This window comes from Somniosus microcephalus, chromosome 1 (assembly GCF_052327205.1).
Source record: "Somniosus microcephalus isolate GS21.2 chromosome 1, FLI_Smic_1.0, whole genome shotgun sequence".
Lineage (NCBI taxonomy): Eukaryota > Metazoa > Chordata > Chondrichthyes > Squaliformes > Somniosidae > Somniosus > Somniosus microcephalus.
The window spans coordinates 179,252,160-180,405,592 of record NC_140987.1 but is presented as its reverse complement, the minus strand read 5'-3'; the positions used below and the strand labels follow the sequence as shown (position 1 = coordinate 180,405,592).

The following is a 1,153,433-nucleotide window of genomic DNA, read 5'->3' as shown; positions in this document are numbered from 1 at the left end:
GGTTCCCACATGCTCGAAATCAAGTGCCCAATTCGGGCAAAATGGCTTAATTGTCCCGCCTCCCATCGGAGATGGGATCTGGACCCGCCGACCACCTGACCCGACCCCAACCCGCCTCCACTGACAAAATCCAGCCCATTGACTGCATACATGTGGCCATCACGGCACCCCATCACCACCCAAGAGTGTTTGTCAGCTGCAAGGGCTCCCACTCCCTCAATGTGCAGCTGGTCTGCAACCATAGGAAGATCATCATGCATGTGTGTGCCAAATTCCCTGGCAGTTGCCATGACTCTTTCGTCCTGCACCAGTCCACCCTCCCTCAGCTCTTCGCTCCTCCAAACAGACGTTCCGGCTGGCTGCTTGGAGACAAGGGCTATCCACTGAAGACATGGCTCCTGGCACCCTTGAGGAGGCCAAGTACTGAGGCCCAGGAGAGATATAATGAAAGCCACATTTCCACCAGATGTGTCATAGAACAGAAATTGGGCATGCTAAAGAGACGCTTCAGGTGTCTTGACAGATCTAGAGGAGCCTTTCATTACGCACCAGCCAGGGTCTCCAGAATCATTGTGGTCTGCTGCACCCTGCACAACAAGGTACAGCAGCGATGATTAGCGCTGCATGAGGAGCAAGGCACTGAGGTCACAGCCTCTTCAGAGGAGGAGGAGCATCAGCTGGACAACAAGAAGGAGGAGGAGCAGGAGAAACCTGCGTTCCAGATCCCACTAGCATCCGAGCACATTGCTGCCCAGGAGGCCAGAGATGGGCTCATCATGGCCAGATTTACTTAACTTCACGTATTACACCCATATGGCTGCCACATGCTGCGCCAGGTAGGCACAACCCCACAGCAACACCATAAAGCATCCCTACAATGACCAAGCCATTCCTTTTACACTGACTACCATTGCTGCAGCTCACTAAACCGCTTCTAAAGGTGCACACAAATTTGTTCATGACCACAAAGTGGTGAAAATAAAGGGGGAAAAATTCAGTTGGTTTGTGCCTCCCGTTAGTGCCTTAACAGGGCGCTAATGGGGCACAAAGCAACTAGCGTCCAGGCGTGGCGACGTTTGCGCCGCTCATGAAATTGACGCGACATTTTGCGAGCCCGGCGTAGCTGGAGTATTTCATCGAATTGGACCACAGCCACCCTGGCCATCTCCCCTCGTGGAAGTAGGCTGCCATCCCGTCTGTGTGCCCCCTCCTACCTCCCTTAGCCAGAGTGGGTCCGTCCCCCCCAGTACAGCCATAGAGGAGGGATGACTCGGTGTCCCCTGTCCTGCTGTGCCCCGTTCCGGCCAACATCAAGATCATGCTCAGCCTCAGGGCTGTCTCCATTCCGTCCTCGGCTTCCTATGAAACAAAAAGCAACAATCCCTTTTGTGAGAGGGTTTACCTCCACAGGTTTTGCTTCGTTATATACAAGAACTATGTACATCACTACCCGTGTTGCCGGGTGCCTCCGCTAAGGCTCTTCTCGCCAGGGCCTTTTGCGGCTCACGGTCGGCATGTAAGGAGACGTCCACGGCATCCTCGGCCGTGGGACCCTACTGCTCCTCCTTACTGTCCCGACCACCGGGTCATCGTCATCCCAAATCATGGGAGGAAGACTCAGGTCCACCATGCTCATTATTGGGCCTTGGTCGCACACCAGGCAGGCCGTGCAAAAGTCATGGACATCCTCCCCGACTTGTGGCCACCACCCTGCCTGTTCTACCCTCTGCCAAGTAGTTTCCAGCCCTGGATGACCCACTCCTGGGCCCCCGTGGGCCAACTGGAGGAATTCCCTCTGGTACCGCTTGGAACTATCCACCGATCCCCTTTAAATAGCATCCCCTCTGTAACGGTAATGTCCGCTGCTCCGAACGGACCCTCTACCTGTTCGCCCTTTTCCTTCTTCCCCAGGATAGCCTTAAGGACGGGATCCTGGGCTTGGACTTGTTTTAAGTCCGGGGCCAAAGTTACCCCCGGTGTTCCACCCTTGTCCCGGAGTGCTGCTACTGGGCCTACTTCATAGGGTTCCCAGAACTCACCTTCCCTGGCCCCCTGCTTGGCTAACTCATCGGCCTCTTGCTTACCCTCCCACGTGCTATGGAGGGATCCTAAATCTATGGCCAAAGGTGTGGACATTGCCCCAGCCTGCTCGTTCCCTGTGAACCCCACGAGACTGAATGGGGCCCTGCTAGACCAGGGTGAATTGGTTGGGTCCCTTGAATGGATCACCGTGCTCGAGGCCCTGGTGTCCACCAAGTACTTCCCGTGTACTGCCTCCACCCCCATCTTAACACAGGGCCTGTTGTAGGAGTTCGCAAAATCCCCTCAGCCCCCGAAGATCGGGAAATATTAATCCACATCGTGGACGAAGACTTTGCGTGATTTAAATTGTCTCTGGGTTGGACAATGTTTTAAAACATACCCAGAACTGCAAGAAGGCTGCGTTAAGCTAGGCAGCACTTGGACAACACCGGAATCAAAGAACTTTGTAAAAACATCGCACACCTTAAGACAGTACATTTTTATTTTAAAATGTACTCTTGAGTTTGGTAAATTGCCCAGGGATAAAATGACCGTCAGACTGCGTAGCCAAGGACAAAGGACCTGGAAGCAGTTTTCTGTGTCTGTGAAGCAATGGCAGTCAAATTCTGTCAATCAAAAGGGGAGTTTCCCCTCCCTGCAAAGACAATCGATGTTTGTTTACAGAAACTGCTACTTTGTGTACACAAGGGATTAAACCACTTAGGCTGCGGTTTCAGTGACCACAGGACAATGGCTTCTGTTTACTATAGCCTTCCAGGCTGCTTACATAGTAATACAGCCCCATTCAAAACCCATCAGGATGAACGGAAATGGTTCAATAGCCCATCACACGCAATGAACTCAGCACAGAAGAGATATTTGGAGTGAGGAAGGGAACAGTTTAAAATAAATGGGTTTGAATCACCCATTACTGGACAATGGGGACAGTTGGATCCCTTTTGTTTTAGCCCAGAAACTTCCGGATCTGGGCGGGAACATTTCAGCCCCAAAATTGGGGTATAAGAGATAGCTTCTCAGGGGCATCTCTCTCTCTCTGGCTTGCCTCCGTGTGCCCTCTACAGCGTGGAGTCTGTCTGAAGAAGTAAAACACCAGCAGTTTACTTTTAAAACACTGGGGTGTTTCTTTACTTCAGGGCAGTGAAGATCTCGTGGGACACGGAGCTGGCATTGCAGTGGTGAGCATATATTTTTCTGGCCTTCCACAAGACGACTTAGGATAGGCTTAGGGGTGGGAATAAAGTGGGGATTTCGTTAGAATTGTATTTTAGTCGATTTCCCTCGTTGTGTCCGTTTTTCCTCCCCTATTTAAGCAATTTTACCGTGATAACTTTGATCGTGTGGTGTAGTTTCTTAGTTTTAATAAAGTTTGACTTTCTTGCATCCAGCCCATTTGTTCGTTTTAATATATCATTAATTATAAGTTCCTCCAATCAGAACTGGAAGGGGTGGTTTAGCGATTCGAAACCGCTGATTGGAATTGGTCACAGTGCAGTGGCAAAAAGGCTGCCTGACCAGGTAAATTACCGTAAATCAGGTAAAGGAAGGTAAATTACCGTAAACCGGGTAAAGGAAGGTAAATTACCGTAAACCAGGTAAAGGATGCCCTCCCACAAATTGGCGACCGCAGCAGGACTGGAGGCAGTTTTTGATATGATAAGTGGTCTGGATCTGGAGAAAGAATCAGCTCTTGCTTTTCTTGCTTTTAGTCTGTGGGTAGCCCTGCAGAAGTTAGCGGCAGCGTGTAAGCTGACCTATTATGGTATAGGTGGCTGGGTTAAGAAGGGTGAAATGAGGGTGCGGGAGGAGGTTACAGAGGCCAAGAATCGGGAGTCAGAGTTTGGAAAATGCCAGGCGGAGGTAGAACACCTCATAAGAGAGGTGAATGAGGCCAGAGATAGTGAGATGAGGGTGCGGGAAGAAAATGCATGCCTCACACTAGAGGTCACGAAATGCCAGGCAGAGATAGAGCGCCTTGTGCAGGAAGTCACAGAGGCTAGGGACAGTGAGATGAGGCTACAGGAGGAAAACGCACAGCTCACCCAAGAAGCTAGCGAGGGCAAAAGCCACGCGAGGCACAAGATAGAGTTCCTAAAGTGGCAAATTACAGAAGCTAAGTGTAACGAGATGAGACTGCAGGAAGAGAATGCCCACCTCACCTCAGAAGTAACAGAGCAGGAGGAAAGGGTTAGGGAGGCAAAGGCAGCTTATAAGCTGGCCTGCGACCAAAGGTTTAGTGGAGCAGATCATACCCCATGTAACAGAGAGATAGAGAGTTTGGGTATGGAGTTAAGTAGGACTAAAGGGGTGGTATGTCTCATAAGTCCGAAGGGAAGTCCATCGGACAGTACCAGCAACCCAAATCAAACCGCCCCACAGGCAGCACCCAGAACAGAGCTGGCTAGGGAATTAGAGATCCCAAGACCGCAGCCCACAGCTCCGAGTTTTCAGGAGCTCTGGCAGCAAGAAGGGGTGGACAATGGGGTGGTAGGAGAATGCCAGCAGGTCCCGCTAGGCAGGCGGGGACCAGGACCAGTGTACCCCCTCCGACAACGGAGGTACGGTCCGCCCGTGAACGATAATGACCCAGGGGCTGTTCAGCATACCTATCTGGTACCCTATGATACCCAACAGCTCAGAGGCCTGGTGAAACATATTCCCCTGCTCTCCGAAAAGGGAGACCCCTCAGTGCACTTCCAAGGGATAGAACAGGCAGCCTGTGTTAATGGCTGTGATGACGAAGAGACAGCCAAAATGTTGCTTTTCTCTGTAGATAGTAAGCTCTATCAGACCTTTTCAGATGAGGCTAAGAGAGGGCAGAAGGGTTTTGAGGACCTAAAGGAGGAAATACTGGAAGCCATGGGTGCGAATGACGGCAGTCCGTTCGATCGCATAGGGAAAACACTGCAGAAGGAAGGGGAGACCCCATAGGCATTTGCAGACAGGCTGTGGCCAGTCTACAACAGCGCGTGTACAGGGGGACAAAGTAGGGCACACCTGAACCAGCAGCAGCGGACCCAATGGCTTCATTGCCTGGTGTCCAATTGCCTGCCCCAGATAAAAGCAAAGGCTGATACTTGGTTTGACCACCGAGACCCCCTAGCAACCGAAGAGACTGTAATCCGGCAGCTCACGGTAGCATATAGGAATGGTAGGAATAGTGGGACCCCCCAGCAAAGGGGTAAGGTCCACGAGGTTAAACCTGGGGCTCAATACAAGAATGAATGGCGCCAGGAGGGGAGCCGTCCCCAAGGTCACTTGTTACAGGTGCGGGGAGGATGGCCACTGGCGCAGGGATTGTAAAAAGCCTGGGAGAGACGATAAAGCCAGGACCCCCGCAGCCCCAACTCAGAAGGCAGAGACAGAAACTCCTCCAGATACAGTCGAGTCCGTCATGGAGTCAATAAAATCGTTCCTCAGGGCCAATCAGGGAAAGGTAGCAGCCATCAATGGTGCTGCAGCCCCCTTGCCCACCTCTGCCTCCCCACAATGACTGGAGCCCGCGCAGCCTGTCCGTCTGTGTAATCTCCGGTACGATGAATGGAAGAGACCGCTCGTACAGATGGAGGTAGAGAAGGTTACAGGGACTTATCTATTGGATACGGGGGCGTCATGCACCGTGATCCATACGGATAATCCCACCACCTCACCTCTGTCCAACGGGGTTCCATACATGCTATCGGGATTCACCAGTCAGGAGCAGGCGGGGGTATACTCCAGGCCCCTCTCAGTCCATCTGGGCACGCTCCAAACTAAGTGGACGTGCATCCTGGCAAAGTGGAATAAGGAGGAAGGAAAGGGGATCCTAGGGGCCGACTTCATGGCGGGCCATGGGATCCTCGTGGATCTCCGCAACCATTGCCTTTGGGGGGCTAGCACAGACAGGGAAGAAGGTGTAGTGGTCATCCTGGCCAAGGAGGGTAAGGGGACCTTGTGTACTGTGAAGCCCAAAGAAGGTTACGACCTCAGGCTCATGGTAAATGGTGTCCCGGAGGCACTGCAGGCAGTCGTGCAGGCAAGCCTCACAGCCTTTGCCACCCATAAACATGACTGCGGGAGAATCACAAGGTTTGAGGTTAAAATAGATGGGGACCCCATGGCCCGACCACAGAAGCAGTACAATTTCCCCAAGGAGGCAGAACCCGACATGGAGGCAGCCATCACCTCCTTAGTTAAACAGGGAGTGTTGAGGCCCATAGCCACACATGTTAATTCTCCATTTTGGCCGGTTAGGAAACCGGACAATTCATGGAGAGCCATGGTGGACTATCGGGTGCTTAACAGCAATATCCCCGCGTGTGCCCTCACAGTAGAAGCAGTGGCTAATCTTATTAGCAGTATTCCAGCATCCGCGAACACATTCACGGTGCTGGACATTTCGAATGGGTTCTGGTCCATCCCTTTAAAATGGGAGGACCAATATAAGTTTGCCTTCACCTTTAAGGGACAGCAGTATACCTGGACCTGTCTGCCACAGGGTTTCCACAACAGCCCCAGCATCTTACACCAATGCATGAAGGATAGTTTAAAGGAGTTCAGTCAGCCCACTCAGTTACTGCAGTATGTGGATGACCTGCTCTTATTTACCGACTCGGTCGGGGAGCATGGCCCACTGCTGGCTGAGCTGCTGGAGCTGCTGCAGAGAAAGGGGTTTAAAGTCAACCCCAAGAAAGCGCAGATCGGTCAGCAAGAAGTTAAATTCCTGGGTCTGACTGTCCGCACAGGAGAGAGGGCAATAGATAAGGCAAGGAGGGAAGCGGTCCAGGAGTTACCGATTCCCAATTCAGTAAGAAGGGTGAGGTCGTTCCTGGGATTGACGGGGTACTGCAGGGATTTTATGGAGGACTATGCAGCCACAGCGGCCCCTCTGCTCCGTCTCCTACACAAGGGAGTGGAGTGGTCCTGGGATGAGGGATGCCAGGCGGCATTTGTTAAGTTAAAGGGAGACCTGCAGACCGCACCAGCCCTAGGAGCGATAGATGGAAAAAGGGAGTTTTTTCTGGAGGTAGCAGCCAGTGGGGATAGGTTGAGTGCTGTGCTGCTCCAAGAGCGGCACGGTAGGCTGAGAACAATGGTCTATTCCTCCAGAATACTCACCGATGTAGAGAGGAGCTACTCAATATATGAAAGGCACCTTTTTGCCACATATTGGGCTGTGAAGAAATCCCGGATCTTTGCAAGCACCTCTCCCATCACCCTCCTCACACACCACACACCAGCTCAGATGCTTTTGGATGGGAGGATTAAAGATGGGACAGTCAGCAGCATCCGCATTGCACGCTGGACCCTTCTCCTCTCACAGATGGATCTGAAGGTAAAGGGCCTTTGCGAGCCAAAGCTTGCGGCCAATATGGTATACCCTGGAACAGCCCATCGATGTTCCATAGATGGGGTATGGGAAGTGAACATAGGTTTACGGGCTGGGATACATCCCACGGGCCGCGAGATCTATGTAGACAGTTCCAGCGTGGTATCCGCTGGAGTACGACTCACGGGTTGCGGGATCTTTGACCCAACGGCAGACATTGCCTTGGCAATCAAGCTCCCTAACACCATGAGTGCCCAGCAGGCTGAACTGTCTGTGGTGATGTACGTAGTTACACACCCCGACATCTTCCCTACCCCGTATATGATTTGCTGTGACAGTATATTCTCTTGCAACTCGTGTACGGAGTACTTGGTCATCTGGTCCCATCGTGGGTATACCTCCACCGACGGGAAGCCCTTGACAGTAAAGCCCCTGCTGGAGAAAATCCTGGCAGCTGTGGGGGAGGAAGGTGCAGTTTTCATCCATAAGGTGAAAGCCCATTCCTCCACTGAACCCCACAGCCAGGGCAACCAGCAAGCCGATATGCTGGCCAAGGAGGGTGCACGTGTAGGCACTTTCTGGGACCCATATGATTCCGGGCCAGTGGCAGCGATTACAGGCAGGGATGGGACACAGGGAAAATCAGGAGTAGTGTTAGCCCCAGACCTCAAGACAGTCCAGGCACAGGACCCCGTCCTAAAGGCAATAATTAGCGCAGTGATGGAGGGCAGGAAGTTAGAAGGCCATTACGGTGCAACCTCCCTCTCCATAAGGGAAGGCATGCTGTTCAGGGGGGAACCGTGGGTAGTACCCCAGCAACACTGGAGGGAGTTCCTTCAGCTGGCCCATGAGGGGCCGGGAGCGGGACACCTCGGGCCTGAGACCACCTGGCAACGGGTGGAACAGGCGGGATGGTGGCCAGGGCTCCGGGATGATGTCTGCAAGTTCTGTGCTAGCTGCCTTGTGTGTGCAGCAAATAATCCCGATCCCCACAAAAGGAAGGTGCCCATGGGACACATTAGGAGGGTGGAGGGACCATGGCAGTCAATCCAGATTGACTATATAGGGCCCTTGCCCACCACCCAGGGAGGCTACAAATACTGTCTCGTCCTGGTGGATGTGTTTTCCAAGTGGGTGGAAGCCTTCCCCTGCAGGACAGCCACAGCAATGGGGACTGCAAAGATCTTGGTGAAGGAGGTGTTCTCACAGTGGGGACTGCCCCAGTTCGTGGAGTCCGACCAGGGAAGCCACTTCACTGGCCAAGTCATGCAGAACACCCTCAGGCTGCTTGGTATTCAGGGGAAATGGCATGTCGCTTACAATCCCCAGCCCTCAGGGATTGTGGAGCGCATGAACCGGACCATTAAGGAAAGGCTGAGGAAAGAGACAGTGGGGTTGCCCCAAAAATGGGCAGAGACCCTACCTCTGATCCTCATGGGGATCCGGGCCAGCCAGTCCAAGAGTACAAGGCATTCACCACATGAGCTCATGACCGGCAGAGTTATGAGGACCCCCACTCATGTCCTTGCCCCAGTCCTCACTGAAGGACAACTGCAGGAAATAAACCGGGATAAATTTGCCCGAACCCTCCTAGAACACCTCAAACGAATTTATGGACAGGCAGCAGACAGCATGGGGAAGCAGCATCGGAATAATCGGCTGCTGCTCGAGCCTAGCAGGAGCCACCAGTGGGAGATAGGAGACCCAGTGATGGTAAGAAACTATGCCCGGGTGGGAAGTTTAGAGCCACTCTACATGGGACCCTATAGTATAGTTGATAGGGCCAGCCCATGGTCTATGCAGTAAAACTGCCCCGGTGCACAAAGTGGTTCCACGCCAACCAATGTAAATTGTATAAATCTGACCATACAAGTTCAAGTTCACAGGCTGTAAAGACAGGCACTGTGGCTTGTTTCAAGGGAAAATTGTCCGGCCCACCAATGGGGACACTTCCCCGCCCCAGTGGGACCTAAGTTTTGGCCAAAGTTTAAATTTGAACCAGTTATCTCGTTCAGAAACAGAGAAACAGCAGCCTGAGAGTAGAAATCTGCAGGCTGCTGTGAGTTCATTCACCGAAAATCGCTTGGGGGGCTCCAGGGAGGAGCTGCCCTTTGAAGAGGCTGCCTGCGCAGGCACAGTCGCGCACCTGAGGGGAAAGGTTTCCCAACACTGGGTTCGCGCAGGCGCAGTTCCCCAGCTTGTGACCCCAGCGGCTCCTCTTCAGTTTTCCCGCGCAGGCGCAGTCACCTGTTTAAAGACAGAGGTTTCACAGCCTCTGCTGGGGGACTCTGGGGAGGAGGTTCGCGCAGGTGCAGTTCCCCAGCCTGTGACCCCAGCGGCTCCTCTTCAGTTTTCCCGCGCAGGCGCAGTCGCCTGTTTGAAGCCAGAGGTTTCACAGCCTCTGCCGGGGGACGCTGGGGAGGAGGTTCGCGCAGGTGCAGTTCCCCAGCCTGTGACCCCAGCGGCTCCTCTTCAGTTTTCCCGTGCAGGCGCAGTCACCTGTTTGAAGACAGAGGTTTCACAGCCTCTGCCGGGGGACTCCGGGGAGGAGGTTCATGCAGGCGCAATCACCTGCTTAAAGGGACAAGCTTCCCAGCCCACTTCTAGAGTGGTTCCCCCTATGGTGTGGGACTCTGGGGAGGAAGGGATAGCAATTCATCTTGCAGGGGACATATGGAAGGGGCTGGTACCAGGTTTTGGACCTGGAGAGGAAGATTTTCAGCCACCAGCAGCGGGTGGTGAGGGGATAGCTGTCCCCTGTACAGGAGTTGGTAGGGAAAAGGAGACAAACCCGGAGTACCGGCAGGCTGCCAGGTATATTATACAGTGCAGGCTGTTTGCATCAGGGGGAGAAGGTTCCCAGCCAGCTAGGGCTGTGACCCAGGCTCAGGGTCCATCAGCCAAAGTTTCCCCACAGTGAAGCCCCTCAGAAGGTCTCAGCGGGTCCGCAAGCCCAAGATAAGATGGTCACCAGGGTATCTGCCACAAAGAGCAATCTCCCGAGCCCGGGAGGAAACAGATTACAGAGGTCCCCAACTAGCAGCCATAAGCTGCCAGGGACCAGAAGCAGGAGGCAGTCCAGCTTCGCTGCAGGCAGCAGTAATCTGCGACAGTGACACCAGAGATTAGCCTGGCCGTCCAGAGACGGACGGCATTTGTATTATAGCTTTGTGTTAAGTTACCAATGTTTATAGCGTGCTTTTAAGGTGTTTAAATATTAAGTTTAGAATGTAACTAGTAGTTTTGAGTTTAAGTTTAAAGTTTAAGTTTATAAGTGTGCCAAATGCTTGTATTTTGGTCCGAGGTCGAGGGACCCGACCATGTCTCCACCTAAGGCAGCAGGTCAGTAAGAGACCTGGCTGCATGTCCTTTTAAGTTCTTTTGCAGGAGAGTGGACAAAGGAGCAGCCCTGTTCGCCCAGCCCGAGCTGGGCATCGAATGAAGATATGGATACAGAATGTGGGGGATCACCTCGCCACTGGACAAATCCAGGAGGAGACCCCACAGCGACCTTCGGGAGAAACCAGGCAGAGTCCAGAGGAACCTGCCTACTCATCCTACGCGGAAGAGTTGGCCCCAGCTGGGTGACCCAGCACTATCCTGACCGAATTTCACTTGCGGGAGACCTCTCTATTGAGGAGTCATGGTGGGGAAGCACGGGCCCCTTGTCAGATAGGGACGCGTTCCCCGGGAGTGGGTGGTGATGGCCCGGGAAAGATTGTAAAGAGGAGGGGGAGACCCAAGAGTCGTGTGGGTGCATTCAGGAAAGGGAGGAACTCACCCGGGGCCCACGGGCAAGGTTAGAGTGTAAGTGTGGCTGGGGAGGATGAGTGGGTGGTCGGATCTGGGATCCAGGTTTGAGTGTGGGGCCAGTGAGAGCCGCCACACAGGCACCCAGCATTTTCTGCAGCCAGTCGAGGGAAGACGGGAGAGGGAGGGACTGGGAGTCGCGATCCCATACTCCCCGGTCTCGGTCTGTGAAACATGAGGGGTACCCCACCTCCACAAAGGGACAAGGGAATGGCTCGGGGCTGGTGGATCAGACTTTTCTGTAAAATCCATTCTGTGGCCTAGAAATTGAGTTTGCGCTGCGCCAGGGCTTTAGCGCCGGAAGTTAGCGTCGGCGCTAAGTCCCTTTGCGCGCGCCAAAAATTCAGTAGCGCCGCGCCCAAACGGCTGCCGGCGCTACTGAAGGGTTTTAGCACCTGAAAACTGGCGCAACGCGCCGCATTGCGGCGCTATTCCGGCGCTGCGGCACCCGCTGCGGTGCAGCAGGCTCGGGAAGTGCAGGCCTCCTCCTTCCGTTAAGGAGGAGCTGCCTGCACCCGGCCGCGGCCCGCGCAAATCTCTGCAAAAATGAGCCCGGCACCTCGGACAAGTGCCGGGCTTGCATCTGTTCCGGGGGGGGGGGAGAAGTCCGGGGAGGGAGCTGCGGGCAGGCGGCCGGCGGGAAAGCGGCCGGCCGCCGCGCCTCCTTAAAGCGCCGGCGCAGACTCCGGCAACACTCGTTTGCCAGAGTCTTAGTTGCGGCTGCCACTGGCGAGGCGGCCGCAACTGAATTTCGGCTTGGGGCCGGGTTACCACGGCAACCGGGACGCTGCGCACACCGATGACGTCATCGGTGCCGGCGCAGCGCTACCGGTCTACCGCCGCGGAAGGGCCCCAGGCAATTTAGGAACCGGTGCCAATTGCAGCGCTAGGCCCTCTAGCGCCGCAAAATCGGTGCTAAGGGCACTGAATTTCTAGGCCTGTATGTTTTAAAAGCTTAAGACCATTAAAAGGGGGGTGGAAGGAACATTTACTGCCTGGGTGGGAGGAGCAATACCCACTCGAATTTCGCGACCCATCATTGGCACGTGATGGTCGGGGCTTATTCCAGCATTTTGTTTCAAATGTTTCAGCACTTTGTTTCAAATGTTTAATGAAGATTTTTGTATTTTGTTTTACAGTTCCAAGTGGTGCAGAGGCGTAGGACCCTCTCCGTGCTTGGAATCATTTTGATTACAATGTATAACCAAGATTGCAACATTTTCTATTTGTAATACGTTATAATGTAACAAGTGGTGCAGGGGTATGAGACCCCTATTGTAACATTTTGTAATTGATGTATCTGTAGATGCCTACCATACCACGGTTTTTCTCGGATTTGAGGGGAATAGACGGGTCGGGGAATCAGTGATAGGTAGCTATAGGTAAATACAGGGGATGGTTGTTTGTCGGGGGTCAGAAAATTTTGCTCACTTCTTCAAGAGGATACTACAAGCAAGTTGGAAGTATCCAAGGGGGGAATGTAAGGGTTTGCAAAATCCCCTCAGCCTCCGAAGATCGGGAAATATTAATCCACATCGTGGACGAAGACTTTGCGTGATTTAAATTGTCTCTGGGTTGGACAATGTTTTAAAACATACCCAGAACTGCAAGAAGGCTGCGTTAAGCTAGGCAGCACTTGGACAACACCGGAATCAAAGAATTTTGTGAAAAAAATCGCACACCTTAAGACAGTACATTTTTATTTTAAAAATGCACTCTTGAGTTTGGTAAATTGCCCAGGGATAAAATGACCGTCAGACTGCGTGGCCATGGACAAAGGACCTGGAAGCAGCTTTCTGTGTCTGTGAAGCAATGGCAGTCAAATTCTGTCAATCAAAAGGGGAGTTTCCCCTCCCTGCAGAGACAATCGATGTTTGTTTACAGAAACTGCTACTTTGTGTACACAAGAGATTAAACCACTTAGGCTGCGGTTTCAGTGACCACAGGACAATGGCTTCTGTTTACTATAGCCTTCCAGGCTGCTTACATAGTAATACAGCCCCATTCAAAACCCATCAGGATGAACGGAAATGGTTCAATAGCCCATCACACGCAATGAACTCAGCACAGAAGAGATATTTGGAGTGAGGAAGGGAACAGTTTAAAATAAATGGGTTTGAATCACCCATTACTGGACAATGGGGACAGTTGGATCCCTTTTGTTTTAGCCCAGAAACTTCCGGATCTGGGCGGGAACATTTCAGCCCCAAAATTGGGGTATAAGAGATAGCTTCTCAGGGGCATCTCTCGCACTCTGGCTTGCCTCCGTGTGCCCTCTACAGCGTGGAGTCTGTCTGAAGAAATAAAACACCAGCAGTTTACTTTTAAAACACTGGGGTGTTTCTTTACTTCAGGGCAGTGAAGATCTCGTGGGACACGGAGCTGGCATTGCAGTGGTGAGCATATATTTTTCTGGCCTTCCACAACGCGACTTAGGATAGGCTTAGGGGTGGGAGTAAAATGGGGATTTCGTTAGAATTGTATTTTAGTCGATTTCCCTCGTTGTGTCCGTTTTTCCTCCCCTATTTAAGCAATTTTACCGTGATTACTTTGATCGTGTGGTGTAGATTCTTAGTTTTAATAAAGTTTGACTTTCTTGCATCCAGTCCATTTGTCCGTTTTAATATATCATTAATTATAAGTTCCTCCAGTCAGAACTGGAAGGGGTGGTTTAGCGATTCGAAACCGCTGACTGGAATTGGTCACAGTGCAGTGGCAAAAAGGCTGCCTGACCATGTAAATTACCATAAACCCGGTAAAGGAAGGTAAATTACCGTAAACCAGGCAAAGGATGCCCCCCTTCACTGTCCTACTCATCGTACATGAGCGGACACAGGTACTCAGGCTGGGCGCGTTCTAGTCAGAGTGAAGGGCATATGGGAGCGGTCGGGATCACACTGCTCACAGCAGTGTCTACTCTCCCTTTCTCCTGCACAAAAAACGTCCGAAGGGCAGCCACCAGGACGTCAAACGGTTCCCCGGTCGCCCCCTTCGCCTCGACAGTCTGTGCCTTTTACACCGGAGGATCCCCTCAGCCTTGCCCCTTTTTCTGGGTCGGGCCCTCTCTCCTGCAGTGTCCCGTCTTCCCACACCTGAAACATGTCCTTGCCTTTTCTGCACTAACCCCTTCCTGACGCCATTCCTTCCTATTACCCTCACTGGCTTTCATTTCGTGGACCCTTCCCTTTGATTTGACCTCCTCCCCGGAATCTGCCTTACAGGCTAGACTCAGCTTTCTGAGCATGCCTGCCTCCGTACTCGCGAGGTCCTCGGAGTCAAACTAGGCTTCTGCTTTTGCCCTTATTCATGGCAAACCATTTGCCATGAGGGTCCTGAGCCAGTGATTCCTGGGGCCCCCTTGCAGCTGTAACCTGTCTAGTAGCCTACCCGTGGCCTTTTCGTATACAGGCCATAGCCTGTCTGCGAATGCCTGTGGTGCTTCATCAGCCAGCTGCAGTGTTCTCTCCACTCGGGAGAATGGACTACCCTGGGTATGTCCCATGGCTCTCAGGATTTCCCCCTTTAAACCTGCCATGGTTCCCTGCCCCAGCTTGGTGGCTGCGGACAGGGCCTGGTACAATTTTTCATCCAGGGAAAATAGTAACAGCCTGTGAGTTTCGCCCTCACTGCACCCATTGATCCCCCCAATTTGCTCCACTTCCATGAAGTGAAAGGAGGGGTCCCCTTCTTTTCTAAATTTGGGCATGCTTGCTATCAAAGCCTGCAGTTGTGGGGTGGTAAATGGGTCCACGTAATCGCTCTGCAACGAGCCCTGAGCACCATTAGTTGCGGGCGGACCGTACCTTTGCTGCCGCAGAGGGTACATTGGTCTCAGTGGTGCTTCTGGCACCAGTGGGACTTCCCTATCCCAGACCCAATCCTCAGACCCCTCTCTTTCCTCTTCCCAGTCCACCCGAGCTTCCCCTGGGGTTGTTAAGCAAACCATCCCTCTGGCTTTGGACAGGGCTTGGGTCAGACCTTTTACACTTTCTTCACAGGGCCCGTGGTTTAAATCCTCATACCCCCTGCTCCTGACTACCCTGTAGGCTGCCTTTATGTCTCTAGGCTGCCCCTCTAGCCTGTCAACTTTACCCGTTAAGCGGGCCTTCTCCTCCCTTACAGCCTGCTCATTGAGCTTGGCCTCGGTGACCTGGCACTGCAGGCACTCCCCGGTATTATGAGAGGTTTCCTCCTGTGCGTGTTTCTCCTGTCTTTCCTCGTGCAACTCCTCCACTAGTCTACTCCCGACTATCCCCCTTGCGTCTGACTTTTCTTCTGATTCCCTGAGCTCGGCCTGCAGCTTTCCAACCTGCTCCCTGAGCAGTTGGACTTGTTTCTGCAGGCACAGGAGCCAAATCGCCTTTTCCTTAGACTTTTTATGCTCCTTGCTACCTGTCCACTCAGCAGCCCTATCCTGAGGACTGTCAGAACGCAACATCTCCAGCACCCACTGCTGAGACACATTGGGCTGGATTTTCATTGAGGAGGTGGGTAGGCAGCGGGACCACAACTTTCGGGGTCAGCAGGCCAATTAAGGGCCACCCGGCAACAGGTTACGTCACAGATTGATATTTCATCTGTCAAGACCTTTTGACAGATGAAATATCAGTGTTTCACAGCTGTTTGAAGCTGTCAAACACTGACAATCTGTACTCTAAGTTAACCCCTTCCTCTCAGGATGATTTAGAGATCTCTCCGGAACAGAAAGCTGAATGCTGCAATTTTTGACAGATCGCGGCTATTCTGCTTTCTGTGCCGGTGAGATGAGGGACTCCCGAGACCTGAAGGAAGGAAGCTGTAAAGGTAAGTAAAACTTCTTTAAACACTTTAAACACACCAAACACACTTACCTCTGCACTCATGCACCCATCACTCACCTGAACACCGGACATCTCGACCCCGCCAAGCCCTTCAGCCCGACGGCCCACCTCGCTAACTTGGCGTGGTTTGGAGCTGTTGGGAATCCCACACTTCAAGAGTGAAACTAGGGATTAGGCTAAAAACTCTCTGTTAACTACCTGTTAACAGGCAGTTAATTGGCACTAATCCCCTTCCCGCCCCGGGGAGGCGGGTCCCAGCACAGGTCGGGTATCCATCTCCTTTGAAACTGGCATGGAGGTGGGTTGGGGGCGGGATGGGTTCGTGCCCCCCGATTTCAGGATTTTAACCCCCCACACGCCTCCAATCCCGCCTTCACGGCCCAATGAAAATCCTGCCCATTAACTTTACCAAACACATAGGAGGAAATTCTGTCCTCCATCGCAGATCTCTTGCCCTCTAAACTTTCCATGATCCTGTTCACACAACCTATCGTCTTGCCGACGGTCGCCAATTCTGTAGGTGGTTTGCTTTGGTGGTTTGAATCACCCCTCCTACTCAGTTCTATACGACAGGAATTATGGTGAACAGGATTGGGACACAGACAAGCTTTTCAGATTCAACCATATGGTGTTTAATAAGGTTAACACACACACCGGCCCCCAATACGTAAAATGCCTGGTGGCGTAAAACAAACAGTACAACAATACAACTTGGCCTGTCGAACAGGCCCCTGTCTTGTATTAAGATGCCTAAAATCACACTGTGTTGCAATACAGAGTATAACATGGACTTGTCCCACAAACCCCGAGACATACACTATAGAATACACACAGAACCTCCCCACTAAGCCCCTCTGGATTGGTTGGGACACACAACACCCCCTCACACAGTACCGGTGGTCTTAAGGATGCGTGGGCTTGGACAATGCTCACCCCGATTGTCCATTTTCTTGCTCGCTGCTTCCCTGTGTAGAACATGTCGCCTGGTTCTGTGTCGCCGATGCAGTATCCAAGTCTCAGTTTCGAGGTTTGTTCCTACAGTCAAAGAGCAAGGCAAGGCTCTTATCGCTTGTGGTGGTTTTGAGCAAGCGAGAGAGAAAATGGCAAAGCTGCCTTCTCTATATCCTAAAAGTTCACTCTGGTCTGTGTAGTTGCAGTGATGTGTTTTTCATCACCTTTCTTTGTCTTCTTTGTCTGGTTTCCCGCCTTTTTGGGCTATCCCATCTGGGTGCTCGTCTTAATGGCAGATGATGGGCCGCACTTCTCACCTGATCCTGGGTTAAGTGGTTTCCCATTCATTTACAATGGCCCTCTTTTGTCCAGTTCCCGCCTTCGGGGCTATCTCGTCTAAATGCTCGTTACTGTGAGTCAGCTACTCGGACCCATTGTCTTCCCAAAGAATTCTGTCTGCCCAGAAATTCTCCCACAATTAGTTTGTAGGCCTGGCTGGAATCTCCTGTCCATCTTCTCCAAACAGGCTGCTGGTGTTAAATCAGCAGTAACAGTCATTCAAAAAGTCTGAATTAAACTTGGGGCCTGCGTTCGATGCTTATAAAGGGAGTGTTTTGCAGTCAGGAAGGGACTAGGGGAGCGCTATTTATTAGCGACCGCTTCCTGCCTTTTTTTGTCGGCGAAATTTTTTCACCACACTTTCTGAGTGAGTGAGAGAGAGAGACTGCAGGAGATATTAAAAGCTGTGTTGAGGAGTTTTGGGTACTGAGCAGCACTTTGCAGATTCTTTTTTATTTGATCTTCCTTGCAATGATTTAGAAGAGACTATGGCTCTTTCCTGGGCATCTCCATTGTTCTTTCCAACAGATTTGATGTACAGATCTCTCCAGGCCTAGATTCAAGACTGCAATGAGCAGGGTGTGGATGGAGAGCAAGATTGATCCAATCCCCTTTAAGAACTGGCTGGCGACAGTGTGTCTGTGTTCCATCGCTGACTGACATCACATGAACTTCGCCGGCACTCTGAGTTAGCGCCTCGCTCCTCGGCCTTTGCAACTTAAGACAGGTGTGCAGCGTCTGATTTAGTGTTCCAATCACCTCCAGGGGCGATAAAAAGCCAAGTTTGCAGTCGGAGGCGATAATTAGCACCAGGCGCTAAACTTTGCGCCCAGCTGATAATCGCGCCCCAAACGGGGCGATACTGAATTTCTCCCCCAAAGATTTTTATCTGTGACATCACAGTAACAAAAACTTTACAGAAACATTTAATAAAACACCCAAGTCACTACCCTTGTGAATCGACTTGTGTTTCATCTTTCTCTTATGCGTGCTTCTATGAGGTGCTACCCCTGTGGCTTCAGCAGAGGTAGAGGCAGTCTGCTCACTTCCCTGCTGCGACTGCACAGACCCTTTTGGCGGATGTCCTCTGGGTTTTGGAGCCTGTGATGGCCCTGCCAAAGTCTGCTCTTCCTGCGACTGTGCAGAGGCAGACTCGGCCATCGTGATCCAAAGAGAGGCATCTGGGGCTCTGTCTGAGGGGGTGGGCAATGGGGGATAAGTGTGTGCACTTTGAGAGGAGCCTCCACTTGCATGTCCCCTCTCACCATCACCCCTCTCCTGGGCCACCCACACTTCCCTGCTATGAAGGAGCTAGAGAGCATCTTGCTGCACAGCAGTGGGGCCATAAGGACCCACTTCTACATTGACATTCCTCCTAGAGAGGACACTTACGAGCCTCTGCCATCTATTCTCCATAGAAACCATGTGCTCCTGAGAGTGGTGCATTAGCTGCTCCATGCAGGTGGTCATCCTATCTATGGAACAGCCTACAGTCGCCATTGCCTGCGACACGGTGGTGCTCATGTTGGAGATGGACTCCTCCATTCTCTGGACATTTGCAGACATTGCAGTCGCAAAACCTGTCAAAGCCTCCTGCACTTCTTGCTGCACCTCCAAGAACACCCTCTTTCAGGATGGCCCCTGAGGTTCAGCGTCTGCTTGCAGTTGAGCAGAGCGAGGAGCATCCTGCGCCCTCCGGCAAGGAATCTCCACTGCTGTCCCTGTCTCCACCATCTACTCTTGCTCACTTGTGAGTTGTGAGACACCAGGTGACAACACTACTCTATCTCGCATGGCACCCACCGGGGTGTGTGTGTGAAGGAATAAGCCATATTTCAGAAAAATACACCATTCTATGAAAATTCTAACATTATTCATGTGGTAAACCACTGTTATTGTTGGTCACCGTTGTTGTTGTTGTTGCACACTGTTGTACCTATGCATGCCTCTGCATGTCTCTGCTGGCTCCGCCCCTGGCTCCACCCACAGGCCCAGGTATAAAGGTGACTGCTCTGCAGCCCCCTGCCTTCTTGGAACCCAGTCAACCATGAGAGGCATGCTCTGTTCTTTGCTAATAAAAGCCTTTAGTTACTCTCCTAACTCTCCGTCTTTTATGAGTAATTGATAGCGCATCAATTTTATTAGCAAAAACAAAATGTCGACAACAAACGCTGAGCAGCAGGAGCTGCTGCGAGCCCTCAGACCAACATGCCTGGACCTAGACCCCCAAGAAGCGGGTTCGGCTACCAAATTCGCACATTGGCTGCGTTGCTTCGAGGCCTACCTGCAAGCCTCAACTGTGACCCTGGACAAAAACAAGCTGGAAATCCTGGCCTCAAAGGTGAGCCACCAAGTTTATACAATAATCCAGGACGCAACGACCTACGCGGCGGCTATCGATCTGCTAAAAGGGCAATACGCACGCCCGGTAAATACGGTCTATGCCAGGCACCTCTTAAGATCCCGCAGACAGCAGCCCGGGGAATCGGTGGAGGCCTTCCTACGGGCACTACGGATACTCGGCCGAGGCTGCGATTGCAAAGAAGTATCAGCCGCAGCACATACGGAGGGACTCATCCGAGATGCTTTCGTTGCGGGTCTAAGGTCCGACTACTCCCGGCAGAGACTGTTGGAAAAGGGAGAAATGGACCTGAGAAAGGCAGTGTCCCTTGCGCTCTCGCTCGACGCGGCCCACAGGAATATGGACGCCTTCTCCCCTAACCGCTCCGCAACGTGGACGCCACAACCTTGGGCCATGGGACCGCCACCTTCAACTGCTGCTGCGATGTCCAAGGCACAGAAATGTTATTTTTGTGGCCAGGCAAAACACCCCAGAGCACGCTGCCCGGCGAGAAACTCTACCTGCTCCGGCTGCGGGAAGAAAGGACACTATGTCAGCGCCTGCAAAGGTAAAATCGCTAACGCCAGCAGCGCCGCGTGCGAACCGTGGGGGCAGCCATCTTGTCCGCCATCTTGTGCTCCCCCAGCCGCGTGGGGATCGGGATCATGGGCGCCACCATTTTGTCCGCCATCTTGGATGTCTCCAACTTCAACCACGGGGGACCCGGACTCAACCACCGCCTCATCTGACGACCACATCGACCCGCTCGACCATACGCTGGCCTCCGTGACGCTGGACCAATCTCTCCCTCATCAACTGTCCAGGTCCATGATGGACATTACGGTAAACGGCCGCGCCACTACCTGCCTTTTTGACAGCGGGAGCACAGAGAGCTTTATCCACCCCGACACGGTGCGCAGTTACTCTCTCCCGGTCCTGCCGACGCGCCATCGGATCTCTTTGGCTTCCAAAGCCCAGTCAGCGGATGTCGTTGGCTACTGTGTAGTGACCCTTTCAGTACGGGGCACAGAATACAAAAATTTTAAACTTCTGGTCATGCCACATCTCTGCGCTGCCGTTCTACTGGGGTTGGATTTTCAGTGCCACCTTAAGAGTGTCACATTAGCATACGACGGACCCCTCCCCCCACTCACAGTTTGCAGCCAGCAGCTTTTAAATCACCCGCCGCGCACCATTTGCAGCCTCTCCACCCTTAAAGTCCCCCCCGCCTCCTTGTTCGCTAACCTCACCCGCGACTGTAAGCCCATCGCTACCAAAAGCAGGCGTTACAGTGCTGGGGATAGGAGCTTCATTAAATCCAAGGTAGCGAGACTCCTGAAGGAAGGGATTATTGAAAGTAGCACCAGCCCATGGCGAGCACAAGTGATGGTAGTGAAGACTGGCGAAAAACAGCGCCTGGTTATTGACTACAGCCAGACGATCAATTGCTACACCCAGCTTGATGCATACCCACTCCCCCGCATATCTGACATGGTCAATCAGATAGCACAATACCGGGTGTTCTCGACGATTGATCTGAAGTCGGCATACCACCAGCTCCCCATCAGGGCTGAGGACCGCCAGTACACAGCTTTTGAAGCTGACGGTCGTCTCTACCACTTCCTCAGAGTTCCCTTCGGCGTCACCAACGGGGTTTCAGTCTTCCAACGGGAGATGGACCGGATGGTTGACCAGAACGCGCTCCAGGCCACTTTCCCCTATCTAGACAACGTCACCATCTGCGGCCACGACCAGCAGGACCACGATGTTAATCTAGAGAAATTCCTCTGTACGGCCCAACGGCTGAACCTAACATACAACAAGGACAAGTGTATGTTTCGTACCATGCGCCTTGCCATTCTTGGCTGTGTAGTGGAGAACGGAGTCATCGGCCCCGACCCCGACAGGATGCGCCCCCTTATGGAGCTCCCCCTCCCCCACTGCCAAAAAGCACTGAAGAGATGCCTAGGGTTTTTCTCGTACTATGCTCAGTGGGTGCCCAACTATGCGGACAAAGCCAGACCCCTCATCAAGTCCACCTCCTTCCCCCTGACAGCAGAGGCCTGTGCAGCCTTCACTCTCATAAAAAGAGATATTGCAAGGGCCACGATGCACGCAGTGGATGAGTCCATCACTTTCCAAGTGGAGAGCGACGCATCCGACTTTGCCCTAGCTGCAACCCTTAACCAGGCGGGGAGACCCGTGGCCTTTTTCTCAAGGACCCTCCAGGGCCCCGAGATTCGACACTCCTCTGTCGAAAAGGAGGCCCAGGCCATTGTGGAAGCTGTGCGACATTGGAGGCATTACCTGGCCGGAAAACGATTTACCCTGCTCACTGACCAGCGTTCAGTAGCTTTTATGTTTAATAATAAGCAGAGGGGCAAAATCAAGAATGACAAGATCTTGAGGTGGAGAATCGAACTCTCCACCTACAATTACGATATCTTGTACCGGCCCGGGAAACTCAATGAGCCCCCAGATGCCCTATCACGTGGTACATGCGCCAACACGCAGGTTGATAGACTGAAGACCCTCCACAATGACCTCTGCCACCCGGGGGTCACCAGGTTTTTTCACTTCATCAAATCCCGTAACCTGCCCTACTCCATCGAGGAGGTCAGGACCATGACCAGGAACTGCCAAATCTGTGCCGAGTGCAAACCGCATTTTTATAGGCCAGACAGAGCAAGCCTGATCAAAGCCACGTGCCCCTTTGAATGGCTGAGCGTCGATTTTAAAGGGCCCCTCCCCTCCTCCGACCGCAATGTGTACTTCCTCAACATAATTGACGAGTACTCCCGTTTCCCGTTTGCCATCCCTTGCTCAGACATGACCAGTACCACGGTCATTAAATGTCTGAATGACCTCGTCGCCTTGTTCGGTTTCCCTAGCTATATCCATAGCGACAGGGGCTCATCCTTTATGAGCGACGAACTTCGGCAGTACCTGCTCGCGAGAGGTATTGCTACAAGCAGGACCACCAGCTACAACCCCCGGGGGAATGGCCAGGTGGAAAGGGAGAATGCGACGGTCTGGAAGGCAGTCCTTTTAAACTTGAAATCTAAGGGCCTTCCGACCTCTCGCTGGCAGGAGGTCCTCCCTGCGGCGCTCCATTCCATTCGGTCACTGCTCTGTACAGCCACCAATGCTACCCCTCACGAGAGAATGTTCTCCTTCCCCAGGAAGTCCACATCGGGGATCTCGCTACCGACATGGCTGACTTCTCCAGGACCCACCCTACTGCGGAAGCACGTGAGGTCCCATAAGACGGACCCCCTGGTCGAGAGGGTGAGCCTTCTCCATTCCAACCCTCAGTATGCTTAATAGGTGTACCCGGACGGGCGAGAGGACACAGTCTCCATACGAGACCTCGCACCTTCGGGTGCTCCCGAAACACCTCCCTCGCCACCCACCACTACCCACGCCTACCCCCAGTACGCTTACGTAGCGTACCCGGACGGGCGGGAGGACACAGCCTCCACACGAGATCTCGCACCTCCGGGTGCCCCTGAAACACTACCATTGCCATCCACCACTACCCACAACCCAACCCCGCTAGACGGCATGCCGCAGCCCCAGGACCCGTCATTGACCACCCAACCACTCAATGAGACGCCAGATTCAACGTTGGATGCTGCACCATCACCGCCGCCACCACGACGATCAGGGCGGCATACAAGGCCACCTGATAGACTTACTTACACGAACCTTTAGTACACTTCACCCCACCGGACTCAATTTTAAACAAGGGGTGAATGTGGTAAACCACTGTTATTGTTGTTCACCGTTGTTGTTGTTGCACACTGTTGTACCTATGCATGCCTCTGCATGTCTCTGCTGGCTCCGCCCCTGGCTCCACCCACAGGCCCAGGTATAAAGGTGACTGCTCTGCAGCCCCCTGCCTTCTTGGAACCCAGTCAACCACGAGAGGCATGCTCTGTTCTTTTCTAATAAAAGCCTTTAGTTACTCTCCTAACGCTCCGTCTTTTATGAGTAATTGATAGCGCATCAATTCAAACATGAGAAACTGGGTTTAAAAATCTAAAAAACCTCAGAGACACAAGCTGTAAACAGAAATATAGGCTTCTGAGATAAAGATCAGTTGTTAACAAAGTTGTAAAAACCACAAGCTTTTGAAATGGGAATGGGTTATTGACCAAGAAACAATGGCCCTATTGAAATAGCAGTTTGGCGCTTCCAAAAGGTCTGGAGTTTGGGAGAAACACAATATAAAGTGTTATAAGTTAACACTCAGGGAAACAGAAACAGAATATTAAAAAACCATGTGCCTTTGAAAAGATGACATCAAGTAAAAGAAACACCTGCTGGTCAAATAGTTTTTATGTTAAACTTGGAAGACAGGAAACATAAGATTATGCAACCAATTGAGATAGCTAGAAATACAAGCAACCACCCTAGTTGAAGTGTCTTTAATTTACATGTAATAAATATGATACCTGCAGAACACTTTGAAGATATGACTTCAATAGATGCACCAAGCAATTACATTGTTTTTGTATTGAACTTGGAACACCACGGAGTCACAACGTCTGTGGTTATCACCAGTTAAGCCAATATTAAGAAATGAATGAAAGACCTTCGATAAGAGTGACATCAAATAAATACGACTGTCATATTGTTTTTATGATGGCTTTTGAAATACCTAAACACAGAGACATAATTATGCATGCAGCAGCTAAATTGACAATACGATCAGAAAGAAGTCAACAGAGAGAATGAATAAGATAAGCTTACATCAGCAGAAAACTTCAAAGAAGCAACCATGAAAAAAGAATATAAAAAGAAGAGCTTTTCAAACAGAAAGTCAGAAGTTGCTGGAGACGGGCAAGCGATTCTCAGCTTCAGAACCGCTCTGTAAGCCTACAACTCTGAGTCTCGGGTAATCAAGGTATTTGATTTTGGTGGATATTCTGGATTAAGAATAAGTAGAAGAGTGGAAATGTAACGAAGTTAAGATTTGAGAATAAGGATCTCTGATAAGAAATGTAAGCTATTTGTTTTTGAACTGTAATGTTGTGATGGACTCACCAGCTGTTAACTACATGTCGGTTCTTTAATAAACTTATAATTTTTAGAATGGACTACCCATGAGGAGAAACTATTGAATCCACATATTGAATTATCCAAGTATCTTTGATGAAAATCCATTTTTTTTCAGTGAAACAGAATATTCACGGTACATAGTAATAGTTGGTATGTGTGTGGCTTGGTAAAAATCTTCTAAAATATTCCTACATACCCGATTCCCTAAATAAAGCGGACATTATCCCAGGCACCTTAGATCTGTATCAGACATGCTCACAGCAGTGTATTCCAATGAGTTCTCCAGCAAATCTTGGTGTACATTTAACACTGCTCAATCGGGAAGCACAACCGTCTACGTTCAGCACCAATATTGCCGTTTTAGAAAATTCCGAGTCATTAAAATGGATAAATTACAACCTGCATCCAGAAATCTTACAGAAAATGAGGAATCATTTTGAACAGTTGAAAGTGTATTTAACACTCAGAAGGGTGCTAAGATTCAGTAGTTTCTCCTCATGGTTAATTTTATAAATTAAAATGGGCAAAAGGGATTAAACGATATTTGAAATGATTGGGCTATATCTTGCTGGAGCGGGGCATCTCACATGTGCCCTGTTAGTTAGACATTTTTCTGCACCCTTCAGAAAATGTTAAAAATGACCAGATGAAAGCATCTGTTTTCCTGCACATTATCGAGGTACAAGGACTAGATATTTATAACTTCAGCTTTGAGGGAGAATATGCTGCTGGATATGATAATGAATAAGGTTGCGCAATATTGCAATCATAAAGGAATTGTAGCCCATGCAAGGCACAAACTTTCACACATTTAGAAAATGAATGAAACTATTGCTCATTAAGAACTTGAGGTATAAATTCTGAACTTGGTGAATGGATCAGTTCATTAATAAAGGGCAGAATAATTCATGGAATACATCAGGTGCTTCTCTGTGGGAAAATCTGCTAAGGGAGCAAGACAAAAACAGCAGCTTACATTAATATAGTGCTCCTCATGTGCATAAGAGCCAGAGCTCTTTATGATAAAGAGGAAAGAGATACACCAAACTAGGGAGGGGTTTGTGCTTGAAGAAGGTTGATGTGAGGAGGTGGGATATGAGGACGTTGGAGAAGTCAAGCCTTCAGATAAATACATGGACTTGGGTTTCAGTAGCATAAAAGGAGGGATAGGGCAATGTTCAGGAAACGGAAGGTAAGCTAGCAAATATGGCAGAGGGAACTGAGCTTGGAGATGAGCAGGAAATCAAGATTACACAATTCCTGATTCAGCTTGGACATTGCAGCTAGGGAGCTTGATGGACTTGAGGCCAGATCCCTGGAGCTGCTGCAGGGACTCAAAGGATAGCTTTAGTTTTGCCAGCATTCACCTGGAGGAAGTTTTGTCTCATCCAGATCCTGATATCACATAGACAATTTGAGAATGTGACAACAACCTTTGGAGACCCTGATCTTAAACAAAGCAATATAAATAAGCGGCAGCAAAAAATATGAAAGCAGATTGTAAAGCTGTGCAGTGAGTAGCATGGAAAGGGTATAGAAAAAATAATAAAATCAGAAATATGAAAAGCTATCCATCAAGGCTAGGGAAAAGGGAAAAAAGAGAAAATCGTATGAACCATAGGAACCATAGAACATGTGGATGTTGTGGGATGTAGAATAAACAAAAAGATGGCCAACCTTTAGGAAATCATTCATAACGCATGGTAAAAATAACTATCTTGGGAGCCTCTTGGGATTGAAGTGGCCCTGTAGCTTCTTGTGCTTAGTCATATGATAGGCCTACAACTGGATTCCTGTCGAGGCTGCTGCAGAAACTGTTGGCACATCCTCTGTGATTTAGTAGGGAGCTAGATGAGATGGACGTGGCATTGTCTTGATAGACAGCGGCCCCATCCATGCATATCTCAGCCATACCCTGCTGCTGGCACTCCCTTTGCATGTACACTGCTTTGCATGGAACCAAACCTAAGAGTGATAATGAGGTCTGCAATACCCTTCCTCCAGGTTCATTCTATCCAACCTTCAAGCATGTTGAAACCAGACAAGAGAGCCTCTGGAAGATTAGAGCTATGGGGGGGGGCTGTCATTTTAAATGTTGCCGATAGTGTAAAGCAGGTGATATCAGACTGGCCACTCATTATACACCTCTCTCAATTGTGGAAATGAAAATCAGGAGCAGTGTATAACGGGCGGTCAATACGATACTCCCCATTTTACACTATCATCCAAACTTAAAATTATCCCCAGGATCTCCATATCAGTATAGTTAGCATGCCTTAGAGTGAAGGACATCTATCACTAGGAGCTCCACTGCAAATGTCTTAGAACTTGGACTGCAGTTCCAGTAAGCAGTCGTGTATGACTGCACAGATAGGAGTTGTGTATTCCCCACATTTGCCCCTAGACCATGCAGAGTGTCATGAATCTTACCATTCATGTAGAAATGACTCATGAGATAACACTGGGCGGCCAGCTGGTGGCGCACACCAAGGAAAGTATAAATATTCGGGCGTGGGCCCAGCTTGCTCAGGACGTTTTTGTAACCAGGAACTGGTGATGTAACTAGAAACTCATGGTTGTGAAACAGTTGATTAAAGCCTTGTTTTATACTCAAACCAAGTGCTTAGTAGTTTTCTTACATCACAGAGTGTATTGCACACTCTCAAATTATTGCATAAAACATTTGTGCTCAGATTACAACTTTCTTTTATATGTAGGCCCCATTAGACCAGAATTTCCAGCTGAGAATGTAGATGAACTGTCCCTCCAGCCAGCAGGTTTATGCTCCTCCACTGTGACCATCACATGCTCCTCCTCATTCATGCTCTGTGTGTCACCTGGTGCACCGCCCTGTAGCTCATTATTTAAATCTACCAGGATGGATGTACCCGTGCTCTTGCTTAGAATGGGGACTGAGTGATGTAGGGTACTGTGACAATCTAGCTTCTTCCACTTCAGTTGGCAGTTTAGGTTGATCATTGGGGTCACCTTTAGAAATGAACAGGAACATATCACTGTCCATGTGTAGCAGATTGGGCGGGAACACTTTGAGATATGTACGCTTTGCCCATACTTGGTGCAGGGAAAGGCAGCAACAAATAACTAATTTTTTTTTGCTGATATATCAAGCATGTATGAGTTGGAGTTTGACTTTGAAAACCACAAACCCAATTCAAAACCTTTAAAGTGTAAAAGATGCTTTAAAAGTCTTTGGAGGAGTGCTGCCAAAAGGCAAGCCCTCAACCAAAGACATTATCATTAACTTATTTTTTAAGAAACCAACTGGGTCTTTTTTATAGAGATATAAAGATGAAAACTTGAGGACATGATCATTGTAATGTATTCCTTTCAATTGGGATCCATATTTAGATGCATTAAAAAGGCTGAAAGGCCATATAATTACTAATTATTATCCACATTTATCCTTTCCTGGCATGGTGCTCAACATCTGTTTCAGCACCTGCTTATGCCTGAAGTCGCATTAACATAATATCGGCAAACATCACACCATTAACTCTACGCTACAGTAAAAGTATTAACTATCAAATGTTTGTGCCAAGATTATACTGCTGTGCAGAAGCATATTAAATGTGGCCCAATAACTCATTGGCAGTGAAGTTCAAACTTTGCAGTTCTTCAGTGTTTAATATCACCTCCTTGGAGCCTTAGAATTTGAAATTAATTTACGTAAATCATTCTTAGCTATCCTCTTCAGGTCCTTGCGTACTTAGGTGTAGAGATAGAGGGTCCAGTCCTTGTCAATGCACCAGAAATAAGAGTTCTCGATCCAGGAGTCAAACACTTACAAGTTTATTAAGGGTTAAAGAAACATACTCACAGACAGCACCCCAAAACACATGGAGATTCCTTGTTGTAGAAGATCACACATTACAGTCAGTGAACTCAACTTTCCAGATCTCCTCCTTCTGCTTCATCTTCTAACCTAATGTTACAACCTTGCCCTTTTATATCTTTCCAACTATATATACACTTTTCACTAGCTCGTACCAGCCTTTATCAAGAAGTTCCAGGCTCTCTAAACATCTGTCATCTGTGGTATAAATGCCTAGTAGATGCTGCTGGTGCTTAGGTTTAAGCAAAGCATGTGATGTGCCTATTATGGCTATACTACAGATATGTTATTCTCTAAGTGTGCATGAATTGTGAGAAGGTTCAGATCTAAATGTACTCAATGTGTTGTTTAACCTTGAGATCAGGCTGTTTGTGACCTCTGTGAAGACTGCCAATGTCAGAAAAAGATCTGCAGGCTTTTAGCCTTCGGGCTTAATACAAAATGGATTCCTCACTTGCTATTGACCCTTTAACATACCATCCCTTTTCCACGCCAGACTAAAATTGAATTCTAGATATACATTAAAAATTTACAAATTTACAAATTTACAAATTTAAAATAAAATAACTGAGTAAGCCCTGCTTTGGGATTTAATTTTTAGAAGTTCACTTAAGAATAAAGGTTATCATAGAGGAATTCCTTAAATTCAAGGCCACAAGTAGAAATTTAAAAAAAGAAGAGTAACCCCATAAATTACCAGTAGTTTCTGACATGAATCTTGCCATTCATGTAGAAATGACTTATGAAATAATACTGGGCGGCCTGCTGGTGGTGCTGTCTAGGGAGAATATAAATACTCGGGCACGGGCCCAGCTTGCTCAGGACATTTTGTAGTAAACAGGAACTAGTGAAGAACAACTAGACCTCCATGTTGTGAAACAGTTGATTAAAGCCTTGTTTAATATTCAGACCAAGTGCCTAATAGTTTTCTTACATCAATTTAATAAACAGGACCTGCTCCACGCTCTGAGTGGTTTTGGGAACAGACGGCTATGACTCAAACGGTAGAAGGGAACCAAAGGTAGTAATCAATCCATCATGGAGAAACTACTCCGACCCGCCCGTCTTGACCTGGACCTGAATTCACCTACAACTGCTAAGGTATGGAAACACTGGTATCGTACTTTCAGCAACTTCCTCAGGGTGTGTGGTGAGAATGTTCCTGATAAGTTAGAGATACTTGCCAATTATGTATCCCCTCATGTGTTTGACTATATCGAAGACTGTGTAGACTATGACTCCGCTATCCAAATACTACAGCAACTATATATTAAGGCCCCAAACGAAACTTTTGCTCAGCATCTACTGGCCACAACTCAACAACAACCCAGGGTATCACTTGAAGAATTCCATCAAAAGCTTTGCAGGCTCAGCAAGGATTGTAACCTCAAAGCTGTCTCAGCTGAGCAGTACCAGGAGGAGTTAATTTATGATTCTTTTATTAATGGAATTGCGTCTCCCCTCATAGGCCAGCGTCTGTTGGAGAATAAAACCCTCAAGTTACAAGCTGCCTATGACCAGGCATGTTCTCTGGACTTAGCAAAAAAAAATGCAGATGCCTATCTTTTGCCGCATGCCCAGACTGCTGCTATCACTTTTGGTGACTCCTCCAATGGGCCTCAGGCAGAAGCCCTCACTGATGATGACTCTATCCTAGCTGATGACGACCCTACCCTAGAAGCCCTCACTGATGACGACCTTGCCCTAGCGGCATCTTGGCAATCTGGAAGAAAGTGTTTCTTCTGTGGAGGTGCATTCCACTATAGGAAATTTTGTCCTGCTCGTAATGCAATCTGCAATCATTGCAGTAAGAAAGGTCACTTTTCTAAGGTGTGCCAGTCAAGAGCCTCTGTTAGTAAGAAAGGTCACTTTTCTAAGGTATACTGGTCAAGAGCCCCTGTTAGTTTTGCAGCTGCTATCTATAAAATTGCTCCTCCCTCAAGAGCCACTACTAAGGTTGCAGCATCTATCTATAAAACTGCTCTTCCCCCAAGAGCCACTACTAAGGTTACAGCTGTCAAGGGTAAAACTGCTCCTCCTCCCATCACAGCTGTTTTTCCCCAAAGCCTGTCCCATGCAGCCACGAAGGTTTCGGTAAATGGACACATTTTGAGTGCACTAATCAACTCATGCAGCTCTGACAGCTTCATCAGTGAGCAGACTGTCAGTAAGTTAAAACTGTGTATTTACCCCTCGGACAGGGAAATTGCAATGGCTCTGATGACACTGACCACCAACTCTTCCGGCTTTTGTCTTGTCGACCTTATTCTCAATGGCCGCACTTATTTCTCCACCCGGCTCGGGGTGCTCAAAAACCTATGCAGTGATGTGCTCCTGGGACAGGATTTCCAGAAACAACACAAAAGACTCACTTTCGAGTTTGGAGGGTCAAAGCCGGAGCTTACTATTTCCAAAGTACCATTTTGTGCACTTTTGGCAGCTTCGCTCGACGAGTCCTCCTTGTTTGCCAATCTTTCCCCCTGATGTAAGCCCATAGTCACTAAATCATGACGTTTCAGCCAAGATGATCTATCCTTTATCGAGGCAGAGATCTCTTGCCTTCTAGCTGACGGTATCATTGAGCCATGTTCATCTTCCTGGCGGGCTCAAGTCATCATTGTTAAAAATCCACTGAAGCAACACAAGAAATGTCTTTGCATCGATTACTCGCAAACTATTAACCAGTATACCGACCTGGATGCCTACCCACTACCATGCATCGATGACATGGTCAATAACCTTGCCAACTACAAGGTATTTTCAACTTTTGACTTAAAGAGCATATACCATCAAGTACCATTAAAAGACTCTGACAAAAAGTATACGGCCTTTGAGGCCAATGGTCGGCTTTACCAGTTTTGTCGCCTTCCATTTTGGGTCACCAATGGGGTGGCCATCTTCCAACTGGCAACGGATAGCCTAGTCAAACAGGAGAACTTAACGGACACTTTTCCATATCTGGATAATATCACCATTGCTGGTCATGACTAGAAGGAGCATGATGCCAACCTCCGGAAGTTTCTTGACATTCTCTGTCGTCGCAACTTAACCTTAAATGAGTCCAAATCTGTGAAATCAGTACCATCAGTCAACATCCTTGACTATTGGGTGGGCAATGGTGTCATCAAACTGGATCCTGAGCGACTTCGTCCACTTCAGGAGCTCTCACCACCTACGAATCTCTGCTCTCTTCGTCGGGCTCTCGGCATGTTCGCCTATTATGCGAAGTGGATACCCCGCTTCTCCGACAAGATCCAGCCCCTGCTTCACGCGAAGTAATTTCCATTGGAGGCAACGGCTATTTCGGCTTTCGACCTCCTCAAGCAACAACTGGAAAAAGCCATGCTTCGTTCCATCGAAGAAAATTTCCCTTTCGTGGTCGAGTGCGATGCATCGGAGGTGGCGATCTCGGCTACCTTGAATCAAAGTGGTCAACCCATTGCATTCCTGTCCAGAACTTTGTGGGGTAGCGAGCTCCATTATCCCCCTGTCGAGAAGGAGCCTACGGCTATCATTGAAGCAGTACATAAATGGAGTCATTTTCTCGCTCGTCGCCATTTCACGCTTATAACTGATCAGCGCTCCATGGCCTTTATGCTGGATAACCGGAAATGCACTAAGATCAAGAATAACAAAATACAGCTCTGGAGGATGGAATTGGCTGCCTTTGGCTACACCATACATTATTGACCCAGCAAGGAGAATGTGGCCCTGGATACCCTCACAAGTGCATTCTGCTCTTCCATGTCAACTTCGACTCTTGCGATCTTCATACTGACTTATGCCATCCTGGCTTGACCCGTATGTTACACTTTGTGCGATCTAAAAATCTCCCATTTTCTATGGAAGACGTGAGAAGAACATGCTCCACTTGTAGAATTTGCGCGGAATTAAAACTGCAATTCTTCCGTCCGTCGGATGGCGCGCTCATACATGCTACACAGCCTATGCAGCGACTCAGCATTAACTTTAAAGGGCCACTGCCTTCCTCAACGTGAAACACCTACTTGCTTACTATGGTGGACGAATATTCACGCTTTCCCTTGCTTTCCCCTGTCCCAATATACTTACTTCCACAGTGATCAAATGCCTCGATCAGGTCTTTTCCCTTTGCGGTACGGCCAATTTCATCCACTCTGATCTGGGTCCCTCCTTCATGTCAAGCAAACTCAAAAGTTATCTTTCCCAACGGGGAATCACCACAAGTAGAACAACACCGTATCATCCTATTGGAAACGAACAGGTTGAGAGATACAACGCTATCATTTGGAACGCTGTTCGTCTTGCACTGATGTCACACAACCTATCAGACCAGCAGTGGGAAACTACGCTCCCTGACGCATTGCATTCTATCAGGTTACTTCTTTCTACATCCACCAACGCTACTCCTCATGAACGATTCTGCTGGTTCCAGCATCGCTCCACTCATGGGACGTCCCTACCATCATGGTTGGCAGCTCCTGGCTCCATACTGCTCCGAAGATTCATCTGATCCTCTAAGAGTGATCCCCTCGTCGACGAAGTGGAACTGACAGACGTCAACCCCATGTACGCATACGTGCGGTACCCCGATGGCCGGGAATCTGCAGTGTCACTTCGGGATCTGGCTCTCTGCCCAACCGGTCCCACGGACCCAATCGATGGTGGGATCCATATTAATGACACCGGTACCCTGCGCTCCTCCGAGGATGACGCCCTACCCGGGACATCAAGGGATCTGCCAGCTATTCCACCGGATCAACCCGGGGAACAGAGCGCTCCCCGCTGGATGGCCACCCGAAGCCAGGACGCCAGTCAGTCACCAACTACTGGGCAGGGTGAAACCAGCTCTGTGCCTGTGGGGGCCCGCACCTGGAGCCATGATCTCCCCAGTCCCCCTCAGGTCAATCAAGGTGACACAGACTCTGCCAGCCCGCCGGTACGAACTAAGCCACCTAGGGACCAAAAGACGGTCTGAGGAGACGTGCCTTCCGGCCACCAACAGAGATCCAAAGGCACCCGGAGCCACGATCTCCCTAGTCCCCCTCATGTTGATCAAGGCGACACAGACTCTGCCAGCCCACTGGTACGAACTAAGCCACCCAGGGACCAAAACACAGCCTGAGGAGACATGCCTTCCGGCCACCGACGAAGATCCAAATGACTGTGTCTATTCTTAGTCCGATTAATTCAGTAGAAAGAAGCTGCTGGACTTCCAATCTTTCAGGCAGGAAGAATGACATGAATCTTGCCATTCATGTAGAAATGACTTATGAAATAATACTGGGCGGCCTGCTGGTGGCGCTGTCCAGGAAGAGTATAAATACTCGGGCATGGGCCCAGCTTGATCAGGACATTTTGTAAACAGGAACTAGTGAAGGACAACTAGATCTCCATGTTGTGAAACAGTTGATTAAAGCCTTGTTTAATACTCAGACCAAGTGCCTAGTAGTTTTCTTACGTCAGTTTCCATACTTACATTAAGCTATAGTATTCGTGTTCCAATGTTTGGTCAATTTCAGGTTAATTTCAGATTGCTTGTAAGTACTAAAAGCTGATAAACATTGGCCATTTGCTGCGTGACCTCTGAGTCTGATTCTCCGATATACTCGCTGCGGCATATTCCAATTAGAAAACCTTGGAGTAAATTTGCAACGGCAAGATCAGAATGCAAAACAATGACATTTACGGCATAAGTCGCTGATCCCATCTTTGCAGGAAATTCTACCTCCTTATCTTATATGCCACATCTCACAGAAAATGTAACATCCTTCCCCTCGCCGTCAAGCTATCAACTAGTAACTCCTATGAGGAGGCTGATGAATCTTGCCTTCCATGTATAATCCCAAACATTTTGTGCTTTAATCAAATAGGTTTTGGGCTGAAAATCCGTCATGCGTAAACCCAGAATAAGGAAGGCAGGAAAATAGGACTAAAGGAGACACATTTAAATCAGTGAAAAGTAAATCTAAAACCAATATCAGTAAAAAAAAAACGTATTTAATCAAATAGTGATAAATGTTGAGAATAATCTGGCAGGTATAGGTGTGAAGCCAAAAATGTTCGGGAAATTTAAAGTGCAGTTAAATGCTAAGAATGGAGAGTTGAGGTACTAGAGGAATAAGCATTAACCACCCAATGGGCATTTCCCATCTTTGACTTTGCTCATGTTGATTTGTATATTTTAGCTTTTGATCTTTGTGGCAATCATCTGGTTTAGCCAAACAAACACACCCCAAAAACATTGTAAGACCAAGGGCAAATAAACCCCCAAAATTATGGACACAGAAGCAGAAAATATAGAAGTAGGAAAATAGTAAAGCAATTAATGCTTAAATGCAGCTGCAAGTACTTGTACGCACATTTGGCAATGGTTGCTTCTTTATTTATGACTAAGTCTATTTTGCACAGCAGATGTTTAGAAGTCCAACAGCTGTCATGATAATACAGCTGGAATAGAGCTTTCATCCAATTTATTTATTTGTTCTGAGTCAGGTTAATCCAGTCTCATCCACTGTCATAAATAACTCATTGCTAGCAAAATATAAAATTACCAATGCATTTCTATTCTCAGTTTCCCAATAGAAGCCAATTCAATGTAAACTTTGTCACAATGCATGAAATACTTCATACACACTGCTACATTGTTACTCACTCAAAATGGGTATCTTCCCAATTTATGTGATGAATAGCTGGTACAGCAAGCATTTTATGCAAGCGTGTTAGATTATCAGTCATAAAACACATTGCTTCAAATATTGTCTACTTCAGTAGAGCAGTGTTTGTCTTCCCTTTGCACAAATCTTCAGACAATTATTCTCACAAGCCCAGGCTGCCTTCTACACATAAAGGATACCTCATTTGATTCCTCTTGAAGACACACAAGAGATTTCACTGGACTGTCTGCTATTCTGCCCTAAATATCTTTGTTTAGCTTCAAAGTACAAATTCTCAAGTGCTGACAAAACAGATTTATAGAAACATTGACTTGGACCGACATGGATCTCATGTCTGCCTTCAGCAGACAGAATATTTTGTTGAAATTGTAATGTATGTACCTTTAAGGAGGAGAACTACTTTTTACAGCTCCTGTGTCCTGTAGTACCGGCAGTGACCACACCTGTATATAAACCCTGAGTAGTGATCTGTACAGTCAGTTGCAGTTTGAACCACGTTGAGTAAACACCTGTTGTACCGTTCTCTGCAGTCCTTTTCTTATTATTACACGGACGTAACAGAAATGAATCTCAAATTAATATTTGCCTCATTTAGAACGAGGGACACAAATTGTCTCAAAACGGTTTAACCTGTTTGATCCTCACCAAAAAAAGTTTCCACTAAAAAAAATAGTTTTTGTTGTAATACAGTAATAGTGAAGTAGAGAACAACAGGGGGTCGTACAACCCATGATAGTTTTGGCTGATGGCAATATGAGTTAAGAGTGTTGTGGGAAAACCCAAATTGTAACAATTATATTATGTTATTAGACACAAGACAGATGGATTAAGCCCTTTATTATTCAGTTAGACAAGCACATCTTGGAATCATAGTCCTCACTTTTACTTTATAAACATGTGGCCCCAAATTACGATGTTGCTAATTCTGGTGTTGCTCCTGTTCATGGTGCCAACTAGCCCCTCCCATGAATAGGTTCTCAGCACCTGGAAAATGGATAGTAGGAGTTCATCCAGAAGTGCAATTGGCTGATGATGACATTCTCAACAAGGCAGCAGCTCTAAAAAGGACTACCACGGGCCCTCAAAGGGAAGTGCTTCTTTGTGCATTTTGTGAGAAGTTTTTGTGGAAGTTGCAATGAAGTCAAGGGACAAATTAGGAAGGACTGTCCTTATTTAGGAAGAGAGAACAGAGGGACTCATGCAGGAGGTGCAGCATGAGAGTTTAAGCTCTTTGGAGCAAAAGGCTACCACTCTTCAGTGAAAGCAGAGGTACAAGCTGCATGGATGGAGGTAACAGAGAGAGTGAATGGTGTTCTCATTATTACATTGCGGTTTGTGGTACCTTGCTGTGCACAAATTGGGTGCAGTGTTTCCTACATTATAACTGTGACTACACCTCTTCATTGGCTGTAAAGCGCTTTGGGACGTCCTGAGGGTGTGGGACTTATCTAGAGGAAATTGAGGCAGGAAGCCAGGAGATCCCTCCCTATTACAGGCACTGACCCAGATCCGCCCATTCAGGAAAGTGCTGCAAATGCCAGAGCAACTAGAGGGGGTGGAGATCTGACTTAGCAGGTCTTAACCCCATTTTCCTCTCCATAGTGCCTGGGAATTGAAAATTCTCGAGGGGATGCAAATTTGAAAATAAGCCTTCTGAAGTATTCCTTTAGTGCCCTCAATGTCTACTCAATAAGGACATTGATTCATTTATATACCATATTGTATCTGTTCCCTGTTAGGGTGCAAAGTTGTGCAGATGTGTCATCAGGCATATTTGTACCGCATGATCCTTAATCTTCTTCCTCCCATCTTCTTCAAATAAACATGTGACATTTCATTTATGCATGTTCACAAGAAATAGGCATTGATATTATTTTCTGACAAGGGTCACATTGATGGAATAATATAATTTCCTGTTTCATTATTCCATTGGGTTATTGGTAGGTGTGCAGATGACTATATATGTCCAGTCAATGATGTCTATACCTTGGGGAAATCACGAATATTGAAAATCTTTTGCTGCCTCTGCTCCTGCTGCTGTTTCTGGTCCCTGCAGAAGTTTATATGGGTGGGTCCATGGCAAAATAGGCTTCCATTATCTGCTTACTGAAGTACCAGGTGGCATACCAACTGTGTCCTGTGATGTTCCCTGTAGGTATCTGGAAGGTACCTGTGACTTAAAAATAGAGAACATGGACGACCAATAATGCCACAGCCAGTGGAGTGTGGATGGTTGACTGTGCCCATAGTTCTTTGTGGACTGGATGGCATATTTCAATCATTGGAACATATGAACAGGAGTAGGACATTCAGCCCCTCAAGCCTGATCCGCCATTTAGTTAGATCATGGCTGGTCTGTACCTCAACTCCATTTACCCCCTTTGTTTTTAAACTATGAAGATGACTCAGAGAAGCAGCAATAACAGATGAAACATAGAAACATAGAAACATAGAAGATAGGAGCAGGAGTAGGCCATTCGGCCCTTCGAGCCTGCTCTGCCATTCAATGAGATCATGGCTGATCATCCAAATTCAGTACCCTGTCCCTGCCTTCTCCCCATATCCCTTGATCCCTTTAGCCTTAAGAAATATATCCAACTCTTTCTTGAATATATTTAATGAACTGGCCTCCACCGCCCTCTGTGGCAGAGAATTCCACAGGTTCACCACTCTCTGGGTGAAGAAATTCCTCCTCATTTCAGCCCTAAATGGCATACCCCTTATCCTTAGACTGTGACCCTTGGTTCTGGACTCCCCGGCCATCATAAACATCCTTCCTGCATCTAGTCTGTCCAGGCCTGACAGAATTTTATAGGTTTCGATGAGATCCCCTCTCAATCTTCTAAACTCCAGTTAGTATAAGCCCAATCGACACAATCTCTCCTCATACGTCATTCCTGCCATCCCAGGTATCAGCCTGGTGAATCTTCGCTGCATTCCTTCCATGGCAAGAACGTCCTTCCTTAGGTAAGGCGACCAAAACTGCACACAATACTCAAGGTGCGGTCTCACCAAGGCCCTGTACAACTGTAGCAAGACATCCTTGTTCCTGTACTCGAACCCTCTTGCTTCGAAGGCCAACATTCCATTTACCAAAGGGCCATTGCCTCTTTCTACCAGTCTTGCTTACCTGTTTATTAATTAAGACTTTCAATTTAAGACCTAGAAGAAAATATAATGGCTGATTCTGCGCTCCCAGCAGGAAGCAGTGATTGCAGGGAGCATAGGACAGGACATCGTGGACACACAGAAAAATTGCATGCTCGCAGCTTCCTGCCATGCTGTCCTTGTGAGCACCCCTCCACTGGAATTGCAGAAGACTTATTATTCTAGGTTATTAAAAGAATCCTTAAAAGAAGTTCAACCCATCTTGAAACCTTCATTAAAACATTTTTTGAGAGAATATATTCCTAATTAATGTATGAGTTCATCTTCATTAATTAGAAAGCATTTCATTATGTCCCTGTGGAATTATTTTCCACAGCAACCAGGTGTTCAAATCTTTCTCTGGAGGAAGCAAATCACATTGAAATTGTGAATAATAACCTCTGGTTGGTACAAAATTAAGGTTATAATGGAGCAATGATGCATTTCAGTATCTTCATACAAAGTTCACCTGACTCCAATCTAAACAGTTTGACTCTGATTTTAAGGTGTAGTTCTAGAAAAGCCAGCTGGCTCTTTTACTGATGTTTAAATAAATACTATGGATACTGGCAGCCAGAGGAGGAGAATCAATGTTAGTTTACAGTTCCAGAGAGAGAATAAACACATCTGTAGTATTTCTGCAAAATGGTGTGAAAAAGAGATGATTAAATCCTTCCTTCAGTGAAAAATAGCAGGATATAATTGATAACAAGCTGTTCTGTAATAATAAATGCTTTAAGTTATACTTTATATACCAATTAAATATAATGAAACACCGTGAGAAAAGTACATTTTGGCCCATCTAGCCCACTGGATAGTCTTGTAGTTAGCCATGCATTTTAACTTTTAAATTCATGTAATGGTTTTGATAAATGTAATAAATTTTAATATTGCAAAGCCTTTTTGGAGTAATAATTCAAATTATAGGCAATTAGGTCTTTTAGAAACAAGTAGTAACAGGTCATAGTGATTTTGAACACCTATTAAATCTCCCTTAATTTTCTCTGCTCTAAGGAGAACAACCTCGGTTTCTCTAGTCTCTCCACGTAACTGAAGTCCCACATCCATGGTAAAATTCTGAGAGATTTAGTAGATTGGGCTTATACTCTCTGGAGTTTAGAAGAATGAGAGGTGATCTCATTAAAGCATGTAAGATTCTGAGGGGGATTGACAGGGTAGATGCTAAGAGGCTGTTTCCCCTGGCTGGAGAGTCTAGAACTAGGGGGCATAGTCTCAGGATAAGGGATCAGCTATTTAAGACTGTGATGAGGAGGAATTTCTTCACTCAGAGGGTTGTGAATCTTTGGAGTTCTCTACCCCAAAAGGCTGTGGATGCTGAATCCTTGAGTATATTCAAGTGCTGACAGAGATTTTTGGACTCTAGGGGAATCGAGGGATATTGGGATCGGACAGGAAAGTGGAGATGAGGTTGAAGATCAGCCATGATCTTATTGAATGGCGGAGCAGGCTCAAAGGGCCATATGGCCTACTCCTGCTCCTAATTCTTATGTTCTTATGTTATTATCGTCATTATTCAAGCATAAAGGCAGCAATTCATGTAACCCAATGTCTTAAATTCCCAGCATTAGTATGTTAAGAGAATCCGATAAGAAGCTGGCTGTCCCAATCGGCCGGCTCATGTATTATATTATAAGCAAATAAAATTGCCATATTAAGCTGATGATGGTAACGCAACAAAATGAAGCCCAGAAGGGAGCATTGGCCACTTGTATTCTTAGGGGGCGATTTTGTGACTGGGGGCGCATTGGAGGCGGGATTGATGCTTGTCGGGTCGATGTCCCGCCTCCATCAATTTGTGGCCAACCCACACTATTTTCCCTTGATTGACCTTGTTAAGCCCGCCCAGCGGACTTAGCAGGCCAATCAAGGGAAAGCCAGTTGCAGAGCACATCAACGTATGACGTTTCATCTGTCAAAAATTTTTGACAGATGAATTGTCATCACTTGACAGCTCTGCAGTTTGATGAGGTCTTGACTACAAGACCCCATCAAACTTCTTTCTTTAACAGAATTGAGATGGTTGTTGCATCTGTGAATGCAACGGCCACCTGTCAATCCCAACGCGGAGGTCCGAGAGTCTCCGCGTACAAACCGACTGAAGCCTGCAGGAAGAAACAAAGTACACTTTTAAAAACACTTTGCATTTACCTCAGATCCTCACCTCTACACTCTTGCACCCATCACTTACCTTCACACCACACTTTAGCACCCCTCCCCGACCCCTGCAGACCCAGTACTCGCCTCGCTGAGCTGGCTTGTTTTGGAGCCTTCGGGAAGCCCACACTTGTGTGGGCAAAAAGGGGATAATCCTAGGCTTTAATCTCTTCCCGCCTCCAAGGAGACGGGACCCGGCATGGTATGGCTACCCGCCTCCTGGGAAGATGGTATGGAAGCGGTTTGGGGGCGGGTAGCCATTCCGCCATTCTGCCATTTTCCCGGCAGTCCTGTCTCCATACCCACCTCCCCAGGGCTGGATAAATCGCCCCCCTAATCTAAACTTTTTGTTATTGTTAAATATTTTATCAAACATTACAACACTTTCTTAGGAACAGGCGCATCAATACCAACACCAGAAAGAAGAGAAATTGGCCCGGAATTTGCAGTCAGCATTGATGCAAAGATGTTCGCCGCTGGCCCCGAAGTAAGCTTCTCGCGATCTCTGTGTCGAGCAGTTTGGGTTTTCCAACGTTCAATTCAAATCAACAGCGTATTGCGGGAATCCCATAGTGCGAGCTGCTGTGACATCAACAAGCTGTTTAAGGAGCCAATCAAAATGCAGAATTCTCACAGACAGCGAACTAGGAAATTAAGTAAGCTCTTAAAATTCTAACTTTTTAAAAATGTTAGAGAGAGCAAAACAAAGATTGGTGCTCTCACATGGAGAAAAGACAAACCTGAAATAAAGATGAACAAACTTTTAAAAAACAATTACATATTTTTTTAAGTTTCTTAAAATGTTATTAAAATGGATAAATTTGATACTGTAAAAAATAAAAATTAGTTTTTTAGGGCCATAACCTTTGTTTAGCAGTTAAACCCCCAGTTACACCTAATCCCTTTGAGTTTTAGTGGGGAATTTACCAGCGTAATTACCGTGGAAGAGCCGAAGTTTTCATCAGTTTCCCTGATTTGAGATATTTCACTGATTGCTGGCTCTGCGCATCTGCTAAATCCTGAAGTTGTGGTCAGTTTCAAAGGCGAAATGACAGTGAACGCTGCCAGTTCACCATCATCAGGACCGCAAGTTCAGGGCAATATATGTGTAGGTAATAAGAGCAAAAAACATTAATAGAGGACTAAAACTTGGTTTAACTGAAAAGGCTCAATGAGTTAAAATGACTTGTGAAAAACAAAATGTAGTGCAATGTTCAAAAAGCAAAAGCATATTGCATGGTGAAATTCATGAAGCAAGGTCTAACTTGGCCAGAGGAACCAATTATAAAAATCTTCATACAAAAGCATCTTCATGATTGTACCTTGTAAGATTCTCAAAATTCAGCAGATCCCCTAAAACCAAGAAGATTACCCTAAAGAAGGGATTTTTGGACTGTTAATATACCATGTCAGAATGGTACAAGAATGTTGGGCCTAAAAGGGGCTTAAAGTCAAAACCCTAGGTTTTTGGTTATTTTAAAAGGCATGTTCAAGCCTGTGAAAGGCTGCGACAAAGGGATTGGGATGGGCCTCTGTAAACGAGCAGTTTGGATATTGGCATAAGCCAAACTGTCTGGGAATGTTCTGGACTGTCTCAGTCATTTTACATAATGATAAAAGACCAGCGGAAGAGCCATTCCTGCCAAAAACTACAGAGCCATCCAAAGTATGCATAATGCAGAACATGCCATGACCAACAAAAGGGACCCTGACCCCAGCAGGAAAAGACAAATCTTACTAATCAAACCAGAGATTAAACAGTCATTTAAAGCCAATTTAGGTTCCAATGGACCATCCCGAAACTAATTCACACCAAATTAAACCAATTAAGATAGATGGGACCAGCTCAAAACCCGTTAAAGAATTCAAAAACTATTAATGTTAACGAGCCCGCCAAAAATGACAATGGGCCAGAGAAGATTTGGCGGGCAGATAAGCAAGGCCTCAAATGGTATAATTGGGGCCTGCTTTTTCAGTTGGTTAGTGAGTCGGTTCGTTCGGTCAACGAGTTCGGTTCAGTACAGTCTGGAAGAAGAGAGCAGTTCGGTTTCGATCCGTTCGATGCAGCACAGCTCGTGTAGAAGAGAAGAAGAAGAAGACTTCAAAAGCCACGTCAAGTCACAAAAGTATCAGGAGTCTGAGCCAGGAGAAGACATAATCGAATGCCTCAAGGCAACCAAAGGCCCCAAGAAACAAACAACCGAAAATATTACCAGCAACTAGGTAATATTGGGCCACCGCGACCGACAAGAAACCAACCTGGAAGAAACCGAAGATTTGCAAGTTTGTTTCCACTCTACAAACTATTCTGACTTACCCCTGGGTAAGATTTGATGGAAAGACTCTAAACCCTATTTCTGACCAAAAGAAATTGGGTATTTACCTGATAGATCCAATACGCACCCGACCGCATCAGCGGACATGCGGAGACTGAAACAGCAACGCAGGTGAAGTCTTCTACTGTGTCTGGGGTAAGGCAGGCCCCGACCACCACATCTAGAGAACCCCGAAATTGCGAACCTCTACAACTGTCAAAAGAAGTCGTTTGGTGAGCATTATCCCTGGTCCTCTGGGAGTCCAACTTAGTTAGTGTAGTGGGATTGGGAGGGGTGAAGTATTCTGTCTATTGTTATTCTCCCTCGTATATTCTGAAGTGTTCCCCCTTTTAGAGTGATAAGATTATTGTGTTGTGTATATTTTCTTGTCTCAAATAAAATCCAAGTTCTTTCACCAACTCAGTTGTCTACTGCAATTTCACTACAACCCCTAAATAAATCCAAGGTCTAAAACCAAGGGAGTGGGAGCGATTCGAACTGCTCAGGAGTCAGAGGCAAAGCTGACCACACATACCACCCCCTACAACCTGGCATCCAAACACCCACCCCAGAATTCCAGATATCTGATAAGTTTACAGAATAGTTTTTCCTTCTATGAAATTCCCAGTAAAGTAAAAGTAGTTGTAAAAGCAGTCTTCATACATGTAACTTCTGCAAGGATGCTGAAAATTACCTTTAAAGTCTCTCATATTTATGCAATACTTTTACATTCAACATTTGCACTTCATGTCCCTTTGCACATGTCTTTTAACTGCATCTGTATTTGTCTATCCCCAGTTTCATAACATGTCTAGAAATAAATAACTATTTATATGTTGTCCATTTATTGTCAGAGAAATCACTGCACTCCTACTCCACTCAATCATTGGTCAAGAAACTGGACGAATTCCCTTTGCTTCCTCAAATAGTGCCATGGGATCTTCAATGTCTTTCTGAGTATACAAAAAGCACCTTGCTTTAATGTCTCATCCACACACAGTACTTCCTATAATAAAGCCCTGCACTGGAGTATCAGCCTAAACAATGTGCTTGAGTCCTGGGGCTGAATTTTGCCGATGCTCAGAGTGCGGGTTTGGAGGTGGGTCCGCTGTCAAAATCACAAAGATTGATAGCGAGTCAGTATCCCGCTGTAAACTCACTTCCTTGTCAGTTTCCCAAGTGTCGGGTCTGTCATCCCTGAACGGGCCTGACACCAAGCGGCGGGTCAGCCAATTTAGATATTTAAAAGCTTATTAAAAGGTAGTTAAGAACCATTTTCCCATGTGCTTACCATTTTACCAGGTTTTCAACAAGGTTCCCAGAGAGCGGCTATCATTTCAGGTAAGTATGTTGGGTTCTCAATGACTGTGGATTGCTGTGAATAGGTGAAAGCTGCAAAAGTGGTATAAAACCTATCATTTCACAGCTGTTCACTTCCCAATCTTAGAAGCTGGAGCATTAATAATTTGGAACCCACATTTGAGCTTTATGCATTTTTGAAGTGTTTGGAGTAATCTCTCTATCCACTGTCACCTCCTTGGATCAACCTATCTCAACATTGACAGATTACTTCTGTCATCCCAATCTCACCTGCCATCTATTCCATCAGCATCGGTGCCCTTGAAAAAATCTCACCTTGGTTCTCATGTAGGGGGTTTTTGGCGTGTGCCCAGTCAGCTCTGCCCCTGACTGTCTGAGCGGTTCAAATCGCTCCACACCCCCTGGGTTCTAGACACCGGACTTAGGTACAGGTGGCGATACAGAAAAATGAGTAGACAAGTGGTTCGGTGCAAGAAAACCGTAATTTTTATTAAAGGCAAAACAAGATCACAATACTGAGAATTACTAAGATAATTACAGGCATATAAAAATAATACACTTATTTGGGAATGGGGAACACACGGCACATCGAGGGGACAAACACATTAAAATCCCCTTATCCTTATCCCACCCGCTTTACCTAACTAGATTAAGCTATGAGGGGCCAGGGATTTATGCTCACCAATTTGAAACCTGTTGACTTTAACGGTTGTGAGTTTTGGGGTCCGCTCTTGCTGTCCTTTGGGGTACTTCATCACCACGTGGTCACAGGGCGTGGTGATGGAGTTGTTTATGCGAATCACCCTCCTTTTCCTCAGTTAACGTCGTCGTCGAATCGTGTCTTTGTCGAGTCGCGATGGGTCTTCTTCTTCCTCGGGCGGTTTAGTCGCTGATGGGTTTTATAACGGTTGGGGCTCGGTTGGCGGTTTATACCATCAAACTGATTTTTCTACCCATTCTTCGAACGCCAGTTTATTCGTCATGGACGCTGCTATCCATGCTTCAAACGCCAACTTATTCATCAAACGCCAGCTTATAACTAGACGTTTTTTCCCCAATGCGTCTTTCCGCTGCCCTTCTCTGCCTTTACCGGTTTACTGTTTTCTTCGTCTCGTCTCGTCTCATCTGTTCGTGGCCCCGTGTGTCCTGTGAGTTTATGATTCAGGTCTCGTTCTCCTCCCGCATGTGGCCCTCAGTGTAATAATGGGCATCCTTGATGTTGAGCAACGTGGGGAGCGAGAAGAGTGCCCGCCACGAGGCACGAAGCGAGAACGAGAGGCAGGAGGCAAAGCCAAGAGATAAGAGGCCAGAGATAAGAGAGCGATCACTACCGATGGGCCTACAATTATACCCGGTTCTTCATCCCTTATCTGCGCGCCAAATCAGGTCAGTCCTTTGTATAACTTTTGGCGGGCTCATTTAAAATGATTACAGCCATTTACTTTAACGACTTCTGGGGTGGTTGTCTCCTGGTATAATGGCCCTGATGTCACAGAATCACAGAATCTACAGTGCAGATAGAGGCCATTTCGGCCCATCGAGCCTGCACCGACACATATCCCACCCTATCCCTGTAACCCCACGTATTTAATCCCCTAACACTAAGGGTCAATTTATCATAGCCAAATCAACCTAACCTGCACATCTTTGGACTGTGGGAGGAAACCGGAGCACCCGGAGGAAACCCACGCAGACACAGGGAGAATGTGCAAACTCCACACAGACAGTAGCCCGAGGCCAGATTTGAACCCGGGTCCCTGGCGCTGTGAGGCAACAGTGCTAACCACTATGCCACCGTGCCCCTGGCTGTTTGCTATTTATGAATGTTAATTGTCCTCATCCTGGCTTGATGGCTACTGTGAGCTTTTACCGATTATATATGCAGAAACCTAATGGCCTCGATTAGGCCCATTCTGACTTGATCTGTTCCAAGATGAATGAATGCATATTCTGTGTTTACCTAGCTGTCTGGCTCCACAAAGTCTTTTCACAGATTCATGCATTTTAGGTTTCGTTTCAAGTTTTGAAAATTGCCTGCCTTTTTGCAGGGCCTTGCTTTTAAAATCCTGTACTTTTGGTCACGAGGTTGCAGAAGCCATTTTGGGTACCATCTTTAACAACTTGTCCATACAGGGTCCCTTTATCCTTAACTTTTGGGGAATGTGGGAATTTTGAGAACCCTACACTCCCCCCTGTTGATACTAAGCTCACTTTAAGTATCATCCTGACAAGGTGAGCAAAATACCCGACCCTCCATAGTCAATCTTCCCCTGTAATTACCTATCTATGATCCCACGACACATGCATTTCCCATTCTGTAAAAATGTAGTGTACATAAGCATACATAGGCAGATTACAGGCGTTTACACACATCCAAGCATGGAGGGGGCCAACACCCCTGCACCACTTGGTACACATCATTTTTATTAACATAACACTTTGAAAATCTTTATTGAAAATAACAAAAGAGCACAAAAAAAACAACATTCTTTATTCAATACCACTAACAAAAAAATTCAAACAGGAGTATCTCCCTCCACCTTAACATAATGTTCTTTCCATGTCCTTTGGTTTCAGAATTCTAGTATTTGGCCTTTTCCCTTGTACTGAGTGCATACTAGGTACAATGCTATTCCCAGCTGGCAAACCACGAGGATGTGGGAAGCAAGTCTAATCCAATAAGGGACCTCTATATTCTCAAAAATGTCCCACCAGGGTGGAACTACAATGTCCAATATCTTGGCCCCTATCACTACTATTTTCTGCTCCAGAGTGTAGAAATGTTTCTGGGAGACTATTACTGTAGGATTCGCAAAATTGAACTTTATATTATAAAGGGTCGAATGGCAGAAGAGGCCATGATTTTAAAGACTATTTTTAAAGAAGCCCAGAAAAAGGGGCATACAAAATGGCCACCAGACCACATGCTCAACTTATTGGGACACTTTAAAATGGTTCCTGCAAATCCTCAGACAGCTTTGTGGATTCAGCCCAAAGTAAGTCTGGAAGCCATTTCTGAGAGAACGAAACCAGACACCCACATATACATATAGATTGGATGCAGATCCAGTCGAGATCGGCCTGTAGATAAAGGCCATCTAAATGTTGACCCAGACAAAAGGGAACAGTTTCATATTCATGAGAAGAGCATCAAGGACCCGTTAAAGACGTCACCAGAACATTTAAAACAATGAAGGTCGTTCCAGACCAGAGATGGCCCGTTACCAGCCATCCAAGAACAGTTTAAAATATAATAACTACCCCGTTGTGCAACAAGTCCGCCAAAAGTTAAACAAAGACTAACCTGATTTGGCGCGAGATAAGAGCTTCTGGAAAGAAGTATAATTGAGAGAACACACGGGTAGGAATGGGGTTATTCAGCTTTCCAGCTTGCAGGCCTGTCCAGCTTTTGAGCTGGGTAAAGAGGAGCTGCTTTGGGAGAAGATCAGCGTGACTCCTCTCCATCATCGGAGAGGAAGAAGAAGAAGACTAAGCCGCCATCAAGAAGGTTGTTCGAGCCGGCGTCCCGCCCCGGGGTAAAACATCGGGAGATCATCGACCAACCCCGGGCCGTTGACGAAACGAGAGACCATCGACCCGCTCCGGCTCGGGAGAAGAGATAGAATAAAACTGAAGAAATGATAGGGGCCAGCCCAAGGCTCCTCTGACCGGGGTCGAGCCGACGATCCCCGACCCCGCCGACATCCAGGCCAGCCGGTGTCCAGCCGCCCCCGACCCCCACCTCAGGAGAGAGGTGTGGCGCAGCTCGCTGGGGCTCCACGATCCACGTGGAGATGGGACGCCTGAAAGGATCAAACGCAGACTTGTTTCAAAACCTTGCCCTGCCTAGTTGGATTGGTGAGCATGTTTCTGGCCCTCCATAATCAGATCTAGATAGGTTTAAGGGGGTGGATATTTAAGGGTATAATTAACATGAGTTGTTATCCCTCGATGTTCCGCGTGTTTCCCTATTTCATGATGATTTTTGTAGAGTATAATATACCTGTATTTGCCTTAGTTAGTATCGTGTCGTTATGATTTGTTTCTGTTTTTCCCTCCCATGTGCACTCTTATTTGCTTGCATTTGATTTGTGTTACCATATGCAATAAAATTTCATTTCGTTTCATCAAACTTGGTCTACAAAAGTTTTCTCTACATTGTAGTTCCTGCCCCAAAGTCCAGAGTACAGAATCTAAGGGGCGAGTGGGTCGAACCACTCAAGGTTTTACTGTGCAAGAGAGAGAGGCCTCTAGAGAGAGAAACCTCTGCAATCTAAAACCCCTTACAGAAAATGGCGGCCGCGGCAGGACTCTGGCAGCAGGATTGCAATGTAATAGATCGAAGTTTGAATGGTCGAAATGCAATGGATGAGAGGATAGCGGATTATATCTTTGGCAAGGTAAATCTCACTAAGCATTGGATTTCCGATCTCTTACCGGATGGGCATCCGGTCGATGCAGCCATCAGGTGGACAGAGAGCAAAGAGCATAAGAAGTCAATGGAGAAGGCAGTGTGGCTGATGTGTTACAAGAAGCAGGTCCAGATCTTGGACCAGGTCGTTGCAGCACAGGCAGCCAGGATCACAACCCAGGCAGCAGAGATAGAGGAAAAGGCCATCGGTGGGGAAAAACACATCACAGCGCTTCACGCACTGAATCAGGAACACCAAGTGGTAGCTAGTCAACATCAGGCTAGGATAGAGTACCTGGAGTGCCAGGTTACTGAGGCAAAGATCAATGAAACGAGGATCCGGGAGAAAAACGCCCGCCTCGCACAACAGCTAAGAGCGCAGGAGGAGAGAGTAGTGGAGGTTAAGGCAGCTTACAAGCTAGCCCTCGAGCATGGTTTTGAGAGCACAGACCACGGCCCCTGCCAAAAGACCATAGAAGACCTAAGAACGGCCCTGGTTAAGGCAAAAGGCATGGTGTGTCTCGTCAGCCCGAAAGCCAGTCACATGGACTTTTTAAAGGAATCAAAACAGCCGATTCCAGCTGAGGTAGTTGTGGTACCAGCCACCGAGCCCTCAGTACCGCCGAGCTATAGTGAGACTTGGCCGGAAAAACAGGGGATCGTAAAAGAGGAGGTAGCCAAGGTGGAATGTGAGAAAGAACAACCACTGGTAGCAAAGCCGGGACCGGCACCAATGTGTCCCGCTCGGCACCAGAGGTTCGGTCCCAACGCCGCCAATGGCGATGTCAGACCCCACCAGAACCAGCTCGTGGTGCCATACGCTGCCCTGCAATTAAGGTCCATGGTGAGCCACCTCGCACGACTCACAGTAAAGGGAGATCCCTCAATTCATTTCAGGGAGATAGAGGAGACAGCAGCCATTAATGACTGTGATGAACAGGAACAGGTGAAACTGTTGCTTTTCTCCCTGGATTGTACAATCCTTCAGTGCCTCTCAGATGAGAGTAAGAGGGGACAGAAAGGGTATACAGATCTCAGGGAAGAAGTTTTAGAAGTAATGGGAGTGGACGACGGTAGTCTGTTCAACCGTGTGGAAGGGACCGTGCAGCTATCTGGAGAACCCCCACGGCTGTCCGGGCATGCCTGAACGGGTTGCAATGAATGATGAACAGCGGGTTCATTGGCTCCGTTGCTTGGTTACCAACAGCTTGCCGCAGATACGGGCCCTAGCCAGATCTTGGTTTGATCCCCAAGGTCCCGGTGTCATGGAGGAGACGGTGCTCCGCCAGCTCAACGTTGCGTATAAGAATTGTAGAGGTCAGGAAACACCTCCCCAGAAGGGAAAGGTGCATGAGGCAAAACCCGCAGCCCCAAGCAAGAAGGAGCGGCGTCAGGAGGGGAATCGCCCTGCCCAAACCAAGCTCAATTGCTACGGGTGTGGGAAGGATGGACATTGGCGCAAGGACTGTAGAAATCTGTGGAAGGATAATAAGGGAAAATTTCCCGCAGCCCAAGCCCAAGCCCAGACCGCCGCCCCAGCACCAGCCCAAAACCAGGCCGTAGCTCCTGCCCCAGCACAAGGAGCTGGTGCAGTTATGGATCCCGCTGCGATAGAATCAATTATAGAGACAATGCGGTCTCTTATGATTTCGCAGGGGAAGATAGCTGTCACCACTGGTCTTGTCGTTCCCGAAACACCGACCGCTGTGCCCAAATGACTAGAGCCAGCGCAGCCTGTCAACCTGTGTCCCCCAGAAAGACACGCACAGGAAGAGACCTCCTGTAAAATGAAGGAATACCTGCGGTGCCAGTTTGGGGAGGCTAAGTTAGTTGAGCAGGCTTTAAGGGAGGAGAACGCTAGGTTAACAGCGAGGGATGGCAGTTTAGAGGGTCAGCTAAGAGCTTGTAAATGGTTTCACATCAATCAGTGCAAACTGTTTAAGCCGGGTGCAAGAACATCAGCAACCGAAGCCAGGTCTGAGGGTAAAGATCCTCAGCCTGAGGCGTGCGATGAGTCACAGACCACACAAGCTGGAACAGCAGCCTGCTTGAGGGGAGAAACTGTCCCGCCCACCTGGGAGGAGGCTTCCCCTATGGCCTGGGACTCGGACGAGGAGGAGCCCGAACAACAAGGCCCCGCCCTCAACACGATTCTGGAGGAGGTGGAGTCGGAGGACGGAGGTCCCGCCCTCGACTCAAGCGTGGGGGAGGTAGAAATTGGGGGCGGAGATTCTCCACCTGTAGGGACAGGTGAGGAGGAGTCGTCTGCCACAGACCCAATTCCCGAAGGGGTGGAGCCTGAGGGGAGGGAGCCGAAGCCCACAGCCGTGGAAGAGCCACGGGCTGTGAGAGCTAATGTCCCACCCGAAGGTCCACTCACCAAGGGAGCCGACCCAAATCCCAAAGGGGCGGAGCCTGAGGGAAGGGAGCCGAAGCCCACAGTCGTGGAAGAGCCACGGGCTGTGAGAGCTAAAGTCCCACCCGAAGGTCCGTTCGCTAAGGGAGCCACGCCCAAAGTACCTCTTCGCAGGTCGACTCGAACGCCTCAGCCAGTAAAACCTTGGCCCGATTCCCCCGTTCTCAGTAAACGCCGACTTGAGAAATCCCTGACAAAACACAGCCCCCGATCGACAGCAAAAGGCTGCGGGGAACCCAAGCCACAGGTCACTGCAGCCCCACTGCAGGGAGCGGCGAGCTGCAGTCCAATCAGGGATTAGGCAAGCCGCCCGGGGACAGGCGGCGCTGTACATAAGTTAAGTTTAAGTTTTAAGTTTAAGTTGTGTAAATATTAAAATGATAAGAGTTATAAGTAGTTTTGGAATCTGCTCAGTGTGTGTGTTGTTTTGGATCGAGGTCGAAAGACCCGATCATGCCTTCACCTAAGCCAGAATCTCTCGGGAGGCTGGCGGCATTATTTAATTTGTTGCAGGAACCAGGAGGAAGATGAGAGGGATCCTCGTCGCGTTCATGATGATCGGATGGAGCTGGGCCTATCGGGGCCGCACTAAGGACTCCACCATTTATGGGTGCTCTGGCAGCAGAGGCCCCATCGCGACTGATGGAACCGGCCCACGGGACGCTGAAGAGACTGCCGTATACTTCCATGAAAGGAAAATGGCCAGGCTGGCTGGGGTCGAACTCAGCTGAATACTCCAGCCAGATGGGGTTTGCATACAGAGAAACGTCTCTGATGTGCCCCAGGGTGAGGGTCATCACGCCCAGGATTTGCCTAGTTTGCCACGGACAGGTACCTTTGAATCGCTGGTGGTGGCTGCGCAAGTTGAGCAGCACCATGAAGAACTCCGCAATTGAGTGGGAAAGACTGGGTAACAACACCCATCGCACTATTACGGGAACTCATGGGGGGTTGAGTGTCTGTTGGGACAAATGGTGGGAACCAGATGAGGGGATCTACATCTGTATGTGGGGCTCAGAACGCGCTTGCCCCACAGGCGTCTCCATCTTTTTCCAAAGGCAGTGGCAGGATGCTGGACAAGGAATGAGGTGGGACGTCAGCACACGGGCGTGCGGAGTCCCATACACTCAGATCCCAGTAAACGCCACTGAGCTCATCACCCGACCCCGCAAGCCCCTGCCCACAATTCCGGCAGCTAAAGCCCTCAAGGAAGGGTGCCCCACCACAACAAAGGGACCCGGGAACGGATTGGTAATGGTACCCACAGGTCAGGTGCTGTACCAAGGGGTGCACTACGCGGTGGCTTCGGTGATTTTAAACCTCACCGAGGTGCGATTGCCAGACTGGTGCCCCAGGGAAATGGAGCAATTATACCAGGTCCTGTTAACAAACATGTTTAAACAGTTTTACGAATTCGACTTTGCTGATGTCGACAGAGCCGAATTGTACACCACACCACATGAGGTCTTGGACAGAGTAGGGAGACAAAGAAGGGGTGCAGTAAATGATATTTTCACAGCTTTTAATACAGGAACTTCCGTCATCAACACACTGGATGATGTGGAGCTGCAAACCCAAATCAATGGTTTGAAAACACAGTTAAGAAAGATACTGACTGACGAGAAGAAGGTAATGGGTTCTGAGTTGCATGAGGACCAGGCCATGACTCTACACTTAAAAGAGATAATAGCTGAGCTGGAGAAACACGCCAAAACAGTAAATGCTCTCATCAAGGAGGATCGGAACGCGTCCGAGCAGGCTGCGCAGAACGAAGCTTGTGTGCTATACGGGGCGTGGTTACTGGGCGAGGGCCACAGTAACCTGGAGGATTTGAAACAAGGTTTAGTCCCCTCCTGGATCAGCAACAAGCACCTCGCAGCTCTCCACCCTTTTGAGAATGCATTGAGTCCGTGCCAGCTCAGACTAGCTTCAGAGGCCTACCCAGTCCCAGTGCACTGTGGACGGTCTAATCACACCATTATGGGTATAGTGGTAAGAATGCCGGTGATGGGAAAGACAGCTAAACCCGCCCTGGTATACAGGTGGAGAACATTGGAGTCATTCAGGGGGGTGCGCACATTCGCTACACAGCGGTCCCGCCTTATGTCATTCGATGGGAGCATGCAATGACGGGTACCGACCTCTCGGGGTGCCGGAGCCGGGGAGCACACATCATCCTGTGTCCCCAGCACTTGAATGCCCATTCAAAACCACAGTGCGGGTGCAGAACTGCTGGCGCGAAGCCTATAAATTGCACCATGGAGGCAATGGCACAAGGCCATGTGCCCCCGCAGGTAGCATATATAGGAGGTGGGACATACTGTGTCACCGCTGCAGCACCCCACTACCAGCATGGACAGCACGGTTGGTGTCCGGTTAGTGACAGCAGCTTCTGTTTCAAGCCCAGGGCAGAAGTTCAAGTGGCCCAGGAGCGAATTGTCCCCATTCTTGAACCTTCCACTGTTCACATCACTGTTAAAGAGAATTTCACCGATCTGTAGAGATCCGTTGCACATTTTGGATATATCATTCCCCCTCTCCCTGAACACCTCACCAAGATATTAAAAGCCGTTGTTGTTTCACAGAAACATTTCTATACACTGGAGCAGAAGACTTTAGAGGTAGGGGCAAACATATTGGATATAGTGACCCCACCGTGGTGGGACCTGTTCACTAATATAGAAGTCCCTTCTTGGATTAGGATAGCCTCCCACATTCTTGTAGTGTGTCAAGTTATCATTGTAGTTTATTTACTGTTTGTACACTGTAAAAAGGTCAAACATTCGCAAAAGTACGAGAATAGAGGGGAATGGAGGGAGCATTATGTGCAGGTAGAAGAAGAGACACCCGTTTAGATTTTTGCTGCTTTGTATAAAGCTAAAGTTTTCCCTCCCTCCTCTGTATTATTTTTGACGTGTATTCATGTGCATTTTAATTTGCGTGTGTGTACTTAATTTTTTTTCTTATTGAAGTTTATTAGATGTGTTTTTATTATTAAAAGATAGTGTGTATGCACCAGGTGATGTAAGGGTATAAGGCCCCCCTCCACGCCTGGAAGTAAGTTGTCAGATTTTTAACTCCAAGGTATTGCCATCTATAGATGCTTAATGTACACTAGGTTTTTCTGAAATGGAAAATGCATGTGTCGTGGGGTCATAGATAGGTAAATACTGGGGATGGTTAGATTATGGAAAGTCAGAAAATTTTGCTCACTCAGAATTATGATACTTCAAGCAAGTTACAGTATCATCAGGGGGGAGTGTAGGATTCGCAAAATTGAACTTTATATTATAAAGGGTCGAATGGCAGAAGAGGCCATGATTTTAAAGACTATTTTTAAAGAAGCCCAGAAAAAGGGGCATACAAAATGGCCGCCAGACCCCGTGATCAACTTATTGGGACACTTTAAAATGGTTCCTGCAAATCCTCAGACAGCTTTGTGGATTCAGCCCAAAGTAAGTCTGGAAGCTGTTTCTGAGAGAACGAAACCAGACACCCACATTATACATATAGTTTGGATGCAGATCCAGTCGAGATCGGCCTGTAGATAAAGGCCATCTAAATGTTGACCCAGACAAAAGGGAACAGTTTCATATTCATGAGAAGAGCATCAAGGACCCGTTAAAGACGTCACCAGGACATTAAAAACAATGAAGGTCATTCCAGACCAGAGATGGCCCGTTACCAGCCATCCAAGAACAGTTTAAAATATAATAACTACCCCGTTGTGCAACAAGTCCGCCAAAAGTTAAACAAAGACTAACCTGATTTGGCGCGAGATAACAGCTTCTGGAAAGAAGTATAATTGAGAGAACACATGGGTAGGAATGGGGTTATTCAGCTTTCCAGCTTGCAGGCCTGTCCAGCTTTTGAGCTGGGTAAAGAGGAGCTGCTTTGGGAGAAGATCAGCGTGACTCCTCTCCATCATCGGAGAGGAAGAAGAAGAAGACTAAGCCGCCATCAAGAAGGTCGTTCGAGCCGATGTCCCGCCCTGGGGTAAAACATCGGGAGATCATCGACCAACCCCGAGCCATTGACGAAACGAGAGGCCATCGACCCGCTCCGGCTCAGGTGAAGAGATAAAATAAAACTGAAGAAATGATAGGGGCCAGCCCAAGGCTCCTCTGACCGGGGTCGAGCCGACGATCCCTGGCCCCGCCGACATCCAGGCCAGCTGGTGTCCAGCCACCCCCGACCCCCACCTCAGGAGAGAAGTGTGGCGCAGCTCGCTGGGGCTCCATGATCCACATGGAGACGGGACGCCTGAAAGGATCAAACGCAGACTTGTTTCAAAACCTTGCACTTCCTAGTTGGATAGGTGAGCATGTTTCTGGCCCTCCATAATCAGATCTAGATAGGTTTAAGGGGGTGGATATTTAAGGGTATAATTAACATGAGTTGTTATCCCTTGATGTTGTGTGTGTTTCCCTATTTCATGATGATATTTGTAGAGTATAATATGCCTGTGTTTGCCTTAGTTAGTATTGTGTCGTTATGATTTGTTTGTGTTTTTCCCTCCCATGTGCTCTCTTATTTGCTTGCATTTGATTTGTGTTACCATATGCAATAAAATTTCATTTTGTTTCATCAAACTTGGTCTACAAGAGTTTTCTCTACATTGTAGTTCCGGCCCCAAAGACCAGAGTATAGAATCTAAGGGGCGAGCGGGTCGAACCACTCACGGTTTTACTGTGCAAGAGAGAGAGGCCTCTAGAGAGAGAAACTTCTGCGATCTAAAACCCCTTACATTACTGCTTTGAGTATTTTGGTAAGCCGGGCTCCTCCTCGCTGCTCCCTGCTGCTCCGAGTGGTCAGGCCTCGCAACTGCCGCCGGTTTTTAAGCCGGGCTCCTCCTCGCTGCTCCCTGCTGCTCCGAGTGGTCGGGCCTCGCAACTGCCGCCGGTTTTTAAGCCGGGCTCCTCCTCGCTGCTCTCTGCTGCTCCGAGTGGTCGGGCCTCGCAACTGCCGCCGGTTTTTAAGCCGGGCTCCTCCTCGCTGCTCCCTGCTGCTCCGAGTGGTCGGGCCTCGCAACTGCCGCCGGTTTTTAAGCCGGGCTCCTCCTCGCTGCTCTCTGCTGCTCAGTTGCGAGGCGTACCAAATCAACAGCAGAGGAGAGGGGTAAATAGTAATCAGTTAAAAACCGGCGGCAGTTGCGAGGCCCGACCACTCGGAGCAGCAGGGAGCAGCGAGGAGGAGCCCGGCTTAAAAACCGGCGGCAGTTGCGAGGCCCGACCACTCGGAGCAGCAGAGAGCAGCGAGGAGGAGCCCGGCTTAAAAACCAGCGGCAGTTGCGAGGCCCGACCACTCGGAGCAGCAGAGAGCAGCGAGGAGGAGCCCGGCTTAAAAACCGGCGGCAGTTGCGAGGCCCGACCACTCGGAGCAGCAGGGAGCAGCGAGGAGGAGCCCGGCTTAAAAACCGGCGGCAGTTGCGAGGCCCGACCACTCGGAGCAGCAGAGAGCAGCGAGGAGGAGCCCGGCTTAAAAACCGGCGGCAGTTGCGAGGCCCGACCACTCGGAGCAGCAGGGAGCAGCGAGGAGGAGCCCGGCTTAAAAACCGGCGGCAGTTGCGAGGCCCGACCACTCGGAGCAGCAGAGAGCAGCGAGGAGGAGCCCGGCTTAAAGACCGGCGGCAGTTGCGAGGCCCGACCACTCGGAGCAGCAGGGAGCAGCGAGGAGGAGCCCGGCTTAAAAACCGGCGGCAGTTGCGAGGCCCGACCACTCGGAGCAGCAGAGAGCAGCGAGGAGGAGCCCGGCTTAAAAACCGGCGGCAGTTGCGAGGCCCGACCACTCGGAGCAGCAGAGAGCAGCGAGGAGGAGCCCGGCTTAAAAACCGGCGGCAGTTGCGAGGCCCGACCACTCGGAGCAGCAGGGAGCAGCGAGGAGGAGCCCGGCTTAAAAACCGGCGGCAGTTGCGAGGCCCGACCACTCGGAGCAGCAGAGAGCAGCGAGGAGGAGCCCGGCTTAAAAACCGGCGGCAGTTGCGAGGCCCGACCACTCGGAGCAGCAGGGAGCAGCGAGGAGGAGCCCGGCTTAAAAACCGGCGGCAGTTGCGAGGCCCGACCACTCGGAGCAGCAGAGAGCAGCGAGGAGGAGCCCGGCTTAAAAACCGGCGGCAGTTGCGAGGCCCGACCACTCGGAGCAGCAGAGAGCAGCGAGGAGGAGCCCGGCTTAAAAACCGGCGGCAGTTGCGAGGCCCGACCACTCGGAGCAGCAGGGAGCAGCGAGGAGGAGCCCGGCTTAAAAACCGGCGGCAGTTGCGAGGCCCGACCACTCGGAGCAGCAGAGAGCAGCGAGGAGGAGCCCGGCTTAAAAACCGGCGGCAGTTGCGAGGCCCGACCACTCGGAGCAGCAGGGAGCAGCGAGGAGGAGCCCGGCTTAAAAACCGGCGGCAGTTGCGAGGTGTACCAAATCAACAGCAGAGGAGAGGGGTAAATAGTAATCAGTGTGTGACGTCACCAGGGAGCAGCTGGTGCAGTCGGGAGAGCAGGAGGCCAGTAACTCTTATATAGGTGGAGCTGTTGCTAAACCCGAAACACTACAGTGTAGTGTCTCCCACCCTTCCACCTCCTCTAACCTTTTAGGGGTTAGGGGAAGTTGAAAAGGTAGGTTCAATTTATTTTATTTCAGGAGCCTAACCTAGGTGGAAAAGGTTCCAGGACAGGAGGCGGCAGTGAAAATACAACACCAGAAAACAGGTAGGTGACTGGTTGGTGAGTACTTTCACAAACCTATTCTAAGTAGAATTCAATAATTAAGCTAAATCGTAGTAAATAAAAAGGTATTGTAAGGGTTAAGTCATGGAAGGGCAGCTCAGACCCATGTCATGCTCCTCCTGTGCCATGTGGGAAATCAGGGACACTGTCCCTGACAACTATGTGTGCAGGAAGTGTGTCCAGCTGCAGCTCCTAGCGGACCGCATGGCGGCGCTGGAGCTGCGAATGGACTCACTCTGGAGCATACGCGATGCTGAGGATGTTGTGGATAGCACATTCAGTGAGTTGGTCACACCGCAGGTAAAGGCTAGCTCAGACAGTAAATGGGTGACCAAAAGGCAGGGTAAAGGCAGGAAGGTAGTGCAGGAGTCACCTGCGGTCATCTCCCTCCAAAACAGGTTTACCGTTTTGGGTACTGTTGGGGGAGATGACTTATCAGGGGAAGGCACCAGCAGCCAGGTTCAGGGCACCATGACTGGCTCTGCTGCACAGAAGGGCGGGAAAAAGAGGGATAGGGCTATAGTGATAGGGGATTCAATTGTAAGGGGGATAGATAGGAGTTTCTGTGGCCGAGACCGAGACTCCAAGATGGTATGTTGCCTCCCTGGTGCAAGGGTCAAGGATGTCTCGGAGCGGGTGCAGAGCATTCTGAAGGGGGAGGGGGATCAGCCAGTTGTCGTGGTACATGTAGGTACCAACGATGTAGGTAAAAAGAGGGAGGAGGTCCTACAAGCTGAATTTAGGGAGTTAGGAGCTAAATTGAAAAGTAGGACCTCAAAGGTAGTAATCTCTGGATTGCTACCAGTGCCACGAGCTAATAAGTTTAGAGAGAGTAAGATAGATAAGCTAAATATGTGGCTTGAGCAGTGGTGCAAGGGAGAGGGATTTAAATTCTTGAGGCATTGGAACCAGTTCTTGGGGAGGAGTGACCTGTACCAAGGGGACGGTCTACACCTGAACTGTGAGGGAGCCGATGTCCTCGGGGTAATATTTTCTAGGGCGGTTCGGGAGGATTTAAACTAATTTGGCAGGGGGATGGGAACCTAGGTAGTGGAAAAGAGGGAAGTCATATGAAGTCAGAAATAGATGGTAGAAAGGTGAGAAGCAATAAGCAAAGGAGAGAAACACAAAGGGCCAAACTAATTCATAATGAGAGTGTGAAAAAAGCAAGCCTGAAGGCTTTGTATCTTAATGCTAGAAGCATTAGGAACAAGGTGGATGAATTAGTTGTGGAAATAGAGGTAAACAAGTATGATTTGATTGGGATTACAGAAACGTGGCTGCAGGGTGGGCAAGGCTGGGAACTTAACATCCAGGGATATACAATATTTAGGAAGGATCGGCAAAAAGGTAGGGGAGGTGGGGTAGCATTGCTGGTAAAGGAGGGGATTAATGCAATGGAAAGGAAGGATATTAACTCGGATGAAACGGAATCTGTATGGGTAGAAATGAGAAATAGCAAGGGGAGGAAAACGTTAGTGGGTGTGATATATAGGCCTCCAAATAGTAATATGGAGGTGAGGGAAGGCATAAAAAGGGAAATTAGAGAAGCGTGCGATAAGAGCACAGCTGTCATCATGGGTGACTTTAATTTACATATTGATTGGACTACCCAAATTAGTAAAAATTCTGAGGAGGAGGAATTCCTGGAATGTTTTCGGGACGGTTATCTGGACCAATATGTCGAGGAGCCGACTCGAGATCAGGCCATTTTAGACTGGGTATTGTGCAATGAGAAGGGACTTATCAGCAATCTTCTTGTACGAGGCCCCTTGGGTCAGAGCGATCATAATATGATCGAGCTCTCAGTCGAGATGGAGAGTGAGGAAATTGAATCAGAGACTAAGGTCCAGAACTTAAATAAAGGGAATTACGAGGGTATGAGACGGGAATTGGGTAAGATTGATTGGGTGGTGTTTCTGGGGGGATTGACAGTGGATAGACAATGGCAAGCATTCAAAGATAGAATGGAAGAATTCCAGAACATGTTTATACCGGTTTGGCATAAAAATAAACCTAAAAAGGTGACTCAACCGTGGATAACGAGGGAAATTAGGGACAGCATAAAATCAAAAAAAAGGGCATATCAACTGGCAAAAAAAAGCACCAGACCGGAAGATTGGGGGCAGTACAGGATACAGCAAAAGAGGACAAAGGGATTAATCAGGAAGGGGAAAATAGAATACGAAAGTAAACTTGCAGCAAACATAAAGACAGACTGCAAAAGCTTTTATCGGTATATCAGGAGGAAAAGACTGGTAAAATCCCAAGTCGGTCCCTTGCAGTCCGATTCGGGAGAATATATAATGGAGAATAAGAAAATGGCAGACCAATTAAACTCATACTTTGGTTCTGTATTCACAAAGGAGGACACAAATAACCTCCCAGGAATATCGGCAAACATAGGGACTAATGAGAGGGAGGAGCTGACAGAAATTAGTATCTCTAGGGATATGGTGTTGGGTAAGTTGAGGGGACTGAAGGCCGACAAATCCCCGGGGCCTGATAAACTACATCCTAGGGTACTTAAGGAGGTGGCCCTGGAGATAGCAGATGCTCTAAGGATCATCTTCCGGAACTCCATTGACTCGGGAACAGTACCCGTGGATTGGAGGGTAGCTAATGTTACCCCAATATTTAAAAAGGGGGGTAGAGAGAAAGCAGGGAATTATAGACCAGTAAGCCTTACATCGGTTGTGGGCAAAATGCTAGAGTCCATTATTAAGGATAAAATAGCGGAGCACTTGACAAATGGGGAAAGGATCGGACAGAGTCAACATGGATTTACAAAGGGTAAATCGTGTTTGACTAATCTGCTGGAATTTTTTGAGGAAGTAACTGGTAAAATAGATGGGGGAGAGCCAGTGGATGTGGTGTACCTTGACTTCCAGAAAGCCTTCGATAAGGTTCCACACAAAAGATTATCATGCAAAATTAAGGCTCATGGAATTGGGGGCAAAGTATTAACGTGGATAGAGAACTGGCTGGCGGATAGAAAACAGAGAGTTGGAATAAACGGCTCGTTTTCGGAGTGGCAGGCAGTGACCAGCGGGGTGCCGCAAGGATCTGTCCTGGGACCCCAGCTGTTCACAATATATATAAATGATCTGGATCAGGGAATTGGATGCAATATTTCCAAATTCGCTGACGACACTAAACTAGGAGGAGGGGTGGGCTCTGATGAGGATGTCAGGAGGCTACAGTGCGATTTGGACAGGTTGGGGGAATGGGCGGATACGTGGCAGATGCACTATAATGTGGATAAATGCGAGGTTATCCACTTTGGGGGTAAAAACAGGAGGGTAGATTATTATCTAAATGGCAATAGATTGGGAGATGGGGAAGTGCAGAGGGACCTGGGTGTTCTTGTGCACCAGTCACTGAAGGAGAGCATGCAGGTGCAACAGGCGATTAAGAGGGCAAATGGTATGTTGGCCTTCATATCAAGGGGGTTCGAGTATAGGAATAGGGATACCTTACTACAGCTGTACAAGGTGCTGGTGAGACCGCATCTGGAGTATTGTGTACAGTTTTGGTCACCCCATCTGCGGAAGGATGTCCTTGCCATGGAAAGAGTGCAACGGCGATTCACCAGGCTGATACCTGGAATGGCGGGAATGACCTACGAAGAGAGATTAAATAGTTTGGGCTTGTACTCACTGGAGTTTAGAAGATTGAGAGGGGATCTCATCGAAACATATAAAATTATGGCAGGCCTGGACAGGCTGAATTCAGAGAGAATGTTTCCAATGGCCAGGGAGCACAGAACCAGGGGCCACAGTCTAAAAATAGCGGGCAAATCATTTAAAACAGAGATGAGGAAGAATTTCTTCACTCAAAGAGTGGTGAGCCTGTGGAATTCCCTGCCACAGAGGGCTGTGAAGGCTAATTCAATAAATATTTTCAAGAGAGAATTGGATATATTTCTGAAGGCTAAGGGGATTAAGGGTTACGGAGAAAAGGCGGGGACGGGGTACTGAACTGGTAAGATCAGCTATGATCTCAGACGAAGATCAGCCATGATCTCATTGAATGGCGGAGCAGGCTCGAAGGGCCGAATGGCCTACTCCTGTTCCTATCTCTATGTTTCTATGTTTCTATGTTCTGGGAGAGGGGGAATTTCGTAGCCGAAATGCGCTACATACTTTTGTAGATTGGTAAAATTCTCTTTTACAGTGAGGTGGACAGTGGAGGGTTCAGGAATTGGGACAATTCGTTCCTGGGCCACTTGAACTTCTGCCTCGGGTTTAAAGCAGAAACTGCTGTCACTTACCGGCACCAGCTATGCTGTCCATGCTGGTGGTGGGGCGCTCCTGTGGTGACACAATATGTCCCACCTCCTATATATGCTACCTGTGGGGGGACATGGCCTTTTGCCATTGCCTCCATGGTACAATTTATAGGTTTTGCGCCAGCAGCTCTGAACCCGCACTGTGGTTTTGAATAGGTGTTCAAGTGCTGGGGACACAGTATTATGTGTGCTCCCCGGCTCCGGCACCCCGAGAGGTCAGTACCTGTCATAGCGTGCTCCCACTTTGTAACATAAGGTGGGACCGCTGTGAAACGGATGTGTGCACCCTCTTGAATGACTCTAATGTTCTCCACCCTGTATACCGGCGTGGGTCGGGCTGTCCTACCCATGACCGGCATCCTAACTACTATACCCATGATCGTATGGTTTGACCGTCCACAATCTACTGGGACTGGGTAGGCCTCAGAAGCTAGCCAGAGTTGACATGGGCTTAATGCATTCTCAAATGGATGGAGGGCTGCGAGGTGCTTGTTGCTGATCCAGGAGGGGACTAAACCCTGTTTTAAATCCTCCAGATTACTGCAGCCCTCGCCCAGCAACCATGCCCCGTACAGCACGCACACCTGATCCGAAGCATTTATGTCCTCTCTTATGAGGGCATTTACGGTCTTTGCGTGCTTCTCCAGCTCGGCTATAATTTCTTTTAAATGGACCATCATGGCCTGGTCCTCATGTAACTCTGAGCCCACTACTTTGTTCTCATCCATTAAGATTTTCTTTAACTGTGTTTTTAAACCGTTTATCTGGGTCTGCAATTCTATGTCATCTAAACTGTTGATGACAGAGGACCTGGGTTTAACGCAGTAAAAACATCATTCCATGCTCCCCTTTTTGCCTCCCCGTATTACCCAAAAACTCATGGTGTGTGGTGTACAGTTTGGTTTTGTCGACATTGCGAAATCGAACTGGTAAAATTTTTTAAACATCTCCTTTAATAGGGCCTGGTATAACTGCTCTGTCTCTTTGGGGCACTACTCCGGTAAGTGTACCTCGGTGTGGTTTAAAATCACGGAGGCTACTGCGTAGTGTACCCTCGGTACAACACCTGATCCGTAGGCACTAGTGCCAGCCCATTCCCTGGTCCCTTGCTGGTGGCGGGGCACCCCTCCCTGTGTGTCCTTGCTGCCTGGGTCGTGGGCAGGGGCTTTCGGGGGCGGGTCACAAGCTCAGTGGCATTGACTGGGATCGGGGAGTATGGGACCGCGCACGCCTTCAGGCTGGTATCCCACTTCATCCCCTCCCCGGCGTCTTGCCACTACCGGTGGAAAATGATGGATACGCCTGTGGGGCAGACCTTCTCTGACCCCCACATACAGACATAAATCCCTTGATCCGGTTCCCACCACTTGTCCCAGCACACACTTAATCCCACGTGAGTCCCTGTAATCGTCCAGTGGGTATTGTTCCCCAACCGTTCCCACTCGACTGCAGGGTTTCTCATATCCTTGCTCAGCTTTCTGAGCCACCACCACCTATCCAAAGGATTCTGTCCCTTGCATGTTAAACATACACGTTTCCCTACGGTGACGCTAACCCTTGTGGTAACGACCTGTACCCTGAGGCACAGGAGGGAGGCCTCCCCGTACGTGAACCCGGTCTGACTGGAGTACTGAGACGAATTGGACCCCAGCCACCCTGGCCACCTTCCCTCATGGACGTAGACGGCGGTCTCCTCCATCTCCCATTCGCCGCTTCCGTCGGTTACTTTCGGTGCTCTTTCTCCTGAGCACCCATAGATGTGGGATTCCTCCATGTCACCTCGCTTTCCAATGCTCAGTCCTATGAGGGCGAGTAGGATTATGCTCCCCCTTCATTCTGAAAACCTTTCTGCAAAGAGATACAAGAACACATAGCCAGGTCCCGAGGAGATTCTCTGGCTTGGGTGAAGCATAGTAGGGTCTCGCGACCTCGACTCAAATACACACACACTTAACAGATTACTACTTACTTAAAACTACCCATCACCTTGTTTAAACTTACACTAAACACCCAAACTTAATAATACCGAAACTTAAATTACCTAAACTATATACATCCACCGCCCGTCTCCGGGCGGCCAGCCTAATTCATGTTTGGGCTGCGGCAGACCGCTCCCTTCGGTGTGACTGCACTGTCCTGTACTTTCGGTCCCTCGCAGCCTGTAGCTGCTGGCTGGGGTCCTCTGCCTTCGGACCGATCTCTTACTCGAAGAGCGGCCCTTTTTAACTGGGGAGCTGGTGACCACGGTTTCCTCGGCTGGGGCATCCGCGGGGACCTTCTAGGGACTTTGGCAGGTGGGGGTTTTCTGGCTGGTGGGCCTTTAACCCGAGCCACTGCCCCCTCCGGTGCGGTCTGTGGACTTACCACTACCGCCGGCTGGGGATCTTCTTCCTCAGGCTTTATCTCTCCTGAACCTGGGCCAGGGGCAGGTAACTCTTCGCAGCCTGTTGCTGCAGGCTGAGAGTCTCCGGCCCCAGGTCCCAAATCTGGGTCCGGGGTGGGGTCTTTGCCCTTGGGTCCCTCCTCCTTTAAACCTGGGTCAGGGGCGGGGTCTTTGCCCTTGGGTCCCTCCTCATCTGGACCCCAGAAGAGTGGGGGTGTGTCCCAATCGGTGGGCAGGATGGCCCCTCCCATTAAACAAGCCACAGCGCCTGCCTGTGCAGTCTGTGAACTTGTTCCCGCTGCAGGCTGAGGATTTCTGTCCCCAGACCTTACCCCAACTGACTGCTCTCTCTTCTCAGGTTTAAAAAGTTTACACTGATTAATATGGAACCATTTGGTGTGCCGAGGCATCTTAATGGCGTATACCATGGGGCTGGCCTTGTCTACAATGCTGCAGGGCCCCATGTATAGCAGTTCTAGACTTCCTACCCAAGCATAGTTCCTCACCATAACCTGATCTCCTACTTCCCACTCGTGGTGTTTTCGGGGCTCTAACAGCAATCAGTTGCTCCGATGCTGCTTTCCCATTTTCCCAGCCACCTGCCCGTGCACCTGCTTAAGGTGCTCGAAGAGGTTTTGGGCGAACCTATCCCGGTTTACCTCTCTGAGCTGACCTTCGGTGAGCACCAGGGCTAGTACATCGGTGGGGGTCTGCATAACCCTGCCAGTCATCAGCTCGTGCGGGGAGTACCCCGTGCTTTTCGACTGGCTGGCCCGGATCCCCATTAGGACCAACGGTAGGGCCTCTGCCCATTTACGGGGCAAGTCCACTATCTCCTTCCTCAACCTTTCCTTTAAGTTCCTATTCATCCTCTCCACAATCTCTGATGACTGTGGGTTGTGGGCAATGTGCCACTTCCCCTTGATGCCGAGCAGCATAAGGGTATTCTGCATTACCTGCCCGGTAAAGTGACTCCCTTGGTCGGACTCCACATACTGTGGTAGCCCCCATCGTGAGAACACCTCCCTGACCAGGATCCTGGCCATACCCAGAGCTGTGGCTGTTCTGCAGGGGAAAGCTTCTACCCATTTCGTGAACACATCTACGAGGACTAGGCAGTACTTATAGCCTCCCTGGGCGGTGGGTAGGGACCCGATGTAGTCAACCTGTATCGACTGCCATGGTCCCTCTACCCTCCTGATGTGTCCCATAGGTACCTTCGTTTTATGGGGGTCAGGGTTATTGGCAGCGCACACCAGACAGCCGGCGCAGAACTCACGGACATCTTCCCTGAGTCCTGGCCACCATCCCGCCTGTTCCACCCGCTGCCAGGTGGTCTCGGGCCCAGGATGCCCCGCTCCTGGACCCTCATGGGCCAGTTGAAGGAATTCCCTTCAGTGCTGCTGCAGCACAACCCACTGTTCACCCCTAAACAGCATGCCTTCTTTCACGGAGAGGGCTGCTGTGCCGTAAGGGCCCTCTACCCTTTTTCCCTCAGTCACTGCGCTGAGGACGGCCTTAAGGACGGGGTCTTGGGTTTGGACCATCTTGAGGTCCGGGGCTAAAGCTACCCCTGCACTCCCTTGTGTCCCATCCCTACCCCTGACTGCTGCTATGGGTCTGGATCCATATGGGTCCCAGAAAGTACCTGTGCGGGCACCCTCCTTAGTCAGCATGTCAGCCTGCTGGTTACGCTGACTACGGGGTTCTGTGGAGGAATGGGCATTCACCTTGTGAATGAAAACCTCTCCTTCCTCCCTAACTGCTGCTAGGATTTTCTCCAGCAGGGGTTTTACTGTGAGGGGTCTCCCGTCGGCGGAGGTGTATCCACGGCGGGACCAGATGGCCAGGTACTCCGTACACGAATTGCACGTAAACATGCTGTCCGAGCAAATCGTGTATGGAGTGGGGAAGATTTCGGGGTGTGTAACGACGTACACTACTGCGGACAGTTCAGCCTGCTGGGCGCTCATGGTGTTGGGGAGCTTAATTGCCAGGGCAATGTTTGCCGCTGGGTCATAAACTCCATACCCCGTGAGTCGCTGGCCAGCAGATACCGTGCTGGAGCCGCCCACATAGATCTCGCGGCCCGTGGGATGTATCCCAGCCCGTAAACCTATGTTCACTTCCCAAACCCCTTCTATGGAACACCGGTGGGCTGTCCCAGGATATACCAGGTTGGCTGCGAGCATTGGCTCACAGAGAGTCTTCACCTTAAGGTCCATCTGTGAGAGGAGTAGGGTCCAGCGAGCAATGCGGGCACTGCTTACCATCCAATCCTTGATCCTCCCATCCAGGAGCATCTGGGTGGGTGTGTGATGGGTGAGGAGGGTGATGGGAGAGGTGCCTGTGAAGATCCGCGATCTTTTCACAGCCCAATGTGTGGCCAAGAGGTGCCACTCACAGTTGGAGTAGCTCCTCTCCACCTCTGTGAGTATCCTGAAAGAGTAGACCACCGGCCTCAGCCGGCCATGCTGCTCTTGGAGCAGCACAGCACTCAGGCTGTCCCTGCTGGCTGCTACCTCCAGGAAGAACTCTTTCCCCCCATCTATGGCCCCTAGAGCTGGTGCGGTCTGCAGATCCTCCTTGAGCCTGACAAATGCTGCCTGGCAACCCTCATCCCAAACCCACTCCACTCCCTTGTGTTGGAGTCGGAGCAGAGGGGCTGCTGTGGCTGCATAGTGTTCAATGAAGTCTCTGCAGTACCCGGTTAGCCCTAAAATTGACCTCACACCTGTTAGATCCGTGTATTTTTGATGTAGTGTGTCCTTCAATAACTAGACACGAGACTGCAGGAACAATCAACAGGTATTTACTGGATGAGGGGTCCTTTAAAACTAAACATACAGATCCCTACTCAGGGTTTATATACAGGTGTGGTCACTGCCGGTACTACTGTATACAGGGGCTGTAAAAAGTAGTTCTCCCATTAAAGGTACATACACTACAATTCCTCCCCTTTTAGATTGACTGTAACATAACATTTATTTAACATGGTGTGGCGATGCTGGAGTTGGACTGGGGTGGACAAATGTAAGAAGTCACACAACACCAGGTTATAGTCCAACAGCTTTATTTGAAATCACAAGCTTTCGGAGCGCTGCTCCTTCGTCACCTGACGAAGGAGCAGCGCTCCGAAAGCTTGTGATTTCAAATAAAGCTGTTGGACTATAACCTGGTGTTGTGTGACTTCTTACATTCATTTAACAATTAACACTTTTAACATGCACATTAACTGAAAATAGTCCATTTATAAATTCAGTCTTTGGGGCGGCTTCCTGATCCTTTCTGGATAGCGCCTTTCCTGAGTGTCTTGTTCTTGGTGCGGAGGCCCCCTGTCGTCAGTTGGTTCATCAGCTTCCGATGCTACTGTTTCTGGGGTAGATGCTACCTGTATGTCGGGTTCATCACCAGGTGCGCGAGTCATGGGGTTGACTCGTTCCTGTGACTCTAGGATCTGCTCGACATGGCGTCTCACAATGTTCTCCCCAACATCCACTGTGTACATTAGAGGCCCCTGCAGTGTGCATATCGTTCCTGGTTGCCATTTCTCTGTTCGGTAGTCGCGGGCCAAGACTGGTTGCCCTACATTGAAGCTCCTTGTCGGCTTCTCATTGATGTGCTGGAATTGCTTATTCTCAGCATCTCTTCGTACATTTGGTCTGAGCAAATCCAGACAAGATCTCAACCTTTGGTTAAAGAACATCATAGCCGGGGTCTGGTTGGTGACTGCATGTGTCGCATTTCTGTAGGCTAACAGGAAATTGTCCACCTTATGCTGCAGTGGAATGTCGTCATCACACATGGCCCTTACTGCTTTCTTAAAGGTTTGTACGAACCTCTCAGCCAATCCATTTGTGGCTGGATGATATGGGGCGGATGTGTAATGCCTTACCCCATTCCATTTCATGAATCTTCGAAACTCTTCAGACACAAACTGTGGTCCGTTATCAGAGCAAATCTGCTCTGGCAAGCCGTTCCTGGCAAATATGGTCCGTAGGACTGCAATAGTTTTCTCCGTGGTGGTGGACGACATTTTGATCACCTCAGGCCATTTCGAGTGCGCATCCATGGCTATTAGAAACATTGAGTCCATGAATGGACCGGCAAAATCAATATGCACCCGTTGCCATGGAGATGAGGGCCACTTCCATGGGTGCAGAGGGGCATGTGGTGGTGCATTTTGGACCCTCTGGCATCCTGAGCAGCTCTTTGTCAGGTCCTCGATTTGCTGATCGATCCCCGGCCACCACACATAAGCCCTAGCAAGGCTTTTCATTTTTATCCCTCCCAGATGGCCTTCGTCAAGCTCATTGAGCACTCTCTCCCTTAACTTGAGTGGAATTACCACTCGGGATCCACACATCAAGGTCCCCTGGCACACTGACAGCTGTTCTCTTCTGGATGAGAATGCTGGCAACAGTGAGTCGCCATGTGTTGGCCATCCCTTCACCATCAAGTCATATACCCGAGACAGTGTCGGGTCATTTCGGGTCTCCTTCTCTATATCAGCGTTAGTTACTGGCAAGCGTTCAATTATAGTCAAATGAAATATTTCGACAGTGTCCACTGCTGGTGCTTCCTCCGCAGTAGGCAGTGGCAGGCGTGATAGCCCATCAGCGTTTCCATGCTGTTTCGTGCCCTTATACTCGATTTCATATTGGTTCGCCCCTAGAAAAAGCGACCATCTTTGTAGCCGTTGCGCAGTCATCACCGGCACGCCCTTCTTTGGATTAAAGATGGAGACAAGTGGTTGGTGGTCCGTCAGCAAGGTGAACTTCTGCCCGTGCAGATAGTGGTTGAACTTTTTCACTCCCCACACTAGGCTGAGGGCCTCCCTGTCAATCTGGGCATAATTACGCTCGGCTGAGGTTAGTAACCGAGACGCAAAGGCTACCGGCCTCTCCGAGCCATCCGGGAACTTGTGCGACAGCACCGCTCCAATGCTATAGGGTGATGCATCACACGACAACCGAATTGATAGTGCTGGGTTGAAATGAGCCAACACCCCTTTTGATGTGATCAATTCTTTGCACTTCTGGAAAGCTCGTTTACATTCGTCATTCCACTTCCATGGTACCCCCATTTGCAGTCGGGTGTTCAGTGGGTGTTGTACTGTAGACAAATTCGGCAAGAACTTATGGTAGTAGTTCACCAGCCCGAGGAACGACCTCAGTTGTGACACATTTTCCGGTGCTGGAGCCTTGACTACTGCCTCAATCTTTTCAGGGGACTTATGTAACCCCTCTTCATCAATAACGTGGCCACAATACGAGATCTGCTTCTGGAAAAACTCGCATTTGTGGCGATTTGCTCGGAGCCCATATTCCTTCAATCTAGTGAGCACCTGCTCCAGGTTGGCAAGGTGTGCACTGTCATTTTCGCCCGTGACCAGGATGTCGTCCAAATAACACTGGGTCCCTGGAATCCCTTGCAGGACTTGATCCATTGCCCTTTGCCAAATAGCCGGAGCTGATGCTACCCCGAACACCAGCCGGTGGTATTGGTAGAGACCTTTATGAGTGTTGATTGTGAGGTATTGTTTCGAGGCTTCTTCTACCTCCATTTGCAGGTACGCCTGGGCCAGATCAATCTTAGTGAAGCGTTTCCCTCTAGATAGCGAGGCGAAAATATCTTCAATCCGCGGAAGCGGATATTGTACCATGTGAAGGACTGGGTTCACTGTCACCTTAATGTCCCCACAGATGCGAACTTTCTTTGGTTCCCCAGGCGTATTACTCAACGACCTCTTCATTACAGGAACGATGGGTGTGGCCCACCCGCTCCAGTCCACATTGGACAGTACTCCTGAACATTCCAAACCTTCCAGCTCTGCTTCGATGGCTGGGCGGATCGCATAAGGCACCGGACTGGCCTTAAAAAACTTTGGGCTTGCATTTTCCTCTATTTTGATCGTCGCTGTTATGCCTTTTAGTGTTCCAAGTCCTTCCTGGAACACTTCTTGTGCGTCAGTTAGCATTTTTGACAATCATACAGTTGTGACGTCGTCATCCTTTTTGGCATCTACAGTCAGTGCTTGTATGGAATGCCAATCTAGCTGCATCTTCCGGATCCATTCACGTCCTAGTAGTGATGGTCCTCCATCTGGCAATACATATAGGTCCATTTTTGGTGCTTCCTTACCGTTATATACAACGTTCACCCTTATTTTTCCTTTGGGGTAGACTTTTTGCCCCGTGTACATCTTCAAGACAATCTCTGTATCTATCAAGGGTTTATGTGAGAATAGCCGCTTGTAGTCCCTTCGGTTTATGACTGTTAGGGCTAATCCTCTGTCCAATTCCATTTTCACTTGGACTCCAGCTATCTTGAGCGTGACCCAGATAGTTTGATGATCCTCCGTTTGGATCACCTTATGTAGTTTCAGACAACCCAGCTCCTTGCTTCCGGAGTCTGTATCACTTTTCTGTTCGTCTGAACTACTCTCCGTCACCTTATGTACCTTCTTGTACTTCTCCTGTGGAGATTTCTTGCTGCTGGTTTTCTTTCCCGACCTGCAGACTCTTGCTCTGTGTCCTACTTTTCCACACTGTCTGCACACTTTGTCCTTAAACCAGCAATCATTATGGTCGTGTGTTGTTCTGCCGCAGCGATAACACTTCACTGTTCCGTATGACATTTCATTTGTGCCATATTCTTGCGGTCTCCGTTGTATCTCTGCAGCGCCCCGTGCGGCTGCTTCGTGTGATACTGCCATGCTGAAAGCCTTTTCCAGCGTAAGGTCCTTTTCAAATAAAAGCCGTTTCTGGGTTCCTTCACTTTGAAGCCCACACACAAACTTGTCCCTGAAGGTATCTGCCAGTCCCGCTACAAACTGGCAGTGTTTCGATAGCTTACGCAGTTCCGTTAAATACTCAGCATTACTTTCATCTTTATGCTGGTTCCTTTTGTGAAACTTAAATCTTTCTGCTATCAGCAGCGGTGTGGGGTTTAAGTGGTTCTGTAGGGTTGACACTATGGCCTAGAAATTCACTAGCCTTAGCGCCGCTTTTGAGGCGCTAGAGGGACTAGCGCCAGAGTTATGGCCATTTGAAAAATTGAGTGGGGCCCTAAAGCGGCGTTGCACCGGTAGCGCTGCGCCGGCACCGATGATGTCATCGGTGTGCGCAGCGTCCCGGTTGCCGTGGTAACCCGCCCGAACTCCAAAATTGAGTTGCGGCCGCCTTGCCCGTGGCAGCCGCAAGCAACGTTCTGTAAAAGGTGCCTTGCTGAAGTTAGCGCCGGCGCATTAAGGTCGCGCGGCGGCCGGCCGCTTCCCCGGCGGCCGCCTGCCCGCACCTCCCTCCCCGGACTCCTCCAAGACCCCCCCGCGGCACAGATGCATGTGGGCCGCGAGCCCGGCACTTCTCCGAGGTGCCGGGCTCATTTTTATTCAGCCGTCAACGGTCAGCGGTCGGGTGCAGGCAGCTCCTCCTTAACGGAAGGAGGAGGCCTGCACTTCCCCAGCCTGCCGCACCGCATCGGGCGCCGCAGCGCCGGAACAGCGCCGCAATGGGGCAGGTAGCGCCCATTGGGAGGCGCTGAAACCCTCCAGTAGCACCGGCAGCCGTTTGGGCGCGGCGCTACTGAATTTTTGGCGCGCGCAGGGGGACTTAGCGCCGGCACTAACTTCCGGCGCTAAAGCCCTGGCTGCGCCAAAACCCAATTTCTAGGCCTATGTTTCCAAAATCCTTGTCCACTGGCTTCTCTGGGGTTACTAGGTTTCGCAGTAAGCCATACGTTTTTGCACCCATGGAATTCAACAATACCAGCGCTTTCCTCTCATCTGGCACTTCATTCGTCTTGCAGTACATATGCGTTCGACATATGTCGTCCAATCTTCGACTTCATTGTCGAACGCTGTGATACTGCCACTCTTCGGCATCCCTGGGTGTGGTTAGACTGGCTCAAAATGGCATTTTCCCGTGCTCTCCCTTCTTCTCCGCTGCGGCTCAAAATGGCGTTTTCCCGCGCTCTCCCTTCTTCTCCGCTGCGGCTGCTCAGCCCTTGAACAACCGCTGCGCTCTGCACATTTTCTTTCACACCTCTCTCTCTTCTCCCGTCGATGCCTTTCGGTCCTGAACACCAGCTGCGCCCTGTGCGCTCTACCCTCTCTCTTCTCCCGTCGACGCTGCTCGGCCTTTTCTGTGCCGTCGGTCAGCTCTAGCCACCGCTGTCCGGGAAAGGTCTGCGCCGTACCTGTTGCCAGCCCGTTTCGCTGGACCACCGTGACTGGAGAACCAAGACCAGCTCTCAACAGCCTCCCCTGCGATGCTCAATCTCTGCTGGATGACTTTGAGGTTGCTCGTGGTCGACGCCCGTGCTTCTGGCCTCAACTTTCTTCCACTGTTCTCCAGGAGCGAATCCCTGGGAGGTAATGCAGAGTTGCAGGTAGGTTCGAATCTGCCTCGTCGCCACTGTTAGATCCGTGTATTTTTGATGTCGTGTGTCCTTCAATAACTAGACACGAGACTGCAGGAACAATCAACAGGTATTTACTGGATGAGGGTTACTTTAAAACTAAACGTACAGATCCCTACTCAGGGTTTATATACAGGTGTGGTCACTGCCGGTACTACAGTATACAGGAGCTGTAAAAAGTAGTTCTCCCCTTAAAGGTACATACACTACAACACCCGTAACTGTGTTGGGGACGGGTAACTCCTGTACCGCCTCCCTTCTAGCCTTATCTATGGCCCTTTCCCCAGTGCATACAGTCAGGCCCAGGAATTTCACCTCCTGCTGGCCGATCTGTGCTTTCTTTGGGTTTACTTTAAAACCCTCCTGCCTGAGCAACTCCAGCAGTTTGGCCAGTAGTGGGCCATGCTCCTCTCTCGAATTGGTGAAGAGGAGCAGGTCCTCCACATACTGCACCAACTGTCTAGGCTGGCTGAAACTCTTTAAACTATTCACCATACACTGGTGGAAAATGCTGGGGCTGTTGTGGAAGCCCTGAGGCAAACAGTTCCAGGTGTACTGTTGCCCTTTAAAGGTAAACGCAAACTTGTACTGATCCTCCCTCCTTAAAGGGATGGACCAAAACCCATTGGAAATATCCAGCACCGTGAACATGGTCACGGATGCTGGGATAATTCCTATCAGGTCGGCAACTGTTGCTGTTGAGCACCCGATAGTCCACCGTGGCCCTCCAGGAATTGTCCGGCTTTCTAACCGGCCACTGTGGAGAGTTTACGTGGGTGGCTATCGGTCTCAGAACTCCCTGTTGCACTAAGGAGGGCATGGCTGCTTCCATGTCTGGCTCCGCTTCCCTGGGGAAGCTATACTGTTTCTGTGGTCGGGCCATGGGGTCCCCGTCTACGCTGACCTCAAACCCGTTGACCCTCCCACAGTCGTGTTTGTGCGTGGCAAATGTGGCTAGGTGGGCGCGCACAAATGCCTGGAACTCCTTTGGGGTATTGCTGACCATGAGCTCGAGGTTATAACTCTCTTTGGGCTTCATGGTGCACAGGGTCCACTTCCCTTCTTTCCCTGGGATGAGTACTACCGCGCCATCCTTTCCTGTACTTGCCCCCCATAGGCAATGGTTTCTTAAATCCACCAGGATCCCGTGGCTCACAATAAAGTTGGCTCCCAGGATCCCCTTTCCACCCTCCTGTTCCCACTTCATTAGGATACAGGTCCACTTAGAGCGGAGTGTACCCAAACGAATGGAGAGCGGGATGGAAAACAAGCCGGCCTGTTCTCTGCCTGTGAATCCCGACAGACAGTATGGGACCCCGCTAGATAGAGGCGAGGTGGTGGGGTTAGCTGAATGGACCATGGTGCATGATGCCCCCCATATCCAACAGATAGGTCCCCTTCACCTTTTCTACCTCCATCTCCACGAGGGGTCTTTTCCATACATCGTACCGCAGGGAACACAGGTAAACAGGCTGCGCTGGCTCTAGCCACGGCTGTGGGTTGGATGGGGCTGACGGGGTCAGAGTACCGGTAGCGGCGGCTACTCTCCCGTGGCCTGTCAATAAGGACCTCATTGTGTCCAAAAATGACTCAACTGTGGCGGAAGGGATCCCTGCCTCTACCTTCTGGGCTGGGGCTGTGGAGTTCTTTCCCTTGCTATCTTTCCAAGGGTTTTTGCACTCCTTCCTCCAGTGGCCATCCTTCCCGCACCCGTAACAATTGAGCTTATTGCTCGAGGGGTTATTCCCTTCCTGATGCCACTCCTTCCTACCCTGTCCGGGTTTTACCTCATGCACCTTCCCCTTAGGTGGGTGTGCATCGGTTCCCTTACCGTTCTTATAGGCTAGGGTCAACTGTTGGATCACCGTAAGTTCAGTGGTCAGGTGATTCTTGGGGTCGAACCAGGCTTCTGCCTTGGCCCGGACCTGTGGCAAGCTGTTTGCCACCAGGCAACGGAGCCAGTGGGCCAGTTGATCCCCGTTCAGGAATGCCCGGTTAGGTGTCCCCGGACAGGCACTCCGGTACACCGGCCATAACCTGTCCGCGAAAGCTTGCGGGGTTTCCCCCGCGAGCTGCACCGTCTTCTCCACACGGGAGAAAGGACTTCCCTCATTCATCCCTATGGCCTCCAGAACTTCATCCCTGAGCGCCTCATACCCACCCTGTCCCCTCTTACACTCATCAGAGAGGGATTGGAGGAGCTTACTCTCCAAAGAGAACAGCAGCATTTTGGCCCGCTCAGCATCATCGCAATCATTGATGATGGCTGCCTGTTCCACTTCCCTGAAGTGGACCGAGGTGTCTCCTTTCTCGGAGAGCCTTGGGATATGGCTCACCATAGCCCTAAGCTGTTGGGTGCTATAGGGTAATACGAACTGGTTTTGGAGGGGTCCCTCTTCCTCGCCATCTACGGGTGGGCCGAACCTCCGATGCCAGGCTGGGCACATCGGTCCTGTTTCTAGCCTCTCCCACGGGGGTTGTTCCACCTCCGCTTCTACCCGACTTCACCCCTCCTTGCTGCCAGACCTCGCTACAACCTGACGCTACAGGTGGTGGTCGTGGGACCTCCTGTTCCTCAACCGGGTCGCCCCTTTGCACTACCTGTGGTGTTTGAACTTTTCTCCCCTCGTTCTCTGTGAAATCCGCCTGGCCTGCCTTTGGGCTTATAAGGCACACCATGCCCTTTGCCTTCCTTAGGGCCAGACTCAAACTTTCTATCTGTTCCTTGCAGGGGCCATGATCTGCGTCTTCAAACCCCTGTTCGCTCGCTAACTTGTAAGCTGCTTTTACTTCCTTTACTTTCTCCTCCTGCTCCCTTACTTGTCTCGCGAGGCGGGCGTTCTTTTCCCGTAACCTCAACTCGTTACCCTTGGCTTCGGTGACTTGGCACTGCAGGTATTCCAACCTGGCCTTATGTTCTCCCATTAACTGAACCCTTTCCTGATTCAGGGCCTGCAATGCTACCCTGCTAGAGCCTTGTCCTGGATTTCCAGGGCTGACTCCTTAATCTTGGCTGCCTGTGCTGCAACAAGCCTGTCCAAAAGCTGGACCTGCTTTTTGAAGCACATCAGCCAGACTGCCTTCTCTAGGGATTTCTTGTGCTCCTCCCCCTCTGCTGCGGCATTTACTGGACGCCCAGCCTTTAACAGAGTGGTGATCCACTTTTTTGTGATATTCACCTTACTAAATACATAATCAGAAATCCTTTCCTCCATCATGGTTTGCTCTTCCGAACCATTGTCTACTGTATCGCACCCCTGTTGCCGGTGTCCTGCCGCGGTTGCCATTTCTGTAGGGGGTTTTTGGCGTGTGCCCAGTCAGCTCTGCCCCTGACTGTCTGAGCGGTTCAAATCGCTCCACACCCCCTGGGTTCTAGACACTGGACTTAGGTTCATGCGGCGATACAGAAAAACGAGTAGACAAGTGGTTCGGTGCAAGAAAACCATAATTTTCATTTAAGGCAAAACAAGATCACAATACTGAGAATTACTAAGATAATTACAGGCATATAAAAATAATACATTTATTTGGGAATGAGGAACACACGGCACATCGAGGGAACAAACACATTAAAATCCCCTTATCCTTATCCCACCCGCTATACCTAACTAGATTAAGCTATGAGGGGCCAGGGATTTATGCTCACCAATTCGAAACCTGTTGACTTTAACGGTTGTGAGTTTTGGGGTCCGCTCTTGCTGTCCTTTGGGGTACTTCGTCGCCACGTGGTCACAGGGCGCGGCGATGGAGTTGTTTATGCGAATCACCCTCCTTTTCCCCAGTTAACGTCGTCGTCGAGTCACGTCTTCGTCGAGTCGTGATGGGTCTTCTTCTTCCTCGGGCGGTTTAGTCGTTGATGGGTTTTATAACGGTTGAGGCTCGGTTGGTGGTTTATACCGTCAAACTGATTTTTCTACCCATTCTCCGAAAGCCAGTTTATTCATCATGGACGCTGCTATCCATGCTTCAAACGCCAACTTATTCATCAAGCGCCAGCTTATAACTAGGCGTTTTTTCCCCAACGCGTCTTTCCGCTGCCCTTCTCTGCCTTTACCGGTTTACCGTTTTCTTCGTCTCGTCTCGTCTCGTCTGTTCGTGGCCCCGTGCGTCCTGTGTGTTTACGATTCGGGCCTCGTTCTCCCCCCGCGTGTGGCCCTCAGTGTAATACTGGGCATCCTTGAGTTTGAGCAGCGTGGGGAGCGAGAAGAGAGCCCGCCATGAGGCACGAAGCGAGAACGAGAGGCAGGAGGCAAAGGTCAAGAGATACGAGGCCAGAGATAAGAGAGCGATCACTACCGATGGGCCTACAGTTATACCCGGTTCTTCATCCCTTATCTGCGTGCCAAATCAGGTCAGTCCTTTGTATAACTTTTGGCGGGCTCATTTAAAATGATTACAGCCATTTACTTTAACGACTTCTGGGGTGGTTGTCTCCTGGTATAATGGCCCCGATGTCCTGGCTGTTTGTTATTTATGAATTTTAATTGTCCTCATCCTGGCTTGGTGGCTACTGTGAGCTGTTACCGATTATATATGCAGAAACCTAATGGCCTCGATTAGGCCCATTCTGACTTGATCTGTTCCAAGGTGAATGAATGCATATTCTGTGTTTACCTAGCTGTCTAGCTCCACAAAGTCTTTTCACAGATTCATGCATTTTAGGTTTCGTTTCAGGTTTTGAAAAGTGCCTGCCTTTTTGCAGGGCCTTGCTTTTAAAATTCTGTACTTTTGGTCACGAGGTTGCAGAAGCCATTTTGGGTACCCTTTTTAACAACTTGTCCACACAGGGTCCCTTTATCCATAACTTTTGGGGAATGTGGGAATTTTGAGAACCCTACACTCAGAATCCCAAAACGATCAGCCCCAACACCAGCATCACCGGGCACACCAGCAGCACTAACATCCACACCAACCTACTCCACAATCAACCGATGCTGCACTGGACAAAGGGCATCATCACCCATGCACATTGCTGCCCGGGATGCCAGCGATGGCCTCACCATGTCCAGATTTGCTTCACTTAACACTGTACACCCAGGCTGCCACATGATGCACCAGGTTGGCACTACCCCACACCAGCACCATAAAGCATCCTTACAATGTCAAAGCTATTCCTTTCACATTCAGCACCACTAGGGGTGGGGGGGCATTATGTCTCACCTTTCACTGGAACTCACTAAAACACTTTCAAAGGTGCACACAAATCTGTCCAAGAAGGCAAAGTGGTGACAATAAGGATTTCAATGCATGACAACACGATAACATAAAGTTTACATGAACATTGGCTAAAGCACGCAAGTGCCTATCCTTGTATGTTGTTAGTTGGTATGATTGGACTAGGATGAGGGTGAGTGTGAGGGATGGCTACTGAGATGTGGAAGTGATAATGTAGAGAGAGAGGGATGGGTGGAGGTGCAGGGTAAGTTGCTGTGAGTAAGGATGTGCAGGAGTAGTGTAGGGAAGGCAGAGTGATGGGGATATGACGAGTGGCACAGCAGGATGAGGTTGAGTGTGGCTTTGCAGTAACTTTTCGTGATCTACTGAGATCATTGAAAGGTTTGCGCCACTGCAGCCTGGTCCGCCAGATGACATCCCTGCTTGTGTCCTCCTGTGCAATGTGCAACCAGGCTGCTTTAGTCTCTTGGGGAGGTCGCTTCCGCCCATTGGAAGGGAAGAGAATGTCCTTACATGCTGTGACTCCCTCCATAAGCATATGGGGGGAGTCATGGGAGAGCGTGGGTGCAGCCGTGCACCTTTGTGCAGTGATTGTCAGTGTTTGCAGCACCTCAATGCTGCAAAACACTGACAGCAGAACTGTCAAAATCAATTTTGACGTGGCCCCTTTAAGGAAACCGGCCGATGACACGTCATCAAACGACGTCATCAGACCCGCTTCCTATTAATTGGCCGGAAACCTCACAGGGCAATCTGTACATTGACCTAACAAGCCCAATCAAAGTAAAATCCTGTTGGAGGCCGGGATCGACACAGATATAAGGTCTTCACATGCCACGGATGTTGCCGCCATGGACTCGCCGAGGTTGGAAAAATCCAGCCCCTGGTGTGGGACCTGTGGTGTATGTAACCTGTTCCACCTTAAGAGAACTTAAGCCTGTTCCACCTTAAGAGATGTACTACTTTCTCTGGCTGCTGTATACGTAATACCGGTGGTGACCACACCGGTATATAAGCACTGTGTATTAATATTGTATTCAGTATGGTCCCTACCTCCAACCAGTAAAGACCTGTTGAATTTACTCTTGTAGTCTGTGTAGTAATTATCACTATAACACACAGACTTAACAGTGGCGACGAGTCCGATTCTTACCCTGCGGCAGTTATTTCCATGGCGGCTTCGTCCACAGACAGGACGTCGAAGAGAGGTTTCCACCCTCATCACCCTACTGGAAGACACGTCGAGCGGCAGGCATCGAGAAACCGGAGTGCAGAAGACATCCTGACCTCGAAGCCTCCATCAGCGACTGTCAGCTTTCTTCTTTTCTACCTCGGTGGTGGGTAAGCCGGGCAGCGACGCGACAGAAAGTCAACCACGTTGGCTGTACTGACGGGGCTGGGAAGACGGAGGAATAAGGGCGGTGAGATCGATCGCGACCGGAGATAAGGGCCAGGCCGCTTTCGAGCGAGAGGCGCAGCGTGGGGACATCGATCGCAACCGGAGATAAGGGCCGCATTCGGGCTAAAAGGCGCAGCGTCTGGGGAAACTGAAGGCGCGAGAGCCGCGGTGAAGCGGAGACAGCGTCGGGGGACGGTTGAAGACCGCCAAGCGTTTGAAAACCGCCATTTTGTGGGCGGAGGACGACGACAAGAGCGGGAAGCCGCCACCTTGGATAACATAAAAATACAATAAATTGCAAGGATGCCTAAACATGGGAACATTAATACCTTTGATAGTGACATCGAAGATTGGGCCATGTATGTAGAACGCATACAAAATTATTGTAAGGCAAATAAAATTCCTGATGCAGATAAAGCACTAACATTATTAAATTTAATGGGTGTGAAGACATACGGGCAATTGAAACACCTGTTATCACCAGATGAACCGGCGGATAAGACGTTCGATGAGATTGTTACTGTCCTGAAAAATCATCTAAACCCCACGCCGCTGATGCTAGCGGAACGATTTAAATTTTACGACAGAAGGCAGCTGCAGAATGAAAGCAATGCTGAATATTTGATGGAATTACGTAAGCTAGCAAAATATTGTCAGTTTGGAACGGGACTAACAGAGGCACTACGAGATAAATTTGTGTGTGGTTTATTTAAACAGGATACACAAAAGCGACTGCTCGAGGAGAATGAGCTGACGCTTGAGAAGGCGGTCACTATGGCAGCAGCACACGAAGCCGCAGCGAGAGGCACGGCAGTAATGCAGCTACGGTCACCGGAACTCGGTACAAACAAATTGGGTTTGAGTTCTGTCAAATGTTATCGTTGTGGAAAGACAATGCACGATCAGAACCAGTGTTGGTTTAAAAACCAAGAATGCAGAACGTGTGGCAGGCTTGGCCACATAGCTAAAGTATGCCGGTCAGGAAAGAAGACCAGCAACAAAAAGTCACCGCAAGGAAAATACGCAAAGGTACACAAGGTGACAAAGAACAGTTTGACCGAACAGAAGTCAGATTCAGGCGCTAGCAGTAATGAACTGGATAGCTTAAGAGTACACAATGTTGGTAAGGATGCAGATCTCCAGACAATTTGGGTCACTCTTCAGATAGCAGGAGTCCAAGTAAAAATGGAATTGGACACTGGATCGGCATTGACGGTCATGAATAAGAAAGATTACAGAAGGTTATTCCAACATATTCCCCTACAGGATACGGAGATTATATTGAAAACATACACGGGGCAAAGAGTGTACCCCATCGGAAAAATAGAGGTAGAAGTGGTCCACAAGGGTGAAGAAAGCCAAGTAATGGACTTATATGTGCTACCTGAAGGAGGTCCACCACTACTAGGACAGGAGTGGATTAGGAAAATGAATATGGACTGGCACTCCTTGAAGGCACTAACGGTAGATTCCGGGGAAACAGATGTCAAACCTAAACGATTGTCCAGAATATTGGATGATGCTAAAGAGGTGTTCCAGCAGGGACTGGGAACACTGAGAGGAATTACGGCAAACATCAAGATTGATGAACATGCACAACCAAAATTTTTTAAAGCCAGACCGGTACCCTATGCAATACGACCTACTGTTGAAGCGGAACTGGAAGCACTAGAACGTTCAGGTGTACTGTCTAAGGTAGATTGGAGTGAGTGGGCTATGCCCATTGTTCCCGTTATGAAACGTCCTGCGAGCAACAAGCCAGGAGATCCAGGGAAGGTTCGCATCTGTGGAGACTTCAAAATCACCGTTAATCCGGTGCTTCACACGGTGCAGTATCCGCTTCCACGGATTGAGGATATTTTCGCTTCATTGTCTGGCGAGAAACACTTCACCAAGATAGACCTGGCGCAGGCGTACTTGCAGATGGAGGTTGAGGAAGAGTCACGCCAATACCTCACGATCAACACGCATCGAGGGTTGTACCGGTACAATAGGCTGGTTTTTGGAGTGGCATCGGCTCCAGCAATTTGGCAGAGGGCCATGGAGCAGGTATTACAGGGAATTCCAGGCACACAATGTTACCTGGACGATATTCTGATCACAGTTGATGGTGATGAACAACATCTCGCAAACTTGGAACTGGTGCTCAACAGACTGAAAGAGTATGAACTTAGAGTAAATCGGCAGAAATGTGAGTTCTTCCAGAAGCGGATCTCGTACTGTGGCCATGTCATTGACCGGGAGGGGCTTCATAAGTCTCCTGACAAGATTGAGGCAGTTGTAAAGGCTCCCGCTCCGGAGAATGTCTCTCAGTTGAGGTCGTTTCTAGGATTAATCAACTATTACCATTAATTTCTGCCAAATCTATCCACGGTACTGCACCCGTTAAACGCTCTTTTACAGAAAGGGGTACCATGGGAATGGGGCGAAAACTGTAAGAAGGCATTTCGCAAAAGCAAAGAATTGATCACCTCAGAGGAAGTGTTGGCTCACTTCAACCCGACACTGCCTATTCGGTTGGCTTGTGATGCTTCTCCATATGGTATTGGGGCAGTACTCTCACACAAGTTGCCAAATGGCACGGAAAGGCCAGTCGCGTTTGCATCCAGATCATTGACCTCCGCTGAGCGCAACTATGCGCAGATCGATAGGGAGGCTCTTAGCCTTGTATGGGGAGTGAAGAAGTTTAATCATTACCTGCAGGGCCAAAAATTCACACTTCTGACAGACCATCAACCGTTGGTATCCATTTTTAACCCTAAGAAGGGTGTTTCGGTGATGACAGCGCAGCGTCTCCAGAGATGGTCTCTTTTCCTGGGGCACATCAATATCAAATAGAATTCAAAGGTACGAAACAGCATGGCAATGCTGATGGGCTGTCGCGCCTGCCACTACCTGAAGAAGAAGACACGACGAAAGTTGACCCTGTTGAGTTATTTCATTCGACCATCATCGAGTGTTTACCAGTCACCAATGCAAGTATTGAAAGAGAAACCAGGAACGACCCGACACTGTCCAGAGTCTACGAGGTGACAGTGAAAGGATGGCCAACACGGGGTGATCCTCTGTTACCGGCATTTTCGGCAAGGCGAGACCAGCTGTCCGTCTGCCATGGTACCTTGATGTACGGGACAAGAGTGATTATTCCTCCCAAGTTAAGGGAAAGAGTTTTAAACGAACTGCATGAAGGTCATCTGGGGGGAGTTAAAATGAAAAGTCTTGCTAGGGCTTATGTATGGTGGCCGGGTATTGACCAACAGATTGAGGAGTTAACGAAAAGCTGCGCTGGGTGCCAAAAAGTGCAAAATGCACCTCCGATAGCACCGCTACACCCATGGGAATGGCCTTCAGCCCCATGGCAACGCGTACACATTGACTTTGCTGGTCCATTCATGGACTCCATGTTCCTAATCGCGGTGGACGCACATTCCAAATGGCCAGAAGTCATCAAGATGAATACCACTACTTCAGAAAAGACAATTGCGGTGTTAAGAACAATATTCGCAAGGAACGGATTGCCAGAACAGATCTATTCGGACAACGGACCACAGTTTGTATCGGAAGAATTCTGACAATTCTTAAAGAAGAATGGAGTAAAACATTATACCTCTGCCCCATATCATCCGGCGACAAACGGGTTGGCTGAAAGATTTGTCCAGACATTCAAAAAGGCAATTAAGGCCATGAATGATGATCAGATTCCGCTGCAACACAAGGTCGACAAGTTCCTGATGTCATATCGAAACGCCGATCATGCAGTGACTAACCAAAGTCCTGCCATGATGTTTTATAACAGGAGGTTGCGGTCCAAGTTGGACTTGTTAAAACCAAATGTGCGGAGGGAAGTGGAAAACAAACAGTTTCGGCATATTAACAACAAGACCACTCGAACTTTCGACGTAGGACAACCAGTGTTGGCAAGGGGCTATGGAAACGAAAAATGGCAGTCCGGAACAATTCGGGCCAGACAAGGACCTCTGATGTACACAGTAGATATTGGTCATAATGTGATAAGGCGTCATGCGGATCAACTGGTAGAGTCGAGAGCAAGGGTCGAACCCATGGTTGTGACAGAGACAACTGTGGAAGACGTTAATGAACCTGAGGCATCTACCTCGGCAGGGAATGTACTTGATGATGATGACACCCAATACATTGGCAACCAATTAGAGGAGGCACCTCAACAACAAGAATCAGAGACTACTGAGAGGCGTTATCCAAGCCGCATCAGAAAGCCTTCTGAGAGACTGAACCTTTGAACTGTTATACCTGAAGTTATATATGTATATATGTTATTATGTTATGTTAAATGGGGATATGACTGTTAAGCTAAAAAGGGAGGATTGTGGTGTATGTAACCTGTTCCACCTTAAGAGAACTTAAGCCTGTTCCACCTTAAGAGATGTACTACTTTCTCTGGCTGCTGTATACGTAATACCGGTGGTGACCACACCGGTATATAAGCACTGTGTATTAATATTGTATTCAGTATAGTCCCTACCTCCAACCAATAAAGACCTGTTGAATTTACTCTTGTAGTCTGTGTAGTAATTATCACTATAACACACAGACTTAACAGGACCCAAATCAACAATTTAACCAGAGATGAGTGTGCTAGCAACTGAGCCTAACATGACAAAGAACAATACAATACACTACATCCACACTTTCCAGCAATAGTTACCGCAAAACCATTGGCAATAGGGATCCTGGTTTATTGTTTTACCATCCCTAGTCTGGAGATTTGTGGCCAATTTCAATTTTTCTCCACTTGAGACCAATTGACTTCTGCCTGTCCAACCCTGCCCTGACATAAAAACATAAGAATTAGGAGCAGGATTCGGCCATATGGCCCTTCGAGCCCACTCCGCCATTCAATAGGATCATGGGTGATCTTCGACCTCAACTCCACTTTCCCGCCTGATCCATATATTCCTTGATTCCCCTAAAGTCCAAAAATCTATCTCAGCCGTGAGTATAATCTACCACTCAGCATCCACAGCCCTCTGGGGCAGAGAATTCCAAAGATTCACAACTCTGAGTGAAGAAATTCCTCCTCCTCTCAGTCTTAAATGGCCGACCCCTTATCCTCAGACTATGCCCCCTAGTTCTAGACTCTCCAGCCAGGGGAAACAACCTCTCAGCATCTACCCTGTCAATCCCCCTCCGAATCTTATATGTTTCAATGAGATCCCCTCCCATTCTTCGAAGCTGCAGAGAGTACAGTCCCAATCTACTTAATCGCTCCTCAAAGGACAACCCTCTCATCCCAGGAATCAATCTAGTGAACCTTTGTTGCACTGCCTCCAAGGCAAGTATGTCCTTTCTCAGATAAGGAGACCAAAACTGTGCACAGTACTCCAGGGGTGGTCTCACCAAAGCCCTGTGCAATTGTAATAAGTCTTCCTTACTCTTATACTCCAACCCCCTTGCAATAAAGGCCAACATGCCATTTGCCTTTGTAATTGCTTGCTGTACCTGCATGCTAACTTTCTGTGTTACCTGTACGAGGACACCTAAATCTCTCTGAACACCAACATTTAATAGTTTCTCAGCATTTAAAAAATATTTGGTTTTTCTATTCTTCCTACTAAAGTGAATAACCTCACATTTGTCCACATTATTCTCCATCTGCCACCTTATTGCCCAGGGAAAGAGTAGGGCCCATTAGGGACCAAAGTGGCAATCTGTGTGTAGAGCCGGAAGATGTAGGTGCGGTTTTAAATGAATATTTTGCATCTGTGTTCACTATGGAGAAGGACGATGTAGGCATAGAAATCAGGCAGGGGGGTTGTGATATACTTCAACAAATTAGCATTGAGAGGGAGGAGGTACTAGTGGTTTTAGCGGGCTTAAAAGTGGATAAATCCCCAGGCCCAGACGAGATGTATCCCAGGCTGCTGTGTGAAGAAAGGGAGGAGATTGCAGGGGCTCTGTCACAAATTTTCAGAACCTCTTGGGCCACAGGGGAAGTGCCAGAGGACTGGAGGACAGCTAACATAGTGCCATTATTTAAAAAGGGTAGTAGGTATAAACCAGGGAATTACAGGCCAGTGAGCCTAACATCAGTAGTAGGGAAATTATTGGAAAAAATTCTGAGGGACAGAATCAGTCTCCACTTGGAGAGGCAAGGATTAATCAAGAATAGTCAGCATGGCTTTGTCAGGGGGAGATCATGTCTAACCAACTTGATTGAATTTTTCAAGGGGGTGACTAGGTGTGTGGATGAGGGTAGTGCAGTTGATGTAGTCTACATGGACTTCAGTAATTCTTTTAACAAAGTCCCGCATGGGAGACTGGTCAAGAAGTTAAGAGCCCATGGGATCCAGGGCAATTTGGCACATTGGATCCAAAATTGGCTTAGTGGCAGGAGGCAGAGGGTGATGGTCGAAGGTTGTTTTTGTGACTGGAAGCCTGTGTCCAGTGGTGTACCGCAGGGATCGGCGCTGGGTCCCTTGATGTTTGTAGTGTACATTACTGATTTAGATATGAATGTAGGAGGTATGCTCAGTAAGTTCGCAGATGACACGAAAATTGGTGGAGTGGTAAATAGCGAGGACGGAAGCCTTAGGCTACAGGACGATATAGACAGGTTGGTTAGATGGGCAGAACAGTGGCAAATGGAATTTAACCCTGAAAAGTGTGATGTGATGCATTTTGGGGGGAATAAACAATAAATGGTAGGACCCTAGGAAGGACAGAGGATCAGAGGGACCTTGGTGTGTATGTACATAGATCCCTGAAGGCAGCACGACAGGTAGATAAGGTGGTTAAGAAGGCATATGGGATACTTGCCTTCATTAGCCGAGGCATAGAATATAAGAGCAGGGAGGTTATGATAGAGCTGTACAAAACGCTAGTTAGGCCACAGCTGGAATACTGTGTGCAGCTCTGGTTGCCACACTATAGGAAGGATGTGATTGCATTAGAGAGGGTGCATAGGAGATGCACCAGGATGTTACCTGGGCTGGAGCGTTTCAGCTATGAAGAGAAACTGGACAGGCTGGGGTTGTTTTCCTTAGAGCAGAGAAGGCTGAGGGGGGACCTGATTGAGGTGTACAAAATTATGAGGTGCATAGATAGGGTAGATAGAAAGGAGCTTTTCCCCATAGTAGAGGTGTCAATAACCAGGGGGCATAGTTTCAAGGTAAGGGGCAGGAGGTTTAGAGGGGATTTGAGGTAAAACCTTTTCACCCAGAGGAACTCACTGCCTGAAAGGGTGGTAGAAGCAGGAACCCTCACGACATTCAAGAAGCATTTAGATGAGCACTTGAAACGCCATAGCATACAAGGCTACGGACCAAGTGCTGGAAAATGGGATTAGAATAGACAGGGCTTGATGGCCGGCGCAGACACGATGGGCCGAAGGGCCTCTTTCTGTGCTATATAGTGACTCTATGACACTTAACCTGTCTATAACCCTTTCCAGGCTTTGTGTCCTCCTTACAGCTTACTTTCCCACCTAGTTTTGTATCGTCAGCAAACTTGGATACATTACCCTCGGTCCCTTCATCTAAGTCATTAATATAGATTGTAAATAGCCGAGGCCTAAGCATTGATCCTTGTGGCACCCCACTAGTTACAGCCTGCCAACCAGAAAATGACCCGTTTATCCCTACTCTCTGTTTTCTGTCCATTAACCAATCCTTTATCCATGCTTTTATATTACCCCCAACCCCATGAGCCCTTATCTTGCATAGCAACCTTTTATGTGGCACCTTATCGAATGCCTTTTGGAAATCCAAATATATTGCATCCACTGGATTGCCTTTATCTACCCTGCTAGTTACATCCTCAAAAAACTAATAAATTTGTTAAACGCGATTTCCCTTTCATAAAATCATGTTGACTCTGCTTTACCGTATTATGATTTTCTAAGTGCCCTGATACCACTTCCTTTATAATGGATTCCAGCATTTTCCCGATGACTGATGTCAGGCTAACTGGCCTGTAGTTCCCCATTTTGTCTCTCCCATCTTTCTTGAATAGCAGGATTATATTTGCCACCTTCCAATCTGCTGGGACCGTTCTAGAACCTAGGGAATTTTGGAAGATCACAACCAATGCATCCACTATCTCTGCAGCCACCTCTTTTAGAACTCGAGGATGTAAGCCATCAGGTCCAGGGGATTTGTCGGCTTTTAGTCCCATTAGTTCCTCAAGCACTTTTTCTCTACTTATATTAATTACTTTATTTTCCTCACTTTCATTAGCCCCTTGGTTCCCCACTATTTTTGGTATGCTTTTTGTCTTCTACTGTAAAAACAGATACACAATATTTGTTTAAAGTCTCTGCCATTTCCTTATTCCACATTATAATTTCACCTGTCTCTGCATCTAAGGGACCAACGGTTGCTTTTGCTACTCCCTTCCTTTTTACATACTTGTAGAAGCCCTTACAATCTGTTTTTATATGTTTTGCTAGTTTACTCTCATTTTATTTTCACCCTTTTTATCAATCTTCAGGCTTACTGCTATCCTTCGCAACATTATAAGCCTTTTCTTTTAATCTAATACTAACCTTAACTTCTTTAGTTATCCATGGATGGCTCACTTTTCCCATGGAGTTTTTATTTCTCAATGGAATGTATATTCGTTGAGAATTTTGGAATATTTCTTTAAAAGTTTGCCACTGCTTATCTACCGTCATACCCTTTAATTTAATTTCCTAATCTACTTTAGCTACCTCTCCCCTCATACCTATGTAATTGGCTAAATTTAAGTTACAGGGCTAGAAATTGGGCTCCTTATCACCTCCCGTTATTGCCTCCGGGGGGCGATAACGACATACCACCTGGGCGCAGCGAGATGAACTACTCCCGCTAACTTGGCTAGGAGGTTTGCGGCACTGGTAACACTCTGCGTCACGTTCTCCTGCGCTCAGAGATCGTGACGTCATTGCCAGCGCATCGCCCCGGTAGCGCCCCAGACCCAAAATTTGGTTCCACCCCCCTGCAGCATCACCGAATGAAAATATCGACAGCTGCAGGAGGCGTTGTTCGGGAGGCCATGCACTTCAGGGCATAAGTTAAAGGGGAGGTTGTTGAGGTAAGTAGCAAAATTTCTGAAATGTTTTTTTCCAATGTTTTTCAATTCTCCTGGGCCACGATCGATCAGCCTGGCACTCTGCTGGAGTGCATGGGGCTGATCAGGCCAGATCGCAGCTGCCATCAGGGACCAGCTAACTGGCTTCAATGCACAGCCTGCAGTGATGGCCCTTCCCTTTAAGGGAGGGAAGGAGCCTCGGATCGCGGCAGTGCTGCACGGGACATTGTGCAGCACTACACCACTACCACCCCGCCTGCGTCCTTTAGGTAAGAAGTGAAGCGCTTGATTTAGTACTCCACTTCCTTCCTGGAGCGCAAACACCAAATTTAGGAAAAGCTGGGAATCATTAGCGCCTGGCACTAAGTGTCCCAGCTTTCAAAAGTTACTATCCTCAAATGGGGTAAAACCAAATTTCTAGTCCTAAGACTCTTGTTTCTGTCTGAAGTATTTCACTGTCAAACTCAATGCAAAATTTTATCATATTATGATCACTCTTCCCCAGAGGATCCTTTATACAATACAAGATCTAAAATAACCTGTTCCCTGGTTGGTTCTATGACATATTGTTCTAGGAAACTGCCTCAAATGCATTCCATGAACTCGTCCTCCAGACTACCTTTGCCAATTTGATTTACCCAGTCTATATGAAGATTAAAGTCCCCCAGGATTATTGCATTACCTTTGTTATAAGCTCCAATATTTGTTGATTAATACACTGTCCAATCGTATAGCTACTGTTTGGGGGCCTATAAACTACTCCCACCAGTGTTTTCTGCTCCTAGTTATTTCTTATCTCCACCCATACTGATTCTACTTCCTGATCTTCCGAGCCAAGATCTTTTCTCACTACTGTCCTTATGTCATCCTTTATTATTATATAAGACTACCCCCATCTTTTTCCATTCTGCCTGTCTTTTCAAAATGTCAAGTACCCTAGAATATTTAGTTCCCAACATTGGTCACCTTGCAACCACGTCTCTGTAATGGCTATTAGATCAAAGATCTCTATTTGTGCCACTAATTCATCTGTCTTGGAATGCATAAAGCATTTGTAACAATAAAGAGCCTTTAATTTTAACTTTTTACCATTATTCCCTGCTTTCACCTTATACACTGATTCAAAGATGGGAGGGAAAGCAGTGAGTGAGGAGGACATAAAAAACCTGCAAAAGGACATAGACAGGCTAAGTGAGTGGGCAGAGATTTGGCAGATGGAATATAATATTGGAAAGTGTGAGGTTATGCACTTTGGCAGAAAAAATCAAAGAGCAAGTTATTATCTAAATGGAGAGAAACTGCAAAGTGCTACAGTACAAAGGGATCTGGGGGTCCTGGTGCATGAAACACAAAAAGTTAGTATGCAGGTGCAGCAGGTGATCAGGAAGGCCAATGGAATCTTGGCTTTTATTGCAAGGGGGATGGAGTATAAAAACAGGGAAGTCTTGCTGCAGTTATACAAGGTATTGGTGAGGCCACACCTGGAATATTACGTGCAGTTATGGTTTCCATATTTAAGAAAAGATATACTTGCTCTCGAGGTGGTTCAGAGAAGGTTCACTCGGTTGATTCCAGAGATGAGGGGGTTGACGTATGAGGAAAGGTTGAGTAGGTTGGGTCTCTACTCATTGGAGTTCAGAAGAATGAGAGGCGATCTTATCGAAACATATAAGATTGTGAGGGGGCTTGATCGGGTGGATGTGGTGAGGATGTTTCCACTGATGGGTGAGACTAGAACTAGGGGGCATAATCTTAGAATAAGGGGCTGCCCTTTCAAAACTGAGATGAGGAGAAACTTCTTCACTCAGGGGGTAGTAAATCTATGGAATTTGCTACCCCAGAGAGCTGTGGAAGCTGCAACATTAAATAAATTTAAAACGGAGATAGACAGTTTCCTAGCAGATAAGGGAATTAGGGGTTACGGGGAGAGGGCAGGGAAGTGGACGTGAATCTAGATTTGGATCAGCCATGATCCTATTGAATGGCGGAGCAGGCCCGAGGGGCCGTATGGCCTACTCCTGCTCCTACTTCTTATGTTCTTATGATGCACTTTTACCATTAAACTCTCTGGCCTAGGAATTCAGTATAGCCACTTTTGGGGCGGTAAAGTCGGGCGGCCGCTAAAGTTTGCGCCCGGCGCAAAGTCGCGCCCCCTTCGCCAATATTCAGTCGCATCGCCCCAAGAGGTTGCTGCTGCGCTAAAACAGGCGATGCACGACTATCTTTAGGCGCTAAGCCGGCAGTGCTGAGCGATACCCCCGAGGCCGGGCGCAGCGCAGGTGCGGCGAGTTCTTGATTGACGGCAGACACTCTGGCGCCAGTCATCTCTTAAAGAGGGAGGGTGGATTTGTTTGCCTGCCACGCCCTGCACACTGCAGCCCTCAACCTAGGCCTGACCACTTCAGCTTCACCTGTACAACACCCAGGACTATGGAGAATGCCAGGGAGAGAGGGCAGCGCTTCAGCGACGGAGACCTGATGGTGCTGGTTGGCGGAGTGGAGCGCAGGCGCCATGTTTTGTTCCCAGAAGGTGGCAAGAGGCCGCTGCCCAGCGCCTACCGGAAAGCCTGGAGGGAGGTGTTCAACAGGGTGTCTTCCAACAGCGTGGTTGCCAGGACTCCTGTGCAATGCCGGAAGAAGTTCAACGACCTCACTCGGGTTGTCAGGGTGAGTACCCTTTCCAGTGTCCTCCTCATCCTTGCATGTGCACCTCACATTATGGGCAAAGGGACCTGAAAGCCCTAATGGCCAGCCCTCATCCAGCAGCTATGGGACTGGCATGAAAATCAATTGTGCATTCAGCACTTTACACACTGTCCAAGCTATTCGACCATGGGAGGCATTGCAGACAAGATCAGGGCTACACACTGTCCAAGCTATTCGACCATGGGAGGCAGTGCAGACAAGATCAGGGCTACACACTGTGCAAGCTATTCGACCATGGGAGGCAGTGCAGACAAGATCAGGGCTACAAACTGTCCAAGCTATTCGACCATGGGAGGCAGTGCAGACAAGATCAGGGCTACACACTGTCCAAGCTATTCGACCATGGGAGGCAGTGCAGACAAGATCAGGGCTACACACTGTACTTAGAGGCCGTCCTTTCTCTTGCAGGCCAAGGTTGCGCACAACCGGCGCAACTGAACTGATACCGGCGGAGGCCATCCTGACCTCAAAGAGCTCTCCGACCTCGACCAGCGTGTGGAGCGCATTATGGGAGGCCGGCTGATTGGCCCCGTCGCCAGTGGAGATGCCGACCCTGTTCTGGGCACCAATGGTAAGGGCATCACCTTTTGGACCTCTCTCGTTCCACTTGCGCATCAGATCAGCATCCTTTGCCACTGTCCGACCAATGCGGTGAATGGCACCACTCATGCCTCCCTCGCTGCTGCCCTGTCCTCACTCTAAAGCTACTCTTGTGCCTTCCTGCTTTCAGATGGTGAATCGCCAGGTGAGGAGGCGGGCCCTCAAGCTGCCACTGTCAGCCCTTCGGAAGACGAGGAGGAGGAAGAGGAAGCCGGCCCATCAGTGCCACCCTCAGCCGCGCCAGCCCATGGCGATGTAGGGGACACGTCTTCCCTCGAGGGGAGCCGGGGGGAAGGGTCGGAGGAGAGTGAAGCTCCGGGGCCCAGCGGCCTGCAGCAACGCAGGAGGGGTGGGGAAGCTCGGCGGACTTCTCCCCAGAGGGTGAGTGCGGCCTCCAGTCCTGCGACGGTGAGCGCAGAGGAGGTGCGCCTCCTAGAGGAAGTGGCCGTCCAGGCTGAGCGCAGGCACACTGAGCTCATGGCGGCAGTGGCAAGGATGCCTGACTCCATAGAGTCACTGGCAAGCAGTGTGCAGGAATTCGGGGCAGCACAGGCCAGGAGTCTGCAACAATTCAGTGCAGCACAGGCCAGGAGTCTGGAACTATTCAGTGCAGCACAGGCCAGGAGTCTGCAGGACATCGCGGCACCACAGGTCAGGAGTCTGCAGGACTTCGCAGCAGCACAGTCGGCTTGTAGCCAAGTGCTCAGTCGTGCCGTCCATTCACTGGCTGGTGTCATGCGGACACAGACCAGGGCCACACGGGCACTAACTGCTGCCACCCTCGCTGGATCAGCCAGGCATCGCCAGGGCACTCGCCGTGCAGCAGCAGCCCAGCAGTCTGTCCTTCAGCTGTTTGCTGCGCATGCTGCAGTGTTGGCCCGTGCGAGTGCCAATGTGTCAGACGACCAGTGAGCACCTGCGATCTGCCAGGTTGCCACCATTCCTGCAGCCGACACTGCCACTCCGCCATTGCAGCTGCCACGAGCTGCTGGACAGACTGCTGCCGCCCAACCAGAGTTGGAGCAGTCAGCAGCCGGCCACTCCAAGGCCAGAGCTGGTGCAGGCCGACCCCCAAGGGCATCTGCCGTCTCGCCATCTGCCCCTCAGCAGCCTTCCCCCAGCCTTGCTGCAGCCACTGGGCTCCCATTGAGGAGGAGCAGCAGGGCGGGCAGGGGCCAGGCAAGGATGCGCAAGGCATCGCCCTCGCAGGGCAAAAAGTAGAGGCATGCACAAATGCCTGGTGCTTGTTGTAAGGCCGACACTGGTGCAGTTGTTTTTGTGTAAAGCCGAGACTGGTGTCTTTATTTCTTTATGTAAGGCCGAGACTGGTGTCTTTCTTTCTTTTTATAAGGGCGAGACTGGTAGTTTTGTGTTTTTGGAGGGGGCTTCTCCACATGAGCATGTAATGTGGGAAGGGCAGAGGTTTTCAATAAATTATTGTTGTTAAATTGCAGTGTGCATGGTTTTTTGGTTAAGTCCTGTTTGCCCTGCTCGGCTGAGGGCTTGTGGAGCGGCTACATTCATCTGCTGACATTGGCACAAGCCAGTCCCTGAGAGGGGGCCTAGAACCGACGTTCAATAAGCCGGCGACGGGCGGCCCTTGCACTTTGTGCCTCCCTCCTGTGCTGGTCCTCCTCCTCCTCCTCCTCCTCCTCCTCAGGTGGTCCTCCAATCTGTGGTGGCAGTGGCTGAGTCCTGCGGATAGCCAGGTTGTGCAGCATGCAGCAAACGACCACGAAATGGGAGACTCGCTCCGGCGAATACTGTAGGGCTCCACCGGAACGATCCAGACAGCGGAACCGTTGCTTCAGGACGCCGATTGTTTGTTCGATGATGTTCCTGGTCGCTTGATGGCTCTCGTTGTATCTCTCTTCAACAGGGGTGCTGGGCGCACGGAGCGGGGTCATCAGCCAGGTACACAAAGGATAGCCTTTGTCCCCGATAAGCCATCCGCGTGGGTGAGGCTGGGCCTGGAACATGTCTGCCACAGAAGTCTGTCGCAGGATGAAGGCATCGTGGCTGCTGCCTGGAAAGCGGGCATTGACAGCTAGGATGAGCTGCCTGTGGTCACACACCAGCTGGACGTTCAGCGAATGGTAGCCCTTCCAGTTGCGGTAATCCTCGGCATTCTCCAGAGGTGCCCGCAAAGCCACATGCGTGCAGTCAATGGCGCCCTGCACCATGGGGAAGCCCGCGAATGCTGCAAAGCCCATTGCACGCTGTTGCTGCTTGGCAAGGGCCATGGAGAAGGAGATGAACTGACGTCTCCTTTTGAAAAGGGCATTGGTGACCTGGCGGATGCAGCAATGCACGGCGAACTGGGAGATGTTGGCAATGTCCCCAGTAGCGGATTGGAAGGAGCCGGTGGCATAGAAGTTGAGAGCCACCGTCACCTTCACTGCCACCGACAGAGACGTCCTGCTCCTCAGCTGTGGCTGCAGATCACCGCCAAGCAGCTGGCAGATCTCTGTGACCACGTCCCTTCCGAATCACAGCCTCCGAACACACTGCTCCTCAGACATGTTGAGATAGGAGAACTGCTGGCGGTATACCCTGGGTGGGTAACGCCTCCTTTGCCGACGCCTGTTGCCCCCTCTCCGTCTAGCCAGGGCTGCCACTCTCTCACGGCGTCTGTGAGCCCTTTGGATGTAATTGAGAAAGCCTGCGTTGACACCCATTGCAGCCCCCATAATATGCTGGCAAACAATGAGATGTCAATGAAGGCAAAGACTACTGGAAATCTGTGGCCTGAAGCCAGAAGTACCTGTCCGAGTGTTGGGCCAAAGCAGAAAGCTATCTACCTTGGTCTCTCTCCAAAGATCCGTTACGCAAGAGGGAGTGCTGCAAAATGGCAGCGTTTTATATTGCAGGAGGAGTGCCCTTTAATTTGCGCCCCCTGCGCCCCGCATCGGCTGAGCACCGTTCCACTTAACAGTCGCTAGGGCCGCCAGGCGCACAATGGGGCATTGCCACTGAAGTTCCGGTTGGCGGCGCACAAAGGGCGTTGCACGAGGAAATGACGTCATGATCTGCGCGCGCAGCTGAGCGCGCGCAAAGACTTTGCGCTGCCGCTAAATCTCTAGTGAAGTTGGGGCGAAGCGCAGTTCTCGCTGCGCCCGGGCACTACCCGCCTAGCGCCCGACATCTACTCCTCCTAAGGCGCTAACGGCTGGCGCAACCAACTGAATTTCTAGGCCTCTGTCTCTTCCTGTCACACTCTGCTTATCTTTACCCAAATCGCTACACTGCTCCATTGCCTTGACTTTTCTCTTTAGATTTCTAAATTTCGCTCACCTGGCCTCTCCCCACCCCCCATTTTATTTTAAAGCCCTATATACAGACCTAGTTATTTGATTTGCCAGGACACTGGTCCCAGCCCGGTTTAAGTGGAGACCGTCACAACGGTACAGCTTCGTCTTTCCCCAGTACTGGTGCCAGTGCCCCATGAATTGAAACCCCTGCCTCCCACACCACTTTTTGAGCCACGCATTTAACTCTCTGATCTGCTTGGCCCTATGCCAATTTGCACATGGCTCAGGTAACAATCCAGAGATTATTACCTTTGAGGTTCTGCTTTTCAATTTGGACCCTAGCTCCTCAAACTCTCTCAGCAGAAGCTCATTCCTAGTTCTACCTATGTTGTTGGTTCCTAGATGGACCATGACAACTGGATCCTTCCCCTCCCACTCCAAATTCTTCTCCAGCCACGAGGAGATATCCTTAACCCTGGCACCTTTGAATCTCCCAGTCGCAGCTGCAGAGAACTGACTCTATCCCCTGACTATACTGCACCTACCACTACAACATTCCTTTTCACCACCCCCCCACTTGAATGGCCTCCTGTACCACAGTGCCATAGTCAGTTTGCTCATCCACCCTGCAGACATTGCCCTCATCCACACAGGCAGCAAGAACCTCATACCCGTTGAATAAGGGCAAAAGCTGATGCTCCTCCAGCACTGCACCTGGGGTACCCTTACCTGCCTGAGTTGCAGTCACACCCTCCTGTCTCTGACCACTAACCAGACCTGTACCACTACCTAACCTAAGGAGTGTGACTGCCTCCTGGATCAAGGTGTCGAGATAACACCCCCCCCCCCCCCACCGATGCCCCTCAATGTCTGCACCTCGGACTCCAGCTCAACAAATCTGAGCTGAAGTTCCTCGAGATGCAAACATTTACTGCAGACGTGGTCGTCTGGGATTGCGATGCTCTCCTCTAACTCCCACATGCTGCAGTTGCGACCAACCACCTGCACTGCCATCTCTTTATAACCTTGTTTTATTTATTTAGTTAATTAAAATTTATTTATTTCATTAACTTAGTTTATAGTTTAGTTTTTAACTAATTACTAAATCTAGGTTAAGTTCTAGGTGGATGAAATTTAATATTTATCTGTAACACAAAGCACTACAAGTATTGGAGGCAAAAAGCAGCACCTCCTTCCCCCTCTGCTCCGAATTCCCAATCTCTCCAAATTCCCAAGTTTAACACTCTGTTTAGAAGCACTCTGTGCAGACCACTCTGTGCATCAGCAGATAGTGTTTACTTTTATACTCTTGGAGCCACATGCAAGCTCCCTGCTCACAGTAATTTTCACCTATTCAAGACAAACACTTATAGCTGACTGACAGTTAACTGCCACTGACAGGCAGTTTCTGTTAACTACAGTTTTTAAAGTTCTAAGTTAAACTCAAAGGGCTAGAAATTAGGCAGCTTAGTGCCTCCGTTATTGCCTCTGGGGGGTGATAATGGGGTAATAACGACATACCGCCCGGATGTGGCAAGATGAATGACTCCCACTAACTTGGCCGGGATGTTTGCGGTGGTGGTAACACTCTGCTCCACAATCTCCTGCGCCTGGAGAACGTGACGTCAATTGCCGTGCACATCACCCCAGTAGCACCCTAGGGGACCCGAAATTTGGTTCCGCCGCCAGCAGCATCGCTGGGTGAAAACACCAATAGCTGCAGGAGTCATTGTTCGGGAGGCCATGTGCTTCGGGGGTGAAAGTTAAAGGGGAGGTTGCCAAGGCAAGTAGCAACATTTCTGAAAATTTTTTTCAATTTTTTTCAATTCTCCTGGGCTTCAATCGATCAGCCCGGCACTCTGCTGGAGTGTATGGGGCTGATCAGGTGTGGTTGCGGCAGCCGTCGGGGACCAGCTAACTGGCCCCAATGCAGAGCCTGCAGTGATTGCCCTTCCCTTTAAGAAAGGGAAGGAGCGGCAGATCATGGCAGTGCTACACGGGACATTGTGCAGCGCTGCACCACTACTGTCCCGCCTGCGTCCTTTAGCGCTCCAGGAAGGGAGTGGAGTGCTTGATTTAATCCAATCCAACAGCGCATGCCAAATCCCACCCCTCCTGTAAGATTCGCAAAATTTGAACATTGTCCTATAAGGGTCTATTGGCAGAAAAGGCCTTAACTTTTAAAGACTGTTTTAAAAGAAGCCCAGAAAAAGGGGGCACACAAAATGGCCGCCAGACCCCGTGACCAGCTTTTGGGGCACTTTAAAATGGTTCCTGCAGTCCCCAGACAGCTTTTTGTGGATTCAGCCCACAGTAGGTTCTGGAAGGCAGTTTCAGGGAAACCGAAACCAGACAGAACCACATACATATGGATTGGATGCAGATCCAGTCAGATCGGCCTGTAGATAAAGGCTATCTAAATGTTTACCCAGACAAAGGGGAAACAGTTTCATATTCATAGGGGGAACATCAAGAACCGTTTAAGACATCAGAAGGACATTAAAAACAATACAGGGTCATTCCAAAGTAGTTTAAAACATAATAACTACCCTGCTATGCTACAAGCCCGCCAAAAGTTAAACAAAGACTAACCTTGATTTGGCGGGAGATAAGGGCCTCCACGGAAAAGTATAACTGGAGTCCCGGGGTAGCCATCGGTAGCTTTTTCAGCCTGGAGCCTGTAGCTGGTAGCTTTTGAGCTAGCTTGCTCTTTCGAGAGCCGTGGAGGAACGTCGATCCGGAGACCAGCCAAAAAGGTGATTCGAGTCTGCGTCCCGCCCCGGGGTAACCATCGGGAGATCATCGACAAACCCCGGGCCGTTGACGAGACGAAGGACAGCAGCCCTTCAGAAGAAACCTATCTGAAAATGGTAAACCAGCTGGGCTCTGCGAAGAAACCTATTTGACCATGATCAAATAGGTGGTCTCCGTCCACGCCGCCGTCCAGGCCCGCCAGCATCCAGCCTGTCCGTGACCTTCACCTCGAGGAAGAAGAGAGAGAATCGCAGTCCGCAGCATCGACCACGTGGAGACAGGACGCCTGAGAGGATCAAAACGCAGACCTTTCAAAATCTTACACTTTCCAACTGGATTGGTGAGCATGTTTCTGGCCCCTCACAATCTGATCTAGATAGGCTTAGGGGGTGGGCATTTAAAGCGGTAATTAATTATGAGTTGTTGTCCCTCGATGTTCCGTGTGTTTCCCCATTTCGTGATGACTTTTGTAAAGTATAATATGCCTGTATATATGTTGGTTAGTACTGTATTATGATTTGTTTTTCCCTCCCATGTATCTTATTGGCTCACATTCAATTTGTTTCTTTATGCAATAAAGTTTTATTTCGTTTTCATTAAACCTGGTCTATAGAGTATTCTCTGCATTGTAGTTCCTGCCTCAAAGTCCAGTGTATAGAATCTAAGGGGGAGTGGGTCAAACCACTCAAAAGTTTACTGTGCAAAAGAGAGGCCTCTGGAGAGAGAGAGAGACCTCTGCGATCTAACAACCCCTTACACTCCCCCCGCAGCGCCGGTGCTAACAGTTATCGCTGGGAGCCTCAACACCAGGTGGATCATGACGTCAGTGCATATGCAATGCTCACTGGCTGCCTAATCTGCAAAATTGATTGTTGCCACCTACCTTAGCGCATGGAGGAAACAGCGACAGGGAAAGCTGGTGTGAAGCAACAGGAAGATGGCTCCAGGGACGTTATTTAAAAGGATCATCAGTAATGAGTCACAGCTGTTGGTTAGTGGTGTTTCAGTGCTTTCTGGTCAGTTTCACATAGTCCAGCAGTCTCATTCCATAATTTCAATGTTATTTAGTATCAGGTGTGTTGTGGCAACTAAAAAGTAGCTACATTTATTCTTAAAAAAATCAAACTACACTTGGTTACATTAATGGGGGCTGTACTGGCAGTCGACCTTTCCCACCAGGATCTACGGTGGAGGGAGCGGAGGCAGTGAGAAAGACTGAAACATGTGGCCAGAGAGAGGAGGAGGGCCATCAGGTTTCTCAACAGGAAGACTTACCCTCCGAGGGTATTCCGAGAGCACTTCAATTACCTCCAATTAAGTGAGGAGCAGTGTATTAGAAGGCTCTGCTTCATCAAGGAGGTGGTCTCAGAACTCCGCCACCTCCTGCAACCAGACCTCGAGCCTCAGACCAGGAGGACCACGGCTCTCTCAACGGCAGTCATGGTCAGCGTCACCCTCAATTTCATCACCAGTGGATCCTTCCAGTCTGCAACAGGAGACATAGCTAACATCTCACAGTTCGCCATCCATTGTTGCATCCAGGAGGTCACAGAGGCTCTCTACAGTAGGAGAAGGGATTACATTTCCTTTCCCATCACCAGAGAGAAGCAGGATGAGCATGCATGTGGCTTTGCCAGGAGAGTGGGATTCCCCATGGTGCAGGGTGCCATTGACTGCACCCACGTGTTTTTGCGGGCACCGCATAACAATCCTGAGATCTTCCAGAACCGCAAAGACTACCACTCACTTAATGTGCAGTTGGTGTGCGACCATAGGCAGCTAATCTTCAATGTGAATGCCCGCTATCCTGGCAGCAGCCACAATGACTTCATTCTGCACCCTCCGCAACCCCAACACTCCTGCCCAGCACTCATATAAAGAGAGCCAGGCTGCCATCAGGAACATCATCGAGCAGACCATCGGGGTGCTGAAATAGCGGTTCCGCTGCCATGACCGCTTGGAAGGAGCTCTCCAGTACTCGCCAGAGCGCGTGTCCCATTTCGTGGTGGTCTGCTGCATGTTCCACAACTTGGCCATCATAAGGGCCTAGCCCTTGCCACCAGGGAATGCGGGACCATCTCAGGAGGAGGAAGAGGGAGAGGAGGAGGACAAGGAGGAAGAGGAGGATGATGAGGAGGAGGAACAGGAGCGAGGGAGGAGTCAGGCACTCAATCGGCCTTCTGAAGGGGCAGTTCATGATCACCTCATCAGACTGCGGTTCCAATGAAATAAACCCCAGATCCTCGTTGCTCACCACATCCCCATCATTCCATCCCTGTCACACGCCATATCACAGCGCAAAGCTGAAATGAGACACACCACAAAAGAATCCAAGCTGAATTATTAAATTTATCAAAAATCAGTGAACACATATTTGTTGTGTCAGTGCGTTAATAGAGACACTGAAGGCAGGAGTTGGTTTCCCAGGTGTTTACTGAACAAAGTCTGGAGGGGAACTAACTGATACAACACAATATACAGGCTTATATAGCCCGAGTGGCCATTACCGGCATTACAGTGCACAGGGGGCTCTTAAAGGCACATACACTACAATTCCTCCCCTTTTAGCCAACCAGTACATAATATTTTAAGTAATCATTAATTACATGTTACAAGAACAATAATCTACACATTGCTGCAGTTAATCAATTATAAGTCAGTCTCTCTGGCGGCTTCCTGACTCGGTCCGGACAACGCCTCGGTGGTGTAGTAGTTTCTGGTGGTGTAGTAGGTTCTTTTGGCAAGGCTGATTTGGCTTGAATGCCAGTGTCGGGTTCATCGGGTTCCAGTATCACCGGATCGGAGGTAGATACTATGGGTATCTCTACTTCATCATTAGGCATATAGAGTTGTGGTGTAGGTTGTCCCTTTTCGGATGACTCTATGATTTGGTCAGCATGGCACCTTATTATGCTTTCTCCAATGTCCACGGTATACATCAGCGGTCCTAGTCGTGTGCAGATAGTTCCAGGCTGCCAATTCTCGGTACGGTAGTCCCGGGCCAAAACTTGTTGACCTATCTGGAAGGTTCTAGTTGGCCTTTCATTCATGCCTTGAAATTGCCGGTTCTCCACGTCCCTTCTGATGTTTGGCTTGATCAAATCCAGCCGGCATCTTAGGTTTCTATTGAAGAACATCATGGCGGGAGTTTGGTTTGTAACCATATGTGTTGCATTCCTGTATGCAAACAAGAAGTTATCCACCTTATGCTGAAGTTTTATGTCTTCATTACCCATGGCCTTTATGGCCTTCTTGAAGGTCTGGACAAACCTTTCAGCCAATCCATTGGTGGCGGGATGGTATGGGGCGGACGTGTAGTGCTTAACCCCATTGTTTTTTAAGAACTTCCTGAATTCTTCGGACACAAATTGCGGTCCATTATCAGAACAGGTCTGTTCAGGCAGCCCATTCCTGGCAAATATGGTCCTTAATGCTGTGATGGTTTTTTCCGTGCTGGTGGAGGACATCTTTATTACCTCCAGCCACTTGGAATGTGCATCAACCGCGATTAAGAACATTGAGTCCATAAATGGACCAGCAAAGTCGATGTGTACCCTTTGCCATGGAGATGAAGGCCACTCCCATGGATGTAGAGGGGCTTGTGGTGGAGCATTTTGGACCTTCTGGCATCCTAGGCAGCTCTTGGTCATTTCTTCGATGTCTCCATCGATACCTGGCCACCATACAAACGCCCTGGCTTGGTTCTTCATTTTCACTCCACCCAGATGCCCCTCGTGAAGCTCCTTTAGAACTTTATCCTGGAGTTTGGGTGGAATCACCACTCTGGATCCACACATCAAGGTTCCTCGGCACACTGACAGCTGTTCTCTTCTTTGCGAGAATGCTGGCAACAGTGGTTCGCCATGTGCTGGCCATCCCTTCACTGTTAAATCGTAGACTCGTGAGAGAGTCGGGTCATTTCTTGTTTCCCTTTCAATGGCAGAATTTGTTACTGGTAGACATTCGACTATGGTAGAGTGGAAAATCTCCACTGGGTCTACGGTAGGTGCCTCTTCTACCATTGGCAACGGTAGGCGCGATAAACCGTCAGCATTCCCATACTGTTTTGATCCTTTGTATTCTATGTTATATTGGTGTGCCCCTAGAAAAAGGGACCACCTATGTAGCCTTTGCGCTGTCATAATGGGAACACCCTTTTTAGGGTTGAATATGGAGATGAGGGGTTGATGGTCAGTCAACAAGGTAAATTTTTGTCCATGTAGGTAATGGTTAAATTTCTTCACTCCCCATACCAGACTGAGTGCTTCCCTGTCGATTTGGGCATAGTTACGCTCAGCTGAGTTCAATGAGCGGGACGCAAAAGCTATCGGCCGTTCCGAGCCATCAGGGAATCTATGTGATAATACCGCTCCTACACCATAAGGGGATGCATCGCACGCCAGTCTGATTGGCAGTGATGGGTTGTAATGAGCCAAAACTCCTTTGGACGTGATTAAGTCTTTGCATTTATGGAAGGCACGTTTACAGTCTTCGCTCCATTTCCAAATTACTCCTGTTTGTAGCAGTTCATTAAGAGCGTGCAGAAGAGTTGATAAGTTTGGTAAAAATTTATGATAGTAATTTATTAATCCCAGGAAAGACCTTAATTGTGAAACATTTTCAGGTGCTGGGGCTTTTATGACTGCCTCAATTTTTTCAGGTGACTTATGCAACCCTTCCTTATTTATTATGTGGCCACAATATGTTATTTGATTTCGGAAAAACTCGCACTTGGGGCGATTTGCTCGTAGGCCCCGTTCTCTCAGCCTAGTGAGCACCTGTTCTAAATTGGCAAGGTGCTCGTTGTCGTTTTTTCCTGTTACAAGGATGTCGTCTAGGTAGCATTGAGTCCCTGGAATCCCTTGGTGGTCTTGCTCCATAGCTCTTTGCCAGATAGCTGGAGCAGATGCTACTCCAAAAACCAGTCGATTGTACTGGTACAGACCTTTGTGTGTATTTATCGTGAGATATTTTTTTAGAGGCCTCTTCAACCTCCATCTGTAGGTATGCCTGCGCCAAGTCAATTTTGGTGAAACGTTTCCCTCCGGATAGTGAGGCGAAAATATCTTCTATCCTCGGAAGAGGATACTGTACCGTGTGAAGGATCGGGTTTACAGTCACCTTGAAGTCTCCACAGATGCGAATTTTTCACTGTTCTTCAGATCCATCACCCTTCAATGCTTTCTTCATGACTGGGACGATGGGTGTTGCCCACTCGCTCCAATCTATTTTAGATAATACGCCTGCCTTTTCCAAATTCTCCAGCTCTGCCTCGACTGCTGGACGAATTGCGTATGGCACCGGTCTTGCCTTAAAAAACTTGGGAATTGCTGCATCTTCCACTTTTATTGAGGTGGTGATGCCTTTCCAGGTTCCTAGTTTCTCTTGAAACACTTCCTTGGCGTTGGCCAAGATGTCTTTTAATCGTTCAGGTATGGCGTCATCATCATTTTTTTTCTTACTGGTCACCGTCAGTGCCTGAATGGAGTGCCAGTCTAAACGTATTTTTCTGATCCATTCACGTCCCAACAGTGGTGGACCACCATCTTGTAGAACGTATAAATACAACTTCTGTATTTCCTTGCTGTTGTATACAACGGGCACCCTTATTTTTCCTTTGGGGTATACTTTCTGCCCCGTATATGTTTTCAAGATAATGGATGTGTCTTTTAAAGGTATATGCGGAAATAGCCGCTCGTAATCCCGTCGATTTATGACGGTCAGAGCTGATCCTGTATCTAGCTCCATTTTAACTGGGGACCCTGCTATTGTGAGGGTAACCCAAATGGTCTGGTAATCTTCTTTGGCAATTACATTATGTAATTTGAGAGAGCTTAGTCTCTTGTTCCCGGAGTCGCTATCGCTCTTCTGGTCTTCGGAGCTACTGTCCGTCATCATTTGTACCTTTCTGTGCTTTTCCTTATTGATTCTTTTCCCGTTAGTGGATTTTTTATTTTCAGATCGGCACACACGTGGAATGTGTCCCATCTTTCCGCATAGCCTGCATGCTTTTTCCTTTTATGACCGCTTCAATTTTTTCAAGTGACTTATGCAACCCTTCCTTATTAATTATTTGGCCACAATATGATATTTGATTCTGGAAAAATTCGCACTTGGGGCGATTTGCTCATAGGCCCCGTTCTTTCAGCCTGGTGAGCACCTGCTCCAAATTGGCAAGGTGCTCGTTGTCGTTTTCTCCTGTTACAAGGATGTCATCTAGGTAGCATTGAGTCCCCGGAATCCCTTGGAGGACTTGCTCCATAGCTCTTTGCCAGATAGCTGGAGCGGATGCTACTCCGAAAACCAGTCGATTGTACTGGTACAGGCCTTTGTGTGTATTTATCGTGAGATACTTTTTAGAGGCCTCTTCAACCTTCATCTGTAGATATGCCTGTGCCAGGTCAATTTTGGTGAAACGTTTCCCTCCGGATAGTGAGGCGAAAATATCTTCTATCCTCGGAAGAGGATACTGTACCGTGTGAAGGACCGGGTTTACAGTCACCTTGAAGTCTCCACAGATGCGAATTTTTCTCTGTTCTTCAGATTTATCATTATTCAACGTTTTCTTCATGACCGGGACGATGGGTGTTGCCCACTCGCTCCAATCTATTTTGGATAATACGCCTGCCTTTTCCAAATTCTCCAGCTCTGCCTCGACTGCTGGACGAATTGCGAATGGCACCGGTCTTGCCTTAAAAAACTTGGGAATTGCCGCATCTTCCACTTTTATTGAGGCGGTGATGCCTTTCAAGGTTCCTAGTTTCTCTTGAAACACTTCCTTGGCATTGGCCGAGATGTCTTTTAATCGTTCAGGTATGACGTCATCATCATTCTTTTCCTTACTGGTTACCGTCAGTGCCTGAATGGAGTGCCAGTCTAAATGTATTTTCCTGATCCATTCACGTCCCAACAGCAGTGGACCACCATCTTGTAGAACGTATAAATACAACTTCTGTATTTCCTTGCCGTTGTATACAACAGGCACCCTTATTTTTCCTTTGGGTATACTTTCTGCCCCGTATACGTTTTCAAGATAATGGATGTGTCTTTTAAAGGTATATGCGGAAATAGCCGTTCGTAATCCTGTCGATTTATGACGGTCAGAGCTGATCCTGTATCTAGCTCCATTTTAACTGGGGACCCTGCTATCGTGAGGGTAACCCAAATGGTCTGGTAATCTTCTTTGGCAATTACATTATGTAATTTGAGACAGCTTAGTCTCTTGTTTTCGGAGTCGCTGTCGCTCTTCTGGTCTTCGGAGCTACTGTCCGTCATCATTTGTACCTTCCTGTACTTTTCTTTATTGATTTTTTTTTTCCTGTCCGTGGATTTTTTTTGTCCAGATCGGCATACCCATGCAATGTGTCCAATCTTTCCGCATTGCCTGCATGCTTTGTCCTTGAACCAGCAGTCCCTCTGGTCATGGGTGGATCTGCCGCAGCGATAACATCTCTCGAAACCCTGTGTCATTTCATGGGTGCCGAAGTCCTGTGTCTTTTGTTGTATCTCTGCAGCTCCTCTTGCAGCTGCTTCGTATGATACAGCCATACTGAAAGCCTTGTCCAGTGTCAAATCTTTCTCAGAAAGCAGCCTTTTCTGTGTTCCTTCACTTAGGAGACCGCAGACGAATTTGTCTCGAAGATAATCTGCTAGTCCTGCCCCGAATTGGCAGTGCTTTGATAGCTTTCTTAATTCGGTGAGGTAATCAGCGTTAATTTCATTCTTGTGTTGATCCCTCTTGAAGAATTTGAATCATTCCGCTATCAGCAGCGGTGTTGGGTTTAAGTGCTCCTGTAGGGTATCAACAATTTCCTTAAAATTCTTGTCCTTTGGTTTGGCTGGGGTGATTATGTTTCGTAACAGCCCGTATGTCTTTGCACCCATTAGATTTAGAGGTACTGATGCTTTTTTATCATTTTCTATTCCATTTGCGGTGCAATATACCTCCACTCTTTCCACATATGTGGTCCAATCCTCTATATCGTTATCAAAAGCATCAATATTGCCAGCCTTAGGCATCCTGGAAAAAAAATGGCGCTTCCCGCGCTTTTCTTTCTTTCCTGCAGAAAAGATACGGCGCTTCCCGTGCTTCCCCACCGCTGCTGCCGATGACAATGCTGTTTTCCGCGGTTTTTATTTTTTATTTATTAACAGGTGGGGACTCGTTCCCGCCGGACTCTCTCTCTACTAGGTCTGAACGCCGACCTGCTTGCAGTGCCGGCCGTCTCCCGAGTGCTCCCTCCCCGTCTGTTACTGCTTGCCTCCACCTTCGCTGCTTGGCCTCGCTGCAGAGCCAGCCGATGGAGCCCCAGCCTGACGCCCAGGAAGGATTATTGCAGTACCTGCCATCAGCTCGGCTAGCTGGTGAAACCACAGCTTTTTCTTTTTCTTGCTTTTCTTCGACTTTGGATGTCTGAGGAATCGATGTCCTTGAGGTGCTGCCGAATTGCAGGTAAGTCCATTTCCAATTCGTCGCCACTGTTGTGTCCATGTGTTAATAGAGACACTGAAGGCAGGAGTTGGTTTCACAGGTGTTTACTGAACAAAGTTTGGAGGGGAACTAACTGATACAACACAATATGCAGGCTTATATAGCCCGAGTGGCCATTACCGGCATTACAGTACAAAGGCACATGCACTACAATATTTACAACAAAAGTATTAACTATTCACTCTTGTGAAATCCCTTAGTGCCTGTTTTTATTGTGCCTTTGCTGACTCTAGTGCTCCTGCGAAGTGTTGGCCCAGTGGCTGCAGCAGGGCTGGTGGAAGGCTGCTGAGTGTCCGTGCAGGAGACTTCAGATGGCCTTGCAGGACACCCTCGACCAGCTCTGGGCCTGGAATGCCTGACTGTAGACTGCACCACCTCAGCATAGGCAGCAGTAGTCTGGGCTGGCTGGATGACAGGCAGCGACAAGGGCAATGGCAGAGTGGCAGTGGTGGGAGCAGGAATGCTGTCATCCTGAGAGAGGACAGCTGGTTCCTCCTCCACTGACTCACTGCCCCTCCCCCGGGGCAGCACCTCAGCATCCCTAGCAATCTGTTGCAGCACACGGTGGTAGACCCAGCCACGCTGAAAGCAGTCTGAAATTGGATGCCACCAAGCATAGACTGCATTACAGCACTAAGACATTGCATCACTTCCGCCTGTGCTGCAATGGAAGCTGCCAGATTGCCTATCACACACAGCATCAGGTCTGGGTCACCATGGCCTCTCTGGGAATCTACCATCCTTTGTAGACTGGAAATGATGGGCTCCGTGGTGTGCGCAGAGCCTTGTGCAATGTTGGAGGCAGACTCCTCCACACTCCTTATCATTGCCAAGAGGCTTTCAGGCACCCTTGCCATTGCACCTATCATCTCCGCATGCATGCCCATCACCCTTCTTCTAAACATCTCCCCATCGAGGTCCTCATCTGAGTCCTGTGCAGCAGAACTCGCGCGCAAACTCACCCTACAGGGAGCTGGCCCCTGAACTATCCTTTCCCCTGGCCTTGCTGCAATCCACTCATCCCCAGTGCCTCACCATGTGCAGATCCCGCTACTGTACTAGCCTCTAAAGAACACTTAGTGCTAGTATCTGAGCTGGTGCCTGTAGGTAAGACATGCAGTGATTTGGTGTGTTCTTCCTCCTCTTCTTCTCCTGCCTTGCTCTCTATGGTGCCTTCAGGGACAGGCTGCTCAGGTGCTTGCTCATTATCTGAAAGCATAAAGGCACAAGAGTCAGTTTAAGGTGAGGGGAGGGGGCAGGAAGGGAGAAATGCATGCATACAGCATGATTAGCTGGAAAGTGCGAAACGCTTGTGGAGTGAGGGGGAAGTGGGATGTGAGGAGGAATAGTGATGAACATACCGTTGTCTCCAAGGGGGTCAATGTCACCGGTGGCCACGGCGCCCACCACCTGGCACCCAATAATCTACAGCACTCTTTTTTCCAGCACAGACAGTGGTTGGGTGTCGGCTTGTCCCCTGCCTGTGCACTCCTGCTCCCTCCTGTTGTGCGCCACCTTGGCCTGCAAGAGAAAGGAAAGTGTGTGGGTGAGTGTGGAGCAATGTGTTTGGGTGATGTGCCTGCCATAGTTGAGTAGCTCTCATTGTGTGCAAGGTGTGAGATGTGGGTGTGAGTGTTGGTAGGTAGAGATTGTTGGTGGGTGAATGCTGGGTGTGTGGTGCTTTAGGCAGTGTCTGAAGACTGCAATTCAGATGGTGATATGTATCATTTGTTGAAGCATTCATTCACTCTGACCACCTAAGTGAGGTCATTAAATTTCTTCCTGCACTGTGTGTGGACCACAGCACTGCCTGAGACGTGCTGGGCTTCCTCCCTCCACATGGTGCAAAAGGCTTGTAGCAAGGGCCTCCTGCCACTTGCCGGGTAGAGCAATGCCCTCCATCACTCCAAAGCGAACACCAACGCCTCCTTGATCGCGGAATCTGTGGGCTCTCTCCCTGGGACGTGGATCTGCCATGAGTACAGCTGCTTCAGTCCTCTGGTTCCTTCTCCTTGACCTGCTGCTGCTCACTGAGGCAGCTGCACAGCCAGCAATGCTGAGAATGAGGTTCTGCAGCATCAATGAACCTCCCCTTTAAGAACTGAAAAAAGCTTGTGGCAATCATGACTTGCGATTAGACTGCATCTGATATTGGTCCACTCTTAGAGTGTAACACCAATGAGTTGGGCTTAAAGACTTGAATTAGGACTCAAATCATTTCTTTGAGCAGTGAGCACAAATTTTGCGTGCAGTCCAAAGCTTTAGCACCTGGCACTAATACTCCAACTTTTCTCATGATACAGGAAACTTTGGTTTATCTGGAGGTTGTATGTCCGGAAACCTCGATCTAATGGCAGAAATCAGCAGCCGTTTTGGTTAGGTTTTTTTTCTTCTCCTAGCATTTTTTTAACAGTCAGGCTCTGGAAAGCGTCTCTGTAGCTTAGCAACAGCTTCAGAGACGCTTCCAAGGTACGGGCCGAGTGCTTACAAGCTGTTGCTAAGCAACAGTGTTTGTTGTCAGAACCTCCGTATCCTTCAACATTAGCGCTGGTCTATCCGGAAGTTTTGATAGATCGGCAGCAGCTCGGTCCCGTCAGTGCCGGATATCGTGAAGTTTCCTGTACTGCCCATTCCTGGGTTATAATGAATTTCTAGCCCAAGGTATTTGAACACATCATGCTCCATTCAAGCATGCATCTAACTGCATTGTGATCAGCACCAAGATGCAAAAGCAGTTAGAAACATAGGTACATTATTACTAAATACATGGTACATGTTCAATCCAAGGGTAAATTATGTAACAAAGGAACAAAAGAAAAACCAGGAAAGCAATAAAGAACAGACCAGAAAGCAGGGGTATTAAAAAGAGTAATATTGTCAAAATAATTGGAGTCAGGATTTAGTATGTGAGTGCACAAAGCATTCAAAACAAAATTGGAGAGTTATAAAGCTGAATAATTATGAAGTGATGTGATATATTAGCTTCAATAGAGATCTTGGAGGGGAATTTTCCAGGGGGTCAGCGGGCACAATCGGTAGTGGGTTGGGTCGGAAAATTGATTTTTTTTGATAGTGGGTCAGGACGCCACTGTCAACCCACCGCCACATGCCTTTCCCAAATGTTGGGTTTGTCAGCGCTGAGCAGACCTGACATGCAGTGGCAGGGAGGCAATTAAGGTCATTATGACCTTGTTAACAAAACAATAAGAACTATTTACAGCTCAAATTCAGAGTATACCAGGTTGCCCATGGGGTCAACGGTACTCGGGGATCACATCAGGTAAGCAGGTCGGGAGTTGTATGACCTTGGAATCATCTAATTACTTGACAGTTGCAAATGTGCTATAAAAGCTCCCATCTCACAGCTGTTCACTTTCCAAGCTCAGAAGCTGTCGCTTACTGCATTTGGAAGAAAGATTGTGCTTTATGCAGGTGGCAAGTGTTTGGAGCAAACTTGCAATCCAGTGCCACCTCATTGGAACAACCTTTCTCACCATTGACAGGTTGCTTCTGCCATCTCAAGTTCACCTGCCATCTATTCCATCAGCATCGGTGCCCTTGAAACTATTTCACCTTGGTCCTCAGAATCCCACCAAGATCAGCTCCAACACCAACATCACCAGGTGCACCAGCAGCACCAAAGACAACACCAACCTTCTTCGCAATCACCTGATGCTGCACGGGACACAGGGCATCAGCACCCGAGCAAATTGCTGCCTGGGACACCAGAGATGGCCTCACCATGGCCAGATTTACTTCACGTGACGCTGTACACCCTGGCTGCCACATGATGCACCAGGTTGGCACCACCCCACACAAAACCATAAAGCATCCCTACAATGCTCAAGCCATTCCTTTCACACTCATCACCATTGCAGGGGTACCATTATGTCTCACCATTCACTGCAACTCACTAAGCCACTTCCAAAGGTGCACACAAATCTGTCCAAGAAAGCAAAATGTTGAAAATAAAGGTTTCAATGTTTGACACCACATTAACAGAAACTTTACATGAACATTAAATAAAACACCCAAGTGCCTACCCTTGTGTGTTGTTAGTTGGTATGATTGGATGAGGATGAGGGTGTGTTGTAAGATTCACAAAATTTCTGCATTTCCTCGAAGGCTGTTATTAATAAACGGGACCCTGCGTGGACATTTTAAATTAAAAAGGGTACCCAAGATGGCGTCCGTGCCTCGTGGCAGAAAGCCTGTGGGATTCCAAAATGGATTCTGCAATGCAGACAGCTTGGGAGAAATCGAAACTAAGGCTGCAGGCTTTCTGTGAAGAGAAACTTTGTATTTTGGAACCAGACAGGACTCTGAATTATGCATTAGACCGAATTGGAGACAAAACCCAAATTCAGTTTAGGCCTACAGTTAAGGCCATCAAAGAGTCTGCATACATTATCGGAAACAGATTAACCGAGCCATCGAGGCCAGACAAGGCCCATCAAGGAACTTTTAGGACAATACAAGTCAATTATCGGGCCGGTAGATGCGATTACCGGCCATCCAAAACCAGTTAATATGTATTGCTGCCATTAGTTTAAACTAGCCCGCCAAGATTAAACAAAGAATTAACCTGATTTGGTGAGCAGATAAGGGTTTTCAACGAAGGTATAATTGAAGGCCCCGGGTAGCATTGAGTAGGTTCGTGAAGACGAAGAGTTGGTGAGTTGGTGTCCAAGATCGTCAGGTGCGTTCGTTGGTTGGTGTGCTGCTGCTGCTCCTTGGCCCCTCGCCCTCATGGCTGCCGCTCTTTCCCCATCCCGCACTTACCCCCTGGCCTTTGCCCGTGCCCTTTTCCACTCCATCTGGAACTGCCCCGGCACCGGGTCGGGCGGACATGGACAAATTCAGGCCAGGTGAGGCGGGATGAGACGAGGGGAGAAGGAAAAACCACCGAGGGGCAGACCGGCAGAAGAAGACCAAACGAGGGGAGGCTTTGGATCATCGGGCCTTCAGCCTCGACCGACCTTCGAATATCTGCACACTAATTCAATCTGGCGGCTGTCGACGAAGAACCATCCCTGCAAGGTAAAGTACCCAAACAGAGACTGTAACTTTGGGGTACGCGAACCTGGACAATGCCCTTGCAGAGCCTGGAAGCCACGTGACGATGACAAGCTCCAGAGAGCGCCAAGAGCGAACCCCAAACCCAACCGCTGTTTCAAATCTAAAAAACCTTTTATTGGGGAGCATGAAGTTCTGACCCCTCATAGCTTAATCTAGTTAGGTATAGGGGGTGGGATAAGGATAAGGGGATTGTTAAGATAGTTGTTTTCCCTCGATGTGCCATGTGTTCCCCATTCCCTGTATAAGTATATAAGTATTATTATGATTCTCTTGTAATTTTTGCCTGTAGAAGTGTACACTAGTAATTCTTTTTCCATGAGATTGTATTAAGTAAGTTTTTCCTCTTCAATAAAATCTTGGTTTTGTTTACATCCAACCACCTGTCTACTCGAATCTTCTCTGTACCGCTGCCTTGTACCTAAGTCCGGTGTCTAGAACCCAGGGGCGTGGGAGCGATTTAAACCGCTCACAAAACAGTCAGAGGCATAACTGACTGGGCGCATGCACGCGCCAAGCAACACCACCCACACCTGCCACACCCGACAGAAATGGCGACCGCGGCAGGACACCGGCAACAAGGTTGCAATGCAGTAGACAGTGGTTCGGATGCGCGAAGCATGATGGAGGAAAGGATTTCTGATTATGTGTTTAGCAAGGTGAATATTACTAAGAAGTGGATCACCACTCTGTTAAGGGCTGGGCGTCCGATAGATGCAGCAGCTAAGTGGACAGAGCGAAAGGAACACAAGAAGTCCTTACAGAAGGCAGTTTGGCTGATGTGCTTTAAAAAGCAGGTCCAGCTCTTGGGCGGGCTCGTTGCAGCACAGGCAGTCGAGTTAAGGGAGTCAGCCCTGGAGATCCAGGGTAAGGCTCTCGCAGGGGAAAAGTTATTCGTAGCTTTGCAGGCTTTGAACCAAGAGAGAGTACATTTAATAGGAGAGCACAAGGCCCAATTGGAATACCTACGGTGCCAAGTCACCGAGGCCAAGGTAAATGAGTTCAGGTTGCGGGAGAAAAACGCCCGCTTGGCAAAGCAGATCAGGGAACAGGAACAGAGAGTGCAGGGGGTAAAAGCCACTTATAAGCTAGCTAATGAACAGGAGTTTGAGGAGGCAGACCACGGCCCCTGTAAAGAGAGGATAGAAAATCTGAGCCGGGCCCTCCGGAGGGCAAAAGGCATGGTATGCCTCATAAGCCCAAAGGCAGGCCAGGCAGATTTTATGGGAAACGAGGGGAGGACAGTCCCAACGTCACCGGTGGTGCTTAGGGACGACCTGGTTGAGAGGGAGGAGACCTCACGGCCACCACCCGTCGTGCCAAGTTTCAGTGAAGTTTGGCAGCAAGGGGGTTTGAAACCGATGGTGGAACCCGAAGTGGAGCCAGAGGTGGAGGCGGAGGTAGAGCAACTCCCACCCGAGAGGCCGGAGTCGGGATCGATGTGCCCAGTGCGGCATCGGAGGTTCGGCCCACCCGCCAATGGCGACATTGAGGGACCCCCCCAAAACCAGTTCGTATTACCCTTCGACACCCAACAGCTCAGGGTTATGGTCAACCATATCCCGAAGCTTTCCACAAGGGGAGACCCCTTGATCCACTTCAGGGAAATAGAGCAGACCGCCAGCGTCAACAACTGCGATGACGCTGAGAAGGCCAAAATGCTGCTATTCTCCCTGGAGCGTAATCTCCTCCAATCCCTCTCTGATGAGTGTAAAAGGGGGCAGAGCGAGTATGAGGAGCTTAGTGATGCAGTTCTAGAGGCCATGGGGATGGATGAGGGAAGTCCCTTCTCCCGCGTGGAGAAGACGATCCAGCTTTCTGGAGAAATCCCGCAGGCTTTTGCGGACCGGCTGTGGCTGGTGTACCAGAAAGCTTGCCCGGGGGTGCCAGGCCGGGCGTTCCTGAATGGGGATTCCCTGGCGCATTGGCTCCGGTGCCTGGTGGCGAACAGCTTGCCACAGGTCCGGGCCAAGGCAGAAGCCTGGTTCGACCCCAGAGATCCCCAGACCACAGAGCTCATGGTAATTAGGCAACTAACCCTAGCCTACAAAACGGCAGGGCAACCGATGCACACCCACCCAAGGGGAAGGTGCATGAGATAAAACCAGGAGTGCAGAATAGAAAGGAATGGCATCAGGAAGGGAGTAACCCCCCAACACCAAGACCAATTGTTACGGGTGTGGGAAGGATGGTCACTGCCGGAAGGAGTGTAAGAACCCTTGGAAGGATAACAAGGGAAAACATCCCACAGCCCCAGCCCAAAAGGCGGGGGTAGGGAGCCCTTCCGCAGAGGTTGAGTCACTTTTGGACGCCATGAGGTCCTTACTGACTGGCCAAGGGAGAGTAGCAGCCGCCACCGGTGCTCTCACCCCGTCAGCCCCATCCAACCCACAACCGTGATAGAGCCAGCGCAGCCTGTTTATCTGTGTTCACTCCGATATGATGAGTGGAGAAGACCCCTTTTGGAGCTGGAGGTGGAAAAGGTGACAGGGACCTACCTGTTGGGCGCGGGGGCATCGCGCACCATGATCTACTCAGCAAATCCCACCAGCTCAACTCTCTCCAGCAGGGTCCCATACAGTCTATTGGGGTTCACGGGTAAGGAACAGGCTGGCTCGGTCTCCATCCCGCTCGCCATTCGGATAGGACCGCTCCGCTCCAAGTGGATGTGTGTCCTGATGAAATGGGACATGGAGGATGGGAGAGGGGTGCTGGGGGCCGATTTTATCGTAGGTCATGGGATCCTGGTGGATCTGAGGAATCAGTGCCTTTGGGGGGCAGGAAAAGAAAAGAACGGTGAGATCATAGTTATCCCGGGTAAGGAAGGGAAGGGGACCCTCTGCAACATGAAGCCCAAAGAGGATTATAACCTGGGGCTCATGGTCAGCAACACCCCACCAGAGTTCCAGGCATTTGTGCAGGCCCACCTGGCCACATTTGCCACTCACAAACACGACTGCGGGAGGGTCACAGAGTTTGAAGTCAGCGTAGACGGGGACCCCATGGCCCGACCACAGAAACAGTATAACTTCCCCAGGGAAGCAGAGCCGGACATGGAAGCAGCCATGTCCTTGTTAGTACGGCAGGGAGTTCTGAGACCGATAGTGTAAAGTCTGTGGGTTGTATAGCGAAGTAATACACAGACTACAAGAGTAACTTAAACAGGACTTTACTATTCGAAGGTCAGGGCGAATCTGCCCAATAAATTCTGCCACAGCACTTATATACCGGTGTGGTCACCGTCGGTATTACAGTATACAGCAGCCAGGATAAAGTAGTGCCACACCTAAAATAGTTCTCTTAAAGGTAGACGGTTACATACAATAGTTCTCTTAAAGGTAGAACAGTTACATACACTACAATCCTCCCTTTTTAGCTTACAACATACTTATTCCCCATTAACATAACATCATAACATATCCAACTTCATGTTACAACAGTTCACAGAGGTAGTCTCTGCGGAAACAGTTCACAGATTCAGTCTCTGCGGGAAACAGTTCACAGATTCAGTCTCTGATCTTCTTGACTCGGTCCGGACCACGCCTCCGTGGTGTAGCCGGGTCACCTTGCTAGAGGGACTCATCCCATAGTCCTTCCCTAGACTTAACAGCTTTACTTCCATCACTTCTGAACCAGCATTGCTGACTTTTTAAAACAAACAAAAAACAGTTGGATTGCCTTGGGAAATTTTCCTACTTTCCAACTGATTTGGCTCCGTTCGGGGGACCACCCATTGTTTGATCGGGTAGAGGTAATAATGGTTCAGATGGTTATCATCTTCTGCTTCGTCTTTTCCTTTTTTTGCTTCTTGGAGACTCTCGGGGCTCCATTGTCAGCTGCCAGCTGTAACGCCACCATCTCCCTATGTTCCTTAGACTTTAAGTGATTCATCCTGATTTCGGCACTTTGGGAGTTCTCGGCACAAGCTGGGCAGACCAGGTCCTCGTAATATTCAGTGTCACTCAACAGATCATGGTAATATTCGGTGTCGTCCTGAGCTAGGCCAGCGAGAGGGTCTTCTATTTCCTCCTTACCCAGCTGGACGTTAGCCGACTTTTGTTCCAAATCCCGACATCTGTCCTGAAGAGACTTCATCATGCGTTCAGATTCATCCCGCTTTTTCTGGGCTTCCTGCAAGTCTTTTACTAATGACCTCATTTGTGATTTCAATACTTCAACTTCATTCGGAGATTGATTGATCGGACTATTCAATCCCTCTACTGAAGTAGCTGTTTCAGTATTCTGTTGTTCTACATTGCCGTGCGTCAGCGTACTTTTGGCATCCAAGGGCTGTTCTGATGCAGACTTCTCAGTCTGGGTTGCCACCTCAGCTCTTCCAATGACTTTTGAGAGCTCCCTTCCCTTTGAAGATTGAGGCTCGTATTTAAGTTTTTCCCATTTTAGAGTTTTATCCCTCAGCATATGAATGAGTTGGCTGACTGTTAACTCTTCTGCCATCATCCCTTTTCCATTAACTACAGGGCTGTTTATAACCTTGCCCTGGAGGAGTTGGCTGACTGTTAACTCTTCTGTCCTCATCCCTTTTCCATTAGCTGCAGGGCTGTTTAGAACCTTGTCCTGGGGCTCCTTTGCTGCTTCTACTTCGCCATCATCCGCAGCCCCCATCATTCGAATTTCCACAAATGAATCGTCCGGTGGTGCTGCACCCAACTTCAGTAGGAGCTCGGAAGTCATGTCGACCAACTCAGCTTTTTCTGCCTGCAACCTGCTAACCAGCGCCTTCAGTTGCGGCACATCTTGTTCCACCGGATTGGAGCACGCCCCTTCAGAAGCCGAATCAGCTTTGATTTGTTTGGCCTCCTCGTGCAGACGGTTTGTGTGCTCCTGCTCCCTTTTCTTCCCCAGCTGCTTCTGTTGTCTTTCCAGATTCTCCCATTCGGTATCATAGAACTTTTTCATTGCTTTCATCTCTTGCTCGAGACGGCAATTCACTTGTTCTAATTGCTGTCGTAATCTGAAATAAGTTTGCGTTCGAGCTCGATGTTCCTCAGTAATATATATGTCTGTAACTTGAACAGACTCAGAATTCTCTGTCAAGCTATGTTGTTGTTGTTCAGAGGAATTCTGTTCTGAAACTTTGTTCTCCTCTGGAGCATAAGCCTTTATGCCCACATTCGTTCTACCAACCTTAGTCAGCAAGTTCATTTTAGACTTGTCTTTCATGCTTGGGCTGGTCTTATCGTCATCCGTTTCAGAGTCTGAGCTGATTGTCTGCCCCGAGTCCTCACTCGTTATTGCTTTGAGGTAGTGCCATTCCATGTCTATTTTCTTGATCCACTCCCATCCTAGAAGTGGTGGTCCTCCCTCAGGTAGTACATATAAGTCCATTCCGGGTTGTTCTTTGCCCCTGTCTCTCACCTTGACTCTTATCTTTCCCATGGGGTATACTTTATGCCCCGTGTATGTCTGCAATACGAACTTGGTATCTCTCAAGGGTATATGTGAGAATAGCCGGTTGTAATCCCTTCGATTTATGACTGATAGGGCTGATCCATAGAGTCATAGAGTCATAGAGTTTTACAGCACAGAAAGAGGCCCTTCGGCCCATCGTGTCTGTGCCGCCCATCCATCCCTGTCCAGTCTAATCCCATTTTCCAGCATTTGGTCCATAGCCTTGTATGCAATGGCATTTCAAGTGCTCATCCAAATGCTTCTTGAATGTTGTGAGGGTTCCTGCCTCTACCACCCTTTTAGGCATTGAGTTCCACATTCCAACCACCCTCTGGGTGAAAAGGTTCCTCCTCAAATCCCCTCTAAATCTCCTGCCCCTTATCCTGAATCTATGCCCCCTTGTTATTGACCCCCCTACTAAGGGGAAAAGTTCCTCTTTGTCTACCCTATCTATGCCCCTCATCATTTTGTACACCTCAATCAGGTCCCCCCTCAGCCTTCTTTGCTCCAAGGAAAACAACCCCAGCCTGTTTAGTCTTTCTTCGTAGCTGAGGCGCTCCATCCCAGGTAACATCCTGGTGAATCTTCTCTGCACCCTCTCCAAAGCAATCACATCCTTCCTATAGTGAGGTGACCAGAACTGCACACATTACTCCAGCTGTGGCCTCACCAGCGTTTTGTACAGCTCCATCATAACCTCCCTGCTCTTATATTCTATGCCTCGGCTAATGAAGGCAAGTATCCCATATGCCTTTTTAACCACCTCATGTACCTGTTCCGCTGCCTTCAGGGATCTATGTACATGTACACCAAGGTCCCTCTGACCCTCTGTACTTCCTAGGGTCCTACCACTCATTGTGTATTCCCTTGCCTTATTTGTCCGTCCAAAATGCATCACCTCGCACTTTTCAGGGTTAAATTCCATTTGCCACTTTTCCGCCCATCTGACCAACCCGTTTATATCGTCCTGTAGCCTGAGGCTTTCCTCCTCGCAATTTACCACCCCACCAATTTTCGTGTCATCTGCGAACTTACTGATCATACCTTTTACATTCTCATCCAAATCATTTATGTAGATCACAAACAACAAGGGACCCAGCACTGATCCCTGAGGTACCCCACTGGACACAGGCTTCCAGTCACAAAAGCAACCTTCGACCATCACCCTCTGCCTCCTGCCACTCAGCCAGTTTAGGATCCAACGCGCCAAGGCACCCTGGATCCCATGGGCTCTTACCTTCTTGACCAGTCTCCTATGCGGGACTTTGTCAAAAGCTTTACTGAAGTCCATGTAAACCACATCCACAGCATTTCCCTCATCCACCCCCCTAGTCACCCCCTCGAAAAATTCAATCAGATTTGTCAGACATGATTTACCCTTGACAAAGCCATGCTGACTATCCCCGATTAATCCTTGCCTCTCCAAGTGGAGACTAATTTTGTCCCTCAGAATTTTTTCCAATAATTTCCCTACCACAGATGTTAGGCTCACTGGCCTGTAATTCCCTGGTTTATCCCTGCTACCCTTCTTGTATAATGGTACTACATTAGCTGTTCTCCAGTCCTCTGGTACATCCCCTGTGGCCAGAGAGGTTCTGAAAATTTGTGTCAGAGCCCCTGCAATCTCCTCCTTTGCCTCCCACAGCAGCCTGGGATACATCTCGTCCGGGCCTGGGGATTTATCCACTTTTTGGCCTGCTAAAACCGCTAGCACCTCCTCCCTCTCGATGCTAATATGTTCAAGTATGTCACAGTCCCCTTGCCCGATTTCTATGTCTGCATCGTCTTTCTCCATAGTGAACACAGATGCAAAAAATTCATTTAAAACCCCGCCTACATCATCTGGCTCTACACACAGATTGCCACTTTGGTTCCTAATGGGCCCTACCCTTTCCCTGGTTATCCTCTTGCCCTTAATATACTTATAAAACATCTTAGGATTTTCCTTTATTTTGCTCGCCAGTGTTATTTCGTGGCCCCTCCTCGCCCTCCTAATTTCTTTTTTAAGTATGCCCCTGCACTTTTTATACTCCTCTAGGGCTTCTTCCGCCTTTAGTCTTTTGTAACTGCCAAAAGCCCCCCTTTTATTTCTAATGCATTTTTGTATATCCCTTGTCATCCAAGGTTCCCTTTGCTTGTTGGTCCCACCCTTGACCTTTACAGGAACATGTTGGCGTTGTACTCTCTCTATTTCCCTTCTGAAAGTCTCCCACTGTTTTGATGTGGATTTTCCTATAAGTAGCTGCTCCCAGTCCACTTTGGCCAGATCCTGCCTTATCATATTAAAATCGGCCTTCCCCCAATTTAGAACCCTTATTTCCGGGCCGTCTTTGTCTTTTTCCATGACCACCTTAAATCTCACCGAATTATGTCCAATTCCATTCTCACTTGGACTCCGGCTATTTTTAGCATGACCCAGATAGTTTGTAGGTCAGCTTCCTTACTCGCATTATGAATTCTCAGACTACCCAGTTCCTGGCCGCTTGGGTCTGAATCCGAATTCTGTTCATCTGAACTCTTCTCAGCCACCTTGTGTACTTTGTTGTACTTTTCCTGTGATGGCTTTTTTTTTTGGTTGTTGGTCTTCTTCCCTGACCGGCATACTTTGGCTATGTGACCCAGTTTGCCACATTTCCTACAGTCCTGGTTTTTAAACCAGCACTGGTTCTGGTCGTGTGTTGTCTTCCCACAACGATAACATTTCGTTGCACCCGAAGTAATTTGATCCACACTGAGGACCGCTGCCTTCAGCTGCATTTCCGCAGTTCCTTTCGCTGCGGCTTCGTGTGATGCTGCAATAAGGACAGCCCTATCCAGTGTAAGGTCGTTCTCTTCGAGCAGTCGCTTTTGCGTTCCTTCCTTCGACAACCCGCACACGAACTTGTCTCGCAATGCCTCTGTCAGATTTCCTCCAAACTGGCAGTATTTCGCCAGCCTACGCAGTTCGACCAAGTATTCCGTGTTGCTTTCCTCTTTCCGTTGCGTTCTCGCATAAAATTTGAATCGTTCCGCCAACATCAGCGGTGTGGGGTTCAAGTGATCCTTCAGAACAGCAACAATATTATCGAAGGTTTGATCCGCCGGTTTAACTGGTGCTAGAAGATGCTTCAATAGCCTGTATGTCTTCGCCCCCATCGAGTTTAGCAAGGTTATAGCTTTATCATCATCCTCTATTTTATTGGCCTCACAATATATCTCAATGCGTTCTACATACGTGGCCCAATCTTCTACCTCGGAATCGAAATCGTTGATGTTACCACGCTTAGGCATCTTCACCTCCCTGATAGACAACAACGAAATATTTCTTTAACTCTTTTTTTTTTCCAAGATGGCGGTTTCCCCGCGCTTATCTTCTTTCCCCGCCCCTTTCAAAATGGCGGTTCCCGCTTCTGTCTTTTTCTCCGCCTACTGGCGGCTTCCCGCGGTTTCCCGCGCTTATCTTCTTTCCCCGCCCCCTTTCAAGATGGCGGTTCCCGCTTTTCTTCCCCTGGCGGGAGGGGTAAGCTTTTCCCTCAGGCGACGGCCGCTGGCTTTCGGGGTTCGCAGCCTGCTCTTCGGCTTCAGCGCGTTCCCTTCTCTCGGCCGGGCAACCGGCTCTGGGTACAACCCGTTGACGGCGAACGGTCTCAGCCGCTGGCTGGATCTCGCTCAGTCTCCCTCGCTCGGGCTCTGTCTCTCCCGCTCGCGCGGCTCTCGCTCGCTCTCTCTCGGGCTCTGTCTCTCCCGTTCGCGCGGCTCTCGCTCGGGCTCTGTCTCTCCCGCTCGCGCGGCTCTCAATCGCACCTCCCAGCCCTCTCGCAGTCCGGTGCTTCCCTCCCCGGCTGCGGCTGAGTTCTCCGCGATTTATTTATTTTATCTCTTCCCACGCCTTACGATCCCGGTCGCAGCGCTTCGTGGCCTCGGTCACTGTCCGACCTTTTCCACCCAATCGCTCCTCCCGGCCTCTCGCAGTCCGGTGCTTCCTCCTCGGCTGCGGCTGCATTCTCCGCGGTTTATTTATTTTTATCTCTTCCCGCGCCTTACGATCCGGTCGCAGCGCTTCGTGGCCTCAGTCACTGTCTGGCCTTTTTCACCCCAATCGCGCCTCCCAGCTTCTCGCAGTCCGGTACTTTCCTCCCCGGCTGTGGCTGAGTTCTCCGTGGCTTATTTATGTTTATATCTTCCCGCGCCTTACGATCCCGGTCGCAGCGCCTTGTGGTCGCGGTATTTGTCCGGCCTTTTTCGCCGTCGCGGTCTAGTCGTCTCACGACGCTCCCCAGCCCGCTTGTACCGCGGCTTCTGCTCCACGCTGCCCCAGTCTCAGCGCCTCTGGGCCCGACTTCTGTCCGGCTCCTTTCCCCCTCAACCGTGGTCGAGTGCACCGCCCTTATCCTCCGTTTATTTGTTTCTATTTTCCCTTTACTCACAGTCACCGTGGCCGACTTGCTTCTCGTGTTGATCGGCTCACTCACCACCGTGGCAGAAGGGACAATCCGTGCCTGTTGCTGATGGAAGACTTCGTGTTTGAAATCTTCCTCCTTTCTTGGTCTGCAGACTCGAGTTTTCTCTCAGCAAAACGACGAGGGCGGGTGCCTCTTCTCGATGCTCGTTTACTTCTTCAGAAGTATTGTTGCCGCAGGGTAAGATCGAACTCGTCGCCACTGTAAAGTCTGTGGGTTGTATAGCGAAGTAATACACAGACTACAAGAGTAACTTAAACAGGACTTTACTATTCGAAGGTCAGGGCGAATCTGCCCAATAAATTCTGCCACAGCACTTATATACCGGCGTGGTCACCGTCGGTATTACAGTATACAGCAGCCAGGATAAAGTAGTGCCACACCTAAAATAGTTCTCTTAAAGGTGGACGGTTACATACAATAGTTCTCTTAAAGGTAGAACAGTTACATACACTACAGATAGCTGCCCACGTGAATTCTCCGTTATGGCCGGTCTGAAAGCTGGACAATTCCTGGAGGGCCACGGTGGACTATCGGGTGCTCAATAGCAACATCCCAGCCTGCGCACCCACAGTAGCAGCAGTTGCCGACCTCATCGGGAGTATTCCAGCATCCGTGACCACTTTCACGGTGCTGGATATTTCAAATGGGTTTTGGTCCATCCCGGTAAGGAGGGAGGATCAGTACAAATTTGCCTTTATGTTTAAAGGGCAACAGTACACGTGGAACTGTTTGCCACAGGGCTTCCACAACAGCCCCAGCATTTTCCACCAGTGCATGGCTGACAGTTTGAAGGATTTTAGCCAGCGCAGACAGTTGGTTCAATATGTGGATGACCAGCTCCTGTTCACCGATTCAAAAGAGGAGCATGGCCCGCTATTGGCCGAACTGCTAGAGCTGTTAGGGCAGAAGGGTTTCAAGGTAAATCCCAAGAAGGCGCAGATCGGCCGGCAGGAGGTGAAATTCCTCGGTCTGACCATGCGCGCTGGAGAAAGGGCCATGGATAAGGCTGAGGAAGGAGAGTCCCGGGACCCCGACCGGGCAGGTCCGGAAGCCGCAGTCCGGGACAAGGGAGGCACACGTGGGGTAGTTTTGGCCCCGGACCCAAAGCAGGTCTGGGCCCGAGATCCCGTCTGTAAGATCGTCCCAGCGAGGAAAAAGAAAGGGAAGCCCCCAGAAGGTCCATCAGGGGCAGCGGGCGAGCCTTCAGCACAGGTTTTAAAACAGGCTGCTGTAAGCTGTTTCAGCCTGAAAGGGGACAACAGCCAGTTAGGAAAAGGTCTGAGGATAAAGATCCTCAGCCCGCAGCAGGAGCGAGTTCACAGACTGCACAGGCAGGCGCTTGAAGGGAGGGGCCATCCTGCCCATCGGTTGGGACACTCCCCCACTCTTCTGGGATCCAGACGAGGGGGAGGGACCTGAGGGCGAAAACCCCGCCCCTAACCCAGGTGTAGAGAGGGAGGGACCTGAGGTCGAAAACCCTGTCCCGGACCCAGCCATGGGACCCGGGGGCGGAGACTCTCAGCTTGCAGCAGCAGGCTGTGAAAAGTTACCAGCCCTCAGCCCAGGTTCGGGAGGGATCAAGCCTGGGGGAGCAGCAGTTCGGGTAAAAGGCCCAGCGGCCAAGACAGCCCGACCCGCCAAAGCCCACAGAAGGTCCCCACGGATGCCTCAGCCGAGAAAGTCATGGTCACCAGCCCTCCAGTTACCAAGGGCCGCCCCGCGAGCCAGGGAGAGGTCCAAAGGCAGAGGTCCTCAGCCAGCAGCCACGGGCTGCGGGGGACCAACAGTGCAGGACTGTGCGGTCACGCTTGGGGTAGCGGCGAGCCGCAGTCCAACTAGGGATTAGCCTGGCCACCCGGAGACGGGCGGCAGATGTATATAGTTTTGGTTTAAGTTTAAGTTTTAAGTAAAGTGTAGTTATTTAGCTTAAGTTTGGGTGTTCATAACTTAAGTTAAATAAGGTGATGGGTAGTTTTATGTAAGTAGTCTGTTAAGAGTGTATCTTTGGGTCGAGGTCGCGGGACCCGGCCATGCCTCACCAAGCCAGAGAATCTCTTTGGGACCTGGCTGCATGTTTTACATCTTTTTGCAGAAAGATTTTCGGGATGGAATGGATCATGATCCTATTCGCCCTGATCGGGATGAGTGCGGAGAGGAGGAGCAATGTCCAGGACTCCCACATCTATGGGTGTTCAGGAGACACGGTGCCCCTGGCGATCGACGGGAGCGGTGAACGGGATGCGGAGGAAACCGCCGTCTACTTCCACGAGGGAAGGTGGCCAGGATGGCTGGGGTCCAATTCATCTCAGTACTCCAGCCAAACCGGATTCACATACGGGGAAGCCTCCCTCCTGTGCCCCAGGGTAGAAGTCGTTACCACGAGGGTCAGCGTCACCGTTGGAAAGCGAATATGTTTAACATGCAAAGGACACATTCCACTGGATAGATGGTGGTGGCTCAGGAAGTTGAGCAAGGACATGAGGAACCCCGAAGTCGAATGGGAACGGTTGGGAAACAATACCCATCGGACTCATTGAGGACTAAACGTGTGTTGGGACAAGTGGTGGGAACCAGATCAAGGGATTTACATCGGTATGTGGGGGTCAGAGGAGGTCTGCCCCGCAGGCATATCCATTGTTTTCCACCGGCATTGGCACGACACCGGGGAGGGGATGAAATGGGATACCAGGCTGAAGGTGTGTGCGGTCCCATACACCCAGATCCCAGTCAATGCCATTGAACTTGTGCCCTGACCACGGCGCAGGCGGCGTGGTTATCCAGGGAGATTGCCCCACCGCCACCAAGGGACCAGGGAATGGGTTGGTATTAGTCCCCACCAATCAGATGCTGTACCAGGGGGTACACTACGCGGTAGGCTCCGTGATTTTAAACCTCACGGAGGTACATTTACCGGAGTGGTGCCCCAAAGAAACAGAGCAGCTATACCAGGCCCTATTAAAGGACATGTTCAAGAAGTTTTATGAGTTCGATTTTGCCCACGTGGACAAGACCGAACTCGACACCACACACACCGAGAATTTTTGGGTAACACAGGGAGGCAAAGAAGGGGAGTATGGAATGATGTTTTTACTGCGTTTAATACTGGGTCCTCTGTCATCAACAGCTTGGATGACATAGAGCTGCAGACCCAGATAAACGGTTTAAAAACATAGTTAAAAAGGATATTACTGGATGAGAACAAGGTAGTGGGCTCGGAGTTGCATGAGGACCAGGCCATGACGGTCCATTTAAAAGAGATCCTAGCCGAGTTGGAAAAGCACGCAAAGACGGGAAATGCTCTCATAAGGGAGGACAGAAATGCTTCTGACCAAGCTGCGCAGAATGAGGTGTGCGTGTTATACGGGGCGTGGTTACTGGGCGAGGGCCGCAGTAATCTGGAGGATTTAAAACAAGATTTGGTCCCCTCCTGGATTAGCAACAAACACCTCGCAGCCCTCCACCCTTTTGAGAATGCGTTGAGCCGTGCCAACTCCGGCTAGCCTCCAAAACCTATCCAGTCCCCGTGGATTGTGGACGGCCCAACCACACAGTCATGGGTAGGACGGCCCGACCCGCACCGGTATACAGGGTTGAGAACATTGGAGTCATTCAAGGGGTGCACACATTCGTTTCACAGCGGTCCCGCCTTAAGTCATTAAGTGGGAGCACGCTATGACAGGTACTGACCTCTCAGGGTGCCGGAGCCTGGGAGCACACATAATCCTGTGTCCCCAGCACTTGAATGCCTTTTCAAAACTGCAGTGTGGGTTCAGAGCTGCTGACGCGAAGCCTATAAATTGTACCATGGAGGCAATGGCACAAGGCCATGTTCCCCCACAGGTAGCATATATAGGGGGTGGGACATATTGTGTCACCACCGGCGCGTCCCACTACCAGCACGGACAGCATAGCTGGTGTCCGGTTAGTGACAGCAGTTTCTGTTTTAAACCCAAGGGAGAAGTTCAAGTGGCCCAGGAGCGAATTGTCCCCATTCCTGAACCCTCCACTGTTCACCTCACTGTGAAGGAGAATTTTACGAACTTGCAGAAGTACGTAGCGCACTTTGGCTATGAAATTCCCCCTCTCCCTGAACATCTGACCAAAATACTCAAAGCCGTTATAGTTTCGCAGAAACATTTTTATACACTTGAACAGAAAACCATAGAGATAGGGACGAAGATATTGGATAACGTGACTCCCACCTGGTGGAAATTCTTCAATAATATAAAGGTCCCTTCGTGGGTTAGACTGGCTTCCCACATCCTCGTGGTTTATCAGTTAGGGATAGTATTGTATTTAGTTTGTGTTCAGTGTAAGGGAAAAGGTCGGCGGTCAGAATTCCGAAGCCAGAGAATTTGGAAAGAACATTATGTAAAGGTGGAGGGAGATACGCTGTAATGATATCAGCAAATAGAGATGGTATTTGCCTGTTTGATTATGATGCCTTACCAGCATGTTTGCATGTATTGATTGCTTGTGCCTGACCAGCAGAGGGCATGTGACAGAGACAAGCAAGGCAGTTTAGTTTGGTTTCGCTTTTGCTTTAGATGCATCACTAGCATGGTGTCTCCTGAAATGCTGTATAAAGAGTTGAACAGACTTTAGATTAAAAGACATTCTCTTTCATAAATGTCTCATCATTGAACCCACAAAGAAATCAAAACATGGTGTCAGAAGTGACTGAAAGAGATGAAGAGAAAAAATCTGGAGTTAAATCAGCTCTCCACATATTAGCAAGCCAAAAGAGAACATCGTTACTTACTGTAGTGTATGTAACCGTTCCACCTTTAAGAGAACCGTTCCACCTTTAAGAGAACTATTTTAAGAGTTGCACTACTTTATCTTGGCTGCTGTATACTGTAATACCGGTGGTGACCACACCAGTATATAAGTGCTGTGTAATGATTTATTGGGCAGTTCCGCCCTGACCTTCGACTAGTAAAGACCTGTTAAAGTTTACTCTTGTGGTCTGTGTATTAATTCTCAATATAACACACAGACTTAACAGTGGCGACGAGTACGATCTTACCCTGCGGCAGAGATTATCCAAGGCAGTTTAATGGGCGTCGAGAAGAGGCATCCGCCCTCATCATTCTGCTGAGAAAAGACTCGAGTCTGCAGAGCAACGGAAGAATTCTAACACGAAGCCTTCCATCAGCAACAGGCAGTGATCATCCCTTCTATCACGGTGGTGGGTAAGCCGATCAGCGACGAACAGCAAGTCGGCCACGTTGACTGTGAAATAGGGGAGGGAAGATCGGAGGATAAGGGCGGAGAACTCGACCACGGCCGGGGAAAAGAGCCGGACAGAAGTCGGGGCCAGAGGCACTGAGACTGGGGCAGCGTAAGGCACGGAAGCCACGGTGAAGGCAAACGCAGCCGGTGTGAGAGACCGGGCTGCAAGCGGGCTGGGAGGCGCAACAGCGTCGAGAGCAAGCTCGACCGTGACCGGTAAAAAAGGCCGGGCAGCTACCGAGGCCACGAGGCGCAGCGACCGAGAACCGCTTGCGCGGGAGAAAATTTAAAAAAAATAGAAAAAAATACCGCGGAGAACTCAGCCGCAGCCGGGGGGGGAAAGGACCGGACTGCAAGAGGGGCTGGGAGGCACGATTGAAAACCGCTGGGGAGGGCGAACGCAGCAATACGGCAATCGCCGTTACAGCCAGCGGGAGAGACAGACCCCAAGCGAGCGGGAGAGACAGAGCCCGAGCGAGCGAGCGAGACTGAGCGAGCGGGAGAGAGAAGAGACCGAGCGAGCGAGGGAGACCGAGCGAGGGAGACCGAGACCAAGCGAGGGAGACCGAGCGAGCGAGGGAGAACGAGACCGAGCGAGCGAGGGAGAACGAGACTGAGCGAGCGAGGGGGAATGAGACCGAGCGAGCGAGGGAGACCGTGCGAACGAGGGAGACCGAGCGAGCGGGAGTGACAAGAGACAGCCAGCGGGGGAGAAAGGCAAACGCGGGAAGCCGCCATTTTCGGAGGCGGGGAAGAAGACAAGCGCGGGAAACCGCCATTTTGAAAGTAGGCGGGGAAGAAGACAAGCGCGGGAAACCACCATTTTGAAAGTAGGCGGGGAAGAAGACAAGCGCGGGAAACCGCCATTTTGAAAAAAAAAGTTAAAGAAAAATTTCTTTTTGTTCTCAAGAAGATTGCGAGGATGCCTAAGCGTGGTAACATCAACGATTTCGATCCCGATGTGGAAGATTGGGCCACGTATGTAGAACGCATAGAGATATATTGTAAGGCAAATAAAATATCAAATGAAGATAAAGCACTAACCTTACTAAACTCAATGGGTGCAAAGACATACGGGCTATTGAAGCATCTTCTATCACCAGCTAAACCGGCGGATCAGACTTTCGCTAATATTGTTGCTGTCCTGAAGGATCATTTGAACCCCACACCGCTGATGTTAGCGAAACGATTTAAATTTTATGCGAGAACGCAACTGAAAGAGGAAAGCAACGCGGAGTACTTAATTGAACTGCGTAAGCGAGCGAAATACTGTCAGTTTGGGGAAAATCTGACAGAGGCACTGAGAGACAAATTCATGTGTGGGTTGTCGAAAGAAGGAACACAAAAGCGGCTACTTGAAGAGAATGATCTTACACTTGATAAGGCTGTCACTATTGCAGCATCGCACGAAGCCGCTGCGAGAGGCACTGCGGAAATGCAGCTGAAGGCAGCGGTACTCAGCGTAGATCAAATGGCTTCGGGTACAACGAAATGTTATCGTTGTGGGAAGACAACACACGATCAGAACCAATGCTGGTTTAAAAACCAGGAATGTAGAAAATGTGGCAAGCTGGGTCACATAGCTAAAGTATGCCGGTCAGGAAAGAAGATCAGCAACAAAAAGTCACAGCAGAAAAAGTGCAGAAAGGTACATAAGGTGGCTGAGAAGAGTTCGGATGAACAGAATTTGGATTCAGACTCCAACAGCAAGGAACTGGGTAGTCTGAGAATTCACAATGTGAGTAAGGAAGCTGACCGACAAACTATCTGGGTCACACTGCAGATTGCAGAAGTCCAAGTGAAGATGGAATTGGACACCGGATCGGCGTTGACGGTCATGAATAAGCAAGATTACAAAAAGTTATTCAAACATATTCCCCTACAGGATACGGAGATAGTATTGCAGACATACACGGGGCAAAAAGTATACCCCATCGGAAAGATAAAAGTCAAGGTGATACACAAGGGCAAAGAACACCAAGGAATGGACTTATATGTACTACCTGAGGGAGGTCCACCACTTCTGGGACGGGAGTGGATCAGGAAAATAAATATGGACTGGCACTCCCTAAACGCAATAACGGTAGATTCCGGAAAAAAAGATGTCAAACCTGAACGATTGTCCAGAATATTGGATGAGGCTAAAGAGGTGTTCCAACAGGGACTGGGAACACTGAGAGGAATTAAGGCAAAAATCAAGATTGCAGAACATGCAAACCCAAAATTTTTCAAAGCCAGACCGGTACCTTATGCGATACGACCTGCTGTGGAAGCTGAACTGGCAGGGCTTGAACGTTCAGGAGTACTGTCTAAGGTGGACTGGAGTGAGTGGGCCACGCCCATTGTTCCCGTCATGAAGCGTTCATCGAGTAACAAGCTAGGGGAACTGGGGAAGGTCCGCATCTGTGGAGACTTCAAGATCACATTTAATCCGGTGCTTCACACGGTGCAATATCCGCTTCCGCGGATTGAGGATATCTTTGCTTCATTGTCTGGCGGGAAACATTTCACCAAGATAGACCTGGCACAAGCGTACTTACAGATGGAAGTTGAGGAAGAGTCGTGCCAGTATCTCACAATCAACACGCACAGAGGCTTGTATCGATATAATAGATTGGTTTTTGGAGTGGCTTCGGCTCCAGCAATTTGGCAGAGGGCCATGGAGCACGTCTTACAGGGAATTCCAAGCACTCAGTGTTACTTGGACGATATCCTGATTACAGGAGAGGACGAGGAGGAACACCTCGCAAATTTGAAACTGGTGCTCACCAGGTTGAAGGAATATGGCCTTCGAGTTAATCGCCAGAAATGTGAGTTCTTTCAGAAACGGATCTCGTACTGTGGTCATGTCATTGACCAGGAGGGGCTGCACAAGTCACCTGACAAGATCGAAGCTGTTGTGAAGGCCCCCGCTCCGGAAAATGTATCCCAGTTGAGGTCGTTCCTAGGGTTGATTAACTATTACCATAAGTTTCTGCCAAATCTATCCACGGTGCTGCACCCGCTGAATGCTCTGTTGCAGAAAGAAGTACCATGGAAGTGGAGCGAGGACTGTAAGAAGGCCTTTCGCAAAAGCAAGGCATTGATCACCTCAGAGGAAGTGTTGGCTCACTTCAACCCAACGCTACCTATTCGTTTAGCTTGTGATGCTTCCCCTTATGGTATTGGAGCAGTACTCTCACACAAGTTGCCAAATGGCTCGGAAAGGCCAGTCGCATTTGCATCCAGATCATTGACCTCCGCTGAGCGCAACTATGCTCAGATAGATAGGGAGGCTCTCAGCCTTGTGTGGGGAGTAAAGAAATTCAATCATTACCTGCAGGGCAAGAAGTTTACACTGCTGACAGACCACCAGTCGTTGGTATCCATATTCAACCCTAAAAAGGGTGTTTCCATTATGACAGCGCAAAGGCTACAGAGGTGGTCCCTTTTCCTAGGGGCACACCAATATGACATAGAATACAAAGGATCAAAACAGCATGGGAATGCTGACGGTTTATCGCGCCTACCGTTGCCAACGGTAGAAGAGGCGCCTACAGTGGACCCAGTGGAGATGTTCCACTCAACCATAGTGGAATGTCTACCAGTAACAAATTCTACGATCGAAAAGGAAACAAGAAATGACCCGACTCTCTCACGAGTCTACAATTTAACGGTGAAGGGATGGCCAGCACATGGCGAACCACTGTTGCCAGCATTTTCACAAAGAAGAGAACAGCTGTCAGTGTGCCGAGGAACTTTGATGTGTGGATCCAGAGTGGTGATTCCACCCAAACTCCAGCATAAAGTGCTAAAGGAGCTTCACGAGGGGCATCTGGGTGGAGTAAAAATGAAGAACCTAGCCAGAGCGTTTGTGTGGTGGCCAGGTATCGATGGAGACATCGAAGAAATGACCAAGAGCTGTCTAGGATGCCAGAAGGTCCAAAACGCCCCACCACAAGCTCCTCTACATCCATGGGAGTGTCCCTCATCTCCATGGCAAAGGGTACATATCGATTTTGCTGGTCCATTTATGGACTCAATGTTCTTAATCGCGGTGGATGCACACTCCAAGTGGCCAGAGGTAATAAAGATGTCCTCCACCACCACGGAAAAAACCATCACAGTATTAAGGACCATATTTGCCAGGAATGGGCTGCCGGAACAGATCTGTTCTGATAATGGACCGCAATTTGTGTCTGAAGAATTCAGGAAGTTCTTAAAAAACAATGGGGTTAAACACTACACGTCCGCCCCATACCATCCCGCCACCAATGGATTAGCTGAAAGTTTTGTCCAGACCTTCAAGAAGGCCATAAAGGCCATGGGTAATGAAGACATAAATCTACAACATAAGGTAGATAACTTCTTGTTGGCGTACAGGAATGCAACACATGCGGTCACAAACCAAACTCCCGCCATGATGTTTTTCAATAGAAGACTAAGATGCCGGCTGGATTTGATCAAGCCAAACATCAGAAGGGACGTAGAGAACCGGCAATTTCAAGGCATGAATGAAAGGCCAACTAGAACCTTCCAGATAGGTCAACAAGTTTTGGCCCGGGACTACCGTACCGAGAAATGGCAGCTGGGAACTATTTGTACACGACTAGGACCGCTGATGTATACCGTGGACATTGGTGAAAGCATAATAAAGCGTCATGTTGACCAGATCATAGAGTCATCCGAAAAGAGCCAACCTACTCCACAACTCTATACGCCTAATGATGAAGCAGAGATACCCATAGTATCTACCTCCGATCCGGTAATACTAGAATCAGATGAACCCGACACTGGCATTCAAGCCGAATCAACCTTGCCAAAAGAACCTACTACACCACCGAAAACTACTACACCACCGAGGCGTTATCCGGACCGAGTCAGGAAGCCTCCAGAGAGATTGAATCTGTAAACTGTTTTTACATGAAGTTGTATATATATGTTATGATGTTATGTTTAATGGGGAATATATACTGTTAAGCTAAAAAGGGAGGATTGTAGTGTATGTAACCGTTCCACCTTTAAGAGAACCGTTCCACCTTTAAGAGAACTATTTTTAGAGTTGCACTACTTTATCTTGGCTGCTGTATACTGTAATACCGGTGGTGACCACACCAGTATATAAGTGCTGTGTAATGATTTATTGGGCAGTTCTGCCCTGACCTTCGACTAATAAAGACCTGTTAAATTTTACTCTTGTGGTCTGTGTATTAATTCTCAATATAACACACAGACTTAACACTTACCATTAGAGAATAGCTAACGAAGTGAAAAATTGAAGGTTTACTCCCACCGGCGACGCTTCAGTTGACAGGTAATGTGGCTGAAAATTGGAGAAGGTTCAAACAACGTGTGGGGTTGTATTTATCAGCAATCGGAGCTGACGAGAAAAGTAATAAAAATAAATCGTCACAGTTCTTACATGTCGTGGGTGATGAAGCGCTGGAGGTGTATAATAACTTCACATTCGCTGCTAATGGAGACAAAATGAAGCTAGATAAAATAATGGAACAGTTCTGAGGTTTTATGACCCAGCGAGACCCATCAGGATATCATCAGATGCATCACAGAGTGGGCTCGGTGCCATTCTTCTGCAACAATATGACTACTGGCAACCTATTGCATATGCATCACGCTCAATGACAGACGCGGCGACGCGATATGCTCAAATAGAAAAGGAGCTGCTCAGCATCACATACGCCTGTGAAAGATTTCACCAGTTTGTGGCAGGACAAGCAATCAGTGTAGAGACTGACCATAAGCCCTTGATTGCATTGTTCCAAAAGCCACTAAATAGCTGTCCGCTTAGAATACAAAGAATGATGATTAGGCTGCAATGCTATACACTGAATGTTGCGTACACACCGGGTAAGCTGATGTATACAGCAGACACGTTGTCCAGAGCTGTTGACCCAAGTGAGCCCGCAAACACCACAATGGATGAAAAAGTGAACGCCTACGTGGACATGATCACAAGTGCACTGCCCATAGCAGATGCAAAAATGGAGCTCATAAAGACTGAGACAAACAAAGATGAAACAATGAGACGACTGAGAAAAAGCATCTTGGATGGATGGCCCAACATGAAGCAAGACTGCTCACCTGACATGGCAGAGTACTGGAACTGCAGGGCGGAACTATCAGTGGCCGAAGACATCATCTACAAAGGAAGTAAAATAGTTATCCCAAAGAGTCTGAGAAAAGAGATGTTAAAAAAGATCCATGGAGGACATCTGGGAATCGAAAAGTGTAAGAAAAGAGCACGAGAGGTGATGTACTGGCCACGAATCAACCAAGATGTGACAAATGAGGTGTCAAACTGCATAATATGCCTGAAATATCGAGCAAGCAATCCGGTAGAACCACTAAAGCCACACCCAGCACCAGACAGACCTTACCAGAAGGTAGGCGCTGACCTATTCGTATGTCAAGGGAAGGACTATCTTGTAGTCACAGACTATTACTCCCTGTATCCAGAGGTTTGTAGACTGTACACCACCACTGCAGATGCTGTGATAACATGTATGAAAGCCATATTCTCCAGACATGGCGTGGCAAGCGAGGTCTTCACAGACAACGGACCCCAGTTTTACAATGCAAGTTTCCGACACTTTGCCAAAGACTGGGACTTTGTCCACATAACGTCAAGTCCTCACTATCCACAGTCCAATGGACTAGTGGAAAAATCGGTCCAGACAGTGAAAAGACTGATGTACAAGGCAAAAGACAGTGGAACTGACATCTACCAAAGCATGCTTGTATACCGCACAACGCCGCTCGAGTGTGGTAAGTCACCAGCCCAACTCCTTATGGGACATCGGCTAAGGTCAAACCTACCCATCCCGGAGAACCTACTGAAAACAAAAGAGGGGGAGAAAGTGAGGAAGTTCAAAGAACAACAGAAAGAAAAGCAAAAGTACTACTATGACAGAGGAACACAAAACCTACCTGAACTCCACACTGGTGACCAAGTAAGGTTGAAAGACAAAACAAACACATGGACTCAGAAGGGAACTGTCCTGAGTGAAGTTCAACCAAGATCATACACCATTCAGACAGATGAGGGTGCTGTTCTGAGAAGAAATCGTCGAGATCTTCTCATGGGACCAGCCACAGCAGGTCAAGAGACTGATACTGTTGAACAACCTGATCACACAGCTGAGAACCAATCATCTGAGGCAACAACTCAGATTCAAGGACAATCAATCAGAAAATCCTCAAGACACGTGAAGCCTCCTGAGAGACTCATTGAGCAAATTTAAGGACTCTTGTTATAGAAGGAAGTAATGTTATCTTATTCTTTCTTCAAGTTCTAGTGTATTGACATATTTCATGTGAACACACAAAGCAAGGTTAAAAAACCTTGATCATGATAATGATAATGTAAGTTCATTAAGTGTTACAGTTAAAATGCAGATTAATACAAAGAAAACATGTTGTTAGTTAAAAGTAAAATACTTTTGTTTCAAGAAAAGGAGATGTAATGATATCAGCAAATAGAGATGGTATTTGCCTGTTTGATTATGATGCCTTACCAGCATGTTTGCATGTATTGATTGCTTGTGCCTGACCAGCAGAGGGCATGTGACAGAGACAAGCAAGGCAGTTTAGTTTGGTTTCGCTTTCACTTTAGATGCATCACTAGCATGGTGTCTCCTGAAATGCTGTATAAAGAGTTGAACAGACTTTAGATTAAAATACATTCTCTTTCATAAATGTCTCATCATTGAACCCACAAAGAAATCAAAACAGGTTTAAGTCTTTTCCCTGTATTTTGATTAAAGGACTGTCATTTCTTTTGTGTTTGTTATATTTAATTAAAGGTTTTTTCTTTTGTTGTTTCTTTTGTGACACGGATTAATAAAGTTATGTGTACCAAGTGGTGCAGGGGTGTTGGAGCCCTTCCATGCTTGGATGAGTGTGTAAAGTCTGTAGTTTTACTCTCTGTATGCTGATGTACACTACATTTTCGCGGAATGGGAAGTGCATGTGTCGTGGGTATATTAGACAGGTAATTACAGGGGAAGGTTGACTATGGAGGGTCAGAAAATTTGTGCTCATTTTAAATGTATGATACTTCAAGCAAGTTTAGTATCACAGCGGGGAATGTAAGATTCACAACATTTCTGTATTTCCCTGAAGGCTGTTATTAATAAACGGGACCCTGTGTGGACATTTTAAATGAAAAAGGGTACCCAAGATGGCGTCCGTGCCTCGTGGCAGAAAGCCTGTGGGATTCCAAAATGGATTCTGCAATGCAGGCAGCTTGGGAGATATCGAAACTAAGGCGGCAGGCTTTCTGTGAAGAGAAACTTGGTATTTTGGAACCAGACAGGACTCTGAATTATGCATCAGACCGAATTGGAGACAAAACCCAAATCCAGTTTAGGCCTATAGTTAAGGCCATCAAACAGTCTGCATACATTATCGGAAACAGATTAACTGAGCCATCAAGGCCGGACAAGGCCTGTAAGATTCACAATTTTCAGCAAAAATCACTCAAGAAAACTGGATAAAATAAGACTGTTTATTGACCAAAGTAAGCTTGCACAGAAAAACCTTTGATAAAAGGGCATACAAAATGGCCGCCAGGCCCCGTGATCAGTTTCTGAACCATTTTATTTCTGTTACTGCAAGCCAGACAGGCTTGTGGATTGAAGACAGTAAGCCCGCGAAAGCCAGTATCTGGGAACTGAAACTCAGAGAAACAGCATACATATTCAATGGATTCTAAGTACAGGATGGGGCCCACCAAGATATGGGCGGACAATGCAAAAACACTTATACCCATTTATTGTACAAAGGAAAAACCATTTAGCAGCCATCAAGGAAAATCTCCGGACCGATCAATATGCGAACCGAGCCACGGTGACAATGCAAAAGACATTGAAAGACATTATCGGCCAGGAAGGCCAGTTTAAGTTATCACCGGCTCCGTTACAAGACAAAGCGCCCCTGCAGAGATTTCTGCCCGCCAAAATTAATACAAAGACAGGACTATGATTTGGCGGGAGATAAGACTGTCCCAAAAGAGTATAACTATGGATTGAAAGTCCATCTAAGTTACTTCGGACTTTGGGTTACTTGAGCAACTTCGCTTGACTGAACGACGGCTGCTTCTTCTTCTTGGACGACTTCAGATTTTCTCTTCAGGGACTTCTCCCATAAGGAACGAACAAAGGACGGACGGTGCCAGGATCAGCGCCTCTTCCACTTCGGCAGATGCGGCATCGATGAAAACGTTTTCGTCTTTTTAAAGACGGACGGCTTTGGTAAAAGGACACCGTGGTCGGTGTTCAGCCAAACAAGGCTCGGCCACGACGAGAAGGCGACGAGGGTGACCCGGGTACTGAGGTCGGGAGATCATCGACGACCCAGGCCAACGGAGAAGAAACCCTCTGGAAAACCGACGATCCAGGCCAGAGAGAGGACATTCCGGGCCTGACACTTCCGTGTCTCAACATTCCATTGGGTTGTTGTTCTACTCCATGAACAAAAATCCACGACAGACTTAGTGGATCTCAACCTTGACGAGCGCTCATCGAGGCTGTGTCTACCCCACCGTCTCGAGGGAGAGAAAACATCAACTGCGCCAGAAGCTTCCAAATCCACGTGACGACGGAAAGCGGTGCCAAAAGGCTGCGAACCCCCTTCTTCGCGATTTCGAGAGTGGTGAGCATGATCCCAGGTTCCCCAGGTTGAAACTTAGTTTAGGTATAGGGGAGGGAGTTAAGGGTAATTCGTAATGTGTTTCCCCTTTTTCGATGTGCCGTGTGTTCCCCATTTCCATAGAGTCAAGTTCATAAATTTGTGCATGATTGTAGTTACTTTAATCTGTGCCTATGACATGTATTTTGTAATGCTTCAAACTGTTTAAAAATAAAAGCATCCATTTCGTGCTATTCAACCTGGTCTATTGAGTTCTTTCTCTGCACTACTGTTCTCTGCATCTAAGTCCAAGGTCTAGAACCGTAGGGGGAGTGGGTCGAACCACTCAAGGGTAATTATTGCACGAAACCTGACAGGAGACCAGAACGAGCAAGAGAAACCCCCTACAGGCCCATCAAGGAACTTTTAGGACAATAGAAGTCAATTATCGGGCCGGTAGATGCGATTACCGGCCATCCAAAACCAGTTAATATGTATTGCTGCCATTAGTTTAAACAAGCCCGCCAAGATTAAACAAAGAACGAACCTGATTTGGCGGGCAGATAAGGGTTTTCAACAAAGGTATAATTGAAGGCCCCGGGTAGCATTGAGTAGGTTCGTGAAGATAGAGGGTTGGTGAGTTGGTGTCCAAGATCGTCAGGTGCGTTCATTGGTTGGTGTGCTGGTGCTGCTCCTTGGCCCCTCGCCCTCGTGGCTGCCGCTCTTTCCCCGTCCCGCGCTTTCCCCCCCCGTGCCCTTTTCCACTCCATCTGGAATGGCCCTGGCACCGGGTCGGGCGGACACGGACAAATTCAGGCCAGGCGAGGCGGGACGAGATGAGGGGAGAAGGAAAAACCACCAAGGGGCAGACCGGCGGAAGAAGACCAAATGAGGGGAGGCTTCGGATCATCGTGCCTTCAGCCTCGGCCGACCTTCGAATAAATGCACACCAACTCAATCTGGCAGCTGTTGACGAAGAACCATCCCTGCAAGGTAAAGTACCCCAACAGAGACTGTAACTTTGGGGTATGCGAACCTGGACAACGCCCTTGCAGCACCTGGAAGCCACGTGATGATGACAAGCTCCAGAGAGCGCCAAGAGCGAACCCCGAACCCAACCGCTGTTTCGAATCTAACAAACCCTTTTATTGGTGAGCATGAAGTTCTGACCCCTCATAGCTTAATCTAGTTAGGTATAGGGGGTGGGATAAGGATAAGGGGATTGTTAAGATAGTTGTTTTCCCTCGATGTGCCGTGTGTTCCCCATTCCCTGTATAAGTATAAATAAGTATTATTATGATTCTCTTGTAATTTTTGCCTGTAGAAGTGTACACTAGTAATTCTTTTTCCATGAGATTGTATTAAGTAAGTTTTTCCTCTTCAATAAAATCTTGGTTTTGTTTGCATCCAACCACCTGTCTACTCGAGTCTTCTCTGTACCGCCGCCTTGTAGCTAAGTCCGGTGTCTAGAAACCAGGGGCGTGGGAGCATGAGTATTTCTCTCTTTTTAAACTTTAACTCTGTGGTTTATAGTTTCTAAGCTCTCTGTGGTGTAGCGGGGACTGTTTGTAAACCATGACCCTTAAATATATCATTTAACAGTAGTGAAATTGGTGGGATTGATTTGATTTAATTTAATTCCAATTAACTAAAGGGTAAGTCATGGCAGGACAGCCCAGTGCTGTGGTATGCTCCTCCTGCGATATGTGGGAACTCAGGGACACTTCCTGTGTCCCTGACAACCATCTGTGCAGGAAGTGTGCCCAGCTACAGCTACTGGCAGACCGCATTGCGGTGCTGGAGCTGCGATTGGATTCATACTGGACCATTCGCAATGCTGAGGACATCGTGAATAGCATGTTTGATCAGTTGGTCACACCGCAGGCAAAGTTTGGACAGGCAGAAAGGGAATGGGTGACCAACAGACAGAGTACTAGGCACAGGCAGGTAGTGCAGGGGTCCCCTGTGGACATACCCCTCTCAAACAGATACACCACTTTGAGTACTGTTGGGGGGGATGGCTTATCAGAGGAAGGCAGCAGCAGCCAACTTCCTAGCCCCAGGGGTGGTTATGCTGCACAGGACGGGAGGAAAAAGAGGGGTAGAGCTATACTAATAGGGGATTCTATTGTAAGGGGAATAGATAGGCATTTCTGCGGCCGCAAATGAGACTCCAGGATGGTGTGTTGCCTCCCTGGTGCAAGGTTCAAGGATGTCTCAGAGCGGCTGCAGAACATTTTGGAAGGGGAGGGTGAACAGCCAGTTGTCGTGGTGCATATAGGTACCAACGATATAGGTAAAAAATGGGATGAGCTCCTAAAAGCTGAATATAGAGAGTTAGGAGGTAAATTAAAAAATAGGACCTCAAAGGTAGTAATCTCAGGATTGCTACCAGTGCCGCGTGCTAGTCAGAGTAGAAATAGAAGGATATTTCAGATGAATACGTGGCTAGAGGAATGGTGTGAGGGGGGAGGGATTCAATTTCCTGGGACATTGGAACCGGTTCTGGGGGAGGTGGGAGCAGTTCAAACTGGACAGTTTGCACCTGGGCAGGGACAGGACCGATGTCCTAGGGGAGTGTTTGCTAGTGCTCTGGGGGAGGGTTTAAACTAAAATGGCAGGGGGTTGGGAACCTGAGCAGAGGGACGGAGGAAAGGGAAACAAGGATAAAAGAAAAAGATAGGAAGGAGAAAAACAAAAGTGGCAGTCAGAGAAATCAACAGTTTAAATCAAACATGGCCACAGTAAATAATAATTCTAAAAGGTCTAAGAGCGTTAAAAAAACAAGCCTGAAGGCTTTGTGTTTTAATGCGAGGAGCATTCGTAATAAGATGGATGAATTAGCTGCGCAAATAGAGGTAAACGATAATGATTTGATTGGGATTACAGAAACATGGCTCCAGGGTGGCCAAGGCTGGGAACTCAACATCCAGGGGTATTCAATATTCAGGAAAGATAGGCAAAAAGAAAAGGGAGGTGGGGTAGCATTGCTGGTTAAATAAGGGATTAACACAATTGTAAGGAAGGATATTAGCTCTGATGATGTAGAATCTATATGGGTAGAAGTGAGAAATACCAAGGGGCAGAAAACGTTAGTGGGAGTGGTATATAGACCTCCAAACAGTAATGCGGAGGTTGAGGATGGCATTAAAAGGGAAATTAGAGAAGCGTGCAATAAGGGCGCAGCAGTCATCATGGGTGACTTTAATCTACATATAATTGGGCTAAAAAAATTAGTAACAATATTGTGGAGGAGGAATTCCTGGAGTGTTTATGTGATGGTTTCCTGGACCAATATGTTGAGGAACCAACCAGAGATCAGGCCATCTTAGACTGGGTATTATGTAATGAGAAAGGATTAATTAACAATCTTGTTGTACGAGGCCCCTTGGGTCAGAGCGATCATAATAAGATAGAATTCCTCATTAAGATGGAGAATGAAGTTGTTGACTCAGAGACTAGGGTCCTGAATTTAAATAAAGGAAACTATGATGGTCTGAGGCGTGCATTGGGTAGGATTGATTGGGGAATGTCACTCAAAGGGTTGAAGATGGATAGGCAATGGCAAACATTCAAAGACCACATGGATGAACTACAGAATTTGTCCATCCCACTTTGGCATAAAAATAAAGCAAAAAAGGTGACTCAACCGTGGCTAACAAGGGAAATTAGGGATAGCATAAGATCCAAGGAGAGGACATAAAAATTGGCCAGAAAAAGCAGTAAACCTGAGGATTGGGAGTAGTTTAGGATTCAACAAAGGAGGACAAAGGTATTAATTAAGAAGGGGAAAATAGAATATGAGAGTAAGCTCGCAGGGAACATAAAAACTGATTGTAAAAGCTTTTATAGATATGTGAAGAGAAAATGATTGGTGAAGTCAAGCGTAGGTCCCTTGCAGTCAGAATCAGGGCAATTTATAATGGGGAACAAAGAAATGGCAGAACAATTAAATATATATTTTGGTTCTGTCTTCACAAAGGAGGACACAAATAACCTCCCAGAGATGTCGAGGAACATAGGGTATGATGAAAGGGAGGAACTGGAAGAAATCAGTATTTGTAGGGAAATGGTGTTAAGGAAATTGATGGGATTGAAGGCCGATAAATCCCCAGGGCCGGATAATCTACATCCTAGCGTACTTAAGGAAGTGGCCCTAGAAATAGTAGATGCATTGCTGATAATCTTCCAACATCCGATGGAATCTGGAACAGTACCCATGGATTGGAGGGTAGCTAATGTTACCCCACTATTCAAAAAAGGTGGTAGAGAGAAAACAGGGAATTACAGACCGGTAAGCCTGACATCGGTAGTGGGGAAAATGCTAGAGTCCATTATAAAAGATGTAATAGCAGAGCACTTGGAAAACATTGACAGGATCGGACAAAGTCAACATGGATTTACAAAGGGTAAATCGTGCTTGACTAATCTACTGGAATATTTTGAGGATGTAACTGGTAAAATAGATAAGGGAGAACCAGTGGATGTGGTGTATTTGGACTTTCAGAAGGCTTTCGATAAGGTCCCGCATAAGAGATTAGCGTGTAAATTTAAGGCACATGGGATTGGGGGCAAGGTACTGATTTGGATAGAGAACTGGTTGGCAGACAGAAAGCAAAGAGCTGGAATAAACGGGTCTTTTTCCGAGTGGCAGGCAGTGACTAGTGGGGTTCCGCAGGGATCGGTCCTTGGACTCCAGCTATTCACAATATATATTAATGATCTAGACAAGGAAACTAGATGTAATATCTCCAAATTTGCAGACGACACAAAGCTGGGTGTGCGTGTGTGCTGTGAGGAGGATGCCGAGAAACTCCAGGATGATTTGGACAGGTTGGTTGATTGGGCAGAAGCATGGCAGATGCAATATAACGTGGATAAATGTGAGGTTATCCACTTTGGTAGCAAAAACAGGAAGGCAGATTATTATCTGAATGGCAATAGATTGGGAGAAGGGGAAGTGCAACGAGACCTGGGTGTCCTTGTGCACCAGTCACTGAAGGTAAGCATGCAGGTGCAACAGGCGGTTAAGAAGGCAAATGGTATGTTGGCCTTCGTAGCGAGAGGGTTTGAGTACAGGAACAAGGATGTCTTGCTGCAGTTGTACAGGGCCTTGGTGAGACCACATCTTGAGTATTGTGTTCAGTTTTGGTCGCCTTATCTGAGGTAGGATGTTCTTGCCATGGAAGGAGTTCAGCGAAGATTCACCAGGCTGATACCTGGGATGGCAGGAATGACGTATGAGGAGAGATTGGATCGATTGGGCTTGTACTCGCTGGAGTTTAGAAGAATGAGAGGGGATCTCATCAAAACTTATAAAATTCTAACAGGATTAAAAGACTAGATGCTGGAAGGATGTTCCCGATGGTCCAGGAGTCCAGAACCAGGGGTCACAGTCTAAGGATAAGGGGTAGGCCATTTAGGACAGAAATGAGGAGGAATTTCTTCACCCAGAGAGTGGTGAACCTGTGGAATTCTTTGCCACAGAAGGCAGTAGAGGCCAATTCATTAAATATATTCAAGAAGGAGTTGGATATATTTCTCAAGGCTAAAGGGATCAAGGGGTATGGGGAGAAAGCAGGGACCGAGTACTGAATTTGGATGATCAGCCATGATCGCATTGAATGGCGAAGCAGGCTCGAGGGGCCGAATGGCCTACTCCTGCTCCTATCTTCTATGTTTCTATGTTTCTATGATTCGAACCGCTCACAAAACAGTCAGAGGCATAACTGACTGGGCGCACGCACGCGCCAAGCAACACCACCCGCACCCGCCACCCCCTACAGTGTGAGGGGTGGCTCATGAGATGGAGAAGTGATAATGTAGATAGAGAGGGATGGGTGGAGGTGCAAGGTAAGTTGGTGTGAGTAAGGATGTGCAGGAGTAGAGTAGGGAAGGCAGAGTGATGGGGATGTGATGAGTGGCACAGGAGAATGAGGTTGAGTGTGGCTTTGCAGTAACGTTTCATGATCTACTGAGATCATTGAAAGGTTTACGCCACTGTAGCCTGGTCCTCCTGATGACATCCCTGCTTGTGTCCTCCTGGGCAATGTGCAACCAGGCTATGTTGGTCTGCTTGGGAGGTCTCTTCCACCCATTGGAAGGTAAGAGGACCTCCCTACATGCTGTGACACCCTCCATAAGCATATGGAGGGATTCATGGGAGAGCCTGGATGCAGCCGTGCACCTTTGTGCAGTGCTTGTCAGTGATTGCAGCACCTCAATGCTGTAGAACACTGACAGCACAACTGTCAAAATCAATTTGTGCATGGTCCCTTTAAGGAAACCGGCTGATGATGCGTCATCAAATTACGTCATCAAACCCACTTCCTTCAATTGGCCAGCAAACACGCTGGGCGGGCTTAACAAGCCCAATCAGGGGGAAATAATTTTGGACAGCAGGCTGGAGCCGGCAGCGAGGCCGGGATCCACCACCGACGTCGCCCACCATGGGCCTGCCGAGGTTGGTAAAATCTTAGGCATATGATAAACCTAGGATTTAACTGAGGAATATAGAACATGTTATGAAGAGGTGAAAAGATAGATTAAAAGAGTTAAAACTGAAAATAAAAAAGCTAGCAAATAATCAAGGAAATAAAAGGAAATAATCAAGACTTTTATAAGCAAATTAAAAGTAAAACTGGGAACTGCATTCCTCATTATAACACTTCCAGGAGAAATAGAGAGGGCAAAAATGGGGATCGTGGCAGCATTAATAAACGATTCTATCTCAGCGCTACAATGTAAGGATGTTGTGGGGTTTCTGTTTAGAAAGAATCCCTATGGGGAGAGTTAAGAACAGAAAGAAAAATCCAAACAGTGGAGATCAGATGTAGGAGGACATTTGTGGACAGTTGAAAGAGGTATGTAAGAGCAACAGGACAATAATATTGGATGATATTAACTATGGGATAAAGGTAATATATGTGGTCACAGTGAGGAATGCTTTTTAAAATGCATCCAATATTGTTTTCTAGATATAAGGAAACAAGCATTGCTTGATTTAATTCTGGGAAATAAAATGTCATAAATTACCAATGTGAGAGTAGGAGAACAATTAGGAAATAGCAACTGCTATTAAGTTCAATGTAAAAAAAGAAAAAATAATGAAGAATTAAAGATAAAGGTGCAGGACTGGAAGAAGGCAAAGTTCAATGAGATGAAGAGCCAATTTAAGGAGATTTAATAGAAGTGTTCAAAATTTTGAGGGGTTTGATAGAGTACATAGGGAGAAACTGTTTCCGTTGGCAGGAGTGTTGGTAACTAGAAGACACAGATTTAAGATAATTGATAAAAGAACCAGAGGGGAAATGAGGAGACATTTTTTACGCATCGAGTTGTTATGATCTGGAATGCACTGCCTGAAAGGATTCAATAATAACTTTCAAAAGGGAATATTTGAAAAGGAAACATTTGCAGGGCTATGGGGAAAGAGCAGGGGAGTGGGACTAATTGGATAGCTCTTTCAGAGAGCCAGCACAGGCAGGATGGGCCTAACGTGCTGTATCATTCTATGATTCAAATTGAGATTCAGTGTTATTTTTCACTTTATTTTCAGCAAAAGAAGGCAGAGAAATGCTGTTGGAAGGCAGATTTATCCCAGACTAGTTAATGTCGTTAAATTATTTATAACAAAAATGAAGAACCTGCAACAGTCTTTATATTGCCTTCTGCCTTTGCATCTGTGTAAGGTTTATACATCATGTATCAGTATTGCTGCTATTTTAATAGCTTGCATTGATTTGCTTTACACCCTGAGGTCATACCCTAGAAACATACCTAGAATTTTGTCTGTACATCTGTATATACTTAATACAGGCAGATTGCTCATTGTTCATTTAAATTTTATTTTTTCACAGTATAAAATTTGAGTTTATATATATACGTACACACTATGCATTTCATGTTAGAAGAAACAAAAGTGAAAAGAGTTAAATAAACTATACAAGTGTTCCTAATAAATACATATTTAATTTGATTCCTGTGTTAACCATCAATGATTAAAAGGACAAAATCAAGCGGGATCATATGGTTTTCCATATTTCAGTGAGATAGATACTTTATTAGAAATAGAGTGAGGCAATTGCCGCCTTGTAGCACATTTTCATGCAAGGTCCCTGTAGATATTAGAATTACTAATGTGCTGAAAATCTCACAAACCCCACTACTTTTTCATTGCCTACATCTTCTGAGATTCCCTCAGGTATTGGAATAACAGTGTATTAAAATTTTCATTGAACGTCCCCTCCCCACCTCAAGCTAAACAATGTGACAGTTCCCTTCAGACATCATGGGGAATATGATTGAATTGGTGTGTTACATTCTACATCAGAGGCACTATTACGGACAATTAGGAGGCTGCACACTGCTTTGGGAGATTAATTATGTATTTTTGAATCATAAGTTGTAGAATATAATTAATCTTAACTTTTTCCACTAACTGAAGTGAAAGTGGCAAAAAACATTGCTAACTTTGAAATTATTGTACAGAAAACGTCACCCTTTACTATTATGGGAGCGCATAATTATATACTTTTCTTTCTAAACTTTTTAAAAGGTCTTCTAATTTTGTGGTGAGTTAGCTTTTATAAGTTTCTCCATGCATGTATCACATGTACAATGACAAATAACTGATACTGCTAGTTTGAAAAATAATCAAAATGTTCATGTCAAATGTGGATAGAGGTCCATGTAATATTACTGAATTAAATTAAAATAGCACTGTTTGCTATTGGTTCATTCAGTGCTAACTTTATTTTACCACAAACAAAAGCTATGCCAGTGACTATTTAACTTCAATGAAGATGACTAGATCCTCGACTCTAATGAAATGAAAAATGATTGAAAGAGCAAATATTGTGGGTTGTTGTGAACGGCTTCATACAGAGAACTGTGGAATCAGTGGAAATACATTGTTGCTCAGGGGGGCTCTGGGAGTACACTAATCTTTTTGCGTTGCTATTGTGGAAAACGACAACCAGTGCTAATATTTGTTTACCTCAAACAAAACATTTTTTAGGATGGTGACTGAAAATTATTGTGTCAGAACTATACATTATACAATATAATAGATATAAATACATCTATTCATTCATACGCAGACACACATGGACACAATAAGCTCAGTGACATGCAATCTTGCTTATACTGTTTGAATGGGAATCATACGGATTATAACTGAGACATGCCTTTGTGGCAGTAGGGCTACTAGATTGATTCTCCAGCTGGATAGAATAGACCCTTAGCTCATTTTCTCATCCAGCGGCTGTACTGAGATGTTACTGTGCAATACGATCTCTGGCTGTATGGTGGGCTTGAAACATAGAAACATAGAAACATAGAAGATAATAGCAGGAGTAGGCCATTCGACCCCTCGAGCCTGCTCCACAATTTAATGAGATCATGGCTGATCATCCAAATTCAGTACCCTGTCCCTGCTTTCTCCCCATATCACTTGACCCCTTTAGCCTAAAGAAATATATATAACTCTTTCTTGAATATATTTAATGAATTGGCCTCAACTGCCTTCTGTGGTAGAGAATTCCACAGGTTCACCACTCTCTGGGTGAAGAAATTCCTCTTCATCTCTGTCCTAAATGGCTTACCCCTTATCCTTAGACTGTGACCCCTGGTTCTGGACTCTCCCACCATCGGGAACATCTTTCCTGCATCTAGTCTGTCTAGCCATGTTAGAATTTTATAAGTTTCAATGAGATCCCCTCTCATTCTTCTAAACTCCAGCGAATATAAGCCCAATCGACCCAATCTCTCCTCATACGTCATTCCTGCCATCCCAGGTATCAGCCTGGTGAATCTTCGCTGCACTCCCTTCATGGCAAGAACATCCTTCCTCAGATAAGGCGACCAAAACTGCACACAATACTCAAGGTGTGGTCTCACCAAGACCCTGTACAACTGCAGCAAGACATCGTTGCTCCTGTACTCGAATCCTCTCGCTATGAAGGTCAACATACCATTTTCCTTCTAAACCGCCTGCTGCATCTGCATGCTTACTTTCAGCGACTAGTGCACAAGGACACCCAGGTCTCATTGCACTTCCCCTTCTCCCAATCTATTGCCGTTCAGATAATAATCTGCCTTCCTGTTTTTGCCACCAAAGTGGATAACCTCGCATTTATCCACATTATATTGCATCTGCCATATCACCCAACCTGTCGAAATCATACTGGAGTTTCTCTGCATCCTCCTCACAGCACACACGCCCACACAGCTTTGTGTCATCTGCAAACTTGGAGATATTACATCTAGTTCCCTCATTTAGATCATTAATATATATTGTGAATAGCTGGGGTCCTAGCACCGATCCCTGTGGTACCCCACTAGTCACTGCCTGCCACTCAGAAAAAGACCCGTTTATTCCAACACTTTGCTTCCTGTCTGCCAACCAGTTCTCTATCCAAGTCAGTACCTTACCCTCAATCCTATGTGCTTTAACTTTGCATGCTAATCTCTTATGCAGGGCCTTATTGAAAGCCTTCTGAAAGTCCAAATACACCACATCCACTGGTTCTCCCTTATCTATTCTACCAGTCACATCCTCAAAAAATTCCAGTAGATTAGTCAAGCATGATTTACCTTTTGTAAATCCATGTTGACTTTGTCCGATCCTGTCACTGTTTTCCAAGTGCACTGCTATTACATATTTTATAATGGACTCTAGCATTTTCCCCACTACCAATGTCTATAATTCCCTGTTTTCTCTCTAATACCTTTTTTAAATAGTGGGGTTAAATTAGCTACCCTCCAATCCATGGGAACTGTTCCAGAGTCTACAGAATTTTGGAAGATGACCAGCAATGCATCTGTTATTTCCAGGGCCACTTCCTTAAGTACCCTCGGATGTAGATTATCAGGCCCTGGGGATATATTGGCATTCAATCCCATCAATTTCCCTAACACCATTTCCCTACAAATACTGATTTGATTCAGTTCCTGCCTCTCATTAGACCCTATGTTCCCCGACATCTCTGGGAGGTTATTTGTGTCCTCCATTGTGAAGACAGAACCAAAGTATGTATGTATTTCTTTGTTCCCCATTATAAGTTCCCCTGATTCTGACTGCAAGGGACCTACGCTTGACTTCACCAATCTTTTTCTCTTCACATATCTATAGAAGTTTTTACAGTCAGTTTTTATGTTCCCTGCAAGCTTACTCTCATACTCTATTTTCCCCCTCTTAATTAATCCTTTTGTCCTCCTTTGCTGAATCCTAAACTGCTCCCAATCCTCAGGTTTGCTGCTTTTGCTGGCCAATTTATATGTCCTCTCCTTGGATCTTATGCTATCCCTAATTTCCCTTGTTAGCCACGGTTGCGCCACCTTTTTTGTTTTATTTTTATGCCAGACAGGGATGAACAAATTCTGTAGTTCATCCATGCGATCTTTAAATGTTTGCCATTGCCATTGCCTATCCACCGTCAACACTTTAAGTAATGTTCCCCAATCCATCCTAGCCAACTCGCGCCTCATACCATCGTAGTTTCCTTTATTTAAATTCAGGACCTACTTCACTCTCCATCTTAATGAAGAATCCTATCATATTATGATCGTTCCTCCCCAAGCTCATGACCTTGTGACCCAATGCAAGGGACATTTCCCCTAACACCACAAAGAGATGCAATAGGCATTTCAATTATTAACATAAATGGCCAGATTTTGCTGGAACAGGCCATCTCCTGGTGTATGCCATTAAGATGCTCCTTAAAACCTACATCTTTGACCAAGCTTTTGCTCATCTGCCCTAATGTCTCTTTATGTGGCTCAGTGTCAAATGTTGTTTGATAACACTCCTGTGAAGCGCCTTGGGATGTTTTACTACATTAAAGGCATTATATAAATCCAAGTTGTTGTAGTTGTTGCTGGAATTAAATGTTACTTTACATTAAATAACAAAAGCAGGAGAAGGGGGTACACTGTTGTTGTGTATGTCCCTTTAAGGGAATAACTGGTCTCAGACTGCAGTACCGGCAGTGACCACCCCTGTATAAAAGGCGCTAGCAGCCTTCTGTAGTTTCAGTTTCCAGATTGTCTCCATTCAGTAAAGACTTGTTAAACCAACTCCTGCATTCCGTGTCTCCATTAACACACGGATTTAATAACTGTAGAGTTAGTTGGGAACAGATTGGGGGAGATGAGGAGAATTTTTTTGCAGCGTGTTGTTGTGATCTGGAATGCACTGGAAAGGGCAGTGGAAGCAAAATCAATAGTAACTTTGAAAAGAGGAATGAATATATATTTGAAGGAAGAAAAATCTGCAGGGCTATGGGGAAAGAGCAGGGGGAAGTAGGATTAATTTGATTGCTCTTTCAAAGAGCCGGCACAGGCATGATGGGCTGAATAGCTATGATTCTCTGATTCTATGACTGGTTAGACTTTTTTCTGTACCCTTCAGCTGAATTTTTTTTTAACTTGTTTGGATAACAACGTGGCAAGGACAACGGGGCATCTTAGTGAAAGACGGGACAATCAGTCTATCTCCTTAACCAATGTGATTTAACGATTGAGAAAGATACAGAGGAACGATGGAGAAGGAAATAGGGTAAGTCAAATCAGGTACAGAAAGAGAAATAAAGATGGATTAAGAGAGAGGGAAAAAAGAGACATAAAGGAAAAGTTAAAATAAAGGAAGGTACAATTTAAAATTAAAAAAATCTCTAACAACAATTTACTGCATGCAGGAATGAGATTGAATAGTTTAAATTGTTCCAGTTCTGGCCATAGAGGTTGTTTGTCACTGCATTAATGATTATCATGTCATTAAAAAGGTACTCACACGTTAGTTACCAGATTTATCTTTCTGTGGCAAGTTCAATGGGCAATTAATGTGCAAATCCAGCAAGTTATTAAAAATAACGGGGAGGCTAAGGACAAGATGGCAGTTGTGCAAAGCAAATGGCAGGGCAGCCTAAATGGAGATTCATAACTCTTGGCAGAGCTCTTAATCCCCTGAACTTGCTGACCAATTTGTACATTAATAACAGCATGTGTCATTAACACACCATTATTATTCTAACAAGATCCGGCCCAATGACAGTGCTGGAGGAGGGAGGTGGGGCTTTGTGCAAATATTTAAACCTCAAACTTTCTTGTACTCTGCATTCATATTTGCCAACTTAGAAAACATGGAATAGCTGGCGAACAGTTTCAAAAAACTTGACATAGCCTCCCAAAATTTAAAAACTCAAGAACGACCTACATTTCAAAAACAGCACTCAACATATGGCTATGGCCAATGTAACTGCTTTAAGGTTACTGAGTAAGTTATATACTCCTTTTATTTCACCAGATTTAAGGATTTTAACATTCCAATATTTACTTTTTTTTTGTGAAAACCAAAACCTACTGGTTTTACCAACGACATGTGAAAACAGGCAGTTACAATGAGGAAGGAGGCAAGATTGGACTTAGTTCTAAGAAATGAAGTGGGGCAAGTAGATAATGCTCAGTCATTACCAGCACTCTACTCCCCCCACCCCTTCTATTGTATACTAATTGATAGAGATTGATTGCCATGATTAGGCAACAACTCAATTATTGTTGAGTCATGTGACTACCAGGATGGTAGAAGGCGAATGAGATGGACCTTGGTCTTTTATCATCTAGCAATTCCTAAGTTCCTATGTAGGAGAACGGCTAAGAAGTAGCAACCATAATTTAATTCTATTCAATATAAAAATTGAAAAGGAGAGGATAGATCAACGTACTTGACTGGAAAGCCAATTTCAATAGAGATAAAAGGGAACTAGCCCAGATCACAAGGTAATTATGTATGAGGAAGACTATTAAGTTGATCCAGAAAGTGATTTATCCAGAAAGAGTTCATCTACAGACACGGGGTGAACTTTTACATGTTAACTTCGCTTTTCTGGGGTTTCTGCAGCTCTTCTGCTAGAATTATGGTGGGCAAGTGGCAGAACCTCCATGGTAATTCAGCCTCACATTCATTTCAGATGAGTGCAAGGCAGAATTGATCGTCCTCATATCACTAGGGAGGTGAATTTCCTCACCATTTTCAATGCATGGCGTAGGAAACTTTTGAGCAAAGAAAATTGTATGGAAATTGTTTCTGCTCATTGTGTGCCTTTAAAAATCTTCCCCCAGGTTCCTTCATGCTTTCCGAATCTCATAGCTGCCGTTATACCAGCCATCCCACTGTTGATTGGGACCTCAGATCCAGGGCCAATTGGAATGGAGTCAACCTGCCTGATATTTCCATCTCCCAGGACAGCGGCATGTGCCAGGCCACTAGCCTTCTGCCAGGTTTTACTGCCAGTTTGACCACTGGGCAGTACACCTGCAATTTCATGTAAAAATGGCTTGTGGTCTTAATTGCTTCATCGGACCCCAATTTACATTTATTCATGAGGGCCCTGCCTGTCACTGACGGCCACCTCAACTGGCTCAGAAAACCGTGAGCATAAAATGGCGACCGGCAGAGTGCGTCTCAAACACAGCGGTCATTACTCTACCATTAATTTAACCACTCGTCCGCCCCTTCTGGTGGGCAGGGTTAAAATCAGCCCGAACATTTTCCTGGATGACAATGTGCATTTGAACTTTGGTGAATCTCATTTCTTACCATCCTAATTTCAATTGGTGGTAAATTCAGATGTAGATTTTCAAAAATTGTAAAGTTCCCTTGATTATTCATCATCAGAACATTGCTTAAAAAACTTTAATACTCATAAATCAGAATAGCACCCGATAAAGATTTAGTCATTTCAATTAATGCAAAACTGCTTCTTTAAAAGTTTGCACTGTCAGCTGAAACACTTTATTTGAAGTGTTAAGCAAAGCACTCTTCTGTAAATTTTCATAAACCATAGATTTCTATCAGCATTGTGGTACTAAAAAGCTGCTAATCTTTTTCCCATTTTTGTTTTTGTTTAATTTATTTCCTCCCATACACAGGTAGTTAACGGTGCTAGCCATTTAAGAATAATTTGAAATTATTCCTGTCCTGGGCCATTTCCATTGTTTTTTTATTCATTCATAGGATCTGGGCATCGCTGACAAGGCCAGCATTTATTACCCATCCCTAATTGTCCTTGAGAAGGTGGTGGTGAGCTGCTTTCTTGTACCGCAGCAGTCCGTGTGGTGAAGGTACACGCACAGTGCTGTTAGGTAGAAAATTCCAAGATTTTGACCCAGCGACAATGAAGGATCGGTGAAATACTTCTAAGTCAGGATGGTGTGTGACGTGAAGGGGAACTTGGAGATGATGGTGTTCCCATGCGCCTGCTGCCCTTGTCCTTCTAGGTGGAAGAGGTCGTGGGTTTTGGAGGTGTTGTCGCAGAAGCCTTGGAGAGTTGCTGCAGTGCATCTTGTAGATGGTACACACTGCAGCCACGGTGCGTCGGTAGTGCAGGGAGTGAATGTTTAATGTGGTGGATGGGGTGCCAATCAAGTGAGCTGCTTTGTCCTGTATGGTTTCAAACTTCATGAGTGTTATTGGAGCTGCACTCATCCAGGCAAGTGGAGAGTATTCCATCACAGTCCTGACTTATGCCTTGTAGATGGTGGAAAGGCTTTGGGGAGGTGAGTCAGTCGCCGCAGAACACCCAGCCTCTGATCTGCATTTGTTGCCACAGTATTTATGTGGCTGGTCCAGTTAATTTTCTGGTCAATGGTGACCCCCAGGATGTTGATGGTGGGGGAATTGGTGATGGTAATGCTGTTGAATGTCATGGGGAGGTGCTTTGACTCTCTCTTATTGGAGATAGTCATTGCCTGGCACTTGCGTGGTGCAAATATTACTTGCCACTTATCAGCCCAGGCTTGAATGTTGTCTCGGTCTTGCTGCATGCGGGCATGGACTGCTTCATTATCTGAGGAGATGCGAATGGAACTGAACACTATGCAATCATCAGCAAACATCCCCACTTCTGACCTTATGATGGAAGGTAGGTCATTGATGAAGCAGCTGAAGATTGCTGGGCCTAGGACACTGCCCTGAGGAACTCCTGCAGCGATGTCCTGCGGCTGAGATGATTGGTCTCCAACAATTACAACAATCTTCCTTTGTGCTAAGTATGACTCCAGCCAGGGGAGAGTTTTCCCCCTGATTTCCATTGACTTCAATTTTACTAGGGCTCCTTGGTGCCACACTCAGTCAAATGCAGCCTTGGTGTCAAGGGCAGTCACTCTCACCTCACCTCTGGAATTCAGCTCCTTTGTCCATGTTTGGACCAAGGCTGTAATGAGGTCTGGAGCCAAGTCGTCCTAGCAGAACCCAAACTGAGCATCAGTGAGCAGATTATTGGTAAGTAAGTGTTGCTTTATAGCACTGCCAATGACACCTTCCATCACTTTGCTAATGATTGAATGTAGACTGATGGGGCGTTAATTAGCCAGATTGGATTTGTCCTGCTTTATGAGGACAGTAGATACCTGGGCAATTTTCCACTTTGTTGCGTAGATGCCAGTGTTGTAGCCATCATTGAGGATGGGGATGTTCATAGAGCCTCCTCCTCCTGTTAGTAGTTTAATTGTCCATCACCATTCACAACTTGATGTGGCAGGACTGCAGAGCTTTGATCTGATCCGTTGGTTGTGGGATGCTCAGCTCTGTCTATAGCATGCTGCTTCTGCTGTTTAGCATGTATGTAGTCCGGTGTTGCAGCTTCACCAGGTTGGCACCTCATTTTTAGGTACACCTGGTGCTCCTCCTGGCATGCTCTTCTACACTCTTCATTTAACCAGGGTTGTTCACCTAGCTTGATGGTAATGGTAGAGTGAGGGATATGCCGGGCCATGAGGTTACAGATTGTGGTGGAATAGAATTCCGCTGCTGCTGATGGCCCACAGCGCCTCATGGATGGCCCAGTTTTGAGCTGCTAGATCTGTTCTGAATCTATCCCATTTAGCACAGTAGTAGTGCCACATAACACAATGGAGGGTGTCCTCAGTGTGAGGACGGGACATGTCTCCACAATGACTGTGCAGTGGTCACTGTTACCAATACTCTCATGGACAAATGCATCTGTGATGGATAGATTGGTGAGGACGAGGTCCAGTAGGTTTTTCCATCATTTTGGTTGTCTCCCCACCTGCCACAGGCCCAGTCTGGCAGTTATGTCCTTCAGGATTGACCAGCTCGGTCAGTCGTGGTGCTACTGAGCCACTCTTGGTGATGGACATTGAAGTCCCCCACCCAGAGTACATTCTGTGCCCTTGCTACCCTCAGTGCCTCTTCCAAGTGATGTTCAACATGGAGGAGTACTGATTCATCAGCTAAAGGAGGGCAGTAGGTGGTAATCAGCAGGAGGGCTTTGCATGGTCGATTCTGGGTGGTTCGCCCAGTTTTATTCTTCTTTGTAGCAGTTTTGGTACAACTGAGTGGCTTGCAAGGCCATTTCAGAGGGCAGTTAAGAGTCAACCACATTGCTGTGGGTCTGGGGTCACATATAGGCCAGACCAGGTAAGGACAGCAGATTTCCTTCCCTAAAGGACATTAGTGAACCAGATGGGTTTTTACAGCAATCCGGTAGTTTGACGGTCACCATTACTGATACTAGCTTTTTATTCAGATTTATTTAATTGAATTTAAATTCCCCAGCTGCCATGGTGGGATTTGAATTCCTGTCTCCGGATCATTAGTCCAGACCTCTGGATTACTAATCCAGTAACATAACCACTATGCTACTGCACCCGTTTGCTTTGCTGAAGTTTCTGATAAATAAACATCCATTTGTATTGCCTCTATTTTATCTTAATCTTGCTATTATTACTCCTTTATATTACTCTCGTTGAACTCCAGTTTTAGTAGATTAAATTTAAAACCAACTGTATAGCCTACTGTACATTGGCCTGAGCTGACTCAACCTAGAACACTGATTATAAACCACTTTGGAAGGTGCTTTAAATATTTCCAATTAACAGATTTTGTAAGATGATGACTTCAGATCATGATCGTTGGGAAATGGCTAAATCTATGGCACTAAAGCATTTGGGCAATTAATGAGGAAAGAAATGCACATCCAATTTGTGCATCTCAGAAAATCATGACTAAGACAGCTTTCTTGCAAATCTACCAACACTCCCGCAGATTCTTGTGACACATCTAATTTATCCTTTTATTAGCTTAATGACCTTCATTATCCTGCTTAATGTATGTTGTGCAATATTTCATTATATTGGTATCACATTATTGGAAAGTTAAGATAAGATTAGCAATTCATGTAAGCCTTCATGACTGAACTCAGGGCAGCGTTTTCTTTGTTTCAGAATAACAGCAAATTAAACACTGAACTCACAAAAGGGATTTAGAGATGCATTACCTTGCTTGCTGCAGACATTTGTTAGACAAGAGTGTTTAAGTAACACTACCCTGTCCACAGGTGAACTGGATTCCTTTGTACTACTTTCCTTTTGAATTGCCCAGCATGTAGCTGGTTGTGCATCATGATTAATAACCCACTGTGATAAAAGGTTTGTGATAAGTATTAATCTGTGAGTTCTAATTTATAGTGATATACATAATAAGGAATGCTGCAGTTGAGTGGGTCTGATTGGGGATAGAACAGCACACCTTCTTAATTACTTTTGCATTTACACAAAAATAGTATCAGATATCAACTTGAAACATAATTAGTTTGAAATGTTATTTAGTCTGTGCTGGGAAATCGTTCTGCTGACTGCAAAAGGGACTGCGTTGATTTGCACACATATATGCGGGAAAAAAGAGAGGGAAAATCAATGGATAATAGAATTAGTTGAATTATGACAATAGGCATTTTTGCTGCTTCAGCAAAGATGTTGACACTGTTGGGAAAAGTGCCTTTCCATTATGATAACACTTAAATATGCTATTGAAATGACTGCATAATATGTAAGATGATACATTGAATAAATCTTCTGCATCAGTTTTAAACTATAACAGGAGAGTGCAAGAACTCTAAGGGGGTATTTTAGAATCCCAGCCTGCAGCGTTCTCGCTGGCGGGCCCCTAAAACAGGTGTTAGGCCCTTTACATTTGTAAATGAGGAGCTTAACATCTGTTTTAGGCCCCCTCTACCATCGGGCATCGCAGAGTGGAGCAGGAGCTGGACCTGCTCCACTCGGGATAGTTCAGCAGCCGCTGCAGCCTAAGCAGCAACCGCCACCAAAAGGACACTGTAACTCTAACAAAATCCTTCGGGATTTGGAACACCTCCATTAAATCGCCCCTAAACCTTCTCTGCTCTAAGGACAACAACCCCAGCTCCTCCATTCTTTCCACATAACTGAAGTCCCTCATCCCTGGTACGATTCTAGTAAATCTCTGCAACCTCGCCAAGGCCTTGACATCCTTCCTAAAGTTCAGAATTGAACAGAATACTCCAGCTGAGGCTTTACCAGTGATTTAATAACATTTAGCATAAATTCCTTGTTTTTGTACTCTATAGGGATGAAATTGGTATGGGCATGGGGAGCGCAAAACGCAATCTGCCATGCCTGTTCAAAGTGGTGCAGGCAGCACGCAAAATTCATGCTGCCTGCTCATTTACATGATTGGAGCGCTGAGCACCGCGCAAAACAAACTGCTGGTTGGCTCAGCGCTCAAGAGGGGGTGGAGGGGCCAATATCGGGTGCAGTCTACTGGCCAATAAAATTTTGCCTAGGCTCTCTGTACTTCTTAATGGGGAGGCACTTTGTTACAGAAGCACTTCATTGTCACTCTGGATGCAGCCATGTCTCAACAGGGAAGAGAAAGGGCAAGGCACTTCACTGATGCAGCACTGGAGTCCTTGATCCTGGGGTACACAGAAGACGACATGTCCTCTACCCGCAGGGAGACAGGAGGCCTTCCAGGCAGTATGCCAGAATGCAGTTGGAGGAGATAGCACAAGCCGTCAGTGTAACATTTGCATATTGATTTATCATTGGCCCGCAGGCATCTGTAAGGAATACCTATTATATTCACATGTGATCACATGCTGAGTTGTCATTGGCCTGCAGGCATCTGTAAGGAGTGCTATTGTTTAGAAGACCCAGGGGTCCTGAGTCCATCTAGTCCACACGGTGCTGTACTGATGAGAGAAAGCTTACAGACCTGATGCTTCATTAAAATAGTTTAAACTGTAATACTCCGTTGTCCTGCAATTTATTATTTTTGTACAAAGTGTGCAAAACAAGACATGGTGTCAGAACAGGGATTTGAAATGGACATCGTTGGAGCTCCCTTACCCCGAATGAATTGGGAATCTTTGAACTTACCTAGAGAATGGAGCAAGTTCAAGCAACACGTGGAATTAATGTTCTCGGATCCGTTGAAAAGAAAAGGAGGAAGAAAAATGCAGCTACCTACTCCTGTGGATCGAAGAAAAAGGGAGAGACATTTTTAACACATGGTCTCTCACCGCGGATGAAGCAAAGGTACTGAAAAGTTATTTTGACCGTTTTGAAGCATATGTGATGCCCAAGACAAATACGATATTCGCTAGGTACAAGTTTCAGGAGAAAGTACAAGGAGCTAGTGAGTCGTTTGAACAGTTCGTGACTGAGTTAAAACTGCTGGTAAAAGACTGTGGCCTAGAAATTCAGTTGCGTGCGCCAGCTGTTAGCGCCATAAGAGGGGTAGATTTCAAGCGCTAGGCACTTAGCGCCTGGGCGCAGACCGATCTGCACCTACGCCCAACTTCAGTTGACATTTAGCGCCGGCGCAAAGTGTTTGCGCGCGCTCAGCTACGCGCGCAGCTTATGACGTCATTTCGTCGTGCAACGCCGTTTGTGCGCCCCAAACCGGAACTTCAGTGGCGCCCGCCCAATGTGGGCGTGGCGCTGTTAAGAACTGTGAAGTGGAACGCAGCAGAGGCCCTGCGGGCCTCGGGGAGCGCTAATTAAAGGGCACTTAGACTGAACTATAAAGGCCAGCCATTTTGCTGCAATGACTTTAGTGCTACGGATTTCTGGACAGAGACCAAGGAAGAGACCTTACTGAATTGGGCCAACATAGGAGAGGTATTTTTGGCTTCTGGCCAGAGCTTGCAAATTTGTCTCATTGTGATTTCACTGTTTGCAAGTGTATTATGGGGGCTGCATGGGGTTCCAACCCTCAGTTCCAGCATTATGTGCGAAGGGCTCGCAGACGCTGTGTGAGAGGGGCAGCCATGCCTAGACGCAGAGGGGCCATCAGGCGTCGGCAACGTAGGCCTTACCCACTCAGGGAATACCGCCAGCAGGTGTCCTATCTCACCATGACTGCCGCGCAGTGTGTTAAGAGGCTGCGCTTCAGAAGGGAGGTGGTTGCAGAGATCTGCCAGCTGCTTCAGAGATCTGCGTCCACAGCTGATGTGCAGGACGTCTCTGTCGGTGGAAGTGAAGGTCACGGTGGCTCTGAACTTTTATGCAAGCGGCTCCTTCCAAGCCGCTGCTGGGGACATAGCGAACATCTCCCAGTTCGCCGTGCATCGCTGCATCCGGCAGGTCACCGATGCCCTTTTCGCAAGGAGACACCAATTCATCTCCTTCCCCATGACCCTAGAGAGGCAGGAGCAGCGTGCAGTCAGATTTGCGAGGATCGCCGACTTCCCCATGGTGCAGGGCGCCATTGACTGCACGCATGTGGCTATGCGGGCACCTGTCGACAATGCCGAGGATTACCGCAACCGGAAGGGCTACCATTCCCTCAATGTACAGCTGGTGTGTGACCACAGGCAGCGCATGCTAGCTGTCAATGCCCGCTTTCCAGGAAGCAGCCACGATGCATTTATCCTGCGCCAGACTACTGTGGCTGACATGTTCCAGGCACAGCCTCCCCCAAGAGGATGGCTTATCGGGGACAAAGGCTATCCTTTGTGTACATGGCTCATGACCCCGCTCCGCGCGCCCAGGACCCCTGCTGAGGAGGCATACAATGAAAGCCATCAAGCCACAAGGAACATCATAGAGCAAACGATTGGCGTCCTCAAGCAACGGTTCCGCTGCCTGGATCGTTCCGGCGGATCTCTACAGTATTCGCCGGATAGAGTCTCCCAGTTCGTCGTCGTTTGCTGCATGCTGCACAACCTGGCTATCCGCAGGACTCGGGCACTGCCACCTCACGTAGGACCACCACCTCAGGAGGACGAGCAGGAGGACCATGAGGAGGAGGAGGAGTACCAGCCCAGGAGGGAGCCACAAGGTCCAAGGGCCGTCCGTCGGCGGCTTATTGAACGACACTTCTAGGCCCCCTGTCAGGGAATGGCTTGTGGCAATGAACGCACCTGAATGCAGCCGCTCCGCAAGCCCTCAGCCGGTTAACGCAACAACCACTTGAAACATCACACATGGACAAGCTGAATAAATAAAAAGCTTTATTGAACAAACTCAGGGCCCTTCCCACATGAAACCCAAAAACAGACAACACCCCCAAAAAACAGTCAAAAACATATCTCACTCCCACAACCTGGGGAGGAATAACAAAACTTGTCCATCCAAATGGCCTTCATCCTCGGCCTTACCAAGACAAACCCCCCCATAGAGAACACAAACACCCCCATATAAAAAAACATTTGGCAACACCCACTACTTTGTGTGCCGAGAGGGCGAGTCCTTGTCCAGGCTTTTCCGGCCCCTGGCCGACCTGCTGCTCCGCCTCAACCTGGGCCCTGTGGGTGTTGCAAGGCTGGGGGAAGGCTCCTGAGGGGCACAATGCGTGACGGCAGATGCCCTTGGGGGTCGGCCTAGACGAGCTCCGGCCCTGGAGGGGCCGGCTGCTGACTGCTGCAGCTGTGGCTGGACAGCATCAGTCTCTCCAGCAGCTCGTCGCAGCTTTGCTGGGGGAGTGGCAGTGGCGGCTGCAGCAATGGGGGCAAGCTGGCTGATGCCAGGCGCTCGCTGGTCGCCAGAGACACTGGCAGTCGGCCGGGCTGGCACTGCAGCAAGCGCAGCAATCTGGTGAAGGCCAGACTGCTGTGCTGCTGCAGCGCGGCGGGTGCCCTGGCGATGCGTGTGTGACACAGCGAGTGTGGCAGCAGTGAGTGCCCGTACTGCCCTGGTCTGTGCCCGCATCAGACCAGCCAGTGACTGCATGGCACCACTCATCAACTCTGCACTCGCTGCCTGTGCTGCCCTGAAATCGGCCCGACTCGCGTCCTGTGATGCCCTGAATTCTTCGTGACCCCTGGCCTGTGCTGCCCCGAATTGTTCGTGACCCCTGGCCTGTGCTGCCGCGAGTTCTTCTAAACCCCTGGCCTGTGAGGCCCCGAAATCGGCCACACTATGAGCCAGGGACTCAATGGCCTCAGGCAACCGTCCCACAACCCCCATGAACTCGGTGTGCCGACGATCCGAGTCCGCGGACGTTTGATCAAGGAGGCGCACCTCCTGGGCGAGGACCGTCTCCGGACTGGAGGCCGGACTCTCCCTCTGGGGAGAAGGCCGCCGAGCTGCCCGACCCTTCCCGCGTGGCTGGATGCCACTGGGCCCAGCAACTGCACTCCCCTGCAACACTTCCCCCCTCTGGGGAGAAGGCTGCCGAGCTGCCCGACCCTTCCCGCGTGGCTGGACGCCACTGGGCACAGGAGCTACACCCCCCTGCAACACTTCCCCCTGGCTCTCCTCCAGGCAAGACGTGTCCCCTCCATTGCCATCCCCTGGCGCGGATGAGGGTTCCCCCGATGTGCCGCCTTCCTCTTGCTCCTCGTCGTCCTCCTCTTCCGAGGGACTGACACTCGCAGCCTCAGGGACCTCCTCCTCACCAGCTGAAAGCAGGAATGCACAAGAGTAGCTTTAGAGTGAGGACAGGGCGTCAGCGAGGGAGGCATGAGTGGTGGCATTATGCGCATTGGTCGGACAGTGGCAAAGGATGTAGATCTGAAGCGCAAGGGGAACGAGAGAGGTCCAAACACTCATGTCCTTACCATTGGGGCCCAGCACAGGGTCGGCATCTCCAATTGCAACGGGGCCAATCACCCGGGCACCCATGAGTCGACCCACGCGCTCCTCCAGGTCACTGAGCTCCTGGAACTGGGCACGGCCTCCCCCGGTGACAGTCCGGCTCTTCAGATTCTGGGCCAGCTTGGCCTGCAAGAGAAAGGACGGCCTCTAAGTACAGTGTGGTGCCCTGTTGTTGTGTGCACTGCCTCCCATGGTCGAATAGCTTGGCCAGTGTGGTGCCCTGTTGTTGTGTGCACTGCCTCCCATGGTGGAATAGCTTGGCCAGTGTGGTGCCCTGTTGTTGTGTGCACTGCCTCCCATGGTCGAATAGCTTGACCAGTGTGGTGCCCTGTTGTTGTGTGCACTGCCTCCCATGGTGGAATAGCTTGGCCAGTGTGGTGCCCTGTTGTTGTGTGCACTGCCTCCCATGGTCGAATAGCTTGGCCAGTGTGTAAAGTGCAGAAAGTGCTATTGATGTTCATGCCAGTGCCATAGCTGCTGGAGGAGGGCTGGCCATTAGGCCTTTGAGGTCCCTTTGCCCATAATGTGAGGTGCACATGCAAGGATGAGGAGGACAATGGAAAGGGTACTCACCCTAACCAACCGAGTGAGGTCGTTAAACTTTTTCCGGCATTGGTCACCAGTCCTGGGGACATCGCTGTTGGCTGTGACCCTCTGGGCGATTTCCCTCCAGGCTCTCCTGTACAGCCTCTTGGGAGCCTTCTTGCCACTGTCCGGGCACAAGATATCTCTTCTCTTCTCCAAACCCCTAAGCAGCACCTTCAAATCATGGGCAGAGAAGCGCTGCGCTCGCTCATGGGCCCTCTGCATCGTTGCTGGCGCTATTTCTCTCCAGCAGCAGTGTTTAGGCCTAGCTGGAGGGCTGCAGTATCCAGGGCGTGGCAGCAGACCAAGTCGACCCTTCCCCCTTTAAGAGCTGGCCGGCGCCAGGGTGTCTGCTGTCAATCAAAACATGACCGCACCTGCGCTGCGCCCGGCCTCGGCGGTATCAGTCTGCACCGCCGGCTTAGCGCCTAAAGATAGGGGCGCAACGCCAGTTTTAGCGCTCGAGCAAACTCCTTGGCCAAAGCTACTGAATATCAGCGAAGTGGCCTCCACTTTCCGGCGGGCGCAAACTTTAGCGCCCGCCCGACTTTACCGCCCCAAAAGTGGCTATACTGAATTTCTAGGCCTGTGTATATGCAGATAAAGATGAAATGATCAGAGACCGCATCGTGTTTGGAATACATTCAGCTAAAGTGAGAGAGAAACCTTTGAATGTTGTGTCCGGGCTAACAATGGACAAAGCTATGGACATAGCTAGATTGCATGAGATAGCCCAAGCACAGTTGAAAACCATAACCGGCGCCACGAGCAACTCGAGTGAACAGACAGCGCACGCAGTTAATAGATACACACCAAAGAACACTGCCCAGAGGGCGTGTTTCAGAACAGAAAGAACAGAGAGGCCTAGAAATTGGGTTGGGGCGCCAAAGTGGTGCAAAAGTCGCCTGAGCGCAGGATTTAGCGCAGCGATCGGAGTAATACCGATCGCCAGAAATTCAGTTTCAGTGCCCCTCGAGGGACACAGGGCGAGGCTCGAGGCGCTCCGCGTCCCTCTTAGGGTGCTGCAACTGATTATCGCAGTGCAACGTGCCGCAGCGCCACACACTGTGGTACTGCAGGCAAATGAGCCCGGCACCAGGGAAACAGCCGGCAATGCCGCAGGGGGGGCGGTTAGGAAGCCGGGGACGGAGGTGCTGGCAGGCGGCCGCCGAAAAAGCAGCCGCCCCGCACCTCCACCTTAACTTGCGCTGCCACCGGCACAGTAAGGCCCCGTGAACCGGGCGCGGGTAGTGAACGGCGCAACTGCGGCGTTCGCTACCAAATATCGCGAACGGGGCAAAAATGGGGCGCTGTGCACACCGATGACGTCATCGGTGGTGGCGCAGCGCAACAGGCTAACGTCACCATTAGCGCCCCTCCTGAATATCGCGGGAGGCGCAGCCAGTGGTGCTACAGCCAGTGCCTGCCTCTTTAGGCGCTAACAGGTGGCACTACTCACCCAATTTCTCCCCCAGAGAGTTCTAAAAATGGGCGACACAGACATAAAACGCTTCAAAAACTGTGGATATTGTGGAAACAACTGGCATGGAGAAAAGAAGTACTGCCCTACCAAAGGAAGGCAATGTACTAAATGTGGTAAACGGAACCACTTTGCTAAAGTTTGCAGGACTGTTTTTGGAATAACAGTACACACAGTGAGTGACAGCCAAATGCCAGATAGCGAGCCAAATGCAGAGGAACTGTTTATTGATTCTGTGTCACAGAAAAAACAGATTTCAGAGACTGAGCAAGCCTATGCCGATATTGAGATAGGAAAACAGGGCAATGAGCTTAAGTTTAAACTAGACACTGGATCTCAGGTTAATGTAATTCCTCTGAGTGAGTATCACAGGTTGAAGGATGAGTGTGAGCTACAGCCCATCTCACGCAGACTGACCGGCTATGGGGGTGAGCAGCTCAATGTAAAAGGCACATGCGTGATGAAATGCAAGTACAAAGAAAGCGATATGATGTTGAACTTTTACATTATTGACACTCAAGCACCTCCAGTGCTAGGTCTAAAGGCATGTTTAGACATGGACCTCATCAAGCTAGTGCTATCATTGACAGCACCAGTTGAGAAGCAGACAGTCATGGCGGAGTTTGCTGACGTTTTCAAAGGAATCGGACTATTCCCAGATGAATGCACTATTCACCTTGACCCAGCAGCAACCCCTGTGGTTTGCCCACCGAGAAGGATACCCCTTGCTCTACATAGTCGCCTGAAGGAGGAGCTGCAGAGCATGGAGAATACAGAAATCATCGTCCGGGAAACAGAACCGACAGAGTGGGTCAACGCGTTAGTAGTGGTTGACAAACCATGTACAGGCAAGCTCAGAGTCTGTCTCGACCCCAGAGATTTGAACAAGGCTATCAAACGCCCTCACTACCCTCTACCAACGCTAGATGACATCACACCCAAGCTAGTGGGAGCACGTTACTTCAGTGTAATGGATGCACGATCAGGATACTGGACTATCAAGCTCACGGAAGAGTTATCTAAGCTAACAACGTTCAACACACCATTTGGACGCTACCAATTTCTGGTTTACCATTTGGTCTTATCTCAGCTCAGGATGAATTCCAGTGGAAGATCGACGAAACCTATGAAGGCCTCGATGGAGTAGTCGCAATCGTAGAAGACATCCTCATCTATGGCAGGAATAGAGAGGAACATGACAGAAACCTCCGTGCGATGCTACAAAGATCACGGGAGAAAGGTATCCGGCTCAACCCCGAGAAAAGCATAATCGGATCCACCGAGATCAGTTATTTCGGGCATCGCCTCTCAACTGATGGCATTAAGCCGGATCCAGAGAAAATCTCCGCCATCAAGAAAATGGAGCCGCCGGAGAACCGCGCAGAGCTAGAGACAGTACTAGGCATGGTTAACTACTTAGCCAAGTTTGCCCCGAGCCTCTCCGAAATCAACGCACCCATGTGTCAGTTGCTCAAACAATCCAATGAGTTCCTGTGGGACAAACAGCATGACACAGCATTTCAGAAAATGAAAGACCTAATCACCAGAGAACCAGGACCAGTTCTTGCCTACTTCGACCCCAACAAAGAGCTCAGACTACAAGTGGATGCATCAAAGTACGGACTAGGCGCAGTATTACTGCAAGAAGGAAAGCCCATCAGCTACGCTTCCAGATCTCTCTCAGACAGTGAAATCAACTATACTCAAATCGAGAAAGAGCTATATGCAATTCTGTTTGGATGTAAGCGTTTCCACCAGTACGTCTATGGCCGACAAATCATTGTGGAATCCGACCGCAAGCCCCTCGAGTCAATCATGAGGAAACCACTAGCCGCAGCCCCACCAAGGCTACAGAGAATGATCCTTCAGCTACAGAAGTATGACTTCACAATCATTCACCGTCCAGGCAAAGACATTCCTGTCACAGACACGCTCTCCAGAAAGTCTCTTAGCTACCAGGACAGCAGCCTCAGTGAAGGCATGGATGTGCAGGTGCACATGGTGTACAACAGCTTACCTGTGAGTGACTCAAAACTGAAGGAGATCCGAGCAGCAACAGAGAAAGATGCACAACTCACACTGCTGAGCAAAGTCATACATGAAGGATGGCCTGAGGAAAGGAGGAAATGCCCTCAGAGCATATCTGAATTCTGGAACCACAGAGATGAACTGTCACAAATCAACGGAATCGTCTTCAAAGGGGAGAAAATCATCATTCCTACCAGTCTCAGAGAAGAGATGTTGACAAAAATTCATGCTGGACATATGGGCATGGAAAAATGCAAGCAAAGAGCACGTGACATTATGTTTTGGCCCGGAATGTGCAAACACATTGAGGACATTGTCAGAAAATGTTCCATTTGTCCAGAACACCGCCCATCAAATGTCAAAGAGCCCATGCTACCTTATCGTATCCCAGACAGGCCCTGGCAGGTCGTCAGCTGCAAGCAAGTGCATGCAAAACATGTACAGAGACAGCAACACCAAAAGAGGTACTATGACAGGTCAGCTGCACAATGGAGAATCCGTCAGAATCCAGGAGCATGACTACTGGAAGCCAGCAGTCGTCATCCAGCCAGCTGACACTGAGCGATCGTATCACGTCCGCACCCCAGAAGGACAGGTGTACCGCCGCAATCGCAGGCACCTCCTGAACACCAAGGAACAACACCGTCATTCCAACGAGAGGTCAAGCCTAGAGTTATCCTTGACTTGTGAACTGTCAAAAGGGTGTAGGCGGATCACACACTAGCCCCCCATCACTCACCTACCAACAATCTCTAGCGATCATGACTCAGACCTCCCAATCATAGCTTCACCTCACCCTCACACACTTAACACTGCTGCAAGCCTCACACCCACATCTCACACCATGCATACAATGTCAGCTATTCAACCTTGACAGGCACATCACCTAAACACAGTGCACCACACTCACTGACATGCTTCCTTTTCTCTTGCAGGTCAAGGTGGCTCACAACCACCGTGAGCAGCAGCAGATGGATGGGGAGAAGCATGTCTTCAAAACCTTACTGAGCTGGAGGAGACGGTGCTGGAGATCATTGGAGGGGCCATCACTGAGGCCGAGGCGAGCGACGAGGCTGAAAGCATTGATGATGACGATATGTTCACACCTAATTTTCTTCTCACATTCCAATTCCCCCTCATCCCACAATCTCTTCTCACTTACAAGTTGCTGATGGTGTAAGCATGCACATCTTACACCCCCTCCCCTCACCACAACCTGACCCTTGTGCCTTTCTCCTTTCAGATACCCAGGAACTGCCACCAGCCCAGCCTGTCCCCATCCAAGTAGAGGAGGAGAGTGAAGGAGAAGAAGAGGCACCATCACTCGATCTGACACTCCTAGGCTCTAGCTCAGAAAATGGCACTACGCAAACTTTAGAGGGTAGTATAGAGGCAGGATCTGCACATGGTGACTCACCAGGCACGAGTGGGCTGCAGCCAGGCCAGGGGAAAAGGGTAGCTCGGGTGCCAGCTCGCTGGAGGACATGAGTTCTGCTCCAGAGGACTCAGATGATGACTTTGATGGGGCAGCCTTCAGAAGCAGGGTGATGGGCATGCACACAGAAATGCTTAGTGCAATGGCAGGCCTGGAGGAGTCCGGCTCCAACATTGAATGGGGCTTTGCTCTGGGGCTTGGAGCCCATGATTTCCAGGATGAAAGTGATGGGCAACTCCATCAGAGCACTTGTGGACCCAACCATGATGCTGGGTATGATCGGCGATGTCACAGCTTCCATTGCAGCACATGCGAAAGTGACCCAACATCTGAGTGCCACACTGGAAGCTCAGACTGCTCTCATGCAGGCTCAGTTTGCTGCCACGCAAGCTCAGACTGATGCCATCATGGCTGGGTTTACGAGTATGCAAAGGGGCTCGCAGAGTGTCGGAGCAATTCACCAATCTGTCCTCCAATAGATGGCTAGGAATGCTGAGACGCCACCCTGGGGGAGTGGCAGTGGATCCCTGGAGCAAGAACCTGCTGTCCTCTCTCAGGATGAGAACATTCGTACTCCCACTCCTGTCACTTCGCCAGTGCCCTTGCTGCTGCCTGTCAGTCAGCCAGCCCAGACTGCTGCCACCAAAGGTGCTGCAGCCTGAAGCCAGGTTTTCCAGGCCCAGAGCTGCTCAAGGTCATCCTCAAAGGCCATTTGCAGCCTCCCCCACTGAAAGTCAGCAGCTTTCCACCAGCCATGCTGCAGCCATTGGGGTAGCATTGCGTAGCAGCACTAGAATAGGCAAAGGAACATAAAAGAGAAACACTAAGGGAATGCACAAGGGTGATTTGTTGACGTTGTAATGTAGTATTGGATTGATTCATTTATAAATTACTAGCTGGAGTGCCCAGCGGTGCTGAGGGTTTTTTGAGGGCATGTTGTTGTTGGAAGAGAGAGAGAGAGAGACTGGGGGGAGAAGAGAGAGACTGGGGGGAGAAGAGAGGTCTGGCCCGATCGACCCCTGTGAAGGAAGGAAGGAAGGAAGAAGGCGAGCTCTCCCTCCCTGTCCCACCCCCTCACTCTTTCCCTCCCTCCCCTCCCCCTCTCATCTCCCTCCCTCCCCCTCTCATCTCCCTCCCTCCCCCTCTCCTCTCCCTCCCTCCCCCTCTCCTCTCCCTCCCTCCCCCTCTCCTCTCCCTCCCCCTCTCCTCTCCCTCCCTCCCCCTCTCCTCTCCCTCCCTCCCCCTCTCCCTCCCTCCCCCTCTCCCTCCCTCTCTCCTCTCCCTCCCTACCTCCTCTGCCTCCCTGTCTCCTCTACCTACCTCCCTCTACCCTCTCCACTCCCTCCCTCCCCCCCTCCCCCCTTCTCCCTCCCCCCTTCTCCCTCCCCCCCTCCTCTCCCTCCCCCATCTCCTCTCCCTCCCTCCCCCCTCTCCTCTCCTCTCCCTCCCTCCCCCCTCTCCTCTCCCTCCCTTCCCCCTCTCCTCTCCCTCCCTCTCTCTCTCCTCTCCCTCCCTCCCCCCCTCCTCTCCCTCCCTCCCCCTCTCCTCTCCCTCCCTCCCTGCCCCCCCTCTCCTCTCCCTCCGCAGATCAGCGCCTCAGGGCCGGCCGGTGCGCGGCCTAGTGCATGAGGCCTGGCCGGACTCACCTTAGCTCAGGTTGCGCTCCGGGCCGACATTGACGCGCGCACTGACTCCCGCCCCACCAGCCTTTACTAAGATGGTGGTGATGGCTACGCTTGGCTCAGTCCCGCGCCGCCAGCCTTTACCAAGATGGCGGCGATCGCGGGGCGGGATGGGCGGTGCCTAGCTCGGGCGTGGCTGGTTAGGAGAGGCCGAGGCTTCGAGGCCTGCAGGTGGGGTAAGCCTCCAAGGTTGCAGCGGCCGGTGGAGGTAGTGAGTCAAGAGGAAAAAAAGAGGGTGAAAGGTAGGAAAGTTATTTTTTTTTTAAACAATTTCCCCTCCACACACACAGAAAATGGGAAAAATAAACACACAGAAAGTGGGAAAAATAAATCATTAGGAATCAAGATGGCGGCCACTCACCTCAGCTCAGAAGGATTAGGCCCGCCCACATACGCAATGAAACGCCCCCAGTGACGCACTGATTGGTCAACCATCAGGTTAATGCCCTGTATGATTGGTCAACCATCACGTCATTCAATGCTAATGAGCGGAATGTTGCCGTTTTTTGAACCTTTTTTGTACACTGTCTGAACAATTTTTGTCTGACCAAAAAGTAAATACACCTATTAGACTCCCCTAATGAGAAGCTTTCTTTTGATAGAACATATGTGTAGGTACGCTCTATAACTTTTGATTGTATAGCCGGACAGACAGACAGAAAGACAGACAGAAAGACAAACAGACAGAAAGACAGACCAACCGTTTTATATATATATAGATGTTTGGAATATTAGTTTTGTGGTGGCTCTCATTTCAGCTTTGTGCCCAAGAGGACGTTGTGATGTTCCATGACAGACAGATGGTAAAATGGGGAAGTGGTGAGCATTAGGGATCTGGGGTTTCATTCACTGGAACCGCATTCTGATGAGGCGCTCACGGACAGCCCGTCCGGAACTGGGATCTGCTGACTGCCTCATCCCTTCCTCCTCCTCCTCCTCCTGCTGCTCCTCCTCCTCCTGAGGTGGTCGGAGAACCCGTGGTGGCAAGGTCTGTGCCCTCATGATGGCCAAGTTGTGGAGCATGTAGTGGACCACCATGAAATGGGACACCCGCTGTGGCATGTACTGGAGGTAGTGGAACCATTGCTTGAGCCCCCTGATGGTCTGCCCGATGAGGTACCTCATGGCAGCATTGCTCTCATTATATGAGTGCTGGCCATGAGTGGTGGGGTTGCGGAATGGGGTCATCAGCCTGGTGCAGAGCGGTTAGCCCTTGTCTCCGAGCAGTGACCCTCAGATTCGATGTGGTGGCTGGAAGATTGCTCGCACACCGGACTGGCGCAGGATGAAGGCATCATGACTGCTGCCAGAATAGTGGGCATTCACCATCATGATGTGCTGGGCATGGTCACACAGCCTTTGTGGTTGTGGTACATCTCAGGATTGATATGCGGCGCCCGCAAAGCCACAAGCATGCAGTCGATGGCGCTCTGCACCATGGGGAACCCCAAAATCCTGGCAAAGCCACATGCACGCTCATCCCGCTTCTCTCTGTTCAGAGAGAAGACAATGACGTCCCTTCTCCAGGAGTACAGAGCCTCTGTAACCTCCCAGATGCAGCAATGGACGGTGAACTGGGAGATGTTAGCTTTGTCTCCTGCTCCTGACTGGAAGGATCCGGGGACGAAACAATTGAGGGTCACGATGACCTTGAGGGTCACTGGCAACGCGGTCATCAACCTGCTCTGAGGCTGCAGGTCTGGTTCCAGGAGGTGGCAGTGTTCTGTGACTACTTCCATGGTGAAGTGCAGTTTCTGAATACACTGATCCTGGCTTAAGTGCAGGTCGGAGAAGTGCTCTCGGAAGACCCTAGGTGGGTAAAGCCTCCTGCTGAGAACCCTCCTGTCTCTCCTCCTCCCTGTGTGAGCAACTGTGAGCGAGTTGGGTAGGATTGATTGGGGAATGGCACTCAAAGGGTTGACGATGGATAGGCAATGGCAAACATTCAAAGACCGAATGGATGAACTACAGAAGTTGTTCATCCCAGTTTGGCATAAAAATAAAACAAAAAAGGTGACTCAACCGTGGCTAACAAGGGAAATTAGGGATAGCATAAGATCCAAGGAGAGGACATACAAATTGGCCAGAAAAAGCAATAATCCTGAGGATTGGGAGCAGTTTAGGATTCAACAAAGGAGGACAAAGGGATTAATTAAGAAAGGGAAAATAGAATATGAGAGTAAGCTCACAGGGAACATAAAAACTGACTGTAAAAGCTTTTATAGATATGTAAAGAGGAAAAGATTGGTGAAGTCAAGCGTAGGCCCCTTGCAGTCAGAATCGGGGGAAATTATAATGGGGAGCAAAGAAATGGCAGACCAACTAAATACATATTTTGGTTCTGCCTTCACAAAGGAGGACATAAATAACCTCCCAGAAATACCGCGGAACATAGGGTCTGATGAAAGGGTGGAACTGAAAGATATCAGTATTTGTAGGGAAATGGTGTTAGGAAAATTGATGGGACTGAAGGCCGATAAATCCCCAGAGCCTGATAATCTACATCCCAGGGTACTTAAGGAAGTGGCCCGAGAAATAGTAGATGCATTGCTGGTCATCTTCCAGAACTCAGTAGACTCTGGAACAGTACCCATGGATTGGAGGGTAGCTAATGTTACCCCACTATTCAAAAAAGGTGGCAGAGAAAAAGCGGGGAATTATAGACCGGTAAGCCTGACGTCGGTAGTGGGGAAAATGCTAGAGTCCATTATAAAAGATGTAATAGCAGAGCACTTGGAAAGCAGTGACAGGATCGGACAAAGTCAACATGGATTTACAAAAGGTAAATCATGCTTGACTAATCTACTGGAATTTTTTGAGGATGTAACTGGTAAAATAGATAAGGGAGAACCAGTGGATGTGGTGTATTTGGACTTTCAGAAGGCTTTCGATAAGGTCCCGTATAAGAGGTTAGCGTGCAAAATTAAGGCACATGGGATTGGGGGCAAGGTATTGACTTGGATAGAGAACTGGTTGGCGGACAGAAAGCAAAGAGTTGGAATAAACGGGTCGTTTTCCGAGTGGCAGGCAGTGACTAGTGGGGTACCGCAAGGATCGGTCCTAGGGCCCCAGCTGTTCACAATATATATTAATGATCTGGACGAGGGAATTGGATGTAATATCTCCAAATTTGCAGACAACACAAAGCTGGGTGGGAGGGTATGCTGTGAAGAGGATGTCATGAAACTCCAGTACGATTTGGACAGGTTGGGTGACTGGGCAGAAACATGGCAAATGCACTATAATGTGGATAAATGTGAGGTTATCCAGTTTGGTGGCAAAAACAGGAAGGCAGATTATTATTTGAATGGCAATAGATTGGGAGAAGGGGAAGTGCAAAGAGACCTGGGTGTTCTTGTGCACCAGTCGCTGAAGGTAAGCATGCAGGTGCAGCACGCGGTTAAGAAGGCAAATAGTATGTTGGCCTTCGTAGCAAGAGGGTTCGAATACAAGAACAAGGATGTCTTGCTGCAGTTGTACAGGGCCTTGGTGAGACTGCACCTTGAGTATTGTTTGCAGTTTTGGTCACCTTACCTGAGGAAGGACGTTCTTGCCATGGAGGGAGTGCAGCGAAGATTCACCAGGCTGATACCTGGGATGGCAGGAATGACGTACGAGGAGAGATTGTGTCAATTGGGCTTATACTCACTGGAGTTTAGAAGATTGAGAGGGGATCTCATCGAAACCTATAAAATTCTGTCAGGTCTGGACAGACTAGATGCAGAAAGGATGTTTCTGATGGCCGGGGAGTCCAGAACCAGGGGTCATAGTCTAAGGATAAGGGGCAAGCCATTTAGGACTGAAATGAGGAGGAATTTCTTCACCCAGAGAGTGGTGAACCTGTGGAATTCTCTGCCACAGAGGGCAGTGGAGGCCAGTTCATTAAATATATTCAAGAAAGAGTTGGATATATTTCTTGAGGCTAAAGGGATCAAGGGATATGGGGAGAAGGCAGGGACAGGGTACTGAATTTGGATGATCAGCCATGATCTCATTGAATGGCGGAGCAGGCTCGAAGGGCCGAATGGCCTACTCCTGCTCCTATCTTCTATGTTTCTATGTTTCTATCCTCTTCTTTGCTGCCTCTGCTCCATTTCCCTGTCATGCTCCAGTGCGAGGGGGACTGTAAGTAGAGACCCCATGACTGGGAGCAAGTGGTCTGAGCAGAACTCTTGAATTCAGAAGCAAGGCGTTATCCACTTAGGAACATAGGAACAGGAGTAGGCCATTGAGCCCCTCGAGCCTGTTCCGTCATTGAATGAGATCATGGCTGATCTGTGATCTAATTCCATAGACCCGCCTTTGGCCCATATCTCTTAATACCTTTAGTTAACAAAAAGCTATCAATCTCAGATTTAAAATTAACAATTGATCTAGCATCAATTTCCCTTTGCGGAAGAGTGTTCCAAACTTCTACCATTCTTTTTGTGTAGAAGTGTTTCCTAATTTCACTCCTGAAAGGTCTAGCTCTAATTTTTAGACTATGCCCCCTAGACTTAGAATCCCCAACCAGCGGAAAGAATTTCTCTCTATCTACCCTATCTGTTCTCCTTAATATCTTGAAAACTTCGATCAGATCACCCCTTAACCTTCTAAATTCTAGGGAATACAACCCTACTTTGTGTAATCTCTCCTCGTAACTTAAACCTTGAAGTCCGGGTATCATTCTGGTAAACCTACACTGCACTCTCTCCAAGGCCAATAAATCCTTCCTAAGGTGTGGTGTCCAGAACTGCTCACAGTGCTCCAGGTGTGGTCTAACCAGGGTGTTGTATGGCTGCAGCATAACTTCTACCCCCTTGTATTCTAGTCCTCTAGATATAAAGGCCAGCATTCCATTAGCCTTTTTAATTATTTTCTGTACCTGTTCATGACATTTTATGTACCTGGACCCCCAAGTCTCTTTGGACATCCACTGTTTTTAGCTTTTCACCATTTAGAAAGTACCCTGTTCTATCCTTTTTAGGTCCAAAGTGGATGACCTCACATTTGCCTACATTGAAATCCATTTGCCACAGTTTTGCCCATTCACTTAATCTGTCGATATCCCTTTGTAATTTTATGCTTTCATCTAAACTGCCTACAATGCCGCCTATCTTTGTGTTATCGGCAAATTTGGATATAATGGCCCAGTACTGCGGGTCCCAACGCGTGAGTAAGGACGGGGTACTCACACGTGGACCCGATGGAAGTGCCGGTTTCTTGCATGCACAGCGCATGCGCGGGAAACCGGCATTTCCTCCAAGGGGTTCAGAGGTCCAACGCGTGCGCGCAGGACTCTGCGCGCACGCGTTGAACTTCCTTCTTTTTTACAGGTTTGCCCGTGTGTAAGGGCCTCAACTTTTTACGAATGTAAAAAGGAGACATAAGGACTTGATTCTTTAAGGTAAGTGGTCTATTATTTAAAATTATAACATTTTTTCCACAGCTTTATTATTTTTAAGGACTTTACAGTATTTACAATTATTTATTTTTTAAATTTGAATAATTGTTTAAAATAGTTTTTTAAAGTTATTTATAGTTCATTTAATTAGTGGGATGTTTTTTAAAATTTTATTTAAAGTTTAAGTAGTGTTTTGGGCGCCCGTAGTTTTCATGAGTTTGACAGTTCTTACTATCAAACTCATGAATGAAGTTTTCCCTCCCCTGATTGGCTGCCCAGTGCTCACCTGATCCCAGCCGGCACATCGAACTAACTACGCCGCTGGATCAGGCAAGCACAGCGCGCCGACAACTGAACCAGGCCAGTGACAGGAATTCCAAGCAGGCCCAGGCTTCAGCTGTCGGCGCGCCGGGTAAGTGCACATCGGGGGCTTGCACGCACGGCAAGCCCCCGAACCTAATTTCTGGGCCATGATTTTCTATGCCATCATCTAAGTCGTTAATAAATACTGTGAATAGTTGAGGCCCCAACACAGATCCCTGTGCGACACCACTAGTCACCTCCTGCCAGTTTGAGTACCCATCCATTATCACTACTGTCTGTCTCCTGCTGCTCAGCCAATTTCCTAACCAGGTCAATAATTTGCCCTCAATTTTGTGGGCTTCTACCTTAGTTAACAGTCTCTTATGTGAGACTTTATCAAATGTCTTCTGGAAGTCCATATAAATAACATTAATAGACATTCCCCTGTCCACTACCTTAGTCACCGCCTCAAAAAATTCAATCAGGTTTGTCAGGCATGACCTACCTTTCACAAATCCATGCTGGCTCTCTCTGATCAACTTGCAGCACCACTCCCTCTCACCTCACCAACTTTAAATAACTGTTGAAAACTGAACAGTTGCAAAAACTTACACAGAGCCACTGGAAATCAAAAAGCAAGTCACCTGCAAATCGTTGCTGATCCCTCTAAATACTGCTGGTGGGGGTCCCTTGTGCAGCTGAACACAAGATCTGTTGTGCGTGATTTGGAGAGGGCATGCTGTCGAGCGGCGACATCTAAAATTGCAGGTCATGTGCCAAATCAACATTGCCCGCGCTGCCAACCTGCCCAAAATGGCAGCTGCCACAGGCAGAAGCGAGGCGGACGCCTTTTTTTTGCCGAAACAGGATTTACCAGCCGGCGCTAAGGTGTGGAATTTCACGACCTACATTTCTATTTGTAAAGCCAAGGATCCCGTATGTTTTTTTAATAACCATATCAATTTGTCCTACCACCTTCAAAGATTTGTGTACATACACCCCCGGGTCTCTCTGTTCCTGCACCCCCTTTAAAATTGTATCATTTCGTATATATTGCATCTCCTCATTTTTCCTTCCAAAATACATCACTTCACACTTCTCTGCATTAGATTTCATCCATCATATGTCTACCTATTTCACCAGTCTATCTATGTCCTCCTGAAGTCTGCTACTATCCTTCTCATTAAATTTGAAATTTTAATTTTAAAAACGTCCCTGTGGAGCCAGTAGGAGCAGGCTACTCTACAATACTCGCAATCGCCCCCAATTCTCTTTTGCCATTCCATTCACTCCCAAATTTTCTGTATATATTCTGCCCAGGTCAAGCACGAAAGAGGAAAATTTGCCTATTGATATTTGGCTTGTCTGTACCCTTTAACATTATGAACCTTCTCATCTGCAGTTCCAGCTTTTGCTGCCTCTTCTCATAACTCAAGTCTCTATCCCAGCTATGAATTTATTTCCCTTCACAGCATCCTCTCCAATGCATGCTGTCTTTCTTATTATAGAGTGATCAGTACTGCTCATGACTCTTAGCCCGGAACCAGTGTGCGACGGTCATCAGTGCGTATGCCCCAACACTGGAAACCACAGATGAGGCCAAAGAGGAATTCTACTCCAGCCTCGAACAATCCCTGTCCCGAGTCCCAATGGGCGACAAGCTGATCCTCCTTGGCGATTTTAACGCCAGTGTTGGAAAGGACACAGACCTCTGGGGAGGTGTGATCGGCAGAGAGGGGGTTGGGATAGCCAACTCCAACGGTACCCTCCTCCTGATGAAATGCTTAGAACACGGCCTTGTCATAACTGTAGTGTATGTACCTTTAAGGGAAGAACTACTTTTTACAGCTCCTGTATACTGTAGTGCCGGCAGTGACCACACCTGTATATAAACCCTGAGTAGGGATCTATACGTTTAGTTTTTAGAGTAACCCTCATCCAGTAAATACCTGTTGATTGTTCCTGCAGTCTCGTGTCTAGTTATTGAAGGACACACAACATCAAAAATACACGGATCTAACGGTGGTGACGAGGCAGATTCGAACCTACCTGCAACTCTGCATTACCTCCCAGGGATTCGCTACTGGAGAACAGTGGAAGAAAGTTGAGGCCAGAAGCACGGGCGTCGACCACGAGCAACCGCCCAGTCATCCAGCAGAGATTTGAGCATCGCAGGGGAGGCTGTTGAGAGCTGGGCTTGGTTCTCCAGTCACGGTGGTCCAGCGAAACGGGCTGGCAACAGGTACAGCACAGACCCTTCCCGGACAGCAGCGGCTAGACCGACGACACAGAAAAGGCCGAGCAGCATCGATGGGAGAAGAGAGAGGGTAGAGCGCACAGGGCGCAGCCGGTGTTCAGGACCGAGCGGCGTCGACGGGAGAAGAGAGAGGGTAGAGCGCACAGGGCGCAGCCGGTGTTCAGGACCAAACGACGTCGACGGGAGAAGAGAGAGGGTAGAGCGCACAGGGCGCAGCCAGTGTTCAGGACCGAACGGCGTCGACGGGAGAAGAGAGAGAGGCGCGAAGGAAAACGCGCAGAGCGCAGCTGGTGTTCAAGGGACGAGCAGCGTCAGCGGGGAAGAAAGGGAAACGCGCAGAGCGCAGCCGGTGTTCAAGGGCCGAGCAGCCGCAGCAGAGAAGAAGGGAGAGCACGGGAAACGCCATTTTGAGCCGCAGCGGAGAAGAAGGGAGAGCGCGGGAAAACGCCATTTTGAGCCGCAGCGGAGAAGAAGGGATAGCACGGGAAAATGCCATTTTGAGCCGCAAGAAGAAGGGAAAGTGCGGGAAAATGCCATTTTGAGCCAGTCTAACCACACCCAGGGATGCCGAAGAATGGCAGTATCACAGCGTTCGACAATGAAGTCGAAGATTGGACGACATATGGTGAACGCATAGAAGTGTACTGCAAGGCGAATGTATTGCCAGATGGAGGACCACCACTACTAGGACGTGAATGGATCCGGAAGATACAGCTAGATTGGCATTCCATACAAGCACTGACTGTAGATGCCAAAAAGGATGAAGACGCCACACCTGGACGACTGTCAAAAATGTTAACTGACGCACAAGAAGTGTTCCAGGAGGGACTTGGAACACTAAAAGGCATAACAGCGATGATCAAAATAGAGGAAAATGCAAGCCCAAAGTTTTTAAGGCCAGACCGGTGCCTTATGCGATCCGCCCAGCCGTCGAAGCAAAGCTGGAAGGTTTGGAACGTTCAGGAGTACTGTCCAAAGTGGACTGGAGTGAGTGGGCCACACCCATCGTTCCTGTAATGAAGAGGTCGTTGAGTAATACGCCTGGGGAACCAAAGAAAGTTCACATCTGTGGGGACTTTAAGGTGACAGTGAACCCAGTCCTTCACATGATACAATATCCGCTTCCGCGGATTGAAGATATTTTCGCCTCGCTATCTGGAGGGAAACGCTTCACTAAGATTGATCTGGCCCAGGCGTACCTGCAAATGGAGGTAGAAGAAGCCTCGAAACAGTACCTCACGATCAATACTCAAAGGTCTCTACCAATACAACCGGCTGGTGTTCGGGGTAGCATCAGCTCCGGCTATTTGGCAAAGGGCAATGGATCAAGTCCTGCAAGAGATTCCAGGGACCCAGTGTTATTTGGACGACATCCTGGTCACGGGCGAAAATGACTGTGCTCACCTTGCCAACCTGGAGCAGGTGCTCACTAGATTGAAGGAACATGGGCTCCGAGCAAATCGCCACAAATGCGAGTTTTTCCAGAAGCAGATCTCGTATTGTGGCCACGCTATTGATGAAGAGGGGTTACATAAGTCCCCTGAAAAGATTCAGGAAGTAGTCAAGGCTCCAGCACTGGAAAATGTGTCACAACTGAGGTCGTTCCTCGAGCTGGTGAACTACTACCATAAGTTCTTGCCGAATTTGTCTGCAGTACTACACCCACTGAACAACCTACTGCAAACAGGGGTACCATGGAAGTGGAATGACGAATGTAAACGAGCTTTCCAGAAGTGCAAAGAATTGATCACATCAAAAGAGGTGGGCTCATTTCAACCAAGCACTACCAATTCGGTTGGCGTGTAATGCATCACCCTATGGCATTGGAGCGGTGCTGTAGCATAAGTTCCCGGATGGCTCGGAGAGGCCGGTAGCCTTTGCGTCTCGGTCACTAACCTCAGCCGAGCGTAATTACGCCCAGATTGACAGGGAGGCCCTCAGCCTAGTGTGGGGAGTGAAAAAGTTCAACCATTATCTGCACGGGCAGAAGTTCCCCTTGCTGACGGACCACCAACCACTTGTCTCCATCTTTAATCCAAAGAAGGGCGTGCCGGTGATGACTGCGCAACGGCTACAAAGATGGTCGCTTTTTCTAGGGGCGAACCAATATGAAATCGAGTATAAGGGCACGAAACAGCATGGAAACGCTGATGGGCGATCACGCCTGCCACTGCCTACTGCGGAGGAAGCACCAGCAGTGGACCCTGTCGAAATATTTCATTCGACTATAATTGAACGCTTGCCAGTAACTAACGCTGATATAGAGAAGGAGACCCGAAATGACCCGACACTGTCTCGGGTATATGACTTGACGGTGAAGGGATGGCCAACACATGGCGACTCACTGTTGCCAGCATTCTCATCCAGAAGAGAACAGCTGTCAGTATGCCAGGGGACCTTGATGTGTGGATCCCGAGTGGTAATTCCACCCAAGTTAAGGGAGAGAGTGCTCAATGAGCCTCACGAAGGCCATCTGGGAGGAGTGAAAATGAAAAGCCTTGCGAGGGCTTATGTGTGGTGGCCGGGGATCGATCAGCAAATCGAGGACCTGACAAGGAGCTGCTCAGGATGCCAGAAGGTCCAAAATGGACCACCACATGCCCCTCTACACCCATGGGAGTGGCCCTCATCTCCATGGCAACGGGTGCATATTGATTTTGCTGGTCCATTCATGGACTCAATGTTTCTAATAGCTGTGGATGCGCACTCGCAATGGCCTGAGGTAATCAAAATTTCGTCCACCACCACGGAGAAAACTATTGCAGTCCTACGGACCATATTTGCCAGGAACGGCTTGCCAGAGCAGATTTGCTCTGATAACGGACCACAGTTTGTGTCCGAAGAGTTTCGAAGATTCATGAAAAGGAATGGGGTAGGCATTACACATCCGCCCCGTATCATCCAGCCACAAATGGATTGGCTGAGAGGTTCGTACAAACCTTTAAGAAAGCAGTAAGGGCCATGTGCGATGACGACATTCCACTGCAGCATAAGGTGGACAATTTCCTGTCAGCCTACAGAAATGCGACACATGCAGTCACCAACCAGATCACGGCCATGATGTTCTTTAACCGAAGGTTGAGATCTCGTCTGGATTTGCTCAGACCAAATGTACGAAGAGATGTTGAGAATAAGCAATTCCAGCACATCAACGAGAAGCCGACAAGGAGCTTCAATGTAGGGCAACCAGTCTTGGCCCGCGACTACCGAACAGAGAATAGGCAACCAGGAACGATATGCACACGGCAGGGGCCACTAATGTACACAGTGGATGTTGGGGAGAGCATTGTGAGACGCCATGTCGACCAGATCCTAGAGTCACAGGAACGAGTCAACCCCATGTCTCGCGCACCTGGTGATGAACCCAACATACAGGTAGCATCTACCCCAGAAACAGTAGCATCGGAAGCTGATGAACCAACTGATGACAGGGGGCCTCCGCACCAAGAACAAGACACTCAGGAAAGGCGCTATCCAGAAAGGATCAGGAAGCCGCCCCAAAGACTGAATTTATAAATGGACTATTTTCAGTTAATGTGCATGTTAAAAGTGTTAATTGTTAAATGAATGTTATGGTACTGTCAATGTAAAAGGGGAGGAATTGTAGTGTATGTACCTTTAAGGGGAAAACTACTTTTTACAGCTCCTGTATACTGTAGTACCGGCAGTGACCACACCTGTATATAAACCCTGAGTAGGGATCTGTACGTTTCGTTTATGGAGTAACCCTCATCCAGTAAATACCTGTTGATTGTTCCTGCAGTCTCGTGTCTAGTTATTGAAGGACACACAACATCAAAAATACACGGATCTAACAATAACCAACACTTGTTCCATTAGCGAGACAAGTACAAGGCTTCATGGCAACACCCTCGCCCCAAGCACTGGCATCTGCTGAACTACGTCATCATCCGAGCGAGGGACCACAAGGACATCCGCAGGAGCAGTACCGGTCACCTTGTTCCATCAGCAAGACAAGTACAAGGCTTCATGGCAACACCCTCGCTCCAAGCACTGGCATCTGCTGGACTGCGTCATCGGCCGAGTGAGGGCCTGCTGGACAGACCACCGCCTAATCCATTCTGTCATCTCCATCAATGTAGCCCCAAATCAGTGGCAGCAACAGAAACATTGCCGCAGGAAAATCAACGCTGGAGCACTCAAAAACCCTGCTAAGAAAGCCCTATTCAGCCTGCGCCTCACAACCAACCTCACGACTCCCAGTGATGCAGAGACACAGCGTGCCCACAGCATCTGGTCGGCACTCTAGGCCTCCATAATCAGCACCTGTGAAGAGACGCTCGGTCACACGACCAGGAAACATCAAGACTCGTTCGACAAGAATGACCAGGAGATCCAGGAGCTAATAAGCTGCAAGTGCAAGGCATTCCTGTTCTGGAAACAGCAACACAACTCGAGAGCAAGAAATCAGCTCGACAGACGCCTGAAGGCCGAGGTCCAACAAAAAGCTCGCAACCTAAAGAACAGATGGTGGGTGGAGAAAGTGCAGGAGATCCAGCAGCTAGCTGACAACCATGATGTACGTTGATTTTTTAGCGCAGTCAAGACCACCTACGGCCCAAGCACCCAATGTCCTACCCCACTGCGGGCCAAGAATAGAGAGGTACTCATCAAGGACAGAGAGGCAGTCAGTGCCCGCTGGAAGGAGCACTTCGAAAATCTCCTTAACCAAGACTCTGTCTTCAACGTGAGTGTCCTCAACTCCATCCTGCAGCATGTTACCGGCACCACCTCAGCACTGTTGTGTCGGTACCTTTTTACCTAGACACAATTAGAACTCAGAACTCAGAGATTCAAACATGAAGTGCTTTATTCGAAGGGAAAGGGAAGTTCTGGAGAGTTCTGAACAAAGAGAGCTAAACTTAACCAAGAGAACACCCAACCATTTATCTGCTGTGACAGCGCCACCACAGGTGGGAGGAGAACACACAATACATAACATATTCCTCCCCTCTTAAATGGAAGGTCCACATTATTCCTCGACAGGTAAGTTACTTTTAATGCACTCAACTAACCTAGGGTAGAGGTAGACTGCCTCAACCCCTGACTTTACCCTGGGGTTTATTCTGCCCTAGTCTTGTGGGTAAGTCGCTAAGCCTACAGATCCAAGCGTCTTGGAGGCTGCCGCTCTCTGACAGGATACCGGCGGTCATCGCTGGCTTCCACAGCAGTAGGCATTGACACAGGCCTAGATGGAGAAGATGCCTGTGTCAGTCGAAAGTCAGGAGTTTGCACAGGTGGAACAGTCTCTGACTTCCTGTGTTGGAGAAGAGCACTGTGTCAAAGGATGCTGGTTTGCGGTATCATCCGGAAACAGTTCAGGCCAACCAGCCGTTGGAGCCTCTGTGGCTGTCTCTGCTCCTAGCAACAGTTGATCTGTGTGTCTTCTCCAGACGACGTCCTCAGCAGTCTCAACCGTGTAAGACACAGGGCCCGTCTGCGCGATCACCGTAGCAGGAACCCATTTCGGTCCAGTGTTGTAGTTTCGAGCTAGGACGTGCTCTCCTGGATGAAACCGTCTCTCCTTGGCTCTTTCCTCTCTCTTTTCAACTTGAGCTTGTTGTTGACGATGGACAACCTGCTCTGCCCTTGGAGGTTTGAGTAAGTCAAAACTTGTCCGCAACTGCCTCTTCATCATGAGCGAAGCGGGGGAAGTTTTGGTTGTGGCATGCAGCTCGTTCCTGCAGGACAACAGGAAGCTGTTCAGACATTGGTGGATTGAGCCCTGACCTTGCGATGCCTTCAAGGCATGCTTCAAAGTTTGCATGAACCTTTCTGCCTGGCCGTTAGTAGAGGGGGCGCAGACCTGATGTGTTGGACACCATTCACATGCAGGAAGGTTGCAAACTCCTGTGATACAAATTGTGGACCGTTGTCACTTACAAGTTGTTCCAGTGAGCCATAACGGCTGAACATCTCACCAAGTTTCTCAATTGTTTTCTCTGCCGTGGTAGACCTCATCACAGCGACCTCCGGCCACTTGCTACAAGCGTCCACAACCACCATAAACATCTTCTCTTCGAAAGGACCGGCGAAGTCCACATGTACTCGCTGCCACACTTCTGCAGGCCAATCTCAGGGGTGTAGGGTTGCCAGCTGTGGAACATTCCGGACCCTTTGACATGCGGAGCATGTTTTGGCTTTCTCCTCAATATTCCCATTGAGACCTGGCCACCAGAAGTAGCTTCTTGCCATTTCCTTCATCCGAACCATCCTACTGTGGCCTGTATGAAGTTGTTGCAGTATAGGTTCCCTCAGAGGTGGCGGAATGATGACACGGCGTCCCCAAAGAAGACAACCTGCCTGGATGGAGAGCTCATTTATTTTTGAAACGTAAGGTATCAAACTAGGAGCATCTCCTATAGCTCTCCCTCGAATGACATCGTCCATTACCTCAGACAGGACTGGATCGTTGCGGGTGTACCTTCGCACCTGAACTGCAGTGACAGGTGCTCCCTCCACTTGTCTAAAGTAGAAGATGTTTATCTGACGAGGCTTTGGGGGAGTAACAGGCAAGGGTAGCCTCGAGAGACCGTCTGCGTTTCCGTACAAGTCTGATTTGCGATATTTGATGTCGTATGTGTGTCCTGACAACAGTAAAGCCCACCTTTGCATCCTGTTTGCAGCGAGGGATGGAATTCCGGTGTGGGGCCCGAAGATTGAAGTCAATGGACGGTGGTCCGTCAGGAGTGTGAACCTTCTCCCAAACAGGTACTGATGAAATTTTCGAATTCCAAAAATGATTCCCAAGGCCTCGCGCTCGATCTGCGCATAGTTACCCTCGGCCTTGTTCAAGGTGCGTGATGCGAAGGTGATAGGTTTCTCTTCACCTGAAGGCATGATGTGGGATATAACTGCTCACACACCATATGGTGATGCATCACATGCTAGCTGCATGAGTAGCTTTGGGTCGAAGTGTGTCAGGACCTCCGATTTCAGCAATGCTTTCTTTGCTTGGGCGAAAGCTTCGTTGCACAGTTCAGTCCATTTCCATGTTTTGCCTTGACATAGCAACTGATGTAATGGCTTCAGCAATGTTGCTAAGTCTGGAATAAACTTCCCATAGTAGTTAAGTAGCCCCAGAAATGAATGTAATTGGCTCACATTCTGGGGTGCTGGGGCCTCCACGATCGACTTGACCTTTGACGGCGCCTTATGCAGGCCAGTAGCGTCAATCACATGCCCCAGGTACTCAACTGAAGACTGAAAGAATTCACATTTGTCTTTACGAACTCTGAGTCCGTGCCCTTTCAGTCGTTGTAGTGTCGCATCCAAGTTTAGAAGATGATCCTCCTCATTTGTCCCAGTGACAAGGATGTCGTCCAGGTAGCACTGGACTCCTGGCAGTCCACTCAAAATCTGATCCATTGCCCTTTGGAATAGAGCAGGGGCCGATGTAATTCCAAACGGAAGGCGGCAGTACCTGTATAGCTCCTTGTGTGTCACAATTGTCAGCAGCTCCTTTGATTTGTCATTGACATGCATTTGTAGATAAGCCTGGCATAAGTCTATTTTGCTGAACTTTTGCCCTCCGGCCAGGCCCGTAAAAAGATCATCAATGAGGGGAAGAGGGTACTGTTCCGCAGACAGCACCGGGTTAATAGTCACTTTAAAATCCCCGCAGATTCGAACAGATCCATCCTTTTTCAGGACAGGAACAATGGGTGTGGCCCATTTGCTCACACTCACAGGCTCTAGGACTCCATTCTCGACTAAGGCCTCCAAGTTAGCCTCAACTTTTGGCCTAATTGCATCGGGTACAGGTCGGGCTTTGTGAAACTTCGACTTGCTGTCAGGTTTAATGTCCAGTCTCACGCTAATCTTTTTCATGCTTTCAAGTTCCCCATTGAAGAGTTCTGCATGTTTGTTTAACACTGCAGTCAGACCTGACTCCCCTTTTGACATCATGCGGACTGCAGGCCAGTCCAGTGTGATTTTCTCTAGCCACGCACGTCCCAGTAGCGATGGGTAATTTCCCTTTACCACATATAGTGGCAGTTTTGCAGTCTGTCCGTTCAATTTAACTGTCACCTCAATGGCGCCTCTCATGGCCACAGGTTCGCCGGTATACGTCTTTAGCACAATGTTTGTTGGCTGAAGGGTAAGATGCTTTAGCATTTTGTTGTAGACAGTGTCTGAAACAAGGGACACAGCCGCGCCTGTGTCCACCTCCATCTGCACTGATTGTCCCTCCACCAGTGGTGACACCCAGTAGCCATTTGAACCACCTGCAACCGTCAGTATGTGCACCTCTTCCTCCTCAGAGGTGTCGCTCCCCTCTGTTTTGCTTGTTCCATCATACTGCACTGAATGAACACTCTTTTTCCTCTCTTGTCCAAATACAGACATTTTGCTTCCATGCTTCCCAGCTCTGTCTGTTCTTTTTTTACCTCTACAGGCGCGTTCAATGTGACCCTTTTTGCCACAATTTCGGCATTCCAGCTCCGTACACCAGCAGTCATTAGCGTGATGGCCCGTTTTCCCACAACAGTAACATATGCCGTTCCGCGCACCTTTAGGCTCAGACGACACCTTGTGAACTCTCCCTGTTGAACTCAACTGGTGAGCCTCCTTTTCCGCCATCTCCATGGAGACACTAACTTCAATGGCCTTTTCAAGAGTAAGGGAGTAAGGTTGTCCTCAGTAAGAAGGCGCTTCTGTGTGGCTGCACTTTGCAGACCACACACAAGTCTGTCTCTAATGGTGTCATTCAGCACCTCCTTGAACTGGCAGTGTTCCGACAACCTTTTTAAAGCAGCAATAAACATCATCACTGATTCCCACTCCTCTTGATTCCGTTTGTGAAATCTAAATCTCTCAGCAATAACCAGAGGTTTTGGTGAAAAATGTGCTCCAAGAATTTCCACCAGTTGCTTATATGTTTTAGTTCCTGGCTTATCTGGCTGCACAAGGCTGCGAAGTAAATTGAATGTCTTCGGCCCCATTACACTCAAAAAGGTAGGCATGACCTTTTCGTTTGCCACTGCATTCGCCAAGACAAAATAGTCAAAACGTTCCGTATAAGCGCTCCATTGCTCCATATTTTCATCAAAATTACCGATGTTTCCTAATATAGTAGCCATCTCACGTTTCAAATTTAAATTTCTGTTTACTGACTGCACCCGTAACGTACGCAGATTCATCCGCTCCTCGTCACCACTTTGTTGTGTCGGTACCTTTTTACCTAGACACAATTAGAACTCAGAACTCAGAGATTCAAACATGAAGTGCTTTATTTGAAGGGAAAGGGAAGTTCTGGAGAGTTCCGAACAAAGAGAGCTAAACTTAACCAATAGAACACCCAACCATTTATCTGCTGTGACAGCGCCACCACAGGTGGGAGGAGAACACACAATACATAACAAGCAGAACCCCAGACCAGCATGAGGTTGAAAAGGCCATCCGACAACTGAAGAACAGCAAGGCCTCAGGAGCAGATGGAATCCCCACCGAGTCACTAAAGCGTGTGGAGAAGCACTATTGGCACGAATACGTGAACTCGTTTCTCTTATTTGAAAGGAGGTGAGCATGCCAGGGAATCCCAGAGATGCCGTAATCGTGACCATCTTCAAGAAAGCTGACAAGTCTGATTGCGGTAATTAGAGAGGAGTTTCCCTGCTGTCTGCCACAGGGAAAGTCATCGCAAGAATCCTCCTCAATCGCATTCTCCCAGTGGCTGAAGAGCTCCTCCAAAAGTCGCAATGTGGATTCCGCCCACTAAGGGGCACAATGGACATGATCTTCACCGCGCGTCAATTACAAGAGAAATGCAGAGGACAGCACCAACCGCTGTACATGGCCTTCTTTGACCTCACAATGGCCTTCAACACTGTCGACCGTGAGGGATTATGGAGTGTCCTCCTCAAATTCGGCTGCCCTCAAAAGTTTGTCACCATCCTCCACCTGCTTCATGACGATATGCAAGTCGTGATCATGACCAATGAATCCACCACAGACCCAATTCACATACAGACCGGCGTCAAGCAAGGCTGTGTCATTGCACCAACGCTCTTCTTGATTTTTCTTGCTGCAATGCTTCATCTCACCCTCAGTAAGCTCCCCGCTGGAGTGGAGCTAATTTACAGAACAAACGGGAAACTGTTCAACATCCATTGCCTCCAGTCCAGATCCAAGGTTGTCCCATCCTCTGTTATCGAATTACAGTATGCAGACAACGCTTGCATCTGTGCACACTCGGAGGTCGAACTCCAAACCATCGTAAGCACCTTCACTGAAGCTTACGAGAGCATGGGCCTTACACTAAACATCCGTAAGACAAAGGGCCTCTACCAGCCTGCCCCCGCCACACAGTACTGCCCCCGATTATCAAAATCCATGACGAGGCCTTGGACAACGTGAACCACTTTCCATACCTCGGGAGCTTACTGTCAACAAGGGCAGATGCCAATGATAAAGTCAAACATCGCCTTCAATGTGCCAGTGCAGCCTTCGGTCGCCTGAGGAAGAGAGTGTTTGAAGACCAGGACCTCAAACCCGGCACCAAGCCAGTAGTGATTCCTGCCCTCTTGTATGCTTCAGAGACATGGGCCATGTACAGCAGGCACCTCAAAGCACTGGAGAGGTACCACTGTAGTGTCCGTGTGTAGATAAAGACACTGAAGACAGGAGTTGGTTCATCGGTATTTACTAAACAAGTCTGGGGGGGGGTTTCTAAAGGATATACACAATACACAGGCTTATATAGCCCAAGTGGCAATTACTGGCACTACTCACACCTGGGGCTCGTAAAGGCACATACACCACAATTCCTCCCCTTCTAGCTAACTAGTACATCATATTTTAAGTAATTATTAATTACATGTTATATGCAAAATAATATACTTTGCTGTATTAATTAATTATAAGTTAGTCTCTCAGGAGGCTTCCTGACTCGGTCCGGATAACGCCTCGGGGGTGTAGTAGTTTCTGGTGGTGTAGTAGGTTCTTCTGGCAAGGCTGATTCGGCTTGAAGGCCAGTGTCGGGTTCATCGGGCTCCAGTATCACCGGATCGGAGGTAGATATGGGTATCTCTACTTCATCGTTAGATGTATAGAGTGGTGGTGTAGGTTGTCCCTTTTCGGATGACTTGATGATTTGGTCAGCATGGCACCTTATTATGCTGTCTCCGATGTCCACGGTATACATCAGTGGTCCTAATCGTGTGCAGATAGTTCCAGGCTGCCATTTCTCGGTACGGTAGTCCCGGGCCAAAACCGGTTGGCCTATCTGGAAGGCCCTAGTTGGCCTTTCATTCATGCCCTGAAACTGTCGGTTCTCCACGTCCCTTCGGATGTTGGGCTTGACCAAATCCAGCCGGCATCTTAGGTTTCTATTGTAGAACATCATGGCGGGAGTTTGGTTAGTAACCATATGCGTTGCATTCCTATATGCAAATAAGAAGTTATCCACCTTGTGCTGAAGTTTTATGTCTTCATTACCCATGGCCTTGATGGCCTTCTTGAAGGTCTGGACAAACCTTTCAGCCAATCCATTGGTGGCGGGATGGTATGGGGCGGACGTGTAGTGCTTTACCCCATTGTTCTTTAAGAACTTTCTGAATTCTTCGGACACAAATTGCGGTCCATTATCAGAACATATATGCTCCGGCAGCCCATTCCTGGCAAATATGGTCCTTAATACTGTGATGGTTTTTTCCGTGGTGGTGGAGGACATCTTTATTACCTCCGGCCACTTGGAGTGTGCATCAACTGCGATTAAGAACATTGAGTCCATAAATGGACCAGCAAAGTCGATGTGCACCCTTTGCCAGGGAGATGAGGGCCACTCCCATGGATGTAGAGGGGCCTGTGGCGGAGCATTTTGGACCTTCTGGCATCCTAGGCAGCTCTTGGTCATGTCTTCGATGTCTCCATCGATACCTGGCCACCATACAAACGCCCTAGCTAGGTTCTTCATTTTCACTCCACCCAGATGCCCCTCGTGAAGCTCCTTTAGCACTTTATCCTGGAGTTTGGGTGGAATCACCACTCTGGATCCACACATCAAGGTTCCTCGGCACACTGACAGCTGTTCTCTTCTTTGCGAGAATGCTGGCAACAGTGGTTCGCCATGTGCTGGCCATCCCTTCACTGTTAAATCGTAGACCCGTGAGAGAGTAGGGTCATTTCTTGTCTCCCTTTCAATGGCAGAATTTGTCACCGGTAGACATTCCACTATGGTAGAGTGGAATATCTCTACTGGGTCTACTGTAGGTGCCTCTTCTATCGTTGGCAACGGTAGGCGTGATAAACCGTCAGCATTCCCATGCTGTTTTGACCCTTTGTATTCAATGTTGTATTGGTGTGCCCCTAGAAAAAGGGACCACCTCTGTAGTCTTTGTGCCGTCATAATGGGGACACCTTTTTTAGGGTTGAATATGGAGATGAGGGGTTGATGGTCAGTCAGCAAGGTAAATTTTTGTCCGTGTAGGTAATGGTTGAATTTCTTCACTCCCCATACCAGGCTGAGTGCTTCCCTGTCTATCTGGGCATAGTTACGCTCAGCTGAGTTCAATGAGCGTGACGCAAAAGCTATCGGCCGTTCCGAGCCATCAGGGAATTTATGGGACAATACCGCTCCTATGCCGTAAGGGGATGCATCGCACGCCAGTCTGATTGGTAGTGATGTGTTGTAATGAGCCAAAATTTTCTCGGATGTGATTAAGTCTTTACATTTATGGAAGGCATGTTTACAGTCTTCGTTCCATTTCCAAATCACTCCTGTCTGTAGAAGATCATTAAGAGGGTGTAGAATACTTGATAAGTTCGGTAAAAATTTATGATAGTAATTTATTAATCCCAGGAATTACCTTAATTGTGAAACATTTTCAGGTGCTGGGGCTTTTATAACTGCTTCAATTTTTTCAGGTGACTTATGCAACCCTTCCTTATTAATTATGTGGCTACAATATGATATCTGATTTTGGAAAAATTCGCACTTGGGGTGATTTGCTCGTAGGCCCCGTTCTTTCAGCCTAGTGAGCACCTGCTCCAAATTGGCAAGGTGCTCGTTGTCGTTTTCTCCTGTTATAAGGATGTCGTCTAGGTAGCATTGAGTCCCCGGAATCCCTTGCAGGACTTGCTCCATAGCTCTTTGCCAGATAGCTGGAGCTGATGCTATTCCAAAAACCAGTCGATTGTACTGGTACAGGCCTTTGTGTGTGTTTATTGTGAGATACCTTTTAGAGGTCTCCTCAACCTCCATCTGTAGATATGCCTGTGCCAAGTCAATTTTTGTGAAACGTTTCCCTCCGGATAGTGAGGCGAAAATATCTTCTATCCTCGGAAGAGGATACTGTACCGTGTGAAGGACCGGGTTTACAGTCACCTTAAAGTCCCCACAGATGCGAATTTTTTTCTGTTCCTCAGAGTAATTTTTCAATGTTTTTTTCATGACTGGAACGATGGGTGTTGCCCATTCGCTCCAATCTATTTTGGATAATACGCCTGCCTTTTCCAAATTCTTCAGCTCTGCCTCGACTGCCGGACGTATTGCGTATGGCACCGGTCTTGCCTTAAATTTTGGAATTGCTGTATCTTCCACTTTTATTGAGGCGGTGATGCCTTTCAAGGTTCCTAGTTTCTCTTGAAACACTTCTTAGGCGTTGGCCAAGATGTCTTTTAATCGTTCAGGTATGATGTCATCATTGTTTTTTTCCTTACTGGTCACCGTCAGTGCCTGAATGGAGTGCCAGTCTAAACGTATCTTCCTTATCCATCCACGTCCCAACAACGGTGGACCACCATCTTGTAGAATGTATAAATACAACTTTTGTATTTCTTTGCCGTTGTATACCACAGGCACCCTTATTTTTCCTTTGGGGTAGACTTTCTGCCCCGTATATGTTTTTAAGATAATGGATGTGTCTTTTAGAGGTATATGCGAAAATAGCCTCTCGTAATCTCGTCGATTTATTACGGTTAGAGCTGATCCTGTATCTAGCTCCATTTTAACTGGGGACCCTGCTATTGTGAGGGTAACCCAAATGGTTTGGTAATCCTCTTTGGCAAGTACATTATGTAATTTGAGACAGCTTAGTCTCTTGTTTCCGGAGTCGCTATCGCTATTCTGGTCTTCGGAGCTACTGTCCGCCATCATTTGTACCTTCCTGTACTTTTCTTTATTGATTTTTTGTTTTCTGTCAGTGGATTTATTTTGTCCAGATTGGCATACCCGTGCAATGTGTCCAATCTTACCACATTGCCTGCATGCTTTGCCCTTGAACCAGCAGTCCCTCTGGTTATGGGTGGATCTGCCACAGCGATAACATCTTCCGAACTCCTGTGTCATTTTATGGGTGCCGAAGTCCTGTGTCTCTTGTTGTATCTCTGCAGCTCCTTTTGCTGCTGCTTCGTATGATACAGCCATACTGAAAGCTTTGTCCAATGTTAAATCTTTTTCAGAAAGCAGTCTTTTTTGTGTTCCTTCACTTAAGAGACCGCAAACAAATTTGTCTCGAAGATAATCCGATAGTCCTGTTCCGAATTGGCAGTACTTTGATAGCTTTCTTAATTCAGTTAGGTAATCAGCATTACTTTCATTCTTGTGTTGATTTCTCTTGAAGAACTTGAATTGTTCCGCTATCAGCAGCGGTGTTGGGTTTAAATGCTCCTGCAGGGTATCAACAATTTCTTTAAAAGTCTTGTCCTTTGGTTTGGCTGGAGTGATTAAATTTCGTAACAGCCCGTATGTCTTCGCGCCCATTAAGTTCAGAAGTACTGAAGCTTTTTTTTCATCTGTTATTCCATTTGCAGTGCAATAAACCTCTACTCTTTCCACGTATTTGGTCCAATCTTCTATTTCACCATCAAAAGCCTCAATATTACCAGATTTAGGCATTTCAGAAAAGATATGGCACTTCCCGCGCTTTTTTTTTTCTCTCTGTAGAAAAGATATGGCGCTTCCCGCGCTTTCCCGCCGCTGCTACCGATAACAATGCTGTTTTACTGTGGTTTCCGTTTATTCACTGTTGGAGACTCGTTACCGACGGAGGTCTAAACGCTGACCTGCTTGCCGCGCCGGCCGTCTCTCGAGTGCACCCTCCCAGTCCGTTAATGTTTGCCTCCGATTTCGCTGCCTGTCTCAGCTGCAGAGCCCGCCGCTGGAGCTCCAGCCTGACGCCCAGGAAGGATTAGCGCAGTACCTGTCACCAGCTTGGCCAGCTGGTGAAACCACAGTTTCTCTTACTTCCCTGAGTCTTCTGGACGCTGGAGGAATCGATGTCCTTGAGGTGCTGCCGAATTGCAGGTAAGTCCGTTTCCACTTCGTCGCCACTGTAGTGTCCGTGTGTAGATAAAGACACTGAAGACAGGAGTTGGTTCATCGGTATTTACTAAGCAAGTCTGGGGGGGGTTTCTAAAGGATATACACAATACACAGGCTTATATAGCCCAAGTGGCAATTACTGGCACTACTCACACCTGGGGCTCTTAAAGGCACATACACCATAATTGCTCTTAAAGGCACATACACCACAACCACCAACGCTGCCTCAGCAAGATCCTGCAAATCCATTGGCAGGATAGGTGCATCAACGTCAGTGTTCTTGCTCAAGCCAACATCCCCAGCATCGAAGCTTTGACCATGCTCGATCAGCTCCGATGGATGGGTCACATTGTCTGCATGCCCGATACGAGACTCCCAAAACAAGCACTCTACTCAGAGCTCCGACACGGCAAGAGAGAGCCAGGTGAGCAGAGGAAACGCTTCAAGGACACTCTCAAAGCCTCCTTGAAAAAGTGCAACATTCCCACTGACACCTGGGAATCCCTGGCACAAAGTGGAGGAGAAGCATCCAGAAAGGCGCCGAACACCTCGAGTCTCTTCGACGGGAGCAAGCGGAAGCCAAGTGCAAACAGTGGAAGGAGCGCACGTCAACCCAAGCACCCCACCCATCCACCCCTTCAACCACTGTCTGCCCCACCTGTGACAGAGAGTGTAGGTCCCGCATTTGACTCATCAGTCACCTGAGAACTCATTTTTATAAAGTGGAAGCAAGTCATCCTCATTTCCAAGGGACTGCCTAAAAAGAAGACTGTGACCAGTATTCCGGATGGGGTTGAACCCGTACTCTACAAACTCAGAATCACTTCCTGAGATTTGTGTTCAAGTTCTCTGGTTGTGCAAATCCTAATTGCTCTATTTATTGACTCTCCTTACTATCCACCAGTAGCGTCTTTTTCTTGCATTGTATTCTGTACAATAATACCATTAACTCATATTACCAGTGTTAATTAGCTTCTCTGAATCTTGTGACTTTGCATTTGTCCACATTAACTGATATCTGACTGACATCAGCCCGGCTGCCCAATCTATCCAGCCCTTTCTGTACTTGAGCAGCCTGTTCCCCACTGTTTGTAGTCCAACCCAATTTGATATCACCTCAAACCTGGAGAATTGTGTTTCAGTCCCCACTTCCAAGTGATTTACGTCTATTGTAAACAGTAATGGTTCAGCAATGATCTTGAGGCACCTTAGTAGTTACCTCCTTCCATGCTGATCCAACTATGTGTGCAACCATCCTTTGCTTCATCTCCTTCAGATCATTTTTGATCCATTTCAGAAGCACTCCACCTACGCTTAGCCTTCCAAACTTGTGGACCATTTGCATGTCATGCTGCTTTGCTGAAATATAAATTAATAGCATCCACTGAGATCCCCTGTATTATGTCCGTGTATAATTGAGACACGGACTGCAGGAGTTGGTTATAACAGGTCTTTACTGAATGGAGACAACCTGGAACTACTATGCAAATGTTACTACACAGGCTTATATACAGGGGTGGTCACTACTAGTACTGCAGTATACAGGGGCTGCAGAATATAGTTCCTTCTGCAAAGTAAATACACTACAATTCCTCCTCTTTTAGCTAAACAGTACATAACATTCGATTAACAATGAAATAACATATTTACAATTACAGTTGCTAGATACATTAGTTGAAGTTAAGCAATTATAAGTTCAGTCTTTGAGGAGGCTTCCTGATTCTGTCTGGATAACGCCTCTTTGAGGTATCAGGTTCTTCTGGCAAAGTTGAGTCGGGATCAATGTCGTTGTTTGGTTCGTCTGCTTCCAATATCACCGATTCTGAGGTAGATGCAATTGGTACTTCGGTTTCATCGCCAGGTGTATCAGATCGTGGTGTGGAGTTGACGTTTCCCAGTGACCCTAGAATCTGGTCAGCATGGCGTCTTACAATGCTCACTCCAACGTCCACGGTATACATTAGAGGTCCTTGCCATGTACAGATCGTTCCTGGCTGCCATTTCTCTGTGCGGTAGTCCCGGGCCAAAATTAGTTGACCTATCTTAAAACTCCTGGTCAGCCTTTCATTCATATTCAGAAACTGCCTGTTCTCCACATCTCTTCTGATGTTTGGCTTAACCAAATCCAAGCGGCATCGTAGTCTTCGATTGAAGAACATCATGGCTGGAGTTTGGTTGGTAACCGCATGTATCGCATTCCGGTAGGCAAACAAGAAGTTATCCACCTTGTGTTGTAGGGGTATATCTTCATTACACATTGCCTTGATAGCATTCTTGAATGTTTGAACGAACCTCTCGGCCAATCCATTAGTGGCTGGATGATATGGGGCGGATGTGTAATGCTTAACACCATTGTTCTTTAAGAACCTCCGGAACTCTTCAGACACAAACTGTGGTCCATTGTCGGAGCAAATCTGTTCAGTCAGCCCATTCCTGGCGAATATGGTTCGTAAGACTGTGATAGATTTTTCTGTGGCGGTTGAGGACATTTTTATTACCTCTGACCACTTTGAATGTGCATCCACCGCAAATAAAAACATCGAGTCCATAAATGGACCAGCAAAATCAATGTGCACCCTTTGCCATGGAGATGAGGGCCACTCCCATGGATGTAGAGGGGCTTGTGGTGGGGCGTTTTGGACCTTCTGGCATCCTGTACAGCTCTTGGTCATCTCTTCAATTTCTCTATCGATTCCCAGCCACCACACAAATGCTCTGGCTAAGTTGTTCATTTTTACCCCTCCCAGATGACCCTCATGAAGCTCATTGAGCACTCTATCCTTCAATTTGGGTGGAATTACTACTCTGGATCCACACATCAAGGTTCCTCTGCACACTGACAGCTGTTCTCTTCTCGGCGAGAATGCTGGCAGCAGTGGTTCGCCATGTGCTGGCCATCCCTTCGCCGTTAAATCATAGACCCAGGAGAGTGTCGGGTCATTTTGTGTTTCCTTTTCTATGTTTGCATTCGTCACAGGGAGACATTCGACTATGGTCGAGTGGAATATCTCCACTGGATCCACTGCAAGTTCTTCTTCCACCGTCGGCAACGGTAGGCGCGACAATCCATCAGCATTCCCATGCTGTTTAGTTCCTTTGTACTCGATGTCATATTGGTGTGCCCCTAGGAAAAGGGACCGCCTCTGTAGCCGTTGTGCTGTCATTATCGGTACGCCCTTCTGAGGGTTGAAAATGGAGACAAGAGGTTGATGATCAGTTAGTAGAGTAAATTTCTGACCGTGCAGTTAGTGATTGAACTTCTTCACCCCCCAGACCAGGCTGAGGGCCTCTCTGTCAATCTGGGCGTAGTTACGCTCAGCTGAAGTTAACGAGCGTGACGCAAAAGCTATCGGCCTCTCTGAACCATCAAGGAATTTATGTGACAGTACCGCCCCAATGCCGTAGGGAGACGCATCACACGCCAGTCTTATCGGTAGTGATGGGTTGTAGTGAGCCAATTCTTCTCTTGAAGTGATTAGGTCCTTACTCTTCTGAAAGGCCCGCTTACATTCATCGCTCCATTTCCATGCTACTCCCGTTTGTAGCAGGGCGTTCAGTGGGTGCAGAATTGTGGACAAATTCGGCAAAAACTTATGGTAGTAATTCACCAATCCGAGGAATGACCTCAGTTGCGACACATTTTCAGGCGCTGGAGCCTTAACTACCGCTTCAATTTTGTCAGGGGACTTATGTAACCCCTCTTCATCAATCACGTGGCCACAATACGATATCTGTTTCTTAAAAAACTCGCACTTGGGGCGATTGGCCCGTAGCCCATGTTCACGTAGTCTAGTGAGCACCTGCTCTAGGTTGGCAAGGTGTTCACTGTCATCTTCACCTGTCACTAGGTTGTCGTCCAAGTAACACTGAGTCCCCGGAATCCCTTGCAGGACTTGTTCCATCGCTCTTTGCCATATCGCCGGAGCTGATGCTATTCCGAATACCAGTCGATTATATTGGTAAAGACCTTTGTGAGTGTTTATCGTGAGATACTTCCTAGAGGATTCTTCAACCTCCATCTGCAAATATGCTTGTGCTAGGTCAATTTTTGTAAAACGCTTCCCTCCAGATAGTGAGGCGAAGTTATCTTCTATCCTTGGAAGAGGATATTGTACTGTGTGAAGGACTGGGTTCACCGTCACCTTGAAGTCCCCACAGATGCGAACCTTCCTTGGCTCCTCAGACTTATTGTTTAACGTTTTCTTCATGACAGGAACGATGGGTGTCGCCCACTCGCTCCAGTCTACCTTAGATAACATGCCTGCATTCTCCAGATTCTCCAGCTCTGCCTCGATGGCTGGGCGAATTGCATATGGTACCGGTCTTGCTTTGAAAAACTTGGGAATTGCATTCTCTTCTATTTTTATCAAGGCGGTTACGCCTTTAAGAGTGCCCAGTTCTTGTTGAAATACCTCTTTGGCGTTAGCTAAGATTGTTGACAATCGTCCAGGAGTGACGTCGTCATCCTTTTTACCAGCCACCGTCAGTGCCTGAATGGAGTGCCAGTCTAAACTTATCTTTCTGATCCATTCACGTCCCAATAACGGTAGTCCACCATCTTGCAGTATGTACAGATACAATTTCTGTATTTCCTTGCCGTTGTATTCGACAGGCACCCTTATTTTTCCTCTGGGGTATACTTTTTGCCCGTATACTTCCTCAAGACAATGGATGTCTCTTTCAAGGATATGTGTGAGAATAGCCGCTCATAGTCTCGTCGATTCATGACGGTTAGAGCTAATCCTGTATCCAATTCCATTTTGACTTGGGACCCTGCTATCGTGAGGGTGACCCAAATGGTTCGGTGATCCTCTTTTGCGATTACGTTGTGAAGTTTGAGACAGCTTAGTCTCTTGTTCCCGGATTCACTATCGCTCATCTGGTCTTCGGAACTACTGTCCGTCATCTTTTGTACTTTCCTGTACGGTTCCTTAGTAGCCTTTTTGTTGTCGTTGGTCTTCTTCCCAGACCTGCAAACTCGTGCAATGTGTCCCATCTTTCCGCATTGCCTGCATATTTTGTCCTTGGACCAGCAGTCCTTCTGGTCATGAGTTTTTCTGCCGCAGCGATAACATTTTGCAGATCCCCGTGTCATTTTGTGGGTGCTGTATTCCTGTGGCTTTTGCTGTATTTCCGCAGCTCCCCTTGCTGCTGCTTCGTACGATACTGCCACGCTGAAAGCCTTATCTAGCATCAGCTCTTTCTCTGAGATTAACCTCTTCTGGGTTCCTTCACTCAGGAGTCCACAGACAAATTTGTCCCGTAAGGTATCTGCCAGTCCTGCTCCGAACTGGCAGTGCTTTGATAGCTTGCGTAGTTCCGTAAGGTAATCAGCATTGCTCTCATCTTTATGCTGATTTCTCCTGTGGAATTTAAATCTTTCTGCTATCAGCAGCAGTGTAGGATTTAGGTGTTCCTGTAGGATAGCAACAATTTCGTTAAAACTCTTCACCTTCGGTTTGGCTGGAGTAATCAGGTCCCGCAATAGGCCATACGTTCTTGCACCCATTAAGTTTAGCAGTACCGATGCCTTTTTCTCATCGGCTACTTCGTTTGCCTCGCAATATACCTCGACTCTTTCCACATACGTGGTCCAGTCTTCTATTGCATTATCGAAGGCAGTGATATAGCCAGTCTTCGGCATCTTGGAAATCTAAGATGGCGCCTCCCGCGCCTTGCCTTCTTCCCCGATTTAACAAAATGGCGCCTCCCGCACTTTGCCTTCTTCCCTGCTGGATTAAGATGGCGCCTCCCGCGCTTTCTGTCTTCTCCGCTGTTGCTAGCGCTGTTGCTGGCGTTTTATGCCTTGATGGTGACGCCCTATGGTCTACGTGCACTTCCCCCCGCGCTGCTGCTAACACCGCTCTCCGTGGTTCCCGTGGCAAACTGCAGCTCCTCGCGGCTTTCTGCGTGTTTAATTTTTATTATTTCCCCGTCATCGGAACAACCCTGCGGGACACTTGCCTCCCTCATCTCGGGTCTGTACGCTGCCCGGCTTCATAGCACCGGCCGCGCCCTGTGTGCTCCACCCTCTCTCTCTCTCCTCTTCCCGACAATGCTGCTCGGCCCCGTTGCAAAGCCACCCGCTCGAGCTCTAGACCGCCGCAGCCCAGGACGGATCAGTGTACTACCTGCCCCCAGCCCGATTAGCTGAAGCACCATCGACAGGATAACCAAGCCCCGCTCTTGACAGCCTCTCCTGCAAATCTTCAACTCCGCTGACTCAGAGGCGGATGCCCACGGTCGACGCCTGTTTCTTCTGTTTCTTTCTTCCTTCTGGCCTCGACCTCTGATAACTTCGCTTCAGGGATGGATCCCCATGAGGTGGTGCAGACTGTAGGTAAGTTCGTATCTGCTTGTCGCCAGTATTATGTCCGTGTATAATTGAGACACGGACTGCAGGAGTTGGTTATAACAGGTCTTTACTGAATGGAGACAACCTGGAACTATGATGCAAATGTTACTACACAGGCTTATATACAGGGGTGGTCACTACTGGTACTGCAGTATACAGGGGCTGCAGAATATAGTTCCTTCTGCAAAGTACATACACTACACCCTGCACAAAAGGTTTGTTATCTCCTTAAAAATCTCCCTCCCAGAAAGCATTGCTTGGTTCCTCCTACAGTTGCATCTTTCTCCAGGTAGCTCATTATTCATTCCTTCAGGACAAGCTCCAGTACATTCCCTTCAATGGATGTCAGGATGGCTTGCCTGTAAATCTCCTCTGTACCCTCTCCAAGGACTTGACATCCTGCCTAGAGTGTGGTGCCCAGAATTCTACAGCCGAGGCCTGACCAGAGATTTGTAAAGGTTTAGCATGACTTCCTTGTTTTTGTATTCAATGCTCCTATTTACAAAGCCAAGTATCCCATACACTTTCTTAACCACAGATCAATATGCCCTGCCACCTTCAAAGATTTGTGAATATGCACCCCCAGGTCCCTCTGCTCTTGCACTCCCCTCAAAATAGCATTTAGATTGTACTGCATCTCCATGTTGTTACTCCCAAACTGCATCACTTTACACTTACTGTATTCGCTGCTCACGATGCGGTCTCCTCTACATTGGGGAGACCAAACGCAGATTGGGTGACCGCTTTGCAGAACACCTCCGTTCAGTCTGTAAGGATGACCCCGAGCCTCCGGTCGCCTGTCATTCTAATTCTCCGCTTCACTCCCACTCTGACCTCTCTGTCCTCGGCCTCTTACACTGTCCCAATGAAGCTCAACATAAGCTCGAGGAACAGAGGAACTTTCGATTAGGCACTTTACAGCCTTCTGGACTCAACATCGAGTTCAACAATTTCAGACTATAACCCCTGTCACTATTTTTTCACATGGCAGCTGTTGATGATTCTGCCGTCCCCATTTGCAACATTTAACCAATCCTGCTTCCACCCTAGCACAGACCGTCCCTTTTATTCTTTCCTCCCCTCCCCCTTTCCCTGCCTCTGCACCTGCTTAAAACCTGTTACATCTCTAACTTTTTCCAGTTCTGACGAAGGGTCACAGACCTGAAACGTTAACTCTGTTTCTCTCTCCACGGATGCTGCCTGGCCTGCTGAGTGCTTCCAGTATTTTCTGTTGTTATTTCACTTTTCACTTATCCGCATTAAATTGCATCTGGCATGTGTCTGCCCATTTCACCAGTCTGTTTATGTCCTCCTGAAGTCTTTTACTATCCTGTTCAATATTTACTATATTGCCCAGTTTTGTATTATCTACAAAACTTCACAATTCTACTCCCTGTACCCAAGTCCAGGTCATTTATAAATACTGTAACAAGAAAATCAATGTTCCTAATACCGACCCCTGGGGGACACCACTACATACTTCTCTCCAGTCACAAAAACACCCATTCACCACTACTCTCTGTCTCCTATGCCTTAGCCAATTACATACCCAAGTGACCACCACCCCTTTAATACCATTTTCCGAATAAGTCTGTTATGTGGTACTTTATCAAATGCCTTTTGAAAGTTCATATATACATCTATTGCACTACCCTCATCAACCCTCATCAAAGAATTCAATCCAGTTAGTCAAACACAATTTGCCTTTAACAAATCCGTGCTGGCTGTCCCTTATTAATTCATGCTTCTCCAAGTGAGAATTAATTTTGTCCTTGACAATGGTCTCTAGTAGTTTTACCACCACTGACTTTTGATTGCTTGGCCAGGTTTATCCCTCTCCCCTTTTTTGAGCAGGGGTGTAACATTTGCAATCCTGCAGTCCTCTGGCACCACTCCAATATCCAAGAAGGATTGAAAAATTCTGGTCAGAGCTTCTGCTAGCTCCACCCTAGCTTCCCTCAGCAACCTAGGACCGGGTGACTTGTTAACTTTGAGTGATGCCAAATTATTTAGCACCTCCTTTCTATCAATTTTTACCCTATTCAATATCTCTACTCCCCCTCCTTTACTGCAATATTAACGTTATCCTCCTCTTTTGTGAAGACAGATGCAAAGGCATATTATAGCCTAGAAACTAGTGTTGGCACTAGTAGTGAATAACATTTAAGGTATTCATGTGGCATTTTAACACAGGAGTTAATTTATTTATTTTAAATGGGTTACCACCGCCACTAAAACAGAGTGGAATGTGATATGAATGTGTTAAGCATTCATCTGTTAGCATCACTATCAGTATTTTTTACCTTTAAAAGTACTAACTTATCACAGATAACTAAAGTCAAACTATTTTTCCCGCAGAATGATTTTCAACCTGTTTCTTTTGCTCCTTTAATTTTTGACTGATCAGACACAATTACAGGGTATTATAGGGTATGGTAGTATAGAGGTTATGTTACTGGTCTAATAATCCAGAGGCCTGGACGAATGATCCAGAGTCATGAGTTCAAATCGCACCACGGCAGCTGGGGAATTTAAATTCAATTAATTAAATAAATAAATAAGTAACTAGTATCAGTAATGGTGACAATGAAACTACCAGATTGTCATAGAAACCGATCTGGTTCACTAATGTCCATCAGGGAAGAAAATCTACCATCATTACCCATTCTGGCCTATATGTAACTCCAGACCCACAAAAATGTGGTTGACTCTTAACTGCCCTCTGAAATGGCCTAGCAAGCCACTTATTCAAGAAGACGGTTCATCACCACCTTCTCGAGGGCAAATAGGGACGGGCAATAAATGCTGTTCTTGCTGGCGGCGCCCACATCTCATGAATGAATTAATAAAAACAACAGGCACTGAATAAATGGGTAATTTCCCATTTCTGGCATGGGGGGAAATTTAAATCTTCAGCACTCCCGGCACAGAATGGTGCCGGGCACCATATATTGGGAATTTTGAGTGCGTCGCACCATGATTTTCTGTCCATTAAAATGAATCGACTGAAATTCGGGAGAGGAGTGGGGCTGAATCCCCAGTAAATGCCCATGGTGCGTGAAGCTCCTAACCGGGAGCACTGAAGATGAAAATTTATTCCTAGGTGGCACCAATGAAATCAGTAAATGGCGTATCAAAATTTGTTTACAAACCATTCACAGTACCTAGAGGCAGGAAAACAAATATTCAGCTGAGTCCAGACTGTATCAGCTACATTTGTGCTCCACTGACTTACAACACTGACTTATTTAATGTGCTCAAATGTTTCTGATTTTAATTATTAATCTGAGAACAATGCCATGGGAGATATTCCCTAGTGTTAATTACCCGACAGATAAAAGTCTCCTTTCTCTCTCTGCTAGCCGTAAATCTCCAAAGCAAAATAGTTTGGAGGATTTTCAGCTCTATTGCAAGTGTGCATGTCCTTAGCATTAAATTGTCCATAATTCTACTGTTTAATTGGCAGAAAAACACAGGATGGCTGGCGTAGGAAATTAAAATATCCAACAGATGTAGAAGGAAGGTATTTTTCTTGCAGATGCCTATTGAGGTAAAATAAGTCAAACTGAGCGCAACACATAATTGTGCCTTCTACCATGCACACAGATTTTAAGTAACTTGAGCAGCCTCAGAAAGACTTTTAAACTTTCCTGTGTGAGATTAAATATTCAAACCAAACAAATAGGATAAAAATCTCCTCTTGATAACGATTCTTCAGCTTTCCAGAAATATTATCTTCTGCTGTCTCAAAAGTAGTTTGAAGCACAAAATCAGAATTAATTAGTACTTATTTGACAATCTTATTCTGGTTCCAGAGTTTGATGCATGGACATGACACGGTGGTGCAGTAAGTGGTATTCTTCAAAGATTGATAAAGGTACATTGTTGAGGCAATTTAGAGGGAGCTTTCATTGCCTCTGACCCAAGTCAAATCTAACCTAAGAAACAGTTGATGCCTTCTTTAACAAGATGCAGAGCCGAAACAAGTTCCATTTGCTCCTTCACCAATAAACCCACATAAAAAGAACTACATAAGACTGCTAGAGGTCATTGTAGATCATGAATTCTGTTGCATTGATTCAGCGACTGGAGTAAAATTAATGATTTGTTAATGTGATACAGTAATAGGTTCTTTGTGTTTGTGATTCTGGCTAATGAGAAGGAGGAAGGGATCAACCCAGTAGATAAAGAATAATTAAAAACGCTTATACATGACAGTCACACTAATTAGTGCCCAGGATTTGATGAATCACATCTTCATCAGTTGTCTCCTGCTTTTAAGGTACTGTGGCCGACTGTTAAGGCTGGTTTCGGCAAGAAATTGGGAGCTGCCTCGCTTCCATCCACTTCCGGTGTGGCCTGCGGCAGCCACCATTTTGGGCAGTTTGGCAGCGTGGCCATTGCCTGCGCTCGCTGGAGAAATGGTAATGAGACAGATTGTGACGTCAATCAGTGTGCAATTCTGATTTGACACATGACCTGCCATTTTGAACGTCGCCGCTCCACTCAACGTCCTCTCTAAAACACGAACAACTGAACGCACAGAGAACCCCATCGGCGCTATTTAAAGGGATAATCAACAACTTGCAAGTACTTGCTTTTTGATTTCTACTGGATCTGTATAAGTTCATGCAACTATTTGAGCTTTCTACAGTTATTTAAAGTTGTTGAGGTGACAGGGAATGTTGCTACAAATGGAGAGCGCCTTGCTTCTGATTTTGAGGGTTCTGCTCATACCACTTGCTCCCAGTCATGGGGACTCTACTTGCAGTCCCCCTTGCACTTGAGTATGACAGGGAGATGGAGCAGAGGCAGCAAAGACTACAAGCTGCTCACAGAGGGAGGAGGAGGAGGGCCAGGAGGGCTCTCAGCAGGAGGACTTACCAACCTATGATCTTCTGAGAGCACTTCTCCTAACTGCACTTAAGCCAGAAGAAGTGCACTAGGAGGCTCCACTTCACCATGGAGGTGGTCAAAGAACTCTGCCATCACCTAGATTCAGACATGCAGCCTCAGGGCAGGGCAATGACAGCATTGGCAATGGACCTCAAGGCCACCGTGGCCGTCAATCTTTTCACCACCGGATCTTCCCAGTCTGGAGCAGGAGACATAACTAACATCTCCCAGTTTACCATCCATTGTTGCATCTGGGAGGTCACAGAGGCTATCTACAGGAGAAGGGATTTCATTGTCTTCTCTCTGGACAGAGAGAAGCAGGACGAGCGTGCATGTGGCTTTGCCAGGATATTGGGCTTCCCCATGCTGCAGGGCACCATTGACTGCACACACATGGCTTTGCGGATGCTGCACATCAATCTTGAGATGTACCACAACCACACAGGCTACCACTCACTTAATGTGCAGTTGGTGTGCGATCACACCCAGCACATCAAATCCTGGCAGCAGTAATGATGCCTTCATCCTGCACCAGTCCGGTGTACCAGCAATCTTCCAGTCACCACATCGAACCCAAGGGTGGCTAGTTGGAGACAAGGGCTATCCGTGCTACACCTGGCTGATAACTACCCTCCGCAACCCCACCACTCGTGGCCAGCACTCATATAATGCTGCCATGAGAAACCTCATCAAGTAGACCATCAGGGTGCTAAAGCAATGATTCCTCTGCCTTGACCACTTGAGAGGAGCCCTCCAGTACATGCCAAAGCGGGTGTCCCATTTCGTGGTGGTCAGCTGCATGCTCCACAAATTGGCCATCATGAACTTTGCCACCACGGGTTCTGCGACCACCTCAGAAGGAGGAGGAGGAGGAGAAGTAGGAGGAAGAAGAGGCGGAGGAGGAAGGGAGGAGGCAGGTAGCAGATTCCTGTTCCAGACGGGCTGTCCGTGAGCGTCTCATCAGGCTCTGGTTCCAGCGAATGAAACCCCAGATCCCCGTTGCTCACCACTTCCCTACCTCACCATCCCTTGGTCAGGGAACAGCACAGCATCCTCTTGGGCATGGAGCTGAAATGAAAGCCACCACAAAACTAACATTCCAAACATAAGTTATAAATGAATCAATGCAAAATTACATAAAACGTCAACTAATCACCCTTTTGCATTCTCTTAGTGTCTGTCTTTTGTGTTCCTTTGCCTACTCTAGTGCTCCTACGCAGTGCTACCCCTGTGGCTGCAGCATGGCTGGTGGGAGGCTGCTGACTTTCCATGGGGGAGACTGTAGATGGCCTTGCAGAATGACCTTGAGCACCTCTGGGGCTAGAAGTCCCAGCTGCAGACTGCACTACCTCGGCATGGGTGGCAGCAGTCTGGGATGGTTGGCTGACAGGCAGCAACAAGGGTATTAGTGGAGTGGCAGTGGTGGGAGTAGAAATGCTGTCATCCAGAGAGAGGACAGCAGGTTCTTGCTCCAGGGAGCCACTGTCACTCCCCCGGGGCAACGCCTCAGTATTCCTAGCCATCTGTTGGAGCACAGATTACTGGAGTGCTGTGATACCCTGAAAGCCCCTTTCCACACTCGTAAACCTAGCCACAGTGCCATCAATCTGAGTTTGCGTGGCAGTAAACTGATCCTGCATGAGAGCAGTCTGAGCTTCCACTGCAGCACTCAGATGTTGGGTCACGTCTGCCTGTGCTGCAATAGAAGCTGCGACATCGCCCATCACACCTGTACGGATAACCGTAGCTGTCGTAAAGACAGCAGGGTTTGATTGACAGCTGGTTGACGGCTGATGTCATATCCGGGGGGCGGGATCCGACGCCATCTTGGCCATGCTTCAGATACTGTACTGGAGACACAGAGTCAGGACTGAATAAATGGCACTCCTCTACAACAGCTTGTGAGACTCATAATTACGTTATTAAGATAACATTACATGGTACCAGGATTTATAGCACTCACGATAAGGACATACTACAACAATGGAAGGAATAAAACCTCCAGCGAGCCTGCAACTAGAAGGAAATGTGGATGAAAATTGGCGTGTCTTCAAGCAACGCTTTCTTCTCTACCTCACAGCGATTGACGCTTCGACTAGCTCTGGAACACGTAAAGTAGCTTTGTTGCTAACAGTGGCTGGCTCGCAGGCAATCGAGCTGTTTAATACATTTACGTTTGCAGCCGAAGATGATAAAAATGATCTGGACAAGGTGATAGAACGGTTCGACGAATACTGCGCTCCAAAAAAGAATGAAACGTATGAGAGATTCGTGTTTCGCTCCCGTGTGCAAAAGCAAGGAGAATCCTTTGATTTTTTTTGACAGACTTGAAAATAAAAGCACAAACATGCAACTTTAGGGACCTGAATGAATCGATGATACGCGATCAAGTCGTTTTTGGAATACTCGACAAGAAGGTGAGGGAGAGAATGCTTAGAGACAATGACCTAAATTTGGATGCAGCAGTGAAAATATGTCATGCTAGTGAACTCTCAGCCATGCACACAAAAACCTTTGAAGGGAGCAGCACAGCAGAAGGGAGCGCCCTGGGGCTGAAAAATCTGCCGGTGGATGTGGTACACAAAAGGGACACAAGAGGGCCCACGGAGTTCAAGACGATGATGCCTTACGAATGCAGATGGTGCGGTAATAAACACGTAGCCAGACAGTGTCCTGCTTATGGGAAGAACTGTGCAAAATGTAAAGGCAGGAATCACTTTGCCAAGATGTGTTTTTTGGAAGAGAAAACTGAAAGTAAAAAGGCAGTGCATGCTATTGAGACTGAAGAGACAGGAGCAGAGACTTTGTTTGTTGGAATGGTGCAAAATGATCAAAACAGGGCAAAAATGCTAATGAAGTGCACTCTGTAGGACCAAAGACTGAAGTTTGGATAGCTCCCTTGCTGGTAAATGGCACCATTGTTCCCTTTAAGCTAGATACAGGTGCTAAGGCAAACCTCATAAGTTGGAGTGATGCACGGAATCTCAAAGTGCGACTTAAAATACTGAACAAGACAGTGTCTTTGAAGGCATACAATGGACAAAGCATTGAAAAAAAAGGAATGTGTAGGCTGAATGTTAAGGTAAAAAAATCACATTCACCCTTTGACCTTTGTTACAGTGCCTGAAGGACATGAGTCACTGTTGGGGGATAAGGCCTGTGTGGATTTGGGCTTGGTAAAATGAATCTATACTATCAATGAATAGAACTGTGTGCAGAGTGCCCCCCAAGATAGTACAAATCTGATTCATGAGACTATAGCACACAAATATGCAGATGTCTTTCAGGGTTTCGGAGCACTGCCCTTTACATACTCCATCAAACTGAGAGAGGATGCACAACCTGTGATTCACGCACCCAGGAGAGTTCCAGTGGCTCTCCGTGAAAAACTGAGGAAAGAGCTAGACCGCATGGAGGGACTAGCTGTCATAAAAAAGATTGAGGAACCGACTGACTGGGTAAATTCCATGGTCTGCGTCAATTCAAAGAAAACTGATAAATTGCATGTCTGTATTGATCCCAAGGACCTTAACGCCAATATCAAAAGAGAGCACTACCAAATTCCAAAGAGAGAGGAAATAGTCAGCGAAATGACAGAAGCGAAAGTCTTCTCCAAGATGGACGCCTCGCATGGTTTCTGGCAGTTGAAACTTGATGAAGAAAGTGCTAAGCTGTGCACTTTTAACACCCCGTTTGGTCGATACTCCTACCAGCGTCTGCCCTTTGGTATTAGCTCCGCCCCAGAAATCTTTCACAGAGCAATGGAGCAAATCATCGAGGGTCTGGAGGGAGTGCGGGTGTACGTGGATGATCTGGTAGTATGGGGCTCCACTCAGGGGGAGCACGACACCAGACTGGAGAAAACACTTCAGAGAATACAGCAGTATGGACTCAAACTAAATAAAGACAAATGTCAGTTCAGTGCCAATGAAATCACATTCCTCGGAGACAAGATCTCTTCAGAGGGGACTCAGCTAGACAAGTCAAAGGTAAAGGCTATACATGACATGGAGAAACCAAAGGACAAGAAAGGGGTTCAGCGGGCCCTTGGCATGGTTAACTACCTAGGAAAATTCATTCCAAATCTAGCAGTGAAAACTGTTCATCTGAGAAAACTGCTGCACCAAGAGACAGAGTTCCAATGGGGACATGAACATGAGAGAGAATGGAAGGGGCTGCTACACATTCTAGCCAGTGAACCCCTACTGAAGTTCTTCTGCCCTAAAAAGAGGACAAATGTGTCCACAGATGCCTCTAAGAATGGATTAGGGGCTGTCCTTTACAGGAAGATGAAGGAGAATGGTGACCAGTGGCATATGCGTCACGCTCCATGACGGCTACAGAGTGCCGGTATGCGCAAATCGAGAAGGTGTGCCTTGGCTTGGCATTTGGGTGTGAAAAATTTCATACCTACATCTATGGTCTTCCCAAGGTTATCCTAGAAATGGACCATAAGCCACTGCTAGGGATCGCAAAGAAAAATCTGTGTGACATGTCACCACGGATACAACGCCTAATGATGAGACTTCAACGTTACGATTTTGAGCTAACATATGTGCCAGGGACACAAATGTTCATTGCAGACACACTATCCAGGGCTGCGCCTTACACCACACAAAACAGTGAAACAGAAGAGGATGTGGCTCTTCATGTGGATATGATCTACGCAGCATTGCCCGCCACACAGGAACAACTATCAGTGATAGTCACAGAGACATCAAAGGACCCAGTCCTGAGTAAAGTAATGAGAAATCTTCAAGAGGGCTGGAAGAAAGGGTCATGTAAACAATATTATCACATTCAGCCTGAGCTCTCTGTGGTCAATGGACTACTGCTTAAGTGTGACAGGATAGTAGTGCCCACCTCTATGCGACGAGAAATGCTCAACAGGATACATGAAGGGCACCTGGGTGCAGAAAAGTCAAAAAGGAGAGCATGTGAGGCTCTCTACTGGCCAAACATGAACTCTGATATCGACCAGTTGATCAGCGAGTGTGCTGCATGTCAGGAGTATCACTACAAGCAAACAAAAGAGCCCCTCATTACCACAGAGCTCCCATCACAACCTTGGGAAATGGTCGGAACTGATATATTTCACTATGAAGGGAAAGACTATTTGTTAGTTATTGATTATTATTCCAATTATCCGGAGATTGCTCCCTTGTCCAGTACCACATCAAGAGCTGTGATAACTCACCTGAAGTCAATCTTTGCCAGGCAGGGCATCCCTCTAACCCTGGTCTCTGATAGTGGCCCTCCATATGCCAGTCATGAGTTTCAGTCATTTGCTTCAGAGTATGAGTTTAATCATGTAACCTCCAGTCCGCTCTATCCTCAGGCTAATGGAAAAGTGGAGAAGGGGGTACAGATTGTGAAAAGACTATTAAAGAAAGCAGCACACAGCAACACTGACCCATATCTGGCCCTGATGTCATACAGGGCGGGCCTGCTAGCAAGTGGCAAGTCTCCAGCTGAGCTCTTACTGGGTCGGAAAATCCATACACGACTTCCCAGTTATGTCACACCTGACCACAGAGATGAGGTGTGGGCAGACAAGGCTCGGAAACTACAACAGAAACAAAAAACACTTCATGACCGCACAGCCATTACACTAGTGCCTCTACAGGAGATGGATATAGTTCGCATTGAAGGGCCTGAGTCATGGCCTACAAGAGCCACCGTTCTACAACAGGTCACCCCCAGGTCATACAGTGTCATGACAGAGAACGGCAATGTGTTTCACAGAAACAGGAGGCACCTACTGAAAACCACAGAGACCTTTCAGCCTCAGGAGGACAGGGAGGATGACGAGATGAGGGAAATGCCACAAAGAGATGAGATGAGGGAAATGCCACAAAGTGACGAAGGACACAGTAGTGATAATGTGACAAGGGACCTGTGTGGTACAGACATGAGCTTAAAGGATACAACTGGGGTGGTTCAGCAAACACCCGTTCAGCCATGCAGGTCACAGTGCACCAGAAAGCCTGTAGTTAAACTTGACCTGTAGACAGGGATTGATAAGACTGTAAACAGTTAATGGGCTCCTGGGTGTGGGTAAGGTTTATACCTACCTGCAATTAGTTCAACGGTGTAGTTACACTGACTGGTTCTATATGATGTTAACAAGTGTTCTATGTGTTATGTTATGTTATGTTGTTACTGTGTTATGTCTTCATTGAAGGGGAAAGATGTACGGAAAACCGTAGCTGTCGTAAAGACAGCAGGGTTTGATTGACAGCTGGTTGACGGCTGATGTCATATCCGGGGGGCAGGATCCGACGCCATCTTGGCCATGCTTCAGATACTGTACTGGAGACACAGAGTCAGGACTGAATAAATGGCACTCCTCTACAACAGCTTGTGAGACTCGTAATTACATTATTAAGTTAACATTACAACACCCAGCATCATGGTTGCACCCACAAGTGTCCTAATGGAGTTTCCCATCATTTCCATCCTGGAAATCATGGGCTCCAAGCTCTGCGCAAAGCCCAAACTCGTCCATGCTCCTTGACACTAAGAAGATGCTCTCTGACAGGCCTGCCATTGCACCAAGCATTTCTGTGTGCATGGCCATCACCCTTCTTCTGAAGGCTGCCCCATCGAGGTCATCATCTGAGCCTCTGGAGCAGAACTCATGTCCTCCGGGGAGCTGGCACCCGAGCTACCCTTTCCCCCTGGCCTGGCTGCAGCCCATTTGTGCCCAGTGACTCACCATGTGCAGATCCCGCCTCTATACTACCCTCTAAAGTACACGTAGTGCCATTTTCTGAGCTGGTGCCTAGGAGTGTCAGATCGAGTGATGGTGCCTCTTCTTCTCCTTCACTCTCTTCCGCTACAACTTTGGGGACAGGCTGGGCTGGTGGCAGTTCTTGGGTATCTGAAAGGAGAAAGGCACAAGGGTCGGGTTGTAGTGAGGGGAGGGGGCGTAAGATGTGCATGCTTACACCATCAGCAGCTTGTAAGTGAGAAGAGATTATGGGATGAGGGGGAAGTGGGGTGTGAGAAGAATGATTAGGTATGCGCATACCATCATCAGCAATGCTTTCAACCTCGCCACTCACCATGGCGTCAACGACAGCCCCTCCAATGATCTCCAGCATCATCTCCTCCAGCTCACTCTGGTTCTGAAGACTTGCTTCCCCTCTGCCTCTCTGCTGCTGTCACGTCTGTTGTGTGCCACCTTTGCCTGCAAGAGAAAGGGAAGTGTGTCAGTGAGTGTGGTGCAATGTGTTTGTGTGATGTGCCTATCATGGTTGAATAGCTGGCAGTGTGTGCAAGGTGTGAGATGTGGGTGTGAGGCTTGCAGCAGTGGTAAGTGTGTGAGGGTGAGGTGATGCTATGATTGTGAGGTATGAGTCGTGATTGCTAGAGATTGTTGGTAGGTGAGTGATGGGGGTGTGGTGCATTGAGCACTGTGTGAGGCTAGTGGTGCAGTTGGTGGGATATGGCATTTGAAGATGCATTCACTCAGCTTGACCACTTTTGTGAGGTCATTAAATTTCTTGCGGCACTGGATCCAGGTCCTGGGGGCAACACATGTGGCAATGATGGCTTGTGCTATCTCCTCCTACTACCTTCTGGCGTGCTGCCTGGAAGGCCTCCTGTCCCCCTGTGGATAGAGGACCTGTCTTCTTCTGTGCTCCCCCAGGACCAAGGCCTCCAGTGGTTTATCTGAGAACCTCCTTGCACTCTCTCTTCCCTGTTGAGCCATGGCTTCATCCATAGTGACAAGAAGGTGCTTCTGCAACAAAGCACCTCCCCGTTAAGAAGTACAGAGAACCTAGGCAAAATTTTATTGGCCAGTAGACTGCACCTGATATTGGGCCTGCTCTTGAGTGCTAAGCCAACCAGCAGTGCATTTAGCTCTGAGCTCAGCGCTCCAATAATGTAAATGAGCAGGCAGCACGAATTTTGCATGCTTCCTACACCATTTTGAACGGGTGCAGGTAGATCGCTCCCCGTACCCATCTTTGAACCTAATCGTATTTCACCCACTGTGTTTTTAGACACAAAACAAAACGAATGGGATTTCCAGCTTGTTTTTCAATCTTACATAAAATAAATTACAGAGAGGTGCCAGATGCATAACTCACATGGACAGATGTATATTTTGTTTATGCAGTATGTTCAGCCTATAATTAGCATTTCTAAATCAATATAATTAATTCAATTAATTACTTTTTGTTGCCTCAACTTTGTTTTTTGACAGTCTCATCATTCCATCTGTTAAGTGATATATATGATTGGATTTTCCTTCTTTTTACTGGCTGTTTTGGGTGGTTTTGGGGATACTAAAAAGAATAAAAATGGGGCAGTATAGTCTATGACCGCAAAACCACCCTAAAAAGTTGCAACAAAATTATTCTTAGTAAAACCCACCAGTCTGTGTAGTGTATGTGCCTTTAAGAGCCCCCTGTGTACTGTAATGCCGGTAATGGCCACTCGGGCTATATAAGCCTATATATTGTGTTGTATCTGTTGGTTCACCTCCAGACTTTGTTCAGTAAACACCTGTGAAACCAATTCCTGTCTTCAGTGTCTCTATTAACACACGGACACAACAGTGGCGATGAATTGGAAACGGACTTACCTGCAATTCGGCAGCACCTCAAGGACATCGATTCCACTGACGTCCAAAGTCGAAGCAAGAAAAAGAAAAAGCTGTGGTTTCACCAGCTAGCAGGTGGCAGGTACTGCAATAATCCTTCCTGGGCGTCGGGCTGGGGCTCCAGCGGCTGGCTCTGCAGCGAGGCCAAGCAGCGAAGGCGGAGGCAAGCAGTAACAGACGGGGAGGGAGCACTCGGGAGACGGCCGGCGCTGCAAGCAGGTCGGCGTTCAGACCTAGCAGAGAGAGTCCGGTGGGAACGAGTCTCCACCCGTAAATAAATAAAAATAAAAAAAACGCGGAAAACAGCGTTGGCATCGGCAGCAGTGGCGGGGAAGCACGGGAAGCGCCATATCTTTTCTGCAGAAAAGAAAGAAAAGCGCGGGAAGCGCCATTTTTTTTCCAGGATGCCTAAGGCTGGCAATATTGATGCTTTTGATAACGATATAGAGGATTGGACCACATATGTGGAAAGAGTGGAGGTATATTGCACCGCAAATGGAATAGAAAATGATAAAAAAGCGTCAGTACTTCTAAATCTAATGGGCGCAAAGACATACGGGCTGTTACGAAACTTAATCACTCCAGCCAAACCAAAGGACAAGAATTTTAAAGAAATTGTTGATACCCTACAGCAGCACTTAAACCCAACACCGCTGCTGATAGCAGAACGATTCAAATTCTTCAAGAGGAATCAACACAAGAATGAAAGTAATGCTGATTACCTCACCGAATTAAGAAAGCTATCAAAGCACTGCCAATTCGGGGCAGGACTAGCAGATTATCTTCGAGACAAATTCGTCTGCGGTCTCCTAAGTGAAGGAACACAGAAAAGGCTGCTTTCTGAGAATGATTTAACACTGGACAAGGCTTTCAGTATGGCTGTATCATACGAAGCAGCCGCAAGAGGAGCTGCAGAGATACAACAAAAGACACAGGACTTCGGCACCCATGAAATGACACAGGGTTTCGAGAGATTTTATTGCTGCGGCAGATCCACACATGACCAGAGGGACTGCTGGTTCAAGGACAAAGCATGCAGGCAATGCGTAAAGATTGGACACATTGCACGGGTATGTTGATCTGGACAAAAAAAATCCACGGACAGGAAAAAAAAAATCAATAAATAAAAGTACAGAAAGGTACAAATGATGACAGACAGTAGCTCTGAAGACCAGAAGAGTGATAGCGACTTCGAAAACAAGAGACTAAGCTGTCTCAAATTACATAATGTAATTGCCAAAGAAGATTACCAGACCATTTGGGTTACCCTCACGATAGCAGGGTCCCCAGTTAAAATGGAGCTAGATACAAGATCAGCTCTGACCGTCATAAATCGACGGGATTACGAGCGGCTATTTCCGCATATACCTTTAAAAGACACATCCATTATCTTGAAAACATATACGGGGCAGAAAGTATACCCCAAAGGAAAAATAAGGGTGCCTGTTGTATACAACGGCAAGGAAATACAAAAGTTGTATTTATACGTTCTACAAGATGGTGGTCCACCGCTGTTGGGACGTGAATGGATCAGGAAAATACATTTAGACTGGTACTCCATTCAGGCACTGACGGTGACCAGTAAGGAAAAAATGATGATGACGTCATACCTGAACGATTAAAAGACATCTTGGCCAACGCCAAAGAAGTGTTTCAAGAGAAACTAGGAACCTTGAAAGGCATCACCGCCTCAATAAAAGTGGAAGATGCGGCAATTCCCAAGTTTTTTAAGGCAAGACCGGTGCCATACGCAATTCGTTCAGCAGTCGAGGCAGAGCTGGAGAATTTGGAAAAGGCAGGCGTATTATATAAAATAGATTGGAGCGAGTGGGCAACACCCATCGTCCCAGTCATGAAGAAAACGTTGAATAATGACAAATCTGAACAACAGAGAAAAATTCGCATCTGTGGAGACTTCAAGGTGACTGTAAACCTGATCCTTCACACGGTACAGTATCCTCTTCCGAGGATAGAAGATATTTTCGCCTCACTATCCGGAGGGAAACGTTTCACCAAAATTGACTTGGCACAGGCATATCTACAGATGGAGGTTGAAGAGGCCTCTAAAAAATATCTCACGATAAATACACACAAAGGCCTGTACCAGTACAATCGACTGGTTTTCGGAATAGCATCCGCCCTAGCTATCTGGCAAAGAGCTATGGAGCAAGTCCTCCAAGGGATTCCGGGGACTCAATGCTACCTAGACGACATCCTTGTAACAGGAGAAAACGACAACGAGCACCTTGCCAATTTGGAGCAGGTGCTCACTAGGCTGAGAGAACGGGGCCTACGAGCAAATCGCCCCAAGTGCGAATTTTTCCAGAATCATATATCATATTGTGGCCACATTATTAATAAGGAAGGGTTGCATAAGTCACCTGAAAAAATTGAAGCGGTCATAAAAGCCCCAGCACCTGAAAATGTTTCACAATTAAGGTCGTTCCTGGGATGAATAAATTACTATCATAAATTTTTACCGAACTTATCAACTCTTCTACACCCTCTTAATGAACTGCTACAAACAGGAGTAATTTGGAAATGGAGCGAAGACTGTAAACGTGCCTTCCATAAATGCAAAGACTTAATCACGTCCAAAGAAGTTTTGGCTCATTACAACCCATAACTGCCAATCAGACTGGCGTGCGATGCATCCCCTTACGGCATAGGAGCGGTATTATCGCATAAATTCCCTGATGGCTCGGAACGGCCGATAGCTTTTGCGTCACGCTCATTGAACTCAGCTGAGCGTAACTATGCCCAAATCGACAGGGAAGCACTCAGCCTGGTATGGGGAGTGAAGAAATTCAACCATTACCTACACGGACAAAAATTTACCTTGTTGACTGACCATCAACCCCTCATCTCCATATTCAACCCTAAAAAGGGTGTTCCCATTATGACAGCGCAAAGGCTACAGAGGTGGTCCCTTTTTCTAGGGGCTCACCAATATAACATAGAATACAAAGGATCAAAACAGCATGGGAATGCTGACGGTTTACCGCGCCTACCGTTGCCAACGGTAGAAGAGGCACCTACCGTAGACCCAGTGGAGATTTTCCACTCTACCATAGTCGAATGTCTACAAGTAACAAATTCTGCCATTGAAAGGGAAACTAGAAATGACCCGACTCTCTCACGAGTCTACGATTTAACAGTGAAGGGATGGCCAGCACATGGCGATCCACTGTTGCCAGCATTCTCACAAAGAAGAGAACAGCTGTCAGTGTGCCGAGGAACCTTGATGTGTGGATCCAGAGTGGTGATTCCACCCAAACTCCAGGATAAAGTTCTAAAGGAGCTTCACGAGGGGCATCTGGGTGGAGTGAAAATGAAGAACCTAGCCAGGGCGTTTGTATGGTGGCCAGGTATCGATGGAGACATCGAAGAAATGACCAAGAGCTGCCTAGGATGCCAGAAGGTCCAAAGCTCTCCATCACAAGCCCGTCTACATCCATGGGAGTGGCCCTCATCTCCATGGCAAAGGGTACACATCGACTTTGCTGGTCCATTTATGGACTCAATGTTCTTAATCGCGGTTGATGCACACTCCAAGTGGCCGGAAGTAATAAAGATGTCCTCCACCACCACGGAAAAAACCATCACAGTATTAAGGACCATATTTGCCAGGAATGGGCTGCCTGAACAGATCTGTTCTGATAATGGACCGCAATTTGTGTCCGAAGAATTCAGGAAGTTCTTAAAAAACAATGGGGTTAAGCACTACACGTCCGCCCCATACCATCCCGCCACCAATGGATTGGCTGAAAGGTTTGTCCAGACCTTCAAGAAGGCCATAAAGGCCATGGGTAATGAAGACATAAAACTTCAGCATAAGGTGGATAACTTCTTGTTTGCATACAGGAATGCAACACATATGGTTACAAACCAAACTCCCGCCATGATGTTCTTCAATAGAAGCCTAAGATGCCGGCTGGATTTGATCAAGCCAAACATCAGAAGGGACGTGGAGAACCGGCAATTTCAAGGCATGAATGAAAGGCCAACTAGGGCCTTCCAGATAGGCCAACCGGTTTTGGCCCGGGACTACCGTACCGAGAAATGGCAGCCTGGAACTATCTGCACACGACTAGGACCACTGATGTATACCGTGGACATTGGAGAAAGCATAATAAGGCGCCATGCTGACCAAATCATAGAGTCATCCAAAAAGGGACAACCTACACCACAACTCTATACGCCTAATGATGAAGTAGAGATACCCATAGTATCTACCTCCGATCCGGTGATACTGGAACCCGATGAACCCGACACTGGCATTCAAGCCGAATCAGCCTTGCCAAAAGAACCTACTACACCACCAGAAACTACTACACCACCGAGGCGTTATCCGGACCGAGTCAGGAAGCCTCCAGAGAGACTGACTTATAATTGATTAACTGCAGCAATGTGTAGATTATTGTTCTTGTAACATGTAATTAATGATTACTTAAAATATTATGTACTGGTCGGCTAAATGTGGAGGAATTGTAGTGTATGTGCCTTTAAGAGCCCCCTGTGTATTGTATGGCCGGTAATGGCCACTCGGGCTATATAAGCCTGTATATTGTGTTGTATCAGTTAGTTCCCCTCCAGACTTTGTTCAGTAAACACCTGTGAAACCAACTCCTGTCTTCAGTGTCTCTATTAACACACGGACACAACAGTCTGCAATATCACGCACCCCACCGCATGTAAATAGGGGCAGGTGGGAATGGCCACGGTCTCTGCACAACTTCTCCCAATTACTGCCCCAAATCTGACCTTGAAGAATACCGCCAAATATATAAATCGCATTATGAGCAGCACAGCGGTATCCTTGAGGCAGATTCTCCATTCTCGTTGTAACATGCGGCTACCAGGATGGTAGAAGGCGAACTAGACAGATCTTGGTCTTTTTTCATCTGGTAATTCCTATGTTTCTATTCTCCTATCTTGGGAAAGGCCATGAAGAACATCAATACATGTCTGACGTTCTGCTTGCATCTTTCTCTTCATGGCGGGTCCTCTGATTTCATCATGCATAGTGTTAAGTGGCTGCTGCAGTCTCCAGATTCTGGGATGGTCGAATAGATGGTAGAGGTGAGGGAGCAAGGACCTAGGATGTGAAATTTCAGTGTGTTAGCATGCATCCCAGGATGCAAAACACTTGACATGAGTAGTGCCAAGTGACTTCTGGGGCAAAAACACAATGTCATGTGATACCCCAAAGGTCATTGTTTGACTATTGTGTTAGGGAATTTCCATTTGCCTCTCTGTAATTCAGTTATCTGCCCTATTCTTAATCTGAAAACATTCTTAACGTTGCTGACCAAGTGAGGCCATTAAACTTCTGTCAACACTGCAAGGGGGTCCTGGGGTTATGGAGCTCCCACTTACAGCCAGAACCACCTCTCGTCGCCTGGCCCGTCCTGCTATATGTATTGGCTTCATCCCTGGTACTCCAACTATTGCATCCCTCCTTGCTCTAATTTAGGACAGAAGTACTTCCACATCAGACTCAGAAGAGAGAGCCTCACCTTTTCCCTTCAATTATGTCAGCTAGTTGAGTTCCTTTTCCAAAAGCCTGCCCAGCCCTATAAATGTATGGAGCCTTTAAATGCAAAAGTGCCCTTGCTTTGCATCCATTCCAAATTTTGCCCCACCCCCCAAATCCCCAGTTATCTGGCCCCATGCTGGTGGGACTCTTGCCCTAGTAGTATTTAAATTAGCTGAGCCTGGGGTTCATGGTGGGGTCAGCCTCTTCTTACCTCAGATGTCATAAGACCTTCGTTGCCGTACTTACATCACCACTTTGGGGACCTAGGAATTTCCAAACCGAAGAATTTACAGCACAAAACAAGGCCATTCAGTCCATTTTGCTTGTGGGAGCTCTTCAGCTGGAAGTATTTACTCTAATTCCATTTGCCTGCCCTTTCCACTTATCCTTTTACAATTCTCCTTTTCAAATACTTGTCCAATTGGTTTTTAAACCATCTTCAATAACATATGAAACTGTTGAGGGCAATTTGTAGGTCGTCACTATTTAACTTTAAAATGACATTAATAGAAATTGAATTCCAACTGAATGGTTTTATCAATTACCTGACATGGGTCAAGCCATGTTCTACAGAGACCACGTTATCCTTAGGAATGTAATGATCAGTAACCTGTCATTCTAGAATGGTACACTAGGTGGAGCTGTAGAGCTGTATGTATATAAGAGTAGGCGACTCACAAGGCAGTAGTCAAGATGGATGCTGTAGAAGTCCACATGTACTGAATAAAGTGACTAGCTAGAAGCTAGCTGTTCATAATGAAAACGACTAGTTATTAATGAACATAACATGGTACCAGGATTGGTAAAATCTGCTGAATATTGTGAAACGCGACATGGAGACTTTGAAGCCACCGGCGGGTTTGAAACTCACAGGGAATGTCGACTGCAATTGGCGGACTTTCAAACAACAATTCGAACTCTACATTGCTGCCATTGGGTTCGGTACGAAGCCAGACGCAAGGAAAATAGCGTTGCTGCTCACGGTTGCAGGCCCACAGGCGATAGAGGTATATTACATTTATATTTGATCAAGAGGAGAACAGAGAAAAATTAGACGATGTGCTAAAGAAATTTGATACACATTGTTCTCCCAAAAAGAACGAAACCTATGAGAGTTACGTGTTCCATTCAAGGACACAGCAGCAAAATGAGACTTTTGATAGCTTTGTGACCGATCTGAAACTGAAAGCACAGACATGTAATTTCTCTGAGCTGAAAGCATCCATGATTCGTGACCAGATTGTGTTTGGTATTCATGAAATTGAACTAACATTGGAAAATGCTGTGAAAATATGCAAAGCCAGTGAGCTTGCTCAAAAGCACGTGAAGACTTTCAGTGAAATTAATAATAATGCGATTGTAGTAAGTGATAGTGCTGCTGTCGGTGCTGTGTCCTACAAAGGGAAGAAATGTGGGCAGAACAGAAATGAAAAGCAATCGGAGGAAGGAATTTTTAATTGTAAACACTGTGGTTACAAACACCAGTCACGACAATGCCCTGCATTTGGGAAAATGTGCACAAAATGTCATGGAAAGAATCACTTTGCCAAACAATGCTTTTCAAAAGTAAAAACTAAGAAAGGGCAACGAGTTAATGTGATTGAGGACACTGATTTAAGTGAGACATTTTCTGTAGGAATGGTGTCATGTGACAATATCAAAAAGGATACAGAAAATGTGCAGCCCTCAGGAATGGACAATGCTGAACATAAAGTTAATGCAGTAAAAGAGGACAAATGGATAATGTCACTGCAGGTAAATGGAGCATTAGTTACATTGAAACTAGACACTGGGGCAAAAGCAAACTTAATCAGTATGAGTGACATTAAAAATATGAAAGAAAAGCCCAAAATACAGAAAAAGTCAGTACTACTGAAGGACTATAATGGACAGAAAATAGATAGCTTAGGTGTATGCAGACTTAAAGTGACAGTCAAAGACAAAGTGCATCATCTCATGTTTTCTGTTGTGCCTGAAGGACTTGATTCACTACTAGGTGACAAAGCTTGTGAGGACTTAGAACTGGTCAAGAGAGTCTACCATATAAACTGTGCCATAAGCAGACCAGATGACTCAGTGGATTCTGTAGTGAGTAATTTCCAGGATGTTTTCAAAGGATTTGGAGTTCTACCATTCACTTACAAGATCCAGCTAAAGGAGGATGCTCAGCCAGTGGTACATGCTCCACGGAGAGTTCCAGCACCCCTGCATGACTGGCTCAAGAAAGAACTGGACAGAATGACCACACTAGGGCCTAGAAATTGAGTTTTGGCTTAGCCAGGGCTTTAGCGCCGGAAGTTAGTGCCGGCGCTAAGTCCCCCTGCGCGCGCCAAAAATTCAGCAGGGCCGCGCCCAAGCGGCTGCTGGCGCTACTGAAGGGTCTTTGCGGCGGTAAATCGGCGCTAACTGCCGTTTCGCGCCGCAATTCCGGCGCTGCGGCACCCGATGCGGTGCGGCAGGCTCGGGAAGTGCAGGCCTCCTCCTTCCCTTAAGGAGGAGCTGCCTGCAACCGATCGCGGCCCGCGAAAATCTTTTAAAAAATGAGCCCGGCACCTCGGACAAGTGCCGGGCTTGCTTCTGTTCCGGGGGGGGGGGGGGGGGCAAGTCCGGGGAGGGAGCTGCGGCCAGGCGGCCGGCGGGAAAGCGGCCGGCCGCCGCGGGGCCTTTAATGCGCCGGCGCAAAGACTCGTAAGACTCTGTTGCCAGAGTCTTAGTTGCGGCTGTCACGGGCGAGGCGGCCGCAACTGAATTTCGGCGCTGGGGCCCGTCGGCATGGCAACCGGGACGCTGCGCACACCGATGACGTCATCGGTGCCGGCGCAGCGCTACCGGTCTACCGCGGCGTAAGGGCCCCAGGCAATTTCGGCGCCGGCGCCAAATGCAGCGCTAGGCCCTCTAGCGCCGCAAAATCGGCGCTAAGGGCACTCAATTTCTAGGCCTAGGAGTCATCAGGAAAGTCGAAGAGCCAACAGACTGGGTTAACTCCATGGTATGTGTAAAGAAAAAGAACAATGATCTAAGAATATGCATGGATCCAAAGGACTTAAATGCAAACATAAAACGTGAACACTACCAGATTCCCAAGCAAGAAGAAATCACCAGTGAAATGTCAGGTGCCAGATACTTCACAAAGCTCGATGCCTCACAAGGATTTTGGCAACTAAAACTGGATGAAGAGAGTACCAAATACTGTACCTTCAACACACCATTTGGCAGGTATTGTTTCCTCAGAATGCCTTTTGGGATAATATCTGCATCTGAAATCTTTCATAGAGCGATGGAACACATAATTGAAGGTCTGGAAGGAGTTCGGGTCTATGTTGATGACATCATCATCTGGGCTCCACACTGAAAGAACACAATGAGAGACTGACTAAAGTGCTACAGAGCATACGCCGGAATGGACTGAAGCTCAACAAAGCCAAGTGTCAGTTTGGCATCCAAGGAGTCACTTTCCTAGGAGATAATCTATCTGGTAAAGGAATAGAGCCAGATATGGAAAAAGTGAACGCCATACTCAACATGCCCCAACCCACTGACAAAAAAGGAGTGCTACGCATCATGGGGATGATAAACGTCATTGGAAAATTCATTCCTAACTTGTCAGCCAAGACAGCCTGTCTATGAAACCTGCTACATAAAACAAATGAGTTCGCATGGACAGAAAGACATGAACAAGAGTAGATGAATCTCAAAACAGTGCTGACAACCACACCTGTACTCACCTTCTTTGACCAAACAAAGAGAATCAAAGTGTCAATGGATGCATCAAAAGATGGCCTAGGCGCGGTCTTGCTACAAACAGAGGGTGAAGATTGGAAGCCTGTTGCCTTTGCCTCCAGGTCTATGACTGATTCTGAGTGTCGATACGCCCAAATTGAAAAGGAATGTCTAGGCTTAGTAGTTGGACTAGAAAAGTTCCATGGCTACATATATGGACTTCCCACCTTCACAGTTGAGACAGACCACTGCCCACTGGTTGCCATCATAAAAAAAAAACCTGAATGAGATGTCGCCAAGGATTCAGCGACTCATGATGAAGCTGCAAAGATATGACTTTGAACTGATCTACACACCAGGCAAACACATAGTGTTAGCAGATGCACTATCCCGAGCACCCACAATGAGTCATGTGAGCTCTACTGAAGAAGATGTGGATGTTCATGTGAGTATGGTCACTGCTGCACTGCCCGTGTCAGACACAAAATCAAAGCAAATAGCAGAAGAAACAGTAAAAGATACAGTGTTACAAACAGAAATAGAGAACATTCATCATGGTTGGCCAAAAAGTTCCTGTCCAAAGTACTATCACATCAGGTCAGAGTTCAGTGTCACAAGTGGACTATTACTAAAACAGAACAGAATAGTCATTCCACAGGCTCTATGTCGAGACATGCTCAAAAGGATTCATGAGGGACACCTCGGAATTGAAAAATGCAAAAGGAGAGCAAGAGACACTGTTTATTGGCCTGGCATAAATAAGGACATTGACAACATGATAGGCAAATGTGAGACATGTCAGAAACACCAAAACAAACAAACAAAGGAACCAATGATAGTAGCTGACTTACCAACAGCACCATGGCAAAAGGTTGGTATGGACCTTTTTCATTTGAATGGTAAAGACTATCTGATAGTGATTGACTACTATTCTAACTGTCCTGAGATGGCACTGCTCTAAAGCACATCAGCAAGCAGTGTCATAATGCATGTTAAATCCATCTTCGCCAGACATGGAATTCCCAGGATTGCCATTAGCGACAATGGTCCGTGCTTCAACTGTAAGGAGTGGCAACAGTTTGCAGCACAGTATGACTTTCAGCACATCACATCCAGTCCTTTGTATGCTCAGTCGAATGGTAAGGCAGCGAAAGGTGTTCAAGTTCTCAAACAGCTACTGAAGAAAGCGACAGAAAGCAAGTCTGATCCTTATCTCACCCTGCTGAGCTACCGAGCCTCACCTTTAGACTCTGGTTCTTCACCTGCTGAACTCCTAATGGGTCGCAAGTTGCGTACCACGCTACCCTGCTGTGCAAAAGAAAAGCAGAGTAAGGAACTGAGACAGAGACTTCAACTGTTAAAGCTGAAACAGAAATTATACTATGACAAGTCATCCAAAACCCTAAAACCATTGACAAGGGATGATGTTGTCAGGATTGAGGATCCAGATGCATGGATCAGGAAAGCAACAGTTCTTGAGGAAGTAGGACCAAGGTCATACACTGTTAGAACTGAGGAAGGACAGATTCTCAGGAGGAACCGCCGTTCCCTCCTAAAAACACAAGAAGCTATCCAAGAGCAAATCGATGACAATGCCGCAACTGAATCTTGTCAATCACCACCAGAACAATCTAACTCAAACACACATACAGGCTCTCATGAAAACACATCAGACTTACCTGTGCAGAGAAGATCCACACGTGAAGTAAAAAAGCCTGATAGACTTAATCTTTGAGTATAAAGTAAAGCTTTGAAAATGTTTATGTTTATAGAGCACTAACGCAAATGTTACTGATATCATCTTTATCGTTTTTCTTGAAAGTTGATTGATATTGATTTTGTTTAACCTCAAAGAAAGGGGGATGTAATGATCAGTAACCTGTCATTCTAGAATGGTACACTAGGTGGCGCTGTAGAGCTGTATGTATATAAGAGTAGGCTACCCACAAGGCAGTAGTCAAGATGGATGCTGTAGAAGTCCACATGTACTGAATAAAGTGACTAGCTAGAAGCTAGCTGTTCATAATGAAAATGACTAGTTATTAATGAGCATAACAAGGACAACCAAGAATGGGCATTAAATGAAACCTTGCCACCATTACCCACCTCTCAAATTCAAATGAAAAAGTAAGGTTATGAGGGCCTAGAGTACAAAGCATGCCACATATTCCAAAGTGCAATACTTACGGATATCTTTTAGCTAACCCTCCTGACAGCCCCCTTAGATGCCTGCAGATGTTGCAGTAAGTACAGGGCAAGGTTAATCTTTCAGCAACACAGGACATGCAACTTTCAGCAGGTCCCTCTCAGGCATCTGCTGCTGCAAGATGAGGGCCACGTCAAGCCCACAAGACTCCTGTCATCGACTTCTGAACCTCATACCACTGAGGTAGCACTGAGGAAAAGTAGCAGGTTTGGCTTGAAGGGTCTCTACATGTAGGCACAAGGAAAGGGCATAGTGAAAGAAAGAAATAGCTGGGTAAGTATGTTAAACACTTATCACAACCTAGGATACTATTTCAGAATGATATGTTACAGCTGAGATGGCATGGTTTTGTTTATCTGGAAGTTTGGTATATGGAGGGTTTGTAGGAGAGCCTCATGTGATTATTTTCAGTAGTAATATGTGACCCTGATGACATAACTGAGGATTCAGTAGGTAGGGGTCATTTTATATGTGCTGTCTCTTATGTGTTGGTCCCATATCTGGCTGTCAGTTGGCAATGGTTTGTCATCCTGACTGTGGTCTTCCTCCAGCAGAGCCTTGTCATGCTCCAGTCCCTGGTGCCCATGGTCACCTTTCCTGTCTTCCTATGGGCTCTTTAGATTCAGTCCTTTTTTATGGCAAAACTGTGGAGTATGCAGCAAGCCACAATGAGCCTGAAGACGCTGATGCAACTATAGATGAAGAGCAAACCTTGCCTCCCTCCGCCCACCCCCAATCCCAGATTGATCAAGGCACCTGAAACAAGCCTCTAGAATGCCTGTGGGCTATTCTATAATGGTTCTTGTGTCACACTGTGCTTCATTAACATCAGTGTCAGCGAAAAATCACTGTGGCACTAACTTTCTATGCAATATGTTCATTTCAGACAACATCTGGGGGCTATGTATCAATTTGGTTAATCAGCTCTAAATTGGAAAATTTCTACAAGAATGGTTTTTGGGTGATCAGAACGGTGCTGAATATCCTGGAAATAGTATATCATTTGGTCTGTCCTCTCATGGTTGAAGAAGATGAAAAATTTCCATAGTCAGAATTTTCTGAAGCTAATAGTGGAGAAAAAATGTTGAATGAAAAATCTGAAACAGTTTAGAAAGAGCTGAGCAAAACAGGAGCAAAATACTGTGGATGTTGGAAATCTGAAATAAAAACAGAAAATGGCTGGAAATACTCAGCTGGTCAGACAACATCTGTGGAGAGAGAAACATCTTTAACATTTCAGGTCAATGACTTTTCATCAGAACTGGAATAATTTAGAGATTAACAGGTTTTAAGCAAGTACAGAGGCAGGGAAAGGGGAGGGGGGGAGAGGAAAGAACAAAAGGGAAGGTCAGTGATAGGAGGCGAAGGCAGGAGAGTCTAAATGACAAAAGGGATGAAGATGCAGGGCAAAAGGGAATGGTAATGGGACAAGTAAAGACACTGAAAGGTCATCGACCTGAAACGTTAACTTTGTTTCTATTTCAGATTTCCAGCATCCGCACTATTTTGCTTTTGTATTAGTGTTTAATTCACTACCACTTCTCTTCAAAATCTCCAAGATATTCAGCATCCCTAGAACTACTGCTCTTGTCGCATCTTTTTCCAGTTCTGATGAAAGGTCATTGAACTGAAACGTTAACTCTGTTGTCTCTCTCTACAGATACTGCCTGACCTGCTGAGTATATCCAGCATTCTCTCATAGTCATAGAGTCATAGAGTTATACAGCACAGAAAGAGGCCCTTCGGCCCATCGTGTCCACGCCGGCCATCAAACCCTATCTATTCTAATCCCATTTTCCAGCACTTGGTCCGTAGCCTTGTATGCTATGATGTTTCAAGTGCTCATCTAAATGCTTCTTGAATGTTGTGAGGGTTCCTGCCTCTACCACCCTTTCACGCAGTGAGTTCCAGATTCCAACCACCCTCTGGGTGAAAAAGTTTTTCCTCAAATCCCCTCTAAACCTCCTGCCCCTTACCTTGAAACTATGCCCCCTGGTTATTGACCCCTCTACTAAGGGGAAAAGTTCCTATCTATCTACCATATCTATGCCCCTCATAATTTTGTACACCTCAATCATGTCCCCCCTCAGCCTTCTCTGCTCCAAGGAAAACAACCCCAGCCTGTCCAGCCTCTCCTCATAGATGAAGCGCTCCAGCCCAGGTAACATCCTGGTGAATCTCCTCTGCACCCTCTCCAATGCAATCACATCCTTCCTATAGTGTGGTGACCAGAACTGCACACAGTATTCCAGCTGTGGCCTAACTCTGTTTTTATTATGAGCAGAACAGATCTGTGTTTCCAAATTTCCCTGCCTGGTCATAGGGGCCCATCATCTAGGTTGTTTAGCCTATCTGGGTTCTGAAACGTTATTGTCTCATTGAAATGCTGCTGATGTAGGTGTGCCTTGTGTTATGTCCAGGCAATTAGCCTATCTTAGTATAGAGTTTTGCTGGATGCTCCATAAGGCAATTGGTAAGGTTTTGTTATGAGAGCAAAGTCTAAGAGCAAAAATGTATTTAAATTTAATTTGTTCTGTTTAATTAGCCTTACAAGATGATTCACATTCCTAATACTTATTTATTACCCTAAAAGAGAATTTCCTTCATATAACTTGGTGTAGCATTAAGTAGCATCTACATAATAGTACGCAAATATGAAACTTTTGGGCTTGTTATAGAGAGTGATATATATTCCTGTTATAATAGTGAGGTTTGTGGTAGGGGATACTCTATTGTTAAAATCCATCTGTACAATGGTGACCATTTATTTCAACAAAAGATTGAATAATTAAGTCAGTTTGGGTTCAGATTCACACACTTTGGCTGGGAAATTGGACCTGTTTGCAGCAGCTGCTAAGGCTGGTTTCGAAGAAAAAATGACAGCTGCCTCGCTTCCACCCGCTTCTGGCGCAAAACACAGCAGCCGCAATTTTGGGCAGGTTGGCAGCGCTGCCTTTGCTTGGGCTCACTTCTGACATTTAGATGAGCTAGATTGTGAGGTCAGTCGGTGTGCAACGCTGAACTGATGCATGACCTTGTATTTTGGACATTGCCACCCCCATTAATGCCCTCTCCAAAGCACACTTGGCGGAACGTGCATACAGCAGTATGACGGCCCTCCTACCAGCACTTCTTAAAGGGACACACGCAACTTTCAGGTAAGTTTAGATTTTTGCTTTTTTATTGGTTTCTTTACTTTTTATTTGAGTAGTGGCTTGGTGCAATACATTAAAAAAGTTGTTAAAGTGTGCTGGGAATGCTGCTGGACGTTTGCAAGGCTTTAGCTCTTAAAGGAAAGCCTCTGAAAAGACCACTTGCTCCAAGTCCTGGGGGCTACAGTTGCAGTCCCCCTTGGGCTGCAGCATGACATGAAGATGGAGCAGAGGCAGCAAAAGGGACAAGCTGCTTGCAGAGGGAAGAGGAGTAGGAGGAGAAAGATGAAGAGGAGGAGGAAGAGGAAGAAGCAGAAGAGAAGGAAGCAGAAGAGGAAAAAGCAGAAGAGGAGGAAGAGGAAGGAAGGAGGCAACCCAGACAGCCCCAGTGACCACAACCCCAATTCCCCTTTCAGCATTTGTCCCACACCTTATCTTCCCTCTGTTATTGATCATCACTGTGTCTTTTTGGTCACAATGCTGAAATAAAAGCCAACACAAAGCAAACTTTCCAATCCAACTTTATCCATATATGCATCCAATATAAACATCACAAATCAACTAATCACCCTTATGCATTCCTTTAGTGAGTGTTTTGCGTGTGCCTATGCCTATGCTAGTGCTCTTACACAGTACTACCCCAGTGGCTGCAGCATGGCTGGTGGAAGGCTGCTGATTTTCAGTGGGGGACACTGCAGATGGCCTTGCAGGACAACCTTGAGGAGCTGATGGCTAGGAATGTGAAATCGAGTGATCGTTTTTCTTCTTCTTCTTCACTCCCCTCTCCCTCTTCGCCCAACCACTGAATGGGCATGCTGCATTTCTTGGGTGTCAGAAATGAGGAAGACACAAGGGTAGAGTTGTGGTGAGGGGAGGGGGTAAAGCAAGAGGTGCATGCTTACACCATGTGCAGCTTGTATGTCAGAACATATTGTGGGATGAGGAGGAAATTGGATGTGGGAAGGAGGATAACGTATGTGGATACCAGCATCTTGTATTCATTCAGCCCCGCCACTGGCCATAGGCTCAACCATGCCCCTGCCAAGAATAGCCAGCTCCATCTCCTCAAGGGGGTGAGCTGAAGCTAGGAATGGGAGGTGTACCTCATGTTTGGTAGAGATTATTGGCAGGTGAGTGATGGGGTGGGGGTCATGCGTTGAGCAGTGTGTGAGACTCATGGTGCAGTTGGTAGGAGACGAATTTTGAAGATGCATTCATTGACCTTGACCACTCGTCTGAGGTCATGATACTTCTTTGGCCACTAGAGCCAGGTCTTGGGGCAACACTACTGAGAGTGACCACCTCGGCAATCTAGTCCCACATCCTTCTTTCTGGAGCTCACCATTAGGAGGTGCAGACTGCCTTTAAGAAGATTAGGCTAGCTTTAAGTAAAGCTAGCCTCGCTCGAACCTCAGGAACTTTGGTCCCCTGCAGAGTGCATAGCCTGTCAGCAGTGTTAAGCTGTGCGCTACAATTATTATAATTGGCAGGCAGCACGAAGTTGACGTGCTTCCTGCGCTCTTTGAACGGGCCATATCTCGCATCATGGTGGCTGCTCTCGTTTTTTAGCAGTATCGAATTTCTAGGCCTTTAAGTGTGATTTCTAGTCTCCTAGATGGCTATTAGGCAAGGCAGGGTTTGTAGACATATGGTGGCTTGTCTTTTGTTTTCTAACCCAAATAAACACATATCTTTTTTGTCTTAAGGCAAAACTGAAACATTTCCTTTGTTACCAGGTAGGGTACCATTAAATTTGTAGTGAAGGCATAATGAGAAATTTTCTGAGACCCTATGCCACGGATGGGGCCTTGCATGCAGCAGGGGTTTATTGGAAAATCATGGAGCACTGGTCAGTTTTCCATCCATTGATTTCAATGAAGGAAAGATTGTGGGCTGTACACTCTTGATTTTAAGATAAGCTGATGCTGCATGTAAGGCAATGCATGTGGTGTAAACGAGTGCAAAAAGGATCAATTTGGAAATGCAACATCCTGCGCCCCAAGGACGCCGGAAAAACATCTGACAACCATAACAACCATAACAGACATTGGTGCATATGCTAATGAGGGACCTAACACCTGTTTAAATACCCTTAGGAGAAATTGGGCTTTCCTGACCCTCAGGCCTGCTCTGTTGTGTATGTACCTTTAAGAGAATAACTGGTCTCAGACTGCAGTACCGGCAGTGACCACTCCTGTATAAAAGGCGCTAGAGAGCCTCTGCTGGTTAGTTTCGTTTATGCCTTTCACCAGCAAAGACTTGTTTGTTTCTCTCCTGCTAGTCCATGTCTCAATCATTCACGGACTTATCACTGGCGATGAGTTAGAAACGAACTTACCTGCAACTCAGCAGCAGCTCCGACGACGTGTTGAAGGTCGGAGCCAGAAGAAAGAAGAAAAAAAAAAAAAAATAGGCCATTGAAACTCGAGAAACGGGCGTCGACCGTCAATCATCGATTTCAAAACTTGCAGGAGAGACTGTCCAGAGCCAGGCTGGGTTCCTCGGTCCGTGGTTTCCCAGCTAATCGGGCTGGTGGCAGGTAGTGCTCTGATCCTTCCTGGGCTGCAACGGGGCCAGGCAGCGAGTCGGGAAGCAAGGAGAGAAAGAGAGGGTGGAGCATACAGGGCGCGGCCGGTGTTTCGAAGCTGGGCAGCGTTCGGACCTCAGAAGAGGGAGGGAAGTGTTCCAGAGGGTCCGCTCCACGACGGGAAAATAATAAAAGAAAAAGAATACGCGCAAGAAACCGTGGAAAGCAGCGCTAACAACAGCGGGGAAGAAGGAAAAGCGCGGGAGGTGCCATTTTGTTAAATCGGAGAAGAAGGCAAAGCGCGGGAGGCGCCATTTTAGATTTGCAAGATGCCGAAGACTGACTGTATCACTGCTTTTGAAAATACATTAGAGGACTGGACCACGTATGTGGAAAGAGTCGAGGTATGTTTCGAGGCAAATGAAATAGCGGAGGGGAAAAAGGCATCAATATTGTTAAACGTAATGGACGCTAGAACATACGGCCTATTGCGGGATCTGATTACTCCAGCCAAACCGAAGGCGAAGAGTTTTAACGAAATTGTTGCTGTTCTACAGGAGCACTTAAACCCTGCACTGCTGTTGATAGCAGAAAGATTTAAATTCCACAGGAGAACTCAGCACAAAGATGAGAGCAATGCTGAGTATCTTACGGAACTACGCAAGCTATCAAAGCACTGCCAGTTCGGAGCAGGACTGGCAGATACCCTACGGGACAAATTTGTCTGTGGACTCCTGAGTGAAGGAACACAGAAGAAGTTACTCGCAGAAAAAGAGCTGACGCTAGATAAGGCTTTCAGCATGGCAGTATCGTATGAAGCAGTAGCCAGGGGAGCTGCAGAAATTCAACAAAAACCACAGGAATACGGCACCCACGAAATGACACGGGGATTTGCAAACTGTTATCGCTGCGGCAGAACTAACCATGACCAGAAGGACTGCTGGTCCAAAGACAAAATATGCAGACAATGCGGGAAGATTGGACACATTGCACGAGTTTGTAGGTCTGGGAAGAAGACCAGCGACAACAAAAAGGCTACTATGGAACCATACAAGAAAGTACAAAAGATGACGGACAGTAGTTCCGAAGACCAGATGAGCGATAGTGAATCCGAGAACAGGAGATTAAGCTGTCTCAAACTTCACAATGTAATCGCAAAAGAGGATCACCGAACCATTTGGGTCACCCTCACGATAGCAGGGTCCCAAGTTAAAATGGAATTGGATACAGGATCAACGCTAATCATCATGAATTGATGAGACTATGAGCGGCTATTTTCACACATACCCTTGAGAGCGACATCCATCGTCTTGATGACGTATACGGGACAAAACGTATACCCCAGAGGAAAAATAAGGGTGCCTGTCGAATACAATGGCAAGAAAATACAGAAATTGTATCTCTACATACTGCCAAATGGTGGACCACCGTTATTGGGACGTGAATGGATCAGGAAGATAAACTTAGATTGGCATTCCATTCATGCAATGATGGTGGACGGTAAAAAAGATGAAGACGTCACTCCTGGACGATTGTCAACAATCTTAGCTAACGCCAAAGAGGTATTTCAACAAGAACTGGGCACGCTTAAAGGTGTAACCGCCTCGTTAAAAATAGAAGAGAATGCAGTTCCCAAGTTTTTCAAAGCGAGACCGGTACCATATGCAATTCGTCCAGCCGTCGAGGCAGAGCTGGAGAATCTGGAGAAGGCGGGCGTGTTGTCTAAGGTCGACTGGAGCGAGTGGGCGACACCCATCGTTCCTGTCATGAAGAAAACGTTAAGCAATAAGTCTGGAGAGCCAAGGAAGATTCGCATCTGTGGGGATTTCAAGGTGACGGTGAACCCTGTCCTTCACACAGTACAATATCCTCTTCCAAGGATAGAAGACATCTTCGCCTCACTGTCTGGAGGGAAGCGTTTTACAAAAATTGACCTAGCACAAGCATATTTGCAGATAGAGGTTGAAGAGTCCTCTAGGAAGTATCTCATGATAAACACTCACAAAGGTCTTTACCAGTATCATCGATTGGTATTCGGAGTAGCATCGGCTCCGGCAATATGGCAAAGAGCGATGGAACAAGTCCTGCAAGGGATTCCGGGGATTCAGTGTTACTTGGACGACATCCTTGTAACAGGTGAAGATGACAGTGAACACCTTAACAACCTGGAACAGGTGCTCACTAGACTATGGGAACATGGGCTGCGAGCCAACCGCCCAAGTGCGAATTTTTTAAGAAACAGATATCGTATTGTGGCCACGTGATTGATGAAGAGGGGTTACATAAGTCCCCTGACAAAATTGAAGCGGTTGTTAAGGCCCCAGCGCCTGAAAATGTGTCGCAACTGAGGTCATTCCTCGGGTTGGTGAATTACTATCATAAGTTTTTGCCGAATTTGTCGACAATTCTGCATCCACTGAACGCCCTGCTACGAACGGGGGTAGCATGGAAATGGAGCGATGATTGTAAACGTGCTTTTCAGAAGCGTAAGGACTTAATCACTTTGAAGGAAGTATTGGCTCACTACAACCCAGCACTGCCAATCAGGCTGGCGTGTGATGCGTCTCCCTACGGCATTGGGGCGGTACTGTCACATAAATTCCTTGATGGTTTGGAGAGGCCGATAGCTTTTGCGTCACGCTCGTTAACTTCTGCCGAGCGTAACTACGCCCAGATTGACAGAGAGGCCCTCAGCCTAGTGTGGGGGGTGAAGAAGTTCAATCACTACCTGCACGGTCAAAAATTTACTCTACTAACCGATCATCAACCTCTTGTCTCCATTTTCAACGCTCAGAAGGGCGTATCGATAATGACAGCACGACGGCTGCAGAGATGGTCCCTTTTCCTAGGGGCACACCAATATGACATCGAGTACAGGGGAACTAAACAGCATGGAAATGCTGATGGATTGTCATGTCTACCGTTGCCGACGGTGGAAGAAGAAGACCTTGCAGTGGATCCAATGGAGTTATTCCACTCGACCATAGTCGAATGTCTCCCTGTGACGAATGCAAACATAGAAAAGGAAACACGGAATGACCCGACACTATCACGGGTCTATGATTTAACGGTGAAGGGATGGCCAGCACATGGCGAACCACTGCTGCCAGCATTTTCGCCAAGAAGAGAACAGCTGTCAGTGTGCAGAGGAACCTTGATGTGTGGATCCAGAGTAGTAATTCCACCTAAGTTGACGGATAGAGTGCTCAATGAGTTTCATGAGGGTCATCTGGGTGGGGTAAAAATGAAGAGCTTAGCCAGAGCGTTTGTGTGGTGGCCGGGAATCGATAGAGAAATCGAAGAGATGACCAAGAGCTGTGCAGGATGCCAGAAGGTACAAAACGCCCCACCACAAGCTCCTCTGCATCCATGGGAGTGGCCCTCATCTCCATGGCAAAGGGTGCACATTGATTTTGCTGGTCCCTTCATGGACTCGATGTTTTTAATTGCGGTGGATGCACATTCAAAGTGGCCAGAGGTAATAAAAATGTCCTCAACCACCACGGAAAAAACTATCGCAGTTTTACGGGCCATATTCGCCAGGAATGGGCTGCCTGAACAGATTTACTCTGACAATGGACCACAGTTTGTGTCTGAAGAGTTCCGGAGGTTCTTAAAGAACAATGGTGTTAAGCATTACACATCTGCCCCATATCATCCAGCCACTAATGGATTGGCCGAGAGGTTTGTCCAAACAATCAAGAAGGCTATCAAGGCAATGTGTAATGAAGATATACCCCTACAACACAAGGTGGACAACTTCTTGTTTGCCTACCGGAATGCGACACATGCGGTTACCAACCAAACTCCAGCCATGATGTTCTTCAATCGAAGACTACGATGCCGCTTGGATTTGGTTCAGCCAAACGTCCGAAGAGATGTGGAGAACAGGCAGTTTCAGAATATGAATGAAAGGCCGACCAGGAGTTTTAAGATAGGTCAACCAGTTTTGGCCCGGGACTACCGCACTGAGAAATGGCAGCCAGGAACGATTTGTACACGACAAGGACCTCTCATGTATACCGCGGACATTGGGGAGAGCATTGTAAGACGCCATGCTGACCAGATTCTAGAGTCACTGGAAAACGTCAACTCCACACCACGATCTGATACACCTGGTAATGAAATCGATGTTCCAATTGCAGCTACCGTAGAACCGGTAATATTGGAAGCAGATGAACCAAACAACGACATTGATTCCGACTCAACATTGCCAGAAGAACCTGATGCTCCAAAGAGGCGTTATCCAGACAGAATCAGGAAGCCTCCTCAAAGACTGAACTTATAATTGCTTAAACTTAACCAATGTATCTAGCAACAGTAATTGTGATTGTAATTCATTATCATTAGTTGTTAAATGAATGTTATGGACTGTTTATCTAAAAGGGGAGGAATTGTTGTGTATGTACCTTTAAGAGAATAACTGGTCTCAGACTGCAGTACCGGCAGTGACCACCCCTGTATAAAAGGCGCTAGAGGGCCTCTGTTGGTTAGTTTCGTTTATGCCTTTCACCAGTAAAGACTTGTTTGTTTCTCTCCTGCTAGTCCGTGTCTCAATCATTCACGGACTTAACATGCTCCACCAAGGATTTTGGGACATGGATTAAGTTAATTCAAAAAAAAATTCTGTGGTGCCAGGAGGAACAGGAGTGCTCCTCCCAGCTCCACAGTACTTCTGTTGGCCACGATTAGCCTTCTCTTGCTGTTCTCCTCCAATCGCCGGGATGTACCTGAGGGCCACTGCCGGGGAGACAGGTGGCCCAAACTTGCAAGCTTGCGTCGGATGACGGAGGTGTGACAGGCACTGGCAGCCCTCCCTGAATATTTAGATAAGGCCCGAGGTCCAATTTCTTGCGATCCTTGGGCCGCCGCCTGCGGGTGCAGTGATCGTTCCTCGCGCCCACTTGCTGCATTAAAAATGGCTCAAAGGAATTTCTAGGCCCAGTCCTAGAAAAAAAATCAGTATAGGATTGGGCTTCCCCAAATATCTGATAAACAATTTACAAAAGAAGCTCGACAAATTTTAGATTATGAAACATCACATGAACCTGAGGAATGGCTAGTTTCACTTCCTTTTTACAATCTACCCCATCATGTATTCTCCCATATGTTTAATCTCCTGAGGAAACGTTTCTGCAGAATTTCTTCCTGACACAGCCACCCTCCCAAAATAAAGCAAGCATCTCTCCATCATATTTATTACAAACCAGCGTTGTAATTGTTGTATCGAGATCAAACTGCAGATTTTGATTTGTTCAAGGGCCAAGAGAGGTTTATGAATTGGATGAGAGTCTTGACAATTCTGCCTTGCCAGGTATATTTGGGATGTTTTTATTTACTCCTGGTGTTGCCAGAGGCAGGTAGATAGAACCCTGGCCAACATCATTCCAAATGTGTATTATATTCTGTAAACACCTCGGGCTCAATTTTAACGCAGCCGACAGGTGGGCTTTTAGGCATCCGGGGGGGGGGTACAATCGCAAAATGTGAGGGTCGGGACCCCCCGCCTGTTTCCCACCTCCACACCATTTTAACCTAGGTGTGTCTGATTGACCCGAACCAGTCCCGCCTGCAACAGGCGGGACTGGTCTTTAGGGCCTTTAAAATAGCACTAATTGGCCTTTATAATCCCATTTTAACAGGCGCTTGCCTGTTTAACCCTTTTCCCACGTAAAACGCGCCTGGTGGGGATCACCTGTGAAACCTGGTGTGAACACTACTGGCTTGCTGACTATCAGCTGCAGGTCCAACATTAAAGAGGATATTTGATCAGTCATCATTTCAGGTGGCAGGGCTTTATTGTCTCAGGTCTGGGGCAACTTTTACCAGGCCTAACCACACCTGTGGAAGGTTGGAGCCTCACACCCTGTCTTGTTTTGCACACTTTGTACAAAAATAATAAATTGCAGGACAACGAAGTATTACAGTTTAACTCTTTATTTAAGCATGAGGTCTGTGATCTTATTCACAGCAGCATCAGTGGGGGAAGCCTGGCATTAGGACCCCTAGCCTGGGTCTTCAAAACAATAGTAGTCCTTACAGATGCCTGCAGGCCAATGACAACTCAGCATGTGATCACATGTGAATATAATAGGTATTCCTTACAGATGCCTGCAGGCCAATGATAATTCAATATGCAAATGTTACACACCCTTCTCCAGTGTGACCTCCTGCGAGACCTGTGGTGTATGTAACCTGTTCCACCTTAAGAGAACTACCTTAAGAGATGTACTACTTTCTCTTGGCTGCTGTGTACTGTAATACCGGTGGTGACCACACCGGTATATAAGTGTTGTGTAGGGATTTGCTGGGCAGTTCAGCCCTGACCTCCGAATAGTAAAGACCTGTTAAAGTTATTCTTGTGGTCTGTGTCCAGTGATTTATAATAAGCTTAACTGGGACACACAGACTTAACAGTGGCGACGAGTCCGATCTTACCCTGCGCCAGTTTTACATCCAAGGCAGCTTCGTCCTCAGAACGGGCGTCGAGAAGAGGCATCCGCCCTCATCATCCTGCTGAGCACCGTCGCACGGGAGGCATCGAGAACCTGGGTTAAAAAGAAAATTCTGACCACGAAGCCCTCCATCAGCGACAGGCAGTGATCATCCCTTCTACCACGGTGGTGGGTAAGCCGATCAGCGACACGAGCAGAAAGTCGGCCGCGTTGACTGTGGAGTGGGGGAGGGAAAACGGAGGAAAAAGGGCGGAGAACTCAACCACGGCCGGTAAAAAGGGCCGGGCTGCAATCGAGGCCGAGAGGCGCAGCGACTGGGGCAGCTTAAGGCACGAGAGCCGCGGAGAACTCAAACGCAGCCGGTGTAAAGGACCGGGCTGCAAGCAGGGCTGCGAGGCAAAGCAGCATCGGGGAATTGAGAACCGCTGGGGAGGCGAGAACGGCAGCAGCACGGCAATCGCCATTGCAGCCAGCGGGGGAAGAAGCCAAACGCGGGAATCCGCCATTGTAGTCGGTGGGGGAAGAAGACGAGCGCGGGAAAGACCGCCAAGCGCGGGAAGCCGCCATTTTAGTAGGCGGGGGAAGAAGACAAGCGCGGGAAGCCGCCATTTTGAGAAAAAGAAAAAAAAATTAAAAACTTGCAAGGATGCCTAAACATGGGAACATTAATACCTTTGATAGCGATATCGAAGATTGGACCACGTATGTAGAACGCATGGAAGTTTATTGTAAAGCAAATAAGGTACCAGATGATGAGAAAGCACTAACCTTATTAAGCTCAATGGGTGCGAAGACATACGGGCTATTGAAGCACCTTCTATCACCAAATAAACCGGCGGATCAGACTTTCGCGAATATTGTTACTGTCCTGAAAAATCATTTAAACCCCACGCCGCTGATGATAGCGGAACGATTTAAATTTTACAGAAGAACGCAGCTGAAAGACGAAAGCAACGCTGAATTTTTAATTGAACTGCGTAAGCTATCAAAGCACTGTCAGTTTGGAACAGGACTAGCAGATGCGCTGAGAGATAAATTTGTGTGTGGATTGTTAAAAGAAGGAACACAAAAGTGACTGCTTGAGGAGAATGATCTTACGCTTGATAAAGCTGTCACTATTGCAGCATCGCACGAAGCCGCAGCGAGAGGCACGGCAGAAATGCAGCTACAGTCACCGGAACTCAGCACCAATCAAATGGTCTTGGGTACAGTAAAATGTTATCGTTGTGGAAAGACAACGCACGATCAGAACCAGTGCTGGTTCAAAAATCAGGAATGCAAAAAATGTGGCAGGCTTGGTCACATAGCTAAAGTATGCCGGTCAGGAAAGAAGACCAGCAACAAAAAGTCACCGCAGGAAAAGTACAGAAAGGTACACAAGGTGACAGGGAACAGTTCGAACGAACAGAAGTCAGATTCAGACTCCAGCAGTAATGAACTGGATAGTCTAAGAGTACACAATGTTGGTAAGGAAGCAGACCTCCAAACAATTTGGGTCACAGTTCAGATAGCAGGAGTCCAAGTGAAGATGGAATTGGACACTGGATCGGCATTGACGGTCATGAATAAGCAAGATTACAAAAGGTTATTCCCACATATTCCCCTACGGGATACGGAGATTGTATTGAAAACATACACGGGGCAAAGAGTATACCCCATCGGGAAGATAGAGGTAAAGGTGGTCCACAAGGGCAAAGAAAGCCGAGGAATGGACTTATATGTGCTACCTGAGGGAGGTCCACCACTACTGGGAAGGGAGTGGATTAGGAAAATAAATATGGACTGACATTCCTTAAAAGCACTAGCGGTAGATTCCGGTAAAAAAGATGTCAAACCTAAACGATTGTCCAGAATATTGGACGATGCTAAAGAGGTGTTCCAACAGGGACTGGGAACACTGAGAGGAATTACGGCAAACATCAAGGTTGAAGAACATGCAAACCCGAAATTTTTCAAAGCCAGACCGGTACCTTATGCGATACGACCTGCTGTGGAAGCTGAGCTGGAAGGGCTAGAACGTTCAGGAGTACTGTCTAAGGTAGACTGGAGTGAGTGGGCCACGCCCATTGTTCCCGTCATGAAGCGTTCATCGAGCAACAAGCTGGGGGAACCGGGGAAGGTTCGCATCTGTGGAGATTTCAAGATCACTGTTAATCCGGTGGTTCACCCGGTGCAGTATCCGCTTCCACGGATTGAGGATATCTTCGCTTCGTTGTCTGGCGGGAAACACTTCACCAAGATAGACCTGGCGCAGGCGTACTTACAGATGGAAGTTGAGGAAGAGTCACGCCAGTATCTCACGATCAACACGCATAGAGGCTTGTATCGGTATAATAGACTGGTTTTTGGAGTGGCATCGGCTCCAGCAATTTGGCAGAGGGCCATGGAGCAGGTATTATAGGGAATTCCAGGCACACAATGTTACCTGGATGATATTTTGATTACAGGAGATGATGACGCGGAACACCTTGAAAATTTGGAACTGGTGCTCACCAGATTGAAAGAATATGGACTTCGAGTTAATCGCCAGAAATGTGAGTTCTTTCAGAAGCGGTTCTCGTACTGTGGTCATGTCATTGACCAGGAGGGGCTTCATAAGTCTCCTGACAAGATCGAAGCTGTTGTGAAGGCTCCCGCTCCCGATAATGTATCTGTGGTAAACCACTGTTTGTATTCCACTGTGTACATGCCTGGACATGCCTCGGCTGACTCCTCCCACAAGTCCTAGTATAAAGGTGACTGCTCCCCAGCCCCTTTGTATTCTGGACCGGTCGACCACTCGAGGCAGACCTTCATTCTTTTGTTAATAAAAGCCTTTAGTTACTCTCTTAACTCTCAGTCTTTTATGAGTAATTGATAGCGCATCAATTTTATTAACAAAATTTTTATAATGGAGAAGATCCTCACACCAGCATGCCTGGACTTAGATCATCGGGAGGCGGACTCATCCACCAAGTTTACTCACTGGCTTAAGTGTTTCGAAAAATTCCTGACCGCCTCCGCAGCAATCAAATCGGACGAGGACAAACTGGATGTCCTGACCTCCAAAGTGAACCACCGAGTGTACTCGGTCATCCAAGACGCGACCTCGTACGCGGACACTATCAAGCTCCTCAAGGACCAGTACACGCGCCCAGTGAACGAAGTGTACGCCAGGCACCTTCTGGGGAGTCGTAAACAACAACCTGGGGAATCGACCGTGGAATACCTTCAGGCACTGTCTGTGCTTGGCCGGGCCTGTGGTTGTAAGGATGTAAAGGCCGCCGTGTACACAGAGGAACTTATCCGGGATGCTTTTGTAGCGGGCCACAGATCCAATTACACCCGACAGCGACTGTTGGAGCAGAGTGACCTCGACCTCAACAAGGCCTCTGAACTCGCACTATCACTGGATGCAGCCTACTGGGGCATGGATGCCTACTCCTCTGCACCGTGGACGCCGCGGGGAATGACAGCCTGGGACACGGTAGGACCGCCTCATAGCGCCGTGCCACCCCAGCCACACCCCAGCAACGGCCCAACTACCGCAGCAGTGTCCCAAGGCCAGAAATGCTACTTCTGTGGCCAGGCAAAACACCCCAGAGCGCGCTGCCCGGCGAAAAACGCGATCTGCTCGGGCTGCGGGAAGAAGGGACACTACGCTAACGTCTGCAGCGCCAAAGCCACCCCGAACCCCAGCAGCGCCGCGTGTGGGCCATGCGGGCCGCCATCTTGGGCCTCCCCGGCCATGTGCGAACCACCGGTACAGCAGCCATTTTGGACGCCTCCAGCCACATGGGGATCATGGATGCCGCCATCTTGGACGACAGCCGGAACGCAGCAGGCCCCCAACACCGCCTCATCTGATACCTGCAGCGACACACCGACCCCTACGCTGGCATCCATTACACTGGACCAAGCGAGACCGCACCAGCTGGCCAGCTCCACAATGGACATTAAGGTAAATGGCCACGATACAATCTGCCTTTTTGACTCTGGGAGCACGGAGAGCTTCATCCACCCCGACACGGTGCGGCGTTGCTCTCTCCCAGTCCTGCCTGCGCACCAGCGGATTTCTATGGCCTCCGAGTCCCAGTCGGCGGACATCGGCGGCTACTGCGTAGTGACACTTGTAGTAGACGGGACCGTGTACGATCATTTTAAACTTCTGGTCCTGCCCGACCTCTGCGCTGCCGCCCTGCTGGGGTTAGATTTTCAGTGCCACCTTAAAAGTGTTACGATGGCGTACGGTGGACCCCTACCCCCACTCACAGTCCGCAGCCAGCAGCTCCCAAATTGCCCGCCGCGCACCAGGTGCAACCTCTCCACACTCAGAGTCACCCCCCCCCACTGTTTGCTAACCTCACCCCCGACTGTAAGCCCATCACCACAAAGAGCAGGCGATACAGTGCCGGGGACAGGGTTTTCATTGAAACCGAAGTGGAGCGGCTCCTGAAGGAAGGGATTATTGAGGGCAGCACCAGCCCCTGGCGAGCCCAGGTTGTGGTCATTAAGACCGGCGAGAAGCAGCGCCTGGCCATCGACTACAGCCAGACAATAAATCGCTACACCCTGCTGGACGCCTACCCACTCCCCCGCATAGCTGATATGGTCAACCAGATCGCGCAGTACCGCGTCTTCTCGACCATTGACCTGAAATCAGCATACCACCAGCTCCCTATCCGCCCTGAGGACCGCCAGTATACTGCCTTTGAGGCAAACGGCCGCCTCTATCACTTCCTTAGGGTTCCCTTTGGCGTCACCAACGGGGTCTCCGTCTTCCAAAGGGAGATGGACCGGATGGTAGATCAAAATGCGTTGCAGGCCACTTTCCCATATCTCGACAATGTGACCATCTGCGGCCGTGACTTGCAGGACCATGACGCAAACCTCGAAAAATTCCTCCGCACCGCCCAACTCCTGAACCTGACATATAACAAGGAGAAGTGCATATTCCGCACAAACCGCCTCGCCACCCTTGGCTGTGTTGTGGAACACGGAGACATCGGCCCCGACCGGATGCATCCCATTATGGAACTCCCACTGCCCCACTGCCTCAAGGCCCTGAAGAGGTGCCTAGGGTTTTTCTCCTATTATGCCCAGTGGGTCCCCTACTATGCGGACAAGGCCCATCCGCTGATCAAGTCCACCTCTTTTCCCTTGACGGCAGAGGCCCGCTTAGCCTTCCACCGTATCAAGGAAGACATTGCCAAAGCCACCATGCACGCAGTGGACGAATCCATCCCCTTCCAGGTGGAAAGCGACGCGTCCGACTTTGCCCTGGCCGCTACCCTCAATCAGGCGGGGAGACCCGTGGCCTTCTTTTCACGAACCCTCCAAGGCCCGGAGACCAGACACTCCGCTGTTGAGAAGGAGGCCCAGGCGATTGTGGAGGCTGTGCGTCATTGGAGGCACTACCTGGCCGGAAAACGATTTACCCCGCTCACTGACCAACGTTCAGTTGCTTTCATGTTTAACAACAAGCAGAGGGGCAAAATCAAAAATGACAAGACCTTGAGGTGGAGAATCGAACTTTCCACCTACAATTACGAGATCTTGTACCGGCCCGGGAAGCTCAATGAACCCCCGGATGCGCTATCGCGTGGCACCTGCGCCAGCGTGCAGATCGATAGACTGCGGGCCCTCCACAATGACCTCTGCCACCCGGGGATCACCAGGTTCTTCCACTTCATCAAGGCCCGCAACCTGCCTTACTCTATTGAGGAGGTCAGGACCATGACCAGGAACTGCCAAGTCTGCGCTGAGTGCAAACCGCACTTTTATTGACCAGACAGGGCCCACCTGATAAAAGCCACTCGCCCCTTCGAGCGCCTGAGCGTTGATTTTAAAGGGCCTCTCCCCTCCTCCGACCGCAATGTGTACTTCCTCAATATTATTGATGAGTACTCCCGTTTCCCGTTCGCCATCCCCTGCCCGGACATGACTAGTGCCACGGTCATTAAATGTCTGAATGACCTCTTCACCCTGTTCGGTTTCCCCAGCTATATCCATAGCGACTGGGGCTCATCGTTTATGAGCGACGAACTTCGTCAGTACCTGCTAACTAGGGGTATTGCCACAAGCAGGACCACCAGTTACAACCCCCGGGGGAACGGACAGGTGGAAAGAGAAAATGCGACAGTTTGGAAGGCCGCCCTGCTAGCCTTAAAGTCGAGGGGCCTTCCAACCTCCCGCTGGCAGGATGTGCTCCCCGATGCGCTCCACTCTATTCGGTCACTGCTCTGCACTGCCACTAACGCCACCCCTCATGAGAAAATGTTTGTCTTCCCAAGGAAGTCCACATCGGGGACATCGCTACCGCCATGGCTGACGTCCCCAGGGCCGGTCCTACTGAGAAGGCACGTGAGGACCCATAAAACGGACCCCCTGGTCGAGAGGGTCGACCTCCTCCACGCCAACCCCCAGTATGCTTACATTGCATACCCGGACGGGCGGGAGGACACAGTCTCCATAAGAGACCTTGCACCCTCGGGGGCCGCAGTAACCCACTACTCACTACCACCCCCCCCCCCACGATCCGATATCCAGCCCCAGCAGACGGCAGGCCTGGGCCCAGCGACCCGCTCGACACCTATGAGGACGACACGCCTGTGCCACAGCCTACGCGGGACTCGACGCCGTAAGCTCCACTACCCCTGCCGTCGCCACGCCGATCACAGCGGCAGACAAGACCTCCGGAGAGACTCCAATACACTAACTTTTAATACACTTCACCCCGCCGGACTCAATTTTAAACAAGGGGTATTCCACTGTGTACATGCCTGGACATGCCTCGGCTGACTCCTCCCACACGTCCTAGTATAAAGGTGACTGCTCCCCAGCCCCTTTGTATTCTGGACCGGTCGACCACTCGAGGCAGACCTTCATTCTTTTGTTAATAAAAGCCTTTAGTTACTCTCTTAACTCTCAGTCTTTTATGAGTAATTGATAGCGCATCAGTATCCCTGTTGAGGTCGTTCCTAGGGTTGATTAACTATTACCATAAGTTTCTGCCAAATTTATCCACGGTGCTGCACCCGCTGAACGCTCTTTTGCAGAAGGGAGTACCATGGAAGTGGAGCGAGGACTGTAAGAGGGCCTTTCGCAAAAGCAAGGCATTGATCACCTCAGAGGAAGTACGATAGCAAAATACTGCAGATGTTGGAAATCCGAAATAACAACAGAAAATGCTGGAAAAACTCAGCAAGTCAGGCAACATCCGTGGAGAGAAATTTGAGTTGACGTTTCGGGTTTGACCCTTCTTCAAAACTGGAGAGAAAAGGAACTAGATCGAAGGCAGGGCTGCGATCGGACAAAAGAATAAAAGAACCAAAAGAAGTAAAAGAGATTAGAAGCTAGACGAGATGGCAATAGGCTGTGATTAGGTGTAAAGTGTACTGGCAGGGCAAAAGATAGCTGCCAGGTGTGAGAGAGAAACAAAAGGAAAGGGGGGGGGGGGGGAAAGGAAAGGAGTGGAAAAATATAAGTGAAAATGAAATAGGGGCCGAGGTTATGATCTGAAATTGTTGAACTCGATATTGAGACCGGAAGGCTGCAGACTGCCTAATCGGAAGATGAGGTGCTGTTCCTCGAGGAAGTGTTGGCTCACTTCAACCCAACGCTGCCTATTCGTTTGGCTTGTGATGCTTCTCCATATGGTATTGGGGCAGTACTCTCACACAAGTTGCCAAATGGCCTGGAGAGGCCAGTCGCGTTCGCATCCAGATCATTGACCTCCGCTGAGCGCAACTATGCTCAGATAGATAGGGAGGCTCTCAGCCTTGTGTGGGGAGTAAAGAAGTTTAATCATTACCTGCAGGGCCAAAAGTTTACGCTTCTGACAGACCACCTTCAGTTGGTATCCATTTTTAACCCTAAGAAGGGTGTTTCGGTGATGACAGCACAGAGACTTCAGAGATGGTCCCTTTTCCTAGGGGCACATCAATATCAGATTAAATTCAAAGGTACAAAGCAGCATGGTAATGCTGATGGGCTGTCGCGCCTGCCACTACCTACAGAGGAGGAGGCACCGACGGTTGACCCTGTTGAGTTATTTCACTCGACCATCATCGAATGTTTACCAGTCACCAATGCAAGTATTGAAAGAGAAACCAGGAACGACCTGACACTGTCCCGGGTCTACGAAGTGACAGTGAAGGGATGGCCAGCACATGGTAATCCACTGTTACCGGCATTCTCAGCAAGACGAGACCAGCTGTCCGTCTGTCAAGGAACATTGATGTATGGAACAAGGGTAATTATTCCTCCTAAGTTAAGAGAGAGAGTTCTAAAGGAACTGCATGAAGGTCATCTGGGGGGAGTCAAGATGAAAAGCCTTGCTAGGGCTTATGTGTGGTGGCCGGGTATCAACCAACAGATAGAGGAGCTGACGAAAAGCTGCTCAGGGTGCCAAAAAGTGCAAAATGCACCTCCGATTGCACCGCTGCATCCATGGGAATGGCCTTCAACCCCATGGCAACGTGTGCATATTGACTTTGCTGGTCCATTCATGGACTCCATGTTTTTAATTGCGGTGGACGCACATTCTAAATGGCCTGAAGTGATTAAGATGACTACCACTACCTCGGAAAAGACGATCGCGGTGCTAAGAACGATATTTGCAAGAAATGGATTGCCAGAACAAATATGTTCAGACAACAGACCACAGTTCGTGTCAGAAGAATTCGAGAAATTCATGAAGAAGAATGGGGTGAAACATCATACCTCTGCCCCATATCATCCGGCTACAAACGGGTTGGCCGAGAGATTTGTACAAACGTTCAAAAAAGCAATAAAGGCCATGAGCGAAGATCAGATCCCACTACAACACAAGGTGGACAAATTCCTACTGGCATATCGAAACGCCACTCATGCAGTGACAAACCAAAGTCCTGCCATGATGTTCTATAACAGGAGGTTGCGGTCCAGGTTGGACTTGTTAAAACCAAATGTGCGGAGGGAAGTTGAAAACAAACAGTTCCAGCATATAAATAACAAGACCACTCGGAGTTTCGAAATAGGACAACCAGTGTTAGCCCGGGACTATAAAAACGAGAAATGGCAATCTGGAACAATTCGGGCCAGACAAGGACCCCTGATGTACACGGTAGATATTGGTGAAAATGTAATACGGCGTCATGCTGACCAACTGGTAGAATCGAGAACAAGGGTCGAACCCATGGTTACAGCAGAGACAACCGTGAAAGAAGTTAGTGAACTTGAAGCATCTACCTCAGAAGTGAATGTACCTGATGATGATGTCCAATCCATAAGAGACCAACTAGATGAGTCACCCCAGCAACGAGAATCAGAGACCCCTGAAAGGGGCGTTATCCAACTCGAATCAGGAGGCCTCCTCAGAGACTGAATCTTTGAACTGTTTTGCATGAAGTTGTATATATATATATGTTGTTATGTTATGTTAAATGGGGATATAACTGTTAAGCTAAAAAGGGAGGATTGTGGTGTATGTAACCTGTTCCACCTTAAGAGAACTACCTTAAGAGATGTACTACTTTCTCTTGGCTGCTGTATACTGTAATACCGGTGGTGACCACACTGGTATATAAGTGTTGTGTAGGGATTTGCTGGGCAGTTCAGCCCTGACCTCCGAATAGTAAAGACCTGTTAAAGTTATTCTTGTGGTCTGTGCCCAGTGATTTATAATAAGCTCAACTGGGACACACAGACTTAACAAGACCCCTCTCGCCACCTTCACTCAGCGCTTCCTCAACTGAGGCACCTACCAGAAGCATGGGAGGCCTTTTTTTCCTTCCTCTCTTGGCATTAGAGGACCTCCAGCCCCATTCACGAAATGACACACGCCACAACTGCAGAAGTTGGCATCAGAATATTTATGAAAAACACACAACTGATGGCATTTTCACAAAATACACAGCATTTCACCCAAGTGACTACCCTTGTGACTATTTGTGCTTTATTTTCCTCTTACGTGTGCTCCTACATAGTGGTTCCCCTGTGGCTTCAGCAGATGTGGAGGCCCCTTGCTCACTTTCCTGCTGCTTCTGTCTCGACACCTTTGGCGGGCGTCCTCTGGGATGGCGAGCCTGCTCCTGCAGCTGTGCAGGAGTTGAGACCTCTATCTCCGTTGGGTGTGGACTCCGGCAGTGCTCTGACCGAGGGCTATGCAGTGGCATGGAAGTGTGAGCGCTTGGAGAGGAGCCCCCACTTCCTTGAGGTCTGCCACCAACCTCCCTCTCATGGGTCAGGTCCCCCTCAGTGCCTGCAAGTGGCTTGAGAGCAGCTTGCTGCACATCAGGGGGCCATGGGGGCCCGTATCTACAATGGCAGTCCTACTCAGAAGGACTTCCATGAAGGTCTGGTTTCTCTGTTCAATAGATGCCCATCGCTCCTCAAGAGATGGCATTCTATTCTGAACACTCACCATGTTTTCCATACCCTGGTGACTAACCTCCTCCATGGCCGTAGCCCTCCTCTCCTCTACCGTAGCCAGCCTTACCACGGAGGCAGCAATCATTTCCATGTAGGTAGCCATCCTTTCCGTGTTGATGCGTTCATGCGCCAATGACTCCACAAAGGCTCTGCTCACATTTGCTATGGACTCCTCCATTCACTCCACACTCGCAGCGACCCTAGAGACAAAACCTGCCAGAGACTCCTGCATCTGTGCATCAAGTTCCATCACCTCTGATCTTACGGATGGACCCAGAGGCAGAGGGTCGACATGCAGCTGAGTCAAGCTGGCAGAGTCCTGCGCCCTCCGATGAGGATTCTCCACTGCTGTCCCTGTCTCCACAATCTGCTGATGCTCACTTGTGAGCTGTGATACACCAGGTGACAACTCTATGCTATGTCCCGAAGGTCCCACGGAGGTGTGAGTGTCTGCGCTGGTGCTGGGTGCGCTTATTTCTGCTGACGCTGTGCCCTCAGAGGTTGCAGATTCCACTGAGGAGTCTGGCTGCTCAGGCTCTTCCTCCTGCACAGTGGGGACAGGGGCTCTCGATGGTCATGTGGGAGAGTGAAGGATAAAGTTAGAGAAGTGATGCTAAGGTTACATGCATATTGCATTTTGCAGATGATCATAAGTCCATATGATGTAGCTTCTGAATCATTATCAGCGACTCATGCAATGCCAATGAGAGAGATGGAAAGCTATTCTGTCACCAGCTTGCGGGGATGCTCCTGCCTGTCCTTCCCCAACGTCCACATCTCGGTCAGCCCTGACAATCTCCAGGACGCCTTCCTCCCAGGGGGTTAGCTGGGCTAATGAGAGCAGCCCTCCTCCTGTCCTGGCTCGTGCTCTCCTGTTGTGAGCTCTCTTTTCCTGCAATGAGGGAGACAAGTGGAGGTTGAGCGAGAATGAAGGAGTGGATGCAGAGATTGCATAGCATAGATACTTAGAAGGAGACAAAGATGGAGTGAGGTTGCAATACCAAGGGCCCTCACTGTGTGTTGTCAGTGGTGTTCAAAGCATCAGAGTGAGAGGGAGTGTGAGGGCTGCATGGTGGAATAGTTCTGTGAATGTGAGCATAGAGAGAGAGGGAATGGGTAAGGGTGCATGGATATGAGTGTCTAGTGGGATGTGCAGGAAGAGATTGCTAAAGCTGAGTGCTAGTGAGGAAAGGCAATGGGGATCAAATTGAGGGTGATGGAAACATCATACAGTACTTACTTTTCCAGTGCGAAGAAGGTCATGGAATCTTTTCCTGTACTGCAACCACGTTCTTCGTGTGAGCCCCAAGTAGTTGACTTGACCTGCCACCTGTAGCCACACAGCCTTTGCCTGGCTGGGAGGCCTCTTCCTCCCTGAAGAAGGGAACAGGACCTCCCTGTGGGCCCTAGCACCATCCAGTAATGCCTGCAGTGAAGCCTCATCAAATTTGGGGGCAGATCTGGCCCTCCCGCTGGCCGTTGCTCCTGCAGGCTCCTGTGCCATCTTAATGGTGAAGTTTGGGAGCCTGCAGAGGAAGCAAGGCTTGCTGTGGACTTTAAAAGCAGCAGCAATGATGATGTCATATTCTGCGACTTTCTGACTGGAAATACTCAATTGCCAAGGCTTCCCACACGCTGGAAATCAATTGGCCAATTGAGTTAAAATTGCATCAATCTCATAGACCCATTTGGAATCATGTGGGAATCACTAAATTCGGGGAAACCGCCAATTCCCCGCACCTGAGATAAAATCGACCCCCTCGTCTCTGTGAACCAATGACGTTTCAGGATGTAATTTTTGCTTTGTTACCACTTTGAATAAGAAAGTGAGAATACTCCAGCCGGGAGTGTCAGTGAATGATTATCACAGCTATTATGACCGGAAAGCACTGCAGCGGGTAGTCAAAACTGCCCAACGCATTACCGGCACCCGGCTACCGACCATAGAGCACATATACCAGAAACGCTGTCTACGGAGGTCACGGTCCATCATCAAAGACCTTACCCACCCCAGCCACAGTCTGTTCGCCCTCCTGCCATCTGGGAGATGCTACAGATGCATTTGCACCCGTACGACCAGATTTAGGAACAGCTTCTTTCCCAGGGCTGTCATCCTACTGAACTCCACAAATAAACTCTAAAGCCTGCACATCTGCCAATGCACATTATTATGCGCCTCCCCACGCCTCCACTACTCGCTTTCAAACAGCCGCCTAACCTCAAACAGACCATCGTTCGCAGCAAATTACCCAGCTTTCAGGAGAACAGCGACCACGACACCACACAACCCTGCCACAGCAACCTCTGCAAGACATGCCAGATCATCAACACAGATACCATCATCACACGTGAGGACACCACCCACCAGGTACATGGTACATACTCATGTGACTCGGCCAACGTTGTCTACCTCATACGTTGCAGGAAAGGATGCCCCGGAGCATGGTACATCGGCGAGACCATGCAGACACTGCGACAACGGATGAACGGACACCGTGCAACAATCACCAGGCAGGAGTGTTCCCTCCCAGTCGGGGAACACTTCAGCAGTCAAGGATATTCAGCCTCTGATCTTCGGGTAAGCATTCTCCAAGGTGGCCTTCGAGACACACGACAACGCAAAATCGTCGAGCAGAAACTGATAGCCAAGTTCCGCACCCATGAGGACGGCCTCAACCGAGATCTTGGGTTCATGTCACGCTACATGTAACCCCACCTGATGCAGGGTCATCCAGACTCGTGTCGACATTGACTTGTTCTCTCTACACAGATGCGGCTGGACCTGCTGTGATTTCCAGCCAAAAAAAATGTTTTTTGTCTGTTTTTTTGTTTTTCATACAGACCCCAGCATCTGCAATATTTGACCCCTTGTGACCCCACCTCATTGTTCTTTGATGTAATGTTTCCCTGACTGACCTGTTTGGACACCATTCACACCTTTGACTGCTGTGATTATCTCTCTGCCGAGGTGTGATAAATGGCAGTTGGAAAGGTTACCTGTAAACATCTGACATGATTCTCTGACTATATAAGCTGTGTCTTTATGCATTTCTCCACTTCACCTGAAGAAGGAGCAGCGCTCCGAAAGCTTGTGATTTCAAATAAAGCTGTTGGACTATAACCTGGTGTTGTGTGACTTCTCACATTATTATGGTTATGTTTATGTTAATATACTACAAGCCAAATGTATGTTGAATGTTTAAATGTCTTAATCCAAATGTACACTCTCGGGAGCCGCAAGCCTACATTTTGTTGTACTGCACTTGTGCACTAACAATGACAATAAAAGTTGATTTGATTTTGATTTGAGTACTGTTTGCAGCCTCCTGCTTTCTCCCCATATCCCCATATCCTACTGGTCCCAACTGAGCATAATCAATGAGCTAGCTAATGTTCAAATTGAATGAACAAAAAATACATAAAGCTGAGATTTAAGGAAAAGTGACAACAAAAGAGAGAAGGGGCCTACTTACATGAATTAATTCCAAATTCAGGAATTATAGCCTAGCCCCAATTTTAATCGCTCAACCTCCCCCCGCCTGACGGAAACCTGGGTGAGGTGGGGGGAGGGGTGGGTCAGTTAAAATAAGAGCAGCAACTTAGCCCCTATGATCCCATTGTCTTCCTTCTGTGACCTAATATTAACCTACTCTTTTGAGCAGGCGAGCAGGACACCTGCAGGAAGGCAGCAGGGTCCTGCTTTAAACATGCAGATTGGGTCCTGATGATGTCATCAAGACGTGATTGCAATCTTAGTCAGAGGCCTGAGTGGGACAGCAATGACATTAGCATAACGTTTTCAAATTTACTTGTGGGCCAGGAGGAGCAGGAGTGCCCCCATAAGGAAACCTTGGGTCTTCCTTGCTACCCCCTCACTCACTCGTGATCGCCGTATCTCAAATTCCCGCTCGGGCCTGCTGGCCAGGTAATGGATCTGGCCGAGTTCAGGTGGATGTCTGATGAAATTTATGGAAATGAGGCCTGGCTGTTAAAATCGACGTCTGCGTTGTTTTGAGGTGCGCTACCCACTTTGGGACTTCGCGCGCACCGTTCCCGACCCCCTCCCTCCCCCAACCCAATTAAAATCGGGACCAGTGTTTTTTTTAACCAGAGTCTGCAGAGGTTAGGTGGTAGTAAATAAGCCGGGCAATGGAGTAAACCAGCATAAAATAAATGTATTTTTATATATATATGGGGTGGTAGTAATAAAAGGCATGCCGATTGCAGTAGACGATTTTGATTGGCACCTGTGTAATTGACTTAAGACACTAGTTGTTACATGTCGTGTTCTATCAAGTTGTTAAATTGGAGAGAGCAGTCTGAATCTGAGAGACCCTTCTTTAGTGGCAGAGAATTCAATTAAAAGCAAAGAGCTGTGAAGAAGAGATATGCAAAGTCTGAGTATAGGTTCCATTGTCTGTTACTGTCATTTGTGGCCTTTGGAGTGGATTGTATAACTATGGGCTGTAATTAGACATTTGGGGGGAAAAATTCGGTTATCACCCATTTGGGGTGCTAATTTATCACCGGCGACCAGGAAATTCATCTCCAGCGCCCCTGTAGGTGATTGGAGCACTAAATCAAGCGCTATAAACTTCTCTTAGGGCGCGGGGCACTACCTCAAAGCGCTACTCAAGCTCAGGCGCTGTCAATTACCTTGTACTCAGACCTACTGGTGCCGTCCAGTTCTTAAAGAAGAGGATGCATCATGTTGCACAGCCTCACCCTGATCATTGCTGCGTTTGACCTGGGCCTGCAAGGATGTGCAAATCTTCACCAAAGCTTATCATGGCTACTCAGAGGTCCAGGGAGAGAGCTCGCCGGTTTAGTGACCAGGCATTGGTGGCTCTGGTTGTGGCTGTGGCATGCCGACAGGCACTGCTGTTTCCAGACACTGACAGCAGGCCATTGCCCCGGGAGTTCACAAGGGTGTGGAGGGAGGTTGCCCAGTATGTTTCATCCACGGGTCCAAAGGACTCACACGCAGTGCCGCAAGAAGTTCAACGACCTCACTTGGGTGGTCAGGGTGAGTAGATGCATGAAATTATCTATACATCCCACCATTTCAACCTCACTCTGTGCACAGACTGTGTAAATCCCCAACACTCACCCAACAACTACGCCCATCTACTAAAAGTTACATCCACATCTCACACCTTGCAGACATTAATGGCTATTCAACTATGGTAGGCACATCTGCCAAACACATGGCTGCCCACTCACTCACACGCTGTCCTTTTTCTTGCAGGCCAAGCTTTCACATAACCGGAGGGAGCAACAACACACGGGAGGAGGTCAGGTGGAGCTGCACCCTTTTACACAGCTGGAGGAGCGAGTTCACAGGTTCAACACGAGCCATGTCGTGGGCGCTGTGGCAGCTGGAGAGGTCGACTCCCTTGGGGACAGCAATGGTATGTTCATCATCTTTTTCTCCTCTCTCATACCACTTCCCCCTCACAACACAAGCCTTTCCCACTTTCCATTTAACTATACTGTCTCCATTCCTTGCTCCCTTCTTGCCCCCTGCCCTCACATTAAAGCCACTCTTGTACCTTCCTGCTTTCAGATAGTGAGCCACCATCTGAGCAGCCTGTCCCTCAGCCTCCCAATGGCAGTGAATCGGGAGAGGAGGAGGAACACGAAGCCGGGGCCTCACCACCTGCGTCTCCCGAGGGCGAGACATCCAATACTGGGGCCACGCGTTCACTGGAGGGGAGCAGGGGATTTGGATCTGATGTGGGTGAAGCTCCAGGACCCAGCAGGCTGCAGCAACACCATGGGGAAAGGGAAGCTTGGGGGCCATCTCCCCGGAGGGTGAGTGTGCGCATGAATTCTGTTGCACAGGGCTCAGATGAGGACCGCGATATCGCGGCGATGAATACTCAGGCGATTAGCTCATGGGCGCAATGGCAAGGGTGCCCGACAGCATGGATGCACTGGCTAGGAGCATGGAGGAGTCTGCCGCCAGCACAGCTGTCATCTGTGCACAAACCATCAAACCCATCCTTGCCTCGTTGCAGAGGATGGTTGAATTGCAGAAAGATCGTGGGGAACCTGAGCCCATGCCGCGTGTCATGGGTGAGGTGGCAGGATCTATTGCAGCACAGGCTGAGGCAACGCAATGGCTTAGTGCTGGAATCGAGTCATTGGTTGGTGCCATCCAGTCTCAGACTGCTCTCCTGCAGTCACAGTGATGTCACACAAGCGCTGACTACTGCCATCGTAGCTGGGTCACCCACAGTCCATCGGAGATCTCACGGTGCCGCAGCAGGCCAGCAATCTGTGCTCAGGCAGATTGCTCCAGATGCTGAGGTTCTGCCCCAGGGGAGTGGCAGTGTGTCGGTCGAGCAGGAAGGTGCTGTCCTCTCTCAGGATGACAGCATTCCTGCTTCCACCACTGCCACTCCGCCATTGCACTTGCCACAGCCTGTAACCTAGCCAGCCCAGACTGCTGCCGTCCAGGCAGAGTTGGTGCAGTCTGCAGCCGGGCCCTCCAGGCCCAGAGCTGGTCGATGGTGTCCTTCAAGGCCATCTGCAGTCTCTGGATCCAGCATTCAGCAGCCTTCCTCCAGCCTTGCTGCAGCCACTGGGGCCCCATTATGGAGGAGCAGTAGGGTGGGAAGGGGGGGGAGTGCGAAGGGGAGGGAGATCATTCTCGAAGGGCGAATAACTAAAAATGCTCTAACAAATGGGGGGAATGTTTGTACCAAAGTTGGATGTGTATGTAAATATATTGTTCACTCTGTTAAGACTTGTCTTGATGTGATAAGGACCAGTTTTGTTTGTTAATGAATTATTGGCCTAGAAATTGGGTTTTGGCTTAGCCAGGGCTTTAGCGCCGGAAATTAGTGCCGGCGCTAAGTCCCCTGCGCGCGCCAAAAATTCAGTGGCGCCGCGCCCAAACGGCTGCCGGCGCTACTGAAGAGTCATAGGGCTAGATTTTCAGTTGCTTGCGCCAGCAGTTAGCGCCTTAAGAGAAGTGATTTCCGGGCGCTATGCGTGTAGCGCCCGGGCGCAGCGCAGTTTGCGCCCCGCCCCAAATTAAGCTGCCCGTTAGCGCCGGCGCAAAGTTTAGCGCCCGCCCGGATGCGCGCGCAGAAAATGACGTCACATCCTCGTGCAACGCCCTTTGGCCGCCCCGATTGCAAACTTCAGTCGGACCGCCCCATTGTGCGGCGGGCGGCCGGAGCGTTTGGAAAAAGGAACGCAACACAACCAGCGCGGGCCCCGGGGGGCGCTAATTAAAGGGAACGTCCTCTCCAGTATAAAGGCCATCCTTTTTTCAGAAAACAGTCTTGTGCAACGCATTTCTGGAGACACAACAAGGAGGATAGCTAACTGGTTTCAAGCAGCAAGAGCCAGGTATTTTTGGACTCAGGCAACAGCGCTGCAAGTGGCCATTTGGAAATTAGAGTGTTTGCCAGGATTTGATGGGGGTTGCATGGGGTGCCAACGCGGAGCTGCAGCTCCATGTCCGTAGGGCTCGCAGACGCATTGTGAGAGGGGCAGCCCTGGCTAGAGGCAGAGGGGGCTACAGGCGTCGGCCACGTAGGCCTTACCCAGTCAGGCTATACCGCCAGCAGCGCTCCTACCTAAACATGAGTGCCGCGCGATGTGTTAAAAGGCTCCGATTCCGAAAGGGGGTGATTGCAGAGATCTGCCACCTGCTTCGCCGAGATCTGCGGCCAAAGCTCAGGTGCAGGACGTCTCTGTCGGTGGAAGTGAAGGTGACGGTGGCATTGAACTTCTATGCCACCGGCTCCTTCCAATACGCTGCTGGGGACATAGCAAACATCTCCCAGTACGGCGCGCATCGCTGCATCCGCCAGGTGACCGAAGCACTGTTCAGAAGGAGAAGCCAATTCATCTCCTTCCCCATGGCCCTGGAGAGCCAGCATCAGCACGCATTGGGATTTTCCAGACTCGGGGAATTCCCCTTGGTGCAGGGCGCCATTGACTGTACGCATGTGGCTTTGCGGGCCCCTCTGGAGCATGGCGAGCAGTATCGCAACAGGAAGGGCTACCATTCTCTGAATGTGCAGCTGGTCTGTGACCACAAGCAGCGCATCATGGCAGTCAATGCCAGCTTCCCAGGCAGCAGCCACGATGCCTTTATCCTGCGGCAGAGTACTGTGCATGACATGTTCCAGGCACAGCCTCCCCCAAGAGGATGGCTACTCGGGGACAAAGGCTATCCTTTGTGCACCTGGCTCATGACCCCGCTCCGCGCGCCCAGGACCGCTGCTGAAGAGGCCTACAACGAGAGCCATCAAACCACCCGCAAAATCATCGAGCTAACTATTGGGGTCCTCAAGCAGCGGTTCCGCTGCCTTGATCGCTCCGGAGGAGCTCTCCAGTATTCGCCGGACCGGGTCTCCCAATTTGTGGTGGTTTGCTGCATGCTACACAACCTGGCTATCCGCAGGACTCAGGCACTGCCACCTGACGTTGGACCAGCACCTCAGGAGGAGGAGCAGGAGGAGCATGAGGAGGAGGAGGAGGAGGAGGAGGAGGAGCAGGAGTACGTTCCCAGGAGGGAGCGACCAGGGCCAAGGGCCGCACGACGCCACCTTATTACACGGTACTTCTAAGCCCCCTGTCAGGGAATGGCCAGGGGCCATGAGGGAAGATGAATGCAGCCGCTCCGCAAGCCCTCAGCCGGCGAAGCCAACAAACACTAAGAAGAACAACCATGGAGACTGCATGAATAAAGATAATTTTTTTTTACACAAAAATGAAAAGCCCTTCCCACATGAATCCCCAAAAACAATAAACGGGCCCCACAAAAAGCCCAACAAACGACTCACTCCCACAAACTGGGGAGGAGCCACTCCACCTTTATTGAAACCGGGCCTCAACGTCGGCCTAACGCAAAAAAAAAGCCCTCCAAAAGCACAACCATGGGCAAAATAAAGATGGCCACCGCCATATTAAAGGAAAGCTGGCCACACCCTCTACTGAGTGGCCCGCGAGGGCGAGACCTTGGCCAGCATTTTGCCTCCCCTGCCCTGCCTGCTGCTCCTTCGCAAGCTCTGCCCAGTGGCTGCTGCGAGGCTGGGGGAAGGCGCCTGAGGCTCAGATGCCCTTCCGCCAGATGCCGCTGGGGGGCGGCCTACACGGCGTTTGGGCCTCGAGGGGCCGTCTCCTGAGTGGCGCACCTGAGCCTGGCCACCATCAGCTGCAGCCGCTTGCCCTTGACGCCGCAGAGGGGGAATGGCGGCGACGGATGGCGCAATGTGGGCCAGCTGGCGTCTGGGATGCGCTGGCTGGTGCTGTGGCACGGTGGCACTCGGCCGGGCCCGCACTGCAGGATCCGCAGCAATCAGCCGACGGCCGGCTTGCTGGGATGGTCCAGCGCGGCGCCTGCCCTGGCGATGCCTGCCTGAGACAGCGCGTGTGGCAGCAGTGAGTGGCCCTGTGGTCCTGGTGTGCGCGCGCATCACATCCGCCAGGGTCTTGACGGCATCAGTTAGCATGCGGCCAGTCGCGGCAGTTGCTGCCCCGAACTCGCGCACACTGGTCGCCAGCGACTCGATGGCCTCAGGCATGCGCCCCACCACGCTCATGTGCTCCGTGTGCCGCCGGTCCGAGTCGTCGGCCATCTGATCGAGCTTCCGCACCTCCTCCGAAGTGAAGGTGTCCGGACTGGAGTCGCGACTCTCCCGCTGGGGAGGAGGGGGCCGGACTAGGGGACCCTTGCCGCGTTGGTGACGGCGAGTGTGCCGAGCAGCAGCACTCCCCTCTGATCCTTCCCCCCTTTGGGGGGAAGGCCGCGGGCCACGCGCACGGCTGCTGGGTGGCTGGACGCCACTGGTCCCAGAAGCTGCATTGCCCTGCGACAGTTCCTCCAGGCACTCGTCCAGTGAGGAGGTGTCAAGCATTTCCTCCTCTCCTGCGGGACGTGACTGTTCCCCCGAAGGTCCGGCTTGCTCCTCCTCCTCCTCCTGTTTGGAGGTGCTGTCACTGGCAGCCTCAGGGTCCTGGTCGTCACCAGCTGAAAGCAGGAATGCACAAGAGTCGCTTCAGAGTGAGGAGACGGTGTCAGCGAGGGAGTTAGGACTGGTGGGATTCAGCGCATTGGTGGGACAGTGGCAAAGGAGGTAGCTCGGATGGGCCAGTGCGACGCGAGAGGGCCAAAAGGCGAGGTCCTTACCATTGCCGGGCAGTGGAGGGTCGGATACACCGCACGCTGTGGGGACAATCACACGGGCTCCCATGAGCACACACACGCGCTCCTCCAGCCGAGTGAGCTTCTGCAGCTTGGCGCGGCCACCCCTGGCACGGGCCTGGCGATTAAACGCTACTTTAGCCTGCAAGAGAAAGGACGGGCTGTAAGTGCGCAGTGAAGCCCTGATGTAGTGTGCACTGCCTCCCTTGGTGGAATAGCTTGGACAGAGTGAAGCCCTGATGTAGTGTGCACTGCCTCCCATGGTGGAATAGCGTGGACAGAGTGAAGCCCTGATGTAGTGTGCACTGCCTCCCATGGTGGAATAGCTTGGACAGAGTGAAGCCCTGATGTACTGTCCACTACCTCCCATGGTGGAATAGCTTGGCCAAAGTGTAGAGTGCCGAATGGCCATTTGATGCTCATGACTGTCCCAATGCTGCTGGCTGAGGGCTGGCCAAAAGGACTTTCAGGTCCCTTTGCCCATCATGTCAGGTGTACATGCAAGAATGAGGAGGAGACTGGAAAGGCTACTCACCCTCACAATCCTGGTCAGATCGTTGTATTTCTTATGGCATTGTGTGTGGGTCCTGGGGGCCTCGCCGGTGAACGTCACCCTCTGGGCGATCTGCTTCCAGGCTTTGGTGTAGTCGTGGTGGGTTGGATTCCTCCCACTCTCTGGAAACAAGATCTTGCGCCTCACCTCCAGAGCTGTGACCATTATGTCCAGATCACCCTCTGAGAAGCGCAGGGCACGCTGACGGGCCTTCTCTGGCGTTGCCATGACTCCCTAGGGCTGAGCAGTAGTGTTGAGGCCTCTTTGCAAGGCTGCAGTGTGCAGGGCGTGGCAGCAGACCAATTCGTCCCTTCCCCCTTTAAGAGCTGGTCGGCACCACGGGGTCTGCTGTCAGTGCAAAAATGACCGCACCCGTGCTGCGCCCCGCCTGGGCGCTATCCCTCTGGACCGCCGGCTTAGCGCCTAAAGAGAGTAGTGGAACGCCTCTTTTAGCGCTCCACCAACCTCTTAGGGCGAAGCCACTGAATTCCCGGCAACGGGGCGCTACTTTGGGGCGGGCGCTAACTTCGGGCGGGCGCTAAGGTTAGCGCCCCAAAACTGCCTATACTGAATATCTAGCCCTTAGCGCCTGGAAAAGGGCGCTAACTGCCGTTTCGCGCCGCAATTCCGGCGCTGCGGCACCCGATGCGGTGCGGCAGGCTGGGGAAGTGCAGGCCTCCTCCTTCCGTTAAGGAGGAGCTGCCTGCACCCGGCCGCGGCCCGCGCAAATCTGCTTAAAAATGAGCCCGGCACCTCGGACAAGTGCCGGGCTTGCATCTGTTCCGGGGGGGGGGGGGGGAGAGAAGTCCGGGGAGGGAGCTGCGGGCAGGCGGCCGGCGGGAAAGCGGCCGGCCGCCGCGGGGCCTTTAATGCGCCGGCGCTAACTGCAGTAAGGCACCTCTGACAAAACGCTGGTTGCGGCTGCCACGGGCGAGGCGGCCGCAACTCAATTTCGGAGTTCGGGCGGGTTACCACGGCAACCGGGACGCTGCGCACACCGATGACGTCATCGGTGCCAGCGCAGCGCTACCGGAGCAACGCCGATTTAGGGCCCCAGGGAATTTCACTACTGGCCATAACTCCGGCGCAAGGCCCTCTAGCGCCTCAAATGAGGTGCTAAGGCTACTGAATTTTCAGCCGATTGTGTTTGTTTGTTATTGGTTGTGCTTATTAAGACATAGTTGGTCAGAAAAATAATGGGCTAGATTTTCAGTTGCTTGCGGCAGCAGTTAGCGCCTTAAGAGAAGTGATTTTCGGGCGCTATTCGTGTAGCGCCCGGGCGCAGCGCAGTTTGCGCCCCGCCCCAAATTAAGTTGCCCGTTAGCGCCGGCGCAAAGTTTAGCGGCCGCCCGGATGCACGCGCAGAAAATGACGTCGCATCCTCGTGCAACGCCCTTTGGCCGCCCCGAATCCAAACTTCAGTCGGACCGCCCCATTCTGCGGCTGGCGTCCAGAGCGTTTGTAAAATGGAACGCAACACACCCTGGGGAGCGCAAATTAAAGGGCACTCCTCCTGCACTATAAACGGCGGTCTGCATGTGTTGTGTGGAAGGATCCAGTGTGTTGTTGTGAACGGTGTATTTATGTTTTCTTCCTCCTCCTCCTCCTCCTCCTCCTCAAAAAACACATGCACCCTTCCCCTTTAAGAGCTCACTGGCACCAGAGTGTCTGCCGTGCGCTGCGCCCGAGCTCGGGCGCTGCGCTCTGCACCGCCGGCTTAGCGCCTAAAGATAGTAGTGGAACGCCTCTTTTAGCGCTCCACCAACCTCTTAGGGCAAAGCCACTGAATTTCCGGCAACGGGGCGCTACTTTGGGGCGGGCGCTAACTTCAGGCGGGCGCTAAGGTTAGCGCCCCAAAACTGTCTATACTGAAAATCTAGCCCAATGTTTTTTGTTGAAACGTTACAAATTTCCTCATGTTATTCATTGGAGCTTTGCCCGGTAATAGGGGCTGTGAGATGGCTGTAATGATGTGCTTGTTCATCCCAAAAGCCATCTTCTCTGTCATTCATCAGAAGTGGTGTCTTGTGAGGCGTTCATGAATGGCCCGTGCAGAAGCAACATTGAGCACCTCCCTCCCACGGTGTTGCTGCTCATCCTTCTCTTCATCCTCCTTCTCCTTCTCCTCTCCCTCTTCCTCCTCCTGAGGTGGTGCACCAATCCCTGGTGGCAATGGCTGGGTCCTCATAATCGTGAGGTTGTGAAGCATGCAGTACACAACAATGAAAACCGATACTCGGGGAAGCACTGTAGGGCTCCTCCAGAGTGGTCAAGACACCAGAACCATTGCTTCAGCATGCCGATCGTCTGTTCAGTGAGGTTCCTAGTGGCGCTTTGGCTCTCATTGTTTGCGAGCTCAGCAGGAGTGTTGGGGCCATCAGCCAAGTGCAGAGTGGATAACCCTTGTCACTGAGGAGCCAGGCACGAGGTTGATGCAGTGGTTGGACCAGGTCTGGGACACCAGCCTGAAGCAGGATGAAAGTATTGTGGCTGCTGCCAGGATAGTGGGCATTGACGGCGAGCATGTACTGTCTGTGGTCGTAAACCAACTGGACGTTGAGAGAGTGGAAGTGTTTGCGGTTGTGGAAAACCCCTGCATTTTCATGAGGTGTCCGCAATGTCACATGCGTGCAGTCAATGGCACCCTGAACCATGGGGAAGTCCGCTATCCTAGCAAAGCCACATGCGCGTTCACGCTGTTTGTCCCTGGTCATGGGGAAAGATATGTACTCCCTTCTCCTTTGGTATAGAGCACTTGTGACTTCCTGGATGCAACAATGGACAGCGTTCTAAAACACAGCTCCTCGAAAAGATGTATAAATGAGAATTGCTCCCAGAATACCCTGGGAGGGTAAGGTTTCCTGTGCAGAGCCCTGTTGGCCCTCCTCCCTCTGGCCACATTTTCCATTCTTTTTCTCCGCCTCTGCTGCCTCCGACAGTGAAGCTGGAGGACGAGGTCCTGTGCTAGTACTGCCCCCATTTAATCTTCTAAATGTCATAGTAATAAAGCTGACAGAAATGGGAACCTGAAAAGTTTTGCTGAGGAACAAATCTCCTTGTAGGGTGGTGTTAAATGTCTCCAGATGCCTCTCTCCCTCTCTCAACCTGCGTATACAGAATCTTTTGCCGACAGGAAAAAGCAGGAAGCGCATGCCTTTAAATAGCGCTCACTCAGCTCCCAGCCAACTGCAAACCGTCCCCCGCTACCCGTCGTTCCTAGTGCCAGGCGCTGAGACAGGGGGCGAGAATCAATTTCCGGTCCGGAGTGTTACCGGAGCGTTGCACGCTTTGATGACGTCCTGATCTCCAGACGCAGGAGATCATGGCGGTAGTGCTTAGCGCCACCGCAAACCACCAGGTCAATTTGGCGGGCGGCGCTAAAATCGCCGCAGTCGGGCGGTAAGTCGGTAGCACCCCATTAGTGGCACCCGGAGGCGCTAATGGGAGGTGCTAACCAACTGAATTTTTCCCCCTTAGAAATTTTGGAATTTGTTAATCCTGTAATTGCTATTACTTTAAACATTCAGCTTACATCAAGCTGTTAAATGTACAGCATTTTATATTCTCTGATATAGTAATTTTACAGTAAACTATCAAGCACGACCCTCGCTGTCCAATTTGCCATAAGACAAAGGTATGATATCAGCAAAGAATGAGTAATCTGAAACGACCTATCTCCTAAAAATACTACCATCTACAGGAAATACAAGTTATATGATGGTCTTTGTAAATCAGACAAAACTCACATTATAACATCAAGCATGTTTTAAAAGGGCACGTGTCTTCATGAAAAATGTGTTTGGCAATCTTTATCTTTGTATACAAAAACATGACTCCACATCAGTTGTGCCAAAAAGTACTGTTGCAGTACTTGCGTTGCCATCATTATAATGCAGATAACACAAGGCTCGTTTGGCCCCTTACCTCCTCCAGTCAAAAAGTAAACTTGGCAAAACTTTATTTCTATCAAGAGTACTTCATTAACAGCAGCAGTATGGTTTTGTTGTGTGTTAATGAGTTGGGTGTGTGTTGCTTTTTATTCCCAGACGTGATTTTGCCCAGCTCGGCGGGTCCGTGGCAGCGACATCAGTGGTGGGTCCCAACCACGCTGCTGGCTCCAGCCCACCCTGTAGAATGATTTTACATTGATTGGGCTTGTTAAGCCCACCCAGTGCATTTGCCGGCCAATTGAAGGAAGCGAGTTTGATGACGTCATTTGATGACGCGTCATCAGCCAGTTTCCTTAAAGGGACCATGCGCAAATTTATTTTGACACTTGTGCTGTCAGTGTTCTACAGCATTGAGGTGCTGGAAACACAGACAAGCACTGCACAGAGGTGCACGGCTGCACCCAGGCTCTCCCATGACTCCCTCCATATGCTTATAGAGGGAGTCACAGCATGCAGGGCGGTCCTCTTCACTTCCAATGGGTGAAAGAGACCTCCCCAGGAGATCAACACAGCCTGGTTGCACATTGCACATGACACAAGCAGGGATGTCATCAGGAGGACCAGGTTGCAGTGGCGCAAACCTTTCAATGATCTCAGTAGATCACAAAATGGCAAAGCCACACTCAACCTCATAGAAACATAGAAAAATAGGAGCAGAAGTAGGCCATTCGGCCGTTCGAGCCTGCTCCACCATTCAAGATGATCATGGCTGATCCTTTATCTCAATACAGGTGCACGATCCTTTATCTGAAACCCTTGGGACCAGCTGTGTTTCGGAATTCGGAATGTTTCGGATTTCAGAAAGGATGAAATGGACAAGAGGCGGTGGGGGGGGGAGTCGGACATCGGGGGGGGGAGTCGGACATGGGGGGGGGGAGTCAGACATCGGGGGGGAGGGGAGTCGGACATCGCGGGGGGAGGGGAGTCGGACATCGCGGGGGGAGGGGAGTCGGACATCGCGGGGGAGGGGAGTCGGACATCGTGGGGGGGGAGTCGAACATCGGGAGGGAGGGGAGTCGGACATGGGGGGGAGTCGGACATCGGGGGGGGGAGTCGGACATCGGGGGGGGGGGAGTCGGACATCACGGGGGGGAGCCGGACATCGCGGGGGTAGTCGGACATCGCGAGGGGGAGTCGGACATCGCGGGGGGGGAGTCGGACATCGCAGGGGGGGGAGTCGGACATCATGGGGGGTAAAGTCGGACATCGCGAGGGTGGGGCGAATCGGACTTCTCGGGGGTGGGGAGGGTAGGGAAGCTTGTTGAGCCTGAGGAAAACATTTCTGCTCCTCCTTGCCCACAAGAAGTGCAATAAAGGCACTTACCTCACGGTTCCAGCCCTTCGCACCTCCTTTTACCTTATGAGATTCCCGGTTTAACCTACAACTACACCACTAGTGATGGATGCAAACCTGGCTAGGTAACCAGATTACTATAAAGAAATAGTTAACAGCAATGTTTCCTCAAAGTTGCACACGGCCACGCAGTAATCTGCAAACTCCCGTGCAAGCTGCTCAAGCTTTTACACTGGAAATACCGAGAGACGCTCCACGAAAATTTTTTCGGTTTTCAGAGGTTTTCGGAAGTGCGGATAAGGGACAGTCTACCTGTACCATATTCCCGCTCTCTCCCCATACCCCTTGATGCCTGCTGTACCACTCATCACATCCCCATCACTCTGCCTTCCCTACCCTACTCCTGCACATCCTTACTCACACCAACTTACCTTGCACCTCCACCCATCCCTATCTACATTATCACTTCCCCATCTCACTAGCCACCTCTCACACTCACCCTCATCCTAGTCAATCATACCAACTAACAACACACAAGGGTAGGCACTTAGGTGTTTTATGCAATGTTAATGTAAAGTTTCTGTTATTGTGGTGTCAAACACTGAAACCTTTATTTTCAACATTTTGCGTTCTTGGACAGATCTGTGTGCACTTTTGGAAGTGGTATGGTGAGTTGCAGTGAATGGTGAGGCATAACGGTATGTGATGATGAGTGTGAAAGGAATGGCTTGGGCATTGCAGGGATGCTTTATGGTGCTGATGTGGGGTGGTGCCAACCTGGCGCATCATGTGGCAGCCAGGGTGTACAGCATTAAGTGAAGTAAATCTGGCCATGGTGAGGCCTCCCCGGCAGCAATGTGCTCAGGTGCTGATGCCCTGTGCAGCATCAGGTGATTGCGGAGAAGGTTGGTGCTGTTGTTGGTGCTGCTGGTGTGCCTGGTGATGCTGATCATGGTGTGGTTCTGTGGACCAAGCTGAGATAGTTTCAAGGGCACCGATGCTGATGTAATAGATGGCTGGCGAACTTGAGATGACAGAAGCGATCTGTCAATGGTGAGAGAGGTTGTTCCAATGAGGTGACACTGGATAGAAAGTTTGTTCCAAACACTTGCAACCTGCATAAATATCAATCTGTCTTCCAAATGCAGTAAGCAACAGCTTCTGAGCTTGGAAAGTGAACAGCTGTGAGATGGGAGCTTTTATAGCACATTTGCAGCTGTCAAGTAATGAGATGATTCCATGGTCATACAACTCCCGACCTACTTACCTGAAGTGATCCTTGAGCAGCATGGGTGACCTCGTAAAATGTAAAGGTAAGCTCAAAATATGACTTAATGGGCTGTTAACAAGGTCATAATGACCTTAATTTCTTCCCGACCCACTGTCAAAACATTTTTTTCCCACCCAACCTGCCACCAAATGTGCCCGTTGACCCCCCACCCCCGAAAAATTTGTCCCTCTAATTCCATTCTGATGTGTTTCTCAGTCACAAGATACTTATGGATCAGGAAGACCATCTTAGTACATCCATCCAGAACAATCCTATAGTCCCCATATAGAATCATAGAATAGTACAGCACAGAAGGAGACCATTCGGCCTATCGAGTCTGCACCGGCTCTTTTGAAGAACAATCCAGTTAGTCCCACTCCCCAGCTCTTTCCCCATGTCCCTGCAATGTTTTCTCCTTGAAGTATTTATCCAATTCCGTTTTGAAGGCTACTGACATTGCTGCATCCACCACATTGCTGCATCTAATTATTTCTTAAATGATTCCAGGGTTTTTGCCTTCATCTCTCTTCCCAAAAGAGTATTGATTACTCTCTGTGTGAAAAAGAACCTCCTGATATCAGTCCAAAAGTTGCATTTTACTTGTTTGAACCTCTGTCCCTTTGTCCTACTCCCACTGTTGAATTTAAAGTAATATTCCAGATTAACCTATTCCATACCATTTACTATTTTATGTACATCTGTAAGATCATCTCCCAGAAGCCCCTCTTCCAGGCTGAAAAGCCTGAGTTATCCCAGCTTTTCCTTATAACTCAGAACCCTAACATTAGGTTTCAGCCTTCTCTGCACTGCCCGCAGTACTTGACTATCTCTCTTGTTTCTCACCAACCAGAACAGGACACGGTGCTCAAGATGCCACCTGACCAGTGCACTGTACAATTTGATCACAAATTCTTCTAACTTGTTTGCTACTGTTTTGACTATGTAGTTCAATATTCTATTGACTTTGTTGATTGCTGTTCTGCATTGGTTGGACAGGTTGAGCATCAAGCCTACTAAGACTCCTAGGTTTCTTTCAACTTCATCTTTAGCTATTTAAACCTCATTCATGAAGTATGCACAGTGCTCATTTTTTCCTTTCTATGTCCAATAATTTACAATTGTCTGCATTAAATTTTACCTACCATTGTATGGTCCAATCACATATATTGTTTAGCTCATTCAATACTTTCTTGGCTACTTCCTTCAATTCCACCACCCTTCCTAGTTTGGTATCACCTACAATTGTTTTAAGGAGCATCTTAAATGAGAGAGAGGTGGCGAGGCTTAAGGAGGGAATTCCAGAGCTTAGGACCTAGGCAGCTTAAAGCACGACCACCAATGATGGAGCGATTAAAATCTGGAAAGCACAAGAGGCTAGGATTGGAGGAGCGCAGAGATATTGGAGGGTTGTAGGGCTGGAGGAGGTTACAGAGATAGAGAGGGGCGAGGCCACAGAGGGATTTGAAAATAAGGATGAGAATTTTAAAATCAAGGCATTGGGAGCCAATGTAGGTCAGTGAGCACAGGGGTGATGGGGGAACGGGACTTGGTGCGAGTTAGGATGTGGGCAGCAGGACTTTGGATGAGCTCAAGTTTATGCAGGGTGCAAGGTGGGAGGGCAGCCAGGAGAGCTTTGGAATAGTCCAGTCTAGAGGTAACAAATGGATGAGGGTTTCCCAGCACATTGTGGCCATCTCCCTATACTACCCTCCTCCACAATCAAGGCCATTTCCCACTCAATAGGACAAGCCTTCATGCTTGGTGGTATCAAGGTTAACACATAAATGTCAATCTAGAGAACTGACAAGTTTTTCATTTGAATTACATTCTGCAATTCAGGCCATTTTTCTGTGAAAGCTGAAACCCTATACCATTTGACAACATATCCTGCACTTTTGAAGAATTCTGCTCAAAAATAACTTCTCTTGGAATGGTTAGGTATTTAAATAACAAAATTGTGGTTGAAAATGACAATGGACTCTTGATTTTTTTGCCGTAAAGGGATTGTAGGAAAAATTCTATGTAAATTTCCTGAAATAGGTTCTCAGAATGGAGTTTCAGCTTAAAGTGGCCATGAAAATGGAGTCAATAGTTGAACTGAAAATGGTCCCCACTCCACTTTCCACCCTGCCCATTGGTAAGTTGTATGCAAATTGAGCAGCATTCAGAGGAAATTCTTCCCGAGATACCTTCAGGATTTTTTCCAATTAAACTTACCTGCCACCGGGTGTCTGCCCATGGGCTGGCCCGGGAATCACCTGTCGGTGCATTGGTTTCCAAAATGCCTTAACACCTACAAATCGGAATATGGTTTCTATTGTATTTTACAGCAGCTTTATATATTGTGCTTTGTTAACTACAAACAAGTCATTCCACAAATAATTATTGCATGTATGATAATCAAATTGTGTATATTAAATATAAGTTTATCATTTGATAATAAATTTACATTTGGATGGGCTTATTGGCATTAACACTTACAACACACACAATATATTTTATGTTCTGCAATATTACTTCAGACTACAAAATACATATTCTGTAAATGAAACACTGGAATCAGTTATCAGCTTTACAAAAGTCTAATGCAATTGTTCTTTTAAAATTCTATGATAAAAAGCTTGATATAAATAATACATACATATTGGTTTCAATAGAATGTACACTAGTATCCTTAATGTTCCTGCTGTAGAAAAAAATGGAATATTAAAATTTACAATTTATTACTAAGGTAAAGAATGGCATGAATAATACACGTATGGCTTTGTCATTTTCACAACCATTGCAAAATTAACTAGGGGCACTGAACCATGTTATAGTTTCATAGTAGGTGCAAACTGTGCATCTCATTTTACAGTTAGCACAGTAGCACCTGAAACTGGACAATGGCGGGGGTGCACTTAACAAGCTGGGGTGAATACGAATTCTACAGGAGAGGGAAAAATGAGCCGGTGCCACATATTATGTAGTTGTGTAAGCATGACCCATTTGTGATAGAAATGCCCTTGTCAAAGCTGTTTTGTCCTTTTAGTTGATAAGCAACACAACTGATAAAGTAACATTATCTACTGTAACTGTGATGTGAGTTAACAACCCCAAGCAAATTTATTGTGCTTTAAAGGCATGATGTCATCCTGCCAGGGGGTCAGTAATAGAAGGAAGTGCCTGAAACAACTAAATGTCAACAGTGTCCAATGGGTGTTACCCACACCACAAACCTGCCATTAAATTTAGAGGAAACCAAGATGATAATATTCATGCAGTTGGCATCATCTTAGTCTGTTTCCTGTAGTCTTTTTCTAACATTTAAGTAAGAAAATAAACAATAGTTCACATTTACAATAAGTGTGCCGTGGGATATCCTGTTTCCTTTCATGTACTTTGTTTATGACTTGAGGCACCATTTGGCATTATGACTCTGGCTTCTTAGCAGCACCAACTTTTTTGACAGTACTGGATGCGATAAGAACAAGTACGTCCTTATTTTTTAATGAACTCAAATGATTTGAACGATAGAGAGCATCTGCTTTAAAATAAGCTGAAAGAATAAGATGGTCCAGTTCAAGTCACATTACAGGCAGTATGAAATGCCAGTGTTGTGGATATACAAGATGGCTGTAATATTAAATCAGTTAAGATATTTGATAAACTTTGGATAGCAGAGACAAATACATAATCAGAAGCTGTATATTATTTGCTAATGTGGGCTCTGTGGGTCAAGTGACATTCTGAAGTCCATGTTTTGAAGCACTGGGTTAAACAGGATAAACCCAAGACTAGAATCAAATCTTGTACTCGTCTTTGAAACATATCACTTTCATAAACTTTACATGCTACACGATGGCATTTCATGCCAAATAATATGTAGCATATGTTATACTGCCACAGAAAATACAAAATAAGGTGCTTGAAAAAAGCACAAAAGCTATTTAAATAGGATTTTTTTTTTTAAACTGACCACTTGGGCCTACTGCTCATTCTAACCTGGATCTGCCAGTTCTTGGCACTGGCTCTACACATATCTGTATTGTTGACCTATGTTGTGAACCATACAGGATCACGGGAAACCTTACCTATTGCTGTAATTTAAACTACAAAGAGAATAATAAAAATCTTTTATAAGGCCAGTGCCTTTCATTGCATCCTTGTGATGCTTAAAAACATTAAAATAGATGTTTAAAAATGTCTTTTCCTACAAAAGCATGTCTTTGAAATGATGCAGTCACTCCGTACAAATGTTAAAGCACAGACTCAATGTTTTCACACATTTCATTCTCTCCCAAATGGTAGATAAATGTTGTCCTTCCAGCTGATATGTTTGAATCCGCTGCAGCCGCATCTAATGTTAACGTGGATGCAAAGAGATCTGAAGTGGTCATTCGACCAACCGAGTCCTCATCTCCCTGAATATATTTCTTGGAATTACTCTTTATGTAATGCCATGTAGTTGTATACAATATAAAGGCAATAGTCTTCAAGCCTATGGCAATGCTGACATAGAGATATCTATATGAATCGTTATTATATAAAGCACACGCTCCACTTTTATTGCAGGTTTCTGACCAGATGAGACAAGTAGAGTCAATTGCAGCCCCAAAGATAAGTGGCGGTGGGATAAAACCTAAACAAGAGTAGAAAGATACACAGAATAAATAAAATGTACCCAGTTACTAACCAGAATTCCAGTGAAAATATAAGAGATGGGAAGTGAATAATACGACTGGTAACCCTTTTAAAGATTACTTACCACCAGCTTTACTATCACTTTGTTTATTTCTGCCTTTCCTTTGAGCTTTTTTAATGATATAATTAAGTGGTGGGTGAACTGGCTGACAGTTCAGAGGAACTACTGTGTCTGCGTGGAATATTAAATATAAGGGTACATCAGTAATTCTGCGGTCCTTGCAGGAAGTTTAACTTGAAGGGGTGCAGGTCAGAAACAGGGCTACAACACTGAGAGCACAGGATATCTGAAGTTATCTAAGGCTTTATCGCACGGAGTGATTTATCCTCAACTGTATATTAATTCAGTTGCCTTGTTATATTTGGTTCAGTGACTCCAGCAAGTTCATTGCAATTATTGATTATAAAGGAAGAAGCGATGGTGACATCCCTTTGCGGCAAAATCATTTTTTACTTGCTGACTGTCATAATTTGCCTACAGGTCCAGTATTAGTTTACATAATCTAGAAATCACTGAGGATAAATGTTTGTTTGTTAAATGAACATCTGAGCCTCTGGACACATCTGTTACTATTCCTTTACAACTGGTGATGGTGCGATTGATTTTAGCTTGAGAAGAGCTGTGTACACAGTGGGGTCATTTTGACTTTTGCGATAGTGTAAAATGGGCGATAGCGAATTGGCAGCTCGTTTCACATCTCTCCCGAATTTCATTTCCATTGCAATAGAACACTATCAAAATTACCGTAAGTAAGTGAATGAACACGTTCAATTTATGACTCCGTTCAGATACTGATGCAAAACACAAAAAGAAAGTCAACTATCCAAAGCTAACATTTTGGCCGGAATTTTCACAGGTGGGTTGGAGGCGAAGGTGGAAGTGAAAGTTGTAAAAGTCTAAAACCTGACCCCAACCCGCCTCCAACCCACCCACTTTCACCTTTTACTCAGGTGGGGGGGCAGCCAATCCGCTGCCAGGAGGCGGGTTGGCAATTTAAATATTATAATGAGGCCTGAAGCCTCTACTTTAACCTGCTTTGCAGGTTTACTGCAGGCGGCTGGGGATCCCGGGCTTCGGGATTCCCAGTGGTTGCAACGAGGCAGCCACAGCCTCTGGGAGCAATGTTTGTGGGCTTCCTCCCGGCCCCCCAAGCTCCCCCGCCAGCAGCCTGCCCTCCCCAGGGTCAGGATTACGAACCCCCAGGGATCGGACTCCCCCTGAGCTTGGAACACTGCCACCCCCCCACACCCGGTATCGCGACCCAGCCCCGGGGATCGGACCCACCCCAACCCCCGGGGATGGGAACACCCCCCTCCCCACCATCCTGGACCCAGCTACTACCTGGTCCTGTGGCCTTCTGGTCCGCGTTCCCCACCCGACTGGAAGCCAGCCTGTCAATCAGGCTGAACCCCGCCCTTTATGTCACATGCACACTGTGGAGTTAAAACTCCACAGCGTGCCAGGCAACCCGAACTTCCAGGTTTCCCACCATCTCCCGGGTCCTACGGCATTGTGTGGGTGGGAAACGGGAAAATCCAGCCCTTTTGTTTTATATGGAAAAACACGTAAAAGTACACAGCAGGCCCAAGAAAAGATAAGCTAGTTTTTCTGGTTTGATGACGGGTCCTTTTTTCAGGAGCTTACAGACCTGCTGTCAAAATGTAATATTTTCCCCAGAGTCTTTCTTAAATTTCAAACACAATTTGATTTCAACTCCAATTTTCATGTAATGTTCTTCATATTACACATTTCTCGTAAACCTATGATTAAAGATGGCAGAAAAGAATATTTTTCAATTTCTGTGGCCATTTTGAGAAAATTGGGCAAAAAATGCTCTGAATGAAATTCTGAAGTATGCAGCCTCTTAAAGTGAGCTATTAATTTCAGCTCTTGAATGATCTGGCAGCCATCGCAAAGTAATAGTTCTACAATGAAATAGCTGGATCTGGACAAACATGAGAGCAAATAGATGCTTCCAGACAACCTATATATGTCTCTTTCAATGTCTGGGTCATAATTGTTTTACAGATGCAAGAAAACCATTTATTGGCAAGGCCATATTGTAAAGTACTTTGAAAAAAATATTCACAAGTTATATTAAGAGTCCCAATCTTTTTAATTCGCTCTCTGTAACATTTTTAAAAAGTCGGGATAAAAGCAGTTTCTCGTTTCCTGTCTGTGAGAATTCTGCAATGTGATTGGTTGTTTACACAGCTTGTTGATGTTACATCAGCATCGCACTAGGAATTCCCACTACACTGTGCTGAAATCACTTGAACGTCAAAAAAGGCAAACTTCTCACCACAGAGATCGCGAGAGGGTGTAATGATAAACCCAGCAACTACAGGCCAGTCAGTTTAACCTCAGTGGTGGGGAAGCTTTTTGAAATGATAATCAGGGACAAAATTAACAGCCACTTGGACAAATGTGGATTAATTAAGGAAAGGCACCACGGATTTGTTAAAGGCAAATCGCGTTTAACTAACTTGATTGAGTTTTTTGATGAGGTAATAGAGAGGGTTGATGAGGGCAATGTGGCTGATGTGGTGTACATGAATTTCGAAAAGGCGTTTGACAAAGTGCCACATAATAGGCTTGCCAGCAAAGTTAAAGCCATGGAATAAAAGGGACAGTGGCAGCATGGATACGAAATTGGCTAAGTGACAAGAAACAGAGAGTAGTGGTGAAAGGTTGTTTTTCGGACTGGAGGAAGGTATACAATAGTGTTCCCCAGAGATCGGTGCTAGGACCACTGCTTTTCTTGATATATATTAATGACTTGGACTTGGGTGTACAGGGCACAATTTCAAACTTTGTAGATTGGTGGAATGGGCCGACGCGTGACAAATGAAATTTAACGCAGAAAAGTGCAAAGTGATACATTTTGGTAGGAAGAACAAGGAGAGGCAATATAAACTAAAGGGTAAAATCCTAAAGCGGGTGCATGAACAGAGAGACCTGGGGGTATATGTGCACAAATCGTTGAAGGTGGCAGTGTAGGTTGAGAAAGCGGTTAAAAAAGCATACAGGATCTTGGACTTCATAAATAGAGGCATAGAGTACAAAAGACTTTGCTTTGCCGCTGACCGCAAATTCCGGACATATAGGTTTCACCAATACTAGGAAAATTTCAATCTGCATAACCAATTAGTGCCATTGGAGGTAAAATTTAACTCTTTCCAATTCTTCTAGAACCCCAGGACCTACAGTATAAAACCCAGCCTCCCACTTGCTAGTTTATGGCCTTTTTTATCTACTCCTACCATTAAAGATCCCTGTAGTGGATGTTGCCTGGAGGCTGGATTGAGAAGACCACATAACTTGGTAACTACTTCCCTGGTGAAGCATATGGTAACAACAGGCCTCTTCTGACATACTCAGGTAGCTATGACAAGGTCTATACATTGTTCCTGAGATGACAGCAATTTCATGCCAAGCAACTTAGGTGTAATCGCGCCTGTCTTTCTTGCCTCCAGAGAAACGCCTCTTCCTCACTCAAATCTAGGAATGCCATTAGAATCCCCAAAGGAATTACTATGCTGATCACTTTGTATGATGGAAGTGAAGTAAGCAGCTGACAGCAAAAGTTACATGAAAAGCAGTTTAAGCAGCAAATGAAAAATAACTTGCACATCATTAACAGCAGGCTCGATGGGCCAAAATGGCCTCTATCTGCACTGTGGGGTTTCTGTGATACTGTGATACCATTAACAATAAAAAATTAGAGATTCCTGAAGTTTAGTGAGGCTATTTTCTCCCTGACACACAGATAACCATTTGGCATGTGAATGTGAAATAATGCCAGCAAAATATTTAATAATTTAATAAATATAAATATTAATTAGTAGCAAGAAACTAAGGGCTAGAAATTCGGCATCTTAGCGCCTCCCGTTATTGCCACTGGGGGGGGGGGGGGCAAACAGGGTGCTAATCACTTACCGACCAGGCGTGGTAAAATGATCGACTCCCATTATATTTGGCGAGAGATTTGCGGCGGCGGTATGGCATTGCGCCCTGATCTCCTTCGCCCGGAGATTGTGACGTCATCACCGTGTGCATTGCTCCGGTAGCGCCCCGGACCCGAAATTCAGTTCCGCCCCCTGCAGCATCGCCAGGCGAAAACACTGGCAGCTGCAGGAGGCATTCATCGAGAGGCCGGGTGCTTCGGGGGCGATATTTAAAGGCAAGGTGGCCGAGGTAAGTGAAAAAAATTGTGAAATGCTGTTTCTGGTTTTTTTCATTTTTCTTTGCCAGCGCTCGATAAGCCCGGCACTCTGCTGCAGTGCATCAGGCTTATCGGGCCGGAACGTGTCTGCCGTTGGGGACCAGGTGAGGTTTCCTCTTGCAGAGCCTGCAGCGATGGCCCTTCCCTTTAAGGGAGGGAAGCAGCCTTCCAACGCGGCAGCGCAGCACGGCCCAGTGTGCCGCGCGGCCCAGTGTGCAGCGCTGCCCAGTGTGCAGCATGGCCCAGTGTGCAGCGCTGCCCAGTGTGCAGCATGGCCCAGTGTGCAGCGCGGCCCAGTGTGCAGCATGGCCCAGTGTGCAGCATGGCCCAGTGTGCAGCGCGGCCCAGTGTGCAGCACGGCCCAGTGTGCAGCATGGCCCAGTGTGCCGCGCGGCCCAGTGTGCAGCGCGGCCCAGTGTGCAGCATGGCCCAGTGTGCAGCGCGGCCCAGTGTGCAGCATGGCCCAGTGTGCAGCGCGGCCCAGTGTGCAGCATGGCCCAGTGTGCCGCGCGGCCCAGTGTGCAGCGCGGCCCAGTGTGCAGCATGGCCCAGTGTGCAGTGCGGCCCAGTGTGCAGCATGGCCCAGTGTGCAGCGCGGCCCAGTGTGCAGCATGGCCCAGTGTGCAGCATGGCCCAGTGTGCAGCGCTGCCCAGTGTGCAGCATGGCCCAGTGTGCAGCGCGGCCCAGTGTGCAGCATGGCCCAGTGTGCAGCATGGCCCAGTGTGCAGCGCGGCCCAGTGTGCAGCATGGCCAGGTGTGCAGCGCGGCCCAGTGTGCTGCGCGGCCCAGTGTGCAGCATGGCCCAGTGTGCCGCGCGGCCCAGTGTGCAGCGCGGCCCAGTGTGCAGCATGGCCCAGTGTGCAGCGCGGCCCAGTGTGCAGCATGGCCCAGTGTGCAGCGCGGCCCAGTGTGCAGCATGGCCCAGTGTGCCGCGCGGCCCAGTGTGCAGCGCGGCCCAGTGTGCAGCATGGCCCAGTGTGCAGTGCGGCCCAGTGTGCAGCATGGCCCAGTGTGCAGCGCGGCCCAGTGTGCCGCGCGGCCCAGTGTGCAGCGCGGCCCAGTGTGCAGCGCGGCCCAGTGTGCAGCATGGCCCAGTGTGCAGCGCTGCACACCTACCACCCCGCCTGCTGCCTGTTGTACTCCAGGAAGGAAGTGGAGCACTTGATTTAGCACTCCACTTCCTTCCTGGTGTGCAAAACCTGAATTTTTCAAAAGTTGAAAAACATTAGCGCCTGGTGCTAATTTTTTCAACTTTTAAAAGTTAGCGCCTCAAACAGGGCGATACTCAATTTCTCCCCCTAGGATTTATTCTGTATCAGTGTGAAGCCGTTCTCAGAGAAAACACAGAATGAAGATTCAGGGCTACTATATTGGAGATATGTGTGCCATTGGAAAGTTTCCTTTCCATGTACCACGAAACAGAAATGAAAATTCTTCAAAATAAAAATAACCTATTGTGTGGGTAAGTAAATGTAAGTGAGTGATATGATGTGGCACCAAATCAGTGCAATAACAATTGCTGTAAATTTCAGCCGCCAAGGGTAGGCAGGTGTTGGCAATGCACCTGAAGTGAAGCTTGCAGCCGCCTGTCCCACAGTAATGATGTCAATTAAACTTTAGTCAGTGGTGCTTTATCTATAGATCGGCCAATTTGTTCAATTACTTGATCTGATGACCACTAATGTTCAGTCATTTCTAGAGCAACATATGGATCCATGTCCATATTTACATTTGATAAAATCCCTAGAAATGTTTGGGTGAACTACTATCATTCCATTCAAAACCCCCGCTTTGAGTCACTGGTGAGCTGCTGGTCAATCAAGGCTCGCACCAAGATTCCGGCAGAGGGACAGCAGCTGTTCTTCCTCATACCTGGACAATTGTGTTTCCAACTCCCAGCACCCACTGTCCGCTCATGAAAGCTGTTGCAGCAGGTTCTACCAGTACAGGTAATATCATTTCACAACTCTGGGCACACCCCCAGGCCAATGGACTTAAATAGCAATTCCCTGATGGATGGAAAATGCGCCACCCAAATATGGTCTTGTCTTTAACAATCAAAGAATTTCCACTGGGTGTATAGATCTTTTATTCAACCCCAGCAGTGCTTTACATGGTAAACAGGACACTTTTAAAAACTCTTTGCATCAAAGCCACTGTGAGACCGATCTATAGAAAAAGCATCACTGACTAAAGTTTAATTGATCACCCGTTTATATTACACTGCTGCCTTCGGCAGGAAGGTGTTGCAAGGTTCTGAGGCAAATGACTGCCACCAGCACCATTTGTCACTGCAGCTTATGAATTTCTTCAAGGAGGTCTGGGGCTAGGACAGTAAAGTCGTAAATGCATGTACAGTTCTGGTGCTGCTGAATCTGCCCCATAGTATTGTATAAATTGGGCTAATTTGGCACAATGGGAACCAGGTCTTACTGTAGCTGGATCCAATATAGTGCTTGATCTCTGATGGTCACATTTCAGGAAAACCGCTGTTGTGCAAGGTGATTGAAGATTAAATGTTTTTAATGCATCTGGTTAAGCTATATGTTGATGAGTTTACAGATGTGGCATACCATTGTGACAAAATAAACCTAGAAGTCCTGGTACATGACAAGATTGTTATTGGACCATGGATAACATCACCGCCGAGCCCAATCTCGTCCTCACCCGATCTCCACTCAAAAGCACTTTCCAGACGGATTCACTGGACAGCAATCAGGAATAAGAAACCCAGCTAATGTTTCCTCCTCCCACCCCCCAACCCCCCAAGCCTTGATGTGATGAGGTTAGTTGTAGCAAGCCAACTGCTACCCTGGTTGAGATCATTTCCCTCAGCACAGACCTGAGACTCACAGAATCACAGAAACCCCACAGTGCAGATAGAGGCCATTTCAGCCCATCGAGCCTGCACCGACACATATCCCACCCGATCCCCATAACCCCTACACCAACACATATCCCAGCCTATCCCCGTAACCCCACGTATTTAATCCCCCTAACACTAAGGGTCAATTTATCATAGCCAATCAACCTAACCCACACATCTGTAATGATTTTAGTAACTGCAGTGCCCCAGAAGCAGTCTGCATTACAAATAAACCATCCAGTAATTTACAAGGACCTCTGGGTTTATTCTCGCCACAATATTACTCCACAACTGTAAGTTTGTAAACACCTCCAGTTAAAAAATAACAAGATCATACAGCTTAATATGATACACTGAAAAACATTTCCATTTCATCCTCAATCACCTTGTATAACAGTGGGACAAAACTAACAAGATTACATTACGTTAAAATGCAATTTCATCCTGTTCTAATGGTGAGACACTTGGAGTTTCATTGCATATGCAAAGCGCAGTGCTACATATTGGTTACATTAATAATTTTTGAAATCTGACACCTAATCTGTTTTGCATTGTTTACATCTGACAATGTGGTTGGCCTGCATTTAAATGGTGTATGGATAAACTCTGCTCGACTCTTGGATTGAAGTCCATACGTTAGCTTAGGGTCACTGCAGCTGTAATGGCTGTAAACGTAATAAACTGTAGATGCATCCAAAACTGACAGGCATTAATATCGCAGGCTTTTCAATTTTACAAACCCACTGAAGCTCGAAAGTATTAAGCAATACTTGTCTGGCTCTGACTGAAACATTGCTAAATTTCATCACCAGGTTTGTATAACATTTCATTCCTTAGGGGAAAACCCCTTTTGTTAGTTCAGCTCCATTACAATAGTTAAAAATGGAATCTAGGGGGGGCAGGGTGGGGGGAGTTGGGGAGTACAGCCCCATCCCAATATTGTGAATTAAATTAACAAAAAAAAGGTTTTAATAATAGTTTTAATCTGCCATTTCAGATAATCTCAGGAAAGATAACTGGAAAAGGGCTAACTTCAATGGGATGCGAAAGGATCTAGCCAGGGTAAAATGGAACCAAAGACTAACAGGAAAAACTGTAATGGAACAATGGGTGATCTTTAAGGAGGAGATGTTCCTAGTACAGGTTAGATACATTCCAACAAGAGGGAAGGGTAAGGGAACCAAAGCAAGGGAACCAAAGCAAGGGCTCCTTGGATGACGAGGGAGATAGAGAAGATGATGAAACAAAAAAAGAGGGTATATGATGCATGTCAGGTGAATTCTTCAAGGGAGAACCAGACCAAATACAATAAGTTGAGAGGGGATGTGAAGATGAAAATAAGATTGGCAAAGAGAGAATATGAGAGTAGAATGGCGGTTAACATAAAAGGGAACCCAAAAATCTTCTACTGGCATGTAAACAGTAAGTGGGTAGTAAGAGGGGGGTTGGGGCCTATTAGGGACAAAGAAGGTGATATATGCTTAGAGGCACAGGGCAAGGCTAGAATAGTCCATGAGTACTTTGTATCGGTGTTTACTAAGGAGGTGGATGCTGACAAAATATCGGTAGAAGTGGAAAAGGTAGAAGCAATGGAAGGGGTGAAAATTGATAGAGAGGATGTACTAGAAAGGCTGGGTATGCTTAGAGTGGACAAGTCGCCTGGTCCAGATGGCTTACATCCCAGGTTGCTAAGGGAATTGGGGGAGGAGATAGCGGAAGGTCTTGACATAATTTTCCAATCTTCCCTAGATACGTAAGAGGTGCCTGAGGATTGGAAAGTGGCAAATGTGACATCATTGTTCAAAAAAGCGTGTAAGGACAATCCTAGTAACTACAGGCTGGTCAGTTTAACATCAGTGGTGGGTAAACATAGAAACATAGAAGATAGGAGCAGGAGTAGGCCATTCGGCCCCTCGAGCCTGCTCCACCATTTAATGAGATCATGGCTGATCATCCAAATTAAGAACCCTGTCCCTGCTTTCTCCCCATATCCCTTGTTTCCTTTAGTCTCAAGAAATATATGCAACTCCTTCTTGAATATATTTAATGAATTGGCTTCAACTGCTCTGTGTGGCAGAGAATTCCACAGGTTCACCACTCTCTGGGTGAAGAAATTCCTCCTCATCTCAGTCCTAAATGGCTTACCCATTATCCTTAGACTGTGACCCCTGGTTCTGGACTCCCCCGCCATCGGGAACATCCTTCCTGCATCTAGTCTGTCTAGTCCTGTTAGAATTTTATAAGTTTCAATGAGATCCCCTCTCATTCTTCTAAACTCTAGCAAATATAAGCCTAATCGACCCAGTCTCTCCTCATACGTCATTCCTGCCATCCCAGGTATCAGTCTGGTGAATCTTTGCTGCACTCTCTCCATGGCAAGAACATCCTTCCTCAGATAAGGCGGCCAAAACTGCACACAATAGTCAAGGTGTGGTCTCACCAAGGCCCTGTACAACTGCAGCAAGACATCCTTGCTCCTGTACTCAAATCCTCTTGCTATGAAAGCCAACATACCATTTGCCTTCTTAAGTTTTAGAAACAATAATCAAGGAAAAAATGAACAGGCATTTGGAGAGGTTTAAGCTAATTAAGGAGAGCCAACCATGGGTTTGTAAAAGGCAGATCATGTTTGACTAATCTAATTGAATTTTTGATGAAGTAACAGGGAGGATTGATGAAGGGAGTGCAATGGATGTTGTCTACATGGATTTTCAGAAGGCGTTTGAAAAAGTACCACATAAAAGGCTGGTTAACAAAATTGAGACCCATGGAATAGGTTGGTCAGTGGCAGCTTGGATAAGGAATTGGCTTAAGGACAGAAAACAGCGAGTTGTGGTAAATGGCTGTTTTTCAGACTGGAGGATGGTAGACAGTGGTGTTCCCCAAGGGTCAGTGCTGGGGCCACTGCTTTTTTTGATATATAGAAATGACCTGGATATTAGAATACCGAGTAGAATTTCTAAATTTGCCGATGACGCCAAACTTGGGGGTGTGGCAAACAGTGATGATGATACCAATCGACTGCAACAGGACATAGAAAGGCTAGCAGAATGGGCAGACAAGTGGCAGATGGAATTTAATACAGAGAAGTGTGAGGTGATGCATTTTGGCAGAAGGAACAGGGAGAGTCAGTATACACTTAATGGCACAGTTTTAAAGAGTGTGTAGGGACAGAGGGACCTGGGAGTTAATGGGCTTAGGTCCCTGAAGGTGGCAGGACTATTGAGAGAGTGGTTAATAAAGCATATGGGGGGAGAAATCAGTTGTTAGCGCCAGCCGTTAGCACCTTAAGAGGGCGATAAGTGGGGCACGAAGCGGCTAGCGCCCGGACGCGGCGAGACCTGCGCCGCTCGCGAAATTGAGCGGACATTTAGCGGCGGCGCAAAACCGCAACGCCCGCTCAGCGGCGCGCGCAGATCCTTACGTTATTTCATGGTGCAACACCCTTGGTGCGCCCCGAACCGGAACTTTAGTGGCGCCCCCCTTCTTTCCACCTGGCGCTCCCAGCAACTGGTTGAAAATAAACTTACCTTTTTTAAAAGTATTTTAAAATTATAACTGGGTGAAAAAAAAAATATTCTTTTACTTTTTTAAACTCTTATGCAGGTAAAAGCAGGCCTTATGCATGCTTTTACCAGGCGTAAGATTTTTAAAGGTTTTCAGCGGGCGGTGGTTGTGCAGAAAGCAGAACTCTCCACCTGCAGAGGCCCTTCTCCAGGGCAGGTGGAGGGTCTGTCAAGAGAATTCTTGACAGATTGGAAGTGCTGGTTTTCAGCGCATGCACTTCGCATGCCTGAAACCGGCACTTGTGAGGCCCCTACAGGTGTGTACACAGTTGGGGTCGGAAAATATGGGCCAATGTTTTCAAGGGGAGACTGGATAGGCACTTGAGGGAAATAAACTTGCAGGGCTATGGGGATAGAGCAGGGGAATGGGACTGACTGGATTGATCTATAGAGAGCTGGCACGGACTCGATGGGCCGAATGTCCTCTTTCTGTGCCATAATGACTCTATAACTCTATGGGGGCGATTTTGTGAAAGAGGGCGTGTTGGAGGCGGGACTGCTGCTTGGCGGGTCGATGTCCCGCCTCCATCGATTTGTGGCCAACCCACGCTATTTTCCCTTGATTGATCTTGTTAAGCCCGCCCAGCAGGCTTAGCAGGTCAATTAAGGGAAGGACGATCGCAGAGAACGTCAACGTATGATGTTTTTGACAGATGAATTGTCATCGTTTGACAGCTCTGTGAAGCTGTCAAACAGTGACATTCTCTGCAGTTTGATGAGGCCTTGAATTCAAGACCTCATCAAACTTGTTTTGTTTACAGAAATGAGATGGTTGTTGCATCTGAGAATGCAATGGCCATCTCTCATCTGCAACACGGAGGTGCGAGACTCTCCGCATACAAACCGACTGAAGCCTGCAGGAAGAAACAAAGGTAAGTACACTTTTACTAACACTTTGCACTTACCTCAGATACTCACCTCTACACTCTTTGCACCCATCACTTACCCTCACAACACACTTTTGCACCCCCCCGACCCCCGCAGACCCAGTACTCGCCTCGCTGACCTGGCGGGTTTTGGAGCCTTCGGGAAGCCCGCACTTGTGTGGGCAAAAAGGGGTTAATCTTATTTTCTGCCTGTTAACTACCTGTTAACAGGCAGTTAATAGGCTTTAATCCCATCCCGCCTCCAAGGAGACGGGACCCAGCGCAGGACGGCTACCCGCCTCCTAGGAAGATGGTATGGAGGCGGGTTGGAGGCAGGTTGGGCACCCGCCCCCAAATTCTGCAATTTTCCCGGCAGGCCCGCCTCCATACCTGCCTCCCCAGAGCTGGCAAAATCGGCCACCATGACTTTATATATTGGCCTTGGAGGTGGTATAGTACAGATTCAGGGTTAAATTATGAGGACAGGTTGCATAAACTTGGTTTGTGTTTCCTTGAGTTTAGCTGGTTGGAGGGGTGACCTAATCAAGGTATTTAAAATGATAAAGGGATTTGATAGGGTAGGTACAGAGAAACTATTTCCTCTGGTGCGGGAATCTAGAACAAGGGGGCATAATCTTAGAGTTAGGCCATTTAGGAGTCAGATTTGGTAGCGCTTTTTCACACAAAGGGTAGTGAAAATCTGGAACTCTCTCCTCCGAAAGGCTGTGGATGCATGGGTCAATTGGAGCTTTCAAGACTGAGATTGGTTAATTGTAACCTCCAGGATGTTGATGGTGGGGGACTTGGTTATGGTGCTGCCGTTGTAGGTCGGGGGAAATAGTGGCCTCTTCTTGTCGGAGATGGTTATTGCCTGGAACTTATGTGGCATGAGTGTGACCTGCCTTTTGTCAGCCTTTGTGTGGATACCATCAGCAAACAGACCCACCTTATGTCAGAAGGAAGGTCTTTGAGGAAGCAGCTGAAAATGGTTGGGCCGAGGACACTGCCCCAAGGTAGTCCTGCAGCGATGTTCAGGGGCTGTGATGATACCCTTCAACAACCACAACCATCTTATTTTGAGTTAAGTATGACTCCAGCCACTGGAGGGTTTTTCGATTAATTAAAATTGACCTCAACTTTTCTAGGGCTTTATAATACCATATTTGGTTTTACTCCAAGGCCATCTACTCTCATCTCTCCTCTGGCATTAAGTAGGTTCAAGTCCCACTCCAGAGACCTGAGCACAAAAATCTAGGCTGACACTGCAGTGCAGTACTGAGGGAGTGCTGCACTGTTGGAGGTGCCGTCTTTCGGGTGAAACGTTAAACCAAGGCCCCGTCTGCTCTCTCAGGTGGACGTAAAAGATTCTACGGCACTATTTCGAAGAGCAGGGGAGTTATCCCTGGTGTCCTAGCCAATATTTATCCCTCAATCAACATCACTAAAAGAGATTATCTTGTGTTGACTGCTAAACAAAGGTTAAGGGCCTGCAAAACTAATTTAAATTTTGTGCAGTGTGACATTTGTCCATTTTAATAAAAATTAAACATTTTAAGAAACTTTCTAAAACAAAATGTTTTAATTTTTTTTTATTTGTTTATCTTTATTTCAGGTTTGCCTTTTCCCCATGTGAGAGCCCCAATCCTTGTTTTGCTCTCTTTCATTTTTAAAAAGTTAAAATTGTAAGAGCTTACCCACTTCCTTCTTCGTGTTTGTAAGAATTCTGCATTTTGACTGGCTGCTTAGACAGCTTGTTAATGTCACAGCAACCCACACAAGGGGATCCCCACTAACCTCCGTTGGTTTGAATTAAATATCGGAAAATCCGAAGTTCTTGACACAGAGATCGCGAGATCCTTGTGCAAAGTGCACTTCAGGGCCAGCGGCAAATGCTTCGCCGCTGACCGCAAATTCCGGGCCATTATCAAATCAAAGTATTAGATGAAAATAAGGACACAATGTATGATTTTAAAATGGAGACTGAATAACATCTGCACACACCGGTCCGATTATGTTCTACTCTCTAACCCCACTTCACCTGAAGACTACACTGGGTCTTGACTCCCTGGGGTAGAAATTGGACCTTGTTGTGCTCATTTTCTGGTGCGAAATGGGGGGCAAAAGTCCAATTTTGCAGAGATTTGCCCTTCACCCCAAGAATGGCTGAGATATGTCTGGTACTATATTGGCTCGAGCGATATTCAGGCGTCCCTGGCAGCCACATGAAACAGGAGTTAGGTCCCTTGCATATACTAATCAATGCTTTTTTAAGGACCCCTCAGTGAAATTGCTCGGTGCTAAAATTGTAGTCGGCGAGTCTGCACCACTCAGTTTTTTGGTTCCTTTTACAATTTAACCACAGATCCTTAATGTGATTGCTGGAGGCCGCCACCAAAAACATACGTTTCTTTTTTAAACTTAGCTGAATGCGAAGCCAGGAGGAGCAGGAGAGCTCTTCCCAGCACTGCTGTGGGTCACTGCAGGCCCCGCTTGCCCCCGCCCATCCTCCCGCCACCTCCGCCAGGGCCTACCTGAGGGCCACTGCCAGCGTGGTAGCCTGCCCAAATTGGAGCTCCGGCGATCTGCCTCTGGATGCCTGACAGGCACCCGCAACTTGCCGGAAATATTAAGATGAGGCCTGAGGCCCAATTTCAGACGAGCCTCAAGCTTCTGTCTTCTGGCACGCATTTCGAGTGTGTTGCCCATTCCCCACCTGAATAAGGGCCTAAACCAATTTCTAAACCCCTGTGTGCAATGCCACAGGAAAATGACTGCTCTTCTGTATTTGGCTTGATTTTCTTTTGTATATTTATCCCTAGATTTGTCACGTGCATCTTTTTAATTAAAATTTCTCTACTCACCCAGGGAACTCCAGTTTTTTGCTGCCCTTCCTCTACTTATTGTGGAAAGGAATCTGGTATTATTATAAATCTATGGACAAAATGTTCTATCAAGGCACTTACTGTGGACATGTTAAAGTACCAATAATCTGAGTTCCACTTTATTAGCAATTAGGCAGCAGTGTATGTTTATTGGCCACCTCCTTTAGCAAGTCATTTTGTTCTATATTTGCCATTGGAACAGCCTATTTGGTGTGCATGCTACCCCTGGCAACAGGAGTGTCACTTTGACATCAGTAGCAAACTGCAAACATAAATGGCTATAAAATACTTTCACAAAGTTTTCAGCAATCACACAGAACATTCTGCTGAATTCTGAGAATCTGCAAACTAAAATGGAACGCTATCTCATTAAATAACTAACTGGCAACACCCACCAAGTAATCTGAGCATGAGAAACTGGACACCAAGGGCATATGATTTGTATTCAGGATTCACAGACCTGTGGGGGGAAAAGAAAAAAAAAACAATTAACATCTACTAGACATCACAGTCCAGACAACAGACCGCCTCCGAGTGCTAACCTTGTCCCCGTGTAAAATCTGCATTCACATGGTGGCAATCTGGAGCCTGCTGTACTGCAAGACTCTCAGACCCTTACCTAACTAATTATCTTTGTGCATTATATCCTGTCAGAGAGCTGCCAGCATATTGCTAGCAGCACCCATTTCAAGCAAATAACAACCAAAAGAAACAATTAACTTACAGACGATATCAGTTTTCTGCTGGGGAAAAGAGAGAGACCACATTGCCCTGTTACATTGCAGGAGAAGCTTCTTCTACCTGGCACGGTGGAACGTGCATAGTTTACACTGTGTGATGAAATATTCCATTCATCACTCATTGGTATTCTCTGCCTGTGACTGTGGTTGGTTTCAGTTTCATTTCCCTTACCTCAGTTCCGTTTCCTCACCATTGTATTGTACTGTGTGTAGGGCTCCGCCCATACCTGGCCCCTATGTAAGCTGGCCCAGCCTGCATCACATTCAGTACGGCAGACCTCTGGATGGAAGATACCTCTCCTCTGTGTGTTACCTTCTAAGTCAATAAAAGCCTTGTTTTGTTTCGCTAACATCGAGTCTCGGATTTATTGAGGCACATCACACTGCACGTGAGATTGCACAGCATTGGCAGCAGTAGAAATATAACCGCGTAGATTGTTTCAGTTCGTTAAAAGTTGTAATTTCTCCACAAGTTGTTTCTTGAAATAACGCTGCAGGATATTAGTGTACAAACCCTTAATATGTTCATCCAAAATTCATCTTTACGATATTTTAGTTGCTGCGTTAACCAGTTCATTCCAAGGCCCAAGTTGATTAGAGAGGTTCACCGGAGAGCTTTGGTTACTTGAAAAAATCAACTCGAAATAAATGAACTAAGACTAGAGTGAGTTCCTGTTGAGATAAATTTTATCTGTAGATTTGCCTTCTGCTGCATAATGTTTGTGTGTATATGAGACTCTTAGAGACACAAGTTAATAATGAAACTGCACAGAAGCTGCAAGTTGTAGAGGTTGGATCTTTCACTCACTGCCATTTGGAACACCCTATACTATTGGTTTTAACTTGCTTCCTCAAGTTATGTATTGTGCAGCTTACCTATATATTAGCTAAACTGGACGCAACATTCCTAGAACATTCTTAAAGCAATATTACAAGATACAAGACATTAGACTGCCATAAAACAAACTCACCCACCTGATCAGAATCATTACTGATGGAGTCTGTGCCATTGCACCTATCAGACTTCCAACACAAACAACTGCAAAGAATGCTGGGAAAGCATGTTCACAATTTGTCCTGGGACATTGTCCTGACACAGCTGTCGCATTCTGGGCGAATTCAGTGTTGATACAGGCACAGCTGGTAAGATTCTAAGAAAGAAGAGCATGTTATAAAGGAATGTTAAATAATAAACATTGTCAAAACTAAAAAAAGTACCTAAAAACTAAAAAAGTATCCATGCATGGCGCCAAGAAAAATTACAGGGAACATTGAAATGCTTCCAAAGCTAGAGCTCCCTGGATGCCTAATAGAGATTAAAATTAAATAGATAAAGGAGGCTTATGATAAAGTTTGGGTGCATAATTCAGTACAGAACTAAGCTGAATACAAAAAGTACAGGGGAAAACTGAAAAAGGAAATAAGAGGGGCAAAGAGAGTGTATGAGAACAGATTAGTGGGTAACATAAAAGTGAATCTAAAAGTCTTTTATAAACATATAAATAGTACAAGGTTAGTCAAAGGAAGGGTGGGGCCAAGTAGGGACCAAAAAGGAGATCTTGCGGAGCCAGAGGGCGTAGCTGAGGTATTAAATGAGTACTTTGCATCTGTCTTCACTAAAGAAGAGGATGCTGCCAATGTCACAGTAAAGGAGGAGGCAGTAGAGAAATTGGAGAGGATACAAATAAATAACGAGGAGGTACCAAAATGATTGGCAGCTCTCAAAATGGAAAAGTTTCCCGGTCCGGATAGGATGCATTCTAGGTTGCTGAGGGAAATAAGGATGAGAATTACGGAGGTTCTGATCACAATCTTCCAATTCTGATTGGATATGGGAGTGGTGCCAGAGGATGAGAGGATTGCAAATGTTACACCCCTGTTCAATAAAGGGGGGGGAGAGATAAACCAGGCAACTACAGGCCAGTCAGCTTAATGGCCTAGAAATTCATCTCGGGTGGTGACACAAACCGGGCGGTATCGGATCGGCTGCCCATTAGACACAACGCCTGATATTCAGTCTATTGCAGACAATGGAACTGAATATCAGGTGCTGCGTATAACAGCCGGTCGATCCGATACCGCCCGGTTCACACCACCACCCAAGGTGAATTCCTAGGCCATTGGTGGAGAAACTTTTAGAGATATTAATCTGGGATGGATTTGTTAAAGGCAAATCATGTTTGACTAACTTGATCGAGTTCTTTGATGAAGTAATGGAGAGGGTTGATGAGGGTAGTACAGCTGATGTTGTGTACATGGACTTTCAAAAGGCGTCTTATAAATTATCAAATAATAGACATATTAGCAAAATTGATGCCCAAGGGATTAAAGAGGCAGTGACTGCATGGATACAACATTGGCTAAGTGACAGAAAGCAGAGATTAATGGTGAACGGTTGTTTTTCAGACTGGAAGGAAGTGTGCTGGTGTCCCCCAGGGGTCAGTATTAGGACCACTGCTCTTTTTGATATATATTAATGACCTGGACTTGGGTATAAAAGGCACAATTTCAAAGTTTGCAGATGACACAAAACTCAGAAATATAGTAAACAGTGAGGAGGATACTAACAGACACTTGGCAGATAAAATTTAATGCAGAGAAGTGTGACATGATTCACTGCGGTTGGAAGAATGAGGAGAGGCAATATAAACTAAATGGTACAATTTTAAAGGAGGTGCAGGAACAGGGCCCTGGCGCCGTACATACACAAGTCTTTGAAGGTGGCAGGACAAGTTGGTAAGACTGTTAAAAAGGCAGACGGGACCTTAGCTTTATAAACAGAGACAGAGTACAAAAGCAAGGAAGTCATACTAAACCTGTATAAAACACTGGTTAGGCCCCAGCTGGAGAATTACATCCAGTTCTGGGAACCACACTTTAAGAAGGATGTCAAGGCCCTAGAGAGGGTGCAGAGGAGATTTACTAGAATGGTACCCAGGATGAAAGACTTCAGTTATGCGGAGAGACTAGAGAAACTGGGGCTGTTCTCCTTAGTACAGAGAAGGTTACGGGGAGATTTGACAGAGATGTTCAAAATCATGAAGGGTTTTGATAGAGTAAGTAAGAAGAAACTGTTTCTAGTGGCAGAAAGAAACTCGGCAATGAGTTGTTATGATCGGGAATGCACTGCCTGAAAGGGTGGTGGAAGCAGATTCAATAATAACTTTCAAAAGGGAATTGGATAAATACTTGAAGTGGAAAAATTTGCATGGCTATGGGGAATGAGCAGAGGAGTGGGACTAATTGGGTAGCTCTTTCAAAGAGCAGGCACAGGCATGTTGGGTCGAATGGCCTCCTCTGTGCAGTATCACGATGATTCTACAATCAACTTTCGGCTTTAATTTGTTGGCTCATGTGATGGGGGGCAGGGGGGACATTGTCAGTTTACTGAGCAATGCTTTAATATTTCTGGTTTTGGATAAAATGGAAATGGACTCTTTATTTTGCTGAATATGAAAAATATGCCCTCTGTTCTATCACTAGATACTATTCGTTCAAAAGCACCAGACCTCCAGATTACGTACAAGCCTTTGGTGCCAAGTTGAAATGCTCAGATCGCCATGAGAATCACGACCCACAGCAGCCCAGGGGAGAGGCCGGTGTCCCTGTACTAAGTCCATTTTATGTGGCGTTTTCCTATACACATAGATACAGGTAACTGAACCCTGTAAATCCAACAGTTTCATTAAAAAAATATCTCCAGGCATTGTTATTCATTTTTGAGAATTGCTGAATCTGTAAGTTGAGAGGTTAGTGAGCAACTCCACCACCGGTAGGTTTACTATTGCAATCATGGCCGGGTAGAGTAATGGCACATTTAACTGCTGTAGATGGAAATTGTTTCTTTATGTGTTTGACCTCAGGGCTCTGAAAGCCAACCCGTTTAAAGTTATACAAAAACAACAGTCAATGCCTTCAGGAGAGATGGGGAGAAGACCGAAACAAATACATTGCAATTGTATTTTCATTTTCTGGCTGTGATGTTGGGGGAAGCTCCAGAAAGGTCAGCAATTCATAAACCGACGTCTTGCCAAGAAGCTCTTCATTATGCAGTGGAACCTTCCTCCTGTGATCATTCTGGGGCCTCACTGCATTGGCTATATTTCACAAAAGTGGATAAATCCCCAGGCCCGGAAGAAATGTATCCCAGGCTGTTAAGCAAAGCAAAAGAGGAAATAGCAGAGGCCCTGACCACCATTTTCCAATCCTCTCTGGCTTCAGGTGTGATGGCGGAGGACTGCTAATGTGGTACCCTTGTTTAAAAAGGGGGAAAAGGATAGATCGAGTAATTACAGGCCAGTCAGCCTAACCTCGGTGGTGGGAAAATTATTGGAAAGTATTCTGAAGGACAGGATAAATCTTCATTTAGAAAGACACCGATTAATCAAGGATAGTCAGCACGGATTTGTTAAGGGAAGGTCGTGTCTGACAAACTTGATTGAACTTTTTGAGGAGGTAACAAGGAGGGTAGATGAGGGTAGTGCGTTTGATGGAGTGTATATGGACTTTAGCAAGGTTTTTGATAAGGTTCCACATGGCAGACTGGTTACGAAGTTAAAAGTCCATGGGATCCAGGGCAAAGTGTAAAATTGGATTCAAAACTGGCTCGGCAGAAGGAAGCAGAGGGTAATGGTTAATGGGTGTTTTTGTGACTGGAAGGCTGTTTCCAGTGAGGTTCCGCAGGGCTCAGTACTAGGTCCCTTGCTTTTTGTGGTATATATCAATGATCTAGACTTGAATATAGGGGGTATGATTAAGAAGTTTTCAGTAGATTCTAAAATCGGCTGTGTGGTTGATACTGAAGAAGGAAGATATCAATAAATTGGTCAGGTGGGCAGAACAGTGGCAAATGGAATTCAATCTGGAGAAGTGTGAGGTAATGCATTTGGGGAGGGCTAACAAGGAAAGGGAATACACATTAAATGGTAGGACACTGAGTAGTGTAGAGGAACAAAGGGACCTTGGAGTGCATGTCCACAGGTCCCTGAAGGTAGCAGGCCAGGTAGATAAGGTGGTTAAGAAGGCACACGGAATGCTTGCCTTCATTAGCCGTGGCATATAATACAAGAGCAGGGGGGGTTATGCTTCAACTGTATAAAACACTAGTTAGGCCTCAGCTAGAGTACTGCGTGCACTAGAGCGGGTACAGAGCAGATTTACAAGGATGTTGCCGGGAGTAAATAATCTTAGCTATGAGGAAAGACCGGATAGGCTGGGTTTGTTTTCCTTGGAACAGAGGAGGCTGAGGGGAGACCTTATTGAGGTGTATAAAATTATGAGGGGCCTAGATAAAGTGGATAGAAAGGACCTATTTCTCTTAGCAGAGGGGTCAAAAACCAGGGGGCACAGATTTAAAGTAATTGGGGGAAGGTTTAGAGGGGATTTGAGGGGAAATTTCTTCACCCAGAGGGTTGTGGGGGTCTGGAACTCACTGCCTGAAAGGATGGTAGAGGCAGGAACCCTAACCACATTTAAAAAGTACTTGGATGTGCACTTGGGATGCTCTAACCTGCAGGGCTACGGACTTAGAGCTGGGAAGTGGGATTAGGCTGGATAGCTTTTTGTTGGCTGGCACGGACATGATGGGCCGAACTGCCCTCCCTCTGTGCTGTAACTTTCTATGATTCTATGAAATGGCTGTTAAATGCAGTATCCTCAAGCTGCTCGGTTAGTTCCTGACAGGAGTCCTGCCTTCGCCACGAGAGTTGGGAATGAGTGTTCTCCCACTCAGCTCCTCCCAGTTACCCCCTGTTGCCTCACCTACACATGGTAATCCAGCCCTCCCTGTTAACTCCAGCCTTCCAGCATTTTGACCCAGCGAAGATGAAGGAACGGTGATATATTTCCATGTCTGGATAGTGTGTAACTTGGAGTGAAACTTGGAGGTGGTGGTGTTCCCATGCGCCTGCTGCCCTTGTCCTTCTAGGTGGTAGAGGTCATGGGTTTGGGACAACATACTGGTCCTCAAGTGTTACGTTGGGTCCCTTCCGAATTTGGGCAACAGCAACTACCAGCAAAGGGGGTTCCAACCCCTGGCTCCACTCCTTTGGTGACATTGGCCTTATAAGAGGCAGGCAGAGGTTCTGTCCCTTACAAGACCATCGGTAACTCCTGCAGTCAGCAGGGATCAGACAGAACCAGGTTCCTGCCTTTTTACAGTAGGTTCCAGGAGTCTGGCAGAATCCTTGAGTAAATTTGTGGCTATTATCTCAAAATTTATTCATTCAATTTAGGGGAAAAAACTGTCAGAGAATTTACAAACGGAACCATCCACTCTCATCACATGAATTCATTCTAAAGTCTGATAACAACAACAAATTAACTGATATGATTGAAAAGGTTGAAAAATATCCTATCAGCAGAAAGTCACACCAGATAGATCTTCCAATAAACAAATGCAATGATAATCCCATAAAATATATTTCGTTGATTTTCACGAACACAAAGCTGGGTGGTTTCTAAGTAGATGCTCTGCATGATATTTTGGTGGTGTGATCCTGGAATTCCGTGTCATTTATGCTTATGTAGTGCCCTCTAGTGGCAAGGGCTCAATCACATTGTCATGAGACTTTCATATATGTACACTGTCCAGACGGGGTTATAAGATACTTGACAAGACTAGGAACCCTAGCTAATTTTCTTCCACCTAGCCCTGTACAACAACAACAACAACAACTTGCATTTATACTGCACCTTTAATGTATAGACCATCCCAGCATGCATCACAGAGGTCTAAGGAAAATAGACGCCAAGCCGGGAAGAGTGACGTTACAAGAGATAACCAAAATCTTGGTCAAAGATTTCAAGAAGATTTTTAATGGAAAGAAAGGTGGAGAGGTTTAGGGATGATCTCCAGAGTGTAGGATTGGTACAGCGGAAGGTTCTGCTGCCAATGGAGGGATAAAGGGAGGGAGAGATGCACAAAAGACAAGAGTCAGAGGAAAGGAGTGTGTAGGGAGGTACAAGGCTGGAGCAGACTGCAGAGATAGGGTGGAGCAAGGCCATGGAAGGATTTAAAATGAGGACAAGTATTTTAAATTTAATGCCTTGGGGAACTACAATCCAATATAGGTCAGTAAGATTGGTTAACGGACAGAAAACAGAGAATAGGAATAAACGGGTCACTTTCAGGATGGCAGGGCATAACTAGTGGTGGGCCGCAAGGATCCGTGCGTGGGCCTCTTAATTCGGTTTCTGTTTTTTCCTTTTTCATTCTGCTCTATTTCCTTTACAGCTCTCCTCTTTCCGACATTACTATTCCTACAGTTTCCTACATTACACCTGTGATTACACTTCAAAAGTACCTCATTGGCTGCGAGATGCTTTGGGACGTCCTGAGGTGGTGAAGAGTACTGTATAAATGAAAGCTCTTTCTTTCTTTCTCTGGTATTGCTGCAGCTGTCCAACATGTTGCATAGACACTATCGACATTAGTCAGACATTGCTGGGAAGCTGTTCCACTGCCAGACGTGTGGCAGGGCGGGACTTCCGTCCGCCTCTTGAAAAGGACGCCGACCCTGTCCCAAATCCTTGGGTCATTTTCATATTTGGGATAGACGGTGTGTGTCTGTGTGGTGGAGCTACAGAGCTGCCAGAAAATCAGAGCAGCTCCCTGCCACTTTGATTGGGTGGAGGGGTGGGGGGGGGGGGGGGGGCGCGGACATTTAGAGGCTTTTAATGGACTGAAGAGTGCCCTGAAAAAAAAATCTTCTTTCCTTGCAGCTAAGCCAGGATCTGCAGTCTGTAATTACCTTTGCTGTCCAACATTTCCAGGGCTATTCAAAGGCCCAGCACAGATCCACCAAGAGTTGTGTGCTGTCAGAATTCTTGGAGTAGCCCAGGAATGACCTCCCATCTTCCACCCTCCATAAACTTGAGCTCATCCAGAACTCTGCTGCCCGTATCTTAAATCGCAACAAGTCCCGTTCACCCATCACCCCTGTGCTCGCTGACCTACAATGGCTCCCAGCCTGGCAATGCCTCAATTTTAAAATTCTCATCCTTGTTTTCAAATCCTTCATGGCCTTGCCCCTTCCTACCTCTGTTAGCTCCTCCAGCCTTACAACTCTCCTCCAATTCTGGCCTCTTGTGCATCCCCGATTTTATTTGCTCCACCATTGGTGGCCATGCTTTCAACTGCCTAGGCCCTAAACTCTGGAATTACCTCCCTCTCCGCCTCTCCCCCTCTCTCTCCTCCAATAAGACGCTCGTTAAAACCTACCTAATATCTCCTTACATGGCTCGGTGTCAAATTTTGTTTGGTAACGCTCCTGTGAAGCACCTTGTGACATTTTACTATGTTAAAGTACTATATAAATGCAAGTTGTTGTTGTTGTATGCCCCAGAGGCTGCACAGCAAATATAGGGAATGGGCTTAATAAGTGCCCGTCACCTCGCCCCCTCACCCCCCCTCCCCTCCCCGCCCCCCCATGGGGATGTTTTGGTGGAGTCTAAATATGGCAGAAATCCAGTGGACCCAAGTAGGTGCAGCTCCTAAATCCCGCCTTCCCCAACCCAGGATTTGCCTGCCTCATTCTTTAGTATCATTTAGGAAAACAGTTGGAAACAAACAGGACATTCCAGTAAAATAACTCTTAACTGATAGACAGGAGGAAATTTTCTGAAAAAGGGCCGATTATTCAAATGCAACAAACCACTTCCTACCATGATGAGATGATGGAAGTATAGCAGACCAGAGAAAGAGAATTTCAATGTTTAAACTGAAAATACTTAACAAATTTGAAAAATATTTCACTAAAGTACGTATACGTTGTCCTAAAAGTTGATTAATTTCAGTGGAAGGTGCTTGAATGTAAAATAATAATTGACTGCAAATTGTGCAGAGAAGCAGCTGACACAATATTTATAAATATGCTGTCTCCTATAACAAAAACAGACATTTCTGTCTTTTTCACATACAAAAAGAAAATTTAGAGCTAAAATGGAGACTATCCGCATTCACTAAGTTGCAAAATTAAAACAGGTGCTCTGGGTGTAGATAAATAGATAACTGATTAAAGGACTTCATTTCATCCCATTGATGATTTAGAACCAGATCTAGAGATCTTAATGTGTATAGTTAGACAGACAGGAATGATTGGTTAGCATCTGGTCGGCACAGATGGCTTTGTGTTCTGTGACTGCTATGTTATTAGAGAAAACCACTGTAAAGTGTGATATAAGATTGATGTTATTGTTTTGGGCTAAGACAATATTGTTGCTTTGATGCCAAATAGCCTGAACAATTCTGGTTTCACATCAAAGGAAGGGTTGTCCTTATAATCCAGGGACCCTCTTGTGGTCTTCAGTCTTCTATTAGTCCAGTCTGTTTTGAGGCACTAAAGCATGGCGGAGAAGCACTACTGGCGCGAATTCATTAACTCATTTCTCTTATCTGGAAGGAGGAGAGCATGCCAGGGGATCTCAGAGACACCATAATTGTGACCATCTTCAAGCATGGTGACAAGTCCGATTGCGGTAATTACAGAGGAGTTTCCCTGCTGTCTGCCACAGGGAAAGTCATCGCAAGAATCCTCCTCAATCGCCTTCTCCCAGTGGCTGAAGAGCTCCTCCCAGAGTCGCAATGCGGATTCCGCCCACTAAGGGGCACAATGGACATGAACTTCACCGCACGTCAATTACAAGAGAAATGCAGGGAACAGCACCAACCGCTGTACATGACCTTCTTTGATTTCAAAAAGGCTTTCGACACTGTCAACCGTGAGGGATTATGGAGTGTTCATAGCGAGAGGGTTTGAGTACAAGAACAAGGATGTCTTGCTGCAGTTGTACAGGGCCTTGGTGAGACCACATCTTGAGTATTGTGTGCAGTTTTGGTCGCCTTATCTGAGGAAGGATATTCTTGCCATGGAAGGAGTTCAGCGAAGATTCACCAGGCTGATACCTGGGATGGCAGGAATGACGTATGAGGAGAGATTGGGTCGATTGGACTTGTACTCGCTGGAGTTTAGAAGAATGAGAGGGGATCTCATTGAAACTTATAAAATTCTGGCAGGACTGGACAGACTAGATACAGGGAGGATGTTCCCGATGGTTGGGGAATCCAGAACCAGTCTAAGGATACGGGGTAGGCCTTTTAGGACAGAAATGAGGAGGAATTTCTTCACCCAGAGAGTGGTGAACCTGTGGAATTCTCTACCACAGAAGGCAGTAGAGGCCAATTCATTAAATATATTCAAGAAGGAGTTGGATATATTTCTTAAGGCTAAAGGGATCAAAGGTTATGGGGAGAAAGCAGGGACCGGTACTGAACTTGGATGATCAGCCATGATCGCATTGAATGGCGGAGCAGGCCAGAGGGGCCGAATGGCCTACTCCTGCTCCTATCTTCTATGTTTCTATGTTTCTATGTCCTCCTCAAATTCGGCTGCCCTCAAAAGTTTGTCACCATCCTCTGCCTGCTTCACGACGACATGCAAGCCATGATCCTGACCAATGGTTCCACCACAGACCCAATTTGCGTAGGAACCGGGGTCAAGCAAGGCTGTGTCATCACACCAACGCTCTTCTCGATCTTCCTTGCTGCAATGCTCCATCTCACCCTCAGTAAGCTCCCCACTGGAGTGGAGCTAATTTACAGGACAAACAGGAAACTGTTCAACCTCCATTGCCTCCAGTCCAGATCCAAGATTGTCCCATCCTCTGTCGTCGAATTACAGTATGCAGATGACGCTTGCGTCTGCGCTTACTCGGAGGTCAAACTCCAAACTGTAGTGTCCGTGTGTTGATAAAGACACTGATGACAGGAGTTGGTTCATAGGTATTTACTAAGCAAAGTCTGGGGGGGGTTTCTAAAGGATATACACAATACACAGGCTTATATAGCCCAAGTGGCAATTAACGGCATTACGCACACCTGGGGCTCTTAAAGGCACATACACAACAATTCCTCCCCTTTTAGCTAACCAGTACATCATATTTTAAGTAACTATTAATTACATGTTATATGCAAAATAATATACATTGCTGTAATTAATTAATTATAATTTAGTCTCTCAGGAGGCTTCCTGACTCGGTCCGGATAACGCCTCGGGGGTGTAGTAGTTTCTGGTGGTGTAGTAGGTTCTTCTGGCAAGGCTGACTCGGCTTGAATGCCAGTGTCGGGTTCCAGTATCACCGGATCGGAGATAGATATGGGTATCTCTACTTCATCGTTAGATGTATAGAGTGGTGGTGTAGGTTGTCCCTTTTCGGATGACTTTATGATTTGGTCAGCATGGCGCCTTATTATGCTTTCTCCGATGTCCACGGTATACATCAGTGGTCCTAGTCGTGTGCAGATTGTTCCAGGCTGCCATTTCTCGGTACGGTAGTCCCGGGCCAAAACTTGTTGACCTATCTGGAAGGTTCTAGTTGGCCTTTCATTCATGCCTTGAAACTGCCGGTTCTCCACGTCCCTTCTGATGTTGGGCTTGACCAAATCCAGCCGGCATCTTAGGTTTCTATTGAAGAACATCATGGCGGGAGTTTGGTTGGTAACCATATGTGTTGCATTCCTGTATGCGAATAAGAAGTTATCCACCTTGTGCTGAAGTTTTATGTCTTCATTACCCATGGCCTTTATGGCCTTCTTGAAGGTCTGGACAAACCTTTCAGCCAATCCATTGGTGGCGGGATGGTATGGGGCGGACGTGTAGTGCTTAACCCCATTGTTTTTTAAGAACTTTCTGAATTCTTCGGACACAAATTGCGGTCCATTATCAGAACAGATCTGTTCTGGTAGCCCATTCCTGGCAAATATGGTCCTTAATACTGTGATGGTTTTTTCCGTGGTGGTGGAGGACATCTTTATTACCTCCGGCCACTTGGAGTGTGCATCAACCGCGATTAACAACATTGAGTCCATAAATGGACCAGCAAAGTCGATGTGTACCCCTTGCCAGGGAGATGAGGGCCACTCCCATGGATGTAGAGGGGCTTGTGGTGGAGCGTTTTGGACCTTCTGGCATCCTAGGCAGCTCTTGGTCATTTCTTCGATGTCTCCATCGATACCTGGCCACCATACAAACGCCCTGGCTAGGTTCTTCATTTTCACTCCACCCAGATGCCCTTCGTGAAGCTCCTTTAGCACTTTATCCTGGAGTTTGGGTGGAATCACCACTCTGGATCCACACATCAAGGTTCCTCGGCACACTGACAGCTGTTCTCTTCTTTGCGAGAATGCTGGCAACAGTGGTTCGCCATGTGCTGGCCATCCCTTCACTGTTAAATCGTAGACCCGTGAGAGAGTCGGGTCATTTCTTGTCTCCCTTTCAATGGCAGAATTTGTCACTAGTAGACATTCCACTATGGTAGAGTGGAATATCTCTACTGGGTCTACTGTAGGTGCTTCTTCTATCGTTGGCAACAGTAGGCGCGATAAACCGTCAGCATTCCCATGCTGTTTTGACCCTTTGTATTCTATGTTTTATTGGTGTGCCCCTAGAAAAAGGGACCACCTCTGTAGCCTTTGTGCTGTCATAATGGGAACACCTTTTTTAGGGTTGAATATGGAGATGAGGGGTTGATGGTCAGTCAACAAGGTAAATTTTTGTCCGTGTAGGTAATGGTTGAATTTCTTTACTCCCCATACCAGACTGAGTGCTTCCCTGTCGATTTGGGCATAGTTACGCTCAGCTGAGTTCAATGAGCGTGACGCAAAAGCTATCGGCCGTTCCGAGCCATCAGGGAATTTATGCGATAATACTGCTCCTATGCCGTAAGGGGATGCATCGCAAGCCAGTCTGATTGGCAGTGATGGGTTGTAATGAGCCAAAACTTCTTTGGATGTGATTAAGTCTTTGCATTTATGGAAGGCATTTTTGCAGTCTTCATTCCATTTCCAAATTACTCCTGTTTGTAGCAGTTCATTAAGAGGGTGTAGAAGAGTTGATAAGTTCGGTAAAAATTTATGATAGTAATTTATTAATCCCAGGAAAGACCTTAATTGTGAAACATTTTCAGGTGCTGGGGCTTTTATGACTGCCTCAATTTTTTCAGGTGACTTATGCAACCCTTCCTTATTTATTATGTGGCCACAATATGATATTTGATTTTGGAAAAATTCGCACTTGGGGCGATTTGCTCGTAGGCCCCGTTCTCTCAGCCTAGTGAGCACCTGCTCTAAATTGGCAAGGTGCTCGTTGTCGTTTTCTCCTGTTACAAGGATGTCGTCTAGGTAGCATTGAGTCCCCGGAATCCCTTGGAGGTCTTGCTCCATAGCTCTTTGCCAGATAGCTGGAGCAGATGCTACTCCGAAAACCAGTCGATTGTACTGGTACAGACCTTTGTGTGTATTTATCGTGAGATATTTTTTTAGAGGCCTCTTCAACCTCCATCTGTAGGTATGCCTGCGCCAAGTCAATTTTGGTGAAACGTTTCCCTCCGGATAGTGAGGCGAAAATATCTTCTATCCTCGGAAGAGGATACTGTACCGTGTGAAGGATCGGGTTTACAGTCACCTTGAAGTCTCCATTGATGCGAATTTTTCACTGTTCTTCAGATCCATCACCCTTCAATGCTTTCTTCATGACTGGGACGATGGGTGTTGCCCACTCGCTCCAATCTATTTTAGATAATACGCCTGCCTTTCCAAATTCTCCAGCTCTGCCTCGACTGCTGGACGAATTGCGTATGGCACCGGTCTTGCCTTAAAAAACTTGGGAATTGCTGCATCTTCCACTTTTATTGAGGCGGTGATGCCTTTCAAGGTTCCTAGTTTCTCTTGAAACACTTCCTTGGCGTTGGCCAAGATGTCTTTTAATCGTTCAGGCATGGCGTCATCATCATTTTTTTTCTTACTGGTCACCATCAGTGCCTGAATGGAGTGCCAGTCTAAACGTATTTTCCTGATCCATTCACGTCCCAACAGCGGTGGACCACCATCTTGTAGAACGTATAAATACAACTTCTGTATTTCCTTGCCGTTGTATACAACGGGCACCCTTATTTTTCCTTTGGGGTATACTTTCTGCCCCGTATATGTTTTCAAGATAATGGATGTGTCTTTTAAAGGTATATGCGGAAATAGCCGCTCGTAATCCCGCCGATTTATGACGGTCAGAGCTGATCCTGTATCTAGCTCCATTTTAACTGGGGACCCTGCTATTGTGAGGGTAACCCAAATGGTCTGGTAATCTTCTTTGGCAATTACATTATGTAATTTGAGAGAGCTTAGTCTCTTGTTCCCGGAGTCGCTATCGCTCTTCTGGTCTTCGGAGCTACTGTCCGTCATCATTTGTACCTTTCTGTGCTTTTCCTTATTGATTCTTTTCCCGTTAGTGGATTTTTTATTTTCAGATCGGCACACACGTGGAATGTGTCCCATCTTTCCGCATAGCCTGCATGCTTTTTCCTTGAACCAGCAGTCCCTCTGGTCATGGGTAGATCTGCCGCAGCGATAACATCTCTCGAAACCCCGTGTCATTTCATGGGTGCCGAAGTCCTGTGGCCTTTGCTGTATCTTTGCAGCTCCTATTGCACTGAAAGCCTTGTCCAGTGTTAAATCTTTCTCAGAAGATACCTTTTTTTGTGTTTCTACACTTAGAGGATCGCAGATGAATTTGTCTCGCAGAGAATCTGCCAGTCCTGCCTCGAATTGGCAGTGTAGGGGATCAACAATCTCCTCAAAACTCTTGTCCATCGGTTCGGCTGGAGTGATTAAGTTTCGTAACAGCTTGTATGTCTTTGCGCCCATTAGATCCAGAAGCACTGAAGCTTTTTTTTTCATCTTCTATTCCATTTGCGGTGCAATATACCTCCACTCTTTCCACATATGTGGTCCAATCCTCTATCTCGTTATCAAAAACATCAATATTGCCAAAATTAGGCTCTCTTTCACTATCAAAAGCATCAATATTGTCAGACTTAGGCATTTCAGCAAAGATATGGTGCTTCCCGCACTTTTTTTTCTTTTCTGTAGCAAAGATATGGCGCTTCCTGCGCTTTCCCGCCGCTGCTGCCGATAACAACGCTGTTTACTGCGGTTTCCGTTCTCTTTATTTTATGTTTTTTAATTTACTGTTGGAGACTCATTCCCGACGGAGGTCTAAACGCTGACCTGCTTGCCGCGCCGGCCGTCTCCCGAGTGCTCCCTCCCAGTCCGTTATTGCTTGCCTCCGATTTCGCTGCCTGTCTCAGCTGTAGAGCCTGCCGCTGGAGCCCCAGCCTGACGCCCAGGAAGGATTAGCGCAGTACCTGCCACCAGCTTGGCCAGCTGGTGAAACCACAGCTTTTCTCACTTCCTTGAGTCTTCTGGACGCCGGAGGAATCGATGTCCTTGAGGTGCTGCCGAATTGCAGGTAAGTCCGTTTCCACTTCGTCGCCACTGTAGTGTCCGTGTGTTGATAAAGACACTGAAGACAGGAGTTGGTTCATAGGTATTTACTAAGCAAAGTCTGGGGGGGGGTTTCTAAAGGATATACACAATACACAGGCTTATATAGCCCGAGTGGCAATTACCGGCATTACGCACGCCTGGGGCTCTTAAAGGCACATACACCACACAAACCACCGTCAACACCTTCAGCGAAGTGTATGAGAGCATGGGCCTTACACTAAACATCCGTAAGGCAAAGGTCCTCTACCAACCTGCCCCCGCCACACAGTACGGCCCCCCGATTATCAAAATCCATGACAAGGCCTTGGACAACGTGGACCACTTTCCATACCTCGGGAGCCTACTGTCAACAAGGGCAGACATCGATGACAAAGTCCAACACCGCCTTCAGTGTGCCAGTGAAGCCTTCAGTCGCCTGAGGAAGAGAGTGTTTGAAGACCAGGACCTCAAAACCGGCACTAAGCTCATGGTCTACAGAGCAGCAGTGATATCCGCCCTGCTGTATGCCTCAGAGACATGGACCATGTACAGCAGGCACCTCAAAGCACTGGAGTGGTACCACCAACGCTGCCTCCGCAAGATCCTGCAAGTCCATTGGCATGATAGGCGCGGTCAGTGTTCTCACTCAGGCCAACATCCCCAGCATCGAAGTTTTGACCATGCTCAATCAGCTCCATGGACAGGTCACATTGTCCGCATGCCCGATACGAGACTCCCAAAACAAGTGCTCTACTCGGAGCTCCGGCACGGCAAGAGAGCCCCAGGTGGGCAGAGAAAATGCTTCAAGGACACCCTCAAAGCCTCCTTGAAAAAGTGTAACATCCTCACCGGCACCTGGGAATCCCTGGCCCAAGACCGCACAAAGTGGAGGAGAAGCATCCAGGAAGGCGCTGAACACCTCGAGTCTCTTCGCCGGGAGTAAGTGGAAGCCAAGCACAGGCAGCGCAAGGAGCGCACGTAAACCCAAGCACCCCACCCACCCGCCCCTTCAACCACCGTCTGCCCCACCTGTGACAGAGACTGTAGGTCTCGCACTGGACTCATCAGTCACCTGCGAACTCATTTTTAATGTGGAAGCAAGTCATCCTCGGCTCTGAGGGACTGCCTAAGAAGAAGAAGTCCAGTCTGTTTTGTGTAAGGGAAGAATGGGACTCCGCAAAGTATCATCTCAGATAAAGCAGCATCAAAGACTGTAGGTGTGCACCTCCCATCCCACAAGGATACCATGGGCCTCCCTGTCCCGGGCTTCCCCCATTCCCGCCCTCCACCCCACCTCCAAATCTGTACTTACCTTACCGTGCAGCATTTCTGTGGGCTCCCGGCTGCAGCCTGACCCCCCTCACCAATTTTGACTCCCACCGCCTTCTGCCGGAGTCACTATCGGGGCCTGAAAATGAGGCCTGTGGTCCAGACGTTTTGCCACCTGCTTCCCTCCCCCCCACCCCGCACCCCACCCCTCCGGCACCTCAGATCTCCACCCCGAGCTAAAATCAGCAAAGTGTTACCAAGAACACGTGAGAAAAGCTAGAAGAATTTTGACCTCTATTTTCTTTTTGTTTTAACAGTCACGCCAGATTATGTACCATGTAAACAGAACTTACACAGAGAAACAGCCCATTCGACCCAACAGGTCTTTGTGATACTCCTCCCACCCAACTTCATCTCACCCTGTCAACATATCCTTCTATTCCTTTCTCCCTCATATATGTATCGAGCTTCTCCTTAAATGCATCTATGCTAGTCGTCTCAGCAGCTCCTTGTGGTAGTGAGTTCCATATTCTCTCCACTCTCTGAGTGAAGACGTTTCTCCTGAATTGCTTATTGGATTTATTCGTGACTATCTTATATTTATGGCCCCTAGTTTTGGACACCGCCCACAAGTGGAAACATGTGACTCTGTTATTGCGCTGTATTAATACCTTGCTGCTTTTGCTTCAATAATTTATTTTATCCATTAACTGCTTTCCATAATTTAGGATTCACCATTCAAGATTGGAAATGCTAACCCACACATCGAGAGAATAAAGAGGTAGGTTTCAGTTCAGGAGACTGTTTATGGAAACTATAATCTGGCCATGAACAAGGGGAAGCTGTTGTGGGGGGTGGGGGGGAAACACCAACATCTATTGACATAAAATCAGCACTGCATGAACTCCAACGTTAGTGGACATGTGAAGATTATATTTTTTTTCCACAAGGCCTAGGAAAATGACTGTGTCCCAAGGCCAGACAGTTGCTGAAAGCAACACTAATATTACAGAAAAAGGCACTTAAAATATTAGAAGAGGCTTTCTTACAATAATATTAACCCTAAGCTATAAAAATGTAAAATACAATTCTAATTAAAAATAGAAACCTTTTAATTCCACTCACCTTGCTCTTTCCCTGATCCTTCTTCCCATTTTCTATCTGGGTCATTTTTATTTTTCTAATTTAATTTTAATTTTTTTTAAACTAATCTAACGATCTATTTTAACAACTTTTCTCATTTCAAATCTTGCCTTCTTCTTTCTCTTAGTTGCCTCCACTAACTTTGGAGGTAAGAGCAATTTCTTTTAAATTGGGCCCCAAATGTGATCTTGAGAGTTTGGTCAGGTTCATGTCCACCACAGAACTCCAACCAAAGGTCGCAGGGTCAGACACAGGCCCTCTAGGACCGGGCTTTGGACAGTGCAGACATGCATCTGCAGCAACCACCCCCTCACCACAGACCATGGAAATGTGGGTGGAAGCTGACTGGCCCCAGGATTGCCAGGTTAACCCCACCTCCTCGCCCAAAAACAACGGATTGCGGCCACAGCAGCCACCTGTGTCAATTCCTCCCCTCCCACCGATCTCCCAGGTCCAGGTTCACGACCCTAGGGGACCCCACTGCCAGTTGTTTAGACCGAGGAATGGCTGGTAAGACTAGGCATAGCTTTGCGGATGCTATACCATGGAAATAAAAATTCGGAGAGATGTAAAATGGGCTGCCAATTCGCTATCACCCATTTTACACTATCGGGTAAAGTCAAGACCTACCCCCTTGTCTCTCAGTCGGGACCTAGTATAGCATCCGTAAAGGTAGTCATGGTCTCATCCTGTCTTAAGGTGCAAATCAAAATGATTATGTGCCATACTGTGCAGGCCAATCCATCCTAACTGACATGTGTTCTGCCTTTAATTGTACTGTGCTCAACTGGTCCTATTAGCAGAAACTTTCTTTTCCATGTTTAAAACATAAGAACATAAAAGAGCATGGAAGAAGAATATGCTCACCTTGTCAGTGCATCCTGCAAAACATGGGGACAGGTAGGTGATGCCATCAGACCCACAGACTGGGTTGAAGTTCTTTTTTGTACACCTGCAATCTTCGTTACATGGTGCCGTTAGATTCCTTCTGAACCCATCGAAAGAACTAAAGAAAAATTCAAAAGTCACAGTGAGAAAATGTTCAGAAGCTAAAAGCTGTATTCGAACCCTCGGCAGGCTGCCAATCTATTTACACGTTACTACAAGCCCAAGCCCAGATACTGCGAGTACACAGTTTCTACATGTTCCAGACATAGTGGGAATGTGATTGCTGAACTAAAATAGCTGATGAAGTTGATGCTGTCCTAGAGGTTAATGCAGAGACAGCACCATTACATTAATGTTTTCTCTCGCTTGTTTCAAATGGTGGAAGTTTTATATTGAGGCCAATATTTTTCTCTAGTTTACAATCTGTATTCAAGAGCAGCTGTTACATTTAGTGGCAGCGCACTTGATTTATACAGACTCCACTAACTGCAATTCATTTGTTAAAGTGACAGATTATCTGTAAATGGCCTTGTAAAATAGAAAGAGAGGTTTTCATTTAACACAGTTCAAGTTCTGGCAGGGAACTTGCTTATGGATATGAGTAATGACTGAGTGGGATGAGCACAAAACCAGGCCTGATGGCCAACCTCTGGAAGAGGAGGAGATGATAGGGATTAACTTTCCTAAATTTATCCCCCAAGGGTGAATAGAAAACTGGGGAGTGAACCAAATTTTCACTAAGCTGGTAGATGGAACATTTGGATTTGGCCTAGCATTGTCATGGCCTCATCGTTGGCTCACCTTGACTGATGAGCTCCAACAAGTCTCGGTCAGGTAGTTAAGTAGTGTGTTTTACATTCCATCCATCTCACCTCCACAAAGATGCACGGCCTCCCAGTTAAACTACACTCCTGTTATTGTTGATGAGTCCACAAGTCCGTTGTTCCCTATTCAAGCTGATAGCATTTGGCATGGGAAGGGCCAGAATGTGGGGACACTCAATCAGCCAGGAGTGTAATGAGTTATGAGGGAGCAATTCAGTTATAAGAACTGCCTCTATTGTGTTCCTTGACCATAAATTAATTTACCTCCATGAAACAAGTAGAGTTTTACATTTTCTCATGAGATAACCTGACAACACCTGGCCGTAAAAAGTATTGGTACAGATGTGCACCTCCGTCCATGCCAGCTATCCATGTTTCACTCAGTCAGTGTGTTGGGTTCAGTGTCCACTTGTCTGTGTTCATGGACAAGAGGTGCCTGCTGCATTCAGTAAAAAACAATTTCCAGTTTGGGTCCTAAAACAGGCAGTAGGCCCTTTATTAGCATATTCAAGGTGCCTAATGTCTGGTTCAGGCGGCCTCCAACGACACCGCTGCAGCGCCTGAACAAATATGGCGTTGGACGTGTTTTAGACACTATTCATGCATGGAAGGCTGTCCCTCTAAATTGGACTTCTTGGCACCAGTTTTCCACCCAGAAAACGGGCATAGCGTGGTCCAATTTTACCCCCTCCATTTGCCCTCGTGAAGAGTGCACTGGTGAAGCTGTGATAATACTGTGCTGGTATACTCTTCCTGGTGGGAATGTAACATAATTGCTACATGTAGTATAAACAACACCTGCTGCTTTAGCTACCCTTTTAATCAAAGCTAAATAGTTATGACTAGCTGACAGGGCATACTGTCACAGTAAATGATACTTGTAGCAGGAATGAACGTGGCTGCAAACAAAACCATCTGGTAAAAGTGCCTCCCAGTGTCAATGTAAAATAAGGGCTGCTATTAATGTCGTAAGATGGCAATTGAGCTATTGAGCTTCACCTAACATGAGGCGGATAATTCAACCGTGGCATTAGTTACTGTGTTGTATGTTTTTTGTTTCCGCATCTGTTTATTATTTTTGCAAGGCTCTCCAACAAAACTGTTTCCCGTATTCCCATACTCTCAGCAGAGCACACAGAAATCATGTTGCTTAATTTCATAAAACTGGCTGCAGATTGATGTTCCAATAGTGGTAGAGGCCTTGATTTTTCATCAGGAGACTTATAGTTTGTTCCAGCAATAAATCAAAACGTCCAGATATTTTAAAATGTAGCAACCCTCAGGCAACAGTAAAATAGAGTAGGATGTTTAGCAAGATGTTTCTAGAAGTTTATCATTTTGCTTCCTTAACTTAAACGGACACATCCTCAGAAGTCAAAGTTGGAATAGTCTACCAATAGCGCAGCTCTTTACGGAGCCATACGGACCAGGAGGGCCCCTTGATTTCATCCTCAGTTTGTGCAGAGTTAGCACGAGTGCTCCTCCAAACTGCACAAATCAACGGTGGGCCGCTGCGAGCCCGCCCTCCCCGCCCCCCTCCTCCTCCCGCCCGTCTCCCCTCCCTCTCTCGGCCCCTCCCCTCCCATACCCTCGCCCTCCCCGCCACCCCGCCCTCCCCCTCCCGTACCCCCGCCCTCCCCACCCCCTCCCCCTCCCCCTCCCGTACCCCCGCCATCCCCTCTCCCATACACCCCTCCCCAACGCTCGCCCTCCCCTCTCCCTCCCATACCCCCGCCCTCCCCTCTCCCTCCCACTTCCGTACCCCCGCCCTCCCCTCTCCCTCCCATACTTCCGCCCTCCCCTCTCCCTCCCCTCCCATATCCTGCCCCCCTCTCCCATACCCCCACCCTACCCATCTCCCTCCCTATCCCCCTCCCCCTCCTCCTCCCACCCCCTCTCCCTCCCCCTCCCATACCCCTGCCCTCCCCCTCCCGTACCCCCACCCTCCCCCTTCTGTACCCCTACCCTTCCTTCCCTCCCCCTCCCATAACCCCATCCCTCCCTCCCTCATACCCCATCCCACCCTCCCTCTCCCATACCACCACCCTGCCCTCCCTCTCCCATACCCCCATCCCGCCCTCCCTCTCCCATACCCCCATCCCACCCTCCTTCTCCCATACCCCCATCCCGCCCTCCCCCTCCCATTCCCCATCCCGCCCACCCTCTCCCATACCCCCATCCCGCCCTCCCCCTCCCATACCCCCATCCTGCCCTCCCATTCCCCCATCCCACCCTCCCTCGCCCATACCCCCATCCCGCCCTCCCTCACCCATACCCCCATCCCGCCCTCCCCCTCCCATACCCCCATCCCGCCCTCCCTCTCCCATACCCCCATCCCGCCCTCCCTCACCCATACCCCCATCCTGCCCTCCCCCTCCCATACCCCCATCCCGCACTCCCTCTCCCATACCCCCATCCCACCCTCCCCCTCCCATACCCCCATCCCACCCTCCCTCGCCGATACCCCATCCCGCCCTCCCTCTCCCATACCCCCATCCTGCCCTCCCTCTCCCATACCACCATCCCACCCTCCCTCTCCCAACCCGCCCTCCCCCTCCCATACCCCCATCCCGCCCTCCCTCTCCCATCCTGCCCTCCCTCTCCCATACCCCCGTGCTCCCTTCCCCTCCCAATCACCTCCCTCCCGGACTTGCCTATGGGCTTCGGAACGGGGAATCATTGGTGAGGTCCTGACAGATGAGCTACATTGGGGCAATTGATTGATACCTGCAGCTCGCTTGAATTATTCTGATGAGGCCCGAGGACAACTCTAGATTGTTCCTCAGGAATCTCCGTCCCAGCGTGCCATTACTGCGTGCTGCCAGAATCACGCCCAGTTTTGGGCACTAATAAAATTAGGGGCCCATTTGTGAAAGGGAAGAAAGCTGGCTGGGTCAGGGGTTCTCTACCTTTTTGCTTCTGAGGCCCCCCTCCCGTGTTATAAAAATTCCACGGACCCCCTGTATCACAACACAAGTATTTTTTCTGTATGAAAATGAGTTATTCATTATTAATAGCTCTATTAATGTGAGTAGGTGAACATTTAGGGAACAGTGATCATAGGATCATAAGGTTCAGATTAGCTATGGAAAAGGAAAGGGAGCAATCTCGAGTAAAAGGGGGCAAAATTGGGTCGCGCCCCCTTTGGGGCGCTAACTTCGCCGGGCCACTACTATTAGCGCCCCAAAAAAGTTATCGCCCCCGCACCCAAAATTCACTGGTAGCGCTCCAAGAGGGAGGCAGGGCACTACTGGAAGCGCCCCGCCTCCCTCTTGAGGCGCTGTAAGTGAATATCATGGTGCTACGTGCAGCAGCACCGTGCGTTGCGGCACGTCGCGCTGGGGTACTGCAGGCTGCAGTGGTTTGCAAAATTCCCCTATTTTCCCTGAAGATCGGAAATATTGGTATGCATCATGGACGAAGAATTGGGTGATGTGAATTGTCTACAATGTTTTAAAACATGCCCAGAACTGCAAAAGGCTGCGTTGAGATGGACAGCATGTGGACAACACCAGAATCGAGGAGTTCTGTGGAAAAATTTGCACACCTTAATGACAGTACATTTTCATTAATAAAATTGTTCCCTGGAGTTTGGTCAATCACAAAGATTTTAAAATGGCTGTCAGAGAAAGCATTGGCCAAGAACAATAGAGCTTGGATAGGCAGCCCGTGATCTCTGTGTAAGTGGGAGGATCACACAGTGGCAGATAGACCTGTCAATCAAACCAGGGAGTTTCCCTTCTACAGAGGCAAGGTTTGTTTACACGAAACTGCAGGATATTGACATAAGGAATTATCCACTTGAGAACTAAACCGCAGAACAATCGGTTTCTGTTTACACAGAAACCCAAACCCATTCAAACACCACTCACACACAATGGTTACATCTAAACCATGGAAAAGACTTTTGATATGGAACAGTTAAGAAACGAATGAGGTTTTGAATCACCCATTGACTCAGACAATACGGCAGTTGGATTCCTTTTGTTCAGCCCAGGGAGCTCCGGAGGTGGGTGGGGTCATTCCGGCCCCAGAGTGTAGACACATTAAACCACTCCAAACCCATTTGAGTCAGCCAATCATGGGCCTTCTCTTGTATATTGGAACTTTTAGGCGCGAATTTTGCACACGGGCCCTTTCAGCGCCAAAACAGCAGGAGTTGGCAGGATATAAAGATAGCTTCTGAAGAGCTATCTCTCTCTCTCTCCCTTGGACACCAGGTGAGCAGGTTTCTGACTCCTCAGCAAAGCAATCTAGTTAGGAATTAGGGGGATGGTGATTTAAGGGAAATTACTAAGATTGTTTAATCAACATTGTAGTCACTTATCCCTCGTTTTTGCCGTCCGCCTTCCCCTGTTAAGTAGTTTTACTGTAATTACTGTGTTCATGTGGTATAGTTTATTTAGTTAATAAAGCTTGATTTTTCTCTCATCCAGACCATTTGTCCGTTTAATATCATTAATTATAAGTTCTTCCAGTCGGAACTGGAAGGTGGGATTAGCGATTGGAAACCACTGTTTGAAAATTGGTTTATAGTGTAGCAGCAAAAAGGCTGCCCGACCAGCTGAATTACCGTAAACCAGGTAAAAGGTTGGAAATGGTCAGAGCGCAGGCAAAGGCTGCTGGCCGGGTAAATTACCATAAACCAGTTAAAAGATGCCCCCCTACAAGGCCTTCCTCCCCTTATTAAAGGGGAGGGGCCTATCGCAGCGCGACCCAGGGCCCAGCTGGGCCGCCAGGGATCGGAGTGCTGGCAAAAGAGCCCAGAACTCAAGAGAAGTGCCGGGCTCATGGAGCGTAGCCATCACCCCATGGGGGGGCTGCACAGGAGGCCAGGGACAACAACGGGGGCATGTGCTGGCAGGCGGCCAGCAACAAAAATGGCACCCTGGCACCTCCCATTTAATTTGCGCTGCCCGGGCCACAGATAGGCCCCCTTGACCCTGTCGGACATAGCATCTAGCGGTAAGTCAGGGGCGCTACCGAAGATCCCGGCTGGGGCGCAAGCGGGGCATTGCACATGGCGATGACTTCATCACCGGAGGCGCAGTGCCGCAGGGCACTAACGGTTACCGCCGCCGCTAACATCCCGCTGAATTTCACGGGAGGCGTTAGCGTCGCTGCACCCAGGTGCTAGTTGCTTTGAACCCTGTTAGCGTGGGAGGCGCAAATCAACCGAATTTTTCCCCCAAAATATTTAATTGGAGGAAGGCAAATTTCAGTGGGATGAGAACAGATCTGGCCCAGGTAAACTGGAATCAAAGATCGGCAGGCAAAACTAGTGGAACAATGGGCTGTCTTAAACGAGAAAAAATAGTTTGGGTACAGTCGAGGTATATTCCCACTAGGGGGAAAGGTAGGGCAAGAAAGTCAGAGCTCCCTGGATGACGAAAGAGATAGAGAGTAAGATGAAGCAGAAAAAGAACACGTATGACAGATGTCAGGTCGAGAATACATCTGAGATTCAGACTAAATATAGAAAGTTCAGAGGAGAAATGAGAAAGAAAATAAGAGGGGCAAAGAGAGGGTATGAGAATAGAATGGCAGCTAACATAAACGGTAATCCAAATGTCTTCTATAGGCATATAAATAATAAACGGGTAGTAAGAGGAGGGGTGGGGCCAACTAGGGACCAAAAAGGAGATCTATACATGCAGGTAGAGGGTATGGCTGAGGTAGTAAATGCGTACTTTGCATCTGTCTTCACCAAGGAAGAAGATGCTGCCATAGACATAGTGAAGGAGGAGCTAGAGGAGATACTGGATGGGATAAGAAATGATAAAGATGAGGTACTAGAAAGGCTGGTTGTATTTAAAGTAGCTAAGTCATCAGGACTGGATGGGATGCATCCTAGGGCGCTGATGGATAGAAACATAGAACCATAGAAGATAGGAGCAGGAGTAGGCCATTCGGCCCCTCGAGCCTGCTCCGCCATTCAATGCTATCATGGCTGATCATCCAAATTCAGTACCCTGTCCCTGCTTTCTCCCCATATTCCTTGATCCCTGTAGCCTTAAGAAATATATCCAACTCCTTCTTGAATACATTTAATGAATTGGCCTCTACTGCCTTCTGTGGTAGAGAATTCTACAGGTTCACCAATATGAAGAAATTCCTCCTCATTTCTGTCTGAAATGGCTTACCCCTTATCCTTAGACTGTGACCCTTGGTTCTGGACTCCCCGACCATCGGGAACATCCTTCCTGCATCTAGTCTGTCCAGTCCTGTCAGAATTTTATAAGTTTCAATGAGATCCCCTCTCATTCTTCTAAACTCCAGCGAGTATAAGCCCAATTGACCCAATCTCTCCTCATACGTCATTCCTGCCATCCCAGGTATCAGCCTGGTGAATCTTCGCTGAACTCCCTCCATGGCAAGAACATCCTTCCTCAGATAAGGTGACCAAAACTGCACACAATACTCAAGATGTGGTCTCACCAAGGCCCTGTACAACTGCAGCAAGACATCCTTGTTCCTGTACTCAAACACTCTCGCTACGAAGGCCAACATACCACTTGCCTTCTTAACCGCCTGCTGCACCTGCATGCTTACCTTCAGCGACTGGTGCACAAGGACACCCAGGTCTCGTTGCACTTCCCCTTCTCCCAATCTATTGCCATTCAGATAATAATCTGCCTTCCTGTTTTTGACACCAAAGTGGATAACCTCACATTTATCCACGTTATATTGCATCTACCATGCTTCTGCCCAATCACCCAACCTGTCCAAATCATCCTGGAGTTTCTCGGCATCCTCCTCACAGCACACATGCCCGCCCAGCTTTGTGTCGTCTGCAAACTTGGAGATATTACATCTAGTTCCCTTGTCTAGATCATTAATATATATTGTGAATAGCTGGGGTCCAAGGACCGATCCCTGCGGTACCCCACTAGTCACTGCCTGCCACTCGGAAAAAGACCCGTTTATTCCAACTCTTTGCTTTCTGTCTGCCAAACAGTTCTCTATCCAAGTCAATACCTTGCCCCCAATCCCATGTGCCTTAACTTTACACGCTAATCTCTTATGCAGGACCTTATCGAAAGCCTTTTGAATGTCCAAATACACCACATCCACTGGTTCTCCCTTATCTATTTTACCAGTTACATCCTCAAAAAATTCCAGTAGATTAGTCAAGCATGATTTACCTTTTGTAAATCCATGTTGACTTTGTCCGATCCTGTCACTGTTTTCCAAGTGCTCTGCTATTACATCTTTTATAATGGACTCTAGCATTTTCCCCACAACCGATGTCAGGCTTACCGGTCTGTAATTCCCCGTTTTCTCTCTACCACCTTTTTTTAATAGTGGGGTAACATTAGCTACCCTCCAATCCATGGGTACTGTTCCAGTTTCCATTAAATGTTGGAAGATGATCAGCAATGCATCTACTATTTCTAGGGCCACTTCCTTAAGTACCCTAGGATGTAGATTATCCGGCCCTGGGGATTTATCGGCCTTCAATCCTGTCAATTTCCGTAACACCATTTCCCTGCAAATACTGATTTCTTTCAGTTCCTCCCTTTCATCAGACCCTATGTTCCCCGACATCTCTGGGAGGTTATTTGTGTCCTCCTTTGTGAAGACAGAACCAAAATATGTATTTAATTGGACTGCCATTTCTTTGTTCCCCATTATAAATTCCCCTGATTTTTTAATTTTTTTATTCATTGATGGGATGTGGGCATCGCTGGCTGGCTAGGCCTGCATTTAGTGCCCATCCCTAATTGCCCTTGAGAAGATGGTGGTGAGCCGCCTTCTTGAACCGCTGCAGTCCATATGGTGTAGGTACACCCACGATGCTGTTAGGAAGGGAGTTCCAGGATTTTGGCCCAGCGACAGTGAAGGAACGGCGATACAGGTCCAAGTCAGGATGGTGTGTGGCTTGGAGGGGAACTTGTAGGTGGTGATGTTCCCATGCGTCTGCTGCCCTTGTCCTTCTAAGTGGTAGAGGTCGCGGGTTTGGAAGGTGCTGTTGAAGGAGCTTTGGCGAGTTGCTGCAGTGCATCTTGTAGATGGTACACACTGCAGCCACAGTGCGGCGGTGGTGGAGGGAGTGAATGTTGAAGGTGGTGGGTGGAGTGCCAATCAAGCGGGCTGCTTTATCCTGAATGGTGTCGAGGTTCTTGAGTGTTGTTGGAGCTGCATTCATCCAGGCAAGTGGAGAGTATTCCATCACACTCCTGACTTGTGCCTTGTAGATGGTGGAAAGGTTTGGGGAGTCAGGAGGTGAGACACTCGCCGCAGAATTCCCAGTCCCTGGCCTGCTCTTGTAGCCACAGTATTTATATGGCTGGTCCAGTTCAGTTTCTGATCAATGGTAACCCCCAGGATGTTGATAGTGGGGGATTCAGCGATGGTAATGCCATTGAATATCAAGGGGAGATGGTTAGAGTCTCGCTTGTTGGAGATAGTCATTGCCTGGCACTTGTGTGGTGCGAATGTAACTTGCCACTTGTCAGCCCAAGTCTGAATGTTGTCCAGGTCTTGCTGCATATGGACACGGACTGCATCAGTATCTGACGAGTCTCGAATGGTGCTGAACAGTGTGCAATCATCAGCGAACATCCCCACTTCTGACCTTATGATGGAGGGAAGGTCATTGATGAAACAGCTGAAGATGGTTGGGCCTAGGACACTGCCCTAAGGAACTCTTGCAGTGATGTCATGTGATTGAGACGAATGACCTCCAACAACCACAGCCAACTTCCTTTGTGCTCGGTATGATTCCAACCAATGGCGAGTTTTTCCCTTGATTCCCATTGACTTCAGTTTTGCTAGGGCTCCTTGATGCCACACTCGATCAAATGTTGCCTTGATGTCAAGGGCAGTCACTCTCACCTCACCTCTTGAGTTCAGCTCTTTTGTCCATGTTTGGACCAAGGCTGTAATGAGGTCAGGAGCTGAGTGGCCCTGGCGGAACCCAAACTGGGCGTCAGTTAGCAGGTTATTGCTGAGTAAGTGCCGCTTGATAGCACTGTCGACGACACCTTCCATCACTTTGCTGATGATTGAGAGTAGACTGATGGGACGGTAATTGGCCGGGTCGGATTTGTCCTGCTTTTTGTAGACAGGACATACTTGGGCAATTTTCCACATTGCCAGATAGATGCCAGTGTTGTAGCTGTACTGGAACAGCTTGGCTAGGGGCGCAGCTAGTTTCTGACTGCAATGGACCTATGCTTGACTTCAACAATCTTTTTCTCTTCACAATATCTATGAAAGCTTTTACAGTCCGTTTTTATGGTCCCAGCAAGCTTACTCTCATATTCTATTTTCCCCTTCTTAATTAATCCCTTTGTCCTCCTTTGTTGAATCCTAAACTGCTCCCAATCCTCAGGTTTACTGCTTTTTCTGCCAATTTATATGTCCTCTCATTGGATCTTATGCTATCCCTAATTTCCCTTGTTAGACCCTGTTGAGCCACTTTTTTGTTTTATTTTTATGCCAAATTGGGATGAACAAATTCTGTAGTTCATCCATGCGGTCTTTGAATGTTTGCCATTGCCTATCCACCGTCAACCCTTTGAGTGACATTCCCCAATCAATGCTACCCAACTCGCGCCTCATACCATCGTAGTTTCCTTTATTTAAATTCAGGACCCTAGTCTCTGAGTCAAATACTTCACTCTCCATCTTAATGAAGAATTCTATCATATTATGATCGCTCCGACCCAAGGGGCCTCGTACAGCAAGCTTGCTAATTAATCCTTTCTCATTACATAATACCCAGTCTAAGATGGCCTGATCGCTAGTTGGTTCCTCGACATATTGGTCCAGGAAACCATCTCGTAAACATTCCTGGAATTCCTCCTCCACAGTATTGTTACTAATTTGGTTAGCCCAATCTATATGTAGATTAAAGTCACCCATGATGACTGCTGTGCCCTTATTGCACGCTTCTCTAATTTCCCTTTTAATGCCATCCCCAACCCCCGCATTACTGTTTGGAGGTCTATATACCACTCCCACTAACGTTTTCTGCCCCTTGGTATTTCTCAGTTCTACCCATACAGATTCCACATCATCAGAGCTTATATCCTTCCTTACAATTGTGTTAATCCCCTCTTTAACCAGCAATGCTACCCCACCTCCCTTTCCTTTTTGCCTATCTTTCCTGAATATTGAATACCCCTGGATGTTGAGTTCCCAGCCTTGGCCAACCTGGAGCCATGTTTCTGTAATCCCAATCAAATCATATTTGTTTACCTCTATTTGCGCAGCTAATTCACCACCTTATTATGAATGCTCCTCGCATTAAGACGCCTTGAGGCTTGTTTTTTTAACGCTCTTAGACCTATTAGAATTATTATTTACTGTGGCCATGTTTGATTTAAACCGTTGATTTCTCTGACTGCCACCTTTGTTTTTCTCCTTCCTATCTTTTTCTTTTATCCTTGTTTCCCTTTCCTCTGTCTCCCTGCTCAGTTTCCCAACCCCCTGCCATTTTAGTTTAAACCCTCTCAAAAGAGCACTAATAAACACTCCCCCTAGGACATCGGTCCCGGCCCTGCCCAGGTACAAACCATCCAGTTTGTACTGGTCCCACCTCCCCCAGAACCGGTTCCAATGTCCCAGGAATTTGAATCCCTCCCCCTTCAGCATTCCTCTAGCCACATATTCATCTGAAATATCTTTCTATTTCTACTCTGACTAGCACGTGGCACTGGTAGCATTCCTGAGATTACTGCCTTTGAGGTCCTATTTTTTAATTTACCTCCTAACACCCTATATTCAGCTTTTAGGACCTCATCCCGTTTTTTACCTATATTTTTGGTACCTATATGCACCACGACAACTGGCTATTCACCCTCCCCTTCCAAAATGTTCTGCAGCCGCTCTGAGACATCCTTGACCCTTGCACCAGGGAGGCAACACACCATCCTGGAGTCTCGTTTGCGGACGCAGAAACGCCTATCTATTCCATTTACAATAGAATCCCCTATTACTATAGCTCTACCCCTCTCTTTCCTCCCATCCTGTGCAGCAGAACCACCCCTGGTGCCAGGAAGTTGGCGGCTGCTGCTGCTTTCCCCTGATAAGCCATCCCCCTCAACAGTATTCAAAGTGGTATATCTTTTTGAGAGGGTGATGTCCACAGGGGACTCCTGCACTACCTGCCTGCGCCTACTACTCTGCCTGTTGGTCACCCATTCCCTTCTGCCTGTGCAACCTTTGCCTGCGGTGTGACCAACTGCTTAAACGTGATATCCACGACGTCCTCAGCATCGCAAATGGTGCAGTATGTATCCATTCGCAGCTCCAGTGCTGCAATGCGGTCTGCCAGTAGCTGCAGCTGGATGCACTTCCTGCACACATGGTTGTCAGGGACACAGGACGTGTCCCTGAGTTCCCACATAGCACAGGAGGAGCATACCACAGGGCCGAGCTCTCCTGCCATGACTTAACATAGAAACATAGAAGATAGGAGCAGGAGTAGGCCATTCGGCCCTTCGAGCCTGCTCCGCCATTCAACAAGATCATGGCTGATCATCCAAACCCTAGCACCCGGTCCCTACACCGACAGCCATCCCACCCAAGCCCTATCCCCGTAACCCCACGTATTTAATCCCCCCCTAACACTAAGGGCCAATTTTTTTTTTATCACGGCCAATCAACCTAACCCGCACATCTTTGGACTGTGGGAGGAAACCGGAGCACCCGGAGGAAACCCACGCAAACACGGGGAGAATGTGTAAACTCCACACAGACAGTCACCCGAGGCCGGATTTGAACCCGGGTCCCTGGCGCAATTAAAATTAAATTAAATCAAATCAATCCCACCAATTACACTATGGTTAAATGATATACTTAAAGGCCCTAGTTTACCAACAGTCCCCACTACACCACAGAGAGCTTAGAAACTATAAACCACAGAGTTTAAGTTGGATGTGAAGGAAGAAATCATGGAGGTACTGGCCATAATCTTCCAATCCTCCTTAGAAATGGGGGTGGTGCCAGAGGACTGGAAAATTGCAAATGTTACACCCTTGTTCAAAAAAGGGTGTAAAGATAAACCCAGCAACTACAGCCCAGTCAGTTTAACCTCGGTAGTGGGGAAGCTTTTAGAAACAATAATCAGAGACAAAATTAACAGTCACTTGGACAAGTGTGGATTAATTAAGGAAAGCCAGCATGGATTTGTTAAAGGCAAATCATGTTTAACTAACTTGATCGAATTTTTTGATGAAGTAACAGAGAGGGTTGATGAGGGTAATGTGGTTGACGTGGTGTACGTGGATTTCCAAAAGGCGTTCGACAAAGTGCCACATAATAGGCTTGCCAACAAGGTTGAAGCCCATGGAATAAAAGGGACAGTGGCAGCATGGTTACGAAATTGGCTAAGTGACAGGAAACAGAGAGTAGTGGTTGTTTTTCGGACTGGAGGAAGGTGTACAGTGGTGTTCCCCAGGGGTTGGCTCTAGGACCACTGCTTTTCTTGATGCATATTAATGACTTAGACTTGGGTGTACAGGGCACAATTTCAAAATTTGCAGGTGACACAAAACTTGGAAGTATAGTGAACAGTGAGGAGGACAGTGATAGACTTCAAGAGGACATAGACAGGCTGGTGCAATGGGCGGACAAGTGACAGATGAAATTTAATGCAGTAAAGTGTGAAGTGATATATATTTTGGTAGAAAGAATGAGGAGAGGAAATATAAACTAAAGAGTGCAATTCTAAAGTGGGTGCATGAACAGAGAGACCTAAGGGTATATGTGCACAAATCATTGAAGGTGGCAGGGCAGGCTGAGAAAGCAGTTATAAAAGCTTATATGGGATCCTGGGCTTCATGAATAGAGTTATGGGCTGGATTTTGCCAGCCCTGGGGAGGTGGGTTTGTAGGCAGGACTGCCGGGAAAATGGCAGAATCTGGGGGCAGGTGCCCAACCCGCCCCCAACCCATCTCCATGCCATCATGCCAGGAGGCGGGTAGCCGTCCTGCGCCAGGTCCCATCTCCTTGGAGGTGGGAAGGGATTACAGCCACTTAACTGCCTGTTAACAGGTAGTTAACAGGCAGATAAGAGGATTATCTCCATTTTGCCCACACAAGTGCGGGCTTCCCGAAGGCTCCGAAACCCACCAGGGTCACCGAGGCGAGTAGTGGGTCTGCGAGGGTCGGAGGGGTGCAAAAGTGTGCTGTGGAGGTAAGTGATGGGTGCAAGTGTGGAGTGGTGAGTATGTAAGGTAAGTGGGAAGTGTTAGAAAAAGTTTACTTACCTTTGTTTCTTCCTACAGGCTTCAATCGGTGGGTATGCGGAGAGTCTCGCACCTCCGCGGCAGAGATGACAGATGGCCGTTGCATTCTCCAATGCAACAACCATCTAATTTCTGCAAAAGAAAGAGGTTTGATGAGGTCTTGAATTCAAGGACTCATCAAACTACAGAGAATGTCAGTGTTTGACAGCTTCACAGAGCTGTCAAACAATAACAATTCATCAGTCAAAAATGTCTGACAGATGAAACGTCATACGTTGATGTTCTCTGTAACCGGCTTTCCCTTAATTGGCCTTCTAAACCCACTGGGCGGGCTTAACAAGGTCAATCAAGGGAAAATAGCGTGGGTTGGCCAGAAGTTGATGGAGGCGGGACTGAAACCCGACAAGTGGGAGTCCTGCCTCCAAAAGCTCCCCATTGGCAAAATCCAGCCCTTAGAGTACAAAAGCATGGAAATTATGATGAACCTGTAAAAAACACTGGTTCAGCCTCAACTGGAGTATTGTGTCCAATTCTGGGCACCACACTTTAGGAAGGATGTGAAGGCCTTAGAGAGGGTGCAGAAAAGACGTACGAGAATGATGCCAGAGATGAGGGACTTCGTGGATAGATTGGAGAAGCTGGGGTTGTTCTTCTTAGAGCAGAGAAGATTGAGAGGAGATTTGATAGAGGTGTTCAAAATCATGAGGGGTCTGGACAGAGTAGATGGAGGGAAACTGTTCCCATTGGCAGAAGGGTCGAGATCCAGAGGACACAGATTTAAGGTGATTGGCAAAAGAACCAAAGGCGACATAAGAAAAAGCTTTTTCACACAGCGAGTGTTTAGGATCTGGAATGCACTGCCTGAAAGAGTGGTGGAAGCAGACTCAATCGTGGGTTTCAAAAGGGAGTAGGATAAGTACCTGAAAGAAAAAAATTTGCTGGGTAACGGGGAAATGGCGGGGGAGTGGGACTAGCTGAGGTGCTCTTGCAGAGAGCTGGCACAGGCTCGACGGGCCGAATGGCCTTCTTCCGTGCTGTAACCATTCTATGATTCTATGATTACACCGTACATAAAGAAGAACTTACAAAATTTACAAAAGCAAAATACTGCAGATGCTGGAAATCTGAAATAAATACAAAAAATGCTGGAAATACTCAGCGAAATACTCTGACGAAAGGTCATCGACCTGAAACGTTAACTCGGTTTCTCTCTCCACTGATGCTGTCTGACCTGCTGAGTATTTCGAGCATTTAATGGGCCAACATTTGTGATTGGAGGCTTCCCACGGGCGGACGCCTCCGACCTACAAAAATTCTACGAATGTACCTGGTGGCCCAGGAGATACAGAGGCTTGCGATCCTGGGCCTCTCCGGGTCTGCGCGGGCAGAGGTCCCCGTATCCCAGGGACGCAGCCCAGGATCACGTGGGCTGGCCCAACCAATAAAAGAAGGGAATCCCCATTCATACTTATTGGAGTTCCGTATGTACGGAACTCCAATAAGTATGAATGGGGATCACTTAAAAAATACATCAACACATGAAATATACTTTTTTAATTACATATTTAAAATTAATTCAAATGCCATTTAATTCAATATTTTAAACAAAAATGTAATTTTGTTTTTACGGGGCTAAAAATAAACTTGCCCTATTGAAGAGTATTTTTAATTTATAAATGAGTGATAACATTTTATTTTTCTATTTTTTAAAACTCTTATGCTGGTAAATTTCTTCACTCAGAGGTTAGTGTGCAAAATTAAAGCACATGGGATTAGGGGTAATATACTGGCATGGATTGAAAATTGGTTAACAGGGAGGAAACAGAGAGTAGGAATAAATGGGTCTTTTTCGGGGTGGCAGGCGGTAACTAGTTGGGTATGGCAGGGATCAGTGCTTGGGCCCCAGCTATTCACAATATATATCAATGATTTGGATGAGGGAACCAAATGTAATATTTCCAAGTTTGCTGACGACACAAAACTAGGTGGGATTGTGAGGAGGATGCAAAGAGGCTTCAAGGCGATTTAGACAAGTTGAGTGAGTGGGCAAATACATGGCAGATACAGTATAACGTGGATAAATGTGAAGTTATCCACTTCGGCAGGAAAAACAGAAAGGCAAAGTATTATTTAAATGGTGATAGATTGGGAAATGTTGATGTACAAAGGGACCTGGGTGTCCTTGTACACCAGTCACTGAAAGCAAACATGCAGGTGCAGCAAGCAGTTTGGAAGGCAAATGGTATGTTGCAAGAGGATTTGAGTACAGGAGCAAGGATGTCTTACTACAGTTATACGGGCCACACCTGGAGTACCGTGTGCAGTTTTGGTCTCCTTACCTAAGAAAGGATATACTTGCCATAGAGGGAGTGCAGCAAAGGTTCACCACACTGATTCCTGGGATGGCAGGACTGTCGTATGAGGAGAGATTGGGTCGACTAGGCCTGTATTCACTGGAGTTTAGAAGAATGAGAGGGGATCTCATGGAAACGTATAAAATTCTGACAGGGCTAGACAGACTAGATGCAGGGAGGATGTTTCCCCTGGCAGGGGGTTCTAGAACGAGGGGTCACAGTTTCAGGATACAGGGTAGGACATTTAGGACTGAGATGAGGAGAAATTTCTTCACTCAGAGCGTGGTGAACCTGTGGAATTCTCTACCACAGAAAGCTGTGGATGCCAAGTCACTGAATATATTTAAGAAGGAGGTAGATAGATTTCGAGACACAAAAGGCATCAAGGGATATGGGGTGAGAGCGGGAATATGGTATTGAGATATAGGTTCAGCCTTGATCATATTGAATGGCGGAGCAGGCTCGAAGGGCCGAAAGGCCTACTCCTGCTCTTATTTTTCTATGTTTCTATGTTTCCATCTGTCAAGAGATTTCTTGACAGATGGCAAGTGCCGGGTTTTAGCGCCTGCGCTTCACATGCCTAAACCTAGAACTTGAGCGGCCCCTACTGGCGCGTGCACACCTCGTACACACCCGTAGGCGTCACAAAATACAGCCCTCTGTCTTTATCCTAAATTTACATTCTGTGCCCATTTGCTGTCCAAGGTCTGCTCCATCCCATCAATCATTTGCTTAACAGGAAATGAACCAGGAGCAACAAACGCAGTGCTCACTACAGGCCAGTAATGGTGGAGCTGGATGGTACAAGAGAGAAATGGAGAAATAAACAGGGCCCTGAGCGACTTTACCCACCTGACCTCATCGCCATAAATCCTTCAGTGACAAAGGCAGCAGCCCCCCTCTTTCCTCCTCCCCAACCCTTTCACAAATAGCCGGCGATATCTCAAAGCACACGAGCGCCCAGACTAGGCCTATCCGTCCTTCAGAGAAGCACATGGTTATCATTATAAGGCTCCGAGCCTGAGTTATGAGGAAAATCATGATAACGCCTTTAGCTATCTTATTAACTCAGACTGAAGATATTAAAGGCGAGAGTCACACCGTATCCCGATTATTATGGCCCTAGCCCTTAAAACCTTTGCACTCTTGTTAAAAAGCCGCTTTATTCTAATTATTATAAAAAGGTAATAGACGGCCTCAGTGTAGGTAAAACAGTTAAAATCATTGGGTTCAAATCACCAGGCAAAGTCAGTCATTCAGCAGTCTCTATTGTGTTTGTTTTCTCTTAACTCTCAGATTCTACCTATAGAACAGGAGTCATTACACATCCCTGCATCAATGAAGCAGAACAGCCCATCACTTGAAATTAAAAGCCCTTTGCTGAATAGCAACATGGGTTTGCTTTTTGCATCGGGAATCCCACGAATAATAAGTTGCAAACCAGCATTTTTATCTGTTTTACTCTATCAGAAGATATCCAGAAGTGTTTCTAAAACATTTCCCAAATCTGGACGAACGCTGAATCACCGGGTGTGAAAATTCCACCAACAAATCTGGCCAGAGAGTGTCAGTGAGCCATGTGTAGGGGGAGGGCGAGAGGGTGTGGCGTACCAGGACAACAATTTCAACATTCACAGTAGTCCAATCTTCTCTCTCACTTTATGGCCGGGATTTTCCCAGGTAGGCAGGTTGGGGGTGGGGGGCTTCCGAGCCGGGCGGGAAACCCGGGAGGCCGAGATTCCCGCAGGCCCTGCTGACTTTAACGGCAGGGCCTGATTTGAATGTGAGGCCTCAGATTCCTGCCCGCAGCCAGCCAGATTGATAGGCTTTAGAAGCGAGGGGCCGGACTGGGGGAGGGATCGCGGGAGAAGGATCGGCATTCGGCAGGGGTCGGGGATCAGGAGGGTGGAGAGAGCATTGGCAGGGATCGGGAGCAGGGAGAGAGCATTGGCAGGGGTCGGGGGTCGGGAGCAGGAGAGTTCATCGGCAGGGGTCGGGAATCGGGAGGGGGGAGAGAGCATTGGCAGGGGTCAGGGATCAGGAGGGTGGAGAGAGCATTGGCAGGGATCGGGAGGGGGAGAGAGCATTGGCAGGGGTCGGGGATTGGGATGGGGGAGAGAGTATTGGCAGGGCTCGGGGATCAGGAGGGGGGAGAGAGTATTGGCAGGGGTCGGGATGGGGAGAGAGCATCGGCAGGGGTCGGGGGTCGGGAGGGGGAGAGAGCATTGGCAGGGGTCGGGGATCGCGAGGGGGGAAGAGAGCATTGGCAGGGGTCGGGGATCGGGAGGGGGGAGAGAGCATCGGCAGGGGTCGGGGATCGGGAGGGGGGAGAGAGCATCGGCAGGGGTTGGGGGTCGGGAGGGGTGAGAGCATTGGCAGGGGTCGGGGATCAGGAGGGGGGAGAGAGCATCGGCAGGGGTCAGGGATCGCGAAGGTGGAGTCGGCCAGGGATCGGGGAGGGGGTGGTTGGCTGGGGATTGCGGGGGAGGTCAGGAATCGTGGGAGGCGGGGGGTGGAGGGTTGGCCAGGGATCGTGGAGGGGGGGGGGGTCAGCCGGGGATTGGCAGGGGGGGGTCAGAGATCGCGGAGGGTGTTGGGAGAAAGGATCGTGGCTGGCCTCATCATCATCGTCGTGGGGGAGGCCTGGGGGTGGGTTGGAGGCCTGGGAAGGTGATTGGAGGCCTCGTGGTGGGGTCTCCAATCGCAGGGCCAGGTCAGGATAGCCATTTTTAACACACTAACTGCCCCCACGCTCCAAACCCACATATTATTTTGGGGGGAAATTCCAGCCTATGCGTCTGGACCGTTCATCTCTAAACTACTCTTTACAATGTTGTCTCACATTATTCTTTAAAGCCCTTAAAACACTTAAATATTTATTGCCTTCCCACTCCTCGGCACTCAGTCTCGTCCATTTGTAGCTATAGAAATGCTTATACGCCACACAAGCCAGTTCTGATTCACCAGTGCTGGATCGGCGCAAATTCGCGGCACGGCCCTTGTATGTGCAGATTGATGCAGCTCCATAAGAGATATAGGTAGTCTCCATTCAAATTGTGCCAAAGTCTCTTTCTTTCCTGCCATAACATCAGTAGTCTCCCCTGTATGTTGATGGGACAAACCAACTGGCAGACCCCTGGAAATCATCTCGCTGACCCTGGGGGGGCCACGGACCCCCGTTTGAGAATCCCTGGGCTGGGGTGCAGTGTCTGTAAATTGGATCTGGAGAGGGTAGATCGCCTTTTGAAATGGATGCAGTGTTGGATATGGGAGAGTGATTGTTGAGGTAAGATTTGGTTAAAGAATCATTGGTTTGCTGAAATTCCAAATATGACTTTGTTTTTCCTTTTGTTAGACTAAAAATCTATTAATTGTGAAGTATAAAAATGCTTAAAATGAACCAGAATGCATCGTTTTTAATGTAAACATTTAAATGTTTCCAGGGGGCATACCTCTGGTCCTCTCTAGAAATGTACCATTCATCTTGTGCCTTCTTCAGTTAGATTTCTCCTTCAGGCTTCTATGTATTTATATTTTTTCCCTCCAATACAAATAAAGGAATGTTGCTGCTTAAGTTACAAAGCCCATGGAACTACTCGCTTTCACATGTCAGGCCTGTTCTGAGTTGTCAGCCTGTTTTGGGCTGTGTCAGCTTTTAAAGCTTTTTTTATTATTGCATAAAGTCAATGGCGGGGATTTTCCTTGGATCATCACCATCTACACAAGTAAACAGAGTTTCTGCCACACATCCGGTCAAGTTACAACAGTGGAGCAGAAGCAGCTCCGAGGAAATTCCCGGCCACTATTTCTGTCTCTTTAAATGCACAAAAACTCTAACCTAATCACCTGAAAAAAAAACATTTAAAGGCGTGACTTGTCCAATATTTTTCTCACCACCCACAGAAGCCCCTCCTCCCTCACTGAACTTCACCGTACACAAGCTGCAATGAGGCCTAAAAGATTAGTGGATAGGGCCAGAAGAAACGGAGAAGGGGTTTCAGCGGGCTTTCTGCCCCAGCCCCAGGAACTGCTGCCAAATCCTGCCTGAGGTCAGTGGCAGTAGTGGTAGAAGGAAGGGAAATCGTGCAGCATTTCCGGGCCTCATCTGCCCCACTGTTATATACATGCAATGGGGTGGTGAAGGGGCAGTTGGACATCTTCCCTGCTGGGCTGGAGGGGTGCTGAGGGGGTTGGAGGGGAGGAAATTGAGACCAGTGCTGGTAGGGCAGGGAGGCGGTGGTAGACATCCCCCACCCAATTGTCCATTAACTGTCCACCGCTATACTATCCAATTTCGACTATCTGAGGAAATCCAGTCCGTAATCTTTGAGCTTGATTTACTGGCAAAGTGACATGGTGATCTGGTGAATGGAAGACTACCAGTGATTGCTCAGCTGTAGTAGAAAGCTACTCCCAGTAAATGGAAAATTTCCACTTTGAGATTTATCATTCTCATGTAAGTGGAGTTCTAAAAATAAATCTGTGTTGGAAGCAAATATTTGTGGAATGCTTTGTGTAATAGTTTTCCTTTCAGCTGATCCCAGTTAGAGCCCAAAGCAACTTTAAGGTGAACTTGTGCTGAACAACTCCACAAGAAAATCAAAAATGCCACCGTGTAATCGTGTGCTATTTACCCGTTCATATAGGCGACTGTTGCTCCAGCAACCGGCCCCGTTTCACAGCCCAGAAACACCAGCATAACATATGTAGCCGTTGATAGCATATTTACAGTCATAGTCATTTTAATGGCTCCCAGCGGAGTTAGGCTCATTTTCTTCAGCACAAAGCCACCCAGGAAAATTCCAAGGCACACACAAGGAACAGCAGTCACTCCTATTAAGAGAAACACAGGAAAGAGAATGAACCACTCTTGTGAAGCACATAAACCACACAATAGAATAAGTAACGCTACTGAAACGCATCTTTTGCATCAGCAAATAGATTGGGCCCCCTGAAAATCTGTGGAGGCAACATTCTGATGATGACACATTGGGAACGACCATGACTGACCCTGACATACTCACTGGGAAGGTTCGCTAGTTTAATAATCTGGGCTTGCGCCCGTGCCACTAGATGCACTACATGGGTGCTCGCCAGTCAGAGGAGGCCACAATAAGCAGCAAAAAAGGCTGCCCACTCAGGGGAGTGAGCTACTGGGACCCTCCCAGAAACATGTGGATTGTGGCCCATAGGCCCCCTTTATAAGGAGGCTGAAAAAAATGTTTTCAAAATCTTCAGGGATCTAGGCTGATCACAGGCTGGCAGGCCAGTAGCTTCTTCTCACTGATTGAATCAGCTGCCAGTTGATTCCTAGGCCAGGGCTGAGGAAACTTCAGGCCTGGGAGCCCCCTCCAAAGTTCCCGCTAAGCTGTGTGGCCGCGCAGTCATCTGCAAGGTCCCGCGCAGGCCACTCACCAGCTTTTACATTGCAGATACCGCGCATGCGCAAACATCTGAATGGGCCGTGCATTGGGGCAGGCAGGCCGCGCAGGAGGCAGTGCAGCTTATGCGGGGCGTTGGTCCCCTCCCCTTGGCCATGCCCTCTCTGATGGGAGTAACCTTGTTTGGGGCAGATAGAGGCTCTGCTCCAAACAAAACCCTGTAGAAACTGGTGGGGAAGACCAGGAACCACTATATCAAGGTCCCGGCCTAATTTCCAGACCTTCTGCCAAAGTCTCGCTGCACCTACAGCAGGAATGCACCAGAAGGCCTGCATGTTTTCATTTCTTGGCTGCTTTAATTGCTCTAGTTTATAACTTGTCATCTGAGGTTCTTCAAGTATAAACTGAAATCCAGATAAAGTTTTGTTTTTCATTATGAAGCCTTCTTGAGACTATTTCCATAACCTCAAACTGTCGACTGTAAAAAAAAAGATTTCATTAATTCTCAATGGGTAAAAACACTGCGAAGTTTTGTAGTGAGCCATGTAGACCACAGAGACTGCCTGACTTGCTGAGCATTTCCAGCATTTTCTCTTTTTATTTCAGATTTCCAGCATCCGCAGTATTTTGCTTTTAGACCACAGAGACAAGGGGCTGGATTTTTCCAACCTCGGCAGGTCTGGGACAGGCAACGTCCGTGGCATGTGGGGACCCCGCATCTGTGTCGATCCCGGCCTCCAACAAGATATTGGCCCAGTAACTCCGGGCACAACGCGTGAGTAAGGATGGGGTACTCACGCGTGTGCCCGGAGGAATTGCCGGTTTTCAGCATGCACAGCGCATGCGCTGAAAACCGGCATTTCCTGTCCTCTGGCCCAAGGGGTTAAGAGGCAGAACGCGCGCGACTGCACAGGCAGCGCGTGCGCAGTGAAATTCCTTTTTTTTTCCAGAGTTGCCCGAGTGTAAAGGCTTCCGGTCTTTACGCGTGGAAAAACCAGACGTAAGTATTTAGTTTTACAGGTAAGTGGGCTTTTAGTACAATGTAGAATTTTTTTTTCCACAGGTTTGTTATTTTTAAAGAATTTACAGTAAGGTAAGTTTAGTTTTAGACCCTATTTTTAAAAAATATATTTTTTACAAAAAATTGATTAATTGTTTAAAACATTTTTTAAAACGTATTTATAGTTAATATAATCAGTGGGATGTTTTTTAAAATTTTATTTAAAGTTAAAGTAGTGTTTTGGCAGCCCATACTTTTCATGAGTTTGACAGCTCTTACTGTCAAACTCATGAATGAGTTTCCCCTCCCCTGATTGGCTGCACAGTGCTCACCTGATCCCAGCCGGCACATCGCACTAACTATGCTGCTGGATCAGGTAAGCACATCGCGCCGACATCTGAACCGGGCCAGTGACAGGAAATGCAAGCAGGCCCGGGCTTCAGATGTCGGCGCGCAGGGTGAGTGCAGATCGGGGCTTGCACGCGCGGCAAGCACCCGATCCTAATTTCAGGGCCATTCTGTTGATTGGGCTTGTTAAGCCCGCCCTGCAAGGTTCCTGGTCAATTAATAGGAAGTGAGTCTGATGACGTAATTTGATGACACGTCATCAGCCGGTTTCCTTAAAGGGACCATGTCTACAATCATTTTGACAGTTCTGCTGTCAGTGTTCTACAGCATTGAGGTGCTGCAAACACCGACAAGCACTGCACAAAGGTGTATGGCTGCATCCAGGTTCTCTCATTACTCCCTCCATATGCTTATGGAGGGAGTCACAGCATGCAGGGAGGTTCTCTTCCCTTCCAATGGGCGGAAAACACCTCTCCAGAAGAACAACGCAGCCTGGTTGCACATTGCACAGGAGGACACAAGCAGGGATGTTGTCAGGAGGACCAGGCTACAGTGGCGCAAACCTGCCAATGATCTCAGTAGATCACGAAACGTTACTGCAAAGCAACACTCAGTCTCATCCTGCTGTGCCACTCATCACATCTGCCTTCCCTACCCTACTCCTGCAAATCCTTACTCACACCAACTTACCTTGCACCTCCACCCATCCCTCTTTATCTACATTATCACTTCCCCATCTCACTAGCCACCCCTCACACTCACCCTCATCCTAGTCCAATCATACCAACTAACAACACACAAGGATAGGCACTTGGGTGTTTTAGCCAATGTTCATGTAAAGTTTCTGTGAATGTGCTGTCAAACAATGAAATCTTTATTTTCAACACTTTGCATTCTTGGACAGATCTGTGCGCACTTTTGGAAGTGACTTAGTGAGTTGCAGTGAATGGTGAGACATAGCAGTACCTGCCCTCCTCCCCCCCGCCCCCCCGCCCACCCACCAATGGTGATGAGTGTGAAAGGAATGGCTTGCCCATTGTAGGGATGATTTATGGTATTGGTGTGGAGTGATGCCAACCTGGCACATCATGTGGCAGCCAGGGTGTACATCGTCAAGTGAAGTAAATCTGGCCATGGTAAGGCCTCCCTGGCCACCCGAGCAGCAATGTGCTTGGGTGCTGATGCCCTGCTCCTGTGCAGCATCAGGTGATTGCAGAGAAGGTTGGTGTTGTTGTTGGTGCTGCTGGTGTTGGGGCTGATCGTGGTGGGATTCTGAGGACCAAGGTGAGATTTTTTCTAGGGCACCGATGATGCTGGAATAGATGGCAGCTGAAGTTGAGATGACAGAAGCGATCTGTCAATGGTGAGAGAGGTTGCTCCAAGGAGGTGACACTGGATAGAGAGTTTGCTCCAAACACTTCAAACCTCCAGAAAGCTGAAAAGTGTATTCCAAATCCTGAAGGCACCAGCCTCTAAGATTGGAAATTGAACAGCTGTGAAATGGTAGCTTTTATACCACTTTTGCAGCTGTCACCTGTTCACAGAAATGGGGAGGTGTTTAAAACCTGACACACTTACCTGGCATGATCCCCAAGTGAAGTGAACCTTGTGTAAGACTTGGGAAAATGGTTTATACCTGGTAAAATGCTGATTAAATTGCTTTAAACACACTCTTGTAAGATAACTATCTGAATTGCCTGATCCGCCACTGAGTGCCGTGTCTGCAAAGCGCAGGCAGACCCAGCACTAGGGAAACTCACAAGGAGGCGGGATCAGAGCGGGATACCACCCCGCTGTCAATCTTTTTGATTTTAGAACATAAGAACATAAGAAATAAGAGCAGGAATGGGCCAATCGGCCCCTCGAGCCTGCTCCACCAGTTAATAAGATCATGACTGATCTGATCCTAACCGCCAATCTACTATCACAGAACCATCTCCTGAATCTAACAGAATTAGACACACGAAATAGGAGCAGGATCAGGCTACACGGCCCCTGGGCCCGCTCCGCTACCCACAGGGCCATGTCCGATCCAAACCTAGACTCATATCCAAATTCCTGCCCGCTCCCCGTAACCCTTAATTCCCTTTACTTCTAGGAAACTGTCTATTTCTATTTTAAATTTATGTAATGATGTAGCTTCTACAGCTTTTTGGGGCAGCATATTCCATGGACCTACCACCCTCTGAGTGAAGTAGTTCCTCCTCATCTCAGTTTTGAAAGAGCAGCCCCTTATTCCAAGACTATGCCCCCTAGTTCTAGTTTCACCCATCATCGGGAACATCCTCCCCGCATCCACCTGATCCAATCGCTTCACAATCTTATATGTTTCAATAAGGTCGCCTCTCATTCTTCTGAACTCCAATGAGTAGAGTCCCAATCTACTCAACCTCTCCTCATATGTCCATCCCCTCATCCCCGGGATTAACTGAGTGAACCTTCTTTGTACTGACTCGAGAGCAAGTATGTCCTTTCTTAAGTATGGACACCAAAACTGTATGCAGTATTCCAGGTGCGGTCTCACCAATACCTTGTACAACTGAAGCAATACCTCCCTATTTTTATATTCTATCCCCCTAGCAATGAAAGCCAACATTCCATTGGCCTTCTTAATCACTTGCTGCACCTGCATACTAACCTTTTGAGTTTCGTGCACCAGGACCCCCAGATCCCTTTGTACTTCAGTACTTTCCAGTTTCTTGCCATTAAGATAATAGCTTGCTCTACGATTTTTCCTGCCAAAGTGCATAACCTCACACTTTCCAGTATTGTATTCCATCTGCCAAATCTCTGCCCACTTACTTAGCCTGTCTATGTCCCCTTGCAGGTTTTTTATGTCCTCCTCACTCACTACTTTCCCTCCCATCTTAGTATCATCTGCAAACTTTGATATGTTACACACGGTCCCCTCCTCCAAATCGTTAATATAGATTGTAAAGAGTTGGGGACCCAGCACCGACCCCTGCGGAACACCACTAGTTACTGATTGCCATTCTGAGAATGAACCATTTATCCCAACTCTCTGCCTTCTGTTAGATAGCCAATCCTCTATCCATGCCAGAATATTACCCCCAATCCCGTGATTTTTTATCTTAAGCAATAATCTTTTGTGTGGCACCTTGTCAAATGCCTTTTGGAAGTCTAAATACACTATGTCCACTGGTTCCCCTTTATCCACCCTATATGTTACTTCCTCAAAGAACTCCAGCAAATTTGTCAAACATGACTTCCCCTTCATAAAACCATGCTGACTTTGTCCTATTAAATGATGATTATCCAAATGTCCTGTTACTGTCTCCTTAATAATGGACTCCAAAATTTTATCTACTACAGATGTTAGGCTAACCGGTCTATAGTTTCCAGCCTTCTGTCTACTGCCCTTTTTAAATAAAGGTGTTACATTAGCAGTTTTCCAGTCTGCTGGGACCTTTGCTGAGTCCAGGGAGTTTTGGAAAATTATTACCAATGCATCCACAATCCCTACCGCCACTTCCCTCAAGACCCTAGGATGTAAGCCATCAGGTCCAGGCAATTTATTCGCCTTGAGTCCCATTATTTTACCGAGTACCACTTCCTTAGTGATTTTGATCGTCTTTAGCTCCTCCCCCCTATAGCCCCCTGTTTGTCCAGTGTTGGGATATTCTTAGTGTCTTCTACTGTAAAGACTAATACACGGGTGGCATAGTGGTTAGCACTGTTGCCTCACAGTGCCAGGGACCCGGGTTCGAATCCGGCCTCGGGCGACTGTCTGTGTGGAGTTTGCACATTCTCCCCGTGTTTGCGTGGGTTTTCTCCGGGTGCTCCAGTTTCCTCCCACAGTCCAAAGATGTGCGGGTTAGGTTGATTGGCTGTGATAAATTGACCCTTAGTGTTAGGGGGATTAAATACATGGGGTTACGGGGATAGGGTGGGATATGTGTTGGTGTAGGGGTTACGGGGATCGGGTGGGATATGCGTCGGTGCAGGCTCGATGGGCCGAAATGGCCTCTATCTGCACTGTGGGGTTTCTGTGATTTCTGTGACAATATTCATTCAGTGTTTTTGCCATCTCCATATTTCCCATCATTAATTTCCCGGTCTCATCCTCTAAGGGACCAACATTTACTTTAGCCACCCTTTTTCTTTTTATATAACTATAAAAACTCTTACTATCTGTTTATATATTTTTTGCTAATTTACTTTCATAATCTATCTTCCCTTTCTTAATCAATCTTTTTGTTATTTTTTGCTGTCTTTTAAAGTTTTCCCAATCCTCTATCCTCCCACTAGATTTGGCTACCTTATATGCCCTTGTTTTTAGTCGAATACTATCCTTAATTTCTTTACTTAGCCACAGATGGCTGTCTTTTCTTTTACACCCTTTTCTTCTCAGTGGAATATATATTTTTTGGAAGTTGTAAAATAACTCCTTAAATGTACACCACTGATCATGTATCGTCTTACCCTTTAATCTATTTTCCCAATCCACTCTACTCAATTCCGCTCTCATACCTTCATAGTCTCCTTTATTCAAGCTTAGCACGCTTGTTTGAGATCCAACCTTCTCGCCCTCTAATTGAATATGGAATTCAACCATGTTATGGTCACTCATTCCAAGGGGATCCTTTACTAGGACATTTTTAATTAATCCTGTCTCGTTACACAGGACCAGATCTAAGGTTGCTTGCCCCCTGGTTGGTTCAGTTACATACTGCTCAAGAAACCCATCCCTAATACACTCAATGAACTCATCCTCAAGGCAGCCCTGCCCAATTTGATTTGTCCAATTAATATGATAGTTAAAATCCCCCATAATTATAGATGTTCCCTTATTACAAGCCTCAACTATTTCCTGATTGATACTCTGTCCAACAGAGTTGCAACTGTTCGGAGGCCTATAGACTACGCCCACTAGTGTTTTTTTCCCCTTATTATTCCTTACCTCCACCCAAACTGTTTCATTATCCTGATCTTTTGACCCAATATCATTTCTCTGTATTACAGTGATTCCTTCCTTTATTAACATAGCCACCCCACCTCCCCTTCCTTCCTGCCTGTCCTTCCTGATCGTTAAATAACCTGGTATGTTTAATTCCCAGGCATTGTCACCCTGCAGCCATGTTTCTGTAATGGCCACAAGATCATACCCATATGTAGTTATTTGTGCCATTAACTCGTCTATTTTGTTACGAATGCTACGTGCATTCAGATAGAGAACTTTCAAATATGTTTTGTGACACTTAGTTCCTGCTTTTGCCCTTTTTATTACTTTACTTTACCTTTTACTCCATACCTTCTGCCCCTTCCTGACACGCTCTGGTTTTAAATTTCCCCACTGCTGCCTAAGTCTATGACCTTCTCTGTTGTCATTTTTATTATTTGCTCTCTAGGAACCTCCCCCCCACTAGTTAGTTTAAAGCCCTCTCTACAGCCCTAGTTATATGACAGCAGACCCACCTGCGAACCCATCCTCTGAGCGTCGGCAAAATTCAGCCCAACGTTTCATTCACGGTCTGTGCTGCGTTTGCTGATCTTAGCCCAGTTGGGACTCTACAATTGATTTCCTGGGTAAGGATGAGCTAAGGTTCACTAAGATGATAACAGGGCTGAGGGGCTTTAGTTATAAGCAGAGACTAGGGAAACTCGGGCTCCTTTCATGAGGAAATCTGATGGAGGTGTTCAAAATTACTGAGGGTTTTGATAAGTAAATAGGAAAAAACTTATTTCCACTAGTCAGTCAGTGACTAAATGGCATCAATTTTAGATCCTCGCCAAAAGAACAAAGGGAAAGGTTATAATGTTTGCTTGACTCAGTGATAGTACTTTATTCACTGAGTCAGAAGATCATGGGTTTAAGTTCCAGTATGGACTTGGGCACATAATCTAGACTGACAGTGCAGTACTGAGGGAATGTTGCACTGTCAGAGATGCGGGCTAGAAATTCGGCTCCTTTGCGCCTGCCGTTAGCACCTCCAAGGGGCGTTAATTGGGTGCAAAGGGTTTATCGCCCAGAAGGTGAAAAAAGCGCCTCCTGAGAAATTTGGCGGGGTGTTGCTGAGGTGCTACCCGATAGTGGCACGCCCTCGCCAGTAGCGCCCTGGGCCACGGCGCCGGTGGCGATGATGTCATCTCCATGCACCGTGATCCCTTAGCGCTCCGCAGCAGAAATTCGGCTGCGCCCCATGAGGCGGTGTCAGCACCAGCCTCACGGGTTGTGAACCGGGCCGACCTCTGCTCGCAGGGCGGTATTTAAAGGGGAGGTGCGGCCACGACCCGCGTTGCCATTTTCTATTTTTGGCCGACCTCCAGGTCTGCCCTCTGTGGTGGGCTGTGGCGTGGTCCTAGTTGTCATCGCGCAGCCCAGCACCGCAGCTCAGCACCAGGCTGCAGCCGTGGCACTACGCCATCCTGGTGGCCTAGAGTGGGCCATTGGAGGCCCTACAGAGTGCGCACTGGCCCTCCCCTTTAACTGAAGGAGAGGGGCATTGAAATGTGGCAGCACTCCGCAGAGCGCTGCCGATCACGCCCCAGCATCGCCTCAGTTACAGCCCGAGATTGTGCTCCACTTGCTGTGCGGGGCAGTGAGCCAAATTTAGTGGCCGGGGCGGTACTTCCGCGCCGGGTGCTAAATGTCCAGCCTTAACTCGGTTATTGCTCCCGAACGGGGCGTAACTGAATTTCGCGCCCTCTGTCTTTTGAATGAGATGTTAAACTAAGGTCCCATCTGCCTATTCAGATGGATATAAAAGATCCCATGAAATAATGTAAAGAGGAGCAGGCAAGTTGGCCTGGCCAACATTTATACCTCAATCAACACCACCACAAAAGGGATTAGTTGGTAATTTATCTCATTTGTTGTTTGGGGATCCTTGCTGTGCTCAAATTGGCTGGCATGCTCGCCTACCTAACAACAGCAACTACACTTGAAAAGCAGTTCAGTAGTTCTTAAGCTTTTTGGGATGTCTTGAGGATGTAAAAGGTGGTTATATAAATGAAGGTTTTTCTTTTCTTTCTGAAGCACAAATAGGCATCCAGCATTGCTAGAGAATTGACTGTGGTAGTAGATGATTTAAAAGGCCGAGGTAAGTACAGTGAATTTGCAATATGTCAGTCATTTTTTTTTTCTGTTGGCACTTGGGTGGGTTCTCATGAGCTTTTAAGCAAATTTTTTCCACAAGCAACATCACTGGCACCAATGGGCTTCTCAATGCAAATCTCCCTATCTGAGGTGTTTGGAAAAATAAGAAAAGGACCTACAGAGGGATGCCAAGCAGGTCAAGTTACATGCCGGGACTGTTACATCTACAAACAGCCCCAAAGGCACCACTAAGATTTGTGAATGCACGACTAACCATAATGTTGGATGCACTGCATGGAAGAAGTAATGCCAGGGCAATCAACATAGAGCATATTCTAATTGACCACACTTGCCAAATGCCACCAACCTTATCTGCAGGTACCAGCATACCTAATTGAGAATGACCACGGGGAACTTTCTTCACACAGTCCGGAGCATAAGTCAGCCAGATGTACAGTTGTGTCATCTACTACAAGGACAACTGCAATTGCCATGCTGCAGAGGGCTGGCACGTCCAGTGATAATAACAGTCAGGTGTGGACTGAAACCTGGCTCCTATTCCTTGCAGGCATGTTGCAATGCTGATCTATGGGAATGGTGCTGTGGAGTGACACGTAGGGTTAACCCTCCTCGCAATTACCTCATGCAGCACAACCTCCACTTCAACAGCCACCAAACAAAGCATTAGGCATGGAGGTGCTCCATGACTTGCCTGCAGAGTCATCCCCATACCATGGGTTTCCATCCATCCCTTTAGTTTTGTCTGTTCTTTCTTAGCTCCTCCCCAAGGAACCATGGCCAGAACTTTCGCTTGGAGCATAAAATGGGCAATATCAGATCGGCTGCCCCTTAAACACCACCCAATTTTCCTTTTCATTGACGTCAATCTGATTTCACCCATTTTACACCCCAGTCAAAGTTGAAAGTTCTGCCCCATATCTCACCAGGGCCAGATTTTTCCTTGGAACTGCTCCCGCTCCGTGCTCCCCATTTATTCCCCATGAGTTAACTCTGAGGAAAAAAGATGGGGAAAGAGGTGAAAATACCACCTTGTGTTGAGATACAGCGCTATAAGAACATAAGAAATAAGAGCAGGAGTAGGCCATACGGCCTCTCGAGCCTGCTCCGCCATTCAATAAGATCATGGCTGATCATCGACCTTAACTCCACTTTCCCACCCGATCTCCATATCCCTTGATTACCCTTATAGCAGTCGGCGCAGACTCCATGGATTTTGAACATATACCTTTTTAAAAAACTGGACAGGCTGTTTGGGGGGGCGGGGAAGCAGTGAAAAACCACCCAAGCTGGAGGCGACTCACGTAACCAGGTTGCATTCGTATGGAAATGAACTGTCCTTGGGAACAATGGCCCGAGAGGCCCACTCCCAAGTCTTGATTAACAAGGCTGACAACTCATTGTTCTGGTCAAGATGAGCTCGTTAAGTTAAACGGCTGGAAGATTGAAATGAGTTCAAAGACCATTCAAACCTGAGAGGAAGCCTGGAAACCATTTCCCTGAGGCCATGTGTCCATTAAAACCACAGGCAGCGGTCTGTGTATTGGATGGGTATATCAGAGAGCAGATTGGATAGCTCTCTCTCTCTCTCCTGCCCTCCACACAACGGAACATCAAGAGGAGCGGAGCCTTGCTCTTCCAACCGAGACGGACTTCGACTAAGGCTAGGACTCGCATGCCGCAAGGCCGGTACGGAACCAGGTAGCTGAGACGTACGGGAGGAAGTTGCAAGCAAGATCAAAAGGGCAACCTAGGTTAGCATTGCCAAGCCTACACACCCACAAGATCACTTAGCTGTGTGAGGGGATGCCTCTATGTTCCTACCAAACCAGAGGGGGTTTAGCGTTGGAAGGGTCCTGTGATAGTTTTGTTCACGGGAGGGTGTTTTTAGGCCGTGGTAAGTCAGCACGGCAGGTCAGGGTTGTACTGTTTTAAACTATGCTGTTGTGTTCACACCGCTCGTACTGTATGCGAGTGGAGTGGTTTTTGTCAAAATTAATAAACACTGTACGGGTGAGCCCGAAAATGCTGTCCATGTTCAAATCTGTCCTCAGTAATCCCTATCGTCCAGAACTTGTAGTAAGCGGGTTTGCGTGGTCACTACGGGTGGGGCGAAACCACTTACAATAATTGGCGATTGCAGCAGAGCCCATATGAAATTGGCCACCGCATAAACCGGTTACAGAATTAGCGACCGCTGGCAGGACGATAGGTTGTGGATTAGATATGGACAGTTTGGAGGGCAACAGATCCGGAATGGAGGACAGAATTTCCTCCTACGTGTTTAAAAAGGTTAATGTATCCCAGCAATGGGTACTGGAGATGTTGTGCCCTGAGAGTCCCCAGGATAGGGCCGCAGAGTGGACAGGGAGCAAGGAGCACAGGAAGTCCAAAGAGAAGGCGATTTGGCACCTCTGCTTCCAAAAGCAAGTTCAACTGCTCCCGGAGCAGGTTGAAAAGCTCAAAAATGAGCTGAAGGAGTCTGAAGGCAAGTCAGACGCAAGGGGGATAGTCGGGAGTAGACTAGTGGAGGAGTTGCGCGAGGAAAGACAGGAAAGACGCGCACAGGAGGAGACCTCCCGTAATATGAGGGAATACCTGCGGTGCCAGGTTACGGAGGCCAGGTTAAATGAGCAGGCCTTAAGGGAGGAGAACGCAAGATTAACAACGAGAGCTAATGGTTTGGAGGGTCAGCTAAGGGTCATTAAAATAGCTCATAAGGTAGCTAGAAGTAGGGGCTATGAAGACTCTGATCACAGTCCCTGTGAAGAAAGGATTAAAAAATTGACCCAAGCCTTGTCTGGGGCCAGAGACATGGTTTGTTTAAAGGCACCAGGGGAAACCTGGGTGGAGTGGGACGAGGAGGGTCAGGAAGCAAAGGATAAGGTTCAGGACAGGAAGGTCCCACCAGCGCCGAAAGCGCCACCGAGACCAATGTATCCTCTGCAGCAGCAAAAGTATGGTCCACCCACACCAAACGGTGACCAGGGCCCGCTGCAAAGCGATTTCATGGTCCCATTCACCACCCCGCAGTTGCAGGCCATGGTAGCAGAGTTGCCCAATCTAAAACAGGACAGTTCACTTTGTGGAGGCCGAGCAGGTAGGGGGATCAATGTGTGTAGCGATGGTGAGACCCACAGGCTGATGCTGCTCTCCCTTGACAGGAAACTGTATCAGAGCCTGTCCGCAGCTACAAAAGCCGGAGCGAGGCACCACAGAGGGGTTGAAAGGGGAGATCCTGAGAGCGATGGGGCACACCCAGGGTAGTCCGTTCTCACAAGTGGCCGGCGAGGCACCAGCTGCATTTATGGACAGGCTATGGCCGGTGTATGCAAAGGCAACTGGAGGTGTGCCAGACCGCACGTAACTGGTAGGGGTCCCCAGAAATCACTGGCTCAGGACCCTGGCAGCAAACAGCCTGTCACGGATTAAAGCCAAGGCAGAAGCATGGTTTGACTCCGAGGACCTCGCGAACATGGAGGCAGGCGGGCTCCGGAAATTGGGCTTAGCTTTTAGGGCCGGTTCCAGGAAGGAGGTCAAACACAAGGGGAGGGTACATGAGATGAAGGCCAGTAAGGGGGATAGGAAGGAATGGCGTCAGGAGGGGGGTAACACCGACGAGTCTAAGACTTGTTTCAAGTGTGGCAAGATGGGACACTGGAGGCGGGATTGTCCGGCCCAAAAGGGGGGGGTCAGGCCAAGGGGGTCCTCCCGTGCAAAAACCCCAGGTCACCGAGGCGAAGAAGGCGACCAATGAACCATTTGATGTTCTGGTGGCCGCCCTTCGCACGGTGCTGGGGAAGGACAAAGGAAGGCTAGACGCTGCCGTGAGCAGCATAACGCCGACCGCACTCGCATGTCCCACTTCCTCCTGACTAGAACACGCCCAGCCTGAGCACCTGTGTCCACTCACTTATGATGAGTGGGACAGGCCCTGTGTTAAGATGGGGGTGGAGACGGTGCAGGGGAGATATTTGGTGGACACCGGAGCTTCCAGCACGGTGGTTCATTCGGAAGACCCGACCAATTCACCCAGGTCTAACAAGGTCCCATTTAGCCTAATGGGATTCACAGGGAACGAGCAGGTGGGGGCAATGTCCAAACCCCTGAGAATAGAACTAGGGTCCCTCCGCACTACGTGGAAGTGCGTGCTAATGAAATGGGAGCAACCAGGGTGGGGAGTCCTCGGGGCTGATTTCATGTTAGCCAACCAGGTCATTGTGGACCTGAGGAATCACTGCCTGTCGGGGGCAGTGGTCTCGGACAAGACAGGGGAGGTGATGGTGATCCCCAGAGATAAGGGAGGAGGGGGTAGTGTATGCACCATGAAACCCAAAGGGAGTTACGACCTGGAACAGTTGGTTAGTAGCGCCCCAGCCCAGTACCAGGTGAATGTACAGGACAACCTCGCCGCATTTGCCACCCATAAACAAGATTGTGGCAGGGTGACCGGGGTAGAGGTTCGGGTGCAAGGGGACCCCATGTCACGGCCACAAAGGCAGTATAGTTTCCCCCGGGAAGCAGAAGCTGACTTGGAGATGGCACTGGGATCCCTAGTGAAACGGGGGTGTTGAGACTAATAGCCACCCACGTGAACTCACCACTCTGGCCGGTGAAGAAACCCGATCAGTCGTGGAGAGCCACCGTGGACTATCCCAGCTTGCGCGCCCACAGTCACAGCTGTCGCCGATCTAATAGGGAGCATTCCAGCAACCGCAACCACATTCACGGTGCTGGATATCTCCAACGGGTTTTGGTCGATTCCCCTCAGACGGGAAGGCCAATACAAGTTTGCATTCACTTTTAAAGGACATGCCTTCCCCAGGGGTTCCACAGCAGCCCCTCCATATTCCACCAATGCATGGCAGACGCATTAAAAGGCTTCAGGCGACCCCACCAGTTAATCCAGTACGTGGACGACCTGCTTTTGTTCTCCGCAGAGGGGGAGAACCACGGGCCACTGCTGGACGAGCTGCTGAAGCTGTTGCAGGAGGCGGGGTTCAAGGTCAACCCGAAGAAAGCCCAGATCAGACAGGAGGAAGTCAAATTCCTCGGGCTGACCGTAAGGGCTGGTGAAAGGGCCATAGACGAGGCTAGGAGGAAGGCAGTACAGGAGCTACCAGCCCCCAAGAATGTGACCGGGGTAAGGTCTTTTCTGGGACTCACAGGGTACTGCCGGGACTTCATAGAGGGTTACGCAGCCACGGCAGCCCCTCTGCTTCAGCTCTTCCATAAGGGAGTCGAGTGGGAGTGGGATCAGAACTGCCAGGAAGCATTCACTCGCCTCAAAGGGGATTTGCAGACGGCACCTGCATTGGGAGCCATTAACGGTGGGGAAAAATTCTTCTTAGAGGGAGCAGCCAGCGGGGATAGCTTGAGCGTGGTGTTGCTCCAGGAGCGACACGGCAAGCTACGGCCCGTGGTCTACTCATCTAGGGTTCTCACCGAGGTAGAATGGGGATATTCCAACTGCGAGAGGCATCTCCTGGTCACGCATTGGGTCGTAAAGCGCTCACAGCTCTTTACGGGATCATCCCTGATAGTTCTACTCACCCACCATATCCCCACTCAGATGTTGTTGGACGGGAGAATAAAGGACAGGACAGTGAGCAGTGCTCGTATTGCTCGCTGGACTTTATTGCTCTCGCAGGTGAACTTGAGAGTGCAGGGGTTGACCGAGCCAAAGCTAGCAGCCAACATGATTTACCCAGGGATGGCCCACACGTGTACGGTAGAAGGGGTGTGGGATGTGTATTGATTTCTTTGTGGGTTCAATGACGAGGCATTTACGAAAGAGAATGACTTTTAATCTAAAGCTTGTTCAACTCTTTTATACAGCTTTTACAGGAGACACAATGCTTGTTGTGCATCTAAAACGAAACTGAAACTAAAACTAACTGCCTTGCTTCTCTCGGTCACATGCCCTCTGCTGGTCAGGCACAAGCAATCAATACATGCAAACATGCTATTAAGGCATCATAATCGAACAGGCAAATACCATCTCTATTTGCTGATATCATTACAGGATGTAGATGAAGGATTCCGGGCTGGGATACACCCGACGGGCCGGGACATCTATATAGATGGGTCCAGTTCAGTTGTGAAGGGGGAGCGTTTCACCGGGTGCGGAATCTATGACCCTACAGCTAAAATAGCGAAGGCCATTAAACTCCCCAACACCCTGAGCGCTCAGCACACTGAACTGGCGGTGGTGGCGTACGTGGTCACCCACCCCGACGAGTTCCCCACCCCCTACACCATTTATTCAGACTCTATGTTCACGTGCAACTCATGCACGGAATACTTGGCAATCTGGGCCAGGCGCAGATGGGAAGCCCCTAGCAACAGCACCGCTGCTAGGTAAAATTTTGGAGGCCACAGGCACCCAGGGAGAGCACTATATTCACAAAGTTAAAGCCCATTCAAAGACAGAGCCCAAGTGGGAGGGCAACCAAAAAGCAGACGAGCTGGCCAAACAGGGGGCCAGGGAAGGAGTGTTCTGGGATCCGTACAAAGCAGATCCGGTAGCCGCAATCCAGGACAAAGGAGGCACACAGTGGGTAGCTTTGGCCCCGGACTTAAAGCAGGTCCAAGCCCAGGATCCCGTCCTTAAGGCCGTCCTGGTAAAGAGAGAGAATGGGGAGTCCATAGAAGGTTCGTTCGGGGCAGCAGACATTAGTATCAAAGATACAATGCTTTTCAAAGGGGATCGGTGGGTAGTCTCAGCGCAGCACCGAGAGGAGTTCCTCCAGTTGGCCCATGGGGGCCCGGGAGCGGGACACCCAGGGCCGAAAACTACCTGACAAAGGGTAGAGAAGGCAGGGTCGTGGCCCCAGCTCAGGGAGAATGTCCGAGTTTTCTGTGCGCACTGTTTGGTGTGCGCAGCCAATAACCCCGATCCACAGCGCAGGAAAGCCCCCATAGGACACACCAGGAGGGTAGAGGGGCCGTGGCGGTCCCTGCAGGTTGATTTCATCTGACCACTACCCACCACTAAAGCAGGCAACAAGTACTGTTTAGTCCTGGTGGACGTATTTCCCAAGTGGGTGGAAACCTTCCCCTGCCGAGCAGCCACGGCACTAGCAACAGCTAGAATCCTGGTGAGGGAAGTGCTCTCCCGGTGGGGGCTGCCACAGGTCGTGGAGTCCGACCAAGGGAGCCATTTCACAGGGCAGGTGATGCAAGCCACCTTAAAACTCTTGGGAATACAAGAGGCGTGGCATGTGGCTCACAACCCCCAGTCATTGGGGATTGTGGAGCGCATGAACCGGACACTGAAAGAAAGATTGAGGAAGGAGATAAGCCCGTTCCCGCAGAGATGGGATGAGGTCTTGCCTCTAGTTGTAATGGGTGTCCGGGACAGCCCCTCCAGAAGCACAGGGTGCTCCCCACACAAGCTTATGACTGGGAGGATTATGCGCACTCCAACCCATGTGTTGGCGCCGGTCCTCACCGAAGCGCAGGTCAGGGAGGTAAACCGGGACAGGTTTGTCCAGAATCTGTACGAGACATTGAAACAGATTCACTGGCAGGCAGCCAGTAACCGGGGAGCCAGCACCAGAAAGATCAGCTGCTGTTAGAATCCCAGAGAACCCACGAGTGGGAGGTGGGAGACCAGGTAATGGTCCGTAATTACGCCCGAGTAGGGGCGTTCGAGCCGCTGTACATGGGGCCTTATAATATCGTGGATAAAGCGAGCCCCATGGTATATACAGTAAAACTCCCGAAACGCACAAAATGGTTTCATGTAAACCAGTGCAAGTTGTTTAACCCCGAGGAGGGGAAAACAAAGGCCAAGAGGCACCAGGGCACAGTCATGAACCTGGTGGACACAGGTCTTCCTCCCATGATGTGGGACGATGATGACCCGGAGGACGGGGCGGTAAGGAGGAGCAGTCGGGTCCCACGGCCTAGGGTGCCATGGACGCCTCCCTACTCGCTGACTGCGAGCCGCAAGAGGCCCCGATGGGAGAGGTCTTAAATGGGGCGCCCGTTAATGCGGCAGGGAACACTAAATATTTTGTAAATAACCAAAACCAGATCCGTGGAGGAAAACCCTCTCACAGAACGGAACTGTTTTGCTTTTGTTTTGGCAGGGAACCAAAGGCGATCGGAGGAACAAGGGGATATGTCCAACAAATTTATCGTACTTCTATTCCTAATGATGATCGGGACTGGCAGCATGGGAAGAGGAGACACCGAGGTGTCCTTTCTCTATGGCTGCACAGGAGGGAACAGGCCTACTGTGACACAGGGTGGTAGGACAGGGGACACGGATAGAATGGCCACTTACTTCCATGAGGGAAGGTGGCCAGGGTGGCTGGGATCGAACGCGACTCGGTACTCCGGCAGCGAGGGTTTCATGTATGGAGAAGCTTCCATACCATGTCCCAAACTGCAGGTCACAGCCACACAGGTTAGGGTGACCGAGGGGAAACGCGTCTGTCTAAGATGTGAGGGATACATTTCCTTGGGACGGTGGTGGTGGTTAAGGAAGTTGGGCCAGGCCAAGGGTAACAGATTCGCGGACTGGGAGAAACTGGGGGACGATACGTACCAACAGATTACGGGGGCGAGGGGAGGTGTTGGAACAAATGGTGGAAAGAGGAACAGGGAATTTACGTGTGTATGTGGGGGTCGGAACAGGTCTGCCCAGCGGGTGTGTCGATCGCCTTCTTGTGGTGATGGCAGGGTTCTGGGGCCGGGATCGGATGGGATCAGAGTGGGGACTACTGCGTGATCCCAGACCCACCCAACACAGTGAATTCCACAGAACTGGTAGCACATGAGAGAAAGCCCCTGCCCACAGCCTCACAAGTACAGGAAACACAGATTAGTTGCCCTGCCACATAGAAACATAGAAGATAGGAGCAGGAGTAGGCCATTCGGCCCTTCGAGCCTGCTCCACCATTCAACGAGATCATGGCTGATCATCCAAACCCTAGCACCCAGTCCCTACACCGACAGCCATCCCACACAAGCCCTATCCCCGTAACCCCACGTATTTAATCCCCCCTAACACTAAGGGCCAATTTTTTTATCATGGCCAATCAACCTAACCCGCACATCTTTGGACTGTGGGAGGAAACCGGAGCACCCGGAGGAAACCCACGCAAACACGGGGAGAATGTGCAAACTCCACACAGACAGTCACCCGAGGCCGGATTTGAACCCGGGTCCCTGGCGCTGTGAGGCAACAGTGCTAACCACTATGCCACCACACTGAGACCGAGGAATGGGTTAGTGTTAGTCCCGACCAGCAAGATCTTGTACCAAGACGTTCACTATGAAGTCGCGTCAGTCATTCTAAATTTAACCCGGTTACAGCTGCCCTGGTGGTGTCCGGTAGAAACGGAAAAAGTATTTGAGGCCCTGTTGAAGGAAATGTTCTGACAATTTTATGAATTAAGTTACGGGGACGTGAATCAGGAAAGTCTGTACGATTTAACTGTAAAGCATCGCGTTGGTTCGGGGAGATATAGACGGGGGAGGGGGGTTATTTAATGATGCGGCTACAACCTTCAGCACGGGCACGTCCATTATCAACAGTATGGACGATGCACAGTTGCAGATGCAGGTCAACACCTTAAAGGACAAGCTGCGAAAGATACTGGGGGAGGGTAACGAGCTAGAGGGGTCAGAGTTACGGGACGATCAGGCTACGATGATACATTTAAAGGAAGTCATAGTCGAGCTGGAGGCACATGCTCAGACGATCAATAGTTTGGACAGGGAGGATCAGAATGCCTCGGCGCAGGCAGTGAAAAACGATGCGTGTGTGTTGTACGGTGTGTGGCTGCTGAATGAAGGGCGCAGTAATTTGGAGGACCTACAGCAAGGTCGCGTCCCTTCGTGGGTCAGCAATCAGCAACCTCACTGCGTTCAGCCCGTACAAAAATGTAATGAGCCCATGCCAACTCCGACTGGCCTCAGAGGCATACCCGGTCTCAGTTGACTGTGGCCAGTCCAACCACACTATAATAGGGATTGTACTCCGGATGCCAGTAATGGGTGGGTCACCGCGGCCAGCGCCGGTATACCGAGTAGAGAATATTGGCGTCCTAAGGGACGGGGTGCACGTGCGACATCATGGGGCCCCACCGTTTGTTGTAAAGTGGGAGCATGCCATGACCGGCACTGACCTCAATGGATGCCAAAGCAGGGGCGTGCACGTGGTGTTGTGTCCCCAGCATTTGAATGCGTTTAATCGGCCAGTGTGCGGGTTTGAATCAGAGGGTGCGGAGCCCATTAATTGCACCATGGAGATGATGGCCCAAAGCCACGTACCACCCCAGGTAGCATATGCGGGCAGAGGGACGTACTGCGTCACAACAAGCGTGGACCAGTACCGGGTACACAACGACACTTGGTGCCCAGTCACCGATAAGGCTTTCTGCTTCAAACCCCACACAGAAGTTCAGGTGGCTCAAGAGCGCATCATTCCCATTCCAGAGCCCACCACGGTACACCTCACGGTGAATGACACGGTACAGGACCTACAGCAATATGTAACGCGGTTCGGATATGAAATTCCTCCTCTGCCCGAACACCTCACAAAATTAATAAAGGAAGTTGAACTCTCCAAAAAGCAATTCTATACCCTTGAGCAACGGAACAGGGAAACGGGGAATGAGATAAAAGAAGTTGTTTCTCCGCCATGGTGGGACATCGGTCTGAATATTGAGGTTCTCCCATGGATTTGTGTGATTTCTCATGTGATTGCGTGTTAGTGTTTCACCTTCTCCAGTTGTCATGCAGAAAGCGAAGTAAAGCACTCCGAAACCGGTGGCAAGCTTTGATTAAATAGACCAGAGTTGACTGTCTGTTTATATATACCTGTAACTGTGATGTGATTTTGTTGTATAACATGTGAGATACAGGACCCTGGGGTAAAATTTGATGCACAGTTTGGTTGGGATATACAGTGCGCCTCCCGCAGCGGAAGATGACAGAACTTTTGATGATATTTCTGTATGGGAAAAGTTGAAATATCAAAGGGGGGCCTGTAGCAGTCAGCGCAGACTCCATGGATTTTGAACATATACCTTTTTAAAAAACTGGACAGGCTGTTTGCGGGTGGGGGGGGCGGCGGCAAGCAGTGAAAAACCACCCAAGCTGAAGGTGACTCACGTAACCAGGTTGCATTCATATGGAAATGAACTGTCCTTGGGAACAATGGCCCGAGAGGCCCACTCCCAAGTCTTGATTAACAAGGCTGACAACTCATTGTTCTGGTCAAGATGAGCTCATTAAGTTAATCGGCTGGAAGATCGAAATGAGTTCGAAGACCATTCAAACCTGAGAGGAAGCCTGGAAACCATTTCCCTGAGGCCATGTGTCCATTAAAACCATAGACAGCGGTCTGTGTATTGGAGGGGTATATCAGAGAGCAGTTTGGATAGCTCTCTCTCTCTCTCCTGCCCTCCACACATCGGAACATCAAGAGCAGCGGACTCAGGCTGGGACTCGCATGCCGCAAGGCCGGTACGGAACCAGGTAGCCGAGACGCACGGGAGGAAGCTGCAAGCAAGATAAAAAGGGAAATCTAGGTGAGCATTGCCAAGCCTACACACCCACAAGATCACGTAGCTGTGTGAGGGAGTGCCTGTATGTTCCTACCAAACCAGAGGGGGTTTAGCGTTGGAAGGGTCCTGTGATAGTTTAGTTCACGGGATGGTGTTTTTAGGGTGTGGCAAGTCCGCATGGCAGGGGCTTGTTGGACAAGTCAGGGTTGTACTGTTTTAAACTGTACTGTTATATTCACATCGCTTGTACTGTATGTGAGTTGAGTGGTTTTTGTCAAACTTAATAAACACTGTACGGGTGAGCCCGAAAACGCTGTCCGTGTTCAAATCTGTCCTCAGTAATCCCTATCGTCCAGAACTTGTAGTAAGCGGGTTTGCGTGCTCGCTACGGGCGGGGCAAAACCACTTACAATAATTGGCGATTGCGGCAGGGTCAATAGGAAATTGGCCACCGCATAAACCGGTTACACCCTAGAGTCCAAAAATCTATCTATCTCAGCTTTCAATATACTCAAAAACTTAGCATCCACAGCCCTCTGGAGCAGAGAATTCCAAAGATTCACAACCCTCTGAGTGAAGAAATTCCTCCTCATCTCAGTCTTAAATGGCCTACCTCTTATCCTGAGACTATGCCCCCTAGTTCTAGACAGTCCAACCAGGGGAAACAACTCTCAGCATTTACCCCGTCAATCCCCTTCGGAATCTTGTATGGTTCAATGAGATCACCTCTCATTCTTCTAAACTTCAGAGAGCACAAGGCCTATTCTACACAATCTCTCATCATAGGACAGCCCCCTCATCCCAGGAATCAATCTAGTGAACCTTCATTGCACTGCCTCCAAGGCAAGTATATCCTTCCTTAGATAACAAGACCAAAACTGTGCGCAGTACTCCAGGTGTGGTCTCACCAAGGCCCTGTACAATTGCAGCAAGACTTCCTTACTCTTATACTCCAACCCCCTTGCAATAAAGGCCAACATGCCATTTGCCTTCCTTATTGCTTGCCGTACCTGCATGCTAGCTTTCTGTGTTTCTTGCACCCAAATTGCTCTGAACACCAACATTTGAAAGTTTCTCACCATTTAAAAAATATTCTATTTTTCTATTCTTCCAACCAAAGTGAATAACCTCACATTTCCCTACATTATACTCCATCTGCCACTCACTTAGTCTACCTATATCCCTTTGCAGCCTCTTTGTGTTCTCCTCACAGCTTACTGTCCCACACAGCTTTGTATCGTGAGCAAACTTGGATACATTACACTCGGTTCCTTCATCTAGGTCATTAATATAGATTGTAAATAGCTGAGGCCCCAACACTGATCCTTGCGGCACCCCACTAGGTACAGCCTGCCAACCTGAAAAAGATCCGTTTATCCCTACTCTCTGTTTTCTGTCCGTTAACCAATCCTCTATCCATGCTATTATATTACCCCCAACCCCATGAGCCCTAATATTGAGTAATAACCTTTTATGTGGCACTTTATCAAATGCCTTTTGGAAATCCAAATATATTACATCCCCTTTATCTACCCTGCTAGTTAGATCCTCAAAAAACTCTAATACATTTTTCAAACACGATTTCCCTTTCATAAAACCGTGTTGACTCTGCCTAATCATGTTATGATTTTCTAAGTGACTTGATACCACTTCCTTAACAATGGATTCCAGCATTTTCCCGATGACTGATGTCAGGCTAACTGGCCTGTAGTTCCCTGTTTTTCTCTCCCTCCTTTCTTGAATAGTGGTGTTACATTTGCAACCTTCCAATACGGTGGGGCCATTCCAGAATCTCGGGAATTTTAGAAGATCAAAACCAATGCATCCACGTTCTCTTCAGCCACCTCTTTTAGAACCCTAGGATGTAGGCCGCAGGTCCAGGGGATTTGTCAGCTCTTAGTCCCATTAGTTTCTCTAGTACTTTTTCTCTACTTATATTAATTACGTTAAGTTCCTCACCCTCATTAGACCCTTGGTTCCCCACCATTTTTGGTATGCTTTTTATGTCTTCTACTGTGAAGACAGATACAAAATATTTGTTTAATGTTTCTGCCATTTCCTTATTCCCCATAATAATTTCTCAGCCTCTAAGGGACCAACGTTTACTTTTGCTACTCTTTTCCTTTTTACATACTTGTAGAAGCTCTTACAATCTGCTTTTATATTTCTTGCTAGGTTTCTCTTATATTCAATTTTTTCCCCTTTTTATCAATTTTTTGGTCAACCTTTGCTGGTTTCTGAAACTCTCCCAATCCTCAGGCTTACTATTATTCTTTGCAACTTCTTTAGTTAGCCACGGTTCGATCACTTTTCCCGCGGAGTTTTTGTTTCTCAATGGAATGTATTTTTGTTGAAAATTATGAAATATTTCTTTAAATGCTAGCCACTGCTCATCTACTGCCATACCTTTTAATCTATTTTTCCAATCTACCTCAGCGAACTCGCCCCTCATACCTATGTAATTGGCTTTATTTAAGTTTAAGACTCTAGTTTCGGACTTAGGCAAGTCACTCTCAAAATTAATGTGAAATTCTAACATATTATGATCACTCTGCCCCAGAGAATCCTTTACTATGAGATTGCTAATTAACCCAGTTTCATATTTCCCTCCTTTCGCTAATTTTAAGAAAAATGTAGATGTGAGTAGGAATTAGGGAGTTCGATGATCTCAGCCAAGCCAGTCACAGGGGTGCTGCACCTGGTCTCAGCAACCCTGAGTAAAGGAGGGGGAAAATCAGGCAAGATTTTCACTTCTGCTCAGAGAGAAATATATAACTCACAACACCCACAATGGAATAGTAGAAAATGTATGGTGCATTTTATCTGTAATGGATGGACAGATTACCAAATATAAGGCATGAGGGAAAAATATCCTCCCTAAAGGGAAACATGAATAATTTGGTAAACTCTGGTCTCTACTTTTATTAAACATTTTTTTTATTATTTATAAGGCCAAATGCCTCAGACAAATATTAATTATCATCCAACTTGGAGCACAGCACCATTTGTTGTTTGTGCTAGTGAGCAGAATCTAGGGGCTGGATTTTGTGAATGGAGGCAAGTTGGAGACGGGTCAGCTGCTTGTCATGTCAATGTCCTGCCTCCATCCTCACCTGACCAACCAGAGAGATTTCCCCCTGATTGAGCTTGTTAAGCCCGCCCTGCAGGCTCAGCAGGCCAATTAATGAGGAAGTCACTGATAGATCACGTCAACGTCGGACGTGCTATCTGTCAAGACTTCTTCAAAGAAGAAATGTGAAGCTGTCAAACAGTGACATTCTCTTTAGTTTGATGAGTACTTGTGTTGAGGACTCATCAAACCTTTCAAATTTGTAAATTTCACATGACTATTGGAACGGAGGTTCCAACAGCCATTCTGTGAAATTGACAAGCAGGATGTCGGCTCTCCCAATCCACCGCAGCTAAAGGCTATGGAAGGAAAACAAGGTAAGTGAACACTTTTTTAAACTTATCACTCACCTTGCATACTTACCACTCCTCACTTGCACCCATCACTCACTGCTACATCTTACTTCCAGGTGCCTCCAACCGCTGCAGAACCAGGCGGGGTTCTCCGAGGTCGGGAAGCCTTCACCTGTGAAGGTAAAGTGGCACTAATCCTTTTTTCTGCCTGTTAGCTACCTGTTAAAAGGCAGTTAAAAGGATTAAATGCCTTTCCCGCCTCCAGGAGACGGGACCCGAAGCTGCACATCTTCCTGCCTCCTGGCAAAAGGGCACGGAGGCAGGATGGGGGCAGCTTTGCCATCCGCCCCCACTTTCTCCGAGTTTACCGGCTGTCCCGCCTCCAGGCCCGCCTCCTCGGGGCTTGGAAAATCCAGCCCACAGTTGCTGGAGATTGAAGGGCATTTTCCATAACAGATTTCTGCAATCTATTACCTGAGAAGACAACATAGAATCACATAGCTAAGCTGGGTGTGTGGATGGCCTGAATATTAACAGCAACCCTTGTCCTTTTATGGAAATAAGAGAGTCAGTAACCATTAAAGATCCCCCTTTGTGTGGGTTTAGTAAGTGCTGAGAGAATTTGTTCATCCCAGTTTGGGATAAAAATAAAACAAAAAAGGTGACTCAACCGTGGCTAACAAGGGAAATTAGGGATAGCATAAGATCCAAGGAGAGGACATATAAATTGGCCAGAGAAAGCAGTAAACCTGAGGATTGGGAGCTGATTAGGATTCAACAAAGGAGGGCAAAGGGATTAATTAAGAAGGGGAAAATAGAGTATGAGAGTAATCTTTCAGGGAACATAAAAACTCACTGTAAAAGCTTTGATAGATATGTGAAGAGAAAAAGATTGGTGCAGTCAAGCGTAGGTCCCTTGCAGTCAGAATCAGGGGAATTTATAAAGGGGAACAAAGAAATGGCAGGCCAATTAAATACATACTTTGGTTCTGTCTTCATAAAGGAGGACACAAGTAACCTCCCAAAGATGTCGGGGAACATATGGTCTAATGAAAGGGAGGAACAGATAGAAATCAGTGTTTGTAGGGAAATGGTATTAGGGAAATTGATGGGATTGAGGGCCGATAAATCCCCAGGGCCTGATAATCTACATCCTAGGGTACTTAAGGAAGTGGCCCTAGAAATAGTAGATGCATTGCTGGTCATCTTCCAAAATTCGATAGACTCTGGAACAGTACCCATGGATTGGTGGGTAGCTAATGTTACCCCACTATTCAAAAAGGGTGGTAGAGAGAAAATGGGGAATTACAGACTGACATTGGTAGTGGGGAAAATGCTAGAGTCCGTTATAAAAGATGTAATAGCAGAGCACTTGGAAAACAGTGACAGGGTCGGACAAAGTCAACATGGATTTACAAAAGGTAAATCGTGCTTGACTAATCTACTGGAGTTTTTTGAGGATGTAACTGGTAAAATATATAAGGGAGAACCAGTGGATCTGCTGTATTTGGATTTTCAAAAGGCTTTTGATAAGGTCCCGCATAAGAGATTAGCATGTAAAATTAAGGCACATGGGATTGGGGGCAAGGTATTGACTTGGATAGAGAACTGGTTGGCAGACAGAAAGCAAAGAGTTGGAATAAACGGCTCTTTTTCCGAGTGGCAGGCAGTGACTAGTGGGGTACCGCAGGGATCGGTCCTTGGACCCCAGCTATTCACAATATATTTTAATGATCTAGACGAGGGAACTAGATGTAATATCTCCAAGTTTGCAGACGACACAAAGCTGGGCGGGCATGTGTGCTGTGAGGAGGATGCTGAGAAACTCCAGTATGATTTGGACAGGTTGGGTGATTGGGCAGAAGCATGGCAGATGCAATATAACGTGGATAAATGCGAGGTTATCCACTTTGGTGTCAAAAACAGGCAGGCAGATAATTATCTAACTGGCAATAGATTGGGAGAAGGGGAAGTGCAACGAGACCTGGGCATCCTTGTGCACCAGTCGCTGAAAGTAAGTATGCAGGTGCAGCAGCGGTTAAGAAGGCAAATGGTATGTTGGCCTTCGTAGCGAGAGAGTTTGAGTACAGGAACAAGGATGTCTTGCTGCAGTTGTACAGGGCCTTGGTGAGACCACATCTTGAGTATTGTGTGCAGTTTTGGTCGCCTTATCTGAGGAAGGATGTTCTTGCTATGGAAGGAGTTCAGTGAAGATTCACCAGGCTGATACCTGGGATGGCAGGAATGACGTATGAGGAGAGATTGGATCGATTGGGCTTATACTCACTGGAGTTTAGAAGAATGAGAGGGGATCTCATCGAAACTTATAAAATTCTAACAGGACTAGACAGACTAGATGCTGGAAGGATGTTCCCGATGGTCGGGGAGTCCTGAACCAGGGGTCACAGTCTAAGGATAAGGGGTAGGCCATTTAGGACAGAAATGAGGAGGAATTTCTTCACCCAGAGAGTGGTGAACCTGTGGAATTCTCTACCACAGAAAGCAGTAGAGGCCAATTCATTAAATATATTCAAGAAGGAGTTGGATATGTTTCTCAAGGCTAAAGGGATCAAGCGGTATGGGGAGAAAGCAGAGACCGGGTACTGAATTTGGATGATCAGCCATGATCGCATTGAATGGCGGAGCAGGCTCAAGGGGCCAAATGGCCTACTCCTGCTCCTATCTTCTATGTTTCTATGTTTCTACGTTTAGTCACTAGTAATCAGCAGTACGCAGCATCATCTGGTGACACAAACTGTAAATAGCTGCTCTCAATATAAGGAAAGTATTCATTTCAAAACCTACTTTTAACTACTTTGATGAACTAATCTGGCATTCTTGGACATATCAGGATTGATTCTGTAATCAGTAATAAAAACAGAAAATGCTGGAAATACTCAGGTCAGGCAGTATCTGTGGAGAGAGAAACAGTTAATGTTCCAGGTTGATGACCTTTCGTCAGAACTGCAGTATTTCCAGCATTTTATGTTTTTATTTCAGGTTTCCAGCATCTGCTGTATTTTTTGCCTTTGTATTTGGAATTCACAGGCACATGCATTTCCATTCATTTATTTTAATGGATGGGTTATATGGGCTGCGGGCCCAACATTTCTTGACCTGCTCTCCCTTCGGGTGCCACTGCTTGCTGGAACTGCTGATCACAGACTCAGCCCCTGTACTTTCTTTTACTCTTGGCTAGTTCCTGTGCTAGCCGCTTATCAATTTACAACTCATTTATGTTGCTTTTATGTAATGTTTTTTATTTTGCTTCCCTTGATGCCAAATCTGGCCCATTGAAACTGGAGCAGTTTTGACAACATGGTAATGGGCAAGGTTGCAGTCGCCCAGAAATCACAATATTGGGAGAAGATCAGTGATAGCAAGAGCATTACTGAGAAGTGAGCTTGCCCAGACAGAACTAAGATGGCAGATCCAACAGAAGATGCTACATAGCTCTGCCGCTGTCAGAGGCAGCTAGCAAAACCCTTGCCCAATGACGCCTTCGGTGCCTCTATTGGCACTTACAGCAGGTGCTTTACAGTACTGGTAAGCTTACTATCAAAATCAACCCTGTAATCAGAAATCAATCTAGAAACTGATTCATAGAATTACATAGAAATTACAGCACAAAAACAGGCCATTTGGTCCAACTGGTATGTGCTGGTGTTTATGCTCCACACGAGCCTCCTCCCACACTATTTCATCTAACCCTATCAGCATATCCTTCTATTCCTTTCTCACGTATTTATATAGCTTCCCCTTAACTGCATCTATGCTATTCGCCTCAACTACGCCATGTGGTAGCAAGTTCCACATTCTAACCACTCTCTGGGTAAAGAAGTTTCGCCTGAATTACTTATTGGATATATTTGTGACTATCTTATATTTATGCCCCTAGTTTTAGATTCTCCACAGGTGGAAACATCTTCTCTGCATTTACCCCTTCATAATTTTTAAGACCTCTATTTGGTCAGCCTTCTTTTGTCTAGATTCTAGATTCCTGTTTGTTGCCATAACTCTCCGAGATGTCTGTGCTCCTCCAATTCTAGTTTCCTGAGCATCCCGATTTTAATCGCTCCACCATTGGCGGCCGTGCCTTCAGCTGCCTAGGCCGTAAGCTCTGGAATTCCCTCCCTAATCCTCTCCACCTCTCTATCACTCTCTCCTTCTTTAAGATGCTCCTTAAAACCTACCTCTTTGACTGAGCTTTTGGTCACCTGTCCTAATATCTCCTTATGTGGCTCGCTGTCAATTTCTTTTTGATAACGCTACTATGAAGTGCCTTGGGACATTTTACGTTAAAGGCGCTATATAAATGTAAATTATTGTTGTTGTTATAATGTTTGCACAATCCAACTCTTAAAAAACACACTGGAGTCAGTTTTCCTCTTCACCGCATGGTAGCTAATCTGCTAGAATGGATTTTCCGCCCAATTTTCATTCTATTAAAATCAACGGAATTAAAATTGGGTGGGTTCTATAAGGTGTGGGCGATTTGCTCTGACAGATTAATGCCCATATTCTGAAGTCAAAAGTTTACCCCAAGGAGTTGTCAACAGTTGAAAGCACCAATGCAGTTCTCTGCCTTTGCTTTTCCATTGTAAACTATGAGAGTACCAAAAGTAAAGGCAGCAATGGAAGTGGCATGGCTGTACCAGTGCTGGTGGTGTAGTAGCTTAGCAAAGAATGATGAGAACTCAGCAAGCAGCCTCACATTTCTCCAGAAATGGAAGAATTTGCACAGAAAATAAAATTTTAAAACTGGTGCACTTACACAATAGTTTATAAAAAATAGCTGGGGGGGCCCGGCGTTGCCTAGGCTTTTTTGTGGAATGGCAGTTTACAAGGCCGCGCGGTTGACGGCCGGCCGCTGCCGCTCCCCCGCTCTGTGTCTCGGGCCGAGCGGTTGTCAGGGCCGGCCCAGCCCGAGTGAGCCCAACTCACCTCCCGCTCCGGTGGGTCGGGAGCAGGATACTGTGCTGGAGCCGCAATGTGGGGCTTTGTTGTGCTGGTGCTGTCGCTGTCGGTATAAAAAAAATGGCGGCGACGTTTCGGGAAGCTGCAGGATTAGGCCCGCCCACACACGGAATGAAACGCCCCCCGTGATGCACCGATTGGTCAACCATCAGGTCACTGAACTGTAGGATTGGTCAACCATCACGTCACTCAACGCTAATGAGCAGTAGGTTTGGTCAACCGCTAATGAGTGGATTTTTGAACGTTTTTTGTATACTGTCTGAACAATTTTTGTCTTACCAAAAAGTAAATACACCTATGACACTCCCCTAATCATAACCTTTCTTTTGATATAACATATGTGTACACATCTTGCAAAAAAACCACGTGTTTAAAAAGGAGTTACAACAGTATGGGCAACGATGCTGTTATCACATTGCTGATCAGGTCCAACACCACATTTTTTTAAATAAAAAATTATATTTAATAAAAATCGTAAGACCACATGGTCTTATGCTGCAGCAGATGTACATTTCAAGATTTCACCATGGCAACATGATTATGCTGTAGCAGGGATCTTGGAAAACACTGTTACCATTGTTCCCAAAAATGTGCCTGGTGGAAAACCACAACGAGAGTACACCACCCATTAGAAAAAAATTCCTCTACAAATCTGCGTGATCTTTTGCTTTTTGAAATAGTTTAATCCCCAGTCTTAAGACGCAGAAATGTAGATGTGCCGATGCAAGGAACCATTGAACTATTTCCAGCTGCAGCCTTGGGTGAACCTTGTGGTACTCAACATTCAGGAGATGGAGACTGGCACTAATCATTTCATTTGACATCGTTATAAATTATAGCTGTTCATTCCAGACTTGTCTGCACAAATTAAACCACTGCATCTGACTTTTACAGCCAAAGGGTAGTTAATGTGAGATGGATTCTAATTAGTTTTGGATCACATTGCAAAAGTGTTCCCTAATTAGAAAAGATGCAAATCCAAGATTTGCTCCAGTGAAATTTAATCATAGTCAAAATGAGATATGCAAAATAGAAGTGTAATGTCACACTGCTGGACACCAAGGCTCCAATCTCCTAACCTGGCAGCTTCTAAATCTTTCTTAAACACAATGGCCTGGAATTTGCGGTCAGCGGCGAAGCAAAAGTGTTTGCCGCTGGCCCCGAAGTAAGCTTCACACAAAGAACTTGCGATATCTGTGTCGAGAACTTCGGGTTTTCCGACATTCAATTCAAATCAACGGAGTTTAGTGGGGATCCCCTCCTGTGAGCTGCTGTGCCACCAACAAGCTGTCTAAGCAGCCAATCAAAAGGCAGAATTCTCACAGACACCAAACAAGGAAGTTGGTAAACTCTTAAAATTCTAACTTCTTAAAAATGCTAGAGAGAGCAAAATAAAGAATGAGTCTCTCACATGGGGAAAAGGCAAACCTAAAATGAAGATGAAGAATCTTTAAAACAAAATTAAAACTTTTTTTAAGTTTCTTAAAAATTTTAATTTTTATTAAAATGGATACATTTCACACTGCACAAAATGAAAATTCGTTTTTCAGGCCCATAATCTTTGTTTAGCAGTCAATACGCTGTTAAAACCCCAGTTACACCGAATCCCTTTGGGTCTAACTTTTAGTGGGGAATTTAACAGTGTAATTACTGCGGAAGAGACAAGTTTTTGTCACTTTTCCTGATTTGAGTGATTACACAGATTGCGAGCTCTGTGGGGGTGTGGGGGGGGTGGCACAGCGCAGCCTGTGTTGGAGCTGTGAATGACTGACTGTAACATCAGGATTTCTGCATGTGCATGCGCCAAATCCCAAAGTTGTAGTCAGTTTGAAAGGTGGCGAATGCTGCCAGTTTGCCATCATCCCGACTGCAAATTCTGGGCCAAATTTACAGGGGCGATTTACTGGAAACGGATTGGAAATTCCTCTCATCCCATTAATGCACCCCTGACCCTGTCTCAAATACTGGGGGCAGGACTATTGCACACTGTTGCTGAGTGCCCACACGATTTATGACACAGCTGGGACTCCCACCTCAGGGAATTGGAAGCGAGGTCTGGTTACCCAAAGACTTTAAAAATAAATCTGGCCTGTTCTTTTATTCCATAGGAATCCCCAGCCTTTTAACCTTTAAATGCCTCAGGTGCCTTTAGCAATGTTGGATGTCAGGGATGAAAATTCATCCCTTACAACCAACGCTGCTACGGACGGACACAAATTTGGCAATTACTTTGCGTGATATTATTTGCATATGCCCACCCATTTGTGAGCTGATTTATTACGTGCCCACTCCAAAATCGGCTGCAAATTTTTTAATGTGCATGGTTTCTGTTGTGTATGCACCTTTAAGAGAATAACTGGTCTCAGACTGCAATACCGGCAGTGACCACCCCTGTATAAAAGGCGCTAGTGAGCCTCTGTGTTTTTAGTTTCACTATTGACTTCCACCAGTAAAGACTTATTTTGTTCCACTCCTGCTGTCCGTGTCTCAATCATTCATAATACTGGCGACGAGTAAGAAACGAACTTACCTGCAACTCGGCAGCACCTCAGACGACGTTATTGATGGTCGAAGCCAGAAGAAAAAAAAAAATCCAAAGAAACTCGAGAAACGGGCGTCAACCGTGGGCAACCGCCCTCCAAATCGTTGGATTGAAAACTTGCAGGAGAGACTGTCAAGAGCCAGGCTTGGTTCCCCGGTCTGTGGTTTCCCAGCTAATCGGGCTGGTGGCAGGTAGTGCACTGATCCTTCCTGGGCTGCGGCGGGCTAGAGCTCGATCGGGTGGCTTTTCAATGGGGCCGGGCAGCGAGTCGGGAAGCAAAGAGAGAGAGAGAGGGTGGAGCACACAGGGCGCGGCCGGTGCTTCAAAGCCGGGCAGCGTTCGGACCTAAGAAGAGGGAGGGAAGTGTCCCAGAGGGTCCACTCCACGACGGGAAAATAACAAAGGAAAAAATATTAAACGCGCAAGAAGCCTTGGAAAGCAGCGCTAACAACAGCGGGGAAGAAGGCAAAGCGCGGGAGGCACCATTTTGTTAAATCGGGGAAGAAGGCAAAGCACGGGAGGCGCCATTTTAGATTTGCAAGATGCCGAAGACTGGCTGTATCACTGCTTTTGATAATACAATAGAGGACTGGACCACGTATGTGGAAAGAGTCGAGGTATATTTCGAGGCAAACGAAATAGCGGAGGAGAAAAAGGCATCGATATTGCTAAACTTAATGGGCGCTAGAACGTACGGCCTATTGCGGGACCTGATTACTCCAGCCAAAGAGAAGGCGAAGAGTTTTAACGAAATTGTTGCTGTCCTACAGGAACACCTAAACCCTGCACTGCTGTTGATAGCAGAAAGATTTAAATTCCACAGGAGAACTCAGCACAAAGATGAGAGCAATGCTGAGTATCTTACGGAACTACGCAAGCTATCAAAGCACTGCCAGTTCGGAGCAGGACTGGCAGATACCCTATGGGACAAATTTGTCTGTGGACTCCTGAGTGAAGGAACACAGAAGAAGTTACTCTCAGAGAAAGAGCTGACGCTAGATAAGGCTTTCAGCGTGGCAGTATCGTATGAAGCAGCAGCCAGGGGAGCTGCAGAAATTCAACAAAAACCACAGGAATACGGCACCCACGAAATGACACGGGGATTTGCAAAATGTTATCACTGCGGCAGAACTAACTATGACCAGAAGGACTGCTGGTCCAAAGACAAAATATGCAGGCAATGCGGGAAGATGGGACACATTGCACGAGTTTGCAGGTCTGGGAAGAAGACCAGCGACAACAAAAAGGCTACTAAGGAACCGTACAAGAAAGTACAAAAGATGACGGACAGTAGTTCCGAAGACCAGATGAGCGATAGTGAATCCGGGAACAGGAGACTAAGCTGTCTCAAACTTCACAATGTAATCGCAAAAGAGGATCACCGAACCATTTGGGTCACCCTCATGATAGCAGGGTCCCAAGTTAAAATGGAATTGGATACAGGATCAGCGCTAACCGTCATGAATCGATGAGACTACGAGCGGCTATTTTCCACATACCCTTGAGAGAGACATCCATCGTCTTGACGACGTATACAGGGCAAAAAGTATACCCCAGAGGAAAAATAAGGGTGCCTGTCGAACACAACGGCAAGAAAATACGGAAATTGTATCTCTACATACTGCCAAATCGTGGACCACCATTATTGGGACGGGAATGGATCAGGAAGATAAACTTAGATTGGCACTCCATTCATGCAATGACGGTGGACGGTAAAAAAGATGAAGACGTCACTCCTGGACGATTGTCAACAATCTTAGCTAACGCCAAAGAGGTATTTCAACAAGAACTGGGCACGCTTAAAGGCGTAACCGCCTCGATAAAAATAGAAGAGAATGCAGTTCCCAAGTTTTTCAAAGCAAGACCAGTACCATATGCAATTCGCCCAGCCATCGAGGCAGAGCTGGAGAATCTGGAGAAGGCGGGCGTGTTGTCTAAGGTTGACTGGAGCGAGTGGGCGACACCCATCGTTCCTGTCATGAAGAAAACGTTAAACAATAAGTCCGGGGAGCCAAGGAAGATTCGCATCCGTGGGGATTTTAAGGTGACGGTGAACCCAGTCCTTCACACAGTACAATAGCCTCTTCCAAGGATAGAAGACATCTTCGCCTCACCGTCTGGAGGGAAGCGTTTTACAAAAATTGACCTAGCACAAGCATATTTGCAGATGGAGGTTGAAGAGTCCTCTAGGAAGTATCTCACGATAAACACTCACAAAGGTTTTTACCAGTATCATCGATTGGTATTCGGAGTAGCATCGGCTCCGGCGATATGGCAAAGAGCGATGGAACAAGTCCTGCAAGGGATTCCGGGGACTCAGTGCTACTTGGACGACATCCTTGTGACAGGTGAAGATGACAGTGAACACCTTAACAACCTAGAACAGGTGCTCGCTAGACTACGGGAACATGGGCTGCGAGCCAACCGCCCCAAGTGCGAATTTTTTAAGAAACAGATATCGTATTGTGGCCACGTGATTGATGAAGAGGGGTTGCATAAGTCCCCTGACAAAATTGAAGCGGTTGTTAAGGCCCCAGCGCCTGAAAATGTGTCGCAACTGAGGTCATTCCTCGGATTGGTGAATTACTATCATAAGTTTTTGCCGAATTTGTCGACAATTCTGCACCCACTGAACGCCCTGCTACGAACGGGGGTAGCATGGAAATGGAGCGATGATTGTAAGCGTGCTTTTCAGAAGAGTAAGGACTTAATCACTTCAAGGGAAATATTTGCTCACTACAACCCAGCTCTGCCAATCAGACTGGCATGTGATGCGTCTCCCTACGGCATTGGGGCGGTACTGTCACATAAATTCCTTGATGGCTTAGAGAGGCCGATAGCTTTTGCGTCACGCTCGTTAACTTCTGCCGAGCGTAACTACGCCCAGATTGACAGAGAGGCCCTCAGCCTAGTGTGGGGGGTGAAGAAGTTCAATCACTACCTGCACGGTCAAAAATTTACTCTACTAACCGATCATCAACCTCTTGTCTCCATTTTCAACCCTCAGAAGGGCGTACCGATAATGACAGCACAACGGCTGCAGAGATGGTCCCTTTTCCTAGGGGCACACCAATATGACATCGAGTACAAAGGAACTAAACAGCATGGAAATGCTGATGGATTGTCACGTTTACCGTTGCCGACGGTGGAAGAAGAAGACCTTGCAGTGGATCCAATGGTGTTATTCCACTCGACCATAGTCGAATGTCTCCCTGTGACGAATGCAAGCATAGAAAAGGAAACACGGAATGACCCGACACTATCACGGGTCTATGATTTAACGGTGAAGGGATGGCCAGCACATGGCGAACCACTGCTGCCAGCATTCTCGCCGAGAAGAGAACAGCTGTCAGTGTGCAGAGGAACCTTGATGTGTGGATCCAGAGTAGTAATTCCACCTAAGTTGACAGCTAGAGTGCTCAATGAGCATCATGAGGGTCATCTGGGTGGGGTAAAAATGAAGAACTTAGCCAGAGCGTTTGTGTGGTGGCCGGGAATCGATAGAGAAATCGAAGAGATGACCAAGAGCTGTGCAGGATGCCAGAAGGTCCAAAACGCCCCACCACAAGCTCCTCTGCATCCATGGGAGTGGCCCTCATCTCCATGGCAAAGGGTGCACATTGATTTTGCTGGTCCCTTCATGGACTCGATGTTTTTAATTGCGGTGGATGCACATTCAAAGTGGCCAGAGGTAATAAAAATGTCCTCAACCACCACGGAAAAAACTATCACAGTTTTACGAACCATATTCGCCAGGAATGGGCTGCCTGAACAGATTTGCTCTGACAATGGACCACAGTTTGTGTCTGAAGAGTACCGGAGGTTCTTAAAGAACAATGGTGTTAAGCACTACACATCTGCCCCATATCATCCAGCCACTAATGGATTGGCCGAGAGGTTTGCCCAAACATTCAAGAAGGCTATCAAGGCAATGTGTAATGAAGATATACCCCTCCAGCACAAGGTGGACAACTTCTTGTTTGCCTACCGGAATGCGACACATACGGTTACCAACCAAACCCGAGCCATGATGTTCTTCAATCGAAGACTGCGATGCCGCTTGGATTTGGTTAAGCCAAACGTCCGAAGAGATGTGGAGAACAGGCAGTTTCAGAATATGAATGAAAGGCCGACCAGGAGTTTTAAGATAGGTCAACCAGTTTTGGCCCGGGACTACCGCACTGAGAAATGGCAGCCAGGAACGATTTGTACACGGCAAGGACCTCTCATGTATACCGTGGACATTGGAGAGAGCATTGTAAGACGCCATGCTGACCAGATTCTAGAGTCACTGGAAAACGTCAACACCACACCACGATCTGACACACCTGGCAATGAAATCGACGTACCAATTGCAGCTACCGCAGAATCGGTGATATTGGAAGCAGATGAACCGAACAACGACATTGATCTCGACTCAACATTGCCAGAAGAACCTGATACCCCAAAGAGGCGTTATCCAGACAGAATCAGGAAGCCCCCTCAAAGACTGAACTTATAATTGCTTAAACTTAACCAATGTATCTAGCAACCGTAATTGTGATTGTAATTAGTTATCATTTAGTTGTTAAATGAATGTTATGTACTGTTTATCTAAAAGGGGAGGAATTGTTGTGTATGCACCTTTAAGAGAATAACTGGTCTCAGGCTGCAATACCGGCAGTGACCACCCCTGTATAAAAAGCGCTAGTGAGCCTCTGTGTTTTTAGTTTCACTTTTGACTTCCACCAGTAAAGACTTATTTTGTTCCGCTCCTGCTGTCCGTGTCTCAATCATTCACGGACGTAATAGTTTCCACCCTAAATTCCACCCCAACCGCCCAGAATACAACATTATTACCACAAAAAGATCAAGGAAATTTAGGGCCAATATTTCAAAGCTCAATGTTGTATCTCCAAATTTGTATTGTGAATGTGCAAGAAAGAAATGCACCTTTTTTCCAATACTCCAGGAGTTCCTAGGTAACTTCAGAGCATTAGCCCACTTTCAAGTGTTCAATCACTTTAAAGAGGCATACTGTAGAGAAATAAATTATACCAGCTTTAACTCTTAATAAACCTTTTGAGAAATAAAACAGAAAAATAATCTTGCCAAAACATGCAGGGGTAGAAACTGGCATGCATTTTGCTGGTTTTTCAGGAGTAATATGGACGCAACATACACTAATTTCCACTGCCCGGTATGTGGCTGCTGGCATTCTAGATGCACAGCTTTCAGGCATCCCTGGTGGCTACCTGAAAGCACCACTAGCCCAATTTAAATGTGAAAAGGACCTTTTGCTACTTTGGGCAACAATCCATCGGCGCTTGTTTCTCTGGGGTGGAACAGCGATATGTGTCCAAATTGAGATAAATGTAGGAAGTCACACAACACCAGGTTATAGTCCAACAGCTTTATTTGAAATCACAAGCTTTCCAAGTGCTGCTCCTTCATCAGGTGAAGTGAAGAGAAGCATACAGGCACAGCATATATAGTCAAAGAAAACTGCCAGATGATTGCAGGTAATCTTTCTAACTGCCCTTTATCACACCTCGACAGCAATCAAAGGTGTGAATGGTGTCTAAACAGGTCAGTCAGGAAAGCATTACATCAAAGAACAATGAGGTGGGGTCACAAGGGGTCAAATGTTGCAGATGCTGGGGTCTGTATGAAAAACAGAAATAAAACAAAAACTTTGCTGGAAATCACAGCAGGTCCGGCCGCATCTGTGCAGAGAGAACAAGCCAACGACGACTCATGTCTGGATGACTCTACGTCAAGTGGGGTTACATGTAGCGTGACATGAACCCAAGATCCTGGTTGAGGCCGTCCTCATGAGTGCGGAACTTGGCTATCAGTTTCTGCTCGACGATTTTGCGTTGTCGTGTGTCTCGAAGGCCGCCTTGGAGAATGCTTACCCGAAGATCGGAGGCTGAATGTCCTTGACTGCTGAAGTCTTCCCCGACTGGGAGGGAACACTCCTGCCTGGCGATTGTTGTGCGGTGTCCGTTCATCCGTTGTCGCAGTGTCTGCATGGTCTCGCCGATTTACCATGCTCGCGCATATAGACACAGACATCAAGTTTCTACAGAGATGCAAGAAAGCAGACAAGATCCCGAAAGGACTACAGACCACAAACCCACTCAAGTCGACCTACAACACAGACTACGCTGAGAGACTCTGCCGTTGTACCTCTCACACACTCCTCAACCATCTCGTACACCAGCTTTACAGCAGATGCCGCAACCTCGAAACCAAGATAGAGTCCATGTTCTCAGCTTGTGCTCAGGACACAGCAGACCAGCTACGAGACATCGCCAAGCAGACAAGGCAACAGAACTACACTGCCTACATGCACACCAAGAACAGAAAGCTTGAGAAACTTGGCATCACCACCAGCAGCAACCAAGCCTCCCCCGGTACCACGGTTGGAACCACAGGGAAGTCCATCGTCAACTTGTCCAACCACACCCTTCAACCAGATGAAATCGAAGTTCTCAGCTGAGGGCTCAATTTCTGCCCCACCACCAAAATGGACCCCATCGGCCTCGCGGCAGACACAGAGGAATTCATCAGGAGAATGAGGCTCTGGGAATTCTTCCACAAATTCCAAGATGTCAGCAGCGAACCCATTGAGAAAATCAATGATCCAGAACAGCAGACAGAGGGATCCACGGTGCAGCAACCGAAGAAGAAAGAGTCAAATTGGACCCCTCCGGAGGGCTGCTGCCCTAAGCTTGACATGTATGCTCAAGCTGTCAGGAGATGCATCAACGCCAGATTCATCAGCCGCACTCACAAGACAGTCCAGAATGTCACCCGAGCACAACGCAATGCCATCCACGCTCTTAAGACCAACCGCAACATCGTCATCAAACCAGCAGACAAAGGAGGAGCCATCGTCATACAGAACAGAATGGACTATTGCAAAGAAGCATACCAACAACTGGACAACCAGGAACACTACAGACAGTTACCCGCAGATCCGACCAAAGAACACACCCGCCAACTCAACAGACTGATCAAGACCTTCGATCCAAACCTTCAGAGCATCCCACGCGCTCTCATCCCACGTACTCCCCGCGTGGGAGACTTCTACTGCCTCCCAAAGATACACAAAGCCAACACACCCGGACGTCATATCGTATCAGGCAACGGAACCCTGTGTGAGAACCTCTCTGGATACGTCGAGGGTATCCTGAAACCCATCGTACAGGGAACCCCCAGCTTCTGTCGCAACACTACAGACTTCTTACAGAAACTCAGCACCCACGGACCAGTTGAACCAGGAACACTCCTCGCCACGATGGACATCTCGGCACTCGACACCAGTATCCCCCACGATGACGGCATCACTGCGACAGCCTCAGTACTCAACACCAACAACAGCCAATCTCCAGACGCCATCCTACAACTCATCCGCTTCATCCTTGACCACAATGTCTTCACCTTCGACAACCAGTTCTTTACCCAAACACACGGAACAGCCATGGGGACCAAATTCGCACCCCAATACGCCAACATCTTCATGCACAAGTTCAAGCAAGACTCCTTCGCTGCACAGGACCTCCAACCAATGCTATACACCAGATACATCGATGACATTTTCTTCCAATGGACCCATGGCAAAGAATCACTGAAAAGACTACATGATGACATCAACAAGTTCCATCCCACCATCAGCTCACCATGGGCTATTTCTCAGAATCGGTTTCATTCTTGGACACACGAATCTCCATTAAAGACGGACACCTCAGCACTTCACTCTACCACAAGTCCACGGACAACCTCACGATGCTCCACTTCTCCAGCTTCCACCCTAACCACGTTAAAGAAGCCATCCCCTATGGACAAGCCCTGCGAATACACAGGATCTGCTCAGACGAGGAGGAATGCGATGGACACCTACAGACGCTGAAAGACGCCCTCGTACGAATGGGATATGACGCTCGACTCATCGATCGACAGTTCCGACGGGCCACAGCGAAAAATCACATAGACCTCCTCAGAAGACAAACACGGGAAACCACCAACAGAGCACCCTTCGTCGTCCAGTACTTCCCCGGAGCGGAGAAACTACACCATGTTCTCTGCAGCCTTCAACATGTCATCGACGATGACAAACACCTCGCTAAGGCCATCCCCACGCCTCCACTACTCGCCTTCAAACAGCCGCCTAACCTCAAACAGACCATCGTTCGCAGCAAATTACCCAGCTTTCAGGAGAACAGTGACCACGCCACCACACAACCCCGCCATGGCAACCTCTGCAAGACATGCCAGATCATCAACACAGATACCATCATCACACGTGAGGACACCACCCACCAGGTACATGGTACATACTCATGTGACTCGGCCAACGTTGTCTACCTCATACGTTGCAGGAAAGGATGCCCCGGAGCATGGTACATCGGTGAGACCATGCAGACACTGCGACAACGGATGAACGGACACCGCACAACAATCACCAGGCAGGAGTGTTCCCTCCCAGTCGGGGAACACTTCAGCAGTCAAGGACATTCAGCCTCCGATCTTCGGGTAAGCATTCTCCAAGGCGGCCTTCGAGACACACGACAACGCAAAATCGTCGAGCAGAAACTGATACCCAAGTTCCGCACTCATGAGGACGGCCTCAACCGGGATCTTGGGTACATGTCACACTACATGTAACCCCACCTGACGTAGAGTCATCCAGACTCGAGTCGTCGTTGGCTTGTTCTCTCTGCACAGATGCGGCCGGACCTGCTGTGATTTCCAGCAAAGTTTTTTGTTTTATTTCTGTTTTTCATACAGACCCCAGCATCTGCAACATTTGACCCCTTGTGACCCCACCTCATTGTTCTTTGATGTAATGTTTTCCTGACTGACCTGTTTGGACACCATTCACACCTTTGATTGCTGTGATTATCTCTCTGCCGAGGTGTGATAAAGGGCAGTTAGAAAGATTACCTGTAATCATCTGGCAGTTTTCTCTGACTATATATGCTGTGCCTGTATGCTTCTCTTCACTTCACCTGATGAAGGAGCAGCGCTCGGAAAGCTTGTGATTTCAAATAAAGCTGTTGGACTATAACCTGGTGTTGTGTGACTTCCTACATTTGTCCACCCCAGTCCAACACCGGCATCTCCACATCAAATTGAGATAGTGTGTGGCTTGGAGGGAAACTTGGAGGTGAAGATGTTACAATGTTCCTGCTGGCCTTGTCCTTCTAGGTAGTGAAGGTCGCGGCTTTGGGAAGTGCTGCGAAGAAGCCCTGCCAGGTTATTGCGGTGCATCCTGCAGATAGTGCACACTGCAGCCACGGTATGCTGATGGTGGAGGGAATAGATAAATTGTATGGAAATAATGTGACTAATAAAATGAAGGCAAGAGAGAGTGGTAGAGACAGACGGGTGGGGACAAAAGCATGGTTTTCAAACTCTCCCACCCACACACGCACGCCATTTTAACCATGGGCTTAACTAAGGCCAGTACGGTTTCCAACCCGCCAGCAAGGATCGTGGCCACAGGAGGCCTAAATAAGTGACTACTTACAGTTTTTAGATGTTCGCCGCTAGGCCCATGAGGATACTTTGGGCTTCTCATGCCTCGGGAATTCCCCAATCATGAATTTGTCGACCCTCCACCCAAATCCTTAGTTACCTTGCTGGGGACCATTACATATGGCAGCCTGACCTCCAAAAAAATCTTCCGGACATAACATGCTCCAGGAAGCCAGATGGTTTACTGTCTACACCCCTGTTTCCACTCCCCCAGATACAGAGAGAAAGACAGAGGGAGAGGGACAGAGATCGAGGCACAAGGGTTAATGCGATCAATTTTATGATTTAGCTCTCCACATGCACAACGTCATGTTACAGGAAAAGACATCAGAAATTCGGGCACAGAGGATAGTTAGCCTGATTTGAATTGGATGCACTGACCTCCATACCTGAATGTCTAATATGTGCTCCCATTGTGTGAAGCTGTGAACCGGGAGCGCCAAATTGTAAAATTTTCCTGTGATGTTCTTTTGGGAGAAAAGAAGAACTTGCATTTATATAGCACCTTTTATGACCACCGGATGTCCCAAAGTGCTTTACAGCCAATGAAGTACTTTAGAAGTGTAGTCACTGTTGTAATGTAGGAAATGCGGCAGCAAATATGCACACAGCAAGCTCCCACAGACAGCAATGTGATAATGACCAGATAATCTGTTTTTGTTATGTTAATTGAGGGATAAATATTGGCCAGGACACTGGGGATAACTCCCCTGCTCTTCTTCGAAATAGTGCCATAGGATCTTTTACATCCACTTGAGAGCGCAGACGGGGCCTTGGTTTAACATCTCATCCGAAAGATGGCACCTCCGACAGTGCAGCACTCCCTCAGCACTGCATTAGAATGTCAGCCCAGATTTTTGTGCTCAAGTCTCTGGATTGGGCCTTGAATCCACAACCTTATGAGGCGAGAGTGCTATCCACTGAGCCACAGCTGACATGGAAGAAAGCTGACAGCTGAGAGGGAAGAATGGATCAGCTAAAGATTACTCCGTACTATGCTGTAATTGTTTAAAAATTCTGGCTGGCCCTGACCTCAGATGTGGGAAATTTTCATTGCCTGGAGATTCTGGTGCCTCTGTCATACCGAACATGGCTCTCAGGAGCATATGGCAGACAGACTGAATTAAAATAGCTCATCAGACTCCAGCTTTCCATTTGTAACTGGAGCCACATCCTAGGCCTTTCTGCCAAGATTCTAATAATTTACTCATTTAGGCACATGTAATCCAAAGACTGTTGAGCTGTGATTCACGTTGGCTGATTCGGACTTCTAGAGCTGTGGAAAGATCTGATACCATCCAAGGAGCACAGCTGGAGCTGTTTGAACACAGCAATGATTAAATCACCTGTATTGTTATTAGCCCACCAGCTTCTCTTATCGGCACTGTTACAGGTTTCTTGGACGGTGCATGTTTCAACAAAAGCTCAGCATCTGATGTGCTAAACAGGCGCTTTAACTATCAATACCCCTTTTAACAATCAAATCAGAAAGTCTCCCTGTTGAGTTATTGGATGGGTGGCGTGCTATTGAGTCATACATGCCAGAAGGCCCAAGATTCAATCTCCAGTCTGTGTTGAGTGAACTGATCACAGACAGTTTGGAACTAGGGGTGCTATGATTGACCAGTGGCCCAGGGCCTGTTCTTGATTATTATCCGTGGCCAAAGATGGAAAGTGTGCCTGTGTGGATATCGACTGAGGAGAGGAACAGACTCGGCTGTGATGCCTCCAGTGTCAAATGGCTTCCTGACATTCACTATCAAGCCTTACATGACTGAGGTATCAGAGGACTACCAGCACTAGTGAATAAATATTCCATCATTAGCCAGCACCTTGAGTAGAGGGCACAGAATTGGGGAAAATACTACATAGATACATAGAAGATAGGAGCAGGAGTAGGCCATTCGGCTCCTCGAGCCTGCTCCGCCATTCAATGAGATCATGGCTAATCAACCAAATTCTGTACCCTGTCCCTGCTTTCTCCCCATATCCCTTGATCCCTTTAGCCTTAAGAAATATATCTAACTCCTTCTTGAATATATTTAATGAATTGGCATCTACTGCCTTCTGTGGTAGAGAATTCCACAGGTTTACCACTCTCTGGGTGAAGAAATTCCTCCTCATCGCTGTCCTAAATGGCCTACCCCTTATCCTTAGACTGTGACCCCTGGTTCTGGACACTCCGGCCATCGGGAACATCCTTCCTGCATCTAGTTTGTCTAGTCCTGTCAGAATTTTATAAGTTTCAATGCGACCCCCTCTCATTCTTCTAAACTCCAGCGAGTATATGCCCAATCAACACAATCTCTCCTCATACATCATTCCTGCCATCCCAGGTATCAGCCTGGTGAATCTTCGCTGCACTCCCTCCATGGCAAGAACATCCTTCCTCAGATAAGGCGACCAAAACTGCACACAATACTCAAGATGTGGTCTCACCAAGGCCCTGTACAACAGCAGCAAGACATCCTTGTTCATGTACTCGAACCCTCTCGCTACAAAGGCCAACATACCATTTGCCTTCTTAACCACCTGCTGCACCTGCATACTTACCTTCAGCGACTGGTGCACAAGGATACCCAGGTCTCGTTGTACTTCCCCTTCTCCCAATCTATTGCCATTCAGATAATAATCTGCCTTCCTGTTTTTGACACCAAAGTGGATAACCTCGCATTTATCCACGTTATATTGCATCTGCCATGCTTCTGCCATGCTTCTGCCCAATCACCCAACCTGTCCAAATCATACTGGAGTTTCTCGGCATCCTCCTCACAGCACACACGCCCACCCAGCTTTGTGTCGTCTGCAAACTTGGCGATATTATATCTAGTTACCTCATCTAGATCATTAATATATATTGCGAATAGCTGGGGTCCTAGGACCGATCCCTGCGGCACCCCACTAGTCACTGCTTGCCATTCGGAAAAAGAGCCGTTTATTCCAACTCTTTGCTTTCTGTCTGCCAACCAGTTCTCTATCCAAGTCAATACCTTGCCCCCAATCCCATGTGCCTTAACTTTACACGCTAATCTCTTATGCGGGACCTTATCGAAAGCCTTCTGAACGTCCAAATACACCACATCCACTGGTTCGCCCTTATCTATTTTACCAGTTACATCCTCAAAAAATTCCAGTTGATTAGTCAAGCACAATTTACATTTTGTAAATCCATGTTGACTTTGTCCGACCCTGTCACTGTTTTCCAAGTGCTCTGCTATTACATCTTTTATAATGGACTCTAGCATTTTCCCCACTACCGATGTCAGGTTTACCGGTCTATAATTCCCCATTTTCTCTCTACCACCTTTTTTTAATAGTGGGGTAACATTAGCTACCCTCCAATCCATGGGTACTGTTCCAGAGTCTATCGAATTTTGGAAGATGACCAGCAATGCATCTACTATTTCTAGGGCCACTTCCTTAAGTACCCTAGGATGTAGATTATCAGGACCTGGGGATTTATCGGCCTTCAATCCCGTCAATTTCCCCAACACCATTTCCCTACAAATACTGATTTCTTTCAGTTCCTCCCTCTCATTACACCCTATGTTCCCCGACATCTCTGGGAGGTTATTTGTGTCCTCCTTTGTGAAGACAGAACCAAAGTATGTATTTAATTGGTCTGCCATTTCTTTGTTCCCCATTATAAATTCCCCTGATTCTGACTGCAAGGGACCTACGCTTGACTTCACCAATCTTTTTCTCTTTACATATCTATCAAAGCTTTTACAGTCAGTCTTTATGTTACCTGCAAGCTTACTCTCATACTCTATTTTCCCCTTCTTAATTAATCCCTTTGCCCTCCTTTGTTGAATCCTAAACAGCTCCCAATCCTCAGGTTTACTGCTTTTTCTGGCCAATTTATATGTCCTCTCCTTGGATCTTATGCTATCCCTAATTTCCCTTGTTAGCCATGGTTGAGTCACATTTTTGTTTTATTTTTATGCCAAACTGGGATGAACAAATTGTGTAGTTCATCCATGCGATCTTTGAATGTTTGCCATTGCCTATCCACCGTCAACCCTTTGAGTGACATTCCCCTATCAATCCTACCCAACTCGCGCCTCATACCATCGTAGTTTCCTTTATTTAAATTCAGGAGCTTAGTCTCTGAGTCAACTACTTCACTCTCCACCTTAATGAAGAATTCTATCATATTATGCTTGCTCTGACCCAAGGGGCCTCACACAACAAGATTGCTAATTAATTCTTTCTCATTACATAATACCCAGTCTAAGATGGCCTGATCTCTAGTTGGCTCCTCGACATATTGGTCCAGGAAACCATCCCGTATACACTCCAGGAATTCCTCCTCCACAGTATTGTTACAAATTTGGTTAGCCCAATCTATATATAGATTAAAGTCACCCATGATAACTGCTTATTGCACGCTTCTCTAATTTCCCTTTTAATGCCATCCCCAACCTCCGCATTACTGTTTCGAGGTCTATATACCACTCCCACTAACGTTTTCTGCCCCTTGGTATTTCTCAGTTCTACCCATACAGATTCCACATCATCAGAGCTAATATCCTTCCTTAAAATTGTGTTAATCCCCTCTTTAACCAGCAATGCTACCCCACCTCCTTTTCCTTTTTGCCTATCTTTCCTGAATATTGAATACCCCTGGATGTTGAGTTCCCAGCCTTGGCCACCCTGGAGCCATGTTTCCGTAATCCCAATCATATCATATTTGTTTACCTCTATTTGCGCAGCTAATTCATCCACCTTATTACGAATGCTCCTCGCATTAAGACACAAAGCCTTCAGGCTTGTTTTTTTAACGCTCTTAGACCTTTTAGAATTATTATTTACTGTGGCCATGTTTGATTTAAACCGTTGATTTCTCTGACTGCCACCTTTGTTTTTCTCCTTCCTGTCTTTTGCTTCTATCCTTGTTTCCCTTTCCTCTGTCTCCCTGCTCAGGTTCCCAACCCCCTGCCATTTCAGTTTAAACCCTCCCCCAGAGCACTAGCAAACACTCCCCCTAGGACATCGGTCCCAGTGCTGCCTAGGTGCAAACCGTCCGGTTTGTACTGGTCCCACCTCCCCCAGAACCGGCTCCAATGTCCAGGAATTTGATTCCCGCCCCCTTGCACCATTCCTCTAGCCACGTATTCATCTGAAATATCCTTCTATTTCTACTCTGACTAGCACGTGACACTGGTAGCAATCCTGAGATTACTACCTTTGAGGTCCTATTTTTTATTTTACCTCCTAACTCCCTGTATTCAACTTTTAGGACCTCATCCCATTTTTTACCTGTATCGTTGGTACCTATATGCACCACGACAACTGGCTGTTCACCCTCCCCTTCCAAAATGTTCTGCAGCCACTCTGAGACATCCTTGACCCTTGCACCAGGGAGGCAACACACCATCCTGGAGTCTCATTTGCGGCCGCAGAAACACCTATCTATTCCCTTTACAATAGAATCCCCTATTACTATAGCTCTACCCCTCTTTTTCCTCCCGTCCTGTGCAGCAGAACCACCCCTGGTGCCAGGAAGTTGGCTGCTGCTGCCTTCCCCTGATAAGCCATCCCCCTCAACAGTATTCAAAGTGGCATATCTGTTTGAGAGGGGGATGTCCACAGGGGACTCCTGCACTACCTGCCTGCACCTGCTACTCTGCCTGGTGGTCACCCATTCCCTTTCTGCATGTGCAACCTTTACCTGCGGTGTGACCAACTGATTAAACATGATATCCATGACCTCCTCAGCATTGCAAATGCTCCAGTATGTATCCACTCGCAGCTCCAGTGCCGCAATGCGGTCTGCCAGTAGCCGCAGCTGGATACACTTCCTGCACACATGGTCATTAGGGACACAGGAAGTGTCCCTGATCTCCCACATAGCGCAGGAGGGGCATACCATGGGGCTGAGCTCTCCTGCCATGACTTACCCTTTAATTAATTTAAATTAAATTAAATCAAATCAATACCACCAATTACACTATAATTAAATGATATACTCAAGGGCCCTTGTTTACCAACAGACCCGCTACACCACAGAGTGATTAGAAACTATAAACCACAGAGTTTAAGTTTAGAAAAAAGGAGAAAGAGAGAAATACTCACCAACCAATCACTTACCTGCTTTCTGGTGACGTCAAACTCCAATTACTTTTTACTTCTCTCTCTCCCGCTCTGAGATTGGTAAGCCTACCTGTCACTGCCGCCTCGGTTTTGTTAGCTCTGCCGCCGCCTCGCTCCGCCCAGGTCCGCCGCTGCTGTGGGGCCTACCTGCTACTGCCGCCTCGGTTTTGTTAGCTCTGCCGCCGCCTCGCTCCGCCCAGGTCCGCCGCCGCTGTGGGGCCTACCTGCTACTGCCGCCTCGGTTTTGTTAGCTCTGCCGCCGCCTCGCTCCGCCCAGGTCCGCCGCCGCTGTGGGGCCTACCTTCCACTGCCGCCTCGGTTTTGTTAGCTCCGCCGCCGCCACGTTACAAAGAATTATCATCTTTTGTGGTTTTTCTATTTCTGTAGATAACTTGTGTATTTTGCTGTGCTTTCTTCTACTCCTTTGAGTTCCTATTTCTATATCACCTTCAAAAGCTAGATTGGCAAAACTCGGAGTCTCGAAGAACACTAAGCAGCCCTAGATCTCTGTGATAGAGCCTGAATTGTTTATCTCCTTGACTGTAACATTCAAGTGCTGTCTGTGATCTAAATAGAATATGGCCTCATTGACTTAATTAGCAGGAGCTTCTTGTGATGTAAAGAATTGAATTACTCAATGCTGAAGACATTGAACCAATTAACAAAACCTCTATCGGCCCATTGAAGCTTATCCCATTAGTATCCTAACTCTTCCAATATAGCATTCAGCTGCATTTTAAATGAACTCACTGTTGTTGTCTCTGTTGCCCAACCCGACAGAATACGCTAAACTTCTGTTTATAAAGTTATTTACATTAATTTAAATTCATACCATCTTCCCTGTTTTTCTTGTTTAATTTGAAGCATTCTTCTGAATTTGCTGTATGCATACTATTTGATATAATCAATTAAGTTCTCGCTGAACTATTTTCTTTCCATACTGTAGTGTTCAACCTTCCCCAAACTTTCCTCACAGCTTGCTCGCTTCACAGATGAGGGTGAATTTTCTGATTGCGCTCTCCTGGCACAGAGCCATACCGTCTTGGGAAATTCATCAAGTACTCCTCCTCACAATTTTCTGTCTAATGAATGGAAAATCAAGGGCTGTGTGCACACAATTTACTAATATGCACTCCTGGTGGGCAAGGCACCGCATCAGGACCACACAATTAGAAAATCGGATGAGAGGTTACATCGACGCCCCATCTGCCCTCTCAGGTGGTGTAAAAGATCCCATGGCACTATTTCGAAGAAGAGCAGGGGAGTTCTGGCCAATATTTATCTCTCAACCAACATCACTAAAACAGATTATCTAGTCATTATCACATTGCTGTTTGTGGGAGCTTGCTGTGTGCAAATTGGCTGCCGCATTTCCTACATTACAATTGTGACTACACTTCAAAAGTACTTCATCGACTGTAAAGAGCTTTAGGATGTCCTGAGGTCATGAAAGGAGCTATATAAATGCAAGTTTTTCTTTCTTTCTTTGGGATTGTTCTTGTGGCATATTTCTGCACCCTTCCCAATGCATGTGTGAAGCAGAATAACTGTTAAAGGGGCTGGGACTTGGGATCTGGAAAATGTTGGGTCCTAGCCTGTGCTGCCAGTATCCATGAGACTTTTTAAGAGGCCAAGCCTCCATCTTACAAGGGCAACCATGTCAGAGAGGACAGAACCTACGCTGAGAGTTTGCATGCCCTCGGCCCCACAGGGACCCAGCATAACTGTGAGGCTGGTATGCTAAGTGTTATATCCGAGTGGTAAGGTCCAATAACTGCTATAAGCCAGACTTCAGGAACCCAAAATTTATCTTTTTAATTACACAGTTTAGGAGAGAACATAGCTCTTACAGCTACAGGCATGCACTTCTAATTCTTACTGCACGATGCCAACATGGAGGATCCTATGAGTCATTCTACCCATAATGCAATGTTACCTTAATACTAGTAAATATAGGGGGAGAAATTGGGTGAGTAGCGCCACCTGTTAGCGCCTAAAGAGGCAGTCAGTGGCTGTAGCGCCACTGGCTGTGTCTCCGGCGATATTCAGTAGGGGCGCTAATGGTGGCATTAGGCATTTGCGCTGCGCCACCACCGATGACGTCATCGGTGTGCGCAGCGCCCCATTCATGCGCCGTTCGCGATATTTGGTAGCGAACGCCGCAGTTGCACCGCTCGCTACCCGCGCCCGGTTCACGGGGCCTTACTGTGCTGGCAAAGGCGCAAGTTAAGGTGGAGGTGCGGGGCGGCCGCTTTTTCGGCGGCCGCCTGCCCGCACCTCCATCCCCGGCCTCCTAACCACCCCCCACCCCGCGGCATTGCCGGCTGTTTCCCGAGAGCCCGGCACTTCTCCTTGGTGCCAGGCTCATTTGCCGGCACTCGCGATCGGGGATCACGCTGTTGCAGGCACCTCCCCCTTAACAGTGGGAGGAAGGCCTGCAGTACCGCAGCGTGCCGTGCCGCCGCATGTGGCGCTGCGGCACGTTGCGCTGCGATATTCAGTTTCAGCGCCCTAAGAGTGACGCGGAGCGCCTCGAGCCTCACCCCGTGTCCCTCAAGGGGCACTGAAACTGAATTTCTGGCGATCGGTATCACACCGATAGCTGCGCTAAATCCTGCGCTTAGCCGACTTTTGCGCCACTTTGGCGCCCCAACCCAATTTCTGGGCCATAATCCCTTAGCATTTCTGTCCCTCTGGTGGATAACTTAAGCATTACATCCGAGATTACGATACTAAGTGAGAGGCATAACAGCCTCTGGAAGGGCGGAAGTAGGCCCCACTGGGAGGTATGGTGTATATAGGAGAATTGACCCCAAAAACATACACAAGGTGATGTTTTGTATGTTTAATGCAGCCTCTTACAAAGAGAAGCCACTTGGAGCAAACCTATATGTTTCCAGTGGGCAGCCAGTCCTAGCAGTCCTAACTCATCAGACCTGACAGCCAGAAGGGAAAACATTGGGATGCTTGTCAAATATCCAGTTTGTTATTGTCAAGATCCAGTATTGTCAACAGATTGTTGGAATACCTAGTCAGAAATACCCTACAAATGTAGTGCTTGCAATGGATTTGATAGAAAACAGCAGGAAACTACCTACGGGGCTTTATTTTTTGTTTTCCTCTCTTTTTCCAGGAGATGATCTTACCCCCTGATCTGTAACCTTTCTCCACCTGCAACCTTTTGATATGAGACTCTAAAGCCATGAGGGTGCTTGCACTGTGTGCTCTCAATTACTTCCAGTACCCCTGCTGCTGGTTGCTGGGAGGCATCATGGACCATTATTCATCACTTTCATCTCCCATCTGATTTCCCCTGTCCCCTGCTGGAAGAGGCTACAGCCTCCATTTGGCACCTTACTGCTCAATGCATCTCAGATCAGGTACTGAGCATTCTCAGCAGCATCTGCTTTTGGGACATTTTCCCCAGAACAGCATCAGATCAAAGACACTGAGATGAAACAGTCACTCTTAAGGCGGAGACCTCAGGCGTTGATGAAATGCATGTAACACATATTCGAAAGCACTGACTTTACAGCAAAATAAATATGCTATACAGTGAAATTCTGCTTATTCTATAGTGAAAATGCCCATATTGTATAGAGACAGATTACATAGCTGTAGCTTCCCCAAGGGCTTGTGAGTAAGTGCTCCCCATGGTGCGATACTAAGCTACACAGAGGAAATCTGTTCTGAGTCAGATGATCTCAGCAATTGAGGAGCTCCAGCAGGCCACAATATTCCTGGGCAAGGGAGGGAGAAAATCAGCCAGCCACAGTGACCTGTGTTTGAAAGTGCCCAGGGGCAGACCTGGAAATCAGCTGTAGCCATAATGGTCCACAAACCAGGCAAAGATTCTAGTCTAGACCCAAGCAACGAACAGCCTATTGGCCTATTAATCTGCCTAAGAAAGCTGCTGGAGAGAGTCAAGTCATACCGCCTCCAAATTCACCTCGAGGACATTGACTTCTTCAACTCAAGCCTAGCAGGGTTCAGGAGAGGAAAAGGTGCCAGTGACATCTTGCTTCGACCATCAGAGCACATCCTCTGAGCCTTTAACAAGAAAGAGAGAATAGTGGCGATGTTCCTGGATGTGGAAAAGGCGTTTGAAAAGTTTTGGTACAATGGACAGTGGTCCACCATCTCGCCAGCTCAACAGCCCACTGAGCTGATTCAATGGATATCGAATTTCCAGGCAGAGGGCACAATTGTGTCAGAGTGAACACAATAATCTCCATTGGGTTTTGCCCAATGGCAGGCACTCCCCAGGGCTCGGATGTAAGATGAGGGCAGGATCAGGCTCCGCTATGATGCCCTCCATGCTCAAATAGCATACAAACAATCACCAACTAGACTCACACGTAAAGAATGGCCACTTAGCTGAGGTACAGGTTGAGCGTCCAAAATCCGGAGTTCCTGAATCCGGAGTGTCCCGGAATCCCGACTCCGGGATGATTGGTGGCAGGGTCGTCCGGAATCCGTGAAATGTTCCTGAATCCGGACACCCTGTCAAACTGCAACCTGGGCCCAGGCATTTCCGGACTCGGAACGTGTTTCTGATGTCCGAAGTCCTGAAACGCACGAGTCCAGGTTGCAATATTTCCGGACTTCGGACATCAGAAACATGTTCCGAAGTCCAGAAAAACACGAAAACCGGCTTGGCCTCGGTCCCGAGGTTGCCGGATTCGGACGCTCAGCCTGTACTAAGGCCTGTGGAACTGTTACCGAGCAAGCGTTATCGATTTCAGGTGAGACGGAGGTACATTAGAAAAAATATATATAACTCTATTAGCACAGGAAACTAGAACTGTGCAAACACAGGAAACAACAGCTGTAATAACACAGGAAACAATAAATGTACTAACAGAGGCTGAAACGTGTATACATGTGAAAAACATGTTATTGGAGTGACACCATGGGAGTTCTTTAGAAAAACAAATTTATTCCATTGCAGGAGGTGCATAGAGATCCTCACCAGTCTCCCTGCCTGTATATCATCTCACACAATGTCGCCCACCACCATGTCCTGGTATGCCAGCTTTTTGTCCTGCTGCATACTCACTCCTCTTTGGATTGCAAAGTTTTCCAGCACGCAGCAGACGACAATGATTGTGCAGCCTTTGACTGGACTGTTGGGCAGATAATGCCTGAACGATCCAAACAACGACAGTGTTGTTTCAGCATCCTCAGCACGCCAAAGAAATCTGAGTGGTGGCCTGAACCTGGATGCATCTATGCCCTTCTGCTGTCTAGGGCTTTCAAATGGGGGCTCTCACCCATGGCTGCCAAGGGTAGCCCAACAACCACTTATTTATTCTCTCGGCACCATCATACAAGGCAAGCATCATGGATTGCCGTATGATCAGAGTATCAGTGCTGCTTTCCTGATGGTGGGCATTAACCTGAAGGGTCGCGTTTCTGTCGTCTGAAACCACCTGCACATTTATGGGGTATGCATTCCAAAACTGGACATACCGCCGGTCAGGTACGTAAGATTGGGGTCCCAACTTTCTGACCCATGTCCATTACCAGCAAGGCTCTGTTTTGCCAGCATATTTTACCAGCTTTAAGGAAAAACACAGGGGCTGAAAATCTATGGCTTACGCTAGCATCAGTACCATCCAGCGCTGACCTTGCCAGACTCTGTAGACTCAGTGGGAAGGCATGTTATTGCCATGGAACATGTCATGTGCAAGCACCACTTCAGGCTCCACTTTGGCACCTGCCTGCCCATGGCAGCTGCAAAATCCAGCACCCATCTACCTTGGGGGGAAGGAGGGCGGGTGCTGCAGTTTCTTTTTTGACAGTGGAAACACAAGACACCATCTTTATACACATTCAGGGAGATAGCCCACATAAAATAATAAATGGTCACCATAGTTACAATGAAAGGAATTGAATTTGTAGTTTGGTTGTTTCATTTATGAATTAAAAATGATCTGTGTCTTCAAAGTGATAAGAAACCTGGATCACGTAGGTGTAAAACGATAATTTCATTTGGATTGTGAGCTCACAATTGTATGACACATGCACAAATTTAACAAATTGTAAATGAGACTAAAGATTAAGGCTCGGAAATTCCGATACCGCTGGAAAACATCAACTTTGTGCTACCTGCTAATTATCATGATTGTAGCACACAGCCTAGTGCTGAACATACTGCTGACAGGCTGTGCGCTCAGCAGGAGGCTAAAGCTTTACTTAAAGCTAGCCTGCTCCTCTTAAAGGCAGTCTGCAGCTCTTAAAGGTGAGCTGCCTTCTGCTGATCAAAAATGCTAAAAGTGCTTCAGCACTAACAAAATTGACTCAACAGACCAGGGAAAGGGCACCAAGGGTCTTGGATGCAGCACTTGAGCATTGTGCAGGAGGTCAACACTGGAAGAGAGGTCCTCTATCCACAAGGGGCCAGGAGGTGCTCCAGAAAGAAGGATGTGGGACCAGATCACCGAGGTGGTCACTGCCAGCAGTGTCATCCCCCAGGACCTTGCTCCAGTGCCCAAAGCAGTTTCATGACCTCAGACGAGTGGTCAAGGTCAGTGAATGCATCTTCAAAAGCTATCTCCTACCAATTACACCACTAGCCTCACACACTGCTCAATGCACGACCCCCCCCCAATCACTCACCTACTAAACACGAGGCACAGCTCACATTCCTAGCTTCACTTCACCCCCTTGGAGGAGACAGTGCTGGCCATTGTAGGCAGGGGCATGGCTGAGCCCTTGGCCAGCGGCGGGGCAGAAAGAATACAAGATGCTGGTATCCTCCTTCTCACATTCCACTTCCCCCTCATCCTACAATCTCTTCTGATACACAAGCTGCACATGGTGTAACTATGCACCTCTTGCTTTACCTCTCCCCTCGACACAACCCTTCCTCATTTCAGACACCCAAGAAATCCATCCTGCCCAGCCTGGCCTGCTGAGTTTTTCCAGCATTTTCTGTTGTTATTTCTGCCCAGCCAATGGTTGACCAAGAAGAGGAAAAGGAGCGTGAAGAAGAAAAAACACCGTCACTCAATTTCACACTCCCAGCCACCAGCTCCCCAAGGTTGTCCTGCAAGTCCATCTGTAGGACAAATGTTGAAAGGGGAAATTGGGGTTATGGTCACTGGTACCGCAGGCGGATGACACAATCTCGGCTATCCCGGCCAGAAAGGAGCTGTCTGGGTTGCCTTCTTCCTTATGCTTCCTCCTCTTCTGCTTTTCCTCCTCTTCCTCCTCCCTCTGCGAACAGCTTGTCCCTTTGCTGCCTCTACTGCATCTCCATGTGACGCTGCAGCCCTAGGAGGAGCCCCCAGGAATGGGAGCAAGTGGTGTTCTCAGAGGCCTTCCTTTAAGAGCCAAAGCCTTGCAAATGTCCAGCAGCACTCCTTGCAATCTCTGCACACTTTAACAACTTTTTCAATGTATTGCACCAAGCCACTACTTCAATAAAATGTAAAGAAACCAGTACAAAAGCAAAAAGCTAAAGTTACCTGAAAGTTGTGTGTGTCTCTTTAAGAAGCACTGGCAGTGGCTCAGTTGTAGTGCTGCTCCATTCCTCCACGCGTGGTTTGGAGAAGGCGTTATTAAAAGCGGCGGCGTCCAAAATCCCAGATTGTGTGTCAATTCAGGCGTTGCACACCGATTGACATCACACTCTGGATCATTTAAACATGCAAAGTGAGTGCAGGCAACGGCAGCACAACCAACCTGCCCAAAAATGGCAGCCACTGCGGTTCTGCGCCGGAAGCGAGCAGAAACGGGGCAGCCGCCATTTTTTCTTCCAAACGGGCCTTAATGTCCGACGTTAATGGCTCCAATTTCCCAGCTTAAATGTTTTCTTTGCTGACAGAATAGTGGAGTAGGTTCTCTGAAAAAGCAGTTCGTTCTGTGGCAAAAAGCAACTGGACAAATATACTTTTGAACTGGATTGAAGTTCATAAGGCAAAGGGTATTATGGCCATTGACATGTGTGGAATATGATGGTTCCTATTCATGGGCATGTCTCTCAGAAGATTGAGTGGTTTGCGTAGAGTTCATCAGAAGGCAAATTGTATACGGTCAGTAAAAGTGCCGATTTGGTGGACTGAGCAGCTTTGCTCTGATGCCAAGCACACCGCACCATACATATTAATATATTGCATTGGTAACAGTGTAGTGCGCACAATGGCCCAGATTTTGCGGTGACAATGATGGTAAACTGTCAGCATTCGCCGTCATTACCCCTCTGAAACTCACCGTAACTTCAGGATTTATCGCATGCACAGATAAACACGAGAATCCTGAAGTTGTGGTCAGTAATTCACTGCTCCAACACAGGCTGCGCTGTGGAACTCCCCAGAGTCGGCAATCAGTGAAATCAGCTGAACTGATGAAAACTTAGGCTTTTTCGATGTAATATCGCTGTTAAACACCCCATTAAAAGTTAAGCCTTTTTTGAAATAGGTGTAACTGGGGTTTTAATGGTGTATTGACTGCTGAACAACCATTCTGGCCCTGAAAAACAAATCTTATATTTGTGGAATGTCAAATTTCTCCACATGATAGAAAATTACTAGATTTTTAACAATAAAAAATATATTTTTTAGTCTTTTTAAAGTTTGTTTATGATATTTTGGCTTCTATCCTAACTCCATGTGTATGTCCCAACCTTTATTTTGCTCTTTGTAAACATTTTAAAAAGTGAATTGAATCAGTGCTTTTTATTTCCTGGTTTTCTGTCTGTGAGAATTGTTCAATGTGATTGGCTGCTTCGACAGCCTGATAACATTACTAATACAATAGCAAAATACTGCGGATGCTGGAAATCTGAAATAACAACAGAAAGTGCTGGAAAGACTCAGCAGGCCAGGCAGCATCCGTGGAGAGAGAAACAGAGTTAACGTTTCAGGTCTGGCTCAACGTAAGCTTGAGGAACAGCACCTCATCTTTCAATTAGGCACTTTACAGCCTTCTGGATTCAACATTGAGTTCAACAATTTCAGACTATAACCCCTGCCCCCATTTTTCAGGATGTTTATGATTCTGCCATCCCCATTTGTAACCTGCCTCCTACCCAGGCACAGAATGTTTCTTCGGTTCCTTCCTCCCCTCCCCCTTTCCCTGCCTCTGCACCTGCTTAAATAAAACCTGTTACATCTCTAACTTTTTCCAGTTCTGATGAAGGGTCACAGACCTGAAACGTTAACTCTGTTTCTCTCTCCATGGATGCTGCCTGGCCTGCTGAGTGCTTCCAGCATTTTCTGGTGTTATTTGATGACATCACTGCTGCTCTATACGAGGAGTTCCCTTTTGACAGTGCTACAATCAATTTAACGTTGAGAACCCTAAAGTTTTCACCACAGAGAGCGCGAGATCTTTGTGGGCAGCTTTCTTCGAGGTCAGCCCACTAATTACTACCCACCAAAACAATTGCAGATGCTTCTGTATATATTAAACAAGTGTCTTTGTACCAAAAAGACAGCAAGTACTCTTTAATCTCAGCCTCCAGACAATGACAATACAAATTAGAGGGCAAACGTGTCACCATCATTAACTTACCTATGAACTGGTTGGCGTACGAGGCACTGAGACCAAACTGCCTTTCCAGATACTTTCCCAGAAAAGCAGCGAACCCACTGATAGCTGCGACCTCCATGCAGGCGGACAGCACAACGCAGGTGAAAACCGGGTTCATCAACAGCTGTTTAGTTACTTGTGGAATTGCTGGAAAAAAAATTGTTAATTAAGTACAAGAAATAAAATGAGCAAAGTTTATTTTTGAAAAACATAGCTTCAAGCCCAGTTAAATTACATTGTAAAACTGCGAGCAGCAGATGGCGCCAGAACACAAAGAATTTCCATTGAGCGCCACGAGAGAATTTTTTTGCTCTAATGCAAGAATCAGTTTCCCTTGTGATCATGAATTTAGACTGAGGTGGAAAGGAGAATAATTTACTGAGGCTCAATGAATTCTGTAAGAGGTGGCTTAAGGATCACTCTAACCTCACAGTGCTCACTAATTCAGCACTACCTTGGAAATAAAGCAAAAAGTGCTTTGTGGCCAAAAATGTCACTAAGACAGCCAGAACTTTTCCAGAACATTCCTAGCACATTACTCATTCACTGTTTAAGGTCAAATGCGCTTTTAATTTGATTGATATTTGTGGAATAGTAGCATTCTTGAAATTTCAAAATCAAGACTTAGCAGTAATGATAACAAGTCTAGCAAGTCCTGTCGCCAATTACAATTCCTCTCTGCTGTTTAGAATTACTTTATAAGCTTTACCATGGATATACCATGTTTATATTGGGTACTGTCACTAAAGTTTGCTACAGGCTAAATATCACATTTAAAATTTGCAGTTGGGATTACTAACCTACCAATCTGCTTTAAGGGAAAGTCCCTGGAAATGGTGTCACACGGGAGCAGACACCATGTCCAGCACGCCATGTTACAAAACATTAATGTTTCACCATGACAGTGTGCTGCTGGGTCATCCATCCCAATCACCTACAACCACAAAAATTAATGGCAGGTGTGTTCAAGAATCTTTTTCCAGAATGCCACTTGTAAATTAAAATTTATCGCTTGCAATTGAAACGGCTACAAACTGTGGGGTGCGTTTTCAGGGAATTCACTCCTGGTGAGAAGTCTTGTTGGACGGAGTGCAGGTCAGAGATTCAGGTGCAGAGAATCAGCATGCCCAATTTGTGGCTCTGCCGATTTCCTAATGGCTTCGAAAGAGCTATACCGGCTGGCATTGGGTAAAATGCATTGCTGAGCCTTCCCATGGCCTGAAAAAAATGGCAGCCAACAGTGCCAGAGGTGGCCATTTATGCTGGTTCTCTTGTGTTACACACTTTCAGAGGTGCCTGGGAGAGTCATCTATTCTTGTTGGTGTCTGTACCTTTGGAAGGAGCAGAACCTCCTCATTTACTTTATGGCACTGCAGTGGAAGTTGCCACGAACAGTCAAGACTACTACAAAATCAATTCTGTAATATAAATGTGCCATCAAAGCCAGAAAAAAAAAACCCACCAGTTTGGAAGCAGCACCAGTGTTTATCTCTCCATTTATCTCCACATTTATTCTATTTATCTGTGCTTTCTTGCTTTGTATGACAATTGGTGCCCTGTTGCTGTTTTTCCTCACAGGCCAATTATCTTTTACACCAAACATCTATCTTATTTCTTTTGGTTAATGTCTAGGTAACAAATTTGGATACAGTAAAGTCTAAAGAAACAGGTGTATTCATAGCGAGTAATCTTAAAGGGACAGTTCGTCAAGGTAAAGTGATCATCAAGTCCCTAAAGAGCGAGAAATTTTACCTCATTCATAAAGTGAAAAGAGCGAGATGTTGGTGCTATTGCATTGCTAATTGTGACTGTAGCTAAATGTTTATTTTATTATTGTTGCTTTAAAATCTAAGATAAAATGATTTGAAAAGTTTTACTCTGCAGCAGATATAGCACCAGCTGCCGTACTAATATTCCACTGTGACTGACACGCTGGCACAGCTGCTACCTTGTTTAGGGTAGGCTGTTGCCAGGAGCTGACCCTGACCAAAGACTCCGACACTCAAGCAATAATACACTTTAATCATTTCCCGCTCTGGATCCAGTCTCTTATATAAATAGCACAGCTGAGAAAGAAATTGTGAAGATTTAAACAGGTCTGATCATTTATATATAAAATACCACCCCTAAGGTACTAGAGGGAGAATATTAGGTGAACAACTGTCTTTTTCTTTTCTTGCCCTTGGCGGTTCTTACATCCGTAATTTTTTTTATATTTGTTCCTGGGATGTGGGCGTCGCTGGCAAGGCCAGCATTTATTGCCCATCCCTAATTGCCTTTGAGAAGGTGGTGGTGAGTTGCCTTCTTGAACCGCTGCAGTCTGTGTGGTGAAGGTACTCCCACAGTGCTGTTAGGGAGGGAGTTCCAGCATTTTGACCCAGCGACGATGAAGGAACGGCGATATATTTCCAAATCAGGATAGTGTGTGACTTGGAGGGGAACTTGGAGGTGGTGGTGTTCCCATGCACCTTGTCCTTCTAGGTGGTAGAGTTTGTGGGTTTGGGAGGTGCTGTCGAAGAAGCCTTGGCGAGTTGCTGCAGTGCATCTTGTACACACTGCAGCCTGGGTGCGCCAGTGGTGGAGGGAGTGAATGTTTAATGTGGTAGATGGGGTGCCAATCAAGCAGGCTGCTTTGTCCTGGATGGTGTCAAGCTTCTCAAGTGTTGTTGGAGCTGCACTCATCCAGGCAAGTGGAGAGTATTCCATCACACTCCTTACTTGTGCCTAGTCGATGGTGGAAAGGCTTTGGGGAGTCAGGAGGTGAAACACTCGCCGCAGAATACCTAGCCTCTGACCTGCTCTTGTAGCCACAGTATTTATGCGGCTGGTCCAGTTAAGTTTCTGGTCAATGGTGACCCTCAGGATGTTGATGGTGGGGGATTCAGTGATGGTAATGCTGTTGAATGTCAAGGGGACATCTCAATTATGATTCATTTGAGTTTTGTCAGAATGTGAGAAAATATTCAATATAGGAGATTTAAGGAGTATTTTGTTACTTTTTTAATTATTCACCACCAAGGTGTAATTATAATCTGATTTCTGATACCTCAATTCTTAGTACTGTTGAATACATTATATTTTTTGTTGGGATGGATGCTACAACATCAAAATGACTTGAAATGATCTGCACTTTGTTATAAACTTCAGCTCTTCCAAAACCCTGCTGCCCGCATCCTAACTTCCACCAAGTCCTGTACACCCGTCACCCCTGTCATGCCTCACCCCCCCCAGCGTTGTAACCTCCTAGGGTCCTACATCTCTCCGAGAACTCTGCATTCCTCCAAGTTTTGCCTCTTGTGCCTCCCCCATTTCCTTTGCCTCACCATTGGAGGCCGTGCCTTCGGCCGTCTACGTACTAAGCTCTGGAATTCCCTCCCTAAACTTCTCCGCCTCTCTAACTCTCCTCCTTTAAGACACTTCTTAACACCAACCCATTGGCTAAACTTGTATTCACCCATCCTAAAGTATCCTTCTTTGGCTCGGTGTCAATTTTTTTCTGATTACGCTCCTGTGAAGCACCTCGAGATGTTTTGCTATGTTAAAGCCACTATATAAATGAAAGTCGTCATTGCTATTCTTAAAATTGCAGCTTGTAACTTTGTTTGCTGGTCATCATATTTGCTCCATTGTCTGAAGAAAGCCAGCACAGGCAGTGAGAAAAAAAGCACATCAGTAGCATCTATAGTGGGGTAAGCCAGTCAGCTAACTAGTGACCACAAAAGATAGTGGCCTCTATTGTTGACAGTAACATTACATTGCCATCAGGTACAGCTGTTTCTGGAGGCAGCAGTGAAAACTACCTCCAAGCTTAGCGCCTCAGGAAATAGCAATCCTGTCATCAAAGTCAGGGCTCCCATCGGCAGTAGCTCTGTTCATTTAGTTTTCTACTTGTCAGGCCCTCTGTTACTGAAACATGTTTGCTCATTATTCAACATTGAAGGGATGAAGCTACTCTCCATAATGTTTTTGTTTAAAGACTGGTGAGCATTCTTGGAACTCTGCTAAATATGTTCAAAAGATTTCTAATTATGTTAGTTTAAATCCAAGCAGTGCAGCTATGCATATTTTATTGTCACTGTTAATCAATATATTTCATAACTGCAGCCCACGATAAGAATATAATTAACTGAAGACTTCAGAAATGAATATTAATATTTATTAGGCATTAGTAAGTAAAGAATTCACCTTTGATAAACAGTGGCTGAGCATAGTAAATAAATAGGCAGGCATTTCACTGGAGTGATAGATAAAGCCTGGTGCCAAAGTGAAGCAGGAGCACTTTGGAAGGTTTCACTGCATCCTTACTTGTTCACAAGTGGTTCAGCCATCCTCATGTGAAGACACCCAAACTAAGGGGAAGATTCCCTCTGTATGTTGTACAACAAGACCTTAAATACGTTAATAAAGAACTATTCTATTACACTGAGCTAACAAAGGAAATTTCCCATAATTATGACTTTATCACAATGCAAATCCTCCTTTTATGTGAAAATACTTCCAGTTTAAAAAAAGGCAAAATGAACCTTGAGTTGCTTTCCTCTTAATGAAATCCAAACAATTCAATCAAGTTTGCACCTATCCTGTGTTTATTGAATACATATTTGCGCATATTTTACGCAAGAATCAGCTTAATGTTATCAGATCTCTCCATGAACACTTCCTATTTAAAGAAATATATTTATACAGATATAAGATGCACACCCTGTGTTATGGTGCCTGGCCCATATCAAAAAAATGTCTGCACAACAGTTTTAACAGACAAAACAGAAAATTGTTTCTTTTTAAAACTTGCCCATCAATGTTGTTATTAGAAAATGAAAAGCCAAGATATGCTTTTTCTGTTAGGAACGTGGTCACATGCTTACCAGCGGAATGTTTCTGCATTGGCCTTCCAGGAAAGAGAAAAGGGTTTGCAATGAATAGCTTCTCTGAAGTGGCTTGACAGCTCAAGCAGTCGGCACTTAAAAGGTCAAGGGTCTTTGGACTGCCTACCACTCAAAACTTGTTAGCCTTAATGGAGATATTTTTCTTCGTTTTTGGGTAGTTTGTTTGACACATGGAAGCAAGACAAGATCCATTTCTAAGGATGGGAGGTTAACCAAACTATGATTGTCTTCTGCTGGATATGTGGCTATTGCAGATCATTTACAGAATGGGATTGACAGGATGATGAAGATGGCCATAGCCCAGAATATTATGCCCTCCCAGCTAAAGGAAGATAATGCAAAATGCCATGTGGCATCATCTGGGTAAAAAATGGCAAGGTCAGTTCATGAAATACAGGAAACTCTCGATTTACCGGCACCCAAACAACCGGAAATCTCGGTTAACCGGCAACATTCAGGAGTAGGTTCAGTTAAGTTTTTCTTCATATTAGTGGCCGTTTCTTGATTCTTGGCTGTGAAATCGGGGGTTCCTGCACTTGTTGCTAAGCAACAGGGGCGCTTGGATTTGTTGCTGTGTACGGAGCTCTCGTACCTTTTAACTATAACTCTCTGTAATCCGGACTTTTTGATAAACCGGCACCACGTCGGTCCCGCCGGTGCCGGATATAAAAGAGCTTCCTGTAGTAGGACATGCAATTCTTATTTTTTTTAAATCTGCAGGAATATTTAAATAAACATTGAGGACTCATCCAAAGGTGGGGTGGGGAGCAGTTTTGGAAATAGAGATCTAAAAGGCCAAAAAATAATGCAAAGTATACTTATTGGGGACATCTGTACTGTGCATTACTATCGCTGTCAAATTTTATGTACCCAGAGGTAGATCCATGTCAATGGTGCATTGTGCATCTTAGTCCTTCACTTTTGTTTCTGAATTTTAAAAATGTGGAATGGTTTAAAAGTTTTGTTGTGTATTTTGAATATTTTTTAATGGCTGTAACTGTTGAAAAGCCTGGTGATATTCACTGGCTAGGCTCACACTTGGTGAATGGCCAAATGGGTGAGGTACAGAAAGCTGCCAGTGCTACTGGAACTACTTCACCAGGAGTTACTGCCTTCGCAAGGAGGGAGGTAAGGGGGGCGGCCAGCGGGGGGGGAGATTAAAAAAAAAAAATTTTGTACTTAGTTGTTTAGCTCACAGGAACAGGAGTGGACCATTCAGCCCCTCGAGCCTGTTGCACCATTCAAGTCGATCATGGCTGATCTGTACCTCAACTCCAATTAGCTGCATTTGCTCCATAATCCCTTGATATCCTTACCCAGCAAAATTCTCAGTCTTGAAAATTTCAATTTGAACCAGCTTCCACAGCCTTTTGGCAGGAGAGAGTATAGGATTTCTGTTAAGTCCGTGAATGATTGAGACACGGACTAGCAGGAGAGAAACAAACAAGTCTTTACTGGTGAAAGGCATAAACGAAACTAACCAACAGAGGCTCTCTAGCGCCTTTTATGCAGGGGTGGTCACTGCCGGTACTGCAGTCTGAGACCAGTTATTCTCTTAAAGGTACATACACAACAATTCCTCCCCTTTTAGATAAACAGTACATAACATTCATTTAACAACTAAATGATAATGAATTATAATCACAATTACTGTTGCTAGATACATTGGTTAAGTTTAAGCAATTATAAGTTCAGTCTTTGAGGAGGCTTCCTGATTCTGTCTGGATAATGCCTCTTTGGAGTATCAGATTCTTCTGGCAATGTTGAGTCGGAATCAATGTCGTTGTTTGGTTCATCTGCTTCCAATATTACCGGTTATGCGGTAGCTGCAATTGGAACGTCGATTTCATTACCAGGTGTATCAGATCGTGGTGTGGAGTTGACGTTTTCCAGTGACTCTAGAATCTGGTCAGCATGGCGTCTTACAATGCTCTCCCCAACGTCCACGGTATACATGAGAGGTCCTTGTCGTGTACAAATCGTTCCTGGCTGCCATTTCTCAGTGCAGTAGTCCCGGGCCAAAACTGGTTGACCAATCTTAAAACTCCTGGTCGGCCTTTCATTCATATTCTGAAACTGCCTGTTCTCCACATCTCTTCGGACGTTTGGCTTAACCAAATCCAAGCGGCATCGTAGTCTTCGATTGAAGAACATCATGGCTGGAGTTTGGTTGGTAACCGCATGTGTCGCATTCCGGTAGGCAAACAAGAAGTTGTCCACCTTGTGTTGTAGGGGTATATCTTCATTACACATTGCCTTGATAGCCTTCTTGAATGTTTGGACAAACCTCTCGGCCAATCCATTAGTGGCTGGATGATATGGGGCAGATGTGTAATGCTTAACACCATTGTTCTTTAAGAACCTCCGGAACTCTTCAGACACAAACTGTGGTCCATTGTCAGAGCAAATCTGTTCAGGCAGCCCATTCCTGGCGAATATGGTTCGTAAAACTGCGATAGTTTTTTCCGTGGTGGTTGAGGACATTTTTATTACCTCTGGCCACTTTGAATGTGCATCCACCGCAATTAAAAACATCGAGTCCATGAAGGGACCAGCAAAATCAATGTGCACCCTTTGCCATGGAGATGAGGGCCACTCCCATGGATGCAGAGGAGCTTGTGGTGGGGCGTTTTGGACCTTCTGGCATCCTGCACAGCTCTTGGTCATCTCTTCGATTTCTCTATCGATTCCCGGCCACCACACAAACGCTCTGGCTAAGCTCTTCATTTTTACCCCACCCAGATGACCCTCATGAAGCTCATTGAGCACTCTATCCATCAACTTAGGTGGAATTACTACTCTGGATCCACACATCAAGGTTCCTCTGCACACTGACAGCTGTTCTCTTCTTGGTGAAAATGATGGCAGCAGTGGTTCGTCATGTGCTGGCCATCCCTTCACCATTAAATCATAGACCCGTGATAGTGTCGGTCATTCCGTGTTTCCTTTTCTATGTTTGCATTTGTCACAGGGAGACATTCGACTATTGTCGAGTGGAATAACTCCATTGGATCCACTGCAAGGTCTTCTTCTTCCACCGTCGGCAACGGTAGACGTGACAATCCATCAGCATTTCCATGCTGTTTAGTTCCCCTGTACTCGAAGTCATATTGGTGTGCCCCTAGGAAAAGGGGCCATCTCTGCAGTCGTTGTGTTGTCATTGTCGGTACGCCCTTCTGAGGGTTGAAAATGGAGGCAAGAGGTTGATGATCGGTTAGTAGAGTAAATTTTTGACCGTGCAGGTAGTGATTGAACTTCTTCACCCCCCCACACTAGGCTGAGGGCTTCTCTGTCAATCTGGGCATAGTTATGCTCGGCAGAAGTTAACGAGCGTGACGCAAAAGCTATCGGCCTCTCCAAACCATCAAGGAATTTATGTGACAGTACCGCCCCATGCCGTAGGGAGACGCATCACACGCCAGCCTGATTGGCAGTGCTGGGTTGTAGTGAGCCAATACTTCCTTCGAAGTGATTAAGACCTTACTCTTCTGAAAAGCACGTTTACAATCATCGCTCCATTTCCATGCTACCCCCGTTCGTAGCAGGGCGTTCAGTGGATGCAGAATTGTCGACAAATTTGGCAAAAACTTATGATAGTAATTCACCAACCCGAGGAATGACCCCAGTTCCGACACATTTTCAGGCGCTGGGACCTTAACAACCGCTTCAATTTTGTCAGGGGACTTATGTAACCCCTCTTCATCAATCACGTGGCCACAATACGATATCTGTTTCTTAAAAAATTCGCACTTGGGGCGATTGGCTCGCAGCCCATGTTCCCGTAGTCTAGTGAGCACCTGTTCTAGGTTGTTAAGGTGTTCACTGTCATCTTCACCTGTTACAAGGATGTCGTCCAAGTAACACTGAGTCCCCGGAATCCCTTGCAGGACTTGTTCCATCGCTCTTTGCCATATCGCCGGAGCTGATGCTATTCCGAATACCAATCGATGATACTGGTAAAGACCTTTGTGAGTGTTTATCGTGAGATACTTCCTGGAGGACTCTTCAACCTCCATCTGCAAATATGCTTGTGCTAGGTCAATTTTTGTAAAACGCTTCCCTCCAGACAATGAGGCGAAGATGTCTTCTATCCTTGGAAGAGGATATTGTACTGTGTGAAGGACAGGGTTCACCGTCACCTTGAAATCCCCACAGATGCGAATCTTCCTTGGCTCTCCGGACTTATTGCTTAACGTTTTCTTCATGACAGGAACGATGGGTGTCGCCCACTCGCTCCAGTCGACCTTAGACAACACGCCCGCCTTCTCCAGATTCTCCAGCTCTGCCTCGACGGCTGGACGAATTGCATATGGTACCGGTCTCGCTTTGAAAAACTTGGGAACTGCATTCTCTTCTATTTTTAACGAGGCGGTTAAGCCTTTAAGCGTGCCCAGTTCTTGTTGAAATACCTCTTTGGCGTTAGCTAAGATTGTTGACAATCGTCCAGGAGTGACGTCTTCATCTTTTTTACCGTCCACCGTCATTGCATGAATGGAATGCCAATCTAAGTTTATCTTCCTGATCCATTCCCGTCCCAATAACGCTGGTCGACCATTTGGCAGTATGTAGAGATACAATTTCCGTATTTTCTTGCCATTGTATTCGACAGGCACCCTTATTTTTCCTCTGGGGTATACTTTTTGCCCCGTATACATCGTCAAGACGATGGATGTCTCTCTCAAGGGTATGTGTGAAAATAGCCGCTCATAGTCTCGTTGATTCATGATGGTTAGCGCTGATCCTGTATCCAATTCCATTTTAACTTGGGACCCTGCTATCGTGAGGGTGACCCAAATGGTTCGGTGATCCTCTTTTGTGATTACATTGTGAAGTTTGAGACAGCTTAATCTCCTGTTCTCGGATTCACTATCGCTCATCTGGTCTTCGGAACTACTGTCCGTCATCTTTTGTACTTTCTTGTACGGTTCCTTAGTAGCCTTTTTGTTGTCGCTGGTCTTCTTCCCAGACCTACAAACTCGTGCAATGTGTCCAATCTTCCCGCATTGTCTGCATATTTTGTCTTTGGACCAGCAGTCCTTCTGGTCATGGTTAGTTCTGCCGCAGCGATAACATTTTGCAAATCCCCGTGTCATTTCGTGGGTGCCGTATTCCTGTGGTTTTTGTTGAATTTCTGCAGCTCCCCTGGCTGCTGCTTCATACGATACTGCCACGCTGAAAGCCTTATCTAGTGTCAGCTCTTTTTCTGCGAGTAACTTCTTCTGTGTTCCTTCACTCAGGAGTCCACAGACAAATTTGTCCCGTAGGGTATCTGCCAGTCCTGCTCCGAACTGGCAGTGCTTTGATAGCTTGCGTAGTTCCGTAAGATACTCAGCATTGCTCTCATCTTTGTGCTGAGTTCTCCTGTGGAATTTAAATCTTTCTGCTATCAACAGCGGTGCAGGGTTTAAGTGCTCCTGTAGAACAGCAACAATTTCGTTAAAACTCTTCGCCTTCGGTTTGGCTGGAGTAATCATATCCCGCAATAGGCCGTACGTTCTAGCGCCCATTACGTTTAGCAATATTGATGCCTTTTTCCCCTCCGCTATTTCATTTGCCTCGAAATATACCTCGACTCTTTCCACATACGTGGTCCAGTCCTCTAATGTATTATCAAAAGCAGTGATACAGCCAGTCTTTGGCATCTTGCAAATCTAAAATGGCGCCTCCCGCGCTTTGCCTTCTTCTCCGATTTAACAAAATGGCGCCTCCCGCGCTTTTCCTTCTTCCCCGCTGTTGTTAGCGCTGCTTTCCACGGTTTCTTGCGCGTATTCGTTTTCCTTTGTTATTTTCCCGTCGTGGAGCGGACCCTCTGGAACACTTCCCTCCCTCTCCTGAGGTCCGAACGCTGCCCAGCTTCGAAACACCGGCCGCGCCCTGTATGCTCCACCCTCTCTCTCTCTCCTTGCTTCCCGACTCGCTGCCCAGCCCTGTTGCAGCCCAGGAAGGATCAGAACACTACCTGCCACCAGCCCGATTAGCTGGGAAACCACGGACCGAGGAACCCAGCCTGGCTCTGGACAGTCTCTCCTGCAAGTTTTGAAATCGATGATTGACAGTCGACGCCCGTTTCTCGAGTTTCAATGGCCTATTTTTTTATTTATTTTTTCTTCTTTCTTCTGGCTCCGACCTTCAACACGTCATCGGAACTGCTGCTGAGTTGCAGGTAAGTTCGTTTCTAACTCGTCGCCAGTGTTAAGTCCGTGAATGATTGAGACACGGACTAGCAGGAGAGAAACAAACAAGTCTTTACTGGTGAAAGGCATAAACGAAACTAACCAACAGAGGCTCTCTAGCGCCTTTTATACAGAGGTGGTCACTGCCGGTACTGCAGTCTGAGACCAGTTATTCTCTTAAAGGTACATACACAACAATTTCCACAGCCCTTTGTTTGAAAAAGTGCTTCCTGATTTCACTCCGAAATAGCCGAGCTCTAATTTTAAGATTATGCTCCCTTGTTCGGGATTTCCCCACCAGAGGAATTTGTTTCTCTGTATCCACCCCATTGACTCCCTTTATCATTTTCAACACCACAATTAGATCACCCCTCAACCTTCTAAACTCAAGGGAATACAAACCAGGTTTATGCAACCTGTCTTCATAACTTAACCCTTTAAAGCTTCACACAGTCATAGCTGTTTGCTGACTGCAGAAGTAAACTGAGCATTCAGAGCTGTAACCATCTGATGAGGGAGCATTATTTGTTGTACTGGACATTTTATTTCAACGCAGTGGTAGAACAGGCTTTCAAAGTAGTAGGTGTGGCATTTGCTTCCCTTCTTTTTCAAAACTTTTAGTGCTCAATGAGTCGTTTGATAGATCCTGGAAGACAGGGATTCTCATCACTGATGCGCAGAAGATCAAATCACCTGACGTCAATGCTTTTTGACTACAACTGTCAGACATCAGATAGCTTCTAGCCAGTGGTAATAAAACTCCTGCCTACCATCTGCTCTGGTGAGGATCACACAACCATTATGTCTGCAAACAGGTGTGGGATTGTTTACACAATGGGAGTACAATTGGAATCATTCCAGAAATGGCCTGGTGATACCGCACAGTCTGTTAATACGTCTTTGCAGGTTTAAAGTGTAACTGACTGATAGCGACTGAAATCATAATTTAAGGAGCGGTACAAGAAACACTTTGGATTGTCAGAACATGAAAAATAGTCAAAGCAGCTTCTTGGAAGATTTGATGAGTAATTGGGAAAGCTCTATTCAAAAATCTGTGACAGAGGTCAGAAAAGGAAATGATTCAGAGGTGATCGATGCCTTATTTTAATTTCTCGTGAACTGCAAACTCTTAAAAAGGAGTTAAATATGTTGGCCAAATTGCTAACCAGGAAGTCATCTAGGAGCAACTACAAACCACTGGCTATATGTTATCCTGGAGACTTAGAGCTGCATTCACATCAACATGGTCCTCAATGTGGCACTATAAGCCCAGTACAGATTGAATATATGCTGTTTTTTTTGTGTTGGCAGCAGCAAGAGCTCCAAAAAGCATTAGTTCCACATTGGTGTGCAGATGCTTGTTGCAGTACATCAATTTCTGTGAGCCTTCCTTGAAATATTCCTTTAACCAGGGCTGTTAGTACATGTTGTGGCCTTATCACTAAGCACATCTTGTCTAGCCTCTGTGTACTCAGCAAAACCCCCTCTAAGTCCATTTTCACGAAACAGTAATTCCTAGCAGTATCCTATCATTACACTACCTAATATAGAAACACTATCAAAGTTTCCCTCCAAGTCGTATTGAGCTCATATGATCGGTATATTGTACATAATAATAGCATAAGGGCAGATTTTCTGTGATGTCCTTGATAAGGGTGGAATGCTATGGTTCAGGCATGCACATGCCAAGTCCAACAAATCCTCCAGGATGGGCCCTAATTAGATATTCAGTGCAAGCTCCCAGTGTCCAATCTGGGTGCTGATTCAGGGCAGAGCATTTGATAATGGCATGGCTATTTGTAAAGCTGCTGAACCTTTTAGCGGAAAGGGATGTTTTGGATGACAAAAGATTTAGAACAGTTACTCTATTTTGTCTATTGATATCATAGAGCAGCATGAAGGCAAAAGCCCCAAGTTTATGATGCAGCAGTTGATGTGTCGATGCAAGACGTAGGTGAAAGAAGGGCTACCCATTTGGCATTCTAGGGAACAACCTACAAAGGACAGCACACCAGAGTCCCAGCAGAAAGTGGTCTCCACCACCCAGGGGCAGTGGTACACAATTCAGAAGTTTTTGGGGCCACAGGAAGCCAGTTATGGTTAGTCTACTCACCATGCTATATACCAAGTAGATGGACAAATTATGCATATCACCAAATGTTTCCTTACACTCCATTACACATTAACTGCCTTACAGGACTTTGCATGCTTACCATGCATGGTCAAATGTCACCCACAAGACCCACCTCCTTTGTTCCCCTTGCAAAGTATGCCTGCATGAAGTAGGCATACATGCATGGCAGGATGACATCCTGGCAAATGTGATGCCCACAATTCCAACCAATTGCAGAACAGCTATGACAAAATGGATCTTCAACCCTCAGACGGATTGGCCTGCCTTCTTGATAGAGTGGCACGATGCCGCTCCCAAACTCCTGGGCAGGTGTCCAGGGAGGTGGGGCTGGTGGGTGACATTTGGTCATGCAAGGTAAGCATTCAAAGTCTTGTCAGTGCAGCTGCCTCTTCCCCCTTTTTGAAAGTGGTCACTCTCCCTGGGATTTAGGATGGGGTCGAAGCAGCAACATAATAATAATAAATGGAACTTATTCAGGAAAATATGTATTTAGAGGGCAGAGATTCGGGCTGAGACATGGGGCGGTTGTGTACCTGGGCTGGGATGGTGCCAGGGCAGGGGGGGGCACGAATTCAGTCTGGGGCACAAGGAGGGTACAGACTTGGGCTTTAAAGTCTCAGGGGACAGAGGTAAAGTTGTGGGAGCAGTGGGCTGGCCTCACACTGCCCTGCTGCTGCCCCCCAACCCAGCCCCACCCTCCCCTCCCGCTGTGCCCATGGGCTCTCACTCGCCAGATGGCTGCCGTTCCTATCTTATTCGCACCGGACACCTCCATTTTCCGTCAGGCCTTCTCCAGCTATACAAGGGAGATCCTGCTCCCGCCACCAGGTGCGGCCACTGCTGACCCTGTGGAGGATGGACACCAACACGCACCCTGCCTCCTTCTCCTCACGGGTTGGCCTACTCCCGCCAGTTCCACCAGTCCCCTCAGAACATGGTGGTCGCCATCGGTGAGGGTTATGTCAGCCTGCTGAGTTCTTCCTCCTACCCTCTCCCCCAGAGCTCTCCCAAAGCCAAGGCTGGACACACAAGGGAAAAACAGAGGGAATGCACTATTCACAACTGCCATCCATCACCAAATCAAAGAGTAGCTGAGGCATTTCTCCGCTGGTCTTTTTTTCATACCGATTAATCCAACTACCAAGGCTCATCCAACGTAACTCCCCCAATTAACACGTGTTAAAAGAAATTAATCTCCAAAAAAGTTAAAGCATCAATCGCAGACGTTAACTGTGATTAACTGACAGCCCTAGCTATTAGTAATATTTAAAGTATTCTAAACTGTTACCACAACTGCTCAGCCTCTTAACCATGCCTCTATAAGGCACTACTTGTTTAACAGAAGAAAATGTGTTTACAAGGTGTTCACCTCTCAGATATTCTGTACATGTTGCTTCACTGGTTTGTTTGCATTCTTTCTTCTTATTGTCCTCCGTGGCTAGCTTTGACTGGTCTTTGTGGCCTTTACTCGGGAGCATGGGCTGCTGGGAGCTTTTGCTCAATGAGTTGTGTTTTTTTGGCATGGCCTGAGGAAATCCAAACATAAATAGAGACGAGAAGAACAGAAGTCCAGCACAAAGAAGGAAGCCAGCCCACCAAGCACCAATCCACTGAGGATCATCTGGGGTGATGTCCAATTTTGCTGAAAGAAAAAGGAAAAATTATATTAAGTCCAAGAGATTACTCCAGCAAATGAGCATAATTTTAAGAACATGGCTGTTGTATGCATAATGGATAAAGTCAGCTCCTTTGAGGACCATAATGGAAAGGGATGGAAAACATCAAATCTACAGCTGCAACAAATATTTCAGGGCTATTCCATCAATCGCTCTTTGTTAAGTATGTGTATTGTATTGAACAATTAACACAAAGACTTAAACGTATAACTCAAACAGGTCTTTACTGGTTGGAGGTAGGGACTGCACGTAGGTCTTTACTTCATGCCCACAGGCGGGAACTGAGGGGAGATCAGTACCCACAGTACTATTTATACCCCTATGGCCAGGAGTGGTACTGCGTATCACTACGCCCTACAAGTAGTGCAGTCCTGTCCATAGGTTCAAAGTAGCACACATATTACATACACAACATTCCTCCCTTCTTAGCTTTACAGTCATCTCCCCATTTAACATAACGTAATAACATATATACATATATAACTTCAGGTTTACATAACAGAATAACATAGATACATAGATAACTTCATGTCAAAACAGATCACAGATTCAGTCTCTGCGGAAAACAGTTCACAGATTCAATCTCTGTGATGTAGTCGGTTCACGTTGCTGGAGTGACTCATTCAATAGTCCTTCCATGGATTTAACAGTTTGAACTTCCGAACTGAATTGGCTCCGTTCGGAGGGACTACGTGTGTGATCTGGTAGAGGTAATAATGGTTCAGATGGGTCATCTTCTGTTTCGACTTTTCCTTTTCTGCTTCTTGGAGACTCTCTGGGCTCCACTGTCAGCTGCCAGCTGCATGCGCAGTTCCTCCTTCTCTTCCTCCTTTTTCCGTAGTAGAGCCACCTTCTCCCGATGTTCCGTGGACTTTCGGTGCTCCTCCATGATTTCTGTATGGTAGGAGTCGAAGTTACAAGTTGGGCAGGACAGGATATAGTAATATTCGGTGTCGTCCTGATCTAGGCCAGCGAGAGGGTCTTCTATTTCCTCCATACCCAGCTGGGCGTTAGCCAGCTTTTGTTCCAAGTCCAGACATCTTTCCTGAAGAGACTTCTTCATGCGTACCTCTTCATCCAGCTTTTTCTGGGCTTTCAGCAAGTCGTTTACTAATGACCTCATTTGAGATTTTACTACTTCAACTTCTTTTGGAGATTGATTGATCGGACTATTCAATCCCTCTACCGGAGCAGCTGTTTCAGCGGTCTGTTGTTCTACGTTGACGTGAGTCAGCGTACTTTTGGCATCCAAGGGCTGCTCTGTTGCAGTCATCTCAGTCTGTGTTGCCACCTCAGCTCTTCCAATAACCTTTGAGAGCTCCGAACCCCTTTCGTTTGAATATTGAAGTTCGTGTTCAAGTTTTTCCCATTTCAGAGTCCTGTCCTTCAGCATATGCAGGAGTTGGCTGACCGTTAACTCCTCTGACATCAGACGTTTTGTGTGCTCCTGCTCCATTTTCTCCATCAGCTGCTTCTGTTGTCTTTCCAGATTCTCCAACTCTATATCAAAGAACTCTTTCGTTGCATTCAACTCTTGCTCAAAACGGCGAAGCATTTGTTCTAATTGCTGTTGTAGTTTGAAATGGAGTTGAGTTCGAGCCCGGTGTCCCTCAGAAATGGGCACATCAGTAGACTTGCCAGACTCAGAATCCACAGTTAAACTATGTTGTTGTTGCTCAGTGGAATTCTGTGCTGAAACTTTGTCTTTTGCACCTGAGTTGGGCTTACCATCATCCGTTCCAGAGTCTGGGCCGACTATCTTCACCGAGTTCTCACTCGTTATTGTTTGTAGGAAATGCCAGTCCATATTCATTTTCCTAATCCACTCCCGTCCTAGTAGTGGAGGACCTCCTTCAGATATCACATATAAGTCCATTATTTGACTGTCTTCGCCCTTGTGGATCACTGCAACCTCTATTTTCCCGATGGGGTACACTCTTTGCCCCGTGTATGTTTTCAATATAATCCCCGTATCCTGTAGGGGAATATGTTGGAATAACTTTCCGTAATCTTTCTTATTTATGACCGTCAATGCCGATCCAGTGTCCAATTCCAGTTTTACTTGGACTCCTTCTATCTGAAGAGTGACCCAAATTGTCTGGAGGTCTGCACCCTTACCAGCGTTGAGTACTCTTAAGCTAGCCAGTTCATTACTGCTAGCATCTGAATCGGACTCCTGGTCGGTCACCTTGTGTACCTTTGCGTATTTTCCTTGCGGTGACTTCTTGTTGCTGGTCTTCTTCCCTGACCTGCATACTCTAGCTATCTGTCCAAGCCTACCACAAGTTCTACATTCTTGGTTTTTAAACCAACACTGGTTCTGATCATGCGTTGTCTTTCCACAACGATAACATTTGCCAGAACTCACACCCAATTTGTGTGCACTGAGCTCCGGTGACCGTAGCTGCATTACTGCCGTGCCTCTCGCTGCGGCTTCGTGTGCTGCTGCCATAGTGACCGCCTTCTCAAGCGTCAGCTCATTCTCCTCGAGCAGTCGCTTTTGTGTATCCTGTTTAAATAAACCACACACAAATTTGTCTCGTAGTGCATCTGTCAGTCCCGTTCCAAACTGGCAATATTTCGCTAATTTACGCAATTCCAGCAAATATTCAGCATTGCTTTCATGCTGTAGCTGCCTTCTGTCATAAAATTTAAATCGTTCCGCTAGCATCAGCGGCGTGGGGTTTAGATGATCTTTCAGGACAGTAACAATCTCATCGAACGTCTTATCCGCCAGTTCATCTGGTGATAACAGGTGTTTCAATTGCCCGTATGTCTTCGCACCCATTAAATTTAATAATGTTAGAGCTTTATCTTGGTCACGAATTTTATTGGCCTTACAATAATTTTTTACTCTTTCAACATATATGGCCCAATCTTCGAGGTCACTATCAAAGGTGCTAATATTCCCGTGTTTAGGCATTGTAGATTTGCAATTTCTCAGATTTTATTTTCTTTACTTGTTATCAAAGATGGCGGCTTCCCGCTCTTGCCGTCGTCCTCCGCCCACAAAATGGCGGTTTTCCCGCGCTTGGCGGTCTTCACCCGTCCCCCGACGCCATCTCCCTTCAGCCCCCGAGTGCGGCCCTTATCTTCGCCGCGATCGCCCGAGTGCGGCCCTTATCAGCAGATGCGATCGCTGGATCGCGAAGTGGCTCCCAACCGAAGCGGCTCTCGGCCCTTATCTTCTGTGCGATCGATAGCCCGCGCTGTGCACCGCGGCTCTCGCACCTTGAGCTTCTGCAGCCGCCGCGCCTTTCAGTCCGAGTGCGGCCCTTATCTTTGGTCCCGATCGCTGGCCCTGTCTTTGCAGCCAACGCTGCTCCGCTTACCCACGAGGTTATGGAGGCTTCAGGGTCCTAATGCCTGTCGCTTCCAGTCGCTGGAAGCTGTCAGGATTTCTCCTGCCCTTCAGTTTTGAGTGGGGTGTTGAGGATTGAAACCTCTCTTCAACGTCCTGTCTTTGGACGAAGCCGCCGTGGAATAACTGCCGCAGGGTGCGAACCGACTCGTCGCCAGTGTTAAGTATGTGTATTGTATTGAACAATTAACACAAAGACTTAAACGTATAACTCAAACAGGTCTTTACTGGTTGGAGGTAGGGACTGCACGTAGGTCTTTACTTCATGCCCACAGGCGGGAACTGAGGGGAGATCAGTACCCACAGTACTATTTATACCCCTATGGCCAGGAGTGGTACTGCGTATCACTACGCCCTACAAGTAGTGCAGTCCTGTCCATAGGTTCAAAGTAGCACACATATTACATACACAACATTCTTGATACGTGTTGATTATCAAGTCCCAGATTCAAGTAAGTGACAGCACAGGACTGCTCTGAGATCTCTACAGTTACTGCCAATGCACTTTACAAGCTGCAGTTTTGTTCAACCATGGGGTATCAATTAGATCCTTGACAGAAGTGGCTTAACAAGGGATTGTGGTGAAAATTGACGTTGGCTCTGCCACAACAAACTTCATTTACTCTGTAGTCCATGTTATAAATTTCTGACGAAAGGTCATCGACCTGAAATGTTAACTCTGTTTCTCTCGCCACAGATGCTGTCTGACCTGCTGAGTATTTCCAGCATTTTCTGTTTTTATTTATTACATGTGATTGGTGTAAATGTCACTTCTCCATTTTTAGACACAAAGGGTGATTTATACATAAGATTTGATATGATATAATTTTAAGTTGCTACAGAAGGTTCACTAATCATTTAAGATGCAATAAACAATCAAAAGAACAGATTTTATGCACCAACAACTTGACAGACATACAATGCTATGCTGTGATACCAACATTTTTTTCTTAATTCTTTTATTATTTATCTCCTTTCCTTTTTGTTCTTTCCTCTGTAGGTGTCAACCTTGGCTCAGTGGTAGCCCTCTTGCCTCTAAGTCACGAAGGTCATGGGTTCAAGTCCCACTCCAGAGACTTGAGCACATAATCCAGACTAGCACTTCAGTGCAGTGCTGAAGGAGTGCTGCACTGTCAGAGGTGCCACCTTTCAGATGAGATGTTAAACTGAGGCAATGTCTGCCCTCTCAGATGGATGAATAAGATCCAATGGAACTGTCCAAAAAAGAACACTGCAGTTCTTCTGGTGTCCTGGCCAATATTTCTCCCTCAACCAACTTCACTAAAACAGATGATCAGGTCATTTATCACTTTGCTCTATGTGGGATCTTGCAGTGCGCAGATTGGCTGCTGCATTTCCTACATTACAACAATAACTACATTTCAATAAATACTTGATTGGCTGTAAAGCGGTTTGGCACGTCCTGAAATCGTGGAAGATGGTATATAAATGCAAGTTCTTACTATCCCACTCTGTCTATGAGACACACCGCTCCCTGTTAATAGGTCATGCAGGTAGCTGACCTTCTCTCAGAACTCTACTAAAGCTGCTCTTGAACTGGCTGCCAGGAGGTGCTCAAGAATGGACTGAGTTAACAGCCTTCGATTGTTCCTTCTCCTTATATCTGCAACAACATTGGGAGCTTACCATTTGAAAGATCTCAGCTGTGAACCTGCATCCTTCCACTATGGAATTATTTCTTATTTCAAGTGAGGAAGGAAGGAAGGAAGGAAGGAAGAAAGAAAGTGAGGAAGAAAGAAAATGAAGAAAGAAGAAAGAAGGTGAGGGCAGAACGAAGGAAGGAAAGAAAAAATGAATTTATATAGCACCTCGGCACATCAACAGAATATCTCAAAGCAATTCACACAACATATTACTTGTGATTTTTGTGATGGCGCTTTGTTTTGTCGGTACTGTCTACTTAGTCACGACACTTTCTGCATGTTTAAGGAAGTGGGCATCCTGACACTTAAGTAATGCAGGCCTCAAAGACCTACTTTCTGATGCTTTCAAATGGCAGCACAAAATTTACATACCAGGATTTGTTACTGTTTACAAGACAATTCATAATGCTTCATTTGGCATCTTTTCACAATGTTAAAACTAACCTGTGTCGATGAAGACAGCGTCCACATAAATTGTTGTAAACAAGGAACCCAGCATGAACCCAAATGCAGGACCAAACAGCATGGTGGTAAACAAGACACCTGTTCAAGGAAGAAAAATGACAAAGGTTACCAAGAAGCCAAAGGACAAGTTACTATTACAGCCAGTTAAGGTCCTAAGAGAGTTCTCAGTATGATATCAGGACATTCAATTTCAAAAACAAATCTTCCAATGCTATCCCAACTCTGTCTAAACATCTAGAATCATGATGCAAAAGTGAACTCACTCAAAAGATTTTTCAAAAGTGTTATCTAAAGATCTCAGTGTTTTGCCCCAAGCCCATCTCCACTGCTTGTTTAAAAGAATTATGAGATGTTACTGCTGCGATTGCTGTGGCACTGTGGATTACACATTACCAAACACAATGCACCAGAGCAAGGATAGGGCAAAAGCAAAATTTGCAAAAGCAAATATCACTTCTGCTATATAGATCTGGGGAGGTGTGATCGGCAGAGAGGGGGTAGGGAAAGTCAACTCCAACGGTACCCTCCTCCTGTCGAAATGCTTAGAACATGGCCTTGTCATAACCAACACCTTGTTCCATCAGAGAGACAAGTACAAGGCTTCATGGCAGCATCCTTGCTCCAAGCACTGGCATCTGCTGGACTACGTCATTGTCCGAATGAGGGACCACCAGGACGTCTGCATCACCTGCGCCATGACAGGAGCTGATGACTGCTGGACAGACCACCGCCTAATCTGTTCTGTCATCTCCATCAATGTAGCCCCAAAACAGCAGAGGCAACAGAAACAATGCCGCAGGAAAAGTAACGCTGGAGCACTCAAAGACCCTGCTAAGAAAGCCCTATTCAGCCTGCGCCTCACAAACAACCTGACAACTCCCAACTGGTCTGCACTCAAGGCCTCCATAATCAGCACCTGTGAAGAGACGCTCGGTCACTCGACCAGGAAACACCAAGACTGGTTCGACAAGAACGACCAGGAGATCCAGGAGTTAATAAGCCGCAAGCGCAAGGCATCCCTGATCTGGAAACAGCAACAGAACTCGAGAGCAAGAAAGCAGCTCTACAGACGCCTGAAGGCCAAGGTCCAACAAAAAACTTGCGACCTAAAGAACAGATGGTGGGTGGAGAAAGTGCAGGAGATCCAGCAGCTAGCCGACAACCATGACGTGCGTGGATTCTTTAGCGCAGTCAAGACCACCTACGGCCCAAGCACCCAAGGCCCTACCCCACTGTGGGCCAAGAACGGAGAGGTACTCATCAAGGACAGAGAGGCAGTCAGTGCCCGCTGGAAGGAGCACTTCGGAGATCTCCTTAACCGCGATTCTGTCTTCAACGCGAGTGTCCTCAACTCCATCCCGCAGCATGCTACCCGCCACCATCTCAGCACAAACCCAGCCCGGCATGAGGTTCAAAAGGCCATCCAACAAATGAAGAACAACAAAGCCTCAGGAGCAGATGGAATCCCCACTGTGGCACTAAAGCATGGTGGAGAAGCACTACTGGTGCGAATTCATGAACTCATTTCTCTTATCTTGAAGGAGGAGAGCATGCCAGGGGATGTCAGAGATGCCGTAATCGTAACCATCTTCAAGAAAGATGACAAGTCCGATTGCGGTAATTACAGAGGAGCTTCCCTGCTGTCTGCCACAGGGAAAGTCATCACAAGAATCCTCCTCAATCGCCTTCTCCCAGTGGCCGAAGAGCTCCTCGTAGAGTCGCAATGCGGATTCCGCCCACTAAGGGGCACAATGGAAATGATCTTCACTGCACGTCAATTACAAGAGAAGTGCAGGGAACAGCACCGACTGCTGTACATGGCCTTCTTTGATCTCACAAAAGCCTTCAACACTGTCAACCGTGAGGGATTATGGAGTGTCCTCCTCAAATTCGTCTGCCCTCAAAAGTTTGTCACCATCCTTCACCTGCTTCACGACGACATGCAAGCCGTGATCCTGACCAACGGTTCCACCATCGACCCAATTCACGTACGAACCGGGGTCAAGCAAGGCTGTGTCATCGCACCAACGCTCTTCTCGATCTTCCTTGCTGCAATGCTCCATCTCACCCTCAGTAAGCTCCCCGCTGGAGTGGAGCTAATTTACAGAACAAATGGGAAACTGTTCAACCTCCGTCGCCTCCAGTCCAGATCCAAGGTCGTCCCATCCTCTGTCGTCGAATTACAGTATGCAGACGACGCTTGTGTCTGCGCTCACTCGGAGGTCAAACTCCAAACCATCATCAACACCTTCACTGAAGTGTACAAGAGCATGGGCCTTACACTAAACATCCGTAAGACAAACGTCCTCTACCAACCTGCCCCCGCCACACAGCACTGCCCCCCGATTATCAAAAACCACGACAAGGCCTTGGACAACGTGGACCACTTTCCGTACCTCGAGAGCCTACTGTCAACAAGGGCAGACGTCGACGGCAAAGTCCAACACTGCCTTCAGTGTGCCAGTGCAGCCTTCGGTCGCCTGAGGAAGAGAGTGTTTGAAGACCAGGACCTCAAACCCGGCACTAAGCTCATGGTCTACAGAGCAGCAGTGATACCCGCCCTGCTGTATGCCTCAGAGGCATGGACCATGTACAGCAGGCACCTCAAAGCACTGGAGAGGTACCACCAATGCTGCCTCCGCAAGATCCTGCAAATCCATTGGCAGGATAGGCGCACGAATGTCAGTGTTCTTGCTCAGACCAACATTCCCAGCATCGAAGCTTTGACGACGCTCGATCAGCTCTGATGGACGGGTCACATTGTCCGCATGCCCGATACGAGACTCCCAAAACAACGCTCTACTCAGAGCTCTGGCACAGCAAGAGAGCCCCAGGTGGGCAGAGGAAATGCTTCAAGGACACCCTCAAAGCCTCCTTGAAAAAGTGTAACATCTCCACCGACACCTGGGAATCCCTGGCCCAAGACTGCACAAAGTGGAGGAGAAGCATCTGGGAAGGTGCCGAACACCTCGAGTCTATTCGCCGGGAGCAAGCGGAAGCCAAGCGCAGGCAGCGGAAGGAGCGCAAGTCAACCCAAGCACCCCACCCACCCGCCCCTTCAACCACTGTCTGCCCCACCTGTGACAGAGACTGCAGGTCCCGCATTGGACTCATCAGTCATCTGCGAACTCATTTTTAATGTGGAAGCAAGTCACCCTCGGTTCCGAGGGACTGCCTAAGAAGGAGAAGATTGAAAATATATGAGCGACAAGTAAATAGCCAACTACTGACACATATGAACATCACAAATGAGCTTATAATGGCCAGACTTTGTTGGGTCACCAGACCCATCAACTTCCTGCTATTTTGATCCATTTGCCTGTAAATTGCTGAAAATATTATCCTTTTGCCAAAACTTCTGTTGAGCTGCATCTGGTTGAGTATCATCGAAATATTATACTTCACAAATAAACTGCAGCACTGTCTGAAATATAGTGTAATCCTGTGATAAGTAATAGGTCAGGCATATAACAGGAATACTAAACCGTCGATTCACTAGAAGGATTTGTGAGTTGGAAAAAAATTGCACATATGCAGATATTTCCATGAATTTGCTAATGTTGGGAATCCATGCTGTAATTTGTTCAACCCTTCATTTTAAAATTGAAAAGCGATCAGCTGAAGTGTTTTACTTTGCTTAATTTTCACTAAAGCTTTTAATGGGGTGCACTTTAGTATTAGGACACTGTTGTTGTAGACAGCCTTCAACATTTATCTATAGGCAGTAATTCTGCCAGAGAAAACTGTATAAATATACCGACTGCATTTAAAAAGGAATTGAAAAGGTACTAAAGACTATTGAAAGTGGAGTTGAGGTCGAAGATCAGCCATGATCTTATTAAATGTCGGACCAGGCTCGAGGGCCCATATGGCCTAATCCTGCTCCTATTTCTTATGTTCTAATGAAAAAGAAATGTAAAAACTCTCAATTCCCATCATCCCCAGGCACAAACAGGGTGTGAGACATATAACCATCAAAGTCCCAATGCTCTGCCACCTCTCTACTGTCCATCCAAATCTCTACCTCCTTTCCCCGCCCACTGAGGTTTTGCCTTCTCCCCATCTGTCCTTAGTCCAAATATTCTATCACATGTTCTTACCTGCCCAAGTCTCTACAATGTCTCCCTGCCTCCCATCCCCACTCCCTCCCATTCCCCCCACCCCCCACCCCATTGGTCTTTGCTTTGAGCCTCATTTTCCCATCCTCAGCTAGTGTGATTCAGGTATGTACTTACAGAAGAAAGGCATTAAATCTTGTGGAGGTGATTCTCCTTAAGCTAGCAACAAGTAGTGGAGATCATAAACAATGATTGTTAAACAGATTTATAATAAAAGTGATTCAAATTTCAATGTTTCTCTCTGCAACATGGTTTTGGAGAAATGGAAATGAATGAAAACTTGTTTAGCTCCCTGTGATTTACATGATTTGCCACTTTTAATACTCTTACCTTTTTGGTGCAAGTCTATGTCCCAGGATTTCAGTGCTTTACTGAAAATGTTATATCCAGGATTGTCCAACATTGATAACCTTGTCTTTAACTCAGTTTACAGGATCATTTCTGTATTGTGCACTGACTTTACAAATCCAGCATTAATGTTTTCTGCAGAGTTTCCTATAAACGGTGACTCATACCTAGGGTCTACACTTCACCCTCATGGAGGTGCAATTCATAAAGGTGGTAATTTCAAACACATATTTGTTGCCCAGAATGCTGTGCTGAAGAAGAATGAACCTTCTTGCAACAAACACAGATGTATTGCTAGCCTGGTGCTGTGTAAACAGGATTGTTGTTCATTGTTCTCTATCGGGTTGGGTAGGAAGAAATGGGCATGTGACCACAGGTGCTGTGAAGCCAGGTATGATTCTTGTATCCTCCAGGGCCATTGGACAGAATGACTGGTTGTGGGGGTATGACCAAAATGCATACAGAACAATATCCTGAACACAGCAACCTCCTGCAGTCATCCCGGAGAGGGATGGAATTTGGACAGGGTCTGTTATGTGCAGTTTAATTTGCTCTCATGTATACAACAAACACAGATGACAAATTACCCATGGGATTTATTCCAGTCAGAATGAGTGATGTTCAGCCTCCAGCTTAGAGGTGGGGTAGACAGAGACCTCTTCTTCAAGGCATATTCAACATAAGACCACCCCCAATGCCCAAACCCAGTTCACTGGAAGAAACAACAGAACAACACAGCAGGGAGAGTGAGCCAACAATAGCAATCCATTTTATTAAGCTCACTAACTCTAAGTCTGACCTGGACTAAAATGTTCACTTGCTGATTGCACTATGCAGTTGTAAAATGCTGCACAAATTCATTGTTAAATGAGTTTAACAATGCTTTAACAGATAAAAGTCAACTTTTTTTACTCACTTTTTATTAATGTTTATTACTTTTTTTAAAGGGTAGAATTCTTCCGAAAAGCAGCAAACATGGGTGAATAGTCCATTAGTATTAGGAACTTAGGAACAGGAGTAGGCCATTCAGCCCCTCGAGCTTGCTCCACCATTCAATGAGATCATGGTTGATCTGTATTTTAATTATCCGCCTTGGTTCGATATCCTTGAATACCCTTACCTAACAAAAATCTTTCAATACGGTTTTGAAATTTTCAATTGCCTTAGCCTCAACAGCTTTCTGGGGAGAAAGTTCCATATTTCCACTGTTTGAAAAAGCGCTTCCTGACATCACCCCTGTACTGCATATCTCTGATTTTAAGGTTATGCCGCCTTGTTCTGGACACCCACACCAAAGGAAATAGTTTCTCTCCAGTTACCCTATCATATCCTATAATCATCTTAAACACCTCAATTTTATCGATCGGATTGCACTACATTTTACTCATGTCCGCTTTTTCTCTAAAATGAGCAAAACAGGATTGTTGGCCCTTTCGCTTGAAGCACTTAATTTGCTCATTAGATTGGTTTTACTCAACCAAAGTTGAAACTGCACTAATTATAGCCCATTTACATATGTATCAATTCAAATTTTTATGCTTTACATCATTAATTTGTTGGCATATGTCAGTTAGAATAGAGTTGGTGACTAATTTATGCATTGTACAATATGAACTACATGTGTGAAGCATGGGGCTAGTTGCAACCAATCTGTAGAGAACAAGTTGAGGTGTTATCACCACTCGAAGGCTCAAAGGACATCTGTTATCATTTCTATGAATAACTGCAATACAGAAACTAAAAATGTTTTCATAACTATTCCAGTTGCCCAGACTGTTGCTTACTTTCAGTTAGATTTTGTTACTTAAAGTTAGGATTTTTGTGAATCCCATCACAACATTTGGGCATTTAGTTAAAGTACTAAGGGGAGAGAATTGGCTTGCGCCCCCTTTTGGGTGATAACTTCACCGGGACGCTACTTTTAGCACCCCGAAAAAGTTAGCGCCCCCGTGCCCGAAATTCAACAGTAGTGCCACAAGCAGGAGGCAGGGCGCTACTGGAAGAGCTCCCCCTCCCAGTTTGGGCGCTCCCACTGAATATCGCGGCGCTATGTGCAGCAGTGACACGCGCACCAGCACATAGCGCCGCGGTACTGCAGGCCTCCCCTCCCCTGATTAAAGGGGAGGGGCCTAGCGCAACACACACCGGGCCCCTGATGGACCACCGGGGAGTGGGGTGCCGGCAAAAGAGCCCAGCACTCCTCTTGAGTGCCGGGCCGTCCGATCATGGCCGGCATCCCGTAGAAGGAGGGCAGAGGGGGCAGGTGCTGGCAGGCAGCCGAAAAAGAAATGGCCACCCAGCACCTGCCCTTTAATTATCACCGCTCCAGCCGCAAAAACGCCACCCTGAACCTGTCGGATATAACGTCCAGCAGTAGGTCGGGGGTGCGAGCCAAGTTTGCGGCCAGGGTGTGATTGGGGCACTGCGCACAGCGACGATGTAATCGCTGGAGGCACAGCACCGCGGGGGGCTACCAACTACTGCTGCCACTAACCTCACGCTGAATTTCGCGGGAGGCGTTGGCAGCGCCGCATCCAGGCGCTAGTTGCTTTGTGCCCCAGGGCGCTAACGAGAGGCGCAAAACAACCAAATTTTTCCCCCTAAAACTACTCAGCAAAGGGGTTTCCAGAAATTCATCACAACATGACACGGTTATATGTGAAAGGCCACTGTTTTCTGTCAAATTAAGTTTTTACAGGATATCACTTTAGGAAATATATGTGATGGAAACCATGTTACTATTGGCGAAGTAAACATGCCCTTCTTTATTCTGATGGGTAATAATATTAATACATGCAGTAATGCTGTGCCAGATTGCTTCCTGTGTATTTAGTAATGTTAGGGATGATGGCAAAGTAAAAACTGACATCAATGACTTTGAGTTCACTGATAGCATCGATGACTCCTACATTTGGTACTGCGCAGAGCTGGGCCAATGCTATCTTTCCCTTGCATCAATAAAGCAGATTCAAATGCAGCTCTCCAGAGAATGGCCTTCTCTCTACATTGCTCCAGATGATATTTTCAAATCTCCATACTACCACTCAATGCTGATTCTCCTACTGTAAATTTCTAGCATTTCCTGCTTTTATCTCAGATTTTCAGCATGCGCTGTTTTTCTCTTTGTCTTCCACAACACAAGTTAAGACAATCTTAGAAAATGGGCAATGAATGTTGCATTAGCTCATGCAGACAAGCCACAGAGGTTTTTTTTCCACTAGAATAGATATGGTTAAGAGGAACTAATGGAGGTGTTTAAGATTTTGAAAGGTTTTGAGAAGATAAGAAATGAAAAATAGTTTCTGCTTATTGACAAAACGCTAACAAGCGGCATAGACTGAGGGTAGAGAAGAATTGTTTTCATGCAGAACGATGTTAAGGATATGTAAGCAAAATACTGTGAATGCTGGAAATCGGAAATAAAAACAGAAAATGCTGCCTGACCTGCTGAGTATTTCCATCATTTTCTGTTTTTATTATATGGAATGCTTTACCGTAAGTGGCTAGTGAGGCAGAGCGTATGGCCTGGAATTTCCTTAGAGCTGCTCCCACACCCCTGCTGTAACTTCGCCGGAAATGCGGTGGAAAGAAAGAAGGAACTTACATTTATATAGCGCTTTTCATGACCTCAGGACAGTCCAAAGTGCTTCACAGCCAATGAAGTACTTTTGAAGGGGAAAGGGGTGGGGGGAAGGGGGGGAGAGGGGGAAAGGGGGGGAAGGGGGGAGAAGGGGGGAGGGAAGGGGGAAGGGGGGAGGGGAAGGGGGAGGGGGGAGGGAAAGGGGGAAGGGAAAGGGAGGAGGGGGAGGGAAAGGGGAGGGGGAGGGAAGGGGGATGTGTGGGGGGGAAGGGAAGGGGGGAGGGGGGAGGGCGATGGGGGAAGTGGGGGGAGGGGGGTTGGGGGAAGGGAAAGGGGGAGGGGTGGGAAGGGGGAGTGGGGGGAAGGGGGGGTGAGGGGGGAAGGGGGGAGGGGGGAAGCGAAGGGAAGGGGGAAGGGAAGGGGGAAGGGGGTGTGTGGGAGGGGGTGGGAAGGGGGTGTGGGGGAAAGGGAGGGGGTGGGAAGGGGGTGTGGGGGGAAGGGGTGGGGGGAAGGGGTGGGGGGGAAGGGGTGGGGGAAGGGAAGGGAGGGGGGGAAGGGACGGGAGGGGGGAAGGGAGGGGGAAGGGAAGGGAGGGGGAAGGGAAGGGAGGGGGAAGGGAGGGGGAAGGGAAAGGGGGGAGGGGGAGGGAAGGGGGGAAGGGAAAGGGGGGAGGGGGAGGGAAGGGGAGAGCGGGGAGGGGGAGGGAAGGGGAGGGGGAGGGAAGGGGGGAGGGGGGGAAGGGAAGGGGGGAGGGTGGGTGTGGGGGGGGAGGGGTGTGTGGGGGGGAAGGGTGTGTGTGGGAGGGGGGAAAGAGGGGGTGGGAAGGGGGGTGGGAAGGGGGTGTGGGTGGGGAAAGAGGGGTGGGAAGGGGGTGTGGGGGGAAGGGGGTGTGGGGGGAAAGGGGTGTAGGGGAAGGAGGGGGGAAGGGGGAAAGGGAGGGGGGGAGCCAGCAGGCCCTCTCCCCTCTGCCAGTGTTGAGAGTTGCGCTGCCGGCGGCGGTTGGAGAAGGCTAGGTCGGGGCCTCGGGCACCCGCACTGACATGGCCCAGCCGAGCCCAGCACCCCGGGCACCCCGAGCTCCGCAGCCGCCATTCGGCCGCAGGCCACAAAGCACCCGAGCCCAGCGCCGGCGATGGCCCCGCAGAGCTCCATACCGCCCCACCAGCCTTTACAAAGATGGCAGCAGTGGCTACGCTCGGCTCAGGCTCGCCCCGCCAGCCTTTACAAAGATGGCGGCGATCACGGGCCGCTTGTTGAGCGGGACGGGAGGTGCCTAGCTCGGGCATGGCTGTGGAGGAGAGGCCGAGGCTTCGGGCCTGCAGGCGGGGTAAACCTGGAAGGTTGCGGCGCCCGGCGGATGTAGCGAGTGAAGAGGAAAGAAAAGGGTGAAAGGTAGGAAAATTAATGAGGTTAGAGAAAATATTTAAAAATTAATTGACTTTTTTAAAAACAATTTAATTGTGTTTTAAAAGCAACTTTTTTTTTGCTGGAAATCTAGATTTGAAAATAAACATGTAGAAAGTGGGAAAAATAAATGAATCGTTAGGAATCAAGATGGCGGCCACTCACCTCAGCTCAGAAGGATTAGGCCCGCCCACACACGCAATGAAACGCCCCCTGTGATGCACTGATTGTTCAACCATCAGGTTAATCCCCTGTACAATTGGTCAACCATCACATCACTCAATGCTAATGAGCGGAATGTTGCCGTTTTTTGAACCTTTTTTGTATACTGTCGGAACAAGTTTTGTCTGACCAAAAAGTAAATACGCCTATTAGACTCCCCTAATGATAAGCTTTCTTTTGATATAACATGTGTGTAGGTACGCTCCAGAACTTTTGATTGTATAGCCAGACAGACAGACAGACAAACAGACAAACAGACAGAAAGACAGACAGAGAGACACACCGCTTTATATATATAGACTAGCTGGAGTGCCCGGCGGTGCCGAGGCTTTTTCGAGGGCATGTTGTTGTTGGATGAGAGAGAGAGCGACTGGGGGAAGAGAGAGAGCGACTGGGGGGAAGAAAGAGAGTGACTGGGGGGAAGAGAGAGAGCGACTGGGCGGAAGAGAGAGAGCGACTGGGGGGAAGAGAGAGAGTGACTACGGGGAAGAGAGAAAGCGACTGGGGGGAAGAGAAAGAGCGACTGGGGGGAAGCGGGAGGGAGGGGGGGAGGGGGAGGAGAGGGGAGGGGAGGGGGGATGGGGATGGGGGGGCGGGGCGAGGGGAGGGGGGAGGGGGTGGAGGGGAGGGGGAGGGGGGAGGGGGGTGGAGGGGAGGGGGGTGAGAGGGGGAGTGGAGGGAGAGGGGGAGAGGGGAGGGGGAGAGGAGAGGGGAGGGGAGGGGAGGGAGGGGGGAGGTGGGAGGAGGAGGGGGGAGGGGGAGAGGGGAGGAGGAGAGGGGGGGAGGAGGGGGGGGAGGGGAGGGGGGAGAGGAGGGGGGAGTGAGGGGGGGAGGGGAGGGGGGGAGGGGGGGCGGAGGGGGAGGGAGGGGGAGGGAGGGGAGGAGGAGGGGGGGCGGGGGGAGGGAGGGGAGGAGGAGGGGGGGAGGGAGAGGGGTGGGGAGGAGAGAGAGGGGGGAGGGGGAGGGGGGAAGGAGAGAGAGAGAGGGAAGGAGAGTGTGAGGGAAGGAGGAAGAAACCGGGCAGCCCAGACTAAAGATGGTGCTATTGTTTCCCCACATTGAAGTGCCGCCATGATCAAAGATGGCACTGTTCGGGCCCACATTGAAGTGCCGCCATGATCAAAGATGGCGTCACAAGGAAATTGCCGTGTGGCCAGGATCAAATATGGGCGCTGTTGTTTCCCCACATTGAAGTGCTGCCATGATCAAAGATGGTGGCGAGCGATCTGGTTGGTGCTGACTGGGAGTGTGTGAGAGAGAGAGAGTGGGCCGCTATGGACCGCCGCGGCCGGTCATCTGGTGGCTTTGGGTCGGGCTCTGGGGTGGGGCTGTTGACGCCGCGGGAAAGTTTTGTGCGCGGCGGCTCCCGGCATGGACCGCCGCGGCCGGTCACTTGGTGGCTTTGGGTCGGGCTCTCGGGCCACAGGGGGGGGAAGGAGAGTGAGAGCCGCCGCTCCTCCGGTTGATGTGTTGTGGGCCGACCCCTGATGAGCGCCCGATCAGCTGAGCCCGAGCCCCGCGTTGACTGCAATTCACCTCCCGCTAGGCTCCCTCCCGCCCCGCCAGCCTTTACCAAAATGGCGGCGATGTCTACGCTCGGCCCAGTCCCGCGCCGCCAGCCTTTACCAAGATGGAGGCGATCGAGGGGAGGGCCCAGCGGGAGGGGTGGTGCCTAGCTCGGGCGTGGCTGGGCAACAGAGCCCCAGGCTTCCAGGCCAGCAAAAACAGTGAAAGGTAGGAAAATTATAGTGGTTAGAGAAAAGATTTACAAATTAATTAACTTTTTTAAAAACAATTTGTGTTTTAAAAAGCAACTTTTTTTTTGCTGGATATCTAAATTTGAAAAGAAACACGCAGAAAGTGGGAAAAAAAAATAAACTTACGAATCAAGATGGCTGACACTCACCTCAGTTCAGAATGATAAGGGCCCGCCCACACACGCACCGATTGGTCAACCGTCAGGTCACTGAACTGTAGGATTGGTCAGTCATCACATCACTCAACTCTAGGATGGCCCGCCCACACACGCAATGAGCCGGCCCCCACTCAATGCTAATGAGCGGATAATGAGCGGAATTTTGAACGTTTTTTGGATACCGTCGGCACAATTTTTGTCCGACCAAAAAGTAAATACACCTATGAGAGTCCCCTAATGATGAGCTTTCTTTTGATATAACATATGTGTAGGTACACTCTATAACTTTTGATTGTATAGCCGGACAGACAGACAGACAGAGAGACAGACAGAGAGACAGACAGACAGAGAGACATAGGCCTAGAAATTGAGTTTTGGCGCAGCCAGGGCTTTAGCGCCGGAAGTTAGTGCCGGAGCTAAGTCGCGCTGGTCGGGCCCAAAATTCACCAATTCTGCGCCCAAACGGCTGCCGTCGCTGCTGAGAGCTGTTTGCGCCTGAAAACTGGCGCTACGCGCTGAATATCGGTGCTATTCCGGCGCTGCGGCGCCCGCTGTGGTGCGGCAGGTTCGGGAAGTGCAGGCCTCCTCCTTCCCTTAAGGAGGAGCTGCCTGCACCCGGCCGCGGCCCGCGAAAATCTTTTTAAAAATGAGCCCGGCACCTCGGACAAGTGCCGGGCTTGCTTCTGTTCCGGGGGGGGGGGGGGGGAAGTCCGGGGAGGGAGCTGCGGCCAGGCGGCCGGCGGGAAAGCGGCCGGCCGCCGCGGTGCCTTTAATGCGCCGGCGCAAAGTCATGTAAGACTCTGTTGCCAGAGTCTTAGTTGCGGCTGCCACGGGCGAGGCGGCCGCAACTGAATTTCGGCGCTGGGGCCCGTCGGCATGGCAACCGGGACGCTGCGCACACCGATGACGTCATCGGTGCCGGCGCAGCGCTACCGGTCTACCGCGGCGGAAGGGCCCCAGGCAATTTCGGTGCCGGCGCCAATTGCAGCGCTAGGCCCTCTAGCGCCGCAAAATCGGCGCGAAGGGCACTGAATTTCTAGGCCATACTGTTTTATATATGTATAGATAAATAAGATGAAGCTCTAATGAGTTTTTGGTTTTATTTTTGAGCTGGAAACTTCACACGATGAAGGTGCAGTCAAGTCTCAGCTAGCTGCACTGCTCTATGCTATGTCGACCTGCCATATGCTTATTTGGGTGCATGCCAATATTCAAAGTGTTTGTACACAATTTATTGACCAGAAAAACAACCCTCATGTGAATTTCTTTTAAGGAAAACGTCCGATGTACATTGAGCTCTGAATTACATTTTCCTTTTATAATTAAACCTACAGTTGAAAAAAATGCCTCCAGGAACATTGAAATAAATCTGTTTTATTCCTCTGAAATTGAGCCGTGTACAACAGTACACTGACATGAGTAACCACTGTTGTTTATAGGGTAATTACACCGTGCAGTGGGACACACCAGTAGTCCAAATTGACCATTTGAAAACCAACTTCCAAACAAATGTCATTTAAATAGAGAACATAGACCACATCACAGCTGCATTAATAGCAAATAGACCAGCAGTGACTCACAACGTAAACCATCTTTTTAATAGACTGTAACATAAATTAAATAAAAACTTTTGTATTGCAATAATTTTCACGTTGTATTTACCATCATAACATGAGCGACCAAAAAGAGGAAAGGGTGTGCTGGGAGTACTGGACATGGCTGATATAAATGGGAGATGGGTGATTAAATAAAAACATGCAGTTGGAAGTATTAACCTGCTGGAAATGATGGATTAGGGTTGAAATAGGATACACGTGTGAAAGTTCCTTTTCCCGATCAATACTGATCACATTTAACTCCAGGAGGTCTGGAGGATCTTACACAAAGCCACCTGCAGTGCAGTGAAGTCTAAATGGAAATGGAACTGAAATATAGGCAATAATAGTGTCATTCATACTGCATGGCATAACATGCCACATGGGGAAAATATAATATAATATATAAATGTGTGTGTGACACAATATAGCTGAGGGCTATCGAAGTACAGTTTGAGTTGCTCAACCAGAATGGAAAACTAATAGTTAAAGCTACATTATGACCATACATTCTGATCCTCTGCAGTCTTGTGAAGGCTATTAGTCCATATTCCCTCACAGTTCAGTACTGGAGTGTACATCTGATTCTTATCATACTAGTGTGAGATGCTGGAGTTTTCTGGTGGTCTAGAAAGGCTAATGCGCTATCCTGGGTTTTGAGTGTTTGACTTGAATTGGCTTTGTGTTGGTTTTGTTCATACTCAAATAATGGCTTTTCAGTCATAATAGGAACATAGGAACAGGAGTATGCCATTCAGCCCCTCAAGCCTGTTCTGATATTCAATGAGATCATGGCTGATCTGCGATCTAACACCATACACCCACCTTTGGCCCAAATCCCTTAATACCTTTTGTTAACAAAAAGCTAATAGAATTAGTTTTATTAGTGGCCTTTGAGAGGCATATAAAAAGGATAAAAGGTTAACATAAATTACATGTTATAAAGAAGGCTATTTACATGGCTTTCCTTTAAGTAACAGTCATAAACTCTGCATTTTATATCAAAGGTTATAAACTCTTTGTACATCAGACAATGCTCTAAAAGGGGATTCTAATGAATACCTGCAGCAAAAAATAATTATATAAAAAACTCAATTTTACGTAAGAAATTGCATCATAGAAGCACACAAGGAATAACACTGTTTCTGTCCTTCTGTTTCGAGAATTGAGCTAGTTAATGTTTAGCAGAAACACATTTATCAAAATATTTATCAGCTCTTACTAAAGGTACAATGGTATCAGTATGGTTGATTGCTGAAAGTAGAACTAAAATATCTGCTGTATGACATTGGTTAAAGGCAACCTGCCAATCACTGTATTTTCACTGTGCCATGGACCACACAGCACCTGGGCTCAAATGTTAGCTTTTGCTCAGATTAGCAACTGCTCCCATCGGCTTTTCTTTTGCTCATTGAGTATGAATGGGCAGGAATTCAACCATAGTTTCCAATCCAAATCTCAAATGGGTCATCGAGTGCACCACCAATACAATAATACAATACAAATCGCTTTATTGGCATGATAAGGTACATCTTATGTTGCCAAAGCATCAAAATACATTTATGGTTGAACACATAAACGCGGTTCTATTCATACAGTGTATAAACAGGTATATCCCTGAGTTTATAAATATATTTTCGCCTTGTTTATATATACTCTTGTCTTAGTTTACTGGTTGTCCCTCTGTTCATGGCAAGCTGTAACATAGTGTGCCGCCAGTGTTACACAGCTTCTCTCCTCCCCCAGTAGGAATGGGAGTTTTTGGTTGTCAGTCAGATTTCTGAATTCAGGGCATATTTGTGAGAATTTTTGATAGAAATTCTCTCTGATGCCCTGATATTTTCCACAGGCTGTGAGGAAGTGCATCTCTGTCTCAACTACTCCCTGACTGCAGTGAGAGCATATCCTGTCTTCTCTTGGCAGCCTGGTCTGCCTGTGTCTGCCTTTTTCGATCGCTAGGCTATGTTCGCTAAGTCTGTACCTTGTCAAGGTTCATCTCAGTTTGTTATCCTTTACCATGGTCAGGTAATCAGCTATGTTGTATTGTCTGTTTAGGGCCAAGTAGCAATTGAGTTTGCTTTGGGTTTTTGTTGTTTCTGCCCAATATGACAGATATTTTTCCTTTTGCTTAGCGACGATTGTGTTGGGTCGAATTCTTTGTGTTACCCTGTCACTGTCCTGGGACTGGTTATTGTTAGTATTGTTATTAGTTACTTTATTGAGTCCCAGGACTAGTTGACTGAGGGTATTCTTCTTTATGGTCAGCTCTTGGCATTTCAGGGCGTCGTAGTGATAGCATTGGGGGTTGCTCATTTGTAGGTGATTCCAAAATTTGGTGGCTCTTTTTTGGATAGTGATTATTAATGGGTATTGGCCTAGTTCCGCCCTGCATGCGTTGTTTACTGTTTTCCTTTGAGTCCGGAGGATACTTTTACAGAATTCCGCATGTAGGATCTCAATTGGGTGTTTGTCCCATTTTGCAAAATCTTGTTGTGTTAGTGGTCCCCAGACCTCACTGCCATAGAGTGCAATTGGTTCAATTACTGATTTGAAAATTTTGAGCCAAATGCTAATTGGGATTTCTATTTGGATTGATTTTTTGATGGCATAGAAAGCCCTTCTTGCTTTCTCTTTCAGTTCATTCACAGCCAGTTTGAAGTTTCCCGTAGAACTGATTTTTAAGCCCAAGTATGTGTAGTGAGTGGTTTGTTCAATTTTGGTTGTTCCTACTGTGAAATTTATTGTGGGTCCATGTTGTTTGGATCTTTGCTGGAACACAAGGACTTTGGTTTTTTGGGGATTTATTGTCAGGGCCCAAGTCTGGCAGTACGACTCCAGCAGGTCCAGGTTCTGCTGTAGACCCTCCTTAGTTGGTGACAGCAGAACCAGGTCGTCGGCATAGAGGAGGAATTTAACCTTGGATTCATATAGGGTGAGGCCGGGTGCTGTAGATTGTTCAAGTAGTTTTGCCAATCCATTAATGTAAATATTAAAGAGTGTCGGTGAGATTGGCGAGCCCTGCGTCACCCCCCACCCCTGTGGGAAGTATTTTGTTTGTTTGTCTCCAATTTTAACTGCACATTTATTGTTTGTATACATTGATTTAATTACATCATATGTTTTACCTCCTACCCCGCTTTCGATAAGTTTCAGGAATAAACCGTCATGCCAGATGGAGTCGAAAGCCAAGTGGTGATAATGTGATAGATCAAGGGTATAGCACATCACCTACTGGCATACCATGAACTTCCAGTAACTGAACCTGGAATAGCATAGATATATTTATTCATGGTCTCATCCCAATCGACTACGAAAGCCACACAAAGCATCAGCTGAAAGAATTCAGAAAGGAAAAGCCTGCAGAAAATGCAAAAAAAAAGACAGTGGAAAGTTAACATTTTAATTAGATTTATCCAATCTGATAAATAAATCTGTAGTTAATTTGATGCATTTTAGATTTTGAGGTTACAGCACTTGCAACTGAGGTATGAAAACTGAGTGTTGTATAAAATTGTATAAAATTGCATTCAATTATTCTAGCGGCATTCCATCTCTGGTGCTCCTCTGATCACAGGTGACTGGAATAATGGGTATGTGTTCATTTTCGCCAGTGGTGCAGTAGTATGTGTCTCAGCATTGGTGGCCTCACTATGGATATGCATTCATATTCCTTGGCAATCTAGTTCTGAACATATATGTCTATTCCTTAGAGATTTAATATGGAGTATTGATCCATGTTCCATATTGATCTTGGTGGTGTGCGGGGAATTTGTATCCAACTCAGTCTAGGGATTCTCTAGTACGATAGCAATACTAGGGATTCTCTAGTACGATAGCAATACTAGGGATTCTCTAGTACGATAGCAATACTAGGGATTCTCTAGTACGATAGCAATACTAGGGATTCTCTAGTACGATAGCAATACTAGGGATTCTCTAGCTTCAGCCTCATGACTACCTTAATTTCAACCTTCTAAGGTGAAAAGCCAAAAAAAGCCCTCCTTATCCCAAAATCCTACTTTTCCCTAAAATTCCTGCTTATCCTACCCTTCATCTCTCTGTCCCTGCAAACTACTGTTCCATCTCTAACCTCCCTTTTCTTTCCAAAGCTCTTGACTATGATGTCATCTCCAAGATCCTTGTCCAGTTCTGCAACTCCTTTGAATTCCCCCAATCAGAATTTGCTTCTCTTACAGCATTGAAACAGCCCTAAACAAAGTCAAGAAAGTCTTTCTCTGTGACTGTTGTGCATTATCCCTCATCCTCCTTGACCTCTCTGCAGCCTTTCATACAGTCGACTACAGTAGCCTCCTCCATCTCTTGCTTCCATTCTTACCTACCTTATCATAGCCAGTATCTGCAGTAATAACTTTCCTTCCCACCCCATGCTATCATCTCAGGTCTCCCCCAAAATCTATCCTTGGCCCCTTCCCCTTCCTTCTCTATATGCTGGCCCCTAGCAACATTGTCCACAAACATGAGGTCAGCTTCCACATGTAGCTTGATGAGGCCCAGCTCTACCTTTCCATCACTTCTCTTGACCCCTCCACTGCCTCCGTGTTATCAGGCTGCTTGTCCGACATCCACTCTTGGATAAGTCACAATTTTTCGAACTAAGCATCAGGAACACCAAAGCCATCATCTTTGGCCCACGCTACAAACTTCATAGCCTCACCACTAACTCCATTCCCCCAACCTGCCCACTGTCTTGGACTAAACGAGACTATTTGCAATCTTGGTATCTTATTCAACCACAAGCTGCGTTTCTGATCCCATATAATTGCCATCACTAAGACTTCCTACTTCCATGACGTCGTCCGAATCTGACCCTACATCAGTAGGGGCCGCTGAAATTTTCATTCATGCCTTTGTCATCTCCCGATTAAACTATTTTATGCTCTCCTGGCCATCCTCCATTCTTAGTTCATCCAAAGCCCTACTGCCTGTATCCTATTGCACCAAGTCCTGCTCGTGCATCACTCCTGTCTGCACTGATCTACAATTTCTTCCCAGTCCCCCAATGGCTCAGATTTAAAATTCTCATCCTTGTGTTTCAATCCCTCTGTGGCCCTGTCACTTCCTTTGTATAACCTTCTCCAGCCCTACAACCACACTCTCAAACTCTCCATCCCACTGACTCTGGCCTCTCACGCATCCCCCATTCACCCCACTATTAGGAGCTACGCTTTCAGCCGCCTAGGATCCACAATCTGGGATTCTCTGCCTAAGTCCCTCCACCTCTTTACTTCCCACTCCTCCTTTAAGACCCTCCTTAAATCCCACCTCTTTGACCAAGCTTTTGGTCACTCCTTCTAATATCTCTTTCTTTAGCTTCGCATCCAATTTTTTCCTTACCTCTCTGTGAAGCACCTTAATGGCCCAGAAATTCGGGTCTCCACGGGTGAGTACGCATGGGGTACTCACCCGTAGGCCCAATGGAAGTGCTGGTTTCGTGCATACACTGCGCATGTGCGGGAAACCGGAACTTCCGTTCCCTTAAAGGAAGGGGTTCAGAGGTCGAACACATGCGCCGGAGAGGCAGCGCGTGTGCATGGAACTTACGTTTTTTTTGCAGGTTTCTCCGGGAGGACTGCTTTTAACAAGGTAAGTGGTGATTTAATTAAAATTAAAACATTTTTCCCACAGGTTTATTATTTTTAAATACTTTAAAGAAAAGTAAGTTTATTTTTAGCCCCGTTAGAAAATTTAAATTATTGTTTAAAATAGTTATTTTATGTAATTTATAGTTATTTAAAAAATGTGATGTTTTAAAAAAAATGTATTTGAAGTTTTAGTTAGGTTTTGGGGCTTATAGTATTTATAGTTTTGACAGTTCTTCCTGTCAATTTTATGAATGGGCATTTCCCTGCTACCATTGGCTCTCCATGGCCGACGTGATCCCAGGGGACGTGTCGAACTAACTGCGCCCCTGGGATATGCAAGCACTGCGCGCCGGCAGTTGGAGCAGGCCCAGGATCGGAATCCCACGCGGGCCCACAACACAACAGCCGGCGCGCTAGGTAACTGCAGGTCGGAGGCTTGCACCCACGGGAAGCCTCCGACCCGAATTTCTAGGCCAATATGTTTTTCTATGTTGTTGTTGCAATAGTAGGCTCCCATATATTGCTTCCTTTGAAAGCCTTAAAAAAAGGATAATTATAGTTTGAAGGGCTTCTTATAAAAGGGGTGTTTATATGAATTCTCCATTACAGAAGGATGATGCACATTACATCATAAGTTATGGGGTTCTCTTTCTGCTTTCAAAAGACATCTAAGGTCCACCTCGTCAGGAATGCATTTGGTTGAATTCCTCAGCTCTTTTCCTATTTTATCCCTTTCCCTCCTGCTTGGCACCCACATTTTTCCTCCGCTTTGCGCGTTCTGTACTTGAGGAATGCTACTGAAATGTAAGTTTTTTGTGGCTGTTCAATAAAGACAAGGTCAAGCCATGATGTCCTCTCAGCGTCAGTTAGCCTGCCAATATCCAGCTCAAGACTCACACATGAAGAATGCCCACTTGGGTGAGATACTGAAATGCTGTTGGCACTGATCGAACATGAGTCTGTACATTCAGGAGGGGAGAAAATGACTCATTCGATAGGTGTCTATACAGAAGACTACATGTGGTGGCCATTATATCCAAGAGCCACTAAGTTGTAAGTTATCCATGTATCAGTTTAGCAGTTGTATTGGCCACTTAAAAGTCAACGGGCACCAGTCTTTTGATTAATTTTCCTTAACAAGCTTGTTACAGCTTCAAGTTTGGTGTGAAACCATCGATGAGTCCTCAGATCATCAAAGAATGTTCTAGATAATGTTTCTTTCCAATGTTCTTCAAATAACGACTAAATATAGATTCCCACTTCAGCTTATTTAGATTATTAAGTACTTTGTGAAGCACAAACCATGCGTCCATGCATATTAATGAGCAGGTGCTGCAATTTAGTCTGCCACATCAACCAATGATGCATTCGAGGGGAAAATCAGTCATAAGCACCAACATATCAATCAACTCTTCAATACTGGCAACATTTCCTATGATCTCTTCCAATAGACATATGCACATATTTTAATTTTTACTGCATTCTGGTTCAAACTAGTTCAGAATAGGACAAGCGTGGTTTTTGCAATGGCATACATAGCATGAATGTATCAATTTCAACTTTAATTCATCCACCAAAAGTACACATTAAAACTCTTAGCTCACCAGACCTACATGCAATAGACAAGACTATATACCAGTGAACAGCACCAGGAAAGAACACACTGATGAAGCCACTGTTAAAAGATGGTTAGTACGGGAGTGTGATAGCTGCTTTTAGAGTTCATCTGCACAGCAGATGTAAACGTCATTTTTAAAAAATTTACTAGTGGATCTTCTTGCCATTACTCAGTGAGTTTGCTGATACCTGTTTTAAAACATGGGTCCCATAAGCCATGACAGCAGTCGTCCCTCACATTCCCAGCAGAGCTAAACGTGCCTAACCTCACAATAGGATTTTCACATGATAGGGTGCTCTCTCTCTCTCTCTCTCCCTCTCTCCCTGCCTCAACAGGTTTCCAAATCCTCCCATCTCATAACACAGTTTTATTATACTCGTTCATGGGATGTGGACATCGCTGGCAAGGACAGCATTTATTGCCCATCCCTAATTGCCCTTGAGAAGCTGGTGGTGAGCTGCCTTCTTGAACCGCTGCAGTCCGTGTGTGAAGGGAGGGAGTTCCAGGATTTTGACCCAGCAACAATGAAGGAATGCCGATATATTTCCAAGTCAGGATGGTGTGTGACTTGGAGGGGAACTTGCAGGTGATGGTGTTCCCATGCTCCAGCTGCCCTTGTCCTTCTAGGTGGTAGAGGTCGCAGGTTTGGGAGGAGCTGTTGAAGAAGCCTTGGCGAGTTGCTGCAGTGCATCTTGTAGATGGTACACACTGCAGCCACGGTGCGCCGGTGGTGGAGGGAGAGAATGTTTAATGTGGTGGATGGGGTGCCAATCAAATGGATAGTGCCGCGCTTCTTGAGTGTTGTTGGAGCTGCACTCATCCAAGCAGGTGTGGAGTATTCCATCACACTCCTGACTTGTGCCTTGTAGATGATGGAAAGGTACTTTCCTGATGGAGTCAGGAGGTGAGACACTCACTGCAGAATACCCAGCCTCTGACCTGCTCTTGTAGCCACAGTATTTATGTGGCTGGTCCAGTTAAGCTTCCGGTCAATGGTGACCCCCAGGATGCTGATGGTAAGGGATTCGGTGATGGTAATGCTGTTGAATGTCAAAGGGTGGTGGTTAGACTCTCGCTTGTTGGAGATATGGGCCCCGATTTTCGGCTTGTGTGGGGAATGGTCGGATTTCCCCGAATGTGGGGTTTCTGACACACATAAAAAAGTGTCAGCCAGCCCCACGCAATTTTCCCTCAATTGGCCAATTAATTCCCAGCATGTGGGAAGCCTTGCTAATTGTCTAAATCGAGTCAGAAATCCCCACAGTATGATGTCATCATTCGTGGTGCTTTCAAGGTCCATGGCAAGCACTGCATCCTCTGAAGGCTTCCAAATCAACCATACAGGATGGCAGAGGAGCCTGCAGCAGCTGTGGACAGTGCCAGACCCCGAGCTGCCTTCAAATTCGACGAGGCTTCACTGCAGGCATTATTGGGTGGGGTTAGGGCCCACAGGGAGGTCCTCTTCCCAAGGTCAGGGAGGAAGAGGCCTCCCACTGAGACCAATGCTGCATGGATGCAGGTGTCAACAGATGCCAACTCGCTGGGAGTCACCAGAGGAACCTTGGCATTACATCTGTAACTCCTTCCTTTACTCCCCCACAGTACCATCCAGAGCCCCCGTCCTCACTGTGGAGGAGGAAGAGGCTGTGCAGCCAGACTCCTCAGTGGAAGCTCCAACCTCTGAGGGCGCAGCGTCAGCAGAAGTAAGCGCACCCAGCACCAGCGCAGACACTCACACCTCGGGGGGACCTTCGGGACATAGAGTAGTGTTGTCACCTGGTGTTTCACAGCTGACAAGTGAGCCTCAGCAGATTCTGGAGACAGGGACAGCAGTGGAGAGTCATCGTCGGAGGGCGCAGGGCTCTGCCAGCTCAGCTCAGCTGCGCTGCATCTCGACCCTCTGCCTCTGGGTCCATCCGCAAGAGAAGAGGTGATGGATCTCCATGCACAGATGCAGGAGTCTCTGGCAGGTTTTGTCTCCAGGGTCGCTGCGAGTGTGGAGTGAATGGAGGAGTCCATAGCGACCATGAGCAGAGCCTTTGTGGAGTCATTGGTGCATGAACACAGCACCATGGAAAGGTTGGCAACCTCCATGGAGGAGATAACTCGCCAGCATACGGAAAACATGGTGAGTGCTCATAAGAGAATGACATCTCTTGAGGAGCGTTGGCCATCTGTTGAACAGAGAAACCAGATCTTCATGGAAGTCCTTCTGAGTAGGACTGCCAGTGCAGAAACGGGTCCCACTGGCCCCCTAAAGCACAGCAAGGTGCTCTCAAGCCACTTCCAAGCGCTGGCCCCTTCTGGCTTGTGCAGCTTCAGGTGAGTGAGCAGCAGCCTGGTGCTCCTGTTAATCATCCTGCTGTTCCTGGTTCTGCTGCTGCCGCCTCTACTGTTGGAGATCCTCTAATGCCAGGAAGGGAAGGTGCCAAAGACCTCCCATGCTTCTAGCAGATGCCTCGGTTGAGGAGGTCCTGAGTTAGGGTGGTGAGAGGGGCTTCCCAGGAGCTCACACTGAAGAAGTGTGTGAGGCTCCAACTTTCTGCAGCTGCTCCTAAGGCTTCAAATAGTTCCCCCAAGCCTTGATCAACAAGGTCCTGCAGCCTGCAAATGCTGCCTCTTTAAATCTCTTCAGCCCTCAGCGACCTGCTGCTGCAAGCAAGCAAGCCAGCTGTTTTCACACCAGCTCTCATCGGCGGGGATCCCCGCAGGCGGGTTTCAGGTGGGGAAAGCCCCAAAGTCACAACGGCACGGGAAAATCATCCTTAACAAGGTGATCATTGGTGATTAGTGCTCCAACGAGCAGTCCCGCCAGCGGCGGGTGGGACTGAAGCGGGGCGCGTGGAAACGGCGGTCCGAAAGTCGGACGGGGCGGGGAATCAGGCGGGGGGGTCCCGACCCACTTTTTCCGCGATTTTTGGACCACAGCCGCATGAAAAGCCGCCCGACAGCGGACAGAAAATCAGGGCCATGATGTGGAGATGCCGATGTTGGACTGGGGTGGACAAATGTGAGAAGTCACACAACACCAGGTTATAGTCCAACAGCTTTATTTGAAATCACAAGCTTTCGGAGCGCTGCTCCTTCGTCAGGTGAAGTGAAGAGATGCATATAGGCACAGCATATATAGTCAGAGAACACTGCCAGATGATTACAGGTAATCTTTCTAACTGCCCTTTATCACACCTCGGCAGAGAGATAATCACAGCAATCAAAGGTGTAAATGGTGTCCAAACAGGTCAGTCAGGAAAACATTACATCAAAGAACAATGAGGTGGGGTCACCAGGGGTCAAATGTTGCAGATGCTGGGGTCTGTATGAAAAACAAAAAACAAAGAACAATAAAAAAAAAAGATTTTTTTTTTGCTGGAAATCACAGCAGGTCCGGCCGCATCTGTGTAGAGAGAACAAGCCAACGACGACTCGAGTCTGGGTAACTCTACGTCAGGTGGGGTTACATGTAGCGTGACATGAACCCAAGATCCCAGTTAGCATTCTCCAAGGCGGCCTTCAAGACACACGACAACGCAAAATCGTCGAGCAGAAACTGATAGCCAAGTTCCGCACTCATGAGGACGGCCTCAACCGGGATGTTGGGTTCATGTCACGCTACATGTAACCCCACCTGACATAGAGTCACCCAGACTCGAGTCATCATTGGCTTGTTCTCTCTACACAGATGCGGCCGGACCTGCTGTGACTTGCAGCAAAAAAAAAAATGTTTTTTCTTGTTTTTATTGTTCTTTGTTTGTTTTTGGTTTTTTATACAGACCCCAGCATCTGCAACATTTGTCCCCTGGTGACCCCACCTCATTGTTCTTTGATGTAATGTTTTCCTGACTGACCTGTTTGGACACCATCCACACCTTTGATTGCTGTGATTATCTCTCTGCCGAGGTGGGATAAAGGGCAGTTAGAAAGATTACCTGTAATCATCTGGCAGTGTTCTCTGACTATATATGCTGTGCCTATATGCATCTCTTCACTTCACCTGATGAAGGAGCAGCGCTCCGAAAGCTTGTGATTTCAAATAAAGCTGTTGGACTATAACCTGGTGTTGTGTGACTTTTCACATTTGTTGGAGATAGTCATTGCCTGGCGCTTGTGTGGAGCGAATGTTACTTGCCACCTATTAGCTCAAACCTGAATATCGCCCAGGTCTTGCTGCATGCTTCATTATCTGAGGAGTTGCAAATGGAACTGAGCACTGTGCAATCATCAGCGAATATCCCCACTTCTGACCCTATAATGCAGAGAAGGTCATTGATGAAGCAGCTGAAGATGGTTGGGCATAGGATACTGCCCTGAGGAACTCCTGCAGCGATGTGCTGGGGCTGAGATGATTGGCTTCCAACAACCACAACCATCTTCCCTTGTGCTAGGTATGACTCCAGCCAGTGGAGCGTTTCCCCCTGATTCCCATTGATTTCAATTTTACTAGGGATCCTTGATGCCACACACGGTCAAATGCTGCCTTAATGTCAAGTGCAGTAACTCTCACCTCACCTCAGGAATTCAGCTCTTCTGTCCATGTTTGGACCAAGGCTGTAATGAGGTCGGGAGCCGAGTGGTCCTGGCGGAACCCAAACTTGGCATCAGTGAGCAGGTTATTGGTGAATAAGTGCTGCTTGATAGCACTGTCAATGACACCTTCCATCGCTTTGCAGATGATTCAGAGTAGACTGATGGGGCTGTAATTGGCCGGATTAGATTCATCCTGCTTTTTGTGGACAGGACATGCCCGGACAATTTTCCACTTTGTCGGGTAGTTGCCAGTTTTGTAGCTGTACTGGAACAGCTTGGCTAGAGGCTCCACTAGTTCTGGAGCACAAGTCTTCAGCATGACAGCCAGGGATGTTTTCGGGGCCCATAGCCTTTGCTGTATCCAGTGCACTCAGCCGTTTCTTGATATCACATGGAGTGAATCGAATTGGTGGAAGACTGGCTTCTGTGATGGCGGGGACCTCAGGAGGAGGCCGAGATAGATCATCCACTTGGCACTTCTGATTGAAGAAGGTTGAGAATGCTTCAACCTTGGCTTTTGCACTCACGTTCTGGGCTCCGCCATCATTGAGGATAGGGATGTTCATGGAGCCTCCTCCTCCCATTAGTTGTTTAATGGTCCACCATGATTCATGACTGGATGTGGCAGGACTGCAGAACTTTAATCTGATCCATTGATTGTGGGATCGCTTAGCTCTGCCTATGACATGCTGTTTCTGCTGTTTACCATGCATGTAGTCCTGTGTTCTAGCTTCACCAGGTTGGCACCTCATTTTTAGGTACGCCTGGTGCTGCTTCTGGCATCCTCTTCTACACTCCTCATTGAACCAGGGTTAGTCCCCTGGCTTGATGGTAATGGCTGAGTGAGGAATATGCCGGGCCATGAGGTTACAGATTGTGGTGGAATACAACTCTTCTTCTGCTGATGGCCCACAGTGCCTCATGGATGCCCAGTTTTGAGCTGCTAGACCTGTTCTGAATCTATCCCATTTTAGCATGGTGGTAGTGCCTCACAACACGATGGAGGGTGTCCTCAGTGTGAAGACGGGACTTCGTCTCAAGGACTGTGCGGTGGTCACTCCTACCAATACTGTCATGGACAGAAGCATCTGTGACAGGTAGATTGGTGAGAAGGAGGTCAAGCAGGTTTTTCCTCGTGTTGGTTCTCTCAGCACCTGCCACAGGCCCAGTCTGCCAACTATGTCCTTCAGGACTCGGCCAGCTCGGTCAGTAGTGGTGCTACTGAGCCACTCTTGGTGATGGACATTGAAGTCCCCCACCCAGAGTACATTCTGTGCCCTTGATACCCTCAGTGTTTCTTCCAAGTGGAGAAGATCTATTTCATCAGCTGAGGGAGGGCGGTAGGTGGTAATCAGAAGGAGGTTTCCTTGCCAATGTTTGACCTGGTGCCGTGAGACTTTGTGGGGTCCGGAGTCAATGTTGAGGACTCCCAGGGCCACTCCCTCCTGACTCTATACCACTGTGCTGCCAGCTCTGGTGGGTCTGTCCTGCCGGTGGGACAGGACATACCCAGGGATGGTGATGGAGGAGTTTTTACTCAATATACAACATGGCAAAATGAATAAATACTTTTAGCATTTCATCTGTCAGCCCACATTTTGCTTGAACTAAACACTGCTGGTGATGACTCTAAAACATTTAAGCCATTTCAGTTTCACTCACTTCTGGCAACGTCTGTTGCTTCATTAACTGCTCAACCTGGGATCCTCTGGGATCAGCTCCAGGCCCCACAAAGGTACTGTGGAGCTGCACACAGGCAATGGTTGGGGGAAGACTCTCACCTTTCAAGTCTGGAATTTCCAGTCCCCATTGATTGGGGGGGCGTATCTGGCGGAACGGAACTTCCATCCACCATGGAAAATACGCCCGACCCTGGCCTAACCTCTGGCCTGCGGGTGATGCGGGGGGCAGGGGGGGGGATTCCCAGCCTCTGCTGGAAATCATGATGAAATGGGGGTGGAATGTTGCAGCAGGAAGGCCTGCCACAGCAGAGGAATATAGCCAACCTCTGTGCAAAACATTCTGGCTCCTTTTTGGCTTGAGCCAGGCCTCTGTCCAAGAAAACTTTTCAGCTGCTCATAATGCTAAGCGTCTGGGCCTATCAGGTTTCCCTTGCGTCCAGTGTTCAACTATTTACCTCATTTGCATTTATTTTACACATGCCTGCCCATGAGTGGAAGCACTCTATGCCGCTGGGACTGGCCACTGGAAAATGAGGGGAGGGCACACAGAGGCAGAGATGTGGTGGAACGTATCCCCAAGCAATCTTACGTCCACCCCAATCCCACAAAAGAAATTGAGACCTCAATGTCATTTTTCACCAGCAGCATGTATAAAAATTGCACTCGGTGAGGTTCCCATATTATTGCTGAACACACTCCTACTGCATTCCTGTGTGTGCTCTTTTTCCAGTCATTGACTGTTTATTTTAAATGGATTTAATATCTACGTAAAAATAACACACACAGTAATGTAATACAAGTGTTTTAAGCATTCGCCTGTGAACATTTGCCAATCAGAGATTCTACCTTGTAAGGTCTGAAGTGAGCGGGTTCTACTCTGCTGCCTATTCCATAATGGAAATAAAAGTCATAAAACAGAGCTGCCTTGACTTTAGTCGTACAAGCTGTGAAGCAGAATGACTGCACGGAGAAACTAAATATGTTATTATGGACCTTTTCCTGAAGGGCCTTCATACTCCCAATCCTGCTGTTGCCAGAGCTAAAGAGGCGGAAGCTAAAGGAAAAGTGGTCCCTGTTTATTCGAGTGATACTACAAATGTTTCAGAATAACCTTTCCACAGATAATTGTGATTTCTGAGGCAACGTAAGTACACGTAATTGATCAATTGACAGGAACATTAATTTTGGTCTACTGGACTGACGTAAGTCTTTTCCAGCTCCTACACCAAAAGACCTTTCACCTGCAGTTACTTTTTAAAATTTTAATCAGCTGCTTTCTGGATGAGTTTCACAAATCCACTCTGATAGAATTGCAGTTTTAAAATATTTTTATTTAAATGTCTCCTCCCCATCCATCCGCAGTATGTGATATTAGTGTCCAAAGATGGTACAGGATAGGAGTTAACCTCTAAAAAATACTGGGAGCTAAAGGCTTTCTCAATCTATATTGAAAGGAGGATCTAAACAGTGGAATCAGTATTAACTGGTTCATCCCAGTGAATGTTAAAGTATCTGAAATTCTCCGATTTGGATACAAAAGTGTCACCCTATATACTGTGGCCCCACATTCTAAATTCTACAGAACCACATTCCCCGTTCTACACATGCATGGTCTGCTACTACCCATTCTGCACATTGACTCTGTCCAATTCTATACATGCATGGCCCCTAATTCCACATTCTTAGGGGCATTCTAATTATTTACCTAATATGTGGTATAAACAGAACACACGATGCAGTTCCAGTACATACTTTTTAGCATTCCATGGCCTAGAAATTCAGTTAAGGCCCGCCAGCAGGCTAACGCCCAAAAGTTAGCGCTGCGCGCGGAGCCCGTTGCGACCGCCAGAAATTCACTTTTAGCGCCCCAATTCAGAACCGGGCGCTGTTCCAGGGTGTGCCCGCCTCCGCTTGGGGCGCTGAAAGTGAATTTCAGCGCTCCAGCTGCCGCTGCGCCACCCGATGCGGTGCGGCAGGCTGGGGTACTGCAGGCCTCCTCCTTCTCTTAAGGAGGAGCTGCCTGCAGCCGTGAGATCGCCGCTGGATTCTGCCAGCAAATGAGCCCAGCACCACGGAGAAGTGCCGGGCTCGCGGGAATCAGCCACCAATGCCGCGGGGGGGTGGTGGAGGAGGCCGGGGAGGGAGGTGAGGGCAGGCGGCCGCCGAAAAAGCGGCCGGCCGCACCTCCACCTTAAAGCGCCCCAGTAGCGCAGCAGTATGGCCCCGTTTCACGAACGTTGTTTGCGGCCGCTGCAGAAGAGGCGGCCGCAACTAAATATGGGGTTTAGGCCAGAAGCGGGGCGGTACCGGGGCACTGCGCACACCGATGACGTCATCGGTGTCGGCGCAGCGCTACCGGCTACCGCCGCCATTACCGCAGCGCTGAATATCAGCGCAACCTCTTATACTGGCGCAGAAACCCTCTTTAGGCGCCAACTGGGCGCAAAGCTTGCAGCGCCCAACTGAATTTCATTATATATTTATTTATTGGTTTATTTACTTATATTTGACTTTTTGCCGTAGCTTTTCACTTCTTTAGGCCTCTTTGTATCATGCCTCAATCCCAGATCAAGAGATCTGACAGCTAACCTCCTCTTAACCTGCAGCTTGTTTTTATGCTTGAACCAGCTGCTGAAGAGTGTGGATGAGCAAAGCAGGTCAGATGCAGATTTACTAGCTCTCTGATTCGGTCCCTTCTTCTCGGCAGGAATGACACTTATCTCTGTTGGACGCCTCTAACGGCCAGGCTTTGATCTACACTCCAACATCTGGAGAATGCAAGCGTTTTCATTTATTTTTTAATTATATTGTAGTGTGGATTCAAATTTGTTGGTCCATGTTTCAGCTCTTACTAGCACGAAGAAAGCTAGTGGAGGAACTAATGTACCAGCAGAATTGTGTAGGTTAAATAAAAGGTCCGAGATACAGAAATGCTGAAAGTCAATAGCATTCAGATTACTTTTCTTTGAATGAGAGAGTGAGATAAGATAAATTGCTAGAAAAGTGCTGGAAATTAGATGGCACAGAGATACTTCTGATAGGAAGAATTTGAACAGTATTAAGCTGAATAGGGAAAGTTAATTACAAAATTCCAGGTTCCAACCACATTTCTTATAAAAATGTCAAGTCAGTAACAAATGGCAGATAGACTCCTTCCGAATGATCTATTATGCATGTTTACTCTCCTGTGGCAAAATGATTGTGAATAAATTCATAATCAAACAGCTGGAAACCTTATTTTCTGTAGCTTGCTTTGTTCCAGCTACTACGTGAGAAATGTGGTGTCATGGGGACTGCCAAAGCAGGCGATAGAAAAGAAAGACTTGCATTTATATAGTGCTTTCATGACCTCAGGATGTCCCAAAGCGCTTTACAGCCAATGAAGTACTTTTTGAAGTGTAGTCACTGTTGTAATGTAGGAAACGCGGCAGCCATTTTGCACACAGCAATGTGATAATGACCAGATGATCTGTTTTAGTGATGTTGTTTGAGGGATAAATATTGGGCAAGACACCGGGGAGAACTCCCTTGCTCTAGTGCCGTAGGATCCTTTATATCCACGGGGCCTCGATTTAACGTCTCATATGAAAGATGGAACCTCCAAAAGTGCAGCACTCCCTCAGTACTGCCCTGGAGTGTCAGCCTAGAGCTTGTGCTCAAATTTTAGCAGTGGGATTTAAACCCACAACCTTCTGACTCAGAGGCAAGAGTGCTACCCACTGAGCAGCAGCTGGCACTACCTTGCCTATTTATTTTCTCCTCAGGCTGCCCCAAAAGCCAGTCTCAGTGTTAGTCCCAACAACTGGTTTCTTTAGGCACCCCTCTGAGTGGACACCCAATAGTCCAAGGCTGGGAACAGCTCCTCTCACTTCATTTACACCTTGTGATAGGCCTGTGCCTACTGCACATGCAGGCCCAGCTCTATCCCCTCCAGGGAAGCCCTGTAAATCCCAGGGCAACATAAGGGTGATGGAAACCCTGACTTATGTGCCCAAGAAATGGGCATTCCATAATGGAAACAGTCAGGAAAATCATCCCCCTAATAACTGTGGCAGCTCAAACTCATCACAGCTACCAACATGGCAGTGCTCTAACTCAACGGTCAGAGCAGGTTTCCTTTGGCATTCAAGAAATTGGCTTGCATAAGAACTTCCCCATTGTGGAAGCAATGTCCACGAAATTCCTCTATTTAAGACCAGCCTTGGCAGAAAATTGGTGGCTGTTTTGCTTCTGGCCACTTCCGGCACGGGCCGCAGCAGTCACCATTTTGGGCAGGTCAGTAGCGCGGCCGTTGCCTGCGTTCGGCAGAAGAATACAAATGAGGCAGATTGTGACGTTAATCAGCGTATAACACTGATTTGACGCACAAACCGCTATTTTGGACGTCGCCGCTCAACTGTACACCCTCCCCAAAGCACGCACAGCTGAACATGCTGCTACACGACAGACACCCGACCGTGCTACTTAAAGGGACACAATCAACTTTGAGGTAAGTTGCTTTTTGCTTTTGTACTGGTTCCTGTACAGTATATTTGAGTAGTGGCCATATTTAAAAAGTTGTTGGACATTTGCTGGATGTTTGCAAGGCTTTGGCTCTTAAGGGAAGGTCCCTGAGAAGACCACTTGCTCCCACTCCTGGGGGCTCTAGTTGCAGTCCCAGTTGGGCTGCAACATGGCATAGAGATGGAGCAGAGGCAGCAAAGGGGACAAGCTGCTCGCAGAGGGAGGTGGAGGAAGAAGCAAAGGAGGAGGAAGAGGAAGAACCAGCAAAGGAGGAAGCAGAAAAAAAGGAAGCGGAAGGAAGATGGTATTATGTCCGTGTATAATTGAGACACAGACAGCAGGAGTTGATTATAACAAGTCTTTACTGAATGGAGACAACCTGGAAACTGAAACTACAGAAGCCTGCTAGGGCCTTTTATACAGGGGTGGTCACTGTCAGTACTGCAGTCTGAGACCAGTTATTCCCTTAAAGGTACATACACAACAATTCCTCCCCTTTTAGATAAACAGTACATAACATTCATTTAACAACTAAATAATAACTAATTACAATTACGGTTGCTAGATACATTGGTTGAAGTTAAGCAATTATAAGTTCAGTCTTTGAGGAGGCTTCCTGATTCTGTCTGGATAACGCCTCTTTGGGATATCAGGTTCTTCTGGTAAGGTTGAGTCGGGATCAATGTCGTTGTTTGGTTCGTCTGCTTCCAATATCACCGATTCTGCGGTAGATGCAATTGGTACTTCGGTTTCATCGCCAGGTGTATCAGATCGTGGTGTGGAGTTGACGTTTTCCAGTGACTCTAGAATCTGGTCAGCATGGCGTCTTACAATGCTCTCTCCAATGTCCACGGTATACATTAGAGGTCCTTGCCGTGTACAGATCGTTCCTGGCTGCCATTTCTCTGTGCGGTAGTCCTGGGCCAAAACTGGTTGACCTATCTTAAAACTCCTGGTCGGCCTTTCATTCATATTCTGAAACTGCCTGTTCTCCACATCTCTTCTGACGTTTGGCTTAACCAAATCCAAGCGGCATCGTAGTCTTCGATTGAAGAACATCATGGCTGGAGTTTGGTTGGTAACCGCATGTGTCGCATTCCGGTAGGCAAACAAGAAGTTATCCACCTTGTGTTGTAGGGGTATATCTTCATTACACATTGCCTTGATAGCCTTCTTGAATGTTTGAACAAACCTCTTGGCCAATCCATTAGTGGCGGGATGATATGGGGCGGGTGTGTAATGCTTAACACCATTGTTCTTTAAGAACCTCCGGAAGTCTTCAGACACAAACTGTGGTCCATTGTCAGAGCAAATCTGTTCAGGCAGCCCATTCCTGGCGAATATGGTTCGTAAGACTGTGATAGTTTTTTCTGTGGTGGTTGAGGACATTTTTATTACCTCTGGCCACTTTGAATGTGCATCCACCGCAATTAAAAACATCGAGTCCATAAAGGGACCAGCAAAATCAATGTGCACCCTTTGCCATGGAGATGAGGGCCACTCCCATGGATGTAGAGGGGCTTGTGGTGGGGCGTTTTGGACCTTCTGGCATCCTGCACAGCTCTTGGTCATCTCTTCGATTTCTCTATCGATTCCCGGCCACCACACAAATGCTCTGGCTAAGTTCTTCATTTTTACCCCTCCCAGATGACCCTCATGAAGCTCATTGAGCACTCTATCCTTCAATTTGGGTGGAATTACTACTCTGGATCCACACATCAAGGTTCCTCTGCACACTGACAGCTGTTCTCTTCTCGGCGAGAATGCTGGCAGCAGTGGTTCGCCATGTGCTGGCCAACCCTTCACCGTTAAATCATAGACCCAGGAGAGTGTCGGGTCATTTCGTGTTTCCTTTTCTATGTTTGCATTCGTCACAGGGAGACATTCGACTATAGTCGAGTGGAATAACTCCACTGGATCCACTGCCAGTTCTTCTTCCACCGTCGGCAACGGTAGGCGCGACAATCCATCAGCATTCCCATGCTGTTTAGTTCCTTTGTACTCGATGTCATATTGGTGTGCCCCCAGGAAAAGGGACCACCTCTGTAGCCGTTGTGCTGTCATTATCGGTACACCGTTCTGAGGGTTGAAAATGGAGACGAGAGGTTGATGATCAGTTAGTAGAGTAAATTTCTGACCGTGCAGGTAGTGATTGAAGTTCTTCACCCCCCACACCAGGCTGAGGGCCTCTCTGTCAATCTGGGCGTGGTTACGCTCGGCTGAAGTTAACGAGCGTGACGCAAAAGCTATCGGCCTCTCAGAACCATCAAGGAATCTATGTGACAGTACCGCCCCAACACCGTAGGGAGACGCATCACACGCCAGTCTTATCGGTAGTGATGGGTTGTAGTGAGCCAATACTTCTCTTGAAGTGATTAGGTCCTTACTCTTCTGAAAGGCCCGCTTACATTCATCACTCCATTTCCATGCTACTCCCGTTCGTAGTAGGGCGTTCAGTGGATCCAGAATTGTGGACAAATTCGGCAAAAACTTATGATAGTAATTCACCAATCCGAGGAATGACCTCAGTTGCGACACATTTTCAGGTGCTGGAGCCTTAACTACCGCTTCAATTTTGTCAGGGGAATTATGCAACCCCTCTTCATCAATCACGTGGCCACAATACGATATCTGTTTCTTAAAAAACTCGCACTTAGGGCGATTGGCTCGTAGCCCATGTTCACGTAGTCTAGTGAGCACCTGCTCTAGGTTGGCAAGGTGTTCACTGTCATCTTCACCTGTCACTAGGATGTCGTCCAAGTAACACTGAGTCCCCGGAATCCCTTGCAGGACTTGTTCCATCGCTCTTTGCCATATCGCCGGAGCTGATGCTACTCCGAATACCAGTCGATTATACTGGTAAAGACCTTTGTGAGTGTTTGTCGTGAGATACTTCCTAGAGGATTCTTCAACCTCCATCTGCAAATATGCTTGTGCTAGGTCAATTTTTGTAAAACGCTTCCCTCCAGATAGTGAGGCAAAGATATCTTCTATCCTTGGAAGAGGATATTGTACTGTGTGAAGGACTGGGTTCACCGTTACCTTGAAGTCCCCACAGATGCGAACCTTCCTTGGCTCCTCAGACTTATTGTTTAATGTTTTCTTCATGAGAGGAACGATGGGTGTCGCCCACTCGCTCCAGTCTACCTTAGATAACACGCCTGCCTTCTCCAGATTCTCCAGCTCTGCCTCGACGGCTGGGCGAATTGCATATGGTACCGGTCTTGCTTTGAAAAACTTGGGAATTGCATTCTCCTCTATTTTTATCGAGGCGGTTACGCCTTTAAGAGTGCCCAGTTCTCGTTGAAATACCTCTTTGGCGTCAGCTAAGATTGTTGACAATCATCCAGGAGTGACGTCATCATCCTTTTTACCAGCCACCGTCAGTGCCTGAATGGAGTGCCAGTCTCAACTTATCTTTCTGATCCATTCACGTCCCAATAACGGTGGTCCACCTTCTTGCAGAATGTAGAGATACAATTTCCGTATTTTCTTGCTGTTGTATTCGACAGGCACCCTTATTTTTCCTCTGGGATATACTTTTTGCCCCGTATACGTCATAGAAACATAGAAACATAGAAACTAGGAGCAGGAGTAGGTCATTCGGCCCTTCGAGCCTGCTCCGCCATTCAACGAGATCATGGCTGATCATCCAAACCCTAGCACCCGGTCCCTACACTGACAGCCATCCCGCCCAAGCCCTATCCCCGTAATCCCGTAACCCCACATATTTAATCCCCCCTAACACTAAGGGCCAATTTTTTTCATGGCCAATCAACCTAACCCGCACATCTTTGGACTATGGGAGGAAACTGGAGCACCCGGAGGAAACCCACGCAAACACGAGGAGAATGTGCAAACTCCACACAGACAGTCACCCGAGGCCAGATTTGAACCCGGGTCCCTGGCGCTGTGAGGCAACAGTGCTAACCACTATGCCACCGTCCTCAAGACAATGGATGTCTCTCTCAAGGGTATGTGTGAGAATAGCCGCTCGTAGTCTCGTCGATTCATGATGGTTAGAGCTGATCCTGTATCCAATTCCATTTTGACTTGGGACCCTGCTATCGTGAGGGTGACCCAAATGGTTCGGTGATCCTCTTTTGCGATTACGTTGTGAAGTTTGAGACAGCTTAGTCTCTTGTTCCCGGATTCACTATCGCTCATCTGGTCTTCGGAACGACTGTCCGTCATCTTTTGTACTTTCCTGTACGGTTCCTTCGTAGCCTTTTTGTTGTCGTTGGTCTTCTTCCCAGACCTGCAAACTCGTGCAATGTGTCCCATCTTTCCGCATTGCCTGCATATTTTGTCCTTGGACCAGCAGTCCTTCTGGTCATGGTTTGTTCCGCCGTAGCGATAACATTTTGCAAATCCCCGTGTCATTTCGTGGGTGCCGTATTCCTGTGGCTTTTGTTGTATTTCCGCAGCTCCCCTTGCTGCTGCTTCGTACGATACTGCCACGCTGAAAGCCTTATCTAGCATCAGCTCTTTCTCTGAGAGTAACCTCTTCTGGGTTCCTTCACTCAGGAGTCCACAGACAAATTTGTCTTGTAAGGTATCTGCCAGTCCTGCTCCGAACTGGCAGTGCTTTGATAGCTTGCCTAGTTCCGTAAGGTAATCAGCATTGCTCTCATTTTTATGCTGATTTCTCCTGTGGAATTTAAATCTTTCTGCTATCAGCAGCGGTGTAGGATTTAGGTGTTCCTGTAGGATAGCAACAATTTCATTAAAACTCTTCACCTTCGGTTTGGCTGGAGTAATCAGGTCCCGCAATAGGCCATACGTTCTTGCGCCCATTAAATTTAGCAATACCGATGCCTTTTTCTCATCGGCTATTTTGTTTGCCTCGCAATATACCTCGACTCTTTCCACATACGTGGTCCAGTCTTCTGTTGCATTATCGAAGGCAGTGATATCGCCAGTCTTTGGCATCTTGAAAATCTAAGATGGCGCCTCCCGCGCTTTGCCTTCGTCCCCGATGGATCAAAATGGCGCCTCCCGCGCTTTTCCTTCTTCCCCGCCGAGTTAAGATGGCGCCTCCCGCACTTTCCCACCGCTGCCGCTGCTGCCAACGCTGTTGCTGGCGATTATATTTATTTTACTATCCTGTAATGGCGACGCCCTATGGTCTTCGCGCCTCCCTGATCGCTGATGCCAACGCCGCTCTCTGCGGTATTTTTATTTTTCTATCGCGCTTCTATATTTGCTCCGTTAATTGAAGAACCGTTCCCGTTGTGGAGCGGACCCTCTGGGACACTTCCCTCCCTCTTTTTAGGTCCGAACGCTGCCCGGCTGCGAAGAACCGGCCACGCCCTGTATGCTCCACCCTCTCTCTCTCTCTTTGCTTCCCGACTCGCTGCCCGGCCCCGTTGCAGAGCCACCCGATCGAGCTCTAGCCCGCCGCAGCCCAGGAAGGATCAGTGCACTACCTGCCACCAGCCCGATTAGCTGGGAAACCACAGGCTGGAGACCAAGCCTGGCTCTCGACAGTCTCTCCTGCACTTTTCAATTCGATGATTTGGAGGGCGGTTGCCCACGGTCGACGCCCGTCTCTCGAGTTTCTTTGGATTATTTTTTTTTCTTTCTTCTGGCTTAGACCTTCAATAACGTTGTCTGAGGTGCTGCCGAGTTGCAGGTAAGTTCGTTTCTTACTCGTCGCCAGTATTATGTCCGTGCATAATTGAGACACGGACTGCAGGAGTTGATTATCACAAGTCTTTACTGAATGGAGACAACCTGGAAACTGAAACTACAGAAGCCTGCTAGGGCCTTTTATACAGGGGTGGTCACTGCCGGTACTGCAGTCTGAGACCAGTTATTCCCTTAAAGGTACATACACAACAGATGGGAACCCAGACAGCCCCTTTCCAGCCGGGATATCCGGGATTGAATCATCCGCTTGCAGTACCAGTGAACACAATCCCCCAATTGCCCATTGAGCGTTAGTCCCACGCTTTATCTTTCCTCTGTTACTGACCATCACAGCGTCCACTTGGCCACAATGTTGAAATAAAAGCCATCACAAAGCAAGCTTTCCAATCCAACTTTATCCATATATGCATCAGATATTACATCAAAAAAGCAACTAATCACCCTTGTGCATTCCCTTAGTGACTGTCTTGTGTGTGCCTTTGCCTATCCTAGTGCTCTTACACAGTGCTACCCTAGTGGCTGCAGCATGACTGGAGAAAGGCTGCTGACTTTCAGTGAGGGTGACTGCAAATGGCCTTGCTAGATGACCTTGAACAGCTCTGGGCCTAATAGGCCAGACTTTGGATTGCATTACCTCGGCTTGGGGTGGGCGACAGCAGTCTGGGCTGGCTGGCTAACATGCAACATCAAGGGCACTGGCGGAGTGGCAGTGTTGAGAGTATGAATGCCGTCATCCTGAGAGAGGACAGCAAGGTCACCCTCCACGGATCCATTGCCACTCCCTCGGGGTAATGCCTCACCAATCCTAGTAATCTGCTGGAGTACAGACTGCTGGACTGCTGTGACATCCTGCAAGCCCCTTTCAACGCTGGTAAACCCAGCCATAATGGCAGCCGTCTGTGCTTGCGTGGCAGCAAGCTGAGCTTGCATGACATGAGTCTGAGCTTCCATTGCAGGGCTCAGACGTTGGGTGGATGCTGCTTGTGCTGCAATGGAAGCGGAGATTTCAGCCATCAGACGTTATATGATGGTTGGGTCCCCAAATGTATTAATGGATCTGCCCAGCCCTTCCAAGCTGTAAAGGATGGGCTCCAAGCTCTGCCCAAAGCCCTGTGCAAGACTGGAGCTGGATGCCTCCATGCTCCTTGACATTGTATTCAGGCTTTCTGGCAAGTCTGCCAATACACCAAGCATTTCATTGTGCGCATCCATCAGGGTTCTTCTGTAGGCCATCCCATTGAAGTCTTCAACTGAGTCCTGTGCAGCAGAACATGTGTGCGACCTCGCCCTCCGGGGAGCTGACAGCAGACGACATGTGCCCGGTTTCTCACCACATGCAGATCCTGTGTCTACACTATCCTCTAAAGTACACGGCATGTCAGTATCTGAGCTGGTGGCTGGGAGTGTGAAATTGAGTGATGGTGTTTCTTCTTCTTCTTCACTCTCCTCTTCCTCTTCTTGTTCAACCACTGCTGGGCACACTGGAATTCTTGGATGTCTGAAATGAGAAAGGCACAAGGGTAGGTTTGTGGTGAGAGGTAGGGTTGGGGTGGGGGGGGGGCGGCGGTGTGTGTGGTGGAAAGCAAGAGGTGCATGCTTATATTATGTGCAGCTTGTAAATCAGAAGAGATTGTGGGATGAGGGGGAAGTGGGATGTGAGAAGGAAGATAACGTATGAGATTACATTTTGTGTTCTTTCAGCCCTGTCGCTGGCCATGGGCTCAGCCCTGCCCCTGCCAAGAATGGCCAGCACTGTCTCCTCCATGGGGGTGAGGTGATGCAGGTGAGCCTGTCCCCCACTGGTTAAATTCTGCTGCCGCTGGTTATGCGTCACCTTTTCCTGCAAGAGAAAGGGAAGTGTGTCAGTAAGTGTTGTGTAATGTGATTGGGTGATGTGGCTGTCATGGTTGAATAGCTGACAGTGTGTTCAAGCTGCGAGATGTGGGCGTGAGGCTTGCAGCAGTGGTAAGTGTATGAGAGTGAAGTGAAGCTAGGAATGTGAGGTGTGCCTTGTGTTTGGTAGAGATTGTTGGTAAGTGAGTGGGGGGTGTGGTGCATTGAGCATTTTGTTAGACTAGTGGAGCAGTTGGTGGGAGACAGCTTTGGAAGATGCCTTCACTGACCTTGACCACTTGTCTGAGGTTATTAAACTTCTTTGGGCACTGGAGCCACATCCTGAGGGTGACACTGCTGGCTGTGACCGCCTCGGCGATCTGGTCCCACATCCTTCTTAGTGTTCCTGGAGGGCCTTCTATGGGTAGAGGACCTCACTTCCAGTGTTCACCCCTTGCACAAAGGCCTCGAGTACTGCATCCGAGATCCTGGGTGCCCTTTCCCTGGCCTGTTGAGCCATTGTGCTGAAGCAGTTTTAACATTTTTGACCACCAGAAGGCAGCTCACATTTAAGAGCTGCAGACTGCCTTTAAGAGATGCAGGCTAGCTTTAAGTAAAGCCTCGCGCGAACATTGCAAAATTTGGCCCCCTGCTGAGTGCACAGCCAGTCAGTGGTGCGTTCTGCGCTGGGCTGTGTGTTGCTATCATTATAAATAGCAGGCAGCACAAATTTTATGTGCTGCCTGAACTCCTTTGAACGGGCGCGGGCCAATCACTCTTCACAATCCCTGTGCCCGTTTTCAATTTCACCCCAGCGTCCTTTAAAACAAACATCATTTGTGTTTGAAATATTTTGCATCTGGTAAATGGTCGCTATCATTCATGTCTAAAATTATTTAGTGATTCCGGCTGAATTTACATTCCTTAAAGGTGTCAGTATTTTAATAATCAAAAAATATTCAGGAATCTTAAATCCCTGCTGAAAACAGAACATCTTTGTGAATAAGAAATTTTTCTTTTATTACTTTACTTGAAACAGGAGCTGCTGCATCAGAAATGGACTGTCGAGGTTCATTGGTCTGTTTCTGCTTAGTGCTGTCACTACTGTAAATGTGTGATGAACAAAATGCTGTTCTTCAAATGTCGCTCATAATTTGAAATCAGCACATATAAAGTTCTGTTAGCCAGCAGTTTGATCAAATGGAAATGCCCTATAAGCCTTAAAATTAGTTAAATTCTACTTTTTGAAGCATCAGTAAGGAACAAATGTAGTTTTCTCATTAGGATTAAGAAGGCAGGCAATATCTGTGGTCAATGTTAACCATAATGACAATTGGCTTTTGTACTGCAGGACATAAACTACAGATCAGCCTTCAGCAGCAGGGCAAAGTTCCAACTCTAAATGTGTGTGTACAATGTGATCTCATAAAGTGCATGTTTAGGCACATGGAGGCATATTTTCTGGCAACCTCATCAAGTCCTTCTGTCAGAGACCCAGCTGTTTTTTGTAACACGCACAGATTAAACATGCAGAGTGCTACATCTATTTTGATCCACTGTGGATCATGCCATTACTGCCAGCCAATCATAAGACAGTCTTAGTGGTACAAGAAACCTCCAGAAACAAGTGTAACTGTCCTAGAGACTGTGGTTTGAACTATCTGTACAATGACTGTAAACTGGTCCCTCATGATTACTCACAGGCAAGGTCTTATAAAATAAGTCACTTGAATAAAACTGTTGCTTTATAACATCCCTTATATAAATAAGAAGGTTTGTTTAGCAAGAGTTTTCTTTTATACAGTATAAAGAATTGTTTAGTAATCACCAAGGCACTTTTTCACCAGTAATGCAATGCCGTTTAGAACGTATAAACATGTATTGTAATATCAACCACCATCAAAAATGCAGAAGATGTGACAGGAAGAAAAGTTCTGATTAAAATCAGATCATCTGCATTTCAGGTTGGCCCAGTTGACAGCATGATCACCTCTGGATCAGATGGTTGTGGGTCTGAGCCCACGCCAGCACACAATCAAGACTGACACGCAATGTAGAAAGAAAATAATTTGATTCAATAATAACTGTCCAAAGGGAACTGGATAAATACTTTGAAGGCAAAAAATTTGCAGGCCTATGGGGAATGAGCAGGGGAGTGGAACTAATTGAATAGCTCTTTCAAAAAACCAGACAGGTACAATGGGCCAAATGGCCTCCTTCTGTGCTGTATCATTTTATGATTCTATGGTTTATTACGGGACCTAAACACGTCCTTAGAACATCCCAAACTACTATGCAACCAAAGAATTCATGTTTGAGTTCCGTCCCTGTTGTTATGTAGAATGGAGCAAGTGCTGCAATGTCAGGGTTGCTGTCAGCCAGATGAGATGTCAAACTAATGTTCTTTCACCTGCTTTGACTTTGAAGACGTTCTGCAGTAGTCTGGTTAACATTTCTCCCTCAACCAACTCCACCAAAAACAGATTAACTGCTTATTCATCTCATTGCCGTTTGTGAGATGATGCTAGTGCTGTTCTGAAGTTGTAGTTCAGCTAAGTTGCCAGTATGATGATGGAGAGCCCTTGCATTGTATGGCATTTTGCTGTTCTGTACCTAACCTAGAATAAAACTTTGATTTTAATTCAGTAACTGTTCTACCTTAAATATTATTCATTTATATTTCTTAACTATAGCATATTGCTAATATTCTTCTTAATATTAAGGCTTGTATCAGAAATTTTAAGTGATCTATTTACAACATATATCTTACATAAAATTGCCACTCTATTCTTTAACAATAATGAGTATATTCTTCAGTTTTCAATGGTGCCCTGGTGGAGTTTGCTCATTTTGGACATCAGTTTATCATTAAAATACAGACACATGTAAGCAGCATTGATTGACTGTTGTTGTATGGGACTGTGATAAAGGAAGCCAATTGCTCCCATTGAGCAGCCTTTCTAACAAGAGGGTAGACCAAGGCTCGACAAGGAGTTCATCTTCTATGTCCTGCTGAGCAATTTTATCGATAAATGAAATAAACTTTTGGGCCAGGGCCGTCCGAGTTCCAACATGCAGTATACACACAGAATCTACTCTGAAATCCGCCATTAAATACACATTTATCTGAAGCCACAAATATGTAGTTAGAGTCATTCTTGATGACAAATCATTATATTTGGTGTCATAATGTAGTGCAGTCATATGTGGATGTGTCTGGCAGATAAATTACACCTCCAAAGCAAAATACAGTCTAAGCATCAAAAACAGATTGCTGCAATGTGTAGTATGTTACGCTCCCTTGGTCAATACGTCTACATTGTATTTGAAAGCAGCATGTTGTGAAGCATAAATAATTTCTCAGGCATGCTGCACGAATAGCAAGGATCAATCTGGGAAGCCATGATTTCTTTTTTGGTCTTTGTTTTGCACAGTCAAAATGAGCACTGTATCATTGGGCCAGAAATTCGGGTCCCCACGGGTGAGTACGCGCTGTGTACTCAAGCGTAGGGCCAACGAAAGTGCCGGTTTCGTGCATGCACTACGCATGCGCTGGAAACTGGAACTTCCGTTCCCTTGAAGGAAGGGATTCACAGGTCAAACGCGTGCGCCAGAGAGGCAGCGCGTAGACCTGGAACTTCCGATTTTTTTACAGGTTTCTCCAGGAGGGTAAGTCTCTAGCAGCTGCGCGTTTAAAAAGCAGTCGCAAGGCCTGCTTTTAACAAGGTAAGTGGTGAATTAAGTAATATTAAAACATTTTTTCCACAGGTTTATTATTTTTAAATACTTTAAAGAAAGGTAAGTCTATTTTTAGCCCCGTTAAAAACTGTAATTAATTTTTCAAAAATTTTAATTATTGTTTATAATAGTTATTTTATGTAATTTATAGTTATTTTAAAAATGTGATGTTTTTTTAAAAATGTATTTGAAGTTTTAGTTAGGTTTTGGGGCCGATCTCTATTCATAGATTTGCCAGGTCTTCCTGTCAAATTTATGAATGGAGATTCCCTGCTACGATTGGCTCTCCATGGCCCACGTGATCCCAGGGGATGCTTCGAACTAACTGCGCCCCTGGGATACGCAAGCACTGCACGCCGGCAGCTGGAGGAGGCCCAGGATCAGAATCCCACGCAGGCCCACAACACAACGGCAGGTGCGCTAGGTAAGTGCAGGTCGGGGGCTTGCACCCGCGGGAAGCCTCCTACCCGAATTTCTGGGCCAATATATAATGAAGCTGGCGCAGAAAAGAGAGGGGTAGAATACAAATTTTCGTTTTTTAAAATCTTTTTGCAAATAGTAAATATTTGCTTGTGGCTGTGGTGATCAAATTAAAAGATAGACTACTAAGCAGGACGGCAGAATGAAGCATGAGTACTAAGGCACTGTGATACGAGGCTGTGAACCTCACCAGTAAATATTTAGCAACACAGTGAAACCCTCTGAATCAGCATGAAAATGTACAGGAAACTTTCGATTTACCGGCACCTAAATAACCGGAAATCTCGGTTAACCGGCAAAATTCGGGAGTATGTTCAGGTAAGTTTTATTACTTGCTTTCCTCGATCTGTTGCTGTGCAAGGGTGTGGCTGCAGCTGTTGCTAAGCTACAGAGACACTTGTAACTTGTGGCCATTGTTCTGAACCTGTTGCTAAGCAACAGGGTTTGTTGCTTTATACGGAGCTCTCAGCTCCATATCTTTTACTATAGCTTTCGGTTATCCGGAATTTTTGATGAACCGGCACCACGTCGGTCCCGTCGGTGCCGGATAAAAAAAAGTTTCCTGTAATTGGTTTATCTTCAGCCTTCCAGATATTCACAGTTGCAGCTCAATTGTTACCCGCAAGGCGTAGATTTTTAGCGACCAATGTCAACCAGGGCTGTTAACCTTAAGATTGCCAACTCAAGTTGAATGTATTCCTGGAGGTTTCATCACATGACCTGCTACCTCCAACTGTCCCGCCCCCACTCTCCTGCCATTGGTCAGCCAACATGTCCATCCTTGCAGCACACCGCCTTCCCACACCAATTGGAAAGCTAAAAGACTCTTTGTTACCCAACTGGATGATTCTTGACTGTCAGTCAAATAAGCTTTTTTCCCATCATCAATATTTATATAACTAATAAACAGAAGTGTTCAAAGAAAATGAAAAAAAAAACATTTTATTTAATGGCCCCATGAATTTTCTCCCCGGTTACTCACAGCAGTGTCCTGGAGGTTAATTTTCAATTCCTAAAGATTCTAGACCAATCCTGGAGGGTTGGCAACCCGAGTTAACCTCCAAGTTTCAACAGAAGGTTTGAATATCAGAAGTTTTATGCAAAGGCACTGGAATTTTCAAGACTCTTCCATAACTCAGTCCAGTTAGTAAGTCACTGTGAAGCAAAAAATTTGCTTTATTCTGCATCATCTGTGCACAGCAGTTGACTGAAAGCAGCTTCACCTCCGCGCCCACCTCCTCACTCCATATTCCATCTGGTAATCGTAGCAGTCCTGGAATATGCTATAGAAATCCTCTTCAGTGAAGCTCTGCCTTTCATCATACTCATGGTGAGGGAGAGAATTGGGAATTTTTATCACAACTAATATTATCTCACAGTGGTTGGAATGTCAAGCATAGTGTTGCTAAGCTATAGGAGCAAGCGCTAATGTCAGGCCCTGGGGAGGTGTTTAATTCAATCACGCTGGCTTTGAGTTCATATTCAAAGACGCCTTCTTAAACAATGGAATTGTCCAAACCAAGATTGTTCTTGTAGACCTTGCTGTTCAACCAAGTAGGGCCTCTACCTGAAAAAATATTTGATCCATTATATTTTCTTTGGAAAATCTGCATCTGCTGGAAAACCAGCTCTGCTGCTCTGTACCTAGATTTTCACTCAATGTTTTCTTTTTGTTTGCTGGTTGGCCATATTTTACGTGCAAGGAAAAACAAATTAACATGACACAGTTATGAAACTTCAAACTGTTGTTAGACGGTGAATACCATTGAGTACAAGAAAGATTGAAACAGCTTTCATGTGCGCAAAGGATTATTAGAATCTCCCGAGTGCTCCTTCGCAATCTTTCAACTTTAAGATTCTTTATACAAAGAAAAACTAGTGTAGAATAAAATGAATACCTGTGGTCTTTGTAAGTTATTGATTTTTTTCTCATTGGTGGAAGATCACCTGTTATCAGCTCCCAATATATTTTCCTCTATTTATTTGAATGTTGCTGAAATGCTATTGGTCCGGAATTTGCTGGGGAAATAACAGCGCGTTTAATGCGCATGCCATTATTAGTGTGTAAATCGTCCAGCAAGAGATATGGCATGATTTGCGAATCGCCACTAATTGCTAGATGATTTGCACCACTCTGCCATTAGCATGGCAAAAATGGCAACTTGCCATCAACCTCAGCATGAGTTTGAAGAAATTGCTGTATTTGCGCACTGACCGCCAATTAAACTCGCCGCAGAAAGTTAGGGCTGAAACTTAACAATGTAAGTGTCCCTTTAATGACAATGGCCCGTATTTTCCTATCGGAGGCTTTCTGCATGCAGAGGCCTCCGATCTGGAAAAAATCTACGGACTTGCCTGAGGGCTCCCGAGGTGCGTATACTTCCGTTCCTGGGCCTCCAATTTGAAATGCGCAGGGCCCACGTATCCCAGAGGCGCCTGCTGTTCGCAAGCATCCCTGGGGTCACGTGGGCCATGGGGAACCAATAGGAGAAGGGAATCTCCCTTCATACACTTGACAGATAGACCTGTCAAATATATGAATGGAGATCACCCCAAAAACATAGTAAAACATTAAATAATTTTTTAAAAAACATTACTTTTAAAATGAGTTGAAATTACAATAAATTAAATATTTTAAACAAAAATTTAATTTTTTGCAAAAAATAATTAAAGTTTTTTACGGGGCTAAAAATAAACTTATCATTTTCTAAAGTATTTTTAAATGATAAATGAGTGAAAAAAACATGTTTTAAACTTTTTTTCAACTCTTATGCTGATAAAAGCAGGCCTTACACCTGCTTTTACCAGGCGTAAGATTTCTAAGGGTTTTCTGCGGTCGGAGGTTCTCCAGAAAGTGGAACTATCCGCCTGCAGAGGTTCTTCTCCAGGGCAGGCGTCCGATCTGTCAGGATTCTTGACAGATCGGAAATGCCGGTTTTCAGTGCATGCGCTTATACAGCCATAGGGATCGGAATATGCGACTCAATATTTATGTTCCTGCAATGCCACGCAACCTCTCCGGCCCATAAAGGGAACAACTGAAACTGTGGAGTCGCATTCCTACAGTTACTTTGTTGTTCTTAGAGATTTTAGAATTAAATTTTTTTTTTTAATTCTTACTTTTCCTTTCTGTCTCTTTTTTTCTCTCTCTTTATTTCTCTTTCCGCACCTAATTTGACTCTAATTCACCTCCTTTCCTTCTCAGTGGTTTCTTTCTCTATCCTTAAATCACATTGGTTCAGGAGATAGACTGTTGGTCCCGTTGTTCACCAAGGTCCCAGGTGCCCCGTTAACCTCACAGCGCGGTTATCAGTTCACACTTCCAGCAATTTGAGGAGCAAAACATTTTTGAGCTGAAGGGTGAGGAAAAAAAATCCAACAAACGGAACATGCTGCAAGATGTCCCACTCCAGCAAATTCTGTGCCAATTGCTGCTTCTGTAATAAGCATGTTACTCTGCTACTGACTGTGGTATAAAATGCACAGCAAAGATTTCCTGCAAATCAGATCAGGCTTGGTAGAGAACCATTGCCTTAAATATCAGACATAAGCACAACTGAAGCTGCTAACCTGTCATAAGGTTTGGGCTGTTTCATAGAATGACTGAACATTGCACAATATGGATCCAGGTTTCCTGTTTTAAAGCATAAGTTGCCACCACACATTCGCGATCAGTGAGGTATGAAATATCCTTCTGAGCAATTTACTCTGCATTTCCTACCCTAATTTTCTCTGTCATCACAGTGGATATTGTGCAAGAGGCTATCACGCCCCACAACAAAAATAAGTGCAATAAAAATAAAATATTAACTATTTACCTCTTACATAAGAACATAAGAAATAGGAGCAGGAATAGGCCACTTGACCCCCTCGAGCCTGCTCTGACATTCAATAAGATCATGGCTGATCTAGGGCTCAAAGCCACTTCCCAGCCCACTCCCCATAACCCTTCACTCCCTTATCTTGCAAAAATGTGTCTATCTCCACTTTAAATGTATTTAATGACCCAGCCTCCACAGCTCTCTGGGGCAGAGAATTCCACAGATTTACGACCATCTGAGAAGAATTTCCTCCTCATCTCAGTTATAAAAGGGCGACCCTTTATTCTGAAACTGTGCCCCCGAGTTCTAGATTCCCCATGAGGGGAAACATCCTCTCTGCATCTACCCTGTCTAGCCCCCTCAGTATCTTATATGTTTCGATAAGATCACCTCTCATTCTTCTAAATTCCAATGAGTATAGGCCCAGCCTGCTCAACCTTTCCTCATAAGTCAACCCCCTCATCTCTGGAATTAACCTAGTGAATCGTCTCTGAACTGCCTCCAATGCAAGTATATCCTTCCTTAAATGAGGAGACCAAAACTGTACGCAGTACTCAAGGTGTGGTCTCACCAATACCTTATACAGTTGTAGCAGGACTTCCCTGCTTTTATACTCCAACCCCCTTGAAATAAAGGCCAACATTCCATTTGCCTTTTTGATTACTTGCTGCACCTGCATGCTAACTTTTTGTGTTTCATGCACAAAGACCCCCAGGTCCCGCTGAACTGTAGCATTTTGTAATCTCTCTCCATTTAAATAATAGTTTGCTTTTTTATTTTTCCTGCCAAAGTGGATAACCTCGCACTTTCCCACATTATACTCCGTCTGCCAAATGTTTGCCCACTCACCTAGCCTGTCTATATCCCTTTGCAGATTCTTTGAGCCCTCTGCACAACTTGCTTTCCCACCCATCTTTGTATCATCTGCAAACTTGGCTACATTACACTCGATCCCTCCATCCAAGTAATTAATGTAGATTGTAAATAGTTGGGGTCCCAGCACCGATCCTTGTGGCACCCCACTAGTTACCGTTTGCCAACCGGAAAATGACCCATTTATCCTGACTCTCTGTTTTCTGTTAGTTAGCCAATTCTCTATCCATGCTAATATATTACCCCCAACTCCGTGAGCTCTTATCTTATGCAGTAACCTTTTATGTGGCACCTTATCGAATGCCTTCTGGAAATCCAAATACACCACATCCACTGGTTCACCCTTGTCCACCCTGCTTGTTACATCCTCAAAGAACTCCAGCAAATTTGTTAAACATGATTTCCCTTTCCTAAAACCATGCTGACTCTGTTTAACTGCAGTATGTTTTTCTAAATGCCCTGCTACTTCTTCCTTATTGAAGGATTCCAGCATTTTCCCAGTGACAGATGTTAGGCTAACTGGTCTATAGTTTCCTGCTTTCTGTCTCCCTCCTTTCTTAAATAGGGGTGTTACATTAGCGGTTTTCCAATCCGCTGGGACCTCTCCAGAGTCCAGGGAATTTTGGTATATTGCAACCAATGCATCCATTATCTCTGCAGCCGCTTCTTTTAAGACCCTGGGATGCAGGCCATCTGGTCCAGGGGACTTGTCATCTTTTAGTCCCATTATTTTACCTAGTACTATTTCCTTAGTGATAGTGATTGTCTTTAGTTCCCCACTCCCTGTGGCCCCCTGATTATCCGTTATTGGGATGTTGTTAGTGTCTTCTACAGTGAAGACAGATACAAAATATTTGTTCAGAGTCTCTGCCATTTCCCCGTTCCCCATTATTAATTCCCCAGTCTCATCCTCTAAGGGACGAATGTTTACTTTAGCTACCCTCTTCCTTTTTATATACCTGTAGAAGCTCTTACTATCTGTTTTAATGTTTCTTGCCAGTTTACTCTCATAATTCATCTTCTCTCTCTTTATTATGTTTTTAGTCATCCTTTGCTGGTTTTTAAAAATTTCCCAATCCCTCTGGTCTCCCACCAATCTTGGCAACATTGTATGCCTTCGTTTTCAATTTGATACCATCCTTTACTTCCTTAGTTAGCCACAGATAGTGCTCCCTTTTCTTAAAATCTTTCTTTCTCACTGGAATATATTTTTGTTGAGAGTTATGAAATATCTCCTTAAATGTCCGCCACTGCATTTCAACTTTCTTACCCTTTTATTTGTTTTTCCAGTCCACTTTAGCCAGTTCTGCCCTCATGCCATTATAATTGCCTTTGTTTAAGGCCAGGACACTGGTTTGGGATACAACTTTCTCACCCTCCAACTGAATTTGAAATTCAACCATGCTATGATCACTCTTTCCCAGAGGATCCTTTACTATGAGATCATTTATTAATTCTGTCTCATTACATAGTACCAGATCCAAGATAGCCTGCTCCCTGGTTGGTTCCATTACATACTGTTCTAGGAAAACATCCTGGATGCACTCTATGAACTCCTCCTCCAGGCTATCATGGCCAATTTGATTTGTCCAATCAATACGGAGATTAAAATCACCCATGATTATTACCGTACCTTTTTTACAGGCCTCCATTATTTGTTGATTTATACTCTGTCCAACAGCATTGCCACTGCTCGGGGGTCTGTAGACTACACCCACCAGAGACCTTTTCCCCTTATTATTTTTTATCTCCACCCAAACCGATTCTACATCTTGATCTTCTGAGCCAATATCACTTCTCACCACTGCACTGATCCTATATTTTACCAACAAAGCCACCCCACCTCCCTTTCCTTTCTTTCTATCCTTCCGAATTATCATATACCCTGGAATATTCATTCCCCAGCCCTGGTCGCCTTGCAACCATGTTTCTGTAATGGCGATCAGATCATACCCATTTGTATCTATTTGTGCCGTCAACTCATTTATCTTGTTACGAATGCTGCCTAAGCTATTCATTTCTGTGGTAGTTGAGTTGCTATGTATCTGAGACATTTATTTCCCTGGTGGACTAAGGAGGCACTCTCGTCTCATCAATCACTAATCATTTTTTGTTTCTGGATTTTACATATGGACCATCTCAGTTCCAAATGGGATTTGAACTTCAATTGAAGTTCTCATCTCTACCTTTAAAAATAATCATTTCTAACAGCTTTACACTCTGTACAGTCCCAAGGGTTCAAACATGAACTGGGTTGCCTTTCAAATCCAACCAAATTGGAATAATTAACTGTGAAGTATATGAATTCAGTCAGTGCCACCAACGCTGCTACCATCAAAAGGTAGCCTAAAGCACAACTGAAATGGCAAGTAAAAGTGTTCAGCACACAGCTGTACCAAACAGATAACAAGTGTAATTAACTTCCAAGTAGCAAATTGCTCTCACACTGTCAGCATCAATGTAACAAATACCTCCTGTTTACATAAATTATTACATATTAAGCAGGAACGTGTTTTTTTTTAATATTTTCAACACACAAGTTTTTGATCCTGCTTAATTGAATCGGTTTGTGCACTATTTATTGGTTTCCTTCCCTAATGCCATGTTCACTGGCTTTGGTGTAGACTTCACAATACCTACTAACATAAAAGGGAGACCTTGATTTAGTGTGTCAGTCTGACAGAAACGCTTCCTTAATGTGACAATTACAACCCTGTACTACACATGATTGCACATGTGATGATGACCTGAAACCATGATAGAAATGCCGAGAGAACGTGTGGTACTATGAGGCTAGTGCCTTAATACAGATCACAGTGTGCACTATGACGGCCAGCGAGACCATCCAAGGACAGGATTGAAGGTTGTGTCTATCAATCTTCTATCGTGTTCTCAGCAGGACAGTGTACACTAATTCTATTGTTGCTATTCATTCACACCTTGAAGGTGTTTACCTGTCAGCTCCGAGTTTCAAGTATTTTGAAATTCTGCCTACAAATGATAGTATGCTTTTCAGGCAAATATTTGGGCAGTTGGGTCACCTTATTGATATGTGCAATTCATTTGTGTATGTAGGTAAAACATGCAAAAACAATCTGATAAATGCCAGTATATCTAGGAAAGTCAATGTGCTCTTTACAAATGAGCATACAGTATTTTACCTGGAACCAGTACAGGGTGGTGAATGTAATTAGTACTTCATATATTGGCCAAAGTTGGATTTTAGAATACAAGAACGTGATTATCAATCTTATGCAATGCACACAATGGGAGTGATTTCATGAGTCTGTGCTGCCCGTGGGCAAGGCTCCCTGCCAGTAGCACAGACCTGTAAAATTACCCCCACGTTCCTGCATTCCAGCCACAGATAAAGCATAATGATGAGATGAGATGATTTTAGGCCAATAATATTCATTAGCACTGCCAATGCTGGTGGTAACTGATGTTTTCAAATTATTGGCCTGGAAATTTCTGATCCAGGAGTTTTCCCGATCTCCTGCTATAAGTTTGGTGGAACCCCCAGAGAAACAGCATAAACAGCGGTTTATGTCCATTCTCTACAGATTCTACTGATCTGTCGAATTTACAACAGGAGATAGGGAGAACCCCAGCGGAATACAAACCTAAGTCCTATTGCAATGTACTTTGCAATGTAGCATGTTGGAACACTAAAATACTGCACCACAATAATGTCAGATAAAGTGTAACCAGTATAGATAGAGTCATACAGCAAAGAAGGAGGCCATTTGGCCCATTGTGCCTGGCCAGCTCTTTGTAAGAGTTAACAGTGCTCAGTCAACTTAGCGGATTCTTCCTAAGGGCTGTCCTCCTGAAGAAGTGTTTAAGGGCTGAAACCTCGACTGACTCCTGTTTTTCTACAGATGCTGCCTGACCTGCTAAGTATTTCCAGCCTTTTCTGTTTTAACTTTCAGATTTCCAGCATCTGCAGCATTTTGTTTTTTTTGTTCAGATACAATGTAGGGTCCTTTGCTGTAGGGCCTCCTTAAATTTGGTTGTTGCAACCCTAGCCTATTGCCTATGTTTGAATTCTGTGTAGTGTCACACCACAATGATACCATTCGATGTCTAAATACTGGATCAAAAGATCAAAGTCTTTGAAGCATCAACACCAAACGATTGCAACGTCTCTCAGGCTTTCAACTCATAGGCTTCTCACAGGAGATTAGAAAGAATATTGAACAGAAAACCTCAATTAAACTCAACCATCTTCAGGCAACAGTTAAAAGCATGTCCTGATAATCTGCTTTCAGTATTCATGTGAAGTGTGACTAAAGAAAGGATTATGAGTAATAACTTTCACAGTCTAATCTGTACTATAAGGCTTTTTTATTTTAAAAAATGTGCAAAATATTAGAGTCTTGCGTCATTGGGAAATTCCAATTGCAAATTACATAATCAGAATTTGAAACGAGTCTCTATATGTGAATAAAATCACCACATGTGAATACTTGTAAACTGATGCTGCAGTCCTTTCTGAAACAGGCAGTCCACACATATAGTGGTGATGGAGGAATGGCCCAAGTTACAATAGGACTGCTTTTCATGTTTACATTGGTGACAGGGTAATAATTTCCTAAATGTGAACTATACAGACGGAATTACATAAAGCCACCACTGAGGGAGGTTTGTAGGCAGTGCAATATAAATAGTCAGTGGATTTAAAAAGACATAGGGGGAAAAATTGAGTCGCACCCCCTTTGGGGCGCTAACTTCGCCAGGGCGCAACTTTTAGCGCCCTGAAAAAATCAGCGTCCCTGTGGCCGAAATTCATCGGTAGCGCTCCGCCTCCCTCTTGGGGCACTGCAAGGGAACATCATGGTACTACATGACGCGGTATTGCAGGCCTTCCTCCCCTTCTTAAAGCTGGACCACCGGGATTGGAGTGCCGCCAAAAGAGCCCGGCACTCAAGAGAAGTGCCGGGCTCATGGAGTGCAGCCGGCACTCTGCGGTGGGGGGGGGTGCTCAGGAGGCTGGGGCCGGCTACAGGGGCAAGTGCCGGCAGGCAGCCAGCAACAAAAATGGCTGCCCGGCACCTCGCCTTTAATTAGCGCTGCCCCGGCCACAGGTAGGCCCCACTGACCCCGTTGAACATAGCGTCCGGCGTTAAGTCCGGGGGCACTACCGAAGATTGCGGCCGGGGCGCGAGCGCGGCACTGTGCACGGAGATGACGTCATCGCCAGCGGCGCAGCGCCTCAGGACACTAAGGTTTACCACCGCCACTAACCTCCCGTTGAATTTCGCGGGTGGCGTTGGTACCACCCCATTAGTGCCCTCTTAGGGCGCTAACGGGAGGCGCAAGGCAACTGAATTTCTCCCCCATACTACTTCCAAATTTTGAGTGCTTCATCACCTTTTCCAATCACTACATCCATCCAATATCACCTGCCATATCTGCTATTTCAGCCACCATTCACCACCATCTAGCAGCAGTAATGCGCAGAGTTCTGCAGAAATTTATTCCAGGATATTTACAGAAGGATATATTTTTTTTAAAATATTGCCACAACTGTGTTGGGTAGCTTTGAATTGCCTATGACACAGCTCCTCATTACAGATCCGAAAATCAGTCACGAGCAGTGCCAATTACTGGCAACCACCCTGATCCCTGAATATTGAAATCCGCACTAGTTTACCACTCCTGCAGGCACTTGTCAATAAAACTCAACCATCTTCAGGCAACAGTTAAAGCTATGATCTGATAATCTGCTTTGAGTATTCATGTGAAGTGTGACTAAGTCATAACTTTCCCAGTCTAATTTGCACTACAGGACTTCTCTGTAAATAATGTGCTAAATATTCGATTTATATGTTCTTAAAAATTGTTCAAAAATGGGATGATAATAAAACCACCCATTTGAAAACAGGTCCAAGTGTTCTTTCTTATAGGTAAGATCAATTATATAGACTTGCATTTATATAGCACCTTTCACGACCACCGGACGTCCCAAAGCACTTTACAGCCAATGAAGTACTTTTTGAAGTGTAGTCACTGTTGTAATGTAGGAAACGTGGCAGCTAATTTGCGCACAGCAAACTCCCACAAACAGCAATGTGATAATAACCAGATAATCTGGTTTTGTTATGTTGAGTTACCATTTTGCTAACCTGTGTCATCAATTTCAGTGAGTAAATAGGATACAATGACATCATATGTCATGGAGTTCGACTCCATTTTTAGATCTGTTGGCCTTTTGGGTATACAGTTACCAGCTGAGATCCACTGTCGGTTATCAGTGATCCTCATCAGCAAAGGTAGGAATGAGGGCAACTAAACTGAAAGAGACAGGTTGCAAGACAAGAAATGAAGGCAACTAAATGAGAGAACCAAGCCTCAAAAGACAGATTGAGAGCAGCAAGTCATTAGAGATAGCAGCGAGAGTCATAAATCACTGGTCATAATCCACCACACATAATGCAAAGCTAATGTATTTGAGCAGGTGCAATGTGGGCCCTCTGGGTACAAATCTGCAGTGGGGCCTTGTAGTCGTGCTGATATATCATGAGTGTTTGGTACCCAATTAGTGATATTCTTTCCAGTGTGAATAATACATATGTACCTGTATATTCATGTTGTGTGGATTTCCCTAATGCATTGCTCTCTGTCATTATGTAGTTCACTATCTTTGAAAAAGAGGCACAAATTGCAGGTTGAAACAACACAAAAATCTACACGAGTATCAAATTCTCCTTTAATTTTAAGGATTATTTGGTGGGTTTTACCTCATATAAGCCCAATGACTATCGTAAAACAAAGTAGCCCTCTTATATAAATAAGAGCCTACCAGCAAGGAGCCTTGCCCGGTCAGAAATCCTGTGCAGCGTGCGGCAGGACTTCTGACAGGAGCTCTGAGGGTAAGTCTCCTACTAGCAGCACAAAGTTCAGAAAATTACCCCTATATATTGTAACCACTGTCACTTAAGATGGTCGCTTGAGCTTGAATTGTTGCTCATTTGCATTCTAAAATGATGCTATATCATCTCCACAGATGCTGCCTGACCTGCTGAGTGTTTCCAGCATTTTCTGTTGTTATTTCAGATTTCCAGCATCCGCAGTATTTCGCTTTTGTATGCTACATCATCTGTTACCCTGTTTCAAGCAGACGCTAATTTCAAATCCAGAAATACATTTTTAAATTTGACTCTAACAGCTTGTCACAGTAGGCCTGACCAGTTAAGCCTGTAATTGAGGTTCACTTTAAATAAGGGCTTATTTATTAGAATTGTAAGCACAGGCTCATTTGTTCCTCATTAGTATTTTCATGATGCTTTTCCTCATACATCAATCTTTAATTACATGGCTGTAAAATCTCATTTGGTAATGCTCAAAATGTTACAGACAAGCACAACACAGCTGAAAGGGTTGCGTGTTCTCATCTTGATGGAGTATTTCTCAGGTTGGTATCATTTCGGGACCAGTCAGAAACATTCTGCAGCAAAAACTCTACTATGTCTGCGACTGGTGGAAACTGTGTTGCTCAGGAGGAAGCGAGGAAAGGTCAGAGATATATTAACCATGGTATTGATAAAATAAAGAAAAATGAAGGTAAGAGCCTAGGGGGTAAACATTGGGTAGCGCCTATCTTCGCAGCGCCCTGAAAAAGTTAGCGCCCCGTGGCCGATTTCCCCAGGTAGCGCCCAAGAGGGAGGAGGGGCGCTAATGGAAGCATCCCGTGTCCCTCTTGGGGCGCTGCGAGCCAATATCGCGGCGCTACTGCAGGCCTTCCTCCCCTTATTAAAGGGGAGGGGCCTAGCGCAGCGTGTCCCGGCACCCAGCTGGGCCACCAGGGATCGGGAGTGCTGGCAAAAGAGCCCGGCACGCAAGAGGAGTGCTGGGCTCATGGAGAGCAGCTGGCACCCCGCGGGGGTGGGGTGGGGGCTTCACGGGGGCCGGGGACGGCAACGGGGGCAGGTGCTGGCAGGCGGCCAGCAACAAAAATGACCGCCCGCCACCTCCCCTTTAACTAGCGCTGCCCCGGCTGCAGGTAGGCCCCCCTGACCCCGGCAGACATAGCATCCAGCGGTAAGCCGGGGGGCGCCACCCAATATTACAGCCGGGGCGCGAGCGGGCACTGCGCATGGCGATGACGTCATCGCCGGCGGCACAGCGCCGCTAATGGTTAGGGCCGCCGCTAACCTCCCGCTGAATTTCGCAGGAGGTGTTAGCGGCGCCGCACCCAGGCGCTAGTTGATTTGCGCCCCCCATTAGCGTCCTCTTAGGGCACTAACGGGAGGCGCAAATCAACCGAATTTAGTCCCCTAGAAATTTAAATGACACAGCATCCATTTTTCGGGTAAACTCTGATGCAGATTGGTTGGGCTGATTGGCCGGTTTCCGGGTTGTAACTTTTACGTATCAATGGATTTCTATGTATTTAATTTCCTTCGCTGCAGTCATTTTTTTTTAGAAATATTTCTCAGCTTGTCCTGTAAAAATGAGAGCTCCTCTGGAGCCACCATCATAAAACATTGTTGATGACTATTAAAGAAACACCGCTGAATAAGCTGAAGCACATGGCTTTTGTTAACTTCTTACAGCATTGAAATACCATCTTGCTTTAACTTTAGGAAGACTGTTCAGTTTCGGTGTCCCAACCTTTGCAGCAATACAAGAAACAAGAATGGGAACCAACAAAAATGGAAGGCTGATGAAGGGGCATTTACATGCAGCAAACATGTTGTTGCTCTTCTCATCCTGATGTCTCTTTGCTCTGCTGGAAGCTAATGTAAACATTTTGTGCCAACTTTCCTATAACACCTGGACCGTCTACGCAAACACTGATGTGTTCCAGACACAGCATTCAGAAGATACGCGCATACTTTTTCACAGTGAACAGCTCACTCCACTGTAAGCACCTTTTACTGTTTAGTTTGTAGAAATCTAATACCGCATGCATCGTCCAAACTCTAATGCCGCTATTAGCATCTGATGGTGGGCTGAGCTTCGTTTATACAGATGCTGTGCCTATCTTATACACTAAGTGACAGATGCATTGGCCCAGTAATTCCGGGCACAACGCGTGAGTACGGATGGGGTACTCACGCGTGTGCCCGGAGGAATTGCCGGTTTTCAGCATTCACAGCGCATGCGCTGAAAACTGGCATTTCCTGTCCTCTGACCCAAGGGGTTAAGAGGCAGAACGCACGCGACTGCACAGGCAGCGCGTGCGCAGTAAAATTCCTTTTATTTTTCAGAGTTGCACGCGTGTAAAGGCCTCCGGTCTTTACGCGTGGAAAAACAAGACGTAAGTATTTAGTTTTTCAGGTAAGTGGGCTTTTAGTACAATGTAGAAATTTTTTTTCCACAGGTTTGTTATTTTTAAAGAATTTACAGGATGGTAAGTTTAGTTTTAGACCCTATTTTTTTTTAATTTATTTTTTTCAAAAAATTGATTAATTGTTTAAAACATTTTTTAAAACTTATTTATAGTTAATATAATCAGTGGGATGTTTTTTGAAATTTTATTTAAAGTTAAAGTAGTGTTTTGGCAGCCCATACTTTTCATGAGTTTGACAGCACGGTGGCATAGTGGTTAGCACTGTTGCCTCACAGCACCAGGGACCCGGGTTCGAATCCGGCCTCGGGTGACTGTGTGGAGTTTGCACATTCTCCCTGTGTTTGCGTGGGTTTCCTCCGGGTGCTCCGGTTTCCTCCCACAGTCCAAAGATGTGCGGGTTAGGTTGATTGGCTATGATAAATTGACCCTTAGTGTTAGGGGGATTAAATACGTGGGGTTACGGGGATAGGGTGGGATATGTGTTGGTGTAGGGGTTACGGGGATCGGGTGGGATATGTGTCGGTGCAGGCTCGATGGGCCGAAATGGCCTCTATCTGCACTGTGAGGTTTCTGTGATTCTGTGATACTGTCAAACTCATGAATGAGTTTCCCCTCCCCTGATTGGCTGCACAGTGCTCACCTGATCCCAGCCGGCACATCGCACTAACTACGCCGCTGGATCAGGTTAGCACAGCGCGCCGACAGCTGAACCGGGCCTGTGACAGGAAATGCAAGCAGGCCCGGGCTTCAGATGTCGGCGCGCAGGGTGAGTGCAGATCGGGGCTTGCACGCGCGGCAAGCCCCCGATCCTAATTTCAGGGCCATTGTGTGGAGTGGTAGTCAGCCACTGAGTGGTGACGCTTTTTGGCTATTTCGGCTCATTTCTCATGTCCAAACGTTAGGCACTAATAAGATAGCTCAAATTGTAATAAAAATTAACATCAGTCTGCACAGTTGATAATCCAAGCTCAACGATAATTCTCTGCACTCAGCATTTAAACAAATATTGAAAAACAAAACAGCAATTCTTTCCACTCCTTATATATTATATGAGAATGAAATTCTTTGATTTTTCTTTCTCTGCCCTAATATCAATACACATCTATAATGGGAAACTGGAAGCGCGAGAGCATGGCGTCTCCAATCTTTCCTTCCTGTGTGAAAGACCCTGTGGACAGTCCCTACTTTACAGGTGTTTCCTGCTTTGTGCTCACGTTTACTTTCATTAGAATTAGAAGTGGAGTAAGACTTTATTGGTTGCACGGGTAATGAGACAAGTAACGGTTATTTGCAATATCAAGTCCTCAGCATGTGTAAAGATCATTCCCAGTTGGTTGACGGTGATAGAATCACTTAGGCCACGATTTCACCAACCGTGGCGAGTCCAGTGCGGCTGGAGTAGAGAGCGGCCTCCTCCAAGTGATTTTGCCCTGATTGGGCCTTTTAAGCCCGCCCTGCGAGGTTCCCGGCCAATTAAAAGGAAGTGGGTCTGATGACGTCACCTGATGACATGATATCAGCCGGTTTCCTTAAAGGGACTATGTCCACATTTATTTTGACAGTTCTGCTGTCAGTGCTCTACAGCATTGAGGTGCTGCATACACTGACAATCACTGCACAAAGGTGTACGGCTGCACCCAGGCTCTCCCATGACTCCCTCCATATGCTTATGCAGGGAGTCACAGCACGCAGGGAGGTTCTCTTCCCTTCCAATGGGCGGTAGAGACCTCCCCAGGACACCAACGTAGCCTGGTTGCACATTGCACAGGAGGACACAAGCAGGGATGTCATCAGGAGGACTAGGCTGCAGTGGCGCAAACCTTTCAATGATCTCAGTAGATCACGAAACGTTACTGCAAAGCCACACTCAACCTCATCCTGCTGTGCCACTCATCACATCCCCAGCACTCTGCCTTTCCTACCCTACTCCTGCACATCCTTACTCACACCAACTTACCTTGCACCTCCACCCATCCCTCTCTCTCAATCTATATTATCACTTCCCCATCTCACTGGCCACCCCTCACACTCACCCTCATCCTTGTCCAATCATACCAACTAACAACACACAAGGGTAGGCACTTGGGTGTTTTAGCCAATGTTCATGTACAGTTTCTGTTAATGTGCTGTCAAACACTGAAATCCTTATTGTCACCACTTTGCCTTCTTGGACAGATTTGTGTGCACCTTTGAAAATGTCTTAATGAGTTCCAGTGAATGGTGAGACATAACATCCCCCCACCCCCAATGGTGATGAGTGAGAAAGGAATGGCTTGGACGTTGTAGGGATGCTTTATGGTGCTGGTGTGGGGTGGTGCCAACCTGGTGCATCATGTGGCAGCCAGGGTGTACAGTGTTAAGTGAAGTAAATCTGGCCATGGTGAGGCCATCGCTGGGCAGCAATGTGCATGGGTGATGATGCCCTGTGTCCAGTGCAGCATCAGTTGATTGTGGAGAAGTTTGGTCTGGATGTTGGTGCTGCTGGTGTGCCCAGTGATGCTGGTGTTGGGGCTGATTGTGTTGGGATTCTGAGGATCAAGGTGAGATTTTTTCAAGGGCACCGATGCTGATGGAATAGATGGCAGGTGAGATTGAAATGACAGAAGTAATCTGTCAATGTTGAGATAGGCTGATCCAAGGAGGTGACAGTGGATAGAGAGATTACTCCAAACACTTCAAAGTGCATAAAGCTCAAAAGTGGGTTCCAAATTATTAATGCTCCAGCTTCTAAGATTGGGAAGTGAACAGTTGTGAAATGGTAGGTTTTATACCACTTTTGCAGCTTTCACCTATTCACAGCAATCCACAGTCATTGAGAACCCGACATGCTTGCCTGATATGATAGCCACTCTCCGGGGACCTCATTGAAAACTTGGTAAAATGGTAAGTACATGGGAAAATGGTTCTTAACTACCTTTTAATGAGCTTTTAAGTATCTAAATTGACTGACCCGCCACTTGGTGTCGGGTCTGTTCAGGGATGACAGACCCAACACTTGGGAAACTGACAAGGAGGCAGGTTTACAGCGGGATACTGACCCGCTGTCAATCTTTGTGATTTTGACAGCGGACCCGCCTCCAAACCTGCACTCTGAATGCCGGCAAAATTCAGCCCTTATAGTCAGGATTGTGACATCTCTCACAAGTGCCAATCTTCTCCACTGCCTGCTCGGTCAAGACCTATTCAATACCTAATGCAATTCTACAGGGAATAAATCTTCAGTAAGATATGCTACAATTTAGAGGTAGGGAGTGTGTGAATAAGTATGCCAGGTATTAATTTCCCTTAAATCATTTGGGCTACCATGTAGTACAGGAGTACTATTTCTAACCAGTGTTTGCCATGTTATTGAAACATGATTGCTAGACTAAATTCAGCTGCCTTTATTACTGGTGTAGAATGCCCATGCTGCTGTCTTTGCACCCTGTATTTGAAATTATTTTCATTGATTCATGGGCCTTAGAACTGTGCCATCTATACTGCCAGTGAGATGTTGGTAGCATCCCTTTACATAAATATATACTACAAGCCGATGCAAAGGTTCACCCCCAACATGTTTGTTTTGGAGATTAGAATGTGGCTTTACACTCTGCCATATGCTGAGTTTCCATTCATAGCTGCAGTGTGTGGGGGGGTCTCGAGCAGAGGGACTTCCCCATAGAGAAGGGAGATCAAATTATTCCAAGCTGCTTTCATGGACTTCCTACTAGCTGGTTTGTGGAATTGATAGAGCCTGGGAGCAGACTGCCTGGCCACCCACACGATCATTTATTACATTTGGCACAGGAGGGCCAAGAAGAACAAACTTGAAGAAAAACTCCCTTAAGAAGAGCAAGAAAAAGTAATACATTGTTACATTTACAGATGCTTTACCTTGATAGATCACTGACTCATAGAAATTACAGCAAAGGAGGAGGCCGCTTGGCCCATCGCGCCTGTGCAGATTGAATCATTGAATCATTGAATGATACAGCACAGAAGAAGGCCATTCGATCATATGCCTACCAGAGCTAACTCTTCAAACACTACTCCGATCCGGTTTCTCCGCTCTTTCCCCATATGCTTTTATATTCACCCTTTTCAAATAATTTTAAATTATATTATAATCTCTGTCTCAATAACCCCATGCGTGGTAAAGCATTTCATGTCCAAATAACCCTCTCTGTGAAAAGGTTTCTTCCAACTTTCTCCATAATTCTTCTTAAGTGGTAAATGTCAATCTTTTCCCCTTGTTCACCAATTGGCCCAACAGTAGGACAATCATTCCCTGTTTATCCTCTCAAAACCTTCCAAAATTTTGAAATCCTCTAATTGATCTCCCTTCTCTGTCCAGTGAAAAAAGTCACAAATTTTTAATCTTTTCTTCATAACTATAACCTCTCATTCCTGGCATAATTCTACTGAATCTTCACTATATCCTTTTGACGAATCTAATATCCTTCTTACATTGGGCTGCCCTGAACTGTGCACAATAGTCCAACTGTGATCTAACCAACATCTTGTACAAATTCAAAACCATATCGTCATTTTTATATTCAGTGCTCAGAATCCCTTTTTTATGACATTTTTAAATCTACATTCCTATCTTTAAAAATCTATGCAACAACACATCAAGATCCCTCTATTCCGCCACTCTGTTTGGAATCTTACCATCTAGGCTATGCTCCCTTTCACTTCTATTTTTCCAAAATGTGCTTTTTCATATTTCTATACATTAAACTGCATCTGCCACCTAACTGCTCACTCCACCAACTTATCTACGTCCTCCACAATCTCCTCCATTCTTCACCACAAGTGGCCGTGTCATCTAAAATGGTATCATCAGCGAAGCTTGATGTTATTCCTTCTGACAAAGGATTCCACAGACAACACTAACCTATCTTTTCCCTATTTAGCGCATGTATTTCCAGAATTTTCTGTTTTATTTCAGATATCTGGTATTCACGATATTTTTTTAATCTCCATTTGATCATTTTTGTTTATTTTTGTATTTTTTGGCTATAGTTATTTATGATTGTGTAGCTGGGACTCCAATTCTAGCAATCAAATGCAGGCCTGTATGTCTATCCTGACAGGTGGGGGAACGAGTGAAACTAATGCTCGGGACTGTATGGTATTCATCTCATTTGTTCTCCTGCTCATTTCACCCTACGCGGTAACATGCACTATGACCTTTGGATCTTAACTAGATATCGCAATTAAAAGTAGAATAATTACTCCATTGAAAAAAACAATTTCCTGTCTTACTAGGTGAACCAGAGGTACTGCTCGTTACAGAACCTCATAAACTGGACTGCATTTGTTTAGTTGTGTAAGTAGTTCAATTCCATAGAGGCAGTAAAATTAAAACTTGAATTAACTCAAAGATCCATCCATATTAAATACATTCATCCATCACGTAGAGCCAATAAACATAGTGCAACAAAGCATACCAAGGAAAAACATCCCTGCTTGACAAAGAATTGTGATCTAATGCCACATCAACAAGCATTTGTTAACAATACACAAGGGACCATTCAAAACAAATATAAAGCTCCAATTCAGTAAACGACGTATGAAGAATACAAATGCTGTTGTAAAATCAAGAAGTTAACCAGCATCTATCTTAATTGTTACTATAACACAAAGCCCCTCCAGAGAACAACAAAATCAAGGAACCTTCAATTTAGGAATGATGATACATAAATAAGTGCTTTCATGTAGAAGTTAACACATTCTGCTACGACTTAAGTTCAATTCCTAAGTAGAAGTGCTCTACTTTTAACACCTAGTTATACTATGCATCTAAACCCCATTCACTGTGTTTTTTAGGTAAGGCTGCATAGGTAACAGATTAGCGCATGAATGTGACTGTGAGCAGAATCAGTTCCTGCAACTGCTAGAACCGATATCTGCTTTGACGAAGTACTTTTACAATTTTACTGTAAGCATTCTCTTTCTTCTTCCTACAAAGTCTCTCCAGCCAAAAGCACAGCCTGGCGCCTGCTCTGAATTCTATTATATAACATGTTAGTAGAGGGTTAACCGCCCTCCAATTTTACCTCCCTCACTATGCAAAAGCACCTAGGCTCTAGTCATCAAGACGGCATGGTCAAACCCAAGCTCCTCCCACTCCAACACTGTCACCATCGCCATTTTCTGGTTAACTCCAGACAGAACCACAAATTGAGAGCTTGCATTTTCAGAAAGGTAAATATTGTGCTACCACAGCATCTGTGCTCATCTTTCTGACAGCCTCCCTAGAACATCTCAGAGAATCTGAACTGCAGCAAACATTGACACCTGGAAGATAAAACACACTTATTACATCTGTCTTGCTGACAGCCCCCCCCCCTGCTTCTCCCCCCCCCCAACTACAAAGAACTGTGAAGGTGCTTTTATGTTTGACAATATTTCATTAAGCGCATGATGGAATTTATGTAAGGTTGCTGCCAAATACCATCATCTTGCATAACATGTTTCAACTATTCTCCATTCTGCCAGGCGCATTCTTTTTGACTTGACAGTGCAGCTGAATATGTTCACAATCAAAATTTTCCTTTTAATGAAAACTGTTCACTACCAGATTGATGGAGTAGGCGGCTGTCTGGTGCACTTGCTTTCATCCTGAATATGTATGTACAGGCAATTTTTCACTGTTTCAGAGAAGTCTTTAGAATCTTGTAAATTACTTTCACCTGGTGCATCTCCACTATGCTGCAATCCTGCCTGGGGCAGAGTTTATTGATGCGCTCTCAGATTCTCCTTCCTTCAGAAAATGGCAGAGTTTGAAAAGAAATCTGTACCACTGAGATCGTAGTTCCAGGTTTATGGTGGAGGAGTGGTTTGACCCTATCTGAACTCAGCTATGCAGGTAAAGGTAATACTATTATTCTCCAGATGAAGAACCTCCCTAATCATTTGATCTATGCTTCATATCAAAGAAATGACGAACAAAAGGCACTATTTTGAAGAAGAGCAGGAGAATTCTCCCCGGTGTCTTGCCCAATATTTATCCCTCAACCAACATAATTTAAAATAGATTATCTGATCATTATCTCATTGCTGTTTGTGGAACCTTGCTGTGCACAAATTGGCTACTGTGTTTCCTATATTATAAGTGAGTACAGTTCAAATGTACTTAATTGGCTGTAAAGTGCTTTGGGACGTCCTGAGGTCATGAAATGTTCTATATAAATGCAAGTCTTTCTTTCTTTACTTAAAGGCAAGGAAGCAAAAAGGGGAAATGGAAGAATAGACATAAACAGATATATTTGGACATTCAGCATGATCAATCAGAACAATGGCTAGAGCATCAAGATACGGGATACTGTGGTAATGACAGAGTAAATATATGTGCGATAAATTCAAAATTGGTGCCATGCTGCAGCTCAGTGATAATATTACAGTCTTAGACACACAAAACGGTTATCACAAAATACATTGAAAACTCTTTGTTAATGGAAAGACCCATTTTAAGTTTCAGCTGTGGCTCAGTTGGTTGCACACTCGCCTTAGAGTCAGAAGGTTGTGGGTTCAAGTCCCACTCCAAGGAAGATGGTTGTGGTGGTTGAAGGTTAATCATCACAGCCCCAGGACATCGCTGCAGGAGTTCCTCAGGGCAGTGTTTTAGGCCCAACCATCTTCAGCTGCTTCATCTTCCCTCCAACATAAGGTCAGAAATGGAGATGTTCACTGATGACTGCACAGTGTGCAGTGCAATTCACAACTTCTCAGATAATGAAGCTGTCCAAGCAACAAGACCTGGATGACATTCAGGCTTGGGCTGATATGTGGCAGGTAACATCCGCGCCACAGAAGTGCCAGGCAATGACTATCTCCAACAAGCGAGAGTCTAACCACCTCCCCTTGACATTCAACAGTATTACCATGGCCAAATCCCCCACCATGAACATCCTGGGGGTCACCATTGCCCAGAAACTTAACTGGACCAGCCACATAAATACTGTGGCAACAAGAGCAGGTCAGAGGCTAGGTATTCTGACTCCCCAAAGTCTTTCCACCATGTACAAGGCACAAGTAAGGTGTGTGATGGAATACTCTCCACTTGCCTGGAAGAGTGCAGCTCCAACAACACTCCAACAACACTCAAGAAGCTCAACACCATCCAGGACAAAGCAGCCCGTTTGATTGGCACCCCATCCACCACCTTAAACATTCACTACCTCCATCACCAGCGTACCGTGGCTGCAGTGTGTACCATATACAAGATGCACTGCAGCAACTCACCAAGGCTTCTTCGGCAGCACCTCCCAAACCCTCGACCTCTACCACCTAGAAGGACAAGGGCAGCAGGGTGGTTGGAATCTGGAACTCCCTGCCTGAAAGGGTGGTAGAGGCAGGAACCCTCAACATTCAAGCATTTAGATGAGCACTTGAAACGCCATAGCATACAAGGCTACGGACCAAGTGCTGGAAAATGGGATTAGAATAGACAGGGCTTGATGGCCGGCGCGGACACGATGGGCCGAAGGGCCTCTTTCTGTGCTGTATAACTCTATGACTCTATAACAAAAAAAAACAGATTATCTGGTCATTACCACATTGCTGTTTTTGGGACCTTGCTGTGCACAAATTGGCTGCCGCATTTCCCACATTACAACCGTGACGCCACTTCAAAAGTACTTCATTGGCTGTAAAGCGCTTTGACAAGTGGTCGTGAAAGGCACTATATAAATGCAAGTCTTTCTTTTTTTTTATCTGCAGTACCTGTTACGCATGTAGGTCATGCTGTGTTTGGTCTTTATAATTTAAAACACCTGTCCCATACACTAGCTGCAGTAGACTTTACTGGTAAAGTATTTTGGTCCTCAGAGTCACCATGTACTTCCACTACAGAGACACTGGGTGCCAGTGCAGGAATGTGTGAGCTTGTAAACACAGGGTCTTAGTGCGAGTGTGCTTCAACCTGAGATAAAGTCCTGCAAAAATTAAAATGTAAATCCCTTTTTCAGAATTAACTTCTCACTGTACCATGAATGTCGAATAAACACCACCCATCTCTCAATCCCATGTGTCGTCTACCCGGGAAATCCCAGATTCAGATGCAGCTCCGTTCCTATAGATGTATTTGCAATGAGTGTCCCCATTTCCCATCTGCTTGAACAGTTTTCTGAGTATTTACCCACCCAGCAAAGCTTGATGTTCCCTCATCAACCTTCCCCCGCCTCGCCCCTTCACCCACATTAACATAGTTTTCCTTCCTTGGGCAATTTTGCACCTCCTTCCTGGACCCATCAGCTTACAAGTATACCTCCATTCCCATTTGTTATCGCTGTGGAATCTGTGATATTTCCTCTTGCAATGGCAAACTTCAAGGCAGGAAAGCATCTAACCCTAAAATTGCAACCTAGACAGAGAGCAATGAAAAAAAAGCCAAGGAGCGAGGTCCTATGTATTAATCATTTACTGCTCTGTAACGACACAACCTCCTTGCTCCAATAATCACTGCTAGGTATTTATCAAACTATTGCAAAAGATCCCTCCCAATCCCTACTCCTCAAAATGAAAATCCAGGCCTGGTGGAGGGACGATGACATCCCCCGCTCCCTTCTGAGATTGTTTCCTTGCCTTTGCTTCCCGACTCGCATCATCCTCTGCTACCATTGCCAAAGGGGTCTTCCTTTGGGCGGCCGGAGTACCCACCTGTTTAAGGTGGTAGGCCCTTTAAATGTACAAATTTTCATCCAGTGACGCACAGAGAACCCTAATTGCAATTTTAATGGACAACTACATGCGTCGTGCACTGTCGGCTCAGTTTTATCAGGTAGTACAGCAAAAAGGTAAGTTTAAAATTATTTTTGCGGGGCCAGGAGCTCCTCAGCTGCCCCAGGGTCACCCCATCCCCCACCGCCCCGTCCTCGGCTCTACCTTTCTGTTGGCCAGGTCAGCCTCCAGGCCGCCTGATATTGTGCTGGCTCGGTGCTGGCAAACTGTAGTGGGGAATCCAATTGCTGCCCACAGCTCGTCAGGGGCTAGATAATGAGGCTCGGCCCTGAAAATGAACCAGGCCTCCCGCTGGCAGGATCAGGTGGTGAGTTGGGTGATCACCAAATAGTTAAAATCTGCTCATTTGTCATTAACTGGGTGAGCATTTACATGTTGCATCATACTATGTGTTGTAGTGAATGTCTCATAACATAAAATGCAAGACAAAATTCAAGAGATTTTATAGTAGGAATATGTAACCTTATGTTTAATGGGGAGATCATGTTTATGTATACACGAATATTTATAGATAATTAGAGGAAAAGATAAAGGGGGTAATTTTGACTTTGTGCATTAATGTAAAATGGGTGCTGGCAAATCAACAGCCCATTTTACATCTCTTACACCCGTTCTACACTATTGCACAAAGTCAGAATTACCCCCAAAGAGTGTAATCCAGCATGCACAAAATTGCTTTTTAACTACAAATGTTTAAATAAAAATGTGTTCAAATTTAAGTCTTGGCTGTGTATCAGTGTGCTTGTATCAGAATTACAAGGAAGGATTTGCCCAATCGCTATTACTTTGTTAAGTGATTATGCCAAGCGTTAGTGCTTTTTTTGTTGAATTTGGCACACCTTCAATGAAGTGCTTCATACCCCTATACATTGTGTTTGCACATTTGCCTAATAAATATTTCAAAAATATTGCAACTGTGTGGTTGAAAAGGAGTAGGAAAAGTGACTTGTTTTGGTCTTGGCAGCAGCTTGAATTGAAAAGGCACCTCGGATAGCAGATGTTTTTGCCTGGGATTTGCGGTTGTAATGACGGTGAAACTGTCAGCTTTCACGGTCATTACGCTGTAAAACTGACAGCAACTTGTGGAGTCTGCATATGCACAGTTAAAAGCAAAAGTCCTGAAGATGCTGTCGGTGATGCTCTGCTCCTCCACAGGGTGCGCTGTTGCAGTCCTCGAAGAATCAAATGGGATTTCCAGCGGGTAGATGACAAATGGGAAAGGATAGATTTTTCTGATCGTCAGCGTGGTGAAGGATGCCAGTGTTACAGAATGGTACAGTTTCTGTTTCATTTTTGGCATGCCCACTGAGGTCAGGTGCATTATGACCAGATGGAGACTAATGATTCCTCCACTCATCCAGAAACTCTGAGCCTAACTCCATCAATGTGACATCTTTTTTTCCACACTACTATTTCTCATCGGCAATATTTTCAAATTTGCAGGCAATGATTCATATCTACCAGAAACTGGGTTGACTCCGTTCAAACTCATTTCATGTTAAATCCTGTAAAATGAGCAGGCAAACAAAACTTTCCTTCCATAAGTGTGGGTGAAGTTCAAACCGAGTTCCAGACTGATCACTAGGAGAAGCTAGGAGACACCATGGCCTTGAATTTCCATAGGGGTTCTCCCAATCTCCTGTCAGAAATTTGGCAGAAGATCAGCAGGACTCCCGGAGAAAGAGCATGTACGGCAGGAGATCAGGAGAACCTCTGTGGAAATTCAGAACTCATAATGTTACTTCACTTTGAATGTGAACAAGGACTTCATCCAACTCATAATTTCTTCTTGCAGATTCCTGTCGAGAAACCAGTTAGACTCTAGATTCAGGCAAATGTAAATGGACCTTGCAGCAGAAGATGAAGAAGTATTGAGCCACTCCTGCTTGCCTGTCATCATTTGGAACTGGAATAGTCTACATGTCTACTGATGTCCCAAAAGCCAGTCCATTCCTGTCTGACGAGAAACTGCCCTAAGTGTCAGGGTAGCATATACTTCTTCGTCCAAAATTATATGGTGGTTTTGGACAAGTCAGTGATACAGAAAAGTCATTGTTGTCTTTGGTCCTTTAGTTTTGTACTGAAAATCCAGAACAGCCACAAACACAACCAACATTTCTACAATGCTCTATGTAAAAACAAATATTTCAGAGCACATAGCAGATGGAAAAGCTGAATTTCAAGCAGGGACACCAAAGGAAGAAAAATCCAGGGGTGAGTTTAAAGGCACAGTTAAAGAGAAGGCTTTGTCGGATGTTTCACAAAGGCAGGCAATTAACTTGTTAGGCAGTCATTTTGGGAGGCAAGTCCAGTTGTCAGGCACAAAATGGTCTAGTGGAGGGTGCAGAAAACAACAGGGTTAGAGGAGTGGAGGATGAGACAAGGTGGAGAGAGGCCGTAGAGGGATTTTAAATGTAGTCAATTCACTAGGCAAAGGGAGCCAGGTAGAGCTCAGCAAGGATAAGGGTGAAGGATGTGCAAGAATTTGTGCAGGGAAGATGCAGACCTTGCAGCTCTGATATTGGAGTTTGTGAAGAGCAAAGGTTGATAATGGAGCATAGGAAAAAGTCAATCCTTCAGGTGTGGATTAGAGTTTCAGCAGAAGATAGGGTGAGTGAGAGGCAGGGCTAGGCAATGTTCCAGAGATGAAAGTAAATATTCCAGAGATGAAAGTAAATGTTCTTGGCAACAGATTAGATGTGGGGTAGGAAGCCTGAAGGTTCAAAGATAGATGATAGTCAAAGGTGCTGAGGATAGATTGATGCATTGATTTTCTGTACAAGTTCTCCACTAAATAGCATCCTCCCCTGCTGTCCACAATGTGCACTATGTGGAATTTTCCTCAGCAGTATTGCTGAAACTTTTGCAGATTAAATGGTTTCTTTAGCTTTAATCTCAGATTCTAATCTTTAATCTCACCTACATAGCCTCAAATATATTTGTCAGGGCAAAGAATTTTTGTTTTTCTGCCCTTCTTATTTTCTTCCCTAAACCCTCCTCTCCTGCAGGCAATGACTCTTGTTGTGTTATAATTCGATAAGAAGTGACCACCCTCCAGTACCTCACACGAATCGGCAATCCTCATGGATTATTCAATGATAGAGCTCGTCACAACCAAGCTCAATCCTTTCCTGACCCATTATCTACATTCACACTTCCGTTGGTAATTCCTTGATAGTGATCAGAAGTAGGAAGCATAGGTGGTTTTTCTGTCTCACCCCAAGTCAAGAAAGGGTGTAAGGACAATCCTAGTAACTACAGGCCGGTCAGTTTAACATCAATGGTGGGAAAAGATTAATGGGCACTTGGAGAGGTTTAAGCTAATTAAGGAGAGCCAACACGGGTTTATAAAAGGCAGATCGTGTTTGACTAATCTAATTGAATTTTTGATGAAGTAACAGGGAGGGTTGATGAAGGAAATGCAATGGATGTTGTCTACATGGACTTTCGGAAGGTGTTTGACAAAGTACCACATAGAAGGCTGGTTAACAAAATTGAGGCTCATGGAATAGGTGGGTCAGTGGCAGCTTGGATAAGGAATTGGCTTAAGGACAGAAAACAGCAAGTTGTGGTAAATGGCTGTTTTTCAGACTGGAGGATGGAAGACAGTGGGGTTCCCCAAGGGTCAGTGCTGGGGCCACTGCTTTTTTTGATATATATAAATGACCTGGATATTGAAATACAGAGTAGAATTTCTAAATTTGCCGATGACAACAAATTTGGGGGTTTTGCAAAGTGATGATGATACCAATCAACTGCAACAGGACATAGAAATGCTAGCAGAATGGGCAGACAAGTGGCAGATGGAATTTAATAGAGAAGTGTGAGGTGATGTATTTTGGCAGAAGGAACAGGGAGAGGCAATATACACTTAATGGCACAGTTTTAAAGAGTGTGCAGCGACACAGGGAACTGGGAGTTAATGAGCATAGGTTCCTGAAGGTGGCTGGACATTTTGAGAGAGTGGTTAACAAAGAATATGGGATCTTGGGCTTCATAAATAGAGGTATTGAGTACAAAAGTAGAGAAGTTATGCTGAACCTTTATAAAGTGCTGGTTAGGCCAAACTGGAGTATTGCATCCAGTTCTGGTCACCACACTTTAGGAAGGATGTGAAGGCACTTGAGAGGGTGCAGAGGAGATTTACCAGAATGGTTCTGGGGATGGAGGATCTTAGCTACAAGGACAGGTTGGAGAAGCTGAATTTGTTTTCATTAGAGCAAAGGAGGTTGAGGGGTGATTTGATAGAGGTGTACAAGATTATGACGGGTTGGGCTGTTCCCACTAGTTGATGGTACAAGGACTAGGGGACACAGATTTTAGGTTTTGGGCAAGAGATACAGGGGGGACATGAGGAAAAACTTTTTTACACAGCGAGTGGTGAGGACCTGGAACTCGCTGCTGACGGAAGTGGTGGAAGCGGAGACACTCAATGTTTTGAAGGGGAGACTGGACAAGCACTTGAGGGAAATAAACTTCCAGGGCTACGGGGATAGAGCGGGAGAATAGGATTGACTGGATTGCTCTACATAGAGTTGGCACAGACTCAATGGGCCGAATGGCATCCCTCTGTGCCGTTATGACTCTATGACTCTATGACTTCAAGGCCAATGTTAGCAGTTCTACTGACACTGCTGCTGAGGTTCTTGAACAACAAAATCCATTTTTGGGATTTGACACCGGAAGTGACTAGGGATTTACAATGTGCCTGTTTATATATACAATGCACTTTCTTCATTTGAGCTATTGCAACATTGGGCACAAGGTGATATGTTTAGTCAGCTTTTTAAAAATTGTTTTTTCAGGCAGCACAGAGGCTACCAGTGGCAATCTCTGCCCCCCTCTGGGGTGCAAATCACCCTGACCCCAGTAAATCCATCGGCGGCAGAGAGAATCTTTGTGGTGTGCAGAACTGCCAACCCACTAAAGATGTGACGGGACTCTGCAACAGCAGAAAATCTAGGTCCTGGTGCCTGCAACGGACAGTGTTCTATTCCTCTGCAGTAACACCCTTCACCTTGATAAACACAAAAAATGCAAGAGTTTATCTGTACAATATTCCATAGCAAGCTTTTTTTTAAACTTTCCAGAAAATATTATACTGTGAAAACAGATTGTCTGGTTTAACAAAATAGAGTGAAAGCATTTCTGTGGGCTTTTAAATATATATAATATATATATTTTAAATTATATGTCAGTTTGAATCTGGTTATTAGTTTAAGCAGGAAATGTGTCTAATTAATTGATTTAATCCTATGTGGAACCTTCTACAACCCCAGTTAAACTCCTCGTGTTACACTGACATTGATACATCTAGTCTAAGATAGCATATTCTGTCATTGCCTTATTCCAAATAAAAAAGTGATGTAAGCCAAAGGTCCTCCTGTGTAACTCTACTCCTGCCTTATTTTACTCGTTCTTTACACACAAGCTGGTGTATGTGTAATCTAAGTCCATTAGGATTCATCACTGCAAAGATGCTGCTAGTTGGAAAATATAAACAGATGAAAATACTGCTAATATTCTCTTACTTTATAGCATTTAATCAGCCCTTCCTATCGCTCAACATCTAGATTTTACTCTCTCCTTTCATACAGGGAGTAACTCTTGCTTGGGAATAGTTCCATAGGTGCTGGGCAGCCTCGGGTACCTCACCCAATTGGCTGTTCCTAATGCGTGGATCTAGATAGTGAGTGCTGGTGCGCTACTGAACCACGGGGAATCACATCTGACAAAAACTTGCCAGCAGAATTTCCTGAATAAAAATCCGGAGCTGAAACTGTGGATGAATTTTTCCCCTCTCTAGCACAAAGGCAATGGCCTGTATTTTCCGACCCCCACGCAAGCAAATGCGCTGAAAACCGGCACTTCCGATCTGTCGAGTATTCTAATCTAAATGTACACTCTCGGGAGCCGCAAGCCTACATTTCGTTGTACTGCACTTGTGCACTAACAATGACAATAAAAGTTGATTTGATTTGATTTGATTTGATCTTGACAGATCATCCGCCTGCCCTGGAGAAGGGCCTCTGCGGGTGGAGAGTTCCGCTTTCTGCACAACCTCCGCCCACTGAAAACCTTTAAAAATCTTATGCCTGATAAAAGCAAGCATAAGGCCTGCTTTTACCAACATAAGAATTTAAAAAAGTAAAAAAATAGTATTTTTTCACCCATTTATAATTTAAACATTCTTTTAAAAAAGGTTAAGTTTGTTTTTAGCCCTGTAAAAAACTTGAATTATTTTTTTCAAAAATTAAATTTTTGTTTAAAATATTTAACTGAATGTAATTTTGACTAATTTTAAATACGTGATTTAAAAAAAATTGATTTAATGTTTTAGTTTGTTTTTTGAGTGATCCCCATTCATACTTTTGACAGGTCTAAGCGGAGAGACCTGCCAAAAGTGTGAAGGGGAATTCCCTTCTTTGATTGGTCCCCCATGGCCCACATGATCCAGGGACGTTTGCGAACTGCCTGCACCCCTGGGGTACCTGGGCCTCTGTGCGCGCGCTCCAGGAGAGGCCCAGGAGTGGAAGTGTCGGGACCTACAGAGCCAGCAGGTAAGTTCATAGACTTTTTCCAGATCGGAGGCATCCGCACACAGGAAGCCTCCAATCGGAAAATCTGGGCCAATCAGACTGAGTGTGGTGCCTCCACTGCTGCCATGGCCATAATCAGCTGATACAACATAAATCAAATCTGGGACCGCCCATATCAGTATCACACGGGCAGTGCATTAACCAACTGAGCCCACAGTGGCAGTCATATGATTGAATCCTCTGAAGAAAGAGACCAACAAGTTTGACCAGGTGAATGCATTCAATGAAGTAGGCCATCATAATATTTTAATTTAAGGCTTCAAGCTCCACTGTTCATAAAGGTTGACTTGTCTATTGTATAAATTCAAATTGAATCAACTGAAGATCTTTATTTACTGACATAGAAACATAAAACAACACAAGGTCATCAGCCCATAATAATTAGCATCTTTAATCTACATAAGGGTGTTGTTGGCTACAATCACTTTCCTTCACTGCTCACTTTTCATAGAAATTCTTCTGTAATGTAACGATTCAGTATCTATTCAACATCAATAAAAAAAGCTGCTGTCACAATATTGAAAGACAGTTTTTATGGTCACTGAAGTATGAAAGTACAGTTAGCAATCCTCGAGCCTTAGTTGCCACTACTATTTCCCCACTGCAGTTTTTTCCACCGCAGCAGAGGCAAGATAGTTCCATAAAGAAGGGAGAGAAAAATATGAAGTTAAGTCAGAATCTGTTTGCTGTTGCTCACCTTCAACTGGTCAGTCAGTCACACAGCAGCACCAGTTGAAGTAGAAGACCCTGTCAGAAAATGGTCGTGATATGGGTTCTCCAAAGTGAAAAAGTTAAAATCAAAGGTCACTCTTATAGACCACTGAGAGGTGATAGATTTTTTTTATTTTACTGGAACAGCACACAAATTAGTGTGAAGTGTGGCATGTCCTAACATGTTAATACTAGCAGACGACAAGCAGAATGCAGAGGATTACAGTGACATTGGCTCACTGACCTGCTCCATCGCAAATTAACTTAGAAACAGATGTTGGGCAGATGTATTACTAACACCCTAGGCTACCAGTATCCCTTGGCATCCTCCTTGTTGTAAACAGCTCGGCACAACAACAAATTATATCATCATTCAGGGCACCCTTTTCTTCTGATATACACTAGAGATACATTTTTCCTATAATCTGTTGAGGATTATTTCTTAATAAACTTGCAGCAATGGCCTCACAATTATTGCTGTTCAAGCATGAATGTAATTACATACCAGTAAAGAGGGAGAATGAGAAGGCACAGTGAGTTAACATTCTCAGCTTCTATCTTTGGACACGGTCTTGCATCCAGCACAAACTGGTGAGATGAAAGTCTCCTGAATCTGCCAGCTGCAAAGGTCCGACATGAGTTTGGACAGTCTCAATTCAATCTGCAGTGGTTGCAGGTCCACAGCGCAAAGCTACTCACAAATTGGCACTAATTTGAGATAATCTTATTCAGTGAGGACATAAGGTCATATTTCCCTGCCCCGTGTTGAGGCGGCTGGACCAGAACACTTCCCACATTCATGAATCAGGATGGGCCTACTCTATTGGATCTTCCAGGTCAACCCTCATTTAGCATGTAAATCAAGCTCCTGGGCTGGATAATGTCTGCAGGTAGAGGGGGATGTGGGATGGCCAGCAGTTAGAATTAAAGGGATGCACCCACTTAAATTTAAACCAGCTGCATTACAGACAAAATTATTTTTCAGCCTCTCCAATACATGTTTGGGGCGTAAGAAGTATCTGGCAAAAACTGGTGGAGAACAAAATAAATGTGGTGGCAGAAAACAGAGTATGCAAGTAAATACCCTGAACTGACAGTTTGATGACTGGCAAAGTGGAGGTGCTGCTGCATAAGCTGGGTATAAGGAGGGTTGCTTGTCCAACCCTCCAGAGTAGCCTCCCCAGAGAACAAAAGTGCAGCATACCTGTCAGGAGGCGATAGCCAGGCTCAACAATGTGTGACACTACCCACAGGACCTGGGAAAAGACACACCTTAAGGAAACTGCCAAGGTAAGACTACCCAACAGCACCTGACCAGCCATGATCTAACTGAATTGCAGAGCAGGCTCGAGGGGCTGAATGGTTATCCCTATATACCATTTGTCAGGTAGGTTGCCCAAGTATGTATGCCACAAAAAACTATTGCCAGTCAACCTGTTCAATATATACCGTTGGCCCTGTGGAATCCTCACTCAACCCTACAGCTCTTTCATTATTAATCAGTGGGATTAGTTTTGCATTGCTGAAGGTGAAGATTTATCCCGCAGTCATGTACTGACAGCAGGTTGGATCCATGGCTATCACTATGTGCTTCGCCAACTGACAATACATCAAATCTATTTATCTGTTTGCATGGCAACAAAATGACACATAATACAAAGGAACAGGCCTGACCTGGAAGATGGCTCAGATATTACAGGCCCTTGACACTCTTGGAAGAGGTTATACTCGACATCCTTGCATATCATAACATGAAGAGAGTAGTAGAAGTTGAAGCTGTAGGCCTTCCCCATGCGCAGGGCTAGGACCATTCTGCTTGCATGTCTTAAAATCAATTCTAATTCATTCCCACAAAGACATATACACAATCATAAAAGCATCGCAGACAGTAATTTGCAATACAAACTCAGTCTGAAGATTTGACTTTCAGCCAGCATTCTAACATTTGTTCCTTTTGTCATTACAAGCCTGGAAGAAGAGTCTGCTGAAACATATGGTGGTCCAGAAAAATCAGCACCTTATGTCTCTCTCACCAAAATTTATCAACTAGCAGAGCTACACACACCCTCGAGGATACAGTTAGTGATCTAGAGGAGGCAGCACCGACTGAGTCACAGTGCACAGGTAAGGAGTGCTCCTCCTGCCTCCGCATTAAGGTGGTGTTGTTCTGCGCTCGCAGCCACCCCCCTCCCCAATCGCCTCCCCATCCCAGACCCAACTGTGGGCCTCGGCCAGCGTCCAAGTTGACCAAAACTGGCCAGTGAAGAGCTGTGTTGGGGGCGCCCGATTGGCCCCTGCAGCTCGCCTGAATTATGATGCTGAGACCCAAGGGCCAATTTAGGACAGTTCTCGGGTCTCTCCATTCTGATGCACCTTGGCTGAGTGCCACACAAGTTGTGCCCAGTTTTGGGCACTAATGAATTTAGACCCCAAAAAACTCTCCGAAATACTTTCCAGAAATTCATTGCCTATACTACTTGAGCGGTTCTGCTTCTCCCAGTCTACGCGAAAATTAAAATCTCCCATAACCATGTAGTTTTTGCTACATGCTTCCCTGATCTCTGTATTTATGCATCCCCCACTACATCACTACTGTCAAAAGGTCTATGGACAACTCTCACTAGAGTCTTGCATCCTTTGCTCTTCATTAATTCTACGTATAGTGTTTCCACTGCCTTATCACCTTTACCGAAATCCCTTCTTTCGACTGCTGTAATTATGTCTTTTATCAATATTGCTACTCCTCCTCCTTTAATGCAACAACTCCAGTCACCAAATCTCACTCTCATTTACGATCAATCCTAATATTTGTCATGAGAATGGGTAATAGAACGAACTTGAGAATGACATGGATCCAAGTCAGTGGAATTCTATGTAGTGTTTTATTGGTCGCCTATGAATTATTCCACATTTTCTAGGATAACTAAAAAAAAAGTTGACCTGTATGCAACCTCAGCTTTTAGAAGCTATTAGTTTCTCATCTTTATGGTTTTTTTAAAGGAGCACACTGGGATGCTCTCCATTAAAAAAAACACAACGAGGAACTGAACTATTTTACTGGCTAGTATGGCACTCTTCACTCTTTGTAAGCTCAAAATCTGGAGCTTAGTGCATGTGATAACTGGAAATGGCAACACTCATGGTTCTCCGATAAACACTGGGAAAAAAAGAGAAGCGAGAACAGATGGAGTCTCCACAGGTACTAAGACACAGGATGAGATAGAGTACACAGGCCTCACAAGGAAGACCATCACTTACACACAGTTGTCATACTTCACAATCACTCAAAGAACACTATTAACATTAACATCTTTGCTTTGATCTCCCTTGTTTCATGTATTTCTCACTAGGCATAGAGGATACAGTAAGTTCTGTTATGGGACTGAATGTTGGTTTAACAAGAAGAGACCAACAACTTACTTATGGCAAATACAGGTGTCTGTAATGATTCCTTTTTTTAAAATTATTCTCAGGATGTGAATGCTGCCAATAAAGCTATACTATTGTCCCACTTCAGACAGCATTAAGAATCAATCACATAAGACTGAATTTTCTGGGGTGGTAGCGGGTGCGATCGGTGGCGGATTGAGTGGGAAAGTTGTTATTTTTGACAGGGAGCCGGGATCCCGCTGTCATCTCGCCCCCACGCGCCTTCCCCCCAGGCTCGTCTGTCATCGCTGAGCCGTCCCAACTGGCAGCGGCAGGCGACCCAATTGAGGTCATTATCAGGTAGTTTACAGGCACTTGAGGCTTTTTCCACTTACTTTTTAAATTTCCCTGCGTGGCCACAGGATTCACGCAGCTCAGGAAGCAGGTCTGTCAACCTGAGGTGGGAGTTCCATGACCATTGCTCCAGCTGATTACTTGACAGCATGAAATGTACAGTAAAAGCCCCCACCTGACAGATGATCACTTTCCTCAGGCAGAACCTGTTGCTCAGTCCATACCCAGCACAGATTCTGCAGGCTGCAAGATTTCCAGCAAAGTCTCCATCCAGTCTCACCTCATTGGAAGAACTCTTTCACCATTGACAGATCGCTTCTGTCATCTGTACTTCACCTGCCATCTATTCCATTGGCAGGATAGGCACACCAACGTCAGTGTTCTCGCTCAGGCCAACATTCCCAACATCGAAGCTTTGACCACGCTCGCTCAGCTCCGATGGACGGGTCACATCGTCCGCATGCCCGATACAAGACTCCCAAAATAAGCGCTCCACTCTGAGCTCCAACATGGCAAGAGAGCCCTAGGTGGGCAGAGGAAACACTTCAAGGACACCCTCAAAGCCTCCCTGAAAAAGTGCAACATCCCCACTGACACCTGGGAATCCCTGGCCCAAGACCGCACAAAGTGGAGGAGAAGCATCCGTGAAGGAGCCGAACACCTCGAGTCTCTTCACCAGGAGCAAGTGGAAGCCAAGCGCAGGCAGCGCAAGGAGCGCAAGTCAACCCAAGCACCGTACCCACCCGCCCCTTCAACCACCGTCTGCCCCACCTGTGACAGAGACTGTAGGTCCCACATTGGACTTATCAGTCACCTGCAAACTCATTTATAATGTGGAAGCAAGTCATCCTCAGTTCCAAGGGGCTGCCTAAGAAGAAGATTCCATCAACATGAGTGCTGTTTATACTGTCTCACCTTGGTCCTCAGAATCAGACCACGATGAGCCCCAACACCAGCAGCACCAGGCACACCAGGAGCACCAACAACAACAACACCAACCTTCTCCACAATCACCTGATGCTGCACAGGACAGAGGGCATCAGCACCCGACCACATTGCTGCCCGGGAGGCCAGGAATGGCCTCACCATGGCCAGATTTACTTCACTTGATGCTGTACACCTTGGCTGCCACATGATGCGCCAGGTTAGCACCATCCCACACCAACAACATAAAGCATCCCTACAATGCCCATGCCATTCCTTTCACACTCATCACCATTGTGAGCGGTACCGTTATGTCTCACCATTCACTGCAACTCACTAAGCCACTTCCAAAGGTGCACACAGATCTGCCCAAGACCAGAAAGTGATGAAAATAAAGATTTTTATGTTTGACACCACATTAACAGAAACTTTACATAAACATTGGATAAAACACCCAAGTGGCCACCCTTGTGTGTTGTTAGTTGGTATGATTGCACTAGGGTGAGGGTGAGTGTGAGGGGTGACTTGTGAGATGGGGATGTGATAATGTAGATAGAGAGGGATGGGTGGAGGTGCAAGGTAAGTTGGTGTTAGTAAGAATGTGCAGGAGTAGGGTTGGGAAGGCAGAGTGATGGGGATGTGATGAGAGGCACAGCAGGATGCAGTTGAGTGTGGCTTTGTACTCATGTTTCCTGATCTAATTAGATCATTGAAATGTTTGCAGCACTGCACCCAGGTCCTCCTGACCACATCCCTGCTTGTGCCCTACTTTGCAATCTGCAACCAGGCTATCTTCGTCTCCTGGGGAGGTCTCTTCCGCCCATCGAAAGGGAAGAGGACCTCCCTGCGTGCTGTGACTCCTTCCATAAGCATATGGAGGGAGTCATCGGAGAACCTGGGTGCAGCCCTCTGCCTCTGTGCAGTCATTGTCAGTCTTTGCAGCACTCCAATGCTGTCGTACACTGACAGCACTATGTTAGATTAAACATCAAATCTAATGTGGCCATGGTCCCTTTAAATATACCAGCTGAAAATGAGCCGGGTAACCCGCTGGGTGGGCTTAATAGGACCCATTGAGGTAAGTTCATTTTCAGCAGCAGGATGGAGCCAGCAGTGGGGGCGCGTCCCACCACGGACACCACCCGCACCGGACCCACCGATGTAGGCACAATTCCAGCCACTGTGTGAGAGTGGAGTCACATGTAGGCCAGACCAGGTAGGGTAAAAGGTTCCCTTCCCTGTAGCACGTTAGTGAACCAGTTGGGGTTTTACGACAATTGCCAGCTTTCATGGTCATTTATTTCTTGTGCTAGCCCACAATTACCAGATTTATTAAATTCAATTTCACAACTTGTCGTGGTGGGATTTGAACTCTAAACATAACCATTGTACTACTATATCCAGATTCTATGGGTGCAAAGATGGACATGTTTATGTCACCAAACATCATCCTTGGCATGAAAGATTCCCTTAAGTGAATCAAATGCCAATCAGATTTTCCCTAACCCTTCTGTTCCTCATGTTTCTCCTCTAAATGGTTGATGGCACACAATGAGAAAAAAAAATATTGCTGGTATCCTCTTGCTGGCTTTAATGGAAGTATTCAACCCTTTAACAACAACTCGCTGAGCTTAACTTACCGCCAACATCCAAGTACGTGACATAAGTATGTGCATGAAACCACAAGGTTACATTTAATTGGACACACCTACCAATTACTGTCCTCAACTGTTATCACTCCAACAGCGTCAGAAATTCACTGCCAACTATTTAAACTTGTGTTGAAACTGCGAACGTCCAACTACAGTGGATAAATGTTTCAGACCATGTCGTGCTGCCGTTACTGGCTGCTTTTGGGCCATCAGCAAGATTGGCAATGGCTGAAAAGCAGCCCCCCAAGAATGATTGCTCTTTCCTTTTCATTACTAATAGTCAGATTGCAACAGCCTGTGGATTCATTAAAAAATACTTTAATGAGAAATAAAGAAGCAAGAGTTTTAAAAGGTCACATCAAACCACTGGAATGTAAAAACACTGCCACTGTCCTGGAGCAGCAACTTCTTCACCAAGCTGCCAAGAAAGTTAATTGAGTTTTATCATACAAAGAACTTTACTTTATTCTGTAGTTGGGAACTACATGAAAGCCATCTCTTTGAATTTTGAATATATTCTCTGTCCTTCAAGTTAAGACGGTGCAACTACACAAGTATAGCTACAACTATGTAAAATCAATAGTGCTGCCAAGATTGTTATACTCTTGTTGTAATAAGGGCACTAGTGTGAATAAGGCACATCAAACAATATTGCCGCACTTGTATTGATAGTGGAGGAGAGGAAGATCAATGGCACCATTAACTGAGAGGGAGTCGGGGGTTTGCGGGGGGAAAGAGTACCAGCTTGTACTGGGAGAATAGAAGAAGAGTACCTACTTAAATGGCTTGGAGAAGTGTTCCAGGTTGAATTAATGGGAGAAATGTAGAAGCGTGTCAGCTTCTACATGCAGTAGGAAAAATAGAATGTTGTGGCAAATGTGTAAATCAAAGCTACTTCAAGGTGGATTGGATCTTTTTCTTTACTTGCTACAGTGCCACTGGGGTAGTGGGGAGTAGAGCCCTTGGAATCTATGAAGGCTTACAATAGGGCAAACTACACCATCCTATGTAACAGACTGGGATAGGTTATCACATAGCATGGCTATGCAACAGACAACAGACTTCAAAGAACTGTATTTGAAACTGCTGATTTAAGCACAATTGAAATTGGAAATCCTCCAGGGGCATGATCTAAAGGCCTATTACTATCTCCTTACTACATTAATGATCTCCCTAAGGTAGGTACTTACTCCAAAATCTTTTTATTTGCTGATAACACTGCTAATGTACAGATCTACTGAAAATATAGAAAAAATATTTACTGAGAATATGAGAAAGGTTTCTAGTGAACAGATAATAAACTGGTGCACTCAGAAAAGATACAAAACAAACTTAGATTAATTCTCGCATCTCGACAAAGAAATAATTCAGAAGAACATAGAATAATCCTACACTCCAGAATGTTAATTTCATAAAAATATCTAGATATCTGGTTAAACAGCAATTTCATACCAGCAAAGACAGCAAATGCAATGCTTCAAATCCTGCCTTACACACAATGCTCCATTTACAGTGTGAAATACAGGAAACTCTTTATTATCCGGCACCAACGGGACCTGCGTGGTGCCGATTTATCAAAAAGTCCGGATTACAGAGAGATATAGTTAAAAGGTACGAGAGCTCCGTACACAGCAACAAATCCAGGCTTCCCTGTTGCTTAGCAACATGTGCAGGAACTCCGGCCACAGACCAAGCGTCCCTGTTGCTTAGCAACAAGTGCACGAACCCCAGTTACACAGCCACAGGTCCAGGAACTGCCACTAATATGAAGTAAAACTTACCTGAACCTACTCCTGAATTTTGCCGGATAACCGAGATTTCCGGTTATTTAGGTGCCGGTTAAAAGAGGGTTCCCTGTAAATCAATTTTGTAATAATTCTATGTTTGCTATTTTATATTTCATCATTCTCCCTATTTTCTAAGTTCTCTCGTACCATACATGATACTCCAACTGAGAAAGAAGGCAGATGAGCTTGGGTCTCAGCTTAGTGAGTGCACCTGCCTCCAGATCTCTGGCAATGATGTCTATATCAGTAAAGCTAATCTGTCTGTCTGCAGTTTGAAAGCAAACACTGAAGCTTCTTTCATGAACTAGGTCAATATTTTACAATTTCCCTTCTGTCAGCAATCTGCTTCATGAATGTTAAAGAAAAGGTTCAATCTAACTGTTACAAATTCAGGTCTACAGTCAATGGGGGTGAAATTAGTCTTCGGCCAAAGCATGAAACAGGCAATAGCAAATTGGCAGCCCTGGGAATGTGGATTTTCTTTTCCATTTAGCTGAAGACCAGTTTCACCCCCGATATCTTCTCGATTTCAGCAGCATCAGTTGCTCCTGAAATGTGTTTGTTGGGACATGTGTTTGACGGGCAGCTGATCTGACATTGCCTGCTTTACACTATTGCACAAAGCCAAAATTACCCATATTTTGTTTAATATTTTATTTGTGTGAATATACTTTGCTTTAAAATTAATTTAAATATGCAACAAAAACAACTTGTATTTATATATCGCCTTTAACATAGTAAAACGTCCCAAGGCGCTTCACAGTAGCTTTATCAAACAAAATTTGACACCGAGTGACATAAGGAGATATTAGGGCAGAAAGCTTGGTCAAAGAGGTATGTTTTAAGGAACGTCTTAAAGGAGGAAAGAGAGGTAGAGAGGCGGAAAGGTTTAGGGGGGGAATTCCAGAGCTTAGGGCCTTGGCAGCTGAAGGCATGACCACCAATGGTGGAGTGATTAAAATCGGGGAATTTCAAGAGGCCAGAATTAGAGGAGTGCAGATGTCTCGGAGGGTTGTGGGTCTGGAGGAGACTACAGAGATAGGGAGCTGTAGCTCTTTTCTTTTCAGTGGAAAATAGCCAGAAATCCTAAAATGTGACACTAAACTTGAAAATAGAACCACCGTGACCTATTTTTCTGAAATGTGTTGTATGTACTTTCATTGATCAGGAACCCACTGGAAATTAAGCTTTCAAATTTAATGTATATATATCCTGTTTTTGCTACTAGGTTTATCTTTAGTGCACACATGAATACCCCAAACTGTTTGGAACAAAGCATAACGCAAAGGTTTCAACAGATATAATGTACATCACCATCTTTGCACTTAATAAATTGTCTGCTTTGTCAGCAGTATCATTTTATAAGAGGAATCCCCAGCTTACCAGCCTCAAATTCCTGATGACTGAGGGCCTTTAAAGTATAGGATGCATTTCAATAACAAAATAATTGAGCAGTAATCCTACAGTACTGAACTGCCATTTTTATTTCTATTTGTATTAACCTAGAAGCTATTGTACAGTGTTGGTCTTGTACCATGAGGTGATGGGTCACAGGTTCAGTCCACTCCTCCACTAAACTGATGATCTCAACTGTGTAGTTTATGAATGTTTATCCTCAAAAGTGTCCTCTCAGGCCCACACAAGACTACATCCCTCTTGCAGTCCATTAACTCAACATTTGTCAAAGGTTACAGTCTTGGCATGGCTCAAACAGCAAAATATCAGGAGAATTTGATGACATACAGATTGTGTAGCTGTCACAGACACCTGCATGAAACAAAGCCTCTGCTGGCTTCAAGTTATTATTACTTTATTATATACTGACTCTGCTTCTCATAGTGATGAACCATTAATTGTCACTGATTACACAATAATTGTTAATATTTCGGTGTGGATACAATTCCACGTGGACTACACGCTGGATCCAGGTTGTTAATTCCTGCCAGATCAACAGCTGCTATCAGTTAGAGAGAAAGCACGTGGAAATTATCCATTTGTGATGTTATACAAAAACAAAAAATGTTGGAAATGCACGGCAGGTAAGCCAGCAACTGTAATGAGAAAACACGGTGGCATAGTGGTTAGCACTGTTGCTTCACAGCGCCAGGGACCTGGGTTTGAATCTGGCCTCGGGTGACTGTCTGTGTGGAGTTTGCACATTCTCCCCGTGTTTGCGTGGGTTTTCTCCGGGTGCTCCGGTTTCCTCCCACAGTCCAAAGATGTGCGGGGTTAGGTTGATTGGCTATGATAAAAATTGACCCTTAGTGTTAGGGGGATTAAATACGTGGGGTTACGGGGATAGGGTGGGATATGTGTCGGTGCAGGCTCGATGGGCTGAAATGGCCTCTATCTGTACTGTGAGGTTTCTGTGATTCTGTGAAACATGTGCCTGGTTCTGATATAGGATACACAATCGAAACGCCAAAATCGGCCTTTTCTCTTTACAAATGCTGACCGACTTGCTACGTATTTTCAGCATTTTCTATTTTTATTTTAGATTGCAATTCCTCTAACATTCATTTATGAAGTGTTGTCTGTTGAGTCTGCTCAGTGACACGTATGTATGTTATGCTTCACCTTGACAGCACGACAACAAAATCTTTGCAGGCTCGGTTTCTGTTACCATCATATTAATGCAACTGGGCTCACTAATGTTTTTAATTGGTGTAATTATTAATGTGCAGGAATCAGTAATGTTAGTATCAGCTCAAGTATACTTTGGGTTGCAGATTCCAGTGGTATTTTTAAATAACTTCAATAAATACAACAATGCTGCAAACATTTCATTATTAAACACTGGGAAATATAGTTACTTTTTTTCATTTCAGGCAAGGGAAAAAATCTATTTATACGGCACAGTTTAATGGATGCCTTCTTATACAGACATGGGGGGGGGAAATTTGGTTGCTTTGCGCCTCCCGTTAGCGCCCTAAGAGGGCGCTAATGGGACGCAAAGCAACTAGCGCCTGGGCGCGGCGATGTTTGCGCCGCTCGCGAAATTGACCATTTTGCGGCGGCGCTAAACACTACCGCCACGATCTCCTGCGCCCGCAGATCGTGATGTCATTCGAGCGTGCAACGCCCCGGTAGCGCCCCGGACCAAATATTGAGTGGCCCCCCTGCCTTACCACCTGCCGCTAGCAACGACAGGTTGAGGGGAGCATTTTGCAGTCGGGAAGGGACTGGGGGAGCGCTATTTAAAGGCAACCGCTTCCTGCCTTTTTTTGTCAGTGACATTTTTGCACCACGCATTCTGAGAGAGAGAGACATCTGGAGAGATTCAACGCTGTGTGAAGGAGTTTTGGGTACTGAGCAGCACTTTGCAGGTTCATTTTGATTTGACCTACCTTGCATCGATTTAGAAGAGACTATGGGGGCTGCACTCTGAGCTCTTTCCCTGGGCCTCTCTATTGTTCTTTCCAGCAGATTTGATGCACAGGTCTCTCCAGGCCGAGATTCAAGGCTGCAATGAGCAGGGTGTGGATGGAGAGCTAAATCGACCCTCCCCTTTAAGAACTGGCCGGCGCCAGTGTGTCTGTGTTCCATTGCTGACTGACATCACAGGAGTTTCTCCCGCGCTCTGAGGTAGTGCCTCGCTCCTCAGCGTTAGTGCCTTAAGACAGGTGTGTAGCACCTGATTTAGCGCTCCAATCACCTCCAGGGGCAATAGAAGCCAAGTTTGCAGTCGAAGGCGATAATTAGCGCCAGGCGGTAAACTTTGCGCCCGGCCGATAATTGCGACCCAAAGGGGGCGATACCAAATTTCTCCCCCTTGGATTTTTGTTATACATTATTAATTTTTTTTAAAATTTCTAATAGTTCAACTTAATGTGACATTCATTTAAATTAACTATGTGACTCACTTCTGCACTAATCCAAGAGTGAAACTTTGTTTTGGGTCAAAAATAATAAATTGTAGGATGAGACGTGCTGGAGAGCCACATAGCTCATTCTGATGTCATCATCATGTTAAGGTGGATGGGCCATTCAAATTTAACTCAATATGTTATCACAAGGGTGTTTTTCCCTGATAATGCTTTGGTAATATTGTCAGAAATAGGCGAATATTACAGAGAAGGGGAAAGGGAACCTTAGTTAGGCTGTGAAAAAGTAGGCTCTAATGGCACTTCCCTACAAAAGTTAATAGGAAAAGCAGCTGATAAATCAACACAGAAAGACCACACACAATCTACTGGATACCTGGCACAGACATGATGGTGAGTTATCTGCTTCCCATCTTGGCTGGAGAATGGTGGGTGGTTAAGCATGAGGGAACAATGAGATCAGGAATAAAGATTATAAAATTATACAAAAACACGTCAAGACTTTACTGATTTGATTTAATTGTTATGTGTAGGCCTGTTCAAATCATTCCTTGTTCAGAACAAAAAGTTCATCAGTCATAGGTTTGTATGTTGGCAATCGTGTAGAAGACTTCCTAACATGTCGGGTATCAAGCTGAATAAGCCAGTTATCAACAAGTTTTTGAAACATTAGATGCGTACAAAACTGGATTTGCCATGGCAGTTCATTTGGATTATTGCATCGGAAGTTCATATGTATAAAAATCTAGCTCCCTTTATTAGGTGAAAGGAGATGACATGAGTGACCGATGACGTAGTCACGCTCCAACCATGAGACAGCATGAGCGTGGCTGCTTTAAGACTTGAAACTGGATACACTTGTCAAGTACTGGGGCTGATTACACTTTTACACATACTGCTAAACAAATCTGTAACTCCTTGTTTAGATTATTAACTTCAGTGGTAATTCTAACAATCCTGTCTTGATAGTTTTCAAATGGAGTTCCTGAACTGTTAATTAACACACACAGCTTGCAATCGTATGAAACCCCTATGAAATACGATGCTGATAACTCCAGAAGGAGCTCACAACAGGATGAGGTTACACTCCTATATTTGGGACCATGCCATCTGATAAGTCAGACTTTAACTGAAGATCACCACTTCCACAGAATCCACCAATCAGCAGAAAGAAACTGTGAGCAATAGATTGGAATAGAAAGAAAAGTTATATATAACCAGACCTGAATATAACAGGAATTTATATATATATATATTTCTCCTGAAGCAGATGGACTGCAAAATTGGAGCCTTTAGCCCCAGCTGTTAAGGCCGGTTTGTAAGAAAAAATGGCGGTCACCTCGCTTCTGCCCGTTTCTGGCGGGTTCCACCATTTTGGGCAGATTGGGAGCACTGCCTACGCCTGCAACTGCTACAGATATTTATATGAGGCAGATCGTGACATCAATGAGTGTACAATGCTGATTTGATGCACGATCTACCATTTTTGACGTTGCCGCTCCATTCAATGCTCTCTCCTAATCACAACCAGCTGGCCATGCATTCAGCAGCAGGAAGGACATCCCAGCAGTGCTATTAAAGCAATCATCAACAACTTGCAGCTGGCTTGCTTTTTGAGTTCTACTCGCTCTGTGTAAGTTTGTGCAACTGTTTGGAGCTTTCTAGAGTTATTTATAGAGTTGTTGAGGTGACGGAGTGTTGCTGCAAGTGGAGAACATCTTGCTTCTCATTTAAAAGGTTCTGCTCACACCACTTGCTCCCAGTGATGGGGGCTCTACTTGCAGCCCCCCTTGCGCTTGAGTACGACAGGGAGATGGAGCGGAGGCAGCAAAGAAGAGGACAAGATGCTCACAGAGGGAGGAGGAGGGGCAGGAGGGCTCTCAGGAGGAGGGCTCTCTGCAGGAGGCCTTACCCACCCAGGGTCTTCAAGGAGCACTTCTCCTCCCTGCACTTAAGCCAGGAGCAGTGTATTAGGAGGCTCTGCTTCACCAAGGAGGTTGTTACCAAACTCTGCCACCTACTGCAACCAGACCTGCAGCCTCAGAGCAGGGCGATCACAGCTCTCCAGTGGCCCTCAAGGTCATCGTGGCCCTCAATTTTTTTGCCATCGGATCCTTCCAGTCTGGAGCAGGAGACAAAGCTAACATCTCCCAGTTCACCGCTGCATCCGGGAGGTCACAGAGGCTCTCTACTCCAGGAGAAGGGACTTCATTATCTTCTCTCTGAACAGAGAAGCAGAACAAGCACGCGTATGGCATTGCCAGGATATTGGGCTTCCCCATGGTGCAGGGCACCATCGACTCCACCCATGTGGCTTTGCAGGCATCGTATACCAATCCTGAGATTTTCCGTAATCGCAAAGACTACGACTCACTTAATGTGCAGTTGTTTTGGAATCACTCCCAGCGCATCATGATGGTGAATGCCTGGAATCCTGGCAGCAGTCATGATGCCTTCATCCTGCGCCAGTCCGATATGCCAGCAATCTTCCAGCCACCACATCAAACCTGAGGGTGGCTGCTGGGCGACAAGGGCTATCCACTACACCTGGCTGATGACTCCCCTCCGCAACCCCACCACTTGTGGCCAGCACTCATATAATGACAGCCATGCTGCCACCAGGAACGTCATCGAGCAGACCATCAGGGTGCTAAAGCAACAGTTCCGCTGCTTTGACTACTCGGGAGGAGCGCTCCAGTTGAATGCTCCACAACTTGGCCATCATGAAGGCATAGCCCTTGCCACCATGGGTTCCGGGACCACCTCAGGAGGAGAAGGAGGAAGAGGAAGCGGAAAAGTAAGAGGAAGGGAGGAGGCAGGCAGCAGATCCACATTCCGGATGGGCTGTCTGTGAGCACTTCATCAGACTCCGGTTCCAGTGAATGAAACCCCAGATCCCCATTGCTCACCACTTACCCATCTTACCATCCCTCTGCCACAGAACATCACGATGTCTGCCTGGGCACAAATCTGAAATAAGAGCCACCACAAAACAAACATTCCAATTTATCAGTACAAATCAAAAGAACAAAGCCAACTAATCACCCTTGTACATTCCCTTAGTGTCTGTCTTTCGTGTACCTTTTCCTACTCTAGAGCTCCTACAAAGTCCCCCAGTGGCTGCAGCATGGTTGCTGGAAGGCTGCTGACTTTCAGTAGGGGAGACTGCAAATGGCCTTGTAGGACCACCTTGAGCAGCTCTGGGCCTAGAAGGCCCAGCTGTAGATTGCACCACCTTGACATGGGCAGCAGCAGTCTGGGCTTGCTGGATGACAGGCAGCAGCAAGGGCACTGGCAGAGTGGCAATTGTGGGAGTAGGAATGCTGTCATCCTGAGAGAGGACAGCAGGTTCTTGCTCCATGGAGCCACTGCCACACCCCCGTGGTGCGCCTCAGCATACCTAGCCATCTGTTGGGGGACAGATTGCTGGAGTGCTGTAAGACCCTGCAAGCCCCTTTCCACACTCGTAAACCCAGCGATGATGGCAGCAGTCTGAGCTTTCACTGCAGCACTGAGACGTTAGGTCGCTCTCTCTCTGCTGCAATGAAAGCTGTGGCATCGCCCATCACAGGTTCTAGTAATTTCCCCACAACTGACGTTGGACTAAATTTCCTAGTTGATCTCTAATACCCTTCTTAAATAATAATAGAATGACATTGGCAGTTTTCCAATCCAAGGGGGCAGTTTCAGAATCAATGGGCTGGATTTTGCCAATGGGGAGCTTTTGGAGGCGGGACTCCCACTTGTCGGGTTTCAGTCCCGCCTCCATCAACTTCTGGCCAACCCACGCTATTTTCCCTTGATTGACCTTGGCTTAGCAGGCCAATTAAGGGGAAGCCGGTTACAGAGAACGTCAGCATATGATATTTCATCTGTCGGAGAATGCAGCAGCCATTCTGTCACCTCCACAGCGCACTTTTGGACCCCTCCGACCCCCGCAGACTCACTGCTCACCTCGCTGACCCTGGCGGGGTTTCCCGATGTCAGGAAGCCCGCACCTATGATGGAAAAATGGGGATAATCCTCTTAACTGCCTGTTAACTACCTGTTAACAGGCAGTTAAGTGACTGTAATCCTCTTCCCGCCTCCAGGAGACGGGACCCGGCGCGGGTCAGGTACCCGCCTCCTGGGAAGATGGCACGGAGGTGGGTTGGGGGCGGGATGGGTACCTGCCCCCAGATTCTCCAATTTTCCCAGCAGTCCCACCTCCAAACCCACCTCCCCGGGGCTGGCAAGATCGCCCCTTGGTCTCTGGTACAAAGGCAAATGGGGATTGTTCCGCACTGGTTCAGCAGTGTATCAATACATTTCAGAAAAAAGGAATAGTATCTGAGTTTATCACTAAAACACAACTGCATATAATTCCATGTAATCCCTATTGTAATTCAGTTGCTCTTTACATTATATAATAAATGCCATAGATTGAAAAAAAGGCAAAAGTATATTTACTATATTTCTAGTTATATGTGAATATGATAACAAAAATAGACTCTGCTCTTTATATACCATTTACAACAACCAAACTGAAGAACAGTTCACAATTAGAAAGTGGTGCTTAGCTAAACCTTAAGCATAGGTTTTAAAATAATATTTTCTGTCTCCCTTATCCTGGTGCCAAAATCATACAGTCAATTTTTTATCAATCTGCAAATGTACTGCTGGGATTAGAGTCGGATTTAGTAGTGTAAATGTCAGAGATGGCTCATAGATACCAGTCACCTAGAATCTGACCTATACAAGTGCCAGAACAAAAGTGACTTAAGTTTCTGACAGCTCTTTCACTAATTGCAGCTGCCTGCTCCCCTTGTTCCTGCTCTCACAAAGGCAACAGCCAAACAAATCAGTAAAACATTGGCAGCAGCTCATTGTCGATGTACGGACAGGCAGTAGGTCGAGTGTGTGTCTTGCAAGTGGAACGTCTTGTTTTCAAACACTGGCAAAGATTCGTCTGCATTTTATGCTTCCTATAGGGATAACATGAAAAATCAGGAGACGACAGGACTGTCCCAGTACCTTCTGTCTGTTTGGCAATGGAAACAGGGATTGGCAATATGCACAATAGGGATTTCATGACTAATTGGGATTAATCTCCATGGGTAATCACATTCTTTTTTGTGTACATAACATTCCTGGCACTCATAAAAAATCAAGAAACAAAAACTACTTTCAAAATAGCAACTGCACAAAGTGAAGAATGTTGGAAATTTATATGGAATATAATTTTTCAAATATAATATTTTTTAATACAGCTTTAAAGATCAATTGTCATCAAGAAATTCCAGCAACCAAATGCCAGCACAGTGGAACAAAAAACTGGTAGAGTGTCAATGGGCACATTTATCTACCATGATTTTTTACTATAACAATATAGCTGGGCATCATTGAGAAAATTATTCCATGGATGCACAGTGAATCCCACATGTAACAAATACCTAGTCGCCATGTTGCAAGTTTTTTCTTGAAGTGTGGAGTAATAATATTTTTTATGTTTACACTTCAGGGTGCTGTAGTTCAGTAGAATGAAATACCCGACTGCATAAGATGCAGGAACTTGGGGCCAATCAGATATACGTCAAAGGAACGAGAAGGCACAGGTGGTCCAGTTTTGAGCAGCTCCATGGTAAGTATATGAGGAATAAAAGGGCACAGGTATCAATCATTAGAAAAGTATATACTTTATTTTTGTGGTGGTTGTCTGCAGTCTGCAGTAGGGGCTAAGCTTCAAACTATAAATAGGGGATAAGACTCAATCTTGATAAGTGGATGCTTTGAAAGACAGATTTAAATGTCGCAAATTGGATGGTAATACAGTTCGCATATAACATTGTAAATGGGTAATCTATTTATTACATGCAAACAGGATTACTATAGAATCACACTGTACATAATTTGGGGCATTTACATGTGTGCATTGTAAATGGGGATTCATTCAAACTGGATACTTAATAAGCTGGATTTACTGTATGCCAATCTAGACGTGTCCCCTCATCCCCAGTGATCCTTCTCCACCAGGTTATCCCCTGTTAACATGCAGGGACATCTGGATTACAAGCCAGAAATTTGATTCCAGGCATCAAAAGCCATATAATATTAATGACACATTTTACAGTAATGAGAGATTATAAGTACAATGCAGCACTCCTGAGAATAGAGGTTGACGTTCCAAGCTTTGAAGGTTAAATGTTAAATTGCTGCATGGTTGTAACCAAACACAGGGGCTTCAATTGTGGTCTGATTTTTTGACAGCTAAGGTCAGGTACCATACCCGAAGACATATTGTACCTTGCACACAGAGCTTGTTCTTGTTAGTTGTTAGCTGTGAGCTGGCTATTGCTCCCTCTGTTGTCCCTCTCATTGCAGCAAGTATTCTGACATACAGACTGGTATCTAAAGATAGGAGTCCTGTGAATGATGAGTGTGCACAGAGATATTCTTCTGTCCTGAACTATTACTGAATGCTGTAAACTGTGAACTTATTGCAAAAAAATTACAAATACATTAACAGCACTGTTAATAATTTTCAGACACTCTTTTGTTTATTCATTCTCGGGATATGGGTGTCGCTGGCAAGACCAACATTTATTGCCCATCCCTAGTTTCCCTTCGAAGGTGGTGCTGGACCTTTTTTCCTAAACCAGTGGCGTAGCAGTTGGATACAACTGTGTGGCTTGCTAGGCCACTTCAGAGGGCAGTTAAGAGTCAACCACATTGGTGTGGGAACTGAAGTAACGTATAGGCCAGACCAAGTAAGAACAGCAAGTTTCCTTCCCTAAAGGATATTAGTGAGCCAGTTGGGTTTTTATAGCAATCCGACAGCTTCATGGTTACTTTTACTGATACTCGCTTTTTATTTCCAGATAGCTTCAAGAGGGATAAGGGTGAAACATAGAAACATAGAAACATAGAAGATAGGAGCAGGAGTAGGCCATTCGGCCCTTCGAGCCTGCTCCGCCATTCAATGTGATCATGGCTGATCATCCAAATTCAGTACCCTGTCCCTGCCTTTTCCCCATATCCCTTGATCCCTTTAGCCTCAAGAAATATATCCAACTCTTTCTTGAATATATTTAATGAACTAGCCTCCACCGCCCTCTGTGGCAGAGAATTCCACAGGTTCACCACTCTCTGGGTGAAGAAATTCCTCCTCATTTCAGTCCTAAATGGCTTACCCCTTATCCTTAGACTATGACCCCTGGTTCTGGACTCCCCGGCCATCAGAAACATCCTTCCTGCATCTAGTCTGTCCAGACCTGACAGAATTTTATAGGTTTCGATGAGATCCCCTCTCAATCTTCTAGACTCCAGTGAGTATAAGCCCAATCGACACAATCTCTCCTCATACGTCATTCCTGCCATCCCAGGTATCAGCCTGGTGAATCTTCGCTGCACTCCCTCCATGGCAAGAACGTCCTTCCTCAGGTATGGTGACCAAAACTGCAAACAATACTCAAGGTGCGGTCTCACCAAGGCCCTGTACAACTGTAGCAAGACATCCTTGTTCCTGTGAGTGAATAGCACTGAAACAAAACCATACAACAGAATTCTGTTGCAGAGACACACACAATCACAAGCCTGTCTTTTCCTCTTTTAGGTGCTGATCGACCTGCTGTGCATTTCAAACATTTTCTAAGATATGAAGCTAGAAATTACTGTTGGTGATCATGGCCCAGAAATTCGGGTCGGAGGCTTCCCGCGGGTACAAGCCCCCGACCTGCACTTACCTAGCGCGCCAGCCGTTGAGCTGTGCGCCCGCGTGGGATTCCGATCCTGGGCCTCCTCCAACTGCCGGCGCACAGTGCTTGCGTATCCCAGGGGCGCAGTTAGTTTGATGCGTCTCCTGGGATCATGTGGGCCATGGAGAGCCAATCGTAGCAGGGAATGCTTCATTCATAAGTTTGACAGGAAGGCCTGTCAAACCTATAAATACTATAAGCCCCAAAACATCGCTAAAACCTCAAATAATTTTTTTTTTTTAATCACATTTTTAAAATAAACTATAAATTACATGAAATAACTATTTTATAAAATAATTTAAAATTTTGAAAAAATTAATTACATTTTCTAACGGGGCTAAAAGTAAACTTACATTTCTTTAAAGTATTTAAAAATAATAAACCTGTGGAAAAAATGTTTTAATTTTAATTAATTCACCACTTACCTTGTTAAAAGCAGGCCTTGCACCTGCTTTTTAAAAGTGTAACTGCTGGAGACTTACCCTCCCGGAGAAACCGGCAAAAAAAATGTAAGTTCAATGCACACACGCTGGCCTAGAAATTGAGTTGACGCCGCGCCAGGGCTTTAGCGCCGGAAATTTAGCGCCGGCGCTAATTCCCTTGCGCGCGCCAAAAATTCAGTAGCACCGCGCCCAGACGGCTGCCGGCGCTACTGGCGGGCGTGAGTGCCTCCCAATGGGCGCTGAGTGCCGCATTGCGGCGCTAATCCGGCGCTGCGGCACCCAATGCGGTGCGGCAGGCTGGGGAAGTGCAGGCTTCCTCCTCCCGTTAAGGAGGCGCTGCCTTCACCCGATCGCTGGCCGTTTGATTTTTTCAAAAATGAGCCCGGCACCTCGGACAAGTGCCGGGCTTGCAGGCCAGACGCATCTGATCCGCGGGGGGAGGTGGAGGAGTCCGGGGAGGGAGGTGCGGGCAGGCGGCCGGCGGGAAAGCGGCCGGCCGCCGCGCGACCTTAATGCGCCGGCGCTAACTTGTGTAAGACTCGGTTGCCAGAGTCTTAGTTGCGGCTGCCACGGGCGAGGCGGCCGCAACTGAATTTCGGCGTTCGGGCGCGTTGCCACGGCAACCGGGACGCTGCGCACACCGATGACGTCATCGGTGCCGGCGCAGCGCAACCGGCTAACGCCGATGGCAGCGCCGAAGTGAATTTCAGAAACGGCTATCATTGCGGCGCTAGGCCCTCTAGCGCCGCAAAATGGGCGCTAACCCTACTGAATTTTCAGCCTGCTGCCTCTCCGGTGCACGCGTTCGACTTCTGAACCCCTTCTTTCAGGGGAACGGAAGTGCCGGTTTCCCACGCATGCACAGTGCATGCACGAAACTGGCACTTTCGTTGGGCCTACGCGTAAGTACCCCATGCGTACTCACGCGTTGGGACCCGAATTTCTGGGCCCATAACAGACGAATGCTTCAAATGCTTGTCTGACATTCTTTGGTCTGTTGTTTAACGGATGGGAGGGGGAGTGGTTAATGTGTTTAAATAATTGGGTTAATAACAGCCCTGTAGGAACTGAGGTTCCTAGCCGAAGAATTGAGATCGACTCAGAAATCAAAAACAATAAAATTTAATGAACAAACGAAGCTGTACAAGAAACTGTAGGATACAATGCAAATAGGTCTGGTCTGCTTGAAAGCCTCTCTGGAACTGCGAGAAGGTTCCGAGCTCAACTGCCAGCAGGTTCCAAGCTCAACTGCTAGCAGGTTCCGAGCTCTTCTGCTAGAAGGTTCTGAGCTCTGACGTCATGACGTCATCACGTTCTTCCCGCCGTTGAGAGATCACGTGACGGACGGCATGTCATCATCACGTGGAGTACAGGAAAGAAGCCCTAGTACAGTTAACAGATACATTAAAGGTGCAGCCCCTAGCTGTACGACATTGCTGTAAAAGGAATTATATACAATTGTCCGAAATCCTCTGGTGGTTCCGCCATATGCGCCCCTCCCAGAATTGCTTTTAACAGAGAAGGTAAGGCGAGAAGGGGGTCTGACGAGTCTGTCCGACTGACTGCGATACCCCGGCAGCTGGAACGGAGCGCTAGAAGATGAACTGGCCGTTGGCTGTGGTTGGGATGACGCCGCAGGCGGAGGAGAAGAAGAAGCCGGCTGTGGTCGACCCGGTGAGGCGGGCACTGGCGACTCAGCGGATGACTGTGGCTGTACTGGACCAGCAGTCGACGGTGGACGACCATGACGAGGCGGCTGAGTGGTGACGACTGGTTCGCTCAGATCCAGATACGCCGGTTTCAACTGGTTGATGGAGATGTGGTCAGGCTTACCGCCGACGTCGACTGTGAAGGACTTGTCACCTGACGAGATGACGCGGAACGGACCTGTGTAAGGCGGTTTGAGCGGGTTTTTGCGAGCATCCTGCCGAATGAACACGTATTCTGTGCTTTTAAGATCCACCAGGACATGGGAGCGCTGCAGGTCATGATGCGACGTAGGCACTGGGATGAAATTCCTAGCCGCTTCCTGGTGGCTGACGAGCTGCTGAGCTGGGGACCAGGGTTCCGTGTGAGGAGGAAGAAAATCACCAGGCACTCTGAGAGGTTGGCCATAAACCAGCTCTGCTGAAGAAGAATGCAGGTCGTCCTTAGGCGCCGTGCGAAGACCTAGCAGCACCCAAGGGAGCCTGTCCACCCAACTAGGCCCACAGAGACTAGCACGCAGTGCGGCTTTAAGTGACCTGTGGAATCTTTCACACAGACCGTTTGCCTGTGGATGGTAGGCGGTGGTACGACGAAGCTTGGTGCCCAAACCTTGAGTTACGGCGTTCCAAAGCTCAGAGGTAAATTGAGGCCCCCGGTCGGAGGAGATGTCAGCCGGTACCCCGAACCGAGCTACCCACGACGAGATGAAGGCTCTGGAGACGTCTGCCGCTGTGGTGGCAACCAAAGGAATTGCCTCTGGCCACCTGGTGGTGCGGTCTACCACGGTGAGGAGGTGAGTGTACCCGCGAGAGGAAGGGAGAGGACCAACCAGGTCCACGTGCACATGGTCGAATTAACGCTCCGGGACCGGAAAAGTGGCGACTGGGGCCTTAACATGGCATTGTGTCTTGGACTTCTGGCAACTCACGCAGGTATTGGTCCAGTCACGGACGTCGAGATGCATGCCCTTCCAGACGAATTTCTTTGCCATGAGTCATTGTGACGCTCTCATGCCAGGGTGTGACAACCCGTGGATAGTGTCGAAAATTCTCCTGCGCCATTCGACTGGAACGATTGGATGTGGGACGCCCATCGAGATGTCACACAGGAGTGTGGTCCCTGTGGCCTGGAAACTGACATCAGCCACTTGTAAGCCTGCACTTCAGGGTCTGCCTTCTGTTCTTTTGCCAAACCAACATAGTCGACTCCCAGGTGTACTGTGTGGAGCTGGGCGCGGGAGAGACAATCCGCCACCAGGTTGTCTTTGCCCGAGACATGTTGTATGTCGGTTGTAAATTCAGATATGTACGTAAGATGACGTTGTTGCCGTGCCGACCATGGTTCTGCTGTCTTGGCCATCGCAAAAGTAAGTGGCTTGTGGTCTACAAAAGCCGTGAATGGGCATCCTTCCAGTAGGAAGCGAAAATGGCGGATGGCCAGAAACAATGCCAACAACTCCCTATCAAAAGTACTATACTTGCGTTCGTTCTTCCGCAGGGGAGGGGACTTCGGTGGCAGGGGACCGAGTGAAAAGTGGAGGCACTGATTAGCCGGCAGTGTCGGACGTCGACGAGAAACCCGTTTGCGCAGAAGAAATCTGCCCCCAGGATGGCCTGTGAGACTTTCGCCGTGATGAACTCTCAAACAAAACGTTGGCCGCCAAAACTCAACTGGACCCTACGCTTTCCGAACATGCGAATGACCGCACCATTGACTGCCTCGAGGGGGTGACCTTGACCGCCGGATTGAAGATCTAGTTTCGACGCTGGTAGGATACTGCACTGGGAGCCAGTATCACAGTGAAAACGTCGCCCTGACAGGGAGTCTGTAATGTATAGGAGTTTCCCTGCAGACCCGACGGCCATCGCAACTCCGGCGCGTCCCTTAAGCCTTATTGATCTTCTCAGAAACCGCTGGTTTGAGGTAATTTTTTTTTTTGGTGAGAAACTGCAGGGCGGACGGTAATTTCTGGCCTTTGCGCCGAAACGAGCGTGGTATGCATACCAGCCTGCAGGAGGAGGAGTCGGATTCGCTCTTGTGGGGGATGGGCGCCTCGAGGCTGCACAACATGGCTGTGTGCAGGAGCATATTTTATCTGCCTCTGCGGCGAGTTCAGCATAGTTTTGGCACCTCATGGCTGCACAAGATTGTTGTGAGACGGTGAATATTTTATCCGCTTCCACGGCGAGTTCAGCACAATCCGTGATCGCGGAATTGGCCAAGGCCGTCTGTACTGGCTCTGGTAGTTGACAGAGAAACAGCTCGCAGAACAGAAAACATTGCGATTCCGAGCACAAAAGCGTGAGCATTTGGCTCATGAGCTCTGAGGGTTTTGAGTCCCTGAGGCCAGGCATGGAGATAAGTCTGCGAGCGCGTTCCGACTTGGACAGACCGAAAATCTGCAGTAAACGTGCTTTTAAAGCTTCGTACTTGCCATCGTTCGGTGGACTCTCAAGGAGGCTGATGACCCGCGAGGCCATGGCGCTGTCGAGGGCGGAGACCACGTAATAATAACGGGTCGAATCCGCTGCTACTCCCCAGATTGCAAATTGGGCTTCCGCCTGGAAAAACCACGCGGCCGGTTGTTGCTCCCAAAATTGCGGCAGTTTGAGGGTGACGGCGTTCGTGTCCATGATGTAGCTTCAACAAAAATTGTTCGAAGAAATCGAGGTCACCAATGTAGGAACTGGGGTCCCTAGCCGAAGAATTGAGATCGACTCAGAAAATCAAAAACAATAAAATTTAATGAACAAACGAAGCTGTACAGGAAACTGTAAGATACAATGCAAATAGGTCTGGTCTGTTTGAAAGCCTCTCTGGAACTGCTAGAAGGTTCCGAGCTCAACTGCTAGCAGGTTCCGAGCTCAACTGCTAGCAGGTTCCGAGCTCTACTGCTAGAAGGTTCCGAGCTCTGACGTCATGACGTTCTTCCCGCCGTTGAGAGATCACATGACGGACGGCATGACGTCATCACGCAGAGTACAGGAAAGAAGCCCTAGTACAGTTAACAGATACATTAAAGGTGCAGCCCCCAGCTGTACTACATTCCTGTAAAAGGAGTTATATACAATTGTCCGTAATCCTCTGGTGGTTCCGCCACAGCCCCCTTTTAAAATCTCAGACAGAGGAATGTCATGTTTTAACCATTCCCCTGCTATTATCATCAACAGCAATTTCTGGCCTATATTGCTTTTCTAACTAGCAAAAAGGTTTATTTTCTTGTATGGAAATTAAACCTATAGCACACGGCATTCATTAAAAAAAAACTTAAATGCACAAAAACATGGTTTGCAGGAATGGGGGACTAAATTATGTCTTTTCAGGCTGAGACCTTTGCAACCTATTATACTCATTAATTATTAATGTCACCCTTCACATTTCCCTAGAGAAATACATATGGTGAGAGCTCTCTCCTTGGTTACTGTATGGTAACAAAGGGAATCTCCACCACGAGCACATAAACCATTTTTAAAATTACAGACATAGCTCAATTCTACAACACACAGGACAACAGCCAACATCATAAATCATAATAGCACACAGTAGTAAAATTGTAAATATGGGATCTCAGTGAAATGCTTTAAATTAAGTAAAACCCTTCACCATTCCAACCCCGCTCCCTATTTTATTTCCACACCTTGACACTTCTGGAAGTGCAGTGACACGAATGCTGAAATAAAACCAGTTAATGTAGTCACAGCAGGATCAACCTCATCTGAAAAAAGCATCTGCAACTAGTCTCGAAGAAAATAAACCATCACTGGAGACAACTGTCAGATGTACTCCAGAAAGTTCCTTTGAGGAAAACAATTTTTTGATGAGCTTGCTTGTATTATATAATGCCCCTGAAATATCTGCAGGGGTTCTACCATTCTCCTGTTGTAACTCCAGCAGAAGACCAGCTGAAACTCCAAGGACATAGTACATATGGCTGAAATTGGTTGTTTAAACAGTTTTCCTGGGGTTTATGCCAGATTCCTGCTAGGGTTACTGCAGGAGACCATTAGAACCTCCATGAAATTTTAGGCCGTCTTCTTTGATGACAAACACTAAATAAATATATCTGTAACTGCAACTCTCATCAAATATCAGCTCATCTGAAAAGATTTCTGCGTCAAGGTTGTGCCCAACAGTGGGACAAGGTAACGCCTGATCGATTCTAACATCCAATTAATCAGATTGGTTGATACTAACAACCTCCAATCCCAGTGGGAAAAAAAGCTGATTTTCCTTGTAAAAATCTGCTATGTAGGTTAAAATAGTGAAATAGTTAAAATAGAGGGCATGTTTGAAATCTGCACTGGCTGTGTAAACAGCCCGAGACCAACTGTTGTGTTCCAATTGTTACTCTGACTAAGATCAGCTAACTCAGCAAAAACCAGAGATTCAACCAGATTTTCCAAGTATGTGTGAGTCAATATGACATAACTTGATGCATTTATGCACTGGGCCATCACACAAGACCTATGCCAATTTCCCATACAGATAATACCCCTTGGCTGTGTTGTAATGCTGATACAGATGTGCAGCGTGTTGCTATGGTGACAGGTAGGGCTCTCATCAACTCTGAGAGGCAATGTGAGGTTGTTTGATTTTCATTTTCTGTCAGCTATGTGAGGTGAGTGCACTTCTGTTTTTGGTACTGTTACCACAGAATGCTCAGAGAGCTATTACGGTAAGCTGCTATGGTTAAGCCTGGTGTTTGCTCTTTGCGTGAGCAAGTGCACAGCTGTTTGCATTTATGGGGCTAATTCCCCAATTAGACACTCCCGGTGAGGAGCGGGGTTCACAGGGAGCACTAGTCAGGGAAATCAAAAGCCCATAGCCCCTGGTTTTCTATTCATTTATTTAAATATCAAGGTGTGAGGGCCTGAGATTTCCTGACCAGCACTCCCTGCGACCGCAGCTCCTCACCAGAAGGGTCTGGTCAGGGAATCAATAATATATTTCAGCTCTCAATGACTCATCGGGAAAGTAGTTCCAGTTCAGTTGCTAACTCATTTACATAAAATAAGTTCCATATCCCACACATGTGAGTTATATCACAGATGGGGGTCATTGGCTATATGTGATATTAGAAGGAATGTCTTTTAGGATCCACAGTCTGTTACAACATTGTACAATTATATACAACTCACTTTACTACCAACACCGTGTGTCAACTTTGCTTAGGTTATATATAATGGAACTAGCTGAAGTGCCCGGCGGTGCCGAGGGATTTTTGAGGGCATGTTGTTGGAAGAGAGAGAGAGAGAGAGCGACTGGGGGGGAGAGAGAGCGCGACTGGGGGGAAGAGAGAGCGCGACTAGGGGGAAGAGAGAGAGCGACGGGGGAAGAGAGAGCACGACTGGGGGGAAGGGGGGAAGGGGGAGGGGAAGGGGGAAGGGGGGGAAGGGAGGGGAGGGGGAAGGGAGGGGAGGGGGGAAGGAGAAGGGGGGAAGAGGAGTATGGGGGAGGGGAAGGGGGAAGGGAGGGGGGGAAGGGGAAGAGGGGAATGGGAAGGGGGGAGGGGAAGGGGAAGGGGGGAGGGGAAGGGGAGGGGAAAGGGGGGGAAGGGGGCGGGGATGGGGGAGGGGGAGGAGGGAAGGGGGAGGGGAGGAGGGGGAGGGGAAGAGGGAGGGGAGGAGGAGGGGGGAGGGGAGGAGGAGGAGGAGGGGGGGAGGGGGGTGGGGGGGGAGGAGGAGGAGGGGAGGAGGGGAAGGGAGGAGGAGGGGGGAGGAGGAGGAGGGGGGAGGAGGGGGGAGGGGGATGGAGGGGGGAGACGGGGTGGAGGAGGGGGAGAGGGGTGGAGGAGGGTGGGGGGGAGGGGGGGCGGAGGGGGGTGGGGGGGAGGAGGAGGGGGGGTAGGAGATGGGGGGGAGGGGGGGTGAGGAAGGGGAAGGGGAGGGGGAGGGGGGGAGGAGGGGGAGGAGGAGGGGGGGACGGGGGAGGAGTGGGGAGGAGGGGGGAGGGGGGAGGAGGAGGGGCAGGAGGGGGGAGGAGGGGAGGAGGAGGGGAGGGAGGGGAGGGAGAGGAGGGGGGGAGAGGAGGGGAGGGGGAGGGGGAGAGGAGGGGGAGGGGGGAGGGGAGGGGGGGAGGTGGGGGAAGGAGCGGGGGAGAAAGGGAGGTGGGAGCCAGCAGACCCTCTCCCCTCTGCCGGCGATGGGGGGGAAGGGGGAAGGAGGGGGAGAGGGGGGAAGGGGGAAGGGAGGGGAGAGGGGGGGAGGGGGGGAGTCCCCGAGCCCCGCCCCCCAATCTCCCGATGTCCCGCCCCCCATCTCCCGATGTCCCGCCCCCCGATCTCTGGATGTCCCAAGCCCCGCCCCCCGATGTCCCGAGCCCCGCCCCCCGCCCTGCCGAGTCCCGATCTCACGAGGCCCGATCTCCTGAGCCACGCCCCCCGATCTCCCGAGCGCCGATCTCCCGAGGCCCGATCTCCGATCTCCCAAGCCCCGCCCCCCCGATCTCACGAGGCCCGATCTCACGAGCCCCGCCCCCCCCCCAGCCCCGATCTGCCGAACCCCGATCTCCCGAGCCCTGCCCCCCACCTGAGCCGGCTTCAAGAGCAGAGAGACCTACCGCGTGAGGCCCGGCCGGACTCAAGTCGCGCGCGCTGACTCCTGCCCCACCCGCCTTTACTAAGATGGCGGCGGTGGCGATGCTCGGCTCAGGCCCGCCCCCTCCAGCCTTCACAAAGATGGCGGCGATAGCGAGCCGCTTGTTGAGCGCGACGGGTGGTGCCTAGCTCGGGCGTGGCTGGGCAACAGAGGCCCAGGCTTACAGGCCTGGAAAAACGGTGAAAGGTAGGAAAATTCTAGATGTTAGAGAAAAGATTTACAAATTAATTAACTTTTTTTAAAAACAATTTGTGTTTTAAAAGCAACTTTTTTTTTGCTGGAAATGTAGATTTGAAAAGAAACACGCAGAAAGTGGGAAAAAGAAATGAAAAGTTTGGAATCAAGATGGCGGCGCCTCACCTCGGTTCAGAATGATAAGGCCCGCCCACACACGCACCGATTGGTCAACCGTCAGGTCACTGAACTGTAGGATTGGTCAATCATCATGCCACTCAATTGTAGGATGGCCTGCCCGCACACACAATGAACCCGCCCCCATTTGATGCAAATGAGCGGATAATGAGAGGAATTTTGAACGTTTTTTGGATACCGTCGGCATAATTTTTGTCGGAGCAAAAAGTAAATATGCCTACAAGAGTCCCCTAATGATGAGCTTTCTTTTGATATAACATATGTGTAGGTACGCTCTATAACTTTTGATTGTATAGCCGGCCAGAGAGACAGACAGAGAGACAGACAGAGAGACAGACAGATAGACATATCCTTTTATATATATAGATATATAAATATATATTTATATGATGCCTTTTGTCTGTCGTAAGTTAAATATCAACTAGGCCATGACCATCAAGTCTATCGTGTACACCAGGATTCCTGAGCCTCTTCAGTAGTCTCAGGATACTGACCTCCTGGGCTTGCTTTCACAGTCAGAATGGTCCAAGATTTGCTGAATGAATTGCACTGTAGATACACAGTAAACTCGCCACAGAAAGTTAAGTCAAGTAATTTCAAGTCTAAGTACCCTTTTAATGATGTGATAAGTGTTAATTACTGCCAGTCAACCTCTCTGGCACTGAAAATTAACTATTACAAATGTGGAGTCTCATTCCTTTAGGTTTTAATTGTTGGAGATTGAAAAAATATAATTCATTTTACTTTTTCTTTTGTCTCTTTTCTCTCTCTCTCTTAATCCAATCTTTCTATCCCTCTCTTTATTTCTCTTTCTGTACCTGATTTGACACCCACTCTAATTTATACTTCCTTCTCAGCCCTTGCGCTGTTAATTTCCGAATTCTTCAATTGGATTGGTTAAGGAGGTACACAGTTGCTTGCTCTGTTCACTCAGGTCCGAGATGCCCTGTAGAAGGCGCTGCACCATTTCCATCTTACACTATCAGCAACTTGAGGTATTGACTTGGATAGAGAACTGGTTGGCAGACAGAAAGCAAAGAGTTGGAATAAACGGGTCTTTTTCCAAGTGGCAGGCAGTGACTACTGGGATATCGCAGGGATCGGTCCTTGGACCCCAGCTATTCACAATATATATTAATGATCTAGACGAGGGAACTAGATGTAATATCTCCAAGTTTACAGACGACACAAAGCTGGGTGGGCATGTGTGCTGTGAGGAGGATGCCGAGAAACTCCAGTATGATTTGGACAGGTTGGGTGATTGGGCAGAAGCATGGCAGATGCAATATAACGTGGATAAATGCGAGGTTATCCACTTTGGTGGCAAAAACAGGCAGGCAGATTATTATCTGAATGGCAATAGATTGGGAGAAGGGGAAGTGCAACGAGACCTGGGTGTCCTTGTGCACCAGTCACTGAAGGTAAGCATGCAGGTGCAGCAGGCGGTTAAGAAGGCAAATGGTATGTTGGCCTTCGTAGCGAGAGGGTTTGAGTACAGGAACAAGGATGTCTTGCTGCAGTTGTACAGGGCCTTGGTGAGACCACATCTTGAGTATTGTATGCAGTTTTGGTCGCCTTATCTGAGGAAGGATGTTCTTGCCATGGAGGGAGGGCAGCGAAGATTCACTAGGCTGAAACCTGGGATAGCAGGAATGACGTATGAGGAGAGATTTGGACGATTGGGCTTATACTCGCTGGAGTTTAGAAGAATGAAAGGGGATCTCATTGAAACTTATAAAATTCTGACAGGACTAGACAGACTAGATGCAGGAAGGATGTTCCCGATGGTCGGGGAGTCCAGAACCAGGGGTCACAGTCTAAGGATAAGGGGTAGGCCTTTTAGGACAGAAATGAGGAGGAATTTCTTCACCCAGAGAGTGGTGAACCTGTGAAATTCTCTACCACAGAAGGCAGTAGAGGCCAATTCATTAAATATATTCAAGAAGGAGTTGGATATATTTCTTAAGGCTAAAGGGATCAAGGGATATGGGGAGAAAGCAGGGACCGGGTACTGAATTTGGATGATCAGGCATGATTTCATTGAATGGCGGAGCAGGCTCGAGGGGCCAAATGGCCTACTCCTGCTCCTATCTTCTATGTTTCTATGTTTGCCCCTTTAGTGTTTTATTTTGAGACTTTTTTTTACAGTTTTCTTGTTAAATTTGTTTTCTTTGCCAACACTTAATTGATCAAGAGGCTTTGTGCCATGTGTTTTGGCATTCCAATTATTTGGAGCATTTACAATATTAGCACAGTAAGTTCCCACGTGGGAATTTCCCTTTACTTGTGTGTTTAATGTGAGGGAAAGAGCAGGAGCAACAGATGGATGCCCAGCAAGTCATGCTGCACCAGAGGAATACTGGCCTACCTAGCAGTCCCCTCACACCTTCATTTACAGGGAGGAGCATACCTACTTGGATTTGTCAAAACAGCTTTAACTGCAGATGATCTGAATCACTATTGAAGCAGCAACACACCTGTGCAATCTGCTGCATGGATGTTGGAAACTAAGGTACACCACAGGGCTGTCACTGATAGATGGCAGGAATGGTCAGCTGCAATCTCAAGTTGTCTGCCTCTGTTTTCTTCCACTCTGCAATTCTGCCCTAAGTGAAAGTTTGCAAACATAACCACCATCACCACTATCACTTCACCCACACCACCACCACTTTGCCAGGTATCAGACAGCGGATTTGAGTATTGTGCTGCTCCATCTCTTGGCAATTGCCTTGGTTTCCTGCCTCAACATTTATTATGCCAGCTCCTGGGTATTTGTCAACCATTTTTGTTACTCAAACAGCCTTTGCAAAGGCTAAGATATATATCTTATATATATAAAACGGATACTTCTTTCTGTCTATCTGTCTGTCCTTCTGTCTGTCCTCACGTGTGCGTCTGTCCGGCTATGCGCTCAAAAGTTATAGAGCGTACCTACGCACGCATTACCTCCGAAGAAAGCTTACACTTCCGGGACGCTCGTAAGCAGATTTACTTTTCGGTCGGACGAAAATTGTTCGCGCCTTATGCAAAAAACCTTCAAAATTAAACTCATTATCTGCTACTTAGCATTGATTGACTGACGTCAAGGTTCGACCAATCCTGTGCCGTCACGATTGACCAATCCTACAGTACAGTCCCCTGATGGTTGGCCAATCGGTGTGTGTATGTGTGGGCGGGACTAATCGTTTTCATCTCAGGGATCTGGCAGCCATTGTTTCACTGCCATTACTTCAGCTTCCAACTCAAACTACTTTGATCATCCAGCTTTGAAAAAGTTAGTATCTCTTTTAAAAATAACATAAGATTTACCAAAAACGTTTTATAAGTACTTTCACTTTCATCTTTCAAGGTATTAAAAGGTAGAAATGTTGCCCGGCAGCAGATTCACAAAGGGACACAGACAGGGCCCAAAAGACTGGGACTCAATTTAAAATGTTGCCCGGCACCAGATTCACAGAGGGACACAGAGAGGCCCCAAAGCCTGGCACTCGATTTAAACCGCCCGGCCCAAAACAGCCCTGGCAAAGCCGGGCTCCCCCCAGCTAGTAAAATATATTAGAAGTCTTTTTGAAGACTGCCAACATCCATATGTGGCAATTTACATAATGACTACATCTCTTTGATTTTCTTAATCCTTTGTAATCAGCTCCTCCACCTCTCCCAGTGAATTGCCAATGCTATGCCCGTTATGGGCCTGGAACTTCTATGAATGAAGCTGGCTCTGCATAAATAGGCATGATCAGCACACTAATAGTTAGGTAAGTCATCACCCACCTGATGCCCAATGCAAATATTTATCATATGATGTCTTGAGTATGTTTCTTTCAAAAAATAACCTCATTCTGTTAGTTTTTCTACCATTTTCAAGCAGACTCTTCATAAAAGTTTTTTGTAGAACAAAGTTGCAATTATTATCTGGTAAACTACCTTACAAGACATTTTACTGTGTCAGAACTAAAAACAAAAATTGTTGAAAATTCAAAGCAGGTCAGTCAGTATCAGAGAGGGTTTCAGCAGGTTAGCACAGCACATGGGACCCTGCATTAGAACTGCCTGCCCAAAAACTTACTAAAGGGACAACGACCCTTTTAACAAGGTGGCATAGTGGTTAGCACTGTTGCCTCACAGCGCCAGGGACCCGGGTTCAAATCTGGCCTCGGGCGACTGTCTGTGTGGAGTTTGCACATTCTCCCCATGTTTGCGTGGGTTTCCTCCGGGTGCTCCGGTTTCCTCCCACAGTCCAAAGATGTGCGGGTTAGGTTGATTTGGCTATGCTAAATTGACCCTTAGTGTTAGGGGATTAAATACGTGGGGTTACGGGGATAGGGTGGGATATGTGTCGGTGCAGGCTCGATGGGCCGAAATGGCCTCTATCTGCACTGTAGATTCTGTGATTCTGTGAAGTGTGATGTCACCGAAAAAAGAGGGAATCCGAAATTAATATAGGAATCAACTTCCTCCCATATCGTTCCAAAATGGATGATTACACAAGATAAGTCAAAAAGTTGGATTATAGGCAGGAAGGAAGATAGGAAGATCCGGAGTATGAGACCTGTAGTTGTACTGGAGGAGAAGAGAAACAGCTAAGTTCTAAGCATGCTAAGCGTACTGTAGCTCATAGATCAGATGCCACAAAACAAGATATTCACCGTAGAATACCATGAGTGACATCATCACATTATTAGGCCCAGTCACTAACAGTATTGCAGTGCAGCTGAATCTCTCCCCAGCCTCATCAATTCCACAGGAAAGGCTATCAAAAGATGTCCTGTCATCTTGCACATAAGGATTTACATATTTGTAAATGGTTATTCAAATCAGTGGAAAAAACATCTTCCTCTGCAGAATTTAAATTTGTTTGGGAATGAAGCTCATTTCCAGCATTCTTTGTGGAAGCTTTTGATTAACTTTCTGTTGGGTTAAAACTGGTAGCCTTTGAATAATTCACTAAAGTTTGGTCCCTCATGTATTCTATCTGTGAGTTGCAGCATATTTTCAGTCTTATGAATGGTGAAGTTTTTCAAAGTAGTTCCAATATTATGAATTACACATAGCTTACAGGGTTCTATCCCATTTTACCATGGTAATCTACGATAGGCATGTCCCCAGTATCATGCAAAAATCCTACTTGATGTTAAATAACAGACTTCAACAATGGACATAGAATCATGGAAATTTACGGCACAGAAGGAGGCCATTCGCCCCATCGTGTCTGCCGGCCGAAAAAGAGCTATTCAGCCAAATCCCACTTTCCAGCTCTTGGTCCATAGCCCTGTAGGTTACAGCACTTCAAGTTCATATCCAAGTACTTTTTAAATGTGGTGAGGGTCTCTGCCTCTACCACACTTTCAGGCAGTGAGTTTCAGACCGCCACTACTCTCTGGGTGATAAAAGTTCTCCTGAACTCCCCTCTAATCCTTCGACTCATTACTTTAAATCTACACCCCCTCGTTAGTGACCTCTCTGCTAAGGGAATGGGTCCTTCCTATCCACTCTATCAAGGTCCCTCATAATTTTATACACCTCAATTAAGTCTCCCCTCAGCCTCCTCTGTTCCAAAGAAAACAACCCCAGCCTCTCCAATCTTTCCTCATACCCAAAATGTTCTAAGCATGGCAACATCCTCGTAAATCTCATCCAGTCGTGAATGGTGGTGGAGAATTAAACAACTAACGGGAGGGAGGGCCTCGATGAACATCCCCATCCTCAATGATGGTGGAGCCCAGCATGTGAGTGCAAAAGACAAGGCTGAAGTGTTCGCAACCATCTTCAGCCAGAAGTGCCAAGTGGATGATCCATATCGGCCTACTCCCGAGGTCCCCACCATCACAGAAACCAGTCTTCAGCCAATTCCATTCACTCTACATGATATCAAGAAATGGCTGAGTGCACTGGATACAGCAAAGACTATGGGGCCCAACAAAATGTCGGCTGTTGTACTGAAGACTTGTGCTCTAGAACTAGCTGCGCCTCTAGCCAAGCTGTTCCAGTACAACACTGGCATCTAGCTGACAATGTGGAAAATTGCCCAGGTATGTCTTGTCCACAAAAAGCAGGACAAATCCAATCCAGCCAATTATTGCCCCATTAGTCTACTCTCAATCGTCAGCAAAGTGATAGAAGGTGTCGTCGACAGTGCTATTAAGCGGCACTTACTCACCAATAACCTACTCACTAATGCTCAGTTTGGGATCTGCCAGGACCACTCGGCTGCAGACCTCATTACAGCCTTGGTCCAAACATGGACAAAAGAGCTGAATTCCAGAGGTGAGGCAAGTGTGACTGTCCTTGACATCAAGACAGCATTTGACCGAGTGTGGCATCAAGGAGCCCTAGTAAAACTGAAGTCAATGGGAATCAGGGGAAAGCTCTCCACTGGCTGGAGTCATACCTAGCACAAAGGAAGATGGTTGTGGTGACTGAAAGTCAATCATCTCAACCCCAGGACATTGCTGCAAGAGTTCCTCAGGGCAGTGTCTTAGGCCCAACCATCTTCAGCTACTTCATCAATGACCTTCCCTCCATCATAAGGTCAGAAGTGGGAATGTTCCCTGATGATTGCACAGTGTTCAGTGCCATTCACAACTCCTCAGATAATGAAGCAGTCCGTGCCCGTGAGCAGCAAGACCTGGATGGCATTCAGGGTTGGACTGATAAGTGGCAAATAACATTTGCGCTACACAAGTGCCAGGCAATGACTATCTCCAACAAGAGAGAATCTAACCACCGCCCCTTGACATTCAACAACATTACCATTGCCGAATCCCCCACCATCAACATCCTGGGGGGTCACCATTAATTAGAAACTTAACTGGACCAGCCACATAAATACTATGGCTACAGGAGCAGGTCAGAGGCTGGGTATTCTGCGGCAAGTGTCTCACCTCCTGACTCCACCATCTACAAGGCACAAGTCAGGAGTTTGAGGGAATACTCTCCACTTGCCAAAATGAATGCAGCTCCAACAACACTCAAGAAGCTCGACACCATCCAGGACAAATCAGCCCGCTTGATTGGCACCCCATCACTCCCTCCACCACCAGCGCACTGTGGCTGCAGTGTGAACCATCTGCAAGATGCACTGCAGCAACTCACCGAGGCTTCTTCGACAGCACCTCCCAAACCCATGACCTCTACCACCTAGAAGGACAAGGGCAGCAGGCGCATGGGAACACCACCACCTGCAAGTTCCCCTCTAAGTTACAACTTCCTGGCTTGGAAATATATTGCAGTTCCTTCATAGTCACCGGGTCAAAATCCTGGAACTTCCTCCCTAACAGCACTGTGGGAGTACCCTCACCACATGGGCTATAGCGGTTCAAGAAGGCGGCTCATCACCACCTTTTCAAGGGCAATTAGGGATGGGTAATAAATGCTGGCCTTGTCTACGATGCTCACATCCTGTGAACAAATAAAATAAAAGTCTCCTCATTACCCTCTCTAGTGCAATCACATTTTTCCTGTAATGTGGTGACCAGAACTGCATGCAGTACTCTAACTGTGGCCTAACTAGTGTTTATACAGTTAAAGCATAACCTCCCTGCTCTTATATTCCATTGTCGGCTAATAAAGGAAAGTATCCCATATGTCTTCTTAACCACCTTATCTACTTGTCCTGCTACCTTCAGGGATCTGTGGACATGCACTCCAAGGTCCTTCTGTTCCTCTACACTTCTCAGTATCCGACCATTTATTGTGTATTCCCTTGCCTTGCATCAACGCATGTGATGCACATTTTTATTTTCACTAGTTACAGTATAATATTACTCAATGCACAATTTAAATATTTTGCAGGGAATGATGATGAAACAACTTATGATTAGCTTAACAAAATGAATAATAAAGGCTATGGGGAGCAAGCAAAAGATGGAATAAGACTAGGTGGCTCACAGACTTCATGGGCCAAATGTTTCTATTTTGTAACGTCTGTAAGCCTCAGTTTTCTACAAGAAGTGTATTTGATAGTTACCATGCTGTTCAACAAGTAAATGTTTCCACCAATCTACACATTTTATGAATATCAAGACTGGATTTGCATCTTTACATTCCAGAGTGAATATTTTCAATGATTATAACCAGCTAGCCTTGAACTTTCTAATTCCTAGCTGTTTTAAATCTTTTAAAATTTCACACCCATTTATTTCTTTCAGTAAGTTTCACTACATGCTACTTGATGCTCGTTAGTTGGCTGACTTAAATGGTTTCATTTCTAGCTTAGTGGAGTAGCCTCATTATTCCATTTTGTTTTCTTGGAATTGGAAACATTGTGTTGATTAAAGCTCCAATTGAAATATGTTTGGACATCAGAGGCAGAGACTTGTTTTCTTGGCCTGAAATCAGTAACCCACAATGCCTGGAGCCAACATCCTGTTCAGCTTGAAGTAGAAGGCAATCAGTGGTTGGCATCTCTTCCCATTGCCCTATTTACACATAATCAATGCTCTGCCAGCTAGTTTCATATTTTCAAAAGTTCTCATGTATGTGTAAATTCATAAAAGCTCATGAGTACTGTCGATTACAAAAAAGTTTGTTGGCCATTCATTGAACGAATTCTTCAAAATCTGTCAACACATTTCTGATCTTCATCACTAAATAGTATATAAACTACCCTAACCATCATCTCATGACATTCAAAGAATTAAGAGTATGAAATACTATTGCTCGTCTTACTATACAAATTGTCAATATGTTATGACCAAATTCTTGTTATTTCAACAGAGACGTTAACGATTATTTTAAATGGGTTAGTGCCCAAGAGAAATGTTAAGTCTGTGTGTTATAGTGATAATTACTACACAGACTACAAGAGTAAATTCAACAGGTCTTTACTGGTTGGAGGTAGGGACTATACTGAATACAATATTACTACACAGTGCTTATATACCGGTGTGGTCACCACCGGTATTACGTATACAGCAGCCAGAGAAAGTAGTACATCTCTTAAGGTGGAACAGGCTTAAGTTCTCTTAAGGTGGAACAGGTTACATACACCACAATCCTCCCTTTTTAGCTTAACAGTCATATCCCCATTTAACATAACATAATAACATATATACATATATAACTTCAGGTATAACAGTTCAAAGGTTCAGTCTCTCAGGAGGCTTTCTGATGCGGCTTGGATAACGCCTCTCAGTAGTCTCTGATTCTTGTTGTTGAGGTGCCTCCTCTATTTGGTTTCCAATGTATTGGGTGTCATCATCATCAAGTACATTCCCTGCCGAGGTAGATGCTTCAGGTTCATTAACGTCTTCCACAGTTGTCTCTGTCACAACCATGGGTTCGACCCTTGCTCTCGACTCTACCAGTTGATCCGCATGACGCCTTATCACATTATGACCAATATCTACTGTGTACATCAGAGGTCCTTGTCTGGCCCGAATTGTTCCGGACTGCCATTTTTCGTTTCCATAGCCCCTTGCCAACACTGGTTGTCCTACGTCGAAAGTTCGAGTGGTCTTGTTGTTAATATGCCGAAACTGTTTGTTTTCCACTTCCCTCCGCACATTTGGTTTTAACAAGTCCAACTTGGACCGCAACCTCCTGTTATAAAACATCATGGCAGGACTTTGGTTAGTCACTGCATGATCGGCGTTTCGATATGACATCAGGAACTTGTCGACCTTGTGTTGCAGCGGAATCTGATCATCATTCATGGCCTTAATTGCCTTTTTGAATGTCTGGACAAATCTTTCAGCCAACCCGTTTGTCGCCGGATGATATGGGGCAGAGGTATAATGTTTTACTCCATTCTTCTTTAAGAATTGTCGGAATTCTTCCGATACAAACTGTGGTCCGTTGTCCGAACAGATCTGTTCTGGCAATCCGTTCCATGCGAATATTGTTCTTAACACCGCAATTGTCTTTTCTGAAGTAGTGGTATTCATCTTGATGACTTCTGGCCATTTGGAATGTGCGTCCACCGCGATTAGGAACATGGAGTCCATGAATGGACCAGCAAAGTCAATGTGTACGCGTTGCCATGGGGCTGAAGGCCATTCCCATGGGTGTAGCGGTGCTATCGGAGTTGCATTTTGCACATTTTGGCACCCAGCGCAGCTTTTCGTTAACTCCTCAATCTGTTGGTCAATACCCGGCCACCATACATAAGCCCTAGCAAGACTTTTCATTTTAACTCCCCCCAGATGACCTTCATGCAGTTCGTTTAAAACTCTTTCCCTTAACTTGGGAGGAATAATCACTCTTGTCCCGTACATCAAGGTACCATGGCAGATGGACAGCTGGTCTCGCCTTGCCGAAAATGCCGGTAACAGAGGATCACCCCGTGTTGGTCATCCTTTCACTGTCACCTCGTAGACTCTGGACAGTGTCGGGTCGTTCCTGGTTTCTCTTTCAATACTTGCATTGGTGACTGGTAAACACTCGATGATGGTCGAATGAAATAACTCAACAGGGTCAACTTTCGTTGTGTCTTCTTCTTCAGGTAGTGGCAGGCGCGACAGCCCATCAGCATTGCCATGCTGTTTCGTACCTTTGAATTCTATTTGATATTGATGTGCCCCTAGGAAAAGAGACCATCTCTGGAGACGCTGCGCTGTCATCACCGAAACACCCTTCTTAGGGTTAAAAATGGATACCAACGGTTGATGGTCTGTCAGAAGTGTGAATTTTTGGCCCTGCAGGTAATGATTAAACTTCTTCACTCCCCATACAAGGCTAAGAGCCTCCCTATCGATCTGCGCATAGTTGCGCTCAGCGGAGGTCAATGATCTGGATGCAAACGCGACTGGCCTTTCCGTGCCATTTGGCAACTTGTGTGAGAGTACTGCCCCAATACCATATGGAGAAGCATCACAAGTCAACCGAATAGGCAGTGTCGGGTTGAAGTGAGCCAACACTTCCTCTGAGGTGATCAATTCTTTGCTTTTGCGAAATGCCTTCTTACAGTTTTCGCCCCATTCCCATGGTACCCCTTTCTGTAAAAGAGCGTTTAACGGGTGCAGTACCGTGGATAGATTTGGCAGAAATTTATGGTAATAGTTAATTAATCCTAGAAACGACCTCAACTGAGAGACATTCTCCGGAGCGGGAGCCTTTACAACTGCCTCAATCTTGTCAGGAGACTTATGAAGCCCCTCCCGGTCAATGACATGGCCACAGTACGAGATCCGCTTCTGGAAGAACTCACATTTCTGCCGATTTACTCTAAGTCCATACTCTTTCAGTCTGTTGAGCACCAGTTCCAAGTTTGCGAGATGTTGTTCATCACCATCACCTGTGATCAGAATATCGTCCAGGTAACATTGTGTGCCTGGAATTCCCTGTAATACCTGCTCCATGGCCCTCTGCCAAATTGCTGGAGCCGATGCCACTCCAAAAACCAGCCTATTGTACCAGTACAACCCTCGATGCGTGTTGATCGTGAGGTATTGGCGTGACTCTTCCTCAACCTCCATCTGCAAGTACGCCTGCGCCAGGTCTATCTTGGTGAAGTGTTTCCCGCCAGACAATGAAGCGAAAATATCCTCAATCCGTGGAAGCGGATACTGCACCGTGTGAAGCACCAGATTAACGGTGATTTTGAAATCTCCACAGATGCGAACCTTCCCTGGATCTCCTGGCTTGTTGCTCGCAGGACGTTTCATAACGGGAACAATGGGCATAGCCCACTCACTCCAATCTACCTTAGACAGTACACCTGAACGTTCTAGTGCTTCCAGTTCCGCTTCAACAGTAGGTCGTATTGCATAGGGTACCGGTCTGGCTTTAAAAAATTTTGGTTGTGCATGTTCATCAATCTTGATGTTTGCCGTAATTCCTCTCAGTGTTCCCAGTCCCTGCTGGAACACCTCTTTAGCATCATCCAATATTCTGGACAATCGTTTAGGTTTGACATCTGTTTCCCCGGAATCTACCGTTAGTGCCTTCAAGGAGTGCCAGTCCATATTCATTTTCCTAATCCACTCCCGTCCTAGTAGTGGTGGACCTCCTTCAGGTAGCACATATAAGTCCATTACTTGGCTTTCTTCGCCCTTGTGGACCACTTCTACCTCTATTTTTCCGATGGGGTACACTCTTTGCCCCGTGTATGTTTTCAATATAATCTCCGTATCCTGTAGGGGAATATGTTGGAATAACCTTCTGTAATCTTTCTTATTCATGACCGTCAATGCCGATCCAGTGTCCAATTCCATTTTTACTTGAACTCCTGCTATCTGAAGAGTGACCCAAATTGTCTGGAGATCTGCATCCTTACCAACGTTGTGTACTCTTAAGCTATCCAGTTCATTACTGCTAGCGTCTGAATCTGACTTCTGTTCGGTCAAACTGTTCTTTGTCACCTTGTGTACCTTTGCGTATTTTCCTTGCGGTGACTTTTTGTTGCTGGTCTTCTTTCCTGACCGGCATACTTTAGCTATGTGGCCAAGCCTGCCACACGTTCTGCATTCTTGGTTTTTAAACCAACACTGGTTCTGATCGTGCGTTGTCTTTCCACAACGATAACATTTGACAGAACTCAAACCCAATTTGTTTGTACCGAGTTCCGGTGACCGTAGCTGCATTACTGCCGTGCCTCTCGCTGCGGCTTCGTGTGCTGCCGCCATAGTGACCGCCTTCTCAAGCGTCAGCTCATTCTCCTCGAGCAGTCGCTTTTGTGTATCCTGTTTAAATAAACCACACACAAATTTATCTCGTAGTGCCTCTGTCAGTCCCGTTCCAAACTGACAATATTTTGCTAGCTTATGTAATTCCATCAAATATTCAGCATTGCTTTCATTCTGCAGCTGCCTTCTGTCGTAAAATTTAAATCGTTCCGCTAGCATCAGCGGCGTGGGATTTAGATGATTTTTCAGGACAGTAACAATCTCCTCGAATGTCTTATCCGCCGGTTCATCTGGTGATACAAGGTGTTTCAATTGCCCGTATGTTTTCGCACCCATGTAATTTAATAATGTTAGTGCTTTATCTGCATCAGGAATTTTATTTGCCTTACAATAATTTTGTATGCGTTCTACATACATGGCCCAATCTTCGATGTCACTATCAAAGGTATTAATGTTCCCATGTTTAGGCATCGTTGCAATTTATTGTATTTTTATGTTATCCAAGATGGCGGCTTCCCGCTCTTGTCGTCGTCCTCCGCCCACAAAATGGCGGTTTTCCCGCGCTTGGCGGTCTTCAACCGTCCCCCGACGCTGTCTCCGCTTCACCGCGGCTCTCGCGCCTTCAGTTTCCCCAGACGCTGCGCCTTTTAGCCCGAATGCGGCCCTTATCTCCGGTCGCGATCGATGTCCCCGCGCTGCGCCTCTCGCTCGAAAGCGGCCCGGCCCTTATCTCCGGTCGCGATCAATCTCACCGCCCTTATTCCTCCGTCTTCCCAGCCCCGTCTGTACAGCCAACGCGGTTGACTTTCTGTCGTGTCGCTGCCCGGCTTACCCACCACCGAGGTAGAAAGAAGAAGCTGACAGTCGCTGATGGAGGCTTCGAGGTCAGGATGTCTTCTGCACTCTGGTTTCTCGATGCCTGCCGCTCGACGTGTCTTCCAGTAGGGTGATGAGGGTGGAAACCTCTCTTCGACGTCCTGTCTGTGGACGAAGCCGCCGTGGAAATAACTGCCGCAGGGTAAGAATCGGAGTCGTCGCCACTGTTAAGTCTGTGTGTTATAGTGATAATTACTGCACAGACTACAAGAGTAAATTCAACAGGTCTTTACTGGTTGGAGGTAGGGACTATACTGAATACAATATTACTACACAGTGCTTATATACCGGTATTACGTATACAGCAGCCAGAGAAAGTAGTACATCTCTTAAGGTGGAACAGGCTTAAGTTCTCTTAAGTTGGAACAGGTTACATACACCACAAGAAAAATCCAGTATTAGCATGTTGAGTGCACCGTAACATCACTAGCTGTAATCTTTAGTCAATGGAACAAGAAAACTAGTTAGCAGTCAACAGTAAATTTGCTGATGAACGATAACTTGACAAAGAAACCAGGGAGTCATTTTCTGAATTCATGCTGCTGTGGGGAGCCACGCCCACCAGAAGCACTATCTGCAAAGATTGGCCCCTAGGTTCTCACTCCAACATGTACTTTGAGAAGAAAACTACTTGGAACCAGACTGAAAATGTGAGTAGGTCAAAAGTGCTTTGATTTAGAGTTAAACCGGGTAGAGAGAAACTTTTGATTCCTTTGTCACTCTAACCTAACAGTGAGAGAGTGGGGCATAAAGAATGTGAATTTACTCATGTCAGTTGTCACACCAGCCATACCCAACTAGAAGTTCTGGTTACTTCAGAAATTCAGAGCACCAGTGAGTTTGCAGCCACTACACGCGAGTGCACATACAGTAGTATTCCAGGTTCTCGGGGGAAAACATTACGAAGGGTTTAAATTTCTCCTTGCAACCACTGATATGACCCAGTAAAATTATTTTGGCTGCTCTAACACAATTGATAATTTTTTTTACTTTAATTGGATTCAGGGCTGCATTGGAGGTAATCTTGTGACAGGGTCAGTGATTAGTTGGGAGGTAGTAGAGAGTAGGGATAAACTGTTTATTCTGATTAGCAGGATGTGACAAGTGGTGTTCCCCAGAGATCTGTACTGGGGCCTTAGCTTTTTACCATACATATTCATGATTTGGATGAAGGGATAGAGAGTTGTATATCCAAGTTTGCAGTTGACTAAGTTAGAAGGTACAGTAAGTTGTGTAGATGGGAGCAGGAAGTTACAAAGGAACAAAGGTAGACTAAATGAGTTGGCAAAACTATGGTAGATGGAGTTCAATATGAGGAAGTGTGAGGTCATCCACTTTGGATCTGAATATTTTCTTAAATGGTGAGAGACTAGGAACTGTAGACAAGTAAAAGGATTTAGGTGCCCATGTACATAAATCACTAAAAACTAGTGCATAGGCACAAAAAGAATCAAAGAGGCTAATGGAATGTTGGCCTTTAGCTCAAGGCAGCTGGAACACAAAAGTTGTACAGAGCCTGGGTCAGACCCCACCTGGAGTACTGGGCATCGAACCTCAGGAAGGTTGGCCTTGGAAGGGGTACAGCCAGGGTGCGTGGCCCATTCAAAATACCACACATGCGCGGTTTTTCCCATTTTAAAAGTCAGTGAGCTGGCTGCGTGGGAGCTCCAGAAAGCTGCACGGCTGTGCAAATTAAAAGGGAACATTGAGTACAGTGCAGATTCATCAGAATGATACCCGGGTTAAAGGGCTGAATTGTGAGGACAGTTTGCATAAACTTGGCTTGTATTTCCTGGAGTTTAGAACGTTGTGAGGTGATCTAAACGAGATATTAAAATGATTAAAGAATTCAATAGGGTAGATACAAAGACATTTTTCCCACTGGTGGGGGAATCCAGAACAAGAGGACATAGTCTTAATAATTAGAGTTAGGCCAGTGCACAATCAAACAAAATTAAACCTTCAAGTGTGTGTAGCTAGTATTATCCATTAAAACACAAGTTATACCTTTCTACCAGTACCCCATCTATTGGTTCAGGTGGTCAGATTTATACCAGTCAACCTGCAAATGGCAATGCAGAAAACATCAAAGCCACTGGATCATGAAGCATTGTGTTGATTCCAGCTCTTAGACCAGAAAACTATTCAAACCATTGGACTGCCATGCTGGTGAATCTCAGCAAAGTCAACGCACTTGGAGCCACTTTAATTTGGCAGTTCTTTAGTGGCACAAAAATCCTAGCCTAAAAAGGGTATTAATTAAAAAAAAATACTGCACCAAGCAGCAAATGGTTAGTTTTATCTGATTGTTTCATCAAAGAAACAACATCAACAATAATGTGTACTAATCCCAATTGGCAACTGCAGTGCGCAAGATCTAATGTCATTGACTCAACCATAACAGCAGGTTTGTATTTGGTGCTAAGTGGCCGTAAAACTGAGCTCCCCGGCACTGGGTCAATTACACAATGACAGAAGGAAGCTGCACACAATCTACTCAATCACTAGTTACATACTTCTTTTGTTGGAAGCATTTCCATCTGTGAATTCAGTGGTATATCGGTTACAGTGCTACGTATGAATCATAAATCAGCAGCCCTGGTGTTCCTATGTACCACCTTCTCCATCAGAATACTAAGCACGTATCCCGTTGAAAGAAAAGCGCCGATTTCAGCCCAGCACAGGTATCGAGGACGCTGGGACAGAAGTGGACAGCAATCCATTCAGACCCTGGAATGTGAAGCCCAGGCAATTTTAACACCCAAAGTCGGCAGAAATGGCAGAGAGAAATAGCACGGCTGCCCCCAGGGGCATGAGGAAAGGGTTCCTGGCAAGGTAACCGAGTAAGGAGGATGCCGGGAATGATCACGATCAGGAGAAGGGGTAAAGCTTAGGTCAGGGAAGGCACAACGTCTCCTTGTAGGGTCAGGAAAAACACTCCTGCTCCTACTGGCCCACAAGGAACCTTTAAAAAAGACTTACTTGAACCTCAGTCGACATGGAGTTAAACTTGCATGCACATTGCAATTATGTAACCAAACTGAGACTTTGGACTGGATTTTGATTCAGGGGTGGGTAGGGGTCGTGTAATCCGCATTTTGTGTTAGCCACCCAATTGTAAATCGATGTGGGACAATGATGCGATTTTAACTTAATTGGCCTATTGAGTTCCAACGTGTGGGAACCCATGGCAAATGAGTTTTTCCAGTCTGAAAGTCGCCTCCAATGACATCATCATTGTTGCTGCATTTAAGGTATGCAACAAGCCTTGCTTCTTCTGCAGACTGCCAAGCTTTTGGCCTTTGCAGTGAGAGGGTCCTGGAGGAAGAATGGCCAGCCAGAGACCTAGGTCTGCACCCCACTTCGACGACGTTGCCCTGCAGGCTTTAGTTGAGGGAGCAAGAGCACATAAAGAGGTGCTCTTCACTTCTTCAGGGAGGAAGAAGCCTCCCCAGCAGACCAAGGCTGTGTGGATCCAGGTGGCAGAGGAGGTCAACTCTTTGTCAGTAACCCACAGAACCTGGCTTCAGTGCAGGAAGAAATTTCATGACCTTCTGCACACTGGAAAAGTGAGTATGAATTTCCCATCACCCTCAATCTGATCCCCATTGCCTTTCCTCACCAGCACTCACCTTTAGCAATCTCTTCCTCCACATCCCACTTGACACTGACATCCATGCACCCTTACCTATTCCCTCTCTCTCTATGGTCACATTCACCTAACTATTCGACTATGCAGCCCTCACCCTCCCTATCACTGTGATGCTATGAAAACAACTGACAACACACAGGAAGGGCCCTTGGTCTTGCCACCTCACTCCATCTTTGTCTCCTTCTAATCTCTATGCTATGGATTCTCTACACTCACTCCTTCATTCTCACTCAACCTCCACTTGTCTCCCTCATTGCAGGAAAAGAGAGCTCACAATAAGCGAGAAAGAGCGAGGACAGGAGGAGGGCCACCCTCAGTAGCCCACCTCACCCCCTGGGAGGAGGCGGTCCTGGAGATCGTAGGAGTGGAGGAAGATGCGCAAGTGGGGGACGGACAGACAGGTGCATCACAGCAAACTGGTGACAGAATAGTTTTCCATCTCTCTCATTAACATTGCATGAGTCGCTGATAATGATTCTGAAGCTCTAACAGATGGACTTATGATCATCTGCAATATGCAATGTGCATGTAACCTTGGCATCACATCTCTGACTCTTTCCTTTACTCCCCCACAGGACCATCACAAGCACCCGTCCCCACTAGCCAGGAGGAACAGCATGAGCCTCAAGACTCCTCAGAGGAAGCTGCAACCTCTGAGGGCGCAGCGTCAGCAGAATTCAGCGCACGCAGCACCAGCGCAGACACTCACACCTCGGTGGGACCATCGCGAGATAGAGTAGTGTTGTCAGCCTGGGTATCACAGCTCACAAGTGAGCATCAGCAGATTGTGGAGACAGGGACAGCAGTGGAGAGTGCTAGTCGGAGAGCGCAGGATTCTGCCAGCTCAGCTCAGCTGCATGTCGACCCTCTGCCTCTGGATCCATCCATAAGATCAGCGGTGCTGGAACCCCAGGAACAGATGCAGGAGTCTCTGGCAGGTTTTGTCTCCAGGGTCGCTGCGAGTGTGGAGCGAATGGAGGAGTCCATTGCGAACATGAGCAGAGCCTTTGTGGAGTCATTGGCGCATGAACGCATCACCATGGAAAGGATGGCAAACTCCATGGAGGTGATAAGTCTCCAGAATGCAGAAAACATGGTGAGTGTTCTGAATAGAATGACATCTCTGGAGGAGCGATGGTCATCTACTGAACAGAGAAACCAGACCTTCATGGAAGTCCTTCTGAGTAGGACTGCCAGTGCAGATACGGGTCCCCATGGCCCCCCTGATGTGCAGCAAGGTGCTCTCAAGCCACTTGCAAGCGCTGAGGGGGACCTGACCCATGAGAGGGAAGTTGGTGGCAGACATCAAGGAAGTGGGGGCTCCTCTCCAAGCGCTCACACTTCCATGCCACTGCAGAGCCCTCGGTCAGAGCCCCATCAGAGTCCACACCCAACTAAGATCAGCATCTCAATTTAGTGCTTGTTACGGGCCTTAACGGCCTATCCCGCCTCTTGGAGGCGGGACGGAGACGGGACCATTAGACACGATTTTTTGAAAATTGCTTGGAGGCGGGATGGAGGTGGGGTTGGGCCCGCCCGCCAGTTTTTGCAATTTTAACCCCCCACACGCCTCCAACCCCGCCTCAACGGCCCGATGAAAATCGAGCCCTTGCCTCTATAATTAGGCCTCTGCTTTTCTGGGGCAAGTGGCTGTCCCGAAGCCAGAAAACTGCCAATTAAAATGGCATGTGTCGTGAACGATTCAGCAACAGAGCGATTTGAACATAAGAACTAAGAGCAGGAGTAGGCCATACAGCCCCTCAAGCCAGCTCCGCCATTCAATAAGATCATGGCTGATCTTCGACCTCAACTCCACTTTCCCTTGATTCCTCTAGAGTCCAAAAATCTATCTATCTCAGCCTTGAACATACTCAACAACTCAGCATCCACAGCCCTTTGGGACAGAGAATTCCAAAGATTCACAACCCTTCGAGTGAAGAAGTTCCTCCTCGTCTCAGTCTTAAATGGCCGACCCCTTATCCTGAGACTATGCCCCCTAGTTCTAGACACTCCAGCCAGGGGAAACAACCTCTCAGCAGCTATCCTGTCAATGCCCCTGAGAATCTTACATGTTTCAATGAGACTACCTCTCATTCTTCTAAACTCCAGAGAGTATATACCCAGTCTTTCCTCATACGACAACCTTCTCGTCCCAGGGATCAATCTAGTGATCTTCCAACATTCAATGGAATCTGGAACAGTACCCATGGATTGGAGGGTAGCTAATGTTACCCCACTATTCAAAAAAGGTGGTAGAGAGAAAACGGGGAATTACAGACCGGTAAGCCTGACATCGGTAGTGGGGAAAATGCTGGAGTCCATTATAAAAGATGTAATAGCAGAGCACTTGCAAAACAGTGACAGGATCGGACAAAGTCAACATGGATTTACAAAAGGTAAATCGTGCTTGACTAATCTACTGGAATTTATTGAGGATGTAACTAGTAAAATAGATAAGGGAGAACCAGTGGATGTGGTGTATTTGGACTTTCAGAAGGCTTTCGATAAGGTCCCACATAATAATAATAATAATAATAATTCAACTTTATTGTCATTGTATAATGCACAAGTACATGAACAACGAAATGTGATCTTGCAAGCTCCCATGTGTCCAGTACAAATAACATTAACATTAAACGTAAATAGCACCGTCCTGGGAGAAGCAAAGCCGCTGCGTCTGTGCGCGCCGCCATTCCATTTCCACCATTCCTCCTGTCCGACAATCTTCAGCCCAACGCCCGGGCCTGCTCACCAGCCGCCCCTCCCAGAGCTCCTTCCGTGACCTTCTCACCAACCGCCCCTCCTCGGGGCTCCTTCCGTGACCTTCTGCACCTGGTCTTCCCTGATGGTCACTCCTCCAGGTACTAACCAGGCCTGGCTCTGCTTAGTTTCCAAGCCTTGCCAGTGACCCTGTCCCTAGTTAAGGCACATGGGATTGGGGGCAAGGTATTGACTTGGATAGAGAACTGGTTGGCAGATATAGAGCAAAGAGTTGGAATAAACGGGTCTTTTTACGAGTGGCAGGCAGTGACTAGTGGGGTACCGCAGGGATCGGTCCTTGGACCCCAGCTATTCACAATATATATTAATGATCTAGACAAGGGAACTAGATGTAATATCTCCAAATTTGCAGACGACACAAAGCTGGGTGGGCATGTCTGCTGTGAGGAGGATGCCGAGAAACTACAGGATGATTTGGACAGTTTGGGTGATTGGGCAGAAGCATGGCAGATGCAATATAACATGGATAAATGTGAGGTTATCCACTTTGGTGTCAAAAACAGGAAGGCAGATTATTATCTGAATGGCAATAGATTGGGAGAAGGGGGAAGTGCAACGAGGCCTGGGTGTCCTTGTGCACCAGTCGCTGAAGGTAAGCATGCAGGTGCAGCAGGCGGTTAAGAAGGCAAATGGTATGTTGGCCTTCATAGCGAAAGGGTTTGAGTACAGGAACAAGGATGTCTTGCTGCAGTTGTACAGGGCCTTGGTGAGACCACATCTTGAGTATTGTGTGCAGTTTTGGTCACCTTATCTGAGGAAGGATGTTCTTGCCATGGAAGGAGTTCAGCGAAGATTCACCAGGCTGATACCTGGGATGGCAGGAATGACGTATGAGGAGAGATTGGGTCGATTGGGCTTGTACTCGCTGGAGTTTAGAAGAATGAGAGGGGATCTCATTGAAACTTATAAAATTCTGGCAGGACTGGACAGACTAGATGCAGCAAGGATGTTCCCGATGGTCGGGGAATCCAGAACCAGGGGTCACAGTCTAAGGATAAGGGGTAGGCCTTTTAGGACAGAAATGAGGAGGAATTTCTTCACCCAGAGAGTGGTGAACCTGTGGAATTCTCTACCACAGAAGGCAGTAGAGGCCAATTCATTAAATATATTCAAGAAGGAGTTGGATATATTTTTTAAGGCTAAAGGGATCAAGGGGTATGGGGAGAAAGCAGGGACCGGGTACTGAACTTGGATGATCAGCCATGATCGCATTGAATGGTGGAGCAGGCTCGAGGGGCCGAATGGCCTACTCCTGCTCCTATCATCTATGTTTCTATGTTTCTATGAACCTTCGTTGCACCGCCTCGAAGGCAAGTATATCCTTCCTTAGGTAAGGAGACCAAAACTGTGCACAGTACTCCAGGTGTGGTCTCATCAAAGCCCTGTACAATTGTACAGTAGTAAGACTTCCTTACTCTTGTAGTCCAACCCCCTTGCAATAAAGGCCAACATGCCATTTGCCTTCCTAATTTAAAAAAAATTCTGTTTTTCTATTCTTCCTACCAAAGTGAATAACCTCACTTTTCCCCCACATTATACTCCATCTGCCACCTTATTGCCCACTCAATTAACCTGTCTATATCCCTTTGCCTGCTCTTTGTGTCTTACTCACAGCTTACTTTCCCACCGAGCTTTGTATCACCAGCAAACTTGGATACATTACAACCAGTCCCTTCATCTAAATTAATATAGATTGTAAACAGCTGAGGCCCAAGCACTGATCGTTGTGGCACCCCATTAGTTACAGCCTGCCAACCTGAAAATGACCCATTTATCCCTACTCTTTGTTTTCTGTCCGTTAACCAATCCTCTATCCATGCTTATCTATTACCCTCAACCCCACGAGCTCTTACTTTCTGAATCTTCAAATTCACCAGCGACATTCTATAACCAAATTACCAATCACATGATACAAAAAATACCAATCAAAGTCCAGAAACCAGATAGAACTAATCCAACAGAGACGGACTGCAATCACCACTGTGGAAACTGTGACTTTGATGACAGAGCCAGGGGAACCACATATCCCAAGTCACAGCCTGTGCACCCTATCACTTCCCCTCATGAGTCACTGGCTCCACTCTCCCTGCCCTCCGCCGCAAGCTACAGCTGGGCCTCATCCCACGCCTCTGCTTGCAAACCTGGTGCCATCAGACCCACAGCCTGGCTTCAGCCATAGCCTCTATTTGGCCTGCAACCTTAGCCACTTACACCACTCACATTTACAGTTCCCCAGATCTTAATCCAATGCTTGGTAACACCAGGGGCCTCGACCTCAGGCTTCAGCCAGCACCCATACCCACCTCCTCCACACCCTGTCCCATCACATAGAATCTTAGAAATTTACAGCACAGAAGGAGGCCATTCGGTCCATCTTGTCTGTGACGGCCGACAAACAGCTATCCACCCTAATCCCACTTTCCAGCACTTGGTCCGTAGCCTTGTAGGTTATGGCACTTCAAGTGCATATCCAAATACTTTTTAAATATGATGAGGGTCTCTGCCTCTACCACCCTTTCAGGCAGTGAGTTCCAGACCCCCACCACCCTCTGTGTGAAAAAAATTCTCCTCAAATCCCCTCTAAACTTCATCCACAGCTTACCCTCAGCCTCACCCCATCAAGCAACAGTGCAAGAGATGCACTTGTTTAATCTTTTTAAAATACATTCCTGGCTCTACAGTGACAGATTGTGTCCCCCTAACTCTCTCTACTGACTCTCAGGAAACAATAGTAAGATGAAGGGCACCCAAAGCACACCTGTTACCAACTCCGCATAATATTGGGTGCTGAGGTCTACTGCATACGCAATGGGCTCGATTTAGCCATTAGGGTCGGGCTGGGGCGTGTCAGGTGGTTTTTGTGTCAGGACCCCGACTCTGATGTGAAGTGGGGAAAAAAGTACGATTTTCCCCTAATTGGGCACTTGATTTCCAGCGTGTGGGAACCCCTGGCCCAATTAGTCTTTCCACCCTGAAAGTCGCCTCCGATGATGTCATCAGTGCTGCTGGATTTAAGGCCTGCAAACAGCCTTGCTTCTTCTGGAGACTGGAAACGCTTTGGACATTGTACGAAGGACTTCATTTACCGACCATGTCCACAAGCAAGCAAAAGTGTGCACCTAGCTTTGATGAGCCCTCCCTCCAAGCTCTGGTGCAGGGAGCAAGATCTAATAAGGAGGTGCTCTTCCCTTCCTCAGGGAGAAAAAAGCCACCACAACAGCCGCCTGCAAGTGGCCCAGGAGGTCAATGCCATCTCTATGCACCGCAGAACCCGGTTGCAGTGCAGGAAGAGGGTTCATGACCTTCTCAGCACAGGAAAAGAGAGTATGACTTTCTCATCACCCTCAATCTCATCCCCAGCGCCTCTCCTCACCAGCACTCTGCTTTGCCAACCTCTTCCTCCACATCCCACTTGTCACTGACATCCTTACCCATTCCCTCTCTCTCTATGGTCACATTCACTTAAGTATTCGACCATGCAGCCCTCACACTCCCTATCACAGTGACGCAATGACAACAACTTACAACACACAGGGAGAGCCCTTTGTGTCCTTCTAAGCATCTATGCTATGGATTATCTACACTCACTCCTTCATTCTCACTCAAACTCCACTTGTGTCCCTCATTGCAGGAAAAGAGAGGCCACAGTAAGAGGGAAAGAGCGAGGACAGGAGGAGGGCCACCCTCAGTAGCCCAGCTCACCACCTCAGAGGAGGCGGCCCTGGAAATTGCCAGGATCGAGGGGGATTCCCAAGTGGGGGACGGACAGACGGGCTCATCCCAGCAAGCTGGTGACAGAATAGTTTGGCATCTCTCTCACTGACATTGCATGAGTGACTGATAATGAATCTGATGCTCTAACAGATTGACTTATGATCATCGGCACTATTCAATGTGCATGCAACCTTTACCTCACATCTCTAACTCTTTCCTTTACTCCCCCACAGGACCTTCCAGGAGGAAGAGCCTGAGCTTCCAGACTCCTCAGAGGAAGCTGCAACCTCTGAGGGCACTCCGTCAGCAGAATTAAGCGCACCCAGCACCAGCGCAGACACTCACACCTTGGTGGGACCTTCGGGACATAGAGTAGAGTTGTCATCTGGTGTATCACAGCTCACAAGTGAGCATCAGCAGATGGTGGAGACAGGTACAGCAGTGGAGAGTCCTCGTCAGAGGGTGCAAGATGCTCCCAGCTCGGCTCCGCTGCATGTCGACCCTGTGCCTCCGGGTCCATCCAGAAGGAGAGTGGTGCTGGAACTCCAGGAACAGGTGCAGGAGTCTCTGGCAGGTTTTGTCTCCAGGGTCGCTCTGAGTGTGGAGCGAATGGAGGAGTCCATCGCTAACATGAGCAGAGCCTTTGTGGAGGCGTTGGCGCTTGAACGCATCACCACGGAAAGGATGACAACCTCCGTAGAAAGGATGGCTACCTCCACGGTAAGGCTGGCTGCCGTACAGGAGAGGATGGCTACAGTAGAGGAGAGGATGGCTACGTCCATGGAGGAGCTTAGTCGCCAGGGTATGGAAAACATGGTAATTGTTCAGAATAAACTGACATCTCTTGAGGAGCGATGGTCAGCTATTGAGCAAACAAACCAGACCTTCATGCAAGTCCTCTGGAGTAGGACTTCCAGTGCAGAAACGGGTCCTCATGGCCCCCCTGCAGTGCAGCAAGGTGCGGTCCAGCCACTTGCTAGCTCGGAAGTGGGGCTGACCCATGAGAGGGACGTTGGTGGCATACAACAAGGAAGTGGGGGCTCCTCTCCAAGTGCTCACACGACCATGCCACTGCAGAGCCCTCGGTCAGAGCCCCATCAGAGTCCCCACCCAACTGAGATCGGCGTCTCAACCCCTGCACAGCCGCGGGAGCAGCAGACTATTGTCAAGCCCTCAAGAGTTCGCAACCTCAGAGGACGCCCACCAAAGGTGTCGAGACAGGAGCAGCAAAAAAGTGAGCAAGGGGCCTCCACATCTGCTGAAGCCACAGGGGAAGCACCATGTAGGAGCATGTGTAAGAGGAATGCACAAGTAGTCACACGGTTAGTCACTTGGGTGTAATAGGTTTAATTTTGAAAAGCCATCAGTTGCTTATTGTCATAAAAAGTGCTGATGGCAAACTGTTGCAGTTGTGGCGTGTGTCATTTCGCTAATGGGACTTCCATATTGAGGGCTTAGGGCGGCTTGCAATTGTCAGTATGGTGGTCAGAGTGATAGGAACCCGCAGGTTCTTGGCCATTGTCGATCATCTGATAAGAAGGTGCGAGGCAAAAGTGTTTGATTGTGCAGGCTAAGCAAATCTGGCCAAGGTGAGTGCGTCCCTTGCATCCCGGGCAGCAATGTGGTCGCGCGCTGGCACCTTCTGGCCTGTGCAGCTTCAGGTGGGTGAGCAGCAGCTTGGCGCTCCTGTTGTTGCTGCTGCTGTTGTTCAGGGTTCTGCTGCTGCTGCAGTTGGTCTTCGTCTTCGTCCGAATCTGATGTCCAGGAGGAAAGGAAATAAATGGTTCCCATGCTTCTGGTATATGGCTCAGTTGAGGAAGCGCTCAATCATGGTGGTGAGAGGGGTTTCCCAGGAGGTCACACTGGAGATGGGTGTCAGGCTCCAAACTTCAACAACAATGGCTATGCCTGCTAAAAGCTCCCCCAGACCTGAGACAACAAAGTTCTGCTACCTGCAAATGATGATTGCTGAAAACTCCTTTTTAATGGTGGAGCTGCAGCTGATAGTAAGCAGTCCACTTGTGAGGCCGCCAGGATTCACTGGCATGTTCCAGAGGAGACGTGCAGGATGTGGGAAAAGTGGTAAAATCAGAAAGGCCTCTCAAAATGGGATTATAAAGGCAATTAAGTGGTTGTTAAGGGCCTTAAGGGCCTATCCCACCTCTTGGAGGTGGGTTTGAAACGGGGTCAGAAAGCAAGCATTTGGGAAAATTGTTCGGAGGCAGGATCGGGTCCGTCCACCATTTTTTGCGATTTTACCACCTCACACGCCTCCAATCCCGCCTCCTCGGGCCTGGCAAAATCGAGCCCAATGTGTCTAACACCCAAAGCAGCTAGCTGGCAGTTGCAGTGTTGTTCTTTTGGTGTGATCAATAAACAAACACTGTAACTTAACAAAAATCAAATGAAACTTAACAAATGAAATTAAAATTTGGTTTCTGAGGGTGATGAAGCACTCTAGTGACTCCGGTGCCCACCTGTCATGGAAGGCCTTGAGTGTGCTGGCGGACACTGCGTGCTCCATCTCCAGGGCCACCTGGGCGAGAACGTGGCCGCGGAAGAGAGGCAGCCAGTCGGGCTGAACGACCCCCTCGACTGCCCGCTGTCTGGACCAGTTGATGGCCACTTTGGCCAGGTCCAGAAGCTGTATTACGAGGAGGTCCCCCGACCTGCCCGCTTCCCTCCGCACCGGATGACTAAAGATCTGGAGCGTGGGACTGAAGTGCAGCCAAAAATCGAGGAGTCTGTGAACCTACTTAAAACTTTATTGCACGGGACTGTTCCATGCAACACCCTCCAGGCCAAGTCCCCAATAGATAAAGGGAGGTCTCCCACCTAGAGAGCCCTCCATTGTGGACCCCCGCCTCCTCGGCAAGGTGGTGTGCCAAAGCGTGTCCGGGCTGCAGACGAGGATGGCAAAATGGAGGGTGTGCAAGAGTAGCTCGTACAGGAAACCACTCCGTGCAGAATGAAAAGGCACGGAGGGGATTTCCCAGAGACGGTTCAAGTTGTGAGGCACCGGCTCCCATGGGGGGTCTCGGGACCAGGCGCTGATGAGGAATTCCGTCCGAATGGGGGTCAGGTCGGACGGGATTGTCCCACATGCTTGAGCTTCCTCGATACACCTAGTGGAGTCAGGGCCCTGTGCCACTTTCAGCGACTCAATGGCTTTGGCCACAGGCCAAACGTTGGTCCAGGACAGGCGCTGCGCCAACTCCTCCAGCGCCATCCAACCCGCTCCTCCGCCATCGAGTAGGTCCCTGACTCTGGTCATCTTGCCAGACACAGCCCTGCCCTCCGCCAGCCACCTGAACCCACGTTTGTGGAGGGGCAATTGGAGTGTTGGGAGCCTGCATATAAGATGTGTGCAAGGTTCATTAAGGCTCCAAAAAATATTTAAATTAAGAGGCTTTACTATAATATGACTCAAGTGCCTAATCAGCACTACAGATGCTAAACACCTGTTTGGAACAGTTGCATGCTTACCAGCGTTTCATGCTGACAGGCAGCAGATTTATCATAAGTTCATAATTCCTACCGGCCTATTTAAAATAGGACCTTTCATGGGGCTACAGAGAACTTTTCATGTTACCGCCCTGGTAATTTAATACAATCATTCCATTCAAGGGGAAGCATTTGTAGTTGTGGGTACCTCAGGCAAGCCTAACCGCATATTTTGCACTGGCCTATTGAATTAGGTGTTTCTGTTAAAACATCAGATTGGATAGACCAAACCTTCCCCTGAAATTTTAGTAGCATCATCCCTAAAGGCACTTGATTGTGTCCTGGCATGACTGGATTTACTTGGCCCCACAATTAAACTGGCCTAGCTAAAGTTGGACAGTTTCATGTTACTGGATTCCTTCTATGACCAGTGCTGTTGTTGTTTTCATGTTGCCTGATTTTACTGTTTTGGTTTTGTTACTTTTGTCTCATTAAAACGTGTCTGTGTGGGTTATCCCTCCCTGAAATGTTAATGGTGTGACCCCTTTAAAAGAAGGCACTTACTGAATCCCAGTGGGATTGGGTCTAACCCAATCTCTCAATTACCACTTTCCTACTTAAAATAGTACCCTCTCATTGTGGTGGCGCCCCTTTAAGGGGAAGCATTTGTATGAGCAGTTAGGCTTGCCTGCCTAATTCCAATAGCCTACTAAAATAGAACCATTTCATTGTGCCTTCTGAAATTTTATTAGTGTCACCCTTTTAAGGGAGTTTGCCTAGCCTCACATTTTCCACTGGCCTGTAAAAATAGGGCATTTTCATTGTTTACATATGTTTTCTGGGTCCACCATGTATTACGTTTACATCCATATTGATATCCATTTATCATTCTATAGCTCACCACTTTGCTAGGTCCATTTTTTATGCTGTCAGTCTGACTTACACTAGTCACGTGAACATAATCTTAATAGATTCTTCCATATTATTTACAACAGGGCAGTCAGAATGGATGCCTCTAAAACGCCATCACTAATTTTTCCATCTGTCAGAGAGGGAAAGCTTTCTCCATTAAACATTACTTTTTGGTTTCTATTGCCAACCCCATTTTCCATCCAACTGGTTCATTTGTTATTGATTCCATACATTGAAATGTTCTTACCAGTTTTAAATCCTTATTAGTGGGACTTTGCCAAAAGCTTCTTGAAAATCCAAGTATATTATAATTGGTTTGTTTTAATTAGACCACAAAAATTTAAATATTTTGGAATTTCGGGGGTTTCGGGTTTGACTCTCTGTTCAACCAAAATCTCATAGCAGCCTTAAGATGAAAATATCTACAGTGAGACCTATGCTCGCCGTTACTATGTACCCCAAAGCTCTGCTGTGTGGCCCAATAGTCAGCAGAAACACAGGGCTGGATTTTGCCATTGGGGGCGGGCTGGGGTGTGTCAGGTGGTTTTCGTGTCAGGACCCCGACTCCGATGTGAAGTGGGGAAAAAGTGCGATTTCCTCCTAATTGGGCACCTGATTTCCAGCACATGGGAAACCCTGGCCCATTGAGTCTTTTCATACAGAAAGTTGCCTCCGATGACGTCATCAGTGCTGCTGGATTTAAGGCCTGCAAGCAGCCTTGCTTCTTCTGGAGACTGGAAACGCTTTGGACATTGTATGAAGGACTACATTTACCGACCATGTCCATCAGCAAGCAAAAGTGTGCACCTCGCTTTGATGAGCCCTCCCTCCAAGCTCTGGTGCAGGGAGCAAGATCTAATAAGGAGGTGCTCTTCCCTTTCTAAGCGAGAAAAAAGCCACCACAACAGACTAAAGCTGTGTGGCTGCAAGTGGCCCAGGAGGTCAATGCCATCTCTATGTGCCGCAGAACCTGGCTGCAGTGCAGGAAGAGGTTTCATGACCTTCTCCGCACAGGAAAAGTGAGAATGTCTATCTCATCACCCTCAATCTCATCCCCATCGCCTCTCCTCACCAGCACTCTGCTTTGCCAACCTCTTCCTCCACATCCCACTTGACACTGACATGCTTGCACCCTTACCCATTTCCTCTCGCTCTATGGTCACATTCACTTAAATATTCGACCATGCAGCCCTCACACTCCTGATCACTGTGACACAATGACAACAATTTACAACACACAGGGAGGGCTCTTTGTCTCCTTCTAAGCATGGACTATCTACACTCACTCCTTGATTCTCACTCAAACTCCACTTGTGTCCCTCATTGCAGGAAAAGAGAGCCCGCAATAAGAGGGAAAGAGCGAGGACAGGAGGAGGGCCACCCTCAGTAGCCCAGCTCACCACCTCAGAGGAGGCGGCCCTGGAAATTGCCAGGATCGAGGGGGATTCCCAAGTGGGGGACGGACAGGCAGGCGCATCCCAGCAAGCTGGTGACAGAATAGTTTGGCATCTCTCTCATTGACATTGCATGAGTCACTGATAATGAATCTGATGCTCTAACAGATTGACTTATGATCATCGGCACTATTCAATGTGCATGCAACCTTTACCTCACATCTCTAACTCTTTCCTTTACTCCCCCACAGGACCTTCCAGGAGGAAGAGCCTGAGCTTCCAGACTCCTCAGAGGAAGCTGCAACCTCTGTGGGCACTCCGTCAGCAGAATTAAGCACACCCTACACCAGCGCAGACACTCACACCTCGGTGGGACCTGCGGGACATAGGGTAGAGTTGTCACCTGGTGTATCACAGCTCACAAGTGAGCATCAGCAGATGGTGGAGACAGGAACAACAGTGGAGAGTCCTTGTCGCAGTGGAGAGGACGCTCCCAGCTCGGCGCCGCTGCATTTCGATCCTGTGCCTCCGGGTCCACCCAGGAGAGCGGTGCTGGAGCTCCAGGAACAGGTGCAGGAGTCTCTGGCAGGTTTTGTCTCCAGGGCCGCTGCGAGTGTGGAGCGAATGGAGGAGTCCATCGCGAACATGAGCAGAGCCTTTGTGGAGGCATTGGCGCATGAACGCATCACCACGGAAGGGATGGCAACTTCCGTGGAAAGGATGGCTACCTCCATGGTAAAGTTGGCTACCGTGGAGGAGAGGATGGATGCGGTAGAGGAGAGGATGGCTACGTCCATGGAGGAGCTTAGTCGCCAGGGCATTGAAAACATGGTAGCTGTTCAGAATAGACTGACATCTCTTGAAGAGCAATGGTCAGCTATTGAGCAAACAAACCAGACCTTCATGCAAGTCCTCTGGAGTAGGACCTCCATGGCCCCCCTGCAGTGCAGCAAGGTGCTGTCCAGCCACTTGCTAGCTCTGAAGTGGGGCTGACCCGTGAGAAGGATGTTGGTGGCATACAACAAGCAAGTGGGGGCTCCTCTCCAAGCGCTCACACGACCATGCCACTGCAGAGCCCTCGGTCAGAGCCCCACCAGAGTCCCCACCCAACTGAGATAGGCGTCTCAACACCTGCACAGCCGTAGGAGCAGTAGACTGTTGCCAAGCCCTCACAGGCTCGCAACCCCAGAGGACGTCCGCCAAAGGTGTCGAGACAGGAGCAGCAAGAAAGTGAGCAGGGGGGCCTCCACATCTGCTGAAGCCACAGGGGAAGCACCACGTAGGAGCATGTGTAAAAGGAAGAGAATGCACAAGTAGTCACAAGGGTAGTCACTTGGGTGTAATGTTATGTTTATTTTTAAAATGCCATCAGTTGCTTGTCATAAAAATTTCTGATGGCAAACTATTGCAGTTGTGGCATGTGTAATTTCGCAAATGAGACTTCCACATTGAGGGCTTAGGGCGACTTGCAATTGTCAGTTTGGTGGTCAGAGTGATAGGAATCCACAGGTCCTTGGCCATTGTCAATGATCGGATAAGAAGGTGTGAGGCCAAAGCGTTTGATTGTGCAGGCTAAGCAAATCTGGCCAAGATGAGTGCGCCCCTTGCATCCCGGGCAGCAATGTGGTCGCGCGCTGGCACCTTCTGGCCTGTGCAGCTTCAGGTGGGTGAGCAGTAGCTTGGCGCTCCTGTTGTTGCTGCTGCTGTTGTTCATGGTTCTGCTGCTGCCACGGCTGGTCTTCGTCCAAATCTGATGTCCAGGAGGAAAGGAAATAAATGGTTCCCATGCTTCTGGTATATGCCTCAGTTGAGGAAGCGCTCAATCAATGTGGCGAGAGGGGTTTCCTAGGAGCTCACACTGGAGATGGGTGTCATGCTCCAAACTTCAACAACAATGGCTATGCCTGCTAAAAGTTCCCCCAGACCTGAGACAACAAAGTTCTGCCACCTACAAATGATGATTGCTGAAAACTCCTTTTAATGGTGGAGCTGCAGCTGATGGTAAGCAGTCCACTTGTGAGGCCGCCAGGATTCACTGGCATGTTCCAGAGGAGACGTGCAGCAAATGGGAAAAGTGGTAAAATCAGAAAAGCCTCTCAAAATGGGATTATAGAGGCAATTAAGTGGTTGTTAAGGACCTATCCTGCCTTCAAGGCGGGATGGAATCGGGGTCAGAAAACACGCATTTGGGAAAATTGCTCGGAGGCAAGATGGAGGCGGGATCGGGCCCACCCCGCTTGCTGAGATCCTGATTTGAGCTTTGCTGCCATGGGAAGGCACTGAGCAGAACGCAAGTGCTTCCTCACAGGAGGGGGAAGTTACAGTCATCACTTAGTTACTCTGGTAGACTTCTTGCCATCCACTCAGAATGACACTGATCAACCGATTTCCCACCCACCCTCTCAGATGCAGAAATTATGTGGAACAGAAGAGAATTACCAGGAAGAAGTCAGGAATTAGACAATAACAAACCTCAAAAAAGTGTTCCAGTTAACAGGCATAAATGAAAATGTGAAACCTGAACTAGCCAGAAGGCTGTGCAGGTAAAAGTTTTCATGGCAACTATTACTTGTGACAATGATGTTCCAAAGGCAGCTTTCACAGAAACATAGAAGATAGGAGCAGGAGTAGGCCATTCAGCCCCTCGAGCCTGCGCTGCCATTCAATGATATCATGGCTGATCATCCAAACTCAGTACCCTGTCCCTGCCTTCTCTCCATATTCCTTGATCCCTTGATCCCTTTAGCCTTAAGAAATATATCCAACTCCTTCTTGAATATATTTAATGAATTGGCCTCTACTGCCTTCTTTGGCAGAGAATTCCACAGGTTCACCACTCTGGGTGAAGAAATTCCTCCTCATCTCTGTCCTAAATGGCTTACCCCTTATCCTTAGACTGTGACCCCTGGTTCTGGACTCCCTAACAATCGGGAACATCCTTCCAGCATCTAGTCTGTCTAGTCCTGTTAGAATTTTATAAGTTTCGATGAGATGCCCTCTCATTCTTCTAAACTCCAGCGAGTACAAGCCCAATCAACCCAATCTCTCCTCATACGTCATTCCTGCCATCACAGGTATCAGCCTGCTGAATCTTCGCTGCACTCTCTCCATGGCAAGAACATCCTTCCTCAGATAAGGCGACCAAAACTGCACACAATACTCAAGATGTGGCCTCACCAAGGCCCTGTACAACTGCAGCAAGACATCCTTGTTCCTGTACTCAAACCCTCTCGCTACGAAGGCCAACATACCATTTGCCTTCTTAACTGCCTGCTGCACCTGCATGCTTACTTTCAGTGACTGGTGCACAAGGACGCCTGAAAGATTCGCAACATTTCTACATTTCCCCAAAGGTTATTATTAATAAAAGGGACCCTGCGTGGACATTTTAAAAAAGGGTACCCAAAGATGGCGTCCGCGCCTCGTGGCTGAAAGCCTGTAAGATTTTAAAAAGCTTGGACTCTGCGGCACAGGCAGCTTGTTGAGAAATCAAAACCAAAGCTGCAGTTTCTGTGAAGAGAGCCTTTTGTGTTTTGAAAAGCAGACAGGAGTTTGAATATGTATTAGGCCAGATCGGAGACAGATTAAAAACCCAGTTAGGCCTATACTTAAGGCCATCAAGTAGTTTGCATAAATAATCGGGAACAGCTTAAGGAAGCCATCGAGGCTGGACAGGCCCATTAAGATGTATTAATAACAAAACAACTCGATAATCAGGCCAGTAGATGCGATTACCGGCCATCTAAAAACAGTTAGTTTGGATTGCTACCATTATTTATATTAGCCCGCCAAGATTGGGACAAAGAACTAACCTGATTTGGCGCGCAGGTAAGGGCCATTTGAAGGAGTATAACTGAAGGCCCCGGGTAGCAATCTCTCTCTCTCTGCTCTCTGCCCTTGCTCGTGGCTTCTGCTCTGGCCCCTCGCCCTCGTGGCTGCCGCTCTTCCCCCGTCCCACGCTTACCGCCTGGCCACTGCCCGTGCCTTTCCCATCCCATCAGGAACGCCCAGCATTGCACCGGGTGGACACGGACAAACCAGGCCAGGTGAGGCAGGACGCGATGAGGCGAGGAGGCGAGACGAATTGGGAAGATGAATGGGAAGACAATTGAAGAAAAGCTTCGAATAATCGGGCCTTCAACCCAGCTGACCTGTGACTATCTTCATGCAAACTCCAACTGCCGACCAAGGAAGTGGAACCATCATCCCTGCGAGGTAAAGTACCCAAGCAGAGACTTTAACTTTGGGGTACTTGTACCTGGATGACGCCCTTGCAGCACCCCGAGACCACGTGACGACGGCAGGCTCCAGAGAGCATAAAGAGCGAACTCCAAGCCCCACCGCTGTTTTGAATTCGGCAGATCTTTTCATTGGTGAGCATGAATTCTGGCCCCTCATAGCTTAATCTAGTTAGGTATAGGGGGTGGGATAAGTATAAGGGGATTGTTAAGATAGTTGTTTTCCCTCGATGTGCCGTGTGTTCCCTATTCCCTGTATAAGTATAGTTATTTGTATTTGCCTGTAATTTTACACTAGTAACTTCTCATAAGATTGTGTTAATTTCTTTTTCAATAAAATCTTGGTTTTGCTTACATCCAAACCACCTGTCTACTCGAGAGTTTTCTGTATCGCTGCCTGTACTTAAGTCCGGTGTCTAGAACCCAGGGGCGTGGGAGCGATTCAAACCGCTCACAAACAGTCAGGGGCATAACTGACTGGGCACACGCGCCAACCCCTCACCACCCCCTACAGAAATGGCAACCGCGGCAGGACACCGGCAACAGGGTTGCGATACAGTAGGATGAGCAAACTATGATGGAGGAAAGGATTTCTGATTATGTGTTTAGCAAGGTGAATATCACTAAGAAGTGGATCACCACTCTGTTAAAGGCTGGGCGTCCGGTAGATGCAGCAGCTAAGTGGACAGAGGGAAAGGAACACAAGAAGTCCTTAGAGAAGGCAGTTTGGCTGATGTGTTTTAAAAAGGTCCAGCTTTTGGACAGGCTCATTGCAGCACAGGCAGTCGAGTTAAGGGAGTCAGCCCTGGAGGCTCTCACAGGGGAGAAGTTATTTGTAGCTTTGCAGGTTTTGAATCAGGAGAGAGTGCATTTAGTGGGAGAACACAAGGCCCAGTTGGAATACCTATGGTGCCAAGTCACCGAGGCCAAGGGAAATGAGTTAAGGTTGCGGGAGAAGAACGCCCGCTTGGCAAGGCAGATTAGGGAACAGGAAGAGAAAGTACAGGAGGTAAAGGCCGCTTACAAGCTAGCGAGCGAGCATGGGTTTGAGGAGGCAGACCATGGCCCCTGTAAAGAGAGTATAGAAAATCTGAGCCGGGCTCTCCGGAAGTCAAAAGGCATGGTATTCCTCATAAGCCCAAAGGCAGGCCAGGCAGATTTTATGGGAAACGAGGGGAGGACAGTTCCAACGTCACCGGTAGTGCCAAGGGATGACCCGGTTGAGAGAGAGATCTCACGACCACCACCCGTAGCGCTAAGTTTCAGCGAGGTTTGGCAGCAAGGTGGGTGGAACCAGGAGTGAAGCCAGGAGGTGGAGGCGGAGGTAGAGCAAACCCCGCCCGAGAGGTCTGAGCCGGGACCGATGTGCCCAGCGCGGCATCGGAGGTTCGGCCCACCCGCCAATGGCGACAATGAGGGACCCCTCCAAAACCAGTTCGTATTACCTTTTAATACCCAACAGCTTAGGGTTATGGTCAACCATATCCCGTGGCTCTCCGAAGAAGGAGACCCCTCGATCCACTTCAGGGTAGTAGAGCAGGCAGCCAGCGTCAACGACTGCGATGACGCTGAGAAGGCCAAGATGCTGCTATTCTCCCTGGAGAGTAGTCTCCTCCAATCCCTCTCTGACGAGTGTAAAAGGGGGCAGAGCGGGTACGAGGAGCTTAGAGATGCGGTTCTGGAGGCCATGGGGATGGATGAGGGAAGTCCTTTCTCCCGTGTGGAGAAGACGATCCAGCTCCCAGGGGAAACCCCACAGGCTTTTGCGGACCGGCTGTGGCCGGTGTACCAGAGGGCCTGCCCGAGTACGCCGGACCGAGCGTTCCTGAACAGGGATTCCCTGGCCCATTGGCTCCGTTGCCTGGTGGTGAACAGCTTGCCACAGGTCTGGGCCAAGGCAGAAGCCTGGTTCGACCCCAAAGATCCCCAGACCACCAAACTTACGGTAATTAGGCAGCTCACTCTGGCCTATAAAAACGGTAGGGGAGCCGATGCACACCCACCCAAGGGAAAGGTGCATGAGGTAAAACCCGGACTGGGTAGGAAAGAGTGGCACCAGGAAGGGAGTAACCCCCCCCAACACAAAGACGAATTGTTATGGGTGCAGGAAGGACGGTCACTGGCGGAAAGAGTGCAAAGACCCTTGGAAAGATAACAAGGGAAAGCATTCCACAGCCCCAGCCCAAAAAGCGGGGGCAGGGATCCCTTCCGCAGAGGTCGAGTCACTTTTGGACACCATGAGGTCCTTATTGACTGGCCAGGGGAGAGTAGCAGCCGCCACCGGTGCTCACACCCCATCAGCCCCATCCAACCCACAGCCGTGACTAGAGCCAGCGCAGCCTGTTTACCTGTGTTCTCTCCGGTATGATGAGTGGAAAAGACCCCTTTGGAGATGGAGGTGGAGAAGGTGACGAGGACCTATCTGTTGGACACGGGGGCATCATGTACCGTGGTCTACTCAGCTAACCCCACCGCCTCGCCTCTCTCTAACGGGGTCCCATACAGTCTATCGGGATTCTCGGGTAGGGAACAGGCTGGCTCATTTTCCATCCCACTCGCCATTCGGTTAGGACCGCTCCGCTCCAAGTGGACCTGTGTCCTGATGAAATGGGAAGTGCAGGGTGGAAGAGGTGTCCTGGGGGCCGACTTTATTGTGGGCCACGGGATCTTACTGGATTTGAGGAATCACTGCCTTTGTGGGGCAGGTAGAGTAAAGAACGGAGAGGTAGTTGTAATCCCGGGAAAGGAAGGGAAGGGGACCCTCTGCACCATGAAACCCAAAGAGGATTGTAACCTCGGGCTCATGGTCAGCAACACCCCACAGGAGTTCCAGGCATTTGTGCAGGCCCACCAGGCCACATTTGCCACTCACAAACACGACTGCGGGAGGGTCACAGGGTTTGAGGTCAGCATAGACGGCGACCCCATGGTCCGACCACAAAAACAGTACAACTTCCCCAGGGAAGCAGAACCAGACATGGAAACAGCCATGTCCTCGTTAGTGCAGCAGGGAGTGCTGAGACCGATAGCTACCCACGTGAATTCTCCGTTATGGCCGGTCAGAAAGCCGGACAATACCTGGAGGGCCACGGTGGACTATCGGGTGCTCAATAGTAACATCCCGGCCTATGCACCCACAGTAGCAGCAGTTGCCGACCTCATAGGGAGTATTCCAGCATCCGCGACCACTTTCACGGTGCTGGATATTTCCAATGGGTTTTGGTCCATCCCTGTAAGGAGGGAGGATCAGTACAAGTTTGCCTTTACGTTTAAAGGGCAACAGTACACGTGGAACTGCTTGCCTCAGGGCTTCCACAACAGCCCCAGCATCTTCCATCAGTGCATGGCAAACAGTTTAAAGGATTTTAGCCAGCCCAGACAGTTGGTTCAATATGTGGATGACCTGCTCCTGTTCACAGATTCAAGAGAGGAGCATGGCCCGCTATTGGCCGAACTCCTGGAGCTGTTAGGGCAGAAGGGTTTCAAGGTAAACCCCAAGAAAGCGCAGATCGGCCAGCAGGAGGTGAAATTCCTCAGCGTGACAGTGCGCGCTGGAGAAAGGGCCATAGGTAAGGCTAGGAGGGAGGCAGTACAAGAACTATCAGTCCCTAACACAGTAACGGGTGTGAGGTCGTTTCTAGGGCTAACCGGGTACTGTAGAGACTTTATTGAGGACTATGCAGCCACCGCAGCCCCTCTGCTCCAACTCCTACACAAGGGAGTGGAGTGGCTTTGGGATGAGGGTTGCCAGGCAGCATTTGTCAGGCTCAAGAAAGACTTGCAGACTGCGCCAGCTTTAGGGGCCATAGATGGGGGGAAAGTGTTTTTCCTGGAGGTAGCAGCCAGTGGGGACAGCCTGAGTGCTGTGCTGCTCCAAGAGCGGCACGGCCGGCTGAGGCTGGTGGTCTACTCCTCCAGGATTCTCACAGGTGTGGAAAGGAGCTACTCCAACTGTGAGCGGCACCTTTTGGCCACACATTGGGCTGTGAAGAGATCGCTGATCTTCATAGGCACCTCTCCCATTACCCTCCTCACCTATCACACACCCACCCAGATGCATCTGGATGGGAGGATCAAGGATGGGACAGTGAGCAGTGCCCGCATTGCCCGCTGGACCTTGCTCCTCTCACAGATGGATCTGAAGGTGAAGGGTCTCTGTGAGCCAAAGCTCGCAGCCAACATGGTATATCCTGGAACAGCCCACCGGTGTTCCATTGCAGGGGTTTGGGAAGTAAACATAGGTTTACGGGCCGCGATACATCCCACAGGCCGCAAAATGTAGACGGTTCCAGCACGGTATCTGCTGGCGAGCGTCTCACGGGGTGTGGAGTTTACGACCCAGCGGCAAACATTGCCCTGGCGATTAAGCTCCCCAGCACCATGAGCGCCCAGCAGGCTGAACTGTCGCGGTGGTGTACGTTGTTACGCACCCCAAAATCTTTGCCACCCCCTACACGATTCGCTCGGACAGCATGTTCACATGCAATTCGTGTATGGAGTAGCTGGCCATCTGGTCCCACCGCGGATAGACCTCCGCTGATGGGAGACCCTTCACAGTAAAACCCCTGCTGGAAAAGATCCTGGCGGCAGTGGGGGAGGAAGGGGAGGATTTCATTCACAAGGTGAAGGCCCATTCCTCCACAGAAACCCGCAGCCAAGGCAACCAGCAGGCTGACTTGCTCGCCAAGGAGGGTGCCCGCACAGGCACTTTCTGGGACCCATTTGGGTCCAGACCCATGGCGTCGGTCAGAGGTAGGAATGGGACCCAAGGGAGTGTAGGGGTAGCATTAGCCCCGGACCTTAAGACGGTCCAAGCCCAAGACTCCATCCTCAAAGCAGTCCTCAGTGCAGTCGCTGAGGGAAAGGGAGTAGAAGGTCCGTACGGCACAGCGACCCTCTCCGTTAAAGAGGGCATGTTGTTCCGGGGGGAACAGTGGGTTGTGCCGCAGCAGCACTGGAGGGAATTCCTTCAACTGGCCCATGAGGGTCCAGGAGCGGGACACCCCGGGCCTGAGACAACCTGGCAACGGGTGGAACAGGCGGGATTGTGGCCGGGACTCAGGGACGATGTCCGTGAGTTCTGTGCAGGCTGTCTTGTGTGCGCTGCGAACAACCCCGACCCCCACAAAAGGAAGGTACCTATGGGACACGTCAGGAGGGTAGAGGGACCATGGCAGTTGATACAGGTCGACTACATCGGGCCCCTGCCCACCGCCCAGTGAGGCTATAAGTACTGCCTAGTCCTGGTGGACGTGTTTACCAAATGGGTAGAGGCCTTTCCCTGCAGAACGGCCATAGCTCAGGGTACTGCCAGGATCCTGGTCCAAGAAGTGTTCTTGAGGTGGGGACTACCACAGTTTGTGGAGTCCGACCAAGGGAGTCACTTCACCGGACAGTTGATGCAGAACACCCTCATGCTGTTAGGCATTGAAGGGAAATGGCACGTGGCCCACAACCCGCAGTCATCGGGGATTGTGGAACGTATGAATCGGACCCTCAAAGAAAGGTTAAGGAAGGAGACGGTGGACTCACCCCGTAAATGGGCCGAAGTCCTACCGTTGGTTTTGATGGGGATCCGGGCCAGCCAGTCTAAAAGCACGGGGTACTCCCCGTACGAGCTGATGACTTGCAGGGTTATGCGGACCCCCACCCGTGTACTAGCCCTGGTGCTCACGGAGGGTCAGCTCAGAGAGGTAATCCGGGACAGGTTCGCCCGAAACCTTTTTGAGCACCTGAAGCAGGTCCATGAGCAGGCGGCTGGGAACATGGGAAGGCAGCATCGGAGTAACCGATTGCTGCTCGAACCGAGAAAGCACCACAAGTGGGAGGTAGGAGATCAGGTTATGGTAAGAAACTATGCCCGTGTAGGAAGTTTGGAACCATTGTACATGGGGCCCTACAGTATTGTAGATAAAGCCAGCCCCGTGGTATACGCCGTGAAGATGCCCCGGTATACAAAATGGTTCCATATCAACCAGTGTAAGCTGTTTACACCTGAAAGGGGAAAGCAGCCAGTTGGGGAAAGGTCTGAGGATAAAGATCCCCAGCCTGCAGCAGGAGCGAGTTCACAGACTGCACAGGCAGGCGCTGTGGCTTGCTTGTAGCGAGGGGCCATGAGGCCCATCGATTGGGACACTCCCCCACTCTTCTGGGATCCAGACGAGGGGGAGGGACCTGAGGGCGAAAACCCCGCCCCTAACCCAGGTGTGGAGAGAGAGGGACCTGAGGTCGAAAACCCCGCCCCGGACCCAGCCATGGGACCTGGGGGCGGAGACTCTCAGCTCGCAGCAGCAGGCTGCGAAGAGTTACCTGCCCCTAGCCCGGGTTCAGGAGAGGTCAAGCCTGAGGGAACAGCGGTTCGGGTTAAAGGCCCATCGGCCAAGAAAGCCCCACCCGCCAAAGTCCCTAGAAGGTCCCCACAGATGCCCCAGCCGAGAAAGTCATGGTCACCAGCCCTCCAGTTACCAAGGGCCACCCCTCGAGTCAGGGAGAGGTCCAAGGACAGAGGTCCTCAGCCAGCAGCCACGGGCTGCGAGGGACCAACAGTGAAGGACGGTGCGGTCACGCCGGGGGTAGCGGCGAGCCGCAGTCCAACCAGGGATTAGCCTGGCCGCCCGGAGACGGGCGGCGGATGTATATAGTTTTAGTTTAAGTTTTGGTTATTGCTAAGTTAGGTATTTAGAAGTTCAGGTATTTAGCTTAAGTTTGGGTGTTTTAGTTTAAGTTAAATAAGGTGATGAGTAGTTTTAAGTAAATAATCTGCTAAGAGTGTGTATATTTGGGTTGAGGTCGCGGGACCCGACCATGCTTCACCAAGCCAGAGAATCTCTTGGGGACCTGGCTGCATGTTTTTACATCTTTTTGCAGAAAGACTTTCAGGATGGAGGGGATCGTGATCCTATTCGCCCTGATTGGGATGAGCTTCGGAAGACGAGGCGACGTCCAGGACTCCCACATCTACGGGTGTTCGGGAGACAGAGCACCCATAGTGATTGATGGAAGCGGTGAACGGGATGCGGAGGGGACCACCGTCTACGTCCACGAGGGAAGGTGGCCAGGATGGCTGGGGTCCAATTCATCTCAGCACTCCAGCCAAACCGGATTCACGTACGGGGAGGCCTCCCTCCTGTGCCCCAGGGTACAGGTCGTTACCACGAGGGTCAGCGTCACCGTTGGAAAGCAAATATGTTTACCGTGTAAAGGACACATTCCTCTGGATAGGTGGTGGTGGCTCAGAAAGCTGAGCAAAGACATGAGGAACCCCGAAGTCGAGTGGGAACAGTTGGGGAACAACACCCACCGGACGATTACAGGGACTCATGGAGGATTAAGTGTGTGTTGGGACAAGTGGTGGGAACCGGACCAAGGGATTTATATCTGTATGTGGGGGTCAGAGAAGGTCTGCCCCGCAGGCATATCCATTATTTTCCACCGGCAGTGGCAAGACGCCGGGGAGGGGATGAGGTGGGATACCAGCCTGAAGGCGTGCGCAGTACCATTCTCCCCGATCCCAGTCAACGCCACTGAGCTTGTAACCCGCCCCCATCCATGGCGCAGGCAGCGAGGTTATCCAGGGAAGGTTGCCCCACCGCCACCAAGGGACCAGGGAATGGGTTGGTACTAGTCCCCACCGATCAGATGCTGTACCAGACGGTACACTACGTGGTAGCCTCCGTGATCTTAAATCTCACCGAGGTACATTTACCGGAGTGGTGTCCCAAAGAAACAGAGCAGCTATACCAGGCCCTAGTAAAGGACATGTTCAAGAAGTTTTATGAGTTCGATTTCGCCCATGTGGACAAAACCGAACTGTACACCACACACCGAGAATTTTTGGGTAATGCAGGGAGACAAAGAAGTGGAGTATGGAATGATGTTTTTCAAAAGTACATAGTGCACTTTGGCTATGAAATTCCCCCTCTCCCTGAACACCTTACCAAAATACTCAAAGCCGTTATAGTTTCGCAGAAACATTTTTACACTCTAGAGCAGAAAACAGTAGAGATAGGGACGAAGATATTGGATATTGTGATTCCACCCTGGTGGGACATTTTCAATAACATAAAGGTCCCTTCGTGGATCAGACTGGCCTCCCACATTCTCATGGTTTGTCAGTTAGGGATAGTGTTGTATCTAGTTTGCATTCAGTGTAAGGGAAAGGGTCAGTTGTCAGAATTCCGAAACCAGAGGATTTGGAAGGAACATTATGTAAAGGTGGAGGGAGATACGCCTGTTTAAGTCTTTTTCCTTGTATTATGATTAAAGATTGTTGTTTTTTTGTGTTTGTTGTTTTTTAATAAAGGTTTTTCTGTTGTTTCTTTACGATGCGTTTAATAAAGATGTGTGTGTACCAAGTGGTGCAGGGGTGTTGGACCCCTCCATGCTTGGATGTGTGTAAAGTCTGTAATTTATCCTATGTATGCTTATGTACACTACATTTTCGCAAATGGGAAGTGCATGTGTCGTGGGTATATTAGATAGGTAATTACAGGGGAAGGTTGACTATGGAGGTTCAGAAAAATTTTGCTCACCTTGTAAGAATGATAATTCAAGCAAGTTTTAGTATCACAGGGGGGAGTGTAAGATTCACAAAATTTCTACATTTCCCCAAAGGTTATTATTAATAAAAGGGACCCTGCGTGGACATTTTAAAAAAGGGTACCCAAAGATGGCGTCCGCGCCTCGTGGCCGAAAGCCTGTAAGATTTTTAAAAGCTTGGACTCTGTGGCACAGGCAGCTTGTGGAGAAATCGAAACCAAAGCTGCAGTTTCTGTGAAGAGAGACTTTTGTGTTTTGAAAAGCAGACAGGACTTTGAATATGTATTAGGCCAGATCAGAGACAGATCAAAACCCAGTTAGGCCTATACTTAAGGCCATCAAGCAGTTCGCATAAACAATCGGGAACAGCTTAAGGAAGCCATCGAGGCTGGACAGGCCCATTAAGATGTATTAATAACAAAACAACTCTATAATCAGGCCAGTAGATGCGATTACCGGCCATCTAAAAACAGTTAGTTTAGATTGCTACCATTATTGAAACTAGCCCGCCAAGATTGGGACAAAGAACTAACCTGATTTGGCGCGCAGACAAGGGCCATTCGAAGGAGTATAACTGAAGGCCCCGGGTAGCAATCTCTCTCTCTCTGCTCTCTGCCCTTGCTCGTGGCTTCTGCTCCAGCCCCTCGCCCTCGTGGCTGCCGCTCTTCCCCCGTCCTGCGCTTACCGCCTGGCCACTGCCCGTGCCTTTCCCATCCCATCAGGAACGCCCGGCATTGCACCGGGCGGACACGGACAAACCAGGCCAGGTGAGGCGGGACACGACGAGCCGAAGAGGCGAGACGAATTGGAAGATGAATGGGAAGACGATTGAAGAAAAGCTTCGAACAATCGGGCCTTCAATCCAGCTGACCTGTGACTATCTTCATGCAAACTCCAACTGCTGACCGAGGAAGAGGAATCATCATCCCTGCGAGGTAAAGTACCCAAGCAGAGACTTTAACTTTGGGGTACTTGTACCTGGATGACGCCCTTGCAGCATCCTGAGACCACGTGACGACGGCAGGCTCCAGAGAGCACAAAGAGCGAACCCCAAGCCCCACCGCTGTTTTGAATTCAGCAGATCTTTTGATTGGTGAGCATGAATTCTGGCCCCCCATAGCTTAATCTAGTTAGGTATAGGGGGTGGGATAAGGATAAGGGGATTGTTAAGACAGTTGTTTTCCCTCGATGTGCTGTGTGTTCCCCATTCCCTGTATAGGTATAGTTATTTTAGTTGCCTGTAATTTTATAATAGTAACTTCTCATAAGATTGTGTTAATTTCTATTTCAATAAAATCTTGGTTTTGCTTACATCCAAACCACCTGTCTACTCGAGTCTTTTCTGTATCGCCGCCTGTACCTAAGTCCGGTCTCTAGAACCCAGGGGCGGGGAGCGATTCGAACCGCTCACAAACAGTCAGGGGCATAACTGACTGGGCGCACGTGCCAACCCCACGCCACCCCCTACAGCCCAGGTCTCGTTGCACTTCCCCTTTCCCAATCTATTGCCATTTAGATAATAATCTGCCTTCCTGTTTTTTACACCAAAGTGGATAACCTCGTATTTATCCACGTTATATTGCATCTGCCATGCTTCTGCCCAATCACCCAACCTGTCCAAATCATACTGGAGTTTCTCGGCATCCTCCTCACAGCACACACGCCCACCCAGCTTTGTGTCGTCTGCAAACTTGGAGATATTACATCTAGTTCCCTTGTCCAGATCATTAATATATATTGTGAATAGCTGGGGTCCTAGGACCGATCCCTACGGTACCCCACTAGTCACTGCCTGCCACTCGGAAAAAGAGCCGTTTATTCCAACTCTTTGCTTTCTGTCTGCGAACCAAATTTATTACAAAAACAGAAGGAAGTGACTCATTCAGTATCTCGGTATAAAGATAATCTCATCTTTTTACATCATTAACATGCTCAGAAAACGCACACTTCTGATAATTATGGGGATTCCCGGCACTTTGACACACCAGGAAAGTTTATATACATACACCTGCACCTGCTCCTGTTCCTGTCATCCATCATACTGCCAGAAAACTTGCTTGGTCACAATTTCCCCATCAATGAGGCCATCAGACAGTGACATGCCACCAGCCCACTAAGGTATTCAATCCCACTCTCCACCCAGTGGATCAACAGACATCTAAGCTATGTGCTTCTGCTAGATCATTTGTCAATAACGGGAACCAACCATCTCACTGCACTCCAGTGATTTTGATTGTTTCTCATTCTCAAGATGTGAGCATCACTGGCAAGGGTGGCATTTATTGCCCATCTCTAGTTGCCCTGAGAAGATAGTGATGGGCCTTATTTTTGAACTGCAGGTAGCGGTTTGATACAACTGAGTGGCTTGCTGGGCCACTTCAGAGGGCAGTTAAGAGTCAACCACGTTGGTGTGGGACTGGAGTCACATGTAGGCCAGGCCAGTAAGGGAGGTCGGTTTCCTTCCCTGAAGGACATTGGTGAACCAGCTGAGTTTTTACAACAATCCAAAAGCTAACCTTATTTCAAATTCTCAGATTCCCACGGTGGGATTTATGAATGGTAAACCTGCAAGAGAAAAGAAGGAGGAAAAACAATTCAGGAATTTGACTCCAAAGATGTGTATGAAATGGTCACTTGGACCACTAAGCTGCCATATTATAAATAATTTAAATTTACAGGCAGAAATGAATCAATAAAGCCCGGACGAGTCAAAACACCTGCCTGCTTATGACTTCAAGCTGCCAAACGGAACTAACAGATGAATGTCACACATATGCAGAAAGGTCACAAACTGCATATTGTCCAACTGTGATATTCTGCACCATCTTACTAAGGGACAAGTGCATTAAAATAGGAATGATCCAAATTGAGAAAAAGTTCAGCTCAGATTTTGATGGAGGATTTTTTTTCAATACAATGCCTATCCCTCCTTGCATAGTTGACAATGTGTGCAATCTACACTAACTGATGTTTCCTTTTCCTCAGCAAGTGGGGCCAAGAAACTGTATCCATTGACAAGTAATTCAATAGAAATTTCCAGATTCAGCAAAAAGAACAATAAAATATATGTAAAAACCTCAGTAAGATAAAGTTCACAGCTAATGCAATTTTCTGGTACAGAGAATTCACTTAAATTGCTTGGAGTTCTCTCTTGTAGCATACAACATCTTCAGAAAGCCATTTTTAATTTCTGCCTACCTATCTGAAGACCTGTGCTCCAGAATGAGCCACACCTCTGGCTAAGCTGTTCCAGTGCTGTTACAATATCGGTATCTACCTGACAATGTGAAAAATTGCCCCATATATGTCCTGTCCACAAAAAGCAAGACAAATCCAATACGGCTAATTACCGCCCTATCAGCCTACATCCAATCATCAGAAAAATTAGGAAAGGAGTCATCAACAGTGCCATGAAGCAGCACTTATTCACCAATAACCTGCTCACCGATGCTCAGTTTGGGTTCCGCCATGAGCTCTCGGCTTCCGACCTCATTATAGATTTGGTCCAAGAGCTGAATTCCATCAAGGCAGCATTTGACTGAGTGTGACATCAAGGAGCCCTAGTAAAACTTAAATCAATGGGAATCAGGTGAAAAACTCTCTAGTAACTGGAGTATATCTGGCACAAAGAAAGATGATTGTTGTTGGATGCCAATCATCTCAGGCCCAGGACTCTGCTGCAGGACAGTGCAGTGTCCTAGGCCCAACTATCTTTAGTTGCTTCATCAATGACCTTCCCTCCATCATAAGGACAGAAGTGGAGCTGTTTGTTGATGATTGCACAGTGTTCAACTCCAATCACAATTCCTCAGATAATGAAGCAGTCTATACTCACATGCAACAAGACCTGGACAACATTCAGGCTTGGGATGATGAGTGACAAGTAACATTTGCGTCACACAAGTGCCAGGCAATGACCCTCTCCAACAAGAGAGAGCCCAACAATCTCCCCTTGACATTCAATTCCATTACCATCACCAAAGCCCCCACATTCAACATCCTGGGGGTCATCAGTGACCAGAAACAAAACTGGACCAGCCACATAAATGCTGTGGCTACTAGAGCAGGGCAGAGGCTGGGTATTCTGTGGCGAGTGACTCACCTCCTGACTCTCTAAAGCCTTTCCACCACTTATAATGTACCAATCAGGAGTGTGATGGAATACTCTCCACTTGTCTGGGTGGGTGCAGCTGCAACAAGGCTCAAGAAGCTCAACACCATCCAAGACAAAACAATTTGCATAATTGGCATTCACCCACGAGCCTAAACCTTCATCCCTTCCATCACTAGCATACTATGGCTACAGCAACTCACCAAGGCTTCATCGGCAGCACCTCCTATACTCACAACCTCCACCACCCAGAAGGGCAAGAGCAGCAGGTGCAAAGGAACACCATAGCCTCCAAGTTTTCCTCCATGTCACACACCATCCTGACTTGGACATATATAGCCATTTGTAGGATTTGCAAAAATCCAGGAAAATACAGTCTACATTGTAATACCCCTGAAATGGCCACATTTTATGAACACAAGATGGAGTTGGCAGATCACATGACTCATTTCAGAAGGACATACCACTGCAGTATCTTAAAGAAACCTGAGTCGCCACCGATTAGAAGATTCCAGAACTGACTGCAATTGATATGGTAAAATGGTTACAGTAGTAACGAAGTCAAAACAAATGTATTTACACCTCAAGGTGTGTTAATTGCTAGCAAAACGCAAACCCATCTCTGAAATCGCAGAGCACAGACAAAACCTTTTATCTGTACCAAACTCAGAGGGACACAGGACAGATCCCATTAGTTTCATTTACAAGACATTAAAATAAAGTACCCGCTTTTGTCAAAGCAGCCTGCCCATTACTTTAACAAAAGAAAAACCCTGATTTGGCGCCAAGATAAGGGCAAGAAAACAGTATAACTGTTGGGGGAAAAGAGACATTAAAAAAAACACAGTTTCACACAGACACGAGGTCAAAGGCAGAGCAAGTGGAGAGGTTCGATTACGGTTTGAGAAGCACGGAGGGCCTACAAGTTCGAGCAGGAGAGCAGGTTCAGGAGCCGGTCCCATAAGGAAGATTGGAGATCCCGGACGATACAGGAGCACCAAGGTCAAGGACAGTTTTAAAAACCCTGGTGAGCATAGAGGCCCAACTCCACCGAGCTGATCTAGTTGAGGTATACTGTAGAGACGGGAGGGTTTTTAATATTAAGGGCTTTGTAATTCGGGAGTGTTATTCATCCTTCGTTGTGCCGTGCGCTTTCTCCACCCCCGTTTTATTATATCGCTGATCTAGAATTGATGTATTATGATAGTCAAAGTAACTCTTGTGTGTTAAATTTTAGTTCCCATTGAGAGGCGTGTTCATGATTTTTGTCTGCATTGTTTCTTCATTCTCTATGTTTTATTCTCCTTAAAAATAAAGATACCTTTGATTAAAACTTACCTTGTCTCACCTGATCCATTTGTCTTCCGAGTCACAAGTTGGGCCAACACATCAAGGTGGTCTGGCAATAAGCCCAGTGTCTAGAACCGGTGAGGGGGGAGCGCTTCGGAACCCCTCACGAGCAGTGTGAAATCAAAAACCGATCTCGCACACCACAAGCTCGTTAAAACGACCCCTTACACATTCCTTCATCGTCGCTGGATCAAACCCCTGGAACTCCCTACCTAATTGCATACCTCCCTACCTTCATCACATGTACTTCAGTGGTTCAAGAAGAAGGCACACCACCAGCTTTTCAAGGACAACTAGTGATGGGCAATAAATGCCAGTCTTGCTAGTGATGACCACATCCTGAGAATTAATTATTTTAAAGCTGCTATCTGGTGTCACCCTTGGCTCAGTGGTCTCTCTCCTCTGAGGCAGAAGGTTGTGAGTTTAAGCCCCATTCCAGAGATTTAGGCACATAATCTAGGTTGAAACCTCAGTACACTACTGAGGGAGTGCTGTACTGTCAGGTAGTCTTTCAGAAGGCCTCGCCAGCCCTCTCAGGTAAACATAAATGATTCCATGGTACTTTTCACAGAAGAGGAGAGGAGTTCTCCTGGCATCCTGGCCAACATTTATCCGTCAACCAACATCACTAAAACAGATCATCTGATCACTTATCTCATTGCTATTTGTGGGATCTTGATGTGAACAAATTGGCTACACATTTCTCTATATTAAACAGTGACTACACTTCAAAATTGGTTCAGTGAAGCACTTTGGGACATCCTAAGGTCATGAAAGGCACTTATATAAATACAAGTTATTTCTTTACTGTACATTTGATTCTGTATAGTTATGATACTGATGCAACATTCAATTACAAAAGTAACTCCATGTCCTTTTATCCAGCTTTATCTCTGAATTTAAAATTACTCCCCCTTATCAATAGGACTTCAAATAAAAGCACAACAATAATGGCACTTGCACAACTGATAATGGCAATTTTCATTGTATTTTATTTTAATGTTATCTGAGAGCACACTAGTATAATATTGACACAACAAGCAAAGTGACTCATATTTTAAAAAATTTGTTGGACTTTAATATTGAACAAGGTAGGATTCAGCAGTGATGTTCGTAAGTATTGCTAGACCCCTCAGTTTCTTGTTATCTTCCAAGAAAAAAAAATCTTAATCTGTGTTGAAGAATATATATTCATTTTTGCAGTTTTTTACTGAAACCAAGGCAGAATGGCTAATACAAGAATTATGATTAGGATAAAGTGCAGCAATATGGGTAAAGAAGTTTAACAAGCCCTTAATTCAGGATAACGTCTCATGAGTTAATTAGGACCAGAACTTAACAATTTGTGCTGGCTTTTTGGATCAGCAATTGGTACTTATTTTTACATTTATTTTTCTCTGGCAATTTTCTCCCCACCTCTCCTGAAGGCATTGTTGGGATAAGATTCCACAGAGTCTGGGCACATCTAAGTATTTTGTCCATGTCACCCTTATTCATGTATCAACGTGGACAATGAGTGCTGGCAATATATTTGAGTGTGGTGATGTCAGCGGCAACACGAGTTCTATCCACACACACACACACTTCCAGCAGAGGCTGCTGGATAGCAATCAGCAACACAGAACACTGCATGCACGTGACATCAGTGGTGCTCTAAGTCCTAAAGTAAGCTGCAGCACCCAGTACGTACAAACAATATAATCTGGCTAGCACAGATGAGGTATCTTAAAAAGTGTGGCACCCAGCAGTAGTTTGTGCATGATTTTAGCATGAAGGGCAAATCTCATTATGGCTTTGTAATTGCAATTATCAGTTGTGCAAGTGCCATTATTGTTGTGCTTTTATTTGAAGTTCTGTTGATAAGGGGGAGTAATTTTAAATTCAGAGATAAAGCTGGATAAAAGGACATGGAGTTACTTTTGTAATTGAATGTTGCATCATAACTATACAGAATCAAATGTACAGTAAAGAAATAACTTGTATTTATATAAGCGCCTTTCACGACCTTAGGATGTCCCAAAGTGCTTCACTGAACCAGTTTTGAAGTGTAGTCACTGTTTAATATAGAGAAATGTGCAGCCAATTTGTTCACATCAAGAGGTGAATTGGCTGAAATTTGAGAATTTTCATTGGTTTGCATTTTTCAAACATACTTTTCCTTCAAACTCATGATGTCTCGGAGTCAGAAGACATGGCAATTATTACCATCCATCAGTTCAGAGAATGTATGATATTCTTTCCCTCCCTCCCCCGCCAATTGCCCAGTAAGATAAATCCTGATATCCATTCTAGCTTAAATATGCATGGTACACAAGTGAGAGCACCTGTCTGCCATGATTTGGAGGGGAAATTGGAGGTCACAGTGTTTGCAGGACAAGAGCAACAATGTTCCCCTGTAAGTCACACACCATCCTGACTTGGACATATGCTTCCAATCCTTCATCATCGCTGGGTGAAAATCCTCGGAATCCCTACCCAACACCATTCTGGGGGCCCAGCACCAGAAAGACTGCAGCGGTTCAAGAAGGCCCACCAACCTCTTCCCAGGGCAACTAAGAATGGGCAGTAAATGAGGCCTTGCCAATATCACCCACACCCTGAGAAGAAAATAAACACCCTGCCAGCAAAAAATGTAAACAGCAAGCCAAAAAAATAAAAATTACACAGAACTACAGTGCACATCAAAGCAACACACAACACATTGTTCCAATCATGAACGAAAAGCTCAGCAGGTCAATCAGTATTTGAAAGAGAATGATGGTTTAACATTTTAGGTGTGACCCTTCATCAGAACTGAAACTGAACGCAACATTCTGACGAGAGGTCACGGACAAAAAGTTGACCTGGCCTTCGCTTTCAGATCCTGATGATCCACTGAGCATTTCCACTATTTTTACATTGTTGTTTCATATTTCCAACAGTTTCATTTTTCTTTTTGTCTTGAATTTGAAATAATAGGGCAATTTCATTGATAGGTGTGGCCAGTGGGTGAGGTTTCCTGTTGGCAGTATGTACTCAGAAACACAGTCCTTATGGGTGATTAACTGCGTAATTTGCATCTCACAGCTCACCCTGTCATCTAACCCCATCAATGTTGAGCTAGTTGGGTCAATTTTAATAACATGTTAAAATTAATGAATAGAGAATTCTGGGGATCACAGGTACAATTTCCTGATATACATTCCTGGCAGGCGAGACTCTCCACTGAAAGCAAACATTCAGAAAATTAACTCTTGTGTGTTATACTATAGCATAGAAACATAGAAGATAGGAGCAGGAGCAGGCCATTCGGCCCTTCCAGCCTGTTCTGCCATTTAATGAGATCACGGCTGATCATCCAAATTCAGTACCCTGTCCCTGCTTTCTCCCCATATCCCTTGATCCCTTTAGCCTTAAGAAATATATCTAACTCCTTCTTGAATATATTTAATAAGTTGGCCTCAACTGCCTTCTGTAGTAGAGAATTCCACAGGTTCACCACTCTCTGGGTGAAGAAATTCCTCCTCATCTCAGTCCTAAATGGCTTACCCCTTATCCTTAGACTGTGACCCCTGGTTCTGGACTCCCCCGCCATCGGGAACATCCTTCCTGCATCTAGTTTGTCTAGTCATGTTAGAATTTTATAAGTTTCAATGAGATCCCCTCTCATTCTTCTAAACTCTAGCGAATACAAGCCTAATCGACCCAATCTCTCTTCATATGTCATTCCTGCCATCCTGGGTATCAGTCTGGTGAATCTTCACTGCACTCCCCCCATGGCAAGACATCCTTCCTCAGATAAGGCAACCAATACTGCACACAATACTCAAGGTGTGATCTCACCAAGGCCATGTACAACTTCAGCAAGACATCAGTACGATAGCAAAATACTGCAGATGCTGGAAATCCGAAATGACAACAGAAAATGCTGGAAAAACTCAGCAGGCCAGGCAACATCTGTGGAGAGAAGTTAGAGTCGACGTTTCGGGTGAACCCTTCTGTCTCTCTTTCTGCCAGTACACTTCACACCTAATCTGAGCTGTCTTTTGTCTCCACTGTCCTATTACCATCTTGTCTGGTTTTGAATACCTCTTAATGTCTCTTTACTTCTTTTGTTCTATCGCAGCCCTGCCTTCGATCTATTTCATTTCCTTTCCAGTTTTGAGAAAGGGTTCACCCGAAACGTCGACTCTAATTTCCTTCCACGGATGTTGCCTGGCCTGCTGAGTTTTTCCAGCATTTTCTGTTGTTATTTCAGCAAGACATCCTTGCTCCTGTACTCGAATCCTCTCGCTATGAAGGCCAACATACCATTTGCCTTCTTAACCGCCTGCTGCACCTGCATGCTTACCTTCAGCGACTGGTGCACAAGGACACCCAGGTCTCGTTGCACTTCCCCTTCTCCCAATCTATTGCCATTCAGATAATAATCTGTCTTCCTGTTTTTGCCATCAAAGTGGATAACCTCGCATTTATCCACATTATACTGCATCTGCCATGCATCTGCCCAATCACCCAACCTGTCCAAATCATACTGGAGTTTCTCTGTATCCTCCTCACAGCACACATGCCCACCCAGCTTTGAGTCTGCAAACTTGGAGGTATTGGCCCAGAAATTTGGGTCGGGGGCTTCCCGCGGGTGTAAGCCCCCAAACTGCACTTACCTTGCGCGCCGGCAGTTGAGCTGTAGGGCCCCATGGAATTCTGCTCCGGGGCCTGGCCCAGCTGCCGGCACGCTGTGCTTGCGTGTCCCAGGGGCGTAGTTAGTGCGATGCGTCCCCTGGGATCACGTGGGCCATGGGCAGCCAATCGGAGGAGGGAAAAGCCCATTCATAAGATTGACAGGAAGACCTGTCAAAACTTATGAATACTACGGCCCCAAAATAGCAGTAAACCTTCAAATAATTTTTTTTTTAAATCACACTTTTTAAATAAACTATAAATTACATTAAATAACTATTTTAAACATTAATTTAAATTTTTGAAAAAAATAATTTTTTATTCTAATGGGGCTAAAAATAAACTTACCTTGCTTTAAAGTATTTAAAAATAATAAACCTGTGGAAAAAATGTTTTAATTTTAATTAATTGACCACTTACCTTGTAAAAAGCAGGCCTTACGCCTGCTTTTTAAATGTGTAAATCCTGCAGGCTTAACCTCGCGTGAAAACCTGCAAAAAAAACGTAAGTTTGATGCACACGCGCAGCCTCTCCTGCGCACGCATTCGACCTCTGAACCCCTTCGTTCAGAGGATCGGAAGTGCCAGTTTCCCGCACATACGCAGTGCATGCAGAAAACCGGCACTTCCATTCGGCCTACGGGTGAGTACCCCATGCGTACTCACCCGTGGAGACCCGAATTTCCGGGCCATTACATCTTTAAAGTGATGGAAGGTGTCGTTGACAGTGCTATCAAACGGCACTTACTCAGCAATAACCTGCTAACTGACGCCCAGTTTGGGTTCCGCCAGGGCCACTCAGCTCCTGACCTCATTACAGCCTTGGTCCAAACATGGACAAAAGAGCTGAACTCAAGAGGTGAGGTGAGAGTGACTGCCCTTGACATCAAGACAGCATTTGATCGAGTGTGGCATCAAGGAGCCCTAGCAAAACTGAAGTCAATGGGAATCAAGGGGAAAACTCTCCATTGGTTGGAATCATACCTAGCACAAAGGAAGTTGGCTGTGGTTGTTGGAGGTCATTCATCTCAATCACATGACATCACTGCAGGAGTTCCTCAGGGCAGTGTCCTAGGCCCAACCATCTTCAGCTGTTTCATCAATGACCTTCCCTCCATCATAAGGTCAGAAGTGGGGATGTTCACTGATGATTGCACACTGTTCAGCACCATTCAAGACTTGTCAGATACTGACGCAGTCCGTGTCCATATGCAGCAAGACCTGGACAACATTCAGACTTGGGCTGACAAGTGGCAAGTAACATTCGCACCACACAAGTGCCAGGCAATGACCATCTCCAACAAGCGAGACTCTAACCATCTCCCCTTGACATTCAATGGCATTACCATTGCTGAATCCCCCACTATCAACATCCTGGGGGTTACCATTGATCAGAAACTGAACTGGACCAGCCATATAAATACTGTGGCTACAAGAGCAGGCCAGGGGCTGGGAATTCTGCGGCGAGTGTCTCACCTCCTGACTCCCCAAAGCCTTTCCACCATCTACAAGGCACACGTCAGGAGTGTGATGGAATACTCTCCACTTGCCTGGATGAGTGCAGCTCCAACAACACTCAAGAAGCTCAACACCATTCAGGATAAAGCAGCCCGCTTGATTGGCACTCCATCCACCACCTTCAACATTCACTCCCTCCACCACCAGCGCACTGTGGCTGCAGTGTGTACCATCTACAAGATGCACTGCAGCAACTCGCCAAAGCTCCTTCAACAGCACCTTCCAAACCCGCGACCTCTACCACTTAGAAGGACAAGGGCAGCAGACGCATGGGAACATCACCACCTACAAGTTCCCCTCCAAGCCACGCACCATCCTGACTTGGACCTGTATCGCCGTTCCTTCACTGTCGCTGGGCCAAAATCCTGGAACTCCCTTCCTAACAGCATTGTGGGTGTACCTACACCATATGGACTGCAGCGGTTCAAGAAGGCGGCTCACCACCATCTTCTCAAGGGCAATTAGGGATGGGCACTAAATGCAGGCCTAGCCAGCCAGCGACGCCCACATCCCATCAATGAATAAAAAAATATATATATATCATGGTTGAAGCTATAACAAATGCCATATTGCACTTAACTTTTTGACAGGACTTAGTTCTTACAAATGATGGTATCCCAGTTAAATAGAACATACTTACACTTCTTAAATTTATTCATTCAGAGAATAGTAAATGATACATTCTACTGTTTTCTGTACTTTCCTCAGGGTCTGTAATCATTAGAGAGTAAACACGGCAGCACGGTGGCATAGTGGTTAGCACTGTTGCCTCACAGCACCAGAAACCTGGGTTCGAATCCGGCCTCGGGCGACTGTCTGTGTGGAGTTTGCACATTCTCCCCGTGTTTGCGTGGGTTTTCTCCGGGTGCTCCGGTTTCCTCCCACAGTCCAAAGATGTGCGGGTTAGGTTGATTGGCTATGATAAATTGACCCTTAGTGTTAGGGGGATTAAATACGTGGGGTTACAGGGATAGGGTGGGATATGTGTTGGTGTAGGGGTTACGGGGATCGGGTGGGATATGTGTCAGTGCAGGCTCGATGGGCCGAAATGGCCTCTATCTGCACTGTGGTGATTCTGTGAGTAAGAGAACCACTGCAGAATAACAAGGTACGTTTACAATTGTGTCACCAACATCAAGGAGTTTGGGTAATGAGTTAGAGTCATTGAGCCATAATTTGCTGTCAAAATAACGGTGAGGCTAATGGCATTCGCCGTTGTTTATGCACAAATCGTACAGCAACTTCAGGCAAGGCGCAGATGCGCCATTAAACACAAAAATCCAAAAGTTGCTGTCTGAGTTAGCTTCGTGAAATGTGTCCATTTCAGTCTAAGAACTCTTTTAACTACATGGTAAGTGTTAATTACTTCCAGTCAACCACTCTGGCACTGAAAATTAAACATTACAAGTATGGAGTCTCATTCCTGCAGGTTTTAATTGTTGTTGGAGATTTTTTAAATGTAAAATTTAACACTTAATTTTTCTTTTACTTTACCTTTCTGTCTCTTTTTCCTTGCTCTCTTAATCCAATCTTTCTTTCCCTCTCTGTATTTCTCTTTCTGTACCTGATTTGATATTGAATTCATCCACTCTAATTTACAATTCCTTCTCAGTCCTTGCCGTATTAATTTTACAATCCTTCTATCTCATTGTTTAAGGAGATATATAGTTTCTTGCCCTGTTCACTCAGATCCCAGATGACCAGTTTACCTCTTTGACCTATTGCCTTGTACAATCATCCCTTTTGTCATTTAATCTCTCCTGCCTTCCACCCTATCACAGACCTTCCCTCCCCTCCCCCTTTTCCCTGCCTCTGCACTTGCTTAAAATCTGTTACATCTCTAACTTTTTCCAGTTCTGACAAAGGGTCATCGACCTGAAACGTTAACTCTGTTTCTCTCTCCACCGATGCTGCCTGACCTGAGTATTTCCAGCATTTTCTGTTTTTATTTTATGACTGGTTTCCCTCGCTGCGTCATTATCAGCTCGCACTTTCAGCAACTTGCCACGCAAAAAATTAAAAAACCTAAACCTGCAAGTGCAAGTCTATCTAACTGTAGATGCCATTAGATACCCTGCTACAGCAGATAATGGCCCAATATCACATATCCCTTCTCCCCCACCAGACTGTAAGAGATTGCACATCACCTCTAGGAGGCCAATTATTAGCACTGGTGGGAGTGTCAATCTGTAAGAAACACACAGGATAGGTAAAATAGCAGCATAAATGTAGAGATAAATTTTACTCTTTAGTGTCAATTTTAAAAAAGTAGGAGGTACATCTAAATCTGAAGTGGCTGAAATGACCAAGTTTGAAGATTTCCCAAACTTGATTCAACATTAATCCTTAAACTCCACCACAGTACTGCCAATATACCAGAAGTGATCCCTTGAATCATCCTCAGGTTTCTAGAACAGTAGTATTTGGTCAAGTCTGTTCTGAGCAATAGCTACTTTTTCTGGTAAATTCAACAAAGTGAGCTGAAGGTGTTGATCTTCTATACAGCTAGACATGTTATCTTGCTGAAAAGCATTAAGCTGACAAATAACTAATCATGCATGCCATTTAATGTTCAAAAGACTCAGCAGTCTCATATTGGTCTTTCAGTCAACAAACACACAGGACTTTGCATCCCTACAGTGGACGACTTACACATTAATAAAAAGTTCACATTTTTGAGTTCAACCTAAGAAAACTTGATTTAACTAACATGGTTTGGTAAATTTTCATGCTCATCAACCTAATGCTTATCAGTGCTGGGAAATGGAAATTTGACCAGTTTTTGCAAAAAACATCAGTATCAAGCACTTCCAAATGAGATCTGGCATGGGTCACACGCAGGGTAAAGCATCCTCTACTCTGTTTATCGATATGCCTCAACCCCACCTACCAAAAAGCTCCTCTAACTAAACCTTTGAGGGTTTTTAATTTTTATATCAGGAGACTAAAATGACCAATTTTGTATCAATTTATGTGAACTTGTGGGCAGTTTCCTGCAGTGAACTCCTGTCTATATGGAAGTAGATGAGGACAGCTCAAATTAATATGACATAGAACCCTTATAGCGAGCAGAGACAAGAGACTTTCACCTTATAACTCTGAACTGAATTTGAACCTAGGTTTCGGAGGTGAAAGGACAGTGTACAGTACTAGGCATCACCTCGTTCCCTCCAAAGCATCAAACTATCTTCCCCTGCCCTATGCGATTAATTCTTAGCCTCTCCAAAAAATACCCATGAACTGGGGGGTTGCGGGGAGTGGGGGATTGCTAAAGCTCCAACTGTCATATTGGGCTGGATTTTGCCAATGAGGAGCTTTTGGAGACGGGACTCCCACTTGTCGGGTTTTAGTCCCGCCTCCATCAACTTCTGGCCAACCCATGCTATTTTCCCTTGATTGACGTTGTTAAGCCCGCCCAGCAGGTTTAGCAGGCCAATTAAGGGAAAGCCAGTTACAGAGAACGTCAACATATGACGTTTCATGTGTCAAAAATTTTTGACAGATGAATTGTCATTGTTTGACAGCTCTGTGAGACTCTCCGCAAACCCAACTCTTGAAGCCTGCAGGAAGAAACAAAGGTAAGTAAACATTTACTAACACTTTCCACTTACCTCACATACACACCTCTCCACACTTACACCCATCACTTACCTTCACAGCGCACTTCTGCACCCCTCCGACTCCCACAGACCCACTACTCGCCTCGGTGACCCTGACGGGGTTCGGAGCCTTCGGGAAGCCCGCACTTTTATAAGTAAAATGGGGCTATTCCTCTTAGCTGTGTGTTAACTGCCTGTTAACAGGCAGATAAGTGGCACTAATCCCCTGCCGCGGGACCCAGCGCAGGTCCACTACCCGTTTCCTGGCAAGATGGCATGGAGATGGGTTGGGGCGGGTTGGGCACCCGCCCCCAGATTCTGCCATTTACCTGGCAGTCCCGCCTACATAGCTGCCTCCCCAGGGCTGGCAAGATCGCACCCATTGATTTCTTCTTTGGAAAGTATTATTGGTTATCAGTAAAATAATTTCTACACCTGATTTGAATAAATCAGTAAATCTGGAAAAATGTTACATTCTTGCCCAAAACTGGACTATTCCACTTGGTTCAGTTGTTTTTATATATAAAGAAATACATGCCAATTTAGCACAATCAAAATAAAGCAGTGTTTTTTTCTCTGCCCACCCTGATACCCAGACCGTCTGGGAGACAAGGGGGGGCGATTTTCCCAGCCCCGAGGAGGCGGGTTTGGAGGTGGGACAGTTGGCAAAATCGCAAAAAGTGAGGGCACATTTGGAACCCGCCTCCGCGCAATTTACCAGAGGCGGGTTTGATGGGTGCGATTTGGTCCCGCCTCCATCAGTCGGGAGAGGTAGTTAAGACCCTTAAATAGTCGTTAAGGGCCTCTATAATCCTATTTTGACAGGCCTTTGTTATTTTGTCACATTTAGTGCATGTTGCACGACCCTCCTAAACCACACCAGCTAATCCTGGCGGGTTGACAAGTGGGTGGCCTCCTCACAGCTGCAGCTCCACCATTAAAATGGAGTTTTCATCAGGGAGCAGTTGCAGGTGGCAGAACTTTTATTCCACAGGTCTTTCAGCACTTTTAGCAGGCCTACCGAAGTCAGAGGTGCTGCAGCTTCTATCTCTCAACTGTGGGACCTCCTTGGAAGACTCTCTCCCCGCTTGGACTGAGCGCTTTCCCAATGGTGGTATCTGCCAGCAGCATGGGAACCATTTATTTCCTTTCATCATGAACCTCAGATTCGGATGAGGAGCAACCACGGCAGCAGCAGAACCAGGCAGCTCAGCAGCAACAGCAACAGGAGCGTCAACCTCCTGCTCACCAACCTGCACAGAGCAGAAGGCGCCAGCGCATGGAAGCACATCACCGCAGCAGATACCCCCCTCTCAGGGTTTACAGAGGATGAGCTACCTCAACATGACTGAGCAGCAGTGCCAAATGAGGCTGAGACTTTTGTGAGAGGTTGTCGGAGACATCTGCGCACTGCTGCACCAACACCTGGAGCCCAGAGGAGTGGGTGGACACCCCTTACCAGTGGCTGTCAAAGTCACCACCGCACTCAACTTTTTTGCCTCAGGCTCCTTCCAGGGCTCATCAGCAGACATCAGCGGCATCTCCCAGTTGGCCGCCCACAGTTGCATCATGCAGGTTACCGATGCCCTTTTCGCAAAGGCGCACAATTACATCCACTTCTCAAGGGATCAAGCAAGTATAAGTGCGCATTCAGTTGGCTTTGCAAATATGGCACGCTTGCCAATGGTGCAGGGCATCACAGACTGCACACATGTGGCCCTTAGGGCACCCCATCACAAGCCAGCTATCTTTGTCAACCGCAAGGGCTTCCACTCCCTCAATGTACAGCTGGTGTGTAACCACAAGAGGAGATTTTGCATGTTTGTGCTATGTTCTGTGGTAGTTGCCATGACTCGTTCATCCTGCAGCACTCTAGTGTTCCTTCGCTCTTCAATCCACCATACCAACTTAACGGATGGCTCCTTGGTGACAAGAGCTACCCCCTGAAGAAGTGGCTAATGACGCCGATCAGGAGGCCAGCTAACAAGGCTGAGGAGCGCTACAACGCCAGCCACATTTTGACTAGGTCCCTCATTGAGCAAACTATTGGCTTGCTGAAGATGCAATTCCGATGCCTTGACAGATCAGGTGGAGCCCTGCAGTATTCAGCAGCCAGGGTCTCCAGAATGGTCGTGGTCTGCTGTGCACTGCACAACATGGTACAGATGAGGAGGAGGAGGAAGAGGAGGAGGACCAAACGGCGGCGTATCTACCAGCAGCAGCGGCAGCGCGCGAGCACATGGCTGCACATGATGCAAGGGATGCACTCATCCTGGCCAGATTTGCATAGGTTGCCCATTGTGGCACATGTGCTTGGCTCCTTCTTAACACAATGGACATGACTCTCTGGCCTCCTCTCACTCTGATCACCAACCTGACCACGCAAGTGTCGTGGAGCCCGCAATGTGGAGCTGCCTAAGCCAAACTAACAGATACCATCACACCAACAGTTTGCCACCACCTAACTTTAATACATTCACACAGGGATGGCATTTCATCAATAAACAGAAACAATCACCCAATCTGCACACAGATCTGGAGGTTATATACCTTGCCAGCTGGACCCACACAGCCTTGGTTTCTTTGGGAGGCCTCTTCCTCCCAGATGAGGGGAAGAGCACCTCCGTGCTAGCTCTCGCCCCCTCAACCAGCATATCCAGCGCCTCATCCAAGAACCTCGGGGAGGACCTTGCCTTGGAGCTGGCCATTCTTCAAAGAGAGAAAAGTTTGGAGGTGGTGCACCATCGACCAAAAACCAGTGGAATGAGCCAAGGCAGCAAGCAGCCCTTAAATGAAGCTGGATAAGTGACGTCAGCAGAGGCGAGTTTCAGTTCCAAAAGGCTAATTGGCCCAGGGGAACCCACACCTCTGAAATTAACTGGCCAATTAGGGGAAAACCGCAAATTTTTCCCACCTGACAGTGGAGGCGGGATTGGAACCCGCCCAAACCGAAACCCGCCTCCAACCCGCCTCCAATGGGAAAATCGCGCCCAAAGGTTCACTATCTGTCGACTTTTTCTAATTTCATGCTGGCATTTTGAGGGCACTTCAGATTTGACTTCCTACCTGCTGCCAAAGCGTGAAATCTGAATTAATCCAAAGGCTTATCCCTTTTGCACATGTGCTTGTCGCATTTCAGATATTTTTGACCATTTTTCCACGGAAAGGATTTTGAAAAAGAGTTACTTTTAATGTTGGGTTTTTAAAAAGCAATGCGTAGATTCAGAGTTTTTTTTTTAAATGCAACCAGATGGTGGTTGATATGGTACATGGAAGTTGTTTTTTCCAGAGACTAAACAATGAATGATTCATCAGCTTTTCTGGGTAATCGGAAAACTCCTTTCATCCATTGTGCTGGAAAACCCTTTGATCTCTGTCTGTGAAGCAGGGGTTAAAAAGAAAGACATGGACACCTAAAAGCATGTTAGGCAGCAAACTGCAGGGAGAATATTAAAAAAAGACAGGCGACTTCAGAGAGATGAGGTTCTACCCTATGTGTAGAGTAGAATGTAAAGGAGTGATGGTGATGTAGAGGAGTAATAGGGATGAAATTGGTCTTCGGCAGTAGCATAGAAAAGGGCAATTGTGAAATGGCAGTCCGTTTTACACCCATCAATTTTCTTTTCCATTGAAGTCAACAGAAAAGTAAAATTGTTTGGGGGTGGTGGTGCATAAAACAGGTTGCCAATTTGTTATCACCCATTTTGCGCTACCGCCGAAGACTAATAACATCCCCATTATGTTTAACGACCCACTGAAGTGGGGTAGTGTAGCGAGTTCATTATTTCTACATCATTACACAAACATATTTTACCAGCTACACTAAGAGAATCTGATCATAACTGTTACTCTTACATTCACCTTACTGTTACACCCCCATTGCACAAGTAGATATAGGGCAGTGTGAGCCAACAATCATAAAGTTAAGTCACTCAGTCCATGTAAGGGAGCAACTGATGCCACTGAACCTGAGAAAGCATCTGCGGCAGTGACCGTGCTACACACACAGATACTTGCCACACTACAGGGAATGCAGCCTCCCAAGCAATTTGGTCACATTGCACTTAACAAGATAAACATGTAGCTGTTAGAAATGAAGCTGGTCATTATTACTGTAAGTGGACTTGAACCCACGAGAGACAAGAACAACCCAATGAAGGTGGAACACACTACAAAAGGAAAAAGGAAAAGAGATGGTGATGAGTATAAATTATACAGGAAATGAGTAGAGAGAGAGAGGAACTGAATAAAATGACCTAAACAGATGCTTTAATTTTTAGGATGTGATGGAGAACCACGTGGGGAAGTGTTTAAATTTGTTATTATGACAATGCAGACAAAGATGTAGCGAGGTAAAGTTACTACTAGTTTTCATACCCTTGTTTTTTAAAACCTATATGGTATATGGACTATCATTTATGTTTTATGATGTGCTTCCCCCACTGTTGTGATACACTCTATTCATTTTGTGATCAAAAATCTATTAAAATGAAATAAGATACCAGCACGGTGGCATAGTGGTTAGCACTGTTGCCTCACTGCGCCAGGGACCCGGGTTCAAATCCGGCCTCGGGTGACTGTGTGTGGAGTTTGCACATTCTCCCCGTGTTTGCGTGGGTTTTCTCCGGGTGCTCCGGTTTCCTCCCACAGTCCAAAAATGTGCGGGTTAGGTTGATTGGCCATGATAAAAAAATTGACCCTTAGTGTTAGGGGGGATTAAATACGTGGGGTTACGGGGATAGGGCTTGGGTGGGATGGCTGTCGGTGTAGGGACCGGGTGCTAAGGTTTGGATGATCAGCCATGATCTCGTTGAATGGCGGAGCAGGCTCGAAGGGCCGAATGGCCTACTCCTGCTCCTATCTTCTATGTTTCTAAACAAAACAATGTCAATGTCAGTTTAATATTTTCACCTACATTTTGGTAAAAATTAATAATTTGTAGAGGCTAATGAGACCAATGACTGCATCATTGTTCATGTACTGCTATCACTACCACGTGTAAACATGATAAATATTCTTGGAAAACATTTACCACACCATCCTCCCGCATTGCTAGAAATTCAACATGTGGGAAACTGTCATTTAGCTGAAATTTCAAAGACCTATCTCAATTAATTGAAACCAAACTGATTTCCCAAAGGATTTTTTTAACAGTTAAATCATGAACTAAAACAAAAGTGAAAGTATGAAAAAAACACGAGCTATTTATCAGTAAACTACATGACCTCTCCTGCGAACAAAGAATCCTGTCCACAGGGTACAGTTACAAGCAGTGTTTCCCTGCCATACTAATAGCACAAAATAAATCACAGGAAAGGGCAGGACTTCCTGTTGCCCATTTCTCTGTTGTCCATCTACTCTAGTTTGCTCAGCTGCAAAGATTTGAAAAATCTCCAATCTCATAATTCTAAATAAATATTGCCTGTTAATGCATCTGAATAGTGTTCTTTTTGCATGTGCACAAAGGAGGTTTATTAAAATAAAAGACTCAGAGACCTAGAAATTCGGCCAGGCACTAAACGGCCACCAACTACAAGTCAGAAGTGCGCCACCCCACCATATTGGTAAAGACCAAAAAATTGGCATGCAGTGCACATACGAAAATAAGGGGCCTAACGCTGTTTTGAGGGCCCCACTGCCTCCATGGTGGTCCCTAAAGAGACAGCTTGTTAGGCCACGACCAACAAGATAAGTTTTTAAAAATATACTTACCTGAATGTGGAGCCAGGAGGAGCACTCCTGCTCCTCCTAACCCTGACTGCCATGTGGCCCCCTAATCAACACCAATCTTCTTCCTGGCAACCGATCGCCGCCACTCCCCTGGCCATCAATCACCCCCCCCCAACCACCGAAAGCGCTGACTACTTTTAAACAATTTTGCGAACAGTGGTAGAAATTCAATCACTCTACAAAGGGTTAATTCTCAAATTCTCTCTCAGTTGTGGAGTAAATTAACCGGCCAAAGAATAACCTGAAGGTAAAAAGTGTAAGCATCTTCAAGGTCTTGATATTTATGCACATTTTATACTTCATCTCCAATAGGCTTTTGAAGGGTAGTCATGAATATTAACCATGCTGAAAACATTCGCAGATCTTTGATGTGTAATTCTCAGAGCTTTTCAGCATTGGATCCATTTTACTAAAAGATATCAGTATGCAGGAGACTTCTTTAGAACTCAGCAAGCACTAATATATAATCTTCCTACTCTTCCAGAGTACTTTATAATGCTGTTCCTTTTCTTCATAACATTTCTAATTACAATTTTACACAGTAACCTAACAGAAAAATTATAACATCCATTTTTTTTTATTAGTTCATGGGATTTGGGCGTTTCAGGCAAGGCCAGCATTTATTGCCCATCCCTAATTGCCCTTGAGAAGGTGGTGGTGAGCCGCCTTCTTGAACTGCTGCAGTCCATGCGGTGAAGGTACTCCCACTGTGCTGTTAGGGAGGGAGTGCCAGAATTTTCACCCAGCGACGATGAAGGAACGATGATATACTTCCAAGTCATTATTGTGTGTGACTTGGAGGTGGTGGTGTTCCCATAAGAACAGAAGAACATAAGAAATAGGAGCAGGAATAGACCACTTGGCCCCTCGAGCCTGCTCTGCCATTCAATAAGATCATAGATGATCTTGGGCTCAAAGCCACTTCCCTGCCTGCTCCCCATAACCCTTCACTCCCTTATCTTGCAAAAATCTGTCTATCTCCACCTTAAATGTATTTAATAACCCAGCCTCCACAGCTCTCTGGGACATAGAATTCCATAGATTTACGACCCTCTGAGAGAAGAAATTCCTCCTCATCTCAGTTCTAAAAGGGCGACCCTTTATTCTGAAACTATGCCCCGGAGTTCTAGATTTCCCCACGAGGGGAAACATCCTCTCTGCATCTACCTTGCCAAGCCCCCTCAGTATCTTATATGTTTCAATAAGATCACCTCTCATTCTTCTAACTTCCAATGAGTATAGGCCCAACCTGCTCAACCTTTCCTCATAAGTCAATCCCCTCATCTCTGGAATTAACCGAGTGAATCGTCTCTGAACTGCATCCAATGCAAGTATATCCTTCCTTAAATAAGGAGACCAAAACTACGCAGTACTCAAGGTGTGGTCTCACCAATACCCTGTACAGTTGTAGCAGGACTTCCCTGCTTTTATACTCCAGCCCCTTTGCAATAAAGGCCAACATTCCATTTGCCTTTTTGATTACTTGCTGTACCTGCATGCTAACTTTTTGTGTTTCATGCACAAGGACTCCCAGGTCCCTCTGAACTATAGCATTTTGTAATCTCTCTCCATTTAAATAATAATTTGCTTTTTTATTTTTCCTGCCAAAGTGGATAACCTCGCACTTTCCCACATTATACTCCATCTGCCAAATGTTTGCCCACTCAACTAGCCTGTCTATATCCCTTTGCAGATTCTTTGGGCTGTATTTTCATTGAGGAGGCGGTAGGAGGCGGGACTACAACTTTCGGGGTTGTAGTCCCGCCTCCATCGAGTTGTGTCCAACCCACGCGATTTTGACTTAATTGACCTTGTTAAGTCCACCCAGCGGGCTCAGCAGGCCAATTAGGGGCCACCTGGCAACAGGTGACGTCACAGATTGACATTTCATCTGTCAAGACCTTTTGACAGATGAAATATCAGTGTTTCACAGCTGTTTGAAGCTGTCAAACACTGACAATCTGTACTCCAAGTTAATTCCTTCCTCTCAGGATGATTTAGAGATCTCTACGGAACAGAAAGCTGCAATTTTTGACAGATCGCGGCCATTCTGCTTTCTGTGCCGGTGAGATGAGGGACTCTCGAGACCTGAAGGAAGGCTGTAAAGATAAGTAAAACTTCTTTAAACACACCAAACACAATTACCTCTGAACTCATGCACCCATGACTCACCTGAACACCGGACATCTCGACCCCTTCAAGCCCTTCAGCCCGACGGTCCGCCTCGCTAACTTGCCGTGGTTTGGAGCCGTCGGGGATCCCACACTTCAAGAATGAAAATAGGGATTAGGCTAAAAACTGCCTGTTAACTGCCTGTTAACAGGCAGTTAATTAGCACTAATCCCCTTCCCACCTCGGAGAGGCGGGTCCCAGTGCGGGTCAGGTACCCACCTCCTTTGAAACTGGCATGGAGGTGGGTTGGGGGCGGGATGGGTTCGTGCCCCCCGATTTCATGATTTTAACCCCCCACACGCCACCAATCCCGCCTCCACGGCCCCATGAAAATCCTGCCCTTTGAGCCCTCTGCACAACTTGCTTTCCCACTCATCTTTGTATCATCCGCAAACTTGGCTACGTTACACTCGGTCCCTTCATCCAAGTCATTAATGTAGATTGTAAATAGTTGAGGCCCCAGCACTGATCCCTGTGGCACCCCACTAGTTACCGTTTGCCAACTGGAAAATGACCCATTTATCCCGACTCTCTGCTTTCTGTTAGTTAGCCAATTCTCTATCCATGCTAATATATTACCCCCAACTCCGTGAGCTCTTATCTTATGCAGTAACCTTTTATGTGGCACCTTATCGAATGTTCTGGAAACCCAAATACACCACATCCACTGGCTCACCTTTGTCAACCCTGCTCGTTACATCATGTGCCTGCTGCCCTTGACCTTCTAGGTGGTAGAGGTCACGGGTTTGGGAGATGCTGCGGAAGGAGCCTTGGCGAGTTGCTGCAGTGCATCTTGTAGATGGTACATACTGTAGCCACAGTACACCGGTGATGGAAGGAGTGAATGTTTAAGGTGGTGGATAGGGTGCCAATCAAGCGGGCTGCTTTGTCCTGGACATTAATTAGAGGTATCTGTTTTATTTTCAATGATGTACACGGAATGTACTACGCGAATGTAATGAATATCCTCCTGAACAAGACACACACTGGTAACATTTTCATTGGGAGCGTGTGTATGCGTGAGGGAGAGCGTGCAAATGGAGAGGCGGATGTGACTGCCACAATAAAGTAAATACCTCTGTAAGTTGTGTGTGATGCTTTATTGGTACAGGTATAGGGTATGTGTGTCAGTCTGTGGGTGTGTTGGTGTGGAAGTATCGTTGTTGATACGTTTTAAGTGTGTGTGAGGCTGCATGTATGAGTATCCTTGTGTGTCTGCTCATGGGTGTGATCAATTTACCCTGCATGTGTTTCAAGGTATCAGGGTTAGTACTGTCTCCAAAATGTTGAACATTATATGGTAAATTTGATGAGAAAGAAAGAACCTACATTTATGTAGCACCTTTCCCAACCTCAGGATGTCCCAAAATGCTTCACAATTAAGTAATTCTGAAGTGTAGTCACTGTTGCAACACTGGGAAATGCAACAGCCACTTAATGTACAGCAATGGCCCACAGACAACAACAAGATAATGACTAGATAATCTATTTTCGTGATGTTGGTTGAGGGATAAATATTGGCCAGGACACCGGGAGAACTCCTTTTCAGTTTTTTGAATAGTGCCATGGAACATTTTAAGCCCACTTAAGAGGGCAGATGGGGCCTCGTGTTAATGTCTCATTCAAAAGAAAGCATCTCCAACAGTACAGCACACTCTCACTACAGCACTGAAGCATCAGCCTAGATAATGTGCTCAAGCTTCTGTAGTGGGGCTTGAACCTATGACCCTCTGACTCAGAAGCAAGTGTGCCAACACTGAACTAACACAGAGCTCCAAACAAGAGGAGGGCAGATCAAACAACTGGGTGCTGAGGTGAGTCAACCCTTCCATGGACCGCAATCAGTGAAATTAATAACTGGAAGGTTGGGAAGACCATAGATCAAGCTCAGTGACCTTCTGCTCCCAATTATAGGATCTGCTCTCCTGTTGAGTGAGGCTTTGCACCAGGAGCACTAACTTGAAAAATGTATCTATAATTATACTTAACCTATATTGTAAAATATATCAATACTAGAAACAACGCTTTTCAATTCTGCATTCGACCTTCTTGTGCTGAATTGGGTCTAATTTAGATATCTTCAGCTATATGGCAGTCTAATTAAGATGGGTCATATGGGCTGAGGGTGGGTATGCATTAATCCATTTCCAGTTGTTCAATGAGAAGAGGAGTATATACCTATCTGATTCCCCTTGTATAAGAAGACACAGGCACGTAGCCAATTTCTCATCGTTTAATGGGAGGGGCTATGTACCAACCCAATGTTTGGTTCCTTAATTGAAAGCATTTTGTGCCTATCAAATTCCTGATGATTTAATGGGAAGGAAAGAGTATACATCTATTTTATTCCCAGACAGGGGTGGCATATGCATTCCTGCCTAAACTCCCCCAACTAAAGCCAACATGCTAGAATGACAGGCAGTCCAAAGACTCAAATCCATGATCCTCTGGTAACGATTTTTGCTGATTGAAGTACCAGATAATTTTCTGCACTACCTTTTTTTAAAAAAAAAGAAAAATAACAGGGGTAAAGGACCACTGATATCAAGGAACAATGAACTGCTCATAATATTCACGCATGAAGCATTCTAGTGCTCCCCACCCCACTCCCCCCCGCCCCCATGCTTACAAAACAAATCTCCTCCCATTTTAAAATGTGAGCTTTCTCATATTTCCATTTGATATAGGACTTTTTTTCTTTTATAGCAATTAGAAACTAAAATATAATCTATTTATTGTCTCAAACAAAGGAAATCAAAATCATAACAATTCTAGGAACTGTGTACAAGCTGTTACTGGCACAAGTAATGGTTTCTTTAAGATACGACTTCCTGTGTGTGCTACCTTCAATACTGTAACAATAAGTGTACTTCAAAGCCAGCTTTATAGGAGATGCCCTGCTTAATGAAAAGGTAATTTTTTAAAACCTAACCATTAAATGCTTGCACTGGTTGCCTCCTAGTCAATGTTCTCAAAACTTTATACTTATTTCACACCCTCAAATGGACAGTTTTGTTGGTTGCTGTACTTCTTCAGAATTACATATAGGGATGGAGAAAACAGTGAGACTAATGCATCTGTCTCTACAACACATTGGCCCTGAAATTCCACCGGGGTTCTACCAAATTCCTGCCATAAACTCGATGGGAAACGATAGAACCCCCAACAGGTAAATGGTTGCATTGGGTCTTCGCTGTTTCTGCCAGTTTTCTTGTTGCCTTGTAATGGGCGGTACTTCCGTCTGCATCTTACATGGAAAATGGCAGGCCAAGAGGTAGGTCTGGGTAGAGCCAGGGCAGCAATCCCCTAAACTAAGAGTTCTCACTACTCAGTCTCAGTTGCCACCCAATGTTTGGGTGGTATGCTGAGAGAGGTGAGGTGTACTGGCCTCTACATATGCCCATGTATGGTGTCGCCAGTGGGGTCTAGGCCTAGCAAGCAGCCTAGATCCCCAAGGAGGAAGATTTTTTTAAAAATCCCAGATTGCCTTCCTTGCTTGGGGACCGATTTGAGATGTGGCAGGATCAGAGGGTGGGGCTCGGCTATTACAGCACCCCCCACACCCCGGGGCGGGAAGGCAGCTGGCTAAAAGCCCACAGGCAAACTACGGCATGGGTCCGTGTTGTGGAGCATCAGTAGACACAATCCTGGGGCAACTGCCAGGATCTGCACCCATGGCACTTCGCAGCCTTTATCAGGAAAATTGGGTTAGATTATAATGAGGCTTACAGTTTACAGTAAAACTACGCCACTTTATAACAGAAGCTGATTGTGCAACTCCTCCAACAACAGAGCTGTATCCTACATCTTTTTTACTTTAAATGCAAATTAGAATACAAGATCATAATTCTAAAGGACAGAGCATTTTCCAGTTCCTGACTGGTAAGAGCATACACTCCTGTGAGCACGGGTCGATTATGAATCAGCACCACAAAGCTGTAGCATCACCTTGTCAATACAGCTTTGTACGCATAGTCTCAGGGTTGTCTCTTCCACCCTGATCTATCTGAATTGAATGTAAAGAAGTAGATGCCGACCTACCCTCCTCGTCTGATTACCACTGGAACTGAAATTGCTGGAACGTCATCTGATTTGTGAGACCTGATTTTAACATCCACCAAATAAGTGAAGTAAAATTCAAAGCCTGGGATGAAAACAGAATCTTTCACTGGACTTTTCTTTCAGTGACTGCAAGGTTCAAATATTTACTTCCCTGAACTGTGCAAACTGTTTTAAAAAGACACAAATCTCTAAGAGAGATTTATTTAATCAAATTGCAGAATGGATTGGGTAGCTTGGGATGTAGAATTATGGCAGTTTTCCCCATTTCTTCCTCTGACTCAATCCTGAACTTGGTTTTTACTTAAATCTGGTGTAACAGCATCCTCATTTGAAAATATTAACAAGATATATGTATTGCGAGCTTACTGCTTTGAAGAATTATCAGAATATCAGATTTAATGGAATGGGAGGTGCTGGCTTTGCTGAGAAATACATTGACTAAAATTGTACTGCAGTCGATTCTGTTTTTATAAAGATAATAATGAACTAGTCTCCGAGACTTTAAAATTCACAATTACATAAAGTGGTTTCTACGCATCTTACTCAGCAAATTTTATGCAGTAATAATGGTTCAGTTAAATGCTGAGATGTTACACTGCAGGGAGAAAATGAAGGGTCTTGGGTGAGAGATGACAAATTATTATGTCTTGTTGTTTAGACTGGCTACCCTTGAATGACTTTCAATGGCACACTATTGTGAAAGTAGTGACATTAATTTCTTTAATAACAAGCCGACACTTTGAGTTTTGCTGTGTGCATAGTGCATCCTGTGAAACATATCTATATCACCATAAGGGAAATTGGCTAAAATACTGTATCATTAAACTTCCGATAAAACATTATGCGGTACTTTTATTGTGTCACAGGCTCCAGGCTAAAGACACCCAAGGGTAAATGCTTCATGTATGTCGTGCTACACTACAAGCTGGCCAAGGGAATTATTCAGAGAACTGCCCTGAGCGTGTTGCTCTAATTACGACAGCTGCTCCAAACCGACATTTGTCATTTTCGAAATACTTGATCAGCCAAGAATTCTTCATCCATAATGTCTGCTTTTTCTGCTCTAAATTTATGTTTTTTTAAAATGTATATACAGTATATAGCACACCTTTCAGACCTTGTTTTGTTGATGAATTGAATAAACTCAGTAACAAAAGCCTGTCTCTGCTTTTTGATTGGTGTAGAATGTGATCTATGGGCCTGTATTAGTAATTATTTTAAAATGAGTTTCCCCCCACACCCATTTACACCACAACCACACACATGAAAATGTAATTCTGCTTTTCCTTGCACTCCTGGCTTTGTGCTACATATACTGGGCAGAATGAATGGGAGCGAGGCAGAGGTCAATCTGTAGCAAAGATAACCTAAGGGATTTGGGGAAAAGATTCATGATAGCAAGATTTACATCATTGTATTTTCAGATTCTAAACTATCACCAGTGACTGTCCCTTTAATTATGATTTGTGATAGCTGGAACCTAGATGGCACAGCGAGCTAGTGTTGCCTTTCACTTCTGTGGTTCTGATGGAACTGCCTTAGATCGCTGATCTACTTTTGTGCTTGAATGATCCGTGTCTTTCTCTAGAGTCTCTCCTATCTCCCCTCATGTCCTCCCTGAGCTCACCTTGACCATGAGACCCACCTCCTGCTTTCTCAGCCCCATTTCCACTTAGCTGCTTGCCACCCAATTTCCCCTCCTGGTCTCTGACATGAATCTTGTCATTCATGTGGAAATGACTTATGAAATGATACTGGGCTGCCTGCTGGTGGCGCTGTCCAGGGAGAGTATAAATACTCGGGCATGGGCCCAGCTTGCTCAGGACATTCTTTAACAGGAACTAGTGAAGGACACAACTAGATCTCCATGTTGAAAAACAGTTGATTAAAACCTTGTTTAATACTTAGACCAAGTGCCTAGTAGTTTTCTTACGTCAGTCTCCATGCTAGTTGACATTGTAAATGGGTCCCTCTACTCAATCACTGTCCCCAGTCAAAACAGTCATCATCACCACACCCCCTAAAAAATACTACCCTTTGTTCATCTGTCCTCACAAACTATCACCCCCACCTCCAACCTCTCATCCCTCTCCAAGTCCTAGAATGTGTTGTCACCTTCCAAATCTGTGCCCATCTTTCAAACTCCATGTTGGAATCTCTCCAATCAGGTTTCCACCCCTGCCACAGATTGAAATGGCCCTTGTCAAAGTCACAAATGACATCCTCTGTGACTATGACCATGGTGCACTATCCATCCTTGTCTTTCTCGACCACTCTGCAACCTTTGACAAAGCTGACCAGGGCAGCCTCCTCCATTGCCTCTCCTTTGTTGTCAAGCTGAGTGGGACTGCCCTTGCCTGGATTCCCTCTTACCTATTCAGTAGTAGCCGGAGCCAGTCCAACAATGGCTTCTCTTCCTGGCTCCACGCCATTACCTCTAGAGTCCCACAAGGATCTACCCTTGGTTCCCTCCTCTTCATCATGTATGTGCTGCCCCTCAGTGAGATATGGTGTCAGGTTGCACATGTAAGCAGACGACACCCAGATCTACCTCTCCACTGCCCCTCGCAACCGCTCCACTGCCTCTGTGTTGCCAGCCTGCTTTTCTGACATCCAGTCCTGGTTGAGGTGATATTTCCTCCAGTCCAAAACCATCTTTGGCCCCACCATAATCTCCACACCCTCGCCACCGATTCCATTCCCCTCCCCAGCCACTATCTCGGGTTTAAGCCAGCCGTTCGCAACCTGGTATCCTATTTGACTCCGACCTGAGCTTCCAGCCCCATATTCTCTCCATCACAAAAAACGCCTACTTCCACCTCCGTAACATCGCCCGTCTCCACCCTTGCCCATCTGCTGCTGAAACCCTCATCCATGCATTTGTCACCTCCAGACTCAAATATTCCAGTGCTCTCCTGGGGAGGTTCCCATCCTCCAACCTCCATAAACTGCAGCTCATCCAAAACTCTGCTGTCTGTATCCCAACCCCCAACAGGTCCCGCTCAGCCATTACCCCCGGTGCTCACTGATCTACTTTGGCTACAATTTAAAACTTTCACAAGTATTCAGTTCCGTCCATTGCTTCACCCTCCCTATCTCTGTAGCCTCCTCCAGTCCTACAACCTTCCAAGGTTTCAGCATTGCTCCAACTCTAGCCTATTGTGCCCTGGAATTTCTTCCCTAAACCTATCCATCTCCACACCTCTATCTCCATCTTTAAGACATTCTGTGATATCCGAGTGGTGAGGTCAGAAACTGAGAGAAGCGAGATATTAGGAACAAAACCCAACTGTTTATTTACACGGTGTAGCAGAGGAACATATCTCTTACAAGCTGGAGGCCAGGCACACTTCTTATTGCACAAGCACAAGATGGTGGATCAACCTCTGCGTCATACCCATAATGCAATGCCACATTACCGTATTAACTGGTGTACCTGGACATTGAATACATGACCCATTACCTTAAATACTGGTGAATGTGAACCCTTAATATTTGGCTCCATCTGGTGGATAACTTAAACATTACATCCCAGATTACTATATCCCTCCCCTCTTAAGTTGAACATTAATTTCTTAACAACATTCTTAAAAAGTCCCATAAGAAAACTCCTTTAACGATAGTCCATACTGAACGAATCTAGCAGGTCGTTATCAATCTCTCTGGTGGCTTGTGAGGCCTTGGTGAACATCTTACAGTCAAGTCCCTGCTTGGTTGTGGTAGAGCCACCTGCTGCTCCTGAGCAGTACTCAGAGTATCTGACTCTGCTACGATGGTTTCCTCTGGACGAAGGGGTCCAGGTGGAACTGGCTCTGTTCGTGGTGGTGGTATCACCAATGCATTTGGATAACTGGGGGCCAACTTGTCCTCCGACATCTCCTCTGGAACCTCCATTTCGATTACCCCTGGTCTGGTCAGTATCTGATCTACATGTCTGCATACTACCTGACCAGTTCCCACCATGACCGTATATGATACTGGACCGGTCATTGAGTCTATGACGCCAGGAATCCATTTTGGACCATAACTGAAATTCCTGGTAAGGACCGCTTCTCCTTCTCCAAAACTGCGGCTCTTTGTCCTTCTGTCATGGTTCTCCTTTTGTTTGATTTGTCGGTTTTCCACCTTCCTTTTTAGATCTGGATGAACCAGGTCAAGAGTGGAGCGTAGTCGATGTCCTAACAACAGCTCAGCAGGAGAGAGTCCTGTGGTAGACTGAGGTGTTATTCTGTAGCTGAACAGAACTCGTGACACCTTGGCTGCCAAACTCCCTTCCGCACTTTTTTTCATCATCTCCTTAAATGTTTGTATGGCTCTCTCTGCAAGTCCATTTGAAGACGGATGATATGGAGCTGAGGTCACGTGCACTATGCCATTGTTTCTCATGAACTCTTTTGTTTCTGTACTCACAAAACATGTGGCATTGTCACTTACTACGATCTCCGGTAGCCCTTGATTATTAAAACTCCTACGCAGGCAGTCTATAGTAACAGTAGATGAAGCAGAATTTACAGGATAAACATCCATCCATTTGGAATGGGCATCAATGATTATGAGGAACATCTTTCCCATGAATGAACCCACATAATCCACATGTAATCTTCTCCATGGTTTATCCGGCCACTCCCAGGGGTGGAGAGGAGCCGCTGCTGGTGCCTTCCTGTGTACTTGACAAGTGCTGCATGTCTTGACTAGATTTTCTATCTCCTCATCTAGCTTTGGCCACCACAAGTAACTCCTTGCCAAGGCTTTCATACGCGAAACTCCAGGATGACACTGATGTAGTTGCCCTAGGATAGACTGTCGTGCTGGCTGTGGAATAATCACTCGTGCTCCCCACAACACGCAACCATCCTGCACACCCAGCTCTGTCTTCCTGACACTGTAAGGTATGAAATCAGTCCCTTCCGGATGCTGTGGCCAACCCCACATCACATATTCTCGGACTCTAGACAGTACTGGATCTTTACCGGTCCATGTCCTTACTTGTTCTGCGGTCACAATTGCCATATCCATGTCCTCCAACATCAAAACTCTATCCTCTGGAGCTGCACGGATAGGTGTACCTGGCAGTGGAAGACGGCTCAAGGCATCTGCGTTCCCATGGTACTTGCCCGCCTTGTAAACGATGACATACTCATATGCCCTCAACGTCACTGCCCACCTCTGGATCCGGGGTGACACCATCTGTGGTACTGCTTTCATTTCATTAAAAAGAGATAGAAGAGGTTTATGATCGGTGCATATGGTGAATTTCCGGCCATATATGTGCTTGTGAAACCTCTGTAACCCAAACATTACTGCTAACCCCTCTTTATCTAACTGGGAATAGTTTTTTTCCGCCGGTGTCAGAGTTCGAGACATAAACCCTATTGGTCTTTCTGTTCCATCTTCCAAGCTGTGTGAAAGAACCGCCCCCACCCCGTAAGGTGAAGCATCACAAGAGAGAATGATGTCTTTCTCTGCATTGTAGTGAACCAGCACATCCGAGGACAGCATCAGTTCCTTGGACTACTCAAATGAAACCCTCTGTTCCTCTTCCCACTGCCACTGCGTCTCCTTGCACAGAAGTTTGTGAAGAGGTGCTAACACTGCTGCCAAGTTTGGTAAAAATCTGTTATAATAGTTTAGCAGTCCCAGGTAAGCTTTTAACTCAGTCACATTGGTAGGAGCTGGGGCCTCCTGCAGTGCTTGTACCTTCTCCTTGATTGGATAGAGCCCGGTGGCATCCACTCTGTGTCCCAGGAACACGGCCTCATTCCCCAGGAAAGTGCACTTACTCCTCTTGAGCCATAACCCAGCCTTATCCAATCTTTGTAGTACCTCTCTCAGAGTGCTCAGATGCTCCTGGTTGGTTCTTCCCGTCACCAGAATGTCATCCAGATAGATTGAAACATGTGGGATCCTTTGCAGTACACCCTCGATAGTCCTCTGGAAAATAGCTGGACTAGATGAGACACCGAATGGTAAGCGGTTATAGGTAAACAAACCCTTGTGTGTATTTATGGTTACATACTTCTTGGATTCCTCATCTAGTGTAATCTGCAAGTATGCATGACTCATATCCAGCTTCGTGAATTTCTTCCCTCCAGCCAGGTTTGCAAAGAGATCCTCTGTTTTGGGAATAGGATACTGTTCTAGTTTAGACACCCTATTTACTGTCAATTTATAATCTCCACAGAGTCTTACCGAATTGTCCGGTTTTAAAACAGGTACAATGGGAGCTGCCTATGCTGAACATTTCACGGGTTCCAGTATGTTCTCCCTCAAAAGACAATCAAGCTCAACCTCTACCTTCGGTTTCATGGCATACGGCACAGGTCGTTGTTTAAAAAACCTTGGCAGTGCCTCTTTGTCTACATAAATCTTAGCTGGGGGGCCATTAAATGTGCCAAGTTCTTCCTTGAACACATTCTCATGTTCAATCAACACTTCTTGCAAAGACAACTGTTTGCCTCCCTCTAATTGATTTATTGCTCCCCAATCTAATTTAAGTTCTTGTATCCAGCCCCGACCTAACAGGTTTGGTCCGGAACCCGATACTACAACTGCAGGTAGCTGTTCCACGGTGTCCCTGTGTTGCACAGTTACAGTAGCTGTACCCAATGTCGCCACTCGTTCACTGGTATATGTTTTAAGCTGCATAGAGCAAGACTTTAACTCTGGAACTTTTGCACGGTTCCACAATTTTGAGTACTCCTCCCTGTTCATTATGGTTACCCTGCATTCTGTATCCACTTCAAAGTTGACCTTAGAGTCATTTACTGTCAGTTGCAAAGTGATAGGATCCACTTTTGGAATACTCTCTACCATACTATGCATTACAAACATATCGTCTTCTTTCTCAGCTTCTCCGCTGATGTGATGTGCTCCCTGTTTTTTCACTTCTCTTCCTAGGTTTTGCTTTCCTCCCCCTTTTGGTTTGTATTCCTCCACGATTGCTTTTGCCCTGCAGGCACGTTTTATGTGCCCTTTTTTCCCACACTTGTGGCACATTTCCTCCAGAAACCTGCATTCCCTCGCCAGGTGATCGCCATTGCATCTATAACATGCCTTTACATGCTCACGTTGTGGTTTCTGATGCATGTTTAACTTGTGCACAATAACGTGACCTGCAACTTGCTTTGTAGTAGCCCAGTCTGAACCTTGTATTTCTTTTACATCTCGGTTCGCTGTCTCTATGGCTTGAGCAAGTTCAAACGCTTTTTCATACGTAAGCCCAGTCTCGGACAATAATCTCCGCTGCATTCGATCATCCATTATCCCGCAAACTAGCCTATCTCTCAGCATGCCTTTCAGGTTGTTGCCGTAATTGCAATCGTGTGCCAATTTTCGCAACACCGCTACATAATCCAAAACAGTCTCTCCCGGTTTTCTGTTCCGTGAATTAAATTTGAAACGCTGTACAATCTCACTCGGTCTGGGATTGAAATGGTGCTTTAGCAAGGCCACTAAGTCAGCAAATGATCTGTCTCCAGGCTTTGCAGGACTGCATAAGTTTCTCATTAAACTATACGTCTGACTTCCCACAGAAGTGAGCAAAATAGCTCTCCTTTTTCCGACATCATTTATATCATTTGCTTCAAAGAAATGCATCAACACCTCGCAGTATTCATCCCAGGTCTGCATCTGAACATCAAAAGCAGAGATCTTTCCTACCGTAGCAGCCATGATCTGTTATTCAGTGTTCCTTTTCTTTTTTTTCTTCATCAAGATGTGATCTGTTTATCCTCATCGCCAATATGTGATATCCGAGTGGTAAGGTCAGAAACTGAGAGAAGCGAGATATTAGGAACAAAACCCAACTGTTTATTTACACGGTGTAGCAGAGGAACATACCTCTTACAAGCTGGAGGCCAGGCACACTTCTTATTGCACAAGCACAAGATGGTGGATCAACCTCTGAGTCATGCCCATAATGCAATGCCACATTACCGTATTAACTGGTGTACCAGGACATTGAATACATGACCCATTACCTTAAATACTGGTGAATGTGAACCCTTAATATTTGGCTCCATCTGGTGGATAACTTAAACATTACATCCCAGATTACTATACATTCCTTAAAACCTACCTCTCTGACCAACATTTTAGTCACCCCTCCTAATATATCTTTCTTTGGCTTGATGTCAATTTTTGTCTGATTATGTTTCTGTGAAGCTCCTTGGGATGTTTTTCCACCTTAAAAGCACTAAAGCAAGTTGTAGTAGTTGTAGATCCTGCATCCCATCATCAGACCCCGACTTTTAAATAGCAATGAGGGCTCCTCCTACCTATGGCAGGTGCCTTCCACGCGACTGAAACAGCAGGAAGCAGCTCACCACTATTTTAACCACCCACCTGCACTGTTCCTGCCAGGCAGACAAGGTTAAAATTGGAGCTCAAGAAGAGCCATACTCTTCAGAATGATTTCCTATTCAAGGACACAGTAATACACTTTCACTTGATTTATGCTATTGTGTTGTCTGCTTGTGAACAAATAAAGAATAATTGTCATGTATTTTCGTGAAGGCTTTTCCCTTTAACTCCAACCTCCATTAAGTGTCCTGAGTACATCACTGCAGCACAATCATGTTCCAACTCTCTCTTTCAAGTAAGATTGCTGAATTAAAGGTGGATTTGTGCTATGGGCTCATGCCCATTACAAAACAGATTGAGATTGCCCCAAACTAATTTAATTAAAGGCCTTTACACACACAAAAGTGGGTGTTTCATTCCATCAGTCTGGCCTGGTTTCTCAGTGGTGAGAGAATGGAAAACCTTTCCATTTCCAGAGCTAGACATTTTAATTACTGGCAGATTTTGGCATGGGATCAGTAGTCCAATTCACTGCACCACCCAGTCCTTGTACAAATTGTTCTTTCAATTCACTTATCTGATTATATTTTTACTTGTCTTGGAAATATGATAGAACTTCAATATGAGAACTAAACTTTTAAAAATATTAATTAGACATGTTGGGGTCGATTTTCATTGACCCGTGGAGTCGGGTTTGGAGGCGTGCGGGGGGTTAAAGTCCTGAAATCGGGGGTCCCGACACCATCCCGCCCAAAACCCGCCTCCATGTAAGTTTCAAAGGAGGCGGGTACCTGCCCCACACTGGGACCCGCCTACCCGAGGCAGGAAGGGATTCGTGCCATTTAACTGCCTGTTAACAGGTAGTTAACAGGCAGTTTTTAGCCTAATCCCTATTTTAAAGCTTGAAGTGTGGGATTCCCGACGGCTCCAAACCATGCCAAGTTAGAGGAGGCGGGCCGTCGGGTTGAAGGACTTGGAGGGGTCAAGATGTCGGTGTTCAGGTGAGTGATAGGTGCATGAGTGCAAAGGTAAGTGTGTTTGGTGTGTCTAAAGTGTGTAAGGAAGTTTAAATTACCTGTACTTACCTTTATAGCCTTCCTTCCTCTAGGTTTCGGGAGTCCATCATCTAACGGGCACAGAAAGCAGAACGGCTGCGATCTGTCAAAAGTGACAGCCTGCAGCTTTCTGTGCCAGTGAGATTTCTAACTGAGTCTGTGTAGAAGGACTCAAGTTAGAAGTAAGACTGTCAGTGTTTGACAGCTTCAAACAGCTGTGAAAAACTGATATTTCATCTGACAAAACATCTTGACAAATGAAATTTCAGTCTGTGACGTCACCTGTTGCCGGGTGGCCCTTAATTGGCCTGCTGAGCCCGCTGGGTGGGCTCAACAAGGTCAATCAAGTTAAAATTGCGTGGATTGGCCGCATCTCGATGGAGGCGGGGCTACAACCCTGAAAGTTGTAGTCCCGCCTCCTTCCCAACTTCTGAATGAAAATCACCCCTGTTAAGTCTGAAGCAAAGATGACTCATTTAGTATGTATTCCAACATTTACTTCCCCAACTGTTAACAGTACCTGTGTAGGAAGAAAACACTTGCCCAGTAACATTTAGGACACAAGTAAAATGTAACATTTAGTTGGTCTGACACATGGATCCCAGGTCTCAGTATTGCATACTTGAAAGCTTAAATTTTCAGATGTTGGCCTATGGGAACCTAAGAATTAATAATGGCCTTGTCAAAAGATACATCCGTTTTTCACATTTATACTAGTACTGATTCAGAGGGTGGAAAAATGTGTTTTAGTTAAGTTGTGATTAGCGTACACCTGTTTAATAGGTCACTCTGCAGATCTTGAACCAGAACTAATAGGTTGTACCTTCAATGCTCTCTCTCTGCTTTTCATAGAAATTACACACTTCACAGCTGGAGCTAGAAACATTGAGGTGGCCCAAGGCTTATTACCATTTTCACATCATTTTTATATCAGATATTATTATAATGAAAGACTTGCATTTATGTAGCACCTTTCATGACCTTAGGACATCACAACGCTCTTTACAGCCAATTAAGCACTTTTGAAGTGTAGGCACTGTTGTAATGTATGAAATTTGTGCACAGCAAGCTCCCACAAATAGCAATAAAATAAATTACCACATAATCTGTTTTAGGTGTTGGTTGAAGGGTAAAGGCTGGCCAGGACACTGGGGCAAACTTTCCTACTCTTCTTTGAATAGTGCCATGGGATCTTTTACATCCACCTGAGATGCCAGAGGGGCCTCGGTTTAATGTCTCAACTGAAAGATGGCGCCTCCAACAGCATAGCACTCCCTCAGTACTGCACTGAAATTCCAACTGAGATTATGTGCTCAAGTCTCTGGAGTGGGACTTGAACCATGACCTTCAAGCTCAGAGGTGAAAGTGCTACCACTGAGCCAAGGCTGACACATCTTATGACAGGTGTGTGGATTTCAGCACAATTTAGTTAACCCAGGCAGTAATCTCCTCTGTGACTGAATGTTGCCAGGGTCTGCCATTTACTGCAGGCCCACAATAATGCAGTGTTTCAAATGTACTGGGTGGGTTTGTCTCTCTCCCTCTATCAGCAGTGACAATGATGGATTGTCCTGGCCTTGTGCAGGTACTTCTGTAGAATAGTCCCAGTGTGTTATTTATACCAGTTAAGAGACTATTTAACTAGCTGAATAGCATTCTTACAGATGCTTTCCAATTGACCAATCAGTTGTCTGTTATTTTTATTGCATCCTATCACACTTAAGCTACCATAATGCACACAAAATAAAGCTGGGTGACCCTGACAGTGCGTTAAAAAAGGACAACAATATTATCTCCCATTTGAAACACTGCTTGTGTGCAAAGAGTAATTTCACATCCATTGAGAGTTAAAAGCTGTTGAGATGAAAAGGAGTGTTTGGCAAAAATAGGAAATCAGGCTTCTTAGAAGCAACTTTAGTAATGGAGATGTGGAATTCCATTTAAGGTCAGAGGAGATAGTGAAGTCAAAATGTTAGCAGATGAAGAAGGACTAAGATTGGAGCCACCAAAGGTAAGAGATGGTAGCTGTTGGTTAGACTTATGAGGGACACAAAATATACATATCTTTAAATAACTCAAATATAAAGATTATAAGCTCCCTCATTAAAGGACATAGAGCAGATCACGAAATAGGGGAGTAGCTTTCAGCTTCGGCAGTGGCGCGAAACTGATGCTGTTGGATCGACCCTCCGTTATAGGCTCCGTACGATTAGACAGAATTTATAACAGGCGGTCAATCCAATACTGCCAGTTTTAAGCCCCTGCCAAAGTAAAAGTTACCCCCAAGGTAATTCAACTACTAGCAATAGCTGGAATCTTCTTACAAAATATTCTCAAATGAGGTCATTTCATTTGCAATGTTACTACTTAATTGAAAAATAATGCATATCATTAAATATTTTTCAAAGGAAATTACCCTTATTACCATTTCATTATTCCAATTATATTGCATACAGTGAAATAAAGATAATAATAGTGTACCTCTGCAAAGTACAGAATAATTACATACAACACAATCAGTATAAATGAAAACACTGGTGAATGATTGAATGATGCAGTCCTTTATATTGAGTCAAAAAGGTATTTTCCTCTTAAAGGTAATGGAAAGGCATGTAATCTAATCAAGAGATTCAGATGGTAAAGAACTATGGATATCAAAGGAGTCATTACAAGGCAGTAGTCTAATGAAAACAACAAGAGGATGTCATAAACCACAAATCTGAAGCTTGAGTGGTTTTACCACAATTGTTTTATCATCTGAACCTCAATGAAATCAAGGGGTGGAAGTCACGTTAGGATCTATATTGCGTCATCTAATGCATACTCCGTGTACCAGTTGTATTCAGTTTTGGTTCATTAGTCCACCAACAGTATCATGCCAATAGTCAGTGTGTTTGATGTTTTGATACATGATGACCTTTACATGAAGGAGTAATAATTTCTGTTGTAATCATTATAAATTTAATAATTATCATTTGATTATTCTCCCCCTTAAAGTTTTTAGCAAAGCTCATTGATAAGCAAACTCCAATCTACACACTGTTTACTAGACCACAACGTATACATTAAACATTCTTTTAATTCCACACCAGTAGGAATTAATTCTAAAGTGCACGATAGCATCTTATCCAACTGTTTCTAGTATCAGGTACATAGCTTAAGCAATGTAATAGGAAGGTTCAAAATTAGAACCCCCAAAAAGTGACAACTTAGTAACAGCTCGGACTCTCAACTCAAGACACGTGAACACAAGGGGGTAGATTTTCATCTATATCACCTGGGCACAAAGCACTGCCTGGGTGGTGCACAGAACAGAATATCAGGCAGGAAAGAATTACATGCCCATAATGGATCCCACCTGACATTCCCTCCATTTAAATGAATGGAAGGAAAACCAAGTGGGCTCTGTGACCAGCATGCAGTCCTCCCCATCCCATTTTCCTCCCTGTGCTCCACCCAATTTACAGCCAAGTGATACAGGCAAATATCTACCCCAAGGAGTTAAAATGACAGTGCAGTGGGACATGGGCTTGGCAAAACCTATGCTGCAGTACAGCCAATAGTCCATCACTTTTACTGCAGCACACAAAAGCATGGCTAACAGCAGTGCCTATTATGAAATTATTGAAGAGAGATATGAAAACAGTTTTCTATGGGGCAGGAAATTTTGTTTTGACACCTAATTTGATGCATTTATTGGCATTTTGCAGCCTAATGTAATTCTGAATGTGAATCTCATTTTTTAAATGAATTAAAACACATCACTCCTACTCCTATTTTATTTCCAAGGATTGGCATTTCCACAAATACAGTGTCAGGAATAGTCACAAACAAAGCCAGTTAACGCATGCACCAGGGAATATCGCCTTATCTCAGAAAAGCAGCTGCAAACCAGAAAATAATGCTTCACACAAGACAACAGTAAGGCATGCTTCAGAACATTCCTTTTAATGAAAATTAAAAGATTTTAGAAGCTGCTTTTTAGCAGTTTATTTGTTATACAGAATTTCTTTGGGAACAAATACTAAATGAACATGCCCATAACCGGGACTCTCGAAAAGCAATAGCTTATTTAAATTTTTCTGCCTCGAGTTTGTACAAAACAATGGGTAAAAGAAACATCTGATTGTTAGCAGTATGGCCGTCAAACCTATCTGTTTCTGATGGGCTCCACTCACACCTTCCATAATAGGTTGATACTGACAACCACCTCTAGCTAGCAAGTGAACATGTGAGTTGAAATGCTCATGTCAGGTGAGAAAACTGACAGTTGATATGCATTCTACTGAAGAAAAGTCATAGGGTAGGCCATTCAGTGCTTCGAGCTTGTTCCGTCTTTCAATTAGATCATGGCTGATCTGTACCTCAACTCCATTTACCTGCCTTTGCTCCATATCCCAGTCAGATTTGGAGAACAGGGGCTCAATTTTAATAGCCCTGAGGAGGCGGGTTTGGAGGCGTGTCAGCTGCAAAAATCGGAAAAAATGGCTTCAGACACCCAACCCGCCTCCATCCCGCCCCCACGCGATATTCCTGAGTGTCTGTTCAGCTGCTCCCAAACTGACCCGACTGGAACCGGTGGGACAGGTGGTTAAGAGCCTGTTAACTGCCTTGATAATCCTATTTTGATAGACGTTTCCCATTTTCGAGCCTCTGGCTCCTGTTTCCCGTCATGTCAGAAACAGTCCAGCTGCAAGGAGACGAGTTGGTGGAGGACATGATCTGTAGTCATTATTGGTGCAGAACTTTAAAAGCACTCCTGTAACATGGCTGGCATAAGGTTTTGCAAATCTCCTGACCTTGTGACTGGTCAAGCTGACACACATCTGCTGTTTGAACTGATTGGAATAATTTCAGGCCACTTTGAGTGTGCGCTTGCAAGCTTCTTGCCTCAACTGAAATCTGTAACAACGGGATGGGAACCATTTACATCCTCTCATCCTGGTCGTCAGGTTCGGAGGAAAAGCAGCGCGGCTTAGTGCTGCAGGATGAACAAGTGGCTCAGCACACTGCCTCCTTGGAGGAAGATGAAGAGGATGAGGAAGAAGACGAGGAGGAGGACAGGGAGGAGGACGGAGTGACACCTTGAGGGGCCAGATGTCGCCAATCCAGCAGTAGGCAACCACATTGATGGCTGTCAGGCAAGGGATGCACTCATCCATGCCAGATTCACGTAAGCTGGCACATGGAGATGAATATAAGTCCGACAGTCTCAAACCCCAGGCCTCATCTGTCCAATAAATGGTGGTTTGCGCTCAGTGTCACCACCAACATTCTACATGGAAATAACCCTGAGCCCTCACTCTTGAACTTCCACTTCCCAGAACACAGAGGCCACACTTTAGGTGATCTCAGCAGATCATTAAACCATTTTCGACACTAAACCCATGTGTGTCTGCACACAGACCTCGAGCTCACCTCAGCAATTTGCAGCCAAGCTGCCTTGGTTTGCTGAGGAGGCCTCCTTCTTCCGTTTCCAGGGAAGAGGACCTCCTGACGTCCTCTAACTCCCTCAACAAGAGCTTGGAGAGCGCCCTCATTGAACCTGGGTACAGCCTTAGTTTTTGGGGCTGCCATTCCTGCAGCTCCCAGCACCTTTAAGAGAAAAAAGCATTAATATTACAAAGCAAATGATTGGAACACATCTGGCATCTTTTTCATTTCATAGTCAGATAATAAAGTCCTGTATCAAAAAATCATGAATCTCTTTCTGGAACAATATGACCAGCAATATCATTCATTAAATTTTGTTCAGAACAGATGCCATCAACTCCCCTTTCTAGATAATACAGCACCAAGCCATCCGAATGATATTTGTATGCAAAGGGAACATGGCCCCTTTAAATTTTCAAACAAACAACGCGTCATCAGACGCGAGAAACTGACATCCTCCAAGCAATTGCCTGGTGGGACCCGCACGTCGGCCGTAACGAGGCCAATGAAGCTAAAATCGGAAGTGCTGGGAGGCGGCAGCCGGGTGCGGGACCGAAAGCTGCCGAGCAGCGGGCTCGGCCTCAACTCGCCTCCGTTATTAAAATTGAGCCCTAAGAGTTGGTTAACAGGTTACTGATGACACATAAAAATCTTTCCTTCAGGAAAACTGAGGTGCTACTCCGGCTTCCCTAATTAAACAGCAAGATAAGTCAAGTCTGGAGATGACAGCGCCTGAAGTAACATCTTGTTCATTTACTTTTAATTTAAAATAAAACTCACATTTAACAAAGAACAAAAATCTGTAATGCATTTCATTTGAAAATTGTGACCACTTTGGATTAATCAAACTAGTTTTACACAGAAGTCATTTATTTGATCCTTTAATTTGCTGGTGCACCTGATCATGTTTTTCTCATGGGAGCAATAACTGATTTATGGTGGTGCCATGCTAAATGAATCACTCCCTTGTTTAACGGTTTCACAAACTGTGGCAAGGAAATTTAGAAAAGGTTGTAGGTTTTGTTTTGAAAACAAACTTAGCACGAACACCAAAACATTACTAACATCCTAAATTTGCCTTGTGGACCAAAATCCTGCTCTATATATTCCTTGCCACACATCTTTATGATGTCATTTTAATATTTAAATTAACTTGCAGCCTAAAGCTACCACTGTAGTGCCAGGAAATAATGGCTGTACGTCAGATGGTCGTTCGTACAACAATCCCACTTTCAAAATCCTTTCATTTTATTTTTTAAATTTGTCTGATATGTTGAAGGGCTCTTGGCCTAGAAATTCAGTGCCCTTAGCACCGATTTTGCGGCGCTAGAGGGCCTAGCGCTGCAATTGGCGCCGGTTCCTAAATTGCCTGGCGCCCTTCCGCGGCGGTAGACCGGTAGCGCTGCGCCGGCACCGATGACGTCATCGGTGCGCGCAGCGTCCCGGTTGCCGTGGTAACCCGGCCCCAAGCCGAAATTCAGTTGGGGCCGCCTCGCCAGTGGCAGCCGCAACAAAGACTCCGGCAAACGAGTGTTGCCGGAGTCTGCGCCGGCACTTTAAGGAGGCGCGGCGGCCGGCCGCTTTCCCGCCGGCCGCCTGCCCGCAGCTCCCTCCCCGGACTTCTCCCCCCCCCCCCTCCCCGGACTTCTCCCCCCCCCCCCTCCGGAACAGATGCAAGCCCAGCACTTGTCCGAGGTGCCGGGCTCATTTTTGAAGAGATTTGCGCGGGCCGCGGCCGGGTGCAGGCAGCTCCTCCTTAACGGAAGGAGGAGGCCTGCACTTCCCGAGCCTGCCGCACCGCAGCGGGCGCCGCAGCGCCGGAATAGTGCCGCAATGCGGTGCGTTGCGCCAGTTTTCAGGCGCTAAAACCCTTCAGTAGCGCCGGCAGCCGTTTGGGCGCGGCGCTACTGAATTTTTGGCGCGCGCAAAGGGACTTAGCGCCGGCGCTAACTTCCGGCGCTAAAGCCCTGGCGCAGCGCAAACTCAATTTCTAGGCCCTTGTCTTTTAGGAGATAGAAGCCATTCATTGTAGATATGTCACTAAAAGAGCTTTGGTGCCTGCACAGCATAGTAGGTAGACTAGCACTAACAAGTTCTTTACAGCTCATCATCTATAAACAGAACACAACAACTGTGTATTACTGTTTCTGGAACTAGAATCACCAATATGCATACTGGCCCGAAATTTGCGGTGGGCAATAACAGCGAACTAACAACGTTTGCTGTTTTTACCACTTTGAAACTGACCGCTATTTCAGGATGTAGCGCATGTGCATCCTAACGCAGAAATTCTGAAGTTGCAGTCAGTAATTCACTGCTCCGACATTGGCTGCTCTGGACCCCTGCCCCCATAGTCGGCAATCAGTGTAATCAGGGAAATCACTGAAACTGACAAAAACTTGGGCTTTTCTGCGGTAATACCACTGTTACATACCCCATTAAAAGTTAGGCCTTGTTGGATTAGGTGTAACTGGAGGTTTAACTAGAATCTAAACAACTGATATGCCCCTGAAAAACTAATTTTAATTTTTTGGAGTGCCAAATTTCTTCATTATGATAAAATTACAATTTTTAAGAAACTTTAACAAATATTATATTTTTTAAATGGCTGTTCATCTTTATTTCAGGTTTACCTTTTCCCCAAGTGAGAGCCCCAATCTTTGTTTTGCTCTCCCTAACATTGTTAAAAAGTCCGAATAAAAGCAACTTCTTCACTTCCTGGTTCCCTGTCTGAGAATTCTGCATTGTGATTGGCTGCTTAGACAGCTTGTTGCATTAGGGATTCCCACTATACTACACTGATCTCACTTACACGTCGAAAAAGGCAATCTTCTCGCCACAGAGATTGCAAGATCTTTGTGGGCAGCTTTCTTCGGGGCCAGCGGTGTAAGCCTTTGCATAGCTACTGGCATGGATTGAGGATTGGTTAACGGACAGAAAACAGAGAGTAGGAATAAACGGGTCATTTTCGAGTTGGCAGGCTGTAACTAGTGGGGTACCACAAGGATCAGTGCTTGGGCCTCAGCTATTCACAATCTACATCAATGATTTGGATGAGGGGACCAAATGTAATATATCCAAGTTTGCTGATGATACAAATGTAAGTTGTGAGGAGGATGCAAAGAGACTTCAAGGGGATATAGACAGGCTAAGTGAGTGGGCAAGAACATGGCAAATGGGATATAATGTGGAGAAATGTGAAGTTATCCACTTTGGTAGGAAAAATAGAAATGCAAAGTATTTTTTAAATGGTGAGAGATTGGGAAATGTTGGTGTTCAGAGGGACCTGGGTGTCCTTGTACACGAATCACTGAAAGTTAACATGCAGGTACATCAAGCAATTAGAAAAGCGAATGGTGTGTTGGCCTTTATTATAAGAGGATTTGTGTATAAGAGTAAAGACGTCTTACTGCAATTATATAGGGCCCTGGTGAGACCACACCTGGAGTATTGTGTACAGTTTTGGTCTCCTTACCTAAGGGAAGGATATACTTGCCATAGAGGGAGTGCAACGAAGGTTCACCAGACTGATTCCTGGGATGGGAGGATTGTCCTATGAGGAGAGATTGAGTAGACTCGGCCTATATTCTCTAGAGTTTAGAAGAATGAGACATACAACATTCTTACAGGGCTTGACAGGATAGATGCAGGGAGGATGTTTCCCCTGGCTGGGGAGTCTAGAACCAGTGGTCACTGTCTCAGAATAAGGGTTTGGTCATTTAGGACTGAGATGAGGAGAAATTTCTTCACTCAGAGGGTGGTGAATCTTTGGAATTCTCTACCACAGAGGGCTGTGGAGGCTCAGTCGTTGAGTATATTCAAGACAGAAATCGATAGATTTTTGAATATTAAGGGAATCAAGGGATATGGGGATAGTGCAGGAAAGTGGAGATGAGGTAGAAGATCAGCCATGATCTTATTGAATGACAGAGCAGGCTTGAAGGGCCAAATGGCCTACTCCTGCTCCTATTTCTTAAGTTCTTATGTTACTGACCACAAATTCCAGGCCAATATTTTAATTTTTCCATCTCCTCTCTTATCTCCACGAGCCGCTGAATGTAATTTCCTACTATGTGCACTAAAATCATCTACTGAGAACCATGTGAAACCAGCCCCTGTAACTGCACAACAAATTATAGGAACATTGGAACAGGAGAAGGCCATTCAGCCTCTCGAGCCTGTTCCACCATTCAATTAGATCATGGCTGGTCTGTATCTTAACTCCATTTACCGGCCTTGGTTCCGTAACCCTTAATACCCTTGTCAAGCAAAAATCTATCAATCTCAGTTTTGAAATTTTCAATTGACCTAGTTTCAACAGCTTTTGGGGAAGTGAGTTCCAGATTTCCACTACCCTTAGTGTGAACAAATGCTCCCTGACATCACCCCTGAAAGGGCTAGCTCTAAGTTATTGGTTATGCCCCATTGTTCTGGACTCCCCCACCAGAAAAAATAGTTTCTCTCTATCTACTATCAACTCCTTTAATCATCTTAAACACCTCAATTACATCACCTCTCAATCTTCTATACTCAAGAGAATACAAGCCTAGTCTATGCAACCTGTCCTCATAATTTAACCTTTTTAGCCTAAGGTATCATTCTGGTGAATCTGCACTGCCCACCCTCCAATGCCAATATATCCTTCCTGAGGTGCAGTGCCCAGAACTGAATGCAGTTCTCTCAATGGGGTCTAACCAGAGCTTTATACAACTGTAACATAACTTCCACCCTTTTATATTCCAGCCCCTTGAGATAAAGGCCAACATTCCAGTAGCGTTTTTAGTTATTTTTTGCACCTGTGCACTAGCTTTTAGTGATTTCTGTACTTGAACCCCTAAATATCTTCTCCTCCACAGTTCCTCGCTTCTCACTATTTAGAAAATACAATGATCTATCTTTCTTATGTCCAAAGTGGATGACCTCGCACTTCCCCACATTGAACTTCATCTGCCACAGTTTTGCCCACTCACTTAATCTGTCAATGTCCCTTAGCAACTTTCTGCTCCCATCTACACTATTTACTGTGCCACCTAACTTGATGTCATCAGGAAACTTGGATATTCAGCTCTCTATTCCTTCATTCAAGTCATTTATAAATATATAGTGAAAAGCTGAGGCCTCAGTACGGATTCCTGGGGAACACCACTAGCCACATCCTGCCAACTGAATACATACACATTATCCCTACTCTCTGTCACCTATCTCCTAACCAATTCCCTACGCATGTCAATAGGTTGCCTCCAATTCCATGTGCTCTCATTTTTATTAACAGTCTCTTATGTGGAACCTTATTGAATGCCTTCTGGAAGTCCAGAAATAGACAGTCCCTTATCTACCAAATTAGTTACTTCTTCAAAAAATTCAGCTCAGTTCATTGCACATGACTTACCTTTTACAAATCCATGCTGCTCTCTCTGATCAGTTCATATTTGTCCAAGTGCTCAGTCACCCTGTTCCTAATAATAAATTCTTGTAACTTCTCCACATCAGATCTTAGACTAATAGGCCTATAATTCCCTAGTTTATCTTTCCTATCCTTCTTAAATAATGCAGTGAATATTCAATTATGCAATGATATAAAAATGCTGTATTTCAAAATGAGTCATCTGAGAAACAGAGAAAAGAATTGTTAATCTACGCATTGCTATGCTAACTGCTTCTCATTCGGCATGCATTCAAAGAGGCATTTTTAAAGGAAAGGTTACTATGTTTAAAAAGTTATCATTTATGTTTTAAAATACATTCTGAGAGATGTTTAAATTTAGCTCGGCAGTCTAACATGTTTAGCAGCAATATTCTTGAGTATCTCTGTTTCTTAGAGCATTGCTTTTCAAGTACTTTTATATCACTTAAATTATACTTAAATAGAGTAATTGGGCTGGATTTTGCCAGTGCTCAGAGGGCAGGTTTGGAGGCGGGTCAAAGGTTAAAATCATTTTGATTGACGGCGGGTTGCGATCCCATCGTCAACCCGCCTCCAAACAATTTTCCCAAGTGTCGGGTCCCCGATTTGCGAATGGACCTAACACCTAGCGGCAGGAAGAGGATTAAAGGCAATTACCTGCCTATTAAGAGGTAGTTGCCAGCCTATTTTTGAATTTTGCCACCTCTGGCTCGGGTTTTCCGATGTCCGGACACCACGCCAGGTAAGTGTGGCATATTGTGAGTCTGCTGTAATGTTTGTGGAATGATGACAGCTGCAGAAGTGGTTTGAAGGATCCAATTTTGAAATGGTGAGTCTCAGAGGAAAAAAAATGTTGGGAATTGCATTTTTAATACATTTACACTTTTCTTTCAGTTACAAGTTTTTAAATCCATGTCCAGTGCCACCTCATTGGAAGAACCTATCTCACCAGTGACAGATCACTTCTGCCACCTCACCTGCAGCTGCCATCTATTCCAGCCTATGGAGGGAGTCATTGGAGAGCCTGGGTGCAAGAGGTCACCTTTGTGCAGTGATTGTCAGTGTTTTCAGCACCTCAATGCTCTCAAACACTGAGAAATCAACTGTCAAAATAAAATTGTGCATGGTCCCTTTAAGGAAACCGGCAGACGACGCATCATCAAATGATGTCATCTGACCCGCTTCCTCTTAGTTGGCCGGTGTAAGGTTCTCAAAATTCCCACATTCCCCAAGGTTATTAATAAAAGGGAACCTGTATGGACAATTTAAAAAAGGGTGCCCAAAAAGATGGTGTCCGCACCTCGTGACCAAAAGCCTGTAAGATTTTAAAAGCATGGACTCTGCAGCACAAACAGGCAGCTTTGGGAAATCAAAACTTAAAATGCATTTCTGTGAAAAGGACTTTGTGTTTGAAAAGCCAGACAGCTAGGCAAACATTGAATATGCATTGCGTCAGATCGAAACAGGTCAGCCCAGTTAGGCCTAAGCATAAGGCCATTAGTTTGTCCGCATAAATAATCGGAAACAGCTCAAGGGAGCCACCAAGGCTGGACAGGCCGATTAAAATGCATTAATAATACAACCCGGACATCGGGGCCATCAGGTGCAATAAACGGCCATCTAAAGCCAGTTAACTTAGATTGGTATAATCATTTAAAACAGCCCGCCAAAAGTTGGACAATAGACTGACCTGATTTGGCGCGCAGATAAGGGCTTTCAACGGGAGTATAATTATAGGCCCATTGGTAGCCACGAGGCTTGCTCTCTTCTCCCTCCTGCGCTTGCTACCTGGCCACTGCCCGGGTCTTCCCCAAATCTATCAGGGACGCCCGGCACAGCACCAGGCGAACACAGGCAGACCAGGCCAGACGAGACGAGACGAGATGAGACGAGATGAAGACGAGATGATTTGGAAGAAGATTGAAGAACGCTTCGAATAATCGGGCCTTCAATCCAGCTGACCTATGACTATCTTCATGCAAAATTCAACCGCCACCCGAAGAAGAAGAACCATCATCCCTGCAAGGTAAATTACCCAAGCAAAGACTTTAATCTCGGGGTACTTTACCAGGACGACACCCTTGCAGCGCCCTGAGACTACGTGATGACGGCATGCCCCAGAGAGCACTAAGAGCGAACCCCAAACCCCACAACCATTATAACTCAGCAGATTTTTGACTTGGTGAGCGTGAATTCCTGGCCCCTCTTAGCTTAATCTAGTTAGGTATTATAGGCGGGATAAGGGTTAAGGGATTTTATTAATGTGTGTTGTTCCCTCGATGTGGCATGTGTTCCCCATTCCCATTTGAATATATTCTTTTTATAAGCCTGTAACTACATAGTGACTTTTTAGTATTTGTAATTTTTTATTTCTGTTTTAATAAAATCTTGGTTTTCTTGCACCAAACCACTTGTTTACTCGTTTTCTGTATCGCCGCCTGTACTTAAATCCGGTGTCGAGAACCCAGGGGTGTGGGAGCGATTCGAACTGCTCACAGGCAGTCAGGGGCATAACTGGCTGGGCACATGCCACCCCCTACAGAAAATGGCGACCGCGGCAGGACACCGGCAACAGGGTTGCGATACAGTAGACAATGGTTTGGATGAGCAAACCATGATGGAGGAAAGGATTTCTGATTATGTGTTTAGCAAGGTGAATATCACTAAGAAGTGGATCACCACTCTGTTAAGGGCTGGGCATCCGGTAGATGCAGCAGCTAAGTGGACAGAGGGAAAGGAACACAAGAAGTTCTTAGAGAAGGCACTCTGGCTGATGTGTTTCAAAAAGCAGGTCCAGCTTTTGGACAGGCTTGTTGCAGCACAGGCAGCCGAGTTAAATGAGTCAGCCCAGGAACCAGGATAAGGCTCTAGCAGGGAAGAAGTTAATGGTAGCATTGCAGGCCATGAATCAGGAGAGGTTGTATTTAATGGGAGAACACAAGGCCCAGTTGGAATACCTACAGTGCCAAGTCACAGAAGCCAAGGGAAATGAGTTAAGGTTGCGGGAAAAGAACGCCCGCTTGGCAAGGCAAGTTAGGGAACAGGAAGAGAAAGTACAGGAGGTAAAAGCAGCTTATAAGCTAGCGAGCGAATAGGGGGTTTGAAGAGGCAGACCACAGCCCCTGCAAGGAGCGGATAGAAAGTCTGAGCCGGGCCCTCAGGAAGGCAAAAGGCATGGTATGCCTCATAAGCCCGAAGGCAGGCCAGGCTGATTTTATGGGGAACGAGGGGAGGACAGTTCCAACGTCACCGGTAGTGCCCAGGGACGACCCGGTTGAGGGACAGGAGGCCTCACGACCACCACCCGTAGCACCAAGTTTCAGCGAGGTTTGGCAGCAAGGGGCGGTGGAGCCAGAGGTGGAAGCGGAGGTGGAGCAACCCCCGCCAGAGAGGTCGGAGCCAGGACGGATGTGCCCAGCCCGGCATCGGAGGTTCAGCCCACCTGTCAATGGTGACGATGAGGGACCCCTCCAAAACCAGTTCGTATTACCCTATAGCACCCAACAGCTTAGGGCTATGGTGAACCATATCCCGAAGCTCTCCGAAAAGGGAGACCACTCGATCCACTTCAGGGATGTAGAGCAGGCAGCCAGCGTCAATGACTGCGATGATGCTGAGCAGGCCAAAATGCTGCTATTCTCCCTGGAGAGTAGGCTCCTCAAATCCCTCTCTGACGAGTGTAAGAAGGGGCAGAGTGGGAATGAGGAGTTCAGGGATGCGGTTCTAGAGGTCATGGGGATGAATGAGGGTAGTCCTTTCTCCCGTGTGGAGAAAACGGTCCAGCTTGCAGGGGAAACCCCGCAGGCTTTCGCGGACCGGTTTTGGCCGGTGTACTGGAGTGCCTGTCCGGGGGTGCTGAACCGGGTGTTCCTGAACGGGGATCCCCTGGCCCACTGGCTCCGTTGCCTGGTGGCGAACAGCTTGCCACAGGTCTGGGCCAAGGCAGAAGTCTGGTTCGACCCCAAGAACCCCCAAACCACCGAACTTACGGTGATCAGACAGTTGTCTCTAGCCTATAAAAACGGTAGAGGAACCGATGCACCCCCACCCAAGGGGAAGGTGCATGAGGTAAAACCCGGACCGGGTAGGAAAGAGTGGCACCAGGAAGGGAATAACCCCCCCAACACAAAGGCGAATTGTTACGGGTGTGGGAAGGATGGTCATTGGCAGAAGGAGTGCAAAAACCCTTGGAAAGACAACAAGGGAAAGAACTCCACAGCCCCAGCCCAAAAGGTCGAGGCAGGGATCTCTCCCGCCGCAGTCGAGTCAGTGTTGGATGTCATGAGGTCCATATTGACTGGCCAAGGGAGGGTAGCAGCCACTACAGGTGCACTGACCCCTTCTGCCCCATCCAACCCACAGCCATGACTAGCACCAGCGCAGCCTGTCGACCTGTGTCCCCTTGAAAACGACGAGGGGAGCAGGCCCTGTGTTAAGATGCGGGTGGAGACGGTGCAGGGGAGATATTCTGTGGACACTAGAACTTCCAGCACAGTGGTCCATCCGGAAGACCCGACCAATCCACCCAGGTCTAACAAGGTCCCATTTAGCCCAATGGGGGTCACAGGGAACGAGCAGGCTGGGGAAATGGCCAAACTTTTGGCCATAGTTTTAGGATCCCTCCCTATCACGTGGGAGGATAACCAAAGGACCAACGAGGTGGCCGAGCAGAGGGCTAGGGAAGGAGAGTCTTGGGACCCCTATCGGACAGGTTCAGTAGCCGCAGTCCGGGACAAGGGAGGCACACAGGGGGTAGCTTTGAACCCGGACCTAAAGCAGGTTCAAGCCCAAGATCCCGTCTGTAAGGCCATCCCGGTAAGGAAAGAGAACGGGGAGTCCCTAGAAGGCCCATTCGGGGCAGCGGACGAGGTTTTACAACAGTCTGCTGGTTATATTAATCAGTGCAAACTGTTTAAACCCGAAAGGAGAAAACAACCAGTTGGGGTAGGGTCTGAGGATAAAAATCCTCAGCTTGCAGCAGGAGCGAGTTCACAGACTGCACAGGCAGGCGCGGTGGCTTGCTTAAGGGGAGGGCCATCCTGCCCACCGATTGGGACACACCCCCCCCTCTTTCTGGGATCCAGATGGGGAGGGGCCCGAGGGTGAAGACCCCACCCCTAACCCAGTTGTAGAGGAGGAGGGACCGGAGGTCGAAGACCCCGCCCCGGACCCAGGTTTGGGACCTGGGGGCGGAGACTCTCAGCCTGCAGCAACAGGCTGCGAAGAGTTACCTACCCCTAGCCCAGGTTCGGGAGAGGTGAAGCCTGAGGGCAGAGATCCCCGGCCAGCGGCAGTGGTAAGCCCACAAGCCGCACCGGAGTGGACAGCGGTTGGGGTTAAAGGCCCACCAGCCAAGAAAACCCCACCCACCAAAGTCCCTAGAAGGTCCCCACAGACACCCCAACGCAGGAAACCCTGGTCACCAGCTCCCCAGTTTAAAGGGACAGCCTCCCGAGTCAGGGGGAAGTCAAAGGACAGAGGTCCCCAGCCGGCAGCCACGGGCAGCGAGGGACCAACAGTGCAGGACAGTGCGGTCACACCAGAGGAAGCCGTGGGCCGCAGTTCTAACAGGGATTAGGCTGGCCGCCCGGAAACGGACGGCGGATGTACATAGTTTTGGTTATTGTTAAGTTTAGGTATTTAGCTTAAGTTTGGGTGTTTAGCTTAAGTTTAAGTAAGGTGATGGGTAGTTTAATTAAGTAGTGATCTGCTAAGAGTGTGTATGTTTGAGTCGAGGTCACGAGACCCGATTATGCTTCACCCAAGCCAGAGAATCTCTTGGGGACCTGGCTGTATGTTTTTGTATCTGTTGCAGAAAGACTTTCGGGATGAAGGGGAGCGTAATCCTACTCGCACTGATAGGACTGAGCCTTGGAAGGAGGGGTGACATGGAAGACTCTCACATCTACGGGTGCTCGGGGGAGAGAGCACCTATAGCAACCGACGGAAGCGGCGAATGGGAGATGGAGGAGACCGCCGTCTACGTCCACGAGGGAAGGTGGCCAGGGTGGCTGGGGTCCAATTCGTCTCAGTACTCCAGCCAGACCGGGTTCACGTACGGGGAGGCCTCCCTCCTGTGCCCCAGGGTACAGGTCGTTACCACAAGGGTCAGCGTCACCATAGGGAAACGTGTATGTTTAACATGCAAGGGACACATTCCTTTTGATAGGTGGTGGTGGCTCAGAAAACTGAGCAAGGATATGAGAAACCCCGCAGTCGAGTGGGAACGGTTGGGGAACAATACCCACTGGACGATTACAGGGACTCACGGGGGATTAAGTGTGTGCTGGGACAAGTGGTGGGAACCGGATCAAGGGATTTATATCTGTATGTGGGGGTCAGAGAGGGTCTGCCCCTCAGGCATATCTATCATTTTCCATCGGCAGTGGTAAGATGCCGGGGAGGGGATGAAGTGGGATACCAGCCTGAAGGCGTGCGCAGTCCCATTCTCCCCGATCCCAGTCAATGGCACTGAGCTTGTAACCCGCCCCCGAAAACCCCGCCCATGACGCAGGCGGCGAGGTTAGCCAGGGAAGGGTGCTCCACCACCACCAAGGGACCAGGGAATGGACTTGTACTAGTGCCTACCGATCAGGTACTATACCAAGGGGTACACTACACGGTAGCCTCTGTGATTTTAAATCTCACCGAGGTACATTTACCGGAGTAGTGCCCCAAAGAAACAGAGCAGCTATACCAGCCCTATTAAAGGACATGTTCAAGAAGTTTTATGAGTTCGATTTCGCCAATGTAGACAAGACCGAACTATAAACCACACACCGCAAGATTTTGGGTAATGCAGGGAGACAAAGAAGGGGAGTGTGGAATTATGTTTTTACTGCGTTTAACACTGGGTCCTCTGTCATCAACAGTTTGGATGACATAGAGCTGCAGACCCAGGTAAACGGTTTAAAAACACAGTTAAGGAAGATATTAATGGATGAGAAGAAAGTAGTGAGCTCGGAGTTCCATGAGGACCAGGCCATGACGGTCCATTTAAAGGAGATTATAGCGGAGTTGGAAAAGCACGCAAAGACGGTAAATGCCCTCATAAGGGAGGACAGAAATGCTTCTGACCAGGCTGCGCAGAATGAGGTGTGCGTGCTGTATGGGGCATGGTTGCTGGGCGAGGGCCGCAGTAATCTGGAGGATTTAAAACAGGGTTTAGTCCCCTCCTGGATCAGCAACAAGCACCTCGCAGCCCTCCATCCATTTGAGAACGCATTAAGCCCGTGCCAACTCCGGCTAGCTTCCGAAGCCTACCCAGTCCCGGTGGATTGTGGACGGTCCAACCACACGATCATGGGAGTAGTAGTTAGGATGCCGGTCATGGGTAGGACAGCCCGACCTGCGCCGGTATACAGGGTTGAGAACATTGGAGTCATTCAAGGGGATGCACACATTTGTTTCGCAGCGGTCCCACCTTACGTCATAAAGTGGGAGCACGCTATGACAGGTACTGACCTCTCAGGGTGCCGGAGCCGGGGAGCACACATAATCCTGTGTCCCCAGCACTTGAACGCCTATTGAAAGCCACAGTGTGGGTTCAGAGCTGCTGGCGCAAAACCTATAAATTGTACCATGGAGGCAATGGCACAAGGCCATGTTCCCCCGCAGGTAGCATATATAGGAGGTGGGACATATTGTGTCACCACAGGAGCGCCCCACTACCAGCATGGACAGCATAGCTGTGAGTGACAGCAGTTTCTGCTTTAAACCGGAGGCAGAAGTTCAAGTGGCCCAGGAGCTAATTGTCCCCATTCCTGAACCCTCCACTGTTCACCTCACTGTAAAGGAGAATTTTACCAACTTGCAGAAGTATGTAGCGCATGTTGGCTACAAAATTCCCCTTCTCCCTGAACACCTTACTAAAATACTCAAAGCAGTCATAGTTTCACAGAAATATTTTTACACTCTAGAGCAGAAAACAGTAGAAATAGGGGCTAAGATATTGGATATTGTGATTCCACCCTGGTGGGACATTTTCAATAACATAGAGGTCCCTTCGTGGATCAGGCTGGCTTCCCACATTCTTGTGGTTTGCCAGTTAGGGATATTGTTGTATCTAGTCTGCACTCAGTGCAAGGGAAAAGGTCAGGTGCTAGAATTCCGAAACCAGAGGATCTGGAAGGAACATTATGTGAAGGTGGAGGGAGATACGCCTGTTTGAGTTTTTTTGTATTTCTGATTAAAGATTGTTGTTTTTTTGTGTTTGTTGTTTTTTAATAAAGATTTTTGCGACACGTTGTTAAAAAAGATGTATGTGTACCAAGTGGTGCAGGGGTGTTGGATCCCCTCCATGCTTGGATGTGTGTAAAAGACTGTAATTATTCTATGTATACTTATGTACACTACATTTTCACGGAATGGGAAGTGCATGTGTCGTGGGTATGTTAGATAGGTAATTACAGGGGAAGATTGACTATGGAGGGTCAGAAATTTTGCTCACCTTATAAGGATGATACTTCAAGCAAGTTTTATTATCACAGGGTGGAGTCTAAGGTTCTCAAAATTCCCCCAAGGGTATTAATAAAAGGGACCCTGTATGGACAATTTAAAAAAGGGTACCCTTAAAGATGGCGTCCGCAACTCGTGACCAAAAGCCTGTAAGATTGTACAAGCTTGGACTCTGCAGCACAGAGCAGGCAGCTTTGGGAAATCAAAACTTAAAATGCATTTCTGTGAAAAGGACTTTGTGTTTGAAAAGCCAGACAGCTAGGCAAACATTGAATATGCATTGCGTCAGATCAAAACAGATCAGCCCAGTTAGGCCTAAGCATAAGGCCATTAGTTTGTCCGCATAAATAATCGGAAACAGCTCAAGGGAGCCACCAAGGCTGGACAGGCCGATTAAAATGCATTAATGACAATACAACCTGGACATCGGGGCCATCAGGTGCGATAAACGGCCATCTAAAGCCAGTTAACTTAGATTGGTATAATCATTTAAAACAGCCCGCCAAAAGTTGGACAATAGACTGACCTGATTTGGCACGCAAATAAGGGCTTTCAACGGGAGTATAATTATAGACCCATTGGTAGCCACGAGGCTCGCTCTCTTCTTGCTCCTGCCCGTGTCTTCCCCAAATCCATCAGGGACACCCGGCAGAGCACCAGGCGAACACGGGCAGACCAGGCCGGACGAGACGAAGACAAGATGATTTGGAAGAAGATTGAAGAACGCTTCGAATAATCGGGCCTTCAATCCAGCTGACCTACGACTATCTTCATGCAAAATTCAACCGCCACCTGAAGAAGAAGAACCATCATCCCTGCGAGGTAAAGTACCCAAGCAAATACTTTAATCTCGGGGTACTTTACCGGGACGACGCCCTTGCAGTGCCCTGAGACCACATGACAACGGCACGCCCCAGAGAGCACTAAGAGCGAACCCCAAACCCCACAACCGTTATAACTCAGCAGATTTTTGACTTGGTGAGCATGAATTCCTGGCCCCTCTTAGCTTAATCTAGTTAGGTATTATAGGCGGGATAAGGGTTAAGGGATTTTATTGATGTGTGTTGTTCCCTCGATGTGCCGTGTGTTCCCCATTCCCATTTGAATATATTCTTTTGATAAGCCTGTAACTACATAGTGACTTTTCAGTATTTGTAATTTTTTATTTCTGTTTTAATAAAATCTTGGTTTTCTTGCACCAAACACTTGTCTACTCGTTTTCTGTATCGCCACCTGTACCTAAGTCCGGTGTCGAGAACCCAGGGGTGTGGGAGCGATTCGAACCGCTCACAGGCAGTCAGGGGCATAACCGACTGGGCACATGCCACCCCCTACACCGGCAAGCCCACAGGGCAGGCTTAACAAAGTCACTCGAGGTAAAATCACGTCTGTGGGCTGGATGCAGCTGGTGGCGGGACTGGAAGCGGAAAACCACCTGAGCCGCACCCAACCCGCCTCCACTGAAAAAATCATGGCCATAATGTTTGCAAAAAACTGCAAGCTCAAGCCAAAAATTGTTTTCAATCTGACTGTTAGAATCCAACAAAAGAGAGTGAACAAAATGCATTAAACTGAAATAGCTGAAAATCTGAAACAGAAAACATTGGAAACACTCAGCAAGTGAGTCAGCATCCATGAAGAGAACTGACAAGTTAGGGAGCCACATCTGAAACATTAACTCACCTGCACTCTGCACAGATGCTGGCTAACCTGCTAAATGTTTCCAGCATTTTCTGTTTATTTTTAACAGAATAGTTGTTTAATAATTAAAAGTAATAGTAATAGTTTGCTCACAGACAAGATTGTCTGCCAAGTATTTCAAACCATGTGCTGTTGTAGAAAATGGCACTTGTAATAGATTTTTTTAAACCATGAGTGGCATACTCCTTCCTTCTCATAGAGCATCACTGCCAGTGCAAAATCAATCTTACCTATGCTAAGGAATGGAGTTTTCAAGTTAAAAATGGTAGTAGTTCGTAGACTTACACCTTAGTGCACAGGCCAGCATTCCGTACTATTACAGAGTGGTGTCCCCTACACCTTCCCTTTATCTATTTCATCGATACTACTATGGAAAGTACCCCTCTGAAATGTCCTCCCAAGCTGTAAATATGTTACCCTACATGATCAGCCCTGTCCCTGTATTTTCACTGTGTTGAAATCAAGATGCACGGCCCAGCCTTCTTCTCTAACTTCCTGGAGTCAATAACTGTGAAACTCCTTCGTCTTCCTTTCTTCCTACAAGCTTTACAATTGTAAAACTCAAGCTTGAGTTCATCCAATTAGTACTTTGTGATTCACCTCACCTTCTCTACTCTCTTCAATCCTGATGAATCCTGCACTATGGGCCTTAATTAGCCCTTATCCTAGGGTTCTCATTTTAAAAAAATGAACAAGTGCTATTATGACTTGCACACCAACGTCTTAAAATTCAGAGGATCCAACCAATGTGAAATCTAAAATCTGAATTCATTCAAAAGCTTTAGGCTTAGAAAGCAGTGTGTGTGGTCTGTGGCTGAGACATAACATCATGATAAAACAGGTTATTATTAGTATTATTGCCTTATAAACTAAGTTTAATAAAAGTTATGACACAAATAGAAATCACAAACCATGTTTTCACCCAGAATGTACTACAAAATAAAGGAATGATATCTTTCTTAGTAAAAGAAATGCAAAGGCAAGGTTGGATTTCTCATTGATACAGCAGCAATTGATTCAATCCTCTTGAATAAATGGTTTTTTTTGTGTAAGTGTTCGAAGTTCACATGTTTTAAATGAGACAGTGGCGTTGGATTGGAGGATTTTCAGACAGTTTCAGTTGGTCAAAAACTGTCTGTTCCTAAAGCTCTGTTGTGACTGGACCATGATGTTTACTATATCTGTTGTAATATAAGTAGACTATTGCAAAATAGATATTTCTCAGCAAACCAAGAATCACAGATATTAAACAATCTGCTTTACAATTCCTGTCATGCTTGAAGCATGTTTAGAATGTACTGCACAAAAGTAATACAAATAATGCCATTCAGAGAGAAAGCAACAAAGCAAATCTTACATACAATTATTAAATATAAGGAGACTGTTCTGTCAGGTTAGCAGGTGGGTTCTTATAGTTGGGAACAAAAATCCCCAAATTTAAGAAAATCTTAATCTACCTTGCACCTCTGCAACAGGTGTTACTAAAGAGATCCTGCTTACATAACGGGCTAGATTTTCGGGGAGCCATCAGGCGGGGTTTCAGGCGTGTCGGGGGGGGGGGGGAGAAATCCCAAATTTGGGGGTCCCGACACCATCCCGCCCAAAACCCCGCCCTACGTAAGTTTCAGGGGCGGCGGGTACCCGCCCCGCACTGGGACCCGCCGAAACCAGGCAGGAAGGGATTAGTGCCAATTAACTGCCTGTTAACAGGTAGTTAACAGGCAGTTTTTAGCCTAACCCCTATTTTGAGGGGTTTCGTGTGGGTTTCCCGACGGCTCCAAACCACGCCAGGTAGAGCTGGCGGGCCGTCGGGTTGAAGGAGTTGGAGGGGTCGCGATGTCGGCGCTCAGGTGAGTGATGGGTGCATAAGTGCAAAGGTAAGTATGTTTGGTGTGTCTAAAGTGTGTAAAGAACTTTTACTTACCTGTACTTACCTTAACAGCCTTTTTTCCTGTAGCTGTCGGGAGCGCATCACTCAGCCGGAACTTAAAGCTGAACGGCTGCGATCTGTCAAAAGTGACAGCCTTCAGCTTTGAGTGCTGGTGTGAGTTCTAACTGAGTCTGTGCAGAATTACTCATGTCAGAACTCAGACTGTCAGTGTTTCACAGCTTCAAACAGCTGTCAAACGCTGATATTTCATCTGTCAAGGACTCTTAGATGAAATTTCAGTCTGTGACGTCACCTGTTGCCGGGTGGCCCTTAATTGGCCTGCTGAGCCCATTGGGCGGGCTCAACAAGGTCAATCAAGGGAAAATCGCGCGGATTGGCCGGACATCGAAGTAGGCGGGTCAAAAACCCGAAAGGGGAAGTCCCGCCTTCTTCCCGACAGGTTCAGCAAAATCTACCCCAACATGTCTAAATTCAGGACTTAGATAGAAGAACCTCCTTACTAACTTGATGGCCAGGTTAACCTTTACTCTGCCATTCTTGTTCTGGGCTCTCTTTCAGGTACACATTAAAAAAAGTTCAACCATCCACCCCACTCAAAATAACAAGAAATGCAACATTTCAAATGCAATGTCTCACTTGTCACATTTGCATCAATTAACAATATCACTCAGAAAGGCTGCAAGAATGTCTGCCAATTCAAGGTAAGACAGTAACAGTGATATTCTGAGGTTGAGTGGAGACATGTTGTTGGGGCAGAGAAGTGCTCACATTATGACTATTGGGAGTGCTTGATGCTGGCATTCAGTGTGAAATATAGAAAAAATGCACAATTCCCAAGTATTGGCATCCTTCATCCTAAAGAGCACAAAATACATCCCAAAAAAGTTCCAAAGTACCTCAACATTCGAACCCATTTCAGAGCTTTCTATTAATCCAACTCTGACCTGAGGTAAAATGTCCAATTAGATAAAGTTCTGTGAAATGTCATACTGACCCTCTGCAAAACCCCAGCTTATCAGTCTGACATTACAACCTAAGTTATTCAACTGGCATGTTATATTCCACAAATGACTTTCCCATGATTCAAACACAAAGGAAGCACAATTTTCTAGTATATTTGATCATATGTGTCAATACTTATCCTCATAACCTTTAGTCTTGCTCTTGTGTGTCAGCTTGGCTTGGTGATTGCACATTCACCTCTCTGTCAGAAAGCCATAGATTCAAGCCACACTCCAGGACTTGAGTACACAATCTATGCTAACACTTCAGTGCAATACTGAGGGCGTGCTGATATTGCCAGAGGTGCCATCTTTTGGAGGAGTTGTTAAACCAAAACCTCATCTGCCTTTTCAGATGAACATAGATGATCCCATGGCATTATTCAAAGAATAACAGGAGAGTTCTCCCGATATCCAGGCAAACAAACGCTATCAAAATAGGTAACTAGTCATTATCTCATTTGTGGTTTATGGGACTTTAGTGTGCACAAAATGGCTGCCACATTTGCCTACATAAGAGTATTTCAAAATGAGTTTCATTCGCTGTGAACTACTTTGGGATTATGAGGATGTAAAAGGCACTACATCAAGCAAATTAATTTTATTTATACCAATATTTAAAGTATTTTATTGACAAAGCATTAAGTGGAGTCTATTCATAAATCTACTACAATATGGAAAAAGAAATTAATCTCCAATCTTGTTGAGTCTTGTTAATTTTTGTACTCATGGCCTCTGGTGTTGTGTTCAGGACTTGGTTAAATGGCTTGTTTTCATCTACACTATCCATACTTCGAAGCATTTTTTTAAACTGTGTTTTTCTTCTGATGAGTGAAACACTTTCCATTTCAGGCACCACGTTTCAGCATTGCCCACTCAAGTAAAACACGGCTAGATACAAAGTAAAGCTCCTTCTCTTCCACCCTACAATGTGCCTCAGGCGTTAACCTCAGAAGACCAATCCTACTGCACCCGTATGACATTTTTCCATTTCCAGAATCTCCATGAGGTTACACATTTAGTGCCCAACAGGAACTTGATTGAGGCTGCCCAAATTTATTTCACAGAGGATTTGAACCTAGATCCTAAAGGCAAAATGCCAGTATCTAAACCACTGTACTTCACAGTCCCTCTCTCAGCATTTTAAAGATGTGGATCATGCCCAGTTTCATTCTTCGTTCATCAAACGAAACAATTTCCATTATTCTTGTGGCACCCAGAGCACTTCTACTCCTCTGCCCACAAAAATAATGAAAAATTTACCTTTTGAGCCTCACTTAGCCTGGGCTGCCAGGCAAAACGGAATGGAGTATGCACAGCACGTACTCCACCCTGTAGTGTCCCAGAATAGCAATCGATTTACAGACAGCGTCAGCCGGATTGGGAGTACGAACGGGACAGTAAGCTTTACCCCAACATTTTAGGGGTGCTACTGCCCTTTTTCCACCCAGCAGCACCAGTGAAATTCTCACACAAAAATGTCCTCTCAATCTGCTATCGCTTTTCCACTGCGAAAGTGGTGACGGTGTTTATGTCAGTGACTTGCTCCATGAACCTGTACACTGAGAATTAAACTTATAGAGCAGCTGTCTCCTGTCTCTAATTTGAAAGGAGTCAAAGGGATAAAAGCTCAAGATGGCAGTGGTCTTGTCTGGTAGTGCCATCTCTGTGATGAAGCTTGTCTGCAGGACAGATTGCAGCAAGTGGCACAGCTCCATCACTGCCTCTTTGGTGAACCTCAGCATTTCAAAGCCCAGACAGTGGGCAAGGGAGTGTACCATAGAAACATAGAAGATAGGAGCAGGAGTAGGCCATTCGGCCCATCGAGCCTGCTCTGCCATTCAATGAGATCATGGTTGATCATCCAAATTCAGTACCCGGTTCCTGCTTTCTCCCCATACCCCTTGATCCCTTTAGCCTTAAGAAATATATCCAACTCCTTCTTAAATATATTTAATGTATTGGCCTCTACTGCCTTCTGTGGTAGAGAATTCCACAGGTTCACCACTCTCTGGGTGAAGAAATTTCTCCTCATTTCTGTCCTAAATGGCCTACCCCTTATCCTTAGACTGTGACCCCTGGTTCTGGACTCCCCGACCATCGGGAACATCCTTCCTGCATCTAGTCTGTCCAGTCCTGTCAGAATTTTATAAGTTTCAATGAGATCCCCTCTCATTCTTCTAAACTCCAGCGAGTACAAGCACAATTGACCCAATCTCTCTTCATACGTCATTCCTGCCATCCCAGGTATCAGCCTGCTGAATCTTCACTGAACTCCTTCCATGGCAAGAACATTCTTCCTCAGATAAGGTGAACAAAACTGCACACAATACTCAAGATGTGGTCTCACCAAGGCCCTGTTTAACAGCAGCAAGACATCCTTGTTCCTGTACTCAAACCCTCTCGCTACGAAGGCCAACATGCCATTTGCCTTCTTAACCGCCTACTGCACCTGCATGCTTACCTTCAGCGACTGGTGCACAAGGACACCCAGGTCTCATTGCACTTCCCCTTCTCCCAATCTATTGCCATTCAGATAATAAACTGCCTTCCTGTTCTTGCCACCAAAGTGGATAACCTCGCATTTATCCGCGTTATATTGCATCTGCCATGCTTTTGCCCAATCACCCAACCTGTCCAAATCATACTGGAGTTTCTTGGCATCCTCCTCACAGCACACACGCCCACCCAGCTTTGTGTCTTCTGCAAATTTAGAGATATTACATCTAGTTCCCTTGTCTAGATCATTAATATATATTGTGAATAGCTGGGGCCCAAGGACCGATCCCTGCGGTACCCCACTGGTCACTGCCTGCCACTCGGAAAAAGACTCGTTTATTCCAACTCTTTGCTTTCTGTCTGCCAACCAGTTCTCTATCCAAGTAAATACCTTGCCCCCAATCCCATGTGCCTTAACTTTACACGCTAATCTCTTATGCGGGACCTTATCGAAAGCCTTCTGAAAGTCCAAATACACCACATCCACTGGTTCTCCCTTATCTATTTTACCAGTTACATCCTCAAAAAATTCCAGTAGATTAGTCAAGCATGATTTACCTTTTGTAAATCCATGTTGACTTTGTCCGATCCTGTCACTGTTTTCCAAGTGCTCTGCTATTACATCTTTTATAACGGAATCTAGCATTTTCCCCAGCACCGATGTCAGGCTTACCGGTCTGTAATTCCCCGTTTTCTCTCTACCACCTTTTTTGAATAGTGGGGTAACATTAGCTACCCTCCAATCCATGGGTACTGTTCCAGATTCCATCGAATGCTGGAAGATGATCAGCAAAGCATCAACTATTTCGAGGGCCACTTCCTTAAGTACCCTAGGATGTAGATTATCAGGCCCTGGGGATTTATCGGCCTTCAATCCCATCAATTTCTCTAACACCATTTCCCTACAAATACTGATTTCTTTCAGTTCCTCCCTTTCATCAAGCCCTATGTTCCCCGACATATCTGGGAGGTTATTTGTGTCCTCCTTTTTGAAGACAGAACCAAAATATGTATTTAATTGGTCTGCCATTTCTTTGTTCCGCATTATAAATTCCCCCGATTCTGACTGCAAGGGACCAACGCTTGACTTCACCAATCTTTTTCTCTTCACAAATCTATAAAAGCTTTTACAGTCAGTTTTTAAGTTCCCTGCAAGCTTTTCTCATATTCTATTTTCCCTTTCTTAATAAATCCCTTTGTCCTCCTTTGTTGAATCCTAAACTGCTCCTAATCCTCAGGTTTACTGCTTTTTCTGGCCAATTTATATGTCTTCTCCTTGGATCTTATGCTATCCCTACTTTCCCTTGTTAGCCACGGTTGAGTCACCTTTTTTGTTTTATTTTTATGCCAAACTGGGATGAACAAATTCTGTAGTTCATCCATATGGTCTTTGAATGTTTGCCATTGCCTATCCACCGTCAACCCTTTGAGTGACATTCCCCAATCAATCCTACCCAACTCACGCCTCAGACCATCGTAGTTTCCTTTATTTAAATTTAGGACTCTAGTCTCTGAGTCGACTACTTCATTCTCCATCTTAATAAAGAATTCTATCATATTATGATCGCTCCGACCCAAGGGGCCTCGTACAACAAGATTGCTAATTAATCCTTTCTCGTTACAAAATACCCAGTCTAAGATGGCCTGATCTCTGGTTGGTTCCTCGACATATTGGTCCAGGAAACCATCCCTTAAACACTCCAGGAATTCCTCCTCCACAGTATTGTTACTGATTTGGTTAGCCCAATCTATATGTAGATTAAAGTCACCCATGATGACTGCTGTGCCCTTATTGCACGCTTCTCTAATTTCACTTTTAATGCCATCCCCAACCTCCACATTGCTGTTTGGAGGTCTATATACTACTCCCACTAACGTTTTCTGCCCCTTGGTATTTCTCAGTTCTACCCATACAGATTCCACATCATCAGAGCTAATATCCTTCCTTACAATTGTGTTAATCCCTTCTTTTACCAGCTATGCTACCCCACCTCCCTTTCCTTTTTGCCTATCTTTCCTGAATATTGAATACCCCTGGATGTTGAGTTCCCAGCCTTGGCCACCCTGGAGCCATGTTTCCGTAATCCCAATCAAATCATATTCGTTTACCTCTATTTGCGCAGCTAATTCATCCACCTTATTATGAATGCTCCTCGCATTAGGACACAAAGCCTTCAGGCTTGTTTTTTTAACACTCTTACACCTATTAGAATTATTATTTACTGTGGCCATGTTTGATTTAAACCGTTGATTTCTTTGACTGCCACTTTTGTTTTTCTCCTTCATATCTTTTGCTTTTATCCTTGTTATCTAAGCTGTGCAAATTGCCTGGGGCAGGAAATTAATGTGGTATCATTCTCTATAAGGCGCCCAGTCTGCACCCATGGAGGAAAATCAGCACTTATATGTCTTCTAAATCAAAACATTTGAATTAGCTGGGTGCTAGATTGCTAAAATTAAAAGCAAACTTGCAGTTCAGCTACTAATCTATCACAAGATCTTCTCTGATGACTGGCAAATTGAGAATGTTGTTGCTGTTAATATAGCAGGTGATACATATGATAAGCAACATATGATTAGCAAAAGCACATCTCTATTCTCGCTACTGTTCCCAAATTTAGAGAACAAGTCGTTACATAATAATATATATAAATGCTAGTCAATCTCCCATCGCATTGCGCAGAGGGAATTAAGATCAAGTGTCGTCTTCAGGTGAAGCAGTGTTTCAAAGCGGGGGAATATTTGGATCAATCCCCATTTTAATGTCATACACTCTGACCCTATTTTGTATAATATTTTGATTCAATATAATAACATAGTTAAATAGCAACATTTACTGAAATATGGGGAGCAGAGAAATAGAGTTGGGTGGAGCAAAGGAATTTCTCTGCAGTTCAGGCTGGGGAACTGGGAGGTGCAAATCCGAGACACTACAGTGCTACCACTGGTGAGAGACTGTAATTACTATATAATGTCTTTACATAGGCTTTTTCCATTATAAATGTGGACGCAAGAATTTATAATGGCAAATGTTAATGTAACCATGTTAAATCTTTATTTTTAATTTATAATGTATAATGTTCCTACACGCATTTGTTGTTTTTTTCTTACACATAGCATTGGATGTAAGGTAAAGTTTATTGCTTCAGTGAGTTTGAAATTCAGGTGTTCAAAAGCCACAGTACCACACGTTGCATAAAGTTTTTCAATCAAAGCTATTTGAACCAACTAAAGGGAAACTCTTTCAGATCACTATCAGGCACAAATCTTTTCTTTTACTAGACAAATATTGTGCACTAATCTGTCAGCTTTGCTGAGTTGGTAGCATTCTTATCTCTGTTTGAGAATGTTGTGGATTCAAGCTCCGTGCCAGCACTTGAGCTCATAGTCTAGAGGACACTCTACTGAGTAATGGTGGAGTGCTGCAGTGTCAGAATGGCTTTGTGACATTTCTGAGAGATGTGATAAGGTGTTAAATAAATGTACTAAATAAGTACATCTTTCTTTAAGCATGCTCACCTCTCACTGTCGTTGCTCCTACCTGTACCATGTTTAGAATCTTGCATGCACTATTTTTACCTGAAGCTTTTCATCAAAGATCACTAACAGTTCTATTACTAGCTTTTTTCATGTGTGTCAACCTTATATAAACCTAATTAACATTGTCCAGCCACAATATCCATACCACCATACCATCCACTTGAATACATTGTTTTTCCATGACAGCACATTGAACAAAATTAAAATGTTATTTCACATACTGTGCTCTGTTGCCTTTTGATTGTTATTATTTTTCCCTGAGCTATTTTTCAATATAGTCATCTTTACTGGCAAACTGCACAGAACACATCAGTAGGCACCTGTTCTTTGGTATTTGTCACATTAATTATTTCCTGTGTGATGAGGCAAAGCCAAAGCAACAATTACAGCTCAAGTACTGTATTTGGTTGCATGATTGATTTGGGTGAAATGTTTCTTAGGGGATTTTCAGTAACTCCATTGTATGCCATTTAATTTTTGAATAAAATTGTGAGCATTCAGTTAAAAACACCTTATCAAATAATAGCTGGAGTGTTTAAATCTTTGGTTGTAAATGAAACAATTATTCATTTCTTGTTACTATTCATTCTGAAGAATCAAGGAATGCTGATCACAGGTGAGGGAGCATTAAAGGCATATTGTTCCAAACTGAAATTGAACATATCATTGCAAATTATATTTGGATTTGTTAAAGGGTATTTTAGTGCAGAGTACTTCTGTAATTAATTGAATCATAGAAATCTGTAATTTCTATCATACCTGTACTGGGTGCTAGCTTTTCAACAGGAGCTAGCTATTCCAATCCAACTTCCCTGCTCTTTCTTTGTATCCTTTTATATTCTTTCCTTTCAAATACTCTTTTAAATGTATTTTTATTTGTTCTCGGGATGTGAGTGACAGTGGCACATTGGCATTTATTCCCCATCCTAGCTGCCCTGATAAGAAGGTGGTGGCCATCAGCTTCATCTCATTATTTGCATAAAAAGGATGGCTTGCTAGGCCACTTCAAAGGACATTAAGAGACTGGTGTCACATGTAGGCCAGACCAGGTAGGTTATGAAGGACATTAGTGAAGCAGTTAGGTTTTTACAGCAATCCTTCAACTTTTATAATCATTTTTCTGGTACTAACCCACAGAGTACCAGATTTAAATTCATCTCATCAAATAATAGCTATAGCATCTAAACCTTTGGCTGTAAATGGAACAATTAAAATTATATTTATTGAACTCATGACCATAGACATGACACTACCACTATCATACACCATAGCCAGTGTAAATCATGTTAATTGGCTGGATTTTGTCAGCCCCGAGGAGGCAGGTATGGAGGTGGAACTGCCAGTAAAGTTGCAGGATTTGGGGGCGGCTGCGAAACCCGCCCCCAACCCGCCTCTGTGCCCTCTTGCCAGGTGGCGGGAAACCGTCCTGCCCCGGGTCCCGTCTCCTCGAGGCGGGAAAGGGATTAAAGCCTATTAACTGCCTGTTAACAGGTAGTTAACAGGCAGAAAATAGGATTATCCCTATTTTTCGCTCTGAAGTACAGGCTTCCCGACCTCGGAGAACCCCGCCAGGGTGTAGGAGATGAGAAGGAGGTCTGCAGGGGTCGGAGGGGTCTGAAAGTGAGATGTAGAGGTGAGTGATGGGTGCAAGTGTGGAGTGGTAAGTATGTAAGGTGAGTGTTAAGTGTTATAAAATGTTCACTTACCTTTGTTTCTGCCTACAGCCTTCAGCCGCTGTGGATCCAGAGTCCTAACATCTTCATTGCAGATTTCACAGACTGGCTGTTGGATCCTCCGAACCAACAGCCAGGTGATTTCTGCAACGTTGAAAGGTTTGATGAGTCCTGAACAAAAGGTCTCATCAAGCTTCACAGAGCTGTCAAACGTTGACATTTCTTCTCTCAAGAAATCTTGACAGATGGCACGTCAGGCATTGACGTGCTCTGTCAGTGACTTCCCCCTAATTGGCCTGCTGAGCCCGCTGGGTGGGCTTAACAAGGTCAATCAGAGGAAAATCCCGTTGGTTGGCCAGAAGCTGATGGAGGCGGGATTGAAAGCCGGCAAGCAACAGTCCTGCCTGCAAAAGCTTCCCATTGACAAAATCCAGCCCATAGTCTCTGCTTCATTAATTAGCTATGTTGTAAAATAATTCATGCTCTAATAATCCCCTGTGTGAAAAGAATCTCTTCAAACATTTCCCTGTGTCCCTTTAGTAATAATCTTCAATCTATGCCCCTTTGTTACCAATTCGCCTTCCAGTGGAAACAATCTTATTATTTCCCCTTTTAAAGTCTTTCATAATTTCATAATTTTGAAACCTCTGCTGGATCCCCTTTAACCTTCTCTATTCCATGGGGAAAAGTCACTTTTTCAAGCCTTTCTTATATAACTATAAACCTTTTGTTCCTGGTATCATTCTAGTGAATCATCACCATGTCTTTTCCATGACTGATATCTTTTCCATAATGGAATGCCAGACCAACACAAAATATTCTAACTGTGACTGAACCAATGTCTTGCACAAATACAACATCACTTTCTTGCTTTTATATCCATTGTCCTTATGTATAAAACCCAAGAATCTCTTTTATTTCTGGCCTTTTCTACTTGTACTCCCACCTTTGAAGATCTATGTACCTGCACTGTTTGATCTCTCTGTTCCTCCACTCTTTTAAGAATCTAACCATTAAGGGTTTACTAAAGACAACTAAAGAGGCAAGGGACAGCATAAAACTAAAGGAAAGGGCATACAAAAATGCAAAAAATAACACAGGTCCTGGCGAATGGGAAAGATACAAAGAACAACAAAGGGTCACAAAACAGATAGTAAGAGCTACAAAAAGGGAGTATGAAAAGAAACTTGCAAGAGATATCAAAATCAACACAAAGAATTTTTACAATTATATTAGAAAAAAGAGGGTGGGCAGGAGCAATGTTGGCCTCTTATAAACTGAAAGTAGTGATATTGTCATTGACAATGGGAAAATGGCGGATATATTGAATAATTACTTTGCGTCAGTATTTACAGTAGAGGAAGAGGTCAGCATGCCAGAAATCCCAAGGAAACTAATATTGAATCGGGGACAGGGACTCAATAAAATTAACGTAAGTAAAATAACAGTAATGAAGAAAATAATGGCACTAAAGAGTGGCAAATCCCTAGGACCTATGGTTTCCATCTCAGGGATTTAAAGGAAGTAGGTGAGCACATTGCAGATGCCCTCACTATAATCTTCCAAAGTTCTCTAGATTCAGAAACCATCCCTTTAGATCAGAAAATTGCGCATGTCACGTCACTTTTTAAGAATGACGAGAGGGAAACCAGGGAATTATAGACCAGTTAGCCGAAAATCTGTTGGGAAATTGCTGGAGTCTATAATTAAGGATAGGGTGACTGAACACCTTGAAAATGTTCAGTTGCTCAGAGAGAGCCAGCATGGATTTGTGAAAGGGAGGTCATGCCTGACAAACCTGATTGAATTTTTGAAGAGGTGACTAAAGTAGTGGACAGGGGAATGTCTATGGATGTTATTTATATGGAATTCCAGAAGGCATTTGATAAAGTCCCACACAAGAGACTGTTAGCCAAGATAGATGCCCACAGAATTGAGGGCAAATTATTGACCTGGTTAGGAAATTGGCTGAGCGGCAGGAGACACAGAGTAGGGATAATGGGCAGGTACTCAAAGTGGCAGGATGTGGCTAGTGATATCCCGCAGGGATCTGTGTTGGGGCCTCAACTATTCACAATATTTATTAACGTAGGTTTACCAGAACAATACCCGGACTTCAAGGGTTAAGTTCCGAGGAGAATTTACACAAATTAGGTTTATATTCCCTAGAATTTAGAAGGTTAAGGGGTGATCTGATTGAAGTTTTCAGGATATTTGGGGAAGAGATAGGGTAGATAGAGAGAAACTATTTCTGCTGGTTGGGGATTCTAGGACTAGGGGGCATAGTCTAAAAATTAGAACCAGACCTTTCAGGAGTGAAATTAGGAAACACTTCTACACACAAAGGGTGGTAGAAGTTTGGAACTCTCTTCCGCAAAAGGCAATTGATGCTAGATCAATTGTTAATTTTAAATCAGAGATTGATAGCTTTCTGTTAACCAAAGGTATTAAGGGATATGGGCCAAAGGTGGGTATATGGAGTTAGATCACAGATCAGCCATGATCTCATTGAATGGCGGAACAGGCTCGAGGGGCTGAATGGCCTACTCCTGTTCCTATGTTCTTACTTCTTTTCACTGTTCTTTTTTCCCAAAATATACTTTCCTACATTTCTCTGCATTGAATTGCACCTGATAGCTAACTACCCACTTCAGTAACTTATCTGTGTCCCCCTGCAATCTCTTGCATTCTTCCTCACAGCTTGCTGTGCCCTGTAGCTTGGTACCATCAGCCAAATTATTTATAGAAATGGAAAACAAATGAGATGCCACATGGATCTGTAGGACACAACACGGCCCACATCCTGCCCATCTGAAACACATCCACTTACCCCTATTATTTGCTTTTTGTCCTCTAGCCAGCTCTTTCCTTACCATCATGTGCCTTCATTTTCTAAACAAATCTCCTATTTGGCACCTTATCAAACACCTTCTGAAAAACCATACTTACAACTTCCGCGACATTTATCTACAGATCTTATGATTTCCGCAAAAAATTAAACTAAATTAATCCTGCTCTTACAAATCCATGACGATTGTTCCTGATTAGCCCATATATTTCTACGTATTCACGAATGTTATCCCATATTGTTTTTCCTGATGCTGCTGTCCTGTGCACTAGAGAAATGGAGCCCTTTTCAAGTGCCCTCCAAATGCAATGACCTGAATCCAAGATTTTCCAAAGAATTTTTGAAATTGGAACAGTGCCAAAGGACAGGAGGGTGACAAATCTTGCAGTCCTGTTCAACAAAGGAGAAAAGGATGAATCAGGAGATTATAGGACAGTTCTAGGTTAATTCTAGGGGCTGATTTTCATGTCCTTTGTACCCAGGGGATATTTATTCCCCAGGCACAATGTACAGGAAAAAGGAGTGAAGACCCATGAACAGGACTGTAACATTTGCCATCTTCCAATATTTTGGCACATTGCCTATCCCAAAGATTCTTGGAAAGTTATGGCTACTGCCACTACTATGTCTTCCCCAACCTTCTTCAGTATTTTTAGTCCCATCAACTTTTTCCTTTTGAATATTTATCTCTATCAGTGACTTTTCTACGTTCTTCTACTTTCACCTTCCCCTGTAAAAACGAATGCAAAAGACTTGGCCCCGATTTTAACTCCAGGTGGATTCCCCGCTCAGACCTGTGTTAAAATTACAATTGCGTCACAATGATGTCATTGGGCCGCAACATGCCTATGTAAAAAAGGAACCTGTTGGCTCCGGGCTCGTGTCCTTGCTGCCAGCTCAGGAGAGCAGGTTAAAATTGCAGATGATGCAATCATGGCAAATTTTGGATATGTAAGAGCCAGGACGATTTTAACTACCCACCCATTAGGTTTCTGCTGAACGAGCAGGGTTAAAATCCCCCCCACTTCTGCTCTTTTCATTGAATGTGACAAATTGTAGTAAATATGTCTTTAAAAATTGTTTTAGGAAAAGAAAGGAAATACTTACAAGTTTGAGAAATATTAAAAACTTCACTGGACTCAGCCGCAAAAAAAAAGATGCTATTTTTTTGCTCCCTGGTTTTGCCAGTGGCAGTTAACAGCTTTATACAATATTTACAGGTAGACCAAAACATTTTATAGACTTCATGTTTATCGACAATGTAACATATATAAAATATAACTATTGGTTTCTACGAATGGTCAGTGAATTATGATTTAGTCCTTGACTCTCAATGAGCATGGTTTACATAGAATTCCATAGAATTTACATAGAATTCCACAGAATTTACGTAGAATTCCATAGAATTTACAGCACAGGAACAGGCGATTTGGTCCAAAAGGTCTATGCCAGTGTTTATGCTCCACACACACCTCCTTCCACCTCACTTCATCTCATCCTATCAACATTAGGACATTGTCTTCTCACTAGTACAAGCATTCCATGTAAAATGATTAGCTTCTTTTTTAGATTTGCTCACTTTTAGCTTTGGGGATATTGCTCTTCATCACAAGGCATAGGTAAACTGTTCCCATAACCTGTTTATGGAAAGTACACACAGTTTGGTCTGTGGGCTTACGATAAAAATACCACAAACGTTTCCTGTAAAACACTGTCAAGGCATTGCCTAGGCCTTGCTTTGGCTACTGCTCAGAAGCACTCGACTGCTAACAGCTGGAACTAATCAACTAGTTTAGCTCTCAGCAGTTGGATTCACTCCATCCCACTGTTCCAGCTCATCGGTTTGGGAGGGAGAAAGAAAGCAAACAAAAGAAACATAATGCAATAAAATGAATTTAATATTAATACAAGGGAAACACAAAGTAATAATGTAAAAATGAAGAGAAAGGAAATGTTAAAAACCAAAGATGAAACCACGAGTTGATTAGGCCTTTCATTTATCACAGGAAAGCTGGCACAAATCTTCCAGAAATCGCTGAATATTGGAAGCTGGATAAACGCAGATGTTACTCCCATTTTTAAAAAGAGTAGCAAAAGTGACTCAGAAAACTACAGACCAGTGAGCTTGACATTCATTATGGGTAAAGTTATGAAAAGCCTTATTAAAGTGATCATGCAGCATATGGATAGAAACAAAATCTTAAAAGATTGGCATGAAGGGGAGGTCTTGTCAATCTAATTGACTGTTTTTTTTTTGAGGGTGTGACAAAGGAGCCTGAAAGGGGTAAGGCAGTGGATGTGGTGTACACCAACGTTCCCTCTAAAAAAATTTGTGTGTGCGGTATGTGATGAAATATTCCATTCATCACTGCCTGTGACTGTGGTCGGTTTCAGTGTCATTTCCCTTCCCCCAGTCCTCATTGTATTGTTTATTGGAATGTGCTGGAATGTGCTGTGTGTAGGGCTCCGCCCATACCTGGCCCCTTTTGTAAGCTAGCTCAGTCTGGCCTCAGTCTCCAGAAGGAAGATACCTCTCTCTCTTACGTGTTACTTTCTAAGTTAATAAAAGCCTTGTTTTGTTTCGCTAACATCGAGTCTCGGAATTATTGAGGCACATCAATTTTATTAACTTATTTTTCAACACTATGGATCAAATCCTGAAACCCGAACGTTTGGATTTGGATCAACATGCTCCGGACGCATCAGCACGCTTCGGACACTGGTTTGAGTGTATGGAACTCTTCCTGGACAATTCCGCAGCCGTCAAAGACGCTACGGACGCTGCGAGGATGAGACTCGGAATTCTGCGGAATTGGGTAAGCCACCGGGTTTACCCCCTCATCCAAGACGCCGATACGTACCTGGCCGCCTGCGACATCTTAAAGGCGCATTACCAGCAGCCTACGAATGAGGTGTATGCTAGGCATCTGCTCGCTACTCGCGCACAGCGACCTGGGGAATCGGTGGAGGAGTTCCTAAGCACCCTGAAAGTGCTTGGCAAAGACTGCAAGAGCCGAGATGTAAAAGCCGCAGTGTACACTGACGAACTTGTTCATGATGCCTTTATCACAGGCCTCAGCTCCACTTACATCCGGCAAAGACTGCTGGAAAAAACGGGGTTGGACCTGAAACAGGCTGCGGACACCGCGCGATCCCTGGATGTGGCCCAGAGAAACTCGGACGCCTACTCTTCGGCCCGCGCCACCCACGCCGTCACGTGTGCACCAAGGGCGCCGCCATCTTGGAAGGCATCTTCCCCGCCCGGCAGCCCGACACCGGCGGGGCCCCGCTCTCCCCCCAGAAGCCCTACGACAGCCGCGACGCGTCAGGGACCCAACTGCTACTTCTGCGGGCAGCCAAAACACACCAGAAACCTGTGCCCGGCGAAAGGCACCACCTGCTTTAAGTGCGGTAAGAAGGGGCACTTCGGGAAGGTGTGCAGAGGGAACCCCGCCGGAAAACCAACCGCCGGAAAACCCGCCACCGCCGCGTGTGCGCCGTGGGAGCGGCCATCTTGGACGCCATCTTGCCCGACCTCGTGGGGTCCACCATCTTATGAGCAGACAGCGTGGACGCCATCTTGTATCGATCAGGGCCCTACAGTGGCATCGGTCACAGTGGACCAGACCAGGCCGCACCCGCTATCCAAATCAATGGTGGACATCGAGGTAAACGGGTGCCGGGTTAAATGTTTAATTGACAGTGGAAGCACGGAGAGTTTTATCCACCCTGAACTGGCACAACAACTCTCCCTAAAGGTGGTCCCTGCCCAGGGTACCATCTCTATGGCTGATAAAACCAAGACATCGACCATTCTGGGTTACTGCACGGTACAATTGGGCGTTAACGGGACTGTATACGATAATTTTAAAGTACTAATCATGAAGAACCTATGTGCGAGCGTGATCTTGGGCCTGGATTTCCAGTGCAACCACCAAAGCATCACGCTCAAGTACGGTGGGTCCCAGCCGCCCCTCACAGTGTGCGGTCTGGCTACCCTGAAGGTAAAGCCGCCTTCGCTATTCGCGAACCTTACCCCTAACTGCCGGCCAATAGCGACCAAAAGCAGGAGGTACAGCTGGGAGGACAGGCGGTTTATCGCGACCGAGGTAGACAGGCTCCTGAAAGAGCGCATTATTGAACGCAGCAACAGCCCGTGGCGCGCCCAAGTGGTAGTGGTAAGGGGTAGCGAGAAGAAACGGATGGTGATCGACTATAGTCAAACGATCAACAGGTACACCCAACTAGACGCCTACCCGCTACCCCGCATATCAGAAATGGTGAACCTAATCGCCCAATACCGGGTGTTCTCCACCATCGACCTCAAGTCAGCGTACCACCAGCTCCCTATCAGACCAGAGGACCACCCGTACACCGCCTTCGAGGCGAACGGACGCCTCTACCAATTCCTCAGAGTCCCCTTTGGGGTGACGAATGGGGTCTCGGTCTTTCAGAGGGAGATGGACCGCATGGTCGATGACCACCACTTACAGGCAACCTTCCCCTACCTCGACAACGTCACCATCTGCGGCCACAATCAGCAGGATCACGACTCGAACCTCGAGAGGTTCCTGGAAACCGCACAAAAACTCAACCTCACCTACAACGAGGACAAGTGCATTTTCAACACCACGCGCCTCTGCATACTAGGCAGCGTGGTGGAGAATGGGGAAATCGGACCAGACCCCGACCGATTGCGCCCCCTACGGGAGCTGCCCCTGCCCAACACTCCCAAAGCCCTGAAAAGGTGCCTGGGGTTATTTTCTTATTATTCCCAATGGGTCCCCAACTACTCCGACAAAGCCCGCCCCCTCTTGAAAGCATCCTCTTTTCCGCTCTCTGCTGAGGCCCACACCGCCTTCAAAAGCATTAAGCAGGATATTGAGCGGGCCACGCTACAGGCAGTGGACGAGAACACTCCATTTCAAGTGGAAAGTGATGCGTCTGACTTCGCCTTGGCAGCCACCCTCAACCAGGCGGGGCGGCCCGTAGCTTTCTTCTCGAGGACCCTCCAAGGGCCCGAGATCAGACACTCCTCCGTGGAAAAGGAGGCCCAAGCCATCGTGGAGGCAGTGCACCACTGGCGCCATTACCTAGCCGGCAAACGCTTCACCCTACTTACCGACCGTTTATGTTCAATAATAAACAGAGGGGGAAGATTAAAAATGATAAGATTCTTAGGTGGCGGATCGAGCTCTCCACCTTCGAGTATGACATCATTTACCGGCCAGGGGCCCTTAACGAATCCCCTGACGCCCTCTCACGAGGGATGTGTGCCAGCGCCACCGGGGATCGGCTACAGACCCTCCACAACGACCTCTGCCACCCAGGGGTCATGCGGCTGTTCCACTTCATAAAGTCCCGTAACTTACCCTACTCGATTGAGGAAGTTCGGTCTCTGACCAGGAACTGCCGCACTTGCGCTGAGTGCAAGCCTCGGTTCTACCGCCCAGATAGAGCCCACTTAATCAAAGCTACACGGCCCTTTGAGCAGCTCAGCTTAGATTTCAAGGGCCCCCTCCCGTCCGTCGACCGCAATGTTTACTTCCTGAACATTGTGGACGAATACTCCCGGTTCCCATTCGCCTTCCCCTGCCCAGACATGACCAGCGCCACGGTCATTAAATGCCTCAACAGCCTGTTCTGCCTGTTCGGTATGCCGAGCTACATCCATACGGATAGGGGGGCGTCCTTCATGAGTGAAGAGCTACGCCAGTACATGCTGTCCAAGGGGATCGCCACGAGCCGTACCACCAGCTACAACCCCCGGGGTAACGGCCAAGTGGAGCGAGAGAACGGGACAGTATGGAAAGCAGTCACTCTAGCTCTAAGGACCAAGGGCCTCCCTATCTCCCGCTGGCAGGAAGTCCTCTCGGATGTGCTCCATTCGATACGGTCGCTATTGTGTACGGCCACTAATGCCACGCCTCATGAACGAATGTTTGTCTTTCCCCGGAAATCCACCTCAGGCGTATCCATGCCGTCATGGCTCTCCACCCCAGGTCCGGTACTCGTGCGAAGGCATGTGAGGGGCCACAAGACGGACCCTCTCGTGGAGCCAGTACACCTACTCCACGCCAACCCCCAATACGCATATGTCCGGCACGCCGACGGAAGGGAGGACACCGTGTCCATAAAAGACGTTGCCCCAGCCGGCATCGACAACAACCACGGCAATAGCAGCAACAACGATCACAGCAACTCTTACCCACCCACTACTCTTTCATCACCCCTGGAAGAACATCGACCAACGGCACCCCCACCAACTACCCCTTCAACAACCCTGGCGGCACCCCCGGCAGAGACCCAGGAGGCTACCGGGGACACCCAGCCGACACCACAACAGCCACGTCGGTCGCAGAGGACTATCAAACCCCTGAACAGACTAAATCTATAGAAGGGGTGAATGTGATGAAATATTCCATTCATCACTGCCTGTGACTGTGGTCGGTTTCAGTGTAATTTCCCTTCCCCCAGTCGTGATGAAATATTCCATTCATCACTGCCTGTGACTGTGGTCGGTTTCAGTGTCATTTCCCTTCCCCCAGTCCTCATTGTATTGTTTATTGGAATGTGCTGGAATGTGCTGTGTGTAGGGCTCCGCCCATACCTGGCCCCTTTTGTAAGCTAGCTCAGTCTGGCCTCAGTCTCCAGAAGGAAGATACCTCTCTCTCTTACGTGTTACTTTCTAAGTTAATAAAAGCCTTGTTTTGTTTCGCTAACATCGAGTCTCGGAATTATTGAGGCACATCACGGTACCTTTAAATTTGCTGCAGGGAACAGCTTGTGAGCAGCCTGCGCAGAACCTTCCTGATTGGTGCGCCGCCGCGTACACACACAGCTTAAAGGGAGCATTGGTGTACACTGGATTTCAGTAAAGCCTTTGATACACTTCCTCTCAAAAGGCTTGCACTGAAAATAAAGAAAGCAGGAATCAGTGGAAATATTTTACAATGGATATGTAATTGGTTGACCAATAAAACCCAGAAGGTGATGGTACAGGATTGTCATCTGTCTAAGAGAATATTACCAGTGGGGTCCCACAGGGGTCTGTTTTGGTATCTCATTTGTTTAATATCTTTGTAAATGATCTGGAGCTATAAGTCACAAGCACAATAGCTAAATTTGCAAATGATACAAAGCTAATGAAGGTGTAAGATTCCAAAGCTGAACAGGATAAGCTACAGGAGGAATTGAATATACTGTACTTGGGAATTGGGCAGATAGGTGGCAGATGAAATTTAATGTAGAAAAATGCAAAGTGCTTTGCATGGGGACAAAAAATCCAGGAAGTGACTATTATGTAAATGGAAAGAAAATAATGAACACAGAAAATGAAAGAGATCAAGGGGTCCTGATTAACAATAAATGAAAGCTATCACAGCTGCTCAGTGGCAGTGAGTAAAGCAAATCAGATGTTGGGATGTATTAAAAGGCCAACATGGAGCCAAAATAGTGAGGTGAACCTGCCACTTTATGGCTGGAATTTTCTACAGGGAGGTGGGTTGGGGGTGGGGTGGGGCTGGGCTGTGGTCTGAGGCAGGTGGGAAACCCAAGAGGCCGGATTTCCCGCAGGCCCTGCCGACTTTACCGGCAGAGCCTACTTTGAGTGTGAGGGCTCGGTTTCCCGCCCACAGCCAGCCAGCTTGAGAGGCTGACTGGCTGTAGGCGGGTAGGTCTCAGCTGTGAGAAGTCGGTCCGGGGGTGGGGTCACTGGAGGGGGGGCGGCAATCGGTAGGAGGGGGTTGGCAATCGGGAGGGGGGGAAGAAGATTGGCGGGGGAGAGGTTGCAGGATCGGCAGGGGATTGGGGATTGAGGAGGTTGGGGATCGGCAGGCAAGTAGGAATCGCGGATCAGCAAGGGGGGCTGGCCAGTGATCGTCAGGGGGGTGGGGGCAGGCGGAGGATCGGCAGCGGGGGAGAGTGAATCAGGGCCGAACACAGGAGGATCGTGGCCAGCTTCATCATCATCATTGCGGGGGGGCCTGGGCGGGTGATCGGAGGCCTTGTGGTGTGGGCTCTGATCGCGGGGCTGGGTATGGTCGGGACCCTGGATCCAGAAGGTAGGTATCAGGCCACTTACCTCCTGGATGCAGCAGTCCCCACCTCTGTTTAACTGTCGGGTTTCACGAATTTTGTGAATTTTGCAGGTTGGAGATGGGATCAGGTCGGAAATCCCATTTTTAACAATTTAACTGCCCCCATGTTCCAAACCCACCTTTTTTTTTTACGGGAAAATTGCGGCCTATAAATCATTGGTGCAACTGTCGTTAGAATACTGTGTACAGTTCTGGTCGCCGGAGTACAAAAAGGGTATTGGAGCTATTCAAAGGATACAGAGCGGATCAAACAAAATGATTAAGGCGATGAAGGGATTAGATTATGAGGAGCGATCATGTTCTCACTGGAAAAGAGAAGGTTGAATGGTGAAATGATTGTTGTTTATCGAAAGGGACTAGATAAGGTAGACCATGACAAGTTGTTTCACCTTGTCCAGAACCAGAAGACACAGTGGGGGTAAATGCAAAAACGGAAACATTAGCCCCAATCTTATCTCGAAGGCGGGGAGGGAGCGGGAGGGCAATTTTGTGGTACTTCCGAATTTAACGGCAGGACATGATTATCATTTTTTGTCTCTGTTTCACAGCTGTAGCCAGCTAGATTGAGAGGCTGGCTAGCTATCGGATGGGTAGGCCTTCAGCACCAGGCTGCAGCCAGGGAGCGGAGAGGAGGGATGCAGGGATCAGAAAGGCTAGGGATGGGGAGATTGGAGGACAGGGTCAGGAGAAGATCAGGGTCTGGAGCAGAGGGGAGATCGGAGGCCAGAGGGAAGATCAGAAGGGTCGGGGGTGTCCGATGGTGGGGGCTTGGGGAAGCAGGTAAACTGGATCCACCAGGTAAGTGGAAAGCCACTTAATTCCTGGATCCAGCATTCCTCACCTCCCTTTAGCTGTCGGATTTGCCGAGGCCCGGGAAACCCAGCTGGCCAGGGTTTAATTTAAAATGGTGGTTAATTCTGAGGCATGTAGCCTCATTATAATACTTAAGTGACCAACCCGCCTCCGGTGAGTGGTTTGGTTGCCCGCCCCCGTCCTGCCTCTGGTAAAACCAGAAGTAGGCAGGTTGGAGGCCAGATGGGGTCAGGTTTCAGGTTTTTAACATTTTTACACACCACCCACCCATCCAAACCCACCTGTTTTTGGGAGTTAAAATTCCCCCCATTATTTCAGTGAGCAAGTGGTAAATCTATGAAAAAGGATCCCTAGGGAGACATTGGAAGTAGATACTATTTATCCATTCAAATGCAAATTAAATTGATTTTTTTTTTAGAAAATAATATTTTGGGATACAGTATATGAGTAATTATAGACATGACAAATGGTAGGGGTAGCATACTTGGGAGGAACGGGTGGATTTGGACCTATCATTCCCAAAGCTTTCCATCACTGAGGGTTTTCTTCACCTCATGTCTGGGTCTGTTGTAGACTAATTGAGAGAGACTGATTGCCATGATTTTCAACAACTCCATTATCATTGTATCATGCGACTACCCGGAAAGTAGAAGACAAACTAGATGGACCTTGGTCTAGCAATTTCTATGTTCTTATAAAAATAAAGTCACAAATTTATAATTAAATACAGTTGTGTGATGTTTATTCAAACATTTAAGTCATTGCTAAGAAAAAAGTTCAATCCTGTTCAGTCATAAATTGCATGTAACTTGCAATTAACATGTGATCTATAAAATACCATGATCATACAACGCATGTAAACCTTAGGGAAAAGCATGTACTGCAACCTGCCTGATTAAATAGCACTGATTTTCTTCCTACAGGATGATGTCCTTTTCTACTCTGCATTCTTCCTCCCTTCTAATCTGCTCTTCTTTATAATAAAAACTTTAGTTCACGTAAACAATTGTTACAAATCCAAAAAGGAAACAAACATTTCACAATTAGCAATCAAGACAAATCCACATATTTTTTAATTGCTTAGAGAGAGATATCATACACCGATATATACACTGGTATAGTTGAAGTACATTTTCTTAACATGCCATTTATAGAGGCTACCTTGACAGGATAGTTATAAGTATTTGTGCAGTCATTTTTTTTAATGAAGTCTCAAAGACTCCCTATTGAGCTGTCACTGTTGGTGTGCGACAGACTGATCAGCATAATGTCTCATCCACACTAATTATATTTGATGCACTGCTAGACCAAAATAAAATCCCAGTTAAAGATTTATACAATTCTGATTTCAGGAGAAATAACCGTTCAAACAATTTCAAGCTCTGAATATTAAGATATGAAAGTCAAAACTATCCAATTGGATGATCTGATTTTCTTCCCCCTCCCCAATTGAAATCACAACAGGGTATGTAACACATGAAAGTTTAACTAAATTCTGGGGAGATCACAGCTTTGTAAAATCTCTGATACACTGAGAAGGACACAGGTGATTTGAAGGGCAATATTACTGGAGGAAAGGTACTTCTAACATAATAAAAGAAAGACCTGCATTTATATAGTGCCTTTCACAACTTCAGGACATCCCAAAGCACTTTACAGCCAATTATGTACTTTTGAAGTGTAGTCGCTGTTGTAACATTGGCCCAGAAATTCGGGTCGGGGGCTTCCCGCGGGTGTAAACCCCCGACCTGCACTTACTTTGCGCGCCGGCTGTTGAGCTGTGGGCCCCCGTGGAATTGTGATCCTGAGCCTCCTCCAACTGCCGGCGCGCAGTGCTTGCGTATCCCAGGGGCGCAGTTAGTTCGATGCATCCCCTGGGATCACGTGGGCCATGGGGAGCCAATCGGAGCAGGGAATGCTTATAAATACTATAAGCCCCAAAACATCACTAAATCTTCAAATAATTTTTTTTTTTAAATCACATTTTTTAAAATAAACTATAAATTACATGAAATAACTTTTAAACAATAATTTAAATTTTTCAAAAAAATAATTTTATTTTCTAACGGGGCTAAAAATAAACTTACCTTTCTTTAAAGTATTTAAAAATAATAAACCTGTGGAAAAAATGTTTTAATTTTAATTAATTCACCACTTACCTTGTAAAATGCAGGCCTTGCTTTTTATATGTGTAACTTCTGGAGACTTACCCTCCCGGGAAAACCTGCAAAAAAAACGTAAGTTCAATGCGCACGCGCAGCCTCTCCTGCGCACGTGTTCATACTCTGAACCCCTTCTTTCAGGGGAACGGAAGTGCCGGTTTCCTGCGCATGCGCAGTGCATGCAGGAAACCGGCACTTCCATTGGGCTTACGGGTGAGTACCCCGTGCGTACTCACCCGTGGAGACCCGAATTTCTGGGCCATTATGTTTACCTACATAACAGCAACTGCACTTCAGAAATAATTCACTGATTTTGGAGCACTTTGGGATGTCCTGAATATGTGATACTGTGATGTAAATTCAGAAAATTCATCACGTGAGTATAATGTTTAAAGTTCTTTTTTTTTTAAACTTGGTTTCTATTGTCAGAGAAAGCATTTTAATTTTTCAGCTTGACTAATAAGTGGAATAGTGAACAATGATATCTGGAAGAATTAGCTGATCTGGAATCCGGCATCCTCTTCAATGAAGGTAAAGACCTATCATTTCTTTTTTTCTTCACTCCTTTTGAGTTGTTCACCAAAGTCATTTTAAAAGCTTTCATCAGTCACAGGTTCCAAGTGGCTCCATTAATTTACCTGGGAAGAGCATCTTTCTCAGGCCTAATGAGGAGCTGCAGACAATAGTAATTTCAAAAATCACCACTGGCCGAGTACTCTGGTGTTAGTTACAATTATGATCACCAAGAAGTTTTCTCTGGTAACAGCAGAGCTACCAGCTATCATTACCTAATTCCAGTATTCCTTCTTTGCCCATAGGGATTGTGTTTCCACTCATGGGGCGCGGTCTTGCCAGCCCTGGGGAGGCGGGAAGGGGATTACAGCCACTTAACTGCCTGTTAACAGGTAGTTAACAGGCAGATAAGAGGATTATCCCCATTCTGCCCACACAAGTGCGGGCTTCCCGAAGGCTCCGAACCCCGCCAGGGTCACCGGGGCGAGCAGAGGGTCTGCGAGGGTTGGAGGGGTGCAAAAGTGCACTGTGAAGGTAAGTGGTGGTTGCAAGCGTGGAGAGGTAAGTATGTGAGGTGAGTGGAAAGTGATAAAAAAAGTTTACTTACCTTTGTTTCTTCCTGCAGGCTCCAACAGTTGGGATTGCGGAGAGTCTCGCAATTCACCGGCAGAGATGACAGATGGCCGTTGCATTCTCCAATGCAACAACCATCTAATTTCTGCTAAAGAAAGAGGTTTGATGAGGTCTTGAATTCAAGAACTCAAACTACAGAGAATGTCAGTGTTTGACAGCTTCACAGAGCTGTCAAAGGATGACAATTCATCTGTCAACATTTTTTGACGCTGACGTTCTCTGTAACTGGCTTTCCCTTAATTGGCCTGCTGAGCCCACTGGGCGGGCTTAACAAGGTCAATCAAGAGAAAATAGCGTGGGTTGGCCAGAAGTCGATGGAGGCGGGACTAAAGCCTGACAAGTGGAAGTCCCGCCTCCAAAAGCTCCCCATTGGCAAAATCCAGCCTGTATTGTCTGATTGAGAAACATGGCCCTTGTTTCCTACTGCAAGACTTGTTGACCCAGATTTTACTGTTAGTTAGACTTGTTCGTGCACATTTAGGTTTAAAAACTTTTGCGTGGCTGAAAGTGTGAGCTGACAACATCACAGCGAGGGAAACCGTGCATCTGGGACCTGAGTGAACAGGACAAGCAACCATGTATCTCTTTAACCAATCAGATTGAAGGATTGAGAAATAAACAGAGGAAGGACTGAGAAGGAGGGTGAATTAGGATGGGTGAATTCAATGTCAAATCAGATACAGAAAGAGAAATAAAGAGGGGGAAGAAAGATTGGATTGAGAGAGAGAAAAAGATACAAAAAAGGAAAAGTTTCAAAAATTAAATTTAACATTTTAAAAATCTCCAACAACAATTAAAACCTGAAGGAATGAGACTCCACACTTGTAATAGTTAATTTTCAGCACCAGGGAGATTGATTGGTATAAATTAACACTTATCACCTTGTTAAAGAGGTACTTACGCTTGTAATGATACTTTCTGTAGCAAGTTTAGTTTATGTCTACCACGCAAATACAGCAACTTCCTGACATTCAATGCATTTCAATGATGAGGCAGACAGTGAGATGAAATTTTCACAAAGCTGGCTCAGACAGCAACTTTTGGATATTGGCATTTAACCGTGCATCTGTTCCTCGCCTGAAGTTGCTGTACCATTTACGCACAAATAACAACATTCGCCTCACCATTATTATGACAGCAAATTCTGGCCCAATGCATGCACATCTTAATCAGATTTGTGTATAACTTCAATGATGAAAATACAATGAGATAGCTCTACTTGCAGACCCAGGTCTATAAAAATGAGAGGTGTTGACAACTGTGTCAATCTCTAAGAAATGATATACAGCCATGCGAATCCAGGACAATCATCATGTGTCAGTTATAAAATTAATTCCAAAGAACCCTTAGCCCCCATTATCAGGGAAAACATTTGAAGTTTTCGGCTTGACATAAATAAAAAGGTAAAAAAGTGAAAACTGGAAGAAAAAGCTTATTTGCAAGCCAGTATTCTCTTCAATGAAAGTAAAGAACTATAATCTCTTCAATCAGTTAAGTATTGTAATTTTGGCACTTGAATCAGTACCAGACAGTTCAGCCTTGGCCTTCAGGGTCTGTTAAATATTCAATTGCAAACTTCTCTTCGAAGTACCATTGAAGGTTGTAGAGCAACAGAACTCCTGAGACCAGCACTTCCTTCAATACTGTCAGAATTACCACACCCAGCCTGCTGCCAGTCCTTCATCCAGTTCCATTTTGTTCCAATAATTATCATCACCACTACCCCCAGCGTGGAGACGAGCTGTATATTTCTCCTTTATGTACTTGCTCCTGAATAAGCTTCCTGTCTGTCTCTACTAATGTTCATTTTAGCATTACCAGAATGCTTCCCCACCTTGCCATCAGAACCTAAAATAAAACATTTCCACATATTCCAAATAGTTTAGCTTGGCTCTTGTTTTGAGACCATGCAACAAGCAGTATTATTCACAAAGCTTTACTGGCAGTTATTTTTTATTCTGACACTGCAAGGGTCTAGAAAACCATAGCGGAAATGTGGGAAGCAGAAGTAGAGAAAGAATCAGAAGTAAATGGTGCTCTGACAGAGGGGCTTCTGAAAGTACAGGGAGAGAACAGAATGTAAAATCTACAATGCTACAATGTTACATGTGATGTACATATATCACAAGAAAACTATACATTATATAGGAGCTATATATCCTTACACACTTTGCCCATCTGAGATACTGTCCTTATCAATATTGCCTTCCTCATCACAAGTTTTGCCAAAAGACAGATCAGGGAAGCAGCAGAAGAAGCTTTAGAAAAGCAACTTAAGTAGAAACCCCAAGATTTTTTTTTTGCATTCATTCTCGGGTTGCGGGTATTACTGGCAAGGCCAGCATTTATTGCCCACTTATAGTTGCTCAAGAAGGTGGTGGTGAGCCATCTTCCTGAACCGCTGCAGTCTATGTTATGAAGGAACCCCCATAGTGCTGTTAGGTATAGGATTCCAGGATTTTGACCCAGCAGATTTGAAGGAACAGCAATATATGTCCAAGTCGGGATGAGGGCATTTAAACTGTAAATTTCACTATAGGTGTGGTTGAGTGAATCTTCCGCCCACTCCCCCAATGTTGGGCAGAGACTTTAGGGGCATGTCTGGGGGGTGTTCCCAGGCTGCCGTGGGAATTCCGCCTAGTACGCCACCTGATATGCCTAGTGGGACTTACGCCTCCTGTGAACTCATGTACATCCAATACTGAGTATTAGAAAGCCCCCACAATTGCCAGCAAGAAAGGTTATGGGGGTGAAATCAGATTAGGTCCGAAAACAGGCACGGGGATCACGATGCGTGATTGACCAGCGCCCAATGAAAGGAGTGCAGGCAACACATAAAATTTGTGCTGCCTGCTAATTATAATGATAGCAGTGCACAGCCCAGCGCTACTGAATGGCTGAGCGCTCAGTAGGGGGTTGAAGTTCACAATGTTCACGCGAGGCTTTACTTAAAGGTGAGCTGCCTTCTGGTGATCAAAAATTTAAAACTGATTCAACACAAACCAAAATGGCTCAACAGGCCAGGAAAAGGGCACCCAGGGTCTCAGATGCAGCACTTGAGGCCTTTGTGCAGGGACTGAACATGCGAAGAGAGGTCCTCTACCCACAGGGGGCCAGGAGGCCTGTAAGAAGGATGTGGGATCAGATTGCCAAGGCGGTCACTGCCAGCAGTGTTGCACCCAGAACCTGGCTCCAGTGCCCAAAGAAGTTTTATGACCTCAGATGGGTGGTCAAGGTCAGTGAAGGTATCTTCAAAAGCCATCTCCCACCAACTGCACCACTAGCCTCACACAATGCTCAATGCGTAACCCCTCCCATCACTCACCTACCAACAATCTCTACCAAACACGAGGCACACCTCACATTCATAGCTTCACTTCACTCTCACACACATATATAGAAACATAGAAGATAGGAGCAGTAGTAGGCCATTCGGCCCCATGAGCCTGTTCCGCCATTTAAGGAGGTCATGGCTGATCATCCAAATTCAGTACCCTGTCCCTGCTTTCTCCCCATATCCCTTGATCCCTTTAGCCTTAAGAATTATATCTAACTCCTTCTGGAATATATTTAATGAATTGGCCTCAACTGCCTTCTGTGGTAGAGAATTCCACAGGTTCACCACTCTCTGGGTGAAGAAATTCCTCCTCATCGCAGTCCTAAATGGCTTACCCTTTATCCTTAGACTGTGAACCCTGGTTCTGGAAGCCCCCGCCATCGGGAACATCCTTCCTGCATCTAGTCTGTCTAGTCCTGTTAGAATTTTATAAGTTTCAATGAGATCCCCTCTCATTCTTCTAAACTCTAGCGAATACAAGCCCAATCGACCCAATCTCTCTTCTTACGTCATTCCTGCCATCCCAGGTATCAGTCTGGTGAATCTTTGCTGTACTCCCTCCATGGCAAGAACATCATTTGCCTTCTTAACCGCCTGCTGCACCTGCATGCTTACCTTCAGCGACTGGTGCACAAGGACACCCAGGTCTCGTTGCACTTCCTCTTTTCCCAATCTATTGCCATTCAGATAATAATCTGACTTCCTGTTTTTGCCACCAAAGTGGATAACCTCGCATTTATCCACATTATACTGCATCTGCCGTGCATCTGCCCAATCACCCAACCTGTCCAAATCATACTGGAGTTTCTCTGCATCCTCCTCACAGCACACATGCCCACCCAGCTTTGTGTTGTCTGCAAACCTGGAGATATTACATCCAGTTCCCTCGTCTAGATTCTAGATCATTAATATATATTGTGAATAACTGGGGTCCTAGCACCGATCCCTGCGGTATTCCACTAGTCACTGCCTGCCACTCGGAAAAAGTCCCGTTTATTCCAACTCTTTGCTTCCTGTCTGCCAACCAGTTCTCTATCCAAGTCAGTACCTTACCCCCAATCCCATGTGCTTTAACTTTACACGCTAATCTCTTATACGGGACCTTATCGAAAGCCTTCTGAAAGTCCAAATACACCACATCCACTGGTTCTCCCTTATCTATTCTATCAGTTACATCCTCAAAAAATTCCCGTAGATTAGTCAAGCATGATTTACCTTTTGTAAATCCGTGTTGACTTTGTCCGATCCTGTCACTGTTTTCCAAGTGCTCTGTTATTACATCTTTTATAATGGACTCTAGCATCTTCCCCACTACCGATGTAGGCTTACCGGTCTATAATTCCCCGTTTTCTCTCTACCACCTTTTTTAAATAGTGGGGTTACATTAGCTACCCTCCAATCCATGGGGACTGTTCCAGAGTCTATAGAATTTTGGAAGATGACCAGCAATGCATCTACTATTTCTTGGGCCACTTCCTTAAGTACCCTAGGATGTAGATTATCAGGCCCTGGGGATTTATCGGCCTTCAATCCCGTCAATTTCCCTAACACCATTTCCCTACAAATACTGATTTCATTCAGTTCCTCCCTCTCCATATGTTTCCCGACAACGCTGGGAGGTTATTTGTGTCCTCCTTTGTGAAGACAGAACCAAAGTATGTATTTAATTGGTCTGCCATTTCTTTGTTCCCCATTATAAATTACTTACCACTGCTGCAAACCTCATGCCCACATCTGACAGTTTGATCACACTGTCAGTTATTCAACCATGACAGCCACAACACCCAAACACATTACACAACACTCACTGACACACTTCCCTTTCTCTTGTAGGAAAAGGTGGCACATAACCAGCGGCAGCAGACCCTAAGCGGCAGGGGACAGGCTCGCCTGCATCACCTCACCCCCATGGAGGAGAAAGTGCTGGCCGCTCTTCGCAAGGGCATGGCTGAGCCCGTGGCCAGCGGCGGGGCTGAAAGAATACAAGATGCCAGTACCCTCATATGGCTGAACAAGAAGAGGGAGAGGAGAGTGAAGAAGAAGAATAAACATCATCACTCGATTTCACACTCCCAGCCACCAGCTCAGATACTGACATGACGTGTACATTAGAGGATAGGTTAGACGCGGGATCTACATGTGGTGAGAAACCGGGCACGAGTGGGCTGCTGCCAGCTCCCTGGAGGGCAAGGCCGCGCACACATTCTGCTGTACAGGACTCGGATGAAGACTTCAATAGGGCGGCCTACAGAAGAACGCTGATGGATATGCACAATGAAATGCTTGGTACATTGGCAGGTCTGCCAGAAAGCCTGAATGTAATGTCGAGGAGCATGGAGGAATCCAGCTCCAGCCTTGCACAGGGCTTTGGACAGAGCTTGGAGCCCATCCTTTACAGCTTGGAAGGGCTGGGCAGATCCATTAGCAGATCCATTAACGCACTTGAGGACCCAACTACCATGCCATGTCTTTTCCTCCTCCTCCCTCTGCGAGCAGCTTGTCCCCTTTGCTGCCTCTGCTCCATCTCCATGTCATGCTGCAACCCAGTGGGGACTGCAACTAGTGTTCCCAAGACTGGGACCAAGTGGTGTTCTCAGAGGCCTTCCTTTAAGAGCCAACACTTTGCAAATGTCCAGCAGCACTCCCTGTACAATTTAACAACTTTTTAAATGTCTTACACCAAGCCACTACTCAAATAAATTGTACAGGAACCAGTACAAAAGCGAAAAGCAACTTACCTCAAGCAGACAACGGCTGTGCTATCGACCTGCCCAAAATGGCGACTGCTGTGGCCAGTGCTGGAAGTGGCCAGAAGCGAGGCAGCTGCCACTTTTCTGCCGAAACTGACCTTAAATGCTAGCGCTAAGAGGGGGAATTTCACGGCCAATCAATTCCAGACGGTTCGATTAAATTTCAAACGATAGCCCGTTGTCCTCTAAAGAGCAGTCAAAAAAAAGTGGGCATTTTTTATTTTTGGATCTTCCTGGGTCGCAGTTGCTGTTCTGACTGCTGTCTACTCGTCAGGGCAGGTGGCTCTGCTAGGCCTCTACAGGTGCAAACCATCCACTCCATCTATAGAAATGGCCACGTCCCTGCAATTTGGGACAGAGGTCAACATCCTGAAGAGTCAGCGGCTGGAGGTCCTGCTCCACCACCCTTCTAGCGGCAGAACAGGGATTGAAGAATTTCGGCCCCATACATTTCAACTGCTGGTTTGGGGAGTTCTGTACAAGTCTGTAAGCATGAATCTGTAGAGCTCTCTCATGGGCAGGAGCATTCCAGTTAGTGTAAATGCACAGTTGCCAGAACTAGAAATTATGAACTTTATGGAAGGGAGTCAAGTTAAAGCCAGAAATGCAGTTTGAGGAGTGGTTGACAGATATGAGGTCAGAATAATTAACCTTAGCTCACTTCATAGAAACAGAACTAATAAACAGCCTCTGATACACGACAAGTGTGATGTAGAGCTGAGCAAAACGGATAGAGCCTGGGAAACAGAGCAGTGTTTTTCAAATCTGGCTAAATTTTAGTATGAACAGTGTAGGGTGGTGTTCTTTTTATCACTGCAAACTGACATGGGCCAGCTGCTGAGACTTCATATTTGTATATATGACAGGTTCCTATACATAAGCAGACATACTCTAAACCTTTATAACAGTGGTGTCCAAGCTTTTGTCTCTATGGGCTACACACCAGGAAGCATCATTAACTGGCTCAACATCAGCTTCTGAACATGTCCCTTTGTTTTACATATTACAACTATTCAGGTTGCAGTTAAATCCCATGATTCAAATGGACTCCTGTTATCATTCCACTTAGTGGCTGTATTCTCTCAGATCTGTGGGTAGTAGAGTAATAGACAGCACTTTCAACTGAAGGATTTAATCTATTTGGAAAGTAATAGGTAAGAACATCTTAATAGAACAGCTCTTTCAATCGTAATGGTAAATAAAGACTACTTCCTTCTAGATTACATTTTAGTGTTTAGGGTTGCTGTAAATGAAGCTTCACCACTGCACAACCTCTACTTTAAAGTAAATCCCCAAGCTAACTTATTCCAGGCACCAGACATGCGCTATTTATTCCTGCCTCCATTTTTCAGTACACCATGGGCAGACTTCCGTTTGCACTGGCTGGCCGATAATCTGGTGGAGCGGATTGATCATCCGCCCTTTCTGAAACCCGGTCAATTTTCATTCCATTGAAAGTAATTGAATGAAATTTTCCTGGGTTCTATAACAGGCAAGTCAGCCACTCCACCAAATTACCGCCCAGACAGTGAAAGCAAAAATCTACTACTATGAGTATTCATTGCTTGCTACTCTGACATCAGGGACTCGGTGAAAATTAAATAGGCAGCAAAATAAGTTTAAAGATGACAATAATCAACTCATTCAACTGACGGGCTGTAACTTACTTTCTATACTTTGAAGCAAATCAAAATGACTCGCAATTAGCATTCCTCACCCCTACTATGCCCAATACATTAGTTACTAGCCACATGTGACTAATTGGGAATCCAGATGAGACTTAATTGCATTTCTGATTAGTGACTTCAATACTGATCTTCACAGCATATGCAAGTGTACGTTAACCGTTTTGTGTTTTTGTTGGTAAAATTGCAAAATGAAAAGCAGAGTGTGCAAGTTATTTTTTTTTATCATTGTGAGTGCTTTATTTCCTTGGTTACTGAATGATGGTAGATGTTTGTAAAATATATATACACATGTGAAGTATATTTACCTGTATTGTGAGTGTACTCTTTTTGGTGAAGCAATAAACAAACAAACTGTAACTTAACAAAAAACATTAAATGAAACTTAACAACTTAAATTAAAATTTTGTTTCCGGGGTGATGATGCACTCCAGTCCCTCCGGTGCCCACCGGTCGCGGAAGGCCTCGAGCGTAGCGGCAGACACCGCGTGCTCCATCTCCAGGGCCACCCGGGCACGAATGTGGCTGTGTATTGTGAGTGTACGCAAGGTGTTTTCTACTAAAATTAAATGCATGTGGTTAAGACAGTGACACTATAGCCACACCTGTGGCTCATCAGCAATTTCTGTCAGACAACACTGCCTTACCCAATCCTTTAACATTGGTTCTCCTTTCCTTTTTTCAGCCGCACACTTCCACTAAGGCACTAAAAAGATGCCCTATCAAGTTCAATCAATATCACCAATCTCGCCCAGTTTTACTGAATTCTGCAATTTCACTCCATCGGTAATCGAGGTGACAGCAAAAATAAGTAAAACCATTAGTACATAAATTGTGAGCATCTGTATTTCTTTACACAGTCCCACAACATTCTAGGAAAAGAGCAGCCGCTGTCCATTTTCTATCCAGCAAATCGGAAGTATAATCAGATTCGGGTCAGATAAGCACTATTATGTACATTGTGGCAGCAGAAAATGAAAAATGCGTACTTTCCCATATTTTCTCCCAGTTCTCATCAGTCAAACCATTTTCTGAGCCTTTCAATCACTTGTCTTGATGCCTTTCACATCAGATTAATCACTTATGAATATATACATCTTGATTGTTTTTCATAAAATAGCTTAAAGGGGAGGGCTGAGCTTTAAATCTCTTCAATTTCATCTGGATAATATAACTTTTTTCTGTAAATATTGGAATGATCAATTATGTTAAACCCTGTAGACCTAGGTGAGTTCCAAGAATGGGAGTTAATGAGGTGAGGTGCTTCATTAACACCAGGGAATCACAGAAACACTAACCTCATCAGTGAAACTGTTATGTATTTATGAGTACAAAGGTCAAAGAGATTCAAAAAGTTCACCACTTGGGTCTTTTCCTCACATAGTATTCATTTCAGGAATTTCACAAGTTGCAACTCTTGCTACAGTGCAGAATGCACAGACTGATAGTGAACTATTCACTACCAACGTAATGAAGAGTTTAACACAATCTCCAGAACGACTGGATAAATACCAGGGCTGGGAAATTGGGCTCATTTGCTCCAGCAGTTATGGCCGGTTTGGTAGAAAAAATGGCAACTGCCTTGCTTCTGCCCACTTCCGACAGGTCCCACAGCAGCCACCATTTTCAGCATGTTGGCAGTGCTGCCAATGCCTGCACTCGCTGCAGATAGGGAAATGAAGCAAACTGTGACGTCAATCAGCATGCAGCGCTGATTTGACACATGACCTGCCATTTTGGATGTTGAGGCTCCATTCAATGTCATAGAACATAAGAAATAGGAGCAGGAATAGGCCACTTGGCCTCTCGAGCCTGCTCCGCCATTCAATAAGATCATGGCTGATCTTGGGCTCAAAGCCACTTCCCAGTCCGCTCCCCATAACCCTTCACTCCCTTATCTTGCAAAAATGTGTCTATCTCCACTTTAAATGTATTTAATGACCCAGCCTCCACAGCTCTCTGGGGCAGAGAATTCCACAGATTTATGACCCTCTGAGAGAAGAAATTCCTCCTCATCTCAGTTCTAAAAGGACGGCCCTTTATTCTGAGACTGTGCCCCCGAGTTCTAGAAAACATCCTCTCTGCATCTACCTTGTTGAGCCCCCTCAGTATCTTATATGTTTCGATAAGATCACCTCTCATTCTTCTAAATTCCAATGAGTATAGGCCCAACCTGCTCAACCTTTCCTCATAAGTCAAATCCCTCATCTCTGGAATTAACCTAGTGAAATATCTCTGAACTGCCTCTAATGCAAATATATCCTTTCTTAAATAAGGAGACCAAAACTGTACGCAGTACTCAAGGTGTGGGTCTCACTTGTACAGTTGTAGCAGGACTTCCCTGCTTTTATACTCCAAGCCCCTTGAAATAAAGGCCAACATTCCATTTGCCTTTTTTAATTACTTGCTGTACCTGCATGCTAACATTTTGTGTTTCATGCACAAGGACCCCCAGGTCCCTCTGAACTGTAGCATTTTGTAATCGCTCTCCATTTAAATAATAGTTTGCTTTTTTATTTTTCCTGCCAAAGTGGATAACCTCGCACTTTCCCACATTATACTCTATCTGCCAAATGTTTGCCCACTCATTGAGCCTGTCTATATCCCTTTGCAGATTCTTTGAGTCCTCTGCACAACTTACTTTCCCACCCATCTTTGTATCATCCGCAAACTTGGCTACATTACACTCAATCCCTTCATCCAAGTTATTAATGTAGATTGTAAATAGTTGGGGCCCCAGCACCGATCCTTGTGGCACCCCACTAGTTACCGTTTGCCAACCAGAAAATTACCCATTTATCCCGACTCTCTACTTTCTGCTAGTTAGCCAATTCTCTATCCATACTAATATATTACCCCCAACTCCGTGAGCTCTTATCTTATGCAGTAACCTTTTATGTGGCACCTTATCGAATGCCTTCTGGAAATCCAAATACACCACATCCACTGGCTCACCCTTGTCCACCCTGCTTGTTACATCCTCAAAGAACTCCAGCAAATTTGTTAAACATGATTTCCCTTTCCTAAAACCATGCTGACTCTGTTTGACTGCAGTATGTTTTTCTGAATGCCCTGCTACTGCTTGCTTAATGAAGGACTCCAGCATTTTCCCAATGACAGATGTTAGGCTAACTGGTCTATATGGTCTATAGTTTCCTGCTTTCTGTCTCCCTCCTTTTTTAAATAGGGGTAATAATAATAATAATCAACTTTATTGTCATTGTTAGTGCACAAGTGCAGTACAACGAAATGTAAGCTTGCGGCTCCCGAGAGTGTACATTTTGATTAAGACATTTAACATACATTTGGCTTGTAACATAAACATAAACATAATAAAGTGCATTGGCAGATGTGCAGGCTTTAGAGTTTATTAGCAGAGTTCAGTAGGATGACAGCCCTGGGAAAGAAGCTGTTCCTAAATCTGGTCGTGAGGGTGCGAATGCATCTGTAGCGTCTCCCAGATGGCAGGGGGGCGAACAAACTGTGGCTGGGGTGGGTAGGGTCTTTGATGATGGCCAATGACCTCCGTAGACAGCATTTCTAGTAGATGTTCTCAATGGTCGGTAGCCGGGTGCCGGTAATGCGTTGGGCAGTTTTGACTACTTGTTATATTAGTGGTTTTCCAATCTGCTGGGACCGCTCCAGAGTCCAGGGAATTTTGGTATATTGCAACCAATGCATCCACTATCTCTGCAGCCACTTCTTTTAAGACCTTGGGATGCAGGTCATCTGGTCCAGGGGACTTGTCGTCTTTTAGTCCCATTATTTTACCTAGTACTATTTCCTTAGTGATAGTGATTGTCTTTAGTTCCCCACTCCCTGTGGCCCCTTGATTATCCATTATTGGGATGTTGTTAGTGTCTTCTACAGTGAAGACAGATGCAAAATATTTGTTCAGAGTCTCTGCCATTTCCCCGTTCCCCATTATTAATTCCCCAGTCTCATACTCTAAGGGACCAACGTTTACTTTAGCTACCCTCTTCCTTTTTATATACCTGTAGAAGCTTTTACTATCTGTTTTAATATTTCTTGCCACCTTACTCTCATAATTCATCTTCTCTCTATTTTTTTTTAGTCATCCTTTGCTGGTTTTTAAAAATTTCCCAATCCTCTGGTCTCCCACCAATCTTGGCAACATTGTATGCCTTTGTTTTCAATTTGATACCATCATTTACTTCCTTAGTTAGCCACGGATGGTGCTCCCTTCTTTTAAAATCTTTCTTTCTCACTGGAATATATTTTTGTTGAGAGTTATGAACTATCTCCTTAAATGTCCACCACTGCATTTCAACTTTCTTACCCTTTAATTTTTTTTCCAGTCCACTTTAGCCAGTTCTGCCATTATAATTGCCTTTGTTTAAGATCAGGACACTAGTTTGGGATACAACTTTCTCATCCTCCAACTGAATTTGAAATTCAACCATGCTCTTTCCTTTACTATGAGATCATTTAATCATTCTGTCTCATTACATAGTACCAGATCCAAGATAGCCTGCTCCCTGGCTGGTTCTATTACATACTATTCTAGAAAAACATCCCGGATGCACTCTATGAACTCATCCTCCAAGCTACCATGACCAATTTGATTTGTCCAATCAATATGGAGATTAAAATCACCCATGATTATTACCGTACCTTTTTTACAGGCCTCCATTATTTGTTGAGTTATACTCTGTCCAACAGCATTGCCACTGTTCGGGGGCCTGTAGACTACGCCCACCAGAGACTTTTTCCCCATATTATTTTTTATCTCCACCCAAACCGATTCTACATCTTGATCTTCTGAGCCAATATCACTTCTCACCACTGCACTGATCCCATCTTTTACCAACAAATCCACCCCACCTCCCTTTCCTTTCTTTCTATCCTTCCGAATTATCATATACCCTGGAATATTCAGTTCCCAGCCCTGGTCGCCTTGCAACCACGTCTCTGTAATGGCAATCACATCATACCCATTTGTATCTATTTGTGCCGTCAACTCATTTATCTTGTTACGAATGCTGCGTGCATTCAGATATAGAGTTTTTAACTTTGTCTTTTTACCATTTTTCCTTGTTTTGGCTTTTTTTTCTGTTACACTCTTATTTTTAAACATTCTGGCCTAGAAATTTAGTGGCGCCCCAGAGCGTTAAAAGTAGCGCCCTGGAAGTAGTCGCGGCCGCCCACCGGAAATTGACTTTGCGCACCCCAGAGGGAAGCGCGGCGCTACTGGAGGCGCCCCGCATCCCTCTTGGGGTGCTGCAACTCAATATCGCTGCGCAACGTGCCACAGCGCCACACACTGTGGCACAGCGCGCTGCGGTACTGCAGGCCTTCCTCCCCTTCTTAAAGGGGAGGGGCCTGCTGCAGCATGATCAAAGATCGTGAGTGCCGGCAAAAGAGCCTGGCACCGAGGAGAAGTGCCGGGCTCTTGGAACACAGCCGGCACTCTGCGGGGGGGGGGGTCTCAGGAGGCCGGGGACGGCGGCGTGGAGAGGTGCTGGCAGGCCCCGCACCTCAGCGCCTCTACCGCCGCAGGTAGGCCCCCCTGAACCGGTCGCAAATAGCGACCAGCGTTAAAGCAGGGGGCGCAACTAAATTTCGCGATCGGGGCGGTAGCGGGACGCTGCGCACACCAATGATGTCATTGGTAGCGGCGCAGTGCTAACGGCTAGCGCCGCCATTAGCTTCCGCTAAATTTAGCGGGAGGCATGGCCAGTGGCGTCCAACCCACTAAGTGCCCTCTTAAGGCGCTAACGCGTGGCCTCTGTCCCTTCCTGTCACACTCTGGTTATTATTTCCCCCATCGCTAGCCTGCTCTATTGCTTTCTCATTTCTCATTGACTTTTTATTTTCCCGCTCACCTGGATCCTCCCCACCCCCTTTGTGGTTCTGCTTTTTAATTTAGCCCCTAGCTGCTCATACTCTCTTTCTTTGTCCTACCTATGTCGTTGGTGCCTACGTGGACCATGACAACTGGATCTTCCCCTTCCCACTCCAAGTTTCTCTCTAGCCCAGAGGAGATGTCCTTAACCTTGGTACCGGGCAGGCAACAGAGTCTTCGGGACTCACGCTCTCGGCTGCAGAGAACAGTGTCTGTCCCCCTCACTATACTGTCCCCAATCACTACAATATTTCTTTTTGCTCCCCCGACTTGAATGGCTCCCTTTACCATGGTGCTGTGGTCAGATTGCTCCTCCTCCCTGCAGTCCCTGCCCTCGTCCACACAGGGAGCAAGAATCTCGTACCTGTTGGACAAGGCCAAGGGCTGAGGCACCTCCATCACTACCTCCTGGATCCCAACCTGCCTCGCTTGTAGTCACACCCTCCTGTCCCTGACCATGGGTCAAATTGGAAGTAATTACTCTAGTGGGTGTGACTGCCTCCTGGAACTTAGCATCCAGGTAATGCTCCCCCTCCCTAATGTGTCGCAGTGTCTGAAGCTCGGACTCCAGCTCATCAACTTCAGAGCCCAAGTTCCTCGAGCAGCCAACTGGACCTGGACCTCAATGGTGTCCACCAGCTCCCACATGCAACAACAACACATTGCCTGGTCTCCCATCTCAATTAATTAATTAGTTTTAAAATGTGGAACATTTATATCTTTTAATCTACACCAAGGCACTTAATTTTAGATGCTCAAGTTTGGAAAAAAAGAGAAATAGAGAACTACGTACCAACCAATCACTTACCAGCTTTCTGGTGACGTCACACTTCGATTACTTTTTACTTCTTTACACTCACCGGTCCGTTGTATCTCAGCGTCTCCCGCTGCACCCGAACTCTCCCGGGCTTTGGCGCTCTCGCTCTGCTCCCGCTGCACCCGAACTCTCCCGGGCTTTGGCGCTCTCGCTCTGCTCCCGCTGCACCCGAACTCTCCCGGGCTTTGGCGCTCTCGCTCTGCTCCCGCTGCTTTTGAACTCTCCCGGGCTTTGGCGCTCTCGCTCTGCTCCCGATCTATCCCGGGTTTTGGCGCGCTCACTCTGCTCCCGCTGCTCCCGAACTCTCCCGGGTTTTGGCGCTCTCGCTTTGCTCCCGCTGCTCCCAAACTCTCCCGGGTTTTGGCGCTCTCGCTCTGCTCCCGCTGCTTTTGAACTCTCCCGGGTTCTGGCGCTCTCGCTCTGCTCCCGCTGCTTTTGAACTCTCCCGGGTTTTGGCGCTCTCGCTCTGCTCCCGCTGCTTTTGAACTCTCCCGGGTTTTGGCGCTCTCGCTCTGCTCCCGCTGCTTTTTAACTCTCCCGGGTTTTTGAACCCAAATCACGAATAGCTGAATGTAGTTTCACTGCAGGAAGGATTTAAAGGGATCATCAGCGCTATTTAAAGGGATCATCAACTTACAGCTGACTTGCTTTTTCATTTCTGCTGGAGCTGCGTAAGTTTGTGCAACTGTTTGGAGCGTTCTACAGTTATTTAAACTTTTAAGGTGACAAGGAGTGGTGCTGCAAGTGAACAATGTCTTGCTCCTCATTTAAAGGGTTCTGCTCACACCACTTGCTCCCAGTCATGGGGGCTCTATTTTCAATCCCCCTCGCACTCGAGTATGACAGGGAGATGGAGCTAAAGCAGAGAAAAAGAAGAGAAGATGCTCACAGAGGCAGGAGGAGGTGGGGCAGACGGACTCTCAGCGGAAGGCCTTACCCACCTCGAGTCTTCAGAAAGCACTTCTCCTGTTGTGTCGGTACCTTTCTACCTAGACACAATTTAGGACTCAGAACTCAGAGATTCAAACATGAAGTGCTTTATTAGAAGGAAAGGAAGTTCTGGAAAGTTCCGAACAAAGAGAGCTAAAACTTAACAGAGAACACCCAACCATTTATCTCCTGTGACAGCACCACCACAGGTGGGAGGAGAACACACAATACATAACATATTCCTCCCCTCTTAAATGGAAGGTCCACATTTTTCCTCAACAGGTAAGTTACTTTCAATGCACTCAACGAACCTAGGGTAGAGGTAGACTGCCTCAAACCCTGACTTTACCCTGGGGTTTATTCTGCCCCAGTCTTGTGGGTAAGTCACTAAGCCTACAGATCCAAGCGTCTTGGAGGCCGCTGCTCTCTGACAGGATACCGGCGGTCATCGCTAGCTTCCACAGCAGTAGGCATTGACACAGGCCTGGATGGAGAAGGTGCCTGTGTCAGTTGAAAGTCAGGAGTTTGCACAGGTGGAACAGTCTCTTTGACTTCCTGTGTTGGAGAAGAGCACGGTGGCAACGGATGCTGGATTGCGGTATCATCCGGAAACAGTTCAGGCCAACCAGCCGTTGGAGCCTCTGTGGCTGTCTCTGCTCCTAGCAACAGTTGATCTGTGTGTCTTCTCCAGACAACGTCCTCAGCAGTCTCAACCGTGTAAGACACAGGGCCCGTCTGCGCGATCACCGTAGAAGGAACCCATTTCGGTCCAGTGTTGTAGTTTCGAGCTAGGACGTGCCCTCCTGGATGAAACCGTCTCTCCTTGGCTCTTTTCTCTCTTTTCAACTTGAGCTTGTTGTTGACAATGGACAACCTGTTCTGCCCTTGGAGGTTTGAGTAAGTCAAAACTTGTCCGCAACTGCCTCTTCATCATGAGCGAAGCGGGGGAAGTTTTGGTTGTGGCATGCGGCTCGTTCCTGTAGGACAACAGGAAGCTGTTCAGACGTTGGTGGATTGAGCCCTGACCTTGCGATGCCTTCAAGGCATGCTTCAAAGTTTGCACAAACCTTTCTGCCTGGCCATTAGTAGAGGGATGATAGGGCGCAGACCTGATGTGTTGGACACCATTCACATGCAGGAAGGTTGCAAACTCCTGTGATACAAATTGCGGACCATTGTCACTTACGAGTTGTTCCGGTGAGCCATAACGGCTGAACATCTCACCAAGTTTCTCAATTGCTTTCTCTGCCGTCGTAGACCTCATCACAGCGACCTCCGGCCACTTGCTACGAGCATCCACAACCACCATAAACATCTTCCCTTCGAAAGGACCGGCGAAGTCCACATGTACTCGCTGCCACACTTCTGCAGGCCAATCCCAGGGGTGTAGGGTTGCCAGCTGTGGAACATTCCGGACCCTTTGACATGGGGAACATGTTTTGGCTTTCTCCTCAATATTCCCATCGAGACCTGGCCACCAGAAGTAGCTTCTTGCCATTTCCTTCATCCGAACCATCCCACTGTGGCCTGTATGAAGTTGTTGCAGTATAGGTTCCCTCAGAGGTGGCGGAATGATGACACGGCGTCCCCGAAGAAGACAACCTGCCTGGACGGAGAGCTCATTTCTTTTTGAAACGTAAGGTTTCAAACTAGGAGAATCTCCTATCGCTCTCCCTCGAATGACATCGTCCATTACCTCAGGCAGGACCGGATCATTGCGGGTGTACCTTCGCACCTGAACTGCAGTGACAGGTGCTCCCTCCACTTGTCTAAAGTAGAAGATGTCTATCTGACGAGGCTCCGGGGGAGTAACAGGCAAGGGTAGCCTCGGAGAGACCGTCTGCGTTGCCGTGCAAGCCTGATTTGCGATATTTGATGTCGTATGTGTGTCCTGACAACAGTAAAGCCCACCTTTGCATCCTGCTTGCAGCGAGAGACGGAATTCCGGTGTGGGGCCCGAAGATTGAAGTCAATGGACGGTGGTCCGTCAGGAGTGTGAACCTTCTCCCAAACAGGTACTGATGAAATTTTCGAATTCAAAAAATGATTCCCAAGGCCTCGCGCTCGATCTGCGCATAGTTACTCTCGGCCTTGTTCAAGGTGCGTGATGCGAAGGCGATAGGTTTCTCTTCACCCGAAGGCATGATGTGGGATATGACAGCTCCCACACCATATGGTGATGCATCACATGCTAGCTGCATGGGTAGCTTTGGGTCGAAGTGTGTCAGGACCTCCGAATTCAGCAATGCTTTCTTTGCTTGGGCGAAAGCTTCATTGCACAGTTCAGTCCATTTCCATGTTTTGCCTTGACATAGCAACTGATGTAACGGCTTCAGCAATGTTGCTAAGTCTGGAATAAACTTCCCATAGTAGTTAAGTAGCCCCAGAAATGAACGTAACTGGCTCACATTCTGGGGTGCTGGGGCCTCCATGATCGCCTTGACCTTTGGCGGCGCCTTATGCAGGCCAGTAGCGTCAATCACATGCCCCAGGTACTCAACTGAAGACTGAAAGAATTCACATTTGTCTTTACGAACTCTGAGTCCGTACTCTTTCAGTCGTTGTAGTGTCGCATCTAAGTTCAGAAGATGATCCTCCTCATTTGTCCCAGTGACAAGGATGTCGTCCAGGTAGCACTGGACTCCTGGCAGTCCACTCAAAATCTGATCCATTGCCCTTTGGAATAGAGCAGGGGCCGACGTAATTCCAAATGGAAGGCGGCAGTACCTGTATAGCCCCTTGTGTGTCACAATTGTCAGCAGCTCCTTTGATTTGTCATCGACATGCATTTGTAGATAAGCCTGGCATAAGTCTATTTTGCTGAACTTTTGCCCTCCGGCCAGGCCCGTAAAAAGATCATCAATATGGGGAAGAGGGTACTGTTCCACAGACAGCACCGGGTTAATAGTCACTTTAAAATCCCCGCAGATTCGAACAGATCCATCCTTTTTCAGGACAGGAACAATAGGTGTGGCCCATTTGCTCACGCTCACAGGCTCCAGGACTCCATTCTCGACTAAGGCCTCCAAGTTAGCCTCAACTTTTGGCCTAATTGCATAGGGTACAGGTCGGGCTTTGTGAAACTTCGGCTTGCTGTCAGGTTTAATGTCCAGTCTCACGCTGATCTTTTTCATGCTCCCAAGTTCCCCATTGAAGAGTTCTGCATGTTTGTTTAACACTGCAGTCAGACCTGACTCCCCTTTTGACATCATGCGGACTGCAGGCCAGTCCAGCGTGATTTTCTCTAGCCACGCACGTCCCAGTAGCGATGGGTAATTTCCCTTTACCACATATAGTGGCAGTTTTGCAGTCTGTCCGTTCAATTTAACTGTCACCTCAATGACGCCTCTCATGGCCACAGGTTCGCCGGTATATGTCTTTAGCACAATGTTTGTTGGCTGAAGGGTAAGATGCTTTCGCATTTTGTTGTAGACAGTGTCTGAAACAAGGGACACAGCCACGCCTGTGTCCACCTCCATCCGCACTGATTGTCCCTCCACCAGTGGTGACACCCAGTAGCCATTTGAACCACCTACAACCATCAGTATGTGCACCTCTTCCTCCTCAGAGGTGTCGCTCCCCTCTGTTTTGCTTGTTCCATCATACTGCACTGAATGAACACTCTTTTTCCTCTCTTGTCCAAATACAGACATTTTGCTTCCATGCTTCCCAGCTCTGTCTGTTCTTTTTTTACCTCTACAGGCGCGTTCAATGTGACCCTTTTTGCCACAATTTCGGCATTCCAGCTCCGTACACCAGCAGTCATTAGCGTGATGGCCCGTTTTCCCACAACGGTAACATGTGCCGTTCCGCGCACCTTTAGGCTCAGACGACACCTTGTGAACTCTCCCTGTTGAACTCAACTGGTGAGCCTCCTTTTCCGCCATCTCCATGGAGACACTAACTTCAATGGCCTTTTCAAGAGTAAGGTTGTCCTCAGTAAGAAGGTGCTTCTGTGTGGCTGCATTTTGCAGACCACACACAAGTCTGTCTCTAATGGTGTCATTCAGCACCTCCTTGAACTGGCAGTGTTCCGACAACCTTTTTAAAGCAGCAATAAACATCGTCACTGATTCCCCCTCCTCTTGATTCCGTTTGTGAAATCTAAATCTCTCCGCAATAACCAGAGGTTTTGGTGAAAAATGTGCTCCAAGAATTTCCACTAGTTGCTTATATGTTTTAGTTCCTGGCTTATCTGGCTGCACGAGGCTGCGAAGTAAATTGAAAGTCTTCGGCCCGATTACACTCAAAAAGGTAGGCACGACCTTTTCATTTGCCACCGCATTCGCCAATACAAAATAGTCAAAACGTTCCGTATAAGCGCTCCATTGCGCCACATTTTCATCAAAATCACCGATGTTTCCTAATATAGTAGCCATCTCACGTTTCAAATTAAATTTTCTGTTTACTCACTGCACCCGTAACGTACGCAGATTCATCCGCTCCTCGTTGCCACTTGTTGTGTCGGTACCTTACTACCTAGACACAATTTAGGACTCAGAACTTAGAGATTCAAACACGAAGTGCTTTATTGGAAGGAAAGGAAGTTCTGGAAAGTTCCGAACAAAGAGAGCTAAAACTTAACAGAGAACACCCAACCATTTATCTCCTGTGACAGCGCCACCACAGGTGGGAGGAAAACACACAATAGAACACAATACATAACATCTCCTTCCTGCACTTAAGCCAGGATCAGTGTATTAGGAGGCTCTGCTTCACCAAGGAGGTGGTCACAGAACTCTGCCACCTCCTGGAACTAGACCTGCAGCCTCAGAGCAGGGCAACGACACCACTGCCAGCGGCCCTCAAGGTCACTGTGGCCCTCAATTTTTTTTGCCACCAGATCCTTCCAGTCTGGTGCAGGAGACATAGCGAACATCTCCCAGTTCGCCATCCATCACTGTATCCGGGAGGTCACAGAGGCTCTCTACAGGAGAAGGGACTTCATTTCCTTCTCTCTGAACAGAGAGAAGCAGGAGGAGCATGCATGTGGCTTTGCCAGGATATCGGGTTTCCCCATGGTGCAGGGTGCCATCAACTGCACACATGTGGCTTTGTGGGTGCCACATACCAATCCTGAGATGTTCCGCAACCACAAAGGCTACCTCTCACTTAATGTGCAGTTGGTGTGCAACCACACCCAGTGCATCATGATGATGAATGCCTGGTGTCCTGGCAACAGTCATGATGCCTTCATCTTGTGCCAGTCCGGTGTGCCAGCAATCTTCCAGCCACCACGTCAAATCCAAGGGTGGCTGCTCGGAGACAAGGGGGGAAAAATTCGGTTGCGCCCTCTTTGAGGTGCTAACTACTGGAAGTGCTCCCCCTCCATCTTGGGGCGTTAGCAGTGAATATCGTGGCGCGATCGCACTGCGGTACTGCAGGCCTTCTTCCCCTTATTAAAGGTGAGGTGCCTAGCACAGCATGACCCCAGGCACAGCTGGATCACCAGGGATCGGGGTGCTGGCAAAAGAGCCCTTCTGTTCTTCTGCCTGGAAGGCCTCCTTCCCCCCTACAGGTAGAGGATCTGACGGCTTCTTTGAAGCCCCAGGACCAAGGCCTCCTGTGCCGTATCCAAAAATCTCCTCGCCTTCTCTCTTGGCTGTTGGGCCATGGCTTGATCCACACTGACAATGAGGTGCTTCTGCAACAAAGCACCTGCCCTTTAAGTAGTGCAGAGAGCTTAGGCCAAACTTTATTGGCCAGTAGACTGCACCCGATATTGGCCCCCCGTTCAGCACCAAGCCAACCAGCAGCGCGTTTAGCGCTGAGGTCAGCGCTGCAATCATTACGATGAGCAGGCAGCATGCATTTTGCGTGCTGCCTGCACCACTTTGAACAGGCATGGGCACATAACGCTTCGGCCCTTATACAATTTCTAGGCCCAGATCTTTACAGAACATTACTAAATCCGAACATAAATTTCCCTAAAGTCTGGGTCTAAAGTGGAAGAACATTCTTGATTATTTTCGCAGATTTCCAGAGCTCATAAAAAGGTTTGATTTAGCATAAAGACTGCAATTGAATGTACTGGACTTCAGTGTGAATAATAATACAAGGCAGATATGCTTAAATAAATTCAGCCTTCATATTTACTATAAACTATTCCAAAATAATTTATTTTGGGCTTCAAATGAAAGGACACTTCAAAATGCTGCAAAATGCTTGAAAAATGCCAAAGCACAAAATTTCCTCGGCGGGCTTGCTCCCAGACTCCAAGGAAATACATTTTGCACCAGCAGAGCTCAATTCCCCTTCAGAATTTCTAATCTGCCACTGCAACATTGTGCTTTTGTGTACTTAAGGTTTTTTTTCCCAATGGGGTATGGCTGCTGCTTGAGTCACAACTTCATGGCCCACTGCATTTCCAGTGTAACTAGTTCTTTCCCCGAGTTATACCTGAGGCTATTGGGGTTCAGTTTTCAGAGAGAAACAAACACAAATAATGATCCTGAAATCCAGTGTTATAAATAAATATTTAACTTATTCAGCCACCTTGGATTTAATCATGGGCCTTTATTGTTGGTTGTTTTTCACCTTTATATTGTTTAATTGAGTTGTCAGCTTCTTTGTAGCCATTTATCTTCTTTCCTGAAGCTGTGTGTCAACTTTTTCCGGTTTTGTAAATTGGGTTGTATGTCAATGAGGTTACCTGACTGCAACCAATCCTATAGTATAAATGCACTAATAATAATAATATTTATTTCTTAATAATAATCTTACAATACAATACTTCTGGCACAGGCACGATGGGCTGAATGGCCTCCTTCTGTTCTGTTACATTCTATGTATCTTTCTTTTAAAGTAACCTCTAAAATCATACCAGCAACAACAGCACCAACAGGAATGATGAAAGCGTTACGGCAGATTTAATTGTGACAGAACTATTTCTTAAAAGTTACATCTCAGAAAAAAAGTCTGACTTGCAGTATTGGCAGTGGTAGGAGCACATTGGCTGTACATTTATCTTGAGGGACAGAAAGGGGGAAGTGTGACTGACTGGAACATTTTGAAGCTTGAGAGTTGGAGCTAAAACTAGATCATGGGTTCAAGTCCCACTCCAGGATTTGCGCACATAATCTGGGCGGATATTTCTGTGGAATACTGTTATGCTGAATTGTTGAAGGTGGTGTCTTTTGGATGAGAAATGAAAGGCTGTTTTATAACCATCTGCTGACTCAGGAGGATGTAAAAGATCCCATGGCATTATTTGAAGAAAAGCAGGGGAGTTCTCCCAGTGTCTTGGCCAATATTTGTCCCTCAAACAACATCACTAACACAGGTTATCTGGTCATTATCACATTGCTCTTCGTGGGATCTTACTGTGCACAAATTGGCTCCCATGTTTACCTACAAAAACAACAGTGATCACACTGCAACAGTCATTAATTGGCTATAAAGCACTTTGGGATGTCCTGAGGATGTGAAAGGCCATTTTATAACTGCAAATTCTTTCTTTCTTTACACCACAAACTCAACTTGGTCCTTATAACTGTCCTGGTAGACATTAGCTTCTTCACTTGGAACTAGATCTTTCCTTCTTTTGCTCTGTTTTATCTGGTCTCACCAAAAATTGCAATTACCAACAAAAAGACATTTCCAAAGCATGTAGCTCACTCACTCTGGAAAATACTTCAGCCTTGAAATGATGCTGCACAAAATTTGCTATAAGAACACTAAATGTGTATGCGACTCCTTTGTCTGCTATTTTAACATTAACCTGTTGATTTTATTTTAAATCTTTGCACCGTTTATTTTTATTTTCCCAAAGAATGCCATCAAAACTGTAAGTTTCAGGCTGACAAACTGTATATATAATTCAAGGTTTATATTTATGAGTCTAAAAATGAAGTCAGCAGGAACTGCCCATGGCTGTATTTCACAGTCAAATTAGCACACTCTTCTCAGTGCTGCACAAGTGAACAAAAATGGCCAATTATCCATATCATCTGCCAAGTGGAATATCCAGCCATCATCTTTCCAATGACTGAAATGTTTTATTTTATCCCAGGCAGGGGAGGGGGTGGGGGGAAAGCATTTGCAATGTCATTTTTGAAAGTATGGCAAAAATACAATTTTAAATACAGTTTTAAAAATAGAACTTGCAACTTTCAGTAATATTTCCATAACTTAATACCTGGAAATTAAATTTAAATAATTTTTAATGCATACACCTCTGACTATTAACACTTAGAGGCCATCACTGCTTACAGGCAGAAATACATTTGCTCTATCGTGCAAGGTTTATATACACTAATCATACAGGAAAGACACAAATTGAAAGCAGATTTTTTTTAAATAGGCTTTTAGCCATTAATCAGTAAATATGTTGTAAATCTTTCTGCTACTACTATTCTAAATCTCTATTACTCAAGAGAGAAAACATTTTTTTTTAAATTCAGTCTCATCCCTGTCTGGCATAAAAATAAAACAAAAAAGGAGGCGCAACCGTGGCTAACATGGGAAATTAGGGATAGTATAAGATCCAAGGAGAGGACATATAAATTGGCCAGAAAAAGCAGCAAACCTGAGGATTGGGAGCAGTTTAGGATTCAACAAAGGAGGATAAAGGGATTAATTAAGAGGGGGAAAATAGAGTATGAGAGTAAGCTGACTGTAAAAGCTTCTATAGATATGTGAAGAGAAAAAGATTGGTGAAGTCCCTTGCAGTCAGAATCAGGGGAATTTATAATAGGGAACAAAGAAATGGCTGACCAATTAAATACATACTTTGGTTCTGCCTTCACAAAGGAGGACACAAATAAACTCCCAGAGATGTCAGGGAATATAGGGTCTAATGAGAGGGAGGAACCGAATGAAATCAGTATTTGTAGGGAAATTATGTTAGGGAAATTGACAGGATTGAAGGCCGATAAATCCCCAGGGCCTGATAATCTACATCCTAGAGTACTTAAGGAAGTGGTCCGAGAAATAGTAGATGCATTGCTGGTCAACTTCAAAAATTCTGTAGACTCTGGCACAGTTCCCATGGATTGGAGAGTAGCTAATGTAATCCCACTATTTAAAAAAGGTGGTAGAGAGAAAACAGGAAATTATAGACCGGTAAGCCTGACATCGGTAGTGGGGAAAATGCTAGAGTCCATTATAAAAGATGTAATAGCAGAGCACTTGGAAAGCAGTGACAGGGTGTGGACAAAGTCAACATGGATATACAAAAGGTAAATCGTGCTTGATTAATCTACTAGAATTTTTTGAGGATGTAACTGGTAGAATAGATAAGGGAGAACCAGTGGATGTGGTGTATTTGGACTTTCAGAAGGATTTCGATAAGGTCCCGCATAAGAGATTAGCGTGTAAAGTTAAAGCACATGGGATTGGGGGTAAGGTACTGACTTGGATCGAGAACTGGTTGGTAGAGAGGAAGCAAAGAGTTGGAATAAATGGGTCTTTTTCCTGAGTGGCAGGTAGTGACTAGTGGGGTGCCGCAGGGATTGGTGCTAGGACCCCAGTTATTCACAACATATATATTAATGACCTAGACGAGGGAACTAGATGCAATATCTCCAAGTTTGCAGATGACACAAAGCTGGGTGGGCGTGTGTGCTGTGAGGAGGATGCAGAGAAACTCCAGTATGATTTGGACAGGTTGGGTGATTGGGCAGATGCATGGCAGATGCAGTATAATGCGGATAAATGCGAGGTTATCCACTTTGGTCGCAAAAACAGGAAGGCAGATTATTATCTGAATGGCAATAGATTGGGAGAAGGGGAAGTGCAACGAGACCTGGGTGTCCTTGTGCACCAGTCGCTGAAGGTAAGCATGCAGGTGCAGCAGGCGGTTAAGAAGGCAAATGGTATGTTGGCCTTCATAGCGAGAGGATTCGAGTACAGGAGCAAGGATGTCTTGCTGAAGTTGTACATGGCCTTGGTGAGATCACACCTTGAGTATTGTGTGCAGTATTGGTCGCCTTATCTGAGGAAGGATGTTCTTGCCATGGAGGGAGTGCAGCGAAGATTCACCAGACTGATACCTGGGATGGCAGGAATGACATATGAGGAGAGATTGGGTCGATTGGGCTTATTTTCGCTGGAGTTTAGAAGAAAGAGAGGGGATCTCATTGAAACATATAAAATTATAACAGGACTAGACAGACTAGATGCAGGAAGGATGTTCCCAATGGTGGGGGAGTCCAGAACCAGGGGTCACAATCTAAAGATAAGGGGTAAGCCTTTTAGGACAGAGATGAGGAGGAATTTCTTCACCCAGAGAGTGGTGAACCTGTGGAATTCTCTACCACAGATGGCAGTAGAGGCCAATTTATTAATATATATTCAAGAAGCAGTTAGATATATTTCTTAAGTCTAAAGGGATCAAGGGATAAGGGGAGAAAGCAGGGACAGGGTACTGAATTTGGATGATCAGCCATGATCTCATTAAATGGCGGAGCAGGCTCAAGGGGTTGAATGGCCTACTCCTGCTCCTATCTTCTATATTTCTATGTCTACGTGAGCATTGCTGGCAAGGCCAGAATTTATTGCCTATCCCTAGTTGCCTTGAGAAAGTTTGATACAGTTCTGGTCACCACACTATAGGAAGGATGTGAAGGCCCTTGAAAAGGGTGCAGAGGAGATTTACCAGAATGGTTCCGGGGATGAAGGATCTTAGCTACAAGGACAGGTTAGAGAAGCTGGATTTGTTTTCATTAGAGCAAAGGAGGTTGAGGGGTGATTTGACAGAGGTGTACAAGATTATGACGGGTTTGGATAGGCTAGACTGGGGAAAGGCTGTTCCCACTAGTTAATGGTACAAGGACAAGGGGGCACAGATTTAAGGTTTTGGGCAAGAGATACAGGAGGGAGGTGAGGAATTTTTTTTTTATGCAGCGAGTGGTGATGGCCTGGAATTCGCTGCCGATGGAAGTGGTGGAAGCAGAGACACTCAATGTTTTCAAGGGGAGACTGGATAGGCACTTGAGGGAAATAAACTTGCAGGGCTATGGGAATAGAATGGGGAAATTGGACTGACTGGATTGCTCTACAGAGAGCCGGCCCAAACTCGATGGGCCAAATGGCCTCCTTCTGTGCCATTATGACTCCATGGGGGAGAAATTCGGTATCGCCCATCTTGAGGCGCGAATATCGGCCGGGCGCAAATTATCGCCACCGACTACAAAATTCGCCTCTCTCGGCCCTGGAGGTGATTGGAGCGCTAAATCAGGCGCTACACAACTCTCTTAAGGCGCTAAGCCCGAGGAGCGAGGCGCTACCTCAGAGGGCGGGCGCAGCGCAGGTGCTGTCAGTTAGCAATTGAACATAGACACACTGGCGCCGGTCGGTTCTTAAAGGGGAGGGTCGATCTTGCTCTGCAGCCATGCCCTGCTCACTGGAGCCTTGAGTCTCGGCCTGGACAGACCTGTGGTGAAATCTTCCAGCCAAGGACCATGAAGAGGACCAGGGAGCAAGCACAGCGCTTCAGAGAGCATGCCTTGGAGGCTCTGGTTGGCGCGGTGGAGCGCAGAAGATCTCTACTGTACCAGAGAGTGGCAGGAGGCCTTTGCCAAGCGAATACAGGACAGCGTGGAGGGAGGTGGCTCACAGAGTGACCTCAAGCAGCCTGGTGCTTAGGACCCCTGTGCAATGCAGGAAAAAGTTCAATGACCTCACTCGGGTCGTCAGGGTGAGTGCCTTTTTTCAAAACCTCTTCATCCCTCCATCTCCACCTCACTTTATGGCCAGAGGGTCTTGAAAGCCCCAATGCCCAACACTCATCCAACACCTATGGCCCTTTCATGAAACACACATGCACATTCCACACTTTGCATACAGTAAGGGCTATTCGACCATGGGAGGCATTTCAGGCAAGATCATGGCTGCATACAGTAAGGGCTATTCAACCATGGGAGGCATTTCAGGCAAGATCATGGCTGCATACAGTAAGGGCTAGTCAACCATGGGAGGCATTTCAGGCAACTTCATGGCTGCATATTTGCTCAGACGCCGTCCTTTTTCTTGCAGGCCAAGCTGGCTCATAATAGGAGACAGCAGCAATGGACCGGTGGAGGGCGGCCTCACCTTCAAGCCCTCAGCGATCTTGAGCAGCGCGTCCACAGGATTGTGGCAAGCCGGATGCTTGGTCCCGTCGCCACTGGAGATGCCGACACCATTCTGGCCAGAAATGGTAAGGTCATCACCTTTTTGTCCTCTCTCCTTCAACTTGTTCCTTATAACACCAGCCTTTGACACTTTCAATCCAAATCAGTACATCGCTGCACTCATGTCTCCCTTGCTGCCACCCTGCCCTCACACTAAAGCCACTCTTGTACCTCCCTGCTTTCAGATGGTGATTCACCAGGTGAGGAGACGGGCCCTCAAGCTGCCACTGGGAGTGAAGCTGAAGGCGAGGAGGAAGAGGAAGCCGGACCATCAGTGCAACCCTCTGCCGAGGCAGCCCATGCCCATACTGGGGACACGACTTCCCTGGAGGGGAGCTGGGGGGGATGGTCTGATGAGGGTGAAGCTCCAGGGCCCAGCGGGCTGCAGCAACGCGAGGGGGTTAGGGAAGCTCGGGGGCCTTCTCCCCGGACGGAGAGTATGGCCTCGAGTCCTGCTGCACTGAACGCAGACGAGGAGCGGGTCCTCGCTGAAATGAGCGCCCAGGTTGAGCAAAGGCACACTGAGCTTATGGCTGCTGTGGCAAGGATGCCCGAATCCATTGAATCACTGGCAAGGAGTGTGGAGCACTTCGCTGGAGCACAGTCGGCTGCCACGCAAATGCTAAGTGCTGCAATGCAGTCAGTGGCTGGTCTCATGCAGATACAGATTGAAGTCACGCGAGCACTGACTGCTGCCACCCTTGCTGGATCGGGCAGATTTCCCCGGGGCTCTCCACAGCAGGCCAGCAATCTGTGCTCCAGCAGATTGCTCCGCATGCTGAGGTGCTGCCCCGTCAGAGTGCCAGTATGTCGGTCGAGCAGGGAGTTGCTGTCCTCTCTCAAGATGACAGCATTCCTGCTGCCAACACTGTCACTTCTTCACTGCAGTTGCCACCACCTGTAGGACAGACTGCTGCCGCTCATGCAGAGTTGGAGCAGTCAGCAGCCGGGCCCTCCAGGCCCAGAGCTGGTCCAGACCGTCCCTCAAGGGCATCTGCAGTCTCAGTTTCTGACACTCAGCAGCCTTCCCCCAGCCTTGCTGCAGCCACTGGGGTCCCATTACAGAGGAGCTGCAGGGTGGGAAGGGGGCAATTTCGCAAGGGAGGCAGATCACCCTCGAAGGGCAAAAAGTAGGAGGTGTCGCAAAATGTATTTCATTGTTTTATTGAAGGCTGAGGGTCGTGGTCAAATTTTTGTTACTGTTTTGGACATTGTCTACAGGTTATGAGAGCCAATTATGTGAATGACTGTTTTTTTTGGTGTTTCTTTCTTTTACTTTGTCATGCGGAAATGAGACACAGTTTGGGAAATAAAGAAGTGTCTGTATTCAAAATGTGCATGTTTGGTCTTTGCACTCATTGTTGCCTTGACCGGCTTAGGGGTTGCGGGATGGTTTCATTCAGGTTGTTTGAACGGCAGAAGCCATTCCCTCAGAGGGGGCTTGGAAGCGACTTGCTATGAGCCTTTGACGGACCGCCCTTCCACTTTGTGCCTCCCTCCCGCCTTGGTGCTGCTGATGATCATCCTCCTCCTCCTCCTCCTCTGCTGCTGCTCCAATGTCTGGTGGCATTGGCTGGGTCCTGAGGATTGCCAGGTTATGCAGCATGCAGCACACAACAATGAAGTGGGAGACTCGCTCAGGCGAGTACTGCAGGGCTCCTCCAGAATGGTCCAGACAGCGGAACCGTTGCTTGAGCACGCCAATTGTGTGCTCAACGATGTTCCTGGTAGCTTGATGGCTCTCATTGTATTGTAGCTCAGCAGGGGTGCTGGGCGAACGGAGCGGGGTCATCAGCCAGGTGCACAGAGGATAACCCTTGTCATAGAAACATAGAAGATAGGAGCAGGAGTAGGCCATTCGGCCCCTCGAGCCTGCTCCGCCATTCAATGTGGTCATGGCTGATCATCCAAATTCAGTACCCGGTCCCTGCTTTCTCCCCATACCCCTTGATCCCTTTAGCCTTGAGAAATATATCCAACTCCTTCTTGAATATATTTAATGAATTGGCCTCTACTGCCTTCTGTGGTAGAGAATTCCACAGGTTCACCACTCTCTGGGTGAAGAAATTCCTCCTCATTTCTGTCCTAAATGGCCTACCCCTTATCCTTAGACTGTGACCCCTGGATCTGGACTCCCCGAACATCGGGAACATCCTTCCAGCATCTAGTCTGTCTAGTCCTGTTAGAATTTTATAAGTTTCAATGAGATCCCCTCTCATCCTTCTGAACTCCAGCGAGTACAAGCCCAATCGATCCGATCTCTCCGCATATATCATTCCTGCCATCCCAGGTATCAGCCTGGTGAATCTTCGCCGAACTTCTTCCATGGCAAGAACATCCTTCCTCAGATAAGGCGACCAAAACTGCACACAATACTCAAGATGTGGTCTCACCAAGGCCTTGTACAACTGCAGCAAGACATCCTTGTTCCTGTACTCAAACCCTCTCGCTACGAAGGCCAACATACCATTTGCCTTCTTAACCGCCTGCTGCACCTGCATGCTTACCTTCAGCGACTGGTGCACAAGGACACCCAGCTCTCATTGCACTTCCCCTTCTCCCAATCTATTGCCATTCAGATAATAATCTGCCTTCCTGTTTTTGCTACCAAAGTGGATAACCTCACATTTATCCACGTTATATTGCAGCTGCCATGCACCCAACCTGTCCAAATCATCCTGGAGTTTCTCGGCATCCTCCTCACAGCACACACGCCCACCCAGCTTTGTGTCGTCTGCAAATTTGGAGATATTACATCTAGTTCCCTTGTCTAGATCATTAATATATATTGTGAATAGCTGGGGCCCAAGGACCGATCCCTGCGGTACCCCACTGGTCACTGGCTGCCACTTGGAAAAAGACCCGTTTATTCCAACTCTTTGCTTTCTGTCTGCCAACCAGTTCTCTATCCAAGTTAGTACCTTGCCCCCAATCCCATGTGCCTTAACTTTGCACGCTAATCTCTTGTGCGGTGCCTTATCGAAAGCCTTCTGAAAGTCCAAATACACCACATCCACTGGTTCTCCCTTATCTATTTTACCAGTTACATCCTCAAAAAATTCCAGTAGATTAGTCAAGCACGATTTACCCTTTGTAAATCCATGTTGACTTTGTCCGATCCTGTCACTGTTTTCCAAGTTCTCTGCTATTACATCTTTTATAATGGACTCTAGCATTTTCCCCACTACCGATGTCAGGCTTACTGGTCTGTAATTCCCCGTTTTCTCACTACCACCTTTTTTGAATAGTGGGGTAACATTAGCTCCCCTCCAATCCATGGGTACTGTTCCAGATTCCATCGAATGCTGGAAGATGATCAGCAATGCATCTACTATTTCTAGGGCCACTTCCTTAAGTACCCTAGGATGTAAATTATCAGGCCCTGGGGATTTATCGGCCTTCAATCCCATCAATTTCCTTAACACCATTTCCCTACAAATACTGATTTCTTTCAGTTCCTCCCTTTCATCAGAACCTATGTTCCCCGACATCTCTGGGAGGTTATTTGTGTCCTCCTTTGTGAAGACAGAACCAAAATATATATTTAATTGGTCAGACATTTCTTTGTTCCCCATTATAAATTCCCCTGATTCTGACTGCAAGGGACCTATGCTTGACTTCACCAATCTTTTTCTCTTCACATATCTATAAAAGCTTTTACAGTCAGTTTTTATGTTCCCTGAAAGCTTACTCTCATATTCTATTTTCCCCTTCTTAATTAATCCCTTTGTCCTCCTTTGTTGAATCCTAAACTGTTCCCAATCCTCAGGTTTACTGCTTTTTCTGGCCAATTTATATGTCCTCTCCTTGGATCTTATGCTATCCCTAATTTCCCTTGTTAGCCACGGTTGAGTCACCTTTTTTGTTTTATTTTTATGCCAAACTGGAATGAACAAATTCTGTAGTTCATCCATGTGGTCTTTGAATGTTTGCCATTGCCTATCCACCGTCAACCCTTTGAGTGACATTCCCCAATCAATCCTACCCAACGCGCACCTCAGACCATCGTAGTTTCCTTTATTTAAATTCAGGACCCTAGTCTCTGAGTCAACAACTTCATTCTCCATCTTAATGAAGAATTCTATCATATAATGATCGCTCCGACCCAAGGGGCCTCGTACAGCAAGATTGTTAATTAATCCTTTCTCGTTACATAATACCCAGTCTAAGATGGCCTGATCTCTGGTTGGTTCCTCGACATATTGGTCCAGGAAACCATCCCGTAATCACTCCAGGAATTCCTCCTCCACAATATTGTTACTAATTTAGTTAGCCCAATTTATATGTAGATTAAAGTCACCCATGATGACTGCTGTGCCCTTATTGCACGCTTCTCTAATTTCCCTTTTAATGTCCCTGAGAAGCCAACTTCCTGGGTGAAGTGGTGCCTCGAAAAGGTCTGCCACAGAAGTCTGGCACAGGATGAAGGCATTGTGGCTGCTGCCTGGAAAGTGGGCATTGACAGCGAGTATCAGCTGTCTGTGGTCACAGACCAGCTGAACGTTTAAGGAATAGAAGCCCTTTCGGTTGCGGGAATCCTCGGCATTCTCTTGCGGCACCCGCAAAGCCACATGGGTGCAGTCAATGGCGCCCTGCACCATGGGGAAGCCTGCTATCCTAGCAAAGCTGCTTGTCCGGGGTCACGGGGAAAGAGGTGTACTCTCGTCTCCTTTTAAAGAGGGCATTTGTGACCTGACGGATGCAGCAATGCACTGCGAACTGAGAGATATCGGCGATGTCCCCAGTAGCGGATTGAAAGGAGCCGGTGGCATAAAAGTTGAGAGCCACTGTTATCTTCACTGCCACCGACAGAGACGTCCTGCTCCTCAGTTGAAGCTGCAGATCTGGCTGAAGCAGGTGGCAGAGCTCAGTGACCACCTCCTTTCTGAATTGCAGCCTTCGCAAACACTGCTCCTCAGACATATTGATGTATGAGAACTGTTGGCGAAAAACCCTGGGAGGGTAAGGTCTCCTGTACCGACGCCTGTTGGCCCTTCTCTGTCTGGCCATGATTGCTACTCTCTCTCTGTGTCTCTGTGCCCTCTGAATGTGATGGAGAAGGATGACGTTCCCATCCATTGCAGCCCCCATAGTATCTGGGCAATCAAAGTTATGACGGTCAAAAAGCAAAGTACCTGCAAAGTTATGGTCAGAAGCCAAAACTACCTCAGACAGCGTTGACTCAATGCAGAAGTCTCTCTCTTTCTCTCTTTGTCTCTCTCCAAATCTCTCTCTCTCTCTCTCTCAGAACGAGTGGTGCAAAAATGGCTACCACACAAAAGCCAGGAAGAGGCCCCCTTTAAATAGCACCCCCCCAGCCCCACAGCGACTGGGAAGCGTTCCAGTCAACCTGTCGTTGGTCGCGTCAGGCGGAAAGGAGGGGGGGCACCACTGAATTTCCGGTCCGGGGTGCCCCAAGGGCGTTGCACTCTCGAATGACATCAAGATCTGCGTGCGCACGAGATCGGGTGGTATTGTTTAGCGCCACCGCAAAATGTCCGGTCAATTTCGCGAGAGGCGCAGATATCGCCGCGCCTGGGCACCAGTTGGTTTGCGCCCCACTTAGCGCCCTCTTAAGACGCTAACGGGTGGCGCTACCAACTGAATTTTTCCCCCTATGACTCTATGACAACTGAGTGGCTTGCTAGGCCACTTCAGAGGGCAGTTAAGAGTCAACCACATTTGTGTGGGACTGGAGTCACATGTAGGCCAGACTGGGTCAGGAGGGAATGTTTCCTTTCCTAAAAGGACAATATTGAACCAGTTGGGTTTTTATGACACTTGGTGCATGTTAGGATATGGGCAGCAGAGTTTTAGATGAACTGAGTTTATGGAGAGTGGAGGATGGGAGGCCGAACAGGAAAGGATTGGAACAGTCTGGAGATGACAAAGGCTTGGATGAGGGTTTTGGCAGCAGATTGGCTGAGGCAGGGGCAAAGATGAGTGATGTTACGGAGGTTGAAGCAGGCAGTCCTTGTGATGGAGAGGATATGGGGTTGTAAGTTCAGCTCGGAGTCAAATAGGACACAGAGGTTACCAGTCGTTTAATCTGAGACAGTGGCCAGAGATGGAATCTGTGGCGAGGGTACAGAGCTCGTGGCGGGGACCAAAGACAATGTTTAACTGGAGGAAATTTCACCTCATCCAGGGTGTCTGACAAAGCAGAGGCAGTGGAGGGGTCGAGAAAGGTGGTGGAAAGTTAGAGCTGGGTGTTGTCAGCATGCATGTGGAACCTGACCCCATGTCTTCGGATGCTGCCACCAAGGGGAAGTATGCAGATAAGGAAGAGGAAAGGGACAAGGATAGATTTTTAGGGGACTCCAGAAGTAATTGTACAGCAGCGGGAAGAGATGCCATTGCTGAAGATGCACTGGCTATGATTGGATAGGTAAGGGTAGAACCAAGTAAGGGCAGTCCCACTTAGCTGGACAACAAAGGAGAGGAGTTGGAGGAGGATGGTGTGGTCGATGGTGTCAAAGGCTGCATAAAGGTCGAGAAAGACGAGAAGTGTACCATGGTCAGAGTCTCCAGATGATGTAACTTTTGACTTTGATTAGGGTCGTTTCAGTGCTGTGGCCGAGGCGACAACATAATTGGAAAGATTCAAATCATGTAGTTGTGGGCACGGATTTGGGAGGCAACAACATGTTCAAAGACTTTGGAGAGGAAGGAAAATTGGAGATGGGGTGGCAGTTTGCAAGGACAGAGGGTCAATGGCGGGCTTTTTAATAGGGGGTTGATAACAGTGGTTTAGAATGAGAGGGAGGGCAGTACCTGAGGAGAGGGAACCATTTACAATGTCAGCTAGCATGGCGCACAGGAAGGGTGATTAGCTGTTTAGTATGACTAGGGTCAAGATAGAAGGAGGTGGGTCTCATGGACAACCTGAGCTCAGAAAAGGCTTGAGGGGGGTTAGGAGAGAAACTAGAGAACGTTGCGGGTTCAGAGCTAGGGCAGGGTGTACCTTGGGGGAGTTTTGGCTTGGTGGGCATGGGGATGGGGATATGAGGCAGAGGAAGCTGAACAGATGATCTCAATCTTAGAGACAAAGAAGTCCATAAGCTCCTTGCACTTTGGAGGCAAGGGTGGTGGAAACAGGGGAGAGGGGTTTAAGGAGATGGTTGGTAGCGGAGAAAAGAAGCTCGGGATGATTCTGAAGTAATGAGCGGTTTTTCGCAGAGGAAAGCAAGGCCTGACAGTGTTCAATGTGGTTTAGCCAGATCTGGCGATGAATGGCTAAACCAGTTGTGTGCCAGATACGCTCAAGTCTGTGACCCTTGGACTTGAGGGAGCGAAGATAGGGACCATACCATGATAGAAGAGGGTAAAGGTTTTACTGAAGACCAGGGTATCAAAGGTAGAGATCAGGGAGTGGTTGAGCACATCGACAGCTAAAGAAGTATTGTGACAAATGGAGGGCCAAAGGCTAGACATTTGAGAGTTTCAAAGTGCAGTTGTCAGTGACTTGGGGGGAGTTTTTTTTCCAGGGCATATGCAGAAGGGAATGGGCTTGGAAGGGAATAGGGGGTGATGGATGGTGATGGATATAAGAAAGTGGTCAGAGATGGCTTTGTCTGTTATCGAGACAATGGGAGTAGAGAGGCCATGTGAGATGGCAAGGTTGAGGGGATAGCCATGAATATCGGTTGGGGAATTTATATGGAGGGAGACCTTAAGGGACGGCAGGACAGCAGTGAAATCAAAGGGGAAAGGATAATGTGAGTTGAGATGGAGATTAAAATCATCGATGATGAGGAGTCGCTCAGTGCAGAGGCTGTGGGAAGAAAGTAGGGAGGATACCGCGATGAGAAACTCAGGGTGGGGTTGGGGGGTGGGCACGGAGGAGAACGAGGATTTTAAAGGGAAGACGAGAGGAGTAATGCTGGAAAGAATAAGGGTTCTTGCTTTAGATAGGGCTACTGGTCTTAATGGCATTTACCCATGGGTGCACACAGAGATAGGAGCTGTGCTGTGAGCCCAATGCTTATACGTTCAAGGTCACTGGAGTCAGGGTTTTTCCCCATGGACATGGGAGGCCAATGTATCAATATTCAAAAAAGGCAACAAATCAGAACCAGGAAATTATTGGCCCATTATTTTGACTTCATTTAAAGACAAGTTACTAGAAGGGATCATTAGGGATGCTCTGACAGAGAAGGGGCTTTAGAGATTCTCAACATGGTTTCTGGAGAAGAAGGTCATGTCTCACCAACCCAATTGAATTTTTTGAAGTGGTTACTAGGTTAATGGATGACATAGTAAATTTGGATTTTCAAAAAGCTTTTGACAAGGTTCCACACAATTGGCTAACTTATAAGATAGAGCCCTTTGGGATTGGAGGGCAGATCAGAAGGTGGGTATGAAATTGGTTACATTCTCATATGCAGAGTTCATTATGGTATGGTTCTGTGTGGAGATCAATTGCTAGTGCAGTCCCTCAGGGATCTGTGTTAATACCGTCGCTCTTCAGTACCTAAATTAATCATCTGATTGAAGGCATTGGGGAATTGTCAGTAAGCTTGCAGGTGATACAAAGATTTATGCTGGTGTTAGAACCCTGGATGGGAAGACAACAATCATATCTAGATATGATAGGGGAATGGGACTATATTTGGCAGATGACATTTATATATAGTGTTATGCACGTGTGAAGGGCCAAATCCATGCATATGGGCTTCCAACTAAAGTCTGTTGAGTGGGAAAGAGACACAGGAGTTATAGTGCCTGGCAATGTTCCCTTTAATTTTTTTGGTGCGCAGCCCCTTTAAGGGGCTATGCGGCCCATTCAAAATGCCGTGCATGCGCGGTTTTTCCTTTTTAAAAGCCGGTGAGCCGGCTGTACGGGAGCTGCAGAGCACTGTGCTGCTGCACAACTTAAAGGGAACATTGGTGCCTTGTCAATGCCACGAGGCTCTAGTAAAGACCAATATAATACTGGGATGTATTGCTAGGACAATCCAATATAAAACAAAAAGCACTATAATGTTCTTGTACAAGTCCTTGGTTAGGCCTCATCTGGAATACTGTGTGCAGTATTGGTCCCCTCACATAGTAGAAGATATAGAAATGCTGGAAAAGGTTCAGACGTAGGCCACTAGAATGATACTTAGTTTAAAAGCTCTTAGTTACTACAATGGGCTTGGAGAACTACCCGACAATGTAGAAAACCTCCCAGGTATGTCCTGTCCACAAAAAGCAGGACAAATCCAATTCGGCCAATTACCACCCCCAGACTACTCAATCATCAGCAAAGTGATGGAAGGTGTCATGCCACCAAGCGGCACTTACTCACCAATAACCTGTTCACCGATGCTCAGTTTGGGTACCGCCAGGACCACTTGGCTCGAGACCTCTTTACAACCTTGGTCCAAACATGGACAAAAGAGTTGAATTCCAGAGGTGAGGTGAGAGTGACTGCCCTTGACATCAAGGCAGCATTTGACCAAGTGTGGCATCAAGGAGCCCTTGTAAAATTGAAGTCAATGGAAATCAGGGGGGAAACTCTCCACTGGCTGGAGTCATACCTAGCACAAAGGAAGATGGTTGTTGTTGTTGGAGGCCAATCAGCTCAGGCCCAGGACATTGCTGCAGGAGTTCTTCAGGGTAGTGTCCTAGGCCCAGCCATCTTCAGCTGCTTCATCAATGACCTTCCCACCATCATAAGGTCAGATGCAGGGATGTTCGCTGATGATTGCGCAGTGTTCAGTTCCATTCGCAACTCCTCAGAAAATGAAGCAGTTCATGCCCGCATGCAGCAAGACCTGGACAACATTCAGGCTTGGGCTGATAAATGGCAGGTAAAATTTGTGCCACACAAGTGTCAAGCAATGACTATCTCCAATAAGCGAGAGTCTAACCGCCGCCCCTTGACAGTCAACGGCATTACCATCACTGAATTCCCTCACCATCAACATCCTGGGAGTCATCATTGACCAAAAACTTAACTGGACCAGTCACATAAATACTGTGACTACAAGAGCAGGTCAGAGGCTAGGTATTCTGTGGCGAATGTCTCACCTCTTGACTCCACAAAGCCTTTCCACCATCTACAAGGAACAAGTAAGGAGTGTGATGGAATACTCTCCACTTGCCTGGATGAGTGCAGCTCCAACAACACTCAAGAAGCTTGACACCATCCACGACAAAACAGTCCACTTGATTGGCACCCCATCCACCACCTTAAACACTCACTCCCTCCACCACCGGCATACCGTGGCTGCAGTGTGTACCATCTACAAGATGCACTGCAGCAACTCGCCAAGGCTTCTTCGACAGCACCTCCCAAACCCACGAACTCTGCCAGCTAGAAGGACAAGGGTAGCAGGCGCATGGGAACACCATCACCTTCAAGTTCCCCTCCAAGTCTCACACCATCCTGACTTGGAAGTATATCGCCGTTCCTTCATCGTCGCTGGGTCAAAATCCTGGAACTCCCTCCCTAACAGCACTGTGGGAGCACCTTCACCACACAGACTGCAGCGGTTCAAGAAGGCAGCTCACCACCACCTTCTCCAGGGCAATTAAGGATGGGCAATAAATGTTGGCCTTGCCAGCGACGCCCACATCCCATGAACGAATAAAAAAAACTGGGGCTTTTTAGTTTAGAAAAGACTGTGGGAAGATTTGATTGAGGCATTTAAAATAATGAAGGAACAAGACTGTGGTGGTTAGACTAGTTGAATTAGATAGGTCAGGGAGAACCAGGAGCATGCATATCAGATACTAAAGCACAGCTTTAGGTTAGATGTCAGGAGGCTTTCAAAAGGGAGTTGGGTGGGGTCCTAGCTGAGGCTGATATTACTGCATACAAAAGATGGGTGAGATTCTCAGTAATACGCCTCATGATTACTGTGGTCTCCTGCAACTCATTTTGATCCTCTTCAGGAGTCGGAGAGGAATTTCTTAGAATTCATTTCCTTGAATTGGCATAGGGTTTTCTTCATTGTTGTATGTAGTGTGAACTAGAATCGCATACAGGTCAGATGGTCATCAGTGGACTATCGTCAACCCACAAATTACCAGATTTTATTTAAACTCACAACCTCTATGTTGCTCATTCAGTAGTATAACCACTATACTACCGTACTTTGCACAAATCAATCAATAAACATATGCCAAAATGTAGTAGAAAGAGACATGAGATGTTAATGTCACCTGGGCCTAATTTTAATGCTTCTGACATTTTTTACACCAGGTAAATAACTATAAAGTAGCAGAATCTAGCGGGCAGCAGAAACAGCATTTTAACGACACTGAGGTGGACTTATTGAAGAAGAACATGAGAAAGTTGTTGGAAGCCACCAGCCACGCTCCACACTCTAGCGCAACAAAGATCAATGTAATACCTCACATACAGGGGACAGAAGAGACTGTTGGAAGCATCTGAATGTTGTCACCTCATAACCAAACGGAAACTGCGTGCCATATAAAAGAGTAATTTTCGGGTTTTTAAACTAAACAGTGATAGATTGATTTCTCTAAGTATCATTTACAGTAACACCAATAAGGCAGAGACTTAATAATTCAAGAATATACCTGCATGACATCACTGCTGACCTATTTTACCAAAATTCCAATGAGGAAAATTTCCCCCTATTGTTCTGGAGTGACAGTCATAGGAACATAGGAACTGAAGAAGACCATTTAGCCCATCAAGCCTGTTCCACCATTCAATGAGATCATGGCTGATCTGTGACCTAAGTCCATATACCTGCCTTTGGCCCATATCCCTTAATACCTTTGGTTAACAAAAATCTATCAATCTCAGATTTAAAATTAACAATTGATCTAGCATCAGTTGCCATTTGCGGAAGAAAATTCCAAACTTCTACCACCCTTTGTGTGTAGAAGTGTTTCCTAATTTCACTGCTGAAAGGCCTGGCTCTAATTTTTATGCTACGTCCCCTAGTCCTAGAATCTCCAACCAGCAGAAATAGTTTCGCTCTATCTACCCTATCAGTTCCCCTAATATCTTGAAAACTTCGATCAAATCACCCCTTAAACTTCTAAATTCCAGGGAATACAACACTGTCGGCGCAGACACGATGGGCCGAAGGGCCTCTTTCTGTGCTGTATAACTCTATGACTCTATGACTAGTTTGTGTAATCTCTCTTCATAATTTAAGCCTTGGAGTTCCTTTCCCAGTCCCATAATCAAATAGGGGAATTTAGCCAGCTACACTTCAAATTTGTAGAGCTTTGAAAGGATCTAAAACCAGTAATCCCTACTTTCCAAACACAGTTTGATCATCTTCAGGACCTCCCTCCAGACTGGATCCCAGAACCTTCTGCAATTTCTAGCTTTCGCCTAGTCTGGATTTGCAAAGTTGAGCACACACATCCTTGGACTGAATTTGCACATCTATTGATATATAAGGTGGGAATTTCCTAGGAGCTGCTCGCACTTTGCCGCTGTAATTTTGCCGGAAGTGCAGCAGAAACCCTGCTCGCGCGGACCAGGGTTTCTGCCACATGTCCGGGAAAGTTACAGCGGCAGAGCCAGAGCAGCTCTGAGGAAATTCCTGACCATAGTCTCAGATCAAGCCCAAGTGTTCCTTCTTTCATCAACATATCTTCCTGAATCTCACCCGAGGATATCTGGGTAATTATGGAAACTACGGAAAGGCTTAAATCATTCACTCTGTGGAGAAGTTCCAGTTACATGCTATTCCATAAGTCCCCAACAGGGTGTGCCACTAACGTACATGCTAAGCATGAGGATGAACCACTGGACTTCCTCTGTGCTTACTCCTCTTCCCCTCCCCCAATAATTGGAAAAGTACGAGAGCGTTGCTGCTGTGGGAAAAATAAAAATGGATAATTTTAGGCTTGTATTTCTGTTTGCTGTGTGAATTATTCACTCCACTGGGATAAGGGTGGGGTGGCTAAGATAACATTATGCCATGACGCATGGATCCAGAGAGTCCTGTAAATTCAAACATTATTCAAATCTGTAATGTATCCTAACAAAGTAAACAACATGCAGTGGAGCAAAATCCTAGTTATATCAGATCATTAGTGATTGAAGACAGTATCAAAAACAGCTGCATATAGTCTTGGCTAGTGGCCCTGGCAGCTGCTGCCTCGGGCATGGCTGCATTTCCCTTAGCTTTCATCAAGAATCAGTGGTACGAGTTCATTGTTTTGCTTTCAAAAAACTTAGCTCTATTAAGTGTAGGCGAAACTTGTTTTTGTTTTTTTTAACACAAGAGAGACATACTGGGAAACTGAAGCAAAATTACTGCACACATTGCTGTTGGCAACATGCTCCCTGAATCATTTGCTCTTTTGCTTTAAGTTATGCTGGCCAGCACTGTTTTCCAAAATACATGAAAAATTTGCACAATGTGACTGCAAATTGTATTTAAAAAATGGTTCTACTGAATGGGAGGAACCTTTGACCCTACATATTTTGAGAGTACATCGTTAAATTGAAAACCTGAGCAATATTTTGTTTGCCAATTATCTCTACTGTCCTCTTATTATCACAGGACCATGATTTTACAGCACAGGAGGAGGCCATTTGGCCCATAGTGTCTGCAACAGCTCTCTGAAAGACCTGCCTACTTAATCCAATTCCCCTGCTCTTTCCCCAGACCAATGTTTTTCATTGTCAAATATTTATCCACTTCCCTTTTAAAAGCTATTATGGATGCTGTTTCCAATACAGTTTCTTCTCCAAAAAATGCTGACTCCTTCCTGTAGTACAGTTCCACAGGTTCCAGCTATCATCTAGTATCGTGCCCATGGGACCACTTTTCATATGTAAGCCTTGACATTGAGTGTTGCAAGCTATTCAACTGGAAAGGCATCATGATGCTGGCCACACATGTGTCCTTCCAGCATGGATCATTGGAAACTCATTGGGAGTGGAAGCCAAATCTACTTCTCCCTCCATAATCAAAGGTAGTAAAGCCAACTGAATGGGCCACTGGGAGAGCTAAGCTATTTCTAACATCATTTTAAAAAGAATATGGGCCTCCAGTTTTCTGCTGTTGAAGCTGCCTTGTATTTTTCCTCATTCAGACACATACAGATTGATCCATCTCTACTGTAACTGCCAAGAACATCAAACACAGCATTTCATTTAACAAGGCTCAGCTCATGACAAAGATCTCATGATCAGAATATGCTGTATACATCTGAAACTGATCCAGTGAGCCTGAAGTACAGCCTCAAGTGATTGATTTTTGTAAAAAAAAAACAATTTGTTTGTTCTATAAATCCAAACCTAATGCCCAGGCAATACAAAATATACTGTATAATGTGCTCTATCACAGAATATATCAAAGCATAAAACAAGAGAAGGCCCATTGCTTTCTACAAGCTACCAGAGACTTGTTCTAATGCATCATTAAATCGTGATGTGTGATACACCTGCACCTGTTGGATGTAATGCAGGCAGCACACTATCTTTGTGCTGCCTTCTCATTTACATGATTTCTGCATGCAGCCAGCACTAACCGCATGGTTGATTGGCTGCACGGATCAGCAGGGGTCTCAAAATCGATACTTGCTAGCGCTACTTAAAGCTTGACTGCACTGCTTAAAGCTAGACTGCACTGCTTAAAGCTAATCTGTACCTCTTAAAGAGGAGGTGCATTGTGGCTGGAGCAGGTGCTGGGAGTCCTGTGTGAGTTGAATCTGACCTGGGAAAGACAGAAAAATGGATGAACATGGGAGAGCGCGGACACCCAGGTTTTCCGACGCTGCACTGGAGGTTTTGGTGGAGGAGGTGGAAAGGAGAGATGTCCTGTATCCGCAGTGGGCCAGGAGGTCATCCAGACACATGATGAAAAGGCAGTGGGAGCTGATAGCCGTGGAGGTCGATGCCAGGAGTCTAGCCCCATGGACCTGGATGTAATCTCACAAGAAGTTTAATGACCTCACACAAGTGGTCAAGGTCAGTGAATGCATCTTCAAATACCATATCCTACCAACTGCACCACTAGCCTCAGCCACTGCTCAAATCACCACATCCCTATCACTCACCTACTAGCAATCTCTAGCAATCAGGATTCATACCTAACATGCATATGCTTCACCTCACCCTCACACACTTAGCACTGTCGCAAGCATCACACTCACGTCTCACAGCTTGCACACATTGCCAGCTATTCAACCATGACAGCCACATCACCCAAACATATTGCATGACACTCACTGACACACTTCCCTCTCTCTTGCAGGAGAAGGTGGCGCACAACCAAAGACAGCAGGAACTAACTGGAGGGGGAGAGGCACGCCTGCATGCACTAACCCCAATGGAGGAGACAGTGTTGGTCATTATTGGAATGGCCATTGCTGAGACTGTGGCCAGGGCAAGGCTGAAACCATTGAAGATGATGGTATCCTCATCCCACAATCTCTTCTGACTTGCAAGCTGAAGATGGTGTAAGCATGCACCTCTTACTTCCCCCGCCCCCCCACCCCGCCCTCACCACAACTTTACCCTTGTGCCTTTATCCTTTCAGATGCCCAAGAAGTGCAACCTGGCCAAGCAGTGGAGGAAGACCAAGAAGGCAGTGATCGTGAAGACACAGCACTGTCATTCGATTTCACACTTGCAGCCACCAGCTCAGTTACTGACACTGTGCATATCTTAGAGGACAGATTAGAGGCGAGATCTGCACGTGGTGAGACACTGGGCACAAGTGCGCTGCAGCCAGGGCAGGGGGCAAGGATAGTACAGGTGCCAGCTCACCGGAGGGCGAGGTCGCAAACAAGTTCTGCTGCAGAGGACTCAGATGAGGACTTCGATTGGGCAGGCTACAGAGGAAGGCTGATGGGTATACACAATGAAATGCTTGATGCATTTGGAAGCCTGCCAGAAAGCCTGCGTTCAATGTCAAGGAGCATGGAGAAGTCCGGCACTAACTTGGCACAGGGCTTTGCGCAGAGCTTGGAGCCCATCCTTTCCAGCATGGAAGTGGTGGCCAACTCTATTAGTACACTTGAGGACCCAGCCATGGTGCAGCATCTGATAGTCGATGTCTCAGCTTCCATTGCAGAACTAGCAGCTTCTACCAAAAGTCTGAGTGCTGCAGTGGAAACTCAGACTGAAGTCATGCAAGGTCAGCTTGCCGCCATGCAAGTTCAGACTATTGCCACCATGGCTGCAGATACCAGTGTTCAAAGGAGCTTGAAGGATGTCCTCCAACAGATTACTAGGATTGCTGAGGCACCGCCCCAGGGGGAGTGGCAGTGGCTCCATGGAGCAGGAGCCTGCTGTCCTCTCAGAAAGACACCATTCGTCCTCCCACCCCTGCCAGCCCAGACTGCTGCCGTCCATGCCGAGATGGTGCAGTCTGAAGCCGGGCCATCTAGGCCCAGAGTTGCTCGAGGTTGTCCTTCCAGGCCGTCTGCTGTCTCCTCCACTGAAGCCTTCCACCAGCCATGCTGCAGCCACTGGGGTAGCACTGTGTAGGAGCACTAGGACATGCAAAGGCACACGGAAAATAGGCACTAAGGGAATGCACAAGGTTGATTAGTTTATGTTTGTATGCAATAAGGCATGATTCCCTTTATAAATTTGGTTTGAAATGTTTATTTTGTGGTGGCTTTTATTTTGGTATTGTGGCCAAGATGACGATGTGATGATCAGTGACAGAGGGAAGGTATAAGGACTGTGGGACTGTTGGTGAATGGGGAATTGGGGTTGCGGTTACTGGTATCGCACTAGAATGAGTTCTTCGCATACAGGCCGGGCAGAAAGCGACTGTCTAGGTTACTGCCTCCCTTCATCTTCCTCCTCTTCCACCTGCTCCTCTTTCTTCTCTTCCTCCTCCTTCTTGTGCTCCTGCTCCTCTGCTTCTCGCCCGATAGCTGGTAGCGAGGGCTGTCCCCTCATGATGGCAAGGTTGTGCAGCACACAGCATACCACCACGAATCTTGAGACCCATTCAACCGAGTACTGTAGTGCTCCTCCAGAGTAGTCCAGGCAGCGGAATCGTTGCTTCAGCAAGCCAATGATCAGCTCTATCAAATTTCTTGTGGCAGCATGGCTCTCATTGTATGCATGCTGCGCACGTGTGCGTGGGTTGTGAACTGGAGTGATTGACGTGCTGGCGTCAAATCAATGTTGCACACGGATTGACATCATTATCTGCTTGCTCTACATACTTCCGGCAAACGTTCACTGCATGTGAGCTAACACCTGCACCAAGATGGCGTCCGGCGAGTATCGCGTCACAAGTGTGTGTGTGCGCCACAGATGCCATTTTGCAGCTCTAAGGGCACTCATAGTGTCCAAAAAATGGGCGCTACCGAGGCCAATTTCTCGCTCCACATCTCTTGAAAGAGATAACATTTTAACTGTTATTAATTAAAATAAAAAACCCTTACATTTCTCTGCCTCCCAAAGGTAGTTGAGTAAAAACTCCCAGATGGCATTATAGCACTTCTATCTACATTATTTAATCTTGGCCAATTGGTCAGCTAAAGTAGTAAGACATGGGTATGGTTGTGATTTCCCATACTTTTAGAAACAGTAATCAGGGACAATATTAACAGTCACTTGGACAAGTATGGATTAATTAAGGAAAGCTAGCACGGATTTGTTAAAGGCAAATCATGTTTAACTAACTTGATTGAGTTCTTTGATGAGGAAACAGAGAGAGTTGATGAGGGTAATGCAATTGACGTAGTGTACATGGATTTCCAAAAGACGTTCGACAAAGTGCCACATAATAGGCTTGCCAACAAAGTTCAAGCCCATGGAATAAAAGGGACAGTGGCAGCATGGATACGGAATTAGCTAAGTCATAGGAAACAGAGAGTAGTGGTGAACCATTGTTTTTCGGACTGGAGGAAGGTATACAGCGGTGTTCCTCAGGGGTCGGTTCTAGGACCACTGCTTTCCTTGATATATATTAATGACTTGGACGTGTGTGTACAGGGCACAATTTCAAAATTTGCAGATGACACAAAACTTGGAAGTATAGTGAACAGTGAGGAGGAGAGTGATAGACTTCAGGAAGACATAGACAGGCTAGTGAAATGGGCGGACACATGGCAGATGAAATTTAATGCAGAAAAGTGTGAAGTGATACATTTTGGTAGAAAGAATGAGGAGAGGACATATAAACTAAATGGTACAATCCTAAAAGGGGTGCACGAACAGAGAGACGTGGGGGTATATGTGCACAAAACGTTGAAGGTGGCAGGGCAGGTTGAGAAAGCAGATAAAAAGGCTTACGGGATCCTGGGCTTCATAAATAGAGGTATAGAGTACAACAGTGTGGAAATTATGATGAACCTGTATAAAACACTGGTTCGGCCCCAACTGGAGTATTGTGTCCAATTCTGGGAAGGATGGGAAGGCCTTAGAGAGGGTGCAGAAAAGATTTACGAGAATGATTCCAGAAATGAGGGATTCAGTTACGTGGATAGACTGGAGAAGCTTGTTCTCCTTGGAGCAAAGGAGATTTGATAGAGGAGTTCAAAATCATGAGGGGTCTGGACAGAGTAGACAGAGGGAAACTGTTCCCATTGGCAGAAGGGTCGAGAACCAGAGGACACAGATTTAAGGTGATTGACAAAAGAACCAAAGGCGACGTAAGAAAAAACTTTTTTACGCAGCGAGTGGTTACGATCTGGAATGCACTGCCTGAAAGGGTGGTGGATGCAGATTCAATCACGGCTTTCAAAAGGGAGTTGGATACGTATCTGAAGGAAAGAAATTTTCAGGGCTACGGGGAGTGGGCGGGGGAGTGGGAATAGCTGAAGTGCTCTTGCGGAGAGCCGGCATGGGCTCGACGGACCGAATGGCCTTCTTCCATGTTGTAGCCATTCTATGATTCTAATGAGAACCTTGTCTCACTGAGTTATCAGTAGGCAGCTGGCAGCAACAAGTGGAAACAATGCAGAACAATGATATAGAAACATAGAAGATAGGAGCAGGAGTAGGCCATTCGGCCCCTCTAGCCTGCTCCGCCATTCAATGCGATCATGGCTGATCATCCAAGTTCAGTACCCGGTCCCTGCTTTCTCCCCATACCCCTTGATCCCTTTAGCCTTAAGAAATATATCCAACTCCTTCTTGAATATATTTAATGAATTGGCCTCTACTGCCTTCTGTGGTAGAGAATTCCACAGGTTCACCACTCTCTGGGTGAAGAAATCCCTCCTCATTTCTGTCCTAAAAGGCCTACCCCTTATCCTTAGACTGTGACCCCTGGTTCTGGACTCCCCGACCATCGGGAACATCCTCCCTGCATCTAGTCTGTCCAGTCCTGCCAGAATTTTATAAGTTTCAATGAGATCCACTCTCATTCTTCTAAACTCCAGCGAGTACAAGCCCAATCGATCCAATCTCTCCTCATACGTCATTCCTGCCATCCCAGGTATCAGCCTGGTGAATCTTCGCTGAACTCCTTCCATGGCAAGAACATCCTCCCTCAGATAAGGTGACCAAAACTGAACACAATACTCAAGATGTGGTCTCACCAAGGCCCTGTACAACTGTAGCAAGACATCCTTGTTTCTGTACTCAAACCTTCTCACTACGAAGGCCAACATACCATTTGCCTTCTTAACCACCTGCTGCACCTGCATGCTTACCTTCAGCAACTGGTGCACAAGGACACCCAGGTCTCGTTGCATTTCCCCTTCTCCCAATCTATTGCCATTCAGATAATAATCTGCCTTCCTGTTTTTGCCACCAAAGTGGATAACCTCACATTTAGCCACGTTATATTGCATCTGCCATGCTTTTGCCCAATCACCCAACCTGTCCAAATCATCCTGGAGTTTCTCTGCATCCTCCTCACAGCACACACGCCCACCCAGCTTTGTGTCGTCTGCAAATTTGGAGATATTACATCTAGTTCCCTTGTCTAGATCATTAATATATATTGTGAATAGCTGGGGTCCAAGGACCGATCCCTGCGGTACCCCACTAGTCACTGCCTGCCACTCGGAAAAAGACCCATGCCACTCTGCACATCTCTGACAAATATTGGTGCCTTGGTATAGGCATGCAAGCTGGCTTTTTGGTTCTCTCTAGTGTATGCTGCATGGAAACATGGCTGGTTATGGAGCCAAATAATTTGTAAAACAGGCATGGGTGATGGGGGGGGGTGCGAGTGGCGGGGGGGCATGGGTGGGTGGGTGGGTATGTGTGGAGTTGGTAATTTCAGAATCTGTAAGGCTGAGGTAAGCAGGAAATAGTTTAGTACTCATTTTCCTTACTTGGATTACTGTCCTCGATTTGTTCTAAACTTCAGGGAAATATCCTACTGGTGCTATTAACAGTTACCCCCCCCCCCCCCATACTATATGAGCCTAACACAGGATTTTAAACATAATGATACATGTTCCATCATTTTTGAGAAAGGTAAGCTACAGTAAAAAAAGAAATTCTAGATCAACTTATGGATCAAATTTGTCTCTTCCATACTTAATTAAAATAACCATAAAGTAACCTGTGGCTTCAAACTGGGATAGTGAAAGTAGAAACCTCATTGCAAAAGTGCTGTGTCTGATCTGCTCAGTTGCTCTTTCATACAACTCCATGACTGGTTTGTTTCCAGGAAAGGGTGTGAGACGTGGCACAGTGTGGCTAGCTCACTGAGTCATTAGAGTTGAGTGCACAGACAGGCTGCTTGTAGTATGAAGCCCAAAATCAAGGGCGGGACTTCATTCCCACTGCTCAGTGCTAACCATGGAAAGTTCCTTATCAAACCAAAAGAATAATATGATTGGAATCACTCAAGTCACATGAAAAACATTTCCGTAATTACGATTTTATGTATGATTTTTGCCTCTGTCCGTCACCAGCCTCCAGGACTACCAGAACACAACTGTCAGTCCCCTGTGAAACCCTTGAGGTTTGTGATAACATTTTTACACCACGCCAAAAATAAATCCAGTTTAAATGAAGTATTAGAGTTCATTCAGTGGTTCTTACTGCTCTTTATCCACAGAGTGTAACTCCTGTAGCTGTGCTCGAAAATAAAAATACTAAACATGTTCACATGCTGCAACATGCAGAGGTAGTGGAGCTGCTCTGATATAGAATAGTCCATGACTACACGCTCAGCAATGTGCTGAAATTTATGACACTCCACTTCCCATGTCTTTCAATGGGAAATGGAGCTAATTAAAGTTACTTTCTTCATGCGGCTGTAGCAGCTGTTTATATAGACTCTAATCTGCAGCCAGAACCTTGTGAAACTCTTTAAACTGGTGCAGCTACAGTTAAGTATTTGAGAGTGTTGTAAACTTCAACACAGGCACAAGATTATACTGCCTCTCTCCTTCTCCATCATAGCTTCAAATCTGCTTCGACACCATAAATTGTACTGGAACAAATTTGCTCCCAAGCTATTTACCTCAAATTTTCATCACTGTCCAACAACTTCTAACATAGCAAAGGAAAAGAAAGAGTGCTATTTCATTAATTTATCCTCTTGCACCATGCTACCACTAGCAACAACACTGAGAAACACTTTGGCCTATAAATTGGATTGAACCCATTTTCTGTGACGAATGGTTGGTGCGGTGTGGTGTATGCCAAAAACTCAACCAAAATTGGGCCTCGGGTCTCATCCGTATATCTCCAGCAAGCTGAGGGCGGCAATAAAGCATCCAAAGGCAGTGCACCGGACTCTGGAGCACCATTTTGGGCCAGTTGCTTCGCCAGCAGTGGACATCAGATAGGTCCAAGGGTGGGCGGAGGAGAGAACAGGAAAGAGGCAGTGAACTACATTAGTGCTGTGGAGCAGGGAGGAGTACTCCTGCTCCTCCTGGCTCCACATGAATGTAAGTTTAAAAAGAATACTTACCTTTTTAGTGGCAGCCTTCAGTGGTCCCTTTAAGGACCAGTGGTTAGGCTGCAGAAGGAACCAAAAAAAAGGCCCAGCGCTAACAAATTTCTGGGAGATGTCCTGAAGCAGTTGTTAGGACCCTCATTAACATAAGCATGGGGCCTAATGCCTGTTTTAGGCAGGTGCCAGGGAGGCCCGAATATTGCCGACCCAATATGGCATCAGACATATTTCAGGCCGCCTTGGGGAGCGGGAGACAGCGCCGTAAATTTGGTGCTTTTTGCCCTCATTTTTCACCCAAAAGAGGGGCGCAACAGGGACCAATTTGTCCCCCATTATATTGTTTTATAACTAACAAGCTTTAACAATTGCTGAAAATCTCAATAATTGCAACAGGAGAAAGGACAAAGGATGTTGGTCTCAGCTGGGGATGAGGGCTTCTATTATAGGACCATCCTAAAATAAAGTGGGATTATATCCTATAGTATATTGGTGAAGTGGTATAGTTAGTGTATAAAAATAACATCTACAAAATGGATTGTGAATAATATAAGAAAAGTCAAGGATGAGTAAAGAACATTTGGCTCCTTATTCCCCAATCCCCTAACACACTCACTACAACATTGAGTTGCATTTTTGAACATTTTCGCCTCAACTCCCTGCTTGACAAACAATTCATAATATTAATTACTGTTTGAGCACCAAAGGACATTCATTTTAATTAGAATACAATGGGAATGTTGGTGGAATGGGGAGTTATAATCATGTGTAAACATATAATGTAATGGCAATGAGAAACACCCTTATACCATGGTTCAGTTTTTAAAAACCTGTCGTTTAATACCTGTAGGCTCATCTTAGTTGGCCCTACTTAACCAACTAATATGGCTGTGTGACCACAAGACTGCCATAACTGGCCTCACACAGCAATGTTATACATGAATCACTTCAGCCAGTTTATCACAGACAGCGCTTCCTTCCTCAACACTATGAAGTAGAACTAAGAAGCCACAGAGCTAGCTACCTTCATATTATGGTCAAAATAAAATCAGCTCAGTACATTACTGTTTTTGTGTCCAACATTCCACAATAATCTTCAAAGGGTTCAACCCAGCAGCATCTTCCTTTCAACCAAATCAGCACGGACACTTCCCGCAGTTCTAAATGTTTGCTTTTTAACAGCCATACTCCAGAAATGTGCACTTTGTACTGAGATAATACTTAATTAAAAATGTGCTATTAAAGCCGTTACAATTTTTTGATCTTTTGTCATGTACTAAACCTTTCACACTTACCAATCTATTCTCAATGTGTGCAACCTGTCACGCTGGGAGCAGACAATCACACATCACAGCAAGGCTCAAATATATGAAGAATGGATGTAAAATACATAATAAAATTAAAACATTTTGTAGGATTCGCAAAATTTCCACAGTTCCCCAAAGGTTACTATTAATAAAAGGGACCCTGCGTGGACATTTTAAAAAGGGTACCCAAAGATGGCGTCCGCGCCTCGTGGCCAAAAGCCTGTAAAATTTTAAAAGCTTGGACTCTGTGGCACAGGCAGCTTTTGGGGAAATCGAAACCTAAAAAGCAGTTTCTGTGAAGAAGGACTTTTGTATTTTGAAAAGCAGACAGCAGGACTCTGAATATGCATTAAGCCAAATCGTAGACAGACTAAAACCAGTTAGGCCTATACTTGAGGCCATCAAGTTGTTTGCATAAATAATCGGAAACAGCTTAAGGAAGCCATCGAGGCTGGATAGGCCGATTAAGATGCATTAATAACAATACAGCTCAGACATCAGGCCATTAGGTGCGATCAGCGGCCATCTAAAAACAGTTAGTTTAGATTGCTACAATTATTTAAACTAGCCCGCCAAGATTGGGGCAATAAACTAACCTGATTTGGCGCGCAGTTAAGGGCCATCCGAAGGAGTATAATTGTAGGCCCACCGGCGACCGATGCTCTCTTGCCTCTTGCTCCCCGCCCTCGTGGCTGCTGCTCTTTTCCCCCTGCCATGCTTGCCGCCTGGCCACTGCCCATGCCTTTCCCCACCCCATCAGGGACACCTGGCATTGCACCAGGCGGACACGGACAAACCAGGCCAGGCGAGGCGAGGTGGTGAGATGAGACAAATTGGGAGAGGATTGAAGAATGCTTCGAATAATCGGGCCTTCAATTCAGCTGACCTGTGACTATCTTCATGCAAACTCCAACTGCCGCCCGTGGAAGAGGAACCATCATCCCTGCGAGGTAAAGTACCCAAGCAAAGACTTTAATCTTGGGGTACTTTTGCCTGGACGACGCCCTTGCAGCGCCCTGAGACCACATGACGACGGCAGGCCCCAGAGAGCACAAAGAGCGAACCCCAAGCCCCAACGTTGTTGGAGCTCAGCAGATTTTGACTCGGTGAGCATGAATTCTGGCCCCTCATAGCTTAATAAGAAATAGGAGCAGGAGTAGGCCAATCGGCCCCTCGAACCTGCTCCACCATTCAATAAGATCATGGCTGATCTGATCCTAACCTCAAATCTTCTATCACTCTGCAGCCACCCGAACCCATGTGATCTCCCAGGAGAGGCGAAAAACCAGATAAAAGACCCCATGGCCAATTTGGGAGAAAAAAATCTGGGAAATTCCTCTCCGACCCATCTAGGCGATCGAAATTCTTCCAGGAGATCACTCTGTCCCTATATTTTCTACAGTACTTACCTTCTGTAAAGGCGATCTCCACCCCAGCCAGGAACAGGAGTAAAACCATCTCCTGAAATCTAACACAGAATTAGAACACAGTAGGAGCAGAACCAGGCTACACGGCCCCTGGCCCACTCCACTACCCACAGGGCCATGACCATTCCGAACCTAGACTCATGTCCAATTTCCTGCCCACTCCCCGTAACCCTTAATTCCCTTTACCTCTAGGAAACTATCTATTTCTGTTTTAAATTTATTTAATGATGTAGCTTCCACAGCTTTCTGGGGCAGCAAATTCCACAAACCTACCACCCTCTGAGTGAAGAAGTTTCTCCTCATCTCAGTTTTGAAAGAACAGCCCCTTATTTTAAGATTATGCCCCCTAGTTCTAGTTTCACCCTTCATCTAGTTAGGTATAGGGGGTGGAATAAGGATAAGGGGATTGTTAATATACTTTGTTTTCCCTCAATGTGCCGTGTGTTCCCCATTCCCTGTATAAGTATAGTTACTTTGAATATTTGCCTGTAATTTTATACTAGTAACTTCTCGTAAGACTGTGTTATTTTCTGTTTAATAAAATCTTGGTTTTCTTACATCCAAACCACCTGTCTACTCGAGTCTTTTCTGTATTGCCGCCTGTACCTAAGTCCGGTGTCTAGAACCCAAGAGGCGTGGGAGCGATTTGAGCCGCTCACCAAACAGTCAGGAGTATAACTGACTGGGCGCACGCGCAAACCACACACCACCCCCCTTACATAAATGGTGACCATGGCAGGACACCGGCAACAGGGTTGCGATACAGTAGACAATGGTTCGGATGAGCAAACTGTAACATTTGCATATTGAGTAATCATTGGCCCGCAGGCATCTGTAAGGAATACCTATTATATTCACATGTGATCACATGCTGAGTTGTCATTGGCCTGCAGGCATCTGTAAGGACTGCTCTTGTTTGGAAGACCCAGGAGGCTAGGGGTCCTAACTCCATCTTGTCCCCACTGTGTTGTATGATTGAGATCACAGACCTGATGCTTCATAAAAGAGTTTAAACTGTAATACTCCGTTGTCCTGCAATTTATTATTTTTGTACAAAGTGTGCAAAACAAGACATGGTGTCAGAAGTGGGATTTGAAATGGACATCGTTGGAGCTCCCTTGCCTCGAATGAATTGGGAATCTTTGAACTTACATAGAGAATGGTGCAAGTTCAAGCAACACATGCAGTTGATATTCTCGGGTCCGTTGAAAAGCAAAGGGGAGGAAGAAAGATGCAGCTACCTACTCCTGTGGATCAGAGAAAAAGGGAGAGACATTTTTAACACATGGTCTCTCACCGCGGATGAAGCAAAGGTACTGAAAAGTTATTTTGACCGTTTTGAAGCATATGTGATGCCCAAGACAAATACGATATTCGCTAGGTACAAGTTTCAGGAGAAAGTACAAGGAGCTAGTGAGTCGTTTGAACAGTTCGTGACTGAGTTAAAACTACTGGTAAAAGAATGTGAATATGCCGATAAAGATGAGATGGTCAGAGACCGCATCGTATTTAGAATACATTCAGCTAAAGTGAGAGCGACATTAAATAAATTTAAAACAGAGTTAGACAGTTTCCTAGCTGATAAGGGAAATAATGTTATGGGGAGCGGGCAGGGAAGTGGCCGTGAGTCTAGGTTCGGATCAGCCATGATCCTATTGAATGGCGGAGCAGGCCCGAGGGGCCGTATGGTCTACTCCTGCTGCTACTTCTTATGTTCTTATGTTCTTTTGAATGTTGGGTCCGGGCTAACGCTGGACAAAGCTATGGACATAACTAGATCGCATGAGATAGCCCAAGCACAGTTGAAAACCATAACTGGCGCCACGAGCAGCTAGTGTGGACAGTGCACGCAGTTAATAGACACACACCAAAGAACACCGCCCAGAGAGCGTGTTTCAGAACAGAAAGAAGAGAGAGAGTTCTAAAAATGAGCAGCACAGACATAAAACACTTCAAAAACTGTGGATATTGTGGAAACAAGATGCATGGGGAAAAGGAGCATTGTCCTGCCAAAGGAAGGCAATGTGCTAAATGTGGTAAACGGAACCACTTTGCTAAAGTTTGCAGGACTGTTTTCGGAAAGCAGTACACACAGTGAGTGACAGCCAAATGCCAGATAGAGAGCCAAAGGCAGAGGAACTGTTTATTGATTCTGTGTCACAGAAAAAACAGATTTCAGAGACTGAGCAAGCCTTTGCCGATATTGAGATAGGAAAGCAGGGCAAAGAGCTTAAGTTTAAACTAGACACTGGATCTCAGGTTAATGTAATTCCTCTGAGTGAGTATCACAGCTTGAAGGATGAGTGTGAGCTACAACCCACCTCACACAGACTGACCGGCTATGGGGGTGAGCGGCACATTGTAAAAGGCACATGCGTGATGAAATGCAAGTACAAAGAAAGCGACATGATGCTGGACTTTTACATTGTTGACACTTGAGCACCTCCAGTGCTAGGCCTAAAGGCATGTTTAGACATGGACCTCGTCAAGCTAGTGCTATCATTGACAGCACCAGTTGAGAAGCAGGCAGTCATGGAGGAGTTTGCTGACGTTTTCAAAGGAATCGGACCATTCCCAGGTGAATGCACTATTCACCTTGACCCAGCAGCAACCCCTGTGGTTTGCCCACCGAGAAGGATACCCCTTGCTCTACATAGTCACCTGAAGGAGGAGCTGCAGAGCATGGAGAATACAGAAATCATCGTCCGGGAAACAGAACCGAGAGTGGGTCAACGTGTTAGTAGTGGTTGAGAAACCACATACAGGCAAGCTCAGAGTCTGTCTCGACCCCAGAGATTTGAACAAGGCTATCAAACGCCCTCACTACCCTCTACCAACGCTAGATGACATCACACCCAAGCTAGTGGGAGCATGTTACTTCAGTGTAATGGACGCACGATCAGGATACTGGACGATCAAGCTCACGGAAGAGTCATCTAAGCTAACAACGTTCAACACACCATTTGGACGCTACCGATTTCTGCGTTTACCATTTGGTCTTATCTCAGCTCAGGATGAATTCCAGCGGAAGATCGACGAAACCTATGAAGGCCTCGACGGAGTAGTCGCAATCGTAGACGACACCCTCATCAATGGCAGGAATAGAGAGGAACATGACAGGAACCGCCGTGCGATGCTACAAAGATCACGGGAGAAAGGTATCCGGCTCAACCCCGAGAAAAGCATAATCGGATCCACCGAGATCAGTTATTTCGGGCATCGCCTCTCAACTGATGGCATTAAGCCGGATCCAGAGAAATCTCCGCCATCAAGAAGATGGAGCCGCCGAAGAACCGCGCAGAGCTAGAGCCAGTACTAGGCATGGTTAACTACTTAGCCAAGTTTGCCTCGAGCCTCTCCGAAATCAACGCACCCATGTGTCAGTTGCTCAAACAATCCAATGAGTTCCTGTGGGACAAACAACATGACACAGCATTTCAGAAAATGAAAGACCTAATCACCAGAGAACCAGGACCAATTCTTGCCTACTTCGACCCCAACAAAGAGCTCAGACTACAAGTGGACACGTCAAAGTACGGACTAGGCGCAGTATTACTGCAAGAAGGAAAGCCCATCAGCTACGCTTCCAGATCTCTCACAGACAGTGAAATCAACTATGCTCAAATCGAGAAAGAGCTATATGCAATTCTGTTTGGAATTAAGCATTTCCACCAGTATGTCTATGGCCGACAAGTCATTGTGGATTCCGACCACAAGCCCCTCGAGTCAATCATGAGGAAACCACTAGCCGCAGCCCCACCAAGGCTACAGAGAATGATCCTTCAGCTACAGAAGTACGACTTCACAATCATTCACCGTCCAGGCAAAGACATTCCTGTCGCAGACACGCTCTCCAGAAAGTTTCTTAGCTACCAGGACAGCAGCCTCAGTGAAGGCATGGATGTGCAGGTGCACATGGTGGAGAACAGCTTACCTGTGAGTGACTCAAAACTGAAGGAGATCCGAGCAGAAACAGAGAAAGATGCACAACTCACACTGCTGAGCAAAGTCATACATGAAGGATGGCCTGAGGAAAGGAGGGAATGCCCTCAGAGCATATCTGAATTCTGGAACCACAGAGACGAACTGTCACAAATCAACGGAATTATCTTCAAAGGGGAGAAAATCATCATTCCTACCAGTCTCAGAGAAGAGATGTTGACAAAAATTCATGCTGGACATATGGGCATAGAAAAATGCAAACAAAGAGCACGTGACATTATGTCTTGGCCCGGAATGTGCAAACAAATTGAGGACATTGTTGGAAAATGTTCCATTTGTCTAGAACGCCGCCCATCAAATGTCAAAGAGCCCATGATACCTCACCGTATCCCAGACAGGCCCTGGCAGGTTGCAGCAACGGATCTGTTCACATGGAACAACGAGGACTACATAGTGACTGTTGATTACTACAGCAGATTTTTTGAGCTGGACATGCTTCACAGCACCACATCTGCAGCTGTGATCCACAAGCTAAAGGCAGCCTTTGCCAGGCATGGCATTGTACAGACTTTAGTCTCAGACAATGGCCCCCAATACAAATCAAAAGAGTTCGAGTCGTTTGCCAAGGCATGGGACTTCACACATGTCACATCAAGCCCACATTACCCTCAAAGTAATGGCCTTGCTGAAAAAACTGTCCAGATTGCAAAAACACTCATGGACAAAGCCAAAGTGGACAAAAGAGACCCCTACATCAGTTTCCTTGAGTACCACAACACTCCGGTTGACAACTTCAAGTCACCAGCACAGCTGTTGATGAGCCGCAGACTTCACTCAATCCTTCCAAGCACCAACCAGCAGCTGCAGCCAGAAGTCGTCAGCTGCAAGCAAGTGCATGGAAAACGTGTACAGAGACAGCAACACCAAAAGAGATACTATGACAGGTCAGCTAGACTACTGCCGCCGCTACACAATGGAGAATCCATCAGAATCCAGGAGCATGACTACTGGAAGCCAGCAGTCGTCATCCAGCCAACTGACACTGAGCGATCGTATCATGTCCGCACCCCAGAAGGACAGGTGTACCGCCGCAATCGCAGGCACCTCCTGAACACCAAGGAACAACACCGTCATTCCGATGAGAGGATCAGTTCAACAGAGTGTGATGAACAGAGCATTACACAAAACACATCATACTTACCTGAACCTAAACCTGAACCTGATTTGTTGACCGATTCAGGAGCATGCTCAGTTCCATACCACACAAGGTCGGGACGAGAGGTCAAGCCTAGAGTTATCCTTGACTTGTGAACTGTCAAAGGGTGTAGGCGGATCGCTGCCCTAAAAAAACTACATCGTTATTGAAACGTTGAGATGTTTTCAGTGATAGTTAAATGCTGAGTTTACTTATATGTTTATGCTACCGAGAACATTATGTAGAAGAAAGGTTTAAAAGTAATGCCTAACATTTCTCTTTTAAAAGAAAGGGGATGTAACATTTGCATATTGAATTATCATTGGCCTGCAGGCATCTGTAAGGACTGCTATTGTTTGGAAGACCCAGGAGGCTAGGGGTCCTAACTCCATCTTGTCCCCACTATGCTGTATGTTTGAGATCACAGACCTGATGCTTCATAATAGAGTTTAAACTGTAATAATCCGTTGTCCTGCAATTTATTATTTTTGTACAAAGTGTGCAAAACAAGACACAAACCATGATGGAGGAAAGGATTTCTGATTATGTGTTTAGCAAGGTAAATATCACTAAGAAGTGGATCACCACTCTGTTAATAAGCTGGGCATCCGGTAGATGCAGCAGCTAAGTGGACAGAGGGAAAGGAACACAAGAAGTCCTTAGAGAAGGCAGTTTGGCTGATGTGCTTTAAAAAGCAGGACCAGCTTTTGGACAGGCTCCTTGCAGCACAGCCAGTCGAGTTAAGGGAGTCAGCCCTGGAGATCCAGGATAAGGTTCTAGCAGGGGAGAAGTTATTAGTGGCTTTGCAGGCTTTGAATCAGCAGAGAGTGCATTTAATGGGGGAACACAAGGCCCAGTTGGAATACCTACGGTGCCAAGTCACCGAGGCCAAGGGAAATGAGTTAAGGTTGCGGGAGAAGAACGCCCGCTTGGCAAGGCAGATTAGGGAACAGGAAGAGAAAGTACAGGAGATAAAGGGCGCTTACAAGCTAGCGAGCGAACAGGGGTTTGAGGAGGCAGGCCACGGCCCCTGTAAAAAGAGAGGATAGAAAATCTGAGCCGGGCCCTCCGGAAGGCAAAAGGCATGGTATGCCTCATAAGCCCAAAGGCAGGCCAGGCAGATTTTATGGGGAACGAGGGGAGGACAGTTCCAACATCACCGGTAGTGCCTAGGGACGACCCGGTTGAGAGAGAGGAGATCTCACGACCACCACCCGTAGCGCCAAGTTTCAGCGAGGTTTGGCAACAAGGTGGGGTGGAGCCAGAGGTGGAAGCGGAGGTAGAGCAAACCCCACCCGAGAGGTCGGAACCGGGACCGATGTGCCCAGCACGGCATCGGAGGTTCGGCCCACCCGCCAATGGCGACAATGAGGGACCCCTCCAAAACCAGTTCGTATTACCCTTTAACACCCAACAGCTCAGGGTTATGGTCAACCATATCCCGAAGTTCTCCGAAAAGGGAGACCCCTCGATCCACTTCAGGGAAGTAGAGCAGGCAGCCAGTGTCAACGACTGCGATGGCGCTGAGAAGGCCAAGATGTTGCTATTCTCCCTGGAGAGTAGTCTCCTCCAATCCCTCTCTGATGAGTGTAAAAGGGGGCAGAGCGGTTACGAGGAGCTTAGAGATGCGGTTCTGGAGGCCATGGGGATGAATGAGGGAAGTCCTTTCTCCCGTGTGGAGAAGACAATCCAGCTCCCAGGGGAAACCCCGCAGGCTTTTGCGGACCGGCTGTGGCCGGTGTACCGGAGGGCCTGTCTGGGGACGCTGGACCGAATGTTCCTGAACGGGGATCTCCTGGCCCATTGGCTCCATTGCCTGGTGGTGAACAGCTTGCCACAGGTCCGGGCCAAGGCAGAAGCCTGGTTCGACCCTAAAAATCCCCAGACCACCGAGCTTACGGTGATTAGGCAGCTCACTCTGGCCTATAAAAACGGTAGGGGAGCCGATGCACACCCACCCAAGGGAAAGGTGCATGAGGTAAAACCCAGACCGGGTAGGAAAGAGTGGCACCAGGAAGGGAGTAACTCCCCCAACACAAAGACCAATAGTTATGGGTGCGGGAAGGATGGTCACTGGCGGAAGGAGTGCAAAAACCCTTGGAAAGGTAACAAGGGAAAGCATTCCACAGCCCCAGCCCAAAAGGTGGGGGCAGGGATCCCTTCCACAGAGGTCGAGTCACTTTTGGACACCACGAGGTCCTTATTGACTGGCCAGGGGAGAGTAGCAGCTGCCACCAGTGCTCTCATCCCATCAGCCCCATCCAACCCACAGCCGTGACTAGAGCCATCGCAGCCTGTCTACCTGTGTTCTCTCCGGTATGATGAGTGGAAAAGACCCCTCTTGGAGATGGAGGTAGAAAAGTTGACGGGGACCTATCTGTTGGACACGGGGGCATCATGCACCGTGGTCTACTCAGCTAACCCCACCACCTCGCCTCTCTCTAACGGGGTCCCATACAGCCTATCGGGGTTCACGGGTAAAGAACAGGCTGGCTCGTTTTCCATCCCGCTCGCCATTCAGTTAGGACCGCTCTGCTCCAAGTGGACCTGTGTCCTGATGAAATGGGAAATGGAGGGTGGAAGAGGGGTCCTGGGGGCTGACTTTATTGTAGGCCACAGGATCCTAGTGGATTTGAGGAATCATTGCCTATGGGGGGCAGGTAAAGTAAAGAACGGAGAGATCGTAGTAATCCCGGGAAAGGAAGGGAAGGGGACCCTCTGCACCATGAAGCCCAAAGAGGATTATAACCTCGGGCTCATGGTCAGCAACACCCCACCAGAGTTCCAGGCATTTGTGCAGGCGCACCTGGCCACATTTGCCACTCACAAACACGACTGCGGGAGGGTCACAGGGTTTGAGGTCAGTGTAGATGGGGACCCCATGGCCTGACCACAGAAACAGTACAACTTCCCCAGGGAAGCAGAACCGGACATGGAAGCAGCCATGTCCTCGTTAGTGCAGCAGGGAGTGCTGAGACCGATAGCTACACACGTGAATTCTCCATTATGGCCGGTCAGAAAGCCGGACAATTCCTGGAGGGCCACGGTGGACTATCGGGTGCTCAATAGTAACATCCCAGCCTGTGCACCCACAGTAGCAGCAGTTGCCGACCTCATAGGGAATATTCCAGCATCCGCGACCACTTTCACAGTGCTGGATATTTCCAATGGGTTTAGGTCCATCCCTTTAAGGAGGGAAGATCAGTACAAGTTTGCCTTTACATTTAAAGGGCAACAGTACACGTGGAACTGCTTGCTGCAGGGCTTCCACAACAGCCCCAGCATTTTCCATCAGTGCATGGCCAACAGTTTGAAGGATTTTAGCCAGCCCAGACAGTTGGTCCAATATGTGGATTGTGATGAAATATGCCATTCATCAGGCACTGTATTCCCTGTGTTTAGTTTAGTTTCAGTTTCATTTCCTTACCTGTATTGTATTGTGTGTAGGGCTCCGCCCATACCTGGCCCCTACTGAAGCAAGCCCCAGCGTGTCTCACAGCAGTACAGCAGATCTCTGGATGAGAGACACTTCTCCAATGTGTATTACTTTCTGAGTTAATAAAAGCCTTGCTTTGCTCCGTTAACGTTGAGTCTCGGATTCATTGAGGCACATCATGGATGACCTGCTCCTGTTCACTGATTCGAAAGAGGAACATGGCCCACTATTGGCCGAACTGCTGGAGCTGCTAGGGCAGAAGGGTTTCAAAGTGAATCCCAAGAAAGCGCAGATCGGCCAGCAGGAGGTGAAATTCCTCGGCCTGACCGTGCGCGCTGGAGAAAGGGCCATAAATAAGGCTAGGAGAGAAGCGGTACAAGAACTGCCGGTCCCCAACACAGTAACGGGTGTGAGGTTGTTTCTGGGGCTAACCGGGTACTGTAGAGACTTTATTGCGGACTATGCAGCCACCGCAGCCCCTCTGCTCCGACTCCTACACAAGGGAGTGAAGTGGCTTTGTGATGAGGGTTGCCAGGCAGCATTTGTCAGGCTCAAGAAAGACTTGCAGACCGCGCCAGATCTAGGGGCTATAGATGGGGGAAAAGAGTTTTTCCTGGAGGTAGCAGCCAGCGGGGACAGCCTGAGTGCTGTGCTGCTCCAAGAGCAGCACGGCCGGCTGCGGCCGGTGGTCTAATCCTCCCGGATACTCACGGATGTGGAGAGGAGCTACTCCAACTGTGAGCGGCACCTTTTGGCCACACATTGGGCTGTAAAAAGATCACTGATCTTCACAGGCACCTCTCCCATCACCCTCCTCACCCATCACATACCCACCCAGATGCTTCTGGACGGGAGGATCAAGGATGGGACAGTGAGCAGTGCCCGCATTGCCCGCTGGACCTTGCTCCTCTCACAGATGGATCTGAAGGTGAAGGGTCTCTGTGAGTCAAAGCTTGCAGCCAACCTGGTATATCCTGGAACAGCCCACCGGTGTTCCAATGAAGGGGTTTGGGAAGCAAACATAGGTTTACGGGCCGGGATACATCCCACAGGCTGCGAAATCTATGTAGACGGTTCCAGCATGGTATCTGCTGGCGAGCGTCTCACGGGGTGTGGAGTTTACGACCCAGCGGCAAACATTGCCCTGGCGATTAAGCTCCCCAGCACCATGTGCGCCCAGCAGGCTGAACTGTCTGCGGTGGTGTACGTTGTTACACACCCCGAAATCTTCCCCACCCCCTACACGATTTGCTCGGACAGCATGTTTACATGCAATTCGTGAACGGAGTACCTGGCCATCTGGTCCCGCCGCGGGTACACCTCCGCTGACGGGAGACCCCTCACAGTAAAACCCCTGCTGGAAAATATCCTGGCAGCAGTGGGGGAGGAAGGGGAGGTCTTCATTCACAAGGTGAAGGCCCATTCCTCCACAGAACCCCGCGGCCAAGGCAACCAGCAGGCTGACATGCTCGCCAGGGAGGGTGCCCGCACAGGCACTTTCTGGGACCCATTTGGGTCCAGACCCATGGCGGCGGTCAGAGGTAGGGACGGGACCCAAGGGAGTGTAGGGGTAGCATTAGCCCCGGACCTTAAGACGGTCCAAGCTCAAGACCCCATCCTCAAAGCAGTCCTCAGCGATGTAGCTGAGGGAAAGGGAGTAGAGGGTCCGTACGGCACAGCGACCCTCTCCGTTAAAGAGGGTATGCTGTTCCGGGGGGAGCAGTGGGTTGTGCCGCAGCAGCACCGGAGGGAATTCCTTCAACTGGCCCATGAGGGTCCAGGAACAGGACACCCTGGGTCTGAGACCACCTGACAATGGGTGGAACAGGCGGGATGGTGGCCGGGACTCAAGGACGATGTCTGTGAGTTCTGTGCAAGCGGTCTTCTGTGCGCTGCGAATAACCCCAACCCCCACAAAAGGAAGGTACCTATGGGACACGTCAGGAGGGTAGAGGGACCATGGCAGTCGATACAAGTCGACTACATTGGGCCCCTGCCCACTGCCCAGGGAGGCTATAAGTACTGCCTAGTCCTGGTGGACGTGTTTACCAAATGGGTAGAGGCCTTTCCCTGCAGAACAGCCACAGCTCTGGGTACTGCCAGGATCCTGGTCCGGGAAGTGTTCTCGAGGTGGGGACTACCACAGTATGTGGAGTCCGACCAAGGGAGTCACTTCACCGGAAAGGTGATGCAGAACACCCTCATGCTGTTAGGCATTGAAGGGAAATGGCACGTGGCACACAACCCCCAGTCATCGGGGATTGTAGAACGTATGAATCGGACCCTAAAGGAAAGGTTAAGGAAGGAGACGGTGGACTCGCCCCGTAAATGGGCTGAAGCCTTACCGTTGGTTTTGATGGGGATCCGGGCCAGCCAGTCTAAGAGCACGGGGTGCTCCCCGTATGAGCTGATGACCGACCGGTAGGGCTATGCGAACCCCCACCCATGTACTAGCCCCGGTGCTCACAGAGGGTCAGCTCAGGGAGGTAAACCGGGACAGGTTCGCCCGAAACCTTTTTGAGCACCTGAAGCAGGTCCACGAGCAGGCGGCTGGGAACATGGGAAGGCAGCATCGGAGTAACCGATTGCTGCTTGAACCGAGAAAGCACCATGAGTGGGAGTTAGGAGATCAGGTCATGGTGAGAAACTATGCCCAAGTAGGAAGTAGGAGCCGGGAATGGTGGCCAGAGGGTGAGCGGGAGAAGCAGGCCACCGCACGAACAGTGAGGAGGACGGAGGGGCTGAGGGACATCGTGCTCCCACTGCCACTGGATGCCAAAGAATTGACTTTCTGAACACGGTACTGTAAAAATAGCTGACGTGTCTCTGTGAGCTCCCACAGCTTTACTGTGGGAGTGATTGGGGAGTAAGCATTCCATTGTACTAGTTACATATGGCAAATAAAGAATCTTGAATCTTGAAGTTTGGAGCCATTGTACATGGGGCCCTACAGCATTGTAGATAAAGCCAGCTCCATGGTATACGCTGTGAAGATGCCCCGGCGTACAAAATGGTTCCATATCAACCAGTGTAAGCTGCTTACACCTGAAAGGGGAAAGCAGCCAGTTGGGGTAAGGTCTGAGGATAAAGATCCTCAGCCTGCAGCAGGAGCGAGTTCACAGACTGCACAGGCAGGCGTTGTGGCTTGCTTGAAGGGAGGGGCCATCCCGCCCATCGATTGGGACACTCCCCCACTCTTCTGGGATCCAGACGAGGGGGAGGGACCTGAGGGCGAAAACCCTGCCCCTAACCCAGGTGTAGAGAGGGAGGGACCGGAGGTCGAAGACCCCGCCCTGGACCCAGCCATGGGAACTGGGGGCGGAGACTCTCAGCTCGCAGCAGCAGGCTGTGAAGAGTTACTTGCCCCTAGCCCAGGTTCGGGAGACATCAAGCCTGAGGGAGCAGCGGTTCGGGTCAAAGGCCCATCGGCCAAGAAAGCCCCACCCGCCAAGGCCCCTAGAAGGTCCCCACGGATGCCCCAGCTGAGAAAGCCATGGTCACCAGCCCTCCAGTTACCAAGGGCCGCCCCTCGAGTCAGGGAGAGGTCCAAGTACAGAGGTCCTCAACCAGCAGCCATGGGCTGCGAGGGACCAACAGTGCAGGACGGTGCGGCCATGCTGGAGGTAGCGATGAGCTACAGTCCAACCAGGAATTAGCCTGGGCCGCCCGGAGACGGGCGGCGGATGTATATAGTTTTAGTTTAAGTTTTGGTTTTTGTTAAATTTAATTATTTAGCTTAAGTTTGGGTGTTTTAGTTTAAGTTAAATAATGTGATGGGTAGTTTTAAGTAAGTAATCTGCTAAGAGTGTGTATGTTTGGGTCGAGGTCGCGGGACCCAACCATGCCTCACCAAGGCAGAGAATCGCTTGGGGACCTGGCTGCATGTTTTTGTATCGTTTTGCAGTAAGACTTTCAGGATGGAGGGGATCATGATCCTATTCGCCCTGATTGGGATGAGCGTCGGAAGACGAGGCGACGTACAAGATTCACACATCTACGGGTGCTCGGGAGACAGGGTGCCTATAGCGACTGACGGAAGCGGTGAACGGGATGCAGAGGAGACTGCCGTCTACGTCCACAAGGGAAGGTGGCCAGGATGGCTGGGGTCCAATTCATCTCAGTACTCCAGCCAAACCGGATTCACGTACGGGGAGGCCTCCCTCCTGTGCCCCAGGGTACGGGTCATTACCACGAGGGTCAGCGTCACCGTTGGAAAGCAAATATGTTTAACGTGTGAAGGACACATTCCTCTGAATAGGTGGTGGTGGCTCAGAAAGCTGAGCAAAGATATGAGGAACCCCGAAGTCGAGTGGGAACGGTTGGGGAACAATACCCACCGGACGATTGCAGGGACTCATGGAGGGTTAAGTGTGTGTTGGGACAAGTGGTGGGAGCCGGACCAAGGGATTTATATCTGTATGTGAGGGTCAGAGAAGGTCTGCCCCACAGGCATATCCGTCGTTTTCCACCGGCAGTGGCAAGACACCGGGGAGGGGATGAAGTGGGATACCAGCCTGAAGGTGTGTGCCGTCCCATACACCCCGGTCCCAGTCAAAGCCACTGAGCTTGTGCCCCGCCCATGGCACAGGCGGCGAGGTTATCCAGGGAAGGGTGCCCCACCACCAAGGGACCAGGGAATGGGTTGGTACTAGTACCAACCGATCAGATGCTGTACCAGGGGGTACACTACGCGGTAGCCTCCGTGATTTTAGATCTCACTGAGGTACATTTACCGGAGTGGTGTCCCAAAGAAACAGAGCAGTTATACCAGGCCCTATTAAAGGACATGTTCAAGAAGTTTTCGATTTTGCCCCTGTCGACAAAACCGAACTGTACACCACAAACCGAGAGTTTTTGGGTAATGCAGGGAGACAAAGCAGAGGAGTATGGGATGATGTTTTTACTGCGTTTAATACTGGGTCCTCTGTCATCAACAGTTTGGATGACACAGAGCTGCAGACCCAGATAAACGGCTTAAAAACAGTTAAAGAGGATATTACTGGATGAGAACAAGGTAGTGGGCTCGGAGTTGCATGAGGACAAGGCCATGATGGTCCATTTAAAAGAAATCATAGCCGAGTTGGAGAAGCACGCAAAGACGGTAAATGCCCTCATAAGGGAGGACAGAAATGCTCTGACCAGGCCGCGCAGAATGAGGTGTGCGTGCTATACGGGGCGTGGTTACTGGGCGAGGGCCGCAGTAATCTGGAGGATTTAAAACAGGGTTTAGTCCCCTCCTGGATTAGCAACAAGCACCTCGCAGCCCTCCACCCATTTGATAATGCATTAAGCCTGTGCCAACTCCGGCTAGCTTCCAAAGCCTACACAGTCCCCGTGGATTGTGGGCGGTCCAACCACACAATCATGGGAGTAGTAGTTAGGATGCCGGTCATGGGTAGGACAGCCCGACCCGCGCCGGTATACAGGGTTGACAACATCGGAGTCATTCAGGGGGGTGCACACATTCGTTTCACAGCGGTCCCACCTTATGTCATAAAGTGGGAGCACACTATGACAGGTATTGACCTCTCAGGGTGCCGGAGCTGGGGAGCACACATAATCCTGTGTCCCCAGCACTTGAATGCCTATTCGAAGCCACAGTGCGGGTTCAGAGCTACTGGCGCAAAACCTATAAATTGTACCATGGAGGCAATGGCACAAGACCATGTTCCCCCGCAGGTAGCATATATAGGAGGTGGGACATATTGTGTCACCACTGGCGCATCCCACTACCAGCATGGACAGCATGGCTGGTGTCCGGTTAGTGACAGCAGTTTCTGTTTTAAACCCGAGGCAGAAGTTCAAGTGACCCAGGAGCGAATTGTCCCCATTCCTGAACCCTCCACTGTTCACCTCACTGTGAAGGAGAATTTTACGAATTTGCAGAAGTACGTAGCGCACTTTGGCTATGAAATTCCCCCTCTCCCTGAACACCTTACCAAAATACTCAAAGCCGTTATAGTTTTGCAGAAACATTTTTACACTCTCGAGCAGAAAACAGTAGAGATAGGGACTAAGATATTGGATATTGTGATTCCACCCTAGTGGGACATTTTCAATAACATAGAGGTCCCTTCATGGATCAGACTGGCTTCCCACATTCTTGTGGTTTGTCAGTTAGGGATAGTGTTGTATCTAGTCTGCATTCAGTGTAAGGGAAAGGGTCAGTTGTTAGAATTTCGAAACCAGAGGATCTGGAAGGAACATTATGTGAAGGTGGAGGGAGATACATCTGTTTAAGTCTTTTTCCTTGTATTCTGATTAAAGATTGTTGTTTTTTTCATGTTTGTTGTTTTTAATAAAGGTTTTTCTTTTGTTTTTTTGCGACGCGTTTAATAAAGATGTATGTGTACCAAGTGGTGCAGGGGCGTCGGACCCCTTCCGTGCTTGGGTGTGTGTAAAGTCTGTGATTTATCCTATGTATGCTTATGTACACTACATTTTCGCAGAATGGGAAGTGCGTGTGTCGTGGGTATATTAGATAGGTAATTACAGGGGAAGGTTGACTATGGAGGGTCAGAAAAATTTTGCTCACCTTGTAAGAATGATACTTCAAGCAAGTTTTAGTATCACAGGGGAGAGTGTAGGATTCACAAAATTTCCACAGTTCCCCAAAGGTTACTATTAATAAAAGGGTCCCTGCGTGGACATTTTAAAAAGGGTACCCAAAGATGGCATCCGCACCTCGTGGCCGAAAGCCTGCAAGAATTTAAAAGCTCGGACCCTGTGGCACAAGCAGCTTTTGGGGAATTCAAAACCTAAAAAGCAGTTTCTGTGAAGAAGGACTTTTCTATTTTGAAAAGCAGACAGCAGGACTTTGAATATGCATTAAGCCAAATCGTAGACAGACCAAAACCAGTTAGGCCTATACTTGAGGCCATCAAATTGTTTGCATAAATAATCGGAAACAGCTTAAGGAAGCCATCGAGGCTGGATAAGCCGATTAAGATGCATTAATAACAATACAGCTCAGACATCAGGCCATTAGGTGCGATCAACGGCCATTTAAAAACAGTTAGTTTAGATTGCTACAATTATTTAAAACTAGCCCGCCAAGATTGGGACAATAAACTAACCTGATTTGGCGCGCAGATAAGGGCCATCCGAAGGAGTATAATTGTAGGCCCACCGGCGACCGACGCTCTCTTGCCTCTTCCTCCCCGCCCTCGTGGCTGCTGCTCTTTTCCCCCTCCCGCGCTTGCCGCCTGGCCACTGCCCGTGCCTTTCCCCACCCCATCAGGGACGCCCGGCATTGCACCAGGTGGACACGGACAAACCAGGCCAGGCGAGGCGAGGTGGTGAGATGAGATGAATTGGGAGAGGATTGAAGAACACTTCGAATAATCGGGCCTTCAATTCAGCTGACCTGTGACTATTTTCATGCAAACTCCAACTGCCGCCCGAGGAAGAGGAACCATCATCCCTGCGAGGTAAAGTACCCAAGCAAAGACTTTAATCTTGGGGTACTTTTGCCTGGACGACGCCCTTGCAGCACCCCGAGACCACATGACGACGGCAGGCCCCAGAGAGCATAAAGAGCGAACCCCAAGCCCCAACATTGTTGGAGCTCAGCAGATTTTGACTCGGTGAGCATGAATTCTGGCTCCTCATAGCTTAATCTAGTTAGGTATAGGGGGTGGGATAAGGATAAGGGGATTGTTAATATAGTTTGTTTTCCCTCGATGTGCTGTGTGTTCCCCATTCCCTGTATAAGTATAGTTACTTTGAATATTTGCCTATAATTTTATACTAGTAACTTCTCATAAGACTGTGTTATTTTCTGTTTAATAAAATCTTGGTTTTCTTACATCCAAACCACCTGTCTACTCGAGTCTTTTCTGTATCGCCGCCTGTACCTAAGTCTGGTGTCTAGAACCCAAGGGGCGTGGGAGCGATTCGAACTGCTCACCAAATAGTCAGGAGCATAACTGACTGGGCGCATGCGCCAACCACACACCACCCCCCTTACAATTTGTAAGTATGTCAAAATGTCAGCCAGTACTCTCCATCAGGCCATGGATCCACTGCCCCCACAAGATCCCTCAGGCCTGTCACATACACCTCAGTCCAAGACTCTAAGAAGCTCTCTCCATTGTAGGTGCACACTGTAATATCAGTTTAAGGATGAGAATTTAGACAGGTTCCCTTAGCACCTGTAGGTGTATCAGTAGCTGGTTTTAGATTGGTTTTGTGCCATTGGCTTCTGGCATACAGCTCTCACACAGCTGACACCAACCCTCAAGTAAACTGTGTACACTGTGGGAACACTTGTCAAAAAAAATTAAATTGTTTTCAAGCACAAGGAATCTAATTGTTTTCCTGTGTCGTTCTATGATTATTACACACCCTAACAATAAGAACAGAAGTACCAACACTGCAACATAGGGAAGATCAGGTTCATTTTCAATTAAACCAACAGGTGTCTAGTATGGTCATGGTTCCTAGGGTACCTCATGCAATAATCAAATTGCAAGTTGAAAATCAGTAGTTCTTTGCCTGGTGTAATGGTAATGGTTTATTCTTTTTTCCCTTCCCCTTTCCCTTCTGTGGCAACACACTTTAGTATGAAGGCAACCCTTGTGCTGTTTGTCAAACTTATGATGATCCATCGCTGGTAAAATCTGCAGGATACAAATTCTGCGGCGGTGGCCAGAAGCCAGAGCGATCCGAAGAAGTTGGACAAGAGGTTTTTATTTGATGTCTCCCCAACAGAAGCCCTGATCTGGAAAGTTGTTTGATCCCTATGGGATCAATTATCAGTTGTTTCCTCGGTGGTGGGGCCCCACTCTCTAAACCCACCGACCAAATTTGCCCTGTCATTGTACCACACTTAGAGTATTGTGCACAGTTCTGGTCTCCATATCATAAAAAGGATAGAGAGGCACTGAAGAAGGTGCAAAAAAGATTTATGAGGATGATATCAGAACTGAGATGTTATACCTATCAGGAAAGATTGAACAGGCTGGAGATCTATTCTCTAGAAAACAGAAGGCTGAGAGGTGACCTGATAGAGCTCTTTAAAATTATAAAAGGTTTGATAGGGTAGACGTAGAGAAGACGTTTCCACTTGTGGGGAAGATCAGAATTAGGGGCCATAAATATAAGATAGTCACTAATGAATATAATAGGGAATTCAGGAGAAACTACTTTACACAGAGAGTGGTTAGAATGTGGAACTTGCTACCACAAGGAGTAGTTGAGGTGATTAGCATATAGATGCATATAAGGGGAAGCTAAGTGAACACATGAGGGAGAAAGGAATAGAAGGATATTTTGATAGGATTAGATGAAGTAGGTTGGGAGGAGGCTCATGTGGAGCATAAACACTGGCTTGTACCAGTTGGGCCAAATGGCCTGTTTCAGTGCTGTAGATTCTATGTAATGTTTAGTACAAAGATCATTCAATTTGTAAACTTATCTCACCAGCACCTGATGCAACCTACATCTCCTTCCTTGGCTCAGTTGTTGCACTCTCACCTCTGAGTCAGAAGGTCATGAGTTCAAGCCCCTACTCCAGAGTTTGGAGCACATAATCTAGACTGGCATTTCAGTACAGTACTGAAGGAGCACTGCAGTGCTGGAGGTGCCATCTTTCAGATAAAATGTTAAACTGAGGTTCTGTCTGCCCTCAGTGTCCTGGCCAACATTTACCTTCAACCAATATCACTAAAACAGATTATCGGAATCATTTAGCTCATTGGTGTGTGTAGTACCTGTACAAATTATTTGTCATATTTCCCTATAATAATGACTACACTTCAAAAAGTAATTAATTGGCTGTGAAGGGCTTTGGGATGTCCTGAGGTTGTGAAAAATGCTATCTGAATGCAAGTTCTTTCTTTTCATAGGTATTACTGCCAGAGTGGAAGTCAAATAAGACACATGAAAGTTAAGCATGATCTTTCCAATTCCACACCACCACCACCTCTGTTTCATCACAGCCCCTCTGAAAGATAAGCCTTTAATGAGCAGTTTGATAAACCGGTCCTATAATGGAAATCCAAGGTGCTGAATGATTACAAAGCACATTCCATGACTATTAGAATAAAATCTGCAGTCTTTTCTTTTAAACAGATCCATTTGTCAGCATCATTAATTCCAAGATGAAACTCTGTGCTTGGGCCAATTTTTTTTGGCAGGTCTTTCAGGAAATGAATTATTTATGTGAAAAATTTAAATAACTTAAAAAGAAGATAAACATTACCTCACAGGTTCAAGCATTTAAATAAGTTTAGTATTTCAGGCGCTTATAAAATGCTTAGGAAGGTATACTGAAAAGTAAATTTATGAAGCATTCAATTTATGATGTGGTGAAACAACTTTCACTCTGTTAACACTGTATAACATCTCTGCAACTGGTTGACAAAGAGAAACAGTATAGAACTTTTTTACTTGAACATTAATCTAGTACTTGGTTGAAAAGAATCACTGATTTAATGATGGTACCAATCACAGGATATTATGTAACCACAGAAAGATCTGGAAATGACAAAAAGAATGTATTCTAACTGAACATAAGATGGCTCATAACTTACATAGATTTTATGGTATTCACTGGACCACAGGAGATAACCATTAACAATACAGAAATGTCACCTATCATCATCGTTGGAGTTAGAAGTTCGGTTTAGGAATGCTCATAATTTTGTTTTCCCTTAATATTTTTATTCTGTGTAGATGAGTGGGAAGTAGGTATTAAAATGGTTCAGAACTGCTGTTTGCACCAAAGTCTACACTTGCTGCAGGTCACGGTTAAACCACATTTTTACATGCTGCCATAGTTACACCGGGTAGCTGGAGTCCGTTTTTAATTGGCCACCTTCCAGTGCAGTTAAGGAACCTATCATGAAGAAAAGGAAGTTCCTCCAACTGACTTTTATACCCACATAGATTAAAAAACAAGACTAGTTAGATTACTACTTCTACTATCATAATACGGTTAAAATACCACAGAAGTAAAAGCTTGCAGCAACCCCCATAGTAAAGGCATTCACTATGTTATTGAACACAGCCACTATTGGTTTATCTGAGTTTACACTGTGGTTTGGGATAGAGTGCAATCACTTTTCCTTAAATATACAGATGGAAGTCTGCAATTCATAGTGCACATTCCATGTAGTATATATTAAGCAGATCAGCCGGGCCTGTTTTAAAAAAAAAGATAGAACGTATTTAAAAGGTAGACTGTAGTTATTTCAGTACATGAATAATCAACAACAACAACAAAATCAGCAAACCAATACAAGGAAGAGGAACACAAAATGGGTATAATGCAACAAAAACTAACTGGAGAATTCAAGTGAAACACTGGGAATTGTGTGAGAAAAGTATTTGAGACATAAATGGCATACATCTTATTGGAGTACTGCAGTAATGTTAACAACACTTCTGTTGATATAAGTTTCCAACAATGTCAACCGTGGTAAATTCTACTTGCCAATTCACCAGGGGCATGTCACCTCTCAAGTCTCAGCAAGTTGGAAGGAAGCCAACACTCATCCTGTTCAAGTGGCACCAGCATGTCTCTTCCTCCATCTCTAATTCTTCCTCGTCACTTTCACTGCCTTATGCTGTTTCTTTTTCTTAGCAACCTGGTGCATCCTGGCCCTTCCTTTTCATACAAATCTATCCGTAATTGTCAACATTTTTACAAGAGTGCAAAATGTAGACATTTGGGCTCCTCTGATGGTTCAGTTGGTAAAGATGCTGGCCAGTGTAAAACTGAGTCAGACAAACCTGATGGTCACACTGTGATCTCCCCAAACTCATTCTGATCACCTCCGGGGGTCAGGTGGGAATTTCCCAGGTTTTCTTCCCTCAATTGTCCAAGGGGTTTTATTTCTCTGTGTTTTCACCTCTCCTAGGAGATTACATGACTATAAGCAGGAGGGTACACTGGGAGTCATGATGCTTAGTTGCATTTTGACTGTTTGGAACAGGCTCGATGGACCAGCCAGTCTTTTCCTATCCGTCTTTTTGAAGAGAAAAGGAAAAGATCAGGAACATACAGGGTTTGAGCCTCAGTCTGTGCAGAATTGTCCAATAACAGCTGGAATGGTGATGGAAATGCTACAATTAGCATTAAAATCCCTTGGCTAATGTTCCCATTCCCATTGAAAATGTACGCAGATGGGGTCAGCATTAGACTGAGCTGTGAAGCTCCCCGTGGTTGAATATCCTACCAACGCTCACTGTATAGATTCACACATGAAGAATGAACACTTAAACAAGGCACCAAAGAGTGGCCAGTAGCAGCAGAACTCCAGTCTAATATTAATTGCCTTTAGGAGAGAATATTCAAGGGGAAGAAAAGAAAACAACGCACCTCATCCCCACAAAAAAATGTGCTGTAAAGAAAAATAATTTTCTCCATGTAAGTGTGCATGGATCATGAACTCATTCCCTGTAATTTTCAGAAAATTATAACAATAATGGACTGTGTTTAACTCTAATGGATAACAAAGGTCTATTTTACTCATTTGTTGGGATTCATTTCCTCCAGCACAAGTTTAGTATGTAATTTGGGTTGAATGAAAGGTTAACATAAACAAACGGGGGGGGGGTGGGGGAGGGAAAGTGGAACTGAGTTTACACATTGTTCATTATGTTATGTACAAACTGAGCAAACTGTTGAGGTAATCTAATGACACAGAAGTGATCTGACCAGACCGAGTAGCATTTTAATTGGGTCAGATCTGGTCTCTTCTGTGATACATTTTAAAACTGCATTAATATTATGAACTCCTAAAGCCAATTAGCAGATCAAAAGTGGCTGCAGACTACATAAGAACATAAGGAATAGGAGCAGGAGTAGGCCGTTCGGCCCTTCGAGCCTGCTCCATCATTCAATAAGATCATGGCTGATCTTCGACCTCAACTCCATCCTCCCACATTATCCCCATATCTCTTGATTCCCTTAATATCCAAAAATCTGTCGATCTCTGTCTTGAATATACTCAATGACTGAGCATTCACAGCCCTCTGGGGACTTCTGCTAAATAAACAAATCTTCTTACATAGTATAGATTGCTGACCGAACAACGGATTCACATCTCCTTTTGGACTGAATTTATCAAAAGTAAAACATAAATTGAGAGTAGAAGTACAAGTGTTGTAGCCCTGCTGTGCAATGTTGTATCACCACTACAGTACATAGTGCTTCTGGTCCTTAACTAGCAACCCAGAGATAACAAGTTCAAATCCCACCTTAATAAGTTATGAACTGAATGCAATAAATATGGTGATTCATGGGCTAGATCCAAGAAAATAACTATAAAATATGCCAGATAGTCATGACCTGCCATCCTTACTCAGTCTGCTCTGCACGTGACTCCAGTTCCACATGACATGCTTGAGTCTTAATGCCCTCCAAACTGGCCTGGCAAGCCACTCAGTTGCAACACCATTTTTCCAGGAAAGTGGCCCATTTCCACCTTCTGAGAGCAACTAGGGATGGGCAATAAATGCAGCACAAGACTACTGTCTTCAAGGAGTCTCACCCTGTTTCACTCTGGAGTCAGGTTGAGCCCTCACTCCAGATTTATACTGCAAGCATAGCCTCACTGAAAGCTGAAGTTACTTTGAACCATAACTGAACGTGCAGTGTAAGTGCACCTTTATTTGCAAGGATCCAAATTTTGGGATAGTTTATGTTGAGATCTTCACGAACCTTTAAGAAAATAACAATGTGCGAGCAGAATGAGTTAAATTTGCTGTTTTGACATGATTTAGAGCATATATAAAAGTTTTGAATTCTTCTGAACAAGTCCCCAAAACTTAGTTGGACATATGCACCTATGACAGGAGAAAGGTTAGTTCAAAATGTATGTTCTTCCATTTAGTGAAAGTATTTGTGACGTAAATGAAACATTTGTGTCGAAGATTTAGCATGGTATCGTATTCTTCAATTCTATCACAGTACATAAAGGATTGAAAACTAAATTCATTGATAAAAATCATGTCCCAGCTAAATTGGATATAATTGCTACGGAATTAGTCCTTATGCTAGAGAGAGGGGGGTCAAGGCATTCAATTCAAATACAAACATGGGATCGTTCTAAAGGTATTTGGCAGTATTTTTTAATTTAGCAGTTATTTAAGTCAGTTTGGTCCTATACACTCTTTTGAAGCTAATCAAATTGTTCCAATTGAGTCTGTCTGAAGCATTCAAGATAGGTAATTAGAACAGCTTCCATAGGTAGCATGAAAAAGAAAGGAGCAGCTATGTAAAAGTATTACTTATACCAGTTCAGCCCAGGAGTGGCAAATTATTTATTATTTAAGGAGTTAGCTAAGCTTAATGAATACTTTAAAAATATATATGTTACAGCTACAGTTTGCTTCTTCTGTACTGTTCTATGAACTTCTAGGCAGTGATAGTCTAAGTCAAAGTTTAATGTAGTGTTACTGTATTCTGCCGCCTTCAGAAGAAAAGGAGGATCATGTGAGATCACGGATTAAACACAAGCGGGTTCTCTGTTTCCTGGGCTCACTAATGATTTACCTAGATAACTAAGCAAGGGAATCCATCATCTCTGGGACACAGGGACCTTGGCCTGAAATATCGAAGCCAAAGATATTAGAGTTAAAAAATGGGGCAGCATTGTCAGCATAAGTAGCTTATAATTTCAAAATAGGTTTAGTTATAATTAACATCGAATGCCTCAAGAAATGAAAAATTGTATTAAAAAGTAAAGATTGTATGCATAAAAACCTCAATAATATTCACTAACGCAGGCCTGATTTTAGAAACTATTGCTGGTGAATGGCTTTTGGAAAGCAGTGCTGCTCCACTGGAGCAGATGTTTTGTTTGTGGTGTAGTCAGAGCATTTAATTCTAAACATAATCTGACAGTAGTTGGTGCATGGCTGTCGGGATTCAAACTCCCATGTAAAAGCGAAGCTCTTGTAACCCTAAAGTAAGATTTTGAGACAAGCAACTTTGAATATATGAAAAGCAAAATGTATCGCATCAGACCTCAAGGTTAACATCTTTCAACGTCAGAGAAATACCACCACAAATTTATATGGACAACAAGGTAAATGCCTATTTTATTAAACAATTGCATCCATCTGTTTCTCGTCTCATGGTTTCTGCAGTTTAAATTGAGTGATGGGAGGTATGTTTTTATAGTTTATATTTTTTTATTTGTTTTATATTATATTTGGTGATCCATTCACCCAATTTCTGCAGCAGTCAACTTTCTGCTTAAATGGGTATGCACCCCTACTTTTCAAGTCCTTGCAATCTTGGAGCAATTGCAAACTACAAGACAACTGGAGCAATCCAATGCAAATTGGTTATATTTGCAGGTGACACCAGGCTATGAGGAGCAGTTAATTGGAGGAGGCGGTCAGAAATCACAACATTTGCAAAAAAGGCAAAATAATAGCAAATAAAATTTAATGCAGACAAATGTACTCCACACAGGAAGCAAAAGTGGGTGACAAATGTACTCCATGAGGTGCTCAAGTAGTTAAAGATGAAGTTGAAAAAGACCTAGGGATAAATTTTCATCTTCACCACCTGGACAGTAATGTGGTGGAGTGGATCACTCGCACAGTGCAGAACCCACCTGATTTTCATTCCATTGATTTCAATAATACATATATTATCTATTATAAAATATATATGTTAATGGACTTGCGAGATGTGTCCAGTTATGGTCACTAAGACACAGAGGAGACATTCAATTCCTGATGAAGTTCTGATGAAGGGTCATCGACCTGAAACGTTAACTCTGTTTCTCTCTCCACAGATGCTGCCTGACCTGCTGAGTATTTCCAGCATTTTGTTTTTATTTCAATTCCTGATAGCAATTCAAATATACAGGTTGCGCGTCCCGAATCTGGCAACCTCGGGACCGAGGCCGAGCCGGTTTTCGTGTTTTTCCGGACTCGGAACATGTTTCTGATGTCCGAAGTCCGGAAACACCTGAGCCCAGGTTGCAATATTTCCGGACTTCGTCCATCAGAAACACGTTCCGAAGTCCGGAAATGCCTGGGCCCAGGTTGCGATATTTCCGGACTTTGTCCATCAGAAACATGTTCCGAGCCCGGAAATGCTTGAGCCCAGGTTGCGGCATTTCTAGACTTCGTCCATCAGAAACACGTACTGAGCCCGGAAATGCCTGGGCCCAGGTTGCGATATTTCCAGTTTTTGGTAAGCCTCCCTCAGGGTGTCCGGATTCCGGAACATTTTACGGATTCCGGATGACCCTGCCACCAATCGTCCCGGAGTCTGGATTCCGGAATTCCGTATTTTGGATGTTCAACCTGTACCATAAAGCTGATACTGTTAGAGGTTTGAATTATCAGTAAATACTAGAGGAAATTGGACTTTTCCATCAGGAAAGTGTCTATGGCCGCGATTTTACTAATCTCGGCGGGTCCGGTGTGACCGCAGTCAGTGGCGGGTCACGACCCCTATGCTGGCTCCATCCCGCTCTGTGAAATGAATTTCCCTTGATGGGGCTTGTTAAGCCCGCCCAGCATGTCTCCCGGCCAATTAGAGGAAGCGGGTCTGGTGACGTCATTTCATGATGCGTCATCAGCTGGTTTCCTTAAAGAGACCATGTCCAAATTTAGTTTGACATTTGTGCTGTCAGTGTTCTACAGCATTGAGGTGCTGCAAACACTGACAATGACTGCACAAAGGCACAGGGCTGCACCCAGGCTCTCCCATGACTCCTTCCATATCCTTATGGAGGGAGTCACAGCACTCAGGGATGTCCTATTCTCTTCCCATGGGCGGAAGAGACCTCCCCAGGAGATCTACACAGCCTGGTTGCACATTGTACAGGAGGACACAAGCAGGGATGTGGTCAGGAGGACCTGGTTGCAGTGCCGCAAACATTTCAATGATCTCAGTAGATCACGAAATGTTAGTACAAAGGCATACTCAACCTCATCCTGCTGTGCCTCTCATCACATCCCCATCACTCTGCCTTCCCTACCCTACAACTGTACATTCTTACTCACACCAACTTACCTTGCACCTCCACCCATCCCTCTCTATCTATATTAACACATCCCCATCTCACTAACCACCTCTCATACTCACCCTCATCCTAATGCAATCATACCAACTAACAACACACAAGGATAGGCACTTGGGTGTTTTATGCAATGTTCATGTAAAGTTTCTGTTAAAGTGGTGTCAAACATTGAAACCATTATTTTCTATACATTGTATTCTTGGACAGATTTGTGTGCTCCTTTGGAAGTGGCATAGTGAGTTGCAGTGATTGTGAGACATAACAGTACCCCCCGCAATGGTGATGAGTGTGAAAGGAATGGCTTGGAATTGTAGGTGTTGGTGTGGGGTGGTGCCAACCTGGCACATCATGTAGCAGCTATATGGGTGTACAGCATCAAGTGAAGTAAATCTGGCCATGGTGAGGCCATCCCTAGCCTCCCTGGCAGCAATGTGGTTGGGTGCTGATGCCTCTGTCCTGTGCCGCATCAGGTGACTGCGGAGAAGGTTGGTAGTGTTGTTGGTGCTGCTGGTGTGCCTGGTGCTGCTGGTGTTGGAGGTTATCGTGGTGGGATTCTAAGGACCAAGATGACAGAGTATAATGGGCACCGATGCTGGTGTAATAGATGGCAGGTGAACTTGAGATGACAAAAGCGATCTGTCAATGATGAGAGAGATAATGAGGTCAGACTGGATGGAGACTTGCAGCATGGTGAATCTGTTGTGAAAATGCAGTGAGGAAGAGCTTGTGGCTGAGGGAAGATACCTCTAAGGTGGGAGCTTTTACTTTACATTTAAAGCTGTCAGCTCAACAGCTGATTCAATGGCCACTGAACTACCGCCTCAGCTTGACAGACGTGGTCCACGACCAGCGTGGGCCCCGTGGGTGAGGTGTCAAATGCAAAAGGTGAGCTGAAATTCATTCTTAAGTGGCTCTAAACAAGCCACTAATTACCTGAATTGGGTTCCCCACTATGAACCCGCCACTGCATGTCCAGGTTTGCTCAGCGCCAACAGACCCGACATCGGGGAAAGGCGCGTGGCGGCGGGTTCACAGCGGGGTTCTGACCCGCTGGGGAAAAAAAACTTTCCCACCGATCGCGCCCATTGACCACCCCCCCCCCACAAAATTCCAGCCTGAGAGCTAATTTTTCAGGTATATAAAATTATTAACAGCATAGAAGAGGTAAATTCAGAAAATTAATACAAACTTAATTGTGAGAAGAGGACAAGGGGATGCACTTGAAACTAATAAAAGGCAAATTTAGGCCGGTTATCATGAGGTTCTTCACACCAAGAGTGACCAATACACAGAACAAACTTCCAGACAGAGCAGTGCAGGAAAAAACCCTGTAATCATTTAATAACCAATTGTATGCTGCTGCGTGGTGAGTTTATGGTCATCCTGGATGGATCAAGTAAGACGGGCCAATCAGCCTCCCTCATCCATAATTATCTTGTGATCTTGTGGAGGAGGTGTACTCCTCCATGGCATCCATTTTAGTAGTAGCCATGGAAGGGATTCCTTATTGACTTCAATGAGCTGGTGTCTTTATGTAGGGAAACATTAGATTTGGACTATTTTAATTTTGGGGAGTTTGAATAAATGTGATCACTAATCAATTGCAGGAAGTCATGTGCCAGCTGAAATCAGACCTATGAAGTATCTAGAATCCCCAATTCCAGTGGGAAAAGAGCCTCTTGCTTCTTCTGTATATTCCAGGAGGAGGAAAGAAAGCGTTTAGAGGTTAAAAAACTACAGTGTCCATAATTTCAAGTGTGCTAGCCCTAGCTGGGTGGGGTCAGTCAAAATAAGTGTCAGTGTCAATCAGTAAGTATTCCTGACCATTCTCAGCATCAACGTTCCTGCTAAGCTGTGCTGCGCAGCTGTCTGGATGTTCCATGCAGGCCGCTTACTAAATGGGAGGTTTTGCGCATATGCAAAATTTTTAATGGGCCGCACAGCCCGTTAAAGGGACTGTGCACCCGAAAAAAATTAGGAGGAACATTGCTCAGCAGCCATTGGTATGCTCAGGAAAAACGAAAGCTGATGCAAATGCTAATCAGACAGACGGCAATTTACAGTCAGGTTAGTTTTTACCCGCTGTGTGCCGCATGTGAGATAGACAGTTCTGAAGCTGCAATGCTGGCACTGAGAAAGCAAGCTGTCAGGCAGGCTCTGAAGACAGCCAACACAAAAAGATTTGGAAAAAAGAAAGCAGAGAGAGAAAAGAGAACATGCAAAAGGTTAGTAACAGATGAGAAAATACAATTAAGAAATGAGGGGAAAAAAGGGGAACCAAAATATACATAAGAAAGGGAAATAGGGAGATGAGCAAAACTGTCATCTTCACACTGCACTGTAGGATGCAGTATTGGCTGGATTTCCACAGCAATGCAAACTAGAAGAAACATTTTCACATTCTGTCCTGATTGTTGTGAAATTGGGAAAAACAGCTCCATGGATGGATAGGCAAACACGTGCAAGGAGCACGTTCACTGGCCTCCCTTCACCAGTGTGATTGAAATGAGTTAACAAGTCAGCTGCCTTCAATCGTTAAAATGTGCACAGTGGGCTGCTGAAGTTTGATTTTAACTTTGACTACTTACCATTTTTGTCAGGACTTTGTACCCACTAATTTTGAATTACAGCTTGTGCGATACTGGTGCATGACCATCTCCTCCAAGTGGTTTCACTTGCAGGCAACTGATGGGCATTTTTCCATTTTCCATTGCACTTTTGCCGTTCACATTCAGGCCATGTTACCCTGATTTTTTGTGGGCTGGGTCTTTGATTGGCTGGCTCAGAGTTTCAGAGGTGTGCCTGAAAGGCTTCAAAGTAATTCAGCCACATTAAAATCAATGATCATTTTAAATTTGACCAATTGTAGCCAGTTTCAGAAAATAACAAATGGTAGATAGTCACTTATAAAATATGAAAATGGTTCACTTCAATGGTTCTGATTAGCTCTAGGTTTCCAATGGTCAGAAGAAAATGTTATGAAATATGATCAAAGATACTACTTTTCATCCTTCTCCACCCTTCAGCAGATGGGGGTATAAAAACGATTCCCAATATTCCAGATGCCTTCACAAGGTGTAAGTAGAAATGAGGGAGGTACGGTTTTCGATATTTACAGAGCCCTAGAAAACTAGGCAATGTTCCAACGGCAAATGTTGTTTAGCCCTTCGAGTACTTTACAAATGTACACATCTGTGAAAATAATTTGCTGTAGGTTATTAATGCTAACTCTTTTTGAATGAAAACAATGAGCATTCCCTAATTCACATTCAGAATTATCTGAATTGGGCCAAAATTTGATTATTTGCAATTTATTCTGTCCGAGAGTAATTAGAATCAATTCAACATTGAAAAATTGTACTTTTATTTTCTATGTTACTCATTGCATTTATCCAACAGATTAACCATGTAAAATCAGCATTGCTGGCCTTCAACGGCAGGCTGAGGACCTACAGCCAGAATAAAATAGCAGCCCCAGGTACCTAAACCACTTACTAAGGTGGATCGCAACACAAAAAGCTGCCTCATTTGTGTCATGACACGAGCTCCAAATGGAAGTGGGGTGTTAGATGACCTCTTCTGTAAGGGAGCAGTGCTAATAAAGTGTAAGTACCTGCCAGGAAGACTTTGGCTGTGAGCTATGCATGGTAAAATCATAAACGTGTTCTTCATAAACGTGTTTACACTTTATCAACACATAACGCACAGAGGAAATATTCCCACTGGTGTGTACAGCAGCAATTGTACTCCTGTTACTTTGCTTAAATACACTGGGCAAATTAAGCAGTAGGTACTGGAAACCAGTTGCAACTTTTAAATGATTTGTTTAACAAAGGGGTGCTGAGAACTATGAAAGTATAGAATAAGACATGGGTGGGTCGCCCACCTCAGACAGGAGGGGGCCAACTTTACAGTCAGAAATCGTGGCCTGACAATGTCATCAGTGCTGCACGCATTTTTAACTGCCGAAACTGGTGCCAACTGCAACATGGTGGGAGTCATCGATGAGGCCAAGTAAGTACTTGGATTACCTTTTCTAATGATTCTGTGTGGGCCAGAGGAGCAGGAGTGCTGCCCCTGGGCCCCACAAGAAACCCTTGGGCCTCCTCAGCCGCAGCCTTGCCTGGCACTCCCGGGGATCTCCCCCACCCTAGCACTAACTTCATGTCAGGGACCGTTCCTTTTGGTGCCCGGGTGTCCTCGAGCCCTCGATACAATTTCAGCTCCCGCCCGCTGGCACTTCGGGCCAGAGACAGTGATGGATTATTCAAGTGAGCCCCGGGTGTTCAAATGGCACGAGCCTCACACTGAGGTCTTGGTGTGGGCTTCCCTGCCGCCCCCCCCCCCCCACCCACCCCAAACGTGCCCCCAGTTAAACTCGACCCCATACAATCTGCACTGTCAGTGGCTCTTACTATATTGCTCAGAGTGTGCTGGTGCGGTATGCCCCATCAGTTAGACTTTTCCTCTCACCCGTCAGCTCGAAAAATAATTGCGCCACAAATTGCTGGAAGTGCGACCTGATAACGTTATCAGATCAACGGGGCATCTGGGGCCTTAGTGAATGATGGGACCAAGTCTTTCTCCTTAACCAATGAGATTTAAGAATTAAGAAAGAAACAGGAACAACAGAAAAGGAGGGTGAATTAGAGTCAAATCAGATACAGAAAGAAATAAAGAGAGGGGACAAAAGATTTGATTAAGAGAGAGAGGAAGAAAGAGACAGAAAGGAAAAGTAACAAAAAATGTAAAATTTAAAATTAAAACATTTCTAACAATTTACTACCTGTAGGAATGAGACTCCACAGTTTCAATTGTCCCCTTTCTGGAGCAGAGAGGTTGAGTGCCAGCCCTAACTTTCTGTGGCGAGTTTAATTGGTAATTAATGTGTAAATGCAGCAATTTCTTGAAACTCACAGGGAGGTTGAGTGCGAGCTGCCATTTCCACGAGGCTAACGGCAGAGCTGCGCAAATCTTCCAGCAATTTGTGGCAATTCACAACACCTGGGGTATCTCTTCCTCACCATAAGTTGCTGGATAATTTACACACTAATTAATGGGTGCACATTAAATTTCTCTGTTATATTCCCAGCAAATTCTGGCCCAATATCCTGACAGAGGTGAATAACAAGTGAAACAGTTGAGGCTGTTTTATTCCTCCCTAACCGCCACAGGAAATTAAGCAAGACTTCCTCTATATGAGTCGAACATTAACTAACAATTCACATAGTATATACTTATTACTGATTATATCAAAATATAAAGGATTTATACACATACATATTGATATCAGCAAGCTACACCAGTAATATCTGTAGCAAAGTTAAAAATATCAAGATCTCAATATTTCAGATTATTCAATTATACTAAAAATTTAGAACTGCATGGAGGGAATTTTAACCCCCAAAAACAGGTGGGTTTGGGTCAGATGGAGGTTGTGATAATAATAATAACTTCCGGGAAGTTATGCGCACATCACTTCCTGTGAACTGTGAACTTTGTACATACATCACTTCCTGTTGGACTGGTATAAATACTGAACTACTCAGTATTGTAAAGGGCTTCGACCAGAGGCATGGTGAAGACCTCTCTTGTATATAGTGTGATTATAAGTTGCTTAAAGCTTACTTTAAAGTTACTTGATGTGTGAGACTCCTTTTTCTTACATCAGAGGTTAAAAAATTTTAAATCTCAAACCCGACCCCAATCCCGCCCATCTCCAGTTTTAACGGAGGTGGGATGGGGGCGGGCAACCAAACCAATCCCAGGAGGCTGGTTGCTCATTTATATATTTAAATACCTCAGATTTTAACTCTCTTCCAGTTTAAATGCTGGGCAGTCAGATTTCCCGGGTCTCGGGAATCCCGGCAGCAAGCAAGGACAACTGCGTGGAAGAGGTAAGTGTCTTTCCAGCACTGCTTGTGGGCCAGGAGGAGCAGAAGTGCTTCCCTCTGGCCCCGCAAGCTAACCTGCTTCCCACTCTGTGATTGGACCACCCCATCCCCCACGCAATGGCCCAAACCCCCGTGATCAGAACCTCCGGCGATCAGGCTCCCAGCGATCGGAATCCCCCGCATTCACCGACACCACCTCCCGCAATGATTGGACCAGCCCCCATGGTGACCAAACCCCCTACCACGATCAGAACCCCCCGCGATCACCGACCACGCCCCCCCACGCCGCGATCGGACTAGCCCCCGCAATCACCAAACCCTGCCCCCCGTGATCAGAACCCCAGCCCCGATCACTGACCCCACCCGTCCCCCGCAATCTCCAAACCCCCCATGATCGGTCCCCACTCACGATCCGACCACAGCCGACGATCACCAAACCCTGCTGTGATCAGAACCCCCCGCGATCACCGACCCCCTCCACGACCAAACCCTTACCCGATGATCTCCAACCCACCCGCAATCAGAACCCCCCGCGATCACCGACACCCTCCGCAACCGGACCCTTACTAGATGATCTCCAACCCAGCCGCGATCGGAACGCCCCACAATCACCGACTCCCTCCGCGACCAGATCCTTACCGAACGATCTCCAACCCACCCGCAATCGGAAACCCCACAATCACCAACCCCCTCCGCGACCGGACCCTTACCGAATGATCTCCAACCCACCCACGATCGGAACCCCCCCGCGATCACCGACCCCCTCCGCGACTGGACACTTACCCGACGATCTCCAACCCACCCGCAATCGGAACACCCCGCGATCACCGACACCCTCTGCGACCGGACCCCTACCTGACCATCTCCAACCCACCCGCGATCAGAACCCCCTGCGACCACCGTCCCTCTCCGTGAACGGACCCTTACCCGACGATCTCCAACCCACCCGCGATCAGAACCCCCCGCGATTACCGTCCCCCTCCGCGAACGGACCCTTACCCGACGATCTCCAACCCACCCGCGATCAGAACCCCCCGCGATCACCGTCCCCCTCCGCGAACGGACCCTTACCCGACAATCTCCAACCCACCCGCGATCAGAACCCCCCGCGATCACCGTCCCCCTCCGCGAACGGACCCTTACCCGACGATCTCCAACCCACCCGCGATCAGAACCCCCCGCGATTACCGTCCCCCTCCGCGAACGGACCCTTACCCGACGATCTCCAACCCACCCGCGATCAGAACCCCCCACGATTACCGTCCCCCTCCGCGAACGGACCCTTACCCGACAATCTCCAACCCACCCGTGATTGGAACCCCCCGCGATCACCGACCCCCTCTGCAACCGAACCCCTACCCTGTAGTGTATGTAACCGTCCACCTTTAAGAGAACTATTTTAGGTGTGGCACTACTTTATCTTGGCTGCTGTATACTGTAATACCGACGGTGACCACACCGGTATATAAGTGCTGTGTCAGGATTTATTGGGCAGATTCGCCCTGACCTTCGAATAGTAAAGTCCTGTTAAAGTTACTCTTGTAGTCTGTGTAGTAATTCGCCATAATACCTACAGACTTTACAGTGGCGACGAGTTCGATCTTACCCTGCGGCAACAATACTTCCGAAGCAGTTAACGAGCGTCGAGAAGAGGCACCCGCCCTCGTCGTTCTGCTGAGAGAAAACTCGAGTCTGCAGAGCAAGGAAGAAGGAAGAATTCAGACACGAAGCCTTCCATCAGCAACAGGCATTGATTGTCCCTTCTGCCACGGTGGTGAGTGAGCTGATCAGCACAAGAAGCAAGTCGGCCACGGTGACTGTGAGTAAAGGGAAAATAAAAAAATAAACGGAGGATAAGGGCGGTGAACTCGACCACGGTCGGGGGAAAGGAGCCGGACAGAAGTCGGGCCCAGAGGCGCTGAGACTGGGGCAGCGTGGAGCACGGAAGCCGCGGTACAAGCTGGCTGGGAGACGCAACGGTGTCGTGAGACAGCTAGACCGCGACCGGCGAAAAAGGCCGGGCAGCTACCGAGGCCACGAGGCGCTGCGACCGGGATCGTAAGGCGCGGGAAGATATAAAAATAAATAAACCGCAGTGAACTCAGCCGCAGCCGGGGAGGAAAGCACCGGACTGCGAGAGGGCTGGGAGGCACGAGTGGAGTGAAAAAGGACGGGCAGCGACCGAGGCCACGAAGCGCTGCGACCGGGATCGTAAGGCGCGGGAAGATATAAAAATAAATAAATCGCGGAGAACTCAGCCGCAGCCGGGGAGGAAAGCACCGGACTGCGAGAGGGCTGGGAGGCGCGATTGGAAGCCGCTGAGGGAGAGACAGAGCCCGAGCGAGCGGGAGAGACAGAGCCCGAGCGAGGGAGACTGAGCGAGATCCAGCCCAGCGGCTGAAACTGTTCGCCGTCAACGGGTTGTACCCAGCGCCGGTTGCCCTGCCGAGAAAAGGGAACAAGGAAGGCACTGAAGCCGACGCACAGGCTGCGAACCCCGAAAGCCAGCGGTCGTCGCCCGAGGGAAAAGCTTACCCCTCCCGCCAGGGGAAGAAACGCGGGAAGCCGCCAGTAGGCAGGGAAGAAGACAGAAGCGGGAAACCACCATTTTGAAAGTGGGCGGGGAAAGAAGACAAGCGCGGGAAACCGCCATTTTGAAAAAAAAAGTTAAAGAAATATTTCGTTGTTGTTTCTCAGGAAGAGTGTGAAGATGCCTAAGCGTAGTAACATCAACGGTTTCGATTCCGATGTGGAAGATTGGGCCACGTATGTAGAACGCATCGAGATATATTGTAAGGTCAATAAGATAGCAAATTATGACAAAGCTCTAACCTTACTAAACTCAATGGGTGCGAAGACATACGGGTTATTGAAGCATCTTCTATCACCAGCTAAACCGGCGGATCAGTCTTTCGCTAATATTGTTGCTGTCCTGAAGGATCATTTTAACCCCGCACCGCTGATGTTAGCGGAACGATCTAAATTTTACGTGAGAACGCAACGAAAAGAGGAAAGCAACGCGGAGTACCTGGTTGAACTGCGTAGGCTAGCAAAATACTGTCAGTTTGGGGTAAATCTGACAGAGGCACTGAGAGACAAGTTCGTGTGCGGGATGTCGAAGGAAGGAACACAAAAACGACTGCTCGAAGAGAACGATCTTACACTTGATAAGGCTGTCCTTATTGCAGCATCGCACGAAGCCGCAGCGAGAGGTACGGCGGAAATGCAGCGGAAGACAGCGGTACTCAGTGTGGATCAAATGACTTCGGGTACAACGAAATGTTATCGTTGTGGGAAGACAACACACGACCAGAACCAATGCTGGTTTAAAAACCAGGAATGTAGAAAATGTGGCAAGCTTGGTCACATAGCTAAGGTATGCCGGTCAGGAAAGAAGACCAGCAATAATAAGTCACCGCAGAAGAAGTACAGAAAGGTACATAAGGTGACTGGGAAGAGTCCAGATGAACAGAATTCGGACTCAGACTCCAACAGCAAGGAACTGGGTAGTCTGAGGATTCACAATGTGAGTAAAGAAGCTGACCGACAAACTATCTGGGTCACACTACAGATTGCAAAAGTCCAAGTGAAGATGGAAGTGGACACCGGATCGGCGTTGACCTTCATGAATAAGCAAGATTACAAAAAGTTATTCAAACATATTCCCCTGCGGGATACGGAGATAGTATTGCAGACATACACGGGGCACAAAGTATACCCCATCGGAAAGATAAAAGTCAAGGTGAGATACAAGGACAAAGATCACCAAGGGATGGACATGTATGTGCTGCCCAAGGGAGGTCCACCACTTCTGGGACGGGAGTGGATCAGGAAAATAAAGATAGACTGGCACTCACTAAACACAATGACGGTAGATTCCGGAAAGGAAGATGTCAAACCTGAACGGTTGTCCAGAATATTGGACGAAGCTAAAGAGGTATTCCAGCAAGGACTGGGAACACAGAGGAATTAAAGCAAAAATCAAGATTGCAGAACATGCAAGCCCAAAATTTTTCAAAGCCAGATCGGTACCTTACGCGATACGACCTGCTGTGGAGGCAGAACTGGAAGAGCTTGAACGTTCAGGGGTACTGTCTAAGGTGGACTGGAGTGAGTGGGCCACGCCCATTGTTCCCGTCATGAAGTCTTCATCAAGCAACAAGCCAGGGGGACCGGGAAAGGTCCACATCTGCGGAGACTTCAAGATCACAGTTAATCCGGTGCTTCACACGGTACAATACCCGCTTCCGCGGATTGAGGATATCTTTGCTTCATTGTCGGGCGGCAAACACTTCACCAAGATAGACCTGGCACAAGCATACTTACAAATGGAAGTCGAGGAAGAGTCGCGCCAGTATCTCACAATCAACACGCACAGAGGCTTGTATCGTTATAATAGACTGGTTTTTGGAGTAGCTTCGGCTCCAGCAATTTGGCAGAGGGCCATGGAGCAGGTCTTACAGGGTATTCCAAGCACTCAGTGTTACTTGGACGATATCCTGATTACAGGAGAGGACGAGGAGGAACACCTCGCAAATTTGAAACTGGTGCTCACCAGGTTGAAGGAATATGGCCTTCGAGTTAATCGCCAGAAATGTGAGTTCTTCCAGAAACAGATCTCGTACTGCGGTCATGTCATTGACCAAGAGGGGCTGCACAAGTCACCTGACAAGATAGAAGCTGTCGTGAAGGCCCCCGCTCCGGAAAATGTATCACAGTTGAGATCGTTTCTGGGGTTGATTAATTATTACCACAAGTTTCTGCCAAATCTATCCACGGTGCTGCATCCGCTGAATGCTCTGTTGCAGAAAGAAGTACCATGGAAGTGGAGCGAGGACTGTAAGTAGGCCTTTCGCAGAAGCAAGGCGTTGATTACCTCTGAGGAAATGTTGGCTCATTTCAACCCAACGTTACCTCTTCGTCTAGCTTGTGATGCTTCCCCTTATGGAATTGGAGCAGTACTTTCACACAAGTTACCAAATGGCTCGGAAAGGCCAGTCGCATTTGCGTCCCGATCATTGACCTCCGCTGAGCGAAATTATGCTCAGATAGATAGGGAGGCCCTCAGCCTTGTGTGGGGAGTAAAGAAATTCAATCATTACCTGCAGGGCAAGAAGTTCACATCACTGACAGACCACCAGCCGTTGGTGTCCATATTCAACCCTAACAAGGCCGTTTCCACTATGACAGCGCAAAGGCTACAGAGGTGGTCCGTGTTACTTGGGGCACACCAATATGACATAGAATACAAAAGGTCCAAACAGCATGGAAATGCTGATGGGTTATCGCGCCTACCGTTGCCAGTAGTAGAAGAGGCGGCTACAGTGGACCCGGTAGAGATGTTCCACTCATCCATAGTGGAATGTCTACCAGTAACAAATTCGATGATCGAAAATGAAACAAGAAATGATCCGACTCTCTCACGAGTCTACGATTTAACAGTGGAGGGATGGCCAGCACATGGCGAACCAACGCTGCCCGCATTTTCGCAAAGAAAAGAACAGCTGTCAGTGTGCCGAGGAAGCTTGATGTGTGGATCTAGAGTGGTGATTCCACCCAAACTTCAGCATAAGGTGCTAAAGGAGCTTCACGAGGGGCATCTGGGTGGAGTGAAAATGAAGAACCTAGCAAGAGCGTTTGTGTGGTGGCCAGGTATTGATGGAGACATCGAAGAAATAACCAAGAGCTGTCTAGGATGCCAGAAGGTCCAAAACGCGCCACCACAAGCTCCTCTGCATCCATGGGAGTGGCCCTCATCTCCTTGGCAAAGGGTACACGTCGACTTTGCTGGTCCATTTATGGACTCAATGTTTCTAATCGCGGTGGATGCACACTCCAAGTGGCCGGAGGTAATAAAGATGTCCTCCACCACCACGGAAAAAACCATCACAGTATTAAGGACCATATTTGCCAGGAATGGGCTGCCGGAACAGATCTGTTCTGATAATGGACCGCAATTTGTGTCCGAAGAATTCAGGAAGTTCTTAAAAAGGAATGGGGTCAAGCACTACACGTCAGCCCCATACCATCCCGCCACCAATGGATTAGCTGAAAGGTTTGTCCAGACCTTCAAGAAGGCCATAAAGGCCATGGGTAATGAAGACATCAACCTACAACATAAGGTGGGTAACTTCTTGTTGGCGTACCGGAATGCAACACATGTGGTCACAAACCAAACTCCCGCCATGATGTTTTTCAATAGAAGACTAAGATGCCGGCTGGATTTGATTAAGCCAAACGTCAGAAGGGACGTAGAGAACCGGCAATTTCAGGGCATGAATGAAAGGCCAACTAGATCCTTTCAGATAGGGCAACAAGTTTTGGCCCGGGACTACCGTACCAAGAAATGGCAGCCTGGAACTATTGGGAAAAGGCTAGGGCCGCTGATGTATACCGTGGACATTGGTGACAGCATAATAAGGCGCCATGTTGACCAGATCATAGGGTCATCCACAAAGGACCAACCTACTCCACAACCTTACACGGCTAATGTTGAAGCAGAGATACCCAGAGCACCTACCTCCGATCTGGTAATACTGGAATCAGATGAACCTGACACTGTCCTTCAAGCCGAATCGACCTTGCCAGAAGAACCTACTACCCTGCCGAAAAGTACTACACCACCGAGGCGTTATCCGGACAGAGTCAGGAAGCCTCCAGAGAGACTGAATCTGTGAACTGTTTTGCATAAGTTGTATATATGTTATGATGTTATGTTAATGGGGAATAAGTATGTTGTAAGCTAAAAAGGGAGGATTGTAGTGTATGTAACTGTTCTACCTTTAAGAGAACTATTGTATGTAACCGTTCACCTTTAAGAGAACTATTTTAGGTGTGGCACTACTTTATCTTGGCTGCTGTATACTGTAATACCGACGGTGACCACACCGGTATATAAGTGCTGTGTCAGGATTTATTGGGCAGATTCGCCCTGACCTTCGAATAGTAAAGTCCTGTTAAAGTTACTCTTGTAGTCTGTGTATTAATTCGCCATAATACCTACAGACTTTACATACCCGACAATCTCCAACCCTCCCGCGATCAGAACTCCCTGCGACCCTCCCCCCGTGATCAGTAAAACCCTTCAGTAACCAAACCTCCTCCCTGTGATCGGACCCCCACCCACCCCGCGACGGCCAACGCCCCCACGATCAGAATTCGTCAGAATCACTGACCCCCCCCACCTCGCAATTGGATCCCCCCCACTATCACTGACACCCCCCTACCCCCGCGGTCACTGACCCCTCATTTCTGCCCCCGATCTCTCTCTGACACCCCGCAATCACCCCCCAATCCTCCAAATCACTCTGTACCCACCCCGCCTTGCAAATTCTCCCCCGAGAGCAGGAAACCTACCTGCTCCTGGGGTGCGGCCTCTACAGCAGTATTTCCCGCCCGACAGGGAGCCAAGCCTGACAATCAGGCTGGCTTCTGGGCGGGGAACGTATTAAAAATAAAACATGCACGCCTAGGAGTTAAAACTCCAGTGTTCAGGGAAACCCCAGAACTCTTCTCTTCACCACCACCACCACCCCCCCCCCCACTCAACTTGGAAATCCCGCCCCAATAAATATCGGGGCCCATGTTTCTCTAATTATGTTTTATAATATTCATAATCAATTACAGAAAGGAAACATACTGGGATCTTGTTCTGGAAAGAGCTGGACTTGTGATTACATGTCTAAACCTCATACACAATCGGTCAGGATTGTCAGAAACAGATAAAGCCATAATCACATTCAGTCTTAATAATTCCATCAGCTGATATCTGTAAGGAACAATATGGTGACGATCAAAATTGATCACTGCCCCTACACTGCTTATTATGGATGTAGGGGCTATTTCTTCTGTGTGCTATTTATATCAAAACTGTCAATCTATTTCTCAAGGATGTCTTCATAATTTAACTACAAATACCACACAGAGGAAATCTCTTGTCTTATGTGCAAAATTGAGACAAATAAACTTTAATGACTCCCTTCTGAGTTAAATTGCTGTCATCAACACAGAGAATGGATCACATACTAAATCCCGCTCCTTTTGACAATAGAGCAGGTCTTCCCAGGGCACAAATGGAACTCTGTAGTTTCTATTCACAATCCTCCGCCCTCATTTTTATTTATTTTGCTGTTTGAGACATTTCCTAAGATGTAGGCAGCATCTTTACCAGATTACACATCGCTTGAACTCATGTTGGTTGATGAAGACCCACACTGCAAATTGTTATGTTTCTTCATAAGTAGTTCAATCTGCATGTTTGGAAAGAATGTGGTATTCAGAGGAATGAATATCTCAGCTCAATGAACAGGCACTTTTACCATGTCCTTGGAGGAGGAAGATGGGAAAATAAAAAGAAGACATAGGTATACCACAGATGCAATAGAACATGGGCTGGCCCCAGTGATTTACTAAACAAGCCCAATTATGCATCTGGGGATGGCACTGGGTGGAGGCAAAATCTGAAGAGAAAGTCAAACTGCGCCATTCCCTCACACACCTCAAAGCATCTGTCACGGAACCATAGAGACAGCTTGCTTATCCACGGTCCCAGCCAGGGAACAAGGAATGGGATGGATGTGGGTGGGACACTAAAGAGAGAAGGAAACAACTTACCAGATAGAAGAGCAATGAAGAAACCTACACAATTATTTTCAAACCTCTTGGTACAAAATATGTGTTAAAATATCCATGTTTCTGTCAAGCAGACTAGTGCAACATTCTAAATTTTAGAGCTGCATCTACAGGACTGATCTGAAGGAGTTCTGTGAGGGGTCACTCCCAAAATGTTTACCTATCTTCCCTTTCAGGTGCTGACTGGTCCGATTTTTGTTACTTCAGTTTCGACATTCACTGGAGTTGAATTTCCATGGACCACGATCGCAGCATTTATGACTGGACCGCGCTCAGTGTTGCCCTCCCGTGTTGACCCCACTAGAGTATACAGAGTTGGGGGAGAGCACCTAATTTAATGGAACTGACATATGCCCGTACCACTACAGGTGCATCTTGGAGTCCCACCTGCCCGAACTGCAAAAATATCCAGGCATCTCTGCCAGGTCTGGGGTTAGTGATTTCGGGCCCTTCTCCTTGGTGATGGGGCCACAGTTATCAGAAATAAAGAAAAATGAAATTTGCAACCTCCAAGCCATGATCTCAGCCCAAAGCTCCCTCCTCCACTATAGGGACCAGTTCAGTCCTTCATAAGTTGGTATACCTCTTTTCCCTTAACATCCCGGCCTCCAACTTGCCTCCCCACTGCCCCACCCTCCCAAATCAACGGCCTTGTACAGATTGGCTAAGGCTCCACCTCCACAAGGTCCCACCAGAAACTAAGGGGTCAATTTTCAGTGTGCCATGAGGCGGGTTTTTAGGCATGCGGGGGGCTAAAATCCCGAATTCGGGGGTCCCGACACCATCCCGCCCAAAACCCGCCTACATGTAAGTTTCAAAGGAGGCGGGTACCCGCCCCGCACTGGGACCCGCCGACGTGAGGCGGGAAGGGATTAGTGCCAATTAACTGCCTGTTAACAGGTAGTTAACAGGCAGTTTTTAGCCTAATCCCTATTTTGAAGGGTGTCGTGTGGGATTCCCGACGACTACAAACCACGCCAGGTTAGAGGAGTCAGGCCGTCGGGTTGAAGGACTTGGAGGGGTCGAGATGTCAGTGTTCAGGTGAGTGATGGGTGCATGAGTGCAAAGGTAAGTGTTTGGTGTGTCTAAAGTGTGTAAAGAAGTTTAAATTACCTGTACTTACCTTTACAGCCTTCCTTCCTCTAGGCTTCGGGAGTCCATCATTCAGCCGGCACAGAAAGCAGAATGGCCGCGAACTGTCAAAAGTGACAGCCTGCAGCTTTCAGTGCCGGCGAGATTTCTAACTGAGTCTGCGTAGAAGGACTCAGGTTAGAAGTAAGACTGTCAGTGTTTGACAGCTTCAAACAGCTGTGAAACGCTGATATTTCATCTGTCACTACCTCTTGACAGATGAAATTTCAGTCTGTGACGTCACCTGTTGCCGGCTGGCCCTTAATTGGCCTGCTGAGCCCGCTGGGCAGGTTCAACAAGGTCAATAAAGTGAAAATCGCGTGAATTGGCCGCATCTCGATGGAGGCGGGACTAAAACCCGAAAGTTGTAGTCCCGCCTCCTTCCCGACTTCTGAATGAAAATCCAGCCCTAAGCCTCTGGCACATCCAGGTCTCAGCAATGTTTGTGGCCTTTCTGGTAGATTCCTGCTGAAGTTACCATGGGAGTCACCATATAGCCCAAAGTTGTGGTACATTATTTAGTCTAGTACTTGTGTGTAAAATGTTAATAAGCACTGCAAATGTATTGAAGTAGAATGAACTAAGGTCTTTATCACAAACAAAATATGAAAGTGGATGGAACAAGTTTATACTGCGCATAATTCCTTGTTGTTGATTCTGGGAACCATGGAGAAGAAATTTAACACTGTTGCATCTATTTTTAGGGAGTAAAACCAACACTGGGGGGAAAAGTTTACGTTGCAATCTCCTGTGCCCGATCTTCTATGGAAATGCACAAGCTGCCAAATTGAAAGCCGGCGCCTTCTAGGTGTGCAGGGTACCCGCCTGAAACAGGCGCTAGGCACCTTACGTATGCAAATTGGGTCCTAACGCTGGCTGTAGGATCCCCATTTAAATTGGTCTGCAAATGGGTGGAAATTGCACCATGTATGTTCTGTCCAGTTGGTCTTGTGCGGCCTTACCAGCAGTCCTTAAAGGGACCACTGGAGGCTGCTCAGAAAACGGCCAGAAAACACTTTAATCGTTTAATTTCTGTGGAGCTAGGAGGAGCAGGAATGCTCTTCCTGGTTCCGCCAAAATACAGTGGGCCGTTGCCAGCCCGGGCTCGCCCACCCATCTGCTTCGCCCCCCCTTGCCCCACCAGGACCTACCTGCGGGCCACCAAAATTCCCTAGGACTGACTGTGGGGATGCCTGTTTGCCATCCTCAGTTCACCTATTTTAGTCAAATAAGGCCCAATCCCGAATTTGGCTCGGGCCTCTTGCTGACATCTTCGGGCATGCGTTCATATCGCACCGCCCAGTTCAGACCGTAAACTAGCACAAGTTAAATATCTCTTTCCCCCCACCTGCCCGCTTGAGAGAGCCTAGTCTATTTATCCACTGACAAACTTCAACAATCAGGCTCCCATCAGAGGTGTCTGCCAAGTTTAAGCTATGCAGCATTCCTCTAGATGTGGGTGGCCCAGGATTTGTTTAAATTATGATGATGGGGGCTATCTAGCAATGGGGGTACTTATACCTCCACTGTTGATTGAAGCTCTGTATACAAGAAATTGCAGAGTTGCTGTAAGAGCTTTTTATATACATAGGCCTAGAAATTGGGTTTTGGCTTAGCCAGGGCTTTAGCGCCGGAAGTTAGTGCCGGCGCTAAGTCCCCTGCGCGCGCCAAAAATTCAGTGGCGCCGCGCCCAAACGGCTGCCGGCGCTACTGAAGGGTCTTTGCGGCGGTACATCGGCGCTAACTGCCGTTTCGCGCCGCAATTCCGGCGCTGCGGCACCCGATGCAGTGCGGCAGGCTGGGGACGTGCAGGCCTCCTCCTCCCGTTAAGGAGGAGCTGCCTGCACCCGGCCGCGGCCCGCGCAAATCAGCCTAAAAATGAGCCCGGCACCTCGGACAAGTGCCGGGCTTGCATCTGTTCCGGGGGGGGGGGGGGGGAGAAGTCCGGGGAGGGAGCTGCGGGCAGGCGGCCGGCGGGAAAGTGGCCGGCCGCCGCGGGGCCTTTAATGCGCCGGCGCAAACTGGAGTAAGGCACCTCTGCCAGAACGTTGCTTGCGGCTGCCACGGGCGAGGCGGCCGCAACTCAATTTCGGAGTTCGGGCGGGTTACCACGGCAACCGGGACGCTGCGCACACCGATGACGTCATCGGTGCCGGCGCAGCGCTACCGGTGCAACGCCGATTTAGGGCCCCAGGGAATTTTTAAACTGGCCATAACTCTGGCGCTAGTCCCTCTAGCGCCTCAAAAGCGGCGCTAAGGCTAGTGAATTTCTAGGCCATACTTTCTACTGAGGCACTGCATTTTAGTTTGCCTTTCATTAATGACTTCATCTCAATTTTTAAGATAATTGCTCACCTCTGCATCAGAATGGGAGCTAACCCATTAACCACCAATAGCAATTTCAACCAAAACGTAATTCTTAAAAAAGTAGCCATCCCTCTAGGATATACAAGGACCGAAACTGCAGTCAAACCAAATGCATGATACGTAAATTGGCTAACATAGGGTTTGGAATGATGTGCATAGATGCACACGCTTGCAATTGTGGCTCTGATTACATGCCCATGTGTATGGGGGAGGGGGGAGGGAATCCAGACTCCTGGAACTCCGTAGAGTCAGGGACACCACAAGTATGCTCTCAGGAGATCTCTTTGGATATGACTTAAGGAGCTGTGGACAGCCTCAGTGTTCCTGCACCTGTTGATAACCAGTAACGTAGAAAAAAGATTGAGTTCATCCTGAACGACAGACTGAACCAGGTGAACTGCGGGTGTGAAACTCACAACCTCTCTTTTGGAAGAAGTGTTTCATTTTGTGCCTGAAGCATAAATAGTAACATAATTTGGTTTCAAAATAAAGGCCTAGAAATTGAGTTTTGGCGCAGCCAGGGCTTTTGCGCCGGAAGTTAGTGCCGGAGCTAAGTCGCGCTGGTCAGGCCCAAAATTCAATAGTTCTGCGCCCAAACAGCTGCCGGCGCTGCTGAGAGGTGTTTGCGCCTGAAAACTGGCGCTACGTGCTGAATATCGGCGCTATTCCGGCGCTGCGGCGCCCGCTGCGGTGCGGCAGGTTCGGGAAGTGCAGGCCTCCTCCTTCCCTTAAGGAGGAGCTGCCTGCACCCGGCCGCGGCCCGCGAAAATCGTTCTAAAAATGAGCCCGGCACCTCGGACAAGTGCCGGGCTTGCTTCTGTTCCGGGGGGGGGGGCGGGGGGAAGTCCGGGGAGGGAGCTGCGGCCAGGCGGCCGGCGGGAAAGCGGCCGGCCGCCACGGGGCCTTTAATGCGCCGGCGCAAAGTCAGGTAAGACTCTGTTGCCAGAGTCTTAGTTGCGGCTGCCACGGGCGAGGCGGCCGCAACTGAATTTCGGCGCTGGGGCCCGTCGCCATGGCAACCGGGACGCTGCGCACACCGATGACGTCATCGGTGCCGGCGCAGCGCTACCGGTCTAGCGCGGCGGAAGGGCCCCAGGCAATTTCGGCGCCGGCGCCAATTGCAGCGCTAGGCCCTCTAGCGCCGCAAAAGCGGCGCTAAGGCAACTCAATTTCTAGGCCAAAGAGTCCATCTGAAGAAAACTCAGTCCAGTACATTTCTACTGTTGAACATAATAAAATGAAATTAGTGTAACATATCGAATCACTAATGTTTCTAAACTCACAATAGCTTTGAAAGAAGCCAAAACAAAACTGTGACATTGTTGTGATGAGTGAAAAGTCTAAGGGAGAAAAATTTGGTTGCTTTGCGCCTCCCGTGAAATTCAGCGGGAGGTTAGCGGCAGCGGTAACCAGTAGTGCCCCGCGGCACTGCACCGCCGGCGATGACGTCATCACCATGCACAGCGCCCCACTCGCGCCCTGGCTGCGATCTTCAGGAGCGCCCCCTGACTTACCGCCGGACGCTATATCCAACGGGGTCAGGGGGGCCTACCTGTGGCCAGGGAGGCGCTATTTAATGGCGAGATGCGGGGCAGCCATTTTTGTTGCTGGCCGCCTGCCAGCACCTGCCTCCGCTCCCGTCCCCCTTACCCGCCCCCCCCCCCCCCCCCGCAGAGTGCCAGCTGCGCTCCATGAGCCCGGCACTTCTCTTGAGTGCGGGGCTCTTTGCCGGTACTCCCGATCCCTGGGTGCCCAGCTGGGCCCCGGGTCGTGCTGCGCAAGGCCCCTCCCCTTTAAGAAGGGGAGGAAGGCCTGCAGTACTGCGGCACGATATTCCCTCACAGCGCCCCAAGAGGGAGGCGGGGTGCTTCCAGTAGTGCCCGGCTTCCCTCTTGGGGCACTACCATTCAATTTCCATCGTGGGGGCACTAATTCCCGGCAAAGTTAGCGCCTCTACTCAATTTTTAGCCCTAAATATCTGCAATTAATTTTAAATACAGTTTGAATATTTTTTGAATATTATGAGAAAATTATTCTTTATTCAAATTTTAATTATTTAACATTTCTGAAATTAATCTTGACACATATATTCAACAATCCTCACTAATTAAGGCATGTGTGCATCATCTGCAAGGCAAGCTGGCGAATGTAGCGGAATACAGTAAGTCTGGTTCATACTGCATGCCTGACATATCTCACATCTTATGCCTTAGATGTTGCTATTTTGAACCACATGATTAACTTTAGAATTGAAATTGAGCCAAGCTTCATTGAACTGGCTGCTTCTAGTATCTACTCTTATAATTGAACCCTGGTCTGCCGCTCGACCTACTGTGGGCCCTTACATCAGGTCTGTAATTATCATAGGATCATTTGACAATGACTGTAAACTAAGCTGCACATATTTCTGGGCTCCCCTGCTGAAATCACCTAAACACTTTATTAACAAGCAATTAGTGCTCTTGTTTATTTTATATGCCATTTCAAACAATAAGTAAACCATTTTGAAACCATCTTGTTTCTCTGTTCTTTGGACAGCAGGAAGTCACCCTTCTCTCAGACACACGTATGAACATCTAAAATGTAATATCAGAAATTGTTCCTTGATCAGGAAGTCTCTACCATGATGGATAATCCTACTCTCAAGACAGTTAATGGAATGGTAATGTTCTGTTGACCTGCACAGGCTGAATCTTTATGCTAGTAACAATCTAATCTGTACACACAGATGATGCATTAAAAAGAGTAGAACATTCTTTCTTTACCAGTGAGATAGACCATAATTCACAAGGAGGAGTATGAAAAAAATTGTATATATTGTAGCCTCATCTTCCTGGATAATGCTGAAGTTTCTGGAACGTGTTCCTTGATTGTGTCTTTTCAAGGACAGTAATTGAGAGTGACACAATCAAAGAGACACATAAAAGAAAATGAGATGAAATGTGCATCGTTTAAATTTATAAAGCTGTTAACTTGAAGTGAATATTTTTATAATTTTCCATTTCTTGGATGGGGGAGAGAGCCTGTGACATCATAATTACAATGTGTTCTATTTTACATCACAATCATCTTCCTGTCTGTGACTAACATTCCTTTTAGAAATGCTATTTAAACCATTTATGTTATTTCTAAATGGATGGTAGTGAAGAAGGACAGAAAGCAGGCAAGATTCACTAGGTTAAGACAGTGAGTGAGAAGAGTATACTAGGCAGGATTACGGCTGGGGAAGTTGACAAACCAGAGTTGCATATGGGTTGGGATTGTAAGAGTGATTGGTATAGTCATAAAAAGCTATAAAATGTCAGTGAGCTGGGGAGGTGTCTCTTGCATGCGAGGCTGTTTAAAATAAAATACATTTTAAATTGGAACATGGGATTACAAAAGTCAGGACTCACCAGGGTGAAATCACAAGGGTGGTTGAGAATCCTGAAAAAAGTGTGATGGGAAGTGTCCACGTATCCATAGTGACAGAAAAGACTGGAAACAATCTGAACAACCAGGTCAAGACCCAAAGAGATATTAAAGTCTTGAAATGCCGGCCTACATGGTAGTTTACTTATCTCAAGTCTCTCGATTGCCCTAGCATTCATCTTTATGCCACTATATAGTAACCCTTTTGTTTACTGTTTATAAAAAAAGCTGTTCTATTTTATAGTAATAATAAGACAATTTAAAGAGCTTTGGAGTATGGCATTTGCATTGAACTGATTCCAGCATTCAGTTTATAATGAAGCATTGAACTCATGTGCTTAAATGAACAATTAATAAATTAGCACTTACAGAGGTAAACATTAATCAACTGCTCAAGTTCAAACCTTGATGACAGACTATAAAGTCTAGGGCAAGCGTGAAACATTCTTAAAGTATTAACAGTTGATGCCCTGTGCCATTGTTCACTGACAGAATGTAATATAAATTGTACAAAAGCAAAATACTGCAGATACTGGAAATCTGAAATAAAAACAGAAAATGCTGGAAATACTCAGCAGGTCAGGCAGCATTTGTGGAGAGAGAAAAAAGTTAACATTTCAGGTCGATGACCTTTCATCAGAACTGGAAAAATTTAGAGATGTAACAGATTTTAAGCAAGTGCAGGGGCAGGGAAAAGGGGGAGGGGAGGAAAGAACAAAAGGGAAGGTCTGTGATGGGGTGGAAGGCAGGAGAGATTAAATGGCAAAAGGGATGATGGTGCAAAGCAAAAGGAGATAGTAAAGTAAAGAAACTAAAGATGGGTCTAAATGACAATAGCAGAATCATTACCAACAGCTGCTGTCTGAGAAAATGGGAGCGGTGGTTATTATCTGAAACTGTTGAACTCAAGTCTGGAAGGTCTGTAAAGTGCCTAATAGAAAGATGAGGTGCTGTTCCTTGAGCTTCCTTTGAGCTTCATTACAACAGTGTAGGAGGCCAAGGACAGAGAGGTCAGAGTTAGAGTGGGGCAGAAAATTAAAATGACAGGTGACCGGAAGCTCAGGGTCACACTTGTGGACTGAATAAAGGTGTTCTGCAATATAAATTGTATCTCTCTCCTGCTGTAGCTGTTTCTCTTTTTGTTTTTGTGGTCTTTAATCCTTTATCTTCTGGGATGAGAATTTCCACTGGGTTCTCTCAATCTCCCACCCTAACTTCATTCGAGATTGGCAGAAATCCTGGAGAAACAGCTTAAACAGCTTAAATAGCTATTTTTAGCCATTTACACAATTTCTTCAAGGGTTCCGCCAATCTTACAGTAGTAGTTGGGACGAGCCGAGGAAATTCCAGGCACCTATCTCTATCTTTTGCTTGACTTCATCTCTTTTGGTGTGCCTCCTCTCGCACACTTTACTATTGACATCTCTGTATGTTTCTTTTAAATTCATTCTCGGGATGTGAGCATCACTGGCAAGGTTGGCATTTATTGCCCATCCCAATACAACTGAGTAGCTGCTAGGCCACTTCAGAGGGCAGTTATGAGTCAGCCACATTGGTGTAAGATATAGGCCAGACCAGGTATGGACAGCAGGTTTCCTTCACTAAAGGACATCAGTGAAACAGTTAGGTTTTTATGACAATCTGATAGCTTCATGGTAATTTTTACTGATACTAGCTTTCTTTTTATTTCCAATTTTTTTTTAAACTTCAAATTCTAAAACTACTATGGTGGAATATTAATTTTCTCCTGAAATTTACCATTAGAAACCAAAACTATTCACATAAACAACACAAATAGTCAAAAGGGCTCGCTCATTGCATGCTACACAACTACGCACCCAATTTCAAATACAACAAGCTTCTGTTAAAGTGACATAATGGATAATTTGGCTTGGAGCAATTAATTCAGGCAGGCATAGGGGAAGTTAATGTTCTGATGTTCATTTTCCCAAACTCTTTCTTTGATAAAGTTGGGTGTAAAGTCACTTCTAAGAGTTTCCAGGTGTTGTGTCTTCTGTAAGAGTATCAGCAACTCTTGGAGAATCCTTTGATACTCATTCAGAATTACAATACAACTGTCTGAAAATCGAATGTCCTTACCCTCTACTGATCAAATCTGGATAGCACTGTATGTGTGTCAGAAGACACCGCAGGCAGGACCAGCCAAGATCTACTGACCTTTTCCAGTTCATTGATTCAGCAGAACATGATCGCTGTGCTTGGATAAAAGCATCATAAAACCCCCACTGCATCCAACACCTTTTTGTCATGTTCTTTGTGTGTAATCAGTTACTGTTGGTAAAACGTTGAACTCTTTATTTACACAGTACTTGGAGAGAGTATAAGGAGCTAATGATAATAATGAAGAAGATGTAAGTCAAAAGGAGTGTGATGGAATACTTGGATGGATGCAGCTGCAACAATACTCAAGAAGCTTGACATCATTAAGAAAAGGACTCAATATCAAACTCCTCCACCATAGGTGCACTGTGGCTGCAGTATGTACAATCAATAGTATGCACTGCAGCAACTTATCAAGCTTTCTTTAACAATACTTCCAAACTCCACATTCTCTACCACCAAAAAGGATAAGAGCAGCATCATTATGGGAACACCATCAACCAATGTTCCCTGCAAGCTGCGCGGCTGCCCAGCTGTCTGGAGCTCCCACGCAGGTCGCTTGCCAGCTTTACAATAGGAAAAACCGCGCATGTGCAGGAGTTCAAATGGGCCACTGCCTCCAACCCAAGCCATATTCATCTGCACACTTCAGCATCAGTTCCTTCATGAGGCCTTCCAACTGCTCTACTGTATGGAACTGGCATTCATTTGATAGAGTAATCCTGTGAATTTAATGACATACTAAGTTCCTGACAGGGCATGAGAATCATATGGCCTTTTTAACTGTCTGTCTCCCTCACCCAAAAAATGAAAAATAAACAACACTCATTTTGCAGGATAGGAAGTCAAAACCTTCCATAAGATAGCACTGAATTTCTGTTTCCTCTGTTAGCTTGCAAGGATACCTTACGGCCAGCACAGTAGTTGTTTTATTGAATTTCTATGAGATCATGAAGTCAGTTTTTCTTTGAAGTCATAGTTAGGTTAACAGTGGGTTTTGAAAGTGAAACAAGGATCTTACTCTTGAATAGACTCACTCTGGATTTATCCGTGGATATATCAGCTATACCAAGTTTCTGGCCACAATCCCTGCACAAGACAGACCACTGATATATAATCTAATGTAAAAGTAGTCATTGTCTCGATACATGCAATAGGTGCTAGACATACACAAGCCTAAAAAGGAGCTTTTATGAATACAATCCTACTCTTCAGTGAGTTGGAGAATGACAAAGCAAGTACTTACCGATATAAAGTGATGAATCCCTCTTTCGTACGTGGTCATCAATGTAGGAGACACCCAGTGGTTGAATAGGAGTTGCACCAGCCCCAATGATAACCTGAGCCACAATAACCAACACGTACATCATGTTTGTTGTTTCTGTTTCAGCACATGTCTTGAGATTCTTCTCTATTGCCATTTGCTCTTCCTCCATGGAAAGATTTGCCATGCAGGTGTCTTTCAGCACTGACATATCCACCTGCTTGTATTGATACTGATGACTTAGAAACTCTGGCAGTGCACAAAATAAAGACCCAATAGCCATTATGATCCCACCACACCCTATCAGTCGTGGTCTATGTCCTTTGCCACCAAAGTAGCTCACCAACAAAATTATCATGAGGTTTCCGATCTCAAAGCTGCTTGCAATTACTCCTAGTTCGGTGCTATGTAGGTCAAATCGCCTCTCCAGGGTTGTTAGAATACTGACCTGTGAAACAGATGAAGAAAACACTGTCAGTACTAAAACTTGAGAAGAGAGTTAGTGTTAAAAGACAATCACTTGGTTTAATGCTTATTTATATAAACCTAATAAAAAAGCAAAATACTGCAGATGCTGGAAATCTTAAATAAAAACCGAAAATGCTGGAAATACTCAGGTCAGGCAGCAACAGAGTTAACTTTTCAGGTCGATGAACTTTTGTTCTGATGAAAGGTCATCAACCTGAAACATTGGGCTGGATTTTCTCAATGGGGGCGCGCTGGGGGCGGGACTGCTTGTTGTTGGGTTTCAGTCCTGCCCCCAACGACGTCTGGCCAACCCACGCTATTTTCCCTTGATTGACCTTGTTAAGCCCGCCCTGTGCCCTCGAGAAGACTGGTCCCTGTGCGAGTCGGGGATCCACTTCCTGGGAAGATGGCATGGAGGTGGGTTGGGAGTGGGTTCGGTACCCACTCCCAGTTTCTGCCATTTTCCCGGCAGTCCCGCCTCCATACCCTCCTCCCCAGAGCTGGCAAAATTCCCCCCATTAACTGGTTCTCTCTCCACAGATGCCACTTGACCTGCTGAGTATTTCCAGCATATTCTGTTTTTATTATATATATAAATCTCTTTGCCGCAAATGGAATGAGTGGTTTACTGTGACTATCAAAAAGCCAGCTATTCTATGAGTGCGGTAGAGGATGTACTGGCTGCAGATGTTTCAGGGCTCAAATGACAGACAAGAAATGAGCTCCAGTTATTGGAGCCAGAAGGGGATATCAGCACCTTGAGTACTCAAGGAAAAGGGAACCTATGTAAAATGGTCAATATAAGAGGCACAGATTATTTCCTTTCATAATCAGGAAACTTCAGAATTACTATAATTTTTTAACTAAGAAAAGTTAGATTATGAGGTCATTCAAATTTAACTACAATTCAGAATCAGGAAATGGTTCTAAAATATTTATAATAGTTTAATTGAATTGTTCTGAAGCTGCACTTCCTCACTTATCTCTCCAAGGGGTTCAACATAAAACAGTCACATGGTACTGATCAAACACAAAGCCATTCCTTTGAAGGCAGCATTCTATATTGTCAAAAGGAAATGGGTTGGTTCATTTGTATCACTCGAAACAAATAAAAATAGAACTAAAATGATATTTTAGGATGACAGGAATAAAAGAATCCAGGATCACTTGAGAATAACAATATCATTTTATTTTGTCACATACAATGGTGTTGACTCAGGAGCTGGAGAAGCAGTATGCTTCTCTGTTAAGAAGAGTCTCGACATTGTTTGGGTTATTTCTATCCCAATTCTCTCTTACCTTCTCACACTACAAAACTTCAGTAATTTCAGTCATCTTCCGCACCATAACATTACAACTCTGACACAATTGCAGACTCCTTATTTCAAAAATACTGCTTTTGATCAGAGCATAACTCAAATCCGAGAGAAAATGTGCCCTCCATCAAATGCTCACATTATACTTTGTTTCTCCTATTTGTATCGCAATAGGTCATTCGGTGTTGCTAAGCAAATTATGTCACAACAGCACCACCTCTAGATTTGTTCTGACTTTTTTTGGCGATGACAAAATAACAGAACAAATAGAGGACCCGTCATGGCGCTAGTCATAGCACAAGACATTTACAGAAAATGCAGGAAATATGCAGCACGATAGTCAGCATGGGAAAAGAGGTTAGCGTAATGGGTGGGATATTGGGTGTTCCGATGCAGAGTCCCACCTCAAATGTTACCATATTTTTTTTCTTTCCGCTGCTGACTGGCCTGTTGTGTATTGCCAAAATATTCTGTTATACGCTCAGATTTCCAGCATTCATAGCTTTTCTTATTAGGGGTGATTCTGCAATCTCACCCTCGGGTGGGGAGCCACACTTGCAGGAAGTGTGGCTCCGAGAATCAGCCCACAATGTTGCAGCTCCATTTCCAACCTGCACTTCCTGCAATTACAGCTTCCCTACTGGGAGTGCAGGATCACTCTTAATACCTCATTATATTCTACTGGTTTTAAACTTAATTTAAAAAAACATTTTAAGATTTTTTTTTTAATCTGAGAAAATCTGCTGCTCTATAATATCATTTTGTTACTATGATGTTTAATTTCTACTGATATCCTCCACGAGTGTTATAAAAGTCAATATAGTCTCAAAAATACAATTAGATCACCATTAAATGATATGATGGTCTATAATAATGTAATAAAATCCCTAGTATACTTGCTCAGAATGTTTATTTACAATTGTGATTGTTCCCTTCCCCTGTTCTTGCCACTGCCAAAGCTAATTGTATTTTCAGTTCTGATATTGTTTTTATCTATTTAAATTATGTCATCTAAAAGCGTTACAATAGATGTTCAGTTAGCCTATGCCTACTGATCTACCCATTCAGCAACTAGACTAAGAACATAAGAAATAGGAGCAGGAGTAGGTTATACGGCCCCTCAAGCCTGCTCCCCCGTTCAATAAGATCATGGCTGAACTTTTACACCAACTCCACCTTCCCACCCAATTCCCATATCCCTTGATTCACTTATTACCCAAAAATCTAGCGATCTCAGTCTTGAATATACTCAACGACCGAGCATTCACAGCTCTCTATGGTAGAGAATTCCAAAGATTCACAACTCTCTGAGTGAAGAAATTTCTCCTCATCTCAGTCCGAAATGGCTGACCCCTTATCCTGAGACTATGACCCCTAGTTCTAGACTCTTCAGCCAGGGGAAACAGCCTCTCAGCATCTACCCTGTTAAGCCCTCTAAGAATGTTATATGTTTCAATGAGATCATCTCTCATTCTTCTAAACACCACAGAGTATAGGCCCATTCTACACAATCTCTCCTCATAGGACAGCCCTCTCATCCCAGGGGTCAATCCAGTGAACCTTTGTTGCACCACCTCCAAGGCAAGTAAGGAGACTAAAACTGTACACAGTACTCCAGGTGTGGTCTCGCCAAAGCCCTATATAATTGCAGCAAGACTTCCTTACTCTTGTACTTCAACCCCTTGCAATGAAGGCTAACATTTGCCTTCCTAATTGCCTGCTGTTCCTGCATGTTAACTTTCTGTGATTTGTGTACAAGGACACCCAAATCCCCCTGAATACCAACATTTACTAGTCTCTCACCCGCTAAAAAATACCCTGCTTTTCCATTCCTCCCACCAAAGAGGAGGGCCAACAGGCGTCGGCACAGGAGGCCTTACCCTCCCAGGGTATACCGCCAGCACTTCTCCTACCTCAACATGCCTGAGGAGCAGTGTATTCAGAGGCTTCAATTCAGAAGGGAGGTGGTCACTGAGATCTGCCACCTGCTTCAGAGAGATCTGCAGCCTCAGCTGAGGAGCAGCACGTCTCTGTCGGTGGCAGTGAAGGTGACAGTGGCTCTCAACTTCTATGCCACCGGCTCCTTCCAATCCGCTACTGGGGACATTGCCAATGTCTCCCAGTTCGCGGTGCATTGCTGCATCCGCCAGGTCACGAATGCCCTCTTCAAAAGGAGACGTCAGTATATTTCCTTCCCCATGACCCTGGACAAGCAGCAAGAGCGTGCAATGGGATTTGCAAGAATAGCGGGCTTCCCCATGGTCCAGGGCACCATTGACTGCACGCATGTGGCTTTGCGGGCGCCTCTAGAGAATGCCGAGGATTACCGCAACCGGAAGGGGTTCCATTCGTTGAACGTGCAGTTGGTGTGTGACCACAGGCAGCTGATACTAGCTGTCAATGCCCGCTTTCCAGGCAGCAGCCACGACGCCTTCATCCTGTGCCAGACTTCTGTGGCAGACATTTTCGAAGCCCCGGCTCACCCAGGAGGCTGGCTTCTCAGGGACAAGAGCTATCCTTTGTGCTCCTGGCTGTTGACCCCACTCCGTGCGCCCACCACCCCTGCTGAAGAGTGATACAATGACAGCCATCAAGCGACCAGGAACATCACTGACCACACAATCGGCATGCTAAAGCAACAGTTCCGCTGTCTGGACCATTCCGGAGGAGCCCTACAGTACTCGCCTGAGCGAGTCTCCCATTTCATTGTAGTGTGCTGCATGCTGCACAACCTGGCTATCCTCAGGACTCAGCCACTGCCAGCAGACATTGGAGGACCACAGAGGAGGAGGAGGAGGAGGAGGAGCACCAAGGCGGGAGGGAGGCACAAAGTGCAAGGGCCGTCCGTCAGCAGCTTATTGCAAGTCGGTCTAGGCCCCCTCTCAGGGAATGGCTTGTGCCATTGAAAGAACGTGAATGGACACACTCCGCAAACCCTGAGCCGGTCAAGGCAACAAATAGTTCAAAGTGCAAACATGCAAAATCCGAATAAAGACAATTATTTATTTATCAAACTCTGTGCCCTTCCCGCATGACAAACAAATACAGAGAAACCCCCCAAAAAAGTCAAACACATAGCTGGCTCTCACAACCTGGAGACAATGAACAAAAGAGTTAAACAAAAATGACCACGATCCTCGGCCTTCACAAAAAAAAACACATTTTGCCAGACCTCCTACCTTTTGGCCTGCGAGGGTGATCTGCCCCACTTGCGAGATTGGCCCCTTCCCGCCCTGCAGCTCCTCTGCAATGGGACCCCAGTGGCTGCAGCAAGGCTGGGGGAAGGCTGCTGAGGGTCAGATAGTGAGTCAGCAGATGAGCTTGGGGGATGGCCTGGACCAGCTCTGGGCCTGGAGGGCCCGGCTGCTGACTGCTCCAATTCTGCTTGGGCGGCAGCAGTCTGTCCTACGGGTGGTGGCAGCTGCAGTGGAGGAGTGACAGTGTTGGCAGCAGGAATGCTGCCAACTTGACAGAGCACAGGCACTCCCTGGTCGGACGAGACACTGGCACTCGCACGGGGCAGCACTGAAGCATGCGCAGCAATCTGCTGAAGCACAGACTGCTGGCCTGCTGCGGCGAGGGCCCCGGCGAATTCTGGCTGATCCAGCGAGGGTGGCAGTAGTTACTGCTCGTGTGGCCCTGATCTGTGTCTGCATCAGACCAGTCAGTGACTGCATGGCACGACTAAGCGCTTGGCTGGAAGCCGCGTGTACTGCACCGAAGTCCTGCAGACTCCTTGCCTGTGCTACACCGACGTCCTACTGACTCCTTGCCTGTGCTGCCCCGAATTCCTGTACACTCCTTGCCAGTGACTCTATGGAGTCAGGCATCCTTGCCACTGCAGCCATGAGCTCAGTGTGCCTGCGCTCCGCCTGGGCGCCCATTTCACCAAGGAGCCGCACCTCCTCTGCGCTCACTGTAGCAGGACTGGAGGCCAAACTCTCCCTCCGGGGAGAAGGCCGCTGAGCTTCCCTACCCCCCCCGCATTGCTGCAGCCTGCAGGGCCCCGAAGCTTCACCCTCCTCAGACCCTTCCCCCCTGCTCCCCTCCAGGGAAGACGTGTCCCCATCATGGCCATGGGCTGCCTCGGCTGAGGGTGGCACTGATGTTCCGGCTTCTTCTTCCTCCTCCTCGCCTTCTGATTCACTCACAGTGCCAGCTTGAGGGCCCGCCTCCTCACCTGGCGAATCAGCATCTGAAAGCAGGGCGGTACAAAAGTTGCTTTAGTGTGAGGACAGGGCGGCAGCGAGGGAAGCATGAGTGCTGCAATGCACTGCATTGGTTCGATAGTGGCAAAGGATGCTGGTGTGAGGCACAAGTGGAAAGAGAGAGGTCAAAAAGGTGATGACCTTACCATTGCTGTCCAGAATGGGGTCAGCATTTCCAGTGGCAACGGGGCCAATCAGCTGGCCTGCCATAATCTGTCCACTCGCTGCTCCAGATCGCTGAGGTCTTTAAGTTCAGGACGGCCTCCCCCGGTCCGTTGCTGCTGCCTCCTATTGTGGGCCAGCTTGCCCTGCAAGAGAAAGGACGGGCTCTGAGTACAGTGTGAAGCCCTGATCTTGGCTGCACTGCCTCCCATGGTCGAATAGCCCTGACAGTGTCAAGCCCTGATCTTGGCTGCACTGCCTCCCATGGTGGAATAGCCCTGACAGTGTCAAGCCCTGATCTTGGCTGCACTGCCTCCCATGGTCGAATAGCCCTGACAGTGTGTAAAGTGGTGAATGTGCATGTGATTTTCATGAGAGTCCCATAGGTGTTGGATGAGGGCTGGACATTAGGGCTTTCAGGACCCTTTGGCCATAAAGTGAGGTGCACATGCAGGGATGAAGAGGATACTGGAAAGGGTACTCACCCTGACAACCCGAGTGAGGTCATTGAACTTCTTCCTGTATTGCGTTGGGGTCCTAGGGACCATGCTGCTGGAGGTGACTCTGTGTGCCACCTCCCTCCAAGTTTTTCTATATTCGCTGGGCAGTGGCCTCCGTCCACTGTCAGGAAAGAGGATAGGTCGCCTGCGCTCCACTGCGCCAACCAGAACCTTCAGGGCCCCCTCACTGAAGCACTGCGCTCGCTCCCTGGCCTTCTCCATGGTCGTAGGCGTAACGATGTCGCAGCAGGTCTGTCCAGGCCTAGAATCAGGGCTCCAATGTGCAGGGCATGGCTGCAAGCCAAATCGACCCTCCCCCTTTAAGAGGTGACCGGCGCCAGCATGTCTGCCTGCAATCGCTAACTGGCCGCACCTGCACTGCGCCCGCCCTCGGTGGTAGCGCCTCGGCTCGCCGGCTTAGCACCTTAGGATAGGCGTGCACCGCCTGCTTTAAAGCAGCAACAACCTCTTGGGGCGATGCAACTCAATTTCGGTGAAGGTGGCACTAAGTTGCGCCGGGTGCTAATTTAGCGAATGCTCGACTGTAGCGCCCCAAATGTGGAGATACTGAATTTCTAGGCCTTGGTCTCCTCATCTAAGTCATTGATATAGATTGTAAATAGCTGAGGCCCAAGCTTTGATCCTTGCGGCACTCCACTAGTTACACCCTGCCATCCTGAAAATTACCCATTTATCCCTACTCTGTTTTCTGTCTGTTAACCAATCCTCAATCCATGCTAGTATATAACCCCAATCCCATGAGCCCTAATCTTGTGTAACAATCTATTGTGTGGCACTTTATCGAATGCCTTCTGAAAATCCAAATATACTACATCCACTGGTTCCCTCTTATCTACCCTGCTAGTTACAACCTCAAAAAACTCTAATAAATTTGTTAAACACGATTTCCCTTTCATAAAACCATGCTGACTGTCTTATCATATTATAATTTTCCAAGTGGCCTGTTACCATGTCCTCAATAATAGATTTGACTATTTTCCCTAGTACTGATGTCAGGCTAACTGGTCTATAGTTCCTTGTTTTTTCTCTCCCTCCTTTCTTGAATAGTGAGGTTAGATTTGCTACCTTCCAATCCACGGGCACTGTTCTAGAATCTAGAGAATTCTGGAAGATCAAAACCAATGCATCCACTATCTCTGCAGCCACCTCTATTAAAACCCTAACCTTGTGTGTTGTTAGTTGGTATGATTGGACTAGGATAGGGGGGAGTCTGAGGGATGGCTAGTGAAATGGGGGAAGTGATAATGTAGATATAGAGAGAGGGATGGATGGAGGTGCAAGATAAGTTGGTGTGAGTAAAGATGTGCAGGAGTAGGGTAGGGAAGGCAGAGTGATGAAGTTGAGTGTGACTTTGCAGTAACGTTTCATGATCTACTGAGATCATTGAAAAGTTTGTGCCACTACAGCCTGGTCCTCCTGACGACATCCCTGCTTGTGTCCTCCTGTGCAATGTGCAACCAGGCTGTGTTGGACTCCTGGGGAGGTCTCTTCTGCCCATTGGAAGGGAAGAGAACCTCCCTGCGTGCTGTGACACCCTCCATAAGCATATGGAGGGAGTCATGGGAGAGCCTGGATGCAGCCGTGCACCTCTGTGCAGTGCTCGTCAGTGTTTGCAGCACCTCAATGCTGTAGAACATTGACAGCACAAATGTCAAAATCAATTTGGACATGGTCCCTTTCAGGAAACCGGCTAATGATGCCAAATGACATCATCAGACCCGCTTCCTTTTAATTGGCCGGGAACCTCGCTGGGCGGGCTTAACAAGCCCAATCATCGTAAGATCAGTTCAACAGAGTGGGATGGAGCAGGCAGCGGGCTGGGACCGTGCTACTGGCCCTGGCCGTCCTGGATGCCCATTGGTAGGCGAAATCACAGCCTTAGTTTCTGTGACCGTTTTACCCACTGGCAAACTTTCCAGGGGGTAGATTTTCCCGAACATGTCGGGAAGAAGGCGGGGCTTCCCCTTTCGGGTTTTAGACCCGCCTACTTTGACGTCTGGCCAATCCATGCGATTTTCCCTTGATTGACCTTGTTGAGCCCGCCCAGCAGGCTCAGCAGGCCAATTAAGGGCCACCCGGCAACAGGTGACGTCACAGACTGAAATTTCATCTGTCAAGAGTTTTTGACAGATGAAATATCAGTGTTTCACAGCTGTTTGAAGCTGTGAAACACTGACAGTCTGAGTTCTAACATGAGTCCTTCTGCACAGACTCAGTTAGAACTCACACCGGCACTCAAAGCTGAAGGCTGTCACTTTTCACAGATCGCAGCCATTCAGCTTTAAGTTCCGGGTGAGTGATGGACTCCCGACGGCTACAGGAAGAAAGGCTGTTAAGGTAAGTACAGGTAAGTAAAAGTTCTTTACACACTTTAGACACACCAAACACACTTACCTTTACACTCATGCACCCATCACTCACCTGAACACCAACATCGCGACCCCTCCAAGTCCCTCAACCCGACGGCCCGCCTGCTCTACCTGGCGTGGTTTGGAGCGGTCGGGAAACCCACACAAAACCCCTCAAAATAGGGATTAGGCTAAAAACTGCCTGTTAACTACCTGTTAACAGGCAGTTAATTGGCACTAATCCCTTCCTGCCTGGTTTCGGCGGGTCCCAGTGCAGGGCGGGTACCCGCCACCCCTGAAACTTACGTGGGGCGGGGTTTTGGGCGGGATGGTGTCGGGACCCCCAAATTCGGGAATTTCTCCCCCCACATGCCTGAAACCCCGCCTGATGGCTCCACAAAAATCTAGCCCCAGTTTTCTCTACTAACTAAAATGAACGCATTTAATGGAATGCAAAACTTTCTACATGGTGTAATTTATATGCACACCATCCTAGCATTTTACAGAGCCCCAGCATTTTGTGCATCCTCTCGCAGTGCCTCACACTTCTACCTGTTAGGAACAATAACTGGACAATATTAGGTTACTGTGAACCTCGGCATTAAACTACAATTCTCAGCGTTCACATCCTGTATATTCAGACGATTGAAGCAATACCAGCAAAATACTGAAATGTATTATTAAAAAACACAGATCAAAGAATACAGCAGTATTGATCCTACCAGGTGTGCTCCTTGATCTGGACGGTACTGATGTTATTTAACATAAAAATACATATTATACTGAGGAGAAGGAGGAAGAGGTTCAGACACATCTGCACCTGAGGTTCTGTGAATTCACAGCAAATGAACAGTGCAATTAAGCTTCAAGAACTTCTTACATTTGACTGAAGTTTCTCTCTGCTACTTTTAGTGGGGATGTTAGCCTAACTCAAATCTTAACACTTGTATTCCACAGTCTAATTTCAGGGACCTAGTTCTTGTCCCCTCTCCATCTTCATTTGTCTATGCAAAACAAGCTGAACTCTTCATTGAATGATCAATAATCACAAGCAGGGGATAGATTTTTGTCTTTATTTTCTGAGCAATAAGCATCGCCTGAGCAGAGCATAGAGAGGAAAATTGGGCAGGGAGAATTGCACACCCATAATTAATGGTAGGAAAATCAAATGGGCTCAGTTATGGGTGTGTTCCCCCCCTGCCCCCTCTGATTTTTGTCTCTGACTCCACCCAAGTGATACTTAATGCTCAGGTGGTAAAAACAAATATCTACCCATATCTTTTTCCTCTCCCACCTTTACCACTGAATTGTACACATTGTACATGTGCCAGCTTTCCTGTTCCAATATGCATTAATTTACATTAAAGGCCAACCTCCATTCCTTATTCCATCTACTTAATTGGCCAGATCTTTTTGAATGTTACCAGTCTCCCTTGTACTGGTGTCCTGTCTGCATATCTTAGTATAATCAGAAAATGTTATACTATTGTATATGAAAGTATGAATAGCAGGGACCCAGAGTGCGAGTCACTGTTCACAGACAGAAGTGTTTCCATTCATCATCAGTTTCTGCTTCTTATTTCCAAGCTAGATTTCAATCTAGTTATCTAGTGTAGCACTCATTTCACAAGCTTTCATCTTCTTTAACAGTCTTACAAGTGGAACTTTAACAAATGTGTTAAAAAAAAATCCACCTCGATAGCAATCATCCACTAGTTTAGTTGCCTTCTCAAAGAATTCCAGTAGCTATGTAGGGCATGACCTACTGTTAACTGAACACTCATTTTGGCCTCTGTGCTCTTTAGATGAGTATTAATAGCACTCCAAAACATGCTCTCAGGCATTTCCACTACTAGGGGCGTTTGACTAACTTGTCCAAGATTTTCAGGTTTATGTCTCACTCCTTTTTTTGAATGTTAAGGCAGTATTCAGTATCTTTCAGTACACAGGTGCAGCTATATATTTATGGAACTCCTAAAAGTCTTTTTTTCCCTGAACCTTTTATGCAATGATTTTTCTGCATAGTCAAATTCGGGAGCTGAAAGAGATGAGAAATGTTAAAATCCGCAAACTGACAAAAAAAACACAAGCCTACTTGCAATCATCCTCTCTGCTTTTGGTAGGAGGCTTAGTCTGCAGGTTTCACATACCATAGTACAATCCAGGTTTCGAAGTAATGAATCCACTCGTTTTCCCATTTGCCATCTCCCCCCACCACCCCCAACACTTTTACTGCATCTAATCCTAAATCTGTCACCTACCTGTGCGGGGAACTATTAAGTCATTTTGGGAATGAAATTATTGGAAACCACGGCTGGACTTTTCTTTCGGCCTCTGAATAATTTTTCCCTTGTCATTTTTTGTTGAGATGGAGTGCGCAATGACGTTTAAATTGCCACCCTTCAGCTCCCATTGTATGTGTGCGTGTGGGGCAGGGTCGCCAACCCTCCTGGAGTGTTCTGGAGTCTCCAGAAATGAAAATTAATTTCCCCAAGCACTGCTGCGAGCAACCAGGGAGAAAATAAGGATGTAGAATTTATGGGTCGCACGTCTGTGGTTCTCCTGTGAGTAAGTGTATGTCGCAGGTGCTGTGTCGGCCTGTCTCCCTGTCTCTCTTTCTCCATGTTCAATGGACAAAAGTGCAGTTGTGAGCTGCCTCCAGCTCTCTCTCCCTCTCACCAATGGAGATGGCCAGCTCTCACTCCTGGAGAAACTAACTAATTCTCAGAGAAGTAACTATACGGAAACAGGATCATTCAAGCATAGTAAATGTTCTATAATGCATTAACAGCATGAAGTGGCTCCTGAAAAATGCTGTCTCCAACAATCCACCATGAGGTCACAACTATCAAAGGTCATAGTCATAGAGTCATAGGGCTGGATTTTATCAATGGAGGCGTGTAGGAGGCAGGACTACAACTTTCGGGGTTGTAGTCCCACCTCCATCGAGTTGTAGCCAACCCACGTGATTTTGACTTGATTGACCTTGTTGAGCCCGCCCAGCAGGCTCAGCAGGCCAATTAAGGGCCACCCGGCAACAGGTGACATCACAGATTGATATTTCATCTGTCAAGACCTTTTGACAGATGGAATAGCAGTGTTTGACAGCTCTTTGAAGCTGTCAAACACTGACAATCTGTACTCCAAGTTAATTCCTTCCTCTCAGGATGATTTAGAGATCTCTCCAGAACAGAAAGCTGAATGCTGCAATTTTTGACAGATCGTGGCCATTCTGCTTTCTGTGCCGGTGAGATGAGGGATTCCCGAGACCTGAAGGGAGGAAGGCTGTAAAGGTAAGTAAAACTTCTTTAAACACTTTAAACACACCAAACACACTTACCTCTACACTCATGCACCCATCACTCACCTGAACACCGGACATCTCGACCCCTCCAAGCCCTTCAGCCCAACGGCCCGCCTCACTAACTTGGCGTGGTTTGGAGCTGTCGGGAATCCCCCACTTCAAGAATGAAAATAGGGATTAGGCTAAAAACTGCCTGTTAACTACCTGTTAACAGGCAGTTAATTGGCACTAATCCCCTTCCAACCTCGGGGAGGCGGGTCCCAGTGCGGGTCGGGTACCCGCCTCCTTTGAAACTGGCATGGAGGCGGGTTAGGGGCAGGATGGGTTCGTACCCCCCGATTTCAAGACGCCCTCTCCTCACTCTAAAGCTACTCTTGTGCCTTCCTGCTTTCAGATGGTGAGGAGGAGGTCCCTGAACTTGCCAGTGACAGCCCCTCAGAGGAGGAGGAGGAGGAGGAGCAAGAGGAAGGCGGCCCATCAGGGGAACCCTCAGCCGTGGCAACCCATGCCAATGTAGGGGACACGTCTTCCCTGGAGGGGAGCGTCGCGGAAGTGTCGGAGGGGAGGGGAGCTCATGGGACCTGCGGCCTGCAGAAACGCGGGAGGGGGGTGCCAGCTCGGCGGCCTTCTCCCCAGAGGGGGGAAGGGTCGGAGGGGAGTCCAATTGCTGGGCCCAGCGGCCTCCAGCAACGCAGGAAGGGTCGGCCAGCTCGGCGGCCTTCTCCCCAGAGGGAGAGTCCGGCCTCCAGTCCGGAGATGGTCTTCGCCAAGGAGATGGAACGCCTCGAGGACTTGTCCGCGGACTCGGAGCGCCGGCACACGGAGCTCATGGGGTTAGTGGCACGGTTGCCTGAGGCCATCGAGTCCCTCTCTTGGAGTGTCACCGACGTCGGAGCCTCACAGGCCATCAGTTTGGCGGAATTCGGGGCAGAGCAGGCAGCGAGTCGGGCGGCATTCGGGGCAGATCAGGCAGCGAGTCGGGCAGCATTCGGGGCAGCTCAGGCAGCGAGTGAGCAGCTGATCAGTGGTGCCGTGCAGTCACTGGGTGCTCTGATGAGGTCACTGAACAGGTCAACACGGGCACTCACTGCTGCCACACTCGCTGTGTCAGCCAGGCATCGCCAGGGCACCCGGCGCGCTGCAGCAGCACAGCGGTCTGTCCCTCGGCAGATTGGTGCGCATGCTGCAGTGCTGGCCCGGGCGAGTGCCAGTGTCTCAGGCGACCAGCGAGCGCCTGCCATCCGCCAGCTTGCCCCCATTCCTCCAGCCGCCACTGCCACTCCCCCAGTGGAGCTGCCAGGAGCTGCTGCAGCGACTGATGCTGGCCAGCCACAGCTGCAGCATTCAACAGCCGCCCGCTTGACGGCCAGACCTCGACTAGGCCGACCCCCAAGGGCATCTGCCGTCACGACATGTGCCCCTCTGGAGCCTGCCCCCAGCCTTGCAGCAGCCAATGGCCTTACTTTGAGGAGCAGCAGCAGGGCGGGCAGGGGCCACACAAAGATGGCCAAGGCATCGCCCTAGCGGGCCAAAAAGTCGAATGTGTGGCCAGTTGTGTTTGTTTTTTTGAGGCCGAGAATTGGATGTTTGTTTTTTGAAGGCCGAGGATGTGATGTTTGTATTTTACGAAGTCCGAGGATGACGGCCATTTTAGTTGCACTGTTTTGTTAATCCTCTCCAGGTTGTGGGAGCGAGTAATGTGTTTGAGTGTTTTTTGGGGGTTTCGTCTGTTTTTGGTTTTCATGTGGGAAGGGCCCTGAGTTTGTACAATAAAACATTTTATTTATTAACATTGTCCATGTTTGATCTTTGAAGTGTTTGTTGCCTTAACCGGCTGTGGGCTTGTGGAGCGGCTGCAATCATGTTCTTTCATTGGCACAAGCCATTCCCTGACAGGGGGCCGAGAAGTGACGTTCAATAAGCCGCCGACGAGTGGCCCTTGGACCTTGTGCCTCCCTCCTGGGCTGGTACTCCTCATCCTCCTCCTCCTCATGCTGCTCCTGCTCCTCCTCCTGAGGTGGGGGTCCAACGTGAGGTGGCAGTGCCTGAGTCCTGCGGATAGCCAGGTTGTGCAGCATGCAGCAAACGACGACGAATTGGGAGACTCGGTCCTGCGAATACTGGAGGGCTCCCCCGGAGCGATCGAGACAGCGGAACCGTTGCTTGAGGACGCCGGTTGTTTGTTCTATGATGTTCCTAGTCGCTTGATGGCTCTCATTGTATGCCTCTTCAGCAGGGGTCGTGGGCGCGCGGAGCGGGGTCATGAGCCAGGTACACAAAGGATAGCCTTTGTCCCCGATAAGCCATCCTCTTGGGGGAGGCTGTGCCTGGAACATGTCAGCCACAGTTGTCTGTCGCAGGATAAAGGCATCGTGGCTGCTGCCTGGAAAGCGGGCATTGACAGCTAGGATGCGCTGCCTGTGGTCACACACCAGCTGTACGTTGAGGGAATGGTAGCCCTTCCGGTTGCGGTAATCCTCGGCATGCTCCAGAGGTGCCCGCAAAGCCACATGCGTGCAGTCAATGGCGCCCTGCACCATGGGGAAGCCCGCTATTCTTGCAAATCCCACTGCACGCTGCTGCTGCTTGTCCAGGGTCATGGGGAAGGAGATGAATTGATGTCTCCTTCTGAAAAGGGCTTCGGTCACCTGGCGGATGCAGCAATGCACGGCGAACTGGGAGATGTTAGCGATGTCCCCAGCAGCGGATTGGAAGGAGCCAGTGGCATAGAAGTTGAGAGCCACCGTCACCTTCACTGCCACCGACAGAGACGTCCTGCGCATCAGCTGTGGCTGCAGATCTCTCTGAAGCAGCTGGCAGATGTCTGCAACCACCTCCCTTCTGAATCGCAGCCTCCTTACACACATCGCGGCAGACATGGTCAGATAGGAGGACTGCTGGCGGTATACCCTGGGTGGGTAAGGCCTCAGTTGGCGACGCCTGTTGCCCCCTCTGCGTCTAGCCAGGGCTGCCACTCTCTCACGGCGTCTGTAAGCCCTTCTGGCATAAGGCTGAAAGTCAGCGTTGGCACCCAATGCAGCCCCCATTATATGCTGGCAAACAATGAGCTCTCAATGAAGGCAAAGAAAATTGGTAAACTCTGGCCTGAGCCAAAAATACCTGTCCTAGTGTTGGTCCAAACCAGTAACCTCTCCTCCTTGGTCTCTCTCCAAAAAACCGTTGCACAAGAGTGAATGCTGCAAAATGGCTGGCCTTTATAGTGCAGGGTAAGTGCCCTTTAATTAGCGCTCCCCGCGGCCCGCCTCGGCTGTGTACCGTTCCACTTCACAGTCGTTAGGGCCACCCAGCGCACAATGGCCCGGCGCGAGTGAAGTTCCGGTTCGGGGCGCACAAAGGGCGTTGCACTAGTAAATGACGTCATGATCTGCGCGCGCAGCAGGGCGCGCGCTAAGACTTTGCACCGGCGCTAAATGTGTACTGAAGTTGGGGCGAGGCGCAGATCGCGCTGCGCCCGGGCGCTAAGCGCCTAGCGCTCGAGATCTACTCCTCCTAAGGTGCTAACGGTTGGCGCGCCCAACTGAATTTCTAGGCCTGAGTGTCTCCGCTTCCACCACCTCCGTCGGCAACGGATTCCAGGTCATCAGGACACGCTGTGTAAAAAAGTTTTTCCTCACATCCCCCCTGTATCTCTTGCCCAAAACCTTACATCTGTGTCCCCTAGTCCTTGTACCATCAACTAGTGGGAACAGCCTTTCCCCGTCTAGCCTATCCAAACCCGTCATAACCTTGTACACCTCTATCAAATCACCCCTCAACCTCCTTTGCTCTAATGAAAACAAATCCAGCTTCTCCAACCTGTCCTTGTAGCTAAGATTCCACATCCCCGGAACCATTCTGGTAAATCTCCTCTGCACCCTCTCAAGGGCCTTCACATCCTTCCTAAAGTGTTGTGACCAGAACTGGTCACAATACTCCAGTTGTGGCCTAACCAGCGCTTTATAAAAGTTCAACATAACTTCTCTACTTTTGTACTCAATACCTCTATTTATGAAGTCCAAGATCACATATGCTTTGTTAACCACTTTCTCAATATGTCCTGCCACCTTCAGGGACCTATGCACATTAATTCCCAGGTCCCTCTATCCCTGCACACTCTTTAAAATTGTGCCATTAAGTGTATATTGCCTCTCCCATTCCCTTCCGCCAAAATGCATCACCTCACACTTCTCTGTATTAAATTCCATCTGCCACTTGTCTGCCCTTTCTGCTAGCCTTTCTATGTCCTGTTGCAGTCGATTGATATCATCATCATTGTTTGCCACACCCCCAAGTTTGGTGTCATCGGCAAATTTAGAAATTCTACTCTGTATTCCAATATCCAGGACATTTATATATATCAAAAAAAAGTGGTCCCAGCACTGACCCTTGGGGAACACCACTGTCTACCATCCTCCAGTCTGAAAAGCAGCCATTTACCACAACTCTCCGTTTTCTGTCCGTAATCCAATTCCTTATTCAAGTTGCCACTGACCAACCTATTCCATAAGCCTCAATTTTGTTAACCAGCCTTCTATGTGGTACTTTGTCAAATGCCTTCCGAAAATCCATGTAGACAACATCCATTGCATTCTCTTCATCAATCCTCTGTTATTTCATCAAAAATTTCAATTGGATTAGTCAAACACGATCTTCCTTTTACAAACCCGTGTTGGCTCTCCTTAATTAGCTTAAAGCTCTCCAAATGCCGGTTAATTTTTTCCTTGATTATTGTTTCTAAAACTTTACCCACCACTGATGTTAAACTGATCGGCCTGTAGTTACCAGGATTGTCCTTACACCCTTTCTTGAACAATGGTGTCACATTTGCCACTTTCCAATCCTCAGGCACCTCCCCCACATCTAGGGAAGATTGGAAAATTATGGCAAGCCCTTCCTCTATCTCCTCCCCCAATTCCCTTAGCAACCTGGGATGCAAGCCATCTGAACCAGGCGACTTGTCCACTCAAAGCATACCCAGCCTTTCCAGTACATCCTGTCTATCAATTTTCACCCCTTCCATTGCTCTTACCTTTTCCACTTCTACTGATGTTTTGCCAGCATCCACCTCCTTAGTAAACACCAATACAAAGTACTCATTGCGTATTCTAGCCTTGCCCTGTGCCTCTAAGCATATATCACCTTCTTTGTCTCTAATAGGCCCCACCCTGCCTCTTACTACCCGCTTACTGTTTATATGCCAGTAGAAGATTTTTGCGTTCCCTTTTATGTTCACCGCCATTCTACTCTCATATTCTCTTTGCCAATCTTATTTTCATCTTCACATCCGCTCTCAACTTATTGTATTTGGTCTGGTTCTCCCTTGAAGAATTCACCTGACATGCATCATACACCCTCTTTTTTTGTTTCATCATCTTCTCTATCTCCCTCGTCATCCAAGGAGCTCTTGCTTTGGTTCACTTACCCTTCCCTTTTGTTGGAATGTACCTAGCCTGTACTCAGAACATCTCCTTAAAGATCACCCATTGTTCCATTACAGTTTTTCCTGTCAGTCTTTGGTTCCATTTTACCCTGGCTAGATCCTTTCGCATCCCATTAAAGTTAGCCCTATTCCAGTTTAGAAGTTCCACTCTAGATTGTTCCTTGCTCCTCTCCATTGCTAATCTAAATCTTATGATATGATGTTCACTCGTACCCAAGTGTTTCCCCACAGGCACTTAGTCGACCTGGCCCACCTCATTCCCCAGATCCAGATCCTAGTTGGACCAAGAACATATTGGTCAAGGAAATTCTCCTGAACACATTTCAGAAATTCCTCCCCCTCCTTTGCCTTTACCCTAGCATTATCCCAATCGATATTTGGGTAATTAAAGTCCCCCAATATCACCACTCTATAGCTCTTGCATATCTCTGCGATTTCCCTGCAGATTTGCTTCTCTACCTCCCTCTCACTATTTGGAGGCCTATAGAATACCCCCTATAGCATGATCATACCCGTTTTGCTCAACTCTAACCAATTGGATTCTGTCCTTGTCCCCTCAAGAACATCCTCCCTTTCCAACACTACAATGTCTTCCTTAATCAGCACTGCCACCCCACCTCCCTTTTTCCCTTCCCTATCATTTCTGAACACCTTGTACCCTTGAATATTAAGTGCCCAATCCTCACCATTTTTAAGCCTTGTTTCCGTTATTGCCACAACATCATGTTGCCACACAACTAATTGTGCTTGTAGCTCACCAACCTTATTCACCACACTTTGTGCGTTTACGTACATGCATTCTAAACCCATTTTTGAATTTTTCATAGTCTTTCTTAGTCTGCTCCTATCTAATATGGTACTACTACTGCCTCTAGTACTATCTTCTCTAGTTCTATCCAACACACTCACTCTTTTATGCACCTTATTCCACTTTTCTACTCCTATATGCTGGTGCCGATCCCCCGCCAAGTTAGTTTAAACCCTCCCCAACAGCACTAACAAACCTCCCCGTGAGAATATTGGTCCCGGCTCTGTTGAGGTGTAATCTGTCCGGCTTGTACAGGTCCTACCTTCCCCAGACATGGTCCCAATGCCTCAGGAATCTAAAGCCCTCCCTCCTGCACCATCTCTCCAGCCACGCATTCATCTGTTCTATCCTCCTATTCCTGTACTCACTAGCACGTGGCACCGGGAGTAATCTGGAGATTACTACCTTTGAGGTCCTGCTTTTCAATCTCTCTCCTAGCTCCCTAAGCTCTGCCTGCAGGACCTCATCCCTCTTTCTGCCTATATCGTTGGTACTGATATGGACAACGACCTCTGGCTGTTCACCCTCCCCCCTCAGAGTGTCCTGATAAAGTACCACATAATAGACTTGTTAGCAAAATTGAAGCCCATGGGATTAAAGGGGCAGTGGTTATGTCGATAAGAATGAAGGGACAGAATGCAGAGAGTAGTGGTGAACGGTTGTTTTTCAGACTGGAGGGCAGTGTGCAGAGGTGTCCCCCAGGGGTCGGTGCTGGGACCACTGTTCTTTTTGATATACTGTATATTAAAGACCTGGACTTGGGTATACAGGGCATAATTTCAAAGGTTGCAGGTGATTTGAAACTCAGAAATGTAATAAACAGTGAGGAGGATAGTTACAGAAATCAGGAGCACATATACAGACTGATGAAACAGGCAGGCACATGGCAGATGAAAATTAATGCAGAAAATGGTAATGCATGGAGATAGTAGCATAGTCGCTTTGTTACTGGACCAGTAATCCAGTGGCCTGGAGACGTGAGTTCAAATCCCACCATGGCAGCGGGGGAATTTAAATTCAATTAATTAAATAAATCTGGAATAAAAAGCTAGTACAGGAAACTTTGGTTTATCCGGAGGTTAACTGTCCGGAATGCTCGAGCCACCGGCAAAAATCAGGAGCCGTTTCGTTAGGTTTTTCTTCTTTTCGTTGCTTTTTTCTTTTCGTTGCTTTTTTCTTTTCGTTGCTTTTTTTTCCACCAGTCAGGCTCTGCAAGGTCTCGCTGAAGCTGTTGCTAAGCTACAGAGACGCTTGCAAGGTACGGCCAACTGTTTAGAAGCTGTTGCTAAGCAACAGGGTTTGTTGCCAGATACGGAGCTCAAAATCTCCGTATGTTTCAACATTAGCGCTGGTTTGTCCGACAGTTTTGATGGGACAGCAACAGCTCGGTCCCGTCGGTGCCGGATAGCACAAAGTTTCCTGTATCAGGAATGGTGACCATGAAACTATCGGATTGTCGTAAAAACCCATCTGGTTCACTAATGCCCTTTAGGGAAGGAAATTTGCCATCCTTACCTGGTCTGGACTATATATGACTCCAGATCTACAGCAATATGGTTGACTCTTAACTGCCCTCTGAAATGGCTCAGCAAGCCACTCGGTTGTAAAAAACCACTGCAAAAAACAATAAGAGAAAAAACCGGACGGACCACCCGGCATTGGCTATGGACACGACAACAGCACACCCAGCCCAGTCGACCCTACAAAGTCCTCCTCACCAACATCTGGGGACTTTGGGAGAGCTGTCCCACAGACTAGTCAAGCAACAGCCTGATATAGTCATACTCACAGAATCATAGCTTTCAGCCAATGTCCCAAACTCCTTCATCACCATCCCTGGGTATGTCCTGTCCCGCCGGCAGGACAGACCCACCAGGGGTGGCGGCACAGTGATATGCAGTTGGGAAGGAGTGGCCCTGGGAGTCCTCAACATTGACTCCGGACCCCACCAAGTCTCACGGCACCAGGTCAAACATTGGCAAGGAAACCTCCTGCTGATTACCACCTACCGCTCTCCCTCAGCTGATGAATCAGTACTCCCATGCTGAACACCACTTGGAAGAAGCGCTGAGAGAAGCAAGGGCACAGAATGTACTCTGGGTGGAGGACTTTAATGTCCATCATCAAGAGTGGCTCGGTAGCACAACTACTGACCGAGCTGGCCGAGTCCTGAAGGACATAGCTGCCAGTCTGGGCCTGCGACAGGTGGTGAGAGAACCAACACAAGGGAAAAACCTACTTGGCCTCGTCCTCACCAATCTACCTGTCATGGATGCATAACCCAACATATCCCTCACTCTACCAATACCATCAAGCCAGGGGACCAACCATGGTTCAATGAGGAGCGTAGAAGAGCATGCCAGGAACAGCACCAGGAGTACCTAAAAATGCAGTGCCAACCTGGGGAAGTGGCAACACAGGACTACATGCATGCTAAAAAGTGGAAGCAGCATGCTATAGGCAGAACTAAGCAATCCCACAATCAACATATCGGATCAAAGCTCTGCAGTCCTGCCACATCCAGTCGTGAATGGTGGTGGACCATTAAACAACTAACGAGAGGAGGAGGCGCCATGAATATCTCCATCCTCAATGATGGTGGAGTCCAGCACGTGAGTGCAAAAGACAAAGCTGAAGCGTTTGCAACCATCTTCAGCCATGAGTGCCGAGTGGATGATCCATATCGGCCTCCTCCTGAGGTCCCCACCACCACAGAAGCCAGTCTTCAGCCAATTCGATTCACTCTCTGTGATATCAAGAATCGGCTGCACGCACTGGATACAGTAAAGGCTGTGGGCCCCGACAACATCCCGGCTGTCATGCTGAAGACTTGGGGGAAAAATTTGGTTGCTTTGCGCCTCCAGTTAGCGTCCTAAGAGGGCGCTAATGGGGTGCAAAGCAACTAGCGCCCGGGCGCGGCCATGTTTGCGCCGCTCGCAAAATTGACTAGACATTTTGCGGCGGCAGTAAACATTACCGCCACGATCTCCTGCGCCCGCAGATAGTGACGTCAGTTGAGCATGCAACACCCTGGTAGCACCCCAGATCGGATATTGAGTGGCGCTCCCGCCTTTCCGCCTGCCGCTAGCAATGACAGGTTGAGGGGAACGTTTTGCAGTCAGGAAGGGACTGGGGGAGCGCTATTTAAAGGCGACCGCTTCCTGCCTTTTTTTCTCAGCGACATTTTTGCACCATGCATTCCGAGAGAGTGAGACTGAGACTTCTGGAGAGATTCAACACTGTGTGAAGGAGTTTTGGGTACTGAGCAGCACTTTGCAGGTTCATTTTGATTTGACCTTCCTTGCATCTGTAAAGTCTGTAGGTATTATGGCGAATTAATACACAGACTACAAGAGTAACTTTAACAGGACTTTACTATTCGAAGGTCAGGGCGAATCTGCCCAATAAATCCTGACACAGCATTTATATACCGGTGTGGTCACCGTCGGTATTACAGTATACAGCAGCCAAGATAAAGTAGTGCCACACCTAAAATAGTTCTCTTAAAGGTGGATGGTTACATACAATAGTTCTCTTACAGGTAGAACAGTTACATACACTACAGCATCGATTTAGAAGAGACTTGGAGGCTGCACTCTGAGCTCTTTCCCTGGGTCTCTCCATTGTTCTTTCCAGCAGATTTGATGTACAGGTCTCTCCAGGCCGAGATTCAATGCTGCAATGAGCCAGGTGTGGATGGAGAGCAAGATCGACCATCCTCATTAAGAACAAGCCAGCGCCAGTGTGTCTGTGTTCCATTGTTGACTGACATCACATGAGCTTCGCCAGCGCTCTGAGGTTCCTCCTCGCTCCTCAGCGTTAGTACCTTAAGAGAGGTGTGCAGCGCCTGTTTTAGCGCTCCAATCACCTCCAGGGGCGATAGAAGCCAAGTTTGCAGTCGGAGGCGATAATTAGCGTCAGGCGCTAAACTTTGCGCCAGACCGATAATTGCGGCCCAATGGGGCGATACCGAATTTCTCACCCTTGTGCTCCAGAACTAGCTGTGCCTCTAGCCAAGCTGTTCCAGTACAGCTATAACACTGGCATCTATCCGACAATGTGGAAAACTGCCCAGGTATGTCCTGTCCACAAAAAGCAGGATAAATCCAATACAGTCAATTACTGCCCCTTCAGTCTACTCTCAATCATCAGTAAAGTGCTGGAAGGTGTCATCGACATTGCTATCAAGCAGCACTTACTCACCAATAACCTGCTCACTGATGCCCAGTTTGAGTTCCGTCAGGACCACTCGGCTCCAGACCGCATTACAGCAAAAGAGCTGAATTCCAGAGGTGAGATGAGAGTGACTGCCTTTGACATCAAAGCAGCATTTGACCAAGTGTGGCATCAAGGAGCCCTAGTAAAACTGAAGTCAATGGGAATTGGGGGGAAAACTCTCCACGGGCTGGAGTCACACCAAGCACAAAGGAAGATGGTTGTGGTGATTGGAGGTCAATCATCACAGCCCCAGCACCAGCCAGCTAAATCTGTGGCAACAGGAGCAGGTCAGAGGCTGGGTATTCTGAGGCGAGTGTCTTTCTGCCATCTACAAAGCACAAGTCCTCAGTTCCTCAGGGCAGTGTCCTAGGCCCAACCATCTTCAGCTGCTTCATCAATGACCTTCCCTCCATCATAAGGTCAGAAATAGGGATGTTCGCTGATGACTGCACAATGTTCAGTGCCATTCGCAACTCCTCAGATAATGAAGCAGTCCATGCCCAAGACCTAGACGACATTCAGGCTTGGGCTGATAAGTGGCAGGTAACATTCGAGCCACACAAGTGCCAGGCAATGACTATCTCCGACAAGGGAGCATTTAACCACCGCCCCTTGACATTCAACAGTATTACCTTCACCAAATCCCCCACCATCAATATCCTGGGGGTCACCATTGACCAGAAACTGAACTGGACCATCCACATAAATACTGTGGTAACAAGAGCAGGTCAGAGGCTGGGTATTCTGTGGCAAGTGTCTCACCTCCTGACTCCCCAAAGTCTTTCCGCCATCTACAAAGCACAAGTAAGGAGTGTGATAGAATACTTTCCACTTGCCTGGATGAGTGCAGCTCCAGCAACACTCGAAGCTCAACACCATCCAAGACAAAGCAGCCCGCTTGATTGGCACCCCACCCACCACATTAAACATTCACTCCCTCCATCACCAGCGTACCGTGGCTGCAGTGTGTACCATCTACAAGATGCACTGCAGCAACTCGCCAAGGCTTCTTCGGCAGCACCTCCCAAACCCGCTTCCTCTACCACCTAGAAAGACAAGGGCAGCAGGCGCATGGGAACAACACCACCTCCAAGTTCCGCTCCAAGTCACATACCATCCTGACTTGGAAGTACATCACTGATTCTTCATCATCGCTGGATCAAAATCCTGGCACTCCCTACCTAACAGCACTTTGAGAGTACCCTCACCACACAGACTGCAGCTGTTCAAGAAGGCAGCTTACCACCACCTTCTCAAGGGCAACTAGGAATGGACAATAAATGCTGGCCTTGCCAGCGACGCCCACATCCCATGAACGAATATAAGAAATAAGTGTGAAGTGATTAATTTTGTTAGGAAGAATGAGGAGAGGCAATATAAACTAAATAATACAATTTTAAAGGGGGTGCAGGAACAGAGAGACCTGGGGGTGTACGTACACAAGTCTTTGAAGGTGGCAGGATAAGTTGAGAAGGCTGTCAAAAGAGCATACGGGATCCTTGCCTTTATAAATAGAGGTATAGAGTACAAAAGCAAGGAAATTAGGCTAAACCTTTATAAAACATTTGTTAGGCCCCAGCTGGAGTATGTGGCCAATTCTGGGCACCACACTTTAGGAAGAATGTCAAAGCCTCAGAGTGGGTGCAGAGGAAATTTAATAGAATGGTACCAAAGATGATGGACTTCAGTTAAGTGGAGAGACTATGGAAACTGGGGTTGTTCTACTTAGAGTAGAGAAGGTTAAGGGAGATTAGATAGAGGTGTTCAAAATCATGAAGTATTTTGATAAGAGTAAATAAGGAGAAACTATTTCCAGCGGCAGAAGGGTTGGTAACCAGAGGAAACACATTTACAGTAATTGGCAAAAGAACTAGAGGCGACATGAGGAAAAAACCATTTATACAGCAAGCTGTTATCATCTGGAATGCACTGCCTGAAAGGGTGGTGGCAGCAGATTCAATAGTAACTTTCAAAAGGGAATTGGATAAATACTTCAAGGGGGAAAATTTGCAGGGCTATGGGGAAAGAGCAGGGGTGTCAGGTTCTCAAAATTCCCACATTCCCCAAAGTTAGTAATAAAGGGACCCTGAAGGACAAAGTTATTAATAAGGGTACCCTAAAGAAAATGGCTTCTGGACCTCATGGCAGAAGCCTGCAAGATTGGAAAGCAGGACACTGCAAAAATGGCAGGTCAAATTCAAAAGGGCTTTGAAAAACCTGACATGCCTGGGCCTGTGAGAGACTTGTTATTTCTGAAGCCAGACAACTAGATAATACAGAATATGCATTCTTCATCAACTCAGGAAAGACTTAATCTTGAACCCATCAAACCTTTGCATAAATAATCGGTTGCAGTTCAAAGTAGCTACCAAGCCAGGAAGACACCGATTAAACATTATGAATAACAAACACTGAGACGTTAAAGATCATTTAGCAATGAGGCAACCGCCCCAAAAGCAGTTAAGGTGAACGACTATAATCAACTTAGACGAGCCCGCCAAAATTAGACAAAGAACTAACCCTGATTTGGCGCGCAGATAACGAACTCAGAAAGAGTATAACTGTAGGCCCACCGGTAACCAAAGGCAGGCTAGGGCAAGGTTGTAATCTCTGGATTACTCCCGGTGCCACGTGCTAGTAAGTATAGGAATAGGAAGATAGAACAGATGAATGCGTGGCTAAAGGGATGGTGCAGGGGGGAGGGCTTTAGTTTCCTGGATCACTGGGTCTGCTTCTGGGAAAGGTGGGACTTGTACAAGTCGGACGGTTTACACCTGAACCAGGGGGGAACCAATATCCTTGCGGGGAGGTTTGCTAGCACTGCTGGGGAGGGTTTAAACTAACTTGGCAGGGGGTTGGGGTACAGAGTGGAGCTATAGTAGGGGGTGATTTACGGCCAAATACAGAGGGAAAAACAAGTCAGCTGGGAAGGCAGAGCAAATATGTGAAGGCAAAAGAGAATATGGCAGGGCTGGAAGGCATTTATTTTAATGCAAGGAGTCTTGCAAATAAGGTGGATGAACTGAAGTTGTTGTTGAACACATGGGAGTACGATATTGTTGCTATCACGGAGACATGGTTGAGGGAGGGTCAGGACTGGCAGCTCAATATTCCGGGGTATAGAATCTTCAGGCGAGACAGAGGGGGGTGTAAAAGGGGAGGGGGTGTTGCAATATTAATTAAGGAGTCAATTACTGCTGTAAGGAGGGATGATATATTAGCGGGTTCCTCTAATGAGGCCATATGGGTAGAACTTAAAAACAAAAAGGGGGCAAGCACTTTGCTGGGAGTGTACTATAGGCCCCCAAACAGTCAGGGGGAGATAGAGGAACAGATATGTAGGCAAATCTCAGAAAAGTGCGAAAATAATAGGGTAATAATAGTGGGGGATTTCAACTTCCCCAATATAAATTGGGACAGTCAGAGTGTGAAAGGCTTAGAGGGTGCAGAATTCTTAAAGTGCATCCAGGAGAGCTTTTTGAGCCAACATGTAGAAAGTCCTACAAGAGAGGGGGCGGTACTGGACCTAATTCTGGGGAATGTAGCCGGGCAAGTGGTGGAAGTGTCAGTAGGAGAGCATTTTGGCGACAGTGACCATAATTCGGTGAGATTTAAGGTGGTCATGGAAAAAGACAAAGATGGCCCGGAAATAAGGGTTCTAAATTGGGGGAAGGCCGATTTTAATATGATAAGGCAGGATCTGGCCAAAGTGGACTGGGAGCAGCTGCTTATAGGAAAATCCACTTCAAAACAGTGGGAGACTTTCAGAAGGGAAATAGAGAGAGTACAACGCCAACATGTTCCTGTAAAGGTCAAGGGTGGGACCAACAAGCAAAGGGAACCTTGGATGACAAGGGATATACAAAAATGCATTAGAAATAAAAGGGGGGCTTTTGGCAGTTACAAAAGACTAAAGACAGAAGAAGCCCGAGAGGAGTATAAAAAGTGCAGGGGCATACTTAAAAAAGAAATTAGGAGGGCGAGGAGGGGCCATGAAATAACACTGGCGAGCAAAATAAAGGAAAATCCTAAGATGTTTTATAAGTATATTAAGGGCAAGAGGATAACCAGGGAAAGGGTAGGGCCCATTAGGGACCAAAGTGGCAATCTGTGTGTAGAGCCAGAGGATGTAGGCGGGGTTTTAAATGAATTTTTTGCATCTGTGTTCACTATGAAGAAAGACGATGCAGACATAGAAATCGGGCAAGGGGACTGTGACATACTTGAACATATTAGCATCGAGAGGGAGGAGGTGCTAGCGGTTTTAGCGGGCCAAAAAGTGGATAAATCCCCAGGCCCGGACGAGATGTATCCCAGGCTGCTGTGGGAGGCAAGGGAGGAGATTGCAGGGGCTCTGACACTAATTTTCAGAACCTCTCTGGCCACAGGGGATGTACCAGAGGACTGGAGAACAGCTAACGTAGTACCATTATTCAAGAAGGGTAGCAGGGATAAACCAGGGAATTACAGGCCAGTGAGTCTAACATCTGTGGTGGGAAAATTATTGGAAAAAATTCTGAGGGACAAAATTAATCTCCACTTGGAGAGGCAAGGATTAATCGGGAATAGTCAGCATGGCTTTGTCAAGGGTAAATCATGTCTAACAAATCTGATCGAATTTTTCGAGGGGGTGACCAGTGGGGTGGATGAGGGAAATGCTGTGGATGTGGTTTACATGGACTTCAGTAAAGCTTTTGACAAAGTCCCGCATAGGAGACTGGTCAAGAAGGTAAGAGCCCATGGGATCCAGGGTGCCTTGGCGCGTTGGATCCTAAACTGGCTGAGTGGCAGGAGGCAGAGGGTGATGGTCGAAGGTTGCTTTTGTGACTGGAAGCCTGTGTCCAGTGGGGTACCTCAGGGATCGGTGCTGGGTCCCTTATTGTTTGTGATCTACATAAATGATTTGGATGAAAATGTAAAAGGTATGATCAGTAAGTTCGCAGATGACACGAAAATTGGTGGGGTGGTAAATTGCGAGGAGGAAAGCCTCCGGCTACAGGACGATATAAACGGGTTGGTCAGATGGGCGGAAAAGTGGCAAATGGAATTTAACCCTGAAAAGTGCGAGGTGATGCATTTTGGACGGACAAATAAGGCAAGGGAATACACAATGAGTGGTAGGACCCTAGGAAGTCAGAGGGACCTTGGTGTACATGTACATAGATCCCTGAAGGCAGCGGAGCAGGTAGATAAGGTGGTTAAAAAGGCATATGGGATACTTGCCTTCATTAGCCGAGGCATAGAATATAAGAGCAGGGAGGTTATGATGGAGCTGTACAAAACGCTGGTGAGGCCACAGCTGGAGTACTGTGTGCAGTTCTGGTCGCCTCACTATAGGAAGGATGTGATTGCTTTGGAGAGGGTGCAGAGAAGATTCACCAGGATGTTACCTGGGATGGAGCGCCTCAGCTATGAAGAGAGGCTGGACAGGCTGGAGTTGTTTTCCTTGGAGCAGAGAAGGCTGAGGGGGGACCTGATTGAGGTGTACAAAATAATGAGGGGCATAGATAGGGTAGATAAAGAGGAACTTTTCCCCTTAGTGGGGGGGTCAATAACAAGGGGGCATAGATTCAGGGTAAGGGGCAGGAGATTTAGAGGGGATTTGAGGAGGAACTTTTTCACCCAGAGGGTGGTTGGAATGTGGAACTCAATGCCTGAAAGGGTGGTGGAGGCAGGAACCCTCACAACATTCAAGAAGCATTTGGATGAGCACTTGAAATGCCATTGCATACAAGGCTATGGACCAAATGCTGGAAAATGGGATTAGACTGGACAGGGATGGATGGGCGGCGCAGACACGATGGGCCGAAGGGCCTCTTTCTGTGCTGTAAAACTCTATGACTCTATGACAAGCGGGCTGGAGCAGACGAAGGCGGGCCGATGAGCAAGCAGAGAAGGGTAGTGTGGTGAAGCGTTGGGGACGAGCAGGCACACGCTCGGGTGCAGAGTTACTCGAAACACAAAGACGCAGACAGGCACAGTGGGGCAGGCTCGACCAAAGACGACTAGGCCGCAACCGCAGCCTTACACGAGGAACGACCACGAGCACCGCGGTAACATAGGGCCGGGTAAACCATACCTTCAGATCATTACCACTGCACAGGTAGTGATCTAGGCCACCGCGACCAAGCTAACACCGAAGACCGCCAACCGAACCCCAACCACAACAAAACTTCGACAACCAGACCACCACCAGAAGAACAAAACCCGAAGTTTTCCACTCTACAAGATAAAGTACCCAGCAAAGACTTTACTCCCTATCTCTAACGGAGAAAAGGGGGTACTTTACTCAGACAAATCCACCACCGCGCCCTGGGACCACGTGACGATAGCGGGCCCCAAAGGACACAAAGAGCGAACCCCAAAACTGCAACCGGCTTAATTGACAGGATTCGAACTGTCAAGAAACCCTTATTGGTGAGCATAATCCCTGGCCCCCTTACAGCACAATTTAGTTAGATATTGGGGGTGGGACAATTAATGTGATTTTTCCCTCGATGTGCCGTGTGCTCCCCATTCTTAATTAAGTGTACTTTTCTATGCCTGTAACTATTCCAGCAATTTTCAGTGTTGTAATTTTATTGTGCCTTTAATAAAATACAGTTTTCTTGCACCAAACCAGTTGTCTACTCCAATTCTGTATCGCCACCTGTACCTAAGTCCGGTGTCTAGAACCCAGGGGTGTGGGAGTGATTCAATCCACTCAAAACCAGTCAGGGGCAAAGCTGACTGCACGCACGCCACCCCCTACAGGGAGTGGGACTAATTGGATAGCTCTACCAAAGAGCCGGCACAGGCATGATGGGCCGAATGGCCTCCTTCTGTGCTGTGTCATTCTATGATTCTAACTTAACGTTCACAGTGGAGGCAAAGGCAGCTTGAAACCTCTCAGTGAGCCAAACCTTCTCATTTTTTTATTCATTGCTTGCTCTCTCAGGTTTCAGAGCTGGCAGATGTTGGCGCACAGTGCGCTTCATTCGAACCAGGTCCCCAACAAAAATTGAATTTTCCTGACAGCATGATTACCAGGATTGAAAGAAAAATCCTTGTCAGAGTCCACTCTAAGTACCCTGGAAATGTTTATCCTACTGAGCTTTGAGTTATGGTACAACCAACGTAGTGTGTGCTAAGAGGAGCTGTACAATTACAGCATTGAATCAAATGTGGGTTTTACATTTCAAAACTGAGCAATGCATCCACTCCTTCGCTACAAGTGGGGAACACTGCAAGCAGGTTCTACTGTTTTTTGTTGTTGCCTGATGTGTTTTTAAATGTTATTAGTTTATAAAGGAGTTACATTCTCTCGGAGCTGTGGGTGAGAGTGAAGCTTGACTAAATGCTGTTGATATTTTTACTTTAAATGAGCCTGGGTTTTATTTCAGGTTTCCTTTTAGTCAACTGAAATTATTTTTTTAAATTACTGCAGGAGCTGGAAATCTCAGACAAAAACAGGAAATTCTGGAAACACTCAACAAGTCAGGCAGCATCTGTAAAGAAAGGAAACTGTTACTGTTTCAAGCACAGCCCTTCATCAGATGCTGCCTGAATGCTGAGTGTTTCCAGCATTTTCTACTTTTGTTTGAGATCATAAAGAATTGACCATCTTTGATTCCTCGCAGGCGATGGGGGAATCAGAGAGCGCAACTCTTGGGGAAAGTGGAGAATCATTGATGGAGGCACTCGGAAAATTAAATAGGTTCAGGAGGACCAGGGATCACAATCTCAAGTTACGCAAGGTCAGAAGTAGGTGAGATGTTAGGAGGTGGTTCTTTTCCCAAATAATAGTGGACCTATGGAACAGGCTGCTGGCCGATTTGTTGAGTTCCTTCAAGCGAGAGCCTGACCAGTTTCTGGCGTGGGCAGAGATCATCTCATATAAAGGGTAGGTGCTGTATAACATTACTCAAGGCCAGAGTGGTCTCCTGGACTAGGTTTGGTTGCCTAAGGGGGTCGGAGAGGAATTTTCCAGATTTTCCCCCCTAATTGGCCTGGGTTTTTATGCCTCTCCCTGGACATTACATGGCTTTCGGATGGGGTGGGGAGTGTATATATTGTGATGCACAAGGAATCGCAGTTGTGTGGGACTGAGGGTCATTGTTCGTATGTTTGTAAAATTTCCTGATTTTCCAATACCCTGTCCACTCTTGCCAGTAAGCAATACACTTTCTTTTAGGCTCACAGTGACCAAAGACACTCAACTACAGGGAACACAACCTTTGTAAGGTAAATGTAAAAAGATTTAAAACTGCGGGCAAATGTCATATGATTAAGCCTCCAGGAATACGTCCAACCAGAGTTGGCAACCCTAGCCTCCTTCCTGTCTACTCGACTAAAGTCAGCTAACTCAGCAAAAACCGGGGGGTGAATCTGTGCTCCCCCTAGGATTTATGGTTAAGCTACTCACTGGATAAACTAACTGAGCCAAGGAGCATCCACAAGTAGGCTTGTTTCACCAATTTCCTATTCCACCTACACAATATTTGATCATCTCAGGGTATCCCTATAGTACAGCCGCCAATCATATTGACCAGATATTTATCCTGCTCCTTTTTAAAGTCGTTAATTGTCAACTTCTTTTGCTGGGAGTCTGTTCCATTTAATTTATTAAACTGTTGGGAAAAATGTGTTTTTCTAATCTCTAATCTAACTCGAAGCTTGTTAATTTTAAACCCATGTTATCTAGTTCTGTTCTGACAGTCCAGGTATGTCATGTTATCTGTATCCTGTGAATGGGTGATCCGATGGGATTTTCTTTTCTGTTGCCTACTAGGTAAACAGTAGAAAAGTAATATGTACAATGCTGAACATCATTTTAAAAAAGTAGTGAGAATAAATCACTCAGCAAACAGGAACTCACAACTCAACTGTTTATGGATTTTGTACACAAAAAAGAGAAGCGTGAGTACTGTCAAGATCATTGCCTCATCACTCACAGCTGTACAGAGTAATGGGTAAACGACTTTCCAATTCCTGAATGAAAACCAGTCCACAGCACAAAGCTATCCTTGGTTCATGGGTTCTAGGTTTTAGTCATCTGGCTGGTGACTATCTTTCCTTACCATGTCTGTAAGGAGTTAGTTACCTGCTTGCTGCACAACATGAGTGGGAACATCACATCCATCATTAAATATTTTCTTTTTAAGTCTTCAATTTCCATGTTCAAATGGATCATAAATGGCACATGCAGTTAGAATTTAATCAATCATCATTTATACACAGTGCAAACTCCAGACTAATTCTGTACTACCCCACAATTATGCTTTTAACAGGGATTAGGTGAAAAGCTAAGACAGCCACCTGACACAAAAATGTTCTTCCTTCTGTTACTGCTGTTTATTCTAAAGATACTTACATTTGTGCAGCTTAAACTGAAATCAGAAAGTGGCAGGTTCATATACATATTCATAACTCTGATCTCCACGCCACCTCCCTGATTCAGGAATCTTCAGGCTTTTTGTTACTTCAATTTTCTCCGCTCCTTTCCTCCTCTAAAGGTGCTGACTCATCCTGTGGTCTTAAACCACAAGCACAGGCCACCTTTGAGTACCTTGCCCAAGTAAGCATTCTTTATGTGTAGGTCTCAACAGTGAGTTCTAGCAAATAGTACAATCATGGGGGAGGGGAAGAGAAAGGAGAGAAAAATCACAGGGGAACCAGATCCTACACATTAGCATTTTCCACCATCAAGAAAGAAGAAAGGTAAAGCATTTACATAGCACTTTTTAATAACCAGATAATCTGTTGGTGGTGTTGGTTAAGGGATATTGGCCAGGATATCGGGAGCACTTCCCTGCTCTTCTTTGAATAATGCCATGGGATCTTTTACATCCACCTCAGAGGGCACATGGGGCCTCGGTTTAACGTCTCATCTGAAAGACAGCACCTCTAACTGGACAGCAATCAGAGGCAGGAAACCTGGCCAGGAAAAGGTCAACTGAACCACTCAGCTGAGCTGAACTAAATCAATGCAGATCGGAAATTCAACCTGAGCCTTTTCTGGGCTCTATGGTTCAGTTCCATATTGCACACTGAATTTACCAGCTGAGCCATCATCCCCTGGGATCTGGCTCTGTTGTTGCTAGGAACCCCAGGGTGACAAGTAGGAGACCAGTGACATGAGCCCGCAAACCGCAGATTCCTCAAACTGATCATTCTGAAAACTTAAACATTATCTGACCAATAATGTTAGGGAAACTAAAAATATATTTATTAAACAAGTAGGCCACCTTTACCTTCTAACTAGAGAGTGTAGAAATGTAGTGTCGGGACACTTCAGCTTTAATTACAAAATAGGGAGCATAATTGCTGCAACCGGTTGTAAGCATTCTAAGTAAAAATATTTTATTCTTAACTGCTTAGGTAAAAAATGAACAGTAACAGATAAATGGCAAAATTTATTGTCATTGTATCATCACGAAACAGCATTTGTGCAGTGATGTGTGGTGTTCACATTGTTTAGTGGTGTATGAATGAAATGGAGTATTTTAATCTTCCCATTGACAATGCTGCTAGAATTCAGTCATTATGTTGGAAGCACGGACAACATGCAATGTGCCATGCAGCAGACAAACTATATTTTATTATTTTTGTCATAGTACTCACACTTCTGACCAATGGCTTATCTGAGATGCTATGTCACCACTTAACAGCAACATCAACAACTTGTATTTATACAGTGCATTTAACATAAAAAAGCACTTCATATATGGAAGTTGATGCCAAGCCCTCGTGGGAGAGACTGACAGGGGTGACCAGAAGCTTGATCATAAAGACAGAGTTGGAGGTGCGTAAAGGAAGAGGATGAAGTGGAGAGGTGTAGGGGTTTAAGGAGGGAGTTCTAGAGGAGGCTGGAGGCTCTGCCTCCAATGGTGAGACAAAGGGATGGGGAGGGGAGGGGGATGCACAAAAGTCTAACAGAGTTAGAGGACCAAAAGATGTGTTGAGGCTGGAGGAGGTTACAGAGCTAGGGTGGGGCAAAGTGATAAATATATTTGAAGACAAGGATGAAGAGTTTAAAGTTAATGCGTTGAGAGACAGGGGGTCAATGTAGCTCAGCAAGGGGAAAACTGATGCGAGTGAAACTCAGTGCAGCACACGATATGAGCAACTCCATTTTGGACAGGTTGGAGTTTTCAGCTGCTGGAGGATAGGAGATCAGTAAGGAGCACGTTGGAATAATCAAGTATAGTGATGACAAAAGCATGCTTAAGGGTTTTAACAGTAGAAGAGCTGAGGTAGGGGTGGAGGTGCATAACATTGTGCAAGTGGAAGTAGACAGTTTTGATGATGGATAGGATGTGGAGTTTGAAGTTCAGCTCAAGGTACCAGGGTTCAGTCTGTCTGGTTCAGTCAGAGCAAGAGGCCAAGAAGGGGGTGGAATCAGTGGCAAGGGTTCAAAATGGATAGCCTCAGTCCTCTTGGTGTTCAGTTGTATAAAATTGGGGCTTGTCCATGACTTGATGTCAGACAGGCATCATGACTTGATGCTGAAGAAGGAAGCTGTAGACTGCAGGAAGATATCAATAAATTGGTCAGGTAAGCAGAACAGTGGCAAATGGAATTCAATCCGGAGAAGTGTGAGGTAATGCATTTGGGGAGGGCTAACAAGGAAAGGGAATACACATTAAATGGTAGGGCACTGAGTAGTGTAGAGGAACATAGGAACCTTGGAGTGCATGTCCACAGATCCTTGAAGGTAGCAGGCCAGGTAGATAAGGTGGTTAAGAAGACATACGGAATGCTTGCCTTTATTAGCCGTGGCATAGAATACAAGAGCAGGGGGGTTATGCTTCAACTGTATAAAACACTAGTTAGGCCTCAGCTAGAGTACTGCATGCAGTTCTGGTCACCACATTACAGGAAAGATGTGATTGCACTAGAGAGGGTACAGAGGAGATTTACAAGGATGTTGCCAGGAGTAGAGAATCTTAGCTATGAGGAAAGACTGGATAGGTTGGGTTTGTTTTCCTTGGAACAGGGGAGGCTGAGGTGAGACCTTATTGAGGTGTATAAAATTATGAGGGGCCTAGATAGAAATGACCTATTTCCCTTAGCAGAGGGGTCAAAAACCAGGGGGCACAGATTTAAAGTAATTGGTGGAAGGTTTAGAGGGGATTTGAGAGGCAATTTCTTCACCCAGAGGGTTGTGGGGGTCTGGAACTCACTGCCTGAAAGGATGGTAGAGGCAGGAACCCTAACCACATTTAAAAAGTACTTGGATGTGCACTTGGGATGCTGTAACCTGCAGGGCTACAGACCAAGAGCTGGGAAGTGGGATTAGGCTGGATAGCTCTTTGTTGGTCGGCGCGGACACGATGGGCCGAAATGGCCTCCTTCTGTGCTGTAACTTTCTATGATTCTATGACAGGCAGCCCGACCGTGTGGGGGTGATTGTGGGGTCAAGAGAGATGATGGACAAGTAGAACTGGGCATCGACAACCTACATATGGTAGCTGACCCTGTGCTTGTGGGTGCTGTTGACAAGGGGCAGCATGTTTCACTCTCACCAAACATTGCTAAAAACAGATATCGCAGCCCCAAACCCAGTCTCACTTCAATCGCCCGGCACCACAGCTAGCTGTACACTCGCAGCAAAAATGATAAAAGTTGGAGAGAGGCAGTTAGGAGGACCAAACTTACATACAATTCCCAGGAGGACGGCATAGCTACTTTCAAGCTAAGTTTTTGGCATCTATATTTATACTTGAAATGAGTAGTGGAACAATCGGCTCAGTCCAACTGTGAGACTTTCAAAACCCAGTCCAGATGTGGTCACTGGTGAGATCTGAGAGAATAAACTGCACCTTTCACTATTCCTCGCCGCTCCTCCTCTGTAGTTAGTTTTGTGGCCACCCATCCACTGAAACACCACACAGGGAGATTCCTGCGTCCCCGTGTCTTAGGTCTTGACACCTTTAAACTCTTGGGCCAGTCAAGTGTCCCTGTCTGGCCACCCCGGGGTGTGGAGTCTGCACTGCGCTGTCTAACGGAAACTAATGGGGTTTGCGCGCAATGTCAGAGTCATTTTAAGGGAGTTATTTCAAAAAGCAAACATAGACTAAAAATGTTATCCCAGATTGTTTTCTGTATCCGTTTATGTAAAACAAACACATTGCCGCCGCTGCCGCCAGTGCTCAGTGAAGCCCCGGTGCCGATCGTTACTCACTAAGTAAGCGCCGCTGATGCCCTGGGTCAACATCAGCAAACACTCAGCGATGAGAAATGTTCGGATATCCGAGAAGTAGGACTCCCGGGGACCCCCTGCCGCCGATCGCCTGCGGTCCTTCTGACTGCTCATCCTGGAGACGTCTTGTAAAAGTTGTCAATTGAACAGAAAGGCCCGGAGTGGAGAAGAGTTCAGTTCGCCAGAAGGATCCTTCTCGTCTCCACTAGAGCGCCACACCCACCGGCCCCGCTGGCTGGGGATCGATCGCTGTATATGTGAGACTGAGAGAGAGGGAGCGACTGAGAGAGGGAGAGTCTGTGAGAGACCGAGAGAGGGAGAGACAGAGAGAGACTGTGTGAGACTGAGAGGGAGAGACTGTGAGGGGGAGAGACAGAGAGACTGTGAGACTGAGAGGGGGAGAGACAGAGAGACTGTGTGAGACAGAGAGAGGGAGAGACTGTGTGAGACTGAGAGGGAGAGACTGTGTGAGACTGAGAGAGGGAGAGACAGAGAGAGAGAGAGACTGTGTGAGACTGAGAGGGAGAGACAGAGAGAGAGAGAGAGAGAGACAGAGAGAGAGAGACTGTGTGAGACTGAGAGGGGGAGAGACAGAGAGACTGTGAGACAGAGAGGGAGAGACTGAGAGGGAGAGACTGTGTGAGACTGAGAGGGGGGAGAGACTGTGTGAGACTGAGAGAGGGAGAGACAGAGAGAGAGAGACTGTGTGAGACAGAGAGGGAGAGACAGAGAGAGGGAGAGAGAGGCAGAGAGGGAGAGACTGTGAGACTGAGAGGGAGAGGCTGTGTGAGACAGAGAGGGAGAGTCTGTGAGAGACAGAGGGAGAGACTGAGAGAGAGAGAGAGAGAGAGACTGAGAGGGAGAGACTGTGTGAGACTGAGAGGGGGAGACTGTGTGAGACAGAGAGGGGGAGGGACAGACTGTGTGAGACAGAGAGAGGGAGAGACTGTGAGACTGAGAGGGGGAGAGACAGAGAGACTGTGTGAGACAGAGAGGGAGAGACTGTGTGAGACTGAGAGGGGGAGAGACAGAGAGACTGTGTGAGACAGAGAGAGGGAGAGACTGAGAGAGGGAGAGACTGAGAGAGGGAGAGACTGTGTGAGACAGAGAGGGAGAGACTGAGAGGGAGAGACTGTGAGACAGAGAGAGGGAGAGACTGAGAGACTGAGAGGGAGAGACAGAGAGGGAGAGACTGTGAGACTGAGGGAGAGACAGAGAGCGAGAGACTATGAGACTGAGAGGGAGAGATTGAGAGAGGGAGAGACTGTGTGAGACTGAGGGAGAGACTGAGAGAGCGAGAGACTGAGAGAGGGAGAGGCTGAGACTGAGAGAGGGAGAAATTGAGAGAGGGAGAGACTGTATGAGACAGAGGGAGCGATTGAGAGAGGGAGAGACTGTGTGAGACTGAGAGGGAGAGACTGAGAGAGGGAGAGAGAGACTGAGACAGAGAGGGAGAAATTGAGAGAGAGGGAGAGACTGTATGAGACAGAGAGGGAGAGATTGAGAGAGGGAAAGACTGTGAGACTGAGAGAGAGGGAGAGACAGAGAGAGAGAGACTGTGTGAGACAGAGAGGGAGAGACAGAGAGGGAGAGACTGTGTGAGACTGAGAGGGAGACTGAGAGAGAGACTGTGAGACAGAGAGAGGGAGAGACTGAGAGAGGGAGAGACTGAGAGAGGCAGAGACAGAGAGAGAGAGAGAGACTGTGTGAGACTGAGAGAGGGAGAGACTCAGAGGGTGAGACTGAGAGGGAGAGACTCAGAGGGTGAGACTGTGAGACTGAGAGAGCGGGAGAGACAGAGAGGGGGAGACTGAGTGAGAGACTGAGACTGTGTGAGGGGGGAAACAGATTGTGTGAGGGGGAAACTGAGATTGTGTGAGAGAGGGAGAGACTGTGAGCGACTGTGCCTGAGACTGTGAGATTGAGACTGTGTAAGAGGGAGACTGTGTGTGTGAGACTGTGAGAGAAAGGGAGAGACTGTGTATGAGATTTTTTGTATAGAGATTGTGTGTATGAGACTAAGTGTTGTCACAACGTGTCCACTCCTTCTGCAAGAATGTCCGCAATAGCGAGCTGGCAACAAGAAATTTCAGCAGTAAAGTCCTTTTCACACGATTTTTCCCGGGCTCTGCAGATCGCACCGAAAGGGCGGCAGCATCTTTAGCCAAAAAGGATGCGTTTTAAAAAATCTTTCAAAAAAGCAACAACAGCCCCCAAAATAGGGCGTGTTGTTTCTTGACAGTTCCCGATACAGTTCATTCGCGCTAACAGCTGTCAATCGCGGAGCCCCGAGCAGGCGCTGGGCAATCCTCCCGCACAGATCTAATCATGTAAATCCCTTTCTGTAATATCGACAGTGGCCGAGTGCAACGCAAACATGCCCATCGGACCAAATATTGCAATATGTGTCCCAACCGATCTGTAGCTTGAAACTTAGCTCTGTATTAAAGCAGCAGCAACTAGCTTTGCAATCGGCTCAAAGGTGAGATAAGCATCAGTTGTCTTAGTCACTGCGAATCGGATTATATTAAAAATAAAGATTGCGCAGTCTGGACCAGCGCCGTCACCTTTTATCCCCTGAAATACATTTGATTTATTCAAACCTTCAGGTCTTTTGGACAAATAATCGGAGATGGGTATTAGGGTTTAAGGAACTTCCGTGCACACTGTTGGAGCTTTGCAGGCCCCTCTCAACCAGGTACTTGCGGCTGATTTAGGAAATGTCAACGTGCAACCTGGCAGAAACCGCAGAAGGCAATGGAACAACATTGTAACTTCCTTTTGGGCTGCTATGAGGGGGAGGAGGAGACTTCACTGAAAGCGAAACATCAGCCAAGCGTTTGGTTTCCTCTTCCATTGACTGCCTGTAAACAGCGACACCCTGTGGGCCCAAGCCTCTTAAAATCGGTGAACGGGACAGGCTGTCACATCTTATACAACTGTGGGTGGAGAGAAAACACTTCTGAAATATCAGTGATGATATTTTGTATCTCACTAACTTTCTTAAAAGTTCTAAATTGGAGCTAAATCCTAACATTTCCCTGAATATTGATTATCGTTTTCAGGGTCGTCAACATTGGAGAAATGTAGGAGTGACATTTAGGTCAGTCATGGATGGATTAATTATTAAATGTGAGATATTGTCCTGGCCAATATTTATCCCTCAACCAATATAACAAAAACAGATTATCTGGCCACTATCACATTGCTGTTTGTGGGACCTTGCTGTGCACAAGTTGGCTGCCGTGTTTCCCACATTACAACAGTGACTACACTTCAAAAGTACTTCATTGACTGTAAAGCGCTTTGAGACGTCCGGTGGTCGTGAAAGGCACTATATAAATGCAAGTCTTTCTTTACATCAAAATAACTGTCATCCTAATTTCTATATTTGTTAAAGGGGCCACTATAGAAACATAGAAGATAGGAGCAGGAATAGGCCATTCGGCCCCTCGAATCTGCTCCGCCATTCAATGCGATCATGGCTGATCATCCAAATTCAGTACCCGGTCCCTGCTTTCTCCCCATACCCCTTGATCCCTTTAGCCTTGAGAAATATATCTAATTCCTTCTTGAATATATTTAATGAATTGGCCTCTACTGCCTTCTGTGGTAGAGAATTCCACAGGTTCACCACTCTCTGGGTGAAGAAATTCCTCCTCATTTCTGTCCTAAATGGCCTACCCCTTATCCTTAGACTGTGACCCCTTGTTCTGGACTCCCCGACCATCGGGAACATCCTTCCAGCATCTAGTCTGTCTAGTCCTGTTAGAATTTTATAAGTTTCGATGAGATCCCCTCTCATTCTTCTAAACTCCAGCGAGTACAAACCCAATCGATCCAATCTCTCCTCATACGTCATTCCTGCCATCCCAGGTATCAGCCTGGTGAATCTTCGCTGAACTCCTTCCATGGCAAGAACATCCTTCCTCAGATAAGGTGACCAAAACTGCACACAATACTCAAGATGTGGTCTCACCAAGGCCCTGTACAACTGCAGCAAGATATCCTTGTTCCTGTACTCAAACACTCTCGCTACGAAGGCCAACATACCATTTGCCTTCTTAACCGCCTGTTGCACCTGCATGCTTACCTTCAGCGACTGGTGCACAAGGACACCCAGGTCTCGTTGCACTTCTCCTTCTCCCAATCTATTGCCATTCAGATAATAATCTGCCTTCCTGTTTTTGCTACCAAAGTGGATAACCTCACATTTATCCACGTTATAATGCATCTGCCATGCTTCTGCCCAATCACCCAACCTGTCCAAATCATCCTGGAGTTTCTCGGCATCCTCCTCACAGCACACACGCCCACCCAACTTTGTGTCATCTGCAAATTTGGAGATATTACATCTAGTTCCCTTGTCTAGATCATTAATATATATTGTGAATAGTTGGGGGTCCAAGGACCGATCCCTGTGGTACCCCACTAGTCACTGCCTGCCACTCGGAAAAAGAGCCGTTTATTCCAACTCTTTGCTTTGTCTGCCAACCAGTTCTCTATCCAAGTCAGTACCTTGCCCCCAATCCCATGTGCCTTAATTTTACATGCTAATCTCTTATGCAGGACCTTATCGAAAGCCTTCTGAAAGTCCAAATACACCACATCCACTGGTTCTCCCTTCTCTATTTTACCAGTTACATCCTCAAAAAATTCCAGTAGATTAGTCAAGCACGATTTACCCTTTGTAAATCCATGTTGACTTTGTCCGATCCTGTCACTGTTTTCCAAGTGCTCTGCTATTATATCTTTTATGATGGACTCTAGCATTTTCCCCACTACTGATGTCAGGCTTACCAGTCTGTAATTCCCCGTTTTCTCTCTACCACCTTTTTTGAATAGTGGGGTAACATTAGCTACCCTCCAATCCATGGGTACTGTTCCAGATTCCATTGAATGTTGGAAGATTATCAGCAATGCATCTACTATTTCTAGGGCCACTTCCTTAAGTACCCTAGGATGTAGATTATCAGGCCCTGGGGATTTATCGGCCTTCAATCACACCAATTTCCTTAACACCATTTCCCTACAAATACTGATTTCTTTCAGTTCCTCCCTTTCATCAGACCCTATGTTCCCCGACATCTCTGGGAGGTTATTTGTGTCCTTTGTGAAGACAGAACCAAAATATGTATTTAATCTCTGACTCTTCCCTTCCCTTCCTCGACTTCTCCATCTCCATCTCTGGGGATAGGTTATCGACCAATAGTCACTACAAGCCCGCTGACTCCCACAGCTACCTGGACTACACTTCCTCCCACCCCGCCTCCTGTAAGGACTCTATTCCATTCTCCCAGTTTCTCCATCTCCGCCGTATCTGCTCCGACGATGCCACCTTCCACACTAGTGCTTCCAACATGTCTTCCTTTTTCCGCAACCGAGGATTCCTCTCTACCGTGGTTGACACGGCCCTCGACCGTGTCCGTTCTATCTCCCGCACTTCTGCCCTCACCCCTGCCCCTCCCTCCCGGAACCACGATAGGGCTCCCCTTGTCCTCGCCTTTCACCCCACCAGCCTCCACATTCAACGGATCATCCTCCGCCATTTCTGCTACCTCCAAAGTGATCCCACCACCAAACGCATCTTCCCCTCCCCTTCCCTTTCAGCATTCCGTAGGGACCGCTCCCTCCGAGACACCCTAGTCCACTCCTCTATCACCCCCAACAGCCCTTCCCCTTCGCCTGGCACCTTCCCATGCAAGCGCAGAAAATGTAACGCCTGCCCTTATACCTCCCCCCTTCCCACTGTCCAGGGCCCCAAACACCCCTTCCAGGTGAAACAGCGATTTACTTGTACTTCTTGCAATCTAGTATACTGTATTCGCTGCTCACGATGCGGTCTCCTCTACATTGGGGAGACCAAACGCAGATTGGGTGACCGCTTTGCAGAACACCTCCATTCAGTCCGTAAGGGTGACCCCGAGCTTCCGGTCGCCTGTCATTTTAATTCACCGCTCCATTCCCACTCAGACCTCACCATCCTTCGCCTCTTGCATTGTTCCACAGAAGCTCAATGTAAACTCGAGGAACAGCACCTCATCTTCCGATTAGGGACTTTGCAGCCTTCCGGTCTCAATATCGAGTTCAACAATTTCAGATCATAACTTTGGCCCCCATTACATTTTTACTTATATTTTTTTCCACCCCTTTGTTTGGGTCTTCCCTTCCCCCCCACCTTTCCTTTTTTTTCTCTCTTCTCTCTCCCATCTGGCAGCTGTCTCTTATCCTGCCAGTACACTTCACACCTAATCTCAGCCGTCTTTTGTCTCCACTGTCCTATTAGCATCTCGTCTGGTTTTGAATACCTCTTAATGTCTCTTTTACTTCTTTTGTTCTATCGCAGCCCTGACTTCGATCTATTTTATTTCCTCTCCAGTTTTGAAAAAGGGTTTCAACCCGAAACGTCAACTCTAATTTCTCTCCACAGATGTAGCCTGGCCTGCTGAGCTTTTCCAGCATTTTCTGTTGCTATTATGTATTTAATTGGCCTGCCATTTCTTTGTTCCCCATTATAAATTCCCCTGATTCTGACTGCAAGGGACCTATGCTTGACTTCACCAATCTTTTTCTCTTCACAGATCTATAAAAGCTTTTACAGTCAGTTTTTATGTTCCCTGCAAGCTTACTCTCATATTCTATTTTCCCCTTCTTAATTAATCCCTTTGTCCTCCTTTGTTGAATCCTAAACTGCTCCTAATCCTCAGGTTTACTGCTTTTTCTGGCCAATTTATATGTCTTCTCCTTGGATCTTATGCTATCCCTAATTTCCCTTGTTAGCCACGGTTGAGTCACCTTTTTTGTTTTATTTTTATGCCAAACTGGGATGAACAAATTCTGTAGTTCATCCATGCAGTCTTTGAATGTTTGCCATTGCCTATCCACCGTTAACCCTTTGAGTGACATTCCCCAATCAATCCTACCCAACTCGCGCCTCAGACCATCGTAGTTTCCTTTGTTTAAATTCAGGACCCTAGTCTCTGAGTCAACAACTTCATTCTCCATCTTAATGAAGAATTCTATCATATTATGATCGCTCCAACCCAAGGGGCCTCGTACAACAAGATTGTTAATTAATCCTTTCGCGTTACATAATACCCAGTCTAAGATGGCCTGATCTCTGGTTGGTTCCTCGACATATTGGTCCAGGAAACCATCCCTTAAACACTCCAGGAATTCCTTCTCCACAATATTGTTACTAATTTGGTTAGCCCAATATATATGTAGATTAAAGTCACCCATGATGACTGCTGTGCCCTTATTGTACGCTTCTCTAATTTCCCTTTTAATGCCATCCCCAACCTCCGCATTACTGTTTGGAGGTCTATATACCACTCCCACAAATGTTTTCTACCCCTTGGTATTTCTCAGTTCTACCCATACAGATTCCACATCATCAGAGCGGATATCCTTCCTTACAATTGTGTTAATCCCTTCTTTAACCAGCAATGCTACCTCACCTCCCTTTTCTTTTTGCCTATCTTTCCTGAATATTGAATACCCCTGGATGTTGAGTTCCCAGCCTTGGCCACCCTGGAGCCATGTTTCCGTAATCCCAATCAAATCATAATCATTTACCACTATTTGCGCAGCTAATTCATCCACCTTATTACGAATGCTCCTCGCATTAAGACACAAAGCCTTCAGGTTTGTTTTTTTAACGCTCTTAGACCTATTAGAATTATTATTTACTGTGGCCATGTTTGATTTAAATCGTTGATTTCTCTGACTGTCACTTTTGTTTTTCTCCTTCCTATCTTTTTCTTTTATCCTTGTTTCCCTTTCCTCTGTCCCCCTGCTCAGGTTCCCAACCCCCTGCCATTTTAGTTTAAACTCTCCCCCAGAGCACTAGCAAACACTCCCCCTAGGACATCTCTCTGTATGTTTATTCAAAAGTGTTTGACACACCTTTTTTGTTTGTTTAATACTCCATGTATTGAGCCAATCCTACTCATTGCTTTGTAAAAGCATCATCGTGGGGGAAAATTACCCCTTTGCGCTATGAAGTTGTAAAAGCATTTAAAAGAACAGTTTTGTTACAGCTAGCACTCAGAGAACTTTACCGGAAAACTCTGCCCCAACTTCCTTGCAAGTTGAGATGTTGAACTGAAAATGGCCGAGAATTGTAACCATGCCTGAAACCGTGTGCACGCTGCATATGCCTGTTCACATGGTTCCAGGCAGCACATAAATTCATGCTAGAACCTCATTAAAATGCTTTGGACGTGAAGCCAGCACCACCCACACTATTTATTGGATGCACGCCTGTTTGTCGGTGGGGGGGGGGCGGAATGGGCATCTCTGATGCCACTTAAAGGCAGCCAGCATTTCTTAAAGGGGAATGTGCACTCTGGCTGCAGACAGGAAAAAAACATTGTCAAAGTGCTAATATGGCTGCAAGAGGTCCAGACAGGGAACCCAGGTTCATGGTCCAGGTGGACAGGAGGAGCGAGATCCCTGGGGGCCAGCCAATACCTTTGCCACCAGTGGGAAGAGGTCACAGAGGAGGTCAATGCCAGCAGCCTAGCTCCCAGGACATGGCTACAATGCCACAAAAAGTTCAGTGACCTCACCAGAGTTGTCAAGGTAAGAATACTGCTCTCTTACTCTCTGCTCACACCTCCACCATTCCAGTTTCACTATTTACAATACTATCCGCATCCCTTTACTTTCCTACAATCACTGCACCACACTTCACTCCACCTTCTCCTCATATTCACACACTCCCCACTATTGCAAACCTCACTTCCCCATGTCTCACATCTGACACACTGCATGCCAACTATTCTACCATGACAGGCACACTCTCTAAAAACCTCACAAGCCTCTCACTAACACATTATTGTACAAGCAGCTCACGCACAACCTGAGACAGGAGGAAGAGGCTGAGAGTGCCTGTGCATCCTCTCCCCTGTGGAAGAAAACATGCTGGCCATTACAGGCAGGGGGAGAGTCATGGCCGTGGTAAGTGGTAATGTTGGAGGAGACATCGCACAAGGTTTTTTCACATCTTATCTCTTTTCCCTTCCTACCTCTATCTCACCCTACATAGTCTGCATGACAAACTGTAGATGCTATCACCAGACACTTCTCTATCTGCTCTCCCTTCACATTCAAAGTTAACCCTTGTCTCTTTCATTTCAGGTGCTGAAAATGTAGTGATACATCTTCCACTTCAGGAAGAGGAGGCCAGCCTCCCTGAAGATGCACCATCACTTAAGTACTAGTTCAGATACTGGTACAATGCATACTTTAGAGGCTAGGCTAGAGGAGGGGTCTTCACGTGGTGAATCACTGGCCACAAGCGTGCCGGAGCTAGGGCAGAGGCATAGGGTGCCACAGGTGCCAGCTTGCCGGAGGGTGACATCACATACTAGTTCCGCTGCAGAGGGCTCAGGTGCAGACTTCAAGGGCCCAGGCTACCAAAGAAGACTGACAGGGATACACCAGGACATGCTAAGTGCACTGGGCAGCCTGCCAGCGAGCTTCCAAACAATAGCTCAGAGCATGGAGGATTCCAGCTCCAACTTGTGTCAGAGCTTCACGCAGAGCATGGAGACCATTCTGTCTAACATGGACCAAGCGGTCAGCTCCATGAGCATGACAATGAAGCCCAGCATAATGGAACCTCTGCTGACATCTTCTATGGTAACTAACACTGCTGCCGTGGAAGCTCAGATGGCTGCCATCTTGGCTTTGGGGTCCAGTGTTGACAGTGGCTTGCAGAGCATCACATAATTCTTGCACCTTGTTTTTGCGCAGAGCCAGATGAGTGCTGAGGTGCAATCGCAAGTGAGTTACCTTGGCTCCATGGGAGAGGTACATGCTGTCCTTCTCTCAAGAGGACAGCATGCCTGCTTCCCCCACCAGCCACTCTGCCAATGTCACAGCGCCAGCTGGGCCAGGCTGCTCTGGCCCACACCGAGGTGCTGCAGTCTGCAGCCCGACCCACAAAGCACAGAGCTACTCGAGGTCGCTCACCACGGCCATCTGAAGTGTCCTCAATGGAAGCTCAACAGCCTTCCATTGCCAAAGCTTTAGCCACAGGGGAAACACATAGTAGGAGCAATAGGATAGGTAGATGATCGCAGAAGACAGGCTCGAAGGGCTTGCACAAGAGTGATTTATAATTATTTCTGTTAATTAGATACATATGGAATTAAGATGTTTGTTAAATTATTTTTTGTTCTGGACTTGGTGTTGGTGTTTATATTAGTAGTGAAGCGAGGACAAAACCCATAAGGCTGGACTGCAGGAAGGCAATCGGATGGTGGTAATAAGGATGTTGGGGATAAGGATTGAGACCGTTGATATATTGGGAATGAGAGGGATGGTTCACATGAAGCTCTCTTAGATGAGCTGCTTTCTGAGAACTCTGGCAGCAAGGGGTGCTGGTGGTCGATGTTGCACCTGCTCTTCCTCCTCTTTATGCTGCTCCTCCTCCTCCTCTTCCTGCTGCCCAGGTGGTGGGAAGGGCTGGTCTCTCATGATGGCAAAGTTATGGAGCATGAATCAGATGACCCCAAATCTGGATACCCACTCAGTGCTGCACTACAAATCTCCTCCTGAATGGTCCAGGCAGTAGAAGCGTTGTTTGAGACACCAACTGTCTGCTCGATGACGTTTGTGATAGCAGCATGGGTCTCATTGTAAGCTAGCTCTGCATCTGAGCCCAGGTTCCTGACAGGAGTCATGAACCAAGTCTGAAGCGGATAGCCCTTGTTGCCCAGTAGCCAACCTGTAATCTAATGGCCTGGTATGAAGAAAGGCGAGTGAATGATCCGTATCAGCCTCCTCCTGAGGTCCCCACCATCACAGAAGCCAGTCTTCAGCCAATTCGATTCACTCCATGTGATATCAAGAAACGGCTGAGCGCACTGGATACAGCAAAGGCTATGGGCCCCGACAACATCCCAGCTATTGTGCTGAAGACTTGTGCTCCAGAACTAGTCACACCTCTAGCCAATCTGTTCCAGTACAGCTACAACACTGGCATCTATCCGACAATGTGGAAAACTGCCCAGGTATGCCCTGTCCACAAAAAGCAGGACAAATCCAATCCGGCCAATTACCGCCCCATCAGTCTACTCTCAATCATCAGCAAAGTGATGGAAGGTGTCATCAACAGTGCTACCAAGCAGCACTTACTCACCAATAACCTACTCACTGATGCCCAGTTTGGGTTCTGCCAAGACCACTCAGTTCCCGACCTCATTACTGTCTTGGTCCAAACATGGACAAAAGAGCTCAATTCCAGAAGTGAGGTGAGAGTGACTGCCCTTGACATCAAGGCAGCATGTGACCGAGTCTGGCATCAAGGAGCCCTAGTAAAACTGACGTTAATGGGAATCAGGCGGAAAACTCTCCACTGGCTGGAGTCACAAAGGATGATGGTTGTAGGTCAATCATCACAGCCCCAGGACATCGCTGCAGGAGTTCCGCAGGGCAGTGTCCTAGGCCCAACCATCTTCAGCTGCTTCATCAATGACCTTCCCTCCAACATAAGGTCAGAAATGGGGATGTTCGCTGATGACTGCACAGTGTCCAGTGCCATTCACAACTCCTCAGATAATGAAGCAGTCCATGCCCACATACAACAAGACCTGGACGACATTCAGGTTTGGGCTGATAAGTGACAGGTAACATTTGCGCCACACAAGTGCCAGGCAATGACTATCTCCAACAAGCGAGAGTCTAACCACCTCCCTTTGACATTCAACAGTATTACCATCGTTGAATCTCCCACCATCAACATCCTGGGGGTCACCATTGACCTGAAACTTAACTGGACCAGCCACATAAATACTGTGGTCAGAGGCTAGGTATTCTGCGGCAAGAGTCTCACCTCCTGACTCCCCAAAGCCTTTCCACCATCTACAAGGCACAAGTAAGGAGTGTGATGGAATACTCTCCACTTGCCTGGATGAGTGCAGCTCCAGCAACATTCAAGAAGCTCAACACCATTCAAGGACAAAGCAGCCGCTTGATTGGCACCCCCTTAAACATTCACTCCCTCCACCACTGGCGTATCATGGCTGCAGTGTGTACCATCTACAAGATGCACTGCAGCAACTCGCCAAGGCTTCTTCGGCAGCACCTCCCAAACCCGCGAACTCTTCCACATGGAAGGACAAGGGCAGCAGGTGCATGGGAACACCACCACCTCCAAGTTCCCATCCAACTCACACACCATCCTGACTTGGAAATATATCGCCATTCCTTCATCGTCACTGGGTCAAAGTCCTGGAACTCCCTCCCTAACAGCACTGTGGGAGTACCTTCACCACATGGAGTGCAGCGGTTCAAGAACGCAGCTCACCACCACCTTCTCAAGGACAATTAGAGATACGCAATAAATGCTGGCTTTGCCAGTGACGCCCACATCCCATAAACAAATATATTTAAAAAAAGATAACTCGCACAGGATAAATGAATCACGATTGCTGCCAGGAAAATGGGCAGACCTGCATGATACGTTGCCCGCGGACACAAGCCAACTGGATCTTGAGCGAGTGAAAAGCTGCCAGGATGGCAAGTGGGAACACACAGGCCAATGTAAGTGCAGTTTATGGCCTGCAGTGCATGCAAAGCCTAATGCTTGCTCACCCTGCTTTGCTCTGTCCATGGGGAACGCAACGTTGTTATTACTCCCAATGTCGAAAGCCTCATTGACTTCCCTGACACAATGGTGAACTGCAAACTGGGAGATAAACCTGTGGCATAAAGGTTAAGGGCCATGGCGACCTTGACAGCCACAGACAGTGCTGTCCATGCCCTGGTATGTGGCTTGAATTATGGCTACAGCAGGTGGCATAGCTCGGTGACAGCCTCCTTTATGAAGTGGAGGCACCTGATACAGTAATCCTCCTAGAAGTTGATGTGGGAGAAATGATCCCTGAAGACCTGCTGTGGGTATGGCAACATGCTCAGTGTCCTCCTCCTCCCTCTTCTGTGAGCTGCTCCTGCTCTGTTCTGTCTTCCTTGATGTTTCCCCTCGTCCTCCAGCTCCAAAGGCCACCCTACCAGATCACCCATGACTGCAGTAAAAGTGTTTAGAAGGCAGCTACAAACAGTCCAGCAAGAACGTGCTATCAGCAAACAGAAATCAATTTTCTAAGTCAGAAAACAGACCAAAAATGTCCAGAAGTTTACCAGCAGCTTCAATTGACAAACAAACAATGAACCTGTATGTAGTGGATGAGCCTGTTAAATAGGGCTGCTGAAGGGCCCTTCCTGGCTGTTCATGTCATGAGTTGCTGGGTGAGTTCCTCACGAGTCAGGTGCTGGAGCAGGCAAATATCGCAAAAGGATCCTACAACAAGCGTAGGACCCTTATTTAAATGTTTTAATCAACAATTTAAATAGTTCCTGGATGCCTATAGGGCAGCCCGATCCAATATAGCAGTCAATGCACTTCCGGCACGTAATGAGTGCACGCACCCGCCGGCCATATTGGATGCTTAGGCACTCATTTTGCATCGGAACTTGGGCGTGGCACCATCTAGGCAATGACTCATGACAGTCCCTGCTTCCTTCCTGTAAGAAATACGATGGTGCCCTTTTAGTTTGTATATAATTCATCAATTTCACGGCAGATATTCAACAAAGTTTCTACATAGCAATTTTATTTCCTGAAATCTGAGTATTTTTATGGAATTGTGATGAGGAGGGAGTTGGTCCAGTTCCCAGTAATCTCACTGAAATAAATGTTGAGAATTTGGCAGCTCCAGACCACAATAATCAACAAGTGATGTCCCATGTGTTTAAATTTATAGCAGTAAGACCAATTAAAAGCAGTAACCTAAACCAGGTAACTCAAACCATTGCAATCACCAAAAGGATAGGGAGTCAACATGTTCATTAATTATTTATCAGCGATGCTATCAGCAAGCTGCTAGCGTCAAAATTACCCCAGGTTGTGAATCCAGATGTACAGCAACGTTCACTTTTATTCTGTCACTACTACCTCTGTATTTTTTGTCGTGCTACCATTAGACCATAGACCGCTCTATTTCCTGATACAATGCTGTCATCAACCAACACATTTAACCAACAGGAAGGGAGGTGTGTTTACATCATCGGACAGTTTATAGTATAAAGCCTTACTGCAGAATTATCTCTCAGTGTTTCCTATGGTCTTTGTGTGCATACGCATGTACTCATGTCTAAATAGGAATGGAGATATTTAATTCTGAAGAATGGAACATTTTACCATTTTCTCACCCAGTTTTGATATGGATGGAGTTCAGTTATAACGCGTTTATAAAGAACAAATTTACAATTTATATAGAAAGAACTTTTATATAGAACTTTTCCCCCTCCCCCAGTATGGATGACTCAGTAGAGGTGTCAGTCTTGACTCAGTGTTGCCTCTGAGTAAGGAAGTTGTGGGTTCAACCCCCTCCTCCCCAGAAACTTGAGCTCATAATCTCGGCTGCCACTTCAGTGCAGCAGTGAGGGAGTGTTGCACTGTTGGAGGCGCTTCCCTTGGATGAGATGTTAAACCAAGGCCCTCTCTGGTGGTTGTAATAGATCCTATGGCAGTTTCAAAGAGCAGGGGTGTTCTGTTGACTGAAGGCATTTTCTTTGGCTTTATGCCTCTTCTAGAAGATTGTGTGACTGGGGATGGGTTGACGTTGCATACACGCTGCAGTATGTCATATGTATGTATGTTCATAAGGTGGCTTTGTCAGCTGGGATGCTGCATGCTGTTTATTTTTTGTAGATATTTGCAACAACAGGAACATTAAGACAATCCTGCAAACACATCGGCCTGGAAATTCAGTGCCCTTAGCACCGATTTTGCGGCGCTAGAGGGCCTAGCGCTGCAATTGGCGCCGGTTCCTAAATTGCCTGGGGCCCTTCCGCGGCAGGAGACCGGTAGCGCTGCGCCGGCACCGATGACGTCATCGGTGTGCGCAGCGTCCCGGTTGCCGTGGTAACCCGGCCCCAGGCCGAAATTCAGTTGCGCCCGCCTCGCCCGTGGCAGGCGCAACTAAGACTCTGGCAACAGAGTCTTCCCCCAGTGTGCGCCGGCGCATAAAGGTGGACCGGCGGCCGGCCGCGTTCCCGGCGGCCGCCTGCCCGCACCTCCCTTCCCGGACTCCTGCATTCCCCCCCCCGCGGCCCTGATCAGTGTCTCATGCGAGCCCGGCACTTCCCCGAGGTGCCGGGCTCAGATGTCGGGTCAATCCGCCGGACAGTTGTCGGCTGCAGGCAGCTCCTCCTTAACAGGAGGAGGAGGCCTGCAGTTCCCCCGCCTGCCGCACCGCATCGGGTGCCGCAGCGGGGGATTAGCGCCGGGAAACCCAAGTTCACGCCCGTTTTGAGGCGCTAAAGGAGGGTTTTAGCGCCCGCCGCCGTCTGGGCCCGGCGCACCCGAATTTTCGTCGCGCGCTGCCGCATTACCGCTGGCGCAAACTTTCTGGCGCTACAGCCCTGGCAAGACCAGAACCCAATTTCTAGGCCATCATATACTAAAATCTTACCATTGGATTCAGTCTCAAACTAAATTAGAAATAGAAATGATGTATAAAGAAGATGAACTTTCATTTTGTAATGAAATCTGTTTGTCTTGATCCTGTATTCGTTTTGCACTCATGTATATTACCCTCCCCCACTGTGTATAGTTTCACTTCCTCTTTCCCGACTAACCTGGGAGGTTCCAGGTCTTGGCTCTTGGCTCCGCCCCTGACTTCTCTTACATAAGATCCCAGGATTTGTATGACTCATTCCTGTGAACCAGTCGGCGTGTTGAGATGTTAGCTCTGATCTTAGTGATTAAAAGCCAACTTGTTTAAGTCTATAACTTTTGTTTTGTGGTTATTGAAGGCACATCAATTTTAATCACTAAAGAATACTAGGATGGATCGACTCCTAAAACCAGAGCGTCTGGACTTGGATCCACATTCTGCTGAAGCATCAAATCAATTTGGACACTGGCTCAAATGCTTCGAACTCTTCGCGGGGGCCTCATCCGCTAGTGAGGTAGATAAACTGAGTCTACTGACTACTCGCGTAAGTCATCGGATTTATTCGTTTATCCGGGACGCCACCTCTTACACGGAGGCCATCACTATCCTGAAGGCCCAATACCAGAGGCCGGTAAACGAAGTGTCCGCCAGACATCTGCTGGCTACACACAGGCAGCGACCAGAGGAATCAATGGACGATTTCTTACAGGGCCTAAAGGACCTGGTCCGGGACTGTAGCTGCAAGGCCGTGACGGCCAATGCGTACTCTGACGAATTGGTCCGCGATTCCTTCATCATGGGCCTCAAATCGAATTATATCCGGCAGAGACTGCTGGAGAAGGAGGTCCTGGACTTAAAAAAGGCAGTGGCCACTGCGCGATCGCTGGACGTGGCCCAGAAAAACTCTGACTCTTATTCTTCCGGCCATGCGGCCCTCACCGCCTCGTGCGTGCTGAGGGGGCTGCCATCTTCCCCATCCAGGTCTCAGACCAGCTCTACACCGCCGGAGTCCCCACACAGAAGTTCACCCAGGAGTCCTACTACAGCGGCAATGTCTCGAGGCCCGAAATGCTACTTCTGCGGCCAGGCCAAGCACCCCAGACAACGATGCCCAGCGAAGGACGCTACATGCTTCAAATGTAAGAAAAAGAGGCATTTTAGCAAAGTCTGCAGGGGGAATCCGATTTCCAACTCCGTCACCATCTCGTGCGTGCCATGCGGGCCGCCATCTTGGGATCCGCCATCTTTCCCCGACTCAACGGCCGCCCAGGGCCCAACAGTGGCTTTGATCACGGTGGATCAATCCAGGCCACACCCGTTGACAAAATCCATGATGGACATACAGGTAAACGGGAATTTAACGAAATGTTTAATTGACTGTGGGAGTACCGAGAGTTTTATTCACCCTAGCCTGGTACGGCGGCACTCATTAACGGTAACCCCTACACGGAGCAGAATTGCTATGGCCGCTAAGCCCCACACTTCGGACATTTTGGGCTACTGTGTGGTAACACTGACTGTAAAAGGCACGGACTACAAGGATTTTAAACTCCTCATGATGCCAGAACTCTGTGTTAATGTAATCTTGGGCCTGGACTTCCAGTGCAACCACGAAAGTGTCACGCTAGCATATGGCGGGTCCCAGCCGCCACTCACAGTCTGTGGCCTATCAACCTTAAAAATCAGCCCGCCCTCTTTATTCGCTAATCTCGCTCCGAACTGTAGGCCCATAGCGACCAAAAGTAGACGGTACAGTCTGGAAGACAGACACTTTATCAAGGCGGAAGTGGACAGACTCCTGCGGGAAGGCATTATTGAATGCAGTACCAGCCCGTGGCGTGCCCAAGTAGTCATAGTTAAAAATAGCGAAAAGAAACGGATGGTAATTGACTACAGCCAGACTGTTAATATTTATACCCAGTTGGACACCTACACTTTACCCCGCATATCAGAAATGGTCAACCAGATTGCGCAATACCGAGTCTTCTCGACTATCGACCTCAAATCCGCGTATCACCAGCTCCCCATTAGAATGGAGGACCGCCCATACACCGCCTTCGAGGCGAACGGGCGCCTCTACCATTTTCTCAGAGTGCCCTTCGGGGTAACAAATGGGGTCTCGGTCTTCCAACGTGAGATGGACTGCATGGTTGATGAGAATAAACTACAAGCTACCTACCCCTATCTGGACAATGTCACTATCTGCGGGCACAACCAGCAAGACCACGATCTAAATCTTGCGAGATTTTTAAAAACTGCCCTAAAGCTGAATCTAACCTACAACGAAGACAAATGTGTCTTCAACACAACCCGTCTCTGTATCCTCGGCTGTGTGGTGGAAGATGGGGTAATTGGACCGGACCCTGACCGATTATGCCCCCTAAAGGGACTGCCCCTGCCACACAATCCCAAAGCTTTAAAAAGGTGCCTGGGATTTTTTTCGTATTATGCCCAATGGGTGCCCAATTACTCTGATAAGGCCCGACCCCTCATTAAATCGACGTCCTTCCCACTATCAGCTGAATCTCGGGAGGCTTTCACCAGTATTAAACAGGACATTGAAAGGGCTGCAGTGTGTGCAGTGGACGAATGCATTCCCTTTCAAGTCGAAAGCGATGCGTCAGACTTTGCCTTAGCTGCGACCCTCAATCAGGCTGGGAGACCTGTGGCCTTCTTCTCCCGAACCCTTCAGGGACCTGAAATCAGGCACTCTTCTGTCGAGAAGGAGGCACAGGCTATAGTGGAGGCAGTGCGGCACTGGAGACACTACCTAGCCGGCAAACGTTTCACCCTGCTCACCGACCAGCGGTCGGTGGCTTTCATGTTTAATAACAAAGGGGGAAAATCAAGAATGACAAAATACTCAGGTGGAGGATAGAACTATCCACGTTCGACTATGATATTATGTACAGGCCGGGAGCCCTTAATGAACCCCCAGACGCCCTATCACGGGGAATGTGTGTTTTGATTTCTTTTTGGGTTCAATAAAGACTCATTTCTGAAAGAGAATGTTGTTTAATCTAAAGTCTTGTTCAAGACTTTCTACAGCTTTTTACAGAACACACTACGCTGTGATGCATCTAGAATGAAACTGAAAGTAAAACTCCTCTGGACTGCTTGTCTCTCACATGACCTCTGCTGGTCAGGCACAAGTAATCAAAAACACAGACAAATATGCTGTAAGGCATAAGTAATCAAACACAGACAAATATCATCACTATTTGCTGATATCATTACAATGTGTGCCAGCATTCATACAGACAAATTACAGGGTCTCCACAATGACCTCTGTCACCCAGGGGTCACCCGACTATACCATTTTATAAAGTCCCGCAATCTGCCCCACTCCATCGAGGAGGTCAGGGCAATGACCAGAGCCTGCCGCATCTGTGCGGAATGCAAGCCTCGTTTCTACAGGCCTGACTGTGCACACCTTATCAAAGCCACACGGCCATTCGAGCGCCTAAGTCTGGACTTCAAGGGACCCCGTCCCTCTGCCGACCGTAATGTATACTTCCTCAATATCATTGATGAATATTCCCGCTTCCCCTTCGCCATTCCCTGCCCAGACATGACCAGTGCCACGGTCATCAAGTGTCTCTGTAATCTATTCTGCATGTTTGGCATGCCGAACTACATACACAGCGATAGGGGGACGTCATTCATGAGTGACGAGCTGCGCCAGTTCTTGCTCTCGAAGGGGATAGCCACTAGCAGAACCACTAGCTACAACCCCCGGGGTAATGGGCAAGTGGAAAGGGAGAATGCTACTGTTTGGAAGGCTGTCACGTTAGCCTTAAAGTCAAAAGGCCTTCCGACCTCCCGCTGGCAGGAAGTCCTCCCAGACGTGCTCCACTCCATAAGGTCTCTGTTATGTACTGCCACTAACGCTACCCCTCACAAAAAGATGTTTGTTTTCCCCTGGAAATCCACCTCGGGCATATCTCTACCCGTGTGGCTGACGTCTCCGGGGACAGTACTATTGCGGAAGCACGTGAGAGGCCATAAAACGGACCCCCTTGTGGAAAAGGTACAGCTCCTCCATGCAAACCCTCAGTACGCCTATATCGAATACTCTGACGGGCGAGAGGGCACTGTTTCCATAAAAGACCTCGCTCCCTCGGGGAGCGGAGAGAACGATGGGAGACTACCCAATGAAGACCTACACTACAAAGAGACAGGACGCCCAGAGGTATCAATACCCAACTTTAACCTGGAGGACACTGCAGATAACCTGGAAGACACTGCGGAGGCCCGGACAGTGGAGGAACCAGAATCCACTCCCCTAGAGGCACCCCAACCGGCTTTGCGCCGATCACTGAGAACTGCAAAACCTCCTGACAGACTCACTTATACCAACTTTTAAGAAACATCACCCCGATGGACTAAATCTATAGAAGGGGTGCATGTAATGAAATCTGTTTGTCTTGATCCTGTATTCATTTTGCACTCATGTATATTACCCTCCCCCACTGTGTATAGTTTCACTTCCTCTTTCCCGACTAACCTGGGAGGTTCCAGGTCTTGGCTCTTGGCTCCGCCCCTGACTTCTCTTACATAAAGATCCCAGGATCTGTATGACTCATTCCTGTGAACCAGTCGGCGTGTTGAGATGTTAGCCCTGATCTTAGTGATTAAAAGCCAACTTGTTTAAGTCTATAACTTCTAGTTTTGTGGTTATTGAAGGCCCATCACATTTATATTGTGCCTTCATGTTCTCAGGACATCACAAGGCACTTTTTAGCCATAGAATTACTTTTGAAGTATAGCCACTGTGTTGTAGGCAAACACAGCAGCCAATTTGTACACAGTTAGGTTCCACAAACAGCTATGAGATGGATGAACAGTTAATTTGTTTTTTGTGGTGTTGGTTGAGGGATAAATGTTGGTCAGGACACCAAGAAAACTCCTGTGATCCTCTTTAATTTATGCCATTGGATCTTTTACATCCACCTGTGCAGATAGACAGGGCCTCAATTTAACGCATCAGCTAAAAGACAGCATCTCTGACACTGTATCAGTCTCTCAAGCTTGGAGTGGGGTATGAATCCATTGGGGGAAATTTTAACAGCAAAGAGTGGGTGTATTTGGGAGCGGGTGGGTGGTTAAATGCGCAGAAATTGACAACGTATCGGGAAGCCGGCTCCAGTCTGTTGACTTCCACATTTCACTCGAGCGCGTTCGGCTGCGCGCGAGAAATCCCCTTGGGAGAGGCGGGTTACCAATTTAAAGTTATTAACAGGCAGTTAAGAGGTAATTAACATTTTTTAACAGGGGTTTTCAACCTTCACTGTGGGTGCACAGGTTTCCCGGGCTTCCTGGGCCTCGCCAGTGAGAGCAAGGCGAGTGCACAGCAACAATTGAAGGGGCTGAAAAAATGACAGGCAAAAAATCGCATAAGTACTGAGACCTCACACCTGTTTCCTTGACTAGGTGAAAGGCTTTTGCTCACAGCACTTGTTCTGAGAGTTTGCTTTCAGTACTTTGCAGGTGATTTCTACAACTTTGGAGGTGACTTTCACTACAATTGGAGGTCACTCTCATTACTTTAGAGGTTTGTGTGCTTGATCTCCGCTTTACATTTGTCATATATCAGATCAGCATGAATGTTGTTTATGCTGTTTCACTTTGGACCCCAGATAAGGACCAAAATGAGCACCAGCAGCACCACCACCAGCAGGAGTAGCAGCAGCCTTCTCCTCACAGACCTGCCACTCCACAGGAGAGGGGATGAGCACATAGCACATAGCTCGCAGGAGGCGATACCCCCAACACAGGGTATACAGGCAGAGGATCAACTACATCACAACAATGACTACACTTCAAAACGTACTTCATTGGCTGTAAAGCACTTTGGGACATCCGGTGGTCGTGAAAAGCACTATATAAATGCAAGTGTTTCTTTCTTTCCTTGACATGTCTGAACATCAGTGCCTCAGCAGGCTCAGGGTATAGTGTCATGTTGTGGCAGACATTTGCACCCTGCTGGAACAAGACCTGCTGCCAACTGGACCTGAGGGCCACGCTTTGCCAGTGGTCATTAAAGTGACTACCGCCCTCAACTTCTTTGTCGCAGGCTCCTTTCAGGGATCTGCAGGAGACATTTGCAGGATTTCACAGTCGGCCGCCCACAAATGCATTACATAGGTAACCGATGCCATGTTTGCCAAGGCAGGCAATTATGTACCTTCGAAGCCAGTCAGACTGAGTGGGTGCACAGCTTTTCGGCTCTGGCTGGCTTTTCACAGGTACAGGGCATCATCGACTGTACACAGGTGGCAATCAAGGCAACCCCAGGTCACCCAGGAGTGTTCCACAAGGGCTTCCACTCCATCAATGTGCAGCTGGTGTGAAACCACAAAAAGATCTTTATGCAGGTGTATGCAAGATTCCCAGGGAGCTGCCATAATGCATTCGTCCTGCGCCAGTCCACCCTCCCTGAGCTCTTCGCACCACTGGCTGCTTGGAAACAAGGGCTATCTACATAAGACGTGGCTGATGACACCCGTGAGGAACCCAAGCAATGAGGCCCAAGAGTGCTATATGATGACGAGATGTGTCATTGAGCAAGGGGATGCTGAAGATGCACTTCGGGTGCCTCGACAGATCTGGAGGCGCCCTTCAATATGCACCAGCCTGGGTCTCCAGAATGATCATGGTTTACTGCACTCTGCACAACAGGATTGGAGTTGCAGGAGGAGCAAGGCACAGAGCACTCTGCCTCTTCAGTAGAGGATGATGCAGAGGAGAAGGAGAAGGAATGTCATATTGAAACCAATGACACAGGTAGAAAAAGTGCTGAGGCCCTTCAGGCAGAGGTTCAGGAGCTAGGAAAAAGATTAAAAAACAGGACCTCAAAGGTAGTAATCTCAGGATTACTCCCAGTGCCACGTGCAAGTGAGTATAGAAACAAGATGATAGTGCAGGTAAATGCGTGGCTGGAGAAGTGGCACAGGAGGGAGGGTTTCAGATTCCTGGGGCATTGGGACCGGTTCCAGGGAAGGGGCACCTGTACAAGATGGACGGGTTGTACCTGAACAAAGCCGGTACCAATGTTCCCGCTGAGAGGTGATCTAATACTGTTGGGGAGGGTTTAAACTAAGGATCCATCCTTGGCCCCGTCCTAGTTCTCATCTATATGCTGATCCTCGGCGACCTCATCCAAAAACACAGCGTCAGTTTCCACATGTACGCTGACGACACCCAGCTCTACCTCACCACCACTTCTCTCGACCCCTCCACGGTCTCTAAATTGTCAGACTGCTTGTCTGACATCCAGTACTGGATGAGCAGAAACTTCCTCTAATTAAATATTGGGAAGACCAAAGCCATTGTCTTAAGTCCCCGCCACAAACTCCATTCCCAAGGTACCGACTCCACCCCTCTGCCTAGCATCTGTCTGAGGCTGAACCAGATTGTACAACCTTGGTGCCATATTTGACCCTGAAATGAGCTTCCGACCACCAATGTTCCGTATAAGGTGCACGGCTCTCTGCTGGTCCCGCGCAGCCTGGGACCGGCTTTTTCAATGTAGAGTTTCTGCGCGAAAACCTGAATGAGCCGCACAGCCCCTTAAAGGGGTCGCACACCCAAATAAAATAAGAGGGAACAGTGCCGACCACATATCTGCACCATAACTAAGACCGCCTATTTCCACTTCCGTATCATTGCCCATTTCCGCCCTTGCCTCAGCTCATCTGCTGCTGAAACACTCATCCATGCCTTTGTTACCTCTAGACTTGACTATTCCAATGCACTCCTGGCTGGCCTCCCACATTCTACCCTAAGTAAACTTGAGGTCATCCAAAACTCGGCTGCCCATGTCCTAACTCGCACCAAGTCCCATTCACCCATCACCCCTGTGCTCGTTGACCTACATTGGCTCCCGGTTAACCAAGGCCTCGATTTTAATATTTTCATCCTTGTTTTCAAATCCCTCCATGGCCCTGCCCCTCCCTATCTCTGTAATCTCCTCCAGCCCCACAACCCCCAAGATATCTGCACTCCTCTAATTCTGGCCTCTTGAGCATCCCTGATTTTAATCGCTCAATCATTGGTGGCTGTGCCTTTAGCTGCCTCGGACCTAAGCTCTGGAATTCCCTCCTTAAACCTCTCCGCCTCTCTACATCTCTTTCCTCCTTTAAGACACTCCTTAAAACCTAGCTCTTTGACCAAGCTTTTGGCCATCTGCCCTAATTTCTCCTTACATGGTTCAATGTCAAATTCTGTTTTATAACACTGCTGTGAAGTGCCTGGGGACGTTTTACTACGTTAAAGGCGCTATATACATACAAGTTGTTGTTGCTGTCATTACAGTAGGAGATCATCTAGCTAACAGTGACCATAACATAATTCAGTTTAAAGTAAACATGGAAAGAGACCAGAAAATATCAAAGGTAAAAATGCTCAATTGGGGAAGAGCTAATTTCAGTGATTTAAGAAGGGACCTAGCACAGGTAGATTGGAAAAGGTGATTGCAGGTTAAGCAGTAACTGAGCAATGGAGGGCATTCAGGGAAGAGAGAGTTCAGGTACAAACTGGGTATATTCCTTTAAAGGGAAAATGTAGAGCATCCAAAGCTAATGCGCCCTGGATGACAAAGGAAATAAAAGTTAAAATAAAACAGGAAAAGGAGGCTTATGACAAATATTAGGAGCAGAATTTAGTTACTAACCAGGAAGATTATGGAAAGTTCAGGAGGGAATTGAAAAAGTTAATACTGGAGGCAAAGAGAGGTTGCATGAAAAGATTAGCAGGCAACTTTAAAGTGAACTCTAAAACTATTTATAAACATATAAGCCTAGAAATTCAGTATCGCCACGTTTGGGGCGCTACAGCCGAGCGTTCGCTAAATTTAGCGCCCGGCGCAACTTAGCGCCACCCTTGCCGAAATTGAGTTGCATCGCCCCAAGAGGTTGCTGCTGCGCTAAAGCAGGCGGTGCACGGCTATCATAAGGCGCTAAGCCGGCGAGCCGAGGCACTACCACCGAGGGCGGGCGCAGCATAGGTGCGGCGAGTTATCGATTGCAGTCAGACACGCTGACGCCGGTCAGCTCTTAAAGGGGGAGGGTCGATTTGGTTTGCTGCCACATCCTGCACACTGGAGCCCTGATTCTAGGCCTGGACAGATCTGTTTCGACATCATTACGCCAACGACCATGGAGAAGGCCAGGGAGCAAGCGCAGCGCTTCAGTGAGGGCGCCCTGAATGTTCTGGTTGGCGCAGTAGAGCGCAGGCGACCTATCCTCTTTCCTGACAGTGGCAGGAGGCCGCTGCCCAGCGAATATAGAAAAGCTTGGAGGGAGGTGGCACACAGAGTGACCTCCAGCAGCATGGTCCCTAGGACACCAACGCAATGCAGGAAGAAGTTCAACGACTTCACTCGGGTTGTCAGGGTGAGTACCCTTTCCAGTATCCTCTTCATCCCTGCATGTGCACCTTACTTTATGGCCAAAGGGTCCTGAAAGCCCCAATGCCCAGCCCTCATCCAACACCTATGGGACTCTCATGAAAATCACATGCACGTTCACCACTTGACACACTGTCAGGGCTATTCCACCATGGGAGGCAGTGCAGGCAAGATCAGGGCTTCACACTCTCAGGGCTATTCCACCATGGGAGGCAGTGCAGGCAAGATCAGGGCTTGACACTGTCAGGGCTATTCCACCATGGGAGGCAGTGCAGGCAAGATCAGGGCTTCACACTGTCAGGGCTATTCCAGCATGGGAGGCAGTGCAGGCAAGATCAGGGCTTCACACTGTCAGGGCTATTCCACCATGGGAGGCAGTGCAGGCAAGATCAGGGCTTCACACTGTACTCAGAGCCTGTCCTTTCTCTTGCAGGGCAAACTGGCCCACAACAGGAGGCAGCAGCAATGGACTGGGGGAGGCCGTCCTGAACTTAAAGACCTCAGCGACCTGGAGCAGCGAGTGGAACGGATTATGGCAGGCCAGCTGATTGGCCCCGTCGCCACTGGAGATGCCGGCCCCGTTCTGGACAGCAATGGTAAGGTCATCACCTTTATGACCTCTCTCTTTCCACTTGTGCCTCACACCAGCATCCTTTGCCACTCTCGAACCAATGCAGTGCAGAGCAGCACTCATGCCTCCCTCGCTGCTGCCTTGTCCTCACACTAAAGCAACTCTTGTGCCTCCCTGCTTTCAGATGCTGATTCGCCAGGTGAGGAGGCGGGCCCTCAAGCTGGCACTGTGAGTGAATCGGAAGGCAAGGAGGAGGAAGAGGAAGCCACCCTCAGTGCCACCCTCAGCCGAGGCAGCCCATGGCCATGATGCGGACACGTCTTCCCTGGAGGGGAGCAGGGGGGAAGGGTCTGAGGAGGGTGAAGCTCCGGGGCCCAGCGGGCTGCAGCAACGCGGGAGGGGTAGGGAAGCTCGGTGGCCTTCTCCCCGGAGGGCGAGTGTGGCCTCCAGTCCTGCTACAGTGAGCGCAGAGGAGGTGCGGCTCCTTGGTGAAATGGGCGCCCAGGCTGAGCGCAGGCACATTGAGCTCATGGCTGCAGTGGCAAGGATGCCTGACTCCATAGAGTCACTGGTAAGGAGTGTACAGGAATTCGTGGCAGCACAGGCCAGGAGTCTGCAGGATTTCAGGGCAGCACAGGCCAGGAGTCAGCAGGACGTCGCTGCATCACAGGCGGCTTCCAGCCAAGTGTTTAGTCGTGCCATGCAGTCACTGGCTGGTCTGATGCAGACACAGATCAGGGCCACACGAGCACTAATTGCTGCCAACCTCGCTGGATCAGCCAGGAATCGCCGGGGCCCTTGCCGCGCCGCAGCAGCCCAGCAGCCTGTGCTTCAGCAGATTGCTGCGCATGCTTCAGTGCTGGCCCGTGCGAGTGCCAGTGTCTCGTCTGACCAGGGAGTGCCTGAGCTCTGTCAGGTTGGCAGCATTCCTGCTGCCAACACTGTCACTCCTCCACTGCAGCTGCCACCACCCGTAGGACAGACTGCTGCCACCCAAGCAGAGTTGGAGCAGTCAGCAGCCGGGCCCGCCAGGCCCAGAGCTGGTCCAGGCCGTCCCCCAAGGGCATCTGCCGACTCACTATCTGACCCTCAGCAGCCTTCCCCCAGCCTTGCTGCAGCCACTGGGGTCCCATTGCGGAGGAGCTGCAGGGTGGGAAGGGGCCAATCTCGCAAGCGAGGCAGATCACCCTCGCAGTCCTAAAAGTAGGAGGTGTGGCAAAATTTTGTGGGTTTTTTTCCTGAAGGCCGAGGATGTTGTGTTTTTTTCTCTGAAGGCCGAGGATGTTGTGTTTTTTTTTTACGAAGGCCGAGGTTCATGGTCATTTTTGTTTAACTGTTTTGTTCATTGTCTCCAGGTTGTGAGAGCCAGCTATGTGTCTGACTGTTTTTTGGGGGGTTTCTCTGTATTTGTTTGTCATGCGGGAAGGGCACAGAGTTTGTTAAATAAAAAATTGTCTTTATTCAGATTGTGCATGTTTGCACTTTGAACTATTTGTTGCCTTGACCGCCTCAGGGTTTGCGGAGCAGCTGCATTCATGTTCTTTCAATGGCACAAGCCATTCCCTGAGAGGGGGCCTAGAACCGACTTGCAATAAGCCACTGACGGACGGCCCTTGCACTTTGTGCCTCCCTTCCGTCTTGGTGCTCCTCCTCCTCCTCCTCTGGTGGTCCTCCAATGTCTGCTGGCAGTGGCTGAGTCCTGAGGATAGCCAGGTTGTGCAGCATGCAGCACACTACAACGAAATGGGAGACTCGCTCAGGCGAGTACTATAGGGCTCCCCCGGAATGGTCCAGACAGCGGAACCGTTGCTTCAGCAGGCTGATTGTGTGCTCAATGATGTTCCTAGTCGCTTGATGGCTGTCATTGTATTGTTCTTCAGCAGGGGTGGTGGGCGCACGGAGCAGGGTCATCAGCCAGGTGCACAAAGGATAGCCCTTGTCCCCGAGAAGCCAGCCTCCTGGGTGAGCCGGGGCTTCGAAAATGTCTGCCACAGAAGTCTGGCGCAGGATGAAGGCGTCGTGGCTGCTGCCTGGAAAGCGGGCATTGACAGCTAGTAGCAGCTGCCTGTGGTCACACACCAACTGCACGTTCAGCGAATGGTACCCCTTCCGGTTGCAGTAATCCTCGGCATTCTCTAGAGGCACCCGCAAAGCCACATGCGTGCAGTCAATGGCGCCCTGGACCATGGGGAAGCCCGCTATTCTTGCAAATCCCATTGCACGCTCTTGCTGCTTGTCCAGGGTCATGGGGAAGGAAATGTGCTGACGTCTCCTTCTGAAGAGGGCATTCGTGATCTGGCGGATGCAGCAATGCACTGCGAACTGGGAGACATTGGCAATGTCCACAGTAGTGGATTGGAAGGAGCCGGTGGCATAGAAGTTGAGAGCCACTGTCACCTTCACTGCCACCGACAGACGTCCTGCTCCTCAGCTGAGGCTGTAGATCTCTCTGAAGCAGGTGGCAGATCTCAGTGACCACCTCCCTTCTGAATTGAAGCCTCCGAATGCACTGCTCCTCAGACATGTTGAGGTAGGTGAAGTGCTGGCGGTATACCCTGGGAGGGTAAGGCCTCCTGTGCTGACGCCTGTTGGCCCTTCTCCGTCTGGCCATGATTGGCACTCTCTCTCGGCGTCACTGAGCCCTTTCAATGCAATGGAGAAACCCAACGTTTCCACCCATTGCAGCCCCCATTATATGTGGCCACTCAAGGCTGTGGCACTGAAAAATCAATCCAACTGCAAAGCTCTGGCCTGAAGCCAGAAGTACCTGTGCGAGCGCTGAGTCAAAGCAGAAAGCTCTCTCCCTTTGTCTCTCTCCAAGTCTCTCTCTCTCACACAGAAGGAGTGGTAGAAAATGGCTACCACAAAGAATGCAGGAAGAGTCCCCTTTAAATAGCGCCCCCCAGCCCCACAGCGACTGGGAACCATTCCACTCAACCAGTTGCTGCGAGCGCTAGGCGGAAAGAAGGGGGGCGCCACTGAAGTTCCGGTTCGGGGCGCACCAAGGGCATTGCACCATGAAATGACGTCAGGATCTGCGCGCGTAACTGAGCGGGCGTTGCGGTTTTGCGCCGCCGCTAAGTCTTCACTCAAGTTCGCTAGTGGCTGGTGCTATCAACTGAATTTCTAAGCCATAAAATGTAAGCGGTTTGCTCGGAAAAAAGTTGGGCCTATTAAGGACCCAAAGGGAAATCTTCATGTGGAGGCAGAGGACATGGCAAAAGTATTAAATGAGTATTTTGTCTGTCTTCACAAAGGAAGCGGATGATGTGAAGGTTACATTAAGAAGAGAAGGAAGTTATGGAAAGGATAATAATAGATAGAGAAGACGTACTAAAAAGATTAGCATTACTGAAAGTTGGTAAGTTACCTTGCCCAGATGGAATGCATCCTAGGTTGCTGAAAGAAGCAAAGGTAGAAATAGCAGAGGCATTGGTCACAATCTTTCAATCCTCATTGGATACAGGAGTAGTGCCGGAGGTCTGGAGGGTTGCTAATGTTATAATACTATTCAAGAAAGGGGAGAGGGATAAATCAGGAAACTACAGGCCAGTAGCCTAACATTGGTGGTGGGGAAGTTATTGGAAACCATTATCAGGGACAAAATAAACTTTCATTTGGGTTAATCAAGGAGAGCCAGCATATTTGTTAAAGGTAAATCATGTCTGATGAACTTGATTGAATTCTTTGATGAGGTAACAGAGAAGGTTGATCAAGGTAGTGCAGTAGATGTATGTATGCACTTTCATTAGCCATTCAACAAAGTGCCACACAGGAGCCTTATTAAGAAGATGGAAGCCCATGGAATTAAGGGGAAAGTGGCAATATGGATACAAAATTGGCTCAGTGGCAGGAAGCAAAGGATGGTGGATGGATGTTTTTCAGACTGGGTGGTGGTTTGCAGTGGTGTTTCCCAAGGCTCAATTTTGGGTCCATTACTCTTTGCAATTTTTATAACTGACCTGGACTCGGGTGTAGGGAGCAGCATTATAAAGTTTGCAGATGATACGAAACTTGGCAAAGTAGTAGATAGTGATGAGGAAAGTTAAAAGCTTCAGGCTGACATAGACAGGGTGGTGAAATGGGCAGAAGCATGGCAAATGGTGTATGAAGTGATGTACTTTGGAGGGACAGTATACTATAAATGGCACATTTTTGAAAAGTGTAGATGAGCAGAGAGACCTTGGTGTCCATATACACAAATTCTTAATGGTGGCAGGGCAAGTTGATAAGGTGGTCAAAGAAATATATTGGTTACTTGGCTTTATAAATAGAAGAATAGAATTTAAAAGCAAAAAGATCATGTTAGAATTTTATAAATCACTGGTTAGGCCTCAGCTGGAGTATTTTGGACAATTCTGGGCACCACACTTCAGGAAAGATGTAAAGACATTAGAAAGGGTACAAGAGGAGATTTACCAGGATGTTACCAGGGATGAGGGACTTTAGTTATGAGGAAAGGTTGGAAAAGTTAGGACCGTTCTCCTCGGAACAGAAAAGGTTAAGAGGTGACCAAATAGAGGATTTCAAGATGATGACAGGTTTTGATAGAGTTAATAAGGAAAAAATATTCCCTCTGGCGAGTGGGTCAATAACTAGCAGTCATAGATTCAAAATCATTGCAAAAGATCTAGAGGGGAGATGAGGAGAATTTTTTTCACTAAGAGTTGTCGGGATCTGGAACGCTCTACCTGAAAGTGTGATGGAAGCTGATTCCATAAATAATTTTAAAACAGAGTTGGCCAGGTACTTCAGGATGAGCAACTTACAGGGTTACGGACAAAAGCAGGGATGTGGGACTAAGCATGACGGCTCTTTCAAAGAGCCAGCACAGGCACAATGGGCCGAATGGCCTTCTTCTGCGCTGTAAGTTTCTATGAATCTTCTATGAATCATGTGGCCATGGCACCAGCAGCAGCGCACATTGCTGCCCGGGATGGACTCATCATGGCAAGATTTAGTTTGGTTGCACCACTGCACCCATCTGGCAGCAATATGCTGTACACACTTGCCTCAGCAACCCCTACCCACCCATCACAAAGCAGTCCTGCAATCAACAAAGCATTCCTTTCACAGACACCCATTGCTCAAATTTAAGTCTTGTCTTACCATTCATCAAAACTGAGGAGGCCAGTTGCCAGGCTGCAGGCAAAAATGGGCAAAATGGGACAATGGTGCAAAGATTTTATATGTGGCTCAAAACTTATACATAAACTTATCAGTGTAACATGTCTAACACACCCACGTACATACCCTTGTGCAACTACTAATCTTTCATCTCCCATTTCCTACAACTCCTACGTTGTGCAACCCCTGTGGCTTCAGCAGAGGTAGAGGCAAGCTGCTCACATCCCTGCTCTGACTGCTGAGATGCTCTTGGCCAACGTCCTCTGGGTTTTGGAACCTATCAGGGCCCCACCAAAGACCACTCCTCCTGCACCTGTTCAGGGGCAGACTCGACCAGCAGGACACGAGGCAGCATGTGGGGTACTGACTGAGGGGATAGGGGAGCAATGGGTGAGAAGTGGAAGCACTTCGAGCAGCGTCCCCTCTTCTATGTCCCCTTTCTCCATTTCCCTCTCATGGCCCACCCGCACTTCCCTGCTAGCAATGAACCAGAGAGCACTTTGCTGCGCTGCAGTGGGGCACTGAACGGCCAAGGCTAGGTTTTGATCTATACTAGTTAAGGTGGCATTCAGAGTGCGCAAGCCATTGGTGAGGGCAAGCATGCACTCGTTTGACTGCTGCGCTTGATGCTTCATGCAGGTAGCCTGCTTTCCATGGACGAACACATCATAGCTAAGGCCTGCAACATCATGCCACTCATGCTTGAGGCGGAATCCTCCATTCTCCAAGCATGCATAGCGCAGCTGGAAATCCTGCCAGAGCCTCACACATTTTTTGCTGCTGTATCCAATTTTTCAACGGCCCCCAAGGTTCAGCATCTGCATCCAGCTGAGCAGAGCTTGAAACATCCTGCGCCCTCCGATGAGGACTCTCCACTGCTGTCCCTGTCTCAACCATCTGCTCTTGCTCACATGTGATGTGTGAGAGACCAGGTGACAACACAACTATCTGCCTTGCTGCTCCCACCGGCGTGTGTGCATCTGAGCTGGTGTATGTTGTGCATGAGTCTTGTAATGGTGCACCCTCAGAGTGAGTAACCTCCTCCGAGGAGTCATCGTCCTCCTCCGGCACCACCTCCTGTGGGACACTTGATGGGCCTGTGGAGATTAAAGACATGAATTAAAACTGTCATGGTAATAATGTTTTATGGGAATGGTAGTGTAGTGGTTATGTCACTGGGCTAGTAATCCAGAGGCCTGGACGAATGATCCAGAGACGTGAGTTCAAATCACACCACAGCAGCTGGGGAATTTAAATGCAGTTATTTAAATAAATCTGGAATTAAAAAGCTAGCATCAGTAATGGTAACTATGAAACTATCGGATTGTCATAAAAACCCATCTGGTTCACTAATGTCCTTTAGGGAAGGAAATCTGCCGTCCTTACCTGGTCTGGCCTATATGTGACTCCAGACCCACAGCAATGTGGTTGACTCTTAACTGCCCTCTGAAATGGCCTAGCAAGTCACTCAGTTGTAACTAACCGCTACGAAACATAATAAGAATGAAACCGGACGGACCACCCAGCATCGACCTCAGCACCAGCTACGGACACGGCAATGGCACACCCAACCCAGTCAACCCTGCAAAGTCCTCCTCCCAAATTGGGAGAGCTGTCCCACAGATTAGTCAAGCAATAGCCTGACATAGTCATACTCACAGAATCATACCTTTCAGCCAATGTCCTAAGCTCCTCCATCACCATCCCGGTATGTCCTGTCCCACCGGCAGGACAGACCCACCACAGTCGGGAAGGAGTGGCCCTGGGAGTCCTCAATATTGACCCCAAGCCCCATGAAGTCTCATGGCTTCAGGTCAAGTATGGGCAACAAAACCTTCTGCTGATTACCAGCTACCGCCCTCCCTCAGCTGATGAATCAGTACTTCGCCATGTTGAACACCACTTGGAAGAAGTACTGAGAGTAGCAAGGACACAGAATGTACTCTGGGTGGGGGACTTCAATGTCCATCACCAAGAGTGGCTCAGTAGCACCACTACTGACTGAGCTGGCTGAGCCCTGAAGGACATAACTGCTAGTCTGGTCCTGTGGCAGGCGGTGAGAGAATCAACATGAGGGGAAAACTTACTTGACCTCATCCTCACCAATCTACCTGTCGCAGATGCATCTGTCCATGACAGCATTGGTAGCAGTGACCACCGCACAGTCATTGTGGAGATGAAGTCCCGTCTTCACACTGAGGACACCCTCCATCGTGCTAAATGGGATAGATTCAGAACAGATCTAGCAGCTCAAAACTGGGCATCCATGAGGAGCTGTGGGCCATCAGCAGCAGCAGAATTGTATTCCACCACAATCTGTAACCTCATGGCCCGGCATATCCTTCACTCTACCATTACCATCAAGCCAGGGGACCAACCCTGGTTCAATAAGGAGTGTAGAAGAACATGCCAGGAGCAGCACCAGGCGTACCTAAAAATGAGATACCAACCTGGGGAAGCTGCAACACAGGACTACATGCATGCTAAAAAGTGGAAGCAGCATGCTATAGACAGAGCTAAGCGAACCCACAATCAACGGATCAGATCAAAGCTCTGCAGTCCTGCCACATCCAGTTGTGAATGGTGGTGGATCATTAAACAACTAACTGGAGGAGGAGGCTCCAAGAATATCCCCATCCTCAATGATGGTGGAGCCCAGCACATGAGTGCAAAAGACGAGGCTGAAGCGTTTCCAACCATCTTCAGCCAGAACTGCCGAGTGGATGATCCATATCGGCCCTTCAGTCGGTGCAAGGCTGGCTTCACCCCTTCAGCCACTTGCTGCTCGGAGGTGAAGCAACCACACGTTGCAGAAAGCCACCTGCCCTGCCTTCTGGGCTGCTGCTGCCTCCCAAGGTCCCCACCATCACAGAAGCCAGTCTTCAGCCAATTCGATTCACTCCATGTGATAGCAAGAAATGGCTGAGCACACTGGATACAGCAAAGGCTATGGGCCATGACAACATCCCAGCTATCCTGCTGAGGACATGTGCTCCAGAACTAGATGCGCCTCTAACCAAACTGTTCCAGTACAGCTACAACATTGGCATCTATCCAACAATGTGGAAAACTGCCCAAGTATGTCCTGTCCACAAAAAGCAGGACGAATCCAATCCGGACAATTACCGCCCCATCAGTCTACTCTCAATCATTAGCAAAGTGATGGAAGGTGTCATCGACAGTGCTATCAAGCGGCACTTACTCACCTGCTCACTGATGCCCAGTTTTGGTTCTGCCAAGACCACTCAGCTCCCGACCTCATTACAGCCTTGGTCCAAACATGGACAAAGGAGCTGAATTCCAGAGGTGAGGTGAGAGTGACTGCCCTTGACATCAAGGCAGCATTTGACTGGGTGTGGCATCAAGGAGCCCTAGTAAAACTGAAGTCAATGGGAATCGGGGGGAAAATGCTCCACTGGCTGGAGTCATACCAAGCACAAAGGAAGATGGTTGTGGTGGTTGAAGGTCAATCATCACAGCCCCAGGACATCGCTGCAGGAGTTCCACAGGGCAGTGTCCTAGGCCCAACCATCTTCAGCTGCTTCATCAATGACCTTCCCTCCAACATAAGGTCAGAAATGGGGATGTTCGCTGATGACTGCACAGTGTTCAGCGCCATACACAACACCTCAGATAATGAAGCAGTCTATGCCCGCATGCAACAAGACCTGCATGACATTCAAGCTTGGGCTGATAAGTGGCAGGTAACAGTTGCGCCATAGAATTGCCAGGGAATGACTATCTCCAACAAGCGCGAGTCTAACCACTTCCCCTTGACATTCAACGGCATTACCATTGCTGAATCCCCCACCATCAACATCCTGGGGGTCACCATTGACCAGAAACCTAACTGGACCAGACACATAAATACTATGGCAACAAGAACAGGTCAGAGGCTAGGTATTCTGTGGTGAGTGTCTCACCTCCTGACTCCCCAAAGCCTTTCCACCATCTACAAGGTACAAGTAAGGAGTCTGATGGAATACTCTCCACTTGCCTGGATGAGTGCAGCTCCAACAACACTCAAGAAGCTCGACACCATACAGGACAAAGCAGCCCGTTTGATTGGCACCCCATCCACCACCTTTAACATTCACTCCCTCCACCACCGGCGTACCGTGGCTGCAGTGTATAACATCTACAAGATGCACTGCAGCAACTTGCCAAGGCTTCTTCGGCAGCACCTCCCAAACACGCGACCTCTTCCACCAAGAAGGACAAGGGCAGCAGGCGCATGGGAACACCACCACCTCCAAGTTCCCCTTCAAGTCACACACCATCCTGACTTAGAAGTATATCGCCGATTCTTCATTGTTGCTGGGTCAAAATCCTGGAACTCCCTACCTAACAGCACTGTGGGAGTACCCTCACCACACGGACTGCAGCATTTCAAGAAGGCAGCTCACCACCACCTTCTCAAGGGCAACTAGGGATGGACAATAAATGCTGGTCTTGCCAGCGACGCCCTGATCCCATAAGTGAAATAAAAAAAAGTGAACATTATGCACATGATCATATTTCACTGGCTGCTGACATCAAGTCAACATGAGTGAGTGTTGTATGCCATGTGGCTGTGTGATATTTAATTCTGTCACCAGGTAGCTGGGAGGCCTCATCTCTTCATCTCTGATCACCAGGTACGCCGACACTCGGCTTATCTCCAGAGCTTCCTCCTCTGCAGCTGTCAGCATGGCGATGACTGGAGGGCCACCTCTGGTTCTCTGCCTCTCCCTGGAGTTCTGTGCTCTCTTCTCTTGCAAGGAGGGAAAACAAAAGACCTTTGAGTGAGAGTCATGAAACAAGTGGAAAGGATGGAGAACATCTGTTGAGAGTGACTATGAGGGAAAGGCATGATATTGCATTAAGATGAGGTGAGTGTCAGTGGTGGATGGTCAGATGGGGATGTGAGGAAGTGCATAGACAGAGAGAGATGGGTGCACCTGCAAGGTATGTTGGTGTGAGGAGTGATGTGCAGGAGTAGGCTTGGGAAGACAGAGTGAGGGGGTTGGGGTGACACGCACATCAGGATGTCGTTGAATGTGCCATTGTACTGACCTTTCCTGTCCTCATTAGGTCATTAAAGCGCTTCCTGCACTGTATCCAGGAGGGTGGCACCTCACTCCTGCTGCTGAACTCCTCAGCGATCTCCAGCCATCGATTCTTGGTCTCTGAGTCTAGCTTCTTCCTCCTGTCAGCAGGGAATAAAATCTCCCCGTGGGCCCTTACACCTCACAGTATGAGGTCTAGGGACACATCAGTGAAGCGAGGTGCAGCCTTTGTACGCTGAAACTCCATTCTATAGAGCTTGCTATGTTTCTCCCACCTCCACAATACTTCAACTGTCATCTTTGCAGTGTTCCTTTAAATACCTCAGCTGAAATAGACTCATGCGTGTCATCATCACACCCGCTCGGAAACCCGGAAGTCAAATGCAAATTTAGTGGCTGGGTTAAAAAGCTACTGACAAACACGCTGCAGCTACTTCCGGGTCGGCAGGTAAATATGCCGGCCATGATCTGCTGACTGAGAAGCAAGAGTACAACCACCCTGAGCCATGGTGATACGAGCACTATGCATTATTTTTAATGACTTGTCATCTGATAAGTTTTGGAAGCCAACAGAATAATTTCAAAGCATTTTCAACTCTCTATTTTATGATTTTTTACAAATCAGCAAGGATTTTATTGCCTCCATAAATTTATGCCACCCATTATAGTAAGGTTTCTGTAGAGTTTTCATATTCAGGGGGCAATAAGTGTGGAGTAGTCACTGATTGTGTAACTATTAAGGAATGGGGCACCTATAAGACTAGGGGGATAAATTGGGCCATGCAGCGCCTGCTTTTTAGGTGCTACACAGTCAAATAAGACTCAGAAATGGGGTCTGAGATGTCCAATGGGAAGTGCGCAGGATCCATCTTGGTAAAATGGGTTTGAGCATGCGTCCTGTGGTAAACCACTTTTATCGTTCACTATCATTACACTATGGTTATCACTGTTTATATCGTTACACTATGGTTATCACTGTTTACACTGTTGTATCACTACACAAGGTCACCTCTTGCCACACTGTTATACCTGGGCTGACCACAGCTGACTCCGCCCATGGCTCCGCCTGCTTGCCCAGGTATAAAGGTGGTCGACTGGCTGGTATTCCTCCTTGCTGGATCCGATCACCCACGAGGGTGGGCTCTGTTATTTAGCCAATAAAAACCTATAGTTACTAACTTAACTCGTCGCTTTTCATGAACTGAATTGATAGGTATATCAATTTTATTGGCTAAATTTTGAAATGTCTACAACGGAGCAGCCAAACGACCAGTCAGACGTACAGCCTCAGCCAAACGGCCATCTACAACAGCCCCAGCAGCCGGCCTGGCTATGAGCCCTCCGGCCGCCGTACCTGGATCTAAACCCACAGGCTGCGAATTCAGCCCTCGACTTCGAACACTGGCTGAGCTGCTTCGAAGCCTACCTGGGAGAATCTGGCGTGCCTCCGGCACCCAAACTAAGAGTTCTGACCGCTCAGGTGAGCCCTAAAGTATTTGCACTCATCCGGGACATTGCCACATACGAGGACGCCCTCAACCTGCTAAAAGAACAGTATCGGAGCTCTGTAAACTCAATGTACGCCAGGCATCTCCTAAGATCCCGCTCGCAACAGCCAGGAGAGTCGGTTGATGATTTCTTACGGGCGCTGCAAATACTCGGCAGGGACTGTGACTTTAAAGCCGTAACAGCTGCAGAACATACAGATGGAAACATCCGAGATGCCTTCGTGAAAGGCCTTCGGTCAGACTACTCACGGCAAAGACTGCTGGAATCAAAGGACCTCGACCTGAAAACAGCTGCTATCCTCGCTCGCTCCTTGGAAGTGGCCCATCGGGACCTCGAGGCGTACTCCAGGTACTGTGCTGCGCGACCCTGGGACTCGGGCCCGACCCCGGCCGCAATACCCCTCGCACCGCCGCCTCTGGGACCTACCACAGCGTCGGTGTCCCGGAACCGATCGGGACCGCCACCCCCGGTACTGGCTGCGACATCGGAGCCCCGCGATCGGGCCGCCGGCTGCTTCTTCTGTGGCCAGGCGAAACACCCGAGGGCGCGCTGCCCTGCAAGAAACGCGACCTGCTCCGACTGCCACAAGAAAGGCCACTTCGCGAAGGCCTGCAGGGGGAAAGCCACAGACGCCAGCAGTGCCTCATGCGAGTTGTGGGGGGGCGGCCATCTTTCATCAAGGCCACAGATGCCAGTATCCCCTCGTGTGAGTCGTGGGGGCGGCCATCTTTGATCAAGGCCACCGACGCCGGCAGTGCCTCATGTGAGTTGTGGGGGCGGCCATCTTCTCCGCCATTTTATTCAACGTCGTGGGCGCCGCCATTTTGTTCACCACACTCGACCGCCACCTTGTCTCCAGACCTGACCACCGCCTCACCCGCAGACTACAGCAGCTCGCTCAGCCATACACTAGCCTCCGTCACACTTGACCAAGCTCGCCCGCATCACCTGTCCAGGTCCATGATGGACATCAAAGTAAACGGCCACGCCACGACCTGCCTGTTCGACAGCGGAAGCACGGAGAGCTTCATCCATCCAGACACGGTGAGCCACTACTCCCTCACTGTCCGGCCAATGCGCAACCGGATCTCGATGGCGTCGAGGTCCCATTCTACAGACATCAGCGGCTACTGTGTTGTGACCCTGTCGGTTAGGGGCACGGAGTATAAAAATTTTAAACTTCTCGTCCTGCCCCAGCTCTGCGCTGCCGTCCTACTAGGGCTGGATTTCCAATCCCACCTTCAAAGTTTCACTTTGGCATACGGTGGACCCCTCCCCCCACTCACAGTCTACAACCAGCAGCTTTTAAACCGCGCACCGCGTACCACCTGCGGCCTATCCACCCTCAAGGTCCCGCCCCCCTCCCTGTTCGCTAACCTCACCCGCGACTGTAAACCCGTCGCTACCAAGAGCAGGCGGTACAGCACCGGGGACAGAGCTTTTATTAGCTCCGAGGTGCAGCGACTCCTGAAGGAGGGCATCATCGAGAGAAGCAACAGCCCCTGGCATGCCCAGGTCGTAGTCGTTAAGACCGGCGATAAACACCGCCTGGTCATCGACTACAGCCAAACCATAAACCGGTACACCCAGCTGGACGCATACCCCCTTCCCCGCATATCTGATATGGTCAATCAGATTGCACAGTACCGGGTATTCTCTACCATCGACCTTAAGTCGGCCTATCACCAACTCCCTATCCGCCCTGAGGACCGCCAGTATACCGCCTTCGAGGCGAATGGCCGCCTCTACCACTTCCTTAGGGTTCCCTTCGGCGTCACCAACGGGGTTTCGGTCTTCCAAAGGGAGATGGACCGGATGGTTGACCAGAACGGGCTGCATGCCACGTTCCCTTATCTAGATAACGTCACCATCTGCGGCCGCGACCGGCAGGACCATGATGTTAATCTGGAGAGATTCCTCCATACGGCCCAACGGCTGAACCTCACCTACAATAAGGAGAAATGTGTGTTTAACACCTCGCGCCTTGCCATCCTCGGCTGCGTAGTAGAGAATGGAGTCATCGGCCCCGACCCCGAAAGAATGCGCCCCCTCATGGAGCTTCCCCTCCCCCACTGTCCAAAGGCGCTGAAGAGAACCCTGGGGCTCTTCGCCTACTATGCCCAATGGGTGCCCAATTATGCGGACAAAGCCAGACCCCTCATGAAGTCCACCTCCTTCCCCCTGACGGCAGATGCATGCGCAGCCTTCTCCCTCATAAAGGGCGACATTGCTAAGGCCACAATGCACGCGGTGGATGAGTCTATCCCTTTCCAAGTGGAGAGCGATGCATCCGACTTCACCCTAGCTGCAACCCTTAACCAGGCGGGGAGACCTGTGGCCTTCTTCTCAAGGACCCTCCAGGGCCCTGAGATCCGACACTCTTCGGTCGAGAAGGAGGCCCAGGCGATCGTGGAGGCAGTACGACGCTGGAGGCATTACCTGGCAGGCAAACGATTTACCCTCCTCACCGACCAGCGCTCGGTCGCTTTTATGTTTAATAACAAGCTGAGGGGCAAAATCAAGAACGACAAGATCTTGAGGTGGAGAATCGAGCTCTCCACCTACGATTATGATATCTTGTACCGGCCTGGTAAACTGAACGAACCCCCAGATGCTCTATCACGAAGTACATGCGCCAACGCGCAAATTGATAGACTGCAGACCCTCCACAACGACCTCTGCCACCCCGGGGTCACCAGACTTTACCACTTTATTAAGGCCCGCAACCTGCCCTACTCCATCGAGGAGGTCAGGACCATGACCAGGAGCTGCCAAACCTGTGCCGAGTGCAAACCACATTTCTTTAGGCCGGACAGAGCAAGCCTGATCAAGGCCACCCGCCCCTTCGAGCGCTTGAGCATCGATTTTAAGGGGCCCCTCCCGTCCTCTGACCGTAATGTGTACTTCCTCAACATTATTGATGAGTACTCCCGTTTCCCCTTTGCCTTCCCCTGCCCAGACATGACCAGTACCATGGTCATCAAATGCCTGAACGACCTCTTCGCCTTGTTCGGGTTCCCGAACTACATACATAGCGACCGGGGCTCATCCTTCATGAGCGAGGAATTTCGCCAGTTCCTACTAGCGAGAGGTATTGCTGCAAGCAGGACCACCAGCTACAACCCCCGAGGGAACGGCCAGGTGGAAAGAGAGAACGCGACTGTCTGGAAGGCCGTTCTCTTAGCCTTAAAGTCTAAGGGCCTCCCAACCTCTTGCTGGCAGGAAGTCCTCCCGGCAGCACTGCATTCCATCCGGTCACTGCTTTGCACTGCCATTAACACCACCCCCCATGAACGAATGTTTGTTTTCCCCAGGACGTCGACTACGGGAACCTCGCTACCAACATGGCTGACTTCTCCGGGGCCCGTCTTGCTGCGAAAGCACGTGAGGGCCCATAAAATGGACCCCCTAGTCGAGAGGGTGGACCTCCTGCACGCCAACCCCCAGTACACCTATGTGGCGTACCCAGACGGGCGGGAGGATACAGTCTCCTTACGAGACCTTGCACCCTCGGGCACCCCTGAGACACCACCGTTACCCCCCACCACCCCCCCAAATCCAGCCCAGGTAGACGGCATGCCGGAACCCCACGAGCCTTCGCCGACCACGCAGACACCAGCATTAACATCGGATACTGCACCACCGCCGCCGCTGCTGCGCCGATCAGAAAGGCTTACGAGGCCTCCGGACAGACTGACATACCCGAACTGGTAGTACACTTCACCCCGCCGGACTCAAATTTAAACAAGGGGTGAATGTGGTAAACCACTTTTATCGTTCACTATCATTACACTATGGTTATCACTGTTTATATCGTTACACTATGGTTATCACTGTTTACACTGTTGTATCACTACACAAGGTCACCTCTTGCCACGCTGTTATACCTGGGCTGACCACAGCTGACTCCGCCCATGGCTCCGCCTGCTTGCCCAGGTATAAAGGTGGTCGACTGGCTGGTATTCCTCCTTGTTGGATCCGATCACCCACGAGGGTGGGCTCTGTTATTTAGCCAATAAAAACCTATAGTTACTAACTTAACTCGTCGCTTTTCATGAACTGAATTGATAGGTATATCACGTCCCTAACGGCCACTCAGCATGCAGAGCAGTGAAATGATGGCATGAATCAGTGTACAACACTGATTTGACACCAGCAGTGCCAGTTTGGAATGCTGGTCTTGTAGTTCATTTTAGTCATATAAAATATTGTGCTGGAAAAAGTTGCTTCCAGACATGGGAGGGCTTCCTCTGAAAATGAACATGACTGGAAGAATGAAGAGAGGCCACGCAGAGCAGGACCTGCTGGAAGAGGGAGGAGGAGGAGGGGGAGAAGGGCTGGAAGCCTTATCTGCCGAGAGGTTTTAGGGAGTAATTCTTTTACCTCAACTTCAGTGATGACCAATGCATGAGAAGTCTTTGCTTCACAAAAGAAGTTGTGACTGAAATCTGCCAACTGCTGCAGCCACAACTGCAACCTCAAAGTAGGGCGAGGACAACATTGCCTGTGGCTGTCAAGGTGACCATGGCTCTTAATTTTTTTGCATCTGGCTCCTTTCCGCCTGCTGCTGGAGGTATATAAGCAACATCTCGCAGTTTGCAGTGCACTGCTGTAGAAGGGAGGTCACTGAGGCTCTTGCATTTGATCCAGCATGGCAAGTGAAAGGCTGGCTACTTGGCAACAAGGGTCATGCACTCATGATGTGGCTCATGGCTTTGGTCAGGAACCCACCCATGCGTGCACAGCAGACTTGCAATGAGAGCCATGCTGCTACAAGGAACATTATAGAAACACCATTGGCACCCTCAAGCAATGTTTCCGCTGCCTGGATCGCTCTGGAGGAGCCCTGCAGTACTCAGCTGAGCGGGTATCAAGATTTGTGGTAGAATTCTGCATGCTGCACAATCTTGCTGTTATGAGGGAACTGCCCTTGCCACCACCTACCAGGTGAGAAGCTGAGGAGCACGAGGAAGAGAAGGGGAGGAGGAAGTGGAGGTGGAGGAGGGGGAGGAAGTGCAACAGGAAGTGCGGGAACAGGAAGCAGAAGGGAGGCTACAACGCAGACAGCCCCTTTTTCTACTCGGGCTCTACGTGATCAGATTATTTATGAACGATACCAGTAATCTCAACTACACCTCCCATTCACCAGCAGTCCCACATTCCTTACCTTTCCTGTATCTCTGACCATCACATCATCCTCTTGCTGACAACATAAAAATAAAAACCACCATAAAATGCTCAGTGATGCCTCTTCCCATGAGGGCCAGTACTATCTCCTTTATGGGGGTTAAAACATGCAGGCGCGCTTGTCCTCCTCCAGTTCCTTTCTGCTGCCTCTGTAATGCACCACCTTCTCCTGCAAGAAAGACGGAACTATGTCAGTGAGTGTCCTGTAATATGTTTGGGTGATGTGGCTGTCATGGTAGCATAGCTGCCACTGCATGCAAGCTGTGAGTTGTGGGTACAAGGCTTGCCCGTGTGTGAGGGTGAGGTAAACCATATCAATTGAAGGTTTGAGTACTGATTAATAGATTGCTGGTCGGTGGATGATGGGGGTGTAATGAATTGAGCAGTGGGTGAGGCTAGTGGTGCAGTTGGTAGGATATGCCATTTGTAAATCAAACTCACTCACCTTGACAAATCGTGTCAGATAGTTAAACTTCTTCCTGCACTGCATCCATGTTCTTGGAGCTACACTCCTGGCATTGACCTCAGCTGCTACTTTTTCCCACTGCCTCCTGAGCATATGTCTGGAGGGCCTCCTGCCACCCCCCCCCCCCCACCCCTGCGAATACAGGATATATCTCCTTCTCTCCATGTCATGCACCAAGACCTCCAGTGCATTATTGGAAAACCTTGGTGCATGCTTTCTTGCATGTTCAGCCATTCTTCAATCATTCACAGCACAGATTCAGTTCACAAAAGACTCACACCACTGTTTCCAGCCACAATGCACCACCCCTTTAAGAGGTGCAGGCTGCCTTTAAGTAGTGCTAGCCAACTGGGATATAAGGCCCCCTGCTGATGCATGCAACCAATGAACAACGCGGGCAGCGCTGGCAGCACTCAGCAATCATGTAAAGCAGCAGGCAGCACCAATTTAATGTTCTGCCTGCAACGCAATGAATGGGCGCGGGTTAATCACGTACGGCGATCCCCATGCCCATTTTCGGGGGTTAGCCAATTTCTCCCCTATGATTTTTAATAAGAAATCATTGCTTATTTCAGCAAGTTGGAGATTCACGCAACATTCCCACAACTTTCACTGTAGAACACTGAAGTGTTGGCCTAGAATATGAGCTCCAGTCCTGGAGTGGGGCTTTAGCCCACAATCATAGAATGATTACAGCACGGAAGAAGGCCATTCGGCCTGTCGAGCCCGTGCCGGCTCTCAGCTAGTCCCACTCCCCCGCCCTTTCCCTGTAGCACTGAAATTTTTTTTCCTTCAGGTACTTTTCGAATTCCCTTTTGAAAGCCATGACCAATCTGCCTCCACCGTCCTTTCAGGCAGTGCATTCCACATCATAACCACTCGCTGCGTCAAAAAGTTTTTCCTCATGTCGCCTTTGGTTCTTCTGATTCAGAGGCAAGAGTGCTACCACTGAATAATCTGATGCCATCATAATACTGAGCTTAACTGAAAGCCTAAAATTAAAACAGAAAGTGCTGGAAATTTACAGCAGATATGTCAGAACTGAAATGAGATGACAGAATAAGAAGGTTAATATTACAGGTGGCGACCTTCATCAAAACGTATCATTACTAATCACAATTATTCTTCATAAGGATCAGTTTAAGAAATCCTAATTGAATGGTATCACACAGATATCACGCAGATATTTTCTCAGCGTAAGGCTACATATTCCTCCCCACCACCACCATTGAACAATCAGGGTCTGTACATATACTTACCTACAATGAAATCCCATGTCTTCCTTTCCTCACCAGACTACAGTACAAAGGATTGGACAATACTCACCCTTGCCCTCCCTCCAACGGGGATTAGTTTTACATGTCACCACCATAAGTGTATGCCACTCTTCACATTATAATACCAGATCTAAGAATTTACAAAAAAAAATTCTAATTCTAAATCAGTAGTATCTCATCAATGACACCAAGAAGCAGAGAAACTTTCTTTTTGTTAAAGTAGTAGCCACAAAGAGCAGCTGCTTGGCTGACAATTGGTATCAAAGCAGACCAATGTACAGCTAGACAGAGAAATGTGTTCACCTGTACTTAAGCACCATTGGTTTTTTAAAGAAACTTGCACATCTGAACATGAAATGCTCAATTGGTTATATTGGGTTATTTATCTAAGTTAACAAAAATGAGGTAAATTCACATAGTGCTTGTGTACATGCAATACTTGTTTAAGTCTCTTTCAAATATAAATTTCTTCAGCAGTTCTTGTGCAACAGCCAAAATAGATAAGGGGTAAAGGTGCCATGAAGTGCTTTGGCTGACAATAAAAGGGTGGGAGTGGTGAAGTAATTTTTCTCAGTGCATGAGAATGGAGCTTGTATAGTGAGGTGAAATTCCTCATTGTTGTTAATTTTAGTGAAAAGGTTAGAGTAAGTAGAAAGCAGGATTTCCTGTTGTGTCGTAACATCAACGGTTACACTAAAATTATTGAAAGTATTAATTTTACCCCAAGGCTTTTGCAGTAGTCCAGCTCACAGATCAAGGTCTGAGATAAATTCAAGCCAGTTCAGAGTTCTGGCAAGGTTCAGCATTTTGGTAGGTTTGAGATGTTTATTGTTCCAATGAGACGTCAATGTGGCAAATTTAGCATGTGTATTTGAGATTAATTTGTTACATTAAAAGGGACATTAGAGTTTAGAACTCAGTCTCACATTCATCCCTATGTGATACATCACCTGTATAATCAATTTTTTTTCTGGTGTAAGAAATTACTTTACTGGAATGTGAAAGTATCAACTTTTCCTACAAAATAAATAACTGAACCAAGATTTTTAGAACTACTTATTAGTACCTAACTCAGGTCTGTGCTCTAGAGCATCATAAAAGTTGTCTGCCTGAAAATGTTGGTGTATCTGACATATAAATAAATAGAGGCAGGCCTTTCGACTCCATCAACGACACATGAGGGGCAAGTGATTGATTTACTTTTCAATAACAGACATCAAAGTGTTTGTCTGCAGCTTCAGCAAATTGCCTGAAGCTTTTTTAAATATATATATATAATATATAAAGCAGAGTGAAAGATAGCTTTTATATGTTTTCATGAGCTACATTTTTTAAAATTCGTTTATGGGATGTAGGCATCGCTGGCAAGGCCAGGATTTATTGCCCATCCCTAGTTGCTCTTGAGAAGGTGGTGGTGAGCCGCCTTCTTGAACCGCTGCAGTCCGTGTGGTGAAGGTACTCCCACTGTGCTGTTAGGTAGGCAGTTCCAGGATTTTGACCCAGCGATGATGAAGGAACGATGATATACTTCTAAGTCAGGATGGTGTGTGACTTGGAGGGGAACTTGGAGGTGGTGGTGTTCCCAAGAGCCTGTTGCCCTTGTCCTTCTAGGTGGAAGAGGTCGCGGGTTTGGGAGGTGCTACCGAAGAAGCCTTGGCGAGTTGCTGCACTGCATCTTGTAGATGGTACACGCTGCAGCCACGGTTCACCGGTGGTGGAGGGAGTGAATGTTTAAGGTGGTAGATGGGGCGCCAATCAAGCAGGCTGCTTTGTCATGTATGGTGTCGAGCTTCTTGAGTGTTGCTGGAGCTGCACTCATGCAGGCAAGTGGAGAGTATTCCATCACACTCCTTACTTGTGCCTTGTAGATGGTAGAAAGGCTTTGGGGAGTTAGGAGGTGAAGACTCACCACAGAATACCTAGCCTCTGACCTGCTCTTGTTGCCACAGTATTTATGTGGCTGGTCCAGTTAAGTTTCTGGTCAATGGTGACCCCCAGGATGTTGATGGTGGGGGATTCGGTGATGGTAATGCCATTGAATGTCAAGGGGAGGTGGTTAGGCTCTCGCTTGTTGGAGATAGTCATTGCCTGGCACTTCTGTAGCACAAATGTTACCTGCCACTTATCAGCCCAAGCCTGAACGGCGTCCAGGTCTTGTTGCATGCGGGCATGGACTGCTTCATTATCTGAGGAGTTGTGAATGGCACTGAACATTGTGCAGTCATCAGCGAACATCCCCATTTCTGATCATATGTTGGAGGGAAGGTCATTGATGAAGCAGCTGAAGATGGTTGAGCCTAGGACACTGCCCTGAGGAATTCCTACAGTGATGTACTGGGGCTGTGATGATTGACCTCCAATCACCACAACCATCTTCCTTTGAGCTAGGTATGACTCCAGCCAGTGGAGAGTTTTCCCCCCGATTCCCATTGACATCAGATTTACTAGGGCTCCTTCATGCCAGACTCGGTCAAATGCTGCCTTGATGTCAAGGGCAGTCACTCTCACCTCACATCTGGAATTCAGCTCCTTTGTCCATGTTTGGGCAGGAGCAGAGTGGTCTTGGCAGAACCCAAACTGGGCATCAGTGAGTAGGTTATTGGTGAGTAAGTGCTGCTTGATAGCACTGTCGATGGTAACATAGAAACATAGAAGATAGGAGCAGGAGTAGGCCATTCAGCTCCTCGAGCCTGTTCTGCCATTTAATGAGATCATGGCTGATCATCCAAATTCAGTACCCTGTCCTTGCTTTCTCCCCGTATCCCTTGATCCTCTTAGCCTTAAGAAATATATCTAACTCCTTCTTGAATATATTTAATGAATTGGCCTCAACTGTCTTCTGTAATAAGGTGGATGAATTAGCTGCGCAAATAGATGTAAACGGATATGATGTAATAGGAATTACGGAGACATGGTTCCAGGGTGATCAAGGCTGGGAATCCAACATCCAGGGGTATTCAATAATCAGGAAGGACAGGCAAAAAGGAAAAGGAGGTGGGGTAGCATTGCTGGTTAAAGAGGAGATTAACACAATACTAAGGAAGGATATTAGCTCTGATGATGTAGAATCTTGAGGGGTAGAGCTGAGAAGTATGAAGAGGCAGAAAACATTAGTGGGAGTTGTATACAGACCCCCAAACAGTAATGCTGAGGTTGGGGATGGCATTAAATGGGAAATTAGAAACGTGTGCAATAAGGGCACAGCAGTTATCATGGGTGACTTTAATCTACACATAGATTTGGCTAACCAAATTAGTAACAATACTGTAGAGGAAGAATTCCTAGAGTGTATACAGGATGGTTTCCTGGACCAATATGTTGAGGAACCAACGAGAGATCAGGCCATCTTAGACTGGGTATTATGTAATGAGAAAGGATTAATTAGAAATGTTGTTGTGCGAGGCCCCTTGGGGAGGAGCGATCATAATATGATAGAATTCTTCATTAAGATGGAGAGTGAAGTAGTTGACTCAGAGACTAGGGTCCTGAATATAAATAAAGGAAGCTACAATGGTATGAGGCGCGAGTTGGCTAGGATGGATTCGGGAATGTTACTTAAAGGGTTGATGGTGAATAGGCAATGGCAAACATTTAAAGATTGCATGGATGAACTACAGAATTTGTTCCTCCCTGTTTGGCATAAAAATAAAACAAAAAAGGTGACTCAACATTGGCTAACAAGGGAAATTAGGGATAGCATAAGATCCAAGGAGAGCACATATAAATTGGCCAGGAAAAGCAGCAAACTGAGGATTGGGAGCAGTTTAGGATTCAGCAAAGGAGGACAAAGGGATTAATTAAGAAAGGGAAATAGAGTATGAGAGTAAGCTTTCAGGGAACATAAAAACTGACTGTAAAAGCTTCTATAGATATATGTGAAGAGAAAAAGATTGGTAAAGTCAAGCGTAGGTCCCTTGCAGTCAGGATCAGGGGAATTTATAATGGGGAACAAAGACATGGCATACCAATTAAATACATACTTTGGTTCTGTCTTCACAAAGGAGGACACAACTAAACTCCCAGAAATGTCGGGGAACATAGGGTCTAATAAGAGAGAGGAACTGAGTGAAACCAGTATTTGTAGGGAAATGGTGTTAGGGAAATTGATGGGATTGAAGGCCGATAAATCCCCAGGGCCTGATAATCTACATCCTAGGGTACTTAAGGAAGTGGCCGTAGAAATAGTAGATGCATTGCTGGTCATCTTCCAAAATTCTATAGACTCTGGAACAGTTCCCATGGATTGGAGGGTAGCTAATGTAACCCCACTATTTAAAAAAGGTGGTAGAGAAAAAATGGGGAATTATAGACCAGTAAGCCTCACACTCGGTAATGGGGAAAATGCTAGAGTCCATTAAAAAAGATGTAATAGCAGAGCACTTGGAAAACAGTGACAGGATCGGACAAAGTCAACATGGATTTACAAAAGGTAAATCATGCTTGACTAATCTACTGGAATTTTTTGAGGATGTAACTGGTAGAATAGATAAAGGGGAACCAGTGGATGTGGTGTATTTGGACTTCCAGAAGGCTTTCGATAAGGTCCCGCATAAGAGATTAGTGTGCAAAGTTAAAGCACATGGGATTGGGGGTAAGGTATTGACTTGGATAGAAAACTGGTTGGCAGACAGGAAGCAAAGAGTTGGAATAAACGGGTCTTTTTCCGAGTGGCAGGCAGTGACTTGTGGGGTGCCGCAGGGATCGGTGCTAGGACCTAAGTTATTCACAATATATATTAATGATCTAGCCGAGGGAACTAGATGTAATATCTCCAAGTTTGCAGATGACACAAAGCTGGGTGGGCATGTGTGCTGTGAGGAGGATGCAGAGAAACTCCAGTATGATTTGGACAGGTTGGGCGATTGCGCAGATGCATGGCAGATGCAGCATAATGTGGATAAATCAGAGGTTATCCACTTTGGTGGCAAAAACAGGAAGGCAGATTATTATCTGAATGGCAATAGATTGGGAAAAGGGGAAGTGCAACGAGACCTGGGTGTCTTTGTGCACCAGTCACTGAAGGTAAGCATGCAGGTGCAGCAGGCGGTTAAGAAGGCAAATGGTATGCTGGCCTTCACAGCGAGAGGATTCGAGTACAGGAGCAAGGATGTCTTGCTGTAGTTGTACAGGTCCTTGGTGAGACCACACCTTGAGTATTGTGTGCAGTTTTGGTCGCCTTATCTGAGGAAGGATGTTCTTGCCATGGAGGGAGTGCAGCGAAGATACACCAGACTGATACCTGGAATATCAGGAATGACGTATGAAGAGAGATTGGTTCGATTAGGCTTATATTCGCTAGCGTGTAGAAGAATGAGAGGGGATCTCATTGAAACTTATAAAATTCTAACAGGACTAGACAGGTTAGATGCAGGAAGGCTGTTTCCGATGGCGGGGGAGTCCAGAACCAGGGGTCACAGTCTAAGGATAAGGGGTAAGCCATTTAGGACTGAGATGAGGAGGAATTTCTTCACCCAGAGAGTGGTGAACCTGTGGAATTCTCTACCACAGAAGACTGTTGAGGCCAATTCATTAAATATATTCAAGAAGGAGTTAGATATATTTCTTAAGGCTAAGAGGATCAAGGGATATGGGCAGAAAGCAGGGACAGGGTACTGAATTTTGATGATCAGCCATGATCACATTGAATGGCGGAGCAGGCTTGAGGGGTCGAATGGCCTACTCCTGCTCCTATCTTCTATGTTTCTATGACACGTAGGGCTGGATTTTACCAACCCTGAAGAGGCAGGTTTGGAGGTGGGGCTGCTGGGAAAATGGGAAAGATTGGGAGTGGGTCCCAACCCCGCTCCCAACCTGTCTCCGAACCAGCTACCCAGGAGGCGGGTCCCCGACTCGCGCAGGGACTCGTCTCCTAGCGGTTGGAAGGGAATTAGAGCCAATAACTACCTGTTAACAGATAGTTAACAGGCAGTTAAGAGGCTTTTCACCATTTTACGCCTGCTAATGCAGCCTTCCCGACGGCGGGAAACACCGCCGGGGTCAGCGAGGCGAGCTGTGGGTCTGCTGCAGTGTAATTGTGCAAATGACAGCTGCAGAGGTAGTGTGATGTGTGCAATGGTGCACAGGTAAGTATGACAGGTGAGAGAATGTAGCGAGAAATATTTTTATTCTGTTTATATGTATCTGCAGGTGACAAGATTTGATGTTTCTGTGAAGCCTCATCTGATCGGGAGAATTGACAGATGGCTTCTGCAATCTCACATGCAGCTGCCATCTGTTTTCTCCTAAGGAGGGAGTCATTGGTCAGCCTGGGTGCAAGGGTTCACCTTTGGACAGTGATTGTCAGTGTTTGACAGCACCTCAATGCTGTCAAATACTGACAATTCACCTGTCAAAAAATCATGGGGCTTGTCCCTTTAAGAAAGCCGGCAGATGAAGCGTCATGCACTGATGTCATCAGATACCAGCTTTCCCTTAACTGGCCGGCAAGCCCGCAGGGCAGGCTTAACAAGGCCAATCAAGGGAAAATAGCGTCCATTTATTAGACGTCACTGGGGGCGGGACTGGAACCCGGAAACCAGCAGTCCCACCCCCAACGCGCCTCCTCAGGTAAGATCCCAGCCAAAGTAATTATTCAACAAGTCTGCCATTTTTTAATTTCTTTTTCCTTATTTCATTTACAATATTACCCGCATCGGTTTTAATTGTAAAAACGTTGTGTTAATCTTGATTTCCCTCACAAGTTTTTTTTCATATTTCTTCTTGCAGCTCTTACTACCTTTTTTGTCTTCCTTTGCGGTTCTTCATAGCTCTCCCAGTCCCCTGGATAGAATTACATAAAACTTATAGCACAGAAGCAGGTCATTCAGCCTAATTAGTCTATGCTGGTGTTTATGCTCCACGTGAGCCTCCTCCCACCCTACTTCATCTAACCCTCGTGCACCTTACTTTGCCTGCCCTGGACAAGCCTTTGAACTTCTTCTGTGTACAAAGAATCTTGATAGAACTTCAAGTAAAAAAGTGTGTCCTGAAATTCAGCTGGGGTTCTCCCAATCTTATCAATTTCTCTGGAATATCCGTCAGTCTCCTACTGAGGTCGTGGCGGGAGATTGGCAGAACCTTCGCAGAATTTAAGGGCCAGTTTTTTTACAAGATTCAGAAGCTTTATATATCTTAGGATTCCTTGGATGTGTGGAAAAATCAAGTATGATACTAAGGCTATTCAAAAGAAATTCACAATATTTGGATCCAGCTATACTGTACTGTACCTGCTTGACTAAATATATGGAGAAATAACCACTCCTCCTTGTGTAATTAAAGGAGAGGAAGATTTCCTTCATAGCAATGAGTGCAGTCAGAATGATATAAATGGCTAAAACAAAGTAAAGACTGTTTGTTAATAGAACAAATTCCGTAGAATTTCTTTAGAATTTACATCACAGAAACAGGACATTCGGCCCAACAGGCTAATGATCCACACAAGCCTCCTGTCACCTAACTTCATCTGACCCTATCACCATATCGATAATTAAGTTGAATGACATTTTCAGGCCAAGTTATTAGTTTATTTGAAGGGTTTAATCAAAAAATGTGTTTTATCCAGAGAAATTGGAGACTACTGTTTTGCTTTTTTTAATTATGGAGTTATTATTTGCAGCAACAGGCGAGCTATGCATAAGAAATAAATTGCAGCAAGGGAAAGGCTTCCCCAGAAGTGGTAATCAAATGGAAAAACACAGATATAAAGAATACAGGATCTGGGCTGTAATTCAGGTCAATTAGTTATTGAGAACGGCTATGAAGAAACCATCAGTGAATTTGTACCTAGACTAACATGAAGGATACTCCACAGATAGAAAGCATTTAAAGGACAGTGGATTAAAAAAATTGATAGAAAATTCTGAAACGTGAAGAAGAGCATTCAATAGCGAAGGTTTGAGTTTATTTGTTTCCCGTTTTCTTTCCCAGCATTCTACAGGGTAGGGCAGGATAAACTGGGGCTAATAGAGGCCTTCAAGATGGAGCCAATTGTAAATATGGCCAATGATAATTTTTAACATGCTGGATGTAAGTGAAGAGGTCTCCTCCCCTTCAGGGAAATGAGATAAAAATTGGTATTAAGTGAAGTTGTTCATAGGGTCATGTGAATAACAGGTGTAGACACCTGAATAAATAACAGAACTACTGGGGCACTCACCCCATGGAGCCAGCAGGGTTTCAAAGGGACATCTAGCTGCTTGGTTGAGGGGTGAGGGGTTGCAGGTGCATGGGCTGGTCTGGCCTTAGTGTGGCAATTTAAAAAACTAACCCAGTCCTTGGTTCCTCACAGGTCTGCTGCTCTTAAATCGGTTGCCATTTGAATCAGAGATTTTGGGACCCACTTATGGCCCTTGTATGGGATGTATGGCTCCTTCCTTCAGGCATTCCTACGACTTGCCGTACATTAGGCAAGAATGGCAGGATTTCCAGGGGAGCACTTCATCAGTCCCACCACCAAAAGTTGCATCATGGTGGAGAGGGGACTGGCACCGCACCACTCCCCCCGCCCCTCACCAACTGCCCCCACTCCCCATCTGAATTTGTGAGCGAGTCCAGGCAAAGGTGGAAACCCAACAGAAATGCTTTCACCTCCATCCACTCAGCTTATACTAACAATGGTGTGGAATTTCTATGCTTTTGAGTCCAGGGTCAGGCCCTGAAATTACGTTTCAGGATATCAGCATACAAACGTTTAACACATTCGTCTGAGATTCTGCTCTCTCCTTTTTTGGCCAAAGAGTAAAAACCCATTTAAAACAAACAGGTTAATGCCTCTACTAAAATAGTAGAGAGAGGAACTTCAGCCAAATGCATTAAGTGTCCATGTATTGATATCCCACAGTGTAATTTCAGAGCCTGGAAGATTTAGCTAATACACTTCACACAAGACATAAAATGAAAATGCACAAAACAGATTACCATGAGAATGGAATCTAAGGTTTAGTTTTAACCCATCACATCATTTGAATTAGGAAATATGGGGTCAGAAATTATAGGTGCCCGGTTTTGGATGCGAAGGCAGTAATGTTGCCAAGGCCCAGTTTTAGGCCGGTCTTGGGTCTCAGCTAAGTAATCTGGGTGAACTGCCAGCGCTAGCCACGCCTCCACAGGCAGCTTGCCCTTCTGCATGAACCAATTTCAGGCCACCTACCTCACATTGGGCTCAGGTGAGTACTGGAGGGGAGGAGAGGATAGTGGGAGGGGGGCCGATCATGGCCATCAGCAGCCGTCAGGAGTGATGTGAAGCTGGGAGGAGTGCTTCTAAAATGCACCTTTTTGGTGGCGGCTGCTTCGTAGGCCACATCCACACCGTTCCAAGTTTTCTTCCTGACTCCACAAGATAATAAAATAAAAAATCCATGATCTCAATCTATTATCATAATCTTGCCTAGTCCCCTTTTTTACTCTATCAAACATAAAGGGCTAAAAATTGAGTAGCGCCCCATTAGCTAAATTAGCGCCCCTGCACTGGAAATTGAGTGGTAGCACCCAAAGAGGGAAGCAGGGTGCTACTGGAAGCACCCCGCATCCCTCTTGGGGTGCTGCGAGTGAATATTGTGGCGCTACATGCCACAGAGCAGCGCAACCCGGGGCCCAGCTGGGCCCCCGGGGATCAGGGGTGCCGGCAAAAGAGCCCGGCACTCAAGAGAAGTGTCGGGCTCTTAGAGCGCAGCAAGCACTCTGCGGTGGGGGGGGAGGGGCGGTTCAGGAGGCCGGGGACAGGAGTGCAGGCAGGTGCTGGCAGGCGGCCAGCAACAAAAATGGTCGCCCCGCACCTCGCCTTTAAATTGTGCCTCCCCAGCCGCAGGTAGGCCCCGCTGACCCCATCGGACATAGGGTCCGGCAGTAAGTCAGGGGGCGCTCCTGAAGATCGCGGCCGGGGCGCTGCGCATGGCGATTACGTCATCGCCAGCGGCGCAGCATCGCGGAGCGCTACCGGTTAGCGTCGCGGCTAACCTCACACTGAATTTCGCAGGAGGCGTAGGCGGCGCCACGCCCGGGCACAAGTTGCTTTGTGCCCCGTTAGCGCCACTGAATTTTTACCCCAAAATCTCTAAGGGCCGACTTTCCTCTTCCACTCCCTGCCAGGTACCAGACAGGTGCAGCTTACCCAAAGTGTATTGTATATTTTGAGGGAGCAGAGTGGAGAAATTTCCTGACCCAAAGTTGCAGACCACCCTACTGGCCATGTACCGATCTGTTTTCTGCATTTTCAATTTATTTCTTGTGTGAAGTGTATGGGGAATCCCGACCCCAAGCATCAGCCCACACAACCTCCACTCCTAGTGGCTTTGGTACTGATGGAGTGGTCCACACCGCTGGGTGTACCCAACTTTCTCCGCCACATTCCCAGTCCACGGGAGGCTTCTCCTCTTTGCCAGTTTGTCCATGCTTCCCTGCCCCTCTGCCATTCTGCTGTAACTATTTACACTTCTGCTGGATACATCTTGACCCGTATTTTCCAATCGGAGGCTTCCTGCGTGCGGGTGCCTCCGATCTGGAAAAAATCTACGCCCTTACCTGAGGGCTGCAGAGGTCCAGACACTTCCGATGCTGGGCCTCTCCACGACGAAATGTGCAGGGCCCAGGTATCCCAGGGGTGTATGCAGTTCGCAAGCGTCCCTGGGATCACATGGGCCATGGGGAACCAATGGGAGAAGGGAATCTCCCTTCATACTTTTGACAGCTTAGACCTGTGAAAAGTATGAATGGAGATCACTCCAAAAACACATAAAAACATTAAATAAATGTTTTTTAAAAATCATGTTTTTAAAATTAGTTAAAATTACATCAAATTAAATATTTTAAACAAAAATTTAATTTTTGGAAAAAAAACTAGTTTTTTACGGGGCTAAAAATAATCTTGACTTTGTTAAAAGTATTTAAAAATTATAAATGAGTGAAAAAAATGTTTTAAAACTTTTTTTTAACTCTTATAGAAACATAGAAACATAGAAGATAGGAGCAGGAGTAGGCCATTCGGCCCATTGAGCCCGCTCCGCCATTTAATGAGATCATGGCTGATCATCCAAATTCAGTACCCTGTCCCTGCTTTCTCCCCATATCCCTTGATCCCGTTAGCCTCAAGAAATATATCCAACTCCTTCTTGAATATATTTAATGAATTGGCCTCAACTGCCCTGTGTGGCAGAGAATTCCACAGGTTCACCACTCTCTGGGTGAAGAAATTCCTCCTCATCTCAGTCCTAAATGGCTTACACCTTATCCTTAGACTGTGACCCCTGGTTCTGGACACCCCCGCCATTGGGAACATCCTTTCTGCATCTAGTCTGTCTAGTCCTGTTAGAATTTTATAAGTTTCAATGAGATACCCTCTCATCCTTCTACACCCTAGCGAATATAAGCCTAATCGACCCAATCTCTCCGCATACGTCATTCCTGCCATCCCAGGTATCAGCCTGGTGAATCTTCGCTGCACTCTCTCCATGGCAAGAACATCCTTCCTCAAATAAGGTGAACAAAACTGCACACAATACTCAAAGTGTGGTCTCATCAAGGCCCCGTCCAACTGCAGCAAGACTTCCTTGCTCCTGTAGTCAAATCCTCTCGCTATGAAGGACAACATACCATTTGCCTTCTTACCCGCCTGCTGCACCTGCATGGTTACCTTCAGCGACTGGTGCACTAGGACACCCAGGTCTCATTGCACTTCCCCTTTTCCCAATTTATTGCCATTCAGATAATAATTTGTCTTCCTGTTTTTGCCACCGAAGTGGATAACCTCGCATTTATCCACATTATACTGCATTTGCCAGGCATTTGCCCAATCACCCAACCTGTCCAAATCGTACTGGAGTTTCTCTGCATCCTCCTCACAGCACACACGCCCACCCAGCTTTGTGTCATCTGCAAACTTGGAGATATTACTTCTAGTTCCCTCGTCTAGATCATTTATATATATTGTGAATAGCTGGGGTCCTAGCACCAATCCCTGCGATACCCCACTAGTCACTGCCGGCCACTCGGAAAAATACCCGTTTATTCCAACTCATTGCTTCCTGTCTGCCAACCAGTTCTCTATCCAAGACAGTACCTTACCCCCAATCCCATGCTAATCTCTTATGTGGGACCTTATCGAAAGCCTTCTGATAGTCCAAATACACCACATTCACTGGTTCTCCCTTATCTATTCTACCAGTTACATCCTCAAAAAATTCCAGTAGATTAGTCAAGCATGATTTACCTTTTGTAAATCCATGTTGACTTTGTCCGATCCTGTCACTGTTTTCCAAATGCGCTGCTATTACATCTTTTATAATGGACTCTAGCATTTTCCCCACTACCCATCTTAGGCTTACCAGTCTATAATTCCCCATTTTCTCTTTACGACCCTTCTTAAATAGCAGGGTTACATTAGCTATCCTCCAATCCATGGGAACTGTTCCAGAGTCTATAGAATTTTGGAAGATGAGCAGCAATGCATCTACTACTTCTAGGGCCACTTCCTTAAGTACCATAGGATGTAGATTATCAGGCCCTGGGGATTTATCGGCCTTCAATCCCATCAATTTCCCTAACACAATTTCCCTACAAATACTGATTTCATTCAATTCCTCCCTCTCGTTAGAACCTATATTCCCCGACATCTCTGGGAGGTTATTTGTGTCCTCCTTTGTGAAGACAGAACCAAAGTATGTATTTAATTGGTCTGCCATTTCTTTGTTCTCCATTATAAATTCCCCGGTTTCTGACTGCAAGGGGTCTACGCTTAACTTCACCAACTGTTTTCTCTTCACATATTTATAGAAGTTTTACAGTCAGTTTTTATGTTCCCTGAAAGCCTACTCTCGTAATCTATTTTCCCCCTTGTAAGATTTCGCAATAATTTTACAGCTCTGAAGACTAATTTTTGATTAAAGAATCCCTGGGTGATTTTACCTTTAAGAAAAAATCCAGGGTTCAAAATGGCCATCAGACCGCATGGCCGAATACAATGGACTTGGAAAACAGCTTTCTGTGTCTGTGGAAGAAAGGTTCAATGGTGCTGCCAATCAAAAGGGAGTTCCCACCCCCCTGCAGCAGATAATCGATATGTTTACAGAAACTGCTACAAGGTGTTTGCACAAAAGATCAACCACTAGACTGTGGTTTCAGCCTGACCACAAGAACAATTGAACAATGGCTTCTGTTTACTGTAGCCTCCCAAGCTGTTTACATAGTAATACAGCTCCATTCAAAACCCATCATTGATGAATGGAAACACATTCAAAGCCAATCACAGACAATTTGAAGAGACATTTAAACTGAGAAAAGGAACAGCTTAAAATGAATGGGTGATTCATCCAAACCCATTACTGGACAATGGGGCAGTTGGATCCCTTTTGTTTTAGCCCAGAAACATCCGGATCTGGGTGGGCCCCAAAAGGGGGTATAAAAGATAGCTTCCCAGAAGCTCTGTCTCTCTCTGGCCTCGCCTCCGTGTGCCTCTACAGCGTGGGAGCCTGCCTGAGGTGGTAGAACACCAGCAGTCTACTTTTAAAACACTGGGGTGTTTCTTACTTCGGGGCAGTGAAGATCTAAGTTTGCAGAATACGGAGCAGGCATTTCCAGTGGTGAGCATATATTTTTCTGGCCTTCCACAAGGCAACTTAGAATAGGTATAGGGGTGGGAGTAAAGTGGAAATTTTGTTAGAATTGTGATTTTAGTCAATTTCCTTCATTGTGTCTGTTTCTCCTCCCCTATTTAAGGAAGACAGTGTTGCACCTAGCAGAGAAGTGCTACAGTGAACACTGAATTCGGTATTTAAAACTGTATTAAAAAGGAGTAGCTGTTTTAAAGTACTGTATGTAAAACTGTATTAAAAGGGGTGTTACATCAAGCTGAAGTGCTGTGGTTAACGCTGTGTAGCTATTTTTTTTAAAGTCTATATTAAAGTACTGTATTTAAAATAAAGTAGTGTTGCAGTGAGCAGGGAGCGCTCTGGTGGACACTGAGTGTACTGCGTGTATTAAATAAAGGAGAGTTGCACTGAGCAGGGAGCCCTCTAGTGGACACTAAGTGTACTGCATTTAAGCAAAAGTGTTGTACCAGGCATAAGAGCCATATCGATTTTTCTTTCTTTTGTTTTCAATGAATACTGGTCTGTTTTGCACCCAAACCACGAGTCACATTGTTTTCTCTCTACATCACCACCGAATAAGTCCGGGGGTCAGAACTCAGGAATAGGGGAGCACTTCAAAACCACAAGGGGGTCCCTGGAGCAGCTCAGAGGCTTCTGACTGGCCAGAGACAAATAACCCCAGCCCCGCTAGCATGTGGCTAATTCCTTACAAAATGGCGACCACGGCAGGAGTGTCGGCAACGGTGTGCGATGTGGCAGACAGTGGTTTGAGTCTGGAGAGAGCAGCAGTTATTGGGTTCCTTTTTATCCCACTAGTTTGTCTGTGGTTAGGTCCCCGCAGGCTTGGGGAAGTCACCCGCAGGCTTAGGGAAGCCAGGGCAGAGAGTTGGGATAGGGAAAGGGAGGTTGAGGAATACCAGGCCAAGGTAGAGCACCTGGTAGTTCAGTTTAGTGAGAGCAAAAGCCACACGAGGTATGAGTCAGTGTACCTGAAGTGCCTAGTTGCAGAGGCTAGGAGCAAGGAGATGAGGGTGCGGGAGGAGAACGCTCGCCTCATACAAGAAATAAAAGAGCAGGAGGAGAAGGTTAGGGAGGTAAAGGCAGCATATAAGCTGGCCTGCGAGCAAGGGTTTGAGGAAGCAGATCATGGCCCCTGTAGGGCAGAGATAGAAAGCCTGAGTATTGCTTTAAAAAGAGCAAAGGGGATGATTTGTCTGATCAGCCCGAAGGCAGGTCTGAGTTTTCAGGAGCCCTGGGAGCAAAGGGGGGTGTAGGATGAGGTGGCAGAGACAGAAATTTCCCCCCCTGGGTCGAGTCACTATTGGACGCAGTGCAGTCTCTTCTGACTGGCCAGGGGAGTGTAGCAGTCACCACTGGTGCTTTGACCCCATCCCACTCCCAGCAATGACTAGAGCCAGCGCAGCCTGTTGACCTGTGTCCCCGCGAAAATGCTGAGGGGAGCAGGTCCTATGTTGAGATGGGGGAGGAGATGGTGCAGGGGAGATATTCGGTGGAGACTGGAGCCTCCAGCACGGTGGTCCACTCGGAGGACCTGACCCATTCACCCCGGTCTGACAAGGCCCCATTTAGCTTAATGGGACCCACAGGGAAACAGGCAGCTGGGAGTGAACCTGAGAATAGAAATCCCCAGCCCACAGCAGGTCCAAGTTCACAGGCAGGTGCTGTGACTTGTGTTAGGGGAGGAGCTATTCATGATTTTGAACAGGATTATTGGCAGGCAGCCAGTTATATCAAACGATGCAGTTTGTTTAAGCAGGGGGCAAGGGAACAAGCAGCTGGGATTGTAGGAGCTCCCCAGCACTTGGCCCGAGCGATTCCCCCTCTCTTGTGGGACTCTGGGGAGGAGCCTGAACCAGGTTTTAGACCTGAAGGGGAAGGCTCTCAGCCACCGGTAGCCAGTGGCAAGGGATTGTCTGTCCCCAGCCCAGGTTTGGGAAGGGAGGGACCCGAAGGAGGAGGTCCCCAGCCAGCAGTGAGTGTGACCTGAGCTAAGGGTCTGCTTGCCAGGGTAGCCCCCCCGGCAACACTCCCTAGGAGATCTCTTCGGGTGCCCCAGCCCAAGAAAGTATGGTCACCCACTTTACAGTGGAGTAAGGTGTTCTCCCGAACCAGGGAGAGGCCAAAGAACAGAGGTCCCCAACCAGCAACCATAAGCTGCGAGGGACCAGAAGCTGCCATCAGGCCAGCCATGCCGCAGGAAGCAGCCTGTGGCAGCACAACCAGGGACTAAGCTGGCCGCCCGGAGACGGGCGGCGCTTGTATATAGCTTTGTTCAAGTAGTGTGTATAAGGTTAAGGTAGAACGTGTTATTAAGGTAGAACATGTAATTAAGGTAGAACGTGTAATTAAGGTAGAACATGTTATTAAGGTAGAACATGTTATTAAGGTAGAACGTGTTCATTTTTTGTTTTTATATTGAAATTAAGATTAGTGTATAAGTTTTGAGTGTGGTACGGTTCCGGAATTGTATTGTGGATCAAGGTCGTGGGACCTGATTACACTTCCCCAAAGCCAGGGGACCTGGCGAGATGTTTTTCTTTGTCTTTTTCAGAGTTCCAGAAAGTACAGGGGACCAACGAGTCATGGGATTCGAGAGAGGAAGCATCCCTAGTCCACGAAGGAAGGAGTCTGCAGGAAACAGATGCCCACAACATTTAAAACTGCTGCTGGAAATACAATTTAAGACTAAGAATTTACAGAACTTGTTAATATTTCACTGCTTGTTTGGAGTTAAGGGAAGCTCGTTTGTCTTCCATCTTTTTTTAGCAGACATGTTGGCTGGATGACAATCCCTTTAAAGATGTTAAAATTATGTTACAAGCGGTGCAGGGGCATAGGACCCCCTCCATGCTTGACTTATTATGAATATAAGTGGTGCAGGGGCATTGTACCCCCTCCGTGTATTGATTATTTAATTAATTGTTGGTTTCCTGTCGATAGATGCCTGCCGTACTACGATTCTCTCTGGGCAGGGGAGATGGAGGTGTCGGGGGATCAAAGATAGATTTAGTTAAGTATAAGGGAAGGTTGTTTGTGGGGGGGTCAGAAATTATTGCTCATTTTTGGCAAGGATCCTACAAGCAAGTTTTAGTATCCGATGGGGGACTGTAAGATTTTGCAATAATTTTACAGCTCCGATGATTAATTTTTGATTAAAGAATCCCTGGGTGATTTTACCTTTAAGAAAAAATCCAGGGATCAAAATGGCCATCAGACCGCATGGCTGAAGACAAAGGAATTGGAAAACAGCTTTCTATGTCTGTGGAAGAAAGGTTCAATGGGGCTGCCAATCAAAAGGGAGTTCCCACCCCCCTGCAGCAGATAATCGATATGTTTACAGAAACTGCTACAAGATGTTTGCACAAAGGATCAACCACTTGACTGCGGTATCAGCCTGACCACAGGAACAATTGAACAATGGCTTCCGTTTACTATAGCCTCCCAAGCTGTTTACATAGTAATACAGCTCCATTCAAAACCCATCATTGATGAATGGAAACACATTCAAAGCCAATCACAGACAATTTGAAGAGACATTTAAACTGAGAAAAGGAACAGTATAAAATGAATGGGTGATTCATCCAAACCCATTACTGGACAATGGGGCAGTTGGATCCCTTTTGTGTTAGCCCAGAAACATCTGGATCTGGGCGGGCCCCAAAAGGGGGTATAAAAGATAGCTTCCCAGAAGCTCTCTCTCTCTCTGGCCTCACCTCCGTGTGCCTCTACAGCGTGGGAGCCTGCCTGAGGTGGTAGAACACCAGCAGTCTACTTTTAAAACACTGGGGTGTTTCTTACTTCGGGGCAGTGAAGATCTAAGTTCGCAGAACACGGAGCAGGCATTTCCAGTGGTGAGCATGTATTTTTCTGGCCTTCCACAAGGCAACTTAGAATAGGTATAGGGGTGGGAGTAAAGTGGGAATTTCGTTAGAATTGTGATTTTAGTCAATTTCCTTCATTGTGTCCGTTTCTCCTCCCTTATTTAAGGAAGACAGTGTTGCACCTAGCAGAGAAGTGCTATAGTGAACACTGAATTCGGTATTTAAAACTGTATTAAAAAGGAGTAGCTGTTTTAAAGTACTGTATGTAAAACTGTATTAAAAGGGGTGTTGCATCAAGCTGAAGTGCTGTGGTTAACGCTGTGTAGCTTTATTTTTAAAGTCAATATTAAAGTACTGTGTTTAAAATAAAGTAGTGTTGCACTGAGCAGGGTGCGCTCTGGTGGACACTGAGTGTACTGCGTGTATTAAATAAAGGAGAGTTGCACTGAGCAGGGAGCCCTCTAGTGGACACTAAGTGTACTGCGTTTAAGCAAAAGTGTTGTACCAGGCATAAGAGCCATATCGATTTTTCTTTCTTTTGTTTTCAATGAATACTGGTCTGTTTTGCACCCAAACCATGAGCCACGTTGTTTTCTGACTACATCGCCACCGAATAAGTCTGGGGGTCAGAACTCAGGAACAGGGGAGCGCTTCAAAACCGCAAGGGGGTCCCTGGAGCAGGTCAGAGACTTCTGACTGGCCAGAGACAAATAACCCCAGCCCCGCTAGCATGTGGCTAATTCCTTACACCCTCTTAATTAATCCTTTTGTCCTCCTTTGCTGAATCCTAAACTGCTCCCAATCCTCAGGTTTGCTGCTTTTTCTGGCCAAACTTTATGTCCTCTCCTTGGATCTTATGCTATCCCTAATTTCCCTTGTTAGCCATGGTTGAGTCACGTTTTTTGTTTTATTTTTATGCCAAAGACGGATGAACAAATTCTGTAGTTCATCCATGCAATCTTTAAATGTTTGCCATTGCCTATCCACCATCAACCCTTTAAGTAATGGTCCGCAATCCATCCTAGCCAACTTGTGCCTCATACCATCATAGTTTCCTTTATTTATATTCAGGACACTAGTCTCTGAGTCAACTACTTCACTCTCCATTTTAATGACGAATTCTATCATATTATGATCGCTCCTCCCCAAGGGGCTTCACACAACAAGATTGCTAATTAATCCTTTCTCATTACATAATACCCAGTCTAAGATGGCCTGATCTCTAGTTGGTTCCTGTTGTGTTTGTACCTTTAAGGGAATAACTGGTCTCAGACTGTAGTACCGGCAGTGACCACCCCTGTATAAAAGGCCCTAGCAGGCTTCTGTAGTTTCGGTTTCCAGGTTGTCTCCATTCAGTAAAGACTTGTTATAATCAACTCCTGCAGTCCGTGTCTCAATTATACACGGACATAATACTGGCGACGAGTAAGAAACGAACTTACCTGCAACTCGGCAGCACCTCAGACGACGTTATTGAAGGTCGAAGCCAGAAGAAAGAAAAAAAAAATAATCCAAAGAAACTCGAGAAACGGGCGTCGACCGTGGGCAACCGTCCTCCAAATCATCGAATTGAAAAGTGCAGGAGAGACTGTCGAGAGCCAGGCTTTGTTCTCCAGTCTGTGGTTTCCCAGCTAATCGGGCTGGTGGCAGGTAGCGCACTGATCCTTCCTGGGCTGCGGCGGGCTAGAGCTCAATCGGGTGGCTCTGCAATGGGGCTGGGCAGCGAGTCGGGAAGCAAAGAGAGAGAGAGAGGGTGGAGCACACAGGGCGCGGCCGGTGCTTCGAAGCCGGGCAGCGTTCAGACCTAAGAAGAGGGAGGGAAGTGTCCCAGAGGGTCCGCTCCATGACGGGAACGGTTCGTCAATTAACGGAGCAAATATTGAAGCGCGATAGAAAAATAAAAATACCGCGGAGAGCGGCGTTGGCAGCAGCGATCGGGGAGGCACGAAGACCATAGGGCGTCGCCATTACAGGATAGCAAAATAAATATAATCGCCAGCAACAGCGTTGGCAGCAGCGGCAGCGGCAGGAAAGCGCAGGAGGCGCCATCTTAACTCGGCGGGGAAGAAGGAAAAGCATGGGAGGCACCGTTTTGATCCATCGGGGACGAAGGCAAAGCGCGGGAGGCGCCATCTTAGATTTTCAAGATGCCAAAGATTGGCAATATCACTGCCTTCGATAATGCAATAGAAGACTGGACCACGTATGTGGAAAGAGTCGAGGTATATTGCGAGGCAAACGAAATAGCCGATGAGAAAAAGGCATCGGTATTGCTAAATTTAATGGGCGCAAGAACGTACGGCCTATTGCGGGACCTGATTACTCCAGCCAAACTGAAGGCGAAGAGTTTGAACGAAATTGTTGCTATCCTACAGGAACACCTAAATCCTACACCGCTGCTGATAGCAGAAAGATTTAAATTCCACAGGAGAAATCAGCATAAAAATGAGAGCAATGCTGATTACCTTACGGAGCTACGCAAGCTATCAAAGCACTGTCAGTTCGGAGCAGGACTGGCAGATACCTTACGGGACAAATTTGTCTTTGGACTCCTGAGTGAAGGAACCCAGAAGAAGTTACTCTCAGAGAAAGAGCTGACGCTAGATAAGGCTTTCAGCGTAGCAGTATCATATGAAGCAGCAGCAAGGGGAGCTGCGGAAATACAACAAAAGCCACAGGAATACGGCACCCACGAAATGACACGGGGAATTGCAAAATGCTATCGCTGCGGCAGAACAAACCATGACCAGAAGGACTGCTGGTCCAAGGACAAAATATGCAGGCAATGCGTAAAGATGGGACACATTGCACGAGTTTTTAGGTCTGGGAAGAAGACCAACGACAACAAAAAGGCTACTAAGGAACCGTACAGGAAAGTACAAAAGATGACGGACAGTAGTTCCGAAGACCAGATGAGCGATAGTGAATCCGGGAACAAGAGACTAAGCTGTCTCAAACTTCACAACGTAATCGCAAAAGAGGATCACCGAACCATTTGGGTCACCCTCACGATAGCAGGGTCCAAAGTCAAAATGGAATTGGATACAGGATCAGCTCTAACCATCATGAATCGACGAGACTACGAGCGGCTATTCTCACACATACCCTTGAGAGAGACATCCATTGTCTTGAGGACGTATATGGGGCAAAAAGTATACCCCAGAGGAAAAATAAGGGTGCCTGTCGAATACAACGGCAAGAAAATATGGAAATTGTATCTCTACATTCTGCAAGATGGTGGACCACCGTTATTGGGACGTGAATGGATCAGAAAGATAAGTTTAGACTGGCACTCCATTCAGGCACTGACGGTGGCTGGTAAAAAGGATGACGACGTCACTCCTGGACGATTGTCAACAATCTTAGCTGACGCCAAAGAGGTATTTCAACAAGAACTGGACACTCTTAAAGGCGTAACCGCCTCGATAAAAATAGAGGAGAATGCAATTCCCAAGTTTTTCAAAGCAAGACCGGTACCATATGCAATTCGCCCAGCCGTCGAGGCAGAGCTGGAGAATCTGGAGAATGCAGGCATGTTATCTAAGGTAAAGTGGAGCGAGTGGGCGACACCCATCGTTCCTGTCATGAAGAAAACATTAAACAATAAGTCTGAGGAGCCACGGAAGGTTCGCATCTGTGGGGACTTCAAGGTGATGGTGAACCCAGTCCTTCACACAGTACAATATCCTCTTCCAAGGATAGAAGATGTCTTCGCCTCACTATCTGGAGGGAAGCGTTTTACAAAAATTGACCTAGCACAAGCATATTTGCAGATGGAGGTTGAAGAATCCTCTAGGAAGTATCTCACGATAAACACTCACAAAGGTCTTTACCAGTATAATCAACTGGTATTCGGAGTAGCATCAGCTCCGGCGATATGGCAAAGAGCGATGGAACAAGTCCTGCAAGGGATTCCGGGGACTCAGTGTTACTTGGACGACATCCTAGTGACAGGTGAAGATGACAGTGAACACCTTGCTAACCTAGAGCAGGTGCTCACTAGACTACGTGAACATGGGCTATGAGCCAATTGCCCCAAGTGCGAGTTTTTTAAGAAACAGATATCGTATTGTGGCCACGTGATTGATGAAGAGGGGTTGCATAAGTCCCCTGACAAAATTGAAGCGGTAGTTAATGCTCCAGTGCCTGAAAATGTGTCGCAACTGAGGTCATTCCTCGGATTGGTGAATTAGTACCATAAGTTTTTGCCGAATTTGTCCACAATTCTGCATCCACTGAACGCCCTACTATGAACAGGAGTAGCATGGAAATGGAGCGATGAATGTAAGCGGGCCTTTCAGAAGAGTAAGAATCTAACCACTTCAAGAGAAGTATTGGCTCACTACAACCCATCACTACCGATAAGACTGGCGTGTGATGCGTCTCCCTACGGCATTGGGGCGGTACTGTCACATAAATTCGTTGATGGTTCAGAGAGGCCGATAGCTTTTGCGTCACACTCGTTAACTTCAGCCGAGCGTAACTACGCCCAGATTGACAGAGAGGCCCTCAGCCTGGTGTGGGGGGTGAAGAAGTTCAATCACTACCTGCACGGTCAGAAATTTACTCTACTAGCTGATCATCAACCTCTCATCTCCATTTTCAACCCTCAGAAGGGCGTACCGATAATGACGGCACAACGGCTACTGAGGTGGTCCCTGTTCCTAGGGGCACACCAATATGACATCGAGTACAAAGGAACTAAACAGCATGGGAATGCTGATGGATTGTCGCGCCTACCATTGCCGACGGTGGAAGAAGAACTGGCAGTGGATCCAGTGGAGTTATTCCACTCGACTATAGTCGAATGTCTCCCTGTGACGAATGCAAACATAGAAAAGGAAACACGAAATGACCCGACACTCTCCTGGGTCTATGATTTAATGGTGAAGGGATGGCCAGCACATGGCGAACCACTGCTGCCAGCATTCTCACCGAGAAGAGAACAGCTGTCAGTGTGCAGAGGAACCTTGATGTGTGGATCCAGAGTAGTAATTCCACCCAAATTGAAGGATAGAGTGCTCAATGAGCTTCATGAGGGTCATCTGGGAGGGGTAAAAATGAAGAACTTAGCCAGAGCGTTTGTGTGGTGGCTGGGAATCGATAGCGAAATCGAAGAGATGACCAAGAGCTGTACTGGATGCCAGAAGGTCCAAAACGCCCCACCACAAGCCCCTCTACATCCATGGGAGTGGCCCTCATCTCCATGGCAAAGGGTGCACATTGATTTTGCTGGCCCCTTTATGGACTCGATGTTTTTAATTGCGGTGGATGCACATCCAAAGTGGCCAGATGTAATAAAATGTCCTCAACCACCACAGAAAAAACTATCACAGTCTTACGAACCATATTCACCAGGAATGGGCTGCCTGAACAGATTTGCTCTGACAATGGACCACAGTTTATGTCTGAAGAGTTCCGGAGGTTCTCAAAGAACAATGGTGTTAAGCATTACACATCCGCCCCATATCATCCAGCCACTAATGGATTGGCCGAGAGGTTTGTTCAAACATTCAAGAAGGCTATCAAGGCAATGTGTAATGAAGATATACCCCTACAACACAAGGTGGATAACTTCTTGTTTGCCTACCGGAATGCGACACATGCGGTTACCAACCAAACTCCAGCCATGATGTTCTTCAATCGAAGACTACGATGCCGCTTGGATTTGGTTAAGCCAAACATCAGAAGAGATGTGGAGAACAGGCAGTTTCAGAATATGAATGAAAGGCCGACCAGGAGTTTTAAGATAGGTCAACCAGTTTTGGCCCGGGACTACCGCACAGAGAAATGGCAGCCAGGAACGATCTGTACACGGCAAGGACCTCTAATGTATACCGTGGACGTTGGAGAGAGCATTGTAAGACGCCATGCTGACCAGATTCTAGAGTCACTGGAAAACGTCAACTCCACACCACGATCTGATACACCTGGCGATGAAACCGAAGTACCAATTGCATCTACCGCAGAATCGGTGATATTGGAAGCAGACGAACCAAACAACGACATTGATCCTGACTCAACCTTGCCAGAAGAACCTGATGTGATAAAAATAATAACTTCCGGGAAGTTATGTCATCACTTCCTGTGAACTGTGAACTATGAACTATGAACTGTGTACATACCTCACTTCCTGTCATGTGTCACTTCCTGTTGGACTGGTATAAATACTGGTCTGTTCAGTATTGTAAGAGGCTTCTACCAGAGGCATGGTAAAGACCTCTCTTGTATATAGTGTGTTTATAAGTTACTTAAAGCTTACTTTAAAGTTACTTGATGGTAAGCCTCCTTTTTCTTACATCAATTTAAGTAACTTAGTATTTACACTCACGAATACTAGACCTTCGGACAAACTCAGAATTAAGGATCCAGGGAACCATCCATCATGGAGAAAATCCTTAGACCTATTCGTCTGGACTTGGACCCGAATGCATCAGCAGCTGGCAGGGTATGGAAGCATTGGTACCGTACTTTTGAGAATTTTCTGGATGAATGTGAAGCGGATGCTCCTGCTAGATTGAAGATACTTATCAATTATGTGACCCCAAAAGTGTTCGAATATGTTGATGAATGGGATAATTACGATGAGGTGATTCGGGCACTTAAGAAACTGTATGCCAAGACCCCAAATGAGGTCTATGCTAGACATCTACTGGCCACAGCCCGACAAGGGCCAGGGGAATCAATTGACGAATTCCTGCAAGAACTTCGCAGGCTCAGCGTAGATTGTAACTTTCAGGCAGCCTCAGCTGAGCTGTACCGCCAAGAAATGATTCGTGATGCTTTCATCTGCGGGATTGCCTCTCCATTTATACGCCAGCGTCTACTAGAAAGTAAAACACTTGAGCTACAAAAAGCTTTTGACCTAGCTTGTTCACTGGATTTGGCAAAGAGAAATGCAGACCTCTATCAGCTGCCCAGATCTCGATCTGCTGCTGTAGCTGCAACCAGACAATTCAAGCGGTCTCAGGTGAACCCTATCATGGGGGAATCTAATTCTGATAATTCTGATGAAGAAGAGGAGGACGACCCCACTTTAGCAGCCTCTTGGCAATCTAGGAAGGAATGCTTCTTTTGTGGAGATGCTTTTCACCCTAGGAAAACCTGCACTGCTCGCAATGCAATCTGCAGTTATTGCGGGAAAAAAGGACACTTTGCTAAAGTTTGCCTATCAAGGGCCTCTACGAGGGCCAATCCAGCTAAGGCCTACCGAACTGCCCCAATTAGGGCCTATCAAGATGCTCCAGCTAGGACCTATCAAGCTTCCTCTCGAGCTCTCTCCCGAAGAAGCACACCGAGAGTTTTAGCCACTCTCTGTGCAACGACACCAATTACAGCTGCTTGCCCACAGAACCTGTCTCATGCTGCCACAAAAATTTCAATTAAAGGGCATACCTTAGATGCCTTAATTGACTCAGGAAGTACTGATAGTTTCATTAAGGAACAGATTGTTGCGAAATTGAAACTACATGTCTTCCCATCGGACCAGGCAATTGCGATGGCCCAGTCATCACTTAATACCAGAATCTCCGGCTTTTGTGTTGTTGATATGACACTTCATGGTCGTATGTATCCCTCCACCCGACTTTCGGTGCTCAAGGACTTATGTAGTGATCTCCTCTTAGGACTGGACTTCCAAAAACAGCATAAGAAACTCACCATTGAGTTTGGTGGATCCAAACCCGGACTTACTATTTCTAATATACCATCTAAATTACCATTTTGTGCATTATCAGCAGCTTCACTTGATGAACCCTCATTATTTGCCAGTATTCCGCCTCAATGCCAACCGATAATAACGAAATCGCGGCGCTTTAATCAGGAAGACCAATCTTTTATTGCGGCTGAAATCTCTCGACTTCTAGCAGAGGATATCATTGAACCATGTTCGTCGCCCTGGCGGGCTCAAGTCGTCATTGTCAAGAACCCTCTAAAACCTCACAAACAGCGACTATGCATCGATTATTCGCAAACCATCAATCAATATACCGACTTGGACGCCTACCCATTGCCACGCATTGATGATATGGTTAATAAACTGGCCGAATACAAAGTGTTCTCAACTTACGATTTAAAAAGTGCCTATCATCAGTTACCCTTGAAGGTCTCAGATAAGCAGTACACAGCCTTTGAGGCTAATGGACGGCTGTACCAATTTCGTCGCCTCCCATTCGGGGTTACTAATGGAGTGGCTGTCTTTCAACGGGCAATGGATGGCCTGGTTAAGCAGGAAAACCTAAGGGACACTTTTCCCTATCTTGATAACATTACCATTGCAGGTCACGATCAACAGGAACACGACTCCAACCTCCAAAAATTTCGGGATGCCCTCCATCGCCGTAATTTGACCCTGAATGAATCCAAATCTGTTGAGTCGCAACCGACCATCAACATCCTTGGCTACTGCGTAGGCAATGGTATCATTCAGCCAGACCCAGAAAGACTTCGCCCGCTCCAAGAGCTCCCGTCACCTAAGAATCCGGCTTCTTTACGTCGGGCTCTCGGTCTGTTTGCATACTACGCTAAATGGATTCCTCATTTTTCGGACAAAATCCAACCCTTGCTGCATGCTAGATCATTTCCACTGGGAACAGCGGCTGTTGCAGCCTTTAACCTTCTCAAAAAACAGTTGGAGAAAGCGGCTCTTCACTCCATTGATGAGAATCTCCCTTTCGTGGTTGAATGTGATGCCTCGGAGGTGGCGATCTCGGCTACTCTGAATCAGGAAGGTCGTCCTGTAGCATTTATGTCCAGGACCTTACAAGGTGCCGAGCTACATTATCCTCCGGTTGAGAAAGAAGCCACAGCCATCATAGAGGCAGTACGGAAGTGGAACCATTTTCTAGCTCGCCAGCACTTTACATTGATCACGGACCAACGATCAGTCGCCTTCATGCTCGATAATCGAAAACGAACCAAAATTAAGAATAATAAAATACAACTTTGGAGGATGGAACTGGCCTCTTTTGGTTATACCATTCTCTATCGGCCTGGCAAGGAGAATGTGGCCCCGGACACCCTCACACGGGCATTCTGCTCCACTATGTCATCCTCCACCCTCATGGATGTCCACAATGGTTTGTGCCATCCTGGCGTTACGCGCATGCTACATTTCGTACGATCACGGAATCTCCCTTTTTCCACTGGAGATGTAAAGAAAATATGCTCAGAATGCCGGCTTTGTGCGGAATTAAAACCTCAGTTCTTCCGCCCCTCAGATGGTATACTCATACATGCAACCCAACCGATGCAACGACTTAGCATCGATTTTAAGGGCCCAGTGCCCTCTTCAACTCGGAACACGTATTTGCTCGCCATGATCGATGAATATTCACGTTTTCCGTTTGCCTTCCCCTGCTCCAATATGCTGGCGTCCACAGTAATCTCCTGCCTTGAGCAGGTATTTTCTCTCTGTGGCATGCCGGCTTATATTCACTCAGATCGGGGTCCATCCTTTATGTCGAGGGAACTCAAGGACTACCTCTCAGAACGGGGAATTGCTACAAGCAAAACAACACCATACCATCCCATCGGAAATGGGCAGGTAGAGAGGTATAACGGTATCATCTGGAATTCCGTACGTCTCGCTTTAAGATCTCGGGGCCTACCAGACCAGCAATGGGAAACAGTGCTTCCGGATGCATTGCACTCTATACGGTCCCTGCTTTCTACAGCCACAAATACTACACCTCATGAGCGGTTCTTTGGATTCCAGCGTCGCTCATCTCATGGGACATCACTCCCGTCATGGCTAACTACTCCTGGACCTGTATTACTCCGAAGATACGTTCGGACGTCTAAAAATGACCCTCTTGTAGACGAGGTCGAACTAACCGATGCCAACCCCACCTATGCAAACATACGATATTCCGACGGCCGAGAATCTACCGTATCATTACGGGATCTGGCTCCCTGCCCACCAGGACCTAGTGGGACATCGGGTGATGGCATTTCACCAGGAAACTCTTGGGACCTATCGGGTACCCCTCTCCAGGATCCTGATCGGACACCAACTAGCTTGGTGCCGGTAGAACCCCGTGCTCAAGGTTGCGACCCTCCCAGTACCACGCATGAAAGTACTGGTCTGCCACAGACCAGCTCTGCACCTCCCTCTGAACAGAGGCAGTCTGACTTTGAACCTATTGGGGCTCGTACTCGAAGCCATGATCTCCCTGACCCTTCACAGGGCAATCCAGGCCACACGGACTCTGGCCAATGGCCAACCGCATGTAAGCGGACCAGCGACCCTCTACGACGGGAATCCAAACGGGTGCGACTCTTCCTTGTTCGGCGGCTGCGGACCAAAAGGTAGACCACAGCCTCCTAATCCTGCAGGAGGGAAGAATGTGATAAAAATAATAACTTCCGGGAAGTTATGTCATCACTTCCTGTGAACTGTGAACTATGAACTATGAACTGTGTACATACCTCACTTCCTGTCATGTGTCACTTCCTGTTGGACTGGTATAAATACTGGTCTGTTCAGTATTGTAAGAGGCTTCTACCAGAGGCATGGTAAAGACCTCTCTTGTATATAGTGTGTTTATAAGTTACTTAAAGCTTACTTTAAAGTTACTTGATGGTAAGCCTCCTTTTTCTTACATCACCTGATATCCCAAAGAGGCGTTATCCAGACAGAATCAGGAAGCCTCCTCAAAGACTGAACTTATAATTGCTTAACTTCAACCAATGTATCTAGCAACCGTAATTGTAATTGTAATTCGTTATTATTTAGTTGTTAAATGAATGTTATGTACTGTTTATCTAAAAGGGGAGGAATTGTTGTGTATGTACCTTTAAGGGAATAACTGGTCTCAGACTGCAGTACCGGCAGTGACCACCCCTGTATAAAAGGCCCTAGCAGGCTTCTGTAGTTTCAGTTTCCAGGTTGTCTCCATTCAGTAAAGATTGTTATAATCAACTCCTGCAGTCCGTGTCGCAATTATACACGGACATAATAGTTCCTCAACATCTTGGTCCAGGAAACCATCCTGTATACACTCTAGGAATTCCTCCTCCACAGTATTGTTACTAATTTGTTTAGCCCAATCTATATGTAGATTAAAGTCACCCATGATAACTCCTGTGCCCTTATTACACGCGTCTCTAATTTCCCATTTAATGCCATCCCCAACCTCAGCATTACTGTTTGGGGGTCTGCATACAACTCCCACTAACGTTTTCTGCCCCTTCGTATTTTTCATCTCTCCCCATACAGATTCCACATCATCAGAGCTAATATCCTTCCTTACTATTGTGTTAATATCCTCTTTAACCAGCAATGCTACACCACCTCGTTTTCCGTTCTTCCTGTCCTTCCTGAATATTGAATACCCCTGGATGTTGAATTCCCAGTCTTGGTCACCCTGAAGCCATGTCTCCATAATCCGAATTATATCATATCCGTTGACATCTATTTGAGCAGCTAATTCATCCTCCTTATTACGAATGCTCCTTGCATTAAGACACAAAGCCTTCAGGCTTGTTTTTTTAACACTCTTAGTCCCTTTAGAATTATTATTTCCTGTAGCCCTGTTTGATTTACACCCTTGATTTCTCTGAATTCCACTTTTGCTTTTCTCTTTCCTGTCTTTTGTTTCTATCCTTGCTTCCCTTTCCTCTCTCTCTCCCTGCACAGGTTCCCAACCACCTGCCATTTTAGTTTAAACCCTCCCCAACAGCACTAGCAAACACTCCCCCTAGGACATCGGTCCCCGTCCCGCCCAGGTGCAAACCGTCCAGTTTGTACTGGTCCCACCTCCCCCAGAACCGGTTCCAATGTCCCAGGAATTTGAATCCCTCCCCCTTGCACCATTCCTCTAGCCACGTATTCATCTGAAATATCTTTCTATTTCTACTCTGACTAGCACGTGGCACTGGTAGCAATTCTGAGATTACTACCTTTGAGGTCCTATTTTTTAATTTACCTCCTAACTCACTATATTCAGCTTTTAAGGCCTCATCCCGTTTTTTACCTATATCATTTTTTACCTATATGCACCACAACAACTGGTTGTTCACCCTCCCCCTCCAGAATGCCCTGCAGCCGCCCCAAGACATCCTTGACCCTTGCACCAGGGAGGCAACATACCATCCTGGAATCTCGTTTGCGGCCGCAGAAATGCCTATCTATTCCCCTTACAATAGAATCCCCTATCACTGTAGCTCTCCCACTCTTTTTCCTCCCGTCCTGTGCAGCAGAAGCATCCATGGTGCCAGGAAGTTGGCTGCTGTTGCCTTCCCCTGATAAGCCATCTCCCTCAACAATATCCAAAGTGGTATATCTGTTTGAGAAGGGGATGGCCACAGAGGACCCCTGCACTACCTGCCTGTGCCTACTACTCTGCCTGGTGGTCACCCATTCCCTTCCTGCATGCGCAGCCTTTACCTGCTGGTAAAAGCAGGCCTTACGCCAGGCGTAAGATTTTTAAGTGTTTTCTGCGGGCAGAGGTTCTGCAGAAACCTGAACTCCCCCCCCCCCCCCTCAGAGGCCCTTCTCCAGGGCAGGCGTCCAATCTGTCAAGAATCCTCTTGACAGATCGGAAATGCCGGTTTTCAGCGCATGCGCTTTGCATGCTTGAAACCAGCACTTGCGAGGTCCCTACGGGTCTGTACACAGCTCGTACACACCCGTAGGGATTGGAAAATACGGGCCCATTTGTTTCTTTACCTGTCCCAATACCACCGTCTTTTGTCTTGCACCATCATCCCTTTTATCAGTTAATCACTCCTGCCTTCCACTCTATCACAGACCTTAACATTGTCCTTTCCTGCCCCCGCCCTACCAATTTTCCCGAACTCTGTACTTGCTTATAAACTGTTACATCGCGAATATTTTCCAGTTCTGACGAAAGGTCATCAACCTGAAACGTTAATACAAAAGCAAAATACTGCGGATGCTGGAAATCTGAAATAAAAACAGAAAATGCTGGAAATACTCAGCAGGTCAGGCAGCATCTGTGGACAGAGAAACAGAGTTAAAGTTTTAGGTCGATGACCCTTCGTCAGAACTGGAAAAAGCTGGAGATTGAGCAGGTTTTTAAGCAAGTGTAGGGGCAGGGAAAGAGAGGAGGGGAGGAAAGAACAAAAGGGATGACATAGAGACATAGACATAGAGTTTTACAGCACAGAAAGAGCCCCTTCGGCCCATCATGTCTGCGCCGCCCATCCATCCCTGTCCAGTCTAATCCCATTTTCCAGCATTTGGTCCATAGCCTTGTATGCAATGGCATTTCAAGTGCTCATCCAAATGCTTCTTGAATGTTGTGGGGGTTCCTGCCTCTACCACCCTTTTAGGCATTGAGTTCCACATTCCAACCACCCTCTGGGTGAAAAAGTTCCTCCTCAAATCCCATCTAAATCTCCTGCCCCTTACCCTGAATCTATGCCCCCTTGTTATTGACCCCTACTAAGGGGAAAAGTTCCTCTTTGTCTACCCTATCTATGCCCCTCATCATTTTGTACACCTCAATCAGGTCCCCCCTCAGCCTTCTTTGCTCCAAGGAAAACAACCCCAGCCTGTTTAGTCTTTCTTCATAGCTGAGGCGCTCCATCCCAGGTAACATCCTGGTGAATCTTCTCTGCACCCTCTCCAAGGCAATCACATCCTTCCTATAGTGAGGCGACCAGAACTGCACACAGTACTCCAGCTGTGGCCTCACCAGCGTTTTGTACAGCTCCATCATAACCTCCCTGCTCTTATATTCTATGCCTCGGCTAATGAAGGCAAGTATCCCATATGCCTTTTTAACCACCTTATCTACCTGTTCCGCTGCCTTCAGGGATCTATGTACATGTACACCAAGGTCCCTCTGACCCTCTGTACTTCCTAGGGTCCTACCACTCATTGTGTATTCCCTTGCCTTATTTGTCCATCCAAAATGCATCACCTTGCACTTTTCAGGGTTAAATTCCATTTGCCACTTTTCCACCCATCTGACCAACCCGTTTATATCGTCCTGTGATAGGATGGAAGGCAGGAGAGATTAAGAGACAATGGCCCAGATATTCCGATCCCTATGGGTGTGTACGCGCTGTGTACCCACCTGTAGGGACATCGGAAATGCCGGTTTCAGATATGCACAGCGCATGCGCTGAAAACTGGCATTTCCAATCTGTCAAGAATGCTCTTGACAGATCCTCCAGCTGCCCTGGAGAAAGGCCTCTGTGGGTGGATAGTTCCGCTTTTTGGAGACCGTCCGCCTGCAGAAAACCCTTACAATTCTTACGCCAGATAAAAGCGTAAGGCCTGCTTTTACCAGGATAAGAGTTGAAAAAAGTAAAAAAAAAAAATTTTTCACTGATTTATCATTTAAAAATATTTTTTAAAAAGGTAAGTTTATTTTTAGGCTCGTAAAAAACTTTAATTATTTTTTTCAAAAAATTAAGTTTTTGTTTAAAATGTTTAATTTATTGTAATTTCAAGTCATTTTAAAAATGTGATTTTTTTTTAAATTTATTTAAAACTTTACTATGTTTTTAGGGTGATCTCCATTCATATATTTGACAGGAGTGTATGAAGGGAGATTCCCTTCTTTGATTGGCTCCCCACGGCCCACATGATCCCAGGGACGCTGCGAACCAACTGCGCCTCTGGGATACCTGGGCCCTGCGCACTTGAAGTTTGGAGAGGCCCAGGATCGGAAGCGTGTGCGTCCCGGGAGCCCTCAGGTAAGGGTGCAGATTTTTCCAGATCACAGGCCTCCGCACGCGGGAGGCCTGCAATCGGAAAATACGGGTCATTAAGAGATGGTGCAAGGCAAAAGGAGATGGTAATGGGACAAGTTAAGAAACAAAAGATGGCTCTAGATCAAGTGTAAATGGCAGAATGAAAGACAGCTGCCATGTGGGAGAGAGAAAAAAATAAAAATAATAATAAATAAAATAAATGGAAAAAAAAGAATAGGGGCAGAGGTTATGGTCTGAATATGTTGAGTCCAGAATTCTGTAAAGTGCCTAATCGAAAGATGAGGTGCTGTTCCTCGAGCTTACGTTGAGCTTCATTGTAACAGTGTAAGAGGCCAAGGACAGTGAGGTCCGAGTGGGAGTGGAGCGGAGAATTAAAGTGACAGGCAACCGGAAGCTTGGGGTCCTGAAACGTTAACTCTGTTTCTCTGTCCACAGATGCTGCCTGACCTGCTGAGTATTTCCAGCATTTTCTGTTATTATTTCAGATTTCCAGCTTCAGCAGTATTTTGCTTTTGTTCAAGTCTTGGTGGCCTGTTTTAAGTTAATTAACCTGTTTACGTCCACATTATCTACCTCATTCAGCATCTTAGTGACTTGGATCATGTGCCACCTCATCCTTTCTTCATTGAAATCACATTTTGCTATCAATCTGCATAATTTCAAATTATAACCTCCTGAATCATCCTTGTCATTCTTTATCAAACTCTCTTTAACCCACCATTGTCCGATGAATATAAATTGCCCAAGTTGTGCACAATATTTTATATATGGTATTATCAATAAGTTATACAGAAGTAATATAACCTGTTTCTATTTAAAATCCACTGCCTTGGAGAGGCATTGCAGTACTTTAGATTAGCTAATAGCAGCCTTGCTCTGGCTGAGTACCGTTAGTGAATGATAAATCATCACACCCAAATCTTATTCCTTTTCCCATTAGTCTACTTGGCATGGATTTGAACCAAGATCCCAAAATTAAAAGGGCAGTATACTAACCCACAGCTCAGTTCCCAAGACATTTTTGTTTCTGAACACTGTAGGTTATAAAGTGGCTATTGTCCCAGGTCAATTACTCCAGAATCAGTAGTAGAGTATATTAGCTCACTGCACTATCCAGTTCCCTCAAAAAACATTTATTTTGATCAAATTTTCGGATATCAACAATCCACGTTTTATTGTCCTATTACAATATCGAAAGGACATTTTAACCAACTATGAATCACAGCATTCATTGTTGTTGTGGCCACGAAATTTGGCACCTTAGCGTCGGGTGTTAAGGCCGGTTTCAGCAAAAAAATGACGGCCGCTTCACTTCCACCAACTTTTGGCATACCCAGCGACAGCTGCCATTTTGGGCAGGTCGGCTGCGCGGCCGCTGCCTTCATTCACCAGAAAAATGCTAATCAATCAGCTCATGACATCAATGAGTGTGCAATGCTGATTTGACGGACAACCTGCTATTTTGGACATTGCCACTCGACTGCACGCACTCTCCAAATCAAGCACAGCCGAACATGCGTTCAGCAGCAGGAAGGACCCTCCACCAGCGCTATTTAAAGGGATCAGCAACAACTTACAGCTGACTTGCTTTTTGATTTCTACTCACTCTGTGTAAGTTTGTGCAACTGTTTGGAGCTTTCTACAGTTATTTAACGTTGGTGAGGTGACAGGGAGTGGTGCTGCAAGTGGAAAAGGCCTTGCTTCTGAGTTCAAGGGTTCTGTTCAGGACACTTGCTCCCAGTCATGGGGCTCTACTTGCAGGCTCCCCTCACGCTGGTCCTCCTTATGCTTGAGTATGGCAGGGGGATGGAACAGAGGCAGCAATGAAGAGGACAAGCTTCTCACAGAGGGAGGAGGAGGAGGGGCAGGATGGCTCTCACCTTACCCACCTCGGGTCTTCCGAGAGCACTTCTCCGACCTGCACTTAAGCCAAGAGCAGTGTATTCGGAGGCTCCGCTTCACCAAGGAGATAGTCACAGAACTCTGCCACCTCCTGGAACCAGACCTATATCCTCAGAGCAGGGTGACAATGGCACTGTCAATGACCTTCAAGGTCACCGTGGCCCTCAAATTTTTCACCACCAGATCATTCCAGTCAGGAGCAGGAGACATAACTAACATCTCCCAATTCACTGTCCATCGCTGCATCCGGGAGGTCACAGAGGCTCTCTACTCCAGGAGAAGGGACTTCATTGTCTTCTCTCTGAACAGAGAAAACATAGAAACATAGAAACATAGAAAATAGGAGTAGGAGTAGGCCATTCAGCCCCTCGAGCCTGCTCCGCCATTCAATGCGATCATGGCTGATCATCCAAATTCAGTACCCTGTCCCTGCTTTCTCCCCATATCCCTTGATCCCTTTAGCCTTAAGAAATATATCCAACTCTTTCTTGAATATATTTAATGAATTGGCCTCTACTGCCTTCTGTGGTAGAGAATTCCACAGGTTCACCACTCTCTGGGTGAAGAAATTCCTCCTCATTTCTGTCCTAAGTGGCTTACCCCTTATCCTTAGACTGTGACCCCTGGTTCTGGGGTCACAGTCTAAAAGCAGGAGGAGCGCGCGTGTGGCTTTGCCAGGATATCGGGCTTTCCCGTGGTGCAGGGTGCCATCGACTGTACACACGTGGCTTTGCGGGCGCCGCATATCAATCCTAAGATGTACCACAACCGCAAAGGTTACCACTCATTCAATGTGCAGTTGATGTGCAACCATGGCCAGCACATCATGTTGGTGAGTGCCTGGTATCCTGGCAGTAGTCATGAAGCCTTCATCCTGCAAAGTCCGATGTTCCAGCAATTTACAGCCACCACGTTTAACCCGAGGCGGGTGCTCGGAGACAAGGGCTATCCACTCTACAACTGGCTGATGACTCCCCTCCACAACCCCACCACTTGTGGCCAGCAATCATATAATGTGAGCCATGCTGCCATGAGTAACCTCATCATGCAGACCATCATGGTGCTAAAGCAATGGTTCCACTGCCTTCACCGCCCGGGAGGAGCCCTCAAGTATACGCCGGAGCGGGTGTCCCATTTTGTGGTGATCCACTGCATCCTCCACAACTTGGCCCTCATGAGGGCACAGCCCTTACCACCATGGGTTCCACGACCACCTCAGGAGAAGGAGGAGGAGGAAGAGGAAGAGGAGGAGAGACAGGGGAGACAGTTAGCAGATCCCCGTTCCAGATGGGCTGTCCGTGAGCGTCTCATCAGACTCCGGTTCACCTGAATGAAACTCCAGATGCCTGTTCCTCAACATTTCCCCACCTTACCATCCCTCTGTCACAGAACATCACAGCATCCACTTGTGCACAAAGCTGAAATGAGTCACCACAAAACAAACATTCCAAACATAATTTATAAATGAATCAATCCAATACTACATGACAAAGTCAACTAATCACCCTTGTGCATCCCCTTGGTGTCTGTCGTTCATGTTCCTTTGCCTATTCTAGTGCTCCTATTCAGTGCTACCCCAGTGGCTGCAGCATGGCTGGTGGAAGGCTGCTGACTTCCCATGGGGGACACGTGGGCAGCGGCCTTGCAGGACGACCTCGAGCAGCTCTGGACCTAGAATGCCCGGCTGTAGACTGCACCACCTCGGCATGGGCGGCAGCAGTCTGGGCTGGCTGGATGACAGGCAGCAGCAAGGGCAATGGCGGAGTGTCAGTGGTGGGAGTAGGAATGCTGCCATCCTGAGAGAGGACAGCAGGTTCTTGCTCCATGGAGCCACTGCCAATACCCTGGGGCGGCGCCTCAGCATTCCTAGCAATCTGTTGGAGCACAGATTGCTGGACTGTTGTGAGACCCTGCAAGCCCCTTTCCACACTTGTAAACCCAACCACAATGGTATCAGTCTGAGCTCGCGTGGCAGTAAGCTGAGCCTGCATGACAGAAGTCTGAGCTTCCACTGCAGCACTCAGACGTTGGGTCACTTCTGCTTGTGCTGCAGTGAAAGCTGCGACATCGCCCATCACACCCAGCATCATGTTTTGGCTCCACAAGTGTTCTAATGGAGTTGCCCATCACTTCCATCCTGGAAATCATGGGCTCCAAGCTCTGCACAATGCCCCGTGCAATGTTGGAGCCGGACTCCTCCATGCTCCTTGACACTGACAAGGGGCTCTCTGACAGGCCTGCCATTGCACTAAGCATTTCTGTGTGCTTGCCCATCACCCTTCTTCTGAAGGCCGCCCCATCAAAGTCATCATCTGTGCAGCAGAACTCCTATGCGAACTCGCCCTTCGAGGTGCTGGCACCCGAGCTACACTTTTCCCCTGGCCTGGCTGCAGCCCACTTGTGCCCGGTGACTCACCATGTGCAGATCCCGCCTCTATACTACCCTCTAAGGTTTGTAAAGTGCCATTTTCTGAGCTAGAGCCTAGGAGTGTCAGAGCGAGTGACGGTGCCTCTTCTTCTCCATCACTCTCCTCCTCTACTTGGATGGGGATAGGCTGGGCTGTTGACAGTTCTTGGGTATTTGAAAGGAGAAAGGCACAAGGGTCAGGTTGAGGTGAGGGAAGGGGCGGGGGAGGAAACAAGATGTGCATGCTTACACCATCAGCAGCTTGTAAGTGAGAAGAGATTGTGGGATGAGGGTGAACTGGGATGTGAGAAGGTGATATGAGCATACCGTCATCAGCAATGCTTTCAGACTCGTCGCTCACCATGGCCTCAGTGATGGACCCTCCAATGATCTCCAGCACCGTCTCCTCCAGCGCAGTGAGGTTTAAAGACATGTTTCCCCCTGCCTGTCTGCTGCTGCGGTTCTGAGCCACTTTGATCTGCAAGAGAAAGGAAAGTGTGTCAGTGAGTGTGGTGCAATGTGTTTCGGTGATGTGCTTGTCATGTTGAATAGCTGACATTGTATGCAAGGTGTGAGATGTAGGTGTGAGGCTTGCAGTAGTGGTAAGTGTGAGGTGAAACTATGATTGTGAGGTATGAGTCATGATTGCTAGGGATTGTTGTTAGGTGAGTGATGAGGGTGTGGTGCATTGAGCAGTGTGTGGGGCTAGTGGGTTAAGAACCTCTGGAACTCTTCAGACACAAACTGTGGTCCATTGTCAGAGCAAATCTGTTCAGGCAGCCCATTCCTGGCGAATATGGTTCGTAAGACTGTGATAGTTTTTTCTGTGGTGGTTGAGGACATTTTTATTACCTCTGGCCACTTTGAATGTGCATCCACCGCAATTAAAAACATCGAGTCCATAAAGGGACCAGCAAAATCAATGTGCACCCTTTGCCATGGAGATGAGGGCCACTCCCATGGATGTAGAGGGGCTTGTGGTGGGGCGTTTTGGACCTTCTGGCATCCAGTACAGCTCTTGGTCATCTCTTCGATTTCTCTATCGATTCCCGGCCACCACACAAACGCTCTGGCTAAGTTCTTCATTTTTACCCCTCCCAGATGACCCTCATGAAGCTCATTGAGCACTCTATCCTTCAATTTGGGTGGAATTACTACTCTGGATCCACACATCAAGGTTCCTCTGCACACTGACAGCTGTTCTCTTCTCGGCGAGAATGCTGGCAGCAGTGGTTCGCCATGTGCTGGCCATCCCTTCACCGTTAAATCATAGACCCAGGAGAGTGTCGGGTCATTTCGTGTTTCCTTTTCTATGTTTGCATTCATCACAGGGAGACATTCGACTATAGTCGAGTGGAATAACTCCACTGGATCCACTGCCTGTTCTTCTTCCACCATCGGCAACGGTAGGCGCGACAATCCATCAGCATTCCCATGCTGTTTAGTTCCTTTGTACTCGATGTCATATTGGTGTGCCCCTAGGAACAGGGACCACCTCTGTAGCCGTTGTGCCGTCATTATCGGTACGCCCTTCTGAGGGTTGAAAATGGAGACGAGAGGTTGATGATCAGTTAGTAGAGTAAATTTCTGACCATGCAGGTAGTGATTGAACTTCTTCACCCCCCACACCAGGCTGAGGGCCTCTCTGTCAATCTGGGTGTAGTTACGCTCGGCTGAAGTTAACGAGCGTGACGCAAAAGCTATCGGCCTCTCTGAACCATCAAGGAATTTATGTGACAGTACCGCCCCAATGCCGTAGGGAGACGCATCACATGCCAGTCTTATCGGTAGTGATGGGTTGTAGTGAGCCAATACTTCTCTTGAAGTGATTAGGTCCTTACTCTTCTGAAAGGCCCACTTACATTCATCGCTCCATTTCCATGCTACTCCCGTTCGTAGTAGGGCGTTCAGTGGATGCAGAATAGTGGACAAATTCGGCAAAAACTTATGGTAGTAATTCACCAATCCGAGGAATTACCTCAGTTACGACACATTTTCAGGTGCTGGAGCCTTAACTATCGCTTCAATTTTGTCAGGGGACTTATGCAACCCCTCTTCATCAATCACGTGGCCACAATACGATATCTGTTTCTTTAAAAACTCGCACTTGGGGCGATTGGCTCGTAGCCCATGTTCACGTAGTCTAGCGAGCGCCTGCTCTAGGTTGGCAAGGTGTTCACTGTCATCTTCACCTGTCACTAGGACGTCATAGATTCATAGAGTCACAGAGTTATACAGCACGGATAGAGGCCCTTCGGCCCATCGTGTCCGCGCCGGCCATCACGCCCTGTCTAATCTAATCCCATATTCCAGCATTTGGTCCGTAGCCTTGTATGCTATGGCATTTCAAGTGCTCATCCAAATGCTTCTTGAATGTTGTGAGGGTTCCAGCCTCCACAACCCTTTCGGGCAGTGAGTTCCAGACTCCAACCACCCTCTGGGTGAAAAAGTTCTTTCTCAAATCCCCTCTAAACCTCCCGCCCTTTACCTTGAATCTATGCCCCCTAGTTATTGACCCTTCTACTAAGGGAAAAAGCTCCTTAGTATCAATCCTATCTATGCCCCTCATAATTTTGTACACCTCAATCATGTCCTCCCTCAGCCTCCTCTGCTCCAAGGAAAACAAACCCAATCTGCCCAGTCTCTCTTCATAGCTGAAGCGTTCCAGCCCTGGTAGCATCCTGATGAATCTCCTCTGCACCCTCTCCAAAGCTATCACATCCTTCCTGTAGTGTGGCGACCAGAACTGCACACAGTATTCCAGCTGTGGCCTAACCAGTGTTTTATACAGCTCCATCATAACCTCCTTGCTCTTATATTCTATGCCTCGGCTAATGAAGGCAAGTATCCCATATGCCTTTTTTACCACCTTATCCACCTGTTCCGCCGCCTTCAGGGATCTGTGTACTTGCACACCCAGATCCCTCTGACCCTCCATCTTGCCTAGGGTCTTACCATTCATTGTGTATTCCCTTGCCTTGTTAGTCCCCCCAAAGTGCATCACCTCGCACTTTTCCGGGTTAAATTCCATTTGCCACTGTTCCGCCCATCTGACCAACCCATCGATATCGTCCTGCAGACTGAGACTACCCTCCTCGCTATTTACCACCCTACCAATTTTTGTATCATCCGCGAACTTACTGATCATACCTTTTACATTCATATCCAAGTCATTAATATAGACCACAAACAGCAAGGGACCCAGCACCGATCCCTGTGGTACCCCACTGGCCACAGGCTTCCAGTCACAAAAACAACCTTCGACCATCACCCTCTGCCTTCTGACACTAAGCCAGTTTTTTATCCAACGTGCCAAGGCACCCTGGATTCCATGGGCTCTTACCTTCTTGACCAGTCTCCTGTGCGGGACTTTATCGAAGGCCTTACTGAAATCCATGTATACCACATCCACTGCGTTGCCCTCATCCACACACCTAGTCACCCCCTCAAAAAATTCAATCAAATTAGTCAGACATGATCTTCCCTTGACAAAGCCATGTTGACTATCCCTGATTAATCCTTGCCTCTCCAAGTGGAGACTGATTTTGTCCCTCAGAATTTTTTCCAATAATTTTCCCACCACTGATGTTAGGCTCACTGACCTGTAGTTCCCCGGTTTTTCCCTACTCCCCTTCTTGAATAATGGAACTACATTAGCGGTTCTCCAGTCCTCTGGCACATCCCCTGTGGCCAGAGAGGTTCTGAATATGTGTGTTAGAGCCCCCGCAATCTCTTCCTTTGCCTCACACAGCAGCCTGGGATACATTTCGTCCGGGCCTGGGGATTTATCCATTTTTAGGCCTGCTAAAACCGCCAAAAGCTCCTCCCTCTCGATGTTAATGTGTTCGAGCATATCACAGTCCCCCCGCCCTATTTCTATGTCTACATCGTCCCTCTCCATAGTGAAAACAGATGCAAAAAATTCATTTAGAACCCCTCCTACATCTTCCGGCTCCACACACAGATTGCCACTTTTGTCCCTAATGGGCCCTATTTTTTCCCTAGTTATCCTCTTACCCTTAATATACTTATAAAACATCTTAGGATTTTCCTTTATTTTGCTCGCCAGTGTTATTTCATGGCCCCTCCTTGATCTCCTAATTTCTTTTTTAAGTATCCCCCTGCACTTTTTGTACTCCTCTAGGGCTTCCTCCGTCTTTAGCCTTTTGTATCTGCCAAAAGCCCTCCTTTTTTTTCTAATCCATTCTCGTATATCCCCTGACATCCAAGGTTCCCTGTGGTTTTTGGAACCACCCTTGACCTTTACGGGAACATGTTGCCATTGTATGATCTCAATCTCCCTTCTGAAAGCCTCCCATTGCTCCGATACGGATTTTCCTACAAGTAGCTGATCCCAGTTCTTTTTGGCCAGATCCTGCCTTATCCTATTAAAATCGGCCTTCCCCCAATTTAGAACCTTTATTTCCGGCCCATCCCTGTCCTTTTCCATGACCACCTTAAATCTCACCATATTATGGTCACTGTCACCAAAGTGCTCACCTACTAGCACTTCTTCCACTTGGCCGGCCACATTCCCTAGAATTAGATCCAGTACCGCCCCTCTCTTGTAGGACCTTCTACATGCTGGCTCAAAAAGCTCTCCTGGATGCACTTTAAGAATTTTACACCCTCTGTGCCTTTCACACTCTGACTATCCCAGTTAATATTGGGGAAGTTGAAATCCCCCATTATTATTACCCTTTTATTTGCACATTTCTCTGAGATTTGCTTACATATCTGTTCCTCTATCTCCCCCTGACTGTTTGGAGGCCTATAGTACACTCCCAGCAAAGTGCTTGCCCCCTTCTTGTTTTTAAGCTCCACCCATATGGCCTCATTAGAGGAACCTGCTAATATGTCATCCCTCCTTACTGCAGTAATTGACTCCTTAATTAATGTTGCTACACCCCCTCCTCTTATACCCCCCCGCCTCTGTCTCACCTGAAGATTCTGTACCCCGGAATATTGAGCTGCCAGTCTTGCCCCTCCCTCAACCATGTCTCCGTGATAGCAACAATATCATACTCCCATGTGTTTATCAACACCTTCAGTTCATCCACCTTATTTACAAGACTCCTTGCATTAAAATAGATGCCATCCAGCCTTGCCCTTGTATATTTGCCCTGTCTACCAAGCTGACTTGTTTTTTTCTCTATAATTGGCAGCACATCACCCCCTATTTCAGCTCCCCTCTGTATCCCATCCCCCTGCCAAGTTAGTTTAAACCACTCCCAACAGTGCTAGCAAACCTCCCCGCAAGGATATTTGTCCCGCTCTGGTTCAGGTGCAACCCGTCCGACTTGTACAAGTCCCACCTTCCCCAGAAGCAGGCCCAGTGATCCAGGAAAGTAAAACCCTCCCCCCTACACCAACTCTTTAGCCACACATTCATCTGCTCTATCCTCCTATTCCTATACTCACTAGCACGTGGCACTGGGAGTAATCCAGAGATTACAACCTTTGAGGTCCTGCTCTTTAATCTGTTACCTAGCTCCCTAAATTCTTGATGCAGGACCTCATCCACCTTCCTACCTATGTCGTTGGTCCCAATGTGGACCACGACCTCTGCCTGCTCACCCTCCCCCTTAAGAATGCCCTGTAGCCGCACAGTGACATCCATGACCCTGGCCCCAGGGAGGCAACAAACCATCCTGGAGTCACGTTTGCGGCCACAGAAACGCCTATCTGTTCCCCTTACGATAGAATCCCCTACCACTATTGCTCTCCCACTATTTTTCCTCCCTTTCTGAGCAGCAGAAGCATCCCTGGTGCCAGGAAGCTGGCTGCTGCTGCCTTCCCCTGGTGAGTCATCCCCCTCAACAGTATCCAACTTGGTATACCTGTTTGAAAGGGGGATGTCCGCAGGGGGTCCCTGCACTTCCTGCCTGCCTCTGTTGCTCCGCCTGATGGTCACCCCCTGTGCAGCCCTACCCTGAGGCGTGAACAACTCGCTAAACATGCTATCCACGACCCTCTCAGCATCGCGCATGCTCCAAAACTCATCCACCCGCAGCTCAAGCGCCACAATGCGGTCTACAAGTAGCTGCAGCTGGATGCATTTCCCGCACACATGGTCGCCAGGGACACTGGCAGCGTCCCTGACTTCCCACATAGAGCAAGAGGAGCAGAACACGGGTCTGAGCTCTCCTGCCATGACTTACTCCTTTAATTAATCTAAAAATTTATTCAATACCCCAGTTACAGGTATAATCTAGGGCGCTTTATTTACCAACTGTCCTCACTACAACACAGAGCCCCTAGAAATTTAACACCACAGAATTCAAGCTTGTAATGAAAAGAGAGAAATACTCACCAACCAATCACTTACCTGCTCCCTGGTGACGTCACACCCCGATTACTTTTTACCTCTCTGCAACTTCTGAGCTCGCAGACTGGAGTTTGGTATGCCTCTCCTGGCCCCGCTGCCGCCTTTTGTAGCTCGCCGCCACCGCCGAGTCTCCCGCAGGTCCGCTGCTCCCGCTACCTGCCGCCGCTGCTCTGAGGCCTCTCCTGGCCCCGCTGCCGCCTTTTGTAGCTCGCCGCCACCGCCGAGTCTCCCGCAGGTCCACTGCTCCCGCTACCTGCCGCCGCTGCTCTGAGGCCTCTCCTGGCCCTGCTGCCGCCTTTAGTAGCTCGCCGCCGCCGCCGAGTCTCCCGCAGGTCCGCTGCTCCCGCTACCTGCCGCCGCTGCTCTGAGGCCTCTCCTGGCCCCGCTGCCGCCTTTTGGAGCTCGCCGCCGCCGCCGAGTCTCCCGCAGGTCCGCTGCTCCCGCTACCTGCCGCCGCTGCTCTGAGGCCTCTCCTGGCCCCGCTGCAGCCTTTTGTAGCTCGCCGCCGCCGCCGAGTCTCCCGCAGGTCCGCTGCTCCCGCTGCCTGCCGCCGCTGCTCTGAGGCCTCTCCTGGCCCCGCTGCCGCCTTTTATAGCTCGCCGCCGCCGCCGAGTCTCCCGCAGGTCCGCTGCTCCCGCTACCTGCCGCCGCTGCTCTGAGGCCTCTCCTGGCCCTGCTGCCGCCTTTTGTAGCTCGCCGCCGCCGCCGAGTCTCCCGCAGGTCCGCTGCTCCCGCTACCTGCCGCCGTCCAAGTAACACTGAGTCCCCCGGAATCCCTTGCAGGACTTGTTCCATCGCTCTTTGCCATATCGCCGGAGCTGATGCTTCTCCGAATACCAGTCGATTATACTGGTAAAGACCTTTGTGAGTGTTTATCATGAGATACTTACTAGAGGATTCTTCAACCTCCATCTGCAAATATGCTTGTGCTAGGTCAATTTTTGTAAAACGCTTCCCTCCAGATAGTGAGGCGAAGATATCTTCTATCCTTGGAAGAGGATATTGTACTGTGTGAAGGACTGGGTTCACCGTCACCTTGAAGTCCCCACAGTTGCGAACCTTCCTTGGCTCCTCAGACTTATTGTTTAACGTTTTCTTCATGACAGGAACGATGGGTGTCGCCCACTCACTCCAGTCTACCTTAGATAACAAGCCTGCATTCTCCAGATTCTCCAGCTCTGCCTCGACGGCTGGGCGAATTGCATATGGTACCGGTCTTGCTTTGAAAAACTTGGGAATTGCATTCTCCTCTATTTTTATCGAGGCAGTTACGCCTATAAGAGTGCCCAGTTCTTGTTGAAATACCTCTTTGGCGTCAGCTAAGATTGTTGACAATCGTCCAGGAGTGACGTCGTCATCCTTTTTACCAGCCACCGTCAGTGCCTGAATGGAGTGCCAGTCTAAACTTATCTTTCTGATCCATTCACGTCCCAATAACGGTGGTCCACCATCTTGCAGAATGTAGAGATACAATTTCCGTATTTTCTTGCCGTTGTAATCGACAGGCACCCTTATTTTTCCTCTGGGGTATACTTTTGCCCCGTATACGTCCTCAAGACAATGGATGTCTCTCTCAAGGGTATGTGTGAGAATAGCCGCTCGTAGTCTCGTCGATTCATGACGGCTAGAGCTGATCCTGTAACCAATTCCATTTTGACTTGGGACCCTGCTATCGTGAGGATGACCCAAATGGTTCGGTGATCCTCTTTTGCAATTACGTTGTGAAGTTTGAGACAGCTTAGTCTCTTGTTCCCGGATTCACTATCGCTCATCTGGTCTTCGGAACTACTGTCCATCATCTTTTGTACTTTCCTGTACGGTTCCTTAGTAGCCTTTTTGTTGTAGTTGGTCTTCTTCCCAGACCTGCAAACTCGTGCAATGTGTCCCATCTCTCCGCATTGCCTGCATATTTTGTCCTTGGACCAGCAGTCCTTCTGGTCATGGTTTGTTCTGCCGCAGCGATAACATTTTGCAAATCCCCATGTCATTTCGTGGGTGCCGTATTCCTGTGGCTTTTGTTGTATTTCCGCAGCTCCCCTTGCTGCTGCTTCATACGATACTGCCATGCTGAAAGCCTTATCTAGCGTCAGCTCTTTCTCTGAGAGTAACCTCTTCTGGGTTCCTTCACTCAGGAGTCCACAGACAAATTTGTCCCGTAAGGTATCTGCCAGTCCTGCTCCGAACTGGCAGTGCTTTGATAGCTTGCGTAGTTCCGTAAGGTAATCAGCATTGCTCTCATTTTTATGCTGATTTCTCCTGTGGAATTTAAATCTTTCTGCTATCAGCAGCGGTGTAGGATTTAGGTGTTCCTGTAGGATAGCAACAATTTCGTTCAAACTCTTCGCCTTCGGTTTGGCTGGAGTAATCAGGTCCCGCAATAGGCCGGACGTTCTTGCGCCCATTAAATTTAGCAATACCGATGCCTTTTTCTCATCGGCTATTTCGTTTGCCTCGCAATATACCTCGACTCTTTCCACACACGTGGTCCCGTCTTCTATTGCATTATCGAAGGCAGTGATATGGCCAGCCTTTGGCATCTTGAAAATCTAAGATGGCGCCTCCCGCGCTTTGCCTTCGTCCCCGATGGATCAAAATGGCGCCTCCCGTGCTTTTCCTTCTTCCCCGCCGAGTTAAGATGGCGCCTCCCGCGCTTTCCCGCCGCTGCCGCTGCTGCCAACGCTGTTGCTGGCGATTATATTTATTTTACTATCCTGTAATGGCGATGCCCTATGGTCTTCGCGCCTCCCCGATCGTTGCTGCCAACGCCGCTGTCCGCGGTATTTTTATTTTTCTATCGCGCTTCAATATTTGCTCCGTTAATTGAAGAACTGTTCCCGTCATGGAGCGGACCCTCTGGGACACTTCCCTCCCTCTTCTTAGGTCCGAACGCTGCCCGGCTTCGAAGCACCGGCCGCGCCCTGTGTGCTCCACCCTCTCTCTCTCTCTTTGCTTCCCGACTCGCTGCCCGGCCCTGTTGCAGAGCCACCCGATCGAGCTCTAGCCCGCCGCAGCCCAGGAAGGATCAGTGCACTACCTGCCACCAGCCCGATTAGCTGGGAAACCACAGACTGGAGAACAAAGCCTGGCTCTCGACAGTCTCTCCTGCACTTTTCAATTCGATGATTTGGAGGGCGGTTGCCCACGGTCGACACCCGTTTCTCGAGTTTATTTGGATTATTTTTTTTTTCTTTCTTCTGGCTTCGACCTTCAATAACGTCGTCTGAGGTGTTGCCGAGTTGCAGGTAAGTTTGTTTCTTACTCGTCGCCAGTATTATGTCCGTGTATAATTGAGACACGGACTGCAGGAGTTGATTATAACAAGTCTTTACTGAATGGAGACAACCTGGAAACTGAAACTACAGAAGCCTGCTAGGGCCTTTTATACAAGGGTGGTCACTGCCGGTACTGCAGTCTGACACCAGTTATTCCCTTAAAGGTACATACACAACAGAGGGGTCAAGGGTGGTTTTTTTAAGGAGAGGGGTGATGACGGCAGATTTGAAGGGGAGGGGAACAGTACCTGAGGAGAAGGACCTGTAAGCATTTCTGCCTTAATGAATGGATCCAGGAAAACTACAGGAGTTAAATTGGGTATCACCCATTTGGGGCGCTAACTTTTGAAAATTTGAAAATTTAGCGCCAGGTGCTAAGGATTCTGAACTTCTACTAAGTTGGGTGTTAGCGCCCCATGAAGGAAGTGGGGCGCTAAATCAAGCTCGAATGCCCTCAGTGGTCACAGGGGCGCTACCAGCAGAGCATTAATGAATTTCAGGTGCAATGCATTCAGCATTGATCCTTCACATTGGTTCCTTCCAGCTCTTAAAGGGTGTGGTAAACCACTGTTTGTATTCCACTGTGTACATGCCTGGACATGCCTCGGCTGACTCCTCCCACAAGTCCTAGTATAAAGGTGACTGCTCCCCAGCCCTTTGTATTTCTGGACCGGTCGACCACTCGAGGCAGACCTTCATTCTTTTGTTAATAAAAGCCTTCAGTTACTCTCTTAACTCTCAGTCTTTTATGAGTAATTGATAGCGCATCAATTTTATTAACAAAATTTTTATAATGGAGAAGATCCTCACACCAGCATGCCTGGACTTAGATCATCGGGAGGCGGACTCATCCACCAAGTTTACTCACTGGCTTAAGTGTTTCGAAAAATTCCTGACCGCCTCCGCAGCAATCAAATCGGACGAGGACAAACTGGATGTCCTGACCTCCAAAGTGAACCACCGAGTGTACTCGGTCATCCAAGACGCGACCTCGTACGCGGACGCTATCAAGCTCCTCAAGGTCCAGTACACGCGCCCAGTGAACGAAGTGTACGCCAGGCACCTTCTGGGGAGTCGTAAACAACAACCTGGGGAATCGACCGTGGAATACCTTCAGGCACTGTCTGTGCTTGGCCGGGCCTGTGGTTGTAAGGATGTAAAGGCCGCCGGGTATACAGAGGAACTTATCCAGGACGCTTTTGTAGCGGGCCACAGATCCAATTACACCCGACAGCGACTGTTGGAGCAGAGTGACCTCGACCTCAACAAGGCCTCTGAACTCGCACTATCATTGGATGCAGCCTACCGGGGCATGGATGCCTACTCCTCTGCACCGTGGACGCTGCGGGGAATGACAGCCTGGGACACGGTAGGACCGCCTCATAGCGCCGTGCCACCCCAGCCACACCCCAGCAACGGCCCAACTACCGCAGCAGTGTCCCAAGGCCAGACAGCAGTGCCCCAAGGCCAGAAATGCTACTTCTGTGGCCAGGCAAAACACCCCAGAGCGCGCTGCCCGGCGAAAAACGCGATCTGCTCGGGCTGCGGAAGAAGGGACACTACGCTAACGTCTGCAGGGCCTAAGCCACCCCGAACCCCAGCAGCGCCGCGTGTGGGCCATGCGGGCCGCCATCTTGGGCCTCCCCGGCCATGTGCGAACCACCGGTACAGCAGCCATTTTGGACGCCTCCAGCCACATGGGGATCATGGACGCCGCCATCTTGGGTGACAGCCGGAACGCAGCAGGCCCCCAACACTGCCTCATCTGATACCCGCAGCGACACACCGACCCCTACGCTGGCATCCGTTACACTGGACCAAGCGAGACCGCACCAGCTGGCCAGTTCCACAATGGACATTAAGGTAAATGGCCACGATACAATCTGCCTTTTTGACTCAGGGAGCACGGAGAGATTCATCCACCCCGACACGGTGCGGCGTTGCTCTCTCCCAGTCCTGCCTGCGCACCAGCAGATTTCTATGGCCTCCGAGTCCCAGTCGGCGGACATCGGCGGCTACTGCGTAGTGACACTCGTAGTAGACGGGACCGTGTACGATCATTTTAAACTTCTGGTCCTGCCCGACCTCTGCGCTGCCGTCCTGCTGGGGTTAGATTTTCAGTGCCACCTTAAAAGTGTTACGATGGCGTACGGTGGACCCCTACCCCCACTCACAGTCCGCAGCCAGCAGCTCCCAAATTGCCCGCCGCGCACCAGGTGCAACCTCTCCACACTCAGAGTCACCCCCCCCCCCACTGTTTGCTAACCTCACCCCCGACTGTAAGCCCATCGCCACAAAGAGCAGGCGATACAGTGCCGGGGACAGGGTTTTCATTAAAACCGAAGTGGAGCGGCTCCTGAAGGAAGGGATTATTGAGGGCAGCACCAGCCCCTGGCGAGCCCAGGTTGTGGTCGTTAAGACCGGCGAGAAGCAGCGCCTGGTCATCGACTACAGCCAGACAATAAATCGCTACACCCTGCTGGACGCCTACCCACTCCCCCGCATAGCTGATATGGTCAACCAGATCGCGCAGTACCGCGTCTTCTCGACCATTGACCTGAAATCAGCGTACCACCAGCTCCCTATCCGCCCTGAGGACCGCCAGTATACTGCCTTTGAGGCAAACGGCCGCCCCTACCACTTCCTTAGGGTTCCCTTTGGCGTCACCAATGGGGTCTCCGTCTTCCAAAGGGAGATGGACCGGATGGTAGATCAAAATGCGTTGCAGGCCACTTTCCCATATCTGGACAATGTGACCATCTGCGGCCGTGACTTGCAGGACCATGACGCAAACCTCGAAAAATTCCTCCGCAACGCCCAACTCCTGAACCTGACATATAACAAGGAGAAGTGCATATTCCGCACAAACCGCCTCGCCATCCTTGGCTGTGTTGTGGAACACGGAGTCATCGGCCCCGACCCCGACCGATGCGTCCCCTTATGGAACTCCCACTGCCCCACTGCCTCAAGGCCCTGAAGAGGTGCCTAGGGTTTTTCTCCTATTATGCCCAGTGGGTCCCCTACTATGCAGACAAGGCCCATCCGCTGATCAAGTCCACCTCTTTTCCCTTGACGGCAGAGGCCCGCTTAGCCTTCCACCGTATCAAGGAAGACATTGCCAAAGCCACCATGCACGCAGTGGACGAATCCATCCCCTTCCAGGTGGAAAGCGACGCGTCCGACTTTGCCCTGGCCGCTACCCACAATCAGGCGGGGAGACCCGTGGCCTTCTTTTCACGAACCCTCCAAGGCCCGGAGACCAGACACTCCGCTGTTGAGAAGGAGGCCCAGGCGATTGTGGAGGCTGTGCGTCATTGGAGGCACTACCTGGCCGGAAAACGATTTACCCTGCTCACTAACCAACGTTCAGTTGCTTTCATGTTTAACAACAAGCAGAGGGGCAAAATCAAAAATGACAAGATCTTGAGGTGGAGAATCGAACTTTCCACCTACAATTACGAGATCTTGTACTGGCCCGGGAAGCTCAATGAACCCCCGGATGCGCTATCGTGTGGCACCTGCGCCAGCGCGCAGATCGATAGACTGCGGGCCCTCCACAATGACTTCTGCCACCCGGGGGTCACCAGGTTCTTCCACTTCATCAAGGCCCGCAACCTGCCTTACTCTATTGAGGAGGTCAGGACCATGACCAGGAACTGCCAAGTCTGCGCTGAGTGCAAACCGCACTTTTATAGACCAGACAGGGCCCACCTGATAAAAGCCACTCGCCCCTTCGAGCGCCTGAGCGTTGATTTTAAAGGGCCTCTCCCCTCCTCCGACCGCAATGTGTACTTCCTCAATATTATTGATGAGTACTCCCGTTTCCCGTTCGCCATCCCCTGCCCGGACATGACCAGTGCCACGGTCATTAAATGTCTGAACGACCTCTTCACCCTGTTCGGTTTCCCCAGCTATATCCATAGCGACCGGGGCTCATCGTTTATGAGCGATGAACTCCATCAGTACCTGCTAACTAGGGGTATTGCCACAAGCAGGACCACCAGTTACAACCCCCGGGGGAACGGACAGGTGGAAAGAGAAAATGCGACAGTTTGGAAGGCCGCCCTGCTAGCCTTAAAGCCTAGGGGCCTTCCAACCTCCCGCTGGCAGGATGTGCTCCCCGATGCGCTCCACTCTATTCGGTCACTGCTCTGCCCTGCCACTAACGCCACCCCTCATGAGAAAATGTTTGTCTTCCCAAGGAAGTCCACATCGGGGACATCGCTACCGCCATGGCTGACGTCCCCAGGGCCGGTCCTACTGAGAAGGCACGTGAGGACCCATAAAACGGACCCCCTGGTCGAGAGGGTCGACCTCCTCCACGCCAACCCCCAGTATGCTTACATTGCATACCCGGACGGGCGGGAGGACACAGTCTCCATAAGAGACCTTGCACCCTCGGGGGCCGCAGTAACCCACTACTCACTACCACCCCCCCCCACGATCCGATATCCAGCCCCAGCAGACGGCAGGCCTGGGCCCCGCGACCCGCTCGACATCTACGAGGACGACACGCCTGTGCCACAGCCCACGCAGGACTCGACGCCGGAAGCTCCACTACCCCTGCCGTCGCCACGCCGATCACAGCGGCAGACAAGACCTCCGGAGAGACTCCAATACACTAACTTTTAATACACTTCACCCCGCCGGACTCAATTTTAAACAAGGGGTGAATGTGGTAAACCACTGTTTGTATTCCACTGTGTACATGCCTGGACATGCCTCGGCTGACTCCTCCCACAAGTCCTAGTATAAAGGTGACTGCTCCCCAGCCCTTTGTATTTCTGGACCGGTCGACCACTCGAGGCAGACCTTCATTCTTTTGTTAATAAAAGCCTTTAGTTACTCTCTTAACTCTCAGTCTTTTATGAGTAATTGATAGCGCATCAAAGGGGAGGTTACATCATCGTGCAGATGCTCATTTTCAGCATTGCTGGCTTTGAGGCAACCTGCGAGCAAGTGAATCCCCTGATGGCTACAGCTGTTCCCACTCCCAGGGAGAGAGCTCGTCGGTTCACAGACGTGGCATTGGAGGCTGGAGTGGAGCGAAGGAGGGCAATGCTGTTCCCGGACACTGGGAGGAGGCCATTGCCTCAGGTGTTCAGGGCAATGTGGAGGGAAGTGTCCCAGGATGTCTTGGCCATTAGTGTGGTGGAACACAGCCTGACACAGTGCCGCAAGAAATTCAACAACCTCAGTCGGATGGTCAAGGTGAGTAAATGCTTCTACATACCAGCATCTGAACATCAGTCTGTGCAAATTGTGCAAAGAACCACACCGCTACCACTCACCCACCAAATATCTTCACCTACTCAATCTCACGTCCACATCTCACGCCTTGTCTACAATCACCCCTATTCAACAATGGCAGGTATATCTCCCAAACACATAGCTGGACTCCGTCTCAAAAACATTTGTTTCTCTTGCAGGCCAAGATGGCCCACAATAGGGGGAGCAGCAGAGAACAGGCGGGGGTGATGCACAGCTCCAGCAGCTTTCAGACCTGGAGGAACAAGTGGTGCAACTCATTCAGTTGTGGGTGGCGTGGGTGGCGTGGCCGTCGGCAACGTCAACCCCTTTGGGGGCAACAATGATATGTTCATCCCCTCCTTCTCTCATCCTACTTCCCCCTCACACCACAAGCCTTTCCCACTTTCCACCTGCTGAGAATGTCTGCATTCCTTGCTCCATTCCTGCCCTCACCTTCACGCGAGTCTTGTGCCTTTATGCGTTCGGATAATCAGTAACCAGATGGCCAGCCTATCCCTGAGACCCCCACTAAGAGTGAGGAAGGAGAAGAGGAGGAGGAGGAGCAAAGCACCACGTCACTGCATCTCTCACCCACAGGCACCACCTCAGATACTGGCACTACGCAATCTTTAGAGGCAAGTTTAATAGAGGGGTCTGCACTGGGTGATGCACCGGGGATGAGCAGGCTATGAGGAGGATACCGAGAAACTCCAGGATGATTTGGACAGGTTGGGTGATTGGGCAGAAGCGTGGCAGATGCAATATAACATGGATAAATGCGAGGTTAACCACTTTGGTGTCAAAAACAGAAAGGCAGACTATTATCTGAATGGCAATAGATTGGGAGAAAGGGAAGTGCAACGAGACCTGGGTGTCCTTGTGCACCAGTCGCTGAAGGTAAGCATGCAGGTGCAGCAGGCGGTGAAGAAGGCAAATGGCATGTTGGCCTTCATAGCGAAAGGGTTTGAGTACAGGAGCAAGGATGTCCTGCTGCAGTTGTACAGGGCCTTGGTGAGACCACACCTTGAGTACTGTGTGCAGCTTTGGTCGCCTTATCTGAGGAAGGATGTTCTTGCCATGGAAGGAGTTCAGCGAAGATTCACCAGGCTGATACCTGGTATGGCAGGAATGACGTATGAGGAGAGATTGGGTCGATTGGGCTTCTACTCGCTGGAGTTTAGAAGAATGAGAGGGGATCTCATCAAAACTTATAAAATTCTGACAGGTCTGGACAAACTAGATGCAGGTAGAATGTTCCTGATGGTCGGAGAGTCCAGAACCAGGGGTCATAGTCTAAGGATAAGGGGTAAGCCATTTTGGACAGAGATGAGGAAGAATTTCTTCACCCAGAGAGTGGTGAACCTGTGGAATTCACTACCACAGAAGGCAGTTGAGGCCAAGTCTTTAAATATATTCAAGAAGGAGTTAGATATATTTCTTAGAGCTAAAGGTATCAAGGGATATGGGGAGAAGGCAGGTACGGGGTACTGAGTTTGGATGATCAGCCATGATCTCATCGAATGGCGGAGCAGGCTCGAGGGGCCGAATGGCCTACTCCTGCTCCTATCTTCTTTGCTTCTATGCTTCTAAGCAAGGCCAGGGGGGAAAGGATAGCTCGGGAGCCAACTCCCTGGAGGGTGAGTTCGCGCACGAGTTCTGCTGCACATGACTCAGATGAGGACCTCGATGGGGAGGCATTCACAAGAAGGGTGATGGCCATGCACACTGAGATGATAGGCGCAATAGCAAGGGTGCCCGAGAGCCTCTCAGCAATGGTAAGGAGCGTGGAGGTGTCCATCTCCAACATTGCACAGAGCTCTTCGCACACCATGGAGCCCATCATTTCCACTGTGCAGAGGATGGTGGACTCCCAGAGAGACCGTGCAGATCCAGTCCTCATGATGTGTGTCATGGGCGATGTGGCAGTTTCCATTGCAGCACAGGCGAAAGCGACGCAACGTCTTAGTGCTGTAATGCAGTCAATGGTTGATGTCATCGAGTCTCAGAATGCTCTCATGCAGTCTCAGCTTGATGCCACAAAAAATCTGACTGCTACCATCATTGCTTGGTCCAGCACAGTCCACCGGGGATCTCATGGTGTCGAAGCAGGCCAGCAATCTGTGCTCCAGCAGATTGGTAGGGATGCTGAGGTGCTGCCCCAGAGGAGTTGGAGTGGGTCAGTGGAGCAGGAACCCGCTGTCCTCTCTCAGGATGACAGCATTCCTGATCCCACCACTGCCACTCCGCCATTGCCCTTATTGCTGCCTGTCCTCCAGCCATCCCAGACTGCCGCTGCCCAGCCTGAGGTGTTGCAGTGTACAGCTGGGCCTTTCAGGCCCAGAGCTGGTCGAGGGCGTCCTGCAAGGTCATCTGTAGTCTCTGGCACCAACAGTCAGCAGCCTTCCACTAGCCCTGCTGCAGCCACTGGGGAGACACTACGTAGGAGCACTAGATTAGGAAAGGGGGCTGTAAAGAGGGGAGGCAAGGGTTTGCACAAGGGTGATTAGTCAATATTGTTGTTGTATATATGTGGTTAATGGTTTTGGATAAATTTATTCCAGGAATGTTGGAGATTTGGTGCTGTGTATCATTTTAGTTCTGGGGTGTGGTTTGGAATCACAAAGTGATGAAATGATGGCAATGTGCTCAGCAACCGGAATGAGGACCCGAAGTCACTGGAAACAAATTCTGATGAGGCAGTCATGGACCGAACTTGCAGAACGCTAATTGAGTGGCTGCCTCCTCCGTCACTGCTGTTTATCCTCCTGTTGCCCCTGCTCCTTTTCTTCCTCCTCCCCCTCCCCCTCCTCCTCCTCCTCCTCCTCCTCTTCCTGAGGTGGTGGAGTTATGCCTGGTGGCAATGGCTGCGCCCTCATAATAACCAAGTTGTGCAGCATGCAGCAGACGACGATGAAAAGTGACACCCACTCAGCCAAGTACTGGAGGGTTCCCCCCGAGCAGTCAAGGCAGCGGAACCATTGCTTGAGCACTCCGATGATCTGCTCAATGATGTTCCTGGTGGCAGCATGGCTCTCATTATATGAGTGCTGGCCAGGAATGTTGGGGTTGCGGAGGGGAGTCATGAGCCTTGGAAAGAATCACCTGCAATGGCTTCTCTTCCTACTCCCGCACTGTTACCTCTGGTGTCCCCCAAATATCTATTATTGACACCTTCCTACTTTCCATCTGTAAGGCTCGCAAAATTCTACAGATTCCCCCAAACAAAGAAAGAAGAGATTTTGGACTGTTTTAAAGAATATTGGGCCAAAAGGTGGCTTAAAAATCAAAAGCCCAGGATTTTTGGCTATTTTAAAAGGCATGTGGAAGGCTGCGACAAAAGGAGGTGGGATGGGGCACTGTAATACAAACTGTTTGAGTATTGGCAAAGGCCAGATTGTCTGGGAATGTTCTGGACCCTCTCAGTCATTCAACATAAAGACAATAGGCCTACGGAAGGACAGTTCCCGCCAAAAATTACAGGGCCATCAAGTACATGAATAATACAGTACATGCCACTAATCAACAAAAGAGACACTGGGCCCAGCAGGAGAAGACAATCGAACAACAGATTAACCACTCAGAGAAACATCCAAAACCACTTCACGCACTTAAACTGATTTTGAAGCAATCCCGAAACTAGTTAAAAGTCAATTAAAGATAGATGGGACCAGCCCGAAACTCGATAAGAATTTTAAAACTATTAAAGTTAACGAGCCCGCCAAAATTAACAAAGAGCCAGAGAAGATTTGGCGGGCAGATAAGCAAGGCCTCAAAACAGTATAATTGAGGACTGCTTTTACAGAGAATTGAAACAGTTGAAAGGAGAGCAGTTCAGAAAGTACGGTTCAGAAGGAGTGGAGTTCAGTTCAGTTCGGTTCAGAAGAGTACTACTCATCATCATAGAAACATAGAAACATAGAAGATAGGAGCAGGAGTAGGCCATTCGGCCCTTCGAGCCTGCTCCGCCATTCAACGAGATCATGGCTGATCATCCAAACCCTAGCACCCGGTCCCTACACTGACAGCCATCCCACCCAAGCCCTATCTCTGTAACCCCGTAACCCCACGTATTTAATCCCCCCTAACACTAAGGGCCAATTTTTTTTTTATCATGGCCAATCAACCTAACCCGCACATCTTTGGACTGTGGGAGGAAACCGGAGCACCCGGAGAAAACCCACGCAAACACGGGGAGAATGTGCAAACTCCACACAGACAGTCACCCGAGGCCGGATTTGAACCCGGGTCCCTGGCGCTGTGAGGCAACAGTGCTAACCACTGTTCATCATCATCACCGCACACAGTCGGAGAATCGGAGACTTGAGGAAAGAAGAACGAAACGAAAGGAGAAAGGAATCGCGGCAACCAAAGGCCCCAAGAAACCAACAACTAACAATATTACCAACAACTAGGTAATATTGGGCCACCGCGACTAACAAGAAACCAACCTGGAAGAAACCGAAGATTCGCAAGTTTGTTTCCACTCTACAAGCTAGCCTGACTTACCCCTGGGTAAGATTTAATGCAAAAGACTCTAAACCCTGTACCTAACCAAAGGAAATTGGGTACTTAACAGATAAATCCAAATGCGCACCCGACCGCATCAGCGGACACGCGAAGACTGAAAACCCAAAGCAGGTGAAGTCTTCCACCATGTCCGGGGTGCGGCAGGCCCCAACCGCCACACCTAAAGAGAACCCCAAAATCGCGAACCTCTACAATTGTCAAGAAAGTTGTTTGGTGAGCATTTCCCTGGTCCTCTGGAATCCAACCTAGTTAGTGTAGTGGGATTGGGAGGGGTGAAGTATTTTGTCTATTGTCATTCTCCCTCGCATATTCCAAAGTGTACCCCCTTTTTAGAGTAATAAGATTGTTGTATTGTATATTTTCCTGTCTCAAAATAAAATCTAAATTCTTTTCACCAACTCTGTTGCAATTTCATTACAACCCCCAAATAAGTCCAAAGTCTAGAACCAAGGGAGTGGGAGCGATTTGAACCGCTCAGGGAGTCAGAGGTGAAGCTGACCACACACACCACCCCTTACAATCTACATGCTGCTCGTTGGTGACATCATCTGAAAACACGTCAGGTCCCACATGTACGCTGACGACACCCAGCTCTACCTCACCACCACTTCCCTCAACCCCTCCACTGTCTCTGATTTGTCATGCTGTTTCTCTGACATCCAGTATTGGATAAGCAGAAATTTCCTCCAATTAAATATTAGGAAGAACGAAGCCATTGTCTTCGGTCCCCGTCACAAACTCTGTTCCCTAGCAATCAACTCAATCCCTCTCTCTGGCCACTGTCTGAGGCTGAAGACTGTTTGCAACCTTGTCATCTGAGCTGAACCACAGAGCCCATATCCTCTCCATCACCAAAACCACCTACTTCCACCTCCGTGACATTGCCTGACTCCACCCCTACCTCAGCTCATCTGCTGCTGAAACCCTGATCCAAGCCTTTGTTACCTCTAGACTCGACAATTCCAATGCTCTCCTGGCCGGCATTCCATCTTGCACCCTCCGTAAACTTGACCTCATCCAAAACACTGCTGCCTGTGTCCTAACTCGCACCAAGTCCCGCTCACCCATCACGGCTGTGCTTGCTGACCTATATTGGCTCCCAGTTCAGGAAGATCTCGATTTTAAAATTCTAATCCTTGGTTTCAAATTGCTCCATAGCCTTACCCCCCCCTATCTTTGTAAGCTCCTCCAGCCCTACAACTCTCCAAAATCTCTGTGCTCCTCCAATTCTGGCCTCTTACTCATCCCCAATGTTCTTCACTCTACCATTGGTGGCCGTGCCTTCAGCTGGCTAGGCCCTAAGCTCTGGAATTCCCTCCCGAAACCTCATTGACTTTCTACCTCTCTCTCCTCCTATAAGACCCGCCTTAAAACATACCTCTTTGACATAGCTTTTGGTCATCTGTCCTATTATGTTATGTATATTAGCTGCCTTCAAGACAGAAAGCAGAGAGTAGAGGTAAAAGGTAGCTATTTTTAAAGTGGCAGAAGGTGGGAAGTGGTGTTCCACAAGGATCAGTGCTGGGACCAATGTTGATCACAATTTATATTAACAATTTAGATTTTGGAATCAAAAACACAATTTCTAAATTTGTGGATGACACCAAATTGCGGGGGATAGTTGATACTGAGGAGGACTACAACAAATTATAAGACATTAATAAACTTGAAGAATGGGCATGTAATTGGCAAATGTAATTCAACACAGATAAATGTGAGGTTTTGGTAAGAAAAATAGGGAGGTCACTTATTACTTGGAAAATATGAATCTAAGTGGGGTAGAAGAGCAAAGGGATCTCGGAGTCCAATACACTAATCACTGAAAGTAGCAACACCGGTTAACAAGGCCATAAAAAAGCAAACCAAGCACTGGGGTTTATTTCTAGAGGGACTGGATGGAAAAGTAGAGAAGTTATGCTAAACCTGTATTGAACCTTGGTTAGACCACACTCGGAGTACTGCATACAATTCTGGTCGCCATATTATAAAAAGGGTATAGAGGCACTGGAGAGGGTACAAAAAAGATTTACAAGGATGATACCAGAAATGCGAGGGTATACATATCAGGAAAGGATGAACAGGCTGGGTCTCTTTTCTCTTGAAAACAGAAGGCTGAGGGGTGACTTAATAGAGGCCTTTAAAATTCTGAAAGGTTTTGATAGAGTAGATACAGATAGTGTTTCCACTTGTGGGGAAGAGCAAAACTAGAGGCCATCAATATAAGATAGTCAACAAAGAAATCAAATAGGGAAGGGCCATCGCTGCAGGCTCTGCATTGGGGCCAGTTAGCTGACCCCCGATGGCAGCCACGATCCAGCCGATCAGCCCCATACACTCCAGCAGAGTGCCGGGCCGATCGATTACGGCCCAGGAGAATTGAAAAAAATAAAAAATAAACATTTTTGTAATTTTCCTACTTACCTTGGCCACCTCGCCTTTAAGTATCACCCCTGAAGCGCCCGGCCTCCTGATGAACGCCTCCTGCGGTTGTCGGTGTTTTCGCCCGGCGATGCTGCAGGGGGCGGAACCGAAGTTCAGGTCGGGGCGCTACTGGGGCAATGCGCACAGCAATGATGTCACGATCTCCGGGCGCAGGAGATCATGGCGCAAAGTGTTACCACCGCCGCCAACCTCCCAGCCAAGTTAGCGGGAGTCGTTCATCTCGCTGCGCCCGGGCGTTAAATCATTAGCGCCCCAATATCGCACCCCAGGGGCGCTAATGGGAGGCACTAACCCACCGAATTTCTCCCCCCAAATGCTCCTATTCCCTAAATGTGCAGCTCAGTTGCCATAATAGACACAGCTTCATCAGTCCAGTGTCTCAGCTCTATTTCAACAGAAGAGGCAAGGTTCAGGATGGCTACTGGGTGACATGAGTTACCACTATTTCCATGGCTCATGTCACCTCTTCATAGGATCAATGGTGCTGCAGAGAAGCACTACAATTAATCACACATAAAGGCAAGGATAAGAATTGGGCAAGACATCAAGATATTCAAAGGAAGGGTTCAGTGTCTGGATATGTCCAGGAGTTGCCCAGCACCATCTTGCCAATAGTAGTACCATGGTGTGTGTTTAAGAACTTTGCAATCAGGTAAGCGCTGATGGTAAAAGACCCTAAGGATGCCAGAGAGCCTTATGATGACATTGCTGATGGTGAAGACCAGGCCCATGGAGAACAGAAAGCAGGTGCAGTGTCAACAGCTGACAGACAGCTGAGACACAAACTCATTTGGCACAACTTCACAGATGAATAGAGCACTATTATTTGAAAGTCTCAGCCTATCAAAGATCTGCCTCCTCTCACCAACCTCTCTATGGACTAAATGGAATCTGTTGTGTATGTACCTTTAAGAGAATAACTGGTCTCAGACTGCAGTACCGGCAGTGACCACCCCTGTATAAAAGGTGCTAGAGAGCCTCTGTTGTTTAGTTTCGTTATTGCCTTTCACCGGTAAAGATGTGTTTGTTTTCACTCCTGCTAGTCCGTGTCTAAATCATTCACAGACTTAACACTGGCGACGAGTAAGAAACGAACTTACCTGCAACTCAGCAGCAGCTCCGACGACATTGTTGAAGGTCGGAGCCAGAAGAAAGAAAAAAAAGGGGACATTGAAACTCGAGAAATGGGCGTCGACCGTCAATCATCGGGTTCAAGGCTTTGCAGGAGCGACTTTCCAGAGCCAGGCTGGGTTCCTCGGTCCGTGGTTTCCCAGCTAATCGGGCTGGTGGCAGGTAGTGCTCTGATCCTTCCTGGGCTGTGGCGGGCTGAAGCTCGATCGGGTGGCCTTTCAACGGGGCCGGGCAGCGAGTCGGGAAGCAAAGAGAGAGAGAGAGGGTGGAGCATACAGGGCGCGGCCGGTGTTTCGAAGCCGGGCAGCGTTCGGACCTCAGAAGAGGGAGGGAAGTGTCCCAGAGTGTCCGCTCCACGACGGGAAAATAATAAAAGAAAAAGAATACGCGCAAGAAACCGTGGAAAGCAGCGCTAACAACAGCGGGGAAGAAGGCAAAGCGCGAGAGGTGCCATTTTGTTAAATCGGAGAAGAAGGCAAAGCGCGGGAGGCGCCATTATAGATTTGCAAGATGCCAAAGACTGGCTGTATCACTGCTTTTGATAATACATTAGAGGACTGGACCACGTATGTGGAAAGAGTCGAGGTATATTTCGAGGCAAACGATATAGCGGAGGGGAAAAAGGCATCGATATTGTTAAACTTAATGGGCGCTAGAACGTACAGCCTATTGCGGGATCTGATTACTCCAGCCAAACCGAAGGCGAAGAGTTTTAACGAAATTGTTGCTGTTCTACAGGAGCACTTAAACCCTGCACCGCTGTTAGCAGAAAGATTTAAATTCCACAGGAGAACTCAGCACAAAGATGAGAGCAATGCTGAGTATCTTACGGAACTATGCAAGCTATCAAAGCACTGCCAGTTCGGAGCAGGACTGGCAGATACCCTACGGGACAAATTTGTCTGTGGACTCCTGAGTGAAGGAACACAGAAGAAGTTACTCGCAGAAAAAGAGCTGACGCTAGATCAGGCTTTCAGCGTGGCAGTATCGTATGAAGCAGCAGCCAGGGGAGCTGCAGAAATTCAACAAAAACCACAGGAATACGGCACACACGAAATGACACGGGGATTTGCAAAATGTTATCGCTGCGGCAGAACTAACCATGACCAGAAGGACTGCTGGTCCAAAGACAAAATATGCAGGCAATGCGGGAAGATTGGACACATTGCACGAGTTTGTAGGTCTGGGAAGAAGACCAGCGACAACAAAAAGGCTACTAAGGAACCGTACAAGAAAGTACAAAAGATGACACACAGTAGTTCCAAAGACCAGATGAGCGACAGTGAATCCGGAAACAGGAGACTAAGCTGTCTCAAACTTCACAATGTAATCGCAAAAGAGGATCACCGAACCATTTGGGTCACTCTCATGATAGCAGGGTCCCAAGTTAAAATGGAATTGGATACAGGATCAGCGCTAACCGTCATGAATCGACGAGACTACGAGCGGCTATTTTCACACATACCCTTGAGAGAGACATCCATCGTCTTGACGACGTATACGGGGCAAAAAGTATACCCCAGAGGAAAAATAAGGGTGCCTGTCGAATACAATGGCAAGAAAATACGGAAATTGTATCTCTACATACTGCCAAATGGTGGACCACCGTTATTGGGACGGGAATGGATCAGGAAGATAAACTTGGATTGGCATTCCATTCATGCAATGACGGTGGACGGTAAAAAAGATGACGACGTCACTCCTAGACGATTGTCAACAATCTTAGCTAACGCCAAAGAGGTATTTCAACAAGAACTGGGCACGATTAAAGGCGTAACCGCCTCGTTAAAAATAGAAGAGAATGCAGTTCCCAAATTTTTCAAAGCGAGACCGGTACCATATGCAATTCGCCCAGCCGTCGAGGCAGAGCTGGAGAATCTGGAGAAGGCGGCTGTGTTGTCTAAGGTCGACTGGAGCGAGTGGGCGACACCCATCGTTCCTGTCATGAAGAAAACGTTAAGCAATAAGTCCGGAGAGCCAAGGAAGATTCGCATCTGTGGGGATTTCAAGGTGACGGTGAACCCTGTCCTTCACACAGTACAATATCCTCTTCCAAGGATAGAAGACATCTTCGCCTCACTGTCTGGAGGGAAGCGTTTTACAAAAATTGACCTAGCACAAGCATATTTGCAGATGGAGGTTGAAGAGTCCTCTAGGAAGTATCTCACGATAAACACTCACAAAGGTCTTTACCAGTATCATCGATTGGTATTCGGAGTAGCATCGGCTCCGGCGATATGGCAAAGAGCAATGGAACAAGTCCTGCAAGGGATTCCGGGGACTCAGTGTTACTTGGACGACATCCTTGTAACAGGTGAAGATGACAGTGAACACCTTAACAACCTAGAACAGGTGCTCACTAGACTACGGGAACATGGGCTGCGAGCCAACCGCCCCAAGTGCGAGTTTTTTAAGAAACAGATATCGTATTGTGGCCACGTGATTGATGAAGAGGGGTTACATAAGTCCCCTGACAAAATTGAAGCGGTTGTTAAGGCCCCAGCGCCTGAAAATGTGTCGCAACTGAGGTCATTCCTCGGGTTGGTGAATTACTATCATAAGTTTTTGCCGAATTTGTCGACAATTCTGCACCCACTGAATGCCCTGCTACGAACGGGGGTAGCATGGAAATGGAGCGATGATTGTAAACGTGCTTTTCAGAAGAGTAAGGACTTAATCACTTCGAAGGAAGTATTGGCTCACTACAACCCAGCACTGCCAATCAGGCTGGCGTGTGATACGTCTCCCTACGGCATTGGGGCGGTACTGTCACATAAATTCCTTGATGGTTTGGAGAGGCCATTAGCTTTTGCGTCACGCTCATTAACTTCTGCCGAGCGTAGCTACGCCCAGATTGACAGAGAGGCCCTCAGCCTAGTGTGGGGGGTGAAGAAGTTCAATCACTATCTGCACGGTCAAAAATTTACTCTACTAACCGATCATCAACCTCTTGTCTCCATTTTCAACCCTCAGAAGGGCGTACCGATAATGACAGCACAACGGCTGCAGAGATAGTCCCTTTTCCTAGGGGCACACCAATATGACATCGAGTACAAAGGAACTAAACAGCATGGAAATGCTGATGGACTGTCACGTCTACCGTTGCCGATGGTGGAAGAAGAAGACCTTGCAGTGGATCCAATGGAGTTATTCCACTCGACCATAGTCGAATGTCTCCCTGTGACAAATGCAAACATAGAAAAGGAAACACGGAATGACCCGACACTATCACGGGTCTACGATTTAACGGTGAAGGGATGGCCAGCACATGGCAAACCACTGCTGCCAGCATTCTCGCTGAGAAGAGAACAGCTGTCAGTGTGCAGAGGAACCTTGATGTGTGGATCCAGAGTAGTAATTCCATCTAAGTTGACGGATAGAGTGCTCAATGAGCTTCATGAGGGTCATCTGGGTGGGGTAAAAATGAAGAGCTTAGCCAGAGCGTTTGTGTGGTGGCCGGGAATCGATAGAGAAATCGAAGAGATGACCAAGAGCTGTGCAGGATGCCAGAAGGTCCAAAACGCCCCACCACAAGCTCCTCTGCATCCATGGGAGTGGCCCTCATCTCCATGGCAAAGGGTGCACATTGATTTTGCTGGTCCCTTCATGGACTCGATGTTTTTAATTGCGGTGGATGCACATTCAAAGTGGCCAGAGGTAATAAAAATGTCCTCAACCACCACGGAAAAAACTATCACAGTTTTACGAACCATACTCGCCAGGAATGGGCTGCCTGAACAGATTTGCTCTGACAATGGACCACAGTTTGTGTCTGAAGAGTTCCGGAGGTTCTTAAAGAACAATGGTGTTAAGCATTACACATCCGCCCCATATCATCCAGCCACTAATGGATTGGCTGAGAGGTTTGTTCATTCAAGAAGGCTATCAAGGCAATGTGTAATGACGATATACCCCGACAACACAAGGTGGATAACCTCATGCGACACATGCGGTTACCAACCAAACTCCAGCCATGAAGACTACGATGCCGCTTGGATTTGGTTAAGCCAAACGTCAGAAGAGATGTGGAGAACAGGCAGTTTCAGAATATGAATGAAAGGCCGACCAGGAGTTTTAAGATAGGTCAACCAGTTTTGGCCCGGGACTACCGCACAGAGAAATGGCAGCCAGGAACGATCTGTACACGGCAAGGACCTTTAATGTATACCGTGGACATTGGAGAGAGCATTGTAAGATGCCATGCTGACCAGATTCTAGATTCACTGGAAAACGTCAACTCCACACCACGATCTGATACACCTGGTAATGAAATCGACGTTCCAATTGCAGCTACCGCAGAACCGGTAATATTGGAAGCAGATGAACCAAACAACGACATTGATTCCAACTCAACATTGCCAGAAGAACCTGTTACCCCAAAGAGGCATTATCCAGACAGAATCAGGAAGCCTCCTCAAAGACTGAACTTATAATTGCTTAAACTTAACCACTGTATTTAGTAACAGTAATTGTGATTGTAATTCGTTATCATTTAGTTGTTAAATGAATGTTATGTACTGTTTATCTAAAAGGGGAGGAATTGTTGTGTATGTACCTTTAAGAGAATAACTGGTCTCAGACTGCAGTACCGGCAGTGACCACCCCTGTATAAAAGGTGCTAGAGAGCCTCTGTTGTTTAGTTTCGTTATTGCCTTTCACCAGTAAAGATGTGTTTGTTTTCACTCCTGCTAGTCCGTGTCTAAATCATTCACGGACTTAACAGAATCGATGCTCTTCACAACTAGCCATCACATCCTAATCCTGGGCCGCAATAGAAGCAACTTACCTGTTCCTCATTGTCATACAAGAGAAGCAAACAGCAAGCAGTCCTTGTATCAAATATTCCAGCGATATGGTACAGCTATTTACAAAAGCATTCATTGGTTTTGTCACCATACATGCCTGCTTTGACCACACAAGGTTTTCTCTGCCCTATTCTGACAATTCTTGTAAGTGCCAGCTGAGGGCCTGGGGTCTGAGATTTCTGGAATTATATTTTTCCATTGCACACTAAACAAAGGACAAATCAGCTCCCGTTCATATAAGGCAGTAATAAGTTTAATATAGTCAGCATACTGTTTACTGAAACACACCAGTAATATTTGTAGATGATTATATTTTGGCTTTTTTGCATGTCCCAAGCTAATACAATAGCTATTTTTCAGTGACTGCAAAGCATGTTGGTCATAGTTCACTGTTAAATCTCTAACTTCTTCCAGTTCTGATGAAAGGTCATCGAGCTGAAACATTAACTCAGTTTCTCGCTTCACAGATGCTGCCTGAACTGTTGAGAGTTTCCAGCATCTTTGGATTGTTGTTTATGTTAGCTTTTCATGTCTCTTAGTTCTGCCCAAGATAGTGTATATTATTTAAATAATTATTCAAAAGCACTTAGGTTAGCTATCATTTTGTTTTCTTTGGAGCATAACAAGTGTTGCAGTTAAATTACTACATATCTAGTTTACCAGGAATGTATTACCCAACAAATGCAAGTTTGAACATTGGCTTCAAAAACTTCTAAGCTTAGCTGTTTTTTTCCACTGCATTCCCTCCCATTTGGGAGCCACATTCAATTTACTTTGGGTGACAGTCTGGTTCAGCTGGTAGCAAACTTGGATCGGAGTCAATGGGGTGAAATTGGCCTTGGCTGGTGCTGTAAAATGCGCGATGGTGTCAGAAATGTCAAAAGCTTCAGACGCAGAGAATAAATGATCATGCATATTAGAAAAGATGTTAAGTATGTCATCAGTATTCGTTCTCAGTGTATTCTCTGTATGTGAGAGTGTTTAAAAGACACTGGGGGGAAAAATATGTGCGCACCAACGGAAGTGTCGGTGTCACCGGCAACTTGAATTAACAGCCGCCGAAAATGGCCACAGCGTTAACATCAAAAAATTGGCTCTGGGGGTTGGCGATGTGGGGTGCAGCGCTAACTTACCATGCAACGCCTTCCTGATGGCGTTAATGGAGGCCTACGAACCGAAGTTCCCGTCCACAGTTGGTGTTGCTGCTTCTTACAGCCTCTGGGAGTGAGGCTGTGAAGTTTGCAAGGCATTGTGGGCAATTAGAGGGGCTATGAATTAAAGAGGAAATGCAATCAAAACTAATAAAAATTAAAATCAAGTGAAAAAATGCATTTTCGGCCCTTACTGCCTTTCAAAATAAACATAAACATTAAAAATAATTCCTAAATGACAACTTTCAGCTCTTAAAGCTGAATTGTCTTCCACACCTAAAAAAATGGTAAAAGTGTTTCAGCACTAACACAAGTGGCTCAGCAAGCCAAGGAAGGGGCACCAGGGTCTTGCACGCAGCACTCCAGCTTTTTGTAGGGGGTCAACACTGCAAGAGAGGTCCTCTATCCACAGGGGCCAGGAGGCCCTCCAGAAAGAATGATGCAGGACCCCATCATGGAGGCCGTCACTGCCAGCAGCATCGCCCCCACCAGCTGGCTCCACTGCCAAAAGAAGTTTCATGACCTCAGACCAGTGGTCAAGGTCAGTGAATGCATCTTCAAAGGCTGTCTCCTACCAATTGCATCACTAGCCTCACACACTGCTCAATGCACGACTTCCCCCCATCACTCACCTACCAACAACCTGTATCAATCACAAGGCACATCCCCCATCCTAGTCTCACCTCACCCCCTTGGAGGAGACGGTGTAGGCCATTTTTGGCAGGGGCATGGCTGAGCCCTTGGCCAGAGGCGGGGCTGAAAGGATACAAGATGCCAGTATCCTCATAACTTATCCTCCTTCTGGCATGCACCTCTTGCTTTCCCACCCTCCCCTCAACACAACTCCACCCTTGTGTCTGTTAAGTCCATGAATGATTGAGACACGGACCAGCAGGAGTGAAAACAACAAGTCTTTACTGGTGGAAGTCAATAGTGAAAGCTAACAAACAGAGGCTCTCTAGCGCCTTTTATACAGGGGTGGTCACTGCCGGTACTGCAGTCTGAGACCAGTTATTCTCTTAAAGGTACATACACAACAATTCCTCCCCTTTTAGATAAACAGTACATAACATTCATTTAACAACTAAATGATAACTAATTACAATCACAATTACTGTTGCTAGATACATTGGTTAAGTTTAAGCAATTATAAGTTCAGTCTTTGAGGAGGCTGCCTGATTCTGTCTGGATAATGCCTCTTTGGGTATCAGGTTCTTCGGGCAACGTTGCGTCGGGATCAATGTATTTGTTTGGTTCATCTGCTTCCAATATTACCGGTTCTGCGGTAGCTGCAATTGGAACGTCAATTTCATTACCAGGTGTATCAGATCGTGGCGTGGAGTTGATGTTTTCCAGTGACTCTAGAATCTGGTCAGCATGGCGTCTTACAATGCTCTCCCTAACGTCCACGGTATACATGAGAGGTCCTTGTCGTGTACAAATCGTTCCTGGCTGCCATTTCTCAGTGCGGTAGTCCCGGGCCAAAACTGGTTGACCTATCTTAAAACTCCTGGTCGGCCTTTCATTCATATTCTGAAACTGCCTGTTCTCCACATCTCTTCGGATGTTTGGCTTAACCAAATCCAAGCGTCATCGTAGTCTTCGATTGAAGAACATCATGGCTGGAGTTTGGTTGGTAACCGCATGTGTCGCATTCCGGTAGGCAAACAAGAAGTTGTCCACCTTGTATTGTAGGGGTATATCTTCATTACACATTGCCTTGATAGCCTTCTTGAATGTTTGGACAAACCTCTCGGCCAATCCATTAGTGGCTGGATGATATGGGGCAGATGTGTAATGCTGTGGTAAACCACTGTTTGTATTCCTGTTTGTCCTGTTTGTATTCCACTGTGTACATGCCTGGACATGCCTCGGCTGACTCCTCCCACAGGTCCTAGTATAAAGGTGACTGCTCCCCAGCCCTTGGTATCCTGGACCGGTCGACCACTCGAGGCAGACCTCCATTCTGTTGTTAATAAAAGCCTTTAGTTACTCTTCTAACTCTCAGTCTTTTATGAGTAATTGATAGCGCATCAATTTTATTAACAACATTTTTATAATGGAGAAGATCCTCACACCAGCATGCCTGGACTTAGATCATCGGGAGGCGGACTCATTCACCAAGTTTACTCACTGGCTTAAGTGTTTCGAAAAATTCCTGACCGCCTCCGAAGCAATCAAATCGGACGAGGACAAACTGGATGTCCTGACCTCCAAAGTGAACCACCGAGTGTACTCGGTCATCCAAGACGCGACCTCGTACGCGGATGCTATCAAGCTCCTCAAGGACCAGTACACACGCCCAGTGAACGAAGTGTACGCCAGGCACCTCCTGGGGAGTCGTAAACAACAACCTGGGGAATCGACCGTGGAATACCTTCAGGCACTGTCTGTGCTTGGCCGGGCCTGTGGTTGTAAGGATGTAAAGGCCGCCGTATACACAGAGGAACTTATCCGGGACGCTTTTGTAGCGGGCCACAGATCCAATTACACACGACAGCGACTGTTGGAGCAGAGTAACCTCGACCTCAACAAGGCCTCTGAACTCGCACTATCGTTGGATGCAGCCTACCAGGGCATGGATGCCTACTCCTCTGCACCGTGGACGCCGCGGGGAATGACAGCCTGGGACACGGTAGGACCGCCTCATAGCGCCGTGCCACCCCAGCCACACCCCAGCAACGGCCCAACCACCGCAGCAGTGTCCCAAGGCCAGACAGCAGTGCCCCAAGGCCAGAAATGCTACTTCTGTGGCCAGGCAAAACACCCCAGAGCGCGCTGCCCGGCGAAAAACGCGATCTGCTCGGGCTGCGGGAAGAAGGGACACTACGCTAGCGTCTGCAGGGCCAAAGCCACCCCGAACCCCAGCAGCGCCGCGTGTGGGCCATGCGGGCCACCATTTTGGACCTCCCCGGCCGTGTGCGAATCACCGGTACAGCAGCCATTTTGGACGCCTCCAGCCACATGGGGATCATGGACGCCGCCATCTTGGACGACAGCCGGGACGCAGCAGGCCCCCGACACCGCCTCATCCGATACCCGCAGCGACACACCGACCCCTACGCTGGCATCCGTTACACTGGACCAAGCGAGACCGCACCAACTGGCCAGTTCCACAATGGACATTAAGGTAAATGGTCATGATACAATCTGCCTTTTTGACTCTGGGAGCACGGAGAGCTTCATCCACCCCGACACAGTGCGGCGTTGCTCTCTCCCAGTCCTGCCTGCGCAACAGCGGATTTCTATGGCCTCCGAGTCCCAGTCGGCGGACATCGGCGGCTACTGCGTGGTGACACTCGTAGTAGACGGGACCATGTACGATCATTTTAAACTTCTGGTCCTGCCTGACCTCTGCGCTGCCGTCCTGCTGGGGTTAGATTTTCAGTGCCACCTTAAAAGTGTTACGATGGCGTACGGTGGACCCCTACCCCCACTCACAGTCCGCAGCCAGCAGCTTCCAAATTGCCCGCCGCGCACCAGGTGCAACCTCTCCACACTCAGAGTCACCCCCCCACCACTGTTTGCTAACCTCACCCCCGACTGTAAGCCCATCGCCACAAAGAGCAGGCGATACAGTGCCGGGGACAGGGTTTTCATTAAAACCGAAGTGGAGCGGCTCCTGAAAGAAGGGATTATTGAGGGCAGCACCAGCCCCTGGCGAGCCCAGGTTGTGGTCGTTAAGACCAGCGAGAAGCAGCGCCTGGTCATCGACTACAGCCAGACAATAAATCGCTACACCCTGCTGGACGCCTACCCACTCCCCCGTATAGCTGATATGGTCAACCAGATCGCGCAGTACCGCGTCTTCTCGACCATTGACCTGAAATCAGCGTACCACCAGCTCCCCATCCGCCCTGAGGACCGCCAGTACACTGCTTTTGAGGCAAACGGCCGCCTCTATCACTTCCTTAGGGTTCCCTTTGGCGTCACCAACGGGGTCTCCATCTTCCAAAGGGAGATGGACCGGATGGTAGATCAAAATGCGTTGCAGGCCACTTTCCCATATCTGGACAATGTGACCATCTGCGGCCGTGACTTGCAGGACCATGACGCAAACCTCGAAAAATTCCTCCGCACCGCCCAACTCCTAAACCTGACATATAACAAGGAGAAGTGCATATTCCGCACAAACCGCCTCGCCATCCTTGGCTGTGTTGTGGAACATGGAGTCATCGGCCCCGACCCCGACCGGATGCGTCCCCTTATGGAACTTCCACTGCCCCACTGCCTCAAGGCCCTGAAGAGGTGCCTAGGGTTTTTCTCCTATTACGCCCAGTGGGTCCCCTACTATGCGGACAAGGCCCGTCCGCTGATCAAGTCCACCTCTTTTCCCTTGACGGCAGAGGCCCGCTTAGCCTTCCACCGTATCAAGGAGGACATTGCCAAAGCCACCATGCACGCAGTGGACGAATCCATCCCCTTCCAGGTGGAAAGCGATGCGTCCGACTTTGCCCTGGCCGCTACCCTCAATCAAGCGGGGAGACCCGTGGCCTTCTTTTCACGAACCCTCCAAGGCCCGGAGACCAGACACTCCGCTGTTGAGAAGGAGGCCCAGGCGATTGTGGAGGCTGTGCGTCATTGGAGGCACTACCTGGCCGGAAAACGATTTACCCTGCTCACTGACCAGCGTTCAGTTGCTTTTATGTTTAACAACAAGCAGAGGGGCAAAATCAAAAATGACAAGATCTTGAGGTGGAGAATCGAACTTTCCACCTACAATTACGAGATCTTGTACCGGCCCGGGAAGCTCAATGAACCCCCGGATGCGCTATCGCGTGGCACCTGCGCCAGCGTGCAGATCGATAGACTACGGGTCCTCCACAATGACCTCTGCCACCCGGGGGTCACCAGGTTCTTCCACCTCATCAAGGCCCGCAACCTGCCTTACTCTATTGAGGAGGTCAGGACCATGACCAGGAACTGCCAAGTCTGCACTGAGTGCAAACCACACTTTTATAGACCAGACAGGGCCCACCTGATAAAAGCCACTCGCCCCTTCGAGCGCCTGAGCGTTGATTTTAAAGGGCCTCTCCCCTCCTCCGACCGCAATGTGTACTTCCTCAATATTATTGATGAGTACTCCCGTTTCCCGTTCGCCTTCCCCTGCCCGGACATGACCAGTGCCACGGTCATTAAATGTCTGAACGACCTCTTCACCCTGTTCGGCTTCCCCAGCTATATCCATAGCGACCGGGGCTCATCGTTTATGAGCGACGAACTCCGTCAGTACCTGCTAACTAGGGGTATTGCCACAAGCAGGACCACCAGTTACAACCCCCGGGGGAACGGACAGGTGGAAAGAGAAAATGCGACAGTTTGGAAGGCCGTCCTGCTAGCCTTAAGGTCTAGGGGCCTTCCAACCTCCCGCTGGCAGGATGTGCTCCCCGATGCGCTCCACTCTATTCGGTCACTGCTCTGCACTGCCACTAACGCCACCCCTCATGAGAAAATGTTTGTCTTCCCAAGGAAGTCCACATCAGGGACATCGCTACCGCCATGGCTGACGTCCCCAGGGCCGGTCCTACTGAGAAGACACGTGAGGACCCATAAAACGGACCCCCTGGTCGAGAGGGTCAACCTCCTCCACGCCAACCCCCAGTATGCTTACATCGCATACCCGGACGGGCGGGAGGACACAGTCTCCATAAGAGACCTTGCACCCTCGGGGACCACAGTAACCCACTACCCACTACCACCCCCCCCCACGATCCGATATCCAGCCCCAGCAGACGGCAGGCCTGGGCCCCGCGACCCGCTCGACATCTACGAGGACGACACGCCTGTGCCACAGCCTACGCTGGACTCGACGCCGGAAGCTTCACTACCCCTGCCGTCGCCACGCCGATCACAGCGGCAGACAAGACCTCCGGAGAGACTCCAATACACTAACTTTTAATACACTTCACCCCGCCGGACTCAATTTTAAACAAGGGGTGAATGTGGTAAACCACTGTTTGTATTCCTGTTTGTCCTGTTTGTATTCCACTGTGTACATGCCTGGACATGCCTCGGCTGACTCCTCCCACAGGTCCTAGTATAAAGGTGACTGCTCCCCAGCCCTTGGTATCCTGGAACGGTCGACCACTCGAGGCAGACCTCCATTCTGTTGTTAATAAAAGCCTTTAGTTACTCTTCTAACTCTCAGTCTTTTATGAGTAATTGATAGCGCATCAAATGCTTAACGCCATTGTTCTTTAAGAACCTCCAGAACTCTTCAGGCACAAACTGTGGTCCATTGTCAGAGCAAATCTGTTCAGGCAGCCCATTCCTGGTGAATATGGTTCGCAAAACTGTGATAGTTTTTTCCGTGGTGGTTGAGGACATTTTTATTACCTCTGGCCACTTTGAATGTGCATCCACCGCAATTAAAAACATCAAGTCCATGAAGGGACCAGCAAAATCGATGTGCACCCGATGCCATGGAGATGAGGGCCACTCCCATGGATGCAGAGGAGCTTGTGGTGGGGCGTTTTGGACCTCTGGCATCCTGCACAACTCTTGGTCATCTCTTCGATTTCTCTATCGATTCCCGGCCACCACACAAACGCTCTGGCTAAGTTCTTCATTTTTACCCCACCCAGATGACCCTCATGAAGCTCATTGAGTACTCTATCCGTCAACTTAGGTGGAATTACTACTCTGGATCCACACATCAAGGTTCCTCTGCACACTGACAGCTGTTCTCTTCTCGGCGAGAATGCTGGCAGCAGTGGTTCGCCATGTGCTGGCCATCCCTTCACTGTTAAATCATAGACCCGTGATAGTGTCGGGTCATTCCGTGTTTCCTTATCTATGTTTGCATTCATCACAGGGAGACATTCGACTATGGTCGAGTGGAATAACTCCATTGGATCCACTGCAAGGTCTTCTTCTTCCACCGTCGGCAACGGTAGGCGTGACAATCCATCAGCATTTCCATGCTGTTTAGTTCCTTTGTACTCGATGTCATATTGGTGTGCCCCAGGAAAAGGGACCATCTCTGCAGCCGTTGTGCCGTCATTATCGGTACGCCCTTCTGAGGGTTGAAAATGGAGACAAGAGGTTGATGATCGGTTAGTAGAGTAAATTTTTGACCGTGCAGATAGTGATTAAACTTCTTCACCCCCCTGATGCGCTATCAATTACTCATAAAAGACTGAGAGTTAAGAGAGTAACTAAAGGCTTTTATTAACAAAAGAATGAAGGTCTGCCTCGAGTGGTCGACCGGTCCAGAAATACAAAGGGCTGGGGAGCAGTCACCTTTATACTAGGACTTGTGGGAGGAGTCAGCCAAGGCATGTCCAGGCATGTACACAGTGGAATACAAACAGTGGTTTACCACATTCACCCCTTGTTTAAAATTGAGTCCGGCGGGGTGAAGTGTATTAAAAGTTAGTGTATTGGAGTCTCTCCGGAGGTCTTGTCTGCCGCTGTGATCGGCGTGGCGACGGCAGGGGTAGTGGAGCTTCCGGCGTCGAGTCCTGCGTGGGCTGTGGCACAGGCGTGTTGTCCTCGTAGATGTCGAGCGGGTCGCGGGGCCCAGGCTTGCCGTCTGCTGGGGCTGGATATCGGATCGTGGGGGGGGGGTGGTAGTGAGTAGTGGGTTACTGTGGCCCCCGAGGGTGCAAGGTCTCTTATGGAGACTGTGTCCTCCCGCCCGTCCGGGTATGCAATGTAAGCATACTGGGGGTTGGCGTGGAGGAGGTCGACCCTCTCGACCAGGGGGTCCGTTTTATGGGTCCTCACGTGCCTTCTCAGTAGGACCGGCCCTGGGGACGTCAGCCATGGCGGTAGCGATGTCCCCGATGTGGACTTCCTTGGGAAGACAAACATTTTCTCATGAGGGGTGGCGTTAGTGGCAGTGCAGAGCAGTGACCGAATAGAGTGGAGCGCATCGGGGAGCACATCCTGCCAGCGGGAGGTTGGAAGGCCCCTAGACTTTAAGGCTAGCAGGGCAGCCTTCCAAACTGTCGCATTTTCTCTTTCCACCTGTCCGTTCCCCCGGGGGTTGTAACTGGTGGTCCTGCTTGTGGCAATACCCCTAGTTAGCAGGTACTGACGGAGTTCGTCGCTCATAAACGATGAGCCCCGGTCGCTATGGATATAGCTGGGGAAACCGAACAGGGTGAAGAGGTCGTTCAGACATTTAATGACCGTGGCACTGGTCATGTCCGGGCAGGGGATGGCGAACGGGAAACGGGAGTACTCATCAATAATATTGAGGAAGTACACATTGCGGTCGGAGGAGGGGAGAGGCCCTTTAAAATCAACGCTCAGGTGCTCGAAGGGGCGAGTGGCTTTTATCAGGTGGGCCCTGTCTGGTCTATAAAAGTGCGGTTTGCACTCAGCGCAGACTTGGCAGTTCCTGGTCATGGTCCTGACCTCCTCAATAGAGTAAGGCAGGTTGCGGGCCTTGATGAAGTGGAAGAACCTGGTGACCCCCGGGTGGCAGAGGTCATTGTGGAGGGCCCGCAGTCTATCGATCTGCGCGCTGGTGCAGGTGCCACGCGATAGCGCATCCGGGAGTTCATTGAGCTTCCCGGGCCGGTACAAGATCTCGTAATTGTAGGTGGAAAGTTCGATTCTCCACCTCAAGATCTTGTCATTTTTGATTTTGCCCCTCTGCTTGTTGTTAAACATGAAAGCAACTGAACGTTGGTCAGTGAGCAGGGTAAATCATTTTCCGGCCAGGTAGTGCCTCCAATGACGCACAGCCTCCACAATCGCCTGGGCCTCCTTCTCAACAGCGGAGTGTCTGGTCTCCGGGCCTTGGAGGGTTCGTGAAAAGAAGGCCACGGGTTTCCCCGCCTGATTGAGGGTAGCGGCCAGGGCAAAGTCGGACGCGTCGCTTTCCACCTGGAAGGGGATGGATTCGTCCACTGCGTGCATGGTGGCTTTGGCAATGTCTTCCTTGATACGGTGGAAGGCTAAGCGGGCCTCTGCCGTCAAGGGAAAAGAGGTGGACTTGATCAGCGGATGGGCCTTGTCCGCATAGTAGGGGACCCACTGGGCATAATAGAAGAAAAACCCTAGGCACCTCTTCAGGGCCTTGAGGCAGTGGGGCAGTGGGAGTTCCATAAGGGGACGCATCCGGTCGGGGTCGGGGCCGATGACTCCGTGTTCTACAACACAGCCAAGGATGGCGAGGCGGTTTGTGCGGAATATGCACTTCTCCTTGTTATATGTCAGGTTCAGGAGTTGGGCGGTGCGGAGGAATTTTTCGAGGTTTGCGTCATGGTCCTGCAAGTCACGGCCGCAGATGGTCACATTGTCCAGATATGGGAAAGTGGCCTGCAACGCATTTTGATCTACCATCCGGTCCATCTCCCTTTGGAAGACGGAGACCCCGTTGGTGACGCCAAAGGGAACCCTAAGGAAGTGGTAGAGGCGGCCGTTTGCCTCAAAGGCAGTATACTGGCGGTCCTCAGGGCGGATAGGGAGCTGGTGGTACGCTGATTTCAGGTCAATGGTCAAGAAGACGCGGTACTGCGCGATCTGGTTGACCATATCAGCTATGTGGGGGAGTGGGTAGGCGTCCAGCAGGGTGTAGCGATTTATTGTCTGGCTGTAGTCGATGACCAGGCGTTGCTTCTCGCCGGTCTTAACGACCACAACCTGGGCTCGCCAGGGGCTGGTGCTGCCCTCAATAATCCCTTCCTTCAGGAGCCGCTCCACTTCGGTTTTAATGAAAACCCTGTCCCCGGCACTGTATCGCCTGCTCTTTGTGGCGATGGGCTTACAGTCGGGGGTGAGGTTAGCAAACAGTGGGGGGGGGTGACTCTGAGTGTGGAGAGGTTGCACCTGGTTTGCGGCGGGCAATTTGGGAGCTGCTGGCTGCGGACTGTGAGTGGTCGACCGGTCCAGAAATACAAAGGGCTGGGGAGCAGTCACCTTTATACTAGGACTTGTGGGAGGAGTCAGCCGAGGCATGTCCAGGCATGTACACAGTGGAATACAAACAGTGGTTTACCACACCCCCACACAAGGCTGAGGGCCTCTCTGTCAATCTGGGCATAGTTACGCTCGGCAGAAGTTAACGAGCGTGACGCAAAAGCTATCGGCCTCTCTAAACCATCAAGGAATTTATGTGACAGTACCGCCCCAATGCCGTAGGGAGACGCATCACACGCCAGCCTGATTGGCAGTGCTGGGTTGTAGTGAGCCAATACTTCCCTTGAAGTGATTAAGTCCTTACTCTTCTGAAAAGCACGCTTACAATCATCGTTCCATTTCCATGCTACCCCCGTTCGTAGCAGGGCGCTCAGTGGGTGCAGAATGGTCGACAATATCGGCATAAACTTATGATAGTAATTCACCAACCCGAGGAATGACCTCAGTTGCGACACATTTTCAGGCGCTGGGGCCTTAACAACTGCTTCAATTTTGTCAGGGGACTTATGTAACCCCTCTTCATCAATCACGTGGCCACAATACGATATCTGTTTCTTAAAAAATTCGCATTTGGGGCGGTTGGCTCGCAGCCCATGTTCCCGTAGTCTAGTGAGCACCTGTTCTAGGTTGTTAAGGTGTTCACTGTCATCTTCACCTGTTACAAGGATGTCGTCCAAGTAACACTGAGTCCCCGAAATCCCTTGCAGGACTTGTTCCATCGCTCTTTGCCATATTGCCGGAGCCGATGCTACTCCGAATACCAATCGATGATACTGGTAAAGACCTTTGTGAGTGTTTATCGTGAGATACTTCCTGGAGGACTCTTCAACCTCCATCTGCAAATATACTTGTGCTAGGTCAATTTTTGTAAAATGCTTCCCTCCAGACAGTGAGGCGAAGATGTCTTCTATCCTTGGAAGAGGATATTGTACTGTGTGAAGGACAGGGTTCACCGTCACCTTGAAATCCCCACAGATGCGAATCTTCCTTGGCTCTCCGGACTTATTGCTTAACGTTTTCTTCATGACAGGAACGATGGGTGTCGCCCACTCGCTCCAGTCGACCTTAGACAACACGTCCGCCTTCTCCAGATTCTCCAGCTCTGCCTTGACGGCTGGGCGAATTGCATATGGTACCGGTCTCGCTTTGAAAAACTTGGGAATTGCATTCTCTTCTACTTTTATCGAGGCGGTTACGCCTTTAAGCGTGCCCAGTTCTTGTTGAAATACCTCTTTGGCATTAGCTAAGATTGTTGACAATCGTCCTGGAGTGACGTCTTCATCTTTTTTACCGTCCACCATCATTGCATGAATGGAATGCCAATCTAAGTTTATCTTCCTGATCTATTCCCGTCCCAATAACGGTGGTCCACCATTTGGCAGTATGTAGAGATACAATTTCCGTATTTTCTTGCCATTGTATTCGACAGGCACACTTATTTTTCCTCTGGGGTATACTTTTTGCCCCGTATATGTCGTCAAGACGATGGATGTCTCTCTCAAGGGTATGTGTGAAAATAGCCGCTCGTAGTCTTGTCGATTCATGATGGTTAGCGCTGATCCTGTATCCAATTCCATTTTAACTTGGGACCCTGCTATCGTGAGGATGACCCAAATGGTTCGGTGATCCTCTTTTGCGATTACATTGTGAAGTTTGAGACAGCTTAGTCTCCTGTTCTCGGATTCACTATCGCTCATCTGGTCTTCGGAACTACTGTCCGTCATCTTTTGTACTTTCTTGTACGGTTCCTTAGTAGCCTTTTTGTTGTCGCTGGTCTTCTTCCCAGACCTGCAAACTCGTGCAATGTGTCCAATCTTCCCGCATTGTCTGCATATTTTGTCTTTGGACCAGCAGTCCTTCTGGTCATGGTTAGTTCTGCCGCAGCAATAACATTTTGCAAATCCCCGTGTCATTTTGTGGGTGCCGTATTCCTGTGGTTTTTGTTGAATTTCTGCAGCTCCCCTGGCTGCTGCTTCATTCTATACTGCGATGCTGAAAGCCTTATCTAGCGACAGCTCTTTTTCTGAGAGTAACTTCTTCTGTGTTCCTTCACTCAGGAATCCACAGACAAATTTGTCCCGTAGGGTATCTGCCAGTCCTGCTCCGAACTGGCAGTGCTTTTATAGCTAGCGTTGTTCCATAAGATACTCAGCATTGCTCTCATCTTTGTGCTGAGTTCTCCTGTGGAATTTAAATCTTTCTGCTATCAACAGCGATGCAGGGTTTAAGTGTTCCTGTAGGACAGCAACAATTTCGTTAAAGCTCTTCGCCTTCGGTTTGGCTGGAGTAATCAGGTCCCGCAATAGGCCGTACGTTCTAGTGCCCATTAAGCTTAGCAATATCGATGCCTTTTCCCCTCCGCTATTTCGTTTGCCTCGAAATATACCTCGACTCTTTCCACATACTGGTCCAGTCCTCTAATGTATTATCAAAAGCAGTGATACAGCCAGTCTTCGGCATCTTGCAAATCTAAAATGGCTCCTCCCGCGCTTTGCCTTCTTCTCCGATTTAACAAAATGGCGCCTCCCGCGCTTTGCCTTCTTCCCCGCTGTTGTTAGCGCTGCTTTCCACGGTTTCTTGCGCATTAAATATTGATTCTTTTTCTTTTATTATTTTCCCGTCATGGAGCGGACCCTCTGGGACACTTCCCTCCCTCTTCTTAGGTCCGAACGCTGCCCGGCTTCGAAGCACCGGCCGCGCCCTGTGTGCTCCACCCTCTCTCTCTCTTTTTGCCTCCCGACTCGCTGCCCGGCCCCGTTGAAAAGCCACCCGATCGAGCTTCAGCCCGCCGCAGCCCAGGAAGGATCAGAGCACTGCCTGCCACCAGCCCGACTAGCTGGGAAACCACAGACTGGTGAACCGAACCTGGCTCTCGACAGTCTCTCCTGCAAGTTTTCAAACAGATGATTGACGGTCGACGCCCGTTTCTCGAGTTTCTTTGGACTCAATTTTTTTTTTCTTTCTTCTGGCTCCGACCTTCAACAACATCGTCTGAGGTGCTGCCGAGTTGCAGGTAAGTTCGTTTCTTACTCGTCGCCAGTGTTAAGTCCGTGAATGATTGAGACACGGACCAGCAGGAGTGAAAACAACAAGGCCTAGAAATTCGGTTTTGGCGCAGCGAGGGCTTTAGCGCCGGAAGTTAGTGCCGGCGCTAAGTCCCCCTGCGCGCGCCAAAAATTCAGTAGCGCCGCGCCCAAACGGCTGCCGGCGCTACTGAGAGGTCTCAGCGCCTCAAAACTGGCGCCACGCACCGCATTGCGGCGCTATTCCGGCGCTGCGGCGCCCGCTGCGGTGCGGCAGGCTCGGGAAGTGCAGGCCTCCTCCTTCCGTTAAGGAGGAGCTGCCTGCACCCGGCCGCGGCCCGCGATAATCTTTTTAAAAATGAGCCCGGCACCTCGGACAAGTGCCGGGCTTGCTTCTGTTCCGGGGGGTGGGGGAGAAGTCCGGGGAGGGAGCTGCAGCCAGGCGGCCGGCGGGAAAGCGGCCAGCCGCCGCGGGGCCTTTAATGCGCCGGCGCAAAGTTCTGTAAGGCACCTCTGCCAGAACGTTGCTTGCGGCTGCCACGGGCGAGGCGGCTGCAACTCAATTTCCGAGTTCGGGCGGGTTACCATGGCAACCGGGACGCTGCGCACACCGATGACGTCATCGGTGCCGGCGCAGCGCTACCGGCCTAACGCCGATTTAGGGCCCCTGTCAACTTCTAAACTGGCCATAACTTCGACGCTAGGCCCTCTAGCGCCTCAAAAGCGGCGCTAAGGCCAGTGAATTTCTAGGCCCAAGTCTTTACTGGTGGAAGTCAATCGTGAAAACTCACAAACAGAGGCTCTCTAGCGCCTTTTATACAGGGGTGGTCACTGCCGGTACTGCAGTCTGAGACCAGTTATTCTCTTAAAGGTACATACACAACAGTGTCTTCCTCATTTCACGCACTCAGAAAATGCAGTCTGCCCAGCCAGAGGGTGACCAAGAAGAGGGAGAGGAGAGTGAAGAAGAAGAAGATTGATTTGACACTCCCAGCAAGGCCATTTGCAGTGTCCCTCACTGAAAGTCAACAGCCTTCCACCAGCCATGCTGTAGCCACTGGGGTAGCACTGCATGACATCAGTAGGATAGGCAAAGGCAGACACAAAAGATTGCATAAGTGTGATGAGAGTTGATTTCTTGATTTCATATTGGATGGCTGAATGTACAAAGTTGGATTGGAAATTTTGCTTTGTGGTGACTTTTATTTCAGCATTGTGGCCAAGAGGACGCTGTGATGGTGAGTAACAGAGGGAAGGTAAGGTGTGGGACTAATGTTGAAAGGCGAATTGGGGTTGTGGTCACTGGGGCCGCAGGCAGATGATTCCATCCCGGATATCCTGGTCATAAAGGGGCTGTCTGGGGTGCATCCTTCCATCTGCTTCCTCCTCTTCTGCCTCCTCCTCCTCGGCTTCCTCCTCTTCTGCTTCTTCCTCTTCTGTGTCTTCCTCTTCCCTCTGCAAGCAGATGCTGTAAATCTGAAATGCCAACATAAAATACTGGAAATACTCAGCAGCTCAGGCAGCATCTCACCCTGAGACGTGAACTCTGTTTCTCTCTTCATGGATGTTGCCTGATCTGCTGAGTATTTGCAGCACTTTTTGTCTTCTCAGAGGCCTTCTTTTACTATCCAAGACCTTGCAAGAGTCCAGCAGCACTCCCTACACACTGAAAAACTTTTAACCCCTATTGCAGCAAGCCACTACTTCAATAAAATCAAAAAAAAACAGTCCACAGGATTAAATCCAAACTCACCTGCATGATGTGTGTGTCCCATAGAAACATAGAAGATAGGAGCAGGAGTAGGCCATTCGGCCCCCTCGAGCCTGCTCCGCCATTCAATGCGATCATGGCTGATCATCCAAATTCAGTACCCTGTCCCTGCTTCCTCCCCATACCCTTTGATCCCCTTAACCTTAAGAAATATATCCAACTCCTTCTTGAATATATTTAATGAACTGGCCTCCACTGCCTTCTGTGGTAGAGAATTCCACAGGTTCACCACTCTCTGGGTGAAGAAATTCCTCCTCATTTCTGTCGTAAATGGCTTACCCCTTATCCTTAGACTGTGACCCCTGGTTCTGGACTCCCCGACCATCGGGAACAACCTTCCTGCATCTAGTCTGTCCAGTCCTGTCAGAATTTTGTAAGTTTCAATGAGATCCCCTCTCATTCTTCTAAACTCCAGTGAGTATAAGCCCAATCGACCCAATCTCTCCTCATACATCATTCCTGCCATCCCAGGTATCAGCCTGGTGAATCTTCGCTGGACTCCTTCCATGGCAAGAACATCCTTCCTCAGATAAGGCGACCAAAATGGCACAAAGTACTCAAGATGTGGTCTCACCAAGGCCCTGTACAACTGCAGCAAGACATCCTTGTTCCTGTACTCAAACCCTCTCGCTACGAAGGCCAACATACCATTTGCCTTCTTAACCGCCTGCTGCACCTGCATGCTTACCTTCAGCGACTGGTGCACAAGGACACCCAGGTCTCGTTGCACTTCCCCTTCTCCCAATCTATTGCCATTCAGATAATAATCTGCCTTCCTGTTTTTGACACCAAAGTGGATAACCTCGCATTTATCCACATTATATTGCATCTGCCATGCTTCTGCCCAATCACCCAACCTGTCCAAATCATCCTGGAGTTTCGCGGCATCCTCCTCACAGCACACACGCCCACCCAGCTTTGTGTCATCTGCAAACTTGGAGATATTACATCTAGTTCCCTTGTCTAGATCATTAATATATATTGTGAATAGCTGGGGTCCAAGGACCGATCCCTGCGGTACCCCACTAGTCACTGCCTGCCACTCGGAAAAGGACCCGTTTATTCCAACTCTTTGCTTTCTGTCTGCCAACCAGTTCTCTATCCAAGTCAATACCTTGCCCCCAATCCCATGTGCCTTAATTTTACATGCTAATCTCTTATGCAGGATCTTATCGAAAGCCTTCTGAAAGTCCAAATACACCACATCCACTGGTTCTCCCTTATCTATTTTACCAGTTACATCCTCAAAAAATTCCAGTAATTTAGTCAAGCACTATTTACCTTTTGTAAATCCATGTTGACTTCGTCCGATCCTGTCACTGTTTTCCAAGTGCTCTGCTATTACATCTTTTATAATGGACTCTAGCATTTTCCCCACTACCGATGTCAGGCTTACTGGTCTGTAATTCCCCGTTTTCTCTCCACCATCTTTTTTGAATAGTGGGGTAACATTAGCTACCCTCCAATCCATGGGTACTGTTCCAGATTCCATTGAATGTTGGAAGATGATCAGCAATGCATCTACTATTTCTAGGGCCACTTCCTTAAGTACCCTAGGATGTAGATTATCAGGCCCTGGGGATTTATCAGCCTTCAATCCCGTCAATTTCCCTAACACCATTTCCCTAAAAATACTGATTTCTTTCAGTTCCTCCCTTTCATCAGGCCCTATGTTCCCCGACATCTCTGGGAGGTTATTTGTGTCCTCCTTTGTGAAGACAGAACCAAAATATGTATTTAATTGGTCGGCCATTTCTTTGTTCCCCATTATAACTTCCCCTGATTCTGACTGCAGGGGACCTACGCTTGACTTCACCAATCTTTTTCTTTCCACAAATCTATAAAAGCTTTTACAGTCAGTTTTTATGTTCTCTGCAAGCTTACTCTCATATTCTATTTTCCCCTTCTTAATTAATCCCTTTGTCCTCCTTTGTTGAATCCTAAACTGCTCCCAATTCTCAGGTTTACTGCTTTTTCTGGCCAATTTATATGTCCTCTCCTTGGATCTTATGCTATCCCTAATTTCTCTTGTTAGCCACGGTTGAGTCACCTTTTTTGTTTTATTTTTATGCCAAACTAGGATGAACAAATTCTGTAGTTCATCCATGCGGTCTTTGAATGCCTAGTCACCGTCAAACCTTTGAGTGACATTCCCCAATCAATCCTACTCAACTCGCGTGTCATACCATTGTAGTTTCCTTTATTTAAATTCAGGACCCTAGTCTCTGAGTCAACTACTTCATTCTCCATCTTAATGAAGAATTCTATCATATTACGATCGCTCCAACCTAAGGGGCCTCGTACAACAAGATTGCTAATTAATCCTTTCTCATTACATAATACCCAGTCTAAGATGGCCTGATCTCTGGTTGGTTCCTCGACATATTGGTCCAGGAAACCATCCTGTAAACACTCCAGGAATTCCTCCGCCACAGTATTGTTACTAATTTGGTTAACCCAATCTATATGTAGATTAAAGTCACCCATGATGACTGCTGTGCCCTTATTGCACGCTTCTCTAATTTCCCTTTTAATGCCATCCCCAACCTCCGCATTACTGTTTGGAGGTCTATATACCACTCCCACTAACGTTTTCTGCCCCTTGGTATTTCTCAGTTCTACCCATACAGATTCCACATCATCAGAGCTAATATCCTTCCTTACAATTGTGTTAATCCCTTCTTTAACCAGCAATGCTACCCCACCTCCCTTTCCTTTTTGCCTATCTTTCCTGAATATTGAATACCCCTGGATGTTGAGTTCCCAGCCTTGGCCGCCCTGGAGCCATGTTTCCGTAATCCCAATCAAATCATAATTGTTTACCTCTATTTGCGCAGCTAATTCATCCACCTTATTATGAATGCTCCTCGCATTAAGACACAAAGCCTTCAGGCTTGTTTTTTTAATGCTCTTAGACCTATTAGAATTATTACTTACTGTGGCCATGTTTGATTTAAACCGTTGATTTCTCTGACTGCCACTTTTGTTTTTCTCCTTCCTATCTTTTGCTTTTATCCTTGTTTCCCTTTCCTCTGTCTCCTTTAAGAGATGCTGACATTGGCACTGTCAGCCTGTTTGCACACCAGGTAAACCTGGCATTCTTAGGATCCAGCACTGACTTCAACGCTAGGGTCGAAGTTCGAATTGGTGATGTTAAGTTGACATTGCACACCGATTGACGTCACCACGCTGCCATTTTTTTCTCCAGGGCGCTGCCAGTTACTGGCAGAGCAAAGCGAGGGAGGAAAACGGCATCCGCCACGGGACCCGCCAGCAGCTGGCGAAAGAGCGGCGGCCGGCGTTTTAGCGCTATTTCATGGCACTAATGTGTACTGCTGAGGAGACAATTTCTAGCCCTTGGAAAGAACATGTGAGTTTCTGGGAAACCAGAAATAGCATCTGTTGTGTGTTTTCAACATTTTCTGTTTTTATTTTTGAAGATGTTTAAATACTACTGGAAGGCTCAACAGTGCCAACCTAGTTTAAAGCCTGAATAAAAAAGTTGGGTTGAATCCTGAGGCACACAAGGTGGGCTTCAGGGGATGTATCTCCTTGTCACTTATTTTTCCAAAATAATTGACACTCCTGCTGGAGATGAAGCAAAATTCTGCTTGTACCCTCCATCCCTCGCATTTTTCACAGTTTAATCCGGGAAATGTCAAACCTTTTTAAGATTCTAAGATGGATAAAAACAGCAATTATTCAAAGCGAGGTTTGGCAAAAAAATATTAGGCAGTAAATCTTGTTTGAACAATATCCAATTACTTTATTATGCAAAAAGTCTGGTGGCTGGGAAGAATTCGTAATCAGAGTGATGGACAGCAGAGTGAAAACAGGTTCCTGCGCCTGTTTGCACCAGCCGTGAAATTTCCATGCGTAATTGTTGGTGGGCAATTAGTCCAACTCGGCACCAGCAATGAGGATTTCACAATCACAGCAGATGATGAGTCGGAGCTTGACAGATTGCAAGTTCAGGATTTAGCGCATGCATATGGAAATCCCAAATTCGCAGTCAATTTCAAAGGTGGTATGACGGCGTACTCTCAGACTACGCCATCATACCGACAGCAAAGGCTGCCCCATTATTTCTGTATGAACTGCACGCATAAAATTATGAATGCCAATCTGTTAAACAAACAAATTAGACATATGTTAGTTCATCTGTCATAATATTAGTAACATTTTATTTTTCAAATTATTTATACAGTGAGACTTTATGTTCATCAAGGTGAAGAATGTCTTTTGGAATATTTTTTCATTTTTGGAACACTCACATTTCCAAGCCATACATAGAGCACTGAATAAAGCTTTACTTATTCTGTCTGAAAAGCTTTACCTTAAGCCAACCCTCCACCAGTGATATTTTGATTTCCCACACAATGCAGTACACAAGAATGAACTTGCACTTATATGCCGTATCTCATCCTCATAACATCCCAAAGCAGCCATCGAATTAACCATTGAAGGTCTTTAGGTAAATGCAGTACGCAATGTACACACAGCAAAGCTCCGGAGGGATCTTGTACATCCACTTGAGCAGGTAGATAGGGCCTTGTTTTAACAAGTCATCCAAAAATTTTGGCCCATATTTTCCGACCCCCACAGGTGTGTACGCGCCCATTGAGGCCGTGCAAGTTCCGGGTTTAGGCATGTGAAGCGCATGCGCTGAAACCCGGAACTTGCGATCTCTTGACAGATCCAATGCATGCCCAAGAAAAGTGCCTCTGCGGGTGGAGAGTTGCGATATTTGCTCAACTTCCGTCCACTGAAAGGCCATAGAATTCTTACGCCTGGTAAAAGCAGGCATAAGGCCTGCTTTTACGAGCATAAAAGTTTAAAAAAGTAGAAAAATAAGATTTTATCACTCACTTATAAATTAAAAATCCTGTCCAATAAGGTAAGTTTATATTAAGCCCCGTTAAAACATATAAAGAAAAATTCAAAAAATTTAATTTTTGTTTAACATATTTAATTAAATGCCCTGCACTGGCTATGTAAGTGCTCCCATTGCTGCAATTTGGGATGGGGTCAGCAACTACAGGAATGGGAGGAGAGGGATTCTGCTCCACTGCATTTGCACATCAGAATGGGCCCTAGGAATGTCAGGGCATATTGTTACAGCCCTGGAGTGGGACTTGAATTCACAATAGTTTGATTCAGAGACAAGAATGCAACCAACTGAGCCAAGATCATGCTTAGCTTTGGGTTATGTGAGTCATATTGTTAATTAGTGCCACATTATGGATAGTTTTTGTACTGTGGACTTTTGCTCAGTAACAACTAGACTAAAACTGCCAAAATTAATTTCACTTAAAATCCATGCAACTGAGTAAGAGAGAGGAGAATTCCATCTTCAATTTGCCTTGAATTTGAACTCAAGTGTATAGAGGTGAAGGGAATGCGTGCAATGTTCAACCCAGTACATTTCATATAAAGAACATAAGTTATACTTGTATTTCCAATTTTTTTGCATTTTGTGAGCGCCTTGGGACGTATTACTGCATTAAAGAAGCTCAGCTAGAAATTCATTTGACCCTGAAAACGGGCGTGGGGCTTGTGATGCAGGATCAACCTGTGTCCATTCAAAGTAATGTAGGCAGCACGCTAACTTCATGCTATCTGCTGATTAACATGAATGTTGTGTGCAGCCCAGCACTGAACGCACTGTTGAGTGGCTGAACGCTCAGCAGGGGGCCCAAGTTTGCGCGAAGCTAGCACCAGTTAAAGCTAGCCTGCACTTTTTAAAGGCAGTCTGCATCTCTCAAAGGAGAGGTGCATTCTGCCTGTAGTAGGTGATTCAACTGGCTAGGAAAAAGTACTACTGATGTCACAACAGGGGAGAAAGCATGCTCCAAGGTTCTCTGATGCAGCACTGGAGGTCTTGATACAAGAGGTCAACAGGAGAAGAGAGGATCGGTTTCCACAAGGGGCCAGGAGTTCCTCAAGGCAAATGCGGAAAAGGCAATGGGAGCAAATAGCCGTCGCAGTCAATGCCAGCAGTATAGCCCCCAGGACCTGGACACAGTGCAGGAAGAAGTTTCATGACCTCACATGAGTGGTCAAGGTGAGTGAATTCATCTTCAAATGCCATATCCCACCTTCTGCACCATTAGCCTTACACACTGCTCGCTGCACCACAGCCCCATCACTCACCTACCAACAATATCTAGCAGGAAATTGAAGAGCACCAAGACACTGATGATGAAGACACAGCACCGTCACTCGGTTTCACACTCGCAGACACCAGCTCAGATACTGACACTCCATGTACTTAAATGCATAGTTTAGAGGCGAGATCTGCACATCGTGAGTCACCTGGCATGTGTGGCCTGCGGTTAGGACAGGGAGAAATGTTAGCGCAGGTGCCAGCTCCCCAGAGGGCTATCTGCTCCCATTGCCTTTTCCGCATTTGCATTGAGGGACTCCTGGGCCCTTATGGAAACAGGACCTCTCTTCTGTTGAACTCTTGTATCAAGACCTCCAGTGCTGCATCGGAGAACCTTGGAGTGCTGCTGCAGAAGACTCAGATGAGGACTTCGATGGGGCAGGCTACCAAAGAAAGCTGATGGGTATGCACAAAGAAATGCTTGGTGCATAGGATTACATACATCAGATTACATAGGATATACAACACAGAAACAGACCATTCAGCCCATACTGGTTAAGCTCCACTCGAGCCTCCTCCCATCTTTCCTCATCTAAATCTATCAGCATGACCCTCTATTCCCTTCTCCCTCATATGTTGATCTAGCCTCCTCTTAAATGCATCTATACTATTCGCTTCAACCACTCCCTGTGGTAGTGAATTCCACATTGTCACCACTCTCTGGGTAAAGAAATTACTTCTGAATTCCCTATTTGATTACTTGGTGACTATCTTATATTGATGGCCTCTAGTTTTGCTCTTCCCCACAAGTGGAGACACTCTCTCTGTATCCTCTCTAGCAAAACCTTTCATAATTTTAAAGACCTCTATTAGGTCACTCCCCAGCCTTCTCTTTTCAAGAGAAAAGAGACCCAGCCTGTTCATCCTTTCCTGATAGGTATAACCTCACATTTCTGGTATCATCCTTGTAAATCTTTTTTGCACCCACTCCAGTGCCTCTATATCCTTTTTATAATATGGCGACCAGAATTGTACACAGTACTCCAAGTGTGGTCTAACCAAGGTCTGATGCAAGTTCTCTACTTTTCAATTCGATCCCTCTAGAAATAAACCCTAGTGCTTGGTTTTCTTTTTTATGGCCTGATTAACCTGTGTCGCTACTTTTAGTGATTTGTGTATTTGTACTCCGAGATCCCTTTGTTCTTCTACCCCATTTAGATTCTTATTTTCCAAGTAATATGTGACCTCCTTATTTTTCTTACCAAAATGTAAAACCTCACATTTATCTGTGTTGAAATTCATTTGCCAATTATATGCCCATTCTGCAAGTTTATTATTGGCCCAGAACTTGGTGTCGGGGGCTTGCCGCGCGTGCAAGCCCCCGATGTGCACTTACCCGGCGCACCGACATCTGAAACCTGGCCCGCAGTGGATTTCCTGTCAGTGGCCAGGTTCTGATGTCGGCGCGCTGTGCTAACCTGACCCAGCGGCGTAGTTAGTGCGATGTGCCAGCTGGGATCAGGTGAGCACTGTTCAGCCAATCAGGGGAGGGGAAACTTCATTCATAAGTTTGAGAGTAAGAACTGTCAAACTCATGAGAAGTACTGCACCCCAAAACACTACTTAAACTTTAAATAAAATTTTAAGAAACATCCCAATCATTAAATTAAGTATAAATAAGTTTAAAAAAATAATTTAAACAATAATTTTTTTTTTGTAAAAAGTAAATTTTTAATAAAAAGGGTCTAAAACTAAACTTACCTTATTGTAGATTCTTTAAAATAATAAACCTGTGGGGAAAAAAATTCTAAATTGCACTAAAACACCACTTACCTGTAAAAATAAATACTTGCGTGTGCTTTTTACAAGCGTAAAGACCGGAGGCCTTTACACATGCGCAAATCCCCCAAAACAGAGGAAAACCAAGACGCACGCGCTGCCCCCTACAGCGCACGTGCTAGCCTCTTCAACTCTTTGGTTAGAGAAGAGGAAATGCCGGTTTTCAGCGCATGCGCTGTGCATGCTGAAAACCGGCATTTCCTCCGGCCAGACGTGTGAGTACCCCTTCCGTACTCACGCGTTTGGGGAGGAATTACTGCCCCAATGTCTTCTTGTAATTTGTTGCAGTCCTCCTCAGTATTAACTATCCCCCGCAATTTGGTGTCATCCACAAATTTAGAAATTGTGTTTTTGATTCCAAAGTCTAAATTGTTAATATAAATTGTGAACAACAGTGGTCCCAACACTGATCATTGTGGAACACCACCTTCTACCTTCTGCCACTCTGAATAACTAACCTTTACCCCTATTCTCTGCTTTCTGTCTTGAAGCCAGCTAGCTATCCATTCTGCTACATTTCCCCTGACTCTGCATTCTCTGACCTTATTCATTAGTCTATTTTGTGGTACCTTATCAAAGGCCTTTTGGAAAGCTAGATAAATTACTACTAATACATTACCCTTGTCTACTCTCTCTGTAAACTCTTCAAAGAATTCAATAAGGTTGGTCAAGCAAGACTTTTCCTTTTGAAATCCATGCTGACTATTCATTATTATATTTTTGGTTTCCAGACGTTCTTCTATTTTCTCCTTTAGTAGGGTTTCCATTATTTTTCCTACCACCGATGTTAAGCCGACTAGTCTATCTTCCTTCTTAAATATAGATATTACGTTAGCTATCCACCAGTCCTCTGGCACAACATCTTTTTCTAACAAATTATTAAATATGTGTAGTAATGCCTCTGCTCTCTCTTCCCTAGATTTTTTAAAAATGCGTTGATGCAATCCATCCAGACCAGGGGTTTTATCCTCTTTGGGCTGGATTTTACTTACCGAGACAAGTTGGGGACGGGACTGCTGCCTTCCGGGTTCTAGTCCCGCCCCCAGCGACGTCTGATGAACAGACGCTATTTTGCCCTGATTGGCCTTGTTAAGCCCACCCTACAGGCTTGCCAGCCAATTAAGGGAAAGCCAGTGTCAGATGATGTCAGTTGATGACACTTCATCTGCCGGTTTTCTTAAAGGCATATGCACCACACTTGTTTGACAGATGATTTGACAGTGTTTGACAGCATTGAGGTGCCGTCAAACACTGACAATCACTGTCCAAAGGTGAGCCCTTGCATCCAGGCTCTCCAATTACTCTCTCCTTAGGATAAAACAGATGGCAGCTGCAGCTGTGATTGCAAAAGCCATCTGTCACTTCTGATTAAATGAGGCTACACAAACACTTCACAGCTTGTCACCTGCAGAAACATCTAAACACATTAAACATTACTTTCATAACATTTCCTTACCTCTGATACTAACCATTGTCTCTTTGCATCCTTCACACCACTTCTGCAGTTGTCATCCAAACACAAACATAACAGACCCACAGCATGCCTCACTTACCCTGACAGGGTTCCCTGACATCGGGAAGCCCACAGCAGCAGTCGAAAAATTGGGAAAAGCCTCTTAACTGCCTGTTAACTACCTGTTAACAGGCAGTTAAGTGGCTATAATCCTCTTCCCGCCACTAGGAGTCAGGTCCCTGCGCAAATCAGGGACCTGACTCCCAGGAAGATTGTATGGAGGGGGGTTGTGAGCGGGTTCGGGACCCGCTCCCATTCTTTTTGACTTTCCCAGCAGTCCTGCCTCCAAACCCGCCTCCTCAGGGCTGGTAAAATCCAGTCCTTTGAGTTTGATTAGTTTAATTAATATGTTTCCTCTTTTCATTTTATTTAAAATTTCTCTTCTATTTATCTTTTACCTCCATGCAATGGCAGGCCTGCCATAAAGCCTGTGTGCAATGCCAAGGAGCATGGAGGAGTCTGGCATCAACCTAGCATAGGGCTTTGCGCAGAGCTTAGAGCCCATGATTTCCAGGATGTAAGTGGTGGGCAACTCCATTAGTGCAATTGTGGACCCAACCATGATGCCGATGTCTCAGCTTCCATTGCAGCACAAGCAGAAGCCACCCAACATCTGAGTGCTGCAGTGGAAGCTCAGACTTCTGTCATGTAAGCTCAAACTGCTCTCATGCAAGCTCAGACTGCTGCCATCGTGGCTGTGTTTACTAGTGTGGAAAGGGCCTTGCAGGGTGTCACAGCAGTCCAGCAATCTGTCCTCCAACAGATTACTAGGATTGCTGAGGTGCCATCCCGTGGGAGTGGCAGTGGCTCTGTGGTGCACGAACATGCTGTCCTCTCTCAGGATGACAGCATTCATCCTCCCACCCCGTCACTCCGCCAGAGCCTGTCAGCCAGCCAGCCCAGACTGCTGCCGTCCATGCTGAGGTGGTGCAGTCTAAAGTCAGACCTTCTAGACCCAGAGCTACTCGAAGCCACCCTTCAAGGTCATCTGTAGTCTCCACCACTGACAGTCAGCAGTCTTCCACCAGCCATGCTGCAGCCACTGGGGTAGCACTGTGTAGGAGCACTAGGAAAGGCAAAGGCAGATGGAAGACAGGTACTAAGGGAATGCACAAGGGTGATTAGTTGACTTTGTTATGTAATATTGGATTGATTGATTTATAAATTTGGTTTGGAATGTTTCTTTTATGGTGGCTTTCATTTCAGTATTGTGGCCAAGAGGACGCTGTGATGGTCTGGATCAGAGTGATGGTAAGGTGTGTGACTGTTGTACAGTGGGGATTTGGGGTGGTGTTCAGTGGAACAGTAGTCGAATCAGGCTGGTTGCCTCCTCCCTTCCTTCTGCTCCTCCACTTCTGTTTCCTCCTCCTCCTCTTCCTCCTCCTCCTTTTCCTCCTCCCCATTGATGGCAACAACAGCACCCATGACTGGGAGCAAATGGTCTGACCAGAACCCTTGCAGTCAGAAGCAAGGCCTTCTCCACTTGCAGCACCACTCCCAGTCACCTCACCAACTTTAAACAACTCTGGAAAGCACCAAACACTTATAGAATCATAGGATGGTTACAGCATGGAAGGCGGCCATTCGGCCCATTGAGCCTGTGCCGGCTCTCTGCAAGAGCACCTCAGCTAGTCCCACTCCCCCGCCCTTTCCCCATAGCCCTGCAAATTTTTTTCCTTCAGGTACTTATCCAACTCCCTTTTGAAAGCCTAGATTGAGTCTGCCTCCATCACCCTTTCAGGCAGTGCATTCCAGATCCTAACCACTCGCTGCATAAAAAAGTTTTTTCTTATGTCGCCTTTGGTTCTTTTGACAATCACCTTAAATCTGTGTCCTCTGGTTCTCGACCCTTCTGCCAATGGAAAAGTTTCTCTCCATCTACTCTGTGCAGACCCCTCATGATTGTGAACACCTCTATCAAATCTCCTCTCAATCTTCTCTGCTCTAAGGAGAACAACTCCAGCTTCTCCAGTCTATCTACGTAACTGAACTCCCTCATCCCTGGAATAATTCTCGTAAATCTTTTCTGCACCCTCTCTAAGGCCTTCACATCCTTCCTAAAGTGCGATGCCCAGAATTGGGCACAATACTCCAGTTGGGGCCGAACCAGTGTTTCATACAGGTTCATCATAATTTCCACACTTTTGTACTCTTTACCTCTATTCATGATCCCCAGGATCCCGTAAGCTTTTTTAACTGCTTTCTCAACTTGCCCTGCCACCTTCAACAACTTGTGCACATATTCCCTCAGGTCTCTCTGTTCATGCACCCCCTTTTGAATTGTACCCTTTAGTTTATATTTCCTCTCCTGATTCTTTCTACCAAAATGTAGCACTTCACACTTTACTGCATTAAATTTCATCTACCACGTGTCTGCTCATTCCACCAGCCTGTCTATGTCCTCTTGAAGTCTATCACTATCCTCCTCACTGTTCACTATACTTCCAAGTTTTGTGTCATCTGCAAATTTTGAAATTGTGCCCTGTACACCCAAGTCCAAGTCAATGGGCCGTATTTTGCGACCCCTACGGGTGTGTATGAGGTGTGTACACGCCCGTAGGAGCGGGCAAGTTCTGGGTTTAGACATGCGAAACACATGCGCTAAAACCCGGCACTTGCGATCTGTCAAGAATCTTCTTAACAGATCCTTCGCACCCCCAGGAGTTGGGCCTCTGCGGGTGGAGAGTTGTGCTATTTGCCCAACTTCTGCTCGCTGAAAGGCCATGGAATTCGTATGCCTGGTAAAAGCAGGCATAAGAGTTTTTAAAAAATAGAAAATTAAATTTTATCACTCGCTTTTACATTAAAAACACTGTCCAGTAAGGTAAGTTTATTTTTAGCCCCGTTAAAACATATTTTAAAAAATTTCAAAAAATTTAATTTTTGTTTAAATGCCATTTTAAATAATTTTATATATGTAAGTTTTTATTTATTTATTTTATGTCTTCATGTATTTTTTAAGTCATCTCCATTCATACTTATGACAGTTCCGTATGTACGGAACTTATAAGAGTATGAATAAGGATTCCCTTCTTTCATTGGTTGGGCTGGCCCACATGATCCCAGGGGCGCTGGCGAACTGCATGCGCCCCTGGGATATGTGGGCCTCTACGCATGTCTACCAGGAGAGGCCTAGGATCGCAAGCCTCCGTATCTCCCGGACCACCAGGTAAATGTGTAGAAAATTTGATGATCGGAGGCATCTGCCCGCAGGAAGCCCCTGATGTAAAAAGACTACTGAGCACTTGGTTTGAGTATAAAACAAGGCTTTAATCAACTGTTTCAAAACCATGAGATTTCTAGTTACATCACTAGTTCCTGGTTACAGAAACATCCTGAGCAAGCTGGGTCCACGCCCGAGTATTTATACTCCTTGGACGGCACCACCAGCAGGCCACCCAGTGTTACTTCATGAGTCATGATAAGATTCATGACATCCTTCCCGCCTGAAAGTTTTGGAAGTCCGACGACTTCCTTCTAGTGGATTAGGCGGACCACGAATAGGCGCAGTCTTTTAGATCTTCGCTTGTGGCTGGAAGGCACATCTCCTCGGACCGTGTCTTGGTCTCTGGGTCACTTGGTCTGTACTGGTAGATCAACGGGGCCCGTGTCACCTTGATCGAACTGCGGAAGACTGGGGTGATCGTGACTCCGGGTGCGGGTCCCCACAGGCGCAGAGCTGGCGTCATCTTGGTTGGTAGCCGGGGATTGACCGGCGTCCTGGCTTCGGGTGGCCATCCCATGGGAAGCGCTCGGTTCCCCGAATTGATTCGGTGGAGTAGCTGGCAGATCCCTTGACGTGCCAGGTAGGGCATCATCCTCAAGAGAGCGCACAGCGTCAGTATCATTACCATGGGTTCCCCTATCAGTTAAGTCCGTGGGATTGGTTGGATGAGGAGCCAGATCTCGGAGTGAAACTGTGGACTCCCAGCCATCAGGGTACCGCACTTGCGCGTAAGTGGGATAACGTCCGTTAGTTCCACCTCATCGACGTGGGGATCGTTTTTGGAAGATCGGATGAATCTTCGGAGCAGCAAGGGGCCAGGAGCTGCCAACCATGACGGTAGGGACGTCTCATGAGTGGAGCGATGCTGAAACCTGAAGAATTGCTCATGAGGAGTGACATTGGTGGACGTAGAAAGAAGAGACCTGATGGAATGCAAAGCGTCAGGGAGCATAGTTTCCCACTGCTGGTCTGGTAGGTTGCATGACCTCAGTGCAAGACGAACAGCGTTCCAAATGATAGCGTTGTGTCTCTCAACCTGTCCACTACCGATGGGATGATACGGTGTCGTTTTGCTTGTGGCGATGCCCCATTGGGAAAGATAACTTTTGAGTTCGCTTGACATGAAGAAGGCACCCCGATCAGAGTGGATGAAATTGACAGTACCGCAAGGGGAAAAGACCTGATCGAGGCATTTGATCACTGTGGAAGTAAGCATATTGGGACAGGGGAAAGCAAAGGGAAAGCATGAATATTCGTCCACCATAGTAAGTAAGTAGGTGTTTCGTGTTGAGGAAGGCAATGACCCTTTAAAGTCAATGCTGAGTCGCTGCATAGGCTGCATAGCGTGTATGAGCGAGCCATCTGATGGATGGAAGAATTGCGGTTTTAATTCCACACAGATTCTACAGGTGGAGCAAGTTCTTTTCACATCTTCCGTAGAAAATGGGAGATTTTTAGATTGCACAAAGGGCAACATACGGGTAACGCCAGGATGGCATAAGTCAGTATGAAGGTCAGCAAGAGTCGAAGTTGACATGGAAGAGCAGAATGCCCGTGTGAGGGTATCCGGGGCCACATACTCTTTGCCGGGTCGATAATGTATGGTGTAGCCAAAGGCGGCCAATTCCATCCTCCAGAGTTGTATTTTGTTATTCTTGATCTTAGTGCGTTTCCGGTTATCCAACATAAAGGCCACGGAGCGCTGATCCGTTATAAGCGTGAAATGGCGACAAGCGAGAAAATGACTCCATTTACGTACTGCTTTGATGATGGCCGTAGCCTCCTTCTCGACAGGAGGATAATGGAGCTCGCTACCCTGCAAAGTTCTGGACAGAAATGCAACGGGTTGACCATCTTGATTCAAGGTAGCCGAGATCGCCACATCCGATGCATCGCACTCGACCACGAAAGGGAGATTTTCATTGATGGAACGAAGCATGGCTTTTTCCAGTTGTTGCTTGAGGAGGTTGAAAGCTGAAATAGCCGTTGCCTCCAACGGAAATGACTTTGCATGAAGCAGGGGCTGGATCTTGTCGGAGAAGTGGGGTATCCATTTCGCATAATAGGCGAACATGCCGAGTGCCCGACGAAGAGAGCCGAGATTCGTAGGGGGAGGGAGCTCTTGAAGCGGACGAAGTCGCTCCGGATCCAGTTTGATGACACCGTTGCCCACCCAGTAGCCAAGGATGTTGACTGATGGTACTGATTTCACAGATTTGGACTCACTTAAGGTTAAGTTGCGACGACGGAGAACGTCAAAAAATTTCTGGAGATTGGCATCATGCTCCTTCTGGTCATGACCAGCAATGGTGATATTATCCAGATATGGAAAAGTGTCCGTTAAATTCTCCTGTTTGACTAGGATATCCATTGCCCGTTGAAAGATGGCCACCCCATTGGTGACCCCAAATGGAAGGCGACAAAACTGGTAAAGCCGACCATTGGCCTCAAAGGCCGTATACTTTTTGTCAGAGTCCTTTAACGGTACTTGATGGTATGCGCTCTTTAAATTAAAAGTTGAAAATACCTTGTAGTTGGCATGGTTATTGACCATGTCATCGATGCATGGTAGTGGGTAGGCATCCAGGTCGGTATACTGGTTAATAGTTTGCAAGTAATCGATGCAAAGACGTTTCTTGTGTTGCTTCAGAGGATTTTTAACAACAACGACTTGAGCCCGCCAGGAAGATGAACATGGCTCAATGATACCGTCAGCTGGAAGGCAAGAGATTTCTGCCTCAATAAAGGATCGATCATCTTGGCTGAAACGTCATGATTTAGTGACTATGGGCTTACATCGAGAGGAAAGATTGACAAATAAGGAGGGCTCATCGAGCAAAGCCGCCAAAAGCGCACAAAACGGTACTTTGGAAATAGTAAGCTCCGGCTTTGACCCTCCAAACTCGAAAGTGAGTCTTTTGTGTTGTTTCTGGAAATCCTTTCCCAGGAGCACATCACTGCATAGGTTTTTGAGCACCCCGAGCCGGATGGAGAAATAAGTGCGGCCATTGAGAATAAGACAAGACAAAAGCCGGAAGAGTTGGTGGTCAGTATTGCCAGAGCCATTGCAATTTCCCTGTCCGAGGGGTAAATACGCAGTTTTAACTTACCAACAGCCCGCTCACTAATGAAGCTGTCAGAGCTGCATGAGTCGATTAGTGCACTCAAAATGTGTCCATTTACCGAAACCTTCATGGCTGCATGGGACAAACTTTGGGGAAAAACAGCTATGATGGGAGGAGGGGCAGTTTTACCCTTGACAGCTGTAACCTTAGTAGTGGTTCTTGGGGGAGGAGCAGTTTTATAGATTGCAGCTGTAACCTTAGTAGTGGCTCTTGGGGGAGGAGCAATTTTATAGATAGGAGCTGCAAAACTAACAGGGGCTCTCGACCGGTATTACCAGAGGCTCTTGACTGGCATACCTTAGAAAAGTAACCTTTCTTACTGCAATGATTGCAGGTTGCATTACGAGCAGGACAACATTTCCTATAATGGAACGCACCTCCACAGAAGAAACATTTCCTTCCAGATTGCCAAGATGCCACTAGGACAGGGTCGTCATCAGTGAAGGCTTCTATAGTAGGGTTGCCATCCGCTAGGTTAGAGTTATCATCAGTGAGGGCTTCCGCCCGAGGCCTATCGAAGGAGTCATTAAAAGTGATAGCAGCAGCCCGTGCACGTGGTAAAAGATAAGTATCTGCATTCCTCTTTGCTAATTCCAAGGAACATGCCTGGTCATAGGCAGCCTGTAACTTGAGGGTTTTATTCTCCAACAGACGCTGGCGTATGAAGGGAGACGTAATTCCGTTAATAAAAGAATCACGAATTAGCTCCTTCTGGTACTGCTCAGCTGTGACAGCTTTAAGATTACAATCCTTGCTGAGCCTGCGAAGCTTTTGAAGGAATTTGTCAAGTGATTCCCTAGGTTGTTGTCGAGTAGTGGCCAGTAGCTGCCGAGCAAAAATTTCGTTTGGGGCCTTAACATATAGTCGCTGTAATATTAAGATAGCGGAGTCATAGTCTACACAGCCTTCAATATAGTCAAACACATGAGGAGATACATAATTGGCAAGTATCTCTAATTTATCAGCAACATTCTTACCACACATCCTGAGGAAGTTGCTGAAGGTATGATACCAGTGTTTCCATACCTTAACAGTTGTAGGTGAATTCGGGTCCAGGTCAAGACGGGCGGGTCTGAGTAGTTTGTCCATGATGGATTGATTACTACGTCGGAGTTCCCTTCTACAGTTGAAGTCGTAGCTGGCTGTTCCCGAAATCACTCAGAGCGTGGAGCCGATACACAGTTGATTAAATTGATTTAAAAAGACCACTGAGCACTTGGTTTGAGTATAAAACAAGGCTTTAATCAACTGCTTCGAAACCATGAGATTTCTAGTTACATCACTAGTTCCTGGTTACAGAAACATCCTGAGCAAGCTGGGCCCACGCCCGAGTATTTATACTCCTTGGATGGCGCCACCAGCTGGCCGCCCAGTGTTAATTCATGAGTCATGATAAGATTCATGACAGCCTCCAATCGCAAATTGAGGCCCATTAATATATATATCAAGAAAAGCAGTGGTCCTAGTACCAACCCCTGGGGAACACTACTGTGTACCTTCCTCCAGTCTGAAAAACAACCATTCACCACTACTCTGTTTCCTGTCAATTAGCCAATTTCATATCCGTGCTGCCACTGTCCCTTTTATTCCATGGGCTTCAACTTTGCTGACAAGCCTATTATGTGGCACTTTGTCGAACGCCTTTTGGAAATCCATGTACATCACATCAACCATATTGCCCTCATCAACCCTCTGTTACCTCATCAAAAAACTCGAGCAAGTTGGTTAAACACGATTTGCCTTTAACAAATCCGTGCTGGCTTTCCTTAATTAATCCACACTTGTCCAAATGACTGTTCATTTTGTCCCTGATTATTGTTTCTAAAAGCTTCCCCAGTACCGAGGTTAAACTGACTGGCCTGTAGTTGGTGGGTTTATCTTTGCACTCCTTTTTGAATGAAGGTGTAACATTTGCAATTCTCCAGTCCTCTGGCACCACCCCCTGTTTCTAAGGAGGATCAGAAGATTATGGCCAGTACCTCCACAATTTCTTCCTTCACTTCCCTCAGCATCCTAAGATGCATCCCATCCAGTCCTGGTGACTTATGTACTTTAAGCACAGCCAGCCTTTCTAGTACCTTGTCTTTATCAATTCTTATCCCATCCAGTATCTCCTCTACCTCCTCCTTTACTAAGTCTATGGCAGCATCTTCTTCCTCAGTGAAGACAAATGCAAAGTAATCATTTAGTACCTCAGCCACACCTCTGCCTCCATGCGTAGGTCTCCTTTTCGTTCCCTAATTGGCACCAACCCCCCCTCCTGCCCCCCACCTTACTACCCATTTACTATTTATATGCCTATAGAAGACCTTTGGATTACCTTTTATGTTGGCTGCCATTCTATTCTCATACCCTCTCTTTGCCCCTCTTATTTACTTTTCACTTCTCCTCTGAACTTTCTATATATAGCCTGATTCTCAGATGTATTCTCGACCTGACATCTGTCATACGCACTCTTTTTTTGCTTCATCTTACTCTCTATCTCTTTCATCATCCAAGGAGTTCTGACTTTAGTTGCCCTACCTTTCCCCCCAGTGGGAATGTACCTCGACTGTACCTGAACTATTTCCTCTTTAAAGGCAGCCCATTGTTCCACTACAGATTTGCCTGCCAATCTTTGATTCCAATTTACCCGGGCCAGATCCATTCTCATCCCACTGAAATTTGCCTTCCACCAATTAAGTATTTTTACTCTAGATTGCTCCCTGTCCTTTTTGCATAGCTAATCTAAACCTTATGATACTATGATCACTGTTCCCTAAATGTTCACCTAATGACACTTGCTCCATTTGACCTACTTCATTCCCCAGAACCAGATCCAGCAATGCCTCCTTCCTCATTGGGCCGGAAACATACTGATCAAGAAAGTTCTCCTGAATGCACTTCAGAAATTCTTCCCCCTCCCTGCCCTTTACACTATAATTATCCCAGTCTATATTAGGATAGTTGAAGTCCCCCATTATCACTACTCTACAGTTACCATAGAGTCACTGGGGGAAAAATTCAGTTGCTTTGCGCCTCCCATTAGCACCCTAAGAGGGAGCTAATGGGGCGCAAAGCAACTAGCACCCGGGCGCGGTGATGTTTGCGCTGCTTGCAAAATTGACCAGACATTTTGAGGCGGCGCCAAACACTACCACCACGATCTCCTGCGCCCGCAGATCATGACGTCAGTCGAGCATGCAACACCCCGATAGCTCCCCGGACCGGATATTGAGTGGCGCCCCCTGCCTTACCACCTGCCGTTAGCAACAACAGGTTGAGGGGAGTGTTTTGCAGTCGGGAAGGGACTGGGGCAGCGCTATTTAAAGGCGACCGCTTCCGGCCTTTTTTTGTCGGTGACATTTTTGCACCACGCATTCTGAGAGAGAGACTTCTGGAGAGATTCAACGCTGTGTAAAGGAGTTTTTGGTACTGAGCAGCACTTTGCAGGTTCATTTTGATTTGACCTTGCATCAATTTAGAAGAGACTATGGGGGCTGCACTCTGAGCTTGTTCCCTGGGGCCTCTCCATTGTTCTTTCCAGCAGACTTGATGTACGGGGGCGCGACTCAATTTTTCCCCGAGTGTCTCTGCTTCCACCACTTCCATCGACAGCGAATTCCAGGTCCTCATCACTCGCTATGTAAAAAAGTTTTCCCTCATGTTCTCCCTGTATCTCTTGCCCAAAACCTTAAATCTGTATCCCCTAGTCCTTGTACCATCAACTAGTGGGAACAGCCTTTCCCTGTCTAGCCTATCCAAACCCGTCATAACTCTATCAAATCACCCCTTAACCTCCTTTGCTCTAATGAAAATAAATTCAGCTTCTCCAACCTGTCCTTGTAGCTAAGATCCCCCATTCCCGGGACCATTCTGGTAAATCTCCTCTACACCCTCTCAAGAGCCTTCACATCCTTCCTAAAGTGTGGTCACCAGAACTGGACGCAATACTCCAGTTGTGCCCTAACCAGCGCTTTTTAAAGGTTCAGCATAACTTCTCTACTTTTGCACTCAATACCTCTATTTATGAAGCCCAAGATCTCATATGCTTTGCTAACCACTCTCTCAATATGTCCCGCCATCTTCAGGGACCTATGCACATTAACTCCCAGGTCCCTCTGTCCCCGCACACTCTTTAAAACTGTGCCGTTAAGTGTATGTTGCCTCTCCCTGTGCCTTCTGCCAAAATGCATCTTGCATCTCTCTGTAATTTCCCTGCAAACTTGCTCCTCCATATTTTTCCCACTAGTTGATGGCCTATAGAATACACCCAATAGTGTAATGGCACTTCTATTATTTCTTAACTCCAGCCATATAGATTCTGTCCTTGACCCCTCCAGGACATCCTCTCTCTCCAGCACTGTAACATTCTCCTTAATCCATACTGCCACACCACCTCCTATCTTTCCTTCCCTATCTTTCCTGAACACCTTATATCCAGAAATATTTAATACCCAATCCTGCCCTTTTTTGAGCCAGGTCTCCGTCATTGCCACGACATCATATTCCCATGTGGCTATTTGCGCCTGCAGCTCACCAACCTTGTTTACTATGCTTCGTACATTCACATACATGCACTGTAAACCTATCTTAGACCATCCTGTGTTCTCTCTTAGTCTGATCCCACCTAACACCTTACTATTTCTTGTTTTAGTGCTATCCGTCTCTCCCAATCATTTGTGCCCTTTGTTTCTCCTTTCTAATGCTACATCCTGGTGCCCATCCCCCTGCCAACTAAGTTTAAAACCTCCCCAACAGCACTAGCAAATCTCCCCACAAGGATATTGGTACTGGCTCTGTTGAGGTGCAACCCGTCCAGCCTATACAGTTCCCACCTCCCCCAGAATCGGCCCCAGTGCCCCAGAAATCTGAAGCCCTCCCTCCTGCACCATCACTCTCCAGCCACGCATTCATCTGCTCTATCCTCCTATCTCTATACTCACTCGTGCGTGGCACTGGGAGTAATCCAGAAATTACTACCTTTGAGGTCCTGCTTTTTAATCTCTTTCCTAGCTCCCTAAAATCTGCCTGCAGGGCCTCATCCCTTTTTCTGCCTATGTTGTTGGCACCAATATAGACCACGACCTCTGGCTGTTCACCCTCCCCCTTTAGAATGTTCTGCAGCCGCTCAGTGACGTCCTTAACCCTGGCACCAGGGAGACAACATACCATCCTGGAGTCACGTCTGGGGCCGCAGAAACGCCTGTCTGCTCCCCTAACTATCGAATCTCCTACTACTTGATGTGCCTTCAATAACTCAAAGACAAGGAGTTTAAAGGATTCAACGAAAGGCTTTTAATCACTAAGAACATTGCAGCATTGCAGGTCTTCCCACATCGGGTTCGTCTGGTAGGAATGACTCATACAGCTCTTGAGACCTTTATATGGCAAAAGACAGGGGCGTAGCCAATACACACAATAGGAACAAAAGGGGGTGGTTCACACAATACAAGCAGGTAAAACACATGGGCTGATGAAGGCATATATTTCATCACACTACTATTGCTTGCCTTGTCTTCTTCCTCCCCCCGCCACCCCATACAACTGAGACACCCGTGATGCCATGAACTTGGCTCTGGCTGTACTCCCCAGAGGAACCATCGCCCTCACCAGTACTCAGGACAGAATACTGGTTAGAGAGCACGATGCACTCAGGGGACTCCTGCACTACCTGCTTGGTCCTCCTCTTCTGCCTGACAGTCACCCATTCCCTCTCTGCCTGCACACTCCTTAGTTGCGGGGTGACCACCTCCTGAAACGTGCTATCCACGTAGCTCTCAGCCTCGCGGATGCACCGCAGTGAAGCCAGCTGCTGCTCAAGCTCAGAAACCCGGAGCTCGAGCTCCTCCAGCAGACGACACCTCCTGCACATGTGGTTGTCCAGGACATGGGAAACATCCTGGATTTCCCACATGGCACAGGATGTGCATTCCGCTGGACCAAACTGCCCTGCCATGCCTTTATTTAGTCAACTATTAACTAACTTCTTTTTTTAAAGTAACTTAACAGAAATAAACTTAAGGCTTAAAAACAACAACCACCAACTACTCACCAATCAGCTCCTTCGCTTGTGCTGACGTCATTTACCTCACTCCCTGACACTTGCGCTCACTCCGGGCTCTTGGGCGTAACTTTATCTGCGGCCGCTCCTCTCGCTGTCCCGCAGGTCTGCTCTCATGTCTATTAACTTAGAGACCTTGGGATCTGTGGCTCCACTCCTCCTTTTCAGTCAGACGTCTCCACCGCCTTCCTCCTCTCCACCAATTCCTGCGCTCACCAAATTCCTCCACTCTGCTTGCAATTCGCTCCATTTGCAAATCTCCCAGCTCTGTCTCCAAGCTCTGTGCTCAAGCTTACACAGAGCCAGTAGAAATTAATCAGCAGCTAACCTGAGAGTGGTTGCTGATCCCTTTAAATATCACTGGTGGGGCTCCTTTCTGCTGCTGAACACATGCGAGGTGAAGACAGGGCGTTAGCTCCAGCGTTGAGGATGAAGATGGCAGTGCTGGTGTCAAATCAGTGTTGCACACAGATTGACATCACGATCTGCCTACTCTACATACTTCCGGCACACGGTCCTAACACCTACCGCCCTCACCAAAATGGCGTCCTGCGTAGCCCGCACCAGAAGCCTGCACGGGTGGCACGGACGCTATTTTCAACACAAAACGGCACCTATAGCGCCGAAAAATCGGGCGCCACAGAGCCAAACCTCTAGCCCAGCTATATAAATGCAAGTTGTTATTGTTATCCTCCTTTTGTTTTAACTTTTGCTCAAAACAAGTCAAAACAAATAATTAATTCTATTTACTACTTATGTAAAATCAAGTTCCCTCATTCCCACAGAATGTATGTTTGTAGAATCTCACTCAATACCTGGTCACATCTTCTTCAGCTCCATGTTGTTGCCTATTAATTCCACTGGAGAGCACCAGATGCTACTTTCCTTGCTCTTTGTTATCGATTGGTCCACCCAAAAGGAATGCCACGCTATATTGTTAATGTTGGTATAAGCAATTATTGATTTCCATGTAGCTGACCATCTCAAAACTGTCAAAATATTATAGTGCCTGTATCATAATGTTTGTATACGCTCAGTTCTCACCATGCCATCTTTATTATCCTTTCCCCAATACCATGTCACTTCCACTGCTGTCAGTACACTAACCTGATTCAGCATGATGATCGACTGATACAATATAAAAAGTTAAAAGTAAATTTGATCATAAAAACCCAACAGACTATATATTACAAAGAATAATAAGTAGCTGGCAGCGACTTTAAGGCAGTAGCTTAAACTCAAGGTTTTATTATAAAGAAATAACTTGCATTTATGTAACACCTTTCATGACCTCAGGATGTCCCAAAGTGCTTCACAACCAATGAAGTACTTTTGAAATGTAATCACTATTACTAATATCGGGACATACTCAGCCAACATGTGCACAGAAAGAGCCCACAAACAACAATCAGATAAATCACCAAATATTGGCCCAGAAATTCGGGTCCCAACGCGTGAGTACGGATGGAGTACTCACACGTGGACCCGAGGGAAGTGCTGGAATCTTGCATGCACTACGCATGCGCGGGAAACCGGCACTTCCGATCCGCTGAACCAAGGGGTTCAGAGGTGGAGCGTGTGCACGTGGGAATCTGCGCGTGCGCTTTGAACTTCCTTTTTTTTTCCAGGTTTTAACGTGCGGGTAAGTCTGTACATTTTAGAAATGTAAAAAGCAGCCGTAAGGACTTCATTTTCAAAGGTAAGTGGTCAATTATTTAAAATTAAAACATTTTTTCCACAGGTTTTTTTACTTTTAAATACTTTAAAGCAAGGTAAGTTTATTTTTAGCCCCGTTTTTTATAAAATTATTTTTTTCAAAAATTTAAATTTTTGTTTAAAACAGTTATTTAATGTCATTTATAGTTTATTTACAAAGTGTGATTTTTTTTAAATGTATTTGAAGGTAAAGTACAGTTTTACAGCCTCAGCATTTATACGTTTTGACAGGTCTATCTGTCAAGACTTATGAATGGAGCATTCCCTGCTCCGATTGGCTGCCTGTTGCTCACGTGATCCCAGGGGATGCTTCGCACTAACTACGCCCCTGGGACATGCCAGCATAGCGCGCCAGCCTCTGGGACAGGCCTCGGAGAGGAATTCCACGCAGGCCAAGAGGTCAACTGCTGGCGCGCTAGGTAAGTGTAGGTCGGGGGCTTGCACCCGCGGGAAGCCCCCGACCCGAATTTCTGGGCCAATCTGTTTTCCAATGGTGTTGATTGAGGGATAAATGTTGGCTGGCACATCGGAAGAACTCTGTTACTCTTCTTCGAATTAAGCTATGGGATCTTTTATGTCCACCTGAGAGGGTAGACAGGGCCTTGGTTTAATATCTCATACAAAAGATACATGTCATACATGCTCTGACAGTACAGCACTCCCTCAGTGCAACACTGAAGATCATGGGAGTGGGGCTTGAACCCACAACCTTCTGAGAGTGCTATGACTAAGCCAAAGCTGACACCTGCTGGCAATAATAAACTGCTCTCTCCTTGTTTATAAAAGAAAAGAAAGACTTGCATTTATGTAGCACCTTTCATGAACTCAGTACATCCCAAAGCATTTCGCAACAAAGCAATGCTTTCCTACTCGAGTGGTGTTCAATTATGGAAAAAGATAGACATTTTTCACTAAAAGAGGAATGTGTTGCCTCTATTGTTGCTTCTATGTGTGTTGTATTTTGGGTGAAGCGAATTTGTGTTATTGTTTGTCACATACTTGCAATGTGGATGAATTGTTAATTGCACTAATTAATGGTCATCAAATAAAACTGATGGTTTTGTAAGATTTTGTCACGATATTGTGGAGTTTGTAGCCACAAGCAAGCTCCTCTGAAAATACTGTTATTTTACAGTATGCTTCAGAAAAATGTTTTAATGGCAAGATTATTAACTTTTAAGAAGCAAAGGTTTTCATTTTTCATCCAAATTAAAACAGAGAATTTCTAGCAGTGAATCAAATCAGCAGCACATTTACATCGCATCCCAGCACTCCATATTACTGTGTATAAAGTATCTCAGTATATATCATGGTAAGAATATTCCTTTTTGACATGCGCTAGATTTTTCTTCCAGTTTAAAAATTTGCCCATTTGCACATATATCACTCAGCTCTTCAGCATGCAAGTTTCCTATCATTTTTTACCCTTTAAAAATGTTTTGACACAACACTAAATAAACAGACAGCGTGCCATTTAGGCATATGGAATGTACTTCTTTTTATAGCACAGTCTGAGAAAATGGAAAATTCTGATCTTGTGTTATTTTTGGATGTGCTACAGAAATGTTACCGCAAATGTTGAAAATGACTCAGTGATGAGCCAACATCATAAGTGTTTCTAAATAAAGTATAAAATGTCCGTATGACATGTTTCCATTCTGGAGTTTAACTTTCCTAATAAACAGTGATACATAGGATGCTTAGAATAATTGGGCATTGTTCCTCCAATTACTCAGCAAGTTTATCCAGTGAGTAGCTAAACCCTTTGCACTAGAAGGCACCAGGTCCAATTGTGGTGTGAGCTGATTTAGCAAGTTTCAGCAAGGGCAGTCACAGTGGCACTATAATTGGTCTTGGTGCTTATTAGGGTGGGGGTTGAGAAATCAGCCAGGTTTCCTCTCCTGATTCTTATTTAGCAGGTCTCCTTCTCCAAATTCTGGAAGTGTATGTGTGTATAGTTGAGGTAGAATTGGATTCAGCTGCTTGTGATACTCTCCGTGGTTGAATACTCTGCCGTCATTCACTATCAAAGCTCACATGCGAATAGCAGTCAGCAAAGAGTGAACACCTTCAGGAGAGGAAGGGGAGAACAATTGGTGGTGAAAATTGGCATAAATTCTAAAGAAAATTCAGCATTGGTGTATAAAGTAAATGTTGGTACAACCCCTGATCATAAAAAACTTTTGGCAACTTCAACAGTTCTTAGCTTAAACCATTCTCATTTTTAAAATCTTCTAAGTTATTGATTTTAAAATGTTCTAACCAATAATTTCCTATATATTTTAATCAATTTCAGTAAGAAGTATCTCAAACCCTCTGGCAGTATATTAACATGGTCAGCTCTGACTGCCAGAATAGACAGAGACTTCGGGGGGAATTTTATCAATGGGGGCGTGCTGGGGGCGGGACTGCTGCTTGTCGGGTTTCAGTCCCGCCCCCAACGACGTCCGGCCAACCCACACTATTTTCCCTTGATTGACCTTGTTAAGCCCACCCTGTGGGCTTAGCAAGGCTAATTAAAGGAAAGCCGGTGACAGAGAACGTCAGCATATGACGTTTGACAAGGATGTCTTGCTGCAGCTGTACAGGGCCGTGGTGAGACCACATCTTGAGTATTGTGTGCAGTTTTGGTCGCCTTATCTGAGGAAGGGTGTTCTTGCTATGGAAGGAGTTCAGCGAAGATTCACCAGGCTGATACCTGGGATGGCAGGAATGATGTATGAGGAGAGATTGGGTCGATTGGGCTTGTACTTGCTGGAGTTTAGAAGAATGAGAGGGGATCTCATTGAAACGTATAAAATTCTGACAGGACTGGACAGATTAGATGCAGGAAGGATGTTCCCGATGGTCAGGGAGTCCAGAACCAGGGGTCACAGTCTAAGGATAAGGGGTAAGCCATTTAGGACAGAAATGAGGAGGAATTTCTTCACCCAGAGAGTGGTGAACCTATGGAATTCTCTACCACAGAAGGCAGTAGAGGCCAATACATTAAATATATTCAGGAAGGAGTTGAATATATTTCTTAAGGCTAAAGGGATCAAGGGGTATGGGGAGAAAGCAGGGACCGGGTACTGAATTTGGATGATCAGCCATGATCGCATTGAATGGTGGAGCAGGCTCGAGGGGCCGAATGGCCATTCCTGCTCCTATCTTCTATGTTTCTATTTCATCTGTCAAAATTTTTTGACAGATGAATTGTCATCATTTGACAGTTTTGAGAAGCTGTCAAACACTGACAATCTCTGTTCTTTGGTGAATCCTTGATGTTCTGGACCGATGGACATTATGTGACATTCTGAACATTTTATGTGTGCAGATAGCACCCTCTGGTGGCGGTTATTGTGTTAACAGTTTGTATGCTGGAAAGGTCATCTGACCTTTCTTCCTGTGTGAGGTCATTTGACCTTTGTTCCTTTCTTCCTGTGTGAGGTCATTTGACCTTTGTTCCTTTCTTCCTGTGAGAGGTCATTTGACCTTCTTACCTTTCTTCCTGTTGGCCCCAGGAAGCAGTTTTGCCAGGAAGAACCTGACTTGAGTAATGGAGAATTTGCTATGAGAGGTTCCACTTACAATCTAATGTAATCTGACTTTATATGTTAGGCCAAACGCAATATCTTTTCACAAATTTGTTCAAGTAAAGGCTTCAAACAGCAAACCGCTTCACGAAGAATTATTTTGAATAGAATGTTTAACTTGCTGGATAACTAGATAGGAGCACATCTAGCGCGGCCAGTACACTTGTACTCAAGACTCATCAAACCTCTTTCCTGAGCAGAACGCAGCAGCCATTCTGTCATCTCTGCTGTGGAGATGCCGGAGCCTCCGGATCCTCAATGGTTGAAGCCTGCAGGAAGAAACAAAGGTATGGAAACTTTTTCTTACACTTTTCACTCACCTCACACACTTACCTCTCCACAATTGCACCCATCACTCACCTCCACAGCGCACTTTTGAAACCCTCTGACCCCCGCAGACCCACTGCTCGCCTCGTTGACCCTGGCGGGGTTTCCCAACATTGGGAAGCCTGCACTTCTGTTGGTAAAATGGGGATAATCCCCTTAACTGCCTGTTAACTACCTGTTAATAGGCAGTTAAGTGGCTGTAATCCCCTTCCCGCCTCAAGGAGACGTGTCCCTGCACAAGTCGGGGACCCGCCTCCTGGGAAGATGGCACGGAGGCAGGTTGGGGGCGGGTTCGGTACCCGCTCCCAGTTTCTGCCATTTTCCCGGCAGTCCCGCCTCCAAACCCGCCTCCCTAGGGCTGGCAAAATTCCCCCCCTTCAGTTCACCCTGAAGTAGCACTGCATAGGAGCACTAGGACAGACAAAGGCACACAGAAGACAGGCACTAAGGGTTAGCACAAGGGTGATTCATCATTGATTCTGTTAACCATTAGACACAGTTGGAATTCAATTGTTGATAACTTTGTTTTTTGTTCTGGATTTGGTGTTGGTGTCTATATTTGTAGTGAAGTGAGGACAAGAGAAATACGGTTGAACTGAAGGAAGGCAATCGCATGGTGGTAGTAAGGATGGTGGTGATAAGGATTGAGGATGGGAGGGATGGTTCACGTGACATGTACTTAGATGAGCTATTCTCTGTGATCTAGCAGCTAGGGGCGCTGGTGGTCGATGTTGCGCCTGCTCTTCCTCCTCTTCATGCTCCTCCTGCACTTCTTGCTGCCCAGGTGGTGGGAAGGGCTGGTCTCTCATGATGGCAAAGTTGGATACTCTGGAAAATCTGGATATCCGCTCAGGGCTGCATAGCAAAACTCCTCCTGAATGGTCGAGGAAGTAGAAATGTTGCTTGAGCATGCTGACTGTCTGCTCAATGAAGTTTCTGATGGCAGCAGGGCTCTTGTTATACGCCAGCTCTGCAGCTGTGCCTGGGTTCCTGACAGGATTCATGAGCCATGTCTGAAGGGGATAGCCCTTGTCGCCCAGTAACCAGCCTGTAACCTAACAGCCCAGCTGGAATAAAGGACTGGCGCATGATGAATGAGTCACGATTGCTTACAAAAAACAGGACAGAGACCTGCATGATACACTGCCTGTGGTCACAAACAAGCTGGATGTTGAGGGACTGGAATCCCTTTCTATTGAGAAAGATGTCAGGCTGGTGATGGTGAGCACGCAAGACAAAGTAAGTGCAATCTATGGCATCTTGGAGCCTGGGGATGCCTGCAATGCGTGCAAAGCCTAGTCCTCTTTTGTCCTGCTTTGCTCTGCTCATGGGGAGCGAGATGTCGATGTTTCTCCTGGCGCAGAGAGCCTCGGTGACTTCCTGATACAGTGTGGACTACAAATTGTGAGATGTCGCTGATGTCACCTGCTGAAACCTGGAAGCAGCCTGTGGCATAAAAGTTAAAGGCCGTGGTGACCTTGACAGCCGCAGGCAGTGCTGTCCATGGCCTGGTATGTTGCTGCAGGAGGTGACTTAGCTCGGTGACAACCTGCTTTATGAAGCGGAGGCACCTGATACATTAATCCTCCAAGAAGTTGATATAGAAGTGCTTCCTGAAGACTCGCTGTGGATATGGCCTCCTGTGTAGTGTCCTCCTCTCTCTCCTGCGAGCTATCCTGCTCTCTCCTGCCCCTCCTCTTCCAACCTCAGGCAGCCCTGCCAGACCACACAAAGACTACAGTGTGCTCAACAATTGCAGAATAATGTGCTGAATTTCAGGAAGACCTAGTTCTTCTGTTGTTTGTTCAGCCTTGCCAATAGTACTGCAATTTTCATTAATAAAAACAGAAAATGCTGGAAATACTCAGCAGGTCAGGCAGCATCTGTGGAGAGAGAAACAGAATTAACATTTCAGGTCGTTGAACTTTCATCAGAACTGGAAAATGTTACAAATGTTAAAGGTTTTAAGCAAATAGAGGGGCAGGGAAAGGGTGGAGGGGAGGAAAGAACAAAAGGGAATGTCTATGATAGGATGGAAGACAGGAGAGATTGAGGGGGAAAAATTCGGTTGCGTTGCGCCTTCCATTGGGGCGCAAAGCAACTAGCGCCCAGGCGCGGCAATGTTTGCACCACTCGTGAAATTGGCCAGACATTTTGCGGCAGTGCTAAACACTACCACCACGATCACCTGCGCGCCAGACCGGATATTGGGTGGCGCCCCCTGCCTTTTCACCTGCCACTAGCAATGACAGGTTGAGGGGAACGTTTTGCAGTCAGGAAGGGACTGGGGGAGCGCTATTTAAAGGCGGACACTTCCTGCCTTTTTTTGTCGGCGACATTTTTGCACCATGCGTTCTGAGAGAGAGAGACTTCTGGAGAGATTCAATGCCGTGTGAAGGAGTTTTGCATACTGAGCAGCACTTTGCAGGTTCATTTTGATTTGACCTACCTTGCATCGATTTAGAAGAGACTATGGGGGCTGCACTCTGAGCTCTTTCCCGGGGCTTCTCCATTGTTCTTTCCAGCAGATTTGATGTACAGGTCTCTCCAGGCCAAGATTCAAGGCTGCAATGAGCAGGGTGTGGATGGAGAGCAAGATCGACCCTTCCCTTTAAGAACTGGCTGCGCCAGTGCGTCTGTGTTCCATTGCTGACTGACATCACATGAGCTTCGCCTGCGCTCTGAGGTAGCGCCTCATCCTCGGCGTTAGTGCCTTAAGAGAGGTGTGTAGCGCCTGATTTAGCGCTCCAATCACCTCCAGGGGTGATAGAAGCCAAGTTTGCAGTCGGAAGCAATAATTAGCGGCAGGCGATAAACTTTGCACCCGGCTGATAATTGCGCCCCAAATGGGGCGATACCGAATTTCTCCCCCTAAATGACAAAAGGGATGATGGTGCAAGGCTAAAGGTAATGATAATAGGAAAAGTAACAAAACAAGATGGGTCTAGAGGAGGTGTAAATAACAAAAGCAGAATCATTACCAGCAACTGCTGTCCGAAAAAACGGGAGCGGTGGTTATGATCTGAAACAGTTGAACTCAATGTTGAGTCTGAAGGGCTGCAAAGTGCATGATCTAAAGATAAGCTGCTTGTGCTGTCTCTCTGTAGCAATTTATGTTAGTTTTCCAGTTAATTCAGGGGTTTGAGTAAGTTGGGTCGATTCCCATTGTGTGCTGCCACCTAGTGGCTATTTGGTACCTAGCAACTGCAGTAAAAGCGCAGTAAAGTGCAGTAAAGCACAGTAAGTGCAGTAAAGTAAACTACCGTATACTACAGACCTACAGCGGCACATGCTCCGGGAAGTTATATTGTTCCCACGCCTGAGTCTTGGATATTATTTGTCTGTAAGTACTTGAGAATGTTATAGATGATTAGTGTACACTGTATGTTGCAGAAAATGTTTAGTTTGTAACTTTTCTCTGTAAGCAAACTTACACAGCTAGCCGTGAAGTGCTCGCTCTCTGTCTAGCTGGTTAACTTGTAGCTGTATTTTGATGCACTATGTACAGGGCTAATTTAAAGAGAATGCCTTCCAGTTTGCTAAATGTATATTCACAGTAAGCTGTGTTTCCACGTGTTTGGTGATTTACATGCCAAATGTACTGTGTTGCTCAGGCGTACCTAAATTTGTGTATGCATATCAGTTATGCGCTTGTATACTAATGTGTGCTTCCATTTCTGTGTTGTATTTCAGTTTTACAATAAGAATCTTTCAGTAAAGCTTTACAAGAAAAGTCAAGCCTTGTGATTTTTATGGGAAGATATCAAGTTGTTAGCTACCTGTCTAGCTCTGCATAGGAACGCGCTGCGAGGGCAGAAAAGTAAAAAGACAACAGCACAGCGGGCTCAAGCACAAGAAGATACCACTCAGCAAAAATTGTTTATACCAATCTGGCATAAAAGGAAATCTAAAAAGGTGACTCAACCGTGGATAACAGGGGAAATTAGAGACAGCATAAAATCCAAAGATAGGGCGTATAAAATAGCCAAAAAAAGCGCCAGAGCGGAAGATTGGGAACAGTTTAAGATAGAGCAAAGGAGGGCAAAGGGCATGATCAAGAGGGGCAAAATAGCTTACGAAAACAAGCTGGCGGAAAATATAAAAACTAACTCCAAAAGCTTTTATAAATATATCAAAAGGAAAAGACTGGTGAAAACCAAAGTTGGTCCATTGCAGTCAGATACGGGGGAATATATAATGGGAAATAAGGAAATGGCAGATCAACTAAATGCATACTTTGGGTCAGTCTTTACGAAGGAAGACACAAAAAACCTCCCTGGGATATCGGGAAAAATAGGGACATTGGCAAAGGAGGAACTGACGCAAATCAATATCTCTAAGGATATGGTGTTAAGGAAGCTAAAGGGATTGAAGGTGGACAAATCCCCAGGGCCTGATAACATGCATCCTAGGGTACTGAAGGAGGTGGCCCTAGAGATAGCGGATGCACTAAGGATGATTTTTCAGAATTCATTAGACTCGGGAACAGTGCCGATGGATTGGAGGGTAGCTAACGTTACCCCACTATTCAAAAAGGGGGGTAGGGAAAAAACAGGTAATTACAGACCTGTAAGCCTTACATCAGTTGTGGGCAAAATGCTGGAGTCCATCATTAAGGATGAAATAGCGGAGCACTTAGCAAATGGGGACAGGATAGGACAGAGTCAACATGGATTTACAAAGGGTAAATCGTGCTTGACTAATCTATTGGAATTTTTTGAGGGAGTAACTGGTAGAATAGATGGGGGAGAGCCAGTAGATGTGGTGTACCTGGACTTCCAAAAGGCCTTCGATAAGGTCCCACATAAAAGATTAGCATGGAAAATTGAGGCTCATGGGATAAAGGGGAAAGTTTTGGCGTGGATAGGGAACTGGCTGTCAGATAGAAAACAGAGAGTTGGAATAAACGGCTCATTTTCTGAATGGCAGGCAGTAACAAGTGGGGTACCACAGGGATCTGTCCTGGGCCCCCAGCTGTTCACAATTTACATTAATGACCTGGATCAGGGAGTCGGATGCAGCATTTCCAAATTTGCAGACGACACTAAACTAGGAGGTGGGGTGGGCTCAGAGGAAGAGACCAGGAAGCTCCAGAGCGATTTGGACAGACTGGGCGATTGGGCGGATAAATGGCAGATGCACTATAATGTGGACAAGTGCGAAGTTATCCACCTTGGGTGCAGGAACGGGAGGGCAAATTATTATTTAAATGGCAATAGATTGGGAGAGGGGGAAGTACAGAGAGACCTGGGTGTTCTTGTACACCAGTCACTGAAGGCGAGCATGCAGGTGCAACAGGCGGTCAAGAAGGCAAACGGTATGCTGGCCTTCATAGCAAAAGGGTTAGAATACAGGAACAGGGATACCTTGCTGCAGCTGTACAGGGCACTGGTGAGACCACACCTCGAGTACTGTGTACAGTTTTGGTCGCCTCATCTGAGGAAGGATGTTCTTGCCATGGAGGGGGTGCAGCGGCGATTCACCAGGCTGATACCAGGAATGGCGGGAATGACCTATGAGGAGAGACTATGTAGTTTAGGGATGTACACACTGGAGTTTAGAAGATTGAGAGGGGACCTCATAGAAGTGTATAAAATTCTGACAGGTCTAGACAGACTGGATGCAGAAGGAATGTTTCCCTTGGCGGGTGAGAACAGAACTAGAGGACATAATTTAAGGATAAGGGCTAAACCATTTAGGACAGAGATGAGGGGGAATTTCTTCACTCAGAGAGTGGTGAACCTGTGGAACTCATTGCCACAGAGGGCAGTGTACGCCAGCTCATTAAATATATTTAAGAGGGAATTAGATATATTTCTACGGGCAAAAGGGGTTAAGGGTTACGGAGAGAAGGCGGGGACGGGATACTGAATTAAAGGATCAGCCATGATCTCATTAAATGGCGGAGCAGGCACGAAGGGCCGAATGGCCTACTCCTGCTCCTATCTTCTATGTATCTATGTATCTATGTATGAGCCTACGCTCAGGAAGACAATATACCATAGAGGACGTCGACCAGCCAATCGAGAAGCATGAGCCTCTCCGAGCAAATGATGCCAAGTCACAGTCCTCTAAAGCATCCTCTAGATCATCTCAGCGGTCCAGCAGACCGTCATCATCGACAGCTTCTGCAGCCGCCAAAGCACGTGCCAAGGCAAAAGCTGCCCAGGCTCAATTGTCCTTCGCTGAAAACGAAGCTAGTGTGATGAAGCAGAGAGCTGACCTCGACACTAGTGTGATGAAGCAGAGAGCTGACCTCGACGCTAGTGTGATGAAGCAGAGAGCTGACCTCAACGCCAGTCTCCACATTCTCCAAAGCCAGAGAGCTGCCGCTGCCGCTGAAGCTGAAGCTGCAGCTTATGAAGAAGGTGAGGAGAATGAAGGCGGGGAGCCCAGCCATGAAGCATATGTTCTAGAACAGCCCCTCAGTCCAGTGCAACGTACAAGTGAGTATGTCCAACAACAGTCCAAATTGTTCTTCAAGGAAACATCCAGGTATCTCGACGCAGAACCAGCTGCTCACCACAGTAGCAAACAGCCTGTTTTTGGAGACACTGAGCTTAAAGGAGAAGAAACAAGTAAGACTTACCTGCAGAGACCTCCACAGCACTCGGCCAATCCAGCCAAGCAGTCCTCACCCGAGCCACAAGGTGCACAAGACCTCGCTAGGTACCTTATCCGCCGAGAATTGTTAAGTTCAGGCCTTCTAGAATTTGATGACCGTCCTGAAAATTATTGGTCATGGAAAGCGTCCTTCCTGAGTACCACCAAGGACTTGAATCTGTTAGCCAGAGAAGAACTAGATTTGATGACAAAGTGGCTCGGAGCTGAGTCGTCAGAACAGGCGAAGAGAATTCGCTCAGCGCACGTCCGCAATCCCACAGCAGGCCTCAACCTGGTTTGGCAACGTCTCGAAGACTGTTATGGGACACCAGAAGTCATTGAACACGCACTGCTCAAGAAGATTGAGGACTTTCCGAAGCTAACCAACAAAGATAATGTCGAGCTCCTAGAACTGGGCAACATTCTCCTCGAACTGGAGTGTGCCAAGGAAGAAGGTTACCTGACCGGCCTCTCGTATTTGGATACAGCTCGTGGGGTAAACCCAATAGTGGAAAAGCTCCCCTACAACCTTCAAGAGAAATGGATAGCTAAGGGATCCAAGTACAAGGAGGACAATGGAGTGGCATTTCCCCCCTTCTCTCTCTTCTCCAGGTTCATCCAACAACAGGCAAAGGTGAGGAATGATCCAAGTTTCACTTTCTCCACCTCCAGCAGTTACGCTCCTTCGAGAACAGAGAAACCCACAAAGTACAGCAATAAAGCCTCTGTGAGCGTGCACAAAACAGATGTTCCAGCCGAACCCTCAGTCAACCAATCCAGTTCTGCTGGGAATAAAGTGGATGACCCAGATCGTCAGTGTCCAATACACAAGAAGCCCCACCCACTCAAAAAGTGTCGAAGCTTTAGAGACAAGCCTATTGATGAGCGCAAATCACACCTGAAAGAGAATCGCATCTGCTTCAGGTGTTGTGGGTCGACTATGCACATGGCAAAAGACTGCAAGGCGACAATCAAGTGCTTTGAGTGCAACAGTGAAAAACACATCGCAGCCCTGCATCCAGGTTCTCCTCCTTCAACCACCGAGAGTGCTGCGGTTGACAAAGAGGATAGCGGGGAGCAAAGCGAAAGCGCATCTTCTTCAGTCACCTCCAAGTGTACAGAGGTTTGTGGAAATGCAAGCAGCCCACGCTCATGCTCCAAAATCTGCTTGGTTAAAGCATATCCTGCAGGGAGAAAGGAGAAGGCAATCAAAATGTACGCAGTGCTTGATGAGCAAAGTAACAAGTCTCTAGCGAAGACAGAATTCTTCAATCTCTTTGAAGTCAAGGCCAGCGCAGCTCCGTACACGCTAAAAACCTGTGCAGGGACAACAGAGACTACGGGTAGGAGAGTTGGGAACTTCATGATCGAGTCCATGGATGGGAAACTACAGCTTCCCCTCCCCACCTTAATTGAGTGTGACATGATGCCAGAGGATAGGACGGAAATTCCCTCCCCAGAGGTCGCACGCCATCAGCCCCACCTACAGCCAGTTGCCAACAAGATTCCAGCTGTGGACCTGGACGCTCCAATCCTCCTGCTCTTGGGAAGAGACATCTTAAGGGTGCACAAGGTGCGTGAGCAAATCAACGGGCCCCACAATGCTCCTTATGCGCAGCTGCTTGACCTGGGATGGGTCCTCGTGGGTGGAGTTTGCCTGGGAACAGTCCACAAACCAGCGGGTGTCAATGTCTATAAAGCAAACGTGTTGCACAACGGTCGCACATCCTTTCTCAGCCCATGCCCAAACAGGATCCAGGTAAAGGAAGACTACGATGGCATGACGCAGCATCATAGGTCAACCTCCTCTGCCTGTGAGGAAGAGGCAGGCCTCACTGTGAGCACAGACAGCCTAGGATGCTCAGTGTTTGAAAGGTCCAAGGATGATGACAAGCCAGCACTATCCATGGACGACAAAGCTTTCCTAACCATCATGGATGAGGAGGTTTACCAGGATGATGGACACAGCTGGGTGGCACCCTTACCATTTCACTCTCCCAGACGCCGTCTTCCGAGTAACAGGGAACAAGCTATGAAGCGCCTCTGCTCACTCAGGAGAACACTGGAGAAAAGGCTAGAAATGAAGGGCCATTACATAGAGTTCACAGAAATCACAGAAACCCCACAGTGCAGATAGAGGCCATTTCGGCCCATCGAGCCTGCACCAACACATATCCCACCCGATCCCCGTAACCCCACGTATTTAATCCCCCTAACACTAAGGGTCAATTTATCATAGCCAATCAACCTAACCCGCACATCTTTGGACTGTGGGAGGAAACCGGAGCACCCGGAGAAAACCCATGCAAACACGGGGAGAATGTGCAAACTCCACACAGACAGTCACCCGAGGCTGGATTCGAACCCGGGTCCCTGGCGCTGTGAGGCAACAGTGCTAACCACTATGCCACCATGCTGCCCCTGTTCATGCAGAAGATGCTGGACAACGACCAAGCTGAGCCTGCTCCACCTCTGGAGGAAGGTAAAGAACACTGGTACCTGCCAACATTCGGTGTGTATCACCCACAAAAGCCAGACCAGTTACGAGTTGTGTTTGATTCAAGTGCTGAATGTAAAGGAGTGTCTCTGAACGATGTACTCCTCAGCAGCCCAGACTTGAACAACACCTTGTTGGGAGTTCTTCTGCGGTTCAGGAAAGAACCTGTAGCCCTGACAGCAGATGTGCAGCAAATGTTTTATTGCTTCGTCGTCCGAGAAGACCACAGGGACTATCTCCGCTACCTGTGGCATGAGGACAACGACATCAACAAGAATGTGGTGGAGTACAGGATGAAGGTCCACGTGTTTGGAAACAGCCCTTCACCTGCTGTGGCTATCTACTGCATGAGGCGAGCCGCTCAGAAAGGTGAGCAAGAATATGGCTCCGATGCGAAGCATTTTGTTGAGAGACAGTTCTATGTTGACGATGGTCTTACCTCGGTTACCACACCTGAAGAAGCAATAGATCTCCTGACAAGAACCAGAGCGATGTTGGCAGAGTCCAACCTGAGACTACACAAGGTAGCATCGAACAGTGGACAGGTGATGGAAGCCTTCCCTGCAGAGGACCGTGCCAAGGATCTGAAGGATTTGCACCTTGGAGTGGATCCTCTCCCCCTTCAATGGAGCCTGGGGCTCTCCTGGAACCTGGAAACAGACAGCTTCACATTCCTGGTGTCCCGTGAAGAAAGGCCATTCACACGGAGAGGTGTCCTGTCCACAGTCAACAGTTTGTACGACCCTTTGGGGTTCGTAGCTCCCATAACAATGCAAGGAAAAGCATTAGTACGGGAACTCTCATCAGATCAGAGTGAGTGGGAAGCTCCACTCCTCCCAGAAAAAGAAGCAAAATGGAACCTATGGAAGGAGTCCTTGAAGGCTCTCGAAGACCTGCACATAGAGAGGTGCTACATTCCAGGCTCGCTGTCTTCAACACAGAGAAGAGAGCTGTGCATCTTCTCAGACGCTTCCACAGTAGCAATAGGAGCTGTGGCCTACTTGAGAGCAGCTGACACCGATGGGAAATACCATGTGGGATTCGTTATGGGGAAGTCCAAGTTGGCCCCTCGGCCTGCCCACACCATTCCACGTCTCGAGCTTTATGCAGCTGTGTTGGCTGTTCAACTGTACGAGTTGATCAGAGACGAGATTGACATCGATGTGGGCGCCGTCAAGTTCTTCACGGACAGCAAGATTGTACTTGGTTACATCCACAACTCCACAAGAAGGTTTTATGTGTATGTTTCCAACTGGGTGACTCAAATCAGACGATCCACTTACCCTGACCAGTGGTGCTATGTCTCCACAGACCTGAACCCTGCAGACCATGCTACCAGGTCTATACCAGCAGCACACCTACAGCAAAGCAGTTGGTTCTCGGGCCCCTCTTTCCTGTCTAATGTCAACACAGAGGAGACTCCTGAGTCCAATCCCTTCACCCTTGTGGAGCCTGAAGCTGATACTGAGATTCGGCCTGAAGTTACGACCCTGGTCACCAAAGCCTCAGAATCTCAGTTGGGCTCACAACGCTTCGAGCGACTCTCAAGCTGGAGAACACTCTGCCGAACCACAGCCCGACTCATTCATGTAGCAGCATCCTTCTAGGGGAATTCGGACAACGTAGAACGCAAAGGATGGAAATGTTCTAAAGAAGTATCCAGCACAAGTGAGCTTTCACAAGCCAAAGGTGTGATCATTCGCTTTGTCCAGCATGATGTCTTCAAGGAGGAATTCAAATGTCTTGAAGAGGGACAGACATTCCCCAAGCAAAGCCCACTTAAAAAGCTCAACCCAGTTACAGATGAAGCTGGTTTGCTCCGGGTCGGAGGGCGCATGTCATCCGCAGACTTGTCAAGAGAAGAAAAGCACCCTCTGATCATCCCGCGCACCCATCACATTGCCACACTACTCGTGAGATACTATCATGAGCAAGTGGCTCACCAAGGACGACACATAACAGAAGGAGCTATCCGAGCAGCCGGATACTGGATAATCGGGAGCAAGCGTCTGGTTTCTTCCGTTATCCACAAGTGTGTTACCTGCCGCAAGCTACGAGGGAGGTTAGAGGACCAAAAGATGGCAGACTTGCCCGCTGACAGACTCACTCCAGAGCCTCCATTCACCAGCGTGGGCCTTGACGTCTTTGGGCCATGGACCATCATGACGCGTCGCACAAGAGGAGGCAGTGCAGGCAGCAAGCGCTGGGCAGTGCTCTTTACGTGCATGTCTACCAGAGCTGTGCACATTGAGCTGATCGAATCCATGTCAACAGACAGCTTTATCAATGCCCTGAGGAGGTTTTTCTCAATCCGTGGTCCAGCCAAACTTCTCCGCTCTGACAGAGGGACTAACTTCGTGGGTGCCTGTAAGGAGTTGGACATCCACACGGACGATGCAGTGGTAGGAAGCTACCTCCAAAAGAAAGGATGCATGTGGGTGTTTAACCCCCCGCATTCATCTCACATGGGTGGTTCATGGGAGAGGCTCATCGGTGTTGCCAGGCGTATTCTGGATGCTATGCTGCTTCGGACGGGACCTACTCATCTCACACACGACATCTTAAGCACTCTCATGGCTGAAGTCATGGCAATCATGAATGCAAGACCCCTGGTGCCGGTGTCCACCGACCCAAACATGCCTGCAGTCCTCACCCCAATGATGCTCCTGACTCAAAAGATGAGTGCTATTTCAGCCCCCTCTGGAAACTTTGACATGGCTGAGCTGCACAGGAAGCAGTGGAAGCAAGTCCAGTGTCTTGCAGACACTTTTTGGAAGAGATGGAGAGGAGAATATTTATCCACCCTACAGAGCCGTAGGAAATGGACAGAAGACAAGCCAAATGTCAAAGTGAGAGATGTTGTCTTGCTGAAAGACAGCCAAGCACACAGAAATGAATGGCCAGTGGGACTGGTTGTCAAAACTCTGCCGAGCAGGGACAAGAGGGTCCGCAAGGTGGAGGTGAAGGTTGTCAAGGAGGGTACTGTCAAAGTGTTTCTGAGGCCAGTCTCAGAGATCGTAGTCCTCCTTTCTGAAGAAACCTAGAGAACAGATTCTGAGTATGTTTGCAGCCAAAGGACGTTTTCTTTAGGTTTATTTTGTATCTGTAGTGGTACCAAGCGGGGAGTGTGCTGTCTCTCTGTAGCAATTTATGTTAGTTTTCCAGTTAATTCAGGGGTTTGAGTAAGTTGGGTCGATTCCCATTGTGTGCTGCCACCTAGTGGCTATTTGGTACCTAGCAACTGCAGTAAAAGCGCAGTAAAGTGCAGTAAAGCACAGTAAGTGCAGTAAAGTAAACTACCGTATACTACAGACCTACAGCGGCACATGCTCTGGGAAGTTATATTGTTCCCATGCCTGAGTCTTGGATATTATTTGTCTGTAAGTACTTGAGAATGTTATAGATGATTAGTGTACACTGTATGTTGCAGAAAATGTTTAGTTTGTAACTTTTCTCTGTAAGCAAACTTACACAGCTAGCCGTGAAGTGCTCGCTCTCTGTCTAGCTGGTTAACTAGTAGCTGTATTTTGATGCACTATGTACAGGGCTAATTTAAAGAGAATGCCTTCCAGTTTGCTAAATGTATATTCACAGTAAGCTGTGTTTCCACGTGTTTGGTAATTTACATGCCAAATGTACTGTGTTGCTCAGGCGTACCTAAATTTGTGTATGCATATCAGTTATGCGCTTGTATACTAATGTGTGCTTCCATTTCTGTGTTGTATTTCAGTTTTACAATAAGAATCTTTCAGTAAAGCTTTACAAGAAAAGTCAAGCCTTGTGATTTTTATGGGAAGATATCAAGTTGTTAGCTACCTGTCTAGCTCTGCATAGGAACGCGCTGCGAGGGCAGAAAAGTAAAAAGACAACAGCACAGCGGGCTCAAGCACAAGAAGATACCACTCAGCTACCATGAGCCTACGCTCAGGAAGACAATATACCATAGAGGACGTCGACCAGCCAATCGAGAAGCATGAGCCTCTCCGAGCAAATGATGCCAAGTCACAGTCCTCTAAAGCATCCTCTAGATCATCTCAGCGGTCCAGCAGACCGTCATCATCGACAGCTTCTGCAGCCGCCAAAGCACGTGCCAAGGCAAAAGCTGCCCAGGCTCAATTGTCCTTCGCTGAAAACGAAGCTAGTGTGATGAAGCAGAGAGCTGACCTCGACACTAGTGTGATGAAGCAGAGAGCTGACCTCGACGCTAGTGTGATGAAGCAGAGAGCTGACCTCAACGCCAGTCTCCACATTCTCCAAAGCCAGAGAGCTGCCGCTGCCGCTGAAGCTGAAGCTGCAGCTTATGAAGAAGGTGAGGAGAATGAAGGCGGGGAGCCCAGCCATGAAGCATATGTTCTAGAACAGCCCCTCAGTCCAGTGCAACGTACAAGTGAGTATGTCCAACAACAGTCCAAATTGTTCTTCAAGGAAACATCCAGGTATCTCGACGCAGAACCAGCTGCTCACCACAGTAGCAAACAGCCTGTTTTTGGAGACACTGAGCTTAAAGGAGAAGAAACAAGTAAGACTTACCTGCAGAGACCTCCACAGCCCTCGGTCAATCCAGCCAAGCAGTCCTCACCCGAGCCACAAGGTGCACAAGACCTCGCTAGGTACCTTATCCGCCGAGAATTGTTAAGTTCAGGCCTTCTAGAATTTGATGACCGTCCTGAAAATTATTGGTCATGGAAAGCGTCCTTCCTGAGTACCACCAAGGACTTGAATCTGTTAGCCAGAGAAGAACTAGATTTGATGACAAAGTGGCTCGGAGCTGAGTCGTCAGAACAGGCGAAGAGAATTCGCTCAGCGCACGTCCGCAATCCCACAGCAGGCCTCAACCTGGTTTGGCAACGTCTCGAAGACTGTTATGGGACACCAGAAGTCATTGAACACGCACTGCTCAAGAAGATTGAGGACTTTCCGAAGCTAACCAACAAAGATAATGTCGAGCTCCTAGAACTGGGCAACATTCTCCTCGAACTGGAGTGTGCCAAGGAAGAAGGTTACCTGACCGGCCTCTCGTATTTGGATACAGCTCGTGGGGTAAACCCAATAGTGGAAAAGCTCCCCTACAACCTTCAAGAGAAATGGATAGCTAAGGGATCCAAGTACAAGGAGGACAATGGAGTGGCATTTCCCCCCTTCTCTCTCTTCTCCAGGTTCATCCAACAACAGGCAAAGGTGAGGAATGATCCAAGTTTCACTTTCTCCACCTCCAGCAGTTACGCTCCTTCGAGAACAGAGAAACCCACAAAGTACAGCAATAAAGCCTCTGTGAGCGTGCACAAAACAGATGTTCCAGCCGAACCCTCAGTCAACCAATCCAGTTCTGCTGGGAATAAAGTGGATGACCCAGATCGTCAGTGTCCAATACACAAGAAGCCCCACCCACTCAAAAAGTGTCGAAGCTTTAGAGACAAGCCTATTGATGAGCGCAAATCACACCTGAAAGAGAATCGCATCTGCTTCAGGTGTTGTGGGTCGACTATGCACATGGCAAAAGACTGCAAGGCGACAATCAAGTGCTTTGAGTGCAACAGTGAAAAACACATCGCAGCCCTGCATCCAGGTTCTCCTCCTTCAACCACCGAGAGTGCTGCGGTTGACAAAGAGGATAGCGGGGAGCAAAGCGAAAGCGCATCTTCTTCAGTCACCTCCAAGTGTACAGAGGTTTGTGGAAATGCAAGCAGCCCACGCTCATGCTCCAAAATCTGCTTGGTTAAAGCATATCCTGCAGGGAGAAAGGAGAAGGCAATCAAAATGTACGCAGTGCTTGATGAGCAAAGTAACAAGTCTCTAGCGAAGACAGAATTCTTCAATCTCTTTGAAGTCAAGGCCAGCGCAGCTCCGTACACGCTAAAAACCTGTGCAGGGACAACAGAGACTACGGGTAGGAGAGTTGGGAACTTCATGATCGAGTCCATGGATGGGAAACTACAGCTTCCCCTCCCCACCTTAATTGAGTGTGACATGATGCCAGAGGATAGGACGGAAATTCCCTCCCCAGAGGTCGCACGCCATCAGCCCCACCTACAGCCAGTTGCCAACAAGATTCCAGCTGTGGACCTGGACGCTCCAATCCTCCTGCTCTTGGGAAGAGACATCTTAAGGGTGCACAAGGTGCGTGAGCAAATCAACGGGCCCCACAATGCTCCTTATGCGCAGCTGCTTGACCTGGGATGGGTCCTCGTGGGTGGAGTTTGCCTGGGAACAGTCCACAAACCAACGGGTGTCAATGTCTATAAAGCAAACGTGTTGCACAACGGTCGCACATCCTTTCTCAGCCCATGCCCAAACAGGATCCAGGTAAAGGAAGACTACGATGGCATGACGCAGCATCATAGGTCAACCTCCTCTGCCTGTGAGGAAGAGGCAGGCCTCACTGTGAGCACAGACAGCCTAGGATGCTCAGTGTTTGAAAGGTCCAAGGATGATGACAAGCCAGCACTATCCATGGACGACAAAGCTTTCCTAACCATCATGGATGAGGAGGTTTACCAGGATGATGGACACAGCTGGGTGGCACCCTTACCATTTCACTCTCCCAGACGCCGTCTTCCGAGTAACAGGGAACAAGCTATGAAGCGCCTCTGCTCACTCAGGAGAACACTGGAGAAAAGGCTAGAAATGAAGGGCCATTACATAGAGTTCACAGAAATCACAGAAACCCCACAGTGCAGATAGAGGCCATTTCGGCCCATCGAGCCTGCACCAACACATATCCCACCCGATCCCCGTAACCCCACGTATTTAATCCCCCTAACACTAAGGGTCAATTTATCATAGCCAATCAACCTAACCCGCACATCTTTGGACTGTGGGAGGAAACCGGAGCACCCGGAGAAAACCCATGCAAACACGGGGAGAATGTGCAAACTCCACACAGACAGTCACCCGAGGCTGGATTCGAACCCGGGTCCCTGGCGCTGTGAGGCAACAGTGCTAACCACTATGCCACCATGCTGCCCCTGTTCATGCAGAAGATGCTGGACAACGACCAAGCTGAGCCTGCTCCACCTCTGGAGGAAGGTAAAGAACACTGGTACCTGCCAACATTCGGTGTGTATCACCCACAAAAGCCAGACCAGTTACGAGTTGTGTTTGATTCAAGTGCTGAATGTAAAGGAGTGTCTCTGAACGATGTACTCCTCAGCAGCCCAGACTTGAACAACACCTTGTTGGGAGTTCTTCTGCGGTTCAGGAAAGAACCTGTAGCCCTGACAGCAGATGTGCAGCAAATGTTTTATTGCTTCGTCGTCCGAGAAGACCACAGGGACTATCTCCGCTACCTGTGGCATGAGGACAACGACATCAACAAGAATGTGGTGGAGTACAGGATGAAGGTCCACGTGTTTGGAAACAGCCCTTCACCTGCTGTGGCTATCTACTGCATGAGGCGAGCCGCTCAGAAAGGTGAGCAAGAATATGGCTCCGATGCGAAGCATTTTGTTGAGAGACAGTTCTATGTTGACGATGGTCTTACCTCGGTTACCACACCTGAAGAAGCAATAGATCTCCTGACAAGAACCAGAGCGATGTTGGCAGAGTCCAACCTGAGACTACACAAGGTAGCATCGAACAGTGGACAGGTGATGGAAGCCTTCCCTGCAGAGGACCGTGCCAAGGATCTGAAGGATTTGCACCTTGGAGTGGATCCTCTCCCCCTTCAATGGAGCCTGGGGCTCTCCTGGAACCTGGAAACAGACAGCTTCACATTCCTGGTGTCCCGTGAAGAAAGGCCATTCACACGGAGAGGTGTCCTGTCCACAGTCAACAGTTTGTACGACCCTTTGGGGTTCGTAGCTCCCATAACAATGCAAGGAAAAGCATTAGTACGGGAACTCTCATCAGATCAGAGTGAGTGGGAAGCTCCACTCCTCCCAGAAAAAGAAGCAAAATGGAACCTATGGAAGGAGTCCTTGAAGGCTCTCGAAGACCTGCACATAGAGAGGTGCTACATTCCAGGCTCGCTGTCTTCAACACAGAGAAGAGAGCTGTGCATCTTCTCAGACGCTTCCACAGTAGCAATAGGAGCTGTGGCCTACTTGAGAGCAGCTGACACCGATGGGAAATACCATGTGGGATTCGTTATGGGGAAGTCCAAGTTGGCCCCTCGGCCTGCCCACACCATTCCACGTCTCGAGCTTTATGCAGCTGTGTTGGCTGTTCAACTGTACGAGTTGATCAGAGACGAGATTGACATCGATGTGGGCGCCGTCAAGTTCTTCACGGACAGCAAGATTGTACTTGGTTACATCCACAACTCCACAAGAAGGTTTTATGTGTATGTTTCCAACTGGGTGACTCAAATCAGACGATCCACTTACCCTGACCAGTGGTGCTATGTCTCCACAGACCTGAACCCTGCAGACCATGCTACCAGGTCTATACCAGCAGCACACCTACAGCAAAGCAGTTGGTTCTCGGGCCCCTCTTTCCTGTCTAATGTCAACACAGAGGAGACTCCTGAGTCCAATCCCTTCACCCTTGTGGAGCCTGAAGCTGATACTGAGATTCGGCCTGAAGTTACGACCCTGGTCACCAAAGCCTCAGAATCTCAGTTGGGCTCACAACGCTTCGAGCGACTCTCAAGCTGGAGAACACTCTGCCGAACCACAGCCCGACTCATTCATGTAGCAGCATCCTTCAAGGGGAATTCGGACAACGTAGAACGCAAAGGATGGAAATGTTCTAAAGAAGTATCCAGCACAAGTGAGCTTTCACAAGCCAAAGGTGTGATCATTCGCTTTGTCCAGCATGATGTCTTCAAGGAGGAATTCAAATGTCTTGAAGAGGGACAGACATTCCCCAAGCAAAGCCCACTTAAAAAGCTCAACCCAGTTACAGATGAAGCTGGTTTGCTCCGGGTCGGAGGGCGCATGTCATCCGCAGACTTGTCAAGAGAAGAAAAGCACCCTCTGATCATCCCGCGCACCCATCACATTGCCACACTACTCGTGAGATACTATCATGAGCAAGTGGCTCACCAAGGACGACACATAACAGAAGGAGCTATCCGAGCAGCCGGATACTGGATAATCGGGAGCAAGCGTCTGGTTTCTTCCGTTATCCACAAGTGTGTTACCTGCCGCAAGCTACGAGGGAGGTTAGAGGACCAAAAGATGGCAGACTTGCCCGCTGACAGACTCACTCCAGAGCCTCCATTCACCAGCGTGGGCCTTGACGTCTTTGGGCCATGGACCATCATGACGCGTCGCACAAGAGGAGGCAGTGCAGGCAGCAAGCGCTGGGCAGTGCTCTTTACGTGCATGTCTACCAGAGCTGTGCACATTGAGCTGATCGAATCCATGTCAACAGACAGCTTTATCAATGCCCTGAGGAGGTTTTTCTCAATCCGTGGTCCAGCCAAACTTCTCCGCTCTGACAGAGGGACTAACTTCGTGGGTGCCTGTAAGGAGTTGGACATCCACACGGACGATGCAGTGGTAGGAAGCTACCTCCAAAAGAAAGGATGCATGTGGGTGTTTAACCCCCCGCATTCATCTCACATGGGTGGTTCATGGGAGAGGCTCATCGGTGTTGCCAGGCGTATTCTGGATGCTATGCTGCTTCGGACGGGACCTACTCATCTCACACACGACATCTTAAGCACTCTCATGGCTGAAGTCATGGCAATCATGAATGCAAGACCCCTGGTGCCGGTGTCCACCGACCCAGACATGCCTGCAGTCCTCACCCCAATGATGCTCCTGACTCAAAAGATGAGTGCTATTTCAGCCCCCTCTGGAAACTTTGACATGGCTGAGCTGCACAGGAAGCAGTGGAAGCAAGTCCAGTGTCTTGCAGACACTTTTTGGAAGAGATGGAGAGGAGAATATTTATCCACCCTACAGAGCCGTAGGAAATGGACAGAAGACAAGCCAAATGTCAAAGTGAGAGATGTTGTCTTGCTGAAAGACAGCCAAGCACACAGAAATGAATGGCCAGTGGGACTGGTTGTCAAAACTCTGCCGAGCAGGGACAAGAGGGTCCGCAAGGTGGAGGTGAAGGTTGTCAAGGAGGGTACTGTCAAAGTGTTTCTGAGGCCAGTCTCAGAGATCGTAGTCCTCCTTTCTGAAGAAACCTAGAGAACGGATTCTGAGTATGTTTGCAGCCAAAGGACGTTTTCTTTAGGTTTATTTTGTATCTGTAGTGGTACCAAGCGGGGAGTGTGCTGTCTCTCTGTAGCAATTTATGTTAGTTTTCCAGTTAATTCAGGGGTTTGAGTAAGTTGGGTCGATTCCCATTGTGTGCTGCCACCTAGTGGCTATTTGGTACCTAGCAACTGCAGTAAAAGCGCAGTAAAGTGCAGTAAAGCACAGTAAGTGCAGTAAAGTAAACTACCGTATACTACAGACCTACAGCGGCACATGCTCTGGGAAGTTATATTGTTCCCATGCCTGAGTCTTGGATATTATTTGTCTGTAAGTACTTGAGAATGTTATAGATGATTAGTGTACACTGTATGTTGCAGAAAATGTTTAGTTTGTAACTTTTCTCTGTAAGCAAACTTACACAGCTAGCCGTGAAGTGCTCGCTCTCTGTCTAGCTGGTTAACTAGTAGCTGTATTTTGATGTACTATGTACAGGGCTAATTTAAAGAGAATGCCTTCCAGTTTGCTAAATGTATATTCACAGTAAGCTGTGTTTCCACGTGTTTGGTAATTTACATGCCAAATGTACTGTGTTGCTCAGGCGTACCTAAATTTGTGTATGCATATCAGTTATGCGCTTGTATACTAATGTGTGCTTCCATTTCTGTGTTGTATTTCAGTTTTACAATAAGAATCTTTCAGTAAAGCTTTACAAGAAAAGTCAAGCCTTGTGATTTTTATGGGAAGATATCAAGTTGTTAGCTACCTGTCTAGCTCTGCATAGGAACGCGCTGCGAGGGCAGAAAACTGCTGTTCCTCGAGCTTCCATTGATCGTCATTAGTAGGAGGCTGAGGACAGAGAGGTCAGAGTGGGAGTGGAACGGAGAAATAAAATGTCAAGGAACCAGAAGCTCAAGGTCATACTTGCGGACTGAACAGAGATGATCACCAATCTCCATTTGGTCTCCCCAGTGTTGAGGAGACTGCATCGTGAGCAGTGAATACAGTATACTAAGTTGAAAGAAGTACAAGTAAATCACTGTTTCACCTGTTTGGGGCACTGGAGGGCGGGAAGGGAGGAGGTAAAAGGGCAGGTGTTGCATCTCTTGCACTTGTGTGGGAAGGTGCTGGGTGAAGGAAAGGGGATGTAGGGGTGATTGAAGAGTGGAATTTTCAGCTGTGCTCAGCATCTATTGTGTTGATTCTTTGGGCTGGATTTTGTCATTGGGGCGGGCTGGGGTTGTATCATCCGCTTTTCGTTTTATCCACCCGATTCCAAATCGATGTGGGAGATTGATGCGATTTTCACATAATTGGGCAATTGAGTTCCAGTGTGTGGGAACCCATGGCCCAATTAGTTTTTTCAGCCTGAAACTCGCCTCCGATGACATCATCATTGCTGCTGCATTTAAGGTCTGCAAAAAGCCTTGCTTCTTCTGCAGACTGCCAACCTTTTGGCCTTTGCTGTGAGAGGGACCTGGAGGCAGAATGAGCAGCGGGAGACTAAGTCTGCTCCCAGAATTGATGACGTCACCCTGCAAGCATTGGTGGAGGGAGGAAGAGCTAGTAAGGAGGTGCTCTTCATTTCTTCAGGGAGGAAGAAGCCTCCCCAGCAGACGAAGGCTCTGTGGGTCCAGGTGGCCCAGGAGGTCAACTCGTTCTCACTAATCCGCAGAACCTGGCTTCAGTGCAGGAAGAGGTTTCATGACCTTCTGTGCACTGGAAAAGTGAGTATGACTTTGCCATCACCCTCAATCTGATCCCCATTGCCTCTCCTCACCAGCGCTCAGCTTTAGCAATCTCTTCCTCCAAACCCCACTTGACACTGACATCCTCGCACCCTTACCCATTCCCTCTCTCTCTATGGTCACATTCACCTAACTATTTGACTATGCAGCCCTCACACTCCCTATCACTCTGATGCTATGAAAACAACTTACAAAACACAGGGAGGGCCCTTGGTCTTGCCACCTCACTCCATCTTTGTCTCCTTCCAAGCATCTATGCTATGGAATCTCTACATTCACTCCTTCATTCTCAGTCAAACTCCACTTGTCTCCCTCATTGCAGGAAAAGAGAGCTCATAATAAGAGGGAAAGGGCGAGGACAGTAGGAGGGCCACCCTCAGTAGCCCACCTCACCCCTTGGGAGGAGGCAGTCCTGGAGATCGTGGGACTCGAGGACGATGCGTAAGTGGGGGACGGACAGACGGTGTAGGGGTGGCATGGTGCCCAGTCAGCTCTGCCCCTGACTGTCTCTGAGCGGTTCGAATCGCTCCCACACCCCTGGGTTCTAGACACCGGACTTAGGTACAGGCGGCGATACAGAAAATAGAGTAGACAACTGGTAAGGTGCAAGAAAACCGTAATTTTTATTAAAGGCACAATAAAATCACAATACTGAGAATTACTAGAATAATTACAGGCATATAAAATTACACTTATTTGGGAATGGGGAACACACAGCACATCGAGGGAACAAACACATTAAAAATCCCCCTACCCTTGTCCCACCCCCAATACCTAACTAGATTAAGCTACAAGGGGCCAGGGATTTATGCTCACCAATGGGGTTTTGGGGTTTGCTCTTGTTGTCCTTGGGGGCCTGCCGTCGTCACATGGTTCCAGGGCACGGCGGTGGAGTCGTCTGTGTAAAGTACTCTCCTTTTTCTCCGTTAGAGATAGGGAGTAAAGTCGTTGTTGGGTACTTTACCTTGCAAAAATGGTTGTTCTTCTGGTGGTGGTTTGGTCGCCGACGGTTTTGCCACGGTTGGGGTTTGGTTGGCGGTTTATAATGTTGGCTTGATTCTTCTACCCGTGCTTCGAACGCCAGCTTATTGTGCCCGCTTGTCCAAAACGCTTCTTCACGCTGCCCTTCTCTGCTTAATGGTTTTTCCGTTCGTCTCGTCTCACCTGCCCGTTTGCGACCCTGCGTGTCCCGTGCATGTTTGATTCGGGTCCCGTTCTCCTCCCGCGTTTGGCCCCCGGTGTTACAATGGGCATCCTCGATGTCGAGAGGGACAGAGCAAGAGGGAGAAGAGAAGAGAGAGAGAGCTTGGCTACCAGTGGGCCTACAATTATACCCGGTTCTTCACCCCTTATCTGCGCGCCAAATCAGGTCAGTTCTTTGTTTAACTTTGGCGGGCTCGTTTAAAGTGATTACAGTCATTCACTTTAACTGGTTTTGGGGCGGTTGTCTCCTTGTTTAATGGCTTCAACATCCTGGCTGTTTGTTATTTATGAAATTTAATCGTCTTTTCTTGGCTTGGTGGCTACTTTGAGCTGTTACCAATTATTTATGCAGAAAGTTAATGGCCTCAAGATTAGGCCTATCCTGAGTTGATCTGTATCCAAGCTGAAGAATGCATATTCTGTGTTTACCTAGCTGTCTGGCTTTAGAAAATGACAAAGTCTTTCACAGACCCATGCATGTTAGGTTTCATTTCAGGGTTTGAAATGGGCCTGCCTTTCATGCAGGGCCTTGCTTTTAAAATCCTGCAAGCCTTGGTCACGAGGTTTCAGAAGCCATTTTCTTTTGGGTACCCTTTTTAATAACTTGTCCATACAGGGTCCCTTTATCCATAACTTTTGGGGAATGTGGGAATTTTGAGAACCCTACACTCCACCCTGTTGATACTAAACTCACTTTAAGTATCATCCTTTCAAGGTGAGCAAAATTCCTGACACTCCATAGTCAATCTTCCCCTGTAATTACCTATCTATGATCCCACGACACATGCATTTCCCATTCTGAAAAAATGTAGTGTACATAAGCATACATAGACAGAGTACAGGCATTTACACACATCCAAGCATGGAGGGGTCCAACACCCCTGCACCACTTGGTACACATACATCTTTATTGAAAATAACAAATCAAAAGTCTTTATTAAAAATAACAAAAGAACACAAAAAAGCAACAATCTTTATTCAGAAACACACAAGAAAATTCAAACAGGTGTATCTCCCTCCACCTTGACATAATGCTCCTTCCAGGTCCTTTGGTTTCGGAATTCTAGTATTTGGCCTTTTCCCTTGCACTGAGTGCATACTAGGTACAATACTATTCCCAGCTGGCAAACCACGAGGATGTGGGAAGCCAGTCTAATCCATGAAGGGACCTCTATATTTTCAAAAATGTCCCACCAGGGTGAAACTACAATGTCCAATATCTTGGCCCCTATCTTTACAGTCTTCTGCTCCAACGTGTAGAAATGTTTCTGTGAGACTATTACTGCTTTGAGTATTTTGGTAAGATTTTCTGGGAGAGGGGGGATTTCGTAGCCAAAATCCGCTACTTACTTTTGCAGGTTGGTGAAATTCTCTTTTACAGTGAGGTGAACAGTGGAGGGTTCAGGAATGGGGACAATTCGTTCCTGGGCCACTTGTACTTCTGCCTCGGGTTTAAAGCAGAAACTGCTGTCACTTACCGGACACCAGCTATGCTGTCCATGGTGGTAGTGGGGTGCTCCTGTGGTGACACAATATGTCTCACCTATATATGCTACCTGTGGGGGAACATGGTCATGTGCCATTACCTCCATGGTACAGTTTATAGGTTTTGCGCCAGTAGCTTTAAACCCACACTGTGGTTTTGAATAGGCGTTCAAGTGCTGGGGACACAGTATTATGTGTGCTCCCCGGCTCTGGCACCCTGAGAGGTCAGTACCTGTCATAGCGTGCTCCCACTTTATGACATAAGGTGGGACCGCTGTGAAACGAATGTGTGCACCCCCTTGAATGACCCCAGTGTTCTCCACCCTGTATACCGGTGCGGGTCGGGCTGTCCCACCCATGACCGGCATCCTCACTGCTATCCCTATGATAGTGTGGTTGGAACGTCCACAATCTACTGGGACTGGGTAGGCCTCAGAAGCTAGCCGGAGTTGACACGGGTTCAATGCAGTCTCAAATGGGTGGAGGGCTGCGAGGTGTTTGTTGCTGATCCAGGAGGGGACTAAACCCTGTTTTAAATCCTCCAGATTACTGCGGCCCTTGCCCAGCAACCATGCCCCGTACAGCACGCACACCTCGTTCTGTGCAGTCTGGTCAGAAGCATTTCTGTCCTCCCTTATAAGGGCATTTACAGTCTTGGCGTGTCTTTCCAGCTCAGCTATTATCTCCTTTAAATGAACCATCATGGCCTGGTCCTCATGTAACTCTGAGCCTACTACCTTATTTTTATCCATTAAGATTTTCCTCAATTGTGTTTTTAGACCGTTTATCGGTGTCTGCAATTCTATGTCATCCAGACTGTTGATGACAGAGGACCCTGTGTTAAACGCTGTAAAAACATAATTCCAGGCTCCCCTTCTTTGTTTCCCCGTATTTCCAAAATACTCAGTGTGTGTGGTGTACAGTTCTGTTTTGTCTACATTGGTAAAATTGAACTCGTAGAATTTCCTAAACATCTCTTTTAACAAGGCCTGGTATAGCTGTTCTGTCTCTTTGGGGCACCACTCAGGTAAGTGTACCTCGGTGAGGTTCAGGATCACGGAAGCTACTGCGTAGTGTACCCCCTGGTATAGCACCTGATCTGTCGGCACTAGTACCAGCCCATTCCCTGGTCCCTTGGTGGTGGCAGGGCACCCCTCTCTGTGTGTCCTTGCTGCCTGAGTCGTGGGCAGGAGCTTCCGGGCGCGTGCCACTAGTTCAGTGGCTTTAACTGGGGCTGGGTAGCGTGGGACTATGCAGGTGTGTAGGTGGGAATCCCATTCCACCCCCTTCCCCTTATCCTGCCATGATGCAGAGAAGATGATAGATATGCCCGTGGGACAGGCCCTTTGTGACCCCCACATGCAGACATAAATTCCTTGTTCTGACTCCCACCACTTATCCCAGCACACTCTCGTCCCCCCTCGGGTCCCTGTGACTGTCCGGTGGGTGTCGTTCCCCATTCGTTCCCAGTCAGCTGTACGGTTCCCCATGTCTCTGCTCAACTTTCTGAGCCACCACCACCTTCCCAGAGGAATCTGTCCTCTGCAAGTCAGGCACACGCATTTCCCCTCAGTGACCCCGACCCGTGTGGCCACCACCTGTATGCTGGGGCAGGGGAGGGTGGCCTCCCCATAGGTGAACCCGGTCTGGCTGGAGTATCGGGTGGAGTTGGATCCCAACCACCCGGACCATCTTTCCTCAGGGGAATAGATGGCGGGCTCCTCCGCGCCTTGTTCGCTGCTCCCAGCAGTCACAACTGGTGCTCTCTCTCCTGAGCATCCATAGATGTGGGAGTCCTCCGCATCACCTCGCTTTCCAATGCTCATTCCTATCAGGGCGAGTAGGAGTATGCCCCCCTTCATCCTGAAATCCTCTCCTGCAAAGAGACACAAGAGCATATAGCCAGGTCCCGAGGAGATTCTGTGGCTTGGGTGAAGCATAGTCGAGTCTCGCGACCTCGACTCAATACAAACACTCTTAAAAATGCTACTACTATTTAAACTACCCATTACCTCGTTTAAACTTAAACTAAACACCCAAACTTAACATTAACTAAAATTATATAACTATGTACATCCGCCGCCCGTCTCCGGGCGGCCAGCCTAATTCCTGTTTGGACTGCGGCACACCGCTCCCTTCGGTGTGGCCGCACTGTCCTGTTCCTTTGGTCCCTCGCAGCCTGCGGCTGCTGTCTGGGAACCTCTGTCCTCAGACCGATCCCTGACTTGAAAGGCTGCCCATTTAAACTGGGGAGCCGGTGACCACGGTTTCTTTGGACGTAGCATTTGTGGGGACCTTCTAGGGACTTTGGCTGGTGGGGGTTTTCTGGCTGGTGGTTTTTTAACATGAGCCACTGCCCCCTCCTGTTCGGTCTGTGAACTTTCCACTGCCACTGGCTGGGGATTTTCATCCTCAGGCTTTACCTCTCCTAAACCTGTGCTAGGGACAGGTAACTCTTCGCAGCCTGATGCTGCAGGCTGAGGGTCTTCGCCCTCACACCCCACCTCATCTAAACCTGGGTCAGGGGCGGGTGGCTCTCCGCAGCCTGGTGGCTGAGGGTCCTCGCCCTCAGGTCCCACCTCGTCTAAGCCTGGGTTAGGGGCAGGGTCTTCGCCCTCACATCCCAACTCATCTAAATCCCAGAGGAGTGGGGGAGTAGCCAAATGGTGGGTGGGATGGCCCCCTCCCATAAAACAAGCCACTGAACCTGCCTGTGCAGTCTGTGAGTTTCCTCCTGCTGCAGGCTGAGGATTTCTATCCTCAGACCTTGCCCTAACTGGCTGTTCCCTTCTCTCGGGCTTAAACAATTTGCATTGATTAATGTAACTAGCAGCCTGCCAGTAACCCTGTTTTAAAGTTTCACCCGCTGCCCCGAACGGGCCTTCTATGGTCTCCCCATTCTTTCTCTCTACCGGGATGGCCTTAAAGACGGGATCTTGGGCTTGGACCTGCCTTAAGTCCGGGGCCAAAGCTACCCCTTGTGTGCCTCCCTTGTCACGGATTGCGGCTACCGGGCCTGCCCTACAGGGATCCCAGAACTGTCCTTCCCTGGCCCCCTGCTTGGCCACCTTGTCGGTCTTTTGGTTACCCTCCCACGTGGTATGGAGGGATCCGGCCAAAGGTTTGGACCTTTCCCCAGCCTGCTCATTCCCTGTGAATCCCATTAGGCTAAATGGGACCTTGTTAGACCTAGGTGAATTGGTCGGGTCTTCCAAATGGACCACCGTGCTGGAGGCTCCAGCGTCCACCAAATATCTCCCCTGCACCGTCTCCACCCCCATCTTAACACAGGGCCTGTCCCCCTCAGCATTTTCAAGGGGGCACAGGTCGACAGGCTGCGCTGGTTCTAGTCAGGGCTGTGGGTTGGATGAGGCTGATGGGGTCAGAGCACCGGTAGTGGCTACTACCCTCCCTGGGCCAGTCAATAGGGTCCTCATCGCGTCCAGAAATGACTCGACCGTGGCGGGGGGATTCCTAACTCTGTCTTTTGGGCTGGGGCTGAGGAATTCTTTCCCTTGTTATCCTTCCAAGGGCTTTTGCACTCCTTCCTCCAGTATCCATCCTTCCCAAACCCGTAACAGTTAAGCTTCGTGCTGGAAGGGTTATTCCCTTCCTGGTGCCACTCCTTCCTACCCTGTCCGGGTTTTACTTCATGCACCTTCCCCTTAGGTGGGTGTGCATCGGTTCCCCTAGCATTCCTGTAAGCTAGGGTCAATTGTCTAATCACCATCAGTTCGGTAGTCAGGGGATTCTTAGGGTCAAACCAGACTTCCGCCTTGGCCCTGACCTGTGGCAAGCTGTTTGCCACCAGGCAATGGAGCCAGTGGGCCAGCTGATCCTGGTCCAGGTTAGCCCAGTTAGGTGTCCCCGTACAGGCACTCCTGTACACCGGCTACAACCTGTCTGCGAAAGCCTGCGGGGTTTCCCCTGCGAGCTGCACTGTCTTCTCCACTTGGGAGAAACGACTTGCCTCATTCATCCCCATGGCCTCAAGAACTTCCTCCTTGAGCTCCCCATACTCTCACTGTCCCTTCTTACACTGGTCCAAGAGGGACTGGAGGAGCTTACCCTCCAGGGAGAACAGCAGCATTTTGGCCTGTTCGGCATCATCGCACTCGTTGATGCTGGCTGCCTGTTCCACTTCCCTGAAGTGGACCGAGGGGTCCCCTTTTTCTGTGAGCTTTGGTATATGGCTTACCATGGCCCTAAGCTGTTGGGTGCCGTAGGGAACTATGAACTGGTTTTGGAGGGGTCCCTCCTCCCCGTTATTAGCGGGTGGGCCAAACCTTCGCTGCTGGACCGGGCACATCAGCCCCGGTCCCAGCCTCTCTCGCGGGGGTTGTTCCACCTCCCCTTGTTGCCAGACCTCGCTGAAACCTGGCGCTACGGGTGGTGGCCATGGGTCCTCCTGCTCCTCAACCGGGTCGTCCCTTGGCACTGCCTGTGGTGTCCGAACCGTTCTCCCCTCATTCCCTGCAAAGTCGGCCTGGGCTGCCTTCGGGCTTATGAGGCACACCATGCCATTTGCCCTCCTTAGAGCAAGGCTCAGATTCTCTATCTGTTCCTTGCAGGGGCCGTGATCTGCATCTTCGAACCCCTGTGCACTCGCTATCTTATAGGCTGCCTTTATGTCTCTTACTTTCTCCTCCTGCTCTCTTACTTGTCTTGCTAGGCGGGCGTTCTCCTCTTTCAGTACCAGCTCATTTCCTTTTGCCTCGGTGACTTGACACCGAAAATATTCCTGTTTGTTCCTATGTTTCTCTACTATCTGTAGTCTTTCCTGATTTTGGGTGTTTAATTCCTCCAATAATCGTTCCCCTGCTAGAGCCCTTGCTTGAGACAGTTTGGCTGCCTCCTGCAGCTCTTCTGTTAACATTTTAATGTGCTGATCTAAAAGCTGGATCTGTCGTAGGGCGCAGACCAACCAGATGGCCTTCTCCACCAACTTCTTATGATCCTTGCTCTCAGTCCATTTGGCTGCAGCGTCCATGGGACGCTCAGCGCGCAACAGACTGGTCACCCATTTCTTGGTGATATTCACCTTCTCAAACACATAAGAGGAAATCTTCTCTTCCATCTTTGTTCTGTCCTCAAAAACAGTGTCTACTGCATTACATCCCTTTTGCCAAGCTCGTGCCACGGTCGCCATTCTGTAGGGGGTGGCGTGTGCCCAGTCAGCTCTGCCCCTGACTGTCTATGAGCGGTTCGAATCGCTCCCACACCCCTGGGTTCTAGACACCGGACTTAGGTACAGGCGGCGATACAGAAAATAGAGTAGACAACTGGTATGGTGCAAGAAAACCGTAATTTTTATTAAAGGCACAATAAAATCACAATACTGAGAATTACTAGAATAATTACAGGCATATAAAATTACACTTATTTGGGAATGGGGAACACACGGCACATCGAGGGAACAAACACATTAAAAATTCCCCTGCCCTTGTCCCACCCCCAATACCTAACTAGATTAAGCTACGAGGGGCCGGGGATTTATGCTCACCAATGGGGTTTTGGGGTTCGCTCTTGTTGTCCTTGGGGGCCTGCCGTCGTCACGTGGTTCCAGGGTGCGGCGATGGAGTCGTCTGTGTAAAGTACCCTCCTTTTTCTCCATTAGAGATAGGGAGTAAAGTCTTTGATGGGTACTTTACCTTGCAGAAATGGTTGTTCTTCTGGTGGTGATTTGGTCGCCAACGGTTTTGTCGCGGTTGGGGTTTGGTAGGTGGTTTATAATGTTGGCTTGATTCTTCTACCCATGCTTCGAACGCCAGCTTATTGTGCCCACTTGTCCTCAACGCTTCTTCACGCTGCCCTTCTCTGCTTAACGGTTTTCCCGTTCGTCTCGTCTGCCCGTTTGCGGCCGCGTGTGTCCCGTGCGTGTTTGATTCGGGTCCCGTTCTCCTCCCGCGTTTGGCCCCCGGTGTTATAATGGGCATCCTCAGTGTCGAGAGGGACAGAGCAAGAGGGAGAAGAGAAGAGAGAGAGCGCTTGGCTACCGGTGGGCCTACAATTATACCCGGTTCTTCACCCCTTATCTACGCGCCAAATCTGGTCAGTTCTTTGTTTAATTTTGGTGGGCTCATCTAAAGTGATTACAGTCATTCACTTTAACTGGCTTTGGGGCGGCTGTCTCCTTGTTTAATGGCTTCAACATCCTGGCTGTTTAATCATCTTTTCCTGGCTTGGTGACTACTTTGAGCTGTTACCGATTATTTATGCAGAAAGTTAATGGCCTCAAGATTAGGCCTATCCTGAGTTGATCTGTTTCCAAGCTGAAGAATGCATATTCTGTGTTTACCTAGCTGTCTGGCTTTAGAAAATGACAAAGTCTTTCACAGACCCATGCATGTTATGTTTCATTTCAGGATTTGAAATGGGCCTGCCATTCTTGCAGGGCCTTGCTTTTAAAATCCTGCAAGCCTTGGTCATGAGGTTTCAGAAGCCATTTTCTTTTGGGTATCCTTTTTAATAACTTGTCCATACAGGGTCCCTTTATCCATAACTTTTGGGGAATGTGGGAACTTTGAGAACCCTAAACAGGTGCATCAGAGAAAGCTGGTGACAGAATAGTTTTCATCTCTCTCATTGACATTGCATGTGTCGCTGATAATGATTCTGAAGCTCTAACAGATGGATTTATGATCATCTGCAATATGCAATGCGCATGTAACCTTGGCCTCACATCTCTGACTTTTTCCTTTACTCCCCCACAGAACCATCGCAAGCACCCGTCCCCACTATCCAGGAGGAACAGCCTGAGCCTCCAGACTCCTCAGAGGAAGCTGCAACCTCTGAGGGCGCAGCGTTAGCAGAATTCAGCCAATCCAGCACCAGCGCAGACACTCACACCTCAGTGGGACCATCGCGAGATAGAGTAGTGTTGTCACCTGGTGTATCATAGCTCACAAGTGAGCATCAGCAGATTGTGGAGACAGGGACAGCAGCAGAGAGTCCTAGTCGGAGGGCGCAGGACTTTCCCAGCTTGGCTCAGCTGCATGTCGACCCTCTGCCTCTGGGTCCATCCAGCATCCAGAAGAACAGCGGTGCTGGAACTCCAGGAACAGGTGCAGGAGTCTCTGGCAGGTTTTGTCTCCAGGGTCACTGCGAGTGTGGAGCGAATGGCAGAGTCCATCGCGAACATGAGCAGAGCCTTTGTGGAGTCATTGGCGCATGAACGCATCACCATGGAAAGGATGGCAACCTCCATGGATAGGATGGCTACCGTAGAGGAGAGGATGGCTACGGGCACGGAGGAGCTAAGTCGCCAGCGTGTAGAAAACATGGTGAGTGTTCAGAATAAACTGACATCTCTGGAGGAGCGATGGTCAGCTATTGAACAGAGAAACCAGACCATCATGGAAGTCCTTCTGAGTAGGACTGCCAGTGCAGATACGGGTCCCTATGGCCCCCCTGATGTGCAGCAAGGTGCTCTCAAGCCACTTGCAAGTGGTGAGGTGGACCTGATCCATGAGAGGGATGTTGGTGGCAGAGAACAAGGAAGTGGGGGCTCCTCTCCAAGCGTTCACACTTCCATGCCATTGCCAAGTCCTTGGTCAGAGCCCCACCAGAGTCCCCGCCCAACTGAGATTGGCGTCTCAACCCCTGCACAGCCGCAGGAGCAGCAGACTGTTGACGAGCCCTCACAGGTTCGCAACCCCAGAGGACGCCCACCAAAGGTGTCAAGACAGGAGCAGCAAGAAAGTGAACAAGTGGCCTCCACATCTGCTGAAGCCACAGGGGAAGCACCATGTAGGAGCACACGTAAGAGAAAGATACAGCACAAATAGTCACAAGGGTAATCACTTGGGTGAAATGATCTGTTTATTTTTAAAATGCCATCAGTTGGTTATTGTAAATAAAAAATCTGATGGCAACTGTTGCAGTTGTGGCGTGTGTCATTTTGCAAATGGGACTTCCACATTGATGGCTTAGGATTACTTGCAATTGTCAGTATGGTGGTCAGAGTGCTAGGAATCCGTTGGTTCTCGGCCATTGTCGATGCTCTGGTAAGAAGCTGCGAGGCAAAAGTGCTTGATTGGCTAGGCTAAGCAAATCTGGCCAAGATGAGTGCGACCCTTGCATCCCGGGCAGCAATGTTCTCGCGTACTGCTGCCGCTGGTTGATGGGCCTCTGCAAGATGTTCGTTTTCACTCTCCTCCTCCTCCTCATCTGAGCAGGATATGTGAGGAGCCACTTGGTCCTCAGGAATCTGCAAGCCACGACGCTGTGCCATGTTGTGAAGTGCACAGCAAACCACGACGATTCTGGAGACCCTGGCTGCTGAGTACTGCAGGGCTCCACCTGATCTATTCAGGCATCTGAAGCGTATCTTCAGCAAACCGATGGTTTGCTTGATTATGGATCTGGTGGAAATGTGGCTGTAGTTGTAGCTCTCCTCAGCTTCGTTGGATGGGCTCCTCAATGGCATCATTAGCCACATCTTGAGGGGATAGCCCTTGTCTCCAAGTAGCCATCCGTTAAGTTGGTCTGGCGGACTTAAGAGCGGAGGCACACTAGACTGGTGCAGTATGAAGGAGTCATGGCAACTGCCAGGGTACTTGGCACAAACATGCAAAATTTCCTTCTTGTGGTCACACACCTGCTGCACGTTGAGGGAGTGGAAGCCCTTGCGGTTGACAAAAATACCTGGATTACGATGGGGTGCCTTAAGGGCCACGTGTGCAGTCAACGATGCCCTGCACCCTTGGAAAGCCTGCCAGATTAGCTAGTCCAACCGCACGTGCTGTGACACTTGCTTGATCCTTGGAGAAATGAATGTGATTGTGCGCAATGGGAAAGAGGGCATCGGTTACCTGCGGATGCAAGTGTATGCGGCTGCCTGGGAGAAGGCTTTCGATAAGGTCCCGCATAAGAGATTAGCATGCAAAATTAAGGCACATGGGATTGGGGGCAAGGTATTGACTTGGATAGAGAACTGGTTGGCGGATAGAAAGCAGAGAGTTGGAATAAACGGGTCGTTTTCCGAGTGGTAGGCAGTGACTAGTGGGGTACCGCAAGGATCGGTCCTAGGAACCCAGCTGTTCACAATATACATTAATGATCTGGACGAGGGAATTGGATGTAATATCTCCAAGTTTGCAGACGACACAAAGCTGGGTGGGAGGGTATGCTGTGAGGAGGATGTCGTGAAACTCCAGTACGATTTGGACAGGTTGGGTGATTGGGCAGAAACATGGCAAATGCACTATAATGTGGATAAATGTGAAGTTATCCACTTTGGTGGCAAAAACAGGAAGGCAGATTATTATTTGAATGGCAATAGATTGGGAGAAGCAAAAAAGTTGAGTGCGGTGGTGACTTTGACGGCCACTGGTAAGGGGTGTCCACCTGCTCCTCTGGGCTCCAGGTCTTGCTGCACCATTGCACAGATGTCACCCACTACCTCTTGCGAAAGTCAGAACCGCCTTTGGCACTGCTGCTCACTCATGTTGAGATAGCTGATCCTCTATCTGTAGACCCTGTTTGGGGGGTAGCTGCTGTGCCGACGGGATTCCATGGGCTGGCGCCTCCTGGCCTGTGCAGCTTCAGGTGGGTGAGCAGCAGCTTGGCGCTCCTGTTGTTGCAGCTGCTGTTGGTGCTGCTGTTGTTCATGGTTCTGCTGCTGCCGCGGCTGGTCTTTGTCCTCATCTGATGTCCAGGAGGAAAGGAAATAAATGGTTCTCATGCTTCTCGTAGATGCCTCAGTTGAGGAAGCGTTCAGTCAAGGTGGCGAGAGGGGTTTCCCAGGAGGTCACACTGGAGATGGGTGTCAGGCTCCAAACTTCCACAGCTATAGTTATGCCTGCTAAAAGTTCCCCCAGACCTGAGACAACAAAGTCCTGCCACCTGCAGAGGATGACTGATCAAATCTCCTATTTAATGGTGGAGCTGCAGCTGATAGTCAGCAATCCAATTGTGCTCTCGCCAGGTTGCACCGTCGTGTTTCAGAGGAGACGTGAATCACATGGGAAACGTGTTAAAATCGGAAAGGCCTCTCAAAATGGGATTATAGAGGCAATTTAGTGGTTGTTAAGGGCCTTAAGGGCCTATCTCGCCTCTTGGAGGCGGGACAGAGACGGGATCAGAAACCACGCATTTGGGAAAATTGCTTGGAGGTGGGATGGAGGCGAGGTCGGGCCCGCCCACCACTTTTTGCAATTTTAACACCCCACACGCCTCCATTCCCGCCTCCTCGGGCCTGGCACAATCGAGCCCTTTGTGTACTCTGCCAATGAGATAAAAACATAAGCCAGTCTAACATGTCTAATTGTATGAGTACAGTTGTGACTATTTTAATCTGTTGAACAGACCATTACATTTGTTTACAAAAGGCAAAATACTGCAGAAACTGGAAATCTGAAATGTAAACAGAAAATGCTGGAAATACTCAGGTGGTCAGGTAGCATCTGTGAAGAGAGAAACAGAGTTAACTGTTCAGGTCTGTGGCCTTTCGTCAGAACTGGAAAATGTTAGAGATGTAACAGGTTTTAAGCAAGTGCAGAGACAAGGAAAGGGGGGAGGGGAGGAAAGAATGAAATGGGAAGGCCTGTGATAGGGTGGAGAGCAGGAGTGATTCATTGACAAAAGGGTTGATGGTACAAGGCAAAAGGGGATGGTAATGGTACAAGTAAAGAAACAAAAGATGGGTCTAGAAGAGCTGTAAATGGCAACAGCATTTACAATTACATTTGTTTGTTTGTCAATGTTTAGTACCTAAAAATCTAGCGATCTCTGTCTTGAATATACTTAACGACTGAGCATCCACAGCCCTCTGGGGTAGAGAATTCCAAAGATTCACCACCCTCTGAGTGAAGAAATTCCTCCTCATCTCGGTCTTAAATGGCCGACCCCTTATTCTGAGATGGTGGCCCCCTAGTTATAGACTCCCCAGCCAGGGGAAACATCCTTCCAACATCTACCCTGTCAAGCCCTGTAAGAATTTTATTTGTTTCAGTGATATCACCTCTTATTCTTCTAAACTCTGGGGAATATAGGCCTAGTCTATTCAATCTCTCCTCATAGGACATTCCCCCATCCCAGGAATCAGTCTAGTGAACTTTCGTTGCACTCCCTCTATGGCAAGGATATCCTTCCTTAGGTAAGGAGACCAAAACTGTACACTGTACTCCACTGTCTCACCAAGACCCTATATAATTGCAGTAAGACTTCTTTACTCTTATACTCCAATGTTTTTGTAATAAAGGCTAACATCCGATTTACTTTCCTAATTGCTTGCTGTAGCTGCATGTTAACTATCTGTGACTCGTGTACAAGGACACCCAGGTCCCTCTGAATACCAACATTTCCAGTCTCTCAACATTAAAAAAATATTTGGCTATTCTGTTTTTCCTGCTAGAGTGGTTAACTTCACATTTCACCACATTATATTCCATCTGACACCGTATTGCCCACTCACTTAACCTGTCGATCTCCCTTTGCAGCCTCTTTGCGTCCTCTTCACAACTTACTTTCCCACCTAGCTTTTTATCGTCAGCAAATTTAGATACACAACGCTCGGTCCACTCATCTACATCATTGATATAGATTGTAAATAGCTGAGGCCCCAGCACTGATCCTTGCAGTACCCCACTAGTTATAGATTGCCAACTTGAAAATGACCTGTTTATTCCGACTCTGTTTTCTGCCCATTAACCAATCTTCAATCCATATTACCCCCAATCCCATGAGCTCTAATTTTGTGTAATAACCTGTTCGTAGAATGAATCATAGAATGGTTACAGCACAAAAGGAGGCCATTCAGCCCGTCGAACCTATGCCAGCTCTCTGCAAGAGCACTTCAGCTAGTCCCACTGCCCCGCCCTTTCCTCATCGCCCTGCAAAAATTTTTCCTTCAGGTATTTATCCAACTTCCTTTTGAAAACCACGATTGAGTCAGCCTCCACCACCTTTTCAGGCAGTGCATTCCACATTCTAACCACTCGCAGAGTAAAAAAGTTTTTTCTTATGTCGCCTTTGGTTCTTCTGCCAATCACCTTAAATCTGTGTCCTCTGGTTCTCGACGCTCCCGCCAATCTATCTCCATCTATCTACTCTGTTTAGACCCCTCATGATTTTGAATACCTCTATCAAATCTCCTCTCAATCTTCTCTGCTCTAAGGAGAACAACCCCAGCTTCTCTAGTCTATCCACGTAACTGAAGTCCTTCATCCCTGGAACCATTCTTGTAAATCTTTTCTGCACCCTCTCTAAGGCCTTCACATCCTTCCTAAAGTGCAGTGCCCAAATTGGACACAGTACTCCAGTTGAGACCGAACCAGTGTTTTATAAAGGTTCATCATAACTTCCTTGCTTTTGCACTCTATGGGCTGGATTTTGATACTGGAGGCATGTAGGAGGCGGGACTACAACTTTCGGGGTTGTAGTCCCGCCTCCATCGAGTTGTGGCCAACCACGCGATTTTGACTTGATTGACCTTGTTGAGCCCGCCCAGCGGGCTCAGCAGGCCAATTAAGGGCCACCCGGAAACAGGTGACGTCACAGATTGACATTTCATCTGTCAAGAGCTTTTGACAGATGAAATATCAGCGTTTGACAGCTCTTTGAAGCTGTCAAACACTGACAATCTGTACTCCAAGTTAATTCCTTCCTCTCAGGCTGATTTAGAGATCTCTCCAGAACAGAAAGCTGAATGCTGCAACTTTTGACAGATCGCGGCCATCCTTTCTGTGCCGGTGAGATGAGGGACTCCCGAGACCTGAAGGACGGAAGGCTGTAAAGGTAAGTAAAACTTCTTTAAACACTTTACACACACCAAACACACTTACCTCTGCACTCATGCACCCATCACTCACCTGAACACTGGACATCTCGACCCCTCCAAGCCCTTCAGCCCGACGGTCCGCCTCGCTAACTTGGCATGGTTTGGAGCCGTCGGGAATCCCACACTTCAGGAATAAAAATAGGGATTAGGCTAAAAACTGCTGGTTAACTACCTGTTAACAGGCAGTTAATTGGCACTAATCCCCTTCCTGCCTCGGGGAGGCGGCTCCCAGCACAAGTCGGGTATCCGCCTCCTTTGAAACTGGCATGGAGGCGGGTTGGGGCGGGATGGGTTTGTACCCCCCCCGATTTCAAGATTTTAACCCCCCCCACATGCCTCCAATCCCGCCTCCACGGCCCAATGAAAATCCTGCCCCATGCCTCTATTTATAAAGCCCAGTATCCCGTATGCTTTTTTAACCGCTTTCTCAACCTGCCCTGCCACCTTCAATGATTTGTGCACATATACCCCCGGTCTCTCTGTTCATGCACCCACTTTAGGATTGTACCCTTTAGTTTATATTGCTCTTCTCATTCTTCCTACCAAAATGTATCACTTTGCACTTTTCTGCATTAAATTTCATCTGCCACGTGTCCGCCCATTTCACCAGCCTATCTATGTCTTCTTGAAGTCTATCACTATCCACCTCATTGTTCAATATATCTCCAAGTTTTGTGTCATCTGCAAATTTTGAAATTGTGCCCTGTACACCCAAGTCTAAGTCATTAATATATATCAAAAAAAGCAGTGGTCCTAGTACTGACCCCTGGGGAACACCACTGTATACCTTCCTCCAGTCCAAAAAACAACCGTTCACCACTACTCTCTGTTTCCTGTCACTTAGCCAATTTTGTATCCATGCTGCCACTGTCCCTTTTATTCCATGGGCTTCAACTTTTCTGGCAAGCCGAATATGTGGCACTTTATCAAACACATTTTGGAAATCCATAAACACCACGTCAACCGCATTGCCCTCATCAACCCTCTCTGTTACCTCATCAAAAAACTCGATCTAGTTAGTTAAACACGATTTGCCTTTAACAAATCCATGCAAGCTTTCCTCAATTAATCCACACTTGTCCAGGTGACTGTTAACTTTGTCTCTGATTACCGTTTCCAGAAGCTTCCCCATTACCGAGGTTAAACTGACTGGCCTGCAGTTGTTGGGTTTATCCTTACACCCCTATTTAAACAAGGGTGTAACATTTGCAATTCTCCAGTCCTCTGGCACCACCCCCGTATCTAAGGAGGATTGGAAGATTGTGGCCAGTACCTCCAAAATTTCCACCTTTACTTTCCCCAGCATCCTAGGATGCATCCCATCCGGTCCTGGTGACTTATCAACTTTAAGTACAGACAGCCTTTCTAGTATCTCTTCTTTATCAATTTTTATCTCATCCAGTAACTCTACTACCTCTTCTTTCACTACGACTTTGGCTGCATCTTCTTCCTTGATGAAGACAGATACAAAGTACTGATTTAGTACCTCAGCCATGCCCTCTGCCTCCATGCATAGCTCACCTTTTTGGTCCCTAATCGGCCCCACTCCACCTCTTCCTACCCGTTTATTATTTATATGCCTATAGAAGTCTTCTAAATTCCCTTTTATGATAGCTGCCAATTTATTCCCCTACTCTCTCTTTGCCCCTCTTATTTTCTTTGGGAGAAGGGGAAGGGCAACGAGACCTGGGTGTCCTTGTGCACCAGTCGCTGAAGGTAAGCATGCAGGTGCAGCGGGTGGTTAAGAAGGCAAATGGTATGTTGGCTTTCATAGCGAGAGGATTCGAGTACAGGAACAAGGATGTCTTGCTGCAGTTGTACAGGGTCTTGGTGAGACCACACCTTGAGTATTGTGTGCAGTTTTGGTCGCCTTATCTGAGGAAGGATGTTCTTGCCATGGAGGGAGTGCAGCGAAGATTCACCAGACTGATACCTGGGGTGGCAGGAAGTTGCGAAGTGGATAACCTCGCATTTATCCACGTTATATTGCATCTGCCATGCATCTGCCCAATCGCCCAACCTGTCCAAATGATAATGGAGTTTCTCTGCATCCTACTCACAGCACACACGCTCACCCAGCTTTGTGTCATCTGCAAACTTGGAGATATTACATCTAGTTCCCTCGTCTAGATCATTAAAATATATTGTGAATAGCTGGGGTCCGAGCACCGATCCCTGCGGTACCCCATTAGTCACTGCCTGCCACTCGGAAAAAGACCCATTTATTCCAACTCTTTGCTTCCTGTCTGCCAACCAGTTCTCTATCCAAGTCAGTACCTTGCCCCCAGTCCCGTGCGCTTTAACTTTACACGCTAATCTCTTATGCGGGACCTTATCGAAAGCCTTCTGAAAGTCCAAATACACCACATCCACTGGTTCTCCCTTATCTATTCTACCAGTTACATCCTCAAAAAATTCCAGTAGATTAGTCAAGCATGATTTACCTTTTGTAAATCCATGTTGACTTTGTCCGATCCTGTCACTGTTTTCCAAGTGCTCTGCTATTACATCTTTCATAATGGACTCTAGCATTTTCGCCACTACTGATGTTAGGCTCACCAGTCTATAATTCCCTGTTTTCTCTCGACCACCTTGTGGTAAACCACTGTTATACCTGCCTGTGTGTGTGTTTGTATTCCACTGTGTACATGTCTGTACATGCCTTGGCTGACTCCTCCCACGAGTCCAGGTATAAAGGTGACTGCTCCACAGTCCCTCTGTATTCTGGACTGGTCGACCACTCGAGGCACACCTTCATTCTCTTGTTAATAAAAGCCTGTTAGTTACTCGCTTAACCTCAGTCTTTTGAGTAATTGATAGCGCATCAATTTTATTAACAAGATTTTTTATAATGGAGAAGATCCTCACACCAGCATGCCTGGACTTAGACCATCGGGAGGCGGACGCATCCACCAAGTTTGCTCACTGGCTTAAGTGCTTTGAAAGATTCCTGATCGCCTCCGCTGCAACGGTCAAATCGGATGAGGACAAACTGGATGTCCTGACCTCCAAAGTGAACCACCGAGCATACTCGGTCATCCAGGACGCGACCTCGTACACGGCTGCTCTCAAGCTCCTCAAGGACCAGTACACGTGCCCAGTGAACGAGGTGTACGCCAGGCACCGCCTGGGGAGTCGTAAACAACAACCTGGGGAATCACACGAGGAATACCTTCAGGCACTGTCTGTGCTTGGCCGGGCCTGTGGTTGTAAGGATGTAAAGGCCGCCGTGTACACAGAGGAACTTATCCGGGACGCTTTTGTTGCGGGCCACAGGTCCAATTACACCCGACAGCGACTGTTGGAGCAGAGTGACCTCGACCTCAACAAGGCCTCTGAACTCGCACTATCATTGGACGCAGCCTACCGGGGCATGGATGCCTACTCCTCTGCACCGTGGACGCCGCGGGGAACGACAGCCTGGGACATGGTAGGACCGTCTCATAGCGCCGTGCCACCCTAGCCACATCCCAGCAATGGCCCAACTACCGCAGCAGTGTCCCAAGGCCAGAAATGCTACTTCTGTGGCCAGGCCAAACACCCCAGAGCGCGCTGCCCGGCGAAAAATGCGATCTGCTCGGGCTGCGGGAAGAAGGGACACTACGCCAGTGTCTGCAGGGCCAAAGCCACCCCGAACCCCAGCAGCGTCGCGTGTGGGCCGTGCGGGCCGCCATCTTGGGCCTCCCCAGCCATGTGCGAACCACCGGAACAGCAGCCATTTTGGATGCCTCCAGCCACATGGGGAGCATGGACGCCGCCAGCTTGGACGCCAGCCGGGACGCAGCAGGCCCCCAACACCGCCTCATCTGATACCCGCAGCGACACACCGACCCCTACGCCGGCCTCCGTTACGCTGGACCAAGCGAGACCGCACCAACTGGCCCGGTCCACAATGGACATTAAGGTAAATGGTCACGAAACAACCTGCCTTTTTGACTCTGGGAGCACGGAGAGCTTCATCCACCCCGACACGGTGCGGCGTTGCTCTCTCCCAGTCCTGCCTGCGCACCAGCGGATTTCTATGGCCTCCGAGTCCCAGTCGGCGGACATTGGCGGCTACTGCGTGGTGACACTCTTAGTAGACGGGACTGTGTACGATAATCTTAAACTTCTGGTCCTGCCCCACCTCTGCGCTGCCGTTCTACTGGGGTTAGATTTTCAGTGCCACCTTAAAAGTGTTACGATGGCGTACAGTGGACCCCTCCCCCCACTCACAGTCCGCAGCCAGCAGCTTCCAAATTGCCCACTGCGCACCAGGTGCAACCTCTCCACACTCAGAGTCACCCCCCACTGTTTGCTAACCTCACCCCCGACTGTAAGCCCATCGCCACAAAGAGCAGGCGATACAGTGCCGGGGACAGGGTTTTCATTAAAACCGAAGTGGAGCGGCTCCTGAAGGAGGGGATTATTGAGGGCAGCACCAGCCCCTGGCGAGCCCAGGTTGTGGTTGTTAAGACCGGCGAGAAGCAGCGCCTGGTCATCGACTACAGCCAGACAATAAATCGCTACACCCTGCTGGACGCTTACCCACTCCCCCGCATAGCTGATATGGTCAACCAGATTGCGCAGTACCGCGTCTTCTCGACCATTGACCTGAAATCAGCGTACCACCAGCTCCCTATCCACCCTGAGGACCGCCAGTATACTGCCTTTGAGGCAAACGGCCGCCTCTACCACTTCCTTAGGGTTCCCTTTGGCGTCACCAACGGGGTCTCCGTATTCCAAAGGGAGATGGACCGGATGGTCGATCAAAATGCGTTGCAGGCCACTTTCCCATATCTGGACAATGTGACCATCTGCGGCCATGACTTGCAGGACCATGACGCAAACCTCGAAAAATTCCTCTGCACTGCCCAACTCCTGAACCTGACGTATAACAAGGAGAAGTGCATATTCCGCACAACCCGCCTCGCCATCCTTGGCTGTGTTGTGGAACACGGAGTCATCGGTCCCGACCCCGACCGGATGCGTCCCCTTATGGAACTCCCACTGCCCCACTGCCTCAAGGCCCTGAAGAGGTGCCTAGGGTTTTTCTCCTATTACGCCCAGTGGGTCCCCTACTATGCGGACAAGGCCCGTCCGCTGATCAAGTCCACCTCTTTTCCCTTGACGGCAGAGGCCCGCTTAGCCTTCCACCGTATCAAGGAAGACATTGCCAAAGCCACCATGCACGCAGTGGACGAATCCATCCCCTTCCAGGTGGAAAGCGACGCGTCCGACTTTGCCCTGGCCGCTACCCTTAATCAGGCGGGGAGACCCATGGCCTTCTTTTCACGAACCCTCCAGGGCCCGGAGACCAGACACTTCGCTGTTGAGAAGGAGGCCCAGGCTATTGTGGAGGCTTTGCGTCATTGGAGGCACTACCTGGCCGGAAAACGATTTACCCTGCTCACTGACCAGCGTTCAGTTGCTTTTATGTTTAACAACAAGCAGAGGGGCAAAATCAAAAATGACAAGATCTTGAGGTGGAGAATCGAACTTTCCACCTACAACTACGAGATCTTGTACCGGCCCGGGAAGCTCAATGAACCCCCGGATGCTCTATCGCGTGGCACCTGCGCCAACACGCAGATCGATAGACTGCGGGCCCTCCACAATGACCTCTGCCACCCTGGGGTCACCAGGTTCTTCCACTTCATCAAGGCCCGCAACCTGCCTTACTCCATTGAGGAGGTCAGGACCATGACCAGGAACTGCCAAGTCTGCGCTGAGTGCAAACCGCACTTTTATAGACCAGACAGGGCTCACCTGATAAAAGCCACTCGCCCCTTCGAGCGCCTGAGCGTTGATTTTAAAGGGCGTCTCCCCTCCTCCGACCGCAATGTGTACTTCCTCAACATTATTGATGAGTACTCCCGTTTCCCATTCGCCATCCCCTGCCAGGACATGACCAGTGCCACGGTCATTAAATGTCTGAATGACCTCTTCACCCTGTTCGGTTTCCCCAGCTATATCCATAGCGACCGGGGCTCATCGTTTATGAGCGACGAACTCCGTCAGTACCTGCTCGCTAGGGGTATTGCCACAAGCAGGACCACCAGTTACAACCCCCGGGGGAACGGACAGGTGGAAAGAGAGAATGCGACAGTTTGGAAGGCCGCCCTGCTACCCTTAAAGTCTAGGGGCCTTCCGACCTCCCGCTGGCAGGATGTGCTCCCCGATGCGCTCCACTCTATTCGGTCACTGCTCTGCACTGCCACTAACGCCACCCCTCATGAGAAAATGTTTGTCTTCCCAAGGAAGTCCACATCGGGGACATCGCTACCGCCATGGCTGACGTCCCCAGGGCCGGTCCTACTGGGAAGACACGTGAGGACCCATAAAACGGACCCCCTGGTCGAGAGGGTCGACCTCCTCCACGCCAACCCCCAGTATGCTTACATTGCGTACCCGGATGGGCAGGAGGACACAGTCTCCATACGAGACCTCGCACCCTCGGGGGCCCCAGTAACCCACTACCCACTACCACCCCCCCCCACGATCCAATATCCAACCCCAGCAGACGGCACGCCTGGGCCCCGCAACCCGCTCGACACCCACGAGGACTACACACCAGTGCCTCAGCCTACGCGGGACTCGACGCCGGAAGCTTCACTACCCCTGCCATCGCCACGTCGATCACAGCGGCAGACAAGACCTCCGGAGAGACTCCAATACACAAACTTTTAGTACACTTCACCCCGCCGGACTCATTTTTAAACAAGGGGTGAATGTGGTAAACCACTGTTATACCTGCCTGTGTATGTGTTTGTATTCCACTGTGTACATGTCTGTACATGCCTCGGCTGACTCCTCCCACGAGTCCAGGTATAAAGGTGACTGCTCCACAGTCCCTCTGTATTCTGGACTGGTCGACCACTCGAGGCACACCTTCATTCTCTTGTTAATAAAAGCCTGTTAGTTACTCGCTTAACCTCAGTCTTTTGAGTAATTGATAGCGCATCACACCTTTTTTAAATAGTGGGGTTACATTAGCTACCCTCCAATCCATGGGAACTGTTCCAGAATCTATAGAATTTTGGAAGATGACCAGCAATGCATCTATTATTTCTAGGGCCACTTCCTTAAGTACCCTAGGATGTAGAACATCAGGCCCTGGGGATTTATCGGCCTTCAATCCCGTCAATTTCCCCCAGATCCGGTTCCAATGTCCCAGGAATTTGAATCCCTCCCCCTTGCACCATTCCTCTAGCCACGTATTCATCTGAAATATCATTCTATTTCTACTCTGACTAGCACGTGGCACTGTTAGCAATCCTGAGATTACTACCTTTGAGGTCCTATTTATTAATTTACCTCCTAACTTCCTATATTCAGCTTTTAGGACCTCATTCCATTTTTTACCTATATCGTTGGTACCTATATGCACCATGACAGCTGGCAGTTCACCCTCTCCCTCCAGAATGCCCTGCAGCCGCTCCGAGACACTCTTGACCCTTGCACCAGGGAGGCAACATACCATCGTGGAGTCTCGTTTGCGGCCGCAGAAACGCCTATCTATTCCCCTTACAATAGAATCCCCTATCACTATAACTCTCCCGCTCTTTTTCCTCCCGTCCTATGCAGCAGAACCACCCATGGTGCCAGGAAGTTGGCTACTGCTGCCTTCCCCCGATAAGCCATCTCTCCCAACAATATCAAAAGTGGTATATCTGTTTGAGGGGGAGATGGCCACAGGGCACCCCTGCACTACCTGCCTGCACCTACTACTCTGCCTGGTGCTCACCCATTCCCTTCCTGCCCGTGCAGCCTTTACCTGCGGTGTGACCAACTCCCTAAACGTGCAATCCACAATGTCCTCAGCATCGCGAATGCTCCAGTATGTATGCATTCGCAGCTCCAGCGCTGCAATGCAGCCTGCCAGTAGCTGCAGCTGGATACACTTCCCGCACACATGGTCGTCAGGGACACAGGAAGTGTCCCTGATTTCCCACATAGTGCAGGAGGAGCATGCCACAGGGCCGAGCTGTGCTGCCATGTCTTATCCTTTAATTAATTCAAATTAAATTAAATCAAATCAATACCACCAATTACACTACAATTAAATGATACACTCAAGGGCCTTTGTTTACTAGCACTCTCCACTACACAACAGCGACCTTAGAAACTATAAACCACAAAAATTAAGTTTGGAAAAAAGCAAGAGAGAAATACTCACCAACCAATCACTTACCTGCTTTCTGGTGATATCACACTTCAATTACATTTTACTTCTTTACACTCACCGGTCCATTGTAGCCCCGGCTCACCTTTGACATCTCCCGAGAGTTGGCACTTTCCAGCCGCTCTCACTCACCTTTGAAATCTCCCGAGGTTTGGCGCTCTCCAGCCGCTCTCGCTCACCTTTGAAATCTCCCGAGGTTTGGCGCTCTCCAGCCGCTCTCGCTCACCTTTGAAGTCTCCCGAGGTTTGGCGCTCTCCTGCCGCTCTCGCTCACCTTTGAAGTCTCCCGAGGTTTGGCGCTCTCCAGCCGCTCTCGCTCATTTTTGAAATCTCCCGAGGTTTGGCGCTCTCCAGCCACTCCCGGCTCACCTTTGAAATCTCCTGAGGTTTGGAGCTCTCCAGCCGCTCTCGCTCACCTTTGAAATCTCCCGAGGTTTGGCGCTCTCCAGCCGCTCTCGCTCATTTTTGAAATCTCCCGAGGTTTGGCGCTCTCCAGCCTCTCTCGCTCACCTTTGAAATCTCCCGAGGTTTGGTGCTCTCCAGCCACTCCCGGCTCACCTTTGAAATCTCCTGAGGTTTGGCACTCTCCAGCCGCTCTCGCTCACCTTTGAAATCTCCCGAGGTTTGCCGCTCTCCAGCCGCTCTCGCTCACCTTTGAAATCTCCCGAGCTTTTGCGCTCTCCAGCCTCTCTCGCTCACCTTTGAAATCTCCCGAGGTTTGGCGCCCTCCAGCCTCTCTTGCTCACCTTTGAAATATCCCGAGGTTTGGCGCTCACCAGCCGCTCTCGCTCACCTTTGAAATATCCCGAGGTTTGGCGCTCTCCAGCCGCTCTCGCTCACCTTTGAAATCTCCTGAGATTCCATGGTCATACAACTTCCGACCTCCTTACCTGACGTGATCCCTGAGCAGTGTGGACCCCATGGTCCACCTCGTAAATATAGAAACATAGAAGATAGGAGCAGGAGTAGGCCATTCAGCCCCTCGAGCCTGCTCCGCCATTCAATGCGATCATGGCTGATCATCGAAATTTAGTACCCTGTCCCTGCTTTCTCCCCATATCCCTTGATCCCCTTAGCCTTAAGAAATATGTCTAACTCCTTCTTGAATATATTTAATGAATTGGCTTCAACTATCTTCTGTGGTAGAGAATTCCACAGGTTCACCACTCTCTGGGTGAAGAAATTCCTCCTCATCACAGTCCTAAATGGCTTACCCCTTATCCTTAGACTGTGACCCCTGGTTCTGGACTCCCCCGCCATCAGGAACAGCCTTCCTGCATCTAGTCTGTCTAGTCCTGTTAGAATTTTATAAGTTTCGATGAGATCCCCTCTCATTCTTCTAAACTCCAGCGAGTACAAACCCAATCGATCCAATCTCTCCTCATACGTCATTCCTGCCATCCCAGGTATCAGCCTGGTGAATCTTCGCTGAACTCCTTCCATGGCAAGAACATCCTTCCTCGGATAAGGCGACCAAAACTGCACACACTACTCAAGGTGTGGTCTCACCAAGGCCCTGTACAACTGCAGCAAGACTTCCTTGCTCCTGTACTCGAATCCTCTCTCTATGAAGGCCAGCATACCATTTACCTTCTTATCCGCCTGCTGCACCTGCATGCTTACCTTCAGCGACTGAGGCACAAGGACACCCAGGTCTCGTTGCACTTCCCCTTCTCCCAATCTATTGTCGTTCAGATAATAATCTGCCTTCCTGTTTTTGCCACCAAAGTGGATAACCTCGCATTTATCCACATTATTCTGCATCTGCCATGCATCTGCCCAATCGCCCAACCTGTCCAAATCGTACTGGAGTTTCTCTGCATCCTCCTCACAGCACACATGCCCACCCAGCTTTGTGTCATCTGCAAACTTGGAGATATTACATCTAGTTCCCTCGTCTGGATCATTAATATATATTGTGAATAATTGGGGTCCTAGCACTGATCCCTGTAGTACCCCACTAGTCACTGCCTTCCACTCAGAAAAAGATCCGTTTATTCCAACTCTTTGCTTCCTGTCTGCCAACCAGTTTTCTATCCATGTCAGTACCTTACCCCCAGTCCCATGTGCTTTAACTTTGCACGCTCGTCTCTTATGTGGGACCTTATCGAAAGCCTTCTGAAAGTCCAAATACACCACATCCACTGGTTCTCCCTTATCTATTCTACCAGTTACATCCTCAAAAAATTCCAGTAGATTAGTCAAGCATGATTTACCTTTTGTAAATCCATGTTGACTTTGTCCGATCCTGTCACTGTTTTACAAGTGCTTTGCTATTACATCTTTTAAAATGGACTCTAGCATTTTTCCCACTACCGATGTCAGGCTTACCGGTCTATAATTCCCTGTTTTTTCTCTCCCACCTTTTTTAAATTGTGGGGTTACATTAGCTACCCTCCAATCCATGGGAACTGTTCCACAGTCTATAGAATTTTGGAAGATGACCAGAAATGCATCTACTATTTCTAGGGCCACTTCCTTAAGTACCCTAGGATGTAGATTATCAGGCCCTGGGGATTTATCAGCCTTCAATCCCATCAATTTCCCTAACACCATTTCCCTACAAATATTGATTTCATTCAGTTCCTCCCTCTCATTAGACCCTATATTCCCCGACATCTCTGGGAGTTTATTTGTGTCCTCCTTTGTGAAGACAGAACCAAAGTAGGTAGTTAATTGGTCTGCCATGTCTTTGTTCCCCATTATAAATTCCCCAGATTCTGACTGCAACGGACCTACACTTGACTTCCCCGATCTTTTTCTCTTCACATATCTATAAAAGCTTTTACAGTCAGTTTTTATGTTCCCTGCAAGCTTACTCTCATACTCTATTTCCCCCCTCTTAATTAATCCCTTTGTCCTCCTTTGCTGAATCCTAAACTGCTCCCATTCCTCAGATTTGCTGCTTTTTCTGGCCAATTTATATGTGCACTCCTTGGATCTTATGCTATCCCTAATTTCCCTTATTAGCCAATGTTGAGTCACCTTTTTTGTTTTATTTTTATGTCAAACAGGGATGAACAAATTCTGTTGTTCATCCATGCGATCTTTAAATGTTTGCCATTGCCTATTCACCATCGACCCTTTAAGTAACATTCCCCAATCCATCCTAGCCAACTCGCACCTCATACCATTGTAGTTTCCTTTATTTAAATTCAGTACCAAGTCTATGAATCAACTACTTCACTCTCCATCTTAATGAAGAAGTCTATCATATTATGATCGCTCCTCCCCAAGGGGCCTCGCACAACAAGATTGCTAATTAATCCTTTCCCATTACATAATACCCAGTCTAAGATGGCCTGATCTATGGTTGGTTCCTCGACATATTAGTCCAGGAAACCATCCCGTAAACACTCTAGGAATTCCTCCTCCACAGTATTGTTACTAATTTGTTTAGACCAATCTATATGTAGATTAAAGTCACCCATGATAACTGCTGTGCCCTTATTGCACGCATCTCTAATTTCCCATTTATGCCATCCCCATCCTCAGCATTACTGTTTGGGGGTCAGTATACAACTCCCACTAACGTTTTCTGCCCCTTGGTATTTCTCAGCTCTACCCATACAGATTCCACATCATCAGAGCTAATATCCTTCCTTACTATTGTGTTAATCTCCTCTTTAACCAGCAATGCTACCTCACCACCTTTTCCTTTATGCCTGTCCTTCCTGAATATTGAATACCCCTGGATGTTGAATTCCCAGTTTTGGTCACCCTGGAGCCATGTCTCCGTAATCCCAATTATATCATATCCATTTACATCTATTTGCACAGCTTATTACAAATGCTCCTCGCATTAAGACACAAAGCCTTCAGGCTTGTTTTTTCAACACTCTTAGACCTTTTAGAATTAGTGTTTACTGCGGCCATGTTTGATTTACACCCTTGATTTCTCTGACTTCCACTTTTGCTTTTTTCCTTCCTGTCTTTTGCTTCTATCCTTGCTTCCCTTTCCTTTGTCTCCCTGCACAGGTTCCCAACCCCCTGCCATTTTAGTTTTAACCCTCCCCAACAGCACTAGTAAACACTCCCCCTAGGACATTGGTCCCAGTCCTGCCCAGGTGCAAACCATCCAGTTTGTACTGGTCCCACCTCCCCCAGAACTGGTTCCAATGTCCCAACAATTTGAATCCCTCCCCCTTGCACCATTCTTCTAGCCACATATTCATTCCTATATCGTTGGTACCTATATGCACCACGACAACTGGCTGTTCACCCTCCCAGAATGCCCTGCAGCCGCTCCGAGACATCCTTGACCCTTGCACCAGGGAGGCAGCATACTATCTCGGAGTCTCGTTTGCGGCCACAGAAACGCCTATCTATTCCCCTTACAATAGAATCCCCTATCACTATAGCTCTCTTGCTCTTTTTCCACCCGTCCCGTGCAGCAGAACCACCCATGGTGCCAGGAAGTTTGTTGCTGCTGCCTTCCCCCGATAAGCCATCCTCCCCAACAATATCCAAAGTGGTATATCTGTTTGAGAGTGGGATGGCCACAGGGGACCCCTGCACTGCACCTACTACTCTGCTTGGTGGTCAACCATTCCCTTCCTGCCTGTGCAGCCTTTACCTGCGGTGTATCCAATTGATTAAACGTGATATCCACGACGTCCTCAGCATCGCGAATGCTCCAGTATGTATCCATTTGCAGCTCCAGCGCCGCAATGCAGTCTGTCAGTAGCTGCAGCTGGATACACTTCCCGCACACATGGTCATCAGGGACACAGGAAGTGTCCCTGATTTCCCACATAGTGCAGGAGGAGCATGCCACAGGGCCGAGCTGTGCTGCCATTACTTACCCTTTAATTAATTTAAATTAGATCAATACCATCAATTATACTACAATTAAATGATATACTCAAGGGCCCTTGTTTCCTAGCACTCCCCGCTACACAACAGAGACCTTCGAAACTATAACCACAAAATTAAGACCTTCTAAACTTTATAAAGTATGAACCTTAACTGTCAAACTATAGAGTAGTATAAATACTCACCCAATCAGCTGCCTCCTCCTGCCTGCATCACGTTTTGAATCATGACGTGGCTCTGGAACGCCACCACCGGTCTGTGAGATTGGTAAGCCTTTGAAAGAAAGCCCGCGAAAGTGAGTTTATATACTCACTGAGTCTCCGCTCTCACCACTCCCGACAATGGCCTGTGAAAGAATGCCCATGAAAGTGAGTTTAAATACTCACTGAACCTCCACTCTCACCGCTCCCGACAATGGCCTGTGAATGAAAGCCCACAAAAGTGAGTTTAAATACTCACTGAGTCTCCGCTCTCACCGCTCCTGACAATGACCTGTGAAAGAAAGCCTGCGAAAGTGAGTTTAAATACTCACTGAACCTCCGCTCTCACCGCTCCCGACAATGGCCTGTAAAATGTAAAGGTGGGCCCAAAATACTTCTTAATGGACTGTTAACGAGGTCATAATGGCCTGAATTGCACCCCCCGCCACTTCGTGTCGGGTCTATTCAGTGCTGACAGACCTGACATCTGGGAAAGGCATGTGGTGGCGGGTTGACAGCGGGGTCCCGACCCGCTTCAAAAAAAAAACATTTTCCCACCCAGCCCACCACCAAACATGCCTGCTGACCCCCCCGAAAAATTCCCCCCTCTATCTCTTTCGTCATCCAGGGAGTTCTGACTTTGGTTGCCCTACCTTTCCCCCTCGTGGGAATGTACCTCGACTGTACTCGAACCATCTCCTCTTTAAAGGCAGCCCAATGTTTGATTACAGTTTTGCCTGCCAATCTTTGATTCCAATTTACCCGGGCCAGATCCATTTTCAACCCACTGAAATTTGCCTTCCTCCAATTAAGTATTTTTACTCTAGATTGCTCCCTGTCCTTTTCCATAGCTAATCTAAACCTTATACTGTAGGAATTAACGAATTCCTACGAATAACGGAGATCGACACAAGAGAACAATTAAACAGGTCTTTACTCAACGGAGATGCCACGAGGACTGCCTGGGCAGCCCCGTGGTTTGCGACGTGACGTCATCGCATTTACCCGCGTTTTCCCGCGCTCTTAAAGGGGCCATGCCCCGTACATGCAAACTCTATATGCAAAACACAGTAATGCCTAACACAATGGTACAGGTTTAGGCTGGTGTTAGAACATCGTTAAAGAGAATTATATACAGTTAGCCAGAGTCATTCAGTGGTTCTGCCACATGCGCACCCCCCAGAATTCACTTTAACGGACAAAGTCAAACGGTGAGGGGGTCTGACGAGCCTGTCAGAACGACTCCTGTACTCTCGAGGCGGAGGCTGCTGGTCGGCTGGCGGTCGGTCGCACTTGGTCTGCCGTAACGACGATGGGTGGCCGACCCCATCTCGGCGGTTGTGCTGTCTCGACGGGGCGGTCGAGGTCTAAATGTGCTGGCTTTAAGCAGTCGACCGAAATGTGGTCCGGTTTACCACCGACATCTACCGTGAAGGTTTTGTCCCCTGCTTCCAACACGCGGAAGGGACCGGTATATGGGGCCTTGAGCAGATCCCTATGTGCGGCATGGCGAATAAAAACGTATTCACCCTTGTGAAGCTCCGTGGGAATGTGTGACCTCTGCAGCCCGTGGTGCGAAGTGGACACCGGTGCGAAACATCTGGCCGCCTCTTGGTGACTAGCAAGCTGGGCAGACGTGGACCATGGCTCCGTCGATGTTGGTCGGAAGTCCCCCGGGACTCGCAGCGGCTGACCATACACAAGCTCCGCTGATGAAGAGTGAAGGTCTTCTTTGGGGGTCGTGCGAAGGCCCAACAGGACACATGGTAGCTTGTCTGCCCATCCAGCATCCTGGAGGCTGGCCCTCAGGGCGGCTATCATTGACCGGTGGAAGCGTTCGCAGAGGCCATTCGCCTGTGGGTGGTAGGCTGTGGTGCGGTGCAATTTGACACCGAGTCCTTGGGCCACTGTGTTCCAGAGTTCGGAGGAAAACTGCGGTCCCCTGTCTGACGAAATATCTGTGGGCACTCCGAAACGGGCGCTCTAGGAGGAAATGAACGCCCTGGCCACGTCCGCCGAAGTAGTGGATGACAGGGGGACCACCTCCGGTCATCTGGTGGTGCGGTCAACCATGGTCAGGATGTGTGAAAAACCATGAGAGGGTGGGAGTGGTCCTACCAGGTCCACGTTGACATGGTCAAAACGTCGCTCTGGAACTGTGAAGGTGGCCAACGGAGTTTTGATGTGGCGCTGTACCTTGGCCTTTTGGCAGATCACGCAGGTGTTGGCCCAGTCGCGGACATCTTTATGCATGCCATGCCATACAAATTTCGCTGACATCAGTTTCTGAGAGGCCTTCATTCCTGGGTGTGACAACCCATGTATGGCGTCGAACACTTTGCGGCGCCAGACGACCGGCACGACAGGGCGAGGATCCTGTGTGGAGACGTCACACAACAGCGTGGTACCTGCTGAATGGAAGTTGACGTCGGCCAACTGGAGGCCAGTGATGGCCGTTCTGTAAGCTTGGACTTCCGGGTCTGAGGCTTGGTCCGCTACCATGAGGGCGTAGTCGATGCCCAAATGAACCGTATTGACGATCGCGCGGGAGAGGCAGTCTGCCACCAGGTTGTCCTTACCGGCCACGTGCTGTATATCCGTGGTGAATTCGGATATGTAGGTCAGTTGACGCTGCTGTCGGGCTGACCACGATTCGGCGGTCTTGGCCATTGCAAAGGTTAGCGGCTTATGGTCCACAAAGGCGGTGAAAGGACGTCCTTCCAGTAGGAACCGAAAATGGCGGGTGGCCAGAAAAAGGGCGAGCAACTCCCGGTCGAACGTGCTGTATGCTCTCTCGTTCTGCCGTAGTTGACAGCTGAAGAATGCCAATGGCTGCCACGTCCCGTTCAGCCACTGCTGTTGCACGGCACCGACTGCGTAGTCCGACGCGTCGGTGATGAGGGCGATGGTGGCTCCTGGCAGCGGGTACGCCAGCATAGTCGCGTTGGCTAAGGCGCTTTTGGTGTCGGCAAACGCTCGGGCCATGTCATCCGTCCAGTCTACCGGGTTCTTGCCAGTCTTGCCCTTGAGGGCCTCGTACAGGGGCTGCATGAGTAGTGCCGCCTTAGGCACGAAACGGTGGTAAAAGTTTACCATGCCTAGGAATTCCTGCAGGGCCTTTACGTTCTGTGGGCGTGGAAAGGATGTCACCACCTCTACTTTCGAAGGTAAAGGAACTGCTCCCTCTGAGGTGATGCGATGCCCCAGGAAGTCAATTTGGTGCAGGCCAAACTGACACTTGGCCGGGTTGATAATCAGGCCGTGTTGGCTGAGGCGTGGAGAAGGGTGCGTAGGTGACAGGTATGTTCTTCCTTAGTAGGACTGGCAATTAGAATATCATCTAGGTAGACGAAGAGGAATTTGAGGTCCCGCAGCACGGAGTCCATCAAGCGTTGGAAAGCCTGGGCGGCGTTCTTTAACCCAAACGGCATTCGTAAAAACTCGAAGAGGCCGAATGGGGTGATGACTGCGGTCTTCTGGATGTCTTGTGGCTGAACTGGGACCTGGTGGTAGCCCCGGACGAGGTCGACTTTTGAGAACATGGTGTTCCCTGCCAAATGGGCAGAGAAATCCTGAATGTGGGGGATCGGGTACCGATCAGGAGTGGTGGCGTTGTTTAGGCGTCGATAGTCGCCGCATGGCCGCCATCCGCCGCCAGGCTTCGGGATGATATGGAGGGGTGAAGACCAGGGACTATTTGACCAGCGAATAATCCCTAACCGTTCCATGGTTGCGAACTCCGCCTTTGCGACCGCCAGCTTGCCAGGTTCCAGGCGCCGGGCCCGCGCGTAGACCGGGGGGCCGTTGGTGGTGATGTGGTGTTCCACACCATGTTTCGTGGCTGTGGAGGAGAACGTGGGTCTTGTCAGGTCGGGGAATTCGCCGAGCAAACTCATCAGGAGTCAGGAACGCACAGGAGACGGTGCGCGACGTAGTGTTACTGCGGTAACACGGAAGAGAATTAAAAGTTGCTGCGTTAATCAGCCGCCAGTTCCTAACGTCGACCAGGAGGCTGTTGGCGCACAGGAAATCCACTCCGAGGAGGGGCTGGGAAACTTTGGCCGTCACAAACTCCCAGTGAAAACGTTGCCCCCCGAGGCACACCTCCACTCGCCGTCTGCCGAAGGTCCGAATTGTTCCGCCATTGGCCGCTTCAAGGGTGGGGCCGTGATTCCCCGTCTGCACATCGAGGGCGGACGCGGGTAAAATGCTGCACTGCGCTCCGGTGTCGCACAGAAAACGACGACCGGAGAGAGTATCAGTGATGAACAGCAATTTTCCCGCATTGCCAATTGCCATCGCGGCCGCGGGGTGCCCGTTACACCTGTTCCTCGGTGATCGCAGTGTCAGTTGTTGTTTGTTTTGTTGAGGAAAACTGCAGGGAGGGCGGCAACGCTTCGCCTTCGCACCAAATTGCGCGTGGTAGAAACACAGCCCAGCAGGCTGACGAGCTGGGGCGGCGTCTGCGGGGGATGGGTGTCTCGTGGCGGCGCAGTAATGCCGAGTTACAGCCAAAATTTTGTCAGCCTCCGCAGCGAGTGTTGCACAGTCTTCAATTTCAGATCTGGCCAGGGCAGCTTGTACCTGTTCAGGCAGTTGGCTGAGGAAAATCTCGCGGAATAGGAAACATTCCCGTTCTGAGCCCAGGAGTGTGAGCATTTGGCTCATCAACTCTGAAGGCTTGGAGTCCCCGAGCCTGGGCATAGCAAGTAATCGACGGGCGCGCTCCGATTTTGTGAGCCCAAAAACCTGCAGTAACCGCGCTTTGAGGGTTTCATACTTGCGCTCCGTTGGGGGGTTTTCGAGGAGGCTGATGACCCGAGAGGCGGTACAGCTGTCGAGTGCGGAGACCACATAAAGGTACTTGGTCTGATCCGCATCGATGTTCCTCAGGGCGAACTGGGCCTCGACCTGAATAAACCACAAGGGCGCTTGCTGCTCCCAGAACTGCGGTAGCTTTAGCGAAACGGTGTTCGCTTCCATGCTGTGCTCTTCTTTTGTGAAAACGTTCACAAAAACGGGGTGACCAATGTAGGAATTAACAAATTCCTACGAATAACGGAGATCGACACAAGAGAACAATTAAACAGGTCTTTACTCAACGGAGATGCCACGAGGACTGCCTGGGCAGCCCCGTGATTTGCGACGTGACGTCATCGCGTTTACCCGCACTCTTAAAGGGGCCACGCCCCGTACATGCAAACTCTATATACAAAACACAGTAATGCCTAACACAATGGTACAGGTTTAGGCTGGTGTTAGAACATCGTTAAAGAGAATTATATACAGTTAGCCAGAGTCATTCAGTGGTTCTGCCACAATACTATGAATACTGTTCCCTAAATGTTCCCATTCCTCCAGGTGTGGTCTCGCCATAGCCAGTTGCCTCCACTGTACATCTGTAAAATGGGTGAAGCATAATCCAGTTTCTAGGCCCTTGGTTTTCCACACCACCACACTTACCACTTAAGATGTCAATCATTGTGGAGCAGCAACAGAAGAGCAAATAGAATGATAAACTATATTGCTAAATTACTATAGAATAAATTGGAGAATGTTATGCTGAAACTGTATAGTGCACTGGTCAAACAGCAACTTTTAAGTACTGTGTCCAATTTTGGGCATTTTGAAGGAAGGTAAACATTAAGATCATAGAAAGCCATGCAGATGATCACTAGCATAAGAGAAATGAGTTATGTTACAAGGGCCTACAAACTGGATTGTGTTTCACCTGTTTTACAAACATACAGTGGAGGCAACTGAGAGAGGTCTGTATAAAAGTACATTGCATATTAAACATTATAAATAAGTTAAATTCAGAAGACTATTTTAAGAGAAGTCAATACTGCAGAACAAGGGGCATAGGCTAAAACTGGTGAAAGATTAATTTAGGGCAGATGTCAGGAAGAACCTTTTCATGTAAAAGGTGCTCAACGCTTGGAATGCTCTTCCAGGTAGAGCAGTTAAGATGAAAACTGTAGGTTCATTCAAAATCCAGTGGCTGAGATGATGGTTGGACTATAAAGTTTTTTGGATGGTATCCCTCATCTGAATGTATTTTGTGATCCTGAAGGTGTTGACTCATTGCTGGGGTGTGGTTACTCAAATGGACATTCTTGGAATAGACATGTGTGAGCCTTGACACTGAGGGTTGGCAGGCTATTACTCTATGGGTGGCATACAGCTAAGCCCGATCATGGCCTCAACCTATATTTGCACACAAACATTTCCAGCAATAGTTGGATACCCATCAGTAATGATACCTCTGGTTGATCCTGCACTCCTGAACTCATGGGTACTGTGGCTAATTGTAGTGCATCTACTGCAGATCCTGCTGAGATCACTTACCTCAGCACTGACTGGGACTGAACATGAGACTTTCCTGGTCTATGTGGCTCACCTGCTCACTGGATAAAATCCTTCTGTTTTCATGGAGAGCCTGCAAACTAATGTCCATTATAAATTTATGGAACAAGTAAATTGGTTTTGTTGAGTTTATTTGCAATCAGACTGTATTATGTGCGCTGTCATCAGTTTTTGCCTCAGAATACACTAAATGAGTCACCTTGGGTGAAAGGCTTGGCATTAGCTCCAGAGCTGACTGTTGCGATCTGCTATATTTGTAAAAGAGATCTCAATGCTACATGATAGTTTACAATGAGGTAAGTTCAGCATTCAGGAGTGCCAATATCTCACAGCCAGAATAGCAACAGCTTGAGGAGTTTAATGTGATACCACATTAAATGATACTTCCAAAGTATGATTACTGACCATGTTAATAGTAATGTTGAGCGTGTTGAGCAGAATATATGGGTACACAGCCACATCAAATGCTTTATTTCTGGTTAGACTATGAGAAGCATAGAGAAAATTCAAGCGTTTCCCTATCAAAGGAGGGTCACTAGACTTATTTCCAGTCTAAAGCATCTTAGTTATCAAGATAGGCTAAAAGAGTTGGGACTCTGTACCTTAGAGAAGCATAGACTTAGAGGTGATCTAATTGAGGTTTATAAGATAATGAAGGGAATAGATTGTGTTCCAGCTGACAGTTTATTTCAATTAAATAGGTTAGGGAGGACCGGGGTCACAAATTTAAGTTGTACAAGGCCAGATCTAGGTTAGATGTCAGGAGGTGGTTCTTTTCCTATTGGACCTCTGGAACAGGCTGCCGTCTCGTGTGGTGGCTGCTAATTCGCTGAATTCCTTCAAACGAGAGCTGGATTTGTTTCTGGCTGGGGTGGAGATCACCTCTTACAGAAGGCAGGTACTTCAGGGAATTCAGGGCCAGAGTGATCTCCTGGACTAGTTTTGATCACCTAGATGGGTTGGAGGGGAATTATCCAGATTTTTTCCCCCCAAATTGGCCGGTATTTTTATTTGATTTTTTGCCTCTCCCAGGAGATCACATGGTATTGGATGGGGTGGAGTGTATATATTATGATACACAAGGTATCGCAGTTGTGTGGGACAGGCTTGATGGACCAGAGGGTCTACCTGTCCATCATTGTTCGTATGTTCATATGTTCGTTGATTAGGAATAGTGTTGAAGGTTAAAGGGACAGGTTTGAACCTGCTGCTATGACAAAGAAACTCTCATCTATGGAAGTCAACCAGCCAGAGTTAAATAGTGAAGATGGATTGATATTCCAGAATTTTGCTTGGTTATCAATGGAGACATGAATAAATGATAGGGTAGATTGCACATGGAATTCTGATGGGAATGGAGCACTTAGATCAAATGTCCTTTTCCCATTCTATGCTTTCTTATATTCTTACAGGTAAGGAGGGAGGACTAAACTCACATCTGCCAGCAGCCAGTGAAGGAGGGGAAGGTCCCATGACATCAAGCTAACCAAAAATGGTTTGTGGAATGGGGCAGGAGGCTAAAGAAGGAAAAATACCAATAAATGGATGGGGAAATTAATTTCGCTGCTCCAATCCATTAGTTAATAGTATAAGCATAGTATACTCACCCCTAAATTCCCCCAGTGGGAAAGTACGCTGCATGGTGTGGTGCTAAGCCACACAGACCTAGAAGGTCCCAGGCTTAACCAACGTCTGTGTAGAGCTATCTTATTTCAACTGGGGCAGTGGTGGGATTGTGACAATCGTGTTGGAAGGAAGAGAAAAATCAGCCACAGTTCACATTCTGCAACTCACTTTTGAAGCTTACACTTAAAGAACGGCTCCCCCTTCCCTTGGACAAGGTACTGCGGTCTGCTACCACCCAAGGAACCACATTCCAGCACCTTCAGGAGAGGCGTAGCAATAGGTAAAAAAAAATCAAAGATAACATTAGATAACAATAAGTACATACAACAGAAGGGATAATTTCATTTTCCTGACACGGTGCCTTCCAGCCAAGAGTGCATAATGGGAATTTGGGTGCAGACTACATGGATTTTCTGTTTTAAAATGCATCGAGACAATTGTGGGAGTCCACATGTAATTTCTTAAAGGTACTCCTGGTGGCTGAGGCTCTGCACAATGAATGTGCCAAAGTGCATCACAGCCAATTAATTAGTCGGTTGAAGTTTTGTAGACATACGCAACAGCCAATTCCAACAATACATTACTGCATTGAAGTGCCAGCCTAGATTATGTACCTAAATCCTGGAGTGAGGCTTTGAACCTACAGTTTTCTGACTTAGAGATGGGTGACAATGCTATCAAGGTGGCACCATTTATTAACGTAGATTTTATTCAGTGAATAGTAATTTTTCGGTGTGGACTCCACATCGACTTTCAAAAATAGCTGTTTTAACTGTGTCATCTATTTCTCACACCCTCATTAAATGTATACTATTATGTCTGTAACTATACTGGTTATTAAAACTATATTTTGCTTAATGTACACACACAAAAATACTCTAAAGTGCTAGTAATCCAATAAATCTTCTTTATTGCTTAAAATGATCAAATTACAAAAACATTTGTTTTGCCAAATCTTTCAACAAAATAGCAATTGAGAACAGTTCAAAGGTCTTTCATTTACATTTTACCAGAATAGTTACAGTTATATTTACAAATACCTACATGCTCTTGTTTTTTTAAATTCAAGAATACATGGAAGTGAAAAGAGAAATAATCAATGATGGTACATGCAGATGTAGCTGCTTTTCAGATTTTGCTTAGAATATTCAGATTGATTTTATGCATAAAAGTATTTGGTGTGGTGACTGGAACATTCCTTACTTATTTAATTAGTTGGCACAAATAGGTTATGCTGTGGAGAGGTTTAACATGGGCAATTCAGGAACCTAAAAGTAACATTCCTGACTTCACACTCTGACATCTACACTTTTGATGGTTGCGGTGATTTCTCACATTTTGTGGAGCAGAAAATAACTGTGGTGATCAACTTGGCCTGGTACAAGTACGCCTTCTATTAAGACCTTCTGGATTGGCCTTGGACTCTACTCTCACTCCATAGGATGAATCAAACTACCCCTCTCAGTTAAAGGAGGTTCCTAATGGTGAACAATCCTCATGTTTAATACTATTTTGGGGTGTTCTCCCTTGTATTCTTGGTCTTGTCAGTTCTGTGTCAACTGTAACGGAGAGGGTGGGAAACTGATTCACTGTCAGACCTTCCACCAATACTACTCTCATTTGGCTATTTGGAGGTGTGGGAGAGAAAACAAGGGACAACTTTTCCTCCAATTTTATCTCCCTTCCAGGTTAAATTGCTTGACCAATGTTCAGTACCTCTCCACAAGCAACTTGCCTGGGATCAGGTGTTCAGTATTATGGGCAAATTAAACCTGCAACCCAGCACTCTGGCAGTGCTCATTGGGATGCGAACTTGCTGCAGCAGCCAACACTTTTCACTTTTATTTTCTAAATCTTTCTCTCATCTTCTTGTGAAGGATGTATCTCATGCCAGGGTACAGCTCCAGATGCACTGGTGGCTCTCCAGTATCTTATCCAAGTAGCCATTCTTCACATGTGAGCGTACAGATGAGTTTGGAAAACCTCTCAACAAACACCCACACATGCACACTGGCTGTCAAGATAGTGGTCAGGATTGAGACAATTTTTCTTCCCTCCCCACCCCCCAGCCCAAGGAACTTGATGTCAAGTGTAACACCCCTGCTGTGCCCCAGCAGAGATCAGTTGAGCACAGTTTGAGATTCAAATCTGGGACTTCTTTGCTCTGTTTGGCCAATTAACAAAAATGATTATCAAGGCAGCTATGTGAAAGGGCATGGCACTCAGTGCATGGCACCACAAAGTTTGAAAAGAATACAGGAAAATATTAGGTAAGGTAAAGCAAGAAGTGGTAATTAGGTTTTGCCAAGCTTGGGTTATAAAAGTATGTAGCCTGTAGGAGACAATTATTTAATGTGCTTTTAAAGTGGGCTGTAAGAGACAATTGGGGTCAAAGCTGACTTAAAAGTCATATTTAAAGCCGAAATACAATGTGAGCAATTAAATTTATTATAAATGCAACTTCTATAGTATTGTACTCTTAATTTGTTGAAGGACTCCTAGGTGTATTCCATGTGGCAATTTATTTACCATATATATTTTATTAAAGACTATTTTTGGAGGATGCCTTTATAGAAGCTAGATGCCACTTATTTCACACATGAAACATTAAGAGGACAGCTCTGTAGATAGCCACAGAGCACGTCCAGTACCTACAATAGCAGTTTGTGCATTTCACATGCTTTCATATACAGGAGTAAAAGGATGCTTTTTTCCCCCCAATTTCCACCAGGTTTTGTGTTGATCAAAAAATCATAATGGGGACAAGGTTTAAAAAAACAAGATGGCCCCCGACCAGACCCGAACAATTGACCAAATTCACATCATAAATCAATATAATTGCTTGTTTTAAATGGTAGACATACATTTTCATGTATAAGCCCTCCAAGACAGAAATTTGCAATCGTGTCATATTTAAGAAAGAAAAATATATCAAATGAATTTTTTGTCCCTCAGTATGTTGTTATATATTCATTATTGCACAGGTTTAATGGTCAGTATACACATTTCTCCCATCAGTCAGAGTTAAATCCTGGTCCTGGTCCTGGAATCCCCATTGACTACTTGGACCATTAGCAATCTGTTCTGTAACTTCAGCAACCTGTGGAGGTTTATATAGGAAATAAGCTGCAGTAATTGTGAGACTGGAGATCAGTTTGCAAGATGTACCTAGAAACAAAACATGCAGATTAAGATTATGTTGATATAGAATAATACAGCACAGAAGGAGGCCATCATGCCTGTGGTGGTTCTTTAAAAGAGGTATCCAATTAGTTCCACTCCCCTGCTCTTTCCCCATAGGCCTGCAAATTTATCATTTTCAAGTATATATCCAATTCCCTTTTGAAATGTACTATTGAATCTGCTTCCATCACCCATTCAGGCAGTGTATTCCAGATCATAACAACTAGCGGTGTAAAAAAGAATTCTTCTCATCTCCCCTCTGGTTCTTTTGCCAATTATCTTAAATCTGTATGTTCTAGTTATTGACCATCTTGCTAGTGGAAACAGTTTCTACTTATTTACTCTGTCAAACCCCTTCATAATTCTGAACACCTCTCAGTGTCAGCCATGGCTCAATTGGTAGCACACTTAGTAGAGAGGTCACTAACCAGGGGGCATAAATTTAAAGTAATTGGAGTAAAGTGGAGTTGAGGAGAACTTTTTTCACCCAGAGGGTGGTGGGGGAAACAGAAGAGGAGGAAGCAGAAGGAAGGATGCAACCCAGACAGCCCCTTTCTGCCTGGGATATCCGGGATGGAATCATCCCTGTGAGGATGGGAACAGGGACTGCGGGGAGGATGAGCAACCTGGCCACAGCACCGTGGAGCGGGGGGCCATTCAAGTGGGGGGAGTTAAAAGAAATGTTGTAGTGGTAGGGGATAGTATCGTTAGGGGGATAGATAAGAGTTCTTTGCAGCCGAGAGCGAGTGTCCCGAAGGCTGTGTTGCCTGCCCGGTGCCAGGGTTAAGGACATCTCCTCTGGACTGGAGAGAAACTTGGAGTGGGAGGATCCAGTTGTCGTGGTCCATGTTGGTACAAACGACATAGATAGGACAAGGAAGGAGGTTCTGCTGAGGGAGTTTGAGCAGCTAGGGGCCAAATTAAAAAGCAGAACCACAAGGGTAATAATGAGCCACGAGCGAATTTGGCTAGGACAAATAAAATTAGAGAGTTAAATGCGTGGCTCAAAGACTGGTGTGGGAGAAATGGGTTTTGCTTCCTGGGACACTGGCACCAGTACTGGGGCAGGAGGGAGCTGTTCCGTTGGGACGGGCTTCACTTGGCCAGTGCTGGGACTAGAGTCCTGGCGGATCATATAACTAGGGCTGTAGAGAGGGCTTTAAACTAACTAGTGGGGGGAAGGTTCCTAGAGAGCAAATAATAAAAATGACAACAGAGAAGGTCATAGACTTAGGTAGCAGTGGGGAAATTAAAAACCAGAGCATGTCAGGAAGGGGCAGAAGGTATGGAGTAAAAGGTAAAGTAATAAAAAGGGCAAAAGCAGGAACTAAGTGTCACAAAACATATTTGAAAGTTCTCTATCTGAATGCACGTAGCATTCGTAACAAAATAAGACGAGTTAATGGCACAAATAACTACATATGGGTATGATCTTGTGGCCATTACAGAAACATGGCTGCAGGGTGACAATGCCTGGGAATTAAACATACCAGATTATTTAACGATCAGGAAGGACAGGCAGGAAGGAAGGGGAGGTTGGGTGGCTATGTTAATAAAGGAAGGAATCACTGTAATACAGAGAAATGATATTGGGTCAAAAGATCAGGATAATGAAACAGTTTGGGTGGAGATAAGGAATAATAAGGGGGAAAAAACACTCGTGGGCATAGTCTATAGGCCTCCGAACAGTTGCAACTCTGTTGGACGGAGTATCAATCAGGAAATAGTTGAGGCTTGTAATAAGGGAACATCTATAATTATGGGGGATTTTAACTATCATATTAATTGGACAAATCAAATTGGGCAGGGCTGCCTTGAGGATGAGTTCATTGAGTGTATTAGGGATGGGTTTCTTGAGCAGTATGTAACTGAACCGACCAGGGGGCAAGCAACCTTAGATCTGGTCCTGTGTAACGAGACAGGATTAATTAAAAATGTCCTAGTAAAGGATCCCCTTGGAATGAGTGACCATAACATGGTTGAATTCCATATTCAATTAGAGGGTGAGAAGGTTGGATCTCAAACAAGCGTGCTAAGCTTGAATAAAGGAGACTATGAAGCTATGAGAGTGGAATTGAGTAGAGTGGATTGGGAAAGTAGATTAAAGGGTAAGACGATACATGATCAGTGGTGTACATTTAAGGAGTTACTTTACAACTTCCAAAAAAAATATATTCCACTGAGAAGAAAAGGGTGTAAAAGAAAAGACAGCCATCCGTGGCTAAGTAAAGAAATTAAGGATAGTATTCGACTAAAAACAAGGGCATATAAGGTAGCCAAATCTAGTGGGAGGATAGAGGATTGGGAAAACTTTAAAAGACAGCAAAAAATAACAAAAAGATTGATTAAGAAAGGGAAGATAGATTATGAAAGTAAATTAGCAAAAAATATAAAAACAGATAGTAAGAGTTTTTATAGTTATATAAAAAGAAAAAGGGTGGCTAAAGTAAATGCTGGTCCCTTAGAGGATGAGACCAGGAAATTAATGGTGGGAAATATGGAGATGGCAAAAACACTGAATGAATATTTTGTATCAGTCTTTACAGTAGAAGACATTATGAGTATCCCAACACTGGACAAACAGGGGGCTATAGTGGGGGAGGAGCTAAACACGATCAAAATCACTAAGGAAGTGGTACTCGGTAAAATAATGGGACTCAAGGCGGATAAATCACCTGGACCTGATGGCTTACATCCTAGGGTCTTGAGGGAAGTGGCGGTAGGGATTGTGGATGAATTGGTAATAATTTTCCAAAACTCCCTGGACTCAGCAAAGGTCCCGGCAGACTGGAAAACTGCTAATGTAACACCCTTATTTAAAAAGGGCAGTAGACAGAAGGCTGGAAACTATAGACCGGTTAGCCTAACATCTGTGGTAGGTAAAATTTTGGAGTCCATTATTAAGGAGACAGTAACAGGACATTTGGATAATCATAATTGAATAAGACAAAGTCAGCATGGTTTTATGAAGGGGAAGTCATGTTTGACAAATTTGCTGGAGTTCTTTGAGTAAGCAACATATAGGGTGGATAAAGGGGAACCAGTGGACGTAGTGTATTTAGACTTCCAAAAGGCATTTGACAAGGTGCCACACAAAAGATTATTGCTTAAGATAAAAAATCACGGGATTGGGAGTAATATTCTGGCATGGATAGAGGATTGGCTATCTAACAGAAGGCAGAGAGTTGGGATAAATGGTTCATTCTCAGACTGGCAATCAGTAACTAGTGGTGTTCCGCAGGGGTCAGTGCTGGGTCCCCAACTCTTTACAATCTATATTAACGATTTGGAGGAGGGGACCGAGTGTAACATATCAAAGTTTGCAGATGATACTAAGATGGGAGGGAAAGTAGTGAGTGAGGAGGACATAAAAAACCTGCAAGGGGACATAGACAGGCTAAGTAAGTGGGCAGAGATTTGGCAGATGGAATACAATACTGGAAAGCGTGAGGTTATGCACTTTGGCAGGAAAAATCGTAGAGCAAGTTATTATCTTAATGGCAAGAAACTGGAAAGTACTGAAGTACAAAGGGATCTGGGGGTCCTGGTGCACGAAACTCAAAAGGTTAGTATGCAGGTGCAGCAAGTGATTAAGAAGGCCAATGGAATGTTGGCTTTCATTGCTAGGGGGATAGAATATAAAAATAGGGAGGTATTGCTTCAGTTGTACAAGGTATTGGTGAGACCGCACCTGGAATACTGCGTACAGTTTTGGTGTCCATACTTAAGAAAAGACATACTTGCTCTCAAGTCAGTACAAAGAAGGTTCACTCGGTTAATCCCGGGGATGAGGGGATGGATATATGAGGAGAGGTTGAGTAGATTGGGACTCTACTCATTGGAGTTCAGAAGAATGAGAGGCGATCTTATTGAAACATATAAGATTGTGAAGGGGTTGGATCGGGTGGATGCGGGGAGGATGTTCCCGATGATGGGTGAAACTAGAACTAGGGGGCATAGTCTTAGAATAAGGGGCTGCTCTTTCAAAACTGAGATGAGGAGGAACTACTTCACTCAGAGGGTGGTAGGTCCATGGAATATGCTGCCCCAAAAAGCTGTAGAAGCTACATCATTACATAAATTTAAAACAGAAATAGACAGTTTCCTAGAAGTAAAGGGAATTAAGGGTTACGGGGAGCGGGCAGGAATTTGGACATGAGTCTAGGTTCGGATCGGTCATGGCCCTGTGGGTAGCGGAGCGGGCCCAGGGGCTGTGTAGCCTGATCCTGCTCCTATTTCGTGTGTCTAATTCTGTTAGATTCAGGAGATGGTTCTGTGATAGTAGATTGGCGGTTAGGATCAGATCAGCCATGATCTTATTGAATGGCGGAGCAGGCTCGAGGGGCCGATTGGCCTACTCCTGCTCCTATTTCTTATGTTCTTATCCGCCTGCGGTCCCAGTGATCACAACCCCAATTCCCCTTTCAACATTAGTCCCACACCTTACCTTCCCTCTACTATTGACCATCACAGCGTCCTCTTGGCCACAGTGCTGAAATAAAAGTCACCACAAAGCAAATTTTCCAATCCAACTTTATACATCTATCTATCCAATGTGGCATCAAGAAATTAACTCATCACCCTTATGCATGCTCTTAGTGACTGCCTATCCTACCGATGCCACAGAGTGCTTCCCCAGTGGCTGCAGAATGGCTGGTGGAAGGCTGCTGACTTTCAGTGGGGGACACTGCAAATGGCTTTGCTGGTTGACCTTAAGGAGTTGGTGGCTGGTAGTGACAAATCAAGTGATGGTGTTTCTTCTTCTTCTTCTTCTTCTTCTCTCTCCTCTCCCCCTTCTTGGCCAACCACTGGCTGGGCAGGCTGCTTTTCTTGGGTGTGTGAAATGAGGGAGGCACAAGGGTGAAGTTCTGGTGAGGGGAGGGGGGAAAAGCAAGAGCTGCATGCCAGAAGGAGGATAACCAATGAGAATACCAGCATCTTGTCTCCTTTCAGCCCCGCCGCTGGCCAAGGGCTCAGCCATGCCCCTGCCAAGAATGGCCTGCACTGTCTCCTCCAAGGGGGTGAGGTGAAGCTAGGAATGGGAGATGTGCCTCGTGATTGGTACAAATTGTTGATAGGTGAGTGATTGTGCAAGTGGGGAGGGAGAGGGGTCGTGCATTGAGCAGTGTGTGAGGCTAGTGGTGCAGTTGGTAGGAGACGGCTTTTGAAGATGCATTCACTGAGCTTGACCAGTGGTCTGAGGTCATGAAGCTTCTTTGGGCACTGGAGCCAGGTGGTGGGGGTGACATTGCTGGCAGTGACGGCCTCGGTGATGTGGTCCCACATCATTCTTTCTGGAGGGCCTCCTGGCCCCTGTGGGTAGAGGACCTCTCTTGGAGTGTTGACCCCCCTGCACAAAGCTGGGGTGCTGCGTGTGAGACCCTGGGTGCCCCTTCCCTGGCTTGCTGAGCCATTTGTTTTCATGCTGAAGCACTTTTCTCATTTTTTGAGGTTCGGAAGGGAAGTCAGCTTTAAATGCTGAAGATTGCCATTTGGGAATTCTTTTTAATGTTTTATTTTAAAGGCAGTAAGGGCTGGAAACTGCATTTTTTCACTTCATTAGTTCAGAAGGCATTGCTCTTTTAATGCATTGCCCTTTTGATTTCCCACTTATCCCAGCAAACTCCATAGTCTCGTTTCCAGAGGCTGTTAGAAGCTGGAATGCCACTTCAGGACAGGAATTTCGACTCGGATGCCTGCAGTAACACCACCAGAAGGGCGTTACACAGTAAGTTAGTGCTGAGCTAAAAATCTTTAGCCCCCAGTGCGAATTTTTCCCTGGTAGCGCTTCATCCATTTTCAGCGGCCGTTAACCCGAGTTGCTGGTGACACCCACAACTCTCGTGGCAGCCACAAATTTTCCCCCCCATGTTCCAGAGGTGAAGGAATCTTTAAACCACCAAATAGCCAATCTGCAAGAGTAAGAGTAGCAAAACTTCGACATAATAAATTGGTTTTTTTTTAACACCTTTCCCAGCTTATCTCCCTTTACTTTCCGAAAGGCAATGAGTAATGCTGGTACAATTTCCCAGATACTATCAGTTACCCAGTATCTCAGTGATGTTACCATTCTCGAAGTATGACCCTTGAAAGTAAACATTGAAAGGCAAGCCCGTCCTGTCCTCATCTGCTGCACACAATACACTTTTCACCATGAGCTCCTGGATGGCAGGATGGCAATCAGGCTGATTTTTCTTCCATAACCCAGTGTACACTGGTTTGAACATCTCTCCAAGTCCAACTGTAGCAATCCCTACTGCTCCTGTGATTGAAATTAGCTTGGGTGCTTCCTAATATGTATGGCTCAATACCGTATCTCACAGTGTTTTAACTCAATGAGCGATTAAGGAATTTGTCTACATATTCAAGTTTAGAATTCATTTACATCTGTTCATATCCTTCTTAATAAAAACTGAATGGAACACTTACCAATGGCTGTAAGCAGGTAAGCCATTTTTGGGTTGTCATACATCCAGCATGCACCTTGATGGCCACAATCGTCTTCATTCCAAAGGACACAAGAAAGATCAATCACTGTACCAAAGAGAATTGGTCCTGGAATAGTGCCTGTAAGTCAATAAAGGAAAAGGTAAAACAACAGTAATAGGAGTGTTGTCAAGTTTTGGTGAAACGTATGTATGAAAACAAAAACAATCTGTTCAGATGGTAACAATTCCTCTGCTCTTTCTATAGATGTTGTCCAAACAATTGAGCCCTATTCTGTCCTCATCTGATGTCCACAAATGTGGACTCCCATCCGCTTTCTAACCCAGGGCACTAAAGTCTTTTACAGCAAACCTACAACCACCCTGCTAGTATCACATAGTACATCATAGGCCAGATATCAAACCTTGGATCTTTCTAATCAGTACAGCTCAACTACTCACTGCTTTAACCAACTAAGCCATTGGGGTAGCTCAATGTTCCCTCTAATTATTTTTTGGGGCTGCATGGCCCCTTTAACGGGCTGCGTGGCCCATTCAAAATTCCACGCATGCATTATTTCCATTTAAAAGTCGATGAGCCGGCTGCGCAGCCATTGGGGTAGCTATCTATATTTTTAATCTCTGTTGAACATATGCGCTTATTGCTCTGACTGCAATGTTGCTGTTTTGCATATAGTTACTCTTTCAGCACTGGGTGTACTATTTAATGTATAATACCATTTTCTATTGTCTTTGACATTTTCAAACTATCATGCTATACAGTGGCAACATTATTGTGTACTCTATATCATGATTTTTTTTTAAGTTTGTGCCATGAACAACTTATTTCTGTGACAATGTATTTTTTTGGCATTTGATTCAAATAATCCTTTTAAGCTAGAATTCAGTCATTAAACAATTTATCTGGATTTTGCTCCCATTCCAAATTAAACAGTGGGCAACAGACAGGAGGAAAAAGAATTGCACGAAGTAAAAGTTTTAAAAATTATTTTAGCGGGAAAGCATTAGAACAGATAGATTACATTGGGGCAGTAATTCCTCCCCAAACGCGTGAGTACGGAAGGGGTACTCACGCGTCTGGCCGGAGGAAATGCCGGTTTTCAGCATGCACAGCGCATGCGCTGAAAACCGGCATTTCCTCTCCTCTAACCCAAGAGTTGAAGAGGCTAGCGCGTGCGCTGTAGGGGGCAGCGCGTGCGTCTTGGATTTCCTGTGTTTTGGGGGATTTGCGCATGTGTAAAGGCCTCCGGTCTTTACACTTGTAAAAAGCACACGTAAGTATTTATTTTTACAGGTAAGTGGTGTTTTAGTGCAATTTAGAATTTTTTTTCCACAGGTTTATTATTTTAAAGAATCTACAATAAGGTAAGTTTAGTTTTAGACCCTTTTTATTAAAAATTTATTTTTTTCAACAAAAAAAATTGTTAAAATTATTTTTTTTAACTTATTTATACTTAATTTAATGATTGGGATGTTTTTTTTAAATTTTATTTAAAGTTTAAGTACTGTTTTGGGGTGCAGTACTTTTCATGAGTTTGACAGTTCTTACTCTCAAACTTATGAATGAAGTTTCCCCTCCCCTGATTGGCTGAACAGTGCTCACCTGATCCCAGCCGGCACATCGCACTAACTACGCCGCTGGGTCAGGCTAGCACAGCGCGCCGACATCAGAACCGGGCCACTGACAGGAAATCCACTGCGGGCCAGGTTTCAGATGTTGGCGCGCCGGGTAAGTGCACATCGGGGGCTTGCACGCGCGGCAAGCCCCCGACACCAAGTTCTGGGCCATTAAATATAACAAGTAAAAGTGAAGTTAAACGAATGAAAATAGAAGTAAAAGAAAAATGGGAAAGAGAATGGGGAAAGGCAGCAAATTAATTCTTTTAAATTTTTATTTAAAATTGTTTTTAAAGGTTTATTTTAACAGTATAGAATTACTATTATACAACGCTACTCTTAACATCTGAGCATCTTCATTGCTGTAATTTCAGTGTTTGTTTCAGTGTCACAGTGTATAAGTTGAACATTTTTTTTAAAGTGGCTAGCGAGGTAGCCTGGATTTCTCCCACACCTGCTGGCAGTCGAAGAACTAAATGAATGTTTTTGCTTTAGATCAATGATCTGTAATATTTTTTCAAAAACTTCTTTCTGCTCGCCAAGGTGAGGAGATCACTTCTGGAGAATGGAACACTCTTCCACTTTTGTCATCCAGTTTCAGCATTAAGCACTCTCAGACAGAATAAATCTTTCTCTTCTGTCCCAACAATGAAGCTCAGCCTCAGAACAGCTCTGCCATCTCCATCTGTGTGATATTTTCCCATTTCCAATGCCAGCTATTCTCATGGCCCAAGTACGATTACCAATTTGAACTGAACTGTGGCCAGTTTTGTTCATACCCACTTTGAACTGAGTTAAGACTGCCAAATGCATTCCATGCAGGGTCCTTATTGCCAGAAGAGGAGAATTGAATCTTGTATGTCTGCACAGAACGTCATTCTAAAGTCAAGAGCAACTGGAACATGTTTACACAAAACAGCACCAATTTGCTCCCTGCCTAACATTTATCTATCGTATAAACAGAATGACATTTGTACAAATTGGCCCAGAAAATCAACGGGCCACCATCCCAGTGGTTCCACTAGACTCTCACCCATCAGTGCCCTTCAATGCTGCCAGAGCTTGTGTGATCAGCAGGAAGGCACCAAATTTGCATGGGGCTAGCAGGTGCCCATGCCACTACAGGCGCATCTCTGGCACCTGTCCATCACTGGAGTGGCATTGCCCAGGCCCCACCTAGACCCAGTGAGCATTCCTTCAGCCGCCTGTGGAAGAGGAGCAGTGCAGATTTTTTTAAAAGACCAATTGTCGGTGTTAAGGAGTTCAGGCTGTTTCTCTGGTCTGGTCCAGTTGTGCCCATCTGGAGGTCAGTATGCCTCATCTCTCTTAGCGTATTGATTTTCCAGTCCTATACCAGGTCCCAATTGAGCTTGGGATATGGCAAGTTATGACAAAGGGAGTCCACCCCAGCTCCATTCCCTGATATCACTGGCCTTGTAAGGGTCAGCCCGAAACTGAGTCCCTGCCGCTTTATGGTGAGTTCCATGGATTCCTACTGGAATTACAGCCTTAGTCCAACAGAAATTCAAGGAAATTTGGAGCCATTGGGCTCGAATTTCCAAGCCCCGTGGAGGCGGATTTGGAGGTGGGAGTGGTGGGAAAATTGCAAAATCGAGGGGCACGAACCCATCCCACCCCCAACCCGCCTCTGTGCCAATGTCCCAGGAGGTGGGTATCTGACCTGTGCTGGGGGCCACCTCCCCGAGGCGGGAAGGAGATTAGTGCCAATTAACTGCCTGTTAACAGGTAGTTAACAGGAAGTTTTTTGCCCAATCCATATTTTTAGCCCTGAAGTATGGGCTTCCCAACAGCTCCGAACCACGCCAAGTTAGCGAGGCGGGCCGTGGGTCTGCAGGAGCTGGAGGGGTCGAGATGTCCATTGTGCAGGTGAGTGATGGGTGCATGTGTGCAGAGGTAAGTGTGTGAGGTAAGTGTAAAGTGTTTTAATAAGTTTTACTTATCTTTACTTTCTCCTGCAGGCTTCCTTCCTTCAGGTCTCGGGAGTCCCTCAGTTCACTGGCACAGAAAGCAGAATGGCTGCTGAAATGTCAAAAGCTGCAGCATTCTGCTTTCTGGTCTGGAGAGATCTCTAACTGAGTCTGAGTAGAAAGACTCAAGTTAGAAGACAGATTGTCAGTGTTTGACAGCTTCACAGAGCTGTCAAACGCTGATTTTTCATCTGTCAAAAGCTCTTGACAGATGAAATCTCAATCACTGACGTCACCAGTAACCAGGTGTCCCTTGATTGGCCTGCTGAGCCCGTGGGTTGGCCACAAGTCGATGGAGGCGGGACTACAAGCCAAAAAGTGGGAGTCCCGCCTCCATTGATAAAATCCAGCATAGTGTTATGCAGATAGTTCCACTCACTTCATGAATGTCTTACTACACGTGGACCTGTGTGATATTCCTCCATTTGCAAATGAGATTTTAAGACAGTATTTGTTTTATTCTCTGGGTTCATTTCAAATACCAATGGTATCATGGTAGCTTCTCACCTAGGAGCCGCACAAAGACCCATTGAATACCCAATGAAAATGAGCGTTGGTTATCAGGGACACACCTGTAAGCAAATAAAAAAAGGTAATTCTAGTTGATTTTTAGGCAAACTGAATAAAAAAAGGAAAACATAAACTAAGATTTGTCAAAAAAGTAATTATTGCCACCCATTTCCTCCCTCCATATAGACCACTCCATGCCAAGCACTATTCCCCAGCCCAGTAGGTAGGTAGGCAACCTTTCCCTGACTGACAGGAAGAACATGAAAGCATGGGTTGACTCATCATCTTATCTTCCTTTTAGAACAGTTTAGCTGAGATTAGGAACTTACTGCATGGGGAATTGTGTGGCTAAAACCATACCAGTGATCTGTGGTGTGGCTAAAACCATACCAGTGATCTGTGGTGTGGCTAAAACCATACCAGTGATCTGTGGTGTGGCTAAAACCATGCCAGTGATCTGTGGTGTGGCTAAAACCATACCAGTGATCTGTGGTGTGGCTAAAACCATATCAGTGATCTGTGGTGTGGCTAAAACCATATCAGTGATCTGTGGTGTGGCTAAAACCATACCAGTGATCTGTGGTGCACTTACGCCGAAGTTATGACTGTGGAGTGGGTGCAGCATTGAGGAAATTCCTGGCCATAGATTCAGTTTTTTGCACATCTCATTTATTTAATTTAGAAATCCAGTGTCCTAGGCCAAAGATCAAGGGGAACATGAAGATGCAGTTAAACCAAAAAGCACCTTGGTCTTTTTCTTACAGTAAAGGCGCTATATATTTGTGTTGTTTTATAAATTGTGTAACCTGAGTTATGAAGTCACTCCCATTAGAAACTGCCTCAAACAGTTACATCTTTACAGAGTAGAGATATTCATCCCATTCAAATCTCAAAAGCAAAATGTCAGTATGAAAACAACTTGTGTCGCTAAAATATTCCAACAGCAAATATTGTTTTGCAGAAAGTATTTCAATAAACTTCAAAATTGACTTTTAAAGTTCAAAAATCTTCCATAATTTAAAGAGCCAAACTTGATGTCTGAAACCATGCCCCAAGAAATTTGTATACATTTCTGGATATTTTGACCATTTTTCCACAAAAAGGATCCAAGTAGGAGTTATTTTAAATGTGCTTTTATATTAAAGCTTGTTTTAAAGAAGTTAAATTCAATGAGCAGCAGGGTTGGCTAGTGTGTATTGGGGGTGTCGGGGAAGGGTGTCAATTTTGACCAAAAGCAGCCAGAATTTAAAAAAGGGGGGGGGGAAATTCATTAGCGACCATTTTGAGTCCGGTGTGAAATAGTGCCGGCGATCGCGAACTTCAGTTTTAGCACCCCAAGAGGGAAGTGGAGCGCTAATTTAATATCGGGGCGGTGCGTTCTGCAGCACTACGCACTGGGCCACGTAGCGCTGCCGCATGGAAAGGCTCTTCCCCCTCATTTAAAGGGGAGGGGCACATCCACAACTCAGAGGGGCCCTACCTGGACCACCGGGGAGCGGGGAGTGGGGAGCGGTGCCAGCAGCCCGGCACTCAAGAGGAGTGCCGAACTGCCAGATCGCGGCACGAACCCCGCGTTCAAAGATGCAACGGGTTGCAACAAGTAAGTTGGCCGATTTTTTTTTCCCCTGCCCGTCACCTCCCCTTTAGTTAGCGCCCCGCGAGCCTCCTGCCGAAGCTAGAAGGAATGGACAAGCAGAAGCCAGAGGACTGAATGCAATGAGCTCAGGTGTTTTAAATGTCCGGAGGCAGGTCACAAGGCAAACCAATGCTGCTCTCTCAGAAATTCTGTGATGCAAACTGGAAAGTGGCATGAGCTTGGAAGGCATGAGACAGCTAGTTATGTGGGGACTGCTGCTGTAGACAGATTAACTCCTTACCTTCACCCAGTCACAGCAAATGCAGAGCTACTTATTTATAATAGTACATGGCAGCCAGTTGAAGGACTACCATTACGTGAAGGGCAATTTTATTTTATTTTTTGTTCACGGGATGTCGCTGGCAAGGCCAGCATTTATTGCCCATCCCTAATTACCCTTGAGAAGGTGGCAGTAAGCCGCCTCCTTGAACCGCTGCAGTCCTTCTGGTGGAGGTACTCCCACAGTGGTGTTAGGGAAGGAGTTCCAGGATTTTGACCTGGCAATTATGAAGGAACGGCGATATATTTCCAAGTCAGGTGGCAGTGAATGGTCGCAGAAGTACCTGCGCCAAGAGTTGGGTTGGAATATTTTGGTTACACAGGGGTCACAGAAATGGTTCCATCATGTCATTTGGTGTTTTAGTTATAGGCAAGTAGATCAGGGAAGAGGAAGTCTGGGTGACACAATGTTGGATCCATCTCAATGGTCTAGTGCAAGCAGCTACAGAAGTTGCCATCGAGTTGCACAAGTTTTAGGGCTTCCCACAATGTAGAAAATTCAGAGGACAAAGGTGATTGCAGATGGAGAGCTTGCTGGGTCAGTTTTGAGTACAGCACAGGCAAGTGTGGCGGCATCAAGCAGGGCGTGAAATAACCCTTGGGGTTTCACAGCCGAGGGAAGCATGGATAGTACAAATGGAGAGGTTTGGAGAATGTGCAGTTGGGCAACCAAGCCCAAGGGCTCAATGAAAGGCAGACAGAAAGCTCACCTCTCACCTTACGGATGGAGTTTAAAAGGCACCATATGCTGGGTGGATGTGTTCATGGAAAGTATCAAGGTATGAGTTATTTTTAAAATGTGCTTTTATGTTGTGCTGCACCTTGTAAGAGCAATGTACAATACTGGTCCTGTAGGACTGGTCAATACCAAGTATACTGTGTTCAATTCAGATTGGGTAAAAAATAAATATATAAAACGTATTTGCACTTATGATACACCTTATCATATTGACATATCTTGAAGCACTTTACAGAAAGAATTAGCTTCAAAATGCAATGGCTGTTATGTGGGTACTGAATACCTGAGAACAGCTGTTGTGATTGGTGTGCTAGTCATGAATGTTAAAATGACAGAAAGCAAAAAAATTCCCATAAATATGGGCATGTTGCCACACGTAGAACTACATTTTCCTTCATGTGCAACATTAGCTTCAGAAACATTCTGGATACAAGAACACTCGTGATAAACCTGCAATACAAAAGGCAAACACAATTAATACGCCCAGAATTTCCTCACAGCCGCTTCCACTCGGCTGCCGTAACTTCGACGGAAGTGCGGCAGAAACCCTGTTACTGACACACTTCCTGGTGAAGTTACAGTGATTGAGCAGGAGCAGCTCCGAGGAAATTCCCAGCCAATAGGTCACTGATGACATTAATTTTTTAGTTTACATACCTGTATAACATTACTTTGCTATGTACCTGACAGCTATATTTTCATTTTGTTAATAAAGACATTTCAATAAGTGACCCAGTCTGAGATGCATTACAAGGCTGTGGCACAGAGCGGGCAAGACAACATCATCATAAACAGTGACAGCAAATTCTGAAATGTATATGCGGCTCGGAATGCACTCCCTAGTCTACTATTCCGTATAATACATATAAACTTAACTTTATTTGCTATTGTTTATAGAATTTTGCTTTAAACAGCAGAATGTATTTTAAATGGCAATGGTCTGGACTATAAAGCTTCCTGCTTTTTCCAGCATCGAAGCAAATTATATCATATTGAAAGTCACCAGAGTCATATAGAAAATACCCTGGCCTATCAATTTGTTTTCCAACATTTATCAGGCAAAAAACTATAGTCGAAGAAGTCCATCTTTCATCCCCACTCTCTGCTACCATTTCCTGATTCACAGTTTTCTCTTGTTCCCAATATCTTCTTTCAATTCCTACCGCAACTTTCCCTTGTCTTGGTTGGGCTTTACTTTTCTAAATTTCACTCCCTCCCTGAATCTTTCTAATTTTCCAACTTCAAATGCGTTACGTTTTTCCCCCTGCATACTCATCTTTGTCTGTCTCTTGTACTGCAATAATGTCATTTCTGTAAATTTTAAACTGCAGTAGTGAAAAAATATCAAGCTACATCGTGTTTTACATGTTTCCCTCTCTCTGGAACTGGCAAAGGGAAACTAAGGTGAGACTTGGGGGAAGAATCAGTCTAAATGGAAGAGAATGATCACCCGATCACCTGATTTTTACCATCATGCCACGTTGATATTGGTATATATCCAGATGTTACCGGGTCTCTTCACACCATAATTCAAAACTACTCTCTCTCCCTTTTTATTTTTTGCCGAAGCTTCACATTCAAATCTAATCCGGTTCCCAACTGGCTTTCGAAATCTTGTACTTTCAGCAGGGGTTACTGGATAACCTTGGCTCCTTGGCTGATTTTTCTCTCCCTAGCCAAGTGATGCCTCTGTAGAACCTTGAGGTTGTCCCAGCTATCCCAGCCAAGATCACCTAACTCACCACAAGGTAGGGATCAAACCCGAGACCTTCTACAAGGACATAAGAGTTAGGAGCAGGATTAGGCCATACAACCCCTCGAGCCTGCTCCACCATTCAATATGATCTTCGACCTCAATTCCACTTTCCCGCCCTATCTCCATATCCCTTGATTCCCTTAGAGTGCAAAACTCTATCAATCTCAAGGGGGAGGGGAGGAAAGAACGAAAAGGGAAGGCCTGTGATAGGGTGGAGGGCAGGAGTGATTAATTGACAAAGGGGATGATGGTGCAAGGCAAAAGGGGATGGTAATGGTACAAGAAAAGAAACAAAAGATGGATCTAGAGCAGCTGTAAATGGCAACAGAATTTACAATTACATTTGCACAATACTGTGGATGCTGGAAATCTGAAATAACAGAAAATGCTGGAAATACTCAGCAGGCCAGGCAGCATCCGTGGAGAGAGAGACAGAGTTAACGTTTCAGGTCTGGGACCCTTCATCAGAACTGGAAGAGAGTCCTTACAGGAAGCGGGGTGGGAGGAAGTGTACTTTGTAAGCAAATATCAACGATAACCCACTACCATCGGACCGGCCAACTTTGTAAGCAAATATCAACGATAACCCACTACCATCGGACCGGTTTGTCAATGTTTAGTACCTAAAAATCTAGCGATCTCTGTCTTGAATATACTTAACGACTGAGCATCCACAGCCCTCTGGGGTAGAGAATTCCAAAGATTCACAACCCTCTGAGTGAAGAAATTTCTCCTCATCTCAGTCCTAAATGGCCTACCCCTTAGCCTGAGAATATGCCTCCTAGCATCTACCATGTCAAGCCCTCTCAGAATTTTATATGTTTAATGAGATCACATCTCATTCTTCTAAACTCTAGAGAGTATAGGCCCATTCTATTCAATCTCTCCTCATAGGACAACCCTCTCATCTCAGGAATCAATCTGTTGAACCTTCATTGCAACCCACCCAAGGCAAATATATCCTGGTCTGTATATTCTAGTCTGTACAGCTTAGTACACAAGATGTGGTGTATTTACTGACTGAGCCACACTTTTTAAATGGTCATTTCTGTTATGTTAAATGGTCAAGTCTGCCCGATGAAGTATATTTGCATATTTAAATTTGATGATTACCGTTGGAGTGTAAAATTACAAAACCCTGTGTGGGCAGAGTTCTCTGCTGGCAGCAATTGTGTTGAACCTATTACCAGCCTATCGTGGTAAATCCAGGTCACTATGTTTTGTTTTATTTACTGCAAAAACTGGTGTACACAGCAGCACACCAGTTAACATTTGCACCTATGGCTTTTATGCTGTGTATCTAAGTAACAAAGTATCACTTGCATTGGCGCATAAATCACACCCCTGCATGACAGTAGAATTTATTTAGGATGAATTGTTCTTTACTTAATATGCCTCCAAATATTTTTTCTTCTTGCCCAAGAGTGGAAATCAAAATTTCTAAACAATTATGTTGTGGCGGAGCCACCAAAGGACTCAGATCGTTTGTATATAATTCCTTTAACAACATGTTAGCTACAGCCTGAGTCTGTATCTTTATTTATGCTGTTTAACTGTACAGAGCGTGGTTACTTTAACAGCGTGGCTAAAACGTGATGTCATGCCGTTCATCACGTGATTCCCCACTGGCGGGAAAACGTGATGACGTCATGATGTCAGCCACGGGACTGCAGGGACAGTCCTCGTGGAGCCTCCAGAGAGAGCAGACCTACATTCGATGTTATCCTGCAGTTTCTTGTTAAAACCTGTTTGTTTCATTAAAGTTCATTTTGTTTGATCGCCTGAGTAGAACTCAGTCTTTTAGTTAGGAACCCGCGTTCCTACATTGGTGACCCCGACTTTCGTGAACGGTTTTCGCGAAAGATCTTCAGCATGGACACGAACGCCGTGACTCTGAAACTGCCACAGTTCTGGGAGCAACAACCAGCCGCGTGGTTTATCCAGGCTGAAGCCCAGTTTGCCATCAGGAACATCGTCGCGGATCAGACCCGTTATTACTACGTGGTCTCCACCCTCGATAGCGCCACTGCCTTGCGGATCATCAGCCTCCTCGGTAGTCCTCCTACTGACCGCAAGTATGATACGTTAAAGGCGCGGTTGCTACAAGTCTTCGGGCTCTCGAAGTCAGAATGCGCTCGCTGGCTCCTCGCTATGCCCGGCCTCGGGGACTCCAAACCGTCCGAGCTCATGAGCCAAATGCTCACGCTCTTAGGTGCCGAACCAGAATGCTTCCTCTTCCGGGAGCTATTCCTCTGCCAACTGCCGGAGCAGGTGCAGGCTGCTGCTGCCGAAGCCGATAAGATTTTCACAGTAACCCAGCAGTGCTGTGCTGCCACGAGGCGCCCATCCTCCACAGACGCGGCTCCAGCTCCTCTTGCAGCGGGCTGGTGCTCCTACCACGCCCGTTTTGGCGCGAAAGCACGATGCTGCGGCTCTCCCTGCAGCTTTTTGCCCAAAAAACCAACAAAGCTCCTGCAGCATTCCTGGCGAAGGAGGACCGGGTCTAACGGGCGCGCCACGGCTGCGATGGCCATCGGATCTTCGGGGAAACTTCTTTACATCACCGATTCCCTATCGTTTCCTTTGTGACACCGGGGCGCAGTGTAGCATCCTACCTGCGTCGAATCTCGATATGCAAGCTGGAAACCACGGTTTTTCCCTCGTGGCGGCTAATGGCGCAGCCATTCGTACTTTCCGAAAGCGGCGGGTCCAAGTCTGTTTCGGCGCTCAGCGCTTCCATTGGGAATTCGTCATGGCCACGGTCTCACAGGCCATCCGAGGGGCAGATTTTCTGTGTGCCAACGGCCTCCTCGTCAATGTCCGGCACCGCCGGTTGATCAACGCGGCCACCTTCCACTCGATTCCGTGCCACCATGGTACCACCGTGGCGCGCTCTATCGCCTGCGCGTTCCCTTCTCCGGATGACTTCACTCGGCTCCTCGGAGAGTTCCTGGAGCTGACCAGTCCCACTTTCTCCTCCTCGGCCACAAAGCATGGTGTTGAACATCATATCACCACTACTGGCTCCCCGGTTTATGCACGGGCTAGAAGGCTTGAACACGGCAAGCTCACGGCTGCGAAAGCGGAGTTCGACACGATGGAGCGGCTGGGGATTATTCGCCAGTCGAATAGTCCCTGGTCTTCGCCTCGCCACATTGTTCCGAAACCGGGCGGCGGCTGGCAGCCATGCGGTGACTAACGACGCCTGAACGACGCCACTACTCCTGATCCGTACCCGATCCCGCATATTAAGGATTTCTCGGCCCATTTGGTGGGAAATTCTATCTTTTCTAAAGTCGACCTCGTCCGGGGGTATCACCAGGTTCCCATGCACCCGCAAGACGTCCCAAAAACCGCAGTCATCACCCCTTTCGGCCTTTTTGAGTTCCTGCAGATGCCGTTTGGCTTGAAGCATGCGGCACAGGCTTTCCAGCGCTTGATGGACTCCATGCTCCGAGACCTAAACTTCATCTTCGTCTACCTCGATGTCATTCTCATCGCCAGCGCTAGCAAGGAAGAGCACATCTGCCATTTGCATACCCTCTTTACATGCCTCAGTCAGCACGGTTTGATCATCAACCCGGCCAAGTGCCAGTTCGGCCTGCAGCGGATCGATTTCTTGGGCCACCGCATAACATCAGACGGCGCCGTCCCCTTACTGACGAAGGTGGAAGCTGTTACCTCTTTCCTGCACCCGCCAACCATCAAGGCCCTGCAAGAGTTCCTGGGGATGGTCAATTTCTATCACCGATTTGTCCCTAAGGCAGCTCAGCTTATGCAGCCTTTGTACGGGGCCCTCAAGGGCAAGTCCGGTAAGGATCCAATCAGCTGGACGGCTGAGATGGACCAGGCGTTCGTCAACACCAAGAGCGCTTTGGCCAACGCAACCGTGCTGGTGCACCCACTTCCAGGTGCCACCATCGCCCTTACCACAGACGCATCAGACTACGCCATCGGCACAGTGGGTGAACGGCACATGGCAACCGCTGGCATTTTTCAGCCATCAACTACGGAGAAATGAAAGAAAATACAGCACCTTCGATCGGGAGTTGCTGGCCCTTTTTCTAGCCATTCGCCATTTCCGGTTCTTATTAGAAGGACGTCCCTTCATGGCTTTTGTCGACCACAAGCCTCTAACGTTCGCCATGGCCAAGACTGCCGAACCGTGGTCAGCTCATCAACAACGTCACCTGACATTTATTTCTGAATTTACCACGGACATTCAACATGTGTCTGGTAAAGACAACCTGGCAGCGGATTGCCTCTCCTGCGCGACGGTCCATGCGGTTCACCTTGGGATCGACTACGCCCTCATGGCTGCTGATCAGGCCTCGGACCCAGAGGTCCAATCATACAGAACCGTCCCCTCTAGTTTCCAAGCGACCGACGTCAGTTTCCAGGCCGCAGGCACCACGCTCCTTTGCGACGTCTCCATGGGCGTTCCCCGACCTATCGTCCCAGTCGCATGGCGCCGGAAGGTGTTTGACGCCATACACAGGTTGTCGCACCCTGGTATGAAGGCTTCACAATGGCTAATGTCGGCGAAGTTCGTCTGGAAGGGTATGCACCTCGATGTCCGTGACTGGGCCAACACCTGCGTGGTCTGCCAGAAGGCCAAGGTCTAGCGTCACGTAAAAGCTCCGGTGGCTACGTTCGTTGTTCCGGAGCGTCGTTTCGACCACGTGCATGTGGACCTTGTGGGGCCACTTCCGCCTTCCCATGGTTATACGCATCTCCTCACCATGGTGGACCGCACCACTAGGTGGCCAGAGGCAATTCCTTTGGTTTGCACCACTTCGGCAGACGTCGTGAGAGCTTTCATCTCCTGTTGGGTTGCTTGTTTCGGGGTACCGGCGAACATCTCCTCCGATCGTGGGCCACAATCTTCCTCGGAGCTCTGGAACGCTGTAGCTCAGGGGCTCGGCACCAAACTTCATCGCACCACCGCCTATCATCCACAGGCGAACGGCCTGTGCGAGCGATTCCACAGGTCGCTTAAAGCCGCATTACGGGCCAGTCTTCAAGGTGCGGGATGGGTGGACAGACTCCCATGGGTCCTTTTGGGTCTCCGTACGGCGCCCAAAGAAGACCTGCAATCGTCCTCGGCAGAACTCGTTTATGGCCAGCCGCTCCGAGTACATGGGGATTTCCTCCCTTCTCCCACAGAGCCGTGGTCCGCCTCCCAGCAACTCGTCAGCCACCAGGAAGCGGCCAGATGCTTCGCTCCGGTGCCTACATCAAATCACGGCCTACAGAGCTCCCACGTGCCAGCGGAGCTGAAGAACGCCGAGTACGTATTTATCCGCCACGATGCTCACCGGGATCCGCTCAAGCCCCCTTACACTGGTCCTTTCCGCGTCATCGAATCAGGAGACAAATCCTTTTCGGTCGCCATCGGAGGAAAGCCGGATCACATTTCGGTGGACCGGTTGAAGCCAGCTCACTTGGACCTGGACCGCCCAGTCGTCATCGCTCAGCCGCCGAAACGTGGCCGACCGCCCGCAGCCGCCGTGCCAGATCAACCACAGCCGCCCGCCAGCTCGACCACACTCGCCACGCCAGCTCAACCACAACCGCCCGCCAGCTCGACCACCGTCCATCAGCTTCCTCTGCAGGGTTACCGAAGTCGCTCGGACAGACTTGTCAGGCCTCCTCGACGCCTCACTTTTGCTGTTAAAGACAATTTTGGGGGGGCGCATATGGCGGAGCCACCAAAGGACTCAGATCGTTTGTATATAATTCCTTTAACAACATGTTAGCTACAGCCTGAGTCTGTATCTTTATTTATGCTGTTTAACTGTACAGAGCGTGGTTACTTTAACAGCGCGGCTAAAACGTGATGACATCACGCTGTTCATCACGTGATTCCCCACTGGCGGGAGAATGTGATGACGTCATGACGTCAGCCACGGGACTGCAGGGACAGTCCTCGTGGAGCCTCCAGAGAGAGCAGACCTACATTCGATTTTATCCTGCAGTTTCTTGTTAAAACCTGTTTGTTTCATTAAAGTTCGTTTTGTTTGATCGCCTGAGTAGAACTCAGTCTTTAAGTTAGGAACCCGTGTTCCTACAATGTCCCCACTATTTTGTTATGTTGCAGCGTACCATTTGCGTAATCATGAGGTAATTTAAGTTTGATGAATTAGCTAATCAAAGATACTGGTAAACTATCTTTAAGTTAGAGGGACCTACCTGAGGGTTACCTGCTACTGTTGTATTAGTGCAACCTGCATAGCATGCAGAAAAATACTGGACATTATCAACGTCACAGACTGGGTTGTAGAATGAACGCATGCAGCGACATTCATTATTGCAGGATGCCTCCAATTTGAATTCCTCTGCAGTGCTGCTACTGTGAGATAAATGCAGAAAGAAATCAGATAACGCTCCTTTCAGCCCATATAAAATCACAGATTAACACTGAAGCATGTTTCTTCAGTGATGGGTTAATTGTGCAAGTATCACAGTCCTTAGGGTAATCTTAATGCTATTTACATTGGTTTTGCTGTTGACTTAAAGCGCACACTCCAAAATAAACAATCAACATTGTTTAGGTGTTACAGCTTACTGCTAAATGACTATTTACATCTGTCCTATTTTTGTGTCAGGACGCCTCTGAATTATCCTTGAGCACCAGTGAGGAAATGTCCTTTCCAGAACACACCTCCCATCCCCACCTGAAACAAAAATTATAATATAGAGATTTGGAAATTAGGGGGTCTGTAAAGTTAATTCCCTGCACTGAATATGAAGGTCTAATAGCCTGTCATGACAGTGTTAATGGCATCACAGCTTCTGTCACATGCCTGGTGTCACACCATAGCTGCTATTTTATAGTGTAACTAGCTGGGGGAGCCCGGCGTTGCCGAGGCTTTTTCGAGGGCATGTTGTTGTTGGAAGAGAGAGAGCGAGCGAGGGGCGGGGGGGGGGAAAAGAGAGAGAGAGAGCGGGGGGGGGGGAAAGAGAGAGAGAGAGAGCGGGGCGGGGGGAAAGAGAGAGAGAGAGAGCGGGGCGGGGGGAAAGAGAGAGAGCGAGCGGGGGGAAAAGAGAGAGAGCGAGCGGGGGGTAAGAGAGAGAGCGAGCGGGGGGGTAAGAGAGAGAGCGAGCGGGGGGGTAAGAGAGAGAGCGAGCGGGGGGAAAGAGAGAGAGCGAGCGGGGGGAAAGAGAGAGAGCGAGCGGGGGGAAAGAGAGAGAGCGAGCGGGGGGGAAAGAGAGAGAGCGAGCGGGGGGGGAAAGAGAGAGAGAGACTGGGGGGGAGAGAGAGTGAGAGCGAGTGGGGGGGAAAGAGAGAGCGCGACTGGGGGGGGAAGAGAGCTCCCCCTCTCCCCCCCCCCTCCCTCACTCCCCCCTCTCCCTCACACTCCCCCCCCCCCTCCCTCACACTCCCCCCCCACACTCCCTCCCCCTCTCACTCACACTCCCCCCCTCACACTCCCCACTCGTGTAATCACTGTCTCCCCCCCCGTGTAATCACTGTCTCCCCCCCCGTGTAATCACTGTCTCCTCCCCGTGTAATCACTGACTCCCCCCGTGTAATCACTGTCTCCCCCCCGTGTAATCACTGTCTCCCCCCGTGTAATCACTGTCTCCCCCGTGTAATCACTGTCTCCCCCCCGTGTAATCACTGTCTCCCCCCCGTGTAATCACTGTCTCCCCCCCCGTGTAATCACTGTCTCCCCCCCCGTGTAATCACTGTCTCCCCCCGTGTAATCACTGTCTCCCCCCGTGTAATCAATGTCTCCCCCCCATGTAATCACTGTCTCCCCCCGTGTAATCACTGTCTCCCCCCCCCCCCGTGTAATCACTGTCTCCCCCCCCACCGTGTAATCACTGTCTCCCCTCCCCCGTGTAATCACTGTCTCCCCCCACGACCCCGTCTCCATCAAGGACACCGATCTTGCTCCCCCACCAGCTGGGAACAGCTAACTCGGCACAGACGAGGAATGCTGAGCGGCGGCTGGCGCCGGGAGCGGGCTCTCGCGGGCGGCGCATGCGCGGTCAGTGCGGGCGGCGCATGCGCGGTCAGTGCGGGCGGCGCATGCGCGGTCAGTGCGGGCGACGCGAGGCGGCCTGGCGGCCGTTAGCGAGCGGGAAACTTCGGGCGGCCCGCCCGCGCTACGGCCCCGACACCGTGAAACCTGAGAGGGGGAAGTAGAGAGAGACAGGGAAGAGGAGAAGGAGAGAGAGGGAAGAGGAGAGAGGGAAGAGGAGAAGGAGAGCGAGGGAAGAGGAGAAGGAGAGAGAGAGAGGGAAGAAAGAGAGAGAGAGAGAGAAATTTTTTGAGCTTCAGGCCCCGAGTCCCCCCTGCGCGAGGGTGAGGAGGAGGGGGGGGGGTTGCTAAACACAATATAAAACTCAAATAAATTGTTAATTAATTCCCTAACACATAATTCAAATATTTACCTTACTTCCCTAACACACTGAAAGTGTGGGGAAAAAATCGTGAAAAATCAAGATGGCGGCCACTCACCTCGGTTCAGAAGGATAAGGCCCGCCCACACACGCACCGATTGGTCGACCGGTCAGGTCACCGAAGCGTAGGATTGGTCAATCGTCGAGTCACTCGACACTCAACTGTAGGAAGGAACCCGCCGTCCGATTGGTCGACCTCGACGTCACACGGTCGCTAATGAGATGCTAATGAGCGGAACGCTGAACGTTTTTGGGATACCGCGGGCGGGATTTTTGTCCGGCCGAAACGTAAATACGCCTATGACCGGTCCGGAATCGCAAGCTTTCTTTTGAGGCGACGCGCGCGTCGGTACGCTCTGTAACTTTCAAACGTATAGAACACGGACAGACAGACAGACAGACATCGGGACAGACAGACATCGGGACAGACAGAAGAGCCGCTTTATATATATAGATAAAGGCCTAGAAATTGGGTTTTGGCTTAGCCAGGGCTTTAGCGCCGGAAATTAGTGCCGGCGCTAAGTCCCCTGCGCGCGCCAAAAATTCAGTGGCGCCGCGCCCAAACGGCTGCCGGCGCTACTGAAGGGTCTTAGCGCCTGGAAAAGGGCGCTAACTGCCGTTTCGCGCCGCAATTCCGGCGCTGCGGCACCCGATGCGGTGCGGCAGGCTGGGGAAGTGCAGGCCTCCTCCTTCCGTTAAGGAGGAGCTGCCTGCACCCGGCCGCGGCCCGCGCAAATCTGCTTAAAAATGAGCCCGGCACCTCGGACAAGTGCCGGGCTTGCATCTGTTCCGGTGGGGGGGGGGGGGGGGGAGAGAAGTCCGGGGAGGGAGCTGCGGGCAGGCGGCCGGCGGGAAAGCGGCCGGCCGCCGCGGGGCCTTTAATGCGCCGGCGCTAACTGCAGTAAGGCACCTCTGACAAAACGCTGGTTGCGGCTGCCACGGGCGAGGCGGCCGCAACTCAATTTCGGAGTTCGGGCGGGTTACCACGGCAACCAGGACGCTGCGCACACCGATGACGTCATCGGTGCCGGCGCAGCGCTACCGGAGCAACGCCGATTTAGGGCCCCAGGGAATTTCACTACTGGCCATAACTCTGGCGCAAGGCCCTCTAGCGCCTCAAATGAGGTGCTAAGGCTACTGAATTTTCAGCCGAAAGTATGCTGAATAAACCTTTCAGTCTGTATGCAGTTCCAACATTGGCCACTGGGTGACACTGTTGAGTTTTGTTTGAGAAAAGAAATTGCAGCCATATTGGTTTTCAGTTTTTCCAGGTAAGTGTCAGATCAGCTGGCAAGGTGCTAGTTTTATATTTACACTCTTTTTCACTTTATCACTTTATCTGTTCCTTTAAATATTGCTTTCTTTGTTTTTTTCCCTCCCTTCAGGTTTCATTACTCCATTCGACTGCTTTTCTTGATGCTTCTCAGCACCTCTGCATTGTCCCCACCAGTCCACTAACCCATATTGCATTCTTGGACCACTTGTCTGGGTATCTTCTTTGATTAAACTTTTCTCACTACCACCAATGCTCTAGTCCCGCCGGTTGGCCTATCTGCAACCTGTTCTCAGGCTGTTTGTCCCCACAACCTCCATTCGCCTGAGAAATGTTTTAAATCTAAATGATCTGCAGCCTGTTTGTGGGCCACTGGTTGATTAAAGCTGTAATCAACTTACTATGGGCCAGAAAATGATACAATAGGAATGTAGAAAGACAAACATATTGGGATCGTACACAGATTGGAGAACAGGAAAACTGAGGTCGGGAGACAGAGATAGACAGATATTGGAGGTAAAGAGAGATTGCAGAACAAAGAAACAAGTTAAGGAATAGAGATAGACAGAGATACAACAACAGAAAATGCTGGAAATACTCAGCAGGTCAGGCAGCATTGTGGAGAGAAATAGAGTTAACGTTTCAGGTCGATGGCCCTTCGTCAGAACTGGAAAAAGTTGGAGAAGTAACAGATTGGGGGGGGTGGCAGGGAAAGGGGGGGGAGGAAAGAACAAAGGAACAGTCGGTGATAGGATGGAAGGCAGGAGAGATTAAGAGACAAAAGGGATGATGGTGCAAGGCAAAAAGAGATGGTAATGGGACAAGTTAAGAAACAAAAGATGACTCTGGATGAAGTGTAAATGGCAATGGCAGGATCATCAACAGCTGCCATGTGAGAGAGAAAAGAAAACATGGGGGCCGAGGTTATAGTCTGAAATTGTTGAACTCGGTGTTAAGTCCAGATGGCTGTAAAGTGCCTAATCAAAAGATGAGGTGCTGTTCCTCGAGTTTGTGTTGACCTTCATTGGAACAGTGTAAGAGGCCAAGGACGGAGAGGCCAGGGTGCGAGTGGAGCAGAGAATTAAAGTGACAGGTGACCGGAAGCTCGGGGTCACGCTTATGGACTGAATGGAGGTGTTCCGCAAAGGGGTCACCCAATCTGCGTTTGGTCTCCCCAGTGTACAAGTCGGAAGTACACTGAATGCCATATTAGTACAGGAAAAAAGGCATCCCAGGCCCACGCCTGAAACAAGCTTTAGGCCTTTGCATATGAAAATAAGGGAGTAACACCTGTTTGAGGCCTCTTGTGCAAAAACGCAGCCGACACCAGGATCGAAATTTGAAACCTGTGCTGCCTGGGGACACTCAGCAGGTGTCCGCATTTAAATGAGGTCTGAGTCCCAATATGAAGAGGTGACTAAAGTAGCGGTGAGGGGAATATCCATGGATGTTATTTATATGGACTTCCAGAAGGCATTTGATAAAGTCCCTCATAAGAGGTTGCTAACTAAGATTGAAGCCCATGGAATTGAAGGCAAACTACAGACTTGGTTAGGAAACTGGCTGAGCAGCAGGAGACAGAGAGTAGGGATAATGGGCAGGTATTCCAATTGGCAGGATGTTGGCAGGATGTGACTAATGGGTGTCCCGCAGGGATCTGTGTTGCAACCTCAACTATTCACTGTATTTATTAACGACTTACATAATGGGATAGAAAGCCATATATCCAAATTTGCCGATGACACAAAGATAGGCGGCATTGTAGACAATGTAGATGAAGGCATAAAATTACAGAGATATTGATAGATTAAGTGACTAGGCAAAACTGTGGCAAATGGATTTCAATGTAGGCAAATGTCAGGTCATCCACTTTGGACCTAAAAAGAATAGAATAGGGTACTTTCTAAATGGTGAAAGGCTAAAAACAGCGGAGGTCCAAAGGAACTTGGGGGTCCAGGTACACAAATCATTAAAATGTCATGGACAGGTACAGAAAATAATCAAAAAGACTAATGGAATGCTGGCCTTTATATCTAGAGGACAAGAATATAAGGGGGTAGAAATTATGCTGCAGTTATACAACACCCTGGTAAGACCACACCTGGAGTACTGTGAGCAGTTCTGGGAAAAATTGGAATCGTGTCGGGAAGCTGGCTCCAACCCGCTGACTTTTGGGTTTTAACCAAAGCAGGACAAGGGGCGGGCAGCCAAACCGCTCCCAGAAGGCGGGTTGGCACTTTAAATATGTTAATGACGCTGGAGGCCTTGGATTTATCCTGCTGTTCAGGTTGTACTGTTGCCGCTTGGGGTTCCTGGGCCTCAGGAATCATAGCAGCTGCAGCAAGATGAGGACAGCCTCAGGGAGCACTCCTTGTGGGCCAGGAGGAGCAGGACTGTTTCCTCCCGACTCTTCCCCCCCCCCCCCCCCCCCCCGCAAGACAATTCTACTCCCCATACAAACCATCCCCTCTGCATATAAACCACCCCTCACCGCCCCGGGATCGGACCACCCCTGGGGTTGGCGATTGGATCCCCCCGCGATCGGGGATTGGACCTACCTGGTTCTGTGGCCTCCTCTAGAGTGCTCCCCGCCCGACTGGAAGACAAGCCTATCAATCAGGCTGATTTCCAGGCGGGGATCCTGCCAATGATGTCAGACGGACGCTGTGCAGTTAAATCTCCACGGCATGCGGGGAAACCCAGACTTTCGGGTTTCCCGCACGCTACCGGAACCACCCCTCCCCACCCCACCCCACTTACCCCACCACCAGACCCAACCCCCCCACCTCCACCGCCCCACCCCCCCCCACTTCCACCCCCACCCCCCCCCACTTCCACCCCCCACCCCCACCTCCATCCTCCACCCCCCACCTCCACCCCACACCCCCACCCCCCACGCCTGCTTAGACACCTTTGGCGGGCGTCCTCTGGGTATGAGAGCCCGGGAGGGCTCTTCAACAGTCTGTTCTTCCTGCGGCTGTGCAGGGGCTGACACGGTCGCTCAGTTGTCTCCGCAAAGTGGGTCTCTGACCGAGGGTTCCGTACTGGCATGGTTGTGTGAGCGCTTTGAGAGGACCCCACACTTCCTTCAGTCCTGCCAACAACATCCCTCTCATGGGTCAGCCGCACCTCAGTGCTGGCAAGTGGTTGGAGAGCACCTTGCTGCACTTCAGGGGGGCCATGACGACCCATATCTGCACTGGCAATCATCAAAAGGACGTCCATGAAGCTCTGGTCTCTCTGCTCAATAGCTGCCCATTGCTCCTCCAGAGATGACATTCTATTTTGAACAGTCAAATGTTTTCCTGACTCTGGCGACTTATTTCCTCCATGGCCGTAGCCATCCTTTCCACTGAGGTAGCCATCCTTTCCACGGAGGTTGCCATCCTATCCATGGTGGTGCGTTCATGCGCCATTGCCTCCACCATGGCAGTGCTGATGTTACAGATGGACTCCTCCATTCTCTCCACACTCGCACGAACCCTGCAGGCAAATCCTTCCAGAGTCTCCTACACTTGTTCCTGTATTTCCTGAGATGTTCTTTTCTTGGATGGCCCCAGAGGCACAGTGTCTGCATGCAGCTCAGCAGAGCTCGGAGAGTCCTGCGACCTCCGCCGAGGACTCTCCACTGCTGTCACTGTCTCAACCATCTGCTGATGCTCACTTGTGCGCTGTGATAGACCAGGTGGCAATACTACTCTAACTCGCGAGGGCCCCACCGAGGTGTGCATTGCTGTGCTGGTGCTGGGTGCGCTGAGTCCTGGTGATGCTGCTCCCTCAGAGGCTTCAGGTTCCACTGAGGAGTTGTCCGGCTCTTCGCCTTGGATCGATGGTCCTGTGACAGAGTAAATGCATGATTTAGATATCTGATATTGATGTAGCCGACACATCCTTTTGAGCAGATGATACAACGCGATTCTCTATGAACATCATATTCCATTGCATTCTGAGAGGGATGAAACTCTATTATGTCACCAGCTTCCTCTAGTGTGCCCATCTCTCCATCGCCCACTTCCAGATCCTCGCCACCTCCAACAATCTCGTATGCAGCCTCCTCAGCACTGGTCAATGTGGCTAGGGTAGGTGTTCCTCCTCCAGTCAGTGCTCTCTTCTTCTTATTGTGGACTATCTTTTCCTGCAAGGAGGGACACAAGCGGTGTTTCAGCCACAGTGATGGAGTGAGGGTCAATAATCCCTACCATAGAAGCTTTGAGTGAGATGAAGATTGGGTAAGGTACCAAGAGGAAGGTAGCTCCCTGTGCGTTGTTAGTTGTTGTCACTGCATGACAGTGAGAGCGAGTCTCAGGGGTGCATAGGCAGGATGTTGAAGTGATTCAGTGCAGAGACAAAGATGGATAGGAAAGGGTGCAAGGGAAGTAAGAGTAAGGTGGAATGTGAAGGAGGCTTACAACGCAGAGTGCTGGTGATGAGAAGAGAAGGGAAGCAGATTGAAGGCAAGTGTGATGGGATGCTCACTTTTGATGTTCGCACGAGATCATTAAATCTTTTTCGGCACTGGATCCATGAGCGTGTATATATGGACCTTGCACTGACCTCCTTAGCAATGCGCAGCCAGGCTGCCTTGGTCTGCTGAGGAGGCTTCCTCTGGCCATCAGGAGGGAAGAGAATCTCCCTGCACCCTCTGACAGCATCCACAAGAACATGGAGAGAGTCATCATTAAAACGAGGAGCTGCCTTGCCTCTGGAAGAAGTCATTGGCCTAGAAATTGGCCTGAGGTGCCCAAATGGCGCAAAGTTCGCCTGGGCGCTGGAATTTGCGCCGCGATCGCCGCAAATTCAGTTGAAGTGCCCCTAGAGGGAGACGGGGCGCGGCTCGAGGCGCTCCGCGTCCCTCTTAGGGCGCTGAAAGTATATTTCGCAGCGCTACGTGCCGCAGCGCCACACGCTGCGGCACGGCACGCTGCGGTACTGCAGGCCTTCCTCCCGCTGTTAAGGGGGAGGGGCCTGCAACAGCGCGAGCCCCGATCGCGAGTGCCGGCAAAAGAGCCCGGCACCAAGGAGAAGTGCCGGGCTCTCGGGAAACAGCCGGCAATGCCGCGGGGGGGTGGGGACCAGGAGGCCGGGGACGGAGGTGCTGGCAGGCGGCCACCGAAAAAGCGGCCGCCCCGCACCTCCACCTTAACTTGCGCCTCTGCCGGCACAGTAAGGCCCCGTGAACCGGGCGCGGGTAGCAAACGGCACAACTGCGGCGTTCGCTACCAAATATCGCGAATGGGGCGCTGCGCACACCGATGACGTCATCGGTGGCGGCGCAGCGCAAATGTCTAACGCCACCATTAGCGCCCCTGGTGAATATCGCGGGAGGCGCAGCCAGTGGCGCTACAGCCACTGACTGCCTCTTTAGGCGCTAACAGGTGGCGCTACTCACCCAATTTTTCCCCCATTGTGTATAGAACAATATCAATGAGTCCAGGAATCCACAAGGGAAAGGCTTAGGCTGAATGGCAGCTTTAAAAGCAGTTGCTGTGATGACATCTTCAGAGGCGGCCAGCCGACCCGATTGCACTGATTGGATCGGCCAGCGCGACTCATTGAAATCAACAAGCTCATTGAATCAAAATCGGACATCAGCAGCTGATCCCGCCGGAAGCGGCTCCGGAACACGCCCACCACGCAACCCGACTCCAACCCGCCTCGGGAATTAAAATCGAGCCCTCAGTGTGCAACACCACAGGAGGCCAATTAGTTGAATTATTTATACTAAGTGGTGAAAATATTGAACAGTCCCACATATTACAACAGAAATATATACCTTGTGATAATCACACAGGTAATGTTTAAAGCATTCAGGAAAGCAATGTGACAAAATTGATGTAATGTAACGTTTACTTACAGATTATAGTCCTGGTTGACTCCAGCAAATGGCTGATTTGAACATTTACCAAAAATGAAAACCAAGCTGAAAAGCAGTGATAAGATGCATGTCGCTGCAGCCATTTTAATCATATTTCGACATTGGAGCTTCAACTTGGAAATGATGATCCCACTAACAATTTGACCAATAAAAGCTCCGGGGATAAGTACTGCTCCTTGAAAGTAAAGATTAGAACCAATTATATCATTGTTATGTCAGATGTTTCACTGAAGATTTCTGTGTATTTTCTGGATGATCTGCTGCCAAAACAAAAGACCTCTTAATACTATAGTACCAGCCATATAACTTTGTTTACAAAGCCACTCATAGCGCACCTGCTTAAGATTGATAGCTTTTTGTTAACCAAGGATACGGGGAAAAGGCAGGTATATGGAGTTAGGTCGCAGATCAGCCATGATCTCACTGAAAGGCGGAACAGGCTCGAGGGGCTAAATGGCCTAGTCCTGTTCCTATGTTCCTACGTACAAAACCAAGTAGCTGGCAGTGAATTTAAAGGAGTGAGGGATGTTTAGCTCGATAAGAACCATGTTGAGTCTATCACTGTCACATGTATTACCCAGGCAATGGGTCAGACAGCAGGTGGCCGGGAACATACAGCTAAAGGAAAACTTAATTCTAAATCTTGGAGCAGTAAGAGAAATTATTATTGTTTTTAAGGTTTTATATATATTGTACATTCTCATAACATTGCCACTGCACTGCTGCCTTGTGCATTATTCCATTACATTTATGTGCCTTTTTTTTCATTGAACTATTCCAAGGTGCATGTGGTACAAGCTATATTGACACTGAATTATTATTTTCCAATGTGAAGCACAGTCTGAGCCATCTACTGAATGCATAAATGAGGATAGTTTCCAATTTTTATTTTCATTTGCTTGATCTCTTTTTTCAACCTTTCCTTTTCACCTCTATGTTGCCCCCTCTCTACACACATTCTCCTCCATTACATAGAAACATAGAAGATAGGAGCAGGAGTAGGCCATTCGGCCCCTCGAGCCTGCTCCGCCATTTAATGAGATCATGGCTGATCATCCAAACTCAGTATCCTATCCCTGCTTTCTTCCCATATCCCTTGATCCCTTTAGCCTTAAGAAATATATCTAACTCCTTCTTGAATATATTTAATGAATTGGCCTCAACTGCCTTCTGTGGTAGAGAATTCCACAGGTTCACCACTCTCTGGGTGAAGAAATTCCTCCACACCTCTGTCCTAAATGGCTTACCGCTTATCCTTAGACTATGACCCCTGGTTCTGGACTCCCCCGCCTACGGGAACATCCTTCCTGCATCTAGTCTGTCTAGTCCTGTTAGAATTTTATAAGTTTCAATGAGATGGTAGGAAGAATAGAAAAACAGAATATGGTTTAAATGGTGAGAAACTATTAAATGTTGGTATTCAAAGAGATTTAGGTGTTCTTGTACAAGAAATACAGAGAGTTAGCATGCAGGGACAGCAAGCAATTAGGAAGGCAAATGACATGTTGGCCTTTATTACTAGGGGGTTGGAGTATGAGAGTAAGGAAGTCTTGCTACGATTGTACAGGACGTTGGTGAGAAAGCACCTGGAGTACTGTACAGTTTTGGTCTCCTTATCTAAGGAAGCATATATTTGCCTTAGAGGCAGTTCCATGAAGGTGTAGGAGTCTCTGCGCTCCGAGCAAAGAATCTATAAACTCACTAGTAGTTAACAAACTGAGTTTAATGTACTAAAACTTTACAAAACAAGAAAATGCAGGAGAAGCTCTAAACAGGTCTATTCATTATCACTCCACATGAGGACGAGCTGGAAACGCCCTCTACCTCTGACGTCATGACATCATCACACTTCCCGCCGTTGGAACGTCACATAACCCACATGATGACGTCATCGCGTCAGATCGCGATTTTGTCGATCTAGCTCTGTTTAACCAGAGCCAACATTAAAAGGTAATAAACATGATGAAAGGCAATTGTACCAGTCACTGTGAGAGTCTCTTAGTGGCTTTGCCACATACGCCCCCCCAGAATTGTCTTTAACGAGAAGAGTCAATCGCTGAGGAGGTCGGACAAGCCTGTTGGACCGACTCCTAAATTCCCGGAGGGGAAAACGCTGAGCAGGCGGCGAGCTGGCAGGTAACACGGCGCTGTCAGGTGTGGCAGCGGCCGGTGGCCGGCCGCGGCGCGGAGGCTGCACCAGTTCGATCGGTCGTTCGAGGTCTAGGTGCGCAGGCTTAAGGCGATCGACAGAGATGTGATCAGGCTTGCCCCCAACGTCGATCACGAAACTCTTGTCCCCTGCCTGCAAAACCTGGAAGGGCCCTGCATAAGGAGGTGCGAGCGGGGTACGATGGCCGTCTTGGCGCACAAAAATGAACTTGGCCTTCGACAACTCCCCCGGGACGTTGGACGAAGGCAAACCGTGCTCTGAAGTCGGAACTGGGCGGAAACAGCGGGCTGCATCCCGGTAGGTCTCTCTTTGCCTGGCCGCGGACCATGGCCGCGCAGGGGATGGCAGGAATTCACCCGGAACTCGAAGTGGTTGCCCGTAAACCATCTCCGCCGCCGTCGACTGAAGATCTTCCTTCGGCGCCGTGCGGAGTTCTAACATCACCCACGGCAGTTTGTCAACCCAGGATGCATCCAGAAGGCTGGTCCTGACCGACTCCTTCAAGGAACGGTGGAACCGCTCACACAAGCCGTTCGCTTGCGGGTGATAGGCCGTAGTGCGGTGGAGTTTAACGCCCAACACGGAAACCACCTCATTCCACAGTTCGGACGAAAATTGCGGCCCACAATCCGACGAAATATCCGCAGGGACACCAAACCGGGCTACCCATGATGAAACGAAAGCTCGAGCAACATCCGCAGAGGTGGTGGACGTCATGGGGACTGCCTCAGGCCACCTCGTGGTGCGATTCACCATTGTCAAAAGGTGCGTAAAGCCCCGGGACGGTGGAAGCGGGCCCACTAAGTCAATGTGAATGTGATCGAATCGCTGCTCCGGGACCTCGAAGATGGCGAGCGGGGCCCTGACATGCCGCTGCACCTTGGCCCGTTGGCAAACAACACAAGTGTTCGCCCAGTCTCTGACGCCTTTGCGTATTCCCCTCCATACGAATTTGGAGACCAGCAGCTTTTGCGACGCCCGCATTCCAGGATGCGATAGGCCGTGTATGGCATCGAAAACAGCCCGGCGCCATTTAGACGGGACAATCGGACGGGGTGCACCCAACAAAACATCGCAGAGTAGAGTAGTACCTGCGGAATGGAACGGCACATCCCTCGGCTGGAGGCTGGCTGGAACCGAACGAAAAACCTGGGTCTCTGGGTCGGCTGCTTGGTCAGCCGCCATCTGTGTGTAGTCAATGCCCAATTGGACGGCATGGACGGCGGCACGGGATAGGCAATCGGCGACGACGTTGTCCTTACCGGCCACATGCCGGACGTCGGTGGTGAACTCCGATATGTACGTCAGCTGCCTTTGCTGCCGAGTCGACCATGGTTCCGCAGACTTGGCCATTGCGAACGTCAATGGCTTGTGGTCAACAAACGCGATGAAGCGGCGCCCTTCGAGGAGGAAGCGAAAATGGCGGATGGCTAAAAACAAAACCAACAGCTCTCGGTCGAAGGTAATGTAACGGCGCTCATGCCGTTATAGCTGGCGGCTAAAAAAGGCCAGAGGTTGCCACGCGCTGTCGACCCACTGCTCCTGGACGGCCCCCACCGCGTAGTCTGACGCGTCCGTCGTGAGGGCGATGGTGGCTCCCGGCAGCGGGTGTGCCAACATGGTCGCGTTGGCATGCGCAGTCTTCGTCTCCTCGAAGGCGCGATCCATGTCTTGCGACCATACCACGGGCTCCTTTCCCGTCGTGCCCGAGGGCCTCATAGAGCGGACGCATGAGCTGCGTTGCCCTGGGGATGAAACGATGATAGAAGTTCACCATCCCCAGGAACTCCTGTAAGGTTTTCACGGATTTCGGTTTCGGGAACACCGCGATCGCCTCCACCTTGACTCGAAGTGGCATTGCCCCAGCGGGGGTTATGCGGTGGCCCAGGAAATCAAGTTGCGCTAGGCCGAAACGGCATTTGTCCGGGTTAACGATGAGGCCGTGCTGCTGAAGCCGTCGAAAAAGGACCCGAAGGTGCTCGAGGTGTTCCTCCTTGGAGGCGCTGGCAATCAGAATATCATCCAAATAAACAAATAAAAAATCAAGGTCCCGCAGGACTGAATCCATGAGGCGCTGAAACGCCTGCACCGCATTCTTAAGTCCAAAGGGCATTCGTAGGAATTCAAAAAGTCCAAAGTGGGTAATGACCGCCGTCTTTTCGACATCTTGAGGGTGCACTGGCACCTGGTGGTAACCACGGATGAGGTCGACTTTCGAGAAGATGGACGTCCCCGCCAAATGTGCTGGGAAGTCCTGTATATGGGGAATGGGGTAGCGGTTGGGCGTCGTTATCTCATTGAGGCGGCGATAATCACCACAGGGCCGCCATCCCCCGCCGGGCTTGGGGACGATGTGGAGCGGGGGAGGACCAGGGACTACTGGACCGACAGATGATCCCCATTTTCTCCATCACAGCGAACTCCGCCTTCGCCGCCACTAGCTTGCTGGGCTCTAAACGTCTTGCCCTGGCGTAAACGGGCGAGCCGGTAGTCGAAATATGATGCTCCACCCTATGCTTGACGGTCGAAGCCGAAAAGGTGGGCTTCGTCAGCTCGGGGAACTCCTCGAGGAGACGGGCGAAATCGTCGGGCGGTGGCCACGCACATGAAATCGTGTGTGACGCAGCCGTGCTGCGCGCCCCTGAAATATCGTCGAGCGTGACGGCGTGAACGAGGCGTCGATTTTTCACGTCCACCAACAGGCCGTTGGCACCCAAAAAGTCGACACCCAACAGGGCCTGCGAGATTTGAGCGGTGATGAAATTCCAGGTGAAAAGCTGTCCAACGAAACAGACTTGGACGAGCCGCTTTCCGCAAGTGCGGATCGAACCCCCGTTGGCCGCTTGCAGAGGGGGACCCCGTCTGCCGGACCGAAGCTCAATGACCGAGGCGGGGAGTATACTGCATTGCGCCCCCTTGTCGCATAGAAAACGACGGCCCGAGATGGAGTCGGTTAAGTAGGTGAGATTCCCGGAAGCGCCGATCGCCATCGTGGCCGCGGGGAAAGTACCAGGACCGGCGTGCTTGACTCGCGGCGGTCTGGTAACGAAACTGCACGGTGGGTGGCAGCAGCGGGCCTTCGGGCCGAAACGAGCATGGTAGTAACAGTAACCGGTCGTCGGAGGCGCCGTGGTCGGAGCCGGGGCCGGGCTCCTCGTGGCGAGGCGTTGCGCGATGGCGCAGCATTGTTGCCGGACTGCGTAAATCTTATCCTCCTCTTCGGCGAGCGCGACGCAGTCTGCGGTTTCAGCTCGGGCGAGGGTTGCCTGGACTTGCTCGGGGAGCTGAGTAAGGAACAGCTCGCGAAACAGAAAGCACTGGGGCTCGGACCCCAGGAGAGTCAGCATGTGGCTCATAAGCTCTGAGGGTTTGGAGTCACCTAACCCTGGTAGCGTCAGTAAACGGCGAGCGCGCCCCGCTTTGGTAAGACCAAATACCTGCAGCAATCGTGTCTTGATGGCTACATACTTGTCAGCATTCGGGGGACTCTCCAGAAGGCGATGATTCTCGACGCCGTCGAGCTATCGAGGGCGGAGACCACGTGGAGATATCTGGTCTGGTCCTGTACGACTTTGCAGAGTTCAAATTGCGCCTCGGCTTGCACAAACCAAGAGGCCGCCTGTTGTTCCCAGAATTGGGGGAGCTTCAAGGCCACTGCATTGGCCTCCATTCCTGGCCTGTGTTCTGTGTTCACCACGAAAACCGATCGTGAGGATTCGGGGTCACCAATGTAGGAGTCTCTGCACTCCTAGCAAAGAATCTATAAACTCACTAGTAGTTAACAATCTGAGTTTAATGTACTAAAACTTTACAAAACAAGAAAATGCAGGAGAAGCTCTAAACAGGTCTATTCATTATCACTCCACACGAGGACTAGCTGGAAACGCCCTCTACCTCTGACGTCATGACGTCATCACGTTTCCCGCCATTGGAACGTCACATGACCCACGTGATGACGTCATCGCGTCAGATCGCGATTTTGTCGAACTAGCTCTGTTTAACCAGAGCCAACATTAAAAGGTAATAAACATGATTAAAGGCAATTGTACCAGTCACTGTGAGAGTCTCTTAGTGGCTTTGCCACAAAGATTCACTAGATTAATCCCTGGGATGAGAGGGTTGTCCTATGAAGAGAGACTGTGTAGATTAGGCCTATACTCTTCGGAATTTAGAAGAATGAGAGGAGTTCTCAGTGAAACATAAGATTCTAAGGGGGATTGACAGGATAGATGCTGAGAGATTGTTTCCCATGGCTGGAGAGTCCAGAATTAAGGGGCATAGGGCTAAAAATTCAGTTTGGGGCGCCAAGCTCGGCTGGGCGCCGGAATTACCGCTGCGAGCGGAGCCACTTGCGCCATCGGGATATTCAGTTTCTGCGCCCCAAATGGAAGCGGGCCGCTAAACGAGGCTTCCCGCGCCCCACTTGGGGCGCTGAAACTGAATATCGGCGCGCAAAGGGCCGCAGCGCCACCCGCTGCGGCACGGCACGCTGCGGTACTGCAAGCCTTCCTCCCACTGTTAAGGGGGAGGTGCCTGCAACAGCGCGATCCCTGCTCGCGAGTGCCGGCAAATGAGCCCGGCACCAAGGAGAAGTGCCGGGCTCTCGGGAAACAGCCGGCAATGCCGCGGGGGGGGTGGTGGTGTAGGAGGCCGGGGACGGAGGTGCGGGCAGGCAGCCGCCGAAAAAGCGGCCGGCCGCACCTCCACCTTAACTAGCGCCACAGGTTGGCCCGTGTACCGGTTGCTATTTGCGGCCGGCGCTGAAGAGGCGGGCGCAACCTAATATGGCGTTCGGGGCGGTAGCGGGGCGCTGCGCACACCGATGACGTCATCGGTGGCGGTGCAGCGCTACAGGCTAACGCCGCCATTAGCGCCCCGCTAAATATCGCGGTGGTTGTGGCCAGTGGCGCAAAAGCCTCTGAGTGGCCTCTTTGGGCGCAAACTGGTGGCGCAGACCACTGAATTTCTAGGCCATAGTCTCAGGATAAGGGGTCGGCCATTTAAGACTGAGATGAGGAGGAACTTCTTCACTCAGAGGGTAGTGAATCTTTGGAATTCTCTGCCCCAAAGGGCTGTGGATACTCAGTCATTGAGTATATTCAAGGTTGAGATAGATTTTTGGACTCTAGGGAAATCAAGGGATATAGGGATAGGGCAGGAAAGTGGCGTCGAGGTCGTAGATCAGCCATGATCTTATTGAATGGCGGAGCAGGCTTGAGGGGTCATATGGCCTACACATGCTCCTAATTCTTATATTTTTGACACAGAGATGGCGAGTGGAGTATTTTGAGCAGAGGGCTGGATGGTGCTGGATGGTGCTGGAAGTCCATGGATGCTTACAGGGATCCCTGCAGGGAGTGTAATTTATCCTGCATTCTCTGCTGTCATTTCATTTTGTTCTGATGGAAAAGAACTGATAGATATTTTGATGGGACAGCACTTTTCAGTTAGAATCACAGTACTCCAAGTGTGGTCTAACCAAGGTTCCATACAAGTTTAACATGACTACTCTCCTTTTCAATTCTTTCCCTCTAGAAATGAACCCCAGTGCTGTATTTGCTTTTTTTTAATGGCCTTATTAACTTGCGTCGCAACTTTTAATCTTCTATCTATATATATATAATAAAGCGGTTTGTCTCTCTGTTTGTCTGTCTATTTGTCTGTCTGTCTGTCTGTCCGCTATACACTCAAAAGTTATACAGCGTACCTACACGCATGTTATATCAAAAGAAAGCTTATCATTAGGGGAGTCTAATAGGCGTATTTACTTTTTGGTCAGACAAAAATTGTTCCGACAGTATACAAAAAAGGTTCAAAAAATGGCAAAATTCCGCTCATTAGCATTGAGTGACGTGATGGTTGACCAATCGGTGCATCACGGGGGGGGGGGGTTCATTGTGTGTGTGGGCGGGCCTAATCCTTCTGAGCTGAGGTGAGTGGCTGCCATCTTGATTTCTAACTATTGATTTATTTTTCCCACTTTCTGTGTGTTTATTTTTCCCACTTTCTGTGTGTGTGGAGGGGAAATTGTTTTTTAAAAAAGTAAATTAATTTCTAAATATTTTTTCTAAGCTGATTAATTTTCCTACCTTTCACCCTTTTTTTTCCTCTTGACTCGCTGCCTCCGCCGGGCGCCGCAACCTTGGAGGGTTACCCCACCTGCAGGCCTCGAAGCCTCGGCCTCTCCTCGCCAGCCATGCCCGAGCTAGGCACCGCCCATCCCGCTGGGCCCGCCCCGCGATCGACGCCATCTTGGTAAAGGCTGGCGGTGCGGGACTGAGCCGAGCGTAGCCATCACTGCCATCTTAGTAAAGGCTGGCGGGGCGGGAGTCAGCGCGTCAACGTCGGCGGCGGCCCGGAGCGCGACCTGAGCTAAGGTGAGTCCGGCCGGGCCTCACACGCTAGGCCGCGCACCGGCCGGCCCTGAGGCGCTGATCCGCACACGGGGGCTTCGGCTCACCACGTCCAGGCTCTGAGGAAAGGCAGAGAGAGAGGGGGAGGGAGGGACAGAGAGGAAATCAGGGAGAGACAGGGGGAGGGAGTGGGGGGGGGGAGGGAGAGGAGGGGGGAGGGAGAGGAGGAGAGGGAGAGAGAGGAGAGGGGGAGGGAGGGAGAGGAGAGGGGGAGGGAGAGGAGAGGGGGAGGGAGGGGGAGGAGAGGGGGAGGGAGGGAGAGGGGGAGGGAGGGAGAGGAGAGGGGAAGGAGGGAGAGGGGAGGGTGAGGAGAGGGGGAGGGAGGAGAGGGGGAGGGAGAGGAGAGTGGGAGGGAGGGAGAGAGAGTAAAGCAGGGAGAGACAGGGGGAGGGAGAGAGAGGGTGAGGGAGGGAAAGAGTGAGGGGGTGGGACAGGGAGGGAGAGCTCGCCTTCTTCCTTCCTTCCTTCCTTCGCAGGGGTCGATCGGGCCAGGCCTGAGGCGCTACTTCCCCCCCCTCTCTCTCCAGGCTAATCCCAAACTAAATCCAGCAGTCTCTCTCTCTCTCTTCCCCCCCGTCTCTCTCTTCTCCCCCCAGTCTCTCTCTCTCTCTCTCTCTCTTCCAACAACAACATGCCCTCAAAAAACCCTCGGCACCGCCGGGCACTCCAGCTAGTGATTTATGTAACTGTACCCCGAGATTCCTCTGCTTCTCTACCCCATTTAGACACTTATTTTTCAAGGACAACGTGGCCTCCTTATTCGTCCTACCAAAATGTACCAACTCACGCCGATCTATATTGAAGTTCATTTGCCAATTACGCGCCAATTCTGCAGGTTTATTAATGTCTTCCTGTATTTTGTCACAGTCCTCATCTGTATTAACTTTAACCCCAATTTGTGGTGCCTGCAAATTTTAGAACTGTGCTTCCGATTCCAGAGTCCAAATCATTTATGTAAATGGTGAACAACAGTGGTCCCAGCACCAATCCTTGTGAAACACCACTTCTCACCTTTTGTCAGTCTGAGTAACTACCTTTTCAACTACTCTCTATTGTCTGTTTTGTAGACAGCTTGCTATTTATTCTGCTGCTTGTCCCCTAACTCCACATGTTCTGATCTTAGTCATGAGTCTACTATGCTTATCAAAGGCCTTTTGAAAAATCCAAATATAACTTCATGAAAATCACGGGGCGGTTAAGGGTGAAATGCCGTTTTCACGAAGCTAACAGCGCAAATTGACCAGAAACTTGTGGCGATTCGCAATTAAAGGGGTATCTCTTCCTCACTACAAGTTGCTGGTCCATTTGCACATTAATAACAGTGTGCGTCATTCATACGCTGTTATTTTTTCAGCAAATTCTGGCCCAATATCTCTTTAAATCAATCATACCAAGCCAGTTTTTAAAAAATGAATTATTGAAATATTATCTGTTAAGGAAGTTCATTTAACTACTTACCTCCCAGGATTGCTGCCAGGCTAGCAGTTTGGCCAAACTGATTTTCAATGTATTTAGGCATAAATGTCACAAAGCCGGTGATGAGAAGTCCTTCAGTGCAACTTGCTATTATTAAGAATATGAAAACAGTATTCTTCAGCAACATCTATAAGAAAAGATATGTTTGACAATTAGTGAGCATAGGCCTCTGATGGCTCAGTAGGTTAGTATAATTCCCAGTGTGGAACTGAACTATAGAGATCAGAAAGATCCCAGGTTCAACCCCTGGCCTTTGAGTTAGCTAATCTCAGCTACAAGAGATGCTACAATTGGCTTCAGCACCCTTGGCTGGAGAGGGGTGAAAATCAGCCCGAGCTCCCAATCCTGACTGATAACCAGATTGTGACACCCTGCTGGACAAGATGCTGTATGGACTTCAGGCAAGGACAGAATTGGGCTCAGCTTCGATTCTCCCATGATGAAATAGCCCACCAACACTTACTATCTGGGCTCACACATGAACAATGTCCACTTGGATATTCCCTGGTAGCACCCCAAGAGGGAGGGGAGCACTTCCAGTAGCGCTACTAGTGAATTTTGGGTGTGGGGGTGCTAACTTTTTCTGGGCGCTAAAAGTAGTGCCCGGCGAAGTTAGTGCCCCAAAGGGGGCGCGACCAAATTTTTGCCCCAATGTGTTCTTTGTCCTGGGTAGTTGCGATCATGGTATTAATGACAGAACCCTTGAACAGTTAAGTTTTGTTATCCTTAATATTGTTAGTATTTGGGAGTGGACGTTGCTGGGGGGGGAGGGATTCTGTCACGACTCACGTCACTATTTCCTGTTGTGACTCTACATATCAGATGTGGTTGATGAAATCCACTGAAACAATATGTTACAGTTTGATTAAATCATTGAAAAATTACCTAAACCCATGTTAGAATGCATGCATTCCCACTTTTTAAAAAATTAATTGGGAGTTGTGGATAGCCAAAGATTTTAGCTGGTGTCACATGTGATCTCTTCCTACATTGTGCAATACACTGTTACTATGGATTTCCATCTTATTTCCCCATTGAGCTGCTGAAAATACTATCTTTGTGCCTCTGCGTAAGAGAACAAGAAAATCCAGAACTCCAGCTCTGATAAATGGTCTCCATCCAAAAGGTTAACCTGTTTTTGTCTTTTCAATGGACTTGCTGTCTACTTCTGACATTTTGGCCTAGAAATTTGAGGGTTTAGCGCTGGCCATTAAGGCCCGTTTTAAAGAAAAAATGGCGACCGACTCACTTCCGCCCGCTTCTGGCGGGTCCTGCGATGGCCGCCATTTTGGGCCGGTCGTTAGCGCTGCCGTTGCCTGTGCTCACTCCAGATATTTAGATGAGGCAGATTGTAACGTCAATGAGTGTGCAATGCTGATTTGATGCACGATCTGCCATTTTGGATATCACCGCACCAGTTAACGCCCTCTCCAAATCATGAACTGACCAAGCATTCAGCAGCAGGAAGGAGCCCCCAGCAGCGCTATTTAAAGGGATCATCATCAACAAGCCACCACTTCAATAAATTCAAAAAAATCAAGTCCAAACGCTTAAATACAAACTTATCTGATTGATGTGTATGTCCCCTTAAGTGGTGCTGTCATCACCACTGTCAGCCTGCTTGCACACCAGGTTAACCTGGTGTGCTTAGGACCCAGCAGGGTTGAAGTTCGTGTTATAGAATCATAGAATGGTTACAGCATGGAAGAAGGCAATTCGGGCCGTCGAGTCCGTGCCAGCTCTCTGCAAGAGCACTTCAGCTAGTCCCACTCCCTCGCTCTTTCTCCGTAACCCTGCAATTTTTTTCCTTCAGGTACTTATCCAACTTCCTTTTGAAAGCTCAGATTGAGTCTGCCTCCGCCATCCTTTCAGGCATTGCATTCCAGATCCTAACCACTCGCTGAGTAAAAAGGTTTTTCCTCACGTCGCCTTTGGTTCTTTTGCTAATCACCTTAAATCTGTGAACCACTGGCTCTCGACCCTTCTGCCAATGGGAACAGTTTCTCTTTATCTACTTTGTCCAGGCACCTCATGATTTTGAATACCTTTATCAAATCTCCTCTCAAACTTCTCTGCTCTAAGGAGAACAACCCCAGCTTCTCCAGTCTATCCGCGTAACTGAAGTCCCTCATCCCTGGAATCATTCTCTTAAATCTTTTCTGTACCCTCTCTAAGGCCTTCACATCCTTCCTAAAGTGCAGTGCCCAGAATTGGACACAATACTCCAGTTGAGGCCGAACCAGTGTTTTATACAGGTTCATCATAATTTCCACACTTTTGTACTCTATGACTGCGGTTTTGCCGGCGCTCAGAGGGTGGGTTTGGAGGCGGGTCAGAGGTTAAAGTCATTTTGATTGACGGCAAGTTCCGAACCCGCCGTCATCCCGCCTCCACGCAACTTTGCAAAGTGTCGGGTCTGGGAGGCCCGATCAGACCCGACACCAAGCGGCGGGAGAGGCACTTAAGGCAGTTAACAGCTTGTTAACTGCCTACATAATCTCATTTTACCAGACTCTTCCCTTTTTACGACATTTTCAGCGTGTTCCACGCTGTTCGCCAAACACGCCAGCTGATTGTGCCGGGTTGAGCAACTACCTGAATTGTTGACAGCTGCTCCTGCAGCATAAAAGCGGACCTGTAACATGGCTGACTTTCAGATGGCAGAACTTTGTGTTTAAGGTGTTGGAACACTTTTTGCAGGTCTATTGAGCTTGTAAGTGTTTAAGCTGAGATCCATATGCACTGTGACCGCCTTGGAAAACCCTCTCCCCGCATTGACTGAACGCTTATAACATCTATTCCTCAACTGAGATATACACCAGCGGAATGGGAACAATTTATACCCTCTCATCCTGGTCCTTAGAATCGGAGGAAGAGCAGCTGCGGCAGCAGCAGAACCAGGCACAACAGCAGCACCAACAACAGGAGCGCCAACCTCCTCCTCACCCACTTGATGCTGCACAGGGCAGAGGGCATCAGCGCAGGGCTGCACCTCGCCGCAGGAGACACCCCCAACACAGGGTTTACAGGCCGAGGATGAGCTTCAACATGACTGAGCAGCAGTGCCAAAGGAGGCTGAAACTTTCACAAAAGGTAGTCGCTGACATCTACACAATGCAGTACCAACACCTGGAGCCTAGAGAAGAGGGTGGACACCCCTTACCAGTGGCTGTCAAAGTCACCACCGCACTCAATTTTTTTGCTTCAGGGTCCTTCCAGGGATCATCAGCAGACATCAGCAGCATCTCCCAGTCGGCCGCACACACTTGCATCACGCAGGTTACTGATGCCCTCTTTTCAAAGGCGCACAATTACATCCACTTCTCCACGGATGAAGCAAGTGCAACCGCGCGTGTGGTTGGCTTTGCAAATATGGTAGGCTTGCCAAGGGTGCAGGGCGTCGTAAACTGCACACATGTGGCTATTAGGGCACCCCATCACAACCCAGCTGTATTTATCAACTGCAAGGGCGTCTACTCCCTTAACGTCCAGTTGGTGTGTAACCACAGGAAGAACATTATGCATGTTTGCGCCAAGTTCCCTGGCAGTTGCCATGACTCGTTCATCCTGCAGCAGTCTACTGTGCCTCAGCTCTTCAATCCGCCAACGCAACTTTCCGGATGGCTACTTGGAGACAAGGGCTATCCCCTGAAGACCATCAGTTTGCTCAAAATGCGATTCAGATGCCTTGACAGATCAGGTGGAGCCCTACAGTACTCACCAGCCAGGGTCTCCAGAATCATCGTTGTCTGCTGTGCACTGCACAACATTGCACAGCAGCGTGGCTTACCACTGCCTGAGGAACAAGTGGCTCAGCACACAGCCTCCTCCTCCAAGGAGGAGGGGGAGGATAAGGAGGAGGAGGAGGAGGAGGAAAACCTTGCAGAGGCGGATGTGCCAGTTCCACCAGCACACGAGCACATTGCTGGCCGTGAGGCAAGGGGTGCACTAATCCATGCCAGATTCGCTTAAGTTTACGAAGCAAACACATGTGGCTGCCACCTTCTTAACACACCATACACCATCTGTACAATAAACTGTGGATTCCTATCACTCTCAACACCATCATTACAGATGAAAGGCGCCCCGACACCTCACTGTGACACTTCCATTTCTGGGCACACATAGGCCGACTCTTTGAATGTTTGCCATCGCATTTCTTTATTACAATTGAAATGACGATGATAATTTTCAATTTGTATTACATCAAAACACCCAAGTGACTACCCTTGTGACTATTTGTATGTTAACTTTCTCTTACTTGTGCTTCTACGTGGTGCTTCCCCTGTGGCTTCAGCAGATGTTGAGGCACCTTGCTCACTTTCATGCTGCTCCTGCTTCAACACCTTTGGCGGGCGTCCTCGGGTTTGGGAGCCTGGGAGGGCTCCTCCTGCGGCTGTGCAGGAGCTGAGACGGCCATCTCAGTTGGGTGAGGAATTTGGGGCTCTGACCGAGGGCTCTGCAGTGGCATGGCAGTGTGAGCGTTTAGAGAGGAGCCCACACTTCCCTGTTGTCGACCACCGACATCCCTCTCACGGGTCGCCCGCACTTCACTGCTAGCAAGTAGCTGGAGAGCACCTTGCTGCACATCAGTGGGGCCATGAGGACCGTCTCTGTAATGACAGTCCTCATAACAGGGATGTCCATGTACCTCTGGTGTCTCTCCTCAATAGATGCCCACCTATCCTCCAAAGCAGACCATCTATTTAGAAGAGTCACCATGCTCTGTTGAGTCTGGCAACTTATGTCCTCCAAGGAGGTTGCCACCCTCTCCATGGCGGCACGTTCATGCGTCATTGCCTCCACCATGGCATTGATTATGTTTAAGATGGACTCCTCCATTCTCTACACACTCGCAGTTACTGTGGATGCAAAACCTGTCAGCGACTCCTGCATTTGTTGCTGAAGTTCCAGCACTGCTCTCTTTCTGGATGGCCCCAGAGGCACAGGGTCCAATTGCAGCTGAGCAGAGCTAGGAGCGCCCTGCGGCCTCCGACGAGGACTCTCCACTGCTGTTGCCTGTCTCCACCATCTGCTGATGCACACTTGTGAGCTGTGATACACCAAGTGACAACACTAATCTATCTCGCGCTTGACCCACCAAGGTGTGCTTCTCTGCGCTGGTGCTGGGTATGCTCAATTCTGCTGACACTGTGCCCCCAGAGGTTGCAGCTTCCTCTGAGGAGTCTTCCAGTTCTTCCTCCTGGACAGTGGGAGGGGGGCTCTCGATGGTCCTGTGGGGGAGTAAAGGCATGAGTTAGACATGTGTTATTAACATAGCAGACACATCCAATTGTGCAGATGATCAGAACTCAATCTGTATGAACATCAGATGCCATATCAGTCACTCATGCAATCTAAATGAGAGGGTTGCATATCTATTCTGTCACCAGCTTGCTCTACTGCGCCCGTCTCACCGTCCCCCACTTCCAGCTCCTCAGCACCTCCGATGATGTTGAGAGCAGCCTTCTCAGCGGTGGTCAAGTGGGCAATCGAAGGTGGCCCTCCTCCTGTCCTGCCCTTTCCCTCTTATTGTGGGCTCTCTTTTCCTGCAATGAGGGACACAAGTGGAGTTTGCGTGAGAATGTTGGAGTGAGTGTAGAGAATCCATAGCATAGATGCTTAGAGGGAGACAAAGATGGAGTGAGATGCCAATACCAAGGACCCTCCCTGTGCATTGTTAGTTGTTGTCATTGTGTAACAGTGAGAGCGAGTGTGAGGGGTGCATAGTAGAATGGTGAAGTGATTCTGTACATAGAGAGAGAGGGATAGGTAAGGGTACAAGGGATGTAAGGGTAAAGTGGATGTGCAGGAGTAGGTTGACAATGCAGAGTGCTGGTGATGAGAGGAGATGGGGAGCAGATTGAAGGTAAGTGTGATGTTATACTCATTTTTGCTGAGCGTAGCAGATCATTGAACCTTTTCCTGCACTGAACCCAGGTGTGTGCACACAAAGACCTGGCACTCACCTCCTCAGCAATTTGCAGCCAGGCTGCCTTGGTTTGCTGAGGAGGCTTCCTCCGTCCATTTGAGGGGAACAGTACCTCTTGGTGTCCTCTCACTCCCTCCACAAGAGCCTTTGGTCTTGAAGCAGCCATTTTGATATGTGCCACACCGAAAGCAGCAGAATAGGAATGAACAACAAGGCTGCATGGACCCCTTAATTGCAGCTGGATGAAAGATGTCAGCAGAGGCGAGCAGCAGACCCGAACCCACTAAATGGGTGGGTAGCGCGCACGATAGGCTTAATCAGCCCACTTAAGGCAAAATTGTTATTTCAGAGCGGATTAAACCGGCAGTGGGACCAGAACCCGCCGAACATCAAACCCGACTCCAACCTGCCTTCACCTGAAAATCGTGGCCTATACCTCTATTCATGAAACCCAGGATCCTGTAAACTTTTTTAACTGCTTTCTCAACCTGCCCTGCCACCTTCAACGATTTGTGCACATATACCCCTAGGCCTCTCTGTTCATGCACCCACTTTAGGATTATACCCTTTAGTTTATATTTCCTCTCTTCATTCTTTCTGCCAAAATGTATCACTTCACACTTTTCTGCGTTAAATTTAATCTGCCATGTGTCCGCCCATTTCACCAGCCTGTCTATGTCCTCTTGAAGTCTATCACTATCCTCCTCACTGTTCACTATACTTCCAAGTTTTGTGTCATCTGCAAATTTTGAAATTGTGCACTGTACACCCACATCCAAGTCATTAATATACATCAAGAAAAGCAGTGGTCCTAGAACTGACCCCTGGGGAACACCACTGTATACCTTCCTCCATTCAGAAAAACAACCGTTCACCACTACTCTCTGTTTCCTGTCACTTAGCCAATTTCGTATCCATGCTGCCACTGTCCCTTTTATTCCATGGGCTTCAACTTTGCTGGCAAGCCTATGCACTTTGTCGAATGCCTTTTGGAAATCCATGTACATCACGTCAACCACATTGCCCTCATCAACCCTCTCTGTTACCTCATCAAAAAAACTTGTTCAAATTGATTAAACACAATTTGCCTTTAACAAATCCGTGCTGGCTTTCCTTAATTAATCCACGATTGCCCAAGTGACTGTTCATTTTGTCCATGATTATTGTTTCTAAAAGCTTCCCCACTACCGAGGCTAAACTGACTGGTCAGTAGTTGCTGGGTTTATCTTTACACCCTTTTTTGAACAAGGGTGTAACATTTGCAATTCTCCAGTCCTCTGGCACTACCCTCGTTTCTAAGGAGAATTGGAAGATTATGGCCAGTACTTCCGCAATTTCTTCCTTCACTTCCCTCAGTGTTCTAGGAATTATCTACTTTAGGTACAGCCAGCCTTTCTAGTACCTCGTCTTTAGCAATTATTATCCCATCCAGTATCTCGTCTACCTCCTCCTTTAATATGTCTATGGCAGCATCCTCTTCCTTGGTGAAGACAGATGCAAAGTACTCATTTAGTACCCGAGCCATACCCTCTGCCTCCATGCGTAGGTCTCCTTTTTGGTCCCTAATTGGCCCCACCCCTCCTCTTACTTACTACCCGTTTGCTATTTATATGCCTACAGAAGACTTTTGGATTTCCTTTTATGTTCGCTGCCATTCTAGTCAAATACCCTCTCTTTGCCCCTTATTTTCTTTTTCACTTCACTTTCTATATTTAGTCTGATTCTCAGATGTATTCTCGACCTGACATCGGTCATCTGTCATCTTTTTCTTCTTCATCTTACTCTCTATCTCTTTCGTCATCCAGGGTGCTCCGACTTTAGTTGCCCTACCTGTCCCCCTAGTGGGAATGTACCTGAACTATTTCCTCTTTAAAGGCAGCCCATTGTTCCATTAGTTTTGACTGCTAACGTTTGATTCCAATTTACCCAGGCCAGATCCGTTCTCATCCCACTGAAATTGGCCTTCCCCCAGTTAAGTATTTTTACTCTAGATTGCTCCCTGTCCTTTTCCATAGCTAATCTAAACCTTATGACACTATGATCACTGTTCCCTAAATGTTCACCTACTGACACTTGCTCCACTTGACCTACCTCATGCATCACAACGCTACCACTTTGTTCGGAATGGCGCTGCCAGTTACTAGCAGCGCAGAGGTAGGGACAAAAATGGCAGCCGCCATGGGACCCACCACCAGCTGGTGAAAGTGCAGCGGCCGCCATTTTAGCGTTATTTAATGACGATACAGAGTGTTGCTAAGGCCATAAACGAATACTTTAAAAAATCTATCCTTGGCCCTCCTCTTCCTCAGTTACATGCTACCGTAAGTGACATCATCCACTACCATGAAGTCAGCTTCACTGATGACACCCATCTCTACCTCCCCACCCCATCTTGCTCCTTCATCCTAAATTGCTTCTGTGTTGTCACAATGCTTGTCCAACCTCCAGACTTGGATGATTCAGAATTTCCTCCATCTAAACTGTGGGACGATCAAATCCAATGTCTTCAGCCCTATCAGAAACTCCACTCCCCGGCTATTGATGTTTGCCTGGCCACTATCTCAGGCCGAATCAGACTACTTGCATCCTCGGTGTCCTGTTCCACCCAGAACGGAGCTTCAGTTGTTGTTGTATAGTGGCAAATGGGAGTTCTCAAAATAATTTAGGGTAGCTGATTACCATTGTTGACTATAAACATCCCAAATTTGGATAATTCAGAATAAATGTACCCCTTTTTAATTTGTTGTTTGAACTAAAAGCAAATTTTCCTGGAATGCTGAGAATTTCCTTGGGGGTTCATCCAATCAGCACCGTAAACTTGGTAGTAGATCGGTGGAAACCCTCTATACACCATATAAACAGCCAAAGTTACAGCAGCCAAATGGGAGAACCCCGAGAAATTTTCCAACATATATGTCTAGGTGTGCAGCAATGAAAACTCAGCTATTGTCTCCATTCCATCCTCTAGCAACTGTTCTGCTATTTTTAACTACTCTTACCCAGTTACTCATAATGCCAGTATAACTATTAGTAATACTTACCTCAGCAGTTAGTAATACTGGCATTAGTGTAGAAATTGCTATTGATGCATAATGAAACTTTAGCTGAGCATTACTTTGGGCTTTTGAAGGTTACAAAGAAAGCTACTTAACACCTGGTTCTACTGTTTTCAGTCGGTACACTAAAATGTGAACACATGCATAGCACACCAGCCAATGAAGAAGAGTAGCAATAACCTTTATAATAATCTGCCAATTGTAATTTGGAGGCATTTACACAGCTGAAGTAACAATGGGGACACTAGGGAAGATGTAAACTCACTAAAATTGCTGTGGAATAGAGCACAGAAGAGTGTGGAAAGCCAGGTTTATAGACCAGTTGCTGGAGACCCAACTGGAAGGAGTCAGGAAGTGGTAGGATACACTGTATGGGACTGTTGTCCACCCTCCCTCCCTCAGAAGTGCCTGATTCAACTGGCACTGGAGGAGGTGCCAGAAGGTGCGATTGCAGTGCTTGGGACTCGAGTAGCTGGAAAGATATCAGGAAAATGATGTCAATCCTCAAGGAGTCTGCTGAGGTAAGCCAACAATATGCCAAAACATGACAAGTTGCTGCTCCAACTACACATGAAATAAAGTCCTGTCTGCTAGCTGGAAGATGCTATTCCATGAGACGAGGCTACATGGATGCAGTAAGAACTGCCATAAGAACAGAGTGAGGAACACTTTTACAAAAGCAAAATACAAAGTGAGCAACACTTTGTTTTAATGAGGACATTTAGGATGTTTGATATAATAATTATAAAGTGTATATGACAACCTGTGTGCACAGCAATAATTCTTAAAGTAATCTGTATCAATTTGCAGCATTAAGTATGCCCTTGAAACTGTATGACATTGTCACTGCTTGATGTACTTTCAAAACCTGTATATTAATCATCTGCTTGCAGGACAAGGTTGGCTTTTAATGGGGCAGAACTAGACCAGAACAGATAGTGGTCTCAAGCAATTTAAGCCATTGGTTCCTTTTGAGGGTGTCACCTTTAAAATAATTGGTGAGAACATTGAGGGAATGGAAAACAGCGAAGCCAGAAACATCCTCCTACTTCACGACTTGTCCTATTAAAGGATATATAATGTCCTTCAATACAACATTACATGTTCATGTCAAATAACTGAACTGCAGTAGAATAGATATGGCAATTAAACTAGTGCTTAAAGGTGGTTATTGCAGGCTGTGCTCTGGCATCTTGTTCTCTTCTGCTTTGCTAGGAATGGAAAAACCAATTGATACTACAGTCGCACCTCACAGCAGCTTGCGTCGCTATCTTCACCTCTGCCAAGCACCAGCACAGTTACACACAGGAGGATGTAGAGGTTGAGGAAATCGAGAGGAGTGTCTTGATGAACAAAAGAAGTGATACTGGCTGTTCAATCTAGGCAGCTGTTGGATGAAGGGCCAATATGGTTCCTGCTTCTGCTGCATTGCTTAGGGATTCAGACCTCACGGGGCCTGTTTACAAATGTAGATTGCTGTATACATGGTTTATTTCTGTCCATGTGGTAATACACTGCGAGGTCCGAGGAGGACTATGAAGATTGAATAAAGACAATCTTGAGTTAGGAATCTGTACATCTCATTGGTGTCTACAATTCTGCTCTCTGACAGATCAACAAACATACTGAGGAAGTACTTAGCAGCAGCAGCACAACCATAGCAGTCATGGGTGGCTCTCAATCCAGATGCAGGCCATCAAGCATCCCTGTGCAAGTAATAATAGGGGTGCTAGAAAGCAGCAGGGCCTAAAAGCTACAACAGCACCAGACGTGGTTGACTCAAAGGCAGAACCTCACACCATAGAAATTATAAGAGCCACCAGATTCCACGCAGGCTGTCACTGCAAACCTGCAGACAGCCAACACACTTCCAATTCCCACAGGGGATTCCCTTAAAAGGAGCCAGAAATGTTCATACATGACACAATGTATTAAATAAATACACTGCATTGATTTGAACATACTTATTTGTAATTGTTTGAAATGATACAAGGGCTCAGTAAAAGAAGGGAATATATGGCCTTTCAGAAACTGCAGGACAGTGCAGCAGAAGATCATTTGGGCACAGTTACACTTCAGATGTAGGTTGCAATTTTAAGAAATTATATAGTTCTGGCACTCTTTGGAAGGCATCTGGAAATAGTGCCTAGTGCTCCAGCCTTCCTTGGTGCACTGTTGGCTCAGCCCTTAATTCTTTGCTGTCAATTTCACCAACTTGCTCCAATGTTGCTTAGGCATCCTGTTCTTGAGGCCTCTTTGCATGACAAAGGGCTAGAATTTCCCAGGGCCGTGGAGGCGGGAATGGAGGCGTGTGGGGGGTTAAAATCGCGAAATCAGGGGGGCACGAACCCATTCTGCCCCCGACCCGCCTCCATGCCCGTTTCACAGGAGGCGGGTACCCGACCTGTGCTGGGAGCCGCCTCCCCGAGGCGGGAAGGGGATTAGTGCCAATTAACTGCCTGTTAACAGGTAGTTAACAGGCAGTTTTTAGCCTAATCCCTATTTTTATCCCTGAAGTGTGGGCTGCCCGACGGCTCCAAATCACGCCAAGTTAGCGAGGCGGACCGTCGGGCTGAAGGACTTGGAGGGTTCGAGATGTCCGGTGTTCAGGTGAGTGATGGGTGCATGAGTGCAGAGGTAAGTGTGTTTGGTGTGTGTAAAGTGTTTAAATAAGTTTTACTTACCTTTACTTACTAATGCAGGCTTCCTTCCTTCAGGTCTCGGGAGTCCCTCATCTCACCGGCACAGAAAGCAGAATGGCCGCGAGCTGTTAAAAGTTGCAGCATTCTGCTTTCTATTCTGGAGGAAGGAATTAACTTAGAGTACAGAATATCAGCATTTGACAGCTTCAAAGAGCTGTCAAATGCTGATATTTCATCTGTCAAAAGCTCAACAGATGAAATGTCAATCTGTGACGTCTCCTGTTGCCGGGTGGCCCTTAATTGGCCTGCTGAGCCCGCTGGGTGGGCTCAACAAGGTCAATCAAGGGAAAATCAAGTGGGTTGGCCACAACTCGATGGAGGCGGGACTCCAACCCCAAAAGTGGGAGTCCCGCCTCCTACTAGCCTCCATTGATAAAATCCAGCCCAAAGTTATGGAGCATGCATAGCAGACAAAAGTTATTTGTTGTACTGTAATATACTTCTCCCCTCCCTCCCTCACTCCTGTTCAGTCGAGATCGTGATGCCGGTGAGTGGTCAATGCTCTCTTGACGCGCAATCTGCAGTATTCGTTCTTGCCATTGAACTTAACGGCATGTCTAAACAACGACAGGGAGAGCAGGCATCCAACAGCAGGAAGGAGGCTTCAGCAACAATATTTAAAGGGATCATCAGCAATCAGTTGCGCCTGAGTAGCTCTGTGCTACTTCCTACAACTCCAACAGCTTTCTTTACTTATTTCAAGGTTATTTGGTAACAGGAAGTATTGTTGCAAGTGAAGAGCTCCCTCATTATTTCTTTAAAAGGCTTCTGCACACAACTCTTGCTCACATTCAACAGTCGACCTCACCCTCCGGATCTACAGCAAATGGAGTGAGGAAGACAGGAGCATGCGCGCAGTGGGGGGAGGAGGCCTATCTAGTGTACTCCGACAGCACTTCTCCTACCTCCAATTAAGCGAGGAGTAGTGTCTTAGGAGGCTACGCTTCAACAAGGATGTGGTCACAGAACTCTGCCAACCCTGCAACCAGACCTGCATTCTTAAAGCAGAGTAAACACCGCTCTCCCAGTGGCAGTCAAGGTCACCATGGCCCTCAATTTCTTCGCCAGCAGATCCTTCCAGTCTGCAGCAGGTGACATAGCTAACATCTCACAGTTGGACATAGAGGTAAACGGGAACAAGGTTAAATGCTTGATTGACTGCGGGAGCACTGAAAGCTTCATTCATCCTAGCCTGGTAAAACGACTTTCTCTAACGATAGTCCCCACACAGGGCAAAATCGCCATGGCCGATAAGACTCATACCTCAAAAATTACAGGTTTCTGCGCGGTTATGTTGTCGGTAAAAGGCAATGATTACAGAGATTTTAAACTACTGATAATGCCAGATCTCTGTGTGAGCGTGATCTTGGGTCTGGACTTCCAGTGCCACCACCAAAGTATCACGCTTACCTATGGCGGGTCCCAGCCGCCCCTCACAGTGTGCGGTCTGGCTACCCTGAAGGTCAAGCCGCCCTCTCTGTTCGCCAACCTCACACCCAACTGTCGACCCACAGCGACCAAGAGTAGGCGGTACAGCTGGGAGGATAGACGGTTCATTGCGTCGGAAGTAGAAAGACTCAAGCGGGAGGGTATCATCGAATGCAGTACCAGCCCGTGGCGCGCCCAGGTAGTAGTAGTTAAGGGGAGCGAAAAGAAGCGGATGGTGATAGATTATAGCCAGACGGTTAATCTATACACCCAGCTAGACGCCTACCCTCTGCCCCGCATAGCGGATATGGTTAACCAAATCGCGCAATACCGGGTGTTTTCCACCATCGACCTAAAATCAGCATACCACCAGCTCCCCATTAGGCCGGAGGACCGTCCATACACCGCCTTCGAGGCGAACGGACATCTCTACCACTTCCTCAGAGTCCCCTTTGGGGTAACGAACGGGGTCTCAGTCTTCCAGCGGGAGATGGACTGCATGGTCGATGAGAACCAGTTAACAGCCACCTACCCATACCTAGACAACGTCACCATCTGCGGCCACGACCAGCAAGACCACGACTCGAACCTCGCGAGATTTCTGAAAACCGCCCTCAGACTCAATCTCACCTACAACGAGGATAAGTGTGTCTTTAGCACCACGCGCCTCTGCATCCTGGGCTGCGTGGTGGAAAACGGGGAAATCGGTCCGGACCCCGACCGATTGCGCCCCCTACGGGAGCTACCCCTACCAAACACTTCCAAGGCCCTGAAAAGGTGCCTGGGGTTCTTCTCCTATTACGCCCAATGGGTCCCCAATTATTCCGACAAGGCCCGTCCCCTCCTGAAATCAACGTCCTTCCCGCTCACGGCCGAGGCCCACGCCGCCTTCAACAGCATTAAACACGACATTGAGAAGGCCGCGCTGCGGGCAGTGGACGAAAACATCCCTTTCCAGGTCGAAAGCGATGCGTCCGACTTCGCTTTAGCAGCCACCCTCAACCAGGATGGGCGGCCCGTAGCCTTTTTCTCAAGAACCCTCCAAGGGCCCGAGATCAGGCACTCCTCAGTAGAGAAGGAGGCCCAGGCCATAGTGGAGGCAGTGCGGCACTGGAGGCACTACCTAGCCGGCAAACGCTTCACCCTGCTTACCGACCAGCGGTCGGTAGCCTTCATGTTTAACAACAGAGGGGGAAGATCAAGAACGACAAAATTCTCAGGTGGCGGATCGAACTCTCCACGTTTGAGTACGACATAATATATAGGCCGGGGGCCCTCAACGAATCCCCGACGCCCTATCACAAGGGATATGTGCCAGCATCCAGGGGGACAGGCTACAGGGCCTCCACAATGGCCTCTGCCACCTGGGGGTCACCCGGCTATTCCACTTTATAAAATCCCGTAATCTGCCCTATTCCATCGAGGAGGTCCAGTCTATGACCAGGAACTGCCGCACCTGTGCGGAATGCAAGCCCCGTTTTTTCAGGCCCGACCGAGCCCACCTGATCAAAGCTATACGGCCATTCGAGCGCCTGAGCTTAGATTTCAAGGGACCACTCCCCTCCACCGACCGCAATGTGTACTTTCTCAACATTGTGGACGAGTACTCCCGCTTCCCATTCGCCTACCCCTGCCCAGGTATGACCAGTGCCACGGTCATCAAGTGCCTCGGCAACCTGTTTTGCACGTTCGGCATGCCTAACTACATCCACACTGACAGGGGGGCGTCGTTCATGAGCGATGAACTGCGCCAATACCTGCTGTCGAAGGGGATAGCCACGAGTCGGACCACTAGTTATAACCCCCGGGGTAATGGGCAAGTGGAGAGGGAGAACGCGACAGTGTGGAAGGCGGTCACCTTAGCACTAAGGTCTAAAGGCCTCCCCACCTCCCGCTGGCAGGAGGTCCTCCCAGACGTACTCCACTCGATAAGGTCGCTACTGTGTACTGCTACTAACACCACTCCTCACGAGAAGATGTTTGTTTTTCCCCGCAAATCAACCTCAGGAGTGTCCCTACCCTCGTGGCTCTCCACCCCAGGGACAGTCCTGTTACGGAAGCATGTGAGGGGCCACAAAACGGATCCCCTCGTGGAGGCAGTACACCTACTCCACGCAAACCCACAGTACGCGTACGTCAAGCATGCCGACGGGCGTGAAGACACCGTGTCCATAAAGGACCTCACCTCGGCAGGAAGCGACGACGACGACCCATCACCAGCACCCCCAGAAGAACCTCCACCATCCCCAGAGGTATCCTCACCACCCCCAGAAGTACCTGCAACACCCCCAGCACATGGGTATGCCCAGGAGGGCACCACGGACTCCCGGTCGGAACCCGAGGTACTGTTGCGACGTTCAGGAAGGACTATCACACCCCTGGACAGACTAAATCTGTAGAAGGGGTGAATGTGATGAAATATGCCTTCATCAGACCTGCTTGTATTTTACCTGCTTGTATTGTGTGAACCGCACCCTTTTGTTCCTATTGTGTGTATTGGCTACGCCCCTGTCTTTTGTCATATAAAGGTCTCAGAAGCTGCATGAGTCACTCACTACCAGACGAACCCGATGTGGGAAGACCTGCTATGCTGCTATGTTCTTAGTGATTAAAAGCCTTCAGTTGAATCCTTGTCTTTGAGTCATTGATGGCATATCAGTCACAGAACTCTGCCAACCCTGCAACCAGACCTGCATTCTTAAAGCAGAGTAAACACCGCTCTCCCAGTGGCAGTCAAGGTCACCGTGGCCCTCAATTTCTTCGCCAGCAGATCCTTCCAGTCTGCAGCAGGTGACATAGCTAACATCTCACAGTTCACTATCCATCATTGCATTCGGGAGGTCACTGAGTCTCTCTACACCAGGAGAAGAGACTACGTTGGCTTCTCTCTTAGCAGAGAGAAGCAGGATGAGTGCGCATGTGGCTTTGCCAGGAGAGCGGGCTTCCCCAAGGTGCAGGGTGCCATCGACTGCACACACGTGGTTTGCGGGCACTGTATAACAATCCTGAGATCTTCTGTAACCGCAAAGGCTACAACTCACTCAATGTGCAGTTGGTGCGCGACCATGCACAGCGAATCCTCAATGTCAATGCCCACTATCCTGGCAGCAACCTTCATCCTGTGCCAGTCCAGTGTGCCAGCAATCTTCCAGCCACCACAACAAGCTCGAGGGTCGCTGCTCGGAGACAGAGGCTATCCGCTCTGCACCTGGTTCATGACTCCATTCTGCAACCCCAACACTTGTACCCAGCACTCATAATAATGAGAGCCATGTCCCCACCAGGAACATCATCGAGCAGACCATCGGGATTGGGATACTGAAGCAACGGTTCTGCTGCCTCGACCGCTCAGGAGGAGCCTTCCAGTACTTCGCGGAGCGGGTGTCCCATTTTGTGGTGGTCTGCTGCATGCTTCACAACTTGGCCATCATGAGAGCACAGCCCTTGCCAGCAGGGATCGCGCCACCACCTCAAGAGGGGGACGAGGGAGAGGAGGACAAGGAGGAAGAGGATGAGAACGAGGAGCAAGAGGAAGAGGAGGGAGGGAGGAGGCAGGAGCCCAATCGTCCATCCGGACGGGCTGTCCGTGAGCGGCTCATTCGAGTCCATGAGACACCGATTCGAATGAATGAATCCCCGTTGCTCACCATATCCCCATCATTCCATCCCTGTCTCACGGAATATCACATGCTTCTCCTGGGCACAAAGCTGAATTGAGAGACACCACAAAAGATTCCAAACAAAATTAATAAATTTATCAATATTCACATGATACATATTTACAATAATACTATTAACTAATCACCTTGGTGCAATCCTTTAGTGTCTTTTGTTCATGTGGCTTTTCCTATTCTAGTGCTCCTACGAAGTGCTCCCCCAGTAGCTGCAGCATCGCTGGTGGAAGGCTGCTGAGTTTCCTTGCGGGAGACTTCAGATGGCCGTGCAGGACAACCTTGAGCAGCTGTGAACCTAGAAGGCCCGGCTGTAGACTGCACCACCTCGGCATGGGTGGCAGCAGTCTGGAATGGCTGACTAACAGGCAGTGGCAAGGGCAATGACGGGGTGGCAATGGTGGGAACAGGAATATTGTCATCCTGAGATAGGACAGCAGGGTCATGCTCCACTGACCCACTGCCACTCCCTGGGGCAGCGCCTCAGCATTCCTAGCAATCTGTTGGAACACAGATTGCTGGGCTGCAGCGACACCCTGCAAGCCCCGGTTGTGCCGGTAAACCCAGCCATGATGGCAGCAGTCAGAGCTTGGGTGGCATCACGCTGAGACTGCATGAGATCAGCCTGAGCTTGGGTGGCATCACGCTGAGACTGCATGAGATCAGCCTGAGCTTGGGTGGCATCACGCTGAGACTGCATGAGATCAGTCTGAGCTTGGGTGGCATCACGCTGAGACTGCATGAGATCAGTCAGAGCTTGGGTGGCATCACGCTGAGACTGCATGAGATCAGTCAGAGCTTGGGTGGCATCACGCTGAGACTGCATGAGATCAGTCAGAGCTTGGGTGGCATCACGCTGAGACTGCATGAGATCAGTCTGAGCTTGGGTGGCATCACGCTGAGACTGCATGAGATCAGCCTGAGCTTGGGTGGCATCACGCTGAGACTGCATGAGATCAGTCAGAGCTTGGGTGGCATCACGCTGAGACTGCATGAGATCAGCCTGAGCTTGGGTGGCATCACGCTGAGACTGCATGACAGCAGCCTGAGCTTGGGTGGCATCACGCTGAGACTGCATGAGATCAGCCTGAGCTTGGGTGGCATCACGCTGAGACTGCATGAGATCAGCCTGAGCTTGGGTGGCATCACGCTGAGACTGCATGAGATCAGCCTGAGCTTGGGTGGCATCACGCTGTGACTGCATGAGATCAGCCAGAGCTTGGGTGGCATCACGCTGAGACTGCATGAGATCAGTCTGAGCTTGGGTGGCATCACGCTGAGACTGCATGAGATCAGCCTGAGCTTGGGTGGCATCACGCTGAGACTGCATGAGATCAGTCAGAGCTTGGGTGGCATCACGCTGAGACTGCATGAGATCAGTCTGAGCTTGGGTGGCATCACGCTGAGACTGCATGAGATCAGCCTGAGCTTGGGTGGCATCACGCTGAGACTGCATGACAGCAGCCTGAGCTTGGGTGGCATCACGCTGAGACTGCATGAGATCAGTCTGAGCTTGGGTGGCATCACGCTGAGACTGCATGAGATCAGCCTGAGCTTCCGCTGCAGCACTAAGCACCAGGTCGTTTCTGCCAGTGCTGCAACGGAAGCTGCGACATCACCCATCATGCGCACCATCATGTCTGGGTCACCACAGTCTCTCTGGGAGTGTACCATCATTTCCAGGCTGGAAATCCTGGGCTCCATGCTATGCGCAAAGCCTCGTGCAATGTTGGAGGTGGACTCCTCCATGCTCCTTCACATTGTCAAGAGGCTCTCTGGCAGCCTTGCCATTGCACCAAGCATTTCTGTGTGCATACCCATCACCCTTCTTCTGAAGGCCTCTCCATCAAGGTCCTCGTCTGAGTCCTGTGCAGCAGAACCCACGCGCGAACTCACCCTCCGGGAAGTTGGCCCCCGAGCTACCCTTTCCCTCTGGCCTTGCTGCAGCCCACTCATGCCCAATGCCTCACCGTGTGCAGATTCTGCTTCTACACAAGCCTCTAAAGTTCACATAGTGCCAATTTCTGAGCTTGTGTCTACGAGTGAGAAATGCAGTGATGCAGTGTCTTCTTCCTCCTCATCTTCACCCCCCTCGCTCCCAGCGGTGCCCTCGGGGACAGGCTGCTCGTTGATTATCTGAAAGCAGAAAAGGCACAAGAGTCGGGTTATAGTGAGGGTGAGGGAAAGCCAGAAATACAGCATGAGTAGCTTGAAAGTGAAAATAGATTGTGAGCTGAGATGGAAGTGGGATGTGAGAAGTGGGATGCAAGAAGGATTAGGAATGAACATACCGTTGTTGTCCCCAAGAGGTTCAACCTCATCGATGGCCACGGCCTCTGCCACGTGGCGCCCAATGATCTCCCATACTCTCTCCTCGAGCTGGCTTAGCTGTTGAAAGGCTGCTTGGCCCCCACCTGTTTACACCTGCTCCCTCCGATTATGTGCGACTGAAAGAGAAAGAGAAGTGTGTGAATGAGTTTAATGCAATGTGTTTGGGTGATGTGCTTGCCATCGTTGAAAAGCTGCAATTGTGTGCAAGGTGTGAGATATGGGTGTGAGTGTTGATAGGTAGAGATTGTTGCTTTGAGTGCTGGGGGTTTGGTGCATTGAGCAGTGTGTGAAGCTTGTGGTGCAGATGGTGGGATATGGCATTTGTTGAAGCCTTCACTCACCTTGACCACCCGTGTGAGGTTGTTAAACTTCTTCCTGCACTGGGTGTGAGTCCTGGGGACCTCAGTGCTGGACGTGACGTGGTCCTCGATCTCACGCCACATGTGTGTTCTGAGGGCCTCCTGCCAGTCTGAGGACCACCTGCCTCCTCTCCGCTGTGAATACCAATGCCTGAAGAGCTTCATCGGAGAACCTACAGGCTCTCTCCCTCTGTCCAGGTTCTGCCATGACGACTGGTAACTGTCTGTTCCTTGTCCTGAAGCTTCTTTACTTGGCTGTTGGGGCAACTGAACACCCAACCACCCTGACAATGAGGTGCTGCAGCATTAATGCACCTCCCCTTTAAGTGGTGGAAAAAGTCTGTGGCAATCATGACTTTGAATTAGACTGGCCCCGATATTGTCCACCTGTTCAGTGTAAAGCCCATGAGCATCAGTTTCAGCGCTGAAATCACGACTACAATCATGTTAATGAAGAGTGAGCATGAATTTTGTGTGCTACCTAGACCATTTTCAGGTGGTGCAGCTTAACCTCATTTAAGACTGAACACTGCCCATTTCTTGGCTATATCCAATTTGTAGGCCAATTACTATAACACACTTGTTCACCGTTGTAGCATTCAGAATTAACTTTCAGTCCAGAGCAATTTTTGGTATTTAAGAATCAGAGGAAAATTAGACAAAAATAGCACTTTCTAAGTTACTGATCTGTACTGCAGCTATTAGGCTTAATGCTGACAGCAATTTCCATCCTAAAGTCTATCATTTTTAATAGAATAGGCAAAGAGAGAAAAAGTAGGGGACTGTGAAATTTAAGTTTTTCATCGAACCAATATGCATGTAAAAGGCTAGGCATAAAAATGCCAATCAGTAGAACTGCTTTCGAATGTCACTTTTTATTTTTGAAGTTGAAATCTAAAACTATTAGGGGGAGAAATTCAGTATCGCCCCATTTGGGGCGCAATTATCGCCTCCGGCTGCAAACTTGGCTTTTATCGCCCCTGGAGGTGATTGGAGCACTAAATCAGACGCTACACACCTGTCTTAAGGCACAAAGACCGAGGAGCGAGGCGCTACCTCAGAGCGCTGGCGAAGCTCATGTGATATCAGTCAGCAATGGAACACAGACACACTGGCGCCGGCCAGTTCTTAAAGGGGGGGGGGGTCAATCTGGCTCTCCATCCACACCCTGCTCATTGCAACCTTGAATCTTGGCCTGGAGAGACCCGTACATCAAATCTGTTGTAAAGAACAATAGAGAGGCCCAGGGGAAAGAGCTCAGAGTGCAGCCCCCATATTCTCTTCTAAATCGATGCAAGGAAGATCAAATCAGAAAGAACCTGCAAAGTGCTGCTCAGTACCCAAAACTCCTCAACAATATCTCTTGCAGTCTCTCTCTCTCAGAATGCGTGGTGCAAAGATTTCGCCGACTGAAAAAGGCAGGAAGCGGTCGCCTTTAAATAGCGCTCCCCCAGTCCCTTCCCGACTGCAAAACGCTCCCCTCAACCTGTCGTTGCTAGCGGCAGGCGGTAAGACAGGGGCGCCACTCAATATCCGGTCCGAGGCACTACCGGGGCGTTGCACTCTCGACTGACGTCACGTCACGATCTGCTGGTGCAGGAGATCATGGCGGTAGTGTTTAGCACCGCCGCAAAATGTCTAGTTCATTTTGTGAGCGGCACAGACATCGCCGCGCCCGGGCGCTAGTTGCTTTGCGCCCCATTAGCGCCCTCTTAAGGCGCTAACGGGAGGCGCAAACCAACCGAATTTCTCCCCCCTAATTTTTTCAAATGAAGTTTAATTAAGAGGCCTATCGATTGTGTAATGGATAATTTGTTGACTGCTCCATGATGTCCCTTTGAAGGAAACTGGTGTAAACTCTATAAATACAGAATTCATCCAGGAGACATAGTGGCATTACTAACAGATGCCGATGAGTAGTGCTGAGCACAAAGGGTGTTTTTCCTCCATACACTGCCTGTCCTGACGTATATTCTACTTATGCAGTATGTAGAATATTTTCTCCCCACTATTCACCCAGTTTCTTCTTTCCACTCCTTTCTTGAAGGTGAGAACTCTCACCAAGCTATGATTCCAAAAGACTGGCAGCCTTTTCAGCAGCTCACACGCATGTGAACCTTGACAGTGAGTGCTAGCAGGCTGTTTGACAGCTGAGCCTGGTCCTATCCTCACTGGACACCCAATCATCTGCACTTTCCAGCAGAGGCCATTGCATAGTGAGCAGGAGCAGGAACGCTGGCTGATTTTTCCCCCTCTTGCACACAGGGCTACTGTGTCCATTTGGAATGCCTCTTCTGCTACCTCATATGAATCATCTAACTCAGCATACACAAGGAATTGAAACTCGGACCATCCCAACTTGCATCCTTCAGTACTACACCCGGCAGTGCACTTACCACTAAGCCATCGGGGAAGTTTAACGTAAATAAGATTTTAATATTTTGTCAGTTCATCATATTTTCTTTTTGGCTATAGAGTAATATTTATTATTCGGTCACTTAATATGACCCTTCATTTTTTCTTGTTTTCAGTTGAAGTGATACAGCAAGGGGAAAAAGTGTCTTCCTGCTTTGCCAATCTTACAAACTGTGTCAATCAATCACGTGAACCCAATTTCATGTCCTGCTCCTCAGCCTCCTGACAAGACACTTCACTTTGACAATCCGGTCCCATTAAGACAAAGAAAGGAAATAATGCTACTGTGGAAAATGAAGCAAATGAAAGTCAAGCTAATTAGGATTAAATTTGTAGCAATCCCACCACATCCGGCTCCGTTGGCCTGTAAATTTAAAAGGCAAGCAGGCAGGAGGTAATCACAGATGGTGGAGGAGGCAGACAAAATAGACATTGGGTATCAAATTATCTCGGACGCCAAAAATAGGAATACACAGGCTGAAACATTGCTTTACAAAAGCCAGGGATGACAAATGACATTCAGACATCATTTCATTTCGTGTTAGAATCCACGGTATTTTGTCAGGATTTACTAGCTTCTTACTACAAATGGTAATGCTTTGCTGTCTCCTGAGCTTAACAGCCAAAGTAGTTGCTCTGTGAGATCTTTAAGTGATTAAAAGTAAATAAAAATGTCAAGTGCCTATGTGTAAACTGACATGAATCAGTCATTCATGAAAGAAAGACTTATGAAATAATACTGAGCGGCCTGTGGGTGGCACTATCCAGGGAGAGTATAAATACTCGGGCACGGGCCCAGCTTGTGCAGGACATTCTTAACAGGAACTAGTGAAGGACACAACTAGACCTCCATGTTGTAAAACAGTTGATTAAAGCTTTGCTTAACGCTTAGACCAAGTGCCTAGTAGTTTTCTTACATCACAAACTATTCACACTTTTTTCAATTTTTATTGAATCCTCTTCCAGAAGAGCAAAATATACTTGTTTGCAGCTACTTGAAGCTGTACAGCATAAGAAGATGGCAGACCTGATGAAAGTACCCATAAAGCAGGTAGATGGTTCAAATATGTATGCCACAAAATGTTGCCTGTCAACCTATAATCCATTTAATGCTGCACTATGTATAGCAAATAACCTTACAGCTCTTTGACTGTTTACCATGTATGGCCATACTACATCAGGATATATATTTAAGCTGCAACTTACAGCTGGAGCTCTCATTACACTGACATCTTCAAAGAGCTTCACACCAATAAACCTTCTAACACAACCTAGTTGCATGCTGCATATTCATTTACTCTCCCTGGGTTGCAGGTTCATCACTAGGGAATCGCTATGCTCCTGAAATGTCAAAAAAAAACAACACTATTTCTTTTCTTCAGGAACAAGTTGGTTCATAACAGAAAGGAACAAATGTAACTAGGAGGAGATCCCAAAAATTCAGGACTCTGACAGCATTTAAGGAGGTCGTGCTGAACAAAACCATAGATGTAGTGGTAGAAGGTGAAGCAGGAAACCTCCCCTAGGCTGAAGGCTAATCCCATCCTTTATTTGTTATGTGTTCTCCCGCTACTTACTCGCTCTCATGTAGGCATACAATCAAGCACCACGCAGTAATCTCCTCCAAAACACGTCACATCTGACATTGCAGCACTCACTCAGTACTGCACTGAAGCGCCAGCCTAGATTAAATGCTTACGTCTCCAGCGTGGGGTTTGAACCCACAACCTGTTGCGGGGAGGATAGAGGGAGCAGTGGATAATGCACCAGTACATTAGAGAGCCAGTTATTTGTAATGGGTTAGTCATTAATGCGTCCTGGCACATTGATGGAGTGAAGCCTTTCTGTTCATGCTGGCCATGACATTGCTCAGACGGCCCCAGAGGGCCACGTGGATGCCATCAATGTTACTCCTGTATTTTATGAAACTGCATTGCCCCGTCATGCTGCTGTCGCTTTGCAGTAGGAAAAGCATTTGCTCTGCTGAATAATGATGCATCTCTATTAAAAAATGAATGACATGGCAGATGCTCTCGGCGTAGACTGGGAGAAACCAGAAGCATAAGGGAGATAGTGATCTTGCATGCTATTTGTAATGCTGTCTCTGTGGCTGTAGGTCTCTTTGCAACATATGACACAGCTCTCTAACTGCCTCTTCTGTCATTTCCAGGCAACTTTAACTGGGCCTGTAGATATAGGGATGGATTTTGCCAGCCCCGAGGAGGCGGGTATGGAGGCGGGACTGCCGGTAAAGTTGCAGAAAGTGGGGGCGGATGGCAAACCCGCCCCTATCCCGCCTCCGTGCCCTTTTGCCAGGAGGCAGGAAGTCGTCCTGCCCCGGGTCCCGTCTCCTCGAGGTGGGAAAGGGATTAAATCCTTTAAACTGCTTGTTAACAGGTAGTTAACAGGCAGAAAAAAAGATTAGTCCCATTTTACCTTTTCAAGTGCAGGCTTCCCGACCTCGGAGAACCCCGCCGGGGTGGAGGAGTCGAGTAGGAGGTCTGCGGGGGTCGGAGGGGTCTGAAAGTGCAATGTAGAGGTGAGTGATGGGTGCAAGTGTGGAGTGGTAAGTATTTGAGGTGAGTGTAAAGTGTTATAAAATGTTCACTTACCTTTGTTTCTGCCTACAGCCTTCAGCTGCAGTGTTTCCGGAGTCCCGACATCTTCGTTGTAGATTTCACAGACTGGCTGTTGGATCCTCCGAACCAACAGTCATCTGATTTTTACAAACTAGAAAGTTTTGATGAGTCCTGAACACAAGGGCTCGTCAAACTACACAGAAAGTCAGTGTTTGACAGCTTCACAGAGCTGTCTAACGCTGACATTTCTTCTTTCAAGAAATCTTGACAGATGACACATCAGACGTTGACATGCTCTGTCAGTGACTTCCTCCTAATTGGCCTGCTGAGCCCGCAGGGCGGGCTTAACAAGGTCAATCAAGGGGAAATCCCGCTGGTTGGCCAGAGGCTGATGGAGGTGGGATTTAGACCCGACAAGCAGCAGTCCCGCCTCCAGCACGTCTCCATTCACAAAATCCAGGCCATAGTCTCTAGGAGATGAGCAGTCCATCTCTGGTGTAATTGCAGTCCATGGCATGCTTTCTTTGGTCTTCTTCTGGTCCTGTTCTATCAAATCTAATGAGAGATGTGCACTAAATAAAAGCTTCATAGCTTGCTATACACTAAGAAAAAAATGAGAGGGCAGTACCCCTTTAAGAATTTTTTTTTTTTCCGACAGGTGACATTGCTTCTGGCCTGCAATGTCCAATTTACATGGGCAGCATTAGCACTGCGTGGCATTTCCGCCTAAAGTACAGAAAGCAGAGGGCCCACAATTACTTCTCTCTTGCAGAAATAATGAAGATCTCACACATTTGGTGTGAAAGCTAAGAACACTGGCAGGACTCGCGGAGTGTGAAATCACAAGGTGTGCTTTGAGATCATCTCGAGGGAAGTTCCTTCAGGTCCCATAATCTGTGTTAAAATAAAAATGCTAAGACACAATGGCCTAGAAATTCACTTGGGCGCGGGCAGCACGCTCGCACCCAAAAGTTAGCGCTGGGCGGGGAGGCATTAGCGCACGCCGTATATTCGTCTTCTGCGCCCCAATTCGGAAGCGGGCGCTATACCAGGGTGTGCCCGCCTCCGTTTGGGGTGCTGCAACTGAATATCGGCGCGCTAGTTGCCGCAGCGCCACCCGATGCGGTGCGGCAGGCTGCGGTACTGCAGGCCTCCTCCTTCTCTTAAGGGGGAGGTGCCTGCAACGGCCGGAGCCCCGATCGCGAGTGCCGGCAAAAGAGCCCGGCACAACGGAGAAGTGCCGGGCTCCACGGAAACCAGCCGGCAATGCCGCGGGGGAGGGTGGAGGAGGCCGGGGAAGGAGGTGCGGGCAGGCGGCCGCCGAAAAAGCGGCCGGCCGCACCTTCAGCTTTAAAGCGCCCCACTATGGCAGCAGGACGGCCCCGTTTTCTGTTCGCTGTTTGCGCCCGCTTCGGAGGAGGCGGGCGCAAATAAATATGGGGATCGGCGCGGTTTCGGGGCGTTACGGGCCACCGCGCACACCGATGACGTCATCGGTCCCGGCGCAGCGCTAACGGCTACCGCCGCCAATACCGCTGCACTCAATTTCCGCGCTACCACCCCGCCGGCGCAAAAGACCTCTTTAGGCGCTAAGTGGGCGCAAGGCCCACTGAATTTCTAGGCCAATGTTCTCAGTTTGGCTTCCCTACATTGTTCAGATCCAGTAGAGTGACATTGGGCTTTCTGTGTTACACTCCATATGATGTGATCCCTCATCCTTTCTTTGACTAATTCTTCCGGCCCTCACTCCTTTCCTCTCTTTTAGCTTTTCTCCTCGGGTTTGGCCCTTTTTTGCAGACCTCTTCCTGGCGACAGGCAATGTCGTTTGTGCTTAGCCTCAGCTCTCTAAATGTTGGCTTGACCTGGCTGTATATTACATGGGGCTAAAATTTGTCTTCAGCGGTAGCACATCTCAATTGAAGTCAATGGCGAGTAAAATCGAATGGCATGTAAACCAGGCATCCGACCAGAACCTGCCCCATTCCCACCAGGCGGATTAGGTTAAAATCAGGGCTTGGATCTTAAAGAAGTGCAAACTAGAATAGAACTGTTTTACACCTAAAGATGAAAATTGCCCCTGTGATGTCAAAATAGTTCCCTGACATGCTTTTGCATGTTGCTGTGTGTATAAACATGGAAAGCTATCTAACAAAACATCGTACTAGGTGACATCTCTTTAAAATAATAATTTGTTTAGGAATCTTACCAACAGTACCGCAAAGAAATCCTTAAAACTCTCTCCAAAATGATCCTGTGTGAAACCGTCTGTACTTTTATAACTATGGGCCTGAGAAATCTTTTGAAGCTGTATTTTTTCTGTACCTGTAAAGAAAGAAAAAATTGTACCGGATAGCTGAAGTATCATTTCTATAGTCATGCTTGGTGCTACTGAGGCTGTATAGTGCTTGTCATTGCATTATTTTCAAAAAGCCATCAATCAAATCAGTATATAGAGTAACAGCTATGTAGTCTGAATGGGAAACTAATGATTTATTCAAATGCAATGTATTTACTTAGAGACCGTTTAGTGTTCTGAATGTTTAATCGTGGAAAGATTAAGATCAGCTATGTTATCTTTGTCGTGATCATACTAGGCTTGCGGCAGGTGGAGAGAACCAACACAGAGGACTAAACTGCTTGACCTTGTCTTCACCAGTCTACTGATGAAGGGTCCTAGACCTGAAATGTTAACTCTGTTTCTCTCTCCACGGATGCTGCCTGGCCTGCTGAGTATTTCCAGCATTTTCTGTTGTTATTTCAGATTTCCAGCATCCGCAGTATTTTGCTATTGTATTACTGTTGCAGATTTGTTTGTCCATGACAGCATTGGTAGGAATGGCCATCGCACAGTCCTTGTGTAGACCATTCTGTCTTCTCACTAGGATACTCTCCATTGTGTCATGTGGCTTGACCATTTGTGCTAAGTAGAATAGATTAAGAACTGATCTAGCAGCTCAAAACTGGGCCTCCGTGAAGTGCTGTGGGCCATCAGCAGCAGAAAAATTGTATACCACCACAATCTGTAACCTCATGGACCAGCATATCCCTCACTCCTCCATCACCATCAAGCCAGATGACCAACCATGGTTAAAAGAGAAGTGTAGAAGAGCATACTGGGCGCAGCAGCAGGTGTTCCTGAAAATGAGATGCCAACCTGGGGAAACCACAACACAGGGCAACTTGCATGTTAAACAGCTGAAGCAGCACGCTGCAGACAAAGCAAAGCGATTCCACAACCAACGGATCAGGGAAACTTTAAATTGCATCAAGATCTTACAAATGGTATAAGACTTTAATTAGCATATTAAAAGTAGCCTCCCACCTGAAAGAGGTCGGTACTCAGGAGGAAAGTGGGAAATTAAAGGACAAGTCACTGCAGCCCACTTTCATTACTATGCATGTGATTAAGACATGTGACACCGAGGAGCTTTGTGACCCCCTACATGAAAACCCTGGTTTAGTTCCCAGTCATAAAAACCTAATACATGAAAAAGTTTATACACCACATCAACAGGAAGCATACTTATAAGTACTCTTAACAATGCTGAAGATACTGCTTGCCTGGCCTCCCCCACCCCCCACATCCCCTGATGGGGCCTTTCCACCCATCTGGAGGCCAATACATCACATCTCATTGGGCATTCTAGACTCCAGTACTACGCTGGATCCCTACTGAGCCAGAAAAGGGGGAACTTCAGGCACAGGAAGACGCCACTTTAGGCAGAAAATCCCAGAATGACGGAGATCTGGCTGGGATTTTCAGGGCCTTTTTCACTTGAGTCCATCTGTTGCAGTCAGGATGACTTTTATTAGTCTGTTAATAGGTGCCCATCTCAGGAAAGTATGACATCCTCTGGAAAAGAAACTTTGATATGACTTGTTCAGTCTCATCATAGCCATGCATCCTGATGGCCAGTCTAATAACAGTGGTCAAGCCAAACTCTAGAGTCTGATTCCCTCTGCCTTGCTGGCTATATTAAGCTTTGAGGTTAGCAGCTCATGCGTAACAAAAATTAAATGAAGAATACAAGTTTCTTTTGACTTTTTTGCCTTGTCCCCCAAATGCTAACATGCTGCTACATACTGTCTAACCCAATATTGGTAAACCTTGCAAAGCTGTCTAGAAGCTTCAGGGTTTATCCTTAAGAATTTATAATCAGGCATCTTGTGCAGAAAACACCAGCTACAATTTGGTGTACTCATCCTTTTAAAAAATATTTTATGGTGCTTTCACTATGGGAAAAGATTTACATGGTTGAACTGGTCACATACTAGCATGTTCACACTGGGAAGAGAACATACTAGCATGTTCACACTGCTGCTTGTGGGGAAACAATTCACTCAGTCATCCAACCTGCTGAAACACCAGCAAAGTCACACTGGAAAAAGGCTGTTCACCCATATTCTGCTTCTATTGTTTTTATTGTTCACATCCAGAACTAATGCATGTTAATTATGGCAGTTGGGGTTTGTTTATGCTGATGTTAATAAGCCCTATAACTGAAATGGATTTTAACATGCTGTATTTGTGTCAAATAAATCAGTTTGTTTTAAACACAATAGCCTGCAAATTATAGATAAATGGAGAATGGCTAAGGATGAAGTTGAAAGAGATCGAAAGAGTTTTAGCATACTCGACGCTCAACATGTCCAATCAATGCAGCACAGCAATCATCAAGGCCAACAGAATGTTGAACTATGTAGCCAAAACTGTAGAACATGTATGAGGAAGTCAAAATGAAACTGTACAGTGCTCTGGTCAAACTGCACCTTGCGTGCTATGTCCAATTCTGGTCACTGAGACACAAGGGAGACATGTCCTTAATTTACTTACCGATCCCAATGTATTTATTGCTGCTATACCACAGAATAATGTTTTTCTATCAAAGCTTAGCTGATTAATATTGTGCTTAGAATTTCTTCATGTCTTTTCTAAATTCTTAATTGTGGTATAGTGCACCATTCATTTGTTAAGTTGCTAAGTGACTGCAAAGGCTGGATTTTATCAATGGAGGCGTGTTGGAGGCGGGACTACAACTTTTGGGGTTGTCGTCCTGCCTCAATCGAGTTGTGGCCAACCCACTCGATTTTCACTTGATTAACCTTGTTGAGCCCGCCCAGCGGGCTGAGCAGGCCAATTAAGGGACACCCGGCAACAGGAAATATCACAGATTGACATATCATCTGTCAAGAGCTTTTGACAGATGAGATATCAGCATTTGACAGCTCTTTGAAGCTGTCAAACACTGACAATCTGTACTCTAAGTTAATTCCTTCCTCTCAGGCTGATTTAGAGATCTCTCCAGAACAGAAAGCAGAATGCTGCAGATTTTGACAGCTTGCGGCCATTCTGCTTTCTGTGCCGGTGAGATGAGGAATTCCCAAGACCTGAAGGAAGGAAGGCTGTAAAGGTGAAGGCTGTAAACTTATTTAAACATACCAAACACACTTACCTCTGCACTCATGCACCCATCACTCACCTGAACACCGGACATCTCGAACCCTCCAAGTCCTTCAGCCCGACGGCCCGCCTCGCTAACTTGGCATGGTTTGGAGCCGTCGGGAAGCCCACACTTCAGGGATAAAAATAGGGATTAGGCCAAAAACTGCCTGTTAACTACCTGTTAACAGGCAGTTAATTGGCACTAATCCCCTTCCCGCCTCGGGGAGGCGGCTCCCAGCACAGGTCGGGTACCCGCCTCCTGTGAAACAGCATGGAGGTGGGTTGGGGGCAGGATGGGTTCGTGCCCCCCGATTTCGCGATTTTAACCCCCCACACGCCTCCAATCCCGCCTCAACGACCCGATGAAATTCGAGCCCCAAGTCTCTGAACAAAATCCAGCTCCTAAGAGCATTCTATTTTCTCATATAGCCTTAGGCTTTTTGGTTACAATACCTCCAACGAGGTCATTAATTATTAACATTAGGGGAAAGATTCCTCACCATTAATAGCAAGATCCAATGAGGGTCAAACTTAAATAACATTAGCATGTATAATGAGTCTTGTACTAGCCCCATCAGCACAGCCTCAAAAATATTTAGGGATAATCGTATTAAGCTATTTAAGATGTTAAAAGGAATAGATAAACTGATCACAGATGCTTAATATCAACAGAGGATCTAGGACATGGGGTCAAGCTTAGACAATGAAAGCTGAATACACATTAAGATAGTGGGGGGTTAAATTGGATAAGACGCCAAAAGGGGCGCAGGGATTGGGATGTGCAATTAACCCGTGCCCGTTGACTGCGATGCAGGCAGCATGTCAAATTCGAACTGTTCTCAGTACTCCAGGTGTGGTCTAACCAGGGCTTTGTATAGCTGCAGCATAACTTCTATCCCCTTGTATTCTTGTCCTCTAGATATAAAAGCCAGCATCCCATTAGCCTTTTTGATTATTTTCTGTACCTATTCATGACATTTTAATAATCTATGGCCTAGAAATTCAGTATAGCCACTTTTGGGGCGGTAAAGTCGGGCGGGCGCTAAAGTTTGCGCCCGCCAGAAAGTGGAGGCCACTTCGCCGATATTCAGTAGCTTTGGCCAAGGAGTTTGCTCGAGCGCTAAAACTGGCGTTGCACTCCTATCTTTAGGCGCTAAGCCGGCGGTGCAGACTGATACCGCCGAGGCCGGGCGCAGCGCAGGTGCGGTCATGTTTTGATTGACAGCAGACACCCTGGCGCCGGCCAGCTCTTAAAGGGGGAAGGGTCGACTTGGTCTGCTGCCACGCCCTGGATACTGCAGCCCTCCAGCTAGGCCTAAACACTGCTGCTGGAGAGAAATAGCGCCAGCAAGGATGCAGAGGGCCCGTGAGCGAGCGCAGCACTTCTCTGCCCATGATTTGAAGGTGCTGGTTAGGGCTTTGGAGAAGAGAAGAGATATCTTGTTCCCGGACAGTGGCAAGAAGGCTCCCAAGAGGCTGTACAGGAGAGCCTGGAGGGAAATCGGCCAGAGGGTCACAGCCAACAGCGATGTCCCCAGGACTGGTGACCAATGCCGGAAAAAGTTTAACGACCTCACTCGGTTGGTCAGGGTGAGTACCCTTTCCAGTGTCCTCCTCATCCTTGCATGTGCACCTCACATTATGGGCAAAGGGACCTCAAAGGCCTAATGGCCAGCCCTCCTCCAGCAGCTATGGCACTGGCATGAACATCAATAGCACTTTCTGCACTTTACACACTGGCCAAGCTATTCGACCATGGGAGGCAGTGCACACAACAAAAGGGCACCACACTGGCCAAGCTATTCGACCATGGGAGGCAGTGCACACAACAACAGGGCACCACACTGTACTTAGAAGCCGTCCTTTCTCTTGCAGGCCAAGCTGGCCGAGAATCTGAAGAGCCGGACTGTCACCGGGGGAGGCCGTGCCCAGTTCCAGGAGCTCAGTGACCTGGAGGAGCGCGTGGGTCGACTCATGGGTGCCCGGGTGATTGGCCCCGTTGCAATTGGAGATGCCGACCCTGTGCTGGGCCCCAATGGTAAGGACATGACCGTTTGGACCTCTCTCATTCCCCTTGAGCTTCAGATCTACATCCTTTGTCACTGTCCGACCAATGCGCATAATGCCACCACTCATGCCTCCCTCGCTGACGCCCTGTCCTCACTCTAAAGCTACTCTTGTGCCTTCCTGCTTTCAGCTGGTGAGGAGGAGGTCCCTGAAGCTGCGAGTGTCAGTCCCTCGGAAGAGGAGGATGACGAGGAGCAAGAGGAAGGCGGCACATCGGGGGAACCCTCATCCGCGCCGGGGATGGCAATGGAGGGGACACGTCTTGCCTGGAGGAGAGCCAGGGGGAAGTGTTGCAGGGGGGTGTAGCTCCTGTGCCCAGTGGCGTCCAGCCACGCGGGAAGGGTCGGGCAGCACGGCTGCCTTCTCCCCAGAGGGGGGGAAGTGTTGCAGGGGAGTGTAGCTCCTGTGCCCAGTGGCATCCTGCCACGCGGGAAGGGTCGGACAGCTCGGCGGCCTTCTCCCCAGAGGGGGGAAGTGTTGCAGGGGAGTGCAGTTGCTGGGCCCAGTGGCGTCCAGCCACGCGGGAAGGGTCGGGCAGCTCGGCGGCCTTCTCCCCAGAGGGAGAGTCCGGCCTCCAGTCCGGAGACGGTCCTCGCCCAGGAGGTGCGCCTCCTTGATCAAATGTCCGCGGACTCGGATCGTCGCCACACCGAGTTCATGGGGGTTGTGGCACGGTTGCCTGAGGCCATTGAGTCCCTGGCTCATAGTGTGGCCGATTTCGGGGCCTCACAGGCCAGGGGTTTCGAACAACTCGCGGCAGCACAGGCCAGGGGTCTCGAACAATTCGGGGCATCACAGGACGCGAGTCGGGCAGAATTCAGGGCATCACAGGACGCGAGTCGGGCAGAATTCAGGGCATCACAGGACGCGTGTCGGTCTGAATTCAGGGCAGCACAGGCAGCGAGTGGAGAGTTGACGAGTGGTGCCGTGCAGTCACTGGCTGGTCTGATGCGGGCACAGACCAGGGCAGTACGGGCACTCACTGCTGCCACACTCGCTGTGTCATGCACGCATCGCCAGGGCACCCGCCGCGCTGCTGCAGCACAGCGGTCTGGCCTTCACCAGATTGCTGCGCTTGCTGCAGTGCCAGCCCGGCTGACTGCCAGTGTCTCTGGCGACCAGCGAGCGCCTGGCATCAGCCAGCTTGCCCCCATTGCTGCAGCCGCCACTGCCACTCCCCCAGCAAAGCTGCGACGAGCTGCTGGAGAGACTGATGCTGCCCAGCCACAGCTGCAGCAGTCAGCAGCCGACCCCTCCAGGGCCGGAGCTCGTCTAGGCCGACCCCCAAGGGCATCTGCCGTCACGCATTGTGCCCCTCAGGAGCCTTCCCCCAGCCTTGCAACACCCACAGGGCCCAGGTTGAGGCGGAGCAGCAGGTCGGCCAGGGGCCGGAAAAGCCTGGACAAGGACTCGCCCTCTCGGCACACAAAGTAGAGTGTGTTGCCAAATGTTTTTTTATATGGGGGTGTTTGTGTTCTGTATGGGGGGGGTTGTCTTGGTAAGGCCGAGGATGAAGGCCATTTGGATGGACAAGTTTTGTTATTCCTCCCCAGGTTCTGGGAGTGAGATATGTTTTTGACTGTTTTTTGGGGGTCTTGTCTGTTTTTGGGTTTCATGTGGGAAGGGCCCTGAGTTTGTTCAATAAAGCTTTTTATTTATTCAGCTTGTCCATGTGTGATGTTTCAAGTGGTTGTTGCGTTAACCGGCTGAGGGCTTGCGGAGCGGCTGCATTCATGTGCCTTCATTGCCACAAGCCATTCCCTGACAGGGGGCCTAGAAGTGTCGTTCAATAAGCCGCCGACGGACGGCCCTTGGACCTTGTGGCTCCCTCCTGGGCTGGTACTCCTCCTCCTCCTCCTCCTCATGGTCCTCCTGCTCGTCCTCCTGAGGTGGTGGTCCAACGTGAGGTGGCAGTGCCTGAGTCCTGCGGATAGCCAGGTTGTGCAGCATGCAGCAAACGACGACGAACTGGGAGACTCTATCCGGCGAATACTGTAGAGATCCGCCGGAACGATCCAGGTAGCGGAACCGTTGCTTGAGGACGCCAATCGTTTGCTCTATGATGTTCCTTGTGGCTTGATGGCTTTCGTTGTATGCCTCCTCAGCAGGGGTCCTGGGCGCGCGGAGCGGGGTCATGAGCCATGTACACAAAGGGTAGCCTTTGTCCCCGATAAGCCATCCTCTTGGGGGAGGCTGTGCCTGGAACATGTCAGCCACAGTAGTCTGGCGCAGGATAAATGCATTGCGGCTGCTGCCTGGAAAGCGGGCATTGACAGCTAGGATGCGCTGCCTGTGGTCACACACCAGCTGTACATTGAGGGAATGGTAGCCCTTCCGGTTGCGGTAATCCTCGGCATTGTCGATAGGTGCCCGCATAGCCACATGCGTGCAGTCAATGGCGCCCTGCACCATGGGGAAGTTGGCGATCCTCGCAAATCCGACTGCACGCTGCTCCTGCCTCTCTAGGGTCATGGGGAAGGAGATGAATTGGTGTCTCCTTGCGAAAAGGGCATCGGTGACCTGCCGGATGCAGCGATGCACGGCGAACTGGGAGATGTTCGCTATGTCCCCATCAGCGGCTTGGAAGGAGCCGCTTGCATAAAAGTTCAGAGCCACCGTGACCTTCACTTCCACCGACAGAGACGTCCTGCACATCAGCTGTGGACGCAGATCTCTGTGAAGCAGCTGGCAGATCTCTGCAACCACCTCCCTTCTGAAGCGCAGCCTCTTAACACAATGCGCGGCAGTCATGGTGAGATAGGACACCTGCTGGCGGTATTCCCTGAGTGGGTAAGGCCTACGTTGCCGACGCCTGATGGCCCCTCTGCGTCTAGGCATGGCTGCCCCTCTCACACAGCGTCTGCGAGCCCTTCGCACATAATGCTGGAACTGAGGGTTGGAACCCCATGCAACCCCCATAATATACTTGCAAACAGTGAAATCACAATGAGTCAAATTTCCAAGCTCTGGCCAGAAGCCAAAAATACCTCTCCTATGTTGGCCCAAATCAGTAAGGTCTCTTCCTTGGTCTCTGTCCAGAAATCCGTAGCACTAAAGTCATTGCAGCAAAATGGCTGGCCTTTATAGTTCAGTCTAAGTGCCCTTTAATTAGCGCTCCCCGAGGCCCGCAGGGCCTCTGCTGCGTTCCACTTCACAGTTCTTAACAGCGCCACGCCCACATTGGGCGGGCGCCACTGAAGTTCCGGTTTGGGGCGCACAAACGGCGTTGCACGACGAAATGACGTCATAAGCTGCGCGCGCAGCTGAGCGCGCGCAAACACTTTGCGCCGGCGCTAAATGTCAACTGAAGTTGGGCGTAGGCGCAGATCGGTCTGCGCCCGGGCGCTAAGTGCCTAGCGCTCGAGATCTACTCCTCTTATGGCGCTAACGGCTGGCGAACGCAACTGAATTTCTAGGCCTATGTACCTGGACCCCCAAGTCCCTTTGGACCTCCACTGTTTTTAGCCTTTCACCATTTAGAAAGTACCCAGTTCTATCTTTTTTAGGTCCAAAGTGGATAACTACATTGAAATCCATTTGCCACAGTTTTGCCCATTCACTTAATCTGTCACGATCCCTTTGTAATTTTATGCTTCCATCTACACTGCCTACAATGCCATCTATCTTTGTGTCATCTGCAAATTTGGATATGTGACTCTCTATGCCATCACCCAAGTCGTTAATAAATACTGTGAATAGTTGAGGTCCCAACACAGATCCCTGCAGGACCCCACTAGTCACCTCCTGCCAGTTTGAGTACCTACCCATTATCCCTACTGCCTGTCTCCTGCCACTCTGCCAATTTCCTAACCAGGTCAATAATTTGCCCTCAATTCCGTGGGCTTCTGCCTTAGTTAACAGTCTATATGTGGGACTTTATCAAATGCCTTCTGGAAGTCCATCTAATTAACTTCAATAGACATTCCTCTGTCCACTACTTTAGTTACCTTCTCAAAAAATTAAATCAGGCTTGTCAGGCATGTCACAAACCCATGCTGGCTCTCTCTGATCAGGTGAAAATTTTCAAGGTGTTCAGTCACCCTATCCTTAATTATAGACTCTAGCAATTTCCCGACAACAGATGTTAGGCTAACTGATCTATAATTCCCTAGTTTCCCTCTCTCACCATTTTTAAATATCGGAGTGACATGCGCAATTTTCCAATCTAAAGGAACAGTTCCTGAATCGAGAGAACTTTGGAAGATTCTAGTTAGGGCATCTGCAATGTGCGCACCTACTTCCATTAAAACTCTGGGATGGAAACCATCTGGTCCTGGGAATTTGTCACTTTTTAGTGGCATTATTTTCCTCATTGCTGTTATTTTACTTACATTAATTTTATTGAGTTCGTGTCCCTGATTCAGTTTCCTTGGAATGTCTGGCATGCTATCCTCTTCCTCTACTGTAAATACTGACGCAAAGTAATTATTCAACATGTCCGCCACATCTCATAACTGGCAGCTATTCAACCATGACAGCCACATTACCCAAACATATTGGACAACATGCACTGACACACTTCCCTATTTCTCGTAGGAGAAGGTGGTGCATAATAGCAGGCAGCAGCAAAGAACTGGAACAGGACAAGCACACCTGCATGTTTTAACCCCCATGGAGGAGACAGTGCTGGCCATTATGGGAAGGGGCATCGCTGAGACCATGACCACCAGCGGGGCTGAAACGACTGAGGATCAAAGTACAGTATCCGGAAACCTAATCCTCCTTCTCTCATTCCACTTCTCCCTCATCCCTCAATCTCTTCTGACTGAGAAGCAGCAGAGGGTATAAGCATGCACTTCTTACCTTCTCCATTCCCCTCACCATAAACCAACCATTGTCCCTTTTTCATTTCAGATGCTCAAGAACTGGAACCTGCCCAGACAGCGAAGGGAAAGCAAGAAGAAAGTGAAGATGAAGAGACACCGTCACTCGATCTCACAGTCGCAGTCACTAGCTCAGACACTGACACTGCGTGTATTTTAAAGGGTCAGATAGAGGAGGGATACTCATGTGTGAGACACCGGGCACAAGTGCGCAAGAGCCAGGACGGGGGTGGGGAGGCAAGAATAGCGCAGGTGCCAGCTCGCCGGAGGGCAAGATTGCATACGAGTTGTACTGCAGAGAACTCAGGTGAGGACTTCGTACACATCCAAATGCTTGGTGCACTGGGAACCCTGCCAGAAAGCCTGCGCTCAATGGCAAGGAGCATGGAGGAGTCCAGCACCAACTTAGCACAGGGCTTTGCACAGAGCTTGGAGCCCATCCTTTCCAACATGGAATGGGTGGTTGGTCACCTCTATCAGCACACCTGTGGAACCAACCATGATGCAGCGTCTGATGACCGATGTTTCAGCTTCCATTGCAGCACAAGCAGCTTGCACCAAAAGTCTGAGTGCTGCAGTGGAAGCTGAGACTGCTGTCATGCAATCTCAACTTGCTCGCAATCTTGGTATCATATTTGACCCCAAGATGGGCTTCCGACTACATATCTGCGCATCACTAAGACCGCCCATTTCCACTTCCAGAACATCACTCAACTCTGCCCTGCCTCAGCTCATCTGCTGCCGAGACCCTCATCCATGCCTTTGTTGCCTCTAGACTTGACTATTCCAATTCACTCCTGGCCAGCCTCCTATGTTCTATCCTCCATAAACTTGAGGTTATCCAAAAATCTGCTGCCCGTGTCCTAACTCGCGCCAAGTCCCGTTCACCCATAATCCCTGTGCTCGTGGACCTACATTGGCTCCTGGTTAAGCAACGCCTCAATTTTAAAATTCTCATCCTTGTTTTCAAATCCCTCCATGGCCTCATCCCTCCTTATCTCTGTAACCTCCTCCAGCCCCACAACCCTCCGAGCACTCCTCCAATTCTGGCCTACTGAGCATCCCGATCTGTCTAATTACCATTTTTCCAAAGAGCACAAGCAATGGCAGCACTGCTGACCTGCTCAAAATGGCAGCCACCACGTTCTGTGTCGGAAGTGGGTGGAAGCTAGGTGGCCGCCATTTTTTTCTCCAAAACCAACCTCATCAGCCGGCGCTAAGGTGCTGCATTTCACGGCCATGATCTTTTCTAGTCTTGTGCCGTCCTATGTTCCTAAGAAACATCAAGATGTAGCAGACTGATGACATATGGCCTATTACATGTCACTTTATTCAGCTCCTTCTGAGACAAAGTGACATGTAACAGGTCACAATCATATTAAACATCTATTGACAATTTTAAGCCTGATCATAAAACGCATAATACGTTGAGCATTTTATTTAGTTAATAAAATTTTCAAACATAAAAAAATTACCAAAGATACTACGCAGAAATTAATTTTAAACCTACAATTACAAGTAGTTTAGCAAACTCCATTATTTCAGTTTTCATATTTCCTGTCATTTCAGTTGGATGAAGTACATCTAATTTTATAAAACTGTACATGCACACACACAAATATAAGAGAGTAATATAGTTTTAAATGCAAAATCACTCAGGTTTCAGATCATTTATTCCATAAATGTTCTTTTATGCTATTTCAATTACCTATCTAAACGTACCTCATATTATGGCTCTAGATATTAGGAGGGCAGTACTTTACAATTGGTTTCAATTGTGTTTATCTTGAAATCCACAAGTCTTTTTCATATCGGAATCAAATTGGTCATGTGATTTACCTGGTAGATGTTTTGGGAAGCAAGACAGAGGTAGAATCAGACACCAAGCCAGTATCCAGCACAAAAGAAACCCAATCCACCAGGCACCAAGCCATCGCGGGTCATTTGGCATCAAATCAATTCTAAAAGGTAAATAGAATCTCTTAACATCAGAACTTCTTTACAGTATCATAAATTTACATCTTAGAACCACACAAAACCCAAACTGTAATTTTCAGTATCAGCCATTTTTAAACAATTCTGGTTACATTAGCTTTCTCTTGCCCTGCTGAGGGATTTTAGTGCTTTACTTAATGACTGTGGTCAATACTTCATTTCAGCAGTGTGCACTGGGATTACTGTCAATGTTAGGTATAATTTGGACAATAGATTACTAAAGTTATTGTTAGAAAAACAACATTGAGTCCGGACTCAACACTGAGTTCAACAATTTCAGATCATAACCTCTATCCCCATTTTTTCTGACGGCAGCCGTTGATGATTCTGCTACTCCCATTTACACCTCACCTAGACCCATCTTTTGTTTCTTTACTTGTCCCATTACCATCTCCTCTTGCCTTGCACCATCATCCCTTTTTTCATTTAATCTCTCCTGCTCGCCACTCTATCACAGACCTTCCCTTTTGTTCTTTCCTCCCCTTTTTCCTTTCCCAGCCTCTGCACTTACTGAAAACCCGTTATATCTCTAACTTTTTCCAGTTCTGACGAAAGGTCATCGACCTGAAACGTTAACTCTCCACAGATGCTGCCTGACCAGCTGAGTATTTCCAGCATTTTCTGTTTATATTTTAGAAAAACGAAGGTTTGCATCATCAAAAGAACATCAATTTTCTTTGTATTCATTCATGGGATGTGGGCGTTGCTGGCACGATCAGCATTTATTGCCCAATCCTAATTGCCCTTGATGCCATACTCAGTCAAATGCTGCCTGATGTCAAGGGCAGTCACTCTCACCTCACCTCTGCAATTCAGCTCTTTTATCCATGTTTGGATCAAGGCTGTAATGGTCTGGAGCCGAGTGGTCCTGGCGGAAAGCAAACTGAGCATCAGTGAGCAGGTTATTGATGAGTAGGGCTGCTTGTTAGCACGGTCGACAACACCTTCCTTCACTTTTGTTCTTTCCTCCCCTTTCCCCTTTCCCAGCCTCTGCAACACAAAGCTGGGTGGGCGTGTGTGCTGTGACGAGGATGCCGAGAAACTCCAGGATGATTTGGACAGGTTGGGTGATTGGGCAGAAGCATGGCAGATGCAGTATAATGTGGATAAATGCGAGGTTATCCACTTTAGTGGCAAAAACAGGAAGGCAGATTATTATTTGAACGGCAATAGATTGGGAGAAGGTGAAGTGCAACGAGACCTGGGTGTCCTTGTGCACCAGTCGCTGAAGGTAAGCATGCAGGTGCAGCAGGCGGTTAAGAAGGCAAATGGTATGTTGGCCTTCGTAGCGAGAGGGTTCGAGTACAGGAACAAGGATGTCTTGCTGCAGTTGTACAGGGCCTTGGTGAGACCACACCTTGAGTATTGTGTACAGTTTTGGTTGCCTTATTTGAGGAAGGATGTTCTTGCCATGGAGGGAGTGCAGCGAAGATTTACCAGACTGATACCTGGGATGGCAGGAATGACGTATGAGGAGAGATTGGGTCGATTGGGCTTGTACTCGCTGGAGTTTAGAAGAATGAGAGGGGATCTCATTGAAACTTATAAAATTCTAACATGACTAGACAGACTGGATGCAGGAAGGATGTTCCCGATGGCCAGGGAGTCCAGAACCAGGGGTCACAGTCTAAGGATAAGGGGTAAGCCATTTAGGACAGAGATGAGGAGGAATTTCTTCACCCAGAGAGTGGTGAACCTGTGGAATTCTCTACCACAGAAGGCAGTGGAGGCCAATTCATTAAATATATTCAAGAAGGAGTTGGATATATTTCTTAAGGCTAAAGGGATCAAGGGATATGGGGAGAGGGCAGGGACATGGTACTGAATTTAGATGATCAGCCATGATCTCATTGAATGGCGGAGCAGGCTCGAGGGGCTGAATGGCCTACTCCTGCTCCTATCTTCTATGTTTCTATGTTTGCTGATGATTAAGAGTAGGCTGATGGGGCGGTAATTAGCCGGATTGAAATTGTCCTGCTTTTTGTTGACAAGACATACCTGGGCAGTTTTCCACATTGTCAGGTAGATGCCAGTGTTGCAACTGTACTGGAACAGCTTGGCTAGAGGCACGGCTAGTACTTGAGCACAAGTCTTCAGCAAGACAGCCGGGATGTTGTCGGGACACATAACCTTTGTTAGTGTGTTCAGCTGTTTCTTGATATCACGTGGAGTGACACAAATGTCCCAAACTCCTCCATCACCATCACTGGGTATGTCCTGTCCCACCAGTAGGACAGACCCACCAGGGGTGGCGGCACAGTGGTGTACAGTCGGGAAGGAGTGGTTCTGGGAGTCCTCAACATTGATTCCGGACCCCATGAAGTCTCATGGCTTCAGGTCAAGCATGGGCAAGGAAACCTCTGGCTGATTACCACCAACCGCCCTCCCTCAGCTGATGAATCAGTACTTCTCCATGTTGAACACCACTTGGAAGAAGCACTGAGAGTAGCAAGGGCACAGAATGTACGCTGGGTGGGGGACTTCAATGTCCATCACCAAGAGTGGCTCGGTAGCACCACTACTGACCGAGCTGGCCGAGTCCTGAAGGACATAACTGCTAGTCAGGGACTGCGACAGGTGGTTAGAGAACCGACACGAGGGAAAAACCTACGTGACCTCATCCTCACAAATCTAGCTGTCGCAGATGCATCTGTCCTTGACAGTATTGGTAGCAGTGACAAAAAATAATAAGCATAAAACCGGACAGACCACTCGGCATCGATCTAGGCACTGGCTTTGGACACGACAAAGGCACATCCAGCCAAGTCGATAGAAACAGTGAGAAAAAGTCAGAGACAAACAGAGAGATACAGTGATGAAACAGGAAATGTGTTTGTGAAAGGCATAAAGAAAGAAAGATAGATTTTCTGATTATTCATGCCCAAATGGATGGAAATTCTAGCCCAGAGAAAAGGGAGGGGGATAAAATGGAAGAGAAACAGAAAGACAATAAGAGGGAGACAAATGATTTAAGAGTGGGAAACAAGGAGAGAGATAGTTACAGTGAGAGAGAGATTTTTTTTCACTGAGCAGTATCACAGGAGATCAACTAATTTCTGTTATTTACTTCAAAAAAGCTGAGTCTGGGGCTTTTATGCGTATAACTATAGGGATATTACAGGGAATGTCTTGGCTGCTGATTTCTCTTATTCAGCATTTCTCAGTCTCTACATGAATATCAGCAATTAGACTGAGGAAGCATAGCACAGAAGAATCTAAAAGAATGAAAAACAACTTACTTGGAAATTTCATTGACATCAATATAAATGTCGAGCAGCTGACCACCTAAAATGAATCCAATGGCAGGGCCCAGAACTGACACACCATTTCCAATACCTGTGGATTATCAGAGCAGGTGTTTATTTAATTAGGATTGAAGATACAATAAGTTAAAAATATATTATAGTTGGGATTTTAATCGCTCCACCATTGGCGGCCGTGCCTTGAGCTGCCTGGGCCCTAAGCACTGGAATTCCCTCCCTAAACCTCTCTGCCTCTCTGCTTCTCACTCCACCTTTCAGACGCTCCTTAAAACCTACCTCACTTGTCTTAATATCCTTTTATGCGCCTCAGTGTTTGATAACGCTCCTGTGAAGCGCCTTTGGGAGTTTTTCTACATTAAAGGCGCTATATAAATGTAATTACAAATTGCATTTTTGGTTTGAGTGCAAACGTGATCCACCTCTAAATCTGAAACTTAAAATTTTAAATGAAAAATAAGCAGGTATTGTACAAAGTCCCATTGTAACATGCATATATAAACTAAAGAACCATTTTTAACCTAATGCTTGATTTCCATCAGCAAGAACATACTTTTTTGAATGCTGAGAAATAATGAGAATAGCCAAACAAGGTGTTGGAGTCTATACAGAAATGGCTGCTGTGTGTTAAGATACAGGACTTGATTTTCCAAGTTTGTGCTGTTAGCATAAGCCACGTACACAAGCCGCCAAAGCAGGAAATCGCAGTGGAGTGCCCTTAATTTTCTGTCCACTAAAGTTAATGGGTGGAAATTCATGGACAGCACCTGATTGCATGGTCATGGACGAGACACCTTGGGAAATCAACCCTATAACGGGTGATTCTGTAGGGGAGTGGTGCTCAAAGGGACAAAATCCTAAACACTTGTTGGTATCTTTCAGCTCCCCAATCATGTTTAATGCAATTCTGCTAGTTTGAGGCAACCTGGGAACAGACATTTTGTGTAAAATTCCCCTTAGATATGACATCATGAAATTTCATTCCAGTGACATCTCCAGTGACTGAGAAGCACTTCTCAAAAGCCACCATTCTTATCCATAAAAACAAAATACTGCGGATGCTGGAAATCTGAAATAAAAAGAAAAAATGCTGGAAATACTCAGTTTTCCAGATCTGATGAAAGGTCATTGACCTGAAACGTTAACTTTATTTCTTTCCCCACAGAGGTTGCCTGACCTACTGAGTATTTCCAACATTTTCTGTTTTTATACTTATTCATAATGTCACTGGAGTGAAACTTAATGATGTGCAGTTCTAAAACATAGAAGAATAGTGCCTATGAAAGAGTGGTAAATGTACTGATAGCTTTGTTTATAATAATTAGAGTCATAGATGAAGATTTCCACTGTGCGTGAGGTGTAACAAAATCGTATTTAATTCCTTATAAGCACATTTATAATTTTGCTTCACTTAGTGCACAGAATAAATCTTCAGTCACTGCTACTTCATGACAAAACACAACTATTTCAAAAGACATGAGGCTAGAAATTCAGCATCGCCCCAGTTGGAGTGCAAAAAAGCGCCAAGCACTAATCATTGTCAACTCCCGCGAAATTTGGTGTTAGTGCTCGAGGAAAGAAGTGGAGCGCCAAATCAAGCACTCGACTTCCTTCCTGGAGCGCTAAAGAACGCAGCCGGGGTGGTAGTGGTGTAGCGCTGCACAATGTCCCGTGCAGCGCTGCCGCAATCCAAGGCTCCTTCCGTCCCTTAAAGGGAAGGGTCATCACTGCCGGCTCTGCATTGGATTAGTTAGTTGGTCCCCTACGGCAGCCGCGATCCGGCCCGATCAGCCCCATGCACTCCAGCAGAGGGCCAGGCGGATTGATCGCGGCCTAGGAGCAATCAAAAAAAAATCGCTCGAAGCGTTGTTAAAATTTTTCTCCTACCCGCGCCAACATCCCCTTTTATTTGCGCCTCCAAAGCTCCCGGCTTCCCGAACAATGCCTCCTTCAGCTGTCGGTGCTGTCGCCCGCCAATGCTGCAGGGGACGGAACCGAAGTTTAGGTCCTAGGCTCTACCAGGGCGATGCACACGGCAATGACGTCACGATCTCCGGGCGCAGGAGATCGTGGTGCAAAGTGTTACCGCCGCCGCAAACCTCTCGGCCAATTTAGCGGGAGTCGCTCATTTATGTATAAAATTCTGACCGGGCTAGAGAGACTGGATGCACGGAGGATGTTTCCTCTGGCTGGGAGGTCTAGAATGAGGGGTCACAGTCTCAGGATACGGGGTAGCACATTTAGGACTGAGATGAGGAGAAATTTCTTCACTCAGAGGGTGGTGAACCTGTGGAATTCTCTACCACAGAAGGCTGTGGAGGCCAAGTCACTGAATATATTTAAGAAGGAGATAGATAGATTTCTAGACACAAACGGCATCAAGGGGTATGGGGAGAGAGTGGGAATATGGTATTGAGATAGAGAATCAGCCATGATCATACTGAATGGCAGAGCAGGCTTGAAGAGCCGAATGGCCTACTTCTGCTCTTATTTTTCTATGTTTCTATTTCGCCGCACCCGGTCGGTAAGTCGATAGTGCACCGTTATGGCCGCCCGGAGGCGATAACAGGAGGCGCTAAGGACGCCAATTTCTAGCCCATGGTCTTCAGAAAAAAAGTTCTTGGCAAAATGTTTTTTTATATCAATTGCATGAAAATTCACCATCACGTTACTCACTCATAAGCGTGGTGAAAATTACCCCTTGCCAACCAGAATAAGGCTCCCCTTCAACTGGCAATTTAATAATAATGCCTAATAAATGTTTTGTTTTTCAACAATTAATGTGATATACATACAGTATTAATATCATAACATCCCTATTTTTTTTAATTCTTTTTTTTTATGGGATGTGGGCATCGCTGGCGAAGCCAGCATTTATTGCCCATCCCTAACTGCCCTTGAGAAGGTGGTGGTGAGCTGCCTTGAACCACAGCACTGTGGGAGTAATTTCACCTCACGCACTGCAATTAGGTAGGGAGTTCCAGGATTTTGACCCAACGACGATGAAGGATCTGCGATATACTTCCAAGTCAGGATGGTGTGTGACTTGGAGGGGAACTTGGAGATGGTGGTGTTCCCTTGCCTCTGCTGCCCTTGTCCTTCTGGGTGGAAGAGGTTGCGGGTTTGGGAGGTGCTGCCGAAAAAGCCTTGGCAAGTTGCTGCAGTGCATCTTGTAGATGGTACATACTGCAGCCACGGTACGTTGGTGATGGAGGGAGTGAATGTTTAAGGTGGTGGATGGGGTGCCAATCATGTGGGCTGCTTTGTCCTGGATGGTGTCGAGCTTCTTGAATGTTATTGGAGCTGCACTCATTCAAGCAAGTGGAGAGTATTCCATCACACTCCTTACTTGTGCCTTGTAGATGGTGGAAAGGCTTTGGGGAGTCAGGAGGTGACACACTCGCCGCAGAATACCTAACCTCTGACCTGCTCTTGTTGCCACAGTATTTATGTGTCTGGTCCAGTTACGTTTCTGGTCAATGGTGACCCCCAGGATGTTGATGGTGGGGGATTCGGCAATGGTAATGCCGTTGAATGTCAAGGGGCGGTGGTTAGACCCTTGCTAGTTGGAGATAGTCATTGCCTGGCACTTCTGTGGTGCGAATGTTACCTGCCACTTATCAGCCCAAGCCTGAACGTCGTTGTGATATCCGAGTGGTAATGTCCGAAACTGAGAGAAGCGAGTTCTTAGGCAGAAAACCCAACTGTTTATTACACGGTGTAGCAGAGAAACATCTCTTACAGGCTGCAAGCAAAACACAGTATTTCTAACTGCACGAGCACCAAGATGGAGGATTCACCTCTGAGTCATACCCATAATGCAATGCCACATTACCATACTAACTGGTGTACCAGGACATTACCTTAAACACTGGTGAATATGATCCCTTAATCTTTGGCTCCATCTGGTGGATAACTTAAACATTACATCCCAGATTACTATTGTCGTCCAGGTCTTGTTGCATGTGGGCATGGACTGTTTCATTATCTGAGGAGTTGTGAATGGCACTGAACACTGTGCAGTCATCAACGAACATCTGGAATTGTATTCCAGAGTACTACAATTTTCCTAAAAATTAGTAATCTACACTTAGACAGTAAATGTAACAATTCCAGGTGAAAGGTCAAGCCGTCATATAAGCATACCTATATAGAGGGAACTTTTATCAATAGAGACAGAGTCATCGATGTAGGCAATCCCCAGTGTGAACAAAGGGGTTCCTCCAATCCCATGTAGCAACTGCCCCAGAAGAAACACAAGTAGAAAAGTGGAGGATTTAGGTGTAGTGGAAGGATCGCAGTCCTGTGTGGTGGAATTACTGTTAGGAAGAGCGCAGGTATCTGAAAGAAAAAGAAAAACTGGTATAATTATCCTAATATTTTGAAAGCGAGCTCTCAGGAAAAGTTCCTTACATTTTTAATATTGATCGTGTTTTTTTTTAGGTCCTGTCGATCCCAGTGCGGATGATGTTGTATAAGTCATAATGCCATTAGTTTTCACCCATACTTCGCCACACAGATGAAGCTCATTTGGTACAGCACAATGGTCAAGTGAAAAGCAGTTACTGAGCATAGATGGAACATGAAGTCATCAGGAGATCAATGCTAGACTACAATCCTTTCCTCGGAGGCTGTAGATGATCTGACAAGCTGAAAACTTCGGCCTGGATTTTGAGGTAGAAATACAAGGAAACTTTGTGATATCCGGCACCGACGGGACCGGCATGTTGCCGATCTATCAAAACTGCCGGACATACAAAGTTAATGTTGAAGCATACGGAGGTTTTCATCTCCGTATCTGACAACAAACACTGTTGCTTAGCAACAGCTTCTAAAGAGTCGGCTGCAGCTGCAAGCATCTCTAGCTGAAGCTGTTGCTATAGCCACAGACCTTGCAGTGGCTGACTGGGAAAAAAAAAGAACGAAATCTAAAAAAACTTACAGAAAATGGCTCCTGATTTTTGCCGTTAGATCGAGTATTCCGGACATACAACCTCCGGATAAACCAAAGTTTCCTGTAATGGTGAGGCTATCATTTTCACTGTAATTAAAGTGTAATGGGACAGCAACTTCCGGTGACCGCAAATGCAGTTAAATGCGGAAATCAGGAAGTTGCTATCCGAGTTGCCCCACTCCTCCAGAATCTGCGTTATACAGGTATCTCGCCAAGAGACTCGGCATTCAAATACATGGAATGGCATGAAGTTGCAGTACTTACACATATTGAACATTTAAAGGGAGAAAAATTTGGTTGCTTTGCGCCTCCCGTTAGCGATCTGAGGGGGTGCTAACGGGGTGCAAAGCAACTAGCGCCCAGGCGCGGCGCCGCTAACACCTCCTGCAAAATTCAGCGGGAGGTTAGTGGCAGCGGTGGCCGGTAGCGCCCCACAGCTCTGCACCTCCGGTGATGATGTCATCACCATGTACAACGCCCCGGCCGCAATCTTGTGGCCGGGACGTTGATAATTGAAGGGCAGGTGCCTGGCGGCCATTTTCTTTGGGCCGCCTGCCAGCACCTGCCCTCTCTGCCCTCCTCCTGCAGGATGTCGGCTGCAATCCATCAGCCCGGCACTCCTCTTGAGTGCCGGGCTCTTTCGCCGGCACCCCACTCCCTGGTGGCCCAGCAGGGCCCCGGTGCACACTGCACTAGGTCCATCTCCTTTAATCAGGGGAGGGAGACCGGCGCATGGCGCTGCTGCACATAGCGCTGAGATATTGCATGGGAGCGCCCCAAGAGGGAGGGGGAGCGCTTCCAGTAGTGCCCCGCCTCCTGCTTGGGGCGCTACCATTGAATTTCAGGTGCTGGGCTGCTAACTTTTTCGGGGTGCTAAAAGTAGCGCCCCAGCGAAGTTAGCGCCCCAAAGTGGGCACAAGCCAATTTTCCCCCCTTAGAATATTTTCACCAATTTATGATCCACAATGAATTGTTAGAATTGTAGTTTGTCTCCATGTTTGGGTACAAATTAAAATGCATTTTGCATTCCTTATTTAATCTGATTTCTATTGTCTGCAGATGTTTAATCATGTTATTTTTTATTAACAAGTCTCCCTCCCAACTACAAAACCAGATGCATGTGGATCCAACGCAATTCAACACACTGTATTGTTGTAAAATGCATAGTGAAAATCAACGTCACATCTCAAATATTGGGGTTGATGGTGTTCCCATGTGTAAGAATTCACAATAATTTACAGTTCCGAAGATTAATATTTTTGATTAAAGAATCCCTGGGCGATGTGCCTCTAAATTTCCAGGGATAAAAATGGCCGTCGGACCGCATGGCCGAAGACAAAAAAAAGGACTTGGAAAGAGCAGCTTGTGTCTGTGAGAAAAGGACAATGGAGCAGTCAAAACTGCCAATCAAAGGGGAGTTCCCCCCCCTCCCTGCAGAGACAATCGATGTGTTTACAGAAACTGCTACTTTGTGTACACAAGGGAATAACCACTTGAGACTGCAGTTTCAGTTGACCACAGAACAATGACTTTCTGTTTACAATACCTTCAAGGCTATTTACTCAAGCAATGAAGGAAATAGCTTTATTCGATGGCCCATCACAGACAATGAAGACACATTCAAACCACTGCAGCTTTATTCGATAGCCATCACAGACAATGGACACATTTAAACTGCAACTTTATTCAAACCCACCCTAGACAATGGGGCAGTTTGGATCCCTTTTGTTTTAGCCCAGAAACATCCAGATCTGGGCAGGCCCCAAATGGGGGTATAAAAGATAGCTTCCCAGAAGCTCTCTCTCTCTCTCTGGCCTTGCCTCCGTGTGCCTCTACAGCGTGGGAGTCTGTCTGTGGAAGCGAAACACCAGCAGTTTACTTTTAAAACACTGGGGTGCTTTTCACTTCAGGGCAGTGAAGATCTAAGTTCGCAGGGCACGGAGCTGGCATTGCAGTGGTGAGCATATATTTTTCTGGCCTTCCACAAGGCAACTTAGGATAGGCATAGGGGTGGGAGTAAAAGTGGGAATTTCGTTAGAATTCTGATTTTAGTTGATTTCCCTCATTGTGTCCGTTTTTCCTCCCCTATTTAAGTAAGACAGTGTTGCACCTAGCAGAGAAGTGCGATGGTGAACACTGAATTCGGTATTTAAAACTGTATTAAAAGAGTAGCTGTTTTAAAGTACTGTATTTAAAACTGTATTTAAAGGAGTGTTGCATCAAGCTCAAGTGCTGTGATGAACACTGAGGGCTGAAAATTCAGTAGGGTTAGCGCCCCATTTGAGGCGCTAGAGGGCCTAGCGCCGGAGTTATGGCCGGTTTGTAAATTCAGTGGGGCCCTGCCATCGGCGTTAGACCAGTTGCGCTGCGCCGGCACCGATGACGTCATCGGTGTGCGCAGCGTCCCGGTTGCCGTGGTGACGGGCCCCAACGCTGAAATTGAGTTGCGGCCGCCTCGCCCGTGGCAGCCGCAACTAACGATGTTTCAGCAGAGTCCTACGCGAGTTAGCGCCGGCGCATTAAGGTCGCGCGGCGGCCGGCCGCTTTCCCGCCGGCCGCCTGCCCGCACCTCCCTCCCCGGACTCCTCCACCCCCCCCCCCCCCCGCAGAACAGATGCGTCTGGCCTGCGAGCCCGGCACTTCTCCGAGGTGCCGGGCTCATTTTTTTCAAGATTTCAACGGCCAGTGGGCGGGTGCAGGCAGCTCCTCCTTAACTGAAGGAGGAGGCCTGCACTTCCCCAGCCTGCCGCACCGCATCGGGTGCCGCAGCGCCGGAATTGCGCCGCAATGCGGCAGTCAGCGCCCATTTCGAGGCGCTGACACCCTCCTGTAGCGCCGGCAGCCGTTTGGGCGCGGCGCTACTGAATTTTTGGCGCGCGCAGGGGGACTTAGCGCCGGCGCTAAATTTCCGGCGCTAAAGCCCTGGCGCGGCGCCAACTGAATTTCTAGGCCTGAGTTCTGTAGCTATTTTTAAAGTGCTGTATTTAGAGGAGTGTTGCACCAAGCAAAGTAGTGCTGTGGTGAACGCTGTTAGCTGTTTTTAAAGTAACTGAATTAAAGTGCTGTGTTTTTAAGTAAAAGCCACTAAGCTAAGATGCTGTAGTGAGCAAAAGAGTTTTAAGTAAAAAGTGCTGGATTTAAAATAAAAGCAGTGTTGCACTGAGCAGGGAGCGCTCTAGTGGACATTGAGTGTACTGCGTGTATTAAATAAAGGAGTGTTGCACTGAAAGGGTGCCCTCTAGTGGACACTAAGTGTACTGCGTTTAAGCAAAAGTGTTGTACCAGGCACAAGAGCCATCGATTATTTTAAGTTGTTTCTTTCTTTTGTTTTCAATAAATACTGCTCTGTTTTGCACCCAAACCACGAGTCACGTTGTTTTCTGTCTACATCACCACCGAATAAGTCCGGGGGTCAGAACTCAGGAATAGGGGAGCACTTCGAAACCGCAAGGGGGCCCCTGGAGCAGCTCAGAGGCTTCTGACTGGCCAGAGACAAATAACCCCAGCCCTGCTGTTAATTCCTTACACATGATCTAGCTCTACTTGTCCTTTTCCATGTTATTAGAGGTCACAGAGCTTGGAAGTTCTACCAAAGAAAGCAAGCCGAGTTGTTGCCGTGCACCCTGTAGATATTACATATTACAGCCACGGAGCATCAGCGATGAAGCGGTGGATACTGAGTCCAGTGGCAGGGGTGCCAATCAAACAGATTGGTCAGTTCTGACGAAGGGTCATCGACCTGAAATGTTAACTCTGTTTCTCTCTCCACAGATCCTGCCTGACCTGCTGAGTATTTCCAGCATTTTCTGTTTTTATTTCAGATTTCCAGCATCCGCAGTATTTTGCTTTTGTAAACAGAGTTCTGTCTTGGATAGTTTTGAATTATTTAAGTGTTGTCACAGCTATACGCATCCAAGCAAATGGTGAGTAGTCCATCACATTCCTGACTTAAGTCTTTTAGATGGTGAAGAGGCTTTGAGGAGTCAGGAGGTGTGCCACTCATCGTAAAGTACCACGTTGTTGATATGACTTATCCAGTTAAGCTTATGCTGATGTTCAGGAAGCTGATGGTGGGCAATTTGAAAATTGGGGGAACTGGTTGGGCCTTTTCTTATTGGAGGTGGTCACGGCTTGGTTTTTATATGATTCTAAGGTTACTGTCACTTGTCAGCTCAAGCCTGGATGTTATCCAGGTCCTGCTGTAGGTGGGCATGGGCTGCTTCATTATCGGAAAAGTTGTGAATGGACTTGAAGACGAGGACAAGTCCTACTCCTAACCTTATTATAGAGGAAAGGTCATTGATGAAGTAGCTGTAGATGTTTGGGCTCAGGACATTTCCCTGAGGAACTGTAAGGTTCGAAAATTTCTGCACAACCCCAGGACACAAGGAAAGTAATTTTTTTTAAGGATTTTGGGAACATCACAGAAGAAATCTGTAAAAGGGGATAAAAGTGTGGTTGGGCCAAACAGAAGATTTCAAAGAGTTAAAATAAGGAAGAGACTTTTGGACGGTTTTAAAGAGTTATTGGGCAGGAGGGATTTAAAATAAAAATCCCAGGATGATTTGGCTGGTTTAAAAAGACATTGGGAAATTGATGGGATTGAGGGCCGATAAATCCCCAGGGCCTGATAATCTACGTCCTAGGGTACTTAAGGAAGTGGCCCTACAAATAGTAGATGCATTGCTGGTCATCTTCCAAAATTCGATAGACTCTGGAACAGTACCCATGGATTGGCAGGTAGCTAATGTTACCCCACTATTCAAAAAGGGTGGTAGAGAGAAAACGGGGAATTACAGACCGGTAAGCCTGACATCGGTAGTGGGGAAAATGCTAGAGTCCATTATAAAGGATGTAATAGCACAGCACTTGGAAAAAAGTGACCGGATCGGACAAAGTCAACATGGCTTTACAAAAGGTAAATCGTGCTTGACTAATCTACTGGAATTTTTTGAGGATGTAACTGGTAAAATAGATAAGGGAGAACCAGTGGATGTGGTGTATTTGGATTTTCAAAAGGCTTTCGATAAGGTCCCGCATAAGAGATTAGCGTGTAAAATTAAGGCACATGGGATTGGGGGCAAGGTATTGACTTGGATAGAGAACTGGTTGGCAGACAGAAAGCAAAGAGTTTGATTAACGGCTCTTTTTCCGAGTGGCAGGCAGTGACTAGTGGGGTTCCGCAGGGATCGATCCTTGGACCCCAGCTATTCACAATATATATTAATGATCTGGACGAGGGAACTAGATGTAATATCTCCAAGTTTGCAGACGACACAAAGCTGGGTGGGCGTGTGTGCTGTGAGGAGGATGCCGAGAGACTCCAGGATGATTTGGACAGGTTGGGTGATTGGGCAGAAGCATGGCAGATGCAATATAACGTGGATAAATGCGAGGTTATCCACTTGTGTCAAAAACAGGAAGGCAGATTATCTGAATGGCAATAGATTGGGAGAAGGGGAAGTGCAACGAGACCTGGGCGTCCTTGTGCAGCAGTCGCTGAAAGTAAGCATGCAGGTGCAGCAGGCGATTAAGAAGGCAAATGGTATGTTGGCCTTCGTAGCGAGAGGGTTTGAGTACAGGAACAAGGATGTCTTTCTGCAGTTGTACAGGGCCTTGGTGAGACCACATCTTGAGTATTGTGTGCAGTTTTGGTCACCTTATCTGAGGAAGGATGTTCTTGCCATGGAAAGAGTGCAGTGAAGATTCACCAGGCTGATACCTCGGTTGGCAGGAATGACGTATGAGGAGAGATTGGGTCGATTGGGCTTGTACTCGCTGGAGTTTAGAAGAATGAGAGGGGATCTCATCGAAACGTATAAAATTCTAACAGGACTAGACAGACTAGATACTGGAAGGATGTTCCCGATGGTCGGGGAGTCCAGAACCAGGGGTCACAGTCTAAGGATAAGGGGTAAGCCATTTAGGACAGAGATGTGGTAAACCACTGTTATACCTGCCTGTGTGTGTGTTTGTATTCCACTGTGTACATGTCTGTACATGCCTCGGCTGACTCCTCCCACGAGTCCAGGTATAAAGGTGACTGCTCCACAGTCCCTCTGTATTCTGGACTGGTCGACCACTCGAGGCACACCTTCATTCTCTTGTTAATAAAAGCCTGTTAGTTACTCGCTTAACCTCAGTCTTTTGAGTAATTGATAGTGCATCAAGAGATGAGGAGGAATTTCTTCACCCAGAGAGTGGTGAACCTGTGGAATTATCTACCACAGAAGGCAGTAGAGGCCAATTCATTAAATATATTCAAGAAGGAGTTGGATATATTTCTTAAGGCTAAAGGGATCAAGGGGTATGGGGAGAAAGCAGGGACCAGGTACTGAATTTGGATGATCATCCATGATCTCATTGAATGGCGGAGCAGGCTCGAGGAGCCGAATGGCCTACTCCTGCTCCTATCTTCTATGTGTCTATGTTTCTATGGCATGTCCAGGCTTGCAAAAGGCTGGGACAAAGGGGAGGAGAGTGGGCCCCCGAGTTTGGATATTGGGCTGTCTAAGGAATGTCCAGGGCTGCCCCAGTTTTACATAAGGACAATGAAGCCTGTTTTCCCGCCGAGAATTCGCAGAGCCAGGTATCGAATAAATAGGACATGTCCCCAGGAATACATAGGAAGCAACATTAGCCCTACAGGTTACCACAAACAAACCACAGTCCAAAATCAATTAAAGAGATTGACAAACGTTTTGCATTTATAAACTGGTTTCAAGGCAATCCCGAAATCAGTTAAAGGCCGATTAAGTTTGGATGAGCCATCCCCTAAACTCGTTAAAGTTTTAAAACACATTACAAAAAACGAGCCCGCCAAATTTAACAAAGAAACCCGAGATTTGGCGGTCAGATAAGCCAGGCCCCAAATTAATATAATTAAGGCCTGCCTTTTCAGTTAAACAGACGAGACACGAGAGTACAGTTAAGTTCGTCACCGGTTCGAGTCAGCTCAAGAGACAGAAGTTCAAGTTCAGCCAACCAGCTCAAGAGAGAGATCATCATCAGAGACTCTAAGGAAGAAAGAAGAAACAGAGATCGCGGCAACCAAAGGCCTATAGAAACCAACAACTGCCAATATTACCACCAACCAGGTAACATTGGGCCACCGCGACCAACAAGAAACCAACCGCCGAAAAACTCACGAACCAAAGACTTGTTTCCACTCTACAGGCTAGTCTGACTTACCCCTGGGTAAGATTTGGACACAAAAGACCCTAAAACTAGCCCTAACCAAAGAAAATTGGGTACTTACCCGATAGATCCAACAGCACGACTAACCGCATCTGCGGACAAACTCAAACTGAAGACCCAACGCAGGTGCAGTCTTCTACCACATCCGAGGTACAGCAGGCCCCAATCGCCATAACTAAAGAGAACCCCGAAATCACGAACCACTACATCTGTCAAGAAAGTTGTTTTGGTGAGCATTTCCTGGTCCTCTGGATTCCAGCCTAGCTAGTGTAGTGGGGTTGGGAGGGTAAGGGTTTTTGTGTATTGTAATTCTCCCTCACTTATTTCTGAGTGTTCCCCACCTTTTTAAAGTATAAGTATTATTGTATTGTATATTTTCCTGTCTCAAAATAAAGATCTGAATTCTTTTTGACTAACCCAGGTGTCTATTGCAAGTTTATTATGACCCCCAAATAAGTCCAAAGTCTAGAACAAAAGGGAGTGGGAGCGATTCGAACCGCTCAAAGGAGTCAGAGGTGAAGCTGACAAACAACAACACCCACACACCACCCCTTACAGAACTTCTGCAGTGATGTCCTGAGCTACGATGATTGGCCTTGAACAACAAACATCCTACTGTACTTTCTGTCGGGTATGACCTCAGCCATTGGTGGGTTTTCCCTTGACTCCACTGAAATCAATTTTGCTGGGGATCCTTGGTGCCATGCTTTGTCAATGTTGTGATGAAGTCTGGAACTGAATAGTTCTGACAGAACCTGAACTGAGCAGCAGCAAGCAGGTTATTTGTGAGTAGGTGTTGCTGATGACGGATTGATGACTTGTTCCATCACTTTGCTAATGATTTGGGGGTAGCTGATAAGGCAATAATTTGCTTGGATAGATTTGTCCTGCTTTTTGTGGACAGGACATACCTGGGCAATTTTCCACATTGTCAGGTAGATGCCAGTGTCATAGCTAGGGGAGCCGCTAGTTCTGGTGCATAGGTGTTCAGCACTATAGCTAGGATGTTGTCTGAACACTATGATGATGGGGACCTTGGGAGGAAGCCGAGTGGAATTGTCTAATTGGCACTTTTCGCTGAAGATGTTGGCAAACATTTCAGCCTTGCTCCTTGCATTCACGTGCCAGGCTTTGCCATAGTTCAGGATGGTAATGTTCATGAGTCTCTTCTTCCTGTTAGTTGCCTGAACATCCACCACCATTCTCTACTGGAAATGGTAGAGCTATAGTACTTTACTCTGATGGGTTTTGGATTCACTTAGCTCTATCTATAGTTTGCTGCTTCTTGTATTTAGCATACAGGTAGCCATGTTGTAGCTTCACTAGGTTGGTGCCTCATTCTAAGGTTTGTCTACTGCTGCTCCTGGGGTGATAAGTCTGTCCTTAGTCTGTCCTGGTTAGCATAGTGGTACTGTCATGCTCCACAATGGAGACGGTGCTCCATGTGAAGTTGAGACTTTGACTTCACAAGGACTGTGTGGTGTCGACTTCTGCCAATGCTATCATGGACAGATATGCTATGATATAATTGGCAGGAGCCTAGTAGGTTAAATTCCTCATGTTTGTTCCTTCACCACCTGAAGCAGGCCAAGCCTGGCAGTTATGTCCCTCAGGATTCAACCATCTCAATCAGTAATGGTACGTCCATGCTGCTCTGTGCCTTGCTTCCCTCAGTGCTTCCTCCAAGTGGTGTTCAACATGGACAAGTACTGATTCTTTGCAACCAGATGGTTCTGGCACAATATGGCTGGGTGCCTGGCAGAAAACCTGAATTGTAATCTGCTTCTGTCCCTCTAACGATGAAAGGCTTTTTAAAAGCAGATGGAAAGAAAATCAGAAATTATTTCCTATAACAAGTGCTGTTGGGATACTACGGGGGGAATTTAAACCCCAAGGACGGGCAGAGGGGAGGCGGGTGGGGTGTTAAAAATGTTTAAATGGCTAACCCAACCCCAACCCGCCTCCGGTTGTAATGGAGGCGGGTTCGGGAGCAGACAACTAGCCTGCTCTCCGGAGGCAGGTCTGCCATTTAAATATTTTAATAAGGCTGCTTGCCACAAACTCAACCTCTGTTTCACATTGAACTCCTGGGGGCTGGGTTTTTCAGGTCTCAGGAAACCCGGCAGCTGAAGGGAGGCAAGAACGGCTGGATGGAACAGCTAAGTGCTTTTCCAGCACTGCTTGTGGCCAGGAGGAGCAGAAATGCTTCCTCCCAGCCCCCGAAGCTACTCTGTGGATCACCCCTCAATCAGCTGACCCGCCCCCATGATCGGATCCCCGGTATCCACCCCTCCCTGATGTTCAACCCCCGATATCCGACCTCCAATGTCCAACTCACCTCCTGACCTCCGATGTTCAACTCCTCCTGACCTCCAATGTCAAATTCCCACCCACCCCATGTCGACTCACCTCCACTCACCCTCTGCCCACCCGCCCAACAACCTCTCAATCTGGCTTGCTGCGGTTCGAAAAATTTGAATCAGGCCCTGACGTTAAATTCAGCAGGACCTCTGGCCACTAAATCTCCACCCAACCCCCGCTCCCTTCGCGTCCCACAGTTATTATCGGGGCCTATAGTTTGGTGCTATCGGGGTGGCATAAAACAAAAACAGGAGGTAAACAGAATAAATACAATAATTCATGAATAAAGAATAAAAATTAAGGGCTCTGGGAAAGCACAGATATCCGCCAACCCAAAATGGATCAAACTACAAATAACAAAAGGAAGGATGATAGAAAATATTGAATGCTAGGTTTAAGCTAATATATAATTATTATAACCAACATGGGTCATCTGATACACTATCTTGCATTCATGCTTCTGCCGAGTTCCTGTCTTTTGAAATTTACTGCCATCTAAATCCCTTGACATCTGGAAATTGACATCAAAGACACCATAAGAAGGTAGCTGCTGTAGAGGACCAGCTCACTGAAAAGAAAGAAGTAATACTGGCCGAGATTTTGATTGAGGAGGCGGGTTGACGGCAGGCCCGCTGGTCGGCATCTTCCCAGCCAGCTCCTGGTTGCCGTCGCCCCGCAGATGAGATTTTACCTTGACTGGCCTCATTACGGCCGACGTGCAGGTCCCTCCAGGCAATTGCTTGCAGAGTGTCAGACACTCGCTTCTGATGACGCGTTGTTTCAGTAAAGATTTAAAGGGACCATGTCCCCTTTGCAGAAGCATTAGCTTTTTCCTGTCAAAAGTGCTGGCTGCTGCAGGAGTGGCAGCACAAAAAACTAAGGCTGCACCCAGGTTTAATGAGGGCTCCCTCCATGCTCTTGTGGAGGAAGTTAGAGGACATCAGGAGGTCCTCTTCCCTGGAAACGGAAGGAGGAGGCCTCCCCAGCAAACCATGGCAGCTTGGCTGCAAATTGCTGAGGTGGTGAGTTTGAGGTCTGTGTGCAGACGCACATGGGTTCAGTGTCGAAAAAGGTTTAATGATCTGTTGAGATCAGCTAAAGTGAGTATAACAGCACACTTACCTTCAATCTGCCTTCCGTCTCTTATCATCCCCATCAATCTGCATTGGGAGCCTTCCCCTGCACATCCCAACTCACTCTAACATCCCTTGCACCCTCACCCATCCCTCACTTTCTCTGTAAAGAATCACGTCCCCATCTTGATATGCAACACTCACACCCTTATGCAATGCCTACAACTTAAAATGCACAGGAAGGGAAGATGGTTAGTGCACCTCGCTCCTTCACAGTATGCCTCGAAACATCTATGTCATGCATTCTTCATACTCACTTCATCAGTCTCTCTCAAACTCCACCCCAACTGCCCAGAATACAACATTGTTACCACAAAAAGATCAAGGAAATTTAGGGCCAATATTTCAAAGTTCAATGTTGTATCTCCAAATTTGTATTGTGAATGTGCAAGAAAAAAAAGTGCACCTTTTTTCCAAAACTCCAGGAGTTCCTAGGTAACTTCAGAGCATTAGCCCACTTTCAAGTGTTCAATCACTTTAAAGAGGTATATTGTAGAGAAATAACTTATACCATTCTTTGGGGGAAAAATTCAGTATCGCCCCGTTTGGGGCGCCATTATTGGCCGTGCACAATGTTTAGCGCCTGGCGCTAATTATCGCCTGCAATTGCAAGCTTGGCTTTCATCGCCCCTGGAGGTGATTGGAGCGCTAAATAAGAACATAAGAAGTAGGAGCAGGAGTAGGCCATACGGCCCCTCGGGTCTGCTTCGCCATTCAATAGGATCATGGCTGATCCGAACCTAGACTCACGTCCACTACCCTGCCCACTCCCCGTAACCCCTAATTCCCTTATCAGCTAGGAAACTGTCTATCTCCATTTTAAATTTATTTAATGTCGCAGCTTCCACAGCTCTCTGAGGTAGCAAATTCCATAGATTTACTACCCTCTGACTGAAGAAGTTTCTCCTCATCTCAGTTTTAAAAGGGCAGCCCCTTATTCTAAGATTATGCCCCCTAGTTCTAGTCTCACCCATCAGTGGAAACATCCTCACCGCATCCACCCTATCAAGCCCCCTCACAATCTTATATGTTTCGATAGGATCGCCTCTCATTCTTCTGAATTCCAATGAGTAGAGGCCCAACCTACTCAACCTTTCCTCATAAGTCAACCCCCTCATCTCCGGAATCAACCGAGTGAACCTTCTCTGAACTGCCTCGAGAGCAAGTATATCTTTTCTTAAATATGGAAACCAAAACTGTACGCAGTATTCCAGGTGTGGCCTCACCAGTACCCTGTATAACTGAAGCAAGACTTCCCTGCTTTTATACTCCATCCCCCTTGCAATAAAAGCCAAGATTCCGTTGGCCTTCCTGATCACCTGCTGTACCTGCATACTAACCTTCTGTGTTTCATGCACCAGGACCCCCAGATCCCTTTGTACTGTAGCACTTTGCAGTTTCTCTCCATTTAGATAATAACTTGCTCTTTGATTTTTTCTGCCAAAGTGCATAACCTCACACTTTCCAACATTATATTCCATCTGCCAAATTTCTGCCCGCTCACTTAGCCTGTCTATGTCCTTTTGCAGGTTTTTTATGTCCTCCTCACTCACTGCTTTCCCTCCCATCTTTGTATCGTCGGCAAACTTGGATACGTTGCACTTGGTCCCCTCCTCCAAATCATTAATATAGATTGTAAAGAGTTGGGGTCCCAGCACTGACCCCTGCGGAACACCACAGTTACTGATTGCCAACCCGAGAATGAACCATTTATCCCAACTCTCTGTTTTCTGTTAGATAGCCAATCTTCCACCCATGCCAGTATATTACCCCCAATCCCGTGATTTTTTATCTTGTGCAGTAATCTTTTGTGTGGCACCTTGTCAAATGCCTTTTGGAAGTCCAAATACACCACATCCACTGGTTCCCCTTTATCCACCCTGTTTGTTACATCCTCAAAGAATGCGAGCAAATTTGTCAAACATGACTTCCCCTTCATAAAACCATGCTGACTCTGTCCGATTAAATTATGCTTATCCAAATGTCCTGTTACTGCTTCCTTAATAATGGACTCCTACACGCCTGTCTTAAGGCGCAAAGGCCGAGGAGCGAGGCGCTAACTCAGAGCACGGGCGCAGCGCAGGTGTTGTCAGTTAGCAATGGAACACAGACACACTGGAGCCAGACAGTTCTTAAAGGGGAGTGTCGATCTTGCTCTTCAGCCACACCCTGCTCATTGGAGCCTTGAATCTCGGCCTGGAGAAACCTGTGCCTAAATCTTGCAGCCAAGGACTATGGAGAGGATGAGAGAACGAGCACAGCGCTTCAGCGAGCGGGCTTTGGAGACTCTGGTTGGTGCGGTGGAGCGCAGAAGATCAATACTGTACCCAGAGAGTGGCAGGAGGCCTTTGCCTGGCGATTACAGGAGAGTTTGGAGGGAGGTGGCTCAGAGTGTCTCCTCCAGGAGTATGGTGCCCAGGACCCATACTCAATGTAGAATAAAGTTCAACGACTTCACTCGGGTCGTCAGGGTGAGTGGCTTTTTTTCAATACCTCTCCATCCTTCCATCTCAACCTCACTCTATGACCAGAGGGTCTTAAAACCCCAATGCCCAACACTCATCCAACACCTATGGCCCTCTCATGAAACACACATGCACATTCCACACTTTGCATACAGTAAGGGCTATTCACCTATGGTAGGCACATCAGGCAAGACCATGGCTGCATAGAGTAAGGGCTATTCACCTATGGGAGGCACATCAGGCAAGACCATGGCTGTATAGAGTAAGGGCTATTCACCTATGGGAGGCACATCAGGCAAGACCATGGCTGCATAGAGTAAGGGCTATTCACCTATGGGAGGCACATCAGGCAAGACCATGGCTGTATATTTACTCAGACGCCGTCCTTTTTCTTGCAGGCCAAGCTATCTCATAATAGGAGACAGCAGCAACGGACGGGTGGAGGGCGGCCTCAGCTGCAACCCCTCAGCGATCTTGAGACGCGCGTCCACAGGATTGTGGCAAGCCGGGTGATTGGTCCTGTCGCCCCTGGAGAGGCCGACCCCATTCTGGACAGCAATGGTAAGGTCATCACCTTTTTGTCCTCTCCTTCCACTTGTACCTCACAACACCAGCCTTTGACACTTTCAATCCAACTTCCTAAATCGCTGCACTCATTCCCCCCTTACTGCCCCCCTGTCCTCACGCTGAAGCCACTCTTGTACCTCCCTGCTTTCAGATGGTGATTCACCAGCTGAGGGGACGGGCCCTCAAGCAGCCAGTGGGAGTGAAGCTACAGGCGAGGAGGAAGAGGAAGCCGGAGCATCAGCGTCACCCTCTCCCGAAGAAGCCCATGCCCACACTGGGAACACGCCTTCCCTGGAGGGGATCAGGGGGGAAGGGTCTGACGAGGGTGAAGCTCCAGGACCCAGCGGGCTGCAGCAATGCAATGGGGGTAGGGAAGCTAGGGGGCCTTCTCCCTGGACGGAGAGTATGCCAGCGAGTCCTGCTGCACTGGACGCAGAGGAGGAGCGGCGCATCGCTGAAATGAACACCCAGGCGGTGGACATGCACACTGAGCTCATGGGTGCAGTGGGAAAGGGGCCGAATGCAATGAATCACTGGCAAGGAGTGTGGAGCACTTCGCTGCAGCACAGGTGGATGCCACGCTAATGCTTAGTGCTGCAATTCAATCACTGGCTGCCATGACCCCATCTCAGACTGCTCTCATGCAGACTCAGATTGAGGCCACGCAAGCACTGACTGCTGCCATCCTCGCTAGTTCGAACACATTTCCCCGGGGCTCTCACCGCGCCGCTGCAGGCCAGCAATCTGTGCTCCAGCAGATTGCTCCGGATGCTGAAGTGCTGCCCCGTGGGAGTGCCAGTGTGTCGGTCGAGCAGGGAGTTGCTGTCCTCTCTCAAGATGACAGCATTCCTGCTGCCACCACTGTCACTTCTCCATTGCACTTGCCACCGCCTGTAGGACAGACTGCTGTCGCCCATGCAGAGTTGGTGCAGTCTGCAGCCGGGCCCTCCAGGCCCAGAGCTGGTCGAGGCCGTCCTTCAAGGGCATCTGCAGTCTCAGGTTCTGACAATCAGCAGCCTTCCAGCAGCCTTGCTGCAGCCACTGGGGTCCCATTACGGAGGAACAGTAGGGTGGGAAGGGGGGAAGTGCGCAAGGGAAGGAGATCACCATCGAAGGGCAAAAAGTAGGAGGTGTGACAAAATGTTGGTCAATTTTTTATTAAAGGCCGAGGTTCGTGGTCAAACTTTTGTTTAGTGTTTTGGACATTATCTCCAGGTTCTGAGAACTAGTTATGTTAATGCCTGTTTTTTTGTGTTTCTTTCTATTAGTTTGTCATGAGGAAATGACACACACAGAGTTTGTAAAATAAATAACTTTTTGTATTCAAAATGTACATGTTTGGTCTTTGGAATCATTGCAATTGTTGTGTATGTACCTTTAAGAGAATAACTGGTCTCAGACTGCAGTACCGGCAGTGACCACCCCTGTATAAAAGGCGCTAGTGAGCCTCTGTAGTTTCAGTTTCCCGATTGACTTCATTCAGTAAAGACTTGTTTTGTTCAACTCCTGCTGTCCGTGTCTCAATCATTCGCGGACATAATACTGGTGACGAGCAGATACGAACTTACCTACAGTCTGCACCACCTCCTGGGATCCATTCCTGCAGCGAAGTGAGCAGAGGTCGAGGCCAGAAGGAAGAAAGAAGTAGAAACGGGCGTCGACCGTGGGCATCCGCCCCTGTGTTAGCAGAGTTGAAGATTGCTGGAGAAGCTGTCGAAAGCGGGGCCTGGTTCCTGTCGACGGTGCTTCAGCTAATCAGGCTGGTGGCAGGTAGTACACTGATCCTTCCTGGGCTGCGGCGGTCGCAAACTCGAGCGGGTGGCTTGCAATGGGGCCGAGCAGCGTTGTCGGGAAGAGGAAAGAGAGAGGGTGGAGCACACAGGGCGCGGCCGGTGCTACGAAGCCGGGCTGCGTATAGACCCGAGAAGAGGGAGGCAAGAGTCCCACAGGGTTGTTCCACAACGGGAAAATAATTTTTTTTTTTAATATTAAACGCGCAGGAAACCGCGAGGAGCTGCAGGTTGCAACGGAAACCACGGAAAGCAGCGCTAGCAACAGCGAGGAAGAAGGCAAAGCGCGGGAGGCGCCATCTTAATCAGCGGGGAAGAAGGCAAAGCGCGGGAGGCGCCATTTTGTTAAATCGTGGAAGAAGGCAAAGCGCGGGAGGCACCATTTTAGATTTTCAAGATGCCGAAGACTGGCTGTATCACTGCCTTCGATAATACAATAGAGGACTGGACCACGTATGTGGAAAGAGTCGAGGTATATTGCGAGGCAAACGAAATAGCCGATGAGAAAAAGTCATCGGTATTGCCAAACTTAATGGGCGCTAGAACGTACGGCCTATTGCGGGACTTGATTACTCCAGCCAAACCGAAGGCGAAGAGTTTTAACGAAATTCTTGCTGTCCTACAGGAACACCTAAACCCTGCACCGCTGTTGATAGCAGAAAGATTTAAATTCCACATGAGAACTCAGCATAAAGATGAGAGCAATGCTGAGTACCTTACGGAACTATGCAAGCTATCAAAGCACTGCCAGTTCGGAGCAGGACTGGCAGATACCCTACGGGACAAATTTGTCTGTGGACTCCTGAGTGAAGGAACACAGAAGTTACTCTCAGAGAAAGAGCTGACGCTAGATAAGGCTTTCAGCGTGGCAGTATCGTACGAAGCAGCAGCCAGGGGAGCTGCGGAAATTCAACAAAAGCCACAGGAATACGGCACCCACGAAATGACACGGGGATTTGCAAAATGTTATCGCTGCGGCAGAACTAACCATGACCAGAAGGACTGCTGGTCCAAGGACAAAATATGCAGGCAATGCGGAAAGATGGGACACATTGCACGAGTTTGCAGGTCTGGGAAGAAGACCAGCAACAACAAAAAGGCTACTAAGGAACCGTACAAGAAAGTACAAAAGATGACGGACAGTAGTTCCGAAGACCAGATGAGCGATAGTGAAGCTGTCTCAAACTTCACAATGTAATCGCAAAAGAGGATCACTGAACCATTTAGGTCACCCTCACGATAGCAGGGTCCCAAGTTAAAATGGAATTGGATACAGGATCGGCGCTAACCGTCATGAATCGACGAGACTACGAGCGGCTATTCTCACACATACCCTTGAGAGAGACATCCATCGTCTTGACGACGTATACGGGGCAAAAAGTATACCCCAGAGGAAAAATAAGGGTGCCTGTCGAATACAACGGCAAGAAAATACGGAAATTGTATCTCTACATACTGCAAAATGGTGGACCACCGTTATTGGGACGTGAATGGATCAGGGAGATAAGCTTAGATTGGCACTCCATTCATGCAATGACGGTGGACGGTAAAAAAGATGAAGACGTCACTCCTGGACGATTGTCAACAATCTTAGCTAACGCCAAAGAGGTATTTCAACAAGAACTGGGAACTCTTAAAGGCGTAACCGCCTCGATAAAAATAGAAGAGAATGCAATTCCCAAGTTTTTCAAAGCAAGACCGGTACCATATGCAATTCGCCCAGCCGTCGAGGCAGAGCTGGAGAATCTGGAGAAAGCAGGCGTGTTGTCTAAGGTCGACTGGAGCGAGTGGGCAACACCCATCGTTCCTGTCATGAAGAAAATGTTAAGCAATAAATCTGAGGAGCCAAGGAAGGTTCGCATCTGTGGGGATTTCAAGGTGGCAGTGAACCCAGTCCTTCACACAGTACAATATCCTCTTCCAAGGATAGAAGACATCTTCGCCTCACTGTCTGGAGGGAAGCGTTTTACAAAAATTGACCTAGCACAAGCACATTTGCAGAAGGAGGTTGAAGAATCCTCTAGGAAGTATCTCACGATAAACACTCACAAAAGGTCTTTACCAGTATCATCGATTGGTATTCGGAGTAGCATCGGCTCCGGCGATATGGCAAAGAGCGATGGAACAAGTCCTGCAAGGGATTCCGGGGACTCAGTGTTACTTGGACGACATCCTTGTGACAGGTGAAGATGACAGTGAACACCTTAACAACCTATAACAGGTGCTCACTAGACTACGGGAACATGGGCTACGAGCCAACCGCCCCAAGTGCGAGTTTTTTAAGAAACAGACATCATATTGTGGCCACGTGATTGATGAAGAGGGGTTACATAAGTCCCCTGACAAAACTGAAGCAGTTGTTAAGGCCCCAGCGCCTGAAACTGTGTCGCAACTGAGGTCATTCCTCGGATTGGTGAATTACTACCATAAGTTTTTGCCGAATTTGTCGACAATTCTGCACCCACTGAACGCCCTGCTACGAACGGGAGTAGCATGGAAATGGAGCAATGACTGTAAGCGGGCCTTTCAGAAGAGTAAGGACTTAATCACTTCAAGAGAAGTATTGGCTCACTACAACCCAGCACTGCCGATCAGACTGGCGTGCGATGCGTCTCCCTACAGCATTGGGGCGGTACTGTCACATAAATTCCTTGATGGTTTAGAGAGGCCGATAGCTTTTGCGTCACGCTCGTTAACTTCTGCCGAGCGTAACTATGCCCAGATTGACAGAGAGGCCCTCAGCCTAGTGTGGGGGGTGAAGAAGTTCAATCACTACCTGCACGGTCAAAAATTTACTCTACTAACCGATCATCAACCTCTTGTCTCCATTTTCAACCCTCAGAAGGGCGTACCGATAATGACAGCACAACGGCTGCAGCGGTGGTCCCTTTTCCTAGGGGCACGCCAATATGACATTGAGTACAAAGGAACTAAACAGCATGGGAATGCTGATGGATTGTCATGCCTACCGTTGCCGACGGTGGAAGAAGAAGACCTTGCAGTAGATCCAATGGAGTTATTCCACTCGACCATAGTCGAATGTCTCCCTGTGACGAATGCAAACATAGAAAAGGAAACACGGAATGACCCGACACTATCACGGGTCTATGATTTAACGGTGAAGGGATGGCCAGCACATGGCGAACCACTGCTGCCAGCATTCTCGCCGAGAAGAGAACAGCTGTCAGTGTGCAGAGGAACCTTGATGTGTGGATCCAGAGTAGTAATTCCACCTAAGTTGACGGATGAGCTTCATGAGGGTCATCTGGGTGGGGTAAAAATGAAGAACTTAGCCAGAGCGTTTGTGTGGTGGCCGGGAATCGATAGAGAAATCGAAGAGATGACCAAGAGCTGTGCAGGATGCCAGAAGGTCCAAAACGCCCCACCACAAGCTCCTCTACATCCATGGGAGTGGCCCTCATCTCCATGGCAAAGGGTGCACATTGATTTTGCTGGTCCCTTTATGGACTCGATGTTTTTAATTGCGGTGGATGCACATTCAAAGTGGCCAGAGGTAATAAAAATGTCCTCAACCACCACAGAAAAAACTATCACAGTTTTACGAACCATATTCACCAGGAATGGGCTGCCTGAACAGATTTGCTCTGACAATGGACCACAGTTTGTGTCTGAAGAGTTCCGGAGGTTCTTAAAGAACAATGGTGTTAAGCATTACACATCTGCCCCATATCATCCAGCCACTAATGGATTGGCCGAGAGGTTTGTTCAAACATTCAAGAAGGCTATCAAGGCAATGTGTAATGAAGATATACCCCTACAACACAAGGTGGACAACTTCTTGTTTGCCTACCGGAATGCGACACATGCGGTTACCAACCAAACTCCAGCCATGATGTTCTTCAATCGAAGGCTACGATGCCGCTTGGATTTGGTTAAGCCAAGCGTCCGAAGAGATGTGGAGAACAGGCAGTTTCAGAATATGAATGAAAGGCCGACCAGGAGTTTTAAGATAGGTCAACCAGTTTTGGCCCGGGACTACCACACTGAGAAATGGCAGCCAGGAACGATTTGTACACGGCAAGGACCTCTCATGTATACCGTGGACGTTGGAGAGAGCATTGTAAGACGCCATGCTGACCAGATTCTAGAGTCACTGGAAAACGTCAACTCCACACCACGATCTGATACACCTGGCAATGAAATCGACGTACCAATTGCAGCTACCGCAGAATCGGTGATATTGGAAGCAGATGAACCAAACAACGACATTAATCCCGACTCAACCTTGCCAGAAGAACCTGATACCCCAAAGAGGCGTTATCCAGACAGAATCAGGAAGCCTCCTCAAAGACTGAACTTATAATTGCTTAAACTTAACTAATGTATCTAGCAACCGTAATTGTGATTGTAATTAGTTATCATTTAGTTGTTAAATGAATGTTATGTACTGTTTATCTAAAAGGGGAGGAATTGTTGTGTATGTACCTTTAAGAGAATAGCTGGTCTCAGACTGCAGTACCGGCAGTGACCACCCCTGTATAAAAGGCGCTAGTGAGCCTCTGTAGTTTCAGTTTCCCGATTGACTTCATTCAGTAAAGACTTGTTTTGTTCAACTCCTGCTGTCCGTGTCTCAATCATTCACGGACATAATAGCTACCTTGGCTGGCTTAGGGGTTGCGGGTTGGTTTCATTCATGTTGTTCTCAATGGCAGAAGCCATTTCCTCAGCAGGGGCCCAGAAGCGGCTTGCTATCAACCGTTGATGGACGGCCCTTCCAGTTTCAACATTGTGGGCCTCCCTCCCGCCTTGGTGCTGCTGATGATCATCCTCCTCCTCTTTCTCCTCCTTCTCTGGTGGTGCTCCAAGGCCTGGTCGCATTGGCTGGGACCTGAGGATTGCCAGGTTATGCAGCATGCAGCACACAACTATGAAGAGGGAGACTCGCTCAGACGAGTACTGCAGGGCTCCTCCTGAATGGTCCAGACAGCGGAACCATTGCTTGAGCACGGCGATTGTGTGCTCAACGATGTTCCTGGTAGCGTGATGGCTCTTGTTGTACCGCAGCTTAGCAGGGGTGTTGGGGGTAGAAGTGGTGTCATCAGCCAGGTGCACAGAGGATATCCCTTGTCCCCGAGAAGCCAACCACTTGGGTGATGCAGTGCCTGGAAAAGTTCTGCCACAGTAGTCTGGCGCAGGATGAATGCATCGTGGCTGCTGCCAGGATAGCGGGCATTGACAGCAAGTATCAGCTGTCTGTGGTCACAGACCAACTGGACGTTTAAGGAGTGGGACCCCTTTCGGTTGCAGAAATCCTCTGCATTCTCATGCGGTGCATGCAATGCCACATGCGTGCAGTCAATGGCGCCCTGCACCATGGGGAAACCCACTATCCTCGCAAAGCCCAATGCGCGTTCATGCTATTTGGTCCGGGTCATGGGGAAAGAGATGTACTGTCGTCTCCTTTTATAGAGGGCATTTGTGACCTGACGGCTGCAGCAATGGACCGTGAATTGGGAGATATTGGCAATGTCCCCAGTAGCTGCTTGAATGGAGCCGGTGGCATAAAAGTACAGAGCCACTGTGATCTTCACTGCCACTGACAGAGACGTCCTGTTCCTCAGTTGAGGCTGCAGATCTGGCTGCAGCAGGTGGCAGAGCTCAATGACCACCTCCTTGCTGAAGCGCAGCCTTTGTAAACATTGCTCCTCAGACATATTAATGTAGGAGAATTGTTGGCGAAATTCCCTGGGAGGGTAAGGTCTCCTGTACAGAGGCCTGTCGGCCCTCCTATGTCTGGCCATGATTGCCACTCTCTCACTGCGTCTCTGTGGCCTCCGATTCTGCAGGCGCAGGACGACAACCCCAATCAGTGCAGCCCCCATAGTCTCTTGGCAATCAAAGTAATGAAGGTCAAAAACCAAAGTACCTGCAAAGTGATGCTCAGTAGCCAAAACTACTTCACACAGCGTTGACTCTATGCAGAAGTCTCTCCTTCTCTCTCTCAGAATCTCTCTCTGTCAGAATGAGTAGTAAAAAATGTCTACCACAGAAAAAGCCAGGAAGAGGCCGCCTTTAAATAGCGCCACCCCTCACCCAGCCCCACAGCGACTGGGAAGCGTTCCAGAATACCTGTCGTTGCTTGCACCAGGCAGAAAGGAGGGGGGCGCCACTCAATATCCGTTCCGGGGCACCACAAGGGCGTTGCACGCTCGAATGACGTCAAGATCTGCGTGCGCAGGAGATTGGGGCGGTATTGTTTAGCGTCGCCACAAAATGTCTGGTCAATTTCGCGAGAGGCACAGATATCGCCGCGCCTGGGCGCCAGTTGCTTTGCGCCCCATTAGCGCCCTCTTAAGGTGCTAACGGAAGGCGCAAACCAACCGAATTTTCCCCCCTTTGTTTCTTAACCTGTCCCATTACCATCTCCTTTTGCCTTGAATATCTCTTAATGGGGGAGAAATTCAGTTGTTATCGCCACCCGTTGGCACCTTAAGAGGGCGATAAGTGGGGCGCTAACCAACTAGCGCCCGGGTGCAGCGATACCTGCGCCTCTCGCGAAATTGAGCGGACATTTAGCGGCAGCGCTAAACCATACCGCCCGCTCTCCTGCGCACGCAGATCTTGACGTCATTCCAGAGTGCAACGCCCTTGGGGCGCCCCGGACCGGAAATTCAATGGCGCCCCCCTCCTTTCCGCCTGTCGCTACCAACTGTCGCTTCCCAGTCGCTGTGGGGCTGGGGGGGCGCTATTTAAAGGGGGCTCTTCCTGTCTTCTGTGTGGTAGCCATTTTTGGACCACTCGTTCTGAGAGAGAGACAGAGATTTGCAGAGAGACAAAGGGAGAAAGAGAGACTTCTGCATTGAGTCAACTCTGTCTGAGGTAGTTTTGGCTTCTGACCATAACTTTATAGTTGCTTTGCTTTTTCACCGGCATAACTTTGATTGCCCACATATTATGGGGGCTGTGATGGATGGGAACGTCATGCTTCTCCATCACATTGAGAGGGCACAGAGACGCAGAGAGAGAGTGTCAATCATGGCCAGACGGAGGAGGGCCAACAGGCGTCGGTACAGGAGACCTTACCCTCCCAGGGTTTTTCGACAACAGTTCTCATACATCAATATGTCTGAGGAGCAGTGTTTGCGAAGGCTGCGATTCAGCAAGGAGGTGGTCACTGAGCTCTGCCACCTCCTTCAGCCAGATCTGCAACCTCAACTGAGGAGCAGGACGTCTCTGTTGGTGGCAGTGAAGATAACAGTGGCTCTCAACTTTTATGTCACCGGCACCTTTCAATCTGCTACTGGGGACATTGCCAATATCTCCCAGTTCGCGGTGCATTGCTGCATCTGTCAAGTCATAAATGCCCTCTTTAAAAGGAGACGAGAGTACATCTCTTTCCCCATGACCCCCGACAAGCAGCAAGAGCGTGCAGCGGGCTTTGCAAGAATAGCGGGCTTCCCCATGGTGCAGGGCGCCATTGACTGCATCCATGTGGCTTTGCGGGTGCCGTAAGAGAATGCTGAGGATTTCCGCAACCGAAAGGGCTTCCATTCCTTGAACGTCCAGTTGGTCTGTGACCACAGACAGCTGATACTCGCTGTCAATGCCCACTTTCCAGGCAGCAGCCACGATGCCTTCATCCTGCGCCAGACTTCTGTGGCAGGCCTTTTCGAGGCCCCGCTTCACCCAGGAGGCTGGCTTCTCAGGGACAAGGGCTATCCTCTGTACACTTGGCTGATGACCCCGCTCCGGTCGCCCAGTACCCCTGCAGAAGAACGATACAACGAGAGCCATCAAGCTACCAGGAACATAGTTGAGCACACAATCCGCGTGCTCAAGCAACGGTTCCGCTGTCTGGACCACTCTGGAGGAGCCCTGCAGTACTCGCCTGAGCGAGTCTCCCACTTCGTTGTTGTGAGCTGCATGCTGCATAACCTGGCAATCCTCAGGACCCAGCCAATGCCACCAGACATTGGAGCCCCAGCGGAGGAGGAGGAGAAGGAGGAGGAGGAGCAGCAGCAGCACCAAGACGGGAGGGAGGCACAGAGTGCAAGGGCCGTCCATCAAAGGCTGATAGCAAGTCGCTTCTAGGCCCCCTCTGAGGGAATGGCTTCTGCCATTCAAAGAACCTGAATGGAACCGTGCCGCAACCCCTAAGCCGGTCAAGGCAACAATGAGTGCACAGAGCAAACATGCACATTTTGAATAAAGACACTTCTTTATTTACCATGACAAAGTAATAGAAAGAAACACAAAAAAAAAACTGTCAATCACATAACTGGCTCTCACAACCTGGAGACAATGTCCAAAACAGTAACAAAAATATGACCATGATCCTTGACCTTCAATAAAACAATGAACAACATTTTGCCACACCTTCTACTTTTTGCCCTTCGAGGGTGATCTGCTTCCCTTGCGAAATTGCCCCCTTCCCACCCTGCAGCTCCGCCGCACTGGGACCCCAGTGGCTGCAGCAAGGCTGGGGAAAGGCTGCTGAGTGTCAGAAACTGAGACTGCAGATGCCCTTGAAGGACGGCCTGGACCAGCTCTGGGCCTGGAGGGCCCGGCTGCTGACTGCTCCAACTCTGCATGGGCGGCAGCAGTCTGTCCTACAGGTGATGGCAACTGCAGTGGAGAAGTGACAATGCTGGCAGCAGGAATGCTGTCATCCTGAGAGAGGACAGCAACTCCCCGCTCGACCGACACACTGGCACTGCCACGGGGCAGCACTTCAGCATGCGGAGCAATCTGCGGGAGCACAGATTGCTGGCCTGCTGCGGCGCGGGGAGGGCCCCGGGGAAACCTGCCCGATCCAGCGAGTGTGAGATCAGTTAGTGCTCGCGTGGCCTCAATCTGCGTCTGCATGAGACCAGCCACTGACTGCATTGCAGCACTTAGCATTTGCGTGGCAGATGCCTGTGCTGCACCGAAGTCCTGGACACTCCTTCCCAGTGACTCAATGGATTTGGGCATCCTTGCCACTGCAGCCATGAGCTCAGTGTGCCTTTGCTCCACCTGGGCGCTCATTTCAGCGAGGAGCCGCACCTCTTCTGCGCTCACTGTAGCAGGACTCGAGGCTATACTCTCCCTCCGGGGAGAAGGCCCCCGAGCTTCCCTACCCCCCTCGCGTTGCTGCAGCCCGCTGGGTCCTGGAGCTTCACCCTCATCAGACCATTCCCCCCCGCTCCCCTCCAGGGAAGGCGTGTCCCCAGTATGGCCATGGGCTGCCTCGGCAGAGGGTTGCGCTGATGGTCTGGCTTCCTCTTCCTCCTCGCCTTCAGATTCACTCCCAGTGGCCGCTTGAGGGCCCGCCTCCTCACCTGGTGAATCAGCATCTGAAAGCAAGGAGGTACAAGAGTGGCTTTAGAGTGAGGACAGGGTGGCAGCAAGGGAGGCATGAGTGCAGCAATGTACTGATTTGGATCGAGAGTGTCAAAGGATGCTGTTGTGAGGAACAAGTGGAAGGAGAGAGGTCAAAAAGGTGATGACCTTACCATTGCTGGCCAGAACAGGGTCGGCGTCTCCAGTGGCGACGGGGCCAAGCATCCAGCTTGCCACAATCCGGTGGACTCACTGCTCCAGATCGGTCAGGGCTTGAAGGTGAGGCCGGCCTCCCCCGGTCCATTGCTGCTGTCTCCTATTATGCGGCAGCTTGCCCTGCAAGGAAAAGGACGGGGTCTGAGTAAAGATGCAGCCATGATCTTGGCTGAAATGCCTCCCATGGTCAAATAGCCCTTACTGTGTGCAGCCATGATCTTGGCTGAAATGCCTCCCATGGTCGAATAACCCTTACTGTATGCAAAGTGCTGAATGTGCGTGTGAGTTTCCTGAAAGGGTCATAGGTGTTGGAGGGGTGCTGGGCATTGGGGCTTTCAAGACCCTTTGGCCATAAAGCGAGGTCGCGATGGAGGGATGAAGAGGTTTCTGAAAAAGGCACTCACCCCGATGACCCGAGTGAGGTCGTTGAACTTCTTCCTGCATTGCACAGGGGTCCTAGGCACCATGCTGCTGGAGGTCACTCTGTGAGCCACCTCCCTCCAAGCTTTTTGGTACTTGCTAGGCAGAGGCCTCCTGCCACTCCCCGGGTACAGGAGAGATCGCCTGCGCTCCACCGCGCCAACCAGAGCCTCCAAGGCCCCCTTGCTGAAATGCTGCGCTCGCTCCCTGGCCCTCTCCATGGTCCTTGGCTACAGGATTTGGCAACAGGTCTGTCCAGGCCGAGATTCAGGGCTCCGATGCGTAGGGTGCGACTGCAAATCAAGATTGACCCTCCCCTTTAAGAGCTGACCGGCGTCAACGTGTCTGTGTGCAATCGCTAACTGACAGCACCTGTGCTGCACCCGCCCTCGGAGGTAGCGCCTCGCTCCTCCGGCTTAGCGCCTTAAGAGAGTCGTGCAGCGCCTGATTTAGCGCTGCAATCAGCTCCAGGGGCGAAACAGACCAATTTCGCAGTAGGTGCCAATAATTTGCGCCGGGCGCTAAACTTTGCGCCTGGCCGATAATTGCGCCCCAAATGGGGCAATACCGAATTTCTCCCCCAATGTCTCTTAACCTCTCCTGCCTTCTACCCTATCACAGACCTTCCTTTTTGTTCTTTCATCCCCTCCCCCCTTTCCCAGCCCCTGCCCTTGCTTAAAAATCTGTTCCATTTCCTGCTTTTTACCAGTTCTGACGAAAGGTCATTGACCTGAAACGTTAACTCTGTTTCTCTCTTCACATATGCTGCCTGACCTGCTGAGTATCTCCGGCATTTTCTGTTTTTATTTCACACCACACTTACCTGGCGTGTTGTCCGGACGTCGTAAACCCCAGAAGCTGGAAAATCAAAAAAGACCCTGAAAATTGCTCACAAGTACCTGTCAATAGGCAGTTAATTGCCTTTAATCCGTTTCCCGCCGCTTGGTGTCAGGTCCATTCGCAAATCAGGGACCCAACGCTCGGGAAGGTTGTGTGGAGGCGAGATGAACCCGCCGTCAATCAAAATGACTTGAACCTCTGACCCGCCTCCAAGCCCGCCCTCTGAGTGCCGGTAAATTTGCAGCCACTGTTTTTGAAAAGCGGTCTTTCAGGTAGGGTTAAAAATCAAAAATCAGAAATGAGGAGCTTGGAAATTGATCACACACAAATCATTTTTGGTTTGATTTCCCAGAGGGTACTACGGGAAAAAACAAAATACTTTCTAGAAGCCCATTTTACCTATTCTCCTGGGATTAGACAAGCTACTCGTAAGAGCTGAAACTGTCAGGTCGTAATGCATCAAAATATTTCACCCAGTTAAAATGACCAGAGCCAACATCTTAACTGAAAGAATTCTCTGATTTCAGCACAAAAAAGTCATTCTACAAAAAGGTCTGTGAAGAGATATGAGCACATATGTAAGAGACACCTTCTGTGATGCCCGATTCTCAGAGCCTCCAATCTAGCCTCTTCCATGTCCTTATCCTCCACCTCCTCTTTGTAGCATAAGCTGTACGTGACTTCAACAACATGGAGGCGGTCACATCATGAGCACCGAATGCAGGAGTGTTTGAAGCCCTGGATAATGGTGTGGGCAGAGGTGAATGGGCTGGTGTTGCATCTCCAGCATTTGCATGGGGTAGGAGTGATGGAAGAGTGAACTGCGCTGTGACGAGAGGAACGGTTCCTTCGGAACACTGAGAGGGGAGGGGAAGGAAGATAAGTTTGGTGGTGGGATTGCGTTAGAACAACAACACAAACAACTTGTATTTATATAGCGCCTTTAACATAGTAAAACGTCCCAAGGCGCTTCAAAGGAGTATTATAAGACAAAAATTTAGCACCGAGCCACATAAGAAGAAATTAGGGCAGATGACCAAAAGCGTGGTCAAAGAGGTAGGTTTTAAGGAGCGTCTTAAAGGAGGAAAGAGAAGTAGTGAGGCGGAGAGGTTTAGGGAGGGAGTTCCAGATCTTAGGGCCTAGGCAGCTGAAGGCACGGCCACCGATGGATGAGTGATTATAGTCAGGGATGCTCAAGAGGGCAGAATTTGAGGAGCGCAGATATCTCAGGGGGTTGTGGAGCTGAAGGAGATTACAGAGATAGGATGGCTACGATTAGATAGGCAAGAATGCAACCAGGTGAGTGCAGTTCCACCAAGCTGGATGACGTTGGAGCGGTGTTGGAGGAGATGGTGTGGTCAACCATGTCAAAGGCTGCAGGCAGGTCAAGTCGGATGAAAAGGGATAGTTTACCTTTGCCAGTCACAAAGGATGTCATTTGTGACTTTGATGTGAAAATATGGTGGAAGATGATTTTTTTTTCATGGGATGTGGACATCTCTGGTAAGGCCAGCATTTATTGCCCATCCCTAATTGCCCGTGAGAAGGTGGTGGTGAGACACCTTCTTGAACCGCTGAAGGCCGTGTGGTGAAGGTACTTCCACAGTGCTGTTAGGTAGGGAGTTGCAGAATTTCGACCCAGCGACGATGAAGGAACGGCGATATATTTCCAAGTCAGGATGACTTGTGACTTGGAAGGGAACTTGGATGTGGTGGTGATCCCAATCCCCTGCTGCCCTTGTCTTCTCGGTAGTAGAGGTTGCGGTTTTGGGAGGTGCTGTCAAAGAAGCCTTGGTGAGTTGCTGCAGTGCATTTTGTATATGGTACACAGTGCGGCCACAGTGGTGAAGGGAGTGAATGTTTAAGGTGGTGAATGGGGTGTCAATCAAGCGGGCTGTCTTGTTCTGGATTGTGTGAAGCTTCTTGAGTGTTGTTGGAGCTGCACTCATCCAAGCAAATGATGGTGGAGTCCAGTATGCAAGTGCAAAAGACAAGGCTGAAGCATTTGCAATCATCTTCTGCCAAAAGTGCCAAGTAGATGATCCATCTCGGCCTCCTCCTGAGGCCCCCACCATCACAGAAACCAGTCTTCAGTCAATTCAATTCACTCCACCTGATATCAAGAAATGGCTGAACGCACTGGATACAGCAAAGGTTATGGGCCTCGACCACTTTCCGGCTGTCATGCTGAAGACTTGTGCTCCCGAGCTAGCCGTGCCTCCAGACAAGCTATTCCACCTAGAAGGACAAGGGCAGCAGGCGCATGGGAACTCCACCACCTCCAAGTTTCCCTCCAAGTCATACACCATCCTGACTTGGAAGTATATCACCGTTCCTTCATCGTCGCTGGGTCAAAATCCCGGAACTCCCTCCCTAACAGCACTGTGGGAGTACCTTCACCTCATGGACTGCAGCGGTTCAAGAAGGAGGCTCACCACCACTTTCTCAAGGGCAACTAGGGATGGGCAATAAATGCTGGCTTTGCCAGCGACGCCCACATCCATGAATGAATTTTTTTAAAGAATTAAAAATTGAGGATGGCATTGTTCATGGAGCCTCCTCATCCTGTTTGTTGTTTTAATTGTCCCCCACCATTCATGAGTGGATGTAGCAGGACTGCAGAGCTTTGATCTGATCCATTGGTTGTGAAATCGCTTAGCTCTGTCTATAGCATGCTGCTTCCGCTGTTTAGCATGCATGCAGTCTTGGGTTATATTTTCTAAACCGAATCCAGGGACACACAGAGTGGGAGCACAGCAAAGTAGCCAGGACAGAAAATGTAGGTTGCGCAGCGTAGCGAGGCAAATTTTTTTTAGCAGGTGTGAGGTTACACTTGACCGCCCTCCCAGTGACAGAGGTCACAACTGATGGTGCCCCAGTGTCTGGGATTAGCCCACCCCCTTCCCCTGATGACTATGACCCGGCCGTCCATCGCGGCCTCTCCCTCACCTGCTCCAGTTGCTGTGCTTCCAAGCACTTCTGGCACAGATAATCCAGTAGCACAAGCCTGGGCGGCAACTCAGAAAGAACAATTGGCACATACGCAGATAGACTGCCCAGTCGCGCATGCGCAGTGAGTCGCTCTGGCCATTGCACAAATTGTTGTTTAATTTAGCCTTGGAGCCGCAAACTAAGAGCTCAGGGGGGTACACTCACTGGCCAGGGGTAACACTTCGGGGACAAATTTTGTGAACCGAGGACTCTCCCAGGGACACTGTTTGCCCGGGAACAAAGTACTTCATCTGGGGACTGTCTCTGGGAAAAGGGGAAGTATGGTCTCACTATTGTAGTCCTGTGTTGCTGCTTTCCCAGGTTGGCACCTCATTTTTAGGTACGCCTGGTACTGCTCCTGGCATGCTCTTCTACACTCCTCATTGAACCAGGATTTGTCACCTGGCTTGATGTTAATGGTAGAGTGAGTGATATGCTGGGCTATGAGGTTACAGATTGTGGTGGAATACAATTCTGCTGCTGCTGATGGCCCACAGCACCTCATGGATGCCCAGTTTTGATGAAGCTATCCCATTTAGCACGGTGGTAGTGCCACACACCACGAGGAAGGGTGTCCTCAGACGGAACTTCGTCTCCACAAGGACTGTGTGGTGCTCATTGCTACCAATACTGTCATGGACAGGTGCATCTGCGACAGGTAGATTGGCGAGGACGAGGTCAAGTAGGTTTTTTTCCCCTCATGTTGGTTCTCTCACCACCTGCCGCAGGCCCAGTCTGGCAGCTATGTCCTTCAGGACACAGCCAGCTCGGTCAGTAAAGGTACTAACGAGCCACTCATGGTGATGGACATTGAATACCTCCACCCAGAGTACATTCTGTGCTCTTGCTACCCTCAGTGCTTCTTCCAAGCGGTGTCCAACATGGAGGAGTACTGATTCATCAGGTGAGGGAGGGCAGTACATGGTAATCAGCAGGAGGTTTCCTTGCCCATGTTTGACCTGATGCTATGAGACTTCCTGGGGTCCAGAGTCGATGCTGAGAACTCCCAGGGCCACTCCCTCCCAACTGTATACCACTGTACTGCCACCACTGGTGGGTCTATCCTGTCAGTGGGACAGGACATACCCAGGGATGGTGATGGAGGAGTCTGGAAGGTATGACTATGTCAGGCTATTGCTTGACTAGTCTGTGGAACAGCTCTCCCAATTTTGGCACAAGTTCCCAGATGTTAGTGAGGAGGACATTGCAAGGTCGACTGGTCTGGGTGTGCCTTTGCCATGTCCAAGTCCGGTGCCTAGGTCGATGCCAGGTGGTCCATCCGGTTTTATTCTTATTATTGTTTTTCGTAGAGGTTTTGTAAAACTGAGTGGCTTGCTAGTCTATTTCGGAGGGCAGTTAAAAGTCAAACACATTGTTGTGGGCCTGGTGTCACATATAGGCCAGACCAGGTAAGGACGGCAGATTTCCTTCCCTAAAAAGAACATTAGTGAACCAGATGGGTTTTTATGACAATCCGACAGTTTCATGGTTACCGCTACTGTTGAATGCGGAGGCTATACGTATGCAAGGTTAAGACAAGGGGGACCCTAACACGGCTCTGAGAGGGAGGAGAAGGGTTGAGGCAGAAGCATAGGAAATGGGACTCAGTCAAGGGCCCTGTCAACCATGGTGGAGTGGAATCCTCGGCTGAGAAAAAAGGACATTTTGGAAGCTTTGGTGTGAAAGTAGGCATCATGAGAGCAGATGCACCGAGACAGAGAAACTGGGAGAAGGAAATGGAGTCCATACATGAAGCAGGCGGAAAGAAGTATATTCCAGGTAGTTCTGGGAGTCAGTGAGCTTGTGATAGATGTCAGTGGGCTGCCTATTCCCAAAGACTATGCTATTCGAGGGGTTAATTCCCCCCCCCCACCCCCACAACAGAGCAATTGCTGTACACAAATGAAAAAAAATTAATAAACAATCTAAATAACCACACAAGACCGGCACATGCCAACTGCCAGCATTATAATGCTGACAAGCCCAAGCAGTTTTGCCACAGCCTCCAGTCCTTGTAATTACACTCTTGAAAACTCATTCACTCATGAAGCAGTTAAGCGTACCAGCTTGTACACAGCTACTAGCATATTCTTATCCCTGTCAGATGAAACTTAACTGACCTCGCACTCAAAATGAGATAACTCTTCCTATTTATCTCTAGCCTAAGATAACACTCAATGATAATTACAGCAGTTCCAGGCTCAGAGATATTCCTAAATTAATATATAGCTTGTTCATAGTTCACAAAATTCAATCTCGTCACAAACAACTGAATTGGCGTCCTTTATTATACTTCTCCAACCATACCATGCCTCCGCCAGTTTCTTGATCAGTCTATTAAGTTTGCATCCTGGGAAGACTGTTGAGCTATATGTCAAACTCCCTTCTGGACATGAATTTGGTGATCCTGCACAGTTCCCCACTTACATTGCTTTCTCATTTCCAATGAATTAAGATGACTCATTACAGATGTCAAACTTTGATTCTTCAGATTATTATAGTAGTAAATTGTTTCTGTGCTGTAAATACTATGTAAGCTATTGAAACCTTTGGAATCATAATATGGTGAAGGAATGAGCCATAAAACCTATTCAGGAAAAGACACCATTCTGTGAAAGAATTCTGGCCTTATTAGAACATGACACACTGGGCCTGGAAATCTCGAAACCCAACGATGGAAAACTGTGATCGCATTCTGGCTATTGAGATCGGTGTCGACACTGAATCAATAACCTTACTGAAACAGAAGGTTAAAGGCTCCTGACCGTCTGAACCTTTGGGAACAAGACAATAGTTCACCCTGTATAAGGTGTTCTAATTTACACCTCGTAAAGAAGCACATAAAAGTAACAAACGTCTGCCTTCATAAAAATGATACCAAGTAAAGCGCACCTGCTGTTACACCATTTTTTATGATAAACTTAGAACACCTAGAGGAGGGACATGGTTCTGTAGTGCTACCAGCTGAGGTGACTGTGGATTGCAGGGGTCAGCAGAAAAATGACTCGAGATAATTAGCTTACATCAGCAGAAAATCTTAAAGGAAATACCACTGGAAAAGGGTATACACTTGAATGGACAAGCCCTAGACTTTTTTGGTGTGTTTAGTGGGTAACTGGTGGGTAAGTACCCCAACTTCACGCCCTTCCATGTGTTTCAATGCCAAGTCTCTCGGCGAGATACAGTTGTAGCGAAGCTTCTGGAGGGGCAGGTCAACTCAGATCGCAACTTCCTGATTTCCGCATTTAACTGCGTATGTGCGGTTACTGGAAGTTGCTGTCCGATTTGCTCTTTAATAACGGTGAGCACTGATAGCCTCACCATTATTTTTAGTGCAAAATCTGGGCCAATATTGACCAAGGATCAAACTTATGACATCTTGGTTTGTATAGCTCAGTGCCACACCATGCGATATGTTCACCCACTGAATCATCAGGGAGGCACTGCTTAGTGTTAATTAGCATAAGCTACAAACTTCAAAGAGAGAGAAAAAAAATCAAAGGGAAAATAGCTTATTATGTCTAAATGCCACAAGTTAGCAGACATCCCTTTCATTTCTTAGAAACAAATTTGAAACCAGGTTGCATCATCTTCTTGAAACTACCGTAATGTACAAAACTGAATTCAACAGAATAGTGAACAAAATAATGACCCGGAATTTGCAGTCAGCGGCGAAGCAAAGGCATTTCAGCATTGGCCCTGAAGAAAGCTGCCCACAGAGATTACGAGAAGTTTGCCTTTTTCGACGCATAAGTGAGTTCATTACAGTAACACTATCTACTGTGACGTCAACACGTTATCTAAGCAGCCAATCACGTTGCAGAATTCCCACAGATAAGGAAACAGGAAATGAGAATCTGCTTTTATCCCGACTTTTTAAAAATGTTACAGACAGCAAAACAAAGATTGGCGCTCTCACATGGGGATAATGTAGAACTTGAAATATCATGAACAAACTTCTAAAAAAAAGTTTTTTAAGTTTCTTTAAAATTGTAATTTTTATCATAAGAGAAATTTGACACTCCACAAAATTAAAATTCGTTTTTCAGGTCCATAATGTTTGTTTAGCAGTCAATATGCTGTTAAAACCCCAGGTTACACCGAATCCAACTTAAGATTAAGATTTAATGGGGTATTTAACAGCAATATTACCACAGAAAGCCCAAGCATTCATCAGTTTCACTTATTTCACTGATTGGCGGCTATGGGGGCTGGCGGGAGGGGGGGAGGGCGGGGTGTGGTTGTGAGGGGCACAATGCAGCCAGTGTCGGAGCAGTGAATGACTGACCGCAACTTCAGGATTTGCGCATTTAGATGCATATGCGCTACGTCCTGAAGTTGCGGTCAGTTTCAAAGGGGTAATAATGGCGAACGTTAGATAAACAAAAGATAAAAAACATACCTCTTACTTCAGCACCATAATTATACATGCCACTGGTGAAATGAGGAAGACAAAACACAAGGGATCCCAATCCAAGCATAAAAGCTGAGAAAGCCAGCCACCGTGGCTTATGTCCCCTTTGTCCATAGTAAGAGATAAAGAGGGATAAGGCACAGAAGGACATATCATAGCCTGCAGAAATCAATCCTGTGAGGAAGCTGTTCAAGTTGTATCGCTTCTCAATTGTAGATATGTTGATGTTCACCAAACCATTCACTAAAATACCTGCAACATAAAAAATATTTATTATTTTAAAGATATAAAAGCAGGGACTATATCCCAACAATAATAATAACCAGCATGACAAGAACATCATCATCATAAGAACATCATCACCTCCAACTTCCTCTCCAAGTCACGCACCAACCAGAGTTGTAAATAGATTGCTATTCCTTCATATTTTCTGGGTCAAAATCTTGGAATTCCCTAAATAACTTCATGACAGCACCATCATCACAATGACTGCAGCAGTTCAAGAATAAGTAATCAACGCTACATTGTTAGCATCATCCATATCCCCAAAACAAATAAAAAACAAATGAAAGATATAATGGGCTGGAATTTGCGGTCGGAGGAGTGCCTCCGGAGTACGCCTCCGACACAAAAAAAACAAACCTACCTGCTGGCTCTAGGGCTTCGGGGACTTCGGGTCCTGGGCCTGCAGGCATACGCCTGCGTAAAGGCCCATTGATTCCAGGGACGCAGGTGGTTCGGAAGTGTCCCTGGGATCACGTAGGCCAGGTCCTCCAATCAGAAAGGAGGATTCCTCATATGCTTATGGGGATTCCAGAACGGAATCCCCATTATCATGAGCCCAATCCACAAATAATTAAATGATTTACACAACTAGAATAAAAATAAATGCTCCCATTTTCAAATTTAATTGAAGCATTTACAATAAAAATGTCATTTAAAAAAAAATAATTTTAAACATTTTAATCCAGGCCAAAATTTACGTAAACTAATTTTAAATGTTCCTGGATGATTTTTAATTTTTAATTTAACATTTATATTAACCCTTACGCTGGTGGAAGCGGGCCCTATGCCTGCTTTTACCAGGCGTAAGGGTTTTGTGGTCATTTGCTTGGCAGTAGTTAGGCAAATAGCCCAACTCTGCGGCAGCGAAAGTGATTTTTGGGTCAGTTCGTATGATCTGTCAAGGCGAATCTTGACAGATCGCAAGTTCCAGGTTTTCATGCATGCACAGTGCATGTGGGAATCCGGAACTTGTAGGGCCTTTTACAAGGCTTACAATGGTGTACGCTGTGCATACGCCGTCATCGGTCCCACAAAATCCAGGCCAATACATTGCTTGTGGACCATAGCAATAAGAATGTAAGTTAACAATGGTTCAATCACTATTGTTGCTGCTACCTCAACAATTAAAATTGGATTTCCTATTTTGAACTCACATCAACTTCATTGCAAAAATTACTGAGAGGAGGAATTTCATCCTGTTGATGACCACTAGGAAATATGTGCGACACTGAAGGGGAAACATATATACTGAAATGCCCAAATCCAAGTATTATAAAGAACTGTGGCCTGCATTGCGCAACGCTATGTGCCCGCGCCCGTTCAAAGTGGTGCAGGCAACACGCAAAATTCGTGCTGCTTGCTCATTATAATTATTGCAGCGTTGATCTCAGCACTAAACGCGCTGCTGATTGGCTTAGCACTCAACATGGAAGCCAATATTGGGTGCAGTCTACTAACCAATAAAGTTAGGCCTAGGCTTTGTTGCAGAAGCACCTCTGTCATTATGAACAGAGACATGGTCCAACAGCCCAGGGAAAGGGCAAGGAGATTTTCAAACACGTCACCAGAGGCCTTGGTCCTGGGGGTACAAAGAGGTGAGGTCCTCTACCCGCAAGAGGCCTTTAAGCCTGAACACCAGAAGGCTGAGGAAGGAGATCGCTCAAGCTGTCACTGCAACGAGTGTTGTTCCCAGGACCTGGATCCAGTGATGCAAAAAGTTTAATGAACTGACACGAGTGGTCAAGGTGAGTGAATGCATCATCAAATGCCATATCCCACCATCTGCACCACAAGCCTTACACACTGCTCAATGCACCAAACCTCCATCACTCACCTACCAACAATCTCTAGCAATCACCACTCATACCTCACAATCATTGCTTCACTTCACCCTCACACACTTACCACTGCTGCAGAACTCACACCCACATCTCATACCTTGCACACACTGCCAGCTATTCAACCTTGGCAGGCACATCACCCAAACGCATGACACACTTCCCTTTCTCTTGCAGGCAAAGGTGGCACACAACCGCCGGGAGCACCAGCAGATGGATGGGAAGCCAACCTGGAAATGACCTGCTTATTCCCACTCTCTGTTTTCTGTCTGTTAACCAATCATCAATCCATGCTAGTATATTACCCCCAAAGCCATGAGCCCTAATTTTGTTTAATAACCTCTTGTGTGGCACCTTATCAAATGCCTTCTGAAAATCCAAATACACCATATCCACTGGTTCCCCCTTATCTATTCTGCTAGTTACAACCTTAAAAAACTCTAACAGATTCGTCAAACATGATTTCCCTTTCATAAATCTGTGTTGATTCTGCCCAATCCTATTATTATTTTGTAAGTGCCCTGTTACCACGTCCTTAATAATAGATTCTATCATTTTCCTACTACTGATGTCAAGCTAACTGGTCTTTAGTTCCTTGTTTTCTCTCTTCCTCCTTTCTTAAATAGTGGGGTTACATTTGCTACCTTCCAATCTGCGGGAACCGTTCTAGAATCTATGGAATTTTGGAAAGTGACAACCAATGCATCCATTATCTCTATAGTCACCTATTTCAAAACCCTAGGATGTAGGCCATCAGGTCCAGGGGAATTATCGGCTTTTGGACCCATTAATTTCTCCAGTACAATTTTTTTACTAATACTAATTTCTTTCAGTTCCTCATTCTCGCTAGACCCTTGGTTCTCCACTATTTCACAGCGGTTTTTTGCGTCTTCTTCTGTAAAGACAGACACGAAGGGGGAAAAATTGAGTCGCGCCCCCTTTGGGCAGCTAACTTCACCGGGGGGGCTACTTTTAGCACTCCGAAAAAATGAGCACCCCCGCAGCCGAAATTCACTGGTAGTGCCCCAAGAGGGAAGCGGGGTGCTACTGGAAGCGCTCCGCCTCCCTCTTGGGGCGCTGCGAGTGAATTTCGCGGCGCTACGTGCCACAGCACCACGCACTGCGGCACGTTGCACCACGGTACTGCAGGCCTTCCTCCCCTTCTTAAAGGGGAGGGGCCTTGTGAAGCATGACCCGGGGGGGCCCAACTGCGCCACCAGGGATCAGAGTGCCGGCAAAAGAGCCCGGCACTCAAGCGAAGTGCCAGGCTCACGGAGTGCAGCCGGCACTCCGTGGGGTGGGGGGGGGGGCTGCAGAGGTGGCCGGGGACGGCAGAGGGGGCAGGTGCTGGCAGGCAGCCAGCAACAAAAATGGCCACCCGGCGCCTTCCCTTTAATTTGCGCTGCCCCGGCCGCAGGTAGGTCCCCCTGACCCTGTCCGGCGGTAAGTCAGGGGACGCTACCGAAGTTCGTGGCTAGGGTGCGAGCGGGGTGCTGCGCATGGCGATGACATCATCGCCAGCGGCGCAGCACCGCGGGGCGCTAACAGTTACCGCCGCCGCTAACGTCCCGCTGAATTCCGCGAGAGGCATTGGCAGCACCATGCCCAGGCGCTAGTTGCTTTGTGCCCTGTTAGCGCCCTCTTAGGGCACTAATGGGAGGCGCAAAGCAACCGAATTTTTAGGCCAAAGTATTTATTTAATTTCTCTGCCATTTCCTTATGCCGCATTATAATTTCTCCTGTCTGTAAGGGACCCACATTTACTTTCGCTAATCATTTCCTTTTTGCGTACCTATAGAAGCTTTTACAGTCTGTTTTTATGTCTCTCGCTAGTTTACTCATATTCTATTTTCCCTTTCTTTATCAATTTTTTGGTCCTCTTTTGCTGAATTCTAAAATTCTCCCAATCCTCAGGCTTACTCCTCTGCTTGGCAACATTATAAGCCTCTTCCTTTGATCTAATACTATCTTTAACTTCTCTTGTTAGCCACGGTTGGACCACTTTTCCTGTGGGGTTTTTGTGCCTCAAAGGAATGTATATTTATTGTAAATTATGTATTCATTCTTTAAATGCTAGCCATTGCTTGTCTACCATCATACCTTTTAATGTCGTTTCCCAATCTACCTTAGCCAACTCGCCCCTCATACCTACATAGTTTGCTTTGTTTAGATTTAAAAGACCCTAGTTTCGGATTTAACGAAATCACTTTCAAACTTAATATAAAATTCTATCATATTATGGTCACTCGTTCCTAAAGGCCCCTTTACTACAAGGTTATTAATTAACCCTTTCTCATTGCACAATACTAGATTAAAAATAGCCTGTTCCCTAGTTGGTTCCTCAGCATACTGATCTAGAAAACTATCTTGCATACATTCCATGAATTCGTCCTCCACACTAATACTGCAAATTTGGTTTGCCCAGTCTATATGTAGATTAAAGTCTCCCATGATTACTGTATTACCCTCGTTACATGCACCTCTAATTTCCTGATTTATACTGTCCTACATTACAACTACTGTTTGGGGGCCTATAAACAACTCCCACCAATGTTTTCTGCCCTTTGCTGTTTCTTAGCTCCACCCAAACTGATTCTACTTCTTGATTTTCGGAGCTAAGATCCTTTCTCTCTACTGTCTTTATCCCATCCTTTATTATCAGGGCTGCCCCTCCTCCTTTTCCATTTTGCCTATCTCTTCTACAAGTTAAGTATCCTGGAATATTTAGTTCCCAACCGTGGTCACTTTGCAACCACGTCTCCGTAATGGCTATTAGATCAAACCTGTTAATTTCTACCTGAGCTATTAATTCATCTATTTTGTTGCAAATGCTTCGTGCATTCAGATATAGTGCCTTTAGCTTTGACTTTTTTCTGTTTTTCCCTGATATCACCTTAGTCACTGATGCCCGATTACCTCTGTTACTCTCTCTGTCCCTTCCTGACCCACTCTGCTTATTTTTACCCAAAACTCTACTCTGCTCTAGAGCATTGACATTTCTCTTGCTGCTTTTAAATTTACTCTTTCCTGAATCCTCCCACCCCCGCTTCATTAGATTAAAGCTCTGTCTACTGCCCTAGTTATTCGATTCGCCAGGATACTGGTTCCAGCCCGGTATAAATGGAGCTCGTCCCAATGGAACAGCTCCTTCTTTCCCCAGTACTGATGCCAGTGCCCCATGAAGCAAAAGCCCTGCCTCCCACACCACTCTTTGAGCCACGCATTTAACCTTCTTATCTGCTTATCCCAATGCCAATTGGCGTGAGGCTCAGGTAACAATCTGCTTTTTAATTTGGACCCCAACTCCACAAACTCTCTCAGCAGAATCTCATTCCTAGTTCTACCTATATCGTTGGTTCCTACGTGGACTACGACAACTGGATCCTCCCCTTCCCACTTCAAGTTCTTCTCCAGCCGCAAGGAGATGTCTTTAACCCTGGCATCGGGCAGGCAACACAACCTACGGAACTCCCGGTCGCGGCTGCAGAGAACAGTATCTATCCCTCTGACTATACTGTCCCCTACCACAATTACATTCCCTTTCACTCCCCCCACTTGAATGGCCTCCTGCACCATGGTGCCATGGTCAGCTTGCTCATCCATCCTGCAGGCTTTTCCCTCATCCACACAGGCAGCAAGAACCTCATACCTGTTGGGTAAGGACAAATTCTGAGGCTCCTCCAGCACTGTACCTGGGGTCCCCTTACCTACCTGTGTTGCAGTCACACCCTCCTGTCCCTGACCACTAACCAGACTTGTACCAATACCTAACCTGAGGGGTGTGACTGCCTCTTGGATCAAAGTGTCCAGGTAACTCTACCCCTCCCTGATGCCCCGCAATGTCTGCACCTCAGACTCCAACTCAAAAATTCTGAGCTGAAGTTCCTCAAAAATGCAGGCACTTACTGCAGACGTGGTTGTCCGGGATCACAATGCTCTCCACAAACTCCCACATGCTGCAGTTGTGGCACACCACCTGCACTGCCATCCCTATATGACTTTGTTCTATTTAATTAAATGTAATTAAATTTGTATTTAAGTAATTTAGTTTACAGTTTAGTTTCTTGACTACTTACTTGATCTAGATTAAGTTATGGGTACTGAAATTAAATCTCTACCTGTAACACACAGCACTACAAGTAGTGTAGGCAAAGAGCAGCACTCCTTCCCCCTCTTCTCCGAATTCCCACTCTTTCCAAATTCCCAAATAAAACACACTGTTTACGTGCACTCCGTTTAATACCACTCTGTGTAGACCATCGGGATGCTAAAGCAGTCTTTCCGCTGCCTTGGCCGCTTGGAAGGAGCCCTCCAGTACATCTCCTTTCAGATACCCAAGAACTCCAGCCTGGCCAGCCAGTCCACAGTGATAGAGGAGAAGAAGACACACTGGCACTGCATCTGACACTCACAGACACCAGCTCAGAAAATGTATAAAGGTGGGATCTGCATGTGGTGAGTCACCGGGCACAAGTGGGCTGCAGCCAGGCCAGGGGGAAAGGGTAGCTCAGGTGCCAGCTCCCTGGAGGATGAGTTTGCGCACGGTTTCTCCTGCACAGGACTCAGATGATGATCTCGATGGGGCGGCCTTCAGAGGAAGGGTGATGGGTATGCACACAGAAATGCTCGGTGCAATGGCAAGTCTGCCATAAAGACTCTTGTCAGTGTCAAGGAGCATGGAGGAGCCTGGCTCCAACATTGCATGGGGCTTTGTGCGGAGCTTGGAGCCCGTGATTTCCAGGATGGAAATGATGGGCAACTCCACGAGAGACCTTGTGGACCCAGCCATGATTCTGGGTGTGATGGGCGATGTTGCAGCTTCCATTGTAGCACAGGTAGAGGCAACCCAATGTCTCAGTGCTGCAGTGGAGGCGCAGACTGCTCTCCTCTCCTGCAGACTCAGCTTGCTGCCACGTAAGCTCAGACTGCTGCCATCATGGCTGGGTTTACATGTGTGGAAAGGGGCTAGCAGGTTCTCACAGCATTTCAGCAATCAGTCCCCTAACAGATGGCTAGGAATGCTGAGGCGCCGCTCCAGGAGTGACAGTGGCTCCGTGGAGCAGGAATCTGCTATCCTCTTTCAGAATGACAGCATTCCTAGTCCCACCACTGCCACGCCGCCAGTGCCCTTGCTGCTGCCGCCCATGCCGAGATGGTGCAGTCTACAGCTGGGCCTTCTAGGCCCAGAGCTGTTCTTGGTCATCCTGCAAGGCCATCTGCAGTCCCCTCCACAGAAAGTCAGCAGCCTTCTACCAGACATGCTGCAGCCACTGGGGGAGCACTTTGTAGGAGCACTAGAGTAGGAAAAGGTACATGAAAGACAAACACTAAGGGAATGCACAAGAGTGATTAGTTGATGTTGTTCTTTTGATTTGCATTTGATAAATTTATAAATTACGTTTGGAACATTTGTTTTGTGTTGGCTTACATTTCAACTTTGTGCACAGGAGGACACCGTGATGTTGTGTGACAGACGGATGGTGAGGTGTGGAAGTGGTGAGCAACGGGATCTGGGGTTTCATTCACTGGAACCAGAGTCTGATGAGGCGCTCATGGACAGCCCATCTGGAACAGGATTCTGCTGCCTGCCTCCTCCCTTTCTCCTCCTCTTCACCCTCCTATTCTTCCTCCTCTTCCTGAGGTGGTCCCATAACCCGTGGTGGCAAGGACTGCGTCTTCATGATGGCCAAGTTGTGGAGCATGCAGCAGACCACCACAAAATGGAACACCCGTGCCGGCATGTACTGGAGGGCTCCTCCCAAGGCAACGGAACCGCTGCTTTAGCATCCCGATGGTCTGCTCGATGACATTCCTGTGGTAGCATGGCTGTCATTCGATTAGTACTGGCCACGAGTGGTGGGGTTGCGGAGGGGAGTCATCAGCCAGGTGTAGAGCGAATAGCCCTTGGCCACTCTCGGGTTTGATGTGGTGGTTAGAAGATTGCTGGCACACCGGACAGGCACAGGATGAAGGCATCATGACTGTTGCCAGGATACCGGGCATTCACCATCATGATGCATTGGGCATGGTCACACAACAGCTGCACATTAAAAGAGTGGTAGCCTTTGCGGTTACAGAACATCTTAGGATTGCTATGTGGCACCCGCAAAGCCACTGGTGTGCCATTGATGGCGCCCTGCTCTATGGGGAAGCCCGATATCCTGGCTAAGCCACATGTGCGCTCCTCCTCCTTCTCCCTGATAAGACAATGATGTCCATTCACCTAGTGTCAAGAGCCTCTGTGACCTCCCGGATGCAGCGATGGACGGCAAACTGAGAGATGTTAGCTATATTGCCTGTTCCAGACTGGAAGGATCCAGTAGTGAAAAAATTGAGGGCCATGGGAGAGGCACTGTCTCCCTGCTCTGAGGCTGCAGGTCTAGTTGCAGGAGGAGGCAAAGTTCTGTGACCACCTCCTTGGTGAAGTGGAGCCTCCTAATACACTGCTCCTGGCTTAGGTGCAGGTAGGAGAAGTGCTCTCGGAAGACCCTAGGTGGGTAAGTCCTCCTGCTGAGAGCCCTCCTGCCCCTCTACGAGCATCTTGTCCTCTTCTTTGCTGCCTCCTCTCCATCTCCCTGCCATACTCGAGTGCGAGGAGGTTGTAAGTAGAGCCCCCATGACTGTGAGCAAGTGGTGTGAACAGAACCCTTTAAATGAGAAACAAAGCATTCTCCACTTGCAGCAACACTCACTATCACCTCAGCAACTTTATATAACTGTAGAAAGATCCCAATGGTTGCACAAACCTACACAGAGCTAGTAGAAATGAAAAAGCAAATCACCTGCAAGTTGTTCTCTTTAAATAGCGCTGCTGGGGGTTCCTTCCTGCTGCTGAATGCACGGTCAGCTGGTCATGATTAGGAGAGGGCGTTAAATGGAGCGGCAACTTCAAAAATGGCAGATCGTGCATCAAATTAGCATTGCACACTGATTGATGTCACAATCTGCCTCATCTAAACATCTGCAGCGAGCACAGGTGATGGCAGCGCTGCCGACCTACCCAAAATGGCAGCCGCTGCGGGACCCGCCAGAAGCGGGCGGAAGCAAGGCAGCTGCCATCCTTTCTTCCACACTGACCTTAACGGCCAGCGCTAAAGACTCCAATTTCACGGCCTATATCTGCACACTCCTTGGCATCTCACAGTTTCCTTTTACCCTATTTTAAGCTTTAGAACTGCTGGTTAGAGACAAGCTGGAAGCACAACATGTTTGTGCCCCCACCCTCTTGTAATATCGTGAAGTTCCACCCAATTATATAATGGAAGGGACAACAAGACTATACTCCAGCATAAGTCATCATCTTCAGAATAGGTAAGGTAAGAAAAGACTATCAAAGGGAAATTGGATTATGGTGCCTAAGTGGCACAATGAGTTGGCACTAGCCTTTCACCTCTGTGAACTGGGATCAAATCCAGCCTGTATTTCAAATTACATAGGATTTCATAGGATATACGGCACAGAAACAGGCCATTCGGCCCAACCAGTCCATGCTGGCATTTATACTCCACTCGAGCCTCCTCCCATCTTTCCTCATCTAAATCTATCAGCATAACCCTCTATTCCCTTTTCCCTCATATGCTTGCCTAGCCTCCCCTTATATGCATCTATACTATTTGCTTCAACCACTCCCTGTGGTAGCGAGTTCCACATTCTCGCCACTCTTTGGGTAAAGAAGTTTCTTCTGAATTCCCGATTGGATTTCTTGGTGACTATCTTATATTGATGGCCTCTAGTTATGCTCTTTCCCACAAGTGGAAACGTTCTCTCTGTATCCACTCTATCAAAATTTTTCATAAATTTGAGGTCACCCCATAGCCTTCTTTTTTCAAGAGAAAAGAGACCCAGCCTGTTCATCTTTTCTTGATATGTATACCCTCGCATTTCTGGTATCATCCATGGCAAGAGAGCCCCAGGTGGGCAGAGGAAACATTTCAAGGGCACCCGCAAAGCCTCCTTGAAAAAGTGCAACATCCCCACTGACACCTGGGAATCCCTGGCCTAAGACCACACAAAGTGGAGGAGAAGCATCCGGGAGTCTCTTCGCCGGGAGCAAGCGGAAGCCAAGCACAAGGAGCACAAGGAGCGCACGTCAACCCAAGTACCCCACGCACCCGCCCCTTCAACCACCGTCGGCCCTACCTGTGACAGAGACTGTAGGTCCCGCAATGGACTCATCAGTCACCTGAGAACTCATTTTTTTTAATGTGGAAGCAAGTCATCCTCGGTTCCGAGGGACTGCCTAAGAAGAAGAATCATCCTTGTAAATCTTCTCTGCACCCTCTCCAGTACCTCTATATTCTTTTTATAATATGGCGACCAGAACTGTACGCAGTACTCCAAGTGTGGGCTAACCAAGGTTCGATACAGGTTTAGCATAACTTCCCTACTTTTCAATTCTATCCCTCTAGAAATAAACCCTAGTGCTTGGTTTGCTTTTTTTATGGCCTTGCTAACCTGCGTCGCAACTAAATTTGCAAATTAAGTATTTGCACATTTCAAATATAATTAGCATTTAAAAAACTAAAGTAATGCTTACAGTTACTAAACAACTACCAGTCCATGGCACCACACTGCGTTCAACTTTCAGCAATATGGTTAGCAAGTGAGACTAATTATCCACATTAAAAAAAGAACAATTTTCTGGACTTCACACATCTTCAATTGCATTTTACAAATTACAAACACTTTTTCTGATAATATTATTTTAGAACATCCTACAAATTGTATTGCTTTAATATTTTTTTAAAAAGGAACATTTATTTCTGCCTTAAACAAAGGCAAACTCAACTGTAAGCTTTCTATTTTTCCAACTTATTGGGTAAGAATGGCATAATTAGGTCAACACTTGATGATGGGCTGAAATTTTGAACCAATTATAAATAGAATGTAAGATACTCAGCTAACTGGCATTTGTAGTTTTTCATTTTGTGCTATCCATTTCAAAACATACTCCTGCCAGCTGAGTGTAGGGTGACTGATATTATCAGTCACAGAGAAGTCTTTGTATTCTGACTTCTCAACTACACCTTGTTTGGATGAATCTGTTGGTATGTATCTACGAACAATGATGGATGGGAAAAGACCTTCTGGTCCATCCAGCCTGTCCCATACAATTGTGATACCTGGGTATCACAATATATACTCTCTACCCCACCCAAAACCATGGGATCTCCTGGGAGAGACGATAAAAATCCAAGCAATTTGGGAGAAACAAAATGTGGGAGATTCTTCTCCGACTGCCCGCCCCCCCAGGCGATCGAAACTAATCCAGGAGATCAATCTGGCCCTGATAATTCTATTCAGTACCTACCTTTAGTAAGCAGTGATCTCTGCCCCAGCCAGAAACAAGTCCAGCTCTCGCTTGAAGGAATTCAGCAAACTGGGGTCCATCACATGAGACGGCAGCCTGTTTCAGAGGTCCACTATTCTCTGGGAAAAGAACTACCTTCTGACATCTAACATGGATCTGGCCTTTTACAGCTTAAAAATGTGACTCCTGGTCCTCCCTAACCTATTTAATTGGGACAAACTGTCAACTCGAACACAATCTACACTCTTCATCATCTCATGAATCTCCATCAGATCACAGCTAAGTCTATGGGCTAAAAATTGGATATAGCCAAGAAAGTGGCAGTGTTAAGTCTAAATTAGGTTAAACAGCGCCACCTGAAAATGGTCTAGTTAAGATGCAAAATTCGTCCTCACTCTTCATTAACATGATTGTAGTCATGATTTCAGTGCTAAAACTGCTGCTCATTGGCATTTCACAGAACAGGTGGACCAATATCGGGGACGGTCTAATTCACAGTCATGATTGCCACAGGCTTGTTCCACTATTTAAAGGGAAGGTGCAGTAATGCTGCAGCACCTCATTGTCAGGCTGCCCGGGCAGGGGCAGGGGCAGGGGCAGGGGCATTCTCCAAAGAAGCTCTCGAGGCTTTGGTCTCCATGGTGGAGAGGAAGCAGGTGGTGCTATACCCACAAACTGGCAGGAGGCCCTTGCCACACACATCCAAGATCATGTGATGTGAGATAGTGGGCCATGTCACAGTCATCACTGTTGTTCCCAGGACCCACACCCAGTACAGGAAGAAGTTTAATGACCTCACACAGGTGGTCAGGGTGAGTGAAGGCTTCAGCAAATGCCACATACCACCATCTGCACCACAAGCTTCACACACTGCTCCTTGAACCACATCCCCAGCACTCACAAAGTAACAATCTCCACTTATCAACACTCACACCCACATCTCACACCTTGCACACAATGACAGCTATTCAACTATGGCAGGCACATCACCCAAACACATTGCACTAAACTCACTCAACACTTCTCTTTCTCTTGCAGGCCAAGGTTGCACAAATCCACCGGGAGCAGGAGCAGACAGGAGGGGAACAGGCTGACACTTTAACACCTAAGCCAGCTTAAGGACCGAGTGCTTGAGATCATTGGGTGCCATATGGTAGAGACCCTGGCCACCAGTGAGGTTCGACCCTTTGGGGAAAACATGTTCATTCCTAATCCTTCTTCTCACATCCCCGCACGCCCGCCCCCACCCCCCCAGCACACAATTTTTTCTCACTTTCAAGCTACTCACGCTATATGCATGCACTTCTGGCTTCCCCACCCACCACCACCACCCCACACCACCCCACCCCACCCCCACCCTCACCCCCCCAACTGCATGCCCCACCATCACCATAACCTGTTTCTTGTGTCTTTGTGTTTTCAGATAATCAACAAGCAGCCAAGCAGAAAAACCATACAAAAAACAGACACTAAGGGATCGATTTTCATTGACCCGTGGAGTCGGGTTTGGAGGCGTGCGGGGGGTTAAAGTCCCGAAATCGGGGGTCCCGACACCATCCCGCCCCCAACCCGCCTCCATGTAAGTTTCAAAGGAGGCGGGTACCCGCCCCGCACTGGGACCTGCCTACCTGACGCGGGAAGGGATTAGTGCCAATTAACTGCCTGTTAACAGGTAGTTAACAGGCAGTTTTTAGCCTAATTCCTATTTTAAAGCTTAAAGTGTGGGATTCCCGACGGCTCCAAACCACGCCAAGTTAGAGGAGTCGGGCCGTCGGGTTGAAGGACTTGGAGGGGTCGAGATGTCAGTGTTCAGGTGAGTGATGGGTGTATGAGTGCAAAGGTAAGTGTGTTTGGTGTGTCTAAAGTGTGTAAAGAAGTTTAAATTACCTGTACTTACCTTTACAGCCTTCCTTCCTCTAAGTTTCGGGAGTCCATCATCTAACCGGCACAGAAAGCAGAATGGCTGCGATCTGTTAAAAGTGACAGCCTGCAGCTTTCTGTGCCGGTGAGATTTCTAACTGAGTCTGTGTAGAAGGACTCAGGCTAGAAGACTGTCAGTGTTTGACAGCTTCAAACAGCTGTGAAACACTGATATTTCATCTGTCAAAACTAGGGTTGCAAAATTCTGGGAATTTTTAAAAGAGGAAACTTTCCATGGGAATTTTCAGGAATTTATGGGAATTTTGGGAATTTATGGGAATTTTGAGTTTTTTTGCACACTGATGGTTTTTGTCTCTGACCCTTATATTATCTTTGTCGTCAAAATAGGCATACTGTTCCATACAAATAAAAACAGGCTTTCAAAACTTTATTTAGGTTATAATTTTGAACTTTATTGAACCCCCACAAAAAAGACCCATCTAAAATAAAATAAAAAGAGCGTCAGCCTATTTAGCCTGTAATTTGTCCTTATTTTGTCCCTTTGAGTCTTCTACTCATGAGTCTTCTGAGTCTTCTACTCCTCATTGCTCCTCCTGATTCTCTGACTCTGGCTCTGACGTGTCCATTTCCTCCTCTGTGTCAGTGTCTAGCTGTGTGGTGGACACTTCTGTATCTGGCTCAATAAGTTGTAGGTTCACCCGGATAGCCACCAGTTTCTCCACTTTCTTGTTAGTCAGCCTGTTGTGCACCTTTGTATGCGTAGTCCCAAAAAGTGACCAGTTTCGTTCAGAGGCCGCTGATGAAGGTGGGATTTGGAGTATCACCGATGCAATAGGTGACAGGGCCTCAGATGCACAAAGTCCCTTCCACCAGGTATGTGCACTGATATGCTTGCATGATTCCCATATCCCATCCCCATTCCAAAGACCTTGCTTGGTAGAGAACTTTGCCAGACTTCCCAGAACTTTGCCCACATCCAGATTGAGATGGTGTGAGAGGGTAGAAATCACACTGTAAGCGCTGTTGATCTGTTCTCCAGAAAGTATTGGTCTCCCAACATGCTTTGGGTCCAGCATGTATGCCGCAGCATGAATCGGCTTGACACAAAATTCTTGACGCGTCTGTATGAATTGAACAATTGCCTTCTCCTCTGCTTTGAGCAGCAGGGATGTGGGTAGGGCAATGCTGATTTGTTCTTTTAAATCAGTAAAAAGCCTGAGAACATCTGACAAGACAGCGTCATCTCCTTCAATCTGAGCAATTGCAGATGCTACTGGTGAGAGTAGTTTAAGGCTGCTAACCACTCTCTCCCAAAACACATCATCCAGCAGTATTTTCTTGATGGTGGTTTCCATATCCCCAGACTGGGATATTGCCATTTCTTGCAGCGACTCCTTACCCTCCAGAAGGCTGTTGTACATTATGACAACACCACCCCATCTAGTGTTGTTGGGCAGCTTCAGTGTGGTGTTCTTGTTCTTTGTCATTTGCTTGGAGTTGTAGGTTGCTGCAACTACCTGTTTTCCCCTGACATACTTAACAACTTGCTTGGCTCTCTTGTACAGTGCTTCCATGGTTCTCAAACCCATGATGTCCTTGAGGAGCAGGTTAAGCCCATGAGCTGCGCACCCAATAGACGTAATATGAGGGTAGGCCTTCTCCACTTGAGCCCAAGCAGCCTTCATATTCGCAGCATTGTCAGTAACTACTGCAAAGACCTTTTGTGATCCAAGATCGTTGATGACCGCTTTCAGCTCATCAGCAATGTATGTGCCTGTGTGTCTGTTGTCCTTCGTGTCTGTGCTCTTGAAGAACACTGGGAGAGGAGTGGAGACGACACAGTCTGCCATCGCTATCGTTTCTTTGAGCTTTCCTTGGACTCTGTTATACTCAGCCTCCAGCAAATAAGTAGACAAAGCATGTCTGGTGGGAGGACAGTATGCAGGGCGAATAACATTGAAAAATCTCTTCCAGTACACATTGGCTGTGAGCATGAGGGGTGAGCCTGTTGCATATACAGCTCGAGCAAGGCACTCATCTGCATTCTTCTGGCTATGGTTATCCATTGTATCAAAGAACCTTCCAAGTGGGCCAGGAGTTGCTGATGATAAGGAGCCTGTTGCTGAATGAGAACCATCATCTTCTTGAATGGAAGCAGAGGAACTCTGGGCTGACTGCTGTGAGCTTTGAGTGAAGTTGTTGCATTTGGATAAATGCTGCTGCATCTTTGTGGCATTCTTTACATATGGCTTTCTACAGTGTTTTCACATGTACACAGTCTTTCCATCTTTAATGCCTGGGGTAAAATGCTTCCACACATCCGACAGTAAACGTGGCATTGTTCTATGCAGAGAAATAAAGGGCATTCATCTCTGTGTCGAACTGCGGTCGATCAGCACGATTGCAACAGGGTGAGTACATTTTTGCTGATGCTCCATGTGATGGAAGCATGACCTGTACACACACGACGCTACATCACCAATAGTGTATTATTTTGTATATTTTAAATTGAAGGACAACAGAGTTCAACAAGTAACTGGTTTATTTGGTATAAAGTCTGATTTACTTACTGCATCATCACAACATCAGCAGAAAACAAAATGACTTCCCTCAGGACCCCTAACCTGGATCTTAAAAAAACTATAGCAGTCTTACAGATGCCTGCAGGCCAATCACAATTCGATATGCAAATATTACAAATAGAGGGAGCTAATCGCTCATCCACTCATCCAACCAATTAGGACACATTTGTTCACAGTCACACACAAAACTTGTAATTATTAAAACAAGCCAAGTAAGAAGATAAACATATATTGATTAAGAAATTCCTTAATAATTAAGATTCCATCTCTGTTAGTAATTTTAAGAGAGGACCTGTGGGGAAAAAAAAGAAATACAAAAAAAACAATATTATGCTAGCATGTGCTTTTTTGGGCAAAATTCCCAAAATTCCCAAGCTAAACTTCCCGTGGAAAATTTCCGGAAATTTACCGGAAATTTACCGGAAACTTTCCACCACTTTGCAACCCTAGTCAAAACGTCTTGACAGATGAAATTTCAGTCTGTGACGTCACCTGTTGCCGGGTGGCCCTTAATTGGCCTGCTGAGCCCGCTGGGCGGGCTCAACAAGGTCAATCAAGTGAAAATCGCGTGGATTGGCCGCATCTCGCTGGAGGCGGGACTACAACCCCGAAAGTTGTAGTCCCGCCTCCAACCCAACTTCTGAATGAAAATCACCCCCATGGGATTGCACCAGGGTAATTAGTTAATAGTATAATTATAATTGCATCTTGTGACTATTGATGAATTTAATAATTGTGTTTGGAATCTTTTGTGGTGTCTCATTTCAGCTTTGTGTCCAGGAGAGTGATGTGATATTCCATGACGCAAGCATGGTATGATGGGGATGTGGTGTGCCACGGTGACCTTGACTGGGAGAGACGTGTTTGCCCTGCTCTCAGGCTGCAGGTGGCAGAGTTCTGTGATCACCTCCTCGCTGAAGTGTAGCCTCCTAAGATACTGCTCCTTGCTTTAATTGAAGGTAGGAGATGTGCTGTTGGAAGACCCTAGGTGGGTAAGGCCTCATGGTCCTCCTCCTCCTGTCTCTGCGTGCAGGTTCCCATCTTCCTCGCTGCCTCCGCTCCCTCTGCCGTAGATCCTGGAGAGCGAGGTCAACTGCCAGCCTGGTTTAAGTGGAGCCCGTCCCAACAGAACAGCTCCCTCTTTCCCCAGTACTGGTGCCAGTGCCCATGAACTGAAACCCCTTCCTCCCACACCAATCTTTGAGCCACACATTTAAACCCCTAACCTGTTTGTCCCTATGCCAATTTGTGCCTGTCTCAGGTAACAATCCAGAGATTATTACCTTGAGGTTCTGCTTTTTAATTTGGATCCTAGTTCCTCAAACTCCCTCAGCAGAACCCCATTCCTAGTTCTACCTATATCATTGGTTCCTACATGGACCACGACAACTGGATCCTCCCCCTCCCACTCCAAGTTCTCCTCCAGTCGCGAGGAGATTGTGATGAAATATTCCATTCATCACTCATTGGTATTCTCTGCCTGTGACTGTGGTTGGTTTCAGTTTCATTTCCCTTACCTCAGTTCCGTTTCCTCACCATTGTATTGTACTGTGTGTAGGGCTCCGCCCATACCTGGCCCCTATGTAAGCTGGCCCAGCCTGCATCACATCCAGTACGGCAGGCCTCTGGATGGAAGATACCTCTCCTCTGTGTGTTACCTTCTAAGTCAATAAAAGCCTTGTTTTGTTTCGCTAACATCGAGTCTCGGATTTATTGAGGCACATCAATTTTATTGACTTAATTTTCAACACAATGGATCAACTCTTGAAACCCGAACGTTTGGATTTGGACCAGCATGCTTCGGATGCATCGGCACACTTCGGACACTGGTTTATGTGTATGGAATTCTTCCTGGACAATTCCGCAGCCGTCAAAGACGCTACGGACGCTGCGAGTATGAAACTCGGAATTCTGCGGAATTGGGTAAGCCACCGGGTTTACCCCCTCATCCAAGATGCCGACACGTACCCGGCCGCCTGTGACATCTTAAAGGTGCATTACCAGCAGCCTACGAATGAGGTGTATGCTAGGCATCTGCTCGCTACTCGCGCACAGCGACCTGGGGAATCGGTGGAGGAGTTCCTAGGCACCCTGAAAACGCTTGGCAAAGACTGCAAGTGCCAAGATGTAAAAGCCGCAGTGTACACTGACGAGCTTGTTCGCGATGCCTTTATCACAGGCCTCAGCTCCACTTACATCCGGCAGAGACTGCTAGAAAAAACGGGATTGGACCTGAAACAGGCTGCGGACACAGCGCGATCCCTGGATGTGGCCCAGAGAAACTCGGACGCCTACTCTTCAGCCCTCGCCGTCCACGCCGCCACGTGTGCACCAAGGGCGCCGCCATCTTGGAAGGCATCTTCCCCGCCCGGCAGCCCGACACCGTCGGGGCCCCGCTCTCCCCCCAGAAGCCCTACGACAGCCGCGACGCGTCGGGGACCCAACTGCTACTTCTGCGGGCAGCCGAAGCACACCAGAAACCTGTGCCCGGCGAAACACACCACCTGCTTTAAGTGCAGTAAGAAGGGGCACTTCGGGAAGGTGTGCAGAGGGAACCCCGCCGGAAAACCCGCCACCGCCGCGTGTGCGCCGTGGGAGCGGCCATCTTGGACGCCATCTTGCCTGACCTCGTGGGGTCCGCCATCTTGTGAGCAGACAGCGTGGACGCCATCTTGTCTCGATCAGGGCCCTACAGTGGCATCGGTCACAGTGGACCAGACCAGGCCGCACCCGCTATCCAAATCAATGGTGGACATCGAGGTAAACGGGTGCGGGGATAAATGTTTAATTGACAGTGGAAGCACGGAGAGTTTTATCCACCCTGAACTGGCACAACAACTCTCCCTAAAGGTGGTCCCTACTCAGGGTACCATCTCTATGGCTGATAAAACCCAGACATCGACCATTATGGGTTACTGCATGGTACAACTGTCTGTTAACGGAACTGTATACGATAATTTTAAAGTACTAATCATGAAGAATCTATGTGCGAGCGTGATCTTGGGCCTGGATTTCCAGTGCTACCACCAAAGCATCACGCTCAATTACGGTGGGTTCCAGCCGCCCCTCACAGTGTGCGGTCTGGCTACCCTGAAGGTAAAGCCGCCTTCGCTATTCGCGAACCTTACCCCTAACTGCCGGCCAATAGCGACCAAAAGCAGGAGGTACAGCTGGGAGGACAGGCGGTTTATCGCGACCGAGGTAGACAGGCTCCTGAAAGAGCGCATTATTGAACGCAGCAACAGCCCATGGCGCGCCCAAGTGGTAGTGGTAAGGGGTAGTGAGAAGAAACGGATGGTGATCGACTATAGCCAAACGATCAACAGGTACACCCAACTAGACGCCTACCCGCTACCCCGCATATCAGAAATGGTGAACCAAATCGCCCAATACCGGGTGTTCTCCACCATCGACCTCAAGTCAGCGTACCACCAGCTCCCTATCAGACCAGAGGACCGCCCGTACACCGCCTTCGAGGTGAACGGACGCCTCTACCAATTCCTCAGAGTCCCCTTTGGGGTGACGAATGGGGTCTCGGTCTTCCAGAGGGAGATGGACCGCATGGTCGATGACCACCACTTGCAGGCAACCTTCCCCTACCTCGACAACGTCACCATCTGCGGTCACAACCAGCAGGATCACGACTCGAACCTCGAGAGGTTCCTGAAAACCGCACAAAAACTCAACCTCACCTACAACGAGGACAAGTGCGTTTACAACACCACGCGCCTCTGCATACTAGGCAGCATGGTGGAGAATGGGGAAATCGGACCAGACCCCGACCGATTGCGCCCCCTACGGGAGCTGCCCCTGCCCAACACTCCCAAAGCCCTGAAAAGGTGCCTGGGGTTATTTTCTTATTATTCCCAATGGGTCCCCAACTACTCCGACAAAGCCCGCCCCCTCTTGAAAGCATCCTCTTTTCCGCTCCCTGCTGAGGCCCACGCCGCCTTCAAAAGCATTAAGCGGGATATTGAGCGGGCCACGCTACAGGCAGTGGACGAGAACACTCCCTTTCAAGTGGAAAGTGATGCGTCTGACTTTGCCTTGGCAGCCACCCTCAACCAGGCGGGGCGGCCCGTAGCTTTCTTCTCGAGGACCCTCCAAGGGCCCGAGTTCAGACACTCCTCCGTGGAAAAGGAGGCCCAAGCCATCGTGGAGGCAGTGCGCCACTGGCGCCACTACCTAGCCGGCAAACGCTTCACCCTACTTACCGACCAACGGTCGGTAGCGTTTATGTTCAATAATAAACAGAGGGGGAAGATTAAAAATGATAAGATTCTTAGGTGGCGGATCGAGCTCTCCACCTTCGATTATGACATCATTTACCGGCCAGGCGCCCTTAACGAATCCCCCGACGCCCTCTCACGAGGGATGTGTGCCAGCGCCACCGGGGATCGGCTACAGACCCTCCACAACGACCTCTGCCACCCAGGGGTCACGCGGCTGTTCCACTTCATAAAGTCCCGCAACTTACCCTACTCGATTGAGGAAGTTCGGTCTCTGACCAGGAACTGCCGCACTTGCGCTGAGTGCAAGCCTCGGTTCTACCGCCCAGATAGAGCCCACTTAATCAAAGCTACACGGCCCTTTGAGCGACTCAGCTTAGATTTCAAGGGCCCCCTCCCGTCCATCGACCGCAATGTTTACTTCCTGAACATTGTGGACGAATACTCCCGTTTCCCATTCGCCCTCCCCTGCCCAGACATGACCAGCGCCACGGTCATTAAATGCCTCAACAGCCTGTTCTGCCTGTTCGGTATGCCGAGCTACATCCATACGGATAGGGGGGCGTCCTTCATGAGTGAAGAGCTACGCCAGTACATGCTGTCCAGGGGGATCGCCACAAGCCGTACCACCAGCTACAACCCCCGGGGTAACGGTCAAGTGGAGCGAGAGAACGGGACAGTATGGAAAGCAGTCACTCTAGCTCTAAGGACCAAGGGCCTCCCTATCTCCCGCTGGCAGGAAGTCCTCCCAGATGTGCTCCATTCGATACGGTCGCTATTGTGTACTGCCACTAATGCCATGCCTCATGAGCGAATGTTTGTCTTTCCCCGGAAATCCACCTCAGGCTTATCCATGCCACCATGGCTCTCCACCCCGGGTCCGGTATTCGTGCGAAGGCATGTGAGGGGCCACAAGACGGACCCTCTCGTGGAGTCAATGCACCTACTCCACGCCAACCCCCAATACGCGTATGTCCGGCACGCCGACGGAAGGGAGGACACCGTGTCCATAAAAGACGTCGCCCCAGCCGGTAACGACAACAACCACGACAACAGCAGCAACAACGATCACAGCAACTCTTACCCACCCACTACTCTTTCATCACCCCCGGAAGAACATCGACCAACGGTACCCCCACCAACTACCCCTTCAACAACCCTGGCGGCACCCCCGGCAGAGACCCAGGAGGCCACCGGGGACACCCAGCCGACACCCGCGGCACCACAACAGCCACGTCGGTCGCAGAGGACTATCAAACCCCTGAACAGACTAAATCTATAGAAGGGGTGAATGTGATGAAATATTCCATTCATCACTCATTGGTATTCTCTGCCTGTGACTGTGGTTGGTTTCAGTTTCATTTCCCTTACCTCAGTTCCGTTTCCTCACCATTGTATTGTACTGTGTGTAGGGCTCCGCCCATACCTGGCCCCTATGTAAGCTGGCCCAGCCTGCATCACATCCAGTACGGCAGACCTCTGGATGGAAGATACCTCTCCTCTGTGTGTTACCTTCTAAGGCAATAAAAGCCTTGTTTTGTTTCGCTAACATCGAGTCTCGGATTTATTGAGGCACATCAGAGATGTCTTTAACCCTGGCATCAGGCAGGCAACACAACCTTCGGAACTCTGTCACAGCTGCAGAGAACAGTATCTATCCCCCTGACTATACTGTCCCCTACCACAACTACATTCCCTTTCACTCCCCCCACTTGAATGGCCTCCTGCACCATGGTGCCATGGTCAGCTTGCTCATCCATCCTGCAGGTACTTACTGCAAACGTGGTTGTCCGGGATCACAATGCGCTCCACAAACTCCCACATGCTGCAGTTGCGGCACACCACCTGCACTGCCATCCCTATATGACCTTGTTTTATTTAATTAAATTTGTAATTAGGTAACTTTGTTTACAGTGTAGTTTCTTGACTACTTACTTTATCCAGGTTAAGTTATGGGTACTGAAATTAAATATCTACCTGTAACACACAGCACTACAAGTAGTGTAGGCAAAAAGCAACAACTCCTTCCCCCTCTTCTCCGAATTCCCACTCTTTCCAAATTCCCAAATAAAACGATGTTTAAGTACACTCTGTTTTAATCCCACTCTGTGCTCTGCAGACCTGTTTACCTGTATAGCAAAATTGTAGTCTGCACAAAGTGCACTGATAATTCAGAATGTGACATTCACAGTGCTAACACAGTACTCCATTGGCTGCTACTGGTCTGGAAGTGTTCAACAGCAGCAAAGTGCATTTATATAGTGCCTTGTGTAATCAGGCAAAAATGGATGCCATGCCAAAGGAGGAAATATCTTCATCAAAGAGGTGTGTTTTAAGTAGGGTCTTGAAGGAAAAGAGAAGTGGAAAGGCAGGTTTAGGGATGGAATTCCAGATTGGCCTTGATGGCTAAAGACAGACTGGCAATGGTGGGATGGAGAATGGGGGATGCACAAGAGGCCAGAGTTGGGGGAAACACAGGGTGGGGGAAGGATAGTGAAATCTATATTAATGCAATATATTCAATTACATTCAGATTCATTTTAGCATTGCAAGGAATTACGCCTAGCAATGTAGTCAATTCTAACTTACTGGTAATCCTAATGTCTGCAAAATTTGTTAAGATTAAAATAAACATCCAGAGGATTTCTACCCCCATGAAGGAGTCTGAACAGCTAATGTGGCATTTTTAGGATTCCCAATGTATTTTTCTATCTATGTATCATTTTCTAGATTAGAGAGAGCCTGAGCTGCTGGCAATGCTGATAGGGAGGTGTGGCCATTCCTTTCAACAGTGTAATCTTTGCTCATATCATGAATCAGGTTGAGGCCACCTGGTACAGAAGTACACCGTGCTCTTAAAGGAGAACACTCAGTATTACTATGACTGGCAATGATACAGCTGCATCATTCCTCAAATAAGGAATATAAAAGCACAACAACAATTTGTATTTATATAGAGCTGGAGGAGATTACAGAGATGGGGAAGGGTGAGGCCATGAAAACAAGGATGCAAATTTTAAATTTGATGTGTTGGTGGTCCCTGCCTCAGCTCATCTGCTGCTGAAACCCTCATCCATGCCTTTGTTACCTCTAGACTTGACTAGTCCAATGCTCTCCTGGCCGGCCTCCCATCTTCCACCCTCCATAAACTTCAGCTCATCCCAAACTCTGCTACCCGTATCCTAACTTGCACCAAGTCCCATTCGCCCATCACCCCTGTGCTCGCTGACCAACATTGGTTCCCTGTTAAGCAACGCCCCAATTTCAAAATTCTCATCCTTGTTTTCAAATTCCACCATGGCTTTGCCCCTCCCTATTTCTGTAACCTCCTCCAGCCCTACAACCCTCCAAGAGCTCCGCACTTCTCCAATTCTGGCCCCTTGCACATCCCTGATTTTAATCGCTCCACCCTCGGTGGCCGTGCCTTCTGTTGCCGAGGCCCTAAGCTCTGGAACTCACTCCCTAAACCTCTCTACTTCTCTTTCCTCCTTTAAGACGCTCCTTAAAACCTATCTCTTTGACCAAGCTTTTGGTCATCTGTCCTACTATCTCCTTATGTGACTCAGTGTCATATTTTGTTTGATAACGCACCAGTGAAGCGCTTTGGGATGTTTTACTACGTTAAAGGCGCTATATAATTGCAAGTTGCTGTTGTTGTTGATCCAATGTAAGTCTGTGCACAGGAGTGATGGATGAGCAGGACTTGGTGTATTCAGTAATGTCATTAAATGCACAGCAGCTAACAATAGAGTCATAGGGGTTGATTTTCAGTGTGCTGTGAGGTGGGCTTTTAGACATGCGGGGGGCTAAAATCCCGAATTCGGGGGTCCCGACACCACCTGCCCCAAACCTGCCTCCATGTAAGTTTCAAAGGAGGCGGGTACACGCCCCGCACTGGGACCCACCGACCCGAGGCGGGAAGGGATTAGTGCCAATTAACTGCCTGTTAACAGGTAGTTAACAGGCAGTTTTTAGCCTAATCCCTATTTTGAAGGTTGTCGTGTGGGATTCCCGACGGCTCCAAACCACGCCAGGTTAGAGGAGTCGGGCCGTCGGGTTGAAGGACTTGGAGGGGTCGAGATGTTGGTGTTCAGGTGAGTGATGGGTGCATGAGTGCAAAGGTAAGTGTGTTTGGTGTGTCTAAAGTGTGTAAAGAAGTTTAAATTACCTGTACTTACCTTTACAGCCTTCTTTCCTCTAGGCTTCGGGAGTCCATCATTCAGCCGGCACAGAAAGCAGAATGACCGCGATCTGTCAAAAGTGACAGCCTTCAGCTTTCAGTGCCGGCAAGATTTCTAACTGAGTCTGCGTAGAAGGACTCAGGTTAGAAGTAAGACTGTCAGTGTGAAATTTCAGTCTGTGACGTCACCTGTTCAACAAGGTCAATCAAGTGAAAATCGCGTGGATTGGCCGCATCTCGATGGAGGCGGGACTACAACCCGAAAGTTGTAGTCCCGCCTCCTTCCCGACTTCTGAATGAAAATCCAGCCCATAGAGTCAGAGTGATAACTGCACAGAAGGAGGCCATTCAGCCCATCGAGTCCATAGTTGCAGATGAGGAAAGAAAAAGAAAAATTATCATAGAATAATAAAATATTACAGCACAGAAACGGACCTTTTCGTCCATGAAGTCTGCAGCAACATGAGCCATATAAGCCATCTTGTGTAATCCCAACTTCTTGTTTGTTCCACATACTCTTTAGTATTCCTTTTTTTCAACAACTGTTTGCAGCAGAAAATTCCACATTCTAAATTCAAATTATCCAGATGGAATTTTTCAGCCCTTAATCCCTAATACAACACTAAGTGGTGATTTCTAACCAGAGATTCACTCAAAATAAATGATCTCTGAAACACATTAGCACTTTCTTGTCTTGAGTAGTGGCAGCGGCTGATTTTCAGTTTGGTGAAGAAATGGTTAAGTTGAGTAAGAGAGGAAAAATATTACTGCAAGCACTGGTGATAGCTAAGGAATAGTACACAACTCAAAAAATCAAGCTGGGTAAAATGAGAGAGATTGGACACCTACAGGGAAAAATATATGGTTTACAGAAGTTTATTTATCTTTACAATATATTTGGAAAAAAAACTGAGCTGGGAAACTCAGCAACAGATAGGTTGTTTGGGCATTAATTCAGAAGAAACGTCTTTACCCAGAGAGTGGTTAGAATGTGGAACTCGCTACCACAGGGAGTGGTTGAAGCGAATAGTATCGATGCATTTAAGAGGAGGCTAGACAAGCAAGTGAGGGAAAAGGGGATAGAGGATCATGCTGCTAGTGAGATGAGGAAAGACGGGAGGAGGCTCGTGTGGAGCATAAACACCGACATGGTTGGGCCGAATGGCCTGTTTCTGTGCTCTGTATCCTATGTAATAAAGCTCATAAAATGAATGGTTCTGCAAGTTTTGGTTAACAAATGTTTCACTAAATACAAGCCATATATCTCTGTTACATTCTTCTGAAAATTTGCAAACATTACGCAGTTTTGCTGTCTTTGTTCAAAGTCACAATGACTGTTTTACATTATTGTAGCTATGGTATGGTTCCAACAGCAGAAAGGAAATATAAATAATATGATGCAACTTTGAGCATATTTAAATACTGCAAGTAGCATCTTCACAGTCACACAGCTTGGGAATGACTAATCCACCATGGTGGAAATGACATCACTCCTTCCCTTCCACCCCGTGCTCCCCAAAGACTTCTGTAACATGATAGCCCCCATTTTAACTGGGGGTGGGAATCGGGCTGGGACTGAGGCAGGGAGCAAACCATCATGACCTCATCAACCTGAGGCCTTCTCCTGCTGCTCCTGGCCCCACAAGGAAAGTTTAAATAAAAAGAAAAAGTACTTAGTTTTGGGCCTCTTCTGGCCCTGACTACTCTTCCCACTAGGTTGGCCTGGTGGGAAAGCCACAGTTGAGGCCTTGGTGCCAGTCTTGGGTTCTTTCATAAATGCTCAGACTGCTGCAATACAGGCCCACAGCCGCAGTGTGGCAGTGACAGGCTCACAGAAGAGGTAACTGAAACAAGGAGGGAAATAGTGTCCATCATGCACCCTGTCAGTCCTGATATTGGATCTGACAACTCTCAGACCTGCAGGCAGAGTGGCAGAAAGGCTGGAAGGGGAAGGTTGAACTAGACTGTGGATTTTGCTGCTCTCTCTCCAGAAGGCTCCACTTTCATTGGTATCAGTCTACCCCCATCGACTACACAGGGCCCTGAAAGTAGGAAGATCCAGGCCAGCCCTGCAGCAGCAGATGTGCTGCAGCCTGAAGCTGACCCATCTGGTGTGCAAGCTTGCAGAGATCAAGAGCTATCTTGGGACCTAGGACCTCACAGTGATACACACGCTCCTATCCTCCTGCACTGTTACTGTCTCATAGGAGCCATTTAGATGAAGCACAAGATGAGCCAACTGTGCACAAAGGTAGCCACTGTTAGAAAGGAGAAGTGCCATGGTAGAAAGAATTAGGTTGACAATTGCAATTAGACGTTTATGCAATAAATGCATTTGCTGCAGGCAAAGTCCTCTTGATGTTACTAGGTGTAGAGCTTTTTGTAGCTGGTTAGATAATGACAAGGGTGACTTTGGAAGGATTCAGAGTAGGTTTTCTAGGGATGTCTATATCGCAGAGGAAGGGCAAAAGGTAGGGATGGAAATAAGGACCATACTGAATGACATGATCAGGAGAAGGTTTTCAGGATGAGAGTTCTCCAGATGCTTCAGTCAGTAGCAGCCTGACTGTCCTGCTGTATGTGTAGAGCCTTGCCTTTCTCATCTGCTGAATCCTCCTTCTCCTCTGCATGCTTCACTTCTTTCTCCTCCAGGTGGGTATCCCTGTCAATGGTCAGGTATGGAGCACACATTATGATCCTTGAGATCTTTCCTTGATTTATATTGCAGGATATCCCTAGAACAATCCAGGCATCAGAATGTTCCATTTAGAATGCCAATGGTGCTCTCAATGGTCATTTTAGTGGAAGCATAGGCTTCATTGTATCTCCGCTCCACATCATTAGATGGAGCCCACAGGGGTGTCATTAACATAGCAACAGTGGTAGCCAACGCCCTCTAGCAGCCTGCCATTCAGTCCTTACCTTTTTTCAAAGAAGGGTGGAATGTTGGATTGCCTTTGGATGAAGGCATTGTGCAAGCTGCCAGGAAATCTAGCATTCACTAACATAACCTTGTGCCTGTTATTGTACACTAGCTTGACATTAATGGAGTAGAACCCAATTATGTAAGAGGCACGCCTCTCTGCAGGAGTCTACAAGCCCACATGGGTCTTGTCAATCATGTCCTGCATTCTAGTCAAGCCAACACGTCAGGAGAAGCCAGGGAATATGTTTGCTGCTCCTTGGCATCAATGGAGAACATGATGTACTGATTTGCCTTGGCAAATAAGGTATCCATGCAACTATGCACTACAAACTGGCTTATGTAAGTTACATTCCCAATGGCATAGCAATTGAGTGCCATGGGGATCTACACTGGCACAGAGTGCTGTGAAGACTGGGGACCATGATTCAAGGTCCTCTCCCAGCAGGTGACCCAACTCTCTGACAACCTCCCAATTAAATCTGTGCCTCCAGAGTCATCACTTCCCATAAGCTCCACAATGTCCATTAGGGTCTATAAGCCCAATCGACTGGGTACCTCCGAGTTAATGTTCTCCTCCTTTGATGCTGCCTTACTGCTCCAGCATCCAAAAAAAACTTCATGCTAATCTCCCTCCTCCTTCTCCAGATAAAACAAGCATATAGTGAACCCCAATTAAGCCTCTTTGCCAGTTGCCCTCACTGCAGGCTGACAAAGGCCTATTTTCATCACCAGTGAAGCAGGGAAATTGGGTGGAAAAACCGACAGCAGGATCCCCAATCCTGAAAATGCAATTGGAAATTTTTCTCCACCCCTCAAGCAGGGATCTCAACCATCTGCTCCTTGACCACCTATTTGCATTTAAATAAAAGCCGGGAGCAGGGCTAGGGAACCTGCCTTCCCACCACTGTACTGCTGACCCCAAGTAAGGGCAGAATAGAGTATGTGAAACTTGCACAAGGAGTGATGAGAATATCACTTAATGCGCTGAAGTATGAAGAGAATCTGCCTTTGGCCGTCTTTTTTTCTCCGAAGCAATTCACATGCCAGCTGCCTTAACGTGGGCACCTACCAAGCCATTTCAGCCAAACTTTTTCATTATCTTGAGGGGCTTGTGCTTCTTTAACTTGAGCTCTTGCCCTTTTAAAGGGGAGAAAGAGGAGTAAAACAGATTGAGTGTGAAAAGGCCCTTGGGGGAAGTGAATGGGAGGAGTGGATGAGGATTAAAGGTGAGGTGAATGACAGCAGAGCAAAGGGGAGGGAAGATACAGGGGTTGCGTGGATACTTCAAAGGGAAAGGTAGCGAGGGAGAGACGGGTCAGCAGGAAGGGGAATGGGTAGTGGGAAGGTGAAGGGGTAGGGGACATGGTGGGAGGGAAGAGGTGGGGAAGCACCAGTATTTTGGGGAGGAGAGGGGAAGAGAACTGCTGAGAGCTATATTTTCCCCACAACCCCAACCCCAACTGAAAAGGAGCCATCAGTGAAATTTCAATAAACAAGGGCCCCCAAATAGTGCGGCCATTCCAGCAGACCTCTGCCGCAGGTCTGACAGGGTCGCGAAATCCAAGGCAAAATACTCATTTAGTACTCTGCCATTTCTTCATTCTCCATACGATTTCCTTTTTCATTTTTTTTTCAAATTCAAGTCTTCCGTAGATACACAGATTCAATGGCTTCAGTCAAACTGCAATGTGTCTGGGCACCGACTCAGGAAAATACCCTCCACCACAGCACTATTTACTCTCCCAGCAAGGACACTGGTCCCAGACTTGCTCAGGTGAAGTCCACAACCATCCTGTACCTGCCCCAGAAGTGATCCCAACGCTCCGTGAATCTGAACCATTCCCTCTTACACAATCTCTCCAGTCACACATTTAACTCCCTTATCTGACTATTGCTATACTGACTAGCATGTGGCTCCAGGAAGAGTCCTGAGATTCCGACCCTGGACGACCTGCTGTTTAATCTAACTCCTAATTGCTGAGACTTCCTTTGCAGGACTCCCAATTCTATTTCTTCCTATGTCATTAGCTATAACATGAACCACAACTTCTGTTTTCCTCTCTCAAACTTTGCACCTGCTCTGTGATATCCCTTACCCTGGCACTTCCTTTGCACCTGCTCTGTGATATCCCTTACCCTGGCACTTCGAGGGAGCACACCATTCAGGACCTTTGATTGCAACTGAAAAAGTGATTGTCTATTCCTGACTATGGAATCCCCTGTTACTAGTGCATTTCTGCACATCATGACCCTCAATTTGGCAACCATTTGCTCCACTGCACTGTGATTTTGCTTTCCTTTGAGTTGTTGTTATTGTCAAAGGTATTTATAACTGAATACCTCTTTATCAATTCAACACTCTCAGGTATCTGCCAAGACTAGGTTTCACAGCCACATCATTTTCCTCAGCAACTGTCTCCGGTTCCGACTTATTCCACGTGGATTCCAACTAAACTTCCACCCTTCGTGTTTCGGATCCACCCAGGATTACAAATATCTCCAAGATATTCATCGTTCCTTGAACTACTGCTCTCGCTGCATCTTGAGATCCACGCTCAACGCCATACGGCGCCACATGAACACTCTCGACTTCTCTCTTCAGCAACACCAACGCACTCTATCTCAAAGCTGTCCGGGTCCACAGTTCCATTTCATCCTTCGACTCAGCCGACGCTTCAACAAAAAACTTTTTTTCTTCCTTTCCGATGTCAAGGATCGCAAGCTTCATCAACTCTTGGATACCAACGCCCCTCCGGAACCTTCTTCCCCTTCACTTTCCTCTGACCCCCCCTTCTCCCAATCTCACCCCCTGCCGCGTTTTCACTATCCCCTCTGACCTTCCCCTCTCTGACCCCGAACGATCAGTCCTCAGCAAAGGCCTGAGCTTCATCCCCTTACGCCCCCACCTCAAGGAATTTCGAGCTCGGCACGATGTTGAGCTCTTTTTCCGCTGCCTTCGTCTCCGTGCCCACTTCTCTGGCCAGGAGTCTTCCCCCCGCACGACTGACCCTTTCTCCCGCTTTCAGAATTCCCGTTCTACCTGGACCCCTCCCCCTGGCCTCTTACCCTCTCTAGATCTTTTCATCGCTAACTGCCGCCGTGACATCGGCCGTCTCCATTTCTCTGCTCCCCTCACTCACTCCAACCTACCTCCCTCTGAACTTGCAGCGCTCCATTCTCTTAGATCCAACCCTGACATTGTCATTAAACCTGCTGACAAGGGTGGTGCTGTTGTTGTTTGGCGAACTGACCTCTACCTGGCGGAAGCTGAACACCAACTCTCCGACACCTCCTCCTACCTCCACCTGGACCATGACCCCACTACCGAACATCAAACCACCGTTTCCAAGACTGTCACTGACCTCATCTCCTCTGGAGATCTTCCCCCCGCGGCCACCAACCTCATAGTTCCCCAACCCCGCACAGCCCGCTTCTACCTCCTTCCCAAGATCCACAAACAGGACTGCCCTGGTAGACCCACCGTTTCAGCCTGTTCTTGCCCCACGGAACTTATCTCTTCCTATCTCGACTCTATCTTTTCTCTCTTGTCCAGTCTCTTCCCACCTACATCCGTGACTCTTCAGACGCCCTCCGCCACTTTAACAGTTTCCAGTTTCCTGGCCCCAACCGCTTCCTTTTCACCATGGACGTACAATCCCTCTACACCTCCATCCCCCACCAGGATGGCCTGAGGGCGCTCCGCTTCTTCCTTGAACAGAGGCCCAACCAGTCCCCATCCACCACTACCCTCCTCCGCCTGGCTGAACTTGTTCTCACATTGAACAACTTCTCCTTTGACTCCACTCATTTCCTCCAAATCAAAGGTGTTGCTATGGGTACCCGCATGGGTCCTAGCTATGCCTGCCTTTTCGTGGGATATGCGGAACACTCTTTGTTTCAGTCCTACTCAGGTCCCCTCCCTCACCTCTTTTTCCGATACATTGATGACTGTATCGGTGCTGTTTCCTGCTCTCACCCTGAACTAGACAATTTCATTCACTTTGCCTCCAATTTCCACCCTTCCCTCACCTTCACATGGTCCATCTCTGACTCTTCCCTTCCTCGACTTCTCCGTCTCCATCTCTGGGGATAGGTTATTGACCAATATTCACTACAAGCCCACTGACTCCCACAGCTACCTGGACTATACTTCCTCCCACCCCGCCTCCTGTAAGGACTCTATTCCATTCTCCCAGTTTCTACGTCTCCGCTGCATCTGCTCCGGCGATGCCACCTTCCACACCAGTGCTTCCGACATGTCTTCCTTTTTCCTCAACCGAGGATTCCTCTCTACCGTGGTTGACACGGCCCTCGACCGTGTCCATTCTATCTCCCGCACTTCTGCCCTCACCCCTGCCCCTCCCTCCCGGAACCACGATAGGGTTCCCCTTGTCCTCACCTTTCACCCCACCAGCCTCCACATTCAACGGATCATCCTCCGCCATTTCCGCCACCTCCAAAGTGATCCCACCACCAAACGCATCTTCCCCTCCCCTCCCCTTTCAGCATTCCATAGGGACCGCTCCCTCCGAGACACCCTAGTCCACTCCTCTATCACCCCCAGCACCCCTTCCCCTTTGCCTGGCACCTTCCCATGCAAGCGCAGAAAATGTAACGCCTGCCCTTACACCTCCCCCCTTCCCACTGTCCAGGGCCCCAAACACCCCTTCCAGGTGAAACAGCGATTTACTTGTACTTCTTGCAATCTAGTATACTGTATTCGCTGCTCACGATGTGGTCTCCTCTACATTGGGGAGACCAAACGCAGATTGGGTGACCGCTTTGCGGAACACCTCCGTTCAGTCCGTAAGGGTGACCCCGAGCTTCCGGTCGCCTGTCATTTTAATTCACCGCTCCATTCCCACTCAGACCTCACCGTCCTTGGCATCTTGCATTGTTCCACGGAAGCTCAACGTAAACGCGAGGAACAGCACCTCATCTTCCGATTAGGCACTTTACAGCCTTCCGGACTCAATATCGAGTTCAACAATTTCAGATCATAACTTCGGCCCCTATTACATTTTTACTTATATTTTTTATCCACACCTTTGTTTTGGTTTTTCCCTTCCCCCCCCTTTCCTTTTTTTTCTCTCTCCCACATGGCAGCTGTCTCCCATTCTGCCAGAACATTTCACACCTAATCTGAGCCGTCTTTTGTCTCCACTAATCCTATCACCATCTTGTCTCGTTTTGAATACCTCTTAATGTCTCTTCTCTTTTGTTCTCTCCCAGCCCGGCCTCTTAATCTATTTCATTCCCTGTGCCTCTTTAGTCTTGATAAAGGGTTCACCCGAAACGTTGACTCTAATTTCTCTCCACGGATGTTGCCTGCCCTGCTGAGTTTTTCCAGCATTTTCTGCTGTTATTTCGGATTTCCAGCATCTGCAGTATTTTGCTATCGTACTCTCAAAGTCCCTACCTCCTCTTCCTACCCTGATGGAAGGTCACCCACTACCCTTCCTCAGTAAGTCACTCAGCCTGCGGGATAGCCACCTCCTGGAATGTGCATTCCAAGAGCCCTTCCACCTCCCGAATGTGACGGAATGTCTTCAGTTGCTCCTTCAGCTCAGAAAATTTGAGCTCAAGCATAAGTGGTAAGAGAAACTTGCTGAACACGTAGTCATCCTTGATACACGAAGCATCCAGGATCTCCCAAATTACCATACATGTGAAAGCTCAGTAAATTTAACAATTTAATCATGAAAGTTTAGTAAAATTAAACAAAATAACTATTGCTGTAACCTCTCAAGTATATTTTTAAGCCAACCATACCTCAAGGCTGAACTCCTTCAAAGTCAAAACTCTCACTGAAGCTAAGCATCACCTTCTACTAGCCTATTGCACCCCATTCAGCTCTCACAGCTCAAGACTGATATCTCGCTAGTATGTGCAAATTTATATTGCGTTAATTTGCACAATAGCCCAAATGGCACAGGCAATAAGCCTTATAGTTAACAGTCAATCATATAACTTATGTAACCAATTAATTATCCTATTACCAGCTCAAAACATTCCCATCTGTCAGTGCCCTAGATCCAAGTAACCATCAGCCTTGAAAAAATATGCATTTGACACCATATCATGAGCCTGCCTGGACAAGGAAAGAAAAAAATCTCCCTCCCCAGGGATAACAAGGAGTCTCTCCTAATTTATTTGGAGACAATGGGCAGTTGCACAGAGCCCCAGAGAAAACCTGGAGAATCCATATCTTGCAACCAGAGATACTCCCACCCTGAATCATATAGCATAAAAAAGACCATTAATGTCCAAAGCACACCATCCAATTGGAGCTGTAACATCATATTAGAATTACCAGGGCCTCAAAGGCTTTCAGCTCCCAAAGCAAAAGAGAGACCTCCCCCAAATTTTAGACACTACTACTGAGTAGCCCACACCCAAGTGACTGTGGCCTGGTCCCTAGTTTCCCAGCAAAACCCACAGCTGGCAATAGAGGTCAAAATTTCCCTTCCAATCCCCTGCACCGCTTACCATTCATACATCCTTAGTGTATTAGTCATACAAACCAATAGAGAGCCAGAAACATTCATTGTCATTACAACCGTAAGGAGTCTGGAGAGATGTCTATGCCTTTCTGAAGGCCCCACTGGGTCTATCAGCCTTCTCTCCAATCTGGCATAATGGGGAATTCCCAGGAGGACATACCTCCTTCAGATTTAGAGCCTGGCATGAGAAAGGGATCACCAGATTTTCCACAAGACCCAAATAATGCTCTTTCATCAATTAACTAACTTATTCCACCTTTCCCAATATGATCAACACTGCTATCTCCAGATGAAGCACTATCTACTGAGCCCAGCAATATTTTGCAGATTTCAACATGAGCTAACCTCTTTTTTATTGTTCCGCCTCTAGCCAACCGACTTCTGCAGACACATATACACTCTGTGCTCCATTCTCACCTCCATGGCCAAAGAGGGAAGCCTGGAAACAAGACCTAGGTTGTCCATTAAGGGAGGAGGAGTGGTGAGAGGAATGGAGATAGATCCTTAACACCAGCTACCTGCAGCAAAATGTATGAAAACGAATTCAAGATCAAACATCACACATACCCCATACCCTATAGAAGCTCCACAAATGTCCTCTCTCCATACCAAACAACTGCTGACGGTGCTATGGCCAGAATGGCACCCTGCAACACATAAACTCCCACATCTTAGCATTCCAGAAAGCAGTCCAGAAAGCCACTAGGACCATGCATTCTGAGGTCGCGTTTAGTGGTGGCTGGTGCTGATTGGAGAATGAGGGCCCCACCAGAATGAGCAAACAAGCATAAATCTCAATACTAGTTGCAAGAAGGTGCATCACCCCCACCATGGCAAAATGCAACCCTCCCCGCAACAAACATACAGATGAAGCATATGTGGGACATCTGGCAATGAGAACAAGTGATGTTCTGCCTCTGGCTGGAACTGGAGAAATACCAGTCTGGGGCTCTTTCCTGAAGGCTCACCCTCCTGGTGTAACATGTAATGTAAATATAGGCAGCAAAGGGAATGCTGCATCACTGGAGAGGAGAAAATAGGCATGTTTTGGGCCAGTGTGTAACTGGGAAGCTTTCGTAGCTCAGCTGGAAGCCAGAAAGCTCCTGCAAAATATGCAAATAAAGTTATATTCTGAAGATCTCTTGCATCTTAGTCGATGTGAGAAAAATCCATAACACAACATTGCAGTAGTGGTTGTTGAACCTCACTAAAAGAATCGTCCAGAAACCATGGGAAAACAGAAAATGAGTTGCTGCCGACTACACTGGAGAAAGGTTTGGAAGCTTTTAAGGGACTGGAAGCAGTAATCAGAATGCAGCAGTTAGGGTGAGCAGCTACCACCCAGCTAAAATAGTGAAGAAGACCACAACGGATTGGAAAACCGCAGCTACTAAAGTATACTTCCAAGCAGGATTATAGAAAGGGAGTGAAGATCCTGGAAGGCCCTGAAGGAATAGAGAACCTGTGATAGATGTGGGAGATTCCCAGTACTTCCTAGACATTTATGTCTGGCCACAATTATCACCCACAAGAACACTTGCCTGTCAGAAAGATCAGACCAGCCCGGCCTTGCCTGTCCCTCCCAGTGCTGGCATTGGCTGCCAAACCCTTATCCAGTGCTAAATTTATGTCAGAGACCAGTCCCTTGTGTTCCTAGCATCCTTGGTCTCCTAACCCAATTTTTGCTCCCACCTGATCGTCCGAACATCACTCCCACCAGTTTCACGTGGGAGACTGTCCTGCTTTATTCAAATGATGCCCGGGTGTTAAAATGGCCCAGGCCTTAAGCTAAGCTCCCAGTGAGGGGTTTCCCTCCAAACCCACACCCCAAAACACACCCCCAGATAAAATCAACCTCTATAAGAGAGAAAACTCACTAATAAAAGTTCCAAAGGGTAAATGTTCCTGTCAACCTGTTCTAATTATAAATTCTTATGTCTACATTTATAATGGAACAGCTGATGTAACTTGTCATGGTTTAATTACACTCCCCCTGCCAGTAGCGGCACTGTGGCAGCCCTCCAGTAATTCAACCTGTACTACAGAAACTCCTTTGCTCTAACCAACTATACAATGCTTCCCAAATTAAGATTTTATTCCGATCCTAACATTTTCCATCAAGTAGCTTTTCCTCAAATAATTTTGAAAAACAAGAGGACAATTTTTTTTTAAACTTTACTGAGCTATATTTATAATGCGTGCTTTTTTTTAATTTAGGGGTTTGTGCCTGTGTGTCTGAAAAATTTCAGCCTTCTGATAGTGCATTCAAGTGAGGGAAGGAGAGGAACCCCAAAAGAGGTAAAGACAACAACAACTAAAGCAACTTGCATTTATATAGCGTCTTTAACGTAGTAAAATGTCTCAAGACACTTCACAGGAGTGTTAGCAAACAAAATTTGACACCAAGCCACATAAGGATATATTAGGACGGATGACCAAAAGCTTGGTCAAAGACGTAGGTTTTAAGTAGCGTCTTAAAGGAGGAGAGAGAGATAGAGAGGCGGAGAGGTTTAGGGAGGGAGTTCCAGAGCTTAGGGCCGAGGCAGCTTAAGGCACGGCCGCCAATGCTGGAGTAATTAAAATCAGGGACTGTGCAAGAGACCAGAATTGGAGGAGCAGAGAGATCTCGGAGGGTTGTAGGGCTGGAGGAGGTTACAGATAGGAAGGGGCGAGGTCATGGAGGGATTTGAAACCAAGGATGAGAATTTTAAAATCAAGACATTGCCAGACTGGGAGCCAAAGTAGCCAGCGAGCACAACGGTGACGGGTGAACGGGACTTGGTGCGAGTTAGGATACAGGAGGCAGAGTTCTGGATGAGCTTAAGTTTATGAAGGGTGGAAGATGGGAGGCCGGCCGGGAGAGCATTGGAAGAGTCAAGTCTAGAGATAACAAATGCATGGAGGAGGGATTCAGCAGCAGGTGATTTGAGGCAGAGGCTGAGACGAGGTGGAAGTAGGCGGTCTTGGTGTTAGAGTGCATAATGTGGTCGGAAGCTCACCTCGGGGTCAATTACGATACCAAGGTTCCAAACCATCTGGTTCAGCCTCAGACAGTGGCCAGGGAGAGTGATGGAGTTGTTGGCTAGGGAGTTTGCAGCTGGGACCGAAGACAATGGTTTCGGTCTTCCCAATATTATGTTGGAGAAAATTTATTCTCCTCCAGTACTGGATGTCGGACGAGTTGTGTGACGAATCAGAGACAGTGGAGAGGTCGAAAGAGGTAGAGCTGGGTGTCGTTAGCGTACATGTGGAACCTGATGTTGTGTTTTGAGATGATGTCGCCAAGGGGCACCATGTAGATGAGAAACAGGAGCTTTTTGGGGGTTTTTTATTTCGTTTTTATGGGAAGTGAGCGTCACTGACAAGGCCAGCATTTATTGCCCATCCCTAATTGCCCTTGAGAAAGTGGTGGTGAGCCGCTTTCTTGAACCGCTGCAGTCCGTGTGGTGAAGATACTCCCACAGTGCTGTTAGGTAGAGTTCCAGGATTTTGACCCAGCGACGGTGAAGGATCGGCAATATACTTCTAAGTCAGGATGGTGTGTGACTTGGAGGGGAACTTGACGGTGATGGTGTTCCCTTGCATCTGCTGCCCTTGTCCTTCTAGGTGGAAGAGGGCACGGGTTTGGGAGCTGCTGCCGAAGAAGCTTTGGCGAGTTGCTGCAGTGCACCTTGTAAATGGTACACACTGCAGCCACGGTACGCCGGTGGTGGAGGGAGTGAATGTTTAAGGTGGTAGATGGGGTGCCAATCAAGCAGGCTGCTTTGTCCTGGATGGTGTCGAGCTTCTTGAGTGTTGTTGGAGCTGCACTCATCCAGGCAAGTGGAGAGTATTCCATCACACTCCTTATTTGTGCCTTGTAGATGGTAGAAAGGCATTGGGGAGTCAGGAGGTGACACACTCGCCACAGAATACCTAGCCTCTGACCTGCTCTTGTTGCCACAGTATTTATGTAGCTGGTCCAGTTAAGTTTCTGGTCAATGGTGGGGGATTTGGCGATGGTAATGCCATTGAATGTCAAGGGGCAATGGTTAGAAACATAGAAGATAGGAGCAGGAGTAGGCCATTCGGCCCCTCGAGACTGCTCCGCCATTCAATGCGATCATGGCTGATCATCCAAATTCAGTACCCTGTCCCTGCTTTCTCCCCATATCCCTTGATCCCTTTAGCCTTAAGAAATATATCCAACTCCTTCTTGAATATATTTAATGAATTGGCCTCTACTGCCTTCTGTGGTAGAGAATTCCACAGGTTCACCACTCTCTGGGTGAAGAAATTCCTCCTCATCTCTGTCCTAAATTGCTTACCCCTTATCCTTAGACTGTGACCCCTGGTTCTGGTTAGACTCTCGCTTGTTGGAGATAGTCATTGCCTGGCACTTCTGTGGCGCAAATGTTACCTGCCACTTATCAGCCCAAGCCTGAACGTTATTCAGGTCTTGTTGCATGCGGGCATGGGCTACTTCATTATCTGAGGAGTTGTGAATGGCACTGAACACTGTGAAGTCATCAGCGAACATCCCCATTTCTGACCTTATGTTGGAGGGAAGGTCATTGATGAAGCAGCTGAAGATGGTTGGGCCTAGGACACTGCCCTGAGGAACTCCTGCAGTGAAGTCCTGGGGCTGTGATGATTGACCTTCAATCACCACAACCATCTTCCTTTGTGCTAGGTATGACTCCAGCCAGTGGAGAGTTTTCCCCGATTCCCATTGACTTCAGTTTTACTAGGGCTCCTTAATGCCACACTCGGTCAAATGCTGCCTTGATGTCAAGGGCAGTCACTCTCAGCTCACCTCTGGTATTCAGCTCCTTTGTCCATGTTTGGACCAAGGCTGTAATGAGGTCGGGAGCTGAGTGGTCTTTGTGGAACCCAAACTGGGCATCAGTGAGCAGGTTATTGGTGAGTAAGTGCCGCTTGCTGGCACTGTTGATGACACCTTCCATCACTTTGCTGATGATTGAGAGTAGACTGATGGGGCGGTAGTTGGTCGGATTGGATTTGTCCTGCTTTTTGTGAACAGGACATACCTGGGCAGTTTTCCACATTGTTGGATAGATGCCAGTGTTGTAGCTGTACTGGAACAGCTTGGCTAGAGGCGCGGCTAGTTCTGGAGCACAAGTCTTCAGCACAATAGCCGGGATGTTGTCAGGGCCAATAGCCTTTGCTGTATCCAGTGCGCTCAGCCGTTTCTTGATATCACGTGGAGTGAATCGAATTGGCTGAAGACTGGCTTCTGTGATGACGGGGACCTCAGGAGTAGGCCGATATGGATCATCCACTCGGCACTTCTGGCTGAAGATGGTTGCAAACGCTTCAGCCTTGTCTTTTGCACTCACGTGCTGGGCTCCACCATCATTGAGGATGGGGATATTCATGGAGTCTCCTCCGCCCGTTAATTGTTTAATGGTCCACCACCATTCATGACTGGATGTGGCAGGACTGCAGAGCTTTGATCTGATCCGTTGATTTTGGGATTGCTTAGTCCTGTCTATAGCATGCTGCTTCTGCTTTTTAGCAGCATGTAGTCCTGTGTTGCAGCTTCCCCAGGTTGGCACCTCATTTTTAGATACGCCTGGTGCTGCTCCTGGCATACTCTTCTACACTCCTCATTGAACCAGGGTTGGTCCTGGCTTGATGGTAATGGTAGAATGAGGGATATGCCGGGCCATGAGGTTACAGATTGTGGTGGAATACAATTCTGCTGCTGCTGATGGCCCACAGCACCTCATAGATGCCCAGTTTTGAGCTGCTAGATCTGTTCTGAATCCATCCCATTGAGCACGGTGGTAGTGCCACACAACACGATGGAGGGTGTCCTCAGTGTGAAGATGCGACTTTGTCTCCACAATGACTGTACGGTGGTCACTGCTACCAATATTGTCATGGACAGATGCATCTGCGACAGGTAGATCGGTGAGGACAAGGTCAAGTAGGTTTTTACCTCGTGTTGGTTCTCTCACCACCAATCGCAGGCCCAGTTGGCTAAGGATAGATTCTTGGGGGACACCAGAGGTAACAGTCTGGGAGCAGGAAGAGAAGCCATTGCAGGTGATTCTCTGGCTACAACTGGAGAGATAAGAATGGAACCAGGTGAGGGAAATTCCATCCAGCTGGACGACGGAGGAGAGGTGTTGGAGGAGGATGGAGTGGTCAGCCGTGTCAAAGGCTGCAGACAGGTCGAGAAGGATGAGGAGGGTTAGTTTACTACGGTCGCAGTCACATAGGATGTAATTTGTGACTTTGATAAGAGCCGTTTCAGTACTGTAGCAGGGGCGGAAACCTGATTGATGAGATTCAAACATGGAGTGCGGGAAAGATAGGCATGAATTTGGGAGGTGATAACATGTTCAAGGACTTCGGCGACAAAACGGAGGTTGGAAATGGGGCGGTAGTTTGCAAGGACAGAGAGGTTAAAGGTGTGTTTTTTAAGGAGGGGGTGATGATGGCAGATTTGAAGGGGAGGGGGACAGTACCTGAGGAGAGGGAGTCATTAACAATATTAGCTAACATGAGGACCAGGAAGGGAAGTTGGGCGGTCAGCAGTTTGGTGGGAATAGGTTCGAATGAGCAGGATGTGGGTCTCATCGAAAAGATGAGCTCAAAGAGGGCATATAGGAGATAGGAGAGAAACTGGAGAAAGATGCGAGTTCAGGGCTAGGAGAGGGAGGAAGCTGAGGGGCAGTTTGGCCTGGTGGGCTAAGGGAAGTGAGGGAAGCGGCAGAGGCAGCTGATCGGATGGTCTCAATTTTAGTGACAAAGATATCCACGAGCTCCTCGTACTTGTTGTTGGAGTGGAGAAGGCAGGGTAGAGGTGTTTGTAGTGGAGAAGTGAAGGTGGGGGTTATCGTTACATTCCAGCAATGAATGGCTAAACCTGTTGCTAGCCATAACTGTTCAAGTCTGCGTCCCTTGGATCTAAGGGAGCAGAGATGAGGGCCGTACCAGGAGGAATGACCAGGGTGAGAGAGAGTAATGGTTTTAATGGGGGCAAGAGCATCCTGGAATGTTTCCAACATTACAAGTGACTACACTTCAAAAGTACTTCATTGGCCATAAAGTACTTTGGGACGTCCAGTGGTCGTGAAAGGCGGTATATAAATGCAAATCTTTCATTCTTTAAAGGTGAAGGTGAGGGTGTGATTGAGCAGATCGGTAGCTGCAGAAATGCCGTGGTAAATATTATGTCCGTGTGTAATTGAGACACGGACTGCAGGAGTTGGTTAGAACAGGTCTTTACTGAGTGGAGACAACCTGGAACGACTATGCAAAAGTTACTACACAGGCTTATATACAGGGGTGGTCACTACTGGTACTGCAGTATACAGGGGCTGCAGAATATAGTTCCTTCTGCAAAGTACATACACTACAATTCCTCCCCTTTTAGCTAAACAGTACATAACATTCGATTAATAATTAAATAACACATTTACAATTACAGTTGCTAGATACATTAGTTGAAGTTAAGCAATTATAAGTTCAGTCTTTGAGGAGGCTTCCTGATTCTGTCTGGATAACGCCTCTTTGGGGTATTAGGTTCTTCTGGCAAAGTTGATTCGGGATCAACGTCGTTGTTTGGTTCGTCTGCTTCCAATATCACTGATTCTGAGGTAGATGCAATTGGTACTTCGGTTTCATCGCCAGGTGTATCGGATCGTGGTGTGGAATTGACGTTTTCCAGTGACTCTAGAATCTGGTCAGCATGGCGTCTTACAATGCTCTCTCCAACGTCCACGGTATACATTAGAGGTCCTTGCCGTGTGCAGATCGTTCCTGGCTGCCATTTCTCTGTGCGGTAGTCCCGGGCCAAAACTGGTTGACCTATCTTAAAACTCCTGGTCGGCCTTTCATTCATATTCTGAAACTGCCTGTTCTCCACATCTCTTCTGACGTTTGGCTTAACCAAATCCAAGCGGCATCGTAGTCTTCGATTGAAGAACATCATGGCTGGAGTTTGGTTGGTAACCGCATGTGTCGCATTCCGGTAGGCAAACAAGAAGTTATCCACCTTGTGTTGTAGAGGTATGTCTTCATTACACATTGCCTTGATAGCCTTCTTGAATATTTGAACGAACTTCTCAGCCAATCCATTGGTGGCTGGATGATATGGGGCGGATGTGTAATGCTTAACACAGAATCACAGAAACCCCACAGTGCAGATAGAGGCCATTTCGGCCCATCGAGCCTGCACCGACACATATCCCACCCGATCCCCGTAACCCCTACACCAACACATATCCCACCCTATCCCCGTAACCCCACGTATTTAATCCCCCTAACACTAACACACCATTGTTCTTTAAGAACCTCCGGAACTCTTCAGACACAAACTGTGGTCCATTGTCGGAGTAAATCTGTTCAGGCAGCCCATTTCTGGCGAATATGGTTCGTAAGACTGTGATAGTTTTTTCTGTGGTGGTTGAGGACATTTTTATTACCTCTGGCCATTTTGAATGTGCATCCACCGCAATTAAAAACATCGAGTCCATAAATGGACCAGCAAAATCAATGTGCACCCTTTGCCATGGAGATGAGGGCCACTCCCATGGATGTAGAGGGGCTTGTGGTGGGGCGTTTTGGACCTTCTGGCATCCTGTACAGCTCTTGGTCATCTCTTCGATTTCTCTATCGATTCCCGGCCACCACACAAACGCTCTGGCTAAGTTCTTCATTTTTACCCCTCCCAGATGACCCTCATGAAGCTCATTGAGCACTCTATCCTTCAATTTGGGTGGAATTACTACTCTGGATCCACACATCAAGGTTCCTCTGCACACTGACAGCTGTTCTCTTCTTGGCGAGAATGCTGGCAGCAGTGGTTCGCCATGTGCTGGCCATCCCTTCACTGTTAAATCATAGACCCAGGAGAGTGTCGGGTCATTTCGTGTTTCCTTTTCTATGTTTGCATTCATCACAGGGAGACATTCGACTATGGTCGAGTGGAATATCTCCACTGGATCCACTGCAGGTGCTTCTTCCACCGTCGGCAACGGTAGGCGCGACAATCCATCAGCATTCCCATGCTGTTTAGTTCCTTTGTACTCGATGTCATATTGGTGTGCCCCTAGGAAAAGGGACCACCTCTGTAGCCGTTGTGCTGTCATTATCGGTACGCCCTTCTGAGGGTTGAAAATGGAGACAAGAGGTTGATGATCAGTTAGTAGAGTAAATTTCTGACCGTGCAGGTAGTGATTGAACTTCTTCACCCCCCACACCAGGCTGAGGGCCTCTCTGTCAATCTGGGCGTAGTTACGCTCGGCTGAAGTTAACGAGTGTGACACAAAAGCTATCAGCCTCTCTGAACCATCAAGGAATTTTTGTGACAGTACCGCTCCAATGCCGTAGAGAGACGCATCACACGCCAGTCTTATCGGTAGTGATGGGTTGTAGTGAGCCAATACTTCTCTTGAAGTGATTAGGTCCTTACTCTTCTGAAAGGCCCGCTTACATTCATCGCTCCATTTCCATGCTACTCCAGTTTGTAGTAGGGCGTTCAGTGGGTGCAGAATTGTGGACAAATTCGGCAAAAACATATGGTAGTAATTCACCAATCCAAGGAATGACCTCAGTTGCGACACATTTTCAGGCGCTGGAGCCTTAACTACCGCTTCAATTTTGTCAGGGGACTTATGTAACCCCTCTTCATCAATCACATGGCCACAATACAATATCTGCTCTTAAAAAACTCGCACTTGGGGCGATTGGCTCGTAGCCCACGTTCTCTTAGTCTAGTGAACACCTGCTCTAGGTTGGCAAGGTGTTCGCTGTCATCTTCACCTGTCACTAGGATGTCGTCCAAGTAACACTGAGTCCCCGGAATCCCTTGCAGGACTTGTTCCATCGCTCTTTGCCATATTGCCGGAGCTGATGCTACTCCGAATACCAGTCGATTATACTGGTAAAGACCTTTGTGAGTGTTTATCGTGAGATACTTCCAAGAGGATTCTTCCACCTCCATCTGCAAATATGCTTGTGCTAGGTCAATTTTTGTAAAACGCTTGCCTCCAGCTAGTGAGGCGAAAATATCTTCTATCCTCGGAAGAGGATATTGTACTGTGTGAAGGACAGGGTTCACCGTCACCTTGAAGTCCCCACAGATGCGAACCTTCCTTGGCTCCTCAGACTTATTGTTTAACGTTTTCTTCATGACAGGAACGATGGGTGTCGCCCACTCGCTCCAGTCTACCTTAGATAACACGCCTGCATTCTCCAGATTCTCCAGCTCTGCCTCGACGGCTGGGCGAATTGCATATGGTACCGGTCTTGCTTTGAAAAACTTGGGAATTGCATTCTCTTCTATTTTTATCGAGGCGATTATGCCTTTAAGAGTTCCCAGTTCTTGTTGAAATACCTCTTTGGCGTTAGCTAAGATTGTTGACAATCGTCCAGGAGTGACGTCGTCATCCTTTTTACCAGCCACCGTCAGTGCCTGAATGGAGTGCCAGTCTAAACTTATCTTTCTGATCCATTCACGTCCCAATAACGGTGGTCCACCATCTTGCAGTATGTACACATACAATTTCTGTATTTCCTTGCCGTTGTATTCGACAGGCACCCTTATTTTTCCTCTGGGGTATACTTTTTGCCCCGTATATGTCTTCAAGACAATGGATGTCTCTTTCAAGGGTATGTGTGAGAATAGCCGCTCGTAGTCTCGTCGATTCATGACCGTCAGAGCTGATCCTGTATCCAATTCCATTTTGACTTGGGACCCTGCTATCGTGAGGGTAACCCAAATGGTTCGGTGATCCTCTTTTGCGATTACGTTGTGAAGTTTGAGACAGCTTAGTCTCTTGTTCCCGGATTCACTATCGCTCATCTGGTCTTCGGAACTACTGTCCGTCATCTTTTGTACTTTCCTGTACTGTTCCTTAGTAGCCTTTTTGTTGTCGTTAGTCTTCTTCCCAGACCTGCAAAATCGTGCAATGTGTCCCATCTTTCCGCATTGCCTGCATATTTTGTCCTTGGACCAGCAGTCCTTCTGGTCATGGGTTGTTCTGCCACAGCGATAACATTTTTCGAATCCCCGTGTCATTTCGTGGATGCCATATTCCTGTGGCTTTTGCTGTATTTCCGCAGCTCCCCTTGCTGCTGCTTCATACGATACTGCCACGCTGAAAGCCTTATCTAGCGTCAGCTCTTTCTTTGAGAGTAACCTCTTCTGGGTTCCTTCACTCAGGAGTCCACAAATTTGTCCCGTAGGGTATCTGCCAGTCCTGCTCCGAACTGGCAGTGCTTTGATAGCTTGCGTAGTTCCGTAAGGTAATCAGCATTGCTCTCATCTTTATGCTGATTTCTCCTGTGGAATTTAAATCTTTCTGCTATCAGCAGCGGTGTAGGATTTGGGTGTTCCTGTAGGATATCAACAATTTCGTTAAAACTCTTCGCCTTCGGTTTGGCTGGAGTAATCAGGTTCCACAATAGGCCGTACGTTCTTGCGCCCATTAAGTTTAGTAGTACCGATGCCTTTTTCTCATTGGCTACTTCGTTTGCCTCGCAATATACCTCGACTCTTTCCACATACGTGGTCCAGTCTTCTATTGCATTATCGAAGGCAGTGATATTGCCAGTCTTCGGCATCTTGGAAATCTATGATGGCGCCTCCCGCGCTTTGCCTTCTTCCCCGATTTAACAAAATGGCGCCTCCCGCGCTTTGCCTTCTTCCCCGCTGGATTAAGATGGCGCCTCCCGCACTTTCTGTCTCCTCCGCTGCTGCTGGCGCTGTTGCTGGCGTTTTATGCCTTGATGGCGACGCCCTATGGTCTTCGCGCACTTCCCACCGCACTGCCGCTAACGCTGTTCTCCGCGGTTCCCATGGCAAACTGCAGCTCCTCGCGGCTTTCTGCGCTTCTAATTTTTATTATTTCCCCGTCGTCGGAGCAACCCTGCGGGACACTTGCCTCCCTCTTCTCGGGTCTGTTCGCTGCCCGGCTTCGTAGCACCGGCCGCGCCCTGTGTGCTCCACCCTCTCTCTCTCTCCTCTTCCCGACAACGCTGCTCGGCCCCGTTGAAAAGCCACCCGATCGAGTTCTAGACCGCCGCAGCCCAGGAAGGATCAGTGTACTACCTGCCACCAGCCCGATTAGCTGAAACACCATCGACAGGATAACCAAGCCCTGCTCTCGACAGCCTCTCCTGCAAATCTTCAACTCCGATGAATCAGAGGCGGATGCCCACGGTCGATGCCCGTTTCTTCTGTTCGTTTAATTTTTTTTATTTTTTTTCCTTCTGGCCTCGACCTCTGATAACTTCGCTTCAGGGATGGATCCCCATGAGGTGGTGCAGACTGTAGGTAAGTTCGGATCTGCTCGTCGCCAGTATTATGTCCATGTGTAATTGAGACACGGACTGCAGGAGTTGGTTATAACAGGTCTTTACTGAGTGGAGACAACCTGGAACTACTATGCAAAAGTTACTACACAGGCTTATATACAGGGGTGGTCACTACTGGTACTGCAGTATACAGGGGCTGCAGAATATAGTTCCTTCTGCAAAGTACATACACTACAGTAAATGAAGGGCCAAAGGCTAGACAGTTGGGAATTTGAAAGTGCCATTGTAAGTGACTTTTTCCAGAAGGAACTGGGGTTGGGTAGAGGAAGGGGGATGTGGGTGGAGAGCAATACAAGGAAGTGGTAAGAGGTGACCTTATCTGTGATGACACGATGGGAGTAGAGAGGCCACATGAGATGGCAAGGTCAAGTGGGTGGCCGTGAATACGGGTAGGAGAGTTTCTGTTTTATTTTTGAGCCACGTAAAAATTATTTCTTTCCACCACTTTCCCATCTTGCCCATTTTTGGTTGCTACCTGGCAAGTGGTCTTTCCACTTATGATGAATGGTAAGACATGAATTGACACTGAGCAATGGGGGGCTGTGAAAGGGATGCTTCGTTGTTTGCAGAACTGCTTTGTGATAGTGTCATTGTGGGGTGTGGGGGATGGGGAGTGGCTTTTGCATGTGGTTGTCAGATGGGTGGACTGGTGGAACCTAAGTGGACCTCGCAGTAATGAGGGCATCCTGGGCAGCAATGAGCGCCACTGTTTGTGCCTTGACCGTATCACGTTCCGCCTCCTCCTCCTCGTAGGAATAGTCTGAAGAGGTTCTGGGCTCTGCGCCTTGTTCCTCCTGCAGGTTCAAATATCATTGCTGTGAAATGTTGTGCAGGGCGCAGCACACTATGACCATTCTGGAGACCCTGGCTGGTGCGTACTGAAGAGTGCTTCCAGGTCTGTCCAGGCACCTGAAATGCATCTTTAGCATTCTGATGACTTGCTCAATGACACATCTGGTGGTCATATGACTATCATTGTATCACTCCTGGGCCTCATTGGTTGGATTTCTCACGGGTGTCATCAGCCGCATTTTAAGTTGCCTCCGAGCAGCCAGCCGGTAACTCTGCTTCGATGTGTGACGAGATTAGGGAGGGTGGACTGCCGCAGGACAAAAGCATCATGGCAGCTGCCCGGGAATCTTGTGCACACCTGCATAAAGATCTTTTTGTGGTTGCACACCAGCTGCACATTGATGGAGTGGAAGCCCTTGCAGTTGATGAATATTCCTGGGTAATCTGGAGGTGCCTTAATTGCCGCATGCGTGCAGTCAATGACGCCCTCACCTGTGGGAAGCCAGCCAGAGCCAAAAACCTGAGTGCCTGCTGGCATCATCGCAGGAAAAGTGTACATAATTGTTGGCTCTGGCAAACAAGCTATCAGTCACTTGTCTTATGCACTAGTGGACCGCCGACTGAGAGATCCTGCAAATGTCTCTGGCGGAGCCCTGGAAGCATCCAGAGGCAGAGAACTTGAGGGTGGTGGTGACTTTGACAGTCACTGGTAAAGTGTGGCCACCAGGTCCACTTGGCAGCAGGTCTTGTTCCAGTTGGCTGCAAATGTGTGCCACCACCCGATATGACACCCCGAGCCTCCTGAGACACTAGTGTTTCGACATGTCAAGGAAGCTTATCCTCTGCCTGTAGACCCTTTATGCCGGGTATGGCCTCCTGCGAGCTGCACCTCTCTGCTGATCTCTCTCTCCTGTGGAGCTGTAGGTCTGTGAGCAGCAGGCTGTTGCTGCTGCTGCTGGTCATCTTGGGCCTCATCTGAGATCCAAAGTAACACAGCGTAAGTGGCACCCATGCTGATCTGATAGATCAGAGCTCCAAAGTGCAGATCAGCCATACAAACCTCCAAAGTGTAGATGACACCTCCAACATTGTAAAAGTAACCTCTCAGTACAAGTAGTGTGAACAAAGACTTTCACACAAGCAGGCACGAAAGCAGCTGTGAGGTGTCACTAAATATTGGCATATTTCCCTGTCATGTCTTCAGCGCCCTCAATTGCCGCTGTGTTCTCACCTTGCTTTCATTGGCGAGTTCCAGGAAGCCGGGAAACCCATGGACCCACAGTTAAATTGCAAAAGCCATGTTACTATCGCTGTAATTGAGCGATTAACATATTGACAACTCACCTCTCCCAAGGGGGTTGCGCACATTGCCGCCTAACGCGTTGGATTAAATGTGGAAGTCGGCAGATTGGAGTCGGTTTCCTGACACGCTCGCATTTTTCCAGGACTTAACCTCCCACCCAGCCACCTCCAACCCCACACACTCACCCACGTTAAAATTCCCCCCAGAGATTTCAATTCCAAACACCTAAGTGCCAGAGGGAAAGAACTATTACAGCAACAAAATCTAAGTGGTATTTTGCCACCTTTTTAAAAATAATTTCTTAATCTCCTTAGCACAGTTTTAAAATGTGTCCTTTAGGTCTGCAGAATAAGTGGTAATACTCATTATATATCAAATGTGAACCCTATTTACACCTGAATTTATTTGACCCATTGGTTCATGGTTAATTCATACGAAATAAAAGTAGCTTCAGATTCAGGTCACTTTAATGCATTTGCTTTGGTTGAGTAAGTGGAGAGGTAGGGCTGTGGTAATAATATTGGCAAAGAGAAAATCTTGGCTATTTCAATACACCCACTTAAATTATGCAATATCACACATCATAACTGTAGAAACATGTACAATCCAACCTAAAACAAAAACAGAAAATACTGTAAATACTCAGCAGCATCAGTGGAGAGTGAAACAGAGTTAACATTTCAGGTCAATGACCTTTCGGGAAACTGGAAAAAGTTAGAGATATAACAAATTTTAAGCAAGTGCAGAGGCAGGGCAAGGGGGGAGGGGAGGAAAGAACAAAACCTTCCCTTTTGTTCTTTTCTCCCCTCCCCCTTTTCCCTGCCTCTGCACTTGCTTAAAACCTGTTAGATCTCTAACTTTGTCCAGTTCTGACAAAAGGTCATCGACTGGAAATGTTAACTCTGTTTCTTGCCCAACAAATTCTGTCTGACATGCTGGGTGTTTCCAGCATTTTCTGTTTTTATTTCAGATTTCCAGCATCCACAATATTTTGCTTTTATACAATCCAAACTGCCTCCCCCATTAGCATGAAGGGATTTGCTGAAGGATAGTCAACATGTGCTATTCTCACACATCTACTTGCTGCTGGCTCAAGTGTATTTAAGGATGAGAAAGTTTGTCTGTTTGTCTCCCCCTCAATGATAGATTCTCGCTAAATCATTATTCAGTCTAACAGGAAGGTCAAAAGTAACATAAAATATGAAAGAAATTGTAAAAATTACCTTGAATGATACCTAGCAGACTGTAAAAGACTAAATATCCTTTTGGGTTGTTGCAGCGCTGAATGCAGTTTGGTGTAAATATTCCCAAGCCACACGGTCCTTCCTCAAATTCTTGCTCAAACATTTTCACTTCTCTGATCTCAAGGTTTTCCTTTATAGATTTTGAGTTTTGTCCTACATTTAGCTTGTCATCAGCGATGAATGCTGGGTTATTCAATCCTTTGTCCATTTTCTTAATAGGTTTTGTTAAAGCAATACTGTCAGACAGTTAAAAATTCACAGCAGTCAAGAGCACAGTGAACACATTGTATAACCTAAAGTCCTCCTATATAAAATAGTTCTGTCATATCATTTGATTCCTGTTTCAGGACGTTGCTTGATTTCAAAACAGTAAATTCCAGGTCTGCCAGCTGAATGCAGAATAAAAAATATTTTCTCTATCTGGCATAGAAGTTGGCTTGTTTGCAATCCATCTAGTTGTAAATTCAGTTCATCTCTGCCCAGAAGTGATATGCAGTATTGTATTTCTATTAACTAGAGGCGGAACAAAAGTTTAGTTAACCCAATCAGCATGCTGATATTTGCATTTATCTGAATATACACGTACCAGCTAATATCTGTTTAGCAAAATGTTCTGTCTACGTGAGATATATTTCCAACCAATCGTTCACTGTACATCCATTTTCATATAAATGAGATCTGATATTCAGACCTAAAGTCAAATTGTGAGTTCAAGTTCATGCATTTTTGCACTTAAACCTCTACAAAAGCAGAAAGTCCATGTGCAATGCTGACTTGAACTCCTGCCACTTGCTTTTAACCCATTCAGCACTGAAAGAGCTTGAAACTATTCAAAAACTCACTGGTATCATAGAGAACTTAAGTGGCAGAAAATCGAAAATATGGATTGGTGCTACAGTGTGGGAAGAAAACAGCAGGTGCAGGAAGGTGAGCAGGATAAAATAATAGGAAAATTACAAAAGAAAAAAATATATACTTAAGTACATATTATCTGTTTTAAAGGATTAATCGTCCCCTAACCCGCATGATATATTAGAAAAATCATACTTCACTGAATTACTAAGTATATGAAAGAAAGGGCAAATCATAAATAATCTCAGAATTTAGAGAGGCACGGGGAGAGAGAGAAGGAACTGATAACTGAAATAATGAAATAAAACCAAGGTGTCGAGTTAGGCTTTCAGCTATTGAAGAAACCGAGTCAGCTCGGCTGAAGGCCAAGGGCAACAGCAGCAGCGGGCCTGGCTGGAGAGAGGGTGAGAGGGCACAGGTCGGGGGGCAAAGGGCGAGGGGCCTAGAGGAAACTGACAGGAGATAAGCGGACAGAGGCGGCGAACAGGCCACAGCGCCGCTTACCCGGGGTGAGAGAGAGAGAGAAACTCGCAGCAGCCCGCGGGGAGGATGTGGCGGCAGCACTTACACCGAGCGAGCACCCTCAGCCAGTCCTGCTTCATGCCCCTTAAACACGAGCTCCGTTGTTATTTTTAAAGAGTCGGGCAATCATTTCTGCTGCTGCTTCTGATCGTGAATCTCAATTTTTAATTTTACCTTCTGCCAGCAGAGGAAAGTCAGGCAGCAGCCACACAAAGAGCACAATTCAGAACAAGAGATAAGAAATGAAGGTAAAAGCCAAGTTTGTGGCGTGGTTAGCTGTTACCAAGTATCAACACTGACTTAGCAAATTCCAAATTAGCCTAAATTGTACGTTTGTAAATTCAACTTTTTTTTACAGTAAAAGTGAAATCGTTGTAAATTACAGAAAATCCAGTTTCAAAAGTAATTTCTTCTTGTTATTTCAGGATCATCCTGAAGGAAAGGATGTCTCTAAACTCCTTTTCCACATCACAAACTGCCTGCTCCAATCTTCCACGCTCTCTGTCCTCACCCTTAAATTTAGCTGTAAGAAACTTGTGGACTTCTTGGTAACCAAAACTGATGCCTTTGCTCAATCACCTCTCCTACCTCCACCTCTTCTTCATCGCTTCTACCCATCTGTGCACCCCAAGTCAGTCCCTATACTGCCAAATTGCCGTTTCCCTGCCAATCTACCTAACTCAGCCTTCAAACTAATTTCTTCCATGAGTTCCATTTCTTGCTTCCTCAACCAGTTTCCAAGTGCAATTTTCCCTTCCTGGCTCTATCTTCACTGACACTGTCAATCTTACCAGTTTTTCATGCATTGTTTCTATCCCTTTTAAAACCACCAACATTGACCACTTCTTGCACACCATCACCCCTGTCCTTTCTCAACTTTACTGGGCCCTAGTGAATTGAATTCAAAAACCTCATACTTTGTTTCAGCACACTCCAAGACTTTGTTGCCACCTTTTGGGGTAATCTTCTCCAGTCGTGTCCCAGCCCACATTCTCCATTCCTGTGCATCCAGATTAGTACTTGTCTCCATTCCACCATCAGAGGCTAATCTTTCAACCATTATATCCCCCATCCTCTGGAACTCTCTTCCAAAACTTATAGAGAGGGTTTGAGTACAGGAACAAGGATGTCTTGCTGCAGTTGTACAGGGCCTTGGTGAGACCACATCTCGAATATTGTGTGCAGTTTTGGTCACCTTATCTGAGGAAGGATGTTCTTGCCAAGGAAGGAGTTCAGCGAAGATTCACCAGGCTGATACCTGGGATGGCAGGAATGACGTATGAGGAGAGATTGGGTCGATTGGGCTTGTTTAGAAGTTTAGAAGAATGAGAGGTGATCTCATTGAAACTTATAAAATTCTGACAGGACTGGACAGACTAGATGCAGGAAGGATGTTCCTGATGGTCGGGGAGTCCAGAACCAGGTGACACAGTCTAAGGATAAAGGGTAGGCCATTTAGGACAGAAATGAGGAGGAACTTCTTCACCCAGAGAGTGGTGAACCTGTGGAACTCTCTACCACAGAAGGCGGTGGAGGCCAGTTCATTAAATATATTCATGAAGGAGTTGGATATATTTCTTAAGGCCAAAGGGATCAAGGGGTATGGGGAGAAAGCAGGGACCGGGTACTGAATTTGGATGATCAGCCATGATCGCATTGAATGGCGGAGCAGGCTCGAGGGGCCGAATGGCCTACTCCTGCTCCTATCTTCTATGTTTCTATTTGCCTTATTACCTCTTTTCCTGGCCTTAAAAGCCTCCAGAAAACCTATTCTTTCCAATCTATTCCACTCCCAAATTCCTTTACGTTTTCTTCAATGACAACCTTTGCCCTAGTTAAGAATTCTGAGGTACTCTTTTACATAAGGAATGTTATTTAAGTGTAACTTTTTAAATTAATGTTTTATTCTTTGCTCACATTATTACAGGCTTTCTTTGCCAAATAACATGCATACACTGAGATAAAGGACAGTGGCTATCTAGGAGTGATTATAAGGAAATAATCTCACTGAGGAATTCAACTGATGTCAAAAACCATGAGAGCAAAGCTCAAGAAGTTTATTACCAATGTCATATTACAGGTTTGAACTAACTCACTGGCATATTCTATTCATGCTCAGCCTGCGAGCAGTGTTGTAGGAGGTTCATTAGTTTATAAATATAATAAAGACCTACTTTACCCCCTGGGCATACTGTAATAGACTGTATTTTTGTTTCAGAAGCCTGTTATATCTGGCATCACTACAGGAAGACGCATGGTGCTATATATCGATGAGTAGACAATAAGAGATGTTGCTGCTGGAAATTCAGGATGATGAGGAAAAGTCTTACCTCCTTGCCAGGGCCGGAAGGTGCCCAAGGCTGTAGTTGGAAGAGAAAGTAGCTGATAGAATTAATGCCAGCAGCACTATGGTGACAACGTAACTGCACTACCAAACAAAAGACAAAAATTGTCACACAGGCAAAGAAGGTGATGTTGGAGGGGCGGGGTGGAGGTGACGAGAAGGTTGGTCAAAGAAGTAGGTTTTAACTCTGGCCTCTTACGCATCCTCTATTCCCTTCGGCCCATCATTGGTGGCCATGCCTTCAGCCACCTAGACCTCACGCTCTAGAATTGCCTCACAAAACCCCTCTGTCGCCTCCTTCTCCTTTAAAACCCTCCTTAAAACCCATGTCTCTGACCAAGCTTTCAGTCACCTCCTAATATCTCCTCGTTGGCTCGATGTCTTTTTTTTAAATTATGCCTCTGTGAAGCGTCTTGGGACATTTTTCTACATTAAAGGTGCTATATAAATACAAATTGTTGTTGTATGTAAAATAGTTTTTAAAGGAGCATTCTCGCAGCCAGTACTACCACAACATTTTATTCTCCCATTTTTTTTATATGTTTTACGATTTTTTAGGGTTTTTTTCCTGTTCAATTCTCATCATTTAGTAGCAACCTGCTCCAAGGTCACTGCCAGTGTTGCTCTGTAAATTGGTACCAGAAATGTGGAACAGTAGCCCAGGGTAACTTGCGCTTTGATTTTTCTTCCCTGCCTATGATGCAACTTCTAGGTATAAACCTGTGTCTTGCTATCAACATGCTATTCACCAACCCTCTTAGCTAAACAAATATTTATATTCAGCTGAGTAAGTACTAGTTCATCTATGTTATTTCTTATAATAAGGTGATAATATTTTCAAATATTGGAGGAACTGTCACCTTGAGAAGGAAAGAACCAGTATCATTTTGGTCACTGGCATGCTTAGGTAAACATAGAAGATAGGAGCAGGAGTAGGCCATTCGGCCCTTCGAGCCTGCTCCGCCATTCAACGAGATCATGGCTGATCATCCAAACCCTAGCACCCGGTCCCTACACCGACAGCCATCCCACACAAGCCCTATCCCTGTAACCCCACGTATTTAATCCCCCCTAACACTAAGGGCCAATTTTTATCATGGCCAATCAACCTAACCCGCACATCTTTGGACTGTGGGAGGAAACCAGAGCACCCGGAGGAAACCCACGCAAACACGGGGAGAATGTGCAAACTCCACACAAGACAGTCACCCGAGGCCGGATTTGAACCCGGGTCCCTGGCGCTGTGAGGCAACAGTGCTAACCACTATGCCAAACTGGCCAAACTCAATTAACATAGATTCACTGAGGAAGAATGCAACATAATACAAGAAGACATTAGAAACTTGCAGACTGGGCAGTTAAGTGGCAAATGAACTTTAGATAAATGTGAGGTGATCCATTTTGGTAGAAAAAATAGAAATATCACCTAAACATTAGAAAATAAGAAACTGAATGGGGTAGAGGAGCAAAAGGATCTAGGAATACAGGTGACCAAATCATTAAAAGCAGAATCACACGTTAGCAAAGATATTAAAAATGCTAACAAAGCACTGGGATTTATTTCTAGGGGTAGAGAATTCAAAAGTAGTGAAGTTATGTTAAACTTTTTTAGGACCCTGGTCAAGCTGCACTTAGAGTACTAAGCTCAGTCCTGGTCTCCATGTTATAAAAAGGACATAGAAACAGTGGAGAAAATGCGAATAAGATCTACAGGATGGTACGAGAACTGAGACATTACAGCTATCGGGAAAGATTGGACAGATTGGGGCTTTTTTCTTTAGAAAAGAGAAGACTTAGAGGTGACCTGATAGACGTCTTTAAAATTATGAATGAGCTGGACAGGGTAGATGTGGAGAGAATGTTTCTACTTGTGGGAGAATCCAAAACTAGGGGCCATAAATACAAGGTAGTTACTAATAAATCCAATAGGGAAATAAGATCGTTTTTTTACAACAATTCGGTAGTTTCATGGTCACCATTTTATTCCAGATTTATTTAATTGAATTTAAGTTCCCCAGCTGTCATGGTGGGATTTGAACTCATGTCTCTGGATCATTAGTCCAGGCCTCTGGAATTACTAGCCCAGTAACATAACCACTATGCTACCATACCCCTAATTATACCAGGATCTCACCCGCTGATGCCCTGCATTGCTGACCCTGCAAATTCTGGTAGGGTCAGCATTGGAGGGCATCAGTGAGTGCGATACTGGCGTAACTGCAGGGATTGCGCCCACAGATTTTTCGGGCTAGATTTTCTTATGATTGAAAACAAGAAAGCTCTTTGATCCATCACAATACAATGTGTTCCAATGTGACTTCACTAGTGATCTGTACAAGATGCACCCACATGGGATTAGGACTACTGCTCGTGCAGAGGTTAAACACTAACAATGACTGGTTGAGCCAATCGGCCTGTTTCCCT

The 1,153,433-nt window shown here is 47.5% G+C and overlaps 2 protein-coding genes, 1 long non-coding RNA gene and 1 pseudogene across 4 annotated transcripts; 2 read left to right on the top strand and 2 right to left on the bottom strand.

The window, feature by feature from the left end:
- Positions 1-263,802: 263,802 nt before the first annotated feature.
- LOC147124488 (solute carrier organic anion transporter family member 3A1-like) lies at positions 263,803-767,050 on the bottom strand. Of its 2 annotated transcripts, none has more exons than XM_085987799.1 (10): positions 766,918-767,050; positions 728,321-728,786; positions 397,988-398,086; positions 392,212-392,484; positions 377,632-377,796; positions 320,855-321,053; positions 299,823-299,961; positions 282,203-282,378; positions 280,883-280,947; positions 263,803-266,018 (listed from the first exon to the last, which is right to left on the bottom strand). In XM_085987799.1, exons 2-10 carry the CDS (start codon positions 728,694-728,696, stop codon positions 265,636-265,638), a joined length of 1,875 nt encoding a protein of 624 aa, XP_085843925.1. In that variant the 5' UTR covers positions 728,697-728,786; positions 766,918-767,050; the 3' UTR covers positions 263,803-265,635. The 2 variants fall into 2 exon arrangements, with proteins under 2 accessions (XP_085843925.1, XP_085843915.1); XM_085987789.1 differs by lacking the exon at positions 766,918-767,050 and adding an exon at positions 764,297-764,545.
- On the top strand, positions 339,575-340,754 carry LOC147124489 (uncharacterized; annotated as a pseudogene).
- A 207,264-nt stretch (positions 767,051-974,314) lies between the features above and the next one.
- LOC147124487 (solute carrier organic anion transporter family member 4C1-like) lies at positions 974,315-1,147,772 on the bottom strand. The gene is made up of 13 exons (XM_085987777.1): positions 1,147,271-1,147,772; positions 1,097,874-1,098,137; positions 1,063,402-1,063,596; positions 1,059,235-1,059,331; positions 1,055,840-1,055,961; positions 1,043,874-1,043,989; positions 1,017,177-1,017,321; positions 1,007,115-1,007,310; positions 997,768-997,927; positions 990,103-990,269; positions 987,163-987,227; positions 983,034-983,171; positions 974,315-976,589 (listed from the first exon to the last, which is right to left on the bottom strand). Exons 1-13 carry the CDS (start codon positions 1,147,497-1,147,499, stop codon positions 976,408-976,410), a joined length of 2,076 nt encoding a protein of 691 aa, XP_085843903.1. The 5' UTR covers positions 1,147,500-1,147,772; the 3' UTR covers positions 974,315-976,407.
- A 794-nt stretch (positions 1,147,773-1,148,566) lies between these two features.
- On the top strand, positions 1,148,567-1,151,464 carry LOC147124486 (uncharacterized). Its single transcript, XR_015078372.1, has 3 exons — positions 1,148,567-1,148,913; positions 1,150,593-1,150,745; positions 1,150,884-1,151,464. It is a non-coding gene; the product is annotated as an uncharacterized LOC147124486 (long non-coding RNA).
- Positions 1,151,465-1,153,433: the final 1,969 nt, after the last annotated feature.

Coding starts and splice junctions, on each gene's coding strand:
- LOC147124488 (XM_085987789.1), bottom strand. CDS start 764,428: ATGAGCAGTCAGAAGGACCGCAGGCGATCGGCGGCAGGGGGTCCCCGG. Junction 321,054..377,631: donor GTACGCCAACCAGTTCATAG/GTAAGTTAATGA, acceptor TTCTCTTAATAG/GAGTGACTGCTGTTCCTTGT. Junction 299,962..320,854: donor ACAGTCGCCTATATGAACGG/GTAAATAGCACA, acceptor ATTTTTCTTTAG/TTCTTTCGATGGGTTCAGAA.
- LOC147124487 (XM_085987777.1), bottom strand. CDS start 1,147,499: ATGGACAAAGGATTGAATAACCCAGCATTCATCGCTGATGACAAGCTA. Junction 997,928..1,007,114: donor GTCAACCAGGACTATAATCT/GTAAGTAAACGT, acceptor TTTATCTCACAG/TAGCAGCACTGCAGAGGAAT. Junction 990,270..997,767: donor CAGTAGCAGGTAACCCTCAG/GTAGGTCCCTCT, acceptor TTTGTATTGCAG/GTTTATCACGAGTGTTCTTG.